A 1153433-nucleotide genomic window follows, 5' to 3' on the forward strand; every position below is an offset into this window, starting at 1 on the left:
GGTTTGTTAAATAACAGCACCGTGGAAGCAATACAGCTACTGGACTACAGGAAATGAGATGAAAAATGAAAAGATTGAAGGGAACCAAACCACACGAACTTGTTTAGTGTATAAGTGTATTCTAAACTATAGCTTAAGTAGTTTAGTTTTATTTTAATTTGGGAAAAAATATACTGATGTAATAGTCCCGTACTCGCCTTGCTTGTGTATTAATGCAAGTACAAAAGAGCAGTAGTTATAAATTAATTTGTAAATTAAGATTGTTCTAAGCATATCTAAACTAAGATGTAATTTATTTTTAAAAAATTGAGTCATATAACCCTCTAATTTCTTTACAAATGGTTAATCCTCGTTAAAAACTAATTTGTAGTATTCTTAGCTAATTTGTACAAAAAAATTGTTACACTGGAACACCTCACAGAGTGGTTTGATATAACTTTTTAATTGTTATTATGCTCGACTTCAGATATTAACTCGACTCGTCTTCATTCGCAATCATCTCTCGTCAACATAATATTACGTTAATATCACATTACATGTGAAGCCGCTACTAATAATAAAGATATAACATTTCTATGAAGGTACAAACACCATTTTATTTGCTGACTTATCTAATGAGATAGTAACGTAATCCGTTTTAGAGGATATTTAAATCATTGAATTTATTCGAGTCGCATCCTCCGACAGTGTGCTTTCTTGTCGTGATAACAGCAGGTAAGCAAAATACTACCTAACATATGTTGTAATATATTTGGTTAAAGTTGTGTAACTACTGTAAAATCTAGTTAATATTAGTGAATATGTGAATATAGAATAAATATGTGTAGTAATGTTAATGTTGAATGAATAAATATTAAATATAATATGAAATAATTCACGAGTATCAAACTTATTTGAATATTACATCATGTTCCTATTTGAATATTACATCATGTAGTCCTAGAAACTAAACAATCTGCCCTGTAGACAATAATCCTAGATCTAGATGAAGTCTTTGTTCTACAAATCAGATGGATTTATACATTTTAGTTGACGCCCTTCAATGTCGCACGTACTAAATAGCAAAGGCCAACTGGTATACTGACATTATTTCAGAGCAGTTAACACTAACTCGTTAGCATATACTTGTGATGGGTTTCAGAAGAATGTTGTAGTGAACCACTTCATTTAAGTTACTATCATCAATCCAGAGTTTAATTTCATATAGCTAAATGACACTAAGAATTGGCAGCACTAAAAAAAAGCAGCTTGTAACCCTCTTAAATCTTTATAATCCCAACCCTCTGATTTTTTATTATTTTTTTCAAAAATTTTGTGGCAACTTTCTCTTTGGTAATCATTTACTCATATGTGCTGAAGCTCTTTCCTTAGAACATTTATGAGGAACATAGTTTTCATCGACTTGTGATTGAAATTACAGACTATGATAAAATTTTACACGTACTTTGATATAAATTTGATATCAGTCAATATAATTAGCTTAGTTTAAAGCAAGCTGTTTATATTTGCTGAAATAATTGCTATAACTTATTACGTTCAAAATAACAGTTTAATTTTGAATGATGACTCGATTGTAAAGAATGGAAGATTTAAATTTTATTTACCCTGTCAATCTTTATCATTTATTTAACCATCGCAATCTCTTAAATACAATAAATATTTTATATTATCGTTAAACAGAAATAATTTAGGATTATTATTTGTTGAAACTTGAGTGCAAGAAATTTTAACATTCAACAGATTTGACCCAATATTTAGAGATTTAGAAAATTGATCACAAAAAGACCTAATAGTTGCCAAGATAACATAAATGCAGTTAAAATTATTTTTCTATTTATCAATCAAAATGTTGTTCTTTTTACTCTATTACTTTAATACAAAAATGCTTGAAGAATACAGTTCCAAAATGCTTCTATATTAATGTGCAATATATTTTTATTTACTATCATACTAAAATGAAACATAAAACCGTATAACTTATAATAATCTATGTAAACTTCAATTCAACACAAATATCTTTAAGGTCGCGGCTAGGACGTCATAGTCAGATCGTTAAAAATCAGTCGAATGAAACTAGTAGGACCGAAAATAGGGAATGAAAGTGCTCTAATAAAACAGTATACCGAAAATAGCGACTGAAAGTAGTCGACAGACACCGTCGATGGTTTTTCAATAATCGCGAAACAATGTTGAAGTCGAACAGAAGAAATATGTGTGTTAGATATTAAAAAAATAAATTTTTATTTAAAATACTTGTACGCAGAGGTCTTCCAGTAGCATGGATCCGTGTGTATTAAGAAAATCAATCTACCAGGGTCAAATCGTACAATTTTAATGGTCATGTACTACTACTGTATCTATATCGTTGAGTCTGAGCTAAAAAAATCGTTTTTTTGCACTTTTTATAGGCGCATTTCTATCTAAGGAAACTCCCTGAGTTGGCATTATTTTACGTATAGCCAAAAAATTATGCTGCATCGATCTGATCTAGAAATCAGAGGCGCTATGTCTGGCGAGTACACTGGGTATAGCAACATTTTTTATTCCTTATAATGTTCCTCTTCCTTGCGTTTTGCAATGTGTTGCCCAATGTTGTTATGCAAGATGCTCTTGACGCGGCGATAATAATTTTTTTGTCTGTCAGGCCAGAAATCCGCGATTTGTTATGCTTCGAATTGGAAATTTCTTATAGTTCTTTCCCATTTAATGTTAGCTGGTGTCAATAAATAGTTAATTTATCAACTAGCAAACTGTCTCAGACTTCTTCGGTATCTTTCTTCTCTTCTTTGTATCCGACAATCAGAGGGCGCTATGTCTGGTGAATACGCCGTATGCAGCAGAATTTCTTTTTCCTTGCAATGTTCTTCTTCATTGCATCTTGCCGATCCTTTTTATGCGAGAAGATGTTCGATATTGCTGGTCTTTTTGGTAGATTGCGTCAGTAAATATTTTTAGTGACACTTTTATCACATTTTAGCAGCGCTTAATATAGTATATCTTGCTGATCGCACCATATGTATAGCAAGATTTTATCCTTAACCTCTCCACGAGTCTTTGCGCTTGAATTTATCGAATTAGATCAACCTTTCATCGCCTGACGTAATACGCCACCAAAAACGCTTCTTATTTTGTCTGTCAAACAATAAATCCGCGATGTTGAAACGCTTCGATATTTGGTAAATTCGTGTAGTGGCCATTTTCCCTACTTATGGACCTTTCTCATCGTATATTAACATCTGGAATTATCAACTGGTAAGCTGACCGAGAGTTTCTTGAGAGTTTGGCTTGTATTTTCGTGTCACAATTCGTTATTTTCGAACTTTTCTTGGTCGTCTCTGCCGTTCTTTCTTATTGATAACAAAATGACTATATTTAAATCGTTGAAACCGAAATCGACAATTGGTGGAGTACCAAAAGTATCTGCATATTGAAGAACTCAATAATATATATTTATTTAAATTTATTTATTAAGAAAATATACTGTAATACATCTAGTAGTATAACTAACAATTAATTTTAATCTGACTTAACAAATTCGCTGCCGATCTAGGATCAAATACTTACCCTAGAAGCCGACTATGTTTTTTCTCATTACAACAATAAAATATTCCTAATATCATTTTTCAACGTGTTTCCAGTATAGATTTTAATATTTTTTGACAAAAATATATTTTTTGTCACGTATCAGAGCGTAACAGTGAGCAAAAAAACGAGAAAATAAGTAAGAGCACACAAATGACGAACTAAATACAAGGGTTAGAAAGACCACCGCACATATAATGCGCTGGAGCGTAATTGGCGTCCAAGGAATGCTTCACATTACGCGCTAGTGCGTTATTGGCAGCGAACGTGTTAACCCACTAAAAAATAAGTACAATTAATGTATTTTTCACTGAACCATTTAGCGTTCAAACATTTTCAAGATCAGAATATTTATTCCGTTTGAGACATCTATTGACATTATCCACATTTACAGTCTGAACGCTTCCGTGTTGACGTGGTTCTGGACTTTTATTTGATGAGAATCGGCAAATCTTCTGATAGTGTCCGTAATCATAAAATTTTCTAGATCGCAATGAAGGTCACAAACGCGTACGTACCAAGGCGTATTCACAAGTCAATTCGGCACCTTGTTTTGGAACCTCTAAATTACTTGGACTGATATAAAATAAGCTTGTTGGTTAGGTTGAGAGCTGGGAGTTTCGGCCAAGAAACCGATTTATTTTCCTGAAAATGATGTTGAGTTTATCGCGCTTCTTTTTGATGTACTCCTTCCATCTGATCTTGGCGTCCAGGGTCATGTTAATTTATTATGTTGGCATATGGGCTTTGCGTAGCATTAATAAACACACTGTGGCGGGGTCTTCCTATTTCTGTTTTAAATGTGTTTAGATTTGGTTTCATTCAATTTGATTCGCCATTTTTTAGTCCAGATACCAACTTTATCAATAAAAGATTAGAGCCTTTGGGTTGAGCCCTCTACAGTGTCTGCTACTTGTAATATTGCTGTATCATCAAGAAAGGCATCAGTTATGCTATATATTGATGTGTGTCAATAATATTAAATAAAATAATTGCTATTTTATGTAGAACAATGTTAGAATCAACATCTTCAAAAACATCAGGATACTTTACATGTTCACCCATAGATATCTCTAATCAGCATATATGCAAACACAAAATATTTTTTCAAAACTCGCTTCACTACTACACTACTAAGATATTAATTTGCATTATTTGTTAAAACAATCTTTTTTTATAGGAACTATAGAGAAATGGAGTTACTTCTTCATATGATATTGTATTTAACAATTTATCAAGGAGTAACAGGATTGGATGAATATGCAGAGAACAACGCCACAACTGTAACACCATCCAGCAACCAACACGACTATATTGTCAGTTTGAATTCTACCATTTCCGAAGATGCTGTTCCCAAGTATCTAATTGACGCAATGTACAGTGATCCAAATTTCAAGAACGCATCTAAGGATATTCTCGATTTTTTTAAATTCAACACATCAACACTGAACGATACTTTGGATATTCTTCAAGCACTGAACTTGTCATCTGACGTGATCTTCAGTATAAATGCATTGAACTATACCTTAAATGTTACACAGACAAGTTTCAACACGTTCTATGAGAATCTTAGGATTAATCTGATCTCTCAAGCCAGTATCATGAAACAGGCATTAACAGCCCTTCAAATAGATACCGTCGCTTTCTCCGAAGCGTTGGCTTACGGTGACGCCTTCGAGGAGTTTGCCAAAGGAAATTTCTCTAAAGACAACATAAAAAATACAGTCGAAATATTAAATATAACCACCGATCGTTTATTTGAAGAAATAAGGTCATTCTTCTACGATAAACTTATGTTGAAAGAAGATTTGGTGGGTTTACTTCGAGATTTGTTAATAAACGAGACCCAAGCTCTGACGATATGGCAAAAACGCCATGTATATTGGACGGCTCTGGACGTCTACAATACTCCAACATTCAAAGCAGTATTGGATAAAGCTACGACAGAAATATATAGCAGACAAATTCTAGGTGTTCTAGTGAAATTCCAAGAGGTTTTTCTCTCTGTTAATAAAGTGAGCTATGATTTCTTAAAACCTTATTTGGAATTGATAATTTTAAATGCTGTGTCACTCGATGGTAAACAAACATACACCGTTAATACAACCAATAATAGTATAGTTTTTCCCAATATCATCTTGTTAAAACAGAATGTGTCGTCCAACTCCTCATCCAACGATAATGGAACAGTATCCAGTATTCTTACCGGATATTCTAAAACATCTCTTTTAAATTGCTCATATGTAACCATAACAAATTCCAGCATAGATTCAGTTGATATTCCTATAGCTATATACAACGACAGCGTATATCTGATACCTGTCAACTCTTCCACCAATGTTATCGAAGGCAGTGCGCTTATTTGCAATGGCTCATTGTACGGTCTAGCACGAGAAGCCGCAGATGGAAATATCATCATAGACTCGTTTTTTGTTGACGACGTTCCCTCCACTAGTACACCAAAAACCTCCACTAATGTGACAAACGTTACCGAGAGCTCACCTCCTTCGACAACTCAAAGTCAGGACAAAGATAACAAGTCTGGTGTTTCGATGTTGATGAGCACTTTCATGTTAATATCATTTAGTTGTTCAATATTGTTAGGGACTTATATATAGTTGAGTATTAATATTTATTACTAGATAATTGTGGATTATAGTAAAAGAGAATGAGTAATTGGTAAAGAATAATTGTTTATTATTTAATTTATAAAATATATTGTTTCGTATGTGTTATATAATTGTTTTTCATTGTTTCCTTAAAGAAAATCCTTTTGTCTGCAAAAATAAGTTTTAACTTAATATTTAACCAATAAAAAATTTGAAAACCGAAGATATTCTTATGAAATTATATGCAATTTTTAAGCCGGGATGGCAGTTTTAAAAACAGGTTGATAAAATAATGTGGGGACAAAAAATTCAATATTAGTTAACAGTTAGAATACTAGAAGGTTATTTTCAACGTCACTGTTATCGTTATGTAAATATGTCACTGTTGATGCAAAATAATAGACCTAAATGTCGATTATGTACATAAACAGATAAGAGACATAATGTTAAGCATCATTCCTTGTACAGAGCACAGAATTTTGTTTTCACTGTCCTTGAAAACAAGATCACGTGATTTTTGTACTTATTTACATCAAATTATTTATTTCCAAGAAATTTTAAGATAGATCTGCAAACAAATAAATTGCTTTCGTCATGAAATGATGATCTACTAACAATAACAGAAATTAATGGGGGTATGCAGTTTGGATATACTGGATATAATTGTCTTTTATTGATTAATAATTGACTGTGGGACTTTTTGGGGTCGATTTTTCCATAATTAATTATAACTTTGAAATAAATGTAATATACAGTGGGTGGTCAAATTAATAGGAACAATATTGAGATTATTTAATTTTCTTGTTTAATTGGATTTCTGTAACAAATTATTAGGTGGTGTCTTATTTATTTTTCATTTTTTCTGAAATATATTGCATATTGAAATATATTCATTTTAGTAATTTTAATATCATTGAAAAATATTAAAATTAATTTTAACATCTAGTGAAACCACACTTTGCTTTAATAAGAGCTTCAATGAATGGAGGTGTAACGACCTTGAGGTATGTCGAATTTTACATCGTGGATGGATCCGCGGTGGATCCCAGACGTTGAACACGGGCGGGGTGCCAGCAGCGCCAACTAGTACACGATAACGAATAGCTAGCAACCCCGAGACGTGCGATGAGCACTTTCATGTTAATATCATTTAGTTGTTCAATATTGTTAGGGACTTATATATAGTTGAGTATTAATATTTATTACTAGATAATTGTGGATTATAGTAAAATAGAATGAGTAATTGGTAAAGAATAATTGTTTATTATTTAATGTATAAAATATATTGTTTCGTATGTGTTATATAATTGTTTTTCATTGTTTCCTTAGAGAAAAGCCTTTTGTCTGCAAAAATAAGTTTTAACTTAATATTTAACCAATAAAAAATTTGAAAACCTTATTTAATTAAGAATATTAAAAGATATTCTTATGAAATTATATGCAATTTCTAAGCCGGGATGGCAGTTTTAAAAACAGGTTGATAAAATCATTCAGTTAGAACACTAGAAGGTTATTTTCAACGTCACTGTTATCGTTATGTAAATATGTCATTGTTGATGCAAAATAATAGACCTAAATGTCGATTATGTACATAAACAGATAAGAGACATAATGTTAAGCATCATTCCTTGTACAGAGCACAGAATTTTGTTTTCACTGTCCTTGAAAACAAGATCACGTGATTTTTGTACTTATTTACATCAAATTATTTATTTCCAAGAAATTTTAAGATAGATCTGCAAACAAATAAATTTCTTTCGACATGAAATGATGATTTACTAACAATAACAGAAATTAATGGGAGTATGCAGTTTGGATATACTGGATGTAATTGACTTTTATTAATTAATGATTGACTGTGGGTCTTTTTGGAGTCGATTTTTCCATAATTAATTATAACTTTTAACTAAATGTAATATACAGGGGGTGGTCAAATTATTAGGAACAATATTGAGATTATTTAATTTTCTAGTTTAATTGGATTTCTGTAATAAATTATTAGGTGGTGTCTTATTAATTTTACATTTTTTCTGAAATATAATGCATATTTAAATATATCCATTTTAGTAATTTTAATATCATTGAAAAATATTTAAATTAATTTTAACATTTAGTGAAACCACCCTTTGCTTTAATAAGAGCTTCTATGCATGGGGTGTAACGACCTTGAGTTATGTCGAATTTTACATCGTGGAATAACGGTCCACGGTGGATCCCAGACGTTGAACAGGGGCGGGGTGCCAGCAGCGCCAACTAGTACACGATAACGAATAGCTGGCAACCCCGAGACGTTTATCTGGAAGACTATTGAAGGGTATTTTGGATTCAGTAACCGACCATAGTTGATTTAAGACATGCCACCATCGACTGCCCAAGCCTCGCCTTCAGGTAACACCGCTGCCATCCAGCTTATCTATTTTTGTATTTTCTACATTTTTTTATATTACCGATAAACAACGGTCACATAATGTAAACACCACTGTTTCATTTCCTTTTACCTCCATTCACTGAGCCATATAAACAAACCCTAAAGTGGTGACCCCAACGTGATATTTCGTTAAATTTGGTCGGACTCGTTCTTTTATACAAAATTTTCTATATTTTTAATATGATTTTTATTCCAATTTTACTTTTGTTCCTTCAGCATTACATTTTTTCAAACATTTGTTTTTTGGGCAGCTTCGGTCGAAAACTGTCGTTATTGGTTTTCTCACGATTACTGTAACGTATGTGGCTACAGATTAGTCACAGAGAAGCCCCAGAAGCTAGGTACCGATTGCAGTTACCGTAGACTTGTCATGTCTTCGTCGAGGTACCAGAATCGCCAACGTCTCGTCTTTGAATAAAATAAGCTACCACGTCGTCGAATCACCAATCCTCCCACAACGTCGATTACGGGAGCCCTGATCGAAAAATAGCTCGTTTTTAACGTCGTTTATAGACTACGTTCAAGTGCCAAAGCAACGATGAAGCAACGGTATCTATAGGACCGAAAGATATCACAACCGCACCAACCAATATTCACACATCAATATATTCCGTTAGGTCAGCCGTATAAATCAGTTTTGATTTATCAAATCTATAGGTTTCAAAACTCTTTTCATGCAGAATATTTTTTTGGTACATCAGTATTTTGTATTTGATTTTGTAATATAAAAAAATTATTCGCTTTTATAGTTATTGCGACGTTATGACGTCATACATTTGGATGACGTGAATTCACTAACCTTTTAGAGAGACTATAAGCAATCTCTTAACTGAAGGAAATTATGTTTATGTACATTTTTGCCTTGACAGTAAAACCCTTGGCGACATTAATACAACGGTGGTTCAATTTTCCTTTCTGACCCATTAGGTAAGCTCATCCCCTTTAATGTCCCCGAAATAAAACGATCCTTTAGTTAACTGCAGTTATCTTGCCTCAAACGATGCCAGCCAACACATTGTAGACGTGACATCATTGTTAACAGCGTACGCAACCGTGGAGAGCGAAATATTACCGATTTAATCGCAGCCTGGCACTTAAATTTATGTGACGCCCATCTTAAACACTTTATTTGTACGAATATAGGCTTTATATCTCTTTTTTTATATGGAATATCGTTAAATTATAATTTTTATAGGGAGATTTCACAATATAAATGAAAGATTAGTACTATCCTAATAGAAGGTTAGAACTACGTACTATGGAGCATAAGAATCAAGTCAAAAAATCTAGCAAAATACATAATCATTACAGAAAGTATTGAGAAGATACAAATAATTTGTAGAAAAATTGTATATAGGCAACGCAATATACAAGCGGAGACTTACTAAATCAATTATTTTTGCTAATTTATATTTTCAACTCATTATTGCTTGGAGAATGGTCAATAACATTGGTAATTATAATTAATTAAATCACTATTATTGGTTTAAAAGCAACGCAATTATAGGGCGCTTTAAAATACAAAGTAACATCCGAATACAGGCAACTTACAATAAAGTTAAGAACTAATAACACAAATTAGGTATAACTCAAATGTTTTAATTTCATAGTTCATATGGTTAATCCACTTCTAGCTTGTGGGTTTTCACACAATAATTGAGTAAAAATCAAGGACCACGTGGTATTCTTTATTTACAAAAACTGGTCCGACATGACACGAGTGGTACTTCGTCCTACAGCGGGAAAATAAGAAAGAGATGAAACAGAGTTTCCAAGAGTCGTAATTTGAATTCATACCTGGCCGAATGCGATGGTGTCAATTACACCAGTTGATAATCGGGCAGTGTAAAGCATAAGAAGAAGAAATACCCTTCCGTGTTATCGGTTTTATTTTTGACGTTATACGGTATGGCTGGTTGTCTAAGCCGCCCCCAGCTATGTTTTATGGTGGCCTCTATCGGAGTTAGGCAGTAGCATTATATGGTTTTAGTCACCATTATTCGTATTGAAGATTCCTCCACTAATCTCTTGTCCTCCTATTCTGCACTAGATGGCGGCTCTCTCAAAATTCAATCGATTACCTGACTCCAATAAAAAAAACTCTGATTAAATCAATAAATTTATTATAATTCAATACAGAAATTAGAATTCAGTAGTTTATTTAAAGGCAAATATAATAGGGATGCTTAAGAATTTTAATATTTGCAAGCTTCCACTTGTCCAATTTTTCGTTAAGCACGTTTTTGTCTCTGTCGGTGGCAAAGGAATAACTCAGAGTGTTCTTCGATATTTTCCACAGTTCTTCTTTGTTTAAGCTAAAAGTTTGTTGAACAATGCGAAACTCGTTTGATAACGTTGTATCAAAAACTCCTTTATCATCAGTCTAGAAGAAATATAAATAGCATAAATAAGCAGGATTTTTTGTAAAACTATACAAAATACTGACAGATAAGCAAAATGGCATGTTAGCTTTCATCCATTCTCGGACGTGATGCTCTTGGTATGATTTAGAAGTTAAACATACAACGTTTGATGTTAAACAGAATTCTAGAAATGATTAAAAAGTTATATTACAATCTACGAAATACTTTCAATACATAACTGTATAATGAAATCGCAAAGAGTTTATCATCGAACATGAATATACACTTACAAAAAACGCTTAAATACAGTCTAACCTCAGTATGCCTCGGGGAGCATATATAGAGTGAAGCTAGAGTGAAGTTTATCACATAATCAAGATGGCAAGATGACATGATTAGGTACTATATTGTCATATATATATATATATATATATATATATATATATATATATAAATCTAGAATATTCGAAGTATGACTGCTATTATTTTTTATCGATTTTGTTCACAGCTTTGGAGGATATTCACATTATTAAAGCCTTATATGCGTTTTATATTTAAAAAAAAGGAAACGCTAGATATACCTTAGATTCAGATATTGCTTCTATATATATATATATCTATATATATATATATATATATATATATATATATATATATATATATATATATATATATATATATATATATATATATATATATAAATCTAGAATATTCGAAGTATGACTGCTATTACTTTTTATCGATTTTGTTCACAGCTTTGGAGGATATTCACATTATTAAAGCCTTATATGCGTTTTATATTTAAAAAAAGGAAACGCTAGATATACCTTAGATTCAGATATTGCTTCCCTATAGTATACTAGGTGTGTCGGTAATTCCTTTCCGTTTTATTAAAATTTATTTCTTTGAAGTATTGGCCTTTTGATTTTACCCATTTTGTCCATTTCTCAGGTAATTTATAGATACAATTCCAAAAGTGAGTGAGTTGAGCTAAAAAAGTGCCACTCACCAAGCGAAAGGTGGTAGTCAGATGGAGCCAGGTCTGGAGAGTAAATTGAGCGCGATGAAACTTTCCATCTAAGTGATATAAACACCTGTATGGTCATCTCGAAAAAATACCTTATCATATCTTTGAGCGATCAGTATCAGGTCGAATTTCCGCTTAGGATTCTTGAAATATTAAATGATTTAAGAAATAAAATTTTCGCTAACTTTCGACAATGATCGTTACTATTTGAATTGCCTGGCATTCAATTTATGTAGTATCCATATACCTCCTGCAATTCCATATCTTTTCGGCTTTAAAGATGATCACATTTGAATTTTTGAAAAATTGTTTCACATATTCTTCGGACCATGTCCACCGTAAGTCTCCAGCAAACGGGTTCCAGCGACCTTTTTCTTTCGGTTTTTGGGTACGAAACTCGGCTTTTTCAAAAAATTATAAATCTATAAAGCTGTCGTTTTAACGGAACGTAACTTATGTACATTTAAATTTATCAAGCGGAGTAAGATGACTTTATATCAAATGATAACATTGCATACTTATGGGTAGTGGAATGTGTTAACGACCGTTACAAATACCGGAATGCAATTACCGACACACTTGGTATATGAAAGTAGACAAAACGGAAACGATTTTAATATAATTACCTACTGGGATTTGTAGTTTTGTATAGAGCTCCCATAGTTCGGCACTTCCCTGGAAATCTGGGTGAATAAATGTAGCGTGTCCCAATCGGTCAGGTTTAAAATCGAACATTTCCATCACTTCCGCATCGTTTTTAATTTCGGCACAATGCATAGCTGTAAATCAAATAATTATTATTGATTAAAGTGGATTTACTACTGTTCCACTATAAAGTTTGGCAGGCAGAACAAGAAAATGTATTAAAATATTTAAAGTTGTTATTGGACAGAGCAGATCAGTAATTGAAAACCGATCTTAAGTTCTTCAAGTGATTTTCGGAGCACCATTAAATCATTAACGGTCAATACAAAGATATACACTTTTCAAGCTATTTTATGTTTCATAAAAGTATCACTAAAATTTCCTAAAGTTTACGCAAATATGTTTCAATGAAAATAACGTATATATAAAAGTACTATAACATATTCCCTCTGGTTTTTCACACCTCAAAACCTTTTTGCGGAACACAGTTTTCATAAAACGAACCAGTAATAGCTGGTATAGAGGGGTATCTTGTAAGCAGTTGTGTATATTGAAGTTGAAGGAAATTATACCAAAACATAAAGCCATTTTTACAATTAATAATCTGTTTCTTATTTCTATCTCCCACAATTTTGGTTTTATTTATGCAAAAATATTGAACGAACTAATATATAGTCTATTGAAAACAGTAGTGACCCACGTCATCAATATGTCCCCGTCGGAAGTCGTAAATTCGTTTTACAGTCAGACAATATTTTCCTTCTCATTTTATTATATTTAAAAAGAGATAGAATGCTGTTTGAGAAGTTTGAACATGAAACCGAATGAGCCTGCAAAAATTGACAAACGTTATTTTAACGCTGTTTACATTGAAAGTATGTTTTATGGGTTGCAGCTGCATTGCATATTAGTACGGGCATAGTCACTAAAATATCTCAAAAAATAAAAAACAACATAACCTTAAATTCACCAAAAAGAAACCGTGTTTGTGCGAAGCAGGTGTATAAGAACAGTAAATAGTTTTTTTTCACTTCCAACAACATTTAATACAATTATATAAGAGAAAACTGTTTCCATAAAAAGCCAAAAGATATGCAACTATTTGAGGGAAGTACAACATCCCCTCATACACTGTTGGGTAGTACAGTATTTAAGTGGTGTAAAGATTACCCACGAATGGATGAAACATGGCTCCATAATTTCACTCCGAGGTCCAATCGTGAGTCATCCGAGTAGACTGCACACGATGAACCGGCTCCAAACCGTGGAAAAACGGAATAGTCGGCTGGCAAGGTCACAGTGTCAGAATTTTGGGATGCCCATGGAATAATTTTCATTGACTACCTTAAAAAAGGAAGGACCATCAACAGCGACTATTATATAGCGTTATTGGTCCGTTTGAAAGACGAAAATGTCAGTGAAAGCGAATGCAAAAAATCCATGAATTGGACTTTGAATTGCTTCCTCATCCACCGTATTCTCCAGATCTGGCCACCAGCGACTATTTTCTGTTCTAAGATCTCAAAAAAGAATGCTCGCTGAGAAGAAATTCTCGTCGAATGAAGAAGTCATCGCCGAAACTGAGACGTATTTTGAAGCAGGGGACAAACCGTACTAAAAAAATGATATCGAAAAGTTGGAGGATCGCTATAACCAGTGTATCACCGCTGAAGGCGATTATGTTGAATAAAAAAACTAATTTTAACAAAAATATGTGTTTTACTATGATAGGCCGGGGTCTTTTCAATTGACCTGTTATGTCATATTTGCTCTGTTTTAATGCAATATAAATATGTAAAATTTTAGTTCTAACTAGATTTACCGACAAATAGTTCATTCCTACGCGCTTTTTCAAAAATATCTCGAAAAAACGCCCCTTTGGTTGGATCCCCGCTAAGGTCAATCCCCCTGACCACATCTGGATATAGTTTCTTGTACTTAATTATAGTTTTTAATGTTTCAACTTGTTGGTCATACGTGTGCCGTCTGTCGATTGATAATATCAGTTTCACCATTATATCGGAGGATTCACTGTCCAGCAGTGCTTTGATGACCGTTTCAACATACTCGTCTTCGGTCATATCCGCTTCTTTACGGGGGGTGGTTCTGAGTTCTAGATAGATGACATTATCACTGGCGAATTCCTCAATAACTTTTACGGTACTTTCATATAGATTTTGTTTGGTGCTGGTGGCTTGATGTGCTATTTTAAATATATCGAATACCTGGTCCAAAGTGGTTTGTTTTGCCTGGTTGTACTCTAATATATCGTTGTCGGCACAGCCGAATTTTTTCAACGTTTCACGACTCAACGATCCATTTAAATGCGCATGTAGTTCCTGAAAATATGTATTTAATCAATAACTCCCACGGAATTACCAGTATTGTTATACAATATCAGTAATGAAACTTGAATATTTTTATTATTTATAATACTTTTGAGATGATGGAATTTATTTAGAGGTTAGATTATATTAGTATAAACACAATAAATATAAATAAAACGTTCCAATTACTTTCACTTACGATTTTAGGAAGTTTTGAACAAAATGTTTCCATTGCACTTTATTTTATCTCTGTTTTTGTTAGTAAATAGCTACAATTACAACATATGATGATGCACCAGAAGACACGTGAGTTGCTCAAGATGTATGTAGAGTTGCTGAACCACTTTGTACGATAAATAGAATGGTTAGACTCCTGTTTGATTAACGTTGATAATGCCTCATTTAATTTGCGTTTGTTAGTTATTGATAACGTGTTATTTTTCATAGGGTTTAATATTTTCTTTATTTAAAGCATTTTAAAAAACTTTTTGAGCTAGAATTATATTTAAATTTTTCGCTTAATATCAAAAATAGAGAGGTAAAACTGTAATTTGTATATAACTTCTGCTTCATGAATTTCGAGTTATTTTGTGCATTCTGTGTATATGTACGAGTATACTGTATATAATTTTATGTAAGGGGTAGACAAAATCATATGATATTTAATTGTTAATAAGGTGTCAAGCCAACATTTTTTTTAATATAGACTGTTTGAATAGTTTCCAATCAAATGCGGCCCTATTCTTGTACCAAACTTCCGCCATGATGTTGTTGAATGAAGTTGAAGTTGATAAATCTGAATTGAACTTTTTTGGGTTTCTTTATGTATGTAATATCATCTTGAAATATGATAGTGTTTGGCAGGAATATGCTAGTTATAGTGAGAACTTCATCACTATGTTGAGATATGCATTCGCAGTAATCGAGCCAGTGATGTGAATGAGAGGACCAGCTGAATACCACGATATTGCTGGTGAGATCATAAAGCAACTTCACCATGATTGATTACAGTGTGCCACACAAATTTTCTATCATTGAATTCCTCATTCCATTGTTAACAAGATTGTCTATTGATATGGTTGTCCAACACGCCATGTTTCTTAGTAATAGTGTCAATAATACTGCACAATGGCAGCTACCATTCTTCCATACCTATGGCATATTCAGTCATTTTAAATTCAGTGATAAAAAATTTAATCAAATACAAAGAACACAGCTAGAAAGCTTATGTTGATTTAAATTTTATTGCTATATTGCTTGGACTACAGGAATGTTTCACGAAATATTGTTGTTTTCTCTGTTTGAGGGAGAGTAGAGACACCGAAAACCATTATGAAGTTAAAGATTGGCCAAAATGTACTAACTTTGTGGTAAATCAAATATTAAATATGATATTGTTATTCCACACGAAAATGATTATTCCACCTTAACATTGTAAAACTTGGTTTAATGAAAAATGTTGTCAAGGGGGTGGATAAAAACGTTAAAGGATTTTTTTATTTGAAAAATGTTTTCTCAACATTAAGTGATGCTAAATTAAAAGAAGGTATTTTTGTTGGCCCACAAATAAGAAAATTTATAAAAGCAATGAATTCGATCATTCGAAATCTTACCACGAAAGGGTTAGAGGTTTGATTATCTCTAAAGAAAGAAATTCATGGATTTTTAGACAATTTTGAAGCTGAAAATGCCGAGTTTTTACCTAAAGATTTGGTACTAAAAATTTAAAACGATGGGGTGCAGAACGTCTTTAAAAATACATTTTATGCACTCCCATTTCGATTTTCCCCCTAATCTTGGAATGGTGACTGACAAGGTGAACGTCTTCACCAGGATATGAAACAGATAGAAGAGGAAGTTATCAAGGAAGATGAAGTGCACAAATGTCAACAGAATACTGCTAGTTTGTAATGAAAAAGGATTCTATTGTACACTGTTGTATTCTATTGATCACTTAAAACTCAGCTATATTGACACATTATCTAATTGTAAATATATGTTACTATTTTTGTTTATAAAATATTTAATATAAACCTTATAGAATGTATAAATAATTTATAAAATTAATAATATAATTAAATGAACATGATGCATTTATATATATTAGAATATGATCTGTCTTTATTTATTTATACTACTTCATTTTACCATAACTATAAAATAGTACATTTGGACAAAAAAACCGTTTTATTTAATGTTTAAGAACTAAAAGAATTGCCACACAGTGTTAGACTTTCACTTTCGGGTTTCTCCATATAAAAACTCGGCTGTTGGTAGGAAACAATATAAACGATGGTTCCACCGGATCATGTCACATTCTTCCAATTATCAAATGTGCTGGTTTTTTGATCATCGCATCTCTTAGCATGCAACTTGGCGTTAGAAAGGGTTTCACAATCGTAGACCTTCTATGAATGTTAGCCTTGTGGACTTTTTGTCGTACTGCTTTTACCTAAACAGTATTACTCAAGTGAGTAATGAGTTCTGCTGTCACTTTTGCCGGCGTGTTTTATATTGTCTGACTAAATCTTCAATGTTTGTCTGTTACCGTGGATACTGTTGCTCGTGATGATGTTTCACAATATTTCAATTGTTCTCGTCACAGATACTCCTGCCAACACTCTTTTTTCTCAGTTATATAGATCACAAATTTCACCAATTGCTTATTTCAACTTTCACAGAGCAAGGAGTCCAATATATTTATATATGTGCAATACATGGCATGTAAATTGAGCAATATATATATATGTTGTTCATATTGTTTTGCCTACCCTCTATAAATTGGCTTAAATGGTTCTTGTTTTTTCTCTTTTAATAATAGGTATAAAATTTGTTATATTATGTTGCATTTTATATTCTTATATGGATAATTCATTTTAAATAAGATGCTAGGTTTTATTTTCAACTGATATATTTTTCAACTGTTAAAACAATAAAATGTTTTTATTTGATTGACTTTAGCAAAAGTTTATGCTCTGCATTTGTTGAGATGACGCTAATGAGGCTACAGTTAGTCATGCAGATATAATAATTAAATAATTTGAATAGTACCCTTGTTAGAAAAAAACTCTGACAATAGCGAATAACAGCCAATAAACACTATAGTAATTTGAAAGAAATTCCCTCGTATTTGTTGTACTGTAAATGTTATTTTTTTATATTTGTTTTGATCACATAGGTGCAAAATGGCCTAAGTAATATCTGCCTCAGAATTTCAGAAAATAGTTATATAAATGGGTCGAAAATACCAACACAACAAAACAATTATAGGTTTCATGTTAAACCCTTGGCACAAAATAAAAATTATATTTAAATAAAACAATATGGAACAATTTAACATCTAAATCAAATAAAACATGTGGTCAAAATAAACGATACATATAATACAATATATATATATATATATATATATATATATATATGTATGTATATATATAACAGGTAATGACAATGGTTATCAATATCAACGATGGAATAACCAGGATGGCTAATAACTAATTTAGTCCATAGTATTCAATAACATTTACGGACAATCATTATAAAATGGACAATAATGGTAACTGATAGCAATAGATAATGTAACGATAAAGTATGACATGTGTACACGATACGATGGAAAATTAACTTGCGATAAGCTTCTAACCTAACAGTAATAATGATGGACGTGCAATGAGATCAAGGGAAGCGGATGCACCAGATGCTGCCAATGGGGTTAGTAGGCCTCGCTAGGATTAAGCTAAATTCTCAAAATAAATAAACAAATATATAAATTGACAGTACTGTTACTAGTGCACTCACTTCTCCAGCTCCAGCTATGATAGACGTGCAATGCGTACAAGGGAGAAAGCTAAAAGCCACACGCTGATACGCTGCCATCAAGATCCAGCAGAAACCACTATCGATGGCGTTTATGTAGCTTCAGATTATCCATAGATTATAACTACATATCAAAAACTTTGACCATTTTGGCATTAGTCTCTACTTAATAAGATAATTATAATTTATATTTCCAGTTGCAACCATAAAACTATTATCTTTGATTGATGTTCAGGATAAATTGATTAATTGAATAAATAAATGAATAGATAACTGTATAGATAAATGAATTGTGAAATGAATAGATAGATAAATAGTTAAATTAATAGATAAATGATTAGATAAACGAATAGGTAAATAAATAAGTGAATGAATAGAATCAAAATAAAAATAAGACTGGAATACTCTGTGGAAAACCTACCGTTTTGAAGAACTCGGTTTGTACAGCATGAAACACTGTATAATCGGTGCGATTGAAAAACGCAGTTAGTCTGACGGTCGCGGCTGCATAAATGAACTTTCATAGAGCTCGAAAGGCCCTTTGGCATGTTAACTTATCACATCTGGCAAATGCAGTTCGAGGAGAGGGCCAAACATGTTACCAATTATGGCAATTGTTTTCGTTGTTGGGTCCCAATCGAGCAGAGGTGACAACTCATCATCTCAACTCAACTCAAATTATACTAAAAAATAACTCACTTTTAAAATTGTTACACATTTATTCAGAGTATTTCCCTTGTTTGTCCCTTTTAACAATATTCATTCAAAATCAGTTTATCAAATTTCAGAAAACTCATCCATTAGAAACCATATCCTCATTTTCCGTTTTCCGAAACGAAAGGTGGTCCGAACATAATGAAAACTAAATGTTAAAACCGACAAAATCGCCGTTAAATCAAACACCGCCGAATACATTGTACGAACTTCCCCATATAAACATAATTTTCATATTCATACCCGCCAAACCGTTCAAAATTTCCCGTGACTGACTTGGGGGCCTTGTTCCTCGACGTCCTGTCGGAAAAATAAACAAATCGGAGTTGGAGCTGGACGCGACGGGACGTGGGGGACACTTGCACACGCCAACTAGCAAAGCGCACAACTTTTCCACGCTCCAGGCCGAGAACGGCGCCTTTTCTCATCAGTCCACATCCGCGCCTGGTGCTATATGGAAGTCGAATCCAGTCGGTTACGAGAGAAAGGTGCGAGACTTCGCGCGATGTAGATCCTGATCTCGATCTTGTGGTAATCCGCCGCCAGTTTTACGATCCTGCGACGTGTAATTGATTTAATTTTTAATTGCTCGGAAGTTATTGCAATAAATAGAGGCAGGAATTGCCAAGTATGTAATAAACCGGGTACTGTTTTGAAGTAGCTCTTGTAAATTCTTTAATAATTGGTATTACGTTTTATGGTAATTTGATTTAAATTTACTTCGGAGTCCTCTTCCGTTTTTATATTAAAATTTTAGTAATTTCATTTATTTATACGAACTTAAAATACTATAAAAAGAACCGAAGAAGTTTAATTATATTAATAATTTTGTTTCATTTTAATCTTCTTTAATAAATAAAATTACATTAATTATGTAGCTGAAAATATAACCGTTCGTGTATGTAATAAATACATTGTTATATAAATATTTAATTGTTCAGTTTATCAAGCGTTCTTGATGAAAATTCGGTTGAATTTTATTTCAAATTTAAAAACAAGTTGACATTCATTTGAGGTTTATTTAAAATTTCCAATACTGGTACTACTGAAATTATTTTTTATTCATTATTTTAATTACATATCGTGGTTTAATTACAGACAAAAATTATGCAGATGCAAATGAATACTTGGATATGTTATTATATGTCTTATATTTAATTATTAACTAACGATTTTTGCTATTACAATAGGCTTATTTGTGTTGGACTCTAAACATCGGTAATATTTTCTGAGATATGTTGATGGGTTACTCATGCCAATGTTATCTGTTGAAAGCTTGAGCAAGGTCTGAGAATATAGCTAAGAAGAATTTTTTTAACCTTTCAGGTTTTTTCAGTGATATCAATTATGAAGGTTCGTTTATAAAATCAAACTCATTTGGTATTGGGTTTTCTCTCTGAATAATTGGTTTTAATGTTTTCAACAGTTTTTTGAATACTCTAAGTAATATTATAGCGTTTGGTGTTGGCTGCATTAATCCAGTTGGTGAGTTGTATAATTCTTTTTTTGGTTTCTTCGTGTTGATGTCAGTTTTTGTTACTTTGGTGACTTAGGCGTTTATAGCTTCGGTGACTATTTGAATAGGCGAATTTTTGTACTGATAGTCAGTAAATTATATTCAAATTTATTTTCGTTTGGTCTACTAGAGTTTAGTTCGGCAGAAGATCTATTATGAACTATAAATTGTATTTTTATGTTTAATGGCTCTTGGGAAGTTAAAGATTTGAAAATTGGTATAATCAAGAATATATATTTCTTTTTCTATCTTCTTTAATTTCTAACCTTTGTTACTCTTAGGTCTTAGGTCTGCGGATATATTATAATATACTATTATACATTAAGAATCTTGGGAGGAACTTTGATTTTATACGTTTGGATTATTTTTCACCCCCTCCCCCTTATCGTAGCATATCGTAGGTTTACATTGGTGTCCAAATATGTTTATATACTAATACTTTGTTGTGACTTTCGAAGAATTCGATAATTCGAGCATCCAACACCATTTTCGAGCTAAAAAGTGTTGCTTGTTTATTTTTAATATGCTCTTTTCATTGACTTGGCTTGGCATTCAGTGTCATGCCCAAATATTTTGCTGTATGCGCATACAACATTACTATAGAATCAATTATTACAGGCAGGTGATCTATTTTTTTGTATGTGAAATCCATATGTGTAGATTTCGTATTATTTAGTTTTATATGCCATTTCTGCATACACTCTATAATTGTCTCAATACTTAGAATCAGTACTATCAGCAAATGTGGCCATTATTACATTTCATATTTCGGGGTATCACTGGTATATATTAAATATAATATTGTTCTGAGGATAATAACTTGAGAGATACCCGCATAGGTGCGTTTTTTAGAATTGTAGGATTTGACGCTCATCTGGATAGGTAAATTATTTATCAAAGGTTTGGGATGCGATAGTAATACAGCTGAATATATTTCCTTCTTTCAAAAGTTTTCTGTGTTGCATCCGTAACACCAATCAATCTTGAATAATTGTTAATATTTTCTTTTTAAATTCAGATTGGTTAGCGGGGATGAGTAACATTTCTTCAATAGCGTTTCAATAGTTTGAGGGATTTATAAGAACCACTTATACCAATTTAAATATGATAGGTACCAGTAATATTGATCGATTAGATGTATTTGTCTTGTAATATTTTTTTAATCATTACTCTTGGTTGTTCAACAATTTGTCTGCATTTCTTATGAATATATAATATATGGACATGTAGAAAATCAATTCATTCTTCAAGTGATCTCCTGTGTATTTAACTCAAATATTATTCTAAAGTCCTAAATCCTACAACTAGATCGAATTGTGTGAAACGTTTTAATATATGCACTTCAACTTTACACAAACACTTTAAATTACACTCGCTATAGGTTCTAGGCAATGGCACGATATACTTTGTTTTGGAACAGTTCCTTGTTTAGCAAGTATGTACTTCTTTCAGGTTAGGCGTCGGTCTAGATGCATGCCAAGATATATAGCATTTTCAGCTTGGGGATGATGATAATAATTGATATACGTTAGTGCGCATGTTTTTTTATGCAGAATGAATATTACATTCCTTAATACACCATGTCTTCCGCCCAGTTGTATTTTGTCAAGGTGTGATTGGATGTTCCTTGATATTGTCTGCATATATTGCAACAGTAGTAATATTTGTGCCCAGTAAATCGACTGTATGTAGGAGATACAGTATTGAACAATCTACACTGCCTAGATCATCATCATTATCACCATCACATTTTTTATAGTGAAATGCCTGGTCTATCTGTGTGGTAAGGTTTTAGTATCTATAAATGTGGATGAATGAGGAGTTTCCTTAATTTAACATGCAACCCTCTCTACCATACTTTATCACAAACCTGAGTATATCTAGGAATGCAGTGGAACAATATCTTTTGGCATTTAAGTCCATATTTATTTTGTTTGCAAGTCTATGCACTTGTTCTATAGTCCCATGATAATCAAACCCAAATTGATGTTCTGGAATAATCTTTGTAGTTTCTATTACACTATTAAGCTTTTTCAGATATAATTTCTGAAAAATTTTCGGGATTATCTAGTATAATTAATTAATAATTAATTTGTAATTGATATGATCAAGATGTGTAGGTTTTGTTAAACTATATATTTAATTTTATGTTAGATTTTTATTTAGGTTTTAGACATCTCTGTTATATCATTAACTATTACGTTTACCAAGTCTGAATAGGTCATTGTTTTCTCTAATTTTTGCTGTATTCATGTACTTGCATTATATTTATTCTAATTTTAGGACGTGTGTTGAAAATATTCAAAGAAGGATCAGAATTGATTTTCAATCGCTAGTTCAGTCAACTCCATTCTTTTCATACGTTTGTATTTGAGGTTCAGTTATTTTATACATTCAGATAGTTCTGTTTATTTATCATCAACTCTTATATTTACCTAGTCCGAATAGGTAGTTTTTTTTCTTTAATTTCTGCTGTTTTATGATATTTTAACGAACTTTACATGTATTTATTCTAGTTTCAGGATGTGTGCTGAAAATATTCAAAGAAGGATCAGAATTTATTTTCAATCGCTAGTTCAGTCAACTCCATTCTCTTGATTCGTTTGTATTTGAGGTTCAGTTATTTTATACATTCAGATAGTTCTGTTCATTTATCATCAACTGTTATGTTTACCTAGTCCGAATAGGTAGTTTTTTTTCTTTAATTTCTGTTGTTTTATGATATTTTAACGAACTTCACATGTATTTATTCTAGTTTCAGGATGTGTGTTGAAAATATTCAAAGAAGGATCAGAATTTATTTTCAATCGCTAGTTCAGTCAACTCCATTCTCTTGATTCGTTTGTATTTGAGGTTCAGTTATTCAGTTATTTTATACATTCAGATAGTTCTGTTCATTTATCATCAACTGTTATGTTTACCTAGTCCGAATAGGTAGTTTTTTTTCTTTAATTTCTGCTGTTTTATGATATTTTAACGAACTTTACATGTATTTATTCTAGTTTCAGGATGTGTGTTGAAAATATTCAAAGAAGGATCAGAATTTATTTTCAATCGCTAGTTCAGTCAACTCCATTCTCTTGATTCGTTTGTATTTGAGGTTCAGTTATTTTATACATTCAGATAGTTCTGTTCATTTATCATCAACTGTTATGTTTACCTAGTCCGAATAGGTAGTTTTTTTTTCTTTAATTTCTGCTGTTTTATGATATTTTAACGAACTTTGCATGTATTTATTCTAGTTTCAGGATGTGTGTTGAAAATATTCAAAGAAGGATCAGAATTTATTTTCAATCGCTAGTTCAGTCAACTCCATTCTCTTGATTCGTTTGTATTTGAGGTTCAGTTATTTTATACATTCAGATAGTTCTGTTCATTTATCATCAACTGTTATGTTTACCTAGTCCGAATAGGTAGTTTTTTTTCTTTAATTTCTGTTGTTTTATGATATTTTAACGAACTTCACATGTATTTATTCTAGTTTCAGGATGTGTGTTGAAAATATTCAAAGAAGGATCAGAATTTATTTTCAATCGCTAGTTCAGTCAACTCCATTCTCTTGATTCGTTTGTATTTGAGGTTCAGTTATTTTATACATTCAGATAGTTCTGTTCATTTATCATCAACTCTTATGTTTACCTAGTCCGAATAGGTAGTTTTTTTTCTTTAATTTCTGCTGTTTTATGATATTTTAACGAACTTTACATGTATTTATTCTAGTTTCAGGATGTGTGTTGAAAATATTCAAAGAAGGCTCAGAATTTATTTTCAATCGCTAGTTCAGTCAACTCCATTCTCTTGATTCGTTTGTATTTGAGGTTCAGTTATTTTATACATTCAGATAGTTCTGTTCATTTATCATCAACTGTTATGTTTACCTAGTCCGAATAGGTAGTGTTTTTCTTTAATTTCTGCTGTTTTATGATATTTTAACGAACTTTACATGTATTTATTCTAGTTTCAGGATGTGTGTTGAAAATATTCAAAGAAGGATCAGAATTTATTTTCAATCGCTAGTTCAGTCAACTCCATTCTCTTGATTCGTTTGTATTTGAGGTTCAGTTATTTTATACATTCAGATAGTTCTGTTCATTTATCATCAACTCTTATGTTTACCTAGTCCAAATAGGTAGTTTTTTTTCTTTAATTTCTGCTGTTTTATGATATTTTAACGAACTTTACATGTATTTATTCTAGTTTCAGGATGTGTGCTGAAAATGTTTGTCGATTATTACGCTATGCCAGTCTACAAGGATCGTAATTTAATATCAACCCCTCTTTGAGTCAACTCCACTCTCCCTTAATTGCGATTTTTCTTCGAACATCTCCTGGCATCTCGCCTATTTGTGCCGACCCTCTTTGCCGATATTCGAACCCATTTCTAGTTATAATTTCCTTTTCCGATTTCGCAGTCTCCAGATAAGAATAATCTTAATTCGCACTAAACGGAGAAATCGGCCGCCTGCTCGAAAGTAGTTCCGCAACTACTTCGTCGCGCCCTCCGACGTCTTCAAACAAATTTCTGTCAAAAGTTGCCGAAACATTAAGCCGATATTTACTGCTTTGACGATAGCGCCGAGGCATTAACATTTAGGTATTTATAGAAGAAGTGGAATTAGTATAACTGTTTCGTAACTAGAGAGAGAGGGAGAGTGGCGTTATTCCGATGGTAATTTTCAGTGTTTTGTTTTAATTGTCAGGGTAATGTCGCGTAAATGAATAGAATATAGTTGTACTATTATTTTTATTAGCTGTTTCCAAGTTTTGTTAATAATTGTATTACGCATTGGAATTCATTCGTAGAGTCTTTATGATTTAGGTATATTATTAAAAATCACTTGCTGTTAGTGTTACATGTAGCCAATCTTTCGACTAAGATATGAAAGTCAGGTCGGAAAGACTTCTGCGATTTTCGCAACGAATTAATTTCTACACTGGTATAACCTATCTTCAGGATACATATATTTTCTTAAAAACTGATTTATTAAAACTAGTATACAATTAATAGTTAACTTTAATCTGAATTAATCTACTAACAGACAACTACAAATAAGTCTACAAATGAGTCTTCTTTGATGGGAATCGGTAAATATTCTGATAGTGTTTGTAACCATATCAATTTTTAGGTCGCGATGGAGGTCAACCAGGAACGCATATAATAGGTCAATTGAAAAGTCCCAGGCCAACAATAGGAACAGACATTTTTTGGCAAAATTTGTTTTTTTATTCAACATAATTCCCTTCAAGGGTGATACCCTGATTATAGCGACTCTCCAAATTTTCGATACCATTTTGTACTACGATTTGTCCTTTGCTTCAAAATAAGCCTCAGTTTCGGCGATCACATCTTCATTCGATGAATATTTCTTCTTTTCCAGCGAGCATTCTTTTGAGATCTGAGAACAGGAAATAGTCGCTGGGGCCCAGATCGGGAGAATACGGTGGACGAGGAAGCAATTCGAAACCCAATTCATGGATTTTTGCCATAGTTTTCACTGAATTGTGACACAGTGCATTGTCTTGGTGAAGCAGCACTTTCTTTCTCTTCAAATGCGGTCGTTTTTCGGCGACTGCGTCCTTCAAACAGTCCAATAATGCTATGTAATAGTCGCTATTCCACGCGCATCCCAAAATACAGACGCCATAACCTTGCCAGCCTACTGTTTCTTTTTCCCACGCTTTTGAGCGGGGTCATCGTGTGCAGTCCACTCGGATGAGCTGAGATTCCTGAGCTAAGATATTTTTTTGTGTTAGTATAGGAAATTATAGATTTTGCTTTGTTTAGTTTATTTCTCCATTTTTTAGTCTAGGTCGCAACCTTATCAAGAGATAATTGGAGTTTCCTTGTTGATATAACTTACTTGAAGCACGCCAGCTCTTATTGGTTTGAGACTAGAGTATGTTCCTTCATGTTTAACACGGAAGCATTGATTTTAATCGCAGGTAGAAATGCTTAGGGATAAGTGACTTTGTTCTATATGGTAGGCCATTGTGCTATATTCTGTGAAAAGCCTGTGTAACTTTGAGAAAGATAGAGCACACACCTTTGTTTTCTAGAGATGTTTCAATTACCTCTGTAATTCGATGTACTTGGTCAGCTGTTAAGTGGGCGTTTCTGAAACCAAACTAGTGACATGGTATCAGCTTTCTTTGCTCGACAATATGTTTGAGGTGTGTCACAATCAAGTTCTCAAAGAGTTTAACCATAACTGGCAGTAAATAAATAGGGAGGTGTGATTCAACATCACTTAGATTTTTACCAGCTTTTGGCATCATTATGACTTCAGCAGTTTTCTATGCATTTGGTACCTATTTTGACCGAATGCAAGTATTAAAGGCTTTCATAGGAGTTTTTTAAGAATATCTCTCGTAACAAAGATTAATTTGTATCATCAATAACATTAGGGTGTAGAAATTAGTTTCTTTTGGTCGGTAAAGCATCAAGTGATGAATTCAAAAAATCTCTCCGAGTTTTAATTGTAACGAAGCCAATTTTAACACTTTAGCTGTAGTTCACTGTTATTAAAACACACCGAAATAATGTGGGAAATTGTTCAAGTATTTTCCTTTCATTTCACCTTTCTCGTTCCATTTTTGCGAATCAAAATCATCAATTTCAAAATGCACAAATTAACGTCGACCCCTTTGCTATACAACATGCATACACTTTCACTAGAATTTTTTATTCACTTAAAATACAATTTTACTAGTCACCGTAATTATTACCGATAATTGGCTATTAACTTATAATTTGATAATGCAATAGCTTAAAATTTAATTTAATATATACTAGGAGAACCCATCGATTCTTGCTTTTTTTTACAGTAGTAATGCCACTGAATTATTTAACGCTGTTGCTTCTTCTGTTAAATACACTTCACTGCACTATATTTGATTGAATGGTTTCATATTATTTTTAAGTATGGGTCCTGTTCGAATGATATCGGAGATTTGTAATACGTTCTTTAAAATATAGTAATCTAAATTATATATAATACAATAAATATAGTAATACTTCTCTTCTTGTAAATCTTTCTATTTTTACATGATGGGTTAGGTCTCTACACGTATCACTTCTAGAATCTTTTGATTTTCTGCGTGACAGTGGGCACTCGAAATTATAGATGCAAGTACTAATTTATATAATACGGGTGCATCCACGATACCTCTTATGACTATATTCAAAAAAACTTTTGAATGTCATATCAGTAAGTTATTATGTATGGATAATCATCAGTTAATAAATATACGTTCTTTTATTGTAGTCCCAGCTTTTTTTGCTATTTAATATCGTTCTTCCAACGACAGGTTGCATTTAGTTTCATCCAAGATATTTAGCGTTGTAGCTGATTGGGTTGTTTGTTATTTGCTGTTATTTATATTGTCATTTATGTTATATATGTTATATCACAGATTTCGGTAAACAAATTGGCTCCAATACAATTTATTGTGGTACATCTGCTTTTGTCTCTTTTATTGTTGAGTCCTCTTGTTTAACTCTAAAAATCTAAATGTTCTGGCCGAGATTTCGGAGTTCAAGTTCCATACTTCTTTAGTTAAGCGTGTAGCATCTTGCCAAATTTTATCATAGGCTTGCGTTAAGAATATAGCTGAACAGTTCTTTTTAATCTTCGTACGCTTTTTCCATAACATCTTTGATTCTACACAATGGGACACTTGTTGAATATTTGTTTATAAAATCAAAAGTAATATTGTACTATTAGCAGTGAAGTTAGTTTAAAGTATTTTACTCCATTTAGTGATTGTCCAGGTTCTGGTATCATAGTAATTTCAGCTATCATCCAAATATCTGGGACACAATTAAAATGTTGCATTAACAATTTGGTGAGTTTTATAATTCCCTGGTTGGTTCGATTTTGCAGCATTTGCCCGGCTGTTATATCATAGCTTAGTGCATCTTTAGAGTGGAAGTAGGTTCTTATAACTTTAATGGCTTTATTTTTGACGTGACTAGTTCCTAAGTCCTCAAATTTTCGGCGCCACTGAACGATACAATGTATTTAAATTCATTTTCATTTGGTTCACGAGAGTAGGCCTTCTCTCTCTTAAAACTTAGTTCGGCCGAAAATCAAATATAGATTATAAGATATACTGAAATGGAAACCTAATAATGACTTTTGAGAACAATGATTAATACTATTATATACCATTTAATTTCATTACTTAATAGAATATCCTGCAATCAAAAACATTTATAATATTCTATCGATTCCTATCCACATATATGATATATCCACATATACAATATTTAACTGGGATATCCTATTTAAATCCGGACCTTTGAGTTTCGTTCTGTACAACGTAATACCAATTTGAAGTTTATTAAAATTTAAATATTATAGTTTATGAAACATAACACATGGGCTGAAAACTCCCCGTCCTAACACAAAACAGTTTCATGTTTTAATTTTACACTGCTTCTTGTTGGGAAAAAATACCGTTCAAGCGAAGCAGTGGCTTGAAAAGAGTTAAGGACTCTACTCCATCAGAAACCTATCGATAAAACGTTGGTTTGCTGACTTCAAACGTGGTCGTAGAGACACTGACTATGCAGAACGCAGTGCACGTCCAAATGAGGTAGTAACACTAGAAAACATACAAAAAATCTACAAAATCGTTTTGAATGGTCGAAAAGTGAAGTTGCGTGGGTTAGCTAACATCGTAAAGATATCAAATAAACTTGTCGGTTTTATATTGCCTGAGCATTTGATTATAAGAAAGCTCTGTTCAAAGTGGATGCCGCATTTGCTTACTGTTCACCAAAAACAACAACGTGTTGAAGATTCTGAGCATTGTTTAGCCGTGTCTAAGCGTAAAAAACTGGAATTTTTGCGTTGATATGTTACAACAGATAAAACATGGATCCATCACTTCACTCTGGAGTCAAAACGACCGTCATCTGAGTGGACGAACTGATGACATGCCTATTTTGAGGCAATAGATAAATTATTCTACAAAAGTGGTATTGAAATGTTACAGCGGCATTGAAATGATTGGCTCTTGATGGAGATTACGTTGATGAATAAAGCCAATTTTGATAAAAAAACGAGTCTTCTTTGTTACGCCCGGGACTTTTCAGGCCATGTGTTAAATACTCATTGAATAAAATATTTTCATCAACTGGATCAAAAGTCATTAAAAAAGAATAGTGATACTTGATTTTACAATTATTAATTATTTAAATATTGTTGAAAGTATCTTGTACTATCGATATTTATGTATGACTTAATTTTTACAGATTTTCAAGAAATTTAATACCTCTAAAAAGTAGATAAAGACTATCTTAATATTTCAACTATTTAATAAGCTTTCATTAATGTAAAAATCAATCCATAGCTGGTGCTCAGGAAGAATAACTACTTCTGTACTACCACACTACTGTTGGTGTCGTAGGAATATATCTCAGTTAATCTCGCCTCAGTTGGCGGTCGGCCGCAGATGTTTTTATCTGCTTTTCAGATCTTTTCCTATGATTTTGATCTATGTCTTTTCCAGAGCTGTTCGCTGTGTCTTCTACCAAAAGGGTCGATTTCGCTACGGAGTCCTTGAGTAATTCGTTCACCTCTTTGTTTTGTGTTCACCGATACACATGTTCAAGCCATTGTAAGATGCATCTCTGAGTTTGTTCTTCAACTGTGCACTGATTGTCGTATCTTAAACGAATTACTTCATTTTTAATACGACCCTGGACAGAAACATGTAGAATATGTCTTAAAAATCGTATTTGAAAGACATTTTGATTGTAATACTTCCTTCCTTTCTACAGCTTGGCCTTCAGCTTGTTACTTCAGCGATAAATGGCAGATTCTTCTCCTGCTTCACTAATCCGATCATTTGAACTCCTGTACTTACCGTAACTGGATCCCGTTGAGATTAGCAAATACTTACATTAGCAAATAATTTGCTTTTTGTTTTGGTTATTTTTGGTTAGAATTAATATTTTTATAATAATATTAATAATAATCATGTAACCTACAAATGCTGCTACGAATGAATGTCACTCGTTGGACATAACGAATTTTTATAATATTTTCTTGATTTTTCGAAGTATGCTGCAATGATCGGAATAAATGGTAATCGAATGAGAGTCTGGTGAATATAGTAGGAATTTAAATTACTTATTAGATTCGTTCTAGGAGTCCATGTCAAATAATCTACTTCTTTTCCATTACATGTTCTCAAAAATAATTACATGTGTAACTTAAGCTTGAGAAAAGAGATCAGTAAATATTAAGTTATAGTACAACCAATAGTTATCATATTACTATTTTTCGAAAACATATAATTCGGTTTTGTTTACATATAGAAAGTAAAGTAGCTTAACGTGAATATGTCATCGAAGGAATTCAAAGACAATAAAGTGTTGCCTACGGGTGCTAAACTGCCTGTACATCAATTAAATCCCAGTTATACAGTTAGAGTAATATGCTGTGTGCTTTTTATATTTCTCGCCGAGATATTTTTGGCCCATTATGTCTACAGGTGAGTATATTTCTAAATTATTTATGGTAATCAAATTAAGTTTGAAATTTGAAGATATTACGGTGTTTGGTATGTGTATGTTGAATAGTCATCAATAGTGAAGACTTTCAGTAAATTTGTAAATATTTGTAAAATTGTTCATCATGTAAAAGACGTTTTTGATAGAAATATTTCACGTCAATTGACATTAACTTCTAATTATTTTGCTCCATCTAAGTTTTATATAAGTTTGTTGTATTTGATCGCTGGATCGAAGTTTACAGATGGGATGACAAGGTTTGGAAAATAGAAAAATGTTCACATTACGTTCATTAAACGTGTGTACAAGGAAGATTGCTTCCTATACAATAATAGGAACTTGAACTTAGAAAAGCTTATAAGATAGATAACACTTATAATGAAATAATGGGATTACGCATATACTATATTTTGATTACTATCGAAAGGACGATGTTGGTTTTCCAGGATCCATTCAAAATCTTGTGCCAACTAATACAAGTTGCATCGATCTGAATAGTGATCTTCAATATAGATCTTCATTTTTACAAATTCATTTTATGTGTAATCTGGATACAGAAATTGATAGACGTTGTGCTCACATTCCAAGTCTGAAGCAATCTATTTTCCATGAATTACAAACATTTCTGCATCAGAATAACGATTTTGTCGAAATGTTTCAAATAGTATTGGATCGATAGTTGCATCGATCTGAACAAGTGAATAGTATTCTTCAATATAGATCTTCAATCAATATAGTTCTTCATTTTTACAAATTCATTTTATGTGTAATCTGGATACGGAAATTGGTAGAAGTTGTGCTCACATTCCAAGTGTGAAGCAATCTATTGTCCATGAATTACAAACATTTCTGCATCAGAATAACGATTTTGTCGAAATGTTTAAAATAGTATTGGATCCATAGTTGCATCGATCTGAACAAGTGAATGGTAATCTTCAATATAGATCTTCATTTTTACAAATTCATTTTATGTGTAATCTGGATACGGAAATTGATAGACGTTGTGCTCACATTCCAAGTGTGAAGCAATCTATTGTTCATGAATTACAAACATTTCTGCATCAGAATAACGATTTTGTCGAAATGTTTAAAAGAGTATTGGATCGCATGAGGTTATTCTTGTAGACGGAAAAATTTTGCAAGATAGATGTAGGCGATACACAATTCACCGGGTCATCTACTATAAAACTCTTATTTCTTGCCTGGCAATGAAACCGCGATGTTGAATCCATTGCAAACGGCATTTACGGTCTATCGCATTTATATGTCTGGTCATAGCTGATTCCTCAACTAATCTAACAGTTCTTTGTGAGTTTTGCCCTCTAAGCTGTTTATTGTCATAGATATTAAAATTGTCACTTTTAAGTCGTTGAAACCAAAATAATAATAAAGCATCAATTGGAATATGACAATTACCATAAGTTTATAAAAAGGTTTGATGGATATCGGCAGTAATTTCCTTCAAACCAAAGAAAATAAGAAGTCTCGAAAATATAGAACATTGTCACTGAATAAACTAAATTAGTCTAAATAGGAAACTGTTTTTTAAATTCGATAAATGTCAAAATCATCGAATTTAACGGTCATGTTAGATCATTTACGACCTTTTAACATTAGTAATTCGCATTTTCACCTATATATATATATATATATATATATATATATATATATATATATATATATCTGATTAAAATACATGCAAGTATTTAATTATTTTATCATAATGATATTCCAACGAAGTCTTTTTTAACAGTTTCATCAGTTTCAGTAATTGTCCTCCAATGTCAAAATATGATTAAATAAAATCACTGAATTTTGATGAAAATTTAAAGTTTAACAACGATTTTGAGTAGCTTTGTTGGTTATGTAAGTCTATAACAAGGTATAGGCGCTATATGCTATTTTAATAAGAAAACTTTTAAAAACTTTTAATATCCCAAGAAAACAAAGAAATATTTCTATGAAGATAATATGCTTTATATTTTTATTAATTAAAAGTTCGTATAGAACAAAAAAGCACCCCAAAGCATTAATTAATACTTCCGTGGTTTTAAGTTTTAATTAAAATGAAACATTACGATTTCATACGTAAATTTTTATTATTAGGCCACAACTTTTTGAGTCTGCATAGTGGAAAGCTTGAAATAAAAATAAATTTTGTTTTTCCTTCGTCAGTTTTAGTTCACGCATTTTGGAATTTATTCATATGCATTATTTTATTATTTCATATTAATCGACGTCATCTTTCTAATAATACCATCATTTTATCACTCTAGAATTTCTGACATTCCTTGATAGAAACTTAAATCCACTGATTGTCACAAAACCTGTTTTGGAACCAACTTACTTCAAGCATTTTTCAGGAACAGGAAGAATTGGATGGGACAAGATTCGGACTATATGGCATGCATCAATATTTCCGAGCCAATTTCTCTTATATTTTACTGAGTCATTAAAAATGTATATATTTTAGCGTTGTTATGAAGGAAGATAACAACTTTCCTATTGATTTTTGTATTAATGGGTTGGCCAGGTTCGAGTAGCCCATAGTGATCAATAATCTTCCACTCATCAAACATTTGGTATCACGTGCTCTGTTTTTCATCGACGTAATAACTCAGCAGAATGTAAAGACTCACCAATATAAACTATGCCCCTAAAATTTTTCACTGTTGGTACATGCGGAACACAAATATTCCCCTTTCTTTTCATATTTAGTCTTGAAAATGGCTCAAAGTTTTTCTATGCTGGTTTAGTTCCATAGTAATTTGCCAAGATGGGGAAGCGAGATGGGAGATCACCCCTTTAACATCGAAATATCTGGAACGTTCGTGATGGGTCTACGTGGTGTTTTTCCCTTTTCGAAAAGAAACAAATAAAAGATGTCAAAAATTACTTTCTGAAATGTCGATTTTCAAGAAGTAACAATTTTTGAATTTTAAGGGAGATATAGTATGGCTGCACTGAATAAATATCACTGGAGATATTCAAATTCCCTTTTAAATAAGAAGTTAAAATTATTAATATTAGTGGTCGCCCTCTGGTCGAAATTCGACCACAATTCGTTAAGTTATCCATCTCTTCTCATAATGTATGTGAATTAATTAAATCTAATTTCCATTAAGTTTCACTAATTAACAAAGCATTACTAGGTGTAAATTACTACACCACTGAACATTATCACAAAGTATCATAAGTAAGATTATTTTCAGAAGTATAACAACTTCACAACATTAAATATGATCTTGCTTTACTTTTTTCTTATACAAATAAATATGGAATAATAAATGAAGAAACGTGTTTGTATTTCAAAACAAACAATATATTAATAAAATAATTTTGAAATTGATATTTGACTTTAGATTTTATATTAAATCAATAACGAACACAGTTAGGTAATTAATTTTTTACAATTTGGAAATGTACATTAGAGGAGTGCATTTACAATAACTAAATTAATTCTTAATTTTGCAAAACTTATAGGCCTATAAAGTAAATAATCAAATTAATTGATACAAGGCCCACAGTATAAAATTTCATATAGTAATATATATTCATAGCATTAATCGTTAAATACCTTAATATTTATAAATGCTTTAAAATGTTTACAAATTTACTGTTGATTGTTCGCAATTTCTTCTATATATCCTATGTGTTCCATCTATGCAATGCATGTAGTTATTTTCATTTTGACTTTTGCATATTTTCATTAGTTCATTTATGAATTTATACAGTCTTTATCTTTTATCCATATTTCTCACATAAAATATATATTGCAAAAAATACAGTAAGCTAAAATCATAAAATAATCATATCAATAATCTAAATTTTTCAACCAAATCGCATTATTCTTTGTTTATTTTTGCGTTTCACTCTTCAATCTCACCCTTGCGGATAACTCATCTTTAACTAATCCTCTATGACTTTCGTGCATTTACTGCTTTCTCCTTTGTCTTATGTCCCACGTGGGAACTAACAGCTTACCAACAAATGAGGAGTTGTAATTTTATGAAAGGAATACGAGAATAACCAAAAGTTATACAAAATCTTAAATAACACTACTTAAAATTAAATTATTATTAATTTATATTATTAAAAACTTCGTTTAATAATATTTGAACCCTTCACTTTTCGTTTTTATATCGCTCCAAATGTAAAATTTAAGGATCTCTCTTTCCCGGAATTTTGAAGTGCAACGTTGTCAGATTTTGATTTTAAAAATTACGCGTCGTTTGTTGTACGTTTTTGCCGGCGAGCTAAACTCTTAACCCATACGGCCACCAACTGGGTTTGTAGCACGTATTTAGCATAAAAATATTAGGCCTAAAAATTCTTCCTCGATATAGTCTTGAACCGTGCTAAATTTCACCCCTTCATATGCCTCCATTCCCATCAAAAAGGGAGACAATATTTTCACTAAGCTGATTAATATACACATATTGCATATATATTACTGTAGAGACCTTGAGGTATGTCGAATTTTACATAGTGGAATAACGGTCTACAAAATACCCAGAAATATAATCCCAGATGTTGAACACGGACGAGGCGCCAACTAGAACCCGATAACGAATAGCCTCGAGACGTTTTTCTGGGATGCTATTGAAGGGTATTTCCATCATTCAAGACTCGACCATCGTTTGGTTTAGACGTGCCACCATCGACTGCCCAAGCCTTGTCTCCAGGTAACACCGCTGCCATCCGTTTTATCTATTTTGTATTTTCTACATTTTTTAAATTGCTAATAAATAACGGTCACATAATGTAAACACCACTGTTTCATTTCATTTTACCTCCATTCACCGAGCCAGCTAATTTACCCTAAACTACAATAATTATATTCTTCGATTCCAATCTTATTTCCAAACCCAATATTTTTGTTAGTTAGCTATTGACACATTCAATACACAATAATATTGCCTTGTTTGTTTTTAGTAAGAAGTTCTTTTGATATGTGGCATGATCATTAAAATTATTTTGCATTCTCTCAAATACTAAAAACAATTAGATATTAAAATCATCATTTAAATAATCTTTTGGTTTGTTATGCATTGTTTAAACAAAACGGATAATATATGGAAAACGATGGATGTCCTGGTTGTGTTTCAAACTAATCAAAAACTAAGTGACAAATAGTAATCCTGATGGTATTATTAACATATAAAAATCGACTTTATTATCTGTGAAACCATGACATATTATGCTTATATTTGCTTTTTTTACCCAGCACTGGTTGTTCTAGATTTTTTGAATAATAATTCGTGGATATGTTTTGAGTTAATATGTCACTCAGTTGATAAAAATCATATAATAAATTTAACAACTTTTGGAAAGCTGGAAAGAACCTAGGTTTCAATGATTCTAGTTAATTTGGGGGATTAGTCTGCAGGGGGTGAAATATATTTAGAAAAATATATAACCTCTTCATATATTACGAATATTTTATTAGATGCTTGCACTTTACACTTTACAAAGGTATGTATTGTATGATGTATGTAAAAATGTGCTGAGAAAATTGAAAATGTATATTAACCAAAATATTTTCCATAAGTTTCTACAACATTTTCTCATCTTTCTGTCAAACATGTCAGAGGAACGGTATTGTTTCTAAAGCGATTTTATCGTTAAAATCGTGTACCAGACAAGCCATGCTGCATCGGTCTGAACAATTAGTAATCAGAAGTCCCAATGCAGAATTTCCAATTCGAGCTGCAACGGTATATCTTTCACAACTTTTATAACATGCCGGAGCTTTGTCCTGGAAAGAAGATCAATTGTAACGTCTGTTAAATGCCAGTTCTGATCTCATTTGCAACAATACATTTTTCATTTCGGTTTTGTTAGTTCTTAATGCATTTCACATTTCTGATCTTACCATATGCTCACTATGATTATACTAAATAATGGCTTTAATATGGGAATGTTATAGTATATCTCAATCTATCGTATTAGACCCAATACGCGTCAGAAAACTTTCTTGTGTGATAAGAAATGAAACTGCGAAGTTGAAACAGTTTAAAATAGTAGTTTCTGTCAAGTTGCCTGGTAGCCATTTTACCTTCTTTTGAATCTTTCTCATTACATGTAAATATTTAGAAATTATTGATTTATTAACTACTAAGCTATATAAAAGCTATTTGAAAGTTAGATATGGTTTTAGGCCAAATATAGTCTGGTCCTTGACATAATTTTTAATCGTTAAAAATAAACTATGACAGAGCAGAATCCGAACAGATCTCTAAAAGTGTCAATTCTCTATATACTGAACAACTCAATAATACTAATGGAAAGCTGATATTTTATGTAGACAAACGTCAAAAACACCGAATTTTACAGTTAGGATAGGTTTGCTAGCCATTGTTTATCTATGAGTTTATATATAAGATATGTTTTTCAGTACATATTGTGTAACTATTGATATACTGGAGTATTTCAAGTAGCTGAAGTAGATGTCAACATATGTTTATTACTAAGGCTAATACAATTCAGAGTAAATTTTAGAGTGTTTATGAAATATACGAATGTTCATCATTATCATCATCAGTGTAGTTTTATCACAATAACTACTAAAATATGTTTCTTTATATATTTCCAGATTAATCAATTCAGAAATACGAGAGAATTATCTCAGCAAGCACGAATTTCGTCAGAACTTTCACAACGAGATTCGTTCGGAATCATTCCGTGAAGAAGTCATCCGAATTGTTACGTACCTGAACAGCAAAAATGAAATCCAAAACGATCAGGTGCCGCAAACCGTCAGCAATACAAGGAAGAAACGAAGCGCTGGACGGAATAGGGAATACAACTTTTTGGCTGACATCAACACGGAGGAACCGTTAACCGAATATCGACGACCTAAAGTGAGAGCCTTAGCCGATGAGAAAGCTGCCGATACTAGAAGGAAACCGGGACTTCCTGGTGATGCGACTGATGAGCAGTGGATTTGGGTGTCCAGTACGAGTAAAATTCCGGTAAGTACTTTCAAAGTTTATTATTTCAGTAGGAAATAAAGATTTTTAGACGAAAAACGCTTATATCTACTATTGATCGCCCTGTGGTCTAAAGTTGATCACAGTGTATTAAACTAATCATGTTTCTCTCATAATGTAGTAAAAGCACTAATTTAAAAATTACATTTTACATAATACTATCCTTTAAAATGAGCACTATCCTTTATATTGTTTTATAATCTTTAAAAAAATACCTCTAGCCCCAGTGACGCGGCTATGTTTTGTGTCATCGGTCTTATTTGTAGCGCACATTACACAAAAATATTAGGCCTAAATTTTTTTTCCTCCGTATAAACTTTAACTGTGCCAAATTTCAAGCGTCTCGGCAAAATTTTCGTTAAGCCTATTAACATATAGATTTTAAGATTTATATTCGTATCAAAACACTAGCCGATGTCATGCGACATCAATATACAATTGGTAAACAATTAATGTTGAACGTTGTTAAATAATTTTGAATTCTGAAGTGATGTACATTCCTGACAAACGTAGATAAAGCTATCACATGATAAAAAAACCCAGAGATTTTCGAAACTCGCTCATAACGAAATGACATTTGTATCCCAGCCTTGCTGAGAAATAATGCCAATATATATATAAAATTAATAAAAGTATATTAAATTTTTTTTCTGGAATATCTAAAAGGTATCAAATTTTTCAACCAACCGTTCTTGTCAAGGAAATGTACATGTAATGTATGTGGCTTTTTAAATAAGATATATACCATTATGGCAAAAAGGCCTTTTATTTATCAACATAATTTACATTTAACTCAATACACTTCGTCAATGATATTTTGATATATCGATATTTTTAAAAATATCGATACATCGTTTTCGATATTTTAAAAAAATGTTGGTATATCGATACATCGGAGAAAAATAATCGATATATTTTTTGCAACAAGTAAAAAAAATATTGATATTTTACACCTTTAAAAGCTTTACCTTCTTTTATGATCAAAAATTCAATCAATCAGAAATATCGATATTTTTTCTGCATCTCTAGTAGGAACTTGTACAGAACGCAAGACAAGTGTTCTTTAGAAACCACTAAATATCGAAAAAATGCATATCCAATGAGGTGCTTATTATATTTTTATTAGCGATATCTATCAGCAATCATTCAAAAGATGAACCGAAGATTCCTCGCCATTAAGTCTTGCCGCAGATATGGTGGGTTTAGTAAGGTCCTGCAAATGTCTACCGAAGTAAGTTAATAAACTGAATGGCGTATTGTTAACGAGGCGAATGAAAGAAACAAAATAATGACAATGTTCAGTCACAACTTGCTAATATTTCTGTCGTCGTCAGCGTGCTCACCAAACATATCATCTTCTGATAACCAATTGCTTATATTGATGCAGCTTGGCTTCGCTGGCACACGGTGTCGAAATGTTGAAGAAGTTCGAACAGAGATGGATCACTGCATCGTTGCCAAACCAACATCGTTCTTACGACGCGGTATCGCCATGTCGCTTGAAGGATAGGAAAAATTATGGTTTTCAATAAATTCTTTATTATATAAAAAATATCAGAATACATTCAAACAGCTAATAAATATAATTTTAAAGTTGAAGAAAACATCCCTATTAGTTATACATCTAATAATATTATTATTATTGTTATTGTATTATTGTTAACAATTTCTTTTTATGGACTATCAATACCCGATTAGCCGTACATTTTCCAATAAATTTATATCAACTTTAATTAAAACTATACCATTTGGCGCTGCTATTGGCTTGTCGATATTTATTGCTAATGCTTTTAATAAACACGTCACCGACAGATGGCAAAATTTAAGTTTTCCAACTCGGAAAACTACCTACGTTTCGACAATTCTACGATACATTGTTTCGGGTGGAAAATATTTGGAAAATTGAATGGGACTTGATTTCTCGTTGTTCTGTATGTAGCCAGATGTGTTTTTCTTTTCGATGCTGTCTTTTTTTTGGCAAATCTCCGAGGAATTTCCGCTAACATTGACTTATTCAAATAAGTTTGGTGCGTATATTCGTGTCTCGTATCGAGAGGTTTAAGAAAAAAAAGAGCCACTGTGGGAATTCGACCCTTTATTAACGCAAATTGAACTGAGATAGGAATCCAAATACATTACAATAATATTAAGGAATAATTGATAAATATTTTATAGACCATTACCAACACAATTAATAAATTTCATTTTATATAGAAATTCAAGATATAATGTTAGGAATAACCCTTTACCTACTTTTCACGTCTGATATAATAAGTAATCGGGATAAATGAAGAATGAAGAATAAAATTGAGTTATAATAAGCCAGATTTCGCCATAGAAGTACGAGATGCATTTGTCCAACATTCATTCAAACCATTGTAATCTACGCCTCTAGATTTCTTCCTCAACTGTGTATGTGATTTCGTAGAAAAACGTGTAGAATTGTCCTTAAGCATAGCGGTAGAAAAACTTCAATCTTACAGGTATCATAGTGTCGAAGCCTCGAAGCTGTACAGAAAGATAAGAAAGAGACAGATTCTAGCAAACACAAAAGATCTTTTTAAACTCAGAGCTCAACACTTTTGCAGTTGTACCCCATTAAGATTTACAATAGCAGATGATCCGTCAGTTGTCACTACTTTGGTTTGCTCTTCATTAATTTTTAAGACATATTACAATTGCAATGCCAATTGTGTTATTAAGAATGTTAGAAGCCTTAACATCTGTATCAGAGAATATAAAGCTGTCACCAGCAAACATGAGATAGGTCAAGGTGTTAGAACTCTTCGTATAATAATATCGACTATTATGTTGAAAAACAATGGACGGACCACAAATCCTTGGCATTATTTCCAACTTGTGCGCAGCAAATGGACCCATCGTAAGATGCTTGAATAAATATAATAATTTTGGGGAGTATCTGCAGCTTTCAAAGTTGACAAAGTCGAAATATAGGACAAAAATCCAAAAATCGATATGAGAAATAATCGATGTTTATTCTAATGAATTTTGTGAATTATCTGCACAAACAATTATATATAATTTATAATTGTATTTTCTGCGGATATATTACTAAAATAATTTATTAAAAACGAAAATATTTATCAAGACCCAAACATAACCATCTAATATGTAATAGTTAAAATGTCAAGTCGATTTGATGAAAGTTGAGTGAACTATGATATAAATTAAAATAAATGAGCGTGCAATTCAGTGTTATACGTGGTACTACTTGCTGTGTATTTATTATTATAACAATATAAATAATTCTACTTTGGCGTGACTTCTCTTAAGATCAATCATCGCCATTTTTATAGAGCGTCCTAAAATGTATGCTCGATTTGATTTCAACATGATACATTGTTGAAACTTTGATTTTGTATTGATCTAAATTATATGTACATAGTATCGGTTCATATTTGGAATAGCAATTCATGCAAATTCCTTCGATAACCGTATTGGTAATATAATACTCTTTTCTCGAAATGTTCCAGAATTATTTTGCATAAACGTTGCTGATGCAGTCTTGCATCTTCTGTTGACGACTGTCGACTTGTTGGCACATACTTATTATAATCTCAATAAAGAAAAGCTAGTGGTGTTAAAATCACATTCCTGGATGTCGAAATGAGAAAGTAGATGGTGTCCAGGAAGTGTCTCATTCAGTGATTAAATTGTTTAAAGGTTTTATGACTTGAGTCACAACGTTGTTGGAACCACATGTCATCCATATTAATAACAACCAATTTAGGCAGAAAAAACAGCAATCAATAAGTGCGTCATTAGCGCTATTTTTATAGAAGTCCAACAATTAAATCCAAAAGTTATCCAATATAATTAAGGTGCTTTCTCTGAACTTTTTTTTAAAAAATACGACAGTTTAAATATGTATCGAGACTATCAAAACGAAAACTAAGTTCGATCTTGATCTTCAACCATTCAATGAACTCATTTTGTAATTGTAATTGTATTGTAATTGTAATTGAATTGTAATTAGGTTTGAGCTTTTATATGTAATAAATTAATTGCAAAGTTCCCGGCCTGACACATACATAGCGCTACTACAATTAGATCCATATGTTTTAGTTAGCCTTTATCATTAGTTTGTGAATTATAGCGTTCTGAATGAAGCAGATTTGTGACGGTGAACGCAGTGGACACCCAAAAGAGATTGTTACCGAAGAAAACATTTAAAAAATACACAAAATGATTTTGAATGACCGTAAATTGAAATTGAATGAAATAGCAGATACTCTAAAAATATGAATTGAACGTGTACATCATATGATTCACGAATATTTGGGTATGACAAAGCTCTGTGTAAAGTGGGTGCCGCGCGAGCTCACTTTGGACCAAAAACAACTACGAGTTGATGATTCGAAGCAGGGCTTGAAGATGATCAAGCTTAAAAAACCCGAGTTTTGGGTCGATGTGTGACAATGGATGAAACATGGAACTCTATTATTTTACTTCGAAATCCAATCGACAGTCATACGAGTGGATTGCACACGATGAACCCGTTCCAAAACGCGGGAAAACGCAATAGTCGGCTGACAAGTGTATGGCGTCTGTATTTTGGGATGCGCATGGAAGAATTTTAATTGACCAGCGTGAAAAAGGAAGGACCATCAAAAGCGACTATTACAGAGCGTTATTGGACCGTTTGAGGAAGGAAATTTCCGAAAAACAGTCGCATTTGAAGAAAACTAAAGTGCTGCTTCGCCAAGAAAATGCACCGTGTCAAAAATCTATGAATTGGGCTACGAATTGTTTCCTCATCCACCGTATACTCCAGATCTGGCGCCCAACGACTATTTCCTGTTCTCAGTTCTCCAAAGAATGCTCGCTGGAAAAAATTTTCGTCGAATGAAGAGGTGATCGACGAAACTGATGCCTATTTTGAAGCAAAGGACAAATCGTACTACAAAAATGGTATCTGTTAGCTGTAAAATGGTAGCTGGAGGATCGCTATAATCAGTGTATCATCTTTGAAGCGAATTTTGTGGAATAAAAAACTAATTTTGCAAAAAAATATGTTTTACTATGGTAGGCCGGGGACTTTTCAATTGAGCTGTTATACAATTTAGGAAGTAAATCAGTTATAAAGGTTGCTTTTGACATTGATTTTTTTTCAATAAAATGGAAAATTATTATTTAATAGTTTATGTATTCTATTAGGGAATCCACCGTTTTACACAAGATTGAAATTTTGAAATATATATATTATACACAGCGTAATATACATATAAGTATGCCGTTTGCGTGAAGTTTTGCTTCTTTTTCTTAATTGAAAAAAAAATGCAAGTGAAATATATAGAATGATAATAAATGCATACTGTGATGAGCGATATATTAATAATAAAATATGCCTCAAGATAATAATATTTGGAAGTGATTACCTTAATCAGGATAATCCCGTAAGCTAAGTGTCTGTTAGTTTCTCCATAATCCGTTATCCACTAATAGCATTTGTAATTTCGAAGGGAAAGGACCCAAACAAACCTTTTAAAAGATAGCGAGAGTTATTTGGTTCATTAGTCCGAAACATTCTGTTACCAGCCATTATTTGTCGAACTCATTAGTAGAAATATGTTGTACTGAGTTGTGACAGAGGGGTCAGTTGAGATCTAAACAGGGTAATATAATTAATTTAACTAAACAATCTATCCCATTGTATCGATGAATTTACTTTTACTTTCATGTCAATATCTTACATTTATTTGTGTTTCTGATCTATTTCGTTGACTGATCATCCAATGAATCACAGCCAATCTGAAATTGAAATATATCACTATTATTTAATGCATAATCGACATTATAAGTAATTGGGACTATTAAGTTTAACTATGAAAAATGAAATAAAATGTTATTATTTTTATTAATCTAAAACATTTAATTAAGAATATCCATTTATGTCTTTATGCAAGAATAATGGTTGCTACGGATTCAACAAAAAATATGCGTATAATTTTTTTTATAAATGTTTTAAGCTTTCACTTGCCAGTGACCAACTTAGAAACATTCTCAGAAGGCATCCGGTCTTATTCAGACTGGTTACTGGCGTGAGAGGGATGATTATTTTTTGTTGTTCTTCCACTGGATTTTCCACTGTTGTAAAGATATTTACAATTATAATCACAAACTAAAGTACATCCATTCTCCAGTAGGATTCGAACTATATTAACCGCGACTATTTTAACAGTAGGAGGACCGTCCTTTCGCCTTAAACACTGCGCCACCAAACTGGCGTATAGTTTAAATAGTTATTTAAAATCTACTTCTTTATAGCATGGAATCGTGTTGATTTTTCTCTTTTCAAGTAAATCACTACTTTGATGTTTAATACTTATTATGTCGATGATATTATGAACGATTCCTATTAGTATTTGCTTTTTATTGTTGATCAGTGATATCTACATTAACCTAGCTATGAAATTCCATGGCTTTGTCCTTTGTCCATATAAAAAAAATAGTTCTTTCTTTTTCTTTAAATGCGGCCGTTTTCCGGCGATTTCTTCCTTTAAACGGTCCAATAACGCTATGTAATAGTCGCTGTTGATGGTCCTTCCTATTTCAAGGTGGTCAATGAAAATTATTCCATGCGCATCCCAAAATATAGACGCTATAACCTTGCCAGCCGACTGCTGCGTTTTACCATGCTTTGGAGCGGGTTCATCGTGTGCAGTCCATTCCTATATCAGTCGATTGGACTTCGGAGTGAAATGGTGGAGACATGTTTCATCCATTGTCACGTATCGATTGAAAAACTTGGGTTTATTAGGCTTGATCATCTTCAAACACTGCAATGAATCATCAACTCGTCGTTGTTTTTGATCAAAAGTGAGTTCGTGCGGCATCCACTTTGCATAGAGCCTTCTCGTACACAAATGTTCGTGAATGATATGATGTACACGTTCAGTTGATATCTTTAGAGTGCCTGATATTTCATTCAATTTCAATTTATGGTCATTCGAAATCATTTTGTGGACTTTTTAAATGTTTTCGTCGGTAACAACCTCTTTTGGGCGTCTACTGCGTTCACCGTCTTCGATGCTTATTTCACCATGTCTAAACTTAGCATACCATTCGTTGATGGTTGAGTTTTATGGAGCAGTATCCGGAAACTCGGCATCAAGCCAAGTTTTTGCTGTATTTTTTCCCCTTCAAAAACAATATTTTATCAATAAGCGAAATTCCTTTTTATCAATTTTTTTTTCACAGTAACAAAAGTTGCTTCACTCAAAATGTTATAATTCACAAACTAATGATCCAACCGCTGTCAAATTTATACTGGCATCTTTCGAGGGTTAGGACTAACTAAAGCATATATGGATTTGTAGGAATGTTCGTCGGGTCGGTCAGTCGGTCGAAATGTGTGGCTGCCGCGGCGATTATTTGTCAGAACACTCACTACTATTTTTGGAAGGAATTTGCACGGGAACTAAAAACACTGATTGAATCAAAGTTGTTTATTTTAACTTACGATTGATACATGTGGTCGATGGGAGAATGGACAGGATATTAGGTTAAGGTGAAGGAAGTACGGTAGCGCTGTGGAAGTGGTACTGTTACAGGGGGACGGTGATAAGAAAAGAGAGCGAGACGTCGTCGTGATGGCCTTTTATACTCCAGAACTGCATGGTACCAATCCACCGGCATTGCCAACCTTTGTAGTTGTTGATGGTGAATTGGTGGTGGCCTAAAGGGTCGTGGCGGTCGCCACAGATTTAATTCTAGTAGCGACATCTATGTGTCAGGTCGCGGACTATTCTATTGACCTGTTATATCTTTTTTTAGCATTTTTATTTGTCTGTTGATTAATTATTTGTAGATTGATAACAATAACAACAGAATGTTCCTAGTATCATTTTTATTATCCTGAAGAACTTTTCTGGTACTCTACGGCCATATTTGCCTGTTAATAAAGTATTATTAGTATAAAATCGTTTTTATTGGAGTTCGAAATTTGATGTTAAGCGATCAATCAATGGCTTATAAATATTAAAGGCAGCGTTCGCGGACAAGATGATTTCGGCTTAATAATTTTCGAGTCGAAGCGGGATAATTTTTAATCTACAACACCCCCGCATTTCGATCCGGACATATTAAAAATTGGAAATAAAGGGACTGTATTTTCTATACATTGGTGTACCGTTAAAGTTAAATTAATTTAAAAGCTTTACTATTCTATTCAGGGTTTTCAATTCTATTTCCTGAATTCCTTTTTACATTTTACTTTTTCACTCTCAGTGATATCTTCCTCCTACATTTCCTCGCCATTAATTAATCTTTCTCCTTCCTGTTGTTTGTTGTTTTTCTTCTTAGAATAGTTTTTGTTTATACTAATGATCGCCCTGTGGATGAAATTCGACTATAATTTGCTGACATCGTTACATTTCTCTCATAATTCATCATTCTTCTAATGATATGTTACTAAAATTTGTTTTCACGGTATTTTAAATATTAGATTAGAAATATATTTGATATATAACATTAATTAAAATAATAAATGTCTGTATAATAAAAGACATTAAAACATATGCTATATTTATCTGAAGAACTAACACACACTAACCTTTTTTAAATGATATTTAGTTACATTTTATTTCCATTAAGTTTCAACAACCAAGAAAATATTGATTATTTTCAGACCTGTGACAACTTCAAAGCATTCAATATAAGTATACATGATATTTCTTTACTTTTATGTTGTAAATATAAGTATGGAATAATAAATGAAGTAATACATGTTTGTATATAAAAACAGAAGATGTATGATAAAAATTAAAATTTATATTTGACTCTAGAATGTCTACTAAAACAATAACAAACACAATTAGGTAATTTATTTTTTACAGTTTGCAATAGTATATTAAAGGAATGTGTTTATAGTCATTAAATTAACTATTAATTTTTTAAACTTACTTATGTCTACAAGGTAAATAATCAAAATAATTGATACAAATTCATAGAATGAATTGTATATATTCATTATTATTATCTTTTTGTGTTAGTCGTTAAAAACCTTAAAATTTATCAATGCTTTAAAATGTTTACAAATTTACTGCTCATAATTTCTTTGAATTATCCTGTGTTAGATCCATGAAACTGGTGTAGTTAGTCTCATTTTAATTTATGTATTCAAGTAGCTTTTATTCTTTATCCATACTTTGCACCTAAAATATATATTGCTAAAACATTCAATATACTAGGCGGATTAAAAAAATAATTTATTTATCTGCACTTTTATATACACTTAATAAAATTGGTTCGTTCTTTGCTTGTTTATTCCATTCTTCGATCTCACCGTTGCAGGTAGATCATCTTTAATTTGCCTTCTTTGTTTATATATGCTTTTGTTTATCTGCTGCTTTCTACTTTTGTCCCACTATGAAGCTATTTTATAATTGTTAATATTCTTTAACGTCCGTTTTAACTCTTGATGTACCAATTAATGTTTTTATTACCTGCAATCATTCGGTGGAGAAATGCATTTACTAAAGAGACATGGAATGGATCAGAAGTTAATACAACTAAATTTTACACAAGGATTTTAATAAACTTTAGAATTACTTCTTGTACAATCATATACTATGTATCCAGGGCCATATCAATTAACAGTCCTTAATCAAGAAAAATATTTCTTTTTTTTGTTCACCAGACATTAAAAGCTGATTACAAAAACTATAAATATAGATTCTTGTTATTCTCCAATTTTGTTAGCTTATGTTGGGATGAAATTTTCATATATGTCGGGTTTTTCTGTCACTAAAGAGGACACATTAAATTGTTTTCTCTGCAAAAAATGTAAAATATAACTTTAGCTGACCATATTATTCTTAATCGTTTTTTAATCCTAACTTACCACAACTCCAATAATTTCAACAATACAGGAATAACCGAAAGTAAAACTATATCATTAATAGTGCTAAAACTAAATAATTTCGTTTAATGTTAACATACTTACTTTTCGTTTTAAAATCTGTTCAAATATAAAATTTAGGGATTTGTGTTTCGATTTATAATTGGCGTAATTTTGCGGTGCAAAGTTGGCAGATTTTGATTTAAAAAATACGAGTTATATTAAGTAAGGAATTAATATTAAGTAAGAGTTTGAGCTGGTAGCACGCCGGCCAGAGCCTAATATATTTGTTTATATACTTTGTGTTACCAATCTTACGGTTATCCCTGATTTCTTGATTGCACAAATTATTGCACAAGCGTTTTAAGCCTAAACATTCCTCCTCGATATAGATTTTATCCGAGCCAAATTTGAGGCATCCAGGTGTCCCCGTTTTCCTCAATAAGGGTGGCAAAATTAGCTAAGCCAATTAACATATAGATCTTTAATTATATTTTTCATTATTTTAGTCATAACTATTGTAATAATTATATTTTTACTTCTATTTTCAATTGAGACGTTTTGATGCTAACATAATGTGACGGCCTTGTTGTTTTGACGGCGTATGTTTAAACTGTTCATTATTGAGCAACTATTACCATAAAACCACGGTAAATTAGCTCCATTTCGCAGCATTTGTAAATCTTCCGAACTCTTCAAAGTTGAATCTATAACATTTGGTGGCCAAATTTGAAATCATCGCTTTGATAGGCAACAAACCAATCAAATAAATGCGAGGTAGCCTGAGACTATCGCTGCTGCTGAAATTGTGCAGGAGAACCAGAGATAAATGGCTCGGTCTTTCGCGGATTTAAACTTGCCAAATTTTGTGTAGGAATATATTCTTGTACCTATATTCAAGTGATCGTTCTCAAAAAGTCCTTTTTTGTGGTTAGATTATTAGTGAAATTGTGCATAGGTTGGCCTACCTCTTGTTCATGTTTTAATATTAAGGCGTAGCCAATAAACATACTTTTTCAGATATTATTAGGCCATTAATGAGAAACTGGTTTATACATAACTATAATTCCTTTTAAATAATGCTCTTGCTTGCATTTTATTAACATAAATATTTATCTCTCGTAAAAAGCTTCATCAAATAAACGTAAAATATAAAATAACCCGACAACGTCAAAGGTTTCTTTTTGAAAATCATGTTTCAAAGGACGGCTTTACGTTGAACAAGTTATCTGAAGAATCGCTGAACCAATCTATATGCAATTTTACATAAGCCTTTCGCATATGAAAATATCACTCTCCATAAAGGGTTTTTAACTTTACGTCAAGCTATTTTTGTTTCCTGTCTCATTTTATAATGAAATTTATTTTGTATGGGCTCTGTGTAAAACAGATATTTTCAGTATCCGGTGGCTTTTACTCAGTTTCCAAAATATGTTTCCAACTAATGGCCATTGTAACTCCAAGAAAGGAAATGGGGGTCAATATTTGCCTAACCTTCGACTAGACTTATTTCGTTCATTATCACGGAAACTGTTATAACCGAACTCCATTATGCTTGTTGGGAACACTGGTAGTTCTTATACATCGGTTTGTTTAGTCTTGGGTTAAAGTTTCCACTACCTCCCTTCTTTCGAAGTAATTTTTTGTTATTGTTCACTTTCTGCGTATAGGTTTTCTGTTGTGAAAATACTGGAAAATGTTTTTTTAACAATTTTTTATTAATGATATATACAGAATGTTGTCGATCCTTAATTTATTTGAAGCTAGAGTTTCATCGTAACAGCTGCTTAAGTTATTGAAAGAGATTTTATTTTTAATTGGAATATAAATAAACTAGCGACCCGCCCCGGCTTCGCACGGGTGCAATGCTGATACTAAATTAAATACACTACAGAAAAAATATGAACGTTGTATATAAAAACATTGGAATATCTAAATTCATACAATTTTTATTACATTACACATTTTTAAACGCAAATTTTAAATTTGTAATATCTCCGAAAATATTTGTTTAATTTACATGCTGTAAGGAACCATATTGATCTATATTAATTGCACACTGTATTTAAGGTACTTAATTCGATAAGGATTAATGCCGTATTGCTTAAAATAGCTTCGTAAATAAGCCATTTTCTCACGTAAAAGATAAACATATACCATCGCGGACTTTTTTGTAGACCTTTTTATGGTGTACAATACTGTAGTACATTAATTTGATCTAACTCGTAGGGTTAGGCAGCGTTTTTGCTAATAGCTAAATAAGTCTAAAAAAATAGGTTAATTTACATCACGTTAGAAACCTCTAAAATTACCAATGTTGCCTTAGTATATTATGCATGTATTATACATATAAACCTTCCTCTTGAATCACTCTGGCTATTGAAAAAACCGCATCAAAATCCGTTGCGTAGTTTTAAAGATTTAAGCGCACATAGAGATATAGGGACAGAAAAGGGGACTTTGTTTTATACTATGTAGTGATATATTAATTTTTCAGAAATATAAATGCTTCAATAAGTAGGTTGATATGTGTTTTTTCGCAATAGTTGTCAGAGTTATTTGAAGAGATATTTATGCTGATCAAAATATATTGTTTATATTCTGTGATGTGATGATAAATATATCTTTCCATTTATATATTAAAAAAGAAATCTATCACGGATATTTTAAAGTCATAAATTTAAACTACTATTGAAACCTTCTCGGGTAATTAATGTAAAAAATTGTGAAAAACAACGCGTTTTACAAAAGAAAAAATAATTTTCCATATAGACATGGCGCCTGCCGAAACTGCCTCAAAAGTTTAGCTAAAATCAGTGCAATAAAGTACTAATTATTTCAACATTTAGCTTATTTATCATATTTAGCTCTTTGAATAGAATTTGAGTTCTTCGTGGCGAGCGAATTTTAAAACGCAGAAAAAATGTCGGAAAACCATTACATTGAAAACCATTACATTATGATGGGATTCATAAATTGGAAGGCCTTCAAAAAGATTATAAGGTCATGTTTAGGATCATAGGTTTTTGAAAATTTTGGTTTCGTTTCCTAGAATTGATTAAAAAAATTATTATTTTTCTGGATTAAATAGCCCTGTTAAAGGAATAAAAAATGATAAATATTACAGTAAATAGCAGAAAAACTGTTTTTCTTTGGATTTCCATGGTTGGTTGTAATATTCGTCCTTGTTCCATATATATATCCGGAAGTTTGACGTTGTAAGAAGAGTATACAAAAAGGAACGAAAAAATCTGTTTTCACTAATGCTTCCGTCCTAATGGCTACAATAGCTGTCAGTTTTGAGAACTTTCTGTCTAATGAGCTAAATAATTCTTGTTGTTTTGTAAAGGCCTGGAAAGTATTGACATTTGCTTCTTCCTATAATAACACTAACGATATCCAGCTTTTAGCTAATAACGTGTTTGAAGCAAATTGGCGTAAGCTCGATCGATAAATTTGTCGTCAGTTAGTCGACAGATAATAAATATTCGTTATTTAAAAAGAGAATATTTATACGAAATATCTTATCGTAAAATACTAAATCAGAAAATGAAGAATTCTGAGATAAAGATGAATGTTCTTTTTTTGTCAAAAGTGTTTCATCCCATTCGAAATAATCTATTTTGGATATAATTTGAGGTGTTTTTTGGGATATTTTATATTTTTACTAGCGACCCGCCCCGGCTTCGCACGGGTGCAATGCTGATACTAAATTAAATACACTACAGAAAAAATATGAACGTTGTATATAAAAACATAGCGGCCCGCTCCGACTTTGCACGGGCATAAAATATATATGCCTATGTCGCTCAATGAAAACATGATTAAAATCGATCCAGTATTTTTGGTTCATTCATTACTGCCCTTGGCCTGCACGCATTAAATTTGGAGTAAAACAATTCCTCTTCCCCTATACTTACTATGAAGATTTCCTGCTATCTTTGGAATATCTAAATTCATACAATTTTTATTACATTACACATTTTTAAACGCAAATTTTAAATTTGTAATATCTCCGAAAATATTTGTTTAATTTACATGCTGTAAGGAACCATATTGATCTATATTAATTGCACATTGTATTTAAGGTACTTAATTCGATAAGGATTAATGCCGTATTGCTTAAAATAGCTTCGTAAATAAGCCATTTTCTCACGTAAAAAGTAAACAATAAAAATGGTTAATGTGGGTTATCCCTAAAAGATAAACATATACCATCGCGGACTTTTTTGTAGACCTTTTTATGGTGTACAATACTGTAGTACATTAATTTGATCTAACTCGTAGGGTCAGGCAGCGTTTTTGCTAATTGCTAAATAAGCCTAAAAAAATAGGTTAATTTACGACATCACGTTAGAAACCTCTAAAATTAGCAATGTTGCCTTAGTATATTATGCATGTATTATACATATAAACCTTCCTCTTGAATCACTCTATCTACTGAAAAAAACCGCATCAAAATCCGTTGCGTAGTTTTAAAGATTTAAGCGCACATAGGGATATAGGGACAGAAAAGGCAATTTTGTTTTATACTATGTAGTGATAACACAGATTCTCTACTTAGTATCATATTCGCCTATCACTAGTTGCTCCCAGAGTTCTACTGAAAAAATGGAAATAAAACTAAAAAGGGGACTTACTGGGGTCTACTGTTTTAAAGTGTATCGATTTTGTTTCTATCCTTATAAAATAAGAGCAATTAGTGTGAGAACAAGCAAATAAATATGACTAAGCATACAATGAAGATATTGGATCGTAACTGGTTCACTAGTAATATATCACAGATTGTTTGTCACATTGAGCAGTTATAATCTCCTCAATCTACTTTTCTTTTAATTCTTGATTATTGAATATGAAATTATCGTTTATTTCAATTTTTGTAATTGTAAGTACCAGTGGAAGTTTGAATAAATAAGGAAGCAAATTACTAGTGTTTCTAGTTCTACAGTAGTCCAGTTTATTTTTATTAAAAATAACATATTACACTCATATTACTATAATTCTCGCTCAACAATTGTCCCAAGGTTTAATCTATTAAGTCAAGAATTGACAGTGTAGTTTTAACAAAAATTCATATTTTCTAGTAACAACTCATACAAAAAACGCAAATTCTGTCTAAAATTTTCTTTTTTACTTTACTAAAATATATGCTGTGAATTTATAGAGTTCGATTGTTATAAATCTCAACATTTACTTACCCGCTTATTTAACATTTTTGAAAAAAAACATTAAAACGTTTATATATTTTATGTACACACTCTAAGTATCATGTTTTTTTCCAAACACATTTTTTACTCTAGATGCATAGGCTCCAATATCTTAATAATAATATTGTTCTGAAATTAATAATTTAATAATTAAATTAAAAAATTTAAATTAATACTAAAATAACCACACTCCTGTTTCCTAAAATATAAATATAAGAAGTCAATTGAAAAGTCCCCGGTCTATCATATCCTTTCAATCTCAATCAATTCTATCAATTTTCAATATCAGATCCCTTCAAAGATGATACGCTGATTATAACGACCCTCCACCTTTTCGATACCATTTTTGTAGTATGATTTATCCTTTATTTCAAAATATGCCTCAGTTTCGTCTATCACTTCTTCATTCGACCAAAATTTCGTCCCAGCGAGCATTCTTTTGAGATCTGAGAACAGGAAATAGCCGCTGGGTGCCAGATCTAGCGAATACTGTGGATAAGGGAGCAATTCGGAGCCCAATTCATGGATTTTTGCTATCGTTTTCACTGACTTGTGACATGGTGATTGTCTTGATAAAGCAGCACTTTCGTTTTCTTCAAATGCGATTTTTCGGCGAACGTTATGTCAGAGTCGCTGTTGATGACGCCATAAACTTGCCCGCCGACTGTTGCGTTTTCCCATGCTTTGGAGCGGGTTCATCATGTGCAGCCCATTCGGATGACGAAATTCCTTTTTATCCATTTCTTTCACAATAACAAAAGTTGCTTCACTCAAAATGTTATAATTCACAAGCTATTGATCCGACAGCTGTTAAATTTATACATTAACTAAAAACAAATGAATTTAATTCTAGTAGCGCCATCTATCTGTCAGACTGAGGACTTTTCAATTGACCTGTTATACAGAAGTCATTCGAAACGGACGATTTTCTTTTTATATTATTTATCCATATAAAAATATTAGTTCTTGGTCCAAATTTTCATAATCTATGACGCGATCACAAGTTTATCACAAATTAAGTAATAGAAAAGTTATAAGGAAGGTTTTCATCGTAACAACGCAAAATCGCACAGTCCTATTGATGAGCCTTAAAAAATTGAGAGAGCTTGGCTGTGAAGTTTTGACGCATTTACTATATAAACCAGAGAAAGCACCCCCTAACTGTAATTTATTCTTATCCCTGCAGAATTCTCTTAATGGACTTAAACAGATTTCAATAGTACCTATGAAAAATACTCGATTCCTTTGCTCAACCTAGCACATTTAGTTTAAATAAATTCATTACCACACTATAAAAAAAACCCGTTGAATTATAATTAAAAAATCAGGATTTTTTTTATCACACTCACTATTTTTAATAAAAATAAAAAGTGCCTGAAATTAGTTGCAAATATTTTGGATGTAATTTTTCAAATTTTCATCAAGTGCTGTGGCATTTTAATTTTCGTAGGAAAGGAATTCGCATTGATACCGATTTAATTAAAACTAGTATAAACGTATTGACATTAGGATAACCAATGCGCTATTGGAAACCCCACAGATTAATCAACAAACAGTTATCCGTGCGTTTATCAAAGGTAGCTTGTTTACGCTGCTAGAGTTCAGTGATATTGAAACCTGAAAGGTGCATTCTGATGTAAGCGTTCAAAGATCATAGAAATCCTGTGCAGATGCTGAACTTCTGAAACGAATAGATGTTAAAATTAATTAGCAGTTGACATAATTACTTATGAATAATAAATATTTTGATACCAAATCTCTTATTTAGAAAGGAATTTAAAGATCATATATGTCAAAAATATCTAATTAATATGTTTCATTATACTTTACCCATCATTTCCGTTTTTGTTTGAGTATTTTTTTGACAGAAATAATTTTTATAATGAAAAATAACTATTTATTTTCTTGTTTGAATGTCTCATAGTTACAGATAAATTTTATAGGTATACTGTATTTAATTTGGTCTTAATATTTCTTTTATTTTGGCATCCAAAATTAATCTGACGCCTGTTGGATTCCTTTTTTTTTTATTGGTTCGAACTTTTTTGAAACTGTATGGACACTTTTTGATAGCATTATGAGTTATTTATTAATTGATGTTCTGTATCTCGAACAACTGACGCTAGACTTTCGAAGCCGGTTGATTTAAGATTATGCTGGAACTTGTTTTATCTAAGCCATGGTTACCATATGCTTCTAAAAGCAATCGATGTGCCCATTTGAATTTTTAAAAATAATTTCACAATTCAATTAACAAATTTTTTTGGCAAAATTAGTTTTTTATTCATCAATCCCTCCAAGAATAATATACTGATTATAGCGACCCTTCAACTTTTCGATACCATTTTTGTAGTACGATTTCTCCTTTGCTTCAAAATAGACCCCAGTCTCATCGAAAACCTCTTCATTCGACGAAAATTTCTTCCCAGCGAGCGACTTTTGAGTTCTGAAATCAGGAAATAGTCACTGGGGGCCAGATCTGGAGAATATGGTGGATGAGGTAGCAATTCGAAGCCCAATTCATATATTTTTGACACGGTGCATTGTCTTGATGAAGTAGCATTTCCGTTTTCTTCAAATGCTGCGTTTTTTCGGCTACTTCGTCCTTCATACAGTCCAATAACGCTATGTAATAGTCGCTGTTGATGATCCTTTCTCTTGCAAGGTAGTCATTGGAAGAAAATATCTATAATATGTATAAAATATATAATATATATAAAAAATAAAAATAAATATTTTAGTGATATCTAAAATATTAGATATTACTGGCAGCAGTGATATATGTCTGTAGGCTTTTATTTCGCGTGGTGACTTCCCAGGTTTTGGGATTATAGCGTGAGCATTGATTAAAAATTAAAAGTTACAATCATCTATATGATTTTACTATTGGTTTCCATAATGTTGGCACTGAAAAGAAAAGGCATATATTTCTCCAAGTGACCACTTCTAGAGCTTTATTCTACATGTGTTACAAAACATTTTCAATACCGACGATTTCTCACTGTCTAACACAGCAAAACCAAATTATTGCAAATACGCATCTGCATATGCTTCTAAAAGCAATCGATGTACCCATTTGAATTTTTTAAAAATAATTTCCTTTATTTAAATTTGTGTGATATGCTATTGATATTTAATAGCTACTTTTTACTTTTAACTAAATACGATTTTAATATTGAAACTAATTTGTTATATAAAATTATAACAGGTTAATTGAAAAGCCCCCTGCCTACCATAGTAAAACACATTTCTTTGGCAAAATTAGTTTTTTGTTGTTCAACATAATTTTCGTCAAGGGTGATACACTGGTTATAGCGATCCTCTAACTTTTCGATACCATTTTTGTAGTACGATTTGTCTTTTGCTTCAAAATGGGCCTCTGTTTCGTCGATCACCTCTTCATTCGACGGAAATGTCTTCCTAGTGAACACTCATTTGAGATCTGAAAACAGGAAATAGTCTCTGGGGGCCAGATCTGGAGAATACGGTGGACGAGGAAGCAATTGGAAGCCCAATTCATGGATTCTTGACATGGTGTATTGTGTTAGTGAAGCAGCACTTTCTTTTTCTTGAAATAGGGCCGATTTTCGGCGATTTCGTCCTTTAAACGGTCCAATAATGCATGTAATAGTCGCTGTTGATAGTTGTTCCTCTTTCTAGGTAGTCAATTATAATTAGATCTTGCCAGGCGACTGTTGCGTTTTCCCACGCTTTGGAGCGGGTTCATCGTGTACAGCCCACTCGGATGACTGTAGAGTGGACTTCGGAGTGAAATGATGGAGCCATGTTTCATACATTGTCACATATCGACGCAAAAACTCGGGTTTATTACGCTTGATCATCTTCAAACACTGCTCTGAATCATTAACACGACGTTGTTTTTGGTCAAAAGTGATCTCGCGCGGCACCCACTTTGCACAGAGCTTTCTCATACCCAAATATTGGAATATACGAAATATACGAACTTAGTGTCCTCACCAACTGAGCAGTATTCTTCCTATGCTTTCTTCCACTGATTAATTATTGCGGTCTTCTCATTGTGTCCATCTTTGTTACATTCCTGACTTTTCTGATTGGTATGCCTATTTCTACTGCTTGTATCTTGATTTGATTCCTCCTTGACAATACCTACCTCTCAGAACTCATTTAAAATATTATTATATTTTCTGTAGGTCTGGTTTATTAGTCGTTATTAGTCATCCGCAAAATATAACACCGATATTTCTATTTCTATTTCACTTATATTTTTATACCTTATATTTATAGTCCAAAAGTTCGCAACGATTTGATAGATAATTTCAGGTAAGCTGATTTTTTGATATATGATCTATTTCACTCTCTCGATCAGCACCCGACTCAGTTAATTTTAAGGATTTACTAAAAATATTCATATCTATTGCAGAAACAAAATCATTATTTTTTCTCTCCGATATATCAATAAATAAGAAATCGATACATAAATATTTTTTATTACAATTTGATATACCGAAATATCGATATGACAGCTCTCTTTCAACTTACCTATTTTATTTTACGAAATTAATCAGTGTTCCCTATTAGTTAACAATAGAGTTATTTTCTGGAAAATGAATTTTACGTATTTTGATACCTAAATAATATCATATAAAAATTACATAATATTTTCCGTACTATTAGTTTTGCTTTTTTTCTATTTGATATCTCTTAATTATTTCATTCATTAATACTAGAAACAGGCTTAGGCTTAAACTTCCGCCTTGTCTGTTAAATTAATTTGTCCTAAAATGCAATTGGACTTAATTAGTTAAATTCTATTTAATTCACAAAGAATGCCGGATTATATAGAAAAACTTGAATATTACCCTCTTATAGAATATCGAATTTTAATAATACACTTAATAAACAGTATGGTGTTCATAAATTTTACTTAATCTTTCATATTTCATAAAACAGACGTTTAGAATTAATGTTTATGGTTCTATATTATGGATTATAATATAGAACGATACATCACAAGTGGGATATTAAATAAATAATCTGTCACTTAAAGTGGGGTGTCTGTTTTTATTCAAGAGGATTTTAATAGCCCAATTCAAAAACAATTTAAATAATGCTATTAAATATCGTTTAGAGTAACATCTGTTTTGTTTTATAGTCTCAATTTTTTATGTCGAATTGGTATTTAACACTACTTAAGCGATTAACATAACATAACATAACAAAGTTGTTTGTTATTTTTTTTAGAAAAAAATGTAATTACTGTCATCTATTTATACTTCAATAAATAAACTAAGTCAACGTTATTAACAGTAATTTTTATTGGTAATATGTCCGTAACAAGAAATGTGTTAAAATTTTGTTGACTATTTTTCTCTTCTTAGAGGAAGGTAAACCTTCAAACAAAATCAAATATTTCTTAAATTAAAAGTGTTTCTTTTTTGTTACACATATTATTTCCGTTTATTATATGGCTTCCTGGATGCCGTAAAAATGTTTGTTCTTTTATTTGGGAATCGATGATGTCTGGTATGTTAACGAACACTAATGCTCCCTGTTGTAACGTAGAGGCCCTTTTAGTTTGAAATTAAATACCCTAATCCTATTTTGACCAGCCCAAGTTTTAAACTTCCATGTAATCGCATTTCAAAGGTCTTTCCTTTTTGTTTATAAGAAGTATTTAAAATATTATAAATTTATAAAAAAGGATAGCATACAATTTTTATATTAGTTTGTGTACTACTTTTATATATATTTATAAAATACTAGATGGTCCAGTGGACATCGTATCACATCTATCTATCTTATAAATTTTCTCAGACAAGAACAGTAGCCACTTCATCGATTATTGGTAGATCTGTATGTGTTTTGTTAGGTCTGTTGGCGATATTTTAGCTGTGACATGGCATTCGATCGAATGCTCTATATAAAGGTCGACTAAAACGTTATTCTGATCAAAAAACGTTGTAGTTCTTAGACAATAGTTTGCTTCACTCTTAAACTAATCTCTTCAACTATAATATACATTTGTAAAAATTGATGATGTGCATTTGGTAAATGTAACAGTGCTCCTTTAAGATGTTTTTAACCAATTACTCATACAAATTTTAATGTAGCATAAAGTGTTTAAGATTAAATACCTTGAAAGTGGATATGAAATTGTACGTAGCGTCAAACGAAGTTATTTGGAAACAGTTATTTTATTTGTGATTGCTGGTCAAGAAATGCTTAAAATCATTTCGCAATATAACTTTTCTCCCTGTTCAATATGACTCAGTAAATTCACCGCTGTTTTCTATGGTCTCCATCGTAACAGGTCTATTGAAAAGTTCCCGGCCTACCATAGTAAAACACATTTTTTTGGCAAAATTAGTTTCTTTATTCAACATAATTCCCTCCAAGAGTGATACACTGATTATAGCGACCCTTCAACCTTTCGATACCATTTTTGTAGTACGATTTCTCCTTTGCTTCAAAATAGCCCTCAGTTTCGTCGATAACCTCTTCATTCGACGAAAATTTCTTCCCAGCGAGCAACTTTTGAGATCTGAAAACAGGAAATAGTTGCTGGGGGCCAGATCTGGAGAATATGGGGGATGATGGTAGCAATTCGAAGCCCAATTCATAGATTTTTGACACGGTGCATTGTCTTGATGAAACAGCACTTCCTTTTTCTTCAAATGCGGCCGTTTTTCCGCTATTTCGTCCTTCAAACGGTCCAATAACGCTATGTAATAGTCGCTGTTGATGATTCTTTCTTTTGCAAGGCAATCAATGAAAGGAAATATCTATAATGTGTATAAAATATAATTCGTTTCGTGACTTTCCAGATTTTGGGATTATACCGTGAGCATTGATTGAGTAAACGTTGCAATCATCTATATGATTTTGCTATTGTTTCCATAATGTTGACACTGAAAAGAAAAGGCATACATTTCACCAAGTGACCACTTCTACAGCTTTATTCTACATGTGTTACAAAACAATTTCAATACCGACGATTTCTCACTGTTTAACACAGCAAAACCAAATTATTGCCAATACGCATTTTTGAGCACGTTTGTCGTGATTTTTCCAAGGTTAACAAGTATATAACATCCACAAACGTAACAAAAACACTTTGAATCGACTTTGAAATGTGGTCAATACATTTTCACACATTGTGAAGCATAATTACGATACAAAAACAATTTCCAGATAATTCCAAATGCCTTTTTCCTTTGAAATATTTGAAGGATCAAGAAACGACGTTATGCTAGAAATCTTAAAAGGCATCAAACCGTTTGAATCGCGTTCTAATTGTCGAATATTTTATTCAGTTTCTTAAGGAAAGAATTCCGAACGAGGAACGAAATAGTTCCAAAAAGTTTTACGTTTAACTTGCAAAGTTTGCCCGACGTGAATTATTCATTTTTTGGGGATTTGAAATTTCGCCTACAAAATCAAAATCAATTATGCAAGATAGTTCTCTATCGGATGACGTAATATTCGGTTTAATTTTCGCCACTTAAAGGGCGTGGGGATTAAAATATTTCGTTGAATATTCGCTCTTTTAAGTATTTTAAGCGAGAAGTTATCGTTTTGTTAATTCATTGCCGAATAAGGAAAGCGCTTTATACCGGGGGCTTCATTATTGGTTGATCTGGTCATACATCAAATACGGAGCAAATTTGAAATCCATCACAGCAGTTGTTGGTGCTTTTAACACCCGATTTATGTTATATATTGGACCTAACAGGTGAATTGAAAAGTCCCAGGTCTACCATAGTAAAACATATTTTTTTGGCAAAATTAGTTTTTTTATTCAACATAATTCCCTTCAAGGGTGATACACTGATTGTAGCGACCCTCCAACTTTTCGATACCATTTTTGCAGTACGATTTGTCCTTTGCTTCAAAATAGGCCTCAGTTTCGGCGATCACCTCTTCATTCGACGAAAATTTCTTCCTAGCGAGCATTCTTTTGAGATCTGAGAACAGGAAATAGTCGCTGGGGGCCAGATCTGGGAGAATACGTCTGGAGAATACGAATCTGGCGAATTTCGTCCTTCAAACGGTCTAATAACGCTATATAATAGTCGCTGTTGATGGTCCTTCGTTTTTCAAGGTAGTCAATGAAAATTATTCCATGAGCATCCCAAAATACAGAAGCCATAACCTTGCCAGCCGACTGTTGCGTTTGCCCACAGTCTGGATCGAGGAGCAGGATGACTGTCGATTACATTTAGGAGTGAAATGATGGAGCCGTTACGTTCATCGTCTTCGGTGCTCATTTCACCACGTCTAAACTTAGCATACCAATCCTTGATGGTTAATTTTCCTGGGGCAGTTTCCGGAAACTCGGCATCAAGCCAAGTAACAAAATACACAATAACAAAAGTTACTTCACTCAAAATGCTATAATTCACAAACTAATGATTAAGTAGCTGTCAAATATATACACTATTCTTTTGATGGTTAGGGCTAACTAAAAACCATATGGATTTAATTCTTATAACGCTTTCTACGTGTAAGACCGGGGACTTTTCAATTGACCTGTAACTTCTATAAAGGTTAGTTTTTTCTAAAACCTATACATACAAACTATAGTGAAGTGAACAATATGTAGGATATGTACGTATATAAGGTATGGTTGGTTAGGTTGAGTTGAGTTGATAATTAAATAAACTGAATAACATGAATAAACTAGTTTGGTTATATTTTCGTATTTATTGTTTACATGCCCGTATTTAATTAATAAGTAAATTTAGGTAAGGATGTTGTTTCTCTTTGAAAAATAACTTATCACGATGCAATTACAATTATTAATATTTTAAGACAATTTATGATGTTGAAAGTTGAAAAACTTAACTCAAAATAAAATTAAGCTCATATAAAAGATACTTATTATGTTGCTCTAATATATTAAAGTACCTCTCTTCTTCACCTTATAACATAAAATAATATAAATAAAAGCTGTTAGCTGAGGTACTAAACAATTTGTTGAAAATGAAAGAAACAATACAAAGTTGATGTCAAATTTGGTTTATTTCAATATCGAACTAACAGTTTTCATATATTTAAGTATATATATTTGTTATGTAATACAGTCCTGACTATATACGGTGAATGACTACGATGGCTTGGTCTGTTTTCTTATAGATAAGAACCCTCAGTGTCGCTTTGTATCGCTGTTCAATAAGTCGTCTCTTCTTTCCGTAAAGTAAGACAGTTTTTGTATGTAAATTAATAGTTTCTATTGTCTAAACCACTTCACATCTTATAAATGAACTAGTATATTATATAGTATTGTGTACGTATTTCCGTCGCATTTAATTTTTCACGCCACCAAGGTGCTCCAAATGTACCTTATTGGTCTGGATTCATCATATTTCAAATGTTTACATTAATGAATTAATTTTATGCCAGTAATTCTTCATGCAAACATCTCAAACTAAATATCTAAATAGATCTATTTTGCAAACCATGGAAGATAGATATATTGCCAGTCTACATCTAATTTACGAATAATAAATAGCATTTTATATCTGAAGACGTAACAATGTGTAAGGATTAATGAGGGATCTTTATTGACGCGCTTAATGTGTGAGTTTAGTACACAAATGGCCTTTTGCGGTTGCGGTGATTAATACACTTCTGACCTTAGGCATTATTGCACTTTAAAAATTCACCGACCATGATTCACAAAAAATATGAAGAAAGAATTTCCGATTTGCGATGTTTAATCTCGATATTTTCCACGCTTGGAATACAACGAATATCTCGGAATTACAGAATCAAATCCTCTAGTCGCAACTAATCCAAAAGAGAAATAAAAAAAATTAAAAATAGAGAAGCCCAAAGGTTTATTTTTGCGCTTTACGTTTTAATGATATGGTATAGAGGAGTGTCAGAATCAATTTAAAACCGTTGGATATTTTATAAAGAAGAAAACTGAACTAATTGCAAATTATTGTTATTATCAAATTTTTCTTTTCTTGCTATACATACTCTAGTTCACATAATGTAGTAATGAACTAAACGCTGATTTTGACAGTATATTTATATGGTTTTCGCAGGTGTTCTATATTGTAATAATTTGTGTTAATTACGGCTATAATAATTGCAGTAACCTACAAATTTTACACATGCTGTTTTACTCGTATGGCAGTAAGATTGAAAGATTGAGCACCTCTAACAGAAAGTCCTCAATTTAACTTAAAGTATAACAAATTACTTTGCTCAATTAATATGACAGTTGAACTGTAAGAGAGCTTTGTTGCTGTAAAAATGCAAGCGAACTTTCTCTCTAATGCAAATTTATATTGAAAGACTTATTTAGTTTTGAAATAATTATTAAAATGACGTAATATAAAATTAAAGAGATGAAACAAATTAGGAACTTAGAATAAGATACAGGATAAAACTGTTAAAATTAGGAGTAGCTGTTTAAGCTACGATATAAAGTGCGTACAAATATGTACGTGTATAAAATGCGACTGCGCATTTCCTTGTGGTACACACCGTACACTCCCTTGTAAGCTTCTGAAAATCTTGTGATGCCTGCTTAATAGGAAATAGATTGAATCTATATTATGTATGGAAGACAATTCTGCTTTGATACAATTTATGGTTATCTAGAAAATTGTTACGTTGATTGGCTCCTACTTGGATAATATCGATGCTTACTGATAACAATATTCTTGATTACGAATTTGCTGATATTCGGTGTTTGAGTAGAGATTCCGTCTTTAACACGAAAGCTCTATGCTTTTGACAAAAATATTTTGTATGCTGGTGGATTAGGTGAACTTTGGTGGATTTGCCAAATACTCCTCCCTTGGGTTTCTGATGATGGCTGAGAATACTGGCTCAATGCAATCGGTTTTGCTGTTATTTCTTGGGAGGGAAAGACCTATCTAATTTCGCAAGGATTTACGGTTTCCAAGATTTTCAAGGTAAGCGTTATCTTGATGTTCGATTACTGATCTCCTATAAGGTTAAAATCGCGATGTATTTTTGTGCAGGTCCGGGCCTCTGTAGGCTTACTATATTGAAGATTCACTTAAAAATCTACATCAAATATTCCTACCCACTTATTTAGAATGATCTATATAATTGATGGACAAAATAATATGGATATTTTACATATATAACCATTTGCTTTTAAAACTGCTTTAGCTCTTTCCGGAGCTCTTTCTTTTTCGTTATAGATTTGTTGTATAGATATAGAATGTTGTCCCATTCTTGTGTCAAATCATCCGCCAATTATTTCAGTGATGTTGGTCCAATGATCAGTGAGAAATCTACTCCTCACTCTCTGCTATAGAACTTCCCCTATCTGTTCAATTATGTTAAGGCCTATTGATTGGACTGGTCAGGGAAGATGTTTGATAATATTCTGATGCCCTTCGTATCAATACTGAACTTTTTTTGGCTATGTGCGTAGACGCACATACATCTTGGATTTATATGGCATTGTCTGCATGACAGCAATGTACTAGCCAGTAAGCCGGCCTCTAAGACAGATGAGAGGACCAGCTAAATACCATTATATTTCTCCCTAAATTATAACGGAGGCTCTTCCATGTTTGACTGTAGGAAGCAGAGACCGTATGTCGGACCGTATATCTTTTGCAGTTTGCAGGGAGTAATGCAAATGATGATTCACGGAACTACATCACATGCTTTCAGTTATCGAAGATTCAGGTTTTATGATCGTTGCACTATGTCTTTTATAGCTTAACGTTACTTTCCGTTACAAAGGGTTTCCAATACTCAGCCTTTCCATGAATATTAGCTTTGCGGAGCAAATGAGTGTTGAGTTATGCTGTTGTTTAAATTATTTTAATTATCGTCGATTTCTGCCCATTAACTTTGGGTTTCGCCCACTATTCCTCTTCGCTGATGATGTTTAGCCATTATTTGTGTATGCTGTCATTAACGTGGATATTTTTGCTTGTGAAACGTTAAATTTTTCAGTTGTTTTCACTGTTTCACACTTAAGCACCAACTATTTGTCGTATTTCGAAATCTAAGATTATATTTTACTGATCACTGGTTTTAACTCTTGCAGAACAAAGCGTACATAGCAATACATTGAAATATAACCTACAAAAATTGGCATGTAAGCTGAGATACGTGTTGCGCATACATGGAAGGTGTGTTGCTCCCCTTCAGAATAGCATAGCTTCAGCAAACACACCCCTTCAGAGTAGGAGTTGTACATACCTGTAAAATACAATGGTTACGAGAGTGGACCTTCAGCAAAATAACGCGGTGCAGTGGTTCGATTGGAACTGTAATGTTGGAGTCGGTAAACCCCTATTATTCGTTCAATTCTTATTCGGTTATGATAGAATGAAGATAACCTATGTCATTGATTACGTTAAATTATTTGAATCAGTCATTAATATTTCCAGTACTTTTTTTTACAATACCACATAACTACTCTATTTTAACACATTTGTATTACAATAATTAAACAATCAAAAATAAACAAATTTAACAATCAATAATCGGATAGTGTTGCACCATTAGAGACGTGCTAAGTTAACTCTTGTTACTATTATTGTTAAAGTACATGTTTAACTATAAGTTATATTAACCTACAGGGTGTTTCAAGTAAATTTATTTTTGCAAATTAAGAGAAATAAAATAAATATTACATAAGGTCGGCATAGGCAAACTCTAGCGATCCTTATTTTGGCGATTTGAAATTCGATCACCTCCATCTATTAGAAGTTTTTCAGTAAATACAAAGATCAAAAAATACAAAGATATAGAATACGTGAAATTTGGGCTATTTAAATGTAAATAGAGATTCTCTAAAATTTCGGGTAATTAACGGTTTTAATTAACTGCTAAATGGGTCCCGAAAATGTTAATGTTATTAAACCATATGCCCTCAATTATTATAATTAATATCCACTTTGATAACTAATTTTCGGTTTAACTACATAATCATCTCGTAATACGTTTTTGTTTATAATTATATTAATTTGAACTTAATTAAAATTACATCTCGTTCCTAAATTCGTAGTTTAAATTAGTTATCAAAATGGACCTGTGACTGCGAACCATTGGTCGTTATCTATATTTGCTTGATAAAGCTTCACAATCTTGGCAGGGTGTGATGATTGGTTGACCGTTTTCCTTTTCCTGTTTTTTATAATTTTCTGAAGATGGTATTTTGATTTAAACAGTTGAAAATATGGATCTTTATCTCAATATTTTAAAAGCTTAATTGTTTAGCAATATACCCTTAAGAGAATTTTTAAAAATTTATATTATTTTCGGAAATGTAGCTGTTTTAGCAGCATGATATTTATAGCGATGTATATAAAAGCGAAATTTTAAACGCGTTTTTCTCGAAACTGCTTTTTTCGATACGATTAACATCAGTACTTATCTCAAATTCTATAGTACTGATTCACTTGAAATGTGATGTGAGCTTTCCTTATACATCTTTCTATCAAAATTCCTTTAAATTTCCTAAAATTCTGCTGAAGTTTAATTGTTTATTACAAAAAATATTTATTACAAATAATTACTTTACCTCATATCGTGATATTATTCAGCTACCAACAACATAACCTTCATATTAACAATTTTATATGGACATCACATATTTTTTCTTTCTCCTAATGAAGTTCTGAGTTCGATTGTAGTTTCCTTAACTTCTTTAATGTTAAGAAATCTGCAAATCAGACACATTGATTGTTCAGAATTGTTAGAATTGTTTCCAATAGCTTTAGTATGGGTTTGGCGTCAAATGCTCGAAACTTGAATGCCGAAAGTGTAGAAATAATTTGACATGACGATGCAAAAACTTGCAAGTTTTTAAATGGGTAAAACCACGCACCTTATCCACCAGACATTTCTCCTTCCGAGTATTGCTGGTTCGAGTAAATGGGTTCATTTGTAAAGAAGACTAATATTCATTTTCGTTTGTCACCAGGAAGATAGAGAAATCTAATTATCAACGGACAATATTTTGATTAAAATACATTATTTGTACATACTTTCTAATTAAGTTTCATTCATACCACCCATCTTATAAAATTTTTTTTTATTAATTACATCTTACACTCAAGATGCTTAGAACAATTTTAATTCACAAATTAATTTATTACTACTGTTCTGTTGTACTTGCATTAATATACAAGTAAGGCGTATACGAGATTAATGCATCAATATGTATTTCCCAATTTATTATTTCCCTTCTGAATTCTTGCGTGTTGTCCAATCGCTGTATTGCTTCCACGTTGCTGTAATTTAGCAACCATGTTTCATATTTTAGGTCAAAATCTTGGATCACTTCGTGTACCCATTTGATTACGACATCATAATGCAGCTCTTCGTTGGTGATGTAGAGTTTAGCATTAGTAATTAATAGAATATTGGAATTAATAGAATTGGTAATTTTTAGAACACTGTTTTGAGTGCGTTGGACTACTAGTTGGTTTGATGTTTTAGTGCAACTCCGTATTGGCATCCTATAGTTCTAAATAGGCTTTATGATTAACTGATAAACAAATCTATTTGATCTAAAGATCCAGTTGAAGGTATCTTCCGAGTAACAGTACAGTTGCTTGATTTTGAGTCTAATTTCCACTGCTTATAGGTTGGATGCTTGATTCTACTTGAGAAATCAGGCATACGTCAAGAGATATAATTAAGTCTCTGTCAATTTGGCACAACGCAAAATTAAAATGGACAGATTTGAAGCTATTAAGCTGTATTTTCCAGTCTCTAGTCAATTTGGAGATCTTGTTGAATGCTAGATGTACTTGTTCTATAGCCTTAGACAGAGATCATGCACTATGACTGTGTTATCAGCAAATATTCCAAGTACTATATCTTTTGTTGTTGGGATATCAGCTGATACAGCAGATACCGGAGTGGTTCCAGAACACTACACTGTAGAACTAGAGCCGAAATAGGTTTAAGTGTTGAGAATGTCAGCAGTCGATAGTAATTCTGCTGTAGCAATTTACTCATTTTGCATAATTATTATTTTTATTTTTTATTTTATTATATTTTATTATATTAAGATTATATTTTTAATATTGCAGGGCAGTATTTCTTTTCTCCGAATTCTTTTTCAACAACCACTGTTACTATGTGCATTTGGTCGATTGCCGAATGGTGATTCCGAAATCCAAACTGGAAATCTTATATTTATATAAATAGTTTAATGCGTTTTAAAAGCAGTTTCTCTAATAATTTTGATATCAATAGTAGCAGCGAAATATGTCTGTAAGATACAACTTGCACTGCCGTTTTCTTAGGTTTTTTAAGCATAATTATTCGAGCAACCTTAATACATTTCGGAACATGGTTCAGTCTCAGACAGGCACTGAATATATATGTTAACATGATTATTGCTTTTCGTAGCAGCTCTTTTAATAATCATAATAATTTTGTAGCAACTTCCATTATAGAGATCAGATTTACATAATAATAAACATTATTTATATCTATTGTAGATTCTATACCATTCAGTTGAAATACGTTAGCCAAATGTTCTGCGAATAATTCAGCTTTTTCATCGTTGCGTCAAACCCATTTATTTTGATCATTTGTAATAGACGGAAATGAAATGTGGTATATTATGTTAAAAATCAAAGTTCAAGTTTTAATAGAGGTATACCGGCATTCAGCTCTCATTAATATTTAATTAATTAGAATCAGAAATGGGTCTTAAAGCGTTTTAATATCCGTCATAATCGACGAATATTTTATTCATTTTCCTAAAGAGCAACTTCAATATTGAAAGGAAATAGTTTGAGACTTTTCCATTTAACTTGCGAAGTTCCCTAATAATGCATTATTAATTTTTCAGTCTCTGAAATTAAAACTGGCAAACTAAAATCAATTAAACCCCATCTAAAATACAGTTTTTCGCATATTATTATCAATATTCTCGTTAGTTTGACCTCAGTTGTGAAACTATTGTTCAATACGTAGTTTTTCTACCTGCTTTTGTTATATTACCTCTATTATCTAACTGCCGGTTCAATATAAAACGTTTACAATAATATAATGTTTGTATCTAACTATGTTTGTAACAATAAACTTTTAATTAAAGCGTTCGTTAATTTCGAAATCCTGAACGGATTCAATGAATCGAATGGAAACAAAAGTTTCAAAATTAATTAGTTAGAGTTAAATATTGCTATGGCCGATAAAAATAACTGAAAAATTGGCGATGATTATTATATTGTCTTTGATTTGTTATCGAGATTCAATAATTTATTTTTGGATTTTATCGGTTGTTTAAAACTCAAAAATAAATAAACTGAAAAAATGCGTTGCTAATTGTTCCTAATTAATATTGATACACCTATATTATCCGAGACTTATATGATAAGTATCTGTATAACGAAAGGTTAAATATTAGGTGTAGGGGAAATTATTGCACCTACGAGCAGTTTTACTCTTGTGAGTACCACTGATATTTCAAAAAATGGACACAGAAATTAAAGGAATTGAACGCATCCGTTAAATAATTTTGATATGTGGCAACACTGACTTGCTGCTATTTTGTGTTTTTTTGTTGAGTAACCGTGACAGACTGTTAAATATTTTCGCCCAAGAAAAGTCTTTTTCTCTTTTTCGTCCTATTTTTTGTGTGAAAATATGCAGCATATAACAGGTCAATCGAAAAGTTCCCGGCCAGACATACAGATGGCGCTGCTAGAATTACATCCACATGTTTTTTAGTTAGCCCTAACCATCAAAAGATGCGTGTATACATTTGACAGCTATCCGATCATTAGTTTGTGAATTATAACGTTTTGAGTGAAGCAACTTTTGTTATTGTGTAAAAAATTGATAAAAAGGAATTTCACGTGTTGATAAAATATTGCTTTTTGAAGGGAAAAAATACAGTTGAAGCAAAAACTTGATTTGATGCCAAGTTTCCGGACACTTCCCCAGGAAAATTAACCATAAAAGATTGGTACGCTAATTTTAAACGTGATGAAATGAGCACCGAAGACGGTGAACGCAGTCGACGCCCAAAAGAGTTTGCTACCGACCAAAACTTTTAAAAAATCGAAAAAATGATTTTGAATGACCGTAAATTGAATTTGAATGAAATAACAGACAATCTAAAGATATCAACTGAACGTCTACGTTAAAGTTGCTTTATAAGTAAATTCTCGTTTTTTTGTTAATTTTTGTAGCATTATTATGTAAAGAAAAGTAATTTTTCCATAAGTATTTCTGTCCAGAGTTACAACAAAAAGAAGTACCTCTGGACAAATTTGACATTTAAAAACAGTGATTTATTTTAGTTATTATAATTTACAAAAAGCTAAATAGTGTAAGCGTTTATTATTCTGGTGCTACGTCTGATAAATAAATGAATCTTATTTTCATACGAATATAAAATTAATAGATACTAAATATCACTATCAATTAATAATTGCTAATAAGTGCTTGAATATAAAAGCAAGAAAGTGCTTGAATTTCGCTATAACGCCTGGATGTTTGTTGCGCTACTATGATCTATTTTCTATTTCAAATAGATTTATTAAAAATCTATACAAATTAAGTCATAACCTAATATATTTAATTTCTTAACAACCATCTTATGGTTCGATATACTTAATCCAATTAAATATTGCTGTAATTGGTAAATATCTTTATTTTACTATAGAGACAGCAAGAAAGAAGTTACTCAAAAGCCACGTTGCTAATTAATATTGGTCGATTATTAACTGTGGACCTTACACAGATATTTTAAAATGGCTGCCGTATAATTATCAGCTCTTCAGAAAAATCAGTTTTTGTACAAAATATATTTTATCTATCACCATAATTTTAGAATAAGATATTCATGGTACAATACACTTGTTTAAATTTTATATTTCTTCTTGTTATATAATTTTTACAGTTCTTCATTTATTCTTGGATGTTAAATTGAAACTAAATATGGAGGCTTGTATTCGATCTCATTGAATTTTGAAATTATGACGTCCATATTTTATAAAATCATAGTTTGATTTCAAATATTACATCTTTTGCAATTTAACATTATATATTTTTTAAAATATTTTTTAACCTACTGTTAGGTGGTAATATTATTTTGGAAATTTTATTAATAATTTTTTTATAAACTATTTTTACATTGTTACGTTCCCGACTAATCTAAGTATTTACATTGGCCCTAACTTAGACTCTAACCTAATAAACTTTCTGTATTAACACTGCCTTTTTTCCATTAAATATACTACTAAATACACTATTCTATTCTACTCAGTCTGTTTTCTGTTGTGGTGTTATACAAGAATTGCAATATTTCGATATTAACGTGAGAATGGAGTCTCGCCTCATATCTCCTTCGATTATTTTGTTCTCCTTAGTCACAATCGGTATCTGAAGATCTCGGTGTCAGAAATCAGTCCTTCTTAGGAGTTTGTTCTGGAAAACTTGTATTTACATTAGTTAATTAGAAGTTAGAAGAAGAAATATAAAATTTAAACAAGTGTATTGTACCATGAATATCTTATTCTAAGATTATGGTGATAGATCAAATATATTTTATACAAAAACTGATTTTTCTGTTGTTCTGGAAAACTTGTATTTACATTAGTTTTCGCGAAACATCCCCATAAATGAATTCCACTTGAATAATATTGAATATATAATTTGAACTCCTTAATATTGAGTAAATTGTTAAACTGTTAGTTTCAGTTTTTTTGTTCTCTATAAAAGTAACCGGCCTTTATTACTGCCAGATATTAATTTTATTTCCACCACTAACTAACGAATATGAACGACGAAATGAGAAAATATTTTTAATACTCAGCCCTCGTATATACAAGTTATTTGAAAATAACAGCACCAAAACCTTTTTTCGACTTTAAATAATACAAATTCCTCGCTGTTGTGCTTGTTTGTCGAAAATATTTTTCGAATTTTAGTGAAAATTCCCAGAAAAATATCTAACAATGAAAGGGGGATTTTTTTATTAAAGTGCGAATGCTTGTAGTGCATTTTAATGTCATTAGAATGTATGCGACTACATAATACGCCATAATTTCCAACTTTCTACCTCGCCAAAACGTTTTAGTCAGTTTTATATACCGGCCCACACAATAGATTATTTCAAGAATATAATGGTATATGTGAAGTTTGTATTTTCGTATACAATGGATGTTTCAGAAAATGTTTTACCCTGCTTGTTTTTTGTTCCGATTATTTTGTGTTAACGAAAATTTTAAGATTAAACTATAAATATCTATAAATAAAAAACCAGATCTATCTAGTCAGAGATTTAAATAAAATAAAGATTCGCCAGTTGGTTTTCATATATTTAATAACATTTATAGTGCAACAAATGACAAAAAGAGACAGCATAAAGATGTAATATTTAATATTTTGCTATTTTGCTTTAGGCTTCCTCGATGTGTAAATATGGCGAAAGAAACTGTTCTGTGAGGTATTAAAAATTTTTTTTAATATTTGTTAGGTCCATTTATCCTTTCCATAATCAATTGTCCATTGTATATTAACTATAATGTTATTCATTTGAATTTGTCCATTTTAGGTTGTCACAGATGCTAGTCATTCAAGTTTAATCGATGGCCTTTAGAGGCATTGACTTTAGAGGTATCAGTCCATTGCGACTCAACAGCAAATTTCTGTGACTTCAGAGAATACATCAGTGGTCAATGGGCAATTTATGTTATTTTGTACCTATTTGGAACAAAGAATGATTGCGTGTACCTTCCCAGAGAAAATTAGCTTCACTTTTGACGAACACATTTTCATTTAAGCCACATTTCTTTCCCTGATACGGTTTAGTTTATTGGAACGAAATTTTTTCTTAAATTGTACACACACTCATATCAAAAATTACAGTTAATATTAAAGATTGATTCTATATCTTTCTCCGAGTAATTATTGAACAATACACCTTAAGCAAAATATACATGATTTACTAAACTGGTTTTGAAAATAGTGGTTACCGGTTGCTTTGAACAGTTTTCAGTGGTTACAGTCCACCGGTTCGACGACATTTATTGATCATGTTTTTAATCTATCTTGCTTCAACAGCTCCAAGCTAAATATTAAAAGCGTCTTGGTTTTCGAGACATAATAAATAATCGCGAAAGTAACTTACATATATTCAATACATCAGATGTTCCATATGTGAATACCCAATAACGAACACATTACGTTAACGTAAACACAAAATTCGTACATTCGCCAGCTAAATATTATTTTCCGTCTAACTAAAAGCAACTATTGCCTGCTGAAATATATGTATTAATAATTTCTTTTAATAAAACTTTTATTATTGAATGTTAAATCACTTTCGGTAATGCAATTTCCATGATATGAGCTACGACGAGCAATGTTGCCGCATCAACTCTGAGTTTTAGTTCAGTTTGGCTTTGATATACAAGAAAATTCTAATCTAAGTAAAATTATTGAGCAAAAATGTTATCAAATAAAATTTATTTTTACATTATAGTACATCTAATACATATATTGTGGTAATGCAATTTCCATGATATGAGCTACACTTGGATTAAATTAGCTTTAACGAGCGGCTGCTGTACTCTGTAACAAATGAGTGAAAGTCCTCGGCTTACCATAGTAAAACACATTTTTTTGTCAATTTTGCCAGTTTTTTCTATTCAATATAATTCTCTTCAAGGGTGATCCATTGATTATAGTAACCTTCCAACTTTTCGGTACCATTTTTGTAGTATGATATGTGCTTTGCTTCAAAAGAGGGCTCAGTTTCGTCGCTCACCTCTTCATTCGACGAAAATTTCTTACCAGCTTATCAGCATTACTTTGAGATCTGAGAACAGAAAATAGTCGCTGCGGGTCAGATCTGGAGAACATGATGGATGAGGAAGCAATCGGAAGCCCAATTCATGGATTTTTGACATGGTGCATTATCTTGGTGAAGCAGCACTTTCTAATTCTTCAAATGCGGCCGTTTTTCGGCGATTTCATCCTTCAAACTGTCCATTAACGCTATGTAATAGTCGCTGTTAATGGTCCTTCCTTTGCAAGGTAGTCAATGAAAATGCATGAACATCCCAAAATACAGACGCCATAACCTTGCCAGCCGACTGTTACATTTTCCCACGATTTGGAGGGGGTTCATCGTGTGTCGTGTAGATTGGACATAAGAGTGAAATGATGGAGCCATGTTTCATCCAATGTCACAGATCGACGCAAAAGCTTGGCTTCATTACGATTGACCATCTTCAAACACTACTCCTAATCATCAACTCGTCGTTGTTTTTGGCCAAAAGTGAGCACGCGCGGCACTCAGTTTGCATAGAGCTTTTTCATACCCAAATATTCGTGAATGATATCATGTACACGTTCAGTTGATATCTTTAGGGTGTTTGCTATTTTATTCAGTTTCAGTTTACGGTAATTCAAAATAATTTTTTAACGTTTTCGTCGATAACAACCTCTTTTGGGCGTCCACTGTGTTCGCCGCCTTCAATGCTCATTTCACCACCTCTAAACTTAGCATACCAATCTCTGATGGTTGATTTTCCTGGAGCAGTATCCAGAAAGGCGGCATCAAGCCAGGTTTTTGCATCAACTGTAGGTTTTCCCTTCAAGAAGCAATAATTTATCAACACGCGAAATTCCTTTTCATCCATGTTTTTACTATAACAAAAGTTGCTTGACTCAAACTTCACTTCACTTTTGAAGGTCAGGGCCAACTAAAAAACATATGGATTTAATTTTGGTAGCGCCATTTATGTGTCAGGTCGGGGACTTTTCAATTACATGTTAATATACTTTACTTTCTGCTACGAAATGTATTAAACACGAACAAAACGTTTTGTCGCCTTTTGTATATTTTTCTGAATATATGATTTGTTTGTGACTAGAGATACACATCACTAATATTTTTATGATTGACAGCATGATAAATAATAAGACTATGTGACAATTTTTTTTTGTTTTATAACATTGAATAAAACTGCTTTTTTGTTAAATTGTACCTGCTGAATAGAAAAAACAGAATTTTTGTGACACATACCATTTTAAAGTTATGATAAAGTATATTACTATAAATAAATAAAGCTTGTATCAAAAATTTACATCAAATTTAATCGTTCATATTATAAATTTTATAACAAAAACAGTAATATATATTTACAAATAGACAATGTTATTATCAAAATAGTGTAAATGTAAGAGGTCAATAGAAAAAAATGAGCCATATATTCTGAAAGTAAATGACGAAATATGAACTTCTGCTCTTGTGAATAGTAGAATTCTCTTGCATTACAAACCAGCAGTAATCTGCTAACATTTTAGCATTACATCTTCTTTGATGACACTCTTCTGTTCGCTTAATATCCCGGTGAAAGCGTTCATCTTGTTTGTCAGTCACTATCCTAAGATTAATGGGAGGGGTATCAAAATGGGAATGCAAGAAATGTGTTTATAAAGGTATTCAGCACGATATCGTTTTTTTTTTGTAATAAGTCATCCACTAAAAACTCGGAATTATAATTACTTTCTCGAATCTTGAATCGAATTGATTGTTTTTTTGAAGTTTTCCTATTTTTTGGCCAACAGGAATGCCTTCTTTTAATTTAATGTCACTTAATTTAGAGAAAACAGTTTTCAAATACAAAAATCTTTTACTATTTTGATCCATGGCCTTGACAATATTTTTCATTAAACCAAGTTGTATATGTAAAGGCGAGACGATCACATTTTGTTTTGGAATAAGAGGTTCAATTTAACATTTGATTTACCACAGATAAAGTCAGTTCTTTTTGGACTATCTTTAAATTCATAGTGGTTTTTGATGTCTCTACTCTCCACTGAGAAAACAACAGTATTTCGTGAAACCTCCCTGTAGTCCAAGCAATATAGCAACAACTTTTATATCAGCAGAAATTTTTCGGTTGTATTATTTGTATTTCATAAAATCTAAAATTAGTTTCATATCTTCATACGTTTCTTTTAAAATCACTGAATATGGAATAGGTACGGAATGATATCGGCTGTCATTTTGGATTAATACATATTTCAAGGGTAAATAGTGTTCGTACCATTACTGACGTCTTACATAACCTTATCGATAGACAATGTTTTTAGCAATGGAATAAAGAATTCGAAATACATAATCTTATTTATGTTAGAAAAATTGGACCTCACAGTGTTATCATTAAGTTCCGTTACGCAACATATCTCTAATACGTAATAATCTCAAATTACTGGTTCAAAAATAATGTTAATTCAAGACAAAATACTTTTATCTATCATATTGAAAATAAGTCTTTGAGAATATCAATTACACTGTTTTGTTAATATTAAAATATTTATACACTTTTTATGATTTTATTCTACTAAACTTGCAATATCTAGATATTATCTTAAATGGGGTAAAGCTTTTCTAAAATCTTTTAGATTACTACGAAATCTTCGATGTTTTATTGGCTATAAAGTATATTGAACAATATCGATAAATCTGGTATTTCCGTGTTCGTTTATTGCTGAAAATTTTAACCCTCAACTGGTTAATACTTTCCGACAAAACGTAAATGGGTACGGTTGCTATACCAATTTTGTGAAAGGGTAGGAGGCAATTATCCAACATTGCTTTTATTATTCCATATCATTGTAACATATAAAATATTTTAAATATATAGTCTACTGAAAGTTTTTTTTAGTAATGCGTCATGGATATTTGTGACGTCGAAACATTGCATTGTTGCTGCATCAACTTTGAGTTTTAGTTCAGTTTGGCTTTGACATACAAGACAATTCTAATCTAAGTAAAATTATTGAACAAAAATGTTATCAAAATAAAATTTATTTTAACATTATAGTACATCTAATACATATATTGGGGAAGGACTTGAAACTACAATTAAGAGCACAGGTATAATAGTTTGTAAGTTGAGATTTGTTTTGTTTACATTGAACTCTTTTCGACACCACCCATGAGGTAGAGTTTCTAGGTACGTTTTTTATATAGTAATATCCCCCTGGAACCCTAATCCACCTAATTAACAATTGGATATCTCAGAAACGTATTTTACATTCATTCGAAAGCATATTTACCTCTTTATGTTTATTTTTTATTTCTTTCGATGGTGTGTATACTTGTCAAGTCATCTTGGTATCACTGTATATTGTATTTCTTCTGATAATATATGTGTACACCATTCTTCATAAAATTAATCACTGAATTATGTGTAATGCATTTACCATATTTACAAAACTGTTAGTATTCATTCTCTCCTCATGCGTTCTGACCTAATGCTCATGTTTAATTTTAAACATTTAAAATCATATATGTGCACATAAATCTTTCACGCTATACAATATCACTTTCTACAGTTACATTCTATGAATTATGTGCATGCCTATAGTTGTTTCCACTCTTATCACTCGTCTCAGGAATTTCCAGCATTGCACAGCCCTATTACATATCCTGAAAGTTTCCCTCAGTCACTTTCACTTTCCGACTATATAGTTATTATATATTAGATATATTAGCGTCTCCTTTTTACCAATTTATGTTTATCTGGACTGGACCTACTGTTCTACGTAGGTTCCGAATCACAGTTTTTGGCATTAAACCTATCGACCGGCAAGTGACCAATTTTGAAGTAATTCCAGAATACATCCGGTCTTACCCAGCCTGGTTACTGGCCTGACTGGGATCATTTTCCTTGTCGGATTTTGCACCCTTGCCTAAGGATATAACACAAACAAAACACAACATAGCATAATCACAAGCATAAATTTAGGAGCATGCCCCAGCAGGATTCGTACCAGAAATTGTCACAACAGCAGGAGGACTGTCCTGTCGCCTTTACCGCTGCGCCAAGAAAGTCGTTTTTTAATAATCTGTTAATAATTGAATTTTAAAAGTATTACTATATTTGATTTCGATGACTAGTTTGATAAATGAGCCTATTAATAACGTTTTGATATAAATATATTTAATGAAGAATAAAATAATGATTTTAAAACCATTATGTTCTATATTGATACATGGCAGCCATTCAAATGGAACTAAAACATTCAGAAATAGTCGTTGTTTTATTATAGTTGATGTCAGATAAACAATTATAACAAACATAATATTTATTCTAAATGTTCCAAAATCTCCATAAACATATCATATTAGTATAAACACGTAATATTAGAATAGAACCCATTGAAAATTATTTTATGACTAACAACAGTTTTATTGAATCAGACTAAACAAAGCCATAATTTAGTAACGTTTTCTTTTCGGCTGTTTTCAAGGAATTGTAATTCTAATACTATTATGATTGGCAGACATTGTCAAATGACTCCTGGAACATTACACAATTATTACTACATTATCACATTACACACAAGTCAATTGAAAAGTCCTCCAAGGATGATACACTGGTTATAGCAAGCCTCCAACTTTTCGATATCATTTTGGTAGTACGATTTGTCCTTTACTTCAAAATAGGCCTCAGTTTCGGTGATCACCTCTTCATTCGACGAAAATTTCTTCCTAGCAAGCATTCTTTTGAAATCTGAGAATAGGAAACAGTCACTGGGGGCCAGATCTGCAGAATACGGTGGATAAGGAAACAATTCGAAGCCCAATTCATGGATTTTTGCCATCGCTTTCACTGACTTGTCACACGGTGCATTGTTTTGGTCAAACAACACTTTCTTTTTCTTCAAATGCGGCCGTTTTTCGGCGATTTCGTCCTTCAAACGGTCCAATAACGCTTCCTTTTTCAAGGTAGTCAATAAAAATTATTCTATGCCCATCCCAAAATACAGACTCCATGACCTTGCCAGCCGATTGTTGCGTTTTCCCACGTTTTGGAGCGGGTTCATCGTATACAGTCCACTCGGATGACTATCGATTGGCCTTCGGAGTTAAATGATGGTGAGTTTTCTCATACCCAAATATTCGTGAATAATATGATGTACACGTTCAGTCGATATCTTTAGAGTGTCTGCTATTTCATTCAATTTCAATTTAGTGCCATTCAAAATCATTTTGTAGATTTCTTAAATGTTTTCATCGGTAACAACCTCTCTTGAGTGTCCACTGCGTTCACCGTCTTCGGTGCTCATTTGACATCGTCTAAACTTAGTATACCAATCCTTTATGGTTGATTTTCTTGGGGCAATATCCGAAAACTCGGCATCAAGCCATGTTTTTGCTTCAACTGTAATTTTTCCCTTCAGAAGCAATATTTTATCAACACGCGAAATTCCTTTTTTTTCACAATAACAAAAGTTGCTCCTGTGGGTTAAAGCTAACTAAAAATTATATGGACTTAATACTAGTAGCGTCATCTATGTGTCAGGCCGTGGACTGTTCAATTGAACTGTTAAATAAAATCTCAACGTTGTTATTAATTGAGATATGGATTCGAAAACGACGGAAAATTTTAAGACGGCTTATATTGAATTAATTAAGAGCGGCTTAAATTAGATAGGGAAACATGGGAATAATTGTCGGATGGGAGACGTTGTTGCCAACAAAAAGGGGACAGTCGAAAATTAACCTTTTTAAAAGTGATGTAATATAAAGTTTGACTAACAAGGGACGCAGGCTCTTCGAATTACGCGGAATCGTGTAAATTTAAATATGGGGCCAGCGGGAAAAGTCATCTTTGACCGGGATCAAAACCGACTTTATTTATTTATTCCATTGAAATAATTTTCATTGGCAAAAAGGATGTTTAATCATATCGAAATGGTTTATTTTTGAACGAGGGATATACAAGATTAAGATGTTTTCCTTCCATGATGATTAGAGTTATTCCAATATAGATATATACTAATAATATGATACAGACTAATAATAGGATAAAAAGATAAACGAAAAATGTAATTGGCATTTATCAAGGCAAATAACCTAAATTCGTTAAGGGTGATTGTATTTTTTTGACTTAACTGTGTGTAATTTGTAACTTTTATACAATTTCAAGTTTTTTTTTATTACTCTTCGTGAGTCCACAATCTGCCCTATTGGCAATAAAAATTTCTTATGACTATATTATATATACATGGCATGTAGAAAATCACTTCATTAAACAATCTTCTGTATGAAATATTATCTTAATTAATTAGTCTTATTCTAAAGTTTATTCTAAAATCTACATATGTCCAGTAATCAGATCAGGTGGTGTTAAACGTTTTAGTCTACGCATTTCACTATCACGTCGCATATTTAGCTGATTAGCGAGTACATTGGGATGTACTGACATTCTTTCGAAGTACTTCACGCAAACACGATGAACTACACTCGTTATAGGTTCTAGAGGAATATCGCGTTGTATCACTTTATTTGAAATATAGTACGGAGCATCAACAATGGCACACAACACCTTATTTTGGAACCGTTGAATGATGGACATATTAGATTTGCTAGCGGTACCCCATAGTTGGATTCCATATGTCCAAATGGGCTTGAGTATAGACTCATACAGCAATACCTTGTTATCTAATGATAACTTGGATTTGTGCCCGATGAGCCCATACATTTGATATAATTTTAGTCCCAGTTGTTTCCATTTAGAGTATGTGCTTCTTCCAGGTTAGGCGTTGATCTAAATGCATACCAAGATATTTAACATGCTCTGCTTGGGGGAGTTGACGATGATTGATATTCACTGGTGGGCATGTTCTACGCAGGGTAAACGTTATATGCGTGGATTTTGTTTCATTGGCTTTTTAGGGTAAATGATGTGGCTCGGTGAATGGAGGTAAAACGAAATGAAACAGTGGTGTTTACATGATGTGACCGTTATTTATTGACAATATAAAAAAATGTGAAAAATACAAATAAAACGGATGGCAGCGGAGTTACCTGTTGACGAGGCTTGAGCAGTCGATGGTGGCACGTCTAAACCAAACGAGGGTTGAGCACTGAATGACCGAAATACCCTTCAATAACATCCCAGATAAACGTCTCGGGGTTGCCGCCAGCTATTCGTTGTCGGGTTCTTGTTGGCGCTGCGGGCACCCCGCCCGTGTTCAAATCTGGGATTATATTTCTCGGTATTTTGTAGACCCTTATTCCACGATGTAAAATTCGACATGCATCAAGGTCGCTACAATACTCCCCTGCCAGAATTTTACATAAAATTACTTCAAGCAACAAAATACAAAAATGTATGAAAAAATATCAAATACAAAAAAATATACCAAACAAAATGTGCTGTGTAAAATGGGCTTTGAAAAATATGATAGTTCGAAATGGTTGTGGTTGGTACGGTTTCGATCTGGCACGGCTGTTGATATCTTCCGGTCCTACAGATACCGTTGCATCATCGTCTCTTTGGCACTTGAATGTGGTCCATCGACGACGTTGAAAACAAGCTATTCTTCGGACAAGGCTCCCGTAATCGACGCTGTGGGAGGATCGACTGTTCGACGACGTGGCAGCTTATTTTCTTCGACGACAAGACGTTAGCAATTCTGGTACTTCGGCGAAGACATAACGAGTCTACGGTGGCTGCAATCGGTACCTAGCTTCTGGAGCTGCTCTGTGACTAATCCGTAGTCACATACGTTGGGTTAATTCAGAAAAAACAAATAACGACGGTATCCGACCGAAGCTGCCCAAAGCCTTTCAAATCAAAATATCTGCCATTATAACGGAGACGGCGAGCGAAGGAAGACATTATGATTTAAACATAGCGCCGAAAGAAATGTTTAGCCGAGACGCTGATGATTAAGCAGTGATGTAAAAATATTCAAAAGATTGTGAAATAATATTTTGACAAAAAAAATTTTAAAAAATTAATAGGAATAAAATGAAAAAGAATATTGCAGGTAAAATCGAATTAAAAATATTTAAACAGACAATATAACGGTCACGTAAAATGCACCATTTTCTACGTACCCTCCATTCACGAGTCCAAACCCAATTTTCCGAAAGATCACGTCGGGGTCACCACTTTAGGGTAAATGATGTGGCTCGGTGAATGGAGGTAAATCGAAATGAAACAGTGGTGTTTACATAATGTGACCGTTATTTATTGGCAATATAAAAAAATGTGAAAAATACAAATAAAACGGATGGCAGCGGAGTTACCTGTTGACAAGGCTTGGGCAGTCGATGGTGGCACGTCTAAACCAAACGAGGGTTGAGCACTGAATGACCGAAATACCCTTCAATAACATCCCAGATAAACGTCTCGGGGTTGCCGCCAGCTATTCGTTGTCGAGTTCTTGTTGGCGCTGCGGGCACCCCGCCCGTGTTCAACATCTGGGATTATATTTCTCGGTATTTTGTAGACCCTTATTCCACGATGTAAAATTCGACATGCATCAAGGTCGCTACAGCTGTAATGCGCCATGTCTTCAACCATAATTGTATTTGCCCCAGGTGGGTTTGTAGGTTTATTGATGCTATGACTGGATCACAATTTCAAGTGAATTACTAGTATAGACCCACTGACTATGGAATGTGTTAAAATGCCGAAGAACACGAAATAAAATACCTTCAATATAACACTTGGCAAGATAAAAGTCCAAATAATAACTCTAAGGAGTAATGAAACAGTACAATTATCATTGGGGGGGGGGGGTGTTGGTTTTATTGGGAATAGCACTATTAAAATCACATAGATCTCTAGATCTTTTAGGCTTTAGTGAAAAAATTTGGGTTTATGCATAGTCTGTACATTTGGTAACTGAAAGATACACAATAAACAAAACAAATGAGGCTGACACTTCGAATGTTGTTAACAGTTTTATTTACTTCGATATTACGTTAATTACACCTTAGACATAATTAAAGGTACTTAATATGCCGCCTCGGTCACTCATTGTCAGATTTAACCATAATTCTCTAATATTTCTGTGCCTTTATAGCTGTATATAATTACCATTTGTGTACTAATGGTGTAAGATCATCAAACTCACATTTTAGACTGTTCTTAAACTGATACTTTACCTTGATATCATGGTTACGAAAAAATTGCGATTTATATAAAATTTGGTGACAATTTAAATTTAATAAAAGACTCTTATTTATTTAGTTGCTTCTTGTTCTTTTGTTTTCAACCGAATTTCAAATTTTGATGTGATATGGACAAATAGCTAAGTATATTTTTTATTGTTACACACTTAAAAGTTTATAATATGACCCTCAGATATTAACTAATTATTCCCATTCATTTTACTTTCATCATCAGAAATCTATGTCGCAGGGAGATATTTGACTTCTCAACTAATACGCTGCTATAGTTCTATCTTTGGACAATGTCAGTCTCCTATCTTAAAGAGGCAAAAGCTCCTGCTGCTCGACGGATTCGGCTTATTATTTTGGCGGAATATGCTACCTTTTTAATGACTAGTAATATCATAGTGTCAGATATAAATACATATTTCCAAAAATTTAGGAAAAGCTACAGAAGAAGACATAATAAAAGTTAAACCTTATGATTTCTTAAAAATATTGATCCAAAAAAACTTATTAGTGGTTAATACAAGTTTAATATTATGATATAATTAAAAAAAGACGTGGTATAATACATCGTTGAAACATTTGTCAGAATGAGATAAATCAAATATCCATTTTTTCGCCCAAAGCTCTTGTTTAATTGAACTTATAACTCATCATGAAAAAAACAACAAAACGTTTTCCTGATAATAAATTCCGATCCGAACCCAACGTTACCACCGGCTGGCATCGAGCAATAAATAACACAAAACCGTTTTAATAATACGTCAACATGTAAAACAACTGCGTAATGGCCATTCTATTACATTCAATAAAAGTTGGGAATCCGATCGGATCGACTGAAAGAACGACCGCTCGGCAATTTTGCGCGAGATTTATTTAAAATAGATGACTGCGATTTTAAATAAATGAGATTCCTGGATAGCGAACAGAACGCGTGAACAAAAACTGCTGTTCAACTATAAAACTTATCCAATTTTAGCGCATCAACTATATGTGAAAAGTTCGTCCGACAGTCCAGTAGATTCAATTGAAGAATGCTTTCGAGTTTTATCTTAGAGATCCATTAATTCTTACAATGGTTACCGTCTGTCGAACACAAAACACGAACGGAAACATCACGAAATCCTCACAAACACTAATTTTGGTTAAAAAAAATATTTATGTAAGGTTAACAGGGAAGGGAAACTATATTTTATTTACTTATATTTTAATTTTTTTTATTACTATTAGTGGTTACATATATACATATATATATATATATATATATATATATATATATATATATATATATATATATATATATATATATATATATATATATAGATATATATATATATATAATTAATTAGTCTTATTCTAAAATCTATATATGTCCAATAATCAGATCAGATGGTGTTAAACGTTTTAGTCTACGGATTTCACTATCACTTCGCATATTTATCTGATTAGCGAGTACATTGGGATGCACTGCACTGAGTGCTTCACACTCGTTATGGGTTTTAGAGGAATATCGCGTGGTATCACTTCATTTGAAACATAGTACGGAACATCAACAATGGTACGCAACACTTTATTTTGAAACTGTTGAATGATGGATATATTCGATTCGCTAGCGATACCCCATAGCTGCATTCCATATGGCCAAATAGGCTTGAATGTAGACTCATACACCAACACCTTGTTATCTAATGATAACTTGAATTTCCGCCCGAAGAGCCAATATATCTGATATAATTTATGTGCAAGTTCTTTTCGTTTAGTGTGCTTCTTTCAGGTTAGGCGTCTATCTAAATTTTATCAACATATTTAGCATCCTCTGATTGGAGAGTTGATAATGATTGATATTTACTGGTGGACATTTTCTTCTACGCAGGGTAGAAGTTATATGGGTGGATTTTGTTTTATTAACTTTAATGCGTCATGTCTTTACCACAGTTGTATTTGCTCCAGTTTGATTTGTAGGTTCATTGATGCTATGACTGGATCTTCATGAGATGCTAAGATTGCTGAGTCGTCTGCGTATGTTGACACAGGGTTACTTTTATGGTGGGTAGATCGGCTGTAAATAGAAGATATAGTATAGTACCCAGTACAGTATATTTTTTTAAGAACTGTTTTATTTAAACCATAACGGTTTCATTTCGTCCTACCTTCATTCACCGAGTCATTTTTTTAAAAATTATTTAATTAATATATTGTTACTAGTCGTTTCCGCCTAACCTACAATTTGTCTTTATAATAACTTAAATCTAGGTATATAACTAATAGGACCCATCGACCGTATCTCAGTCTCTGGTGAAGTAATGTTTATACATGTCACTGCTGAATTTTTTAATATATGCAACTCACTACACAACACTACACAAGATCAGATGGTTTGATCCTTTTGAGTCTGTGTCCTGTTCTGGTGGTATGCAATAGTTGCAATATTTCAATATTCGTATGAGAATGGAGTCTTTCTTCATGCCCCCTTGCAATTTTCTTGATTTCTTGACTGACTGTGGGTATCTGAAGGTATCAATGTAGCTAATCAGTCCTATATTATTTGGGTGCACCCACAATACCTCTCAGGACTTTGTTCGGAAAAATTTGTATTTGATTTATGTTACTCTTTGCAGAACATCCCCATAATTGAACTCCGTATGTCCATATAGGTTTTAGTATTTTCTTATATAATAGCAATTTATTATGTACGGTTAATTGTAATTTTCTTCCAATTAGCCAGTACATTATCCTCTATTTCAATTCCAGTTATTTTCTTTTCTTCTTTACGTGTTCCTTCCAGCGAAGTTTTGCATCGAGATTCATTCCAAGATATTTAGCGTTGTTGCTATATGGAATGATAGTATTATTTAATGTTATTGGTGCTTGTACGGTCTATTTATAGGTGAACTGTACATGTACAGATTTACTTTCATTAAATTTTATTTTCCAAGCTTGTGTCGAATTATTTATATTGTCACTTGCCTGTTGTAATTTTTCTGAGGCTTCTTCATTATTACCTTCGACAGCTATAATCGCAGTATCATTAGCAAATGTAGCCATCGTAATAGTTTCCATTTGTAGTATATCACAAGTGTAGAGTAGATAAAGCTTTGTTCCCAGTACACTTCCTTGTGGTACACCTGCTTTAGCTTCTTTTATTGTAGAGTAAGCTTCTTCTTGTTTGACTCTGAACATTTTGGTAGTAATGTATGATTTTAATAGTTCGGTGTGTTGTTTTCGTAGTATTTTCTGTAGTTTATGTACAAGGCCTTCATGCCAAAACTTATCGAAGGCTTATGCTACATCTAAAAATATAGCTGAGCACTTTTTTACTTTCGTATACTTTTTCAATAAAATCTGTTATTCTGTAGCCCTGATCAACTGTTGAGTGCTTGTTAATAAACTCAAACTGGTGTGTTGCTATTAGGTTTCTTCTCTCTATGATCGGTTTTATTCTATTCAACAGGAGTTTTTCAAAAACCTTAGATATTACTGGCAGCAGTGATATTGGTCTATAGGCTCTTATTTCGTTTGGTGACTTCCCAGGTTTTGTGATCATTATAATTTCCGCCATCTTCCCAATGTCCGCGATATTGATCAAGTTGGTGAGTTTTATAATTCCCTTTCTTGGTAGTTTTTGCAGTAATTCTCCTTTTATTAAATCGTAGCCTGGTGATTTCCTCGGATTAATGTCAATTTTAATAACTTTGGTTAGCTCTTTCGGCGTGACTAATTCAATTATTGAATTTTCAGCTTCTATGTCCGCCAAATTATGTTAAATATTAGTTTCGTTTAGTTTGAAAGTTTTTTCTAGATGCTTAGCAAATGCTTCTGCTTTTTGATGATTGTCACGTGCCCAATTCCCACATAGGTCTCGTATAGGTGAACTGTATAGACATGAGCACTTTAAATATTTGGTGGCTTTCCAGAGTGAGTAATCAGTTTCTTTATCATCTGTTAAATTTCTGAGATAGTCATTTATGATTTTGTTTTTAATTTACAGTATTTCTCTTTTCAGTCTTTGACTTATATTGTTTAAACTATTTTTATTTTCAGGTGTTCTGTTTTGTTGCCACTTTTTTTGTAATTTACATTTTTCAGCTACCATACAAATTCACTTCTTTTAGATAATTAATTCCTTTAGTCGTACTTTTAATTTCTGGAGTATTATTCCAAGCAGCTTGCTGAATATCAACTACGAATTTCTCTACTTCAATATCTAATTGTTCAGTTGTCTTGAGGGGTACATTTAGTTGAATTCGTTTGTTCTATTATTCAGCAAATCCTTCCCAATCTGTTCTCTTGTTTGTTAAGGTTGGGTTTCTTTCTTGTCTTATTATATTTTCGCTCAACGTCAGAATCACTGGCGTATAATCTGAACTTATTTAAAAATTTTCTTCGACCTTTATATAGTTGGATGTTATGTTTCTTATTATGAAGAAATCTAACTGGTCTGGGGTTTTCTCTTGATCAGTCAGCCATTATACACCGAGTCATATAAAACCCCAAAGTACTACATATTACGCCAATTATGAAATATGAAGTGTTTAAAATAACAAAAACTTTTAGTTTAGTATAATAACTATTTTATTTAGGAAGAAAGTAGTGGCGACATATTGGACAGCGATACAAAACGACACTGCAATTTTGAATCTGTTCTAACATAAACCAAATGCCTATGTCTAGACCTTTCACTCATTACTCTTATTAGTTTACACCCCTGATCGTGTAATCAAAAGTAAAACGTAAGGAAGGAAAATCTGAGGATGACATATGAGATTCTGCCGAAACGTCGTTAAGTCATTAAAGGTTCTTATAACAACCGAATGTGGATGGTAGCCCGGAATATTAATGCACGACTCGTATCACCTTACTAACTACCCGAATGTGCTAATATTGACTACCCGAAAATGTCAAAAACAATTCAAAACCGCCTCTTCTGCATGGCCGATATTCTATCGAATGCCGTAGGTTTCCCCCGGTTCGAAACTCTCCCTATTTCATGGGTCTAAACTACGAAAATTCAACCGAATCAGTTTAACGAATCCAATAATTGCATTTCTCGGTCGTTTTCCACTTTCAATACACAGTACTCTATTTTCGGACAATAGTCCTGGAAAAACATACGAACAAACGCACCGGGCTTTTCTGTAGTTCCGATTTTAATTTGAAAACGACTGAGGAAAAGCAAGTTTCGTTTCAGAGGGAAGAAAGTTGATTTTCTATTGAGATTCTCGAAAGTTTCTCAGAGAATCTCGATAGGTTTAAAAGATATTGTTTTATAAAGTCGAGTGAAAATAAGCTATTTATTTTAAGAATAAAATATACTAAAATGCTGTTTAATGGCATTGCGGAGCACCATCCATTCGTTACTTGTTTAATGTAACGTATTGAATTATTTAATTGAATTACGTCAAATTTTCGACTAAATGACCATGTTCAGGACGTCAGATAGATAAATTAGTTGAATTGTTAGTTGTGTTTATACAATTCAAATATTTATTTCCCAAAACACCGTTTTATTTAATATAACTGAATAAGACATTTTAATATGTATCAATAGCAATCAATTCCTGTTTCCCCATAGCAGTGCCCCTAACCGCTCTAATTGTGAATCTAAACCATCCTGGGACTCACTCTAACGCACTCCAAAAACTTCATCGGGTCAGTGGTTTAGGAAGTCAGTCTCATATACATGTACTGTAAAATTATAATATAACAGGTCAACTGAAAAGTCCTCGGTCTACCATAGTAAAACATATTTTTTGGCAAATTAAGTTTTTTTTTAATCCACATAATTCTCTTTAAGGGTGATACCCTGACTATAGCCACCCTCAAACTTTACGATACCATTTTTGTAGTGCGATTTGTCTTTTATTTCAAAATAGGCCGCAGTTTCGGCGATCACCTCTTCATTCGACGAAAATTTTTCCCATCGAGCATTCTTTTGAGATCTGAAGATGATTGAATCTCATGAGAAAGCAATTTGAAGCCTAATTCATGGATTTCTGCCATCGTTTTCACTGACTTGTGGCACGGTGCATTGTCTTGGTGAAGCAGAACTTTCTATTCCTTCAAGTGCGGCCGTTTTTCGGCGTTTCCGTCCTTCAAACGGTCCAATAACGCTATGTAATAGTCGCTGCTGATGGCCCTTCCTTTTTCAAGGCAGTCAAAGAAAATTATTCCATGCGCATCCCAAAATACAGACGCCATAAATTTGCCAGCCGACTGTTGCGTTTTCCCATGCTTTGGAGCGGGTTTATCATGTGCAGTCCACTCGGATGACTGTCGATTGGACTTCGGAGTGAAATGATGGAGCCATGTTTCATCCATTGTCACCTATTGACGCAAAAAACTTGGGTTTATTACATCTGAGTAACAACCTCTTTTGGGTGTCCACTGCGTTCACCGTCTTCGGTGCTCATTTCACCACAACTAAACTTAGCATACCAATCCTTTTTTTGCCTAGTTTTTGTTTCAACTGTATTTTTTCCCAATCAAAAAGCAGTATTTTATCAACACGGGAATTCCTTTTTATCCATTTTTTTCCTATAGCTAAAGTAGCTTCACTCAAAATGCTATAATTTACAAACCAATGATCTGACAGCTGTCAAATGTATATACGCATCTTCTGAGGGTTAGAGCTAATTAAAAACCATCTGGATTTATTTCTAGTCATGCCGAGAACTTTTCATGATGACCATTTATAAAGATTTAAAGATGAATTCTGTAAATTCCTCTCGGGGCCTACCTCAGCAGACATTATCCACCATAAACGACACTATCCCCTCTCTAAAGAGGAAAAATCTGCTGTCAGTTCATCTTCTGAAGAGCATAGTCTCTCCCGGACTCCTTCAGCTCTCCACAAAACGTATGTCCTCCAAAAAAGCTCCAGGCCCAGATGGCATAACAATAAACCATCTAAAAACCTCACTAGCAAGCAACTATCTGAACTTGCTAATATTATCAATTCCATCCTGAGGTTAAAGCATTTCCCAAAGAACTGGAAACATGCGCTTGTCGCTGTCATTCCTAAAAAAATACCAAGTCTAACCCTTCTGACTACAGGCCTATCAGTCTGATTAGTTCACTCTCCAAACTTGCCGAAAAAGCGATATTAAACGATTTTAACAATTTTACAGACGCACATCACATAATCCTGAACGAACAATTCAGTTTCCGTGCTAAACATTCATGCCTCCATCAAACTGCCCGTGTCGCAGCAACTACCAGGCAATGATAAAAGGTCGAAAAACTGGAGTCATATTCTTAGATGTCTCGAAAGATTTCGACCAAGTATGGCACCACCGTCTAATATTTAAAGCAAAACAACTAGGTCTACTGAATGACCTTATTAGGTCCCTGATAGATTAATACTTGGATGGTAAGTCCTTTCAGGTGAGGATCGGTGACGCAGTCTCCTCTCGTAAACACATATCCGCAGGAGTCCCGCAACGTAGTCTATTAGCTGATTTCCCGTTCTGCAAATTTTCCCACACAGCATTTTATGCAGATGATACCGCTTTCTTCACAACCGGTTACTGTCCCGACACTATACGCAATAAATTCCAAATACAACTGAACCAAGCGATAGCATGGTACAAATTCTGGCGGCTTTAGATTAACCCGAGCAAAACTCAGGCTATTCTGTTCCATCGCAAGAAGTTCTGCACCTATCGCCTCCAAACTGATAAAGTCTCCGTCCCATGGCTCCAGAATGTTTCGTACCTCGGTCTCCAGTTCGACCACAGATTCCAATAGTCTGCCCAAATTCAGCACGCCATTTGCAAAGGAAATGAAATGTACAGCCTATTATTTCATCTACTCTGCAGAAAAAGTAAACTCCCAATACCGTAGAAGCGAGCTGTATACAATGCTAGTCCGTCCAATCTGCCTCAATGGAGCGCAGGTACAGGAATGTCGCGGAGAGACAATTTGAACTACTCCAAGTGTTCCAATCCAAAAAAGTCCGTGCGTTACTCTGAGCCCTATGGTTTATGAGGAACATCAATACACTCCTCGAATCAGGCATCCCGTTTGTGAAAAAATTTATAAATATGCTCAGTGTGAGATTCTTCATAGGAATCTTAGAACACGACAACATCTTAATAAAATCCCTAACTAATGAAAACAAACTACGACAGTCGCAGTCGTAACCCAAGGTTTCTGTCGCCCGTAAAACAACCATATCCCGAACCTGAAGTGACATCAGCCGAATATCATTTGGTTCTAGCTGGTCAATCTAGTAAACGAAAAAAAAAACCTGTAAATTAATTTACTTGTAATTTCAGAGAAAATGTTATTTCAAGTTGGTCTTATGAGGTGAATATATTTTCGTTACACTTTCGATATATATATAATGTCACTGCATTTTTCGCTTCCATAAAAGTGACGTAAAAATAGATCATTTTATTTTTGTGGGGCAATAAAAATATATTGCTCAACAGCGAAAAAAATTATGGGTTAAAATACACCGACTCAGATACATTAATTTTATTTCCAGTAATGTTTTGACATTTACATCCGTCTGATTAGAATATTCATTAATTCAGATTTATAGAATCCGTATGGTAATGTGGGCATTATTTAATGTTTTTTTCACAGATAGGGATCGACATTTTCTGTATGCTTGTAGTAAAACTTCGAATGTTAAAATTATGGTGCAAATTGAACTACAACCAAACAAAAAAACTCAATGCAAATCTAAAATATAATCCTCCTAAATAATGATGATTGTGAATATATGTTTAAGGAGTTGTTGGGTAATGCTTATAATTTTAAAAATATCAATGAACGCATTTAAAAAAAGCAGTCATAATACAGTCACTACCTGTTCTATATTTCTGTTGTGTGAATGTAAGGTAATGTTTGCTGAATAAGGAAACTGAGCTAGGAGTTCTGAATTAAGCGTGTAGATATATGTATTCACGGATTGTTGACATGTGATTGAACGTAGTGAGTTTCCAAAATCACATTGAACTTTAATTTCCTCAAAATATAATTTATACCATTTATATACCATTCAGTTGATGTAGCCTTAAAAATGCTCCATCAATATAAAGGTAGTAATAGGCATATTAAGATAAACTTTGAACAAATATTTATATAAAAGTTAGTAGCATTAAATTACACGATTTAGGAGGCAAATTAGGATGAAAGAAATTAAAATGTATAAGGCCAGGAAATATTATGTCGTATAGTATTTTTAAACCTTATGTAGGTTACCGGAGCCCAAGAGTGCGGTAATTTAGATGATAAATCAAAATAACGAAGTGACAATGAACTTCACAAGTGGGATGATTTTCCCAGAAAACCCAATACCTATTTTGTCATGCTCAATTATTCGTCCAAACATGAGTATATATTCCAACATTCCAAACATTCTCTCTATAGTTTGTTTTCTTTTTATTTTTCTAATTTTTGCTGTCAACAGTTACTTGCGAAATTGTTCTTTTTGGCTTGTCAAGCTTCAGTGTACAGAATAATAGCAAATTCGAATTTTGCCAATTTTTTTTCTTTTAACAAAACTCTTATAATTCTTGTTGAGATGTGATAATGTTATTAACATAATTCCAGCTAATATTAACTGCAAGTCTTCAATTATAATAAAACAGCTAAACAGGATTGTTTTTATATTTCCGAGAACTATCAATAATTGGTTCTTTTATATTCGAACTTTTGAAAAATTAGACAGTTATTTTTGTTTATTGTTATATTACATTGACGTCAAACATTATCAGGCGATTTTATTTCAGTGATATTTTATTTTCTTGTATATCCGCGATAAATCCATAAGAATCTCAACAGCTACAAATTAAATAAATGGTGCCAGTGATGAAACGATTTCCAGTGTTTCATAAATTTGTCATAGCACATAAATTGGGTTTGGGACATGGGCTTGAGCTTCATGAAGATAACATTGATGATGAATGCTATTGGAATAAAATGTTTCTTCTTAGAACGCTGCGGGAAAATACTTATTCCTAAATATAAAAATTGTGATGTTTTTACTATTGATACTGCTTAAAAAAATTAATCGTGTGAAATAAATAATATAGAGTGTCCTTGAAAAATTAAGAAGAGAGAACCGCAATTGACTAAATATAGATACTGTAGCGTTGCCCTCCTGCTTCGTTGGCGCAGTGGGCAAGGCGACAGGACGGTCCTCTTAGCATTGCGATAGTCGATAGTGAGTTCGAATCCAGCTGGCTTCTAATTATCTTTAGGCAATAGTGGAATATCCGACAAAGAATAACCATCCCAGTCACGCCTGTAACCAGGCTGGGTAAGACTAGATGTCTTCCGGGATTGTCTCCAAGACGATCACCGGCCAGTCTCGTTCCAATTCGGCCAACCCTCGTTGGTGAAAAATGCTTGTACGAAAAATATGGAAAAAGTATAACGTTATAATCCATAACAGTACACTTCCGTGTTATGAAAAGATAAAAAATAAATATTATATAAGCGGTTGAGACGGTTCTCTCGAATTTGGGGAATTCGAGACGAATTACCAACTTAGGGACCATTCCGGACCATTTGTTGGGTTACTAGCAGCAATCCTGTCACGTTGACCACTCGACCAGCAAGCTGCTCACTTAATCTTCTTGCTTCAGATCCATCTTGGTTTTTGGAGATGAGAATATTATGACAATTTTCTTATCTATGTTTCGTGTTGATGCAATTTTGCGTGGTCAGGATTTTGCTGATTTCAACTGTAGTGTCTTTTATATGTGATAAGGACTGTATAGATATTGTATCATAATTTAACTAGCAAATTGTACGTATATACTAAATATTACGTATATTAATCTAAATAAATTTTATTTTATATACAAAAATACTAAACAGAACACTGTATAAATAAGCTATGTTTCACTTAATGAGGTATGACAAATTTCCAGTTAGTGCCTTACAAACATTTTTTACGAATATAGTGAAATATTAAAATTTTAATTGTTTATAGTTCTTTAAAAGCTATATCATTAGCAAATGAAGTACTTATAAAGCACTGAAATAGATTATATATATTTAGATATGCGTTTTTAAAATATAAATGTTGTTATTTTAGTTGCCGTTAGGTGTGTTATTTTAAAATCGCTGTAAAATTAGGACCGTGTGTTGCCTTGGTCATCTGGACAGTTATTAATATTGATATTCATGATTCCTGTCCAGCTGTACGAAGGAATCAAATTAATTGTTAAGAAAAGAAGACAGGTTGATCTTGGATTAGAAATCGTTCTGCAGTTACTGGAAGCATTGGTATAATTAAGTGGAGCTTGGTCAAAAGTATCGCAGCTAGAGCTATAAGGTCACAAAAGGTGGATTGGAATTGTTCAAAGATTATTAGCTATGAACTATTCTAAGCAGAATATTATTGAAGGTCTGCAAAATAGCTCTAGTCCGTAGATTTTCGGCACATTATAGTTCAAGGTGTAAGGCCACCAAAATTGGACTGAAGTTGCCGTAAATTAACATAGTCTACTGGAAATTTGAAACCAAAGGAGGAGGTTTATAGTAATTCAGTTTCTTAGCCGTAAGCTATTGGAATCTGGAGTCACCAACACATGGAAAGCCATACTGTAGTTTGATACAATGGAAATTTTGGTAGAGTGCCATTTTGAAGATCTTCAAATTGGTGAACGAAGGCACAATCGATGCTCAAAAACCATTTTACAACAACTATAACCTGTCCAGACGGAACAAGGTTTATGTACATCTCTGTAGCATTTTCTTTGAGGGAAGAAGGTTTATAATGCTGGTTATGGTGCTGGCTATCGCGGTTATATGCAAGGCTAACACTTTGCCTTAGAGTGAATTTAAATAAACAATTTTTTCACTACCTGCAATAAAAATAAACTAGTAGCGACCTTGAAGCATGTCGAATTTTACATAGTGGAATAACAAAATGTCTACTACATAACAAAGAATAACAAAGGTCTACAAAATACCCAGAAATATAATTCCATATGTTGAACACGGGCCAACAGCGCCAACTAGAACACGATAACGAATAGCTGGCAACCCCAAGACGTTTATCTTGGAGATTATTGAAGGGTACATTCAATCATTCAGTAACCGACAATCGTTTGGTTTAAACGTTCCACCACCGACTGCCCAAGCCTAAACACCACTGTTTCATTTCGTTTTACCTCCGTTCACTGAGCCATATAAATTACCATAAAACCTAAAACAGTAATAACATCTTAAAATAAAACATACCATTGTATAATAGGAACTGAGTAAATAATGGAATTATAAAATTAAGTTGAATGGGAACGGGCATCAGCTTGCAAGGAACGAAACTGAAAAATAAAATACATCATATCTTTGTATCACCTCGGAACTTTTAAGATTATATATTTTGTGATATGATTCTCCTAGATGGTCAGCATTTTTAACTATTATGACTCACCAAAATGTTTGTGTCGCCTATCTGTTAATTTTAATTTAGTGTATAATAAATTCTTTGTATTTAATTTATAACTTTAACCTTTAACCCTAAATCCTCGGGTTGGGATAACTTCGAATAATGAAACTCAAAAAATCATAAAACAAATCATCTCTTAAATTAAATATCAGCATATTTAACAAGAAATACCATCATACCTTATTTATGAAAAATAAGGACGTCAAATTTGAATTTAATAGTCTTTTGCGCGACCTAAAAAATTTAAGCTGTATATAATAATATATTTTCGGACCTCGTTATTTGCTACTTTATGCTCCTTTTGCTTATATACAGCTGGGAAATCCTCAAATTTGTCAAAAGAAAGATTATCTAAGTGTTATTGACGACTCAGTTGTCAGATACACGCGAATGGTATTAGACGTACACATTTAGAAATATAATGGAGGAGGTTAGGAAACGAAAATGGAGGAAGACATTTTAATAGATATGCGTTAACATAATGTTATTATATGTTATCTATGTTATTTTCATGCTTGATACCAAATTATTAGAATTAGATTGTGTTGAGTGATTACGACTGGTCAGAGTATGAATATATTTTAATCAAAATATTCATTAAATAATTATATTTCACAACTATTTTTAATGACTATTTTTGATATAGATTAATGAGCAGTTTAGGAGCAGTTCAGAAATAAAGTGGAAAGACTGGATTAAGGTTATGCAGAGCAATCTGAAAAGTATTGCGGAAAAAGTGATGTTGGTTTTTCTGAATTCCATGTATTAGTTAAGTTAGCATGTGTAATAATGGTTATTCAATGAAGCCATACTCTAGAGCGTTTGAAAGGTAATATTTGCAGAACATTTTAGAAATAGGGGGCCTTTGTTTACTTAGTTAAATGTTATTGAGCTCTAAAATACGATATTGAGCAAGGTAAATTTCGTTATATATTACTTTTTAACTTCCGAAACGAACAAGCGAATGTGTAATGCGAAATATGTCATTGTCAAAGCACAGGGAAAGGTCAAGGTTTGAAAAATCCATGTTCAAATCAAGGTACGTGATGCGAAATGTTTGATGAGATTGAAAATGAACTGTTCCATCATGATCTGCTCTTACAAATTCAATTATAAAAGACTAAAACTGATCAATGGAAAGATTTCGCCTTGCTTTATGATAACACTATACCGCGCCTATATAGGCCATTAATAATTTGGACAACATTTTAAAAAATCAATTCTTCATCAAAAGATGAAGGCTGTGAAATTTTGATGCATCCACCGTATCACTGCCTACTTATACCTTCTGGTGGTCCATAATGAAGAAAAGCTTGTTAAAAACAGGCTTGAAAAATCGCATGGTTCAGTTTTTCTCCCAGAACTCTCGTGATGAAAAGAAACGAGTTTCTAATCATTTAATTAATTAGCCTTGCACTTACTTATATAGGATAGCTTCAATATTAAAGCTTTTACTTTGAAGATGGAATTGTAAATATATCGTCTGTGAACCAGTTTGCTATCGAATGAACATAACTGACATGCCAGGCTATTTATTTCTTATTTGGAGTACCAAGATATATACAAGGGCATTGTTCTTGTGCAATGTAACTCATGTTCCAAGGTAACTATATGGAATTACCTTGTAGGCGACTAAATAATTTTGTTAGTATTTGATAATATCTCAATGAGATTACTAAAAATAAAACTTGAACAAACTATTGATTGATTGAGTTATTATGTGGACTTAAATTATTACACAAAAACTAGACTTTCACGTTGTTCAGATACTGAAGAGAAAACAAGGCTGTAAATTAAATACAATTTATTTTCTCTCTTCTTTTAGTAACTTAATACCCAAAGACGAGTTATATATATATATATATATATATATATATATATATATATATATATATATATATATATATATATATATATATATATATACATTTAAAAGCTATTAATTAATACATCATGGGAAAAGGATTATGATTCAAATTGCATGTACTTACTATTAACGAAAGGTGTAGGTTGGCTAATGTAGACAGGAATTGTTTCTTCAATTAATGCTCCTTCAATTCTTTCTTCTTCATTCAATTCGATAGTTTCTTCTTCTCCATTCTCGATAACACTCTGTCAGCAATACTTTATTCTTTTCATTTTCCAATTCTTTCCCTCCGTATTTATACAAATTACTGTCAGACTGTGTTCTCGTTGTGGATGCACCGTGTTTTATCGCTGAAGCTCCTCCCTCGGGTTCTTGGTGATGGTGGTCTTGGAAGGCTGGTCCAAGAAACCCTTTTCTGCATCCCGATTCGCTGAGAATATCTGGGTGGGGAAGACTCTTCCAACTAGGAACTTCTCACGCTTACAAAAGATGTGCGTTTCGGACTCTTAAGGAATTCCCAAAAATTCCACGATTTCGAGTCTTCTTGGTATTTATGCTTATAGGGGCCATAAGGAGTCCTCTACCAGGATAAGTATAAAGCTAACGTCCGACACGTTTTGTCTAAGTTCGGTACTTGAACCCTCGCTATCCGAAACACTTGACAACGAGCCGATGGGAATCATCCTTGTTGAACACGTCTGTTCTTTTTGCTTGGTATCCTTTTGCCTGTTTATATTTACCAGACGTTCAATATACTGCGTACGTTATGTTTTTTATCAGGTCATAATTCTTTTCCATGTCATATATATTAAAAATTTCAGTTAAAAGGTCTAAATCAGACCCTCTAACAATAGAACCGAAAGAATTCTACAATTAGCGTAACTTACATTTTACATGGTTGTCCCAACCATTCATAATAAATTAAAAAGTTCATGAAAAAGTCCCATGAAGCTCAAAAGGCTCTTGAGTCATCCTATCCGATTTGCGTTGCTGGGAAGCCTGACTGCTTCAACATTGACATGGCGAAGAAGTTTTTGTTCACAAATCTGGACCAGTATCTTAAAATCTTTGTGGAGTATCTCAGAAGTACATTAACTCATCGGACATTAACACCACTCTTAAATACTGTGTCCTAAAGTCACTGAGATATTTCCAGATTGCTCTTCTTGGCATAACTCAATAACTGGCTGCCTTAGGTCTAAACGGCCTTAACATTGGCTTATACAGAAATAATATGTTTTACCGTGCTAGGGCAGAGATAACCAAAACATTCTTCTAAATTTAATATCCGGTTATATTTTCTTTTTCTTTACATGAAATTTCCAGCGTTGATGCGTCTCTATTGTCAATCCTAAATATTTTGCTGTGTTAGTGTATGACACTTGGATTTTACTTGATTCTTGTTCCATTCAAATCGATTCTCCATTGGTTGCCGCAATTGCTAATTGTATTTACTAGCGTTTGCGACATCATTGCTGCTTCTTCTTGTTATTTATCTACATTAATTATGACAATATTGTCAGCAAAGTGTCTATTATTGTATGTTGTAACTCAGAGACATCACGATTTACATAACGTGGTCCCAATACATCCCTGCGAAACAGATGTTTTTATTTCCTTCAGTTACCAATATACATTCGCATGCTTTATTCGAAATAAAATTAATTCTATTACTGACAAAAACATCATGTTTAAGTTAAAATTAAGTATTTCATGTCACATCTTATCTTTTGAAAAGGCCTTTTCCAGCACCATATGTAAAAAATTAGCAGAACTAGCACTTCTTTACGTGTGATTCCATGAATTCGGTATATATTTGAGTATTATATGAAACCAAACTCATCTGCTGGGATTATGTTGTTATTCTATATTAGTGGCTTCGGACTTTCAAGCAAACCATTTTGAAGGGGGCGAAATAAATGTGGAGAAATAAATAACCTATTTGCTATTCACACTTATTTCAAAAGCCATACTACTCGTATATTTTCATTGCCATAGTAATTTTTTGAACAAAACGTAGATTTTTTCTTTAAATTATTTATTTATTAAATTGTTATGAATTGTTGTCGACTAACTGAGAATTTGTTTTTACAATAACTTAAATCTAGGTATATATCTAGAAGGAACCATCGGCCCCATTTTATTGTCTAGTGTAATAATGTTTATGTATTTTTTTATATGTATATTTTAAAGCCTCCTTTTACCAACTATGGGTTTAACTGGACTGGGCCTAAAGTTTAAAGCGGGCTCCGAACCACAGTCCTCAGCATTAAGTCTACCGACTGGCGAGTGACCAACTTTAAAAATCATCCCAGCAGACATCCGGACTTACCTGGTTACTGGCGTGACTGGTATTATTTTCCTTGTCGGATTTTACACTCCTGCCTAGAACATTCACAAATTTTAAACAATCACAAACATACATTTACGACGATACCCTAGCAGCATTCGAACCCGCGGCTATCGCAACAGTAGGAGGACCGTCCCATCGCCTTTACCACTACGCCACCAAGCCGGTTAATGTTTATGAATTAACACTGTTGCTTTTCTGTTAAATGCTCTTCACTAAGATCAAGTGATTATTTTGAGCCTCTGCCCTGTTCTAGTGTTATCTAAGACTTGTAGAACTGTCTGTCCTCATGTATCCTTGAAATTATCTTCATTTCCTGAGTGACAGTCGGTACCTGAAGGCTTCAGTGTAAGTAATCAGTCCTGTAGCACCTCTGTGCACCGCGATACTAATCAGGATTTTGTTTCGGAAAAATTAATATTTAATTTATAGTACTATTCGCTAACATCCCCATAATGAATTTACATAAATATGATATATATATATATATATATATATATATATATATATATATATATATATATATATATATATATATATATATATATATATATATATATATATATATATATATAGTTATATATAGGTTTCAACACTTGCTTATATTATAGCAATTTGTTATGTAATGATAATTGTGAGTTTCTTCCAACTAACCAATACATGTTCCTATATTTTAACTCCATTTCATTCTTTTTATTTTTACATTTTTTTTTCAGGGAAGTTTTGCATCTAGATTCATCCCGAGATATTTAGCATTGTTGCTATATGGAATGATAGTATTATTTACTGTTGTTCCCGCTTATGCTGTATGATTATACGCGAATTAAATATGCACATATTTACTTTAGTTAATTTTAATTTACCTGGTTTGGCCTCAATTGTTTTATACGGTTTAATAAGGGATTTAAGTCACAGTTACAGTCAACATTTGAGTAGATGGTTTAGAACATTTTTAAAAATATCGACTGACTAGTAACCATGTCGCAAAATACTATTTTTATCAAATTTTATATTTCCGGTGAACAAACAGATATGTTTATGCCCGGAGAGGGATTTAAACTTGCGGAACCGTAATAATATATTTTTCAGAGTTTTCATCTTGATATATGTGGTAGTAAATCGAAAAAGTTTTTTGCGGAACTATTCCATATCTTTTCATAACTACAACAACTAAGATATTTGCCGTACATTAACTAGCTATGCTATAGCGAGTTAATTATGTTATCAAATTTGATTAATTTACGTTGTGTTTTGGCTAGTTCTCATGTTGTTGGGGTATCAGAAACACTGGGCGTATTTCAATAAACTTTATTAATTTTCGTAATAGTATTACAGCTCTTTTCCCGATTATTTGGGAAAAAATATTAACCGACATTGAATATAACCGGTTTGTGTATATATACGTTTATTATTTTTATTTAAAATGCAAATAAAATACTAGGGATGAACCAAACAGTATAAACACTGGCATATACACAATATTCTTTTATTAATAAGGCAGTGAGCCACCATTAGCTGTTAAAACAACTGCAATTCTCCGTGGAATAGACTCGTGTAAAGTCTAAATAATTTCCAATGGAATATTCTCTAAATCGTACCAAATCATCTGCTTAAATGATTTTGGAGATGGAGAAAATTTACTCTTCGTTCTGTGCTTTAATACCCATAATCGTCCAATTCAAATTCATACCAGATCGTAGACGTATTTTTGGCTGCTCCATACATAAACCTGATCATTTGTAGGAAATATTGTAAACCATGATTTATCGGACTATACTATATTGTTCGAATCATCAAGCGTTCAGGTTTTCTTACCTTTGCACCACATTTTCGCAGTTCAGCATAATTAACTAAGAACTGCTTGATGACTTTGATGCATCAAATTCATCTGAAGTTATCCAAGATTTCGCATTAAACATATTTCATATTGATCAAATAACTGTAAAGGAATAGAACTATCAGACATCGTGCAGGAAATCAGAAGATTGAACCGAACCAAACCACAGGAACTTGTAACAGTCTCTAAGTCTTATTCTTAACTTTAGTTTAAGTAGTCTAATTCAAATTTAATTTGAATTTGGGAAATACATACTAATGTGTGTGCAAGAAGACTGTAGCAGAAATAGTAGCAATAGAATTTGTATTAAACCTCTAAATAAATTTCAGAGCATTTACAGCAGAGGGCGTTACTGTGTATTAATTCGCATCGGATACATTTGTAACCAACTTCATATTGTAGTCTTACATCAATAAATTGTCCGAATTTAATATTTGTTCATTACATTCAAGAAAAAGGTGGCTGAAGATCATCGAATGCTGCATGAAGCTTACGACAACTATGCTCCATCGATTTCAAGATGTGAATACTGGTTTGACGTTTTCAAAGTCTTATTTTTGTACACCAAAGGCAAAGAGCGTTCGCGATAGCAAAAAAAACATTTGATGGCATGATGATCCGTGAAAGCGAATGAAGAATATATAAAATCGTTGAAAGTAACATAAAAATGATCTATAATCTTGGTTATTTTGTGCCATATGATTTGAAGCCAAGAGATATTAAAAGGCATTTCGCCATATGTGAAATGTTGCTTCAAGGACAAAGCCGGAAATGTTTTCCACATTGTCTTATTCGTGGTAATGAAAAGTGGGTCCGTTACGACAAACCAAAGTAAGAAACGAAACATGAGGACCACCTGGTTGCTCTTCAATATCAACGGCCGAATATGCATATCTCCAAGCTAATTCTGTGTATTTGGTGGCATCGGATTTGGTATTATCTGTCGGTTATAATTAATTCCCGCCCCGGTATTTTTCGGAACTTGCTCCTTTTGATTACTATTTGTTCTGACATATGAGTCGTGATCTGCTTGATTAGCGCTTTACTTCATATGTATATACCAATATATGGGTGAATTCGTGGACAGCATGAAAAGAAACATTTCCATGTCTAACATCACTAAAGCAGTTGGCGGATGTTTAGGTACAAGAATGGGAACGAGCATTGTTTCTTCGAGATGGAATCCGTAGATTACCTGAAAGATGGAAAAAAGTAGCGGCTATGGATGGACAATGCTTTGAATAGATTACATTGTATCGATTTTATAGATTAAGGCTACAAAACAAAAAAAAATTAAATTAAATTATAAGCACATAAATTAAGATTGTACTACGCATATGTAATGTAAGATATAATAAAAAATATAAAATGTATCAAGGAAAACTTCGAGTAACTGCTAAACAATTGCCAATCCAACGGCCCGATATATGATATATGGCAAATGTCCAGTCTTATTGTTAAATTTTCTTTGAACTTGAACCCAAAGATTCATATTCCAAAAATTCGCCACATTATTTGAAAATAATTTATCGTTGCTTTATCTCTTTTTTTTTCCTAAATATATTCAACAAAAATACTATGCAAATTAGGATTTTACTTTCATTGTAAATTTTAAATGTTTAGTAAAGAAAAGAGAATATATGCCTTATCCCAGAAATATCATTTAGTATTTTTCACTCAAATTTCTATACGATAATAAAAGTTTCAACATTAGTTGACACCTCAATTACTATTTCTTCAAAATTACTTCATCTGTAAATATTATTCTAAAATAAAATATTTTAATTATATTACACAGATTACAGATTACAAGATAACAAGATTAAAAAGAAAAGCTATTAACGCTTAAACTATAAAGCGTCAAACTTAGTGCGTATATATCGCATATGTTGATACACATCTTCAGTAGATATATAGGGTAAATGATGTGGCTCGGTGAATGGAGGTAAAGCGAAATGAAACAGTGGTGTTTACATTATGTGACCGTTATTTATTGGCAATATAAAAAAATGTGAAAAATACAATTAGATAAAACGGACGGCAGCTGTGTTACCTGGAGACGAGGCTTGAGCAGTCGATGGTGGCACGTCTAAACCAAACGAGGGTTGAGCACTGAATGAATCGAAATACCCTTCAATAACATGTCAGATAAACGTCTCGGGATTGCCGCCAGCTATTCGTTGTCGGGTTCTTGTTGGCGCTGCTGGCCCCGCCCGTGTTCAACATCTGGGATTATATTTCTGGGTATTTTGTAGACCGTTATTCCACGATGTAAAATTCGACATGCCTCAAGGTCGCTACATATATTTTTATTAAAAATATAAATAATATACAGGAGATGAACAAAACAACATTAACCCCTTACATATAATATTTATTTATTAATAAGATTTTGAGTCACTATTTGCTTTTAAAACAGTTTAAATTCTTCACGGATTCGATTAGTAGAATGTCCGAATAATTTTCAACAGAATGTTCTCATTTCATTAACAGTCTTGTATCTAAACATCGGACAACTGCTTTAGTGATGTTAGTAAAACTCCCCATAACGATTAAATTATATTGTGGGAAGATGTGTAAAATAACAATGAACCTTTTTGTGCTGTGTGTATGGTGCATTATCATATTAGAATTTGGAATTATCTTTGGCAGCAGTATGCTAGTCATAATAAGTACTTCGCTATTGAGGATGTCGAAATATGCTTTCGTAGTAGTCGGTCAGTGAGGTCAGTGAGAGGACCAAATATCACGACTAAATACCATGATCTGGGGTACTCCATACATAAACCCGGCTGATGTAAGGAGTAATGAAAATGACGATTTTTCGAACTATACCACATCCTTCAAATGTCTAGCTGTTATGCTGGTTGCACCACATCTTTCGCCGTAGATTACCGAAAGAGGAACTGTATGATAACTCCGAAGTCAAAAGGGTCTAAATTTATTCAAAATTTCGCCCGAAAAAAACATGAAATTAGATTAACAAATCACAGCAGCGTAGAGTCAATATAGCTACGGGACAACGCTCAGGAAATCAGAACATTGAACCGAACGAAAACACAGGAATTTGTAACAGTTTATAAATGTTATTCTCAAATTAGTTCAAGTAGTCTATTTTATATTCAATTTTAATTTGTGAAAGGCATACCGAAGTATTTACCTCGCACTCGTCTTGCTTTGTGTATTGGTGCAACTGCAAGAGAACAATAGCAATAAATTAATCTAAAAAGTAAGATTGTACTAAGTATATTTAATGTAAGATGCAATAAAGACATTTAAACTATGCCAAGAAATGTTTCAAGCAGGATACATTACTCTACAAATATCTCCGGATTTGTTATATACATATTTGATAAATAATGTTTTAATGTTGAAACTATATTTATATAGAAGAAAAAAACAGTGAGAATTTTTTGAAAAACACATTTAATTTGACGAATTATTGAATAAAATCAAATAATATAAATGATTTATTTATGCCTTTCTATTTTTATAAAAACACCATATTTAAATTAATTTACCTATTTGAACAATTAACATATAACTCCAAGAACCATATAAATATGCAATACCATAGAGAAGACCAAAATTGTTAGATCAAATCGAGCCAATATAGTTAAAACCAAACGAAAAAGCCACCTAATTTTCTTAAAAATCTCCAAATATAATTAACTATGACCGCTACTGCAATTTTTGCTACTGTTCTTGGTCCACAAACCCCATTAATGAGTTGATCACCTCGAGCTTTCGATTACAACACAATGTATATTTACTAGCTTAAAACGAATGGATTATCGTACTTGCTGAAAATATTCTCAGGCAATATATTATTATTTTTACAAAACAATAATGTATTTACCTGTACTCTTATATAAAAATGCATTGTATTTTCCTTGTTGTTGGATCATTAGGGTGTCGTTGATAGTTTTATATTTTGTTTATTTGATCCAGGTCTACTTTCATTAGCAAATTTAATTATTTCGTAGTATCACTGTACACTGCTCTTTCATCTTAGCAAAATGTTCTCTAATTTCTTCTTCTTTTAATTTCATGTTCTTCGATTTTCATTCTCAACAAATTCTAGCTACATCGCACCAATAAATTAAAATTTAAATCATTACTAAAATATATTATATTTAAAATAAATATCTAATTGCTATCAGTTACTAAAATTTTTGCTGCTCTTCTTGATGGACAAACCTCATTAATGACTTGACTACTTCCAACACAACAAGATTCATTTTCTTCTCTGTTCTTGTTATCATTAAATTTTGGCATACGTTGATACCTATGTCGTTGAAAATGATGTGTTATAAATTTGACAGTTAAAATATCCAGTATCAATTAAATTGGTGCTGTTTGGATTTTATAACTTTTAAAAATTGAACCTTACATTCTGCACTTACCCTTGTTTCTCCATATTTTAAAACCAATGTTTGTTAAACCACCGAGAATAACACTAGAATTTAATTATTATTACTATAGAATTATTAATGTAACAGAAAATCTAAATAATCCAGATTTTTTTGTTGTTTTAATTTGATCGACTGTACCGATCGACTCAAATAGAATGTACCGCCATTAGAAAACAAAAACAATATAGTTTATTGTTTTCTATAGTTTTCTATGCAGGATAGTGCGCATGTGACAATTCCGAATATATTTGTTAGACAATGTATCCTCTACCCATATTGGTTTCCCTCCTTCTCATAAACCAAAGAATACTCGACCATCGAATCCTCTAGATAGGAAATACGTGGTAAGCTAAATAGTAAAATAGTAGCACACGTAGTAAAATTAATAGATTTTTAAAATAGAATAGAATGTTCAGATCCAACTATCCATACGTGGATGATACTGACGTCTTCATCTATAGAAAAATTAAATTTTCCCTTTTCATTTAAAGCCCCTCCACATCAAAAGGCTGCATAAAACATCTAAGACTGACCCACCCGTCTTAAAAGCACATCCTATTGGATTAGTGTGACTTTGATGGGGGACCGGAATAGAAGAAAATCCTGTTTGGATCTTACCGTACGCCGGTTAAGAGTGGTCAGCTTCCTAAACTCGGTTTTCAATAAAGAAAGGGTTCGCTAAAATATTCAGGGCCGTGGCGCCCTTTCCCTTATCAATTAAATTTTAAATGAGCCGTGATCGAATCATTATGAAGACGGGTTAATCTTATTCCGAATGATCCCTTTACGATGTTTTATACCACTGATTATCAATATTAATTATATTATTAATTTTACTTTATATGTAGTTAATTACATATGTAAATTTGATGAACTCCTATTATTTTTCAATCCATAATTTAAATAGAATTACATAAAATTGGTTTTTAGAACAATTCAAATTAATGCACATTGGAGTTCAAGTTAGAGATGCCGGAAAAACATCGATATTTTTTTGGCCGATATACGAATATATTTTGGGCTGATATTCTTCAATATTTTTTTAAAAATTATCGATATATCTTATATAAATGAGAGTATAGAACTTTTGTTTTGGGCTTTCGTCTCCCCGGTCCCCAAGTAATTTTTGCGCAGAAAATGAGGATAGGATTGCTAAAAATAAGTATCGACATTTTTTGTTCGCTGATATTTATCAAACTATCGATACATTCTCCTCGGTCGACATCCCTATTTCAAATAATTTCTGGAAAACAATAAATGAGGCGTTAAAAAGTCGTGACACTTTTATTAACGTATATATATTTAAAAGTAATTTATATAATAATTGAATCATATCAATGAAACTGATTTTATTTTTATTTACCGATCATTTAAAATGTAGAATAAAATGTAATATTTTTTGTATTTATATTTTTTTGTATATATATTTTTTGTTTATATATATATATATATATATATATATATATATATATATATATATATATGTATAATAAATGCTATATACAGAATGCATCGAAAATCATAATTGAAATTAGATGGTTTTTCCAAATGTGATTTTTTTGGTTTGATTTCAAACAAAATTAAGGAGAAATTTGCCATATATCACTATCTTGACATTGGATTGGCAATCGTTTTTATCGTGATTATTAGTTTTATAGATGTCGAATATAAGATAAGAATATAGATGTCGTCGGGTTCAGGAGGTAAATAAAAATAGTAGAGTTTTAGAAATAACACATTTTATTAATGACACATTATATTAGAAAAATTATTGAATAAAACGAAATGTCCGACCATTCTATTTCTATAAAAGTATCATTATTTTTTATAATTAAACATACACAAATTAGATGAATAATTGATTTAATGTTGAAAATATATATAAGGAGGGAAATATACATTGAACATATTTGAAATAACACATTTTATTTTAAAAAATATTGAATAAAATGAAATAATAAAAATAATTTCTATATGCCTTTATATTTTTATGAAAACACCATATTTATATAAATTTACATATTTGAACAATTAGCAAGATCTCCAAGAACCATATAAATAAACATTACGACAAAAGGACCAAAATCTGTTAGATCAAACCCGGCCAATATAGTTAAAATCGAATGAAAAAGCCACCATTATATATGATAGCAATGAAATTTTCCTAAAAATCTCCAAATATGATCAACTATGATCGCTACTATTCTTGATCCATAAATCCCATTAATGAATTGACTACCTAGAGCAACCTTTCGATTCACGTATTGTACATTTACTAGCCTAAAAGAATCGATTATCGTACTTTTAAGCTGAAAAAAATCTCAGGCAATATATCATTATTTTTACAAAACAATAATGTATTTACCTGTACTCTTATATAAAAATGCATTGTATTTTCCTTGTTGTTAGATCATTAGGGTGTCGTTGATAGTTATATTTTGTTTATTTGATCCAAGTCTACTTTCATTAGCAAATTTAATTATTTCTTAGTACCACTGTAGACTGTTCTTACATTTTAGCAAAATGCTGTCTAATTTCTTCTTTTCTGAATTTCACATTCTTCGACTTTAACCCTCAACAAATTCTAGCTACAACTTAACTATAAAATAAATTTTAAATTATTACTAAAATATATTATGTTTAAAGTAAATGTCTAATTAGTACCAGTTACTAAAAGCTTTGCTGCTATTCTTGGTGCACAAACCTCGTTAATGACTTGGCTACTTTCAACACAACAAGAATCAATTTCTTTTCTGTGCTTGTTTTCACTAAATTTTGACATATGTTCATACTCATTCTAAAATTTGCACTATAAATAAAATTGATGCTGTTTGAATTTTGTAACTTTTAAAAATATAACTTTATATTCTGCACTTGCAAATCTAATATATCCCTCATTCAAGTGTTCCAAAATAAGGTGTTGCGTGCCATTGTTGATGCTCCGTACTATATTTCAAATAAAGTGATACAATGCGATATTCCTTTAGAACCTATAACGAGTGTAATTCAACGTGTTTGTGTGAAGTACTTCAAAAGAGTGTCAGTGCATCCCAATGTACTCGCTAATCAGCTAAATATGCGACGTGATAGTGAAGTACGTAGACTAAAACGGTTAACACCACCTGATCTGATTATTGGACATATGTAGACTTTAGAATAATTAATTAAGATAATATTTTATTCAGAAGATTGCTTAATGAATTGATTTTCTACATGCCATGTATATATAATATAGACATAAGAAATACTTATTGCCAATAGGGCAGATTGTGGACTCATGAAGAGTAATAAAAAAATATTCTGCACTTACCCTCCTTCTTCCATATTTTAAGACCAACGTATGTTGAATCACTAAGAATAACACAACAATTAAATTTTTATTATTATTATTAATGTAACACAAAATCTGAATATCCTAGATTTTGTTTTTATTTTGACTTAATCGACTGTACCGATCGACTTGGAAATAATATACCGCCATTAGAAAAGGAAAATAATATGATTTTTTCTTTTTAATGGTTTATTCTATGCAGGATAGTACGCACGCGCCATAACCGAAGATGACTGAGGAGTAACGTATCCTGATTATTATATAGATCTTAACATTTCATCGGATATCGCTGTTAGGTAACAACCTAACATGTCGTAACATGCGGACACCTAATATTTATTTTATATGAATTTGCCGGAATATTATCAAAATATTATTCCATATTAATTAAACTTGGGTCAAGCAACGGGTAATCTCAGAAACCAAAATGATTTATTATGTCGTTGTGTGGAATTGTATACCGAGAGATATCCGCATGCACAAAAATACATCACAATCCATTTTTCGAATCAATTTGACAAGTTCAGTTGATATTTGTTCAGGTATGAAGGGAAATATTTGTGCGCGACCTCAACTCGCTTGCTCTGTTCGCCCTGGTGGGTTTAATAATTCTTCGAATATATGTGCCTCGGAAGGGGACACTCGCTCAAGCGTACAGAATGCTTATTGCAGCGAAAGTCTCAGCCGTCCGAACTGAAATAGTGCAGGAGGAGGGCGTTAAGGAAAAAAGGAATAACGTTTCAAAATTGGGTTCTGCATGAGAGATTTTTATTAAAAAGCAAATTGCCTCTGGCCTCTAAACATTTAGTTTCTTCTATATTGGAACAAGCAGATGCTTGATTGCAAAAGTATTAGTAGGAGGACGAAGAGTGATCTTATGTAAATTGTTCAGACCTGTTTTATATTCGATGTTTGGTTTCGTAGCGATTTAGCGAGATAAAATATTTCTGTATACCTAAATATTTTAAAGAATTTCATGGATTTATTTTAATGATATTTGACTTTTAATATTTATATTTATGAAACGAGAACGAGCAATCTCTTTCTGCCACTGGCGTTCACTTAAGCAATCATCACCAGTACCACCGCGCAATATTCGATGAGCTAATTATAATGAAAATGAACTACTACAATATTTATATTCAATGCGCAGTAACTTTTCACTCAGTGGACGAATGACACTAACTTTATATCTAGAATGTTCTAAGAACAATATCTCCAGAAACATATTAATTACTATTAGTTCCTAAGCAAGAACAATTTTTCTTAGCTATTCTGTGTTTACCAGACATCAAAGGAAATCAAAATAGTTCATAGTAAATGGTTCAAAACTGTTTTATGTTCGATGATTGGTTCCGTAGCGATTTCGCGATATGTTCTGTATACCTAGATATTTTAAAGAATTTCATGGATGTTTTTTAATAATATTTAACATTTAATATTGATATTTATATTTATAACGAGAACGAGCAATCCCTTTCTGCCACTGGCGTTAACTTAAGCAATCATCACCAGTACTACCGCGCAATATTCGATGAGCCAATTATAATGAAAATGAACTACTCCAATCTTTCAATCAAGAGGACAAATTATTCTTGTTATTCTCTAATTTTGTTAAGCAATATTAGGGCGAAATTTCCTTCCGATATCGCTTCCAATAAAGCGGACATATTTATTTGTTTTCTCTACAAAAACTCTAAAATTTTACTTTATTAGATTGTACTAGGTTTAATCGTTTTTATCTAAACTTACCGTATGTCTTTAATAGTTCGAACAGTATGGAAATAACCGAAAGTAACAAAATCTTAAACAACACTCCTTAAAATTAAACAATTTTATTTGATGATGATTTATCAAATCACTCGCTTTCCGTTTTACTATCGTTTCAAGACATATTACCTTTATGTTGTGTTTCAAAGAAAAAAACTTAAAAAAGGCGCTACCGGGATTTTGCGGTAGAGCGTTGCAGGATTTTCATTTTAGATATTACATATCCGTGGTTGATAACATAAGTTACGTACAACAGAAATGACGAATAATTTACCTTAAACGAATTGGAGCTGGCAACGCGTCGACCAACCCCAAAGAGAATAAAGCCTAAAATACTTGTTTATATATTTTCTATAACCGATATGGCTATTCCTGGTTCCTTAATTTGGGCGTATTTCGCTTTGGTGGAATCTAAACATTTGTGGCACCTATTATACAACATTTTAGGCCTAAAAATAGACGTCCATATGAGATTTAAAACCGCCAAATTGCCAAACTCCCACGCCTGGGGACACCTGGAGTCCCAGTTTTCGTCAGAAAGGGAGGCAAAATTTATATATAGATTACTGCATATTTTGTATGAGGAATATCCAAAAATGTATACTGGGTTGTAAAAACCTTATTACTGTTATTGAATATAACACAATAGGGTTAAAAACTATTAGGATTTACATTGTTATTTCGCATTTTTACCAAAACATATCGCTGATCAAAATACCTGTAAGCGCCTAGTATAACTTTACATCGAATAAGGCCATTAACAGTCAGTCACCTGTAATACTAAAAATAGCTTATGATAAAATACTACTTCTGTTGCACAATTTTTCTGTTACAAATTGCATTTAGCACTCTTATAAATAAATTTAAACTTCTGCATCGCACAATCCACCGAGTTTTACTCGGTTTGCGACAAGAAAAATGGCAGCCATTCAACCACAAAGCCAACCCGAATCATCAATTTCGTTTGCGACGGTTGTTCTCTTGCCGTCCCTGCCAAAATGGAAGTTTTCTTTTGAAAGGCGAAGATGATACGTGGAAAACTTCGGCTTGAATTTTCCTATCTCGTGTCGTCGCGAATAAATATTTCCGCCAACGTTCTCGTGTCTGAATGAATAAAAGCGCGAGTTTTTAAAAATCACCTCCATCGGTTAGCGGACCCAACATATGTGTGGGACCGGGTAAGACGAAACATCGAGATTAATTCTGCTCATAAATCTGCGAAATTTCGGTTAATATTTCGCACTGTCGCGAAGCTCCGCGGATAATCTCTGTTTGTTCCATTTTGTACGCCATTTCGAACGGGGAAACTGAGAAAATATTTTTCCTTCATTAATTTTAGAAACCTGCATCTACCCAATTTACGTATAAAAACAATGGGCTGTTTGCTCGTTTAACATTATGGAATAATTTCCATAAAAATGTTTCTTAATTAACTATTATGGACACTTTTTCATAATAGTTCATTTTTTCACTTCAAAAAGTCATGTGGTGATAAAAATTTGTACCATATATGTCAATCAAAATCATTTTCTGCAATTTGTTTAAACGCATATACGTTGAACTCTTTTCTAAACCACCTATGTTATACCCCGGAGCCTTAATCCGCCTAATTCGTCATTCTACATCCAAGTAATGTATTTTATTTTCATTGGAGAACACAAATCCTTTTATGTTCAGTTATTTTTTCCTTCGTTGTAGTGTTTTCTTCTCACATCATTCTGATTCACTACATTTCTCCTTAGTTTTATTTAGCGTTGGGAACTATCGACTGAAAACAGTCGAAACAAGCGATAGTCAAAAAACTAGCGACTGAAAATAGTAATTACTATTATAATGTATAATTTAATAATAGTAATAATTATAAATAGTAATTATAGTAATTACTATTTTCAGTCAAATGCGCGGTTCGACTGTCTTTTTTTCTATTCGCGATGTCAGACGAAGATGTACGAATATTTGCTTGGGGCAGTTAATTTTATATGTGGTTATATTTTTCAACGGTAGTATAAGCGAGACGGAGATATATAAATTCCTTCACGAACTAACTTTATAGAAGAAAAGAAAAAAATCATTACTGAATACTATTTTAATAATAATATATAACATGCAATTTATAATTTAATTTTAAACGAAGTAGAATTACTTTTATATATGAATGTTCTATCGATCTGTAAAAAGGAATGGAATTTCTCTATGGAATAGAATAATACCCCGCAAATGTTTTATCGTATTTTAATATGGTAATTGATATTTTTAAATAATATACTATAATAAATATACACAATAGAATTTAGAATCTAAAACAGTTGCAGTTGCAACACAATAAAAATATTTCCTATAAGAACACATTAGTTTAATATTTGATAGTATTAACACTTACCTTTTCAACGCATTTGACTAGTAAGAATGGGCCCCTACTGCCTTATTTCTATTCGAACTTATTGATCAGAAGCGTTTAAAAAATTTAAGCAACGATTTAAAATGTATCATAACAAGCAAAGCGCCAAAACGACGTTTGCCGGTTTATAACCCCTTATCACTAATATATTGAAATATTTTAAACGAATTATTGAAAAAAAAACGACTTTTTCAGCCTGACTCGGTTACATGTTCTAACTTATCAAACAGTATCTCTTTTTAACTGGAATAACGTGAGAATGATTGCCTTATATTAAAACGAATTTACAAACTGCAGTAGGCAATGCATTATACATCTTAATGACGTAAGTACACTGCAAACATGGGTCCAGTTTTTCACATTTTCATCATAATTTAAATCCGGTGTACCAGCAACGTCAGACTGCATCGCATTGTACAAGTGGAAATCAGAAAGCATTATGCCTGGCGAGTAGGACGTCTGCGATAAAACTTCCTATTCGTGTAAGATTGTATCTTCTACAACTCTTTGATAATGCTTAGCCGAGAGTTATCATGCCGGAAGCCGACTTCCGCGTCGGTTACTCGTTATTGCTGGACTTTTTCGCAACAACACGTCATTGAATTTGCTGAACTGACGTTGGCAGACCTCTCATGTAATGGTATCATTCGGTTTCAGTAACTCCTAAAACACGATCCCACGGTTTATATGCATGAATATTCTGCTCCGATGTCGATGGAGACGGCTCTTCTGATGTGACTGTTGCCGCTTGGGATTGTCGTAGTAGATCCACATTATCCATTGTCAGTCACAATAAATCACAGAAAAACTTCTTTTTTTACCTAGACGTAAAAGCGCGATATTGAAAGGATTCGAAAAAACGACATTCATTAACGGCATTCGTTAATTCATCAACTTGTAACCTGTTGCAAAATTTTTTGAGAGTTTAAGCTGCTTTTTCATCCAATGAGCCATGCAATTCTTCGAACTTGTTTAATCCTTCAGGGTATTTTTTGTCATCACCGTTATTAAATATTTGAAAATAAAACCGACAATTTCTATATGATGGAGCTGTATCACCATAGGATTCTGAAAGTGTTTGGTTTGGTTGTAAATATGTAACCTAATCAGCTTAAAAAAAATCGATTTATGATGATACTAATGAGCCATGTTGCCAAAACTAAATTAGGAGTCAAATTTGATGCGGCAACATTACTACGTAAAATTTTCCTAAAATTGAGATATTCCTAAACGATGGGATTTGGTATTTATCAGAAAGTAGGATCGTAGATTAGTAATTCTAGTGCTGCAACTTCTTCCGTTAATATTAAAAGTGTAAATAACTATTAAAAATTCTTTACTTATTTATTTACTTTATTAATTAATGATTCAGTAGTCTCTGGGATTTTTTAGGGTCAGGGTTTACATATATTCTTTGCATTTTTGCAGTTTTACAATGGTGGTAAAATGTATTAGTCATGGACTCGTGTAGTACCCTGTATTTCCGGTTAGTACCTCTTAAGAATGACATCGATCACACCAGTTTGTTTCCAATCCCGAAGCTCAGTCTTTGAGTTGTTTATTTACTGCATGTGGTTATTATCAAAATATGTTAAACTGTGAGTAGTAAGTTACACTTAGTGTAGTAGTGCAAACTAGGGGGTGATGGACCCTTCAGGAGAAACTCATGGGTTATCCTAAAATGACCTACTTTTAGTCGGGTAATTCCGATAAAATTTTCCTTGATATGCCCTCTATGTATGTTCGTTGGTAGCAAGTCCTTTTGATTCCTATAGTTTATAATCATCCAACAAATTCCAATGTATAAACATTTAGGTCTTTATACAAAAATAAAGTATTAACTATTAATGGTTCCTGTATCCTTCCTTCGAAGTAGTCAACACTCTATGCCCTGCATGGCTGCCATATGAAAGAAACAGATCTCATAAACCAAAAAGATTTCAGAATTTCTTCCTCAGAACAGACCGAAAGCTCGTAAATTGACACGACACCCCTACAAAAATTTAATGTTGGGTGGGGAGAGACTTTTACTTCTACGTTGTGGATTTCATTAAATTTTAATATTCCAATTCTGATTCCAATTTCCACTAACGAGGCATTTGTGCAAAACGAATGGCAAGAGTATCACCAGAAAATCATAATTAGTCTTTATCAGAAAATATCTATCAAATACAACACTGAAAATATTTAATGGTCGTTTATACACTATCTTGGACCGCTTTGGATTAATATTTTGAGTGTCAGAGCTATCCGCACTCTGGCATTGGTGACTGATAGAGAGGTCGCTGGATAGAGATCGAGCGGGGCCTGCGCAACGGAATTATCCAAATGGAACTATTCCTTATTTGATATATTTACACAGAACACGAGACAACACATAACTGGTGCCCCAGGTGATAACACCCGTATTATGGCTGCGGAACATTAATCTCAAACACTCCCCAGTCACAACCTCTTGACATAGTCTCGGGCCTTGATGGCGTCACTCCCCCTTCACAGATATGAAATATAGACCCTGTGAGGGAAACCTACTTTAAAGTCGCACTATCTATCTACTATCCACATATTATGCTACTACGCCAACTGATTATCGCCAAAATCACAAATAGGTTTTTTCAAAAGGCAATGTAACAAGCAGAAAACCATCTTATAACCATTTTCATGTCCATGCCATGTTAAAGCATCACACTTTTACAAAATTGAGTCTCTAAAAATCAGTTAACACAATGTGACTTTTTTGGCTGCATTTTTTTACAAGCATCAAAATTATTTTATCTTAAAACGTCTCATCCTCTTATTGACATTGAAGTTTGTTTATAATTAAGTAGCTCATATTTTGTCATATATTTTACTTAATTACAAGATTAAACGTGTTTATTTTAATTTCCTTCGGCATCTTGATTTCGTACCTTTGGCAGGTCTATATATAATAACAATCTTCTTTTCCTTTCTGGGTTTCCATTAATCTTAATTTATCAGGACTTTTTATTATAGTTAATTTTATTTTATTCCTAATTTATGTGAACAAGCATTTATTAATTACAACAACGAAATATTTTATATTAAAATAAATGTATTGTTTATGTACCAATATCTGGGTTGCTTATTATCCATTAGTTTTACATAGTCGGTAAACGTAAATTAAAAGTTAGTAAAAATTTTATATTTAGAATTAAATTAAAATCTGTCAGCAATAAGGATTCAATTAATTTTTGAAAATTAAACTATTCAAGAGAGCAAAAGAGGAATTTAGCGAGTGTTCCCAACACGATGCCTAGGCACTGTTGTTACCTTGTCCAGTCTAAATTAAAATACAGAAGAAATTGCTGTTTTAAAATAAATAGCTCGCCTTGGACTTATATTTTTTTAATACTTGTTTAATTTACCTTTAGTTTAGTTTATTCCTTCATTAAAAATGTGCTATTTTAAAAAAATTTGCATTGTTTAATATGCCCTTCTTCTGAGGGACAAAACCGCCAACAAGTAATATTGTATGTATGTTACCTGTCGCTTACGTGAAGCTGTTTGTCTGAAGAGGTTGGAATTATGAACTGAAAACTCTCAATTCTCTTTGTCAGGATAATAGATTATCTTACAAGTTATCTCACACAACAATGGTTCTCTCCATTGAAATTAAAACTGTATTGAAATAAAGATATTCAAAGTAATTAAAGCTTCATTACATCCATATACAAATAAAATCTGGCAGGCATGTTTTTAGCAATAAATGTCATCATGCCATAATGGATTGCTTTGAAGGATGGCACAGCAACAGAGATAAAATCTCGGATAATTAAAAATTTTACTATTTTCGATCATTGTACGAGAATGGTTTAAATATGATCCAGACAAATACTCTGACACGTTTATTTACTAATGAAAAAATTTACAAAAATGTATAGTTTTTCTAGATATTTTCCCTCACTAGTTACGCATTTTGTCCATCTTTCCGGAAGTTTTTTGATGCCGGTATGGAAGAATTCTTTCGGCAACTCGGACAGCCATATGCGTACGAAGTCCTCTATCTCGTCGTCGGTGTTGAATCTTTGGCCTCCGAGGACAAAAAATAGAAAGAATTCAGTGGTTCAAACATCTGGTAGTCGCAGAGTGATACATCCAGACTGTAGGAGGGGTGTTCCAATACCTCCCGCCCTAATTCCAATATTGTATCGGAAGGCGCCTGTTATCCTGGAGAAAAATCGCACTTCGTGCTGGAATACTCCTCCATTTCGAGAGATAAGCGGGTTTCACGTGTGTTTTTAAAAGGTTAGAGTAGTATGCAGCATTAGTGGTACGTTGGGTGGGCAGGAAATCGACGGATAGCACGCCCCGCCGGTCCCAGAACACCGTACACAGAAACAACCCCGAGCCAGCTGTCACATACTCAAGCCACAACCTTCAAAATATACATGCGCGCCATCTATAGCGTTTATCTCCATCATATTTGAACCAAACTCGTTTGTTGAATATTTTCGTATGTCTTATCTTATTATACTCAATTATACTTTATTTAATACTAATGGATAAATTACCTTCATATAGCATTAATATTTTACAATGATAGTGAAATATAATATAACGCAAATAATATATTTATAAATTATATCCTGAATATTTCTTTTAATCATTAATATATATGTAAAGATAAAAGAGTAAATATATAGATAATTTATTATGTACAATAATATGCAGAATATTTTGTTGTATATAATATATGTTAGATCCAGTGAATATCGCTTCTAAGAGCTGAACATTTTTCTATAGATGTAACCTACTACATGTAAGCACAAAAGGTTATTTCCAATTTTGAATCGTTAACAGGATATGTTAACACCTAGTAAATTTAGAAATTATCATATCACATATAAAGTTGAGTCAGTTTTTCGAACAGACGTCGTGGTGATATATTACCTGAAAAGTTTCAAAATATTCCCAGGCCTAGTTGGAGGTTCTAAACCCGCTACTTTTGCATACAGTTAATGTACAGTATCTTTTAGCACGTGCATTTTATTCTCATTTATGTATTACAATGGATTCAAGTGTCCAGTAGTTGAGCATGTAAATTGTCGTACTATTTTATAAATGATGTCATAAACTTATATAGTAACAGGTCAATTGAAAAGTCCCCGATCTGACACATCCATATGTCTTTCGGTTAGCTCTAACACTGAAAAGATGCGTGTATAAATTTGATAGCTATCGGATCATTAGTTTGTGAATTATAGCATTTTGAGTGAAGCAACTTTTGTTATTGTGAAAAAAAATTGATAAAAAAGAATTTCCCTCGTTGATAGAGTATTGCTTTTTGAAGGGCAAAAAATACAGTAGAAGCATAAACTTGGCTTGATGCTGTGTTTTCGGACACTGCTCTAGGAAAATCAACTATCAAAAATTGATATGCTAAGTTTAGACGTGGTGAAATGACCACCGAAGACGGTGAACGCACTAGATGCCCAAAAGAGGTTGTTATCGATGAAAATATTTAATCCACAAAATGGTTTTGAATAACCGTAAATTGAAATTGAATGGAATAGCAGACACTCTAAAGATATCAACTGAACGTGTACATCATATCATTCGCGAATATTTGGGTATGGGAAAGCTCTCTGCAAAAGCGAGTACTGCGCGAGCTCACTTTTGACCAAAAATAACAACGAGCTGATGATTCGGAGCAGTGTTCGAAGATTATCAAGATTGAATCAAGGATGAATCATAGCTCCATCATTTCACACCGAAGTCCAATCGACAGACATCCGAGTGGACTGCGTGGGAAAAAAAAAAAAAAAAAAAAAAAAAAGCGTGGGAAAACGCAACAGTCGGCCGGCAAGGTTATGGCGTCTGTATTTCGGGATGCGCATGGAATAATTTTCATTAACTACCTTGAAAAAGGAAGGACTCTCATCAGCGACAACTACATAGCGTTATTGGACCGTTTGAAGGACGAAATCGCTGAAAAACGGCCGCATATGAGAAAAAGAAAGTACTGCTTCGCCAAAACAATGCACCGTGTAACAAGTCAGTGAAAACGATGGCAAAAATCCATAAATTAGGCTACGAGTTGCTTCCTCATCTACCGTATTCTCGAGATCTGGCCCCCAACGACTATTTTCTGTTTTCAGATCTCAAAAGAATGTTCGCTGGAAATAAATTTTCGTCGAATCAAGAGATGATCGCCGAAACTGAGGCCTATTTTGAAGCAAAGGACAAATCGTACTACGAAGATGGTATCGAAAAGTTGAAGGGTGGCTATAATAGTGTATAACAGTGTATCACCTTTGAAGGGAATTATGTTGAATTAAAAAAAATGCCAAAAAAATGTGTTTCACTATGGTAAGCCGGGGACTTTTCAATTGACCTGTTATGATGACTTTTGATTTTAACATTTTCTACCTTCTATCTTTCAAAAATGCAGTTCATAATAGCCGAGTCTATCTAAAAACAGTTAAATTGTCTAACGTTTCACCATCAAGATATTCTCGGTAATGACAGCAAACTTACAACATAGTAAAATATCATCGGCGAAGAGATCCACTATATCTCCTAGTTAACCTCAAAGTTAACTTATGGAAACCGACGAACATTAAAAAGGATAATATAAAACCAGGATAATATAAACCATAAAATTACTTACTTAAGTAATAGTGTTTCTACAAAATCAATACGGCGGTAGCTAGACTAAGCCAACATTTATGAAAGTGCTGCAATTGTGATAGTCTTCAATAACTTCAATGAATAATTGAAATAATGGAAGCAAACATTAAGCTGGGAAGGAAGTGACGCAATTATCAAAAAACCTCGAGATTAAGGAAAGGATGAATATGGTATGTTCTGAAAAACCATCATCTATATTGTTCCTAAAGGAAGTCAGTGATCCAGACTGCCTTCGTCCTACATCCAACTATGAGTCAATATTGTGGTTTTCAGGTGGTCCATTCACTCACGTCACTGACCAATGAGATGATGACAATATTGCTGCTAAATGCTGTCATATTCGAATATGCTAATGCGTCCATACACATGCCAAAAAGGTTCAGTCTTGGTTTGAGGACCATCAGAATCCTCGACCAATACAATTGCCAAGCCTCAACGTAATTATGGAGAGTTTGACAGCAGACTGAGGAATAGATTTCCATCTCCAACATCATTGAAACTGGTAAAATTGGCAGCTGATTTGGTTACACTAGTACTAAGATACTTTTATAGATAAAAATTAAATTGAATGATATAAAAAAAACTAAGTTGGGTACGAACGTAATTTTATTTTATTATTTATATTCAAAATATGAGGAATTGAACAATAATATAAAACTGCAGCTACAAACATTATGGAGCAGGTAAAATCCAAATTTAATATAACACTACATCCGAAACGCTTTTGTCGAAACTTAAACAAAGCCAAATGGAAATTAAAAATTAGGAAAGCGTCCTGCAACAGCGAAAATATAAAATACGAGGGCGCCATTTGTTCTGCTACGATGACATTATGTGTAAGGAAAATATTTTGCCGTCGGCTGATAAAAAATGAACGCTCTCCAGCGGCAAATACACGAGACACACCTCGAATAAACGCCGCTTAAAACAGGCACCAAAGTCTAGCGAAATATTGCTGATTTTAATTTTTCCTATCAAGCTACTTGGTGAATATGTAATATAATATTATACGTTTAAGGTTCGTTTATTCTGAGCAGCTTTTCGGACAGATTCGAGACTGTTTTTTTGCTTATATCCGAGTTTTGCATAAGTTTATAGAATATTACAAAATGATAAATAAATATATATAATATAAAAAAGTCAAATCTGGAGAAATTACTTCAAAGAAAAGTCATTAAAACTATTGTAGGGTTATTTTTAAACTCAGAACGTAAAATAAAAATTTAATTTAATAAAACTATATAATACATCATAATATCTTAAACAAATAAAACATACATAGAAATAAATGATAAAATCACTACTTACACAATAAATGGCTCAATAAATAAAGCAAACAAGCGTGCAGGATCTTGGAGTCGATGTGGTCGGATGATAGTTCTGAATACATACTGAAAACGTACCTAAGCAACCAAATTCTAGTGACAAGGGTGAAATTAAAATTATACTTGAAATATGACAGGAATTGATAATTATTACGATAGATACTTTTAATGCCAGGTAATATTGAAATATAACGGTACTGACATCGACAAATACTGATAATGGATAGTATTGATGGTTAACAACAATCTTAGTCCATAGTAGTCAATAAAATCGATCGACAATCATTATAAAACCGACAATAACGATAGCTGAGAGCAATGATAAATATGAATGATGAAGTATGACAAGTGCACACGGTATGAAGGGAAAGTATCAGCTTATGCCCTAATCCTAACAATAATGGACTTGCACTGTGTTCAAGGAAAACAGACTCAGAAGATTAAAGCTAAAATCTATAATATTGTAATGATATAAGTAAAGATATACTCGTAAATAAATAAATAAATACAATTATTCTATATCCGACTATGATGAACGAACAATGCGTACAAGAGAAAAAACCTGAGGCAAACACGCTAGATAAGCTGTCACCAAGAATCCGCATGAACCACATTTGGTACCGTTTATATACGCTTCAGATTATCATTAAACCATAATTAGAAGACATAGCGAACAAACAACATATAATGATTAATAGCAATAATTCATAGCAATGATAAAATATGCTAAGTGAAGTATGACATGTGCAGACGGCACGAAGGGAAGGTAACTCGACGTACCAGCTTATGTCCTAAAACTAACAATAATCGCAACAATTATTGTATAGAAAAGGAGCCTGTACATTGTTTCTTTTTAATCTTTATGTTAATTTTAAGGTAATTGAGTTAAAATATAAGAAAAAAATGTAACAATATATTTCTTTAATTTTTTTATAAATGAGATATTTCATTTGCAATATCTTTTACTTTTTATTTCAATAACAATAACAGATCAATTGAAAAGTCTCCGGCCTGACACATAGATGGCGCTACTAGAATTAAATCGATATTTTTTTAGTTAGCCCTAACCCTCAAAAGATGCGTGTATAAATTTGACAGCTGTCGGATCAATAGTTTGTGAATTATAAAATTTTCAGTGAAGCAACTTTTATTATTGTAAAAAAATGGATAAAAAAGAATTTCGCGTGTTGATAAAATATTGCTTTTTGAAGGGAAAAAATACATTTGAAGCAAAAGCTTGGCTAGATGCCGAGTTTCCGGACAGTGCCCCAGGAAAATCAGCCATCAAGGTTTGGTATGCTAAGTTTGGACGTGGCGAAATGAGCACCGAAGACGGTGAACGGAGTGGATGCCCAAAAGTGGTTATTACTAACGAAAACATTTAAAAAACACAGAAAATAATCTTGAATGACCGTAAATTGAAACTGAATTAAATAGCAGACATTCTAATGATATCTAATCAACTGAACTTGTACATTATATCATTCACGAACATTTGGGTATGAGGGTATGATGAACATTTGGAAACTCTGTGCAAAGTGGGTGCCGCGCGACCTCACTTTTGACCAAAATCAACGACGAGTTGATGATTCGGAGCAGTGTTTGAAGATGATCAAGCATAATAAACCCGAGTTTTTGCGTAGATATGTGACAATGGTACTGTCATGGAGTGGACTGCACAGGATGAACCCGCTCCAAAGCGTGGGAAAACGCAACAGTCGGCTGGCAAGGTTATGGCGTCTGTATTTGGGGTTGCGCATGGAATAAAAAAGAAAGTGCTGCTTCACCAACATAATGCACCGTGTCACAAATTAGTGAAAACGATGACAAAAATCCATGAATTAGGGTTCGAGTTTCTTTCTCATCCACCGTATCCTCCAGATCTGGCCGCCAGCGACTATTTCTTGTTCTCAGATCTCAAAAGAATGCAATGAAAAATATGTGTTTTAATATGGCAGGCCGGGAACTTTTCAATTGACCTGTTATGTTAAAATAATGTCAAAAATATAGATTAAAATACCAATTATGTTTATTGTTGGGGTATCTGAAGACCTCACGCTCCTCTATAGGTCTTAAAATAAGCGCGACGGGTCGACGGAAAAATTATATTTAAATTTATAAAACTATTTAATTATTATTAAAATTTATAAAATATTTATATATATATATATATATTATATTTATTATATTTTAAACAAATAAAAACAGATCAAAACAAATGACATAACAGGAACTTATACAATAAATGGTAAAATAAATAAAGCAAAGGAGCTAAGCTAAGAATAAAGCAGCGGGAGCGGGATGGTCGAGTAACAATTCTGCCAACGAAATGAAGATGTATCTTAGTAAGAAATGTTTAATGATAAGAGTGAAATTAAAAAGGCCCATGAAAGATAAGGTGATTATACATATATTAATATCAGGTAATAACGAAATATAATGATAGTTGCAGTTAATATTAATGGCAGATAATAGTACGGCTAATTAATGATGCTGACGGAGCATAGTACTGATAAATAAATGTACTGATAATGGATGGTATTGATAATATCAATAATAGATAATGACAATAGTAGTCAATAGCAACGACGGGATAGGCAACAATAAGACAATCATAAGACAACAAACTACGGATAATAACGATAACTCATATATCTATGAGTAGTATGTAGTATGTCGTGTTCGCGCAGTACGAAGGGAAGATAACACGCGTCGTACCAGGTTTTACCCTAACACTAACAATAAAGGACAATGAGAATGAGAATAAGGGAGGCAGGCGTACGAGATCTTGCCACTACGATTAGCAGGCATCGTTAGGGTAAGGGCAAAAAGGGCAAAATAAAGAGATAATCAAAACTCTTGTTATTACGCACGCACTTGTTGAGCTCCAATTGAAGCTGAAAATGCTAAAGGCCATACGTTATATACACTGCCACCAAGAGCCACCAGGAACCTCTTTCGATGACGTTAATGCATACTTATCAATAAAGCATAACTACATAGTTACTTTGGCTACTTTGGCATCAGTTCCTGGCTTATAAAAAAGTTATATATTATACTTTATAGTTGCAACCATAAAACTGTTATCTCTAATTTACTCTAATTTGAGTATTAAGGGAAATATATGAATAAATAGTAAAATAGAGAAATATACATAAATACATAATAACAATAATGGAATAAATTGAATTGAATTCAATTAAGAAGATAAAACTGGAATACTTTTTGAACAAAATCACTATTTGATGATACTCAGGTTGGGTGGCACAAAACACAATAAATCAATACATCACAATAAAAGGTTTGCTTGAATACATCCTGATAGATGGCATCTTCCTATCGAACCTGGCGGAGCTCCTTTCATCAGAGTCATATTGTTCGTCATATAAATTTGCGGGGGAAATATCAGCAGTGTCATGTGGAAATGTCAGCGGTGGAATAAATATGCCACTTGCGCTCACCGCCGATACCAGAGTCACTAAAGAGCAACGTTCAGCCACAGTTAACCTACCTACTTGTGTTTTACCTCGCAGATCACTTTCGCCATTTTACTTTGTACGATGGATAGCCCGGTTTCGTCGACATTACAAATTATTTTTGGAGGATAGTAATGCTTCTTTATTGAACACTTGGACATTGAAAATTCCTGTTGGTGATCGAATGGAAAGTTTAGGTTGGTGGCGTAATAAAAAATGGTCAAGCCAAGCTCGCCCGGCTTATGGGCCATTTTAATAATATCCTGATGGGTTAAGCCATAGAATTTACTTCCCATGACGAGAAGGTATGACACGAGGCTCTCCTCAAGGTGAGATGGCAGCAGAGATCTTCTTCCTATAGTAGTATTCACAACCTATCACGAGGCTGGTCACTGTGCACAAACCTCTTCCATGTGGTTTTTTGGTAAAAGTCATTTTTTCAAACACATTTTTTTCTCTCTCACTGCTTTTCCAGCTTCATTTATATTACTACTGCTCCAACTATTCTTTTCGATTTGGGATTAGGTGACAGCTGAGTTCGCGGTATGAATGTAACAAAAAAAAACAAGATAAAGACGAGGATAAATGCGGTTCGGGTACTTTGGAACCCGGTACGATATTACCAGCACCTGTAGGCTTCCAAATTGATAACTTTACTGTTTTCAAATACTCAAGAAAACCAAGACTAGTTAAAATAAACCTTAAGATTCACTTGTGACAATCTGATCTTATACGATCTCTTCTTTCTTCGACATTCACAGTATTTATTTGAGACAATTATTTCTCACAAAATAAACAAATAATAGAAAAAAACCTTGACAGGTGACGCTAACTCGAATGTTGGGATCAAACTAGATGAAAAATTGGCGCTAGTGTGTATTTATTCTATGATAATAGATAAACATAGTTGCAAGGGTTTTTAAAAAATGTCGCTACCGGTTTTTGAGATGTAGGAATGTTGCTCCGGTCGGTCGGAATGTGTGGCTGTCGATGCGACTGTTGGTCCGAACACTCACTACTATATTATGGAAGGAATTCGCACGGGAACTGATAGCACTGGTTGAATAGAAACTTGTATATTTCGATATTTAATGATATATATTGACAGGATATTAGGTTAGATAAAGGAAGTACGGTCGCGCTGAAGAATAGGTACTCTTACAAGGGGGTAGAGAAAAGAAAAGAGAGCGAGACGTTATCGTGGTGGTCTTTTGTAGCCGGGAACCGCATGGTATCAATACACTAGCGTTGCTAATCTTTGAATTGTATGTTGGTGAATGCGTGGTTACCTGAGGTTCCATTCTATCCCTTCCTCTATACAGAAAATTAAATCACTTTTATATTAATCATTAATATATTTGAATATTAACTGTATATTCGTTTAAAACAATCATAATATTTACAGTGATATCTTAAAATAAAACGAAACCAATGAAAATGAAATACAAATTATATAAACAATTAAAATTAATTATACATTTCTACGCCGATCCCAACTCCCATCCCCTCCAAAATATAAATCTCGGTCGTATAGCTCGGCTAAGACTTCATTTAAATTAAGCCTAATTGAATGCATTGAAGCGAGACGACGCCTAATAAGCGTTTTTGCCAAAAGGACACTTTATTAAAGACAAAACTCACTGTCTGTTGGGAGTGTTGTTGCGACAGCTAAGGAACGCACTCGCCTTTATCGATTCGTAATCGTTCCATTTCGCGAACGAACGAAATTCATTTATCAAAATATCCGGGAAGTATTTCATCAGTCTCTTGCCGAAACGTATTAATCATTTCGGAATATGACTACGGTAATGTCGCAGGCTATAACTCCATGAAGCGGTAGAAGCTAATGGTGAAATTACGAATGTTAATGTACTTGTCAGAACTGATTTTGTACTAATTATTATTCAGTATTCGTTTATAACTATACATATGTTATGTTATAGAGCGCGAGTAATATGATTATTTGAAAAAACTTTGGGATTATATGACACGTGGAATTTTATAAAGAAAACCATTAAGAACAGTAGAGCAATTATGGTTTATTCAACGGAATGGTGCTGTAAAACTACCTCTAGTAATTTTGTTCACCGATACGAATCATAAGCGGATATAAGGCCCAGCTGGATATCGATTCAGTCTCTCCACCATTTTTTTAATTAATTACATCTTACATTATGAAATTGAAATATTCCAACTATTGGATACCACCAGAACAGGACACAAACGTAAAAGAGTCAAACCATCTGATCTTGTATAGTGAGGTGCATATATTAAAAAATCAACAGTGACATGTATAAACATTATTTCACCAGAGACTGAGTTAGGACCGACGGGTCCTCCTAGTTATATACCTAGATTTAAGTTAGCATAAAGACAAATTGTAAGTTAGACGGAAAGGACTAGTAACAATATATTAATTAAATAATTAACTTAACTCCTACATTATATATGCTTAGTACAATCTTAATTTATAGATTAATTAATTACCATTGTTCTGTTGTAGTTGCATTAATATACAAGCAATGATTTGGTTCTCTACAATCGTTTGATTTCCTGCGTTTTGTCCAGTAGTTGTACTGTTTCCTCATTGCTGTGATTTAGCGACCTTATTTCATATCTTAAGGTGAAATCTTGAATATCCATTTGATTTCGAGGTCGTCGTGCAGCTCTTCGTTGGTTAACATTGATAATTAATCGTGGAACTTTGGTTTGGGTGCGTTGGATGACTAGTTGGTTTGATGTTTTAGTGCAACCCCATATTTGCACCTGATAGGTCCTAAATGACTGAATTTGGATGATTGAGTGATAAACAAATCTCTTTGATTTTAGATCAAGTTGAAAGTATTTTCCGTCTAACCAGTATAGTTGTTTGACTTTGAGTCTAATCTGCTCTGCTTTTTGTCTAACATGATATTTCCATTTTAGCTTACCATTGAGATATATTCCGAGGTATTATATGGTTGATTCTGCTCGAACATCCATCAAGTAATATAATTAGGTTTTTGTCGTTTCGCCGCAACACAAAATTAGCACGGACAGTCCCTAGTCAATTTGTAGATGTTATTGACCGCTACATGTGCTTTATCTACATCAGTAGGAAGAGATACATTTTTTGCCATGATAACTGTGTCGTCGGCAAATGTTCCAAGTACTGTTTCTTTTGTTGTTGGGATATCAGCACTATAGAGGAGATACAGGAGTGGCCCCTACCCTATGGATCTCCAGCCGAAATAGTGTTGAAAATATTTGTTTATCTATTGTGTTACCGATCTGAGGGCTATTCCTGGTTGCTTGATTTGGGCGTATTTCGTTGTATCGGATTTTACTTATTGGTTGGGCATATTACACAAAAATTTTAGGTCTAAAAATGTTCGTCCGTATAAACTTTAACCGCGCTGAATTTCAAGCTTCTCGGTGTTCCCGTTTTGCTCATATTCAAAAGGCAAAATTTTCGCTAAACTGATTCATATACAACTTATTATTATTATCATTATTATTGTTATGTAAATGGTTCCAAACTATTTTATGGTCGTTTTTAAGTTCCATACTATTGTGACGTGAATAAATAGGTCAAGTTTGTCTAAATATTTTAAAGAATTTTATACACATTTCAATAATATGTCGATATAATTAACATTGAAATATTCAGATTAAAAACGAATAGAGAAATTATGTATTTAGAAGTTTACTACTTATGTACTCATACCACAAATAATATAAAACACAAACAATTTTATGTGAGCTTAGACTGCATATTCGGTCCTCATAAATAAGAACAAAATAAGACTAAAATTTCGGTCTCCATTTTCAATATTCATTTTCACAACGCAAGAAATTTTAATAAAGTAAATAAATGATGTTTTAATATTCATAACTTTATATGTTTACCTTATGCGTGTTACATCTTCATTGAATATGTATTACTAGATATATGCGATTTTTCTCCACAATCCTATATATCAGAGTAATTCAAATATGATTGAGACAAATACTCTGACAGGTTTATTCATTATTGAAAAAAATTACAAAAATGTACAATTTTTCTAGGTGTTTCCCCTCACTAGTTACGCATTTTGTCCATCTTTTCGGAAGTTTTTTGATGCCGGTATCGAAGAATTCCTTGGACAACTCGGACTGCCATGTGCGTACGAACTGCTCTACCTCGTCGTCGGTGTTGAATCTTTGATTTCCGAGGGCTTCTTTCAGTGGTCCAAACTTGTAGAAGTCGCAGCGTGATAAATTCAGACTCTAGGGGTGTGTTTTAGTACCTCCCACCTTTATTCCGGTATTGTAACGAGCGTGAGACGCGCGTATGAGGGCACGCGTTTTCCCGGAGAAGAATCGTACTTCGTGCTGGATTGCCCCCAGTTTAGTGCGATAAGCGAGTTTGACGTGTGTTTTCAGAAAGTCAGAGTAGTATGCAGCATTAGTGGTATATTGGATGTGTAGAAAATCGACGTAAAGCACGCTCCGCCGCTCCCAGAACACCGTACACAGAACCTTACCTGCGGACCTGGTTGTCTTCTCTTTGACTGGCGCCCCTTCATCCTTCTTCCTGCACTCTTTAGACGAGATCTCGCTCTCAGGAGTGTAATAATCTACACATGTCTCATCTGTCGTGAAGATTCATGTGAAAACAACCGTACCCCTCCGACTCGTATCGCTTCAGCAAGTGGCGACAAACTTTCAACCGCGTAAATTTTTTCTCGAAGTTCAACAATTTAGGAGCCCATAGCACCATTATTTTGCGATATTGAAGGTGTTTGTGGATGACAGAATCTACACTACCAATACTGATGCCGAGTTCAGCCGAAATGTCTCAGACATTCATCCTACGATCCTCCAAAATGAGTTGTTCTACGCGGCGAAAGTTGTCTGGTGTGATACTGGTTCGCGGTCGACGATCACGCGGCTCGAAAGCTTTGGCCCATTTAAACAGGTCAGCCCTACTCAGGCGCTCACTGCCGAACTGATATCGCACACTAAAAAACGAATGAGACACTGTTCGTAAGCGACCCAGCTATCATCATCTAGGGGGTTTGCCTACATCATATTTGAACCATCCTCGTATTCTAGAAAAATATAAAAACCATTTTTCAAAACATTACATTTTATTGATGCTATTATATAATAGTTAATTTTGTACCCTGTCTTGTAAATAGAATCTCTATTGAATTTATTTACCAGAAAACCTCATAATAACAATATAACAAATTTAACTCCCAGTAAAATGCTTGTACTCCAGTGTTAGACAGTTTTTCTCATATTACTTTGTATCCTATATGATGCCGGATATATTATATTACCACAGCTAGCAGAAAACTCGGGAGCTGGTCATTCCAGATAAATCCACCTCTAGTATCTGCTGTTTTATAGGCCAATACAACATAATTTTTAGCCATTTTATTTTACGTAGTTCCTGCTACGATCCAATGGTCATAAAAGACGACACTTAACATTTTCATTATTTCCAAAATGCAGTTTCCAACATTTGTACTTATACAAATTCAGGGACAATGATAACCGTTCTATAGAAAAAACTGTGTGTCAAATTTTTTCTGTTCTATAACATTAAATAGAACGGCTTTATTGTCAAATTGTACCTGCTGAACATAAAATCTTAAACCTAAAACTGAAACCGATTAACATACCATTTTAAAGTTATGAGAAATGAAAGTACTATAAATAAATAAAGACAGTATGAAAAATTTTAATTATATTTATTTATTATATTAAATAGCTTAGGTTTGTTTAAGTAGTCAATAGAAAAAAATTAGTCATATATTCTGAAAGCATATTACCTTTTTCTCTTGTGAACAGTAGAACGTTATTTTATTACAAACCTGCAATAATCTCCTAATTTTAACATACCATCTTAATTGCTAACGCTCTTCTATCTTCTTCTTCCTCTTCAATTGGGATTTTCGCCTTAATAAATAATGTATATAGCTCGGTCTTTTGTTTGAAAAAAGCGATATGCAATAGAATTTCTCTGAAAATTTCGTACATATTAACGATGGATATTAACATCGAAATTTCCACAACGAAAAATAACAAGTCAATTCTGACATTGGTATTCATTTAGGCATTCATCACCGTATACTTCATTCAATTAGTGACGAGTCCGTGCTGGATTTGACCTCTTTTGAAAGTAAAAAAGCAAAATATAACGGAAATAACAATCAAAGCACTACAACTTTTGAAAGTAAATGAATAACTTCTACCTCTATACATACTTTTCAATAGAAAATGTATGTCCAAATCCAGAAATGTTTGGAGATAGCAAACCTGTTATCTTCTCTGATCTGCCCTTCTAGCCGTCTTCCCATCTCCATCAAATGCTTATTTTACAAGATGTTAATTTGGTCCATACTCCTCTACGGATCTTATGTGTACTCAAGTTTGATACACCCAACCAGGTGAAACGGCTTCAAGTTTTTTAAAATTAGCTCCTCAGGAGAATCTTAAACGCTCCATGGTTTATCAGAAATATTATCATTTCATAGGGAAACTGACACTCCAGAGATTAAATACTTCATATCCCAATCATTCCATAAACAACAACTCTGATTAAGTTCTTCTGAAAACGTGTGTGTTCGTGAGCTGGTCGACATGCTGGGAGCTTAGCATCGCGTTACCGTTAATCTCCTGCTGTTCCAGGCTAAAACGACCTCATCCGTCGCTGTAGTGCCTCCAAACGACAGTATGCCGTCGCGTGGTAAAAGTCAACGAACTCAAAATTGCGAATCAATAATTAGTTTGACTAATTGGATCTCGTGTCCAATAACGGCTGCCCAATCAGCGGGTTCCATATACCTAAATTTAATAGCAGTTCCACATAATCCGGTCCAACTTGTCACTCCAGGGCAAGTCTTCGTGACCAGGTATGCGTTGTACATTCCACCGCCTGATTTTAGACCAGGATGAGATGAGAATGAGACGACCAGCTTGCCTGCTTAACCCTATGCTTGACTGTAGGAAGCAGACAGTCCGGGCCGTAGGTTTCCTTTGGTTTCTCCAAATATAAACCCGGCCATTTGTGGGAAATTATGAAAGACCTTGATTCATCGGATCATAACACATTCTTTCAGCCACATAATTCTTATTGCGTCCAGGTATAAGTGTATGTAACATGTCAAGAGAAAAGTCCCCGGCCTACCATAGTAAAACACATTTTTTGGCAAAATTAGTTTTTTTATTCAACATAATTCCCTTCAAGAGTGATACACTAATTGTAGTGACTCTCCAACTTTTCGATACCATTTTTTTTGCACGACTTGCCCTTTACTTCAAAATGGGCCTCAGAACAGGATATAGTCGCTGGGGTCCAGATCTGAAGTATATGGTTGATTAGAAAGCAATTCGAAGTCCACTTCGTGGATTTTTGCCATCGTTTTCACTGACTTGTGACACGGTGCATTTTCTTGGTGAAGCAGCTCTTTTTCTTCAAATGCGGCCCTTCTTTGGCGATTTCGTCCTTCAAACGGTTCAATAACGCATTCAAGGTAGACAATTATTCCGTGCGTATTCCAAAATACAGACGCCATAACCTTGCCAGCCGACGATTGCATTTTCCCGCGCTTTGGAGCGGGTTCATCGTTTGTAGTCCACTCGGATGTCTGTCGATTGGACTCAGAGTGAAATGATGGAGCCATGTTTCATTTATTGTCACATATCGACGCAAAAACTCGGGTTTATTGCGCTTGATCATCTTCAAACACTGCTCCGAATCAACAACTCGTCGTTGTTTTTGGTCAAAAGTGAGTTCGCGCGGCCCCCACTTTGCACAGAGCTTTCTCATACCCAAATATTCGTGAATGATATGATGTACATTTTCAGTTGATATCTCTAGAGTGTCTGCTATTTCATTCAATTTCAATTTACGGTCATTCAAAATCATTTTGTGTGATTTTTTAATGTTTTCGTCGGTAACAACCTCTTTTGGGCGTCCACTGCGTTCACCGCCTTCGGTGCTCATTTCACTACGTCTAAACTTAGCATACCAATCCTTGATGGTTGATTTTCCTGGGGCAGTGTCCGCAAACTCGGCATCAAGCCAAGTTTTTGCTTCAACTGTATTTCAGTCAAAAAGCAATATTTTATCGACACGCGAAATTTCTTTTTATCTATTTTTTTCACAATAACACAAGTTGCTTCACTCAAAATTCTATAATTCACAAACTAATGATCCGATAGCTGTCGAATGTATACACTCATCTCTTGAGGGTTAGAGCTAACTAAAAACATATGGATATAATTGTAGTAGCGCCATCTATGTGTCAGGTCGTGGACTTTTCAATTGACCTGTTAATTGTCCCGGTTGGCTTTTTTATAAAAGATTTCTCAATAGCGGCCGTCTCAATAATGCTGGTTTTGTGGAGCTCCCGCCGTACTTCTTTCACCGATGCAGCGTTAATTAAGTGAGTGTTAAATTATATTATCACTTCAATCAGTCAGTCTCTATTAGCTAAACTTGTGTTTCGCCCATTATTCCTCTTCGCCGATGATGTTTTATCGTGTTGTTTGTACTTGAACATTACCATCTTTACTGACGCTCATGAAGCGTTAAACAATTCAGCTTCAGTTAAACTAACTATTTGCCCTCTTCCGATGCCTGAGTGGTATTTTGCATGATGTTATTTTGTGTATTATGCATATTATTTTGTCTATCCCATATATTAGAAAAAACTATTTATTTACAAAAATTATTCAAAATACGCCAACATTTTTGTATGATTATTGAAATAACATTTAACGTTAACAGTAATCAAACCGGTCATACAAATATCTGTTTCTTTGTAATAAAAAGGCTTTTATTCGTCATCAAACTCCGAAGGGAAATTAAAATACGGACTTATTTCGACTTCCTATAAGGCCGATCATTAAGAGATCCGAACGGTGACACTAGATTTTTAATTTCAAATACGGCCAATATCTAGAGCGCTGATGGAGCCGTTTTACAGGCCGTAAAGGTATTTACGTTCATCGTAAAAAGGGACTATTCGCATTTTTAGTAGTTATGGATTTTAGCGTGAATAATACACTTTTTTAATTAAGAGGATTGTAATTGGAAGTGACTACTATGTAACGATCTCATAATATAGAACTTATTAAAGTTCCTATTAATATAAATGTAAAAGTATTAAAAAAATATAATCGCTGTTAGAAATATTATCCATTATATATTAAATTTCTATTATAATATTATGGGGCACTTAAGATTGATTGGTTTACATAAATTTAACACTTACATTAAGGTTATTTACAGTAACGTTTACATTATTTTAAAATGTGAATTTAATGACTGAGACTCTGATGATTGTCTCTTTTCCACACGACCTATGAAGTAGAGTTCTAGGGGCTTTTTTATGTAGTGGTAACAACTGGAAGCTCAATCTATCTAATTAACGATTGTATATCCTGTTAATCTATTTTACTTTCACTAGAGACCATATTTACCTCTTGAGACACAAATTTATTATGAATGGTTGGGACAGCCATGTAAAATGTAAGTTGCGCTAATTGTAGAATTCTTTCGGTTCTATTGTTGATGGTCTAATTTATTAGACCTTTTAAGTGAAGTTTTTAATAAATACGTCATGGGAAAAGGATTATGATTGAAATCTCATGTACTTACTATTAACGAAAAGTGTAGATTAGCTAATGTAGACAGGAATTCAATTCTTTCTTCTTTATTCAATTCAATAGTTTCTTCTTCTCCATTCTCGATAACACTCTCTCAGCAATATTTCTTTCTTCTCATTTTCCAACTCTTTCCCTCAGTGTTCATGCAAATTACTGTATGATTGTCTTCTCGTTGTGTATGCACAATGTTTTATCGCTGAAGCTCCTCCCTCGGGTTCTTGGTGGTGGTGGACAAGGCTGGTCCAAGAAACCCTTTTCTGTACCCTGATTCGCGGATAATATCGGAACACGCTGATAAAACATGTGCGTTTCGGACTCATAAGGAATTCCTAAAAACTCCACTATTTCAGGTCTTCTTGATATATTTATGGTTAGGCGCCATAAAGAGTCCTGTACCAGGTCTAACATCTGACACGTTTCGTCCAGTCTCGGTACTTAAACCCTCGTTATCCTAAACACTTGACAACGAGCCGATAGGTATCATACTTGTTGAAAACGTCTGTTCTGTTTACTTGGTATCTTTTTGGCCTGTCTATAATTACCAGATGTTCAATATACTGCGAACGTTATGTTTTTTATCGAGTCATAACTCTAACAATAGAACCAATAGAATTCTACAATTAGCGTAACTTAAAGTTTACATGGCTGGCCCAACCATTCATAATAAATTTGCGTTTCAACATTACAACTTTTTAAGTAAAATTCTTGTTTCTTTTGTTGCTGTGTCTCGTTGTCAACTCATTTGAATATCACATTATTTCTCCTTAGTTTTTTCTGTTACTATCTATGTACATTTTTCTTCATAAAAAGAGTTAGTATTCATGCTCCTCTCATGCATTCTCATCTATATTCTGAACAATTACAAACATATCTGTGGAAACAAATCTTTCATGCTCTAAAATCCGATTTTCTACAGTTAACCTGTATTAGTTGCTTCCACTATCATCGCCCTGTCTTATAGAGAAATATAGTCCGTATATAGTCGGTGTACTATAGTGAAAATTTCATTTAGTCACTGTGGTTTTCTCAGTCACTAGTCAAATCATCAACTACAATGTTAATTTCTAATTTATCCAACACTGGTTCATGACTCCACCTTTTTTCTACTTTTTCATTCAGACTGAAATTTTTATTATAGACAATGCTTTTTTTACTTATTCAGGCAGTTCTTGTATATTCTTCCCGGCCTACATGTCCGTTTCAGTAATTATTTGCCTTATATCAATTTGATTCTCACCTTATATCAATTTGATTGGAATAATAAATAAGCATGGCTACACTGTTTGACCATTTAACCAGAATATCTTTTTTCCAGTTTTTCTAAAATAGTAAATTCCATAAAATGACAGTTAAAATTTTATCGATATTTACTACCAAACAACTTGAAATTGTCCACTACCTAATGGGCACCTTAAAAAATTAATTTGTTTTGCAAGCTATTCCTTAATTACAGACTTTGTTGATCTACTTGTTGCATGAAGAACAATATATCTGCAAAAATTTTATAAACATTTTCCAACTTTTGTTGTCTTGCGAAGTGTGTAACTTATTGTTAATATCTTTCCAACAGTGGCCCAATGTTCCATTTTCAAATAACCATGTCTCGCCTAGATATATAAATTGAAATAGCAAAAGTCTTTCTTAATTAAATATCTAGAAATTCCTATATAGCTCTTTGTGCCATATATTTTGAACATTTTACTCATATATGTTGTTTACAGTACAAGAAAGGATGATTTACATCCACAAGAGAGCTGTATATTCTTGAGTTTTCTCTGAAATAATTGTATTATATTATGGCTTCATCGAAAAGTACTGTCTGTTTTTATACATTTTATAAATTTGATTTCCAATACAGGCAACATCAAGGTTATTGATTCGTCACAACAGAATCCTATTTAACCGTTGTATAAATTTTCTTAATAAATAAGCTTTACATCAAAATACAAACCCAATTAGTTGACTAATTACATAAACGATTACATTACAATACGATTTTCTTGGAATGGTGACATCTAAGGAAGCTGTAAATAACATACTCAGAGACAAAATGCGAATCCTAGTTTCTTGAATTATTACAATTGTTAGAATTTTGAACGAGCTAAATATAATATTAATATATACCTCTATCAGGTGTACAAATAAGTTTTCACTGTATTGCAAAAGAAGACACTATCAATAAATTAAGTTAAATTTGTCTAAAACAATATATAGCAAAGTTGTACAGGATCTGTCAAATAATATTTCCCTGATATATCAGCATGTCTTTTTTTCTTTTTTTGATAACTGATTCGAATAAACATTATTAACTACTTGCTTAAGTGATAGATTTAATAGTGAATTATATTTAAAGTATAAGGAGAGTCAATTTTACGGCGAGGTTAGGTAGAAGATCGACTGAAACCGTACGAAGACGCAGAATCCAATGAAATCCTAATTGCAGATCACTATTGATTTCAATTGATGTTTTTTTAGTTTAAGAGTAGGAAAAAAATATTTTTCTTAACATAGATGTGATATCAGCATTTGACTATATTCGCCTGATTTGAAAAAAGAAAACCGTATAACCAATATACGCAGCATTTCATATCGCACCCATATATATCTAAATTTGGACTAATTCTTTTATAGAATTAGAATATACCATACACTTTTCTTTCGTAAAATATTTTGAAGAAAATATATTATTTATAAATAATTTTTTAACTTATCTGGTTATTGTTCGAATTCTCTTTTTATAAATTTATTTATATATTAATTTTAAAATTCTATTATAATAAGTTTAAAAAAGCCTTCACTACGAAATTTTCAGATTTTTCTTGGAATTCGCTCGAGAATGGATCTAATATAATTATATTTACTTAATAATGATCAAGACGAAACCCATACAGCCATAACATCTAGAAAATCCGTGTTTTCCCGTAAATATTTAATTAAGAATAAGCTACTAGAATGGGGAATCTAATTAACAATGATACAGAGAGGGGTAACAATTCCTTTTCGAAGTTAATTTCCTGCAGGAGAAAGTTTATTAGGGTGGGAAAGTGATAAGAAGTGAATACAAAAACTTTTTTCGGGATACATTTTTTGCAGAGAAGAGGGGGCACAGAAATTACTGCAAGTATATAACAAATCTAAAGATCCTTTATTTTACGTTGGTATATGTATTAGGTTAATTAAAAATCATTGAAATTACATTATTATATCACGATTTATTGGTTAACTTGGTTATGAAACATCTACTATTTTTAAAAATTATTTTTGTATAAAATTCTTAGTCATATAAAATTATAAATATTATATAAAATATATATATATACCTACTATATAAAATATTAGGTATATATATATATATATATATATATATATATATATATATATATATATATATATATATATATATATATATATATATATATATATTGGCTATCGACTATTTCAGTCGCTATTTTTGGTTCTACTGATTTTGCTTCTATTTATTATCGATTGTTTCAGTCATGTACTTTTAGTTACTATTTTTGGTTCTACTAATTTCGTTCTGGCTCTGACGTCCTAGCCGCAAATTTGACAAAAATGTATCCGATTTATGCTTACATACATTTATATGTAATTTTATCATTTTTTTGGGTAGTTTGCTTGTATTTAACAATATATTGTATATTAATATTATAGTATTTTAGTACGATATTTTTGAAGATTTTTAATGTAATAGGGTAAAAACTTAATCCAATAATAGGTAATATTTCGATTACTCTATCGATCTTTGTTAAAAAATATTTCCGTTCAATAATAACTAAAGCATTTATATCATTTCATTCAGATTATTTTTAGTTATTATATGGATTAGTTTTTTTTTCTATTATGTATATGTTTCATTTTTATATAGTATATTTATGGTTATTACATCTTTAGTTTTTAGGTTTTTTTAAGTTCTAGTGTATTGCCTATATTTATTTTAGTATATTATTTAAAAAAAGTAATTAGCAGATTAAAATACAATAAAACCTCTGTGGGGTAGTATTCCATTCCATGGAAAAAATCCATTTAATTTTACAGATCCACGGAACATTCAAATATAAAAGTAATTTACTTCGTTTGAAACTAAATTATAAATTGCATGTTATGTATAATTATTATAATAGTATTCAGTAACTATGTTCTCCTTCTCTTTTTTAAAGTTAGTTGGTGAAGGAATTTATACATCTCCGTCTCTCTTATACTACCGTTGGAAAATATAGCCACATATAAAATTACCCAGGCAATTATCTCCGTCCTTTCCTCTCTAACAATTTCTATAGGAAAGGATTCGTATATATTCGTCTGACATCACGAATTGAAAAAAACAACCGAATTACTATTCTAATGTCGCTAGTTTTTTGACTATCGACTGAAGTCCTTCTTTAATATCTAATATCGTATTAGTATTAACGATTTCTGCATATATGACCGATGCCATATAAAAATTTAATTGATTAGTTCAAATGGAATTATTTTACCATCAAAATTAAATATCTGATTTAGTAATAAAATTAATGACAGCAAATTTCGTTTTATACCAGTACCGTTAATTGAATAATTTTCCATCCTATCTCGTTGATTTTTAAATTTCTACAATGTTAAAACGCACTCGAAATTCCCATTAGCTTTTTAATTGTTGCCATTTCCATTTCGCATTTATTGTAACGGCATTCCAGTTCGCAGATTACGTTGTTCTAACGATACTATGCGATTATACTAATGCGGTTACCTTCAATTACAACAATGCAGTTTAGTTATCTGTGGAAACTGATCATTTGCATTGTTATATCGATTCATAGGATGGATACGATATTCACTTTTGAATAATCTTTTTTGAATTATATTTTCCCGTAGCTTGTGTTGATTTTTCTAAATGGTGTTCTCGACATTTAAAACTTTTTTGGCTGGATTTCCACAAGGTAGCGTCTTAAGACCTCTACAATATTTGCTCTACACTGCTGATATTCCAACAGCAAAAGAAACACTACAAGTGGCAGTCAACAAAATCTATAAATGGAAGAAAGATTGGAAAATTTAACTTAATAGCTCCTAATCTGTCCACGTTAATATTTCATTGTGGCGAAAAAATAAAAACTAATTTATATCACTCAATGAATGCCCGATTTCTCAAGCAGAATCAACTAAATACCTTAGAATCTTGACGGTAGATTAAATTGGAAATATCATGTGAACCAAAAGGCAAAACACATTAGAACCAAAGTAAAACAACTATACTAGTTAGTCGAAAGATACTCTCAACTTGATCTAAAGTCAAAGAGGTTGATTTATGAAACAATCATAAAGCCAATTTGGACGTATGGCATGAAAATATGGGGTTGCACTAAAAATTCAAATCAACTAACCATACAACGCTGTCGAAACAAGGTTCTTCGATTGATTACCAAGGTCTAACGCTACGTAACCAACGAAGAACTGCACTATGACCTGGAAATCAAATGGATTTGCGAAGTTATCCAAGATTTCTCCTTGAAACACGAAAGAAGATTACTAAATCATATTAATGTGGAGGCATTACAACTGCTGGACAGCGCACAGGATGTCAGGAGATGGAAGCGAACCAAACCATACGAACTTATATAAAGTATGTACCTTCAATGTAAACTATAGTTATAGGTTATTTTAATTTTATAATTGAGGAATACATATTGATGTATTTTCTCGCACTCGTCTTGTTTGTGAATTAATCCTAACTAATTCTAATCCTAATACTACTTAAGTATAAATGAAAAGTAGTAATAAATTAATTGTAAATTAAGATTGTACTAAGCGCATCTAATAAAGATGATTTAAAAAAAATTCTACTTCGCACTAAATGCATGGCAGATTATGTTGTTCTAACGATACTATGCCATTATACTAATGCGGTTACCTTCAATTACAACAATACAATTTAGTTCTCTGTGGAAATCACCTGCATTGCTATATTGATTCATAGAATGGATACCATATTCACTTTTGAATATTCCTCATTCAAAAAATGGTGCAATTTTCTTTTCATATGACTTAATGAATTATATTTTCCCGTAGCTTGTCCTAATTTTCCTCTATTGGTGATATAATTGAGTAATGGTCAGTGAGTAGATTTACTATTCATATACAGTTATTCTTCCTACAAATATAAATAAACTAATGAATAACAGATTATTGAATATAGCACAATATATGGGGATTGAATAGAATAAGATGAACACCTGATATATACACAATATTTATTTATTAGTGAGGTCAGAATCAATGCATAGGGCTCGCATTATCTAATAATCTAATAAGTTCAGATGTACTGAAATGAGCACCGAAGACGGTGAACGCAGTGGACGCCCAGAAGAGGTTGTTACTGATGAAAACATTTAAAAAATCCACAAAATGATTTTGAATGACTATAAATTGAAATTGAATGAAATAACAGACACTCTAATATACAGATATCAACTGAACGAGTACATATTTTCACTTACGAATATTTGGATATGATAAAGCTCTGTGCAAAGTGGGTGACGCGCGAGCTCATTTTTGACCAAAACCAACGACGAGTTGATGATTCGGAGCAGCTTTTGTAGATGATCAAGCGTAATAAACACGTTTATAATAACAAAAACGAGACATAAACAAAAAACGAGTTTTTGCGTCGATATGTGACAATGGATGAAACATGGCTCCATAATTTCACTTCGAAGTCCAATCGACAGTCATCCGAGTGGACTGCACACGATGAACCCGCTCCAAAGAGTGGAAAAAACACAACAGTCGGCTAGCAAGGTTATGCCGTCTGTATTTTAGGTTGCTCATGGAATAATTTTCATTGACTACATCGAAAAAGGAAGGGCCATCAACAGCGACTATCACATAGCGTTATTGAACTACTTGAAGGATGAAATCACCGAAAAATGGCAGCATTTGGAAAAAAAGAAAATGTTGCTTCGTGAAGACAATGCACCGTGTCACAAGTCAGTGCAAACGATGACTAAAATTCATGAACTGAGCTTCGAATTGCTTCCTTATCCACCGTATTCTATAGATCTGACCCCGCAGCAACTATTTCCTGTTCTTAGAACTCAAAATAATGCTCGCTGGGAAAAAATTTTCGTCGAATGAAGAGGTGATCGCCAAAACTGAGGCCGATTTTGAAGCAAAGGACAAATCGTACTACAAAAATGGTATCGAAAAGTTGGAGGGTCGCTATAATCAGTGTATCACCCTTGAAGGGAATTATGTAGAATAAAAAAAACTAATTTTTCCAAAAAAATGTGTTTTACTATGGTAGGGTAGGTCGAGGACTTTTCAATTGAACTGTTATATTAAACTGAATCAAACTAAATTTCAAGGCTTTAAGGAGTTAAACCGTTGGTATCTGTGTAATATATACAGAAACTGAGACGAGATATATGGATTAAGTACATTAACGGTATATGAGATAAGGACGGACGATGGGTGAACACTGGATAGACGTTGGCCACAATATTCAGTTCAGTAGAGTCAAGATTTTAGTCACTTCGCGAAGCTATTTTGAGCAAAAACATTGATATTGTTTTGAGATAATAATAGCGCAAATTAATCTCCATAAAGACAAAGGCTGCATATAAAACCTCAACCGATACACCATTCTTACGGTTTTTAAATTATTCAACGGATATTGAAGATGCAAGGTCATTAGTTCAGTGTGAAGTTCCCGCCTTAAGAGCAAAATCTGCAACAATTGATATGTGCCGGATCCAATCTCGTGCAGTTCATATCAGCGACTGCGTAAGTCTCATGTCTAAACATGTGATTTTGTTTTTGAATAGCAGAGTTACCCCTTTCCTTTTGGCGAATTTTTAATTATAAATATGGTCATGTACTACATACGGATATATTTATATATAATTAACTAATCTACTCAATGACACAATGAAATAGAAATTGTATTGACTGAAATGTGTTGATCTAACTATACCGAATATAAAATGAATTGAAATACCTAAGCACTGACATCAAAGCCTGGTCGGTGGTCTATTATCGATCGTTAGTCCGCATAATTAAATTTATTTTACACATGACCGCATGCCAAGTAAAAGTGGTGGTGCGATAACCAACAAAAAGCTTAATATTTCAATGATGAACAATATCGGGTTATCGATCACTAGTCGGTTTAGATTTGATAATCAATAAATCGCAATATATATCAGTAGGATTAAATATACATGAGCTTTGTAGGAATAATTTATAAGTTCGTGATTTGTACGCGTTTACATTTATAGAGGGTTTCAAATGTCCAGTAATCCAATTTTCAGTGGCTCTGACGAATAAATCTGATTGATTTTATGTTATGGCTTAAGTTAAGTTAACTTTAAGAGCATTGATTTCTTGTAAATCTTTACTAATTTTAATTATACCTTAAAATCGTTCACGTTGCATATCTAATGTTTCGAAGCCACATATATTTAACATCCAATAATATTTTTGGTGCTAAATTTGTGGCTTATACTACCTGCAATTATTGATATAAATGTTATATAATCTGAAATTTAGATCTAAGTGCACAGCCTTGTCTTGGATAGCCTTTAGAATTTGAAAATATGTATTTGGAGGATCGGCTATTTGGAGACTATACGTAAAGGCAATAAGAGATTCAGCTAGGAGCCACCCAAATTGCTAGTTCCTACTTTTTAGAGGAATTAAACTGGAATTCAAATACCTGGAAGAATACAGAATAATTGGCACAATAAACGTTAGCAAAAGACAGCTTTTAGTCTTGATTGCTTTCTATTTTCTGTATACTCCTTAAAGAAGGATACATTTCTGTTGCTTAACCGATTAGGCTTATTACTTCAGCGGTTTGATGCTCCCACTGAGATTTTCAAGAGCAGGCGATCGGTAAATTGTCAATATTCTAGTATTTTTTTAATCCTGAAGCCATATGGTTCGGCGGCGAACTGTATCATGAAGAATTCTAGAAATCTTAATATCCGTATCAGCGAATATAGCGCTATTATTAGCAAACATATTAATGATAATTTCAAAAGTGGGACATGTATTAAGATATGTGTATTGCGTGGGGACCATTACCTACTAGTCAGTCAGTTCTTTTATTTGTCGTAATCTACCTACAGAGGACGAACACCTAACATATACACAATATTTATTTATTAGTAAAGTTTAACATAGTTTTTTACCATTTAGCTCTAAAATAGCTGCAATTTGTTGGTGTAGTGTCTGAATAATTTCTAATGGAATATTGTGCCATTTTGTAATGTTGGTGATGGAGATCAACTCCTCATTTTCTACTCTAAAACTCTTCATAACAGTTCTTGAATACTATAAGTCTATTTGCTGTAGTTTAATTTCAAACCGACTTTTTTTTCTAAAATATAATCCAAGCATAATTTCCATTCTTACAGTGTAAATAGGAATCTTTTTAAAAGGAGATATATTTAGGTGGGCTTTTATTGACCGTGGATAGATTGTAGTAAATAGAAGAAAAAATTGAATTGAATCATTTGAATGACAAACGAAGGAAAACCATTATGTATGTACCATTAATATGTTGGAGCTATATACTATCTAGACAAATTCCATGAATTATATATATATCATATTCCATCCCTCCCCTCCCTTGTTAAGCTATTGAATTTTTATTGCATATTATAATAGAATATGCATTAGAAAATGTACTTTATAGATAATAATAAAAGACCAATATAAATTACTGATAATAATATTAGTGACGTATTTTCTCATCCTACATATTTATTCATAATATATTGTCATAAACTATAATTTATATGTAATTTGCATTAAAAATATATATGTGATGAATAGAATATGTTGTTTTGGGATATTGATAGTAAATGAAGGAAAGACAAGTTTCAATGTCCTAATATTAGCATTAAAATATTGTTAAGTTCGGTCAAAAAGCTGTAAAATGTTATTATCAACAAAGTTATAGGATTTATTGATATATTAGGTACAAAACTTAAATAAAAAATAGAGATATGTTAGAACTAACAATAAAAGCTAAAATATTCGAATAGTTAATAATAGCACTGTAGAAATAATACGTCTGGGAAAATGTTTTTGCTGACAACATAAACCAAATACATCACCGAACTATGCAATAATTGAGGCTGGTTGCTCGTTTTGTTTTTATGGCCTATAGTTGGTCATTGAAATATAAATCTAATTTCCATATACGATTTACTGTTCCATTCCAACATTTCCTATTAACGACAAATGGAATACCTCTTTTCCGGCGAAATGTCTCCTCCAACGAAGTAAATTAGTCATCCAAGAGACCAGTAACAATTAAGAGCTGAGATTTTTACATTTTAATCAAAAACTGTTTATTTAAATGTACCACTAAAGTTCCTTTAAAAATTACGTCTTGATAATGTAACATTTTAACAAATGGGTGGCTAATTTGACTATGGAGCTGCCACACATTTCTGCTACTTGGAAACATCGCACATCCTAGGGATTTTGAAATGAAGCAGCTTACTCGTCGCCTTTGAAATGTTGGAATTTTTATTTACTACTCGCCAAATTGGCCTTGAATGATCAATACGAAAAAATGCCAGGTTTATACGAACGATGGGGTAGGGATTTCCAGTTAAGCATTTCTATATAGTTTCCCCAAATGTTGTAAGATGTGGTTCAATATTCTCATATTGTGAAATAACTTCCGCAGTTTTACCTCCATATTGACACTTTTTATTCAATGCTTGACGTGAATGTAATTATTTTAATTTGTGTACAATGAATTTGGTTCAGTTTGACCTTTTATGTCCACGAATTTATAACTTCTTGAATTTTTTTGTTCAACATCGAGTTCGTTGACAAAAGGTTTTGATAAAGTTTGCCACGAGGATATAATTTACAAGGCCGTAAACATATTTGACGAACTCGAATATTAAACTTTTAATTACGACGTTCTTAGAAAACAAATCTTTTCAGATGAAAGTTGACAGAATATCTTCATGAAGGTATTCTTTCAATGTATATAAACTTTTTCAGTAAGATCGTGTTGATTTTAAAAATTATTCTTTTTATTTGAAAATTATGCCATTATGTATAGAATATTACATAGACCAGGTAAGTTTTGAGCTATTAGATTAGATAGATTAGATATTTGATCTGTTGCGGCATCATAGAGTTACACGAATCTGAGTGGTTCAATTTTCAGAGACTCTGTCGTATTGATCCAGGTGATTTTTTTCAGTTTCCCTATTTGTGTTAATTATGTTAATTTTAACGGCATTATCAGTCGATTTTGACTAATTTTGTACAATATACCACTTGATAAAATTCCACGATAAGTTTATAAATGTATTTACTCACATTATGCTGCACACTAATTCACGAAGCCTTTGCGAAAGATAATTAATCATGTGGAAAGTTCATTGTAACATCCGCTGTGTGGCACAGGAATCATTTTGATGAAACTTCATATTGATTTGCAGTGTTTATGGTTATGTTACATTAAATGCTGAAAGAAAATCAATTCTTGGATTCCACATAAATCAATAATGAAAAATTGAATGGACTGAGTTTCCATTTTCGAATAGGAATTAAGGAAGGTCATGCTAGAGATTTAGCGCTCATGGTCTGCTCGAAACGGTCCAACTCGGAAATTTGGCTCCCTATTGTTCACAATTAAAATAACTGAAGCATTTTGTCAAAAGAAAAGGGCTCGAAAAATAGGAAAGTCCACAGTCCTTCCACTAGGACAACGCTAGACGCAACTGCCGAGGAAGTTTTGACGAGACCACTGCATTGCTCAGAGCTTCCGTCTGACATTCATTTGTTCCAGTTTTTGCTAAACTCTCTGGTGGTGAGGGTTGGTTTCAAAGAATAGTTGTGAAAATCACTACGTTTTTCGCCCAGAACTCACAAGTCTCCAAGTCTAAAGAAGTAATCGCTGAAAATGTGTAATCTCTGATTAACATTTCACGAGTGACAGTATCTACGGCAATGATAGCATACACAAAACATGGTAGAACATCGCCCGAGAGGAATCCTGGACGAAACTTGAGACTTCAAAAAAACTTCGAAACTTCTGAGAGTCAAATGACATAGACTGACGAACATTAAAATATTGCGGCTATACAACATAAAAATATCTCAGTAAAGTGATAGCAGAACTCAATACTTACTTGAGTAATACTAAGCTGATGAATGTTGAGCAGCAAAAGAAGTTACGCCACGATCAGAAAATCTGGATACTTGATATATAGTTCGATGAATCATCTTTTATAATCTTTCCTCCAAATTGCCGTGTTTATGTACGGAAAACCCTAAAAGAAGCCTTCGATCTGAACTCTTTGCTTCCTACAGTCAAGTTTGGGGATATTTCATTATAATTTGGCCGACAATACCGCAATGTTCATCTCGTACTCTCTTTCACATTACTGCCTGGATTAGAGTTTTGGGAGTTGCATAGCTCAGTGAATGGAGGTAAGATGAAATAAAATGGTTGTTGGTTACATGATGTGATCGTAATTTATTGACGTTATATAAATTTAGAAAATACAGATAGATAAAAAGGGAGCGGTATTAAGTTAACTGAAGGGACGCTAGGTAAGTAGATGGTAGCATGTCTGAACTGAACGATGGTCAGATCAACGTTTTGGGGTTGCCAGATGTTCGTTATAGTTTACTGGACGTCGCTGCTGAGACTCCGACCGTGTTAAACATCTGGGATAATACTTTCTGGGTATTTTGTAGGTCGCTATTCTAAGATGTAAAATTCGACATGCCTCAAGGTCTCTGCAATAGTGCCCTTCCCGAATTTTACATAAATTTATTAACAAAAATACTAAAAAAGAGTATGGAAAAAATACTAACTACATAATACTGATATGTCGAAAAATATATAAATCTACTATATACAAAAAGCTTTAAAAGATGGTTATGAGAAAAAATTTGTAGGAACGTTCGTCTTGTCTGTCGGAATGAGTGGCTGTCGATGCGATTGTTTGTCCGAACACTATTTACTATTTTATTACGCGAACTGAAAACACTAACTGAATACAAAGTTGTTTATTACGATATTGAATAATACACGTGGTCAACTGGAAAATGGACAGGATATTAGGTTAGGTAAAGGAAGTACGGTAGCGTTTTGGAAGTGGCACTGTTACAAGGGGGTAGAGAAAATAAAAAAGAGCGAGACGTCCTCGTGGTGGTTATAAGATTAAACAAACAGTTCGTCGACAATTCTGGTACAGCGGCGAAGACATGACGAGTCTACGGTAACTGCAATCTGCACCTATCTTCTTATTCTGCCCTGCAATTAATCCTTAGCCTCATATTTTACGGTTTTCCAGGAAAACAAGTACATCCGAACAAACGACATCCGACCGAAGCTGCCCAAAACCTTTCAAATAAAAATGTCTGCCGATAAGACTGAGGCTGCGAGCGAAGACATTCGGATTTAAACATACTGCCGAAAGATATATCCAGTGGAAATATTGATGATTAGATAACCAAAAATTAGAAGTTAAAATTTCTAATATTTCAAAATATTATCGAAATGATAACATTTGGAAAAGAAATTAAAAAATTAAATGAAATTTATGAAAGTACTTTGTTCCAGCACTAAAATTAAATTTAATGAGCAACTACCAGTAAGAATATAAATATTAGAAGAAAATGTAATTGGAAAATAGGTTTGAAAATTCGAGAAAATTTTGTGTTACAGAAAAAAAAACGGTCACTTAAAGTACACGTCCGAGTCCTAATCCCATTTTGCGAAAAATCACTTCGGGATGACACCACTTTGGGAGTTATATGGTTCAGTGAATGGAGGTAAGACGAAATAAAACTCTTGATGATTACAGGATGTGACCTTTATTTACCGACCTTATATAAATTTAGAAAATCAGGGACGCTTGAGCAGTCGATGGTGGCACATCTGAACTAATCGATGGTCGATGGAACGATGGTGACGGCATGATCTAAAGTACCCTTCAATAATATCCCAGATCAATATCTCGGGCTTGCTAGATCTACGATATTATTTTCTGGATAGGTATTTAGTAGGCCAATATTCTAAGATCGAAAATTCGAGGTCGCTACAGTGCGAATGATTATCTCGACATCCCCAATAATGTAGTTCTTACTATGACTATTTTATTGCTACCAAACACTGTCCTCTTCCTAGATGATTATTGGTATACACTCGGCTTGAGATCAGCCCTCAACATAATTGAATCTGAAGTAAAATAGAGAGTGAGGAGCGGAGGCAAGTGGTGGCTCCTTATTACTAAGCACCTTATTAATAAATAATTATTCTGTATATGTCAAGTGTTGATATTATTTTGTCTATATGAATGGATTTAAGTTGCAAAATTTGAAATAAAACCAAAATTACTTTTTCATTACCCATCCCGATATACCAGTTATATATAAACGTATATATAAAGTTACTTAGCTATAACATTTTATAGAATTATCAAAGACCCGTTGACTATCATCTTAATATCGTTCCTTATCAACCCCTAAGCCCGAGACGTAAAAGCCTCAAATGTCCAATACCAATAAAAGGAAACAGTTTTTACAACCTCGTCGAAAATCACGGCTCCCTACGTACTTACGATTCCATTAGGTTCCACCAGCGAGCCGTAATTTTCACGATCAATTTAAAGAATTTTCATTAATCTCTAAACTCTGACCGAGCAGCCGAGAAAACCGGCAGCATCGAAAGACCAATAAATTGTCGGCCTTCGAAGGTACATCACCTGAAAAGTATTCGCACATAAAACTTCGCCGTGGGATTTTAGATATTCCCGCCGGTACATAAACAAGCATCCAAGTTGGCGCCGAATTTGCATTACGTCGGTTTATGGAAAGATATTGTGTTCTCGATATGCAGTTATAATTTCTGGTTAGTTTATAATGCATGTAGGCACCAGTATCTCTCTCTCTCTCTCTATATCTGAATTTACATGAATTGAAGACGACTTAATTAAAATTAATGTTAATGTGGTTAGGTGGTCATTTTGGAATCGTAAGCCTACCAAGCCAAGCTGAATCAATATAGACAGCTAATAATCACTAATGATCATCTATTCGTCGGAATTTGGCCACGATTGATTGACTTAATTATGTTTCTCATACCATAAACTAAAAAAAAAATTCTTTTGACAATATTTTCAACATAAGATCAGAAATATATTTAATATATAATATTAATTAAAGTAATATATGTCTGTATATTAGAATTATCATTGCAAGTCGCTAACCTTTTTTAAATTTGATTTAATTAAATTTAATTTCCATTAAGTTTCAATAACCAAGAAAGTATTGTTTAAATTAGTACACCACTGAACATTATAACAAAAGTATTGTAACATTATTATCAGAATTATTACAACTTCGGAGTATCAAATGTAAGTATATATGATCTTTGTTTACATTTATGTTTATAAACATAAATATGGAATAGTAAATGAAGTAACATATCTATGTATATTACATCACGAAATATATGAATAAAACAGCTTTGAAATCGATATTTTAATTTAGCATGTATATTAAAACAAAAACGAACACAATTAGGCAATTTTTTCACAGTTTACAAATCAATATTAAAGGTATGTATTTTACAATCATTGAATAAAATTATTGATTTTTCAAAACTTAGGTCTATGAATTAAATATGTTATTGTGTTAATCATTAAACACCTTAATATATATCAATTCAATAAAATGTTTACAAATTAAGAGTTAATAATTTATAACTACTGAACTTTTCTTTACTTCAGTTATGAATTCACTTAGCCTTTATTTTTATCCATATGTCTCATCTAAAATATATATTCCAATGGCAATAAATACACCAGACTGATCAAAAGAACAATTTTTTATCTAAGTTTTTAAATACAATTGCGTCATTGCTTGCTTATTTATTCGACTCTTCATTCTCACCCTTGCAGATAGCACATCTTGAATTTGTCTTCTATGGCTTTCGTTAACGTACTGCTTTGTCTACTTTGTCTCACGTCCCGCATGGGTCTAGTAACCGACCAATAAAAGAGGTATTAAAATTCTGTAAAAATATTTTATAACATTAATTTTAACTCTTGATGCACTAACTAAAGTATTTATTATCTGGATTATTTGGTCAGTAGTTTGTTAGAAAGTAAATCTACTAGTAAAATCTGAAATTAATAAGACGTTAATACCACTAAAATTTATATAAAATATTAATAGCCTTTATCTTTAGGAATTATCATTAGTACAATGATATACTATGTCTTCTGAACTACATCAGTTACTATCCGTTTTTAAGCAGGAACAAATATCTTAACTGATTGTTTGACTTTGACTAACAAGTAATGTGTGGTATCTATTTTCCCTCTTTTAGAATCGTTCTCTTTGAATGTAAATGTCTGGAAACAGTTTATTCTTCAACTGCCAAGCTCACTTAACCCTTTTTAAGAGTTCGACCTGAGTTTTCGCAGTGAAGTTTCACAATTCGTTGGATTTTTCTGCCTATTCAGGTCCTTCACACAAAATCACTGGTTTTAAATAATTGAAAATAAAATCTGCATTACTTCAAATCAATTAAATCAAAACGTTAATTAAACATTATTAAAAAGTAAGTATGTCATGAGTGTGTAGCGACCTTGAGACATGTCGAATTTTACATAGTGGAATAAGGGTCTACAAAATACCCAGAAATATAATCCCAGATGTTGAACACGGGCGGGGTGCTAGCAGCACCAACTAGAACCCGAAAACGAATAGCTGGCAACCCCTAGACGTTTATCTGGGATGTGATTGAATGTATTTCGATTCATTGAATACCCGACCATGGTTTGGTTTAGACGTGCCACCATCAACTACCCGAGCCTCGTCTCCAGGTAACACCCTAGCCAGCCTTACCTCCACTCACCGAGCCATATCGGTTTACCCCAAAAAGTATATAAGTGTGTACCATGATTTTAAATTGAAAACATTGAACAACTCAATAATACTAACTGGAAATCTATTATTTTAGGTAGAGAAATATCAAAGCTATCAAATTTAACAATTAGGTTAGGTGGTTTAATGGTTATTAGCAATAATACCTTGCATGTTCATCGAAAGGTATCGTTAATTACAATACATGCAAACACAAAATATATTAAAAGGCTTTTACGTCTTGTTTTTGACCTGCAACCAGAAATCTGCAACACGCAAGTAATAATATAATTAAATGGAACCAGACGTGGGGAATAAAAAGCAAGGAAAGTAAATTAGAGCATATTGTATTTGCCCACAACCACACTGTCCATATTCAGTATATATGAATAATAGTATTATCTCTTACACTAATATTGCTAAACACCATAGGATTAGGATGAAACTTAAGGCAATATGTCGTTGGAAGGAACATACCAAAAAGAAATGAAAAGGACTCGAAATATAAAACAAAAAAAAAACAAAAAATAAAATGGTTCTTTGAAAGAAAATCTGTATTATCCGTTGCTAATGAACAAGCAAACTACTAAAATCTATTTGGATCTATGGTATTAAGTTATAAGATGTTCTGTGAGAAATAACATAAACATAGTACAATTATTACAATAAAGCTTTGAGAAGCATTATGGAAGTATCCAGATACTATCGAAACAGTTACTTACAGACACTTATTTCAACAGTCATAGAGGAATTTACGATATTCCAAACAAGACATGAGGAAAGGTTTCATTCTTATGTTAACACCGAAGTGCTAGGATGCAGACTCAAGAGAACCGAACTGTGTAAAATTGTGCAGTGAAGTTTACTAAATGGTAAAGACACTGGAAAGTGCTACTAACTTTTATTTTACTAGATAGTAAATAAAAGCAAAGAGTTTCTTAGATAAATACCTAGTTTTGAGTGAGTGTAGAATCAAATAGTAAATTAGTCTAGAAACATTTACTGTACTGTTGTTTATCTGGACTGGAATTACTGTTTAACGTGGGCTCTGAACCATGGTATTCGATATTAATCCTATCGACTGGCGAATGATGGACTTACAATATCCCAGAGGACATCCGGTCTTATCCAGCCTGGTTACAGCGTGACTGGTATTATTTTTCTTATCCAATTTTGCCCTCGTGTCTAAAAATAATCTCAAATATACATTTATGCATCAGGATTCCATGCAACCCCAGCATGATTCGAATACGTGACTATCACAACAGTAGGAAGACCATCCTGAAGCCATTACCACTACGTCAATCAAGCTGGAAAACCATTACTGTAGTATATTTTTAAAAAAGTACATATAATAATTCAACCTTCAAAGTAAAATCTAGATGCTCTAAAATATTTACAAGGAATAAACATAACTCTCAGAAAACGTGGATTTTACCAAGATAAACTCGATATTTGTGTTCGACATGAACTAACAATGAAAAAATTTATAGATCAAATTTCGATTTGTGAATATCCCTTGAAACGAAACTAAATCAAACCATTTTTGGAATGAATGATTACAGGTGATGAGAGGTGGATCACGCTGGACAATAATGTGCGAAACTACTAGAGCTTTTACTACCAAAAACTTCTGTGTGCATATGGTTATTAAAAAAAAAAAACAGACGAACATATCTATTTAAATCATTTTATTGAAAATTGAAAAACCGAAATTGATATCGTAATTTTATTGTACATGGTGGACCAATAGTTTTATAAGATTTTAAATAATCTTAAAAAAACACACTGACTATAATAAATCAAAAACTATTTATAGTTTATGATAAATGTGGTTTAGAAATTAAAAAATAAAAGGCACATTATACATTTATGAGTTTAATTTTGATAGTATCATCTGCATCTTCAGTAACACTATCGTAATACGAAATTATTTCCCTTTTTTATTCAAAGGAACAACTAAATGCTCTGAAAGATATACAAGAATTAAAGATACGAGGGGAAATCAAATATAAAAGGTAGTTTTACTATTTCGCTTAGCACATAATTCCGATCTAGAGGATTCGATGCTTGAGTGTTCTTTGGTTTATGAGGAGGGAGCAAACCGATGTGGGTAGCAGCTGTGTTCATTCAGCTGTGAAAATCAAAAACCGGTCAGGTCAGAAACCCCCGAGCACCATGCTTATAGCGCTGACATGCCACCCTGTGATTATTATATGTTTGAGGCCTTGAAAGAATCACTTGGAGGCAAAATATTGATGATGACAATGAAGAAGTGCAGGAGTATATGCGCAGTTGACTGACAACGAGCCCAACTTTTTATAAAGAAGGAATATTCAAGCTTCCAAATCGGCGACAAAAGTGTGTAGGGCACGGAGGTGACTACATCGAAAATTGTTAAATGTTTAGCTTGTGTATATCATTGATCAATACATTTATTGTACAAAATTAGTGCTTTGATTTGATTGGTAATTCTCAAAAAGCTTTAATGTCATAAAGTACCATTTGCTTTACGGTAAGTCACATTCCTACAATCTGATACCGCCACGTCTGTCCGTATGATATTAATAAAAAATATAATTAATAGGGAACAAGGGGACGTAAAACTAATTAAAAACGATACCGAAAAGGGTAACAGTTTCTTTTCGAACTTAATTTCCTTAGACCGAAACTTTATTAGCGAAAACGAAAGAAATGACGAGCGGCGAATGCAAAAAACTTCGGTTTCGGTCGGCGTATTTGTTTTGTCGGTGGCGGGACCGCCGAATTACCGGATAAAAAGTCATAAATCAAAAGTTTTTGTATCTTTCGGGGCGGTCCGCTCAAAAAAATGTTAACCGTGAACCAGGTGCACCGAGAGAACTAGATGCCGCTTTTTACCCCTAGCTGTTATAAACGGCTCTAATGCCCTGTTTTTGTTGCCGCATTTTAATGAAGGGGAACGTCGATGTGTCAATTCTTCAAACTTCAAAGTCTCTGGAGTGGAGTCAGGGGTGTGCAACTCCAATGGTAAGTAGTGGAGCAAAATTTTACTTAGTTCAATCATTGGCGGCGCTGATAACGTGAATTTGATTAGTTAGTTTAAAATAGTTTTGTAGAAATCTGTAAGGAAAATACTTTGCTTTGATTGGTCTGCCAATTCGCCTGATTATCTTGTGACGTCACATTTGTTGGCCAATAGTATTTAAATTAAAATCAAATTTAATTTATTAAAATAAAATTCTATACAAATTTACATACGTGTAAATAATATATATATATAAACAAAAAGCAAAAAAAACAATTATGAACTCTGTTCTAGGCAAAATTAAAATATCTATAATTCTTCTATAACGCCTTCCCATATTTGTTTAGTGCCATAAATTTTATGGGATCTATTAGACTTCCAACATATCTTGATATATTGAAGGTAAACTTTAAATCCTTCCCTGTTAATATTACGTTAACTTCATTAAACCAAAAATACAATCACATCTCATAGTAACTTTTAAAATTTGGTCTTGAAAATCATTATGGTTTGGACAGTTGAAAAACTAAAAATGTATGTGTTTTTTAAAGATATTTAGATTTTAAAGTCTTTAATCTGTGGAACTACTTGATATAGAATGTAGGCAAATATTGCATGTTGTCTCTTTTTCAGAAGTTTTGTTAACTAGCCTGAAATAAGACTAAAATACAATATTAGACTCTTGTTTTCTTCAGAGCAAAGTTCTCTGGAACTGAAAATATAAACTCAACTGTTGATTTAACACCTTGAAACTCCCGTTAAAAAAGAATATAAGTTATCTAACATGTTCATCTTCACAATTTTCTCAGGGAGAATGATGTGAAAAAATTGAAATGATGATGTGCCCTTTTAAAGATTTCTCGAACATACTAGGTGAAGGATGCTGTTTCTACCTCCATGACATCTAATAGATCCAACAAAATTCTTTAAACAATCTTGGTTAAAATTTGTTAAACAAATGTAGTTATTTGTAAATTTAGACAAAATAGATTTCTTTACAGTAATAAATCCGCTAAAAGTAGCAATTAAATTTTTTATTGATGGCACCGTAACAAATATTTTCTTAACAAGGCAATCAAATTTAGATATACAATAGCTCGGCTATAAAATTATTGAACCCTGATTGATCTAAAAAGTTAAAGTATTACAAATATTTTAGAGATATTTAACAATTAAAAGTAGTATGTATTACTACTAATTATCCAGTTATCTTAATTATTACCTTCTAAGTATGACTTCTTTATATAGAGGCATCACACTGACAGCATACGAACAACTTGGTAGATTAATTGAATTTTATTACTACAAACATCTTCATAAGTAGGTTTTGATTTTCTGTAAATAAACAGTACATAAACAGACATGTAGTAGATAGATAATTTTATATGTACCTGATAAAAACAATGTTGGATATGCATTTACCCTAATACCTGTTAGTGAATGAAGGGTAATTCTAAAATTTTCACTAAAATGTCCGTGACAGACACCATGACGTTGATATATTTGCATTTTGGTTTATTCAGGTAACTTACTACTATTTACTTGATCAATCCATTTTTGGAAAGGAGCGAGATCATTCTTTGGGAAACGATGTCTAATTTTCGTAGTGGATTTTTACCCCGGTACGCTACATCATTTACTACACTGACACATTTTCATCAATTTTTATATTATTACTCCATAATAATTAATGTAAAATGGAAAATATGCACAACGTGAAACGAAGATTTCTTGATCTAAACAAAAACCAGAACCTTCAAACGACAAACTTAAAAATGGACGCCCATAGAAAATGCGGACTTCACACAATTTGATCGACCAATCACGTTCCACGTTAGTGGCGGCACCAGGAATTTGAACTAGCCAGTCACAATTTGCGATCGCAGCGCTACCGTTGATTGAACTAAACAAAACTTTTCCCCAAGGTCGCCTATACCGTGAAATTTCAATTTTTTCTATGAGTGGAGTCTTGGTTTTTATTTTTTCTCGGGAGTTAATGTTAAAAAACATACAACTTTTAAATCAAGTAGTGGTCGCCATATAGTCTATATCTAATAATATATTCTCTCAATAATCATCTTTATCTCAAAATGCAGGTAACAGGACTAATTTGAAAATGACATGTTACTAACATTTGTTTTAAAAAAAAAAGTAATATTATTTTCAGAACTGTAAAAATTCCAGAGCATCAAATATAAGTATAATCTTTCTTTAGTTTTATGTTATACACGTAAATATGGAGTAATAAATGAAGCAATACATGTTTGTATATTAAAACAGATAATATATGAATAAAGTTATTTTTAATTTGCTGTTACCCTTTAACATGTATATTGAAACAATAACGAACACAATTAGGTAAATCATCTTTTACAACTTAGAAAAGTATATTAAAGGTAGGAATTTACAATCAATAAATTAACTACTGATTTTTCGAAGCAAGGGTATATAAAGCAAACAATCAAAATAACTGAAACAAGGTTCAAAGAATGAAATGTCACATAGTCATATTTCTTACTGCACTAATCATTAAACACCTTAATCTTTACAAAATTAAAGTGTTTACAAATGTACTGTTAATAATTAATAATTTCTTCTATTTGTCCTATGTATTCCATCTATGCAAATTTTGTAGTTACGTTTATATTAAATCCTGCATATTTTCGTTATTTCATTTTTATCCATATTTCGCACCTAAAATATATATTAGGAAAACAATAAATACACCAGGCTGATTAAAAGAGTAACTTCTTGACCTAAATTTTTAAATCAAATTGCATTGTTTTTTGGTTATTTGTTTCACTCTTCCATCTCGCCCTTATAGATAGCCCCTCTTTGGTTTGTCTTCTATGACTTCCATTTATTTATTACTTTCTTCTGTGGTATGTGCCATGTGTCCTAATTAAAATTCTATGAAACTATTTTATAACTTTTAATATTCTATGCAATATTTATTTTAATTTTTGACGCACAAGTTAAAGTATTAATTATCTGCAATATTCGGTTAGAGTTTTGTTAAAAAATGCATCTACTAATGAAATCTAAAATTAATCAGAAGTTGTTATCACCAAAATTTACAGCAAAATCTTAACAACCTTTAGAATTAATTTTAGTGATATATTATGTCTCCAGAACTACATTAATTAATAATAGTCCTTAAGCTAGAACAAATTTTCTTATTTCCATCTTATTTCCATTTCATAGTGCCATCAATTTAATAGGATCTATAAGAGTTCTGTCTTTTTGTTTTCTTATACTGAAGGCAAACTTTGACTCTTTCCCTCTTAATATTCTGCTCACCTGTTTTACTCAAAAGTATATAGCGCACCTTGTTATTACTTTTATTATTTTATCTGTAAGATTATAATGGAATGTAAAATTGAAGGATTTTAAATTAACTTTTTTAAAAATATTTTACAAAAAATTTGTTATATTATCGATGTCGCAAAATCGCTGATTAAAATAAGACATAGCTCAAAGATCTCCCAACAGTATAATAAAACAATTTTGTTGGAGTCTGGAGCACCATATATTGTCTTACCTCTATAGAATCAGTCTCAATTTGTGGGTCTACTGATTTATTCATAATTGTATGTAAGCAAAAATCACACCTAATTTCTTTTTTCAAAAGTTTTACTAAATAACCTGAAATGTACACTACTGTACAGCGTAAAAGTTTGTTTGCTCTTATAGGAACATCTGGACTGAAGTTATAGAGTTAAGTAATTAAAGGTAATAATGAACAAAAATACTATCTTTACATACAAACTTTACCACTACCTTCTGGAGTTTGTTCAAATATCGATGATACTTGCTTGGGACACCCTGGTTTTGGGCCTGGAACAATGGAGATAGGCACTACAAATACAGTACAAGATAGTTTAGACATTAATGGTAACAATTATGAATAGAAATGTGACTAGTTTACCTTCTATATCGTGTTGATTTTGATGAACTTCCATTTGTACATATTCTGGGTTCATGGTATTATTTTCGACATCACTAAATTGTTCATAAGTATTTAAAAGAAACTTTAAATGTAACACAAAAATGTTTGACATGGTAACGATGATAAATCTGTTTCATGTTTAACTTTAATTTAAATTTCTCTACTTAACGTCAACTATATGGGACAAGCATCTTTGCTACCAATTTCAAATAATTATTATATTAAAAATATACATAATCCCTTTCCAGGTTCACATCTCATGTTTATTTTTCTTTTTTAATTTTTTTTGGTTATATTAATTTTTATTTTTAATAGGCATTTATTAGTAATTTTCTTTTACCATTTTTTTCCCATGGCTGATTTCTTAACAAATCCATTCAACAGGAAGATTACAAAATTAGTTTACTTTGATACGATAGAAGAATATATGGGGATGGCTCACACCAAATGTCAAGTAAATTAGTTCAGTAAAAGTGAAGATACCATATCAAACGTCTTGAAAAAAAATAGTTTCAAGAAAAAATCCAAACGATTTCTAGCAGACAGCTATAGATAACTATATCGCCGAAAATAACACTGTGAACAATTTTTTTTGTTCTATAATATTAAAAAAAAACATAAAAAAACTTTTTGTAACACGTACCATTTTAAGGTTAAGATAAATTAAAGTACTATAAATAAATGGAGTATGAAAATTTTAAATCATATTTATTTATTTGTTTTAGTAATTTTATAAAAATTTGTAATATATATTTATAAATAGACAATCATTCAAAATAGTTCAGCTTTAAGTGGTCAAAAGAAAATTTAGCCATATATTCTGAAAAAAGATGATGATTATTGATGATGTAATATTAACTGTTTCTCTTGCGGACAGTAGAATGCTCTTTCATTTCAAACCTTCAAACTACTAACATTTTAGCAATCCATCTTCCTTGATAACGCTCTTCTCTCTGTTTTATATACTGAAGAAAGCGTTCACCTTTTCGTCATTCTGCATTCCAAGATGGGGGGGGATGGAAATGGGTTTGCAGAAAATGTATTTTTAAAGACATTCTGCACTCCATCATCTAAAATTTTTGTAACAAGTCATTCCCTAAAAAGTCGGTACTCTTTGGAGAAAATCAAGCCGCCAACTCTTTTGCGGTAAGAGCTTCGCCGTATTCATTGTTTTTTATAAGTTCTATTTGTGACCCAATAAAAATGCCTTCTTTTCATTTAGCATCACTTAGTTTAGAGAAAACAGTTTTTAAATACAAAAATCCTCTACCATTTTTATCTACGGCCCGGACAACATTTTTCATTAACCCAAGTTTTATATGTAAGGTATGGTTTTTGGTATCTCTGCTATTCCAGAAATAGAGAAAACAGCAATATATACTGGCACCTCTCTGTAATCCAATCAATATAGAAACAACTTTTAAATCAACGCAAACTTTTCACTTGTATTCTTTGTATTTGATATGATGAAGTCCAATAGTAGTAACATGTTCTCCTAGGTTTCTTTTAAGGATTGGAAGGTATGGAAGGATTGTGTTTACCATTGTGGTGGTGTTGATAACTATATAAATAGACATTGTTTTTAATAATAGAATAAGGAATTCAAAACATATAATCTTATTTAAATTAGAAACTTGTATCACACACTGTAATTTAGATTTTGAAAAATCCTCTTCTGAGCATATTCCTAAACGGTTAAGGTTTGAAAATACGAAAAATTTATTTTTTTAAATTCCTATTCAGAAAACCCCTTAATACATTGAACGCTAAGCATTGACGTTTTCACTAATTTCCTCAGTAGGAGCCAATTAGTTAACCGAAATGTCCACATTCTGTTTCGATCGTCCCGTTGTGTCCCTGCCCCAGTCACGCCTCAATCGACGGCCGATATTTAAATTGCGAATTCATGGAGGCATTATTGAGTTTGCGGAATGCCTAATTATTCAATTATAAATTGACGGTTCATGACGGTCGTATGATATAAACTGTCCCTCGGCGGTTGCCCAGTTGCGATGTCATGACCGGAGTCGTTTGCGATGTAATAAACTGCAGACAGCCATTGTTAACCGACAATCGATGCTGTTTATTTTTGTTATGACGATAACGCCAATTAGTACGTGATTTATGACTGGTATATGCGGATGAACGACGTATCAATTACTACGCATATCAATTAAATCGGTAACATTGTGGTGTACATATATGATCAACAATGGCTTTTGTATTCGTTTTATAGGATGTAATAATATACGTCAAACTGAAACTCTTCAAGGAAACTATTCTTATCATTTTGTACTAATTTCGGTAAAAAAGGGATCTTCGTACTTTCGTATACAGGGGATGGACGAAATAATATGAACACTTGATATATACACAATACTCTTTTATTAATAGGGTTTTGAGTAGCGTTAGAAACTACTGACTGTTTGACTACTACTAAACTACCGACTGTTTCAGTTGGTAATTTTGGTCCGACTGATTTTCTATTTTTCACTAGCGACTGTTTGAGTCTACTAGTTTGATTCGACTGATCTTTAATATTCTGGATGTGTTGTCCTAGCCGCGAACTTGAAAAGAATGTGCCGAATTTATGTTTATATGGATTAACACGTAATATATATGGTTTTATGTTTCTTTATAGTTTGCCTGTAAATAATAATGTATTATGAAAACTGAAGAGTGCTATAATGATAAAAAATGTGATTATACACTAGTATTTTAATAAAAAATTCTTAAATAAATTTAACGGGTACACTGAAATTTTCTCCTATGGTCTATAATTACCAATACGTCATGTTTACATTGGTAGCCGCAGTGGCCATGTCAACATGAAGGTCCTTTTACTGTTGCGATAATGTTGATATAATTTATGTTTAACTATCTTTACTTGCTATTGTAAACATGCAAGATCTCACGCGTAACAATCATCCCAGTTATGGTAGTGACCAGCCTTTGGAGGACCGGATTTACTTTTGTAGTTTTGCTAGTCGGCAGGCTTAATGTTGGGGACTGTAGCTCATAGTTCGCGTTAAAGAATGCTACAATTAGTACTCGTAGTAACCTCGCCCCTTGTTTTACTCGTACCAATAGAAACAAATCCTCTTCTTCTCATAAGTTGTACTCCTAAATTCTTTCGACCTACCAATGATTTTACTTATTGGTAAATATTTCATCTTAGATTTACATGGCCTACAACAATCATACATTGGTTTTGGTACCTCTTAACCTGATTGCCAAGTATATAGGCGACTATGTCTTCTTTGGTCAAGTCATCTTCAGTGTACAGATCTAATTGGTTTATCTTTAGTACGTTACAAAACAAGTTCCCTTCTAATTTAAATAGTATATTAATGTATTTATTTTAATTTTTTTTCTCTCCAAAAACCTCTTGATTCTCCCATTCTTATTATCGCGTATTGTTCTTTTAACAGTTGCCTTATAGCGAACTGGTCATCAAGGAAAACTGATATGAACATTGAGATATATCAGTAATAACTTTTTTTATATCTTTATATAAAATTCGCCTAGGGGAAAAATAAGGATACACACTTAACATATATTTAGTTGAGGAATGACATAACAAGTTTTGTTCTGTTTACTTTTTAAGAATCCATAATTTTTCCAGTGTGTTCCGTGTGATTTTATATACATATGTTCATTACTTCATTTATGTGTTAGTATAATGTTTATCCTTTATACATATTTGGCTACTAAAATAAATATAGAAGAACAATAAATCGAATAAAAAAACAGGCTTATTATTAATTATAAATTAAATTATTAAAAAATAATTCCTTTACTTATATTTATTTTAGTATTTTAGATATATCGGCATCTTTTTTAATTACTTATATCACTGTGCAATCTTTAACACAGTAGCTGTCCCTGTTAGTAAATATATTTATTTTATGCTACGATTTTATGTAATATTCTAGAATATCAACATTGCATACAGTCCATCTTTAATTTGTCTTCATGACTTTTGTCTCATGACTTTTGTTAATCCACTGCTTTCTATTTTGTCTTGATCCCTATTATCTATTTAATATCATACTCACTAACCTTTGGAAACTAAAAAGACACCAATTAATGAGGAACTAAAATTCCACAAACTATTTTATAAACGTTAATATTCTTTACAACATTCATTTTTACTCTTGATCGCTAAATGGATTATCAATAAGTTACAATCAATAAAATTTATATAAAAAACTGAATAAATTTTATAGTTACATCTAATACAATTATATACTATGCCTCCAGAACCTGATCAATTATTATCAGCTCTTAAGCAAGAACAATTTTTCTTAACCGTTCTGAGTTCATCAGATATCAAATTAATCGCAATTTTTAAAACAGAAAATAGATTGATTAAGGTTAATATTATGAATCTGAAAAAGCTGCTTTCGAAAATCTGAATACTTGGTAAATTCTTTCATTCTTATTCTTGCGTATAGTTCTTATCATAGTTGCTTACAGGGAACTGGACAGCAAGAAAAACTGATATGAACATTGATATAGATCAGTAAAAACATTTTTTAAATCTTTATATAAAATTCGACGACGGCAGACCAGTGTCAATAAGAGTTTTATATGTTGCATTATTTTTAAAGGTTTATTTAAATTTGAAGCTCTATTGTGAAATATCGGTACAATGTATTTTTTTCAAAATGTTGTCCATTGATAGCCGCTACTTATTACCATATTTCAGTGAATCTACGGATTCCATCTCGAAAGAACCTTTCTATCTTTTGATGCAATCCACGAATCCATCTACTTTTTGGTATCTTCAAAAGAAGTGAAGTGCTGCTCAGGCAAGCACACCTCATATTTCGAAACAAGTAGTAATCGGAAGGAGCAAGACCACGAGAATATGGCGGGTAGAGTTGCACTTACCATTTTAATGTTTTCAAGTATACTTTTATTAGCTTTGCAACATGTGGTCGTGCGTTGTAATGGCGAGACCTAAAATTGCTATGTTTTTGCTTGTATTCCGGTCGTTTTTCGCATACTACTCGGCTCAAACTCACCAGTTGTAGTCGAAAGCGATACCTTTTAATGGTTTGATCGAGTAACGCCTTCAAAACCTCGTGTTCAACTTTTTGACCTATCTTTGTCTTTGGCTCTCTCTTGTCTTTATTTTCAACGTACTAAAAAAAACTTTTTGTTCACACTTCGACGAAAAAGTTTCAACATGAAATTGTTTATAAATGTATCTGCTATGATATAATACACATAACACTATCTGTTGTAAACCCTGTAAATTAATACATAGGCCTGATATAATTATCGCCTTTTTTTAATTTATTATCGAATATTTTCAGAAGGTATTAAAACGATTACAAAATTTATCTTGTTAGCAAATGATTTTCTGCGACAAATTGTTTCAACTCATCTTTTATTCCTGGAGAAACATTTGGATGGTAGCTGAATTTTGCGTCATGTATAGCAATACTTGTATAGAATAATATCAAATATATTGTTACAACAAACACCATTAAATTTATTTACAAAACCCCATGTCAATTCATTCGATCTATTAAAATTAATTCTTAATGTTTAAAATTAAAAATACAAACATAGACAGAACGATAAGATTAATTAATTTAATTACAAAAATCAAATTTGCTCAAAGCCCTTAATTCTATTTGTGACGTTTCAGCAATTCTCCCGAGCATTTTCGGCATACAAAAATGAAGTGTCCGCCCTCGAAAAGTTTCTTTTTGACTAATTATCAATTACGGACGCCCCGTTTGTTTTTATTTGTTTATATTAACGTCTACATCATTAGGAAATTAATATTACATGAGTATTTGTTTAATATTTTCACTACAATTATTCTGTATCATCCATACACATCCAACAATGAAGCTGTCATTTCCTAGACCTGTCTTATGTTCTTTGTAAATTGTTATACATTAACATGCAACATTGTTGTCTGATATGCTGACGCAAGGCCCTTTATATCTGTTAATAGAGTCGCATATATGAAGGGGATTTAACTTCTTTTAAGTTGAAAATATTTTTTTTTTAAATAGTAATCGTTTGTGTATTGTTCTAGTGTCTTTTTGTATCTTACTTTCGAAATTCTAATGCTTTTTGAATAGTTTTTTAAATTTTATTAAGCAATATCTTTGTAATTACATTGATATTGTACGTTGGAAGATATTCGTAACGTGTTTCTCTAATAAATGAATGAACATTAGGTTTAAAAATATTATTCATCTAAGCTTGGAAGAATTCAACCCAATAATTCTCAAAGGCCTGAAGCGTTTTTAAAGTACGAGTGTTTGATACGAGTTTTCATCCATAAAGACCTCCAAGCTGTTTTACATGGAATATATCCTTGTAAAGAACAACAAAATAGTGAACAATAATTTATCTAATAAAGCAGTCAATGCACGTCATCAAAATTTGTGACTTCAGCATATTGCAATGCCGCAGTCATATTTAACTTTTGTTTTATTTTAACTCAAACATAACAAAATATTATGTCAAATGTAATTTATTTTTACATTTCTGTTTATTTATTGCATACATTATTGAAGTATCTAAACTACAGTTGATACATAGAACCACAATGGTTTGTAGGTTAAAGCTGTTTTATTATATTTACATTGAACTCTTTTTAACGCCGTTTCTTATGTGGTTGTATCCCGAGGAGATATCCCCCTAATCCTTCTAATTAACTAATATATATCCAAGTATTTTATTTTACTTTCATAACAGAATGTTTTGCGTTTAGTTCTTGTTTACTTCGTGGTTATGTTTCCTTGTCAAGTCATTTTAATGTCACTTTATTTTCTGTTAGATGCTACTGTTATTGTTACAAAATAGTTAGTATTCATTACCTTCTCATGTATTCTAACTATGACTATATATTCTGTAATAATTAAAAGCATATCCATGCACACATTATAATTTACAGTTTACAATACAATTTTCTACAGCGCTTTACTATACTTCTACTCTGGGTCTGTCTTGATAGTTGTCAGCATTGGATTGTCATTCAGTCACTCTCATTTTCTATATACTTCTTCTAAAGTAGCCAATTTCATAAAACGCAATAAAATGTCATTTATATTTACCAAGTAACAATTTGATATAGTTCACTCTTGAATCTGTTATCTTATAAACTTAATTTGCGTTTTGCACGCAATTTCTCAACTTTCATCGATCTACTTGTTCGGATCTTTTCTACTGGTGTGTGCTATGGTATAGTTTATTTTCAATAACAATAAGTGATTGTTCTTCCACCTGATATTCAATCCAGAGCATGGTTTTTGCACATACTTCGTAAGTGGACTCTTTCTTTTTGGTGAATTAAATATTATATTGTATTATATTATATTGCTGCAACACGCTAAAAGTATGTCTAATAAGTTTCCGCTACTTTCCTCTCTAAAGCTTTTTACTGGCTTATCATTATTTTGTTCTTTCTCGGAATAATTGATTAGAGAGGCCGGTTAATAACTGCTAATTATTATCACAAGATTTTTGAAGATATTTGAGAATAGGGTGGACCAGCACCAATACAAATAGAATTTTGTAGACTGATTCGGTTGCACGTTCCTGCGCATCAGACAGCATCCTGTCTGTTTTTACTAGGAGGCTTTAACAAGTAATATGAGATGGAAAAATCTGCCCCTAGTTTAAAAGTAATTTTATAGTTTCAGACACTGCTTTTAGCAGTATATTCGACGTCATCTCTGACTTGCATTGTAATGACTATATCTACGGCATATTTATAAAATAATATGAATTTACCAGTCTAATTTTTTATGGTTCAAATATTGATAGTGATAATGCCAACGACTGTAACTTATAAATGTTCAAATATTTCTAGGAGAAACATATTTTTATATATAACAAATCAAACGAATGATTTAATATTACTCAAGTATTACTTTGAAATAATAAAACTGTTTTTACATGCATTGTTGGTATTATTAGAGCAATGTAGGTTTCCTGTTATAAGTATATATGATCTATTTTTACTTTTATGTTATAAAAATACAAGTGTAATAATAAATGTATCTTTTTAATATACATTTGTATACGAAACAGAATATATAAACAGCGGCTTGGTTGGCGCAGTGGTAAAAGCGACATGACGGTCCTCCAAATGTTACGATAGTCGCGGGTTCGAATCCTGCTGGGGCATGGTCGTAAATTTATGTTTGTGCTTGGTTAACATTTGGGATGTCTTCTAGGATGATTTCTAAGTTGGCCACTTACCAGTCGGTAGGCTTGATGCCAAGAAGCACTAATACTTAGGTAATATATTTTTTACAATTTAGAACCACAGTATATACAATCATTAGGTTAAGTATTGATTTTTTATAACTTAGGTCTATAAAGCGAGTAATCAAAATAATTGGTACAAAATTATTACTTAAATATTACTTAAAAAAGCAATCAAACTGTTTTTACATACAATGTTGGTATTATTAGAGCAATGTAGGTTTCCTGTTATTCAAGTTTAATGTTCTGAAAGTTTTATTATCTGGACGTTATGGTAACTTTTAAGCTTGGCACGCCAAATCGCAATTCTACTTTTATATTCAAGCCATAAATAACTTCCTAGATAAATTCATTGAAGTCGCAGAAAAAAAGTCACAATTTCATATTGTTACTTTACAGTTGTAATATATATTTAATACCAAAACTTGTTTTTATTATTAATATTTAATGTAAATCAGTTAAAATTAATAGGTTCCAATATATTAAGAAGTCGATAAAAAACTCCTCGGCCTGACATATAGATAGCTCTACTAGAATTAAATCCATATGATTTTAGTTAGATCTGACCCTCAAAAGATGCGTGTATATATATGACAGCTGTCGGATCATTAGTTTGTCAATTATAGCATTTTGAGTGAAGAAACTTTTATTATTGTGAAAAAATGGATAAAAAGGAATTTCGCGTGTTGATAAAATATTGCTTTTTAAAGGGAAAACATACAGTTGAAGCTTGATGCTAAGTTTTCGAACACTGTGACACGAAAATCAACCATCAAGGATTGGTATGCTAAGTTTAGACGTGGTGAAATGATCGCCGAAGGCCGAGGTTGTTACCGGCGAAAACATCTAAAAAATCGACAAAATGATTTTGAATGACCGTAAATTGAAATTGAATGAAATAGCAGACACTCTAAAGATATCAACTGAACGTGTACATCGTACCATTTACGAATATTTGAGTATGAGAAAGCTCTGTGTATAGTGGGTGCCGCGCGAGTTCACTTTTGACCAAAAACAACGACGAATTTATGATTCGTAGCAGTGTTTGAAGATGATCAAGCGTAATAAATCAGACTTTTTGCATCGATATGTGACAACGGATGAAACATGGCTCCATAATTTCGCTCCGAAATCCAATGGACAATCATCCGAGTAGACTGCACGCGATGAGCTCGCTCCAAAGCGTGGGATTTTTTAACTATTCTAATATCTCAAACAATTGAAAGACGATCTTCATCAAGCGAAAAAGTAACTGGAAGTTATTTATTAATTTAACTATTTAATCCATTTAAGTGAATGGTAATTTTTGGTTCATTTTTAGTCTAAATTTTACTAAGGAGCAACTATTTTGTAGTGAATTGAGATGTTAGTAAGCTAAAGGCTGTCTCTAATGAGATCCAAGAAACATTATAGTTATATATTAGGTTGAATAACACTTATGCAATATGCCATTTTTTTAATTATTATTTTCTGTTATTTTTTAGAATAATTCAGGTTTGTTTCAGGTTATTATCTCTGACTCTATTGTAAACGATTCAGCAACTATGTGGTCCAATATTTCAAAATCACAATCACAAAATGTCATTGTCCAGAGTTTTCCTCCCTTTCTTGCTATTTCATTATCAATTTTATTCGGCGAAGAAAATCTTCTCAAGTCGATATAAACCAGAGTTGTTACTCCTAATTTTTTAGATTATAACAAAAATAATTCTCTACTCTAATTGTAACTTTATAGAGATTTGTATTTATGTGATTTTATTATTTTTATATGATTTTGAAGAATTTTGTTTTATTTTTATTTTAATGCTATGTTATTTATGTTTTATTGGTATTAAGATAATTGGTAAATCTCTCTTCTCTTTTGCGATTGTACTTCCTATTAACTATATAAGGTTATTAGCAAAATAAATGTCAGAATTGGCGTGGATAAAATAAAATATTATTTTTTATTGTTACAGGAGAAAACTTTGGAAGGTTACTGCAAAAAAGTCCAAGAATTTTGCCCACAAAAACCCGGCGTGAAGGGAGATAGAGGGATCCCGGGATTACCAGGTAAATTTTTATAAATTGCTACATATATCATATTTGTTTGTATCTCGGTTTGTTTTCGTTATATATATTTATATTATGAGTTATTGTCCATTATGGGTGAGATGTTTTAAAAAATAAAATGGGTTCTAGGTCTGAAATAAATAATTCTAACAGGTTAACTACAAATGTCCCCGGGCTGACACATAAATGGCGCTACTACAATTAAATGCATAACCTTTTGCGTTAGCCCTAACCCTCAAGAGATGCTTTTATAAATTTGACAGCTGTCGGATTATTAGTTTGTGAATTATAGCATTTTGAGTGATACTACTTTCCTTGTTGCGAAAAAAAATTGATAAAAAGAATTTCGCGTGTTCATAAAATATTGCTTTTTGGAAGGAAAAAATGTAGTTGAAGCAAGAACTAGGCTTAGTGCCGATTTTCCGGACACTGCCCCAGGAAAATCAACAATCAAGTATTGGTATGCTAAGTGTAGACGTGGTGAAATGAGCACCGAAGACAGTGGCGACGATAGATGCTCAAAAGAGCTTGTTGCCGACGAAAACGTTTAAAAAATCTACAAAATGGTTTTGAATAACCGTATATTGAAACTGAATGAAATAGACACTCTAACGATGTCAACTGAACGTTTACATCATATCACTCATTAAGATTTGGGTATGAGAAAGCTATGTGCAAGGAGGCCGCGTGAGCTCACTTTTGACCAAAAACAACGACGAGTTGATGATTCGGAGCAGTGTTTGAAGTTGATCAGGCGAAATGAATCCGAGGTTTTGCGTCGATATGTGACAATTGGTGAAACATGGCTCCATCGTTTTACTTTTTCAGTCGGTCCAATCGACAGTCATCCGAGTCGACTGCACAGGATGAATCACACAAAGCGTGGGAAAACGCAATAGTCGACTGACAAGGGCCATAACCTTCTATATTTGGGATAGGCATGGAATAATTTTCATTGACTACCTTGAAAATGGAAGGACTATGAACAGCGATTATTATATAGCGTTGTTGGACTGTTTTAAGGAATAAATCGCCGAAAAACGGCTGCATTTGAAGAAAAAGAAAATGCTGCTTCACCAAGACAATACACCGTGTCCAAAAATCCATGAATGGTAGGCCGGGGACAGTTCAGTTGATCTGTTAAGTAGTCTATAACAAAGAATACAAGAAAAGGGAACTGTAAATAAGCAAAAACAACAAGAAGTTACTAAGTTTAGAAGAAGACTAAAGTTTATTAATATTTGATTTGCATTTACCTGCTCTGCTATGAGATTTCTTATAAAAATCACTGCTGCAGCACATCTACCCATCAGAGTTAAATATTTGGATATTATATGGTTCAGTTCAAAAACTACAAATCTGCTAACTAGAGCCCTCAAATAAGAAGATAAATAATGTTTAAAAATAAATATTTTCAACTACTGCCGAATCAGTTTCTAATGATCACTCCAGATTACAGCTACACTCACAAAGTTTGTCGAAATTATCCTAATCAGATCTCATATCACTACAGTTTATATATTAAATTGAAAAACCCATTTGGCCGTAGAATGCTATTTTAAAGCCTCTTTTTCTGATAACCACCCACAATTGCTGTAATAAGATTGGCAGCAGAGATAAATTATTCAGAGCAGTGCCTTGGTTTCACTTGCAGCATTTAACCAGATGAACGAGACTTAGAGTTTGTTGAAACTTTGGTTTAATATTTTATTTAATAAATAATAATAAGTTTAATAAATCAATTTGTTAAACGCATTTGTATTATTATTTGCAGGAATTATGGGTCCCTCGGGACCTAAAGGTGATACAGGTCCGGCAGGACCCATTGGCAAGACCGGTCTACCTGGATTCCCAGGTGTAAAGGGTGATATAGGGTATCCAGGAGAAAAGGTAGTTGTTTTGTTAGATTTTCTTATTAACCGAATTATTTACATTTGGTGATTTCGCTTTCAGGGTGAGCCTGGCAGGCCTGGTCTGGACGGACGTATTGGAATTCCTGGGACGCCTGGATTGTTCGGGACACCCGGTCGCAATGGACACGATGGCGTGCCTGGTAAAGATGGCATACCTGGACGTGATGGACGTGATGGTTCAAACGGTAAGTGATTATTATATTTGGCATCTTTTACATGTTACTCTACCATGTTATAATTATCAGTATGATTATGTAGTTTAATTGAAATGTGCAAAGAAAATTTTACGAGAAATGGAACTATGTTATATAGTCTATTCAAAACAGCAGTGAACCCGCGTGATCTGAATTGATGTCGTCAAAACGTCGGTATGTTGCCGCATCAACTCTGAGGTTTAGTACATTTTGACTTTGACATATAACAAAATTCTAATCTAAATAAAATAATGAAACAAAAATGTTATACAGTTAAAATGTTATATATAAATATATGTTATACACAAATGTGTTACAAACAGCATTCTATCTGTTTTTAAGTAGAATAAAATGAGAGGGAAAATATTGTCTGAATATAAAACGAATTTAAAACTTTCGACAGGCACATATTGATGACGTGAGTTCACTGCTGTTTTGAATAGACTATATCTGTATATTTAAATAATTGGGTTGTTCGGCCAAATAAAATTTAAGATTCCAAAGTAGTAATAGCTGAATAGCTCTTTGATGTTGAACAGTAGGATCAGGTAAAGCTGTTGGAATATAACAGTTCCAGTTAAAATCAAATTAAGTCTGTTCAAAATACACTACGATGTAGTAAGATTGCTTTTCAGCAATTTGTGATGGTATCTGTGGAGGGTTAGGATATCATCTTTCTTTACTTTTATGTTATAAACATAAGTATGGAAAATAATAAATGAAGTAATACGTGTTTGTATATTAAAACAGAGAATACATGAGTGACACTTACTATCATTAATTTACCTATTAATTTTCCAACACTTAGGTCAAAATTAAAATAATTAAAATAATAGATACACGGTTCCAGGACTAAGATGTCGGATATTGCATTAATCACTAATCTCCTTAATTTTTGTCAATGCTCTAAAACTTTAACAAATATACTGTTAATAATTCATCATATCTTCTATCTGTTCTATGTGCTCCATCTATGCATATTATGTAGTTAGTTTCATTTGATATCCTGCATATTTTCATTACTTCATGTATGTATTCATATAGATCCCATATTTTATCCAATTTCTTATCTAAAATATATGTTACTAAAACGATAAATTACAAAAGCCAGGCTGATTAAAAGAAGAATTTAATTACCTACATTTTAAAATAAGATTGCATCGTTATTTTGTTAATATATATACTTATTATCTCTAATTTGTCTTCTCTGATTTTCATTTACATATTGCTTTGTCTTATGGTCCATGTGACCCAATTAAAATGACGAATCTAAGAAACTATTATATAACTGTTATTATTCTATCTAATATTTATTTTAACTCTTGATGTACAAATTAACGTGTTTATTATCTCCAATATTAGATTGTTGCTTTGTTAAGAAATGATTTTGCTAGTTAATTCTGAATTTAATCAGAAGTCAAAACCACCAAAATTTGCAGAACTTATTACAGATCTTAACGACTTTTAGAATTACCTATAGTACAATAACATATTATGTCTCGAGGACCATATCAATTAGTAAAACTAAATTATTTAATTTCGTTAAATTTCGAAAATATTAAGATATAGAGTAAAATCAATATTGTGATTTCGCAAAATTAAATATCTTGTAGGCAAAAAAAGCGCAGTTCCTGTTATTCTCAAATTTTGTTAATCTACGTAGGGATGAAATTTTCGCATATACCGGGTTTTTCTTTCACAGCTGTATATATTTTCGGATAAAGCGGGCACATTAATTAGTTTTCTCTGCAAAATATGTAAAATATAACTTTACGTTATCACACTATTCTTAATCGTTTTGATCCAAACCTGTCATAACCCTTTAATAATTCCAAAAATACGGGAATAACCGAAAGTGATACAAAACACGGCTTAAAATTAAACAACTTGGTTTAATAATGTCACTCAGTTTCCGTTTTCATACCGTTTAAAATATAAAAAAGCATTCACTTAATTTTAAGGAGCACTTTCCGTTATTTTATTTTATGAACTTTAAAAAACCATTTATTATAGTACGTTATTGTCGAAAAGCTGAACACTTAGCCCGCACAGCTACCCGCTGTGTTTATAAATTTTGGCTGTTTTTCGTTTCACTCGAATATATTTATCTGTAGCGCATTTTGCAGAATAATATGATAAATATCGATATAAGTTTAGTCGTGCCAAATTCCTGTGCCTCCAGGTTCCCCGTTTTCTTCAAAAGGGAGGCAAAATTTCCGCTAAGCCCATTAATATATAGATGAGAACATCATCACATAATTGTTCGTGATTGATTATTGAAGAAGACATAATACAGGAGTATGATGGTTGTCGTTCTCTCTGTCACCCTATATCGTGTATCCTGTATTATGCTTTTATATCCCGAGGAACCCATACTCCTTAAATAACAATTAATATATTTAATTGGTTCTTCGAATAGAATCGACATTAAAACACCAATGATGAACAACATATTGACTAAAATGAGTTGATGCGAATTACTTCAATATTACAAAGTCCTGTACCGTGCTATTAAGACAAGTAAATAAGTAATACTGCTTTCCATTCGAATTTTATTATATTAGAAGCGCGACGAGCATCTTAACAAAATTATCCGACTAAATCCTTGCCGCCATCTCCTTCCGTTCGATCGCTCTGCACACATACACACATCAACTTAATGTAATTAGAAAGTTTGCTCGATAATTTCTGGGAAAAAATTTGATCTCGACATTGTCGCAAAATCTATAATGAGTTCGACTAGGAGGCCGCTGCTCGAGGATAACGAGTTCGTGAAGAACGCTATCGAGGGACAGGTCGAAGTTTTTATACGATGCGGGATGGGAAAATGGGTTCGCGAACTACTTCGAGAATGTTCCTAATTTTTGGCGAAATTCGACTCTCAGCCGTCCCATTATGAGATTATAATATTATAGAAAACTGAAGGAGTTGCTTTTAGTTTAAGGGGTTTAAATTGTCAGCTGTGCTTAAGAAAAATCATATTTTACATATTACTAGAGGACTCAGTGATGTTTATATCATCTACATCTATTTTGCAAATTTTATTCGAGCCAATAGCAATAGCCACTTCGAGAATTGTCGGTGAATTGAACTTCCTCGCGTGATAACTGGCAGGTGGCTTGTTAGGTCTAGACGATATTATGGCATGGCAAGGCGATCCAATCCTGTTTTGAACATTTTGATAGATATTGTTGGTATTGAGCTTTCCGAATGCTTTAGCAGCATCTATTCATACAGAAGATTTAGAGACATCTGTATCTCACAATTTGGGTACTCTGGGAAGATGTGAATCTCTGAAATACTAAAGAACGCAAATTCTGCTTGTAAGCCGCCAATGTCCAATCTTTTTTTATATGGCCATAGTCCCCGGTGGCTCAGATGTGAGACATACTGGCTCCTGTATAATATAAGGTATATCTATTGTTTCTAATATCTTTGTGATGAAACATTTTCGTCCTTTGAAGGCAGGGGTCATATAAGGGTTTGTGATTGCAGAGGTGTCACGAGTTCGCGCAATGACTCTTATATTTTCTTGGAGAGCCAGTCTCATTCTTCAATATATAAGTAGTTCTGTAGGGAGACGTTGCATGCTAGTTACCAGACTAGATTTAGAAGCTTCCACTGTCATTCTCAAGGCAGCGTTTAAAATTATTTCAATTCGTAGATGCCGAATGATGTAAGGAGCAACCATAATCTATATTAACCATGATTGATACCTGATCGATTGGTGTATTTAACATTTCGAATAAATCGTTGTTTTTATAATTAAAAATAATTCACTGCTGGATTGCGAGTACAACGCCTATCAATTTCCGTGTCCGGATTGCCCATAAATATATTTGTAAGAATTATATTGAGGCTTTTAACCCGCGATTTAGGCTCACCAAATATTTATGTTTATAGAAATTGACACGTATATCAACTAGAAGGACCAACTTGCTTTTAATATGCTTATTTAGCTTTAGCAAATATTAAACTATATTCTCAACAGTATAAGGACTTTATTCACTAATTTTAATTACACATATTATGCTAGATGACTTATATTATTTATATTTTATGTACATTACTTGTTGTTTTTACGACACTTTTTAATATCTTCTTATTAATCCTCTTCATATACCACAAACTATTATACTTTCGTTCTTTATTAAGAAAACAGGTATAATAGTTTGTAGCTTAGATTTGTTTTGTTTACATTAAACTCTTTTCCACACCACCCATGAGGTAGAGTTTCTAAGGGCGTTTTTCTATGTATTAGTATCCCCTGGAGGCCTTATCCAGCTAACTAATAATTGTATATACGAGAACCGTATTTTACTTTCATTCTATTATTTCCATATTTACCTTTTTACGTTTAGTTGTTATTTCCTTCGATGGTGTGTTTACTTGTCAAGTCCTCTTGGCATTACTGTATATTTAACACACATCACAATCATATCTATCCACATAAATCTTTCACGCCCTACAATACCATTTTCTACAGTTATATTTAATTAATTATGTGCATACCTTTAGTTGTTTCCACTCTCATCACTCTGTCTCAGAAATTTCCTGCATTACACAGCATTATCACATCTCCTGATATATATATATATATATATATATATATATATATATATATATATATATATATATATATATATATATATATAAAGACGTAATAAAGATGTCTGTCACTTGTGACATTCCACAACAACATCATCATATTGTCTATTCATCGATGGTTACCACTCATTCAATCCCATTTATAGACAGATGATGATAGTAATATTGGAAAAGTTGTAATAAAAATAATTCCTAAATTTAATGTCCAGTTCTGGTATAGAAACTAATTTCTATATAAGAAATATTTATATAGAAATCTTTTTATTAAATGTGTTCCATATTAAAATGTCTCGTAATAAAATTATATAATATTAGATGAGATATAAATAAATTCGGTAGAGTTATATTTAGTAAACCGTTGGCGTAAAGAATATAAAGCTAATTTGGAAACAAAAAGCTTGGGTGTTTAGCATTTCTGTAATGCCACTATTATGATTTTTCTTAATTAAAAACTTCTTCAAAGTTTTGAGCTAAAATTAAAGAACAAATGTACCATACGAATGGCATAATACGTAATTAAATTAATTATATTTCCGTTTATACAAAATTAATTATATTTCAAATGTTTTACGTATTTAAATTGGATAATTATATTCATGAAAGCGTATAAAAATGGAAAAAAACACGTTTTCATTAAAAGAAATGACTTTTAATTAATAGGCGATTTTTAAGATATATAGTATGAATCCCATATATACAGTGTTGAGCTGTTTTTTTTTTGTTCTCAAGTGTTCAAACAACTTATTATTATAAGATATTCAAAGTAAAAGTGCTGTTTTGATTGATGGCTTCTCCCATTGACTCATTTAGGCTATTTTATCAATCAATCCGGGCTGGCCCCAGTGTTTTTCGCTCATTATTGTGCAACAACATCCATTAGGAAGAAATTAGTAGTCGTCGATGTTAAGTGAATTAATTATTTCGATCCCCAAGTCTACTTTTCTCTTTGTCTACAAAATCTTGAAAATCAACTTCATCCACACATGTGATAGTGATCTTAATAAATGTCGATATGTAAATGATATTGAATTCAAAATTAAGCTAATATGTTTTTATTATCATAAAACCAATCTGACAAGAAGAATTAACAAAGACCACAGAGTTTTCACATATATTTTCATATTTGTTTCTAGGTCAGAAAGGTGAAAGAGGCTTGCCGGGACCTCAAGGACCGAAAGGAGAGAGAGGTAAGGTGTATATATAAGAAACTTTCTTGATCGTGTGTTATTTGTACAGTGGTTATATCTTTTGTTTGAATATAACACAGGATTGAAAATGAAAGAATAAATGAAAAAAAAAATGGCGAAACAACAATTTTAAAGTAACAATTAAATATCTAATAATATGGTGAATATATAATCGTTAAGTGTTGAAGAAGTTGTTGTCGGCTTGACGACAGTAATGGCTGTAAGCAGGCTAAACAATATCAGTTGTTAGTCTGCAGTAGTCTGTCAGGTTCACTCCAGATATAATTCAGTTAGAGAAGACCAAGTTATATTAAAAAATGATAGTGTCTGTTGACTTCTGGAAACAAAAATTCCAGAAGCCGTAATGAAAACAAAAGACAGAATTATGGCGGTAATAATGAGCTCATTTTTCCGTATATTAACAAGTCAATTGAAAAGTACCCGGCCGACACATAGATGGCGCTAATAGAATTACAATCCTATGCTTTTTATTTAGCGCTAATCCTCAAAAGATGTGTGTATTAATTTGACAGCTGTCGGATCATTAGTTTGTGAATTATAGCATTTTGAGTGAAGCAATTTTTGTTGTGAAACAAATGGGTAAAGAGGTATTTCACGTGTTGATAAAATATTGCTTTTTGAAGGGAAATAATACAGTCGAAGCAAAAACTTGGCTTGATGCCGAGTTTCCGGACACTGCCTCAGGAAAATCAACCATCAAGGATTGTTACGCTAAGTTTAGTCGTAGTGAAATGAGCACCGAAGATGGTGAACGCAGTGGACGCCCAAAAGTGGCTGTTACCGACGAATATATTTAAAAAACTCTCAAAATGGTTTTGAAAGACCTAAATTGAAATTGAATTGAATGTGTACATCACATCATTCACGGATATTTGAGTATGAGAAAGTTCTGTGCAAAGTGGGTTCCGCGCGAGCTCACTTTTGACCAAAAACAACGACGAGTTGATGATTCGGAGCAGTGTTTGAAGATGATGAAGCGTAATAAATCCGAGTTTTTGCGTCGATATGTGACAATAGATGAAACATGGCTCCTTCATTTCACTCCGAAGTCTAATCAACAGCCATCCGAGTGGACTGCGCACGATGACCGCGCTCCAAAGCGTGGTCAAACGCAACAGTCGGCTGGCAAGGTTATGGCGTCTGTATTTTGGGATGCCCATAGAATAATTTTCATTGACTACTTTGAAAAAGGAAGGACCATCAACAGCGTCTATTATATAGCATTATTGGACCGTTTGAGGGTCGAAATCGCCGAAATACGGCTGCATTTGAAGAAAATGAAAGTGCTTCTTCATCAAGACAATGCATCGGGTCACCAGTCAGTGAAAACGATGGCAAAAATCCATGAATTGGGCTTCGAATTGCTTCTTCATTCACCGCATTCTCCAGATCTGTCTCCCAGCGACTATTGTCTGTTCTCAGATCTCAAAGAATGCCCTCTGGGAAGAAATTTTCGTCGAATGAAGAGGTGATCGCCGATACTGTGGCCTGTTTTGAAGCAAAGGACAAATCGTACTACAAAAATGATATCGAAAAGTTGGAGGGTAGCTATAATCAGTGTTTCACCCTCGAAGGGAATTAAGTTGATTAAAAGAACTAATTTTGCCAAAAAAATGTGTTTTACTATGGTAGTCCGGGGACTTTTCTATTGAACTGTTATTTACCTCAACTCAGTGTATTTATTCAAACTACTGGAGGTTGAGAACCATGTGGTCGGAATTCGACCACAATTTATTAAGCTAATCATGTTTCTGTTGCAACAGAGTAAAGTGAATCATTTAAAAATGATATGCTACTAAAACTTGTTTTCACTATCTCAAAATTGAATCCGCTCTAAATTTTTTAAAAGGTAAACAATTAAATCTAAATTAAATTGAGTGACAAATAATTAAATTAAAAAAATTAAATAGAGTTTTAGTAATCAACAAAGTATATATATATATATATATATATATATATATATATATATATATATATATATATATATATATCTAAAGATAAGTTCAAATTACTATAGTACTGAGGATTATGACAAAGTATCTTAAGTAACATTATATTCATAACTGCAAAAACTTCAAACCATCAAATATATATACATGATCATTATTTACTTTCATGTTATAAACATATATGTGGAATAATAAATGAAGTAGTAAATGATTGTATGTTAAAATAGAGAATACATAAAAAAAACCGTTTCAAAATTGATATTTGACTTTAGTATATATATTAAACAATAACGAACATAAACAGGTAATTTATTTATTACAATTTAGAAATGTATATTAAAAAATGTATTTACAATCATTAAATTAACTATTTTTCATTTTATTTTTCTAATTTTTCAAAGCTATCTCTATAAAGTAAATAATTGAAATAAATTATACAAAATTCAAAGAATAGAATATCTATATATCACATATCTCATTAGATTAATCGTTAAGCACCCTAATATTTATCAATGCTTTAGAATATTCACAAATTTACTGTTAATAATTTATAATTTCTTTTATTTGTCTTACGTTTTCCATCTATGCCACTTATGTAGTTAACTTATGTTAATGTATGTATTCATATAGTCTTTATCTCGGATCCATAATTATCACCTAAAATATATATTGGAAATCTATAAATGCACTAAGAGATAAAAAAATCTTTACCTAAATTTTTAAATAAAATTGCATCGTTCTCTACTTATTTATTCCACTCTCCGGTTTCACTTTTAATCTGCCTTCTTTCGTTTTTCATGAATATTAAATATACTTTCAAAGATTTTTTTTAATTGCCTGTAATATTCGGTTAATGCTTTGTCAAAAAATGCATTTACTAAGGAAACCTGAAATGAATCAGAGGTTCACTCAAAATAATAAACCACGTTTTAACAGAAAATCTCAGCCTTTATATTATTTAAAAAATGTATAATGTTATCCTTATGAAAAGGAAAAATAATTAAAATAAATTATTTTAATAATATGATGAAGAAATATTAAATACCCCATTAAATGTTACGCAATCGTAACGTTATAAAACAGAACTAATTATAAAATAATCGCCTTCTAGTATAGCGTAGTTCTAACGAAGCTAATGGATATTAAAAATGGTGCAAACATAATTACGATTCAAAAGAAACCAAAGCGAAACACAATGGCGCAAATGTTAAAATTCATCTCTAATTGCTCACATTTTCTGAACTTCTCCATTCCGACGGAAACTTAGATATCGAAACGGCAACTCTCCAATGCAAATTGTGAAACTTTAATGCACCAAATTAGGACGAAAATTGAGATAATGCTCGTGCTGAGTTCTCGTAAAGGGGGTGAACATGTAAACAATTGGGAAATACTGAAAAATGTATATTTATCTATATATGATTATACGTAATATTTTTATACTAGCTATTAACATATATTATGATGAATTTATTTTCAATATTGTTTCTATTATTTTAAACAACCTTTCTCCATCTTTCTGGAAACATTTTTTCCAATCATCGATCGCACTTCTTTAAAATTTCGAAACCGAGTGCCAGTGAAGACATGTAGCATCGATCTGAACAAGTAGCAACCAAAAGATGTTGGGTGACTATGCTTGGTGCGGCAGAACTTCCCATTCGAGCTGCAATAACCTATTCTTCACAAATCTTGAAACATGTATCACAAGGAGCTATTGCTACTCCTTTTTCCAACAATAGCTTGCTTAGTTTATTAAATTGACGTCGATAAATGTCTGCAGTAAGAGATTCATTCATTTTATCATCTCGTATTATACTATACCTTGCTAAACCTACCATATTCACACCAGTATCTTTTGGCTATTTGGAAAATTCCAGTTCGATGACCATATTGATGGCTCTCCTGGACTAATGCATAATTTATAGGGCTTGCGTTTGTTAAAATGTATCTACATTTTATTACCACAGAACATACTTTTTTTCGACCTAGCTGAAACTTCTGTCAATTCGTATGGTAATCGTTTGCTTCCTTTTCTATCCTTTCCATTGCATATAAATATCTGAAAATAGTTGATTTATCAACTGATAAGTGCCTCTCAAAGCTCTTTTAGTGTTTGAGCTCCCCAGTCCAGGGTGCAGTAGAAGACCACTGCTAAGAAACCTTACCCCGGTCCCACTTCGGGTGCATTTCCAAACCTATAGATACATATTCTCTTTCCGTGAGCTATTTAAAAGACAACCTTTTTGTAACAAGTAGAGGAATGGCTAGTAATTTGGATATGTTTTGTAGTAAACGTAATACAGTTTGACTAATCATCCCAAAATGTGTTTTTATATATTTACATATTATAATAAAAATACTCATTATATGAAAGAAAGAAGAAAAATAAAAAATTTCTGTTTCCAACTATTACGCTGGTAAAATGGAATCCGGTTTCCAAATTATAATAATGGAATAAATTTTTCCAAAAAATCGCATATATAATATCAACTACTAACAAGATTGGCACTGAATCCAAATTTTGGCCCGTTGATGGCTAGAGTAATTTTTGAAGCAAAAAATGCAACAAGCATCATCTTGTCTTGTGGGCTGGGCAGGCTCGGGAAAACTTTATGGAACGATACTCTCACCTGCTGAAGAAATAGATGATTCCGAAACCAAAGAGGTAGATTATGGGTTGTTAGGAATTCTAGAAAAGTTTGCTTTTCTTTGCCTACCACCCTGTCCACGACTTCTCCTCCCGCCTTATCCTTTCTATGTGTCTATACACTTGATGAACTCCTCAAGTTGTTGTTTGTAAGAAGATCCGTTTAATAATATACCGTCAGAAGACTTGCGACCTGATTTTTTATTCTTTGATGTCGGCACCGGTAAGATATTTTCAGGAAGAACAACATATTGCCATCAATCATCTGGGGTATAAGGAAGTTAACATGAGTAGCTTGAGAGTGGTTTCACCTGAATTTGCCATGTAGTCAGCATCAGTCATTCCGTTCCCATTCGTCTGAGTTACTCTTAATCCATTTACAGCAATAGCTCCAGTTCGGCATCTGAGAAAAGCACGCACCAGCAATTCAGCTATATTATAAAGGGTCAATATTCGATTAGAACTAATTAAGCACTGTCTAATTTCGTCACTGTAGTAAGTTTTTAAGTGTCTCATAAAGGTCCTGTCAAGAGTTTGCATTTTGTGTGTTCAATGTGGGCCTATATTCAGGACTATTCATAAATATGTAAATTACATAAAACATAATCATTTATAAAACATTTCATTTATATTTACCAAATAACAATTTGCAATACTCTACGCTTTATATGAAATCATAAAAACATGATTTATGTTTTGCAAACCAATCCTTAATTACAGAATTTCCCGACCATTTGTTGGAATGTTTTTGCTGGATTGCTGTTTCTATCATGAAGAAGAATCTGCAACGAATTATTAAAAAATATTATGATTTACAAAACCTAATCAAATGTTTCTAATTCTATGCTTTATCTTTTTCCATCAACTTTTGTTTTCTTTATACTCTTTTTGTCGACGTTTTGCTAAGGGTGACCTAATGTTGCCTTTTGAAATATCTATATCTGTACAAAAATTGAAATAATAGTCTCCTTAAATTGTATTATATGCTATGGAAGTTGCCTTGGATTTTTTTTCGTGGATTATCCTTATACTAAGCCTTATCTAAATCCTATGTTTCGTTATCTATGGATACTTTCCAAACTAACAGTTCGTCTGAAATAATTCTACTAAATTCTGTTTATATTGGAAAAACTACACACCAGAGCTAACATCAAGGTATGTAGATATTTTCTTTTCAGTGAATACAAAGATATTTTGTTTTTTTAATGTGATAGGTTCTACTTATAATGTCCATACTAATACTCAGTGTAGCTACAATACAATAAAATATTTCCAATAAAAACCCCAAAAAGCGGTATAGCGTTTCCCGGAGACGACAGTAAGTACCGAAAGCTGTGCGGGCTGCTCATGAGCATTCATTCGAAACCATCTTGGCAAATTTCACAGCTATGCGTTGTTATTTACAGGCGAGAGTTGTGGTTAGGAGGTACTTTTTAGGTTTATTTTATATTTACAAAAGTTTGTTGAGGTAATATGATTATTTATTATTTAATACTAAAAATTAGCAGCAGAGAATACGAAAATAAGTGTATAAGGCGTGGATTATTAGTAAATTATTCTAATTTTATAGCACTGATTTTATAAATTGCTATGAAATAACGGGATATTTATCTTCATTAAGCTGAAAACAAGATCTGTTTTAAGATTATAAGCATAACTTTTTGATTTTTTATATATTTCAAAAGATTACGTTAAAAAATATCAAGAATGTTTGGGATGGTACAGTATAAGATGTAATTAATAAATACTAAATGATGATTTACAAAACCTAATCAAATGTTTTTCAATCATTTTCCATCAACTTTTGTTTTCTTTATAATCTTTTTGTCGACGTTTTGCCAAGGGTGGCCTAATGTTGCCTTTTGAAATATCTATATATATATATATATATATATATATATATATATATATATATATATATATATATATATATATATATATATATAATTTCAATTTTTCTGCATTATTTATCCACTCCAATTTTAACTTATCAATTTATTTCACACCTTCTGATAATTACATCTTATAATCTTATATAGTCTCCTTTTACCAACTATGGGTATATCTGACCTGAACGTGTAGTTTAACCTAGGCTCCGAATCACGGCCCTCGGTATTAAGCCTACCAACTGGCGAGTGGCCAACTTAGAAATCATCCCAGAAGATATCTGGTCTAATCACTGTCGTGACTAGAACCATTTTCGTTATCGCATTTTGCACTCTTGCCTAGGACAATCACAAATATTAAATAATAACGAACATAAATTTACCACTATGCCCCAGCAGGATTCGAACCCGCGACTATCGTAACAGTGGGTGGACCGTCCTATCCCCTTTAACACTGCGCCAACCAAGCCGGTTATAACAAATTTTATTGCTATAAAAAGAACAACTATCGAATATCAAATAACAAATATCTAACACAATTTTTAACAAAGGAGAAAATTGTACCCAAATTCCAATGAACAAAAGGGTGGTGGGTTGCATTTATATCCTCATAATATTTACAATAAACCTTTTTCCACGCCATCTATGAGATAAAGTTCTAGGTGCATTTTTTTCATTTTGTGGTGGTTTCCTTGTAGGCTTAATCCTAATTTTGTAAGTTTTCATTAATTATCCTGATACTGACTCCTAAAAGTGCGAAAATCAATGAAGTAATATATTAAGCTTTCGGTTGTGGTTGTATTAACATTTGATTGTTGGTAAGTATTATTGTTTTTCCATCTTACGTTCTCCATTTGGGCTTTTTTTATTAAAATCTTTGAAGCATCACCTCGGTGTTTTTAAGTATTCCGTTTTAAGAATATTAATCCATTGATTTCAATATATATATATATATATATATATATATATATATATATATATATATATATATATATATATATGTATATATATATTCTATTACCAAGATCGTTATCCTCATTTGCTTCTTCCGTTAGTCCCTGTGTATATTTTTCTTCAAATATTTTTTAAATTTTTTTCTTGCGATTTAATAAATTCAATTTCTTCTAGAGCACTTGCTAGCTCTTTTACCAAGGAATTAGCGCCTATTCTCTCCTTATGCATATATAACATACTAAATGCACATGCTTACACAGATATTCTTTGTTGTATATTCTAGACAGCTACATACATATATACGCGCACAAATTTTACGTATTCTACTATATAGTATTTTACAACTATTTTAACAAGTTCGATTTACATTTACATTGTATGTTTTATTTTGATATTATACTTCAGATTTGCCTGTATCTTATCTAAGTGTATTTTATTTCTTTTCGTATTGACTGTTTTTTTCTCTATTAAACAGTAAATAGTTATATTACCTCAACAAACTTTTGTAAAGATTAATCTGAAAAATATCTGCTAACCATAACTCATGCCTGTAAATAACCACGCGTAGCTAGGAAATATGTCAAGCTGGTTTCGAATGAATGCGCATGAGTAGCCCGCAAACCTTTCGACTTTTCCTGTCATCTGTTTGCCGTTTTATAAACTGTTATTACTAATGCCTTGAAGAATTTTGAAGAGATTTGGCAACCAAATTACTTTTGCAGTCTGATTCGGTTACATGTTCAAAATGGCAAGCAAAATATTGTCTGGTGTTATAACGAATTTACAAATTGCGGCGGGCAATGCTTATACGTATTGATAACGTAAGTTCACTGCTTCTTTGAATAATCTATTTTTATATATCAAAGTACATTATTGTTATCAGGATTTCTGACGGCCGCGATTAATAAATTCTTAATTTTCCGAAAGTTCGAAGTGTAGTTGACTCGAGGAAGATTACATTGAACGCGGCTGCCGCCCATTTTACTGATTAAGCGTTTTTAAAATGATGAAACTTTCTTTTTCACCGCCCGGATGTATGCCGGGGCCCGGCCACTAGACAGAAAAAAACTGGTAATTTTTCAACCGCTGTTAATTAATTCATTTTTTTACAGGTCTCCACGGACCTAAGGGAAAACCGGGAAGACCCGGTATTAATGGAACGCCGGGGCTACCAGGAATTACGGCTTATGAATATCGTAATAAAAATATATCGGCCCTGCTCATACCGCCATCTATTGCCGGTAAGTGTAATTAACTTTATTGGGATTATCTTGAATGTTAATGAGAGAAAACAGTGTTACAATTAAATACAATTTATTTTCTTTCTTCTTCGTGTAAATAATAAAATAAATATAACAATATAAATATATATAAAAATAATAATAAATATATAACCAAAAAAAAAGACAAGAAAACAAGTTTAATTAAAAGTACAAATATGTGCGTATGGTGAAGATAAATTATGAAGTGTGTCTTGAAGTCTTGCATTAACACCGATTCCATCCTCGGATCCAACTGACAATTGAGCAAAGTATCTGGTGATGAATCAACCGTTCTGTTCGATGTGAACTTGTTTACAGATGTTTTTCGAACATTTATTCTGCTTTCTGAGCATATAGGTTATGGTTCAAACCACCGCGGAGTGCAAACGTACCCTTCAGAATACTCTGTAGTATACTAAACGTCTGACTTACTATTGGTGTTATAAAAGTGCCGGTCATAAAAAGTGAAAATCAGCCTCAAGCATTATAGGATGAGAACGTGATTTCAAATGTGAAGTTTTGAACGTCAATTTTATTTGTTTTTATAAACTAGGCTCTACCTTCTAGAAATTTTCTTTCTTATTTTCGGAACGGTAAATCGAACGAGTAAAATATAAGGGGCGTAAATTTAAATTAAACATTTAAACATTAATTAACTTTAAAATGATGGAGTGGGGCTAATTTCAATACATAGTGGCTAATTCACGACACATTTCTGTCGATTCATCAATGGAATCAGTCGCTCTTCGAAGTAACGAACATCTGCCAATAACTGAAAACCCTTGAAATCATCAAATGCCAGAATGAAACATCGTTAAAAACAAAAAGGGCTCGATCAGTCCGGAAGAACAAGTCGTCCGAAAACAAACAATAATTAGCGATTATTGGCTTCAAAAACCCATCCAAAGATACAACAATTTCAGTGCACAGGTGAATGAGACAGAATAAACCCAGAACAACAAAGAAAACCAGTCAAAAACAATTACCAGACCACCCCCAGTAACAATATAAAAGGTAGGTGTTATTAAACATCTGCATGACCTGCTCAAGCCAATATGTAATAATTACACAATAAAACAACCGAATTTAAAACAATGAACATTCAACTATTTGACCCTGAACACTTCAAAGTGTTAATAAAGGAAGCGAACAGTAGAAATGCGCATGATATTTTTCGACCAAAGTGCGAAAAAACATTTAAATTTGCCATAAAAGGAATACATTACGCCATAGATTCAAACACAATTAAAACAGCCCTAGCTGAGCAAAGTCACAAAGTTGTAAATATAGACTATATTATGCAACAACAACAAAAGAGCCACTGCCAATATTTTATACTGACTTGAAGCCCAATGAAAATAATAAACATGTTGATAAGATTAAATATTTGGATAACAATATCAGTAAATGTGAACCACTATACACAAAAATAATCATCCTACAATGCACCAGATGCCAAGCATATGGGCATACCAAAACATATTGTCGCAAGTTATATCGATGTCTGAAATGCGCAGAAGAGTATGCGACTAATGCTTGCATGTGCAAAACACGTGACGATAAAGTAAAATGCGTCAACTGTAAGGGTGACCATCCTGCATATTATAGGGGATGCCTAGTCCATAAATTCAATTCTCAGCAACACAGTCTGTAGTGCAACCTGTATGTAGATATCGTTCTTAAGCAACTGCAGCAAAGAACCTAGTAGTATAAGAGAACAATATTGATAACATTATTAGTAAAACATCTGAAGTCATGAGCGGCCAGAAAATACATGCAACCCTCCTGTCAATAGTAAATTTGATCACCGAATTTCTTCTTTAGAACTGTGTGATATTATAATAAATTGTACAAAAGATCGATTTCATTTCAGTGAGCATTAAGTAACTGCATGACTTTTCATTTTGGAGCACTTTGGAGATTATTGTAGTATATTTCCTGACGATAAAATCATTTCCGTATATTCCGTTTAACCCACACTGCAAAAAGAACGATAATGAACTGAACTGTTAATTATTTATTCAAGAAATGAATACAGAACATTATATGGCGCACTACATCATCTAAAATTTTAATAGCAAACAATCTAGGAGATACGCCGAAGGAGACTATATAATTATTAGTAATCGTGGTAACAAATGACATATAAATATCATAGGCCGAAAGGTGTATCTCAACACTAAAGTGCATCATTACGTTTCTCAGAAATTCATTGGCCGAAGATAGTTTAATAGCTCTTTCCATGCTATCTATTGAAAACGAGTTTATCTCCGAAATAGACAATTTTAATGACAAAGTTATTACCAAATTTGCTAACAGAAAAGAACGTAGAGCGGGCTGGATTTATAAAAAATAGGTTAGTTTATTTTTGCAAAAACTGCAGAACACCTTCTAGCGATGTTGAGGCATGTCGAATTTTAAATCGTGGAAGATGTACAGATGTTGAACATTGGCGGGGTACCAGCAGCGCCAACTAGTACGCGATAACGAATATCTGGCAACCCCGAGGCGTTTTGAATGGTACTTTCATTCATTCAGTCTCTGACCATCGTTCAGTTCAGACGTGCCACCATTGACTGCCCAAGCATCGTCTCCAAGTAACACCGCTGCTATCCGTTTTATCTATTGTTATTTCTATATTTTTATAACTTCAATAAAATAACGGTCATACCATGTGAACAACCACTGTTTCATTTCGTGTTACCTCCATTCACCGAGCCAACTAACTACCCTAAAATCTTAAATTTTGTATCAGGCTCCTAGATCTATCTAAACTAACTTATACATAACAAAAAATACATTTGTCCTTAAAACCTAATAAATAATTCGACTATAATTACGCCATAATTGCAAGAGGCAGATAGAAAAATTAAGCCAAGTTAAGATGAAGAAACTAGTTATACTCTTTTAAGTTTTATTCCCCGGAAACTTTACACGTTTTTTACAAAATCGATGATTTATTACCACATCGTGCGGACCACTAAACTTCGTTTTGTGTTGTGTAGTTCGAAATTTTCTTAATTTTCACGCTCGGTAATCTAAGTTCGGCGGAAAAAACCTGGCGAATGATTAATCGAGATATCATACTTTGCCCGCTGATTGATAGCGAATGGTCTGGAAACACTTCACCCTTGCCCATCTGATTACAGGCCTATCAGCCTTCTCAGCGCCATTTCGAAGCTTGCCGAGAGGGCAATACTCTACGCTCTCAACTCTTTCACAAAGGAAAACAACATCATTCCAGATGAACAATTCGGCTTTCGCGCTCACCACTCATCCGTCCATCAAGCTTCCCGTCTGGCTGCACACATCCATCATGCTCTTGACCAACGTAAAAAGCTTGGAGCAGTTCTTCTGGACCTAACCAAAGCCTTCGACAAGGTCTGGCACGACGGATTGTTCGCAAAGTGCGTGCGGTTAGGCCTCCCAGAAGACCTAACCGCTCTCATCAAGTCCTATCTCTCGGACAGATCTTTCCAGGTCAAGATCAGGGCGTCACTTTCCAGTCGTAAACAAATCGATGCTGGCGTACCTCAAGGTTCCCCGCTGGCCCCAGCCTTATTTAACCTCTTTATTTCAGATATGCCGAGAAAAGAGCATATTGACGTCGCCTTTTACGCTGACGACACTGCTTTCTTCACGGCCGCCAGGTTCGAAGTTACAATTCATGAGCGTTTACAGAAGCAGCTCGATCATGCGGTCAAGTGGTTCAAATTCTGGAGGTTGCAAATCAACCCCCTGAAAACCCAGGCCATCATTTTCCACAAGAAGCGTTACGCACTGCGCGTCTCGCAACTTAAGATCGACACCGCAATAATTCCATGGCTGGATAACGTCACGTACCTAGGTCTTCACTTCGACCGGCGGTTCGGTTGGCATTCCCAAATCCAGAAAGCAATCCAAAAAGGTTCGGGGATAGCAAACCTGCTATCTCCTCTGATCTGCCCTTCTAGCAGGCTTCCCATCTCCATCAAATGCTTATTTTACAAGATGTTAATTCGGTCCGTACTCCTCTACGGATCTAATGTCTACTTCAAGTTTGTTACACCCAACCAGGTCAAACGGCTTCAAGTTTTCCAAAATAAGCTCCTCAGGAGAATATTAAACGCTCCATGGTTTGTCAGAAATAATCAAATCCATAGGGAAACTGACACTCCAGAAATCAAGCACTTCATATCTCAATCATTCCACAAACAACAACTCAGCTCGAGTTCTTCTGAAAACGCGCTTGTTCGCAAGCTGGTCGACATGCTGGGAGCTTAGCACCGCGTCACCACTAAGCTCTCCCCCTTTTCCAGGCTGAAACGACCTCATCCGTCGCTACAGTCATAACTTTTGCCCCCATACAACAGTACCCAGTTGTGTGTTAACTCAGGTTCGCGAATCAATAGAATCGCCGGGCTCTCGTGCCCAATAACGGCTGCCCGATCAGCGGGTGCCATATCCCCAAATTTAATGCAGTAGCAGTAGTGATCCACAGGGGTCAACTGTGAGGCGGTTTCGGTTTAGTGTATTGGTAAGCCCAGAGGCAGTCCCACATAACCCGGTCCAACTTGTCACTCCAGGGCAAGTCTCCGCGACCAGGTATGCGTCATGCATTCTACCGCCTGGTTTTTAGGCCAGAACAAAAAAAAGAAAAAAAAAACTTCACCCTTGCCTTCAAAACTATACACCTGGGAAATTCTCCTGCATCGTGGCAGTATTAAACCGTCGTGACAAATGTACGGTGTTAAGATCCGGTTCAAGGGATACTGCACGTAGAGAAAAAGAAGGGCGCAGCAAGAATCTTGTTCGAAAGGGGTTCTGTTTTCCTGCTTTTCTTTTATTATAAGCTTTTATTTGCTTTCATGCTACAACTTTATGTGTGATGTGTCTCGAACAGATGGTGTGTTTTCGTAAATTGAATCCTGCTGTACAGATCCTTTTATATACTCGTATATAGGATTTTTAAGGTCTTTAAGTGTGATTTTGTTTTTTTTGCCTTTTTTATGTACTGAATATTTGCATTAGGGACTAAGGCTTTCCTTTGTTTTACATTTTTTTGCTAATAAATAAAAAGGACTAGAAGTAGCAACGCCCACATTTTATTTTTCGATAAGCTAAGGGAAATTATATCTGAATATACACATATTATGTAATTCAGTTCAATTATCAAAGGGTTGTAGGTTTGACAACCACTATATAGCTACTAACCACTGACTACTACTCCCTGGAGCCTCTCATCTTTGGATGCAATCCAAGTTGTGTGTTATTTTTCGGAACAGATAATTATCCGAAGCAGCAATATCTGGAGAATACGGATGCTGTGGTTGGACGTCTAATTTCAACGTTTCAAGATATGTTTTAATTTTTTAAGTCACATGCGGATGGACGTTGCCATCTAACAATATTGTTTGTTTTTTTTTTCAACCATATAGATAATACGCTTCGTCGTGGTTGAGGAAACATGAAAAGGACATCTCAACAGGCTTGGGGTTGTAAATGCAATATAATGAATATACTTTCGATCTCTAGTAGCAATGCGATGCACAAGCCCATTTCTATTCTGCAATTGGAGTAGTTATGACACGTGAAAAGAATGCTGTTCAAAATATTTGGGATTTAATTCATACGGCAGCAAATATTCTTCTTTTAGAACTATTTGAAGACTTTTAATTGATAAAAACGGCTTATTAAATCACTTCTAATGAGTGCATACGTTATCGCTTAATTTTCAAACATAGGTTATTGGTTTGACAACTACTATGTAACTACTAACCACTGTCCATTACTATCTGGAGCTTCCCATCTGTGGATACAATAGATAATAATCCGAAGGAGCATTATCTGGAGGATATGGATGCTGTGGTTGGACGTCTAATTTTAACGTTTCAAGATATGTTTCAATTAAGCCGCTTAAGCCACATGCTGATGGACATTGCCATCTAACAATATTGTTTGGTTTGGTTCAACCATATAGACAATAAGATTTGTCGTGGTTAAGGAAACGTTCTAATTAAGCAAAGTTAAGATGATCCTAAAATCTCTATTATAGCATCTCAAACAACACTATAGTCCAGCGATTTATTTTTATTTCTTATCACGATTGTTAATATAAGTAAGATAACACTGTTCAATAAAATCACTGCTTCTGATTGTGACAATGATGCACGCCAAACACAACAAAATAAATCAATAGCATCATAAATTACTAATATGAAAGAACATGTGAACGTTGCTTATTTTTCTCCATCGACACTTAGAACTTGTTGGTTATTGCTCTGCATAAACATGTCTCTATAAGTTAGTTATTTCGTCTCGTTCTTTAGTTATTCCGTTCTACCAGGTTTATACTATATATATTTATATGTATATTACAACTTTAAAAAATAAAAATATGTCATCGTGGCATGCGTTTTTCCTGTCCTCTTCATATAATATTTACTCAAGCTATTTACATCAATTATTAAATTAATTCGATAAAGAAAATAAAACAAAATTGTCATCAAATATAATATATATGAAGCTGGGGAACAAGTAATTTCGATGGTTTCTAATAGGTGGTCGAAAACTTGCATGTCTTCAATAATTCTTATTCATTGAAACTATGCCATGAGAGGCCGTATTATAATATTCAAGAGCTAAAATTTCTGTTACAAATGTAGGTCCGTTCGTTTACTTCATTCGACAAAAGTTATTGGGTTTTCATCCTATTTTAAAAATTCAGTGCTGGCTCATCGAAAATTGCATGTTCTTTGTATTGATGAATGACTAAGTGAACGTCAATATCAGAATTGCTTTACTCACCTTTATTCCGGAAATTCGATATTAAAGATAGGCCTTGAAACAATCGTTGAAAAATCCCATGAAAAGGCCGAAATATTACTGACTTAGTATCGGTCATAAAACAATCTTAAATCCTTTACATAAAACTGTATCATCAAAAGTATCTCCATATTCATGTTCTACATGAATTAACAGTGAAAAAAAATCGAACAATTTTTGAAGCGAATAATAAAGCGGACGATAAATAATAATGAGGAAAATGTCCGGAGAAAGAAAAAGAACATAAGCAGTTACTTACTTGTTCATTTGTTATATACGATAGTGAAAATTTCTTGATATTTACAAAAGTATAACAAAATACTACTGTTTTACTTGTAGTCGAAGAAATTAACAAATTATACTAATCTCACTAATCATTGTGAGTATATATTACTGACACAAAGTTTCACACAATCGCATAATGACAGCTAATGTAAAATGTAACTAGTTATTTAACACCGTTTGGTAGAATTTGTTAAATGTGTATATAACAATATTGGTCCTGGTGATTATAACTAAATTAAAATATTACTATATTGTTCACTTCCTTGTCGTCTGTTCATCATGAACTGCTCAAACCTGACCACATCACTAATTTGACTCTCTACTGTCAACAATTAATCTGATTGAAGTAGAATAAACGACTAGAATTCATCAATATCCAAAGCGTTGCCTTACCTCAGAACAAAACTAGCCCACACATAGCTTAACGAATGGGCAGTAATTGAGAATAATTGACTGAAGGTTTTGCAGCATTCACCGTATAGCCCAGAGCTTGCCCCGCTCGACTACCATTTTTGTCCGATTGTTGTTAAAAGAATTGAAAATATATTAGCTCAATCTTACGTTCAGACTAAAGACGCTAATTCTACGGTGACGGGATTATAGTAACTTTAATGTCAGTTAATTATATTTTTTTAAGATTTGTTTTCTTGTTGATATAATTAAAGAGAATGTACAATAATTTGTTGACTGTTGATATAATTAAAGAGAATGTACAATAATTTGTTAACTGTTGTTCAAAACATATTCGTTGTGAAGTTGTTTTGTCAGGATTTGGTTTACCTTTTTCGCCGCTTTTTTCGTAAAGGTAAATAAAAGAAGATCGCGTGACGACAAAAATAAAAATAGATTTCAGGTGTATTGCTTTGAGGGTTTGAAACTGGCGGAGACATCGCAGTTTATATTGATCAAGCGTAATAAAATCAGGCCTGTCTCCCACTGTGTGCATATATAATGGGAAAAGTCAGGTAGACATGCCTGGAGACGTGTCAATAAACAGAATAGAAAAATATAAAAAGTAAAGAGATCCGATACGAAATTGTTGATGTAATAGTTCGAAGCCACGTGGAATCCAAATAAATTGCGGTGGAATGGGACAAACTAGGGGTTTTAAATAAAATTGGTTTAATAGTATAATAGCGTGTAATCTTCGGCTTTCTCCCCATTCTGTAATTCTCCAGCGTGATGCCTCTATCGCTCAATAATTTATTAGGCACTGATAACCCTTACTACCTATATATTGGAGATCCCAAATTACGTAGTTATAGCGCAATTTATTGTTCGATTCTCTTGGTGATACACGTAAACAGTTAAATCGCTTGCCTTGCTGCCAATAACGTCGTTGGACGACTTGGAATCTTGCTATAGATGCAATAGAGGTTTGTAATATTATAATATTTATACTTGAGGCTCTTCACAGGTTCAACAAGTTAATCAGTAGATCGAAGCACAAAAAAAATCCAAAAAGGTGAGGGGTAATTAAAATAAAATATATTCTAATAGAAATTTGAGAGAGATATGAATACCGATGACAAACCACTGAACAACCTTGGAATTTTTTCAAAAACTCATTATTGAATGCAGCAAAATGGACCTATGAATTTAAAAAAAAAACATCTCATCAAAAGGGAATAACTAAAAATTCAAGTTAAACGAAAGAAGAAAACCTGGAGAAATTATCTCCATTTAAAGACCACTGGAAATTCCTAAATATACAAAAAAGCATATTAAGAGTAAAATGAATTATACAAGCGAACAGATGGACACAGTAAAAAAAAAACGAAAAATTTTATACGAAACTTTCGAAATTTGCAGGACAGATAAAGCATATGTTTAGAGGCACATAAAGATCGCTGAAAGAGACAACAACTGAAGATGAACAAATAATAGCAGATATGAAAGGAATACATTCAGGAATTGTTTCGAGCGCTGGAAGGAACATACGAAAAAATATACCGACCAACAAGAAAAGAAAATGAGAACATAAAGGAGATAAAATTTAACAAAAGGGAAACCACCGTGTCAAGATATGATAGCAAAAAAAAATGGGCCAGAAAGCTATTGAATTATTATTGAAAATTTACAAAGGAATATGAAAAAAGGAACAAATCCTACATGATTTTCAACTAGCACTTATCGTTTCGATAAAAAATCAGGTAAAAAGAAACTAACTAACTCTGTTGTATAGTTATAAATATATAAGAGCAAAAAAAACTAAGAGCAGTGGTCGAAAAAACTCAGTGAAAGAGTCACAGAGCGGATTCTTTCGGAAGACAAAATGAGTAAAAGACAAATAGTGGAAAGTGTTTAACACCAAAAAAAAAACAGATATAGCTAGCAATCCTATATTTTAAAAAGGATTTGACAGAGTAAGAAGAGAAACAGTATGAATAACCCAAGAAATATATAGGATAAGCATCCATTATTAACAGATATTATGAAATAAAAAATCCTTAAAGCTCAAATAGGATTAAAATAAGACCGAAGTTTAAACCTAATCATATATATATATATATATATATATATATATATGGATAAAAAAAATGTCAGTACTGTCACACCTACAGAAAATCCTAAACAAATTTAATATAACAATAAGAGAATACAGAATTATAATAAATAAAAACAAAATGAAAGTTTATAATAAATAAAAACAGAATGAAAGTCATGGATATGAGGAAGCCAGAAGTAATAAGTATCCAAATTATGTAATAGGTTTTTGATAATAATTGGTTAATGTTTTCTTATTATAGATATTTTTAATGCTTCAGTAACGATGCCAGGAAAAACAGGAAAATTGTGTTTTAATGAAAAAATATATTTATTTTTTTATTGTTTACAATTTTTTTTCATTTGAAGAAATATGTTAGTTAATTAAAACACAGTGTTGTATTATATTAACATTGTATTAATAATATTATATTTCGTATTATTTAATATCCCAGTACTAATTTCTTGAGACCATCAATAAAATATCTGTTTTAGTTAACTTCTGGACATCCCTATATTTTGCCAATAGTATTGAGTTTTTCGATTCAAACTGCTCCACCCACGTCTTATAAAGAAAATGTCTGAAATACAGAATATAAACTGAAAAAATAGATTGAAAATTCGTAGTATTGTTAAACCCCATGGTATATCACAAATGAGAAGATCCATAAAAATCTAAGGGTGCCAATGGTTAGTAAGGGAATGAAACGGTTTGTGGAAAAACGCCAAAGTGACTTTATGTGACATTGTTGTCCAGGTACTATAAGCACTCGACAACAATGGACCTATTTGGATATTGAAGAAACAAAACCTCTTTAACTAATGTAGTTAAATGATGTGTGGAAATTGTGTCAATTTTAAAACAGTGTGGAGTGCACCAGTGAGAGTAAATCCATCAAACGCTATTTAAGTTTGGGTTTGAAGTCTTATATCTCAACTTTAGAAAGGAAATATTTTCAGGTACTTGTAGTTAGTATACATGTACCATCTGCTACTTAAAAATAAGATCTACTTTTAAGATCCGGTAATAAATCTGAATAAAAGAAAAATGCTTCCAACAAATGTGTTTAAACTGATATTTGAGAAAAATAGTCTAATTGTCTCCAACAATTCTCAAATTTTGTATTTACCGTAGTAATTCTTATTTAAGCACTATGCTTGCATGTGAAGGAATATACAAATCGATAGTAGGTTGGTCAAAGATTTACCGCACTTTGGTTGGCCATCGATATTTTCAAAGGATGCTAAGATCGCTAAAAGACCGGATGCTGAGTGAAAATGATCATTTAACATAGAAACAAAAAAACGGTTTGTTGAAAAAATTCTTTAATTCGTGTATATAACGTACCGTACGAAACGTACCGCTCACAATCAATCAATAAGACTCAACAAATACTATTGAAGAACTACAATATTTTTCCAAACCCCAAAATAACACTTCGATGTGCTGGTTTTCAGCCCAGAGAAGACAAAATAAAAGAGAATTTCCAGTGAGAAATTAAGTTTAATTTAGGCAAATGCAACAAACAATAATTTTGATTAAATAGTTTTTTTCGATATTATTGATACATTCTCGAAACTGATTTGACAGAATTTGAAAAATTAATGGCTTCATAATGGAAACCAAAACCACATGGAAGAATTACAACACTGAAAAAGGGGATTTATACAATAAATGTTATATTAAAAATGCCGGAAGCCGTTTACCATCCCGTTTATATTTGACCAAATAAGCCGAAATATTGTATGCATTAGACTGCCGCGCTTTTCTAACTGCGGGGGATTCACATTCGTTCGAAACAAGATGAAATACATCATTATTAGTACCACTCTAAAATACGAATACGCCATAAAACACCCTTTATAAATCTGAAGCATCCTAAAATCGGATGCATTTTTAATAAAGATTTTATGCTACAATTGAAATTTATAGACGCTCGGCACGGCTAAGCTTTTAAGAGTTTTACCATTCCTTCTTGTTCAGGTGTAGAGCGTAAAAAGTACCAACATAAAAAACATCAAAAAGTTTTTCCTTTCTTTCGCTTTTGTTTACGTGTAGTGGGCAAAGTATATTTCAGATATATGAAACATTAAAAGTCAGATACTCGAGTGGCCTCTTCTCCTGGCTATTGTTTTTTTTTCGGGTTTAATATATTTTTCACTAAATTGAATCAATTTTTCATTGCAATAACTGCTTAATTTCGTCTAATACATTAATATTTGCCGAAACGTCGTTTTTTTGAAGTAAAATGTAGAATATAGATATAGAGTAATAAAGATAAAACTCAATAGGGATATCTGAAGAAAAGTTTTGCTACGTTAAACTTTCAGATGGAGGTTCAAGTTAGGTTGGCCATTCAATTAATTGGATTGGTCGATTTAAATCTCCATTATAGGCACCTGTAGGAAAAACATGTTGCTGTGAAGACATTTGATTGGCTTCTTGACAAAGTTTGGTACGCAGGTGTGGCAGATGTCAGCCCTGACGTTACGTTTTATTGACCAATGAAGTTTAAATTAAAAACAATTTAATTTCTGAAATAAATTTAAATGCATCTATAAATATATATATATATATATATATATATATATATATATATATATATATATATATATATATATATATATATATATATATATATTGTTTATTACCACATTATGTTTATAATTACACCTTGTTATTATATTTAATATTTTATCTGGAAGATTATTATGGAGGGTACAATTAAAAGGTAGGTACAATTAACGAGTTATTTATAATTAAATGCAAACTATTACAATTAATTTCTTTTCTCAAAAGTTTTACTAAACAACTGGAGGTATGCACTACGGTACAACTTATGATGAGGGCTTTAAATAATTTTTCAAACATACTAGCCGAAGGATGTATATTCCTGAATCCATGAGCTCTAATAGATCCAAATTGGTGGTGATTTTAATACTAAATAATACAAGATCGGGATCTAGAATACCGATAACTAAAGGCAATAAACTTCATAAAGCATATGTCAACTAGAAAACCAATTTATTGGGCGATTGATCCAGAGAAAACCCCAGATCTGTTAAATTCCTTTATAGTTAGAAGTTGATATCACACACCGAAGATTCAGACACTGAGTGAAAATATAATAAGCAAAGAACAAAATCCAACGTTAACAAACAAGAGAACAGATTGGGAAGTATTTGTTGAAGAATTGAATAACAGAATTCAACTAAATGTAAGGGTACAATTAACAAGGAATAAATTATTCAACAGAAATCAAGGAAATATTAACTGAAAAACGAAAGCTCCGAAAAATAATTGCAACAAAATAGAACATCTGAAAATTAAAATATTTAAATATATTATTTTTCTCTTTTTAGTATTAGATATTTACCCAATAAATTACGCAGTTATTTTATTAAGTATTACAATGGACAGCCCAAGTAAACGCATGAGGAAAAATAGAAATAAAGAAACAATGATTGAAAACAAGGACAGTTTTAGGCCCTGGGGTCCGCTAGGTGATTTAAGAAATATTCCAAACAAACTAAAATAAAAGGGGTTGCTGCCCTATTGGGAGTCGAACCTGCGACCTCCGCGTGTGAACATAACGTTCTAATCATTACCTATATAAACAATTGCCCACAACGTTTCTGCGGCTTCTCATATTATATGGTTATTGCTTAAAAATCAAACTGAATGGCTTTTACACTGAACTATTTCCAGTTTTCCGTCACCTCAGTTCTGCAATAATATTATATCCAAATATCCGATTATTTTAGATAAAAAATATGTGAAAACACTGTACGTGCCTTTAGAATTTGATGTTTTTCATCGATGTTCCCCCTTCCCCCCCATAGATCTTGACTTGGTTCCAATGGGACCACCCCGAAAGTGCACTCTTTCGAATAAAAAAGGAATTGTTAAAATCGTTCGTTAATTGACGGAGAAATCGGCGAACATACATTCAAAATATTTATATATACAGCCAAACATAGGACCCCCTCGTTTTTTAAAGGTGGTTAATAAGAATAAATGCAATACCTAAGAGCTCAATTTTAAATCGATTTTATTGCATTTTTTTCTGAATCGTCTTGATTTACAGTCGCACACAAAGCATTACCAGTTGAACGTTTGTTACAGGTTCGCAGAAGGGACCCATGGGACCCATCGTCGTTCAAGAGGGCGAGAACGTCCGGCTCCACTGTTCAGCCACCGGCACGCCATCGCCCCGCATTACCTGGCAGAAACTCGACAATCGACCAATTAGCAGGGGAGCCTGGCAAGGTAATAAAGCAGGGAAATGCCGACGGTTTAAAGTTTTACGGAAGTCGTGTCGAAGTTGAGTGAGCGAAATGCGCGCCCTCTATCTCGGTTGTTTTACGGTCGCTGTCTAGTTTCCAAATTGGTTAATTAATGAGTTCGGGTTTTGTATGTTTCGATGCCCGAGTTGCATTCTTCAGAAGTAAGCGGCTGCGAGCTAGTTTACTGCGAGATTCGTCAGATAAACATTTGTCTATAAAGTAACAATTTTAGTTTAAATTAGTTAATTAGCTCGATATGGAGCCTGGTTCGGAAGTAGTTATAAGGAATAATATTTGAAACGTATATATTATTCGACTTGTACTTAAATAAGTTAATAGTAACATGATTCCTATGATAAGTTAATAAATATATTAAACATTTTACATAAACTAAAATAAATTTCGGATTCATTACTTGCTTACATATATTGTTATTAATAATATTTATTGGTGAAAATGCTGTAAGCTTCTATCCGACTCGAAAGAGCACGTTGAATTACTTGTTTAATTCAGTAAATAATATCCGGAACGCGGAATCAATAGGATCGAAAATTTGTGTTTTGTTACATTGTTGTGCTCTTGGAGATGTCAGTGATTCACGAAACTGACATCATTTAGTTCCTGGGTATCTTTATTTAAATAAAAGTAAACTGTTTCTCAGTTACAAATATTACATATCGATCGATCTTATTTTAGAAACTTGACTAATAACTAGTCGTGAATATAAACGTATCGTGAATTGATTGTTAATGTTTGTGAACTTTTTTTTTCTTGATCCAAGATGACCAGATAGAACCAAATCGTCTTTTGCTGATGTCGCTTCAGGTTCGGGATAGTGAAGTGTCGGGATAGTACGAGCGACAGAGACTCTGGGTTACTACTGGGATTGTCGTAGTTGGTTATCTATCGAGATTTGTGAATGGGTAGGGATATTTATTATTTTATTAAGCTGTTGTCGTGTTCTATGCCGTCCAGGGGGAACCTTATACTGACCATGTTTTTGAAACTCTTCACGAGCGGTATGCGTCATTCGAGGTGAGTGTTGTTGTTCCTCATAACCACGCGCTACACCTGTGCCCTGGGGAGGAATATTGGACGGACTAGCATTTTATAGAGAATCGCTTTCTGGGGGATTGGGAGTTTACCTTTTCTGCAGAGGAATGGGAAAAGTAAACTATACACGCTATTACTTTTACAAATAGCATGGTGAATTTGGGCTGACTATTGGAACCAGCGGTCGAACTGGAGATCGAGCTATGATACTTTCTGGAGCCAGGGGACAGGGACTTTATTCATTTGAAGGCGATAAGCGCGGAACTCCTTCTTGCTGTGGAATATAATAGCTTGAGCTTTGCTCGAGTTTATCTGCAGCCGCCAGAATTTATACCACGCAATAGCCCGGTTCAGTTGGATTTGAAGTAACCGGTTGTGAAGAAGGCTGTATCATCTGCATAAAATGCTGCGTGGGAATGTTTGTGGAGTGGGAAATCAGCCATGTAAAGGTTGAAGGCAGGGGTTAGTGGAGCATCTTGCGGGACTTCTACGAAAATCTGTGTTCGAGAGAAGACTGCGTCAGCGATCCTCGCTTGAAAGGACCTACCGTCCAAGTTTGAATCTATTAGGGAGATTAGGTCATTCGGTAGACCAAGCTGTTTTGCTGTTAATATTAGACCGTGGTGCCATACTTGATTGAAAGCATTGGAGACATCTAAAAAGATGGCTCCAGTTTCTTGACCTTCTCTTAATGCCTGGTGGATTGTTGCTGCAACGCCAGCAGCTTGAAGAAGGCTTGAATGTTTGACACGTAACCCGAATTGTTCGTTCGAAATTATAAGGTGCGCATCTGTGAAGCTCTTTAAAGCGTGTAATATCGCTTTTTCGCCATGTTTGGAACTTGTGAACCTCTTGGTTCACCCTATTTAAGGTGGTGTGTATGTCATCCCCACTCTGAAACTATACGGTATCTGACAATCTTGGAACCAATAGTTATAAGGGTTTTTCATTTATCAAGTAGACTAGAGGCCAGTCAGCAAGAATAAAATGTCCTGCCAGGGAGACTCAAAATACCGTCATAAATCTATAAAACGCATATATTATAAAAACGGATTTTTGGGAAATAAATATAAAAATTTTATAAACATCTATAACATCCTGAACACTAACGCCAAGTTCTGTTTTCAACGATCTAACATTGGTAATTTTCATGTCACTGACGAAGAAGTGCCTGGAGAAGAAAAATATTCGAAGACAATGAATTGCAAGATCTATCTTACCAAAAACCCAGATCAGGCTCTCAAAAACTTCTCAGGCAGCTTAACAATTAATGAACCAGACGTTTATTTACAATGGGAAAGTTAAAGATTGAAGGGGAATGGAACCACACAAATTAACATCGCGGTAGAAACAGAAGAGTTTCCTGTGATGTATTGTGACTGGCGACAAATAGTGTAATAGTACAAATTTAAAAACAAATGAGACAAAATAAGAATGTGTGGAAACGGCAGGTGAAGTAGTGAAAGATGGAAGGTGTGAAATCCTTTTTTGTTATTTTTGTCCTATAGAATACATTCTCCTAGGATAGTCTATGACTTCTCATTGCCGGTCATCACAATACCACAAAACTTTTGTTTTTTACCTGGTAAGCAATGATACCGCAATATTATTTGGTAACCATTTTCTCTCCTTCTGAATATTTCCCGTTTCCCGTAAGCATCTGAAAATAGTTGTTTTATTAACTGTTATGTTATCTAAAACTTGTTTGAGAGTTTAATCTGGGCTTTAAGTTCTATATGTCTTGTTATTTTTGGATTTTTATACCTCTTTTATATCGCTGAAACCGAAATTGATAACTGAAATATGATGGAATAGCATCACCATAACTTTGTGGGAGTATTTGATAGGTTTGCGCGGCACAATCCTTCCTACCAAACAACAAAAATACTGAATATAAAACATACAATTTTTATTTTTCCACAAAGACTGAATAACTGAATAATACAAAAGAGAAAGTTGTTATTTCAGATATTCTTATGAGAGAGAGAGATAATAACGTCTGTGAAACCTTGAAGTCATTACCCATCTTAGAAATTTAACGAATTATACAAACATTATAACTGACAGGACTTGCAGAGCCCCTTCCTTCATCCGATAGACACTCTTAATTACTATTTGCATAAAACTTGTCTAGTTCGACCACTTTGTTTGTCGAACGTTGGCAAACCCTCACCAAAATAGAAAGTTTCATCGTTTGATGTTCTACTTGGATAGATATTTCAGTAATGTAATGTGCAGAGTTATCCTCGACGATTTTTGTGTTTTAATTGAATGCGCTAGGCATCCTTGTTTCGCATCGATATCTTGATAGAAATTGTTTTCTGTTTTCGATGACTCAGCTAATGTTTTAATTAAGATAAGGCATTTTTGCTGACGGTAGAAGGGGACGATGTAGTTTTATTGTTTTCGTCCATTAAATTTATTAATCTCGTATTATAAGGGTATATTCACGTTATTTACAGAAGCTTGTAATAATTTTGGATTGGAATATTATATATTTTTATATTGGGGGTACAATTTAGTTCGGTTCATTTGTTTGAGTCAAAAAATATATCTATATTTAGAAGGAAATAATTGAATTTTTTTATTTTTGGTATTTTTTTACCGTCACTTCTCCAGCTGTACGCTAATGTTACCATTCTTGAAGCATCAAAACCATATATTATATAGAAATTCAAAGACAAAGCTTGCAGTTTCCGCCAATAGAGGTTACTTAACATAACATTTGAAATAAGGGAAATAAGATACTTTAACAGATTAATTGAAAAGTTCCGGTTCTACCATAGTAAAACAAATTTTTTTGGCAAAATTATTTTTTTATTCAATATAATTCCCTTTAAGGGTGATACACTTATTATAGCGACCTTCCAACTTTTCCATACCATTTTTGTAGTACGAATTGTCCTTTGCATCAAAATAGGCCTCAGTTTGGGCGATCACCTCTTCATCCGACGAAAATTTCTTCCCAGCGAGCATTCTTTTGAGATCTGAGAACAGAAAATAGTCGCTGGAGAATACGGTGGATGAGGAAGCAATTCAAAACCCAATTCATCGATTTTTGCCATCGTCTTCACTGACTTGTTAAACGGTGCATTATCTTAGTGAAGCAGCACTTTCTTTTTCTTAAATGCGGCCTTTTTGGGCGATTTCGTCCTTCAAACGTTCCAATAACGCTTTGTAATAGTCGTTGTTGATGGTCCTACCATATTCAAGGTAGTCAATAAAAATGCGCATTCCGAAATACAGACGCCATAACCTTGCCAGCCGACTGTTGCATTTTCTCACGCTTTGGAGCGGGTTCATCGTATGTAATACACTCAAATGACTGCCGATTGAACTTCGGAGTGAAATGATAGGGCAATGTTTCATCCATTGTCAGAAATCGACGCAAAACTCGGGTTTGTTACGCTGGATCATCTTCAAACACTGCTCCGAATCATCAACTTGTCGTTGTTTTTGGTCAAAAGTAAGCTCGGGCGGCACCCACTTTGCACAGAGCTTTCTCATACCCAAATATTCGTGAATGATATGATGTGCATGTTCAATTGATATCTTTAGAGTGTCTGCTATTTCAATTCAGTTTCAATGTACGGTCATTCAAAATCATTTTGTAGATTTTTAAAATGTTTTCGTAGGTAACAACCTTTTTAGGGCGTCCACTGCGGTTCACTGTCTTCGGTGCTTATTTCACCACGTTTAAATATAGTATACCAATCCTTGATGATTGATTTTCCTGAGGCAGTGTCCGGAAACTCGGCATCAGGCCAAGTTTTTGCTTCAACTGTATTTTTTCCTTTCAAAAAGCAATATTTTATCAACATGCGAAATTCTTTTTATCCATTTTTTTCACAATACAAAAGTTGCTTCACACAAAATGCTATAATTCTCAAACTAATGATCCGACAGCTGTGAAATTTATACACGCATCTTTTGAGGGTTAAGGCTAACTGAAAAAACATATAGGTTTAAATCTAGTCGCGCTATCTATATGTCAGGCCGGGGACTTTTCAATTGACCTGTTTTGCATAAAATTATTATTTACTGCAGTTGCTTACGTTAAATATATCGAACATATTATTCCGAAACTATCATATTCACCTGATTCAGCCCCGTCAGCCTTTCCGCTATTCTCTCAAAGAAGCTTCAATTACATTATTTTAATCTAATAGAAAAAATTTAATTAAAATGTCATTAAGGGAGAAAATAAATAACCTATTCGTGTTTTATTTCTAAAGTCATATTACTTTTTTATCACAGTAGTAATACATCATTTAGAAGTAAATAAACGACCCATCCTGTACTCAGTAAAAAGAGGCTTATTCGCCACAACTAAAAAATACACGGATTTGTTAAAATGTTTCCCATGTTACAAGAATTTTGATTGAATGGCGGAAAAAAGTTTCGACCGCTAACACAGAACAAACTAGTCGGCAGGCGGGCGAAAATAGAACGATATAAACCAATTGAAACGATTTCAATCGTTCCTGTTAATCACTATTTGCAGAGGACTCGTTCAGTTTGGCCTGATTTTATTTGTGCCGCTTTCAGGGGTCTCGAATCGAAATTGTTCGTAGGCGTCGTATACTGTTGGCTTTTGATGCCTTTTTCCACGTTTTCTGATTAGGTTCGAGGGCTCTAGGTTTCGTGAAAATATCAGAAGTGTATATCGATAATAATATAATATACAAGTCAGTAATTAGACAGCATAAGTATATATAGTATCAGCTATAACCTCTTTGCTTTGCTTCTTTGAGTTCAAAAGGATAAAACTTGTTGCTGTAATATATATTCCTTCCACAATAACAGTGAACTCACATAATCCAAAATTATGACATCACAACAGCGTAGTATTTTCGCATCAACTTTAACTTTTAATTCATTTTGGTTTTAACGTATAACACATTTCTTTATAAATGAAATATTTAAATAAATATTGGTATCAAAGGCAGTTTATTTTAATGTAATAATATATCTAATGTATATATTATCGATTATTAAACTACAGTAAATTATACAGCCACGATGGTTTGTAGATTGAGGTTGATTTATTATATTGGATAGCATATTTACCTATTTACGTCTATTTCTTGTTTGCTTCCTTTCTGAGTTTATTTGTCAAGTATTGATACTATTAATTTCTCATTACTTTCTTTTGTCACAACCTGTATTCGAATATGCACACAAATCTTCTATATAGTACTATTTTTGAAAATTATCCTATATTAATCCATACTCATCTTTAGTTCTTTCCGCTCCTATCACTTTATCTTGGTAATTGTCAGTATTGAGAGTTTCATGTAGTTACTTTCAGTATCACGTTTCAAGAATTATCTTTGTTAGCCACTATTTTCACTAAATTATTAATTTCTAATATATCGAACACTTCTTCACGATTCCACCAATTGTCCATTTCTTCTTCTCTAGGTCTCTTGGGGTTGATCCAAACCGGAGGTGTTATTGTAAACAATGCTTATTTCCACACAGCCCAAAAAGTTTTTCATTCTAAATTCCTCTCGACCAGCATGTTACAATAATTCTTTGTCTCCTCCAACAGGCTAAAATATCCAATGAACGGTGTATCTTTTTCAGGCCTGGTTTTGAAAAAAGCAAATCACATAAAACACATTCACTTAATTCCTAAGTTTTCTGAGAATACTTCCCAGTATAACAGATTTCTTTGAAATTTTTTTTTAAATTATAATTATATTGAGAACATAATATCGATAGAACTACTGATTTTTTTCATATATATATTCATGTATTTGATTCCGAAAAGAGCTAACATCAAGATGCATGTGAACTGTTTCTCTTTGGTGAGTCTGAAATTATAATGTTCTTCACTTTTTAAGATATTTCTGTAACAGTACCCATATTAATATTCAGTAATTTTTTCCAATAATACAGTATGTAAATTAATATTTAACATTATAACGATTTTATTCGCAATACTTCTCTAACGCACTTTACTGGCACGAGGGGCCTCCATTATCTCATTCCTGCTCGAGGTTACTTGTTAAAGACGAAATATATTTCTGACTATTTATTGGCTTTGGCATTTTTAATCAGAATCACAAATATTTAGCAGCCATTTCAAAATTATCAAAACAAGCAAAACTTTTGTCGGTTTATAACCTCTTATTATCTCTATTGTTTCGAAGAACATTTAACAGCATTGTATCTCTTTTTAATTGGAATAAAATGAGAAGGAAAGTATTGTTTGGTATCAAAGCGAATTTACAAACTGCAATAGGTAATACATTATACATCTTGATGACATGAGTTCACTGCTCTTTTGGATAGACTATAACTTGTCAATAAAATAAGATTGCATATGCAGCAACATTGCATACTTATGACTAGTGAAATCTCTTAAACAGATCGGAAATTAATTACCGAGACACCTGGTATAGTTTGTTATATAACTAGAGTTTTAAAATGTTTTGGTTATATATTAATAAAAACAACGTATACTTTTCTATGCCCAGTATATCTGTACTAAATTCAGACGGTTGCTTTTTAATATTCTCTGTGGGATTTCTCGTCCATTACTAATAACATATAAAAGCCAGATATTAGAAAAGTGGAGCGACAAGCCATTCGCCAGAAACACAAAACGTCTATTAAGAAAGGAACAAGAAAGCTATAAAAGAGATAGCGAGTTCTACTGAAAATACAATCTAGACTAAATCGCCACTGATGTTGACGATAAAATACGCCCGAGATATTATGTACACGATTCATATCGATTTTGTGATATAGGAGGCCATGTACTGCAGATGCATGCCCGAAGAAAATGTACTCTGATTACCAGCCCGTTTATTGAGCTGGTGAAATTTGGCCGCCTTGCGCTTAGATCAGTTTTCTTGAAATAAGTTTTATGACTCAAAGGACTCGTGGAGGAAATTGGAGTTTGAATTGTATATAAGACGAGTTGTTTGCTAAATATCCGTCATCATTTGTTCTTTATAATAACTAAAGTGTATTCGTTATATATACAAAAAAGTATATATAGAAAAAATGGGGACAAAGATTTATTAGATTCGCAAAATTTATTTATGTAAATTTGTTGAGTTTAAGTTAATTTAAATTGCCTCTAGATATGTTCTTGCGATAATGCGAAAGAAACTTATATCTATTACATCTTATATTAGATATACTTCAATCCTAATTTACAAATTAATTTATTATTAATGTATGCCTCAATTTTCAAGCAGGGCAAGTAGTTTATTTCACAAATCTATCAGTATGTATTTCCCAAAATAAAGTTAAATTAGACTAGATAACTATAAAAACTGGTTTGGTTTGGTTCACTACAATATTCTGGTTTCTATAATTTAATCACCATTGTTTCATGCCTTGCGCTGAAATCTTGGATAAATTTGGGGGTCCATTTGATTTTGAGGTTTTCATGCCGTTTATCCTGAATTATGTAGCAATAAGCTCTTGAAGTAAATCAGAGAACTTTGTTTGAAATGCAATGAAAACTTCTGCAACTGCAACCAATGAAATACTAGTTGGTTGGATGTCTTATTGTAACTTGTAATTTGTATGCCATAAGTCCAAAATTGGATCTTTTATTGATCGATGAATCAATCTATATTTACTTAGGCTAAGTTGGGAGTAGCTTCCGACTAACCAACACATAGTTGTTTTATTTTAAGACTGCTCTGTTCAGATTTTTGTCGAATGTGATATTTTGTGTTTAATCTACCACCAAAATGGATGCAGGTACTTTAGTGATTCTTTTTGGGTAATTGGATATCGGCTAGTTCTTAAACTGTAATTTTTTGTCTTCAGTCAATTTAAGGCTATTTTTGATACATGCATACGTGTTCTGCTATTATGTCTTGAAGTCTTGTTGGGATATGGGCAATGTGAATCCAAAAATGACGTCATACGAAGACATTTTTTATTGCCAATTTGGTAACTACATTAAACTGAGCTGACTTGGCAAATGTTGTTTTGCCTTGTAAATAATAATAATGTAGAAAAAAATTAACTAACTTATTGGAAGTTTGTAAGGATAATAAGTTAGTTGAGAATATATTTGATATGACTGAGATAGCAAAAATGTTTAACTACTACACTTGACGCATATACACTAATAATAAACGAGAACTGTAGAAGGAGTGAGAGAAGGCCTATTGTTTGAGAGAAATAGGAGACAGGTTATCTCTACTCCGTGCTGTTTACTGGGTGAGAATTGACATCGCTAGACACATGGAGGGGATAACTTTCCAAGCGATAATAATTGACGTAATAATGATAATCGAGCGGGATAAAAAATGATAAAATTATTAAAATAACTATTAAAAAGCAGGGGCTGGTGGTAGAAAAGTGAAAATTAGGCTTGTATGTTTTTTTAAATTTTTTAATGCCTCATAATAATTTTATCCAAACATTTTTTTATATATAAAATATTATGTAAATATATTATATTAATATCAATATATATATATATATATATATATATATATATATATATATATATATATATATATATATGAGAGTATATCACCAACTAAACTAATGTAAAAAAACGTAAATCTACTTGACAGGAAATATTATCGCAGAATTTCAAACTTAATATAAAAGTGTAAGAACGTTAAAGCTCAGGTAAGAGCATTTCTTATTTACGACGTTGTGTCTTCTCCATTGTACGGCGAACAATGGGGCGCATTGTACGTACCTAAGAGATATAAAATCCCCGCTGACGTAAAACTTACGTTTTAATTTTCAGATGTGCAAGTTTCCGGAGCGACGCTGAATCTAACCCACGTCAATCGGGAACACATGGGAAAATATCTGTGCATAGCAGACAATGGGGTTCCACCAGCAGCAAATCATACGTTTAATCTGGAGGTTTACTGTAAGTTGAGTAACGATACGATACTATTAAATAAACATAATACAGTTCTTATTGATATTGTAACGATATTGTCGCATATATATCATATTATATTAATATCCATATACAAGTATACGCATCCACATTATATTAATACATAGCCATTGTTGCCAGTCGTCATAATATTGAGTAATATTCTTCTGATTATTTGCAATACCCTAAAGTAATACTGTATTTATACAATATTATATATTTACAAAGTAAAATCTAAATAAGAGTAACAACCCTATAGACGAAGTCCAACTTCTCATATCTCATTAATTGGAAACATGTTTATTGATTTTTTTTATTTACTTGCTTTCATTTTTATGTAAAACTATTTTTTTACTTAATTACATCTTACATTAAATATACTTAGTATAATCTTAATTTAAAATTTAATTTGTTACTACTGTTCTGTTGTAATTGCACCAATACACACGCAAGGCGAGTTCTGGATTTATACATCAGTATGTTATGTATTTCCCAAATTAAAATAAAACTAATTTACTTAAGCTAAATTTAAGGATACACTTATGTGCTGAACAAGTTTGTGTGGTTTGGTTCGCTTCAATCGTCTGATTTGCTGCATGTCTTGCAGTATTGCTTCCACATTGCTATTTTAATAAAATTATTTAATTTTTTAAGGCGAAATCTTGGATAACTTTGTAAATCCATTCAATTTCGAGGTCATTTTTACCTCTATGTTGGTTAGATGGCGATAGAGATTGGTTGATTAATTGTAGAATTTTATTTATGCAGCGTAGTACAGTTGCTCGATCAATCTCTTTGAGTTTGGATCAGGCTAATAGTATCTTCAGACAAACCAGTACAGTTGCTTGATTTTGAATCTGATCTACCTGTTGTATAACATAACGAAAACTTTTTTTGAAAATTACCTCAAAATAAATTTATATTAATATTATATCACCAACATAATTTTAGTGCTTATATATATTTTTTTCGAAAAGTCTTTCAATAACTATGGTTAATATGTTAAAAAAAAATTCAATATTACATTATATTCCAATAAATTTTACTAAAATACCACTACACGAAGAAAAACTCCAAAGAGTCTAAAACGACAATAACAGAAAAGGATTTCTGTTTCTTTGTGATATAGTTAGTGGGGCCCATTAAATTTGAAGTGAATCGACTTTAGGTGAAAGGATTTTTTAGAGCTTCAATCCATTTTGCACCCAATTGAATAGGGATGTAGTGCTACGTATAGACCTAATAGAATTTGTATATATTTATTATAAAAACTTTATATATTTCAACAAGTTGGTTTCTTTTTGAGTGCTGATATATTTTGAAGGGTTGTCTAGATTCAAGAAATAAAAAATAATTATAATAACCTGAACAAATAAATAAATAAAATTACATTGTAAAAATAAAAAGTCTAATATGATACGTCGTTTATTGCACGTTATATTCCACATAATCAATTTGAGTTTGAATTTGAATTTAGAGATCTGATCAGTACTACACATTGGTTTTACACCGTTTTCTCGAAATAAATAGATATTTATTTGTGGCTCCAATAGTATTAGATTTTAGCAACTCAATGTATACCAGCCGGGACCAAGCTGATCCTACTAAATACATAGCATTAGTTTTGAGCCAAGATATTCGGTTTTGCGGTTAACGCATGTCAGTACGATGCAAGAAATCTTGCCAATTTTGTTCTTCTGCCACCGTTCAATCAGCAATGAGCAAACGTCTTTCAATGTATCTTGGCTTCAATTCATACGACACAAAATATTCAAACCTTTGGACCATTTACATACTCTTCAAGCGATTGGGAAAGGTTTCATGTGTCCTCAATAGTTCTGCATCTTCTTGTATTTTACACGGATCATCATTGATAATGCCTTCAAGTCCTCGTCTTCAAGTTGTTTTGGCTCTCAGCACGCTCTTTGTGTATTCGGTGCCAAACGGAATTCGGTGGAATACTTATCTTTAAATTGAAGAAAAAAAACTCCCCTTTAACCGTCCGGTCAATGACCGAGAATCCATTTCAATCCGCATGTAAAATATATTAACTTTTCCTTAAAATTTTTTTATGGCCGTCTGGATCCCCAAAACTGAAGTAATTTGACACCCGATTTTTCGTCAATTTTTTTAACAATCATTTAATTAATAAAAGTTATTAACTATCAAACTTGAATATCCGTCAATATCCCGGGTACCCACTAAGATTAATGTATATAAACGACGGGTTTATACACAGTTCAGAGAATGTCTATTAAAGTATTTAGTTAATTTTGCTTTTAAGTTGATAATAGACAATATAGTTTCTAACTTTTTTTATTTAAACAATAATTAGACAATAATTCTCATTATAAACAATAACAAAAATAGTAAGTAAGAAATACATAACTCCGATTTATTTTATTTTATTAATATCGTTCTCCATTCTTTTACTATTTATTTATTTACATTATTTTATTTATTATGATACAGTGCCGTATAAAAATTGAAGTACATTAAGTTCGATTTACTCGATACATCACAATTAAGACATTTTCAACATACTGAAAACATTTGTTGTTCACATATCGACGTAATGACACATACTGAAGAGTCATACGTCAGTTAGGTTTCAACATGAAGTTGATTGATTTATTTAAGACAGAATAGCGTTTATTTAAAGAAATTAATTTATAGGCCTATATAAATATATATCTTAGTTTAAATACAGTTACACGAATTTTTGCTGAGATTTATTGTATATTTTGTATACCATAATTTGAACTTGATGATAAATAAAATGTTAAATTATTCAGGAATAATTACTAAGATTTAATAGAAATATAAATAACCCAACATACAAAGGGTTTCGTGTCCCTTTCTGAACAGAGATCTCAGCAATATTTCGTAAAATATAGCCCAAAATAAACATCTGTTGCCTTGTCAAATGGCCTGTTTAGGAAACATTGATCATTATATTCTTTTTTTTTGTTCGCAGTTTCCCCCCTAATAAGTATACAAAGTCAAATGGTTGGGGTAGCGAATGGATCCACAGCTGTGCTGGAATGCGATATTGAAGCGTTTCCGGAACCAATAAGGTGGGTTATTCTTCGATAAAAAAAACGCGAGCTTTCCGAACGCACCGTTTCGGTCCAAGTGAAGCGGACTCCCGCCTTCGGGACAGGGGACATGGCGGGCGAGAGGGGTTGGAAATGAACAAAAAGGCGATTTTTGCCAAGCGGTTTTCAGATATATTTATGTTCTTTTTATTTTTCTTTTATTAAAAAAATCTCTAATCGCCCGGATAAGGGACAGATTCAATAACGATTTCGAATAGAACGCTTTCTTGATATATAGGAAATAATGGCTTGCTTTTTCCTATTTTACGCGCACCAGGTACATTAAAATATTTTCTAAAGCGATTTACGAATATTAAAAGTGACTTTCGGAATGTGTAATAAATTATAACTGGTCAATTGAAAAGTCCCCGGCCTACCATAGTAAAACACATATTTTTGTCAAAATTGATTTTTTTATTCAACATAATTACTTTCAAGGGTGATACACTGATTATAGCGACCCTCCAACTTTTCGATACCATTTTTGTAGTACGATTTGTCCTTTGCTACAAATTAGGCCTCAGTTTCGGCGATCACCTCTCCATTCGACGAAAATTTCTTCTCCGCGAGCATTCCTTTGAGATCTGAGAACAGCAAATAGTCGCTGGGGGCTAGATATGGAGAATACGGTGGATGAGGAAGCAATTCGAAGTCCCATTCATGGATTTTGCCATCGTTTTCACTGACTTGTGACACGGTACATTGTCTTGGCGAGGGGCACTTTCTTTTTCTTCAAATGCGGCCGATCATCTTCAAACACTGCTCCAAATCATCAACTCGTCGTTGTTTTTGGTCAAAAGTAAGCTCGCGCTGCAGCCACTTTGCACAGAGCTTTCTCATATCCAAATATTCGTGAATGGTATGATGTACACGCTCAATTGATATCTTTAGGGTATCTGCTATTTCATTCAATTCCAATTTACGGTGATTCAAAACATTTTGTGGATTTTTTAAATGTTTTCGTCGGTAACAACCTCTTTTGGGCGTCCACTGCGTTCACCGTCTTCGGTGCTTATTTCACTGTGGCTAAACTTAGCATACCAACCCTTGACGGTTGATATTCCTTTGGCAGTGTTCGGAAACTTAGCATCAAGCCAAGTTTTTGCTTCAACTGTATTTTTTCGCTGCAAAAAGCAAGTCAGCAAGCAAGCCGTCGACTATTGGTGTCTGGGGAACCTTTATATATAGGTATATCATGGAAATTTTGTTAGAAATAGTGCTATTTTGATCTTCAAAAGCAAACTTGTCAACAAACGTACAGGCGATACTTAAACATAATTTTCAATAAATATAAGACGTCCAGACGGCACAAAGATCATCTTTTTAGATTTTCTCCAGGAGAGAGGCGTTATATTATATGAGTTATTTGAGGAAGAATGTTAAAGTGGTGTTACTAGACGTCATGATGATTTCTCCATCTATAGTTCCGAGCTTATATAGATAATATTATCAAAACAAGTTTTAGTTATATTAACATATCAATTTTCAATATTCTTTACTTTATTATTAGAGAAAAATGATTAACCATTGAAACTTGAAACTACTAACCATTGACCATGAAAATTGACCACAGGGCGACCACTAGTAATAAGTAAAACTATTATTTACCATATTTAATTTAAAGCCGAACTAAACCAATTATCAATATAATAATCAGTTCAACTCGTAACTCCATCAACGAACTTATTTAAATAACTAGCGCTCCATTATTAGGTCGACGAAAAAACGTTTAAATTGAAACCGGAAGATCTTGTAAGCCAGGCGACGAAACGCCTTTTTGATTAGTTGCACTGAGCGAATTAGAATTAAATTAAACTACAAATACTGCAGGCGTATCGTTCGCGCTAAATTAATTACCATTTTAGATCGTCTGAAAATCCTAAATAACTCCGGTACGAAGCTCGGATTTTTCATTTAAAATTTCAATTAAAAGCGGATTTTGTAAAATAGATATTTTTTGTCATTTCAACATGCCACTCGCGAAAATTATTTTCCATATTTATTTCTTAATATAAAATGGTATAATCTCGATTTATTTAATATTATTATCACAGATTACCTTTTGTGACCAGTGTAATTCTTGTTGATACTTCTGAAATCGTTCGCTGTTTAAAAAACAACACGGACGTATCGAAGCAGATGCTTTAAACAATGTATTTAATGTATTTTTACATAATGGAAATGAACAAAACTCTGAAACATCGAAACTATTTAAAGACGAACTTTAATTCATGAAGACTTAATGATCACAGGTTACCAGTTGTGATAAGTGTAAGTTTTGTTGATACTTCTGAAACTATTCTCCATTTAAAAAAAGTATTGAGTCAAAGGGTATTGAAGTCGTAACCTCTACACGATATACTTTATCATAGTGGAAATGAACAAAGCTCTGAAGCATCGAAAACATAATATGACGAATTATTATTCATATAGACTTCATGAAAACTGAAAATTATTCCAAACTTCTTAAACAGTCATAATCATATTGCCTGGAAGCATTTCACATATTATTTCGATATTAGTGGGAAAATATTGGATGCTGTACTAATTCCAGGACTACAAAATTATTCTAAGAGTTGTTTAGCTTTTGTGACGTACTCTTTATGTTCTCGTTTGTACTGAATTCAAAAATGACTTCTTTATTGTCACACTTAAACAGCTAAATTAAAAGATAATAGAGTAGAAAAATATTATTTTATTTACAAACCATTAACCATACATATTTGTTTATCTAATATACGTTTAATAGTACACAAAGAGTTTTTCGTTTTCCCAGTCAGGCTCTTCTTTTTAAATTTTCGTTTGTAGCGAGAATATCTGCTCCATTTTCCTTGATGTCCTTTCTGCATGCCTTTAAGGTGATATTGTTCAATTTGCTCTTCACTCGCATCTTTCAAATTTTTGCCAAAATAGTCGAAGTAAGTAAGTAAGGAATAAAACTTAACAAGACTCTTTTTTAATAATCTGTTTATATTTTATATAAAGTCTTTATGGTTGCCTACAAATTTCTCTATGACTTCTTTAAAAGTAAATCACTGTTCTTTTTGAGGACCTTTCATAGTTGTATTGAATTGTGGGTCAGTCATAAGCAGTCTAGTGTCAGGGGCGATGAAAACACCATCTCCATTTATGGAAACTAACTTTACAAATTGAAAAATTCAAATAATGATCAACGGTGGCAAAATAAATTTGTGTGGTACGGTATTTTGTATGGTGCCAATATTTCTTCGAGAGTTTTTTTCGACAACTTTAAGCTCCCTCGGCATTAAATTGGTTTGGTCAAGTAATTTACTAGGTATCTGCTATCCCATAGACACAAAACACAAAGGAATCTAGCAGACCCAGCTTGATGTCTGAGCAACATCTTATTTACCAACTCTAAGTTATTTTAGGTTTCTTTGAGGAATAAAAATAATGGCGCCATTACGCGGTATGTTATTGGATCCAAAATACATAAAAAAAATCCTAGCGTTTTGGAATATGTTCCATGTTATGTTCGTTTACATCGTACCAAAATACAAATGAATCAGTTGAAAACACTCAAACATTTTTTTGTAACAGTCCTGTATTATTGAGAAAAATATATTTTATTATAAAACTTAAATTTGTAAAAATGTTTAATTAGAGAACATATATATATATATATATATATATATATATATATATATATATATATATATATATATATATATATATATATATATATATATATATATATATATATATATATATATATATATATATATATATATATATATATGTCCATGCTGGAGCTTGAATCTGGAATGTGATATAAGGTTCTAAGGCAGGTATGACACCAGAAGGCTACTGAACTATAGAAGAAGTGCATACACTAGATAGAAGAACAATTTTGGTTTCAGTTCATACGCGCTACATTTTTCTCTTTTTGTGCCTATAGCATGTTATTTATTAGTTTTTGCAGGGTTTTCATTCATATTAGCCAATGCAACATTATTGAACAATTTTCAATTTCACCAATACAAAAATATATTTGTTATGTGTACATTGTTATGGTATACATTCAAAATTCATACATTAAGAAATACAATGCACTTCTTAGTCTTGTGTTGTACTACAAATCTTATATAGGGTGGCACAAAAGTCCCGCTACCACTTTGATTTGACACTAATGTAGGACAATCTCTCAGTTTCGCTTCAACAATTATATGTGGACGTTATGTAGACGTCCACATTTTATTATGGATAAATACGCCACCAGAACGAGCAGTAATAGTGACAATATTTATTAAAAATAATTGTTCCATCATTGCCACTGCGTCAATGGTAGCAGGACTGTTACCCCACCCTATACTTAACAAATATTAATAATTCAGCATTGGTACACTCATGTTACTTGAAATGGGTATATACCCAACTGAAATATATGTGCTATATTACATATTAGAATTTGAATTTCTGAAACTTATAATGGCTTTTTGTTACATTTCTGGTAATATTTCTAAGATTCATCTGGGTGAAAAGCTGAACCAAGTGATTGTTCCAAGCTTGCTTTGAACCTAGATTTATGAAAAGTCACTAAGATTATGTGAAGTCCAAGTATGTCATGATAGGAGATAACGCTTTTCCTATTGATCAACTCTGATTGTTTTTCTTTTAATTGACTACTTCAATCGCAAATCGATTAAAGCAGCTCATAAAGTATAATTCCTTTCAAATTCCGTCACACACTTATCTTGACAATTCCTTGGTGTCATTACAGACTTTGTAACCGTCTATGAAAATTATCTTGGTTTAACTCATGATTTTTATCGACACGATAATCGTACGTAATCCACTTTCCATCACTCTAATTATTCGTTTCAAAAGTGGCTCGATTTCATTTTACTCCTGTAGCTATTCACAAAACTAATTCCTACAAATATACTAGAAGCAATATATAATGAAAATTACTTTCCTGAATGCCTAATTTCAAAGTGTAATATTTCTTTACCGAGTAAATTGATTATCGTTCAAATATGTTATTATTGAAGTGACTATTATTATTATAGATATTAAAACTATTGGCAAAAATTCAAATAATTTTCTTCCAACGTTATACATTTTAATACTTCGTAGTAGGTTGATTAATTTCAAGAATAGCCATGGAATTAGAGCAGAAAATGTGAAATATAAATTTGCATTTTCTGACAGAACATTTGTCCCTGCTTAATTAATTGTAGCAAAGCATTGTGCTTGTCATCTACATACAACAACCGACAATAAATAGTACTGTGTAGAAGTTATATAAAGGCGGACGCTATTAAAAGTAACATATGTTTGTTTTATGCTATAAAAAATATTAGTAAATGTATGGAAAATTTATCTGATTAAAACGATTTTAAATTATATTTATTTCTTGCTTTTTATTAATGGCTTAGAATCAGGTGTTGTTTTATAAATACATTTATTTTTATAATACACTTGTATATTTATTGTGCAATATCTACGAGAATCATCAGTCCTATGGGGATCGATAAAAATTAGAAGGCTAACCAAATGGCTAGAATAGACGTATATAATGATAAACCTATACTACATATAGTGTAATTACAATACATTACCACATACCTATATCAATAAAACAGTGAACTCAGGTCATCTGAATTCATGACGTTAAAAAGTCGCAAGGTTGCCGCATTAACTCTTATTTCTAGTTCATTTTGGGTAAACATAACGAAATTCTAACCTAAATACAATAATGAAACAAAAATATTATCATGAATTAGTTATTTTAACATTATAGTACATCTCATTGTACTATCGAAGAACTTAAAACAACAATTAATTATTCAGTTATATTTACTTTGACCCCTTTTTCACACCACCTATGAAGCCTAAAAAGACCTAATTAACAATTGTATGTCCAAGTTCTTGTTACCTTCGGTAACAACTAAACCTTGTAAAATCCTTGTAAAGTAATTCTAATATCACTGTATTTATCCTTAGTTTATTCTGTTGTTACCAGCATACATCTTTCTTGATAAAACTAGATTCAATCACTGCATTCTCACAAATGCATTTGCCATATATGTAAAACAGTTATTCCTTGTCTCCTTATATATTCTAACCTAATGCTAATGTATTGTTCTGAACAATTACACATATATCTATGCCCACAAATATTTCAGACTCTATAAAACGATTTTCTACAGTTATCCTATTTTAATTATATACTTACCTTCAGTTGTTTCCACTCTCATAAACCTGTCTTGGAAATTGTCAGCATTGACTCATAATCCCACATTCAGAAAGTTTTGAGGTTGATTGTTATTCCAACATTTACCTTTTTCCATCAAAATTTGTTGCCTTAACACGATTTTTATTATCATCTTATCATGAGTGACCTAATATTTTATTGAATTATAACCCTTCTTTCATTTTATAATACGTTTTTAAAAATTTTTTTTAAAGCAATGTCTGGTTACTAGCAAGACGGTATGTTCCTTTAGACCTGTTCGTGGGTTATTTTTACACTATTTAAATCTTGTATTACTCAATAGTGTAGTTAGGATGTACAGTTTGCTTTGAAATAATTGTATTAAGTTATATATAAACTATTCACTGTTTTTATACATTTAATTTTTTTTCTGATAGAGCGAACATCGATCTGACTTTAATTCGCCATCCACTTCGTATGAAGACGGTTTCCTTTCGGTGAATCCAAGATTATTTTGTTAATTTTTTTTAGGTACTTTCGTGACTGCGCCCATAATAATATTCACTGCAGCTACAACATACTAAAAATATTTTCAATAAAAACCGCAGCAGTTATATTTTCAATAAAAATCGTAGCTGTTTAATCTTTTTCAGTAAAAATACTTACTTCTCCAATGGAGTTTTATTGGCAAGCGTGGGCCTCCATTATCTCGTTCCTGTTGGACATAACAGATTAGAGATGCAAGCTGTTTGGTCTGGTTGCCGCATTTTACCAGAGTAATAATAAGCAGAAAAGACAACGTTTGCCGATTTATAACCTGTAGTTATTATATTGAAGAATTTTTCAGACGATTGGCACCCGTATTACTATCGTAGTCTGTTTCAGTTACATGTTCGAACGTATCAGACACACAACAATATATGTTTTGAACCAGAATAAAATGACACGGAAAATATAGTCAGATTCTAAAATGAATTGAAGACTTACGTCAGGCAATACATTATACATCTTGATGACGTGAGTTTACTGTTATTTTAGATAGATTATACCTACCATTTACTGTTCCGTATTAACTAATATATAGTTTCATCTGTGCAACCTTCTTCTTTATTTTTTTACCCTTTTGTCTACACTTAAAACATTTTATATATTTTGGAACGACAGCAAAATCTTATTTTTCAATTGTGCTAATATTTCAGGATGAAATTGTCGTCTAAATGAGATACATATAATAAGCCTGGAGTGGGAGCCGAATTGTCAGTTATGAGTGGTAACCTGTCTATGTGTGAATTTTATTTTATTTATTTGTAATACTTTATATATAAAATGACCGAATCCACTAATAGAGCATAACAACATAAGACAAAAGCCACTGATAGAGCACAATAACATAAAGTCAGAACATTTACTTGGTTTCAGCAAAAAACTCTCAACTCGAAATGAAATTCATAAGATTACGGATACAATTAAAAGGTTATATGAAGAAAGAAAAGGTTGCTGTGCCGTTCCTTGGTGACGCCTTTTGGATAAGGGGATTTGTATGAGGGACCTAATTTTAAATTAAGCAAGATATTACCCATACAGTTCATTGATTTGCTGAAATTTTATGGGTTCAGTATGAAGATGTGTATTCGGAATTGAAAGAAATAAAAACGGAAGTGCCGCAAGCTAATGTGTTGGGATCGGTCTCTTACTTGATGTACACTAGTGATATTCCTTAGCTGCAACATAATACAGTAGCTACTCTGTTGACTATATTTCCAGAATATTATATATATATATATATATATATATATATATATATATATATATATATATATATATTATATTGTTATTAGCGTTGGGAACTATCGACTGCAAATAGTCAAAACAGTCGATAGTGAAAAAACTAGAAAATATTAATTACTACGGTTCGACTGTTTTTTCAGTTTGTGATGTCAGACGAAAATGTACAAACCCTTTCCTGTATAAATTATAAGAGAGGAAATGACCGAGATAATTGCTTGGACCAGTTAATTTTATATGTGATTATATTTTCCAACGGTGATATGCTACTAGCATACTAGCATACTACCATATACATATTTCTTCACGTACTAACTTTAAAAAAGAAAATGAAAAAAATAATTTGTGAAGAGTATTATCATGCAAATTATAATTTCGTTTTAAATAAAGTAGAATTAATTTTATATTTGAATGTTCTGTAGAATTGTAAAAAGGAATGGAATTTTTCTATGAAATGGAACAATACCCCTCAAGTATAATAAATATAGACAATACAATATAACTTAAACAAAACCTAAAAACTAAAGATGTACAATACCAGATGTATAAATACTAAATACTAATTACTACTAAATAAAAATTAAACATACCTAATGATAGAAAATGTATATATATATATATACATAGTTTAAGTATATATGGAGAAGAAGAGCATATATATATATATATATATATATATATATATATATATATATATATATATATATATATATATATATATATATATATATATATATATGTATATATATATATATATGTATATATATATATATATATGTATATATATGTGTATGTATATATGTATAACATACTTAAACTATGTCATATAACACACTCCTTGAAAACTAGATGATTTGGCATCGATGACTAAATGATAAACAACATATTTAGCTGTATTCTTCCAAACCAATCCAAACCTATCCAAATTACAGTACAAATTATTATTTTATTATTTATCTTATATATTGTGACTAGTCGTTGCCGATTAATCTAAAATTTGTCTTTACTATTACTTAAATCTAGGTATATTCTAGGAGGACCCCTCGGCCTAATCCTAGTCTCTGATGTAATTATAATGATGCTCTTTCTGTATTAAATGTACTTTATTTATTAAATGGACCTCGCTAAAACATACAACACAGTATCAACCGGTTGGAACCTTTTGAGTTTGTGACTTGTTCTGCTGTTATCTAAGAGTTGTGATATTTCGATATTGACATGAGAATTCATTTTTCCCACATGACGATATGTGAAGAGTCTTGGTATAGGTAAACAGTCTTGTAATATTTGGTTTCAATACTTGAATGGTACAAGCATAATTGCAATATACTATGCAGTGATAATTTTTTAACCAGTTCTCCTATATGTGAACTCTAGTTTTTTTTTTCCTTTTTAACATGTTCCGTCCAGCGAAGTTTTGCATCAAAGTTAATTTAGAGACATTTAGCTTTGTTGCTATTTGGTAAGATAATATTATTTGTTGTTATTGGAACTTTTGCGATCTGATCATACGCGAACTGCACATACACAGGTTTACTATTGTTAATTCTTGTTTTCCAGGTTTGGGTCTAATTCTTTACATTGTCACTTGCCTGTTGTAATTTTCGTATAGTCTCTTCACTATTTTTTCTAACAGCAAGAATCGCAGTGTCATCAGCAAATACAAACATCGTATTATTTTTCATTATACTACAAATGGGTAGAGTAGGTAAAAATTGTTCCCAATTCACTTCCTTGCAGTATATCTGCTTTAGTTTGTTTTATTGTATAGTAGGCTTCGCCTTGTTTGAGTCCGAATATTTTAGCTGTAATGTAAGATTTTAATAGTTCGGTGTACCTTATCAACGACTTGTGCTACATCTAAGAATATAGCTGAACATAACGTTTTGCCTTCATAGACCCAGTAAAAATGATCAAACAACATTGTAACAATATCTTAATTCAACTCACGTACTAGCTTTATTATTTAACTAGCAAATTTCTTGTTATTCACCGCCATGTCTTATAGGCACAACAGTATTATATAAAATACGGGATTGTTTCGGTTTAATAATAGATTTTATGGGCAAAAAGCGAGAGGAACAGTCAGCAGTAAATCGTCAATTCCTTGCCAACTTATTCATGAACTAGTTTGAAACTGGGGCCGAGAGAAAATTCACTTCCTAAGAGTTTGTGTTGACAGTAATAAACGGCTCCCTTTTTAAGGTTCCCCAAGAAACCGACCCTTCTTTTATTTTCATTTAGTTTAATTTATTCTATGGTAATAGTCTGGGTTACTTTAAAGTCAAGATATTAACACTTAAATATTAGTTAAATATATTTATAATCACTTTGATTATGTTTTATTGTATTATTTATCTGTAAAAAATAATGAATACAACTTATTGATTGTTTCGATTATATGCTTCGTTTTTTCTTCTATTCTCAAATTTAGTCACTAGAAGTGAGAAAATATTACAATGAAGATTAAAATCAGGGTCTTTCGAATGTTTATTTTGCCAGTGTTCCTTTCTCCTAGACGATATTACTCCAAAACTTTATTCAATTAAATGCGACGATCGGTGCACAATTGAGGAAGAGTTGAGATTATTATTGAATTATTGCATAATTCGATTGAAATGCTTCATAGAAGTCTGTGGCGAAATCAGCCTTTTGAACAGAAGACAGCTGTTTTGGAAAAGATTTGGATCAAGATCATACAACGCGACAATGTCTGAGGTCAGAAAGTTTCAGTCTATCCTTAGTAGCTAGATTTAGTGAAGAATATTCAGTAATAAGTCCTGCGGAATTAAAATATTAAAATTTAAATGGACTCTAACACCGTAAAGAGAATTCTTCTGTTCGTGATCTTGTTCAACATTAGTCATCGTTGAAGTAAATTATGAAAAAATCCAATAATATCTTGTAAATTACCAAAGAATTAACTTGCTTCTACGTTTGTGAAAGCAGTTTTAGACAGAATTAAACTGGCAAGCATGTATAACGGCATACTTCATCAGAAAAAGGATAATTTTGTAAAGGACACTAGAACAAACAATTTGTCTGCATCAATCCTTCAGAAAGTAAGTAATTCCAAAACCATTCGGTCAGTTTATCCTCAAGAGGACATATAAGTGCCAGTCGAGGTTTTTAAGTAACATCCATTATCTCATGTGCCATGATAGTCAAAAATTACGAATTATTTCTTCATGACACGCATACAATGTAACAGATTCTTCTACTTTTTTTGGGAGGTGCCTTCAAATACAGAGGAATTTTTTAAATATTCATTTAGTTACCTCCTTTTTAGCAGAAGGATCTATAGGTGAACCAAATGTCCAAATATAATTGCCGTTATCATCAAGTATCCAAAAAGCAAAATCAAAAATTTCACAAAACTGAATGATTAACACTGAAAATCTTTATTTTAACATTTTGATTTTTCTGTGTATATTTATCCATTAAGCATAAATAAACTATAACATAAAATGACCCTACCAACGCAAATCCCATACAGTTATGAAAATAGTTGTTATTGTGTTCTTGTCTTTCACTTTTAAATTTAAATGCTCTTATTTCTAAAGAGTCTTCATCGCTACCAAAAAAAAATTTAAGAAAAACAATATAATTTTTTTATTACATCCACATATTCATTAATTTCCTAAGTGAATGTTGAACTATTATAATGAAGATTCGAGGTAGTGAAGAATTGTCTGGTGTCTATGGCGATGAATTCTTAAGTGAATGCCAATATTAGAATTAATTTGTTTGTTTTTCTTTATGTTAAACTATGATGATCCTTGCCCCGATCGGCCAAAGGTTCCATAAGTCAATGAAATTCTTAAACATAGTGAGGTAGACCATATTTTATTTTTCAACATATCTATGGAATTAAATAGCGGCCATACGGTGGTAGTTTTAACCATTTAAATAATGCTGGATGGCAATAAAAGCTCTACAATTGGATTCTTCATGAAACAACAGTAGTTCTGGTTGTGAATTGTTGTTAAAGTTTAACAAACATTTACAAAATCCGCATTTACGCCAAAGAAGATGATGCTCAAAATTTATCTGCATTAACAAAAATTGATAGAAATTAATGAATTCGTTTTCAAAAATATGAAAAAATAAACAGAGCTAAAAATGTATTTGCTGTGGATATTAATGAATTGCAAAAGATCGCTTGAATTCAAATAGTGAATATGTAGCTAAACATTTAAAGAACATCAAGAGTGTACAAGATCAAGGCTTGGACTGACATCATGTGGCTATAATACTAATATTTATATAACCAATAGATTTTTCAACGAGTTCAGTTTTTATTATTTGTGCGAATTGTAATGGTGGTCTAAACGAGTTGCGCTCTTCCTAATAGAAACGATAACTGAAAAGACCATTATTTAGTGATCTTGTGATTTCCATTGTGCTGAACTTATTTTAGCATTATTTTATAGGCGGTTACCTACAGTTCTTAACCTCAAATAACATTGTAACTAAGACACATATAAACTTATTAGAAATATAAAATATTAAGAAATGCAATTCATTAACATAATACACCTTTAATTGATTGTTTATTTTCAGCTGTAGTTATTTATACTACACAATCATGGCAGAACAGAAGAACTAACAATTGAAAGTATATATTTTTATATGAGTATGTTTTCATACAAATCAGATGCAAACTAATTTTAATTTTATTAGAGAAGTATAATTACCCAAAACCACTTAAAAGTAAAATTACACAGATCTACAAGAACAATTCTAAGAGCTCCTTAGGTTTTGTTACGTACTCCCTTTTTGCCACATGATTAAAACCTTTTCTTTTTCCCAGTAAAGATCCTCTTTATACTTTTCTGCTTGCGAGAAGAATCTGAAAAGTTTCTCCGAAGCGTGCAACAGTAGTTTGATATCGTTCAGATGCTCAATTTTCCTTAGTATATTTTCTCTATCTCTAATGTCCTAGTTTCCCAATATTTAACATTTCCCAAATTTTCAGGAAAGTAATCAAGGTGGGAATGAAGAAAATGTATTTACAGACCCATTAAGCAACTTAATCTTGAAATTATTTTAGCATTCTTTTGAGATTTTTGGATTTGAGTTAGGTTCTTTATGGTTACATAAAAATATATCACCTCATTAAAAGTAATCTATCCTTCTTTTTGAGAGTCCATCATAGTCGTGATGAATTATGGGTTAATTATTGTTGATTTACTTGATTAATTCATAAAATAATTTTCCGTAACTCTGGTTCAGTATGGTCAAAAATAAGTTCAGTGATTCACGAAACTGACATTAATATAATACCCATAATTTCTGGGTATCTTTATAAATAAATGTAAACTGTTTCTTAATTACTTATAAATACAGTTACAGTACTATAAATACTCGAACTATAGTCGATCATACGGATCGATATTGATATATAAATTTCGACTAATAACTAGTCGTGAATGATAACGTCAATGAATAACGTGAAGGCGTGCGACCTCTTGATTCGCCCTATTTAAGGTGCTGTGTATACCACACCCACTCTGAAACTATATAATTTGGAACCAATAGTCCACTTATACGGGTTTTCTTTACCCAAGTAAGCTAGAGGCCAGGCTGTGATAATATATTTTGCCAGGGAGAAAAGCTATAAAAGGGCAGATGTTATGAAAACGGTATTTTGGGAAATACATCTAAGAATTTATCTCTGTGATGTCTTGAACAATTTTAATCAGTCTAATGTCTGGTCCGGTAAAATCACGTCCCTTGATCTTTGCTTCTGAATGATTTGAAAACTATATATTTGAATCACTTTCCATTTTTTGGGTAAAATATCTTTATGTGGAGGTACTAGTGTTTCTTGGACGACGTCCTTTTCGCCAACTTTAAGCTCCGTCGGTGGCCAACGCTTTTTGGTACAGTGATTTTCTCAGTCCCTATTGTCCCTAGAATAAAGGAAAGAAGAAAACCTGGTAAACCCAATATTTTAATATTTAATATTTTGTATTTTAAGTGGCAGAACCAATTCCAAGTTCTTGTAGGATTCTTTGGGGTGTATGGAATGAACTACAGAAATGGAATCACAAAAACCGCTATTATGATGAAGAACTCATAGCTCAGAAGACTTGTTTCTGATGAATTTATGAAAAGACGTTATTGTGCTGATTCGTATTATCCTAATGTTCTGGAAATTTTTCTATATTATTTTCGCTTTCAGCATATATGGAAATCAATTGAAAATAATCGAGAGAAATAAAGAGTTGTTTTGTTAGAGACCTGTGTAATTGGCTGTATAATTTAAACTTTACGTATTTTTCATACAAGAAATAGAGAAACTAATAATGTATCTTCAATATAAACTTACATAAATCTAACCAAACCGTGCGTAAACATGTGCGAATATTTTTTGTCCCCGTTATCCTTATTTTACTCAAAGTATCGCCGTGGGTTATATTATTATCGTGATCTACCTTGCCGGCGGTCGAGGTATTATTTATAAGGGTCGGCCTTAGATAGATGGTTTGGGCGAAATTAAGGCGAAAGGGCCAACTTAGAGAATGGAATTTCTTAGATTAGATCACGCAACTTTCTCGATTCGAATGGATTCCTGATGATCGGCGGTTTGTTGGTTTTATGGCAGCTTTAGTGGGGCTCTATTCAATTTCGGCGAAAAAATTGCATGACCTAATTAACAGTCAGTAGATAGATAGATTATATATATCTACATACTTTCAGTTATATTTATTAATTATTACAGTAACATAATAAATTGGCATTCAAAGAAAAATTATGGATACGATTGTTTCCTTTATATATTTTTTGATATGTAAGTTGAACTAGTGATATCCTTGTCATCGAAATTCGACCTCAATGTCTTCTTCAGTATAAGATCAGAAATGTATTTGGTACATAACATTGATTAAAATAATAAATATATTAAAACATAAAAATATATACAATCTATCTCAAGAACTAACACTCACTAACATGTTTCAAATGGAATTTAATTAAATCTAATTTCCATTATGCTTTAACAATCAACAAAGTATTAATAAGTGTAAATTGCTACGCTAGTGAACATTATAATAAAGTATCACAAGTTAGATTATTTTCATAAATGTAACAACTTCAAACCATCAAATATAATTATAGATGATCTTTCTTTATTCTTATATTATAAATATAAATATGGAATAAAACAGATAATATATGAATAAAAGAATTTTGAAATTGATATTTGACTTTAATATGTATACTAAAGCAATAACGAACACAATTAGGTAATTTAACTTTACAATTTGGAAATATGTATTGTATGAATGTATTTACAATCATTAAAATAAAATAATCAAAATAATTAATACAAGGTTCGAAGAATAAAATGTTATATAGTCACACATTTTATTCATCATCATATCATTAAACATCTTAATATTTATCAATGCTGGTTATACTGTTAATAATTAATAATTTATTCTCTTCGTCTTGTGTGTTCCATCTATACAAATTATGTACTTAGTTTCATTTCAACTCCTGTATATATTCATATAATCCTTATCTATTAATATAGATAAAGCCCAAAAACGAGCACAGAATATGAATTCAAATCGTAGAATAACTTATTTTTATTTATAAAGCTTATTATATTAAAGATTAATAATTATTTTTTAGACTTGCAGTTAGGTTGGTTAAATATCTTCATGCCGTATGAGATGAACATGGTGAAAAGTTTCATCAGGACACGTTGCGCATAGAAAAAAGTTACAACAAAAAACTAGAAAGGGAAGCCAGCTCAGATATATTTTGATTTGACTGACAGTTTTAAGTGAAAGGTATATCAAAATTATGTGATATTTATGGTGAGGACTGCTTAAGTGAACGCCAGTATTAAAGTTGTTTACCTCGTTTTCGTTTCGAAAATGTTTATATTAAACAATAACGGAAGAAGTTAACTATGAAATTCTTATTTATGTAGGTACGACTGGATACTTGGGTTTCAAATAAATTAACAATGAACACTGACTGTCGGGGTCGAAATGCTGGTAACCTTCATAAGCAGTCGCAAAACCCACATTGACACCAAGGACGATCTTTGATTGTATTGGAAATCGATTGTTCATTATGAACTGCTTCAGTCCTGAAGAAACGGCTTTTTCAACTGTCAATTGTCAACAAATAAAAATTATATTACAGTGCATTCGTATCTCTGATATTGTCAGTTTCACGCCTGCCTCATTATGAGATGAATGAAAAGCAATGGCCCGAATCGATTAGTAGGAAAAGCTACCATATGTATCGTGAGTCACTTGGCAAAAACATTGGGAAAGATTGGGAAATTTTGGTGCATCTATGTCATAGCATGGACCTCGCCGTGTCCGCGGCAGAGGATCAAATGGAAGTCATTCTGAGAAAAATTGTTAATTATCAAGCCAGCTTAAAAAGAGTTTTTTAGATATCACTATATATACAGTACGAGTATATATACTGTTATCAAATACAATTTATTTTAACATTGTTGTAAATTCAATGCATATATTAGGCAAAGGCGAAGGACTTAAAACTACAATTATGTACATAGTTATAATAGTTTATAGGTTAGGGCTGTGTTTGATTATATTTACATTGAACTCTTTTCCATACCACCTATGAGTTACAGTTCTAAGCTCTTTTTCTGTATAGTTATATCCACTGGAAGCCCAATTCACCTAATTAACAATTGTATATCCAAGTAATCTATTTTACTTTCATTAGAGAGTATATTTACCTTTAACGCTTAGGTTTTGTGACATTTGATACAGTGCTTCCTTATAAAGACATTTTGATATCACTCTATTTCTCCTTAGTTTGTTCTGTTAATACCTCTATGTTTCTTTCTTGATAAAACTAGATTTAATCATTGCATTTTCCCTAATGAATTTGCCATATCTGTCACACAATTAAACAGTTACTATACTTTCTCTCCTGACAAAATTTAACCAAATGCTCATATATATTCTGCTCATATGAATTCTGATATTTTCTACATTTATCAAATATCATTTATATACTCACCTTCACTTGTTTATTGTTTATACTTTGTTTATACCTCGACCGACGACAAGGTAGATCATGATAATAATATAACCCACGACGATATTTTGAGTAAAATAAGGATAACGTGGACAAAAAATATTAGCACATGTTTTCATATGGTTTGGTTAGATTTATGTAAGTTTATATTGAACATACCTTATTAGTTTCCCTATTTTTTGTGTGAAAAAGATATAAAGCTTAAATTATACAGCTAATAACACAGGTCTCTAACAAAAAAGCTCTTTATTTCTATCGATTATTTTCAACTGATTTCTATACATGCTGAAAGCGAAAATAATATGGAAAAATTTCCGAAACATCAGGAGAATACGAATCAGCACAATAACGTCTTTTCTGACCATTTGATTATTATATGGCAAAAAGGCACACCGAGATTTGTAGACAGAGACACTTATACCCAGAAAAGTAGACAGTAGAGCAAATGAATATTTCAATTAATGTATTACTATTTCAACAGAAATGATGTAAACTATTTCTATTATATATATATATATATATATATATATATATATATATATATATATATATATATAATTATGAAAACAGATTATATGAACAAAATTGTATGATCGCTTAAGACAATATAGCAGAATATGACACTATGTGTATTTTAGTAAGATTTTAGAAATGCTTTTTGAATCGTCTCTGAACTATAAGAGCCTATTTAAATATTAAAATCGTATATGGTGAAGGTAATCCTACTTTGTTCATATTTTCGCATGCGAATTTACTTGAGAAACTCATAAAATATTTATAAATAGTGCCAGGATCTACATAAACATTATGTCACAAAGTAATCGTTTTGAAGTTCAGAGATGCTTTTAAAATTCATTATTAATATTGTACAAAGCTATATAGCATTATAGTTCCCTAATATTAGGTTGTTGAATAAGTTCAGGTAACGGCATCTATTTATCTGCAGTAAAACTAGCAATTTGACATTAATTTAATACTAATTTACAACATCATAACCGAATTTTTATCTCGCGCTGTTAATTAATCAATATTAAGCAAGAAGAAACATATTCTAAATTGAATGAAATTAATGCAGAGTGCTTCAGGGTAGCGTTCTATGATCTACAACAGTAATATATTAAACCTGGAGTGAATTTCCATAGCTATGTTGGTGGTATACTAATCAATTCTCAGTAGTAGACAAGATCCAAAAATCATTTATAAAGAAACTTCAGCCGGCTAGCGATAAAATAATAGTTGGGTCAAAAAATGACGAATAAAACGAACTCACATCATATCTGTTCCTATCGACTGCAACAACAAAAGAATAAATAATCCACCGGTATTAATCCTAACTAGTGATCGCTTTGTGTCCGAAATTCGGCCACAATTTATAAAGTTCATAATAGACCATATAATTCATATAAGACTTATAATAGATCAAAGAGAATAACTTAATTTTTTTATTATTTAATTAATATATTGTTGTAATTATATATTATATTGTTTTGTAATTATATATTATTAATATATATATTGTAATAATTCAATATTCTCATGAGAATGGAGTCTTTCCTCGTGCCCCCTTGCATTTCTTTTCATTTCTTGACTGACTGTGGGTATCTGAAGGTCTCGATGTAGGTAGTAAGTCCTGTAGTATTTGGGTGCGCCCACAATACTTCTCAGGACTTTGTTCTGAAAAATTTGTATTTCTTTTATGTTACTCTTTGCAGAACATCCCCATAATTGAACTCCGTATGTACATATACTTTTCAGTACTTGTTTATATAACAGCAATTTATTATGTACTGATAATTGCTATTTTCATCCAATTAGCCGATACATTTTCCTATATTTCGATTCCATTCCTTTTCTTCTTTATGTGTTCCTTCCAGCGAAGTTTTGCATTAAGATTCACTCCAAGATAATTAGCGTTGTTGCTACATCGAATGATGGTATTACTTAATGTTATTGGTGCTTGTACGGTTTTTTTGTAGGTGACAGATTTACTTTCGTTAATTTTTATTTTCCATGCTTGTGTCCATTTATTTATTTTGTCACTGCCTGTTGTAATTTTCGTGTGGCTTCTTTACTATTGTCTCCGACAGCTATAATCACACTATCATCATCATCAAATGTAGCCATCTTAATATTCTACATTTGTGGTACATCACATAGTAGGTAGTATATAAAGCATCGGCCCCAGTAGACTTCTTGTGGTACACCTATTTTAGCTTATTATAATCGCAAAATACGGAAATATACTAGTTATGCTGTAACTATAATTAATATTTTTAAGAATTTTTTAGACGTTTGACAGCCGGACAATTTTTGCCTGTTGATTGGGTTAGATGTTTGAACTTATCTGACAATATTCTAGCTTTTTTAAATAGAATAAAATGAGAAGGAAATTTTTGTCTGATTCTAAAACGAATTTACAATTTGCGGAAGGCAATACATTAAACATGTTGATGATGAGAGTTCAGTGTTATTTTGAATAGACTATATGTGGTCAGTTCTACAAAGGCAAAACTAATATAGCATAGAGTTTAATACCTATATGGTTTTTATAGAACGCGATATGAAATAGAGTGTTATATAATAGAACCGCCAGCAGTCGTAAATAACGAACAGGAAATTATATTTCAAAATTCCCACTTATTTATTGCAGATACTGGGAGCGATCGGACGGCAGGCTGCTGGAGAGCAGCGATAAGTTCCGAATCGACAATTCCAAAGTGAAGTACAGATACAAGTCACGGATGCAGCTGAACATATCCCGAGTTACGTTCCACGATATGCAATACCTGTATTACTGCATCAGCAAGAACGAGCTACGGATGACACGCGGCGAATTTAAACTTTACGGTAAGTTGTTCTCGAACGTTTCCTGTGCTGGTTCTCTATACGACACATAGGTGGTCTCCGCCGCTCGAATACGAAAGTAACGGGATAGATGTATTTTAAACGTGGTGTATGGTTTAGTCAAGATTTTCAGTTCTTGATTGAAGTTTTGACGAATTTCAGCCACAGATTATTAAACTAGTCGTGTTTCTCTCATAAAAGAATAAAAGGAATAATTTAAAAATGACATTTTATATTACTAAAACTTGTTTTGACTATATTTTCAATAGGTTTTTTATTATTATTTATTATAGTAATCCAGCAGAGTAACACTAATAAGCTGTTTGTTTTATCCTAATTTGCTAGAATTTAAAATTACAAAGTTCTTATTCTACAATAAACAGTTTAGGCTTAACATCTATGTCACCGTTCTTAATGCGCTATTTTATCTATAAGTTCGATAAACTAAATTAAATGGGTTTACTCTCTTACTAAGCTATCGTTATCTAGGAGCTAGAGAACCTCAACATTAATGTGCTGATGGAGCTTCTGTTGATTCGTTTGGGTATAAGCTTGATAACGTTATTGACAGTTTCTACCGTCAGATCATCATGCAAATTGTGGTTACATCATGGTGCATCAGCAATACCTCGCAGTACTTTGTTTTGGAATGTTTGAAGCAATCATACCAAGATATTTGGCTGAAGATATTTTGCCGATTTATATATGCTGGTTTGTTCTTTATTCTTTTATTGATGACATCAATATACATTGATTTATTTTTATTCATATTGATGCACCATTTTTTTTCTGTATTGTATTTTAGTGATAGCTGTTCGTAGCTTTTATTTGACTAGAATTGCAGTGTCACCTGCAAATGTAGCAGCAACAGTTTCACTAAAAGTGGGCTTGTACCACACCGGCTTTTATTTCCCTCAAGTCGGAGTAGGCATCTTTTTGTTTGAATCTGAAATATCGGTCGGAAATTTTTAGAATATTAATCAGCGAAAACCTTCATGCCAAATTTTATTGAAAGCTTGAGCAACATATGAAAATATTACAGAACAAACTTTATTTTCTTCTATGACATTGGTAATTTTGTGGATCTGATCAATTATGGAATATTGTTTCCTGAAACCAAATTGATGATGCCCAATAAGATGCTTTTCCTTAATGATTGGTCTTATACTTTTCAGCAGGAGTTTTTCAAATAATTTGTACATTATCAGCAATAGAGATATTGGCAGGTATGACGCTGTTTCATAAGGTGGCTTTCCTGGTTTAGGATTCATAATTACTTAAGCCACCTTCCACAGTTCTGATCATAGTGTATTCTGAATGAATCACTTATTATGTTGATGGTCCTATTATGTAGTTTATCAACGGTTTCAATTTTTGTTTGAACAGATGTGCAGTGATATAAAGGGGATGTATTAATATTTGACCTGGTAACAACAAATAAATTTCATCCGACTTTGGATAGTGCCCAAATATGATGAGCAGATATGATCGACCTTTTGCACGTATAAAATGGCGTCTTGAGTGTATTCATGTAATTCAGTATATAATGATGAAAAACTATTTGCGAAACCGATTTACTGGTCCGATACAGCCATAACAATTGTAACTTAATAGTTGGTATATTGTATCTTCCTAAGCGCTCTTCATATGGTATTTTGTCTCTTTTAATGATATTAGCGTTGTTGTCATTTTTTAGTATATTAAAAAAGGTGCTCCGTGTGTTTTTAATAATAGATTCACAAGTGTTGGATCAATATCAGGCATTGAAAGCTAATTTGATGTTATACTTGGGCCTGAATCTTGATGTTGATTGAAAATTACGACCATCCTTCTTCTCAACGATTTTTGTTGCTCCTAATAATGTAATTTGGAAACAAGACTCCAGCTAATAATATTTTCAATGGTTGTGTTCGCATATTTAATAATGAAAGTGAAATTTTACTGATGCGAGAACCGGCAATACACCTTTGGAATTAAATGAATGATAATGTTCAATTTTTTTTCACATTGCATATTACATTCCATTCCACGACATACTCTATTTCGGAGTTAATTTCTGCATTATTTGTACGTCGTCCAATATATCGTGTTTGTCCTCGAAGAAGTCACTCTTCGTTTTAACAAATTCACTATTTGTAACATTTTATAATATGTAATATACGTAATATTTTAAGTTAAAGTTAATAAGAATGTAGATGAAATTTCACCAATCAACTAAACATAAGGAATAAAGCTGACAATTATCCTTGTTAATCAATATACATGTGAACTAATAAAAAATGGATTAATAAATACCTATATTAACAAAAACATAAAATTGCACGTCTGTGGTTTGTTTAAGTAAAACCGAAATGGCGAATAATCTAGCATATAAGAGTTGGGGTGGCAGCAATATTTCCAATGAAAATAGAACCTGAAATATTTGTTTATATATTTTGTGACACCGATCTGACAGGGTATTCCTGGTTGATTTATTTGAGCGTATTTATTTCAGTGGTGTTTACTTATTTGTAGGACCTATTACCGAAAAATTTTAGGCCTAAAAATTCTTCCGTCGTATAAGCTGAAAAAGATAATATTTCCTATGATCCACTAGGGGTTAGTAGTTTCATTCCTAATGATAAATATTTCATTGAGCATAGTGGTATTATTCGTAGCGATTGCATTAAATTTGCAAGCGTTCGATAAAAAAAATGCTGATAGGGAAACGCCCATACATAATAAGTTTATTGGAATAAATAGTTTTCATTAAGGGAAAAAATTAAGGACTGTTGAAGCTTGTGTTCTTAAAAAGTCGATTAATCTATGATCACAGGTCACATTAAGGACTATGCTTCATCAGATTTGGATTTAGAAGTTTTGAGTCATATAGAAAATACATTTCAGAGTAATAGGTGGTAACAGTGTTGTTAAGCTAGAAAAGAAAATAAATTACTCCAAGGTTCAGGATTTAAGTGGAGACTACTTACGGGGTAAATCCAATATTTTAGATAGAGCTGAACGATTTTAATTATACAACCCTCATATTTAAATAACACTATTTCGTAGCAATATATACTAGAATGTTGAATGAATGAATGAATGTAATCCCATTTACTGTTTCTTCAAGGAACAAAATAAATTCAAAATTGTTAAACTTCTCTAGATGAAAGATTTGTTGTCTCTCCGTAGCTTTTAATCACAATAGTGGAGGAAATTATGTGAAAAGTTTTTAAAAATAGGCATGGCGTAGACATATAGTATTCGCTGATACAGATGTTTTAAACATAACGAGTTGAGATTAACGAAGAATTATTTACAACCAATGGATGTCCTGCTGTGCAAATCTCAACGGTGTCTAGTTAGAGCAAATATAGGAGTTGAAATATTTGAGTATAGACCAAATTGTGGAAGCTCTCGTTTCTGTAAGATGGTGCATGTGAAATTGAAGATTGAATGTAAAATAATACTAAAATTCGACTCTTTCAAATGCTTATTTTGTCAGTCCTTCTGTACGACTTCGAGACTTGAACATTGATAGAATCTTTCAAATACTATGTCTAAGCCAAATTATATTTGTCTTCTCTTCTCTTTTCTGTAATTATATTAGAAATGGAATATTTTGATTAGGACAAATCACTGCACAATTGAGGGACAAACCGAGAGTCGTAAATTTCAATGATCTGAATATGTCTGTCGAATGAAATATGAACGAATTCCTCACAGACTTCTCTGATAGAATTTATTATTTAGAGACAAGACCTAAAAAGGAGGGTTACCTTTTACCATAAACCCTTAAAGGGTTTATTTCTTAGTGCATTTTTTTACCGACTTACAGGCATAAGTTTTGACTATTAATCTACTTCATGACATCTGATATCATACCAATTATTCATATTTGTCGACAGATCATATTAATCAACTTTAAAATATCCTGTTTATTTTTTAAGTACGAATTATATTAATTACGTGATTTATTAATGTTGATTGGTTTCCAAAATGCCTTTCTTTCTGTATCTAGTTATTTATCCATATTTTATTCATCAATGTCAAAACTTTCAACCACCTTCAATATGCGTATCATGCAGATTGTTAGCAAGAAAATGTTCGAAAAACTCTACCCAATTATATTTAGCGGTAATATCCTCGACACTTCAGCTAGTGATTTTTCGTCTGTATTATAATTACTAGTAAAAAACTTGTTGAATAATTTCGTATCTTAACTGCTGCTAAAAATTCTTTACGCTGTCGGCAAACCCACCACATTTTACATTTTTTCCCACGTATATATTTTTATCCAATTTGTCCATCCAAATACTTCCAGATGTTTAACAAATACAGCTGCATTAGTTTTTACATTCTGCGTATCAATAGCAATGTAATTCATGTGTGAGGAAGAAAGAACACATTCTTTTTGTGCGAAATTATCTCAGATACGAATAATTTTCTTCACAGATTACTATCACAGGCTTATTTCTTTAACCTGACTTTTAGTACATGTTGTTAAAAATATCTACTAAAGCTAAAAACTGGAGGGTTAAGTTCTAGGATAAAAGAAAATGAATAATGTGAGAGATAGGAAGGTATGGTACAGTTAGCCTTAGCTAAACATCGGATGGACACTGGCCACAATATTCAGTTCAATAAAGTTGAGGTTTTAACCATTTCACGGGGCAATTTAAAAAGGAAATATCTCAGCTCAGAGCTCTCATCATGAATATGGAATCTCCTGGCTGGAAGCTAATAATTCAGAAATGGCATACCTTTTTCGGTCATCCCAAATTACTTAAAATAACAATTATTGTGTCTTAAAGAGATACGTAAAGGTAAAAATGGGAGAAATAAAACAATTTCAACTATGTCCCAATACTTTTCGATTCGACTGGGCGGTAACCCGAAGAAATGAATTTATTTGGAAATATTTATTCGGAGGGATCTTCTCTGAGGCGAAAAAGTCACTTTTATTCATTTTCCTTTTTTTATAAATGTTTTTTTAACGTTGACAAATTGAAAAGTGGACCCCATTTTAAAGAAAATATCCTGAACGAACTTTTTCAGGAGATAGGAGTCGAGTTTTATGAATAATGAGCGTGGAGATTTTACGTGTGGGAATTCCGACGATTTTTTTCAGAAACTTTCAAGGCTATCTGAGCTAACAGACAACCGTTCTAGGTTTAATGTAATCATCAGAAACAGTATTGAATAAACCAGATCGTTTATCATTTGAAGGAAATTAATTTTCAGCTGAAAAAAAAAGTTTAAAATAAGAAATACATAAATTGATGTGCATTGGAGCAAATTGATTTAAATTATATAGCAGAGAAGATCGTATTTTGCAAAACAATCTTTCTGGTAAGTATATTACCTAATGTTACTTCTTGATCATTTAGGTCTTTTTGGATTCGTAAAAATGACCATACGCATTTTCTGTTAGCAAATGTCTCCCATTAGCCTTATGCTGCCTATATTGCTCTTTCTTGAGTGTGATTGGACGCTCAGTTCCTTAATGGATGTTTCCAACTTCAGTTTCAATTTCTTCGTTAACAATTTTTCACCTTTCATGGCTTTAATAATTTTTAGTATTTGCTCAATAATTTTTTCAATGATTTAAAATTTATAGGTTTATTGTTCCTTTTGTGTGCTCATTACCTTCCTATTGTTTATTGTGCTCATTCATTTATTTACTATTTTCAATACTCTTTCTGTTCCTAGATTATATACTTTGATTTTCCTTTTCCCAGTATACATTACTGGCTCTTTGCCATTGTTGTATTGAGTGCGGTTGAACTCACATCTCGGGTGAAACCCATTTAAATACGATAATCTCAGAGTTCCTTTTGAATTTATTTCTTATTCGATGCTTCAATCTAGTTCAATAAATAAACCATGACACATTTCGCTTCAAACTATCTTAGTAGATCTAGTTTTTACCATCGGTTAAAATACACTACAGAAAATTATGTTCTTGTCTAGCCAGCAATGAAACTGCGAAGTTGAAATGGTCCAAAGCGGCATATGCAATATATTCATGTGCTATCCATTTTTCCCCTTTCATGGAAATGGTTGATTCATCAACTCCCAATTTGTCTGAAAGTTCTTTGAGATTGTAAGTTGGGGTTTCGTCCAATAATTCATTGCCTTTGAATTGCCTTGGGTGTGCAGACTGTCCTTTGTCATTGGGATATGACAGAGCAGCATCACCGTAAGTTTCTAAAAGTGCTTGATAGGCTTCGGCAGCAGATTTCTTTAGACTTAGTGAAATGTGCACCGAAAACGGTGAACGCAGTGGACGCCCAAAAGAGTTTGTTACCTGCGAAAACATTTTAAAAAATCCACAAAATTATTTTGAATAACCGTAAATTGAAATTGAATGAAATAGCAGACACTGCGAAGATATCAACTGAACGTGTACATCATATTATTCACGAATATTTGAGTATGAGAAAGCTGTGTGCAAAGGGGTGCCGCGCGAGAAGACTTTTGACCAAAAACAACGACGAGTTGATGATTTGGAGCAGTGTTTGAAGATGATCAAGCTGAATAAATCCGAGTTTTTGCATAGATATGTGACAATACATGAAACATGGCTCCATTATTTCACTCAGAAGTCCAATCGACAGTCATCCGAGTGGACTGCACACGACCAACCCGCTCCAAAACGTGGGAAAAAGCAATAGTCTGCTGGCGAGGTTATGGCGTCTGTATTTTGGGATGTGTATGAAGTAATTTTCATTGACTAACTTGAAAACAGGAAGGGCCATCAACAGCGACTACTATATAGCGTTATTGGACTGTTTGAAAGACGAAATCGCCGAAAAACAGACGCGTTTGAAGAAAAGGAAAGTGCTGCTTCACCAAGACAATGCACCGTGTAACAAGTCAGCGAAAACGATGGAAAAAATCCATAAATTGCGTTTCGAATTGCTTCCTCATCCACCGTATTCTCCAGATCTGACTCCCACGGAAATTTTCGTCGAATACAGAGTTGATCGCCAAAACTGAGGCCTATTTTGAAGCAAAGGACAAATCATACCACACAAATGGTATCGAAAAGTTGGCGAGTCACTATAATTAGTGTATCACCCTTGAAGGGAATTATGTTGATAAAAAAAGTTTTGCCAAAAAAAATGGTTTTATTATAGTAGGCCAGGGACTTTTCAATTGACCTGTTATATCGTTAATAAAAACATATTCAGGCACCTAATAATATGCTTCTTTTCATTAAAAAATAGAGAGAGAGGAATAGACTTGCAGGCAAAATAAATGTCATAAAAATATATAGAAAAAATGTTTCGATTCAATTAGTATTCTTAAATTGAAAGGAATTTTTATAAATTCTATTTTCTATTTTATAAAACAAACACGAAACGAACTTTTTTATAGTCAGCTCTATACTTTCGTAAGGACACTTCGGATCTTATGGAATCGTTTAATTTTGACCTCTTTTTTTTAGAAATCGACCCTCGTGAACCGAATCCGACTAGGACGTCGTATAAACCGACGATATTCGGCGTGCAACCTCCTGATAAAGTGGCCTTGGAGGACCTCTGTGAGCCGCTCCAATGTCCCAAATGTGACATTAAAGAAGTAAAATGCAATCCGGGCGGTGTATCACTGATTGACCTAATAAGTAGATGGGAAGTCAGGCCCTATGGGGATACTAAGTACCCATTAGTTAACCTAACAAGAGGAACTGGTAAGCATATTTATTTAAACTAGTGATCGCCTTATGCTTGAAATTCGACCATAATGTATTAAATTAATCATGTTTTAATTTAAAAATTATATGTTACTAAAACTTGTTTTCACAGTATTTTCAATTCGAGGGTCACTATGTATATTTCGGGAATTGGTCGTTAAAAACTGTTTTCATGTGAGTCCATGTGACGGTTCCATCGTTTCAAAATTTGAATATTTTTGACGATATACGTACTCAGAATATTTTGTTGCACGGACGCTAATTGTTTATCTTATAATTAGTTGAAAGTGGGTTTAGTGAATTCAATCGTAGTCGTAGTTCGCTATCCGACCAGTTACGTGAAGGTCGTCCAAAATCGGCTGTTGTGCCAGAAAACATAGATGCTGTGTGCGAAATCATTAAGTAAGATCGTCATGTCACCTCTTGGGAGATTAGGGCATCCCTAAGCATTAATTCCACCAGCATATATGCGATTTTACATGAACACTTAACTGTGCAAAAGTTATTTTCGCGTTGGATCCCACACAATATGACAATCGCTCAAATAAATTCTCGTGTCGATTGGTGCAAAGAAATGCTTAAGAAATTCAATCATGGTGCTGGTAAAGACGTTTATAAAATCGTGGCAGATGACGAATCATGGATATATTCATATGAACCCGTAAGTAAGCAGCAGTCGACTGTATGGGTGTTCCAAGATGAACCAAATCCAGCAAAAGTTGTTCGCGCACGAAGCACTTCAAAGAAAATGGTGGCCTGTTTCTTCGGGAAGACTGGTCATATTGCAGCAGTGTCTCTATCATTTGTTTGCCAGAAGTCTTCGGTGAAATAAGGAAAACAAACAAGAGACGCCGGATTGTTCTTCATCATGACAATGCGAGCTCTCACACATCGGCTCAAACAAGAGACTACTTGATCATTCAAAACATCGAATTGATGGATTATCCGCCGTACAGCCGTAATTTGGCACCCAATGATTTATTTTTGTTCCCGTGAAGAAGAAACTGCGCGGTCAACGATTTTCATCGCCCGAAGAAGCTATTGAAGCGTTCAAAAATCATGTTTTGAAGATACCTCATTTGGAATGGAATAAATGCTTTGAAAATTGGTTTAAGTGTATGCAAAAGTATATAGATCCTCGTGGCAAGTACTTTCAAATACTAACTTCATCCTTTCTTTTATATTTTAAGCTATTTAAACGACCTTTAGCACCAGCGAGTTTCGATCCTAGTTCGTTATCGTGGATGAACTAAACTTTTAACCCCAGGGCTACTAACTTGATATATTATATATTAGCCTAATATATTTGTTTATATGTTTTGTGTCACTGATCTGACAGCTATACCTGGTTGCTTGATTTGGGTGCATTTTTTTTTTGGAATATATTTATTTGTAGCGCATATTACACAAAATTAGGCCTAAACATTCTTCCTCTATATAAGCTTTAATTGTGCCAAATTTCAGGCCTCCAGGTTCACCCGTTTTCCTCAAAAGGTGAGAGAAACCTTTCGCTGAGACCATTAATATATAGATTAGAAGTCTTCCTAATAATTATGTGGCAAATCATTTCATTTTAATCGCTTGGCTTCAGAAAAAAATATTGTTAATTGATTTAGAAATTAATATTTTGTTTAGGTATAAAAATCTTAGAATTGAAAGTTTTATCATCGTCATCATCATCATCAATCCATAGCCAGTAATCGGAACTGGTCTGGCATCAAATAATATCAGCCTTTAAATTCTCATATCGCCTTCTATGGTCTTGACCTATGTTTTTTTCAAAGATATTCGCTGCATCTGTGAGGAATTCGTTAATTTTTCTTTTTATTACTTTACCAGTAGTGAGTGAATTACCGAACCCAAGCACCCAAGCACTTGAACTTCTGTATTTGTTCTTTGACTTTCAATTTTTAATTTGAATAATCATTCTGCACTCGCACATAATTAATGGAATCGTGATAAGTTACAAGAAGAAGTAATTATTTTTAGAACAAAATATATAGTTTCCAAATCTGCAGAAAATGAATAACAGTGTATAGAGTCAAAGACAGAGAACCAATGAAAATGACAGTCACATGTTTTCCACATTTAATGTGTTCCTCCATGAATGTGAAACTGGAGGAGTGTGAAAATCTTATCTACACAAAGGAGTTTAATCCCGCGTTCCCAATTCGTCCACTGGGATTAGGAAATTAAGTTTTTGAAATATCAGTTGATGGCGGAGTTCCTAAACCGTGTGATGCGCCATGATTGTAAAGTTAGGATTAATAGTAAATGTATTCTTCAGTAGTTTTTATAGTCTTGACTATATAATTAGTCAATACTGTGACAGTTGTAACTTTTCCTATGCTGACGGATCTCTGTAGGCGATAATATTTGGTTTCTCGACCGATTGATGATGTTCGTGATTTTGAAATGATGAATCAAAAAATACATTTTGATTGATTGATTGATTGATTACTTTCTTGATCATCAAACTCTCTGGGCTTTTGTCTCTAATCTGTCAACTAAAATAAACTTTTGGGAAGTAGCGGTTGCAAACACTATAACACACAAATGTCGGGAATTTTAGTTCTTTCGTATACTGGATAAAATAATGTCACTTCGTTTCATCAGAATATGTGAGAAACGAGAAAATTACAGTGTCCATTATCTTGAATAAATATACGGGCACCAGCAGCTTTAATACTGATTAAACAGATTCAATTAAACCCTTTGTGGGCTTCGATATTGCTTTTGACGAGATTGATTTGATTTACCTTGTTGCAGCTATCAATTTCATAATTATATTGCTCTTTCACCTCATTATAAGATATATAAGGCTGGGAAAAAGTAATTTGATGTATTTTCCTCGTACTTCTATAAATTTCAATTAATCAAAGGTGTATGTGCAGTTTTAATAGATGAGCTTTTACCACATTTCTGGTAAAACTATAATTCCTCAGTTGTAGAACTTCTGGGATTTTGGACAAAAACACCACCGAGTAATTTTCTTTTAATTTTTTACCAACATTATATCATTAATTAGAGTTTGGCAGAATACGGTGCATCAAAACTTACCAACCAATACCTCTCCATTATTGCAAGTGGCGAATATGTATGTGATCTAACATTGTCGTCATGGAAGAAAATGCCTTTCCCTTTGATCAATTATAAGGACAGGTTTTTCCTCTCCTCTGAAGCTTTTCTCTGAAGCATTTATAGCAAATTCGCTCAGGTCACTCTATAATTATCGTCTCCATCCTTACTACCCATATTCTCTTTTCTTTTCTAAATTTTTTAATTGTCATACTGCGTATCTTTGCTACGCACCTGATTCTTCTGAGGCATTTAATTTCTGCTGCTTGTATCTTACTTTTATCTCTCTTTGATGATACCCACGTCTCGCTACCAAATATTAGAGTTCGTTTGCGATTTTTGAAAATCAATTGAAAATTAACTTCACTGTACACTTCTATTAGTTTTGCTTGATATTTCGTTTTTATTAATTAAATTGATATTCAGTACGAAGCACACGCTCTAATCCTGATTTAATCTCCAACCTTTGACTTCCATTACTTCCGATTTCTATACCCAAATACTTAAACATATTTACTTGTATTGCTACACACTTAATTAGGATTACATTTATTCGTTACCTGTTAGTAACATATTCCACCTGCTTTAGATTTTGTATTTATCGTATCATGTGTAAAAGCTCCTAGCAACATTTATATTTTTCCTTATTTTTCTATAAGTAGTTCTGCTTTGTCTATTTAATTTTTTTTGATTACTTCGTTCCTCGTAATCTCCTGTACATTTCTTGAGTTATTTTCACAATTTTACTATTCATATTACTATATTATTATTTTATTATTATACTCATTTTTATACGCTCATAGTGTTTTCTTTCTTAGCTATAAGTCAATGCTTTTTCCAAATCACCAATGCAAATGTTAAATTTTCTTGTATACTTCTTTCCTTTCCAAATCCGCCGTGTGATTCTTTTAGCAACTTATCTACTACAGACTATTTTGTATAATTTTCTCGTATATCTTCATTGCTACGCATAACATAATTTTTTATAATAATTATTATCAGTCCCTTATATGCCAATCTTGGGAGATTTTTTTCTTCTTTTCATGCTCTATTCTAAATTTAAATTAGTTCAGTTGCTTTCTGACCAATTTTTTAAGCCTATGTTACCCGGTTTTATCGGTTCTTCAGTTTTCTCGGTACACGATTAAAGGTTAAACAAACATAAATATAAAAAATAAAATATTGTAAGGAAATATAATTTATTTTAACATTATAATACATCTAATGCGTATATTGTGTAAGAATAGGAATTAAACTAGAAGGAATTATATAGCCACAATAATTTATAAATTATAGTTGTTTTATTATATTTACATTTAACTCTTTTCCACAAAACGCAAGAGGTAGAGTTCTTTTATATGTAGTGGTATCTTTTGGATGCCTAATCCGCCTAATGAACAATTTCATATCGAAGTAATGTATTTTACTTTCATTAGAGAGCATATTTGCCTTTTTGTGATTAGTTCATGTTTCCTTCGATACTATATTTCCTTATCATGTCATTTTGATATCACTCTATTTCTCTTTAGTTCCTCTTGTTACTACATGTGTACACTATTCTTGATAAAACTAGATATAATTTCTGCATTTACCTATTATATATATATATATAACCTAATGCTAAATATTCTAACCTAATGCTCTTTTATATTTCTGAACATATCTATGCAATATTTTTTTCACACCCTACAATAAAATTTCCTACCGTTATCCCATATTAATTATATATTCACCTTTAGTTCTTTCCACTCTCATCACCCGGTCTTGGTAATTATCAGAAATGCATTATAATCTTCCATGCAGATAGTTTCATTCGGTCAGTATCACTTTCTGAGTCACTGCTTAAGTCAATAACCACACTGTTAATTTCCAATTTAAACCTTTTAGCTAAACCCCCATTTGTAAATTTCAAGTTAACAAGTTTCTGCTTATATGTCTTTCTCGGCCTGCATATGTATTGTCTTAATTATTTACCCCATTCCACAACAATTACGATCTGATTGAACATGCTGTGATAGGGAGGAAGACGTTACAGTATATGGCCATTTTGTTCAACCATCTGATCTATTGTGTTTCTTTTGAAGCCTATTTCTAATATAGTATATTACATTAAACTCAATTATAATTTAATTATATTTACCAAATAACAATTTGAAATACTTCACTCTTTGATAAGGTATTTTATGAACATAATGTATTTTACGCAAGCCATTTCTAATTACAGCCTTTGCTGGTATATTTGTTGTGATCTTTTCTACCAGTTTGCTATGATATCCGCCTACTTCTTTAACAGTTGATTTTCAAATCAGAGAAAAAACTTATGGTTCACTTCTCCATGGTAGACGCTTATGAAAATGAAGGAAAATGCTAAATCTGCTCAAGAAATAAAAGCATTCCTGTTTATAGCACGAAGAACAAACTATCTGGAATTAATTATTTTACAAAATATAATCAAATGTTATTCTTACTTTTCCCTTTTTCCATCCATTTTTTATTAGGGTATTGCCAAGAGTGACCCAATACAATATTTTGAAATATCCAAGTCTGATCAAAGTACACAAATTCAAATAACAAATATAACTGTTTTCAAAGCTATGTCCGGAAGTTCCACTAGACCTCTTCGAGACTTATATTTACACTATTTAAATGTCCTATGTCCCCCAACAGTGTACGAAGGGATGACTTACATCACTCAACGAGTTGCATATCGCTAAGTTTTTTATTAATACTTTCCAGACTGAAAACTTCTTCTAAAATAACTGATTTATATTATGTTTATATCGAAAAAAACTATCATAAACATTAGCTAACATCAAGAAGATATTATTTATGGATCAAATGTGTTTTTATTTCATTGTTAGCAGATAGGGCTTTACGTGTTTAGGAAAAATGTAATATTAAACTGCCGTCGAATTTTTAATTTTACTTTTAATGACTAGATGCTACTCTGCGAAATCCTGGTAACAGAACAATTAAAAAGTCCCCGGCCTACCATAGTAAAACCCCTTTTTTTTGACAAAATTAGTTTTTTTATTCAACATAATTCCCTTCAAGGTTGATACACTGATTATAACGACCCACCAACTTTTCGATACCATTTTTGCAGTACGATTTGTCCTTTGCTTCTAAATAGGCCCCAGTTTCGTCGTTCATCTCTTCATTCAACGAAAATTTCTTTCCGGCGAGCATTCTTTTGAGATCTGAGAACAGGAAGTAGTCGCTGGGAGCCAGATCTGGAGAATACGGTAGATGAGGAAGCAATTCGAAACCCACTTCATGGATTTTTTCCATCGTTTTCACTGACTTGTGACACGGTGCATTGTCTTGGTAAATCAGCACGCAACACCATCAACAGCAACTATGTAATAGTTGTTGTTGATGGTCCTTCCTATTTTCAAGTTAGTCAATCAAAATTACTCCATGCGCATCCCAAAATACGGACGCCATAACCTTGCCAGTCGACTGTTGCGTTTTCCCACGCTTTGGAGCGGGTTCATCGTGTGCAGTCCACTCGGATGCCTGTCGATTGGAGTTCGTAGTGAAATGATGAGCCACGTTTCATTCATTGTTACATATCGACGCAAAAACTCGGGTTTATTACGCTTGATAAACTTCAAACACTGCTCCGAATCATTAACTCATCATTGTTTTTGGTCAAAAGTGAGCTCGGGCGGCACCCACTTTACGCAGAGCTTTCTCATACACAAATATTCATGAATGATATAATATACAGGTTCAGTTGATATCTTTAGAGTGTCCGCTATTTCATTCAGTTTCAATTTACGGTCATTCAAAATGATTTTGTGGATTTTTTAAATGTTTTCATCGGTAAGAACCTCTTTTGGGCGTCCACTGCGTCTTCTATGCTCATTTCACCACATCTAAACTTAGCATACCAATCCTTGATGGTTGATTTTCCTGAGGCGGTGTCGGGAAACTCGGCATCAAGCCAAGTTTTTGCTGTATTTCTTCCCTTCAAAAAGCAATATTTTATCAACACGCGAAATTGTTTCACTCAAAATGCTATAAGTCACAAACGAATGATCAGACAGCTTTCTTAGCACCGAGGACTTTTCAATTGAGCTGTTATATACTTCGAAATTAATTAACAGTCTTTTTAAATATAGCAAAAATAATGTATAAATTTATTCCTACCAATATGAATGCACAAAAAAAATATTAACAATGCAAGAACTGTTCTACGTAAATCCCCTTCCTCCATGTCGCTCGTCTAAGAGGAAAACGCCACAACTGGAAAACACTCGGTCGCTCTGGAGTGTACACAAAGTATACGATTGCAACCGGATTGCGTCACAAGTCTATTTGCGAAATCCGCTTCGAGTGTCGTTATTCTTTTAGAATTTTGTTCTAGCGGCTGAGGGTTTGCAATCTCATTAAAAATACACCGAAATGCAAAAGAAAAAACGTCCGATTTTATCTCAGTCCGTTATGTTTTGCTACGGCACTAAGTGCGGCATCATCTTTTATGAATCCGGGTTCGATGCTGGAACGTAGAAATGTTTTATTGATAACGGGAGTTTAATTTTAATTCCGAAAGATGGAGGAAGTGAAGGTACATGTTTGACATAACGAATTTCTCTGGGTATTTCTATCTCAGTTATAGTTTATCCAATTTTGATAAAGATAATAACAAGAAATCATTTAAACAAATTGAATAAACAAACTGAGAAAAGAAAATCAACTTTTGAATCTTTATCCAGATACACTGATACTATAGTATATCCAATGCAGCAGTGAGATCACGTCATCATTCGTTTTAATAGCAGACTATATTTTCCTTCTCATTTTATTCCAGTTTAAAAGAGATAAAATGGTGTCCGATACGCTTGAACAAAACCACAAAAAAATAAAATGAGCTTAGAAGAAATTCTATAGTTTTGAATATGATTTATACATGATCATTAAATTTGCAGTTATTCAAATATTGTTGTTAAATATTTAATAAATTTTTGTTTATTTTTAATATTTCATATATTGTCTATTGTAGATTGTGTACTATATGCCGTTGGAAAGCCTGTATATCATAGATACTCCGATTACAACTACGGGTGTTGGATGAAGGATCCCGCATCAGAATCTGATGGAGAAAAGATATGGCTGACAACGGAGAGCGACTCGACAACCCTTTACGAGTACAGAAATAAAACTGTCTTTCGGAAAAACTTATGGACAAGGTACTAAAAAAACAGTGGTGGGAAAATGTAATTTCCACTTTCCTTAATTGATAAACAACATTATAATTAGAATTGTAAATCTTATGGTAAGTTCCATGTAACAGGTTAATTAAAAACTACCCGGCCTAACACATAGATGGCGCTACTAAAATTAAATCCATATATTTTTAAGTTCAATAGATGCGTGTATAAATTTGACAAATGTCGGATCATTAGTTTGTGAATTATAGCATTTTGAGTGAAGAAACTTTTGTTATTGTGAAAAAATGGATAAAAAGGAATTTCGCGTGTTGATAAAATATTGCTTTTTGAAGGGAAGAAATAGAGTTGAAGCAAAAACTTGGCTTGACGCCGAGTTTTCGGCCACTGTCCAGGAAAATCAACCATCAAGGATTGGTATGCTAAGTTTAGATGTGGTGAAATGAGTACCAAAGACGGTGAACGACCAAAGGAGTTTGTTACCGACGAAAACATTTAAAAATCCACAAAACGATTTCGAATAACCATAAATTGAAATTGAATGAATTAGCAGACACTCTAAAGATATCAACTGAACGTGTACATCATATCATTCACGAATATTTGGGTATGAGAAGGCTCTGTGCAAAGTGGTTGCCGCGCGAGCTCACTTTTCACCAAAAACAACGACGAGTTGATGATTCGGAGCAGTGTTTGAAGATGAATAAGCCTTTTTGCATCGATATACGACAATGGATGAAACATGGCTCCATCAATTCACTCCGAAGACCAATCGACAGTCATCCGAGTGGACTGCATACGATGAACCCGCTCCAAAGCGTGGGAAATCGCAACAATCGGCTGGCAAGGTTATGGCGTCTATATTTTGGGATGCGCCTGCAATAATTTTCGTTGACTACCTTGAAAAACGAAGGACCATCAACAGCGACTATTACATAGCGTTATTGGATAGATTGAAGGACGAAATCGCCGAAGAATGGCTGCACTTGAAGAAAAAGAAGTTCTGCTTCGCCAAGACAATGCACCGTGTCACAAGTCAGTGAAAACGTTGGCAGAAATCGATCAATTGGGCTTCGAACTGCTTCCTCATCCACCGTATTCTACTCATCTGGCCCCAGCGACTATTTCCTGTTTTTCCAATTCTTCCAAATTTTTATCGAAGAAGAGGTGATCGCTGAAACTGAGGTTTATTTTGAAGCAAAGGACAAATCGTACCTCAAAAATGGTATCAAAAATTTGGAGGGTTGCTGTAATCAGTGTACCATCCTTGTAGGGAATTATGTTGAATAAAAAAACTGATTTTGCGAATAAAATGTGTTTGACTATGGTTGGCCGGAGACTTTTCACTTGGCACGAAGATGGTGGAAGTTCCAAAGATAAAGGAAAAACAAGATGCGTACCGTAAAGATCGGAAAACCAGATACAAAAAATATATTTGTATAGAATATAACGAGGATGTTTGTAGAGGATGTGCGGCCGAATTTCGTGACATACGTAATCAGAGAAGTCATTCATATGTGTATTTTTGATTCTGAATTATTTGTGGGTTTGATTTAGGAGTGCTTTTATCATTTTATATTGTTTATTTTGAATATTTCTACAGATATACGTTATGTTAACTCTTTAAGGATTATACGATAATTTTTAAGTCTTCTTTGGGCTTGTCAAATCCAACACGTCCTTTTGTGGGAATTTAATACACCCGATCAATTAAGGGTTAATAGAAAAACGGCAATGTTAATATAAAAACATTTCTAGAGACTGAGATGGGGCCGATGGGTCTTAGATATATCTAGATTTAAGATATTGTAAAGATAGATTGTTGGGTTTTCGGCAACGGCTTGTAACAATGTGATAAGTTTAGTTTTTGGATGTCAGTTTAGCGATATTGGCCGCGAATAAAAATATCGATATATCGATTTCGATAGGTACGACAATCAAAGAATGTCGATACGAAACTGCTCATAATTCACTTGATGACCAGGTAGGGCAGAGAATTTTTTTTAGAATAATTCTGAAATATGTAATAAAATCCTAAAAAGAGTAAATCAGATATCTCCGAAAATAATTTGAATTTTCAAAAAATTTTCTTAAAGATTCAGCTTTGAAAATGATATTTTCTAGACTAAAATAACCCCTTAATATAATTGCGAAAATACTAAAAGATGACTAAAATTATAGACATGCGAGTTGGCAAAACAATTTCAAGCAGTAAATCGCCACCCAAAATAAAATTCCCGACTGTTAAATTTTAAATTTCCGTTATTCATGGAGGAAGGGCATAAAAACTACCCCGGAACTTTCTTATAAACCTAATAACTCATCCGATTTTTTGCAGGAATTACACAATGGACCATCCATTCGGCGGGAACACTCACGTAATCTATAACGGATCGTTCTTTTACAACGTCAAAGACACAAGGCGGATAATAAAATACAATTTGGCCAGCGAGAGGACGGTTCCCCTGGATTTACCTGGATCTATGAATCGGACCAGCAAGCTTTATTCCGGCCAATATAACTACGTGGACTTTTGCGTGGACGACAATGGACTGTGGATTATATTTGCCGTGCCCGATTCGAACAACACCGCCGTTATGAAGGTATTGATGCTCGGAAGTCGCAGGGGGTCAATGATCCAGCGAATAATTTTCAGGTCGATGTGGATCAAATGATACCGCAGTATATTTGGAACATAAGCATCGACCATCATAAAGTCGGCGAGATGTTTATCGTGTGCGGTGTCCTTTACGCCGTCGATAGTGTCACGGAGAGGACGAGCAAGATACGTTTTGCCCTGGATCTGTACAAGAACATGCTGCTGGATGTTAATTTGCAGTTTTCTAATCCGTTCAGGAAGACAACGATGCTTGGATATAATCACAGAAGCAAGGTAAATTCTCTTCAGTTCTTCCTTCTTACTCGTCAGTCCTAGCAAATTGCTATCCTCCATAAATGTTTCTATTCCGCTGTATTGTTTCCCTAGTTTCATTGACTGTGTCCTTGCCTTTTGTCGCCCTTGTCGCAACACTCTCCCACTCTTTATTTCTCGCCTTTAACTGTCTTTTGAATATATTTCCCTTAACCCCCACTTTTATCTCTCCAACTCATCTATTTCCATGTCAGCTTCTCTGCATCAATTGTTAATTTTCGACTTCCTATATTCGTTTGACAATCAGGCAAATTTTATAGGCTGATTCGGTTACATATTCGGACGCATCAGGCAGTATTGTATTTCTTTTTAACTAGAATAAATTGAGAACGAGAAAAATTAAGCAATGATATGTGTTACATTTTGATCGATGACCTTTACCATGTTCTGGTAAAACTATTCTGTCACAATAGAAATTCTAGGATTACTGGGTGAAAAGCTGAATGATTTTCACATCCCTAATTATACGGGGGAAATAAGAGTGATGCAAAAAAACTTCCCAGGAAATCTCTCGCCATTTTTACCGACGGCCACGCGCATCACGACTACGCTTTTCTTGTTAATCAGTCCCGAGCATTGACAGTAGAGAGTTAACAGTTCCTGATAAATATTTCCTTTTCCAATCCCGTCAACACTTATTATTACCTTTCTTAACATTCAGGAATTTCGTTCGGAGCGATTGTATGACTTTTTCGAGTTTCGAGCATTATATTTTTTGCACTTGTTTTTTTTTATTTTTGGTTTGTTTGCACTTACATGATCCACTTTTTGTCACCCGTAATCAATCCTTTCATAAATGGCTCCATCTAATTTCGTGTCAGAAGCGATTCAAAGTCCAAACTTGATATATTGTTTAATATTAATTCATGTTAACCCAAATATCGATCTTCTTTTATATGCAATCTTATGCAAATGGTTCAAAAGTGATTTATAGTTGATTTTCAACTCCAAAGTGATATTGCAAGATGAAATATGGCGGCCCACATTGATATTTTTAAAAATTTCATCTATCTCTTCAAGATTTGGTAAGCCAGTAAATGAATAATCCAACTCTGTACTCGTCATCACAAACATCACACAATTTTCGGTGAATATCACCTATATTCTACATAATCAGAAAAGAAAAAAATATGCCTTAATATCAGAATATTCTTTATTCTGTGTGTTGCTGTTAGCATAACTTTTATTAATAAATATTATCAGAGATATGCGATTCTAAAGCCAAAATTAATCTTATTAATCTCGAACATTACATTATTATATACTACTAATACTATCTTTCTGATAACATATGCAGCGTACATTGGAATTGATCAACATATGACCGTTGTCATATAGCAAAACTACATTACGTTTCTGTTTCTATAATGATCGCATTTAGTGTTTCTTATAATTTAAATTAGTTATTCTTCTATTATTCTTTATTATTTATTCTATTCTAATTTGTGTTAAGATCACTATTAAAATCAAATTTACCACATAATTATCAACGATATTTTCCTACTTTTGGGGTACAACCATGATGTAACGGTGAAGAGATTCTGCGATCTCTCATTGAAAAACTAAATAAAGTTGTTTTCTTGGGCATCATTTAAAAGTAACTTCTCTTAAGTCCGTTGTGAGAGTTTTTCAGATATCTAAACAAGTGATTGGACTATGTAGTGGTACTGTGGATGGTCATCAAGTGGTTTTGATCGAAGGTTGTCATTATATCTTTCCTATTATCCAATTCAGATTACCTTTTTTCATTGCCTACTTTTGATCTGTTTAATAAACTATAGTTAGCAACCAATGCTCTGATCAACTGGGTCATGAAACTTTTCTCCTCCTTTGCTGATATCTTCATCCACCAAAACTTAAAGAAGCATCATTGCTCCTTGCTCATAAGACCTACATTTTTAAGTTACTCTCCCTTTATCCTGAGCATAAGAGTTCCTTCAGTAAAGGTTCCAAATTCCACAAGGACTCGGCAGCGCCTTTGTCGCTAACGAATAAGCGTCCATTCTTTTTCAAACTTCTGAGATTGTCCGTTACATTTTAAACTAAAATATTATATGCCTAACGTCAGCTACTAAAGCCAACAGGACTTCCCCAGGGTCCTACAATATTTCTTCCTCTATCCTTATCAACATAAATTTGAGAAATAATCTCAAGAGTTTTGACATTACTTAAAATGAATATCCATATAAGACGGGGATGCTCGGGTACATTCTATATGCCGTATTACATTTTTGCTAGTGGTTACCGATTAACTTACAATTTGTCTTTACATTAACTTCAATATAGATTTATATCTAAGAGGATCCGTCGGCCCTATCTTAATATCTGACGTAATAATGTATTAACTACTGTCTTTCTATTAAATGCACCTCACTGCATCACGCTACATAATATCAAATGGTTTGATTCTTTTGGGTTTGTGTTCTATTCTGGTGTTTGAGAATGGTATTTGTCCTCATATCTCATTACAATTCTCTTAATTTCGTGACTGTCGGTATCTGAAGGTTCATATCGGGGTGCACTTAAGTACTTCTCAGGACTTTGTTCTGGAAAACTTGTATATTATTTATATCATTTTTCGTTGAACATCTCCACAATTGAATTCCGTATATCCATATACGTTTCAAACTTGTTTATATAAAAGCAATTTATTATGTACTGATAATTATGAATTTCTTCCAACTAACCAAAATATTTGGTCATATTTTAACTCCAGTTCTTTCCTTTTCTGGTATAATGTTCCTTTCAGGAAAGTTTTCCATCAAGATTCATTTTGATATATTTAGCGTTTTTGCTATACGGAATGATAGTATTTTTATTGGTGCTTTTGCGATATGATGATACTTGAACTGCAGATGCACATATTTACTTCTATTAATTTTTATTATTCCACTTTTGGGTCCAATTATTTATATTGTCACTTGTCTATTGTAATTTACATGTAGCTTTTCGGCTATTGTCTCCGACAGCAAAAATCGCAGTGTCATCGACAAATGTAGCAATAATTATATTTTCCATTTGTGGTATATCACATGTATAAAGTCCCATTTTCTTGCAGTACATCTTCTTTACCTTCTTTTATCGTAGGCTTCCTCTTGTCTGAATCTAAACTTTCTGGTAGTAATGTAAAATTTTAATAGATCACTGGGTTGTTTCGATAACATCTTCTGTAGCTTACTAATGAGGCCGTTATGTTATACCTTATTAAAAGCATGTGACACATCTAACAGTATAGCTGAACATACCTTTAAATTCCGATAAATGCGTCTCGTCGAAAAAGATGACTTTGCAACCGAATGGTGCTGGTAAGGAACGCTTAATTTTATTATAAAATTTTATTATTTATACGTTATGTCACTGACTGAGTGGCAAATAATATAACCCGCTAAATCAACATGACCGCCAATATTAACTCGTCTTTGTTGAAAAATTCTATATAAGGAACCTACTTCGTAACAAAATATACGTCCTTTTGTTTTACACTACGAACAATTCAATTTATAACGGATTCCGAATCCTAATTATCAAGAAAAATCCCTCCGTTTTCACCCAGTCTAAAACCCACTCCAACTTTGACAGATCGGCTCGAAAATCCCTCTTTAACAACAATGGATAAATTGAAATTGGTCGAGATTTTCTCTCTTGCCAGGCTATCGATTTTAATTTAATTCCAGCGCTCCACTACTCACGTCCCCGATAGATCGTTAAAATATAGTTATTTTTCAGGAACTGTATTCGTGGGATAAAGGAAATCAGCTCACTTACCCGGTGCGTTACCACGAAATCGGCTATAATTATAATAGCACGGCGAAGGAGGACCGACAGCTGGAGTTTGGGGACAATCCCGTGGCCTCCAAGCAAACGGGATACGAAATTAATTAATTACTTAATAAGGTTAAATATTATTATGCAATATTTTGTACAATAAATGTAGTTCTTTGATTGAATATGTGTTTCTTTTTATGTAGTGGTATATATTATTAGTCAGGCAACCCAACATACATATGTATATGGCGACGGAAACTAATTTCAGATAAAAGCATAAGTTTTATCAAAATTTAAGTAACTATTGGATAAAAAATACACCGTGTTTTAATAAGTGTAGTATGAACCACTAGTTATAGTAGAGTCAATCAAATTTTTACCCTTTTCACTGGACAAGAGAAGTTTTTTTTGTAAATATATATCTGGTAAATAGAATGAATAAAATGAAGTCACTTTCATATTCATATATTTCATTCTTGCTTTTCTAAGTATTTGTTAAGAAATTGGGCAAACCTAGGGCATTTCCCTTATGGTTTTTCAAAATCAGTATCAAATTCATAAGCTCAGTTCAGATCATCACCCAAGTGCTTAAAACATTATCATATTCTGTAAATGGTGGAAAAAATTCTATTGGGAAATATCTTCCACTCTAAATTGAGTATGAAATTGTGAATCCATTCAGAAATATTTCCAATTAAGCAACCTGTTTATAACAATTTTTATAAACAGTAATTTGAAATGATTAGAGATAAGGTAGGTTTGCATCAAATTAGAAAACAGGTAGTGAAGAAATCAGAAGGTTTTCGGAAAAGCATCAAGAAACATTGCGTGATTCCAAAAACTTCGCTGTACGTTTGTTGCTTTGCAACAGTGAATTAACCAGAAAATTGAAGGGACAAAGACCCTTTGAAACAATGTAGTTATTTGTGAAAATGTGCCGACTCTAACTATATGGAGTGCAATCATCAAATCTTAAATTTTAGGTTTTAGATCCGAATTTTAAAAACAATATAAATGAAAAATTAGTAGAAAATATGTAGTTGTAATATGTGCCATGTACTTTGAAATAAAAATATCATATTGTATTTTTAGAAAGAACATAACAAAAATTAAATTTTGATCTGAGTGTTTATTATTTGTTTATAAGCCATTCAAAAATGATCCGTCAGTAATTTTTTAGGACCTGACATATAGATAACTCCGTCATATAACCTTCCTAAACCCAAAATTCAAACTTGGGACCTTTACTTTGAAACTTGGTTTTAGCAAAACAATTTTTATTGTCTTCAAAACACTGGATAGAAAGAATTTATGTTATTATCTGTTGATTAACTTTTAATTTTTATGGTATTAAATACAGTTCAAACAAAGCAATAATGAGCGTTAATCTGATTCCGCTTGATAGAGAAAGAACTACGCTTAAAAGGTGATATGCTGGTTTCAGGCGCAGACAGGACCTTCCGGTACCCTGAATTTGTCGGTTGTTTCAGAAAATATCAAAGAGGTCTATAAAATCCTTTTGGATAAATGGAAATTAAAGTTGGGCGAGATATCGATACAGATACAGGTAGTTGAATATATCACATATGTAGCGAATACACGCCATTAGGACTAACTATTTCTCAATAAAAGCTATGTGCTCAAAGCTCAAGGTAGGTGCCAGGTTTGCTTACACTTAATCGAAAGCAATAACGCATCGATGATTCAGAATACTGTTTGACGCTTCTTAAGCTGCATAAATAAATAGTCGCCTTGTGCTAATAAACAGTGCATAAAATACGGATTAATTACTGGACGCCTGAATCAAGTGGATCGCTTAGTGGACAGCAGCCAATAAAAGCCTTAAAAGTCAGCTGGTAAGGTTATGGCTCATAATATTTTAACTTATGCAGAACATTTTGTGAATATAGGGTTGAGCAATTCAAATTGTTTACCCATTGTATAGACCATATCCAACCTCTAGTAACAGCTGGCAGATTGCAGATGTCAAAATAGAATGCTCCAGTGAAAGAAGTTTAAATCAAATGAAGAGTTGCACCATCTATAAAAAAGGTATCAAAAAATTAGAGGAACGCTGAACGAATGTACCAATGTATGGCTTGTAAAAATTGTGTTTTCTTATTTAGGTTTAGGATTCATTGAGTGATGTTTCAGATTATGTTTATTTTGCGGTCCTTCTTGAGCATAAGCAGTCCTAAGTTAAGTCGACGCTAATCATAGAAACCTCAAAATTGCATTTTCGACATTCAGTAATTATGTAGTATGATTTAAAGAACTATGCTATCAAACACTTTTAGAAATATATGGTGTTGCTGCTCCGTCATGTCCTAATTATCAGTTTCAATTCCAACGATTTAAAAGTGATAATTTGATGTTAATGACAAATAACGCTTCGGAGAAATAAAGAAATTAGAACTCAATGAAATGGATGGAAACCTAACTCAAACTTTCAACGAATAGGATCAGTCAACTTAGCAGTTGACGAATATGTGTGTTCACAGGCTTACAGAGTGGAAATATTTAAGAGGAGAGAAAATTGTAACCATATGAATTTGCCGCGAATACCAATTCGTGGTTTCGTTGCCTGCCACTTTCATTGTATGATGATGAAAAGTAAATTAATCCCTAGCGCAGAAAGTTATGGGAGAGTGCAGTAAACCACTCACATCGATAGAGAAGCAAACTATTCATTGCCGTAAAGCCTTGGGCTGCGCATATGGTGAGACCAGCAAAGTGTAGTGTATTACGAGCTATCAAAACCCACTAAATTTCTTCTTGAATGCAATCAGAAAACATGCAACGACCTAATATAAATCCGCCGGCTTGGTTGGCGCAGTGGTAAAGGCAATAGGACGGTCCACCTACTGTTGCGATAGTTACGGATGCGAATCTTGCTGGGGCATGGTCGTGCGACAAGGAAAATAATACCGGTCACGCCGATAGCCAGGCTGGGTAAGACCGGATGTCTTCTAAGATGATTCCTAAGTTGGGCACCGATCGTTCTAGTCAGTCCACCGACCTAATGAAGAGGACCATGGTTCGGAGCCCACGTTAAACAGTAGGTCCAATCCAGATAAACCGTCGTTCATTTCCATGAACTCATTGAGCAAGCCAATAAATTTGGGTCTCTAGACCTTGTCCCTCTTTGTGGGTAACATATACACTTAAAGAAAACAAAAAATACGTTGAAATGTTTATTCATATACTAAAGTATACCTTTATATATTAATATTAAAAATGTAATATTAATCACATATACAGCTTCTAATAAATAGTACAAACACTCGAATAACATGGTAAAATTACTCATCAAATTTCTAATCGATTCGAATTTGCTTCTCTTTTATTTCATAGGAACAATAACAATTAAATATTTTCATAGAAGCAACTCAATTACTATTAATCAATTCAATTTAGTTATATTAATATACAAAAATAGTCTGTATTCTATATTACTCCAATTAGCTAGATATATCCGACGAATTTCGTAGCGAACAGTCTCCAGACGACGATTTAGTAAAGCATTAAGTAAAGCCTCGATTTTTCTTTCTCCTTTAATCACCATTTTAAGTCCCTATTTTTCAACTACAACGCGTTTAATTACCTTTAAAGAAATTATAAATCAAGATTTAATACTATATTTGTATAATTAGGGTAAAATGGTTATAATTAACAGTTTCACAACCGTTTTTATGTAAAAAATTGTTATGTGGAATGAAAGGCACTTGACGAAATTCAACTTCATTATTTGTTCGTTGATGGGGGGTGGGGCGGATGGGCGAGGGGGGATTATTATCGTTTCCCCGGACGGGGTTTTTGATTGTTCGCCTTGGGCTTGTTGAACTGGTAATTCGCACATTTTGGAATGTGTCTTTGGGCTGCAGCCTCGTTGAATCTGAAAATGTACAAACATTTTATTATTAATTGATTTTTATATTAAAAAAATTACACATTCTTTATAGTTCTTCAAATCTTATGCTGAATGTAGTACAAGTGATAGCGAAACTAACAGGTCAATTGAAAAGTCCCCAGCCCTACCATAGTAAAACAAATTTTTTTGGCAAAATTAGTTTTTTTTATTCAACATAATTCCGTTCGTAATTCACTGATTATAGCGACCCTACAACTTTTCGATATCATTTTTGCAGTACGATTTGTCCTTTCACTTCTTTATTCGACGCAAATTTCTTCCCGATAGCATTCTTTTGAGATATGAGAAAAGGATATAGTCGCTGGGGGCCAGATCTAAAGAATACGGTAGATGAAGAAGTAATTCGAGGTCCATTTGATGGATTTTTGCGACAGTAAATTGTCTCGGTGAAGCAGCACTTCCTTTTTCTTCAAATACGGCCATTTTTCGGTGATTTCGTCCTTCAAACGGTCCAATAACACTATGTAATAGTCGCTGTTGATAGTCCTTCCTTTTTCAAGGTTGTCAATGAAAATTATTCCATACGCATCTCAAAATACAGACGCCATATCCTTGCCAGCCGACTGTTGCGTTTTTCCACGCTTTGGAGCGGGTTCATCGTGTGCAGTCCACTCGGATGACTGTCGATTGGACTTCGGAGTGAAACGATGGAGCCATGTTTCGTCCAATGACACATGTCGACGCAAAAATTCGGGTTTATTACGCTTGATCATCTTCAAACGCTGCTCCGAATCATCAACTCGTCGTTGTTTTTGGTCAAAAGTTAGCTCGCTCGGCACCCACATTGCACAGAGCTTTCTCATACCCAAATACTCGTGAATGATATGATGTACACGTTCAGAGTTCATATCTTTAGAGTGTCTGCTATTTCATTCAGTTTCAATTTACGGTAATTCAAAATCATTTTGTGGAATTTTTTAATGTTTTCGTCGGTAACAACCCCTTTTGGGTGTCCACTGCGTTCACCGTCTTCAGTGCTCATTTTATCACGTCTAAACTTAGAATACCAATCCTTGATGGTTGATTTTCCTGGGGCAGTATCCGGAAATATTTTTGCTTCAACTGTGTTTTTTCTCTTCAAAAAGCTATATTTTATCAACACGCGAAATTCATCTTTATCAATTTTTTTTCACACTAACAAAAGTTGCTTCACTCAAAATGCTATAATTCAAAAACTAATGATCTGTAATGCTGTCAAATATTTACACGTATCTTTTGAGGCTTAGGGCTAACGAAAAAACAGATGGATTTAATTCTAGTAGCGCCATCTATGTGTCAGGCCGGTGACTTCAATTGATCTGTTATATTAAACTGCCTGTCAGATTACGTCTATGGATTTAAATAAATAATGAGAAAAAATAACGTTCAACAATACCATCACTCTGCAACTAGATTTAATTTATTTGAAATTAGAATCAAGTCAGAAAGAACACATTTTATATTAGTAATAATAACGTTTGTAGTTCAGTGAATTCCAGACCTGAGTCACATATAGCAATTCCAGATCATAGAGACTGAGGACAATTCCAAGTTCCGTTCCTATGTGCTTAATTTGAGTAAAATAAAAACAAAAAAGGCTAGCTAGAATATCAGCTAAAGTGAATGAGCCAGAAGCCCTTTTTATTGAAGACGTGTGCAAGGGCCATCTGTTTCAATACCGACTGAATGGTAAACCAGTTATATGGGTTGGGTCTGTTTTCTAATCTATAAGAACCCTCAATGTCATTTTGTATCGCCATTCAACAAGTCGCTTCTTCTTTCGTTAAATAAAATAACATTTCAAGTAAATTAATAGTATTTTATAACATTTCCTATTTTATAAATTTTGTACTACAAAAGGGAAACAACTTCGGAATTCTTTGAGGAGCGTCAGACCGCAATGCGGGGTACTGAAATAAAATACCATCAAAGTTTTCTGCAAACCGCACAGGAAGTGGTCACATACGCTACATATTCCAAAGCTCAAAGGAAACAGGTGCACACAAGTTTCCCTCTGTGTGTGTAAAAATGTACATGCAGACATTAGAGGATGATACTTATCATGTACTTACATGGACAAAAGAACATTAATGCTGTGTGATCTATGGGATGGATGGATGGATGGAAGTCAAGGTCCGGGAGATACTAACTTTTTCAATTACATTTTCTGAACCTTGGTATATCTTTTGATTTATAATATTAATTAAACTCATTCACAAAATTGAATTCAATCGGTTTTGTTTTAATACAGTTTTATTATTTATATTTTATACAGTCTTTTTATTACTATTATATATATATTTTATATTTTTGGAAATAACACCGTCGCTTGGTGAATTTCATTTTCATATATGCACAAATATTTTAATTATTAATAAGCATATGATAAGTACCTAAACTGCATAAAAACATTTTAATAAATTACTCCAAAGTTAATGGTAATACAACACAAAAACAAAGTTCCTATCAATACAACAGCGGCTGAGGTTAAGGTTATAAGGTTTTTTCAATAAGTATACGTCGACTTTGGAAAGGAATGAAATAGTTGTGCATGAAGTATTAATTATATTTTTTATGGCTGAAAAGTTCCCAATTATGTGTAGCGGGATCAAGTTATGTGGAATGTATTGATACATCCATACGGCTGCAATACCATATCATTCACCTTTATATCATTCATTCAACGCTAAAATAAATAGGTTATCCAAAACTGCTGATCCACGGTCGATCCAAAATTATAATTATTTGCCGCCAGTACTAAGTAAATGTAGCTATTCTTCCAAAAATGCGCTTTTCGATCAAATTTGAAGCCCCAATATATATTTTTATAATGAAGTTCTATCATTTTCATATACCGTAATACTCTGTAAATTGTAACATTCCGACGTAAGTGGCTGAATAATAAAAAGTAAGGTAAAAGGATACCTGCCAAAGCAACATGACTGATACAAACTGCCAATATCGACCAGCTCTTATAGCAACTTCATAGAAAATTAAAAGCAATGTTTAATTTTTAAGAACTAACAGTAAATTTTTAGATATGGACCCGTTTACAACCCTCGTCAACTAATTTTATTATTATATGATTTTTTTGCGAGGATATTTTATTTCACGACGAAACGGCTCTTTAAAAAACACCATTTCTGCATTAGCTTACCTCCTACCACAGTGGGGACACTGAACATAATCAGGATTGGTCGATGGTGGGGGCGGGGGTAAATCGGACAGTTTCCCTCCTTTCGCTATATGAGCTTGAGCTTGTTTAGCAGCCCGAATTGCCGCAATAAATTCTTCGTGGGTCCTTCTCCAGTCTTTTTTCGCTGCTGACGCCTTGGCAGTAACCTAAAACATTATTATTGTGTATTATATTAGAGAATAAACATAAAAAGTAATAATCACACAGTAATAATAACACTCGGAAACAGTCTACGGATTGACTTCCATCTTCTAAACAACATTGTATTTTAGCAGAAGATTGTTTATAACACGTCAATTGAAAAGTCCCCGGATTGACACACAGATGGCGCTACAAGAATTAAATCCTTATGTTTTTTAGTTAACCCTAACCACCAAAAGATGCGTGTATAAATTACAGCCGTAGGATCATTAGTTTGTGAATTATAGCATTTTGATTGAAGCAACTGTTGTTATTGTAAAAAAATTGATAAAAAGGCATTTTGCGTATTGATAAAATATTGCTTTTTGAAGGGAAAAAATACAGTTGGAGCAAAAACTTGATGCCGAGTTTCCGGACACTGCCCCAGGAAAATCAACCATCAAGGATTAGTATGCTAAGTTTAGACGTGGTGAAATGAGCACCGAAGACGGTGAACGTAGTGGATGCCCAAAAGAGGTTGTTACCGACGAAAACATTTAAAAATTCCACAAAATGATTTTGAATGACCGTAAATTCAAATTGAATGAAAAAGCAGACTCTAAAGAGATTAACTGAAACCGTACATCATATCATTCTCGAATATTTGGGTATGAGAAAGCTCTGGGCAAAGTGGGTGCCGCGCGAGTTAACTTTTTACCAAAAACAACGACGACTTGATGATTCGGAGCAGTGTTTGAAGATGATTAGGCGTAATAAACCCCAGTTTTTACGTCGATATACGCGGGCAAAAGAGAAATCGTACTACAAAAATGGTATCGAAAAGTTGTAGGGACGCTGTAATCAGTGTATCACTCTTGAAGGGAATTATGTAGATTAAAAAAAATAATTTTGCCAAAAAAATGTGTTTTACTACGGTAAGCCGGGGACTTTTCAATTGACCTGTTAGTTATTTGTTACTAGGTATAATTCTTAGACAATTCCAAGTATTTCAAATTAACTTACAAGAGTCATTAGGTCATTTTTATATATAAATAATCATCTTGTGCAAATTTCTGTACGAAAACTAGGAAAGTAATTGATTGGCTGGCTCGAATAAACCAGACATTGTAAGCTCTCTGTGAGGTTTAGATAAAAACAATTTAAGTTTATTTCCTAAGTGCAATATTACTGAATTGTAACTATTTGAAGCACTAAAAATAATTTGTTCGTACTTTTAGTTACTCCCCTAAAAATTTAGGTTTAGCCAGAAAAATTAATAAAAGAATAGCCAGGATTTTTTTCTTTATACACAGCAAAACTGAACTATAGAAAACATCCATTGTAAAACCGATTTATTAATTATGTAGTCTCTATTTTTGGAAGGAATTTCCCATGTATTGATTTATTTTACATATTTTTTTCATGTTTGTTATTGATATACTTTTATCGAACTAATTACAGTGAAGCGCGATTATTGATGATACAAACATTGCTTTAGGATTATTTTTGCAATGTAAATATCCCGTCATATGAGTCATCTCGATTTCCAATGCGTTCATGTAAAGGTTAGTCACATAAGGTTAAGAGAAAATATATTCAAACATTAGCGTGAGTTTATTTTCGGTTAATTCTTCCGCTGTTGTTTCATGTCGTGATTGACGCCATAATAAAGAAAGTCTTTGAAAATAAACGTGGAAAGTAATATAATGCATATTATTCATGGCATCAGGTATTCCATCTATGTTGGTGATACGGAGGTTTCGGATAACAATACTACCTATATTTTGAGGGTGTCTGTGTTGCGCATACATTTAAAAAATTAACTAATTACTTAACTAATTAACTTAATTATTACCAAGGTATAAATAGTCTGGAGTATAGACGTATCAGTCTAGTAAATGAAATATATATTATTCAAGATGGCGAAAAATTATAAAATAATTCCCAATGAACGACATGATTTTGGAGCTAAATATTCATCAGTTCATCGGGTTAGGGTAGATAGGTAATTGGAAAATAAGTACAGGGAATAGACAAGATAAGATTAACACCATGCAGTATAGGACATCTTGTTGTATATTGTCAACACAGTTTCGTGTAAATAATGCGACACATATGTATTATTCAGTTTATTTACCAAGTCTTGTAGGTTATATTTCAGTGAATTTTTAGACTCTTTCAGACGTTTCAAATTTAATCTATAAAAACCGAGGAACATTAAAAGTGAAGGTGACAGCAGAATACTGACAGCTCAATACTGAGTCGAGTAATACTGTTTCTATAAAAACAATACGGTGGGAGCTTCATAAACCTAATATTCATTGAAAGCCTGAGATTGTGATACCCTTTGGAACGGAAGCCAACGTTAAGCTGTGAAAGAAGTGGTGCAACCATATTAAAAAGTGGAAAACCGACGATCGAAAGAATGTGGTATGGTCCGATAAATCATCATTTACATTGGAGGAGTAGGTGATTTCCATCTCCAACATGATTGAAGGAAATACCATTAACAGCAACTATTACATAGCGTTATTGGACCGTTTGAAGGACGAAATCGCCAAAAATTTGCCGCATTTGAAGAAAGAGAAGGTGCTGCTTCACCAACACAATTCACCGCGTCACAAGTTAGTGAAAACGATGGCAAAAATTCATAAAGTGTGCTTCAAATTGCTTCCTCATCCACCGTTTTCACCAGATCTGGCCCCCAGTGACTATTTCCTGTTCTCAGATCTCAAAAGAATGCTCACTGGAAAGATATTTTCGTCGAATGAAGAAGTGATCGCAGAAACTGTGGCCTATTTGGAAGCAAAGGACTAATCGTACCACAAAAATGGTATCGAGAAGTTGGAGAGTCGCTATAATCAGTGTATCACCCTTAAAAGGAATTTTGATAAATAAAAAAAATAATTTTGCTAAAAAAATGTGTTTTAACATTGCCGAGGACTTTTCACTTCACCTGTTATATACGACAATTTCATAGAATGAAATTCCAGTTATGAAAATTCGAAGTGAAGATACTCGAAACTACAGTTAGTTCTTGGTTTACATTACGCGTTTACTAAACTCATTATGAAGTGTTCTATAAAGTTTAAATACCTTATTGCTCGGTACTTTTTTCCCTCCTCTGATAACGTATGATTCCAATTCAGTTCCTTGAACCCTGTGTTTAGTGGCGTCATACACTTTCCTCTTCTTCTTGCCGGATTTGCCGCATATATCCTCGTGTACTCCCAGACGATCCGTGGCGAATCTTCTGCCGCAGTAACGACATTCTGACAGATCATCCCGGATCACTGGGGATTTGGGGACTTGTCTAGCCGAAGGACGATTGTTGGTTGGTGCCCGAGGAGATGGCGTCGCTCCCTAAAATCAAAAAATGTAACAGGGAATTTACGGGAGAAAAAGGTGGAGAACTTACCGGGCGTGCGCTCATTTTACTTGCAGATCTTGGCGAGGACTGATTCGAATTTGACGAAACCGATCTGGAGGGTGTGTGAGTTTTGGTGGGGGGCTTCTTTGTGACGACCTAGAAAGAGTTTTTTGAGGTTTTGAGAAATGTTTACTAAAAGTCGAAACTGTTAAAATTTTGAAGTCTACGGTCAAATGAATGACGTTGAAATTGACAGTTTGCCAGGTGGTGATTATGAAGAACTAACTATGTATATTATCATAAGTTGTCGTTTTATTAAGTTTAATTTTAAAATTATTATAATTACATAATATATTTAATATACAGTTTTTTGTCTCTCCAAATGTCTTTTTAGATATTTGCATTTGGTGCATTATATTTACAGCCACAGTACTGGGCTTTATAGTCCAACCGTTTGTTGTATCCTCGCCTTTTACTGTAATATTTATTATACATATTAAGTATTGGTTTTTTCATCAATTTTGTGACTTTCCTAACATAAGATCCTGAAACATTTTCTCAATCCTCGACAAAAAAGGATGGAGAATTTACAGTTATTTTTACTATAATCTGTTCTAATTTCCATATTTCTATTGTTCTTCGCAATGTTGTCATATTTTACGAACATAAAAACTCTCCAAAATTCTACAGAGACATAATTATGATTTTAAGAGAAAAGTCGTTGGTCGAAATGGCGCCAATAACATTGTATAGTTTTTAAATTTATGAGTCTAAACTGAAAAATATAATAAAAAACCGAAATAATTTTTCCGCAAACCATTATAGTGGTAAACGTTGAATGTAGAGGATAGGATGAAGTGTAGGCACCTACATAGTTCTGTTTATATTTGATTTCAAACTTTATTAAGACTAAAAAATACATTTTTGAAATGTTAGTTTGAGATATCAGAGCGAGCTAAACCTGAAGAATAAACTGATTTTAGTGGCTGTTCCTTAGTTCGATCTTTAATCAAGTGTGTTATCCTGCCAGTGGACTCGGTTTTCATCCGTTTCCAGAGATTTATGTTTCAATTCACCGAATTTATTTAACAACTTCATGTGAATATTATCCACAGATTATCTGTTACCCTATAACTCTATTATTTTAATCAGCAATTGAAATAGTTTTACCCTCTCCAAATGTTGAACACTAATATTGTCTATTATTTGGATAGGTTCAATGTTCAATTTTTTTAAGATCTGATGTTCCAGAATGCTCATGAACTCTAAAATTTGAATAAGTGTAAAATAATATCTTATACTATATTACTGTTATGATTCCCTTACTAGGTATCTTAAAGAAGACGTGAAAATGAAAAAATCCACTATCTAAGATATCTAAGATTAATATTCCTTAATTAAAGCTAATAGAATGACAATGTATCTTAAAAAGAAATGGATTAAAATAATTGTTACGGAAAGTATTAACGAATTAACGTTTTCCGAATTCCGTTTTATTAGAAATGAACGAATTGAACGAATTCCGTTTTATTAGAAAGTACATGAGCCTTTCTGAATATAACATCGTTAAAATATTCGGATTCGAGAGATTCATCAACTATTGACCATGCGGAGATCTGCATAAACTTGAGAGATGGCATAGGCTTTAATATAGCTGTCAAAAACATATGGCCATGTCTATGCCAATCCATTAAAATTTGAAAAAAACATACAAAGGCAATGCTTTTATATTCATACTTATATTGTTGGGTTGGGGAAAAATGAGTTTATTTTTTATCTTCTTCAATGCGAATTTAATAATTTTAATCATTTCAAATACCAATCAGCAATATATACTCCTTGATGATATGATGGGCATGGTCTGGCGTTTTTGTGATAGAAGACGAGTTCCACATGAAAATTCTGACCATTTTTTTAGTTGCCTCGTTCACATTGTTGAAAGTACAAAGTCGAAATAATTGTTTAACTATGTGGGAGCAACTCATGATGAACAATACATTTATAATCCCACCAAACAGTTAGCCAAAGGTTTGTATCGAATATTCATGGTATTGGAAATCCAACGAAGACTATTCGGTAAATTCATATTTTAATTTGTTATTTTATGTTCTGGAACATTTATCATGAATGGGCTTTTAGTGGGCCTTTATTGCCAGATGTGATATCTTGGCATGTATTATGAACGTTAGAGTTCACCTGTATTTAGTATTAAACATTATATTAAAGGTCGCAACTATAAAGTATAAATAAAAACTATTTTATGTTGTCGTATCTTTGCCAATGTAGATATTACTAACCTATGTGTAATTATGATTTTTTGAAGTTTTTTTTTTGATAATTTGAAGTATACATAAACTCCACCGTAAGTGGTTCCTGCTGATTGTAGTGAAAGAGTATTGCACATTTATCATAGTTCGAGTTAGGAGAAGTAAGCTTTATTTGTTAGTTTAGCTTTACCCTAGTGACACCTACTATCTCTATTATTCTCGCGAGTCTCTCTTTTCTTAATCTCATTGTATGCTCACTGCTATTGATGTTAGGGAAGAAGCGAGTGAAGACGGTCCAGTGGTTATATTTCTGGAGGTTGCAGGTCAACCCACAGAAAACCCAGGCTATCTTCTTCCACAAGAAGCGTTTTACACCGAGCATTTCGCGTCTTAAAATCGAGAACGCCGAAATCCCATGGTGAGAAGAAGCCACCTATCTCGGTCTTGTCTTCGATCGCAAATTTAGGTGGAACTCCCACATTCAAAAGTCCCTCCATAAAGGTCAAGGTATTGTTAATTTGCTGTTCCCGCTTATCAACAGAGCCAGCAGGCTTCCTCTATCTATAAAATCTCTCCTATACAAGATGCTGGTTCGATCAGTCGTTCTATACGGCTCCAGTGTCTATCTAAAATACGTCTCCCCTAGCCAGGTGGAACGTCTCCAAGTATTTCAAAACAAAATTCTCAGGGGAATTATCAATGCCCCATGGTTCGTCAGGAACAATCAAATTCATAGAGAAACAGACGTCCCCCAAGTTCACGATTTTATATCCGAGGTTTACTCGAGATATTTCTCCACTCTTCGTCTCTCGAACAATAGATGTATTACCGAGCTGGCCGATATTTTAGGTCAATAACTCATTCGGCTCTTCGTAGCCTTATTCTATCACAGCCGACACTACCCCGTCGTGCTCTAACTCCTAATTGTCTCGACCTTCTCCGGCGAGCGATTAACTCATGTACCGCAAGCTGCTTGGTGTGATAACGACGCCACGTCCTTGCTTGGCCCTTGTGCCTCTTAACTGTGTTACCGGTTACGGGCACCCTCCTTACTAACAGTAAGAAGTATCAGTTAGGGTCATTGGATCAGCTGATAGGGTGGGGTTTAGTGGGTAGCCCAGAGGCAGCCTCCACATAACCAGTCCAACTCCAACTCCAAGACCAGGTATCCGTAAGAGGATTCCCCTACCCGGTTCCAGGCCAAAAAAAAAAGAAAAAAAAAAGAAGCGAGTGTGTCAGCCTACTCTTCGTACCGTGTGCACTTGTCCACTTCGTACTTCGCCTAGCACCATGATTGCTATTAGTTATCGATATTATCCTCTATCATTATTGTTGAGTACTGCTTACATTGCTATTGTTTACTGCCATTGCCATTGCCTATATATCATTGTCATTGTTTATTATTGATATTATGAATACTGTTATCTATCAGTACCATTACTTGTCGGTCCAATTATTTTTTGGTATTATTATTTATCAGTAATATGAGCTATGAGTATTAGCTGCTATCTATAAGTGTCAGTACCAAAAAATTAAATGTACCTTTCACCATTGCCAGTGAAAAATGGTTACTCAGGTAAATTTTCATTTAGTTTTGTGTGTTACTTCGTTTGTGTTAGATCATTTATTTTTATTCCCGTTTTTATTTGGATTTGTTGATCTACCTCGACATTTTTACGCAAGATGTGCGACTTAAAGCCATCTATTAAGAGAAACTGATGTTATCATAATAGGTTTATTGATAATCGAATTTACGATTTTGATGTAGATATTTATCAAAATGACTCGTGCATCTGATAAAACATCGTTACAGGTATTTTGCAGAAAATTAATCAAAAAACCTTCTGTTTCGTCATCAAACAAAAACTATACGCCAAGAAGTTCTCGGTATTGTATAGTGTACGCTTTACCATTAGAGGCAAACGACCCTGCAATACTTTAGCCGACCTTATCAAGACTAAACATGGATTTCTTTCCTTGCCTATCACGCGAATGCTGGTAAAGTTCCAGGAAACAAGTATTTAATTATCCGTAATATGGCTGAATGAGACAAGGCCAAGGTTGACTCACTTTTATGTAGATCGATACATTTTATATGTACGTATGGGTTTATAAACAAACCAGGCCGTAAGTTCGATATATTAGAATATAACAAATATTAACTTTTTTTCTTAATACTTACACGAAAATATCGGATTTGGGGAATTTAAAATCAGTAGGGTTATAGCAATAATCAATATATCGTCTTATGTTATATCGCATTTAATACAGTTTTAACAATATAGGCCAGAAAAAAATTACTTATACGAGAACATTCGATCCTATGCGATTGATTATTGTATCAAAATTTAACTTAATAAAATATATAATACATATATACATATATATATACATATATATATATATATATATATATATATATATATATATATATATATATATATATATATATACACCGCTGAACATCGAACTCTTCTTTTTTTGAAGTCAGTTAAAAAGCGGTAAAAAATATCAATATATTATTATTTTTTTTAGAAATATATTACAAATTTATTACACGATCAGCAAAATTCAAAGTGTTTTGTTGGGAAAATATGACGGTTTGTTGAAAAATGCCGTTTTTGATATCCTTCATATCGAATTAGAGTAATATCCATACATTTTAATAAGCCTAGGATACAACAGTTCATCCTAATTAGTCGTTATCCCATTTCAATCAAGCAATGAAAAGAGATAGGCCGAAGATCGAAAAAGTCCCATACCCACGAAAGAAACCATTCAGAATATTAGTAAGTACATTAAAACTGAAACTGACATACTGAGAAAATAGTATATAGATTAAAATATCATAAAACAGTTAATCCTAATTAGCCGTTATCTCAATTTAATTAATCAGTAAATTGAGAGACTGTAAAGAACATAATCAAAAAGAAAGGACAGGCCGAAGATCGTAAGAGCCTTATACCCACGAAAGAAACCATTCGAATGATTCAAGAATCTCCACAGTTCAACAATCGGGGCTCTAGATGTGTATAGGTTCAGACATGTTCCACCTGAATATGAAGTTGTATGCTTATAAGATTAAATTGGTTTAGGAATGACCTATAAACATTAAGCTGTGATCCAGCCTGCGAAATGAATTGATCCCATTATAAGCCTTTCAATTATAAATATCGCAACAGAATGTGAGAGTACTAGTAAAACCTCAGAAACATTAATTTGGCATAGGGAACAAGAACTGCAAATTGAAAATTCAAGAATGTCTTTACAGCGAATATTCCCTAAACATCTACGTTCTAGTGTTTCAGTGTTTACGGAGTTCAATTCATGCAAAAACGGAAACTATACATGGCAACTATACAATTATACATGGCAAGGTTCGACCAGGTTCATTGAATGGGTTATTGAACATCAGCAAATAGATGCCGATTTTCCGAGAAAAACAATCCTGACCGATGGATGGAATTGATTCTGACATTGGTAGATATCGAATTTGGCGAATTTGGAGCCTCAGAAAAACAAATGCACCCACAGCATATCACTCAAGAGTGCATATAAAAATGAACCGTACATCTTAGAAAATGAGGTTGTCCAAACAGTTCTCTTATTTCGGCCATCTAAATAGTTTTCTTATATCAATAGCACTTGATTTATTTTTATAGAGTTATTTCAAATGAAAGATCTATGTTAATAACCACACGAATATTCCGTGTATTGGACTTGAATATTTAAAAGTGCGCCATCGAAATTCGGTCATATTTATGTAAAATTTCGACAAAATGATGCAGCAATTTTAAAAGTCAATAATATTATTTTTCCTTTATCAATCTCCATATTCATATCAAAGCTAATTCAGGCTTTACTATTTGATAATTGCCGTGTTAACGCCGTGTTTTCTTTGGCGAAGAAAAGGAAAAGAATTACCGATATACCTGGAAAAGAGAGAAAAGCTAACATGGAAAGTTTCCCGAAGAGAAATGAAAAGAAATATATATTCTTACAACAAGAAATAATCCATATACAATTTTATTTCCGTAAATCCTTGAATATATAAAGAAATACAAAAAAAAATAAAAAATTAATTTACAAACCTTATGTGGCAATTAATTCATTTCCAGTACAGAAACGATTGATGCAAAACCATTTATAATTATCTATATTTCTATTTTCGTAGCTACGATAATATTTATCGATTTCCTTTCCATAAATCTGAATTGTACTTGCTACAGATATGAGTTTATCAAATCAATTATGACCATTCGGAAACAACGATGCCTATATTAAGTTATTGTTCTGGGAAAATTATGTCAGCCACAAATGATTCATTTCAATGTACAGCGGTCGACACTTAAAATAAGAACCAAAATTACAAAAAAATGAATCGTTAAAGACCGTCATATAGGGATACTGGAGTGGGTTATTTTCGTTTAATTAAATTAATGCCGAAGACCTCAGCCTTTCGCTTTGGCTGTATTTAATTAGCTATCTAAATACAAGATATTAAGAATTATTTTCACGAGATATAAGATGACACAGATATCAAGATAGTGATGATGTTGTTTTACTATATTCAGTATATAAACGTGACTCATGATGTTTGTTGGCATTTACTGTTAAAAACCTTATGGGAATTGAACAAATATTTACTTACTTTGGTTTCTTGTTTGCTAGTGGCGTTTCGTTGAGACTGTGGCTGAGGTTTTCCATTTGCGACGGGTTTTGTTTCGTTTGCTTGACTGGGCAGTTTCCCGCCGACGTTCGATAATTTACCAGTCACAAACGTTGGCTCTTCTTTTATTTCTTCGTCGAAACCTAGGAAATAGTATGATCAAAGTTTTGTTTTAACAGCAATAAAAACATATTCGAAAAATACATGTATATATATATATATATATATATATATATATATATATATATATATCCTTAATAACACATGCTTGCATGAATTTTCAATAAGAGCTGTTAGAGAGCTTGTTTCTGACTAACTTAGAAGGGTGCCTAAGTTTTTATTGAAACAATTTACACATCCGTTGGTGGGACAAGCATATTGAAAATATAAGATTCTTTCAGACGTTTTAAAATGATGATAGTGATGCTACATGGTCAATCAATAACGTTACTGTATGAAATCTACTGTCGAAACCCAAGCAGAAACAGAAAAAAAATTGTCAAGCAGAAACTTATGGTCATCTTACTCTATCATATTGCAATAGTTGGTTTGGATTTGAAAGTGGTGATTTTGAAGTCAGTGATAAAGAACGGCTTAGAGGATAATGAGTTGCAATACTAATTGGATGAAAATCCAACTCTCAAAGAACGTTCTGAAAAAAAAGCGGTTTCTTTTTCAGAGCTATAGAATATTAAAGTTGAATAAAATACAAATAATTTTTTTTCATTAGAAAGCTAATCAGTTTCTAATTGAATGTGATTTCTCATATGTGGCTGTTGTGTATGGTTAGCATGTAGTTCATCCGGAGGTCCAATTTTCGAACATTTGGAGCTATATATCGGTAATAACGCAGCGAATGTTGTCTTTCAAGTCGTCAGTCCTTGCTGGCTTATCCAAGTAGACTCTCCCATCAAACTTTAAACTGAGTCATGAACTTCACTTGAGTTATGAGTTCGTTAAACTTTTCTTTTAATTAATCGATATTGGTATGGACTGTCATATAATTTTGCACCGTTTTTTTTCCAAACCAGAAATCTTTTACATCCAAGTGTTTCAACTGTCCCCGGCTTGATTGGCTCAGTGGTTAAGGGGACAGGACGGTTCTCCTACTATTGCGATAGTTGCGGATTCGAATCCTGCTGGGGCATGGTTGTAAATTTATGTTTGTGATTGTTAAACATTTGTGATTGTCCTTAGGCAAGAGCACAAAATCCGACAAGGAAAATGATCCCAGTCAAGTCAGTAACCAGGCTGGGTAAGACCGGATGTCTTCTGGGATGATTTATAAGTTGGTGACTTGTCAGTCGGTAGGCTCAATGCCGAGGACCGTAGCTCGGAGCCTACGTTAAAATGTGGGTCCAATCCAGATAAACCCTCGTTGGTAAAAAAGAGATTAAAAAAAATAAACAGTCATTTTTTCTGGGTATAACGGTATCTGAGATTTGAGAGTTATCTTGCCTCTAAAATCAGCAACGCCATGTGTTAGCGTAACCATTAAAAAAAAATTCGCTTCATCGCCAAGTGCATTTTTCGTATGAAAATCGAGATTAACAGCAATATCGCATAGTCCACGCCTTGTACGGTGATTGTACGATTTAAAATTTTGTGTGAGTTAGATTTTATGAGCCTGCAAAGCAAAATATTTTTGCAAAATGTTCGATAAAGTTGATGGATACGGTAAAATTCTTGTGCATTGTAGTACCCCTCAATATCCATCAATACCTCGTGTTATACACAGTAGGAAACGTCTATGCAGATGCCTATTATCACTTAGAGTAAAAGTAACATGCAAGCATTTTATGGTTATGTGGACCATAAAATAGTTTTCGAATAGAATCATTATCATTAAATTAGATTTGCATAATTTGCCAATGTTGATCAGGTCTACTGTCTTATGTCTAATCGTAATGAAAGGGCCTCTAAACAAACACATCCTATGATCATATGATCTGCATTTCCAACAGAATTGTTATCGCGTAAAGCATTGTTTTTGTTGAAGAAATCTATTTTTACTATTATGTAATTGGTAAACTAGGAATAATGGGTTTCAGAAAAAGTTATTACGGTTGTGCTCGAAGCGAATTTACATTTACATTTCGAATTAATATTTAGAACACTAACCAATAATGTATATGACATTTTGATCGATGACCTTTTGCCACTTTTCTGGCAAAACTATGATTTAGGGTGAGAGCTATACGGTAGGTACATCAAAAACTATTTCTCAGATTTTGTGTGACTCCGGTACTTGAACACTTTTACAGTCTGACATATCTAATTTCAAGGCAAATGCTATATGCTTCTCTCCAAGTTCGCATCAGAAATGAAGTTATTCGTTTAAAATGCGACTGCAGTGAATGCACAGTTGAGGAACAAATTCACTGAAAGGTGAACTAATTACTCCCAAAGTTGATGATGATGATTGAAGACAATTTTTTTCCTATTAATCAATTCTGATCGTTGGTTTAATTACCTTTTTCGATCGTACTAGTAGATGATATAACGAGACAATTTAATAGTTTGGCCAGCTCGTGATTCACAATTCCTTCCCAACCCCATAGCAATATCTTGTTTGGAGCTAAGGCGGAATTTACAACTGTTTGTGAAGCTTTTTGGCTATAAATATAAATGACTTTTGACTATTTCTTAAACTTCTGAAGAAACGAAAACCATTTGGCACCATACATTTTCTGAAGGAAACAGCAAACACACTTTTCTGATGAAAAAGCAAAATACGAATGACGAAAATGATCTGAAATATTAATACCCAAAGCGGAATATCCTTTCACTGAATCAAGAAATGACACTATTCTTACATCTAGAATTTTTTTTGGATTGTTGCCTTTAAGCTCTCTGTAGCATGACTTCATTGAATAAGATTGTTAACTCTTTTATTAGGAAAATAAACGAAATTATTTGTTCTACAACTTAATATAATACTCACCTATTTTAGGTAATTCTTCATTATCCAAATTACCGTTCAGGTTCTGTCGGTTGATCATATCGATTAAATTGTTTTCACCATCGAGATCATCAAAACTCTTCTCTATGGTCGTGTTCTCTTCGAAAACTCCATTGCTGTAGTTGTTGTTGTAAACCTTTTCGACGGTCTCTTTCTGATTGACGATCGATTTTCCATTTCTGACTTGACTAACAGTCTTTTTGACGGTGCTTTTGACGACTGTTCGGCTGGAGACGTTGACGTTTCGATCCAAGCTCGTTCCACGCCCAGCCGTCGCTTTCGGTTTTAACGGTTCCAACGGGTAGCTCTTGTCCACGCCAGCTTTCTGTCGTCGCTCGTCGAACATCTGTCGAACCTTCAAACAAAAATCGATATAACAGTGATTAGCCCGTGTTTCATATGAATATATTAATGGTTTTTTCGACAGGTTCAACCCACCATGTAAAAAAACTTTTAATGTTTATTAATAAGTTATAGGTACATTTATTAAAAAAATTTAGCAGGCAATTTTGTATTTTTTTATATATATGTTATCTAGCGGACTCAACAGACGTTGTCCTGAGGGAACAATGAGTTTTTGTTTAAATGGAAAAATATAATTCGATAGTAAAAGAAATAGAAACGCATGATCATAATAAGATTCAATTAGTGATTTTCTTGGATATGTTCTTATGATATAAAAATGTTTAAAAGATAAAAACAAGTATTTAGAAGGAGTTCAGTGAAATATACACGAATAGACTAATTACTTATATTTTTAATGTTTTGCCTTTTTAACACATATGTTAAATAGTTCTTTAAGTAATAAGAATATAAACAAGGACAATAATATATATTAAGTAAGACAATGAATAATACAATAAACACATATATCTGAAAAGAACTATTATTACTATAAGACGTGATCTGTACGAGGTGGTACCGAGGAATATCATTTGTATTTTAGACGCCATTTCTGTGTACCTAACTTGGGGAAGAGGGCTTAACATTTTTCTACATTTTTGTGGTGAAATTATAATCAATAATAATTCGTTATCCTCAATGTAAGATGTGTTATGTATCCATATGTACAAAAATAGAAATAATGAAACAGTATTTTCCTCTCAGAAAGTTTACAGCTCTTCTTAAAAAATGGGTCTTCATGTTACTAGTTATCATTCAAATATAGTTATCTTTTTTGTAGAAAGTTATTGACAGAAAAATGATGGTGGTAAAATTACACTGGAGTAAGTTACATTGAAGGTGAACCTGACTACACTAAGTTAATAGTTTCAAACAAAAATAAACTCAACGCTATTTGATACTTGAATAGTGCCAAATTGACCTTTAATAACATGCTTATTCAAATGGCATAAATTAAATAATCGATTTTTAAATGTTCCAAATTTATTTAAAGAAATCTATTTTGGCTAAGTATCCTATATCAATAAATTAGCATAAAGCTACTTAATCAAGATAGTTGAATAATTATTTCATCTTTTAGACTGCATGGAATTCATAACACGGTCATAAACTTTTTCGAGAGATCCCCATTGAGTGGTTTGTATTATAATATGGTTATGTAACATTTACTTTGTGTAGGATATTAAATAATGTTAGTTGACCTCAGAGGCCACCAAAGTTATACTCGTATATATGCAATACCAATCATTGCAATCCACGTTTTCTATGGTTTTTCATAACTTAGTCTCTCAGATATTGGAGCGAGTGTAACGGGCCCAATGAAAAGATAATTAAATGATTTCAATAAGAATTATAGCAATAGAATTCTGGCGAAATGGCCAAGATATTATAGATTTTTATAAACGCTATCTAAAATTACCGTAGACTAATAAACTATGACTGTAAGAGCATTATTCTAATTATTCCAATACTTAAAATAAAAGAAGTATAAAGTTACTAAACTTAGTACTCCTTAACACATCAAAAACAATAACACTGATCAAAATTTTCAAATGTATATAACTTATAAAATATATAGAGTTAACTAAGTATTTTGTCTTAAAACAGTTTTATTTTAGGGATAGAAGTGGCGTCTTATTGAACCGCAGACCAACGATATTCCAGTTCATTTCTGTTCTAATGTAAACAAAGTATAGACACCTCATTTATCGCATCCCTTAGTCTGGCACAAACGCATCGTTTCTTCTTAGACAAACAGAGCCGTATCGGTTGCAAGATAAAACATTTTCTTCTTAATGAAACGACCAAAGGGATATACATGGACTTTATAGTAAAATTATTTATGGGTATCCCCAGTGCCATGGTCTTTTTGTCATATGTCCTATACGGAATGGTTCTCTAACTTATGATGACTCCAAATTCCAATAGCCTAAGCACCTTCAATCCACCTTCTATTGGCTTACCGCTTCAACTGTGATTCTTTTGTCTGAACTCCACTGAATTATGCTAAGGAATATTTCAAATAACTGCGGAACAATTGCATTCCAATCTCAAACTCTATTCTTTTCTTGATAATTTTTAAGGAAATACTTATTGGATGGACCGAACAAGTTCCGCCATTTCAAACTTATTCTGATGTAACCCAAACCCTAGGCACGTTAATTATCACATCTTCCAGTTTAACATAGATATATTTTTTTAATTACCAGGTTAATAATAACCAACTAAAAACATAACTCTATGTCAGCTATTGAAGTTTATATTATTAAGCTTGAGCGAGATTCGAGAAACACATGCGATTTTTTCCATAATGGAAACCATCGCCACTGCACTGAAAGTGGCTTGAAAAAAATATCTAATATATAAGAGGGACAAAGGAAATTAACACTTTTGTCATAGAGTAAAAAAATTAATAGGGGTTTCTGGATAAAAGTTTTACTTTGCTCAACACCCAGGTGGGATTATACTCGGCCATTCAAGTACTTTGATTGGTCAATTGATGATATTTTTTATTGATGATCTTAAAACGCAATTTAAACACAGAACTCTCTTCAAAATCAGTAAGTCATTTTTAAAATCCCCGCATTTTATATTCATTAACCATAACGCTGAATTTTCTAATAAAAATTGAAAAACTTTTATGGCTTAGTAGCAAATAAAGAAAATATATATTCACAACCGGAAGATTATCGAGAGTTCGAAATCTCAACGGTCTTTGAATAGAAAAAGTACAAATAGAAGTAAAGAAATAATGACGTCACTTCGGATCGTTAAAATAGAATATGTCTCAAAATCATCTAAGCTTTAGAAGTGTTCACTTGTTGGTACTTTTGGTAAAATTGTCCGTTTGATATATTATAATCAAAACCAAAATCAGATTGTTACAGGGCTCAATGGGACAAGAATGAAGTTGAAGAATTCTGCGTATGAATTGGGTTTCTTTCCTGAAACTTTTTCCTTTTTTGTTTGAGATTTTTGATGAGAAATAATGAATGAATTTTTGGGGTGAAACCTTTTTAAGACATATTTTATTTCTTTTCAACAATAAGTTTATCGCTTTCTCTACTACTATTCATATTCATTAATACTAATTATTATTACGAGAATATTACCTTTCCACCTCCTGTTGATCCTACGCTGGTAGTACTGGAGTTGCTGCCAGCGCTACCACGTCCGACTCTCTCAAACGCTCTCTGCTGTTGGCTCTCATATATCTTCAACAGCTTCTCTTCCTTTTCTTGCATTTGCTTCTGTTGGAAGCGAGCCTGAAAAAGATTAAAATTATTTATATATGAAATATTTGTAATGATATTAATTATATCATATCGAAATAGAGCTTTTCCGAAATACGTTTCGTTTTAATTAAATTTAATATCACCGAGTCTGAAAAATCATGAACTTACTGTACGATAATGAAAAGCAATGTGATCGTTCCATCTTTTGGCAACCCACGCTGAGTCTAAATTAAGGGACACGACATTATTCAAGCTGGAAGACAGATATTTATTCATTTCTGTTTTTGGTTTCTCTTTTTTTTCCAAGGACGTAGGCTTCGGAGCGACGTTCTTCTTTTTGCCTCGCGAGACAACCGCAAGGATTTTTCGTAGTTTCGGTCATCAACGCAACTGGAAAGAAAAATCGCCGCCGTGTGATTGAAACAAATCCACGCACATGCGCTGCTATTGTGTGGACATTGTCCATAAGTGACGTCCGTTTCGTTTCAGTGTATTTGGCGTGCAATCGGTAGGGAACGATTAATGATGGCTCCCAGTCATTCAACTGGAAACGCAGCTGGGGTAATGTTTAATTTATGTACGTAATGGCCGTTAAGATAATATGTGAATATTGTCTAGGGGTTTATTATTATAGTGCTGCATTTAGCATACGAGTGATTATAAAAAAGATTTTCAGTTCTTCAGCTTGTAGTCTATCATCATTTCGCATATACCGCCGTCTTTTTTGATTTTTAAGAGTTTTCTAATGGGCGAACGGCCATTGTTGGTCATGTCTTGGTTAAGTCACTATTGGTTCTTATTTATAGTGGAATCTTATTTATTTCATGGAAAACACCTTACGTCCAAGTTCAGCTGAAATCATCAGTCAGCTGTGAGCAACCCAGGCAAATTGAATAGAGATAAACACAAAGAGATAAATCAGTAACGTTTTTAAATATGTTTATAAAATTCTTCTAATTGTTTCCCAAAATACCGTTTTCATAATATATGCCATTTTATAGCTTATGACGAAATTTTCGTTGAATGAAAAGATGATCGCCAAAACTGAGGCCTGTTTTGAAGCAAAGGATAAATCGTTCTACAAAAATGGTATCGAACAGTTCTGATATTCTAACTGTAAACATAAGTATAATATAAGTAGTTAAGAAACACTTTACCTTTATTTAAAGAAAGATAAGGAATACCCGGCAACTAATTGATGTTAATTTCGTGAATGATATTTTTAAGAACGACTTATTTATTGACTTGAACCAACGTTCTGAAAATTGTTTAGTGATTTACACCAAGTAATTCGACATGGTCATTCGAGCCGTGTAAAAGTAGCAGATATCGGGACAACACTGCGAACAGCTGGTACCTACAACACAAATAAAAGAGCTCCAAACGGCGGTTACACTACGAGAAGAGAACACCAATTATAAATACACCGTATTTTTAAAATATAAAAACATGTAGCACATTTATCTGTGATTCAAATTTGTCAATTTACTTGCTAACTTAACAGTAATTGAATACATTACCCCTCCTTATTAATTCAAAGAAGTATATATTGCAGATATCTTTTATATATGGTGAAATATTTCGATAAAAATATATATAGGAAATTGTTTGTAACAAAATAAATATCAAGAAATCACTAGAATTTGTAACTGACGTCTGGGAAACATCAAAATACATAAATACATAAACTTCATTATACAGTCAGAATCCGTGAAAAATTATAAAAAAAAACCGCTAGACATCGGTCCATCATTAGCAATCAGTACTGGTCCAAATTAATATCGCAAAGACAGGCTCTTCAAATATATATAAAGCTCTTAATTTAGAATTATTCCTTAAAACTCATTTTATTATGTTAATTTCGGGTATTTTAAGATTTTGTTGTCTAAAAGCTCTTAAAATTCAGAATTTGAATATAGAAAAATTGTTTGAATACTCGATAAACATCACTTGTTTGTTTGCCTCATGGTCTCAAATGCCTAAAAAACTATATTTATTAAATCCTCGTAAGCTATTCGATTTTAAAAACACCAAAGTACTTTCATTTCTACTTCTTCAAAATTTAACTATGTTTAGTTCTTGTGATTAATTCTGAATTCTTCATTTATGTGAGAGGTTTATAACAAAGAAGCTATATGTATATAGGTTAGGGATACCAATGCGAATTTATTAAATTCCTCAATAATACAAGTCAAATACCCCAAGTTGGGAAGACGAATTTGCTGATTTGTTTTAGTAAATGAAACAAATATCAATCGTTATTTCAGTGTTAAATTTTTATATTTTCATAATGTATGGAATATGGACCAGCAATTTATTTTTTCATATTTTTTTAATATGAATTATAACGTTACATTTTTTACATATTTTTCCTGTGAGTCTTTGGAATAATGGCTCAAACTTGACTTTGCCGTCGAATTTCTTAACCTTTTACCTTGTTGTCATTAAATATACTACATTATCTGTATTTAGTCGATTATGGTTCTTTGTTTTTAATAAGGACACTACATTTTTACGTTTGGGAACAATTATCAACCACCAATGTTATTAGTCAATATAGTCAACATTTAGACCGTCCCAAAAGTTTGTAGCATCGCATTTAACTTTTAGATGACGTGAACTATCTGTATATGTAGACTTTGTCACTTTGATCTAACCTTTACAACTGTAGTGAAACTTTCGACATATTTCAAAGTATAAGGTATATTGATAATTTTTGAAGTTTTTCTTTTGAAATTATTTTCATAACAGTTACTGAAAGATAGTCCGTTTCAAAAATAATTACTCAATAATCAAGATACTGGAAGGATAGTGATAGACACCCATTTAGAGAGTAAGTTTGGACTTATGTGTGATAAATAGAAAATTTTCCTTTAATTATCTGATGGCACCTTCTATTGAACATAATAGACTTAATTGGTGCAGATGATGATGGTGAAGACTTGGTCAAAAAATAATTAATATGGAAGGAAGCGAGTTATGCCATTGCAGAACTATAGAGTATAATATATGAGTGAGGGTGCACTCAGTGGAAAAAAAAACATAATATTTCTAATGCCAAATTCATTGTGGTTTGTAAAAATCAAGTAATACATATTATAATCAATCATGTTCAATCCATAGCCGAAGGTGGGGAAGACTTTCGTCAGTTGTCAATATATTGATGTTTTTTCCTTATGATGTTATATCACAAGGAATTCTGCAAGCATATTTCTTGAAGTTATTCTTTTGCAATTATTTTCATAACAGTTACTGAAAGATAACCTGTGTCAAAAATAATTTAATCCCAATTTTATGTACTTCATACAAAAATTATACAGATACTGGAAGGATAGTGATAGACACCCAGTTAGAGAGTAAGTTTGATAATGTGACATTCCAAAATAGACAATTTTCCATTAATTATCTGATGGCCCCTTCTATTGAACATAATAGACTTAATTGTAAAACTAATAAAATAATAAACAATATAAAAAGAGAGTTTCGACTCTCGAGTTGCACACATATTAAATACTTGCTTGTGACGTCAAATGTGGAAGCGTATGCCTGAAAAGGGTAAATTTGCTAAAAAGCCACGTATTATTTATCCGAATCGATATCCATGAAAACATGCATTTAAGGAAAATGAACAAGAATTACTTAGATAAAGAAACGATGGGATTTTAAAATATTTTCTTTATTATTGTTCACTCACTTTTTAATTAATGGCAGTAGGTTCCTTTCCTTTAAATAGTAAATAATATTCAATTATAATAAATAATAGAGGGGATGGCCAAATTGAAATGAAAACCTGACTTATACACAATCCATTTGCCACTATTTTTGAGGAAAACGGTAGCATCCAGAGGCTTGAAATTTGGCACGGTTAAAGCTTATACGGAGGAAGTAATTGTAAGTCTGCTATTTTTGTGTAATTTGCGCTACAAGTAAATATATTCCAATAAAACGAAAAACCCCCAAATCTATTCACCAAGTATAGCCGTCTGTTAGGTGAAACAAAATATACAAACAAACCCATAGCTATGCGGGTTAAGAGTTTAGCTCGCCGATAATAACGTATTAGGATCGAATCTGACTGGGGCTATAAAGTATATAAAATAAAATAAAGGATAAAGTCGACAAATAAGAAAACTGTGTTGGTGTACGTTAATTCTCTTGTACGTTAATCAACCACGGACGCCTACTTTTTAAATTCTGACAATGTTATACCGCAAAATGCGGGAATGGAATTTTGTATTGGAAAAGATATTAAAATGGAAAGTGAGTGGTTAAAACATTATTAAATTAAGTTATTTAATTTTAAATAGTGTTACGAGGGTGGTTCAAATATGTTGAAGACAAACACTGTGTAGATGGCGCGCATGTATTTTTTGAAAGTTGTGGCTTGAGTATGCGATTGCTGGGTCTCTTACGAACAGTGCGAATAGTTTTCGTCGGGAGCGCATAACTCATGCACGTGCTACGACCTTGAGTGAACGTCAAGTGCCGACCGCCGTAGCTCAACGTATTGTCATTCGTCTTTTAGTGTGGGAATGCGTTAAAAAGACGGAATTTTTTCTGAGTTTGTGAAATCAGTTCGGTAGTGAGTGCCTGATTAGGGCTTCCATGTTTAAGTGAGCCAAAACATTCAAGGATGGCCGCGAAACCGTCGAGAATCAGAATGAACCAGCATTACATCACACAACATTCGCCGCGTAGAATAATCCATTTTGGTGGACCGCCGGATGAATGTTCCAGACATTTCGGCTGAACTCGGCATCAGTATTGGTAGGTTAGAGTCTATCATCTACGAACACCTTTAATATCGCAAAATAACGGCGCGATAAGTTCCTAACTTCGAACTTTGAGCAAAAATTTACGCGATTGAAAGTTTATCACCGCTTGCTGACGCGATACGAGGTGGAGCGGGTGGTTTTTCAACGCAAATCTTCACTACAGACGTGACATGGGTACTATTACACTCCCGAAAGCAAGATGTTCTTTAAAGAGTGGAGGAAGAAGGAGGAAGGGGTGCTAAACAAAGCAAAGGGAGCCAGGTCTGCGGGTAAGGTTCTGTGTATGGTTTTCTGGAATCAGCGGTACGTGCTGTACGTCGATTTCCTGCTACATACTATTCTAATCTTCTGAAAAGACACGTGAAACCCGCTTATCGCTAGAAACGGAAGAGCATTCCAGTACGAAGTGCGATTCTTTCCCAGGTTAGCGCGCGTATCCATACCGCGCGTCTCACGCTCAATATAATATCGCAATTTGGGTGGGAGGTACTGGAACACCCCCCCCCCCTACAGTCCGGATTTATCACATGTTTAGACCACTGAAAGAAACCCTCGGAGATCAAAAATTCAACATTGACGACGAGGCAGAGAAGTTCGTGCACACATGTCTGTCCGAGTTGCCCAAGGAATTCTTCGATACCGGCATCAAAAAACTTCCGAAAAATGGACAAAATGCATAACTAGTGAGGGGAAATACCTGTCAGAATATTTGTCTCGATCATATTTAAACCACCCTCGTATTTAAGATTTTGTGTTACTTTCGGTTATTCCCGTATTGTCGGAATTATGAAAAAGTTATGGCAAGTTTGGACAAAAAACTATTAGGAATAGTATGGTCATGTAAATCATGTATATTTTACAAATAGTATTACTCAAGTGAGTGTAGAGTTCTGTTGTCGCATTTGTTGAAGTACTTTTATGTCATTTAGCCACAAGCATTTTTAATTATCGTAGGTCTCTCTCAGTTAACGTTGTGTTTCACCCACTATTCGTTTTCGCCGGTGATGTTTTAGGTATCAAGTTTTGTGTATGCTATCATTACCGTGAGTACTGTTGCTTGTGAAACTGAAGCAATCCAGCAGTTTTCGTCATAGACGTTCTCACTAAACAAACATCAATAATTTGCCCTCTGTCGGAGTTAGAGAATATTCATTTCGCCGATCGCTTGTTTTATCCATCGCAGAACAAAGCGGATAATACACTGAACTATAACCCATAAAACTTCGCATATAAACTGGTCAATACAAACGGGTCGTTTTATATACACGAAGGCAATGTTGTTAATTCGTAACAAGATGTTGTTTATATTATTTTGTCTATCCCCTATAGTTAATAAATATTTATTTCCGAACTACATATCCAAAAATGGCAGTGTTTTATAATAAAAAAAACACAGTTTCATTGACCCTGATTCGGATTCTGTCATAATACTGGAGCCCTAGGCGTTTTGCAAACCGTTCTAGTAAAAAAATTGGTCACTATACTCAACATCTGGTGTCAATAAACCTTAAATGGCCATTCTAGTATATTATGTAAATGTTGTCGTTCCGTTGTTCCCACTAATAAGATAATAAAATTCTGCCATATCATAAATTCTAAAGCGGTTAAATCGATACGAGAGTAGGTAATAAATTGGTGCATCCATTCTGATATCTAACGGATAACCATATCCCACCTAAAACCCTGACAGTTACATGAAATAATAAAGCAAAATACATAAAAAACTTGTTATGTCGCTTTAAATGTTTGGAGGAAACAAAGTTGGTGACGGATATTTGTACAGTAAGACGACTGAAATATGGCAAAAGGTCGTCGTTCAATTATGTGAATGCCGATATTATTTTATTACTACTATATGTTTTTTACTGCATATTATAAAGAAACAAAATGCAAAAATAATTAACTCACTATATGCAGAAATTAATTTAAACTAAAATATTTGTCAATAGATTCGATATCAAGTTTGTTGATTAGTAGGTTATTATAGTTTATATTCTATATATTATAGTACGAGGGTCATTATTTATATATCGGCAATAGGAAAAAAAAAGTTAAGCTGTGAATATATTTTTATAGTTTTCGAGTACTCGCCACTCGAGTATTTTTTAAGTACTCGCCACGATACAATTTCGTATAGGTTTAAACCAATTTTCAAAACATTTATTCCATTCCGAATGAAGTATCTTCAAAACATGATTTTTGAACGCTTTAATAGCTTTTTCGGGCGATGAAAATCGTTGACCATGCAGTTTATTCTTCACGGATGGGAAAAAAAAGTTGTTGGATGCCAAATCGGGGCTGTACGATGGATGACCTATCAATTCGAAGTTTTGAGTGCTCAAATAATTTCTTGCTTGAGCCGATGTGTGAGAGCTCGCATTGTCATGATGAAGAACAATCCGGCGTCTCTTGTTTATTTTCCTTATTTCACCGAAGACTTTTGACAAACAAATGGTTGTGTACCAATCAGAATTTACTGTTCTACGATCCTCCAGAGGCACATATGACCAGTTTTCCCGCAGAAACAGGCCACAGTTTTCTTTGAAGTTCTTTGTGGGCGCACAACTTTTGTTGGATTTGGTTCATCTTGGAAACCCATACAGTCGACTGCTGCTTACTTTCGGGTTCTTACGAATATATCCATGATTGAATTTCTTAACCACTTCTTTGCACCAATCCATACGAGCCTTTTTTGAGAGATTGTCAAATTGTGTGGCATCCAATGCGAACATAACTTTCACACAGCTAAGTGTTCATGTGAAATCGCATATATGCCGGTGCAACTAATGCTTAGGAATGCCTGAATCTCACAATAGTTAACATGACGATCTTGATTAATGATTTTGCACACAGCATCGATGTTTTCTGGTACAACAGCCGATTTTGGCGAACTACGACCACGATTGAATTCACTAAACCAGCCTATTCACTAAAAAGCCAATTAAGTTGATTGATGCACTCTTATTGTGATAATCCACGTCGAAAATCGTAAAAAACCATCACACGAGAATGTTCACGAATCAGTTCCTTTTTTTTGCCGAGGCGAAACTTTCAACTAAATATAAAATAAACAAATAACGTCCGTGCGACAAAATGTTCTGGGTACGTATATCATCAAAAATGTTAAACTTTACTATGGAACCGTCAGATAGACTCACATGACAACAGTGTTGCCAATTCCCGAAATATATTTAAATCGTTTTCAATCATTCCTTAGATCGAGCTTTTCTTAGCTCAGAGATATACTCAAAATTTATTTCTTGTGCAATCTTCACTAATTGCTAGGAACTGAACTCATTTTTACTATATTAGGGACGATTTTTGGTGTTGATGCAGTATTTGGCATTGTATTGTATTTAATTTGCAAATCTATAATCAGATTTACCCGCGTTATGTCAATATGAATTTCTATAGAATCTAAGTGTTTTCACAAAAAATTTAATTACTCCACAGTATTCCTTCAATTTTTATTTCGTTATGTAAATACACTAATGCGTTAAATTAAAAAATTAAATAATAGAAGGAAAGCAAGTTTTGATTAAACATTTCTAATTAAAAGAAATGAAATGTTAAAATATTCAAATTTTATTGACTATTTGCTTTACATATATTTCATTCACATCTCCTAATGCTATCATCATTATCTTCGTTATTCTAATACTTTTATTGTATTTCAAAAGTAACTTGTATGTCTGTAAGAGGGTGAGTACAAATTCCTTATATATTGTTATCAAATGTGGATGCTCACACAGTGTTTTACCTTAATTAACTACTAAAAATACAAATTTTGTATACTCTACCAAATCGTGTTAGATTAACTAGTTACCTATTACACCATCTTTTATTACATGAGCGCTGATCCTATCTCTTTGTGTTATGCTTTGAATGTGCACATCGATATCAAATATGGTATATTTAAAAACCGAAGTAACAGCATCGATATAATCGAAGAATTTAATGAAACTAATAAATACATTCACATATTAATGGCTTAGTTGGTTTTTATTTGATTTTTTGTACCTATGTTCTCTAGATATTCTTTATGTCTGGATTCTTCTCTTGTTACTTTACATTTTTCATATAGTAGCATGTATGTAATTTACATACTTCAAACATATACACTAATGTCTGCATTAGTGTCAGTACCTATTCCTCATATAGCCTTATGAAATGTACATGTTAAAATATCATATTCTTTAGAAAATAATTATAATATTGATACATGTAAATTCAACATACCCTACCAAACCGTCTTAGATAACTAGTTACATTTTTACAACGCGAGTTTGAAAATTATCTTACTCTGATTATTTTGTTGATGTAATTCAGAATATAATTTTATAACAGATACTTATTAGGAATAATTTGTATTCATAAACATAATTGCTCTTTTCATATCTCTATAATTTTTGTCGTCCTCTATCATCAACAATCAAATACAGATTTTCTAAATTTCATTTTTTTTCGCTGTATATACCAATATAACAAATTTACAAGTGACAACAGAACCATATATTTAGCAAATAATAGACATAACCAGATGTAGATTATCGAAAATTTCATACGCAGAATGAACCAATGATATACTGAATCTTGTTCGTTTCTCTGAAGTTTATTATTGCCCGCTCGTTGTACAATAAACTTCCTGAAGTTTAAGCCTAGAGATTCCAATAATGAACTACACTCAATAAAGAAAAAAGTATTTCCTCAAATCGTTAGAATTTATGGTAGAAAATAAATTAATCAACCAATTGTTTTTAACACCAAACATATTATTTCTGATACTGCGTTAACACAAGCCCATTTTTCTAGTCTACCGGTCAGCTATAGACAATTTAATAAGAAAATCGTAATCTCTCCGAAACATATTACCCAATAACAACAATGACACGAAATAGAACGGCAAATGATAGTCATTGTCCCTGGTATTAACACCAGACCACCTAGAACAATTCAATCGTCGCCAGTGACACCGTTTCAAACCATCCAAATATGTCCCCAATTGTAAAGCGACCGTTCCAGCTTTCTCGCTCTCTATCTACCTCCTTCTTTCCTTCTCTCCGCGTACTTGAAACGTTATGCAATAACACCAAATAAGGAAGATTCTCGTTCAGGTGAGTCAGCGACGCCGAGCCAAGCCAGCCGGCGAAGACGGTGGGTGCCAACACGCCCGGCCAACCAACCTTAACGTTGCGCGAGGTGAATCAACCACGCCGCTTTCAATGTCAACCTTTGCATGTCGCCGGGTACCCGTGCGCCGCTGATATATGCCACAGCCGATAAAGGTCTGCAGTAGGGATGGCGAAAAAATATCGATATTTCGATATTTTCTCAATGGATGCCCGATTCCTAAAGCGGAATCAGCTATAGTCTGTTCAAAGTTTTTTAGTGATGCGTCATAGATATTTGTGACGTCGAAACATTGCAATGTTGCCGCATCAATTCTGAGTTTAGTTCAGTTTGGCTTTAACATACAAGAAGATTCTAATCTAAATAAAATAATTGAACAAAAATGTTATCAAATGTAATTTATTTTAATATTATAGTACATCTAATACATATATTATCAAAGGACTTGAAACTACAATTAAGAATACAGGTATAATATTTTGTAGGTTAGATTTGTTTCATTTGCATTGAACTCTTTTCTACACCACCCATGAGGTAGAAGCCTTAGGTGGATTCTAATTAACAATTGTATATGTGAGTTGATGCGGCAACATTGCAATGTTTCGACGTCACGAATATCCATGACGCATAACTGAAAAAACTTTTAATAGACTATAAATATCTTAAATTAGAAATATTAGAACCAAAATAAAAGAACTATACTGGTTAGTCGGAAGATACTCTAAAATTAATCTAAAATCAAAGAGATTGATTTATCAGACAGTCCCAATTTGAACCTATGGGGTGCAAATATGGGGTTGCACAAAAAATTTAAATCAATTAGTCATCCAAAAAATTAGGCTGCCAAAACAAAATTTTTCGATTAATTGCAAATGCCTATCGCTACGTAACCGACGAGGAACTACACGATGACCTGAAAATCAAATAGTTTGCGAATTTACCCAAGATTTCGCTTTAAAACACTACTGGGCAACGCGCATGATATCAGAAGATTGAAGCGAATCAAACCATACGAACTTATATAAAGTTTATACAATTAGTGTAAACTATAGCTTAAGTTATTATAATTTTATAATTGAGGAATGTATATTGATGTATTTATCTCGCACTCATCTTGCTTGTCAATTAATCCAAGTACAAATGAAATGTAGTAATAAATTAATTTATAATTAAGTATATGAAGTATATCTAATAAAGATGTTATCAAAAAAAATTCGATATTTTGGTTAGCCAGTACTTTTCCAAAGATATTTCTTAAAAAACAAAAATTGGAACTTAATAGAAAGACAGGGCATTTTGGCACTTGACTTTCATGGTTTATGTTCAATAATATCGTTATATTTTCTTGTAAAATATCGACATATCTATCTATCTTCCTTTTCTCAGTTACATCTTAAAATCATATAGAAGACCCAAATCTCATCCTTACTCATAAAATGATACACACATTATTTTGATGCTGCTTTTTGAATTTATGGAATAATTTAGTATGTTCTATTTTGTATAAAATTATGCACCAAACTAATGATGGTACCAGTAGTATTTAGTTTTGATGTCACGACGATCTCAATAACTGAAGTTGTGCAAAACTTAATGCAATTTTATGTAGTATTAAAAATATAAGAATCATTTATAATAATGTCTTGATCAATACTTGTCTCTCGCTATTAATATATCCGTTATAGTTTTGCAAAATCTTAAATTATTGGGTGTAGATCTTATAGCATAATTAGTGTTAAGTGTAAACCTTATCTCTAGGAAATGCTTAAATTTTAAAGATGTAATATGTGTAGATACTTTCATGAATTGCTAAGCCTAGTGATTGACCCGTGGTCGAAATTCGACCACAATGTATTAAATTAATTATATTTCTCCCATAATATAGCAAAAGGGCAAATCCAAAAATTATATGTTATTAAATCTTCTTTTCACAGTATTTTCAAAATAAGGTCAGAAATGTATTTAATATATAATATTAACTAAAATAATAAATGACTGTATATTAAAACATATTAAAATATATGCAAAGTATCTCAACAACTTTTTTCAACTCAACAATATTGTTTAAATAGGATTTAATTAAATATAATTTTCATTAACTTTCAATAATCAGCAAAGTATTAATAAGTGTAAATTACTACGGTGCTGATCATTATAACAAAGTATCATAAGTAAAAAGATTGATTGTAAGACATTTTCACAGCTGTAACATCTTCAAAGCATCAGTTATCAGTTTAGATGATCTTTTTTTACTTTTACGTTATAAGTATGGAATAATAAATGAAATAATACATGTTTGTATATTAAAACAGAGAATATATCAATAAAACAGTTATATTTGATTTTAGCATATATATTAAAAGAAGAACGAACGCAATTAGCATTTATTATTAATTATATTAAAGGAATGTATTTACAATAATTAAATTAACTATTGATTTTCCAAAAAATAGGTCTATAAAGTAAATAATTAAAATAATGGATACAAAGTTCAAAGAATAAAATATCATATAGTCACATATCTTATTACATTAATTATTAAACATATTTATCAATGCTTTAAATTGTCCTGATAGTAATTCATAGTTTCTTCTATTTGTCCTATGTGTTCCATCTATGCAAATTATGTAGATAGTTTCAGTTTAACTGCTGCATATTTAGATTACTTTATTTATGTATTCATATAGTCCTTATCTTTTATTCTTATTTATCGCGTAAAATATATATTGCATAAACAATAAATACACCAGGCTGGTTAAAAGAATACTTTCTTAATCCAAATTTTAAGATAGCTCTTGGATAGCCTGGGATAGCTCATCTTTTTCTTGTCTTCTATGGCTTTCTTTCATGTATCTATTGCTTTCCTCTTCGTCATATCTCCCATGTGGGAAGTAGCAACTCACCAACAAATCAGGAATTGAATTTCTATGAAATTATTATGTAACTGCTAATATTCTATATAAAAAACTATGTGTCCAGAACCATATAAATTAATAAAAGTCCTTAAGAAAGAACATTTTTTTTTTCCTTTTCTTCAATTTAAATGTCTTGTAAGCAAAGAAAACAGACGGTTCTTGTTATTCTCTAATTTTGTTAATCTATGTTGGGATAAAATTTTCACAATTGTCGGATTTTTCTTTCATAGTTGTATATACCTTCCTATAAAGCGGGCAATTTGTTTTCTCTGAAAAATATGTAAAATATAACTTTACGTGACCATACTGGTTTTAGTCGTTTTTTATCCAAACTTGCTATTACACAAAATTTTAAATAGGAATACTTGTCTAAAATCTCAGATCTTAATTTTAATTATAAACTTTTAAGAAAAATCTTTAGGGTCAGATATATTCGATCCTAGTGTGTTATTGTCGACGAGCTAAACTCTTTTTGATGATTTTTGATTTCTGATCCGACAACTATTCCTGGTTTCTTGATTTGGGAGTTTGTGGTTTTATTGGAATATATCTATTTGTATCGCATATTACACAAAAATATTAGGCATACAAATTCTTCTCTGATGTAAGCTTAACCGTGCCAAATTTTACGCCTCCAGGTGTCCCCGTTTTCTTCAAAAAGGGATGCAAAATTTTTGTTAAGCCGATTAGGATTAACGTCGATTAACGATTCATCTAAGATATTTCATTTTCGCCATGGAGTATATTTTTTTATCTTTTGAGTCATCTTTTTTATAGTAGTTGCTATTAAATGTTGGAATAGGTCTTGGGATTTGTTTTATTATAATTTTAAACCTGTTCAAAACAAAAACTTACAAAAGCAAAATAAAACAGTTATTTTATTAAATAGCATAATTATGAATTATTCTAATAGAATATTTTATGAATAAGCAAAATCAAAAATATATGCTAATTATCTTAGCATACAATTATAGGAAAATATATATAAGTCGTTCTATTTAATAAGTGCTTGCTGATTGTTAAAAATAATTACAAGGCTAATTTTTATATATAACAATTATAATATAATTTATCATAAAGGCATTTAGGATACTAAAGGTTATTATAATGACTATTAAAATATGATAGAAAATGTTTAATTTAAAGTGTATATTCTGAAGATTAAAAAATATTATAATGTAATGAATGTAAGAAAAGCATAAGACATATTACCGACAGTTTAGCTCAATATCGTAATTATATATTATTTATTATTATATTATATATGTAGTTAATTCTGTTATAAGCGTCAATAGTTAAATAATAAGTAAAATATTGAAAATAATGCTTATATGGGTGAATTAATGTTTTAGTAGACTTCTACACAAAATATAAAATGTTGATTAATTCGGTTTAATTTATTCAACTGATTAAAATTTAAATGATGATTAGCTTTAATACTACTGTTATAATCTTATTATATATTATTTTATTTATATTTTATTCTACATCTGTTACATAGTCTCGAATTTAAGTGCTATATTCCGGAATATGTTATTACAGTATTATATTATATATAGTATTAATAATTCGCTAGAATAAAATTATATTTACAAAAAAATAATTTACAAAACGTAACTTAAAATGTCAACGAATGTCACGACTACTTTAAATCAATTTCGATTTGTTAAGGTCGAATATTGATGTCTCAATTACAGTCTTAACAATTTTATAATGCTTGATTATTTTCGAATAGAATGTAATTTTCGCCATATTTTGCTTTTTTATTCCGCAGCATTTATGGAGATACGTTCCTAAGTGAAATACTGGGAACAATATATCGATATATATGAGTAAAATAATATCGAAATTGTTTTTGTAACAAGCAGGAAAAATGTCCCTATTCTACAAAAGATATAACGATATATTTTTGAAATATCGATATGTTATCGACGGACATTCCTAGTCTGCAGCGAGATTTTAATGTTGTTTACTCTTTGCGTGTATAAATAATAATGATGGAATGGTTGTGTCACAAGAAAGTGCCTCGAGCGAATGCGAACCGAAAGATCAAGTGATTTAATATTCAGAGCTTTAATAAGCCGAACAACCATGTGTTTTTAATGAGAACTAATTGCAGTAACGTTGATAGTTTAATTCGGAAAAGATGCATCTATTATATCATTACTTGAACTAATTGTCAACTTCGGTAGTTAAAATATCTCTACATTAATTATGATCTTTTTTGCATCTTTATTTCTTTTTTTCTTTCATGTTGTTAACGTGAAATAATTCATACCAAGTGCAGTTCACATTATCCAAATGAATGTTATATTAAAAGAAGTAATTAATATATATCTACATATAATTATTTTTGTAATAAAGTAAACAAATGTTTCAACATCGATGACTATTTTTTAGCTAGAAGGAAAATAGAAGGTTCCTGAAGTAATTTTGATTCCTTAACAAGATCCACTTCATTAAAAAGCGACTAATATTACTATTGCCGATAATGTTCAAAGGTCTTGCTAAACTTTTACTGAATTTTATTTTTAAAGGGTTAAAACCAATCACGGAGGAAAATAATCTCATTCCGGATCATTAATTAGGTTTTAGAAAGCAACATTACACGATTGTTCAGGTTCACAGAAACGCTAATGTCAAAGAAAAATCATTAGAAGAAAATAAAGTTCTTTCAGCAACATTTTTAGTTACTGCTTAAGTCTTCGATACATTTTGGTATGATGGTTGAAAATTTAAGATTTAAATGCTTGTTCTCACTGAACAATATTAAAAAAATTATAATCATATCTAACTGACCGATACTTGAGAGCCAAACAAGAAGATGCTTATTCTGACTTGAGTAAAATACAAGCAGGTGTGCCAGAGGGAAGCATGTTGCGACCAGTACTTTATCTGCTGTAGACTCGGGACTTGCCTATATTCCATTATATATGCTTCTAACGGCTATCGCCGAAATACGATGCTGGAATCAAGTTAACTCAGTGCATATTGATTATAGAAACAAAAGCATCAAGTACAAGCCGGTATATCTAAAGCTATAGGTAGCTAAATTTTGGCATGACGTTTGATAATTATAGATGTTCCTCCATGTGCTTTATCATCTGGGTGTTTCATTATATATATTTGATACAGCTTGAATTTTGGAATCCGTAAATAATGTCTATCAGTGAAAGGTGTTTCTGATACCACCATGATATCAATATTTTGTTCATATAAAAACATTTTAAGCTCCCTGGAAAGTTGCTGGGGTCAATTAGCATTCCAGACGCCTATTTTGTATTTGCTGTAACGGCTATTAGTCGTTAGGCTAGCTTGGTAACTACGACGGTGAGTAAATTCATCATTGTACTCATTTGCTCCATAAGTTTACCCATCATTTCCTCTAATTCACTAATAGTACACGTTCAATGGTGATTAGCGTTTTCTGCGTGTTAAATTGGGTCTGACTGTAGGTTACTGCGTGTGCGTATGATAGATGAGGATATTGTATTGGTGCTTTAGGCGAGTTAAATGGTATAGGCTGTCTTGGTAGCTGTAAGTTTCTTTTTTCTCTCAGTGCTGGATACAACTTTTGTTGCAACACTTTATGGACTAGGCATCCTCTATAATTTACAGGATTGACACCGTCACAGCTGAAGCATTTTCCTGTGCCTGTGTCGCATGCTCTCCTGTGCATTTCACACATCTATTCAAATTGCCACAGTATGTTTTGGTATGCCCATATCCTTGGCATCTGGCGCATTGGGGGATTATTCTTTTTGTGTATAGTGGCTCACATTTAATGACATTGTGGTCCTAATACTTAATCTGGTAAACATGTTTATTGTTTTCTTTTGGCTTCAAATCAATCAACTTGATTTGAGAACACTGTCCGTTGTCGAATTTTACACTGTTCCCTATGATAATAACTACAGTTGCCAACAATAACAGATAAAAACTACAATAAAATCGAAAACGACTATAATCAAACAAAGATGTTAAACTATCATAAAGGTGCATATTGCTGGTCTACCGGAAAACCAATAGAGTGATAGTATTCATAATTATTGGAATAGGTAAACTGAAGTAGAAGATAATTATGAATTGAAATAATGGGGTTATATATGGGGTAACTATAAATCCGTTTTCACTTTCAATTTTACTCTATTTAAAATTAATTCTATTTAAAAGCCTCACAATAAATATTAATAAAGAATATTTGTTACTAACATATTTGTTAAGTTACGTGTTGATACTAATCTATTAACAATATTGAATAGTGACGAAAAAATATAAAAGTAATAATACTTAAGAACAGAATTTATATATATTAGTTAGTTTCCAAGGCGCTTAAAAAATTTCTGTCACCATATAAGGTTACAAACCATGAAAAAAATAATTCGAAAACCAATAACTACTTGAATTATGATGAAATAAATAATAAGTAACCAATAGTTGGGTCGTTACACTGCCAATATACCTCGACGCCTTCAATAGCCATGCTATTATTGATATTTACTTTCGGTTTTCAATCTATATTGACCTGATTTTTATTAACTAAATAAGGGAACTTTTAAATATTGATGGTAAAATAAAACTCAACCAATAATAAATCAAATTAAATTGTACGGAATCATGCAAAATTAATCATTTCACATTGTTTCAAGAATTGGGATTGTTATAGTGGCTGAAAGGATATTTTTTGTTTCCTCTTAACTAACACTTTACAAAGTATCCCAAGTCAGTCAATGAATCACAATGCTCTAAAATTGAATGAATCTTATAAAAACACAGACAAAATTACCTTATTTGTTTTCATTATGTAAAAAAATAAGAAATAATGACTAAAATGATTAGCAACATTTTAATAACATTAAAAGGAAAGAATGGCGTAATTATACAGAGGACTAATTGTTAGTCATTATTAATCAAAAAACGGTTTTCTCTTCTGGGGAATTAAAAAAAAACTGAAAATTAATTAGAATAAAACCACCTTGTAATGCCAAATTGTGAAGTTTTTATATTACAATATTTTTATAACGTTTGGAATTAAAGAGAGATCTTAATATATAGGTAGAGTGATTGTAAAGTGTTATGGAGGGATAAAAAACAAAATGTTAAGCCAGTTGTTGCAAGAGTTGAATATTTATGAAAACGATTTATTGGATGTGCTCCTTCATGAAAACTTAAGTCAAACTATAGCTGAGCTAGTAAAATTATTAATATTTATCACAATTATATATATTAACAATCTCATAGTGGTTTCATGATATTGGAATCAGTTTATTTGGAATAAAAAACAATCTAAAAATTTTGCTTTAACAAGATAAAATGATTGTTTTGTTTGTAAACCTGCATAATAATTTGATATTTTTTATTCATAATGAGATAGATTCGGGTAAGCGAAGGTAGAAAGAAAACATATTAAGTTCAACAGCCTGGATTCCCAAAAAAACTTTATGGAAGAAGAAACTAGAGAAAGGTAATGATCCTATAAAACACTGTTCATAAAATAGTTATTAACTTTTTTTGTAATGCCAGAAGAGAATTATGTATTATTTAAAATTTAGATTTATATATATATATATATATATATATATATATATATATATATATATATATATATATAATGAATATATGAATAAGTAATATCCGCATTAATAATAAATAAATATGAATAATGAAATAAGAGTAAAATTATTATGTTCACGACTAAATATAAACGAAATTATCGAACGAAAAATCAAGCTAATATCTAACATTATATATTTATCACTTATTATATAAAACAATTTTCGAATTAGCACAGCGTAATGTCGTAATGTAAAAGGGTAGATATAATAAGTTTTGAGACTTGTTTTCTACTTTTAATTGCCCAAAATATAGCTGAAGTACTTGAAAGATAGTAGAAGTATATGGTGACGAGGGTGTCGGTGAGAAACTGGCGGGAAAGGTTCCAGAGATTTAAATCAGGTGGAAAAGAGCCCGACAGTGGTAGGGAGGTTGAAGACGGGGAATTTCTGGAGGAAAATTGTTGACAGAGAACTTGTCCACTCATTAAACATTTATCATCGATGAAAAGCCTTGAGAAGGGTTCTAAAGAAGGAACTTCTATTTTATCTTCTATTAAATAATTTGTTATTATTTACAGACTCTTTAATATCCTCAAAACAAGCATTGTTTTTATTTTCATGACAGAATTCGTCAACTGATAAGATCCCAGGCCGGCTGAATTTCTACGTTATTAGAAACATTTCAAGCAATTATATACAGATTAAGGAAAACATGGAACTAAACTCAGGTCATCACCGATTATGCTGATTTTAAGTGAGTACATAATGTCAAAACCAAGGAATTGCTGTGTGGTTAATAAAAGAACAGATTAGATAGATTTGGTAGAGGCAGAAAAGAAAAAATCAACTTGAGAGATGGGTTACAGACTGAAGAACTGTATTTTGAGGTGAAGAAGTTGAACACGAATCTTTGGTACTCAGCGTGGCAAAATACTCCAGAGATCAGACAAAAACTAAAAGGTAATAAGTAGCCTAAACAAAATCCCGGAGCTAATATCAGAAAAACAAGAGCGAGGAAGAAATGCTATTATTCTATGACTCAGTTAAATAAAACTAAGCGGAATAATATTACATCCAACTGAGACATGAAATTAAACATCTAATAAATGACCCCATGACTTAATTTCTGCGTCCACTTGCTGATAGTGACAGTGCCCAGTATCTGCTATGGAGCTGCTACCAGAAACATAAAAAGACCTATCATGCAAACGCATTCGAGTTGCAGACCACCTTGAGAGAATGTTTCAACCCCATACAGTGGATGGCGTTAAATTATTAGCCTGCCCTATTGGACAAGAAAGAATCAAGCAGAAGCCAGTATATATAAATCAGGAAGTAGTCTATAGAAATACAGCCAAATATCTTGGTATGACCCTATATTAAACTCAAGTGGAAACAACAAAATTAACTCAAGCTGAAGTACCAAAATATGCACTGGTTATTGGGTAGATACTCAGTCATGTCAGTATATAATAAATGTTTTGCTTCACCAACAAATCTTGAAACGAATGTGGACTTATAATGTTCGACTCTGGGGTTGTACCAGTCAAAACAACATAAATACTACATAAATAATCCAAAATAAGATACTGCGGGGTATTGTTGCTCCATGGTACATTCGTAGCGATAAATGCATAAGGACCTGAAGATAGAAACTGTCCATAACGTTATCAAGAACTATGCTCAAAACAGTGACATAGATATTAAGCCCAAAATATCTCTCGTATAATAAATACTTTATCATTTTATCCATAGCAAATTGGAATAAAAATAAATAGCTTGTTACTATTAATTTGCTAGATTACTATAACAAATAATCTAAAAAATACAATGAACATACTGCTAGAAAAATGGGAAAAATTAGTAGCTACAATATGTTATATAGTGCACAATGATATATTATTTAACGATTTATTTTAAATAAACAGCAATTTTCAAAAAATAAGAATATACATTTAATATTAAAAACGAAACCTGACGAACGAAATCATACATACAAGAATGTTGTCCATTTCTGCAAAACTCGTTTTATGGATACGGAGCGTAATCAAAAATAAACGCAGACTGCCGTTTTAACGAAACATCTTTGAATTTTTTTTCATTTGTGAAAATACGGATTAGCGTGCGTCATGTAAACATTAATTTAACGATGTTCATGCAGCTGATATGATAAAAATTTAAGTACTGTGATGAAAAATAAATTTAAAGTTGCTAAAAATAGTATAAACTAGTTTTAGATGAAGGACTGATACAATTTAAATTGGTTCGGTTTAAGGAGCTAATTTCTTTTTAAGATACTTAACTTTAATTAATGCTTCGACTTCAGCAACTTAATAAATTTCTGCAATCTTGATCGGGTAGTATAGTAAAATCTTGTTACTGCGAATGAGAATAAAATAAATAAAACCAAGAAAGACTTAACTAGACAAGGATTAAAAAGCGTAAGGTTTCATCTTTATCGTGCAGGATTTTATGTCAAGTTACATGACCACCAACATCGTTTGCAGATTATATAGCGAGGGGGCATTGCCATGGCTAACTTCTGTATGTTAGATTCTTCTACCTGCTAGATTTGATCCAGAGTTAAGCGTCGAGCTAACTTTTAGTCTAAGAGCTAGCAAATTTTTTGAGAGAGAATTTCAGCTTAGCTGATCTTTTAACGTATCATCTCTTTTGCTCTCTTGGTCAGCACCGTACCCATATGGCTGGCGGCGGGGGCTGCGTTTACCAATGCGTATCGTACAAGTACAGGTAAAAATCCTCAATTTTTAAACTAATTAAGAATGGATAAATTTTTTATTACTTTTGATAGGCTTAACAAAAATATTTAATTAATTTACAGACATTTTTATGATTTTTTATAATTTTATTTATAAAAAAAATCAAAAAACTAAAAAAAAACTCAGTATGGCTGTAATTTTTACACAATATTATTTAAATATCAAAATAAAAGTAAACCCGTAAAAATAGTGCCGTATAATGCTGGTAATGAGAAAGTTAAAAATCGTTAAACTAAGTTTCATAATAATATAATCTTATAATAATTAAATGTAAAGAATAAAAAGAAGAAATAATATTAGAATTAGACTGCATTACAAAGACAGGAAGGGAAATGAAAAAATATATAAGTCAGAAAATTAGACTTTTTGTTTCAAAAGCATTGAACGGCAGACTCGGTTTACAAAAAAAAATGTAGTTTTCTCATTCTATATGTATGTATCTCTATCTATCTATATCTATTCTATGCGGATGTATCTTGATAATTATCGAGGAGGTTGTTCTCTTCAAGCCTTGTAAAATTGTTGTCTATTAAACTATTGTTTTGATACAATTTTAATTCTTTTTTGATATGTTTTAATATTTTTTCTTCGATATAATGTAACTAATTAAGCTAACATCTGACTGAGGCTGAAGATTTAGTTCCTCTTGTTCTAGGTCCTTATTGTACTATATATTTAATTTTTAATTTAATTAATTAAATTTTTAACACAAAAAAAGAACAAATTTCTGGATTTGTTTCGATATCTGCAGTGTTAGTCCCAATAATTTCGTCTTAAGAGTCAGTTTCAATTATTTAATTAAAATTATGCAATTTTTTCAATTTATTGCGCTGATCATCATGTTTGATCATATCTTGATTCTCTTGAAATCATAATTGAACTCTTTAGGCTGTTCTATTGGAGGCATTATCATTTTGGAATATGACAGTGTTTAGAAGCATGTTAGTTATTCGCAGTAATCCATCCAATAATGTAAATGAGAGGATCAGCTAAACACAACGATGTTTCTGTCCAAATCATAGCAGAACCTCCCCCATGCTTGACTATAGAAAGCAGACAATCAGGATTTTAGACTTATTTTAGTGTCTTCCATACATAAACCTGGCCGTTGGTAGGAAACAATCTAAACTTTAATTGGTCGGACCATATTATTCCAATAAACAAATGTCTAAGTTTTATGATCGTTGAACCTCTTCTTTTGCAGCTTTGTTTTGGCTTCTGTCGTAAAGAGTTTTGCAATCGCAGCCATGAATGCTAGCTTTGAGGAGTTCCTCTCGTGCTGTTTTATCGAAACAGTATTACTCAAATGAGTGTTGGGTTTCTACTGTAGCTTTATGTTGTCTGGCCACAATCCTTTTTAATGTTCGTCGGTCTCCATCAGTTTACTTTGTGTTTCGCTTAATATTCCTCTTCTTCGGTAATGTTTTTCCATGTTTAGTGTATGATGCCATTACCGTGGTTATTGTCGCTGTTTTCATCACAGATGCTCCTGCTAACAAAGCACTAACTAAATTTGCCTTCTCCCTTTTTGCCTGGATTATCTGAGAGTTTATAACCCCATGTGTCCCATCTAAGATAGCCATATTTGTGTGTGTCTTTCTGTTTCTAGATATACCAACGCAGGTAAAGAAGGAGGGTGTTTGATTCTAACTTTTTGAACTATCTTCGGGGACTACATTATAACGCAATATATCTGTTATATTATAGAATATCAGTATGAAACATCGGAAAGAAGAAATTATTCTCACCAAACTAAATCGATTATTTTTAACAAATTTTGTATTTTTAAATTGTTTCAATATGAACCTATAAATAATAAGTAATGGAGATAGAAAATAACACTTTAACAGGTGGTCTTCAGAAGTAATGTACTTAGCAGTTAAACTCGTTATATTTTCCTTTGTAAATTAGTTGCAAATTAACGAAAATTCATCGAACTATGACCTACACCTACACTTGCTCTTTTAATGTCTTTCCACGAAATAACTTTTTTAGATATGGCCATGGAAAGACTTCTGGTTCAACATTGAATTGACACCACCGATCCAAGTCTCCTTTACTTGCTTTATAAAATAGAGTAACAGAAGTTTTTATATTCTGTGGATCAACAGCAACATCTTGGCATTTTATCGCTGAATTGCACACACTTAATGTTATGAAATAAGGTTTTAAAGGCTTAAACAAAACAACCTCCATATTCTGCATCACACTCTGATACTCAGTATCTCTTGAATAACAGAAACCTTTCACAAATTCTGCTCCAATACTGTATATTTAGAAAATTAGATACACACTCTTGAATTTTAACAATTAAACCTTTAAAATCAACAATAAACCCATCTGCTGCTGGTTTTAATTTGGCTTAAACTACATTTTCGAAGTGATAAGACTCATTTTGCTTAAGTTTAAATTGTTTGCTATTTTTCCTCCAAAATCTCCACCAAACTTTAGTTGCGAGTGGATTATTGAATTTATGATAGAAGATACTGATTACCATTCTAGATATGCCCGAAAGTAATAATTAATTCAATACAGAGCCACATATTTGATTATATCTTGTATTTGCCTTTTTGTTTCAAATTAGTTTTACAAAAATAAGGTGAATGAATCATCGGTGAATAAATAGTAGCAAAGATATAATAAGCAATACGTTTACCCATATACTATCTTAAATTCCTGCTGCAAAGGCTTAATTATCATATCGATTCACGTTTCTTGTAGTAACAATAGCTTTTGCGTATGACATAGTTAACATGCACATCGCGAAGAATGGATTACCTTCACCTACAAAGAAATCAATATGAATGGTTAATTATTTAACAGCAACCATCCTATAATGAAAGAATCATACATTAAAAGCAGAAAATAAGCAGGACCTGTTGACCTGAAAACTTGAATAGATTACGAAAATTAAAAAAAACACTAAAAGGGAATAAAAGTAAATTAAAATAAATATAAGTATTAATAAAATAAATATAAAATTTCGAAACAAATCTGTGAGTCTTTTATAAGAAAATAGTTTTAAGTAAACTAAAAATTTTAAATTTCTTCAATAGTTGTAATAACGAAATCTAAACTCTTCATTAGTCATATTTTATATCAGACACGAAAATACACAGTTGTACTTGGTTGTTGTACCATCTGGGCAGCTTTCAGTTGTAATGAAATTGTTTGTGAATATCAATTGTAAATTATTTCGGTTTGCTGTCAATGGCCTTGGCCTACTTTTATTACTTACAAAAGTAACACTTAACGTTTTATTTCCTCAACACAAGAAAAATTTATTTAATCGACGGTAGCATTTACAATCTGAAAGTAAGAGAAATAACCCTCAAAATTGGTGTCAAATATTTGATAAAAGAAGCAATTAGAATTCTGGGAATTTCAACAATCATCAAATCAACATGAGGATGAAGTTCAGCCTGTTCTCATTCGATTCGTGTATTTCTAGATAAATTAAATCAACAAAATAGTGAAATTTAGGATTCGAAATGTTTGGATTCATATAGGAGTTATTGAAATTGTGAATTTCACTGTGTATTTATTTAAACTGAATTGGGACATGGAAAGAATTATAGGAAATCTTGTTTGGGATTAAGGTTTTTAAGAAAATAGACACTGTAGGTATTATATTCTTATGTCTACTGAAAGTACAATAGATATCTCCCGATTGGTAACTCGTTGGAAAAAGATGTATTACAAAGTACGTGTTATGGTGTGACGATTACTACTGTGTTATTTAATATATGAATAGTACAATCATTTCAAATATTAATATCATGTCATAAACAGTAATGCTTAATTAAGCAGTAATTTGAGATATAATTTTAAATAACAACAAAAATTTATGAAACCTGGTGTGGGCTGCAGAAAACTACAGAAGATTTTAGATTCTAATATGTATTATACTCAATCGTAACGCCTGTTTGAACTTTGGGGACCAAATATTGGGCTGCACTTAAATATCAAACCAACTAGTAATCTAACGCACCCAAAACAAAGTTCTAAGATTAATTACCAATGCTTATCGCTACGTAACCAACGATGACCTCGGAATCAAATGGATACAGGAAATGATCCAAGATTTCGCCCTAAAACATGAACTGAGGTTGCTAAATCACAACAACATGAAAGAAAAACAGTTACTAGACAACACGCAGGAAGTCAGATGATTGAAGCAAACCAAACCACACGAACTTGATTAGTGTATAAAAGTGTTTTTTTAACTTTAGTTCAAGCACATTGGTTTTATTTTAATTTGGGAAATACGTACTGATGTATTTAGCCTATACTCGCCTTGTTTGTGTAATAATAGAAATACACTTGTAATAAATTAATTTGTAAATTAAGATTGTACAAATAATAGCTAATGTAAGATGTAATTATAAAAAATATGTATTTTGATCATTTCTTCAGTTGCCACAGACATTTATCGAAAAGAATTGGAGGACTATATACTAATCAACATATTCCTCTTGGTATCCTTCAGATGTTAACCCAAATAACTTGGCGAAATAGTGTCAAAAGAACGATGTTAGTTTGTCAGCTTCGTTTTGCTGCATCAATTTTTAAAAACAACAACTTTTAGAAAACTTTTAGAATCTTCTTCCACTTAAGTTTTAGGTTTTGCCTACTTCAATGTTGATTTCTTCGTCGCTTCTTCTTCAACGTTGCCTTCTTCGTCGATGATCAAAATTACCTTTTTAAATCGTTTAAGTCAAAACCGACAATTGGGATATGACGGAGTAGCATCACCATAAGTTTCTAAGGTGGTTAATCGGCTTCAGCAACTAATTTATTCAAATCAGATCACAAAGTAATAAATTTCGAAAATGCAATTTTAAGAGTCCTGTGACTAATGTCGTTATCAGTTAAATTGAGCTTTTTAACAGTTATTTATAATGGTACTTCCCATTCCCATCAAGAGATCGTTGATCAATATAAATGCAAATACAAAGAGGCCAATATTAATGGATGAAACTACAGAAACCATAAAAGTCAAGATACTTGGCATTAGTCGTAATCAACTGTAGAATATAATGAGAATAAAAGTAGGATTTAAATATTAGATATTTTGATTGACAACTACTGTGTATAAGACAAATAAAAATGAATCATTACCAGTTTCTCTTGGCTAACCTGTTCCTACATATTTAAATATCGGTACCGTGGTGGGCAGTTATTGTTGGGTCGAATACTGGATGATATGGCTTCGAGTATTATTCTTTCCTGTGCGTAATTGTTGCCTGTTGTCGTTGCAAATTGATGTTTTGCATATAAGGCGCCCGTCCTTTAATTTCTACCAAAAAAAACTGCTAACGAGTTTCTGTTTCTCATTATGCATGTGGGAAGTGGATAATTACCATCAGATAAACAATAATTCGTAGCTTTCTACAGTTACCGATGAACTGAACCTTTCACCAATACTGCCAATGTTTTATTACATCTAAAATTTGTGCAAATTTTAGAAATAAATGTATTATAGAGGAGAGTTTTGTTCCATAAATTAAAAGATAATTTGCTGACTGTTTAGTACAATGGAAATGAATAGGTTAAAACTATAAAATATCAAGTAAGCGCTTGAGGCTCATATTTATAAATTTGAATGATTTAATGATTTTGAAAAAAGTCAACGCTTAGTCATAAAAACCAGGTGAAAATATACATCGCTGTGATTACACTGGTTGATTAGCATTAACACCTGACTTGGTTAAATGTGAAATGATAAATCAGTATTTTAAAAAATGATATAATAAACAATTTTATACTCTAAAATCTATCCACGGACTTATATGTGATATGTGGTTTCATAAAATATTTTTTGATTAAAGACAATGCATATTGATACTAGAAATCAGTTCAGTTAAACCACTCCTACAAAAGGAAACAACAAAATTGTACATCTAATATTAGATGAACAAATAAGATACCCTCGAAAACGTCGAATAAACTCATTACTTCTAGATTGGTAAGATGGAATTAAGCAAGATATTATAAAATATTGTTAATACTTTTACTAGTTACAAAGGACGCTAAATTATTCGAATCAAATACGGGAAATCGCCATAAATTGATAAGTTTTGGTTGAGCTTTGAAAGAAACATCGTTCTACTAGCGAGAAAGGTCGTTCTACTTAGCAGAAACATTTTAAATATATTTTACAGCATGTTTCAAAAATATATGAATGTAACCTTTTGTGCTACTAACTAGTGGGGATGTATTATATTTGGGTCTGTTATTTTAAGTTAAGATTGAGCCCATTCCTTCTTACTTTTGTTCAATATCTCCTTGCTTCACACGGAGTTCTTTAACTTTGTCTAATAACTTCAGTCCAGATTTTCTTAGATCGTTCGTGTACTATACGCGAATATACCATCCAAGTTGTCTTTTCTATATACTACTTTGATAGCTCCATATTGAGGCCTGTTTTGTTACTCTTCTCATTATTCTAAGATATATCATATTGCCTGCGTCATTTTGTTTTTATCTTTCCTTGATAGTACCCTAAGCAATTATAACGTAATAGTGGAATATTAAATAGTACCACAGCTGAACGTTAGTATTGATCTAGATATCGTTTTCTTATACTTCCATTTTTATGTCGTTTCATATCTCTTTCTGTTTATCTATATCACAGAATATTTCAAATATTTAGTCTACAACATCTAGTGGATGATTCGGAAAGCAACCTTATTATATAAAAAGTTTCCGTTCTTTTAAAATAAATACTTAAATCGCTCTTAATTAAGAAGGAACATAATTAGACGCTTAATTCATTAATAGATTTTATAAATACGCAATGTACTAAATGTTTATCATTATTTAGACATAGTGATACTTACTATTGGAGACTAAAATAAAAAAGCAAGCAGAAAACAGCAGAAAAACTGAAATTCAGATATGTGGATCTTCTGTGACAAGCAACATCAACACATTACAGGTATTTTACAATAAAGCCCTGAGAAGTATTGTGGATGCACCCAGATATTATAGGAACAATCACTTACACCGAGACCTTCAGATTCCAACTAATATAGCGTCTCCTTTCCCAGACTCAACAGAACCAAATCGAGTGTAGTTGTACAGTGCCAAATCGTAAAAACACTGAAAAGTGATACTAAATCTTATTTTATTAATGACTAAGTAAGGACCAATAGGACTTCCTGGAAAAATATCTAGTAATAAGATATTATATTTATAAATAAAAAAAATTAATATTTCATACTGAACTATTGGTAATAACAAGATGTATTATAACAATTTCTACCAGCAGGTGTGCCATAATTATATCCCAATCTTACTCTTAGATATTTCTAGGTGATAACGTCGAACTATTTTACCGCATTTACATATTACTGATGTTTCGTAATACATGTGTTAACCAGTCAGTCGAATGCCTTCAATAAAGAGACGTGGGTTAAGTCGAATTTATATTCTCCTGTCAATTTGGTGGCTTTGTGTGCGGATACTTTTTAAAGGTTGTTTTCAATGTATGTTGTTTATCGACTTAAACTGAGTTGCGGTTGTGTGGGGTGCTGGTTTTTTCGACGATACCCACCATTTTTCCTTGAAAGTCGAAAACAAATTAGATTTTTTTCTTTGATTGCTCTTAATATCTAAGACTTTCCTTTTTTTATAATGTCACAAGATCTAATTGAGCTATTTGTTAGGCGATCATAAAATTCTGATTATATCCCAATAAAATATCGCGGGATGCTTAAATACTTTCCATAATTTATTCGAAATGCCGACGATACTGATAAAGGAATCAATTAAAATTTAATTGTTATGACCATTATGTGTCGATGAAAAACGATGAGTCGTTTTATAAATATTTGTTGCATACCACGAGACTTGACAGCTGCAACAACAATTTTTCAAAAATAGTTTATAACACTTGAATTAGACGTAAACAAATATTTATTTTAACAACTTTAACATCTTATTTCAACAACATATTATTTGCTTTAAGTTTTATCATAATAATTTATTATTAGATGCTTGCATGTATGTTGATAATTAGTGAAAATGCAAAATACCTACGCGGAAACTTAAAAAAATAAATATGCTTAATATATTTATTCTAATATATTTTGATCAGTTTTATTTATTTGTGAAAATTTCAAATATCAATGCTGATAAACAACCTAATTCCCAAATGGCAATTCAGATATTCGCTGCTTCTGTTGCTTGGTTTGAAGAAATGTTTCCGAATTCATTGTCTCCCATGCAAAAAAGAAGTTTTCTGTAACCTAATGTAACTATTGATAACATTATGGATAAATAGAGGAGAGCCATCTGTAGCTTCGTCGAAGCGGGACTTATTCGAAGTGAAATTAACAAGGTTTTAAAGTTATTGCAGATATCTATCGACGTCGATTCAACAAACTGAACGCCGTACTAATGTCAAAAATATCAACAAGAGCGGGTAACATACACAAAGTAATTTTCTGGCATGAGAATGCTCAGCTTTCGTTGCAAAGGGTGTCCGGGGTGTTCTGATTGCCATTTATACAGATCGGTGTAGCTTGGTTGGATAGAAATACGAATATTGATCGATGGGTGGATTGTTGTCTTTCTTTGAATGATGGGAAAAAATTATAGAAAACTAACTGATACCTGTCCACTTCGCTGAGCACAGGATAAAAGTTGAATGTCGGAACTGTGTAAAATATAATCAAAATACTTAATTTCGAAACAAAAATAAAATTACGTTTTAAATTTGAATGTACTGATTTCATGTAATATAGCTGATGGCTGTTTGGTTGGGTGTAATATAAATAAACTGTCACTCGTGGATTTACGAATCGCACGTAGAATATTTTCTGAGAGCATATTCTGATGGATACGAATCAAAGGTTCAGGGTAAGGCTCAACACTAGTAGCCTTACTTGATAATGAGGAGCATTTTTAATGTTCGTCTTTCTATTTTAAATTACGACACCAAATGCGGGGCAACTGATACCCCATACTTACAATGTTATCATGAATAGTCAATAATATTTCAATAAATTGAATAGTCATCAATTTTGACTGAAGGTATTCATTTAACTGCACATGCCCGACTCATCTTGATTTAAGCTAATTAAAAAAAAGTTTTAATCAATCTCTAAGTGTTTGTTAATTGTTTTCTGTATCACTTTATATTATGAGATTAAAATGTTAAAAAAATTCAGCAAGCTGTTTTGAATTTCAAATGTCAATGCTGATAAACAACCTAATGCAAAATGGCAATTCAGATTTAATTTTTAGTTTTGAAAATCTTATGCTGACAATAACTAATACAACAAAAACATATTTATCCAATTTGGTACAGTTGTTCTGAAATTATGCGCGTACATACATGTCGAAAATTTTTTTTTATTTATGTAGGTAAAGCAATATATATATATATATATATATATATATATATATATATATATATATATATATATATATATATATATATAGTACCAGTTTTTGCGTGTACTTGACGCTAATTTTTGATTACGCTATCCTTTGATTTTGAGGTAAATATCTTCGTACATCGTATTAGGTTGAATATAATAAATCTCTCATAGCATAATATTTCGTATTATATTTCTAAAGATTTCAATCAGTAAATAAATTACTAAAGCACTTACCTGAAGAACTGGAATCATATTTGTGAACTTATTTTCATATATAAACCACTTACTAACACATAACCGAAAAAATTGTAAGTTAGTGACTAATTGAAAAAAGCACGTGCCATCTCTCAATAAATAAAATTTCTAATGAAAAATAGATGAAAGTTTTCTTACATAATAGGAAACGAAAGTAAAATATGTAATTATACTAGAAAAATAGAGTAAACAGTTCAATAATGAGAAAGTTGAATATATAGTCCATCTCTACATTGCATTTAAATATTTTTTTGTTTGATTCGTATGTTACTTTTACATAATCTCAATAAAATCGATTATATAATTTGAAATTAATATTTTTTATTCATTTTCGTTTATTTTTATTCATGTATTAGTGATATCGGATATAATATACTGAGAGGTAACATTAAGAAGTAAAATACATTTTAAAATATTCTATTTAAAAGTTGCAATCAAAGATAATCTCTTTAAACTAGATTTTGAATTTGTTTGAACAAAGTTTATTTCAAGAAATAGTTTCCAATAAAATAATGTACTTGTTATGACGTAATGGATAAATATAATGTTATATATTTATAGTAACGCAATTGTTCTACACTACTTACTTGCATCTGTGCTAAACGTGACGTCATCCTGTAATCTTTGAATTAGCAGAACATCCTGAAACAGAAATACTGACCTATATTTTTGCGACAAATGTCTCGAATATTTCTAACATTACTCTTGTTATAATACTATGGGTTTTGATTAGTAATTAATAATAAAAAAGATTAGGTTTGGTTTGATTATGTATATGTGTGGTAAAATATAATATATATAGAATATAAGGACCAAGATAACTTGACTCACATTTGACTAATATCAATTATGACCTTACCGGATTTTCTAATAGATAGCTAGGCTTAAGTATGCAATGTTAGGATTTGACGCATATGTCATTTTATACTACTGACATCAAGCGTCAAAGCTATAAATGTTATATTTGGCGAAACTAACACCGTCATAGATTTTATGTCTCTTTGAAAATGTCAAATCTCATGCATGAAAACCTACGTTTGCGGCATGCTTTACTTTACATATTTAATCGAAAGAAAACAGCCGCTAAAACTAATTGTTTACTGATAAAAACCTATGGTAAGCATACACTATCCTTAAAAAAATTTGATGCGTGATTTCGAAAATTTAAAAGTGCTGATTTCGATGTACAAGACTAAGAACGTTCTGGTAAACTTTGGTAAAACTTTGAAGATGCGAAACTACAAGGGTTATTTAAGAAAAACCCAACAAGAAACTCAAAAATATTTGGCAGAAACATTAAATGTGGCCCAAGAAATGATTAGCGACCCATTACGCGCAATTGAGAAGGTCAAAAGGATGGGAAGCTGAGTGCCCCATCAATTCAATGACAGCTAAATCGAAAATTGATCGGTAGTCATTTCTTCATCGAATAGTGATGGATGATGAAAGGTGGATTTATTTTGAAACCCCCAAGCACAAAAAATCATGGTTATTACCTGGCGAAGCCGGCCGATCGACTCCAAAGCCAAATCATTTCGGTCGCAATACAATACTCTTGGTGGGACCAGAATGGCGATACTGTTATACTGGCGATATTACGAACTGTTGAAACCTGGCGAAACAATTAACAGTGATCGCTACTGAAAACAAATGATCAATTTGAACTATGCATTTATCGGAAAACGTCCAGAATGGGTTGAAGACACGGCAAAGTGATTTTACAGCACGATAGTGCACCGTCTCATAAAGCAAAACCGGTCAAGGAAGCATTGCAAGCACTTGGATGGGACATATTGTCGCACACGCCATACTTTTCAGACATTGCCCCCTCCGACTATCGCATCAATGGGACATGCGCTTGCAAAGCAGCATTTCGCCATATTCGAAAAAGTTGAAGAGATAACTTATTGAGAGGTTGGAGAAGTTGGGATGACATCAACAAATTGACTGAAAGATGAACAAGACGTATATAGTACTATATCAATTGTCCAATACTTTTAATAGATAAATTTTTATACTTTTTTCAAAATTATGTGGGTTTTTTCCAAAAAAAAAAATCGGTTAATGACATTCCGGTGCACCTGTATATCTCCATGTGAAATAATATTGCCATAAAGTAAAAGAAATTTATTGTACTTAATTAATTAATACGTTACTGATACGTTAATAGCAACAATGCAAAATAAAATAGAAAATAATTTATAGAATGTATTCCTAAAACAATATTCTGTAGTTATATATCAACTAAAATAGAATTATTTTTATAAAAAGTGCAATACTTTCTTCAAATGGAACAACAGTTTTCGGAAATAACCAGATTTGTAATGGTAAAATTTACTTCTCTTCTGTTTTTAACAAGTGATAATTCAGGAAACTCTGAAAAATAGCCTTCTATAGTAACTAAAGTCCCTTTGTTTTATTTGATAAAAATCGTTTTCAAATGAAGCAACTGAAATCTCGCAAATAAGCTCGTTGTTGAAACAATTCGTACTTCACTAAAACCTGTTACCTAATTTGTATATGTGTTTGGCATATTTGTCAAGCCCGACTTCCCCCAGACGCACTTAAAATATCAACGTCCAAACGTCCAATTCACCATTGAGACCGGGAATGCTCCTGAGATTCCTTCCATAGACGTTCCAATTATGGGCAATGACAATGGATAGCTAGGATACCTGATTTACAGGAATTCCTCATTGGGTCATAGATTTCTAAACGTCCTGAATTCCTTATTTTATGAGTTGTTTTATGAGTATGAAAACACTGCAGAAACTGACTGCAGTTATTAGTAATAAATAGCTTGGAAGTCATTATACACCAAGATAGATAAGCTTTAGGGTATACTGTGGAGTAATTAAGCCCAAGAATACGATATTATTCTATGATACAAAAAACTTCCTTCCGTAAATATTTCATTTACAGAACATTCACGATACCTTGTATAAACTAACTTATATAAAGATAGAAAACAAATTTAATCACCTCAGACTTATCCTTTCTTAGAATAGATACAGTTTGAGAAATGTAAATAAGAACACCTAGCAAATGAGCAATAAATTCACACATAGTTTTCACACTAAAGAAAGAAAAAAGAGCAATGTTCCATTTTCTTTCGGAATCGAAGAGCCTACAATATAACACATTCAAGTTTTATCCTTAGAGATGAAATGATTCAAACATTTTTTAAAATATTCGTGGAGCGATATAGGTTTTCATCCATTATGCTAAAACTTTTATTTGTTTTTAAATTGTGATATTTTATTTATATTCTTATGAATGGAGTTCTACTCTTGACGAACAATCTTATCAACCTTAAAATCTGGTTAAATTCGAAAGCAGACTTCGTCTGACATAAAGATATTACCTCAAAAAGTAGGAGATTTCATCAAATAGATGGAAGAGTTTCATTTGTATGTTCCTTGTTCAATCAATGCTAATGAGGTTACATATTCTAACACTATTACAGCTCACGCACTATATATCTTCCCAACGCTCACACACCTATATAACTGCGGGTATACATCCATTCCGCTTCCGTCTGGGAGTGTAAGGGGTTTTCGGACGTTGAAATTCCTCAACGGACACGCCCTCGTTCGTAACGGGTCGTTTAATGTAACGTTAATAAATTACTTTAACTCTAACGAAGAAATTATACTAGTTAATTATGTGCATTTAGAACAGAATTTAGTTGTTGAAGTCAAGTGGGGTAAACGTTTAGAAAACAACAGCGGAAAAGTAAAATTATACCAAAAGGTAAATTATAAGGTTCTTCAATAAGTTACAAATAAGGAAAACTGAATCGTTTCATGGTAATAGAAAAATAGAAAAAAGGTAATTTTCAAAAATGTATTATTTATTCTTGTAAAATATCTATAGCGGGTAAGCAAATAATATGAATTCCATGGAATAAAGAATATCTGGTTGCGTATTGGCAACACGGCATACGTTTAAACGATATGACGCACAGTTTACAGGCCAAGTTTTGTAGGTTATAGGGATAATATTATAACGGGTCAATTAAAAAGTCTCCGCCCTGACACATAGATGGCACTATTAGAATTAAATCCATTTGTTTAGTTCTAACCATCAGACGATGCGTGTATAAATTTGACAGCTGTGGGATCATTAGTTTCTGAATTATAGCACTTTAAGGGAAACAACTTTTGTTATTGTGAAATAAATGGATAAAAAGGAATTGCTGTTGTTGATAAATTGCTTTTTGAAGGGAAAAAATACAGTTGAAGCAGGAACTTGGCTTGATGCCGAGTTTGCGGACACTGCCCTAAGAAAATCAACAATCAAGGATTAGTATGCTAAGTTTAGACGTGGCGAAATGAGCACCGAAGACTTTGAACGCAGTGGACGCCCAAAGAGGTTGTTACCGACGGAAACATTAAAAAAATCCACAAAATGATTTTGAATTAACGTAAATTGAAATTGAATGAAATAGCAGACGCTCTAAAGATATCAACTGAACGTGTACATCATATCATTCACGAATATTTGGGTATGAGAAGGCTCTGTGCAAAGTGAGTGCCCTTCGAGCTCACTGTTGACCAAAAACAACGACGAGTTGTTTGTTATTTGAGGACGATCAAGTGTAATAAACCCGAGCTTTTGCATCGGTATGTAACAATGGATGAAACATCATTCCATCATTTCACTCCGAAGTTCAATGGACAGTCATCCGTGTGGACTGCAGGCGATTAAACCGCTCCAAAGCGTGGGAAAACGCAACAGTCGGCTGACAAGGTTTTGGCGGCTGTATTTTTGTGTGCACATGGAATCATTTTCCAAGGACCATCAACATCGACTCTTACATAGCGTTATTGGACTGTTTGAGGGACGAAATCGCCGAAAAACGGTCGCATTTGAAGAAAAAGAAAGTGCTGCTTCACCAAGACAATGCACCGTGTCACAAGTCAGTGAAAACGATGGCAAAATCCGTGAATTAGGGTTCGAATTGTTTCCTCATCCACAGTATTCTCCAGATCTGGCCACCAGCAACTATTTCCTGTTCTCAGATCCCAAAAGAATGCGCGCTGGGAAGAAATGTTCGTCGACTGAAAAGGTGATCGCCGAAACTGAGGCCTATCTTGAAACAAAAGACAAATCGTACTACAAAAATGGTATCGAAGAATTGGAGGGTCGCTCTAATCAGTGTATCACCCTTGAAGGGAATTATGTTGATTAAAAAATCTCGTTTGTGTTTTACTATGGTAGGCCGGGGACTTTTCAGTTGAAATGATACATTTTGTTCTGCAATATTATCAAACAACTTCCCCGGCGAGCACAATCGCCAGATCTACTTAATATAATTGAACTGGTTTAGAGCAATTTTTAGGGGTATATATCTAAATCCAGCTGTTGGCTGGTGGATGTTTTGGTACAAAAATTAGGCAACATTTTGTTGAAAATTGAAATAAGCAATAAGAACAATAGGAATAAGAAATAAGAAAATTGAGATCTTCTTTAAAAATAAATATGATCTATATGGCAGGTGTTTAAAATTAAATAGATAATAATTTAGCCCAGTGCCCTTGGATTGGTAAAAATAGTTTTTTACAAAAGTCTTTTTGGAAGTCTGAAATAAATCAGGGACCAAAAGCGTTAAATCTACTGAATAAAATGGAGCTTGGGTTAAAACAACTTTTTCTGTAAACGCATACTCTTTAACACATTTTTGCATACAATTAGTCTAAAAATGTGAAAATAATACCCTGCATGTACTTTTTACTAATTTAGGCGTTATTTATGAAAAAATCTATCTCTGAGTCCTAAAAAACTTACCTTAACGCTTCTTTAGTCTATTTCTGAAGATATGTTAGACATACTTATGACTTCAATTGTTACATTCCGATACCGATATTGCCATTTAAAGTGTGTAGTACACGACAACAGTGTACATTACCAAGTTCTTAGGTCTACAATATAAAATAAATGATGCCGGCTTGGTGGCGCAGTGGAAAGGCGATAGGAGGGTCCTCCTACCATTGCGATAGCCGCGGGTTGGTATCCTTCTAAGGCATGGTCGTAAAGTTATATTTGTGATTGTTTAAAATTTGTGACTGTCCTAGCAAGAGTGTGAAATCCGACAAGGAAAATGATCCCAATCACGCTAGTAACCAGGCTGGGTAAGACCGAATGTCTTCTGGGATGATTTCTAAAGTTGGTCACCCGCCAGTCGGTAGGCTTAATTTTGAGGACCGTGGTTCGGAGCACACTTTAAACTGTAGGTCCAGTCCAGATAAACCTACTTGGTAAAAGGAGACTTTAAAATATATTTTTAAAACATGATAATGGAACAGAAACTAATCAGGTATTATCATTGAGAATTTTACACATTTACATCATACGTGAATTTGATCATCAGCTCAAGAATGCGATATTGATAAAAAAATTAATTCTGCTTCAAACGTTTTGCCCAAAAGCTAAGCAAATTTCTATAATAAAGTCAATAAAAAGAAGAAAATGTACATTCTCATCGACAAAGATTCCACGCGCAAATGGAATTTATTTTATGGGCAATAAACTTTGATTGTTTAGGTTCTTCTCAGGGTTAAGTTTATTATAGGTTACGGACAAAGACGATGCGGGTTTATAATAATAACTGACTATGTGAGTTTATTATCACTCCTATAATAAACAAAAATTAGTTTAATTGGCAATATAATTAAAATGTTTACAGGGCATTAGCAATATTCTAAGCCTTATCTTTACGACAGTGTGTCTAATTGATAGGTGTTTTTATTATTTCCCTTGCAATCACAACTTGAATGCAGTTATATAATAAAATTCAAAAATTTTAAAAATGTTCTTAATGAAATTAATACGCTGTTTTCATTCTTAACGACCTCTATGAGGATTGCATAGGTACTACATCAAAAATTGTTGAAAAGTGTATTGAATATTAATATAATATATTTTTAATTAAAAAAATGAAAATATAAGGAACAAATTAGATTTGTTTTGTTCGTCATTTAATTTTGTGTATATTATCTAAAATTATATTATAATTTTGGATTTTTTGGGCTCGGCACTGACTTCAAACTGATCGGTTGGTAATAGTTAAAATAATATTGTAGATAAATAAATAGGTTTAGATAGGTATTAAGCAAAATTGTGTGTATATAGTAGAATATAAATTCGTGTAGTAAATAAGTTAAATAAGGTTTTTGTTTATTTTTATTTAGTTATTACAATGATTAGTATGCCTATTATGATTATTAAGTATTACAATAGGTAAGCCGAGTAAAGGTGCAGCCCGTATGAGGAAAAATGGGAATAAAGAAACAATGATTGAAAATAAGGAACGCTTCAGGCTCCCGGGCCCGCTACCTAGCCTAGGTGATTTCACAAATGTTCTAAACATACTAGAACACAACAACGAAAAGTCATTGCTTCCGCTGGGAATTTAACCCGTGACTTCCGCGTGTGTGCCTGCAGCTTTTCCACATCTCCTATAAGATATGGTTAGTGCTTAAAAAGCAAACTGAACAACTTTGGAAAGCAAACCCTTACTAAAAACTCCTGAAGGTTTAGCGGTATGGTCCCTACTTTCATCAAGAGCTACCTAAATAACTTAATAACTATACAATTAGTTGTATGTACGTCCCCATAATATTTAAAGAAATATCCTCTGACTCCTAACCATTCAGGAGTTATATCTTACATCACATCAGCGTTTGGAGATTTTCCGCGATTTCCCCGAATTATACCATCAGATAATGACTTGGTTCCAATCAGACCACCACAGAAGTGAACTCCTTCGAATAAAAAGAGAATTTTAAAAATCGGTCCATAATTGACGAAGAAATCGGTGAACATTGGACCTCCTTCTTTTTTGAAGTCGGTTAAAAAGATCAAAGAGAGTAGATGAAGTATTTGAACTTAATGCAAAATATCGTGACAAAGTATGTTCATATAAAAATATTTTAGGTGTATCGACTTGTGAATAATTTTCGACAAGAAATAAATTCGAATTCAACTAAGTTGAATGAAATATAATGATAATAATGAAATAGAATGATGAATAATGATAATATAATGCCAGTGGCGTTGAAGAGCGGAACTGCTGTAATAATTCCAAACGTAAAAAGTTATTGGTTAGTACAGGGGATCCATCCACATCGACACTGAAGCGGTATACTAATCTCCATAATGACTTGTTCGTATGTATCGTGACGAGATCCACAAGTATAGTATATTATGAGCTGCTAAAACTACATGAAACTGTTACCGCAGATGTTTAGTAAAAACAACTGAATAAATTAAATGACGTATTATTGCACAAAGAAAAACAGAAAAAGCGAGTAACAGACGCAAAGTTATCACATTGTATTACAACGCTCGGCAACAGGTTGCAAGAGCTATTAAGGAGACACTGTTCGAAGCAGCTCGAATGAGAAGCTCTGCCGCAACCAGCATACTCACCAGGCACATCGCCTTCAGGTTATTACCGCTTATTCAGATTGATATGGCATGATTTTGTCGTATTTTTTTAATTGGCACGCGGTTTCTAAATGCTGAAAAATGGAACGATGATTTGATAACTATTTGAAAATGTAAAAATTATAAAATAAAATTATTTATTTGTCAAATCACCTAGAGGTAACGGACCCTGGGGCCTGAAGCGTTCCTTGTTTTCAATCATTGTTTATTCCTAATATTCCTTATACGGGCCCCACATTTACTTGGCTTAGCTCTTGTAATACTTAATAAGCTAATTTCGTAATTTATGAAGTAAATATCTAACACTAAAAAGAGAAAAATTAAATATTTTCAGCAAAAAAATTGAACCGAATTCAAATAATAAATAAGGGACTCATTAGGAAGTAAAATATAATAAATACTTTAAAAACATTTTAAAACGTTTAAAAATAAAATATGTATATAATAATTGTTGTAATAACTAAATCAAAATAAACAAAAACCTTATTTAACCTATCTACTATACAAATTTATATGCTACTATATACACAAAATTTAGCTTAATACCTACCGAAAACTATTTAGTTATCTACAATAGTATTTTTACTAGTACCAATTGATTGGTTTGAAGTCGGTGCCGAGCCCAAACAATTCAAAAATAATAATATAATTTTGTGTCATATAGACGAAACCAAATTATGAACTAAACAAATCTAATTTGTTCCTTGTGTGTTAATTTTTTCGTTAAAATTATATTATTAATATATTAATATTATATACACTTTTCAATAATTTTTGAAATGGTGCCTATGCAGTCCTCATAAAAAGAGTTCGTTAAGAATGAAAACAGTGTTTTAATATCGTCAGGATATCCACAAGTATAGTGCATTATGAGGTGCTAAAACTGCATGAAACTGTTACTGTAGATGTTTAATGAAAACAATTGAATAAATTCAATGATGTATTATTGCACAAAAAATAACAGGAAAAGCCAATAACAGACGTAAAGTCATCACATTACATTATGCTTGTCAACAGGTTGCAAGAGCTGTTAAGGAGACACTGTTCGAAGCAGCTTGAATAAGAAGTTCTGCTGTAACCAGAGTACTCACCAGGCACATCGCCTTCAGATTATTACCGCTTATTCAGTTTGATATGGCATGATTTTATGAATTATATTATTCATAAATGAATTATATACGAATTATAAACAATATTTTTATTTATTTTTATTTTACAACAATTAATTAATTTCAATATAAGCAATTTTAAAGTAGCAAATGATAAGAATATAATAGGAAGCTCCTAATGTTTAAACAAATATCAACTAACATCGATTTTTTTAATATTCATTAATTAATTAATTGAAATTTAATTTCCAGCAGTTAATGTTTAATATTTGTCATAATATCTACGCCACTGTATATCGATACACACCCGTCAATAGGTAAGACAACAACAACCCTCCATTACTCTGTCCCAATTCGAACCGACATGAAACGCTGTCCCAGATCGTCCCACTATAACCCCTAACCTACTTCTCTCCAATCCCAATATCGGCTTTCCATACAAATAGTGAGGATAAAAACCGAAAACAAATAGACATTCCAAGCGTGGATCGTTCAAAAGGCGAGTTTAGAAATTCCGTGTCTGTTTGCGATATCCATTGGTGGCTATGTGTCGATGACCTCATTTATCCACCACCTGCCCTTAATGCCGGCATAAGGGCTGTATAATTAGCAGGTAGCGCTGAAAGGAGAATCTTTTTTGCACGGTGGGTTTGTGGGGAAATCAATCAGGGTCGACGACACAAAAACAACTCGTCCATAGATAAAAAAGCATACGTGATTAATAGTCCTTTTATAGAGGTGGTAAATTAGGTTTATATTAAATACGAAACTATATTTTCAAGTTCATTTATATCTATCATAAGTAGAAATTATAGTAATTTATTCTTATATCGATATATATTTGGTGTGATACTTAGTAATAAAAGGTTTGCATAACAAGTCAATTGAAAAGTCCGCGGTCTAGCATAGTAAAGCATATTTTTTGGCAAAAATAGTTTTTTTTTATTCAACATAATTCCCTTCAAGGGTTCTACACTGATTATAGCGACTCTCCAACTTTTCGACACCATTTTTGTAGTACGATTTGTCCTTGGCTTCAAACTTTTTTTGAGATCTGAGAACAGGAAATTGTCGCTAGGGGCTAGATCTGGAGAATACGGTGGATGGATGGATTTTTGCCATCGTTTTCACTGACTTGTGATACGGTGCATAGTCTTGGTGAATCAGCACTTTCTTTTTCTTCAAATGCGGCTGTTTTTCGGAGAGTTCGTCCTTCAAACGGTCCAATAACGCTACGTAATAGTCGATGTTGATGGTCTATCCTTTTCAAGGTAGACAATGAAAATTATTCCATGCGCATCCGAAAATACAGACGCCATAAACTTGGCAGCCGCCTGTTGCCTTTTCCCACGTTTTGGAGCTGGTTCATCGTGTGCAGTGCAGTCGGATGACTGTCGATTGGGCTTCTGAGTGAACTGATGGAGCCATGTTTCATCCATTGCTACATATTGACGCAAAAACTAGGATTTATTACGCTTGATCTTCTTTAAACACTACTCCTAATCATCAACTCGTCGTTGTTTTTGGTCAAAAGTGATTTCGCGCGGCACCCACTTTGCACAGAGCTTTTTCATATCCAAATATTCGTGAATGATATAATATACACGTTCAGTTGATATATTTAGAGTGCTTGCTATTTCATTCAATTTGCGGTCATTCAAAATCATTTTGTGTATTTTTTTAATATTTTCGTCGGTAACAACCTCTTTTGCTTCCACTGCGTTCACCGTCTTCGGCGCTCATTTCACCATGTCTAAACTTAGCGTACCAATCCTTGATGGTTGATTTTCCTGGGGAAGTATTCCGGAAACTCGGCATCAAGCCAAGTTCTTGCTTCAACTGTATTTCTTCCCTTCAAAAAGCAATATTTTATTAATACGCGAAATTCCTTTTTATCCATTTTTTTCACAATAACAAAAGTTGATTCACTCAAAGTGCTATAATTCACAAAGTAATGATCCGATAGCTCTCAAATTTATACACGCATCTTTTGAGGGTTATCTAACTAACAAGCATAGATTTAGTTCTAGAAGCGCCATCTATATGTCAGGGCGGGGACTTTTCAATTGACCTGTTATATCACGTTGTAATAGTGTTATAATTTGTGTATTTGTATACCATTTAGCACTTAAGCCTCAGATGGCCCCTTAGTCACCATGTTAGATGAGTTGCTGTAGTATTGTTCATAAAAAAATTATAAGAAATTAATTAGCGTTATAGTGAAGTGTAATTAACTACTTTTTTTATGGAAAAATTTTGAATCAGAGCAATTTTTCTATCGGATAACCTATATTGCCTTTCTCTCGGTGTTAAAATTTATATGTGCTTTAATGATTTTTGATCAGCAACTGTTAAGCATTCTTAACTAACTGCATCACGTTAGACAAAGAGCAAAACACATTAGAACCAAAATAAAACAGGTGTACTGGTTAGTCGGAGATACACTCAACTTGATCTAAAATCAAAGAGGTTGATCTATAATACAATTATAAACCCAATTTGGACCTATGAGGTGCAAATATGAGGTTGCACTAAACATTCAAATCAACTAGTCACACAGCGCTATCAAAACAAGGTTCTTCGATTGATTACCAATGCCTATCTCTATGTAACCAATGAAGAACTGCACGATGACCTGGAAATCAAATGGATTTGCGAAGTTATCTAAGATTTCGCCTTGAAACACGAAAGAACCTTAGTAAATCACACTAACGTGGAAGCAATACAACTGCTGGACAGCGCGCAGGATGTCAGGAGATTGAAAGGAACATAACCATACGAACTTATCTAAAGTGTATACATTTAGTGTAAACTATAGCTATAAGCTAATAATTAATAAATAATTATAATTTTATAATTGAGGAATGCATACTGATGTATTTTCTCGTACTCGACTTGCTTGTTAATTAATCCAAGTACATAGGAAAAGTAGTAATTAATTAATTGTAAATTAAGATTGAACTAAGCGTATCTGATAAAGATTTTATAAAAAAATGTCTTAACTAACTATTAAATTCAGTTCAGATTTATTCAGTATTGCACAATGAAAATTGTATTTTCAACATTTAATGTTGTATGATTTAAATAAACTGGCTACAAAAGCCTATCAAACTATGGTGATGCTATACCTATAATCATATCTCAAATACCTGTTTTGGTTTCAATCATTTATAAGTGGTGATTTTGATGTCAATGATAAAGAACGACTTGGAAAACTAAAAGATTTCGAACACAATGTATTGCAAGACCTACGGATGAAAACTCAGCTTAAATTATCAAAGAACTTTCAGACAATTCCGAATTTGATAAACAACTGTTTCTCAGACGTTTACATGCCTCTGAGATAGATCCAAAAGGAGGATAAATGACCATCACACTAATTTACTGAACGCATACACTTGTTATATATATCGTAGGATCAGCAAGTTGTATTAGTATTAAGCGAGCTGCTAAAATTGACTGATATCTGGTGCCACAGATATCTAGCGACGTCAGAGCATGTTGTGAGAGTTGAGAAGTATACAATATTTCAATTCTAATGGGTAGATATGCCACATCAAGGGTACTCAAGAGATGTTCACTATTGTTCAGATCCATGGGGCATAGCTTAGCTGGCACAAGCTTTCAAAATGCTGAGAAGTGCGATAAACTATCTATGACCGAATAGCTACCAAACCATTCTCGATCTGTCGGCAAAGATGGGAAAATTTGTGGAAAATATTTTTGTTAATATATATTTTTCTCAGTAAATGCCTTTTTAAAGTGAAATAATGATCAAAACTGGTAATAATTAGACATTTATTTGAAACATAATATATTCTAGTAATGATTTAAATTTTATTTTATAGCTAAGATGTAGCTAAAATTTGTTGAAAGTAAAAGTCGAAGAATGTAAAATTCAGATAATCAAAGAAGAAACAATTAGACATCATTTTGTTAAGATATAAGAACAGTATACGGTGATACTCTGAAATAATTAAATTTGCTAACAAAAGTAGACCCGGATCAAACCAACAAAATATAAAACTATTAACGACACCCTAATGATCTAATGACAAGGAAAATACAATGCATTATAATATAAGAATAAGTTTCAACATTAAATCAATTATTTGTGATATTAGTCTATATTTATTTATAAAAAATAATGATGAGGTCTAATATGATAAATATCTGGACATATATTAATTATATTTTTATTATTTCGTTTCATTCAATGCTTTTTTAAATAAAATGTGTTATTTCTAAAGTTTTACCATTTTTATTTACTTCCTGAACCTATTTACATACTTAATATATTCGACATTAAATCTAATAATTACAAAATAAGTAAATAAAGCTTTATATACGCATTCGCCAAACTCGGAGATTTTGTGGCGTAATGTATCCTGAAAATATTAGTCGGAGTTTTTATTTCGATATGGTGAAGGAAACTAGTTGTCGGATTTGGTTTCAAAAGCTTGACTGTAAATTTCTGGTCGGAAGCAAAGTGGAACCTTATGAGCCGTGTTAAATTATCATGAGAGATCAAAATTTTGATATGTTGGGGCATTGATATGCATGAGATATTATTTCTTGCAGTTACCACTTTTTTAGGAAGATGCGATAAATGGGTATCAGTTCAAAAGGCGAAGAATCTTTCTACGCCAACTCCCAAAGCTTCCTGGAAAATGAAGGAGTAAATCGTTAAAAAGTTTCAGTTAGGGCTTCAATGTTACAAAAGCAACCCTCAAATCTTGCAGGTATATCTAAGTAACTTAATACCAAGAGCCAATAGACCACACCTTTTCAAAAGAGAATATATGAATAAAATGTTAATGTCCCTTAGTGAAACCTATTATTAACTGTTAAAATATGTTTTTAAATTAACTAGTTGATTTCTATGCAAATAACATATACAAGTAATGACATAAAAAGGCGTTAATGAGTCCTTTTTCCCATTAATTAGCATAAATATATTTCTTAGCCACATAGTATACATTTATAGCATCATTGTGTGTAACTTATTGTATTGTAATATGCATAGTATAGAGAATTTTTATTAACTAGTTAAGTAATAAAATACCATTAAAATTCATGTTGGTTTCGCAGAGGAAATCAGCAGTATTAGGTACGCTTCTCGGAAAAACAGCTTAATCATCCATTCATTAACAGCCTTGTAAACAAAATTATGCAGCAATATATACTACATAAGGTGCATAAAATAAAAATCGTTAATTTTTCACTTTTATTTATTTGTGAACTAATGGAATATTATTTTCTCGAAAGAAAATTAGGGTCTCGCGGGATGGGGCATTCTCAACACTTAAACATATTTCAGTCTAACTTTCTCAGGATGTGGGGCCACATTAGTATGTTCGTAACAAAAAAAGAAATTGTACTTGGAACATTTGCGATGAGACAGTTATCACCAGTCAAAAGATGTATTTTTGTCCAAGGCATTAGAAAATGTACAAGTAGTGGTCAACAACATCTACAAATGAATTAGAAACTGGAAAATACAGCCAAGTCCGTCCATGTCAATGATCCGTTGCGGTGGTACTGACGAAAAACTAATTATATAACTTGCCATCATCCATCTTGATGGTAGGTGAAATTAGAAACATCATGTTAAACAAAAATCAGAGCAGATTAGACTCAAAGTTAAGGAACTGCCATTAAGTAAACAAACACTAATTAGTCGTAAGATACTCGCAACTTGCTCTAAAATCATAGAGATTGGTTTATCAATCTTATGATTAAGCCAATTAGGACCTGTGAGATTCACATATGGAGTTACACTAAAATATGAATCCTACTAGTATTAATGGATTAATTACCAATGCTTATCGCTAAGAAACCAACGAAGAGTATCGTACAGTTCTCCAAATCAAATGGATTTACGAACTGATCCAAAAATTAGATTTAAAACATTAAATAAGATTGATAAATCACAGCGTCCTGGAAGCAATAGAGCTACTGCACAATATGCAGGAAATCAGAATGGTGAAGCAAGCCAAACCACAAGAACTTGTATATTGTATAAGTGCATTCTAAAGTAGCTTAATTTTATTTTCATTTGAGAAATACATATGGATGTATTATCCAACACTCGCTCTGTGAATATCTAATGATATCCAATGTGAAATATAATGAATAAATGAGATATATAAACAAATAAAAATATATAATATATAATAATAAAATATAATAATATAATACTTAACTTCCATTTACTGATATAAAAAAGGCAAAATCCAATAAAATTTATTTTTATTCGTTTTCTTTAGATGTCATTTCCTGCCTTCTTTAAACAACCATCTGTATTGTGGTTAAACTGTGTCTTGCTTCCGTTGTTCAAGCAAAGGAACCACTAAGCTTTAAGTACTTAAATAAAACATATTTTAAATATCAAAATAATAATAATTTTCAATCAATAATGTTCATCGGTAATAAAGTTGGTAAATGGAAAATCAATTAGGAAAACCTTTGATAACGAACATAAAGAGTTAATCATTTATTCAAATTTATTTACTATCTATTATATCTACTTAAAGGGTTTAACACAATTGAAGCAGTTTCTTCAAGCCAGAGAATGATCTAAAGTCCAACGGAACTAAATTAATCAAGTAGGACGACTGAGTGATTATTTCAATTTTGTTATTGATCAAAAAGTCGCGAGAAAAAATATATAACGAAGAATACCAATTGGATATCACACTATTTTTTAACACAGTAATATTGTTCAGTAAAACAAATGGTTTTCAGTACATTATCACTTGAAATAAGCTTCTCAAGTGAGTATATAAACAACGAAAAGCAAGATAAAATATATATTTATTCATCATTTTTGTATCTCTGTCGTCTTTTTTAAATTATTTTTATGTAATCCGCAATTTGTATAACAATTTGTCACTTCCGCTATAGCAAAAAACTAATTGTTTTGGAGAGTTATAAAAAATATCTTAGTATTATAAATATAAAATGCAATTATGTAACATTAAAAACTAACATTACAAGAATTATAATAAAGTGAACCTGCATCTTAATTTCTTTTACACAAAAGCTGTTATTATATATGCTATGATAATAACAAAAACATACATTTCTTTCCTGTTTTGTTGTCATCCTCAAGGACAAGCGAATAATTATATTTAAAAACGTTTTAATTTAACAGTTCGTACATTTCCATATATTTATCTGTACCAATAAACAATTTTTTTAACATAATATAAATTACAAAAACCATACGATCGATTAAAATCAAAATCAAATAACTCATTAGTCCGTACTTACCCACAAAACGTTAACCGATTGGAAAATATCTGGTTTCGCCGGTTTTCTATCGGATAGATGGCGAAAAAATTGAGAAAGCAGCCGCACGTTACTGTTCGGACCGTCGACTCACTACCGCAACATGCAACTGATGCCGCGATGAGGTTAGTTTTACCTCCGACTGTTTATCGTGTTGCCATAGGCGCAGCGCAAGGCTGAAATCTGCAGGAATCCGGCGTTCTCTTGGGAGATGGGCGACTATCAGCGGGTTTATATCTAAAAATCAATGATGCTATTTAGGTGAAGTAGCGGATGGCTTAAAATGTTTTTTTCTAGTATATAACTAATTATTAATTTGTATCAGGTAAATTAATTTTAAAGGATTTAGATTAGTCTATTAAATCGCATCGCGTACATTTGTAATTAACTTCCTGTTGAAGCCTCACTTTTCAGTAAGTGTCATTTCCAAAAAATATTGAGAATGTAGAAGGGCATCTTCTATGGGCGCATGCGAAACGGTGTTTTAGTTTGTTCATTTGCGGCTAGGGGGCTTCAAATTTAAATTTGACAGCAAAGCTAAATTTGACATATTCAGCTTTTATAAGACTGCTCTAAAATATGAGAAGTTGTAGAGTCCGTGCGTTTATATTTGGAGAAAATAATCAAGAAATTACTGAATATTTTGGACTTTTGGTAATTATATACTGTCTATAGAAACAATTTCATTTATATACAAAGAATATAGGTTTTTTTTTTCGATAAAACTTATTAAACTTATAAAGCGAATTGGATGGATGTTTCAATAAGGCTGACAAAGCAAACTTAAAAACTCATCTTACGTGTTATATATTCTTATTTTATTATCTGTGTTTTTGCAGTTATTTTTTAGTTAAAATGATTTGTTTAAATCCGAAGACATCTTAGGTGTCCCAGGATGTAGTACCATTTCAAATAGAATGCACAGCTTTCTTAGGAATCCTGTTCTATGTCAGAAATGACTTTTAGCAATAAATAATGAAAAACTGATGAGAAGCCCTGGTGAGGCCTTAAATAAGATCAAAAGAATTTGTAGTGTACATTTTACACAGGCTGACTATAAATCGAAATTTGGAAAAGCATTGCTTAACAGGGATGCGGTTTCCAGTTGTTATTTAAATTGTTAGCCTTGTATTAATGTTAACTCTATGTAACTGATTTGAAAAATATATGTCAGGAAAAGTTATTGGGTAGAACAGTGAGGTTATTCAAACTCGGCAGTATGATAGATGTAACATGAAAAAGCCAGTGCCTTTTTTACTTAGTTTGTAAACGATATATTGACTATTCTATTTAATTCCCAGATTATGCACAAAACTTAACAAGCAGTCTGTCCAATATTTTAAATCACCAAATGCCTGTATTTTTTCCAAACAATCTATTGTTTTAAGCATTCTGAGACATAATTATATATAATATTTATGTGTTGTTTGTTTTGGTGGATGAGACAAGTGAACAGAATAGCAAAAGGAAAAATTAAACATTTTTTATTGCAACATCTAAATATAATACAGCTTATATGGATAACATACAATTATACACTTACAATAAATATTTGTCAAAAATAAGATTTAAAAACAGATTACAAAATAAATAGTCTTCAGTATATATCGTACTGTACTCTATATTTGGCTCACTTATATTTAAGATATTAAAAATTTTAATTTTATTAAACATTGTATATTTAAAATTATAAATTGTTTTTTGTCAAATTTTATATTACGTTTTAAAATATGGTTAGTATAATATATTGTCATTAAACATAAATATTTCAATGAATTCTCTTTTCAAATAATATTACTAATATAAATTTTACATATAGCTAAATAAAATGAATTTTTAAATTTTTGCTGCATTTTTATTTTTAGTGCTACCACTATTATTGTTATAATTATTACTGCTATTATTATAATTAACATATTTGAAATTTACCATTACTCATATAGTCAGTCGCGCCCTCTAGTTGCAAATGAACGCTAAACTTGTTCACATGTAATGTAATGGGGGATGCCCTTCTAATATCTCTAGATTTTGTAGTCATTTTATTGGGCGTTGGTGGTTAAGGACGAACAAAAAAGTTTCAACGAATATGTGCCGAGTAAATAGCATTTGCGGGAAGTTTTACATATTTACTTGAGTATGAAGAAAGAGGCTACTGAATGTCACCGAATGCTTTGTGAATTTTATGGCAACCACACTCCATCTAGTTCAACATGTGAAGAAACTTTTCGGCGGTCGATGGTGGCACGTCTGAACTGAATACTAGTCAGTGAGTGAATGATCGAAAATACTCTTCAATAATATCCCAGAATAACGTCTCGGCCAGATCTATATAGTCTGGGTGAAGAAAACTTCCATCTTTATAACATGCGAAAGTGTGAGGACAAAAGGAGGTTTTGTTTCGCTTATGGAAAATTTAAATATAGCTAGAAGAATACCTGAAATCAAACTAGCATAACACTTTCCTTATTAAAACTCCTATAAAATTTCCATAAAAATCAATACTTCATCCATCACAACCCATCAACAACAACATATACTCCGTCCAGTCATAAAAAACCATCATGTTAAAATTGACTTTAACGAAATGAATTATCCAAAGATATAAATAAATGATACAGAATAGATAACTTAGAAAGATCATAAAATGTGTTAAATCTGGGATAGGTTATCGTTTATCTAAAGCACTTTATCCTTAAACTGTTTGCAATATATTTTATGAAATATTCTGCAATATATTTAGATAACAATGTCATAAATAACAGCAGTTGTCTTAAGAGCTAGTCGGTATTGAAATGGAATAAAGCAAGCTTGCTTTATTTTAAAGGCCCCTGTATGTAATCGGAGGATATTCTAATACTGCAACATCGTTTTAGCGTTCACGGGGAATAACTTTATTCAATGACTCTGCCGCTTAGGTCTCACCGAATGTTCACTTCTTTGACAATATCAGAAAATTATAGGTGATATACTTTTATGGGACCAGATCGCAAGCTATTTGTGATCAATTCACATAATCTCTGCAAGAGGCATCACATCCTTAAATCAGTCTGGCGCCTACTGAAGACGTTAATATTTTAACTAGTCGATTCTGTAATCTGATATTGTGACTTTGCAACAGAAATTGAATGATAACGGGTTAAATAGACGCCGCAAAAAAAAACACGGCCATATAGAAAGCCGAAATATACCTGCCCTTAGAGAAAAAATACTTGGTTAGATTGAATATTTCCAACTAAGAATTATTTAAGTTGCCACTCTACCCCCCATATGCTTTGAAAATAAATGTTTTCAAGAGATAGGCTAAATAAAAATTAGCCTTCTTGTTAAGTCTCTCCATTTTCTGTTTCACTCTTTCTATTTATTACATTTCTATTTACCTGCGGCTTTAAAATATTTAGTTATTTTAATTTTATAATGAAATGTTAAGGTCCGTTCGATTATAACAGGTCAAGTGAAAACTCTCCGGCCTACCATAGTAAAATAAATTTTTTAGCAAAATTAGTTTATTTTATTCAGCATAATTCCCTTTATTGGTGATAAACTGATTATAGCGACCTTCCAACTTTTCGGTACAATTTTAGTAGTACGATTTGAGATTTGCTTCAAAATAGGCCTCAGTTTAGGCGATAACCTCTTTATTCGACGAAAATTTCTTCACAACCACCATTCTTTTGAGATCTGAGAACAAGAAATAGTCGCTGGAGGCCAGATCTGGAGAATACGGTCGATAAGGAAGCTACTCGGAGCCTAATTCATGGATTTTTGCTATCGTTTTCACTGACTTGTGACACTGTGCATTGTCTTGGTGAAGCAGCACTTTCTTTTTCTGCAAATGCTTTCTGCGATTTCATCCTTCAAACGATCCAGTAACGCTATATAATAGTCGCGGTTGATGGTCCTTCCTTTTTCAAGGTAGTCAATGAAATTTATTCCATGCGCATCCCAAAATACAGACGCCATAAACTTGCCAGCCGACGCTTGCATTTTCCCACGCTTTGGAGCGGGTTCATCGTATGTAGTCCATTCGGATGACTGTCGATTGGACTTCGGAGGGAAATGATGGAGTCATGTTTCATTCATTATCATATATCGATGCATATACTCGGGTTTATTACGCTTGATTATCTTCAAATACTGCTCCGAATCATCAACGACGAATTGGTCGTTGTCTTTGGTCAAAAGTGAGATTTGCACAGAACTTTCGCATACTCAAATATTCGTGAATGATATAATGTACACGTTCAGTTGATATCTTTAGAATGTCTGGTATTTCATTCAATTTCAATTTACGGTTATTCATGTTTTAGCCGATAACATCCTCTTTCACCACGTCTAAACTTAGCATACCAATCCTTGATGGTTGATTTTCTTTGGGAAATGTCCGGAAACTTGGCATCAAGCCAAGTTTTTGCTTCAACTGTAATTTTTTCCTTCAAAAAACAATATTTTTTCAACACGAAATTCCTTTTTATACATTTTTTTCACAATAACAAAATTTGCTTCACTCAAAATTCTGTAATTCACAAACTATTGATCAGACAGCTGTCATATTTATACACGCATCTTTTGATTATTAAGGCTAACTAAAAAGGAGATGGATTTGCGTCATCTATATGTCAAGCCGGGGACTATTCAATTGAACTGTTATATCGTATATTACTTAGATTTATTTTTCAGCGAAATATAATGTTGTTTAAGACGTACGCCTATGAATGAACTTAAAACATTATCCTAACGGAACCAATAATGAGAGAACCTAAAGTTAAATATAATCTTAGACATCATAATTTCATCAATTATTTATTGCTAATTGCTTTCAGTATTGTCTTAATAAATATTATATGAAATTAGGCGATGAATTATCGATGTAACATTGGCATACTTAACTAATCCTTTTCTAGTTGCCTGACCGAAAATATCATTTATTTTTGGTTAAATACCTGATCATCTATGACAGAAGTGTTGAACTAATTTAAATAAATAATTTGCAATATCGCTATAAAATGGAAGTATTAATGAAATCAAATTAATGCATTATGAACAATTCTTTTTTTTTTTGAAAATGTAACTTCTAAATATTCATAAATATGCTATCGTTCAAGACGAAAACGAATATTCAGTTCAAAGTTTCTCCAACTATTGAAAAGCAATATTTTTGTAAAGGGAAAGTATTTAAAATACTATTTTTAAAGAAATAATTAATAAATTTGTTGTCGTTAGGGAAAGAACACATTACTTCTTCTGTTTCTCCAACTTTTCGAAATCGAACCGACTTCAAAAAAGGAGGAGGTTCTATATTCGGCCGTATATATTCTTTTAGTATGTGTCCGTCAACTATGGACCTGCCGGCTTGGTGGCGCAGTGGTAAAGGCGATGGGAGAGTCCTCCTTCTGTTGCGATAGCCGCGAATCCTGCTGGGGCATGGTCGTAAATTTATGTATGTGATTGTTTAAACTTTGTGAATGTTCTAGGCAAGACTGTAAAATCCGACAAGGAAAATGATCCCAGTCATGCCAGTAACCAGGCTGGGTAAGTCCGGATGTCTTCTGGGATAATTTCTAAAGTTGGTCATTCGCCAATCGGTAGGCTTTAATGCTGAGGACCGTGGTTCGGAGCCCACGTTAAACTTTAGGCCCAATCCAGATAAATCCCTACTTGGTAAAAGGAGACTTTAAAATATATTTAAAAAAAATGATGGACCAATTTTTAAAATTCTTTTTTTACTTGAGAGTGAGATATTGAAGGATGTTAAAAAAATTTAACCGCCTTCAAAAAATAAATAAGTAAAGCACAAAAATGTAAAAAATAGTTAAAATCAAACTTAGACTTTTAACACAAACAAAAACGTCTTAAAATAAAATATGTACAGAATAATCGTTGTAATAAATAAATAAATATCAGTTTGAAGTCGGTGTTGAGCGCTCAAGCAATACAAAAATAATAATATAACTATATGTCATAAACACAAAATTAAAAGGAACAAAACAAATCTAATTTAATATAACACTTTGGGCACTGTACCGACTTCAAACTGATTTTTATTTAGTTATTACAACGATTATTACGTACATATTTTATTTTAAAAAAAATTTTGTGTTAAAATTCTGTTTGATTATTTTTTACATTTTAGTGATTTCCTTATTTATTCTTTAAAGTCGGTTCAATTTTTTTACAAAAATAGTTTTGTTATTAAAAATCATCTTAAAGAAAATTGTTTCAAACATAATGTATTTAAATAGGAAAAGGAGAATAATAAAGATGCTTTTGATGAGATATGTTTTATGACAAAAAATAAATACACAAACTCAAATAAGACAAAAGGCACTCATCAGAAACAGCGTTGTTATCAGAAGTGAAGGGATCTACTCCAGGATTTAGGATATGAGAAGATTTAGAGAACAAATCCATAAGAGCAATTTTTGCAGTAGTTTTTCGAATATGCCTGTCGAAAGAAGGTGAACCAATTCCTCACAGATTTCTCTAGCATAATCAACCTTTTAGATGAAGGGTTTAGCGGGTATATTTAAAACACAGTGAAGAAGAACAAGACATATACAGCATATACAAGTTCTGCAGCAAAAATAGAGCCGTATTTTTTAAGAAGTTTTTTGATAGATTACAGATTTATTGATGAACTGATTAAGCAATTACAGGTGAAGGAACATGTCAGGGTTATTCAACAATAATTATTTAAGTGATACAAAAAGTCTTCAGGCAGCTTCTTTAAAAGAATAATTGTCAGGTTATCAGAACTCAGTACCCATAAGTGCTTCACTAAAACATTATCGTAGATTCAATACCTTAATATACTTCTATATAGATTATATTTGTATATAGCTTCTCATATATAATAGCTTTCTTCGTAAATACGTATTAGTTATCATATTATAAAAATTCAATGGTCTCTTAGTTTTGCGCTTATAGGGAATACAATTTCCTTACCTTTAAACCACTCATGTTCTCGAGATCACTAATTCAGCGTCACTATTCACGTTCTTTGTTTTCTTTGATTTACATAAAAAGGTTTAACACGGTTAGAGCACATAGTAATTGTGTAAAAATATTTACATTTTAAATATTTGGAAATTATATATACGCTTTTTAGATAGAAATAGTGATGTTCTAACTTGAATATCATTAAAAATAACCCCTTGCCACATAAATTTGAGACAGGTGCAGAAAAAAACACTGCTTAAATTTTGCTTAATTATATGATTCTTTTATATGATCAATGGGATAACGAATAGGAATACATGATTGGATTAACGTAATAAAATTCTGGAAACAGAAAAGACGGAGATAGCTTCGGCCTTTCAAATCCGAACCTGTAACAACACTGTACAAATTCTCACATATTGCCAATAGTTCCTGGCTGGGAAATGAGGGGTTATGTTTAAACCCTTTAAAATTTATTTCTACACCTTATATTTAGAGGTGTTTTAATCATCCTTTTCTTCCATCCAGGTCATGAACACGCATACATTTACGCTCGTTGAAAATATTAAATATTTTGTAAGGAGAATTAAATTAGTGGCAAACAATGTATACAGGAACGTAAAAAACACACATGTTATGTAATTTAGTTCATTTATTTTCTAGATTCCATTGATAATAGTTTGTCTAACGCACATCATTTAAATGGGTGACATTGTCTAAAAAACAATTCTAACATCGTATATTTAATTATAGACAAATATGTAGAAATAAGCATTATGGAAAATATTATTTGGGTAAGATCATTAAAATATATATAATCCTTTGAAAATTTCAATTATCTTTCTTCCTACATTTACAAATATAACTCATTCCATATCGGAAGTATACAGATAAATAAATACAAAACTAACGATGACCAAATGAGTTTAATTTTTCTTTTCTTATTACGCACTTTTCTTCAGTGCTGCAGCGATACAATTTCACTTACCAAGTTTTTTACAGATAACCTGTATACCATTTTCTTGGGTTAGAGTATCATTCTGAACCCACAAAAAACTTTTTACAATAAAATTTACAAAAATTACAGCATTTATTCTATTACCTACATTAATTTAGAATATAATACTTCAGTTTTCTTTTGTATTATTCATTATTCCGATACATAATCTGCATGTATTTTTCATTGATTCAAATTAAATACGGTTCGGACAAAAGGCGCGTGACACCTTAATTAATGATGACATAATTATTTATGGGATTTATTATTAGCTAAACTAGTACTACTACAACATTCATAACTAGTTTGGTTTTTCTAATGACGAAATGGCGGAGGCTACATTTTGAACCTCGATGGACATCTAGTGGCGACCTGTGTTATTACAATTTTGCCATATTGTTAGTAGATGGCGCTCTGTAATACGCCCAAGGAATTCAATTGATAGCAATTTTTATAGTGTTGTAATGAAGTTAAAAACAAATAACACAGTATATAAGCAAGAGGAACCAAACTAGTTTTGTTTAAACAACCAATAAGTAATTTCATAACGTAATTAATGTTCTTATTCGAGTTATTTCTATACTACTGCTGTTGGAGTTTTATCTTACAGGGTTTTTGTTATGTTTTAAACATGACGCATGGGCTAACATTTATGTAATTTCATTTTTTTACATATACATGTATACTTGGATGATTACTAGAGTATTATATTTGTTTAATAAATGTAAACAACAATGGGGACTTGGTTGATATGTGATATAAACATTAGTGTTTTTGCGAATTTGAATGTGTAACCACGTTAATTCAAGTGATATCCATTAAAACAATATTATGATTACAATAAATAATTTGTTAATGTGAAGTAGGGAGGGTTGAAGACAATCTAATGAATATTTTATTTAACGAACAATATGACGAATGTAATTTGTTGATTTTGGCAGTGTAATATAACATTAGCTATGTCTTCACACTAACACACACATAGAGGCTAAATTGTTTTGATTGGTTTATAACTTAATCTAGAACATTTATAAATACTCAGTCTAACATACTGTTGAGCTATGCCTGTGACATTGTATATGTGTTCTTTTGTACAGGTATTGTACTTCTAAACGCTTATACAGTTGGAAACATCAATTACCTTTTCCGTAATACATACACAGACACGACTAGATTCTAACGAGTAGTCTAGAATAAATATATTTCAATCTAAAACGTTCACAATAGGAAATATATTTATCACACAGATGTGATTTACCACTTCTAACCACACATATTAGTTTCTTTAGTCTACTATATCCTTATTTACATTTTTAGCTTTATTGTAATTAAGTAAACACTAGAATGAATTTTCATATATATATGAAACAATGTACCAGAAATGTTTACCATTAGTTTGATTGTTTCTATCTAATGGAATTGATATTATTAAGTTTATTACAAAAATGAAAGAGTTAAATGATAAACGAAAAATAACAAATGAAAGTTAACAAATACCGATCGGAAATGATTATATAATAAATGGTAGACTTCATGAACTTAGACAAGAGAAGTTAATGACAAAAAAGATTTTTATAATATGCTAAAGGTGTGTTACAGTTTCACTAGTTTCTCATGAGCTTGGTAACATCTTTGGCAGTTTTACAAAAGGCCTATGTTCGAATCCCTGTTATATCCTATACTTTTGATGTCTTTAGTTGGACTATATTAATTTTCTCTCGCTAGAATGATTTTCATTTTTATTTTACTCGTTACACATCTATATATAAGTGATAATATACGAATATTATGTACGGTTGATGCTTATAGCTAAATGACAAGGAAAAAGTCGAGGTAACATAATAGCCATGAAGATGAGGCAATTTATTCGTAACGAGCTGCAATACTATGGAAAAAAATCCAATAATTCAGACGTAACTGCCCAGATAAAGACGACATTAAATTTTATTTGTGACGCTAAAGATAATGACGTATTTCTTCCAGTTTGTATGATAGCATGTTTGATTAGAAGTTGAGTTAATTAGTAAGGCTTATTTACATTCGTTCCATGGATGCTGTGCTTAAAGTACAAAATATTATTGTTTTATTAGTGCTTCTATTGGTAATTAATATATTGAGATCAGTCTAGATCAGCATATTTAATTTGTTAATTTATATTTGTCTCTAGTTAATTTGTTTAATTTATGTATTTATTTTTGTCAAATTAATGGAGTACTATACTTTTCATCAGTAATTATATTAATGATGCTTGGATGGTATTTCTTGGATAATTCAGTAAGTAACAATAATCAATAGTGAAGAATTAAATAGTTTATCTGGCGTATTTGATATTATCTTCCATAACTGATGTATTAATTTAGCTTGAACTATTTAGCTGTATGATAGTGGATAGAAATGTTTCATTAGATTAATGATTTTTAGTTAAAATATCATTAATATCTTTTACTGATATGATTGAAATAATAAATAAATAACAACGAGGGTTAACTCACTAGACTTCGAATAACAGTAATATTAGTACATCTTATTTCCGTGTTTAAAATGAAGGGAAATAGCAATGGTCGAGTTATTGAAATTTAGAGTGATAATGCGGTTTAAGTGATGGTAAGTGTTTATATTTAGAGCTGTCTTTTAGACTAATATACGAACAGATCTCTAATACCATAAGAATTTGTCGTGGAATATTTTAGCCCATCCTAACGGAATTTATGCAGACACTAATTCACTATTTAAGGCTATAAAATACGGACTGAAGCGGTCCGATTACTTAGCCCAGGATTGTTGGAACTTGAGAATACTCAAGCTTAGAAAATAACACCATAGCTTAAAGATGATGGAAATTTAATTAAATATATTGCAGTTCTTTTTTTGTCGTTTCGACGAATGCCATCATTTCGCAATTATAAACTAGTACGATATTAATATACACTGGAATGGGGACAAATACAAAAGTGATGGTGGTTAGTGGTGATTGGTAATTTGGTTAGTAATACTAATTTTGGTATACGTTAGATTCTGTGAAAATCGGTTAGGTACTTTCCCCTGTTAAGGAGCTCCATAATTTTTGGAACTCATAATAGTCCTAAATTGGGGGAGACAAGTAGAGTGACATAGTGACATGTATAATGTTTATTGTAGTTAGCCTTCCTGGCCTTTATCTGGTTTATTATCTTTTTATTCATTATTTATTTTTATCTTTTTCATCATTCTTAGATTATTTTAAATTAAAGATAATAATGTTCTATGGTTGCGGCTATACAGTATCAATTATAATTTAATAAGCCTTTATAAGCAGAAATTAAGCTTTTATAACCCAGAAATTGATGCCAAAGTGCCCAAAGTAACTGTATGGTTATGGATTATCGTTAGCTGTAAAGATATATAAACGCCTGCGAAAGTGGTTCCTGCTGGCTTTTGACGGTAGCATATATAACGTGTTAATCTTTGGATTTTTGCTTTGTCCGTTTTTATTTGTGATTTTTTGGTCTAACCCTAATCATCTAAACGTTAGATCTAGATTGCTATTTATTTTCCTGGTTGTTATCTCATTGTTATTGACTATCATTATCTTTGTCTGCTATTGATATTATCAATATGATTTGTCAGAAACATTATTTGAGGATAGAATTATTTATTGGTGATATTATTTATCAGACTGCCAATAATACTAACTATAGTCAGTACTATCAGTCAGTTCTATATATATGTATATATATATATATATATATATATATATATATATATATATATATATATATATATATATATATATATATATATATATATATAGAAGTCGCGATAATAACCAATTCTTGTTATATTTAATACGTATTTTATTCTCACTTTTGACGGTGAAAATTGGTTACTCTGGTACCTTTTCATTTCATTTTTAGAACTCTAACCTGATCAACTCGAAATCGAAACCTTCCACCCTTACATTTTTTTATTGTGTAAGTTAACAAATACTTACATTAATTTTGATCTCTGGTTTTATTTGATATTCTAAATTTTTTGTGTGTCGTTTTACTTAAATATAATATTTATTTTACGCCCTGGTTTACAAATTGCCCACCATTTGTAAAAATTAAGAGAAGAGAGATATGACCACGTACAACCATTTGTCCATTTTCTTCAAGAGATAATGTGACTGATACGTCACTAGTAATTCCATCATATCTATAGGGCGATGTTTATTGTATGTGACGGCAAGTGTTTCCATTTTAAGCTTTTGTTTGGATTGAGAGTAGCTCCTTGGTAATTCTAAAATATCATCATTTCTTATGCTTGAAATAATTTTATTAAAATAAAATTGTATTTTCATACCTATATAAATTAAAACTCATATACAACAACTACTAGTTCTTTAATAAACGACCACCAATTACTACAAGAAGCTCGCTCTAAGAGCGTATATATTGCGTAAACAAATTCGACGACAAAACCCATAAATTCGGTCGCGGCGTTTAGCCGGATTTCGTTTGGTCAGCGGCCGATTTCCCGTCTCTATCCGTTAAAATCAAATTGGGCCGACAGCAGTCGCAAACAAAATAATAAAAACGACGGTCGCTAAAATGACATAACGGTCGGAGAAGAATGGAAACGTTCCGAAAAGCTCGAACATATATTCATGTCCGACGAAGAATTATATTTCTTCATCGGGTTTGATTACGATTTCCAGACTGGCGAAATTGTTGATATTAGTGATTTATGGACGAGATAACGCTATAAAATGGATAGAGTCCGCTTTCATCCGCCTCGTGGATAATGCGAAAGTGAAAATGTATAAGGAAAAAATAAAACTATCGCCGGAGGTCGAGTCGAGTCAGCAGTAGATTCATTAAATTTCCAGTCGTTTTCATAATGTATTTGACTATATACTTGATGTTATAATTTGAGAAAAAAACCATTTTATTGCTATTGCTTTGATGTTATTGTTATCGTATAGTAATTATCATCAAAAAAATGTTGTATCTTCATTTTTACATTGTTAGTGATAGTATATTAATCAATAAAATCAAAAAGAAAGTATTAACAAATATTTTAAAACAAAATGTCCAGCAGAAAGGAAGTATTATCTGAAATCATCCTACTAACAACTAGGTAATATCACTACTTCAAGCAGACTTAGAGAACTGCTTATTAGATACAACAAGATGAAATAAGGATAAAGCTTGGTAAAGCCTTTGATAATCAATCATTGTGAGGTCTTTCAATCATTATCGGAATCTGATTAAGAACATACAGCCGAACCTGCACAAATGTGCCACCATTGAAGAGCGTATATCAGAAAGAGGTTTTGAAATAAATAAGAATTCGGAAGGAAGGAAAACTCAAGAAAAAATATGAGTCTGGTAAAGTTATTATTTATTTAACATTTCCCATAAAAATCGAAAATTTCTCAAGTTGTAAAAATGTCCAGACCAGGTATACAACCACAGGAGGACCTCCTATAGACCTATAAGCCTCCTACCAGTACCTGATGATCTAATAGAACAAATCCTTTTAAACATAATGACAGAGCACATAAGCAACACAATCTCTAGACACCAATTTGGATTCCCAGAGGATCATGGAACAATCGTACAAGTGCATCGCACTGGAGACGTCATCAGTAGATGTTTTTTTAGATATAAGTCGCTAAAGTTATATAGCGAAAACATCAAACAAGAAAAACATACAAACTTCATGGGAGGCCCATGTAGTTTGTATACTTGGGGCGTATGTTAACTTGGCAGCAGCACATCTGGACCAGGCGTAGTGTGTATTGGTTAATAGATTGCTACTTTTAAAAGGCAATAAGAACAAAATGATACAAAGCCATCATCAAAACAATATGGGCATATGAGATTCAACTGTGGCGCATACCCAGCAGCGGCAACCATGAAAGATTTCAGAGCAAAGTATTAATGGACATGCTCAATATTCCCCGAAGCGTAAGCAACAAGTACATGTATCTAGATCTCAATACGAGATCAGTAAAACAAGAAATATGTGAGCATAGCTTAACTTGCACAACATAAAAACGAGCTACCACCGGCACTGAGTGCAGTAGAAACAATTATAAGACGCAAGTTTGAAGAGATTTAGCATCTCCACTCTGCTAAAAATTCACCTAGAAGGATGGGACCGGTGCCCACAACCGGAAGCTCACACATAAAATAATATAATGAGCAAACAGTTTAGTATTTGGATAACACTGTTTTAACATGGATCGCCACGGCGTAGAATAGAGAAAGAAAGTAACCTCCAGATATTCCAGGTACGATAAATGAGATAAATAGCCGGTGTCTCTCTCAGAGACTAGTGAAGCTATTTCAAAAAGATCCGATAACAAATTCCTACCGAATAAGCAATGAACGATTTCCTTACCATCATTAACTCCAAATATAAAGGGATTAGGACCATAGTAGGAAGAGTGATCTGAATAATAGCTTGACTCTCAAGCATCCAAAGTAGTTACAATGGGGAGATTTAACTGGCTGTAACATATTACCTGCGAACCAAATGCTTATGTTGATCGTAGTAATTCAGCTAAATATAAAGAGTAATTAATTCGTTAAATTTAATTTGTATAATTTTATGTTTCTTAAAACCTATACCTTTTAGTTTTATGTAAATAAAGTTCTTAGGAAATAATTGGTGAGGAAAAGCAACAGAAACTGTTAAAACGTTAATTAAGAACAGCGAGATGAGCAATGACTATGATCGACATAGGGTGATATTGACTGAATTTAGCCATCAAATTGTTCCTTTGTGTAAGATGTACAAAGTATTACAGCAGCGTATGAAAAATAGTTGGAATATGAAAGGTCCAACAGATATGCCACATATAGCTTTTAACTGTCAGTATGATATAAGTCTTTAAACTATTTGAAACCACCTTAATAACTACAGGTACTTACAACATATTACTTTATAACTATATTTCTGGTAAATAGTTTGCCATAAAAAATTAAAGAATGTACCACTATTTGCTATGGGAAGAAGAAATATCCATGAAAGCTAGAAGCAACAAAATATTTAGAACAATAACCATGGAAAATACGATATACGGGATACGAATATGTAATATACGATCATAACAATGAAGTGGATTCTAACGAAAAATTGTCTGGGTGGAAATATTTCAACCAACAGAAAGTCCTCAAGCAATAGTCGCGATAAATCAACATTTTAGAAAGGACTCATTATTTCCTACCACCAATCGTCTATAGATCCAGTACAAAACTCTTGAAAAAATTATATTTTCCAGTCCTAAGCGAAATATTTCCTGAAATATTTTGCACACTATCATAATTTTACCTAAACGATTATTTCTATTATATTCGAAAAGCTGGATAAGTCGATTAAAGCCAAATAAAAAGAAATGCTAATTTTTTAATTCTAGTGTTGATATTAAAACCAAAAATTATTTTTACTTTGTTCATTCTGTACTGTTTCCTCATACTATGGCTGATATATAGAAAACAAGAATTTCAGGCTAAAGCTAATCCTTTGACATTTTATCTCTTTCATTCTCTTGGTCATCACCCGGTCCATCTGGCTGGCGACAGAGATTATTATTATTAGTACTCATCGTACCTGTACAGGTAAAAATACTTGATTTTTAAATTAATTAAGAATGGATAATTTATTATTTTATTTTATTACATTATTATAATTTACTATTTTACTATGTATATATATATATATATATATATATATATTTATTTTGTTACACCATGTTTTTCAATATTAAAAAAAAATTATATATATTCCTTAAATATTACGAAAACACAAAAACAATTACTTTTAATAAACTTTTTAAATTGGTATTTAATTTTAAAAGTTTAGTGTATTTTGATACTTAAATTTAAATGTTCGATGTAACTTAATCAGTTACTTAATCAGTGTGTCTTATTATATAACAATATAATTATTGTCTGGCAAATTAATTTTACGTATTTGGATATGAAAATGATATCATATAAATATTACAGCCATGCTGAAATATTTTTTTTTAAATAAAAAATAGTATTTGGCACATTAACAACAATGTTTGCCAATGAATGAAATATCAAAAGTAATCTTGAGAACATTATCCACTCTTAATTAATTTAGAAATCGAGAATTTTTTACCTGTACAACTACTGCTGACTGAGAGAGTGAAAGAGAAGATATGTCAAAAGAGCAGCTTATCTGAAATTCTCTCTGAAAAACGAAGCTCTTAGACTATCAGGGCGAATATTAAGTATTATGTATTAAATTTATTTTCTATTTTATTTATATCAATAAAAAAAACGTAGTTTCTGTATAACTAATTTAACAACAAACTGTTTATTGCATTGTCATAGATAAAATTTTAATAATGCTAATGATGAGGCTGATGTTCATGAAAACAATAATTTAAAAAAATATGAGCTAATCAAGGAATCGAACTATTGGCCTGTTGGAACTATTGCCTAGTAAAACCGACAACTCACCGTAATTCATCATCAATTAATTCATAATTAACATTAATTAAAAATAATTTAAGAGCACAACATAATAATTTATTATTTATTTATTGCACATGTTGAAAAATTACTAATTGAAAAATTAAATCGTGGAGAAAATCTATGAAATCTATCGTCGGTAAACTACAGTTATTAATTGCTCGGTTATTCAGCAACACCCTGACACTTCGTGCCCGCCATTTTAAGAGATATTTTTGTGCGTTGATAGCGGCGTATAGAAATTCAGTCGGATATTCATAAATTCAAATTCGATTTGACGTCTGAGAGATGAATTTAGAAGCAAAAGTCTCCGAACGCGCTCCAGTCCACGTCATCGTAGCCGGTCATGGTGTAGTCCTCGGCCGAATGACAGTAAACCGCCGAACTGATGGCGGTGTCGGTGGTGAAGGAAATCTGCGGCGCAACGGTTGGAGTCTGGTTAGCCCAACCCCATCCGTGACCCCAATCGACGCAAACACCTGTAAGAAGGAACGTTAGTATTTATTTTGTTAATTGATTTTTGGTGAAGCATTAAGGGGGGAAATAGGTGTGGAAGCTTCAAAAAATTAATTTTTTTTGTGGGTCGTAACTCGATGGTACAACTAATCAAGAATATACTGTGAATCAAATCTATCAAAAGTAAAATTTAAAAACAATTAATATAAGCGTATTAGTGAGCGTCCTCCGATATAATGGGGGGGAGCGTGTGACGTAGTTCGAGATGGTGTTGGAAGGATTCTTTGTTTCTTTCAGCGAAGATTTTTTCTTTCAGCATTTCATTTATAAAAAAAATATCTTCGTATCCTAAAAAAGGGGCATGGTGCTTCAAGCCGTAGTACTAGACCTCTTGAAAGATCATTTAATGCATAAAAATAACTGTAGTGAAACTGAAGAAGAGGATGAGAATCTGAACGAAGAACAAGAAAATAAAAACAGAATGGAAAGAAAAAAAGGAAGAAGAAGGAAGTAAAAATGAAGGTTTATCCAGAGTTTATTTACTCGATAGATGTATAGGCAGTCATATTCGATATGAGAATGAAATCTTCAATTTAACCGTTTGGCGATTGGCTTCAAAACATTTGCATTCTATTCTTTAAATTCATTCTTTAAAAATCGTTGAGGTCTCGGCATATTTCGCTGCGTGCTTATTTAAAGAAGGAACTTGAAGTAATTTAAACATTTTGAATGAGTTTAGTATTACTGTTGGTGACGTATTAATTAACATCTTTTAAATGTATATATATGTTCTTTATTATCAATTAAATAACTCCTCTTTGGGTATTAATTTACTCAAGGAAGAGAGAAAATAAATTGTAATTAATTTACAACTTTGTTTTCTCTCCCGCATCTCAATATGGTCTCAAGGTTCCCCGCTGGCCACAGCCTTATTTAACCTCTTTATTTCAGATCTGCCGAGAAAAGAGCACATTGATGTCGCGTTTTACGTAGATGGCACTGCTTTCTTCACGTCCGCCAGGTTCGAAGTTACAATTCATGAACGTTTACAGAAGCAGCCCGATCATGCGGTCAAGTGGTTCAAATTCTGGAGGTTGCAAATCAACCCCCTGAAAACCCAGGCCATCATTTTCCATAAGAAGCATTACGTACTGCGCGTCTCGCAACTTAAGATCGACACCGCAATAATTCCATGGCTGGATAACGTCACATACCTAGGTCTTCACGTCGACCGGCGGTTCGGTTGACATTCCCAATTCCAGAAAGCAATCCAAAAAGGTTCGGGGAGAGCAAACCTGCTGTCTTCCCTGATCTGCCCTTCTAACAGACTTCCCATCTCCATCAAATGCTTATTTTAAAAGATGTTAATTTGGTCCGTACTCCTCCACGGATCTAATCTACATCAAGTTTGTTACACCCAACCAGGTCAAATGGTTTCAGGTTTTCCAAAATAAGCTCCTCAGGAGAATATTAAACGCTCCATGGTTTGTCAGAAATAATCAAATTCGTAGGGAAACTGACACTCCAGAAATCAAGCACTTCATATCTCAATCATTCCACAAACAACAACTCAGCACAAGTTCTCCTGAAAACGCGCTTGTTCGCGAGCTGGTCGACATGCTGGGAGCTTAGCACCGCGTCACCGCCAAGCTCCCCCCCTTTTCCAGGCTGAAACGACCTCAACCGTCGCTACGGTCATAACTTTTGCCCCCATACAACAGTATCCAGTTGTGTGTTGACTCAGGTTCGCGAATCAATAGAATCGCCGGGCCCTCGTGCCCAATAACAGCTGCCCAATCAGCGGGTGACATATCCCCAAATTTAATGCAGTAGCAGTAGCGATCCACAGGGGTCAACTGTGAGGCGGTTTCGGTTTAGTGTATCGGTAAGCCCAGAGGCAGTCCCACATAACCCGGTGCAACTTGTCACTCCAGGGCAAGACTCCGCGACCAGGTATGCGTCATGCATTCCACCGCCTGGTTTTTAGGCCAGAACAAAAAAACTCAACATGGTGAGTTCATTCATCGTCATCTAAAAGAAAATGGCAGTTAACTTGACTAATTAATTATATTTTGGTTTTATACGAAAAAAAAAAACTATAATCACTAACAGTATTTATGATATTACCTTTTCAAGGTTAATAAATATGATGATGCCTACCCAGGATTGAAAGAAATACGAGACGAAGAGCTGCGGAGTAGTATGTTGAAACCAGTTCCTTTTTTGTTGTGATATTGTATATAATATGATGCATCGGCGAATTTTTTGAGTTCTGACATGGTAATAGTTTTTTACTGGTAATACTGCTTTAATGACTATTTGTAAGGCCCACGAAGAAGCGGGGTAATGAATAATCAAATTGAATGTAACTCTTCATGACAATTTTACAAAGAGATAAAATCAACACGTATCTATCGAAATAAGTAATATAAATATAGGCTGCACGTTGCTAATACACAGATATAATTATGTAAATTATGTAAAGAAGAAAAAATGAGAACTGCATATTAAATATATAAGAAAGTATTTACTATTTGGAAGAAATTCTGCACTTTCAACAAAGAATAAAGTACTTGTGACAAATTTTTAATCTCATATAGACATATGTCATCCATATATATGGTTATAACAAGAAGAGCTATGTTGACATTTCAACGGCTTCAGAACAAATAATTGAAGATTGTTACAATTCCACAAGGCAATCAGAGATTATAATCTGCATAGAAATTTGAAAATGCGAATCACTAATTAGGCCATTAAAACACTTGTTAAGAACTATTAATTAAGCCTTAATCATCATGTAAATGCTCAAAAAAAAGGAATAAAAAAAGATGACACCTAAGAGATTCCATTGGCGAAATATTTAGTTTTTTCGTTTGTGGTAATTAACTGGATGGATTTAGAAATATTACTGAGTTAATAAATAATAGATCATAATAAGTTAGTAATATCACTAAGATCCAGGAAAGAATGTGAACACTAATATAACAGATTTCCTTTTATGTTGACAACACTACTACCGTGTAAATAATGTACTGATGGGTTACATGCCATATAAATATTTTACTATGACTAGAATATTAGTACCCAATACTATATTTTAAGATGATAATATATCCATACATACAGCCAAAAAGTTAGATCTTGATATAAGAAGCATCAGAATACAATCAAACATCTTCGCTGGCCAATACAATGGCTAAAACTCAACATAATTCAGCCCTTGTGCGGAGTTGTAGATCATAAATTAAGAAGTAGATTTCCATCTCCAAACATCACTGAAGCAATTGTCGGATGTTTAGGTACCAAAATGGGTCAACATTCCATTGGAAACTACCCAGGCTCTCTAGGAATCTATTCCGTGAATAATAGCAGCAGTTATAAAAAATGGCAACATCTTATACATATAATATTGGAAATGGAAATTAGATGTAAGATATAACAATTTCTTGTAGTTAACATTTCTATGCTGTAAATAAATTCCTTGAATTCTAAGTAGTGTGATAAGTACAAGCAATTATAGTGGTTTTTAGCAAAATATACGTTTGTTAAATTAAAAACTAAAGAAACATTTTTAATCGTAATTTTTATTCTCAGATATATATTTTATAATTTAACATCCTTATATTAACGATTTAATAAACAAGAATAAAAGAAGATTAATTAAGGACGTTAACTATTTTAATTGAGTTTGCAGGAGTTGCGAACTTTTTCATAAACTTGTAGCAAACTTACCTGCTAAAACAGTATGGTCGTTGTCGAACTTTTTCTTCCTCGAAACATCCTGCTGTCGATAATTTTTCTCTCCCACATAGTTGTTGCAGTTGTTATAGTTCTTCGACGAGTAGGAAGTTATGCTATTGATGTTCGACGGGGCAGATATGCATCGACCATTTGGTATGACTGTGGCGCATCCATTAGATATTGGGTTGACTAAAAGCAATATGAATATATGTAAATAGTATTCTAAAATATCCAGAAACTTATGTTTGATATAATTATATTTATGTAAATAATTATTTAGATGCTTATTTATGTTCGTCAGTTATACATAATACCTATAAGGTAGGAGCAGTAATATTTATTCAACGAAGTAATACTTAGCGTTTAAAATATTTGATTACTCAGTAAAAAGTTATTGTGTTTGAAAACAAATTTACTAAAAGGGAATATTGAATGTCGCATAAAAGCAACAATGGCGATTTGCAGTCGGTGGGTGATATGTGGTGGAAAACTTAAGAGTATAGTTTTTTATCCTGTTTCGTTTAATAATTCCAAATTATAATTAAATAAATGTTTTGTGTTATTCGTCGTTACTCTGAGCTATCGTACGTTTCCAGAGTTACAACCATTTCATTCTCGATGACAAATAGCTTTTCGATCGTCAGCCCATTCTCCGTAATAGGTGAAGCGACAGCACAGACAACATTTTTCATTTTGTAAATAAAGAACGACGAAAAAAACAAAAAATCGGATACGTTTTCTAGAAAAAGGGAACGGAATATATCACGTTGTGTATTTTCCGTAATTGGGTCGCAAAAGGTTTTTCCAGATTTATCTAACAATCTTTGCACCTGACAAGGCGGGAGCGACGCCTGAGCTTTGTATCCATTTGGCAAACTTTCAAACGGCGACGGCCATTTTCCAATTCGAAACGGACCCTTCTCTTTGAGTAGACCGTGAATTATGTGCATTTCTATCAATTTAATTTCGATAGAGCTTTGACGATATAGGGATGACGAACACGTATAAAATATATTTTACATCTGATTGTTACATTTCTTGTATATATTGAAGCTATTGAAGCGCTAAAAAATCATGTTTTGAAGATATCTCATTCAGAGTGGAATAAATGCTTTGAAAATTGGTTTAAGCGTATGCAAAAGTGTAAAGATCATCGTGGTGAGTACTTTGAAAAACAATAAAAATATATTCGCAGCTTAACTATTTCTTTTTGCTTTTGTTTCAATAGCATCTTCGGGCGATGAAAATCGTTGACCACGCAGTTTATTCTTCACGGATAAGAGCAAAAAGAAATCATTAGGTGCCAAATCAGGGCTGTACGACGGATGACCCATTAATTCGATGTTTTGAGTGCTCAAATAATCTTCTGGCAAATAAATAGTTGTGTACCAATCAGAATTTACTGTTCTACGATCCTCTAGAGGCACTGTTGCAAAATGACCGGTTTTTCCGAAGAAATAGACCACCATTTTCTTTGAAGTGTTTCGTGCGCGAACAGCTTTTGTTGGATTTGGTACCGGCTGCTGCTTACTCTCGGGCTAATACGAATGTATCCATGATCCGTCACCTGTCACGATTTTATAAACGTCTTTGGAAGCACCGCGATTCCATTTCTTAAGAATTTCTTTACACCAATCGACACGAGCCTTTTTTTTCGAGCGATTGTCAAATTGTGTGGGATTCAACCGGAACATAAGTTTCGCACAGCTAAGTGTTCATGTAAAATCTTATAATGCTGGTGGAACTAATTCTTAGGGATGCCTCAATCTCAGAATAGGTGACATGACGATAATGATTTCGCACACAGCATCCATGTTTTCTGGCACAACAGCCGATTTTAGATGACCTTCACGAAACTCGTCGGACAGCGAACTACGACCACGATAGAATTCACTAAACAAGCAATAGACGGTGTTTTTTGATGGAGCTTCATCGCCAAAAGTCAAAATAAGTTGATGTACTCTTGTTGCGATAATCCAAGTCGAAAATCGTAAAACATCATCACACGAAAATGTCCACGATTCAGTTCCATGTTTTGCCGAGACGAAACGTTCAACTAAATATAAAATAAACAAAGACCGTCCGTGCGACAAAAAGTTTTGAGTACGTATATCGTCAGAAATGTCAAACTTTACGAACCGTCAGATGAGTGGACTCACATGACAACAGTGTTGTCAATTTCCGAAATATAAATAGTGCTTCTCGTGGCAACGTGGTGATGGGGAAACTTCAGTGAAAACGATGGCAAAAATCCATGAATTGGGCTTCGAATTGCTTCTTCATGTATCGTATTCTTCAGATCCGGCCTTCAGCGACTATTTCCTGTTCTCGGATTATAAAAGAATGCTCGCTGGGAAGAAATTTTCGTCGTATGTAGAGGTGATCGCCGAAGCTGAGGCCTATTTTGAAACAAAGGACAAATCGTACTACAAAAATGGCATCGAAAAGTTGGAGGGTCGCTATAATCAGTGAAGAAGGGAATTATGTTGAATAAAAAAATTTTTTTGGCAAAAAATGTGTTTTACTCATAAACCATTTTACTCATTATACTCATGAGACATACTACTGACTGCACATCGCCGATGTTACTTTTATGCGACTTCATTAGACTCGGCTGCTGTTACTCTGTATTCGAGTTCTATTACAATATCGTCGGTAGTTTAAACGTCTATTATGAGCAAGCTATTTCGACATGGCTCCGCACCAATACAGGAATTGCAGTAACAACACGTCAGGGAACAAAATTTTTCGGTATGGGCTTCATTCAAGCAGCTACGTTATCGACAGCCGTTAATGGATAAACAAAATGGAATCTGTCTGCATCATCCCAATTATTTTTGGACAGCGACTTTATTGCTTCTTCGACAACTGATCTTCCTGTTGCTAACACCACAGTAGTAATCGCTTCAACTACCGACGATATTGTAGTAGAACTCGCATACAGAGTAATGGCAGCCGAGTCTAATGAAGCTGCTGTGATAGCTTCCACTGTCGTCACAGCTATAACGACTTTGGTAATGGAAGCAATTGTAGAATATTCGACACGCGTATCAGCAGCGTTGGCATCGGCATCGACCGATGAAGCCACCTTGTCTGTTCCCATTATAACACAGTCTATGACAACAAGGACCACTGATGTTATTATGGTAGTTTATTCTGTAACCACGGTCGTGAGGGCGCATGCAGGTGGATTAAAACGAAATATCTTACTGGATTCTCATGCAGGTGGTTCCACTTGGTTTGTTACCTCTCCCGCAAACCAAACAAATAACAAGGGTAACTAAAAAGCATGATTAAACGGTTATATTGACTTCCTCACATTATAAACGTGAGTTCAAGATGGCAATTTAAAAGAACTTTGTTCTAAAAACGTCAAGTTTGGTGATGTTGATGTGAGCAATGTGTTGCTTTAAGAAGACGATGTTATATGTCATATAGTGTGTGGAAGAACTTAATTATTGCAAATATATTTCGTAATACTGAATTTTCAATCAATTAACAATTGAAGCAACTGAAAAAAACAGGTAGACCTAAGAATGAATAATAATAATATAATTTATTTTTTATAAGAATAATAATTTTTCTTTCAAAACCACACGTTCCTGTCAAGTATCAGCAAAATTTCATGCTGCCGAGGGATTTTTGTTCAAGTTTGTTTCAGTGGATCTATCCATTATTATATTCTGCTTCATAGAGAGAAAAAACCTAATACCAACACACCAGTTCGGGTTTATTAAAAAGCATTCAACCGTTGACTAGGTCCACAGAATAACAGATGTTATTGAAAAAGCCTACGAGAGTAAAAAAGTATGCTCAGTGATATTCTTAAATATAGCACAAGCCTTCGATAAGGTTTGGCATGAAGGCCTACAGAAAATGTTACACCGAACCACACACCGAGCTATTAAAATCGTACATTACAACCAGAATATTTAGGGCCTAAACTAGAGAGTCTAGAGAGAAAAGAAGCTAAATCAGGTGTGTACCACAAGGAAGTATACTGGGACCGATGCTTTATTTACTCTACACTTGTGATATACCACAATGCTAATTTGCTGGGAATGGATCTTGTTGCAAAACTTCGCTGGAAGGAACATATAAGAAAGGAAAGAAAATAACTGGAATTGAAATATAAAAAGATATATTGGTTAATTGGAAGAAAATCACAATTATCAGTACATAATTCTCCATTCTCATGAGAATATTGAAGTATTGCACCTTTTGGATACCACCAGAATAGGACACAGACTCAAAAGAATCAATCCATCTGATCTTGTGGAATGTTGTGTAGTGAGGTGCGTATAATAAAAAATACAGCAGTGACATGTATAAACATTATTTCACCAGAGACTGAGATAGGGCCTATGGGTCTTCCTAGTTATATAGCTAGACAACGCTTAAAGTTAACGCGTTGTTCTTTTTGGCATCTTCGGTTATTTTTAGCAATATTATTTATATATGTTTTAATATATTAATCTAAATTGTTCACATCAGTTAATCACACATTATTTATTGTCATTTAAACAAGATGATAATATACGTTGAACGCTGGAATAAAGCGTCTGTATAAACTCTCACCGTATCGGTAATTTTTTGAATATATCTGTACTGAGCAAAAAAGATCCTTCCCAAATAGCTCCACATGAAATATGGACCATTACGAATTTCTTTTGGTAATAAATATCCTAAAATTGTACACGACTTGAAGAGAGAGTAAATTTTTATTAGAAACATAAATAATGCCGAGCCAAAATTTTGCCTTGTAATTTCTTAAATATGAACATTATTTATGGACTTAATATTGTTAATGCAAGTTAAAATTACATGGTAATCCGGCTAATTCGAACAGCGAGTCGGAGTTCTCTTTTCATTTTAAGTATGACTACTAACAAAAAACTGAAAAAGATTGACGAAAAAGTTTGAATCGCGAAGTTTTTATTGTTAAATAAAATTAGTATGTAAAATATAATAGTATATATAGTTTACTTTGTTCTTTTGTTGTATTTTTCAATTGTTTTTACCGACTACTCTTTATTTGGAGGATTTGGAGGGGAGAACTAAGGAATAAATGCTAGTAGAAATTACTTCAACTATTTCCTACATTCTTAATTACTATTGTAGAATATGTCAACTGATACAATTATCATTGAATACTGTTTAAAATAGATTATAATTTATCTGGAATGAATATATACAAGCCTATTTTTAGCTTAATTTTAAATAAAATAAAAGTATGTATGCATGTGTGTTAAATTTACCCGAAAAAATTAATATTCCTCCTATAGGAAATCTAAATAATCCAAGGTTTCAGAGGTTTATGTCCTATTAAATTATGCATTAGTATGATACAGGAAATATAACAGTCATATATCAAAAGAAAAATTTAAAAATTTGTTAAAATATAGCCAATGTATTATTAAACGTTTGTCCATCTATTATACGGAAATTATGGTATATGATAAAATAAATAAAATAGGAACGAAAGTAATGAAAAATTAAAGCATTGATATGTAAATGATTGAACGTAAACATAAATGCCGAAACACATTATTAGAATTGTTCAATAAGTACAGGTGGCTTTTGAATTTAAGCTAGTACATTGCACACATTCAACATTCGACGACTATATCCACATCTTGTAAAACGAACTGTTTAAAATTAAGTGTTAAAATAATAATAATAATAATAAAAAATAATTCCTAACAAAGCCCAGTTGGTATTGCCAAGCAGTGGCCGTTTTTTGTGTCATGTACATTAAACGATTGTAGATTATTCTTTCCAAGGTCTTACAGATGTCACCAGACAGGATTATTGGTCTGTTCAGATTGTGTTGAAGATATTTGACAAATACAGTTGTTGGTTGATGTTTAATTCCTTGATTTATATATTTCATTTAGAAAAAAGAAGTTCCGGTCAGCTACGAAATACTAAAATGTTTAATGAAAAACTGAATGCGACTGATTGATTCGTAGCTGACATCACTAATGGCTACAACTACTTAAAACATGATATTAAATAAAACTCCCTTGTATATCTGGTGAAAAATTATCAGCATAATTAGAATTGATACAAACATTCATAGAAACAATGATGAAAGAAAAACAGGTAGACCTAAGAATCGAAGAAATTCACAACGCCCATGAAAGTAGTCTTTATTTGAAAATGTTATCAAAGCTGCACCATTTGAAAAATTATTTCTAGCTTAGTAACTTACTAATCCTAATGGTTCACATAGAATAATGGAAATGATAATAGGAGAGTCAGAAAATCTGCCTTTACTTAACAGCATTAATATCCTTACTAATTATGATTGTGCAAAAACCGCTTAGAGTATGTTCCTAAAGAGGTTTGAAAAACACTTTGCCCCCCCGATTTGAAAATGATTTTGTAATTGAAAATATTTTACACCAAATTTAAAGATTCATTTATTTCATTTGTAATCCCAAATAATTTTAAAATGTGTAAATTTTTAACATGCATCTGCAAGCGAAAATAACTGTATTAGTATAACCAATGGACTAGAATATAATAAGACTTAACAAACTATAGGGAATCCCGAAAACATATTTCAGAGTTTGTCACTACGAGCAACTGTTTAAAGTTGCTTATGGGAGGGAATTTTTTATTATTGGAACAACATTTTGGTACCAATGGAATAGATAAACAGACAAATGCCAATAAGGAAGATAAAGACACTGGACTATCCTATTAAAGTTAGAAATGACTTGATGGGTTGAAGCTATACAATATTTTAACAAAGTTTTAAATTAGCTTGAAAGACAAAGAGTATGATATATACGGGTGTAGACCAATAGCATATGTTTGTTATATTGACTGGTACTATAATGGCTATGGACTGCAGAGTAATCTGAGAGGGACGTCTGTTTTGAATGGTGTTACGCATAGATATCTATAGATAGATGTCGGGATGATTTTTTATCCCCGCTTCGTGTTGCTTTGCATGGCCGTTAAACCAGTCGCTTTTTCTTTCGTTTAAACAAAAATATTTTTCAAAGCCAATCAATAGTTTTTGTGTTTAAAAACATTAGTAGTAGAATTCCCAAACCATCATAAGACTTAGCGTATTTAAGTGGAGTTCGGGAAAAAGTATCATAGCTGAAGCTGTAAAGTCGCAAAAGGTGGATTGTAGATGCTCAAAGACCTCTAGCCATAAACTGTTGCAAACAATCCAAGCTTTGAAAAACACCTGTAGTCAGTGGATTCAATGTAAGGCCATGACTGAAGTTGCCGTGATTTTACATGGTGGACGGCATCCAAAAGCGGATTATAGTAGCTCACTTGCTTATCCCTAGACTATTGGAATGGAGTCACCAAAACTTATATAACCATTCCATAGGGGACACCAAAACTATAAGCTGTCCAGGGACTACCTCTATCCCTGTGGTCTTTTCTTTAAGGTGGATTACCGTGCGATATTTAAAAATAGAAATTGGGATGTTTCTTAACATTTTATCTACATTTATTATTATCCTCAGTGTCGCTTTGTACTGCCGTTCAACCATTCGCCTATTCTTTGGTTTAAAGAAAATAGTTTTTCCAGTAAATTAATAATTTTACTGTTAAAAACCCTTTCCCATATTATAGCTTAGCCATTATGTAACTTGCTATAATTAGTTTTAAAATTATTTCAGGTAAAAGAAAAATTACATAATAGTTCAAATTATATTGTACAATGAGACTAACTAAATTGATAAAATATTGCCCGAACTATTTGAGGAAAAGAAAAGAAAAGAAATTGCGATAAATATTTCTTTTGCAATCAGAAATATGTTACTTTACATCTAAATCGATTTACAACGAACAAAACCATTTAAAACTAAAGTACTTCCAGCGTTTAAGCACCGCTACTGTTATAATCCTTATCGACAACTGATTGCTAGTTACTCTTTTTTCTTTTATTGTTTCATTCTACTCTAAGATTTATCAGGTGCTATAAATCTATATAGTTTTAGATAGCAAAAGTGGCAATAAATCCTTTTTCTAGAGGAAATAGAGAAACGCATAAACCATTATAGATCAAAAAATTTATGTGTTTCCGTTTGGGAATCGAACGTTTCAAAATAATCCCAAGAGAGGACTGATAAAATATACAATACGAAAGAGCAAGAAAAATAAAACAGATATCTCACTAGAAAAAAAAAATGGTAAAATATATTTTTCAATTTCTAAAATATCATAATATTTCACACATACAACTTAAAATCTAATGACAATTAATAGATTTATTCGATAATAATTTTTGTATTTTTTAACTAACAAAAAAATCTAGAACTTTTGAGTTTATATTTTTTCACAGAATTGTGTAAAAATAATGAAGGAGAATGATTGGCATTTTAAGACAACATTCGCTATTTGTAACTACAGGCTCAGGGAAACCGGAAATTAATTTAAAATCCTCATTTTACCGAGATTGTTTTCATGAAAAGAACGAAAAATTAAATCAAAGGAAAATTTAAATCTTTTAAACTTTTCACTTTCCCTTATCCAGACATTTTTTTTCGCATTCATTTAATAACGAACTTTTACTTTCGGAGTTTATGTCGCTTGTATTAATTTAATTCCTGTACTAACAGCTGTAATTTATCAATTTATAAACATATTGAATCGTAACAGTTCGGCTTATTGATACATTACCTGAACATGTGATGTTACTGAATGGGAAATTGTTAATTATGATTGATTACCAGTGAAATATTTGTTCCTAATTACGATGTGAAATCATTTGGATGTTAATCAATATCAAATGGTTCTAATATGTGATTATTATTACTGAAATTTTTTGCTATATTTACTGAACTTTATAAGATATTGTTAGTCTTATTAAAAAATATTGATAATAACAAATAAAATGTAGGTAAATGACCAGATAAATGAGTAACATCAGTTTGTTGTTTCACTAGTTCGAAGATAATCGAACACAAATCCTTTTGCACTCCAAATATACACATGTTCACATATTATTTTAAATGTATTAAAAAGGTGATATAAAAGAGTGAGTTCCATGGTTTTAAAATTGGAAATGAAATGTGGAACCAAAGACAGAAATTTACATTTATATTATATGTAAGTCAGTCCTGATGGGAATAAAAGAAGAGCGTGTTACTTAGTATTATTAGTATTAGTGCGTATTTATCTTCAGCTGATAGGATGAATAGAAAATGATTATAAAAGGTCATTAAGGTAATATTTATAGGATTATACTAATACGAAAATTTGTGTTCACAGCGTTCAGGAAAATTTTAAATAATATATCAAAATAAAACATAAAATATAAATGTCAATAAAATTTATGAGAATAGTTGTAAAGCACAGTTGTCCAAATTATACGATAAAGAATACTCTGTGTGAGAAGATTGGGAAGAAATTAAAATCATATTACAAGAAAAACATACACAGGGAATAGGGGAAGTTTTGAAATGAATGGACCAAGAATCTCAAATCGAAATAGATGAGAACACGGAGGCCTAAAAGATATCAACAAAAAAATTATTCTACAGAAAAATGTAAATGTAAATCAGTCTTTTCAAAAGCGCACTACATTATATCATTATTTTCATCACGTTTAGGGGTAAATATTGGTCGAGATAATTAATAAAATCTTACAAAAGTGTATTAGAACTACAGGGCTACCACAAAAAATGATCAATATTTAGGTATAGTTGTCTCCATTAAAAACAATATGTTAGATATAATTATTATATCAAAATAAATTCTATTTATTCTAATTATTATTATTATAATTATACTGTTATAAAAATTCATGACATTTCATTTAAGCATCTACTTTTTGGTAATCTTTTGTAGATAATTTCTTTAGATTATTACTCGCATCAATATCCTAACATCCTCAATGACGGAGATCTTGCTGTAGCTAGCATATCTCTGCCAAATACTACCATACTCTAAGATGATAATGCACCTATACATATAGATAAAAGCTCAATCAGGACTTGAGGAGTGGACTATTATCAAATATATTCACTAGCCAACACAATAGCCATACTATAACATAATTGAACTTTTATAGGAAGAGAACGAGGAGTATATTTCCATCTCCAACAATATTGAAGCAATTTATTGATGTTCTGATATAAGAATGTAACATCATTCAGTTGGTGACTATTCAGAGAGTCTACGAAAATCTATTCCTCGAAGAAATGAAGCTATTTTATGGAGCAAATGGTAGCTTAACCCTTATTAATAAACAATTATTGCGTATAACAGGTCAATTCAAAGTCCCCGGCCAAAAGTCCCCGGCCAAAAGTCCCCGGCCTGACACATAGATGACGCTACTAGGATTAAATCCATATGCTTTTTAGTTAGCTCTAACACTCAATAGATGAGGAGCAAAATTTGACTTTCGATCGAATTTTTAATTTTGATGAAACAGTGTACGTTGTGTCTAAAGCTAAATAAAAAATATTAGCTAAAAGAGGCCGTTAACAAGTAGGTGCAATAGTCTCCGCTGAAACAGGAACGACCATGGTAGTCAATATATATATATATATATATATATATATATATATATATATATATATGCTCCCAATGCTGTGTTTTCTTTCGGGAAAAGTATGAATCCAGAGTTAATGTTGAATACTTTACTAGAGCTTGCGGCGTATGCAGTGAATCTGGGTTGATGGCATCTGAGCGATTCATGGAGTAGTTTACGCAATTTGTCATTTTTAGTCGTGCGACAGTTAATAGCCCGGTACTATTGCTATTTAGACATAGTACATACACACAAATTTTGGAATTTGAAATTACTAACAAAGCAGGATAAAACGAAACAAGCCTAATGAAAGGTCCCCGGACTGACACATAGATGGCGCAACTGGAATTAAATCCATATATTTTTCAGCTAGCCCTGACCCTTAAAAGATGCGTGTATAAATTTGACAGCTGCCGGATCATTATTTTGTGATTTATAGCATTTTGAGTGAAGCAACTTTTGTTATTTTGACTTTTGACCAAAAACAACGACTAGTTGATTTGGAGTAGTGTTTGAATATGATCAAGCGTAATAAACCTGCGTTTTTGCCTCGATATGTGACAATGAATGAAACATGGATTCATCATTTTACTCCGAAGTCCAATCGACAGTCACCCGAGTGGACTGCACATGATGAACCCGCTCCAAAGCATGGGAAAACGCAACAGTTGGCTGGTAAGGTTTTGGCGTCTGTCTTTTGGGATGTGCATGGAATAATTTTCATTGACTACCTTGAAAAAGGAAGGACCATCAAAAGCGACTGTTGTCACTAAGACAATGCAACGTATCACAGGTCAGTGAAAACGATGACAAAAATCCGTGAATTAAGCTTCGAGTTGTTTCCTCATCCACCGGATTCTTCAGATCTGGTCCGCAGCGACAATTTCCTGATCTAAGATCTCGAAAGAATGCTCGCTGGTTAGAAATTTTCGTCGAATGAAGAGGTGACCGCCGAAACTGAGGCCTATTTTGAAGCAAAGGACAAATCGTACTACAAAAATGGTATCGAAAAGTTGGAGTGTCGCTATAATCAGTGTATCACCCTTGAAGGGAATTATGTCAAATAAAAAAAAAATTTGCCGAACAAATGTGTTTTACTATGGTAGGCCGGGGACTTTGGTTCATATTATCTTGTCAATCCTCTGTATATTTAAGTCAAATGAAGACATAACACTACCACTGGAACTGGAAATAAATTGACATTTTATGTCCATAATATTCTTTTGCTATAGTAATTTCATGTAACATATTTTAGCGAAACCTTTTAAATCCATTTTCTTGATCGTAATACAAGAAGACCCGAATATCAGACTCGTTTTCCATATTTTGCAGGAAAATAATTTACTAGGACAGAATTTGTCAGAAATACTTGAAATTTTCCATTTACTTACCGAAATCAAACATGAATGATTTAATGTTATTAATACATTTTTCTTGAGCATAATTTAAGTGACTATGATTCACGATAGTTTTTACTATCTAAAAATAGCTCCAATAAAACGTAATTTGATTTATAAAATAAATTATATTAGTCCCATTATCTTCAAAATGTATTATCTTAACTTCTACTCGCTCCATTAAATGTAGTTACATCATATATAAAACAGAACTTCGCTAATTTGGCATTTTTGTTGTCCCTACACTCCTAGTTAAAAGTATACTCTTGCCAAAAACAAAAAGCGCTATAAACCCGAGAATATCAACACTGATAAGTAAAACGAAACTTTCTTGTTTGTTCGAGGACGACGCAAAAAATGATAATCAAAGTAAAACTTTTCCTCTTAACATTTTGATTTGTGTCTTTATTGGACTATATTTTTTTAGATTTAACACACGAAGTGATGACAACGTTAAGTTTATTCAAATTATGGTAAAATGTTCGTATCAGAAGAAACAGAAGTAATAAGAATCATAGCCAAAGCTATCATTACTAGACAGGAGATCGTCAAAATTGTATGAGCGCAAATATTGGTATGTTCATCTTAATAGACTTTCTGAATGTTTTCGTAAACCGTTACTGCAATAGGTCGACTAAAGTGACTGATAAAGTGTCTCACAGTAAACAGAACTGTATTTTTGAGCCTGCGCAGTATTCTTACGGTTATTGCGATAGACTAATAGAGAGAATATTCAAAAGGGGTCTCTGGAGAGAGGTTTTAATTTGACCATATCCAGATGGGGTTATATCGGCCATTCAAATAATTTGATTGGTTAATTTAACCGTCCGGTCAACAACTGAAGTAATTTGACACCCATTTTTCGTCAATTTTTTTAACAATCAAGTAATTAATAAAAGTTATTAACTATCAAACTTGAATCCGTTCAATATCCAGATACCCGGGTAACCACTGAACGACGGATTTATACACACTTCAGAGTCTGCTTATTAAAGTATTTAGTTAATTTGATTTTTAAATTGATAATAGACAATATAGTTTGTAATTTTTTTTATTTAAACAATAATTAAATAGTAACACTTATTATAAACAATAACAAAAATAGCAAGTAAGAAATACATAACTGCGTGTTATTTTATTTTATTAATATCGTTTTCCATTCTTTTACCATTTATTTATTTACATTATTTTATTTGTTATGATATAGTGCCATAAAAGAAATTTAATTACGTTAAATTATTTCGTATGTCCTTCACATGTCGTGGTTGTAATACAGCGTTCGTCACAAATAGGACTTTAACGTATGTGAGACATATTTTTATAGTTTTGCGACGTTTTTTAAATTCACATTGAAGACTTTCACAGGATACACCAGTAATCTTTTTCCTCCCAGTTGAATCGAGCTGCGTCTGAGGTATCAATGATATAGATGATGTTCGCTGATGTGCATTCGGATTGATAGATCGACCAAGAAGAGATTCAATCTCCACATTCGTTGAGAAATGCCTCATAATTTGTGCATTATTCGAATGACTTTCAACAAATGCAGTACATAGCTCTCTGTCCAATTGCTGATAAAATAATCGTCGTTCATACGATTTTTTAACAATAATTTTATTATTCTCATAATATATAATATATGATGCAAGGCAGGCAATATCGAGAATATTGTAAAAGAATGCTAGAGGCCACCTTTGAGTTGATCTTTTTGTAGTATATCTACCAAGCATTTTATCCATCGTGTCTACTCCAGCTTTAAACCAGTTATTAAACTCAATAATTTCGGGTTTTTTCTTCGCACTATCACTAATTTTAGCTTCATGATGCATTGATGATAGCATATTTACTACCTTTTTTTGGCATAGGGTAACTTTTTCATGAAAACCAAACACAGTGGATGATCCTTTTCGATTTTCTAGTGTAAAGCTGCACTGTAAGTGGATACTAATTTTCAGCATCACATATCCACCATACTTTAATTCCAACTTTAGCTGGCTTTAACGGAATATACTGAGTGAATTTAATTCGATCTCGGTATGGATAAAGTTGCTCGTTAATGGTCAGGTATTCTGTTGGCTTCCGCTATTGTTATTTCTATGGGGACTATAAACTGTGTCCCGATAGCTATTTCATATGCCACATAGTCAGTTTACACAGGAAAAAAATTATTCAGTACACTAATAACTTGCACATCTGCCACGCTATAGGTGCCCGGGTACCCGGTAATTGAACGAATGGTGAAAGTTTGGTCATTGAGCGGACGGTTAAATCTTCATTATAGACTGCTGTAAGATAATTATTTTAATACAGATTTTTAGACATTTTATTGGCTCTTTCATAATGGTTGGCACGTGACAGTCCTGACGTCACATTTAATTGACCAATAAAATTTAAATTTATATACGCTCAGCTTTGCATCAAAATTCCTAGTGTATTGAACTTAGGTTAATACCCTCTTAAAATATTTGCAATCGGTAACTATTATTTTAGAGGAGTTGCAACTGTCCAATAATTGATCCAAGAATAAAATTATATCGCCTTTTTCGGATAGGGAATAATTTCTAATATTAAACAAAATAATATTTCATATTTTATATGACTATTAATATGAATAAACTTACGCCAACTTACGAAATCAAAACACGCTGTAACGATTATAAATTTCTTTGATACTTAATCCAGTCATTTCAAATACTTCTTCGAAGGAAACCGATTCTGCATTTCTTTACTATCTGTGCATCCGGATAAACAACACTTCCTAGTTTGAGAATTCACTTTACTTAATTAACACATTAGGCACACTGAAAATGGCGACAGAAACAAATAAACAATAGATGCACCATAGAAAGCGAGTGTACCAATCAGATCCCGTCGTAGCTATTAGCATAGAGTTTAAAACAAGTAATAAATTAAACGTAGCGACTTCAATATGTTGGACGTCGCGAAACATTTCCCCAAAATTTCTCCCATTTATCCATTTTTTTCCCATTTATTTCTGTGTGTTTATTACTGTATCAATTACAGTTAGTATTAGTTAGGCGATGAAGGGAGGGAACGTGAAGATAGGAACAAGATTCCGCTTTAATTCTAAGTAACTTGTCATGCTTAGCTTTCTGAACTCAACGCTGTACTTAGTTCTTGGTGAAACGTAAACTTAACGGCATAAGATTAGTGTGGATGCAAATATTTGTGATGGGGAAGGATAGTTTAGCCGCATTATTCGCGCGCTCATTTTCCGATTCAGATAGAGAATACGAATGATTGAGTCGGTGACCAGGGGACGATTGAATTTCCGTTTCTGGAAATATTCGAAGGAATTTTCGGGATCCGTAAGGGTGGGCCATTCTTTGAAAGAATCTAATTACATTATTTATGATACATGGTTACAATGTGGGATAAACCTTGGAGTATCGCAAAGAGTTCCCTGAGTCAATATTGAAGCCTGTTCATGGAGCTTGAAACCGATAGCCTGGTAGTCCATTACAAATACTAAGTATTTACATTGCCAAACCCATCGCGACATTTAGAGCCATCAGTATATATATATGGTTACGGACAGGATAAGAGCAGGAAAGTTCCCAGGACTTAAACCGAAAAAGATAAGGACAATGTTCTCAATGCCTAAAGCGAAAAAATGGGGTAGTGGATAGGGAGGGGATGAGAGGTAGCAAGCCAATCCCAGCCCTGGAAAGAAGACCAGCATTTAAATGAGAGGTTAGGTGTAATATGACCCAGAAGGTAGACGACTCCAAGTAGAAGACCGAAATTCGTACGAAGGCAGAGCAGTGGAAGAAAGTCCCTACAATAAGAAAGAGATGAAGTGCATAAGTTACTTACAGTGGACGATCGGCAGACACCCAAATATATTCTAAGTGCTGTATTCTGAATGGCATTAGGGGATTTGAGTTAGGTTGGACGAGCAAGAGTGGACAGGAGGGAGCCGTGGTGGTGGATTTGGGGATTTGACCGAGCAGTAAATAAGTATGTCGTCCGCAAATATCGGTAGAGAAATCTTGATCCGAAAAATTTGGTTATTGAATCTAGGGCAATTACAAATAAAGTGGAACTTAGAACTGAACTCTGAGATACCCAAGTCGAGAAGGGGAAGGTGGAGGAGGGAAAACCTCCCGAAGAAAATCGAACTGATCTGTTGCTGAGCAAGTTCTTGACCAAGCCCATGATATTATCCGCGAGTTCAAAACACAATAGTAAATTGCTGATGATCGAAGACTTATTAACACTAACAAATGCATTTTGTATATCCAACGATAGTAGTGTTCCTGTTCGATTAAGCATTTCTTAGGTCATTTTCTAAGCCCACCAAATAGTTAACTGTGCACCAACCACAGCAAAACCTACAGTGAAAATTAGATATGAACCAAAAGAGGCGGCCAAGGATCATACGCTCAAACACCTTACATGAATGGTCGGTGAGGGAAATGGGACGGAAAAATATGGAATGCTTCATGATTTTTCGTGTTATCCTTACACAAGTCTATCTTATCTGTGTCGTTCCAATTTTAGTATATAATTTATCCAAAGGTGCTGTGAAGATACGTCATCAATATTTTTAATATATTGCCTGCCGTAATTTGTAAATTCGTTTTAGAATCAGACAATATCTTCCTTCTCATTTTATTCGAGTTAAAAAGAGACACAATGATAAGTTCCAACGTCTAACCAAACCAGCCTGTTAATGTCGTGCGATTGTCAAACGTATGCAAAATTCTTCAAAACAATAGTGATAAGAGGTTATAAACTCGCAAACTCTCTTTTAACGCTTTGTTTGTTTTGATTAATTTCAAATCATTGTTTATTATTACTCTGATTAAAAATGCCGATGCCAGACAGCACATATTGTGGCTCTAATCAGTTACCTCGAACAGGAACGAGATAATGGAGGCTCCCTCTTGCCATAAAATTCATTAGGGAGGTAAGCATTTTTACTCTTAAATATTAAGTTTCTGAGGTTTTTATTGAAAATATTTTGACATGTTGCAGCCACGCTGAATATTAGTATGGACACGGTCATTAAGATATATCGAAGAATTATAATATGATAATAATAATGATAAATATTAATTTGATGCTATTTATCGAAAAAAACGCAGTTTTCTAGGCACAATGCAATAAGAGAAACATTCGATATTATGTAGAATATAGTTTCAATTTAATTTACGGTTTTAGTATTATGTTATATAGTCACGAAATTGTACAGAATCTAATATAGGACATTATTGAACGCATAATTGCTTCGTACCAAGTTTAATGGCATTCCAGCAACCGTAGCCGATTCAGGTTAATAACTGGGACTTCACCTACAAAATACCGTTGTGTATTGGTGGTGGTATGTTGTCCGCCGAGTATAGCAGGATTTTTCTAACAGTTTCTCCTGCCACAGGCCGACCCAGAATTTCGCGTCCTCCTCCCAAAACTGCTGACTATTATGGGAAACGAATTAGTTCTGATTAGTTCCGAAACTTGCCGCTAATCGAATTTACTTAGGAGTGCTCGTCTGATTTATAATGTAATTTCGTGGAACAATCGAGAGGATGCCGAAATTAACGGGCCTCTACTTTATTCCGCGGCGAAGGAAGTGAAAGACCAACTAATTCGATTAAATTGTAATTAATTTCGTCGTCGCACTTGGCGAAATGATCGATGCGTCGGCTCTCTATCTCTCAAGTCGCTGCCGAAGTTCGGACTCGAACTACGCAGCGAGGCACCCGGTTGAATATTTAAGCGACGGATCAATGGAAACAAAGGGTTGTGCAAAGATCCCTTTTGTATATTTTAAAAGAAACGCGGGTGGCGTTCGTGAATTTTTAATTTGTTTTTCTCGATTTCCATTATTCGAATAAAGCTTTGAGTATAAGGTGGGCCATCTTATTTATTATTGGAGATTTTGTTGCTTCCACTCGGCCTTGCTCGAGACGCCAATATCTGTTTTTTATTTATCTTAAATTATGTCAAAATTATTTTAATTTAAACATCTATTACTTCTGATCCTGCCATCACAATGAAATTGATTTTGTGTTTATTCATTAACCTTCCAAGTCCTCTTAATATTATATTCAATCGGTTTATGATTTTCTTCAGATGGATATTTCTATCATCTGCAAATTATTGTAGTGACATTACCATTTTTTTTTCATATTTTTATACTCTATATGCAGTTGTGTTTTGTCAATTTAACAGATCTTCTTGCAGATACCTTTTGGCGAAATGACTGATGTGTCGACTATATTTCTCTCAAGTCGCTGCCGAGTTCGGACTTCCAAATTTCAAAATTCAAACAACTTTTTATTGGAGTTTGTTCCAAATAATCACCTGCGGGTGGAAGAAACTCATTTTCAGTGGCCAAAAGATGACCTTCTTGTATGTTTGAGCACTTACAGCCACCACCTTGAAAGAAAAAATGCATTTCATCATTATTTCACAAGAGCTGATAAGGCAAATATTTTTCGGTTTGTACTTTTTTCGAAAATATACTTAAATAAACTATACGAAAAATATTTTGAACAACAAACAGATATACCTCTTTTAATATAGACATCACTCATTCTACATGTACAGAGATAATACAAACTAGTACAGAAAATATACAAAATAAAATAAATACCATCCCATATAGTTCATCTTGTATCATGTTGGCAACATGCTTTGACGCTAAGCTACGACAGAAGTGGTGTAATGATTATTACCTATGTATGGTTCATGTATGGAGCAGCCAAAAAGCCTGCTTCCTACAGTCTAGCGTGGAGAAGGTGCCGTTTTTATTTGGAGAAATATATTGTAGTATTCAGCTGATATTCTCATTTTGATTATCGCAAATTAATATCGAAATAAATAAATATTGCTATATTCCTAGATTAAAATGTGTTTATACATACAATAGCCAAGAAATCCAATCTTGGTTTGAAAATCATTAGAATATCATGAATGATTGATCAACATGACCTCAACATAATTGAACCGGGGGTTTGCAGAGCAGAGAGGGGGGATAGATTTTGAACTCCAATATAATTCAAATTATAGTCGGATGTTCTAATATTAGAATGGAATAACATTTCATTGGGAACGTTAGGAATCTATTCCACAAAGTATTACTGCAAAAGCAAATGCTGGCTCAACACCTTATTAAAAAATAATTATTGTGTCTGTCTCGTCACACTACACCGAGCCAATTTAATCAAACACTATGCTGGAATATATATTTTAAAAACTGACAAGAAGTAGAACTTAAAATTTCAATATTCCATGCTTTTTTGACAATGTGATTATTCTTACTAGTGATAACCTGATAAAACTTGAATCTTCTTTGAAGGCTTACAGCCGCCATTTTGGATAATATACCAATAATAATTTTGTATTGCTGTGTAAGAATCGTTTAATGCATATGTTTTTACGTTTGTAGTTTCATTAGAAAATGTACTTATAATAAATTATAATTTTTATTAAATTTTGCATAGCAAACAGATATAATACTTATATATATTTTAGTATCCTTAATACCGATATATATATTTTAGTGTCAAATACCCACTATATCCAAAGTATTCAATATGGCAATGAAATTATTGCAAACTAAAGGCATTATGGATATACGTAATAGTAACTGATATTTGGTGGGCGCTCTTTAATCAGTTTGCTTGCAACATATCGCACATACATCAAGTCTTTACCAGTTATGAATATCAGACTATTTGATGTTATTAATTAGTCATGGCGTAATTACGATTTAACATCATCATTGGCCTGTTTTTATATCTTCAAACAAGTGTTTCAATTCTAAAGACTGCTGATGCACCAACGGAAAACGATCACTGTTGAAATCTGAACATGGTCATACATATATTGCAAATCTAGTTTTAATATTATTGAAAAAACCTAGAATACCCATCCTATAAATATATTCGAATCGTCTAAACAAACTATATTTCCTTAAAATATTTTTCTTAAAACCTGAAATTCAATTGGGCTGTTTTGCAAATATGGTTTGAGACTTAAAAAAAGTCATAACCGGTATTATTAGCAAAACTTTAAAACTTATTTTAAGCCCTATAATATCCATAAAATCTTATGAACTCTGTTAAAATGAATTCGTTGAATACAACTACTCTATTGGGCTACTACTAAAAATATAATTTTTATATTTAGGGTATTGAAAATTATTGAGTTAAAATACTGGGAATTGGTTTTTATTAACATAAAATGCTGCACATAAGCTCTCGATATAATTCCTATAGCAGTTTGTGTTTTAGACTAAACTAATCAAAAATTAAACAAATAGGCCAGAAAGAAGGGAAAATCACATTCATAGTCTTGGGAGAGGATGCGTTATCATGATGTACAGTCTAGGACCTTATTTCTTCCTACGAATCTGGCCATTTTTGGCAAACAATGTCGAAAAAAAGTGACGCAAATATTCCATGAGGTTTTCCGATAAACGCACTCGAAGTGAAGTGGTAAAATCGAGTTATATAAACACTAATGACAGACAATGACAAACTATTTAATAAAGAATATATTATACATTTATTTTTGAATGGATGCAAAAGTTATCACTGTTTATTTTTTAAATATATGTTTAAATATATGTATGGCGTTAATATTATTAAAAAATATGAATGGCCATGTGATGGAATGCCACACAATGAGTTGTTAGTCGAAAGTTGTAACTTTTTTCATTGTTCTAGGAATTTTATTGTTATAGGAATTCCTAGTTAAAAAGTTTTAAATCCCATTGGGAATTTTACTCAGAAAAAACGATATTGTAAGATGGGTGTGTATAATTTATTTCAAAGGGAGACATTGGACTTCATACTACAGGAAATTGTTATACACCCAATAAAAATATAATACTAATAATTTGAATTACCTCTGCCATTAGATAACTCCTGGTGGTGACTGTATGTGGTCCTGTTGTCATCAAACGGCAAATGTGGAGGTGGGGGAAGCTGCAAAAACAATTAGTGTTATTTTATATGAGTTAAAGTATGGTTCATGTCAATTTTATTTATGTATGAGCACAATAGCACTGATTAATTATTAACAGGTAAATTGAAAAGTGCCCGGCTTACCATAGTAAAACTAATTTTTTAGTAAAATTGGTTTTTTATTCAACATAATTCCCTTCAAGGGTGATATATTTATTATGGCGACCTTCCAACTTTTCGATACCATTTTCGTAGTACGATTTATCCTTTGCTTCAAAATAGGCTAAGATTTCGGCGATAAACTCTTTATTCGACGAAAATTTCTTTCCAGCAAGCATTCTTTTGAGATCTGAGAAGATGAAATAATCGCTGGCGGCCGGATCTGGAGAATACGATGGATGACGAAGCAGTTCGAAGCTGAACTCATGGATTTTTGTCATCGTTTTCACTGACTTGTGACACGGTGGATTGTCTTGGTGAAGCAGCGCTTTTCTATTTTTTTCATATGTGACCGTTTTTTTGGCGATACGCTACCTAATAGTCGCTGTCGATGGTCCTTCCTCTTTCAAGGTAGTCAATGAAAATTGTTCCATGCGCATCCCAAAATACAGACGCCATAACCTTGCCAGCCGACTGTTGTATTTCCCACGCTTTGGAGCGGGTTCATCGTGTGCAGTCCACTCGGATGACTGTAGATTGGACTTCGGAGTGAAATGATGGAGCCATGATCTATTGTCACATATCGACGCAAAAACTCGGGTTTATTACACTTGATTATCTTCAAACATTGCTCCGAATTATTAACTCGTCGTTGTTCTTGGTCAAAGGTGAGTTCGCGCGGCACCCACATTGCACGGAGTTATCTCATACCCAAATATTAGTGAACGATATGATATACACGTTCAGTTGATATCTTTAGAGTGTCTGCTATTTAAACTAAATTTCTTTAAACAAAATTTCAGCTAAATTTCAATTTACGGTCATTCAAAATCATTTTGCAGATTTTTTAAATGTTTTCGTCGATAGTAACCTTTTTAGGGTGCCCACTGCGTTCACGGTCGTCGGCGCTCATTTCACCTCGTCTAAACTTAGCATACCAATAGTTGATGGTTGATTTTCCTGGGGCAGTAACCAAAAACTCAGCACCAAGCCAAGTTTTTGCTTCAATTGCATTTTTTGCTTTAAAAGAAGCTCTGGAAAACTACTTAAATGAGTTTGTCGGTTTACTCGAGGGGTATTATAGCCAGGTTATCTTTCTAAAGGGTAAAATTGTCACTGATTAGTGCTTAGAATTTAGAGGAATAAATTCGCCTTTAGAAAACAGAAATCACTTATTACTCAACCCATTGTACAATTTTTTAAAATATTTTTATTCGCTTAAAATTTTAATGAGTGAGTTTAAGCATTTGGTGAGATCTAAAATCACAAAATTATTAGAAAGGTTGCTCCTTTCCCCGATCTGAGAGATTAAAAATAATTATATTGGATTGGAAATAAAAATATCATTGATAAATGATTATATAGTTATGATACTTTTTATTTTTATCACTATATTTTCAAATTTGTCAAATTATAAAAACGTGATTTAGTAGTTTTTAACTTTGGACACGATTTATATGCGTGTTATTATGTTGTCTGTAAATCTATATTCGCTAGAATAGTTGCATTTTCTTCCTTAATGAATCACTATTCCCAATACTAATAAATTAATTAAGTTTAGGTGAATATATTTTCGATGGAATAATACCCCTACAGGCAAAGGAAACAAAAAAGAGAAAAAGATTCAATTATATATATAGTACAATATGTACACGAAAATTTATGAAGTATAACTACAGAATGCTAAATAAATTTCCCATTTAAGTCTTACCGAACTTTTTATCAAGTATTTTAGAAATAAAATTTTCATAGTGCAAATGAGGATGAAAAGGATACCTTTTATATAGTTTCCATTCTCCAAAGACCAACCCTTCTTTCAGGCAGATATTTTTTTATTAGAATGCCCGGGGAAAAGGTCATTCGGTGAGCCGGTGCCCATTTTAATGAATAAAATATTATTCTGAATCAGTCACGGGCTTTTTATTCCTCCTTTAAAAATCCCACAATTCTTATTATCGAGCGGGCACTAAGCTTTTATTTTATCCAGATAAAAATGTAGTAAAATTGACGTTGACTATAGATCTATTCGCTGAAAATGATATTAAAGCTTCCATAATTTATTATGATATAATTTGTGTTGCAGATTAAGCTGCAGCAACATTCACTTCTTCAAGATGGTGCGTTCGGGAGAAGTATATATCACAAAATAGAGTAAAATCGAGCTCTTCTGAACTCTTACTTTCTCAATATTTTTATACGATTCCAAGACTAACAGAATGTTTTAGTGTGACGTCTCTAAACTTGAAGCGTTTCTCTCCAAGATATTTTTAAAATAAAGTTTTTTGGCCAATCAGTTAACAATTGAAAAACATATTAAGAGATTGAGATACAATTCAGATTGCCACAATTTATGGGTCAGTATACAATTGAAATTGTTTTTTAAATGAAATATTGATTGAATTGAATTAAGTTTTCTGCTGCAAAAAATTATTGTTGGTTGGAGGTACCTTCGAAACTGATTTAAACTTAGAATATACGCTAAGTAAGCGTCTGTAAAATTCTTCAAAGCACTAGTGATAATAATTACAAGTTATAAACAGATAAACGTCGTTAAGTACCTAATCAGTTATTTAATATTGATAATGGAGGCCCTCTCTTTCCAGAAAAATAAATACCAGTGTTAAACTATAATTTGCTGCGGATGTTATTGAAAATAATTTTTTGGGTGTTGCAGCTGCACTGAATGTTAGTAGGGACACTGTGACTAAAATATCTCAAAAAAGGAAAAACTTTATAATCTTAGATTCACCGAAAAGTCCTCATACGAAGCGAGGAACTTTATGAATCAAGATCACTTTAATGTTGATTCTATTAGAGATCATATATATGACATGTAAAAAACAGTGAGTTGTAAAACAGTTTTTACAATATAAACATAATTTAATTCAACTGTTTTAAACAAAACTGTTAGTTTAGAGTGATATGCAGCTCTTTGAGGGATATAAAGTTATTGTTATGGACATTGGAAACTATGCTAAAAACGAGTGATTTTAAGTTATTGGGTAAATACTAGTTAAATATTTAATTACGTTTACGTTATTTACGTTAATTATTTATTTACGTTACGATTAGATGCTGACCAATGTGGCCACAGATTATTACGTCACATCCGTATTATTACAATAAGCATACAGGTTGAGAAGCATATGTAAGTAAGAACTGTCTGGATATGTAGAAAGCATTATCTAAAATATTATCTTCGGTATCACTCCATCAGCCACAATGAAGAAGAAATTGTTAAATGCTGCAGTAGTTAAGAAGTGCTAGATAGACTGGACATTAACAGCTTAGTGGTTTATTTGTATAGTGACTTGGAAAGTGACAATTATCCTGAATGATGATGAGAGTAAAACAAGTAAAGGTAAATATTTAACATAACTGTCTACATAGATAGAGTGTAATTATTCAGAACATTCATGAACATTTGGTTAGAATATGTGAGCAGAGAAGGAACTATTTTGAAGATATGGCAGATCCTTTATGGAGAATACAGTGATTAAATCTAGTTTTATCAGAAAGATGTTTATAAGTATGTAAGTTTATAATACAATGACATCAAAATGACTTGACAAGAAAACACTGCAACGAAGTTAACAAGAGCTAAACATAAAAGGTGAATATACCCTCTAATGGAAGTTAATTATGTTACATTTATTAGAATTTTTTTTATATACCATTGTTTTTCATACATTTATATTTTATTTTTGGATATACTAATTGTGGTTCAAGAGATCGCATTATGTTTCAAGATATCCTGCTCGATGTCAGAAGAATCATAAAGACTTAAATAAAGCGAAATAAGTTTATAATTAGCGTTTAATGCACGGTGTCTATAAAGCCAAATATGGAAGACCATTCTTCAACAAAGATGGAGTTTTGTTGTATCTTCATTAGTTGAAATCTTATACAAATCTAACAGTGTCTTAGAAATAACTTACCAAAGCTGGGAATATATTTTATTTTAATTTATTAGCGCAACCCGTTAATTTGATTTACCAAAATTATGTATGACACTTTAATAATATTTAATCATGTAAATACCTGTACTCTTAATACAATACATTTTGAGTACTATTAACAACATATTGTAATTAGGAATATAATAATTAAGTGTGCTTTTTTAAAATATTTATAAAGTCTCCTACCTACCAACCAGGGTTTATCTGGACTGGACCTACAGATCAATCTGGGCTCCGAACCAGAGACCAACTTAGAGATCATCCAACTTAGAAGACATCCGATCTTACCCAAGCCTGTTTTATGACTAATTGAATGGTATTCCTTCACTAAGATGGATTTGGTCTGTTTCCTAATAGAGAAGAACCGTCAATACTTTTTTATATTGCCCTTCAACAACTCGTCTCTATTTTATTCGAATAAAACAGCTTTTTAATGAAAATTAAGAATGTTTGTGTTGTAAATCTTTAACATTTTATAACCTATATGTATATATATTAGTCATTTCTTTTAAGGGAACGTATAATTAATTTAATTACTTAAATCATGTTATGGATTATTTTTCAGGACAAAGTCCTGAGAGGTATTGTGAGCGCACCCAAATTCTGTAGGACTGATTAACCTACATCGAGACCTTCAGATACCCACAGTCAGTCAATAAATCAAGAGAATTGCAAGGGGGCATGAGAAAAGACTTCATTCTCATGAGAATATTGAAGTATTGCAGCTTTTGGATACCACCAGAACAGGACACAGACTCAAAAGTATCAAACCATCTGATCTTGTGTAGGATGGTGTAGTGATGTGCATATAATAAAAAAATACAGCAGTGACATATATGAACATTATTTCACCAGAGACCGAGTTTGGCCGATGGGTCCTCCTAGTTATATACCTAGATTTAAGTAATCATAAAAACAAATTCTAGGTTAGATGGAAATGACTAGTAACAATGTAATAATTAAATAATAATTTAAAATGTTATGATAAACATTTCGATAATGAACAACAACACTTAATTAGAAACAACACTTAACTGAATTTGAATTAGTTTATATTGTCGAACGTCTGTTGTAATTATATTAATTTTACATACATAATGGTGTAATTTGACATTAGTAGCAGGATTGCATTGTGATCTTCAAACATTTTCAATTACCTGTCATCCCCATGACTCAACAACACCGGGTCTGTATTAACTTCAGAGGATATATATGGGAAGGGGACTGATTACATATTAATTAATTCAACTAACTTAATGATACAGACAATCAGCAAACCTTTGAAATAATTCGAAGGTATTCGGACGCACGTTATGACGGTTTTCACTACCGAATGTTAATTACTTCTCCAGGGTGATGTTTATCGAGCTTTATTCCAATCGTTGCGTAATAAATCGGAGATGCATTTTCATGTACCGGACGCGTTTGTTGTCGATATTCCGAGAGGTCTGCGCGAGACAGCAGCGATAAACGAGCCGACGTTATTATAATTTTGAGATGTTTCAATTATTTTTCGATGACAGCTCGATTGGCAGTAAACAATGCGGAAAACAAGAGCTTTTCTTGTTGGTTTATGTTCGAGATACTCTAGATATTGGAGATTGTTTAGAGGGATTATTAAGTATATATTTACACATTTTGTGAAATTTTTCTTCTGGCGTCAATTGTGAAGTAAACTGTGGATCGTTGTGAAATATAATGTCGCTTTTTCATAACCTTAGAATCGCTACAGTTTTTGTTAGGCCCAAAAAGATTCTAATATGAGATAAAAAGCATGTCATAAGTTATAACAAATAAAATATTTTAAATATATATTTCATAATTTTGCAAGGTGAATATATATTATCGATATATCAATAATAATATACATAGAATTAAATCGAATATCGATAAAGTAATATATCAGCTTAGAATACCATTATATCTTTTACTATTACCATTATATTTTTTTATTTATTATATATTTTTAGGCGTTAAAATAACAGTGTTTAAAACATACTATACCATACATCCGATAACAAGGCGAGATGGGCCAGTCCAATTGTAATCAGAAAGGCAATAAATAAAGCACTACGACGATATACACATTAAGGTAGAATATGTACACTGAACACTATTTGGAATAAAGTCGACTAAACAAAAAATAAAAATTGGAGTAGTCTACAGTCTACCTAAATATAACATCAAAAAGAACAACATTCAAGAATACCTAACCACCTGGAAGAAGGATTTGTTGTTGGAAGGTAACTATCGCATTAACTGAAAAAGATTGACCGCAACCAAAGGCAAAAGGCTAAGCAATTCAAGAACGCAGCTGTAGTTATCAATTATCAGGCAAGCCTTCATATTAGCCTACTTACATTGATAAAATTCCTGATTTGCTAGGTTTTTCCATAACAAGAAAAGTGGCTCTCAATTTTATACAAATGGAAGAGAACTGGGACCTCAACTCTGTTTATTCAACCATTGTGTTAACTCTAAGCGAAAACATAATAAAAAAGGACAAGTGCCACCGTTAATAACAGAAATACTGATTGGTAAAGTTTTAGGATGAGCCTCAAGTGCATATTCAACCTGTAAACCAGTATCAAAAAATAGAGCAATTAGACGAAGAAGTTCAAAACTTTACGAGGGTTATTCAAAAAGCAGCACACCAAAATTCCGAAGTGATTTAAATAGATTCGGATATACTCTTCCATTCTTGCCATCTTTTGAAGGCGTCTACTTTTATCTCACCTCAAACTCATTACTGGTTCGATCATACACACTATATAACAGATTATTGATAATTATTAATTACAAAATATAATTCTGAGGGGTAAACACATAGTCTCTGATGCACCGAGATTTATTATTAGATCTATTCAACACAGCGTCATGTCAGTTCATGCAACCACACTTTAAATGTCAACTTCCAGTACTAGTACTTTACCCATTAAGTGGATATTCGATTTTGGGCTAGTTGTTTAGATATTTTGAGTTTTTTTTCGATATTAATGAACATCGATAATTTTATATATCGACAATTATCAGTTATTCGATATATCGTTGTATCACTACTTACATATGAACTATTGGCATCCTGGATTGGATTGCACCTTCAAGGTGGGAGCTCTGATATTGAAGCCTTCCTAATTAAGTTATATTGCTTAAGCAAGTGCTAACATTCCACATTAAGACTAAACTGGAGGCATCTTTCTTTATTGAAATAAAGAGGTTTTTGAATAGTACTTATTTCGAATAATACTGAAGGAATGAAATATATGAAAGATACAAATCCTGGCCTTTGATGCCCACTGATTGCTTGCTGGTGGCGTCATCTTTTCTCTTTTTAACAGTTATACAGGTATACAGTTTGATTTGCAGTTCTAATTAGTTTCAGTAACACTTCTGTGCTTGGTTAACTTCGGCAATTTTAACATCTCTGTGCCATATTTTATGTCATTTTGCAAGCGATCGAGAACTAAAATACAATCATATGAATGAAACTGATGAGATTTCCGATATCATTCGCTGATTTTATTTATATTCTTTAGTTTTCCTATTATTTGGTATTCCCAGTTTATCGCTATTTTATATATATAATATTTTATAATATTATATATAAAGATAATATCAATTATTCATATTATTTTATATAAACAGTGAATGTAAAAATTCAGACATAATTCACTTTGAGAAGGTAATATTGAAAAAAACAATAAGGGTACGGTTACCTATGTAGTCGATCAAGTATTTACAAAATTAGGACATGAATATAGCTTAGAATTGGGTTATTTATATAAAAATGCCATAAAAATAGAGATATGATAATATGGTTGCAGACAAACTAGTATTTAAACTTCAATGGAGGCTATATTAGAATAACTCTGAGGCAGCGGCGATTTGGAAAGATTATATTCAATAATATAATATAAAATAATAACAGTCAGTAATCAAATATATTGAATTTCGTAGTGACTTTAAAGCAGATAGGTGCTGAAACTTTGTTAAATGAGCTCAAAAGAGGTGAATATGTGCTGCTCCATAAGATATAATGTTATTTTATCTCTAGTTATCTATCTCAATTTAAATGACAGAAAGAAAATACAGCATGTTAAAGTTGACTCTAAATGTTGACTTACTGCTTTATAATGCCCTTAGAACGCTACCTAGTGAGGGAGATGAAATAGATTATATTTAGAAAGTAACTTTGGTTTATTATTGTTATTATTAAATATAGTGTATGTTATATGTTATATATTGATCATTATATATTGTTGAATAAAATATATTTGATGTACATATTATTTATTTTTTTTATAATAGAAATTATTTTTAAATTATATATTTTTAGCTTTTAGCGTATTAAAGAACATGACATTTGTACAAATACTGTTATCAAAAGTTTAACTTTTATTTAAAAGGACATTTTAAGTTAATTTATGAAACCTAGAAAATTAATGTAGTGCATTATAATCCCCGCACTCTCCGTGTAGTACCAAATTTCACGTCTCCAGGTGCCCACTTTTTTTCAAAAAGGGAGGGAAATTCTGTGTTAATCTGATTAATATACAGATTTTAAAAAATCTATGGGTCTTATTTGGAGGCTTATGTGTTAATGTTATTCATGTAGACCTTAAATCATTAGACTATAAAGAGATATATTGAAGTAAACCACTAGTTTTATATCGTAGAAATTTTGTTATACTAAATTGTATAACAGGTCAATTGAAAAGTTCCCAGCCTAACGTAGTAAAACATTTTTTTTGCAATTTTTTTTTAATCAATACAATTCCCTTGAAGGGCGATAGACTGATTATATCTACCCTCCAACATTTCGATCCTATTTTTGTAGTACGACTTAGATTCGTTCCGAGTCATCAACTCGTCGTTGTATTTGGTCAAAAGTGAGCTCGCGCGGCACGTACTTTGCACAGAGCTTTCTCACACCCAAATATTCGTGAATGGTATGATGTACACGTTCAGTTGATATCTTTAGAGTGTTTGCTATTTCATTCAATTTCAATTTACGCTCATTCACAATAAGCGAAATTCATTTTTATCCATTTTTTCACAGTAACAAAAGTTGTTTCTCTCAGTATACTATAATTAACAAACTGATGATCCGACAGCTGTCAAATTTATACAACCATGTTTTGAGGGTTAAGGCTAGCTAAAAACATATGGATTTAATTCTAGTAGCTCCATCTATGTGTCAGGCCGGAGACTTTTTATTTGACCTGTTAATATGTTATTTAATAATTATTTTCCACTGCCGAATCATTTCCATTAGCAGCAAAACCGATACAATCCTTCAAATTTATCATTTTTAGTGACTGACAGATATACGCCAGTTAATAAAATGTATACTGCACGAAATACTATGACTCTGAATACGGAAGACGTAAAAAATTCAATCTAATTTCGTATAAAGCTCGAGATCAATTGGTACATTACCAAAAATATATATCATCTCCCGTTGTATGGAAATATGCAAGCCTAGTCGGAATAAGGACGCATAAATTCTTTAATATTGAAAGAAAATCGTATTTTTCATAGCAGACCCAAATATATTTCACTTATAGAAGCTATGCACGCTAGCGCAAAATAAATATTGTAGTTCTGAATTGAAATATTCATTCAGTTGAGAAAATTGCTTGTATCAGATTACAAAGCACTTTTGGTTTGATGTATAAAAGAGATTATAATGGATTGAGTATTAATATTAACGATGAAGTGCAAATATAATTAAGTTACAAGCATAAAATTGTGATAGTATGACTTAAACAGATGATGAAATATTTCGCTATGTTACCATAAGGAATTATTCCATTAATTTTCGGGCAAGTAATCTGCTTTTTATATGATTTGTGTGTAGATTTTATCACCTTTAATTTGATTTTGCTGTTTATATTAGGTGCTTGCATGTAATTTGATGATGTTTCAGCCTATATTGAGAAAAATTGTTAGAATATATATTAATCAAAATATTTTCTATAGCTTTATACAATTTTTACCATCTTTCTAACAATACAGTTTGAATACTGTACGGAAAGAATGATGTTGGTTTTGGAGCTATCCGATCATCTATGCATTTTTGCACTTCTTCAGTATTTCTTTATCGTGGTGCTAGCTAAACTGTGCTTTATCGAGCCACAAAAAGTAGTAATAAGAAGAACAGAACTTCTCCTTCGAGCTGCAACCTTGTATATTTCCCAAATCACAATAACTCGGAGGGTATGAGATATCGGAGGGTATAATTCGGAGGGTAGTGATACAAGAGTATGACTTTGCACTGGATCTGTAGTAACCCATCATATGCACACATTCCTCTTCATAATACATTCCTCCTCAAAATACGCCATCGAAAATTATTCTCTATTCCCGGACAAGAACTTAAACCGCAATGGTGAAATGGCTTGAAGTGGAATTTTCATTCAATTCATGTAGCACCGGCTTGTTTGGCCTAGTGGTAAAGAAGACAGCAGGGTCCTCCTCTTGTTGCGATAGTCGCGGGTTCGAATCTTGTTGCTGCATGGTCGTAAATTTATGTTTGTGATTGTTTGACATTTGCGATTGTCCTTAGGCAAGTGCGCAACATCCTGCAAGGGAAATGATTCCAATCACACCAGTAATTAGGCTGGGTAAGACCGGATGTTTTCTGGGATTATCTCCAGGTTGGACACTCGCCAGTCTGTAGACTTATTGACCAGGACCGTTGTTCGCTACCCACGTTCCATTCATTATTTTTTTTGGTCAGGAATCAATTAACATTTGAGAGTGCCAAGCTGCTGAAAGTTCCCTGAGAGTTAAACTATCTTTCTGGATTAACAAGGCTGGCATTATCTAAGAATATCTTAGGTCCTCTAGTGTTTATTATTGATTTAAAAATTACCATTTTTAAATCAAAAGGGAATTAAAGCATTAATTGGGATATGACGCAACAATATCACCATAAGATTCTAACAGTTTTTAATGGTCTTCGGCAGTAGATTTCTTCAAACCAAGTAATAAACGTCGAAAACATAATTTGGAACAACTCAATAACATTAATAGAAAAGAGTTATATATAGAGGTGTCTCAAAACATGAAAATTAAGAATTGTTTATGTTAATACCTCACATTTTCACCAATAGATATCGAAACGTCTAATAGTTTATATGTAACTGTTTCATTCTGATTTCAAGTAGCGATTACCTCTTGTTATTTAACCAAAAGTGCAGAATGATTAGGGAAAAACCAGCGTTTCGGAAAAATAATTCATCTGCAACCAAGTTTCATCGTTAGGCTACTCTTCACGAACATAACCATTAAAGAAGCAATAAATATCATAAAAAGCAAATACAAGATATCTGAAGAGAATAAATTTTGTAAATTTGTTTTGTTTGAAATACATTTACTTCATTGCCAAAGAACAAAGGCACAAACAAGTGATGCGTTCACTGCTACCTCCAATTATCACAAAATTATCCAAGAAAAGACTAAAAGCTAAAAACAAGCATTGCCAAGATAGGTATATACGTTTTTATATATAGGTATATATAGATAGGTATATGTATTGTATTTATAACTGTTCAAGAAAATAATTCACGTTGATGTTAAGTTGCCAATCATTCTGCGGTTATTCAAAAAGTCTTTTATGTATAAAGTAAATTTGGAAAGTAATTTTGCTTTTTGCCAGTGCACCATTGAGTGCGACTGTTTTATTATGTCCTTTCTTGACAACTGTTCAAACAGCTACTAGATCATAGATGCCAATGACTGGTGTTTTTTTGCAACTGTTTTTTTTTCGAACCCTGTTTTTCAATTTTACTTGAAGTTATTGGATTTACAACTCTTTGGATTTACAATTTGGAAATATAAGTAAAGTTTCATAGCCATCAACATTGTTGGAAGATATTTGCTAATTATTTAGGAAACTGATTCGTCTTCGATCGATCTATTTTTTTAACTATTTTAAGGTATTTTTTTGGTATTATTGTTGTAAGTTAAATAACTTACAAAATCACGATATTTCTCCTTAATTTTTTTTTACTCAATTAGACAAATAGTCTGTTTCTGCTACTAGTTTTGTATTGACTTGATTTATTGTCGGTTTTACGTACTTGCTGTTAGAATTTCCCATTTATTTTGTGGGTGGTTTATCTCTAGTATGTTTTTAACATACTATACCTTTAACACTTTCTTAAGCACTCATTCTAAATCAATTACAATATGCTCATTTGTTTGTTAAAACTTGATAGATGGATATATATTAATACTCATCTCGCGTATCCCCATAATTGTCTTGAATACTAATACAGCTGGATGATATGGTTTTCGATTCGAAGAAGTAAATTACTATCGTCGTTTACTATTTCAATGGCATAAATATGTCACTTGATTGACTCACTGAGTTATTTACCCTTAGTGATGAATAATATCAGCTCAAAGATGTATTTTTGACATTTAGATCTTCTCTAATTATGAAGTCATTTTATGATCCTTGATTATATTTTGATAATCTCTTCCTTATAGCGCATATCTATAACAGATAGAAGACATAATATGAAAACTATGCGACAATAATACGTCTTATTGCATCTTTACAACATTTAACCGCTAATTAATGATGAATCTTCAGTTTATATAAACTACAGATTCATAGATATATACCAAGTCTTTTAAGTTATATCTCACTGTATTATTCGCTTTTTTCTGGGATATTTAAAATAAGCGAGCAGTGAAATATCTTATCTCTGTATCGTTACTTAACGTTTAAAGCATACTTTGGTGCCTCCCAGTAATGACAGCTTGTATAAAATATAGTAAAACATCATCGGTAAAGACGTGAAATTCAAAGTGAACTGACACAGACCAACGAACATTAAAGTTTTAAAGTGTTAAAGTGTTAAAGTGTTAAAGTGTTAAAGTGTTAAAGTGTTAAAGTGTTAAAGTGTTAAAGTGTTAAAGTGTTAAAGTTCTGTGGCCATACATCATAAAACTACCGCGGCAAAAGTAATAACAAAACTCAGCACTCACTTGGGTATTACTCTTTCGACAAATATAGTACGTATATAGAAGCAGTTCAGCTGCTTCAGAGAGCTAACATTCATGGAAGAGCTGGTTAGCAACATCCTTGGGCGACATAATCGTGGAAATCGACCGGTCTCATTAATATCACGAAGTTCTTTTTAAAACTAGCTTATTGCTGCCAAAAACTATCATATTCCAAGACGATAGGGACATAAGGGCAAAACACACAGTCAGAGTTATTCAGTTTCGATTTGTGAAGTATCAGAATATATTCAGAGATATTCTCTGGCCAGCAAAATCGCCAGACTTCAACATAATTGAACCGTGATGGGGAGTTTTAGATCAGAAAGTGAGGAGTAGATTACTATCTCCAACATCACTAAAGTAATAAGCGGATATTTTGGTAACAGAGTTAGACAATATTTCATTGGAAACTATTCGCACACTTTACGCTTTACGAATCCATTTCACGAAGGAATTCAGCTGCTTTAAAAGCAAACGGTGGCCCAATGCCTTATTAATTAATAAATATTGTTTATGTGTCAGGATTGCATATTATTTTGCCCTGTAGGTGGGCCGAAAATTCCAACGACTGTAGAAGGAAGGAATTAATATTGTTGATAACTATTCCGCAACAAATTTTATTGAATAAGATAAGATAATGTTTTAGTATGTATATGCAAGCATCAAGTAAATTTAGGAAATCTGAACAAAATTCTTGCTCTTAATAATTAATTATTGCTTGATCCTCCTAGCACTTGAAATAATCGTTAGCAAAAAGGCATAGGAAAATAACAGTGTTACTTTATATTTTAATTACCACAGTCTTGCTTACTTTGAATAGATTTTATAGTCCACGTAGACACATTCTCCTGTGTACATCGCTTGTTAGAAACTAGAGCGAATGAAAACCGCACAGTCTGCTTTTAACGGTTGCCGTATTAATTAAACACAAGAAGAGAACCAAACAGGGGCTAGTATTCGTTGGCCAAGATTAAACTTAACTTTTCAACAAGAACAATGATCTTCGTTAAGCTTTTTATACGTCTTTTGTAAACAGAAACGCAGCGTTTGTTTAGGATTTTCGCGATTGGACTCTGCATTTATTTTTGTTTTTCTTGTGATATGTTTTAAACATATATATTATATATATTGCTCTTCGTTAGTCTCGCTAAAATTAGAGAACGACTGGATTGATTAAACTAATATAGGTTTTGAAATATTTGTGTGGTGGACTCCCCACAAATATGGTGGAAGTTTCATATTGAAAATATGGAACGATTGCAAAAAAATAGTAAAAATAAAAATTTTGTTTTCCCATATAAAATATAGCTGTCACTGTAATCAATAGTTTCACTGTCATTGTCATCAATAGTTTCATTTTCACGAGGAAACGACATTATTGCCGTTTTAAATATATTTTACCTTTGTTACTATTCAGTCACAAATTTAGTGCGCGAGAACTTTTTTTGTCTAACTACGTCGGTCGTCGAAGTCAATCAAATGTGCGACGTGCTACCTCAGGAACTATCGCCCTGATGACCAGCGAGAAAGACAGAATGATAATAGTCCTATTGGTATGTCAGAATTGCGTTTAAGACTGAACATTACAGGGTACAGCAGGATGCATATCAAACACAACAACAGCGAGCACGACACAATGAAATAAAAAGATTCCGCAGAAGCAGTCTTCCTGTGATCCAGAAAGGAGCAGCATTCCACCACGATCCGAAAATAGACTATGGTGTGAACAAACGAGTTCCAATTGGTGATATGACAATCGTTTTGCAATATTGAAATTTGAAATTGCCACACATGGTACGAGTACGTTTTTGAGATGTGAAATGATTCTAACCACTTCTTGACCAACATTTTAATATATAATTTGGTTCTAAATGACTTAGTTTGTCGCAGTGTATACTATATAGGGCAGTTTCATGCTTTCTTTTAAGTGGTTATAGCATAAATGTTTTTGGTAAGAATGAAATTTGTTTTAGAAATATGTTAAAACGTTAAAACATCTTAAAACAGTCGTTGATACACATTTACCAGTTACTGGGAATGCTGTTACCACTACCAGCTGATCAATTAAATTATTAATTATATGTTAAATTAATTAAGAAATTAAGATTAATAATATAATTATTAATATATAAAATATATAAATATAAATATATATATATACATACATATACATTTAATAACAGTAGATTTCCTTGCCACAAAATCTCTATTATGCTTGTCTAGTTCTAATTGTTTTCCTAATGTTCTATGTCTCTTCATTGTCTTGAAGGTGATAATTTTTAATAAATTAGAAAAGCTGTTATTTAGTAATATAATGTAAACTTATAGAACAAAAGACATAAAAGGGGATGATTTAAATATGTTCACCAAAATGAACCAAATGAAGTAATATATATAAAAATAGTGATGAAAAATTGTTGGAAAAAGAAACCTGGTGACTGAAGTGTGCAAGAGGGAATGGCAGAAAAAATAAATTTTATATATTTTCTTCTTTTAATTAATCATATAATAAAGATCATATTAAATAGAAATAAGAACATATATAATGTAGGGTAAAAAGGCAAAGTATTATCTATAACTAATGACATGAGATTCCAAGCTTCTACCCAATTTGCAGGAGAACAGATTGGTTTACAGAAACTACAATTCGCCGTTGGTGGCCTTATCTATGAAATGCGATGCTTGTGTTTTCTAGTAAGGATATTTCCTAATTTTAATAGCTCTATTCACCTTTGGTATCCCTACATCCTGAACTGCGAAACTTTATCTCAAACTCCACTAAAGTTTGTCAGGGAATGCTTCAAATAGGCCATTTCTTTTCTTGATAAGTAAGTTGATGTCTGCTAACTGAATAAGTTCAGACCAGAACAGCTCCATGATGTTTCCGGAATCCTACCGAATGCAAATAAAATTGTTTCTCTCGTCGTCGCTGGGGAACTTCTTTGATAGCTCCCGTAGTAAACTGTTTTTGGAGCCCTTCTATTTATTTGTATTGTTAGCACCGGCGATTCACAGACTTTTAATGTTTCTGCGTCAGCCATTTAATTTCTTCTCTGAGCGCTGATACCCTTAGGTACCCGTGTACATCACCGTAGGCCCACACTGACTTCTGAATTGCTTTATATATAACAAAAATTTATTGCGGAGTGAGTATTCGAATTTTCGAACAAGCACTACAGTTTTTTGACCCTCATACAAAGTTCTGTTAGTTTTTTTAACATGGTCTTTCCGCTTGAACTTGGCATCCTGTGTCATGTACAAGTATTTTTCTATGTTCCCATATGGTATTACTCTAAAACCAATTATTACTGGTAGATAGTCTATTTTTTGTATTTGATATCCACATGCGCAGACTTCGTAGTAATCAATGTTATTCTCTTAGTAATGTCTATTTATACTGTATTTACAGTTGTCTCAATATTGTTACTTGTAGAGAATAGCGCAGTATTATCAGAAAATATTTTTACTACTTCACCTTTAGATATATCAGTAGTATTTAATAAATACAAATAGTTGTCCAATAACGACAAATGTTAGGTCACCATGTCATGTTCTGGCACTTAAAAGTATAGAATTTGAGAGTCTGGCTCATCTGACCAGATAATTTGTATGCCAACTTATGTTCGAAGCCCTCATACTTCATCAAAAACTTGATCCACGTCTAGAAATATAACTGAACAATTATCTTCTTTTAGTTCATACTCTAGACTGGTGGGCCATGAGGACCTGGCTATGTGGTAATTTGCAATAATTTTTCCACAGGTTCTCCCATGTTTTTTGTTGCATTTAAAAAAATATTATTAAGATTCTAATAAATAAAAAAAACGTATTTCCAAATTAAAATAACTGCTAAAATGTTACAGTTCCTTTATTATTCATCTAATTATATCAAAACAGTTTACACAAGGGCAAAGTTTGTTTTAAGTTAATTTACTGAACTTCCCAAAGACGGTACAAAATTTATTGAATAGTTACATACAAAACGTAAAATCAATTATAAGCAAGAAATTTTCCAAGTCCTAAATAAGTTTAAAGCGTTCCGCTACATTTTTGCAAAAACCAAAAACTAATTTAAAGTTTAAGTAACTTTTGGGCTATATATATATATACGTATGTTTCGGTCTGAATATTAGAAAACTTTTTAAATTTGGGTATTTACCTAGTGCTCGATCCTATTATTAATTTCGTAACAAGATCTAGCGGATAAGCTCATTAAATTGATTCTCTCTCCATAATTATTCGAAATTAATTGATATTTTAATTGGTTGCGTATTATATAAGACAATGGTTGAAAAGAGTCCAGTCTAGTATCTGTTAGTTTAGTTATTTTTAACAAGGGTAACTGGTATTTGTGGTTAAGAGGAAAATCTTCCGAGATACGAAAAAACAAATAGCCATTAAGGCTCAGAAATAGAGAGTACGGTGGGTGTAGAAAAAATTCCAATCAGAACTCGTTCTATTTAACCGTAATTCTGCAGGTAAAGGTGTAGTTTAGTTCGTAGTAGGCTTAATATATGTCACTATTAAGGAAAAATTTATTCTATATACCATGTTTTAAAAATTATTCCACTGATAATAGTTAATAGTAATATATAATTCAAAATAATTTCAAAAATGTTTCACATCTTTCTGGCAAATGGCGATCGTGTGCCGAAAGAATAATGTTGGTTTGATACATCTTCAGAATTTTGAAACCGTGTGTCCACTAATTTTAGCATTTAACATCCATAGACATCTGATTAACGTAAGATTCATAACATGAATATAAATATATATGTGATTATATGACTATATTAATATGTGACTAGATAACTAGTCACAATAGTCTATAGAAAACTCTTTTTTACCTGCTGGCAATGAAATCGTGACCATGAAACAGAATTTTCAGTCAATTCATGTAGTAGCCATTCTCCTTCCTTTTAGAATTCTTCCCATATCATATAGATGTTTGGAAATAGTTGATTTATGAATTGCTAAGATGCCTAAGAGTTTTTTGAGAATTTGAGCTCGAACTCTTTTGATCCTACAGACCATTTATGTCAAAATTACAACTGTTTAATAATTTTAAACCAAAATCGACAATTGTGATATAGTGACGTAGCAGCATCAATAGTTTAAAAGTCTCATAGACTGAATAACTAAATAAACTATCTTGCACACACTTATTTTTTGTAAAAAAATTCAAAACCTTCCATCAACATATATAGCTGATTAAAATAAATGTAAAGACCAGTTATATAGGGTCTGTTAATGATCGTTTCATTTTCGTATGAGATTGAAGACTTATTCTCAAAAGATTCATTTTTATTAATTAATACTGAAATGCTTCGTAGTAATTGAAATTTTTGATAAATTCGTTTTTGACATTTTCAGTCAAAACGTGTTTGATGACCTAGAAATTTAAGAGACCAGTAGAGCGCTAGATGATCACTTTATTATAGTACAACTAAAACATGCGACTTTAAAACCCTTTGCTGGCAAAAACCGAAATATGTTTTTCCCATGTTATATAATATAATTCTGATAGATAATTGATAACCAAGACACAGAGTTAATCTAAACCTGCCATCCAAACTTCCAAACCGAAATGTGCATTAATGCTGCATCTTCCTCGTAATCCTCTTTCTCAACCAATGCTGTGGGATATCCAACGTTCCTCATGAAGTTTCACCATCGTTAACAAATTAAGCACAGTCGTTCTAGCCTTATATATTAACCTCCTATTATTTCATTGCTCTTTTTGATTGTTTTTATTTTGGTTAAAAATCGAGTTCAACAAGTCTAGCGAAAATTCAACAAACATATTTAATAGCTCACTTGAAAAGTCCCCAGGCTGACACATAGATGGCGCTACTAGAATTAAATCCATATATTTTCTAATTAGCCCGAGCCCTCAAAAGATGCGTGTATAAATTTGACAGCTGTTGGATCATTAGTTGGTGAATTATAGCATTTTGAGTGAAGCAACTTTTGTTATTGTGAAAAAAATTGATAAAAACTAATTTCACGTGTTGATAAAATATTGCTTTTTGAAGCGATAAAATACAGTTGAAGCAAAAACTTGGCTTGATGTCGAGTTTGCGTGTTCAAATTTAGAAGTGCAGAAATGAGCACCGGTTGTTACCGACGAAAACATTTAAAAAAATTACAAAATGATCTTCAGTGGCCGTAAATTGACATAAAATGAAATAGCAGACACTCTAAAGATATCAACTGAATGTGTATCATACCGTTCACGAATATTTGGGTATGAGGAAGCTCTGTGCAAAGTGGGTGCCGTGCGAGCTCACTTTTAACCAAAAACAACGACGAGTTGATGATTCGGAGCAGTGTTTGAAGATGATCAAGCTTAATAAACCCGAGTGTTTACGTGGATATGTGACAATGGATGAAAGATAGTATAATATAATTATTTCACTCCGAAGTCCAATCGACGATCATCCGAGTGGACTGCACACGATGAACCCGCTTCAAAGCGTGGGAAAATGCAACAGTCGTCTTTTAAGGTTATGGCGTCTGTATTTTGGGATGCGCATGGAATAATTCTCATTGACTACCTTGAAAGAGGAAGGACCATCGACAGCGACTTTTTCGTAGCATTATCGGACCGTTTAAGGGACGAAATCGCTGAAAAACGAAAGCATTTGAAGGAAAAGGAAGTGATACTTCACTAAGACAATGCACCGTGTAACAGGTTAGTGAAAACGATGGCAAAAATCCATGAATTGGGCTTCGAATTGCTTCCTCATCCACCGTATTCTCCAGATCTGCCCCCCAGCGACTATTTCCTGTTCTCAGATCTCAAAAGAATGCTCGCTAGGAAGAAATTTTCGTCGAATGAAGAGGTGATCGTCGAAACTGAGGCCTATTTTGGAGTTAGTTGGAGGGTCGCTATAATCAGTGTATCACCCTTGAAGGGAATTATGTCGAATAAAGAAAACTAATTTTGCCAAAGGAATGTGTTTTATTATGGTAGGCCGGAGACTTGTTAAATCGCCATGTTGATCTGTTAAAGCTTCTCTAGGTGAAGGCATTTGATTACATATATACTAATTACATAATCATTATCCTTAATAATGAATCATAGTTTTATGTAATTAGTTCCTGTTAAAATTATACTTAAAGCTTTTAGTTATGTTCACCTCATTAACGAAACCCTTTGATCTCCCTATGAGTGGTCGATTACTTACTTTTAGACTTTACTTAAGACCAATACAATTGATTTATCAGTCAATATTAAACCGACTAGAAACCCAACGCTGCTAAAACAAATTTCATCGCTCAATTACCAATACTTATTACTAAATCACTAAAGAGGAACTGCACTATGATCTCTACATCAAAAGGAATCACAAAGTTATCCTTAGGCTACTAAATCACAATAAAAGTGGAACTAATACAACAACTAAATAACACCCAAGAAATCAAGACTTTGAAGGGAAAAAATCACATGAACCTGCATAAAGTCTGTAAAGGTAACTATTGACTTTAACTTAGCATATCTAATAAAGTTATTTATAATAAAAAAATTGTCAAAACAAATCAACAAATCAAAAATCACGAAATCTAATTTATAACATTTATCTTTGTTTATTTTTAGTACGAAGCAATTCTTAATATACGTTTGTTGAGCATCTCCATATTTCATATTCCATTTTCTGATCCCTTTAATCTCTCAAATAACTCTTCGAGAAATGCTGCGACAAGAAACGGTTCCATTGTGTTCCATTGACGTACATCGCTTTCGAGATTCTCGTAACTTTTAAGCCCCTCCGAGACAGACAGTCGTCACTGTTTCTCCATAAACGGATGGAACAGAAAATATACGTCATAAAAAATTAAACGTTCTAATAAAATGAGTTCGTATTACGGATTGAATTTCATTAGGTACGGCGTTTAAATAACATTTTAATAGAAATCTATTATATTATTAATCTGTTGTCATATGTTTCAAAAATTAGTTTTTAACATTTTAAGTCAAAACGTGTTTCATGACTTAGTAATATGTTGGTTACAGAATAAATAAAAAAGAAAAGCAAATTCGAGCCTTTTTCACGATGTCCAAAGCAAATTTATTCATATAAATTTCGAAAATTAGTCGATGCTATAATGTATAGTTTTGATCCATGCCTTCTCTTCACTTTTCTAGCAAGAAACATGATTCTGTGTAGTGCACAACAGTGACTTCCACTTCCACAGGGAAGTTCTTTGATTTGTGGACGAAAAATTGAACCAAGTGATGACCATTAAGAGAATGTTGTTGAATAAATGGTGGTTGGACAGGACACGATTTGTGCTTTTCCAGTCACTAGTCTGTGTGGCCTAGCGTCTTTTAATTTAATTGTCCACATCAATTTCTCCGGTTTTGAACCAGGGTTTTTATAGCACATTAATGTTGCTCGTGATCCACTTTTCACAATCCGTATAACTCATTTAATAAATAGCTTGATTTCGTTTTGTTTTAGCAGATATTTACAAATGGAACTTCTTTCCGTATCCTGTCCTGTGTTCGCACCATCAAAATAAAAAACATATGATTGAATAAGGATAACCAGACTACAACAAGATATCCGACTTTAAAGTCATCAACTAGAATAAGCTGAAAATATTTTTCCAGTGTAATAGTAACTATTACTTATATAATCATTACAATGATAATGGAGTGAAACATAACTGTTAAAATAAGTTCAAAACTTGCTTTATCCTGCTGAGTTGTCCCGTCTAAAATAGGACGTTATTCCTAATGATTAATAAAAATCTCTGTTTTCTGGTTCTAGTTTCTTTGGCAGTCTTTAATCAACAAAGTCAAAAGGAATTATCTAGTTTTTCAACAATAGGTTTGAAAATATATAAAGGAAGTGCGTTAGGGAAATTCAAGTTATCTCAAAATAAAGATTTCTTTGTAGTCAGAAATATTGTGGTACTATCGTGGAATCAATATATTTTATAATTTTAACCTACGCCAAGGAAATGGGTAACTTCGAAGCTCGAAAAGTTAAACGGATGAAACAGAAATTGTACGACATAAAATATTAAATATCCTAATAAAATGAGTCCTTATTACGGATTGAATATCATTAGGTTCGACGGTTAAATAACATTTTAATAGAAATCTATTATATTATTAATCTGTTATTGTCAATTTGATTCATAATAATGTCGTAATTAACTTACAGTTCGTTATTTGCCCATTAACTTAAAACAATCTGACGTTTAAAGTTTCATGATTAATGGCCTGTCTGGATCCTTTGTTGCACGAACACCACCGAACACTAAATTTAAGAGAAGTCCCACTAAAGTAAAAAAAAAATACTGCCAGCGTAAAAACGTTTTATTGCTGTTCTCAGTGGAAACGATTGGGCTCTAATAAAATGTTTTTACTCATTGTAGAGAAATGTTTCTCCATATTTCGATTGGAACATGTAATAAATTATTATGGGATCTTTTGAATTAAATACGATTTATACACAAGGAATATAGATTAAAGGGCACGATGTGTAATTTTGAAATGTCTACTCCACGATAGTTTTACGCATTAGGTGCTTGCATGTGTTATGAAAATGTCTTCATATTAAAAACCTATTTATTGAGAAAAACGGGTATATTTGCCCATTTTTCCTGCTTGGTGATACCGTGTCGAAAGAATGATGTTGGTTTGGTAGCAATCAATTTTCTCAGTTCTTCAGCACTTCGAGTCTGCCATACTGCTGTCAAGCTTAACTGCATCGATCTGTACAAGTGGTAATTAGAAGGCCTGGATGCGGATGCGGTGGAATATTCCATTAGCACAGTATAGCCCTCACAACTCTTGCAAAGTCCATTCTTGTTGATATGACAACGGTATAATTCAGTAGAAATAGATTAATTCACTTTTTGCAGCAAGATTGTATGACCATCAATATTCGGTGTTGCTGGCTTTGTAGTGCAGTGGTTAGGGCGACAAGACGGTCCTCCTACTGCTTCGATACTCCCGGGTTCGAATCCTGCTAGAGCATGAAACGACTTTATGTTTGTGATTGAAATTGTTTTTAGAGACATCAGTGGAATACCTAACAAGCCATAACCATCCCCGTCGCGCCAGTAACCAGGCTGGGTAAGACCGGATGTCCTCTGCAATAGTGTCTAAATTGATCGTGGTTCGGAGCCTACGTTAAACTGTAGGTACAGTCCAGATGAACCCTCGTCGGTAAAAAGGAGACCTTAAAATTTATCATAAAAAAAATTTGGTGTTGATGTTGTTGGCTCTTCTGGACTAACCCATGTCTTTTTGCACTTATAGGGTTATCGTTCAAATCCACTTTTAACCAGTACTCTTCTTTTTTTTTAGTTAGTGTGCACTGAAACCGCAACATAGAAAGGGTTTTAAATGACATTTTCAGTTAATTAATGCACTAATTTAATTTCCACCTTTTGGATACTTACTACTGCATATATACGTTAGGAAACAATTGATTGCAATGCTACAATGTTGTCTGCAAGTTGCAAATCTTTGAACATTTTTGGCTATCGAAGATTTGAACATTTGATTTAACATGAAAGTCACCACTTTTAGATCACTGAAGACTAAATCGAAAATTGGGATATAAGGGAGTAGCATCACCATAAGTTTTTCAAAATGTTTAATGGGCTTAGGCAGCAGATTTCATTAAATGAAACAAGAAAAGTAAGGAATATCGTAAAAGTAATTTTAAGCCTACAGCCGTACACTAAATTCTTTAAATTTTTTGTTTATATTTTTACTTTTCTCTCTCTTAATATACATTCCCACTAAGAGATTTTCCACTGAATTACTTAGTGCTCAGACATTATTAAAATCAGATGGCTTTTTCCATTTGACGACGTTATACACATTTAGAGGTCTAAACGGTTCTGTCTTGACGTGACTCCGGAGTGTTCTTTAATGGCAATCAGAAAATCTGATAATGTTTGTGACCATATTGATTTCTAGGTGGCAATGGAGGTCACAAACACGTACACTCAAAGCACATTCACAATACACTTCAGTATTTTATTTAGGAAATTTAAAGTATACATTAAGTAACACAATAATACTAATTGGAAATTTGTTCTTTTATATAGAGAAATATAACAAGCATCGAATTATCGAAGATGCTCCATGAACTTAATTAAAACTGTCGTTACTTAGAAGGACAATATAAAGACAAAGTTGATGTAAAACTCTTAATTTTAGTGTGTTTTTTTCATGTTTATGAAACACTACATTTATTTCAACCACAAAAAACTAATTTTTAACATAATAAAATGCACATCGACAAAAACGGATTTTATTGGTGATTTGATTTTAACGGAGAAATGATAAACTAAAATCTAATTTATAACGTCAATATGGCAGAAAGTTACCCTTTTCGCAATACTCCAGTGCTGATCAAAATTCGGGAAGAGGTTTTTAATTCGACAGTATTTTATTTGATCCCAGATAAATGAGTTCACATATAAATCTACATGGTTTAGAACTTACAGTTCTAGAAAAATTTTTCAAATAATATTGTTCATAAATATTAGATTAATTGAAATACATTTTATTATTTACTAGTTATGTTTTAAGATAAATGAACTTACCGTATTACTTATGGCGGTCATCCAATCACTAAAACAAAAAAAAGTATTATTAACTGCACCTAATTTTTTACATAATTCGTTCATAATATTAGAAAAAAAACACATAATAAGTTGCTGCTATACAAATAAGTATTAAAACTCACCGAAACCTAGGAGATCTACTTATAGAGTTTTCTACAGAAACTAATATAGTCAGTGTTCGAGAAATTCGCGAAAATCAAATTATTTCAAATTACTGGATCCCGATTTTTTTTTAAATTTTTTGAGATCAGAAAAAGAAAGTTAAAAGTCGTAGGGAACTTAGTCTAGAAAATATATTGGATATTTCCTTTCTTTCCGAATTCTTACATTTAACTTTCCCAACAGGTTACTACAATAATTTAATATTATTGTTTTATTACTTTAAAAGTATCCTCGTAAGGAATTCCTCTTGTAATTTTGAAAAACTGATTTTAACTCTTTACGCATCGCTCCTCAATAACTTATTCCGATTCAAGTTCACAAAATCACATTCATTGTAATAAAACATAACATAATATCCCTTTGATCTTTGCTTTGTTTCCTGCTTGCGTAAAACCTTTTGAACCAAAAAAATAAACACTTAAATATTACAGAATATTCGCAAAATATATTGAGATTCTAAAACAAATTTTATAAGCAGTCTATTATATTTTAAAACCATGTTTTATGCTTTTGGTACAATTTTCTCCATAGATCGTCTTCTAGCCTGTTACAACCACAGTTAAACAAATAATTCGGAATTAAAAAGTGTCATACATGTACCCACATGCTGCAGGTATAATTAAAAATATCGATATTACCGAGTATGGGCCAGTTATTGAGGAAATCAAGAACCCTTGATTGAAATTGATTTTTGACGTGGACTCCGAAGTTTTAAAAGATTTGTTTAATATTTATAATTGCTTGCTGAAATGTATTTAGTAGAGGAAGTACGACAACTTATGTTAAGCAAATGTTATTTCCTTGTTAAGAATCATTGGATATCCTGAGATGTATTTCAAATAGTATGTAGTTTCAAATAATTGTATAAGCAAAAATATATTTTTGTAAATATGATTATCTAGATCCGAAGAACGTGTCCCACCGGATTGACAAATAACACTTTTTGTTCCACTACATATAAAGGTGGATACAAATGACCATAATAATTATAGAGAAATGATTATTGTGAAAAGAGTATTTGGTAGACTATGAAGCAAAATAGTATGGGTTATACTAGAACTAACAGAGAGTATTAGTGTAGTCAAATTATAAGAAAAATTCGAGAAATATATGGGATAAATACCAACACATCTAAAAGTCAAGCAGATCAGGGCTAGTTTGACCCTGTTGAAAATATTAATTTATGATATAATAAAATGTAAGAGAATATAGAAAGATAATGAATAAAAGCAAAACGAGTCGTGGCAGAATCATAATTAATAAACTTCCAAGCTAAAGATTAAAAATAATGCAAGAAAATGCCTTTTAATATATGAGTATAGATGTCAAAGAAAATGTAAGGCAAGACAAGGATATTCGCGCTATTCATAGTGATTGCATTAACAAAAGCAACATTTAAATTTAGTTGCAAGACATCAGTATTATTACGAAGGTATAAAGCCAAGCAGTTGAAATAAAGTACCTCAGCTGACTCTTTTCTGGGTTTAACAAAGATAGGCAGAATGAGAAATAAACTTATAAGAAACTACAGCTACAGCTAAAGTTACAGCTTATGGAGTACACAAAGAAGGTAAATAGAATCTGAACAGTAAGGACCGATAGGAGGAAGATTAAAGGCGAAAGAAAGAAACCTGGGATGAACTGGTGATACTGAACAAGGTGATACTGTAGAAGAGCCAAAAAATTCTGCCCGCAGCAAGGAGACAGCAATAACAGAAATAAATGGACGAAATTTGTATACGGAGTAAGCGAGAGCAAAACATCCCTACACCACTTAGTGGTATAAAAGTTGTTTTATTATACAAATTGAAAATCTAGGGCCTTGAATACATTAATTCCATATTAAATATTATTTTCCATAGAAGAGTTACTATCAAGATGAAAGCTTTTAATTTGTTGGATCTTATAATACAGAAAACAGTACATAACCTTGGCAACAACAGCAACAAGTGTACAACCTTGGCTCCATTTAATTTAAAATTCCTTAATATCTTAAAATTGAATATCTAAATATACGAACGCTTTCTATAAACATGCAGGAAAAAAAACTTGTTATTCCGAAAAAAGCGTCTAGTCGATAGAAACGGCAAGAAGAAGATGCTACGTTATTTCTGTTATTTTAAAATGAAATTAAGCAAAAAGCTCCATTTGCATAACTAAACAAATACAGATTTGAGAGGCGGGTCTTGAGAGAGGCGAAAAAAACCCGGGCGACAAATAAATCTCGCCAAACAACAAAAAATAAATAAATTTTCGAACTATGGATGTTTGGATGGGATTTTTTGCTTTCCCTCCACTCAACGGCATGTCCGCACTGCGAGAAGACCACTTTCCGGAATTTAATATAGAAAAGTAAATATCTTCCTTTATTGTTTCTGTTTCGTAATATGTTTTTGGAGACGTGAAGTAGACTTTTCTCGAAAAGTTCTTGTATCATGTTAGTTTGACCTCGTTATATTTTTGAGACGGCTTATCAATTATATTAAAAGGATTTTTATAGGAAAAATTAGGCTCCTAATTCTTTCTTCTTAAAAAGTCAATTTTCCTAAAGATGCAATTAAAGCTAAAGCTACAATTATAGAAAATTTGAGAACTATTTTTTTCAATGAATTCGAAGTAATTTCTATTCATATTAAATTACTTAGCTTTCGTATTAACCAAAGAATTATTGTTAAAACTAGCTGACTCAGCAAACGTTGTTTTGCCATGTAAATAATTTCTAGAGAATTTCTATTGTAGGGTAAAAAAATAACTAACTTATTGGAAGTGTATAAGGATGTGATATATGAGTGAAAAAGGCACGAAGCGTTGTGATCGATGAGGTAATATAAAAATAACAAAACATCAAACATGAAAAACATGGTGTGCTCAAATTTAAGCCATAATCAGACATTGTTTGGCCTTGGGATTTATTAACAGTCATTGCGAATGCCAATGTAATCGGACATTGAATACGCTTAAATTGAATTGGCACATCTGTGGCTATAATAGGTATTCGTGGTATTAATATATTTTCACCTAGAAACTTGCCATTTAAAATGGTGGCTTCGATAACGTTTTTCATTAATTTTCAATGACTAATCGCGTACCGCGGCACAGCTGTGGTAGGTTCAAATTACGAAGCAAAATAATTCGAAATCAATTCAATTGTAAGTTATGTGGTGGCATGCCTGGCATATCAAGTGACTTCAAAAACTCAACGTGCACATTTTTTGCCGCTCTTACTGGAAGCCACTCGAGATTTAACTAATTCGTGTTTACATCCGGAAATATTTGTTCAATGAGCGCATCTTGCGATTCAGTGATTGTGCAGATATGAAATAATTAACTGATCTTGCGAATTGAACTCAAAATGAATAATTTTATTAGTTATTAATAATCAATTATATTTAATAACATTAATTATTAATAAATAAATAATAATGTTACTTGAAAATATATTTGATGTGAGAGTTACACTGAGATGACTTGACGCATAAACATTTATAACAACCGAAAACTATAGAGAGAGTGAGAGAACTGTGCTGTTTACTGGGTGAGAAGTGACACCGGTAGACACATGGAGGGGTTAACTTACCAAGTGAAAATAATCGATGTTATGGAGCGGGATAAAAATTATAAAATCATTCAAATGACTATTAAAAAGCAGGGGTTGGCAACGCCAGTGGATTGATACCATGCAGTTCCAGGCGATAAAAAACCATCACGACGACGTCTCCTTCTCTTTTCTTTTCTCCATCCCCTTGTAATAGTACCACTTCCACAGCGCTACCGTACTTCCTCTACCTAACCTAATATCCTGTCAATTCTCCCGTCAACCACATGTATAATTTAATATTAAAAATAAACAGTATTTCTTCAACCAGTGTTTTCAGTTCTCGTGTAAATTCCTTCCAAAAATAGTAGTGAGTGTTCTGGAAAATAATTGCAGCGGCAGCATTTCTATAAGACCATAAAGTACCACAAAAATATTTTAAGATTCACCACTTCAAATACTTTATTTTAAATATCAATAGTTTCACCCTCGTATTTATTAGTGTTTTACATCAATAATTTTAGGATTATTATTTTTATTTTCGCTTAATAAAAGCTGTTCAATCGTCTCTTTAGATTAAAAACGCCAACTAAAGCACGATATGATTGAAAGGTCAAAACAATATGCAGAAAAAATATTGTGTCACGTATCCAGTTAATTTTTCCGATCGATTTCAACTAAAATCCTGAAAACAAAGGGATAAAGCGCCGAGGTCTGTAGAATTAAAATCGAATCGAATTTTTGTTCAGTCAGTCGTTTTCTTTCTAAATTAAATAATTGTTCGAACTAACTTAAAATACACAACAGGATTATCAATTCGCTTTATTATTGATAGCTTTTTATCTGTTAATAATCTATGACATAACTCTGTTAATATAATTCTGGGTAATTGATTACATATCAATTAGTTGACTGAATTACAAACAGAAATTGGAGAAGAGCAAGAGATGAATATTTTTTTCATGATTCAGCCTTCAACCAATAATGTAACAGTTCATTCTCATTATGAAGAAAACAGGTCGGTGATTTTCTGGTGGTATTTTAAATTATTGCATATTTATTGATGGTATATTTTTATAGTAATATCATATTTTATTTCAGAATCATTTAAATGTTGTATGTTATATAGCATCTATGGGAACAGAGAACTTTTTAAGAGAAATCTATTAGTAGACAGTCATGAAATTTTGAATATTTATTATTAAAATTGGTCTTCTGGAGAAACCATTTTATGTATCTGATGGAGAACTTTTGTAGCTTGTTTTCGATTACCTGAAGAGTCTCTATGTTTTTTAGGTTAGGTTTCTTCTTGAATCGTGTATTGTTTTATGTGTATGAGTTTTCCATTTAACAAATTCATTTCGTTAATACTTTTAACATGTTTCATTATATCAGGTCAGCAATATAATTTATGATGATTGTATGAACCAGTATGCATAAAACCAGATCTATTTTAGATCATCCATATTGATCGTTTATGATTTTCTAGACTTAATGCGTGGTTTAAGAAGTAGATTAAGTCGATAAAAACCTAAGAGATTGAAGTAACTAAAATAAATGCAAATTTCTTTAGCAAAGTGGGAAATTTTTGATGTTAAACCGAGACTGTTAGTTTTTTATCAGTGGTGTACTGTGATATTATGCGATATTACATTATGTACTGTGAGAGGAAGAAAGGTAAAAGCATGAGCGGTTGAGAAAAAATGCAGAAGTGGAAAGAGACGACGCTAAAAGAACCCCACGCGGGTGTTGATTGGTCAGAACTGCTCATACGCATTTATTCCAAACTAGCTTGTCAGATTTCACAGTACGCTACACAGTAATAATTTCAATGAGTAATAAAATTCTAAGTTGTAATATAATTATTTATTATCTAATAGAGAAAATTAACGGCAGACAGCACGAAAATAATGGTGTATATGTTGGTACGAATTATTAGTAAAATATTATAATTTTGTAGATTGCTATGCGAGACGGGAGTATTTATATTAAATAATATGAAAATTGAATTTGTTTGAGTATTATAGTAAAAGAAACAATCAAAAAATGCTATATTTCTTTACTTTACACCTATAACTTTCCAATTTTGCAGATATTTCAAAAGCTTAACAGATGTAGATGTTTAAATGAAATGTCTTGCATTTTTTAGGATACTGTAAGTATAAGACATAGTTAAAACACAGTACGTAGTAAATTAAGAACATTAGACGAACATAAAAAGAACACACAATTTGATTGTGATTTATTCTTTATTTCGGTTTGTATAACTCACCCGAACAGATAAATAGGGCAGAAAAGTTGAAATAATATATGGTATAACAAACAAAAGATGTAATCCAAGCAAGATATACACACAAACAATATAAATAAAATATTTATTTTGACATAGTATATATTAACAAATTTTTTTTATCCTATTCTGAATTCATGTTTTCCTGAATGCTGTATGGAGGATGTAATTTTCTTTAGTAAGTTTCCTTTTGGACTCTGATAATTATTCTATTTTGATAGTATTTGGTCATTCATTGTCCAAAATCCCTTTCCTTACGTTCAAATTTCAGCATTCCTTCTTAAGATTGTTCAAAACCATATTTGTGTCGATTCCTGCCTTTTTTCGGAAGCAATGAAGCCACATTTTTATGCTGTCCTAATGTTATAAGTAATACATACAAAAATAATAAAACCATAATGTAATTGTTCATACAGTAACAGTAGGACATACTCGTATAAATCATTTAAAACTTGAACTTCGTTGGCCCTTTTAATTAAGCAGTATACATATCCACTAGCTGGATAAATTTAGTTTCGGCTTCATTAATAATATTTCTCATTTTATCTTTCATTTGCGCTCTAACTTCTAGATTTTTTATTTTCCTTTTGATTTGAATGTTCTTAATAATATGCCAGAAACATAGAAGCCTTTGTGACTTGATTCCGATAGCTTTAACATTTTACTAATACCTTATATACTTATTTTCGCATTTTCGAATAAACTATTCCCTTAAAGACTACAGCCTAACCACAACCATTGTAATCAAGGCGTGGCTGTGAAATAACCAACACGCTCGCTGAGGTCCTTTTACTGTCGTCTGGTGGAAAGGGACCGAGACGTCCACTAATTATAAGCTAATTATAAGAGATAGTTTTAAACTAGTAACTTTGTGGAGTAGACACAAATGTTTCTTTTAAACTGCAATTGGAGCATATAAGATAAAAAAGTTGTAGTCTTCCCTACGTATATATATATATATATATATATATTTATATATATATATATATATATATATATATATATTTATATATATATATATATATATATATAAATATAATATATATTTATATTTATATATATATATATATATATATATATATATATATATATATATATATTATATATATATTATATTTATATATATATATATATATATATATATATATATATATATATATATATATATATATATTATATATATATATATATATATATATATATATATATATATATATATATATATATTATATATATATTATATTTATATATATATATATATATATATATATATATATATTTATATATATATATATATATATATATATATATATATATATATATTTATATATATTGTATATAGCGCTTTTAATATATCTATGGTTGCTCCAAAGGAGCTGGTGCGTTTATTTCTGACTGTAAAATGTGATCAACTAACTATTTATATTATAAGGGTTTTCATTAGATTAAAATTAGATCGGTAGAGTCGTTTATGACATCGATTCAACAAGTTGCTGTCCTGAAACTAATTTCTGCTAAAATGAAATAGTTTTAAAGATTTTTTTTAGATTTAAACTGCAGTCGAGTACGCAGAGCTATTTATAATTATATTTCATCTTAGCAATTTGGTTACTTTAACGAACTATGTCTAAACTAAATAATTTTATTGTTAATTACACTTCTCCAATGCAACTTGTATCCTCTTCATCTTGTATCTTCACCAATAATACTAAGATATTCTATAAAGCTAACCTTATTGAAAAACTCTATTTTTTTTTCTATATATCGGATAAAATGTTAAATTACAGGTACTCAATTCTGATCACGATATGATCTAGGAGTATTTTATAAAGGAAAGGAAAAACTACATCTGAAGTATAAAAACAAGTATTTCTCGGAAAATCTATTTTATCCCCACGTAATTAGTTTCTTGTACAAACCAATTACAAGATTTATGGGGGAACTCGTCGAAAAAATTTTGTGGATATCTCCAAATACTAAAGAAATAACTTTGACAACCTCAAATAAGTTGACAAATTACTGCTGCGCACAGACTGAAAAGAATCAAACCATTTGATCAGCAGCGTTAATTAATATATGAATATTACTGCTGTAGAGACCAAATAAGGACCGATAGTATTTTCTCGATATATACCTAGTTAAGTTATTATGAAACACTAGGGTAACAGCTAATAAAAATACATTTTTGTTTGCTCAACAGTCAAAATATTTTAGATTATTTATTTAAATTTGACGCAGTAGCATGTCTCAAAATACATAACTTACTTTATTTCCGCTGGTGACTGTCCCATTAACCAGTAAACTTCATTCATTGATTTGCATCCTATTGCCAGTAATTGTCCGATATGGCAAGCCCTGGGAAATCTGGGTTTTCTTGGTACTTGTCGGGTCCACTCTCCCACTGCCAACAGTTCCGGAGCCTCACTGATCCTCACATACCCTCTTGGTCTGTTGAGGCTTTTATCCGCGAACCAGGCTATAGTAGAATCTTCGTAGAGTACTACCCATTCCTCACACCAGCCCTTACAAAAGAAGCCCCCTGAAACATTTAAACTGGTTAATAACAGTTAAATGGAAAAATAATATAGCAGTACAATTTGTATACGGCTATATAATTTCTAATACCTAATAGTGTTAATGCTATACGATCTAAAGGAATCACCGCTGAATCATCCAGTCGGATTTTTATAAATTATTTTATTGCTGCATTTCATTTGTAGTTGCATTAATTCACAAGCAAGACGAGGGCGAGAAAATACATCAACATATGTTTCTCAAATATAAAATTATTATAACTTAAGCAATAGTTTACACTAAAGGTATATACTTTATATAGGTTCGTACGGTCTTCTTTGCTTCAATCTTCTGACATGCTGCGCGCTGTCCAGCAGTTGTACTGCTTCCACGTTAGTTTGATTTAGTAATCTTTCGTATTTCAAGATGAAATCGTGCAGTTTTTCATTGGTCACGTAGTGATAGGCATTGGTAACTATCGAAGAACTTTGTTTTGACAGTGTTGAATGAGTAGTTGATTTGAATGTTTAGTGCAACCCCATATTTACACCCAATAACACTTAATTCAGCTTTAGTTTCAAAGTACAATGCTACAAGCTAGTGGAAGAAAACATATTGGCTTCGACGCCATTCCCACACAGCCAAGAATGGAAAAGGAGCGTTACATTGATTCCATAAACATATAAATTGAATAAAGATAAGAAAATTAACAACGAAAATAGAGTCGTGAAATCAGACTGCCATTTTTGGACATACTGATACAAGAATGGGACAACATTCCGTTGGAAACTATTCAGACACCATTCCGCAATGAATTTCTATTTCAGCTGTTCTAAAATCAAATTGTGTAAATCTCAGGTGTTTATCTAAACAGGTCAGTTGAAAAGTCCCTACTCGGACACATAGATGGCCCTACTAGAATTAAATCCATATGATTTTTACTTAGCCATAACAATCAAAAGATGCGTGTATAAATTTGACAGCTGTCGGATCATTAATTTGTGAATTATAGTATTTTCGGTGAAGTGTTTTTGGGTATTTTGTTATTGTGTAAAAAACGGATAAAAAGTTGGCGTTTTAATAAAATGTTGCTTTTTGAAAGGAAAAAATACAGTTGAAGCAAAAATTTAGCTTTATTCCGAGTTTCCGGACACTGCCTCAGAAAAATCAACCAAGAAGGATTGGTATGCTAAGTTCGGAAGTGGTGAAATCAGCACCGAATACGATGAACGCAGTGGACGCCCTAAAGGGGTTATTACCGACGAAAATATTTTAATAATACACAAAATGATTTTCAATGACCGTAAATTGAAATAGTTTGAAATAGAAGACACTCTAAAGATATTAACTGAACGTGTACATTATATTATTCATTCAATATTTGAGTATGAGAAAGCCCTATGCAAAGTGAGTGCCGCGCGAGCTCAGTGTTTGGAGATGATCAAGCGCAATAAACCCGAGTGTTTGCATCGATATGTGACAATGGATCAAACATGGCTCCATCATTTGAAGTTCAATCACTCTGAAGTTCAATCGACAGTCATCCGAGAGGACTGCATACGATGAACCTGCTTCAAAGCTTGGGAAAACGCAACCGTCGACTTGAAAGTTTATGGCGTCTGTATTTTGGGAGGCGCATGAAATAATTTTCATTGACTACCTTGGAAAAGGAAGGACCATGAACAACGATTGTTACATAGCGTTATTGGACCGTTTGAGGGACGAAATCGCCGTAAAACGGTTGCATTTGAAGAAATAGAACGTGCTGCTTCACCAAGATAATGCTCCATGTCACAAGTCAGTGAAAACAATAGAAAAAATTCATGAATTGGGCTTCGAATTGCTTCCTCATCCACTGTATTCTCCAGAGCTGGCCGCCAGCCACTATTTCTTGTTCCCAGATATTAAAACAATGCTCGCTGAGAAGAAATTTTAGTCGAATGAAGAAGTGGTCACCGAAACTGAAGCCGATTTTGAAGCAAAGGACAAATCGTACTACAAAAATGGTATCGAAAAGTTGGAGGGTCGCTATAATCAGTGTATCACCCTTGGAGGGAATTATATTGAATAAAAAAACTAATTTTGCTAAAAAAAAATGTGTTAAAAAATGTAAGTCAGGGCCTTTTCATTTGACCTGTTATATTGTCCATCCTCTCTATAAAATGGATAAAAACGAAAAAACATTATCTTCCAAACAACCTTTAAATTCAAATGATATGAATGATACTGGATACGCAACGGCTACCAGCAGTCAGTAGGAATTGAATATCCAAGTCAAAAAAATGCATTATATAATACAATATACATAATGTGGAATTTTAATGAAGGGATTTTAATAATGCGGCTTTAGATTTTAACAAACACAATACTAACGTTCAGCTATATCAGAGGGGAGAATTAATTTATCCTGGGGATATTGTAAGCGAATGCAAATGTTCTGTGAACCGTCTCTCGTCTGACTTTAATCTAACGAATAATGCGAATTAGCAGTTAACTATTGCACTGCAGATAATGTTAGTATGTTCTTGATGGAGCCGTTTTTTGTCTACATAAAGTCTAACTTGTGACTGCTATAGATTACTATTATTATAGGCTCAACTATAGATTTTCATTTATTGGGTATATAGAGTGAGCCGTGTTGGTTTATTGTTGAAGTAAATATTATTTCAGGTTTAACAACACTGCCGCGTGTGACATTAAGTTGACATATTTTAGTGTGTGAACTCCACTGTAAGCACCATAATTTGTGCCTATATTTATTTTAAATATAATTAGAATACAAATGAAATTGTTTAATATGGGAAACCGTAAACTATAGTTTATTCAAAATAGCAGTCAACTCACGTAATCAATATGTGCCTGTCGCAAATTGTAAATTCGTTTCAAAGTCAGAAAATAATTTCCTTCTCACATTATTCTATTTAAAAAGACATGCCAAAGTCGTCCGGTTAAATCGCTGCTTATTATTACTCTGATTCAGTCAGACAGAACAGATTGCATTTCTAATCAGTTACTTCGAGTAGGATCGAGATAATTGAGTAAAAAAATTTTAAAGAGGTAAACATTGCTACTGTTAATTATTGTTGCTGCGGTTTTTATTGAAAATATTTTTGGCGTGTTGCAGCTGAACTGTATATTATTATGGACAGGGTCACTGAAATATTTCAAATAATAAAAAATATAACCTCAAATTCACCAAAAAGGGATCGTCCTTATACCAAGGGGCTTAGGAATCTAGATCAGAGCTTGCTCTATCGGAGATCAAATATGAAAATGTAAAATGTGTGCAAATGTATAAAAAGTAGTTTTCAACATAAACTTAATTTAACGCAATTATTTCAGAGTAAACTGTTAATCTGAATAGTATCAATAGAAAGCTTAGAGATATGCAGCACTTTGAGGAATGTAGAGCATCCTTTCATAGACTGTTAGGTAATATAAGATATAAATGGTATCAAGATGACCCATGATGAGGTCGAATGGAACATCCAGACATTGCTTTAAAAAACAATTTTCAAAAGCATATATAAAATCAAGGAAGACTTATGAAGACTCCAATATGTGTATTTCCATATTATTATTGAATAATCCAGAAGTGGACCAATATATCCAATGGTCACACACAGAAAGATGATAATAAAAGTAGTGATAAGACAACATAAGTTGATCGAAAAAGTCAAAGGTTGAATTAAAAATTGATTAGGGTATTATTCATAACTTTTATTAGTAATTCATTCTAGATATATTGTTCTTCATGCTGCAAACAGGAATGGTTAATAACACCTTCGGTTTGGATGATCGATCGATCAGGCACATTGAAGAGGATATTCACAAATGATGGAATTACCAAAAAATGTTAAATAGATTTGAATTTAACAGCTCAGTTATTCACTTGAATGAAACTTTCTGAATATAGGATTATGACTCAACGCTGAAAATTTCCAAGACATGGTGGTGAGAGTCGAAATTGCTATAGGTGAGATATAATTGATATAACTGTAGCAAATCTTATTGTAGAGTATGAAAGTTTTATGTGCACAAAGATGTGTCCAATCTTTCACAATATACATGAGCATTTGTTTAAAATGAATGAGGAGAGAAATAATACCAACTGTTTTGCAGATATGACAAATACGATAGGGAGAATGCAGTGATTAAATCTAGTATTATCAAGAAAGGTTTATACAGGTAGTAATAGAATAAACTAAAGAGGAATACAATGATATCAAAATTACTTTACAAGGAAACACTGTACCGAAGGAAATAAGAACTAAACGTAAAAGGTAAATACGCTCTCTAATGAAAATAAAACATATAACTTGGATATATAATTGTTAATTAGGAGGATTGGACCTCCAGGTGATACCACTACATAAAACAAAACGCGCCTGGAACTCTAACTCATCGGTGGTAAGGAAACAAATCAATGTAAATATAATTAAACACAACCCTAACCTACAAACCATTATATCTGTATTGTGTAATTGTAGTTTTAAGTCTTTTTGTAATATATGCATAATGGTTGGATGCGACGTTGGTAAACTTACGTCATCAATTCAGATGACGTAAGTTTACTTTTTAATTTTAAATAATAGACTATACATTACATTAAATGCAATGATCAATATGCTTTTCAGCGTGCTGCATTAGCTACGAAACACTTCATTAATTATGCTTGTTAATAACGCTAATTAGGCAATGTACATATTCTAACAATACGCAATTTTTAAGTAGATTCATGGAAAGGGAACAAATGGAAGGAAGGATTTATAATATCTGTGAAATCTCCAAACTTACGGATCCTATAGTTGTAGTGATTATCCAATAGCGTTCAAACAGGCTTTCTGCATTATTAAGTAGCATAAATTTCGGTGTATGAGAAGAGTTTTCCGTCAAAGGGAGATAAATTTGGAATACACTGCATTTTGAAACAATTCGTACTTCAATTCAGTGATTTGATTGACCCCTGCTACACAATTTATTACATTCCATTTGTCTAAAATTTTATGGGGGAAACACATCTTAGAATAAATATGGAGAGAGAAAGAAAAAAAAACGATTTAGTCAGTTATCATAATTTTAGCGATAGTGATAATAGTGACTAGCTCGGTAAAGACTTGAACATGTCTATTTAAATTAGTTGTCAATCTAGAAAACCAAACTAATACAGATGCAAGATTTGTACTGAATGAGCAAATTCTCAATGTTCTGGAGTTGATTCTTTTCAAGGCTTTTGTGATTATCACTTTTCAACAACTGTCAGCAAAAGTTACAGACAAATTTTTTCTTTGCATCACAAGCAATGAAATAGTTGAAAATTAAATTTTCAGTCAAGTCGTGAGGTAGATATTTTTTCCTGATCTTGTGTATTTCTTCTCACTAGTAAATATCTGAAAGTATTTAGTTCATCAATTGCTTCATGATTCAAAGGCTTTAAAGTATATTTGAAAACCTGAGTCTTCGTCCAATTAGTCACCATTTTCAGATATTTGAAACTAATATCGATCATTGGAATATGACGGAGACGCATCACCATCCATTTCTACTAGCACTAGAGAGGCTTCGGTGGCAGACCTCCTCAAAGTTAAACAACGAAAGTAATGAATGTCGAAAATGCAATTTTGAGCGATCCATGATAACATTAGTATACACTTAAATAACATATAAATGGCGTATATAATAGTTTTATTGCATTCACCGCTTTTTAATTAGTACTAACATTCAAAAGAAAGCTGTCAAAAATTCTACTCATAAGTTTGTGAATTATTGTGCTAAGAGAAACATTACTTGAGTTATTTTCAAAACAATGGATCAAAAACAACTTCGTGTTTTAATTTTACACTGCTTCTTGATGGGAAAAAATACTGTTCAAGCGAAGCAATGGCTTGAAAAGTATTATAATAACTCCGTTCCATCAGAAACAATAATAAAAGCGTTATGAATTATCGAAAAGTGAAGTTGCTTTATTTAGCTAACATCGTAAAGATATCAAAAGAACGTGTAGATTTTATATTGCATGAGCATATGACTATGAGAAAGCTCTGTTCAAAGTGGATCTCGCGTTTGTTCACTGTTGACCAAAAAACAAATTCGTGTTGATGATTCTAAGCAGTGTTTGACCATGTTTAAATGTAACAAGCCAGAATCTTTGTATCAATGTATGAAGCATGGATGTATCACTTCGCTCCGGAATCAAAACGATCGCCATCTGAGTGTACAGCAACTGGGGAACTTCGTCCTAAGCGCCCGAAAGCACATTAATCGGCTGGAAATGTTTTAGCCTCGGTATTTAGGGATGTGCGTGGTGTAATATTCATAAACTATCTTGAGGAGGGAACTACCAGCAACAGTGAATATTATATAGCGCTTTTGCAGTGTTTGAAGGCAAAGAAAAGACCGCATCTGGCAAAGAAAAAAAAACTGTTTTATCAAGACAACGTACCGTGTCACGAGTCATTCAAAACAACGGCAAACCTACATCAATTAAACTTTGAATTGCTCCCACATCCACCGTATTCATCATATTTGTCTCCCAGCAAATAGTGACTGTCTGCAGACGTCAAAAAATGTTCACCGGTAAAAAATTTCGCTACAACTAAGGTCTATTTTGGGGCAAAAGATAAATCGTTTTGCAAGTGGTATTGAAAAGCGGCGATGGAATGATTATGTGGCTGTTGATGGAGATTACGTTGATACATAAAGCCCATGTTTTAAATGCCAAGATTATCAATTGTATAGATAGGTTACTATTATATTATGCTTTTTCACCAATAGACCTCGTTCATTAAAATACATACAAGTGCGTAATATTTAAGGAGCTACTGATGAACTAAATCTCCAAAATCAAGTAACAAAGCTACAGTCAAATTTAGGGTGATTTCTGTATCATAACCAAATGGAAGACCAATCCCATATATTTTCAATTTCCCCTCTAATTCCTCAAAATATATATGAAGAGGGATGCGCTAAAATTAGACAACAAAAATATTAATAAATTAAATAATTAAACTGTATCCTGTAATTAGAACTAATTCAAATTTGTTTCGGAGGTTTCCCCCTATAAATCAGGCACCATTTCAGGAGCCAACAGGCTTATTTATGTCATTTTCTAGACAGATTTACCGAAAAGCGTATAATTTATGGGAGGCCGTTCGGATTTTTTGGAAGAGCGTGAGACGTGGGCTGGCACGCAACAAAGTTTCGCAGCACGTTGCCCAAACTTTACAAATATGAAATTCAAATCGACGGGACCGATTCCCGAAATCAGTAGGCAAATTTATCCTCCAGATATGGCAAGCGAATCTCTTTCGGTTCCGTAAGCAGTTTCTTCTGTCTTGAGTCCAGCGAATAAACGGACTCTCATCGCCAAGGACAAGTCGGGACAGTCCACAAGTTTAGACGGTATTAAAAGTTCGAGAATTCGTTAGCTTTTATTTGCTATATATTTTCTTAAAAACATTGTCAACTATGGCCCAACTGACTTTATCATGTAGGGAGTAGCTTGGAGAGTTCACTAACGGTGACTATAACATGGTATAACTCCAAGTAATCAATGAAGCTTAATATATAACGCAATGTCTTGGAAAATCAGTGAAAGTTGACGAGAAGGGTGATGATTTACAATGAAAACATATCAGTACCATATTGTTAGATACAAACGGTTGCCCTGGTACCATCGCGGAGATGATATCATATCGCACTGTTAGTCCTATTGATCTTCCGGTCAAATCTTCTTTAAAATCTGACAATAAGAATAAATATACAAACACAATAAAATGTGTATTTTTTTCTTAAGAGCTGCTGATTCAAAATAAAAAAAAATATATCAGGGTTTCTATAATTACTAAATTATGAATGTAATGGCACAGTCTCTACAGCAAGTATATTTCATTTTATGGAAGTCCATTTCAAATTCCGTAATAACTTTTGCTAGAACTATTATATTATTAACTGATATACAAGCTGAGCAAGGCCAAAGTACTATTATATATTTTCGGCTGCTTCAGAATATTCCCTCTTAGCAAAAACACAAAGTTTTAAAGACGCTTAAAGGTACGTTTTAGTTTGGATATGGAGCTTTGGATGCTTTCCGGTGAAAAACTCAATAGGCAGACAGACAAATTTTCTCAATTTTTTGGTAATGGTAACGTATTTTCCCGTACATTTTATACATTCGACACTTTTTTTTCTTGGGAAACTAAATTAATTGTTTCCACTCCCCACAATTTTCATTTAAGGAAGCATTTATGGCTAATCTCAATCAATGTATTACGTCTGTCAATTGCTTTTGTGGATTTCAATGATTGTGTTGTCAATTCGCTAATGGAGAGTAGTGGCTGCATGAAACATCAGTGTGAGAAATAATTTATATATAATAACGGTAGTGTTAAAATATTTTATTAGCGCACAGTTAAAAAATATAGTCTATCCAAAGAAGTTTTGAACATACGTCACCTAAATATGTGACGTCAAAACGTGGCAATATTGCTGTATCAACCCTTAATTTTAGTTCAGTTTGGCTTTAACATACAACAAAATTCTAATCTAAATAAATTAATTAAACAAAATTACTCTTATAAAATATAATTCATTTTAACATTATAATACATCTAGTGCATATATTATCGAGGACACCAATGAATTAGTGTCCTCGTTTATTAATGTAATTGTATCCCCTGGAGGCCTAATATACCTAATTAATAAATATATGTCCAAGTAATAAATTTTACTTTTATTAGAGAGCATATTTTCATTCTACGCTTAGTTATTTTGTCTTTCGTAAAGTGTTTACATGTAAAGACATTTTAACGTATGTTTTTCTTTTTAACGTGCTCAGTTAATACATGTATATAACTTCCTTCATCAAACTAGATTTAATCATTATATTATCTTTAATGTTTTTGCCATAACTGGAAAATAGTTACTATTCTTTCTCTCCTGATGCATGTTAACCAAATGCTCTATGTACATTCCGGACAAGTACAAACATATCTGTGCACATAAATTTTTTACACTCTACAATAACATTTCCTACATATGTTATATATTAATTATTTACTTACCTTTAGTTGTTTCCACTTTCATCGCCGTTGTCTTAGAAATTGGCGGCAGTGAATCATATTATATTCAGAAAGTTTCGTTCAAGTGAATAACTAAGCTATTAATTTCCAATCTATCTAACAATTCTTTATAATTCCACCATTTGTCAATTTTTTCTTCAATGTGTCTGATCGAATTTATCCGAACTGAAGGTGTTATTAACTTTTTCTGTTTCCAGCATGAGGTACAATATATTTGTAGTGAATTATTAATAAATGTTATGTCTAATAAAATCTAATAAATATTTATTCCAACGTTTATCTTTTTCCATCAACTTTTATTGTTGTAACACTATTTTTATTATCATCTTGCCATGGGTCACCATTGGGTATATTGGTTCCATTCCGAAATACCCATGTCTCATCTAAATACATTATATTATTAACTCATAAAAAAATACATTAAAAAAAGCATTATCCGGAAGTTCCATTAGATCTTTTCGATATTTATCAAACTAAGAGTTTCCTTTGAAAAAACTGTATTACATTAGGTTTGTAAGAACTACTCACTCTTTTTGTACATTTAATATATTTAATCTTTATACATTTTTTGTTAATCTTATATATATATATATATATATATATATATATATATATATATATATATATAATAGTTCTAGCAAAAGTTATTGCGGAATTTGAAATGGAGTTCCATAAAATAAAATATACTTGCTGTAGAGACTGTGCCATTACATTCATAATTTAGAAATTATAGAAACCCTGATATATTTTTTTTTTAATTTTGAATCAGCAGCTCTTAAGAAAAAAATACACATTTTATTGTATATTTATTCTTATTGTCAGATTTTAGCGAAGTCAGATTTGACCGGTGGATCAATAGGACTAACAGTGCGATCTGATATCATTTCCGCGATGGTACCAGGGCAACCGTTTGTACTACCCCATGCCTGACGTTGTGAAAAGGATGGGACCATTTATGGGGTTGGTGATAGTGCCTATGTAACGGGGGAGTGGCTGTATCTAACAATATGGTACTCATATGTTTTCATTGTAAATCATCACCCTTCTCACTAACTTTCACTGATATTCCAAGACCTTCTGTTATACATTAAGCTTCGTTGATTACTCGGAGTTATATCATGTTATAGTCACCGTTAATGAACTCTCCAAGCTACTCCTTACATGATAAAGTCAGTTGGACCATAGTTGATTAAATTTCTAATAGCTCTTTTATTCATTCCAGAATTAATGCAGAAATTTGAAGAATTTTGTATATACTGTTTAATTAATACAAAAATTAATGTTTTTAAGAAAATATATAGCAAATAAAAGCTAACGAATTAATTAATTAATTTGTAAGAACTACTCACTCTTTTTGTACATTTAATATATTTAATCTTTATACATTTTTTGTTAAATATATATTTTTGTTATATATATATATATATATATATATATATATATATATATATATATGTATATATATGTATTCAGTGCAGCTGCAACACGTTATAAAATATTTTCAACAAATATCACAGCATATTAATATTTAACGGTAAAAGTGATTACCTCTCTAATGAATTTTACTGGCAAGAGGGGACCTCCATTATGAAATTAACTGGTTAGAGACGCAATCAGTTCTGTCTGGCTTCGCAGTTTTCATTCAGAGTAATCGTAAGCAGCGATTTGAAATTTATCAACCAAACAAACTATTAAAATAACGTTTGCCGGTTTTTAACCTTTTATCGCTATTGTTTTTAGTAATTTTGTATAATCTAAAATAGCATCGTGTCTCTCTATTTAACCAGAATATAACGAGAAGGGAAATTTTGTCCGATTCTAAAACGAATTTACAAATTGCGGCAGGCAATACATTAATCATCTTGATAACGAATATTTAAAACAAGTATATAAGTAGACCTACATAAAATACCACTATTATTCAAGAAATAGAAAATACTTTAAACAATTACTAGCCAGTAAGGTACGAGGATCTGTTATATAATGATGATATGTATGTACCATTTCCATCGATTACCTTTTCGCACTTTTCTGGAAATATCCTATTTCCGTCACTGTGAATTTCTGAATAAAGTTAATTCCGAAGATCAATGACTTTGAAAGTAAGTGTAGCCCCCAACCAAAATCATTCTAATATTATTTAGCCTTAACATAGATATAAAAGAGGAAGAATAGGGCCAATGAATCTATAAATTGTGAACTGATGTCGGGTACTAGTTGGTGAAGACCCACATCGTTATGGTGATGCGCGAAGCGCCAATGGCTTTGCCTCAGTTGGTTTTATTTTGCAACGTGACATCGAAGAGGTGTAGTGGGGAATTAGGAGAAAAAATCATTCTTAATACTATAGTTTCTTTGAGCCCGCTTCGAGGATGCGGCTTCATCTTATGGAGTTTCTTTCGAAGATATACGATAAATATTATCGATTGGAATGAACGGGGAGACATCTCAAATATTGCTGTGTATGCAGGTAAGGGATAGGAATATCTAGGCTCAAAAAAACACCGAAGGGCAGATAAAATATAGAATAGTGCCTTGTAAACTGTAAAAAGTTCAACAATCAGTACAATCAGAGCGTTTCTGATTGGGAGTTTTAGAAAAAAGGTCGCATTCTACAGGATTTAGAGCAGTCAATCAGAGGTGCTTAAACCCAGGAGAAAGTAACTTGAATTTCAGAATATACCGTTTGTAAAATAGCAAAACTGATCCTGACCTGAATAAAAGTGCATATCTATTATACAAAATCGCTAATAATTGCATGTTATGTTATTAATTGATACTAGAATATGACGATACTATATTAGGATACTTAAATTACGTCATCTTTTGTTGAAAGTAATTAATTATTTGATATTTAATACACCTTAACTAAATTGTGCGATAAAGTAATTTGACTTTTTAGACCCTAGAATCTCCATTTTTATGTCATGTATAAAGCCGGCCATAAAAAACATTTTTCTTGACGCTGGCGTTTTGTGGAATTTCAATTCTGCTTTAGTAACACGCCGTCCTTATGAACAATTTCAGCCAATTAATGGGCAAGGGCTGGCCATGAATTCGGCTCGTTGGAAAATCGATACTAAATAAACAGAGTCCATTTTCTGGGAGCCCCGTCACGTCCCGGAGGAATGTTTCGTGGAATTGTCCCGCAAATAAAAAAAAAGTTTTTTCTCCATCATTATTTATTTGCCAGCCCGTTTAATATTTAAGATTGTCCGCAGCTAGATGGAAAACAAGAAGTTAGGTCCTACCGAAGTTGATCTTTATATTAGGCAGGAAAGTTCTCGAACGACAAATTTCTGAAAATCTTCAATTTTTTTGCCAGCCGTGGCGAAATAAAAGTTAACTTAATTCCTTCCATTCTTTTAGTTTTCTTTTAGAACGAATTTGATTTTTCTTATAAAATATTGTCAGTAACTTTGTACATTTTACAGTTTGACAACAAGTTTTTACGCATATCTTCCAAGTTCCCACGTTTCGAGCATGTTATATTAAAGAAAGTAGTGTTTTAGCTCTAGTTATTAGAATTGTGATGCGAGCCAAGAGTTCCTCATAAGCTTTGCAAATATTGTTGAATCCTTCTGTTTGTTGGAGAAAAGAAATCACACAAAAGCTTCTTATTTTTGGAGACATTAAATAATTCAATCGAAATAAAACACTGCAATGATTTATCTTCACCTCTTTTAACATTTTAACAGTTCTGCGACCTTTATTTTTATACCTGAAGTCCTAAAGGTACGCCCATGTAATATGATATCCATTGAGGGTGTGCATTGCGGATGCACTGATTGGAAATACAAGGGAAAAGCATTTACACTCATGAGGTGGAAGTAGAAAGACTTAGTAAAATTATGGCCGTTATTAATTTCATTGTAAATAGAATAATTAATATATGAGTAGTAAAATTGCACAGTGTGTGCATTAACTTACATTTATGTCTAGTTGAAATCGTCAACTGTGAGCAATAAAGGAAAATTTAAGCTGGAAGCGTCAGTTTGTTAATCGCAGGTTCTAATAAATGAAGTACAGGGCTCTAAAGGCAGTTAAACTACGACAGCTATTGAAGAACCTCATCAATAACGACAGGATAACATAATTAACATTTTTCGTCCTTAAAGCCGGATCAATAATTAGAATACAGTACTATACACCACCTATATAATAATATAGTCTATCCAATAAAACAGCTAATTTATATCATATCAAAATTTATAACGTCAGCACGTCGCAATATTGCCCCATCCAACTAGGCTTATGGTTTTTTTCTTGGTTTTACTTCATATAATTTTTTTTCAAATATTAGAGAACATGTTAACTATTAACCCATAATGATGTCCAATGATTATCCAATTATCCTACACCTCAGAAAGTCACATTGGCATTATTTTGTTAGTGTACGGATGAATACACATTTTATTATACTTAAACAATAGCATATTCATGAGATATTTATAAAACAACAGAAGCAGCATTTTTCTTTAAGAGAACGAAAGAGAACACAATTTTAGAGGAACTAAATTTCACAAATGGCAAATTTCAAATACTATTCAATGATCATTCGGTGACTGTAGAACTGCTGAAGAGATTTCTGGCTTAAGAACTGAACTAAATGATTTTCAGAAGCATCGTTTGATGCCAGTCTTACACCTTTAAGGCAATGTTGCGTAGAACGAAACAAATGGGGCGCCGTCAAACTTTCCTAATTTTTGCCAAGTCATTAAAAATAGTACTTGAAAAAATAGTACTTAAAATACTTGTCGACGACATAGTTATCATGGAAATATATATATCTCTTCCAGGCGTTGTTAGTAAAAGTACAACTGGCAGTCAAATGGCCTAGAGGCTGGAAAACACAGCTCGATAGCTCCAAAACTGTCCATATTAAATTTGAGTTGTGGTGAAATAACAAAAACCTAATTAGATCACTTGACGGATTCTTAATTCCTTAAGGAGAATCAACCAAATACCTTGGCATCCCTCTCATTAGTAGGTTAAATTGAAAAAATAATGTTAGACCAAAAACAGAGCAGACAACACCGAAAGTCAAGCAACTAAAGTGCTTACTTGACTTGAAAATTAAGAAAAACATTGGTTTATCAGCAAATAATAAATCCAATTTGAATCAAAGGCAAATAAAGGTTCCACTAAACATCAAACCGACTAGTAATCCAAAGCAAAGTGTTAGGATTAATTACCAAAGCTTATCGTTACTTAATTAACGAAGAACTGCACGATGACCCCTTAATAAGATGGATTTAGAAAGTGATTCAAAATATCGCGTTAAAATATGAAATAAGTGGACAACATCAACTAGACAATACGATATTTAATCTTCTGATATGAGATCAGCGAACCAAACCACACGAACTTGTATAGTGTGTCTCTTAACTTTAGACTAAGTAGTTTAGTGTTAATTTAATTAAGGAAATACATAATAAATTAATTTGTAAATTAAAATTGTACTAAGCATATCTAATGTAATATATAATTAATAAAAAAAAACCAAAGATTAGTGTGGTGTTGTGTTATCGTGTTGAAAATCAATAGTTTTCCTCTTGATCAATTACGGGAGTTTTTTTAATCACCTGTTGCAATGGCATCATAGATTGATAATAGATAATCGAATTAAGTGTTTGCTGAGATTCAATCAGATCATTCTATCTCTCTATTCAATCAAATATGGTGATTTCAACGATCGAGACATAGAATTTCCCAGTAGAACGAATTCTTTTGAAGAATCTGAATTGCAGGAGTTGCAGGAGAAACCCAAAAACAATTGGCATAAAATTGGATAATGATGGGATCCAAAGATAGAAAGTCATGTCATTAAAAAATCGTCAGTGAAATACTGCGTCAAAGATATGGAAGGAAGTAATTTCTGCATCGAATAGTAACGGGTAATATAAAATGCATTTATTTCGAAAAAATCAAAATCGTTTTACATCGCAAAATCATGTGCTGTGATTGATGGGACCACGTTGGTGTCGTACATTATGGACTATTAAAACGTAAAGAAAGGGAAGAAAGATAATTCTGATCACTACCGACAACAAATGATCAATTTGAACTGTGCATTTATAGAAACTCGTCCACAATACGCCCAAAGACGCGTCTTTTACAGCAATACCAGTTTAAAAAATGTTTAAACCAAATGGACGGGACGCTTTATCGCACCCACAGAATTCTTCTCACCTGGCTCCATCCGACTTTTATCTTTTCGCATTGATGGGCCATGCGCTTGCAGAGTACAATCAAATGGTCAATATTTTAAAATATTATGTTTAACTATCTATAGTAAATAACGCTATCTATAGCAAATTTTCTTTAGCGAAAATAATGGAAAGGAATTATTGATACGCCTGCTAACAGGTCATTTGAAAAGTCCCCTGCCTACAATAGCAAAACATATTTTTTTAACAAATTTTTTTTTTCAACATAATTCCTTTCAAGAGTGATACTGATCATAGCGACTCTCTAACTTTTCTATACCATTTTTGAAGTACCATTTGTCCTTTGATTCAAGCACTCAGTTTCGGCGATAACCTCTTCATTCGACGAAAATTTCTTCCCAGCCGGCATTATTTTAAGATCTAAGAACAGGAAATAGTTGCTGGGAACCATATCTGGTGAATACGGTGGACGAGAAAGCAATTCGAAGCCCAATTCATGGATTTCTGCCATCGTTTTCACTGACTTGTGACACGGTGCATTGTCTTAGTGAAGCAGCACTTCCCTTTTCTTCAAATGCGTCCGTTTTTCGGCGATTTCGTCTTTCAAATGTTCCAGTAACGCTATGTAATGGTCCCTGTTGATGACCCTTCCTTTTTTAAGGTAATCAATGAAAATTATTCCATGCGCATCCCAATAAAAATAGAGATGCCATAACCTTGCCAGCCGGCTGATGCGTTTTCTAATGCTTTGGAGCGGGTTCATCGTGTGCAGTCCACTCGGATGACCGTTGATTGGACTTCGGAGTGAAATGATGGAGCCATGTCTCATCCATTCTCACATATCGACGCAATAACTCGGGTTTATTAAGCTTGATCTTCTTCAAACACTGCCCCGAATCATCAACTCGTCGTTGTTTTTGGTCAAAAGTGAGCTCGGGCGGCACCCACTTTGCACAGAGCTTTCTCATACCCAAATATTCGTGAACGATATGATACAGTACACGTTTAGTTGATATCTTTATAGAGTCTGCTATTTCATACAATTTAAATTTACGGTCATTCAAAATAATTGTGTGGATTTTTTAAAATGTTTTCGTCTGTAACAACGTCTTTTGGGCATCTACCGCATTCACCGTCTTCAGTGCTCATTTCACCACGTCTAACCTTAGCATATCAATCCTTGATGGTTGATTTTCCTGATGCAGTATCCGGAAACTCGGCATCAAGTCATTTTTGTGCTTCAACTGTATTTTTTACCTTCAAAAAGCATTAATTTATTAACACGCGAAATTCCTTTTTTCACAATAAGAAAAGTTGCTTTACTCAAAATGCTATGATTTACAGACTAATTATCCGACAGCTGTTAAATTTATTAACGCATCTTTTGATGGTTAGGCTAACTAAAAAACATATGGATTTAATTCTAGTAGCGCCATCTATGTGTCAGGCCGGAGACATTTTCCATTGACCTGTTATAAGTTACTTTATCTCTTTCAATTCCCACAAAATTAATTAACTGTTTCAGTACACGTGTATTAAAAAGCTAAATTGATTATTATTCGTTACATACCCTAGTAATGCAAACAAACACAAAACAAATGTAATCTATGAATTTTCTTATCCCAGTTGATTTATTACCTTAAATTAGATAAGTGTCTGGTTAGGGTTGACTACGCAAACACTTGTTAAACGCTTTCGGAGTCGTATTTATAACTAGCTCTAACTCAATAATAACAGAAACCATTTGTTTGCTTTTCATTCAGTCTGGTTTTTTTGTTCTGTCTCTTGTTTATATTATGAAAGTGTAGATAAACGACAAAATCCGAATCAGTACAGGTTGAACGCGCTTCAGGTTTTAGCTTATAATAGATAAATAATACGATATTTATTTTGGTGGGATTTTAATATTTTATACTATCGAATTTATTATCAAAGGTTAAGAATCCTTATTTTATTCACAATATGTTATCTACTATGATAGAGTTCTTATGTATGTATTGTAGGACTTTGATATATCTTGATACCATCGGTTCAAATAAATCATGAGGATGGAATAATTAAACGAAACTGAAAGAAAGAAAAACGGAAGTGCCATAGGTAAGTGTAGATTGCAGTGTTGATTTTGAGTTGCAACATAATACTGTAGGAATGTTAGTCTGGTCGGTTGTCGTGTGACTGTCGATGCGGTTTATCGGAACACTCACCATTATTTTGTGGAAGGAATTCGCACGGGAACTGAAAACACTGGTTGAATAAAAACTTGTTTATTTTCATTTAAATTGATACATGTGGTCGACGGGAGAATGGACAGGATATTAGGTTAGGTAAAGGCAGTACGGTAGCGCTGTGGAAGTGGTACTGTTACAAGGAGGTCTCTACCTTATCTAAAAGAAAAGAGAGCTACACGTCATCGTGGTGGTCTTTTATAGCTGGCAACCGCATGGTACCAATCCACCAGCTTTGCCAACCTTTGAACTTGATGTAGGTGTTATCTTATATCTTGTTTAGCTTGTTTAGCTGATGGTAATGATAATATCATTGCAAGAATTGGTAAGCCAAACTGACAGTTGGGCTAAGCTATGGAGAGTTATTTTGGATGCAACTTAACCTTCCACTACAATCAACATATAAGAAAAATCAACACATCGCCAGCAGAATAAATGATGCTCAAGTGAAAAATGCTAACACAAAAAAATTTATAGGAATGACATGCAAACGAAGTTGTACTGGAGCTCCTATAAAGAAGAAGGAAACAGAATTGGATATCAAATTTAGAGGACCATCATTTGAAAAATACATTGTTAACATACATACAATATACAGTTCTGTTAACATACAGTAAAGAACTATTGTGTAAGCATTAGATTGCTAAAAATATTCGATAGATATTAAATCGATAAATATATTGAGTCAACAACTTTTTGATTATGTGTATATTTATCATAGTTTTCTCCTTTGACAGATGCCTTCTTAATTCTGACACTTAAATTTCATGGAACAGTACTATTTGCAATGTGTGATTGAGGTACACTGTAATTATAGAGGATATCTTTATACAGATTAATATATTTTATAACTTATTTATGTTTATATATTTTCATTATAGGTCTTATTTACACGTAATTAGAAATATTCCTTAATAAATACATATTATAAATTTAAGCTGCTCCAAAAATGAGAATGAATTTCAGACATTTGGAATGGAGTATATGATATGGTTTTGAAATTGTTTTTCGAATACCTTTTAAGTTATTTGGTGACTTTTAATGATGTACATTTTTTGGACATATTACCAATATGCAGCTTCAATAGCAGATAACTACTGACAGGGAATCAATACTCTCTTATTCCTTATAATATCCACATAGGGTATTTTAAATGGCACAGGTCAATGTAGGCAGCCTTTGTCGGTGATGCTGTTTCATTGGTGTATATTCAAAATATTATTTATGGTATCAAATCCTAATCCAAATTCACTTAAGACCCAAGTTACATAACTCAGTGTCAATTCCAATTGATATAACGCTCATTTTAAGGTATATGCGGTTTGGGTAATGCCAGACTAGTTTTAAAAACAATGAGCCTATACCCGGAATGTCAAGGAAAGGCTAGATCAATCAAAAGCAACATATTATTCATGAAAAGTGTATAAATACCTTCAGCTTGATTAATTTTGTGTTTTGTTAAAGTTTGCATTTATTTAATATCCACGTATTCAGTTAATGACTATAAACAATGCTGTTTGTTCACAGAAATCAGTTTTACGTTTAACAGAGGAATTGAGCTTTTTATTTAATGAAAAATATATTAATATAAAGTATCAAATATAGAGTCGAACAAATAAATAAAAATAATTAGTATTCTAATAAATTATTATTGAATGTTTTATTATGATTTTAAGTGAAAAAAATTATGCTGATTTTGTAATGCGTAATAATGTAATGCATAAATTAACCATAATAATTTTTGACTATTTTAAAGGTTAGACAAATTTTAAGGGATTTTTTATCAATTAAATCAATAAAATATGTGGTAATATAACATTACCACTGATAATATTCTCTTAGAGATCAAAGTAATTGTTTTCCATTAATTTTTCAGTTCGATTTTCGGGATCAGAACAATTTCTAAATTGTAAAAAACGCAGTGCCTAAATTCGATATTCAGCATTGCTGTAAAGTACATGTTAAAACAAAAGAACAATTACGACGCTGTTTTATTTATGTTTTTCCTGTTTCAGTACAGAGACATATAATATTTCTATTGATATTGTGTATCTATAGTCCATTCAAAATAGTAGTGACGTACGTCATCTATATGTGCTTGTCGAAATGTGTATAAATTCGTTTAACAGTCAGACAATATTTTCCTTCTTATTTTATTCTATTTAAAAAGAGATAGGATGCTGTTTGAGCAATTCGAACATGTAACCAAATGAGCCTGCAAAACTTGTCCGTTTGTCAAATATCTGCAAAATTCTTCAAAATATTATAAATACGGACTATAAACCAGCAATGTTTGTTTTGGCGATTTGTTTCAATAAATTTCAAATCGCCGCGGTTTTTATTTAATTTTTTTTTGCTTTTTTGCGTTAAAGCTGCACTGTTAATATTGGGTCGGACACGGTCACTAAAATATTTCAAAAAATAAAAAACAATATAACCTTAATTTCACCAAAAAGAAACCGGTTTTATGCCAAACAGGTGACGAACCTAGATCAGTTTAATGTTAGCTGTATCAGAGATCAAATATACGAAATGTATAAAAACAGTAAGTTGTTTATTCAATCGGAACTAAATTGTGGTTTATAATTGTTTGTAATATAATTATCTCAGAGAAAATTGTTAGTCTGGAAAGTATCCATAAAAAGCCAAAAGATATGATGCTATTTGAGGGATACGGAACATCTCTTCGTACACAGTGGGGTAATATAGGATTTAAGTGGTGTAACGATAACCCGCAAAGGGGTTTAATGGAACTTCCAGACATTGCTTTTATAAATGAAGGATTGTTATTATAGATGAGACGTGGATAATTCAGAATGGTACATTGGGTCACTCATGGCAACATGATGACAAATATAGTGTACATGGTAGATCCGATTGCTGAATGTTATGTCCACAGAGTATTACACCTTCCTCCCTGTCCCTGCATGTTTAATCCAATTGAGTTGATATGAAGTATTGCAAAGAATTATCACAATGCATATTCAGAATATATATTAACATTTGGTTAAAATCCATCAGCAGTGAAATAATACTAACTGCTTTTGGTAAAGGCATTAAAGGGAATGTAGTGATTAAATGTAGTTTAATCAAGAAAAATGTATACATGTATTAACAGAACGAACTAAGGAGAAATTTATAAATATTAAAATAACTTTACAAGGAACCATTGCATCGAAGGAAACAAGAACTCAGTGTAAGAGATAAATATGTTAATTAGGTGCTTTAGGTTTTCGGGGGATACCGCTACATAAAAAAGGGCTTAGAGCTCTACCTATACTAGTGTGGAAAAAAGTTCAATGTAAATATGGATAGTGCCATCTATTTGTCAGGCTGGGGATTTTTCACATTATCATGTAATAAATAACTTCTCTGATTTTTAATGAGTCATTGAATAATTGAAAAAAAAAGTGAGAATGTGAGAAGAGAATTAAATCCATATGACTTTTAGTTAGCCTTAGCACAAAAAAAATGCGTGAATAAATTTGACAGCTGTTGGATCATTAGTTTGTGAATTATAGCATTTTGAGTGAAGCAACTTTTATTATTGTGACAAAAAAATGGATAAAAGGGAATTGATTTTGAACACAAAATGATTTTGAATGACGGTAAAATGAAATTGAATGAAATATCAGATACACCAAAGACATCAACTGAACGTGCAGATCTTATCATTCACGAATAATTGGGTGTGAGAAAACTCTGTACAAAGTGGGTGCCGCGCGAGTTCACTTTTAACTTTTAACAAAATGATTTTGAATGACGGTAAAATGAAATTCAATGAAATATCAGACACACCAAAGACATCAACTTAACGTGCAGATCAGTTCATTCACGAATAACTGGGTGTGAGAAAACTCTGTACAAAGTGGGTGCCGCTCGAGTTCACTTTTAACTAGAAACAACGACGAGCTGATGATTCGGAGCAGTGTTTGAAAATGATCAAGCATAATAAACCAGAGATTTTGGTTCAATATGTGACAATGGATGAAACATGACTCCATCATTTCACTCCGAAGTCCAATCGACAGTCATCCGAGTGGACTGTACACGATGAACCCGCTCCAAAGCGTGTGAAAACGCATCAGACGGCTGGCAAGGTTATGGCATCTGTATTTGGGAAGCGCATGAAATAATTTTCATTGACTACCTTGAAAAAGGAAGGACCATCAACAGAAACTTTTACATAACGTTATTGAACCGTATGAGAGACGAAATTGCCGAAAAATGCCGCATTTGAAAAAAAAGGAAGTGCTCCGTCAACAAAACAATAGACCGTGTCAAAAATCCATGAATTTGGCTTCGAATTGCTTCCTCATCCACCGTATTCTGCAGATCTGGCCCTAGCGATAGATAACCAGTGTATCACCCTTGAAGGGAATTATGTTGAATAAAAAAAAACTAAATTTGCCAAATAAATTTATGACCTCTTATGATAACCTGATTGCTGGATCTTCATATCAGATTATTACCATCTTGAAGATGCAATCTTCAAGACCAATCTACGAAACTTTAACGAGTTTTTGTCAATGAACGTGGTTCCAATATGGAAGCCAAAGATTTCAACAATTTCCTTTGTTTATTATTTGTTTTTTATTCCTTTGTTACTATATATTTATTATTTCTATTATTATATATTATAATATATGATTAGAATATATATATTAGTCGAGAAATATATATTTAGTCGAAAAATAATACTGAAATATTAGACATAGGCTTAATAGATGGCTTGAGAATAATATCAAAATTTGTAAGTCTCACAAAATTGATTCAAATGAGCGTGTGTGTGTTTATTCAATGTTCATTTCATATAGACCGACAACGACTCCTTTACCGTTTATAATAATTCTTCTTGTTTATTTGTCGTGTCGTGGATATCCTGGACGATTTCAGAAATTTCTCCCTCTCGGAGTGTTTACTACAAATAACTCTGGAACATAAATAAACGTGACAAAATTCCTAAACCTTCACTTAGCGGGGAAAGGGTGCCTGAGGGCGCGCTCCACCGTTGTTTACCCCACATTGGGGCCCACTGGAACGGCTTTGCCGAAGAACATTTGCAAAAGAAAGTCAATTTCGTGCTAGATGGGCCGTGTGCGATCAAGGTTTATTAAATTGCTCATATGAGTCGGGTTTCAGCCCAACATGGAAATATTTGTTGCTATATGGCAACGTTTTTCTCTAATTTACCGGTTGCTCTGGAGCAGTTTATGTTAAGTTTTAATCGTCAGTTACAAGAGGCATGTTATATAACAATATTGATTTAGTTATTGTTCAGTTCTTTTTGTAGTTTAGTTCTTGTGTTATATATCTTTTTAAATATGCTGTTTCTATAGTGCTCTAAATATGTAGAAATAGCATCTAAGAAATATTAAGGTGGTTCAATTTATTAGCCTATTTGAAATATATTATAAGTAACTCATTAAGAATAAGAGTTGGACATAACAATTTGAACAGTATTAGCCGTCTTGAGCCATCATTTTGTTTTATACAACTGCAATTCTTCCACTAACAGATTTTAAAATTTTATGAATATTTTTCAACAGAATATGGTCTCATTCCTGTACCAACATATACAACGCATTACACTCTTCATTTTTTACCTTAGAACTTCCCATAAAGGCTCAATTATGCTAATGGCTGTCGATTGTATTAGCCAGAGTAAATGCTGATTATATTGTGATGCTCGTTAGGGAATCATGCTAATCATAGTAGTGCCAGGACTTCATCAGTGACGATCTCTGGACAATCATTTACAGTAATTCGGCCAGTGATATGAATGAGAGGGCTGGCTGAATACCTTAATATTGTCGCTCAAATTTTAATCAATTCAACCGTTTTCGCCGTAGGACGCTCTTACTAACGATTTGCACAATTTCGAAGTTACAGAGATCACAAATTTCATAGACCACTTGTAACATAACTTGCAAAAATTATCATGTAAAGGAGCAATACATAATCATCGTATTATTTGCAAGGAAACAGTGTATGCAAGGACAATTTGTATACCGAAAAGTAATCAAGATCAGGAAGATATACACCAAAAAATAATTATACAATCTAACTAAAATACTAAATTATTTTCTATTGATTACCAAAAAGCAAATCCCACCTAACAGAGCGTACGCGAATTCTTGTAATAAATGACAAAAAAACTGCAATGGAATTGCCAGCCATGGAAGTAACGTGGACCAGTGGAATAATCTACCGTCGATAGGATACAAACTCACGCTGTTATTTACCTGGGCCACACGATCGTACTCTGCGAGCTCCTTATCCCAATTTAAAAAAAAAAAGCAGAAACATTAAACATTTTAGGCAAAAGAGAAAAGATATAATTGGATTTAGGTGAATTTAAATGTTGCAAAGAGCATTGCACTTATAGTCCTTTCTAATTAGTTCTAAAGTTACAATAATAAACTGATTATATTATTTTAAGCGCTTGAGGAAAATCATGGACAAAATTCCTATGGCATTCTAAAATCTTATACATAAAATATTTTCTTAATTAGTTTTCAGACAACTTGTTTCCAGAATCGATATATCCGGTAAACATCACTCCTTAACTTTATTTTCATTCAGTATCGTTGTTATAAGCCTAAATCTTATCCACGTTGATGAAACGATGAACAAAGCATTTTAAACAACGTCTAAAATTATATTAAAATGTGTGTTTGTTCCATTAATATCGAATTTTTCTTCGTCTTCTTCTTCTTCAGTTCTCGACCAGACGGGAATGGCTATATAGGCAAAATATATAATATAGATAAAGTTGAACAATGTGCGCTCATAAAAGTCTTCGTTTTGGATTAATCCCTAAGTAAATTCACAAGAACAGGCTTGGGGTGAAGAAGAAAATATCATTATTTATTAAGATAATGCACCTATATTCAAGGGTGCAATGGAGATAACAAAATCCTACGATTTGAAGTACGATTTGCTCGGCTATCACTCTTAGTCTCTTGATTTGGTAAGAGTATTGAAGATAAGAGATATTATGCAAAAGTAATATAATTGTTTAACAGAAAGTCGTAGTCTTTCATTGTCAGACTGAAAATTTTTCACTTTACACTCCTATGCATTTTAAAAACAATGAAGTAGATAGGCTTAGAATGCAACGAGTTTGTACATATCAAACACAACAACCGCGAGCACGACATAATGGAATTGGGCGATTCCTTAGACACAGTACTCCTGTGATCCTGGAACGAGTTGCATTCCACTATGATGCGGCAATAGCTTATTGTGCCGACAAATCAGTAACAATTGGGGAAATGACAATAATTTGTGAATATTGCAAGGCGTGAAAATACAGAGGTGAATTTATTAGATACTGTTGTGCTGGAGGCAAAATAAAATTAGCACAATTGTTCCCACTACCAGATCCTTTACGCTCTTTAGTTTCTGAGATTGTAAATGATTCTAAGCACTTCTTGGCCAACATTCAGAAATATAACAGCTCTTTCCATATGACATCATTTGGCGCTACACACATTATACAGGACAACTTCATGCCCACTTTCACACAGTTTACCCAAAATTGCATTCAGTAGTTACCAAACACATAATACATGGACCTTACGGAGTTTCCAACTACAATTCACCCTATATGGTTAAAGGCAAGTGCTCCAAGCAATACTCAAGAGACCTGATTGCTGAAACCATCGAGACCTGACAGCTGGTTTCCTTCAAATCAGTCGACACCGTTATGAATCAGGACGACAGAGTCAACTATCCCAGGGAGTTTTTAAATTCACAGAAATTGCCTGGATTACCACCTCACAATACGAGGTCAAATGTAGGATCAGTTGTCATCATTCTGCGTAACATTAATCAACCTCGACGGAACAAGACTGGCTGTGAAAAAGATGATGAATAACGTCACTGAGGCAACAATTATAAAGGGAAAATACAAAGGAGAGGATGTCTTGATCCCGCGTAAACCGATGATTCCAACGGATTTACCATTCGATTTTAAACGTTTACAATTTGCAGTACGTCTGGCCTTTGCGATGGCCATAAATAAATCTCAAGGCCAGTCATTGGAAGTTTGCGGAATTAACTTGGAGTTTCCCTGTTTCGCGCATGGACAATTATAGGTCGCGTGTTCGCGCGTCGGAAAACCGTCATCTTTGTTTATTTGCGCAGCACAAAACAAAACAAAAAATATAGTTTATCAGAAAGCTTAACAAACTGTATCATAACTATGTGTGTCTGTAAATATCTAATTGAAATCTTATAAATAGCCAGTATTTCAGGAAAACTCTGTTTTTTAAGTATGAAACATCATGTGTAATTAATCGAAAATAATAATAACAATTCATCGGCGAAGTCTGCCAGGTCCGTTAGTTGTATATAAACACAAGTTCTTTCCAATTTCAGTTTCCCTTAATAAAATGAAAGATCATTTTCGATACCTAAATTTTGTCGAATATTAAATTGAAGGCAATAAAAATCCGAACGACAATTATATAACGATTTTATAAATTGGAAAACCCCCTTATAATTCATTGATTTTTTTATTGTAACAATTATTTGAATATATTCCATTTTGAATACAACTGTTTTAAATTACATTTGTCCCTCTTCGTGATTTTTATGGTCTGCAAAAAATTTATCTGATCTAAATTTCAACAAACGAGCTGTTGTGCGATTGAAAAAGGAAATTAGAAGAAAAAAATTTTAATAATTTTTCCTTATAACATATTTAACATGGCAAATTAGTACGCAAGATATTCTTTAAATATTTCACAATTTACTAATTCATAAATATAATAATAATGTACCATGACGTTATTATAAATTATATTTTAAAACGGCGTGAAGATTTTATTGCCACCCATTGTACATTCTACTTTATCGAGTAGATTTCCTCGGGCAATCTGTGTCGCCTCTTTTTTTTCTATTAAGATTTTGTCAGAATACAGTTTAAAAGTGATTTTCTATCTACTTTCTCCATATAAATCGAGCGTAAAAGACCTATAAAACAGTAGCGAAGACAAAAGACAAGAGGGAGTTTTTTACGTCACTGTGTGACACGTGAAATGTTTAATCTAAATACTATTGGTCTGGCAACTATGTACACCAGCTATTCCTTACCCTTATGTAGAACGTTGTAGGTTTTGCTCTAAATAATTTTGAAGGAAACAATTATTTTGGCAGATTGTATTTTGATTGTTTAATATTTAGCTTAGTTCACAGGGGATAAAGTATTTAATAAATTGCTAAACAAAAAGTTTGTAATTTATTAAGTAATATAATATAATTATTGTTATAAAAAATATACAATGGTTTTCTTAAACAACATTTATATTTACAGATTAATAAATATTATATCAGTAGACAAAGGTTAGTGTTTATAAGAGTTGTGAAATGGGAGTAATAGTATTTGTAAATATCGACTGAACTTTTGTCCAAGAATTCGATATCGATGATCTTCTGAGTTGCATTTTTTGACCAAAATTTCTATTATAAAAACCTCTTTGGAGTGGTTTCTGCACTACTGATATACTAGTTCATGTGTAGCGACCTTAAGATATGCCGAATTTTACATCGTGCAATAGATGTGTATAAAATACCCAGAAATACAATCTCAGATGTTGAACGCAGGCTATGTGCTAGCAGCGCCATCTACGAAACGATAACGATCTGGCTATCTGGCTTGAGACCTTTGTCTGGGATGTTACTGAAGGGACATTCGATCATTCAGTAACCGACCACTGTTCAGTTTAGACATGCCACCATCGACTGCCCAAGCCTCGTCTACTGGTAAATCCAGCGCCGATCTTTTATTACCTTTATATTACTTCATTAAATAACGATCACATAATATAATAACCACTGTTTCATTTCGTTTTACCTTTATTCACCGAGCCATAAATCATACCCTAAATTGGTGACCCCGACGTGATCTCTACGTGAACGTTATTTTTTTTATACAAAATTTTCAATAATTTTAAAACGGTTGTTTTACAATTTTATATTTGTTCCTTCAACATTACATTCTTTCAAACATTTGTTCCTCATTAAATCTTATTTTAGTACTCGAACAATGAATATATATATATATATATATATATATATATATATATATATATATATATATATATATATATATAAGCAGGTAAATAGATTCAGGAGGTAAGCAAAATTGATAAAATTTTGGAAATAACACATCATTTAAAAAGTATTGAATAAAACGAAATATAATTAATATTTGAATAGCCAGTCTATCATTATATTTTATAAATAAATATGCACAAATTTGATAAATAATTGATTTAATCTTGAAACTATATATAAGGAGGGAAATAAATATTGAACATTTGAAAAAACACATTTTAGTTAAAACATTTTTATATAAAATGAAATAATAATAATTATTTCTATACGCCTTTCTATTTTAATAAAAACACCATATTCAAATTAATTTACATATTTGAACAATCAACAAGATCTCCAAGAACAATATAAATAAACATTACAATAAAAAAGATCAACATCCTTTAGATCAAACCCAGCCAATATAGTTAAAACCAAATGAAGAAACCATCACTATATATCCAAGCAATTCTCCTAAAAATCTCCCAAAACATGATCAACTATGATCGCTGCTATTCTTGATCCAGAAACCCCATTAATTGTAAATTGGTGGAATCAATTCTAGGAAATCTCTCCAGACTCCAGTCTGCAGCAGTTATATTTTGATGTGGTCTAGCCTATAGTTGTTTCTATTTCATGCTATCGGTTATGAGTGGTGTTTTGGAATAGCAATACGATTAGCCTTAAGAGGTTCATCTCTCCAATAATAGCTGTTATCTCTTTTTGGGAATATGTGGAGTGCAGTAAAGCCGTTTGTTTATATCCACATTTTTTTTGGAGACGTATCTATAGCTTACCCATCCTGAAAAGTTGAAAATTTGAGGTCATTCGTAGGCAAAACATAACAAACGTATTATTATACAGAGTATTGCGTACCTTTTGAATGTTTTAGACATAGTCGGTTAAAAGTAATGAGAGAATAATATCTAGACGATACAACAACAATACTGCAAAGTACTCGTTTTAATGGAAATTGACTGAATGAGAACGAAAGCCGAACGATTAACCAATGACGCGGGTATATTGCATTTCCACAATTTCCAAAATTTGGCTACTTACTGTATGTGAGCATCCAGCCTGTATCAGAAAAAATAGCTATAACAACAATTTGAATCGGTCCTTAAAAATAGTATGATATTCCCCAGGAAACAAAAGGTTTTTGTAGAATTGTGGAATTCCCAACAATAAGAGGTAACACACCAAAGTCCCGCCTTCAATCAAAAACTCAACGATGGAGCTGGACCTATAAAACCCCGACACAAATACTCGACGATCTGCCAACATAATCAACTTCATCCTGACGTTATATCATTTCCCAAAGCACTAAAAACATGCGCTTGTCGCTGTTATTCCTAGAAAGAAAGCCCAATCCATCTGACTACATCCCCATCAACCTGATTAGTTCACTTTCCATACTTGCCGAGAAAGCGATATAACACGTTTTAAACAGTTTTACAGGCGCACACCACATACTCCCGAACAGACAATTTGGTTTCCATGCCAAAGACTCAAGCTTTCATCAAGCTGCTCGCGTAACAGCAACAGTCTACCAGGCATTAAGAAAAGGTCAAAAATCTGGAGCCATCTTTTCAGATGTTTCCAAAGCTTTCGATCAAATATGGCACAACGGTCTAATATTCAAAGCGAGACAGCTTAGTCTACCGAATGACCTAATTTCCATGATTGATTCATACTTGGACGGTAGATACTTTCAAATGAGGATCGGTGACGCCGTCTCCTCTCGAAAACAGATCTCCGCAGGAGTCTCGCAACGTGCTCCACTAGCCTCCGCCCTATCCAACTTTTAAATGGCTGATTTCCCACTCCACAAATATTCCCATACAGCATTTTATGCAGATGGTACAGCTTTTTTCAGAACCCTTTACACTACCGACGCCATTCGCAACAAAATTCTAGTCCAACTGAACCAGGCGATTGCGTGGTACAAATTCTGACAGATGCAGATAAACCCGAGCAAAACTCAGACTATTCCATTACACCATAAGAATGAGTTTCGCGTTTATCGCCTCCAAATCGATAAAGTTCGTATTCTCTTTCTCCAGAAGGTAAAATATCTCGGTCTCCAGTTCGATCGCAGGTTCCAATGGCCAGCCCAAATCCAGCACGCCATCAGTAAAGGCAATGGCGTGCCCAGTCTACTCTTTCCACGCATTTGCAGAGAAAGTAAACTCCTAATCGCCCAGAAAGCGACTCTGAACAAAATGCTAGTCCATGCAGTTTGCCTCGGAGCGGATCACAGGTTTGGTACAGATATGTCTCTGAGAGACAACTTGAACTACTCCAAGTGTTCCAATCCAAAAATATCCGCGCGTTACTCAGTGCCCGATGGCTTATGAGGAACGGCAACACACACCTCGAATCAGGCATCCCGTTCGTGAGGAGTTTTACGAACATGCTCAGTGTACGATTCTCCCTAGGTGCCTTTGAACACGACAACACCTTGATAAAATCCCAACCCATCCACAGACCTCGGCAGTTAACCAACTACGACAATCTCAGGGTCTCTGTGGCCCAAAAAACACTTCATCATCTTCAGGTCATCTTCAATTTGTAACAAGAAAAAAACAGTCTCTACTTTTTCCGGATTCCCTCGAGTAGCTGTGTCGTCAACTATAAATTAACAATCACTCGAATAAAACATACATAATTCCATCAGTCCCTATCAGTTCACCACGTGCCCATCCCTTAATTCTCACATATATGTTGAAAGAGAGAAAGAATCGTTAATTGTACATAAATCAATAATAATAATTTAATTAATGGTAATAATTTTATATAATATACATAGAAAATATAAAAATGTAGAAAATGTTTATATATATACATACTCATTTTATCAGATTATCCAGGCGTGGCTGATCCTCATAATTATTGGCCATTTGTTAATTCTTTTGACTTGACACCATTAGATTTTCCGAGCGAGCGGAGCGGAATCGACAAGATAAAGATACCCGTTATTCTTTCTCGGCGATAATGAACTTTTCCCGGCTGGATGCGATATTCCACGCCGATCCCAAAATAAAATTATTTTGATCGAGCTATCGAATTAGTTATCGTTCCGGTCTGCGGCCGTATTTCGGCGATCCATTTCCATAATTTTAACTAACCGAAAAAGATTGATAAACTTCTAGGTTCCTTAATACCCATTGTGTTTCCGATGCTTCTAGGAAACATGCGCGTCGAACCATTTCAAACATTGTTAAAAAAAATAGGAACTTCGAACTCTTCTATAAGGTATTCCAAAATATACGGCAGATTTGAAATTTTTTTTGGCAAAATTATATTTTTATTCGACATAATTCCCTTCAACGGTGATACATTGATAATAGGCGACCGTCCTACTTTTCGATACCATTTTTGTAGTACGATTTGTCCTTTGCTTCAAAATAGACCTCAGTTTCGGCGATCACCTCTTCATTCAACGAAAATTTCTTCCCAGCGAGCATTCTTTTGAGATCTGAGAACAGAAAATAGTCGCTGGGACCTAGAAAATACTATGGATGAGAAAGTAATTCGAAGCCCAATTCATGGATTTTTCCCATAACTTGTGATATGGTGCATTGTCTTGGTGAAGCAGCACTTTCTTTTTATTCAAATGTTGCCATTTTTCGCCGATTTCGTTCTTCAAACGGTCCTATAACGCTATGTAATAGTCGCCATTGATGGTCCGTCTTTTCTCAAGGTAGCCAATGAAAATTATTCCATGCGCATCCCAAAATACAGACGCCATAAACTTGCCAGCCGACTGTTGCGTTTTCCCACGCTTTGGAGCGGGAGCATCGTGTGTTGTCCACTCGGATGACTGTCGATTGAACTTCGGAGTGAAATGACGAAGCCATGTTTCATTCATTGTCACATATCGATGCAAAATCTCGGGTTTATTACGCTCGATCATCTTCAAACACTGCTCCGAATCATCAATTCATCGTTGTTCTTGGTCAAAAGTGTGCTCGCGCGGCACCCACTTTCACAGAGCTTTCTCGTATCCAAATATTCGTGGATGATATGACATACGTTGAGCTGATAGAGTTAGAGTGTCAGCTATTTCATTTAATTTTAATTTACGGTCATTCAAAATGATTTTGCGGATTTTTTTAATGTTTTCGTTGGTAAAACCTCTTTTGGGCGTTCACTACGTTCACTGCCTTCGGTGCTCATTTGACCACGTCTAAACTTAGAATACCAATCCTTAATGGATGATTTTCCTCTCCAAAACCTCAGCATCAAGCTAACATTTTCCTTCAATTGTATGTTTCCCTTCAAAAAGCAATATTCTATCAACACGCGAAATTCCTTTTATCCATTTTTTTTAACAACAGCAAAAGTTGCTTCACTCAAAACGCTATAATTCACAAAATAGTGATCCAACAGCCGTCAATTTTATACACACATCTTTTGAGGATTAGGGCTAACTAATAAATATATGGATTTAATTCTAGTAGCGCCATCTATGTGTCAGAACGGGGAGATTTCAATTAACTTGTTGATATAATACTAGTAGTAGGAAATTAATATTCATCACATCAAGGAAAATATGAATATTTCTTTAAACAGTCTTTCGGTATTGAATTGACTAACAAACCCTAGTTGACATATTTGTTAAAATAAAAAATGTGTCAAAATTAATAATATGGCATATAAAAATACAATCGAAAATATACCTATAGATAAAAGATTGTGTGTCAATATGAATACACACAATCCTTAAATTTAAGGCTTATCAATTATAATTTTTGGAAATATGTTTTAATTATTAAATTATATAATTGAAAAATTACAGAAAATGTCAATTTTCAATGAAAAATCTTTATGAAGACTATATCTCCATGACAAATATAACAAGATTTGCAAGAAAATAGAAAAAGTCACGGTTTTAAAGAAATCTAAAGGGTTTTGACAATATAAGATATATTTTCTAATGCGGTAACAATATACTTTACTCTTTTTTGCATCTTATTGTAAGTAAGAGAAAATCCAAGATTAAGCACTAACATGTGTCCGAGCCAAGATTACAGAAAAACAACACGCTATCTTTTTTAAATAATATGCTTAAAAGAAGCAATTATTGAGATATGAACTAAAATACTTATATATAGGCTTGATACTTGGTGTATACGCATATTAGAGGCACTATCACTCATATTTAAAATATTTTTTACAAATTGGAACCTAGTTTGTTGACTAAAATTAGCCATTGCTTTGTAATCGTTACAGATTGTTTAGTTAGAATGCTCCCTGAAGCTGAATAATCATCCTAGTAGATATGCTTTTTCGTTGTCTTTAAACCAGAAAAAAAGCTTAAAACTATTTTAATATTTATAAATCTAAAAACTTTCCCCATGTTTTCTCTCAAAATAATCTATGGTTCGGCCAAAAATTAGAGTCGTCCACAACGGGCATCCAATGGTGTACTGGTTTGCTACATAAAGTTGGAATCTATGAACCATATGGCAGTATTCAATTAGTAATTTATTTAATTGTGTTTGAGTTGAGCGGAATCGAGAACGAGATTGAGATTTTCGTTATTCTTTCTCGGTGATAATGAACTTTTCCCGGCTGGATGGGAGGTTCAACGCCTATCCCGAACTAAAATTAGTTATCGCTCCGGTCTGTGGCCGTATTTCAGCGATCTTTTTCCATATTTTTAACTGACCGAAAAAGATTGATAAACTTCTCGGTTTCCCGAATACCCATTAGGTTCCGATGCTTCTAGGAAACATATACGTCGAACTTAAAAGGTTATCCGTTGAAAAAGTGATGGCGAAGAAAACAGGATGAGTTATGGTAGGTAATTCGAGACAGCATACACCCACCGAAGGTTTGGTTTGTTTTAAATGTGTTCTCGAGTGTACGCCATTAGTAAATATACATAGTTGTATGTTACTCCAACTTTCAGGTCATGTTAAATCATTCTAGACATATTACTTATAATTTCAAACAATGTTAAAAAACATACGATCTTCGAACGCCTCTATAGGGCATTTCAAATTATATTTAAGGTTTGAGATCTCTGTCTTTTGTTAAAAAGCTAGGAATATAAAAAAACAATTTGAGAAAATGTTGCCGTATTTAACTTTGAGTATTAGTTCATTTTGGTTTTCATATTTAACAAAATTCTAATGTAAGTAGAATAATGAAACGAAAAGGTTATAAAATATAATTTATTTTAATACTATAATACATCTAATGCATATATTACTGAAGGACTTAATCTAAAATTAATTATACAGCCACAAAGTATATTGGTTAGAGATATTTTATTATATTGACATTGAACTCTCTTCGAAACCATCTATGGTATACCCTAGAGGTCTACTCCACCTGATAATTTTATATCCAAGTAACGTATTTTACTTTCATTAGAGAATTTTACTTCAAAAAGAGAATATTAGCATATTTGTCTTTTTATGTTTAGTTCTTGTTTCCGTCACGGCTGTATTTCCTTGTCAAGTCAATCCAATTTCACTCTATTTCTCCTTATTTTCTTCTATTTTCTGTAGTTTTGTACATTTTTTTAATAAAATTAGATTTCACCATTACTAGATTATCACTGCGTTTTTCCTAATTCATTTACCTTATCTGCAAAGGAGTATTAATTCTTACCTTAATCATTTTAACCAAACTTTCATTCATATTCTGTACAATTACCCACACATCTATGCACATAAATCTAGTATGTGTCATAATGCGATTTTCTACGGTCATCCTATTATTATATACTCACCTTAAGTATCCACGTTCATTACACTGTCTTGGTAACTGTGGGCATTGAATCATAATCCCATATCCAGACAGCTTCATTCAGTCACTGTAATTCTCAACCGACTTCAAAAATAGAGAAGGTTCTATGTTCGGTTGTATATTGTTTTTAATGTTTGTTCGCCGATTTCTCCGTCAATTATGGACCGATATTCAATACAGTTTTTTTATTTGAAAATGTGCACTTGCAAGGTGGTCTCGTTGGAACAAAATCAGGATCTGATGGGAGGAGGGGGTTAAATCGAGAGATACCCTCCAATTTCAACGGCGCGTACAAAGTTTTCACATATTTTTTTATCCAAAATAATCAAATATTTGTGTATAATATTATCGCTGAACTGATGTGACAAAAATCGAAAGTAGTTCAGTATAAAGGCAATTCAGTTTCTTATTTTCAATCATTGTTTCTGTATTCCTATTTTCCCTCATACGGACTGCAGTTTTAATAGGGTTATCCATTGTAATACTTAATAACTACCAATTTATCAGTTTGAAGTCGGTGTCGAGCATAAACAATACAAAAATATCAATAAAATATTGTAAGATATATACAAAATTAAATTACGAACAAAACAAATCCAATTTGTTGCTCAGTACTGACTTCAAAATGATCAGTTGGTAGTAGTTAAAATAATATTGCAAATAGATAAAAATGTGTAGGTAGGTGTTAAACTAATTTATGTGTACATAGTAGAATATAAAATACGTGTAGAATATAGGTTAAATACATTTTCGGTTTATGTATATTTAGTTACTACAACGATTATCATGTACATATTTTAGTTTAAAATGTTTCAAACAGTTCTTGGTTGTGATTCTTTCTCGACCTGCTTGTTTATGTAATAATTGTTTGGCACATTCGATTAAAATTCAGTTTGATTGAATATCAATAGCAATGCCTGGAAATTCCGTTAAACCTGTTTGTGTACATTTTTTACTATGTTGTTTACCTGTGTTCCTTAACAATGTGTTAAGGAATGCTTTACATCCCTAAAAGAGCTATTATCCCTAATTATTTTACGGATAGCTTCGAGACTAACAGTTATGTCGAAAATTATTGTACTAAATGATGTTTGTATTGAGAAAATTACTAACTGTGTTTTTTTTCAAATTTCAATTTTGTCAAATTTCATGATTTTAATCTCGAATAGAACTACATCAAAGTATGTAGACTATTTTTTTTTTCGGCGAATCCAACATTTTATTGATTTTCTTTTTTTGAAAGATTTTAATTCTAATATTCGGAGAATCTGCAATATGTTAAAATAATTTCCAATAAAAAACCCAGTAGCTTAACATTTAATAGTACCAATCAGTGTTGGGAATCTATCGACTGAAATTGACTATTGACTGTTTAGTAATTGACTACTTTTTACTATCGACTGTTTCAGTTGTTATTTTCAGTCCGACTAATTTTGTTACTATTTACTATCGACTGTTTCAGTCATGTACTTTAGTTGCTATTTTTTGTTCTACTAATTTTGTTCGACTGATTTTTAACGTGCTGTCTCTGTCGGCCTAGACGCCACCTTGACAAAAATGTAACCAGTTTATGCTTACATAGATTTATATGTAATATAAATAGTTTTAAGACTTTTTGATAGTTTGCTTGTAAATAACAATATATTGTGTATTAATATAGCAGCATTTTGAAACTATATTTTTCAAGATTGTTAATTTAATAGTTTAAAAGGATTAAAATAGTGAACGATAAATAGTAAAATACGTTTGACTGTTTTTATAACAGTAATATTTCATTCAATAAAAAATAAAACGTTTACTTTATTTAAAATATTTAGTTAACATGTGATCATTTTTATATCATGAATTAGTTTGTTTTCCTATGATTAATTATATAGTTAATTTTGATTTAGTATTTCTGGTTATTGTGCATCTTTAGTTTTTAGGTTTTGATTAAGTTTTATTGTATTGTCTATATTTATTATAACATATTATATGAAAGTAGCAATTAATATATTGAAATATGATAAAGCATTTGTGGGGTATTATTCCATTCCATATAAAAATTCCATTCCTTTTTACGGATCCACAGAACACTCAAATATAAAAGTAATTCTACTTAGTTTAATTAGAAATTATTAATTTCGTGTTAATAGTATTGAATAAATTTTTTCTTTCCTTTTTTAAAGTATGTGAAGGAATATGTACATCTCCGTCTCGCTTATACTACCGTTGGAAAATATAAGCACATATAAAATTAACTGCTTCAAGCAGTTATATCCGTCTCTTCCTGTTTCACAATTTATACAGGAAAGGGTTCGTACATCTTCGTCTCAAATCACGAATTGAACAAAACAGTCGAACCGTGCGTTTGACTGAAAATAGTAATTACAATTTTCAGTCGCTAGTTTTTTGACTATCGACTATTTCGACTCTTTTACGACTATCGACTATTTCGATTGTTTCCAGTCGATAGTTCCCAACGCTAGTTTCAATACTTATCCTAACGCTCCTAACGCATTTTACTGGTAAGAAAGGACACCCATTACTTCATTCCTATTCGAATTTAATTTTTATTTATATTTCTTATTGACTATAATTAGCATCGAAAATCAGAGTAATAGCAAATATTAAGCAGCGATTTGAAATTTATTAAAACAAGAAAAGCGCCATAACAACGTTTGTCGCTTTATAACCTCTAGTCGTTTCATAGCACTAATGTTTCGAAGAATTTTGCATGTATTTGACAACTAGACGAATTTCGTTTATTCGGTTACGTGCTCGCATCAGATATCATTGTGCCCCTTTTTAACTAGAACAAAATTAGAGGGAAAATATTGTCTGATATTGAGTTTACAAACTACAATAGGCAATTAATTATACATCTTGATGATGTGAGTTTACTGCTATTTTGGTTAGACTATATATACTTTTTAAACTTTATTTCCTTGAAGATGTGGCTATTGTCCGATGTTGTGATAGGATAATAGAATTATTTCTAGACTACAGAGAAGTGAACCAGATGTAGTATAGTCCTTCCTAAAAAGAGGCTGAGTGCTGTTGGGTCGATATCTACATTGAGTGTCTGCAAAATGATTCAAAACATTAGAATAATAAGAGTTTAAAAACCGGAATATGTTGTTTTGGCACTCGTTTTGATATATTTATAAATGCTATTTTGTGTTTGCATTTACTTTGATTGATAATTCCAAAGCCATTACATAGTCAGTCAGGATCAAGTTGCGTTTCTAATCTGCTACTTCGAACAGCAACGAGATAATGGGGAACCTCTCTTGCCCATAAAATGCGCTTGAGACAAAAGTATTGATACTATTAAATACTAAATTGCAGCAGTTTTATTGGAAATATTTTTAGCGTTTTCCAGCTGCACTGAATATTAATATAAACACAGTGGTTGAAATTTCTCAAAAAATAAACAACTTAATGTTGGATTCACCGGAAAGAAAGCGTTTACATACAAAGATGGTGACAAATCGAGATTATCTTGATGTTGGCTCAATTCGAGACCCTCAAATTTATGAAATGTATAAAACCAATGACTAGTTTTTCAATATAACCATAATTTAGTACATTTATTTCGGACAATAGTGTTAGTTTAGGAAGTATCCATTGAAAACCTAAGAATATGGAGGTCTTTTAATTTACGATAATTTCTCTGGCTTGAAATGAATGAATGCCGAAAAATTGAAGAATATCAAAATAAGTTGACACAAAATCGAAATGATATAATTTTAGAAGATGCCTACCCTTACGATATTCCATTTTACGCCACAGAATTTTACACTAAACAACTAACACAGTTTTTTGTGTTGACTCTCTTAGAATCCCTGGTTCAAAAACCATGATCTCTAGCTTCCAATTACTTTAATCGACAACATTTTTGCTCGTTAAATTAATTAAGTGACTGTTTAAGTTCAATTTGGCGTAATAATTTAATTGCCATAGCGGATAGGGTCTATCGACTTTCCCAATGACGGTAGAGAAGATACCGTAATTCGCTTTTCAAAGAATTTTCAAGGTTTTAATATATGCGCTAACAATTTGGATGGATCCTTTTATAACAGATATAAATTTTAAATGCACAATATTGCTCCTTATTCTTTTGCGTTTTTTAAATATTATTGTTATTACTTATTGTTTTGTTTTACTGTTGTTTCCTGATCACAATAATATCCCTCAATATATCTGTAGTTCTATAGGTATTAAATTAAAATCTACAATGCCGCATTCTGGAATTAATTGTCGATCATCATCGTCAAAGCTTCCTTTGACTATTTATTGGAAATTTCAGGTATGGTAAATGGTTATAAGTCGCTCTTTATATACTCGCTCTTTATTGTTGTTCCTCCAAGTGGAACAGTCAACATAGTACTGTTTCTTCCACATCAATAAGACAAGTAACAAATGTCCTTACTACAAATACATGACCTGATTAACAAACATTTATGCCCGGGTTAACTGTTGAAATTAGTGTTTATCATATCAAGGACAGTGTGATTCTTTAAAGAGTCGTTTCTGACAATTCTAAAAAATATGTCAAAATTAATAACAAAAACATAAAAAAATCAACTAAAGCTACATCTATAGATAAATATATATATATATATATATATATATATATATATATATATATATATATATATATATATAAATATATAGTATATATATATATATAAATATATAGTATATATATATATATATATATATATATATATATATATATATATATATAAATATATAGTATATATATATATATATATATATATATATATATATGTATATATATATATATATATATATATATATATATATATATATATATATATATATATATATACAGAACTCACACAAAAATAAAAACTTATGAATTTTTTTTTAATTTATTCAGATTATTAAATATGTAGTTATAAAAAATATCAACTTTGAATGAAAAATCTTTGTGAAAAAGACTGCTATATCTACATAATAAACATAAAAAGATTTTCAATGATATAAAAAGAAAAAGTCGCGATTTCAAAGAAATCTAATCAAAATTATACGGGGTTTTGCCGATTTAAGATATCTTTTTAATGCGGTAACAAAAACTCACTTTATTATTGCATAAAAATCTTTTTTTATCTTACCGTAAGTAGGAAGAAATCCAAGAATAGGCAGTAACACGTGCCCGACCAGAGATTACAGAAAAACATCACGCTACCTTTTTTTATAATATGATTAAAAGAAGTAGTTGTTGAGATATGAAATAAAATACTAATGTATAGGCTTGATAATTGATCTATATATACATTTTATGGGCACTATCACTAATATTTAAGATATTGGACTAAAACGGAACTAACGCAGTTTGACTAAAACTGGCCAATATTTCGCAATCACTACAGATCGTTTTGTCAGATTGCGATCTGAAGCTGAACATCATCTGGGTGGATCTGCTTTTTTTATGCTCTTTAAATCAGGAAGAATGGATAAGATTTTTTTGTATTTAGAAATCACAAAACTTTCTTGATATTTTCTTTCAGAACAATTTATGTTGGTGCTATAAATAAGAGGCATCTAAATCTGTTTAATCAGCGGGATGTTGAAACAATTCATACTGCAAATTCAACGGGGACGCCAGGGTGTACTGGTTTGGTATATGAAGTTGACTTCTATGAACCATATAGCAGTATTCAATTAGTAGTCTATTTAGTTATATTTGTTTATGCTTTTTAATCATGCATCAGAGCCTGTGATTATGGGATAACTTTTATATTCATTTTCATCAAAATAATAAATAATTTTGCTACAAGCATTCAATTTAATTCAATTCAAACAATAATAATCTCCCTTGATTTAAACTGAAATATATAGCATGTAATAATTCAATTAAATTCATTTCAATATACTAAATCCTATCTGAATCCAATTTTAGAGCCCAATTGAGTATTTAAGGAGATTTATGTTGAAGGGTATGAAATATATTTGACAAAATAAATATCAGGTTTGCGTTTTATTTCAAAAGTCCCATTATTTTTGACCAAAGGAGAACAACTGTTCTCTTGTATTGTACGTGAGTATTTATTTTTCTTCAAAAAGTTCGTTAGCGTGTGCCAGTCCGGCCGTGCTACATCGATCTGAACAAATGGTAATTAGAAAGCGCTATTGAGTACTCTAGGGGCGATAGAGCTTCTTCACAACTCTTGCAACCTGTAGTGGAGTTTTGCTAGACAAAATGACATTCCGTCAATTATTCGAGACTGCTCTTTATTTTTGCAACAATATGTCATTCAATTTGTTCAGCTGACGTCGGTAGACCTCTGCATTAACTGTTTAATGCGGTTTTACAGGTTTGTAATACACCTGTCGATTGAACCATAGGTACAACAAGACTTTATGTCTATAGACAACTCACAAATATTTGCCCTTCGGATTGCTTTAGAAGATCTATCTTTTATCGGCAAGTATAAAACTCCACAAAAATCATTTGTTCTTGCCTAAAAATATAACGGTTCGAAATGGCAGTATATTCACGTAATAGATATTTTTCCTCCTATTGAATATTTTACATCGCAACCAAATATTTCTAAATAGTTTATTCAACATCTGCTAAGCTGTCTGAAAGTTCCTTGAGAGTTTCAGATGGGCTTTCGTCAAATAATTCTTGTAATTTATTGTCCTTCTTGTCCTTTACCATTGGTATCAAAACTACCACTTCTAAATCACCAAAACCGAAGCGACCATATGGGATATGCAACGTTATCATATGTTTCTAAAAGTGCTTGATGGGCTTCGGCGGCAGATTTTTTCAAATAAACCAATAAAAACTAAATTTTGATGTGATATTTCTCTAATAATATACAGTGAATTTGATGTTATGTTAGATTACTTTTAACGTTAACGATTAGTTAGAAACACCAGCTATTGCAATTATTTCAGTTATTTAAATTATCAGTTCTTGTAAGGAAAGAGTTGGATCCATTTATAATCCATGGCAGGAAATAACCCAACTACGATCAAAATTTACGATCTAATTGAAATTTGACAGCACACAATGTTTAGGTAGATAAGAAAAATACATTTAGGTAAGTTTACCTTAAGTAGGTTCTTGTTCAAAGTATTTTACAAACCAAAAGGCAGAGAGGGTATTCGGTACAAACCACTAAGTCACCATCAGGAATCCGAGGGAGAAGTATATGGAATAAAAGCGCATGTAATCATTGCATCATCAAGTCTTCCACTAGTCAAGGAGTCATCAAGACTAGTCAAGTAGCCAGTCGACGGAACAGAAGATTCTTAGATCATTATAATAGGACCTACTTCTTGCTTGTACCACCACCAACCTAAATGCATATATTCGTCAATTCAAACTTTGTCATCAGTTTGTTTTGATAGTCTTAATATATACCGCTAAGATCAGTGCAGATTTCTCATCGATTGACAAGAAAAAAAACACGGACATATAGTCTATTAAAATAACACTGACGTCAGGTCATCAATATGTTTAATATATTGCCTGTCACAATTTGTAAATTCGTATTACAATCGGACAATATTTTCTTCTCATTTTATTCTACTTTCTAAAAGAGATGCCTACAAAAGTTATAATAACTACACGTTACAAGTTTTGCTTGTTCTGATAAATCTGAAATCGCTGCTTATAATTGCTCTGAGCTGTTGCTGTGGTTTTAATTGTAAAACATTTTTAGCGTGGTACTAGCTGCACTCTGCACTATATTAGTATAGGCACAGTCGGTAAAATATCTCCAAAAATGAAAAATATTATCTTGAATTCACCGAAAAAATCCGTCTTCATGCGAAACGTGTGACAAATCAAAATCAGCTTGATGTTAGCTATATCATAACAATTTTAGTAGTAATTTTCTCAATATAAAAATAATTTAATACAACTATTTTAGAGGAAACAGTAAGTTCGGAAAGCATCTATAGAAAGTTTAGAGCTATGCAGCTCTGTGAGAGATGTAGAACATCCCTTCATATACTGTGTAAAGATAACAAACAAAGATGTCTAATGGAACGTCCAAAGATTGAATTTTAAAAAATAAAATAATTATAAATGATATATGATTTGTGTCTTTAGATGAGACAGGCATATTTTTATGTTAAACAGCAGAATGAAACGTCCCGAATGCGGGATTATGATTCAGTGCTGACAACTTCCAAGACTGGGTTGAGAGTGGAAATAACTAAATGTGAGTATATAAATAATATATAATATCCGTAGGAAATAGTATTGAAGAGCGTGAAAGAATTGGGTGCATAGATGTTTATATTTCTTACGAGTATACATGAGCATTTGGTTAAACTGTATGAAGAGAGAAAGAATATGGTTTTGCAGATATGGCAAATGCGTTGGGGAGAATGAAGTGACTAAATCTAGTTTTATCAAGAAAGATCTATAAATAAAGTAAGAGAACAAACTAAAGAGAAATACAGCGAAAGCAAAATGACTTTACAGGGAAACACTGCACCGAATAAAACAAGAACTAATCATAGAAAGTGAATATGCACTTTAATGAAAGTAAAATACTTTACTTTTTTATGTTGATTTATATTGATTAGAAAGGACTAAGGAAGAACTTCACACTGAGCATACTCGTACAGCTATTCGCGAAAGGGTTACGTTATTCTAGATAGGTGTGTTCGCGTTCCTCACAAACGATGGGGCATTGGATAACGCGCGGACTTTTTTGGATTGGAACACTTAGAGTAGTACAAGTTGTATCTCACAGACATATTTGTACCACACCTCTGCTCCAAATAGGCAGATTTTAAGTTTGCTTTTTCTGCAAAGTGGATATAGGGTGTCTACACGTCACCGCCTTTGCAGATGCCATGTTGGATTTGGGCTGACCATTTAAACCCGCGGTCGAATTGGAGACTGAGTTAGGACGCTTTCTGGTGCCAGGGGATGGGAACATTGTCGATTTGAAGGCGATATGCACGGAACTTTTTAATGCGATGGAACAGATTTGCCTGAGTTTTACCCGGGTTAGTCTACACTGACCAGATCTGGTACCACAATATATATTTAGTTGAGTTGGGGTTAAAGTCTGTTAAGCACGGCGGCGGGGTGTATACGGTGGCGAAAAAAACTGTGTCCTATGCTAAAATGTCGTATTTTATTGCTTGGGAATTGGTAACCTTGCGAGACTCTTGCGAGGATTTGCTCACATGAGGAGACAGCATCGCCAATTTTTTACTTGAAGAGACCTATAGTGCAAGTAAGAGAAATTAGGTCATTTGGTAAATCTAGTCTTTCGGCTTTGAAGATTAATGATGTGTTAATGATGATGTATAATTAATTGTAGTTAAAATCCATCGTTTAAGTTTGAATTTTGTAATGTCAGAGACGAAATGAATAAAAACTCAAAATTAGTGCCGTAAAAATTGCGACGTTTTGTCGTCATCAATTTAAATTACGTGAGTGCACTATTTTATTGAACGGATTATACCTTGATATATACGGTAATATGTAGTAATTGTTAAATACAAATCACTTAAATAAACCATAAGCAACCGTCGACGTGTCCACTCTATTATTTCATAAAATATAACAATATTTATCTTATAATTTAGGAAGCAGCAAGAACGATAATCCCAAAACGACAAGATAAGATTTAAGACAAACTTATAGTGTTTCAATAATGAAACCTGAAAACCCATTTTACGAGGCCGTTCGTAATAACGAGCGGAGAGTTTAAAATTTCCGCGGGAATATTTAATGAAATAAACTTTCCAATTAAGATGATAAACGACCACCCCAACCGATCCTAGCCTCCGAAGGACGCCCGGCAGATAACTTGATAAAGATTAATTCTCGGATAAGCCGATCGCAAAGTGAAGGCGGCGGAGGTAGCGAGAGAGATCAAGTCGCCAAAAAATTATTGGAAATGAAAAATTCGAAGGATGAACGATATTTGATCTTTGACGACGCGAGATTAAAAGAAACATATTCGGCTCACATCCGCGGAGACTCCGGGGGTGATGTATGACCCAATTTTTTATAGCTTTTCGGGTTACGTGGGAGTATGTTGCTTATTATAATGCTTAGTGGCGATAATTTAGCTTTCACGAACTTTGAGTATAAGGAATACTTACTTTACTAGAAATAAATATTCTCTGTCTGTTTTTTGTCATGGTAGCAAAATATTTCTACTTCTTAGGAAGATAGATGAGGAAGCAATTCAAAGCCCAATTCATGGATTTTTGCCATCATTTTCACTGATTTGTGACACGGTTGCATTGTATTCTGTCTTCTGTCCAGTAACGCTATATAATAGTGGCTGTTGATGGTCTTTTTCAAAGTAGTTAATGGAAATTATTCCATGCGCATCCCAAAATACAGACGCCATAACCTTGCCAACCGACTGTTGCGTTTTCCCATGCTTTGGAGCGGGTTCATCGTGTGCAATCCACTCGGATAACTATCGATTGGACTTCGCGGTGAAATGATGGAGCCTTGTTTCATCCATTGTCACATATCGATGCAAAAACTCGGGTTTATTACTCTTGATTATCTTCAAACACTGCTCCGAATCATCAACTCGTCGTTTTTTTTTGGTCAAAAGTGAGGTTGCGCGGCACCCACTTTAAACAGAGCTTTCTCACACACACATATTCGTGAGTGATATGATGTACAAGTTCAGTTGATATCTTTAGAGCTTTATTTATTTTTCTATATTTTATTCAACTTCAATTGACGGTCTTTTCAAATCATTTTGTCGGTTTTTTACTGTTTTCCTAGGTAATAATTTATTTTGGGCTTCCACTGCGTTCACCGTCTTCGGTGCTAATTTTACCATGTCTAAATTTAGCATACCAATAATTGATGGTTAATGTTCTTGGAACAGTGTCCGAAAACACAGCATCAACCCAAGTTTTTGCTTCAACTGTATTTTTTCCTTTCAAAAAGCAATATTTTATGAGCAAGCGAAATTCCTTTTTATCCATTTTTTCTACAATAACAAAAGTTGCTTCACTCAAAATGCTATAATTCACGAACTAATGATCTGACAGCTGTCAAGTTTATACACGTATCTTTTGAGGGTTGGGGCTAATTAAAAAACATATGGATTTAATTCTAGTAGCGCCATATATGTGTCAGGCCGAGGACTTTTCAATTAACCTGTTAGTTTACCGTCTCTACTATCATTTAAAACCTGTATCAAAATATAACAAATATTTTAACAAGGATATTTATATTTTAGTTGGTAGAAAAATAGTGTGCAATTTTAGTTTTCCTTAGAGCATTTTTGAATTGACTTCCAATATTTGCGTGCGTAAAATACGAAGAACTATAATATCTCTGTATGATGCTTCTTTTCTTTTAGTCCAATCTCAAACTTGATTAGAAATAAGTATCGCTTGCGAGTCAGTCACAACATTTTTAAGTTCAATGGGAATGTCTTTATAATATCTCCCTCTTTGTTAGTATGCTTATATCAGCTGGAGTACATCAATGTTGAGGTTTTCCATTTGGAATAGCTTACAAGATCGAGCGACGCATTGACAAGGATATCTGCATTCGATTGTTTAATAAGACTGGTGAAACTAGAACCTTAGTATAGTTTGGTAAATTTTCTTAGGTTCTGGTTCATTGGCTGAAATAAGTTTAGTTAAGTTCAGTGGGTTTGTCAAGTTTTTATATAAGAGCGGATTTTTTGCTTTGGTGTTATCATGTTTTTTATTTGGTTATTATCATGACATTATTTTGTGTCAAGCATTAGATTTCTACCCAAAGCAGATTTTTTAAAAGATGCCGCACATGTTTTTTTCTGGTAACTTAAATTTTCTAGTGACCATTATCATGAGTGTTTTTAATATGTTCTATTTTTAAGTCAAGCTCGTAATTATCTTAATTAGTTTTTCTTAGAAGGGTTGTATTAATTCTTGGGTTTTGTTAATAATTTATCATCATATATAAACTATTAGAAATTCATATTTTGTTTTAAATCGTTGTAGTCAACCACCACGATCTTTAACAAATTTTTCATTCTGTTTCAGTTTTTTATGTTTACCAGATTAGTCATTTCTTTAGGTATTTCGCCGCTAATTGGGACATTCGTTTTCCGTTGTCTTACAGATCACCTGTAAAGGTTATTTTCCATTTCAGAAGCTTTAATATTTTAAAGTTTTAAGGTTTTTTTTGTTTTCTAAACCTCCAAATATTCTGTAGGTTTTTTGCTAAATTAGTGTTTTGAAACGTTTGATTTTACTGATTTCGATCGAACTGTATCACTCCCGTACCTAGCGCAAGTTTGTCTGCGATTTTTACATTGTTACTTAATTTTAACACTTAACATTTTCTTACAGGGTATGGATAATATAATCGTACATTAGTACGTATATTTGTTGTTTGTGAAGGTGTTCAATGCCCTAGTTTAAATTCAAAAGTCAATTGTACTTAAAACTCTCACACAACTGAACTAGTCTATGGAACTCAAGTTCACGCCATCGAGTTTAGAGATTATTTATGTTACGGTACCTTCCATTCGATCTCATGGTACCAAATTTGTATTATTTACGTTATCCAACGTCTCCTGCATTCATGAAAATATACTACATGTACATATACTGTTGGTTAAAAGTTGTGACAAACATGATGAATGATATCTGATGTGTAAGCATGATGGCGTAAGATTTAACATTTCACAGATACAAAATACGTTAAAAAATTTTAAAGGAAGATAGTAAAATTAGCAGATATTTTTCTTTGCGCTATTGACCAAATATTATCACAGATATGCAATTATTTTTAAGATATTATATAGGTAAAGCCTTCTATTAAAAAACAAAATTATCGTTTCGCCAACCCATTACATAGAGGGCTTACATGAGGTCTATATATCAATATTTGCCAAACCTGCTTTTTTTTGCTTCTTAAATTTCTAAACAATAAAAACGATATTTAAGTTATAAACGTGCTATTAGACCAGTCACGGCTTAATCAGCCTCTAAAATTTACTGCTTATAATATACTCGATATTCAAACTTATCTCTTGGATTAGCCTTTAATTTATTTCAGCATTTATTATGTCACACACTATAGTCTCGCTCACTAGCTTTACGCTCGTTTCATTAGTATTGTATTACACTAGTTCCCAGGGTTTAACCCTCTTCAGACTGCGAACGATATGTGAATACAATATATATATATATATATATATATATATATATATATATATATATATATATATATAGGTAGAATACCAAATAGCTTCAGATGCTCCGAGATTTCGTGAAACTGAAGCTTCGCTTTGTGTCGCGGTAGGCCTTTTGATTTGTTCGTTGACTGTAGGAATTCCCAGGGCTCTATGCAAGGTGCCTTTCCATACACAACACCTTATTTTGAAATATTTAAATGTTCCTCGTAATGTTATACCGAGTGTAACTTCAAAGTTGTATCACATAGAGGCATATTGATTTTTGCAGTTGACTCTAAATTATCTGATTTCTCTTTAACGTGCTCCTACCCACAGTTAAATTTCTCACCCAATGTCCCATATTGTATTTTTAATCCAATTTTCGTATTGTACATTACAGTCAATTAAGTTATAGACCATGGAGGTCTTAAAACGCATCTGAGACCTCTTAGGTGCTCTCCATGGTGAGTAATCGGACACTTTATAAGCTAATTTCTCTAATTTCTCTAATTGTCAATTGATTGTTCTTTCATATTTTGGGTAAATCGTCAAAAATTTTGAGTTTTCTTCGCTGTAGAATCGCTTGGTTTTTAATACCCTCGTCTATCTTTGATTTTTTCTCAGAAGCTCGCCAGAGTCAATAAAACCATGTTATTAAGAACCAAGTCCGAATAATTGAAAATTTTGGACAGCGTCCTACAGATATTGACTCAACACAATACTAAGGCATTATATGAACAGCTGCCTTTCAATGATTGCTCAGAGAAAAAAAAAGCTATTGTAGAAAATTTTATGGTGATTATAATATATAATATAAATCATATATAATATCAATATATATATATATATATATATATATATATATATATATATATATATATATATATATTATATTCTTATCTTCATATCATTCGGGTGTTCGTATTGTTTATCCATTTTTGTCCATCCTCTGTAGGTTCACACTGTTAATCTCCACTCTATGCTACTGGTTTTTATGGCCAAAGGCCATATGTTATAAAATTATATCCAATTAACACCCTCGTCTAACTTTGATTTTTTTTCAGAAGCTCGGCTAAGAGTCAATCAAACAATGTTATCAAGAACCAAGTTCGAATAATTGAAAATTTTGGACAGCGCGTCCTACAGATATTGATTCAACACAATACTAAGGCATTACATGAACAGCTACCTTTCAACGATTGCTCAGAGATTAGAAAAAAACTATTGTTGAAAATTTGATGGATTACAAAACACATAATATTCCATAAAACACTTTATATCGATGTTGAAACAGGTTATCCTCAATAACCGCAAAATGTTATAGGGAAGAAATTTCCGTTCCTTGAAAGGGGAGTCAGGCAAGCCATACTCTTTCAAGACCATGCGCTATTTGCTCTCTGCGACTGTTCACGCAACTCAGAAGCTTCTCTAGAGTTCGGGGTTGCAATTTGACTTGGCCATAACTGATTACCATTAGTTTCAAACGACATAGTATGGTTCAGTTATGAAAAGAAATACTGGCCGATGTGAGTAAAATTGTCGAAGGCTGAAAGTTTTATTCGAAATGGTATTCGTTATTTATCTGAGAAATCGCGGAAAGCCGTAAAGTGAAGAATTTCGTTGTTGTCGATTTAATACATCAAATAGATTTGTACAATAATTGAAGTTACAGATCGAAAAATATAGTTCCCTATAATACAATACTTGAGTATTCAGTATCTTCACACTAACTATGCACTATAGCTTTTCTGTCTGAAATATGAACTTCTATTAAACCTTTTATATGGCCTCATTTATAAAAGCTTCTTCGCGACATGGCATTATATATGAAGGAGACCGTCGTAGTATTTAAATTACTTCTTCAAATCCGCTTTCCTTCCGGGTTATTTTTAAATCGCCTTGTGCCCGTCTAACTTTAATTTCCTCAAGACATTAAAAGGGAAATTACCGAATTTCTTATTTAATAGTTGCCCATTTGGGCACGAGTCTGAACTTACTAAACCCTGGCCGCTGATCTTTCTCCATTAACGGAAATTAAGTTATTTGTGGTACGATTTTTCATTCAATATACCTCTTGAACATCTTGATAGGAAAAATTTTCTGTAGATTTTCAGAAAACGAACTTATTTACAGAGACGATCATTGCATGAAATAATGATCAGAGGATGCAATGTTACTTTTATATGAGATATATTCCTTTAGATCTAATTTTATAACATATGGCTAAAGCCAAACAAACCAGTAGCATAGGGTGGAGATTAACAGTGTGAACCTACAGAGGATGGACAAAAATGGAGACTACCAATCTAATAGTGTATTATCTACTTATAAAATTATATTTTCTACCTTTCAAAAATCTCGATATCATAAACGTATAATCTCAATTGACTTTAGTCTCGTCTTCTTTGCTTAATATCTTTTGGTATTTGGTTCGTTATATTGATCGAAACATATGTAATTCAATAATCATTTTAAGTTGTTTTAAGATAGAAACAATTAATCTATATAAATAAATGTTATATAATATAGCTAGAGAAAGATATGGACCGGAGATAGGTGGGAAAATACGACTTAATAACTCTAATTCTCTCCATGTCAATTTTGCGTTGCGGTTAAATGACGAAAACCTAATTGTATCACTCGGCGGCTGCCCGATTACTTAAGTAAAATATTAGTTATGGGGTTCAAATATGCGGTTGCACTGAAATATCAGACCAACTAGTAATCCAACACTGCCAAAACAAATTTCTTGGATTAATAAACCAATGCTTATCTCTACGTAACCAACAGAAACATGAAATATGAAATAAGGTTACTAAATCACAAGAACGTAGATGCTATATATCTATTGGAGAACACGAAGAAAATCAAAAGATCAGCGCGATCCAAATCATATGAATCTTTATAGTGTATAACTGTTTAATGTTGATATTCGCATGGGTAGTTTAATCTATTTTTTATTCGGGAATTACGTACAGTTGTATTTATTCGTAACATTTAAGTATACTAGAACACTAGTAATGAATTTTTTAAATTAATATTATATTAAGAATATCCTATATAAGATGTAATAAAACAAACTTTAGAAAATAAGAAGCACAAAAGCAAAAAGGTAGAACCAAAAATGAACAAGTAGAATAAAGTAATGGCAGCTTGGAATACAAATATAATAAAAAAACCGAAACAATGACAACGGCAAAACAAATGGAAGATAGAGTCAGAGCTGAAGAAAAATAAGAAGCATGATATTGGAGTTATTAGGAAGAATGAGATAAAAAGGCCAGGATAGGAAGGCATGGAGTAAAATGTACCAAATAACAAAATAAGGACTACACATAGACTATTTCGTTGCAGACAATGGAAGAATCCAAAAAACATTGTTCTTTCCACAACCACTCTATTCCCTGAGAAAGCTCCATGAGGTATCTGGCTACTCTCTAAACTGGATAACCATGTCGAAAATATTTGTTAATAAATATGTGAAAAGTCTGAAAAATATTTCAGAAATCTAAAATAGATTTTTTTTGGATATATTGTAAAGTATCCTTTTTACCAACGAGGGTTTATTTGGGCCGGTTTAACGTGGGCTCCAAACCACAGTACTGGGGATTAAGCCCACCGAATGGCCAGTGACCAACTTATAAAACATCCAAGAAGACACCCGGTCTTACATAGCATGAGATGGTTATTCCTTATCGGATTTTCCATTGTTGCTTAAAAGGCATTTAAAACTTCCACCACAAACATAAAATACATCTATCCCCCAGCAGGATTCAAACCCGGGACTATAGCACAGTACCGTCCTGTCGCCTTAGACATTACGCCATCAAGCTGGCTAAGTGATTACTAAGGATAATTCTAAAAAATTCTAAATAATTAACAGTTTTAAGTTTCAATTAAAAAATCCTACTAGTTTTTGATGACACCATACAACAAATCAATAACGAGATCTATTTCAAAAATGATGAGATCATATTTATTATGGAAAAATTATACAGAAAGAAATATCTGAAATAATAAAATATTTCTTTAATAAACATCTTTAAGGTATAAAAACCGAGTTATTCCTCATTTCCTTTTTCTTCAATCCTTACCTGTCTCATAAAACGTTTAACGATGATTTAATAAAGAAAATCGTAAACTGTTTTTATCAGCCGACGCTTTACAAGATATAATATCGAGGCTGAAACGTCGACCAACAAATAACTTCTAACGTAAAACAACAGAAAAACCAATTACTTACTTTTATATCGTAACAGATAGCCCCCTTTGACTTGCTTCTTTCTGCCGACATCTGGAACAGGACAAAGATCGAAATTAAAAACTTTCTTAATATGAACTACAAGCGATTGCTTTTAACTTAGTTTGCCTTGGGAAAAAGGTAATTAATTCGTCAGTTTGGGTAATGAGTTTCGGCAATAGAAAACGATACAAAAACGGTTCCTTGTTTAAGGTCTTAATTATTTTTATTTGTGTGGGAGTTAAAATTGAAAAAAAAAATGTTTCAGGATTTCCATAGAGGCGATAATCAGACGGATGGTTTTTAGTTTGTTTTAATCTATAATAGATAATAAATAGTTATTCCGATATTAGCCCATCATTGGTGACAACAACAAAAAATTAAAAAGTGTAAATTGGTACGCCACTGAAAATTATAACAATATATCTAAATAAAATTATTTTCTGAATTGTAACGAGTGTTGCGTTTTCCTACGCTTTGCAGCGGGTTCATCGTGTGCAGTCTACTCGGATGACTGTAGATTGGACTTCGGAGTGAAATGATGAGCCATGTTTCATCCATTGTCACATATCGATGCAAAAACTCGGGTTTATTACGCTTGATCATCTTCAAACACTGCTCCGAATCATCAACTCGTAGTTGTTTTTGGTCAAAAGTGAACTCACGCGGCACCCACTTTGCACAGAACTTTCTCATACTCAAATATTCGTGAATGATATGTGTAGAGTTTCATTTGATATCTTTATATCGTCATTCAAAATCATTTTCTGAATTTTTTAAATGTTTTCGACGATAACAACCCCTTTTGGACGTCTACTGCGTTCATCGTATTCGGTGCTCATTTCACCTCGTCTAAACTTAGTATACCAATCCTTGATGGTTGATTTTCCTGGGGCAGTGTCCGGAAACTCGGCATCAAGCCAAGTTTTTGCTTCTACTGTATTTTTTGCCTTCAAAAAACAATATTTTTTCAACACGCGAAATTCCTTTTTATCCATTTTTTTCACAATAACAAAAGTTGTTTCACTCAAAATTATGATATTATTCACAAACTAATGATCCGACAGCTGTCAAATTGATACACGCATATTTGATGGTTAAGGCTAACCAAAAAACATATAGATTTGGGTCAGGCCGGGAACTTTTCAATTGGTCCGTTAATAAAATGGATCAACTTATGCAAATGGATATTAATGGATATTAAATACCTACAAATATATTGAATATTGAGTTACTTTCGATCTAACAACATATAAAATTCTTCAGTGACGGGGGCCGATATTTTTTTAGATTGGTAAAAACAAACAGATCTAAGAACGAGAAGACAGACAACGTTTTTCGACAAAAGACTTCGAAAAAAAAAACTAATTTCAACTTAAGCCGATAGTGCGGTGTTTTATTTGTGTATATAATCGAAAACTTTAGCAACTTTTTTTTCTAAAGTCGGACCCGAAAGAAGTTTTATTTAAGGCCCCAACAAAACCGTGAGGTAAATCCAATTTTATCCATTCTTTATCTTCGCCGATAGATTTACGTAAGATTCGGGAAAATGAATATAAAACGCAGATTATAGGTTGTACAAAGCCAACCGACGTCGCCGTAAAAGCTTTATGAATAAAGTGATTTACTAAGCCCCGTAGTGCTGGATGGTAAATATTAATGGTCGCTAATAATATTATTTTTATGGGGAATATTTCGCAAACACATTACTTCGTTATATTGCTTTTACGTCAGATACGGACGCGGCTTTATGCAATATAGAGGAGTGAGGCGCTTCTCGCATATTATATTAGCATCAAACATGTTTTCCAATATATTTTAATGCGCTTTTAAAAACACGGGATGAAATATTATTGGAAACAATATACGAAAACTACGTTCTTCTTTAAAATTTTATCAGTCTTTTTCATTTTCTCATATCGTACCTTTCTTTTTCGGCATCTCCAGAATTTCACGTGATTAGGGGCTTCTGATTGTTTTGCACTTTGAACAGGACACAAACTCAAAAGAATCAAATCATCTGCTCTTGTGTAGTATTGTGTGGGGAGGTGCATATAATAAAAAATACAGCAGTGACATGTATAAACATTATTTCACCAGACACGAGAAGATGGGTCCTCCTTGTTATATACCTTGATTTAAGTTATCATAAAGGCAATTGTAGGTTAGTCGAAAACGACTAGTAACAAGATAACAATTAAATAATAAAATTCACTTTTAGAACGCATATATTGAGAAAAATTGGTACAATATATGTTTATAAAAATATCTACACATTCTTTTAATATATACTGAACTCATATACTCGGTATCTACATGTAACTTGTAAATTTTCTCCGACAATATTAGCCACTTCGTCGATTGTGAGTGAGCTAAAATGTTGGGTTATTTTTGTAGCATTTAAGGTAGTTGTTATTTGTTTAAACGTAAAATCATAATATGAATATTATTTTCGAGGATGTGAAAGTTCAAATAAAATTTATTATTTCCCGAAGGATTCTGCTCTAGCCCAGATAGGGTTTTTAAATGTAAATTTTGAGAAATTTTGGAAAACTTTTCGAAGAGGAAGGATCTCTGATTCTATAGATATCAGAAAGACCAGATGATTATGGGACCAAACATGGAATATCTTCATAATTGTAATTTTAATAGTAAGTGTTTCATTAAAATCTACATCGGTAATTGAATTCAAATAAATAACATATATATTTTCACAGATCATATCCCTTAACCTATCGGAAATAAAAATATGGCTACAAATTAAATATTGGAATCAGATAGAAATATGATATTATTTTCAAGCGGAGTAAATTGAGATATTTGAAAACTGAAAATTATAATACATATTTCTCCGCAGAAGCTTTTGAAGCAGACGAATCTGTGCCTTCAACTTCGTGTTAATATGAACCAGGAATTTTAATACCAAAAACACTAAGTAATATCACATATACAGGTATTATTGCAAGTGAGAATTACATAACTAAACATAACGAAAATTCGTATTCAGATATTGTCAGAAAATGGCTACCATTTTTAAAATGAATAATTGTATACCACACACTGAGCAAAGTCAAAGAAAAATTAATAATTGGATGTTGCTTGTTCTGGTGAATAAAAAAATAGAATTCCAAATGGCAAAAATGGAAAATTTTGTCTCGCTACATATATATGTATATAGGTCCAATTAGGTACCCATAAAAATATATATAAATAAGAAAAGCAGGTTTCTCTATTGAACTTGTAACATATATTTAGTATGTTCTGTAAATTAATATATTGTATTATTACGTTTATTTTAGACAACAATTGTTTCAATTTATTGTTTTATGATTTAATAATATTTTATGAAATAATAGTGTATAATAATGTTTGTTTATGAGGTATTTTGAAAATATTTTATACAAATATTCATTAGTATTCAAATATAATATTTTATTAAAACTTTATTTTTTATCTTTCCTGTTTAATTTTTAAAGAACTATATATCCCTTACAGATCGACTACCGTATGTACCGACTTGTTGAAGTTACGGTTTTTTAATTAAGACCATTAAAATTATATGAGGATATTGATAAAAGCATTTAGAGTTTTCATTGGAAAATACTACATAATAAATACATGGAAAACTGGAAAACGGTTGATAAATAATGCTTATTTATACATCATTTTGAATATGGATTGACTTTAGTAATATTTCTTGTACATGTATTTTATAATGATCTTCTCTTAGGGTCATTCTAATCGTTATATATTTCTTACCTAAAATTAGAATTATCGCTATTTAAATATCAATAGACACGAAGATACATGCTTTTATAACTATATTATATTGTTTTTCCACAGTTTATTTTGAAACGACTAATATATGCTGTCAACTTCATGCAGATATGAACCAGGGAATAGTGGAGACCAAAGAGACTAAGAACTAAATTTACATGAGCTAATATTGCAAGCAGGATGAGTTACATATATTTTAATTATCTGCTTTTGTAATTATGTTATGTTATGTAATTATTATTTAACGGTGCCAGGAATCTATTATTAAGAATCTAATCTACTATTATAAAATATCAACATTATATATGACACATTATTTAATAACAATATTTTTAAATATAATTAATTTTGGAAAATTAAATATAATTAATTTCAATGGAACATCCTCAAAAAGACATTGCCTCTCTATTATCACTGTCTCTTTTATTCGAGAAGCCAATATAATATTTAGGGCCATTATATATATATATTTTCATACTAAATCTAAGAATGGAAAATTTAATATGATACCTACATTTTATTTAATAACTTAAAGAATAAAAATTTCAGTAATTATAATTTAATTTTCTTGTCATACTTTAAAGTATTCTTTTTACTAACTAGGCTTTATCTAGAATGGACTTATGCTTAAAGTGGCCTCCGAACCACGCTTCTCGACATTAAGCCTATCAAATGGCGCGTAACTAACTTGGAAATCACCCTAGAAAACATCCGATCTTACCTAGCTGAATGGGATCATTTTCCTTGTTCTCTCACATTTTGGACAACCACAATTATAAACAACTATTAATATCAACGCAACAGTAGGAGGACCGTACTGTCGCCTTGACCAATGTACCAACCAAACAGGCTGAAAACTATATTATGGGGTAAATGAAAAACAAATCATATCTGTTGCATTCTATGCTCGATTATTTAATTTGCATGCGAGCATCTCCATTGTATCGGAACAATGCGATAACAAGAATCTGATTTGGTCTTTGTAAATAGCATAGTGTACCCCAGTAGACTAAAGGTTTTTACAGAATTATGGAATTCCCAACACTAAAAGAGAAAACACCCAAGTCCCGTTTTCAATTAAGGACCCAAGGATGGAGTTGGAAATATAACCTATAAAACCCCAGACACAGATACTTGACGGTCTCCAAACTTGCCGAAGTGCTATTACAGGTTTTATGTAACTTCACAGATGCACAGTACATAATCCCGAACGAACAATTCGGCTTCCATGTCAAACATTCAAGCCTTCATCAAGTTGCCCGCGTCGCAGCTACAATCCACTAGACTTTAAGAGAAAAACTAGAAAACTAGAAACTTTTTAGATGTCTCCAAAACTTTCGATCAATATATATGTATATATATATATACATATATATATATATATATATATATATATATATATATATATATATATATATATATATATATATATATATATATATATACACCTATAGTCAGTTCAAAATAATAATGAGTGATCAAAATAATAGTGAATAATAGTGTCCAAAGTTGTAAATTCGTTTTACAGTCACACAATATTATTCTTATCATTTTATTCTATTTAAAAAGAGATAGAATGCTGTTAGAGAAGTTCGAAGATGTAACGGAATGAGCCTGCAAAATTTATCCGTTTGCCAAACTTCTGAAAATTCTTCAAAATATTATAATTACGGGTTATAAACCGGCAAGCGTTGTTTTAATAAATTTGAAGTCGCTCCGGTTTTTATTGAATATATTTATTTGCGCCTTGCAGCTGCACTTTCTCTTAGTACGGGCACGGTCACTTAAATATCTCAAAAAATAAAAAACAATATAAACTTGAATTCACCAAAAAGAAACAGTGTTTCTGCGAAATAGATGACGATTCAAGATCAATCTTGGTGTTTCAGAGATCAAATATACGAAATGTATAAAACAGTAAGAAGTTTTTTCAGTCGAAACATAATTTAATACAATTACTTCAGAGAAAATTGTTAGTCTGGAAAGTATCCACAAAGACCTAAAAGATATACAGCTATTTGAGAGATTTACAATATCCGTTTATACATTGTTGGATAATATAGGATTTAAGTGGTGTAAAGATTACCCAAGAATGGAACTTCCAGATACTGCTTTTAAAAGAATACGATTTTTAAAAACATATAAGGAAGAATTATATCAATTTATATATATAAAAGGGCGATGAATATTTCAGAATGGTACATTGGTTTGGTCATGGCAACAAAGGTTCAAGGAAAAAAGTAAACGTTGAATTAACTATCGATTAGGTTTATTTAGTCATAACATTTAATCATTGCAGACATATAGTTCTTCATGCTGGAAACAGGAATAGTTTATTCCTGGTGCAGAAGAAAATATTTGTTCCTAGTTAAGTTGGTATTTTGTCAGAAAAGATCATGTGAAAAAGACATGTTCTTGGCATAAGGTGATCCCAAACAAAAGCCATTTTAATTTAAGATATATATAAGTCTCTATAGAAATACAGAATGCATTTTTATTCCAGTTTCACAATAAATCGCCCCGTTGTCTCATAGTTACTCGGCTAGGCGAAAGAAACCAAGAACAATAATAAAAAATAATTCTCTGTCATCAGCTTAAACGAAAACCCCCACATAAAAACGAGAATCGCTAAGGAGGTTTATACAAACACAAAGAAAAGAGAGATAATGGGGAATTATACGTATTCCGAAATTAATTATAAAAAAAGTACTCCATTGTATCTCATCTCAATATCCATTCATCCAAATCAAGTAGGTCGGGACGGTGGGATAAAGTGGCGAGCGGGAACAGGCAGGAAAAGGAAAAAAGACGGGTGGGCGTGAGGGGCGTTCGGTCGTAGGCCCTTAAAATTAAAGAAGCCTTTCTCTCTGAACAAATTAACGAAGTCGCCGGATAAAAACGGACGACGAGGAGGCATTGTTGTGGCGATGATTGCATACAGATCCAGAAGGCCAGGAAATGACTATCGATTTTTAAAATCCTTATGTGAACGGGTGTTTTAAGTTTAAACAAAAGAACGGGTTGGTTTTAGTAAGCATAAGGAAGAAAATTATCGTATAATTCTTAAAAGTGAACGTAACATATATTGCATATACTGTAGAAATATTCAAAATAAACAATATAAAATAGTAAAAATCAAAAGCAAAATTTATTCAGAAAGAAATAGAAACTCTCTAGAAAGATCTTTGTTATGTTCCATAAAGATATATCTTTTGCACAAGCCGTACTTGAACCTCGTTTTTCGATATTTGCAGTACGCGCGTCTCCTTCGTTCGTTTCCGTCTGTCCTTGGAGCTTCTACCATCTTCGTGCCACTAAGTCTCGCTGCAAGTTGGCGAATTTCCCGCTGTAGATATTGCGACTTTACCCTTGAGTTAATGTAGTCCAGCAAAAACTCTCATCCTTGATTAAAAAGGAAAATCCTTCTGGAAACTTTTGGATGGATATGCTTGTAAATAATTAATGAGTATATTCAAGCGATATTTAAGAGCCTATATAAGATAACCATGGGTCATCTAGAAGTATTTATGGCCACATTATACTTTGCACAAAGTTGATCTACTGTACCACGGTTGAGTTTATTTTTATTATTTCAGGTTTAGTTTTGTCACCAGATGGAGAGATAAAAGAAGGACCACATATGCTTCGTAAACTCAAAGATGCTTAAGGTTTTTCGGTTATTTTGGTAAATAATTCTTTTGGTATACGTTCCTTGTTTTTTCTACAGTTAGCCGAAGATTTTGTAGCTGATTCCCGGAAACATCAATAGAAGTGAACCAGTTATTCATAGTAACCTTTCTTCTTGATTGGGATATTAGTAAGGCCAATTTGTTAACTACATCATATAACATATTACCTATGTCACGAGGATCTTCGGGCTGCTTCCCGCAATAAACTTCCATATTGTATGTCTACAAAGAACGCAAGTTAAGCAACGAAAAAACTTTCCATCCGTACCGGGTGGGTATATTTGGGTTGTATATCCGGAAGCTGCAACGTACTCTGAATGCTGGCTGTATTTTGTCAGTGGTAGTGTACTTGCCTACAATATTATGCATCTGTAAGTTCGCCACTAGTCTTTCGATTACTTTCCTCGCTAGCGCTAGGTTATCTTCAGCTTTCCGCTCCATCCTTGTTCGCAATCATCATACATTAGTAAACATCGGATCAAAAAAGGAAATCTTCTAACTATCATTGTAGCTGAAAATATATGAACGGGTACCGTTCATGTAGGTGACCAAAATTCATAAAGGGATATTCTTCCTCCGTGATATACAACGACGATGTAGAATGAGTCAAAGAGAGTTTTGATTCTAGTGCATCGTTTGGTTAAGCATCAGATTTATCTTCATACTGGACAGATATATCATCGATGTCTATACGTACTCTCGACAAGTTTGTTCATGATTATACCATCAAGAAGGATATGTCGACAATCACACGGTGATCATTACCAAATAATATAAACAATAACGAAAGAACAGGTATGGACAAAAATTGGTTTGACCTAACAGACCCATCCCATGCACTCAAGGGTTAAATACGGTATAGCTTACTTTTAACACTTAATTTAGGAGCAGAACTTGCTAAGTTTATAGAGATTATACTCATAATATCAGATGAATAAATGATAATGATGCAAACACTATATTCAGGGCGACCCAAAAAAGAATTCATTTTTGAAATCAGATTTATTTTTATGTATTTTTTTTCAGACTAAAAAAATTTTTAATAACCGTTGTAGCAAGGAAAACAAGCCCTAATTCGAAACAGCAACATCAATTAGTAGTTACTTCGGAGGCTGGAAAAAAAAAAGACCGAGTGTATGCACCTGTAAATTCTGTAAAAATTAAAACTTTTTCCCGTACATTGATAGAGATTAATCGCCTTCTTTATGGTATCTATTTAACACAGAGATAGGATATACTTAGAAAAGCGTATAAACAGGCCATTTGAGATTTCTAATTCATCTTTAAGAATTATATACGCTTTCTTTTCTAACAGTTTTTAAACTTTTAAAAGTTCGCAGCCTGGCACATAGATGGCGCTACTAGAATTAAATCAATGTGTTTTGAATCCACAAAATTATTTTGAATGACTGTAAATTGAAACTGAATGAAATAGCACACACTCTAAAGATATCAACTGAACATGTTCATCATATCATTCATGAATATTTGGGTATGAGAAAGCTCTGTACAAAGTGTGTGGCGTGCGAGCTCACTTTTGATTAAAAACGACGGCGAGTTGATGATTCGGAGCAGTCTTTGAAGATGATCAAGCGTAATAAACCCAAGTTTTTGCGTCAATATGTGAAAATGGATGAAACATGGTTGCCTCATTTCACTCCAAAGGCCAATCGACAGTCATCCGAGTGGACTATGTACGATTAACCCGCACTCCAAAGCCTGGCAAAATGCAACAGTCGGCTTGCAAAGTTATGGCGTCTGTATTTGGGATGCGCATGGAATAATTTTCATTGACATGACAATTTTCATTTTCATTGATGTGTCAAAAATACATGAATTGGGCTTCGAATTGTTTCCTCATCCACTGTATTTTCCAGATCAGGCCCCCAGCGACTATTTGCTGTTCTCAGAACTCAAAACAATGAGCACTGGGAAGAATTTTTCGTGGAATGAAGAGGTGATCGACGAAATTGAGGCCTATTTTGAAGCAAATGACAAATCATCCTTGAAGGGAATTATGTTGAATAAAAAAACTAGTTTTGCCATAGAATTGTGTTTTACTATGGTAGGCCCAGGACTTTTCAATTGACCTGTTAGTTTAGAGAAGCCTAACTAAAACTAAAGAGCTAAAATACGAATGGTTTTAAAATACAACTTTTTTTCAGGAGTTAGCTTCCTTGGAAATTAGTTCTTTTCACGCTTCAACAAATGCTTTGATGACAAATGATTTTCGTCAAACTAAGAAGCAATAATGAACATAGAGTAATGGGTTAATGAATAATACACTATGTTCTAAAAACAAACTGTATTGAATAAAAAAACACTAGTTTTAAATTGCTGCTCCTTGCTAAAAATCAGCATTTTGTGGTTCTTCTTCTGAATATATAAAGTACTTCAACAATGAATTAGACAAAGTTTCATGATTCCTTTTCAGTTTCCTTATCAGCTTATTTTAGTAAAGAGGCTTTTAAGTTAATGTTCAATATGTCTCTTGAACATTCATGCCTAACTTCGTTATACAACCCCTTTTTTCTTCAGTGGAAATTCCCTCGGAAATTTCAAAAGGAAACTAGCACGTCTATTGAGAGGGTATAATGAAGTGGGTCAACTTCACAGAAAAAAAATACAGTCAATAACGTACAAACCGAAATAAACTTTTAATTTTGTTAATTGGTTTTTCTTTCACAGTCGTATAAAATTAAAGTGGCTTATTGTTTTTTTTTAATACAATAATACATTAATTTATAAAGGAAATAGGAAATATAATATAAATATTTAAAAATATAAAAATCTTACTTAACACATTAATCAGTAAATACCCGGGCTGACATGTTGTTACTAATGTTTATAAACCTATGGTATATTCAAAATAACAAAATGTCATCATCTTCATAATCACCGTTTTCAAGTCAGACAATATTTTTCTTCTCATTCTATTCTAGTTAGAAAGAGATATAACGCTGCCTGATCTGTTGGAACATGCAAGCGAATCAGCCTACGAAAGTCGTCCGGTTGTCAAACGTCTGCAAAATTCTTCAAAATTTTACTTATAATAACTGGCAAAGGTTATTTTAATCCATTTTCCTTTAATATATTTCAAATAGACGCTTATTATTACTATTACTGAAAATGCAGATGCCAGACAGACTAGAAGATTGCGTGTCTAATCATTTACTTCGAACAGGAACGACATGGAGGCACCCTCTTGTCAGTAAAATTAGTTAGAGAGGTAAGCATTTTTACAGTTAAATAAGTTACTGCGGTTTTATTAAAAACATTTTTAGCGTGTTGCAGCTGCACTGAATTTTATTTAATGTATTGGCACAGTCACTAAAATATTTTAAAACATTAAAAATAGAATCTTAGATTTCCCGAAAAGAAACCGTCCTCATACAGAAACGAATCTAGACTAGCTTGATGTTAGATATATCAGAGATCAAATATATGAAATTTATAAAAACAGTGAGTAGTTCTATCGATATAAACATAATTTAATACAGTTATTTCAGAAGAAACCGTGTGTTAAGGGATGTAGATAATCTCTTCATACACTGTTCAGTAATATAGGATTTAAATAGTGTAAAAATAACCCACGAAGATGTCTAATTGAAATTCCAGACATTGGTCTTAAAAGAATACGATTTTTAAAAGCAGATAATAAATTCAAGGAAGACTTATTATTTCAATGTGTGTATTTATATGAGACATGGATATTTCAGAATGGGACCAATATATCCAATGATCAGCCATGGCAAAATGATAATAGACGAAGTGTTAAGACAACAAAGGTTGATGGAAAAATGTATATGTTGAATTTGATTAAATTTTATTAGTCATAAGATATATTACTATCGTAATAAATATAATCGTAATAATACGAATCGTACATAAATGTTAGATAGATTGAACATTAACAGCTTAATTATTCACTTAAATGAAACTTTCTGAATATAGGATTATGATTCAATGCTGACAATTCCCAAAACAGGATGATTAGCGTGGAAACAACTAAAGGTGAGTATATAATTAATATACTATAACTGCAGGAAATCTTATTGTACGGTATGAAAGATTTATGCACATATATATGTGTATATAGTTATATCAACAAAAACATGGTAGTAATGGATGATTTCTATTTTCGTACACAACATTAATAGACGGTATGTTGAAGTTGCAACAGATTAGAGCGCTGTGGGTTATCCTTCTGTTCACAATCTTGTCCAACACTTCTACTCGTTGGGGTGTCTTCGCATGTGGTATAGTATAAGTGCAAAATTTCATAACGATTGGTTAAAAAGTCCAAGAGCTAGAATGTACACAAACTCCAAAAAAATCTTTTCGAGAAAAACGCGTTTGAAAGTTAGAGTAGCAATAGAGTCAAGTTTACGGCGGTAATTAATTAATTATTAATTTAATTAGTTATTTCTCTGTATATTTATCCAATAAGTAGAATATAGTGAGCCATAAAATTAGTTGACTCTAGTAATGCAAATTCCATACAACCATGCAGTTTAGTTTTAGAGTTTCATGTCTTTTTATTTTCGAACTTAAGTTACTCTGATGTTATGACTTTGAAATTATACATGGCCGACGGGAGGATAGACAAAATAATAATGTATATAACTAGACCAAGGTAAAGGTAGTTCCGAAAACAGTAAAGGAAAGAGAGTCGGAGAGAGAGATAGTCATCATATACCATCAAATCTCATGTCACAAATTCGGGTACATTATTGGTCTTAGATTTCTATATGGATATATATGAGAATCCGTAGCGATTGATACTAATTAATTAGGAAAAAAACTTCCAACTTGAAATCGTCATTAAAAACCGATAACAAAATAGTGAATTAATTAAATATTGTTCTTGTATTAGATAAAATAGAGTTGAAGTTAAACAGAGGATGGAAACGGAAGTCTCTGAAAGTAAATTAAATATGAGTTGACCCACTTGCTGACACCCGACAAAAAATAGGAAAATTCGACCACTTAATGCTGGTGTTGTTGAAGCGAAATGAAAATGATTTTGAACATGTCATTGACACGCTCGATATAATTAACATGTATGTGATCATAAATACATGTAAATCGTGTCGACATATATGTATAGCAATGCCGACTTGATGAATATCCGCACAATTTTTAGGAGGTGAATCCCGAAACATTAATTGATTGATTGGTTCAAATTGATTATATTGTATTGTTGTAGACTATTGTCCGCTGTATATAAATTTGGGTGATGTTGCTGGTCTAAAAGCCAACACAACTGCTCAAGAGGACATAGAACAAGTTTTAAAGTCATACAAATCCCCTTTTTGGGTACTTCTAAGTCTACACTTCCTGTAGAGGTTAGAATCGCCCATAAAGAAAGCGATAGGTCGAAATAATCTCACGGAATGACAGGCCAATTGAAAAGTCCCCGGTCTGACACATAGATGACGCTAACATAATCAAATCCATATGGTTTTTAGTTAGCCCTAACCCTCAAAAGAAGCATGTATAAATTTGACAGCTCTCGGATCATTAATTTGTGAATTATAGCATTTTGAGTAAAGCAACTTTGGTTATTGTAAAAAAATGGATAATAAGAAATTTCAGTTGTTGATATAATATTGCTATCTGAAGGGAAAATATACAGTTGAAGCAAAAACTTAACTTGATGCTAACAAGTATTGACCCTCAAAAGGTATTTTCAGCTAGTGGGTACACAGCAACTGATTGAAGCACAGTTCTCAGAACTAATTTTTAGATTCCACAGAAAAATTGATTCTCTGTTTTATAGCCCATCCAATATACTCAAGAGTTCCACAAGGCAGTTTACTGGATCCGATACTATAAATTCCTCATATAGCGCATCTGCCGACTACAAAAATCATTACTGTGGCAACATATGCAGATGATACGACAGATTTTGTTCATTAATATATTATTACCCGTCGTTAAACTTGTTGATTCTTTTGGAAGACTCATTAGTCCTTACTTAATAACTAATAAATTTAGCATCACAAAATTCAGTTTAATTATCAGTCAGTAATTAGAAGACTAAATTGCCTGAAGTACTCTTCCTAATTTATAATAAATTTCTCAATCCAGACCTTTAGGTACCCTTACCAATTTGTTGTCGCTTTTAACACTAGATTTCGGTTCTCAAATATATAAATAATTTTCTCAACAGTTTAAGAACTTTATTTTTATTTCAATCATTATTCATACTAGACCTGCTATACGCATAGTATATATACTATACGTGCATACATACTATTATGCATTCTATACGTGCTAGACCACCATATTTTTTCGGTACATGTTACTTGTTCCTTACTACGTTACCTAATACATAAATAGGATCATTAGACTTTACAAAGAATTCTTTTATTTCATGTTTATTTTGTACAATGAAATTAATAATTTTGAAATTAATGTTTATATTGGTCCTCTGCTTCTGAACTCAATAATGTGCCTAACGGTGATGCCGGCCTTTTTTCTAAAGTATTACAGAAAGCAACTTTAACCTGTAAATGGTCGACCATTTTTATTAGTTGAATTAAGTACTTTAGTAGCTAATTATACCATTATATCTAAATCAGGAATATATTTTGTATAATTCATTAAATATAAATATATCAATATTTTAAATTTTAAGTTATCGGTTTCAGAGACATCTTCAATCATCAACAGTCATTGAAGCAATGACCTTCTTTAGAGACTATTTCCTTTATCATCATTAAGTTCCTATTTAATATAATAAACTTAGCCTTTTGATGGTAAAATATTTAGAATCAATCATTATGTCGTTTGATATAATAAAAAAATCGCAATAACCAAATGCTTAAGTTTAAAAAAAGTTCTAAAATTTAATTCAATAATTCAACTATTTCATTAAATAGCTATAAATATGTTATTGAGACAAATTGACAACCACTTAACTAACCAAGAGAAAGACAGATAGATATGAGGAAAAACGGTAATCAGTTTGAAACACTACAATTCTTTTATATATCGAATCTCTATCGAAATGTTATTAGTTAATAACTTAAATCTAGGTATATATCTTGGAGGATCCATCCGACTTATATTAATTTATGGTGTAATAACTTTTAGGTAGTAGTATTATTGTTTTTCTATTATATTCTTAAATTCTTACGGATTGCTTCGTATTTATATGAGAATTTAGTCTATCCTCATGTCCCCTTGTAATTATCTTGATTTCCTTAGTGACAGTCGGTATCTGAAGGTCTCGGTGTAAATAATCAGTTTTGTAGTATTTGGGTGCACCTAAATGTCTCAGGACCTTCTTCTGGAAAACTTGTACTATATTTATAACACTTTTCGTATAACAACTCCATAATTTAATTCCGCATGTCCATATGAGTTTCAACACTTGCTTATATAATAGCAATTTATTATGTTCTGATAATTGTGATTTTCTTCCAATTAACCAATGTTTTTTCCTATATTTTAACTCCAGTTCTTTTCTTTTCTTGTTTAAATATCCCAGCGAAGTTTTGCATCAATATTTATTTCGAAAACCTTTATGTTGTTGATATATGGAATGAACTGCTCATGGACAGATTTACTTTCATTAATTTGATTGTGTATTGTTTGCTCGGCTGTTGTAGTGTTTGTGTGGCTTCTTTGCTATTGTCAACGACAGCAAGAATTGCTGCTTCAGTCGAATTATGTAATGAGTATATGTAACAATCGTGGTGTTTCCTTTTTGTGGTATATCACATATGTAGAGTAGGTAAAGAGTTGGTTTTCTCAATAAACTTTTTTGCATTATACCTGCTTTTGAATAAAACATAAAATCGTATATTTAACACAAACTTGTGATGGACCAATGGATGATTCACACTATACCATATAATAAAAATTGCTTCCTAAAATAGAATTATAGGTGTGAAGAATCTCGAAAAAGAAAAGGAAAAAACCGTCAACTGAAAATCATTTTATATATTAAAATGATTTTAAAAATTGCCAAGCTTACGTCCATCCAATTGGAAGTAACGAGCGAGAAAAAAGGGCCTTGTCTCGGCGAGATTTTCGGTAAATATTTTAATTGGAGTTCGACGAACAGATGAATTCGGGCTCTGACCAAATTTTAGGTTTTTAAATTTGCATATTGCTCGATAATGTCGCCCGAAATCCCCCCTTAATTAAAAGCGATTGATTTTATTTAATTAATAATTTCTAAAATTGGAATTGGTTCGATGTATTTCATATTGGCATAATGGAATATTCGTGGTAATAATATTTTATTGGGATTTCGTATGGTCGGATTTGCATAAAAAGTGACATTATATTAAATATAATTTGTATTAATTTGTAGATGTATTATGTGTTTATCTATTGGGTTTATATACAGCATTAAAATTGTTTATTATATTTTGTTCATTTACTAAACGTATACGCAATCAAGTTTACAATAAAACATAACCTAAACATAATTGTATTGGCTATGTCAAATAATTTTGAAGCTTTTAGTAAGAAATAATTGCTTGCTAAAAATTTTTTGTATTAAAATATACTGACTAATTGACTTTATACGGAACAGTTTTTTAGGAACTAACAGCTTATCCTATCATGCCATAGCGAGACATAAAAGTGATCAATTTAAATTTAAAAACGAAACAAATACGGTCCGTTCTAGAGTGAAAAACATCCAATACTACAGTTTTCCAAAGGATCCTGCTATAAGTCAGAAAAGGGTTTGAAAAGGAATTACCTTGTAGGGCCTGATATAAGTAGTAATATGTAGTTAGTTTATGGTGTAATAACTTTTAAGTAGTAGCATTATTGTTTTTCTATTATATTCTTAAATTCTTACAGATTGCTTCGTATTGACATGAGAATTTAGTCTACCCTCGTGACCCCTTGTAATTATCTTGATTTCCTTAGTGGCAGTCGGTATATGAAGGTCTCGGTGTAAATAGGTATATGAAGGTATCGGTGTTTGAAAAGGAATTACCCTGTAGGGCCTTATATAAGTAGTAATATGTTCGATCATTAATTTTAGTAATAATCAGTCAAGTGATAACTTGAACAAAGCAGAAAACGACGTGTATATTTTTTTACCAGGAAATGACTCAAGAATCTCTATGTTTCCATGTGCTCTGAAATATCTTCCCTTAAAATTTATTTTTAAAACCCTATTTGGATTTCTTCAACGCAAATCTCCACTATAGGGAATATTTGGTCGACATTTGTTGGTCCATGCTTTAAAACTTCACTTGATTATATCAGCAAAAAACGATATAGTGAAGACAGAATTGCGTCATCAGACATAGTATTGGAATTTTTTCTTTATATTTTGTAATTATTGTTTAAATATAATTCTTAATGATTCAGAGACCAGTGTAACTTAATGACCATTCGAGATATTTGAGTGAATTTTATAACATACTGCAAACATAGCAAATTATAGGTTAATTATTCTCTTTAAATACAATTTCGAATGACAAAAAAAACTACATTCTCATGTATATATATGGTGCTTTGATATGGTGTATAAAATAATTGACATATGATAAAATTAATTTAGGAAACACATATATTAGACCATGAAATTATTCGTATATATATATATATATATATATATATATATATACAGAATTATGTTAAAGAATTGCTTGGGTGTTATCGATAAAAATCAATATCAAAACCATATCGAAATTATTTTTCTCTATATCACATTAAATATACCTTTTTATTTAACATATTTCTGTTATTACTGACTTTGATATTGTTTATAGTTTCTTATATCAAAAAAGTTTGGAAACTTTTATAAGAGAAAAAGTTTCTTTGATATGTTAAAGGGTTTACATTAGTTTATAAGATAAAATATATTTTATCTACAAACGTTTCATATTTATGGAGCTAAATTTCCATAATTCCATATTTGTGTTTCTCTTTGTGTTACGTCTTAAAAGCTTCCCGTAATTTATAGAGTTTACATGAATTAGGGGGTCGTTTGAGACATTGCACAATCATCCTGTGTTAATAAATCTGTATATGTAATATGTAAAAATACTATTTTGACATAGAGTATGTCAATAAGAGCAGGACAATATTGGCAACCTGTGACAGTTTAGGCGACGTGTTTTTAATCTGTTATTTATAATTCAGTCACTGATGCCAAGAAAATATTGGACGATTAATAAAACTGTAGTAGCAAATGCCTCCATTGTAGGACCCAACATTCTTCAGAAAATTATTTTGGAGATGAGGCTTATTTTGCTCATTATTCAGTGAACCTTGCTGGCTTTATTGCGCATCTGTGGAGCCTTTAAAAGATAACTTGCTTTATTCGTTTAGGCACTCAAATGTTTTGCTTTGAAAATTAACATTCCGGAAAGTATATTAGCCAAATTTAATTATGGAAATTTCCATGTTAAAAATATCCTTGCTCGAGCAAACACTGAAAAATTCGATGATATGTTTAAAATTCACATCGCAATAAACCACAAAATTGAACATCGACCACAAAATAGTTTCAAATAATTTACTTACTTGAGACCAAGAGAAGTTCGATACATAAAAGGGAAAACGGAAAATCAACAACAACAAATCAAGCCATTTTCGAAACGCCTAATTAAAAATCTCCAATTCCAAATGTAATAATGCAGAAAAACATCATAGATGAAGTTTATTGTAGCCCAGAGAAGCTTATTTTTATTTTTTAGTTGTTAAAGTCTTCAATTTTAAAGGCGGTATTAAAAAATTAAAAAGCCAATAAAATTCCTTCACAGCAAAATGTTTTTCTTAGAGGTGCCTATAATGGAGATTTAAATTGACCAATCAAATTACTTGAATGACCAATTATAACGCCCTCTGGATGTTAGGCAAAGCAAAATTTTCCGCCAGAAACCCCTATTGAGTTTTCTCTTTATTATTTTGCGTTTAAAGTTTGCCTTCTTCGATCAACTTTTGCTGTATTTACGCCATATTTACTTCATGTTTCATTTTGAAACATCGATATCTCATCTAAATATGCAAATTGAAATAACAAGTTTTCCCTATATTATGTGAGTTTAAAAATTGTTCTATTTTAAAAGTAATGTCTGGAAGTTTCATTAGGTCCTTTAGTCGGATATCTTTACACTATTTAAATCTGATGTTTCCCAACAGTATTCTATATCCTTCGAAAAACCGCATAATTCTAAGTTTCTAAGTTTCAAGACAAGAGTGGGCCACCAATATCTTGTTCGTGTTCGAAGTGACTGACTAGAGGCGCAACCAGTTTCTCACTCTGACTACCTAATGGCTTTGGTATTTTTAGTCAGAGTAATAACAAGCAGCGATATTAAATTTATCAAAACAAGCAAAGCACTAAAACAACATTTGCCTATTTATAACCAGCAATTATATTCACTAGTGGCTTTTGTAGACTGATTTGGTTACATGTTCGAACGTATCAGACCGCATTGTACCTCTTTTTAAACAGAATCAAATATGAAAGAAGATATTGTCTGATTTTTAAATTAATTTTCAAATTGAGATAGGTATTAATATCTTGTTGATGTAAGTTCAATGTTATTTGGAATCCAACATATATACTCCAAAGATAAAATATCTTATCAACAAGTATCAGTGTTATCGATCCCAATTGTCAGAGAGGTTGTTCCTAAAACGTTTCAAACCAATTAGTGATGAAAGTTACATGTTACATCCCCGATCACCAATTTGGATTTACAAACAAAATGTACACAATTGATCATTTATAAAGATATTGGTGTATAACTATAGGGTTGCATAAAATATTAATAATCACAATATCTATATAATACACAAATATCTATAAAATCTAAAAATATTAGAACACATTTTTTCAGAGTATTATGAACTTTTCATAACTTATTAGAAAGTAGGACATTCACCAACAAGGGTAAGAGGTTAATTCAAACATCCCCGACCTGACGCATAGATGGCGCTACTAGAATTAAATCCATATATTTTTTAGTTAGTTCTAACTCTCAAAAGATGGGTGTATAAATTTGACAGCTGTCGGATCTTTAGTTTGTGAATTATAGGATTTTGAGTGAAGCAACTTTTGTTATTGTGAAAAAATTTATAAAAAGGAATTTCGCATGTTGATAGAATATTGCTTTTTGAAAGGAAAAGATTAAGTTGAAGCAAAAACTTGGCTTGATGCCGCGTTTCCGGACACTGCCCCAAGAAAATCAACCATCAAGGATTGGTATTCTACGTTTAGACGTAGTGAAATGAGCACCTAAGATGGTGAACGCAGTGGACGCCCAAAAGAGGTTCTTACCGACGAAAACATTTAAAAAATCCACAAGATGACGGTCATTTACCGTAGATTGAAATTGAATAAAATAGCAGACACTCTAAAGATATCAACTGGACCTGTACATCATATCATTCATGAATATTTGGGTATGAGAAAGCTCCGTGTAAAGTGGGTGCCGCGCGAGCTAACTTTTTACCAAAAACAATGACGTGATGATTCGGAGCAGTGTTTGAAGATGATCAAGCGTAATAAACCCGATTTTTTGCGTCGATATGTGACAATGAATATACATGGCTCCATCATTTATGATGAATGGTGAATTATGTTAAACAAAAAAAATTATTTTGCCAAAAAGTATGTTTCCTTATGGTAGGCCGGGGACTTTTCAATTGGCTTGTTACTTAAAGAAGTACATTAAAAAGTGCAGAAATTACTTCGTTCGCGAAAATATAGGAAGTAAAATTGTAGGAACATAAAAATTTTGGAAGTATCACAATTGCTGGACGACAGTGGACTAGTGTAGTCAAGCTGTGTGAAAAAAGAGCCAAGTATAAAACGTAGACTGAGGCCGTTCATGGGCCTATATTCATAAAACACTATTTAGGCACTGAATCGTAGTTGAAGAACTGAATAACAATGTTAAGATGCAGGTATTTAATAAAAATGTTGAAGCATATATGGTCCTCTGTGAACTGATTGAACAGCCATATTAACTTGTATATTATATTAATATATTATTATTAATTAATTTATTTAATTTTTATCGCAGTTTATTTTCTAAAAATACTGTTTTATTTTTATTTTTCGTTAGATTTTGGTATTTTTATATTCAGTTAAGTACAAAATTATAAAATATTTACATGCTCGTGAAATTGTTTTCGTTCTTCTCCAATAAAGTACGGACTCTAAATAATTAACTTCATATTATCTACAATACGATTACGAGTATATACAATGCGATTTATTAGGTTTTCGGTTTTATTTTTTTTTATATTTTGTAATTATTGTTTAAATATAATTCTTAATGATTCAGAGACCAGTGTAACTTAATGACCATTCGAGATATTTGAGTGAATTTTATAACATACTGCAAACATAGCAAATTATAGGTTAATTATTCTCTTTAAATACAATTTCGAATGACAAAAAAAACTACATTCTCATGTATATATATGGTGCTTTGATATGGTGTATAAAATAATTGACATATGATAAAATTAATTTAGGAAACACATATATTAGACCATGAAATTATTCGTATATATATATATATATATATATATATATATATACAGAATTATGTTAAAGAATTGCTTGGGTGTTATCGATACAAATCAGTATCATCAGCATATCGAAATTATTTTTCTTTATATCACATTAAATATACCTTTTTATTTAACATATTTCTGTTATTACTGACTTTGATATTGTTTATAGTTTCTTATATCAAAAAAGTTTGGAAACTTTTATAAGAGAAAAAGTTTCTTTGATATGTTAAAAGGTTTATATTAGTTTATAAGATAAAATATATTTTATCTACAAACGTTTCATATTTATTGAGTTAAATTTCCATAATTCCATATTTGTGTTTTTCTTTGTGTTACGTCTTAAAAGCTTCCCGTAATTTATAGAGTTTTCATGAAGTAGAGGGTCGTTTCAGACATTGCACAATCATCCTGTGTTAACAAATATGTATATGTAATATGCAAAAATACTATTTTAACATAAAGAATGTCAGTAAGAGCAAGAAAATGTTGGCAACCTGTGACAGTTTAGGCGACATGTTTTTAATCTGTTATTTATAATTCAGTCAGTGATGCCAAGAAAATATTGCACGATTGATAAAACTGTAGTAGCAAATGCCTCCATTGTAGGACCCAACATTCTTCAGAAAATTATTTTGGAGACGAGGCTCATTTTGCTCATTATTTAATGAAGCCTGTTGGCTTTATTGCGCACCTGTGGAGTCTTCAAATGTTGTTTTGCTTTGAAAATTAAAATTCCGGAAAGTCGTATTAGCCAAATTTAATTATGGAAATTTTTATGATAAAAATATCCTTGCTCGAGCAAACACTGAAAAATTCGATGATATGTTTAAAATTCACATCGCAATAAACCACAAAACTGAACATCGACCACAAAATAGTTTTAAATAATTTACTTACTTGAGACCAAGAGAAGTTCGATACATAACAAGGAAAATGGAAAAACAACACGAAATCAAGCCATTTTCGAAACGCCTAATTAAAAATCTCCAATCACAAAAGTAATAATGCAGAAAAACATCATAGATGAAGTTTATTATAACCCAGAGAAGCTTATTTTTATTTTTTAGTTGTTAAAGTCTTCAATTTTAAAGGCGGTATTAAAAAATCAAAAAGCCAATAAAATTCCTTCACAGCAAAATGTTTTTCTTAGAGGTGCCTATAATGGAGATTTAAATTGACCAATCAAACTATTTTAATGGCCAATATAACCCCATCTGGATGTTAGGCAAAGCAAAACTTTCCGCCACAAACCCCTATTGAGTTTTCTCTTTATTATTTTGCGTTTAAAGTTTGCCTTCTTCGATCAACTTTTGCTGTATTTACGCCATATTTACTTCATGTTTCATTTTGAAATATCGATATCTCATCTAAATTTGCAAATTGAAATAACAAGTTTTCCCTATAGTATGTGAGTTTAAAAATTGTTCTATTTTAGAAGTAATGTCTGGAAGTTTCATTAGGTCCCTTAGTAGGATATTTTTACACTATTTAAATCTGATGTTTCCTAACAGTATTCTATATCCTTCGAAAAGCCGCATAATTCTAAGTTTCTAAGTTTCAAGACAAGAGTGGGCCACCATTATCTTGTTCGTGTTCGAAGTGACTGACTAGAGGCGCAACTTGTTTCTGACTCTGACTATTTAATGGCTTTGGTATTTTTAATCAGACTAATAATAAGCAGCGATATTAAATTTATCAAAACAAGCAAAGCACTAAAACAACATTTGCCTATTTATAACCAGCAATTATTTTCACTAGTGGCTTTTGTGGACTGATTTGGTTACATGTTCGAACATATCAGACCGCATTGTAACTCTTTTTAAACAGAATCAAATATGAAAGAAAGTATTATCTGATTTTTAAATTAATTTTCAAATTGAGATAGGTATTAATATCTTATTGATGTAAGTTCAATGTTATTTGGAATACGATATATATAGTCCAAAGATAAAATATCTTATCAATCATCGATCCCAATTGTCAAAGAGGTACTTCTTAAAACGTTTCAAACCAATTAGTGATGAAAGTTAACTCATCCCCGATCACCAATTTGGATTTACAAACAAATTGTACACAATTGATCATTTATAAAGACATTGGTGTATAACTATAAGGTTGCACAAAATATCAATAATCACAATATCTACATAATACACAAATATCTATAAAATCTAAAAATATTAAGACATATTTTTTCAGAGTATTATGAATTCTTCATGACTTATTAGAAAGAAGGACATTCACCAACAAGGCTAACAGGTCAATTGAAAAATCCCCGACCTGACGCATAGATGGCGCTACTAGAATTAAATGCATATGTTTTTTAGTTAGTAACCCTCACAAGATGCGTGTATAAATTTGACCGCTGTCGGATCATTAGTTTGTGAGTTATAGCATTTTGACTGAAGCAACTTTTGTTATTGTGAAAAAAAATATTAAAAAAGAATTTCGCGTGTTGATAAAATATCACTTTTTGAAAGGAAAAAATAAAGTTGAAGCAAAAACTTGGCTTGGTGCCGAGTTTCTGGACACTGCCCGAAAAAATCAACCATCAAGGATTAGTATTATAAGTTTAGACGTAATGAAATGAGCACCGAAGATTGTGAACGCAGTGGACGCCCAAAAGAGGTTACCGACGAAAACATTTAAAAAATCCACAAGATGATTCTAAATGACCGTATATTGAAATTGAATGAAATAGCAGACACTGTAAAGATATCAACTGGACCTGTACATCATATCATTCATGAATATTTGGGTATGAGAAAACTCCGTGTAAAGTGGGTGCCGCGCGAGCTAACTTTTGACCAAAAACAACGACGTGATGATTCGGAGCAGTGCTTGAAGATGATCAAGCGTAATAAACCCGATTTTTTGCGTCGATATGTGACAATGAATATACATGGCTCCATCATTTATGGTGAATGGTGAATTATGTTAAACAAAAAAAAATATTTTGCCAAAAAGTGTGTTTCCTTATGGTAGGCCGGGTTGTTAGGACTTGTTAACTAAATTAACTTGTTACTTAAAGAAGTGCACTAAAAAGTGCAGAAATTAATCCGTTCGCGAAAATATACGAAGTAAAATTGTTGGAACATAAAAATTTTGGAAGTATCACAATTGCTGGACGACAGTGGACTAGTGTAGTCAAGCTGTGTGAAAAAAGAGCCAAGTATAAAACGTAGACTGAGTCAATCCATGAGCCTATATTCATAAAACACTATTTAGGCTCTGAATCGTAGTTGAAGAATTGAATAACAATGTTAAGATGCAGGTATTTTAAAAAAATGTTGAAGCATATATGGTGCTCTGTGAACTGATTGAACAGCCTTATTATAACTTCCATATTCACTTATATATTATATTGATATATCATTATTAATTAATTTATTTAATTTTTATTGCAGTTTGTTTTCTAAAAAGACTGTTTTATTTTTATTTTTCGTTTGGTTTTGGTATTTTTATATTCAATTAAGTATAAAATTATAAAATATTTACATGCTCGTGAAATTATTTTCGTTCTTCTCCAACAAATTCTAAATAATTAACTTCATATTATCTAATTCCCAACTAAACACACAATTTTGTGCGCTAATAAATTTACGATACAATGCGATTTATTAGGTTTTCGGTTATTTTACAGTAATTGCTGCTTCTTTGGAGCTTTAAAACGATCTTTTGATAACCCGTTTGATTACAAAGGGACCCTCTAATGAAAATTAATTTTCTAAAATTAAGTTTGTACATAGCCCGACTCCCTTTCAATGTTGTTAACATTAATAAACTTGTTTGGATGGTTCGTTAAGGATTTGTCTATATATCTGGCAGTCGGGCCTAGTTGGTTTGATGGTACACATTCGTTTTGATGTAAGCGGAATTATTTTATATTAAGGGAACACGAGTTGGTTAATATAAATTTAAACTATGGTAATAATTTATATGCTAAATAGTAATTAAACTCTGTCGCTATTTATGGAATCAAAATTCAGCCGGCTTGGTGGAGCAGTGGTAAAAGCGATAGGACGGTCCACCTACTGTTGCGGTACCCGCATGTTCGAATCCTGCTGTGGTCCATGGTCGTCCTTTTGCCAACTATGGGTTTATCTGGACTGGACCTACAGTTTAACGTGGGCTCCGAACCACGGTCTTAAGCAATATGCCTACCGACTAGCGAGTGACCAAATTTAGAAATCATCCCAGAAGACATCCGGTCTTACCCAGCCTGGTTACTGGCGTGGCTGGGATCATTTTCCTTGTCGGATTTTACACTATTACCTACGACAATCACAAATGTTAAACAATCACAAGCATAAATATACGACCATGCCCCAGTAGGATTTAAACCCGCGGCTATCGCAAAAGTAGGTAGATCATCTTATCACCTTTACCACTGCGCCACCAAGCCGGTTTTGATAACACATAGTCTATATGATTATACATAAACATTAAGGGAGTTATTTTTTTAATTTTCACTTGCATATGGTTCTTCAAAATTCCACCAATTAGATGTATCAAATTAGGTCACAAAAAAGGACAAATCACATTAAGTGCATAGGTTTGAACAATCAGGGCACTATCAGTCGCGTGATATAATAAAATTCATTTAAATATTCTGAATTATATTTAATATATTCTCAAGACTATATTCCAATATAGATCGCTTATATATAGTTAACATACTGCAGTTTTTATATCACATATATCTAATATAGGTAATAGAAATCTTCAAAAATCTTTTAATAATAATAACAGGTCAATTAAAAAGTCCCCGGCCTGACACATAGATGGAACAACTAGAATAAAATACATGCTTTTTAGTTAGCCTTATTCCTCAAAAGTTGCATATATAAATTTGACAGCTGTCGGATAATTAGTTTGTGAATTATAGCATTTTATGTGAAGCAACTTTTGTTATTGTGAAAAAATTGATAAAAAGGAATGTCGCGTGTTGATAAAATATTGCTTTATAAAGAAAAAAATACAGTTGAAGGAAAAAGTTCCGAACACTGGCTCAGGAAAATTAACCATCAAGGATTGGTATGATAAGTTTAGACGTGGTGAAATAAGCACTGAACACGATGAACGCTTTGAGCACTCAAAAGAGGTTGTTAACGACGATTACATTTTAAAAAATCCACAAAATGATTTAAAATGACCGTAAATAGAAATTGAATGAAATAACAGACACCCTGGAGAAAGAAGATCTGAAAGAGAAAGGTCTGTGCAAAATGTGTACCGCGCAAGCTCACTTTTGAATAAAAACAACGACGAGTTGATGATTCGGAGTAATGTTTGAAGATAATCAAGCATAATAAACACGAGTTTTTGCGTCGATATGTGACAATGGATAAAACATGGCTCCATCATTTCACTCCGAAATCCACTCGACAGTCATCCCAGTGGACTGCAATGATGAACCCGCTTCATAGCGTGGGAAAACGCTACATTGACTACCTCGAAAGGAGCGACTATTAGATAGCGTTATTGGCGATTCAGCGATTTCGTCTTTCAAACGGTCGCATTTGAAGAAAAAGAAAGTTCTGCCTCACCAAGACAATACACCGTGTCACAAGTCAGTGAAAACGATGGCAAAAATCCATGAATTGGGCTTCGAATTGCTTCGTGATCCACCGTATTATCCAGATTTGGTCCCCTGTGATTATTTTCTCTTCGCAGATCTCAAAAGAATGTTCTCTGGGAAGAAATTTTCGTCGAAAGAATAAGTAGTCGCCGAAAGTGAAGATTATTTTGAAGCAAAGTATAAATCATACTACAAAAATGGTATCGAAAAGTTGGAGGGTCGCTATAATCAGTGTATCACCCTTGAAGGGAATTATGTTGAACAAAAAAAAATGCCAAGGAGATGTGTTTTACTATGGTAAGCTTGGGACTTTTCAATTGACCTGTTATTCTATGAAATATACAATTCAACAAAAAAGTGTTTAAGTCAATTTACCTAAACCTTATATAGTTGTGGATGCTAAAATTGGTATCAATATTTGCTATTTAAGACAATTATGCCATAACGTACATGAATATATGCTAGAATGGTTTATGTAATGAAATAATAAGGATTAAATATTAAATTGGGATTAATATGTTTATTATTTCGAAGAAATTTTGCTGTGATTATATATAGTAAATTACTGATTTATAAATAAAATCTTAAGTCCCTTAATGCCAGATATAGGATTGTGGTAAGAATAGCAATGTGGACATAAATTAGCGATTTCACATTAAAATATTGAGAAGTGCTGTTAATGTTCCGTGGTAAGTCAGTGTCAAAATTTCAAATTTGACACTTATAGCAAGTTTTGAATGTTTTCCATCGATATCAAAGTATCAAAAATTGAAGTTATTTGGTTAAGAATCGACAATGATGACATCGATGAAGGAATTTCAGTAAAATTCATCTCCATAGATACATGAACATTGACATAATTAACCAGGCAATTAAACAACTTGCCAGCAATCATGAATAAAGACGTGTTAGTATCGAGGTAGTCCAGCTTCTAGACAAGACAACTAAACGCCTTTTATGGCTAGATTAAGTTGTTCCCCTACTTCTTACTCATCACCAATATTTCAAAAGAATGCAAGATGGTGTCTTTATAATAAAACTTTTTTTTAAAAGACTTTTACATTTTTAAATAAAAAAATCCTAAAAATTTAGTAACAACTTCTCTGAATGATATCCAAGCCTTGTTTTCTCTTCTGCTCGTCATTGCTACCAAGTTGAAATTAAATATAAATTTACCAATGTCACTTTAAATCCTGATAAATAAGGAGATGTATAATAGAAATAATTAAAATATCATATTTGCGTAAACCTCTTACAAATTGAATTGAATTTTGGGACTAATAAAGTTCTATAAAAATGTTCTACTACTACTATAGCTCGATAGAGAAACAACTAAAGAGCTATAGTTTTTTGGACCGACTTTGATTTTTCAAGAGATTGAATTTAAATGAGAGAACAAAAATCACATATGTTGATCACACCGCTATTTGACGTAATATTAATAGAAAATCAACCATTAAACTAACGCTATCTGTAATTTATAAACCGATTTGATAGCTATTGATGTTCATAGATATTTTTCAATTCTTATTGTGAACATCATATAAATTTAACAAGATTTTTCTAATAGAAGAAATTATTTTTGAGACATGTCTTTTGTCATTTTAAACAGCGCTTGATATTTTGCAGTGATCCAAGAGTGGGCCCACGTTCGCAGAATTCGCAAAAATTGAAGAACTGCCTAGTCAGATAATGTGAGATAAAGCGATAATGGAGAGAGACAAATATGGCAGAGGCTCATATAAGATTTTCCAAATAGCATTAACAAGGTATAACCCCGTATTTTTTAAATTCTAAATAATTATATTCTTTTTGTACAAATCAGTATTGTAAGCTATATTAAAGGCCTATATCCAAAGTATCATAAGCATTTGAAATGACTTCCTCATCATATGAATCAAACATAATAGTTCAAACGACGATTTAATCTATTCCAACACTCACATGTTAATCGATATAACAATGTATTTAATTATAATTCTTACCTTAATGATTCAAATTATCAATAGCGTTATTAAATAATCAAATACCCATAACAATACGATGATTAATTAACATTGTTTAAAGAGAACTTAAACCTTCTTGTGATTTTTATTACATAAGTTAGTTAGTATGTCCATCAAAGATGAAAAGTAGCAGGTGAAAAGGCAAGGCGTCCTTTGCCAACTATATTAAAAACCAAAACCTCATCAGTGGTCATGCGAATCAACAGAGCAGTTAAAATAACTATTTAATATATTCAAACATTGACATATTAGTATATGTTATATATGCAAAATCTATTCTAAGAATATGTTTTGAAGGGTATAATAATTTATTTAGTTATGATTTTTACCACAATATTTTAAAACATTATTAGAGCTATTAATAAAATATGAATTATTGTTATTAATTTGAACATCAACATGTTTAGTTATGTATTTTAATACCCGTAACATGATAATTAACAATGTTTAAATTAAACTTAAACGTTATTATGAGTTTTATTATATTAGTTAATTAGAATGTTCAATTTCCTTATATTTTAACGACCACTCATTATTCTCGTCATCCATAAAGGATGAAATGGAGCAGGTGAATAAAATTTTGCCTGGTATAATAACGTTCGATGCAAAAAACAACTGCATCGCTCGCCGTTGCGAAGGAGGCTGCATAGGTTAACAACCTTCAGGCTGCATCTGCGCAGGATCCGTTTTACCTGGAGTTGGTGCCCGAAACTAGAACACGCTGCTTTCTGCAGACTGATAAATGAATGCAGTTCCCAGTCTATTTCATTTATGGATAAAAATTTGTTTTTTTTTTCAGAGGTCGACCTTGTTTTGATGAAATAGTCATTCTATCAAATGATTATGACGTTTATTTTATATATTTATATGTCTATTCTTTAATACTGATTTTTAGAGGAATAAAAACCAAGTACAAGTTTCAAAACAATTTTAAAACAAAAAAACAAGTGGAGACTATCAACGAATATGTGAAGAAAATAGACGAACTAACAAGCTGTATAACAACATATAAAAGGAAGAACATATAGTGTATATTATAGCTGGGAACTATCGATTAAAAACAGTCGATAGTCGCAAAGTAATCGAAACAGTCGATAGTCATTGCAATCTGTAATTGCTATTTTCAGTCAAATTCACGGTTCATGTCAGACGAACATATACGAACCTTTTCCTGTATAAATTTCGAGAGAGGAAAGGACAGAGATAATTTCTTGGAGCAGTTAATTTTATATGTGCTTATATATTCCAACGTTAGTATTAGCGAGACAGAGATGTATAAATTCCTTCACGAACTAACTATTTTTTTTTAAGTTTCCTTTTACCAACTGTGGGTTTATTTGGACTGGGCCTAAAGTTTAACGTCGGCTACGAAACACGGTCCTCAGCATTAAGCCTACCGACTGACGAGTGACCAACTTTAGAAATCATCCCAGAAGATATCCGGTCTTACCCAGCCTGGTTACTGGCGTAACTGGGATCATCTTTCTTGTCGGATTTTACACTCTTGCCTAGAACATTCACAAATTTTAAACAATCACGAACATAAATTTACGCCTTTGCCCCAGCAGGATTCGAACCCGCGGCTATCGCAACAGTAGGAGTTCGTCGAGTACGTTGCATAGCCTTTACCACTGCGCCACCAAGCCGGCTTTATTATATTTTAATGTGTTAATTGAAGTTTTGAAATAATACACTCCAATAAATATAGACAATACAACTTAAATAAAACCTAAAAACAAAGGGTCTATAATAACCATAAATATTATATAAAAATTAAAACATACCTAATCATAGAACAAAAACTATTCCATGGCATAATTGAAAATGATCTGAATGAAATGATATACATTTTTTTTATTTATTATAGAATAGAAATATTTTTTAACAAAAATCAAGAGAGTAATCGAGATTACCTATTATTGCTATAAAAACAGTGAAAATATTTTAGTATTTATCATTCACAATTTTAATCTTTTTACCCTATTAATTAACAATCTTGAAAAATATCGCACAAATATGCTATAATATTAATATACAGTATATTGTTATTTACAATCAAACTACCAAAAAAATCATAAAACTACATATATTACATAGCTAGGAGTAGAGTAATAAGAATAACCGAAAATAGTAATTAAAAGTACAACTGAAACAGTCAATGGTAAAAAGTAGTAAATAGCGACTGAAACAGTCGATAGTAAAAAGTAGCTAATCAGTAAACAGTCGTATATGTGTATGGTATGCAGATATGTATTAGTTGGTCTTTTGGTGGCACCTGTCGAATTTTCAGCAATCTAGGTTAGCTCACATAAAACTTTGTCAGCCTTTGATGGCTCTATGTACCAAACAATACGTGTACAAGCAATCCGTGAAGTAGCGGTGTATGTTAAAACGCATGTCTCTAATAGTTCATGACTAGAGCTTTATGGCACTTCTATCCACTTTTCGTGACTTTATAGCATGAACTTCGATACGATTTTTTCGAACCCCAGTAAGCTACTTTAATCAAAAACAATAATGAAATTAAAACACTAGAGGTAGATGCATACTTTATAGTACATTAACAGTATAAATAATTGAATTTTAAATATGGGACAATATCTGCAAAAATGCTGCAAAATTACTTTTATAACGCCGATATTGTCATTTGTGAATGTTTCATAAATTTAAGGAGATCCCGCATCTTCAATCAGAAATTAAATAGGGTCAAATCTACTGAATATGTTAGGTACGGGTAAATTTTCAATTCCAAGGCACCACAACATAATGTTAAACATTGTCATCCAGCACTTGCCTGCCTTCTGATGAAGATTCTAGCTTTATTAGAATTTAGACTTTTCAACTGTTATACTCTCAACTCAACTGGTAGTACTCTATCCAATACAAGCTAACTCTCATTTCTTTATATTGACAGCAAAGAGTCAGTTAATACATGTAAGATCAAGTTCTTGATTCTTTTATTTGTTTGCCAAAATTTGGAAATCCTAACTCAGGTGCAGACTTCGGTAATTCCTGTTTGCTGCATCGGAAACTGTGATTATCTTGGGTTAGGTTCTTGAGGTTAGCAAATTTAGACTTGTTCAATGTTTAACTGTGTACCCGACATTTTGAAAACTATAAAACACTTTGAATATATTTTGAAAAGCTTGGAAAAAATCTCTGTAAAATTAATCTACTACCTAATATAAATTGGGATACAAGGTATACACCATTATCTCCAGATTTAGCATCCTGAGATATTTCCTAATTGCAATTCGGACAGAATTGCTCTGTTTATAAAAAATAAAGATGACAGAATTGGTAAAATGACTCCATATTTTAAAAAAAGTCATATAATAAAACATGTAAACAACGTTTATAGCAGACTTTTTATTATTATCTCATTTATTATACGTAAAATTCTGTGCAGTAATAAAATTGACAGAGAAAAACATATATATAACCAAGGAGTACTTTTTGATATAATTTTGTTTACTGTACTGAATAAAAAGCATCTTTGGTTGAGATCTCTTTGATTTGCTGGAATAAGCTTGGCAAAATCGATGTATTATACTTTTGTACCACAGAAAAATGAATTATGATAAATCGGCTGTCTCGAAAGTTTTTGTTTAAAATATATTTTATCATATATATAATAGATGGGACGTGTTTTTGTCCAAAGTATTATGGCTCATTTCGAATAACTGTTTGATATTATTTATTTCTATTTTACAAACTCGTGGTCTGAAGTTCTGAATAAAGTTGAAAAATTGTTTTGTATTAATAGCGTGAATTCATTATGAATGATTTACGATAGGAGGGTAAATAAATTCGTAAAGCGTTTCCTTAAATTTAGAACACATGTTACTCTGAAAGGTACTAAATTATATATGTATGTATCGAATGGAAATTAAAAGACAAATGAACGGCTGAAAGAACTACTAAAACATAGATGAAGGGAGAAATACTAAAATTATGATGTCGAAGAAAAAATATTAACAGGACTAAAAAAAGAAACAAGGAAATATTTAGATTTCATAATCTGATATTTAAAATAGCGAAACAAGAGATATAAAACAAATAAGTATCATGTATATTTTGGGGACAGTATTCAAAAGTATTGAAATATTGGGAATAAGTATTCATAAATAGAGGAAGATTACAATTAACGGACAGAGGCAGAGAGGAAGGAGAAATAGATGGAATTTGTTCAATGTTAAGGGATAGAAAAATAAATATGAACAAATAAATAATAAGAGGAAACTAAGAAATATGATAACAAGAAACAATGGAAACCAGAAATTGTTCACGTAGCATGATAAATATAACAAGAATAAGAAACAAGAAAATATGTTACTATAGTGGGCTAAAAAGCTGGAAAAAAATGAGGGTTAAGTAAATCATTTATTCAAATTTATTTGACTCAACCTTGAAAATGTTGAGTGATAACCTGAAACAGCAATTTCTAAAGCTATCTCCTGTTTTTCTTAAATAACACCCATTTCAGCACATTAAATTAATTTTTGTTGGTTGTTTTCTTTTTCGATTCCTCCTTATTAATCGGACATTAAACCGTATGATTATTTCATTCCATGTTACATGGCATGGATAAGCAGTAGTAGTAACTCTTAGAACAGAAATAGTCAAATCAAAACAAAATAATTTTTTGATAGCATCAAAGGACGTAATATTTCTTACTAAACATCCTTTAAAATTATTTCACAGTACTTATTTTATTTATATATTTTTCTGACTAATGACTAATGAATGACTTTTTCTGACAAACGAATAAATAAATAAAAGAAGGTCCTTAAATAATTTTTTAATTGATGATATATTGATAAATTTATTTCGGTAAAACAAAGGTAAAACAGATTTGACAAAGAGTTTAAATATCCCAATCAACATTCCACTATAATCGTGTTAATAACATGCAAAATGAGTTATCTATATTCCACTTATAACTGCAGAACGACGACAATATTAATAATGGATTTCAATAGCTGGAGCTTTTATTTAATATGATTTCAGTTGAATATGCATTAATAATACGTTGTTTGAATACACAATATGGGGTAGAAACTATTGAAATTTGTGGAATAGCGTGTTTCACATGTTATGTTATTTACGACTAGACAACATGCTAAAACTTTTAAATTATGTTTCAATTCTTGTTGGTTGGGTGATATATATATTGTTTGTTTGAAGATATAAGGATTATATATTATATTATTTATCTTATATATTATATGGATTTTCATTGGGTGTTTGGTTGTTTAACAAGCTACCAGAGTTTCATCAATTGGTAGATGGTAGAACTGAAAATTGAAAACCATTCATGATCATTTGAGAAAAAATTAAGAAAGAAAAACATGCGCCTTAAATACAATGATTAAACCATATTATACATTTCCCATGTCTTATGTAAGAGACTATGCCAGCTCTTAAATATGTGCGTGAACAACAAATCAAATACTAAATGAAGATACCAATAAACCATACAAATATTTTAATAATTCACGAAATTATTACGCTATAAACCAAGAACATGGAGAGTCTAATATTATACCAGAAGAAACCCAGACCAACTCTTCCAGAAAGAAAACATTGATTTAGAACAAGCGGGACGATACGAGATTTCATACGAGTTGGAGAATAATTTGTTCAAGGCTGACGTGCTTCTCGAAAGAATTGTTGATATTCTTTCATAATTATTGGGGATTTGATTATGAAATAGTTGTGTACTTATTTGGTGTAAGTAGTTGCCAAAACCAAGATTAATAAACGTTTTCTAATCGACAATTTTCGGTTTAACTTCATCTCTATATAGGATCACTATATATGATATTTCATAAGTGATGCAAAATACAAATTTGAAATTTGATTAGTAATAAGTTTTTAAAACTATATATATGTATATATATATATATATATATAAATATATATATATATATATATATATATATATATATATATATATATATATATGTATATAATTATCTGCATGTATAGTCTTTCCAATAAACCAACTCCCAAGAAAGTAACCAATCAATGCCGTCTCATATATTGCCAATTTCAATGTGTAAAACCCTAAAATTCGTATCAAGCTGCAAGGTTTTTCCTTCTTATTTTACTAATTTGCATTACTCTAGTTAAAAAGAGACAACTGGAAGTCTGATGTGTCCAACATTTAATCGAATCGGTTTAGAAAATTATATGGTTGTGTATAGTGTTGGTACTGGTCAATACCGTTGTCCTACGTCTGCAAAATTATTTAAAACGTTAATGAAATTAATCTGAGTTTATAAACCGGCAAACATCCCTGGCGTTTGTTTTGATACATTTCCATTTCGAACAGAAACGAGATAGTGGAGGTCTCCTTTTGCCAGTAAAATGTCTTAGAGATTAAAGTATTTATACTATTAAATATTAACTTGATCCAGTTTTATATCTATATTTTTCTAACCATCGATAGCGGGTGAACACAAAGAGTGGCATAAAACAAAGCAGGTGGCGAATTAAGATAACTTTGACGTTAGCTCATTATTTATTATTTGAGGTTATTTTTTTATCAGTTTTTTATTTGAGGTTAAATTTATGAAATGTGTAAATAGAGTGAGTAGTTTTTTTCCATATTAATATCATTTCAGAGAAAACTGTTGGTCTGAGAAGTATCCACAGAAAAATTAGCAGCTCTTTGAGGCATGTAAATTATCCCCTAATACGGTGTTGGGAAACACAGCATTTAAATGGTGTAAATATTATTCCATTATGGGACTTCATTCTCGTAACTCAGTTAGGTTCTTGTCATTACTTAAATATGAATTAAATGTTTGTGTTTTGTGTAATTTACTTTTTTTTAGAAAAAAGTTTGAAAAACGATAGAATGTAGAAAGGAGCATTGTCTACAATAACACCTTCGATTTGAATAAACTCCAGATATCTTGATAATCAGATTAGAAATTAACAAATTGGTAATTAACTTGAATAGTGATTCTGATGGCGACAGAGACGGGCAAATGAAATTTTGTTTATGGCCCAATGCTGATAGAGCGTGAAATATTTATATGCATAGACGTTTGTATAATTGTATAGAATATAACAGGATAATTGAAAAGTCCCCGGCCTACCATAGTAAAACACATTTTTTTGGCAAAATTTTTTTATACAACATAATTCCCTTCGAGTGTGATTATAGCGAGGATCCTATTCGATACCAGTTTTGTAGTACGATTTGTCCTTTGCTTCAAAATAGGCCTTATCATCTAGGCCGATCACCTCATCATTCGCCGAAAATTTCTTCATAGCGAGCATTCTTTCGAGATCAGAGAATAGGAAATAGTCGCTGGGGGGCAATTCTGGAGAATACGGTAGATGAGGAAGCAGCTCGAAACTTACATCATGGATTTTTGCCATCGTTTTCACTCACTTGTGAAACGGTGCATTGTCTTGATGAAGTGGCACATTCTTTTTTTTTAAATGCGGCCGTTTCTCGGCGATTTCGTCCTTAAATCGGCCCAATAATGCTATGTAATAGTCCCTGTTGATGGTCCTTTCTCTTTTAAGGTAGTCAATGAAAACTGTTGCATGCGCACCCCAAATTACACACTCCATAATGGTGCCAGCTAACTGTTGCGTTTTCTCACGCTTTGGAGCGGGGTGATCGTGTGCAGTCCACTCAGATGACTGTCGATTGAACTTCAGAGTGAAATAACGGAGCCACGTTTCATCCAATGTAACATATCGACGCAAAAACTTGGGTTTATTGAGCTTGATCATCTTCAAATAGTGCTCCCAATCATTAACTCGCCGTTGTTTTTGGTCAAAAGTGAGCTCGCGGCACCCACTTTGCACAGAGCTTTCTCATACCTAAATATTCGCGAATGATATCATATACACGTTCAGTTGATATTTTAGAGTGTCTGCTATTTCATTCAGTTTCAATTTACGATCACTCAAAATCATTTTGTGGATTTTTTTTGATGTTTCCGTCGGTAACAATTTCTTTTGGGCGTTCACTGCGTTCGCTGTCTTCGGTGCTCATTTCACCATGTCTAAACTTAGCGTACGAATCCTTGATGGTTGATTTTCTGGGGCAGGGTCCGGAAACTCGGCATCAAGCCAAGTTTTTGCTTCAGCTGTATTTTTCAAGAAGTGTATTTCAAGAAGCAATATTTTATCAACCCGCGAAATTCATGTTTATCCATTTTTTCACAATAACAAAATTTGCTTCACTCAAAAGGCTATAATTCACAAACTAATGATCCGACAGCTGTAAATTTATACACGCATCTTTTGATGCTTCTGGCTAACTAAAGAATATATGGTTTTAATTCTAGTAGCGCCATCTATGTTTCAGGTCGGGGAATTTTCAATTGAATTGTTACATGAGAATTGTTTAGAAATTTTGATGAGAGAGTTAATATGAACTGTTTTGCAGATATAGCAGATGTATTAAGGAGAATGTAGTGATAAAATCTAAAATTTACACTAATATATATGACATTCAGAGATATCAAAACGAATTAACAAGAATATACGTATACGAAAGAAAAAAGAACTAAACGTAAAAGGTAAATATGCTCTATAAGGAAAGTACAATACGTTACTTGGATATACAATTAACAATTAGGTGGGCCTAATCTCCCAGGAGATACCACTACATAAGGAAACGTACCTAGAACTGTACCTTATAGGTGATGAGGTAAAATAGTTCAATATGAATAGTCAAGTTTAGTCAATATTAGAGTTCTTATAAAACAACTCTAACCTACAAACTATTATGGCTCTTTAATTAACGGTAGTTTAAGTCCGGAAATATATGTATTAGGTGTAGTACAATGTTAAAATAAATTATATTTTATAACGTTATTTTTGTTCCATTGTTTTATTTACATTAGTGCTTTATTATGTCAGAGTTAAAATAAGCCATAGTTTAAATTTGATTTGGAAACGTTGCATTATACATTTTGATAACGCGCATTGGCTGTTTTATTCAAAGGGTTATATTTCTTAATTTTAATAAAAAAAAGGAGAAGACCGTCATTGAGAACAACATATAGCGAAACAACTAGTATGCATAATCGATTTTTTTACTGAATCTTCAAAACAATTATATTGAGATTAATAATAAAATATTGGCTCTTTAATTAACGGTAGTTTAAGTCCGGAAATATATGTATAAGATGTAGTACAATGTTAAAATAAATTATATTTTATAACGTTACTTTTGTTTCATTGTTTTATTTACATAAGTGCTTTATTATGTCAGAGTTAAAATAAGCCATAGTTTAAATTTGATTTGAAAACGTTGCCTTATACATTTCGATAATGCGCATTGGCTATTTGATTGAAAAGATTATATTTCTTAATTTTATTAAACAAAAAAAGAAGAAGACCGTCACTGAGAGCAAGACATAGCGAAACAACTAATATTCATAATCGATTTTTTTTACTGAATCTTCGAAATTTCATAAACAATTATGTTATTAATAATAAACTATCGTAAAGAAGCCTCTAAAAATATCGCCGTCACAACGTCGAATTCGATATGAGATTTTCCGATTATAACATAATTTTGTCAAGGTAATTTCCCGGAGTGGAAAGCTTAGGACTTGGAAATTCCCCAAACGAATATAAATTGAGAGGACTAATTTCTTTTTCAAGTTTTTCAGACGGCTTCTCGTTTACTTTTAATCACGACGCAAACGTGTCCTGCCGTCTTGCTGACTGACTGGGGAGCAACAATGGAAAAATATAATTTTTTCCCCTGCTAACGTGGTTCGTCAGGCCCTGGTCCACACGATGACTTTTCGGATTTCGGTGATTACACGGCAGCTTCATCTATAATTAGTTATTTGCTATTGGTAAACATAATTTACTAGGGTATAAGAAAAAAGACTGCCATAAAAATATTAAGAGATCAGGATTATTACTGGAAATGTTAATATCTTCCTCAATACATTACACAGGTCTGCAACGAATAAGCTGTTTGTGTATTTTCAGCTGATTTCTATGTCTTTTAGTATGCTAAAAACTAAAATAATATGACAAAAAATTCAGTACGTCAGGATTGAGGTCATTTTTTCGTCAGGATATTTTATAGATTGACCAAAAAGAAGCATTATTACGTCACAACGGTGGTGTTAATGTTTCTAAATCCGTAGGTCAATCCGTATACCTCAAGGAAATTTACAAGGAAGTGGATTTGGTTCCTCGCAAATACAATGTACGACAAATGAGACTATGAGACGAAAAGCTGGGTTAATCAAACACCCTTGCATTTTTTATCTATGGTAACAGAAACCGAGATAATCACTGGACCAAAAAGAATTGGCCGACAAAGGAGCTTAAATTTTGTGAAAAAATGCCCTTCAAGAAACATATACTAGAAATCTTCCGGAATACTGGAATTTTCGAAAAATGAATACTGCCTCAATTACTTAGTCTCCAGGCTTCTCATAAACAAAGCCAAAGGAAGGTCGTCCCAGTAGATACTGAACGGATTATGACTGACCCACAATTTATCACGACCATGACCTTGAAATTTGTGGTTTGCTTTTAAGGTGGTCTTTTAAGGAGTAATTTTTAGGCAATTAAAAAGAACCTAACTATAAAGAAATCGTTAAAGAAAAGGTAAATGTATTTGAAGCATTAGGTTGCCCAATTACTTAAAAAAATTTTTTTTTATTTACTTCACTATTTTCCGGAAATTTTGGGAGATGTGAGTGGGGAGCGAGGTAAACGATTTTACCAGCGCATTAAAGAGTCCTGGAAAAAAGATACCAAAGAAAATGGGGCGTCTTAATGATATCGAACTATAGATTGATGCTTCAGAGACACCTCCTATATTAATCCCACAAGCAAAAATTTACAAACAGGAATGCAAAAAAATGTTTTAGTGTGCTCTAGACATAGGTAGAACCTAACCTTTTCAATATAATTACCCAAAATATGAAGAAACTTGCCGTCCTATAACACAAAGGAAGTCACTTTCGGATACATCACACACAAAAACATAAAGGTTACGTCACAAAACGTTATTATGAGGTTTCGGAAAAATACTGTTAATCACTATTTGTAACCATTAACCATCTATCGAGTAACATGTAAATTTTGCTTCAGTAAAATTGGTATTCTTTAAAGACTATCCAAGAGTCGATACAATTTTGATATCTTCAAAAGGACAAAACTACTTTTAGCGAAAAACTATGCCATTCATTAGAATTTATAATAGTCCGAAGAAGGAATATCTGGAGAATATGGCATAGAATTGGCCTAGGGCGCCCCATTTTAGTATTTCAGTATAAGTTTTAAGCTATTGAGCAACCTGTATTTGAGTATCATTTCTGCTAAGGCAGTTGATTTTCAACTGATGTCTGACTAAAACGCATAAGTTGAAACCAATAGTGCGATGCTATATCACTTTGATAAGTTTTAGCAACTCATAGAGGAAGACGTGTTGCCTCACCAATACACAATTGTGGTTGTTTTTGGAGTTTCTCCATAATTTCTCTTCTTGGGATTGTCAGAGTGTCCACTATTTGTCTCCGGTAACTTTTGAATGCAAGAATCTCTTTCTTTTTTTGCTATTGGGGCACTCACATGTGTCTGGACTTCAGTTTATATTGGTAGCTGGTGTAATTTTTCCTAACATATACCCAATGCTTTTAATCGACAAAAAACTGCTTTTAGCACCTCTAGTGCTCTGAAAAACTAACCTCTAGTGAGTGGATATATTTTTGTTAAGTTTGACAACAATGATAGTCCAGTAGCTCTTTGAATTCCGTTTCTTGGAACATCTTGATTATTGCGGAACGCTCTTTAGCTTACACTGTATTTAAAGATACAGTCATCGCCATAGGTCTCTTTTATTATTCAGTACTCTTGACTTGATGATTTGTCTATAGAAGTACTCTAATATGAGTAGAAATTATTGCCTATTATAAAAAGTTAGTCTAATCGGGACTAAAACGTACTGGATATAAGTAACAAATCATTAATGAATTTTGCAATATTCGTTTAAAATTTTGTTTTTACGCTTTCCAAAAGCTTATTATACTAAATAGCTGACCAGTTAGTTTGTCGATCTTGATCCGACGTGAATAAACACGGCACCTATTACTCATAAGTCATCTCACACATGCTCAAATATTTATAGAAGGAATCATGAGATAAATTTACCCAACTTTTTTTAAATCCACTTTTATACTTTTGATCATCGCAACGCTTATCAAGCCACTATTTCATTTCAACGGTACCACATAAAACTACATTTTTCCTTCTTTCCGTCTTGGCCAAAACCATTTTAACTTGTAAAGTGATAGTTGGAATGATACAAAGTATGAGTTGACACATGCTTACAACACATGTCTTTTACGTATTGTTACTATCGCGTAGTTATATGGATGTTTCAATAATAAATTAACCGGAGACCCATTCAGTGATGCACTAAGTTTATGACACTAACTACTGAAAAAACAACGTTTATGTGAAATTCAGTTTTAGTCATCTAGGTACTCTTTTTATAGAGGTCTTCAGTTCAACACACATCTAATTTTTCGTAGAGCTTTATCGTGCTTATAACACATTCTATTTGGTCATCGTTTTCTTTAATTTGTAACGAGGCCATTGTAATGGCGAAGCAATACTTTATTCTTTTGCATTTGATAACACTTTTTTTCTTACTATTTCAGTCTACTCAATAATAAAATGTAACATCCATTATCACTGCTTTTTAGTATCTCAAGATTAATAAAATATCATGCTTATGCTAATATATGGAGGATCTTTACCAGCTCATGACGGGTTGAGTTGAAGACCTGCTTGCTTTAGGCGTTTAGTAATGCTTCATCTATGCTTCATCCGTTGTTACATATCGATCTAAAAACTCCGTTTACTTGGCCGAAACAGCTTCAAGCGACGCTCTGAATCATTAATGGTTTGTGATTTTTTATAGCCTGTGACAAAAAGTTGTTTCCTAAATGAATAGATTATAATGGTTAGAATAAAATGGTTTAAATCATTCTAAATAAATTAATTAAAAATATCTCGAAATTATATGTTAATTAACATTTAATACTGCAACCATTTCTGCATTATAACTTTTTCGGTTTTTGTGTTATTGGTATACCCTTCCATCTATAATTAGATTGTGTAATAAGAGTAAACAGCAATAATTTACTGGGTTTAAGAGAAATGCCAGTTTCATAGACATAGTAATTTAGTTAGAGATGTACGTTGGCGTTCCCTTGAAATCGAACAATTTTCATTAGTTGGGGGTATGATAGTGGAAGACAACGGTTAAATAGAACACTTAGAATTGTTGACGTGAATTGTTATTGAGACTGGAGAAGCCGGGAAAGGAAAAGACGTGCTCTGATTACGCAAACAGCAACAAATCAATGAGAATGATATACAGGAGTTAAAATTAAACCCAATTTTTCTTCTATTAAAGAATTTGTTTTAAAAATATTAGAAGTTGTTTTATATAATATTTATACAAGTTAGTTTTTGTAGCCATTTCACAATTATGAGAATATAGGTTAAAAATAAATACAGACATGATTGTGCTAGGTACTAAGTCAATGTAACATTTTTGTCTCTATTAGTTTGAGTGGATAGAGTATATTGTATATAGCAGATATTAACATGCCACCGTCAGTTAAATAATATGTTCCAGAATTCTTAACTTTGGTCCATTTTTAATTTGTTTTGTCTTAGATACTGTATATAGTAATTCTAGTATGTAATATTTTGGGAAATAAGTAATTTAGATTTTTCTTAATGTTGTTTACAAGACAAATGTATTCATACAAACTCCAAATGATAATCAATTTATATCCTAAACAATGGATCACATATTTGATCGCTGAAGAGCTTTTACAACTTTTTTTATTAAATTATAATTGACCTACCGTAAAAGTTTCCGGGCGAAAGATTGAGATTTGTGGGCGAAAAACTGAATCAGAGCACTCTCGCGAGCCTCTTTTGTAGCTAAATTTACACTAATAAGGGAGTTTTGTAGAGATTGGAAAAATGTATGTCATGTCGTTGTGTTATATTGTTCAAATCTAGTGAGATCTCTTTAGTTGCCTACTTGTTGATCAGACTAAGGCAGTTTCATGACTTCAATCCCTCCATGCACTTGGGAACTTTTCACCATCACTTTCCTTAGCGCAATATGGACTTTGAAACCATTCGTCAACTTTTTCCGGTTTGGGACTACAATATTATTCTCATATTATTATGATTCGTGATACCATTTTCATCACACTTAATAACTGAGTTCAGAAATATCTCGCCTATTATTCTCTGTTGATTCCTGTGGAACCCGAACTTGGTGTCGAACTTCTTTGGGTACCAAGTCTCATATAAATGATTAAACATTATTTTAGTAACGACATTTATGGAACGAATACGATCTAACCTATCCTGATACACCTGTTCATTTAAAGACTGATCACCAGAAACACCACACTATATTTGATGAGATTGCGCTAGATATTTCTGTTTTCGGAAGTAAAAAGCGCAAAGTTATTGCGGACTGTGAAACGAATGGTGTAATATATGCTCATTCTATAATATTGTGTCAAACAATTTTGCTAACAAAAATAAGATAAGATTCTTTAAACTCCTTTTTCCATTGTTACAAATATTGTCTATAAATATGGTAATCAAATACGTTATGTTCCTTAGTAATAGGGTTAATATTATTTACGCTTAAACATTGTATTAATCCACAATGGCAGCTGGTATCCTTTCATAGCTATGGCATATTCAGTGATTTTAAAATTAACGTGTGAAAATCTGAAACAAATTTCAGACTCACTCAAATACAAAGAATGCAACTAGAAAGTTTGTACTGATTTAAAAGTGGTTGAGATATTGCTTGGGCTAGAGGGTGTTTTCACAAAATATTGTTATTTTCTCTGTTTGTGGGATAGTGGAAACACCAAAAACCACTGTGAAGTAAAGATTGGCCAAAAGGGACTATTTTTGTGGTAAATCAAACTTTAAATATGTAACAAAAATATTATTCCCACAGTCTAACATATGAAACTTGTTTTAATGAAAAATTTTGTCAAGGTCATGGACAAAAATTGTAACTAATTTTTGTATTTGAGAGCTGTTTTCTCTAATTTAAGTGATGCCCAATTAAAAGAAATCATTCTTTTGATTCACAAATAAGAAAACTTAAAAGATAAATATCTTACCGCGGTAGAGTTAGCGGATTGGTTTTTTCTAAAGAGAGTAATTCATGGATTTTTAGGAAACCTTACATCTGGAAACGACGGGATGCGGAATGTCTTTAAAAATACATTTCATGCATTCTCATTTCCGTTTTCCCCCCAATCTTAGAATGGTAAGTGACGAACATGGAGAACGCTTTCACCAGGATATAAAACAAGTAGAAAAGCATTATCAAGGAAGATGTAATGCTAAAATTTTAGCAGATTACTGCTGTTTTATAACTAAAAAGAATTCTACTCTTCACAAGAGAAACAGTTAATATTTTGTCATTTATCTATCAGAATATATGGCTCATATTTTCTATTGATCACCTAAGCCTGAGCTATTTTAATTCATTGACTATTTGTAATAAATATATATGATATAAAACTTTTGATGCTGTCTTTATTTATTTATAGTAACTTAATTTATCATAACCTTAAGATGGTACGTGTTACAAAAAATCCGTTAATTTTTTGTGATCAGCAAGTACAATTTGACAAAGAAATTTATTGTTTTATTGTCGTTGTTATAGTTTATTTATTTCTATATTTATTTTAAAACTATCTTTTCGACGTTGCCATTGAGATAGAGACCCAACAAAGTCCTTATTATAATATTCTCTACGAACTGTTTCTGAATCTGCATTTTTCTAATAATTCTCTTGTATTGAATTATTGAAAAATATAAACTCACATACGTATTCGGATTTATTACTAAAATCACAGAGTTTTTCTTCTGTAATTTTCGATGCATTTATTCTTTTTCTTTAAAAATCTAGTTTGATAATATTTAAGAAAAATTGAAGCTAAAGCGTAATATATTAATTTATCAATAGTTGACTATTATTAAGCTTTGTTTCAGCACATTGGCTTCTCTAATTAGCATTTTAAAACAGCAGAAACCACTTAATTGCCAAAAAGTGACTGCTTGGAAAGGAATATTTGCTAAAAGATTAATCGAACAGTGTTTCTTCGTGCTCAACAATTCCTTCCAATTCCAAATTTTATGGTTCATACAAATTTTATATTCAATTATTTTTCCTGAAACCTCAATCATCAAGGTCTTAGTGTGTATAACAATGACTTTTCTATATTACGGGGTTCTCTGTTCTCTGTTTACCATAAAACAATTTAAGTAACATTATAAATAGTAAAAACTAGCAGTATGTGTTTCCATCGGCACCAAACATAATGTTGTGCTGGCACAATATTGGGAGTTTCCTGGCAAAGAAAATCACATGTTTTTATTTGCCCAGAATATACGAAACTGACCAAAGTTGATGGCATCACTCATGAAATTTGGAAAAACACTCTGTGTGAAGGTGAACCTGATATTACTTCTATATATAGATCGTCTGGCTTTTGCAAATCTAGCATCTCTTCCTTGCATTTTCTTCCTTGCGGATTACAATTCTATCCTCCCTAACTGCTCTTGGCAATATTTCAGACATTGATAATAGTCCTGTAAATTCCATAGGAGAATAATGGCCGCCACCATTTTTTGTCTCTAATTCTGATTTTATAATTTGCAATGGCATTGTCATATAAATCTACACCTCCCATGCCTTGGTTGTACTGGTGGATAACATTTGGTTGAGAGATTATGTTGTGCTGCTTTTTATTCTAGATGTATCCATTTACAGTCATTATTGGCTCAACCAAACCAAACAAAAGGTACCAAACTTTGTAACGACTGTTACAACAGAATTGTCATGCCACCTAACAGCGAATACTTTATGGTCAATCAGATCTCTAATCAAAGTTCCCTTTTGGTTTTTCCGCTGAGGCTTTTGTTGTTTGAATGGGATAGAATTCAGTTTTCTCTCACTATACTAACTCCAAAAAATTTCATTTTAGACCACAAAGTAAGAGGGTAATGGTTTGTGAAGAAGTTATCAAATAATTTGGTATAATTTTCAGGATTTGGACAACTTTCAACTGTCTTCTGCGAAGCTCCATCATACGGGTCAAACTGATACACATATCCTCTAACTGAGGATATACACCACAGTTTGAATCCAAACCTTACTGCTATAATCATCTTAGCAGAATGACGTCCAAGATATATCACCATTTCTTCATCAATCGATATCTTATTGTATTTTCTCATAACCTATACCTAAGGCCTCTACGGCTTAAATATTAAACACGCTATAGTAGTCTTCATTAAATAACATATATAATCAATCGCATACGAGTATATATGGTAAATACGATTTTAAATCAATCTGTTAGAAACAACTGATATTATTTTCACCTTAATTTAATATATTAACCAACAAGTAAAAAATTGCACACATTACTCCAAATATTGTTAATGGTTAGCGACTACCTTTACTTATCCTCCTGATAGCTGTTGAATTATGTAAAAAAGAATAACCCTTACCAACATTGCCTGATATATGAGTAATATATGACTAATGATGTATGCGAAAAAAGAGTAGTGTTTGATGAATTAGGACAAGGGTCAAAGTCAAGGTCAAGTACATGCAGACTTTAAAAATATTTTGGTATTTTTGTTTGTATAAAAGTGATTATTGGTCGGTTATGAGAGTTTTAGAGCATATACAAAAATATATATATTAATACAGACAACTGCATCAAAATATCCACTTATATGTTTTAGCTATAATGATTTTCCCCGAGTTAAATATTAAATGAAAAACTGTTTAAGATTGTCAGAGCTGAAGAATTATGAATATGTTTCATTTTATTTACATTTCAGCAACACATAATATAATTGAAGACTAAGGACAGATTAATATAAATAATAGTTTGACACGGATTACAAATATCTTAAAATTCATTCACAAATCTTAATCTTAATCAGTAGGCGAGATGATATTTTACGGCGTCTGTTTAACTCTGTTAACTCTGTAACTCCGTTGAAGGAAAAGTTTGGGGATGTCACACTGTCTCAAAATCGAGGGTATACGTGGGTCAGATAATTCAGGGATGGACGAGATCTTATCGAAAATGAAAGCACACGAATATGTCTCACAAATGACAGCATTCATGAGCTTATTGAAGGTGATCGCCGGTGAAGAATTCAATAAATCTCATCAGAATTGGGTATCGGCTATGGAAGTGTCCACTCCATCAACACTAATAAACTTTGCGCCCTCGAAAAAATCACTTGGAGGCAAAATATTTGAAAGCAATAAAGAAATATAGGATTATGTGCGCAATTGGCTGACAACTCGCTTTCAAAGCTTTTATTACCACATTGAAAAATGTTAAAACTTTAGTTTTTGTATACCACTGGCATTAAATCCCGTACAATGCAAGTGTTAATGAATGAAGATAACATATTTCTTTCAAACCACATTGAATACGCAAGTAGTAGCTGCCATGATTGACATTGCGCATGAGCGATTGGAATGATCTATTTTGTCACACTCAATTTGTATAAGAATTTCTGAAGTCTCAGATAGAGTTATTTAAAATTGAAAAACACAATTTCGTTAGCATATAAGACACATATTAATAACGTATCAACACTTATTTAAAAACCTTATCCAAAATATCACACATTAACTTATTAATCACTATTAAACCTTTTACTTTAGATATGATATATTAAATTATTATATTTACATTTTAGTATTCTCTTTCTACATAAATTAAAACCCCTATTAAGTTAGTTCAATAGATTATAATTCAGACAGTCATTTCATTATACCCCTATCAGCTTTCAACTCACTTGCTTGATGGCATTTTCCGCATCATTTCCTCTCTGAGAAGGTGATCGAAGAGCTCTCAGATGTTATTTATTATCACCGTTTCCTCTCTAACGCATAGGAGTAAAAACTCGAGCTAGTTGAAATAACCTGCGCAATGACATATTGATATTTCCTGTAAAATATGTAAGAAGCTATTTTTTTTTCAAAATATATTATTATGAAAATATTTGTTAGGTATTTGGTTAAATCTATTTTGGTTACTTAAGTTTATAGTATATTTAATCATTTTCATTTAGTACTATCGTTACTAAAAAATGTAGGAAATATTGAAATATATATAAAGAGAGTCCCCTAAGATTCATTAAATAATTATTAATATCCATTTTCTTGGTTTGTCGTTATTAAAAATATTATTTCCTAAAACTGGCAAAACTTTACTTAAGTATAATTTTCCACCATTATTATTTTAAGTAAAAAACCATTAATAACATTTAATTTAATTTAAAGTCCTATAGAGAGAAACTTGTATTGTTTTAAGCCTACTTAATATTTTAAAATAAAAAATATTTGGTATTTCCTATTCTATTAAATTAATTCTGTGAAAGTATATAATATAACGTAGTATACAAAATAACTAGTTATTCTTCAATGTTCATTTTACATCTATATCTCGGAAATATATAATAAAATAGTTATAGTGTCTTAAATGACAAACAAATACATTTTAATTAGACATAATCTAAAATAATAATAATATCAACGTAAATAAAGAATGACAGCGTAACTAAATTATAAATATTTAAATTAGCTTGAGCATTTCATTACCTTAGAATTATTATCGATGAACAATATACGGAAACTATAACAGTTATATATAAAATTAACTAACACTTCTATCAATGAGCTGAAATGAAAGAAGATGAATTCAAATTTACCGAACCTAAACTCGCCGTAAAACTTTTCATCAATGAACAGCAGTATTTAATTTTTTCATTGAGACTTCACAATTGAGGCAGGTACGATAACCCAATTCTAATTAAATTTAACAGTGGCACAAAATATTTACATAATTTATCTTGTATATTGAAACAGAAGGTTCAATTTCTAAGAAACTATAACGAAAATGTGTACTTCAGTTAATATTGCCTTTAAAATAAAATTATGTATTTATATTGATAACAAATAAACATCATAAATATATAAATGAATAAGAATTAAAAATGATACAGGCGTTATAATACCTGTTTGAGCAATTCATTACCTTAGAATATTCATTCATAATCCATAAACGGAAACTATAATAGTTAAATATAAAATTCACAAAATAACACTATTACCAATGAATTAAAATGAAATAGGATTGACTCATATATACCGAACACAACCTCTCCCTGAGCCCTTTTATCAATGAACTGATGCTATATTTAATTTTTTCAATGAGGCCTCACAATTGAGACATGTATGATCACTTAATTCCAATTAAATTTAAGATAACAGCGGCAAGCAATATTTGAATATTTTATCTAGTTTATTGAAAGGAACTTAGAGTTAAATATCAAAGAAGTACTTACAAAAATTATTTCTTCAGTTAATATTACCTTCAGTTAATATATAAAAGTGTGTATTTATATCTGTAATAAATGAATAAAGTTTATTAAGTCCCTCTTGCGGTACTAAAAGAATTTTTATGAATGAAATATATTACATATTATATGGGAATGATGACAAAAAGCTAAAACATATACATTTTTCTTATTAAATAATATATAAATAGTATATCCAGATATAATGCGTCTGTTCCATAAATACATAAATGTATAAGAATTTAAAATGAAACAGTTCATATACAAAAAGAAACATAAATTATTTTCAACTAAAATTAATATCAACGCCAAAAGGAATGGACATTCCAATTAAAATATGAATATATAATAACATTAACCTGAGTAATTAATTATATTAGAATATTCATCAATCAACAATAAACAGAAATAATAATAGTTAAATATAAAATACACAAAATAAAGCTATTTCCAATGAGTTAAAAAAATAGAATCGACCCATATATACCGAACACAAACTCACCCTGAGCCCTTTTATCAATGAACTGCTGTATTTAATTTTTTCAAATGAGACCTCACAATTGATGCATGTATAATAACTTAATTTTAATTAATCTTAAGATAACTACGGCACATAATATTTGAATATTTTATCCAGTTTATTGAAATAGTATGTATTTATATTGATAACATATGAATAAAGTTTCTTTTATTTAAAAATATTACTTCTTCATTCAATATTACCTTATATATAAAATTATTTAATTATATTTTAATAGATGAATAAAGTTTATTAACTCTCTTTTGCGGTACTGAAAAGATATTTATGAATAACGCGAAAGCCTCTATAAATATGTAAGTTCTATAAATAAATAGTTCCATTAATATCTAAATTATTAAAAATTTAAATGAAATAGTCATCAAAAAACAAAACTTAATTAAATAATAAATAATAACAATAAATTAAATTAGTTTGAACTAAAAATAATATCAAAGCCAATAAAGATTAACATTAAAATTAAAATATAAATGTCTAAATAAATCAGCTTGAGCAATACATTACCTTAGAGTTTTAATTGACGAACAATAAAGGGAAAATATTAGAGTTACATATAAAATTAACACAATAACGCTACTTACTATCAATGAACTGAAATTAATGAGGGTTGTTACAGATTTACCGAACACAAGCTCACCTTGAGGCTTTTTATCAATGAACTACTTTAATTTAATTTTTTCATTGACCCTTCACAATTGAGGGAGGTATGACAACTTAATTCTAATTAAGTTAAAATAACTGCGGTACGTAGTATTTAAGTATTTTATCCAGTTTATTGAAATAGTACGTATTTATATTGATAACATATGAATAAATTTTAACAACTCGCCCTTGCACTATTAAAAACTTTTTTATGAATGAACTATATTATATATAATAAGTGAATGGAGTCAAGAAGCTAAAACAAATCTTTTTCATTTTATGTAGTATTTAAATAGTATATCCAAATTTAATCCGTTATAGATCTTTCCCTAACGCGATAGTCTGTTCCATAAATATCTAAATTAATAGGAATTTAAAATGAAACAGACTTACTGTTCTTGCTGTTGGTATCCTTTATGGGTGGATGACTACGCGACATGCAAAGCGTGAACATAGCGGAGGCCGGAGCAGCACTGAAATGAAGCTACTGGCTCCGACGAAAACTGTTTGAGAGAAAGACGGGTTCGGCGGAACGGAGATGACGTACCCTGACCATAGAGTCATGCGTTCGCGGGGCCCGCCAGACTCGCTTTTGCTTTTACCATAATGGTCGGTCCATTGAGCCAAAATATTAATGGTTGTGGTAGATCCCTTCTAAATATAACAAGTTCTCGCGTGTAAGCCTCTCGGGATAACCGAAAATCTGAAAAGGATGGATTGGCGGTAAGAGATAAGGCAGAGAGCAAACATGTGTTTATGTTTGTTGTTTTTTGTTTCGTCTGCCTCGCGTGACACTGTCCCGTACACTTCAGAAATCGAAATCAAATTATCGCACAGTTTCATTCATATATCTCATTAAAAAGCTTTACGAAACAAACATTTTTTTATTTACTAGTGATCTTTGTGTGGTCGAAATTCCAACTTAATCTATTTAGTTAATAGTGTTTGTCTCATAATACAGTAAACAGAAAAATTAAAAAATTATATATTTATAATATTAATACCTATTTGTACTCTATTTTCAGTATAAGCTTGGAAATATGTTCGATATATAAAAATACATAACAGTTATAAATGTTACAAATGTACGAAAGTTCAATAACTAACACTAATTACAGTTTTATATTCTAAACTCCTAATTTCTGTGATGTTTTGTATATTTATTTAAATAATAACGAGCAAATTAAATTAAAGAAATGTATTTATAATCCTTAAATTAACTATTGTTTTCTCATGGGTCTATAAACCAACCAACTAAATAATTAATAAAATATACAAGGAATAAATTGTCGTTTATTACATATTTGGGATCACTAATCGTTAAATTTCTTAATATTTATTAGTGGTGTTCAATATTTACGAAATTACTAATAATTTTTTTATCTATTTCTCCAATGTGTTCCATCTATTCAAATTATGTAGTTAGTTTCATTTTATCTATTTATTTTCGTTACTTTATTTAGGTATTGATATAATTTTTCTCTTTTGTACATATTTTTCACATTCAACATATAGTGAAAAACAATAAATTGAATAAATAAATAGGTATACATTTTTAAATAGAATTGCATCGTTCTTTATTCCTTTATTCTACTATTTAATTTCTAAACGCTGGCATGGTGGCGGATTAGTAAAGGCGACAGAACGATCCTCCTACTGTTGCGATAGCCGCGGGTTCGAATCCTGCTGGGGCATGGTCGTTAATTTATGTTTGTGATTGTTTAATATTTGTGATTGTCCAAGGCAAGAGTGTAAAATCCGACAAGGAAAATGATCCCAGTCACGCCAGTAACCAGGCTGGGCAAGACTGAATGTCTTCTGGGATGATTTCTAAAGTTGGTCTCTCGCCAGTCGGTAGGCTTAACGCCGAGGACAGTTGTTCAGAGCCCACGTTAAATAGTAGGTCCAACTATAGGTCCAATCCAGATAAATCCCTAATGGTAAAAGGAGACTTTAAAAATATACATAAAAAATATTTAAAACACTAGCTGTCATATTTTTTCCTGTCAGTAAATTATTTATTTCAACTATTTTATAATGAAAAATATCCTTTACAACATTCGTTTTAACTCCTAATACACAAATTAATGTATTTACTATCTGCAATATTTGTTTATTACTATGTTACGAAAGGCATTCACTAACGAAAGCTGAAATGGATTAAAAGTTTATACCAATACAAATTTGCAGAAAAATGTTAATACATTTTACAATTACCTCTAATACAATGACCTACTAAACGCCTACGACTTGATCTTCCAAACAGAGGACCAATATTTTCTTAATTTATATTAGAATTAAATTTTAGCAGATGCTGTGTTTTTTTGCACAGCTGAATATACCTTCCGATAAAACGGGTACATTAATTCGTTTTCCCTATATGGAATGTAAAATGTAACTTTATATGAACATGAAGAAAATTTCTTAATAGGTTTTTTATCTTTATTATTTTATATATATTAAAGTCTCCTTTTACCAACTATGGGTTTATCTGGACTGGGCCTAAGGTTTAATGTGGGCTCTGAACCACGGTCCTCAGTATTAAGCCTATCGACTGGCGAGTGACCAATTTTAAAAATCATTCCAGAAGACATGCGGTGATAACCAGCCTGGTTACTGGCGTGACTGGGATCATTTTTTTTGTCGGATTTTACGCTCTTGCCTAGAACTTCACAAAATTTAAACAATCACAAACATAAATTAACGACCATGCCCCAGCAGGATTCGAACCCGCGGCTATAGAAATTACCACTGCTCCACCAAGCCGGCTAAAATATGACATATTAATAATATAGAACGATACATAGTATTAATAAATATATAAAATATGATTTAATATATATTATATACATTTAGATTTAAAGATATAAAACAAACAAACAACCACATTAATGGGATATATTGTTCGGAAAAACCATTTTCGCAGCATATCTCCCATAATCTACTTAATATCTTGGAGATTGGGGCTGAATTGTTCATTAGATGTCTGTGAATGAGCCGGTATCGGCCAAGTCTTTGTCGGTTGACTATAAAGGAGTGAGTCCTGAATGACGGTATTGGTAGGTTGATGAATAAATTTCACTTAGTCTGAAAGAGTTTGTTGTCAGTGAGATTTAACCAGTAGCATTGAAGGGTATTGTTAATTGTGTAAAATTGCTGTGGTGGAGCGATCTATATATCAGTAGCTGACTGGAATCTTCCTCTTTAGCTAGTTCATCAGTATGCTCATAACCAGTTATTCCCATGTGAAAAGAAATCTATGTTAGGGAGACTCGAACCCAACGAGAAAAGAGAATGAAGGATATTTATAGAATGGGTATAAATGAATTAAAAAAAGACAAACAAGACCAAATGTTTTGTGTATTATCTACTTTTAAAAGTATATTGGCTTCTTAATTGACATAAAATAAGTTGGTATGACTTAAATAACTTGATTTGCCCTTATAACTTTAGTCATTTTCACATAATTATAATTAAAGCAAAATAATGTTAATATAAAATATTAAATACGATTTTTCATTCTAAAATGGCTTTTACTTAAGAATTTATTATAATACAGAAAATTTGGACTTGAATTTGAAGATTTGAGAAGAACTATTAGGAATTTATGTATACATATTAACCATAAAATTACATAAAAGTAGCACTTTTCCTCTGCTTTTTCCTTTTGACAGAAATCCAGATCGGATAAAGGATCCGTATTTTATGTGAAAATGTGAAGAATAATCTATATGTTAATAAATGAAGCGGAAACTTTGGATCCCTTTTTGAGAAATTTGCGCGCCCGGAGAAGTGTTAAGGTTTATGTAGGAAAGATATTCAAAAAGTTGTAGTTTAAGTATATGTGCTAAAAAGGACCCAGTTATTTACCTTGACGACTTTAATATTTTTTAGAGATTTCAATAATATGTATAGCGTTATTAGACAGTTGCATGAATCTTGCAGGCCCATGTGATACTTTTTTCAATCTAAATCTCATTTATTGAGAAAAATTGGTACAATAGATATTAATAAAAATTTGATTTTGTACTATTCTCTCCAATTATCCATATGGTCCACCATATCAAAATAAACATGCTAGTTTGGCAGCTCATCGATCCATATTTACTCTTCAATAGAATATTAAAAACGTGTAGCAGCCAAGTCATGCTGCCTAGATCAGAACAAGTTGTAATAAGAAGAAGCTATGCCTGGTAGCTACGCTGTCTGGCGTATATTCTATATATCCTTCCCAACTTTGCAACGTGTCTTTATGGGTGATTTTGGATCTGTTTATTGGTGATATTTTTCTCTACTTCTAGAATGTAAATTTCCTTTTGAATATAAAATATATCTAGAAATACTTAATTCATCAACTCTTAACCTATCTGAAAACATTTTTAGCTGCATTTTTAACTCGTCTTCCAATTCATGGTGCTCGGGCTGATTTGGTCTTCAAGGCAGTTCTTTATCTCTACGGTCACTTTTAAATCATTAAAACTAAAATAGCCAATTGCAATATTATAAGTAAATATAATTGGAAATAATGAGTGCGGAAAATGCCATTTTGGAATGGAATGAATAGTACAGGAAAATCTTCAATTATATGCAGGAAAATATCAAAATCATCGAATTTATATATCTGTTAGATAGCTTAACAGTTGTTCTTCACAAATTTACCAATAGATGTCGCTGATTAAAATAACGTTTATTTAATAAATTTTTATATATTAAATTTGCTCTATTGGAAGATACATAATCGTTGTCATGATGTCAGGGAGTTGTTGCTCATGCAAATACTGATATCAAAAACGGTTTCTGAAACCAACAATACATATGATTTAGCTAAATTAGTCTAAAAAGTTCTTACAAATACTGTTGTAGTTCTGTTTAACTGGTTTAGGTTTTTATGCTCCTTTTTAACTGGATATCAACAGAAGGCGTTTAAATTATCTACCAGCTAGACTGTAAAATAATTTTAGTTAATGTTGTAAATATTCTGAAATAGAAACACAGAACACATAATAAGAACTAGACGTAGATTTAGCGCAGTTAAAACAAATCATTAAATCATAAATAAAGTTTCCTCAGATAACAAACAAAATGTTCTTTTCAATACAAACTTACATTACACCTTGAGATACCAAATATATTGTTTTTAAGATTAGCAAATTTCCATGTCAATAAATACTGGTCCTTAAAGCAATTTAAAATACACTCAATTGTTCAATGTATTTGTATTTATGTACAGGCAGTAGAATAAAATATGTAATACTAAAATTTCGGCTAGATGTATTCAGGAGGTTTTATCACCATAAGTTCAGACCACAAATTAAAGTATACATATAGTATTAAATAAGTAAGTAATTATATATATATATATATATATAATTATTTTATATTATATGTTAAACTTATTACCTTTAACTGTTACTAAACTAATTTTGAGACCCTTTTTTATCAAAAATATTGCCCAGTAATCATCAGAACTGTCACTAGATAGATTAAACTCCAAGTTTATCAATACTGACTAAATTTTTATAATGTTGCAAGGTTTGATGCACATTTTCTTACTTAATTTTTTTAAATAATATTAATTGTAGAATAAACATTCAGTCGGTTTTCTATCCGCAATTAACAAAGAAACGTGATGATGTTTTTCCTACCATTTCTACCTTTACCATTTATTCCTGAAAGGTATAAATTCCGAGTCATGCAAGTAACTAGACTGCGTAATAGCGTTTGTTTTCTGAAAAAATTCACTGACTGGCTTTGTAGGTTTACCGTTTTGCGTTAAGAAAACTAAAACTGATGAGAAAAAGGTAAATGGTAGTACAATATATGATTAGGTTTTGTTAGTAATGGTATATGTTAATGGTTCCCTGCATATATATTGTTCTTCATGCATGATAGGAAAAAAAGACTTGAAAACTGCATTGTAAATCAGTCAGCTGAACAATATGACCACAAAGTAATACTCCTTCTTCTCGACCATTAAATATTCAATTTAATAAAATTGATGTGGTTTATGGCAAAGCATTATTGCTATAAATATGTATGTCCAGAAGGATATACAAGCAAGAATTGCCTGGATATGTGGAAACAAGTATGATCTACAGAAATACTATCAGTTTTAACATCATTAACTCCACTACACAGACTGAAGAAGAAAATGGTGGAATTATCAGCAAATGTTACATAGATTGGAAATTAACAGCTTAGTTATTGACTTGAGTAGCGACTTAAAGTGACAGTGACAATATTAAAGTTCCAGGCGGGCGATTATGGTCTGATGCTGACAATTATCAAGACAAGACGGTGGAAGTTCTAACAACTAAAGGGAAGTATATAATTAATATAGGATTACTGTATGGTACCTGCGTGGATAGACGTGGATGTGTGTAATTGTTCGAGATATACATGAACATTTGGATAAAATGTATGAGAAGAGAAAGAGTACTAATTGTTTTGCAGATATAGCAAGCACATTAAGGAAACTGTAGTGAATAAATATAATTTGATGAAGAAAGTTGTACATAGGCAGCAACAGAAGAAACTAGGGAAAATTCATCGACATCGGCATGACTTGACAAGGAAACACTGCAACGAAAGAAACAAGAATTAGACATAAGGTAAGTATGCTATTTGATGAATATAAAATACATTATTTCGATATACAATGGTTAATTGGATAGATAAGGCCTCCAGGGACTTCCGCTATATAAAAAAATATAAATTTACCACAAATCTGTAGTGGAAAAGAATTTAATGTAAATATTATTAAACACAAATAAGGTAAATATGCTCTTTGATGAAAGTAAAATACATTACTTCGATATATAATTGTTACTCAGGTAGATAAGGCCTCCAGGGACTACCACCATATAAAAAACTTACGACATATGTAGAAAAAAGAAATTTCGCACATATGTGGAATGGAAAAGAATTCAGTGTAAATATCATAAAACACAATCTTAAACTACTAACTATCTAGATATGTGTAATTAACTAGTTTAGGTCCTAATAGTACATACCTTAGATGTACTATGATGATATATAATAAATTATTTTTCGTAACATTGTTTTTGTTTCATAATTTTTTATATGTCAAAGTCAAAACGAACTAAAATTCAAAGATAATGCTGCAACATTGCGACGTTTTGCGTCATAAATTTAGACGAAATGTGTTCACTGTTTAATTGAACGGGCTGTAATATAAGTAAAATATTGTTCATCTAAAATTCCTAGCTTATCATAACTAATTAAAACAAAACCATCGAGAATATGAGTTAATCCCTAAAAGAAAAATTTTAGTTTAAAACTGGTTTATTCATGTCATTTAGTTTATTCATATTGAAGGTACTTTACTTTATATACTAATAAACTTTAAATGAACAATTAATTAAACGGAACGATTGAGTGACGTATAGCAGTTTAAAAAAAAACCAGCAGGAAACGTACGTATCATTTTTAAAAGTTGTTTAAAGGATTTATAACTCAGGTAGAATGGGCCCACTGTACGAAGATAAATTGTTGTGCTCCATCGGTCCAAGCTCCAGTGACATTATCATTTATTTTGTTTTGCATTAGGGGGTCCTAATAAATGTTCCATTGAGTATAAAATTAGGCACAATGTCGGGAATAAAAGAGTACTTGAAGCTAATACAAAATAGATTTAAGGGGGTTGGTAATTAGCAGAAGATAATTAGGAAACACATATCCTGAGGGTTTCATTATGAATTTATGAAATATTAATATATTTGAGGAAAGACTAGAAGCTTGAGTAATATAATTAATTGTAGTTTGTGTGGTGCGTGAATGACATAGAATTTAAACATTAAACACTTAATAAAATATTCAACTGGTATCTTCAGTTTTAAGGTGTTCCAATAAGATTAAACATATTTTAAAAAATTAGGAGTTCAAACGTTTTAATATTGCTTTCAAGGCTTTTATACACATTTCAAATGGCACCATTTTACCGCGTTCTCTATATTAATCGGCTTAGCGAAAATTTTGTCTCACTTTTGGAGGAAAACGGGAGAATTAGGCTGCGTGAAGACCATACGAAGGAAGAATTTTTTTGTAATATTTTCTGTAAATAAGTAATTTTCAATAAGACGAAATGCATTCAAATCAAGCAACCAGGAATAGCCCTCAGATAACTGACACAAAATATATAAAAAACTATTTTATGCTCTACTTTCGTTGCCTCTGGATATCGCGCTGCCAGTTCCATTTCTAATACGGAATATTATACGTCATTTCTATTGCACTTAAGTCCACTAGGAAGGTGTAGTTTTACATTATTAAATAAATCTGGCGGCTGATAAATCTTTGCGGAGTGTATTCAGCTATGAATGGAAAACGCAACGTCAGTCCTTTTTGTTTATAAGGAATTTAGATTTTCGTAAGTATCTTCTTCAGATTCATAACATATACGTTAGTCAATCCATTTTGAAGTTTAACACTAATTATATTAGAATTAATTATATTAGATTATATGATAATTAATATGATGTTTGATGAATGGGGAATTAGCTAAGAATTTAAGATTAAGGATTAATTAAGATTAATTAAGAATTAGAATGAGCTAAGAAAAATTATTCTTGCTTAGGAATAGGTGGTAACAGATATGGTTCTGGAGACATAGTATATCACTATACTAGAGATAATTTGTCTGTAAATTTCATAATATATTAATTTCTGATTAATTTGAGGTTTCCTTAGTAAAGGTTTTTCGTAACATAGCACTGCCGAATATTGTAAGTAGCAAATACATTAAGTTGTACATCAATAGTTAAAATAAATTTTGTAGAGAATGTTACCAATTATAAAAGAGTTTGTACTATATTAATCTCTCATTTGTCATGAGCTATAAAACACAAATTAAAGACGAGCCTCTGGCAAGAGAGATTTTCCAGAGCAACACGTCAAATAATAGTTTGAAATAAATAAATTTATTGACGGGACAAATATTACAGCTACTGTTTTGAAAATCTAATAATTGAATAAATAAGTAAACAATTACGCAATTTTATATAAATATTTAGGTATTTCTTTACCTATTCTTTTAATCAGCCTGGTATTGATTCCTCTTCAATATACGGTTTAAGGAAGAAATTTGCATAAAAGATAAGTATTATACACATGCATGATTGAAGTATTGAAAATTTGTAGATAAAATGAAACTAGATAATTTACATAGATGGAACATATATAGGACAAATGGAAGGTATTATAAATTATCAACAGTAATTTGGTAAATATTTTAAACTGGTGATAAGTATTAAGATATTTAACAATTAAGGCAATAAACATTTAACTATAAGATAATATATTCCTTTAACACTTTGTAAGTTACTTTAATTATTTACTTTATATACCTAAGTTTTTAAAAGACAATAGTTCATGTAGTGTTTGTAGATACATCCCTTTAACATACATCTCTAAATTGTAAAAAGTAAAGGGCCTAATGGCATTAGTTATTCTTTAATATACAAACATGTATTACTTCATTTAATATTCCATAAATATGTTATATAACATAAAAATGAAGAAAAATCATATATACTTATATTCCATGCTCTTAAGTTGTCCCAATTCTGAAAATTTGATCTTACATATGAAAATTTTGTTATAATTTTCACTTGTGCAATTTAAACTTATCAATACTTAAGGTAAATATGCTCTTTGATGAAAGTAAAATACATTACTTCGATATATAATTGTTACTCAGGTAGATAAGGCCTCCAGGGACTACCACCATATAAAAAACTTACGACATATGTAGAAAAAAGAAATTTCGCACATATGTGGAATGGAAAAGAATTCAGTGTAAATATCATAAAACACAATCTTAAACTACTAACTATCTAGATATGTGTAATTAACTAGTTTAGGTCCTAATAGTACATACCTTAGATGTACTATGATGATATATAATAAATTATTTTTCGTAACATTGTTTTTGTTTCATAATTTTTTATATGTCAAAGTCAAAACGAACTAAAATTCAAAGATAATGCTGCAACATTGCGACGTTTTGCGTCATAAATTTAGACGAAATGTGTTCACTGTTTAATTGAACGGGCTGTAATATAAGTAAAATATTGTTCATCTAAAATTCCTAGCTTATCATAACTAATTAAAACAAAACCATCGAGAATATGAGTTAATCCCTAAAAGAAAAATTTTAGTTTAAAACTGGCCTAATGGCATTAGTTATTCTTTAATATACAAACATGTATTACTTCATTTAATATTCCATAAATATGTTATATAACATAAAAATGAAGAAAAATCATATATACTTATATTCCATGCTCTCAAGTTGTCCCAATTCTGAACATTTGATCTTACATATGAAAATTTTGTTATAATTTTCACTTGTGCAATTTAAACTTATCAATACTTTGTAAATTACCAAAACTTAATGCACATTGAATTTAATTAAATGTTTTTAATTTAAAAAAGGTTAACGAGTGTTAGTTCTTGGGATAGTCCGCATATATTTTAATATGTTTTTGAACACATACATTTGCTACTTTAATTAGTGTTATATATCAGTATATTTCTGATATTATATCGAATTTCAAGAGTTGGAATAATAGTTACTATTTTTAGTGTGATAAAACACTTCAATAATTTCAGTTTAATACTTGATTTAATTGAAATTCTTTTTACTATCCTCTCAAATGAATCTCATTACCAGTGACGTCGATATAAAGAAATAATACTCTGGAACTTTCTATAGCGCCACCTTGCAGTTAATGCTCTAAGTAGCGTTGCCTAAATATCGATTTTAAGATAGCAGAAAGTGTTCTGACGCAAATCGCTAAAATATTTAAAGGTATTGATTGAAAATTTACTTATATGTTGGAAATATAAAGCTACAATATGTTTTCGTACTTCCACTAGAGGGAGGCTCAAGTTCTATCGAGAAGAGAATCTGATATTAGTGTAAATATCTATTATTTATTAATATTAATCATAAATTCAAAAACATAGATACAATCATAATTGTTTTAGAGATATTACATTATTTTCAAATTTTAAATATATACTAGCAATTAATAACGAATGTCTATTACAATAATATACAAAGTCTTTCAGTAATGAGAATTGATGGCAGCTTGTAGCGGCGATCTCGAAATCATCACAGTAAGTTACTGTAAAGAAATCGATTGCTTGATTGATTGAACAATAAGTGCTTTCAACGTAATGACGCCAGATAGCGTCTTTATTTTTTTTTATCAGAGATAAACCTTGACTCGTAGTCGTGAAATTTTACTCGTTCTTTGAAATCACAGGTCTTCTCTGTGTACGCCACAAGTGAAAATAATCCATGTTAATCTCCAAATTTAACAGAATCTATGTAGTAAAGTCGAAAATCGCACTATTCAATCAGTGTGCTACCGTTACAAGATGCAGCACACATTTTAATTATATTAAGTGCTTCTATGTATAGCTCTAACAATAAAATAACCAAAGCACCTTACCCTTATTAAATTGTAAACATTGCAGCATCAAACTTCTGTCTTCAGTGTTCTGTCATCTGTGTATTATTTTGACAGGATACTAATGTAAATAAAATAAGAAAACAAAATTAACCTTAATAAATATAATTTTGTTTTAATATTGTAGTACATCTAATGCATATATTTCCAAAGGACCTAAACTAGATTTACAGCCACAATAGTTTGTAGGTTGGAGTTGTCTTATTATATTTACATTAACCTTTTTTTCACACCACCTACGAGGTAGAGTTCTAGATACGTTTTCTTATGTAGGCATCTCCTGGAGGCCTAATCTATCTAATTAACAATTTTATATTAATTGTAGTAACTTACTTTTATTAGAGAGCATATACACTTTTTTACTTTTAGTTCTTTACAGATCTTAGAGTACACTTATCTTTAGTTGTTTCTGCACTTATCACTCTGTTGGAAATTATCAGCATTGGAACATAACCCCATAACAAAAAAGTTTCATTCAATTTCTTACACTATCAGAATTACTGTTCAATTCAATTACAAAATTGCTAATTTCCAATCAGAATAACATTTGCTAATGATTCACCATCCGTCAATTTCTCTTTATGTCTACCTGATGGAGGTTATCCAAAGCGAAGGTGTTATTGTAGACCATGCTTCTTTCTATATTTTATCTTTTTTCAGACTTGATTCTAAAAATACAAACATTTAATTTATATTCAACGAGTAAAAAAACTCTGCTCCAGGATTAAAGGCATGCCTGTTTTCAACATAAAAAATAATATATCTCAAATGCATTATTAAAAAACAATATAAATAACAAAACCAATGTTGTTCTAACTATTACCTTTTTCCACAAACTTTTGTTGTCTTTACACTTTTTGTTAGTTTTTGCCAACAGTAGCCCAATGCTCGTTTGTGAATCATTAATGTCTAGTTTGGATAAAGAAATTGAAATAAAACTTTCTTGAATTGTATTATACGCTTTTAACAAAGATATACTATTATTTTAAAACAGTCTCAGAGCCTCGTTAGAGTGCTTTATGGATTGATTTTACAAATCAAATTTTATAGAGCGGTTCGATTACATGTTCGAAAATGTCAAATTCATTGTGCCTTTTTTAAGTAGATTAATGCTAATTAGTAATATGAGAAGGAAAAATTCGCTCCGAGTTTATTATATTACGAATTATACGTAATGAAGACGTGCATTGGCTGTCTAATTGGCAGGACTCAGCGATATCTATTAGCAAAAAATTATCAAACTAAAAAACTATTAAAAAACATAGCGTAAATGTTAATGTTTCTATAATGTTGACATTTCTGTAAATAAAATATCAATTTTCCATATAGTACTGTATTATGCGTATATAGACGCTGAGTGATATAAAAATAAGAAACATAAGAAATTAAATAATAATCTCCTATCAGAAGGCATCAAACGCTATTATGATGATGTTGCTTCGTTAAAATCTAATGTTCGGTTTTGGTACCAATGATTTTAAAGTGGTGAGTTTAATAGTAAAGACAAAGAACAAGTCAGGAAGAGTAGAAAACCAAAGATAATAAATTTCAAGACTTATTGGACGAAATCTTAGCTCTAAAAGAGCTTTCAGACTATTAAAAAGTTGATGAATCAACTGTTTCAACTGTTTTCTGAAACTTAGTTGACTGAAAATGCCATTTCAAACCGTAGCAACATCGCAAGTCCATTGGAAAGGAGAGTTTTTTGTGGTATTTTGCAATTGGCGATGAAAAGTGCACCTATTATGAAAGTCTTAAATGCAAAAATTTGGGCATTACTACATGTGAACCATATCGATACCGGAGTGAAATATTAATGGCCCAAAGCAATTTATAGTATATAAAGAGAAAAATGTAGAAATTTTACGATAGATTGTTACAATTATAGATTCAAAGTTATTCTATTGCATGATAAAGATGCAAGATTTGTAAGGGATATACTGTCGCAGCTCGAATGGGAAGTTCTTCTACAACCAACGCAGTCACTAGACATAGCGACCATTCTGATCACTATTTGTTCAGATCAATGTAACATGGCTTGGCTGGCATATGGTTTCAAATACTGAAGAAGCGCAAAAATTAGAAAAGATACGTAGGTTTTGTTTTCACAAAAATTTTATTTGGTCTTTAAAATTTTTTTTCGTTATGATTGAAAAATAATATCTATCTTTTTAATGCATTTTTCATGACATCCTGCAACATCTGAGGCTGAATTTCTTCAATTTCGTGGCGAATATTGTCTTTAAGATGTTGAATCGTTTGGGGCTTATTCACATAAACTTTTGACTTTATAAAACACCGTAAGAAAAAAATCTGGTGCTGTTAAATCAGGAGATCTGGCCGGCCATTCTAAATGGCCACTTCACGAAATTAGTCTTCGTGTAAAAACGTCATTCAATAATTGATTTGTTCAACGAGCTGTGTGTGCTGTGGCCATCATGCTGAAACCACATGTCCTTTAGTCCTTGCTCCTTCATTTCAGGTACAAGAAAATTTCAAATCATGTCTTGGTATCATTCAACAGTAACAGTAACTGCAACACTTTGGTCATTTAAAAAAAAAGAGACCAATGATGCTTCCAGTATGAACACCACACCATACAGTTGTTTTTAAGGGATGTAATGACGTTTCATGGATTAAATGAGAATTCTGTGTACCCCAAAACCGACTATTCTGTTTATTGCCGTGGACAGTGAGAAGAAAATGGGCTTTATCGCTCATTATCAAATTAGGGAAAAAATCTTCAAATTCACAAGACACCCTTAGGATTGCATTATTATAATCAACTCGTTGAGAAATACAGAAACATACAGAAATGTGCAACTGGGAACTACGTTTCCGAATGCATGCTTCTGGAGACTCTGCAACACCATCGCGCACCAGAGCTATATTTTCAGCGTTACGAAAGGTTCGTTGTCTTACAGAACGAGGCCTGTCTGCTGTCGTACCGCGCTGTCGAAAATTCGCATGTAAACAATAAACTGGGGTTTTGAGGCACTGGACGAATAAGATATTTTTGACGCAATTTCCGCTGAGTGGCAATAATGGAACGCTTATTTTTAATAAATATTGTTACTATTTCTGCTCGTTCTTGTGGCGTATATTTATTTATAATAAAATTTGGACTACACAAAATAATAGTTGAAATAAAACTGAAATAAACGGCACATTATCAAGTTGGCGCGCAGTGAAAATGGTAGCGAGACTTTTGCTCCATGTGTTATATCAAGTAAATAAATAAGTTCACACAGTCCATCAAGAAAAATATTCAACAATTATCTACGGTTTTTTCGAGCCTATATAGCAAAAAATTTACATTAAAGATATAGGTTTTTATGCATTTAAATATATTGTATATTTGATAAATAAATTTTCAATATGTAGAATATCATTTGAATGAGTATATTTATATTTAAATACAGACATATAGGCATAGATATGAACAATGATGTGCCTGTGTCTTCTTATTATAGTTTATAGTTTATTCTTTTTTCCCGTTTTTTCCTTTTTGGTATGCATTATAAAGTACTCGTTTATTTTTTTTCCTTGAAATGTATAGATCATGCGGTATAAGTTGACCAAAATCCTTTGAGATCCTTCGGAGCGCGTAATATATGCGGGGAAAAGGAACAAACTGAAACTCTGAAATTCAAATGGTGTATTTGCTTTTAGACGTCTGTGTTTCTATCGTCTGAACACAATAGATTTTATAATTCTCTCTAGCTACGTCGAGCCATCCAGTGGACAATATGCTTATGCATTTGCAACAACTGTAATTCCTCAAAATAAAGTTTATTAAAATACAATTAAGAACAAATTTATAGAAATCTACATTTCTAAATAATAATATATTAATGTAACACATATTAATATAAAATAATGGAAATATCATCATATCATCATGTTAACCTGAACATTAATTCTTGATGTCAATAAATGATTACTTGAAAATAATTTTACAAAATTGTTTGATAATTAATAATACGGAACGTCCTATTAAAAATATATTATGTAATCTGTATTTGATCATGTTTGCTCAAAGAACAATAGTAGAGAAATCTGAGAAATCTCTTCTGTCTGAATCAATAATAAATTAAGTAGATGTAATATCACGAAAAAAACAACAAATTTACACAGTAATAACAGTTGGTCTCAGTTAAATAACACCGTTACTTTCGGGGATGTTGTTTTTCGGCCCTTCCAATGAATGTACAGGATAATGAACTTTATATTTGCGTTGTGTAAATTCACCAAACGAGAACGGAAACGCTAATTACCTCAAAGAGTCGTTACTCCGAACTGACAACGAAGGTAGGATTTTTTTCCGCCAAAAGCAGATATTACATTAGGCAGGTCAAAAGCACAAAAACATGAATTAAGCCGAATTTTAAATCAGGAGTACAAAGACATTTTTGCTTTAATTTTTTTTTGTGGCCAAATCTGGAATTTGAAATTTTTGTATTTTAAAAATGTTATATGGGTGTAATTATTTTTAATGTCAAGAATATTTCCCAAACTTTAAAGTTCATTCGAGTAATTCTCCAGAAAATTTTATTAGGTTTAACAGGTCAATTGAAAGGTCCACGGCCTGACTCACAGATGGCGCAAATAGATTTAAATCCATAAGTTTTTTAGTTACCCCTTATACTCGAAAGATGCGTGTATACATTTGATAGCTATCGGATCATTAGTTGATGAATTATAGCATTTTGAGTGAAGCAACTTTTGTTATTGTAAAAAAAAATGGATAAAAAGCAATTTAGCGTGTTGGTAAAATATTGTTTTTTTGAAGGGCAAAAATACAGTTGAAGCAAAAAATTGGCTTGATGCCGAATTTCCGGACACTGCCCCAGGAAAATGAACCATCAAGGAATGGTATGTTAAGTTTAGACGTGGTGAAATTAGTACCTATGACGGTGAACGCAGTGGACTCCCAAAAGAGGTTGTTACCGACGAAAGCATTAAAAAAATCCACAAAATGATTTTGAATGGCCGTAAATTGAAATTGAATGAAATGGCAGACGCTCTTAAGATATCAACTGAACGTGTACGTCATCTCATTTACGAATATTTGGGTGTGAGAAAGCTCTGTGCAAAGTGGGTGCCGCGCGAGCTCACTTTTAACCAACAGCAAGGACGAGTTGATGATTCGGAGCAGTGTTTGAAGATGATCAAGCGTAATAAACCCGAGTTTTTGCGTCGGTATATGACAATGGACGAAAAATGGCTCCATCATTGCACTTCGAAGTCTAATCGACAGTCATCCGAGTGGACTGCATATGATGAACCCGCTCCAAGGCATGGGAAAATGCAACAGTCAGCTGGCAAGGTTGTGGCGTCTGTATTTTGGGATGCGCATGGAATAATTTTTATTGACTAACTTGAAAAAGGAAGGACCATCAACAGCGACTATTGGATAGCATTATTGGATCGTTTGAAGGACAAAATCGCCTAAAAACGGCCGCATTTGAAGGAAAACACTGTGCTGCTTCACCAAGACAATACACCGTGTGACAAGTCAGTGAAAACGATGGAAAAAAATCCATGAATTGGACTTCAAATTTCTCCTCCACCGTATTTTCCAGATCTGGCCTCCAGCGACTATTTCCTGTTCTTAGAGCTCAAAAAAATGCTCTGCTGGAAGAAATTTTCTTCGAATGAAGAGATTATCGCCGAAACTGAGGCTTATTTTGAAGCAAAGGACAAATCGTACAACAAAAATGGTATCAAAAAGTTGGAGGGTCGCTATAATCTGTGTATCACCCTTGAAGAGAATGATCTTGAACAAAAAAATTAAATTCTGCCAAAAAATGTGTTTTACTATGGTAGGCCGGGGACTTTTCAATTGACCTGTTAGCTGACATGTGACTTCATAGTATGATTATTAGTTCTCAAAATTCCGTATTTAAAAATGACGAACGAAATTTTTTGAAAAAATGATTCACCGACATTGAAATTTTACTAGACTAAAATGATTGATGATTCCTTGATGAATAGTCCTTTACTATTTCCCATTTATTTGAAAACAGTTTGTTTTACAGAATAGCAAATAATATAAATTTTCGAGCCCTTCAAGTGGTAAATCTACCAGTTGATCAGATATAAATAATAGACAGTCCTGAAAGACTGTCTTAAAGCTTAGGCACTTAAATTTTTTTGAAAATTTGGGCAACAAAAAACATGGTATGGCAATAATAAGGATTGCTGACAGATTTAGTAAAAATTGAGTATTTTATAACTGAAATATGTTTATTAAATATTAATCAAAAATATGTAATAAATGTTCTCTAATTAATCACAGAGGTATTTATTTGTTTTATTTTCAATATGGCTGATATATTTTGAATTATTCTGATCAGAATCACCAGCATATATTTTATCATTTATTTTGAATTTTATTAAATTACATATTTTATTAAATTTAGGTACTGCTGGTGAAAGTTAAAAAAATATAATTTTATCATTATCGTATTTGTGTCGAATACAAATTTCAGCATCACCATAAAATACACTGGAAGATCTAAAATAAGTAATAACGTCCTCTATATCTCTAATTAATTTTCATTTAAGCTTTCATAAGTTTTCATATGCTTTAAACTTTCAAAGTTATGTTGAAGAACATTTTTATTTGAGACCAGAAGCTCTCACAAGATGAAAATTTTAATAATTAAATAAAAATTAGGGGTGTTTCTTCTGGTTAATTTTGGTTCCTTGGCTAGTTTTTCTATCAAAAAATTGAAAACTTAATAAACGAAATTTAAACCGAACGAAAACCTCCGTAAATTGTATCCTTAATTTGCACTCATTGATCTCGCGAACATATGAACATAGGGGAGCGCTTTATTACCAAGTTTCATCTCAAAGCTTGTAATTATAGATACATAAAAGACAAAAGAGGATGAATGAAAGCAATATTTTCAGAAATTGCCTTGACAGTAAGAAACATCATACGGAAAAGTAGAGCTATCAACTAGAAAAGAAAGCTTAAGAATTAAAGAATTCAAAAGGGCACAATAACGGAAAAGTTACGTGTTAATATGAGTCAGAAATGTATTGAGTTATTAGTAGAAATTTACAATGCAGCATGGAAAGAGAAAGAAATTCCTCAGGATTGACAAATACCACATAATGTTCGGATAGGTAAACAGGGAGAAAGAAGAGGTTATAATAATTATATAGGGCATGTGTATTTAGTATATGTAATAAGAAAATTACTATTATTCAATCACTGTCATTTTCAGAAACCTAATTAAGTGAATAACTAAGCCATTTATTTCTAGTGTATCAAAAACTTCATGAGCTCATGATTCTACCATTTGTCAATATCTTCTTCAGTGTGTTTGATGGAGCTCATCTAAACCGAAGGTGTTTTTTTTTTTCGACAATGACTCTTTCCATAAATCCAGACAGTTCTGGTTTGATCCTCCTCCTCGACCTAAATGTCTATTGTAATAATTCCTAATACCCCATATCAACTCAATTGTATTAAATATGCAGTGATAGGGAGGAAGATGTAATACTCAGTGTCCATAACATTCAGCAATCTGATTTACCATGTATCTTTCCGCAAGCTTATTTCTTAAAAAGTAAATTATATAAAATGCAATTAAATATTTTATTTATATTTACCCAGTAACAATTTAAAATAATTCGTTCTTTAACATGGTTTCTTCAAAACTTATTTTATGTACTTTGAGCTATTCCTTAATTGCAGACTTTGTTGATGCTCTTGTTGGCATCTTCTCCACCAGTGTACTATTATATAGTGCATTGTTTATAACAATAACTGATGGTTCCTCCAAGTTCTTTAAAACATGATTTTCAAGCCAATTAAAAATGTTATGGTTCCTCTCTCCATGGTAGTCACCCTTGGACTTAGAGGAAATCACTAATTCTGTACTTGGAATTAAACAAATTCCTGTTTCCAGCATGAAGAACTATATATCTGCAATGAAATATTAATACATTTTATGACTAACAAAACCTAATTGATAGTTATTCCAATGTTGACCTTCTTCCAACCACTTTTGTTGTCTTTACACTTTACACGCGAAATATCCATGTCTCATCTAATTATACAAATTGATATAATATTTCTTCCTTGATTCTGTTGTATGTTTTTAAAAATAGTATTCTTTTAATAGCAATGTCTGGAAGTTCCATTAAACCTTTTTATGAGTAATCTTTACACCAATTAAAACCTACATTACCCAACAGTATCTACGAAGGAATATTCTGGATCTCTCAAATAGCTCAAATAGCATAGCATTTTGGCTTTTTAGCAATTTTCTCTGAGATAACTGTGTTAAATTATGTTTCGATTGAAAAACTACTCATTGTAAATATTCATTTCGTATATTTAATCTCTGGTACAGCTAATATCAAGCTGATCTTAATTCCTCACCTCTTTCGCATAAAGTCGGTTTCTTTTTGGTGTGTATTTCAGGTTTTTATAGATAATTTAGTGACCGTGTCGGCATTAATACTCAGTGCAGCTGCAGTGCGAAAAAATATTTTTAGTAAAAACTTGGCCTATTTGAAACTTATTAAAACAAAGTTTTAAAACAATGTTTGTCAGTTTATTACCCGTAATTATAATATTTTGAAGAATTTTACAGACGGTTGACAAACGGATAACTTTTTCAGGTTCATTCGGTTACATGTTGGAAGTTTTCAAACATAATTCTATCTCTTTTTAAGTCGTATAATCTAATAATAATCTAATACAATAGTATCGAAAATATTGTCTGATTGTAATACGAATTTACAACTTTCGACAAGCACGTATTGATATCGTGCGTCATTATTTTGAATATACTACATATTATATATTATATATTATTTTTCTATTTCTTTAGATAAATAAAATATTTTTGTAATTATTGATTATTACAGTGACTGTTTGTGATTGTCGACCATTGTCATCATTCCTATTGTTGCCTATTATTGAGTACATTATTTCTATATTAAATAATCCCATGGCTGAGTGTGTACCGACGGATACACCAAGAGTAATGATGCTTACCGAGACGAAATTGTCAGAACACATTTAATGAAAAATCGGTATTAAACTAGAGCTGGAATTTCTTTTAATTATCCTTATATCGGCCAAAAATCAACGACCAACAGTTGACATACAAAAGTAAAAAAATTGGAGGTCCATTTAAAAGAGCTTAATGATTCAATCAATCGACTGACCCGAGGGCAAAATACTTCAGTGAAAAAAAACGACCACCCATCATTTAACGCGAATTCAAAAGCCGCACTTTTGCTAAATTGCCACCATAATATATAGTCTCCATTATCCAATCATTTATTAAACCGGGATAAATATTTACGGCTCAATAAAATATTTGTATATTTTTTAAACAGTATATTTCTTTTTTCTTCCATATATCATATCGTGAGTAATTAATAAAACTATCTAATTTAATTAACATAGATTTCGAGATAAAAAATAAATTATTTTCATGTTGAATTCAAAAAAGTATAGATTAGAGATAATTGAAATATATAATATCACTCGAGATGGTGATACTACTACTGCAAGAATAAATTGCATAGTATTTTTATTGTATTTAGTACAAAAAATATTATTCTTGAATGTTTTGAAATATTCAAATGTCTTATGGTATGAAGCTAACGAACCAGGGTAAAATTATCTATAATACAATTTCCTACGGTTAAAGTATATTAATTATATACGGACCTTTATTTGTTTCCTCTTTCACCATTCTGTCTTGGTAATTGTCAGCGTTGAATCATAAACCAACATTCATAAAGTTTTACTCTAATGTTTTACTGTCACTTTCAGAAACTCTAGTCAAGTGAATAACTAAGCTGCTTATTACCAATCTCTCAAAAAAAAACTCAACTCAAAACAAAAACGAAGGTATTATTTTGGACAATGCCTCTTTCCATAAATCCAGACAGTTCTGGTTTGAACATCTTCCTCGACCTGAATGTTTATTGTAATAATTCTTTACAATATCCCATATCAACTCAATTCAATAAAATATGCAGTAATAGTGAGGAGGACGTAATACTCTGTGGTCATAACATTCAGCAATTAATTACATAAAATGCAATTAAATATTTCATTTATATTTACCGAGTAACAAACTTAAACTAGTTTATTCTTTTAAATCGTTTCTTTAAAACTTATATTTTATGTACCTTGAGCAATTTGTTAATTGCAGCCTTTGTTGATGGTCTTATTTGCATCTTCTCCACCAGTGTACTATGATATGGTGCATGATCTATAACAATAACTGATGGTTCCTACAAGTTCATTAAAACCTGACTTTCAAACCACTGCAAAAAAAAAGTTATGGTTCATCTCTCCATGGTAGTTACCCTTGGACTTAGAGGAATATGCTAATTCTGCACCAGAAATTATTAACCATTCCTGTTTCCAGCATGAAGAACTATATGTTTGCAATGATTTATTAATAAATGTTATGACTAACAAAACCTAATCGATAGTTATTCCAATATTTACCTTCTTCCAACAACTTTTGGTGCCTTTACACTATATTTATTATAATCTTGCAATGAGTGACCCATTGTACCATTCTGAAATATCCATGTCTCATCTAGATATAGAATTTAGGATAATGATGTCTTCCTTCATTTTGATGTATGTTTTTGAAAATTGTACTCTTTTGAAAGTAATGTCTGGAAAATTCATTAAACCTCTTCATGGGTTATCTTTACACCACTTAAATCCTACATTACCCAACAGTGTAAGAAGGGAAATTCTAGATATCTCAAATAGCTGCATATCTTTTGGCAATTTAGCTCTTTGGGTGATAGAGCTAACATCAAGCTGATCTTGATTCGTCACCTGTTTCGCATAAAGACGGTTTCTTTTTGGTGTATTTTAGGTTATTTTGTTTTTTATTTTTTGAAATAATTTAGTGACAGTGTCGGTATTAATATTCAGTGTAGCTGCAGCGCGCAAAAAATATTTTCAATAAAAACGGTGGCGACTTAAAATCCATTAAAGCAAGGTTTTAAAACAGCATTTGCCAGTTTATAACCCATAATTATAATATTTTGGAGAAATTTGCAGACGTTGGACAAACGGACAACTTTTGCGGGCACATTCTGTAACATGTTCGAAGTTGTCAAATAACATTCTACCTCTTTTTAAATAGTATAAAATGGGTAGGAAAATTTTCACAATTTCTGACTGTAATACGAATTTACAAATTTCGACAGTCACTACTGTTTTTAATAGACTATATGTGTGAAGCATTCATTGACGTGAATGGAGAAAGACTGTGATGGAATAGAGATATAAGAACAGTTCGATTGAAGCAATAGTTATGAATTACTGCTGTTTTAAATGGATATATTTTTATTCGAACATTGAGGAGTCACCAGAGAAATGGTAAAAAACATCTAATTCGTGAGTCTTTAAATTGAATTCATTGATTGCTTGCACATGTAAACACCTAGTAGGTTTTTATACCGAAAATCTGAATTTCCGCAAACTTATTGAACATCCTAGTATAAGTTCATATTACTCAAAACACCTGTATTTGAACTAAGAACTTTTATTTGTTTGATTATATTAGATCCATATTTCCTTGTTCTATGAATAAATAAAATTGATTACGGATGTCATTAGCATTAGTGTCTAAAGTTTTGTTTAGTAATAATTGATATTTATTAGAACAGAACTTTTCATTAAGCTAGTAAAAGGTTATAAATAATTAATGACCTATTCTATGAAGTGGTGTTTTCGGAAATGCATTTGTAAATAAAATATATATACAAATTTTATCTACAATTATTATATAATTCACGCTCAACCAGATAAAATTGCGACCAATGCTAAGTTATTTTAAAGTATATTTCAAAAATAAGTAACTAATCGACCAAATTAAGAAGATATCATCATTAAATGGACTAAAATTAAAACAACTTGACAGCATAACATAAAATGTAATAAACCGAATAGAATAAATCTACAATAATTACACTACGAACAATTTTCAAAGCATAGATTAAATTATAAATATTATTTGAAGATGCTATTAATAAACTATATTAAAAATTCATAATATTTTACATAAGATAACAGGAATACTTGAATACACTAGCGATTTTGGGGTCGCAATAACGTTTGCGATAACATTTTTTGGAATAATATTTGAACTATATATATTGATCAAAATACATTCCATCACTATCTATATTTTTTCCTATACTTCTGGCAACATGGCAAATTTCCCAATCGAGCTGATACACTGTATCCTTCAAAACTCCTGAAAGCTGCGGCCGAACATTTTCATGAAGATGACTTTCCGTCTGTTACTCGCTATTCATGTATTTTGAACAACAGGTCATTCAATTTATTCAATTGACGCAGTGATGTGTAATAACAGTTTCATTCGACGTTAGCAGTTCGTTACACGAGTAGACTCTATGGCCATAAATATTCCCCATCAGCTGGCTCTCCTTAGTCATAGAGTAGTAGAGAGAAAACGTACTAGGGGGGTTTGGAGGAAAACTTCACTTCGTTCGCTACTAGTGCGCCAAGTCATAACTCTGACGTTATGTTTGATTGGTCAACGAAATTTAAGTAAAAAACAATTTAATCCCTGAGAAAGATATATTATATACAATTGAATACAGATATAAAAATAATTATCCACTCTAGAAATAAACAAATAAATATTCGTACAAGAGTCGTTCCCTGTATATATGTTATAATCCAAAACTATGTGACGCAACTTGTTATTTTAAATATTTTATCTAGAAGATAATTATTTAATGTGCAACTAAAATGTTTTAAATTTACAAATTTTTACGATATCACACAAAAACATGTGTAATTCTTCTTTGACTTTGTTTTATCTTTTTAAAAATTGTATTCTTTTAAAAGCAACATCTGGAAGTTCTATATAACCCAGCATGGGTTATCTTTATACCAGTTAAATCCTACATTTCCTAACAGTGTATGAATGGATATCTTAAGGAAGAAAATATAACCTCAAGAAATAAACAAATAGATATTTGTATAAAGAGTCGTTCCCTGTATATATGTTATAATTCAAAACTATATCACGCACCTTGTTGTTATTTTTAATATATCATCTAGAAGATTATTATTTAATGTGCAACTAAAATGTTTTAAATTTACAAATTTTTAGGATATCAGACAAAAACATTTGTGATTGTGATTTATCAGACAAAAACATTGATTTTGTTTTATCTTTTTAAAAGTTGTATTCTTTTAAAAGCAACATCTGGAAGTTCCATATAACCCATCATAGGTTATCTGTATACCAGTTAAATCCTACATTACCTAACAGTGTATGAAGGGATATCTTAAAGAAGGAAATAGAGCCTCAAAAAATAAACAAATAAATGTTTGTATAAGAGTTGTTCCCTGTATATACGCTATAATTCGAAAGTCTATGACGCATCTTGTTGTTATTTTTAATATTTCATCTAGAAGATCATTATTTAATGTGCAACTAAAAGGTTTTAAATTTACTAAAGTACATTACTTAGAAGGGCGAATAAAATTTAAAAAAATTAACTTATAATAAGCTCTCTAAATAATTTTTTAATATGTTTCTTGAGGGATGTATATTGTTGAAAGATGAGCTCTAATTGATCCAAAAATAATTTCCAATATATCTCGGTTACGCAGCCTTAAGAAATTATATTTGTTCGGGTACTTACTCAAAATATTTATCTTCAAAGAAGTTATTCTCCATCAATTGAGTTATAGAAATTTAGCAGTGGCCTTTTAACAGATTTGTTTTTAGATGGACAATAACATTTTGCACCGAATTGCTTTGTGCCAGAATTTCTCATGAATTCAACTCACGGGTTACGCTCTCTTAAAAGGTTTGCATTCAGAAGCTATTTTTAGTGGAGTAGCAATGGTAGATCCAAGGGTAAGGGTAATTTCTGAAATTAAGAAATAAACATTTATATGATTATTAATGTGAATAAACTTAAAATAACAATACACGCGGCTTGGGATTTTTTAAATTATCAACAATTTTTTACATGAGAATCGGATAATTGTTCAAGGGAAAACGATGCTGTATTTATTTACTATTTGTTCATTCTGGTACACAACACTTTCTAGATTGAGAATGCATTATATTTAAATTGCATTACTGACTAATATTGTACTGATGAGCTAATGATTAATCATCGAATAACTAAATGGTATAAAAATAAATACATCCTTCCCTAAGTAAGACACATTGAAAATGGCGCCCGATATAAATAAACAACAAACGCATCATATATATAAACCAATAAAAACCTTCGCTGCTTTTAGCATAGCGATTATACCAAGTAAGAAGGTCAAGGTAGTGACATCTAGATGTTGGATGTCCCGAAAGTTTTCTTCAAAATTTCCTATCAAGTTAAACTTCTGTATTTTTATTTTCTCTGTGTCCTTAGTTTACGAACTGGGTTTACTACTAATAGGTCTTACAACTCATTATTGCTAATATCAAAATTATCACTTTCAATTGGTTTAAACTACAACCGACAATTATGTTATCATTATTTTGGGTAAATAAACTATCGCATTTATACATGCAAACACATATAAACTATTCAAAGTTGTTTTACTAATGCGTCGTAGATATTTATGACATCGAACCATTACAATGTTGCCGCATCAACTCTGAGCTTTAGTTCAGTTTGGCTTTGACATACAAGAAAATTCTAATCTGAATAAAATAATTGAATAAAAATGTTATCAAATATAATTTATTTTAACATTATAGAACATCAAAGACATATATTAGCGAAGGACTTAAAACTACAATTAAGAACACAGGTATAATATTTTGTAGGTTAGATTTCTTTTGTTTACATTTAAATCTTTTCCACACCCACCATGATGTAGAGTTACCAGGCGCGCTTTTCTTTATGTAGTGTTATCCCCCTGTAGGCCTAAACCACCTAATTAACAATTATACATCTGAGAAAGCTATTTTACTTTCATTCCAGAGCATTTCTTATATTATTTTATACCTTTAACTGAATTCTTTTTAAGGTAATGTCTGGAAGTTCCATTAAACTTCTTCGAGGGTTATCTTTACACCATTTATACCCTATACCCTCTAAGAGTGTATGAAAGGATGTCTACATCCCTCAAAAAGCTACATGTCCCTAATTATTTTATGTATACTTCCCAGAGAGCCAATTTTCTCTAAAATAATTTTATTAAATTATGTTTATATCGATAAAATAGTTTGTGTACTTACTGTTCTAATACATTTCATATATTTGTTCTCGAATAGAGCCAACATCAAGATTGTCTAGATTCATCACCCACTTTGTATGTAGACGGGTTTCCTTCGGTTAATTTAATATATTATTCTTCATTTTGTAAGCGACGCTATCCACAGTACCCATAATAATATTTAGCACGTCAGCAACCCGCTAAAAACATTTTCAATAAAATTGTAGGTACTTATATTATTTAACATCAACAATAATTACCTGTTTAACGGAATTTACTTCAAAAGGGGGCTTCCCTTATCTCGTTCCTTTTCGACATAACCTATTAAAGCCGCAATCAATTTGTGACCCTGAATATCTATTGTTTTCGGCATTTTCAAACAAATTAATGTGATATATTACGGAGCAACTTAAAATTTATCAAAATAAAGGGTTAAAATAATGTTTGCCGGTTTATAACCTGTAATAATTATAACTAATATTTTGAATAATTTAGCGTACATCTAAGAACCGGACGGCGACCAGCTGTCAGACGTATGCAAAATTCTTGAAAGCAATAGTAATAAGAGGTTTTAAATCTTATCTATAAGTTATTGTGTCTCTATAATTAACTGTAGTTTTTTGATATAGTTTAATGTTAAGTTATATTTGGTTAAATTTTTGTTCACTTATTTTATTTAGATTAGAATTTTTTTGTATTTCAAAGCCAAACTGAATTAAAACTCAGAGTTGATGCGGCAACATTGCAATATTTCGACGTCACAAATCTCCATGACGCATTACTAAAAAAAACTTTGAATAGACTATTATACTTTCCATTCTTAATGGTGTTTATGGGCATATAAAATAAAAGTTCGTTAATATCTCACACACAGTATGTTTCATTCCATTTCCAATCCGACTCATCCTTGTTGAAAAACCCTATTTATAAAATATTTTTTGACAAATCCAAAATAGTTTCAACTTATATCTTAGGGCAATCACAGAAGAAAAATAAGAGTTTCCTCGTTTTTCCTTTGTTTTCGACATGTATTGACGGGTGCCTTGCCGTCTTGATTGCCTCTAGGCGGATTTTTGTGGGCGCTAGTAGCAGACAACTCGATAAAACACCTGCCGTTTTCTCACTGCAAAATTTTACAGTACGTTTTCTTACTTCTAAACTATTTTCTTATCGAAGAATTAAGGCAAACGAAACTCGAGCTGGTTGTTTCCAAATAAAAATATTTTTCTCTATGTATAGAAAAAGCAATACCTAAAATTAAAAATAAAATCAGTGTTGCAATTGACTTAAAATTTGTTGCATTTATTTAGTTTAGTTCTAAAATATTCTGTAAGTGGGCACTAATTTTTATTAGGTTTATAAATGATATACATATATTCAACAGGCGTTACTATAGTATATCTAATCATCAAAATAAAGATCGGTTAGAGTTATAGCCTTTAAGTATTTTTGCGATTTTATACTTGTATCACTTTGTATTGATTTTAAAAAAAATATCCTTTTATCTGGTAATATTTTTAATTAATTATATTATATTGGTGTAATGATGAACTTAATAGGATTTATTAAATTTAGTGCAGAAAATACAATTTTCGAGTGTTTTAGAGAATAAAATTTCATCTATTCATCTTTATATAAAGTTAATTATATTAATGAAAATAACATAATTTATATAAAGTAATGATCGCAGTAGATTAAAGTGAAATTTACCTACTTATACATAGGCAAAATAAGTTGAAAGTTTAGAACAGTTCTGTATAGAGAAAGATCTTTCCTAATTATAAAAAAAATCAAGGGCCTTAGTTTAAGCTTTTAACTAATGAAATGGATTCACATTTTAAACCACATACCTAATTGCTATTTATTTAACAGACATTATGAAAATTCTATGCAACTGCTTTATATTACCACATAGTATAAAAATATATCTAAGGGAATATATCTCATAAAAGAATTATCAGAACCTTTTTTCGGCCGACGAAATTTGAAATTATCTATATTCATCAGACCTCCGCTTTTTGTAAATCTCAGTACAACGTCACCGCCTATACATAAATTTACCATTTTTTGCATTTTTAAATACAAAACATTTAAGTATTTACAGCTATTATTAAGAGTAGTATATTGTTAATACATTAGTATTAATAAAATTACAGTAATTATAATTAAAAGTTGATGGTAAACTTTATATTAAATTTCCAGACAAAACAGCACTGAAAATTGGGAAAAATTTTAAGTTTGTAGCAAATATGTTTATCGAGTAAAAATTGTACCATAAATAATAAAACGTCATATTAAATATACATTTTTGGCCATATTTGTAATTTTAATACAATACAATTGTTTGCTAAAATATGCAATAAAATAAAACCAATATATCAAGCTTTTGTGGCAATATAATAACACATTTAGTTCTATTTTTAAATAAAACTTGATTATTTTTCACATGTTTATTCAATTCTTCCACGTTCGAAGTGGTAGTTGTTTTTCATGTGGTAATGTAGTGGTAATTTTTCATGAAGTATCAAGTTCTCCCTTGCTAGCAAATATATAGGTTTGAAGCCATTACTTTGTAATATTCTGACATCTTGCTATTGCAGATAGCTAATCTCTAATTTTGCGTCTTTCCTAAAAAAATCCTTCATGGTCTCTTTTGTCATCATGTTTAATGCATGTTTCTAGAAATGAATGAAATATTATGTATTCTTCTAAATATTAAGAAGTAATAAAAAATCTTTGATGGTGATTAAATTATATTGTAATAAGTTAATATTAAAATATTTTAATGTCTAACAGTCCCTGGAACACAATTCTCGCTAATGATATACAGAACCACCTAATTTTATTACCTTCATCATTTGTAGGATGCTCTGTGCCTTTATTTAAGAAATATGAGGTAAATTAGAATAAAATATGTACAAAATTTGCAGAAAAAAATCCATTCTTCTTTGGTAAAACAAATATAAATCACTTTTTAATAAAACGAATACATTAATTTCTTGTTACAACAAAAAAATTAAAACATGTTTGGTGTTTTAACTTATCAATATTCTTATAATATTTTTATCTGAATTTTCTTTTATATTTCTATAGTAATTCGTTCAATTACAAGACACAATTGCTGTTTTTGTGTTAGAATTCGTCAAAATCTCTAAAATTACGCAAAGAAATTTGACAAAAATTATAAAAAATATATCAAAGTATAACTATGATATATAAAAATATAAAATCTGGATTTTTACTATATTTAGAATAATACATATTTTCAAAATGTCGAGACTATCATGAAGCCGTAATTTGTCTTAGTTTTTTATTTTGTTTTTTATACGATAGAAACATTTATAGACAAACGTCACATCAAATTTCATGTAAATGGATTCAGTAGAACTTGAGATATAATGTCAACCGTTTCGAGAAAAAGTAGTTTCCAGAAAAACTCGTAAAATTTTGTACATCTCCAAAAATAATTTATACATTAAAAAACCTTATTAGGGGCACATTCTTAAACAGTTTACTTTTGGAAATATAAATAAAGTCGATTTTTTCAAATTTTTAGTCTTCAACGCTAGAACAACTTTCTATTCAAAAAAAAAATGTTTCTAATAAGTATCAAATATGAAAGCATGTGCATGTTCTAGAATACATACATATTATAACCAGTTTTTACTTATATATAACCATACGATAAGCTGAGATGTAGCATCAAAGGCTTTAAGAAATATATAGTAAACGTATCGAGAACTTATATTATATATTTATAGAATTACATGCATGAAAAACTTGAAAGTATATATTGTTTTAGGTAAAATCGTATATCGCTCACGTAACATCATATTTTAGTCCCCGGCATATTTTTTACCACCTGAGGGCCCTGATATTTAAACATATCAAATATTAAAACCTTTTTGCTACACTTCATTCCCTCCATACATTACCTGATAACCAAATAAAACAAAAAGGAAACGGCGTTTCCCGGCACTTGCCGTCCTACCTTTTTATGGCCACCATAAAAAGCCGCAGACTTGAAACTTTTGTCTTGTCTTTACGGCCATCAATAAACATTCACCATTTTATCGATATCAAATGAAACCCTTAACATAACTGTATATAATTTAAAAAAAGAAACGTACATAATATGGTACCATAAAATGATCGAGGGGTAAGAAGAATGGTTTTCGTTCTACGAATGAAAAACCAGAAAAGATGAAAAATGCAAAGCTCTATGTACAATAACATTATGTGCTTGTAGTTATTTTGATAAGCGATATCTATTGGTGAATATGTGAAGTAATAATACAAACAATTGTTAGATAATCTAATATGAATGTTAGTTTTCTTACATAAACTGCTGCATTTCTGCATTCCATAGATTCCTACATCATATTTTCATATACAGCGTACATTATTAGAAATTCATTAGTATTGTATGGGTTGAAGAAATCTACTGCCGAGGTCCATCAAATATCTATTTTAAAGTTGCTTCATCATATTACAGTTGTATATTTGTTTCAACAATTTGAATATAACAAATAGCCAATAACAAAGAACCGCTTGGAGGCACAAAAAGTTTGAGGACAATGGATTAAAAGGCTTGCTTATAGGACGAGAACCCAGCTCAAGTTGTTAATGAATTTCCAGATAGCTTAGAATTTAATGAATCAAATATTTCCAGACTTTTACTGGCGACGGGAAGGATAATCAAAAATATGTAAGTCAGTCACAGCAGGCCCATCAAGCTAATAAACTTAAAATAACTTAAACACCGCCGTGTCGTTGTTTTGTCAAGATTTTCTGTGGCATGTTGTGAAGTACATTTATCACAGTTATCCCAAGCGCAAAAAGTCGTGGTCATGGGGACAGAGAGAGATATTGATATTGACAACGATGCGGAATATAAATGGACATAAACTCTTGCTGTGCAGAAGTTGGGATCAGCAAGGCTTAGAGCACAAGCTGCTACAACCGATTCAAACTATTAATATAGATATCTGCTAACATCAACTGAACAAACTGAACAAATTATGGTTGCAAAGAGGACCAGCAACAGCAAGTAGCATTGCAAACTCGGCCTCTTGTATAATAATGTTCGGTTCGGTTGCGAAGGACACTGATACAGATTGAATGACAATTTTTTCTATACCTAACGTACTTACCAGACTAGTGCCTTCTTGGTTTGATGCATGACATGGCTTGGCTGGCCACGGTTTTGAAATGCTGAGGGAGTGCGAAAATGGATCGATGATTGATTCGCTGCCAAATTAATATTGTTTATTCGGTATCGTATCGATAGATGCCGTTTTAACGTGACAATTCAATTGATCGTGATTCTTTTTCTATATTTCTTTTGATTTGTTAACAAATTCGTGATCCTTTATTTCTTAGTATTTGGGCTTAATTCTATACCGTCGTGAATGAACACCCATCAAGTCTGATTCTTAGTCATATTATACGGTTCCTTCCTCTGATGGTTAATAAAACATATTGATATTTCCCTGGCTTTTATCAAGGAAATGGGAGTAAATTCGTATCTTCATTACCAATACATTAGAATGATATGTGAATGCATATTTAGCATGCTTGATTTCATCAAATTTAGTCTTATTTTATATATTTGACATGGCAAGTATTCTCCAATTATGAAGCGATATACTTCAAAGCTATCTTTTGAAGTGTTATACTACGTCAATTTTTCTACTGTAATCTGAATATACATTATATATAGCATGTTTCATATATCCTCATAATGCTTAATATTATACTTTGTAACTAGTATAATGGTATTAGAAACCTTCCATTTTCAGATTTGTCTAGTTAGTAGTAGTAGTAGTATTTTGATCCAAGAGGAACAGGTCAAATTCATGGAAAAAAAACAGGTTAATTGAGAAGTCCCGGGACTGACACATATATGGCTCTACTAGAATAATATCCATATGTTATTTAGTTAGTCCTAATCCTCAAAAGATGCGTGTATAAATTTGACTGTCGGATCATTAGTTTGTGAATTACAGCATTTTGAGTGAAGCAACTTTCGTTATTGTGAAAAAATGGATAAAAAGTAATTTCGCGTGTTGATAAAATATTTCTTTTTTGAAGGGAAAAAATACAGTTGAAGCAAAAATTCGGCTTGACGCCGAGCTTCCGGGCACTGCCCCAGGAACTGTTGTTACCGACGAAAACATTAAAAAATCCACCACTCCAAATTGAATGAAATAGCAGACACTGTAATGATATCAGCTGGATGTGTACATCATATCATTTACGAATATTTGAGTATGAGAAAGTTCTCTGCAAAGTGGTTGCCCCGCGAGCTCAGTTTTGACCAAAAACAACGACGAGTTGATGACTCGGAGCAGTCTTTGGAAATGATCAAGCGTAATAAACCCGAGTTTTTGCGTCGATATGTGACAATGGGTGAAACATGGCTCCATCATTTCACTTCGAAGTCCAATAGACAGTCATCCAAATGGACCGCATACGATGAACCCGCCCCAAAGGTTGGGAAAACGCAACAGTCGACTGGCAAGGTTGTGGAGTCTGTATTTTGGGATGCGCATGGAATAATTTTCATTGACTACCTTAAAAAAAGAAAGACCATTAACAGAGATTATTACATAGCATTAATGGACCGTTTGAAGGACGAGATTGCCGTAAAACGACCGCATTTGAAAAAAAGAAAGTGCTGTTTCAACAAGACAATGCGCCGTGTTACAAAACAGTTGAGAACGATGGCAAAAATAAATGAATTGGGCTTCGAATTGCTTCCTCATCCAACGTATTCTCCAGATCTGGCTCACAGCGACTACATCCTGTTTTCAGATCTCAAAAGGATGCTGGCTGGGAAGAGATTTTCGTCGAATGAAAAGGTGATCGCCGAAACAGAGACCTGTTTTGAAGCAAAGGACAATTGTGCTCTCAGAATGGTAGCGAAAATCTGGAGGGTTGCTATAATCAGTGTATCACTCTTGAAGGGAATTCTGTTGAAAGAAAACTAATTTTACCAAAAAAATGTGTTTTACTATGGTAGGCCGGGGACTTTTCAATTGACCTGTTGTATAATATTACAAAATTGTAATAGCTTATGTGGATTCCTGGTAGCTATCTTAAATTGAAATTTTTTAAAACTCTTTTTAGTATGATTTTAATAATTTCTGGATGTTTATTCATGATTTCTTAGATTGTTTGTCAAATGTTATTTATTGTATCTAATTCAGTTTATTTTACATAAGTATGTACATAGGCTGAAAGTGTGTTACTTTGTTGTTCTGGAACAGTTTCTTGTGTTTTAGTCATTGTTAATTAATTTTGTTCCTTGTACTTTGGCCATTATTGCTGTTTATGTAATTTATTTATAAAATTGTTTTTTCTTTTACAGCTTTTCCTTGATTTCGGAGTACGTTCGTTCACTAGCACTCCAGCAATATCGTTTACAGAATGAATCTTCTCTGCTGTTATCACATTTATATTTTGTAAATTGAGGTGGCTACACTTTTTAAGTTTATGTTTTAGTAAGTTTTCGGCAATTTTGGGTCACTTTCCACATTTAGACCTGCAATTATTTCGAATGAAAATATTTCCTCAATGTATTCTGTATTTTCACAAGCCAGCATAAATAATGGTAATGGTTTTAGTAGAGTATCATTCTCCACTTTTGATCTTTTTAGAATCTTGTTAACATCCGCGATTTTAAATATTTTATCTTTATATTATCTATCCTTATTTCATCTTTTAGAAAGATCATGTATATTTATATTTGACACTCTGAAGTTGTTTGGGTTTTAAGTTTTAAAATTAATCTTACTTATGGTACGTTATTATAATGTTCAGTGGCGTAGTACTTTACACTCATTAATGCTTTGTTCATTATTGAAAGGTAATGAAAATTACATTTAATTAAATACAGTTTAAGAACTATTAGAGAGTTCTTGAGATAGTTTGCATATTTTTTAATATGTTTTAATATACAGACATCATTAATTTCATAGAATATTGTCGAATTTCGGCTACAGGCCCATCACTAATATTTTATAAATATGTGTGTTAAAAGCTTATTACAGTCTATTATAGTCTAATAATTGAAAAACTCGAGAGATGCATTATTAACTATAGGTAATGTCTAAAAATAAATAATCAATAGAACTATACTAATATTATAACAATCCAGTTTTATACCCTCTAGCGATTTATTTAATATTCAGAATTGTTACAATAATCAAATAAGTCCAGCTGATGAGCCATTTTTTATGACTACATCGTTATTATGATATTTTCCAACGCCTATTACTTATTAAGTTTATATGTCTGTATAAAGCACCTGTTTATTCCCTTCAAACTACTTTTGCCTCTCATTCTCAACCGTCTGGCATTAATTTTATCTATGGTAGACGCCTTAGTCTGCATATTTATATTCACTCTACATACATTGCGATATAATTTTTATTTTTGTATGAAATATTTGTATCCTATTGGAAAGGAATACTTTCCAAGAAGATATCTACACCATAAAAATACTACGTCGACTTCGGCCAGGTGTTTTATCGAGTCGTACATGTTTAACAAGGACAAAAATCCTGTCTGGAAGCAATCAGGACGGCGGTATAGTCGTTAAAGCTGATTGGCATCAAATTGAAAATGACGAAAGTTCCTCTACCAGTGTTAATAGCTCCGGAGTCATTTTCGTTAGGTGTAGAGTAACCTGCAATAGACGTTTTGTATCGATTTTGGTTTAGTATGGCTTAATTATCTTGTGTTCTTGTCGTTCCCTTTTCAAATGGTCTACTTGACGTCAAAGTAAGTGTTTATTTTTTGTTTCCTGATAAAATTGTATGTGGTGTATAACAGAATTAGAAATATTGCTAATTAGATTTATATTGAGGTCCTAGTAGTGTCACTTTTGATATTCAAACAAATATATTAAAATTAGAAAATATTTATCCCAGCGAACTTTTTAATTTCTTCCTTGACTGTAGGAATATATAAAGATGTGTCCATTGCATTACCATCTTGCGTACTATTCACCCCGTTCTGGCATAACTGCTAATACTTTATAATACTTGAAAACTTGAAATTTTGTTTACAGTGCTATTATGGTGCTGCCCCATAACTCTTAGAATTTTTCAAGCTGGTAAGAGCATTCTATATTCCTTCCGATGTTTTTTTATATATATTCTGTAATTTCCAGTCCAACACAAAATATCTACATAAAAGTAAATGGAGTCAATTATTAAATATACTTACCGATATCAGTACTACCCTAAAAAATAAAAATAGATTCGTTTACGGTACAACGAAGAAATTTACATCGTTGACGCAAGAAAAAAGCACATTCTCTGCGTTTCAAATAGTCTATACTTAGAAAATAACCCGAGAGATAAGGGAATGTTATGCGTGGCAATACAAGACGAAAACGGTGGAGAAAAGGGAAATTTTATGCTTATTAACTGAAGTTAAGATGTCGGCTTCTTTAGCGAATATGGCTAGTAATTTTGAAAGGGTTTAAAATGGAACAGAATAAGGAAATATAAACAGAAGGTTTGACAGCGTAGAGATCGTTTATAGTTTATTATGGCTATAATTTGAGGGAGGATTCCGTAGATATTTGCCCAAGTACAGCGAGTTTGCGAAAACTGGTCTCGATTCCTGATTCCAGCACGATTCTTCGATTGTATTTCGTTCAATATTGACTGAGAAACTTCACGATTTGAACTAAATTACTGAGCTCTCTGTGATAATATTACTTTTTTCGTATTTCAATTACACTCAATGTTTATACAAGAAATCTCATAAAAACCTTTCCTTCGATGATTTTAATAATAAATGAACCAAACTTAAATTACAGGTTAGGGATGCATACTAAGATTGTGGCTGGATTTTAGTCAATGTATCATAACATACATTAAATTATGTTAATATAAGATAACTCGATGAGTCCTTCATTTGACCCAGGGAGAGCACCATTGTAGATAGGTGCACATATACTGTGATGACTAAATGGTGTTTCTTCTTTCGTCTTCAATCTATGTAAATCTATGATGGATTTTCCAGTTATTCTACGAAGTACTCATATTTCGCTTGTCTTTAATAGTTTTTTAGTTGTTGTTTTTAACTGTTGCGGTGTATGTCATATAGATCTTCAACTTGATTTGGTTTCCTATTTAGGTATTCTGATATCCGTGTTACTTTCTAACGCTTAGGTATTCCGCGGGGTAGCATATTGGGACCGGTATTGTACCTGATTTACACTAGGAACCTTCCAACTAGTGAGGATACAATGACAGCGACCTACGCTGATGGCACTGCCGTCCTTTTAGTGTATTCTGACCCAAAAACGGCTTCGCTCCAACCCCAATGCCATCTAAACAAAATCGAGAAATGGTTTATCCAATGGAGAATAAAGACAATGATGATCAAGACCACTAACGTCACTAATATGCTGAGAAGGAAAAGCTGCCCGTCAATAAAATTATAAAATGATACCATCCCGCAGGAGGAACATGCAAAATATTTGGGGTTGTAATTGGATCGTAGACTAACTTGGCAGAAGCACATCTGGACCAAATGGACTCAACTGGATCGCAGGCTCCGTATTATGTATTGGTTAGTGGGTCAACCAATTAAGCAACGAGAGAAAAATGATAGTATACAAATCCATCATTAAGCCAAACTCAATATACGGTATTCAATTATGGGACATGGTAAGCAACATCAATATATAAATATTGGAAAAGGTTCCAGAGCAAGACTTGAGGAAGAGCATTTACAGAGCATGTAGGCAGTAAAGCAAAAAGTAATAAATGATATCAAAAAGTATCAGAAAATACTTGCCCAATATATAAATGAGCTGACAGTGGCGTCGAGTGGAGTAGGACAAACAGCACATGAGGCTGAAAAGATGCGACATTCCCAGTCTCAGCAACAGTTCCGTGTAGAGGGATGGGTGCTACGCCCACAGATTGAAGCTCTCTCATAAAATTACAATAACAATCTAGCAAACAAACAATACAGTGGCATATTGTTTTGAATCAGATTGTCATAGTCCAGAAAAATACTATAAACTTAAGCCTAAATATACTCTCCAACAAAATAAATTTGCCTTCAGCTCTCAGTTTTCAGTTTAATGACATTTTCGATGTTGTATTGCATTTAGTTTTAGAGGCGGATATTGTCATGTTAAATGATTTTGTAATGCTAAAGCTCTCAATTGTTGTTTATTATAACCATATTGAACTTTTAATAGATTCCGGGATTATTTTATTTCCGACTAGCGACCCACCCCGGCTTCGCACGGATGCAATGCTGATACTAAATTAAATACACTACAGAAAAAATATGAACGTTGTATATAAAAACATAGCGGCCCGCTCCGACTTTGCACGGGCATAAAATATATATGCCTATGTCACTCAATGAAAACATGATTAAAATCGATCCAGTATTTTTGGTTCATTCATTAAAATTAATTTTAAATTTGTAATATCTCCGAAAATATTTGTTTAATTTACATGCAGTAAGGAACCATATTGATCTATATTAATTGCACACTGTATTTAAGGTACTTAATTCGATAAGGATTAATGCCGTATTGCTTAAAATAGCTTCGTAAATAAGCCATTTTCTCACGTAAAAAGTAAACAATAAAAATGGTTAATGTGGGTTATCCCTAAAAGATAAACATATACCATCGCGGACTTTTTTGTAGACCTTTTTATGGTGTACAATACTGTAGTTCATTAATTTGATCTAACTCGTAGGGTTAGGCATCGTTTTTGCTAATTGCTAAATAAACCTAAAAAAATAGGTTAATTTACGACATCACGTTAGAAACCTCTAAAATTAGCAATGTTGCCTTAGCATATTATGCATGTATTATACATATAAACCTTCCTCTTGAATCACTCTATCTACTGAAAAAAACCGCATCAAAATCCGTTGCGTAGTTTTAAAGATTTAAGCGCACATAGGGATATAGGGACAGAAAAGGCGACTTTGTTTTATACTATGTAGTGATACGATATCTCCAATAATTATTATTCACTTGACCATTTTATAACTGTATTTAAATTCAGAATATGAAAGGATACGCTTTCTTGTTTTGAACTATTCAGACAACTAAGTTGACATTGTATTTAATTTATATATTATATTTCCCTTTTGACAGCCAAAAAGCATTATTATATATTGCTTGGTGAGCAATGAAATCCACCCAACAATCATGGCGGTCTGTATAGATGAGAATGATGAATAGATGAGAATGTTTAATTAACATGTTAAAGAGCCGTCCATAATCCTTTATAAACAAATTATTTAAAATTATTAAAATTTTACAACTTGATTTTCAAGTCAATAAAATACGGTTGTTAGGATAACTACTATCTTAAAAATATCGGGAGGTATTGGTTATTTTTGTCGTCATCGAAATTAAAGATATCCTGGAAGGATTTACTAATTGTGTTGTTAAAACATATTGAATCGAAATCATATTTCTGTAGTTGAAAACCTGGTTAAGTAACTGAAAAATTAATTTGGGAAACATTAGAATCTGAAAGCCAATGAAACTAATAGAATATAGCTAGTCTTTACAAATTATGCATTTATATCGAAATAAACGGTCATAATGCAATAACAAGCACGATATTTCTATACATTAGAAATAGAAACTTATTAATACACCTATTTGGATATTTTAATTTTATTTTAAGTTGTTAACGGCTACAATAATTTAGTGTACACTAGAGAGTGCTATCACCACTCTATGAAGATACAAAATGATTTTAGCCTCAAATATATAAATACTAGCGACCCGCCCCGACTTCGCACGGGTGCAATGCTGATACTAAATTAAATACACTACAGAAAAAATATGAACGTTGTATATAAAAACATAGCGGCCCGCTCCGACTTTGCACGGGCATAAAATAAGTAAACAATAAAAATGGTTAATGTGGGTTATCCCTAGAAGATAAACATATACCATCGCGGACTTTTTTGTAGACCTTTTTATGGTGTACAATACTGTAGTACATTAATTTGATCTAACTCGTAGGGTTAGGCAGCGTTTTTGCTAATTGCTAAATAAGCCTAAAAAAATAGGTTAATTTACGACATCACGTTAGAAACCTCTAAAATTAGCAATGTTGCCTTAGTATAGTTGTGTAGTTTTAAAGATTTAAGCGCACATAGGGATATAGGGACAGAAAAGGCGACTTTGTTTTATACTATGTAGTGATATACAACACCTTTTTTGCTTAACACATCATCTGGAGCACGAAAATGACCTGAATATAATGATATTTTATATACAGAAAACAGTTCAAGTCAAATCAAAGACAGAAACAAATGGTAGCAAGATAGAAAGAGGTCCGGTTTATTTGGCGACTGCGTTAAGAGGTAGGTAAGTCCAGCCAATCTCCCTCAATGTTTGCTGAGTTTCTAAAAATATATGCTTTTAGCGTTGTGAACTTATTCTTATCTAAATAAAAGGTGATTTCTGGGGTCTTTCTGCAGGAAATTTAGAGAACTATTACAAAAAACTGGAGTGGAATTAAAAACGAAAACTCTATTGAAAAATATATTTATTTTTAATACTATAAATATGTCTTCTTATTTATTCTTCTTAACTTATTGAACACGTTAATATATATAAAGTAATAAACGTTTATAGCAAAGCTCCATTGTGCATAGCACCATAAATCTAAGTTTTGTCAAGAAATATTTAAGTTTTCTCGTTCGCTCTCACTTTTTTACTGTTACACGAAAGGCGCCTTGAATAATTGCCCTCTAAGATTTACTGCTGTTGTAGGGCTGACTTAAAATATAAGAGATTTACGAAATTTGTAAGCCTTCATGTAGGCAAATGTGTAAGGAAATTAAATTCGGTCGGGAAGAAATAATTTAAGACCCATAAAGGAGAATAATAATGTGTTTTTGGTGGTTTGTATTTTTTTTTAGTCAGACTAAAAGTTTTTTTTGTGTCCAGTAGGTAAGATAAATTACACTAAATGGGTTCTTTGGAGATAGTGAAAAGAACGACTCACAAAGGGTATTGAAATCGTTACATTCAGCAAGAACAGCAGAGGGCGCCATTATTTTAAAGACGTAAACCGTTTTTATCCGAATTTCAAATATCGAAGATTTCAAATTTGTAATTCTATGAGTTTCTTTTATTTTATCATTTTTGGGTCGTAATTTTGGTAGTAAATTAATGTGTTATATCGTCTATCATAAAATCTTGGAGCTTTTCTTATCCTGCAAGTATGTCAGTTTGATAAGTGATATTAACTCTACAGCTGAACAAAATTTGCCAGTCCTCTTATTTGTTCATTCAAATAAATATGGGTTCCATCAAGCTCATGCGGCTTTAGACGCAAGTCATATTGTTTCAGGATCATTGTTTTTGCTCCATCCCGCCGACCTTATAAAGAAGAATATCTCTAGCAATATTTAATCAATGAAGCTATAGAATCGGGTTCGAAAAGTTGCAATATGAACTAGATATAGAGGTATTATTATACATTTACTCAAAAGATTACTGCTGCAGTATTTTGTTTTCATACTTCCGAAAAGGGGAAAATACTGCTAAGCAAACGCTATCTCCAGAATATGTTTGCCTGTTTTCGTTTGGAATATATGGATATTATTAAATAATGTGCAGAAATATACATATCTCTTTAGGCGACCAATTATGAAAAACTCCATGACATTCTTGAAAATATTTATGTGATATATAAGTTCGATTTCATCTATTTTTGGTTTTAAGCTATTTAAATAACACTGAGTGCCAAAATAGGATTGATATTTAAGCTCCACATTAATTAGCAACCGACTAAACTAGTAGACTTAAAGTTTTTTTTTTGTAAATCGGCGCTGAAAATTTATAAGCTGAGAAATCGAACAATTTTTGAAACGAATGATCACTCACGGCAATAATGTGAAAATCGAAAGATTATATCATTAATTCGACTCTCCATTGTCGTCAGTTAATGTGATTAAAACCAACGAAAATGACTAGATTTCATTTATAAAAAAGATGTTGTCTTCCATCACAACAATGTTAAACGATTCTCATTTTTAGTGTGTAGATTGACTGGAAGGTTTTGACCCATTCACCTGCTATATGGATTCTACATTCCCTTCATGGCATAGAGTTGGCTTCAAAGGAGGTTGTTAAAATCACTTGGTTCAGTTTACCGTAAAGAAATCTGAAAATTCCTTATATCACCAAATAATATTTTTATCTCAGAAGTGGAAACAGTCTAAAACTGAAAATTATGTGAATACATTATTTCTCATGTGAAGAAACCAAACATTACTTTTATTACTTTTACCATTTTTCTGACAGAATTACATTTCCGTCACTGTAGAACTTCTGAGATTTGTGAGTAGAAAACTGAAACTAGTTTCCCCAAATCTCATTTGAAGCCAGTTTCGCATAATTGCTAGAGTTTTGCAGACATCATACCAAAAAGTACCTAGACGGGACGTGATCTGTACTATATGATAGATCAAAATTCTCAAAGCTTTTCAATCAAACTCTGTTAATTTTAGTCGAGTCGGTCACATATGTGTGGTATAATATTGTAATGGTAGAAAATTATGCTATTGATCAATCTTGGACGTTTTTTAGTCCCCTGCTGCCAGTAGAGTATCGAGTTAATAGTTTAGCGAGGTTCGACCACCTCATGATAAACAATTAGTTACCAATCACACTAAATACTTAGCGTTTTTATGGTTATAACCAATGCGGATTTTGCAACCGTTTTTGAAACTTCTGTCATTTAATGTGGGGTGTAGGTCATGTGGTTGCTATTTAGTTGTATAACAGTGTCGCGAAACGAAATATGTTAGCCTACATAGATAAGTTTAAAAATCCTATGAATTTTATTAACAATTCATTAAAATCGAAATTTCCAAAACAAAAAGGACGTACTCAAATTCTCAACGTCACTTAGTTTTCGATAAATAGGCCGCAGCATTTTCCACTTTCCACAGTAAAACGCAACATATGAAAAGTAATTTTTGCAGTCTCAATTTTCAAACGGTAATGCTTTTTAACACAGTAACCGAATTACTGTAATCTTCTTTACTACATGAATCTTTGAATAAGTATTATCAAGGATATACGACTTTAAAGTCATCTATCGCGCAAAAAGTCAAAACCGAAATATAATGTATTTTGCTTTTGTTAATGCATTTATTACATGTGTAAAACAGTTGGTATTCATATTCGCTTCACACATTCCAACCAAAATGCTTATATATATATTCTGAGCAATTACACACATACCATTGAACACTAACACTTCACACTCTTCAACAGAATTTTATATTATAAGGTGACTCTTAGTTATTTCTACCCCAAAAATTAAAATAAATAATATCAAGACTAACACAATTTAATCAAATGTTGTTCTAGCTGTTGTTGTCTTTTCACTTTTTTATGAGCTTCTTGCCAAGAGTGGCCCAATATTCAATTTTTAAATATCTATGTATCGTCTAGATAAACAAATTGAAATAATACACATTAATTTTGTTAAATACTTTGAAGCTCTTCATGGATTATTTTTACGCCTTTTAAATCATATGTTTTTGAACATTGTAAAAAAGGATGACCTACATATCTTAAAGAGCTGCACTTTAAATATTCTATGGATACTTTCTACTAGCTAACAGTTTTCCCTGAAATACATGTATTATATAACGTTAATCTTCATAAATTTGATCGTGAATAGTACTTGTATTAATATCAAGTGCAGCTGCAGCATATTAAAATATTTACAATAGAACCCTCTGACATTTTTCTGACACAAATATAATTTTTAGACTGATTTAGTTACATATTCAGGTGCCTTAAACAACATTCTGTTTCCTTTTAGCTAGGAGACCTAAATTGGTAAAATCAGAAGAAAAAAACCCTTCCGAGTTGGGACTAAATATAACTGACTGTATCGTAATTCAATATTTTCATGGGTTTATATACATTGCGAGTGACTTATAATTTAAACAGGCTCTATTTCCCTTGAAAACCATTTATATTTTGCCAATAGAAGATAGGAATATCAGTGATTTTTATGAATCCAGATTTTTGTTTTTAACATCACAATTACTACTAGAACAAAACAAATTATAACAACAAACAATACAGTCAGGTAGATTAATAGCATTAAGCTCTGAAACATTATCATGATTAAAAAAATTAAAGATGATTCCAAACTGCACATTAAATTATATAATTTCCTTGAACCCTGGAGGGCTCAAGTTATGACAACTTTAAGATCTGTCGCTTTCCAACTTTTGTCGCTGTTTTAACGCCCGCAGTCACCGACAATTCTTATCTTTTCCACTCGATGCAGAACGCCATCTTTAATTTAGATTTTCACCATGTGCACTACACACATCCGAATCCTCGAACCATTAAACTTTCTTGGAGTTTAAAGTTTGCGCATAAATAACGCTCGTATGGCGTGGCCTTTCCCATATTAACATTCACTCGCTTTAAGCTGAACGGTTGCACACACATTTCCGTACCGAAAAATAAGACGAGAGCTCGAAATTTCATATAATCTGACCTAAATTTGATTGTGCAATATGAGAATCGCCCTATATGATGGTTACGAAATAAACTCTGTAATCTGTATTGTTTAAATTAGTTGTGGAGTTCCTCCCAATTGAACTTTAAGAATGTAGTTTTATTGAGTTTTGTAATATTTGTAGATATTAGTCTTCTTAGTGGCGCTGAAGCTTGTATAATTTGTTCTATGTTACACGCGTTTAATATACTAATACTTTTCTCAATGCCTACTACTTATGACCAGTAGAAATGTATGTGGTTATATATTACCCTAAAACTTATATTTAACGCAATAAGTTTTCAAAATTAAAAAAAATATTTCTCGCCAATTCACGTCAGCTCTACCAATATGTTCAGCTCTACTTATCTAAACTTATTCTAGAAAAAGCAAATGTCTCTCAATCGTAAAAACACAAATTCAAATTACTACAAGATGTAAAAATAATATATAACATAAAGATATATTAAATATGTTGAATCTTTTATGAAGACATTGATAATCATCATGTTGAACAATATATAAGCGATGCTTCAGTGTTTACTTCTCAACCTCTATGCTGCTGCTCATATTACAGAATTTCGAACGTTTGTTACCAAATCTTATAATTTGTGATAATGTGTGATTTTTGTCCGATTCCAAAATAAATGGAGCCCAATGTACGCATGTCCCAAATCCGAAATTATTTTTAAGAAATGAAATGTTAAAATATATCGCTCTGATCTCAACTACCCAAGTACTTCTTACGAATAAAATGGGAAGTAATTCAAAAACACTATTTGACAGTCGTATTTAGCTGGTGAAGTCATATAAAGATATAAGAAGGAATTTAATTAAATACGGGGGTACGTGTTTAGCCTTCAAAGGTCCTCAAATGATTACCAGTAAATACAATCAATAAAAACGGCAGTCGCACATTTCCGTATCTAACGCGTTCCATCTTGAACTGACGAAGTATGAATATTGTATCCACACAACCGCGTTTCGATCGACATCCTGCTAGCTATTCCCATCTCGTTTCTTTGCAAGCTCTGTAATCTCATTTGTATAGTTTTCATAAACAGTTTTCTAACAATTGATAAAACCAACACGTGAAACTGTTAGTACTCTATGATCTAACTTGATATCAGAAAATAAAGCCAAAGAAATACCAATTATTAGCAGGGCTGCTAATTACTATGGTGAGTTGTGATTGTTGATTTAAATAATGAAATTCCTCAACGTTCGAGTGTTTATGATGTATTTAAAATATATGTTGTGATAATTTATGTCCTATGATCTATTATTGCTGTACTAATATTCAAGTCTTTAATAATTCACGACAAAACCTTTAAACATTGTCAATTATATATAATATATCCAGTTTTCTATAAGAAATTGATTGAGATTATTGAACCCAATAGAGTAGACTGAAACTACTACTAACTTTAACGCTGTAGCCTACCGTTACGAATATTTAACAAAGTTTTCATCCCTAATTGATTACAGATTTTTCGCATGAATAATACCCTAATGGTTCGCGTTACTTTATGAATAAATTTGGTATTAGTTTTCATATTGTAATTTTCAACAATTTCATCGTCGATAAAGCAGTATAATATTGATACAACCTTATTAGTTTTTTTTAAATTACATATATATATATATATATATATATATATATATATATATATATATATATATATATATATATATATTTGAATACCTCTTAGTAATTAACCATTATTAATGTGTATCTTAAGTTTATGTATTTATATTTAGTACTAAGAATTTGCTTAATTCAGGTTGCTTAACATATGCTTCGAAACATATTGCTCAAATAGCATAATAAGTTATATAAGATTACATATAGAGAGAAGAGTTAGTCCATAATGATCCTGCGACCTTTACTCATATGCGAAGAAAGACAAAATGCTTATTTAAACAGATTCTTCATTTTTCCCTTTTTATTTCATCTAAATTTTTTAAAAGAATTTAAAATTTTTTTAGAAATTTAATAATGGAAATGCAGTTTTCTTTTTAATTCAACATAGTGTGAAAAATTATTATAAATATTTTGAAAAACAAAAATTTAAAAAGTTAAATACTTTTTCTCACACTGTGAATGATAACATGTTGAGTAATACACAAAATATTGAAAACGCTGAAAAAGTGTTGCTTCCTGTTCATATTTCATTTCCACTTCCCAAGCGAATGCGTGAAATATGAACTTTGACATTTTCATGATACTATTACACTTTCCATTCAAATAAATGTTTTTATTTATTAATTGTATTTATCTAGAAATTGGTATATTACGCGTACATATTCAGATTAATTTAGATCAATAATACCGGTTTAAGTAAAACGAAGCAAAAATGATCAGCGGCAAGCAATTTAGTCGTATCTAAATGAAACTAAGTTATCATGTAAGATTGCTTTATATTATAGATGATAACTTGAGACAAGTATTCGATACAAATCATCATCATCAAAAATATGCCATCACGTATGACTTCATTTCAAACAGAGAAGAAAACATTGGACCGCTTCTTGGATATCACCAAAAAACTCTTATCTCTTTTAGGTAAAAGTTATGGTTGATAATGAAAAATAGATACTAATAGGTTTATATAATAATACGAAGGGGAAAATATATACGATATCATATATTCAATATATACGTTGACTTGGAAAATGCATTTTACAAAGTAAAAAGAGAAACACACACACACAGATGTTACAATAAAGAGTCTGAAGTAATAAGGGATAATATTATAAGAATTATTCAAGAAATATACAGGATAAGTACCAATACAAACCTCCTCCGTAATATTAATTGATATAAAGAAATATCAATCAGATAAAACAGACCTACATATCCATGGTATACAAATATTGAATAGAAATGTTGGTACGAGCTTTTGCGAATAAAATCAACTAATAGATCATAAAACTTACAAAAAATCTGGAAACGATGGAATATGATACTAGAAAGCAAAAACGAAAATCATGCCAATGGGTGAGTTAGAAATAATAAATGTGCCAACTGAGGATGTAACAATAAGACAAGTAAATGAATTTCTAAAATGGAGAAAGAAATGCATACCAGAATCCGAAAAACAATGGATATGATACTCTCCATTAATAGCAAATTTATTGACAAAGAGGAAATATCAAGCAAAACTAAAATGGAAGTGTACAAACAATTTCAAAACCAACCCCAAATATCTATTGCGAGACATGCTATTATCAGAGAGCGATAAAAGCTGATTAGATATAAGATGGAAGCAGCAGATGAATAATATAGACAAGACAAGAATTAAAGCAGTAAGATTTACCAATTACCTCAAGAATTAATGAGTGGAAGAGTAAATAGAAAGAAGACAGCTCATATGGGGCACATTGAAAAGTACCTCTGGGCTACCTACTAAACCCGACCCGTTGATTGATTGTATGACCCTAACTGATACTTCTTAGTAAGTAAGTTGGACGTAACCGGTAACACCTTTAAGAAGTACAAGCGCCAGGCAAGGACGTGGCGTCGTTATCACACCACACAGCTTGCGGTACATGAGTTAATCGCTTACTAGAGTCGAGACAATTTGGAGTTAGAGCACGACTGGATAGTGTCGGCTGTGGTAGAATAAGGCCACGAAGAGCCGAATGAGTTATTGGCCTAAAATATAGGCCAGCTCGGTAATACCTATATGATCTATTATCCTATATATATAATCTATTGTCCGGGAGATGAAGAGCGGAGAAATATCTCGAGTAGATCTCGGATATAGAATCGTGAACTTGGGGAAAGTCTGTTTCTTTATGAATTTAATTATTCCGGGCGAACCAGGGAGAATTGATTATTCTCATGTGAATTTTGTTTTGAAAGACTTGAAGACGTTCTACCTGGCTAGGTGAGACGTATTTTAGATAGACATTGGAGCCGTATAAAACAACTGATCGAACCAGTATCTTGTACAGGAGATATTATATCGGGGCACAGATTAGGTAAAGAGAATATGAGAAGCAAGGACGGAGTGGAGAAAAATCACAGGCTGATCTAAGCGAACCTGGGATGAACCTGATGGAAAGAGTAGGAAAAATCCCGACCAGAGCAAGTAAGATGACTAAACAGAGACAAAAAAATTAACGAAATTTACATATAGAGCAGAAGAGAATAGAAACACTAAACGTAACACACCTATAAAACTATCTATATATTAATCACCTTAGAGAAAATTTTGCCTCCTTTTTTGAAGAAAATGGGAGGACCTGGAAGCGATAAATTTGGCACGACTTAAGCTTATATCGAGGACGAATTTTTGGGCCGAAAATGTTTGATGATGATAGTAAAAGGGATAGTAAGTATGTCAAAATATTATTAAAATAAGTTATTTCATTTTAAGCAGTGTTATTTTTTGGTATTAGCGTACTGACGAACTATTAAAGTGTTAATAATAAGAGACTAAGAATAGTATGATCACTTAAAACAATATTTGAAATTTTTTTGCAGAAAGAACAAATTAATGTGTCTGCTTTATCGGTAGGTATATAAAGCTATGAAAGAAAAAGGCGACTTATGCGAAAATTTCATCTGAACATAGATTAACACAATTCGAGAATAACAAGAGTCAGTATTTTTTTTTGCAGACAGAACAAATTAATGTCTCTCCTTTATCGGAAGGTATATACAGCTGTGAAAAAAAAACCGGCTTAAACGAAAATTTCATCCCAACGTAGATTAACACCAATCGAGAATAACAAGAGTCGTACCCTTTTTATTTACAAAATATTTAGAGTTTCGAAATCAGCTTTTGTTTTAGTTTGGTATCTAGTGAACAGAGAACAGGTAATAAAATTAGTTATTGCTTAAGAAATCATAGTAATTGATATGTTCCTGAAGGACATAGTATATCATTATACTAGAGGCAATTCTAAAGAATATTAAGGTATTTTTGTAAATTTTAGTGGTATTAACTTCAGAATCATTTTAAATTTCTTTAGAAAGTATATTTCCTAACAAAGCATTAACCTAATATTGCAGGTAATGCATACGTAAATTTCTACATCAGGAGTTAAAATGTTGTCAAGAATATTAACAATTATAAAGTAGGTTCATAGAATTTTAATTCCTCATATATTGGTGACTTATTACTTCTTAGGTGGGATATAAGACAAAGCAGAACTCAGTAAATAAGCGAAAGACACGAGCTATCTGCAACAGTGAGATCGAAGAGTAGAAAAATAAGCAAAGAAGGATGAATTTTTATTTGAAAATTTAGGTAAAGAAACTATTATTTTTAGCAGCCTCAATCGATCAGCCTGTGAGAAATATGGATTAAAGATAGAGACTAGATGAATACATAAATGAAGTATTAGAAATATGCAGCAACTAAACTGAAACTAACTACATAATTTGCATAGATGGAACACATGGTATAAATAGATGAAATTATGAATTATTATAAACACTAAATTTGTAAACATTTTAAAGCATTGATAAATATTAAGGTGTTTAGCAATTATTGTTATAAGGTATGTGGCTACATAGCATTTTATTGTTTGAATTTTTTGGATCCATTATTTTAATTATTTACATTTATTAATCTAATCACATTTAAAAATCAATAGTTAATTTAATGATGTTAAGTACTGTGGATCTAAATTGTAATAAATAACTTACCTAATCGTATTCGTTATTGTTTTAATATGTCATTAATAAGTCAAATATCAAAGCCAAATAGCTTTATTCATATATTCTTTGTTTATATGTAAAACCATGTATTACTTCATCTATTATTCCTTGTGTATCCTTATAACATAAAAGTAAAGAAAGGTCACATATACTTATATTTGATGCCCAGGGATTGTTATAGTTCTAAAAATAATATTACTTATCATACTTCTCATAATGTTTAGTGGTGTAGTAATCTAAACTTATTAATATTTTGATGACGATTTAAACTTAATCGAAATTATATATCAAATACAATTCTAAACTTATATCGAAAATACTACCAAAGAAAGTTTTAATAATATATAATTTTTAAATTATTCACTTTACTCTGTTTTGAGAGTAAAATAAATTGTGGTCCTCGTGGTAAATCATTTTAAATCCCGTAACGTAGTTTATACAAAAGTATAAAAGAACCCTCAAAAGAAATTTACTCCAAGTAACCTAAAAAAATCCTTGGCCAAATATTATAACCGGAACGCTTTATAATACGAGTTAAATTAAACACTTTATAATTAAAATAATGCCTCGTTGTATTGCAGCCTGAATTTGTCCGAGGCATCAACGTTTCGATCTGATGCAGGTCGCTGAAAACTTTTCGTCAATCTCCAACGAAGGAAAAAAACGTACAGAAAAGGCTCCACCTAATAAAGGCAATAAGCATAAAATTCAACCGTCACCGCTTCGTCCCCGCTCGGTTTCGTTATCCTTGATGGCTCCTAATCCAAGACCAATATGGCGCAAGTTGTCCTGCGCACCGCCCTGCTGCCGAAACGCAACGTCACCACTGCAGGACTGTCAGAGCACAACACAGTGTTTGGACGCGTTTGGAGAACGATCGCAAACTGTCTCAATTGTGATAACCGTGATTAATTTGATTGGTTGTAGTAGAAAGAAACTAGAATTGTAGTGTGAACTTAGTGTATATCGACAGGTAAGTCGAGCAAAACACCGAAAACACACTATAAGCGAGTAGATTAAGAAAATAACTGTTAGAATTCTGATGGCGTCTAGAAGCAAGGATGATATTTGGAAGTCGTGGAAATAATATTCAAGAGCATTTTGATTTTCGACGATTTTGTCAAGTATTTTCGATCCGCAGCAGGTCTAATTTCATCGAAATATTTTAGTTTTTCTACGATATATAGGAATGTCTATGTGGCTAACCTAATTTTGACAACAATGCGTTCTTAAAACAAGACCTATCGGGTAAAATCGGTCAATTATTTAATGTTCTACTAGTTTTTATATTTAGTCGGATTGATACACAAAATAATACAATCTAGAAAAAATTATACCAAATCCATCGGTACGGGCATAAATACCGTCAATTATATACAATATTAATTTATTAATTTAACACAGATATGTAAGGATCTAAGTAAATCTTCTTATGGTTTTTGGAAATTTGTGGAACAAAATGTATCCAAAAGCAAAGTTAAAATGTAACGAAATTAAACTAAATCAGAACAAAAGATTTTTATTTTCTTATCTAAGTAATGTTTTTATATATTTTGTTTTACTTAACCAGGATGATCTTGATTATGATTTGCGGATATTATATAATATATTGGAAACGATAGGTTTTCTTATTGTCTCTTCCTCTATATTCTATGTTAATACTTCGAAGGTCAGAAAGAATCACAATTAAAAACTCGTCTAAGTTAGTATTTAATTATCGATTAGTAGTCAAAACTGTATATTTAATAAAACATTATTTGAAACATTAAATAAAAAATACTTTTTAAAAGCAAAAATTTAAGGCGTGTATATATTGGTTGCCATTATTTGTAGTTTTTGAGAATTATTTATTATAAAAGTACTTCTTAACTACAACATTTTTCTATATGTAAAATGTGTAAAATACTGGTTAATTTTTATTGATTTTCAACAGTTTCGTTCCACAATAAATCTAATTTTATCCAAATGTATTAAGTTTGCTTTGATATATAGAAATGTCGATGAAGTTAACCTAATTTTCAAAACAATACGTTCGTCAAACAAAACGTATAGAATATATGGTGTCAATAAATATATTAAACCCTATACATTTATAATTACCAATGATTGGGCATAATAACGTTTTTGTAATTATCATTTCTTTGTTGATATAATTTATAAATAAAATATCATGTTTTTCCAAACAGGTGTTTTAAATTTAACGTATTCAAAAACAAACATAATCACTTTTGGAAATATTAATAGCTTTTATTGTTTTCCAAAACTAGGAATATCTTGTTTCTAAATAAGGGGTATTATATATTATAAACGATACTATATTTTTTATAAATACTACATTAATGGTGCTGCAACTTATACCTATTTTAAATTATTTATTCGAAATTCGACCTCAAGATATTAAGTTAATCATGCTTCTCTCATAAAAAAGTAACCAGAATAATTTTGAAATGATATGTCACTAAACATTGTTTTCAAAATATTATCAATATAAAATAATCAGTATATCTACATTAAAATATAATAAAATGACTGTCTCAAGAACTAACACTGACAAAATTTTATTTATTAGAAACGATAGGTTTTCTTATTGTCTCTTCCTCTATATTCTATGTTAATACTTCGAAGGTCAGAAAGAATCACAATTAAAAACTCGTTTAAGTTAGTATTTAATTATCGATTAGTAGTCAAAACTGTATATTTAATAAAACATTATTTGAAACATTAAATAAAAAATACTTTTTAAAAGCAAAAATTTAAGGCGTGTATATATTGGTTGCGATTAATTGTAGTTTTTGAGAATTATTTATTAAAAAAGCACTTCTTAACTACAACATTTTTCTATATGTAAAATGTGTAAAATACTGGTTAATTTTTATTGATTTTCAACAGTTTCGTTCCACAATAAATCTAATTTTATCCAAATGTATTAAGTTTGCTTTGATATATAGAAATGTCGATGAAGTTAACCTAATTTTTAAAACAATACGTTCATCAAACAAAACGTATCGGGTAAAATCAGTCAATTATTTAATGTTCTACTAGTTTTTTGATTTAGTCGGATTGATACACAAAATAATACAATATAGAAAAAATTATACCAAATCGATCGGTACGGGCATAAATACCGTCAATTATATACAATATTAATTTATTAATTTAATATAGATATGTAAAGAAGTAAGTCCTCTTATGGTTTTTGGAAATTTGAGGAACAAAATGTATCCAGAAGCAAAGTTAAAATCTAACGAAATTAAACTAAATCAGAACACAAGATAATTTTTTTTCTTATCTAAATAATGTTTTTATATATTTTGTTTTACTAAACCAGGATGATCTTGATTATGATTTGCATTCTTCGATTCATTTATTCCTCTCTTCGATTTCATCCTTGCCAATAGTCTTGCAACTTTAAATTACCTTCTATGGGGTTTGTTTATCTACTGCTTTCTATTTCCTGTTGACCGGACATAAAGTTTAATGAATTGGTGATTTAGAAATTCTAAATATATTATAAACAAACGGGTAAGGCTAACAACGTAGTTACGACGTTACTCTCGAATTTTGTTAATTTACGTTGGGATAATTCGGATAATTTTCGCATATGTCGTGTTTTTCTTTCGCAGTTGTATATCCTTCCGATAAGCCGACTAGATATACATAATTTGTTTTTTCTACTGAAAATGTAATTTTACGTGATCATACTACTCTTGATCGTTTTTTATCACAACTTGCTATAGCTCCAACTAATTATTTAATAGTTCAAATAATACGTGAATAATCGAAAATAACACCATACTTTAAATTCAAATAGTGAAAATTAAATATCTTGGTTTAACAATGTTTTATCACATACTTTTTCAATTTTAATATCAACTCAGCTGTAAAATGTAGGGTTCAAAACTGCTTGCCAGCATTTTGCTTCACAACATTGCTAGATTTTTATATCAAAAATGATCCGTAGCATCCGTAGTTCATTTATATTCAACAGAAACGACGAATAATCTACCGAATAAGAGCAGGAGCTGGCAGCGCGTCGGCCAGAGCCTAAAAACTTGTTTATATATTTTTTGTCCCTAACTGTCGGCTATTCCTTGCTGCTTGATTTGGTAGTGGTTGTATTTCGTTTTATTGGAATTGATTTATTTGTAGTGCACACGAAACAAAAATTTTAGACCTAAAAATTCTTCTTCGGTATAGGCTTTAACCGTCCTAAAGTTAACGCCTTTAAGTGCCCCCGTTTTGCACATAAAGGGTGGCAAAATTTTTGATAGGCCGATTAATATATAGTCCACAGATTAATTTAAACTGTATAACTCATTTGAACCCTCATAATGTTTACTGCGCCATGGCAAAGTAAGATAAAGATACTATTGTGTTTATGAACACGTTGATTTTATTCTGTATAATTTGAAATGTCTTTTGGAATGTTTATTTTATATTGCATATTTGAGGCTGCGTTCTGACAATGTTAAAGAATTATAAAGATCACAAAATTAATAGGAAATATAACACAACCTAGTTGTTTTTTGCTATCTAACTATATCTTCTTGGCATGTGTTAAGACCGTTACCGTTACGATTTAAATTTGCCTTTTATTGAGATCTTCAGTTACTTAATAATTTAAAATATTCCAAAGACTTTAAAATGTTTAACTTATTCAAGTCTCAAACCTAACTCTTATGCTGCGTACAGACTGAGCCAACGAATGAAATTCGGCGTTGGATATCGAACATTCGTTGGCCTTCGATGAGACATACATATTGCATTTTTTGTTAGGAGCAAATTCATCGATTTCATTCATTTCTTTTAATGTTACCGACACTCCACGAATTGCAAACCGTCCAAACAGAACTAAAAGTATCCCAACAAGCGAATTCATTGGCCCGATCTGGACGTAGATTTAGACAAATCTCATATATCAAGATACAATAATTCAAGGTTCATACAGTAATTTGTTTTTGTTTTTAAAATTGGCTTCAAATTCACCAATTAGTTTATAATTGTTATTATATTATTTAATTGTTAAAACTTTCAAGTCTTGCAAACACGTCTTTTTCATTTGAGCCAAACCTCGATTTCCGGGCTATTTTCTTGAGACTAACAGATATGGATCACTGAGGACCAGGTTTGGACTCTACGGTGGATGGCAAAGCAATTGGAAGCTGCATTTATTCAATGTAACAAAAGGCCTTTTATATTCATTATTTTCAAAATAACACAACATTTAAGCGCCTGTATTACTAAATGTGCCCCTTGAGGGCCGATTAAGTGACAAGTTGTATAACGATTTTCATTGTAAAGACTAAAAAGTATTACAAAATTTTAGTCGTGCCACTGCTAATTTATTATAGTAATAAATGATAATTAATTCTAATGATAAATATGATTTTTCACACTTAGCAAATATACAGTATTACAGACATTAAAAGAGCTTTTTTTCTTATTACATACGCTGATATTTTTACCAGCGCTGCTGAAAATGTAATTAGTAGATGACTTGGCTAAAAACAAACAACGTTTTTTTATTACATATATAATTTCTAAGTAATCATATATCGTATCTACATGAAAAACGATTTCTGTACATACAACATTAGTTTTTATATTAATGTATGAAAAGTAGGCATAAAGACGTGTTTGCTTTAGATATTTTCAAATAAATATAATTAGTTTTTATTGATTGTTAATGGATAGAGTCATTACCATGCAGTTTTCATACAAAGTTTTTGTTCATTTTGATCGAATTTTTATATATATTTTTTAATATATAAATGAACAACAGTAACTATAATATAGGATAATATATTATATGAAAAAGACACATGTAATATAACAAGAGCATATGATATCTTTAAAACAAAATTTTAAAACGCCGAAGTTTCTCAGTTATATTTTCTACTTTATTAACAAACCTTTTTATAACATTGTTAGTAAACACATATTTGCTTACGATACAACAGTGTTTCAGATTTAAAAATAACCCCCTCACATGCTTTTTGATTTGGTGAATCCAAAAATTATCACAAGAAATACAAATTAGCTGTAAATTTAATTATATTAGTGTAAAGTTTGTAAAAAAATAATTTTAAAACTTTGTAACTTAAACTCATCTTGGTGGCCCCCACTTAAACATAATCCATTGTATATAAAAATTTAATTTAATTTCTAAAGCTATTTGTTGAGGTATGTAAATAAGCATTTTTGATGCAATGGATTTTAATAGATCCAAAACAGTCGATACTATCGTTGTTATAGTTAAGCAATGACTTATTGATATGGATGCTTAGCCCAAATATATTTCTTCAAATAAATTATCCCTTTAAAGAAATTGATAAATGGCAATAAAATTCGATACTATTCAGATGTTGGTTAACTTTGCGTTATAAATCTTCTTGTAGAGTAATCATATTCATCCATAATTTTGAGATTGTTCCATTTGAACATATTTCCGGTTTGGTGCAAAATAGAATAACTTAAAAAACAGCATATCTCTATGTTTAAAATTGAATAAGTGCAAGGAAAAAATAATTCTGAGACGCACACCATACAAGATTAATCTATAATTTGGGATTTTTAACATGATCTACTTATTTTTTCAATAGAGTCGGCAATTTGACAGCATAATGATGTATTTTCTTTTATAACTGTACGTCTGGTTACTCAACACCTCCTAGAAGATTATAGTACGTTAGAATGAACTAGTACTGATCGTAACGTAGTCGCAATAACATGCTTTCACACACAAAATGGCACCCAAAGCAAATGCAACGTAGAAATGAAATGAACCAATGATCGTGATTCTTCGGATAACCATAAAAATAAACTAATAAAATAGATTGAGAAGACAATTGTAGGTGTCATTTAGGTATTTAACTTCGCAAAACATTTCTCCTAAGTTGCAGATGAAGTTAATTATCTATTTACACTGTGGTTACATTGGATATTTGTAACTCTTGGTGTAATTAATCATTCCTGCAGCCTCTGGGTGCAGTTAAAATACCTCTTAGAACTTTTTTACATTCCGCGAAACATCCCCATATCAGTATTTCGCAGGGCCATATTGGTTTTTGGATTTTGTTTATACTGATAGTGATTTATTATGAACGGCACTGGTATGTACTTGGTAATTATGTACGGATACTTTGGATTGTCTTCCAATTAATCAATACACATTTATATTCCAAACAATATATTTTTATTAATCTCTTAAAAACTTCAACAATTTACCCGTGGGCAATAAGTATTATTTTATGATTTCCGTTATACGATATAACTATACTGACGTATAGAATATCGCTTCAGTTAGTGATCTGTACAAACTTATAATCTAAATTTTATTCTAGATACTATTCTAACTTATTCTAAAGTCTATCCTAACTTATTCTAAAAACTTATTCTAGAGAATATTAAATTTCGATATATATGTCTATTAAGTAGTTAGTATGGTAGTTTGCGTGTGAGCCTATGCACTTCACTGTCATCAAGCACATTTAATTGTTTGGCAAGTGCATTGGGATGCATTAATGGTATTTCAGAGTACTTCGCACTATCACTTCGAATCACCTTCGTTATGGGTTCTAAAGGGATATCGCGCTGAATCAGTTTGTTATACACGTAATATGGGGCATCAACGATGACTCAAAACGCTTTATTCTGGAACCTCTGAAGGATAGCTATGTTATATTTGCTGGTAGTACCCTATAGTTACATACATGTTACATGATAGTTTTGATTTATGGCCCACCAGCTAATATATTGAGTTTAGTTTAAGCCCAAGCTGTTTTGTTACTATGTGATTTTTCTATGTTAAAGGTTGATCAAAATACATTCCCAGGTATGTAACATTTTGTGCTTGTAGGAGTTCATAATTACTATATTTTACTGAAGTTTATCTACAGAGGGTGAATGGCACATGAGTAGATTTTGTCTCAGTTGCTTTGATACGCCATATTTTCAACCACAATATTGCTACAGTAGTATTACTTGAGATCAGCTGTATACAATCGATATAAAAATATAACGAGAACACTGCCCTGTGGAACTGATGAATACATTGGATATAGGTCAGTATATATGTTATCCTGTTTCGCAATAAAATATCTGTTAGGTATGATTTCAGTAGATGAAAGTGTATATGGGGCAAAAGCTTGCAGGCCAGTGTGTCACACCTTGTCGAAGGCTTGAGATACATCAATAAATGCAGTGGAGCAATATTTTTTATTATTTAAATTTTTGTTTATTTGACTGACTAACCTATGTATTTGTTTTGTTGTTAACTGGCTTCGAGAAATGTTATTCTTAGATACAAACAATATCAACAATGAAAAAGGACAACAACAAATTTAACGTCTCTCGATAAGCGAAGTAAAACATTTACTTTCCACGGCCAACTTTGTATAATATCAGTTTCAATTGCATTTCTCGACACAGCCTTTATTCGGTCCTTTTTCTTATTCATGAGCCGAAGAATTTGCCCCGCATGAGAGAGCCGAACATTTGACGCAACCGGATATTGTTTTTAAGAGAAGAAAAATTTTCCGACAAAGAATTTAAATAAAAGCGGTTTGTACAATCCACAAGTAATTTATTTCGGGAAGACGACGCGCAGCTCTTAAATTATTTATGGTGTTTCCCGTTGGAATACAAATAAATATAATAGGAGGCCTTGGGCATTCCTTTGACATCTCCTTTTTTCTATTATGTATAATTTGGAAATGTTTATTGGCTTTTTTCTCGTATAAATCCGCCTATATTCTTCACTGGATATTGTCGGGTGCTTTCCTGTTTCAACTTATAATTTTGGTTAGATATTAAATATGTTCGGAAACTTTTATATATTGGGTACTTATATCTCTGTTGACAAGTATATATATCTAGTTGTGTTATGTAACATGACCCTGACTATGTCGAAGTAACTTGGAATAAACCTTGATACAAAACTGCGCTGGAAAGAACATGTAACAACGAAAAGGAGACAACTGGAGTTAAAATATATGAAAATGTATTGTCTAAATTGAAGAAAATCACAATTATCAGTATATAACACATTTGTATTGGGACCCATGGAATACAATTATAGGGATGTTCCTCGAAAACTGACATAAATACAATTCAAGTTTTCGAGAACAAAGTCCTGAGAAGCATTGTATATGCACCGTGATACTACAGGACTGATTACTTACATCAAGACCTTCAGATAGCGACTATCACCAAGGTAATAAAGAATCAAACCATTTGATTTTGTGTAATTTAGTGTAGTAAGGCGAACTTAATAAAAACAGTAGTGTTAATACATAAACATTATTACACTAGAGAATTATATGGGGCCGATGGGTCCTCCTACATATATACGTAGATTTAAGTTAGTATAAAAACAAATTGTAAGTTAGTCGGCAACGACTAGCAACAATCTAATAAATTATAAGTAATTGTAATATAGATGTAGTACTTAAGACTTTCGGAAACTTTTAAATATTGGGTACTTATATCTCTGTGACTAGTATATCTACCTAGTTATGTTATGTAACATCGCCCTGACTATGTCGAAGTAACTTGGAATGAACCTTGATACAAAACTTCGCTGGAAAGAACATGTAAACACGAAAAGGAAACAACTGGAGTTAAAATATATGAAAATGTATTGTCTAAATTGAAGAAAATTACAATTATCAGTATATAATACATTTGTATGGGACCCATTTAATACAATTATAGGGATGTTTCTCAAAAACTAACATAAATACAATTCAAGTTTTCGAGAACAAAGTCCTGAGAAGCATTGTATATGCACCGTGATACTACAGGACTGATTACTTACATCAAGACCTTCAGATAGCGACTACCACCAAGGCAATAAAGAATCAAACCATTTGATTTAGTGTAATTTAGTGTAGTAAGGCGAACTTAATAGAAAAACAGTAGTGTTAATACATAAACATTATTACACTAGAGACTTATAGAGGGCCGATGGGTCCTCCTACATATATACCTAGATTTAAGTTAGTATAAACACAAATTGTAAGTTAGTCGGCCACGACTAGCAACAATGTAATAAATTATAAGTAATTGTAATATAGATGTAGTACTTAAGACTTATCCTAATCTTCTATATTAATACCAAAATAAGTAGAAATAAGTAAAATGGTAGAAAATTAAGGCAAGACAAGAGAGGAAAAAACTAACATGCCATTAATATGACTTCGAAGAAAAAAATGCTCAATTTGTCACAGGATGACAATTATAACTCCAATGACAATTATACTTTGACTCAGATCTCATTTGAGTTACAGCCGCATTAAAAATTTATTTAATTTTTCTTCTGTGAATTGCACAGGCTATTTAAAATAGAATGATGGAAATATACTGAATATAAGAGGAAAATGTGTAGCTATAGTGATTGCTATCACCTTAAAAATGAAACTTGAGTATACATAATACTGTTAGATTTTGTGTGTATTGGATAATATTATGTAGTTTATAATGAACTACTGAAAACCGAATGAAACTATCACTACTGCAGATATATACAGTCGCCAATTGAACAAACTGAACGATGGATTCTTGCGAAAGGGAACATCAATAACCAGACCAGACCAGATAACATGTTTTCGAAATTCCAAAGAAAGTGGGGGGGGGACAAACTAATATCGTTTTTTTTCTACACGATATCTCCATGTTGCCAGGAAGATAGGAAAAGCTTGTAGAAAACGGTAGAAAATAATCTGATTGATTACAGTGCGCAGTGGGTAGGTATATGCAATGTGAACATCATGCAAATAACGTCAGTGTGTGTCAAAGTGACTAGGTGTCAGTGACAAGATCATGAATACTAATACTGCAATATTGTTTTGGCACTCTTTTCTTAGTTATTTACTTCAAATTCATTTATATTGTAATGGTGTTACGATAAGTCTAAATGAGTAAAAAAAGTGGCCCGGCTGTTGCTGTCCAGGAAAGCATTTAGCCAGTGTTTCTTTTGGGATTTTCCATAAAAAAATTTGGGCCTTTGTAGGAAAAAAAGGAAACAATGTTTCGTCGGGCCTTACTATACACTTCCTATCATCAAGTGTCACGGTTTTCCGACGGTTGCACAGCTTTTTTCGTAGCTTGGCGTTGGCGTTCTTTATTAAAGATTTCGAAATAGCCGTTCTTCCATGAATGTTAGCTTTATGGAACCTCCGCCATGCTGGTTTTATGGAAACAGTATTACTTAAGTGAGTGTTGAATCCTGCTGCGACTTTTGCCGCGGTAGTATTACGTGTTTTCTGATCACAATCCTTTTTCGATAGATCTTGTTAGTTAACCTTGGGTTCGACCACTTGATTCACATTGTCAGTGATTTTTTCGGGCATTCTCCGTATGCTGTCATTACTGTAGTTACTTTCTGCCATGAAGCGTTACACAATTCAACTGTTTTTGTCACAGATGCACCCGCTAATCGAGCACCAACCATTTACCCTCTTTGGAAGTCTGAAATATCATGAATTTCTGCGATCTACCATTTTATCCGCCAAAGAGCAAAGCGTATAATACATTGAAATAGACCCTAGAAAACTTGACATGAAAACTGAGTAATATTTATGCGTCACGTTATTTACACGGAAGCAGAGTTGCCAACATTCAATATGATGTACTATATTGCATACTGTTGAAATTATTTTGCGTAGGCCCTGTATAATTTGATAGGTATATTTATTTTTGTATTTTCATCAAGTATACTGAGATATTAAATGAAATGAATAAGAGGAAATTTTGTTTTAACGTAACAGTATTTTTAGCATCAAACCCTTTTCTGGCTTCAACCTATAACCTTTTAAAATATCTGTGATGTTGAAACATGCACATATCTAATACTATTTATAACAGAATATAGAAAAAAATTTTGCAATAACAAGCCGACAGTTTAACAATCATTTTATCACACATAGCTAACTTTTGGTTTCCCTAATTTTATTTAAATTTAAAACATCTTTTCGGTTTCATTTTTATGTTTCAGGTACTATATAAACTTGTGTTTATAATGTTATTCAAGATTAGTAAATATCGCTCGATCCCTATACCTTAAAATGGCTGAACTCATTCTCAGGCTTCAATAAAACGTATTTATGCCAACACGCACTACACTCATTTATTTTTGGGAAACAGAATCGTAAAAGCTTAGAAAAAAGGGATATAAATTGGTGACAATTTATATTGAGAACGGACTAAAAATACTGCGCTATAAAATATATATGAAGGTAATATATAACGGCATCGGATCGATTTGAACCTCATTCTAATATTAATAGTTATTCGGTATTATTTCTAAAAAGCTGCTACGAATACTATTAATTACAGGAGATATGAATATGAATACCATGCAATCTAGTATATCGGGTTGCATGTTGCCATCACTGCTTCCGTATAAATAATGCGACGTATGTTTTGCTCACATTACATATCAAACCTTGTAGCTTATACTTCAATGTATTACGAACTTTGTTATACAATGGCTAAAATAAATAATAGTAGAAATGTGTGGTCTCTCAGACTTCGAAAGGTGACAAATCTTTTTATGCTCGGTTAGCGTAAGAATCTGTGACGAAAAGAGCTGAACTGTTTAACGTTTCGCGAGGGACAGTATCACAGTATACTGTCAATACAGAATACACAAGAAATAGTAAAAGTCATCCACGAAGAAAGATAGTGTGCGAAACCCTAAATAGACATGTGACAGAGACCGACGACCATAAAAAAGAATTCAACAAATTAAACCAGCATTCCATCAACATAACTGCGGCAAAAGTGACTAAGTAATGACAAGAAGGCAATAACACTTACTTGAGTATGGGCGGGAGCTCTATAAAACTAACATTCATGGAAGGCCTGCGATTGAGAAACTCTTTGTAGAGAAATCCAATAGTAAGTGGGAAGTGGTGTTACGATAATGATCCGAGGAATCATCATCAAAGTTATTTCCTACAAATGTCAGCTTTATGTATGGAGGTTCCCAAAAAAGGTCAGGATCCGGACTGCCTACTTCTTACACCTTATTAACAAATAAATATCATGTATATGAAATATACATATATAATTTTACTTTAAAAAGTGAAAAATAATCAAACTTAGATTTCTAACACAAAAAAATAAAAAAATAAAATATGTACATAATAATAATCGCTGTAACTGTAATAATGATATGGTTAGTGCTTAAAAAGCAAACTGAACGGCTTCCACACTGAACGATTTGGGTAAGCAAACCTTTACTAAAACTCCTCAAAAACCGCTGAAGGGCATAGCAGTGCGTCCCTGTTTTCAACACCAGCTTACCTAGATAACTTCAAAGTATATAATTAGTTGTCTGTACGTCCACATAATATTTAAAGTAATATCCTCTAACTCCTAACGGTTGAGAAGTTGTGTTTGCCGTCACATCAGCTTATCAATAACATTATCCACATATTTCTGGTTATTCAAAAAAAAAAAAAAATTGTACACGCATTTGAATTTTGAGGGTTTCTCTCGATTTCCCCAGATTTCAGCACGAGATCCTAGCTTGGTTCCAACGGATGTTTACCTCGGATGTGAACTCTTTCGAATAAAATAAAAATTTTGAAAATCGCACCACAATTGGCAGAGAAATCGGTGAACATGCCTAAAAAAATATACAGTCGAACATAAAACATTCTGCTTTTTTGTGAAGTCGGTTAAAAAATACCCTGGCCATTCGGAAAAAATTCTACTCTGCCAAGGTAAATACGATAAGACCACTCAAGATAACTCTTTAGCTGGTGTACTGTGCTATTAGTGCTAGTGTACACGTTAATATTAATAAATAAATTATCGTAACCAAAGGGTCTGAAGTAGAAAATTGTTACTAACCAATATCACTCTTTTTTTAAGTTAAGGTCTCCTTTTTACCAATGTGGATTTATCTGGGATTGACCTACAGTTTAACGTGGGCTTTGAACGGTTCTCGGCAATAAGCCTATCGACTGGCGACTTAAACATTACCCCAAAAGACATCCTGTCTTATCCAGCCTGGTTACTGGCGTAACTGGGACCATTTTCCTTGTCGGATTTTGTGCTCTTGCCTAAGAACAATCACAAATGTTAAACATTCACAGACATTAGTTTACGAATTTGCCCTAGCAGGATTCGAATCTGGGACTATAACCACAGCAATAGGACCGTCCTGTCGCCTTTACCACTGCGCAAACCAAGCCTGCAATATTACTCATTGATTAATTATTTGTGCGGTAATTTTAGTAAAATCACGGTGCAATATTAACAAATATTTTTATTTTTGCTACAATTACCATTACTACTGTTGAAAAATGCTATACGGTTTTAATTTTACAGATATATATATAATAAAACATTAGGATATTAAATTTCGTTTTTATCATAATATTAAAAATAATAAAATATATATTATATTTGCGAAATATTAATATATCACAATCACCAATTAAATTAAAAGTATGTTCAATATATTAATTATGAATATATCGTAATATATTTTCTAAATAATAGTTAAATATTAAAGATATTGAATCAACTTTACGGAATATATACCCCATTTTATTTGATTTTTATTCCTAAAAATTTATTTGTACAGAATATATTTTTGGTTCTCCTAATAAATGAAGTAAAACTCAATTTAAAATTCAAGTTAATATCACAATATCATTTCACATCAAATAGAGAGGGAGTAATCAATATTGTCTTATAGCTAAAAACACTTTAGAATGCATATAACAACTAATAATTGCAATATTATAAGAAATTATAAGTATATACAGAAATAATAACACTCCTCTGATTATACGTAATACAAGTTTCGGAATATACAAAAGACAAACGTATCAAAAAGGACCTAAGTTTCTCATGACGCTCTTGAAGTGACCACCTACACAGTAATCTAAAAATACCAACGGCTGAAGGAGATAGTTAAAGGTTTACACAATTCTACCTTTCGTACCCACGCAAAGCTGAAAGTTCTTAAATACATTTGCCGTTATTAAAAATATTAAAAAGAACTAATAAAAATCAGAATTTTAAATTAATTTTTAATATAGTACTGTGTAGTATAAAATTAAAGTTTTTTTATATAAATGTGGCGATTTATTTGAATAAATACCTCAGGTACGATTTATTTATTTATTCAAATGTTATATTTCTTTTTGATGACTGAGAACTGGTTGGAGGCTGTTTCTGCCTTACTGAAAATATTCTAAAAATATCTCATGCATTCGAAAGAAGTTCCTTAAAGGTGAAAAGTTCTATTACTCTAATTATTACTCTCAATTAAATTATATATAAGCCAAAATGTTGTCATATAACGTGCGGAAAAGATCATTAACTAATTACAATGAAAGATTCAATGTGTGTGTTTCGATCACCTTTGTTATAACTATAACCTATTCTTTATTTTATTTCTAGATATTATACCTAAATTGTTAAATAATAAAACAGTTAGTTAAATATATTCAACCCCTCCATTTCTTCGGCTTCCAAAGGTTTTTTCAGCTTACCGTGAGTTATACATATCATGATTTAATCAAGGTAGAAATACTTACAAAATATCAGATAATTTTAACCCGCAGATAGTTGGGTGGAGGAAGTCCTATGTGTTGAAATGTTACAGATTTTGAAGGAAAGACAGAAATAAAATTCATATATCAAAAAACTAATGCCATAAGTTCATCAACGAAGAGTTAGCTTAACCTGGAATACAAGTTATACGTCAGAAATAGATTGAACTATGCAATTCACTCATGTAGATGTTCTGCGAGAAATAATACCTATATAATAGAAGTATTTCGGAATAAAGTCCTTAAAATATTGTGAATGAACCCTTACACTTACATTCAGACCTTCGGATTCTAACCCTCATAAAAGAAATTAGGAGAAGATGTAAGGAAAGATACCTCTCCCATGTAAATATCAAAGTACTGCAACCCCAAACGTTGTGATCTTATATAATTGGGTGTGAAATATACTAAATGGTAAAACTCCGAATATATATTTTATAAGAGACTAAGGGCCAATACGTCTTCCTGGATAAGTACTTAAGTTAGTCGGCAAAGGGTACTCATATATTAAAAAAAAACAAATTTATTTTTCGGAAACACAATACTGCTGTTTGTACCGCGAGACTTGTTATAAACTGCTTTTCGGAAAGCAATATTCAAGTTGAACAACTAAAATGTCTATCCAAGAGGAGGGAAAAAGTTAGACCAAGATTATGTTAAAACCTATGTGAAACGCGGCCGAGGGCTGATTGAAATTATCTCATATATAGGAGGATGTACTCATTACTGAAATAGCGTTCTTTTTTTTCTGACTGTGCTATAGTTGTGCCGCGCCGTTAGAACGACCAAACCTATTAGTAAACAACAAGTGTCCCTTTGTAATGTTTACATAAATACAATAACTAACCATCTATTGTCGTAGAATCTAATCGTGGGTACAGATCTAAGCATTCGGGGCGAATATACAGATAAAATATAAAATGCGCATGAGCAGAACTGAACTCGGCGAAAATGTGTGCCGAACAGATTTCAAAATTGTTTCAAAGTCCTAGTGCGCATGTACATCCCAGTGTTTGCAGCATGACTTTCAGCTCTTGGCTACGTATACAATGTTATCCCAGGAACTGCGAATCGGACCAACAAATTAGAGCGAGAGTGAGAACACTTGGCGGGATTATGAATGACATAGGTTTTGGTTTCGAGAAAATAACCCTGTATTATCCTTATAATTTAATTATTACTACAAATATGTTTTAGAATGATAAATATGTGTTTAATGTCTATTAATGATTAATAATAAGACATATAATTATATAAAAACGTTATAAAAAAATTAAAAATTAAAATATATTCCTTGCAAGAATCTTGTTATGAAATCTGAATTAATATATAATTTGAATTTCTATTTTGCAAGTATAGTTATCAAAAATGTGTCATCAAAATAAAATATCTTAAAAATATGTTTCCCTCATTTTTAATTGAATTGAAAACCTGTCAAAAAATAGGTAAAAACTATTTCATAGCTGGTGAGGATAATAATATCATATAAAATAACTATATCAATATAAATAATCAAGTGTGCCAAGGGTTGTTGGAGCTTTATTTTTCAACATATTATTGTTCAGAAAAATATAAAAGTTGTACAAATACTAGAAATATAAATAGAAAATATAAACTAATTTTATTTAATTTATACGAAAGTGTAAACATTTTAAACTAAAAAAATTAAAACACATCGATATGTAAAAATACCCACCCATTAACTTTTTATATCCAATAATTGGTTTTTTAGCTTCTTTTTAAATAGACTACCATATTTTCGACCTAAAATATAATATAAAATCCATTATATAAAGTAATTTTAGAAAAGTCACTTACCTAAGTTTTTCATCAGACCGCAGTTATCATGTCACTGCGGTTTAAAGGTCTTTAATTTTAAGATATGTCTCAAATATGCTGGTTAGCAAGTTTATGTTTTAGTTTATATGTTAATTTTAAAAGATGCTACCATATTAACATCTTATAAGGATATCTCTGGCATCCAAATCATCTTGTACTGGTCAAATTTTATTTTTCATACTACTTAGCCTTTGTGTCTGAAGCAATTTAAGCAATGTTAACAAATATTTCACATTCAAAATAATAATTACGAGAATATAATCATAGGCCACCCAGTAAAAATTGTATTTACATTACGAATACAATTATACAATTCGTACATGTTTATATAATTCTTATCTCTATCCCTAACAGCTGGGTTGACTGATGACCCCATTTATACATTTTGTGCCTGGAAATAAATGTAATATTCTTATTTTATGGTTTTATTATGTCTACCTCATAGTAAAATTTCCACTTATACATTCTTTTATCTTGGTTCTGAATATATATTCTGATGATTTTGGATTATTTTGTAGTCACTCCAGAATTTTAAGTATTTAAAATCTCTTCAGGAATCTATAAATAGAATGTTAAGTTAGTAAGAATGAAGTAATAGAATTGAATGTAGTAATACAATGAAGTAATAGAATGGAGTTAAAGTTATATAAACACAATAGTAATATGACATATTCTAACCATAATCTTCAAACGAATTGCATTCCAATATTTTTCGTATTTTCTTCTTTATAATAACTGTGTTTATGATGTTACTGTCCATAAAATTATTTGATATTCCTTAAAAAACGCTCAGACGATACATATTATTCGACACATCGTACTACAAAATGGTATCGAAAAGTTGAATGGTCGCTCTAATCAGTGTATCACCCCTGAAGGGAATTATGTTGAATAAAAAAAAATTGCCCGAAAAAATGTGTTTTGCTATAGTAGGCCGGTGACTTCATTTGGCCTGTTACGCCGAATGGTCTGGTGCAGGTCTGGAATCATTCAGCTCGTTCATACCTGTATTCACCATAAAAGCTAAAAATTTGTTTTATTACGAGTTCTAATGAAAATTGCGTGTGCTAAAGTTTTGTCCCAATATTCATGTCAATGCATCCTACTGATTTTTAAACAATTAATTTTTTTCCTTTTGCAGGTTACCGAAAGTGGAACTGGATTGTGCCGTTAACGCGGACACCCCCTCAGTGGCCTTACTATCGGCATGAGAATATAACGAGCATCAATTCCGGTTACCAATCTATCCGCGCTTAATTCGGATTAGCCCCTAGAGACATGTGGTGCACCTCTTTCATAATCCGTTCGATATCGTGTTTTCTGCATCTGCCTCTCGTCTTTTAACGATCCCGATAACGATGCAGCGTCTCGTCCTGTTGGCAGTACTCGTCTGCCATGCGCGCGCCTTTGCACTCGACGGTTCCTCCAACTCGTACTCCCAGTTCCGAAAATGGGGCGGCGGCACCAACGGCACCCTCGAATTTGAGTTTAAGACGGACCAGCCGAACGGGCTGTTGCTCTACACGGACGACGGCGGTACCTACGACTTCTTCGAGATCAAACTGGTGGAGGGCGCCTTAAGGCTCAGATACAATCTCGGTGGTGGAGCTCAGATAATCACCGTCGGTAAGGAGTTGAACGACGGTCACTGGCATAAGGTTCAGGTGCAGAGACACGACGATCGTACTATATTGACAGTGGACGGCGTATCGCAGATGAGAACGTCCAGAGGGAAGGAGTTCAACTTCGGTAAATTCGAAACGAACTCTGACGTATATATCGGTGGTATGCCCAAGTGGTATAACAAGAAACTGGCGCTGTTGGCCCTTCCGAGTGTCATTTTCGAACCCAGGTTCATGGGATCCGTTAGGAATCTCATTTATCCGGACTCCGAAGGTGGTACCGCTCGTCGCCAAGAAACTAGGCCCAAGGATCATAGGGTGAGTGAAAGCCTTATTTCCATTAATTAGTTTTATATTAACTGTGTATTAGAAAGTTTATATTTAAAAAACGCATATTTTTGTAACTTTCAAAATAAGTTTATATATACGTAAGGGCTTTAAACAAATTTGAAGTATTATTTATAAAGACCTTATTGAAAAATCTTATTTTTCAATATATTACTCTTCGGAACAAATATGAAAGTTGTGTAAATACTAGAAATAGCTATTAGAGAAATACAGTAATGTTATATTATTACCAATTTTATTTAATTCATAGAACAATGCAAACATTAAAAAACACATCGACATGTAAAAATAACCATCCATTAACTGCACTATACATAAAAATTGGTTTTTCTTCCAAAAATATTACCATTTTTTTACGTAAAATATTACGTAAACCCCATTAAATACAATAATTTCATTCATTATGTCATTTACCTACGTTATTCTTTAGAAAACAGTTATTATTTCACTGCGGCTTCAAGGTGTTCACTGCTTCATTTTTTCCAAGATATGTCGCAAATATTCATCTTAGAAAGTTTTAAAAAATATCTTTATTTTTTAGTTTATAATTTAAAAATATACTAGCATCTTATCTTATTACAAGAATTGCAGATCTTCCGTCCAAATAATCTTGCACAGATCGGCGTTTATTTTTTCATACTACTTAGCCTTTGTGTCTGAAATAATTTAAACACAGTTAACACATATATCACCTTAAACACAGTCATTATATTTCTATAATATAATCATACGCCACGTAGCAAATAAGTTTATAAAAACTTAAGAGCTTTGAATTAATTTGGAGTTATTATTTATAAAAATAAAATAAAAACCTTATTGCAAAACCTTTCCCAACTGTTAAACATTGCAAAATATTTTCCTATGTAGCTCTATCAAATAAAATTTGATTTACAGGTTAGAAGAATTGTATATTTTTAATTTTCTGGTGTATTCATAAAATAGCAAATCAGCTAGAGCATGTAGCATTGATCAACTAATATTATAATCCAATCAAAGCTTGAAAGGGTTTTAAACAAAACATATTAACTTACTTGGAAAAAATGTTTACTGAAAGAAGAGACAGACAACGGCAATAAAAAGCGACACTGAGGGTACAAACAGACCCTTATTACTGAGGGTACAAACAAACATATTACATAACACCTCCATCCTAAAGAAACAGAAACAGAAATATAGATGGTAGTTATTCCATCTGAACAGCTTATAGTTGCTACAAAATTTATTTTTGAGTATTGATTGTACCTTCGACCGCCAGTTTGTCCAGTTTTATGGATGAATCATCTATAAAACTGGACTTCAATTTATATTTTTGTGTCTTTCTTAATACGTTACAATATATACTATCAAAAACGTACAATGGCAAAAGATTTGACTGGGTCAGGCAATGGAATCTACCAATTTAAAGAATGCATATATGCGAATATATATATGGCAACATAGCGAGCGAACACCTTGGTTTCTTCTACACATTATGTATTAGCATAGCATAGCTTACAATACAATATCAGTTGAAAAATAAACAAATGAAAGCTTTGTCATGAGCCAATTTTTGAATCAGCAGAATAAAAAGCACTAATCACTTAAATCAAGTAAAGTAAATTAACAGTAGTTTACATAGCTTATATTATTAAGTTACACAACAAAGGAAACATTAATATTTCAATATCCCAGCACTAGAACGATTGTTTATGACAAAAATTTTGAAAATATTTCTGTATTGTCATATTACAGTATTTTTTTACAAATTCTTTATCGCCATTAACAGAAAAATAGTAACTCAAAAAAACTGGGGAATTGAGTATTCGCTCTACAAAATTTATACAAAAAAATTATTGTAGTATGTAGTTTTATAATCACGTCTTTTTGTTTTTATGTGTATATATTTTTAAGGTAAAAGAATTAGAAAATTAAAGTTATTTATAATATAAAATCTGATAAAAAGACTATATATATATCTCTATAACTAATATACCTTTTACCACCTCTCTCCACTGGCCACTTTTAACAATTCTCTAAAAAGATCTCCAATTATTTCTTCGATATATCACATCCTCATTTACTGTTTGCTCACTCCCTAACTGCGGAATAAGGGTCATGACCTTGTAAATAGCTTTGATTTTAATTAAATATAAGAATATAAACAGACAAACATCAAATAGAAAAACCATCCTATTCAATTAAATTGTTTTTCCGTTCTGTAAGTTGATACACTGCTGTACTTCATTCCCCCAGCTGCTGACAAACCCAAAGAATCCATAAATTTATTTTAAAGCCCCACAATCCCTTGACCTAGTTCCATTTTGGCTGTGTTGAGATCTACAAAATACAGCAGCAAATATTTATTTAAGAAATAATATAACCTTTTTAAATGAAGCATATTTTATGTTTTGATCGCTGGTAACATTAGCGATAAACCATCGGCTTACTAAAAATAACTTAAAAATAACATAAAAGTAAAAAACATATTTTTATTTAAATTAAAGCAGTGATATTCGAAATATCATGAGAAAGAAACAACCAGAAATTAATCTAAGACTTTAATAAATTCTGCTTTCGTTGTTTTTTTTATTTCCATGATAAAATTAAAAGTCTGAAAAATACTTAATATTTAACGAATTTCCTGTTGTTTGGTAGATTTCTGATAAACAAGTCTGTCGATGAAATGTTTTCTTTTGAATTCTCAGAGAATTTTAATGTTTTCCCATAATTGGGTTTATGTTGAATTTATATTTATGCGTTTTATTTTTCGCTAGATTTTCATTTAAATTGAATTGATAAATAAAACACATTTTCAAACATAAATTTAATTCACATATATTGCTAAAGAGGTGTAAAAACGCTAAAGAAAAATAAATAAAACTAAACCAACGTAAAATAAGTTAAAACTCAAAGAATTTTATCATAGTTAAGATTTACTAATATTACCCTGAATTCAAAGTCTCATCTTTCTAGCAATACTTATAGAACCAAACCTTACTATAGCGTCTTCGAAAAATAATAATCCATGAATCATTGCAGATATGAATAATGTTGGCTAAAATAGTTCGTTGATTCAATTCAAAGTTCTAAATTCTAAATTTAATTACCGGAAAAGAATGGGAAACATGGTTATTGAAAATTGGACTGTGTATATGGGATGAGTGCTTAAGTTAATACCAATTTTAAAATTGATTTGCTCATTTTCGCTTCGGAAATATCTATCTTAAAGCCGAACTTCATCTTATTTGTCCATTGGTTAAAAGAGTTGTTCAAATTGTTAAAAAGTCAAGTTTAACTGACCTACTTTATCTTGTCACAACCTATAAAACTAAAAATAGATCATAAGATAATTTTGAAACTAATCTAGAACTAAAATTATGCTCACATTAATCTTCTGAATTCCTTCGCCTTGTCCTATAAGTTGTATAATCTCTACATTAGTGTGTGATGTTTTTCATGTCTTATGTCAATATCTTGGATAATTTAGAGGACTCATTTGATTTTGAAGTTACCATTCAGTTCTTCGTTGGTTACGTAGCAAAAAGCATTGCTAATTAATCGTAGAAATTAATCAATAAGTACATATAAGCCTTTAACTAATGATTATTGATTATTAACATCTGATATTTTGACCTTAGACCATACTAGAGTATCCTCTGACTAGTCAGTATAGCTATGGCTCATTTTGGGTATCATTGATTCAGCTTTTCGTTTAAGGGAAATTTCTAATTGAATGTATCATTGATATATATGATTGAGGAATTGAGCATGACACGTAGTAAAGAATTTATACTTCCCAGTCTGCATTATTTATGTATAGTGCTTGCCAGTATATATATAACCAGTTGTAGATTTTCTATAAGGACAGTGTAAACTAGATAAAACAGTGTTCTAGATACACTATGAATTTGCGTAACAAAACAAAGAACGTAAATATAACGGAAAATAATATTGTATACATTTTTTGTATGAAATTAGACGTCCTTTTGTTATATTTTTTTTGAATTGTTAGCAATAACAATTAAGGTACAATAACTTGACAGTAAAACTTCAATAATTAAACATAATTATACAGACTTATTATTTAGAACAGAGATAAAATAATTAAAAATTAATGTAGGTTAATAGTAAACAACATTACTAAAGTTTTTCAATAATTTCATAAGCTAACATATTCAATATCACAGAACAACTAAGTAGACGATATATATGCCTTTATTTAGCAAATATACGCTTTGGTATACAATTAATTGCCAGCAGAACAGAACATGTATCTCTCAAACACAGAACAGAAATCTCTCAAATTTAATTTAGCATCCTTGTATATTAGTAAATCAATATTTATAAAAAATAAAAATGATTGCAAGAGCGCATTCACCATTTGTTGTATTTCCGAAATCCGAAGCAAAAATCCCACCCGACAATTTCGACGGACCCTGTAATACGTCTCCCATCACTCAAGAACGGAACAAGCCGAAACACAATAGGAAAAGAAACGAAAACACTCGACAAAATAAATGCCGCTGCGCGATAAGTAGCGAAAACGATTTAAAAGCGAATTTATTTAATATGATTCAATTTGTTAGGAAAAATGGCTATATTCCTTTCCATTCTATCCTGCTGCCTTGATAAATTAAGAATTTAAATTTTGTTTTTCCCTCGGCCCGGAGCGGTCCTGATCTCTGTTTGCGAACAAACAACGACAGAAATTATTTAGAATTAAAAAGAGCTTAGATTTGAGAAAATGAGATAAACAGAATTAAGTCATATATACAGGGGATGGACCAAATGATATGAATCCCTGGCATACAATATTTATTAATTAATAGGTTGTTGAGTTACTATTTGTTTTTAAAACGGATGAAATTTTTCGCGGAATTAATACGTTGAGTGTCTAAATAGTTTCAAATGGAATTTTTTCCCATTATGTCCATAATATTAGCCAGTTACTTCAATGATGCTAGAGTTAAGACATCTGCCCATCGATTTGACATTCTGCTGGCTGGAAGATATTGTAATCCTTCTCAAGCCAAGACTGCACCTAGTTGGCTGTGTGTATGGGAGCATTATCATCTAGGAATATGGCAGTATTTAGGGCCAATATGCTACTTACTCATGGTACGAACTTCATCATCAGCATATATCTAGATATTCATTCGGAGTAGTCCGGCTACTGATGCGGATGAGAGTACCAGCTGAATACTGGTGCCCAAATCATAACGGAACCTCCCTCATGTCCGACGGAAGGAGGGACGCAGTCGGTCAGGTTTTTGGTGTTCCCCATACATAAACCCTGCCGTTTGTTGGTAATAATGTAAATGGGTGGACAATATCATATTCACTCTATCATCTGGTGCCCAGGTTATATGGTCGTTGCACCGCTTTTTTCGCAGCTTACAGTTACCTTCAGGTACAATTAGTCAATCTCAGTTCCTCCATCAGTGTTAGCGTCGTGGAGCTCAATTGAGTGTTCTGCTGTAATTTTTTCCGTGTATATTGTAGATTAATTAATATAGAATAAGCTTTCTACTGATTTATTCTGAAAAAAAAGTAATATAGTCTAAATATAGACAGAAGAAGCTTTAAAATTAAAGGCACATAGTTCCTCGCATCGACTTTGAAGCCCAAGACGGCCATTTCCAACGACCCAGTCAACCAATGACTGGTATCCTGGAGCTGTATATAATTTAGGTCCTTGCTCGAATTGTGGGGTAACCACGGTTTATGTTCATTTAAAACACTTCCCTGCTTCTGAAGTGAACGGTTTCGGGTGAACAGGTTTATTAACAGTCCCCATATTTTCTACAGTTCTATTGATGTCTTTTATAACCAGGTTTTAGATTTCTCAAATGTTGTATAAATTTCTGCGAACTGCCTAAAATGTTTTCGGCATGCACATTGTTGACTATTAACGACTGATATTTTGATCTTGGACCAAGCTGGGAGTATACCCTGACCAGTCAGTATAGATATGGCTGTTTAATTTTGGGTCTCATTGATTCAGCTTTTCGTTTAAATTGAGGTTTCTAATTGAATGTAGCATTGTAATATATGCTTGAGGACTTGAGCATCATACGTAGTAAATAATTAATACTTCCCAGTCTGTACTATTTATGTATATTGCTTACCAGTATATATTACCACTTGTAGCTTTTCTATGGCTGTTTCAAAAACTGTTTCATTTACTTATACATTACATACATACATTTAGTGACTTATTTATTAAACTGTTTTCGGCACGCCTTGTATATATTGTGTGATTATCGTGTTCTTTAAGAAAGTGCAAACAGTTACTAGCTTATAAACTTATAAACTGCCAACAATAGGATCGTTTGAAAGGAAAGAAAACATACAATCTAAACGTACCTTTTGCTCATAATCTATCAAGCCTTTTTCTCCAGTTATATCTCGAGATTTATTAGAACTATTGCTATCTCGTCAACGTACTCTAGTATATACGAGTACGACTAAATATTAGTTTAGCATCCTTTATTATAGTACCATTTATATTAACTATTTCGGTAGGTTTGTTGACAAATAATGATCCGACCTCAAAACTTATTTAATAATAATATTTAATAAAATACGGCTTCAGAAATATACAGCCGTGATAAAACTAGCTAGCAACTCTTTCTTTCGGAGCATCCTGTTAACAAGAAATATAATTTAAGTGATCTACAGGAAACTATTCTCCTAAACAGGTTTTCTCTTGGTTAGTTGACTCTTTGCTCGAGAATTTATACCTTGTGACTTTTTCAGCCAGAAATCAACTCATATTATTCAACAACCATTCTGTTTCCTCGACTTAAGCCTACTACACTTTTATTATAGACACATTATTTAAACTTACAGATCCATTTGATGATAGGATTTTGAAACGATTGTGGAGAGACCATTCCAGAAAGTTTTCTTGGTTTTAGGAGGGTTGCTATTTATATTTTCAGTCTAATAAAGAAATTACACTAGATTGTTAATAGAAATGGCTTAACAGAAATAGTTTTTAGAAATATTTTATAATGAACAATACATTTTGCATGCGCTTGAACAATCTGCTTAACACTTTTCCATTCTGATTGAAGTATCTGCAAAACATGATTTTTGAATGCATGAACGCATCCTTCTGACCAGTTCAATAGGTGGTTGTTGTACAATAGCTTGAATGTAATAACTTCTATAGTCATGATGAAATATGGCGCTTGTTAATGGTAGTCACATGTTTAGTATTTTAGAAGATACAATCACTTGTGCAATAAGATACGTATTTTAGAAGATACAATCCGATGTGCTTCGCACACAGGTCGTCTTTGAAGATCCGTACAATGGATTGTTCTTTTGTTTAGACGTCATGTGCATAGATCCAAGATTCGTCACTTCTGTCGATACTATACATAGCCTTTGATGTACCACGATTGTTTTTCTTGGCCTTTTCTGGGCATGAGCGTTTTTTTTTTAATTTTGTTAAATTATGCGCAATCCAACTTGAACAAATAAATGTCACAATTAAAAGATCACCTATTTCATCATTTCTTAATAATGATAGTCGTACTAATATCCCAAGATGATTCCATCTCCGGTTTTCTGACATAACACCTGACGTCAGAAACAAAGAGGTGCGGCCACGATTAAATTTGTTATAGCAACGTTTCACAGTAGCCAAGGGTCAGACCCTCGTACTATTTAGAATTATTCTTTGTGATTGTTCTCAACATACCTTATGGATTCGGGCGTATATTCCAAAATATCAGTAATTGATATTATATATTTTGTTTTTATAGTAGTTTTATAGTAGATGGGAAGAAAATCTATTGATTAGAAAAACCGTTTCGCGAGATTCATATCAACTCTCAGCATTTTAGTTACTGCAGTGATAGTTATAACATTTAGAATAGCACGCTACCTAACTACAGTATTATAACGTTGATTACAAATTTCAGAATTGCTACTACAGGGACAATTTTGTTTGGTCGGTTAATTATAAACTAATTTACATGATATAAATGTAAAACTTTCAGTTAGATACATTAAAAGATCCCTAGCTAACTTACTATTAAATTATTTTTTCAATAATTAAAATTTATATATATATATATATATATATTATTTATTATATTATATTATATATATTAAATCATAGCAATCAGGTCGTTTTTAGCACAATGCTCAGTTCAAACCCATCAATTGTAGTCGATAGCGATATCCATTGACGGTTTCATCGAGTAGTGCCTTCAAAACCTCGCCTTCAACTTTTCCTGGCTGTCCAGAACGCTCCTTGTCTTCGGTGTCAAAATCACCACTTTTGAAATATCAAAACCTGAATTCACATGTTGATATCGATTGAGCATTATTGCTACAGGCTTCCCTCAGCATTCACCCGCATTTTTCTTCAAATTGACGTAAAAAGTTAAACTTTCTGCAAATGCGGTAATTAACCCGGTACTATTTCAAATATTTTCAATCACATCTTTGTTCACATTTGTACAAAACGACACATGCTGAAAAGCAACATTTGTCAGCGAGGCCACCACGCGTTCACCTACAGTAATTTCAAAGGTTGGCAACGTCGGTGGATTGGTACCATGCGTTTCCCGGCTATAAAAAACCACCATGACGATGTCTCGCTCTCTTTTCTTTTCTCTACCCCCTTGTATTAGTATCACTTTCACAGCGCTACCCTACTTCCTTTACCTAACCTAATATCCTGTCAATTCTCCCGTCGACCACATGTATTGTTTAATATCGCAATTAACAAGTACTTCTTCAATCAATGTTTTTAGTTCTCATGCGAATTCCTTCCAAAAGTAATAGTGAGTGTTCAGACAAACAATCTCATCGTCAGCCACCCATTTCGACCGACCGACCAGACGAACATTCCTGTAGGCTTAGGCCCAGTAACATCTGTTGTAAATACTTTAAAATATATTTCTTATATGTACTGTATCAAAAATCTGTCATCCTTTCGTCGTATCGATTGCAAATAGGAATAAAATACGTTGACAAAATACCATAGGGGAAATATAACATATCACAAATTAATATTTAAAATTATAGTAAAATAAAACGTACAAATTGAAAGCTAGAAATTTGCTTGTATATAAAGAGATTTTACGTAATTTTCTGGACATTTTTCAAACTGCAAAGCTTTAATTTAGACTGTTTGATTTTATATCAAACGCCCCTACGCTAATGGCCCATACATGATGAATACTTTATTATTTTTAAATTGAAATCCACTAGCTTTAAGCTCTCACTAACGGAAAACATGTGAATTAAAAAGTAGCAAATACCAATTAAAATTTTTGTTTGTGTTCGACGTTTTCGTTAACAAATTAAACGGTTAAAATCATGATAGGACAGTCGTCGTTTTACTCGGAAAAACGGGAAGATTCGTTTTTATCTGGATGGAATTTGCATTAAATCATGATAGAATCTATCGGCTCCCCATTTTTCCTCTTTCGCCAACTCACCACGCCTTTTTCACGCAGCCCAAAACAAATTATTGCTCGCCTATTCTCGTTTACGAAGCCAATGGTTCGAAAGGAAACACGGAATACAGTTACTGCAAAAATAACAAGTTTCCGGTTTATTTTTTCTCACCCGTGGTTACGGGGGATCGGTTTATTTTCGTTTACCGACGTAGAATCGAGCCAGGTTTAAATCATTCCGTTGCGTTTTTCGTTATTGATTAGTTGTTATCTTACATGACTCCGCCAAAACGGATTATCGATTTTGAGTTTAGGTTTGGTGAACTTGTGCCGAATTTATCTCGCACTCGTTTATATGAATTAGCAACTTTCATTTTCATATATTCAGGGCCCAATATAATTTATGTTATACGCCCTGATTGCGATTGCACTTTAAATAACAGGGTCGTCTACACTAATTTGGCTTTATTAAAATAGATGCATCTAAATCCTCTACAGAGTGGATCTTCTTCATTCTTAGCAAACATTATTTTACCTATCATACATAGCCAATTATATAATTCGCGCATTCTCCTTTATTTGTACTAATAAACTCCGAGTAAATAAGCAGTCTTCTGACTAGTTACGCGTAAGTGCAAACATTTTAATATTCAAATAATTTTAGTAGTAGTTTAACCAACTAGTAAGAGCAATATAGGTAGTAACATGTAAAGTTATCATTATTTTTAGTGAAATATTTTAAAATAAATGCTATCGTTCAAAATTATAATACATATGAATAAATTTAACATTTTACCGCGGGATTATATGTAAGCAAGCAAGTAAACAAAAATTGCGAAATATTTAAAGTAACAATTTTATAAAAAAATGAATTTTACAAACTATAATCGAACATATTTTTTAAAAAATATATGTACCATCTCTACATAAAGACTTGATAATATTTAATATTATTTACAAAAAGACTGGAAACCATAATTGCAAATATTATTCATGATCCCATAGCGAGATCTTTATCTTAGAAACCATTATAATTTTCATCTGAAAGATGTCTCTAATTAAGATATCACTATTTTTACAAGACATTGACTTATCTTTCTATGCTCCTTTAAAGAAATGCATTGTTTTCTAGTTTTTTTTTAAACTATTACAACTCTAGAGTAGTAGCGTCTTTGATGATTTATGTTATATGTTTTATTTATTTAATTCTGGTCAACTCTGGAGGGTAAATTAGAAGAAATTCTGAACATTGTTCTCCACAATTCTTGCATCCTGCAAAAGTCTGTCTAATTTCTTCTTCTCTTATTCAAATATCGCATTCTTCGTTTTTTCGCTCTCAATAAATTCTAGTAACAATTACTGTAACTATTTCTACTATTTTTAGTGGACAAACCCTTTTATTTAACAGACTACCCAAGGTTTTGGTATTGCACAATTTACTTACATAACCTGAAACAAATGGATGGTTTATTACAAAAAAAAATTGTATAAAAATAATGATCACCTTTAGTACTACTTCTAGTAGAATTTTATATTATTTCTCTCATAAACTTTGCCAATTTTCTATTTGAACTATTCATAGGAGACTACTATGTAGGTGCTTCTTTAGTTAGGTGGTTTAGATAGATATATTATTTAGATAGATAGTTAGACTTTCTGGATATATATATATATATATATATATATATATATATATATATATATATATATATATATATAGGTATATAGATCATAGATCAAATCAGCCCAAAACAAATTATTGCTCGCCTATTCTCGTTTACGAAGCTAATGGTTCACACAAGGCAGAAGATATCTGATTGAAATGCTTTAAGGTTTTATGAAATTTAATAGAAAGTGTATAAAATTAGACTATATATCTAGAAGTGTTATATAGAATAATATTTATATAGAATTATTTTGTATTCCATTTTCTTTAAAATTTTGTTATATGTCAAACCTGAAGTAAGTTTTAAAAGTCAAAGATAATACGGCAACATTGCAACTTTGTGATGTTACATTTTGATGATGTAAAAATTATTAAAAAAATCTAAAACATTTATTTTGTTAGATCGTTGCTATTATTTCATTATTGTTATTTAAATTCAACGACATACATTTACATATATTGAAAATAATCGGTGATCACTACGCCACGGAATTTGACCGTATTCAATTAAGTTAATAATATTTATTCCATAAAACAGTAATAATCATTACGTATTTTTTTTAATTTCGTTTATTACGTTAACAGCGACAATGTGTACAATATATATATTTCATCTATCCACAGTAGATATTATAAATAAGCATCATGTTTACAAAAAAATAGTTCAAGTTAATTCAAATGTATTTCTAGTCAATATCAACATCCCCGATTTTGTCATTTCGTCATTATACATACACATTAGTAATAAATAAGCCTTACTAACGACCAATTGTTTCCATTTCCGTCTACAATAAGCTTCAATTATACAATGCAAATTGTTTTGGCTCATCGGAGACAACCGTAAACAAGAAGAAATGGACAAACCTAATATATGTACCGCATGTGTCTATTATATGACCACAGAGCCTAATTCAATTATGCGTGGATATATCGGAAATCCTTCGGGATGGACTCTGATGTTTTGTTTGTATCATTTATCTTAAAATAAATACGACATAAAATGGAGTCGTTGTTTTTATACTGGCTAAAATTGCACAGCATGTTTATATGTTTAATTTCTAGAAATTCGATAATATTGCTTAAATTAAAAAATATATTTTGAGTATTGGATTACTTCTTACCTTGAAGTGATATAATAAATGATACTACATAATAAATAATTTATTACTTACTAACTAATTCTCGGGAGAACACAGTATATCCCTAAATATTAGTTATCTATAATATATCCAAAGAAGTTTTGTACATGCTGTTTGATGATATTTTGTCATCTAAATTTGTGACATCAAAACGTCGCAATGATGCTGTATCAAGTACGAGTTTTAGTTCAGTTTAGATTTGACGTACAACAATATTCTAATCTAAATAAAATAACTAAACAAAAATACTATGATCAGATATAATTTATTTAACATTATGGTATAACTAATGCATATATTAATGCATATATTATCGAAAGACTTAAAACTCTTGATGACTTATAGTTCTAGGCGCGTTTTTTATATAGAGATATCCCCTGGTATTCTTGTCCACCGAATAAACAGTAACTGTATATCCCAGTAATATATTTTACTTTCATTAGAGAGCATATTTACCTTTTACAAATAGTTCTTGTTTCCTTCGCTGATGTGATTCCTTGTAAAGATATTATTATATCACTTTTTTTCTCCTTAGTTTGCTCTGTTAATTCCTGTATATATTTTTCTTAATACAACAATATATATAAATACTGCATTTTCCTTATTGTATTTGCGATATCTGCAAAATAATTACTACTTTATCGCTCCTGGCATATTCTAACCAAATGCTCAGGTATATTTTGAATAATTACACATATATCTGTGAACATAAATCTTTCACACTCTACAATAAATATCGGTGTTCCTCAATTCTATTACAAGCTTTTAAAATTGTATTCTTTTAAAAGCAATATCCAGAAGTTCCATTAGACCTCTTCTATACAATTCAGACTAACAGTTTCCTTTAAAATAATTGTATTAAATTAGGTTTGTATTGAAAAACTACTCATTGTTTCCATTATTTTTTGACTGACTTAGCATCAAGCAGACCTTGATTCGCTATCCGCTTCATAAGAGGATGGCGTATTCACTAATATTCAGTGTAGCTGCAACACCCTAAAAACTATTTTCAATAAAAATGGCAGAAAATTAATATTTAACAGTAAAAAGACTTACTTCTCTAACGAATTTTACTGACAACAGGGGGTTTCCATTATCTCGTTCCTGTTCAAAGTAACTGAATGGAGAGGCATTAAAATCACGCTTGGCGGTTTATAACCTTTTATCACTATTGTTTTGAAGTATTTTGCATACCTTTGGCAACCGGACGACTTTGGCAGGCTATTTCGGCCACATATTCGAACTTAAAGGTCAGATAGCATAACTAGAATAGAAAGTGAAAGAAAATATTGTCTGATTCTAACACGAATTTACAAATTACAACAGGCAATACATTATAAATCTCACTGGCGTATGTACAAAATTTCTTTGAATAGTTTATATATTTATGTACAGTGGAAGCTCTTGAAACGCGATCTCTTTATTTGTTTTTATATTTAATTATAATAAGTTCCATCAATGTCAATACACTTATAACAATGATTCTCCAATTTATTAACTGCTTGTCATTAATTATTCGAGTGGTGAGAGCACAGAAACAGAAAGAAAGAAGGAAGAGCTAAATCTGGCGAATAATTATTTCAGCTCCCAAAACTGTACCTTAATTATGTTTACTTACAGAACTTACCGATATATTGAAGAATTCACTGTTTCAGTGGCGTCGGCTTTCTTTATATACTAGTAGCATAAGCAGCATTGGTATTTATGGATTATTTAGGACAATGTTGAAATATTTAACAAAACACGTCATCCAGACAATTTTTATTAATTTATTTTCTGCAAATGGATAATCTGACATGCAAGGCTGAACATGGACAATAATAAAGTAGCATTGGTAGTTAGGTTATCAAACATTCATGATCACTTTTTACTCAAAGCTAAGAACTATAATTTTGATTGTTTCATCATCATTGAAAACTTTGTGTAATATTTTAAAACTCACATTCCCTTTAAAGACAACCAAAACTACATTTGAAAAATACTATGCTGTCACTAATTTCTAATTAAAACAGCTATATCTACAAATATTTTTAATTGATTATTTAACTATTCCTGTTATACGTTATACGTCATAGGTTAAACATCATCATACATTTTACATATGGTCCTTCCAAAATAACAGGGCACTTACATCATCAAAATATATGACGTCACAACGTTGGAATGTTGCCGTATCAACTTTGGCTTTTAACTTACTTCAGGTTTGACATATAATAAAATTTTAATGAAAATGGAATAACAAAGCAAAATTTTGTTATCATATATTATCTATTTTAGCATTATAGTGAATCTAATTCATATATTATAGGACTATATTATACAACTATAATAGTTTGCAGCTTAGGGTTGTTTTATTATACTTACATTGAACTCTTTTCCATATCACGTATGAATTAGATTTCCAGACCCGTTTTTTATGTAATGGTATCGTTTTGGGGCCTATTCGATCTAATTAACAATTTTATATCCAAGTAAAACCGTTTAATTTTGATTTTTTTCTGCGTTGCTGTGTTTCCACCTTGTCAAGTGAATTTAATAAGAAATCTCCTTATTTTATTATATAACTACCTGTGTATATTTTGTTGCAATATTCCTCTATATCTTCTAATTTGCTCACTGCATTTCCCCTAACGTATTTCTCATATCATCTGTAATAGACTTAATATTCATTATCTCCTCATACATTCCAACTCTCTGATAATTTTCTCTCAAAAAGGTGCATATTCCTAAGTATTCTAAAAATACCTCCAGAAATACCAGATTAACAATTTCCTCCTGAGCAATTTTATTATGGTTACATCAAGAACACAATATCAAAAAAGAACTACTATTTTATAGTATATTTTATATATTTGATTTGGAATCCGGCGAACATCAAGATGATCTTAATTCGTCACTGGCTTAGCATCTGAACTCTGTATAGCCACAGAGATATTCAGTACAGTTGCAACACACTAAAATAGTTACAATAAAACCGCGGCAATTTAATATATAATAGTATCAATACTTACTCTTCTAATGCATTTTACTGGCAAGATGGAGCCCCATCAAACATCATTCCTGGCCAGCGCAATATCTAGACTGCAACATAATTGAACAGTTATGTCATAATATATAAAAGTATCAATACTTATCTCTCCAACACATTTCACTGGCAACATGGGGCCCCCATTATCTTGTATCTGCTCAAAGTAACTAACTGGAGACGCAATCTGTTTATAATTATTTATTTAGATTTCACGATTTTCAATCAGTATATTAACAAATATTAAGCAGCCATTTGAAAGTTGTTAACACAATCAAAGAGTCAGAGCAATGTTTGCCGGTATATAACCTATAATTATTATCATTAAAGTTTTGAATAATTTAGCAGGCATTTGACAACATTGTATGTCTTTTTAGCTAGAATATTTTTTTGTTACTCTTTGTGATTTCACAATCTGCCCTATAGGCAATATGTATTTCTTATGTCTACATTATATTTACATGGCATGCAGGAAATTACTTCATTATTCTAAGGTATTATTCTAAAGTTTATATATGTCCAGTAATCAGATCAGGTGGTGTTAAACGTTTTAGTCTACGCAATTCACTATCACGTCGCATATTTAGCTGATTAGCGAATACATTGGGATGCCCTGACACTCTTTCGAAGTAGTTCACACAAACACGTTGAATTACACTCATTATAGGTTCTAGAGGAATATCGCGTTGTATCACTTCATTTGAAATATAATACGGAGCATCAACAATGGCACACAACACTTTATTTTGGAACCAGTGAATGATGGATATATTAGATTTGCTAGCGGTACCCCATAGTTGGATTCCATATGACCAAATAGGCTTGAGTATAGATTCATACAGCAATATCTTGTTATCTAATGATAACTTGGATTTGCACCCGATGAGCCAATACATTTGATATCATTTCAGTCGAAGTTGTTTTCGTTCATAGAGTAGGTGCTTCTTCCAGGTTAGGCATCGATCTAATCATACCAAGATATTTAACATGTTCTGCTTGGGGGAGATTGACGATGATTGATATTCACTGGTGGATATGTTCTTCTACGCAGGGTAAACGGTACATGGGTGGATTTTGTTTCATTGACTTTAATGCGCCATGCCTTCAACCATAATTGCATTTGATCCAGATGGGTTTGTAGGTTTATTCATTCTGTGACGGGATCTTCATGGGAAGCCAAAAATGCTGTGTCATCTGCGTATGTTGCCACAGTAGTTACTTTTGTGTCGGGCAGATCGGCCGTATACAGAAGGTACAGTACTTGACCAAGTACACTACCTTGCGGAACTCCTCAATATATGGGATTTAATTCGGTATGTTCATCGCCTTAATTTACAATAAAATGTCTATCAGTGAGATACGATTCTAGTAACTGATAGTACCGATGAGGGAGAAGTTTCTTTAGTTTAACCTGCAAGCCCGTATGCCATACTTTGTCAAAAGCCTGGGATATGTCTAGAAAAGCGGCCGAACACTATCTTTTGTCATTTAGGTCAGTGTTCATTTAGTATATGCACTTGTTCTATAGTCCCATGCTTATTGCGAAACCCAAACTGATGTTCTAGAAAAAAATTTCTTTTTTCTATTATATAGTTTATGTTTTTGTTGTGTAGTTTCTCGAAAACTTTCGAGATTATCTTTAATCACATCTTCTGGTATTTTTCCTGGTTTAAAATTCACTATTATTTTAGCTACTTTCCAGATGCTAGGGAAGTAATTAATAACTAGAATAAAATGAGAATGAAAAATGCGATTTGAATATAAAACAAATTTACAAATTGTAATAGGCAATGTATTCGACTTTGTATGTTAATGAGTTCACTGTTGTTTTGGAAGAACTATATAACTATAATAAGTTATATGTAGAGAAATAAGTACTTATAATTGGTCTGGTACAGAAAACTTAAATATTTCTCTCTTCAAAAGGACACGTGCCGGATAAGCGGGCATAATCAAATTTAAATTAAATTAAAAGGGCACTCGAACGAGACGTACTCTCTAGTCAAAATTGAATTGTATTATGTTTAATTAAGTTTTCGGATTGTAATATGTTCTTTAAGTGACGTCTAAAATGACAGAAAAACTTTTTTAATAAAACAGCCACCGATATCTTTCGGTGCTTCCTGCCGCTAAGGGTCACCCTTAAGCCCGGATACCCTTAGAACTTCCGCACGAAAACTTCCTACTTTGTTATATATCTAATAAAAAAAGTTCTCAACGAAAATATTCTCAAAACATTAATTTTAATTAATATATTTCATATTTAAATAGGGATTGAGTTGTAGATAATGCTTTTTTTTGACGTGAATTTGCTTTAATGGATTCTTCGAGTTCTTGCTTACTTTCATAAAAATTGTTACTACATAATAATGGTAATTCCAGCCATATAATTTAAGATGTTCTCCATACTGAGCTGCTATTTTTACGGTACTACGGGTGTGGTAGCACTACACTAGAGTTTTTGTTTGTTTCCAATGTTGTTTGTTCTTATTTGTTTGTTTGCAATGTTTGCAGGTATGTTTTCACCGCTTTTGCTAGACGGGGTCGAGCTTTGTCATACTGAGTAATAACACTGTTGTATATTTACTCGTTTTCCAGTCATTTTCAAGCTGATTTTCTACATTTGGTTGCATGGTCACTAAATGCTTTATTTAAGGATGAGTCAGAAAAAATATGCCTAAAAGGTCGATCAAATGTATCTATTTTGAGCAAGATGGACTAAAATGGACCAAGGAAGAGCAGGGATTAGTAATGTTTCGTATCCATCCACTGTATAGCGAAATCAAAACGGAATCATTAGATCCAAACCGAAATCGTAATATAAATATAGCTAAAACTATAAATGCACAAACAACATATTTCTGAACGAAACCAAGGATGTTTTTAATGGTATTCTAAAATAAACCTATTTTTAGGACGACTCCTTTCTATAAGTCCCTAGACGAAGCCTGATTTTACAAAAGTTTTCATCGTAACATGTTTTTGAGTAATAATACAATATCATAACATAAAATAGCTATAGAAACTTTTCCAGACATTTTCTCTATATTGCTTAAGCCATCTAAAAGCCAAAACTTCAGAAATTATTTATGAAAAGGGTTTTTTCCTGGCAGAAACTTGAATTCAAGGGTTACGGATATCAAAATTTTCTTTTTTAAATTAGGACTTTATTTAGAAATGACACCCTCTGTTTAAGATCTCTACTTTTTGAAAATATTCAGTGTAGATGCTTGATCCTCTCTTTCTTATTGGGTTTCTTATAGGCTCAAACCTCTTTTAACTGCCTGCATTGTTTCAGATTAATTAGATTTATTCCATATAGGGAAAAATTATATTTTTAAATTATGCGAAATGTAATTGCTTGGCATATCAAAAGAACATATGAATTAGAACAGTTATTAATATAAGGCAAATTAATTTTGATGTTTTCTAGTATGAAATATTATTGTATATCTCTATTAATGTTACACAACAGGGATCTTGAGAGCTCTTTGAATGAATTTGGATGTTTAGTAAAAGAAACCTATTTTTATGGCTACAAGCTTGAATTTTTAAATATCCATATAAATATCTATTGAGCTAAATAATTAATATAGAATAAATCATCGTCTTCCAAATGTAATAGTTAAGCAGGATTTCCTATATAAGTATTTATAAAAACGTTTTCTATAATACATGAATAAACGTTCATATAACAGTCAATTATTAGATAGCTCGTCATCAGTGAAGCTAGGGATCTTCCGTATTGCGTCACTTGCTTTGAATGATAAATATCTATATATTGCTGAGTATCTTCGTCATCTTCGGTATTAGTATTGTTTTTCCTGAAGCTCCTAAATATTGTATGTATATCGTTTTCTAGAGATAATGATCGACACGAATCTCCTGGAGTAGCGTATATATATTTCAGCTTTAGATTATTTAAAAATATTTAAAAAGTATTTGATTTCAGGTATTAATTATATGGTTAATATAAACTAAGCCTTGCAGACTTCTTTTTGGAGATTAAGATTATATTTAAAATATAGTTTTATAAGCATTTCTTATGATAACTGCCACTGATTTTATGTGAATTTCTACAATTACAAAAATCTTTGTAATACTTGTAGGTTAAAAGCCACAAAATATTTTTTTTAGAAAGATTGACAAAAAGTATAATTCAAATAAGATTCTTGAATATAAAAATTTGCCAAAACGGGATAACAATTCAAAGAAGATTTTGGAGTGTATTTAGGAGTTTTGTTACAAACTCCTGAAAATTGGTGAGGCATTGGCTGTAAAATGTCACAGTCAACAGTGGAAGAAGCACTTTCAAGTACATGACAAGCAAATATCATTGCCAAGCGATACACAACATTAGGAAAATCCGATCTTGCGCTGATTGCTGACCCTCTTAAATTTGGGGTAGGAGGTTCTCCCTATAGCAATACCTATCACCGATTCGACCTCAACGACTCCCATTTGTTCCGGCCACTTCCGCAGACTATCAGAGCCATTATAAGAATCTTAATATAAAAAAAACTATTTTTTTTTAATTCATATTATTCTTATTTCTTATTTTATTATATTCCAATTCTTATTTTTATGTATGATATAAATTTGCCTAAAAACTATAAAATTTACATCACACAAGTAACAGTTATAATTATATAAAACCATTAAATACACCATCGTAAATTACATTTTGAGAAACTGGAATTCGTATAAACCTGCGCTTTTTCAAAATCATGTTAACGATTTATAAGATCAGATAAATGCCTAATACTATTTTAATTAACCGAAGCATTGAATATAATCCATCTCCGCCTTCAACAAAAAAATTCTATCCAAGTTAAACTGCTCTTACAACATTACGGATTTCCAATATTCGATGTTTTAATATAGTTTAGTCATTAACATCTACGTCACAATCCGCTTCTTTAAAATCCTCTTAAAAAGGTTATTGAACTGTTTTTCACGTAAATCTTGTTAATGCTGAGATCCTATTAAAATAAATCAATAAAATATATGTAGAACTTTAGAACTAGATGTCAAATGCAACATTAATGAATATTTCATGTTAAATTCATTTTTGGTCATTAGGGTTTAATTAATCATGAATTATTGATACAGATATATGAAAGCTTTTTTCAAAGTTTAACATCATATGAATATTTCAACGAACTTTATGTATTTTTTAATGCATTTTTATGCAATAGCTTACAATATGCAATTAGCTTATTTTTCTCGTTTTAAACAAATAAATTCGTTAAAATTCTATAGAAGAATTTGTAGAGCTAAGAAGCATTTCGAAAGTGTGTTTTAGGACTTACATGGAAATTACAAAATACAACAGATGTTAACACCATTTGCTTCCGAAACAGCTGCAGTATATATTCTTCGCGGAATAGATACGTAAAGATTCGTATTCATCTTGGTGTTTAGTGTTTGATAGCAATATGTTAATCATAGTAAGAATGTCATCACTGAGTATGTTTAAATATTCATTTCTAACAACTTGGCCAGTGATTTGAATGAACAAATTTGTCCTTGTTTCACTTCAATTCAAAGTTTAAATTACAAACATGACAATTTTTGATTATTACTTTTACTATAATAGATATGAATATCCCATTGTTCTGTAGCAAACTTCAAAATAAGGGCTAAGTTATAACATTATAAACCTTATACAGATATTTTCCTGTTATTTGCTGCTAATTTTCCTTATTAAGTAACAAATATCATAGAGAGGAAAAACCTAATACCAAGACATGGGTTTATTAACAAGCATTCAACAATTGACCAGGTCCACAGAATAACAGATGTTATTGAAAAAGCCTATGAAAGTAAACAGGTATGCTCAGCTAGATTTTTAGATACAAGCCTTCGATAAGGTTTGGCATGAAGGCTTTTTTCATAAACTACAGAAAATTTTACCAAAACGACACAACTGGAATTGAAATATAAGAAAATGTACTGACTAATTGGAAGAAAATCACAATTATCAGTACATAATAAATTGCTATTATATAAGCAAATACTGAAACCTATATGGACATACGGAGTTCAATTATGGGGATATTCTGCAAAGAATAACACAAACAAAATACAAATTTTTCAGAACAAAGTCCTGAGAGGTATTGTGGGAGTACCCAAGTACTATAGGACTGATTACCTACGTCGATGCCTTAAAATACCTACAGTCAGTCAAGAAGTCAAGGGAATTGCAATGAGACATGAGGAAAGACTAAATTCTCATGAGAAAATTGAAGTATTGCAGCTTTTCGATACCACCAGCATAAGACACGGACTTAAAAACATAATTTCACCAGAGACTGAGATAGGGCCGATGGGTTCTCCTGGTTATATACCTAGGTTTAAGTTATCATTAAGACAAATTCTAGGTTAGTCGGAAAGGACTAGTAACAATGTAATAATTAAGTAACAAATAATTATATAAAGTAATTGAAGAATAATGTGAACAAAAAATTAACCTAAAAACACCACGTAACGACTACACTAGTAAATGAGGAGGGGTAGCCCCTACGCCGACACCACCATCCAAACGTTGACAGAACGGAAGTATTTGAGCAAGAACAGTGCGCAAAAAAGTATAAAAATTGGTGATGTCTCGTATGCTCATATGTATTGCTTGTTTTATATGTAACTGACAATATCTATTGGAAATACACACACCCTTGATATAACCTCTATTAGTGTGGCTTTTCAAACATATCTATGAAGCATAGATAGCATTTTATATCTATGCAACAGATAAACTATTTAATTTTAACAATATTTATATAAAATACGGACTATATAATTAAATTATATATATAGGTACTAAAAATAGACACAAACACAAATAAAACGATAAGACCATTTTTAAAAATCAAATATTCCCTATAAGAAAACACGTGCCCTATTACATCAAAAGATAAAACATTGCTTTTTCAAACATTTTTTTTTGCAATTTTATACATACAATGACAAATGGAAAGCTGTTATTCGATAGGTATGAAACATTAAGTGTAAAATACTTCGTAACCGACAGCTGTCAATTGTGTGTTTTGTCGCCGAAAGTTCACCTGCTTCTATTTTCGACTTTCAATAGTTCCGCTCGACATCTTAACAATTTTCCCTCGAAAACTTCATGCCACCCCGAATCCCGGCCTCCTTTCCTGTCGCTCAATAAAATTTGATATGTGGTAACTAAACAAATTCTATTCTTAGAACAAAGTACAACAAACTTTGAATGTAAGTTTATAAATACAATACCGTAAAAAATTATATTCAAGTTTTATATATCTTCTGTAACGGGTGATCGTTAGATATTGTAAGCATTGATTATAACAGCCCAATTGAAAAGTCCCCGGCCTGACACATAGATGGCGCTACTAGAATTAAATTCATATGTTTTTAGTTAGCCCTAAAGTTTGTGAATTATAGCATTTTGAGTGAAGCAACTTTTGTTATTGTGAAAAAAATGGATAAAAAGGAATTTTGCGTATTGATAAATTATTGCATTTTGAAGGGAAAAAATAAAAAATGAATGCAGTTCAAGCAAAAGCTTGACTTGATGCCAAGTTTTCGGACACTGCCCCAGGAAAATCAAACATCAAGGATTGGTATGCTAAGTTTTGACATGGTGAAATGAGCACCGAAAACCGTGAAGGCAGTGAACTCCCATCACCGTAAATTGAAATTGACTGAAATAGCAGACACTCTAAAGTTATCAACTGAACGTGTACATCATATATTTCACGAATATTTGGGTATGAGAAAGCTCTGTGCAAAGTGAATCTGCCCCCAGCGACTATTTTCTGTACTCAGATCTCAAAGGAATGCTCGCTGGGAAGAAATTTTCGTCGAATGAAGAGGTGATCACCGAAAGTGAGGCCTATTTTGAATCAAAGGACAAATCGTTCTACAAAAATGGTATCGAAAAGTTGGAGGGTAGCTATAATCGATGTATCAAGGGAATTGTGTTGAATAAAAAAAACTAATTTGGCTAAAAAATGAATTGTGTGTGTTCAGTGTGTTTTACTATGGTAGGCCGGGGAATTTTCAATTTACCTGTTATAATGTCGATATAAAAGTAAAAACGCGATGAAATTATTTTGCAGTATGAAAAGTACTTGAAGTATCTACATTTAGACCGTTTACCAGATATTGCTTCTTCCAAATACCACTTATGGTCCTCATCAGCTCTTCAATTTTATAAAGAAACCAAAAATTGGATGAATTCTTGGATTGCCTGAAATATATCGTTGTCGTAGTAACAGATGATAGTACTTTATATATAGAATACAATTTATTGATGAAATAGAGGAAGCACGAAAGAAACAAAACGGCTCAAAATATAACCACATATTTATATAACGTACAGTTTGAATTGATCTTTTAACTTATTGCTCAGATATTATATCAATTACGACTTAGTACAGCAAGTTGAACATTAAACCAAACAGAAGTTAAAACCTACAATAGGTACAGGGTTATGCCATTCAGTAATAAAGGATCTGTAAGAAATCTGCAATGACTGCAATGCTGATAATCTTAAGGCTTTAAATGCAGCAACTCAATCAAAATGATTCACAAAATATTAATTATATCTTTACTAGGTTAATATATCAGGTGTTCTGTAGTATATTTGTAGTATTTTATTGAAAAAAATTGGATCTCAGAATCGGAACGAGAATTTGAATATGACCAAGCAGCATAAACATAAGTTTATGAATGCATATTTATTTTAAGTGTTTGATGAATGAAATCTTGAGCGTTCCTTGATTAGCCTCTGTATGCACTGAATAATTCAACAATACTAAAAAGCTGTTATTTTATGTACACAAATATCAGAACCATTTAATTTAATAACATTTTCATCAATATATATCACTGATCAGAATACATGCAAGCTTCTAATACTAGATGATGTAGTAGTAACAATACTAGTAGATGCCCAGTGATACTAACCACCACAATCTTCTTATATCCCATCATTTCTGGATCCATCTCAAATTTAACGCAATACCGTATATTTAAAAAATAACCCTTTTAAATAAATAACTCATTCTGTTGATTTATTATGATGACATGGTAATTATCAACATTAATAATTATCAATCTAGCTTATATTTCTAAAGAGCTTACTCGGGTCGTCTCTTTAGTAATTTTTAGCAATATTTTAATAATTTTAATAAATATTTTACCACAAGGACATTTAAAGTAATGATTGTTATTCTTTTGACTTCTGTAACAGTTTACTCTATTCTCCATTTTACGATAACAAAGAAAGACGGCAATTTTACAGCTACTCCAAAGTCACATAAAAAGAGAATAATGTAAACTTTCCATCAAAAATCAAAAACAAAAATCTCTCCATTTTTACATAAACTAAATTAATTAGTTCAATATCAATTTGTTGTGCGAATTTGCCTTTGTTAAAGGCTCGCTGATAATTAGCATGATATCATATTGTCATACGTCAGTTTAATTAGCGTATACAGCTTTGCTGAAGCACTGAAATATTCCGTTGCTACCTCACTTAATTAGAAGCACTTAGGACCGAATTTAAAATCAGTCGATAAGTTTTAAACAACATTCAGCTTTGGAAAAAATGGAACGCCGTCAGACAAAGAACAACGAATTTCCTGTAAAACATAATGACTTTTAAAATTTTATATTATAGAACGGTATAATTAAGCATCTGTTTTGAATCAATTACTAACTGAAACTTAATAATTCTCTTAAAAAGATGAAGTGTTAATAGAATTTCGATTTGTTCGATAGATTACTCGAGGAAGTTCGACTAAAAGATCTTTAATGATGTACTGAAAAATAAAAGGATTTCTTATTTAAGCATTTTCTGGTTCAATGGGCAGTAAATTCTTTTCAATGCCGAATTTAGGAGTTTTCATCTTAGCTATTTTGTCTTTTTGTTAACTCGATGGTCAAATAAAGGAACGATCTTAACGACAACTAGTCGAATTTAAAATACAATTTTAAGTGCTTTTAAATTATGCTATTTGTGGAACAATAAATGAGTTTGCAGGAATAAATTTACCAGACTTTGTCGGTGTATTTTAAGAGCGTGTCCTTTCTCAAAATCTGGGCATCCTCTTTGGAATTAATCTTATTTAGGTTTTGTGTCAGTAAAGATTATTTTCGGTGAAATCTACGGCTTCATTTCGTTCTTTTTTAAAAATTTAATAAACTTAATTTTTGTTGAGACCTACGGAAAGAGCCCCATATTAAAACAACTTTATAATAATTTGTTTTATAATTTAGTATAGACTGACGACAAACATTCAAAAAAACTGACCAATGTACCCGCAAATCAACATGTGATGAAATGTTCACTGCTTGTTGACACCTTCCTAAAAGACCCGAGCAGATTCCATATCTGAATAAGCAGTAGTTTGATTCTCACAAATATACTCAATAATCCTGTGCGTACTTTCTTTATGTACGGATGAGGAAAACTGGTTGTGTTTATGATCTTAATATACTTAAAATGTTAGGTGCTTGTATTTGTTTCATCTGCAATATCCGTTTAATGGTTTAAATATTTCCCTATAGAAAATAACAATTTTCTACTTCATATTAGTGAGTTACATAATGTATACAGAAGCTAATCATGAAAACCTCAAAATTGCATTTTCAACATTCCTAAATTTGATGTTTAATTTGAAAGGATTTGCTAGCGAAGCTCCTCAAATACTTTTAGAAATCTGTAGTAATGCACGATTATATACAGTTGGTTTTTGCTTCGAGGACCTGAAATTGGTGATTTTCATGCCAATAACAAAAGACGACCGGGATAATGAAAAACGTTTGAAGACAATTAATTGCAATATATATTAGACCAAAACCCTGGCTCAACTATCAAAAAAACTTTCATACAACTTGTTAATTGATGAGTTAACTTCTTCTAGATGTTTACATGTGATGATGATACATGTATAGTAACTGACGTTGTTGAAGAAATATTATGGGTTATTGCAGGAGAGCCATCCACATAGACATCGAAGTAGAACATTTATGGCTATAAAGTCTAGCTGTGCATATTATGGAATCACTACGGTGTAGTGTTTTAACAGCTGCTAAACCAGAATTGAACTACAGATGTCTACCGGCATTAATTCATCAAACTGAATGACGTATTCTTGCAGAAAATGCCGAGAAATAGCGAGTAACCGACATAAAAATCATCCCCTTGTATGGCAGCGATCGACCACACATTGCAAAAGTGGTCAGGCATACACAGTTACTGCTCGAATGAGAAGTTCCGCCACACATAGCACTCTCTTATCATTACTCTTACTCAGACCGATGCAGCATGGCTTGAATCATACGGATTCGAAAATGTAAATGGATGCGAAATTTATTAGTCGTCATTTCGCGACTATACAATAGTACGGTTATGATCTAAAGGGGACAGGGGTAGGCATAAAGTGTATATATAAAATAATAAATTAATGAATAAATAAAATTAATAGCGCAAACAGGGGGGTTAAAAGAAAAAAATGTATATAGAATTTTAAAATATAAACACAAACACAGGACTACAAACACAACCATAACGAAGTAGATGATCTATCCAGACAGCGCACATCAGTACCCATACCGAAGTAGTAATGGTTAATTGATCAGTAACTCTAAACTTAAAGATAGACTAGATTCTATGGAGAAGATCAATATCTCGTAGAAATCCGAGGAGACTGTCTGTATTTTCTTCTGTTACGGTATTTTTAAAATGTTGCAGCCCAAACTTGGTTCTAATCTGGATGAGCCGTGGACTGTCGTTCAATATGTGGTAGACTGAAATAGGGGCATGGTGACAAAACCCACATTGAGCAGGCGGGCTCGAAGTCATCAAGTGGCCTTGCGAGAAAGGACAGTCGCCCAATCTCAGTCGATTCAAAGCTACGGCCTCGTGACGAAGGAAAGAATCGCGAAGCGAGGAGAAAAAAATCAGCTTTAACCTCAAACAGCTTGTTGTGGTTGGCCTCCTGGGTCCAACAAGGTTGTACCTCTCCTTTTGTAAGATCAGTATGGACACAAATAGATGCGAGAATTAATATGGTTCTTACGACATAGTATCCCTCATGTTATCGCCATTGAGGAGGAATAATAGAAAATATTTTAGTCATATATATTTTTCTCAATAAACGGCTTTTTATACTAAAAATAATGCTCAGCCAATCTTAAAAGACCTAATAATAATAAATATTGAATAAACGGATACTAAATTAATGACGGTGGTTAATATAGATGGCACCAACTGCTACCCTTCCTTGTATAATAAGTGAATAGAGAGTCCACTGTTGCGTATTTTATTTAAATACGACTGTTGGTTCTGACTGGAGGTGATTTAATATGAATATTGACTGTTACAAATGGTACCGTCTATATGCATTCTTGTAAGCATTGGTGACGAAAATCTTTGGTTTCAGTTTTGTTGACTGAAAACTCAGACGGACAAGGAAAAAGATGATGGAAAGGCGGACGTGAAAAAGACCAGGGACTTGAAAATTGTTTTGTTTGATGGAAAGAAGACTCTCCTTTTGACGGCCGATGAAAATCTAACGCTCTGATTGGCTACCAAAATGAATGTTTGAATACAAATTCGGTATAACCGAAGATTCTGTGATGATTCTGTAATAATATATTTTGGTTTTTTTGTTAAAGAATTTTCGACATAAACAGACACTGGTTATTCTCTTATGTACAAAAGGGCCATGCAGAGCAACTTCACACGTTTTACAATACCTCAGGCAACATAGTATCTATAATAAAATATATCTAAGAACAAAGGATTAAATATATTTGGGATCATTATTCTACTGCTTTTTTCACACTGCCAGTTTCCGATTTAAAATTATTTAGAATGGACTGATCTGTACAACACCACAAGAATAACACAATTATGTCCATCCTTCCCTCTCTGATAATTAAAGTCCGGAAAATAATTCGTGCATCTTCGTCTATTATCACGAATTAAAAAAGTTGAAATGTGCGTTTGATTGAAATATTAATTACTATTTTCAGTCGCTAATTTTTTTAATATCGACTGGTTCAACTGTTTGGCGACTATCGACTGTATCCACTATTTTCAGTCTATAGTTCCCAACGCTAGTTCTAATCTATATATTTCTATTAAACCAACACAAAAATCAATGAAACGAGAAATGCGGCGTCTGTCGTCAATACCAACATCCATTAACTCGAGGGGCACCATCTCAAACGCTGAATACGTGATATTTTACCCCTGTCTCGGGCCCAATGGATGTAAATTTGGAATCTTTGTCTGTTTCAAAGAGGAGCCAAAGCAATAGGACCGTTGTTCAGCAAAGCGTTTCAAGTTTATCTTTAACGTTCAGGCCCGACTGTTTGCGTCTGACGTAATTTGTCGGGTTACGTCGATCTGTTCGACTCATTATTAAACACGTATACATCATGTTAATTAGGATTTAAGTGGAAGTTAGTTTGCTGGTTTGGAATTTTCTCCGCAATCTTCTTGCAGGATTATCTCGAATTAAATTTAATTGCTTATTGAAATATTAGGTATGGCGTTCGCTTCCAAATAACGTTTCCTTAAATACGACTACTGTAAAATCGAGATTTATTTGTTTATATCTTCTGGAAAACATAAACAAAGACATGTACCATTCAAGGAAATTATAAATCGTTCCGATCCGTTGTTATATATTGTACTTAGAATTCCATATAGTAGTTCGATAGTTTGGACCTTTAAATTTTATATCGTTTATGTTTTTTCGTTAAAGGTTTGAATGACAATATTAAGGAACCATACGCGACTGCCGCCTCTTTTAATTGTCGAATTTGTCGCATTATTTGCCAGATATCATATCTGAACACGTCCTGGGGATGTTAGATATTCTTAAGAGTTAATTTCTATAGACGCAACGCTCAGAGTCACCACCTTTTTTAATTTAGTTTATTTTTACTGTATTTTGTGTCGCCTAAGCTAAGTTTCCTAAACTGTTGAGTTTGTTTCTTGAGTATTCCAGTTTTCTCTTTTGAATTCTCATTTATTATCTACTAAATCTCTATTTATCATGTTCTATTTATTATTTTATATTTATTAGTGTCCATCTATCATATTCTTTTTATTACCTTCCATTAATTTTTCTCAATTAATTATTTTATATTTATTATTCTCTACTCATTATCACCTCCTTATTTATTTATTTATTCATTTATCGTTATCTATTTTATCGTTGGTTTTACTATTTCTTAAAATCGTTGCATGTTCCCCATAATTCTTAAATTGTGGCAAATCAGAGATATCGGTGTTATGGTTGCAACTGTATATATAAATTATAACTGCTTTATAAACCAGAGACTAATACCAAAGTGGTCAGAGTTACTGATGTGTAGTTATGATCTATGGATATAGCATACCTAAACGCCACCGAAAGAGGTTCCTGCTAGCGCTGCTTAGTGGCAGCCTCTCTAGCGTGTGGCTTTTGACTTTCTCTTTTTTACGCATTGCAGGTTCATCATCACTGGAGCTGGAGAAGTGAGTGAACAATAGCAACAGAACTGTTAATTTGTTTGTTTATTTATGTGAGAATTTAGCTTAATCCTAGGGTCTACTAACCTTAGTGGAAAGATTTCGTGTGTTACTTTCCTTGATTACATTGAATACCATTATTGTTAGTATTAGGACATAATCTGGTACGTCGTGCCACCTTCCCCTCGTACCATGCGCGCATGTCATACTTCATACAAGCACAATTTGTCATTGCTATCAATCATATCTATTAGTGCTATTATCCATTATGTATTGTTTGTTGGTTTTATGTTGCAATTACGGTTTATTGGCAATCTGAAACATACATAAACGCCTCCAAATATAGTTCCTACCGACTGTTCATTACAGCGTATCTAGCATGTTTGTCTCTGGCTTTTCCTCTTGTATGCATTGTAGGTTCATCATAGTTCATCAAGAGAAATGAGTGTTTAACAGCAACAGAGTTGGTTATTTTTTGATTATTTACATATTTATTTATTTATTTATATACTAAATAATTTTAGTTTTACCCTAGCGAGTACTACTAACCCTAATGGCAGGATTTCGTGCGTCTAACACCGTTGATCTGATTGCACGTCCATTATTATTAGAGTTAGGGTATAAGCTGGTACGTCGTACATTACTTTCTCTTCGTACCATGTGCACATAATATACCGTTATTGTCTATTTTATAATGATTGTCCGTAAAAGTTATTAACTACTATGGACTAGGATTATTGATAAACATACTGGCTATTCAATCATTGTTAATGCCTACCACTCTCCTAGTCTTTTATTGAGATTTTAAATACCATAAATTGTCAGTATTTGTCGATACATTTATTTATATATCAATATTATGATCGGCCAGCATAATTAATTACCCGTACATTTAGATGCCTGTATTTTAACTGTCAGTGCCGTTACACTTCAATATTACTTGACATTAAAAGTATCCATGATAATAATCACCATTTATTTCATTATATTTCTAGCAAAACTTAATATCACTCTAGTCATTGAAAATTCGTTACTCAGGTACGTTTTGATTGCATTAAATTCATTGATAAATGAAAAGTTAACAAGATAAAAACCTGAAACTTATGTGCGTTCATGTATTCTGATAATTCCGTATTTTGATTTTTTCAGAAATAAAAAAAATATTAATAAGTTTTGTCCTTCTTCATTATTAACTTTTACCAATTACTCTAGCAGAGACCAATAGACCTTTCTGGTGATGTCGCATATTGAAAAAATTATGTTGGTTTGGGATCGATCCAATCAACCAAGTCTCTCATACGCGGTGCAATTATATTTACAACTAATGCGACACGGAGCCGAGCATTCTGATGTACTGATTGTTTGGCAATAGATTTGGCTTCAAATTTAGCCACAAAGTGTTTTAGCCACCGAAAGCTTACGAGTGGACTTTGAAAAGTTCTAAAATAAACCATGATTATATAACGATAAAAAGACGCACCGTCGTCAAAAGCTTTTAAGGTCCAACCCGTTCCAATCGAAAACCCCTGTATGTCATTCAACTACTCAGCCTAGATATACAAACCCTCACAAAAAAGGCAGAACTTGTATACTCAATATCAAGTCTTAATAATATTTTTCTACAAAATAAAGCCATAAAACTGCTAATTTGAAAGTATATTTTAACTAAAGAAGATTTATATGTGAAAAGGATTTTTTATTAAAAAGTTGAAAACCAACGAGCTGGATTTTCTATAATACTATTAGAGTACGTGTAAGTTTTAACCTGGAAAAAAGGTATCTGCGGAGACATAAAGATCCTGTCTTATATTAAAGTTGTAATCGTCTTAACCTAAATAAATAGAACTGTGCAATGCACTATAATAAATGAAAGGAAGAAACAGGTTTCGAGTTTTCTGAAAAATTACATTTACTTGTTATCTTAGAATATAAAGTGGCATCTTAAGAATTATTCTTTAAAAATAATGTAAACACAAATATATTTTATTAATTAAGCTAATATTTATAGTTAATTAAGTATTTCTATTGCTGTAGCTTTCACTGAGTGCTAGTAGAAGAAATAATTTAAATTATATTCATATTAATCTAATTCAAACGATTTTTTTTATATTTACCTTGTAGATAATCCTTCGGTTGAGATGTGACTAATTTAAAGACTCTTTTAGGGTATATCCGGTCTTACTTAACTTAAGTTTTAATATGTGAAGGGTTTGAAACAACAAAACTTTAATTTTGCTTCAAAACTAAATTATTTTGTGCAAAGAGTTAGTGATTTGAACGGCAAGTATGGTACTGCTGTTTCAATCTTATTATAATATGAGGCAACCGTAATATAAGTTATCTTACAGACAATGACTGAAATATGGTTTTTCCAAGCGTGGATATTTCGGAATTGTAATAGTTTATAGCTAGATGTCATTGAAGAGCTTCAATTTACTTAATGTGACTATATATGTTCATCTGAAATACCTGAATTTTTTTGTTTTGTCCGAACTCAACTTAACTATACCAAGGATTACTTTAAGATTTTAGAATAATGTAAATGAACGGTGACCCTAAAACATGCCATCTAATCATGGCTTAAAGATCACCTCCCTTAATGACAGACTAGGAATAATCGAACATGTAGTACAGTGCAGCATGCGCAAGTCGACAGTAGATGAGAGGTTTATTCTGTATGCTACAATTTTATAGTAATAATGTTATTCTAGCCCGGATCAAATCTGAGATATAAACTTAAACCTTATTATTTAAACCTAATGAGTTCCATTACCAATGTTTCTTCATATATTGCGTATTATACGGTGGTACTTATGTTGTTATTAAGGGAGCATATTAAAAACTTAACAAAATAGTGTTAACAAGATTGAATACATTGGAACAAATGATATAAGCACCTAAACTTCATATTAAAACTCTCGCTATATCTGAAGGGTTACCAAGGTTATATATGTATATATATATATATATATATATATATATATATATATATATATGTATATATATATATATATGTATACATATATATATATATATATATATATATATATATATATATATGTATATATATATATATATATATACGGGCCTCAGAAACAATAAGTTGTCAACAATAACCCAGCGTCGAGTGGGGACGCTTTTGTTATTATCAGGTAGATTATCATGCACACAGTATATCAGGAATAGATGGTCTTATCGGTAAAGAGAAAAAAAAGTAAATATTTTTTCGTGTTTTCTCATAATTTCTTTTTCATGGAAAAAAATTGAAACAGCGTTGTACTTTGTGGTAATCAGGAGGGTTTAAATTATTCATTTGATTTTTGATAAACAGCTTTTTCGGAGAAAAACGAACTGCAAGGAGCCTTTTAGCTTATTGGATTGCGTAAACCGCCTAGGGTGGTCTCACCAAGAAATTACGGGATATTTCTTTGCTTGTACCTTGCAGCGTCTAACTTTTTAGATTTATAAAGCTAAGATTTATATTATTTATTAAGAGAAAATGCAATGACGGAAAATCTAATACTCATATATTACAGCGATAAAAATAAATAGTTAGATATTTAAAATAATATAAATAGTTTCTTTATATTTCCAATTTTATTGCCACCCCGTAGGAAACAGCACTGCTGGGAATATATTTATGACAACTTGTCCTCAGCTCTGAATCTCTAAAAAATGTGTCCTCGAAGTTTGGAGAAGCGTGATAATTCCGCAGGAGCTAATTCAGGTTAATAGAATGGTTTAAATATAATGCTTAGTTAGTTTTTTTACCCAGAATATCATCCCATAATTCCTATTGAGGTAAGTTACTATTATTTACTATTATTTATTAATAATATGGTCATTTGGTATTAATGCATTTTCCTCTTTAATCATATATTTTTTAGTATTCTTACTGTTGCGCCGAATTTTTTTTTGTATAGTTTAGTGGTTTAGTTTATTAGGACATCTAAGTCTTTTTGGAATATTTGTGACATGGGAAAAGCATTATGGCATGAAGCAATAAAAGTGTTTTATTGTATCGAATGTCTGGTGAGGCTAGGTCATAGTAGGAAAAGCACCACGAGACATAGCATATACATGGGCAACGAAGAGCATGTCGCATAGGCTAGATGTTGAGTGTTCCGGATAATGTGGTTGTAGGAACCGGGGGTAAATCAAAACAAACGAAGCATGTAAGAAGTTAGTTTTGGCGGAAGACCCAATATTGGGGCTATAAACATGAAACTCAAGAAGACACAAGACCGTCGAATATACGATTACTTCTAGAATCCGCAGCACACGTAGTCCATCTATGTTAGAGTGTCGTAGTTGGAAGAGTCTTTTCTTCCCCGAAAATCTGAATGCAGAAATTAATTTCCTGGTGTTCTTAATCACCACCAATAACCCGAGAGAGTAGTGTCAGTGATAAAACACGATGTATCCACAATGTTCATCGTTTGTGTGAATCAAAAGCATAATAAATCAATAACAGAAACAGCACAGTCAAAGGCAGAACAAGAATTACTATCGAAAATTAAGAATTAAAAAACAGTCAGATTCAAGAAAAACTATCAACAAGTTTAGAAAACAGAACCGTAGAGTTATTATCAGCCGCTTCGTATAATCACCAGTTGAGACCGAGGACGGAATCGGTATTAACACAACCAGACATGCCATATAGTAAGTAATTTTCAATTCATTTCATAATTCTCGTTCACATACGCATAAAAGTCGTCCTTTTTCTATTTGACTTCTTTTTTTCTTTAAGTACTTGCTATGGTAGTCGAATAAGTAAATAAGTTTATATTTGCGGTTAATTTACGCAAAGCAAAGAAAAAATGACTTATTTTTTTACGTTCTTGCCTCTCCCGTACTTGTACTATTTTTAGGTACAAAACTCTATTTAAACCAATATAAAGTTCTTCCATATTTGATTTTCATTCATTAATTTTAGATGTTCTATCAGAGGCCATGTGCAATTACGATTAATAATCCGAATATAGAATATAGAATCATATAGAATATAGAATCAGGTATTAACTAAGTTAATTCGCAAGTTTTCTGTCTGTTTAATCACATGATATATTAACCAATTAATTGACTGTTGAGATGTAAATATATTTTAGTTATGTTGTCAATTTTGTTCCATTTCTAGAGTGTTTAATTCTTTCAGAACTTTTTTTAAAATTTATACTGTTTATATAGATAATATTTGAACAACTTGGCATATTGTGGGGAAACATTGTTGCTTATTTTTTTGACAGAAAAGCGAAGCGATTAAATGATGGAGCCAGGCTAGTGCCTAATAATTTTGGAAAACGAGTAAGCAAAACAGAATAAACACTTGATAGCGTTTTTCTCGAAACTACTTTCCGTTGAACCGATTTACTTACAATTTGCAAAGAACCGTATCTATACGTTCTACTATAGTACCAAATTTGTATTAATAAGTAGCATTATTCTCAAAAATTTTCAAAAAATGACAGAAAAATTCGATAGTCTACACCCTGCGCTGTAACTAAGCCTACAGGTTATTTCTTATAACAGGGCGAGGCCTCATCCTAATAATTCTCGTCAATTTTGAAGCTACATTAAGCTTAAAACGGTAGATCACCTGACGTCATGTCTAAACCCATCGTCATCTTTCCCACTATAACTTGAAACATTCACCAACCATAAGACTAACTATTACTATTGTGTAATTTTAAGTTATTTTAGGTCGTAATATTATTTGATTTGTTGTCTGAAGAAATGTTTAAAGCAAATTACGAATTTGCGGGTTAATATAACTAAAGACCACGGAAAAGTTAGATATTTAAAGCTTTCGCATTGAAGCCGTTTTTTGTGTAAAACTAGTCGATGTTTCGCAGCATTTGCTTCTCCTGGGTGTGTGATCTGACAATAAAATTCTCGTTACTTATTCTATAGTATATGATAGTATGCCAGACACGGTTGGTCTTACAGCCCTCTTTGTTGTTATTATTTTAATGTTTTTGGATCCCAAAACTATATTGATTTCAAAAGAACCATGAGGAGCGGCTAAAACCTGGACTTTATTGAATCGAACATTCTGCACAGTATTATTACAATATTTAGCTAACTAACTGGACCGCCGATATATATTTTACACTATTATACTTGCACATAATACAGCAGACGCTCGTTTGTATGAAGTAGTGAAAATATTTACATTACCGACCGTAATTTAACACCGAAATATTATATGTTTTATTGAAGAAAATGATTGATATAGCCCGTCCAATAAAACGGTCAATATCATCGAATATATTGCCCAATTCAGTTTTTAAAACGGAATATGTCTATAAAATTAGATTTGTGTTGGTACTGGTTCACAGCGTTGTCAAGTCTGCAAAATTATTCAATATATTAATGATAATAATTAGAGGTATAATACGGCAGATGTTCTTATGGCGCTTAATTTGATAAATTTTAAACAGTTGTTTAAATTTTGCGATAATGCTAATTAATAATACCAAGTACATTAAATAGTGAAAGTTAGGAACTGATTGGTTTTTGAATCATTTACTTCGAACAGGAACGCGATAATGGGGGGCCCTTGTCAGTAATATGCGTTAGAGACGCAAATATTTAGTTTTACTGGAAATATTTTTAGTGTATTGCAGAAAAAGCTAATATTAATCCAAGCATTGAGAGCGGGTGAGTACAAGGAGCGGCAGAAAACCAAACAGACGGTAAATCAAGATCACCTTGATGTTAGCTCTATAAAGGTTAAATTTAGGAAATGTATAAAAACAGTGAGCAGTTTTTCTATATAGTTGTTAATGAACACAATTATTTCCGAGAAAACTAGTAGTTTGCTAAGGATCCATAGAAAACTTACGGATATACAGCTCTTTGTGGCATGTAAGTCATCCCTTCATACGCTGTTACTGAATTGTAGCAGTGAACCGTAAATATTAGCCATGAAGAAGTCTAATGTAACTTTAAGACATTGTTTTTAAGTGATTACTTCTTTAAAGACATAAAAATAATAAAATTTGATGGTAAATTTGGAAAAAGGTAAAAGTTCGATAACATAGGTTTTTGGTACCCTTATAATGTTTTTTAATAATTCATTGCAGATATTTTATTGGTCATGGTGGAAACAGGCATGTTTTTATGCCTGAGACTAAATTTCACTTATCAAATGTAAATTAAATGTTTGAATTTTGGGTAATTTGCTTCTTTTAGAAACAAGCCTGAAAGAGGTATACAGTGGAAGGAAACATTGTCTAAAATAACACGTTCCCTTTGGATAAACTACTGTTAGAGAGACAGAAAAATAAATTGACAAGTGTTCACAAGTGTCCGATAGATTAAAAACTAACAATTATCTATTTGACATGAGTAGTCATTCTGATAGTTAATATAGGATCACAGTAAAAAATCAACTTGTAGAGTGTAAAATATTTATGTGCATATATATGTAATTTGTTAGAATACAAATAAGTATTAGGTTATAATTTTTGAGGAGGGAATTAATACTCTTTTACCCTTTTGCTGATAGGACAAATACACAATGGATAATTTGGTGAACTGTACACAGGCAGTAACAGAAAAAACTCAGAAGAAATATGAATTTCTATATGAAGCTATGAAGTTATCAAACTATATGACTATATAACTATATAACTATGAAGCTATTAAGCTATATGAAGTTATCCAAATGATTTAACAAGGGAATAAAGGAAACAGGAACGAGTAAACTAGAACTAGTAAAAAGGTAAAAATTATCTCTAATGAAATCAAGGTACATTACTTGGATATACAATTATTAATTAGCTAGATTAGGCCTCCAAGAGATAGAACTGCAGAGAAAAACTTGTGTAGAACTCTACTTCATATGTGATGTACGTATGTTTATAATACACTATACAAATATTTCATCAGCGGAAATTGTAGGACAAATACACAAGGGATTATTTGGTGAACTGTACACAGGCAGTAACAGAAAAACCTCAGAAGAAATATGAATTTCTATTCTAATATGAAACTGTGAAGTTATCAAACTATATGACTATATAACTATGAAGCTATTAAGCTATAAAACTATATAACTATGAAGTTATCCAAATGATTTAACAAGGGAATGAAGGAAACAGGAACGAGTAAACTAGAACTAGTAAAAAGATACAAATTATCTCTAATGAAATCAAAATACATTACTTGGATATACAATTATTATTAGGTAGATTAGGCCTCCAAAAGATAGAACTACAGAGAAAAACATGTGTAGAACTCTACTTCATATGTGATGTACGTATGTTTATAATGCACTATACAAATATTTCATCAGCGGAAATTATAGGACAAATACACAAGGGATTATTTGGTGAACTGTACACAGGCAGTAACAGAAAAACCTCAGAACAAATATGAATTTCTATTCTAATATAAAACTGTGAAGTTATCAAACTATATGACTATATAACTATAAAGCTATTAAGCTATAAAACTATATAACTATGAAGTTATCCAAATGATTTAACAAGGGAATGAAGGAAAAAGGAACGAGTAAACTAGAACTAATAAAAAGGTACAAATTATCTCTTATTATTTCATCAGCGGAAATTATTTTTCAGTCAGAAGAAAATTAGTTGGAAAATATACGATTTTTGTGTTTACATTAACGCTTTCATTATTGAGTGATTATGTAATTAAGCGTCTACTGTATTTATTTTTATGCACCCTAAGAAGAACATTAGTAGAAATAAGTTGAGTTTTATTTATACAAAAATATCTCACCATCTTGAAATACAGTTGCTTTTATCGGCTTTATTTGAAGGATATTCGGAAATCGGCGCGGTTAAAAGCCGTTCTCCAGCAGTTATTAAAACCGCTACATTAAAATGTCGGCGTATAAAATTGTAATGAGCTGATTGAAATTCAGATGCGGGAGAGCACGAACTCAAAGTGAGGTTAAGGTTACCCGCTTATGGATATTTCGCGTGACTGCCTCCATATAAAAAGGAAAATCACTCTAGCTATTGGATTATCTACGGAGAGAAAAAATATTTGTGACGTAATTGTTTTACTTTGACTTCCAAAATTGCTGTTAATGTGTTTACACTGTCGTAGGGTATCTATTTTTAAGGTTATAATGGCCAAATTTCTGTTTATATTACGCGGATCGAACTGTATAAATTATCATATCGCTACGATATACTGCGTAGCAATACTTCGTTCTATTTTTGGAAGTATTATTGTTTTGATTGATAATGTCTAACATATCAAGTAACATATAATATAAATATTGAATAATTTAACAAGGGTAGTATATATATATATATATATATATATATATATATATATATATATATATATATATATGCTTAAAAATAAATACAGCAGACGCTCAATTACATAATCACTCAATAATGAAAACATTGCGTTAATGTAAACACAAAAATCGTACATTTTCCAACTAATTTTCTTCTTACTGAAAAATAATTTCCGCTGCGCTCAATCACCATCAAAAACCCGAGGGAGTAGTGTCAGTCATAAAACACGATGTATCCACAATATTCATCGTGTGTGTGAATCAAAAGCATAATAAATCAATAACAGAAACAGCACAGTCAAAGGCAGAACAAGAATTACTATCGAAAATTAAGAATTAAAAAACAGTCAGATTCAAGAAAAACTGTCAACAAGTTTAGAAAACAGAACCGTAGGGTTATTATCAGCCGCTTCGTATAATCACCAGTTGAGACCGAGGACGGAATCGGCATTAACACAACCTGACATGCCATTTAGTAAGTAATTTTCAATTCATTTCATAATTCTCGTTCGCATACGCATAAATGTAGTCTTTTTTCTATTTGACTTCTTTTTTTTCTTTAAGTACTTGCTATGGTAGTCGATTAAGTAAATAAGTTTATATTTGCGGTTAATTTACGCAAAGCAAAGAAAAAAATGACTTATTTTTTTTACGTTCTTGCCTCTCCCGTATTTGTACTATTTTTAGGTACAATCTATCAATGATTAATATACTAAACATTTATAATTATACATTTTCTGTATAACTTTTTGATACTAACTGTATTTAAACCAATATAAAGTTCTTTCATATTTGATTTTCATTCATTAATTCTAGATGGTTTATCAGAGGCCATGTGTAATTACCATTAATAATTCGAATATAGAATCATATAGAATATAAAATCAGGTATTAACTAAGCTAATATAAAAAAAATTGTTATAGTGGCTAGAGTAGGATATTTCGCAAGTTTTCGGTCTGTTTAATCACTTGATATATTAACCGATTAATTGGTTGTTGAGATGTAAATATATTTTAGTTACGTTGTCTATTTTATTTCATTTCTAAAGTGTTTTAAATTTTAAATTTATACTGTCTATTTAGATAACATTTGAACAATTTGGTACATTGTGGGGAAAACCTTATTGCTTACTTTTTGACAGAAAATTGGAGCAATTAAATGGTGGAGCCAGGCTAGTGCCTAATATTTTTGGAAAACGAGTAAGCAAAACAGAATAAACACTTGAAAGCGTTTTTTTCGAAACTACTTTATGTTGAACCGATTTACCTATAATTTGCAAAGAATCGTATCTATACGTTCTTTTATCGTACCAAATTTGCATTAATAAGTAACAATCTTCTCAAATTTTTTTAAAAAATGACAGAAACATTCGATAGTCTACACTCTGCGCTGTAACGAAGCCAACCTGTTGTCCATCCAGTATTATTACAATATTTAGCTATCTGACTGCACCGCCGATATATATTTTACACCATTGTACTTGCACATAGTACGGCAGACGCTCGTTTATATGAAGTAGTGAAAATATTTACATTACCGACCGTAATTTAACACCGAAATATTATATGTTTTATTGAAGAAAATGATTGATATAGCCCGTCCAATAAAACGGCCAATGCACGTCGTCAATATCATCGAATATATTGCCAAATTCAGTTTTTAAAACGGAGGAGGTCTATAAAATTAGATTTGTGTTGGTACTGGTTCACAGCGTTGTCACGTCTGCAATATTATTCAGTGCCTATTAGTTTTGGAAAACGAGTAAGCAAAACAGAATAAACACTTGATAGCGTTTTTCTCGAAACTACTTTCCGTTGAACCGATTTACTTATAATTTGCAAGGAACCGTATCTATACGTTCTACTATAGTACCAAATTTGTATTAATAAGTAGCATTATTCTCAAAAGATTTCAAAAAATGACAGAAACATTCGATAGTCTACACCCTGCGCTGTAACGAAGCCTACAGGTTATTTCTTATAACAGGGCGAGGCCTCATCCTAATAATTCTCGTCAATTTTGAAGCTACATTAAGCTTAAAACGGTAGATCACCTGACGTCATGTCTAAACCCATCGTCATCTTTCCCACTATAAGTTGAAACATTCACCAACCATAAAACTAACTATTACTATTGTATAATTTTAAGTTATTTTAGGTCGTAATATTATTTGATTTGTTGTCTGAAGAAATGTTTAAAGCAAATTACGAATTTGCGGGTTAATATGACCAAAGACCACGGAAAAAGTTAGATGTTTAAAGCTTTCGCATTGAAGCCGTTTTTTCTATATAACTAGCTGATGTTTCGCAGCATTTGCTTCTCCTGGGTGTGTGATCTGACAATACAACTCTCGTTACTTATCCTATAGTTTATGATAGTAAGCCAGACACGGTTGGTCTTACAGCCCTCTTTGTTGTTATTATTTTAATGTTTTTAGATCCCAAAACTATATTGATTTCAAAAGAACCATGACGAGCGGCTAAAACCTGGACTTTATTGAATCGAACATTCTGCGCAGTATTATTACAATATTTAGCTAACTAACTGGACCGCCGATATATATTTTACACTATTATACTTGCACATAATACAGCAGACGCTCGTTTATATGAAGTAGTGAAAATATTTACATTACCGACCGTAATTTAACACCGAAATATTATATGTTTTATTGAAGAAAATGATTGATATAGCCCGTCCAATAAAACGGCCAATGCACGTCGTCAATATCATCGAATATATTGACAAATTCAGTTTTCAAAACGGAGGAGGTCTATAAAATTAGATTTATGTTGGTACTGGTTCACAGCGTTGTCATGTCTGCAAAATTATTCAATATATTAATGATAATAATTAGAGGTATAATACGGCAGATGTTCTTATGGCGCTTGTTTTGATACATTCTAAAAAGTTGTTTAAATTTTGTGATAATTCTAATTAATAACACCAAGTACTTTAAATAGTGAAAGTTAGGAACTGTGTTTTTCTTGAATCATTTACTTCGAACAGGAACGAGATAATGGCGGGCCCTTGTCCTTTTAAAAAGCAAATTACCCAAAATAGAAACATTTCATTTATATTTGATTGATGAAATATAGCATCTGGAATAAAGGCATGCCTATTTCCCCCATGACCAATAATATATCTGTAATGAATTAATAAAACACATTACAAGAGTAATAAAACCTTTTTTATTCTTGTTATTCGAACTTTTACCATTTTCCATCATCTTTTGTTTTCTTTACACTCTTCATTAACGTCTACCTACACAAACTGAAGTAAGAAATCTCCCTTAATTTTATTATATGCCTTTAAAAATAGTACTGGCTTAAAAACAATGTCTTAAAGTTCCATTAGAATTCTTCGTGGGGTATGTTTACGCCACATAAATCCAATTTTCTAAATGTATTTAGTATTGTGTATTATTACTTGATCTATACAATTTCTTAACAGTGAATGAAGAGATGACTTACATGCCTCGAAGACCTGAACATCCCTAAGTTTTCTATGGATCCTTATGGAAATTACTGTTTATATTACAGAGATCGAAGAGAAATTATCATATCGCTACGATATAGTGCGTAGCAAAATAGTTCGTTCTATTTTTGGAACTATTATTGTTTTGATTGATAATGTCTAACATATCAAGTAACATATATAATAAAATTATAAATATTGAATTTAACAAGGGTAGTATATATATATATATATATATATATATATATATATATATATATATATATTTTATTTATGTTATAAATTCATCCCAGGTTTGTCGATGTTTCTCCTCTCCGTCCTTTCTTCCTGTATTCTCTTTATCTGTATTGCATTTCCCATGTGCTCCACCATCTGAATTGCCTCCAGTCTATCTCTTCGATATGCAGGTATTTTCTTATTCTTTTACTTCTCATCCTGTTCATCTCTGTAACACCCTTTACTTCTACTGTCTACTTTTCCATCTCTTCGCTTCCATTGCTTTCGATTTCTATACGCAAATACTAGATAGATGCATTTACTTGTTCTATCTTTACTAAGAGTCAATTTGGATATTTATTATTTTAAGCTCTCTCATCACCATAAGTTTTATTTTTATACATTTTCATTCCATATTTTTTCAGTATCATATCATATCCGTTTAAAAATTTCTATAGCTATTATGGCCTATCAGTTGTAATTTTTACATCATATGCAAAAGCTCCTACCGACTATTTTACATTACTATTTTCATTTCATCTCTTATTATATATAGGTTTGAGACTTCCGCCTTAGTCCTGCTTGAGTTCTGAAGGTTGATTATTTGTCTGCGATAAGTTTTAATAACGGCACTTGTATTTTTCCTGTATATATTTGTTTTTTGTTTTAATACAAGTAGTGTCCTCTCCTTACTCTATCAAATGCACCTTTCCCAAATCAATTGTTGACATAAATCTATCTAGGTACCCAAAAGGTTAAAAGGGATGAATGATTCATTGTCTTACTAGTTTGAAGATGATATATCAACAAAAATAGTTTTGCATCCCAGAAAAGTATCTCCAATCACATCTTAGCCTCTTGTTTCGATTAAGCATTACGGTCGTAAAGATAAGCTCCATTAATAATAATAAAATTAGAGCCGAATTTTTAATTTCCCTTTTGAGTGCCAGATGGTACCAGTACCACTCTTGAATTTATATATTAATCTGGTCTGCTTCAAAATTTTGTATGAAATCTGATAAAATATTGATGACAACGTGTCTCTGATGAGAATTTTAGATAAGCAATAAGTAAATGGTGGTTACGATACTATAAGCATAATACTTGCGGTTTCCAAATGCATCACTTCGATGTAGATGAGAACAACTTAATTATTGCAGTAGTAATTTATTGATTTCGTATCATATTTAGCTATTTAGCTTAGTTACATATCTTTCTCTGTAACCTATATACGCTTTGGTGACAGAAATGAACCGTATTAATAATATTTGTCGGCTTGATAAAGGCGACAGGGCGGTCCTCCTGCTGTTGTAATAGTCACGGGTTCGAATGCTGTAGGATATGGTCGTAAATATATGTTGGTGACTGATTAACATTTTTGATTGTGATTAGCCGGGTACCGCCAGTAACCAGGCCGGGTAAAACCGGATGTCCTCTGGGATGATTTCTAAGTTGGTCACTCGCCAGTCAGTAGGCTTATATGTCGTGGATCATAGTTCGGGGCCCACGTTAAGCAATAGGTCCAGGCCAGATAAACTTTACCAACCCCAAATACATACATAAGAACAAAGATATTTGGAAACATTTGTGCTAAAGAATCGTAAAAATCTTCCAGGGAATACATAGGGACTAATTATGGGCTCGAAATATTTTTTGAATAAACTTTGAATCATTATTCCTAGAAACTGATTCAACTTAATTCAGCATTTTTACCTTCAAGTATTTCCAAGTTCATTCTCACAGATTTTGCACTATAACCGAATGTTCTTACTTTTCTTTACTTAAACTATTTGGTCGTATTTTTGCATCTATAACGGCAATTTGTTTTCTGTGTTTGATTGAAACCTATTAATTTCTAGTTACAGTGATCTTCCATGATGACTTAGTGTTCTAACCAAATCTAACGACAACGACAAATTGTTTCATTTCATTCAATATTACCATATGGATTGAAAAGAAATAGCTTCGTTTCGAAGGCCGACTTCTTCAAAAAAAAATTTAAATAAAAGTATCCCACAAATGAGGATTACTCGGATCGACACAAAAATGTGACGTTGATACAAATGTGAAGAAATATGTGATATTAAAACAAAATTGTTAATTTTTCAAGGTTATGTTTACATTACTTTATACCAGACAATTTTACATTACTTTATATGTAGTTTTGTGGCACTAAATACCTGTTGTAAGAAATTTACATCAAAGTTCAGAATCAACAAACAGAATACTGAAAATAACCATAATAACTAATAATAATCGTCAACTTTTCGTAACAATACAAGCATATCGATTCATATACTCCAGTTATACGCCTCTTTAGTTGCATCAAGTTGTTGTCGATGTACTAAATAAATATAAAAATGTTTTTCTGGGGACCTTATCAAGCTTGAAGAGTCCATCAAAGAAATAGGGAGTCGGAGTTGTATAGGATAGAGAATCTAAAGTATTTCTAATCTAAATTAATTATCAAGCTTATCGTCTATACAACAACATCAGATGTTTTATTAAAAACTTGGAGCGTATGTAAACTATTGTTATGTTAATATGGGAAACGATCGATATTTGAACTGTGATATTTTGAGCCGTAGAAAATTAAGTTTACCTGTTGTAAATGTTCTTTCATGTTTCTATGTAGTAGTTTTTTTAAGTTCCTGAATTTACAGGCAGCTTTGTGGGACGTATACATTTTAATCGTACATAATGTATATGTACATACATATATGTATCTATGTATCTGTGTATGTTGTAAATCTATATACATATTTACATACATAGGAACATATTTGTGGTGACATCAGAATATATTTGACGATATCCTTGAATCAAACACGGACTATCTCCAAAATTCCAAAAACATCGAAATCTAGAAATACACCAATTTAACTGCTACCACCTGTTGAAAATATAAAAACGAAATATATATTCGGTTTTGAAAAAAAAACAAATGTTCAATAATTGATCGGCTGCGTAAAATCGCAGACATCACTGATAAGGCCACAAAAAATATTATTGAACAATGCATTAAATTCTTAAACTATTATATTTTAATCCTAAATATTCTAAAAAAGGCTGCTCGCTAGCTTTTCAAACGATAGCAAAAACATGTTATAATTAATTTCTCCATGGTATTCACACTTGGACTTAGAGGCGAACACTAACTCTGCACCAATAATAAAACCATTCCTGTTTCCGACATGAAAAGCAATATATTAATTTCAATTAAAACCTAATCAATTGTTATTCTGGCGTTTAACTTTTTCCATCAACTTTTGTTGTCTTTGCACTATTCTTATTATCGTCTTGCCATGAGTGTAAATACACAACATGAAATAATAAATCTTCCTTGATTTAATTATATGCTCTTGAAAATTGTATTATCTAAAAACAATGCCTGGAAGATCTATTAGACTACTTTGTAAGTTATTTTTATATCACTTAAATCCTATATTGCCAACCGGTATATGAAGGGATGCTATACATATGGATATTTTCCAGGCTAACTGAATTCTCTGAAATAATTGTATTAATTTATGTTTATATTAAAAAAACTGTTAACTGTTTTTATATATTTCATATATTGGATCGTATAGGCACAGTTTCTTTTTGGCCATACTAATATTCAGAGCAATTAAAACCGCAGTAACAGTATCATCTCTAACGCATTTTGATGGCAAGAGAGGACTTCCATTATCACGCGCCTAATCGAAGGAACGCATTAAAGCCACAATCGGTTTCTGGCTCCGACTATATAATAGCTTCAGTATTTTCAATCACAGTAATAATAAGCAGCGATTTGAAGTAATTATCATTAATATTTTGAAGAATTTTGTTGACGTCTAACAAACGAACGACTTTTATAGGCTGATTGGCTTGCCTGTTCAAACCTATCAGATAAAATTGTATATTTTCTTAACTAGAGGAAAATGAGAAGAAACATTTTGTATAATCTCTGATTAAACATCGCAATAACGTTAGTTTACTGTTATTTTGAATAGAATATATGAGGAGAGTCAAAGATACAGAAGAGCATGATTTGGCTAATATGATATATGTTCAAATAATTCTTTTTTTTACGGTTTTTCGAATTACATGAGTATAATTATTTCGTCTATAAACTATATCTTTATCACCAACTGTTTTCATTCATTCGGTTCAACACATTACAAAAATAATCCGGGTTTATAATCTGATTCATCGACAAGGCAATCCACCAGGAAAATTCCTTAAATTTCGCATTAATGCTTATTGGCTTAGGCCTAAGCACCAGCTGGTTTCGGAACCAAAGAACCTGATTCACGCCATTCTTTAACCTAGTTTAAATTTTGGGGATATGGCGGTAGACCAAGTCTGAGATAGGGAAATGAAAATATTATTTGCTTCCTATGTTAGCGTATAAAAATATACACATTAAATTTAATTTATTCCCTATGAAAATTAAAATATTAAAATAGCATCAAGTTATTGATTTTGAAATGGTAGCTTTCAGAATTTTGAAAGTGATTCGAATAATTGAGAAATTCATGACCCTCCTTAGATCTGTTGAACGACACAGTATATTATACTTTTATACTCAAGCATATAAGTTTAATTATTTTATTATAAAAAGCAAAAAAAATTTATTTGCTTTTAATTGTTTGATTAGGTTTCAATAACGTGCTCTGTTTCAGTAAATTTTTTCTTGCTTTAACAGGATAGAATAACGTCTGGAATAAAAACGTCGTTCTACTGTCTATATCGCCTCACACAAAAAGCATTATTTTCGGTCTAATTATATAAATACGAGACACGATTTTCGAAAATAATGTAAAACTTTTTTGGTTTCCTAAAAAACAAAAGTACACTCGCACGAATTCAAAAACGAAAGAGAAATAATTTTATTTTTCTTTCGGTTGATGAGTTGAAAATATGTTCCAAGATTTTTTCCATTATCATAATTAAATTACGAGTTTTATTTTAACAAAGACTCAATTTTTTATTGGGACAGAACAAAAACGAACAAAATTAAATAGGAATTGTCTTAGGTGATTGCGTGTATTTTAATCAATGTGAAAATACAAGTTTTATTGTAAACGACTGTTAAATTCGATAATTATATTATTTTTGTACATAAAGTGGTTTATGTGTTTTGTTTCCACTTAGTGTTGCTAGGATATACAACGTATTTCATAATTATTTCTTATAATAAATATTGAAAACAAGGAATTAGTGGATGAAAACAAAGCTCAAACTTTCGCTTTTCATATAGCTTAGGATAGTACGATACTTAGCTGCGATAGTACGATTTGGCCTTTGCTTGAAAATAGGGTTCAGTTTCGGCGATCACCTCATCATTCGACGAAACTTTGTTCCCAGCGAGCATTGTTTTGCGATTTGAGAACAGGAAATAGTCGCTGGGGGCAGATCTGGAGAATACGGTGGATGAGGAAGCAATTCGAAACCCAATTCATGGATTTTTGGCATCGTTTTCACTGACTTGTGACACGGTGCTTTGTCTTGGTGAAGCAGCACATTTTTTTTCTTCAAATGAGGGCATTTTTCGGCGATTCTGTCCTTTAAACGGTCCAATAACGTTATGTAATGGTCACCGTTGATGGTCCTTCGTTCTTCAAGGTAGTCAATGAAAATTGTTGCATGCGCATCCCAAAATACAGACGCCATAACCTTGCCAGCCGACTGTTGCGTTTTCCCACGCGGAGCGGGTTCTTCATGTGCAGTCCATCCGGATGACTGTCGATTGGACTTTGGAGTGAAATGGTGGTGCCATGTTTCATCCATTGTCACATATCGATGCAAAAACTGGGGTTTGTTACTATTGATCATCTTCAAACACTGCTCCGAATGAACTCGTCGTTGCTTTTGGTCAATATGATGTACACGGTCAGTTGATATCTTTAGGGTGTCTGCTATATCATTCAATTTACGGTCACTCAAAATCATTTTGTGGATTTTTTAATATGTTTTCGTCGGTTAACAACCTCTTTTGGGCGTCCACCGCGTTCACCGCCTTCGGTGCTCATTTCACCACGTCTAAACTTAGAATACCATTCTTTGATGGTTGATTTTCCTGGGGAAGTGTTCGGAAACTCGGCATCAAGCCAAATATTTGCTTCAACTGTATTTTTTCCCTTTAAAAAGCAATATTTTATCAGTAAGCGAAATTCCTTTTTATCCATTTTTTTTTCACAATAACAAAAGTAACTTCACTCAAAATGCTATAATTTACAAACTAATGATCCGACAGCTGTCAAATTTATACACGCATCTTTTCAGGGTTAGGGCTAACTAAAAAATCTATGTGCATAGAATAAAGAAATTAAATTAAATTAAAGTTTCTTTATTCTATAATCTATTATCCGGGTACTTTTCAATTGGCCTGTTATTAATTAAATATAAATAATTAAATTTGTTTTAAAATTTTGAAACTGTCTATTTATTTGTAGTACTTTAATTTATCATAACTATGAAATGTTACGTGTTACAAAATATCCGTTTTTTTATTTTAGAACAAAAAAATTGTCGCACAGTGTAATTAGATATCACAGATCACATCATCGAACCGTAGCAGACAATTAACAATATCATTTTCATCGATCGTGCCTAATGGAAATTCGTTTCGCGGACCATCGCCTAGATAATATTTCCCGCTGGTGCATGCCGTTCCGTACTCACTCCAATTTCCTAAATTCCACCTGATAAAGGCTAGTGCGGCTGGCAGACGCGGCCGAATCGCGAACTGACAGGCCTCGAGTCGTGCTATGCGGGACTCCGATTCTGATAACCTATATCCGATACGCCGAATCCCGAGTATTTCCACGGTGCCGGAACCGAACTTTTAACTGAATTATTGGACGCTGTTCGGGATTGTTTACGTTATCCGAACAGCAAATACCATCTGCATTACCTTGATAGAAAAAAGAGATAAATCTGTTGGTTGTTAATCGATAGCAGACCGCTGATTTCATTATATTCACTTTTAAACAAATATATAGAGCTTGCGCGTATATAGGGGTAATAATAGATGAAGTACAACACTGCGGTGTAGAGATAAACAACAAAAGGGATCGTAACATGAAATAATGTAATGTTTTGTATTGTATTATATACATTTAAATTTACTCGGCCTGGCGAAAAATTTTCCTCTCTTTTTGATGAAAACGAGAGCACCTGGAGGCGTGAAATTTAGCTCGGTTAAAACCTATATCGAGGAAGAATTTTTAGGCCCTAAACGTTGCAATTTTGTATATTCGTAGAGGAATACGGACCGAATTAACATCTTGTAAAATAAGCATTTGATGGAGATGGGAAGTCTGCTAGAAGGGCAAATCAGGGAAGATAGCAGGTTTGCTATGCTCGAAGCTTTTTGGATTGATTTCTGGATTTGGGAATGCTAACCGAACCGTCGGTCGAAATGGAGACGTACCTAGTGACGTTATCCAGTGACTATGGAAGCATGACATGGTTGAGAAGAATGGCTGTGGTTACTGGTCTTTTGATGCAGTTGAATTCGTTGATGATAGTTTTAGTGTTCTCTGTAGGAGGGACGCAATTAATCTGAGCCTCGTAGGTCTCTGTGAGGAGCTCTCTGCTTGGTCAGTGACTGCAAATTCCTGTAACCGCTGACTCAGGGGGTCATCCCTACGAAGTATTTGAAGACACGACACGACACAAAGAAGGGGGGATCCAGTATTTGGTCGGCGAGAAATGAGTTCCATTTCGTCGCTCGCCAAGTCAAGATAGCTTCCTTTACCCTCTTGCATGCTCTGTTTGCCTCGTTTTGTCTGCAGCATCAAGGGTGAATCGAGCTAATCTGCATAGACCTTTTTTAATGCTAATTTTACGTTTAAGATAAGTGGGAAGATTGTTTCTCCACAGTTGGGGTTATGATGAAATTTCCACTGTGGCAGATTCGTGAGCAGACTGAATGTCACGAGTTAGCTTGAGTACGGCTTGCTCGAGCTTCGGAAATATTAATTTTCGGAATTGTATCGGATTGCGGCAGAAGAGGTTAGTAGTTCCTCCAGTCGGAATTTTTGCTAAATGTTGTGAGTGGGACTTGAGTGGTGACGTAGCTTCCGAGTTTAAGAAGGACCGGGCGATGATCAGAGTCTAGTTCGTCAAGGATTCGAATTTTTTTTTGGCGATTTACGTCTTGAGGAATAAATAAATCAAGGGCACCTGCTGCGCCTTGAGAAGCTGATCTGGCGATGGGGGTGTAAAGCCACCAAGGATAGATTGAAAAGTTCAGAAATTCGCCACTTCCATTAAAATAAAATAGTTTCAAATAAACTGAAAGTTTCTATCAACACGTCTCGTTGAGTTAAAAAAAAATATGATCCGAAAACCTAAACCTAAGAATTAGGCTTAATATGAGATAAATTTAATTAGTTGCTTTTTTATTCCTAGCGATGTAACTGTTTCTCAATAGGTTAATGCTAATTAAAGCTATTTCAATTAACTACTGAAGCTTTTTCGTATTAACCAAACCAGTATTTATTCCACATTTATTCTAAAATATAGTGGGATTTTAATTAAAATGTTTTGTAGCAATATAAAATAGCCTGTATTATTGCATGTAAAATCAAATATGTTTGTCGCTAATATCCATGAACCTCCCTCCAAATCAGCATATTTCAAACGAATCAATCTTATTATTTATACATCATCGGCGTAGTTTGTATCGGTCGCTAATCCAAAATAAAATGCAGCGGCTGCTATTTATGCGTCTATATATTGCAGTAATGCAGTCAGTTTTCGCCTAACACGTATTTTGTTTTAATGCTGTAGGTGGGGTCAACGTAATAAAATATGCAACACACTTTGCATATAGTTTATATGTGAAAGTACAATTAACGGTACATGTTTTATTTATTCCAATGATCGTCGTTGTTTGGGTATAATTCTTTCGGAATAATTGGTTAATGTATAAAAAATGTCCAAAATGAAAAAAAAAAAAACAAAAACGGTTCCAATACTAGCGAGTATGTAATCTGCCATTTTTCATATCTACAGTTTAAAAATTTAGTTGATAATACAAGCTTCGGGATGCGGGTTATGAATTTAAGTTATGAAACGTGTAGAATTTATCACAAATGCAGTATTTTTTAGGAACCATTTTACTATAATGGAAAGAAGTTGCAACTTTTTGAAGCGACGGTATTTATAATAGTGCCAATAAGAATATAATTCAAATCCTGTATGTCCTGTAAAATAGACGTGATCGTTGTTACATCTGAACAACTTATATTTGAGCAATTGTGCTTACCTCCACCAATTTATCTTTGATAATCTTATGAATTACGTATGTTTTTCCCAAATTTTCATGGTATATTTGTGTGCCAACCACAATGATGTTTAGTTCTTACAATATCATTAGTCCAAATTTCCATGTGGACACTAAATGTATGTCATTTTATAAACCTTAATACACAAGCAAGGCAAGTGCTACAACATTTTCAAAATACTTGCACACTATAAAATCTCGGGGGGGTTTGTTTCATTTCAATCTTGTGATATCGTGCTCATTATTTAGTAGGTGTATTGCTTTAACGTTAATACGATTTAACTTTGTTTAATGTTTTGAGGTGAGATCTTGGAGAAATTTATAGCTTTATTTGATTTTGATGAATCCTCGTGCAGCTCCTCGTTTGTAATGTCTATAGGTTCAAGTTTTTTCATATATCGACTAAACAATACAGTTGATTTTCAATCTAATCTGCTCTGATTTTTGATGGTGCCAAATTGTCTCGCAAATCCTGCTTGAGGCATCAGAATAAGAGGAACAAATAAGGAATGTTAATAAGATAAATCAATAGAACTTCAGCCGGATTGGTGGCCCAGTGGTAAGGGCGATAGGACGGTCTTCCTACTGTTGCGATAGCCGCGGGTTCGAATCCTGCTGGGGCATGGTCGTAAATTTATGTTTGTGATTGTTTAAAATTTATGATTGTTCTAGACAAGAGTGTAAAATCCGACAAGGAAAATGATCTCAGTCACTCCAGTAACCAGGCTAGGTAAGACCGGATGTCTTTTGGGATGATTTCTAAAGTTGGTCACTCGCCAGTCGGTAGGCTTAACGCTGAGGACCCTGCTTCGGAGCCCACGTTAAACTTTAGGTCCAGTCCAGATAAACCCATAGTTGGTAAAAGGAGACTTCATTAAAAAAACTTCATTTCAATAAATAATGTATTTAAAACTGATTCTAAGTTAAATGTCGATAACGTATTAAATATGTATGGATTAGTATTATCTAAATTACCAAAAAGGTGTAATAATAAATTATTCAGTGATCAGATTGTCAAATATTTTTGTTATAACGTTTGAGGAATAATTTATATAAATTTTAAATCTCATCATTCATTATCAAAGGGGGTTGAAACTATGGAGGCTGCTTGAAAAGAAGATTTCAAATGGTTAAACAAGTTGCATATTTATATATAAAACTACAATTTTGTAAAATAACTAGAACAATTATTGCGATGTTTTATGAATATTTTATAATTTACTGTGAACAGAATTTTAAAAAATAGTTCTAATAATAAAATAATAAAGTGTCATTATTTATATGTTTGAATTATATCATAAAAATATCTAAGGTATTTATTCTATATTACTTTTATTGTCAAAATTACCTATATTTTACTAAAATATGTATTGAAAAACTATAAATTGATTTAAAAAAACCAGGCAAAAATCAGCATACCTGTCAAAATTTATTTATTTCAAGCCCTTTGTGTAATATTCTGGAATATCACCATTGCAGATACCTCACATTTAATATGTCTTCTATGGCTTTCGCTGATCCACTGTTTTTTACTTATTAAAGGAATTAAAATTCTACAAACTACTTTATAATTGCTACTATTCTTTCAAAAACAACACTCATTTTAATTCTTTATGCACAAATTACAAAAGTCATTCATTAATGAAACCTGAATTATATTAGACATTAATAACAACTAAGTTTACAAAACAATTTTAATAAATTTTTAAATTACCTGAAATAAAATGATAGGCCATGACTCCAGATTCTTATCAATTACTACCAGTTCTTAAGCATGAACAGTTTTCTTAGCTTAGTTCACCAGATGTCAAATTAATTGGAATTATTAAAATTGAAAATAGATTTCTTAATGTTTATATTATGAAATAGAAAGAGCTGCTTGCGAAAATCTAAACACCTAGTAAACGAAGGATATATGATACTTGTTATTCTGGAATTTTGTCAGTCTATAATAGTACAACATATTTGCATATATCGGGTTTTTATTTCATAGCTATATATAACTACAATATACCTTAAGGTAAAAGGAATACATTAATTTGAAGTCCATACTAATACTGTACAATCAAACATTATAAGATCATGGTATTCTTAATCATTAAATCACAACTACCATAAACCTTAATAGATCCAACAGTATGAAAATAACCACAATATCTTAATCAACACCACTTAAAATTGAATAAAATCATTGATAATGACTAAATTAACTGAGTTCCCGTGTTAATATCGTTTTAAATCCTAAACATAAGAACTGGTCTTCCGATTCCGAAAATTGCGTTGCCGGCATTTTCCAGTACAGAGCTGCCAGATTTCTTTCGCAACGTAAACCTCCATGTCGGTAGTCCATTTATATACAACAGAAACGGCGAATAATCTATCGGATTGGAACTGGAGCTGGCAGGCTGGCCAGGTCCAATGAAAGTAGAGCCCAAAACATTTGTATATATATTTTGGGCCACTGATGCGACGATTCCTGATTGCTTAATTTATTTGTAACGGATACTACACCAAAAGTTTTGGGTCTAAAATTTCTTCCTCCCTATAAGCTTTAACCGTGCAAAATGTCATGCTTCCCGGTACTCCCGTTTTCAACAAAAAGGGATTTAAGATTTTCGCTAAGCCGATTAATATATAGATTCAAGAAAGTTAATTAATAGTTTTTTTGTGCCATCCACTCTTAAACCTTATAAAGGGCATAAAACTATCTATGAGGTTGGAGGGGAGTGTCTATCTAACGCGGCAGAAGCCTAACAATACCAACAATATCAAGATCTCATACTTTAGAGTATTTATAGTAAATCCATCTCCTTACCTGTAGTAGTACATTTCCAAAGAAGAAAACGTGTATGTGATCCATTGAATGATATATATATATATACCTATACAAAACACAAATTTAAACCATTACGATGCTCTCGGGATATATTCGCCGAAATAAGCCGAGACATTCGAATGAAATAAAACAAATTGCGCCAAAAATTGAAGGCAACAACTTACTTCCAATTTTATCGGAAACTAACGATTTATTCAGCTATAACTTTTAGTTCAGCCATAAAGTCAATTTGGCAAGGCCGCTTTGATTTATATGCCGGAAATTAAAACGGCCGCTACACGATTTTCCACCCTTATTCAAAATTTTATATGGTTGCCAAGTCGAGGGAAACGACGCGATATCATATAAACCTACGGGATTTACGATATTTATATTTTTCCGATGTTATTTTCAATATTTTCTCGGTTTCATCGAGTAGATTAAAAAAAGGTAATGTATACATTTGATGGCGTTTTCTTTATCGAAATGTTTCGGGCCCAGTTACTCCAGCCACCATCCGATTTAGATTTGATAAACAACCGTAGGACCAATAACGTTTCGATATTCTCCCATTGATCAATATCAAGAATGTTTTCATGAATATATTAAATGGATTAAAAAGGTTGAAACGTATCAATATTTTTATATAGATATTTTAAAACCTCATTTTTATCAAGGAGGCTTTATCTAGACTGAACCTACAGTTTAACCACGGTCCTCGGCATAAAATCTACCGACTGGCGAGTGACCAACTTAGAAATCATCCCAGAACACACCCAATCTTACTCAGCCTGGTTGCTGGCGTGATAGGGGTTAATTTTTCATGTCGGATTTTGCACTCTTGTCTAGGACAATCACAAATATTAAATAATAACAAACATAAATTTACGATCATGCTCCAGCACGATTCGAACCCGCGATTATCGCAACAGTAAGAGGACCATCCCGCCGCCTTTACCACTGTGCCAACCAAGCATGGTATGGTAATGTTAATTCAATGAACGATCTGTTGCTTGGCAGTTATTCTTTAATTTGCGAGGTTATATGCATTTCAATTTACTTGCAATATGGCATGCATAGTACTACTAGATTTTCTATAGCGCGGTATGTCTTTTGTTGTTTCTTTTAATAGATCCACCCTCAATGCATCCGCTAATCACAAAGGTCCATATGTATGTTAATTCTAGTATTTTTCGTTACTCAGTCTTTTTATATATTCTGGAAACATTTGCCAATCACATTGCCTAATATTACTTTTAATATAATATATAAAATAAAAGTCTGATTAAGTATTTTGTAGTGCAAGATATTAATATTATTAATAATAATATTAATATTATATTATATATATATACATATATATATATATATATATATATATATATATATATATATATATATAATATAACTAATGTAAATACTCATTAATATAAGTTTTCTGTATTTGTATGTGTTTATTTATATTTGTTGTGTATAATATACTGAGACATTTATCACTAAATATTATCATATCACTACATATCACTAAACATGGAAAGGTCAAAATAGAATCTTCACATTCATTACTTTTGTTGTTTGATGTGAAGATATCGATTGCCAAAGTTCTTTACTTTTACAAGCTTATGGTGATGCCTTTCCATCATACAAATTCTTTGATTTTAAGATTCGTGATTTTGATGTCATTAAGAAATAGTGACCTGATTGGCCAATAAAATTAGCAAAAAAGCGAAAAGCAAAGAACTGTAAGACTTATTAGATGAAAACCGAGTTGAAGTCCTCAAATAGCATTCAGGCAGCTTAGCAGTTGATAAATCAACCAGATATTCACATGCGATGAGGAAGATCCAAAAAAGAGGAAATGGCTACCACTTAAAATGACATACTCTCTAGAGTATTAGGGCTAGCGATAGAAAGTGAATCTTCTACAATATTTCCTAGAGTAATATGTCATAAGTTAACGTAGGAGAGCCATTGACATGTAATAAAATTATTAATGACCATAAGGTGACCTTGCTGTGTATATAGTACAATCAGAAAGGTACAGGCTATTAGGGGCTGCTAATTATAAAAAAAATTGTTACTACCGATGCCAAGTGAAATAAGTTGATGGCATAATATTGCAAAAAAAAATAATGAATAGCAAGTAACCGACATAGATAAGAAATTATATTAAACTAATAATAAAATAATTGATAGAAGCTTCGAAGAATAAATTATTGTATAGTTACATATTTTATTGTATTAATCGTTATATGCCTTAGTAATTATCACCGGTTTAAAATATTTACTAAATTAATGCTAATAATTGATAATTTCCTCTATTTGTCCATTGTATTCCATCAAGATATGTAGTTTGTTTCATCGTACATATTCTCATTATATCATTTATGTTTTAATATAATTTATATCTTTTATCTCTATTTTTCCACTAAAAATATATTATATTGAAAAGCAATGAATACACCAATCTTACCATATTTGATAAAATACTGATGTCTTTACCTATCCTTTGTTAAAAATATCCTATCCTCCTTATATTCAATGTTTAAAACAGTAGCTGTCATAAATTTTCATCTCAGTAAATTTATGTATTTTAAGTACTTTATTATGTTATGTAATATTCTGGAAAGTTTCTATTGTAGATAGCTCATTTTAAACTTATCTTCTATACCTTTCGTTAATCTACTGCTTTCTACTTTGTCTTGTGTCCCACATTAGGTCTAACAACTCACCACCAAATGAGAAATTAAAATTCTATACTTTGCCACATTTTAAATCTTGATGCACATATTAAAATTTCTGCAGTATTGCTCTGTTACGAAATGCTTTTCCTAATAAAAATTGAAGTGGTTAGAAGGTAGTATTAATAATGATAAATACAATGATATACTATGCATCCACAACCATATCAATTAGTATCAGTTCTTAGGCAAGAACAATTTTTCTTAGCTTTTCTGAGTTCTAGATCTGGATAAGCTGCCTGCGGAAGTCTATGTACTTTTTTAACAGAGGAAAAAGTATACTTGTTGTTCTGGAATTTTGTTAATCTGATTTAGGATGAAACTTTCGCATATTCCGTGTTTTTCTTTCACCGCTGTATACCTTCCCATAAAACGAACAAATTAATTTATTGTCTAAAAATGTTTACTCCATATAAACTTTAATATATACATGTTGCGATCACTTATTTATCTTTAAAACATTAAAAAGGATATTTAATACTGAGGTTATGGTGAGTTGCTTTTTAATATATCAAAATTTGTAGTATATTTATTAACACCTGTGTTGTGTTATATGTGTAACATTACTTTGTGTTAATACATAAAGTGTGATCGGTACAACAATAATATGATATTGCTACAATATTGTTAAAAATGTGTCTTCAATTAGTTAGTATTAGTTATTAGTGATGATGACGAATCTGCTATACTTCTAAAAAACATAAACTTTACTACACCATATATTTAAAATTTTACTCAAATATTTACTACAGCATAATAACACAATATATTTGGGAAAACTGACGAATAATTAAATAACATATTTTTTTCTATTAATAACTTTATTTACACCAGAAGTAATCTTATTAGCACTCTACCTTATTTCAATAAAACCAAAAATAGCAGAATATATTAAAGCAATAACTTGATACAAGATGATGAGGAATTACCAAAGGATAATATATATCCTAACTTAAGATTATACTAAAATAAAGCATTCTCTGCTTATAACATTATTTACTCTACCACAAACTCTCAACACCCTACTCCATATGGATAAAAACACTAAAGATAATTTGATATTTAAGCCCTATGATGATGAGGAATTACGCAAAAAATAACCTTGAACAAAAACCAAAACTGAAACCCATATTCAAAAAGAAATTGTTTATATTTACAGTGCGACGGCCCTGTAATGGCTGGAACCGAAAGTATATGCCTCCCCCAGTCAAGGGTGAGTGTTAGTTTACGATGCTGTCAGTAGGTAATGATGCCTTGCCAACACCTATTGTATATAAAAAGTGTATGTCTTATTGTGAATGTGGCTTAAGATAAGTGTCGATATAGAGACGGGACGGTGATAGAGATACAACGCTTCTAGATTAAAGAAATGAATATATCAATGTGCTGGCAGTAGTGACCACAAATGCTTGCTTTGCTTACCGTCACTTTCTTGTGGTAGTTGATTTCACCAATAGATGTGATAACACACAGAAAATATTTATATAATGATATTTGGAAAATCACATTAGTTCTGAATAGTGGAAGGGTCTATGTAGCGATAATAGTAAGAGCAACCAACCAATTAGGTTTAGTCCTTACCGATTTTTGTAGTTGCATCAAAATCTAAAATAATACTTGTTTACTTAGTTTTGATTGGCTTAGTTGTGAGTAGTTGTGATTCCTAGTCAATATCATATATGTAAATGTCTAAGTTTGATGAAGTTGTAAAAAATTATGAAAATAAAAGCCTATTGTTCTATATTTAATAATATTTAATTTTTAGGAGTATTTTTTGAGTGAAATTGCGTTTTATATTTTTTATTATCTTCTTCAAGTATACAATATTGATAGTGATAACTACGTGATACTTATAATGATAATGTATTGTTTATTTGTAATTATAATTCATTAAATGAAAGAGCAGATAAAGTGTGTCAGAATAGTGTATCACAACAATAATCTGCTGCTTTTCATATATCATATATCAGGAATCACGTAGACATTATTATAAATGCTCAGTACATTTTTTATTTAATTTCTAACATCGATTTATTGTTGATATTATATTTTTGAAAATTTGAAGTAATAACTCACATAACCTTATTACTTGTTCACCAATTATACTAATTATATTTATAAACTTATTTAAATATTCGTTGTTCAGTGTCTTCTATTCACTTTGTAAGTATTTTCAGGACTGTCATGTGCTAATTGAGCATCAGTTCTGCACTTTTCTATTAAGTTCGTCCCACAGAGATTCGACAAGAGGGAGGTCGGCTTTGTTTTTACTCTAGGAAACCCAGATATTTTTTTAACGAATGTTTAGGTTTATAATCTTATTGGACAAGGAATCATCGACCAATAAGATACTCTCCGGAAGGAATTTTCATTTATAGGCATTTTCTTGAAGTATATTCCGATTTTCAGCTTCCCTTGTTCAGTTTTACATCAATATAGCCGTAAGGCATATTACTACGGCCACTATACTTAACAGTCTACATACTGCATGCTTCTGAAACCTGTAAAGTTTTTGTATGTTTTATTTCATTACTTTTTTTGGTAATTTGAAGCATAGTTAGACGTATATTCCTGCTTTGTTGTAAATTTTGGACATCCGGATCGCTCTTGATCTTGATTTTCTCCAGTACCTCGTCCTTATGTAGGAGAAAAATATTTAAATGGTCCCAGCAACGAAGTTGTCTATTTTCTATATTCTGTTGTAATAGTTATACCAGGTTGATTAAAAGGTCTCCGGCTTACCATGGTAAAACACATTTTTCGGCACAGTTAGTTTTTTTTATACAACATAATTCCCTTCAAGGGTGATACACTGATTATAGCGACCCTCTAACTTTTCGATACCATTTTTGTAGTACGATTTGTCCTTTGTCTTCATTCGACGAGAATTTCTTCTCGGCGTGCATTCTTTTGAGATTTGAGAACAGGAAATTTTCGCTGGGGGCCAGATCTGGAGAATGCGGTGGATGAGGAAGCAGTTCGAAGCCCAATTTATGGATTTTTGCCATCGTTTACACTGACTTGTGACACGGCACATTGTCTTGGTGAAGCATCACTTAATTTTTCGTCAAATGCCGCTGTTTTTCGGCGATTTCGTGCTTCACAGGGTGCAATAACGCTATGTAATAGTCGCTGTTGATGGTTCTTATTTTTTCAAGATAGTCACTGAAAATTATTCCATACAAATCCCAAAATACAGACGCTATAACCTTGCCAGCCGACTGTTGCGGCACTAAAATAACAACTGAAAACAGTCGACTAAAAAAGTCATTGGTAAAAAATGGTAAAATCGGTCGAATCAAAAATAGGGACTGAAATAATCGATAGTAAAAAGTAGTCAATTACTAAACAGTCGAGAGTCAATTTCAGTTGATCATTCCCAACACTATTTAGGTTAACTATTACGGAAGAACATTTGGAACTAATAAACTATATATAGAATAAATTTTATTAAAGTTAATAAATAATTGCAGTACCAAAAGCATAAATATTAAAAAAATTTATTCAGTCAAGACTTATTAGGCATTAATCCAAATCTAATAATCTCAAATAGACGTATATTTAAAACATGTCATTTATGTTATAATGAAGTCATTACCTCTTTGAAGCATATATAGATTCATTCCTAAATACGCCACCCGCGCCGGATCTTAAAAATGCGTATATACATATTAAATTGATTGATGTTTCGCAAGTAGCCATCGGCAAGCAAACGAGGGAAGTTTTCGGTTTTTTTTTTTTTGGCCGGCAATTGTACCAAGTTTACACAGTTGCGCGGCGTCTTAAGAGGGCGATTTATCAACAAACCGCTGCATTTAGCAAGCAAGTGCTCCCCAGGGCGACGTAAGTTTTTACATGTACGTTTGTGCCGCAGATGCGCTGCTATCGTCAAGTTGTGTGCCATAAATTCCGAGCCTTAAAGCGTGAGGCATGTTAAACAAAATCGGTTTATATATACAAGAATGTTCCCCTATAAGGAATATAAAACTAGCGCGAATCGGTTTATTCATATACCAATGGTTACATAATTTTGGTAAAATTATGTTGACGGATTTTAATAATTCATGGATCATCGTAAATCAGAAATCAGAATTTCGTCAATGAGTTTCACAACTAACAGTAACAGATCTATAAAAATATGTTTAATGTCAATCTTTTTTTTTATTATATTTGCTCTCTTGTAAATTTTAACGCAACATGAATGAAACGCCATGGGAACAATTAATATGGTTAAGTGCTGCCTCATTCGCAAAAATGCTATTAAAATACTATTGTCTTCAATAATTCTAACTCTGAATTGATCTTTTTTATTAACGGTTCGATTATCAGTATCATTCGTATTTAAAACCTTTGTGATTGTGGATGTTACACATTAATTTACACTGAAATAGATCTATTTCCCTCATGACTATTTCACACGGACATATCACACATCTGATGTTATATTTAGTAATTTCTGTTCATCTATTATCACCATAAGTGTATAATAATAATAATTAGGTTATTAGTCCGATTATTTTTCTATGCATTCTACTTTACAACATCTACAAACTAAATATTCCCTATATTGACGAAGGATTATATATGTCGGTCACTTATACACTAGACCATCACTAACATACTTGCCAAAAGAAAAGTCTAAAAACGAATAATAAATAATTATATATATTCATTCATTTTTAATATATTTGGTAGGAGTTTAATGAAATTTATTTACTTAAATTTTAACTAACCTTTCGGTTTCGTTATGAAAAGTAGAATTAAGAAGAGCAAAAACTGGCGGATGTAATCCTATTTAGGAACGATTCTAATAAGTAATATATTAATTTAATTTTAATAATGTATAATTATAAGTTATGTCCCTTTCAAAATGTCTGACAATGAATGAATTAATTAATTATGCTCAAACCGAAGGTATGCCTTACAGGTTATTTAATTTTAGAAAATGTTATTTGGCTTTTTCATTCACATTTTGTTCTTTTACATACATAAAGAGAACAATGCTAAGTTGACCAAAATCTTAAATACATCAAGGTAGATAGACATATTTCCTCTTGAGATATCATGCGGAACTAGAATGTATCATAAAATGGTTTTACCCCTTTCATATTAGAAACAATACCAAAAAAGCTAGATGAGTTCCGCATGACTGGAGAGCAGATAATTTAATAGACTGATTTTTCATTTGCGAATTGCCGTTAAAACGAACCGAAATCCAATCATTTTTTAGATCACTTACAACAGTGATATCGTTGTCATAATCTAGAGAAACTTTTCGAATGGTTGCAAAGCTTGCATTGATGCCAGGTATGATAATATTAAATATAGGATGCGATTGGAAATAAACTGGTTATGATATGGTACTCCAAAGTGGTTTAATTATTAATTCCATTCTCCACTGTCGACTGTTAAAACAATTGAAGCAAGTTATTTAAAAAATGGCCGGAACAGGTCAATAGGAAAGGCGCTGTCTTCCGTTGCAAGTTGAACTGGTTGAGAAGTGTTGATTCATCCACAATATAGCATCAACTTTGCTCACTAAGACTACTATTTGATGCAGTCTCCGCATATATTTCTGAATAGTGTGAAGAGGATTTCAAAATGGACTAGTAAAAATCTCTGTTAAATTTTAATCACAGAAATTTCGGAACTTCTATAATGATTTAATCTTTATTTTATGAGAGATATAAAAAAGGGATATTTTCCCTCTATCGATTACATGAATATAGACAAAGTAATATGAATACCATGACCTTGTTGCATATTGGCAATACTGATTTCTTGTAAACAATATTCTAATAGTTCCTAGTTATGTAGATTATATCTCATTGTGTTATAGGCATTCTTCTGCGGTGGTTAAAACAAGCGATCGATTAAATATGTGATATCTGATTTTGCTTAACGAGTGACAGTATTCACTGCAATGACAGTATACACAAAACATGGAAATAAATCATCGGATTATTAGCAAAGAGTCAGTGAAACCCAAACTAAACTAACAGAGACCGGTGAAAATTAAAGGGATATTGTCTATACAACATGCTGCGAGAGACCCGCTTTCCAGCTTGGCATGATGATGGTTATGTTGTACATAATAATATATAAGTAAATATGCAAGTTGATTTGTATATGTTGCATGTTTCTCCAGCGGGATGATTTTATTGTATAATTGAATCGACGGACAGGTTTTTCTCAGAGTATAAGTGACATGTGTGGACTTGGTTTGGTTTGCCGTTATTCTACAGGGGTTACATCATTTCTCGATTTCGTTAGTTGGAACAAATCAGTTTTTGAATCATAGTGTACTGCAAGGATGGCAGTATCGTCAGTGTAGGTCGCAGTCATTCTCTAGTTATACGTATAGTATTCGATATATCGCAATATTCGTCATTATAAATGATCATGAAGCTCCTTCGATGTAGGTAGAATGAGATTAAATGATAATATGAACGTAGACGCTTTAATATTCTGTGCCAGTTCATCTTGCCAGACTTTCTCAAATTATTGACTTTTTGTCAAAAAGGCAGCAGAGCTGTATGGTCTATTTTCCAGGCATATAGTGATGACAGTGTAGTGTACTTGCACGGCCGTTCCAAGGTCCTCACGGAATCCTAATTTGTGACTGGGGATTATGTTGTTTCGTTTTTCCTTCATTCTGTTTAGAATACGTTCACTCATGGTTGTAGCACGCGCCTAAAATATTGGCTAGAACTGCACGTGCTAATTTTTAGGTTAATTTTGTATTTACATTTTATAGAGGTAATATAGTTATTTCATAGGCAAAATTAGTGGCAGATAATGCGACAATGAGTGTATAAGATATAAATTATTAGGAAAATATTATCATTTTATAACACTAATTCTGTAGGTTATTATGGAACAAAGGATATATTTGTATGTTAAATAATACGGAAACAGAAGTTATTTGCAGATTATAGTAAAAGTCAGAATGAAATGTGGTTATGATTTTACACGTTTTCGATCTATGTTTTATTAAACTTTCTTCTTGATTCTTTATACATATATATTTCTTAATAAATCTTTCTGATTTTACAGATATTTCAAAAGAAGCAAAAGCTAAATGTTTAAACAAAGTGTCATGAATTTTCAGCATAGTGTAAATATAATAAATAAATTCAAAACAAAGATCTGTAGATATATTGTCTATTGTGTTATCGATGCCATTTTCTTTATTTACTCCTTCTGCTTCTCACTGTGTGTTTTTTTGGTATGATTTTTCTAATTGCTTGTCTTGCAATTTAATCAGCGACTTCTCTCCCCAAGCACTAGCTACATTATATTTAAAAGATATAGTGCACATTATCTTCCCATACATATATACGAGATACACATGCTTGCACAGAGTATTCTTTATCGTATACTCTGGACAGCTACAGACATACTCATACACATTCTACAATAGAAAATTTTACAACTATTCTCGCAGATTTGATTCATATTTACATTGTATATTTTTTTATAATATTTTACTTCAAATTTGCCTGAATTTTGTTGAACTGTATATATAAATAATTATATGATCCTAATAGATACTAGCGTTTGATCTTTCAATATTCGAAATACTTTTCCAATCTACTAGATCACCTAACGAATACAATAGTTTTTCAACTGACAACCTAACATTCCTACTTAGTGTATTTGTTTTTGATACATTATTCAAAGATTCTATTGCCGTATTTGTATTGGTTAGAAATATCTTTTAAAATATCTGTAAAATCAGAAAGATATAAGTATAATAACAAATGGGCAGAAAAACGTGTACAAGAGTGAAACGTGACAAAGAGGTGTACAAGCATGACAATATTTCATTCTTACCTTTACTATAATCTTCAATTCTATATTATTTAACACAAACATATATCGTTTTCTCCATAGCAATCTACAAATTAGTATTATAAAGTGATAATATTATCGTAATAATTCATAACTTACTCACCTATTTTCACACTATCTGTCCCTAATTTTGCCTATAAAATAACTATATTATCTCAACAGAAGGTAAATATAAAATTAACCTAAAAGAAAACCCTCAGGTTAGATTAGACAAATGAGCTTATGTAGTTCTAGCCAATCAAAACTTGTATAGGTATGTATGTGTAGGTTTGTTACTGTCGTCTCTGTCACATCCTCAAGCCATGTTTGCCTCCATCATATTCGTAAAATATCAACCACCCTCGTAAAATATCAGTCAAAGCACAAAGAGGACTATTACATTTATTTATCGTATTTAACTCCGAACAAAAACATCGCCATCCAGACGATGTCAACGTTTTTAAAACATCGGAATTTATACGAACGCGATTTCGTTCGGGTTGAAGCCGGGCTTTGCCAGATTCAACAAACTTTTTTCCGCCACCGACCTCGCCGCCATATAATCCGGCCCTTTTAACATGCCGTTTTTTTCCATATTCGAGTACAATGACGTCGAGTGGGATATTTTTAGGAAACATATTAAACGTTTCTCGGTTAAATGCACATTTAGGCTCGGCAGAAGTTTTGCCACGGCCCGCTGCCAGTTCGGGGTTTAACGCGATTATTGTTTGGGATTATTAAATTGCAACGTTTTTCGAAATTCAGACCGAGACGAGACGATGATGGTAAAAATTTAAATGCAAATTGGAAAGTTTCGTGATGGTACAGGCACGTAAATAGTGTCGGGGTCTCGGCCTGCATAAAATAAATTTCCCGTAAAAAGGAAACCATGTCGGTAAACGTAAATTTAAAGTGATACTGAAGAATTAAGTTGGATCGGTCGGAGAACGACTGTAACTTAATATTTTTTTTAACTGAACGCTTCATGGCGACATAACAGGTCAATTGAAAAGTCTCCGGTCTACCATCGTAAAACACATTTTTTGGCAAAATTAGATTTTTTATTCAACATAATTCCCTTCAAGGGTGGTACACAGATATTATAGCGACCCTACAACTTTTAAATTAAATTTTTGTAGTACCATTTGCCCTATGCTTCAAAATAGGCCTCAGTTTCAGCGATAACCTCTACATTCGACGAAAATTTCGGCCCAGCGAGCATTCTTTTCCAGCGAGATCTGAGAACAGGAAATAGGCGCTGGGGGCCAGATCTGGAGAATACGGTGGATAAGGAAGCAATTCGAATCCCAATTCATTCAAATTTTGCCATCGTTTTTACTGACTAGTAACACGCTGCATTGTCTTGGTGAAGCAGCACTTTGTTTTTCTTCGAATGCGGTCGTGTTTCGGCGATTTCGTCCTTCAAAAGGTCCAATAACGCTATGTAATAGTCGCTGTTCATGGTCCTTCCTTTTTCAAGGTAGTCAATGAAAATTATTCCATGCGCATCGCAAAATACATACGCCATAACCTTTCCAGTCGACTGTTGCGTTTTCCCACGCTTTGGATCAGGTTCATCGTTTGCAGCCCACTCGAATAACTGTCGATTGGACTTCGAAGTGAAATGATGAAGCCATGTTTCATCCATTGTCACATGCCGACGCAAAAACTCGGTATTATTGTGCTTGGTCATCATCAAGCACTGCTCCGAATCATCAACTCGTCGTTGTTTTTGGTCAAAAGTAAGCTCGCGCGGCACTCACTTTGCACAGAGCTTTCTCATACCCAAATATTCGTGAATGGTATGATCTACACGTATATTTAATATTTTTTGACTATCTGCTATTTCATTCAATTTCAATTTACGGTCATTCAGAATCATTTTGTGGGTTTTTAAATGTTTTCGTCGGTAACAGCCTCTTTTAGACGTCCACTGCGTTCACAGTCTTCGGTGATCATTTCACGTCTTAACTTAGCATACCAATCCTTGATGGCTGATTTTTCTGGGCAGTATCCGGAAACTCGGCATCAAGCCAAGTTTTTGCTTCAACTGTATTTTTCCCTTCAAAAAGCAATATCTTATCAACACGAAAATCCTTTATTTCCATCTTTTTAACAATAACATAAGCTAGTTCACTCAAAATGCTATAATTCACAAACTAATGATCCGACTGCTACCTAATTTATACACGCATTTTTTGAGGGTTAGAGCTAACTAAGTAACATAGGGAATTAATTATAGTAGCGCCATCTATGTGTCAGGCCGGGAACCTTTCTATTGATCTGTTAATGTATGATGATATTGTATATTGACTCTATAAAATATTGTACTGCTAAAAGGAGAAATTAAACTGTGTGACAAAATTTTTCTAACTTAAATAAGTTTACGTATTTTGAATTCCTTATTCCATTGTTAAAAACATTGTCTATTGATATGGTCTTCCAACACATCACGTTCCTTAATAATAGAGTGAATACTATTTAGGCTTAAAAGCGGTATTACTTGACAATGGCGGACGATATCTTTCCATTTATTGCATATTCAGTGATTTTAAAATAAACCTATTAAACACGAAACTAATTTTACACAACTAATTTAAAACAAAAAATCAAAATAAGGAATAATAAATTCAATAAATACAAGTTTACTTGTTTCTCTGCGATGTAGATTGTTTCGTTATCTATGCAACACAAGGTGTTCTAGTCTATATATCGAGATCAATAAAATTAAAGCAAATATACATTTAATTGTCGTTTAAAAATTACGCCTTTATATTATATTTCCAAATGACCAATCTGATAATATTCACAATAGGACATAAGAAATGGCTGAGCATCAAGAACATCGATATTTTATATTTTTTGCGTAGAAAACTAATTAAGGTGTCAACGACTGTGAAAGAGAAACTCGACATATGCAAAAATTTCATCCAAACATATATTAACAAAATTACAAGAATCGTTTGTTTTCTATGCTTACAAAATATTTGGATATTCGAAATCAGTTTTTGATATAAGTTGATACATTGTAAAGAAAAAAAAACAAAAATTATTCTTGCTTAAGGACTATTATTAATAGATATGGTTCTGGAGAGATAGTATATAATTTTTCTAGAAGTAATTCTAAAGATTTTTAAGTTTTTTTCTGTTAATTTTAATAGTATTAACTTGTAATTCATTTCAGGTTTCATTAGTAAATGTATTTCACAACCAAGCCCTAACCGAATATTTCAGTTAATTAATACGTTAGTTTGTGCATCAATAGTTAAAATTAATGTACCATAGAATTTTAACAGTTATGAAATAATTTCATAGAATTTCAATTCCTCATTTGTGTGGTGAGTTCCCACGTGAGACATAAAACAAAGTAGAAAGCAATAAAAAAATTAAAGCTATAGAAGACAAACTAATGATCAGCTATCTGCAAGGACGAGGCCGAAGAGTGAAATAAATAAACAAAGAACAATGAAATTTTGTTTGAAGACATAAGAAACCAGCTGGGAATCAAGAATATAGATTTTTTCCAATAACGACCTAAATTTAGAGAAATTACTATGGACTTAAAAAGAAAGCTTTAATTTAAACAGTTAGATGCTGGCTGAGCTAAAGTATTATTAGAATCTTTTTAGTTATTTTTAAATAGCACCTTTCTTATGATTTAAAATCTCGTATTCATAATCCTTAAATGATAATTATTTAATTATTGGTTGAAAAAGAACTGTACTCGTATTAATGAAATAAAAAGAATACAAGTGGAAAATGTCTGTTGATTAAAAGTTGTTGCGATATTGCTTGGACTACAGGGAAGTTTCGCGAAATAATGTTGATTTCTCAGAATATATTGGCTCATTTTTTCTATTGACCACTTTAACCAGAGCTATTTTGATTCACTGTCTATTTGAAAATATAAATTACTATTTTTCTTATAAAATTAATAATATGAATAAAGTAATATGATTTAAAACTTTCATATTGCTTTTATATATTTATAGTACTTTAATTTATCAAAACTTTGAAATATTAAGAAAGCTTTTGTGTTCAGAAAATACAATTTGATACGAGAAAGCGATTTATTTATTTTAATAAAACAAAAAAAAATTGTCACATTGTTGGTATCGGATCAATCAAATGTATAGGTTTGAAAATCTTGCAGTACCTGGCTTACAAGTATATAGTATAATATTTAGTAAAAAACTAAAATAAAATATCTGCATTGCTACAAATAGATCCACAAAGCGTTAGATCTAAATCGTAACAAACGGCAGATAAATATATCGGAAAGTTTACATTATCATAATGCGAATATCAAAATCAGAGAAAAACCGTCGCAAAACCGGAATTCAATATGTCAAAAGCGGCGGGGATAGGTCGAGGGAAAGGCAACAGTGCCCCATATTTCCCGATATTGCGGAAAAAATGATTTTTTCCTCTGCGGCCCGCTTAGACACATTTTGCATGAAACGTCGCCAGGCAAAAATGGTGTCTGAAATAAATTACGCTTATTTCGTATTCCGTAGACGGTGCAAAATAGGAAAGCCATAAAAGTACAAGTTTTGCAATTTCGGCACCGCAACAAATGCTAAAGTGAAACGGTAGAAAACTAAATCCTAATCGGCGGCCATTAACTTCTCGTTGTTTAGTAAAATCACGTCCAAATTGCGAAGGTATGGAATAATTTGTCATCGCCACGCACTTTTGTTGCTAAATTATCATTGTTTCAAAGAAAATGATTGTATTCTATATAATAATCAGTTTAGCGAAATTTTTGCTCCCTTTTTTGAAGAAAACGCACAGGACCTGGAGGGGTAAATTTTTAACGATTACAGCTTATATAGAAGAAGACTTTTAGGCCTAATAATTTTGTGTAATATGCGTTACAAATAATTATATTTCAATAGAACGAAAGTAATAAAAAATATATAAACAAACCCAGCGTGTAACCGTGCGGGCTAAAAGTTTTGCTTGGCGACAATAACGTACCAAGATGGAATCTTGCTGGGACTAAAGGTATTTTTAAAAAATATATAAATTAAAATAGAGTATAATATTCGTTAAAATTATGTGACTGCTGAGGTGTTGAGGCGCCTATAATATTATATATTAATATCATTATAAATTCTAAGAACTAATTCTACCGTAACCCTGTTAAATCACTTTTGTTTACACCAAATAGGTTTGTCAATGCATTTCAATACTTCAACATTCTAAGGAGAATGGAGTCTTTCCTCTCGTGCTCCCCTGCAATTATCTTGATTTCTTGGCGGACTGTGGGTATCTGAAGATCTCGATGTAGGTAGTCAGTCCTGTAGTATTTAGGTGAGCCCACAATACTTTTCAGTAGTTTGTTTAATTTGAATTTTGTTTATGTTACTCTTTGCAGAATATCCTCATAATTGAACTCCGTATGTCCATATACGTATTTGCTTATATAATAGCAATTTATTATGTACTGAAAATTGTGATTTTTTTCCAATTAGCCAATAAATTATTCCTTTCGAATTGCAAATCCAATTCTTTCTTTTCTTCTTGTTTTGCATCAAGATTCATTCTGAGATATTTCGCGTTTTGGCTATATGGAATTATAGTATCATTTAATATTCTCCATTGTGGAGTGGATCACAAGTGTAGAGTAGACAAAGCATTGGCCCCAGTACACTTCTTCTTTTTACACCTATTTTAGCTTCATTTATTGTAGAGTAAGCTTCTTTTTGTTAAACTAAACATTCTGTCTGTAATGCACAATTTTAGTAGTTCGGTGTGTTGCTTTGGTAACATTTTCTGCACTTTATGAACAAGGCGTTCATGCCAAACCTTATCAAAGGCCTGTGCTATATCTGAGAATATCGCTTAGCATACTTTTACTTTCGTAATTATTTAGATATAAATATATTAAATAAGCCAACCTGTCTATATTTTATCAACTGTGTTTTGACATTTGTTTCACTGTTTAATGTAAAAAAAACTCTTCTGTAATATTTTTTATAAACCTTGTTCTGGTAATAACGAACACTACACAGAAAAGAATTATCGAATTTGTTGCATTGCTTCTGAATTTATATTTATATAGATCTCATAATCTTTTGAAATTAATCAAATTTAAGAACTAATCGGATGAGTTCATTTAATTTAACTGAACCGGAAATAAGGTGGAACAGCTAATAAACGCGATAAAAAATACATTAGGTAAACTGAGATTAATTCTTTCGGAATGTATAGAGCCCAAGATGAATCGGGATTTTTCATTTTGCGAAAAATCGTCGGCGAACGTGCCAACGGATGGAGGCGGGCATCAGTGGTCCATTAAATGATAAATTATCAATTAAACGTAGGAAATTTATAAACTTCAAAAATGTCTAAAATTCTTTTGATCTCCTCCGGCCTATTTATCATCACCGCTGGCCGCCATTACTTGAACGTGAACATTTTATATTAACTTTCTTATGGTTTATAACGATTAAATATAACAGATTTTTCAATTTTACGTAACTTTTTCTTATTTATTAAGCCCTGTGTATATGGATTCAAGGATTTTTCTATTGACTTTAGTGAAACATGTTGAAGAAAATCACACAATGATGGAAGCACAATACGTAACGAAAAATTATATAAATGCATCATAAAACAAAAGTTTTACATTTAGTATTATAGGGTTATTCAATCTGTACAGATTCAAATGCTCAAAATTGCGAATCCGATATTGTGTTGTTATTTGCTTTCAAGAAAAGTGCTGCCGAAGCCCATCGAACCGTTTCTGAAACTTATAGAAAAACTGCACCATCATATACAAACTATCGGTTTGAACGTGGAATCTCAATTGATTCTTAGAAATCTCATCAGTTGATGAATCAACTATTTCGAGACGTTTACATACGATGAGAAAGTTCCAAAGGAGGAAACTGACCTGAGCGAAGAGTTTGCTGGGGCGTGGCCTATCTAATAGTCATGGTCTAGTCCAGAAGAACCAACCACATCAACAGCGAAGAAAGATATTCAAGAATTGCTCTGTATATAGAATGATCGCCAAAATTGAACAAATTACAAGCTCCTGAAACAGTATGTAACTGTTACTGCAGATGTCTACCGAAGTCTGTAAAAAAATAAATGACGCGTTTTTATTAGAAAGATCACCAGTAGCGACTAATATCCTCTTGCATGACAACTCTTGGCCACACGTTGAAAGGTTTGTGAAAGATCGCAGCTCGATTGAGAGGTTCTGCCGCACCCAGCATATTCAAACATGCCTTTCGATTACCACCTTTTCAACTAAAATCAGATTATAGAAGAAATGCGAAAATGGACGAATGATTCAATCATCGCCAAACCAACTTCGCTTAAGACACTGAATCGCCATGTTGTAAACAAGAATAAATTTTCTCAATAAATTCCTTTTTAAATTGAAACAATCAGAATACATGCAATCACATAGTTTTACTAGGATTGTGATTGCATCTCGAAGGATATATAGTAGCTTTTTGCTAATAAATTTACTATTTTTCGATGGTGGGATTGACATCTCGCTAATATAGCAGCGATATAGCACTTCACTCTTGAGACAGCATTTCTAGGAAGTTTACTTATTTCCTTTAATCAAAAAAAAAGCTTCAATCATTACTTGAAAAAGTAACTATTTTCGTATATTTGGCAAAATAAAACTTAGGTGTTCAAATTTCTATGTTCGGAGGTGTAGATTAAAAATAATCAGGTTTAGCTAGTTAGCGATAAATTCTATTTATATTAACCACAGTCCATAATATCCACATATTGAAAGTAGTCTATCAGAAAACTATTCTGCCTCAAGCTTCTGTTAATCAATAAGTTTTTTATGATTATGATATGGCAATGGATGAATGCAGGGATATATTTTTTGAACCAAAAAATGTTAAAATATCTAAAATGAAACTTAGGAAATGAATATATTTTGTATTGTATTTATGAAGTGCATTACATCCTCATTAGTTCTATTTAGGTACGGTATTTAATACCGTATGAAACATTTACACTAACTTTTTTGGCAGTTTGGCCTGGCATAAGTCAAATTGTTGCTAAACGACAAGACAGACTAAAGAAAGACATCAATATATAGTTTATCCAAAGTAGCAGAGAATTCACGTCATCTCAATTTATGACATGAAACCGTCGCAATGTTGCCACATTTTTCTTTATCATTTTATGCATTTTAGTTTATTTTAACTTTGATATATAAAACATTCTAATATAATTAAAATAATGTAACAAATATGTTAAAAATGTGATATTTAATTAATTAATCAGCTACAGTAAGTTTATAGGTTAGTTATTTTATTATATTTACATTGAACATTTTGCTAAACCACATATTTTATGCCCTAGAGGCTTATCCACATAATTAGTAATTATACATCTAAGTAATGTATTTTATTTTCATTAGAGAATATATTTACCTTTTTATGTTTAGGTTTTGTTTCCTTCACTGCTGTGTTTTCTTGTCAAATAATTTGACATCACTTTATTTCTCCTTAGTTTCCTCTCTTACTACCTATGTAATTTTTTCTTGATAAAATTAGTTTTAGTCACTGCATTCTCTCTAATGCATTTGACATATCTGCAAATCAGTACTATTCATTCTCTCTTCATACATTTTAGCCAAATGTTCATATATCTATGAACGTTCATATATAGTGAGTAATTACACATATTTACTGCTTCCATTCTCATCACCCTATTTTGGTATTGTCAGCATCGCATCATAATCCCACAACCAGAAAGTTTCATTCGCTTACTATGACATTATGAGTGAGTATTGAAGTCAATAGTCAAGTAAATATTGTTTTGAAGAATTTTGCAGGCTGAGTCGGTTATATGTTCGGACATACCAGACAACAGTCTATCTCTTTTTAACTAGAATAAAATGAGAGGGAAAATGGTATTCCAACGAATTTATAAATTCCAGTAGGCAAACTCCATTATTCTTCTTGATGACGTGAGTTCGTTGCTATTTTGGATAGACTATAATTTAGATCGTTTTTATAAGTACATAAGAGTTTAATTATTAAATTTTTAAATATATGTTATTTTAATTATTAAATATAACACGTTTCATTCAACATTATGTTCGTGATATTTTGAAAACCTTTCGAGGAAATCCCATCTGCAATCTTCAGTTCCATTTAGATTTATCTACCTCGTTACACCAGTTACACTTTTATGTTTTGTATTAATTTTATTGCAACAGTTGCTAATGTTGAATTATATTTTAATTCATACTTGAATATATATCTGTTAACCATTTATATTATGTCACATCCTTATATTAAGTTGGAAATAAAATTATTTCGTTTTTATTTTCATGTCTTCCATATCTTTAGAAATACTTATTCAATGAAGCCATATTATGGCACGTTTTGGAAAAAGTTTTGGTAAAAAGTTAGAAAATATCTGTAATAAAAATCCCCGATATTCGGTCACTAGGTGAAAATCTCGATGAAACTCTCAAACATATCAAGATAAGCCGATATATATCATCTTTCTACTCCGTAACCGAACTAAACATTAAACTGTATATCAAAAGAAACTCTAGATTTAGATTTTACAAAAATTAGCAGTGGAAGAAAGGATTGTTTTGAGTTTTCATTTGTGAATTGCCGCTAAAATAAGAAAAAATCTAACCATTTTTTGAAACGCTTACTCACGAACAATGTACAAAAAAGTGAATCACGTACGGTATAATACTCCAAAATAGCCATAGTCTTTCTTTAGGCTTCATAAATTCTTATAAACTCCCTATTAATACTAAGAAAGATGATACTAGGTAGTCATAATCTGTCCAAACCTAACCTATATCGTCAACAAGTACTGCTATTGAAGCAAGTTATTAGAAAACTCTTTAGAAATAATAGACCACACGCATATTTAGTGACTCTTCGAGGACCGAAAATTACGAAAATTAAAATTAATTAAAATTAAGTTTTCAGGTGTCCAATAAAGAGCCTGCTCCTTCCAATTAACATTTGTTTCAATCTGTTTAATTACCGGAAATTTTGCTTCGTTCAGATTTTCGTCCAGAAATACAAATAAAGGTCTTCGATGGTGGAATTAAGATTATACCAGAAAAGTGACAAAAGATCATAGATCAAAAGGACATCAATACGATGAATTAGTGATTAATATTTGAATATTAAAGGATTGAAACTCTACAGGATTCAAAATGAGAAGGATACTTTTTTCTTTCGAGGAAATCGCATCTGCAATCTTCAGTTCCATTTAGATTTATCTTCCTCGTTACACTAGTTACACTTCTATGTTTTGTGTTAATTTTATTTCAACAGTTGCTAATGTTGAATTATATTTTAATTCATACTTGAATATATATCTGTTAACCATTTATATTATGTCTCATTCTTATATTAAGTTGGAAATAAAGTTATTTAGTTTTTTTTTTTCATGTCCTCCATATCTTTAGAAACACTTAGTCAACGAAACCATATTATAGCACTTTTTGGAAAAAGTTTTGGTAAAAAGTTGGAAAATATCTGTAATAAAAATCCCCGATGTTCGGTCACTAGGTGAAAATCTCGATGAAACTCTCAAACATATCGAGGCAAGACGGTATATATCATCTCTCTACTCCGGAACGGAACTAAACATTAAACTGTATATCAAAAGAAACTCTAGATTTAGATTTAACGAAAATTAGCAGTGGAAGAAAGGATTGTTTTGAGTTTTCATTTGTGAATTGCCGCTAAAATAAGAAAAAATCTAACCATTTTTTGAAACGCTTACTCACGAACAATGTACAAAAAAGTGAATCACGTACGGTATAATACTCCAAAATAGCCATAGTCTTTCTTTAAGCTTCATAAATTCTTATAAACTCCCTACTAATACTAAGAAAGGTGATACTAGGTAGTCATAATCTGTCCAAATCTAACCTATATTGTCAACAAGCATTGCTATTAAAGCAAGTTATTAGAAAACTCATTAGAAATAATAGACCACACGCATATTTAGTGACTCTTCGAGGACCGAAAATTACCGAGAAGTTTTCACGTGTCCAATAAAGAGCCTGCTCCTTCCAATTAACATTTGTTTCAATCTGTTTAATTACCGGAAATTTTGCTTCGTTCAGTATTTCGTCCAGAAATACAAATAAAGGTCTTCGATGGTGGAATTAAGATTTTATCAGAAAAGTGACAAAAGATCATAGATCAAAAGGACATCAATACGATGAATTAGTGATTGAAACTATACAGGATTTGAAATGAGAAGGATTAAACTCACTTATATAACGCTGAGTGAAAGTAGTGCATTAACGGCAAAATAATATAAAACTGTTTCGTATTAACATATTATAAGGATAAAACATATACCATTACAGCCAATACAGAGCAATACATTGCGACGCTACTTGATTTTTCCGCATCATTGTTTCATGAATTATCTTCAAAGTACCTTTTCACTAAATCTTCAGATTTCATTTAACCTTTATTAATTATATATTTGAAAATTTAAACCATATACATTTCATAAAATATAACGTCAGCCCTAAGAACACTACAAAACTTAACAAATAGTTAATCCTATGAACACAGTAAATTCAACTTGAGCTTCTGAATTATAAATATGTACGTTTGCAGAGTATCTATTTTATCCTCTATGATATAAACCCAAATGTCGTTTATCCTTCTCCTTTAGAAAGGGGTTCACCTCCACTGTAGGTCTGACACGAGACCCTTTCCTACCCTACGTCTTTGTTGGAAATGTTTCTGAATAGCAGATTTCGGATTCAACTCGGAATACTGCTGTTAAGATGTATTAAGTTATTAAGTTTTATTATTTATATGAATGAACTATTAATGGCAGCCACTATAGAACAAATAGAATTCATAATCATCAGAGAGCAGTGTTCAAATATGATAATTCTTGTTTATTACGTGTTAATTATTGTTTTAGCTCATAATTTTATGATAATCTTGTAAATTTGTTTCAATTATGACTTATCCTATGTAATTTTTAATATTCAGGGTGCTTGAAGTATATATATCTATTGATGAAAATGCGAAGTATCGATGCTAACACCCAACATATGTGTTATATTTTATTATATAACACATATATTTTTATTATTTAATATCAATCAATTAATATCCAAAGTGGAAAAACTAAATTCTTATTAATTAATTAATATCAATTAAAATGGCATAGTTCTATCCTCATTATTTTATGATCTATGTTTTCAGCCCTACAGATATAAAAATTGCAGAGAGGGTTACATGTTTCCGCTATTGTATTACATTACATCTGCGATATATATTCTAGATGATTCTGTTGATAAAAAATATTACATTAGAACTAAACGAAACACACCAGCGGTGTAGCGTCACAATTATTTTTTCCCTCTTTGAAAAAGAAACGTACTCTCTAACGCCCAGCTGCAAAAACAACATAATTCATATTTCACAGGAAACTAAATTAGATTTTTTTGTTTCGTACCTTGCACGTACGTATTTAAACTCGCATATGTGGAGAGCCGGTGTAGAGGAACGAACGAATACGTATGGTAGAGGGTTTTTATGGGTCAGCCTGATGCCATCCAACATCAGTTTTTTTTTATTTCATGACAAAAGTCCGTTATTATTCTGAACAAACGTTGTATAATCAAATATGTGTTTATTTTATGATTTTAAATTACGATTAAACGAATTTATTGTGTTTAGTATACTTTGTACATTTATATGAAATGTTGAAATCAGCACTAATAATTATTATCAATATTTTATATATCAATTGGTTTCCGAAAATGGTGATTATAAAAGTTGAATTTATGTCACGGGACCTAGTGTTAATCTGCAACTCTATGTCTAAAATGGCCACGATTTTATTATAATTTATAATTATGAAAAACAGGTGGTCTAGAAATAATTTAATTTTTGTCTGTCTGATTAACTCTCAATAATTTTAAAATCATATAAGCAAGGGAGGATTAACGATCCTCATCATAAATCGACAGCTGGTGCTCAAAAAAGTGTCTACTTCTCATCCAACACTGCCTCGAATATTCTTCACCAAATCTCGCCAGTGTTGATAATCGATCGCAATCGTTCTGGCATCAGATTTCTAGTTAGTCACCTGTTTTAGTTCTTGGTCTCTCGATTAGTTCCTCAACTGTGAACTCCTTGTCTCATATAATCGAATAATTTCATTGCTAAAGCCATATTTGAGATACATGTCTATCTAGAATTTTCACTAAGCACGATCTCTGATAGAATTCCAGCCCACAGATGTCGGGCTGTAATAGTGTCCAAGTTTTGGAGCCAAACAGAAGAATTGGCAATCAGTCAAAGTTGTTCGTTGTCTTTTTCCCATTAATTCTCAAGCCATAGTGTTCTTGCTCTACCATTATATAGCGTTTAGTAAACACGAGTCAGACCCACAGTGACTTTGTTTTAATATTATACATTATATTATTTTATATTTATTTACTCAGTCAGAAATCTGTCTCATACCAAATTAGTATAAAAAAGTTCTGTGTTGATAGATTTGAAAGAATAATTAAACTACCCAGCAATTTCTAGACCTCTATGCGTAAATCCATTAGTGTTGACCCAATAAGAAACTGCGTCCTTTATAATTTATTGTCCTTTTTATATAGTGCCATTATATTAGTGCAATAACATAAGCCAACAAACTTTGAATTAAATTCAATTATGAATAGGAATACGTGGGATTCTCTAAACAAGAAGTAATTTCTTTTAGTACACTCCGTATATCAAAATGTCACAGTGAAGTCTTAACTCTTACAACAAGAAATGTTCTAAGTACCTCATCATAAACAGAGAATACCCTAACATGGTCTTAAATATAGAATATGCTGGACAGTAGAGTCGATATATTTGATGAATCTACACCATATATTTAGTAGTATAACACTTCATGAGCTGTTTAAACCAAATAGTCTTCTTGGTCATTAAAATATTTTCATTTGAATATACTTGAGTTAGTGAGATCCGTATACCACAAAAGATATCATAAAGTAAGGTTGCAATATAACAATGTTCGATCGCATCACTCACATCAATCGCATTTTCATAGCCCATGACACCTACTCGAAAAAAACTGACTTCCGTTTCCACTTTTACAGATATGCTACAAAATAGATCGATCGTTCAGTAGTTTCAAAGGAGACGTACTTAAATATTGTTAATAAATAATAATAATATAAAATAAAATTTAGCGATTGGTAATAGCTTTTAGGACAATTTTTAAATAATTTGAATAATTATATGTGTAAATTTATGGCTAAAGACTTTTATTTTCTACTTATGTAGGTTTTTTTACATTTCATAAAAGTTATTAAAAACTTATACAATATGCTATTGATATAGTATTGGCATTTTAATTAAAAGTAAGTAGTATATTAAATTTCATTTATTGATTTTTATTTTAATTGATTTCAATATCAACTCCAAAAGGTATGTTTGCAAATATGTATATTTCAGGTTCCATAATAATTTTATATTAATTTAATAAAAAACGTAATCCGTCATACCATAATAATTTAAGTCGATAACATAACTAATAACAACTTTATCTTATAGTAGTAATATTATTATTGGTTGGAATATTACGTACGTTCTAAAATTGTAAAACGGCACATCATAAGACGGGGTAAAATCTTGAAATATGATAATTTTGTATATTTATTCTTTTGAAGTTTCGGTGCCTTAATTTAAATAAGTCTAAAGTTGATAGACACCATGGATGTTGCTTATAGCTGTATATAGTGCAGCTGTCTTAAGTAAGAGAAGCTCTTACAAGTGCTTTCAAAAATGAGTACATGTTAAGCCTCCCAAATAGTCAGCTAGTCCATCAATGTTTTTTTAAGCTAGATCTAGAGCATCTTTTGAAAACATAGTTTCGAAATCAATTTATTTAATTTCAGCGATTAATCAGTGTTTCCAGGTTGACATAATAAGCCTTCTGAATCCGGAAAGTTTTTAATCTTCCATATGCTTTTGTATCTAGGCTTTATTAATTCAGAAGAACACTAGTTGTGTCACGTTACTTTCCTTTAACTGCAATTGAGGAATCTCCTTAAAAATCCTGCCAGCAGTTTAGTATGAGAATTCAACAATTTTTAGCCAAAAAAAAATAGGTACTTTGGAGATTATATCTCAGCAGCTAAGCACATCCAATAACACCACATAAATCGTCAACAAGGAAAGAAGTAAAATTATGTAGCCGTTTTTAATTTTTATACATACACTAATAACGATAACTTTAGTGCTCTGGTCTTTGTGTGATAACTCTGTACATATTTAATAATTTTGTTGCCAATCTCGATTCAATTCAACACTTTATATTTTGGATAGATATCAAAAAGTTGTTTTTTAAAGACTGAAAAAGGTTTTTTCCCTTTAGGAACAATAAATTCGACATCAAGAATAAGGCAAAGGCAAAAAGCTGATAGAAATGAAGGTTTAAACACAGAGATTATCATGTGAAATCTAATTTTTAATTAATGCATTTGAGTTCCATTATGATTGATTCTGCTAAGAATCATTAAAGAATCTATATCTTCCTAGTATAAATGCGTATAAATGCATCTATTATTTCAAAGTGAGACAGAGCTAATACTACTATTCTGCATTAGGACCGAGAGAGAAGCGCAGAAACATGAAAGAGAGAGGGCCAGATCTAAAGAAAAACATCTTTTGAACTAAACCCCTTTACATAAAATTTAACGTGAAAATTGAAAAATTCTCCATGAATAAAAAACCTATACTCATAGCTTCAGTCCTATTTTCGATAGATAATTAATAGAAATCGTTCGGCCGGTAGGCAAAAAGACGATGTCGGTTAAAGGGCGATCTGTCGACTCCGACCCATTTTTAATGCTTTGTGTTTCGCGCGCAGTTAGTCGCTCCGATCACAAAACGCTCCGCCATCCGCAACTTATCACACGTTTCAGTTTGGCGCTGCGAATTCGACTGTTATCCTTTTATTAGATATTTGCGCCAGATGACAGGGCATTAAAGGAAATTACATTGCGGTAAAGATGCAGCAAATGTTTCCGACGTCAAGCGCAGTTAAATAAAGTAGGCGGTGTGAGAAAATAAAAGAATTCAAATTGGCAAAGAAGCAATAACAAAACAAAAACAATAGAGGTATCATCCATATAAAAGGCAATATATTAATGGCTTTTAATATTCTATATCCGGACTGACATAAATTATAAATTGATTTTTATATATATTTAAATTAGATGTTTTGATGAAATTTATGTATGATCAATCAAGTGTTCCTAATCATTTGGTTCCAATATTTCTTTACGCAATAATAACTTTTTTGTTTCGACGTATTAAATTTGTGATTTTAATGCAATTAACAAAGAGAAAAAAAAAGACAGAGGACCAAAAAAATTCGAAGACAATATGATGCAAGATTTATTGGTAGAAAACCTAGCTCAAACAATACGGGAACTTGTAAACAGCTTAGAAAATGATAAATCAACTGTTTCCAGATGTTTACATGTAATGGTGAACACTCAATAGGAGGGAAAATGGCTGCCAGAGGAAGATTCTGAACAGAACCTCTCGAACTGTTTCAACATCGCGGTTTCATTGTCTCTCAAGCAAAAAAAAACTCACGAATCTTCACAACTTATCTCACTTACTGGCTTGTTGGAAGTTTCCAATGACTTAGGGTGTGCCAATGTAGAAGCAATTCTAGTAATTGTGTAATATCATTAAGATTCTTAAAAATCCTTTGCTAAGACCAATGTTGAAAAGTTGAAACATAACTTTATGGCATTACTGAAACTATTTATGACGAAGATATTTGGGACGAAAGAGAGTAAGTAGTAAAAAATGAGCTAAAAAAAAAACGGTCCATTATATAACTACTTTTGAAATAGTATTTAAAATAATTGTGCTTTGTAAATGCAGTATTCCTATTGCCCGCAGTAGTCGTTTTGTGCGACATTTTATTGAGATTTGTTCCTTTATAATTAATATCTTACTTTTGAGTTATACATGTCTCTTCACCCTAAATATTCAAACTACATTGACTAATCTTTGTTTTAACCAATTTATTAACCCATGAATATAGAATGCTATACTTAAATATGCGACAACCTTTCGGAATTCAAAAGGAATCGCGTTTTTATGTAATCTCCAAACCAGGAAAATAGTAATTCCGGATTATTATTGAAACATTTTGCACCAACTGGAAATATTCCAATCCAAACCAACAGCACACACATTTATCATCACATAAAATTATTATTTAAATATATGTATTATAGTGTAATTAACACATAGTGTGTTTTGCATAAATGACTTTATTTGACACCTGATTCTTCTCAAACATCACAAAATGTAGACAGCGACAAACGCAACGATTTTCATTAAAAGAAGATAAAATACCTGCCATAGAGAGAAAGAGAGAGAGAGCTTTCCGGAAAATAGTTATAAGTTCAATGTATTGGAAGATTGTTGGAATAAGGGCATCGAAAGTGAAAAGAATTACAGTGGATAATTAAGTTATTCATACAACCGCACATTTTAGTTTTACATCCGCGAGTTTATTGATCAATGCATTATATATATATGTAATTATATAAATTACATTAAATTTAAATTGAAAATATGACGACTGTATAAAATCAAACGACTGGTTATTGTCTTTACCGACATGGAATTCCCGGCGAATTGCTGTTTTTAATCGATTTTGTACATGGAGGTCCGATAACGCCACTCCACCAAATAGGGCCTTTTATTTGTTTCGTGTTACAATAGAGGCTTTTGATTGATTTATGTAACCTAAATGGGAAAGAAATTTCGTTATAAAAAAAACCGTACGGTCCGTGTCGATAAACCAAACTCAATAGGTGTATTCAATATTTCGTATTTTATCTGAAATTGGATGCGCCCTAATAGTGAACTATTGTGGAACTAATTGGAAACTGTTATATAAATATTACGTAGCTTAGGATATATATATATATATATATATATATATATATATATATATATATATATATATATATATATATAACTTTTGTGTTTTAATTATACATACAAACTGAGCATCATATATTGATCAATTATGATTTTAAATTGATTTTTGATTTTGACAATTTACATTTTAAATATTTAGAAAACAAGAGATTTATTAGAACCTGATACTGATATTTTCACGTTTGGCATACTACTCTATTTTCATAAATGATATAGTAAAGGAGATCTATATGCGTATGCGCGTTCTACAAAACACAAATTATAAAATATTGGGTTGAAGAAAATAGCAATTTGGGTATTTTCTTATTGTTAAGCCGGCATTTTCTGAGCTGTTTTGATTATAATCTTTCAATTAATAATTTAAGCCATAATTTCGTAACTATAGAACTTCAAAGATTTTTGGACTAACATATAAACCCAGTGATTTTTGCCAAGCCCATTTTAACAAGCCATGCTCAAGCAATTCTGAGAACTTTGCCGGAACCGAGGAGCTGAAATAAACAATAGTCGGACGGAGCAAGTTCCGGGCTATATGGTGGATACTCGGTATCGATATCGTAGTTACTGAAGATTTTGTAGTCTAGCTTTATTGTAATATTGTGTCCCTAATTCTAATATTTCCATTTTTGGGTATAATATTGTATTTACATAGTCGATATAACAAGAAAAACCTCTGTCAAAAATCGATATGTAATTCAATTATATTAGATAATTTTTTTCCGGAAAACACAAATTATAAATTATTATGTTCAGGAAAAAGCAATCAGGGTATTTTCTTGTCGTTTGTCGCGAATTTTTCCTAGCTGTTTTAATTAAGATCCTTTTCCACTTGTCTGGTAAAGCCCATCATTTTGTATATATATAAGGCTCGTTTTCATTCTATAGGGCTTCTAAGATTTTAGGACGAACAACTACACAGACACACAGAGAATTTTGCCGGAATCGAGAGACTGAATCAAACAATATTCAAATGGAGAAATTTCTGGGCTATATGGTGAATGATCAATGTTTGAGTTACTGAAAGCTATTATAGGTTTTAGTGATGATTACTGATGATCTCCAGATTTGAGATCATCAAATTATTTAACAATAAAAGGTCGAGGTTTACCCTTATCATGGCTTTATAAAACATGAATTTCTAATAAATAAAATATATTTAAAAATTAGTACAATATTAATATTTTCACGTATGAGAATTAAATTTTAAATGAATAATATTGAGTTATCTTGATGTAAAATATTCTTTTTCTCTAAACCGGGTATCGTGCTTAATATTTTCCTTAAATAATGACATATATCAAATAATGACAGTAATCCAAACACTATTCGACAATGACGAAATTATATATATATTAAATAAATAAAATATAAGTAAATAAATAAATAATTATTAAATTATATAAAAGTATATAAAACAGTTATATATAATTAGCCTATATATAATATTGTTGATGTTGTGTTGAGATGTTATATTTGTGATCAAAAAAACAAAGATCAGGACAAATTTTATTTCCTTATAAGTTAGGCAATATATCGATTTAAACTAACAATAGGTATTACGTACTATATATTTTTTTAAATATATTTTAAAGTCTCCTTTTACTAACTATGGGTTTATCTGGACTGGGCCTAAAGTTTAACGTGGGCTCCGAACCACGGTCCTCAGCATTAAGCCTACTGACTGGCGAGTGACCAACTTGAGAAATCATCCCAGAAGACATCCAGTCTTACCCAGCCTGGTTATTGGCGTGACTGGGATCATTTTGCTTGACGGATTTTACACTCTTGCCTAGAACATTCACAAATTTTAAAGAATCACAAACATAAATTTACGACTATGCCCCAGACGGATTCGAACCCGCGGCTATCTCAACGGTAGGAGGACCATCCCATCGCCTTTACCACTGCGCCACCAAGCCGGCACGCATAATATTTACTATTTGTTGCATTTATATTTGGCAATTAGTGTATTTTATTAGAGAGAAAATCAATTCAATAAAACATGTCTTTTTAAATATTAATATATACATTAATGATAATTAATGATGATAATAACAACAATAAAAATTTTCAACTTACATTAAAACAGTTCAGAGTATACGCAGTTGTGACTGTGAAATAATTTATTTTTGGGAAGGAAAATGTTTATCCTGGGGTGGGGACCATCAACAGTATAAGTTTAAATTCTCCTGTTACTTTATAGGGTTTGATGTTAATATAAAGCAAGCAAAATAATAAGAAATTAAGCTTGTGTTTTTGTTAAACATTTTAACGAGAAGTAAACGTGGCTTGTTATTTTTCGAAGGAAGATAAATAGTAGCAGTGAAGCTTAAAATTGTCTTTAGGGGAGCTCTTGGATATTTTCTTTTCTCGTCTATAAGGTATTGTATGGTATTAGTACGTCTTGTGTAGTATAAATATATCTTTCGGTAATTTTATATCGGTAATATGATAAGGATATTTAAATTTTACTGTGAACTTGATAACAGTTTTACTGTTTGCCTTTAAGCCTAAAACTAAATACATTATGAATTCTTACAGGAACTGTTTTGTTAATATCTCCAGTATATTTGTTGGGTTCCTATAACTATTTATTAAATGAGTCGAAATTTATATTGCTATTTACTTAGTTTACTTTACGAAATGTTATCCCAGTACTCCTAGTAAAATCAACAGGAAAATAACTTATAACCATATATTCAACTTAAGACAATTAGTAGAAAAGTCATAGGCTTGGAAAATGCATTTGACAGAGCAAGACGAGAAATATTATGAGTTATGTTCGAATTAAGAGGACCAAAAAGGTGAATTAAATAGGAAAGTGAGAAGAGATTTTTGGTGAATATTCATAGCAACCGTTCTTCACCAAAATAAAAGTTCAGGGTCCTTTGAGAGTTTGAGCTGGGTTCGCGTCTTCCAACTTTATTATTTTTTGCCGACGATATTAAAATCACCACTTTTTAAATCACTAAAACCAAAACCGATAATAGATAACGATGAAGCAGTATCACCATAAGCTTTTAAAATACTAGATGGGCTTCAATTTCTTCACATTAATTGTCACGATTCATGATTAGCCTCTGTACACAATGGATAACTCAATGCTTCTTAAAAATTGTAATTTATTAATTTATTAAAAAAATGTGGGTATATCGATCAAAAAGTATCAGCCAAAAATATTGATATTTTTCCCGGCATCCCTGTTTGAGTCATTTCAAGAACAACTTCTCCAATAATTTAAATATGAATGGTAGCAGTAATATTGATCGATATAATATTTTATCCTTGGGCAATTTGCCCTGTTTAAAGATTAAAAATCACTAGAAGGCGTATTCTTATAATACAATACGAAATACATAGATACGAAATGATAAAATAATGTTTTGCAAAAATCAAACGATGTTTGTGAATGATAACCGTAGAGAAAATTGTTTAACTACATCGGTGAAATCACGAGAGTGTTTACGAAACCGTAACAAACATTTTTATTCGTAGATGTGGCACTATCGTGTAACGGACGTGTCCCACGACAGATTGTAGTCGTCGCGTAGTCGGAATGACTTGTTAAATCGAGTAGAAAATGTGGCATCACGTGGAAATGTGACACGCCCAGAGGCTTTCGCGCGTATTATCGATTTCCTTCGTGCAATGGGTCATCTTTTTCTTGTAACGAGTCCCCTCGTTTAACTCCACCGCACATTAAGCTCGCGAAAACTCAATAAAACCAGGACGACTGTGTAAAAAGTTGCCATTACTAATTAACAGCAGCTTTTTATGTTATGACAGACTGCTTGATTATTTTCTACTTCGGTTCCCTTGTACCATTACCATTTTATTTCACAAGCAATTCCGAATACATTCATGTACGGTTATATAATTTTATGTATACCTCTGTAATGAAACAGTAGAGCAATTAGCAATATACAGGAAAATATAATTACGCAGATATAATTTATTAGATGCTTATATATGCTACTTATAATATACAGTGGTAAAATTGCAAATTATTATTATCTAACTGGTAATTTCGATAGTGTTCACCTTTGTCTACATAAAATGAGACTCTCCACATACAGCTATAATACTGTTCAGTTATTCAATCTACGTAATTACAGTAATCATGGAATACTCAAAATTACATCTTCGATATTCATTACTTTTGTTGTTTGATTTCAAGAAAGTTCAAATACAATAACTTTAAGTAATAGCTCGTTTGTCGGTTTTTGGAAGATTAGTAAGAGTACCTGAGATGAATGAGGGTGGAAGGTTATCACTGTTATCTGATTTTAGTGATATTCCCGAGATTACCTGCGAATAGCTGCACGGTAGCCTATCAAATATTGGAAGAAGTAAGGTTAGCTTAAGTGCTCAGATAATATAGTTATTGACAGAACTACACAGAAGTTATTTTAACCATCGCTAAACTCGAGTAAACAATTTTTAGGTGTGCAACATGATTAAAAGTAGTTAAATTCCTTCCATATTCTCATAGATGTTTTGTATCTTTTGGTTATCTGCAAACTTCCTGATCTATTTCTCTGTAATACTTTTTCTATTCAGACTGTTGTTTAATGCAAATTTAATCAGTATTTAATCAGCGATATATATGAGTGATCATGCGATCTATCAATGCAAACTTTTGCTAAACAACCTAACCTAACTGTTAAATTCGGTAATTGTTACATTTCCCTACATAAAATTATAGCTTTCCCTTATGTGTTATTGAGTTATTCAGTATATAGTGTACAGAGGCTAATCATGGGATGCTCAAAGTTTCATTTTCGTCTTTCGTTACTTTTGTTGGCGATTTTAATACTAACGAAATCGAAATAAACCTTATTAGACAAGGGCCCAGCCGAAACTGAAAAAACTTTCAGACTTTTGTTCTGCTACTATGTCAGAGTCTAATCTAGTCCTGGTTCTAAACGTTTTTGTTTAATTTGTTCGTAGTTTTTCGACGCTGCGCTATACAGATTAATCAATCTATATATATATATTGCACTACATTATTTGTATATATGTATCAAAACAGTAACTGTCATTTGCCAATACTTCGGGGTTCGTTCTTCTTCCCATATATAATATCTTCTACATACTGTTATGAAACATTTTCGGTACTATTGAATTTTACACTAGTGCCTTCTCGGTCTTCAGTTTCCTCAGTTCTGACCCTCTGCACTTATACTTTCTAGGCATTTATATTTATTTTTCTTATTGATCGATCTATTTTTATCCTCCCTCCATATCCTCTCTATGTATATAACGTTATTATTATTTTTTTCTATACAATCTTAAAATTTTCTTCGAATGTTTCGGTTTTTTCAATGCTTGTCCCCATTTCTTCTTGTTGTATCAATTTTTTATTCTTTATCTCAATGAACTGTATAGTTTTACTCCTGGTCTGCTCTTCTTGTATACTTCTTAATTCCCTGTTTGCGTCTTTCCAGGTTTTCTTCTATTGTTATATATATTCTTATTTCTTTTATCTTATTCTAATATTATTTATCAGATCATCTTTTACTAACACCAGAGGTCCATTTCGCTGCATCTATTATTGGATTCCCTATAAGAATTCTTCTCTTTATTGAGTGTCTGGTAATATTTTTTATATTTACGCCATGTGCCCGCTGAATATAGGTTTTGTTTTTCTGGGATGGCTTTCTTACAGTTCCCTACTGTGTACCTTTGTTACTAAACTGTTTAAGTGGTTCCCTAATTGCCGTCAATACTTAGTAGAGATATATTGTTTTTATGGATTGTTAATTCGAAATCATATGTAGCTGAATAACGCAAAACAATTATGACCTTTAGATGTAAATATAATTATTGTAGTATTGATATATACATGTTTTGACATGGTGAGAAAAATTTGAAAACAATTAGTTCAAAGAAAAATGTATAAAAATTGATATCCAAAGCCTAACTATACCATTAAGTTTGAAAGTGTATACAATAGTTGTATTAATGGATTTCATACTTACTACTTCAGCTATATAATAGTAAAATATTTTTATTAACTGATCATAAAATACTAATACACTATATATTTAACTTCTGATCGTAAAGAAAGCTGTTGTAGAGAAATCAGAAATGCCAGAAGTGTTAACCATTATTTGTAGCTTATGGTCTGAATTTATTGATGTCATTTAGGCGTAATTTAATATAAATTGTTCAAGAAAAATGAAATGAATGCAAAAGAAGATGTCTGGTTTAAAAAAAAAGACAGGGAGTTCTTATTGCTTATTCTGTTGTTTGATCAATTGATCATGATGAATTTTAATAATATTTTACGTTATATACATATAAAAACTAAGCTACTCTTTTTTTTATTTTATATTTTTATTTATATTTGGATGATTAGAAATTAGAGATCTATTTTAAGCGAAACTCTATAACTCTAAAATATTATATTTAGGAACTAGATGATCTAGCGAACTTCGTATCGCCTAACTGTCAGCGAATGTCGTATTAGTTATTAGCTAAATTAACTTTATGATTTTAAGGAAGTAATACAGTGAATATAAAAATTATATTAAGTTCAGTACTTTATTAAGATAATAAAGAAAAATAGTACAAAAATCAACTATATTTACCGGATTAACTCTTTTCATTGTGCACCTTGTGATATATGATATATTTTGTTTTGTTATCAGGCGCAAGAACAAATACGAGGGTGGTTCAAATATGATCGAGACAAACGCTGTAGATGACCGCCTGTAACGTTTTGAAAATCGTGGCTTGAGTATGTGATAGCTGGGTTCCTTACGAACAATATGGCATAGTTTTCGTCGGGAGCGCATCTTTCACGCATGTGCTACGACAATGAGTGAACGTCAAGTGTCGGCCGCCATAGCGCAATGTATTGTCATTCGTTTTTTAGCATTGGAAGGCGTTAGAGAGACGGAAATTTTTCTACGTTTGCGAAATCATTTCGGTAGGGAGTGCTTGGGTAGGGCCGCCGTGTTTAAATGGGACAAAGCAGCCGCGAAACTGTCGAGAATAAGCCGTATGAGAGGACGGCCCCCCTGATGTATGGATAATCTTGCGAAGCCTGCTGGGGCATGATCGTAAGTTTATGTTTGTGATTGTTTATAATTGTGATTGTCCATATTTAAGAGAGCAAAATCTGACAAGGAAAATAATCGCAGTCATTCCAGAAACCAGGCTGGGTAAGACCGTATGTCTTCTCGGATGATCACTACGTTAGTCACTGGCAGTCGCTAGGCTTAATACCGAGGAATATAATATAGAGCACACGATAAGCAGTAGGGCCTAAACATATACATCGCAGTTGTAAAAAGAGAACTTTAAAATATAATCAAAAAATGTAAAATAATAGTAACTCATAAGTGACAAAATATATATTTCAAGAAAGTCGAGGTATTTGAAGAATAAAATTAGACAAAAGTTTAATTTCTACGTATTCAAGCAAATACAGAAAACATCAAAGAAAGGTGAACATGAAGATGATGGAGAACTATTAAAAAACCTTTTAATATTTCACTGCGGATGCATTTTTAAATACATATTTACGTTTAAGAAAAAAAAATCGAACAAACCCGAGAACTACCGCAAAGTCCGTGAAACGAACGGCAAACTCAACATTTATTTTATGCTATTAAATAAGCATTCGAGCTAATGACTGGCGATGAAACGTTCTGTGTGTTCAAAATTACCGGTGGAACGCCACGAAACATTTTTAATCCCGTTCTCCTTGTTTTTTCTTCTTCTTACAAACAGCGACCTTTAAAATTCTGATAATTGGTCGGGTTGCGTCTGTCGTTTTCTAAACACTGTTATTTTTCAATTATAGAAGCGGTTGTTTAACGGTTTCGATAATATTTAGTTTATTCATCGTTTGTCTGGAGACCTGTATCGTGTTGTTACAAGTACTTTATAAAATACCTATTTTTATGTAAATACTTATCCATAAAATGAAAATGTAAGTGAATTAAGAATGGAAGCAGACAAAGGCGCTATGAAAGCTCGGAGGTTTAAAAGACCAATTATTAGAGTACCACGTATTAAAAATGACTGAAATGAATATGTTTCGACGCAACGACGAAGAAGCTGCATTATTCGCACCATATTTAGCCAATGTATTTCAATCGAATGATGTAAAATTTTACACGGACACAACTCCTGCTTGCCTGATGTAGCTATAAATTTGATTTCTCCAATGGAAGTTGCCACAAAACAAATATTACTTGGAACATGGCCGATGACACAGTCATCATGACAAAAGATATATCTCGGCCTATGTATGTAGACATTTGTGGCTGTAATTAATGTAATATATCAAATATATTTCTGATCTTATATTGAAAATATTATCAAAGAAATTTAAGTAATATTCACAAATCATTTATAAGTTATTATTTTTAGACTATTATCAAAGAAATATCAATAACTTTATAAATTGTTGTCGAATTTCGACCACAGAGCGATCACAAGTACTTAGAGATCTGACAGATTATCTCATTAATGTTATTACTTTTCCTCACTCATAAACTGCCCTATTCATTTGTATTTCCTATAATATATTTGAATTAGGGAGTGCCAGATATATATTCCTGTCTGTTTTGGCGATGATGTTATTACCTGAAGAAACAGAAGGACTCCTAGGACTGAAATAGGTAATTTGTAATTTCTTCGCTATAAAGCAAAATTCGGTTATGAAAGGGGCTCTGTAGATCAAGGAGCTTATGATGGATAATTCTTGTTATAGTTGTGATGTATCTAAAGGTATCCATAAAATGAAAATGTAAGTGAAATAAGCCTGGATGCTGACAAAGACGCTATGAAAGCTCGGAGGTTTAAAAGACCAATTATTAGAGTACCGCGTATTAAAAATGACTGAGATGAATAGGTTTCCGCGCAACGACGAAGAAGCTGCATTATTCGCACAATATCTAGCTAAAGTATTTCAATCGAATGATATAGAATCTTACACGGACACGACTCCTGCTTGCCCGATGTAGCTATAAATTTGATTTCTCCAATGGAAGTTGCCGCAAAAAAAATATTACTTTGAACATGGCCGATGACACAGTTATCATGAGAAAAGATATATCTCGGCCTATGTATGTAGGCATTTGTGGCTGTAATTAATGTAATATGTCAAATATATTTCTGATCTTATAAGGAAAATATTATCAAAGAAATATAAGTAATATTTACAAATCAGTTTTAGGTTATTATTATTAGCCTATTATGAAATAAATATCACTAACTTTATAAATTGTTGTCGAATTTCGACCACAGAGCGATCACAAGTACTTAGAGATCTCACAGATTATCTCATAAATGTTATTACTTTTCTTCACTCATAAACTACCCTATACATTTGTATTTCCTATAATAGATCCGAATTAGGGAGTGCGAGATATATTTTCCTGTCTGTTTTGGCGATGATGTTATTACCTGAAGGAACAGAAGGACTCGTAGGACTGAAATAGGTAATTTGTAATTTCTTCGCTATAAAGCAAAATTCGGTTATGAAAGGGTCTCTGTAGATCAAGGAGCTTATGATGCATAATTCTTGTTATAGTTGTGATGTAGTTTAAAGGTATCTCCTTATGTCAGATATTGTTTGTGTGGTTTCAAAATATGTGCTCGCATAAATTTTAAAAAATTAAAATACTACTAGAAATATCGACTAAGTAATATCTAAAAGCATAGTTAAAGGATATACCAATATCGTCTTAAAGATAAATAATAATAATAAGATAAATAATTTTCTCAAAAATAATTGTAATAAATCATCTTAATAAAGAAAAATATTCTAATTAATTCTGACGAACAGATCAAAATATTTCAGCAGTTAATTCTGTTACGAGTTTCATCTCTCAGCTCGCGTCGGATTATCCGTTCGTATCCCTCTAGCACAACAAAAAACAACATAACTTCGCGAAATTAAGAAAATCATAAAATTAACGTATTTTTTAATTTAAGTTTTCGAGTTGAATTAAAGTTTTTGACTCTGTCCTTCTCGATACGACTTCCTTTTTACAATCCGATAATTACCAAACTTTTAATTTGTTAAGTAATTAATCTCAGGGAATTTTACAGTTTTTAACTAGGCTACCAGAAATGGTCAGATAATGGAGATAAAATTAAGACTGGATAATAAATTTTAATAAGCAGAGATAGTTTCATTATGTTAATTAAGTTCTTTATAGATTCTTAGTTCGGTTCACTATTTTGATATTTTTTATAATATTTTGGCAGAAGTCGCAGCAGTGCATAAATTGTAATCACATCATGAGACATAACAGAAAAGTTCCCGGCCTACCATAGTAAAATACATTTTTTTGGCAAAATTAGTCTTTTTTGTTCAACATAATTCCCTTCAAGGGTGTGTTTTTTGTAGTATGATTTGTCGTTTGCTTTAAAATAGGCCTCAGTTTCGGCGATCACCACTTCATTCGACGAAAATTTCTTCCCAGCGAGCATTCTTTGAGAACTCATAACAGGAATTCGCTGACATTCACGCAATTGATGGACACGGTGTATTGTCTTGGTGAAGCACCACTTTATTTTCTTCAAATTCTGCCGTTTTTCGGTGATTTCGTCCTTCAAATGGTCCAATAACGCTATGTAATAGTCGCTGTTGATTGTCCTTCCTTTTTCAAGGTAGTCAATGCAAATTATTCCATGCGCATCCCAAAATACAGACTCCATAAAGATATATTCATATAGTAAATATAATATAACATATATAACCATTTATAATGATTATTTATGCGACTTTAAGATTAGATATTGGATATCTGGCAACAACATACACTTTTAGTACAGGCAATTTCATATCAAGATATGCTTCTGGAAAAAATTATCGATCCCATCTCATAATTACCAGAATTAGTAACCTCAAATGGTGGTATTCATTTGTTTTAGTGCATTAAGTTTATCCGTTTATGTAATATGGTAACAAATTGAGTATGAGTCAGTCAAACAAACACGTCACTGGGAGAATATAGTTACAGTATGGGCACAGTTATTGGGTACTTTTCAAGTGTTATTCAGATAGTATTTTTATGTTTACTTAATGTTTTTTCAATATTCTGCCACATTTCGTACTTAGTGTGTCTGGAATATTTATTCACTTCAATAATACAAAAGCTTTAGCATTATTTTTAAAATTATTATTTCAGGTACGGCCACACAATACAATCATTATCGGCGAATCGATTGAGGGAAAATTTAGGTTACTTGTATTGATAAATCCCAGTTAAATTTTTTCATTTCTCTTTTCTTTCTGTTGGTCGCATAACACTAATTGTTTAACTGCGAAATATAAGATAGATAATTCAAATGAAATCCAAGAGAAATTCAGTGTATTTATTTCTAATAAAATCTTAGTAATCTCAATTTTAATTTCAAAATAAATGCAGTATTGATAATCTCTCTATAGTATATTATTAGTATAAATCTATATTTTTGCGATTCTTCTATTTCTGCGACAGTCATCTAGCCTATTTTTTGTTAATATTACTTTTGCTTCGTGTTAATACCACTACTAATCATGCTTATGTACCGAATATGATTTTTTTTTATAATCTAATGCTAAATTTACAAATAGGTTAGTTCATTATCACCATCATTAATCCATAGCCGACACTCGAGGAGTTTTATTAATTTGCAACCAATAGATTGTTCTTGGTGCCCCATGGCTTTTAGAATATTTAATTGTTTTTTAGGTATCTTTTACGCACATGATATATTTTTCAAAAATTTTTGTTACACCAAACAACACTTCTATATGTTAATTATTTGTTAATAAGCTTTTTTAAAGTAGTAAGTTTTCTAGTTTTCTTTGTAATTTGTTGGCAAAGAAGGTTTAAATAATAAATGTGTTAGATGGAGATGCTTATTACAAAGCAATGATTTCTGACCTGAGTAGACCTTTAAACGTTTGTACAACCTTGAAACTAGGTTACAAATAGCACAAAAACAATTACATTAACACCAACAATATTGTCACAAGGACATGACTTTGGAGATCATTAGATGCTTGCATGTATTTTTATCAATGATATAGCAGAACAATTCAAAAGTCTCTCCCCTGGCACATAGATGACGCTACTAGAATTATATCCATATGTATTTAGTTAGCCCTAACCATCGAAAGATGCGTGTATAAATTTGACAACTATCGGATAACTAATTTGTGAATTAAACCATTTTGAGTGAAGCAACTTTTGTTATTGTGAAAAAAATGGATAAAAAGAAATTTTGCGTTTTGACAAAATATTGCTTTTTGAAAGGAAAAAATACGGTTGAAAAATCCATGAATTGCTTTTCAAATTCCTTCCTCATCCACCGTACTCTCCAGATCTAGCCCCCAGCGGCTATTTCTGTTCTCAGATCTCAAAAGAATGCTCGCTGGGAAGAAATTTTAGTCGAATGAAGAGGTGGTCGCTCAAACAGGCCTATTTTGAAGCAAGGGACAAATCGTATTATAAAAATCGTATCGAAAAGTTGGAGGGTCACTGTAATCAGTTTATCTCCCTTGAAGGGAATTATTTTGAATAAAAAAAATTATTTTGCCAAAAATATATATTTTATTATGATAGGTCGGGGACTTTTCAATTGACTTGTTATGTCGACGAAAATAGGAAGTATATATATAAACAATTATTAAATAACTTAACTATTAACCTCGATGGTTTTGGCAATTATCTACATAAAACTACAGTTACGTATTTAACGTTATTGAATTATTCAGTATATATAGATATTAATAATGGAACCCCCCGTTGAATATTCAACAATCATTAATTTTGTTATTTGATTTAATCAAATCGCCTACCCAAACACATAGATCGCATTAGTGCGAAACCTATGGTAACATAATATTCAAATTGTGGGGTTTAGTTCCAACCATCTAAAGATGACGATTTTGATGTCAATAGCAAAGAACGGCAAGGAGAGCCAAAAGAGTGCAAAGACTCAGTTCAAACTCTTAGAGAAATTTCAGATAGCCTAGCAGCGGTTGTTTTATCCGACGTTTATATGCGATAGACGTAAAAGATCCAAAACAAAGGAAATTAGTTACCACACGAATTGACTTATAATGTCATTTTGTACAGTTTCAACATCGCAATTTTATCACTTTTAAAGCAAAACTAGGAAGATTTTTCTACGGCTTTTCTACGGTGTACTGTGATTACTACGTGTTCAGACCGTTTCGAAATGGTGAAAAATGGGAAAATGAATAGATGATCTGATCGCTGCCAAACCAACATCGTCATTTTGGCATTTTATTACCGTGGTACCAAAAAGATGGCGAAGATTTATAGAACATTATGGAGAATGTTTTAGTGAGTATGTATTGTTTTTTTTTAAACAGCTTAATAAAGTGTAACAATTATCAGAATACAGGCAAGCACCTAATACATATATTAGTAAATCTAGCGTCGAATATTTTAAAGTAATGTTTAGGTTTCAAAACTCTATGTGTGCAATAAAATATTTCGTTTTTGTTCAAAAAATATTATGAATTTTATCGTGGATAAATTATTGCAATTATATGAATGAGTTTCAAAAATGTATCCTGTTTATAAAGAATACTTTGTCCTCAAAACTAGGCACCTACTGCTCATTAGTCAATTAAAATACCATTTGTTTTAATATTCACATCATTCCGCAAATTTAACTATATCTTCTTTATAGTTCTTTCCAGAACTCACAAATATTTTTCGTGGAAAACAATTTATGATTACGATTAAACAAAGTGATGGATAATCTATATTGTTGGCCTTGAGACTAATCGAAAATCATTTCAGTAATGGAATCGATAAATTTGAGTGTTGTTCGAAGCAGTGTACTGTACCTCCTTTTTTATGAATTCTTCTTCTTTTTTGCTTTACACGGGTGTCAGTTAATTAAAAGATGATTATTCTGGCTATTATAATACTAAGCAAGCAAACATATTCAAACCAGCAGTGAATTCGCGTCATCGATATGGGTCTGTCGAAAGTTGTAAATTCGTTTTACAGTCAGACAATATTTCCCTTCTCATTTTATTCTATTTAAATAGAGACAGAATGCTGTTTGACAAGTTCGAAAATGTAACCCAATGAGCCTGCAAAAGTTGTCCGTTTGTCACACGTCTGCAAAATTCTTCAAAATATTATAATTATAAAATATTTTTTTCGAGCTACAGCTGTATTAAATTTTAGTACGGGGGCGGTCACTAAAATATCTTAAAAAATATAAAGTAATATAACCTTAAATTCACCAAAAAGAAACCGTCTTTATACGAAACGTGTGACGAATCAAGATCAGCTTGATGTTAGCTGAATCAGAGATCAAATATACCAAATGTATCAAAACAGAAAGTAGTTTTTCAATCAAAACATAACTTAATACAATTATTTGAGAGACAATTGTTAGTCAGGAAAGTAGCTTTAAAAAGCCAAAAGTTATGAATGTTAGAACATCCTTTCATAGACTGTTAGCTAATATAGAACTTAAAGGGTTGTATATTTAGATGAGATATGTATATTTCAGAATGGTACATTGGGTCACTCGTGGCAAGCTGATAATAAATATAGTATAAAGATAACAAAAGTTTATGGAAAAAATAAACGTTGAAACAACTATGGATTAGGTTTTGTCATAACATTTATTAATAATTCATTGCAGACATAGAATTCTTCATGATGGAAACACAAATGGTCTTATTTCTGATACGTAATTAGTAAAAATATAATAATAAGTCCAAAGGTGATTGCTATGGAGAAATGAAGCACAACTTGTTTGTGCAATGGTATGGAGGCAATGGAGGAACAATCAGTCATTGATATGGTCAATGCACCATATCATAGTACACTGGTGAAGAAGATGGCAAGAAGTACATCAAAACTGTTGCAATTAAAAATTTGAAAATAAATATGAAATATTTAATTACATTTTATGTAATTTACATTTCTAGAAATAAGCCTGAGAGAACACACATGGTAGATCTGATTGGAACTTTATGGCCTTAGCGTATTATGTCTTCCGCCCTATCACTGCTAACTATTACAATATCCATTCAGGTCGAGAAGGATATAGGAAAACCAGAATTGTATGGATTTATGGAAACAAGCATATTCGACAATTACACCTTCGGTTTAGATGAGCTCGATCAAACTCATTCAAGAAGAAAATGAGAAATGGTGGAATCGTGAGCAAGTCTTCAGTAGAATGGAAATAAACAGCTTAGTTATTCACTTGAGTAGTGATTCTGAAAGTGACAGTGATTGTCTTTATGAATGATGGTTTATGACTCACTAGTGCCAAGACAGGGTGATGAAAAAAGGAAACAACGAAAAGTCAATATATAATTAATATACTTTAAATGTAGGAAATTATTTTATAGAGCGTGAAAGCTTTACATGCATGTGTGTTATTATTCGAAATATACATAAACGTTTGGTTAAATGTATGGGGATAGAAATAATACTAACTGTTTTGCAGATATGGCAAACGCATTAAGGAGAATGCAGTGATTAAATATAGTTTTATCAAAAAAGATGTATACAGGTATTAACAGAACAAACTGAGGAGAAATACAGTAACATCAAAATGTTTTTACAATGAAACACTGTACCGAAAGACACAAGAACTAAGCGTAAAAGGTAAACAATAAAACTATTACTTGTATATACAATTGTTAACTAGTGGATATACCTATACACTATTGTTGCTGTATAATTAATTGTTCTTTTAAGTTTGTGGGTAATATATGCATTATATGTACTATAATGTTAAAATAAATTTAACTAGATGACATTTTTGTGTCATTATTATATTTAGATTAGAATTTTGTTATATGTCAAAGTCAAAATGTAGTAAAACTCAGAGTTGATGCGGCAATATTGCGACGTTATCGATTCAGATCACTTAGTTTCACTGATCTTTTGAATAGACTATATTTAATTACACTGAAAATTTCCATATCATATTACGATTAATAAAATTAATACAACCGTTCTTTTTTCATTCATAAACGTTAAATACAACAATAACAAATGATTTATACAAATGCTATTTAAAATACTAACGGTTTATTATTATATTTCGATTTTAATTAAATTAATATCACCAATGTTATTATTCGAATAGCTATAAAGTTAATGGAGCATGCTATTAACTATATTAATTTCTCGTATTATAATGATAATTTAATAATTCTGTACAAATGCAGCTCGTTATACCAATATCCGCTTTTAATATTTACGATAACTGTTTTCTATAAATCGTTTCGTGTTTTACATACAGGTTGGCTATTGATTTGAATAATGATTAATGCTTATTAAATAACTCTTAATTAGCGCAGTAATTTAGTGAGGTGATGACAAATTTCGTAGAGAAATAATTGTGTTTTTTGTTGAAACAGAATTTTCGATAAAACAATCAATGTATAATTTTTCACAATTAAATTTGTTGATATTATGACTTACGAGCTATGAGCTGATTGATATGATAATTCAATTAATTAATAAAAAATAACAGACCGTCCTCAATAACTTTACTGATTGGACCAAGAAATGGTGAAAAAACTAAAATGTCACAAAGTCTGCACTTCTAGTTATTACATTAAAGTGTTAACACATTGGTTAGTATATGCATATACATGTATATTTATCTTAGATTATAATATATATATATATATATATATATATATATATATATATATATATACATATATATATATATATATATATATATATATATATATATATACATATAAATATATATAATTAAATAAAATATATAAATAATATACATAAATAAAAAGCCGTATTCTAAATAACATTCTCCACGAGTAAATATTTCGATAATGCTAAAAAGTTCTAGCCAGAACTTGTAATATAGATATATTATAAATATATTTCCACTTATCAAAATCCATCCTTCTGTGCTTTTGATAAAAATAAAAATTACTTATATCAATACATCAGAAATTGTATATTAGATAACAAGCCAAGACTCTCCAGATAAAATGTTCAGCATGTAAATTTACATAACAATAAACAAAACAACTTACAATAAAATTTGTAACCTGATGCAATATGACATATAACATTGTTAAACTGTAAAAAAGTTATATTATTATCTTTGTTTTCATCTTTAAACAAACTAGTTATCGTCCTGTAGTTGAAATTCCACTAAATTTTATAAAGTTAATAAAATAAGTTAATATGTTAATATAACAAATAGAATAACTCAAAATGACAACTTAATACTACTAAAATTTATTGATTTGGCAATATTTTCAATATAAGATAAGAATTATTATTATTATTATTATATATTTGATATATAATATTAATTAGTAACAAATGTAGATTATCGTTGTATCAGAATAAGATTATCTTCACAAATGCAACAACTTCAGATGTAAGTATATTTTGCAATATCAATTGAATAATACATTTTAAGGCACATTATTTTTTACAATATAGAAATTATATTAAATTAACCAAAATTATTGACTTCTCAAAACTTAGGTCTAGAAATTAAATAACTAAAATTATTAATAACAAATTCTAAGAATAAATTGACATATATTTACATATAGTCTAATAAAAGTTTTAGTCGAAATGTCGCAATGTTGCTGCATCAACTGTGAGTTTTAGTTCAGTTTGGCATTGACATACAAAACAATTCTGATCTAAATAAAATAATTAAACAAAAATACTGTTTTCAAATATAATTTATTTTAAAATTATAGTACATCTAATCGAAGGACTTAAAAGGTATAATATTTTGTAGGTTAGAGTTGTTTTGTTATATTTACATTTAACTCTTTCCTATACCACCCATGAGGTAGAGTTCTAGGCACATATTTTAAAATAGTAGTACCCCCTTGGAGGGTAAACCTACCTTCGATCTTTAACACGGGATCGCCGTGTTACCAGGAAACTAGTAGAAAATGACGAAAAATATATTGAATGATATCTATTGTACCTATTATTCTCAATAAATGAATACTAATTTATTTTTATACTGAAAAAAATATTATAATATATTTAGTCACCTAAGGAGAGTAGTATTGGGAACGCCGGAGGCTAATAGTATGATTTTCCACTTATTATAAATCCGATATAAACGAGTACAGTAGAAGAAAACAAATTCTCTAAGTTATTTGATAGTAAAATATTTAAAACAAAAATGTTGTCATATTGAGCTGAAAATAATTATAAATACAGTTAATAGTAGTACAGTGTCAAGGAGGTTATCTGAAGCAAGGACGAGTAACAGGAGTTACGACGCTCCAAGTACAAGAGGCGTTGTTGTCAGACTGATTCATAAGTAATAAAAAAACACGGAAGAGTATAAATTAAAAAACATCGTTGGCTTCGATAGTAAAAAACAGATGAGTATAAAAGAAAGAAGTCAATTAAAGAGTGTGGGAATACATTATTGTAGAAAAAAAAGTTATTTCATGGTAATCGCTAAACTGAACTTAATTCCCACAACAGTTATGTAGTATCCGGCCTCGCATATATTTAACCTATACCTTTCATGGAATATAGTGTGTGTTACATTATACAGTGTGTATTAATTTGAAATCATAGATTTTGAATAATAAAAATAACATTGGCAACATTAGGTAATATTGTTTTGTCACTGCAATTTTGTGACTGTTAGATAGTACTGTGTTTAGTTATATTAGTGAAATTTCCCCTACGCTTTTGTTAATTTTCATTTGAGAAATTACTTGCATTTATTTTTTTTGTGTATTTATCAATACAAAATGTCACGTTTTGGAGGACAAACTATATATAATGGTCGAAGTTCACATAATGCAGAAGTCCAGGACTATCCATTAAACAGGAGTACACTGACGGATAATGAAAATTTAATAGATCAGGTTGTAACCTTCCGTGCAAATGAAATTCGAGAGGTATGCAATGAACGTCTTCGAGCTAATATATTGAGACAATGATAGAAACGTCATGTTGGGATACGACGCCGAAATAATCTATTCGTCACATTCGCAAATGGTCATTGGAAATCAATATTTTAGTATGCAGGTGAATCGGCCAATACCTGATTTTCATCAGGAGAACTTTTATTTCCATTATTAGTGTGTTACCAGAATCATTAAAGACACACAGTATTAGTTAGAACCACATCTCAATTGAAACTGTGTTTGCGTAAAATTCGTAAATTGAATTTTAACTTGCAAATCAAGTCAATCGGAACAAACAAAATGTCCAGAATGAGGTTGGTCGTAATTTTGAACCAACAAGATCAAATTTGTTCTGTGTTTTCAATGCCTGATACAAAAAAGCAGATTTTGCAAAATCATAACCGATTGGTCGAGTTGTTCAACACCATTTCTAGCAGGTTAAAATACAATAACTACGTTGTCGTTGAACCAAGGTACCATATAGAGAACACTTAAGAATATACAATGTATCAACAGATACATTAAATTTAATCAAACGAAGCTTCATTCAGAATACTACATATATTTTACTGATGCTGTCATAAATAACGTAGATGAAACAAATGATATCCGCGTATATTCTTCCATCATCATTAACTGGTAGTCAGCGCCATATGCAAGAATTTATTCAAAACACTATGACATTTGTGCGTCCAAATCTGTCCATTACATTTAAGTGCCATCTATCTCAACTGAACAGGCTAACGTCCGTCGGTACATATCCATATATATATATATTTAATAAGTTTCATAATTTTTAAAATCGCAGTATGTATATGTACTCTAGCTCCATTATTGGAGTAAAACGTTCGTTATTCATAAAATACTCTATACGTAAATAAAACAACAGAACTAGTTCATTGATCGATAGAAGCTCGATACGAATAACGGCCCCACGGCATAAATTTCGCATATTATCGTCTAATAATATCATCCCGTCTACCAGTGGGTATTCAACCGGGCTCAACAAAGAACTGCATTATAGATTTTCGTTCGAGCTTCGACGTATAGGGGGCAGGGTATCCAGTTATTAATTAAGAACGTAATTTGGCGAGATAATCACCGGCAGTTATAAACTATTAATGGACGTAGTTGTCGACAGGTTTAAAGATCTTCGGCGCGAGATATATTAACTACGAATTATTTAGCATCGAAATGTTTCGGTTAAATGGGTTTGATGCCATTTTAATTCGGTGTGATGTGGCGTAATTACTATCGTCAAGTGGAATGTTGTCGCTCTGGGAATATAATCAACTAAATATTGATTAAAAAAGGTCGGTACGCTCGTTTTAATAAATATTACGTGGTTCATTGGAGAATATATATCCTGTCTGAATTTATGCAAGCATCTGATTCAATATTCCATACTAGATTGTTTAATGAATTCATTGAGCATCTATCAACGGTAAAACAGAAAATGCCACACCACTTTGTACTCTATCTTTTCTTAGGATAAATTACAGGATTGAAAGATGTATCCACGCTTCTGAAAAAAATGATCTAACTTCTTTGAAAGTGATAGGTTTCTATCGGCTCTATATTTTGTTTTCCGATTTTCACATTTATAATTTTTTTCGACTTTTTGATTTCGTAAGCGATCTCTTGTTCTATTTGTTTGCTGTATATTCAGTTCATCTTTGTTTTGACCTTAGTGAGCCCCGTAACAACGTTTTATTTCCTGTGTTAATTTCCCTTTCCCTGCGCGTTTAGGTCTTGTTTGAGAGGAGACTATGTTTCTTTGTTATAGCTTTGTAGTCCCCTCAATGCTGTGATGGCGAGACGGTAAATTTATTAGCGATTGATAGTATTGTCAGCGATTGATAGTATCAGGTTAAAAAGCATGCCGATCCAACCAGTAATTAAGCTATGTAAGACTTCTGGATTTCTTAGGGTTATTAAATCTCACACTAAATAGTAAAACTACAAACTAAACCATTCAAAAGTTCTTGCTGAAGTTTATGTATCTGCAATTATACCTATTGCTTTCTTCATCATCGCTACTCCAATGTCCATACATGACCATTAATGATACATATTTTATTTGATTTAATTGTTCTCTCAAACCTATTAGATATAGTTCAAATAGTTTTCTCCTATCTCAAATTTCTTTAATTCTTCTTCCTATTTTCTTTATCTTTTGATATTTCTCTCTCCCATATCTCTGATGCTGTTTCCTATTATTTGCAGCACATTTATTTAGATCTTTATTATGTAATGTTATGACATATATTATGTTTATTAAATTAAGTGTGCGCTAATATCATTCACTACCCCACATACTTAAAAATAGCCTTGGTCGTGCTCAATATATTTCACCTTTAGTTCCCTATTAGAAATTATATTCGAGTTTTTTTCTTATTTATCCCCCTATTTCTTGTTTTATATCTTCTTTTGTTCTTAGCCGTGTAGTATTTCTTTTATATTTTCTATTTAATTATGCTTATAATTTTTACAATGTTTAATCTAATGCATCCTTATATCTTTCAACACATGGAAATCTTCTTCTGCCATTGTTCTCCAATTTTCTTTCAGTTCATATTCCTGCCCGGTATTATCTAATATATCGGAACGGCTTTGTAGAATGGCAGACTTGTTATACCGCCCATTCTCTTCATTTGGTCTGAGTTGAAAGAACTCGAAATTTAATAGTAGTGATTATTTAGAAGCTTTAATTAAAATGTATGTTTTAGCAGAGATTATAATGAAATTTGAAAGTTTATGAATGAGATATTAGCACAGAAAGCTACAATAGATTATGCCATAGTATTTTAGTGTAAACATTTTGTAATTTCACATCAACTTCGGTAAGATACTCAATTGTAGGCTAAAATTAATCAAAGGACATAGAAGCATGTATGTCTGCTTTTAAATTTGATCATGATAGATGATAACATTTATCCAATAGTGAATAATTCCAGGTAGTATGGGATACCACTTATCAGAAAGTTTACTAGAACAAACTGTTTACTCTCAAAACTTATTAGTAATAAGAATTAATAATTCAATATTGATATATAAGATCGATATCTTAAAAACTAGCTTAACTCAATTTTCCGAACTAAGGCATATGTTATTCGGGTGTTTTTTGTTCCCGTAAATACATTTTAAGTAAATATACACAAAACACATACATACATTAAACACCTAAACTATTTTCTACAGGTCATAATACTTGACCTACTCTAAGAGAACCTAGGTTTTTTTGCAAAAGTTAATTCCTGAAACCTTTTTGTGATGATTTATTACGACTCCTTATATCAAGTTTGTCAACAAACCAATAAACTGATATATTCTATAATTACCATTATAAAATGTTGCTTTTGCTGTAGGCGCAACAATAGAAATCGTATAGGTCATATTCACTATGCACTAAAATATTCTAGCATCTTTTCTCTTTTCTTTACGCAGATTAATGCATAATTACTTATATAGTTTAAAAACATTTGAAGCAACATGAAGTAAAATATAAATTGAAACAATATAAATTATAGGTATAAAATACAAGTAAGTGTAGATAGTTGTAAATTATAAATTACTATAAAATACTTAAGATTATGTAGGATAACAAACAGTGAGTGATTTCTGACAATGTTTGATGCGAATATGACTGCTTGATCGCAACGTGGTATGAGCGGAGACTGATTAAGTGATGAAAACATCGATGCTTAATAACAAGTTCTTCTTGAATCCATCCATCCGTATTTGTGAATTATCCATTTTCATGATTATACGTTTGCTATGTTTATATTTGTTTCAACTCAATTGCTGCAATGAGGATTCTTGTGTTTATTAGAAACTGTGTTGTTGACAACAATGATTTGCGGTTAACAAGATTTTATCTGGATTTGATGCATATATTGCATTTCATCTCTGTTGCTATCCCCCGGGCTACTGATAGTTTTACTATAGGTTGGATCCATTCAACGGAGACATTTTTCCCTCCATAAACGTATTTTTAAATTCCTTAGACTCAAGCATCCCAGATCGACCAAGTTCAGGATTAACACCAGGAATCTAAACCGGATTAAAATCGTCACGTTCTAAAGTAATTAGTGTTTAACAAGAGCTGAGTTTACATATTTTGTTTCCTATCATATGTTTTATATTATCTTAAACTTGTCCCTAATCATAATTCCTCTCACACATAATATCTCGAATGAGTTATTCAAAATATATATTTCACACTCTAATAATATTGCTCATCTGATAAATATGTCCTCTGATAAATACCTCGTCCAAATAATAAATTTGATCTCAATTTAGAAATTTCGACATATACTGTTTTTACACACACACCTTTAGAAAGATACTTAGAACGATATATAATCATTCTCTAAGATAATATCATATATAATATCTCCAAGAGTTAAACGATGAAATGTAAAGGATATTTAACAAGCGATAGCTAAATATTGTTATATCTATCCCAACTCGATCCAAAATCTATAACTTGTGATGAAAAATCAAAGAAAAAGTATCATTCAATAGCCAAATGAGAAAGTTAATACGGACTTTGTATTGAACACTAAATGACTAGTTAATCTTAGCCAATATCATACCCAATACAATATATAAATTATAAGTAGCATAGATTAGGGAACCATACCTATAGTCTTCGAGTTTAAATCCTATTACAGAAAACTGTTTGTCAGTTTTGTCATAGTAGTTCCTCTTTCGCCTCCGGACCGTTTGGGCTATTTCAGCTTCAAACCAACTTGGTAACTCAGTCAGGGGAGGATGCGAACCTTTAATGGTCTTAATGTTTATATCTATTCCTAGTCTGAGGATGGACTAATTAGCAATAGCACAGTTTGGCTTTCAGTAACTTTAGTTTGGCAAAAGTTTAGTCAATTAATTTAATACTGATGCCATATGATATATTTCTTAACACAGTCTGAATATTTATTGTTATTTATATGTATAAATAAATATCTTACGTTTACGAAAGCGTAAGATACAATGTGTAACTATATTACGACATTTGTACACAGTTAATTAGTAGCGATTTATAATTAGTCTAATTATAATTAGTCTTTGTCACCACTACACATTTTCTTTTGTCTATTGGATTTTATAATGAAACATATTTAGGATTACATTTTACATGCTGAAGTTAGTTTGAAGAAAACTGCAGACAAAACATAACATTTCTTTTTAGAATAAAGTAGTAATGCTAACTTAAGCAGAAGAAGTTTTAGGGAGAGGCTCAAGGGGAATCGTTGTAAAATTTAATTGAAGAACGAATGTATAAGAAAATTAAGAATTGAAAATTTATACCAATTCAATTAACTGGCAGAAAAAAAGAGAAAATGATGAAGACGGTTAATGGATAAAAGCTCAAATGAAAAGTACAAAGGACATATGACAAAGCAAGAAAAGAAACAGTATAGGTTATATACAGAATATATATAAAAGCGAGAAATATAAAATCATGTAATTAGTAAAATTGTAAGAATAATTCAAGAAATATACAGGAAACATACAACATGAAATCAAAAATCTTCAAAACCAAAGCTGGACTAAGTAATAAGGCGGAAGCACAAGCACATTCCTGTTTATAGTATTAATGGATGAAATAATAAACAAATGCCAAAGAGCCAAAACAGGACTATATATTTACTACCAATAATAATATGGAAAAAATCGAAAAAATCATTAGGAGCTTTTGCGACAGCTTATTAATAAGGACTGATAGGCCAAAGCACTGCAAATCCTTACATATAAGGTTTAAACTAATTTGGTTCTTGGAGTATCTTAAAAAAGGAATATATTTTTAACGATAAATCCGTTTATTGCCTGAAATATATATAAAGCAATACTTTAAATAAAATACATAGTAACTATTTATTGAAATAAAACTTTAATCTTACAACAAAATCCCCAAAACACCTTTATACAACCTACATAACGTGACTTTATATAATATTAAAACATTTAGAAATATAACATTGTCTAATAATATACTGCAGTACGTTATATATAAAGCAAATTTATGCAAAATTCTTCAGTAAAATTTAAATTATTTCGCGTATAAGCGTTTCCTTGTCGCGGAAAAGATTTCGAATCATAAATTCATTTTTATGTCTCAAGCACCGCGTCCAGGTCTGCAATGATAATTTTCATGCATTACAATAATGTTTCACGTTCGAGATAACAAGCACCTTTATCCACGAAGGTTTAAGAATAATTATAAAAAGAGTATTTGAAGAAGCTTTAGTTCCCATTTTAATTATAATATTTCAATAATAATAGCTAAATCATTGCAATTAGTTGGGAAGGTTTCTCATTCCCCCTACCATAATTTTTATTGTCTCTATATATTTTTGTCCCAAATATTTAAAAAATATCAAAAGAATTAATCTCTGATGATATGGGTCAGTTACCTGTTATATCTTTATTTAGACTATCTTATTTCTGCACTAATTTGCTAGGCATTTAAATCCTGCTGTAGAGAGCTCTGCCTCAGATACCAACGCAGTACCATAAACAGATTGAACCTCTTGGTTTGCGAAGCTCCTTTGCATGATGCTTGCTGATTTGCTTGAATTCTCATTTCGTTACAAAAACCAGAGATATTAACGAAAAACCACTCAAGAAAATGATTTAGTGATAATCTAAAGTGCTTCTTAAATATAAAATTATGAAATTAGAAAAAGTTTAGAATACAAAAGCTATTAATTTACTATAAAATAGTTGTTGAACGACATTATAAAATGATACTGAGAATTTAAATCTATTCGAGTTTGGAGCAAAATGCCTATGTCTATAGGTTTCACTCCTCATGCAAATTTCTGTTCAAATATGAGTGGACTATATTAGTTTACAGCAACTTTAGTACGTCTTTGATAGCCTTATAATCTGAACTGTGATGCTTGTGCCGAAAATCCACAGAATAGGACTGGTTTTCAAAGCTTGAGCATTTCTTAGTTATAGTAGTTTATGGCTAGTGGTCCTAGAGCACCTTCAGTATACCTTTTATGACCATACGGCCTCCACTGTGATACTTTTAACCTAACTCACCTAAACTACACCAACGAATGCCTCGAGTAACTGTGGAACAATTGCCAGTCCAATGTCAACCTGTGTTATTTTTTTGATAGTTAGTTTGATCCTGATTTACTGAACAGATTCAAAACATAACAGCCTTATAATTTCCGAGAAATCCTACTAACTGGGCCAGTAGTGAAATATGAAAGGGTTTAGGCACAAAAACTATAAATTTACTTATAGGTGATAAATAGAGAACAGTACCAAACAACCAGCAATAATAGGAACTATTATATTTAGAAATATAATAAGTTACATTAACAAAACAGCACGGCGGTTGAACCAAAACTTTCTTTACAGATTTAAATACAATTAACAGAAAACAACAACTTTTAACACACTTCACAGCCTTCTCTTGTTCCGATCTATAAGCGACTCGCTATAAATCCGTTTTTCTAGAATCTAATAGGACAGTACCTAGTATATAAAGCATTTGGACCTAGCCAATATAGCGAATTGCCTACATATTCCAAAATCATATTTTATTAAAGAAATAAGTCGCCTGTCCTTTTTGCACGGTGTTACAAAACGACACTGTCGATTTAAATACATTCGATCATAAAACAAACCGCCTATATCTGCGTCTCACTTTTTTCGAAACTTACCGAAAATGCGATATTACACCCTTTAAATAGCTTCATTGACGCGCACTACATAATACCGAACGAGCAACTCGATTTCCGTGCCAAACATTCAAGCCTTCACGAAACAGCCCGCCTCGCAGCAACCATCTATAAGGCACTTATAAAAGATTGCAAAGCTGGAGCCATCTTTCTAGATGTTTCTAAAGCTTTCGACCAAGTATGGCACATCGGTCTAGTCTTTAATGAGAACCAACTAGATTACCGAATGACCTAATCTCCCTGATTCACTCATAATTGGACGATAGATCCTTTCAAGTAAACCTCGGCGACGTAGTCTCCTCTCGAAAACAAATCTCCACAACAGTCCCGCAAGGCGCTCCACTAGCCCCAGCCCTGTTCAACCTTTATATGACTTTATATGACACACACAGAATCTAACGCAGATGGCACGGGTTTCTTCAGCACTGGTTACAATCCCGACCCCATCCACGATAGCTCTTATCGCCTCCAAAGGTACCATACCATAGGACTCCGGACTCTAGTTCGACCACAGGTTCCAATGGTCACCTCAATTACAGTACGCTATTTATGAAGGCAATGGTGTATACAGTCTATTATTTCCACTCGATGCAGAAGGATCAAACACCCAATCTCCCAGAAAGCGACTCTGTATAAGATGCTAGTCGGTCCAGTCTGCTTCTACGGAGCATAGGTGTGGTACAGGTATGTCTCTGAGACAACTTATCGCCTCCAAATCTAAAACGTTCCTATCACCTGGCTCCAGAAGGTACCATACCTCGGACTCCAGTTCGACCACAGATTCCAATAGTCACCTCAATAGCAGTACGCTATTTATGAATGCAATGGTGTATACAGCCTACTATTTCCAATCCTCTGTAGAAGGATCAAACACCCAATCTCCCAGAAAGCGACTCTGTATAAGATGCTAGTCGGTCCAGTCTGCTTCTACGGAGCACAGGTGTGGTACAGGTATGCCTCTGAGACAACTTATCGCCTCCAAATCTAAAACGTTCCTATCACCTGGCTCCAGAAGGTACCATACCTCGGACTCCAGTTCGACCACAGTTTCCAATGGCCACCGCAACTACAGCACACTACTTATGAAGGCAATGGTGTATACAGCCTACTATTTCCACTCCTCTGCAAAAGGATTAAACACCCAATCTCCCAGAAAGCGACTGTGTATAAGATGCTACTCGGTCCAGTCTGCTTCTACGGAGCACAGGTGTGGTACAGGTATGTCTCTGAGACAACTTGCACTACTGCAAGTGTTCCATGCCAAAATGCACAGTTTTCGCAGTTGGGCCCGTTCACGGTTACTTGATATAACATATATACACTACATTTGCTTAGATTTTATTATAAATAATTGGTTGTCAAAAAGCAAAAACTTAGAAATACTTCCAATAACTAATTTATTTTTAGGATTAATCGATATAAAAATATCGACAACGTTGGAGATTCTCAGGTAAAAAGCTCTTCATCGGCGCGTAAAACAAAAAAGAAACTCTTACACCCCATTATCAATATTTTACGCACCAAAAAAAAAAAAGAAAAAAATCCGAGACTGCCGTCATTCCCAAAACCTTCCCCGCATACTTTGGAAGCTGTTCCCTAATTAAAATGTATAAAAAATTGCCTTTGTTCGCCGAAAATTCCGCTTAAGATTGCTGTAATTAAAATATTAAAAATGATAACAGGATTTCCAGCGGTGACGGTTCCCAGCTACATCAGTTTCAGGTTCCGAAGATGGAGATCCCTAATTATACTAAATATTCGTTGGTAAATAAGCCACCATTTAATGTATTGTCGAGGTTTTTTTATCTCGCACCAGAGTCGTCTCACATCGTAATTAGTCCCGCAAAACTGCTAAGAAAACTTATTAGCACATTACGTTTATTAATTATAATATATTGAGTACTTTTTTCATATTTTTCTTTATTAAAAATAATGTCTTGAACAGCTTGAGGCAATAAAGTTCTTGACAGATGTTATGCATACATCCGATTTGCAAACACAAACTTCATTGAAAAGAACAATAATAGTTCACCAGAGTTAAGTATGGAGTATATAACAGGTCAATTGAAAAGTCCGCGGCCAACTATAGTAAAACACAATTTTTTGGCAAAATTAGTTTTTTTTTTACAAGGGTACATTCATAGTTTTTTGACACGGTGCCTTGTATTGGCGAGGCAGCACTTTCTTTTTCTTCAAATGCGGCCGTTTTTCGCCGATTTCGTTCTTCGAACGGTCCAATAACGCTATAATTTTCAATATAATCAAAATGCAGATGCCATAACCTTGCCAGCCGACTGTTGCGTTTTTCCAGACTTTGGAGCGGGTTCATCGTGTGCAGTCCACTAAGATCACTCTCTATTGGACATGTTTCATCCATTGTCACATATCGACGCAAACACTTGGTTTTACGACACTTACTACACACTTATTACGTCATTTTCAAACACTGTTTCGAATTATCAACTCGGCGATGTTTTTAGTCAAAGGTGAGGTCGCGCGGCACCCACTTAGCACAGAGCTTTCTCGTACCAAAATATTCGTGAATGATATGATGTACACGTTCAGTTGATATCTTTAGAGTGTCTTCTATTTCATTCAATCTCAATTTACGCCCATTCAAAATCTTTTTTTTTAAATGTTTTCGTTGGAAACAACCTCATTTGGACGTCCACTGTGTTCAACGTCTTTGTTGCTTATTTCACCACGTTCAGACTTAGCCTACCAATCCTTGATGGTTCATTTTTCTAAGGCAGTGTCCGGAAACTCAGCATCAAACCAAGATTTTGCTTCAACTGTATTTTTCCCTTCAAAAAGCTATATATTATCAACACTCAACACTCTTTTTATCCATTTTTTTCACAATAACAAAAGTTGCTTCACTCAAAATGCTATAATTCACAAACTAATGATGATAATGACAAATTTATACACGCATCTTTTGAGGGTTAGGGCTAACTAAAAAATATATGCAATTAATTCTAGTAACGCCATCTATGTGTCATGTCGGGGACTTTTCAATTGAACTGTTATTTACTTAAGGAAAAACTTAAAAACATAAATTAACGTAATATATGAAAATATATGTAAATTAAGTTGTAACATATAGGTATATTTACGAATTTTGGCGACATCAAAGCCTTGTATTTTCTAACTAACTGGATCTATTTCTTAACTTGTTCTCCGGGCCATGATCCTTAAAAGATAACCCGTCTTATTCAGTGCTATTACTAGCGTGACTTGGGGTGGACAAACCCTTTTATAACCATAGAGTTGCAAAAATCTCTGACCACTCGTCTTGACCACTGCCGCTCTCAAGCCGGCTTTTGCATATAACAGTTTAAATAATTGCTTATAGGACAACAAAAAATGCAGAGGACATTACTCCGAAGGAATTTACTCGCAAGTGCTTTAACACCTTAATACTTGTTAGTAAGTTGGACTGAACTATGATGGACAACATAATCTTAGTAAAACATTCAGCAGTTTTATTGCAATATTCGCTATAGTGCTGCATACATTCTCTGAAATTCCTGTTAGAAGTAATCGTTATCTCAAATGTGGGATATTATTATAATACCTGAAAATTATCACTGCAGTCAGAGTCCCAGTGTCCGAAACATAAAAATGAATTGAGGTTAGGATATCTCTGTCGCGACAAGAAACTGCTTATGAGAGAAAGCATTTAAATTTACTTTAATTAATAAATTTACATAATTTTTCCTCAAATATAGGAATAGATGGTGTAAACCTAAATCTTTAAATTTTATTATAATTATTAGGGTGTTCATTAAATTCACTCAATTGAAACAAATATTTCGAGAAAATGAAATCGTACACTTGAATTTGCTTTTGTTCCATAGCTAGTGACTGTCTGTTACTGCATAAATTAAAGTGTTTTAATATTTATCTTCAAATTAAATTGAATTAGGTATTAAATTAGCATGATGACACCAAATTCAATTCTGCTGTCCAATATATGGTGTTCGATGAATTTAAATAGCTTAATATTAAATTAAATAAAAGTGTAGAGATAAATATTTGAACAAGATTATTTTAAAGTTAAATTATCAGTTAGTAATTAGCAGAAAGATTCCTAAATGTGAAAAAACAACAGATATATTTGCTGACGATGCTTCCCTATTAGCTACAAGAAATAACATTAAGGCATCTGTCAACAAAATTGCCGTTTGGACCAAGAAATAATGAATAGAGTTAAATGGCTTGACTAATTAATAAATGGTTTGGCTTTTACATATTATAAAATTCTAATATAGATAAACTAATGTTATCAAATATAATTTATTTTCAAATTATAGTACATTCACAACCACAATTGTTGGTTGTATAATTAAACGAGTTTTATGATTTTTTATATCGTGTTTACATTGAACTCTTTTCATCATCACCTATGAAATAGATTTATGGGAGTTTTTTTAATAAGTAGTTGTATAACCTAGAGACCTAATGCATCTATTGTATATCCAAGTAGTATATTTTATTTTCTTTAGAGAGCCTATTTTCCTATTTACGATCAACTGGTAATTACCAGCATTAGGTCATTAGCCCACATGAGGAACGTTTGATTCAGACATTGTCCGTTTCACTACCGTTCTCACTATCACTTTCTATCAAGTAAATTACTACATTCTTAATGTTTGATCTATCGAATACTTATTCACGATTCCACTTTTTGTCAATTTCTACTTCCGTGTATATACAGAGTTCATTCAAACCTAAGGTGTTATTTTAAATTTTAATTCTTTCTATTAGCTCAAACTTTTCTTCATTATATATCCCTCTAGAGCAGCATGTCTCTTATAATAATTATTTTCCGCACCCTGTACTAATTATCCCTATATATTTCTGCCATCTAATCTGCAGCGTATATTTTTTCAGCCAGTGAAATAAATTATATAAAAGAGAAACACCTAATTTACATTTATCGAATGACAATTTGAAATACTTCTCTCTCAAATAGCCGAATATTCTTGAGATTGATGAGAATACTTCGCAGATTAACAATTTAACGTCTCTGAAAAAATTGTATTAAATTATAATTATATCGAAAACACAATAAACACAATACCACTTATTCACAAGGTGATGTTGCTTCGTCACTTGTTTCTCATTGGTGAATCTAACATTATATTTTTCTTAACTTTTTGGTAGGTTTATATCACAGTGTCTGTTTGCAATAAGAATACTAAAACATTAAAATTTAATAGTAAAAATACTCATTTTCTATTATATATAATGAACCCCGTTATCTCATACCTGTTGGAAGTAACTGATTTGAGACGCAATCTGTTGCTGAATCTACCACTTATCGGCTTTAGCATTTTCAGTCAAAGTTAGTACAAATATTAAGCAGCAATTTGAAATGTACCAAAATAATCAAAGCGCCAAATCTTGCAGATATTCGACAACCACGCGAATTTTATAAGCTGGGTCGGTTACATGTTCGGACTTATCTAACAGCATATGTCTCTTTTCAACAAGTATAAAATGTGATGGAAAAATATGGGACTACTTTAAGACGAATTTACAAACCACAGTCGACAATAAATTCGAGGATGTGACGGCGTGACTTCATTGATATTCATTAATAATAAGTCTTTTATTCAACACAATTCCCTTCAAGGGTGATACACTGATTATAGCGACCCTCCAAATTTTCGACACAGTTTTTGCAGTACGATTTGCCCTTTGCTTCAAACTAGGCCTCAGTTTCCGCGATCATCTCTTCATTCGACGAAAATTTCCTCCCAGCGAGCATTCTTTTGAGATCTGAGAACCGGACATAGTCGCTACGGGTCAGATCTGGGGAATACAACGGATGAGGAAGCAATTTGAAGCCAAATTAATGGATTTTTGTCATCTTTTTCACTGACTTGTAACACGATGCATTGTCTTGGTGAAGCATCACTTGCTTTTTCTTCAAATGCGGCAGTTTATCGGCGATTTCGTTCTTCAAACGGCCCGATAATGCCATGTAATAGTCGCTGTTGATGGTCCTTCCTTTCTCAAAGTAGTCAATGAAAAGTATTCCATGCGCATCCCAATATACAGACGCCATAACCTTGCCAACCGACTTTTGCGTTTTCCCACGCCTTTCATCATCGTGTGCTATTGTGTGTTTGTCTGCTATCTTATTCATTTTCAATTTACGATCATTCAAAATCACTTAAATTTTTTAAATGTTTTCGTCGGTAACAACCTCTTTTGATCATCCACTGCGTTTACCGTGTTCGGTGCTCATTTCACTACTTCTAAACTCACCATAACTAATCTTGATGACTGATTTTTCTGGAGCAGTGTCAGGAAATTCGGTATCAAGCCAAGTTTTTGCTTCAACTGTATTCTTTCCATTTAAAAAGCAATATTTTATCAACTCGCGAAATTCCCTTTTGTCCATTTCTTTCACAATAACAAAAGTTGCTTCACTCAAAATGCTATAATTCACAAACTAATAACCGACAGCTGTCAAATGTATACACGCATCTTTTTATGATTAGGGCTAACTAAAAAACATATGGGTTTTTCAATTCTAGTAGCGCCATCTATATGTCAAGCCGGGGACCTTTCGGGAATATGTATAAATATATAATATATAAATATATTCCAGTGTAATCGATGATAAAGTTTAAGAATCACAATTAATTATTACGTGAACTAAATATTCTACTGTCCAAATATAATTATATTAAAACAAAACACCAAGAAAGAAAAGAAGAAGAACAAACATAGGAGCTATTATTTAAAAAATGTACGGCATCATCGTTTCGGGTCTCTCGCCAGTTTAATTAAAACGGTTTTTCTGTTCTTAATTAAACACCGCAAATATTATTTGCTTTTCGGCTCAAAGAGCTCGGGTCGTTAGAGCATAATCAAAATCTGAATCTACACACCTGGCACGGCGTAAGGAATAAATTAACTGGTTTTCTGTGATTTTTTGCAGATATTGAGAGGGAACAGCAGCGACGCATGCGAAATTAGAGATCCATGTCAACATGGAGGAATATGTATATCAACCGATAGCGGTCCCATCTGCGAGTGCCGAAATTCCGATTACGAGGGAGAGTTTTGCGAGAAAGGTAAGTTCCGAATTTCGGGATTCTGTATCGAGAAGTAGGATCCATCTACGGGTTCCATAAATCTGATTAATTAAATGTACATTTTCCATTATTAATTTCCCCTAATTCCCCTATCTCCCCTAATAAATTGGTTTTGTTGCCCCTAATTCTATTTCATAGGTATAAAATATTTTAAAAAACGAAACCTAAATCTTTACACTCAGTTTATCTCCGTATATTTCACGGCCAAAAATACAAGACGATGTTATTAATATTTTATAGTATAAAACAAAAACTAGTCTAGACATAACGGTCAATTGAAAAGTCCCCGGCCTACCATAGTAAAACACATTTTTTTTGTCAAATTTGTGCTTTTAATTCAACACAATTCCCTTCACGGGTGATACATTCATAGTGATACTTTTTACTGCTATTTTTATAGTACGATTTGATTTGATTGACGTATGTTACTAATAATCCGAGATATACCATTCAGGTTAGCAACATGTCAACCTAGGTCTTTTGTTGTTCTGTGTAAGATGGCCCTGTGGCAATCGTGCACTAATATTAGACTACAGAGAATTGAACAAGGTCTAGTATGTGATCGACTTATTCTGGGCATGCACATTTCGATAATCTACATCAATTTGTGTTTAATATTTACTAATTAATTTAGTCTTACTAAAATTAATTTAATCTTGCTGAACCACAGAGTTAATCGTAACTGAATAGAAACGTAATTTGCATTTTACTTATTTTTTGGAATATCTGTATTGTCCAATAATCCAATCCCTTGGTTAATTAGCTAAACAAGCTGGTAAACTGTCTTTTTTAAGTAGAGTAGTAGAATATATATTGTTTGGAACACCTTTAATTTCGTTAAATTAATTAATATCTTAAATTGGTGATGCATTGATGGTACTTTAATAAACATATTTTTAAAATGCAGCGTAATTTATCATTATTCAAATGTTGGTACACATTGGATTACAAATTTTCTTGTAGTGTAATCGTATTTACTCATATTTATATAGTATTGTTTATACCATCTAGGTTTAAACTCTGGCCAATATTTTTACAACCATTACCCATCCGTTGGTAACTATCTGAGAAATAAATTATCTTTCCGAGAAAAGCAATATATCCAAAAATTATGCTCAGACACTACATATATCTAATCTATAAACCTCGTGGAAGGAAAACTAAGTATGATTTCTTTACTTCTTCCTTTATATCCGGTTAAACATTATCTTTAGGTCGAAGGTGCATTATAACCCATTATTGTTGATCTAAGTCCTCATAAATAATAGACTCACCATAGAAAAGAACCAATAAAATTCCTTGGTGTGTCTTGTCATAGCTATTCAAACAAACCAATAAAATAAACCGAGGCGATTGTAGTGTCATCTGGATAATGAACGTCGTCAAACATTTCTCCAAAATCGCCTATGAAATTAAATTTCCACCTTAATCTATCATAACGCTCCAAAGGGCCTAGAAAATATATGGAGCAATTGTTTAACAATTATGGATACGTTATACACATGATGTAACCTAATATCGTTAAAATAAGTTAGACTAAAATAGTAAAGACTAAGTATAAAATAATTGAAAATATTTATTTAATGTATTTTGTACCAATTTATCTCAATAGATAGCTTGTTAGGTCTTTCAAATTAAAATAATTAAATTAATTTACAAGTTAAATGAATGCTAAAATTGTCAGAATGGTGTCGAAATTGTAGGTCCATTCTTAACAAAAAATTAAACGACTTGGTTTGTTCTATTACAAAAACGTATAGCACATAATCTGGCAACACAGTGCTGACATAAAATACATTATTTTCGAGCAGTCCTGCAATACAGTCCTATTATATATGCCTTTGTATCAAAACCGCTTTTCTCCATTGATTTATAATTAATTTTAGCTCCAGTTTACATAAGATCTCTTCAAGGCTCCTATGAGTGTATGTATATTTAATCAAAATTAACAAGCTATTTAATTAAACTTTGTCAAAAGCTGGCATAGCGTAAGATGTAAGGGAGTACAAGTAGAATGTTTAAATTATTACTATTAATATATATTCAAATATGCTCCCTTTATAATGGAGGTATATGGGATTTGTTATATAATGGTTAGATTTTCTATATTTGAGCTTTAAACTCAATAAAACTTTCTATGTGTCGTGTAATGTAATGTTGGGGGAAAACTAATTTTGGTTCTTACTAACAGAAGGTCCTAGCAAGAGAGATGAGTTCTTCAATGAACGCCAATGTTACAATTTGCTTATTCGTTTTCAAGTTTTTGATGTCAGAGATGAACTGACACGGCTACTCTTTGACGAAATCGATTAATTTCTCATAGTACTCATCATAAAACAGTTTTAAACTATTTTAATAACATTGGGGAACAAAAGAAGTTGAATAGTTGGGTTACTCATGAATCAACAGTGAAGAATTTTATGAACGGAATTTGCTGGCACAAAATCAGCGAGGCCAGTAACTAGGCTCTCTATTGTTAATATCTAATGCTATTAAAATATGAGATTAATAGAATAGTTTATCCTCGGCAACTTGACACATATTTTAGTGACTCTTCAAATATTGGTACAGCTCTGACACTTCTGCAACTGACTATCCATTCATCACTACATAACTAACTTAATGACATAAAGGCTGTCTTTAAAAAACACTTAAAGTATTCATTGCGCCATCGATCCAAGATTTTGGCTCTAAATCTATTATCTAGCTGATATTTTTATAATCGATTGGGTAAAATGTTTCATTTTCTATTCTCTCTTTCAATGTGAATTTTATCATATGAATGTCCAACGCTGGTAATAAAACCGAAACAAAAAACTGATTTTAAATTTTGAAGCAAATTTTTTATGTACAATTTAATATAAACATGCATATGAAAACAATATATGACATAATAAATAATATACACAAACTTACTAAGAACTGCCAAAGAGATATTTTTGTTTAATGATATCGAAAACAAATTCCTACTCTGTCTGTGTTAGGATACAGGTATTTTATCTTGAAGATGTTAGGTATTGTATAATGAAAGGGAATAAAATGTGCAATTTATTAAAGATATTTGTTAAAATTACTGCAGTTCCCTTGGTTAAGTAGGTAAATAAATTGGTAAACTGTCTTTTTAAAGTAGAGTAGTAGAATATATATTCTTGGGATACCTTTAATTTCGTTAAATTAATTAATCTCTTAAATTGATGATGAATTGGTAGTACTTTACTAACCATAACTTTAAAATGCAACATAATTTATCATTATTCAAATGTTGATACACATTGTATTATAAATCTTCTTGTAGTGCAATCATATTTATTCATATTTATATAGTATAGTTTTTACTGTCTATGTTTAAACTCGGGCCAATATTTTTAGAACCATTACCCATCCGTTGGTAACTATAACAAATAAGTTATCTTTCCGAGAAAAGCAATATATCTAAAAGCTGCTAAAAAGTATGCTCACACACTACACATATCTAACCTATAAACTTCGTGGAAGGAAAACTAAGTCATTTGTTTACTTCTTCCTTTATATCCGGCTAAACATTATCTTTAGGTCGAAGGTGCATTATAACACACTATTTGTGATCTCCTCATCTCTCCTCTCAGAAGTCCACATAAATAATAAACTCACCATAGAAATTAAATGAACCAATAAAATTTCTTAGTGTGTTTTAGCATAGCTATTCAAATAAACCAATAAAATAAACCGAGGCAATTGTAGTGTCATCCGGATAATGAACGTCGCCAAACATTTCCAAAAAATCGCCTATGAAATTAAATTTCCATTTAATCTATCATAACGCTCCAAAGAGCCAAGAAAATATATGGAGGAATTGTTTAACAATTATGGATACATTATACACATGATGTAACCTAATTTCCTTTAAACATACAATAGTGAAACAGTATTCTTATTAAGCGCTCATCTTTTGATAGACAACATATAGAAACACATTTTATTACTCCGTTACTGTTCCCGTAAAACAATAACCGATATAAATTGAGATATAGCGTCAAGCGATTTGTCTTCTTCCTGAATTTCACCTACAATATCGGCGAATAGCGATGGCCAATATGTTTCGGAGTTGTCTCCAGTACAGATGGGGCTCCGATATCGATGAAATATTAACGATGCCAGAATTACCAACGTGCCCTTTTATGCCATTTGATTCATGCTATCTGTTCGAACTATTCCAAACGTCGAAATATATAAAGTTAACATTAACATTAAAATTATATTTTAGTTATATATTAACTTTTACAGAAAAACTTACGTATACTACTAATAATCCAAGATATACAGTTCAGGTCAGTGACATGTCAACCAACGTCTTTTGTTGTTCTTTGTAAGATGGCTCTGTGAAAATCGTGCACAGTTTTGAGACTACAGACACGTGAACAAGACGTAGTATGTGATTGGTACAAAATATACAGACGTAGAATGCGATCTTCCCTGTATAATATTGTGATCTAATTATGCTCTGCCACGCCATCAGAGGTGGCGCAAAGCTGATTTAAAAATAGGAACACAATTTATTCATATTACAGGAGGAAATTAAAAACTGTAATTTTAATAAAATATTTTATTTAAATACTAGTTAACATTTGTTTAAAATATTTTCTAAATGCATAAAAAAACAACCTGTAATATGACAACTGATCACTTATTTTCTAATTGTACATTAATTATTATTGTAAATTATTACAACATAAATATATATAAAATTAACAATAATTTGTTCAAGTCCAGGATAATAGTTAAATGTTACAATTTTGATTGCGAGACCTTTTCTTCTTTTTTATGTGTTTTTTATATGTGCTAAATTGGCCCCATCCATAACATCGTATAGCCATGCAAAATTTTTCATTTTTTCGCTTTGCAATCCAGTTTACTTTTTTCATCCACCAGAACAAGCAACACCCAATTATTACTTTTCTTATTAAATTTCGCTCTTCTATATGTTGAAAACAATTAATGGTTTTAAAAAAGAGTGACATTTGCTGGCGTAACATCTTATCGGGAATTTCCTTTAAATTTGCTTTGACACAAACTTTGGGCAATACATAAAAAATTCTAGAGATGGCTTCAAAAATATATGAACTGAAATCATTTCCTGGTACCGTAAGACGACGTTTGTCATACTGGCGAGCTTTAATAAATTCTGTATCGGTATCGCTTTCTCGGTACAGAATTTTTGCCCTACAACCGTCACATTTAATTAATTTTAATAATTTTCTGACAATGAAACCAGATATATATGTTGTGATATTCCTTTCTATTATTTTTTATAATATTTAGTAATACGTGTAGGAACTGGCATGGAAGTCATGTATGACAATGTGAAGGTTGTTGTCGTCACCACGTCGCTTCTAAAAAAATTTCGTAGGTTTTCCAAATCTCCTTCTGAACATCCTCTTCACAGTTCGCTCCTGGTGATCTTTCAGAGAAAACATTTTTAATAATGAGGCTTTTGGATGCCGAGACGAAATGATCGGCTATCGGGGAAACCTCTCTAATCCCATAGCATCTAATATTTCCAAAAAAAAATTCCAAACTATCCTGCTGAAATGACCTAATCATTACGAATTTCCTCTTCTGTAGTACTGTGTAACATAAGTGTGTTAACATGAGTTGTCGAATAACATTAACTGCAGTATCTGACCTCTAGATTCTATAAAATAAAAATTATAACAATGAACAAATTAATAAAAAAAGGTATTACACCCGCTTACTTGTACTTTTTGGTGTTGTATGATCTGGCTCCTGACTGTCTAAATTAAAAGCACCTGTTTCTCTATTTCTATATGATCTATATAGAGACATATTATGATTTTAAGTATTGATGTATCTCTTGTTCGAAAAAATTTGTACTTCCTTTTTACACTATTTAAGTTGCAACTGGGACTGCATCTTTGTTAAACAGTGATCTGCCACATTTGGGTCTCTAATCTTCTGCTGTAAAATGCAAAGAGCAAACATACGCATATATAAATACTGCTGAGAGAGCCCCTTAAGTTTATCATTGTTTAACTTATCAAGCCATTTCAGGCTTACAGCAAGACTCTTGGGAAAACGATGCATTCTGTTAGAATCACAAAACATTAAAGTATTAAAACATTGACATGAAAATTAAAACATTGAAATCGAGTCTGTATATTTTGTGGTTAGAACCCTCACTTGACAAACGCCCGCTTATTTATAATTCAAATCGAAAGAAAGAAATCTGTAATCTTTTTATCGGCGGCCCTCTGGCGATGTTGTAGTACACTGAGGATATGGTTACGGGTATGCCCATTTAAAATCGTTAACGAATATTTTAGGCTGTATTTTCATAAGCCCAAGCTAACGCGCTGCCTACTCCGACTCTTATACTGATTACTTGTCGTTTCTTTTTTTTACATATTTTAAAGTCTCCTTTTACCAACTACCGGTTTATCTAGATTGGACCTACTATTTCAGCCTACTTACGAGTAAGTGACCAACTTAGAAATAATCCCAGAATACATCCGGTCTTACCCAGACTGGTTACTGGCATGACTGGGATCATTTTCCTTGTCGGATTTTACACTCTTGCCCAGGACAATTACAAATATTTAAAAAAATCACAAACATGCCCCAGCAGGGTTCGAACCCACAGCTATCGCAACAGTATGAGGACCGTCCTGTTGCCTTTAACTCTGCACCTGTTGTACGTAAAACTTCCTCGTCGCATCATTTTCAAATCACAAAATAAAACCTTAAGCAAAGACATTTAATTTTAAGCAGTGTCGTTTGAGATTTTTATTTTTCGGTTATTCCCGTATTGTTCGAAGTGTGAAATAACTATAACAAATTTAGTTAAAAACTATTAAGAATAGTATGATCACGTAACGTTGCGTTTTATATTTTTGTAAAATTAAAAGTAAAAAATTAAAATCAAAAGTAAAATTTGGGAACAAATGAATGCGTTTATCGTTAAAGGTATATAACTATAGGAAAATTAACATAACATAACATAAGGAAAAACCCGACATATGCGAAAATTTAATTATAATATGATAATATAGATTAATAAAATTTGAGAATGACAAGAATCACGTGTCATCTTTGTCTACAAGGTATTTACATTTTTGGAAGCATCTTTTAACTTAATTTGATGTCTGGTGAATACATGTCTACAGCTAAGATTGGCTCTTGCTTAAGGTCTGATAGCAATTCAGATAGTTCTGGAGACATAGTTCGTGTTGTTATCTTCTAATTCCTCTCAGGATTCAACAGTAAATACAATTCGTACTAACCTTAATTAATTAAAGATAAAATTTCTGAAAGCACTAACTAAATATTGCAGGAACTGAACAATTTAAGAATAATAACAACCAGGTTTTTGGATCCGAGCAATGCGTGAAAATGGCCAGAATACTAGCAAACACAACAATGTTATTCTTCAGCATCACAACGTTTGAATACATGTTGCACAATCAGTATAAACATATCTGGAAACGTTAAAGTGGACGGTGCTATATCCTCCAAACTTTCTTCCCTGTGATTACTACTTGTTCCAACATATGAGTCGTGACGTGTCAGCGCTTCATTTTTTATGTCTTAAGAAGTTACCAAAAATAGAATATACTCAAAAGTTTCTACTCATTCATCATTATTCCTTCGAGATGAGAACTTTAATGCTTGAAACATTATAGACAAACTGCCAAATGATTACAAACAATACATAATCTAAAATTGAATTTTAAAATTGTGTTCTTCTACTATTCAGAGTCAGTCAGTTTTTATCTCAATATAGTAGCCTGTTGCCAATTGCATATTTTCACGAAAGCTTATCAAATGCGTATATTAGTTAAAGCTATAACTAAAGTCAATACGAAATTACAAAAGCGACAAGGTATTCCGGCAAAGCTCGTGAAATATATTAAAGCAAATAGGCCTTGGGAAAACCATGCCAAAGCCAAAGAGCTTTCCCAACCTGTATCCAAAAGAGATATTTACCTGTTCGTTTACTTACAAAGAATACTGTGTAAAACACACGATTGACTATATAATGCTTAATATGAATTATTCACCTTCCATTGTAACGGAAAAATCCCCGGCCTACCATAGTAAAACATATTTTTTGGAAAAATTAGTTTTTTTATTCAACATAATTCCCTTCAAGAGTGATACACTGATTATAGTGACCCTCCAATTTTTCGATACAATTTTTGTAATACGATTTGTCTTTTGCTTAAAAATAGGCCTCAGTATCGGTGACGATATCGAGTGATGGATCAGTGAGACGATCTGAGAATCTAAAAAAAATTTCTGAGAACAGCAAATTGTTGCTGAGGGCCAGATTTGGAGAATACGGTGGATCCTCATTCAGATTACTTCCTGTAATTTGAAGCCCAATTCGTGGATTTTAACCATCCTTTTCACTGACTTGTGACACGGTGCACTGTCTTGGTGAAGCAGTACTTTCTTTTTTTTCAAATGCGGTCGTTTTTCGTAGATTTCGTCCTTCAAACGGTCCAATAATGCTATGTAATGGTCGCTGCTGATAGTCCTTCCGTTTTCAAAGTAGTCAATGAAAATTATTCCATGCGCATCCCAAAATACAGACGCCTTGCCAGACGACTGTTAGGTTTTCCCAAGCTTTGTAGCGGGTTCATCATGTGAAGTCGGTTCAATTTGCGATCATTCAAAATTATTTTGTGAATTTTTTTAATGTTTTCATCGGTAACAACCTCTTTTGGGAAACTCGACATCAAACCATCAAAGTTTTTGCTTCAAGTGTATTTTTTATCTTCAAAAATTAATATTTTAGCAACACTCGAAATTCCCTTTTTTTTCCTTTTTCATTTCCGATTCCATTTTTGTCACAATAACAAAAGTTGCTTCACTCAAAATACTATAATTCACAAACTAATAATCCGGCAGCTGTCAAATTTATACACGCATTTTTTGACGGTTAGGGATAATTAAAAAACGTATGGATTTAATTCTAGTAGCGCCATCTTTTGACGGTTAGGAATAACTAAAAAGCATATGGATTTAAAACTAGTATGTGTAACCATCTATGTGTCAGTCCGGGGAATTTTCAATCGACCAGTTATACCTAGTTACGGTCTAGTTTTATTAAATTCAATAGACCTAGTGTTTTTTTTTTTGCACAATAATTTTGTTTCCCATTAATCTAATGGTATATTTTTACTGCAAGCGTTTTGCAAAAAGCAGTACTGAAAATTTGAAATTATCTTGAAAACTATTGTAATAATGAAAATAAATAATTAAAAGCAGAGGTTATTGTCAAGTGGAACCACCTTCAATAAATTGTCCAGTGATATATGGTAAACATGAACAGACGAATAAAAGCAATTATTGTGGCTAATGGAGAACCAAAGACATATTGACCAAGTAAGGGTTTTACAATAAATTTCACGTAATATTTAACAAATAAAAAGTACTTCTTTAATTAAAAAAAAGTTAAAATACTATAAAACAATTTGGTATCCACCGATTTATATTACTGAAATTAAAAAGCCACATATTTATTTCTTTTTAAGTCTTATAAGATAAGAAGATGGTATATAATCTATAAATTGTAATATCTATTTCATAATACAGTACACCCCTCATAAATCACAAAAGCAATAAACAATTCAACAAAAATAATGCGAAACATAAAAATAAGTAAAACATGGAGAAGGACGTTTGATCTTAATTTTTAATTGCCTGGCGTTTTTGACCTTACGACGAGGAAGCTTTTGAAGTCGTTTTTAGTCCGCCTTTTTTATCAGCTAAAGCACAACGGCAATTCCCAAACATTTTTCTTCCTCAAAAAAACGCCCCACTTAGAGCTCAAGCCGTAAAACGTCTTTATAGAAGAGTATCTTGATATTTTACATAAAAAATATTACGGGCATTTTTTCTGTGAGGTAAGAACTGGTGAAAAATATGTGAAATAATTGTTGTTTCTATTGTACGTGATGACATTAGTGACAAGTAGTAAATATTGAAAACAAAAAATATTGAACCACTGACGTTTTTGATAACATAATTAAATTGAAAATATATCAGTTGATATAAAAAGATAAAAAAAATAAAAAGTCTGTAACTTAATTTTAAGCCTCCTTATTATCTCCCATAGCTCTATTGCTTTTAATTGCTGTGTCCCCAGTTCACTTCCTTATGGTACACCTGCTTTAGCTTTTATTATTGTAGAGTAAGCTTCTTCTTATTTAACTCTAAACATACTGGCTGTATTGTACGATTTTAGTAGTTCGGTTTGTTGTTTTGGTAACATTTTTTATAGTTTATGAACAAGGCCTTCATGCCAAACCTTATCGAAGGCTTGTGCTACATCTAAGAACATGGCTACTTTCGTAGGCTTTTTTAATAGCATCTCTTATTTTATGGACCTGGTTAATTGTTGAATGCTTGTTAATAAATTCAAACTGGTGCAAACTAGGTTCTCTCTCTATAATAATACACTATGTCTCCGAAAATTATTCTCTTGCATTCTAGAATCATTTTGGTTACTAAATATTTTCTTAAACAAGAAAAATTATTTGCTCCTTTACAAGCTTTTCAAATTTTTAAATTAAAAAAAAATCATAAAAATCCTAAAACTTCCCAATATGTATATTTGGAATATAGAGAGGGCAGAAGGTTTTTTTTTAATTTTAAGTTTTATTTTTCTTCATATTAGAATAACATTTACACGAAAACTCGCTTTTGATTTTTCACATATATATAAGAATTATAATATGAAATAGGGATTAGAGCACACAAATTATTAATTTACTTTAAACATTGTTTTACTCAAAGAAAGAAGAGGCGACATTTTGAATGGTGATATAAAACAACGTTAAGTGTTTTTGTCTCACAAAACAGATATAAAAAAGTCTCTCGACATTCCGCGATATCTAGCTCGTTTTATTGTTATTAACGTTATTCTAAAAATATGAGTCCTCAAACCAGAGTGTAGTACCTGTCTCATGATAGACCACTTCCCTCCTAAAAAATGAACACAGGGATGGACGTTGTCGTTGACTAATTTATAGACAACTTATAGCTCTAATAAATTGTTTAAGTGTTGCTTGTACCTTCACCCTCTAATTTTCCTGTGAAGATTTTCGGAATGGCATTATTTCTATCCAAATTTTCAAAGTGAAACTCTATGGAATGGTTTTTGTATATATCGGTGATTCCAGATTCCAATAAGGCTAAGAGCTGACCTACTACAATCTGCAATCTTTGCTGACCGTTCACTTTGAATGGCAAACGTCTGTCCAAATTCCAGTAGAATGTTAATTCATTGCAACTTCAGCCCGCCTTTGGTGACTTACACCCTCAACTGTGATGCATGGAATGCCCGGAGCTAGGAGCCTTTGAGCAACTTCAATCCATTTTTGGTGACCTTACAGCTTCAACTGTGATACTTTTGACAGAACTCTCTTTTACTGCACCAAGGAATACTTAGAGTAACTGTGGAACGATTGCCTATCATGCGATATCCTGCCTTCGTTTCTCGATAATTAATTTGACTCTGATTTCGCCGGAATTCTACCGACTGCTCTAGTCATAAAATGAAAAAGAGTTTAGAATAAAAAACTAATAGTTTACTTTAAAGATTGATTAATTCAAAAAACGAAGAGGCGACTTGTTGAACGACGATACGAAACGACACTGAAAGTTTTTTTAATAATAATTCTGAACGTCTATTCTACCAGTTACATCATTCTTAACACATGGTCCTTTAGATCACAATGCTGCAAATAACCAGTGCAACAGCAATTGAATAATATAGCATATATACCTTTCGGCAAAGCAGACACTTTAAAACTAAACAAAACCGTCTAATAGTTAAACTACTAACTTTATATATGAAATTTTATACCTTACGTTTTGCGTTAAAATGTTGGTAGATTTTAAAACTGCATGTCAACAATAAATATAGGGCCTACAGAATCAGTAAATCCACCATATAAAAGGTAGAGCTAACGGAAGTGTAAACAGACGTGGGTCTAGCTGTGTTTTTATATTCAGTCTTATATATTTGTAGTACATATTAGCTACATATTTTAGCTCTATACGCTTCTTTAACCGTACCGTTTACAACTTTTTCTGTATGTTACTATTATAAATTTCACACTCTTTCATGCACGCAATACAATAAAAGGTGCCCACCTTATTAAGTTTTGAGTTGGCATATTAATACATAGATGTTTAAATATACCAACGTGTAAAATATTGGCGCAATAAAAGAGCTACTGCTTGTACTAGAGCCCCTTAATAATGTAATGCTCAGGAACAAAACGGTTTTCCTACTCCACAGTTTCAAAAGCTGCTGGGGCATGTTTATAACTGGTATTTTCCATAAAGCAAACGTGTAAAATCCGACCAGGGAAATAGTCCTAGTAACTCTAGTAACCAGGCTGGGTAAAACCGGATGTCTTCTGGTAAGAACTGTAAGTAGATCACTCGTCAGTACGTAAGGTTAATGCCAAGGACAGTGATTTGGTGCGAAATTTGTCCAATAGTTTTAGTCCAGGTAAACTTTAGTTTTTTTTAGTAAAATGGAGGCTCTAAAATATCATAATACTTTATCTGTCTTGAAAAATAGTTTTTTATTTCAGAATACGTTATACTCTGCCCCTTGTTTGTAACAAAAACGACAGTACTTATAACGAAATCGTGATTCTATTATATAAAACATAATTTGGCAAAATTACGTAATGACGCTGTAATAATGTGGATTTAAACAAGCTTGCCAAGGATTTACTAATTACTTTTAACTTCCGCCAACTATAATAATTTCCACTTAAAACTTTATAACTGACTTTCTCCGAATTTGTTTTGCATTATTTTTGCATTATGACTTTCGAAGTTTGTTTGACCTGCCACCACTATTAGGTATTATACATAAATTTTTTAAATTAATATGCCTATCTACCTAAGTTGTGCAATATTATAATATCTAAATGTGTAAAACTTAATTTATACATAGTTTCTATTTTTGTTATAGGCTTTTCCAAATTTTTTTTGGGAAATTTTTCATGCTATTTTATTCAAATTAAAAATGTACGGCTAAGAAAGAGATCTTTAATTATTAATTATTTAAACTGACAAAATTACTCAGAAATATGTGCATCCGGAACTCTATATCGCCAATAATTCTCTATATCTCTAGAATTTCAATTTAAAATAGAATCAATTGGAAATCGTCCGACAGAGCTTAATTTATTATACAAAAATAAAAAGAACTATTCCTATATGCTTCCCGTCAGTTGTTGGGAAGTTCATTAAAATAGTTCTTGAAGTTTGAACTGAAAATGCAGCTTTTGTGTTTAGACAATAGAATCAAAGGATATGAGGAGAGAAGGAAGTTTAATAACAGAGGTATACATGATCAAATTTCGGTCTATATACGCCATTTTTCTAAAATTTAAAGCTTTTATGAAAGGTATAATAATTTAAAGTGTCTGATATATGGCATTAGTAAAGCGTAATAATTGGAATATCAACAGTTAGGCATGAAAAATAACGTATAACTTTATCAAAGATAAGTAGTGTTTTTAATGAATCTTAGTCTACAGAACAGATGCGTTTGATGTTAGTAAATTACTTAAAGTAGTTCTCGAGCTTTAGAATCAAAATAGAGCTTTTGGATTTACATTATTGTATAAAAATATATGAGAAAACAAAGATAGAGAGATTAGATAGAAGAGATTATTCACAAAATGCTAAGCTGTCTAAAACTGGTTTTAAAATTTGGGCTGAACTCTAGCTTAACTTTAGTTAGTTTAGTTAGTTATAAATCTTGCAATATTGTTGTCTTAGCACTTATGAAAACAGCGTAATGCTGGTCAGGGGTGGCTACAAAAACTAAAAAATAGATAGAGAACTGGTTATCGAAAATTAAAAAAAAAGCGTAAAATTTGGTCTGAAGAAAATTCATAAATGAAAGTTAAAATCCAACTAAATCATCAAGAATCAAGTTATTATAAAGTAGTTTGTATAAATTTCAGTTTTAGAGGTAAAAATACGAACAAATGATGCTCAAAAGATTTTTTTAAACATATTTATTCCATTTTTATTGGTCGTTGCCGACTAACCTTTTTGTCTTTACAATAATTGAAATCTAGGTATATGCCTAGGAGGACCCATCGGCCCTATTTTAGTTTTTGGTGCAATGATTAACTGGTTAAAAAAGCTAGTTTTGTCGTCGTCGTTGGAGAACTTCTTTGATAGCTCTCATAACAAACTGCCCTTTAAGCCCTTTGATTTATTTGTATTGTTAGGACCACCGATTCACATACTGACGCTAACTTCAATATCCCTTGATTGCTCACAGCTGACAATTTCGTCTTTTCAATTCGACTTCTTGAACGTGAATGATCATACTTTCATCATTATTTTGAAATCATTATTTTCAACCGTTAGTACAGTTACTGACATGAATTAATGCCGTTCAAGAACTCTAGATTTTAATTCACATCGTAGTTAATGTCCTTCTCTTGAACAAGGTTTTCACCAATAGAAAATGGATATTTGAAGAACTGTATATTGTACCAAATAGTAAAAAACGTATCTAATCTATTTTTTTTTCTTTCAAGACGAAATATAAAAGTTAATATCAGAAAGTCTTGTTAAATAAATGATTTTTCTAAAAGAAATTACATCCATAAGACAACGGTACATCGCGTGGTAAAACCAACGGTATATCGCGCCGACCGATATACGAATACAGCCGAAAGTGGTCGAATCGCAGGACCACGATGATTTTTAATGTATACTTACATATCGTAAGGACTCGCCTTCCGATCTAAAATTGCTCTGTCGGCATTTTGCAGCACAGCGCTGCCAGATGGACGTCATAACGTAAAATTACACGTGCGCAATCGATTTACGTACAACAGAAATGGCGAATAATCTACCGTATTAGAATTCGAACTGACAACGGATCGGCAACGATTGGTTTGTGTGCTATTTCGAGTACCGTTGGGACCATATAGTGTAACATTTGAATGACGACATAAAAAGTAACTACAATGAATTGTAGCATTAACCCTACAGAATCACCGTACTCAACCAACATTCAGATAACTAATTAGCTCTTGTATATATTGATTTTTAGACTGCGTGCAAAATTAATTGAATTTGTATCTAGCAACAATAAAACCCTACCCAGGCCGGTGAAGTTTTGTAATTGAGATGACGATCATACGATAAATTGCGTTTGCGGTATTATATTGTTCGTCGGAATGGCACAATCGATAATTTATATTCAACATTATGCCGTAAACATTATCACTTCTGTTAATAAATTGGTTACAATACGCCGAATGCGATTAAAATTTTAATATGATGGTGGTGTTAATGCAGTGTACCACTGAATAATGTATGTAATATGAATAGATTCACAAAAAATAAACAAAATATTCATCAATAAATGTACACCAATAAAAGCGATATTATTAGCATATTATCGGCACTTCTAGCATATCTACAATAACAATATTTTAACTAGTAATAGACTTATATTGAAATAAATAAAATATTCTACTTTTTTTAAAGTTAATAGAATAGAGGTAGTGTTGCGAATTTATCTACAGGGGATAGACAAAATAATATGATTACGTTGCAATTGATGCAAGCGAAGATGGTACCTATATCTTGTTGCATTTTGGCAATACCGCTTCCGTGTAGATAATGTAAAGCGTATGTATTGCAACAGCAATAATTAATGAAGTACTTTAAAAAAAACTGCGTTGAGACATGCTTTAATATATTTACTCCTCCTACGAGTTATTAGACTAGATCTCTGCCTATTTTCTTTTACTTTAGGGAAAACATTTGGGTTTATAACAGGTCAATTGAAGTCCCCGGCCTATCATAGTAAAACAAATTTCTTGGTAAATTTTATTTTATTCAACATAATTTATAGCGACCCTCCAGCTTTTCGATATCATTTATGTATTACAATTTGTGCTTTGCTTCAAAATAACCCTCAGTTTCGGCGATCACCTCTTCATTCGACGAACATTTCTTCTCAGCGATCATTCTTTTGAGATGAGAACATTCTGATCTCAGAACATCATCTGAGAACAGGAAATAGTCGCTGGAGACCAGATCTGGAGAATACGGTGGATGGATGGATTTTTGCCATCGTTTTCACTGACTGGTGACACAGTGCATTGTTTTGATGAAGCAACACTTTTTTCTTCAAATGCTATGATTTCTATGTAATGGTCGCTATTGATGGTCCTTCCTTTTTCAAGGTAGCTACTGAAGATTTTTCCATGCGCATCCCAAAATACAGGCGTCATAATCTTGCCAGCTGACTGTTGCGATTTCCCACGCTTTGAAGCGGGTTCATCGTATGCAGTCCACTCGCATGAGTGTCGATTGGACTTCGTAGCCAGACCATGGAACCATGTTTCATCCATTGCCTCATATCGACGCAAAATCTCGGGTTTATTACGGTATCAACTCGTCATTGTATTTGATCAAGAGTGAGCTTGAGCGGCACCCACTTTACACAGGGCTTTTTCATACCCAAATATTTGTGAATTATATGATGTACACGTTCAGTTAATATCTTTAGGGTGTCTGCTATTTAATTGAATTTCAATCTACGGTCATTCGAAGTCATTTTGTGGATTTTTTATATGTTTTCGTGGGTAACAACCTATTTTGAGCGTCCACTGCGTTCACCGTCTTCGGTTCTCATTTAACCACGTCTAAAATTAGCGTACCAATCCTTGATGTTTGATTTTCCTGAGGCAATGTCCAGAAACTCGGCATGAAGTTTTCAGTTCAACTTTATTTATTCTCTTCAAAAAGGAATATTTAATCAACATTGACATTTTTTGATTGACAAATGTTAAAGGCTTGGATTTAATTATTGTTATTCTTTGTATTTTGCGAATATATGGTCCAATAGTGAAACGCAGTGAATGTTCACAGAGTTCAGTTAGAAGCCCATTTTTTCCTCTCTGGTTGGTATTCGAATCTTGTAGTAAAAACCATCGCATTATAAATACTGAATATGCTTTTCCATTTTGCTTGGTAACTGAAAAAGGAATAAAATTGTTAGGGACTTATATACACAATAAATAAAACAAACGAGGCCTAACCTCAAATGCTACCAACAGTATTATTTATCTAGATTTTACGTTAATAACTCTTTAGAGATAATTAAAGTTACTTAAAATAGTACTTACTCATGTTTCTCTAACAACATTTCCCTAACTTTTATTTCTCTTAAAATTAGCATCACGGCTATTGAAATAATCTTCTCGAAATACAATATAAAGCTCCCAAATTTGGCGACAGCTTCCTCTTCCTTAAGTCTAATCGAGAAAATGAATACGTCACGTCATAAGATCCTGCCAAATTGAAAGGGCCAAATAATAAATGTGCGATTATATTGCCTAAAGCGGCCCCGATAACACATTTTTCCCCGTCACGTCCCAAATTGTTTCCTGGAAGCATTCGGTACACAGCCGGTTTTTACTTTTCCCGATGTCAAATTAACGAACGAGCTCTCCTTCGCCCGTCCCACGTTACCCGACAAAAGGCAAAAACGTTTATAAATGATCCGGAAAACGTAAGTTTCATTCCTCATTTTTAAATAACGGCTTAAATATCGATCCCGTTCGTTCGGTACATCGCTGATGGATCGGTTTATCAAGCCGCGGATTATTCCCAGTCGGTCGGTGACGAGATGGATATTTAAAAGCTCTCGTTGTAACGGCGCAAATCTAACCGTGTAGATTTGTATCGGATAACGGTAGTTCTGAATGAGCGTATAGCGAGATGGTTTTAAGGTTCGCTTCCTTTTTATTAGAGAACAGGATCTTTCGGTATAATTCAGTGCTTGATTGAACGTGTATTCCTAGTAGACATTTCTAATTTTCGATGAATAATGCTAACTGGTGCAACGTATTTTATTCAAGTTGGTGATATTTGGAATATTGACAATATACTATAGGTTGTGCAGATAAGAATTTCACACTCTGTCAGTTTATGAATGAACGTATTATAGTGGGTACAGACCAGAGCATTCGGAGCGAATTTACACAGAAAATTCAAGTTATTTATCAAATATTTCAAATTTATTAATTCACATTCAAATCTAATGTTCGCCGCGTGACCTTCAGCACTTATTAACGGAATCTTGTTCCAGAAACCAGGAATCGGGATAACATTTGAGCGAGAGTGAGATAAACTGGCGGTATTATGAATGAAATAAGTTTTGGTTTTGAGAAATGGCCCTGTTTTTCCTTGTAATTTAATTATTACTACAAAAAATTTTTTAAATTATAAACATGTGTTTAATACCTACTAGTGATAAATAATAATAAATATAATTATATAAAAACGTTTTAAGAAAACATAAAAAATTTAAATCTTTATAGTTTGCTTACAAAAGAATCTTGTTGTGAAATTTGAAATAATATTTAACTTGGATATCTATTTTACAAATGGGAAATATCGAAAACTTATAATGTCTTAAAAATATCAGTTATGTTTGTATTATTTTTCATTTAATTAAATTTAATACAATCATTATTAACAACACAACACAACACTTTTACCAAGGGTCATTCAAACATTATTTTTCAATACATTATTGTTCGGAAAATATATGAAAGTTGTGAAAATACTAGGAAGAATAAATTAAAAATGTAGAAAACTACAATAATGTGATATTACTAGTAATTTTGAATTATTAATAATATATAGTTTTGAAGAATACGAACATTTTAAAATATATCAAACACATCGACATATAAAAATAACACCCATTAACTAACACACTCTGCTCGATAATCGGATTTTTATCTTTTTTCCGTCCTTTTATAAAGCCATTTTCTACATTACATTACTTACAAATATTTCATCTTCTCAACAGTAATTAAACTTTTAGAATATATATAACTATACACCATGTAGTAAATACTTGTATATAATTCTTGGCTCTATTCTTAACTGATAAATTTTCCGATGAGTCCATTTATTTATTTTATACCAACAAATAAAGTTAATATTATTAATTTATTATGTCTGCCTCATATTGAAATTTCCACATACGTACTAAAGGCTATAAGCCTTTTCTCTTGGAGTTGAATAAATCTTTTGATGATTTTGAATTATATTGTATTCATTTTAAATGTTTAATAAGAGGTCAAACTGGGAAGTATTTGCTGAACGATTGAACAAACGAATTCAACTAAATTTACCCCTCAAGACAACTATACTGTTAAATCTTGAAGCAGAAAAATTCGTTGTAGATATTCTACAAGTTGCTTGTAATAATACTCCAGAAATTAAGAGTACATTTAATAAACGAATTAGTTATCCAAAAGAAAAGATGCTAACAAAGCACCTGAATATAAAAATAGTTTAAAAAAAGATAACCTAAAGACTGAAAAGGGAAATACCGAAAATTAAAAACAAAACCATGAATGATTATCGGAGAAATTTAACAGATGATAAAGAAACTGATTTTTCACTCTGGAAAGCCACAAAATATCTAAAGCGCTCATGTCTACACAGTCCACCTATAAGAGACCTATGTGGAAATTGGGCACGTGACAATTACCAAAAAGCAGAAGCATTTGCTGTATATCTAGGAAAAACTATCAAACCAAACGAAACTAATATTGAATATAATTTGCCGGATATAGAAGCTAAGAATTCGATGATTGAATTAGTCACGCCGAAAGAGCTTACCAAAGTTGTTAAAACTGATTCTAAGCCCAGTAAATTACAGGAGAATTACTGCAAAAACCATCAAGAAAAGGAATTATAAAACTCAGAACTTGATCAATACAGCATTTATATTAAAACATGACCCAGGCATTTGGAAGATGGCGGAAATTATATTGATCACAAAACCTGGGTAGTCATGAAACGAAATAAAAGCCTATAGACCTATATTGCCGCTGCCAGTAATATCTAAGGTTTTTGAAAAACTCCTGTTGAAAAGAATAAAGCCGATCATAGAGAGAAAAAATCTAATAACAACAAACAAACCAGAATAACAAATGTTATTGAAAAAGCCTACGAAGTAAAAAAGTATGCTCAGCTATATTCTTAGATGTAGCACAAGCCTTGTGATGTACCACAACTGGAGAATATTACGATGGCTACATTTTCTGAGGATACTGTGATTATAGCTGTCGGAGACAATAGTGTAGAAGCCTCACGAATATTACAATAGGCAAATGACAATATAAATAATTGGACACAAGCTCGGAAAATAAAAAATTATGAAAGTAAATCTATGCGTATGCAGTTCACCCATAAACAGACCGTACAAGAACCAATAATAATAAATAATACAATCCTTCCATATAGCAACAACGCTAAATATCTCGGAATGAATCTTGATACAAAACTTCGCTAGAAGGAACATATAAAGAAGAAAAGAAAAGAACTGGAATCCATATGTTCTATATGTCCTATATGGACATACGGAGTTCAATTATGGGGATGTTCTGCAAAGAGTAACATAAATAAAATACATATTTTTCATAACAAAATCCTGAGAGGTATTGTGGGCGCACCCAAATACTATAGGACTGATTACCTACATGGAAACATTCAGATACCCACAGTCAGTCACGAAATCAAGAGAATTACAAAGAGGCATGAGGAAAAACTCCATTATCATGAGAATATGGAGGTATTGCAGCTTTTGAATACCACCAGAACAGGACACAGACTCAAAAGGATCAAACCATCTGATTTCATGTAGTGTTGTGTAGTGAGATGCATATAATAAAAAATACAGCAATGACATGTATAAATATTATTTCACCAGGGACTGAGATACGGCCGATGAGTCCTATTAGTTGTATACCTAGATTTAAGTTATCATAAAAAGAAATTGTAGGTTGGTCAGAAACGACTAGTAATAATGTAATAATTAAATAATAATAAAAATTTTTAAGTGTTTGAAATCTCTTCAGGATTTTATAAATAGAATACTGAAGTTGTGTAAACATAAGAGTTTTAGGATATGTTCTTACCATAATCTTCGAACAAGTTGGATTTTAATATTATTGGTATTTCCTTCCTTTTCGTAACCTTACCTATTATGTACATACAGACAGTGCATACAGACTGCATTTTAGAAATAAACGATGCTTTTGGAAAAAGAATACTGCACACGTACCGTCGAAAAGATTGCTAAGGCATTTTATTTTGTTATGCCATTGTGAAAATCGCGGTTATGAGCAAAAGAATACGTGCCACCGAAACAAAGGATGAAAACCGTCAAATGATTTTTGGGGACCGAGACATTCCGAAAGGAACCAAACGTACCACGGGTACATTTCGATCACCAGAAAATACCACGAATGGAGAGCTGTTCGCTATTCTTCCTCGAATGTTCGCGCATTGTCTCGTGTAGAGTCCGAACCATTCGCTTCGTTAATGCCTCTACTCACCATTAAAAGTGGCACGCATGAGAGTGAGTCCTTTTATTGATTTTAGCTCTGCCTTCGACTGTATATACTATCCTTATATAAGTCTCATGTAGGAACATTCCCAATTTAAATATATTTTGGCTGAAATTCTCCAGTGTAGTGTCTTGGGACCAATTCTGTATCTGCTGCACACTGCTGATATACTATTATATTGATACACTAAGAAACTGCATTTGGGACAGTTGCCAATAATACAATTATTATGGAATAAAACATATTTCTGTTTAAGGTTGTAGAAAAAGTATAAATGACAGTCAATAATATCTACTAATGGAATATATAGACTGGAAAATACAGCTTAATACCTCCAAATTTACCTAATTTAATTTTGCGTTGTGGTGAAATGACAAAAAATAATTATGTTATTTGAAAATTGACAATAATTCCTCAAGCAGAATCAGCTAAATAGTTCGGCACCCATCTTGTTAGTAGATTATATTGGAAACATCGTGTTAGACAAAAAGCAGACCAGATCGGACTAAAAATTAAGCACCTATACTTGAATTGGAAGGTACTCTCAACTTGACCTAAAATCAAAGAGATTGGTTTATATCTCAGACATACAAGTCAAGTCAGTTTGGATCTATGGGGTGCAAATATGGAATTTCATATTCTGTTTAAACAGTACTTAAGTATAGTAATTAAAATTGCTTATCGCTACGTAACCAACAAAGAACTACACGATCATCTCAAAACCTGGAAGTTATCCAAGATATCGTAGTTTAGTTTTATTTTAATTAGGCCTTGCTTGTTTATTAATGCAAGTATAACTGAACAGTATTAATACATTAATTTGTAAATTAGTATTGTACTATGCATATCTAATGAAAGTTTTATATCAATACAAAAATCGGTATTTTTTAAATATTACATTATATTACTTTGCAAAAGATTACTCATATGTGTCCATCCTATTCAATTATCATACTCATATAAGCTTATTCATTTGATTAATGGCTGATTATCAACGATTAGCCGAGACGCAAATATCGATTTCGGATATCCCATTAGGTAACCAGGATTATTAAAAAAGTTTGATAAGTAATCCCAGATTTTCTCGATTAATCAAGTTATACTGGTTATTACGATACGAGATCGAAGTTTAATAAAATATGATTCGATATTAAATCTTGCTTATTGATTTTCATTGGTATGTGAAAACTTTCGTGTCTGTCTAACGTGTATTAATAATTTCTTATAACACTGTATATTGGTATTAACGTATACTAGCCTAATTGTTAAGTTCTAGAAACTACATGTGTGAAAATATTTATTTATGGAGATAGTAAAAATAACTTTATTTTTAAATTAAGGGATTATTAAATTTTAACACATTTGTTATAATAGTTCTTCAATTTATTGGTCCCACCATTGCAGGTGCTTTCAGTAGTCTGTGCCTCTTTGTTTGATGAAAATCATTTTCTACGAAAGTTTCATTAAAACTCATCCAAATATATGCTGGATGCCCAGAACACACTATCTCTCCTGTAAATAGTAATTCTTACTAAAAACATTGCTTATCTTAAAACAATAATATATTCTTCGTCGTTTTCTGATCACCACGTCAATTTAGAACCGAAAAATGGTTCACATCATTCCTTTGGTTTTGTTTTATGTTAATGACGTTATTTTGATTAAGAAGTTTTAGTACTATATAATTAATAGGATTATGTGCTCGTTATTATTGCCAATGTACTGTTCTTAAAGCATAATATTCATATTGTTCATATTCAGACTACCAGTATTTCTTTGACACTAGAAGATGTTTTTTCTATTTATTATATTTTGAAATAATAATTATCACTGTGTCTTAAACATAAATTAAAACTTTTTTATGTTACCATTGTTACTGTTTTATGAAAAGCGTCTAGCAATGGTTGAAAGTTATGCATTAACTAATAATTACTTTACAGAAATAACTCTATAGTACACTCTCTACTATATCAATTAAATGTCAACTTACCTTTGTTGATATATCAAACCGAAACAACTCTAACCACATTGTCCTGTCGAGACTAGTTCCTGTTCGATTATTGGCAGTGTACCAAAAATGGATTAAACCAATTACAGAATGTCAAAGCGTAAAATCCAGTCAATAAATAATCCCAGATATTCGCCATTAAATACATTATATCGTTTCATGCTGGGTAATCATGCTTTATTTTAAAGTCCATTGTTAAAAATTTCATTCAATCATATAAACTAACTAATGCCTGAGTATAATCAACATTTTTAATGAAACAACTTTGTACAATTTGCTCTTTATACAAAATGATATGATACTAGCAATGCTTTCGGCTATTTAATTTAGTTTTACTACAATAGATACATAATTATTCCCTACGCAAAAAACAAATCTAAATTTCTTATAAGTTGAGCAGCACAATACTGGTTGATACTATGTTGATTAACTAATCTATAATTTGTTTTTACAATAACTAAAAAACCAAGTATATATCTAGGAAAATCCATCCGCCGTTATTTAATCTCCAGAATACAAATATGTATGTATTACCTAATAAAGTAACGCAAATTTTCTTGTACACCTGGTGCTAAGTTTGTTCATCATAGAGTAAGCTTACTTCGGTATGATTCTAAACATTCTGGCTCAGATGTAAGTGCTGAAGACTTTAGTTTATTGTTTTAAAAATATGTTCGTAGATGAGCACCTGTCAAACCTTGTCGAACATTTGAGCTATGTCTAAGAACTGATTAAGCTTTGCAAGCTTTTTCAATGGCTTCTCTGATTCTATACACCTGGCTAATTACTGAGTGTCTATTTATAAAATCTAATTGATGTGCAGGTATCAGATTTGTTCTCTCTATTATTTAAGTTTTTTTCTATAATAGTATTTCAAAAACCTTGGCAATTACCAGTAGATCATTTTATGGTTTTCCTATTGTTTTGGGAATTATAACAGTTTGGACGGAGACTATGGAAACATGATCGTTTAATTTTTTTTATGGCTTTCTTTAAGCAAACAGTATGTTGTCTTGTCGTCTGTTTGTTTGGATTGATTGAATTAGATTGCTTGATTATTGGATTTGGTTTTAAATTTCAATATTACTCTTTTCAACTTTTACGTCATATTACTTATATATTGTAAACTAAGATTTTAAATTATTTTGGCCTAATTTATTCTTTTAAATGTACTTTTAATGAGTAGGTAATGTCCAAGCAACTTGCTGGATATATCGGCTAGTTTCTATTTTTAGATTTAATTGTTTTAAGTTTTAAGGGACAATTTATCTGAAATTCAATGTTCAGTTCTTCTGTAGATCCTTATTTCTTACCCTTGAGTTTTGTTTTTTATAACATTTTCAATAAAGCTGAAAATATGAGTATAGATCAAAGTTTCCTTCAACATCCACATATTTTGATATTATAATGTTTATATATTGGGTTTTATTTAGATTAGTCGGTCTCTAAACTAGCTTTCGTATTTTATATTCTCACTCATCAGCCACCTTGAGCATTTCTGGTGTTGTGATCAATTACGAATTTTTCTCCAAGGATATTTAGGATATCCAGATATTTTTTCCTTTGATTGTAACTTGGAGGCCGATAAATTGCAGCTGGTGTAATTTTTTATTTGTTTCAGTTAACTACTACTCTTATCTTATTTTCTACTAAACTAAATCCTGTTTCTTCATAGGAATTAATATTATTTTAAATTATTATTACAGTTCCCCTTCCTGTAATGTTATCAGGATGTATCTTACTGTAAATATTAAATATTCTAAATTTAACAAAGGAATCATCTGTCAGGTGGTTTTTAGATATGTGGTAAATATGAATTTTTGTAACTCCAGGAATATTTCCAACCAACAATGGAATAAAAGGATCCATATCATATGATCATCCAATTTATGGGCCTCATCACTAAACCGGTTGTTTGTTTCCTACAGTAATCTTTTGAGGCTTAATAATAACCGCAAGGCATAGCCAAATCTATAGAAACATGACCATATAGGAGAGTTTTGTTAACAACAGTTGATGCTATTGCATTAACAACAACCATCTATAAATTTTACAAAACCGAGTTGTCGATCTGCTAATTTTTGAGTATGTTATTTATACGAGTTAGATTTAAAGTAGTGCCAGATCAGTGGAATCTGATGATAATTCATTGTTATATGAAAATGCTATAAAAGACTTACTCAGTATTAATATACAGATCTTTTAGTTAAAACATCTCATTATAAATTGGAGTGAACTAAAGCCAAACAATTCGATTGTTAAACAATGGCAAAGATACATTTCAATTCCCCAAAGCTCTGAAGCTAAATATCGAACAATTGTGCGGCACAAAGGAGGCACGAATAAAAATATTTGAACACATAACAGGATGTCAAACAGCAATGCGTTTAACAAAAAGTTATTTCTCTATTATTATCCTGTATCTACAGCACCAATCAGAATGAAACTATAACCGCACTGCCCTGTCGAAGTTCGCTTCTCTCAAAGTGCCTTTGGCGCTGCAGCATTACTGGATTAAACCAATTACGAAATATCAAAGCTACATTCAGCACTCTCGTTGTATTCAATAAATAATGTCAGATTTTCCTCATTAAACGTAATACAATGAGCCACATTCATGAATTCACGTGTTCGAAATTTATATTTTATAAAATACGTCGTCATAATTTAATTTTTTTTATAAATCCTCTAATGAGATAGAAGAGCATTAAATTACTTCTTTTAATAAATAAAACGATCGCAATACAATTTCAGCAGAAAGCATACTAACATATATAGACCTCTTATTAAACATATTTTCAATCAAATAGCAGCCGGCTTCCTTAGCGCAGTGGTTAAGGCGACAGGACGGTCCTCCTAGTACTGCGATAGTCGCGGGTTCGAATCCTGATGGAGCATGGATGTATTTTATGTTTGTGATTGGAATTGTAAATGTCTTTAAAGGTAACAGAGGAAAATCTGACAAGGCATAACCATCCCAGTCATGCCAGTTACCTGGATGGGTAAGACCGGAAGTCTTCTGGGATGATCTCTTAGTTGGTTACTGGCGAGTCGGTTAAACAGTACATCCAGTCCAGATAAACCCTCGTAGGTAAAAAGGAGATTTTCAAATCTTTTTTTTATATTTCAAAATTTCTTTTTTCGTTTTTTTTTTAAATTTTTTGGTTATATCGAGTAGTTTGATTACTTTTTTACTTTTTAGTTAGTTCCTTATTTTTTCTTTAATTTGTTCAATTGTTCTTTTTAAATTTTTATTTTTTCTCATTTTAGGGTTAGATATTTACTCAGTAAATTACGCAGTTATTTTATTAGGTATTACAGTTAGCTCACATGAGGACAATAGGGATAAAGAGGCAACGATTGAAAATAAGAAACGCTCCCGCCCCGCAGAATCATATCCGCGACATTCGCGTTAAAGCCGAACGCTCTAACCACGACACCATAGAGACAGTTGCCTGAAGTATTTCTACGACTTCTCATATGATATAGTTAGTCATTAAAAAGCAAACTGAACGACTTTTGCACTGAACGAGCTTGGTAAGTAAACCCTTACTAGAAACTCTTCAAGACCGCTGAAGCGCTGAGTATATCGGTTCGGTCCCTGCTTTCATCATCAGTTTACCTAAATAACTCCAAAGTACACAATTAGTTATTTGTACGTCCCCATAATATTTAAAGAAATATCGTTTTAACTCCTAACCGTTGAGGAGTTGTGTCTTCCGAACTATGGGACCACCTCGGAAAAAAGAAGAATTTTGAAAATCGGCCCTCAATTGACGGATAAGTCGGTTAAAAAGTAGCGATCATTTACTTTTATAAGAGCTATAATTCTTAGCGGAATAGATTCGTACTCTTAATAGTTTTCAACGGAATGCTATCCCAAAAGGAATGAATGAATCTTGTCCAAACCATCAGCAATATTCTTCAGTGATTTTCGATATGGAAATGTACTCCCATTCTTTGCTCTAAAACTCCCCATAACAGTTCAGTTATTTTAAAGTCTGGCTATTCTGCTGTCTAGGGAGATGTGTGATGATATTCTGATACTCCTCATATAAAGACTGAATTTTGCACTTGAACATTTGGCTGTGTGTTGGGTATATTATCATCTTGCAATACGGCAGTGTTTGACGGCAATATGCTAGTCATAGTAAGAACTTGAACTTATCATTGAGGAGGTCGAAATATTAATTCCCGGTAATTTGGTCACTAATGTGTTTGAGAAAACCAGCCGAATTGCCTATGATATTACCGAAAATATTCGCTCGTTAGTTATCGGAATCACTGTCAACATGGAACAATATTGCATGGTCTTCTTAATGGTTGGTTTCTCTCCTGTATATCATAAAAGGTAACGGAAGAAAAAGCACTAACGATCTTACGTCACCCCAGTCTCGATGAGATACTACAAATCAGTTAGATGAATTGAGCTGTTCAATAGGATTGCAAACATGAAATGGAAATATCTAAAATTACTTTAAGTTTTTGTATAATTTAGCATTTTAATAAGTGTTGATATCTATACCAGATATAACCAAAAAAATTGAAAAGGTACCGATAACTTAGAGGAAATATTTACAAAACAAAAAGCGTTGTAATTAAAAATTCATTATTTACCTGCGGGAAAACAATATCAATTTATATATATACTGAATTGAGACATTACAATTTATAATGTATTTTCCAAAAAACTTTTGGTGTGGTGAGATGACCAACAGCTGTTATAGTAGAAATTGAACTGTTATAGCTAATTATTAATGGATTACTAATTGGAACTGAAGTTTCACATTGAATTGACGACGCTTATTGATTCATATATTGGACGTTTGTATTTTTTTATCAGCGATAGCTATTGATGATAATACAAAGTATCAATATTAAAAGTGTTATATTCGGTGGCTTGGTATTTCTTTGTGTAAAATAAGAGTTTTCTTTTCAGTGTCATGGAAGTAAGTTAATCATGAAACGCTCAAAATTGAGTTTTCACCATTAATTTTGTGATTTGTCTTGCTGCATGAAGTAATATGCTCCCCAAGTCCATCAAACAATGACAAGAGGCCGACCTGGAGGATCAACAAAATATGAATACAATGAATTGTAAGGGTTACTGGATAAAAGCCAACTCAAATGCTCGTTAAATTTTTAGACAGCTTAGCAGTTGATAAACCAACTGTCTCTAATGGTTTAGATGTGATTGGAAGGATCCTATAGGAGGAAAAATGGTACACCCACTTACCCATACGAATTGAGCGAGAATGCCATTGTAACCTGTAAATATTGTTTTATTGCGTTCGAAGCAAAAGGAATAGATTTTTGTGGCGTCTTGCGACTGGTGATAACAAATACATCTACTAGCGCCATCTGATTACCACTTGTTTCGGCTGATGCAGCATAGTTTTACTGGCACGCGGTTTCGAAACTCTGAATAAGTTCGAAAATGGATCGATGAATGGATAGCTACCACTATGCTTCCATAGAAAGAGAAAAAGTTGGAATTGAAATACATATAAAATTGTTAGAAAAAAGAAACTTTTGTAACAAGTAATTCACTAAACCTCCGCATATTCGGCTTTAATATTACCTAAAAATCCATGAATTACTTTCGTTAGAGGTGATCACGCCGCTAACACTTTCGCGGTAAGGTTTTCAATGAATTCATTGATTTTCATTAAGTTTTCATATTTGTGCGCCAACAAAAATGCCTTCTTTTAATTTAGCATCATTGAATCTAGAGAAAACAGTTTTGAAATACAAAAATCCTTTATCATTTTTTCCAAGGCCATGAAAACATTTTTCGTTAAACCGAATTTTATATGTAATGATGGAAGAATCACATTTTCTTGTGGAATAAGAGGTTCATATTTAACGTTTGATTTAGCATAAACAAAGTCAGTTCTTTTTGGTCAATCCTTCATAGTGGCCTTTGGTGTCTCTACTGTCCCACAATCAAAGGAAACAACAATATTTCGTGAAATCTCCCTATAGTTCAAGAAATATAGCAACAACTTTTAAATCAAGACAAACTTTTCAAGAGTATTTTTTGTATTTGATTAAGTTTAAAATTAGTTTCATGTTTTCATACGTTTCTTTTAGAATCATTGAATATGAAATATGTATGGAAGGCTACCATCGTGGAGTAATATAGCCTTTAAGCGTAAATAATATTCACACTATTACTAAGGACGTGTTAGACTATATTTTTGACAATGGAATAAGGAATTCAAAACACGTAAACTTATTTACGTGAGAAAAGTTTGCAAAGTAGCAATTGACATGGCGCTTGAAAAGAAATTATTTTAGGTGTGGAGATGTACACAATTGAAACAAGGAAAGGGACAGAAAAGTGACGATCTTTAAGCTTTATATTGTTGTTCTTAACTGTTAATTTGATAGTGTGTTGTATTAAATAATGGGAATGCTTATTCACTGGGCAGATTACGACTCCCATTTTTATTGTAAAGATAGATACCCGCAAAGAGTCGTTATTGGTAGGCTACCAAGCTGCTGAAAATATATTGAAGAGTTATAGAATATGTAATTTAAATATTAATACTTCTTAAATATTAACAATGCCTGGACAACAGAATCTCCAATATAATGGACTCGAACAGGTTGAAAACAGATGAGCTAAATTGTAAATAGGATTTAATTGCTTGAAATTTCTTCATGATAACATTATTTTCAGAATATTTCTGAGTTATAAACGAACAACAAAAAATCCATGAGATATAATAGCTAAACATAGCTAGAAATTATTATTCATATAAATATTCCTATATTATGAAGCATATTCTCGACGATATAACTAACGTTTTAAATTCCAGAGATTATTATGACCCTACATATAACTCGCGAGCGTAATTCCTACTGTACCCCACCAGAATACTTACTGTTCCACTTGGAAACTTAAATAACTATGTAATTGTGTTGTGCGGTTTCGAACAACAGCACGCTGGAACGTCGAACAGAGATATAATTACGAGAATTAATGTAGTATTCATAATTAACAATGGGTTCCCGGATCCTGAAAACCGAAATATACGTATTTCACTCTAAAGAGGTCACGATGTCGGTCAGCTGAAAATTAACGATGACCATTTTATATTAAGCATAATGAAGTAATGTTACCTGTTATAGATAATTCAATAAGTTGCGGGTAAACCTAATGACTGGCCGTTGTTCGGAGACATGCTGTCGACGCAACTGTCATATTAGAATGCGGTTTAATGAAAAATCGATGTTGTGTAAGCGATAGTGTCTCCCAGGAATGCGGTTTTATTTTGTTATTCAGGATGATCGATAGTATATACAAGAATTAACAGAAATAAAGTAACGCCGCCTGGTTTGTAGTTTGTAGGCATTTTAAATATGTTCCTTTAGTTTTCTTACTTTCAAGACTATACAGTTGAAGATGATTTTGATGCTATATTTCCTTCGCAGCCCACTAAGCCCCATTGTTCCCTTGAAGTAGGGAACTGGTGGTTTTCTACAACGTGGGGAAAAAGTCCCGCTACCATTTTGATTGCCTATAACTTTGCTCAAAGTAAATATAAGAGAGTTTGGTTTTCATAAAAAGTTTACTTATTCGTTACGTTTTTTTTGCAATGATTGAAAAATTGTATCGGGTAAATGGTAACAGCGATTCGCTATGCAACTTTCAACTCTATTTAACATATTTTTCATGACATCCTGCAAGATCTGAGGCTAAATTTCTTCAAGTTCGTGACGAATATTGTCTGATAAATGATGAAAGATGTTCAATCGTTTGGGACTTATTCACATACAATTTCGATTTAAAAAAACCCATAAGAAAAAGTCTGGCTGGTCATGCTAAATCGCCACTACAACTGGGAACATGTACAACTGGGAAGAACGTTTCTGAATTGATATTTCTGGAGACTCTGCACTCTGGAGCACTATGACGCACCAGAGCCACATTTTCAGCATCACGAGACGTCCGCTGTCTTCCAGAACAAGGCCTGTTTGTTGTGCGTACTGTCGAAAATTCACATGTAAGCGATAAATTGTGGTTTTGTGGGGCACCAGACGATTAGGATATTATCGATTATTTTCATTAAATCAATCAATCAATTCAATAAATATTGTCACTAATTCTGCTCGTTCTTGTGGCATATATTTATCCATAATAAAATTTAAATGTCTGCACAATACAATGGTTAAAGTGCCACTGAGCAGAATATCACATAACCAAGGTGGCGCGCAATCAAAATGGTACTGTTGCCGCACGTATTATTTCCCCTTTTATAGCTTCATTTTCAATAAGGACCCATCAATGTTATTTAGTAAAATCATATAAATGTAATTTCTAGGGTCACATGCTGTAGTGATAAACGTACGATTATCGTTTTTATTGAATTTTATACCACTTTCGATTTTGTACACTGGCCCTCACTTTTATCCACTTTTAAAGCTGAAGATATTATCCTCAACATCATTAAACATCTTCAGGCATCTTACGATACTTCTATTATATGCACGTGGGAACGAAATTAGTTGTGAAGTTCATTTGAAATCCGAGCCCGTGCTCTGCGAGGATACAAAACTTTATCTGAGATGAAAGATATTTTCCTTCGGAGAGAAGTGGTGACTTCATTTCTCCACCACCACGTTTCAACATAACAATAGATGCAAATTTGAGATATGATGAATTTAAGAGGAAACATAACTTTCAACATAATTCTACAAACTTGACGGATTCGCTGCAATATTTGCTGATACAGATACCAAGACTTCGCATTCTTCATGATATAGTTAGTATTGCAGAGCCATTCAATTAATGAACAAAGACAACAGATGCTATTGTAACTTTCAACGGGCTCCATTTAGAGCAACTGCAGGTGTTCAAGTACTTAGGATCAATAATACAAGAGATACTGCGGAAGTAATCAGCCAAACTACAGGAGCTTTTACCTTTCTTAGATAAGTTGTATGTAAGAGAGGAAATATTGCTGTCAAGACCAAAATTGGGCTCTTTCAAATTCATACCTTTCTAAGTCATCACAATACCTCCGAGAATTGGACACTGTTACACTCTGATATCTGTCAACTAGATTTAACGTTCATGTTCAAGGGAAATTCTACATATTTATCTCCAATATCGTGTTAGAAACAAAGACATTCCTTTAAGATCAGACAATCAATGCATTGTTAAGTAACAAATTCGGACACCCAGATTACAAAAGTCTCGACATTGTCTGTGGATGAAAGGTGAATGAATTCTTAGAGACCTTTGTGGCAGAATCGAACTTTTGGGAGGAAAACACAGCGAGAGACTGCAAGAAAGAGAGAGAGAGAGAGAGAGATTATCTAAAGAAATATATGGTAAAGATTGTTTTAAGTAATAGGACATGACAGCATTGCACCAGAGCACTGGTTGATGATGATGACTCACATTTAAATGTAATAGAATTCGTGTAAATTACCGTGTCTGTTGTCTGTTCGTCGTACTACATAATCTGGAAAAATAATCTCATCAACGAAAATTATTTGGTTCTATTTTTTTATAGTTCAATCTAAACATCTTTGAATACAGCTAGTGATGGAATCATGCTGTAACCAGAAAGGTGGTAAAAGTTCATCGTTTGAAACGATACACATATATTCACAAGAAGTTCGTTCGGATATTTTCGCAAGAAACAAAAGACTCTTCGGACTCCATGGCCTTCTGTTTTAAAATCAGTATTCTTAGAATTCTTTATTGGGGCCACAAGTATAGGATTCATGATATGGACTGAAAATTAGTGACAGGTGTCTGTAAAAACTGCCAGAAGTAATATGTACTGTCAGCATATTTCTCTGTCGCCAAGAATTTTATTTTGTCTGTCGTCTCGTCTTTGGATGATTCGATGTTGAGAATTTCGATGACTCGAAGATGATTTAGTAGCCTGATGGCTATTGCCTTTTTCTGAATATATTAAATTTGGGAAAAACTAATATCATTTCTTCTTGTTATTTTTTAAAAAGTGATTTTGTAGACACAAGTTCTAGATAAATTTAAAAACACTACTGAAAGATATATAGGTCGTTTTGATCAATGACCTTTTACAATATATCTAATGGTAATGTCAGTATTCTCGCTACACTATTTCTAAGCTTTCTGGATTCAACGATAGTAAACCTGGAGCAATTGATTTTCAGGATTGAAGATTTTGGCTACACTGTGGACCCACTTTCTTCAACCGCATTAATTGTTGATACAAAGGGGATTACATTAATGCTTTGGCCAGGTCCAATTAGTTATGACCAATTCCTTTCTATTACAAGTACATACTTTGCATCACATTCATAGGTGTCAATGCGGTCTTTGAAAGCCTTTGTGACGTTTTCTGTGAAATGGAAACTCAACCAAATAAACGTTTCACTCTTAATTAACATGCAGTTCACATACCAAGCTTCTCTGTTATATCCAGTTTAATATAAATTATTTAAAGCCATATATGCCACACAATTTTAATAAGATTGCTTTTAATTAAAAACGAGCCTGAAAATGGAGTGCAACAGTTTCGCCATATTTTATTTTTTTCCGACCTTTGTTCTGTTCCACTACCATTTGGTCCAGCTTCTGGAAAATTATCTAAATAATATAATCAATTTCATAAATCCTATAGGGACGAAATTTTGGTTTACTAGAAATGTGAGAAAATATCATAAATTAACGTCAACCAATTAACTTTACTAAACATGATGGTTTTCTTAATATTCTAAAATTGGTGCTAGGCTTCATTATTATTGTAGATTATAGAAATATATATTGGTTAATTGGAAGAAAATCACAATTACCAATACGTAATATACTGCTATTATACAAGCAAGTATTGCAGACTATATGGATCTACGGAATGTAATGGGATTGAACGAAAAATAATATAAATGCAATACAAGTTTTCGTGAGTAAACTCCTGAGAAGTAATGAAGGTGCACCTAGATACCACAGAACTAATTATTTACATCGAGACCTTCAGATGTCGACTGTTCCTCAGAAAAACAATACAATGCACAATGCAATGCTTAATGTGCAACTGACCAAAACATCACATAACTAAGATAGCACGTAATCGAAAAGATAGCGGTACTGTTGCCGCAGCTGTTACTTCATATTTTATAGCTTCATTTTGAGTAAGAACCCATCAATATAATATATTAAAATCATATAAATGTAATTTCAAGTGTCTCTAGAAGAAACATGCTATAGTGATTATCGTACGATTATCGCTTTTGTAGATTTTTCTCCCGCTTTCGATTTTATACACTGGCCCTCACTTTGATACACTTTTAAAGCTGAACATATTCCTCTCAACATTATTAAACATCTTCAGGCATCCTACGATAGTTCTAGTAGATGCACGTGAGAACGAAATTAGCTGTCAAATTCATTTGAAATCACAGCCCGTTGAAATCGTAAGAAGACATGAGGAGAGACATGGAGAGGTGTAACATAGTGAGGTTCATTTAATGAAAAAATAGTAAACTTAACAAAAAAGCATTATTCCACCAGAGACCACTGTTGGGCTGATGGGTCCTCTTTATTATGAAGACAAATTGTAGGATAGTCGGAAATAACTATTATCGTTGTAATAAATAAATAATAATATTATTGTAGATAAACCTGATAAATATTCTTAACCATAGTGCTATGATATTCTCTTTCTCATTTTGGATAACATCTGATAGGTCAGAAGTGTGCGCATCATGACATTATCAACCCTTTCTTTTTTTATATTGTTGGGGATATATTACTTTGAAAGCCTAATAATTAGAGCTTAGTATGTCCAGGTTAAATATCAACTCACTTTAATAAATTTATAAAACATGATATAACTTCATCATATATCAGTTACCAACTTCTCACGACACCGGTATTGTTATAAGGAGTTTGTCGTTTCCATAGGATTTTCCTTGACGATATGGGCATTTTACCGGTATATTTTATTTTGTTTTTCCGAAAGGCAATAAAGGAAAAGAGAACATTCCCTTTTTACGTTTCCCTTTGTTCGTTATTAAGTTCGTAGCCAGTAAACAAATATCAGCTCCAAATACCTTTTGTACATAACATCAAGTCAGGAATTTTACAATAAAAGGACCGGATGGCTTTTTAATTCTAATACGGATGGTAGTAATGAAGGTAAGGAATTAAAGCTTGTCCGATTGGTCGCAGTCTACGTAAACCTAAATAAAATGTGAACTGATATTCTCTTATTTTCATTATCTGTGCTGCGCCATGGACTTGTGAATCAATACAATGGCGAAAAACGACCGTTCTGTTTAGCATTGTGTTAAAAGATATACAAATATATAATTTTATACTGAAATATTTATTGCCTTGTCACAATCGTCATATAGTTATTATGTATATAATAATTATGAAACCATATTACCATTAAATTAAAAAATATGAGGAAAGATGTGGCCAATTATTCGAACGACTGTACAGACAAAACTACCAGCCTGGTCCGGTAATACAGTTATAATAAAAATTAAACTCTTAATTGCAAATACTTCACATAATACATCTCATAGATAGACATACACCACTTATTTTAAACAAAAAACCCCTATCATTGCCATTACACCACCATCTGAAGACACGACCAAACAAACCTGTGACATAACAAACAAAACATGACATTTCGACAGCTTACCATTGTAGTTTTATGATCACTTTTCGGTGGACATAAAACCTGAATTGCAAACCGTTGTCCAAATTCTAATATATTGGAGTATTTCATAGCAGCTATTAAATATATAAAATATTTATATAGCATATATTTCAATCATGATATTGCGCGACAGTGCTTGTGTCTTTCTAGTTCTGTATCTGATATATAATTCTATTTATGTTGTAAAATAAATTAATTGAATGAAAGAAATTTTACATTCTTTCCTGTAATGTACCTTTATTATCCCATTTATTCCTGTAATTGTTGTTACTTATATGCCGACGCATATCAAACACTTTCAGAAATATATAGTGTATCATACCACAATTGTTGGTTTTGGTTTCAATAAGTTAAACGCTGTAACTTCGGTATCAATTATAAATAGCAACCAAGAAGTTTGAAGATAGGATCGTAAACCTTATTGGACGAAAATGGAATTCAAACTCTCAACAAATTTTCTCACAGTTTAGTAGCTGATCAACTAACTATTTTCATCTATTTACATGTGATATGAATGGCCATATGAATTGAAAATATAATTTCCGATGAACCACATGAATGGCGATGAAAAGTAACTTTATTACAACAACGCTAATACGAAAAAGTCGTGGGTTTGTCAATTATCAACCTCTCCATCATAGAGTGTTGACTTAATACAAATAATTTCAGATTTTTTTTGCGTAGTCTCAGCAAGAAGTCGTTGAGAACGTCATTTTGATAAATTTCTATGGTTAGTTTAAATTGCCATTACAGATACGTGTAATGAAAATATTTTATTGATCCATGATTTCATACGCATCACGTGACTAACCTCCGACGTCACATTTTACTGACCAATTAAACTTCAAATACAACCAAAATGTAATTAATAATTAACTATATAATAATAAAAGATAAATACAAATATTATACAATATCAAAATGCTAATATAAATAAAAAAAATGAAATATAAATATGTAAGTAAATAAAACATAACATATCTCGTGGCAAGTATAATCAAAATTGTTCCAAACAAACAGTTGTTTCATCATACTGAAAGCAGAAGCAGCACGGCTAGAAGTCTGTGTTAATATTTTACTTACTTGTTCAACACAAAAATTTTTTGAGACTAGATATAATTATTACTACAAATGGTTCAATAAATATACATCAGAGCAGAGAAAACATACCAAATACCAATACTTAGCAACAAAAAATGAAAATGTGTGATATATATCAAAATTATTGCTGTGCTTATTATGGTAAAATTGAGGAGTTAAAAAGACAGCTTAGGCACCTATTATTAACATTATAATAAAACAGGCATAATAACCTCTTGCCCATAAAATCAGGCTCATCTTGTTGGTCTACCAATTGTATTATATTATTTTGTATTAATGTACTTTATTAATATCCTTGTTGAAAAGGTTATGTCGGTTAAGAATCTTTAAGCTAAAATATTAATTATAAGTATCATGACCAATATACACGTGTGTCAAGCAAATTAACCTATTCAAAATAATTAGGTTCTGAATTTATGGGACTTTACAAACAACTTTTTAAAGGATAACACATTTTTTTCATGTAGTATAATCACATTTACCTTGAATGTCATTTTGCGATCGCCCCATTTAGACACATTTTGTGTTTAAACTGTGTGTAATATTTTCATGATTTCTTCTGTTGTAGTCCTATAAATAATAATATATATGAACACAAATGCTTTATATAAATAATTGTATACGTAACAGTTAAAATCTATGCTAAGTCACACATTCCTAATGTCGCTAACTTGGGTTGTTTCTTCCAAGGAAAACTACGTCTGGTTTCTTTTCCGCACATACACTGGATACACAACACTTTTGAAGATAAGGTTACATTCTAATCAAATAATAGTGATTATATTTAAGACACAAAAACACTAATTTTATTTTATGTCAGGCACATAAAGATGGCGTCGAAAACAAACTGCAACAAACACTGAGGTTATAGAAATGAACCAATCAAATGCCTTTGTAGGCCCATTCAAATGAACCAATGAAAAAGTGGTCTCAGAGCCAGCGTTGAACGGACCACGCAAAATATTTCCTCGGTTTCGCCTATTTAAGTAAAACCTCTATATATACTCTATGCTCCCCACCGACATCGATATTACTGCGTAGTACTGCTGCTGATATCTACTGATATTAATTGAACCCTTGCTGTAAAGAAATAACGGGCATAGACGCGCAAACATCTTGCATAGGAATACTCGGTAACACCTTAAATGTTTGTAAAGGATACAATGTTGCAAATCGAAAAGGGTAGTTACTTAACATCTAGTATACTCATAAGGCATGGCACTTCTGATTACCACATGCTTTGGGCGATGCAGTATAGCTTGGCAAGCACACGGTTTCGAAATGGTAAGTATGTGTGAAAATGGAACAGTGATAGGAGTCAGACACATATCACAATTCTGCCAGAACTATGGGAAAAAAACCGTCAAAAAATATGGAAAATATTCTGGTTAATATATATTTTACGTATTTTTATCAATAGATGCTTTTTAAATTGAACAAATAAACAGAACACTAGTTACCTCTTCATAATAAATATTTTAACCAATAATATGTTTAAGTTATAAAGCAGTAATATTTCAATACATAGTGATATATCTTAAATCTCAGTTGATTTCGAATGAATATTGAGTAAACTGTTACTGATAAGTCCATTAAAATTAAAGTAGGATTACGATTTTCGACGAATATAAGCTTAAGTATAATTTTCTAATATCTCCTCGAGCTTAACCAGGACCCCGAATCAATAGGGTAAACATCGACGGTGTCTGAGCCGAACGGTTGAAACCGGGAACATAATATAATCCGTTTATTAACGGCAACATTTCTGTTCCAGATAAGGCGCCGTCGGAGGCCGTATTTCGTGGTGCCGAATTTTTATCGTACGATCTGAGCCAAACGGGAGGCGAGCCCATTGTCAGCGCCCAAGATACCATCACGCTGTATTTTAAGACTCGCCAACCCAACGGACTGCTTTTCTACACTGGTAAGTGATAAACCTGTTCATAATTCTTTTGTTTGCATCGTTTTATTCGCGATTTATGGTCCACGTTATCCTTCTGCCGGCGTAATGTCTCCTATAAAGGCGGGGGAAGTTACGGGTAAGCTTAGAGGATGTTCGTTATACGTGGAACTTTTTAAATGTACCTAGGGTTTATTAATTTAGCGAGGTATTATTGTGCCGCCTATGGTTGTTTCTGATAACATACAGAATAAATTTATTTAGCTAATTAAATTTTATTTATATAAAAAGTTAAATTGAACAAATGTTCAGAGTGTTCTCGTCTTCAGATGTAATCCTTTTTTATGTAAAAACACATGGCACACACATTATAAATAGTTATTAACTATAACCGTAGAGTAATGGACAGAAAACTCAATAGAGGTCTATGATGAAAAGTTTCGCTACGTCTAATATCTAAAAAGCGTTATAATAGTCCATTCTAGGTAATTTCATTGATCAGTTTAAATCTCCATTATAGGTTTCTATTATGAAATCATTTTGCTGTGAAGATACTAGTTCTATGGTAAAGTCTGCCAAGCAAATGAGGCACATGACAGCACTGAAGTCACGTTTCATTGGCCAATGAAATTTTAATAAAAACCAATTTAATTTCTAAGAATATATTATTAAATAAAATTTATTAAAAATTCAGGCATGAATATGGCTATAAAACATAAATATGATTTTATTAAAATTTATTTTATTTTTTTGATTAGGTAAAATTCAACATCTATCAACGGGATGGAACAACAGAGGTTGGTATAGGATATTCGAAGTAAAAAAACAATTTATCTAATTCTAACAGAATTATTTGTTTTATCTTTGTACTCGCATTTATAAAAGGTAATTATCGATATCTTAAAATCAGCTGTCATTATGTTATCTTCAACCCATAATACGTTAATCTATAAAGAGATTACAGGCAGCTAGCAATAAACTAATAGACCCTACCAAACAGTGGACAATAAAATTTAATGAGCTAAAATGTATTCCTATTAATTTTAGCAACATGAAATCACAATCCACCAGTATTGACATTTTGAATGTCAAAAAATTCTAAATATCTAGGGCTCACACTAGGTGTCAAATTAAAATGGAAGGAACAAGTCAAAAAGAAATTAGAACTCTCAATAAAATATAAACAGTCATTTTAGCTCCATGGAAACGAGAATCCAAATTGCCAATTCACAATAAGATACTGAACTACAATCAGGTGTGCATTCCCAAATCCAGAAAGGTTCGGGGATAGCAAACCTGCTATATTCTCTGATCTACCCTTCTAGCAGACTTCCCATCTCCATCAAATGCGTATTTAACAAGATGTTAATTCGGTCAGTACTCCTTTACGGATCTGATGTCTACCTCAAGTTTGTTACACCCAACCAGGTCAAACGGCTTCAAGTTTTCCAAAATAAGCTCTTCATGAGAATCCTAAACGCTTCATGGTTTGTTAGAAATAATCAAATTCATAAGGAAACTGGTACTCCAGAAATCAAGCACTTCATATCTCAATCATTCCACAGACCAAGTTCTTCTGAAAACGGGCTTGTTTGCGAGCTGGTCGACATGTTGGGAGCTTAGCACCGCGTCACCCTTTTCCAGGCTGAAACTACCTCATCCGTCGCTGCAGTCATAACTTTTGCCCCCATATAACAATATCCAGTCGTATGTTAATATAAGTCTCCCTGATATTTATGATTATGGGCGCCATGAGAAGCCTCTCCCAGTTCTAACATCGGACACGTTTCGTCTGGCCTCGGTACTTGAACCCTCGTTATCCGAGACGACTCGAGCCGATGAGAATCCTATATTGAACATTGATGAACACATATGTTGTCTTTACTTGGTATTTTTTGGCTGTCTAATTTCACCAGACGTTCAATATAATGTGACGTTATATTTTGTATCAGGTTATAATTCTTTTCCCATGTCATAAATCTTAGGAACTTTAGTTAAAAGGTCTAATAAATTAGTCCCTTTAACAATAGAACCGAAAGAATTCTACAATTAACGTAACATAAATTTTACATGACTGTCCCAACTATTAATAATAAAATTTGCGTCTCAACACGTATTTTAATTCATTGATTTTAGCGAACTTTATGAGCAGATATGTTGATTTAAACGTTTTTTCATACAGCTCTATTTTGTTGAGTTGTTTAGTCTAATTAGGCCAAAAGAGTAATCCTAGTTTATTGTTACCAGTTTATTGTTATTATAAATAAAATAATTTTTAGTGTATTGTCAGCGAATGCGAGGTCCATAGGAAGACACTTATTCCATCCCTTTGGAGAATATTTCAATTAAATTTAAAATAAGTTTAAAACTTTAAACGCTGCTATACAACAAGCTAAATATTATTTTAGTATTATTTTTCATTCACATTTCTTTTACTTTCAGACCAACCCTAATCAAAAGTTCTCGACAAGGCCGTGAATGTTTGACGCAACCTTTCAAACGCGATTCAATCAAACCGATGACAGCCCCGATGCACCCCGAAATATAAAAATATCTAAAGTTCGCCAAACTGTAACAGTGTTCTGCGATGTTTCGCCTTAAGTGGGTTTTATTTTAGAAATATCTCATGTCTTCCCGTGTCAAATAAAAGAGAACTTATGTTTTATGAGGCGGAAAATAGAATCATCCAATATTCTTTTATAACTTTCGCTCGACAAAGTGACATAAACGGTTACCCGAATAAACTGTCATATCTTTGACCAGTTTCCGTTGGGAAGTTGTTCAATATCGGAAAGATGGATTCATTTTGTTTAGAATCAATCGTCAGGAATTGGATCACTATACAAATTATTCTGTTTTGATTAGATTATTATAAATTAATGTAATTAAATTATTTTTTGTGCTCTCTGTCTCCGTTCGATTTAAATAATCTCTATTAATTTCGAGCTTCTCGTGTGATTTTATAATAGAAATATGTGACAAACGTTGTGATCTGGGCTTCTGGATTTTTTTTCTCAGATTTTCTCTATTTTGATTCAGAATGATGGCGGCAAAACCTATTATTATGTGCATCTATTATCGTATTTAACTCGAGTGATTATATTCCTTATACAACCTCGGAGAAGCACGTTGAACATTTGCCTTAAACTTCGCATTTTAAATACCTCAATCTGATAGATATCATCACACTGTAAAAGTGTCCTAGTCTGAGAGTAATACAGCAAGACTAATAAAAGCCTTTGAGAGAGCCATATTATTCTGGATTGTAACATTTTCTCTCTTTTACACACACCACATTAGAAAAGCAAAAGATCTTGCGGCTTATAGGATTCATACTATTACTTCACTAGCAGATGCCACCTTCTTTTCATATACTATTGATCACAACTATTTATCTTCTGCCCTGAATTTACCTGGACAGTATTTTTAACATTAATTCCTAAGTCACGTAGCCCTGACATGTGAACTGCAAATATAATGAAGAAAATTACAGACTCTTCATCTGTATTAGCGAGTCTATATACCTTATTATCCATGAAGATCAAATCGAAGAGGAAGTTTGTATTATCATATTAAACAGCTTATATATTTTTTAAATATTCTTCACGTAATTGGATCCAGTATTATTATGGAAAGCAGTAAAGCAGAAGCTTAGTGAACAATGCGTCGTACCTCATTTTCTCACTCGCCCAGTTTCTCTGGTGGGAATATATCTAGGTTCCAATAGAAGGCAAGGGTATATAAATGACTTTGCATGCTTTTCACATCATCTCTATAAATTGGCGAAAGTCGTGCCTACCCAACCCCGATTCTATATATTTATTTACGAGTTCTTTGAATTTTCCTTTGTGTGACATAGAAAAGCATATGATAAATATATTTCCGACAATTAACAGGAAGCTTATTCTTGAATGTTTTTATATTTTTGCTATCTCTCTTTTAATATTGGAACAATTATTGTTTTTTTATACTGACAGTATAAATCGAGTATAACCCTCCGATCGTCGAACTAACGTAAGCAGAACACAAAACGGTCTTGATTAAATCTGCTATCATTGCAGCGTTCTTACATGTAGGCTGATTTTAGTGCTGCTCGTATTTCAGAATCGTCATCACCCATTCAGAATTCAAGTTTGGAGATTGAAATAAAAACATATGTGTATCATTCGCAATCGAAATACATGTGGAACTTGGGTCTTGCCGCCATCATTCTGAATCCAAATAGGAATGGTTAAGGAATGACATAACAGGTGAACTGAAAAGTCCCCGGCCTTGCATATAGATGGCGCTACTAATATTAAATCCATATGTATTTCAATTAGCCCTAAGCCTCAAAAGATGCGTGTATAAATTTTACAGCTGTCGTATCATTAGTTTGTGTATTCAACTTTAGTTATTGCGAAAAAAATGAATCAAAAGCAATTTCGATAATGATGTTGATAAAATATTGCTTTTTGAAGGGAAAAAATACAGTTGAAGAAAAAACTTCCGGATACTGCCCCAAGAAAATCAGCCATCAAGGATTGGTATGTTAAGGCGAGCTTAAATGAGCGCCGAAGACGGTGAACACAGTGGACGAGCAAAAGAGGTTGTTACCGACAAAAACATTTAAAAAATTTACAAAACGATTTTGAATAACCGTTAAGTGAAATTGAATGAAATAGCAGACACTGTAAAGATATCAACTGAACTGTGTACATCATATCATTCACGAATATTTGGGTATGAGAAAGCTCTGTGCAAAGTGGGTGCCGCGCAAGCTCACTTTTGACCAAAAGCAACGACGAGTTGATGACTCGGTGCAGTGTTTGAATATTAGCAAGCGTAATAAACTCGAGTTTTTACGTTGATATGTGACAATGGATGAAACATTGCTCCATCATTTCATTCCGAAGTCCAACGGACAGTCATCCAAGTGGACTGCACACGATGAACGCCCTCCAAAGCGTGGCACAACGTAACAGTCGGCTGGAAAGGTTATGGCGTATGTATTTTGGGACGCTGATGGAATAATTTTCATTGAAAAATAAAGTAATTTTTGCAGCTAAAAACCATATAATTATATATAATAAAAAATCTACTACTATGATTCGAAGTTAAAATATTACAATTAGACAATTCATTACTTTATTATAGACTATAAAACCATTATTTAATGGACGAATATAGTAATAAGCTTTATTTGCATACTTAGTGATGAAAAGTATCCCACGCAAGATCTATTTTTGTGTTCGAGTTACGAGATAATCATAGTAATAACACTAAACAATTCCGGTATTATAGGAAAAAGTGGTGAAAAAAACTGCTTGAATACCCCATAATTTTCCGAGTAACATTACAAGCATACTTTGCAGTTAACTATAGATCCTGCGTAGGAGTATATCGGACTATATTTCGAATAGAGTTCTTAATGCGTAATTACAATGCAAAACCTACGCTCGATAAAAAAGAGATTAAACTGACCCAGACAGATCAAAGATATGCTTTTTACGTATTTCTTTTCAGGTTTCGTTTTATGACGATATTATTTTAGAAATAAACTTAAAGATATAAACCACTAAAAATATAGTGTGCTATATTAAAGAGTTCTAGTGATCGCCCTGTGGTCGAAATTAGACCACGATTTATTAAATTAATCACTTTTGTAACATAACAGGGTAAAGGAAATAATACGAAAATGATATTTGTTTTGGCAATACTTTCAACAAAAAATAAAAAATTTATTTGATATGTAATATTAATTAAAATAGTATGTATTTGTATATTGAAACACACTAAAATATATGCAAATTACTCAACAAATTAATGTTTTGAGCAATTTCGTAGGCATATGATAATATTGTTCACCAGTAACCAAACAAATCGAATTTTATAGACCCATTTGGCGCTCTTTTAACTAAAGCAACGCTAATTAGTAAAATAGGAAGAAAAAATATGTTCTGAGCTTAAACAGAATTTTACGTCTAATTTAATTTAAGAACTATAGAATTACATTTTAAAAAGCTGTACATTTTAAAGCATTTACCCATTACCATATTTCCATTTGCTTGAAGGTGAAGCGAAAAAAAATTCTTTAGTAAGAACAAATAAATTGATGAAAGAAGAATGATAAATAAAGCGCTCCAAAGATTCCGTCTTCACTTAGAAGAATAGAAAGATGATCTAATGATCTAATAGCTGACAGATATTAACTAAAAGTTTATTTTTTAAAATATTTTTACACATTTTTGTTTGCAGATACCAAACACTTACTTTTGAGCTTTGTTATTCTTCTCTCCGTAGTCCTCATAGCTTGACATAAGACATAAAGTTTGGCGTCCTAAGACTATTCTTGCATACATTGTTAATTGTTATAAAACCTTCATGAATTTACGCAATCTGCAATTTATGTAACTCTATTTTCCCCATATTAATTATCAGAGTTGATCTCCATCTAGAGAGAAAGAGACATAAATATAAAAGCCTATATAATAATAAATCAATAAAGAAAAGGTACTATTAAAATATTTTGTGCCAGCTAAGCTTTCCAGAAAAGAGTTAATTTGCAAAATTCAATAAATTAGAGCAGGAACAGTTCAAATATCCACTGCTTTCGCCATTTTTAGCTCTTGGTGAATACTGGCTTTTCCCGCGTCATAAAAAAGGATTATCATCATGCGAGGAGGTAATACCATGTGTTGGAACATATTTCGGCCATATTTATAAAATTACTGAAACAACTACATTTAATTTCAAAGATATAATATTGAATAATGAAGCATGTCAATCTTTTAAATGGGATCATTATTTTATTCCCGCATTAACGTTTTTATATTTTCGCCAGTTCACCAAAACATTATTAACTCAGAACTATTAAAATGTATCTGATTACCTACATAAATGTAAATGGTGTGATACAGTATATTCTCCTTAATATATGCCTTAAAATAACAACAAACCAAAGGTACTATTAAAACATCCTATGTCAGCTTAAAACATCCTATGCCAGCTATGCTCGTCAGAAAAGTATTTACAAAAAATATTGAAAATAATGTAGGCTAAATTGCAAAAGTCAATAAATTACAACAGGTACAGCTGCAATAACCACCGCTCGCCATCTTTAGCTCTTGGTGACTACTCGTTTTCCCATATTATAAAAATTACATACTTAGAAAACTATTATCATCATGCGAAAAGGTAATAGCATCTGCTGAAACATATTTCGACAATATTTATAAAGTTACTGAAACAACTGCCTTTAATTTCAAGAAAATAATATTGAATAATGAAGCATGTCAAACCATAAAATGGGATCACTCTTTTATTCCCGCATTTACATATCTATATTTTCGCCAGTTCGCCAAACCAATATTAACTCAGAGCTTTTAAATCTTACCAGATTACCTACATAAATATAAATGGTGTGAAACAGGACCTTCTCCTTAAAATGGGAGCAAAACGGAACGAGAACGGGGGCTGGCAAAGTCGAGAGAAAAGAAATATTGTCGCGATTTATCCTCAGAGAAAAAGCATTCAGAAAAAAATATTACCTAGTGTTAAAATAACCGTTCGCACAGATTTCTTTCCTCAAAGTCTCAGTTTCGTTCGAGATAGAGACGGAATACATTTTTTCAATTTGTTCCTCGACGGTTTAAGAAAATCCGATCGTGCGTAAAGAATATCTCTAATTTATGAAGCCGGGAAAGTTTTATTGTCCATGATAAGATTATGGGAAGGATGGAATAACTTTGTAAAATAATATTATTGCTACACTCGTTCATAGAGATATTGTTAAAGCGAGCTTACTCGTATTGATTTGTAGTATTTCTATTTTCTACATTTAGAGGAAGTTCTTCTGTAATTTGCGACATAGTTTCTCGAAAACTTGGAAAGAATATGTATTTTTCTAGACTCGTAACATAGTGTAGTAGCAATAAAGCCAATTATAAACTCTTGACTGAGTTAATATAAAAGAATACGTATTTAATTACTAAAATGAAACCATGAACATAGTAATTGATATATCTCTTCAGAAGATGGTTTTCGTGAGCATTCTCCAATTTCCGACATTTATATACTTTCTTGAATATGAGATAGAAAGTTCGCCCGCATAGTGCATAATGAGCAAACATAACGCCACCTAACTGCGTTGAACGATATGGAGAAAACTCAGCGAAGAAAGTATCAATTTTCCGGATATCAATGGAGATAGTGTAAGGCCCTAAAATATTATGCATAATTTTTTATATAAGACAAATTTGCTGATATATCTGTACAACATAATATATAAATCTAATATGACTTGTATAGTAAGAAATTTAAACACACTAAGACGACAAGAAGAGGAACACAATGTATTAAATAAAACCAAAGTATTTGTCTTTTCTTTGCGCAAATTTACCCAGAAATATGTAATTAAATTTAGACATTTATTTGGGAAACAACTTAAATTAATTATACTAAAATAATAATGTTACATAAAGATTATTATTAATTATCCCTTCCATACTCTGCATACTGGTGAAATTTTGCTATTCAGATTTGCTATTCATTCCTTTACCGATCTGATGTTCGCTGACAGCGCTGTATTCACTGATACAGATGTTGAGGAATTCAGTATCTATCATGTTATAGTTCGCACTGCTGAGCTATATAGCTTGAAAATTATTGACAAAGAGATCAAAATATTGTGAGCTGATGGATCGCCTGTTGTCGTAAATCTCAACGATATTCAGTTAAGAGACAAGAGCAGCAGTTATATTTGTAAACAGTATTACTGGGAAACAAAATTGTATCTACCACTGAAATAATGAACCGAATCGGCCAAGTTGCAGGAGCTTTTGCACCTCCGAGATGGTGCTCGTGATAGGGAGGAAATATTAAAATCAATGCAAATATCAACCTCCTTTGAACTGTCAATCTTGAGATATGAAATTTTTGAGGTCTGGAGGTCAAAGTCAGTCAAGGTTTGGTCAAAATCAATTCTACATTTTTTTATCCGAGATCGTATTGGAAATGTTAGCATTCGTTTAAAATGCAACAATAAGTACACAGTCGCATACGCAACGTTTTAAAATCGACTTCTTGGTTGGAGAACATGGCGAACAGTTCCGAAAAAGACTTTGACCAAGATCGTGGAAAGCTTTCTGAAATATTGGAGACTCACTGCTAATTGGCAGCAACAGCAATATATTGACTGAGAAGTAGAAACTCTCTCCAAACGCTGGGTATAGATTGACGATAATGATGGGTTAAGATATCTATATACTTGCCCAGATAAGTCACCATTTCATATCACACCTTAAATTGTCTACATCAGCTAATAATGAGACCCCTAAAGTGTGAATGTGCGGCATTATAATAAGCTTGACAAAAATTTTAAAAAAATATATTCACCATCTATATTATCCGTACAAAAAAAATATTAATCATAAAACTATAATTATTTCAAAAAAAGCTTGTGAGACTGTTATACTAGTCTTCATATTTTCGTGGCACGTCATTTTCTGCGCATAACAATGACTAATAGCATTTTAAATACCAGGAATCCTAAATGCATTAATGTTTTAATTGACGCTCGTTCTTTATTTTCATTTCAGGCGAGGGCAGTGATTACCTTAATGTTGCTATTAAGGACGGATGTCTCAGCCTAACCATGGGATTAGCTAATGGTAAACAGGAGATGCAGATTAAGCCCAATAAAGTGCGGTTTGATGATAATCAGTGGCACAAAGTGAGCGTACATCGACGTATACAAGAGGTAGGTATATTATGTAAAGTAAGTTAGCAAAGCGCAATTTATTTTTGCTGTTGAGAAATATGATTTGGCTGGTTAATATGATTGATGTCATCGTTTTTCATAATTTCATGTTTTATTTCAAACTAATTGAACTGGCGAACTTATTCCTCATTATCTTTAGTAAATATTAATTATTAACAATTAATTGTATAACGAAATGGATACACTTTAGTTTCTATCATCTCAGATGCATGGCAGAGATCGCGTTGCATACTTCTGAATATATAGTCTATCTAACAAAACAATGAACTCATGTTATCCAAATTTATGTCAAAATATCGCAGTGTTGCCGCGTTTAACTGTGATTTTTAGTTTATTTTATATTTAATAAATTACTTATTATTAAATGTTTAATTATTTTAATATTAATTTAATAAATTCTAATGCCAGTAACATAATTTTTTTTATAAAATATAATTTATTCTAACTATATGGTGCATTAAAATTAATTCTGCAGACCCAATAATTTGCTGGTTAAAGTTGTTTTATTATTTTTACATTTAACTCATTTCTAAACCACATATATCTATATTTCTAGGTGTAGTTTTTACTTACTTCATTGCTGTGTTTTCACGCCATGAAATTCTACTGTATTTGTCTCTAGTTTCTTCTGTTAGAGCCTGTTTTTTCTTAACGATATTAGATTTAGTCACTGCATTCTCCCTAATGCATTTGCCATATCTGCTAAACTGTTGGTAATTATTCTCTTGTCAATCATTTTAACCAAATACTTATGCATATTCTGAACAATCTATATACATAAATATTTCACACTCTACAATACTATTTTCTACAGTTATCCTGAATAAATTATATACTCACCTTTAGTTGTTTTTGCGGCCATTACCCTGTCTTTGTAATTTTTGGCGTTGAATCATAATCCCACATCCAAAACGTTTCATTCAGTTACTGTCACTTTCTGAGTCACTATTCTAGTTAATATCCATGCTGTAAATTTTCTATCTCACAATAGTTCACAATTCCACTATTTGTCAGTTTCAAGTCAACCGATGAGTATTACTGTAACATAAATAATCCTTCTTTCCACATATTAGAACCGTTCTTGCGGAAAAAGATATGCGAGAAACATATACATCTCAATCTGCATGTCTATTGTAGTAATCCTTTACCATATCATATGAATATGCAGTGATCGTGTAGAAGATTTTGCACTCTGTGGCCATACCGTTCAGTCAAATGATCTACTGTGTATCTTTTTGCAGGACTATTTCTAAAAAAATAATTACATAAAAAGCTATTATTCATTTATATTTACCAAGTAATATTGCTGTAATTCTTCACCTTTTAAAATAGCATATTGAAAACTTAATTTATGTTTTGCAAGTCATTCCTTAATTACAGCCTTTGTATCATTTCCATCAGTGTGCTATGGTATGGTGCATTGTCCAAAACAATAATTCATGGTCCCTCCTAGTTCTTTAGTTGTGAGATATCTGTAATAATTATATCTCCCGAAGGGCTACACATGCCCAAGCTCTGGAATAATTATAAAAGATTATGTTTATATTGAAAAAACTACTCACTCTTTTTATACATTTCATAAAGTTAATCTCCAATAGAACTAACACCAAGTTATATAAATGTTATTTAGTACAAATATTCGATGCACCTGTAACACAATTAAAATACATTCAATAAAATTTTCAACAAATTAATATTTAATGGTATCGATACTTACCTCTCTAAAGCATTTTATTGGCAATAAGGGGTTCGAGTACCTCGTTTCTGTTCAAAGTAATTGATTAGAAACGTAATCTCTTTCTGACTGACTATTTATTGAGTTCCACATTTTCAATCGAAGTAATCACAAATATTTAGCGGTGATTTGAAATTTATCAAAACAAACAAAGCACCTAAAGAACGTCGGCCGGTAAATAACCTCTTATCACTAATGTTTTGAATAATTTTGCAGACATTTGACAAATAAATGAATTTTATAGGCTGATTCGGTTACACGTTCGGACACATCAGATAGTATTGTATATATTTTTAACTGGAATAAAATTGAGAGGAAAAATATTGCCTGATATTAATACCAATTTATAAGCTTCAATAGGCAATACATTATACAACGTGATAAAGTGAGTTCGCTGTTATTTTGGATAGACTATAGGAAACATAATCCCCCATTGCAGTTATTTACCACTTTCATTTACCATCGTAGGCTGGTTTTCGATACTGATTTAATAGTAGAACATTACTATAAACGGATTGTCTAATTCTAATTATTAATGAGCTAATATTTGGCTAATGGATGAGCTATATATAATTATATGGACGACATCCATATAGACATTACAAAAAACAATATTTTAGTAGACCTTAAAAACTATTTCCGTAAAAGCCAATTCCATTATCTACATCCACAAAAACAATACGAGATCAAAAAAATAACGTTTTATGTCGTCATTATAACCGCATCAATCATGTTTAATAAGTTCTAACAAAAGATAGAGCCTGACGTTATGTATTTATGCAAAATTCGGCTGCAGCTTTACATTAGTTGTACGTGGTAAATCTTAAAGTTCGCAACTCATTACTTAAACATTGTCTTGTTTGCAGATTTCGGCGATTACCAGCTTCTGTCGGGTGAGTAATTAACACAATGTATATTAGTTATTGTTGTTTAGATAGCGTCTAATGGTTCTTCTTATGATACAATGCAGCTGCACCAATGATTAATAATGATTCAGGACGGTCGTTCCATGGTTCTTTAGATATAAAGTATTTTGCGTCATCAATTTAATAGCGTAATAAATGATGGCTATAAGGATTATCGAATCAAAATATGCGTTCATAAGGGCATTGTTTGCAAATACGGCAGAATTTTGGTATAATGTTACTCTAATAGGAGAATTCCATACTGCAATACGAATACATACCAATGGTATACTAAATCGTCGATGAATAGTCTAGAAATATTAACTCAGAATTTAACAAGAAAATATAGCAACGCCGAAAGAAGATAAACATCCGAACCATTTTGGAATTTTTTAAAGAACTCATTAGTGAATGCAGTGCAATGTATCTGTGGTATTAAGAAGACTTAAATGGTAAAAAAAAAACAAAAAATCTACTAAAAAGTCAGAGCAAGAGTTAAAGGAATGATACAAGAGGCAAAAAGGAAAACATGCATAAAATATGGAGAGGGGATGAAGAGAAATAGTAAAGAAAAACTGAAATTATTCTTCAAAGCTTTAAAAACACGCCGAGGAAAAAAATGTAATTTAAGAAAAAATGGGACACAAATGAAGATGAAAAAATAACCGAGAGATGGAAGGAGTACTTCCAAAAATTGTCTGTCTGCAGGAAGCAATATCCAAAGAATACAACGACCAAAAAAAGCAAATTTAAACAGAGAGGAGATAAAAATGTAGAGATTAGAGAGTTTACTAAGAAAACTCTTCAGTTTTCAGAACAACAGAAAAGTTTCCAAGAACAAATTTAAATCAAAAAGCTGTTGGATTATTTGTGGAAATTTAGAATAGAGTCTGGGAAGAAGAACGAAAGCCTCAATGTTGGTAAATGCCACATATTGTCTCGATGAGGTAGATAAAGCGACGATAATAGTCATAGAAAAATTACTCTATTGTGTACACAGCCATGGTGATATAGCCAATATGAACAAATAAAAGAAAATTTTCTAAAATGAGTGGTAGATAAGATATTAACAGAATCACAGTCAATATTTTGAAAGGACGTATGCCAGACTATACTTTCAGTATAAGACAAATAATAGAAAGATAGGTAGCATTCATTAATTTGGACTTGGCATTTCACAGAGTAAAAAGATATATACTGTATCTTATATTAGGAAAAAGTGCCCTACTTTGTTAAATTAATTGTTAAAGTAAAAAAAACTGTAAGTAAATTCAAGAAATATATAGGATAAATACCAATGGCGTATAAAATTATATACTTACAAAAGCCAAGCAGAGCTAAGAAAAGGCATCTTCTTTTGTCTTAAATATCGTTTAAGCCCAATCCTGTTTATAATATTAAGGGATGAAACAATAAACAAATATCAAATAGACAAAACAGGACTAATATGACGAAACAGGTATAAAGCATAAAAATAAACAAAGTGGAAATATCGGCAGGATATTTTGCGGATGATGGAAATGGGACACAACTGAAGATGAAAAAATAATCGAGAAATGGAAGGAATACTTCCAAAAATTGTTTTGTCTGCAGAAAGCAATATCCAAAGAATACAACGACCAAAAAAAGCAAATTAAAACAGAGAGGAGATAAAAATGGAGAGATTAGAGAATTTATTAAGAAAACTCATCAGTTTTCAGAAGAACAGAAAAGTTTCCAAGAACAAATGTAAATCGAAAATCTGTTGAATTATTTGTGGAAATTTAGAATAGAGTCTGGGCAGAAGAACGAAAGCTTCAATGTAGGTAAATGCCACATATTGTCTCGATGAGGTAGATAAAGCAACGATAATAGTCATAGAAAAATTACTCTATTGTGTACACAGCCATGGTGATATAGCCAATATGAACAAATAAAACAAAATTTTCTAAAATGAGTAGTAGATAAGATATTAACAGAATAACAGTCAATATTTTTAAAGGACGTATGCTAGACTATGCTTTCAATATAAGACAAATAATAGAAAGACAGGTAGCATTCATTAATTTGAACTTGGCATTTCACAGAGTAAAAAGATATATACTGTATGTTATATTCGAAAAAAGTGCTCTACTTTGTTAAATTAATTGTTATAGTAAACGAAACTGTAAGTAAATTCAAGAAATATATAGGATAAATACCAATGGCGTATAACATTATATACTTACAAAAGCCAAACAGAGCTAAGAAAAGGCATCTTCTTTTGTCTTAAATATCCTTTATGCCCAATCCTGTTTATAATATTAAGGGATGAAACAATAAACAAATATCAAATAGACAAAACAGGACTAATATGATGAAACAGGTATAAAGCATAAAAATAAGAAGAAGTGGAAATATCGGCAGGATATTTTGCGGATGATGCAATAACAACAATTGATAGACAAACAGTTAAAAAAATATTAATCAATAAAAGCATAATTTAAGTCATGCTGACGGGAGAGCCAGAAGTAATAAGTATCCAAATTGAAGAATATAAAACCAGAGCAAGTAAACGTATTCAAATATATAGGTATTAAAAGCGAAGGTAATGTAAGTTAACACACTATAAATTTGAATTAACAAAGATAGGCAGACTGAGTATTATATATTGAATCAGCAGAAGAGGACATAGAAGGAAGACAACTTAGTCAGTTGGTATATTTATCACGCAGCGAGGACACTAAGCAGATATGGAGAATATCAGAAGCAAGGATGGAGAGGAGAAAGCTGAGCGATTTTAGGTTGAATGTATCAGACAAATATGACCGAAGCAACAAGAGCAGAGAGAGAGAGAGAAAATGAACGGATATTTAGTATTAATAAATATATTTCTAAATATATTCCAAAGGCCATAATGAATAACTATATGAGTTATAATACAATCTATTATTGCTTATATAAACCTTAAAGGGGATACAGAAATAAAAAGAGTGGCAAAAGATAAACAACTTTTTCACCAAACAAAAGAGCATCTCTTAAAGCTATGATAAAGAATGTGAATATTTAAAGCTTTGTTGATATAAAAAAATAACATGAACTGCCCGGAATATATAAATACTGAAGAAAAAATTAAAGGATTTCTATAATGAGGAAAATAGTTTACTGATTTATTTTAAAATAGATGGCAGAAAATATGAAAATATTCAAAGAAATTGCTATTACATATAGTAGAATGCTGCTGGAAATCTGTCTTGATTTATTTTGCAACACGCCTTATATCGTATATTATCATCTTCTTCTTTTATTGTGTCCGGTGAGATTTAACCTCTACTATCATTTGTTGAAACCGAACACTATTTTTAAACTATTAGTTTACATAAATACTCTTAGCCCTTTACTTTCCAACAGTACATTATATTCTGAGAGCTATTAAGCGCCCTGATATTATCCAAAATCATAGTACCCAATTACTTGTGTCAACAAATAATAAATGACCTAAAAGATTTATGGCCGAAATTTAATTTAAACCATTATGATTTGAGTAAATACATGGATCTGCATTAAATGTATATGGATAAATTAATGGAATGGATAAATTAGTGTGAACAAAAATGATATAATCACTTTTCTTCAAAAAATATAAATAACACTGCATTAATTTTTATTCCATTGATAGCTTTACACGTTCAGAAATGATAAAAACTTGTCTGGTGAAAAAGTATTTTTAAAAGCGCGTATTATTTGATATGAGTGTCTTATTTGAAAAATGCAGAGAAAATACGGAAGCGGATGAACGTTAAGGTCGCCCATCTATATCTATAGATAAGAATCACGTCGGTCAAATAAAGTATTTGTTTTCCAAAAATCTTCAGCAAATAACATTTGAGTCACTTGAATCGATTGTATATAATTTCTTATCGTTTGACATCAAAGACACTCAATTCAATTTGGATAAAAATTCTCTGAAAAAACATTTTGCAAGAGATGCGAAATGGATCTACAAAGTACATTCGGACTATACCAAACAATCAAGTAATCGTCAACATTCGATGACTTTTATTTCCGAAATTAAAAGATAAATCAATTCAGGTTAGATCAAGATAATGCAAGTTAGAATGTTCAGTTGGAGTATTCAATGCATTATTTAATGTTTAGATTTTAGATTCTTTAGATATAAATTATAAGATAACATTCAAAGTGTATGCTAGATTAGTAAATAGGAGGTGTTAAGAACCAATGTCCAAAACAAATCGAAATTCAAGGTCAAAATAATAGTTTTCTACAATTATTATTGTGTTTATTATTCTATGGGACTGTTATAATTTTTTTATGTGAAACTGATCATGCCGAGAGATCTTAATTATACTGTTACTCTCGTTTTAGATCAATTGGACTTTTAACTATCTCGTAAATTCGTAAAATTGCTTCGAGAACGTCATTTCGAGTCGATTAAGATTACCGAGTTTCTAGAAATTGAATTCAGTCACTATTTAGACGATTTCAAAGAAATGTTAGCTTAAATAACTTTTGTACAAGGGCGGCTAATTTAAAATTTTGGAAAATAAACAGACCATCTCGTTTTAACTTCAAAAGTCGCACTATTTTTTATCGCATAGCAATTTTTTTTCATGTTTTATAAGCAAATTTATTCACATGAATTTCTAATACTAATCACTAATATATGTGACGTTTTGTCTCTTGGGATAAGCTGAACCAAGTGATATTCGCGAACCTGTTGTCCACCAAGCTTTTCACCATTAGTACGGTGGATATCTCAAAACTGTTTAATAAGCTAATATTTATGTTGCTGGCTACAGAATCGATAGCCGAATTAACAGTTTGGCCATGAGAAGGTCCTTATTCGGGCTTCAAAAATAGTTCATTCGTTTCGTTTCAATAACGATTCACAAATGGAATCGTTGTATACGTGTTAAATCGCTATATAGCAATAAAATAATCACTGTTTTTTACTTCACTTGCCTTACACTATGTACGGTGAAGGCAATAAAGGCGAGCTTTAACCTATATCTTTCTAACTCGAAATCTGGAAGGTAAACGTTTCCTATATAATTCCACAAATCTGTAATGCCTGCCATAAGAGTATATTATATTATATAGGTATATTGACCTATTAAGCACTGGTCTATTTGAGTATAAAATCTAAAGGACAAAGAACTGTGAGAAAGTCCCAAACACTAAGAAGTACTTGAGTTACTCGACTCGCTTGCTTGATGCTACCAAGTTGAAATATGTCAGTCTACCTTAGTATTTTATAGAATTTTATCGACTTTTTCAACTCGAATACTCGATCACTTCCTATAACTCATGGCGAAATTTAATTTTTTAATAACAGAATGTTCCCAATGAGACTTGCTACACTATGAGACACTATTTCTCTACGATAAATATGATTAGGTGTATTGATTTTCCCATTGTATTGTTAAAATCACTGTCAACGGTATGTTTCTTTGATACGTCACGTTCAGTAATAGTGTGAATATTATTTACCCTTGAAAACTGTATTACTCCACAATAGCAGTCGATATCATTCCATACCTATTTCATATTCAGCGTTTTTAAAGGAAAAGTATGAAAACATGAAGCTAATTTAAGACTTAATCAAATACAAAGAATAAAACTGAAAACTTAGTTGTGATTTAAAAGTCGTTGCTATATTGCTTGAACTACAGGAAGGTTTCAAAAAATATTGCTGTTTTCTCTATTTATGGGACAGTAAAGACACCAAAAACCACTATAAAGTTAAAGGTTAGCCAAAAAGAACTCCCTTTTTTTGTTGTAAATCAAACGCTAAATACGAAACTCTTATTCCACAAAAAATGTGATTCTTCCAAACTTACATATAAAACTTGGTTTAATGAAAATTGTTGTCAAGGCCATGGATAAAAATGGTTAAGGATTTTCATATTTGAAAACTGTTTTCTCTAAATTAAGTGATGCTCAATTAATAGAAGGTATTTTCGTTGGCTGACAAATAAGAAAACCTATAGAAAACAATGAACTCGATGAAAATCGTACCGCGAAGGAGCTAGCAGCTTGATTATTTCTAAATTATGTAATTCATAGATTTTTAGGCAACTTTAGGGTTAAAAATGCCGAGTTTTTGGTGAACAACTTGTTACAAAAATGTAAGACGATGGGGTGCAGAATGTCTTTAAAAATACATTTCTTGCATTACCAGTTGGTTCCGTCCCCCCGCTAAACTTGGAATAGGGAGTGAAGAACAAGGTGAACGATTTCACCAGGATATAAAACAGATAGAAGAGCGTTATCAAGGAAGATGGAATGACGAAATATTACCAGATTACTGCTAGTTTAAGCTGGAGGAGAATGCTACTGTTCACTTAACCGAAACAATATTGTCTATTTGTAAATATATATTACTATTGTTTTTAAAACATTAATAATATAAATAAATAAATAAATATGGTTTAAAATTATCATACCGCCTTTGTTTATTTTATGTTTAAGTATTTCTGTTCAGCAGGCACATATTGACAAAAAAGCCATTTTATTTAATATTATAGAATAAAAAATGTCACTTAGTGTTACTATAAGTGCATATCACTACAAACCTCATTATTTTTGATGAGCCTACGATGGACCCTTTCAGAAGCGCTGTGCTTTCAGAAGTAATAAGCAAACGTGATGAAAATAATTTGCTGGAATCTTCATATTCAAGCCGCTCTAACTTTTGACTGAATAGTAGAGATCACTACCATTTTATTTAGAACGTTCTATGGACTACTACCTTTCATAGGCATTTGGCTACGGCTTGATTGAATAAGTATTCCTACAGATAATAACTTTAAAATCAACCAATAGGAAAAATCTCACACCAGGGTTGCTATTTATATTTTGAACCTTGGAAATCCTCTGTTGCTAGTCTCCATATTGCATTGCCAATTTGATGTTTAACCTTTATAACCATAACCTTCTGTGAAAATTTTTATAATTTTTTTTATTATTCCTCGTGATTCCACAATCTGCCCTATTGGCAATAAATATTTCCTATGTCTATATTATATATACATGGCATGTAGAAAAGCACTTCATTAAGCAATCTTCTGTATAAAATATTATCCTCATTAATTAGTCTTATTTTAAAAGTTATTCTAAAGTCTACATACGTCCAGTAATCAGATCAGGTTGTGTTAAACGTTTTAGTCTGCGCACTTCACTATCACGTCGCATATTGAGCTGATTAGCGAGTACATTGGGATGCACCCACACTCTTTCGAAGGACTTCGCACAAACACATTGAATTACACTCGTTATGAGCCAATATATTTGATATAATTTTAGTCCCAGTTGTTTCCGTTTAGAGAGCATGTGCTTCTTCCAGGTTAGGCGTCGATCTAAGTGCATATCAAGATATTTAACATGCTCTGCTTAGGGGAATTGATGATGATTGATATTCACTGGTGAACATGTTCTTCTACGCAGGGTAAAAGTTACATGCGTGGATTTTGTTTCATTGGCTTTAATGCGCCATGTCTTCAACCACAGTTGCATTTGCTCCAGATGGGTTTGTAGGTTTGTTGATGCTGTGAATAGATCTTCATGGGATGCTAAGATTGCTGTGTCGTCCGAAGTCGTCGTCAGAAGATACAGTACTGGACTCAGTATACTACCTTGCACAACTCCTGAATATATGGGATTTGATTCAGTATATTCATCGCCTTGATTTACAACAAAATGTCTATCAGTGAGATACGACTTTAGTAACTGATAGTCCGGATGAGGGAGAAGTTTCTTTAGTTTAACCTGCAAGCCCGTATAGCATACTCTGTCAAAAGCCTGATATAAGTCTAGAAAAGCGGCCGAACAAAATCTTTTGTCATTTAGGTCAGTGTTTATCTTGTTTACAAGTCTATGCACTTGCTCTATAATCCCATGCTTATTGCGAAGGCCAAACTGATGTTTTGGAATAATTTTTCTTTTTTCTATTATATAGTTTAGCATCTTTATATATAATTTCTCAAAAACTTTCGAAATTATCGGTAATAAACTTATAGGTCGGTAGAAGGTCACATCTTCTGGTATTTTTCCTGGTTTAAGAATCATTAATATTTTAGCTACTTTCCAGATACTAGGGGAGTAATTAATTCGTAGCATAGCATTAAATATAAATGTTAATAGTTGTATACCCTTTTCTGATAGTTCTTTTAAAATGTTACCAGTAATTAGGTCATAACCAGGAGCTTGTTTAATATTAATATCTCTCATTATTGTTTGTTTAACTTTTTTCACCGTTAATTTATCGTGCGGCAAGTCCATTTAAAATGGAGAATCTAGAAAGCTAGTAATTTTATTTTCCTCATCTTTATATAGCTGAGACTTGAAAGGTTTAAACACATTTTTTAAATGTTTTGAGAAAATGTCGGCCTTCTCTTTATTGCTTCTAGCCCAATAATTTTCATTTATTTTAATAGGTGGGTTATGCTGCTGGGATCTCCCAAGCTTTTTTGTTGCTTTCCACAACGAATAGTCTGTAGCCTCAGTTGGTGTCAAGTTTTCTATGTATTTTTGAATGCCTTGGTTTTGTTCAATTTGGATTAGTCCTTTCAGCTCTTTTATTGTCCTATTAAATTTTATTTTATTCTCTTCAGTCCTTTGCTGTTGCCAATTCCGTCGTAATTTTTTTTCTGCTATCTTATTTTGTATTGTACATGATATATGTGTATTTTTTCTTGCAAATGTTATACTGTTAGGAGTCGCGGAATATGCTGCCTCCTGTATATTTTTTGTAAGGTTTATTGCTGGTATTTCTATATCCATTTCAGTTTTTAGAGGTAAGTTTAGAGAGATGTTTCGGTCTAAGTTTTCTCTAAACAAGGACCAGTTAGTTCTATTATTGCACAGAGAAGGAGGTTTATCTTTGATGGTAATTTTTGAAGAAATTGTTACTATTATTGGTGAATGATCAGAAGACAGGTCGAAACGTGATTCTGCATGACACTTTTTTATATCAATATTTTTTGTAATACAGAAATTTATAGTATCTGGTATTTTATTTCTGTCTGAAGGCCAATATGTTGGTTCATCAGTAAAGATATGTTGTAGATTATCTGTCTTTATTGCTTTTAGCAGTTTTCTACCTTTTAAGGTTATTATTCTTGAACCCACATTAAATGTTTTGCATTGTAATCTCCTCCGGCTATAAATATATTACCTATCGTACTGAAGAATTCTTGAAAGTGTTCTGCCTTGTTGTTATGTTTGGGTGGGCAATAAATAGCAGACATTGTTAATAGTCCATGGACTTACTCCACTATGGTTATACTGGTGGCTTACAGGTAGTCTTTACGGAATTTTTCTTTTTCGAAATGTTTTATATCATCTCGAATGATTATGGATGTACCTCCATGTGCTTTATCATCAGGGTGATTTGTATGATAAAATTTATATTTGGAATTTTCAAATAATGTTTGTCCGTAAAATGTGTTTCGGAAACCATAATAACTTTAATATTTTGTTCAGTTACGAACATATTTAGTTCCCTGGCATGTTGTTGGAGCCCATTGGCATTTTAGACGGCGATTTTGTAGCTAATCGAGAAATGTTGCTGCTAGATTCAATAGGTCGTGATGTGGTTTCTCGATTTTGTGCTGAACCATTTTCAACCTTTTGGGCATAAGTTATGTCTGGTTGACTTGGTCTGGTGGGTAGACTATTAGGTGTGGATTGCTGTTGATGCCTTTTTTCTCTTAAGGCAGAATAGAGTTTCTGCTGTAGTTGCTTGTGAACTGCGCAACCCTTGCAGTTCGCTGGATGATTTCCGTTACAGTTAGCATATTTCACTTTCTCATCGCGAACTTTACGAGTACAATCTCCTGTTTTGTATTCTCCTGCACATTTTACGCATCTATATGATTTGCGACAGTAAGTTTTTGTGTGCCCGTGAGCTTAACACCTCGTCCATAGTGGTATAATTCTTTTGTATGGGGTGGTTCGCATTTAATAATATTATTTTCCAATTTGGTGATTTTATCCATTAGGTTTTAAATCAATATAGAACATAGGCAGAGGTTTTTTGTCGTGCGATGTCGTATAGTGTGAACATTTACGACCTCATGGCCTTTTTCAGCTAGGGCTACCTTGATGGTGTTAAAGTCCGTCCCATGATGTAATCCTTTTAACACGAATTTAAATGTTCCCTCGGATTTTGGCCTGAATATATGGTATTGGGTGTTTCTTTCATATAATTCTTTTACAAGAACTTTAAATTGATCCGCTTCGAACAATTGGATTTTTATTGTTTCATAGCTTACTGTTTTAATTGTGTAGTTCGTAGTAATTTTTTTCAATAGGTCATGGATGTATTTTATTACTCCTACCTTACAGACTGTTATTGGTGGTGGTTTGAGAACAACTTTTTCAGGGCTTCAAATTAATAACATAATTTCTACTATATCTTATTTACATTTGCCATAAAGAAAAAAGGTTTTCATGATTTTTATTCTAAATTTCGTTAGAAAATTGCATAAAGCTTGAGAAAAACGAGAAAAACTGCCTTAACTTTTCTCTGCCAATTCTTGGATTAGTTTTCACAAGAACACGAGTCGGACTTTTCATTAATTTAAAGGGAAATGGCTGCCGGAAGGACGACTGTCTGCCGCTGAAAAATTAATTTTCGGGTGAAACCCGAGAATGCCGAAAGAAAGAATTCTTGCTCTTTTTGTTAATAATTAACTAATGGAGGATAAAATAATTCATTGAGACTTAATTTAATTACGAACACAGAGTAAAATGCTCAGATTACATAATGTTTTTTCGCTCTTTTGTTTTGATTTCTTTTGTTCAACGGAAATTAGAAAGTTAAGACTGATGATTGAACAAGAAACTGAATTATATTCTTTATTATTATCATAATTTTTATTTATTACGCCTTGATGAATAAGTTTTTACAGCTTTTAAATTTATGTCCCTTTTAGAAAGAAACCACTTTTTTTGAGGTTTGGTAATTTAGGAGCAAAATTCCGCTTGAACACCAAAAAACTTACCATTTTAATAGTTACTTTACCTTTATATATATATATATATATATATATATATATATATATATATATATATATATATATATATGTGTGTGTGTGTGTGTATGTGTGTGTGTATCTACGGCTATTATTATTAATATTTGGTAAACCACAGAAATGGAATTTTAGGAAATTAATTAGGATAAAAGTACACACTTTTTAATTTGCGACAAAATGCATCCTGATAAGCAATAAAAACATAGAAAGGTTACGCTGCGTTTGAATATTGCATGAATTTATAATATTATTTACTTTACTATATCATATTATATCTCATTTGGGGTTCCATATAAGAAAGAAAGCCACATCTGATACTTTATAAGTTTGAATTCTCATTGTACATTCTAAATTAATTTTAAAGTTTGTATTCTTATTTATATTATTCGTAAAATAATGTTTTAGAAGGAATTATGTCTGCAGTTTAATATGTGTAAGGAAGAGCGAAAATACAATTTTTTAATTTAATATTTATTATAACTACACTTACTATAGCACAATAATAATATACTAATAAAATTAGCTTAAAATATGTGGAAGACAAATGAAAAAAGATGAAGGAAAAATGGAAAATAAGAACTTATTTGAAATGGTTTCATTTTAACATTATCCTACATAAATTAGCAGTTTCCTATATAGTGTTATTAAGTTATATAATGTATTCCGACTCTAAGCATGAGAAATGTAATAATGTATTTTATTTGCATTAATGCTTTTGTTATGTAATTTTAAGAAATTTGATGCCGAAGCACATCAAATACTTTTAGAAACTAAAAGTGATGCTGCTGTATCCTATCTAAATCGACAGTTTTGATTTAAGCGGTCCAAAATTCAAACGTGATTTCGATATCAAAGGTAAATAACGCCTTGGAGGATCAAAAGATTTACCTACATGTCTTATTGGTGGAAAATACAGAAAAGTCTCCCAGGTAACAAGAAGTTGCTAAATCAACACTATTTTCAGATATTTAAATACTATGCGAAATATCCAAATGGGGAAAAAATAGAAAAAAATTTTATTTCGTCAACATCGCACTTTTATAGCTTGCCATGTAAAAAAAGAGTTTTCTGTGATGTATTGCAACCGAAGAGGAAATGTGGAGCCACTACAATAATCCCAAACACAAAAAGTCATGAGTTAGTCCAAAAGAGTCATCAACATGGACACCAAAACGGATTATCCATCATAGAGTCTTGCTGAGGATGTAGTGGGACAATTGTTACTACAGATATTGATCGATAATAAATGAATACATTGAGCGACATATTATTGCAAAAGGACCAGTAATAGTTATAGAACCAAATTTAATGCTTCAATAACAAAATATAAGACAGTTAATAATCAAATTTCTGGCTTTTACGTTTTGACCACTGATGTGGTATCACACATACAATATCCCTAATAATTCGTTACAGTTAATTTGTTTTTTTATATTTCTCACATTCATAATATACGTCCTTAAGTCCCTTTCAAAAAAATCTAAAAAATTTGCGTTATATCCCTTTGATGTCGTCTTTTCAAATAACAAGCCAAAATAGGGGGAAGCAGTGCCCAACAAACTAAATAAAAACACGTCTGGTCTTCAATAAATGGGTCATGAAAATGAACGTCGACGATTTATACATTGGAGAATGTTTTTTTATATTTTTCAGTGTTTATTAGAGGTTTATCGTTAAAAAGGTTTCTAGGAGGAAACGATAAAAAATGTGATTGGAAATGGATTTCCATAAAACATAATTTGAACTCTATACAAATACCATATATAGATGATATTCATTACTGACTCCTATCCTTACCATGAAAACATGCTATTAAATATATTTGTTGTATGAATGTTTGAATTAAAATATGAATTAGACTCATTGTTAGCTGGAGTTATTGACTTCTATATTTATTTCAAAAATTGCAAAAAACTTACTATAAATTTAAAACAAGAGATGTTCAGAAATTTACAATACATGTTATCATATTGTACTATTATCGCCATCTCTTTAATATTTTAGCTACTTTCCAGATACTAGGGAAGTAACTAATTCGTAGCATAACATTAAATATAAATGTTAATAGTTGTATACCCTTTTCTGATAATTCTTTTAAAATGCTACCAGTAATTAGGTCATAACCAGGAGCTTGTTTAATATTAATATCTCTCATTATTGTTTGTTTAACTTTTTGACCGTTAATTTATCGTGCGGCAAGTCCATTTAAAATGGAGAATCTAAAAAGCTAGTAATTTTATTTTCCTCATATTTATATAGCTGAGACTTGAAAGGTTTAAACACATTTTTTAAGTGTTTTGAGAAAATGTCGGCCTTCCCTTTATTGCTCCTAGCCCAATAATTTTCGTTTATTTTAATAGGTGGGTTATGCTTCTGGGATCTCCCAAGCTTTTTTGTTGCTTTCCACAACGAATAGTCTGTAGCCTCAGTTGGTGTCAAGTTTTCTAGGTATTTTTCAATGCCTTGGTTTTGTTCAATTTGGATTAGTCCTTTCAGCTCTTTTATTGTCCTATTAAATTTTCTTTTATTCTCTTCAGTCCTTTGCTGTTGCCAATTCCGTCGTAATTTTTTTTCTGCTATCTTTTTTTGAATTGTACATGATATATGTGTATTTTTTCTTGGAAATGTTGCACTGTTAGGAGTCGCGGAATATGCTGCCTCCTATATATTTTTTGTAAGGTTTATTGCTGATACATAATTAAAATAATAGTTATTTAATTTAGTTTGAAAGTATAAAACAGACAACAAGAATTGTGCGCAAAATTGATGTTTATTGTCAAATTTGTTCACATTGGAATAAAAATAACTTCTACTACTACTCCTCGAGCCAGCAACATTAATATGAAGTTATCTTTAACTCCCGCCTTAGTGGTTGTCCGAATAATATTGGGAAGTCCACAGGACCTTTTTAATTAATACGTACAAGGAAGTCAGACTCTCAAAAATTGATTATGGAAGACAATGTTATTCCTCGACATCTCTTTCATGCTTAAGGAAACTAAATACCATCCACAATAAAGCTGTCATATTGGCACTGAGCGCATTCCAAACAAGTCCAGTGCAAAGTATGTATTATGAAGCAGATATAGCAGCGAATAAGCGTTCTATAGTATAGAAGAACCTCCAAACAATCATAAGTACAAAGAATATTACCATCGATTCTGTGAGTTGAAAAGCAGATTGAATCTAACCTGCTTTTATTGCAAACGACAAACTGATCTCACATGACCTAGAAGCCATAAACATCAATTTATCAATGAAAAAAATTTTTAAAAAGGAAATTAATCCACAAAACATAAGCAGTTTATTTAATAAAATTCAGGAAACACATTTTTATAACTGTCATTTCATATATACAAACGGAGCAAAAAAAATAACAGATAACTGAATTCTTTAGTTCAGAACGATAAACAAGAAAGTTATGTATTGCCACAGACTCTATGAGCTTCCTCAAAAGTTTCAAATGTCAAATAATCCCAAACACCCACTGAAAAAGGTCATCATCAAGAATATTAAATCCAGAAAAGACAAGCCCATAATCTTCACGTGGTTGCCGTGTAGGTAGATAACAAAATTCAATAAAATTGAACATACTTTTCTGGTATAAAGATCTCGACGCAAACACAGCAGAACACGCAGCTCAACAATCACAGTCAAGTATATACTGACATCATGTGGGAAATACTCACAACTAAGACGAAAATATGGTATTGGATTATCACCAAAGGAGAATCCTTGATATTGGCAACCGGGATATCTTGATCAACTTTCTCAAGAACACTGGCTTATAGAAGGAAAAATAACAACAAATGATAAAGAAATAATAAAAACTTCACTAAGATAATAATCTTCACTAAGATAAAACAAGTGCGCTAAATGTTATAAATATAAAAATTATTCGTATTCAACAAATATTTATTTTTATTATACATTTCTAGTCACATATGTTACTTGTACTTTAAAATATATGTTACCTATAAACACTACTATAGTTTTGATTCATTTACGCAGCTAGACATAATTTATAAATGTAGTTATTAAATTTTATATAAGACACAGCATGTAACAACGACACTAAAAAGTCCACGAGACTGACGTTTTTTTAATTGATAATAATAAATCAGCACTACTGTACAAAATATTAAAAAAAAATTTTTGGCACTTTTGATTTTATTACCATTCTTTATCTTATATTTTACAGTTATAAAATCAGTTTTATGCTACCTACAGTGACTACACTTGACAAGAAAATTAATAAATGCAGGGCCATATTATCTAAGAAGCACCCAATAACAGCACGATAATATCACCAATGTACTCTGAGAATGTTATTAATGAGGTTAGGCGTGCCATAATTTCTATAATATATTAGAATTGTGTTATCTGATGCAAACATACTAAAACTTTTAATCACAATAATATCCAGAAGTCGATATAAACGTATTTGACACTGCAATCAAAGAGTTAATTCTATATAACAAATTTACTACACAAGTTTTGTAATCTGGCTATCTGTTTGGTTTAGTTACATCACTTCACTTCAGGGATAATACTTGTTTACATATCACAGTCACTAGCTCTACATATCTGCATATCTTCTGTTAGTAGCATCATAGAAAGCTTTAATATTTTTCTTTGTTTTTTTAATGTATGATACCTTGATATTATGTTTATGATACACCCGCTCAAAATTACAAAGGTAGTCGAAACACATTAATTAAAATGGTCCCAAAAAGATTATAAGATGTCCTCACATTTCTCTAATGTTCTTCTGCCTTGAAATTAATTCTAACAATTTATTCGCAGGCTTATGCTATTACATTGAACAACCAAATACCATGCATATATGCTAAAATGCATTCTGACAACAAATAGTTAACGTAATAATATTAATCAAAAATCTAAATAAAATAATTAAACAAACATGTTATTAAATATAATTTAATTTAGCATTACAGTACATCTAAAAACTACAGTTAATTTTACAGCCACAATAGTTTATACGTTAGAATTATAACCTCTTACCACTATTAATTTCAAGAATATATTTGACAACTGGACGACTTTGACAGACTCATTCGTGTACGCGTTCGAACTAATCAGACAGCGTTGCGTCGAGAAGGAAAATATTGTCTGATTCTGATACGAATTTATAAATTTCGACAGGCAATACATTAAATATCTTTAGGACGGATGTACAAAAAGTTTGAATAGGCTATATGTTAATATATATACATACGTACATATATCAGTTATACTGTTATCTAATAATATTAAAGATTATTTAAGGACTTAAAATATAATAAATTGCATACAAACATTAATAATGTGGTGTAGAATACTTTTATTATAAATACATTGAGCCTCAAATGGATTTACTGTATGTTCTGCAAAGAAGATAGTATCATTTCTCTCATCACATATTCTAACCATATGAACATGCTTATAAAACAAATTTTTAATTGTATATTCTTGACAAATCAAAAACATATGAATGCACAGAGATCTTATACATTTTATTAGCATTTAAGATTCCTATCCTCATATATTTGATTGAAATCTACATTGTATGTTTTATCCTGAGGATGGTTTCAAATTTTCTTGAATGATGGGAATTTGTATAATAGAATAGAATAAGCTAATAATCACCCTGTCTTGTTAATAGTCAGAAAAAAATTCAACCAATCTACAATATTTTTAAACGCACCCTAACCTGCCCTTTAGTTCCTTTGTATGCAAGAAATTATGATTTTGTAGGCAGCAGTGAACTCTCATCTCTATACATTGCTATTACAATAATAAATACATATACTTGTAAAAATAGTCTAAATTCAGTTTCATCAGCTTCTTGTTACTCCAACATCCCTTATGGTGTTCGTAACTATTAACTAGCCGTTACATTATTTTGGGAGTGCATCGCTCATAAAATCCTGAATTTCGAGCTTTGGATTGAACCTTTTGTTTTTAATAAAAAATATACCTAAAAATTTTTAAAATCATACCTAAAAATACTTTCTGAACTTGACGATCCATATGATTTATCAGAAAATGTAACTGGAAAGCTAGTATTTCTATTTTGGTTCCATGGTTGATTCAGCAAACCTACAGCAATATCTTATTTACCTATAACAAATGTACGCAAAGTCCTGGTATTGTTGGGATTTGCATATAATCCAATCATTAGATCCAACTGCTAGTTTTACCAGAGCTTAAATAAACCAGATATTATATTTATATAGTAAAAACAAGAAAAAATATAATTAATTTTTTTCTTGATAGTATAGAAGGTTTCGTCGTGATAATACAAGATTCGTACTGGTAATAGAGAATAATATCATTGTATTATCCAAGACTTTCTGATTTTAATGGAGTAGGCAAACATAAAATGACCCTTAGATAGTTCCAAAAAGTAGGTCGTTTTACAGGTATAGAATTCTAAGGCTTCCAGAGAAATGGTAAAAATAATTAGACAAATAATAATTTAACCAAAACTCCTTGGACGTAAAGACAGATATATGCAGGTCAGGTTACACCCTAAAAATATTGTAAGTAGATTAAAAATAGATGCCCGACAACAAGAAGCGGATTAGCAAGCAGATCGGATAAAAGTTATTTGTATGCTCATGTGCGAGCCTCGAAATTATTAATTAACTTACAGAGTCTCAAGAAACCTTAAATAAACTAAGTATCAAAGTGCTTATAATCAGCTTTACGGCTAACACCAGCAAATTTAAACTCTACGTCAGCAAAGTCAAGATATATCTCGATTGGCGATGTTGTTGTTCGATGTTCTTTTGTTTGTCTTTCGGAATACTTATTTGACGTAAAATCGTATCAGTTCTACCCTATTTTCAAAGATAAACGATATATTTTAAATATATCATTGAGTGAGATGTAGCATTACTAATTATAACTCGTGTAAAAGCATATTCAATCATACGATACCAAACAAGTCCCTTTTCCCGTTAGTTCTTTTAAGATCGATTATCAACGTATACTTTTTATTTTCTATAAAAGATATCTGAGCGGTAAATGTAACCAAATGTTAAATATAACAAGCTTTTGTAAGTGTTTGTTGAAGAATAAGAGAAAATACATGTTGGATTAAATAATTGTATATGTATTTTATATCTTCCTTACGCAAATTAATCCGCAAAAAAATAGTTTAAAATTGTATTTTCGACATTCAGTACTTTTTTGTTTAATTGGCAGAAATGTGCTACAAATACATTTAGAAACTTTTTTCAATGATTTAAAAAAAGGAACATAAAAGTTCGAAGATAATAAAGTACATGAGAACTCAGTTGATGATTCAACTGTTTCCGGATGCTTGCATTCGACAAGAAATATCTAATATAAGGGAAAATATCTACAACACAAATTAACCCCTGAGAGCACGGGTATGGGTCTGTCAGGCCCAACCAAATTTTGTCTGATGGGACATTTTCGAAAAAAGCCGCGTACGGTCATGTGCGCTTCAGTACCTTCAAACTAGATCAAAATGCGTGTCAGGTAGTAGTCACTAGACAGTCGTGAGAGTAAGGCAGATGTTACAGCCGAATTCGATCTAGCAAACCCAACCCGTCATTCGAGATGTTTTCAAAATTGATGAAACAATGCACCCATATGAAATAGAGCTTGAAAGGTTGAGAAACATGTAAAAAGAAGCTCAGGTGAAGAAGATTTCTCAGAATAGGAAGAGTCCGTTACCGATCCACAACAAAACGAAAGAAGCGACCACGAAGCTGAAAGTGTAAACACTTACATTTTGTTGCAAAAGATGGCACTAAATGGAACACACATTGCTCGGAAAGAAATGTCCGAACAAGACAAGAAAACTTAATTATCAGATTACCTAGCGTAGTTGGTACTGCAAAGCAAGCATCATCAACGTGTGACTTTCGGATGAACGAACAGGTCGAGAGTACTCGACCAACAGATGAACTAGAAATTAAAGCTCTTTTTGGCCTACCCTACATCGCCGGTGTATATCATGAAGGAATAAAATCGATTTATTAATTTCTGACGAACTTTCAGAAGTACTACACTGTAGGCAAGTACACTACCATTGATGAAATGTTGTTAGCTTTCAGAGGACGTTACCGCTTCCGGATGTAGATCCCAAATAGACCCGTCCGTTATAGATTTAAAGTTTGTCGTTGGTTGACTCACGTTCCTTCTATACATACAATATGGAAGTTTATTGCAGTAAGCAACCCGAACATCCTTATTTCGTGAGCAATATGTAGTCAATATAATGTAGTCAATAGATTTTCATTACCAATTTCCTAATAAAGAAGGAATGTAACCATGGATAATTGGTTCACTTCTGTTGAAGTGGCCAAGAATTCGCAACAAAATCTCCAGGTAGCTCTAGTTGGAAGCCTGAGACTACAACAGAAATACCAAAAGAATTATATTCAAAAAGACCGGAAAAATCAAGCATCTATGATATTACGAAGGATATGATCATTGTTTCTTACATCCCAAAGAGAAACATACAAGTAATCCCTATTTCAACTCTCCATTATGACGAATAATAAGAAAATTCTATAATTCAAGTAAATGTGGAGTTTATATTAAACAAATTAATTATTTAAACAAATTAATATATTAAGATTATTATATATTGTACCTATTTTCCTCAATAAACTTGAATTTTTAAAAGAAAAAAGAAAAAAAATACCTACAAGAAATTCTTAATATTTTATGATAAAATTTTGTAGATATTAGTTGAATACGTCGCGTTATATCGTTTATCCTTAGTCTCAATGATCTCTCAGAGGGTTAAATCAGACACATTTTTCTGCCACCTGATTTGTAAATATGCGGAGGACTCGATCAACTATGACTTACTTTCTAAAATGGGACACGTGCGCTTGTAAATTCTCAGTATATTGGGATATTCAGGAGAACCGGACCATCTTAGCACTTTATTGGAGATGGTCTCCTAGTTAATAAAGTTTTATAGCTTAAGTGTCAAATGCTGACATTCGATCCTGTGTGGGTTCCCCAGAAATTCTGTGTTTTGTTTTTATCCAAGTTAAATATCTTTTAAATATGCTGACAAATTATACTCCTAGAGTGTCTTAAACTAATCCTGCATACATATTTAAAAAGTTACATATTTATACACAATTAAACAAATTTAAATATCAATTCTGTTGTTTCTCAATTGACTGGGAACAATATTAGAATTCTCTGTTTATTACAATGGTTTATCAAGTTTAAATATGGATTAAATTTACGGAATAAAATTGATTTTTTATTCTGTTTTGTCGATTAAAAGACAAATTAGAATGGCTTACCAAAATAGCTTTAAAGGTAAAAAACACTCACTTGTACGTATCAGGTACAGCGAACGCATTTTTGACTATTCGAATTTACTTGTCGAATTATCATATTCAGAAATACAGCCTATAATAATAGGAGATTGGCGATAATATCACGAAATCCCCTTTTGTCGCTTGTTTTCCAGGTCCAAAACTGACGAAACTTAATAAAATAATGATGATTCCTAATGGAACATTTATAATTTTGGGTATTCGAAATTATTTTTTCGAAACCTTTTGATCCATAATATTAAACTTTTCTTTAATTAGTATGTTTTACGAAACTATTAAATCCTTATAAATTCAGTGTTTGGTGAATATTTCTAAATTTTGCAACACGATATTAGATTTAAGGCTTACTTATTATATTTCTTCTAGCCTCTGATGATATGACTCGTTGTATAAAGGCGTACTAATTTAGTTTAATAATTGCCATAAAATGATTTGTATTCTACATTTAATTCATTTATTTTGTATAACCGTTTTTACGTAATCATTAAAAATAATAGATATTAGAGGTATACAATATTTATTTAATAATAGTATTGAGCCACAATTGCTTTTAAAATACCTGTAATTCTTCGCTGAATAGATTCGTAGAGTACAAAGATATACCAAAACATCCGATAACTGCTTCAGTATTGTTGGAAAAGGAAATCTGCTACTCACCTCTGCTATAAAACTCTCTATAACGGTCCAATTATATATATATCGAGTGTTGAGGAGATAAAACAATGTTGTAAACAAAATACAATTTATTTTAAATAACTTAATAAGTCGTGTATCTATATTGGCTAACACTGATACCGTCATCGGACCCAGCTGATGATTATACGACACGATATAAAAGAATTCCATTATTCTTTAAAATGAACTATCCCCTTTCCGTTTTCGATTATTGATGTTGACTTTTTCTTTCTCCTTAATTCTGATTCTTGTTTCTGTTCTGACTGTTCTGATCTTAAACCATTCTTGTTATGTTTCTCAAACACTCTTTCTTAATTCATGTTCTTTTACTAATTCTAGCTAATTCTGAATCTTACTCCTAATTCATCGTGTTTTATCGTCGAAGCCCCTCCCTCGGATTCTAGGTGGTAGCTGCGAAGGTTGCGTGTCACAAATATTACAAGAAAGAGCTAACTGGTGTAATAAATTAATATGTGAAATAAAAATCGGAAAACCCCTCAACTTATATGATCTGAAATGATTGTACCCTCCTTTTATGAAACAAAACTATCAATTGATAAGCATCCTTAATTATATTAATAAAAATACAACTTTATTAACAACTAACAATTAACTTTGATCTCAGAAGAGTAGCGAGAAAATATTATATTGTTTTTTCATTTGATTTCAATAAACCTAAAATTGAAATCACAATTTAAGTAAATCGAGTATAAAAGTTATTTGAGTAAACGTCAAGTATAATTTCAATTATATAAAACCTAAAAATTACTAAATTTTGGTAATTCTTTCTTCGTCAAGTCTTCTAGATGTACACCTAATTTAATTAAAGTTTTATTATAATATTACTCCGTCATAAAAAACCATTAAATTTTACATTTACTAAAATTTTTTTTATAGATTCTCATGGTGAAATAAAACGTATCTCATTTTTTCCTTACTGTACTTTTCATAAATTTTTATAGGTTATTTTTATCATGAACAGGTTAAATCTCCACATTTATTTCCCCACACATTGTATTATATAGGTACATTAGTTTTTATGTAATATTTTCAACTTTATGTTTTTAGTTTAAAAACTAAATTTAAGGCTTTTAAAAATATCTATATTTCACGAATAACACGTCAATATTAATCATTTTATTATATTAATATTGTGTAATAAATATTTAACTTGAATATTCGACAGAAATATCGAAATTAACGTCCATTTCATCGATTTTGTACAGAGGTCATCCATTTGGATCGAAGTCACAGATTTCACTAATTCTGTATAAACCTGAATGAAATTATGTTCCAACATTATATCTGATATGTCAGTTTAATACATACAACTTCATATTTACCTTAATACCATATTCTAGCTGTTTTTATGAAGATTCTTTCAATAAAAATTACAATAACATAGAATGGGGCAAAAGTCCCGCTACCATTTTGACGTTTAGCTCAGATTCGCTTTAACCGTTGTGTTGTGTAGACGTCTAAATTTTATTGTGGATGAAGAACGGAGCAGAAATAGTAATAATTTTTATTGAAAATAATCGTTCCATTATTGCCAGTCAGCTTAAATCGCGCAATGGTAGTGAGACTTTTACCCCACCCTATAGATAAATTATAGCAATAGTTTCAGTAACATCTACTGGGCTCTGTCAGAGTTCAAGCACTCTCTCACTGTCAAAAATCCCGTCTAACAAACCTTTAAAGTAGAGAAAATATAACAAAATCCAATTAGTTTTCAGTTAGTGACCCATTTTCTAGACAATCTAGCTTCCTCGGCATAAGTCAGGTATAATAAGCGGGTAGCGTAGTATTACAATAAATAATTAAAAGGTCCAAAGTTTATATCAAAGTTCTGTAACAAAACCTCATCCTAAGCTGGCCGGGAAAGTTCTGAAAACAATCCTATTATTTCAATTAAGTCAGAAAAGCGTAAGTGTATTTTAATTATTACTTTTAATAGCGTAACAAAAGCTAAGAGATTTAAAAGTATATTTGATTTATAAATAAGGCAATTCATATACTAATTCAAAGTTATATAACATTTGTCTGTCATTTACCTCTGAATATTATTAAAAATGTTGAAAAAAACATCAATTTGATATATTTCGGTATGGTAACACAACAAAACTCTTGGGCATGACACTGGATGCCAAAAAGGTAACTTTAATTTGATGTATACTGTGTATAATGTATGGAGCTCTGTGCCACAAATAGATGTCTAAATCTAACCGATCTGAAATGGGTTATAACTGCTAACGAAAAATGGAACACATACCAGTATCGTGAACACCAAAAGATCGTGAAAAAGGTAGTGTGTCCGTCCATATGATGTTTACAAAAAGTTATTTCTAATTGGCCAGAGAACTAATAATTAAGAAGAGATCTTAACGTATGCAAGTAAATAAAAACACCATGAATACAAAAGGTGTCATCCACAATGATATTGTCTGATCACACAGTCCTATGATGGCCCATCAAAAAATAATTAGATCATAGTTGGGATGTTTCGATATATCTATTCTATAATTCAGACTCAGTACCCTCTCAGAGTTATCTCTGTTGAATTATAAGTTGCTTTAAAAGTATGTAAAAAATTTAATAAAATTAATGTACGTTCACGTACGACATAATTTGGTTCTACTCTACAAATGGTGAAATATTGCCGATAAGATTTTTTTCCAAATTCAATATCATGATATTAAGTATATAATGTAGATTAAATGATGCTCAGACAAATAAGATGAATAGTTATCTTTTCTTAGTTTAAAGTATCAAACCAAAATTCTATTTCGGTTCTTTAAAGCACTCTAAAAGATTTCTCAAAGGTTAGAAGGGTCAGTCTAGTTTTGTATAGTTTTTTTATTTAAGATACTAAGGTTTACTACTAAGCTTTACCTACTCACAGTTTACAGGGTCACTTGTACTAAAAAATATATTTTCATACTATTCTAAATACTTTTTTGGGAAACCGTTTTGAATTGTAATATAACAAGCAAGTATTCTAATAAATTAAAACTAGTCATACAGCAAGTAACACTGTATTTTACATTAACCAAAATTACCACAGCAACAACTTTTTTCTTCAACTTTAGAGTATATCATACTACGAGTAAAATGATATATTGTAGAATATGACCACTCATTTTGTATTGGTTAATTAACCGTAAGCTATCCGAAATATTTGATTCCTCTATGTCCTTTGCTGTAAAATACTTTCATCTTAACTAGATTATTTTTTATTTTGTAATGTTTTGATTTTTACTCTAATGTTACTATATGTTTATTGTTACTGCAAACTAATGACGGATATACTCCACGATTTTTCATTAATACACCATTTCGTGAGTAACTGATGATTATGTCTTTAATACCTATTTTAGTTTTAGTTTCATACTTACAAAACATATATGTTAATTCATTAAAGTTTGATTATAAATTATTCAATAATATACAGTGTTGATAGTGTGAGTAACACACAACTGTGTGATAGCTATACAACCAATTTGATCCACTAATTTGTTTATATATGATGCTTGAATAAAAAATTATTCTCAAATAAAAAGAAGTTATTATAAAGCATACATTCTAGAAATAATCAAAGGTGTTAATGTAACAGAAACATACTGACAATACGAATAAAATGAACGAAATGAGCAACAATGATTTCTAGAGATTTTATGATATAACACCTCTTAAAGAGTAGATTTCCTCTTTTTCAAAAATATGGTCAAAAATAGCTACATGTTCTTTCAGATCTGTTCTCAAGAATTTTGTGACAGACACTAATTTACAGAAGAGACATACAAATGTAAGAAAATACTTGTTTTAGAATATTAAGCAAAATTTAGATTCCAACATCAAACAATTCCTTCTTTTGTGTCTTAACATAATATAGCAGAAATATTACATTTTATTGGCCCTGAGTAGACCAAAGAAGACAAAGAACTCAATTTGAAAGAAAATGCTTTAACACCATATTTTGAGGCTGATCTTTATGAGAAAAATGCTATAAAATATTCTACTAATACTGCAAAAAATTAACAGGTAGTTAATTTAAAAGATATTTATAAAGTTGTTGAACTAGATAAATTAAGGACAAAAATCTGGACAATCTGGAGACGTAATATAATATGGCAAACATGATTACTGTTACTACTGGCTATTTGAAACTTGAAGCTTTTAATGGCAGTTATGTCAATGATGAGAATTTCTACTATTTGTTATAAAATGTATAAGTTCAGTAAGGTTTTTCAGCAGATTTGAAATTGTGATAACTATTTAATACAAAATATTTTTTCAATTATATTTTTTTCAATAACAAGTGAATTATTAATTTAAAGTATTCACTGGATTTACTGGTTTACTATTGACACAATATCAGGTCAAATACTGGTAAAATCTAATCAAATATAGACATATATTCTTTAACATTTGTTCTTAAATAAAAATTATTATCGTTCTTAGGAAAATATAAAGAAACGTATTGTGTATGATATATATGATGTATGAACGTATAGTGTATGATATTTTATTTTTGGAATGACTGGTGCAATAATCAATACACGAAGATGGTTCAAATGGTTTTCAAGGTCGTGGACTGAGTATATGATAGCTGAGTCCCTTACTTATGAACAGTGTGGCATAGTTTTCGTCGGACGCGCATATTTCACGCGTGTGCTATGACCATGAGTGCGTAGCACCATGACCAAAGTATTGTACCAGTAGTGCAACGTATCGTCATTAATTTTTTAGTGTGGGAAGGCGTTAAAAAGAAACTTTTTCTGCGTTTGGGTAATCAGTTCCATGCCATGTTTAAATGGGCCAAAGCATTCAATGATGGCTGCGAAACTGTGACTGAGAGTGAGCCGCATGATCGCCGACCGCAAACCAGCGTCACAGCAGACAACATTCGCCGCGTAGAACAACTCATTTTGTAGGACAGTAAGATGAATCTTCGAGACGTTTCTGTTGAACTCGGCATCAGTATTGGTAGTGTAGAGTCTAACATCTACGAATACCTTCAAAATCGCAAAATAACGACGCGATGGGTCCCTAAACTCTTGAATTTCAAGCAAAAATTTACGTGGTTGAAAGTTTGTCTCCGTTTGCTGACGCGATACGAGGCGGAGGGGGCGGTTTTTTTAAAGCGAGTCTTGACTACAGACGAGACGTGCATACACTATTGTACTCCCAAAAGCAATATGTCTTCTGAAGATTGGGGGAAGGGACGCCAGTAAAAGCGAAGACAAACAGGTCCGCGGGTAAAGTTCTGTGTACGATGTTCTGGGACCGGCGGGGCATGCTGTACGTCGATTTCCTGCTCACTCAACATACCATGAATGCTGCATGCTACTCTAGCCTTCCGAAAACACACGTAAGGATAACGCGCGCCCTCATACCGCGCCTCTCACGCTCGATACAATATCAGAATTAGGGTGGGAGGTACTGGAAGACCCCCCTATAGTCCGTATTCATCACCCTGCGACTACCATATGGACCACTGAAAGAAGTCCTCGGAGGCCAAAATTCATCGGTAGAGGTAGAGGAGTTCGTACGCACATGACTCTCCGAGTTGACCAAGAAATTCTTCGATACTGGCCTCAAAAAACTTCCGGAATGATGGATAATATGCGCAACTAGTAAGGGGAAATACCTAGAAAAACTAAATTTTTGTAATTTTTTTCAATAGTAAATAAACGTGTCAGAGTATTTTTCTCGATCATATTTTAACCACCCTTGTACATCATGAAGTAGAAATTCTATTCAAAATATCTCTTAAATTATTTATTACTCATGCAACCACCCTATATATTTCTTATTGATTCTTTATTCCAGTTATTTCAATAATACATAAATCAACTCTGTTGTACTTACGGTATATTTAAAAAAAGAAAGAACACATATTTTTCAATAACAACATGCAACCAGAAATACTTGCATAATAACAGAGAGAAAAAAATAACAACATAACCTCAAATATCGAGCCAATTTAACGTCGCCTCTCCGGTCTATATTTAGCCCTCGGCATTTTCCTTTCGACTAGTTTACATCGTAACTTTTCGCTAATAAATCCGTTTGAAAGCTTAATTATCTCCAAATCGAGGACGGCTTATGAACTTTCGCCGACTCCAGTTGACACGGCAACACCGCGGAATATTTCAGGCCTGAACGACCATTTGCGTGCTGCGTCGAATTATTCAAATGTTCCTTTTTTCGAAAACGTAATGGCGACTTTCGCGGAAAATAAGCCGTAAAATATACGGCGAGGCGAATTGGGGAGCTACTGGAGGTTTACTCGTTGGCGTGAAGTGAAAGTTTCATGGGGCAAAGTTCGTTAAATACGGCTGCTAATTAACAGCCAATTAAAATCAATATTCGGACAAGAAAATTAGTGCTGGACATAACTGAAATAATAGATTGTAATACCGGATAGAAGGTTACATACTAATAGTACGTTATGGTCAATAATACATTATAATTCGTTTCTAATATGCTACTACATAAGTTGATATGCGTTAAAGATTTAAAAGAATAAACCTTTTAATTTAATTTAAAAAGAATTGGGGAGCTCCTGGACATTTACTCGTTGGCGTTAAGTAAAAGTTTCATGGGGCAAAGTTCGTTAAATACGGCTGCTAATTAACAGCCAATTCAAATCGATATTCGACCAAGAAAATTAGTGCTGGACATAACTGAAATAATAGATTATAATACCGGATAGAAGGTTACATACTAATAGTACGTTATGGTCAATAATACATTATAATTCGTTTCTAATATGCTACTACATAAGTTGATATGCGTTAAAGATTTAAAAGAATAAACCTTTTAATTTAATTTAAAAAGAATTGGGGAGCTCCTGGACATTTACTCGTTGGCGTTAAGTAAAAGTTTCATGGGGCAAAGTTCGTTAAATACGGCTGCTAATTAACAGCCAATTCAAATCGATATTCGACCAAGAAAATTAGTGCTGGACATAACTGAAATAATAGATTGTAATACCGGATAGAAGGTTACATACTAATAGTACGTTATGGTCAATAATACATTATAATTCGTTTCTAATCTGCTACTACATAAGTTGATATGCGTTAAAGATTTAAAAGAATAAACCTTTTAATTTAATTTAAAAAGAATTGGGGAGCTCCTGGACATTTACTCGTTGGCGTTAAGTAAAAGTTTCATGGGGCAAAGTTTGTTAAATACGGCTGCTAATTAACAGCCAATTCAAATCGATATTCGACCAAGAAAATTAGTGCTGGACATAACTGAAATAATATATTGTAATACCGGATAGAAGGTTACATACTAATAGTACGTTATGGTCAATAATACATTATAATTCGTTTCTAATCTGCTACTACATAAGTTGATATGCGTTAAAGATTTAAAAGAATAAATCTTTTAATTTAATTTAAAAAGAATTGGGGAGCTCCTGGACATTTACTCGTTGGCGTTAAGTAAAAGTTTCATGGGGCAAAGTTCGTTAAATACGGCTGCTAATTAACAGCCAATTCAAATCGATATTCGACCAAGAAAATTAGTGCTGGACATAACTGAAATAATAGATTATAATACCGGATAGAAGGTTACATACTAATAGTACGTTATGGTCAATAATACATTATAATTCGTTTCTAATATGCTACTACATAAGTTGATATGCGTTAAAGATTTAAAAGAATAAACCTTTTAATTTAATTTAAAAAGAATTGGGGAGCTCCTGGACATTTACTCGTTGGCGTTAAGTAAAAGTTTCATGGGGCAAAGTTCGTTAAATACGGCTGCTAATTAACAGCCAATTCAAATCGATATTCGACCAAGAAAATTAGTGCTGGACATAACTGAAATAATAGATTGTAATACCGGATAGAAGGTTACATACTAATAGTACGTTATGGTCAATAATACATTATAATTCGTTTCTAATCTGCTACTACATAAGTTGATATGCGTTAAAGATTTAAAAGAATAAACCTTTTAATTTAATTTAAAAAGAATTGGGGAGCTCCTGGACATTTACTCGTTGGCGTTAAGTAAAAGTTTCATGGGGCAAAGTTTGTTAAATACGGCTGCTAATTAACAGCCAATTCAAATCGATATTCGACCAAGAAAATTAGTGCTGGACATAACTGAAATAATATATTGTAATACCGGATAGAAGGTTACATACTAATAGTACGTTATGGTCAATAATACATTATAATTCGTTTCTAATCTGCTACTACATAAGTTGATATGCGTTAAAGATTTAAAAGAATAAACCTTTTAATTTAATTTAAAAAGAATTGGGGAGCTCCTGGACATTTACTCGTTGGCGTTAAGTAAAAGTTTCATGGGGCAAAGTTCGTTAAATACGGCTGCTAATTAACAGCCAATTCAAATCGATATTCGACCAAGAAAATTAGTGCTGGACATAACTGAAATAATAGATTGTAATCCCGGATAGAAGGTTACATACTAATAGTACGTTATGGTCAATAATACATTATAATTCGCTTCTAATCTGCTACTACATAAGTTGATATGCGTTAAAGATTTAAAAGAATAAACCTTTTAGTTTAATTTAAAAAGAATTGGGGAGCTCCTGGACATTTACTCGTTGGCGTTAAGTAAAAGTTTCATGGGGCAAAGTTCGTTAAATACGGCTGCTAATTAACAGCCAATTCAAATCGATATTCGACCAAGAAAATTAGTGCTGGACATAACTGAAATAATAGATTGTAATACCGGATAGAAGGTTACATACTAATAGTACGTTATGGTCAATAATACATTATAATTCGTTTCTAATATGCTACTACATAAGTTGATATGCGTTAAAGATTTAAAAGAATAAACCTTTTAATTTAATTTAAAAAGAATTGGGGAGCTCCTGGACATTTACTCGTTGGCGTTAAGTAAAAGTTTCATGGGGCAAAGTTGGTTAAATACGGCTGCTAATTAACAGCCAATTCAAATCGATATTCGACCAAGAAAATTAGTGCTGGACATAACTGAAATAATAGATTGTAATACCGGATAGAAGGTTACATACTAATAGTACGTTATGGTCAATAATACATTATAATTCGTTTCTAATCTGCTACTACATAAGTTGATATGCGTTAAAGATTTAAAAGAATAAACCTTTTAATTTAATTTAAAAAGAATTGGGGAGCTCCTGGACATTTACTCGTTGGCGTTAAGTAAAAGTTTCATGGGGCAAAGTTCGTTAAATACGGCTGCTAATTAACAGCCAATTCAAATCGATATTCGACCAAGAAAATTAGTGCTGGACATAACTGAAATAATAGATTGTAATACCGGATAGAAGGTTACATACTAATAGTACGTTATGGTCAATAATACATTATAATTCGTTTCTAATCTGCTACTACATAAGTTGATATGCGTTAAAGATTTAAAAGAATAAACCTTTTAATTTAATTTAAAAAGAATTGGGGAGCTCCTGGACATTTACTCGTTGGCGTTAAGTAAAAGTTTCATGGGGCAAAGTTCGTTAAATACGGCTGCTAATTAACAGCCAATTCAAATCGATATTCGACCAAGAAAATTAGTGCTGGACATAACTGAAATAATAGATTGTAATACCGGATAGAAGGTTACATACTAATAGTACGTTATGGTCAATAATACATTATAATTCGTTTCTAATCTGCTACTACATAAGTTGATATGCGTTAAAGATTTAAAAGAATAAACCTTTTAATTTAATTTAAAAAGAATTGGGGAGCTCCTGGACATTTACTCGTTGGCGTTAAGTAAAAGTTTCATGGGGCAAAGTTCGTTAAATACGGCTGCTAATTAACAGCCAATTCAAATCGATATTCGACCAAGAAAATTAGTGCTGGACATAACTGAAATAATAGATTGTAATACCGGATAGAAGGTTACATACTAATAGTACGTTATGGTCAATAATACATTATAATTCGTTTCTAATCTGCTACTACATAAGTTGATATGCGTTAAAGATTTAAAAGAATAAACCTTTTAATTTAATTTAAAAAGAATTGGGGAGCTCCTGGACATTTACTCGTTGGCGTTAAGTAAAAGTTTCATGGGGCAAAGTTCGTTAAATACGGCTGCTAATTAACAGCCAATTCAAATCGATATTCGACCAAGAAAATTAGTGCTGGACATAACTGAAATAATAGATTGTAATACCGGATAGAAGGTTACATACTAATAGTACGTTATGGTCAATAATACATTATAATTCGTTTCTAATCTGCTACTACATAAGTTGATATGCGTTAAAGATTTAAAAGAATAAACCTTTTAATTTAATTTAAAAAGAATTGGGGGGCTCCTGGACATTTACTCGTTGGCGTTAAGTAAAAGTTTCATGGGGCAAAGTTCGTTAAATACGGCTGCTAATTAACAGCCAATTCAAATCGATATTCGACCAAGAAAATTAGTGCTGGACATAACTGAAATAATAGATTGTAATACCGGATAGAAGGTTACATACTAATAGTACGTTATGGTCAATAATACATTATAATTCGTTTCTAATCTGCTACTACATAAGTTGATATGCGTTAAAGATTTAAAAGAATAAACCTTTTAATTTAATTTAAAAAGAATTGGGGAGCTCCTGGACATTTACTCGTTGGCGTTAAGTAAAAGTTTCATGGGGCAAAGTTCGTTAAATACGGCTGCTAATTAACAGCCAATTCAAATCGATATTCGACCAAGAAAATTAGTGCTGGACATAACTGAAATAATAGATTGTAATACCGGATAGAAGGTTACATACTAATAGTACGTTATGGTCAATAATACATTATAATTCGTTTCTAATCTGCTACTACATAAGTTGATATGCGTTAAAGATTTAAAAGAATAAACCTTTTAATTTAATTTAAAAAGAATTGGGGAGCTCCTGGACATTTACTCGTTGGCGTTAAGTAAAAGTTTCATGGGGCAAAGTTCGTTAAATACGGCTGCTAATTAACAGCCAATTCAAATCGATATTCGACCAAGAAAATTAGTGCTGGACATAACTGAAATAATAGATTGTAATACCGGATAGAAGGTTACATACTAATAGTACGTTATGGTCAATAATACATTATAATTCGTTTCTAATCTGCTACTACATAAGTTGATATGCGTTAAAGATTTAAAAGAATAAACCTTTTAATTTAATTTAAAAAGAATTGGGGAGCTTCTGGACATTTACTCGTTGGCGTTAAGTAAAAGTTTCATGGGGCAAAGTTCGTTAAATACGGCTGCTAATTAACAGCCAATTCAAATCGATATTCGACCAAGAAAATTAGTGCTGGACATAACTGAAATAATAGATTGTAATACCGGATAGAAGGTTACATACTAATAGTACGTTATGGTCAATAATACATTATAATTCGTTTCTAATCTGCTACTACATAAGTTGATATGCGTTAAAGATTTAAAAGAATAAACCTTTTAATTTAATTTAAAAAGAATTGGGGAACTCCTGGACATTTACTCGTTGTTGTTAAGTAAAAGTTTCATGGGGCAAAGTTCGTTAAATACGGCTGCTAATTAACAGCCAATTCAAATCGATATTCGACCAAGAAAATTAGTGCTGGACATAACTGAAATAATAGATTGTAATACCGGATAGAAGGTTACATACTAATAGTACGTTATGGTCAATAATACATTATAATTCGTTTCTAATCTGCTACTACATAAGTTGATATGCGTTAAAGATTTAAAAGAATAAACCTTTTAATTTAATTTAAAAAGAATTGGGGAGCTCCTGGACATTTACTCGTTGGCGTTAAGTCAAAGTTTCATGGGGCAAAGTTCGTTAAAGACGGCTGCTAATTAACAGCCAATTAAAATAAATATTCGACCAAGAAAATTAGTGCTGGACATAACTGAAATATTAGATTGTAATACCGGATAGAAGGTTGCATACTAATAGCACGTTATGGTCAATAATATATTATAATTCGTTTCTAATATGCTACTACATAAGTTGATATGCGTTAAAGATTTAAAAGAATAAAGCTTTTAATTTAATTTAAAAAGAATTGGGGAGCTCCTGGTCATTTACTCGTTGGCGTTAAATGAAAGTTTCAAGGGGCACAGTCCGTTAAAGACGGCTGCTAATTAACAGCCAATTAAAATAAATATTCGACCAAGAAAATTAGTGCTGGACATAACTGAAATATTAGATTGTAATACCGGATAGAAGTTTGCATACTAATAGCACGTTATGGTCAATAATATATTATAATTCGTTTCTAATATGCTACTACATAAGTTGATATGCGTTAAAGATTTAAAAGAATAAACCTTTTAATTTAATTTAAAAAGAATTGGGGAGCTCCTGGTCATTTACTCGTTGGCGTTAAATGAAAGTTTCAAGGGGCACAGTCCGTTAAAGACGGCTGCTAGTTAACAGCCAATTAAAATAAATATTCGACCAAGAAAATTAGTGCTGGACATAACTGAAATATTAGATTGTAATACCGGATAGAAGGTTACATACTAATAGCACGTTATGGTCAATAATATATTATAATTCGTTTCTAATATGCTACTACATAAGTTGATATGCGTTAAAGATTTAAAAGAATAAACCTTTTAATTTAATTTAAAAAGAATTGGGGAGCTCCTGGTCATTTACTCGTTGGCGTTATGTCAAAGTTTCATGGGGCAAAGTTCGTTAAAGACGGCTGCTAATTAACAGCCAATTCAAATCGATATTCGACCAAGAAAATTAGTGCTGGACATAACTGAAATAATAGATTGTAATACCGGATAGAAGGTTACATACTAATAGTACGTTATGGTCAATAATACATTATAATTCGTTTCTAATATGCTACTACATAAGTTGATATGCGTTAAAGATTTAAAAGAATAAACCTTTTAATTTAATTTAAAAAGAATTGGGGAGCTCCTGGTCATTTACTCGTTGGCGTTAAATGAAAGTTTCAAGGGGCACAGTCCGTTAAAGACGGCTGCTAATTAACAGCCAATTAAAATAAATATTCGACCAAGAAAATTAGTGCTGGAAATAACTGAAATAATAGATTGTAATACCGGATAGAAGGTTACATACTAATAGCACGTTATGGTCAATAATATATTATAATTCGTTTCTAATATGCTACTACATAAGTTGATATGCGTTAAAGATTTAAAAGAATAAACCTTTTAATTTAATTTAAAAAGAATTGGGGAGCTCCTGGTCATTTACTCGTTGGCGTTAAATGAAAGTTTCAAGGGACACAGTCCGTTAAAGACGGCTGCTAATTAACAGCCAATTAAAATAAATATTCGACCAAGAAAATTAGTGCTGGAAATAACTGAAATAATAGATTGTAATACCGGATAGAAGGTTACATACTAATAGCACGTTATGGTCAATAATATATTATAATTCGTTTCTAGTATGCTGCTACATAAGTTGATATGCGTTAAAGATTTAAAAGAATAAACCTTTTAATTTAATTTAAAAACTATATTCTTTAACAAAAAAAGGCGACTGGTTAAGCGACGGTACAAGGTATCACAGGCCTGTTATTAGTCGCATAACGATATAAGAATCGACCTCAGAAATGAACGTGGCCATTGTCCCTCTGGACAAGCTTATAGTTATATAAAATAATTTTTCCAGTATTGCCTGTACCATCGACCGCCAGTTTACCATGGTTAATCTTCTAAATGACACCAACAATATAATTGAAAGATCCCAGGCCTGACACATAGCTGGCGCCACTATAATTAAATACATATGTTTTTTAGTTAGCCCTAATCCTCTAAAGATGCATGTATAAATTTGACAGCTGTCGGATCATTAGTTTGTGAATTATAGCATTTTGAGTGACGCAACTCTTGTTTTTGCGAAAAAAATTGATAAAAAGGACTTTCGCGTGTTGATAAAATATTGCTTTTCGAAGGAAAAGATACAGTTGAAGCAAAACCTTGGCTTGATGTCAAGTTTCTAAACACTGCCCCAGGAAAATCAATCATCAATGATTAGTATGCTAAGTTTAGACATGGTGAAATGAGAACCGAAGACGGTGAACGCAGTAGACGCCCAAAAGATTGTTAATGACCGTAAATTGAAATTGAAAGAAATAGCAGACACTCTAAAGATGATATCAACTGAACGAGTACATCATATGATTCACGAATATTTGAGTATGAGAAAGCTCTGTGTAAAGTGGGTACCGCGCGAGCTCACTTTTGACCAAAAGAACGAATTGATGATTCGGAGCAGTGTTTGAAGAAGATCAAGCGTAACAAACCCGAGTTTTTGCGTCGATATGTGACAATGGATGAAACATGGCTCCATCATTTCGCTCCGAAGTTCAATCGACAGTCATCCCAGTGGACTGCACACGATGAACCCGCTTCAAAGCGTGGGAAAACGCAACAGTCGGCTGGCAAGGCTATGGCGTCTGTATTTTGGGATGCGCACGCAATAATTTTCATTAACTACCTTGAAAAAGGAAGGACCATCAACAGCGACTATTACATAGTGTGAAAGAAAAAGAAAGTGCTGTTTCACCAAGATAACGTACCGTATCACGTCACGTAAGTCAGTGAATTGAGAAGTGAATTATTCGAGTACCGCCATTTAAAATTTATCGAAATAAATGGGTTCGACGCAACGATGGAAAAGCTGAATTGTTTGCACAATACTTAGCTAACATATTTCAACCTAATGATATAGAATCTACCATGGATACATCTCCTGTTTATCAACACGGTATAGATCTAAATCTAATTTCTCCATAGGAAGTTACCACTGAAATTGATAACTTCAATTCTAAAAACGCACCTGATATTGATGACATTTCACCTGGATTATTAAAAGAACTGCCACGAAAAGCAATCATCATGTTGCCTTGAAATACGAAAGAAGATTACTAAATCATACTGATGGAAGCAATACAATTGCTGGACAGCGCGAAGATTTAAGCGAACAAAACCATACGAACTCATATAAAATGTATACCTTTAGTGTAAACTCTAGCTATAAGTTATTATAATTTTATAATTGAGGAATACATATTCATGTATTTTCTCGCATTCGTCTTGCTTGTGAATTAATCCAATTACATAGAAAAAGTAGTAATATATTAATTGTAAATTAAGATTGTACTAAGCGTAACTAATAAAGATGTTATATATTTACTTTAATATGAATACTATATAATACGTAATATGTAATCATTTTTAAATTTCCCAAGAACTTATCAGAGGATCTAGAGACTCATTATTGTCTTTGGAAGGCGGTTTACAAAATAAATCGATCAAAATCCCCGAGATCTTCGAATCTTAGAGAAAATGAAGAATTGTTAGAAAAGGATAAAGAGAAAACAGAATTATTTTGCTCAGTACCTAGCAAATCCAAGCAATCCAAATAAAAATAAAGTTAGACTTATACACTCAATAACCACAGAGAAAATTGTCATCGAAATTCAAATCAACTTGAATATTAAAAAATCTCCAGCTAATGATCTAATACGCGGCCAAGTACTTCAACAACTGCCATGAAAGGGCTTAATAACATTTATAGAACTACTTAGCAATATACTCTGATTACATTATGTGTTTGTGCAGTGGAAGATTACGATATATCGTGAAAGAAATTATTATGATTGCTAATCCAGGTAAATAGTCCACCGATAAATATTATACCGACAAATATCTGCGCTATCAAACATAAATTATTCGAGAAGTTATTTCTAAAACGCCTCAAACTAATTATTGAATAATACAACTCATATCGGCTCGCTAAACACTAAAATGACACATAATAAATACTGGTAAACTGATCAGGTACATCCTGTTATGGATGTAACAGAAAAAACTTTCGAAAAAAAAATTTCTTAAACTATATTTCTAGACGTTCGAAATAAGATCTTTTCATAACTTTCGACTGACTTTCCTATAGTGTGAAAATGAAGTACTTTAAATCAAATGTGCTCTATAATTAACAATACTTTGCAATTCAATGGGTAGACCATGTTGACATGCACTTCTGCGGTTTTTCATTACAAAGCCGTATGAAGTGGTTCTCACAGATATGCGATTCCCCTCCAGTGCCACCATATACAAAACGGTACCTCTTTCAACTTCAATTCTGAGTTCGACAACATTTGTGGTGGGTCACGATACCTTATTCACAATCTTTGACATTATTAATTCGGTCCATCATGTTTTTACTTGCTGAAATCTTCTGCATCCCGTATATGTAGCTTCTTTTTGCAGCTAGCCTTATGTTCGCCACACAGCACACATTTTTCACAAGCCTAAATATTGTTGTTTTCTTTGGCCAAATTGAAAGAATATACAAAAGTCTAACTACTAGAATTATTTCTATATTTATAAGTGAATATAGTGATCGAAGTATGGCCTTTCTAATGAAATTCTATTATTATTGTAATCTCTTTCCATTTTTTTTTCAAATTTAAAAAACATCCATTCAACACATTATCTGATATAAAATATGATTATAGTACAATTCTTCATGGTGCAGAAAAATTTTGAAAAGGATTCACATGATTAAAAATAACCATTTATAAAAACAAATTATTTGGTGTTGTAATTTCGAGAGGCAAAAAGTTCTGTGTAAAGTTTAAAGAAGTATAAGGAAATGGAGACTTAAAGATCAGAACAAAAGCATTACTGAAAATTTAATTAAGAGACTTGGATCTACTGAAGTCATGGGTTAAATACCTTAAAGAAAATTAATTTAAAACAATGGTAAATAAACTTTAATAATATATTCGATCTAAGCATTATTCCTTCCATCTTAAAATCCATTAGCAATACAAATAGCAAAACTATTGTCTTTACGGCTTATCACAAATTTTGTATAAAGTCCCTATGTAAAGATATAAGACATAATCAGGCCAAAACCATTAAATTTAAGGTCAGTAATAACGAACCACTGGTCAGTTTAACAATTCTAATCTCTGTTAACAAGAACAAAATCAATTTTGAGTGCTAATGGTAAACTAAGCAAATAAAATATTAACTGTTTATCAAACAACTCTAATACTCCACGAGCAAATTTTATCATTTAAATAAACCCATATTTATAAGGCATAATTAATTTAAAATTATATATTAGTTATTTACTGTCTAGAACTTTTACCTCAATATCATTCTTAAAATACAAACCTAAGATTTCAGATTTAAACTTAACTCTCCATCAATGGATGACGATAATGCACTTACTGATGCACCCCACTTAACTTTGGGTTAAATGTGAACTCAGCTATATCAATTCAAAGGGTTTTTGTCTCTTCAACCTTCGAGCAGGTCCATTGTTGTTGGCTAGTTGTAGTACCTTGTTTTATGTTCACGCAATTTCCCTGGGTGGTTTTTTCTATAAAAACCGTTTAATTTTCTGCTGAATATCGTTTGATTTCGGTCTTTGTGGATCTTCTCACTTCTAATATACGAGAAACGAGAAAAAAAAATTCAAACAAATATTTTCATAAGCTGTTAGCATTGAATTTTATTGTATTATCCCACATTTGCATATTATCCTCAAAATATTTTATATAATAACAATTTGTTGGGGAATGTTAATTTGAATGTACAATTTCTACGTACAGACAATCACTATATTTTTTGATATCCAGTAACGTTTGGCTTATTCGTTTTTAACATGCTCCTTTCGTTTGAGCATTGTCATTTTGTGTCATGTAGAGATATTTTGGTGTGTTGACATACAGAGTTACTCTAGAGTCAATGATTTTGTAGGTAAACTTCATATGTGTTCTACGTTATTAAACTTAATTTTATTCCTCATATCTTATTCCATTCAGTAATGTTATTGGCAACTGTCTGAAATCATTTTACTGTTGTTACTTGTAGCACGTAGGGCAGTATTATAAACAAATTTAGCCATTGTTCACATTTAGGGATCAGGTTCACGTTATGATTCATATTTAGGGATACCACTGATATTAAATTAATAAAATATTGGTACTGTAGAGACCTTAAGGCATGTCGAATTTTACATCGTGGAATAACGGTCTACATAAATACTCTCAAATATAATCCCGAGAACTATGAAATGATAACGATTGTCTGGCAACCCCGAAACGTTTATCTGGGATGTTATTAAAGGGTACTTTCGATCAAGAAACTGATCATCGTTTGGTTTAGACGTGCCACCATCGACTGACCAAGCTTCTTCGCCAGGTAAAAGCGCTGCCATTCATTTTATCTATCGATATGTTCTCAATATTTTATAACATCAATAAATATCGGTCATATAATCTAAATACCACTGTTTCATTTCCTTTTATTTCCATTGACCGAGCCATATAATATATAAATAGTATACAGTATAGTACAGTAGAGTGTACCTTCTGGTACAATCACATAGATGGGTTTCAAATCTAAACACTCGTTCTATATCTTGTTTTGAAGTTACGAATAGAAATGTAGGATTCTAAAATATGGCTTATATGGCTAGCTAATTTTTTGTCGGCTTGCAATTGCATCAGAAACTAGGGTTTTTACAATTTTCACAAAAATATGGCAATATATCTATTTGCAGCTATTTAAGCAAATTAAAAAAAATATCCTACAACAATTTTGTGAAAAAAGTCAGATTACAGACTACAGATCGCTATAAAACGGATCGTAAGTTCAGCAGCTGGTAAAAGACATCCAAGGCAACAAAAAACAAATTGATCCACGAAAATGGTATCGAAAAGTTTAATATGTATATAACTCTTGAAGAAGATCTATATATTTTAAAAAACCTTTCAATGAATAATAGTAACTATATATACCATGCAATATAGTATATCTCGTTCCATGTTGGCAATAATGCTTCGTTATAAATAAAGCAACATGCATGTATTTCTCAGATTCCTTGCCAAGTTTTGTAGATTATATTTATTACATTATAAAAAATTGTTCTGCGGCGGTAAAATGTATGGAAATGCTGAATTGCTTAACGTTTCACGAGCATCACTTAATTTAGAGAAAACAGCTATCAAATACAGAAACCCTTTACCATTTTTATCCACGGATTCGACAAAACCAAGTTTTATTTGTAAGGGTAAGGAATCACATTTTCTTACGACATAAGAGATTCATATTGAAGGATTGATTTACCACAAAATCAGTTCTTTTTGACCAATCTTTAACTTCATAGTGGTAATTTTGTCGCATAGTGTAACAGAATACACATAACATCGTAGAATAGTACGAAAGGCAAAGGGGAAGAGTGGGTGAGACTCAAAGTTAAATATCAGTAACCCACGAGCTAGGTTTATAACCAGAAGAAAAAAATTTCCGCGGCAAAAGTGACAGCACAACGTAACTCAGTAATATAAATATATATCAGTCAATCATATCAATAGCTGTAATATTTCATCAAACATCTTCACTAGCCAGCAACATCGTCAAATCTCAACATAATTAAACCTTTATGGGTATTTTTAGAGCAGAGAGAGAACAGTGGATTTCCAACATCATTGAAACAATTACCAGATGTTTTGGTAAAAGAATTAGGCAACATTCTGGGGGAAACTAATTCCTAATGAATCTATTCGACGATGTATTCGGCTACATTAAAAGCAAATCTTGACACAACACATTATTGATAAATAAATATTATGTATATGGCAGGTATTCAAAATCTCTATACAGTAAAACTCAACATTTACAAAGAACCATGGAATTGAATATCCTGCATTACCACCCCGATTTTTTTGGTAAAAATATATTAAGGGAACCTTTAAATAATGATTAATCTTAATGATTAATAATACCTTAAAATATAAGGAAAAACTAGGCATAAAAGTAACATCTGCACCTGAAGTCTCGCCTTATTTATAGCCCGGTTTATTTCGAAAGTTATAACAACTAAAAATCTCGTTCCGAACCTTCAAACTGAAAACGCAATTTTCTCACATTCCAGCTGTCGGCAGTAGTGGACGGGGTGTACGCCGACCATTCCCATATTGCCGGAAAATTTACGATGCTATCCTCTAGTCGAGTCTACGTCGGGGGCAGCATAAATACCAGGGCGCTTCCCGGAGCTCGGGTGCACAACAATTTCGTCGGCTGCATGAGGAAGGTAAGCGAAAGAATTTTATTAAATTAGGTGGTATCGTTCTTTTTCCCATACATTTTTTATTCGCCACTTAAATACTAAATATTGATCACCCTGTGGTTTAAATTCGACCACAATATATTAATCATGTTGCTCACATAATAAGTATTATATTTTAATACTTATTATAACATAATAAGTATTATATTTTAATTAGTAAATAAACTGTGATATGTTGCAAATGTAAAAAATCTAATCGTTAATATTAGTTACAAATATAAAATAATGATCCAAAATTGACAAAATATAGAAACTGGCCTATTTTTCCGCCCGACATAAAAAACAGCTTGTCCAGTATGGATTATATTTTACTGTTGAACTGTACATTCAAATGATTTTAAATAATTATTTTTTCTTCTTGGAAGTAAAACTTAGTTAATTGCTGACGCAGCTGTCTTGTCTGATTCTCCTAATCCAATTTTGCTGCAGATTGTCAATTATTTGTAGCTTTAGTTCGGAAAGAAACAATGTTTGCTGGCAAATTGGCCAGCCTTAACCTATGTAATTTTATTCGCTTCCCACAACACTGTTGTTGTTATAATTTTAACTCAAACCACTGACTTGAGAGGCTATTTTATCGTTGTATATAGACCTGTGGATAATTACATCTAACCGTCCCATGTGATTAACGTAACATTCACTAAAAAGTAACTTTCTCCAAAAAGATGATTTTGTAATTAATTTTTCTAAAATTATATCTAATCTTTTTACGTTCATTAAATAGTATAACATATGTGTATACATTTTACGCAGAAATGCTTCTATATTGAAATTAACCCTCCATATTTTTTTTCTTTTCAAATGTGCAGTCCGTCCAATAAAACATTAAACCCACGTCCACTATGTTCATCAAATGATCACATCAAAATGTCACAATATTGCTGCATCTACTCTGAGTTTAGTTCACTTTGGCTTTCACATACAACAAAATTCTAAACTAGATAATATGATTAAACTGTTAAAAATAAAAAATAAATTATTGGGTTAAAAACTATTGTTTTAAAATATTAATAGCAGTGCATCTAATGCATATATTATCGAGGGATTTAAAGCTAGAATTAATTATGGAGTTATAATAGTTTGTTCGTCAGAGTTGTGTTTTATTACATTTTCATTGAATTTTTTTCTATACCGCCTAGGAGTTGGAGCTGCAGGCGCATTTTATTAAGTAGTAGTATCCCCTGGAAGACTGATCCGCCTAACTAACAATTGTCTATCCAAGTAATATCTCACTAACATCTAACATTTACGCTCAGTTCTTATTTCCTTCGGTACAATGTTTCACAATTGTGAAGTCATTTTGATATCACTGTACTTATCCTTAGCTTGTTATGTTACCTCCTGTTTACAACGTTCTTGATAATACTAGAATTAATCATTGATATTTCCCTAACGCACTTGCCATATATGCACACCAGCTCATATTTTCTTTCACATATTTTCTTCCCTCATACATTTTAACCAAATGTTCTGAACAATTATACACATATATGTCCACATAAATCTTTCACAATCTACAATAAAATTTCCTAAAGTTATCGTATATCAATTTATACTCACCTTTAGTTGTTTCAACTCTCATCATCCGGTCTTGGGAATTGTCAGCATAGAGTCATGATTCCATATTCAGAAAGTTTCATTCAAGTGAATAAAAGGGAGTTCATCCAAACCGAAGGTGTTATTTAACCATTTCTGTTTCCAGCATGAAGAACAATATATATGCACTGAACTATTGATAATGTTATATCTAATACAACCTAATCAATTATTATCCCAACGTTTATATTTTTCCATCAACTTTTGTCTTGACACTATTTTTATTATCATCTCTGCATGAGTAGCCATTGGGTATGTTGGGCCAATTCTGAAATTTCCATGTCTCATCTAAATACACATATTGAAATAAATCTTTCTTGTATTATTTTAAAAGCAATGTCTCAAAGACCGTTAGACCTCTTCGTGGGATATATTTAGCCCATTTAAATCCAATATTACCTAACAGTCGATGAAAAGATGCTCTACATCCCGCAAAGACCTGCATATCTCTAAGCTCTCTATGGATACTTTTCAGATTTACATATTATGTATTATGATTATGTTTGTACTGAAAACACTACTCACTGATTTTATATATTTCATATATTTGATCTCTAATAGAGTTAACATCAAGCTGATCTTGATTCCTTACCCACTTAGTACAAGGACGACCTCATTTCAGTGAATTCTAGGTTATATTTTTTATTTATGAAATATTTCAACTACTGTGTCCATACCAATATTCAGTGCAGCTGCAACACGCTAAAAATATTTTAATAAAAACCGTAGCAAATTAGTTGCTTACCTCGCTAGCGAATTTCACTGGCAAGAGGAGGCCTCCGGTATCTCATTCTTGTTCGAAGTAACTGATTAGATACGCAATATGCTCAGTCTAGCTTCAGCATTTTCAATCAGAGTATTAATAAGCCGCAATTTAAAATTTTTCAAAACGATCAAAACGGTAAATGTTTGCCGGTTTTTAACATCTAGTTACTATAACTAACATTTTGAAGAATTTTTCAGACGTTTGATGACCGGAAGAATTTTGGACGCCGATTCAGTTAGATGTTAGACCTTATCACACAGCACTCTATCAATTTTTAAGTAGAATTAAGTAAGAAGGAAAATATTGTCTGACTTTAAGGCAAATTTATGCTTTGTGGCCGGCAATATATTAAACTTATCAATGACGACAGTTCACTGTCATTTTAAATAGACTGTCCATCTTAAAATATGTATTTTAAAATATCTCTTAAATAGTTATCATACTGTCCGAGGATATGGTCCCCCTTTACTATTTATATCAATGTAAGCCAACTCTTGAATTTTACTTCATTTACTCTGGCGTAATTGAAAAATATTGAGACTTTTACACTGTTTTATCACGTGGATCGATATAACACTACACTTTCTAACTAATAAAACATTTACGGTCCCGATAGATTATCGTAATCAATAACTGAGAAATTGTTCGTAGAGCAAATTTGACATGTTAGCATTTACTATATCTCCATGGAAATTTTTCATGAATTGATATATTAGCAGTATTTTCATAATCACGTACACAGATTGCTAGGAAGTATAAATTGAAGCAACATAAAACAATTTAAATTATAAACGGAAAACGAAACAATTCTACAGCACTCATATAAATATCACTCATATATATATATATATATATATATATATATATATATATATATATATATATATATATATATATATATATATATATATATATATATATATATATGCAGGTAATTGTGTACAAAATAGTAATTTGAAACCTGAATATTTTACTACTAATCTATAGTTTTTACTTATAATAATAAATTAAATTTCCCTTTCTCCCATCGCTTTTCACTTTCAAGGATATTACATAACATTTTATGTTTCTCTCAAGTGACCAACAGCAAACCCCCATCAAAGTACCTGTCTATAACAACAATATAACCCTTGGTTAAAAGCTACAGTTTATAATTTTCACATTGCTCAAAAGCTTAATCACAATTTCTTTGAGAATCTGACGTCAATTTATTGGGCCTAATAAACAAAAACCGCCACTTCCAGTTTATTTTCTGGTAAATAAGTATATTTTCTACATAGAAATTTAAGAATACAAAACAAAAAATTATTTCATTAAGGAAAACTTTGCTGATGGTAGAGGACTCATTTTGAGGTGTACTAGGGTTTCATGCCAAACTATATTCTTGTCATGTATCAAGGTTTAAAAAAAACCAAAAGCATGGAGGCCATTCCTAATTCTCCAAATAGGTATCATTCATGAGCTGTGTACTTTATTTTTTTAAAGTTATATTAAGATTTTCGTATAAATATCGTTCCTATATACTGAAAGAGCAACATTAATAGGTATTATATTAATATACAATTGCGATATAGTTATGTTACTACATTTACAGATTGCTGTATTTCTGATAGTTTAAAAAATCACTAATTATTAAAAAGGAAACACCAATCACTACTGAGAAGCCCAAACTAACGAAATATAATATTTTGGTATTTTCTCTCAGCGGTTTATATTATAACAAATTATTTAGAAGTTCCCCAAAGCTCCTTAAATAAGATATATTATTTCGTTAATATCTTTTCATTAATAAAATTTTGGTTTTGATACACTTTTGATATCATTTTTAATATATCGATATAGAAATAAAAACTAAATAATAAACACTTAACTCAATCCATACTGTGTCCATACCAATATTCAGTGCAGCTGCAACACGCTAAAAATATTTTAATAAAAATCGCAGCAAATTAGTTGCTTACCTCGCTAACGAATTTCACTGACAAGAGGAGGCCTCCGGTATCTCATTCTTGCTCGAAGTAACTGATTGGATACGCAATATGTTCAGTCTGGCTTCAGCATTTTCAATCAGAATATTAATAAGCCCCAATTTGAAATGTATCAAAGCAATCAAGACGGTAAATGTTTGCCGGTTTTTAACATATAGTTACTATAACTAACATTTTGAAGAATTTTTCAGACGTTTGATGACCGGAAGAATTTTGGACGCCGATTCGGTTAGATGTTAGAACTTATCACACAGCATTCTATCTCTTTTTAAGTAGAATTAAGTAAGAAGGAAAATATTGTCTCACTTTTATGCTTCGCGGCCGGCAATATATTAAACTTATCAATGACGACAGTTCACTGTCATTTTAAATAGACTGTCTATCTTGAAATATGTATTTTAAAATATCTCTAAAATAGTTATCATAATGCCCGAGGGTATGGTCACCCTTTAATATTTATATCAATGTAAGCCAACTCTCTTGAATTTTACATCATTTATTCTGGCGTAATTGAAAAATATTGAGACTTTTACACTGTTTTATCACGTGGATCGATATAACACTACACTTTCTAACTAATAAAACATTTACGGTCCCGATAGACTATCGTAATCAATAACTGAGAAACTGTTCGTAGAGCAAATTTGACATGTTAGCATTTACTATATCTCCATGGAAATTTTTCATGAATTGATATATTAGCAGCATTTTCATAATCACGTACACAGATTGCTAGGAAGTATAAATTGAAGCAACATAAAACAATTTAAATTATAAACAGAAAACGAAACAATTCTACAGCACTCATATAAATATCACTCATATATATAATAATAAATTAAATTTCCCTTTCTCCCATCGCTTTTCACTTTCAAGGATATTACATAACATTTTAGGTTTCTCTCAAGTGACCAACAGCAAACCCCCATCAAAGTACCTGTCTATAACAACAATATAACCCTTGGTTAAAGTCTACAGTTTATAATTTTCACATTGCTCAAAAGCTTAATCATAATTTCTTTGAGAATCTGACATCAATTTATTGGGTCTAATAAACGAAAACGGCTACTTCCAGTTTATTTTCTGGTAAATAAGAATATTTTCTACATAGAAATTTAAGAATACAAAACAAAAAATTATTTCATTAAGGAAAACTTTGCCGATGGTAGAGCACTCATTTTGAGGTGTACTAGGGTTTCATGCCAAACTATATTCTTGTCATGTATCAAGGTTTAAAAAAAAAACCAAAAGCATGGAGGCAACTCCTAATTCTTCAAATAGGTATCATTCATGAGCTGTGTACTTTATTTTTTTAAAGTTATATTAAGATTTTCGTATAAACATCCTTCCTATATACTGAAAGAGCAACATTAATAGGTATTATATTAATATACAATTGCGATATAGTTATGTTACTACATTTACAGATTGCTATATTTCTTATAGTTTAAAAAATCACAGATTATTAAAAATGAAACACCAATGACTACTGAGAAGCCCAAACTAACGAAATATAATATTTAGGTATTTTCTCTCAGCGGTTTATATTATAACAAATTATTTAGAAGTTCCCCAAAGCTCCTTAAATAAGATATATTATTTCATTAATATCTTTTCATTAATAAAATTTTGGTTTTGATACACTTTTGATATCATTTTTAATATATCGATATAGAAATAAAAACTAAATAATAAACACTTAACTCTATCCAACTCCCCAACCTTATAGAAACTAATTTGTTCATGTTATATTTAAAATTCATAAGTATTGTTCGCCAACAAACAAACAACATTTACATTACAAAAACTTTATTTATATTACGAAAATATAACAGATCTTTTAACAGAGTATATAAGAAAATTACAAAGAACGGTGTACAAAATACATATCTAATTTAATACTGATTTTCTAGGTTAATAACTGGTCGTGTGGCTGAAACACAACACGTATTTTTAGCGACCACGAACAATAGTTATGGCGTGTGAAAATATAAAATCGATCAGCGTTTCATAACAGATTGTCACAACAATAGATGAACCGTTTCATTTTTATTTTCCACAGTAGTAATCAAATAACCGGCATGTAAATGCGTCGATGTAAACAGATGTCGATACCAACTAACAATTGCAACACTCACATTCTCATAAATACTAAATTATACAAGGCAATGTCTAATAAATTGGATAAAGCCATCAAATGTTATTCCTGGCGTATTGGACAGTCTTTACCGGTTTTTCTAACAGATGTCGCTAGGCTTAAGTATGCAATATTATGATTTGATATATATGTCATATTGTTATACTGACATCAAACTTCAAAGCATTATATGTCATATTAACACCATCATAGATTTATACCTCTTCAAAAATGTAAAGTTTCGCACCTGAAAAGGTGCATCTGTAGCACGCATCACTTTTCTTATTTAAAAAAAATAAAGCCGCTGAAAGTCATCATTTGCTAGTGTAAACTGTTGGAGAGTGAGCATTCGAAAATGGTGATTTCTATGTGAAAACAAAGAAGGTTCTGGTGGACCGAAAAAGATTGGAGATGCAAAACGGCAAGAGTTATTGGATGAAAATCCGACCCAAACTAAAAACCAATTGGCAGAAATTTTAAATGTGGGTCAAGAAAAGATTATCGAGCGATTACGGATAAAAAGGAAAACCCAAAAGATGGGAAGATGGGTACCACATCAAAATTGAAAAATCGTCTGTGAGATGCTGCTTCAGAAGTATAATCCGAAGTAATTTCTGCATCGCATAGCGACGGATAATAAAAAGTGGATTTATTTAGAAAACCCTAAATACAAAAAATCATGGTTATCACCTGGCAAATCCAGTCGATCCACTCCGATACCAAATCGTTTTGGTCGCAAGACAATGCTCTGGGTTTGATGGTGCCAGAGTGATGTAGTATATTACGAATTGTTGAAGCTTGGTGTAACAGCTAATAGTGATCACTACCGACAACAGATTATCAATGTAGACCAGGAATTGATCGAATAATATCTAGCATAGACCCGAGGATACGGTAGAATTATTTTACAGCACGATAACACGATATCTCGAACGATATCTCATTTGGATAGAACATATTATTGTACACGCTGTACCCTCCAGATCATTTCCCGTCCCACTTGGGACCAATCAACTTTTGGCGTCAAACACCCTTGCAGAGCAGCACTTCGCCAATTTCGAAGATGTTAGATAATAGCTCGATAAATGGTTTTGCTCAAAGGTCAAACATTTTTTTTTTTGGGATAGCACCCATAAATTGCCAGAAATATGGACAAGATGTGCAAAATAAACCAGTAAAAACTTTGAATAAATAAATTTTTCTATTTTATAAAATTATGCAATTTTCTCTCGAAAAAACTAGTAGTGTCTTTTTACACCTGATAATAAGATCGATTCCAAATGTACATATTGAATGGTGTTAGCCCAATAATAGAGATTAACCCAACAAGCTAATTCGGCAAATTATCAATCACAAGTAAATTACAAGAAGCTGAATATAGAGTAATGCCTGAAATATTTAGTTTTATATCGAGACATTCAGACATTAACTCTAAGAACCAGAATACTTGTACGCCTACAAAATGATATACCCATCCACAAAATAGTAATTCGAAAATTGATAATCGATTCATACAATTTATGTAATATACGCACATTTTCAATATATTTTTGTAGAATATCTCTATGGTTAGATGATTTAACAAAATCCAAAATGCCATACACAGATAAACTATTAAGGACAACATATATTAAAATTAATCGATATGAGCTTGATTTGATTTGATTTTCCATGCATATCACATTAGAGAGAATGAAATTTTATTTACAGTATTGTTCTGTACTAAAATACTAAACATATTAGTATAATACTATAAGCAATAACACCCTTTCATCTAAAATAGAGCAAAATACATATTTGTCCTTTTAAATGTCCCAGAGCCTCTTTTGTTTTATTATATCCTCACCATTAAGTCTGGTAGATAGATTTATATAGTTACATGTACTCTGATCTGACGAGAAAAATTATTACAATATATGATAAGCAAAATATTTTCTACAACTTATTTTCATCCAATGATTCATTTTTTACAATTTTTTTACCCACATTTCTTTAGAATTTAGAAACCCTCTACCAGCCATGTCATCCTTCGCCAATCTAAAAAAGTAGTAGTCAAAAGGCGTTATGTCTAATAAGCATGCGAATGTGGTATATTTCTCATTCAAACTGCAATAGTGTATGATTCGCTGATCTCGTTATTGCTGGTCTTTTTGCAACAATACGCCATTAAATGTGTTCGGTTATTGACGTCGCTAAACATCTACAGTAACAGTTTCATTTAGTTAAACAGTGGATGAATACTCTGTTCTCCTAGACAAACCTACGGCTTTCTCTGAGCGCAGTGGGTCTATTTTTCATCGCCAATCACAATATGATACAGAAAACTCTACTTTCTGCCTAGCAAGCAATGACACCGCGATGTTAAAACGGTTCAAACCAAAACTAATAGCGGAATGATGGACCAGCATTACCATAAGTTTCGTTTCACCAAAGTGTTTTGAACGTTCCATTGTTAGCGTCTGTATTCACCGAATAACTTAATAACATTAAACAGAAAATGCTTATTTTTTATAGGGAATATAAAGAATACTACTTTTAAGAGTTGCTTATATTAATACTTCGCATATCGCTGATTAAGATATATCAAAGCCTCTTATATAAACTTGGAGTCATAACCTATAAGAATATCTAATATCTGTTTAAAATATTTCGTTTAATAACTAAGTCAATCAACCTTAATCTTCCAAGTTTTCAAATTTTCATATTCTCGGATCAGTGTGCAAGCAATCAGGGCAAAGTTTATTTTCCCAATTTTAAGATGCCACCGAGCTGGAAAAATCCTTTGTTCGACACAGAGGCATAAATTAAGCCTGTTGGGTGAAAAAAAAAATTAAAAGAGCACGGAAAAATGATAAAAAGTTTTTTCATCCATTTCAAATTAACGGCAACTCTTCCACTGGCAACGATGCCGAGATTTAGAGCAATTAAACAATATTAAAAACTTGGAACAGCTATCGTTCGACAGAAAAATAATACAAAAAAGGTACTAACATTATTAATAAACTTTGTAGCAAACACAATTGCTGGTCATCAGTAAAATCGCAACCAATAATTGTATAAATTAAGGTTAAAGTTTGGAACTTAATTATTAAATATATAGGCCTATAAATTAATTTTAAGGGATTATTTTTTTATTTTCTCTACTGTAAAAAAATCGGCAAAATGTATTTCAGTCAAAATATTGTCCAACGATATCCGCCACATTTTACAAGCCCACAGCTAATTTACGGATTATATCTCGAGAGAACGATGTATCTCTTGAAGCTATCCATGAATCAACCCAATTTTTATTATCTTCATACTCAGCTCAGCGCTGCTCAGATAGGCTATGACTCATATGTCGAAATAAGTTATAATCCGAAGAAGCATGCTCTGGAGAATACAATGGGTGGGCATGAGATGAACGTTGTATACCAAAATTACCTGGAATTGGAAGGTTATCATAAAATTTGACTTCAGAAAGACCTTCTTTGTGACCATAAGACCTTTTCGGATCACAAAAGAGAATAGAAATAATGAAGCGCTAGCATACCTGGGGGGTTTCCGATGGGACAGTCCATCTGTGGTAAAACCCGAGGTAATCTTTTTCACCGTCGTCGCCCTGGCCACCGGCCTGTTGGAAATTGTTACATGAGTGGCTGGATTTTGAGGTACGAGAAATCGATCTAACCGATGAGGCAGGATATTTTGTTTGGCGAGAGTAGCAAAATTTCTCTGGATTTCCTCGATCGTGGCGTCGTTGTATTGTCGTTGCTGGTGGGGCTAGCTGGCTGGTTAGTATTTTTTCTCCTTGACTTGTCCGGGCGGACGGCTGAGAAGCTGGTACAGAGATTTGTTGAGGTTTCGATCCACGACCTTTTGATTGTGGTCGTTTTTCGTACCCTATAACATTGAGGAGGTGCTCCTTTTTATGGTTACCGGCGAATTTCATGCACTTTGGTGGGGCTCGGCAGTACCTGGAGGAGTGTCCGTACAGACGACGGTTGAACCATTGTGCCGGCTGCCTGGTGGCTCTTTGGGATACAGCTGTTACTCTCTGGTTCAACTGATATTAAATTTTGAAAATGTGGTGATCCTGTCATGAGCAATATAACCTGGGTGAGTGGGATGGCGACTCCAGAATTTGGCCTCCATCTCTTTACAAGGGATGGATGGATGAATACCTTTTCCTGGAGTGCTTCCCTAAGTTGGCTGTCTGTTATCGATTCCAGTAGGCCTCTGATGACGCCCTTGAGTTGCCTCTCCTATAAGGATACGAAGGAGTGGAAATAATACGTCCTTTCCTCCATGATCTTGGTTGACAATAATTATCAGCCGTTTTGGGGTAGATTACCACTCACTCGGATCGTGTACGGAGTTGCATATATTTGGTTTTCTCCCGAAGTACTGTCGGCGAAATTTGGCCTTCTATTAAAGTCCTTCTCATTAAACGAGGAAACATTAGAGTTTTCCTTCCATTTAATCTTCTATGGCTCCTGTACGAAGTTTTGTCTTTCTTGTTCCATTTTGACCTATGTTTGTTTTTTTCCTTTCTAATTTTCCTGATTTGTTCTTTTAATAATTCCTCTTCTCATCTTGGTGGGCTTTTATTCTTCCGTCCTTCCGCATAACTTCATCATTGAGTTGTTTGATTTGCAGTTTTAGTGATTCATTAGTAGTTATTCTCGCTGTATTTTGCATTTCAAAGAGAGTGATCTACAATTTTATTAGCTATTCCTGTGATAAGCTGGTATTTGGAGTCGATTGTGCCATTGAGGTCCTTCCTTCCTTCCATTGACATACATCTTTTTTGTTGTAGGTTTCGATACTGGGTAGCGATTCGACATTTTTTAGTTACTATAAAGACTCTTTAAAGACCTTTTAATCTTGGGTGACTTGTTTACTTGACATTTATTGAATAAGCATTCGTAGGTAGCCAGATATATTGGGGTACTCACACTTTGCTTGGATGGCAATGGGAGCTTTAGATATGTCCGGTCACATCGAACGCTGGACCACTATTATCTGACCATACAGTAAACTAAAAGGAATTTCAGTTTAGAACAAGCGCATTTTTATTTATTTAAATAAATAGTCTGAGTGAATGAGCGCTATTCTGGCAAGCTCTACGCAAGCGCATATACCTTGTTTTGTAACTGGCGCTAAAGATTTTAGTCTAAAACATATTTCTTTGTATATCGTTCTGCGACGAAGATATTTAGCCCCTTGAAATTAAAAAACAATAATCAGACATATGTTACTATAGTAAAGGAAGTGCTGGGAACTCACTTAAAAGCTAGTTAAGTTGGTAATATGAAAGTCATCATTAATTTTGTATGAAATATTTTAAATTAAATACATATTAAGATGTATATTTTAATAATTGAAAGTTTTGTAACTTCGTTTACCAAACAAATTAAAATTGGGAAACATTAGAAGACAAGAAAACCGTGAAAATCATCATATTTATATAGAGATTGTATTGAAATATAGTTACATCAATTCCATGCACCATATTTACATAAAGATATATTGAAACACTTTTAGAGAAAGTCCCTAAACCATATTTGTAAATGTCATAAATCTATCCCAAAGTACAATCTTGATCTTGCAGACCATGATACCTTTCATCTGAAAGAAGTTACCAGTCAATGCATCATTATTTTTATAAACAAATAATTTGTTTACCTATTCTCTTTTACAAAAATATATAATTGTTTCCTTGTTTGTTTCACCTTCAGAATAGTAGTGGCACCTTAGTAGTAGCCATTAAATCATTAGGGTTACTTTAATGATTAATATGTTTCCTTTACTCTATTCAGCTGAACTCTTATTAATAATTTTTTTTCAAAGTATCGTCCTCTAAATCTAACTCTAGTCTAACTATTCTTGCATCTTACAAAATCCTATCTAATTTCTTCTCTTATTCTAATTTAGCTTTCTTCAGCTTTTGTTCAACAAATTCTAGCAAGTCTTAACCTATAAAGGAATGTCTGATTAATGTAAGTGTCTAATTTTCATCAGTTATTACAATTTTTGCTATTATTTTTGACAGGAAAGCCCCAGCAATGAATAGACTACTGCACTGATTGGCTTTTGCTTGACGTTCATTTACTAACCTATAACGAATAGATGGTTAATTCCATTGTATGTAATTGTGTGACATTGTATTAATGGGCATAAAAGTTATAATTATGTTTAATATTACTTCTAATATACCCGTATATTATTTCTGTTACCTTTTGCAAGGTTTTTGTTTGAACGAAAGGAATAATTTTCTTCTTTATTTCTTGTTATGGTTTTGTAATCTTCAGATATATCGGCGTGAAATTTTGACATATGTTGACTACTTGTTCTACTTGATGTCTTTGAAAATATTTTGTTACAAAATTGGTGGATAATATATCCACTATAAACAAATTTCATAATCTGGGTATTTTAACTTTATAAAGCCTAACCTTGCATTCTATAGTTACCTATGTTCTTTCTTATTTTAAAACCAATGAACAGCATAACAATTTAATTATTATTTTTATAAACTTGTTGATGCATCGCAAAACCTAAATATTCAACATAGCCATATAGTGCAATATAGCCGTCTGTGAGCATCCAGTTCCATCAATTCCTTCAGTTTATCTCAGTTCAGTATTTTTTCAATCTGTAGTTATATGTGCAATTACTTTGGTATGCTGCTCATTTCAGACGACTCGTGAAGGTAACAACTCCTCCTACTAGTTGCACTAACAGTTATTACAAAAAAAAGGTTCTGTTTCACCATAACTGCTTAATCTTGTTAAAAGAGGACGGGACTAAGTTATGCGCTGAATATTAAATTTGTCTCAAGCTGTTTGCACTGCTATCATCTCGATTTAAATCGCAGCCACACACCGAGCATTTTACACGTAAAATCGAGTGCGACCATAATTTATCAATCAGTTTACGGTCAGAATTTCCCTAAACTAAATTCTGACCACCTTCCATAATTCCAACCAGCCCAGGATCACGGCGTTTCCGTAAACTTTTCCCAAGAACTAAGTTACGATCCTCCGACATAGTTCGGATATTTTTCGAACCGTTCCCATCCGAAGTTAACTTCGGTTATCGGGAGAATTTATTGAAAGGGCCGCCGTCGTCGTCAGCCCTCGCTTCTTCTAATTTCGTTCGAATAATCATAGTTGCGTCGGCGATGGCAGACGAACTTTTCCCGGGAGGAAATTTTAAATTTCGATATTTGTTGCTGAAGGTGAGCGGGGTTGATTTTCAATCAGAAAAAGTTGATTTCGGCTGTGTATCGATGGGAAACTTTTAAAGAAAGGGAGGAGGAGGAAAATTTTACTCAGTTCGGCTAGTTTTTTTACAACCCGTTTTATTGGTGACTAAATTTAAAGTAATAAAATATAGATTAGGCAAAAAATATCAAATAGCTCTTTTAAGTATAGTGAAACCTCAAAAGCATATTCGTTTTTCGTTAAAATCAACAATGTAATTAACGTAGCTTAGTTTTGTTTCTTTTGATTAGAGAAATGTAACGTTGGAAATATAGTCAATTCAAAACAGCAGAGAACCTACGTGATCTGTCAAAACGTCGCAATGTTGCCGCAGCAACTCTGAGTTTTAGCACATTTTGACTTTGACATATAACAAAATTCTAATATAAATAAAATAATGAAACAAAAAAGTTATGTATTATAATTTATTTTAATATTATTGTATATTTAATGCATATATTATTGAAGAAGTTAGAATTATAATTAATTATACAGCCACAACAATTTATAAGTTAGAGCTGTTTTATTATATTGACATTGAATTCTTTTCCACACTAGTATATATAGAGTTCTAGGCGATTTTTTTACATAGTAGTAGATTTACACAGTATTAAGCCTCCCCGGAGGCCTAGTTCACCTAATTAACAATTGTATATCCAAGTAATATATTTTACTTTCATTAGAGAGCATATTTACCTTTTACGTATAATTCTTGTTTCCTTCGATACAATGTTTTCTTGTGAAGTCATTTTGATATTATTATATTTCTCCTTAGTTTGTTCTATTACTACCTGTATACATCTTTCTTGATAAAACTACATTAAACCACTACATTCTCCTTAATGCATTTGCCATATCTGCAAAACAATTACTATTATTTAACTCCTCATAAGTTTTAACCACACGTTCTTGTATATTCTAAACAATAACACACATGCTCATAAAGCTTTTACACACTATAATACAATTTCCTACAGTTAAAGTATATTAGCTATATACTGAACTTTAGTTGTTTCCTCTTTCATGACTCTATCTTGCTAAATGTCAATATTAAATCATCATAAACCAATATTCATAAAGTTTTATTCAATCACTGTCACTTTCAGAAACACTAATCAAGTGAATAGCTAAGCTGTTTATTTCCAATATATCAAAAACTTGCTCACAATTGTACCATTTGTCAATTTCTTCTTCAATGTGTATGATCGAGCTCATCCAAACCAAAGGTGTTGTTTTCTCTTTTCAAAAATCCATACAGTTCTGGTTTGAACATCCTCCTCGACCTGGCCGTCTGTTGTAATAATTCTTTGCAATGCCCCATATGAACTCATCTGAATTAAATATGCAGTGATAAGGAGAAAGATTTAATACTCAGCGGTCATAACATTCAGCAATCTGATCTACCATCTATCTTTTCTCAAGCTTATTTTTAAAAAATAAATTACGTAAAGGTAAATTATATACAATTAAATATTTGCTTAATAATTACCGAGTAATAATTTGAAATAGTTGATTCTTTAACGTGGTTTCTTCCAATCTTATTTTGTGTACTTGAAATCATTCCTTAATTGCAACCTTTATTGATGCACTTTTTGGCATCTTCTGCACCAGTGTACTAGGATATTGTGCATTGTACATAACTGATAACCATTTCCACTGGTTCTATTAAAGCCCTTAGTGGGTTATCTTTACAGCGCTTAAATTCTATTTTACCCAATAGTGTATGAGGGAATGTTCTACATCCCTCACATATCCCTTGACTTTTTATGGATAATTTCCAGACTAACAATTCTCTGATATAATTGTATTATATTATGTTTCGATTGGAAAAACTACTTACTGCTTTTATACAATTCATATATTTGATCACTGATAGGACTAGCATCAAGCTGATCTTGATTCGTCACCTGTTTCGCATAAAAGCAGTTTCTTTTTGCTGAATTTAAGGTTATATTGTCTTTTATTTTTTGAGATATTTTAGTGACCGCGATAGTGAAATTATTTTCAATTAGAACCGCAGCGATTGGAAATTTATTAAATCAAATTGTTAAAACAACGTTGGCTGGTTTATAATCCGTAATTATAATAATTCGAAGAAATTTGCAGACGTTTGACAAACGGATAAACTTTGCAGGCTCATTCGGTTAAATGCTCGAACATCTCAAAAAACATTCTATTTCGTTTTAAATAGAATAAAATGAGAGGGAAAATTCGGTCCGACTGTAAAACGAATTTACAACTTTCGACACGCACATATTGATGACGTGCGTCTCTACTGTTCCGAATAGACTATAGTTTCATTCGGCTCATTTTTAACGTTCTGGCTTTGCCGTCCTATCTGCGATCTTGAAAATAATATACCGAACTTATGCTTACAGAGAATTTTATTTAGTATATATGGTTTTATGTTTTGTTGGCAGTATGATTGTAAATAAAAATATATTGTACATTAATATAACAGCATTTTGATACTTTGAACTTATTTTTCAGGATTAGTTATTAATGTAATAAGATAAAAACAACAACATTTTGATTTATAAATGGAAAAATAATTTTGATTGCATTTATATTAGCTTGGCAACTATTGGGTCTACTTTTGATTGACATTTTCGATGTTCTCTCGATCTTTTTTCGAGCCTTTTGAACGTTTAAGCTCCTCTCATTCAAGTTTTATCGAATAAAATATTTTTTATTAACGATAAATAAAATTATTATTGCATTTAAAAAGGGGTGGGATGGTTAAATAGTTGATAAAGATTTAGTGGTCATTACTCCACTCATCTCTATAATCAAGTCAAATATATAAAATATAAATATAACTTTATGTCACTCAAAATTAAACTGTTTTTTTTTAAGGAAATAAATTGGAGCAATTATGTCTTTTCTTTTCTCTCCTTAAGAAATTTCGAAAAGGAATGTGTACATCTATCGTCCTACTTATGGTGCGGCTAAAAAATTAGTAAGCGCATGTTGGAATGAAATAGGAACGAACCAATTACTTTTATTGTATTATGTCATTGTTACTTTTCGAATAAAAAAGTTCGATTAAATATATTTGAGATCATTATTCTAGTCCTTTTTTCACACTGACACTTGCCAATTTAAAATTATTGTAAATTAACTGATCCGTACAGCGCAGGGAATCAAACAATTATCTGTTCTTTCTTCTCTCAAAATTAATACGGGTAGGAATTCGTGCGTCTCCGCCTATTGTCCCGAATAGAGAGAGAGAGAGAACAGTTGAAGTGTGCATTTGACTGAAATAGTAATTACTATTTTCAGTTTCAGTTTTGCGACTATCGAATGTTTCTACTAGCTTCAGGTGAGAGTTCTCAATACTAGAGAAAAGTGAAAAGTCCGCCTACCAACGGTGTTAGTTATCATATTCAAAGTATAATCCAACTCTTTGATAGATTTTACTACACCGTCACTTAAAGCATTATGGGCAACTTTTATGGTAAAATTACATTGATTGATTGTACTTCCCTCTTCATCGCCTTCTTTTACATATTTATTGTTTAATCTTTTAACTGCCAATTCAAATGTGATAATTTAAGCACCTATGCACCTGATAATTTCATCACAGGGTAACATCATAAGGTAACAAGCTCTACGAACTCAGACTCTTGAATATTGAATTTTTCTCGAAGCATTTGCAAGGATTTAGCAAGCTCGGCGAGTAAGTTATCGGTGTCATAATCAAATGGAACTTTCATCTACATCTATTCTTCTTGAAGCACCTTGTGATTGTACTTTCACTAACTTTATGGCACTGTTTTTCACTGTATGACTGACATACTTTGTAAATTATCCACATAACTAGTAAAACGATAATTGTAGTGAACTTTTGGTATTCAATACCAGCAAGATATTGTCTGACAACTTCCTTTATATAATTAATTTTGAAGATTTAAATGATACATCGCTATAGTGGTTGATCAAACACTTTTAGAAAATTTTAATGATGCTCAATATAACAACTATCAATTGGTTTCAAAGAACTGAAGGTGGTTAGTTTAATATAAATGACAAAGGACGGCCTGGAGGAACAACCAAGTTCTTAGACAGTGAATAGTAAGACTTATTGCTAATTCCTTATATATTTTGTTTATTATATTCCTAATATATAGGATTACAGCTTATACTCTCATAGAAGCTTCAGACCGCTTATAACTTAGTAAATCAATTATTTGCAAATATTCACATCTAAAGAATACAAATCCATTCAGAAATATCTAAAAGTAAGGCAAATAACATCAATACGAATTGAAAATCAATTGAATTGAATCAATACCTTAAATAATTTTGAATTTTTTAAGAGATAATTTAAATGTAGTACTTAGTGTAAACATAAATAATAATGATGTAGATAACAGTTCCTATAAGACACTTCTACATACCTTGAAATATTGCCGTAGCTGGTAAAAATTGTACTGCAATATGTAAAATGCAATATAAGCATGTCCGAACTATATTTTTACTGCAATATATACGATATAGGTCAAAGAGTTAGAATTCTTTTTAAGAACTTGGTCTATATCCAAGAGAAATAAAACCCGAGTAGGTTAATTACATAAAGTAAGTGGTTAAAGCCGAATAATTGTTTAATTAAACTAAATAAATATACCAATTTATAATACACTTACCGTAAAATATTTTGAATGGAATGCGTTACCAATACAATCGGTATAAGATTAGGTATCTCTAATTTTTATCTCAGCATTGTAATTTTGGATAGCAGCATTGGTTAATGGTTAATATGACAGAGAGATATAAGCTTGTGGGATTAAATTTAAAATAATATAATTGTCGTAAAATATTTTGAATCGAATGCATTATCAATACAATCCATATAAGACTAGGTATCTCTAATTTTTATCTCAACGTTGTAATTTTGTATAGCAGCAAAGATGCATTAGCTATATTGCTAATCTTAAAATATAAAATGTATAGTAGATAACCATCAAGAATGTTATATTTAAAATCGTATAATCTTCTTAAATATTACTCTAAAGCTAGAGAATGTCCAACCAACATTTATGTCCACTCTGAACAGTATTGAAGAATTAGTTGATTCTTTTAATCCTATATGGAGAGAACTGTTATTGTTAACAATAAAGCAGACACTGAAATAATAGTCATGTTGTTTAAGAGACGGTAAAAATGCGAGAAATCGACAAATTGTTTAATGAATTTAATTAAACATAAAATATAAATAAAACTGTCGAGAAAATATTAACAAACAATAGTTTTTTTAAAGAACAACAAACCTCATTAAATAAAATAAAAATAAAGTTATATTGAAACCTCAAAAGATGATGCTTCTAGGGCTCTTTAATCCCAAATCTAAAGGAAATACATACATAGTGTACATAGGAAAAACTGGGAGGGTGATAAATATGTGGATAAAAGAGGACAAATGATGTGATATATAGAAATACCATTCAGTCAATTTTTTGTTTTAGTTTATATAATTATTTAACGGATCATGAAATAGCGACTATTTACTTTTTGACAGCTAAGCTGTAACAGGTACATGTTAAAATATGATAACCATAAAGCCTCAGTAGAAGAACCTGTTGGTACCTGAGTACTGAGTTCTGTAGGAACCTGAGTTGGTATCAGACAAAACGCAGCTCTAAATTAAGAAGGATTCAATTAAATTCAGAGAATCAATTAAATTGGAGCCGGCTCGGTGGCGCAGTGGTAAAGGACGGTCCTCCTACTGTTGCAATAGCCGCGGGTTCGAATCCTGCTGGGGCATGGTCGTAAATTTATGTTTGTGATGGTTTAAAATTTGCGATTGTCCTAGGCAAGAGTGTAAAATTCGACAAGGAAACCAGGCCGGATAGGACCGGATGTCCTCTGGGATGATTTCCAAAGTTGGTCACTCGCCAGTGGGTAGGCTTAATGCTGAGGACCGAGGCCCACGTTAAACTGTAGGTCCAGTCCAGATAAACCCATAGTTGGTAAAAAGGGACTTTATAATATATAAACAAAAATTAGGTTGGAAATATGATAGAAATTATTAATCAATAATGAATAATTTTAGTAAAGTAACGTTTTATTGCAAATAGTATTTAGAGCATATAGGAATAAAAGGTTTATAAAAATAGAATTGTGTTCATATAATATTTAGAGCAAGTAAATATTTTTTGTTGTGGAAATAAGTTTAGTAAAACGTAACAACTAAAATCCTTTTCTAAATTATTGATAAATAATTGATTTACCAAAAAGCTCCCACACTAACCACGTACGTTTCATTAAACTTTACACCGAACATAATAAAGGGGCATTAAAGATAAGCTGCTATGAATAGCTTAATTGAGACATCGTAAAAGGGTAGTAAAAGTCTAAATTTATTGCAAATAGTCTATAATGGCTTTTAAAATTCTTTCATACATTGTTAAGCTTTTATACTATTTTATATTTCAACCAGCTTTTCTATTAAAGCTGTCTAAAATGTAAATACAAATTTTGCAACGTTGTAACAACAATTAGAGCAGTGATTCTTTAAATTTATGTTTATGACAACCACAACAGCAACCAGCCTGCTATAAGACAGATATCTTCTCGGATGTACTTTAAATTAGCCACTTAATTCAAGTCAAATTATAGGACCGTTCTAGCTCTAGATGGTAAAAGAGAGTTTAATAAATATATTTTAAATAAATATTTATCAACTACTAGTTACATTAAATTGGTTTTGCTACAGCAATTAGTATTTTTCGATTCAACTAACTAAATAAAGTCAACCAATTAAGTTTAATTATTAACTATGATACCAAAATTTAGCTCATCGAGTTTAGATAATTGGCTCCGATAGCAGGCGTAGAGGCCGCTGGTAAAGTCGTACTAGAATGAGTTCGTTCCGGACTACAAGTATATTAAAAATAGCTTGAAAAATTGTATCTAGAATAAAGACAATAGATAACATGAAATAATGCAGATATTGCAAAAATATTTTATGATAAATTATTACAAAAGTCATTAAAAAATTCGAATGATTGAATTTTTTGCTGACGGCATTTTCCTCTACAACTTTACCAGATTCTTATTTTAAAAATTACGTCTCCGTAGTCGATTTACGTACAATTGAAATAGCGAACAATTTACCACATACGGGTTGGAGTTTGCAGCAGATCGGTCATATTTCGTGTCACCGATTTGCCGTCTATTCCTTGTTCCTTGATTTGTAATATAAGCTTTAACAGTGCCAAATTTCACACCTTCAGATGCTCCCTTTTTCCTTAAGAAGTGAGGCAACCTTTTCGCTAAGCCGATTGATATTCAGAAGAAGATAACACTTTAGAATTGTTTCACCAGTCCTCTATTTTAAAACTATACCATAAAAAGCTAAAATACACCCCACTGCAATTACTAATGTCCCTAATTTATTTCAACTTTAGGTACAAGTTTTACCTTTTTGCTTCTTTACATCCATTACGCGAGTGGGACGACCTACTTTCAAAAGTCCTGTGCAATACGTGACCAATTTCCGCTACGTTAGAATGCAACAGAAACCAGCCAAACTTACACCTTTAGAGCAAATATCTAGAATAAAAATTTATGTAAAAGGCAACTATAAAAATACGAATTATGAAAAAATATTGAAACACAAAATTTTTAACTTTAACGTAATACTTATGTCTCAGTCAAGTCATTTTATAAAGCTCTACATTTTTTAATAACACAGAGGGGAGTCCGCCTCCCTTTCGTGAAATTTCAATACATTATTCCCTTCGATAATAGCTGGAAATATTTGAGGATTATTTAAATATCTTGGGTCGATCGGGAAACACCAGCGAATATATTAAAATGTTAAAAATCCACTTTAAATTTAAAATAATCCACACCGTGTCTGTGCTGATAACCTCAAAAGGTTTAATATTTATAGGAAATAAATGTTATCATACATATTTGAAAGAAACAACTTCAAAAACGTACTCTTTCTCGCTATTTTCGATGAAAGTTGTCATTGTCTTTTATATAAAATATATTGAAAGACTTAACAAATTCTAATTTTATAAATACGTATTCGGTGCTTTTACAAATTTTGAGAAGTTAATTGAACAGTCCTCGGCTTACCATAGTAAAACACATTTTTTTAGCAAAATTAGTTTTTTTTATTCAACATAATTCCTTAGAAGGGTGATACACTGATCTTAGCGACCCTTCAACTTTTCGGTGCCCTTTTTTGTAGTACGGTTTGTTCTTTGCTTCAAAATAGGCCTCAGTTCCGGCGAACACTTCTTCATACGACGAAAATTTCTTATCAGCAAGCATCCTTTTGGGATTTTAGAACAGGAAATAGTCGCTGGGGGCTAGATCTGGAGAATACCATGGACGAGGAGCCCAATTCATAGATTTTTAACACGGTGCATTGTCTTGGTGAAGCAGCACTTCTTTTTCTTCACATGCGGCCGTTTTTCGGCGATTTCGTCCTTCAAACGGTGCAATAACACTATGTCATAGTCGCTGTTGATGGTCCTTCCTTTTCCAAGGTAATCAATGAATATTATTCCATGCGTATCCCCAAATACAGACGCCATAACCTTGCCAGCCGACTGTTGCGTTTTCCCACGCATCGTGTGCAGTCCACTCGGATGACTGTCGATTGGACTTCGGACTGCAATGATGGAGCCATGTTTAATCCATTGTCACATATTGATGCAAAAACTCGAGTTTATTTTATTTGATCATCTTTAAGCACTGTTCCGAATCATCAACTCGTCGTTGTTTTTGGTCAAAAGTGAGATAGCGCGGCACCCACTTCGCACAGAGCGTTCTCATACACAAATATTCGTGAATGATTTGATGTAACGTTCAGTTGATATCTTTAGAATGTCTGCTATTTCATTCAATTTCAATTTACGGTCATTCAAACTTATTTTGTGGATGTTTATATGTATCGAACATAATGAATAATAGAAGAATATAGTAACTTTTTTTTAATATAATGCATCTATTCAGTAACTTCATCAGTTAAAATGCACTATATATATTCATTTATTATATGGTGGCTACTGAAACAAAAAGACCATTTTTATGATTAAAATAATGCATTAAAATGTATCGAATATAATGAATAAAATTTTCCCATAAAATGGGTAACGCCTAATAATGCTTATTTATGATATTTTTAATAATATTTTTCATACCAGACACAGAAAATATAAATATATTCTTGATTTATTTCCAATTTTTTCCAATGGCAAATAAAATAATTTATATTGTTCAGACGTTCAAGATATATTTTTATGTCGCGAGAGCAGTTATATTTAAGGTTTTAACGCTGCCATATTGAATGTACATTATTATCTTTCTTACTGTTTTGATTATGATTAGCTTCAAGTTTATTCTCCTGGATAATTGTATAGTTTAAAGGTTTATACATCATAGAATTCCTGAAAAATGAACCGGTGTCTCCTTCGACTTATTTATGTAATAAATCTTGTGACATTAATGTAGATGTTTTGAAATATTCAAAACTATTTTTAATAAAAATCTGAATTGCAAAATGGCACAGTGACATTATATAGCTAGAGGCTATTTTTGTTTTAAATTATATATGTTATAGCTAATTCCACTCATCACCCATCTGAATAATTGCCGTCATTTTGGGACAAAATATTTCATTTAAATTTTTGTGTCCTGTCCTTAGATAATCCTTCTCAGAAATTACTGCAATTAAATTACTGAAAATTGGTAAAATAAGGTCAATCTGATGATATTTTTTATTTTTGTATGAAACTGGAATATATTTGTAGATTATAATTTTGTAATTTTTAATAGTAATAATACTAGTTTAGAATAATAACAGTTTTTGGATATTTGTAGAGTCGGAAGCACATTTGTCGATAGTCTATCCTTTGTTAAGTTAGAGATGCAAATTCTAGCATTATACAAGGACCGAAGCCAAAGGGAGGATTTGGAAGCATTTTCTATCTTCTATTTGCATTTAAAAAAAAAAGCGAAAAAACTCTAAATCTTGAACTATTAGGAGTTATTAAGTCAGCTGTATATGGCACTTCTCATATGTAACTTATTCCAAGATTTCAATTCCTTCACTTGCTCTAACTGGATGCTGCGAAGATTGCTTAAAAGCTCATCAAAAATCATGAGCTAATATATGACCGGTCAAGAACCTTTTTATGTTTAGTTCTTATTGTCTTCGTTGTTGCATTCCCTTGTCAAGTCATTTTGATATAATTTTATATCTCCTTTTTTACTACCTGTGAACATTTATCTTGATTAGACTAGTCACTGCATTCTTCCTAATATATCTGCCATATCCACAAAGTATTTAGAATTATTTCTCTTTTCATAAATTTTAATGGAACGCTCATGTATATTTTGAACAATTACATACATATCTACGCACACACATGTTTCACACTCTACAGTACGATTTTCTACAGTTATCCTAGTAATTGTCAGCATTAAATCATAATCCCTCACCCAGAAAGTTTTATTCAACCCCTTGGCTTTCTGAATCACTACTCAAGTCAATAGATCCACCTCAACTCCACAATTTGTCTAATACTTCTTCTGTGTATCTAACTGAGTTCCATCCAAACCGAAGAGTTTTAATGAAGGTAATCATTCTTTCCACATATCCGAACAATTCTTGCATGTATATCTCTCTCAACCCGCATGTTTATTGTGGCAATTCTTTGCCATACCCCATAATTGAATTTGATTAAATATACAGTGAAGAGAGTAAGATTTAACAGTCTGTGACGATATTGTTTGGCCATCTGATCTACTGTGTATCTTTTTTCAGACCTACTTCGGAAAAATTATATTACAAAAACGCAATTAAACATTTCTTTTATAATTACTGACTAATAAGTTTCAATACTTCACTCTTACAACCAATTACTCTATACTAACATGATATTCTAGAAACTTACTTTATGTTATGCAAGCCACTCCTTAGTTAGAGCAATTGCCAATCCACTTGTCGGCATCTTTTCGACTATGATATGATGCATTGTACATGTAACAATAACTGATAGTTATTCCTAGTTCTTTAACAGCTGATTGTCAAACCAGAGCAAACACCAAGCAAGAATAAGAATAAATCCAACATTACATTGCTTTTTTTTTTCACTTTTCTTTCTAGCATCCATACTAATATTCAGCGCAGCTTCACGCTAAAGTGGTTTCCAAAAAAACCGTAGCAATTTAATATTTAATAGTACCTATACTTACCTCTCTAACAAATTCTACCGATCGGAGGGACCACCATTTCCTCATTCCTGGTCAAAGTCAGTTATGAAAATGAATTTACAAGCCGAAATATACAATATGTTGAGTAATAACTGTGAGTTCACTGCTATTGTCAATAGTGTCAACATTTGAGATATATCTCGATTTCTTAGTATTGAAACTATTGCCGATTTCTTTCAATCTGACGGTATTTCCTCTTATCGCCAAAGTTGCTTAAGCATAACAGAGAAAAAAATAAGAAAAAAAGGAGGTAGGAAATTCCTGCCTTCCTACGTTGAAAGATCTAGAAATAAAACACTGGTTTTCTAAAACTTCGTGAGCAAATTGTTCTCTAATCTCTAATTATATATATATATATATATATATATATATATATATATATATATATATATATATATATATATATATATATATATATATTAAGTAATATTTCTTATAGAAAAACGAAATAAAACAGATAAACTATTAGCTCAAAAGAAAGTTTGTTTTCTATATAATTTTTCTTGAATTAGCTATTTCAATTATATTCAATACATTTGGACACATGATATATTTTGGAATAATATATATTATATGAATATTATATTTATATATAATTAATATAATTATATATAAAAAGGCGCAGATAACTTACTTTGGAAAATAATTGAAAACCTAAATATATTAAGTTTACAGTGTTTATTTATAAGACACATAGATTCACTGTTAATTTTGGTTAATTAAAAATGGCATAGAGCAATCTACAGAACGCTGAAGTACTCGCTGGTCATTTGAAATAAACTTTGAAACTAAACGAAAGTGAATTTACATATAATCCACAGTTCAATGAATATAAAGACTTGACTATTATCTAGAAAAAGGAGCTATCTAACACGAACTGTCATCAACCCAAAGATAATACCAGGCGTTAGTTTAATAACCGAATAGTCCCTGCAAAATTTACTCTGGGAAATATATTATAAAATTTATGTACTTAGAGAACAACTTATTGGACGCAGCCTGAATGTTTAGAGTTAGACAAGAAGAACTATGCTACATTAAAAAAAATAATTCAGTGTACCTCAATTTTTTACCACGATTTTATAGATTTCAGAAAAAAGTATCACCATAGATACATTTGTTCATGATAATAGTAAACTTGCTGTTGCAGACTCTAGCAAAGCTCTGTCGGCATATTAATAAATGGAGCAAGTGGAGAAACATGAAGAATAAAACTAACGAAAGCTAATTAGTGCATGCTTCAACTATAATGAATCAAATATACCAATAACAAAGAATAGATCAATATCGATGCAAAACTCCATTTGAATGAGCACATTAATTAAGAAGAAATGAAAAGAACTCGAATTCAATTATAGGAAAATATATTCGTTAATAGGAAGAAAATAAGACGCTGTTGTTCAAGCTAGTTCTAAAGACTATATCTAAAAGCGATGTTTCGATAAGTAATATAAATAATAAACACATAATTTTTTTGGAACAATGTTCTAAGGGATGTTGTAGATGCATTCGGATGTCATAAGACTCATTACCTACACCGGAACCTTCAAATATCAACTGTCACTCAGAAAATAAAAACAATCGCACAGAAACATGAGGCCCTATTCTCGTGTTAACGCAGAAGTATTGCAACCCTTGGATTACGCTTGAGGAGGGCACAGATCATGCAATCCAATCATATCAGATTATGGAGTATGTTGAACTGTTTTTAATAGAAATATAGCAGTAAGAATTAATTCATGAACATTATTAGATCGGAACAAATTATGAATTAGCCGATAACCCGTATTAATTCAAAAACATGTATATATTACATATTTATTCCCAATTACTACGATAGCTAATAACAACAATACTTTGTTTAATTAAATGCAACAACACTATCCGTTTCCAACTAAGTTTAACGTTATATACGAAAAATATTCCATAATTCCTCAACAATTACACATTTTCCGCTAGATGCCATTCGCATTACTATATATTATATTGTAAATGTTTATCATTTTAGTTTTATTTATTGAAGTTATTTAGGTTGTTTCGCTTAACTGTTTAAATTATAAATAACATATTGTGGTATCACTAAACTCATTGTAACATATCAATTCAAATTGATATGTAATCAATTCTATATTGAAGAACATTTATTTTTGCTGCCATGTCTTGTTTCGCTTTTATTCTTTCGAGGTATTAAGCATAAAAGTATTTTGGTAACATTCAAATTTGTATCACAAATAAGTTAATAAAATCTTAAACAATTGCATTGTACGTAGCCTGAATGTTTAGAATTAGACAAGAAGTATGTTACAATAAAAAAAAATTTAGTGTACCACAAATTTCTACCACGATTTTATAAATTTTAGAGAAAAGATCACCATAGATAGATTTGCTTATGATAATGGTTAGCTGGCTATTGGAGACAATAGCAATACTCAGTCTGCATACTAATAAATGGACCAAATGGACAAACATAAAAACCAACAAAAAAAGGAGCACATAATTTGAAATGTTACTATAACAAAGGATCACTGAAGTTAAGATAGTTCTCGCGCACGTAGATTGTTGGATTCGATCTTCGACATCAAAGAAAAAACAAAATTGTTGTTTTTATTTAATTTCGAGCATTTTCATATTTATTCACCTTCTAAACCTTCCCTGGACTTCCACAAATAATTCAAGACCAAAATTATCTAAATCGGTCCAGCCGTTCTCGACCTTTATCGAGATTAATGAACGGATTGATTTATATATATATATATATATATATATATATATATATATATATATATATATATATATATATATATATATATAGATTATATAGATAGATTGATAATAACCACAATATTTTGTTTAATTAAATAGAACAACACTATCCGTTTCATGCTAATTTTAACATTTTATACGAAAAGTATCCCATAATTCGTCAACAATTACACATTTTCCGCTAAATACCACTCGCATTAGTACATATTATACATTATTTTGTAAATGTTTATTATTTTAGTTTTGTTTAATGGAGATATTTAGATTGTTTCGCTTAATTGTGTATATTATAAGTAATATATTGCGGTATCACTAAACTGATTGTAACATATCGGCTCTAATTAACATGTAATCAGTACACAAGAATATTTATTTTTATTATCCTTTGGTAACATTCTAATTTCTATCACAAATGAATTAATAAAATCTTAAACAATTGCAGTTACACGAGAAAATGTAACCTCTACTAGGAGTGTTATTAGGACTCAGATATATACATATATATATATATATATATATATATATATATATATATATATATATATATATATATATATATATATATATATAATTTTAGCCGTATTTTTCGATTTTTATCTTATTTTTAGAATTCCAATTAATAAGACAATTAAACAAAAACTGAAGCTTTAATATTTCATCGATTAGTTCATTAAATTTAGAACGAATATTCCTTTTTAACTATTATATGAACCATTGTTTGATCATAAAGAACACCGTGCTTATTGATTTAATAAATATAATATATAAAGACAAAAAACTTTTTCACCTAATTTGATGCCCTTAGAATTTTAACAATCCAATTAAACGGCTAAACGAATAGAGAATGTTAATGTTCGAAATTGTCCGAGAAAAAATAAACCATTAGTTGCTACCTTTAGACAAGCGCTAATTGTTATTTATTAAAAAATTATTGTTTGGAAGAAATCGATGAAATAAAAAATAGATAAATGGGTTTTTAACGATCAGGAAAAAATATATAATTTGTATCCTGGCCTATTTGAGGATAGAATAAAGACCGTTGTGTATTTTAACGTTTCAGGTTGAATTTGTGGCGGACACCTTGAGACTCAATTTACTGGAATTGGGTAGGTCAGGCAGCCATCTTATCCAGGTCGCCGGGCGGCTCGATTACAAGTGTCCGACCGGTGAAACTCACGATCCCGTCACGTTCACCACAAGGGAATCGCATTTGGTAAGTCCATTTGTCTGCCGTATTACTATTACTACCTGCTTTATCCTAAATTTATATGGAAATTCGAGCCGGACTTACTCGGATCGTTGTTAACTTAATCGACAAAAAAACCGACCGGTTTCGATGGCGAATAATGAGAGGTTAACATTGAATTGTACCTCATCAGGACCTGAGGGAACCGGGTATTGATGGGGGATATAGCCCACATTATTTACAGCGAATTTAGATGGTTTAAGAATGGAGTTATAAAAATTGTAGACCAATTTGATAAAATTAATAACAAGAGCTGTATGAGTACCTAAATGTTGTTTTTTTTAATGACTATGCTGCATAGAAGAGAATTCTATAAGAGTTTATTTCTTACTAGTGATCGCACTGTGGTCGAAATTCGAGCATAATATACTAATTATTCATGTTTATCTCATAATGGAGCAAAAGGACTAATTTGAAATAATATGTTACTAAAAGTTGACATCACAATATTTTCAATATTAGAAATAATATTAATTAAAATAATAAGTGTCTAAATATAATATCTGAATAATACATGTTTGTATTACTTCATTTAATTGATGTTTGACTTTAGTATGTGTATTAAAACAATAACGAACACAACTTAAGTTTTACAATTTGGAACTGTATGTTAAAGGAATGTAGTTACAATCATTAAATTAAGTTTCGATTCTCCATAGTTTAAGACTATAAAGTAAATAATCAAAATAATTGATACGAGGTTCAAAGAATAAAATATCATATAGTTACTTATTCTATTCTAATCATAATACCTTAATATTTATCAATGCTTTAAAATATTTACGAATGTACTGTTAATAATTCATAATTTATTCCATTTGTATTATGTGCTCCATCTATGCAAATTAAGTATATTACCTAAACTATATTAGAAAACAATAAATACAACATGTTGATTAGAATAATATTTTCTTTACCTAAATATTTAAATAAAATTGTATTGTTCTGTGCTTATTTATTTCACTATTTGATCTTACCCTTGCAGATAGCTCATCTTTAGTTTGTCTTCTATGGTTTTCATTTATCTAAAGCTCCCTAGTTTGTCTTATGTCCCAACTAAAATTTTATGGAACAATTTAATAACTATTAATTAATATTCTATGAAATATCTCTTGATGCACAAATTAACGTATTTATTACCTGCAATATTCAGTTACTGCGTTGTGTAAGAAATGTAGTTACTAATGAAACCTGAAATTAATCAGAAATGAAAACTACTAATATGTATAGAAAAATCTTGACAACCAATATAATTACCTATGTCCCCAGACCCATATCTATTAATGACAGTCATTAAGTAAGAAAAATTTATCTTTTTTTTTTCTTTTCCTTCGCAAAACATGAAATTAAATCAATATTGTGATTTCGAAAATCCAAATATCTTATAAGCGAAGAAAATAGACGATGCTTCTATTTTGAATCTTAGTTAATCTATGTTGTGGTGAAATTTTCACATAAGTCGCGTTTTTCTTACACAGCTTTATATACCTTCTGATAAACATTAATTTGTATTATCTACAATAAATGTATAATATAACATTATTTTTAATTTATTTAATAAAGTTTTTCAAAAACTTTTATCCTCAGCGAGATTCGATCCTAGTACTTTATTATTGGCGAGCTAAGCTGTTAGACCGAAGGCTACTTGCTGGGTTTGTTCATATGTTTTCTGTCATAAATCTGACGTCTGCTCCAGATTGCTTGATTTGGACGTTTTTTTCATATTGTTGGAATATATTTATTTGTACGGCATGTTTCACCAAAATATTAGGCCTAAAAATTCTTTCTCGATATAAGCTTTACCCATGCCAAATTTTGCGCCTTCAGGTGCCCCCTTTTCTTTGAAAAGAGACGCAACATTTTTGCTAAACCAATTAATATATAGATAGATGGGTTAAACAACAGTTCTATCTTTACTTTGAGCGTACAACGGCATTTTGTTTCCTCAGTGATTTTTGAATTTCCCGAGATTTTAAATGCATTACTGCTACCTTCAACTTCCATCTATTAATACATTACTGTGAGATTTTGATCAAGCTGCGCCATTTTGTTTGTGTTTCAATGTGGCGTTATTTATTGCGCAAAAACACAACCAAATAATGGCTTGAAACATAATCCCTATAGTAGGATTTTGTCCAGGATATGTATCAATAATTTCTATGGTTAAGACGTCGTTTGCCGAGTTCGATTGTAGTTGTAGAAGGCGCAAATGACGCCAGACATTGCGGTTGCCTTAAGATGATTGTCGCGCTAAAAATTTTGGATTAAATAGCAGATAAGGAATGATATTGGACGATCGGAGAATGAAAGTACGTGAGATGAGGAATCACAAATGAGCAAATAGATCACATTTTACATGAATATTGGATACATCATAAAACCACAGGGATCAAGACACATACAAGGGTGATAAAATATTTATGTCGAATGAAGAAGTCAACATTAAAAAAACCTCTATATTCCTGTGAAAACCTATATTTGGAATGGATAAAATTTAAAAAAAAAACCGGACACCAAATGTATTGAGTGAAAACAGATTATATTACGAGATAGCAGAAAGGTTTTAAAATCACTGGGTGAAAAATATTTAATTATGATTACATTACCAGCATCATTAATTCATAGTCATATCTAGGGGAGAGTATCTTCTCAACCAATACGCTGTTAATGGAACCACAGGATTTGCTTAGGGCAGTGGACGAAAATACTATAATCTATAAGCTTGCAGATGCCTGACTATAATTGTCTCGTGGTTATACAAAAGTATTACCAAAATAAGCGCTCAAAATAGTCGTGATCTTAGTTTTGATTGTATATAGTCTCTTCCATCGACACTATTATTTATTGAAGAATAAGAAGAAGTCAGGTCTACCGCACCAAACTATCGATTTGGCTTATAAATTTAGACGTAGATTTTTTAAATTTCTTTTCCAGTTTTACTGATACCAAATACTTAAACTCCTGCTACTGGAATTCCTCCAAATCCTTCCATTGCGATAAAATTTCGTTAGGATTAGCAATAGCAAGAAATCCCTCTGTTTTCATTGCTTAGGTCTTTTTTGATTAAAGTCATATTACCCTGAAATGCGGAATACCTCGTAATACTTAGGGCAGTGGACAAAAATACTTTACTAAATCTATCGCATCCTGAAGCTTGCAGATGCCTAACTATAATTGTCTCGTGGTTATACAAAAGTATTACCAAAATAAGCGCTCAAAATAGTCGTGATCTTAGTTTTGATTGTATATAGTCTCTTCCATAGACACTGTTAATTATTGAAGAATAAGAAGTAGTCAAGTCTACCGCACCAAACTACCGATTTGACTTATAAATTCAGACGTAGATTTTCACAATTTCTTTTCTTGTTTTAATGATACCAAATACTTAAACTCCTGCTACTGAAATTCCTCCAAATTCTTCCATTGCGATATAATTTCATTAGGATTAGCTATAGCAAGAAATCCGTCTGTTTTCATTGCTTAGATCTTTTTTTATTAAAGCCATATTACCCTGAGATGCGGAATACCTCGTAATACTTAAGGCAGTGGACGAAAATATTTTACTAAATCTATCGCATCCTCAAGCTTGCAGATGCCTAACTCTAATTGTCTCCAAGTCTCGTGGTTATATAAAAGTATTACCAAAATAAGCGATCAAAATAGTCGTGATCTTAGTTTTGATTGTATATAGTCTCTTCCATAGACACTATTAATTATTGAAGAATAAGAAGTAGTCAAGTCTACCGCACCAAACTACCGATTCGGCTTATAAATGCAGACGTAAATTTCCACAATTTGTTTTCCAGTTTTACTGATATCAAATGTTTAAACTCCTGCTACTGAAATTCCTCCAAATTCTTACATTGCGATATAATTTCGTTAGGATCAGCTATAGCAAGAAATCCGTCTGTTTTCACTGCTTAGGTCTTTTTTGATTAAAGCCATATTACCCTGAAATGCAGAATATCTCGGAAGGAATACTTGAAGTTCCAACACCGTTAACATATTCATACTGATATTTTAGAATACTTTTGCATAATTGCATCCACTTCTAATGCCGAAAAACAGCGGCAGTCAATATATGTGTCTAGTAACGACTCTCAGTCTCACTCAAGTGAATTCAAAAAATACTTGAAACAGTATAACAAAATGTTAGGAAAATAACAAGAACTTAACAGATTAGAAATAATAAAATATTATTAAACAAATAGATGTAAACTGTCATTCATTTGTCCATATTCAATGCACCCTAAAATTTAGTTACAGTCAAATCCTATTTAAGGCTAATGGTTCTTAAAGGTCATCCATTACAAAAAAGAGCACTGCGTAGGGTTTTGAAAAGAATGTGCGATGTAGTGTGAAAGTGGAGAACGACTGAAAAATGTAATGAAATATTAAAAGGAAATGCAGTAAAATAAGCATGGAAACAGTGCAGGAAGCTTGATGTAGGATTCATCTCGTAGTGAGCACGAAAAACACAACCAAATTAATATCTACGTTATGTTTCTGAAATGGCCCATCAAAATTGGTAGAGCTTGGATAGTAAGTTTTGATGACACAATATATCGCCTGATTCGGTTTAACAACCAAACACCACAGAAGTTATTCACCGATTACATCATGGTTCTGTCCAGAAATGGCGAATCATTAGCAATAACAAAGGAGCATATCTTGTTTAAGTAAGTTAAAAAAGCTTAATTATATTTAAAAAAAGCCACGTACTTTTGTTTTGAGAAACCCTTCAAATAAATTATAATAATGCTCCTACACTGACAAATTACTGTGATCATAAATAATAACAATTTAAACAACATAGATTTTAATTATTTATAATGAAAAATAGAAATACCAAGCAGCGATAAAAGCGAAAAAGCGAAAAAGCTTATGAGAATGAAAATAAGAGGATGAAACAGTGAGAGCCAAAAGATATTGGACAAGTTATGCGACTACAATGATTTTCATGTATAAATAATTCATTATCTAAGTTATATTTAAGTGTGGTATATTTTATGAATCTAGTGGTCGTATCTTTATATTGGTCGTTGACTATTGAACATGAGAAACAAAAAGAAACACATATTTGTTCTTAAAAACTCAATATCTGAATAATTATTGCTATATATTCATAACTGTTGAATAGGCCATTTCCCCACAGTATACTAATAATCAAAAAGTAATAAAAAAACAATGACGCTGAAATGGGGTTTTGTCATTTCACGTGATATTTTTCATGTTATGTTCGCTGGTACAGACATTGAGCCTTCTAGCATTCTTCACTCATGATATAATTCGCACTGCAGAATCATATGGCTTGAGAAGTAATGAAGAATGACAAAATTATTGGCAACTGATGGATCGCTTGCTATTGCAAATTTTAACGGAATCCAGTTAGAGCAAGAGCAGGAGTTCAAGTATTTGATATCAGCATTACAGGAGAAGTAATAGCATCTACTGCCGAAGTAATAAGCTCTATTAGCCAAAGCACAGGGCTTTTGCTTCTCTGAAATGGAGCCTGTAGAAAACAGGATATCAGGTGACATCAGGACAGGTGAGAGACAATCAATACTAAAATCCTCTTCTTTCGAATCCTATTCGAATCTTACCAATCGTTCTGTATGGCTCCGAGATTTGGATACTCTTACAATCATCTGTAAGTTTAAGATGATTCAGAGGTCATGCCTGAGGCACATTCCACATGTTTCTCTCCGAGTATTATGAATTGAGTCATTCGTTGAAGATGCGACAATCGGAGACACAAATCACAACTGTTTGAACATGTCTATCGAATCAAAAGTGAAATAATTCCTCACAGAGTTCTGTGGCGAAATGGATCTTTTGGTCAGAAGATACCGTGAACGACTCCGAACAAATCTTGGACTAAGGTCATAGAAGACGATCAAAAAAGAAGGATACACCAGCAGCAGCATATTAACTGAAAAGTAGACACTCTCTCCAAGCGTGGTTATTATGACGACCACTTCACTAGATTTGGCACCTATTATATCTGATATTTTTCCTATATCTGGTAGTAATGTAAAATTAATACTTACATAAATATACGTATCTTAAAAGTAGAAAAATTTTGGTTAAATGATTGTAATTAGTTAAGTAACATTTTAAAAGAAATTTTATCAAAAAAACGGGCAAATAATATCAGCGTTTTTAAAAAAAAACACTCAGAAAGAATCTAACATTACAAACTCGTGTTTGCATAATTTTATTTCGTAAACTTTATCGATCAATCAAAATTTTCCCATCAATCAAAACTCATTAGCGAGAAACTTTTAAATATTCAATATAAAGTTTTTATATTGTCAATGTTAGAGTTCGATTTTTATTTGCCTTCAATGTATATCAAATACTTGTTGAATTTTATAAAATCCTTATATATCCGAACATTTTCTTTTCTAGGTGCTGCCCACATGGAATGCGAAGAAATCTGGAAATATTTCGTTTAAATTTCGCACCAACGAAGCGAACGGTTTAATTCTTTTTAGCTCTGGAGCACCCCCTAGGGTAAGTATGATTTAAAAAGCTCTGTATAATTATATTTTTAGAGAGTTATCTAACGTTAATCTGATATTATATAATCTATAAAATAAAACAGCCAATGAAGGTCATCGAAATTTAGTACGTGACAACGTCACAATGTTGCCGTATCAAATATGACTTTTGGTTTATTTTTACTCTAACAACCGAACAGTAAATGTAAATAAAATAACAAAACAAAAATAAAGTTACTAAATACAATTTATTTTGGCATCGTAGTTCATCTAATGCTTATATTATCGAAGGACTTAATCTACGGCCGTAATAGTTTGAAGGCTATTATATTTACAGCGAACTCTTTTTCTACACCAGCTATGGAGTAGATTTCTAGGCGCATTTTTTATGTAGTGGTAACCCTGGGGGTCTAATCCACCTAATTATATTGGTATTTTATCCATGTAATGTACTTTGCTTTTATTAAAAAGCATATTTACGTTTAGTTATTATTTCCTCTAATGCTGATTTTCCTTGTCAAGTCACTTTAATATCAATATACATGTCCTTCCTGTAGATTATTCTGTTGCTACATGTGTACGTTTTTAAATACGTTGTATTACGTTGATAAAATTAAATTTAATCACTGCATTAAACTGAATTACTGAATTAAATTCTCCCTAATGCATTTAGCTTACCTGCAAACAGTTAATATTATTTATCTGGCAATACATTCTATATAAATGCTCATGTATATTGTAAATAATTGCATATATATCTTTAAACACAAATGCTTCACACTCTACAATACAATTTTCTACATCATCATATATCAGTTCATATCTTGCATTAGTTATATATTCAACTTTTTCAATTGCACATGAAGAAAATTTCAATCGACCACTGTTACTTCTTGAGTAAATATTCAAGTCAGTAACAAAACTCTTAACTTCTTATCTATCTAATATTTATTTTCAACTTATTTTTTCTGTGTTTGATGGAGTCCATACAGACTAAACGTGCTATTGTAGACAATTCATTTTCCCACATATACAAATAGTTCTTGCTTGTATGTCGTTTTAGACCTGCATGTCCATTATAGTAATTCTTTGCCTCTCCCTATATCTATTTTATTGGATTGAATATAGAGTAATAAGGAGGAATAGATAAAGCTCTATGGCCATATTGGTCTACCATCTGATTAAAGAACGCCTGAAAAAAGTAAATTATGTGAAACGCAATCAAATATTTAATTTGTATTTACCAAGTAACAATTTGGAATAATTCACTCTTTAACATGGCATATTCAATACCAACATCATAGTAATTTAGATTTTGCATAAAAATTAGTATTCGTCTTAGGTCTTTAACAGCTGATTTTCAAACCAGAACAAGAGCTTGTTATGGTTCTTTTTTCCATGATAATCGCCATTGGACTTAGATAGAAACACTCTGCTTCAGGACTAAAACCATTCCTATTTCCAGCATGGAGAACAATATATCTGTAATACATTATTAAAAAATATTATGACTATCAAAGCCTAATGAAATATTCCAACTCTAACATTTTTCCTCCAACTTTTGTTGTCTTTACACTGTTTTTTATAGATATCTCTTTTATCTTCTCTCATCTCTTTTTATTAGCGTCGTGCCAAGAGTGGCCCAATGTCTTATAAACATAAACTGAAATAATAAATCTTACTTAAATTGGTCATATGCTTTTAAAACATTTAAAATAAAAAAATCCTTTAAAAGCAATGTCTGGTCTTTATCAGACCTCTTCGTGGCTTTACACTATTTAAATAATGTGTCCTAACAGAGTATGAAGGAAAGCCTTACATCTCTCAACAAGCTGCATATCCCTATATTTTATATAGATACTTCCAATACTAACAGTTTGATTTGAAATAATTTCATTAAATGATATTTGTATTAAAAAATTACTCTTGATTTTAATACATTTTATAAATCAAGATGATCTTGATTTGTTACTCGCTACGCTTTCTGTTTGGTGGATCCTACATTATATTCTATTCCATACTCCGAGAGGTTTTAGCCACAGTGCTTATATTAATATTAGGTACAGGTACAACACTAAAATATTCCCGATAAAACCATAGCAACTTAATAATTAATATTATCAATATTTATCTTTCTAACACTTAATTAGTCGAAGTAATTAATGAGGGACACCATTTTAGAACATATAATTATTATCACTAAGTTTTTGCAGATTAGAACTAAGAATTTTGAAAACCTTTGGCAACATTTTCGACAAGTACCAACGTAACACAAATCGATTTTATAGACTGATTCAGTTACTACGTATTCTTTTAACTAGGAGACTTTAACTAGTAAAATGAGAAGGAAGATTCCGCTCCTAGTTAGATAAAATTGAATTTAACATTTTTACAAACTGCATTTGGCAGTATATTCAACGTCATCAATGATGTGCATTGGCTGTTTTATTGGAAGGACTATATGTCTGTATTGTCGTTTCTGTTTTATTTTTCTTCTTTTCTTTCCAGTATAGGATTTACAAAGGTAAATGTTGTGAGGCTAGAGGAATATTTTTATATCTCGTACGTAAATGATATCGCTTATTATTAGTAAAATCAGCTTAATCAGTGATATATAAAGTAAAGCTAGGTGCTCGAAAAACTTTATTAGTTGATATTTTACACCACAATTTGCATTCTAGTAAATATATGTGATGTTTTCTAATATATCTCTCATTTTATTTAGACACAAATCCCCTTCCCGGTTTTACACCCATTTGTTTTCATGTTTTCTCAGCTATGGGAATTTCAAATATTCCGCACACTGCTGAATAAGATTATGGCGACATGGCTGTGAGTCTGTCTGGAAAATCTATTTTATGTTTGTCATTTTCTTTATATATAGAGACAGTATTGAATTTCAAAAGAATTTCAAAACTGATGTAGTTAAATGCAATATATACTTAAAATAATAGTATTTAAATATATGTTAATTAAATTTTATTTAGAGCACCTAGACCAACCATTAATTTACTGGTAACAATTATTATTATAATTTACACTATAGTCTATCTAGCGACAATTCATAGTTCCATTCTCACACCTTATATTCCTTCACTCACACTTTATCAGAGAATTTCCAAGGTTCTTCAAACTGCGAACAGAGGGTCATTCATGCAGTAGCTGAAACACCTTTGGGTTTTCGTGGAGGTGCCTAGCTTCAAGTTTTCCAGCGAGCTTATTGGTTTCTTGACTGTAGGAATTTCCCGGTCACGATGAAAATTTTCATTTCATACATTCCAAAGTGCGTCCACTACGTTACGCTATACTTTCATTCGGAATACTTGAATTTTATTTATACTGCTATGCCGTTTACAGCCCCACAGCTTTATACTATATACTTACTGAAATCAATATGAAAAATGTTTAATAATATCACAAATCAAACCGACACCATGAACTTGATTCATGGGTCAATCAATTATAGACTTTACAAATTAAAATTAACTTTTTATTAGCTAAATGCCTTTATATAATTCATATGTACTGATGTAGTCTGTCGGCTTAATGGTTCGATGGGAAACACATTGGTATAGTCTTTCTTCTCTTAAATGAATTCCGTACAGAGCATTGTCATTCATTTTATAATTGTTTGTAACTTTCTCTAGGAAGAGTGTAAAATCTTGCAAGGAACAGTCATCTCAGTCAAGCCTATAAGCAACTGGGTAACACCGAGTTGTCTCTACTTTGGTTACTTGCCCGTAGTCAGAGAAAAAGGGATAATTTAGTCTAGAAACTAAAAAAAAACGACTGTTTAAATATTTTCGAAGTATAACCCTTCAAGAATATATATCTAAGAGGATTTTTTAATATTTAAATTGTTTTCAGAGATACAGCTGTTTTAGTTACCCGATCGGCTCGTAAATATCCAGGAACTTTATGGAATTCTATTCTAAAAATTTAAAAAAATTGATTTTCTTCATATATTCAAAGCTTGAGTTTATTATTAAAAAATTTAATTATTTTTGGAGATTTAGCTTTTAGTGACATGACATCTAAAGACCTTAAAATTTGGTTGTTCCTTTGCCTTTTCCTCAAATACTCATCATACATTTTAAAGAAATTCTAATAGATCCATCTGTTTTAAATTTGGTGCGAGTCTTCTCTATACATACTTTTTTCGTACTTAAGTACTGATTTTATTTTTTGATACGAAAAAAAAATGTATAAATAAGGCTAACTCCAAATTTCAAGTAAATTGGTAAATTTCTAATAAAATAAAACTAATAAAGCGCTCTATCTATTTCAATTAAATCCTAATTACTAAAAATTAATATTTTAGCTGATTATTATTAATACATAACAAGGAACATAAGTTAGTACGTCGAAATGAACCTTATATAGAATGAACACGATACTAATAGGACAATATTGAACTTAAGCAAAATGAAAGATTTAGTGACGAAAGACCATGAATAAATAAATATCCAACTTCCAGAAGTAAAAATAGAATTAGCAAAATGATCTAAATGGCTAGATATTGAAAATGAATATAATAGAAGCAGAACAAAATTAATGACAGAATTACACAAACAATGAATTTATACTAATCACAGAACAGTGAATTATAAACAAAAAAAGACTGATAAAAGTAACACAGATGGATAGAATGACAACACTGATATAATAAGGGTCCTCAAAATATAAAGTCATTAGAAGATTATATAAAAAACCCCTACTAGTAGCTGGCGCCACTTACAGCGTAAGAGACAAAATATAGAAATTGAATTAATTAGATAAAACAGTGGTACATCACAACAAATCACCGTTCAATAGAGACAAAATTCCCATGGGCCAGGCTAACGATTGATACTTTATATTGAACCACATTATACTATTAACGATAGTAATAAATAAAGAATTCAAATGTTTTCTCTAGAAAATACAATCCTGGAACTATAATAAATGGAATGCAGAAAGCAAACCCATACTATCAAATAAATTCGTTTTATATATAAACCACTATAATATCATTAATGGTTCTATCGTCTCTGTATAACTTCGATTAGCGGTCAATGAGTCAACGCATGTAACTTAGTTTCTACGACAGTTGCTGGAATCTGATAAATATATATTTCCCAAGTTGTTACTACATGCATCAGATCTTGGGAAAGTTGCTGGCTGTTGATTAGAGTAGGGAGTATTTCCCTAGTAAAAGCAAAGACGACATGAATAGACCTAAAGCGAACCATGTTCCTAGTCTTTAATCAATGCAACATTTGAAGGAAGTTTAGTGTTCGAGACATTTAACACCATCCATATATTATCGTCTTTATTTAGATATATTTAAAATTAAACCATGCACATTGGTAATTTTGAGTTTTATTGCAAAATTTTCAATTCGTAATAAAAATAATGGTAAAAGTAATATATTATACGAATGTTATATTCAGTGAATAATGAGAATTTTATAACACTTATAACGTATATTTGTTATTAATTTTTACTACATTTTCAAAAACAAACTGCCTCATTTTTGTTACCCTATGTTTTCTTTAAATATTTTAGAGTGTCCTTTTAACAGACGATGATTTATCTAGACTGGACCCACAGTTTAATGTGGGCTCCAAACCACGGCCCTCGCTATTCAGCCCACGGACTAGCCAGTAGTCAACTTAGAAAACATCCCAAAAGACATCCGGTCCAGCCTGGTTACTGCCATGACTCGGATGATTTTCCTTCTTGAATAATTGCACTCTTGCCTTGCCTGGATAATCACAATTATAAATAATCACAAACATAAATTTACAACCGTGCCCCAGTGGGATTCGAACTCGCGAATATACCAACAGTAGGACGACCGTCTTGGCGCCTTCACCATTGCCCCAAGCAATATGGCAAAATGCATATTTTTACATAAATAGATTACTTAAACATGTGTTAAATATGTTGATAAAATGATTTTACAAGATTATTAATCATTGGAGAGTTGGAACAATTAGAGAAGAAGCAGCGAGTTGGGGTACCAAATCTATTGTGACTTTTGCTTTTTGTGAAATATCTCAATTGTCTTTTTAGTATACACATTTAGTACTTCATGTTCGAAATCAGATATCAGATTTTAATTTTTATTCGACAAGAATCAAGTTTTGTCCAGATATTGAGATTGTGTAGACATTGAAAATATGGGCTAATCTGTTTCATAAAAGTTAATCATATAAAATTTCTTAGAATCGAAACTTCCCAAAGGATGAAAACTATCTATGAAGACTCATTACATGCTTAAGAATAGAGGGACAAAACAACCACGAATCGTTGAATTCATTGATTTGGACTTTCGCTGGAAGACAATTATATTCTTAGAAGAAAATCGTTGATATTGCAACATTTTTAGCTTCTTTTAAATGACCTCCAAGATATCTTTAATACGGTTTCACCCACAAGTTTGAAATACTTTCGAATCGTTATATTTCATATGTTATCGCGACAGCTTCACATATTAAGATACTTTTTGATGTTTTGTGTTCCTATAAACTAATCAGCCATAATCATGAAGAGTCAAGGAAGGTCAGGGAATTCTCTCGATATGAATACCTTTGTAGTAATGTAACACACATTGTGTCTTTAGATTTTAGTCTGAAGATAACAATAAAAATTCTATACTTTTATTGTTCTTCAAAAAATCAACTATTAAAAACCACCATCACACTAAGTGACCATAAAGCAAATGATTTTTCTCTTACCTATATAATTATCCCTATAGCAAATTCATTGCCATTCATACATTGCCGACTTCATATCGTTTTCCCAATTCATCAAGAGAGCAGAGAAAGATTTAAACCAGACTCAACCATTAAAACATTTAACATCACCCAAACATTAACGTCTTCACTTACTTTTAAAATTAAAATATTAATATTAAGTATTTACGATTCAGTTGTGGCACTTTCTCGGTTGGCGCCACTAAATTTCCCGGCCTAGCGAACGTCTAAAATGTCATATTAAGTTTTAGAGACCGCCTCGGCACCCTAATTGAAACAAAAAGCCGCGAAATATATAAGCGTTGAAATTTATTTACTTCAAACTGCCAACCGTAACATCTCATTCGCAGTAAATTAATACAAATTTCATATATTTCCTTTCGAAAGCTAGATGTAATTTTCGTGTAGTTAACTCGCTCACTTAAGTATGCCCTTTATAATTAGCCGACATTTCGGTAGATCGATCTGGAAGACTGTGGGTTTCGAAACTTTGCTGAATATTACAGGAATAAAAAAGTTAATATTTATTGCGGTCGAGGAAATTAATATTTTTCCAGTCTTTTTATACCTAATAACATGCGTTAAATAGATAGTGTCGTCATAGACGTAACAGAAATAGCATTGTCTAATATAGAAAAGAAATTATGGTGTGTCCACTTAGGAGGTTTACAAACCCTTTATTATTCCGAATTTATTTTATTTTCAAATTCGCAATAAAATGTTTCTAAAAATGAAAACCATAAAGTCAAATATATAACAAGATTAAATTGAATTCCTTTCAATTACCAAAATACATTACATTACAAGAGAATTTACATTAATGTTGTTTTCCCAAATGTTCTAGTTAAAAAAAATAGTAACGAGCTCGGTATATTTCCAGACATTTTATACCTAACAACATAACAAATAAACAAATAATTTTAAATTAGCTAAAACTAAATTAAGTTAACATAGTGAGAGTAGGTGGAATGTCATCAGAGATATAATAGAAATAACGCAGTCCAAAAAACAATGAAATTTAGTAACATCAACAAATTGATATCAACTCTAACTCTCTTTCCAGATCAAAGACTTATATTATTTTTCCGAATTTATTTTGTACTTTCAAAGTAATTCCGACAAAACACAATCTAAATTAAAAAAAAGTTGGACTATAGAATCAGTATTTAATAAAACTAGTTTGCTTTGTTCAAATCTGTATTTCGATTGTTAAAATTTAACAATGTTGTTTTGAAAATCAACTTCCCAAACGTTTTAAATAATTAAAATTATTTAGTAGTGATGCTCGATCCAGAAGTTATTTTCGATGATAACAATAACTCCTGGAATATGATGATTGTTCAAGCTGCCCTTCAACATATACCAATGAGAATCGTTTGCGCAGATCTAGCAACAATGTATATATTTTAAATTTTCAAGAATTATCGTCAATTAAATTTAAGTAAAATGAAGCTAGATTTTAATAAATCAAAGATCAATTTATACATAATTTAATAGATTGCTAATTAATCACTTCTTAATCAGCAGCATAAATACAAGTTACATTAATGTTGTTTTAAATGCAGACCTTTAGATTCTTAAACCTTCTGAGTGTTTAAAATAGTAAATTTAATAGTGTTGCATGCTGTTGATGAAGTTATTTGAATAGCGCAAATAACTCCTAGATGATGATGATTGTTCCAGCTATAACCCCAAATATATTCAAAAGGGTTTGAAGCTCCAAAATCATCAAATGTCAATCTCATTCAATCAATTTCAAAAAACAACTTGAGTCTTCTCTCATTTGGTGTCAAAAATAATCAATATTTTCGGTCAAAATAATAATTTGACAAACTTAGATTTATATCAGAAAATAAACAAAATAATCATTATAAGGTATTAAAGATGAATTTACCAATATGACTCTGAAAAAGCTGTTTATCAAAAATATTATATCCGATAAATATTTGAATAACTAATTTTACAACGCTTTAAGACATATTCAACATTTAATAAGATCATTCAAAGACCAACATTCAAATAACATTTCAGAACTTGGGTATATTAGATACTTGCATGTATTATGATCATTTTTTCGCACTAGCATGAATTTATTACCCAGATACATCTAATCAAAATATATTCAAGTACCTAATATAATAAAACATAAAGAAATTTACAGGTTGACTTGTTAGTTCTTAAAAACACTTGTAAGGATCTATTAAAGAACAAAATATCATATAGCCTAACGAAGTGATATCGCAATGATGCCAACAGTTCTCCAGATCTTGCTAGAAATTTTAATTATTTTACTTCATCATTTAACTAACAAACATTATTTCAGACTGATTTATTCGCTGTCGAGATTTACAACGGTCACATCTATATACACCTGGACCTTGGCACGGGACCATCGAAGCAACGGGGATCCCGAAGGAGGATCGACGACGGTACTTGGCACGAGCTGATCTTCAGGAGAACCGGTCGCGACGCCCGAATCAGCGTCGACGGCTTCCACACGGATTTCAAAGTTATGGGTAAGAATGCAAGTAAGTAACAGAGAAATACTTTACCTAATAACCTTAAGTTAATTAAGTTCAGTTCAAGTGCTTTTGTTTCCTTACTCTTTCGTTTCTCTGCGATGTTACTCGTACTATCAACTCGATTATTTTCTCTACTATACCTCACACTGGATTAATTACTTCAACAACACTTCACTTAATATTATTTTAATTGTTGTTTTAAGTTGGTAGATTTAAAAGGAATTCATTAGATATGTTAGGCCTATAAATTACTTGTAAAGTTTTTTTTTAATTCAAAGCTTTATTGTAAAAAATCGGTAAAATGTATTTTATTCAAGGTATTCTCCATCGATAGCCAAGGTATTCTCCATTTTTCCAATCCTTCAGGCAGTTTACGGGCTCTATATCGAAAGAACGGGGTATTTTTGAGGCTATCCACTATTTGACTCGATCAAGATATCTCGAAAAATATAGCCATCAGAAAGAACAAGGTCTGGATAATACTTCTGGGCCTGCAGTTCCCATTTTACTGTTTCCAAGTATGTTTTCACCGGTTTTAGAACATGTGATCGAGCGTTACCATACTAAGGAATAACATTGTTGGGTTTTTGCTCGTATTACAATAGTTTTTACCCAGTTTTCAGCCCGAATGCATCAGTTGTAGTCTATAATGTTCTCTACTAATTATTTCGTCGATTAATGACTTCAAATCCTCGTCTCAAAATGTTTTGGCTATCCGGAACGCTCTTTGTCTTCGATGACAAAATCACCATTTTTAAAACACCTAAACCAGTATTCGCCAGTTCAAATTGATAGAGCTTAGTTGTCATACACTTTGCACAGCATTCGATGAACTTTAATCGCCTTCTTTTTAGTACGGTAAATCTTCTGCGAATGCGATTTCAGACATTTTCGGTGCACTGGAAACACTTTTTTATTTACACTTCGACGAAATGATCCATACCAGAAAGTGAAGATTTTCAGTAAGCTTCAAAATTAAGTTGGTTACAAATGTACACAATGCTATTTAATACACAGTAATACTATCTGATGCAAATGCTTTAAATCTAATTATAGGCCTGACAGAAGGATTATACTTAGTTATTCAATAAGTTCGGGGAGCAAGAGCTTCTGCCAACAGCTGAACTATAAATCCTTTGATATTTTAACGCTTGATCTTTCATAGCACCAAAATCAAAATTTCATGATTTTGAATTTAATTTGATTTGATATTTTTACAAAATAAGTTACAATTGTACAAACATGTGTCAAATGAGTACACACAACATCCAAGAGATATATATAGGGCGTCATTTAATTAATATGAAGACTTGAGTGATTTTATATCAAACCAATACACTAAAAGTAAAGCATGGTGAACGAGGCTTTCAGCTTTCAAGCGAATTTATATTCCTTATGATGCAGATAATGGCTTCCAAACATGACTTCTTTTAACTTTTAAAATCCATTGGATTGAAAGCTATGGCATGGCATGGCATCTAATGTTTAGAGAAGAATATGAAAAAAATTATAAAAAACTATTTCGTTTTTTCATGGTTTTCAAAATAAATTTACTCAGATATATTTCAGTAACCTTCCCTTCTTCGTAATTATATATTTGCGGATTTAATCGATGATATTTTCTGATAAAACCATTAAGCCAACTATTCCTAAGATTATTGGGTTAAAGACTGTATCAAATCGATACATTTACGCCAATAACGAGATTGGGTAAGATCAGATGTCTTCTGGGATGGCTTCTATAGTTGGTCACTCGCCAATTGGTAGGACCTTAGTTCGGAGCTGACATTAAGCAGTAGGTTTAGTCCACATAAACCTCAGTTAGTAAAAGAGAGGCTATAATATAGAAAAGTAAATCGCGTGATTTTCATAATCCTCTTTTTAATCCAGTTTTAACACCATACTTTTTTACTATAAACCAAAATAAATGGTAGGCAGAGCAAACAAAATCTAAAATATATGGTGGACCTATCAAAACCCCCCAGCCAATATCTCTCAATGTTTTCCGAGCCACTAAATATCTGTGTGATCTAGAGTTATCGTAATGTCTATTGAAAAACACTGGTCATTTTTTAACGACCTGTTTCAAAGGGATTAATTTTTGACTGCCCCGTTTGGTCTAGTTTGGTAGTTCATGATGAACAATTGCTTTCGAATCGCATCCAATATCCAGTATAGCCTTTCTTGATCCCACGTGGGCTAATTATTCGTTTCAAAAATGGTTCCATTTGTTTCATTTCAGTAACGATTCGCAAAAGTAAACTGGGTCTATTACATTTTTCGCTGTTAATATATACAGTTATATAAGTGGTTCAAAACTGTTTTATTGTCAATGGTTAGTTCCGTAGCAGTATCGAGATATTACATATGTCAGTATACCTAGATACGTATAAAAATATCATGGACTTTTATTAACAAAATTACATTTTCCCCAAACTTACCTAAGCACAGATAGATTCAAAATTCAGCTTATTCGTCAGATCTAGCTCCATCAAGCTAACCAAACACCACAAAAAAAAGTTTTGAAGCATGGAAAAGAAAAGAACAAATTGAACTTATTGAACAACCTAGTACAGAATGTCAATTAATACTCCATATTGGTAAAAAATATTAACTCCTCAATTACTTACTAGAATCATAATTAATTATGCGAGAGTTATAATAGATATCCTAATTTAAACTTAATATTTTCGTAATTTCTATGCTTTACTTTTTATTATGTGTTATTTTTCTGAAGCGTACCCCACATATTTTTAATAACTCCGAAGATATCCGATAATAGGACACCAAAACACCGTTTGTGAGAAGCTTGCCTGTTTAATTACAATTATAGGTGCTAACAATCTAATGAACTCACCTCACTGAGAGCAGTTAAAACTTATGTCAAGCATCTTGATATCTATCCGATCTAGAGGTGTTAATTTCGATTTGGCTAGAAAGTTTAGGTTTTACAATAGAAAATTCAATTTTTGCACTAACAACAATTTGAAAAAATTTATATACTACGATAGTTTAAGCCATACAAGTATCAGTAAATCTATTTCATTATATAGCTCAAGCTCTTTTGGTGTTTTTTCCTTTAAATTCTATCAATCCGAGTTTTGGAGCGAATCGACCTACAGAAATCGGCGAGCATTGCTTCTGACCATTTTTCATTGTAGCGTCTTTTAATGTGAAGCACTGCACCAAAATTATCGCGAGGTATATCTAAGAACATGTCTAAAATAAGTTGGTTATAATTAGAAAGGAGTTCTTGAATGATTATTTTGTAGTTGTCGGGTATATTGACAAGGATACTTAACAATACCTAATTTAGAACGTCAAAAATTAAAAGACGTTTTCAATTGGCTGCTGCAAGGTTACAGTGAAAACTGCCCAAGCGCATATCTACTACCATGAATATCACTTACGACTCCTTCCTTATTTCTATAACCACCAGCTAATGCCTTGTAACTCTGTAAATTGTATATGTAATAATTTTTACGATGTTTACGATAAAATTAAATACTACTATTATTAAATACTCACGGAATCTATATCTTATTTGAATCTAATTTTATATATAAAACAGAGAACAAAAAGGAATAAACTCAGACAGCATAAGTAAATACAAATTATCAATGTTTAACCATTATTTTACTAACCCACCTACAACTAATCAATAAAAACATACATACACACAAACATAGACAGTAGTTTTGTGTGAAGTTCTCCTTACACATTCATGTTTACAAACATGTATCATAAAACATTTAGCAAATAAATGTTCCAAACTCTTCTGTGATTAATTACGTTTACCCAGTCTTGTTCTACAACTTTATGGATAGATAATATAATGTAATGTTGGACCTCTTTTGTTAGTCTTGTTACAAACTTTTTGTTAACATACTAACCCTATTTTCACGTTATATCACGTAGGACCAGAGTTCGCAATTCGTTTGTTTTTCTTTTAATGAACCAGTTTACAGGTGAATCATAATAAAGTTTTAGCGTTGTAGTTATAATAGGTTATATATTATTTGAAGATGAATATTGGTGCAGTTTAAGGGTTTAAAACGTTTTAAGGTGCCTTAAAACTTGTTTAAACTACTCAAGAGATTCAAATATATATGTATATGTGTATTTTAATATACATATTTTTATATAAATACTATATCATCTTATCAGTACGCCCTGTTGCATGTTGGTAAAATATCTTCTATATAAATAATACGACAGGGAAAACAATTTAACGTTAAATAACAAAATTGTTCATTAAAATTAAATTGTTTAGCGTTTCACGAGCGATAGTATCCATGACAGCTTGTGTATACTAATTATCAGCTTAAAAGAAGGAGTTGGCAAAACGCAAAGATAACTGATAAGGACTGACGAATATTAAAATGGGTTGTGGCTAGACAACGTCAAAAGTGGAAGCAGAACACTCGTTTGTAATACTGTCTGGAATATAAAAACAGTAAGACGGAGGCATTCACGGAAAAGGTGTGTTTGTAAAACACCTTATAACGGAAGTCAACGTTAAGCTGCATAAGAAATGGTGAACGATCATGAGGCATGATTATGATTATGGTTTTGGTGGCAATATCGTGGTATGCAGTTGGCCCTGGCATGATATCACCGGCCGAAGAAATTCTTACTATTACTAGCATATTGCTGTAAAAACTAACATATTCCAGGATGATAATATATGCATACATACAGCCAAAAATTTCAATCTTGGTTTGAGGAATATCTGAATATCATTAAGCATATTCTCTGTCTAACACAATGGCCAGATCTTAACATAATCGAACAGTTATGGAGAGTTTTAGAGCAGGGAATGGGGAGAAGATTTCAATCTCACACATTATTGAATCAATTGACGATGTTTTAATACAATACTGGTATTATTCAGACATTTTGGAGTCCATACCGTGAGAAATGGCAAAAAGTGTAAAAGCAAATACTGGCCTATTTATCAGTACCATAAGTAACAGTTTTAATATTTTTTTAGTTAGGCAGATTGGTAGGATTTTTTTGCCTTTTGCATAACAAATGTATCTTAATTAAATTGACAAGCGTCATTATTTCTTAGTTTTAAAAATGCTCTTTTATGACCTATCTTAAAAGCTACATCAATTAATAGAACAACTTCAAATTTCTATATAGTTTGTCTTATTATATATCTGTAGTAATACTTATTCAGGCCATACTCTGGCTCGTTTGAAAGGTAAAAGTCCGTAGAACATTCCAGATCTTCTGAATGTAAGAACACTATTCGTATATGCAGTCAAAAGTTTTTGCGGCTTGATGTTCCTTAGGGTTATCCTCACCATATTTTATTAATTTACTTCTGTGAAGAAGCAGACAGTAGTGTAGTGAAAATTGTGTGCCTTTTATGATAATTAGTGCTCAAATGAACGCAAGTGTCTTCCACAAATGATGACGAATGATGAAGAATTGACTTCCACGTTTCGCTTTCGGAAATATCGATTTTAAAGGACGTTGAAGTACTGAACAAAATACATAAAAACATTATGAAATATCTAATATTCTCGTCGATATTCTGACATATGATTATATTCAAGCTTTATGCTACGGTTCTAGCACAAATTAAAAGCGAAAAAATTAATGGAATGAGTATCCATTTTCTGAAACGCTACGAAACTTAATTAAGTCCATTTTTGAAAGGAATGGCTAGGAGCGATGAAAAGATCACGTTGGAAGACTGAAGAAGATTTTCTGATATTGCAAAGCCTGCACTGATGTCAAGCAAATGTTTTATAATATTGAAAAGGAATTTTTGATCATGAGCAACTCAAACCTGCTGTTAATTTAACTCTGTACGGTTAACAACGAAGGCTATTCGAGCAGGCAATTAAAAAAATTGATCAATAGAAAAGGCATTGTCTTCCAACGTTAACACGTTCCAACATTTTCATGTGTTGGCAAAAATGGAGCGAGATTAGCTTGGAAATTTTGATATACCCACCATATAGCCCAAACCTTTTTCTGTGTGGTTACATACATATAAGATTATGCCTCTGCAAAATGTTCTCAATCGTATAAAGCTAGCTTCAAAATACTTTGCTAATAATTAAAAGAAGATTCTACATTGTCGAAATTATGATTTTAAATATAATTTCATAAATAATTCATTAGCATTTCAAATTCATATGAATAAGTTCGGTTTGAAAATCATGTTTTTCACCAACCCATTATTTTGAAAAATTATATTGGGTTTACTGGCAATTCCATCCAACAAAAAATATAGCGGTTAAATGTGTTTCCGAATGTAAACTATAAAACTATATTTATAAATTAATATTCACCTAAATTGATTATGAACTATTTTTTTAATAGTTTATATACCCATTTAACTAATAACAATAATTCCTAATAAATATAATTACTTAGAGCTAACATACTTCGGATGAAATTAAATCTATACTGATGTATTAAACAATTTAAGTGATAATTATATTATACATATATTTGAAAACATTTTTTAAAATTCAGAGCTTCGTTGTTATTATTTTCCATCATTATCATTCCACTTGCCATTAATTTTCCTATGATTCTAGCGATATTTGAATTCAATATCAATAATACATGATAATAATGTAGAAATTTATTTGAATGCCTTTATAGCGCTTCAGCAAAATAACATATAAAACTCGGATTTAAAAATGTTATGTAACATATATCTAATATAAAACATATTAAGCCTTTCCTTTTTATGTTCGTCTATATAAATATATTCAGGTTCTTCCATTACTAGGAAGTATAAACCAGAAATTATTATTATTGATTATTTACTAACACTAAAATAAAGAATATATTAAATAGATTATTACAGCTCATTTTAATAACTGTAAATAAATAAATATATATAATTTCACAACTTTTTCATTAAGAAGTGACCTTTTTTAAACTAATATTATGTTCGCTTATTCTTTAAAAAAAGTATACTTTATAGATGTATTATTGGTCATATATACGTTATTTTCTACAGTCTAATTACCCATATTTTCAGAACAAAGAAAAACATACATTACAGAACACTAAACTTAATAGATGTGACTGTAAAAAAACCGATACCGACGTCAATCATTTTTATTGTTCTAAAACGTCGAGTGTTGTTAAATTTCAGAAGGATCAGCCACACTCGAACTGGAAGGGAATTTATACATCGGTGGATTAGGACCTCCGTTTTCTGAAATTCTTTCGCCTCCTGGCTTGTGGACGGCAGTTCTTCAACAGGGATTTGTAGGGTGCTTTAAGGACCTTGTTATGAACAACGACCCCGTCGATGTGGCAAGCTATGCCAGGGAACAAGACTCGGGTAAGTTTTTCGTAATATTTTTGATAAATATATTGAAAATAATTATAAGAATGATATTTTTCTAACCTAATAACGCTATATCATACTAGTGATCGCACTGTAATCAAAATTCGACCACAATGTAGTAAATTAATCATGTTTATCTCATAATAGAGTATTAGTTTAAAACATGTTTTAATATTTAATTTTTACATTGTTACTATTCGTTTCTGACTAACCTACATTTTGTCTTTATGATAACTTAATCTAGGTATATAACTAGGAGGACCCATCGGCCTTATCTCAGTCTCTGGTGAAATAATGTTTATATATGTCACTGCTGTATTTTATATTAACTACACCTCACTACACAACGCTACACAAGATCAGATGGTTTACTCCTTTTGAGTCTATGTCCTGCTTTGGTGGTATCCAAAATTTCCTCATGCCCCATTACATTTCTTTAGATCACTTGACTGACTAAACTCTAATGATTTAAACATGATATGTTCCTAAGACTACCTTCAATATAAGATCATAAATATGTTTGATACATAAGGTTAATTAAAGTAATAACTGTCTGTATATTAAAACATATTAAGATATATGCAAATTATCTCCATAAATAACACTCACTAATGAATTTTAATTGCAATCAATTAAATCAAATTTCCATTAATGGTCAACAAAGTATTGATAAATTTAAGTCACTATACCACTACACATTATATCAAAAAGTCATAAGTATTATCTTTATTACTATTTTTATTTATATGATTATTTTCAGAACTGTAACAACTTCAGAACACCAAATATATTTATATATAATCTCTCTTTACTTATGTGTTATATATATCTTAATATCAATGCTGTAAAATGTCTACAAGTGTACTGTTATTAATTCATTATTTATTCTATTTGTCTTATGTGTTCTATCGATCCATTGTCCATATTGCTTAACTAAAATATACATTACAAAAATAATAAATATGCCAGGCTGATTAAGAGAATAATTTGTCTTCCTAAATAACAAATAAAATTGCATTGTTCCTTGCTTATTTATTTCACTGTTCTATCCCGCCACTGCAGATAATTTACCATAATTCTTTAATAGTTCCAGCAATATAGGAGTAACCAAAAGTAACATAAAATCTTAAAATACTAAAATCCTCACTTTCCCTATTAATATCCTTTTAAATATAAATTTTATAGATTAACAAACACTATCCTTTATTTTATTTTACAAACTTTAAGCCCCAGTGAGATTCTATCCTAGTACGTTATTTTCGGCGAGCCAAACATCCGCTGAATTGATCTGACGGCTATTCCTGATTGCTTGGTTTGGTTTTATTGGAATATATTTATTTGTAACGCATATTGCACAAAATTATTAGACCTTAGAATTCTTCTTCGATATAATCTTTAACCGTGCCAAATGTCACGCCTCCAAGTGCCCCCGTTTTCTTCAAAAAGGGAGGCAAACTTACGGGGACAGTTTGGTAAGTAGGGGAAATTTTTGGATGACATATAAACTTTTCGACAAAAAGCATTTTATTTACAATTAGTAATCCTGTATTTTCACAATTTTTGGTTTCAGTGAAGAGCTATTCATTTGCTCCAAATCTCTAGCCACTCACCTATTACTTCAGTTTTATAAACAAGAAATAGTCGCAGGGGCCTAAATCTGGAGGATATTCTGAATGGGTTAGTTCAGGAATGAATGAGTTCGTATTCCAATTTATGGATTTTTGTCATGGTGACTACACACGTGTGCCCCCATCGTTCGATATCAATCCATGATTTTCATCGACGATTTTAGGCGTAACGACTGTTTTTGGGATACCTGAACGTATGGCGTCATATATTTTTCAAGGTAGTTAATGAAAATTATTCTACGCGGATCACAAAATACAGACGCCAAACTTGCCAGACGACTGTTGCGTCTTCACACGCTTAGGAGCGGGTTCATCGTGTGCAGTCCGCTCGCATGACTCTCGATTGAACTTCGAAGTGAAATGATGGAGTGATGTTTCATCCATTGTCACATATTGACACAAAAACTTTATCAAAACTTGATCATCTTCGAACACTGCTCCAAAACATCAACTTGTCGTTGTTTTCGGTCAAAAGTGAGCTCGCGCGGCACCTAATTTGCACAAAAGTTTCTCATACCCCAATATTTGTAAATGATATGATGTACACGTTCAATTTATTTCCTTATAGTGTCTGCTATTTCATTCAATTTTAATGTATGGTAATTCAAAAATAAATTGTGGATTTTTTAAAGGTTTTTGTCCTTGATGGTTGATTTTCCTGAGGCAGTATCCGGAAACTTAGCATCAAACCAAGTTTTTTTATCAAACCATTTTATCAACACGCGAAATTCCTTTTTATCCATTTTTTTCATAATAACAAAAATTGCTTCACTCAAAATACTTTAGAAACCAATGATCCGACAACTGTCAAATTTATACACGCATCTTTTGAGAGTTAGGGCTAACTAAAAAACATATGGATTTAATTATAGTAGTGCTATCTATGTGTCATGCCGGGAACTTTGCAATTGATCTGTTACATGTCTAAACCATGTCAACTTTAATATGCCTCAAGTATGCAGTGAATGTCGCATTTTATATAAATGATCTTATTTTATAATACTGTATCGAAAGGAACCATATCCTTTAATATAATATATATAAATAACCTTACTGTAGATATAGATCCAAGTAATATGTGGTTTTAAATTACGTTTTTTTTGCAGTTAAACAAACTAGCGCTGCTATCGATTTTATTTCGTCAGATAGTTGTTGAATCAGGTTGTAATTTGCGCCTATAAAAGCACGCACATCACCGAACACTTCTAATAAATTCCTACACCATTAATCAAACGTCGATGTTTTTATCTAAGACACCCCGGTTATTATTAACTGGGTCGTTTGTTCCTTTTTTAAAAAACAAGTCATCAATATAATGACTGGCGTTTTTTTTTTTTGATGAACCATCATCATTATTATCCTGATTTTTTAAAAGATGTTGTATACTAATCGATAATAAAATATACCAATATCGAAATATTATTTGGAGAAACAGAACTTGTGGTTATGTAGAATGGAATCTTTTATCGAGTCCGCCCAAAGTAACAGTTAACTCACGTCATCTAAATTGACGTGAGTTCACTTCGATTTAGATAGTTTATTTAGGCTTTGATATATAATAGCATTCTAATATAAATAAAATAATGAAACCAAAAATTTTAGATGTACTATATGTATATATTATCTGAATATCTAAACCACACAACACAACAATTTATAGGTTAGAATTATTTTATTACATGGTACATTAAATTCTTTTGCAAACTACCTATGTATCCCCTGAAAGCCTAATCCACCTAATTAATAGTTGCAAATCCAAGTAATGTTAATAACTTTCATTGGAAAGCATACTTACATTTATATGTCTTGTTCTTATTTCCTTCGTTGCTGTGTTTCCTTGTCTCATTATAGTACCACTGTATTTATTCCGTTACTATCTGAGTGCATTTTCTTTTATAAAATTATATTTTTTGACTCTTCAATTATTTTAACCAACTGCTCCTGTATGTTCTGGACACTTAGACACATTTCTGTGCAATTTCTTACACCATAGAATACAATTTTCTACAGTGATTCTATATTAATTATATACGCACGCTTAGTTGTTTCCACTCTCATCACACTGTCTTCATCTCAATGTCTCATTACATCCGGAAAGTTTTATTCGGTCACTGTCACTTTATAAGCCACTCTTCAAGCCAATAACTGCACTATTAAGTTCCAATCTAGACCTAGTTCACAATTCCACCATTTGTCAATTTCAAATCAACTGAAGAGTGCTATCAACAATCCTTCTTTTCACATATCCAAACAGTTCCTGCTTGTATATCTTTCTGGACCTGCATGTCTATTATATTAATTCGTTACCACATCCCATAACAATCTGCATCAATAAACAACATAAAACATAATTAACGTCCATAATATTAACTGATGGGTGCCTCCTAGTTCTTTAACAGCTGATTTTCAAACAAGAGCAAATACTTATGGTTCGTTTCTCCATGGTAGTCGCTTTTGGGCTGGGAGAAATCCACTAACTCTGCTTAAAACCTCTTCTAGCACAAAGACCAATATATCTGCAACAATATTATTATTAACAAAACCTAATCAAATGTTATTCTAACTTTTAGCTTTTCCATCAACTTTTGTTGTTTTGACGTTTTTTTCATTAGCATCTTGCCAAGGGTGACCTAATGTTCAATTTTGAAATTTCTGTGTGTATATATAAATTGAAATAAAAAGTCTTTCTTAACCTTGAATAGAATTAACATCAAGCTATATAAACGCTTTTTCGGAGATTTTAGCACTAATATTCAGTGCAGCTGCAATAAAGTAAAAAAAAATTAAAAATAATAAAAACTCGAGTAACTTAATATTTAATAGTATCAAAACTTACCTTTCCAGCGAATTTTACCAGTAAGAACGAGCCTCCATTACCTCGTTTCTGTTCAAAGTTATTGACGAGAGTCGTAATATGTTGCTGACTGGCTATTTATTGGCATATACATGCCACTAGACCAGCAATGACTATAAAATAAGTTGTAAAGTAAGTTGTAATAATAATTATTACGTAAAAGATAGTACTTAATAATTGCCAATACATTGAAATACTAATATTAAGAAAAATTGCCTAATTCATTAATTCGACGTCATTACATCGTTTTTATCTCAATATATAATTCTTGTCAAAATATTTTACCTTTAATCGTATAATATAAGGAAAATTTCATATTAGAAATGAATCTGGAATATATCATATTTTCCTTTGATATTATCGAGAGATTCTAAGATAACAAAAAGTCAATACAGATAATGAAAAGCAGGAAAAAAGAAATGGAAGTCTTGATGATGGTAATAGAATAGCACTAATCTGTTTTTGACTTTATCATATATCTATTAAGCATAACAGCATGAGGAAATCCATATTTCATAAATATTAAAATTTCATATTCGATGTGGAAACGAAAATTATTTTTACGAATTTGTATTTAAAAAAAAGTAAAGTAAGTAATTAAGTTAGTAAGTAGAGTAAGTTAAGTAAGTAAGTTACTAAGTTTAATAATTCAGGAAGAAGCGTTGCATCAAAAGGTTTCTAAGGTATATAATATTATTCTAGACGCAACGTTATGTTTTTATTTTTGAACCATTAATTCTACTTATTTAAATGATTTAAAAATGAAGCTTCAAAGTAAATATCCAAGCTATTAACTACTATATTCATATTTAATTATCAATTTAAATATTCACAAATTGATCGATTATTGATTCATTCGCCTGGCATAATTATGGTACACAATTCCGTACAGTTATTGTATCATCTTTTTTTCAGCTTAACAGAAGATTTTATCATCCACATTTTCTTCACGACAAGCTTCCTTATGGGTGTTTTAAATATATTTCTGAAATATAGTAACGTATTCCCGTTCGATCTGTAGTTTCCTGTCGCTTAAAAAACGCTAAAACTACCTACCCCAAGGGTTATCGGCTGAGATATTTCATATCAGACATTTCATCTTTTCATAAAATTAGTTACTAATCGACACTTTTCATTTTTTTAAATGAATAGAAGCTCATTACTTCAGCTAACAATTAACATAAACCATATGATGTGATGGGAAAACTAAGAATTCGTAAATCATGGGAAAACAAAAACAAACTGAAAACAAGCCGTTTTCCATGGTTCAAGTGTCATATGTTGGATTTTCAAAGCCCTTGAGTTAGAATTTTTGGTAATAAAAATAAAAATGTACCCTATATTAACAAAATTACAGGAGATAAATTACAAAACAATACGAACAGCATAAAATACAGTATATCTTTTTTTACGTTGGCAATATTGTTTCGACGTAAATAATGTGCATGTACGTATTAGCCAGTTACATTAAAAATAATTTTAGCCAGACACATAAAACTACTTTTGGAAAAGAAACATAAACAATATGGCGGAAGCTCAACAAAGCTGAAACTCATGAAAACGTTGCGATTACAAGAGACGATATAATGGAAGCCAATGCTAAGCTGCGAGATAAGTGATGCAACGATGCACCACTTATCTCGTTATTAGAAGAATATGGTATGGCCCAATGAATCATGCTTAACATTATTTCCTACGACCCGTCGGGTTTATAAAGGAAGAACCTCAAAAGAAGCCTACAAATATGTCAACTATATCAATTTATGTTATTATGACAAACACCAATTCCAGTCATGGTTCAGAATGTCATCAAGAATATTCCAATTAAACTGCTTTGGAGAGTTGTAGAGCAGAGAATGGAAAGTGATGGAAATCTTTATCAAATATCATTGTAGAAATGAATAATGGTACAAGAGTGGGACAAATTCCATTGGAAACTATTCGGATACTATTCCATGAAGAATTGCAAACAGCAAATGGTGACTCATTATCTTAAAAATAAATAAATATTGTATATATGTCAGATATTCACACTATTCTATCCACCCTCGTTATCGCGAAAAGCATTATAAAGTAAAAGTATAAAGTACTTTTCTTAGTTTGCAGTGAATTAAAAGCTATATTCTGTTTAGTCATAACATTTCAATATAAAAGTAGTCAAAACAAAAGGTAAACTATTATGTTCAGACTCTTTCTTTGTTTGTATTGAGGTTTTAAGCAACAGACATCTACTATAAAAATAAAATTCATTTATAAACGTCTTCCAATTGAATCTTGTTCATGTTTCATAATAAAAAATAATATTTACTATATATATCTTTTTTTAGAAGCTTTTTTAGACCCATTTATTGCTGCAATAGCACGAACATCAAATTGGTCAAAAGTTCGCTTGAAAAATTCTCTGAAAGCGGCCGGAAGCAAGTCTAAATAGTCTCCACTCTTAAAAAGAATGAAAAATTAGCAGCGTTTTAAGAGGGAATATAATACTTGTTTCTGGAAACTTTGTGCAACTTTTTTTTTGTTATATGAACGGACATTTAAAGAAAATTGCCAACGGCAAAACTTCGGTACGGATCTTTTTGTACTTATTTATATATTTAATATGTTTCCTTCTCGTTATGCTTTTTTTTAAAGTCATATTTTCTTTAAGCGAGAAATCTAGATATATATGACTTCTTCGGAAAGTTACAAAATAAATTTTGGCGCTTACGAAAGTTGTAAAAGTCTGGCCGGTTTTTTTCTCGTTGTATAATACGAAATGTTTCTTTGGTAAATTCCGATAAATATTTTATAACCTTATGCGAAAGTTTTCATCCATAATATTAGAAGGTAAAATTGATATTTCATCGTATTTTTATTTATCGACAACAAAGTTTACGGTCGAAATGTTTGAATGCTATATTAAAAGATAATAATGGGTTGGGGCATAAATAAATTTGTGTTATTTTCATGTTTTAAAAGCGTGTCTACTCATGTAAATGTCAAACATTAATCAATTTTGATCGATGACATTTAACCAACTGACCATATTTTTTGATGTTTGTGAATTCTGACCATTTTCTAAGAGCCTATTTCAATCGCATTAGTTATTGATGGTAAAAAATGATTTGACTGGTGGTGCTAGATCAACGGTCAGACCACGTTTGAACAGCTTCAGATTATCAATTCGTTTTCAATCCCGCTAAACACTTAGAATTTTAACCTCACATCCCCTAGAAACAAGTTAATGTACTTCAACGACAAACTAATCAAAGCTCTTATTGCAAGAAAAAAATTACGAAATAGCAAGAAGAGCTGCAACGAGAAGTGGGCTTAAAAACTGTTAAAAATAAAAAAGAGATGAAAGTAATACAGGATCTTCACCGGAACTGCCTAAAGTTAAACAAACCTAGGAACGGCAACAAAATAGCAAACCTCCCCCAATTGTAAGTAGTAACTAATGTCCAAGATATTAAGTTATTTTATGAAACAATGAGGAAATATGTCCATGTTGGAAATAGCAACATTGCAGGGCGTTTTTCTATGTAGTGGTATACCCTGGAGGCCTAAAATATATTTTATTTAAATTAAAGAGCATGTTTACCTTTTACCATTAATTCTTGTTTCTTTCGGTACAATGTCAGTGTTTCCCTCTAAAGTAATTCTGACATCACAGTGTTTCTCCTTAGTTTTTCTGTAACTACCTCTATACATATTTCATGATAAAGCCATTCTTTCTCTCCTAGCAAATTTCAACTAAATGCTCGTGTATATTATGGACAGTTACAGGCATATCTGTACACATAAATATTTTACACTCTACAATAAGATTTCCTACAGTTATTGCATATTAATTATATACTCACAATTAGTTGCTTCCTCTCTCAACATATTGAAATTCTCAGCATTGAATCATAACACATTCTTTATTCAAGTGAATAGCTAAGCGCTTAATTAACCAATCAAGCGCCAATCTATCTGACATTTGCTCACAATTCCATCATTTGTCAATATGCCTGATCGAGTTCATACATACCGAAGGTCTTATTAACCATTCGTGTTTATAGCATGAAGAACAATATATCTACAATTAATTGTTAATAAGTGTTATGAGCAATAAAACCTAATCTATTGTTAATCCAACATTTATCTATTTCTATCAACTTTTATTGCCAATACTATTTTAATTATAATCTTCCCTTGAGCGATCATTGGGTATATTGGTGCTATTCTGAAATATCCATGTCTCATCTAAATACAGATATTGAAATAATAAGTCTTTCTTGATTTTACAAAGCAATGCCTGGAAGTTTTATTAGACCTCTTCATGGCTTATCTTTACACCATTTAAATCCTATATTACACAGCAGTGTATAAAAAGATGTTCTGCTTCCCTCAAATTGCTGCATATCTCTAAGTTTTCTTTAGATACTTTTTAGACTAACAATTAACTCTGAAATAATTGTATTAAATTTTATCTCTATGATCCCTGATAGAGGTAACATCAACTTGATTACCCGCTTCGTATGAGAAGGGTTTCTTTTCGGTGAATCCAACATTATATTTTTCATATTTTGAGATATTTCATTGACCGTGTCCATACTATCATTGCATGAAGCTGCACCACGCTAAAATATTTTCAATAAAAACCGCAGCTAGTTAATATTTAACAGTAAAAATTTTTACCTCTCTAACGAATTTTACCAGCCTGAAGGGGCCATTATCTTGTTCCTGTTAGAAGAACTGGTTAGAGAGGCAACCAATGGCTTCAAATAAGTAAAGCGTTAAAACAACGTTGGCCGGTTAATAATGGATAGTTATTATAATTAATATTTTGAGGAATTTTGTAAACGCTTGACAACCGGACAACTTTTATTGGCTAGTTCGGTTACTTATCATACATCATTGTCTCTTTTTTTAACTAGAATAAAATGAGAAGGACAATATTGTCTGATTCTAAAACGAATTTACCAATTGCGACAGGCAATGCATTAAACATCTTGATAACGTAAGATTACTGTTATTTTGAAAAGACTACTAAGGACTGTCAAAAACTACAAGGAAAAAACTGAATTTTAATTGTAATTAATGTAGTAAGTTGAAATATTTTTTACAAGATCTTTTGTAAAATATATTAATTTAAAATAAGTTCAGGTTAAAACCCTATAATGACGAATAGGCTAATATTATCTGATATATTCCCAGTATCTCATTAATAAACACTGGAGCTTTATTGTGGTTGAAGTATGCTCAAATATATATGTGGGGAGAACCGCACAGTTTACATTTGAAATATTCGCTTTTAATATATATCGCATGAGGGCTTGTCGCCTTTCACAGTCAAATAAAGCCACATTCAGTGGCAAAATGAGATTTTACATGTCGCGTTCTTCGCAGATTTCACGTCATTATTCGAAATTCGAACCTAAAAACTTATCTCGGTATTCCGGCGGTATACATCGCGAGGTAATTTTTTCAAATAGACGACTTTCAGCCGTCTCGCTACATTGGCCGACTTGATGAATATAGGTTTGCGTTATTTACAAAAGTTAAGCAACGAAACCGGTAAAAAATCGTCCGCATTTTTCTACATTTACCGCTCCAAAAAAGATGTGTTGCCTGAGCACTCCGTTGTTTCCTTTCTGGTGATATAAAGATATATATTTCCGACATAATAACATAAATTTTAGCACCCACTACCTTTCGTGTTTTTTTTTGTAACATCACGTGCTGGAGGTTTGTTTTACGATTTTCACTCTCGTTTACCACATTATTCAAAATCTATTTTATTAATATATTCTCCCCTTTCATCAAAAGTTTCAATGTTGAGTCATTAATATAGGAAATTAAGAAATGAGGAAGAACAATTTTTGGTCAGCATAATTTTAAAATGTATTATTCTCAACTTTTGTTCATAACTATTCATAGTTCATTTTACTAATTCATATAAATGTTTGAATGTTGTTTAAATTGAACCCGTCTTCTGTGTCCTGGTAACTCACTTGATAACCTGAATAACAGCGGGTATCTAAAGGTCTCCGTGTAAGTAATCAGTCCTGTAGTCCTGATCATCTGGGTGCACCTATTAAACTTCTTAGGACTTTGTTCTGGAAAACTTATGTTGTAACATCTCACGAAGATATGACGAACTAAAATTCTATAAAATTATTATAACTTAACGTATTTATTAATTGCAATATGCAATTAATTCTTTGTTACGATATATATTTACTAATGAAATCTGAAATAGATTATATGTTAATATGAATAAAACTTACAGAAATATCTTAATAGCTTTCAAAATTACCTCTTTTGCTTGATATAACATAGTCATTGTATAAATATTGACAATTCAAGTTATAAATATAATATGTAAATCATCAATTATGTTTGTTATACAGTAATAGAAACCTCATATAGATATCAATAATTCACCGTAATATATATTTGTTGCATCAGCTATAATAAATTAACACATGTTGAATAATCTGTATACTTTTATTGACTCATTTAATATTGATACTGTTTTAATTAACCATGTTTTTGCATAGCAAATTACTAAAATAACATGAAATCAATTCCAGATCACACACGAAACTTGTTTGTCTTTAATTAGTAATATAATTTGTTGTAAAATGTTATTTAAATTATAATATTATATGTATTATATATATTATATATATTTATATATATATATATATATATATATATATATATATATATATATATATATAATATATATATATATTATATTTATATTATATATTATATATATTATATATTATTATTATATATTATATATATTATATATTAATATATATATAATAATTTATTTTAAATTTTAAATTAATAATGTAAAATATTTTTATATTGTAATAGTGTTATTTGATCTCACAATTATATCATATTTAGGCTTCATTTTATAGATGCTCGAAGAAAATAAAATTCTATTTAGTTATTAAATTTTATTTGTTATTCTATTTGCTGGTTTGAAAAAGAAAAAAAGAATTATGATATATTTTTTTTTTGCTAGATATACAACAGCCACTGTAATAGATAGTGATACTGCTAAATATATAAAATATATTATAATATATAGAGTTATTAATGAATATACAACAATTACTATAAGGAATTCTTCTAGTAATCTTTTATAGACTAAAACTTGAATACATTATTTTATATATCAATTCACGAGTAACTAATTTTTAATCAAATGTTAATTTTGATTCATTGAAATATACTGAAATAAAAAAGCAACTCCTCAATATTTTAATATCAAAGTGTTGTTGTAAAGAAATTAAACAATTGTCTGCATTGGCTGTACATATTTCGTTATTTGTAATTTAATTAAAGACACAGATTTAACTACTGTAGCATATGATTTTACGACCGATTTAGATCCAATATAATCCAGTAACTTCCTAAAAATATTGCATTCTAATAATATTAACATAAATATAAATATTTACTAACAGAGATTGTTGTTTCAAGATAATACGGGGGCGAATTTCTCTATTTAGTAATACATTTATACAGGTCTAAGTTCAGTGATGTCCATGACTGAGTGTTGGAACTTCGCCACTGAGAATTAAGAAATATTAAGAGAATACAATTTTTGTTGAATAAATTAAAATTATTCTTGTCTGTGCAAAATCTTAGTATATATATTTGTAGAAAGTTCACCAGAAAATTAATAAAGCACTAGAGTAATATATGATATTTTTCGTCACAAATTTTCATTTTTTTTCTATCGCTTCATTGAAGAAAACACACCCAGGCAATACATTCACATTTCTAATTTATATTTGTCAAAAAAATAATCATAACCATATATAAATAAAAACACGCAATTAACAAATATTGTAGTTATTCGCTAGATGTCACAAATATACAAAAAATTATAATATCATTTAGTTTTAAAGGGTAATATATTTCAAAACTATATATATTTAGGGACTCAAATTTTTCGCCATCAAATTGGGAACATTTCCCCGAAATACAATTTGATTGGGCTTCAATTTCCGAAGGGTTCTCCTATCTCTGATGTGATTTCTAGAAACGCCTCTATTTGCAGCGGTATTCGTGCCTCGATAAGGACCAACCAACGAGAAGAAATGCGACCAGCAAAAAAGGGAGTCATTGAAAGTCAAATGAACCGAATAGGTCGGATATCTATGAGATTGATATTTGATAAAAAATACAATAATTTCAGAACAAATATATGTATATTTATACCCATATGTGGTATATATATATATATATATATATATATATATATATATATATATATATATATATATATATATATATATATATTATTTGATCTTATTATAATTCATTATAAATTCCATGTACCATTATATGTTATACGAGTTCATACAAATATATGTATATATATACCCATATGTGGTATATATATATATATATATATATATATATATATATTATTTGATCTTATTTTAATTATATATAATATATTATTATTAAATAATATATTATAATTAAATATATATATATTATATATATATATATATATATATATATATATATATATATATATATATATATATATATATATATATATATATATATATATATATATATATATTATTTGATCTTATTATAATTCATTATAAATCCATGTACCATTATATGTTATACGAGTTGATACAACCGAATAACCAAAAAAATTTTCACATTAGTTAAGACAAATTCACTGGATGACCATTTCATTGCATACTTCTAAAGATATTATACCATAAATATATAAAAATAATGTAATATATAAATAATACTAACTTGACTTTTAATCGGATACCTTACATTTAATTATATTCAGAGGATGGACAAAAAAATACAAACAGCTAACATAACACAACATTTCTTTATTAATAATGTGTTGAACCACTGTTTGCTTCTAAAACAGCTGCAATTTTTCGAAAAATAGATTCGAGTCTATAAATAATTTTTGTGTCAAAACATCCGTCAATCGTCTTCATGTGCTAAATATTTTTAACGAAGTGAATGGAATATGGCAATATTTGGTACCAATATACTAGTCTAGAGATTGACATTTGCAGTAATCGGGCTAGTGTACCACGATATTGCGGATCAAATCATAAAAGAACCTCCACCATGGTTAACTGTAGCAAACAATGATTAATGGAACCATATAAAATTCTTCCAGTCATCAAATGTCCAGGTTTCATGACAGTTGCACCACTTCTTTCCCAGCTTAACGTTGGCTTCCGTTATAAAGAGTTTCGCAATCGCAACCGTTTGCTATTGTCGAAACAGTATTATTTAAGTGAGTGTTGAGCTCTGATGTCACTTTTCGGTCAGTCAAATTTAGGTTTCACCCACTATTCCTCCACACCGATGATGCTTCACTATGTCTTATAATTGTACGTGTATGTTCATTCACTTATGTTGTTGAAGTTAAGCAATTCAACGGTTTCCGTCACAGACTCACACTAACCGAGCACCAACGATTTTCCCTCTTATGAAATGTTGGCAACATGCAACAAGATGTACTATATTGAATGAGGTTCATATTATGTATTTTTCTTCAAATGCCTGTTTACTTAATGCCAGATTGAGAGAAATATATTTATTTGTAATACTGCACGGCATACTGATAATATTTCAAAATGATTCATGTGTTGGGACACAAACAATGGAATACCTGATGTATTCTCAGAATTTAATGAAAATTTTTAAATAATAATCTATTTATACAGCAATAGGTTATCATCATCAGTATCTCGATATCAGTCTGTCAAATTGATTTATAATAATGTTAGAGCTCCTAACCATCAGTAATAATGTTATACTCAATAATCTTTTCTGATTTTTATTAAGATTTTACATTTTACCCTGGGATAAGTGTATCGCGTTCTTGTTTTAATCTTTTTATTTAAAATCTACAATTTAATTAATAAAACATTATTAATAGTTTTTTATATAAAAGTATTTGACACACGTATTACAACTAGTTATTAACAACAACTATTTAATGATTCTTTCTTCATATTGTTCTTTAAATTCATGTATAAAGTTTCAGAGCCAAATTTAATTAATATTTGATGGATATACTCTGACTGGTACACTACATATACAGTCTATTCAAAGTAGCAATGAACTCACGTCATCAAGATGTATAATGCTTTGCATATTGCATTTTGTATATTCGTATAAATACTAGACAATATTTTCCTTCTCATTTTATTCCAATTAAAAAGTGATACAATGCTGGCCGATACCTTCGAACAGGTAACCGAATTATCCTGCAAAAGTCGCTCGGTTGTCAAATGTCCGCAAAATTATCTAACTTACAAATATTGTGGGTGTTTAATTAAGTGTTGTTTAAGGCGTTATATAATATATGTATTATATGTACTATAACGTTAAATTAAATAATATTTCATAATATTTTTGTTTCATTATTTTATTTATAGTAGAATCATGTTATATGCTGAAACAAAAATAAACTAAAATGCATAAAATGCCATAGTTAAATGCGGCAACATTGCGACGTTTTGACGTCATAAATTGAGATGACTGGAGTTCACTGCTACTTGGGATAGTCTATAGTTTTAAAAGACAGCACAGTCTCCGCATATAACTATAATAGTTCAAAAGGTTTTTGTCTGTTCAACCTGTCAAAACTTTTGTGAATTAATTGTTGTCAACCAGTTGTCACACTTCGACGTTTTTATGATAACACAATCCCTCTTGATGCTGTTTCACAAACCCTTTAATTTTTATTCATTGTCCGTTTCGTTTCATAAATCTCCTACCCTTGAGTCATTGTTATTGCTATTCATAATATTAGACATAAATTTCGATGAGTTCTCTTATATTCTAGAAATGATTTTATTTACATCGAAGATAATTTAAATTATTTTCATATGATTTTAAACGGAACTTAAGAAGTTCAATAAAAACATTTGTGGCCGAGCACTGTCAGTAAGGAAAACAGTAGCTTTCCTAATATTCAAATCAGTTGTTAATTAACTCATGAACTAGAAGTAGCCCCCGGAATTAATGTCTTCAAGTTTCATATATGTAGAGTATTTCCCATTTTCGGCATTATTGCTGGCTTCACAAAAGCTTATAACATCTCATAATTCCTTAACACTGAGTAACAGGTCAACTAAAAAGTCCCCGGCTAACCCTCAAAAGATGCGTCTATAAATTTGACAGCTGTCGGACCATTAGTTTGTGAATTATAACATTTTGAGTGAAGAAACTTTTGTTTTGGAGGGAAAAAATACATTTGACCCAAAAACTTGGATTGATGCCGAGTTTCCGGACACTGCCCCAGGCAAAATCAACCATCAAGGATTGCTTTGCTAAGTTTAGACGTGGTGAAATGAGCACCGAAGACAGTGAACGCAGTGGACGCCCAAAAGAGGTTGTTACAGAAAATGATTTTGAATGACCGTAAATTGAAATTGAATAAAATAGCACACACTCTAAAGATATCAACTGAACCTGTACATCATATAATTCACGAATAGTTGGGTATGAGAAAGATCTGTGCAAAGTGAGTGCCGCGCGAGCTCACTTTTGACCAAAAACAACTACGAGTTGATGATTCGGAGCGGTTTTTAAAGAAGATCAAGCATAATAAACCCGAGTTTTTGCGTCGATATGTGACAATGCATGATATATGGCTCCATCATTTCGCTCCGAAATACAATCCAGAGTCATCTGAGTGGACTTCACACGATGAACCCGCTCCAAAGCGTGGGAAAACGCAACAGTCGGCTGGCAAAGTTATGGCGTCTATATTTTGGGATACGCATGGAATAATTTTCATTAACTCCCTTGAAAAAGGAAGGACGAGCAACATACTATTACATAGCCTTATTGGACCTCGTCAGAAGTCAGTGAAAACGACGGCAAGAATCCATGAATTGGGCTTCGAATTGCTTTCTTATCCACCGTATTCTCCAGATCTGGCCCCCAGTAACTATTTCCTGTTCTCAGATCACAAAAGAATGGTCGCTGGGAAGAAATTTTCGTTGAATGAAGAGGCGATCGCCGAAGCTGAGGCCTATTTTGAAGCAAATGATAAATGGTACTACAAAAATGGTATCAAAAAGTTGAAGGGTTGCTACAATTAATGTATCACCCTTGAAGGGAATTATGTTGAATAAAAGTTACTAAAGTAATAAAAATAATGGTAGGCCAGGGATTTTTCAATTGACCTATTATGTAATCAATTTTTATCAGCACTTATAATACTTTGTAATTACCTTATCAGTAAATTAGAGATATTAGCTTTGCATAAATGATTTAAAACAATTTTGTGATTAAAATTAGTATAAACCTATAATATCCAGACTTACTGGCTTTCCAGGAATGTCATCAACTTCTTAGTTGATTAGAATCTATTTTTAGTTACAATTGAAATGCATCGGGGAGAGTGGTACCAAACTATTCCGAATCACAATAACATGTATTAAATATTCCATATAATTTTTTTTCTATAACCTAAATGATATAAGGTTATGTTACTAGTCATGGTAAAACTTATTAATAATTGATTTATTATTTTAGTTCTATTAGTTAATCATAAACAACTATAAAATAAAATACAATAAAATTTTCTATTTTTACGATAATTAGAAGAACTCCTTGTAATTTCTAAATGGCTCTACTTCTAGGAAACAAACAAAACACTAAATTACCGCTAATCACATTTCCCAAATGAAAATCTCGCGTAAACCTCCAACACACGCCGTTGCCTATCAACGTTGTAATCCCATTATTCATAACGCAATCTTTCCCCGCCCGAGAGATAGATCTGGAATAAAACCTTGTTGGAAAAACTATCCATTCCGAATTTTCCGAATATATCACGCCACTCTGGCCGCTGCTGCAGGTGAAATATCCGTCTACTTGGATTTTGAAATATCTGGTTTATAGAACCGTGTGGGTTGTAATATATGTTAAAGGCAATGACATTTATTCCCTTCCACTTGAATGGAAAAATAAATGAAAATATATTAGAGATTGTAGCCTGTGAAATAATATAGTCAAAAAGATTTAGATATTGAAATGAATTATATAAACGAATATATTTTATTTCAAATTTAAGAATGATCAATATTGCTCCGTTATTTCAACTTCAACTGACTACCGAAACTCTAAGCCAATAATACCAAAAAAGTAGACAATAGTAGAAATAGAAAAGATTATATGATATTGGGATTCATATACACAAAAATTATGCGACAACATTAACAAAATAATGTGGTTAATGGACAAAATTAGTGGTACTAAAAACAATTATTGTTGCATTAAATAATACAGATTAATAGTGAATTAATTAATTTAATTGATATATCAGGTATTTTTTAAAGTCTTAGACAAAAATATTTATATCTGTGTTTATAATTTACGTCTATTCTTATTACAGAGAAAATGAAATATGAATTAGAAAGTTCGACTGTCGCGTCTTGATTGGACAATGTTAGACCATGAGTGATAATGTTTTTTTTAATCGATTAACAAACCATGAGGCCACATCTGAAAAGGTCAGAGAATTCATAGGGAGAACGTGTAAAATATATTTAATCATATGAGGGACTATTAGACATTTTATTTAAAAACTGTATAAGGCTGTTTTTTTCACATATTAAGCATATTAGCGTCATATATATAGTCCGTCCAAAATAAGAGTAAAATTAGGTCATTAAATTTTATAATATTACAGAGTTGCGATGTTTGCCTCATTTAACTTTAACTTTGGTTTTGATATATAACAACATTCTAATGTAAACAAAGTATTGAAATAAATATATTATAAAATATAATTTATTTTAACAATATAGTACACCTAATTCATATATTATCGAAGGACTTAAACTATTAAGTATATAGCCACAATGGTATATAGATTAGACTTTTACTATCATATTTACATTGAACTCTCTTTCAAACTACCTATGGTATCCCCTAGAGGCCAGATATAGTACACCTAATGCATATATTATCGAAGGACTTAAACTTTTAAGTATATAGCCACAATGGTTTATAGATTAGACTTTTATTATCATATTTACATTGAACTCTCTTTCAAACCACCTATGCTATCCCCTGGAGGCCAGATATAATTAACAATAATATATCCAAGTAATGTATTTAACTCTTATTACAGAGCATATTTACCTTTTATATTTAGTTCTTGTTTCGTTCGTTGTTATGTTTCCATGTCAAATCATACTAATATACCAGCTGTTACCACCTATGTACGTTTTTCTTGACAAAGTTATATTTTATCACTATGTTATCCCAAATGCATTTGCTATATCTGCCAAAGAATTAGTATTATGCGACAACATTAACAAAATAATTTGGTTAATGGACAAAATTAGTGGCCCTAAAAACAATTATTGTTGCATTAAATAATACAGATTAATATTGAAATATTTCATTTAATTGATATATCAGGTATTTTTTAATGTCTTAGATAAAAAATATTTATATCTGTGTTTATAATTTACGTCTATTCTTATTACAGAGAAAATTAAATATGAATTAGAAAGTTCGACTGTCGCATCTTGATTCGACAATGTTAGACCATGAGAGATAATATTTTTTTTAATCGATTAACAAACCATGAAAATGTAATACGTCCTAATTGTTTGATTACTCAGCAGTGGCATCTCAGTGCTACATAAAATGACTTGCCTAGAAGGACCTCAGTTTCAGAACTCCCAATCTAACACTAACTTGCAATAATTTCGAGACCTCGGCTAGATTTTATCAACAAAATCATATAAATATCAGGTTAATAGTTTTAGGGGTACATGTATTGCTTCCAGATGAGGACCGACCGAAAGAATAAAAACCAACCCGAAAAACAAAATCAAACGCATTTCACATCTAATAAACTGATATAGAGCATAAACTGATGAAATTCTATGTATGTAACCATGATTCTGCCTAATCTTTACTTGTTTATCTTATATTGTTTATTCTCCTAGTCTTTGAAGTATGATTTTACACAATTTTCATGATCACTTTTCTAAAAATGAAAAGGACACTTGATCCTTGGTTTTATCGTTATCGCTTTTCTATCAATATTCTCTCAGATGGCCAAACTAGCGTAAGGAAAATGTGAAGCCATTGAAAGTAATTTTCACCGTAGGACCAAATCATTTATTCTATAAAAGTAATGGTTTTATCTTTCTAGAACGTCAACTATTTACGGGGTTTATAATTACCGCGATATCTCCTATCTCTCAGTCGACTAGACTTTCAAAAATTAAAAATGTATTTTATTTTAAATTATAAGCCGCATTTATGGTTAGCTAAAAACTATTTGAAGGAATATACTATTCACACAAAACTATTTGAATACCTAAGGTATTGGGCATTGAGCACCATTCGCTTTTATATCAGCTGCAGTTCTTCATATAATAGTATCTGAATAGTTTCCAATGAATTGTTATCTCATTCTTGTACCAAAATATCCGTCAATCGCTTCAGTGATGTTGGAAATGGAAATATACTTATCGCCCTGTGCTCTAAAACTCCCCATAATGGTTCAATTAGGGTGAAGTTTCACGAGCACATGACCAGGGAATATTTTAAAACCAATACTATCTTAGTTCTAGTTAGCTGTTGTTTCCTGCTATGATGTATTTACTTGTCAAGTCGTTATAATATAAAGATAATACTACTTAGTATGCTCTGTTAATATCTGTATAAGCCTTGATAATAACAGATTCAATCACGGCATTCTCTTTAATATATTTGCCATATCTACAAAACAGTTAGTGTTATTTCTCTTCTGATACATTTTAATCAAATTCTCATGTATATTCTGAACCATTACACACATCTGTGCATATAATTCTTTTACTATCCACAATAATAGTTCCTACAGTGATCATATGTTAGTTAAATACTCACCTTTACTTGTTTCCACTCTCATCGACCTTAGAAATTGGCAGCAATAAATAATATCTTATTCAGAAAGATTAATTCAAATGAATAACTAAGCTGGTAAATTCAAATCTGTCTAACATTTCTCCACAATTCCATCATGTGTCACTATTTTCTTCAATGTGTCTGATATAGTTCATCCAAACCGAAGGAGATATTAACATTTCCTGCCTCCAGCATAAAGATCAATATATCTGCAATGAATTATTAATTATTAGAATTTACAAATCGTGGCAGGTAATACATTAAACATCTTGAAGACATATGTACAAAACTTCTTTGGATAGACCATATGTAGTTATTTTTACACTCAAGGGCATTAAATATAAAATTTTCTAATATGAAAATATGTTACAGCCTATTTAAAAGATATAAAATAATATATTGCATAATATAAGAATATCCCATACGCACAAATAATTAAACTTTGTGTTCTGTTTCAGGATCGATACGAACTCTGTGTCACACCCAGCCACAGCAATGTCCCTCTCAACCTTGTCTTAACGGTGGTACTTGCATGGAAGGTTGGAACCGATTCATTTGCGACTGCACCAATACAATGTTCACAGGACCGACATGTGGTAAAGAAGCAGCCACACTCAAGTAAATATCAGTTATTATTTATTGAATATTATTATACAAGGATTCGTAATTGTAATGTTTAGTCCAATTATATATTACAACCAATTTTGTCTTAATATATATAATAATATGAATACGAGGACTAGTGTTTATATGTTGAACCTAGTAATGACAAAACAGATAATTTTTGACGCATATGGTGTTATTATTGTTTGAAGTATGCTCCATAATGAAAAATACACTTCTGCGTGCTTCTGGACTATATGTTAACACTCTCTCTTCTTCATAACACTTTTTCTACCTTGATTGAAGTAACTTTTGTCCAATTACCGACCAAATAACCAAATAACTTGATCGATGCACTTTTATGGCTGAGACAAAATTTTAAAATCACTGGAAACAATACAATTTATGCCCCAATCAGAATTTTCTGAAAAAAGTTATTCAATTTTGAAACGTCAGATGGAGTATAACAACATTTGTATTCCCAAGCCTCAAAATATATATGCCACCCTCGTACTAACCACACGGGTCGCTAGAAGGGACATTAAAAATAAATTAAAAGAGGAAAAATAAATTGAATAAAACATATTTCAAACATTTTCTATACTTTTATATAGTCGTAAATAACAATCCCATTAATCAAAACGTAGAACTTTATATATTAAGCAGTTAATGTTAAGCATCGTGTCTAGAACATTAGGTTTTCGGCTGAGAAATGATTTCGTTAAGTTAAAAGGTAAAAATTTCACACGCTAAAAATAAATTTACTAAGCGTACATTATTTAGCGAAATTCTGTCATTTTAATCGCGATTAAACATTTTCAGTATTACGCCATAGCGTTGGCATTTCGTGTGTAGGCCACATCTGAAAAGGTCAGAGAATTCATAGAGAGAACGTGTAAAATATATTTAATCATATGAGGGACTATTAGGTATTTTATTTAAAAACTGTATAAGGCTTTTTTTTTCACATAATAAGCATATTAGCGTCATATATATAGTCCGTCCAAAATAACAGTAAAATCAGGTCATCAAATTTTAAAATATCACAGAGTCGCGATGTTTGCCTCATTTAACTTTTTTAACTTTGGTTTTGATATATAACAATATTCTAATATAAACAAAGTATTGAAATAAATATATTATAAAATATAATTTATTTTAACATTCTAGTACACCTAATGCATATATTAACGCAGGACTTAAACTATTAAGTATATAGCCACAATGGTTTGTAGATTAGACTTGTTTTATCATATTTACATTGAACTCTCTTTCAAACCACCTATGGTATCCCCTGGAGGCCAGATATAATTAACAATTATATATCCAAGTAATGTATTTTACTCTCACTACAGAGCATATTTACCTTTTATATTTAGTTCTTGTTTCGTTCGTTGTTATGTTTCCATGTCAAATCATACTAATACACCCCCTGTTACCACCTATGTACGTTTTACTTGACAAAGTTATATGTTATCTCCAATGCATTTGCCATATCTGCAAAAAAATTAGTATTCCTTCTCCTTTCATACATTCTATCTACGCACACAAATCTTTTGCACTCTACGATTTTTACAGTTACTATATATTAATTATATACTAATTTAATGTTGTTTTCACTCTTATCTATAACATAATATCCAAATGCCCATAACAAAAATTATAATTCAGTCGCTGTCACTTTCTGAGCCACTATTCAAGTCAATAACTACCTTGTTAATTTCCAAACCAAACAGTTCTTGCTTGTATATCTTTCTCGACCTGAATGTCTGTTGTAGCAGTTATTTACCACATCCCATAACAATTCGATTTAAATGAATATTCTTTAGCCATCTATGGTATATTTGTATCTTATGTATATATTTGGCTATCTTAATTACAACCTTTTTCGATCCAATTGATGGAATCTTTTCTACCAGTATGCTATGGTATTGTGGACTATCCATAAAAATAACTAATTGTTCCTCCTAGTTCCTTAACAACTGCTATTCAAACCAGAGAAAAAATGGTTTATTTCTTCATGGTAGTTGTCAATAAAACTGTAGTAAAACTCTACTAGTAAACTGCGGTGGCAACCCTTTTATTAATCTGTATTGTTAACATCTGCAATTCATAAACTGATCCTACATTTAATTTGCCTTGATTGCTTGACAGCAGCCGCTTACAGCTAGACTTGGATATAACACTGTACTTACTACTAATTTATTAATCAACTATTTGCATTGAATTGAATCAAGGCGATGGTTTTCTAACATAGGTCTTTTCAATTCGACCTCTTGATACGTGAAAGATCATATATATAATGTTCTCTAGATGCATCGCAACGTGGTGGGTTTACTTATCCCACCTTTAGAGTGTATGATATTTTCCAAGAAAATTACCCTATTAACGGATTTACAAAAATTCCCATAAAATTTTCATTAATCTTGGAAAGTATTCTAAGTGTATTAACCAGGATTCGGGTTGCGGTGGCGGTGATAAAGTAAGCTCCAAAAAGGGTATTCTATGCCCTAAATATACATTTACAAACGTGACCAACAATGGCCATTAGTCCATTAAAAAAAACTCTAACAGTAATCGTTCTTGGACTTGGAGAACTAACCCTGCTCAAGGAATAAATTCCTTTCCGTTCCTGTCATGTTTCCATTCCTGTTTCTAGCACTAAGAACAAAATATTTGCAATGAATTATTTAAAAATATTAGTTACTAAGAAACTCTTTTGTTGAAGATTTGTAAGAAGCTTTTGTTGTCTCTACTTTATTTTTATTAGAGACTTGCCAAGGGTGGCCTAATGCTTCGTATTCAAATATCTATGTTCCAAATTAAAATAAGAAATCTTCCTTATTATTATATGCTTATTATTATATTATTATATGCTTATTATTATATTAATTTTATTATATGCTTTTAAAAATTCTATTTTTTTAAAGCAATGTCTGGAAGTTCGGTTAAACCTCTTCATGGATTATCTTTAAATTATTTAAATCCTATGTTTCGTATCAGCCTATCCTTCAAGTCAGACCTTCGACTTACATCCCTCAAAAAGCTGCATATCCCCATGTTTCCTGATATACCTCTGAAATAATTGTATCGAGTATGTTCATATTGAAAAAAACTACTGACTGTTTTTACGTACTTCCTAAATTCAATCTCGAACAGAAATAATTTCAAGGTTTGTAGACGCATTATTTTCAGTGAATACAACTTTTTTTTTTCTTTTTTTGAGAGACTCTAGTACTAATATTCAGTGCAGCTGCAACACAACAAAAATATTTCCAATTAAAACCCCAGCAACCTAATATTTAATAGTATCAATACTTACCTCTGTAACGCATTTTTCTGGTAAGAGAAGCGCCCAATACATCCTGTTCGGAGTTATTGATTAAAGACGTAATTTGTTTCTGACTGACTATTTATTGGCTTCTACATTTTCAATCAGAGTAATCACAAATATTAAGTATCGATTTGAAATTTGTTAAAACAAGCAAAGCGTCGAAACAACATTTGTCTCTTTATAAAACCTCCAATTATCATCACTAATGTATTGAGGAGTTTTGCATACATTTGACAACCCAGCGAATTTTACAGACTAACTCAATTACACGTCCGGACGCTTTAGACAGCATTCTATCTCATCTTAAAAATCTCATCAAAACGCATTTACAAGCTTCAATAGGCAATACATTCGAATTTGTGATAAGGTGATTTCACTGTTATTTGGAATGGACTATAAAATATGTTATTATTGTGTCAATTTGAATCAGTTATTTGAAAACATTAATGAAAAATAACCACTTTCATATAACTCATAAATGCAATATATGGCTTATTCGGATTTAGCTCCATGTTACGTATGATACATAAGTAATCATAATCAAATATTGAAGAATAAATATCCGCGATCTTATTGAACACTATAGTATTTATAAATGCCATTCTGTATTGTCAAATCCCAACGCATAGTCCCCTTCTTAACCCGCAAATCCCTTAGAGTCATAAAAGTAAGTCGGTTAAAAGGAAAACATCTGAATTTATTTTTTTTGTTCTTCCCTCAACCTTTGACAGCTTCAACGGATCATCGCACATGGCGGTAACGATGGACGCCGAGATGGTGACCCAAACGGAAGACATTATTTTGCGATTCAGGACCAGTAAGCCGTTGGGATTGCTGCTGATCTCGAGCACGATCGAGACCGGGGACAGAATCGAATTAGCGGTGGCCGCCGGCAGGATTCGGCTGGCCCTGAGACTCGACGTCAAGGAGAAAAAGAAGGAGGACCGCGAAAAAGATAAGGTCAGGAATTACTTATAAATATCCGTTATCTTCGGTTCGGGATGGGGTCCCGTCTTTTGCAGTTTATTTTCGTTACGGAACGCCCCTTTGAAATAATATTCGGCGATAAATTTATTTTAGTTCTCAGATTACGGGTTTTCTTTTTGTTTCGGTGCTATGTGTGCGGGAAATCGAGATCTCGAGCCGCCACTCGATGAATATCAATGGACTATTTTTCTCGATTTCTAACTGCTTTTCGATTTTCTGTAATCAATTGGCGAAATATATATGTATAGGCTATTCAAAACAGTAGTAACACGGGTGACCTGTCAAAACATCGCAATGTTGCTGCAGCAACTCTCAGTTGTACATCTTTCTTCACCCTGACTTGGTAAATGTCAGCATTGAATCATAAACCAACATTCATTAAGTTTTATTCAATCACTGTAACTTTCAGAAACACTAATCACGTTAATAGCCAAGCTGTTTATTCCCAATCTATAAAAAACTTGCTCAAGATTCTACCACTTGTCAATTTCTTCTTCAATCTGTCTGAACGAGCTCACACAAACCCAAGGTGTTATTTTCGACAATGCCTCTTTCCATAAATCCAGACAGTTCTGGTTTGAATCTCTCTACGTGAATGCCTATTGCAGTACTCCATAGCAACTTAATAGGATACAGTAACTTAATTGTATTAAATATGTAGTTATAAGGATGAAGACATAATACTCTGGCCATAACGTTCAGTAATCTGATACTAGGTATCTACCATGTATATTATCTCGGGCTTTTTTCTAAAAAAGTAAATTACATAAAATACAATTTAATATTTCATACATATTTACTGAGCAACAATTTTAAATAGTTAATTCTTAAACACGATTTCCTCGAAACTTATTTTATGTACTTTAAGCCATTTCTTAATTGCAGCCTTTGTGGATGCACTTGTTGGTATTTTCCCAACCACTGTACTATATGTATGGTAGATATGGTATATTGTACATAACAATAACTGATGGTTCCTCCAAGTAATTTAAAAGCTGATTTTGCAACTACTGCAACTACTGCAAAAACACGTTATGGCTCATTTCTCAATGGTAGTCACCCTTGGACTTAGAGGAAAACACTAATTGTGCACCAGGAATAAAAGCATTACTGTTTCCAGCATGAAGAACTATATTTCTGCAATGAATTATTAATAAATATTATGACTAACAAAACCTAATCGATAGTTAGTTCGTTTCACTTTTTCCATCATCTTTTGTTATCCTTACACTATATTTATTATCATCTTGCCATGAGCGACCCAATGTACCATTCTGAAATATTTATGTCTCATTTAAATATATAACAAAATTGATATAATAATTCTTCCATCATTTTGTTAAATGTTTTTAAAAATTATATTCTTTTAAAAGCACTCTCTAGAAGTTCCATTAAAACCCTTCGTGGGTTATCTTTACACCACTTATATCCTATATTACCCAACAGTGTATAAAAGGATATTCTACATCCCTCAAATAGCAGTAAATGTTATATCAATGAAAAGTCAATATGGATATTTTCCAGGCTAACAATTTTCTCTGAAAAAATTTTACTAAATTATGTTTCGATTGAAAAAACTACTTACTGTTTTTATACATTTCGTATATTTCATCTCTGATACAGCTAACATGACGCTGATCTTGAATCGTCACTTGTTTCGTATAAACACGGTTTCTTTTTGGTGAATTTAAAGTTATATTGTTTTTTATTTTGTGAGGTATTCTAGAGAGCGTGTTTGTAATAATATACAGTGCAGATGCAACGCGCAAAAAATATTTTCAATAAAAACCGCGACGATTTAAAATGTATTAAAACATAGCGATAAAACAACGTTTGCGGGTTTATTACCTATAATTATAATGTTTTGAAGAATTTTTCAGGCCTTTGAGGAGTCGCCGACCGACCATAGAAAAATCCACATAATTCCCTTCTAGGGCGATAATCTGATTATAGCGACCCTCCAACCTTTCGATACAATTTTTGTGGTACGATTTGTCCTTTGTTTCAAAATAGGCCTCAGTTTCGGGGATCACCTCTTCATTTGACGAAAATTCCTTTCCAGTGAGCATTCTTTTGAGATCTGAGAATAGAAAATAGTCGCTGGGGGCCAGATCTGGAGAATACGGTGGATGAGGAAGCAATTCGAAGCCCAATTCATGGATTTTTGGCATCGTTTTCACTGACTTGTTACACCGTGCCTTATGTTGGTGAAGCAGCACTCTCTTTTTCTTCAAATGCGGCAGTTTTTCAGCGATTTCGACCTACAAGTGGTACGATAACGCTATGTAATAGTCGCTGTTGTTGGTCCTTCCTTTTTCAAGGTAATCAATGAAAACTATTCGATGTGCATGCCGAAATACTGATACCATAACCTTGCCAGCCGGCTGTTTCATGCATTTTTCGTGCATTTTCCCACCCTTTGGAGCGACTTCATCGTGTGCAATCTATTCGGATGACTGTCGATTGGACTTCGGAGTTAAATGATGAAGCGATGTTTCACCCATTGTCACATATCGATCCAAAAACTCACTTTTATTACGCTTGATCATCTTCGAATACTGCGAAGCATCAACTCGTCGTTGTTTTTAGTCAAAAATGAGCTCGCGCAGCACCCTCTTTGCACAGAGCTTTCCCATACCCAAATATTCGTGAATGATATGATGTACACGATCAGTTGATATCTTTAGAGTGTCTGTTATTCCATTCAGTTTCAATTTACGGTCACTCAAAATAATTTTGTGGATTTTTTAAATGTTTTCATCGGTAACAACCTCTTTTGGGCGACCACTGCGTTCGCCGTCTTCGGTGCTCATTTCACCACGTGTTAACTTAGCATACCAATCCTTGACGGTTGATTTTCCAGGGGCAGTGTCCGGAAAGTCGGCGTTAAGTCAAGTTTTTGTTTAAACTGTATTTTTTCTCTTCAAAAAGCAATAGTCTATCAACACGCGAAATTCCTTTTTATCCATTTTTTTCACAATAACAAAACTTGCTTCAGTCAAAATGATCCGACAGCTATCAAATTTATACACGCATCTTTTAAGGGTTAGAGCTAACTAATAAACATATGAGTTTATTTCTAGTAGCGCCATCTATGTGTCAGGCCGTGGACTTTTCATTTAACCTGTTAGAAATATGCGATTTATAAATACCAGAATTGTTCGTCAGTGCTATATATATAGTAACATTTTCAATTGTGCTGTTGGTGAAATATTTGGAAAGGTAAAAGAATCTCCTTTTTTTATTTCGAAAATCCAGAAGTGGCAATCGATATATATCTTGTCAAATAATATATCGATATTAAATGTATTTTTATTATAATTAAAAACCTTAAAGATTTTTAACCTAAGAAATAAACGTGATTAAATACACCATCCAATAAAAATCGTAATTACTAGATAAACCAAACTCGACGACTCCTCGTACCTCCTCCCAAGTGAATCTAATTCTAACCACCAAATAACCACCATTTGTACGCCATAAGCTCACCGAGCAGCCAAGAACATGTCTGATAAAAAGTAAATGATCGAAAAGAATTCGCATGTCCCTGGATAAACAAATTTCTGGCACGTACCATATTCCATCCAGGTCGTAAATTGATAATCGGAATTCCGTCGACGGCTTCACAAAGCCGGATTCCGTCCGGGTGCTGAGTATACGAGCCGAGCCGAGAGATCGTGAAGAAATCGCCGAGGAAAAACCGGTTAAAATAGAATTCGGAACGGGTCCGAGGGGATGGAGTTCGCGATAGATTCTTTTTAAGGGGCGTGTTCCTGTCCGGGATCTTTAATGGGTGCGTCTTGTTTCAGATATTATTGGCCGGACAGAATGTCAACGACAACGAGTGGCACACGGTGAGATTGTCGAGAAGAGGGTCGAATCTCAAGTTGCAGCTTGACAATCAATCCCCTATAAGAGGTAAGTTCAATTATTTATTACATTAATTAATTTTTATTAATACTTTTAGTACTACTTTTAGAGTTTACTCTAGTACACTCGTTTGGTTATAAAAAAGGAAGACACCTGGAATAAGTTTCCGGGAATTTTGAAAATGGGTAGTGTTTAAGAGAGAGAGAGAGAGAGAGAGAGAGAGAGAGAGAGAGAGAAAGAGAGAGAGAGAGAGAGAGAAGTTGCAAAATTGTATAGCCCGTTCAATAAAACAGTAAACTCACGTAATCTAAATTTATGACATCAAAATGTGCCAATGTTGCCTCGTCAACTTTGGGCTTTAGTCTAATAATATAGTAATCTAAATAATGAAACGAATTTTACATTACAACAGTCTCAATAGTTTGTAGGTTAGAGTTGTGTTTTATTATATTAACATTGAATCCTTTTCTACACCACCTATGTGGTAGAGTACTAGGCGCGTATTTTATACAGTGGTATCCCCTAGTACATCTAATGAACAATTATATATCCAAATAATGTATTTTTGTTTTCAAATACCTTTCATGTTTTGTTCTTGTTTCCTTAGTTTCTCCTATTACTACCTATCTACAACTTTCTTAACAAAACTAGCATCTATGCACCCAGTTTTACTTTTTACTTTTTTACTACCTTTTATCAATTATATGCTTACTTTTAGTTGTTCCCACTCTCATCGCCCTATCTCAGCAATTGTCAACATTAGATCATAATCTCACACCCGAATAGTTTCATTCAGTCACTGTCACTTTCTAAGTCGCCATGCAAATCAATAACTAAGCTATTAGTTTTCAATCCATCTAACACTTGTTCCACCATTTATCAAATCCTTCTTCAGTATGCCTGATGGAGTTTACCAAAACCGAAGGGGTTATTGTAAATAGTGCTTCTCTTCATATATTCTAATTAGTTCTTGCTTGTGTTATATCCTTCTCGATCTGCATACCTCTTGTAGTAGTTTTACCATACTACAAATAAATTCAATTGTATTAAATATGCAGCGACAAGAAGGAAAACGTAATAATAATCTGTGGTCATATTGTTCTGGCATCTATCTGCCAAATATCTTCTTCAATCATTTTTCTAAAAAAAGTAAATTACATAAAACACATTTATACATTTAGTTTATATTTACCGAGTGCCAATTTGAAATAATTTACTCTTTAGTGTCGTTTCGTCAAAACTGTATCGTAATGTGTTTCCTAATAAAAGCTCTTGTCGATGTACTTGTTGGAATCTTTCCCACCAGTATATCATAGTACGGTGCATTGCCCATAACAATAACTGACTATTCTTCCTGGTACCTTAACAGTTGATTATTGTCATAGTCGTCGTTGGACTTGGAAGAAAACACTATCTGTGCTCCAGAAATTAAGCCAGTGTTGTTCCCAACATGAAAAACAATATATCTGCAATTAATTAGTAATAAATATTATGACATAAAACCGACAAAATTAAGTCAAATATTACTCTAACCTTTGACTGTTTCCATCAACTTTTATTGTTTTTACGCTATTTTTATTATCATTTTGAGCTACCCAATGTGTTCAACTTTGAAATATGCATATCTCATTTAAATACAAACATTTAAAGAACAAGTGTTCTCTTATTTTATTGCATTCCTTCAAAATTGTATTATTTTAAAAGAAATATCTTCTCAAAAGAAATAAGTTTCATTAAAGCTCTTCGTGGGTTATATTTACACCATTTAAATGCCATGTTTCCCAACAGTGTATGAAGGGATTACAATTGAATCTACATCACTAACATAGCGGCATAACTCTAAGTTTTCCAGACATTTTACAGTTTCTAACGAAAAAGTTTCTTCCGAAATAATTGTATTATATTATGTTTATATTGAAAAAACTACTCATTGTTTTTATACATTTCATAAATGTCATCACTGATAAAGCTAACATCAAGTGATCTTGATTCGTCACCAGCTTCGTATGAGGAGGGTTTCTTTTCGGTAAATTTAGGACTTACTCACTTTTAGTTTATCACTTTTTGAGATATTTAGTCACAGTCCGCATAGTAATATTCAGTGCGCTGCAACATACTAATGAATATTGAAATACCGCAGTAACTTAGTATTGAGCAGTATCAATACTCTCCTCTCTAATGTATTTTACCAACAAGAATACGTCTCCATTATCTCGTACCTATTCAAAGTAATTAATCTGCTTCTGACTCTGACTATCTGATGGCTTCAGCATTTAGACTACAGATCATTGATCATTGTTGATGAGATTGAGCGGATACATAAAACGGGGCAGAGTTGGCGAATACAAAGAGTGTATGACCTATTATTAACCCAGATCTGTTTACTTTAACACTTTTGGTAACTGTGACGGTCTCTTTACCACATTGGTGATTGGACCACGTTCGTCCGGTGATGCTGATGTTATTAAGAGAAAGAGATCGATTAGAGGGCTAGAGAAATTTTTAGCTGGTTGCTTTAAATGGATATAGAGCACTTGAAAATTGTGGAAAATGTAGATATTTCGCTTGTTAAAGTTTCAGAGTCTTACGCAGTAGATCGTCCCGAAACCTTTATTTCTTATTGTCCCCACTTAGAAATTTCTAGCTTTATGTCTAGATATATTAATGGGATCCTAACTAACCATCCATAGTACATCGGTAACTATACAGTATACTGTATGAAGACATATACTATTAACAATATCGGAGTTTCTCTAAAATTTACATAATATTTTCTTTTTTCGCTTACAATTTACATTGTTTTAAACTTAAACTTATAGATATTGCTTATAAATTGAAGGTATGCCGGCTTGGCTGGCGCAAAGGTAAACTAAAGGCGGCCCCCTGCTGTTACGATAGTCGCGGGTTCCAATTCTCCTGGGCCAATCAACTTATGTTTGTTGATTTTTTAACATTTGTGATCACCTTTAGGCAAGAGTGCAGGAGTCACTTGCCAGTCGGTATGATTAATGCCGAGGACCGTGATTCGGAGCCCACGTTAAATAGTAGTAGGTTCAGTCCAGATAAATCCTAGTCAGTAAAATGGAGATTCTAAAATATAACAAAAATAATTAAACGTATGAATAATAGTAATTATGAGTAATTAATAAATTAATTAATTATTGATACTATTTATTAATTTATTAATTAATTAACGTAATTAGAAAATACAGATACTGACTAACTACACATGAAAGCTATTACAGTATTATTATGCGGATTCAAAAATATCTCTAAATCAAATAAAGTACTGGAAAAACTAAGTGATATGCCACGTTCGAAATCAATTAGTGTGCTTAACAGTTGTGCTTATAAAATCTATTTCGACAATCGCATCAAGCCGGTTTTTCAAAGATTATTTTCAGATAAAAATATATTTTTAATTAACGCAGTTGATATATAATGTGGACAAATATTAAGAATAATGAAACTAATATCATATAATATCTCAGCTCCAACGGAATAACGAACGTAATTAGAAAATACAGACCCTGACTTTAGCTATACATGAAAACCATTACACTAATATTATGCGCATTCAAAAATATCTCACTTTCTTGCACACAAAGCGACAGTGAAAGAAATATAACCCGTTTTTCCCCAGCTCTTTTTCAGCTGTTTTAATTTTCCAAAAGCAATCCGAAAGGAATCTTTTGTAATCTGAGATAGAATAAGGATCTGCTCTATATTTCTGGTCAGGACTCGTCCTCGCGCTCCGTTCTTTTTTTTTCATCTTGCCGGTCGGTTCTCAAGTAAATATCGCCCGCTGCAAAACCATTAGGAGTAGAAAAGCATGCACCGAATAAAATAGCATTTGAAAATCCCCCATCCACTTTAATCTCGCCTATGCAAAAGACCAGGATCGGGATTTATTTTAATGGGCTGCTTACTATTCGCCGGTCGCCAATCTTCACCGAGAGAGGCTCTTTTTTATTTACACGTTTTATATCGGCGAATTTTTTTGTCGGCCATTCTTCGATTCGGTCAGGCTTACTGGAGATATTTTTTGTCGACAAATAATTTAGGAAACAACAGAAGTAAATTATAAATATGACATCAAAGAATTATTGAACCAAATTAGAACATGCCTTAATTTATATTACCTATTACCTCTCTTAATTCCGTTATTCTTAGTTCTCTTAGTTCACTTAAATGAACATAACAAAGTCTTACATATTCATAAATTTTGTTACATATGCTTATAGCGAATGCCGATAGTGATAATATGAGTCCGTAGCCTACCGATTATAAGTTATTCCACTGGTCCACGTTACTTCCCTGGCTCGCACTTCAATTGTAGTTTTTTTTATCATTTATTACAACAAGATTTATTACAAATGCTAAGTGGGACTTTTTGGTAATATTAAAATTTTAATTAAAAATAAATTTTTAAAAAAAGATTTAAACACACACATTTAGTTTATATTTACCAAGTAATTTCAAATAGTTCTCACTCAAAGATCCTCATATTTCTGAGATATATATATATATATATATATATATATATATATATATATATATATATATAAAACTAGTTCTCTCTTCGTCGTTGGCAAACTTCTTCGATAGCCCTTTTAGCGAACTGCCGTTGGATCCCTTTTGCTTGTTGATTGTTGCTAATCCACCTTGTGCCCTGCTTGATCACAGCTGACCTTTCCAGCTAAACTTTCTTGCAAATTATCGAAACACTTTAATTTTGCACTACTTAATTTATTTGGATTAATTACAATTTAAGTTAACAAAGGCGATCTTTATTATGGGCCTAAGTATACTGCATTTGCCAATCACCTTCTCTTCTACCTAATAGTCAATTAGTAGCGATACCAAAATGTGAACAAAAACTGTCTGGTAATATACCGGAGGGATCCAAAATACCGCCATAAAGCTATTAAAACGCGGATATATAAAATCGATGTTTTGGGAAATAACTATTTGAATTTTACAAACACAACTAGCTATTCTATACTTTTATCTCTCCGGCAACCTTAACAACCTCGAAAAAACTGCTAACTTTTCTCGTATATGTTATATATTTGATTTCAAATAGAATCATCATTAAAGTGATTTTGATTCGTCACCCGCTTCGCATGTGGATGATTTCTCTTTGCTGAATCTAACATTATATTGTTCTTTTCTTGTTACAGCTTTTCCCAGTGCCCACATTAATTATTCAGCGCAGCTGCAACACGTTAAAAGTATATACAAAAAAAACAAGAACTTAATATTTAATAGTATCAACCACATTAAGTTCCGAGCATAGCCAGTAAGAGAACGACGTTTAGACAAAAATAAATTCAATTGATTTGTACGATTTTTTTTCGCTGATTCGCTGAATGAATGAAGCTTTTTTGAGGTGCACAAACAGCCAGTATTAACCAGTGTACAAAGGAATTCTTAGATTTCATACATAGATGTCATGAACTTGGGGTATTGTGCTGTTTGGATTAGAGTTAAATTTGTTGCAGTAAAACCAATAAACTTTCAAACTGGAAACCACAACACCATTTTCCGTGTCATCTGCAAAATATTTTGAGTCCTGTGTTATTAAGTAATGACTTACTTAAAAAAGACAGGTTCTTTTATGGACCAGTACCAAATAATTCGAAGGATTAACGATTTGATATTATCCTTCTAACGCTGCGAGGACTAACAATAATATACTAACCTATTATGCGAGATTGACCGTTAGTCGATGTATACATTTTAAATAACATAAGCTGATTTACTCCGATTAAATCCGATTTTCAATTATTACTCTATTGGCTCTCAATTGATTAAAATTTAATCACTTATTATGAATGTACTATCATTTGTATTGACTAATTTGCAATAATATATTCATAAAAAGTATACCTTAAATATTTTCTGATCATAAATAAGCATATAGTTAAAGGAAATATTTATAAAATATGCTAATTGGAATACCAATTAAATTGGTCGGTTAGCTATTAATCAAAATTGAAAAAATTATTCAAAGCCCGTCACTCACTAATATTTGGTCCTACCTCCATTCATCTCGAATTTCATCTAAAAAAATGCAAATTTTTGAGGCATTCTAATTTGGAGACTAATTTTCTATTTCAGCAAATGAAATGATTTAGTTTTTTACCAAATCGGGCTCTGAATACGCTCCAATGAATAATAATCAGAATATCCAGTTGATACAGTGGTTGAGCTCAGTTAATATCCCTCCTGGACATTTTCAAATAAACACCGTTTTGATATCACACGATAACCATGAAAAATTGTCTTTCATTTTTGTGTTGAAGTCGATGGCAACGGTTGAGCGGCAATAGCATAATATCTGTTCATCGGGGAATTGTCCAACCAAAACTGTTTAGATACCACATCAGTAAAACAGCTATATCTCAAAAAATAATTTAAATTTAGAAAAGTTTTCTTAATAGCATATTGTCAAAGGGCTAAGAATATTTGAAGATTTGAAAAAAATCGAATTTTTAGACCTTATACTGTATTCCCCTTAAGCCAAATATTCATGGATTTTAGTACATTTTGTTATTTGACAAATATTGATGTGTGCATTAAATATCTATAAATAAAACCAACACACATGTAAAGCACAATGATTTAGTAAGAGGAATTTTAATAAGCGAAAGTTTGAACAAGTTACTATCTCACTTAAAGACAAGCATTTAGGATAGATAATTTAATGGGTTATTTAAAACGTTTTAAACATGCGAATCAAGTAAAAGAAAAACAATTATGTATAACAATTCATTACAAAATACATATTTCTTTTCAGCTGAAATTCAAGGTAAATACACAACACTTCAATGGAGAACTATACACATTGGAGGACTCTATCATGTCGAAGAAGAAATCAGCATGTCAACGACGGTTCCCAATTTTGTGGGCGACATTCAGCAATTCTACTTCAACAACATACCTTATATCGAATTAGCAAGAGCATTAAGTACGGAACAATCTATTTCAGGTGAGTGAGCAATTATTCTAAAATATAAAAAAATTCTAAAATATTCTAAAAAAATTCTCAAGTTTTGTTATCTTCATATCTGTGAAATTATATTATTAATTACAAATATATTAATATTGGAGTAGCCGTCCATATTTCGAAATGAGGTCAAAATTAACAGGTTCTTAACAGCTCTTATAAAAGTATTTTTCTAAATTTTCTTATGGAATTTTCAATATCAAAACAGTTCGTCTACTCTAACTGTAAATTAATCTACATAGAAGCTAAAAGATAAGTGCCTCATTATATGTTGCTAAATTCCATAAAACGGAAGGATTAGAAATTAATTCAATTAATATTATGTATCATGTCATTATGGAATCATATGCTTGCTTTTCAATATTAATTTGTCCGCTATAAAGTTGATGATAGCTTGTCTGAACAAATGAAGTACCTCATAGCGGATGATTATGATCAACACCACTTTCTTATTCATGTCGGCAGCATACACAGATGAAAAACTATCACTAACGCCATTAACCAGTCCTAGTATTTTAATAAATTTAACAAATGTTGCTGGTACTGAACGCAGAATCCATATATCGAGCTCTTTTAAGTCCAGTGTTGAAATGTGTAGAAGAACTACCCATTCTATTAAAAAATATAAGTATGTTTCCTCTCTAATTTACACAAATTAATCCCTAATACATGGTTTGTTCTCAAAAGATTTCTTATAAACCAATTTAAAATTCAAAATTGACCAAATTATAATACAGATTGAAATGAATTAGATGATACTAAACATACTTCGCATTATATCCTTTATGCGAGTGATTTGCTGATACTTCTGGAGAGAAAAATACTACATTGTGACATTCTTTCTTAGGTGAAACGGGTTCTTATGAATTTTCAGAATATGAGGATATTTATTTACATTGCTATCAACCTCATAATGTGACATTTGAGCCTCTTTTATTTCCCATAAGTTTAGTACACGTATTGAGAAACTAATGGGCACATACCCAGTAAATAATTACTGGCCTTCGCCAATATACTAAATTTCCTACTTATTATATATATATATATATATATATATATATATATATATATATATATATATATATATATATATACTTCCTTATTATATTTATTATATTTAAACAAGCTCCTTATTAAGAAACAATCTGGTTCAAAAAAGAATAAATTAAAAAACTTGACGAAAAATATGTTTTAATCTTCTTTTTTGTCTTATGATTCGCCATCATAATTGTCATTCCGACTTCCTCGTTTCATATAATTAAAACTTTTTTCGTAATCTCAACCAACCGCAAATTATAATCTTCCATCAGCAAGCCGTATCTCCCCCCCACTTTCGATACTTTAATGCTGTTTTGTCAAAACAATCGCGACAGAGAAACTTTTTAAAAAAGTTTGTTGTCTCGTCGCGAAAATTGACGCGGATTCTCCATTAATTACGGGCCGAATTTATGAGGGATCGTTCGTAACGATGTCGTTGATGCCTTGCAGATTGCGTAAAGGGTGTTAATCCAAGCTTTTAGATAAACGAATCCATTCATTAATCATCCAGGATTTATGTTTCCTTTAATATATATTCTTTTCCTTTTCTTTCTATTTATAAATCGGCTTTATTACTTCTCCTCCTTCACCGAGAACAAACGTTCATTTTTGTAATTTATCATTAATCAAGATATTCCCGCTATAGTTTTGAGGATGTATCGTAAGTTAGATGTTAAACAGTTAAATCTCAAGAACTGACAAATGCATGAATATACTTCGAAAAATAATTTAATTTTTTTTAATAAAAACTAGGTGAGCATATCATATCAGAGTCAAGTAATTCCTATCAAGTGTAAATTCAATAAACTTACATTCTAACTGAGACATGAAATTGAACAATTAAATAAAAACACAATGTGAGACTTTCTGTGTAGACTTGCTTAACAGGTCAATTGAGTCCCCGACCTACCATAGTAAAACACATCTTTTTGGCAAAATTGGTTTTTTTTATTCAACATAATTCCCTTCAAAGGTGATACACTGATTATAGCGACCCTCCAACTTTTCGATACCATTTCTGTAGTATCGTACTACATTTCCTTCCAGATCGACACTCGCTTTTTAAATTTTGCAGCCTTAATTTTTCACAGACAAATAAGTCTCCGCCCCTAAAAATAGGTATTTAATTTAAAAAAAAGGAGTTTCTTAATAACCCAACGCTTCATTCATTACTATGTCGGGGGAACATTTCATTATTTTTCTATATTCATGTATTTGAATCGATCGAAATAAGTCGTATCCAAAATCATCAGTTTGACAGATAACGTGGAGGGTGCCATTTAAGCGGTTCTAGTGAGCTAGCGCAAGTAAGAATACAAAGTATATTTTCAAGAATTTCAATATATCACCGACCATCTTTATATTTACTTCAATCTCGCGCCTGTCTGCTACTTATCGGATCGCTCTTTATTACATTGACTCATATCTATAACATCCATCAAAAAGTGGATTTTGCCACAGAAAACCTTTCATTCGATCCTCAACCGCAAACTGATTGTCGTATCCCAATCAGTTCAACTTCAGTTCTAATATTCTCTTGGAGTGTAAATAAAATTTTCCTTAAATATCACATTTCCAACACTTCAAGCTTACCATTTAAAACTATAAGAGTTTTTTTGTTTGTTTTTGCGTTGTCTCTTTCTTTTTCCATCCTTTTTGTTTTCAACGTTAAAACTATCCCTGTATTATAAACAAATTTGGAATCAATAGTCATCGAAATCGTATCAAATTTAAGCTTTCATAATGATCTGATCTTTCAGTTCCACATCTTCATACACTATCGCTCTTCTACTGTGTAGACGGGCTTTACATTTTTGACACTTATTTCAATTAAATGAATATATTTTACCATATTTTTAGAAGCTTGAAAAGTACACACTAAGTTTATAAATTCGGCAAGTGAAAACGATTCTTAACGTTATCCGAGTCCTTGAAATTAGATATTCAATCCGTGCCTCAAAATTAGTACTAGCTTTCGAGTTCGCGAATGGTGGTAGCACTGCGCTCTTATAAATGCTATCAATTGAAGACGTTGCATCAAACATCATTTAGAATTTGTTTTTGTGCTGCGATTGCTCTTCGGAACATGTGAAAGTGCAAAGATTACGCAGCAAAATCGATTCAAAATGTTTTGTGAGGTCTCTGGATGTTTTATGATCCATAAACCCAGAAAAGTAATGATAAATGCACTCCAAGATGCGTTTTTTCAGTACCTAGTTTAAAAGTACAGCTTTTGCTGTAGTAAACATAGACAAGCCATGGATTTCGAAATTATTTTGTGACGGGTACAAAACAAGGCTACAAGGCTACAAGTGGTCAAACTTTGGTTGTGGAAAATGTGCACTTTTGATTTTTCGTCAACATTATGGAGAGAATAAAAACTTCGTGTAGATGATTGCCACTTTTGCTCAATGAATGTTGTTGGTATAGATACAAATATAGCATAGTATAAATATTCGAACGTATCATCACTATCGAAGCCAGTTCCGCGTACGAAAAGTAATCCATTGTCAATTTCTTCGGGTAGAAATGCAAAAAATACCTTAAGAACTTCGTCTTTATCACCGGCGAGCTGTGAGAGCGATTTCACTATAGAAGAAAAGCATTTAATTTCCCAATATGAACTGAGTGATTTGATTGAAGTTTACAAAAAGTTTAACGCCTGATGGAGCGGCAGAATGGGCATCGATTCAAAGTGTGATTCGACCATCTCGATGACCACCGGATTACAAGCACGTAATCGACAATTTGTTGCAAAATTACCACAAGAATAGAACTCGAATGTCTCTCAAAATACATGTTCTGCATTGACATCATGTTGTTTCCCACAAAACTTGGGCGACACAAGCGACGAGCAAGCAGAGTACTTACACCAAAAATAGCGAAAATCGAAAGTCTATACCAAGAATTTTGGAGCAAAGCCATGATGAGCAGATTACTGTTGAACCTCAATGCGTTAAAGAGGTCCTACATAGTATAAAAGACTCAGTTCAACCTCTGATCATTTCTGATTTATTATTTTTAATGCAATAAATGACCGTTAATGATCAAAAAATAGTAAACTAATGAATTTCTTGAATATTTATGAAAATCGAACCTATTTTTAACAACGGGCAGATTTGATTGATTTATATTGGGCCCCCTAACTTACCTTAGCTTTTAGTTGCTCAGATCCAAAGCCGTGTAGACTTGTGTTATAGAAGTAAAATGAGAGAGAAAATACAAACACTTAAAATGTATATCATTGATATATCCAATCTTACAATATGACGTTATATATCACATAGTTGTTCTCATAATAGAGTACAAAGACTAATTATAAAATTATATGTTACTAAAACTTGTCAGAGTATTTTTAGGATAAGACCATAAACCTATTTGATATATAACATTAATTAAAATAATACATGTCTTTATATTAACACATATTAAGATATATGCAAATTATCTCAAGAACTAACACTAACTTTAACTCACTATCATTTTTTAAATTGCATTTAATTAAATCTAATTTCCATTAACTTTCAATAATCAACAAAGTATTAATAAATGTAGATTACTACGCCACTGAAAATTATAACAAAGTTTGATAAGTAAGATTATTTTCGGAACTCAACAGCATCTAGTATAAGTACACATGATCTTTCTTTACTTTCATTTTATAAACATAAGTATAATATAATAAAAGAAGTAATACTCGTACACGTGTCTATATTAATACAGAGAATATATGAGTATAACAATTTTGAAATTGATATTTGTATAGAAAAATATTTGTATTGAAGATATTTAGAATACTAAAATAATAAAATAATGTTTAACAATTTGATATGTATATAAAAGGAGTGTCAATCAATAAATTAACTATTGATTTTGTAAAACTTATGTAATTATGCAGTTGCAAATTATGTAGTTAGTTTCAATTTAGTTCCTCCATATTGTCATTAATTAATTTATGTATTCATATAGTCACTCATATAGTCCTTATCTTTTAGGCATATTTCTCAATTAAAATATATATTACAAAAACAATACATACACCAGGTTTATTATAAGAATTATTCTTTTACCTACATATTTAAATAAAATTGTATTATTTTTTCTTATTTATTTTACACTTCGATCTCGCCCTTGCAGCTGATCTTCAGTTTATCTTCTATGGCTTTTAATTATTTATTGTTTTCTACTTTGTCTCATCCCTCTTAGGATCTAACAACTCGCCAATAAATGATGAATTAACATTCTATGAAACTATTTTATAACTGTTGATATTCTATGTAATATACATTTTAACACTTGATGCACAAATTAGCGTATTTATTATCTGCAATATTCGGTTAATGCTTTATAAAGAAGTTAATTTACTAAGGAAAAACGAAGTTAATCAGAATTCAACATCACTGAAGAGTCTTAACAACCGTACATTGATATATCTCCAGAACCATATCGTTTAATAACAGTCGTTAAGCAAGAATTTTTTTTATTTTTTATTTTTCTTCGCTACATATCAAATAAAAAATTAAAAGCTCATTTCGAAAATCTAAATATCTTGTAACCGAAGAATACAGACGACTCTTGCTATTCTCGAATTTTGTTAATGTAACATATATTGGGATGAATTTTAAGTATACGTCGTATTTCTCATTCACAGCTATATATACCGTCGGATAAAGCGGACACATTAATTTGTTTTCTTTGCAAAAATATGTAAAATATAACTTTACGTTACTATACTATTCTTAATCATTTTTTATCCAAACTTGCCATATCTATCTAATAATTCCAAAAATACGGAAAATGGTGACAGTAACACAAAACACTGCTTAAAATTAATTAACTTGGTTTAATAATGTTTTAAGCAATCATTTTCTGCTTTAATATCATATCAAATGCAAAAAAAAACCACTTAGTTTTGGCGAACACTACACTTTTTTATTTTATAAACTTTAAGAAAAAACTTTTAGCCCCAGCAAGTAGACAGTAGTACGTTATTATCAACGAGCTAAACTCTTAAGCCACACGAGTACTATCTGGGTTTGTTTAAATATTTTGTGTCATAGATCTGTCAGCTATTCCTTGCTTGATTTAAGCGTTTTTCATTTTATCGGAATATAACATATGTATTTATGTATTTATACCGCATATTACACAAAATATTATGCCAAGTTTTACGTCTCCAGGTGCCCCCGTTTTTTAATATTATAGATAATATATCGATGAACAATTATTTGCTATAAACTATAAACTATATATAAAGAACTAATATTTTCTTAGTTCGGTTCCCGTACGATTGTATTACTTTGACTATTTTGGAATTTAAATGTAAATCTACAATTTAAACTAATGTAAGCGGCAACGTAAAAAACCATTTACTATTAATCGCGTGAAAAAGAAACAAAGTTTCCTAAGATTCCAAATGTTTATTTTGTACATTCCCTTTTGTAATTCTCTTTGCACCGAACGAACAAACACAAATTTAATCCATTCTCTTTTCCAGGCTTCCCGACCATCAAAGTTTCAGCGAAATTCGTGAAACACGCCAATGACAATTTGCATAGACCGGTTACTTTCCGTTCGAAGCACACGTTCATAGGTCTGCCGATGCTCCGGGCTTATTCCAGCATACACATCGACTTTATGTTCAAGACCCGAGAGGCCAACGGTTTGATCATGTTCAATGGCGGTAAGAAAGAAGATTTCGTCGCGGTCGAATTGGTAGACGGCCACATAAACTACGTGGTGAATGTCGGCGATGGCACCGTTACTCTTAGAGATACTGTTAGGTGAGTATCCTGCGGGGAAACGGGGGTGGAATTCGGGGTATAATATCGGCGATAGTGGAGCTTTTGAGGCGAAATTCCAGTTACGGAACTGTGTTTAAAAGGGAGTTCTATTGACGGCTACAATTGTGCTGGTGGCTCTGTAGTGGCGATTCTTGAACCGTGAACTTAATTTAGATAGTGTTTTGGTTTTTACTGTTGGGATTAGTTTACATTTCCGTTTGAACTGTTGTTACACAGTGCTATATAGTTTCTACATTGTATCGAACTGTGGCGCACTGACATATAGTATATTCAAAGTTTTTTTAGTAATACGTCATGGATATTTGTGACATAGAAATATTGCAATGTTGCCACATCAACTCTGAATTTTAGTTCAGTTTGGCTTTGACAGACAAGAAAATTCTTAATTTAAATAAAATAATTGAACAAAAATGTTATCAAATATAATTTATTTTAACATTATAGTACATCTAATATATATATTCTCTAATATATCTAATATATATATATATATATATATATATATATATATATATATATCGAAGGAATTAAGAAGATAGGTGTAATAAATTGTAGGTTAGATTTGTTTTGTTTATATTGTACTCTTTTCCACATCACCCATGAGGTAGAATTTCTAGGCGCGTTTTCTTATGTAGTGGTACCCCCTGGAAGATTAGTCCACCTAATTAACAATTGCATATCTGAGAAACGTATTTAACTCTAATTCAAGAGTATGTTTACCTTTTTACGTTTAGTTTGTATTTCCCTCGATGTTGTGTTTACTTGTCAAGTAATCTTGGTATCACTGTATGTTTTATTTCTTCTGCTACTATCTGTGTACACAATTCTTCATAAAATGAATCACTAAATTCTGTCTAATACATTAACCATAACTACAAAAGAGTTAATATTCATTCTCTTATCTTACGTTTTAACCTAATGCTCATGTTTAATTTTGAATTACTACAATCATATTTGTGCACACAAATCTTTCACGACCTACAACACCACTTTCTACAGTTCTACATATTCAATTAAGAGTCAATGGAAAAGTCTCCGACCTGACACATAGATGAGCGCCATCTAGAATTAAATCCATATGTTTTTTAGTTAGCACTAACCCTCAAAAGATGCGTGTAGAAATTTGACAGCTATCGGATCATTAGTTTGTGAATTATAGCATTTTGAGTGAACCAACTGTTGCTATTATGAAAAAAATTAATAAAAAAGAATTTTGCGTGTTGATAAAATATTGCTTTTTGAAGGGAAAAATACAGTTGAAGCAAAAACTTGGCTTGATGCCGAGTTTCCGGATACTTCCCCTGAAAAATCAACCATCAAGGATTGGTATGCTCAGTTTAGACATGATGAAATGAGCACCGAAGACGGTGAACGCAGTGGACGCCCAAAAGAGGTTGTTAGCGATGAAAACATTTAAAAAATCCACAAAATGGTTTTGAATGACCGCAAAATTGAATTTGAGTAAAATAACAGACACTCTAAAGATATCAACTGAACGTGTACATCATATCATTCACGAATATTTGGGTATGAGAAAGCTCTCTGCAAAGTGGGCGCCGCGCGAGCTCACTTTTGACCAAAAAAAAAGACGACTTGATGCTTCAAACACTGCTCCGAATGAGCAGTATTTGAAGATGATCAATCGTAATAAACTCGAATTTTTGCGTTGATATGTGACAATGGCTGAAACATGGCTCCATCATTTCACACGATAAACTCGCTCCAAAGCGTGGAAAAACGCAACAGTCGGCTGGCAAGGTTATGGCGTCTGTATTTTAGGATGCGCATTGGAATAATTTTTATTGACTACCTTGAAATAGGAAGGACCATCAACAGCGACTATTAAATAGCATTGTTGGACCGTTTGAAGGAAGAAATCGCCGAAAAGGGCTGCATTTGAAGAAAAAGTAAATGCTGCTTCACCAAAACAATACACCGTGTCACAAATCAGTGAAAACGATGGCAAAAATCCATGAATTGAACATTGAATTGCTTCTTTATCCACCGTATTCACCAGATCTGGCCCCCAGCGAATATTTCCGGTTCTCAGATCTCAAAAGAATGCTCGCTGGGAAGAAATTTGCATCGAATGAAGAAGTGATCGCCAAAACTGAGGCCTATTTTGAAGCAAATGATAAATCGTACTACAAAAATGGTATCTAAAAGTTGGAGGATCGCTATAATCAGTGTATCTCCCTTGAAGGGAAGTTGTTGAGTAGAAGTAGAGGGATGTTGAGTAAAAAAACCAATTTTGCCCAAAAATGTGTTTTATTATGGCAGGACGGACTCTTCAATTGACCTGTTATACAACATGTTTTCATTAATTATATTTTGGAAAAGATGAGATTATTAGGTACAAAATAAACACTAAGCTGATGGTCAAAAATTGTATATCTGTTTGAATCATAAGTTCGTATATCTATGACAATTTATCCTATATAAAAGTACATTCCAATTTGATATAATCTTGTTGCTAAATAGGCACAAAAAAACACCACCACTTCATTTTGATTATGACTCGTTAGGAATCACTTCACCAATCGCACTGAGACATCTCCCTATTATTTCAGGACCCACCTAAACGATAACCGATGGCACACGGTCGGTATACGCAGACCGTCGGCCCGACAGCATACATTAATGGTGGACGACGACATCGTTATAGCGACAAATTACGGCACGGGCAATCTGGAACTCGATGGGATCCTATATTTAGGAGGCGTCTACAAGGATCTCTACGCGCAATTACCCCAGGAGGACGTGAAGTCGAGGCACGGCTTCGAGGGTTGTATCGCCGGCCTGGACCTCAACGGCGAATCGCCCAACATAATGGAGGACGCCGTCGTTCACAGTTCCTTAGTTACCAGCGGCTGCGAAGGTAATAAACAAGTAAATGAGTTTCAATTAGCATTTTGCCAAGCCTTCCCTGAATGTTCGTTAGAGGACCTCTTTAGAAACAGTATTTCAACTTTAACTTTTATACATTTGTCGAACTATTATATATTATTATTTTCTTAATTTCCATGTATTTAATAATTTTAATATTTTATTATATTTACATTAATAGGGGAGAATAACTAAATATGGGGTACCATTTTTGTTTCTGAGTCAAAAGTAAAAATAATCAACATTTTATTAACGTAATATTAATCATATGCCTTTGTATAACTCATTTTTTTATAAACTATATTATCATAATTGAGCATTAAACAAAATTGCAAAATAGATGCTAAATGTGGAGCAGTTACTCAAACATGAAGTATAAATGTGAACTTAAATATCTTCTAACAGAATAATATTTATATATTGCGTATCTAGTAGTGCCCACACCTCAAGCACTTAATCCAGAGCTCTTGTGTTTTCTGAAAAAGTTGCTCGCAGCATATACATTTTACATCTGCAGGGTCAGGGGCTTCTTTCCCTATTATGGCATCTGGCTCAGTGTCTAAATCAATTTCCTCTTTACCTTCACTGTCTATAACTGCATTGTAATTTTTTATTTTCTTATTTCTAGACTTTTTTGCTGTTCTTTCCTTTATTTTTCTCGTATATCTCGTCCAAAATTTTTGATAAACTACATTATCAAAATTGAGCAATAAACAAAATTGCAAAATAGATGCTAAATATGGAGCAGTTATTCAAATATGGACTATAAATGTGAACTTAAGTGTCCTCTAACAGAATAATAGTCATATATTGCGTATCTAGTAGTAATAAAATAACTTTGTTACGTATACATTTTGATTGTTTTACTTGCAAGAATCACATATCCAAGTGTCAAATGCTAGCCCTGAATAGTCGTTTTGTGCCTAAAGCCCACACCTCAAGCATTTAATCCAGAGCTCTTGTGTTTTCTGAAAAAAGTTGCTGGCAAAATATATATTTTACATCTACAGAGACAGGGGCTTCTTTCCCGATTGTGGCATCTGGATCAGTGTCCGAATCAATTTCCTCTTCTCCCTTCACTGTCTATAAATTCATTGTAATTTTTCATTCTCTTATTTGTATACTTTTTTGCTGTTCTTTCCTTTATTTTTCTCGTATATCTCGTCCAAAACTTTAAAATAATTTGTTCTTACTAATGACGTTCCTGTTAGCTTTCTAAGTGATAGTTTCTCTTTGTGCCGTTCCATAAACCGTCTAAACCATGTTTTACCTGCTATGCCAGATTCACGGAATGGATTTTGCTATAATGATTACGAAACATCAGCTAATTTTAGCCAATATACAAAACTGCCACCTGGAGGCCAACTGTTAAGATATGAGCGTAGTTTCTCTTCACAAACTACTTAATTTTTGCAATATAAGAATCAACACTAAGAGCCAACTAATCATCAGTTGGTAAACAAATTGAAAGACATTTTAATTAATATCACTGGTATTAATTAGTATGTCGCATAGAGCCATTTGCTAAGCAACATTATAACTATCAATCTAATCAATCAAGAATCACTTTAATAATTCAATTTTCATTAGAGCGAAAATTGCAATTCGATTTGTCAGTTTTCTTTGACTAAGAATTCCTTCAACAAGGCATTTAAAGCGTGTTTAAAGGGCATATAAAAATGTATTAGTAACTTTTTAACAATAGAAACAAATCCAAAAGCTAATGAAAAATCCTGCAGTAATGACTTTTTTTATAAAATCTTGGAAATCATCAGCAATTTGTAACTGATTGGTGCATTTAAATGTATCTCAATAAGTCTTGAACCTGAACTAAGTCAAGAACAACGTGGCAAAAGCATGGTATTAGAAATATTAGAAAATCGTTTATTGCTTAACTTTTTACGAGGTACCGTGAGTAGTTGGGCAAATTTAAATCATATTTTAGTCTCAGAAACACACAGCTATGGTTGTAAGCTGGGATTGTGGCCGTGGCTGTGTCGTTAGCACGGTACTAAAAATGCATCCTGAATGAGACTTTAAGATAATGCAAAAGATTTTTGTACATGATTTCGTCATTATGATCACCGCATCAGCCTGATGCGAAGAGGCAATGGTGTAATATCATTTGTTTTACTCCAAAGTAAAACCGATACCTTCAGTCTATTGAGTGCAAAGCAAATTTGGTCATGTATGACCTCCTAATTGCTATTAGTGTGAATATTTTGAAAAACTTTATGCAAAAAACACACTATAAGGGAGGAAGAAATAATTTTCCGTTAAAATAAATCAACTGTTTACAAACCTATAGTTAACCTAACCTCAATAAATTTAACAGAAGTGACTAAGCTCTAGAGGAATTAGCAGTGGACTCATATTTCAATCTGAGAATCATCGAATGAATAACTACTATTATATTACAAGGGGAAAGTACCCTATATAACGTCATATGAGTGCTCGAGACATGAATTTTTTAAAACGACTCTATGGAGTTGCAACCATGAATATATTTAATGTATAACAACTCAAGACTAAGACACCAAAAAGATAAACTTAACAATTGCTTTCATTATATACAGTTTAGCCACTAGAACAAATATGCCGAACGTTTTGCATTACTTTTCTTAAAATTGTCATTTATATTAAATAAGATAATATATTTAAATGTATTGTACAAAGTTTGTACAATAGTTGGCATTTTCAAGTGCGAATTGTGTCAACACCTAGTTTACTGATTAACATTTGCCTGTGGTTCTTCTCACACCTCATACAAAGCTATTTCTAGCTAACGAAGAGATAATAACAAATCTACGTCTTTTGAAAAACCACTAGATATATCACCTCAAACATACAATGGAAGATCCCTGAAACAAATGTGTTGGGGTTGAGAAAATGTTCATGGAAATATTTTGGGTTATTTTCTTTTTTTTATTTTAATGTCATCTAGATCTATCATATAATATGAACAACTAATAAGTTTTTTATGAAAAATTAGTAAGCAAAAAGCAATGTCAATAAAACATGCAGTTATTGATGCATATATTATTAGAAGTGTACTATGTATGCGATCACCGTTATCGAAAATAAGTCAATGTTTTAGCTTGTAGATGTTTATATGCAATAAACATATTCAAGCAGTACTATAGGTTAGGTGACTCTAATAAAGAATCACGAAAATATTGATATATAATAATAATAATATACTATAGAGAGATTATTGAAAGTACATGTATTTTAAAACTAAAACTGGGATTTCTGGGATTTTATCAGAAAAAAAATACAACATTTCAAAATTCGCCATTTTATTTCAACCACCTATCACCGTTACGAAACATTGAAATCAACATTTGAAGTTTTAGTCCGCCTTGACTTTATTTGGTTTATTTGTCTTATATTTTACAGTTTAAATAAAATATTCATTAACTACTTTACAAAATCGGTGTTTAGGTTACCTATTTTATCATATCAAATGCTCCTGTGAATTGTTCAACTAGATATCTGATTAATTTATTTTACTTTACTTCACTTCAGTGACAACAGTTGATTTTTATATTGTCTGTACTTAAGTATCGTTCGAAAGGTTTGAAACGTCTTTTTGTCATAACAAACATACCAGTCTGTAAAATCTTAATGAAATCACATTGTTCAATCAAATATATGTCACTTACCCTTAACCTGGTGAAGTATAGTCCATCAAACTATTTGATTTAGAAGAAACCCGATATTTGATATGAACTTTTCGTAATCTAACCATAACCACTTGATCAACACTTGTTGAAGGCTTAAATTTAATCATTATTCTCCTTTGTAATTTCCGAATACATGTCCAGTAGTGAATAATAGTGAATGTTCCGTCAGAGTTCAGTTAGAATTCAATTATCTTCTGTTTCATTCATGACTTCATGCTTCATGCACACGACTAAACCGCATCAAATTGAATATAATTGTGTATATTATTTGGAAACCGAAAAAAGAACAAAATTAGGAGAGACTGATATACACAATAAACAAAACCAATGAGGACTAACCTCAAATGTTATTAACAGTTATATTTACCACGATATTACCTTAATTAAAGGTACTTAATGTAGTAAATAATTACATTAGAATGATATTATTATTGTATTAACTTAGAGGTTCTGATCCATTCGATGCACGATAGAATATCTAATTATAACACAAAATTGTTTTAAAAAAAAACTACATCACGCTAATAATTGGAGCGCTTTAACACAAATTTCATTATTTCAAAACAATTTAATTTCTGAAAAATAAAAATCAAGTAAAATTCTAAAATAGATCCAAAAAAATTCCAAAGGTTCTTGGTTGAGTAGCCTTAAGTGAATATATTTATTCAAATACTTTTTCGAGATATTTTCCCTTAAAGGAATGAACCCCCGCAAAGCAATTATTAAATTCTCAATTGACTTTAACACATATTTTTTTAGTTGAGGAATCAAATTTTACACAGGAGTTATTCTTTTAGTGGAGTGGCAACTATCAAATAGTTGATTCGAGAATAAAAGATAGATATCCTGTTTGCAAAGCTTCTTTCGGAAGGGGAATAATTTGTGAAATTAAAATAACAATATCTGAATAGTTATTCAAAAAATTACAAATGCTTGAATAATTGTTAATATGTATAAACTTACTCCAACTCACAATAACCAAACACGCGGTAACAATCATAAATGTCTTTCATAATTTATCCAGTCGATTTGGGATTTTTAGTTTTACCGACCGATTTTTTAAAGACAGCCGGATACAAAAGGTCTTCAAACTAAAACGATCCTGTATTTCTTTACTATTTGTGCAACCAGGTACACAACACTTCCTAGATCGAAGATGCATTATATTTATGTAGTACTACCGGCTAATAGTATACTAATGTCTAATGACTAGTAATTTAATCACTAAACTGCATAAAAAACTAAACACACTCTTCCCTATGTAAGGCACAGGGATAATTCTCATAGAGTAATAGAGAGAAAACTCCATAGGAACCTCTGGAGAAAAGTTTCACTACCTCCAATATCTAGATGGAGTTATAATCGCCCATTCAAGTAATTTGATGAATTACGCTACTTAAATCCTATATTACCTAACAGTGTATGAGGAGATGTTCTACATCCCTCAAATAGCTGTATATGTTTTGGCTTTTAATGGATACTTTCCATACTACTTTTCTCTGAAATAATTGTATTAAATTATGTTTCGATTGAAAAAACTATTTACTGTTTTTTCCATTTCGTATATTTGATCTCTGATTCAGTTAAAAACAAGCTGATCTTGAATAGTCACCTGTTTCGCATAAACACGGTTTCTTTTTGGTAAATTTAAGGTTATATAGTTTTTTACTTTTTGAGATATTTTAGTGACCGTGCCGGTACTAATATTCAGTACAGCTGCAACGCGCAAAATTTTTTTTTCAATAAAATCCGGGGCGATTTCAAATTTATTAAAAAAAGCGTTAAAACAATGTTTACTGGTTTATAACCCGTAATTATAATATTTAGAAGAAATTTGCGGACGTTTGACAAACGGACAACTTTTGCGGGCTCTTTCGGTTACATGATCGAAATTCTCTAACAACATTTTATTTTAACATTCTTAACACAACAACTACAACTTACAACTTTAGAGAGACACATATTGACACATGTGTCGCTACTATTTTGAAATGACTATACATAGATCAAACTGCCTAAAATTAATGCTTAATACAATAATAATAAAGTCACAAAACATAAATTGATTCTAAGACGAAACGAAGTTCACCAGGCCAGCCATCAGTAAACAAAAATTGGTTTATAATTTTCAAAAATTATCCCCAGAAAAAACATCAAAAGCAAACGCTAAAACATCTTTAAAGCTCTCCCAAACTTGTCTCGTTCAAGACGCGAGGGATTCAATAAATTTCCATATCAGACGTAACAAGAAAAAATCGAATTCACGTCTCGTTCTACAAGCTAAATACAAGCGGCGAATTTTCGAATATAATGGGGAATTTCATCTTTCGCACCATGCCCCCCGGTTGGGAACCCGGGTAGGTAATAAAGAGATAATCTGTTTTGGATATTGGAATTTCCAGAATGAGATTTATACGATAATCGGTTTATTAGTGTGTAGCGAGGGGCGAGAGCTGCATAAGTTAACAACTTTCGGTGTAAGGAAGATTTCTCGGGTCTAGGGCACATAGATAAACCAATATTACAGGGAGCTGGAAATCTCCAACAAGCTGATACGTTTAATTTTGTACTTAAGGAGTATGATATTAATACTTGGATTAATTTCAACTTGTCAGAGGCACGATATATATATATATATATATATATATATATATATATATATATATTTGGCATATATTTATATTATGCTCGTTTGAGCCCTACTGAACCACGCGAAGTGGGGCATTTCAGCATAATTTCTTCTTTTTGTGACCACTTGGTTCCAGGATTCATGGGTTTCTCTAAGTGGTCCACCTGCATGTTGCAAACTTTCCTTCTAAAAATCATTTCTATCATGTATTTCTTATTGTGTTATATTAACTTTATTTAGATTCTCCTTATTGGCAGCGATTCATCGTATTGTTTAAAACTTGGCCTTACTGTTAGCTTGATAAAATTCCACCACCTGCCTGGTCCTAATATATATTTCTGCTTATGATGTCAAAACTACGCAACGTTGCCGCCTCAACATTGAATTTTACTTAATTTTGGCTTTGACATTACAAGTCAATTGAAAAATCCCCGGCCTACCATAGTAAAGCACATTTTCTTGGAAAAATTATTTTTTTAATTCAACATAATTCCCTTCAAGAGTAGACCTCAGTTTCGGCGATTACCTCTTCATTCAACGAAAATTTCTTCCCAGTGAGCATTCTTTTGAGATCTGAAAACAGTAAATAATCACTGGGGGCACAAGGATCTGGATAATACGGTGGATGGGGAAGCAATTCGAACTCCAATTCTTGGATTTTTGCCGTCGTTTTCACTGATTTGTGACACGGTGCATTGCCTTGGTGAAGCACCACTTTTCTTTCTACAAATTCGGACGTTTTTTGGCGATTTCATCCTTCACGGGGCCCAATAAAGATATGTCATAGTCGCTGTTGAAGATCCTTCCTTTTTCAAGACAGTCAATGAAAATTATCAAAATACAGACGCCATAACCTTGCCAGCCGACTGTTGCGTTTTCCCACATTTTGGGGCGGGTTCATCGTGTGCAGTCTGCTCGGATGACTGCCGATTGGAGTTCGGAGTGGAATGATGGAGCCATGTTTCATCCATTGTCACATATTGAGGCAAAAATTGGGTTTATTACGTTTCATAATCTTCAAACACTGCTCCGAATTATCAACTCGTCGTTGTTTTCGGTCAAAAGTGAGCTCATACCCAAATATTCGTGAATGATATGACATACACGTTCAGTTGATATTTTTAGAGTCTCTGCTATTTCATTCAATTTCAATTTATGGTCATTCAAAACCATTTTGTGGATTTTCTTAATGTTTTCGGCGGTAACAACCTCTTTTGGGCGTCCACTGCGTTCACCGTCTTCGGTGCTCATTTCACCACGTCTCAACTTAGCATACCAATCCTTGATGGTTGATTTTCCTGGAGCAATATCCGGAAACTCGGCATCAAGCCAAGTTTTTGCCTCAACTGTATTTTTTCCCTTCAAAAAGCAATATTTTATCAACACGTGAAATTCCTTTTTATCCATTTTTTTCACAATAACAAAAGTTGCTTCAATCAAAATGCTATAATTAGCAAACTGATGATTCGACAGCTATCAAATTTATACACGCATCTTTTGAAGGTTAGGGGTAACTAAAAAACATATGGATTTAATTCTAGTAGCGCCATCTAGATGTCAGGCCGGGAACTTTTAAATTGGCCTGTTATGTAACTTTTTTTTGACAATACAACCCCAATTAATGTTGTCTACATTATTTTTAGGTCAATCTGCCAAATGTAGCCATAATGTATGCGCTAATGCAGGCATATGTGTCCAACAATGGAATTCTTACACTTGTGACTGTGATCTTACATCATTCACGGGTCCAACATGCTCTGATGGTAATGACAACCGGATCTACAAAATACCATGAGCGCCAATTTCTGTTTTTATAATTTCAGAATCAGTATCTTACGAATTTGGTCCTAATCCCGGCATCATCACCTACACATTCCCAGAGGATAATCGACCGGAAATGCAGGAGGACTCCATAGCCTTGGGTTTCATCACGACGAAATCCGACGCAGTTTTGCTGAAAATCATCAGTGGAACATCTAATGATTACATCGAAGTTCATATTGTAAGTTAAGCACCACATTTGCGAGTATTTCTCATACAAATACGTTTATTTTTGTCCAGGTGGAAGGTAACGTTTTTGCTGTATACAATCTAGGAACAAACGACCATCCCTTGGGAGAGATTTCTGTTAAGGTTAACGACAATCAATACCACGTGGTTAAGTTCCACCGCCAAGGTCACAATTCCACTTTACAAGTTGATGATTACAATATGCAAAGCAGCTATCCCACAGGTAACGAAGTAAACTCATTAATGTTAACGAAGATTTACGTAATTCTCTCTTTAAACCATCAGGTAATCAATTGCAAGTTTTCAATACCCAGTCCCAAATTCAAATCGGTGGCAAGTGGAGCAGAGGAAAGAAAAGAATAGATAGACCCTTTTCTGGCACTATATCGGGGGTTGTCGTTAATGGACTGCGAGTGCTGGACTTAGCGGCGGAGAAAGATATACACGCGTCGATTCGCGGTGATGTGGCCTTAATACAGGGTGTCCTGGAACGTCATGATCACCTGCAGAAAATGCAACAGGTACATCTATATATAAAACGTGGGGCAATAGATATTATCCCTATTTCAGCCCGTTCTTGTGACGTATACACAATGGTTAAAGCGAAACTAAGCTAAACGTCACATAACCAAGATGGCCCGCAATTAAAATGGTAGGGGGACTTTTGCCCCACCTCATACTAGTTACCCAGTGGTCGAAATTCGGCCCCAATTTATTAGGTTAATCATTTTTTCCTCAAAATACAGCAAGAGAATAATTTAAGAATTATATATTATTAGCTAAAAATGTTCAATATAAAACTTGAAATACATAACATGATATAGATTAGTTAATGTAATTTGTGTATATATATGTGTATCATATAAAACATATTATGACACTTTTTCACAGTTTACAGAGATGTAGTAAAGAAAGGGAATTTATAATCATTATACGATCTATTAACTTATTGTTTGCTAAATATTTTGCAAATGGTTAACAGAGTAAAATTGCATATATAATGACATTATTTTATATATTTCCTAAAAAATCTGTGATTCAGATCCTGGTATATACGAAGATTTTATAGACATAATTTTAAACAATATATGAATAACAACAATTGTGAAATTATTCTTTGACTTTAGCCTGAATATTATAATATTAACAAACAAATCAACTAGTTTATTTGTTAAAATTTAGAAATGTATATTAAAAAAACTTTACAATCGTTACAAACAATTACAAAACAATGATTTTTCAAAACTTAGATTTATAAAGTAAATAATTAAATAATTGATAAAAGGTTCAACGAATACAATGTGATATAGTTGTTTTATACACATATTTTATTGCATTAACAGTTTAAGATATGTAACAAATTACTGTGAAGAATTGATAATTTCTTCTATTTGCTCTATTCGTTGATGATGGAACACATCTGACAAATGTAGTTGATTTTTGGTTTCCTGTATATTTCCATTATTTAATGCATTCGTACTATTATTATCTTTTAGTTCATATTTCTCACCTAAAATATGCATTGAAGAACAATAATTATACAAGGCTTATTTTATAAAAGAATTGTTTCTTTATCTAAATGTTTAAATAAAATTGTGTTGCTCTTTTCTTATATATTCCACTCTTCGGCCTTTGAAACAATAGTTGCAATATATCTTTATATTGTGTATTTCTCCTCTTAGTAAAGGTGTTTACTGAAAATTATTATATTATGTAACAATCTTGTATTTATCTCATTTTTAGTTTGTCCTTTTGTGTTTAATTTGTGTTTCCTTTAACCTACAGCATTCTACTTTATCTTGTGTCCCATATGGTAAGCGCTTGGTTACGAAATGCCTTTCTAATTAATTCTAAAATGTATATGAAAACAATAAAATAAAAATCAATATAATATACAGAAAATTTTAATAAACTGTACAATTACCAGGACAATGATATACTCTGTCTCCAGAACCATATCATTTACTATCAGTTCTTAAACAAGAACAACTTTTCTTAGCAATTTTCTGTTGACCCGACATTAAATTAATTAAAATTCATAAATTCAAATGGATTTATTAATATTTATACTATGAATCTGAAATAAATTCTGCTCCCTTCCGGCTAAAATCTAAATATTTTGTAAAGAGACGATTATTATTATTCTCGAATTTTGATAATCTATATTAGCATGACATTTTCGCATATATCGTGTTATTCTTTCACAGCTAAATATATCTTGCAATAAAACGGACACATAAATGTATTGTACCTACAAAAAAAATGTTAAATATAACTTCATATGACCATAATATACTTAATCGTTTTTTTTTTAAATCAAAACTTATCAAAACTTACCGTAACTGTTTAATAATGTTTTGATTTGGGCGTATTTCATTTTATTGGAATTTGCTTATTTGTTGCGCATATTACACAAAAAATGTAGCCCTATAAATTCTTCCTTCGTGGCAATGAATTTTCAAATTTCATTTCGCTCTTTTCCACAAAAAGGGAGGCAAAAATTTCATTAAGCCGCACAGTGTGACATGATATACAGAATAAGGACAACATTCGATATTTTAAAAATAAAAGCACCAATTTTAATTATGTAAACAGTTTAATGTATGATCTAACAATATACTAAAGTATATTTGGGATTTTCTACGTATTACACAAGGTGTCTGGGTAATGATATGAAGCGGCGATATATCAAAGAGTATATTATATTAGAATTATCCAGAAAAATATTAAAATTCGGTCAAAAGAAAAACCTAGAAATTATTTTCAGTTTATCTGAATGTTCGCTACAGGGCGCAGCAGTCGGAGGGCCGCCACTCATCAAAAATTATTTTCTTGGTGTTGTGATTTTTTAAAGATTTTTAAAAATATCCATATTTACAAAACAAGTACATATTTTTCTAATTACAAGTTTAAAAAAACTTTAAATATGTAGTTTAAAAATTGTCTTAAGTGTTTAATAAATAAGATTTGATGTCAAGATATTGATTGAATATTGATAATATAATACTTTATATTATAATAGATATAATATAATAGATCAATACAGTTTAGTTACTTTATATTGTGATATTATTATATATACTAGTTCCTTATTATATACTTTTCAGACTCCGGCTTCAGGTTTCCCCGGGTTGGAGGACGACTTAATCTACAGTGGAGCTGGTTCTGGTTGTAACGGCGACGATGAGGACGAGTGTCCACCGATACCCGAAACTGGTTCTGGCGATGACGATCTAATCACGCCGGTGTACATTCCACCGACACGACCGCCCCCTACAAACAAAACTAAGGAAGGGAAAGATTCAGGTGGAAGAGATTGCGACGACGAAGATTGTTTCGATGGGTCAGGATCTGGAGAAACCACTGACGGTCCAGTTAGCACAACCAAAGGAACAAGTAAGTATTTTTCTTCAGTTTACTACTAAAAGTGTAATTTTACGTATTAAAAATGCACCTTTATTAACTTCAGTTTCATTCAAAAACCAACTACGAAGTCGGCAAAAGGAAAAAGTGGTAACTAGTAGATTGGCCTATAAGTTTTTTTAATGATATCCGAGATCTACGTCATGGGGTTCCAGATCCAGGAGGCCAGATCTTCGCTATCTGGGATAATATTTCTAGATATTTTAAAAGCCGTTATTGAATGATATAAAATTTGACATGCCTCAAGGTCACTACATTATTACTTCGGTTATTTTCTATATCCAAAAAACATAAAAGAAGCATTAATTATTATAAATATTATGACTAAGTTTAACGATTGACTTATGTGAAAGCTGCTTTAGAATTTCTCATGTTATAGGCCCTTCTTGGAGTGAATATTTTCTATAATGTCCGATACATCATCATGATGTAGTAAGTCTATAAGACATAAGAGTATTTTCACCATCATTTGGTAAGAAAGTCATTTCGAGGTCTGCTGTATTTCTGAGTCTTTTATGTTGCGTTGAGAATTATCGACTGGAAGCTACTATCGACACAGTTTCAATCGCACTATTTCATTCGACTATTTTTCGCAAATAGTTGTCTACTTCACTCGAATGAAACAATCGTTATTGAATTTATACTGAGTAATTTTTATGTTCTGGCTTAATTAAGAAAATTATTTCTGGAAGACAGCTCTAGTAATGTATACTGTTTCTTCTAATCATATCATAAGCAAAATATAAAATCATATATTTTCATATTAGCTTAAATTCGGCACGTCATTTTCAGGGTTAAGGATAGGACGGCAAAGTTTGGCCTTAACCCCGGGAAATACTACTATATGCACTAGTGGTGGTATTCTCCAATATAGCCTCCCCAATGTTGTTATCAAATTGCTCTGCTTGCATAACAACAACTCAATGTGAATTTTAAATTTTGCATTGAGTTTATCTATTGACTTATCTAAGGAGAATTTTCTATTTGTCTAATACTATTACTCAGGATGAAAAGGATGGGAAAGTAACCACAAATCAAATCCCTCATTTCTCTTAATATATAAGCACATTTAGTAATATGAGTTATGAAGAAGTCAATTAGATACTTGATTTTATTTATACTAGTGATCATAATTCTCTCCTACTAGAGTAAAGAGTATAATTTAGAATGATATGTTCCACAAAAATAGGTCTTTTTTTGTTAAATAACTCTCTTTTTTTTCACAGTTTAGATAGTAGAAAGTTACAAGTTCCAGTAATATATGTAATTTAATTTATAACAATTAAATAATCTATTAGCTTATTCATTGATGAACAATTGATTAAATATTAAAATGGCATATTTAAATAGCTGAATATTTAATTGTATTAACTATTATGTTTACTAAAATTCTGCAAATTTTTGTCCATCTTATATAAGCATATATGATAGGATCTTTAGGGAATCTATAAATAAAACCATTTAGCATGTATCTTAGACCAAACAAATAGTTTCGGAGCTATATTTCGGAGCCTACCTAAATCATTCTGTGATTGTGCTTTTTTACGCTCCACAATTAGAAAAAGTGCATTAAAAAACTGAAAAAAAAACTGATCTATTGGTCAAAGTATCTTCACTAGCATATAAGTTATAGCATAACCCTTGCATTTAACAAATCGCTCATTAATAAAGAAGGACTAAGAACTGCGACATATGTCAATCTATGTCTAGTATTACTTAAAATTGTTACTGATGTTGCAAGAGTCAAAAAATTGTTGATTACAAATATTTCTATTTTGTAGGTATAAACACCGATCCATCAGATGCCACCACCACTATAAATTACGGAAGCACCAAACCGGGAACCGAAGAAGGCACAATACCTACCACCAACTCACAAACGACCGGAGCTTACCCCAATGCGTCCACCACCGAGGGCGGGATCAGTTCTACCCCATCTCCCTACACTCACAGACCTTATACCCCAGACCACTACGTTTCTACCGAAGCAACCACTTCCACCTCAACCCCCAGAACCACGTCGCCTACAATCGATAAATTCACGGAGAATTCCAACCCAAGGACCCCACCGCCAATAGATTACTGGCCGAGACCTAAAACTCCCCCCACCCAGAGAATAAACTCGGAAACATCCGAAATAGTAGCTCTAATCATCGGCATCATAGCGGGTGCCCTGATAGCCGTTATTCTCGTCATCCTCATCATCCTCAAATTCAAATCACGGAACGACCGTTCCTTTAAGATCGACGACAGCAAAGAGTACCCCCATGGGCCCGGAGCAGCGTTGCTGGGCAATACGGCATCCAGCACGAGCAGTCAGGCGCAGTACCAGCTGAACGGAGCACTGAGGAACGGAGACAAGGCTCAAATGCAACAGAAACAGCAGAAGAAACGGGATAGTAAAGACATCAAAGAGTGGTACGTGTAAATCGATGCAGTGAGTCCGAGCCAGTTTGTCACGAACGCAAATAATTTGTTAACTAGAAAAAGTGATATTCTATCGTTAGCTCTTGTCAGTTTGGTTCAGTTTACGTACTCGACAAAAGCAGTTCCGTTTCCACTTGTTCAGTTTGTGTTCCGAAACTTGAAATAGTGCAAAATATAGCGAAATTTTTGTTACACTTTCCTTCCGCCAGGAACAGCACGATATCACACCAAAAACTACTGTACCAAATTCACTGGGTTAGTAGTGAAACCAAACCAAACCCTTTATTCAGTACGTTTATATTTCTAAATTATAATTAACCAAAAAACCAAAATGATAAACCAAATTTAATCACACCACACTGCTCATAAATATTGGTACACTTTTTATTATTTAAACATAATTTCATGGAGGTTTAACACTAGTTCCTGTTAAACCTAAACCGAAGTATTGATTTTAAATCTTATTTCCTCCATAATTAGTTAATCGTTCACACTATCGGATGTGACTGTGGCAATAGATAATTGCTATTTGAATTAAACGAACTTGCAACTATATATTTTACTGGTACTGATTTGCTTTTGATTAGAAGGGTTTTATATTTTTTTAAATTGAAATTAACTCAAAAAATTGAAACTATAATATTGCATAACGATTGATAATAAATAATAAAGAAAACATTTTATAATATATATATTAGTTAAATGTATTATATATTTAATCTTGGGGATATTTGATAGGATTGGTTCATCATAGAAACATTTTTACCCATTAAAAATCGAATTTATATTGTGAAAATACATATCAGGAATATAGAGCAACAGCCAAAAAATTAATTAAAGTATACAGGGTATAAATCACCTTCACCTATTAAAAAGTAACTAAATAAATAAACCAAACATGAAAGATTGAATTATAATATAACAACTTCCTTTAAAATAGAAACTAAACAAATCACAAACATTTCTTAAAATCAGTGTTAAAATTGTGTAAAAGAGTTAAGTAAAGAATTAATTATATTCAATAATTTAAATTCATTAAGATTTAATTAAACAGCAATATTTATATCCTAGAGAGGATATTTTTCTTTGCTAGTTAATGATGTATTGTGAATTGTGACCAGAGAAACAATATTGTTAAAGAAATATCGATATAATAAATTCCTTTTATGTTTATTCACAATATCGGTTAATTTATTCGCCTGTTAATACTAAAGGTCTCTAACAAATTGACTGATGAACCGGTTTATATCTAGCCCTTTTGAGTATGAGAAACAAATCGTACGTAATACTTTTTTGATGGTATTTTACAATTAAGGCAAAGTTATAGGAATTACGATACAATGTATATAACTGTTCACTTACTGCTATTATTTTAGACTGTTTATTACTAATTATTAACGATTTGTTCCTAATACTGGCAAAAAATGAAAAATTCCCTCAACATTCCCGGGTTGTTGGAAGAACTAAAATCCAAAAACTATATCTTAGAAAAACGTATATAATACGCACATATTCCTTTGGTTTAGTGCTTCGCAAGACCCTAAATTATATTATAAAAATGATAAAGATACCCATTTAGTTTCTGTTTATAATTAATTAAATAAAATTAAATTGTGTTGGAACAAATACAAATATAAAAATAGAGCGTAGATCATAGAGTATAAGTTAGAGTGAAACCTTTTATAAAGAAGCATGAAAACTGTTTTGCTATGTGTCTCTCCTTGAGGCCCTGGTGGTGCTTTATTTACCATGTTTGATCGGTTCGAAATAAAAATTGTGTAAGCTACGTCACGTCAGTTATGACCAACGCTTTAAATGATTAATTAATGAAACTGAAATTAAAGACAATTTACAAAATTAGTCAATCCCCTTATCAAAAGAGAAAAAATCATTCAAAATTTAATAGATTATGACGTAAAAACATAAAATTATATATAAAACAGACAGCATAAATCCTACAAACTGAGAAATAACTGGAGATAATACTGGTGAATTCATCAGCTTGGATGCCATATTTTGCCATAAAATGTATATAAAGATACATTTTCAATTGAAACTGAGTCAAATATTCCTGTATTAATAATTGAACTCTCCTAGCTATGTTTTGGAAGACTTATTGCTAAAACTAAATTAACTTGTATAATCAACACCTTAATTAATGTTAGAACTAGCTATATATTATTGCGATATACGGATGTTATTAAAAACGTCTTGTATTATACGTTGGTTAGGTATCGTTGATTCTACCATAACAATCAATGTTTGAAAAATTACTAAAATAGCATTGGAAACCATCGTTCTTCTCAATTTTCTAGACTAACTTACTACCGAATATTACCTTTATCAATTCATGGCACCTGATGTACACAGAACTGTGATCAACAGCTAAAAAGTAATAACAGAAACTCTTATTAACGTAAACAAATAATAAGACAGGCTTTTCAATAACTATACCTTCAGCATATATTTATATTAAAAATTGACGTGATGAAGACTGATTCAATTAATTATCACAGAAATCAAACCAACGGACTGAGAAATGAGGCAAAACAGTTTTTCAAAACAGCCGTGAAGTTTGCCATCTAGGATTGCCATTTCAATGGACTTAATTAAAATTCAATTGTTCATACAAGAGAACAACAAGTTGACACTACCCAAGTCGTGGTGGCTAGAGATAAGCGATATGATACTCCTGGCGACCTAATACCATATAAAACAGCAACTGTATTAGACAGCGTCATTATCTTAAAAAATAATCACGATAAAATCTCATACTTAATGTTAATGTGTTACCATACCATTAAAAATTCAAGGATAAGCGTTATAGATAGAAAGCAAAAGACAGGTGACCCAACAATATATATGTCGACGAAAATTCGCTGTAAAGTTCATCTCTAATAATAACAATGTCGAGGAGAAAAATTGCTGCAAAAGACTGAGGAATTATTGTCAATATCAGCAAATCATATCATTTGATAAAGATTTACATGCAATGTTAACTAGGAAACAATACCAAAGTGCCGTTAGAAGCATAGACAAAGACAGGTTGATTCGGAAACAAATATATTCGTATTTGTTCCACGAAATAATTAAGTCCAGTTAAAACAATGATTAGGAGACGTTTCCTAACTATTGAAGAATTTTTAATGTAAATTGACTAATTGTAAACCCAAAAATGTTCCTTAAAATTCTAATGTAAAAATTATTTTGTCAAAATCTTATTCATCTAATGTACGAGACCGTATATACTATAATTAAAGCTTGCTAGCAAATAAATTATTAGATCAAATATTCGGTTGGCAGTAACTTTCCGAAGCCATCTTCTTTAATGAGCATACTGCTGTAATTTTCTTTATTTTCGTAATTGTTTAAGACGAAGAAGTTACTGACAACCAACGACATGGTAAGAGAACTTTAATAGTAATGATATCTGTAAATATTCTTCAAGTAGATATTAGGTAAATTGATAATTGCCTGAATTATGGATTCCCTTCACCACCATGATAACACTTTGTAAGTAAACGATTAGCGATTGTTTTTCTTTTGATTGATATTCGTTTAGAACGTTTACTTTGGACGTATTTGTTGTGTATAAAGAGATATGTAAGTAGAGAGTCTAGATTTTTGTATTATAGTTTTTTGAATTTTGTTAGTGCTATACAATAAAATGGCGTATATTTGGATGTTATAAGGTGTTTATATTCTTTATCAATTTTAAAAACAGGATGGATGCATATATATAGCCCCTGCAATAAAACAGTGAACTCAAGTCATCTAAATTAATAAGGTTTAAACGTAGCAATGCTGCAGCATCAACTATGAGTTTTAGTTCATTTAGGCTTTAACATATAACAAAATTCAAATGTAAATAAAATAATAAACAAATATATTATCAAATATAATTTATTTTAACATTATAGAACACTTCACATACAATTACAAATATATTTATGCTCATAAATCTTTCTCACTCTATAGTCCGATTTTCTAAAGTTATTCTATATTAATTATGTACTCATCTTTACCACTATCATCACCTTGTTTTGGTAATTGTCAACTTTGAACCATATTCACATATCCATAAAGTTTCATTCGATTACTGTCTCTTTCGGAATCGCTATTCAAGCGAATAACTAAGCTGTTAATTTCCAATCTATCTAACACTTGTTCATGATTCCACCATTTGTCATTTCTTTCTTTTGGGCGTCTGATCGAGTGGATCCAAATCGAAGATAAGGTTCTTGCCACATATCCAAACAGTTTTTGCTTGTATGTCCTTCTCGATCTGCATGTCTATTGTAATAATTCTTTGCCACACGGAAAGATAATATTCTGGGGGCCATATTACTCAGCTATCTGATCAGCCATATATTTTCTTCTGGTATATTTTTAAAAAGGTAAATTACATAAAACACCATTCTTTAATTTTAGCCTTTGTCGAAACACTTGTTGGGATCTTCTTCGCTATTGTACTATAGTATAATGCATTATCCACAACAATAACTAATGGTTCCTTCAAGTTCCTTAAGAGCTGATTTTCAAACCTCAGCAAACACATGTTATGGTTCATTTCTTCATGGAAATCACCCTTAGACTTCGACAGCATAAAGAACAATATATCTGCAATAAATTATTCATAAAATTTATGACTAATCAAACCTAATTAGTTTTTATTCCAACATTTACCTCTTTCCGTCAACTTTTCTTGTCTTCTTGATATATGAACTATCCATATATCACGGATAATAATACAAAATACACAAATTGAAATAATAAGTATGCCTTGATCTTATTTTATTTTTTAAATTGTACTATTTTAATAAGTTCCTTTAGACCTCTTCGTGGGTTATCTTTACATCATTTTATATCCCAACAGTGTATAATCTACATCCCTTAAGAAGCTGCATATTACTAAGTTTTCTACGGATACTTTCCTGATTTACGGTTTCATTTAAAATAATTGTATTAAATTATGTTAATATTGAATGAATCACTCACTGTTTGGTCTCGGCACTCTGATAAAGCTAAGATCAAGGTGAACTTGATTCGTCACCCGCGTCGTATGACGACGTTCTCTTTTCGGTGAATCCAACATTATATTGTTTTTAATTTTTCGAAATTCTGCAGCAAATTATTATTTAACTGATACCATAACTGCCTTTCTAACGAATTTTACTGACTAGAGGAGGCCTCTCCATTATTTCCTTCCTATTTCATTTAACCTTTTTCCATCCTTTCAACCAGAGAAGCAGAATAAGCAGCGATTTGAAATTTATCAAACCAAGCAAAGCTGTAAAACAACACTCCGTTTTATAAACTCTAGTTATTATAACTAATGTTTCGAACAATTTTGCAAACATTTGACAACCGGACGACTTTTGTAGACCGATCGGTTACATGTTCAAACTTATCAGAACGCATTGTATCTCTTTTTAACTAGAATAAAATGAGAAGGAAAGTATTATCTGACTCTAAAACGAATTCACAATTTGGAATAGGCGTCGAAGTAGAAATACCCATCATTTGAAAGGAAATCGCCCATTGAAAAAATGTAAGTATAAAGTACTATCGTAAGAATTAAACTGCGCGTAACATCACCTGAATTTTTAAACGCGTTTTACTCGAAACTACTTTTTCCGATACTAACCGATTTTCTTGAAATTTGGTGCAAACCTTTTCTATACGTTCTTCTATCGTATAAAAGTAAAATTATATAAAATTGGAATTCAGAAATAATAAATAAATTCTTCGAATTAACTTTTATACGTTAGCAGCACTTTCATAGATTGAGATTTTTCTTTAGTTTGGTTTCAAGTTACTAGGAACGTGGTAATCTTGTTAACGAGGACGCACCATTTTGTTGAGATCCCCAGTTCATCATTTCCGTGTATCCATTCAACATTAAAAATCATGTCGTAAAAAAATGGACTGTAAAGATAATGTTGCGTTTTTATTTTACTTAAAAATATTCACCCTTATGTTGCTTTCCTGTGAGAAGAATATTTCTACAAATGTAGCAAAATTATTGACTGAATTTACAATTTTTTTCGCATATTAGCAAATTGTTTTCTTTAAAACATTCCAAAAAAACCAAATAATCTCTGCCCAACATATTATGAAATTCACCGTTACGCTAACAGCATCATCGTTTATGTCTGGAAGCAACTAGATTAGTTGTATAAGTAGACCGATATCAAAAGACAAATCCCTCTAAAGGGAATTCATCACCTTTCAGGACAAACAGATCCAAACGTAGAGATTTAACAAATATTAATGAAACGTATTCGACTGTCAATTACTAAAATTATAAGCCAGGATCAGTATATTTACAGCAGTGCATTTTTAAAAGGGCCTTATATTTTTATGGATTAATTAGATGACCCGGACTTCGTCCCTACGGTACTATTACCTACATCAAATAACAATAGCCTCTTATCAGATGTTGCCAGGTATAATGACGATATTATGCATATCAAACGGACATCTTACCCAATGCTATTTCTACCATTTACAGAGCATAGAACAGAAGTATAAATTACAGTTTTAGTGAAGAAATGGTTGTATTTATTGGATAATAATTCACGTCACTGTTATTAAGCTACCAAGTTCCGCATCCGAATTGACCATAAAATAGATTTATAAGAATTAGAGATCGCCCTGTGGCTGAAATTCGACCACAAAATTGTAAATTATTCATAGTTCTTTTATAATAAAGTAAAAGAACTAATTCAAAAATTATATGTTACTAAAACTTATTTTCAGAGTATTTTCTTTATTTTGTTCACAGTTATTAATTAAAATAACAAATATCTGTATATTAAAACATATTAAATGCAAACTATCTCAAGAACTAACACTCACTAGTATTTTTTAAATTGTATTTAATTAAATCTAATTTCCATTAATTTTCAATAATTTACAAAGTACTAATAAGTGTAAATTACGCTCAAAAAAGTTTTCATTGGAAGAAACAATTCAAGTTAGCCAGACTAAGGATGTGTGTGTGTGTGTGTGACTTAGCATCACTTCTACCTGGTACGTATATACGATTATTAATATAAAGCATTTGTGTTATATATACTATTATTTATAGGAATACAACAGAAGAACAGAAGAAATCATGAAAATATTACACACAGTCTAAACACACAATGTGTCCAAATGGGATGATGGCAAAGTTTCTATATAAAGTAAAACTGATTATACTACATGAAACCTTTTGTTACCCGTTAAAAAGTTGTTTATAAAGTGCCATCAATTAAAAACATAATTAATTTGAAGGGCTTCATTTACTTGAAACAAATGTATATTGGTCAAAATACTTATTAATATTTTGACTTAAGGCTCCTTAACCGAGATAACATTTTTAGCAAGGATGTTAATAAAATACATTAATACAAAATAATATAATACAATTTGTAGACCAACAAAATGAGCTTGATTGTACAAGAGATTATCATGCCTATTTGATTATATTGTTAATAATAGAAATTTTTTTTAACTCCTCGATTTTACCGTAATAAAAGCACAATAATAATTTTGATATATATCATACACTTAAATTTTTTATTGCTAATTATTTTTGGTATATTTTCTCCATTCTGACGTATATCATATGATTGAACTATTTCACAATAACATTATAAAAATAATTATATCTTGTCTCAATAAATTTTTGTGTTGAACAAGTAAGTAAAACATTAACAGATATATTCAGCTGTGCTGCTCTGCTTTCAATATGAGGGAACAAATAGATAGGAACTTTAATACGTCTTATTTGAATTGATGGCACTAAAGAAATACGAAAAAGGGAAAAAGAGCTATAGAAAAATTTGATTATATCTGCCACGAGATATGTTATATTTTCAATTAGATTGCAACCATTTTTATATACACATTTACTTATTTTCTGTTTATATATTTATATTTCATTATTTTTATTTATATACATTATATACACTTATATTTTAACTTTTTGATATTCTATAATATATATATATATATATATATATATATATATATATAGAATAGAACATTATTATATATTAATAAATTTATATTAATAATAAATAAATTTATTGAATTGGTCATTCTACTGAGGTCAGACGTTAATCACGTGATGCGTAGGAAATCGTCGACCAATGAAACGCGCTCTTAATAAAATATTTTCATTGCAGATGCCGGTAATGGTAATTTAAACTAACCAATGAAATCCAACGAAATGGCGTTCTCAGCGCCTTCCTACTGAGACCAGGCAAAATAATTCTGAAATTATTTTTATTAAGTTAACTCTCTATATATTACTCTATGATGTATAATAACAAACAAATGTGTATTCTTTGATAGAGTAACACTATTGATGACAGTGACAAAGATGCTTTGTATGGGAAAACAAAATTGTTTGTTGAAAACAAAACACTTTCTCACTATATAAATGTTCCCAGGACTTCTATAAATATTGCAAAATAAAAATACATACACTATTTTTAATATTAAACATTTATTCAATGAAAAATGTATAACATATCAATATCACTTCTTTAATTGGCAAAAAATCACAATGTGCAAAGAATGAGTGCGGGATAGATTCTTTGAAAATAAATTATCATGCATAAAATCTGAAAAGATTTAACAGTAATGCGATATAATCAACATCTCTTATTATATTTTTATACAATAATTAACGTAAAGAACTCGAAGACATTTTGAGAAGACTTATTCGTTAGAAAAACTGCTTTTTCAAGAACTGTCAACGGAATATAGTCAGAATCTTACTTAAACGTGATGACAGCTCCATGATTTCTTTATAGTTTAGTTGAGTATATACATATATAGTCGATAATGGGTAGACTCTGAAGTATAGATTAAAAAAACTAATCTAAGACTAGATAAACTGTCTAAGACTTATTACAAATCTAAATAGAAGATGGAAGTACCCAGTTGCTTGAAAAAAAATCATACAAAAATATATAAACATCCGAATTAATAGAAACTCGGGAAGCGGCAAGGCTCCAAAATATTTTAAATATATACCATACTGCTCAAAATACAGCAACTAACTCTGGATAACATTATTACGATTGAAATATTAAAAATATTAAATATTATAAAGGTGGTCAATATTAGTTGTATAATTTTGAACAGTACTGTAATAAATTGTTTGATAAATTGAGAACAGAACAATCTTTTATTCAACAATATTCGATTACATTCCCCCTACATCACACGAGTTCTATTCAGTTATATTAAAAATGTCTAAGCTTAAAATAAGCATTACAAGAACACGATGAACAGCTGAATCCATTAAATTTTAAACAGTGAAGTGTAATATCACAAACAAATATAATCGAGACTAAACAATACTAATAAACAGTATAGAATTAGTACATTAATAAATTGCTCTTTTATCTTCGATAGCCCATGTAATTTTTCCTGGCCTGAATCAAATGAATGTAATAAAATACAAAACGCACAGATAATAAGAACTAATCAGCCTTTTCGATGATTCGATCGAATCGCACCTTCCAAGTCTCCTTGAAATTCGTCATCAGCTTCCTCCTCCACTAGGAGGTCTTGTGTTTTTTCTTCGGGTTCGCGCGACGCTCCGTCTCCGGGCTCGACATCAGCTTCAGGTCCTTGTAGTCCAGCTGCAAGTACCACCGTATAACTGATAAGCGGCCCAGATGCGAGGACAATCCAACAGCCAATAATTTTATCAATCTCTGCAGGTGTCATGAATCTATCATTATTATTTGTCAGTTTAAGTCCACGGTGAAAACCCAGGGTTAATTTTGGACTTACGTGGTACAACTACCTTCACCAAATATTAGTTTATAGTTTCCAATTGTCTGCTAGATGTACGTATTTTTAAAATAAATGACAATAATATGAATTTGTTGCGGTGTTCGATAGAAAAAGTTATAAAAATGGACAAAAAGGATGAAAAATGTAACAAATATTCCTCTTGAATGACATGAATTCACTTGTTGAGTTCTTTTTAAAAAATGAGTTTACGACGATAACGCACCATATTTGAAATCCTTTGAATCAGATTCCCAAAGGAATAACTATTATTTTTATAACACTAATGTGTTTTAAGAAAAATACAGATGTCTTTGAGAATTTCACGAAAATGCTTCATTAAAAAAAGTTGCAGCTATACCCACCGATTTCCACTTCAAAAAAAGACTTCAAAACAAGAATGCATTAGGTGTTCAAATCATTGCTGTACTCGAAAAAGGCCTTTATTGATAAAAATCATCGTCTATATATATATATATATATATATATATATATATATATATATATATATATATATTGAAATGATTGAATTGGATTGATGAAACGATTATATATATACTATATATATATATATATATATATATATATATATATATATATATATATATATATATATATATATATATATACATAGTATATAAATTTATATATAGTAGATATAGTGATAATATAGTGATAGTGTGTCGAAGGAACGAGGTTGATGTGGCAGCCAACCAATCGTTTCATCAATCCAATTCAATCATTTCAAATTAGTATAAGATTTTACAATAGACCTCATCAGTCTACCTGAATGAGAACGGTAGCAAAAGTTGTCATGCAAAAGCATGACATATTATAGCTTTCTCGCTATTACTGACCATTGTTGGATTCATATTATCATGTAATTTGTACAATGGACGTCGGTAGACATCTGTCGTAACAATTTCATTTGATTTTAACGCTTCTTTACCCATCGCATATAAATGACTAGAAACAATTGATTCATCAGCTGCTAGGCTATCTCAAAATTCTCTGAGCTGGGTCTTCGTACAAGAAATCTTGTTTCTTTATTATCTTTGTTGGATCTCTAAACTGTTCTTTGTTATCGACATCAAAGTCATAACTTTTAAATCATTGGAACTAAAACCTACGATTAGAATATGACTAGCAGTATCACCATACATATCACCATATAAGAGTATTTGATGGGCTTCCATCACCGATTTTTCACTTTATAACCATCGACATTAGCATTTAGATTAAGTTGCTTAATAGCTGTTTGCAGTAATAATTCGCATTATTATCTCAGTTCAAAATGCTTGCAAGCACTTAATAGTCTCTTCAAAGGCAAAAAGGCAGTTAATATTCCTTGAAATTTATCGTAACTGCCAAAAGACCTATACAAAATCCTAATAGAATATAATTAATGTATTTACACTAATCAATTTGTAAGTTTAACCCAAATATGTGTATTAATTTTTACAATGGACAGAAACACCTAGCAAAGAATTTGCCTTAAGTTTCGCATTTCAGTTGCAATCGTATGAATTAATGCTTTGGTCGGCCTATCGAAAGGGTCTGGCCTCGCGACGTCTCTCAAGAGTATCGTTATGAACGAAATTTTGCCCCACAAACTCAACAAATATTCCAGTCATCTTCTTTCTCTTTCGGAAAATAAAATTACGGCTTCGAAATCTTCAATCGAAAAAAGATTAAAAGCGAATTCATAACGAAAAGTGCGAATACTATTTTGAAAGTAAAAAAAAATGTGTTACTATGTGTTATTATTAAGAAAATGTAAATGTGTTGCCTAAAATTTTTATATAATAATGACTAATAGAACAGAAATAAACAGTAAATTATTAGTAAAAAATACGAAATTCTCATCATAACAATTTAAATAAATTAGATATGATGATAACGAAACATTAGAGTTAATTATAATTATTTGCATTAATAATGAAGAATTGTTTTGACACCAGCAGATTATATATCATAATAACCATTCCAGTTTAAAATTATTGGTATGTAGGTATCTATCTAGTGCAAAACAGCATGCAGTTGACAATTTAAATACACAAAACATGACACAGTTATCCATCGTACCCTGATGAAGGTTTTAACACTCACCAGCATCTCATCATCCGGAATGCGCGACAGCAAATCCAAAATTTCATTGTTAGGCACGACGTGTGGTCGGAATATCCTTCTTAAGAATTTGTTAGTTGCCCACATCATGAGAAGATACCTCACCGGTATAAGGTACAAAACCAAAGTGGCAAGAGTTAACAGAGTTATAGCAATCGATGACAAATAAGGAACCGTATAATTGAACATACTGTAAAAAGAGATAAACTCAACAACAATTAAAGATATTCCGTGCCGGGTACCTACTTTTTTATACTTTCTAATAATGAGGCTATCCTACCAATGGCATTTTGAACACCTTGAGTCACTTCCTGTATTGCTTGTAAACGTTCTTTCAAACTTTTCTTCTCCTCTTTCTCCTGCAACGACAACAAGGAAAGTTAGTTGTTCAAAAACTCATAAAATAATTATTACTTTATCATCATCGTCCTCCTCGTCTAAATCGGAATCGGCTATTTCATCCCAGGGTACTGAATTTGGACCAGCCAAACTCAGTACGATGTATTGTTTAAGAAAAATTAATAATGCACCCACAGGCATCATCCAAACTTGGAAATAGTAGCAGAGCAGAAGCCATACGACCAAGGCAGAGAAACTTTGAATTTTTGATTCCCATTCGAAACAATCTCTATAATAAATAATACGTTTCTAATTATTGTATATCTTGAATGAACCTTGGTGGGTATCATTTTAAATTCTTAAAACGCCCTGTAAAATTTTCGTGAAGTTTTATTTTCGCAGATATAGTAGATCAATTGAAAAGTCCCCGGCCTACCATAGTAAAACAAATTTTATTCGCAATTTTTTTTTTATTCAACATAATTCCCTTCAAAGGTAATACAGTGATTATAGCCACCCTCCAACTTTTCGATACCATTTTTGTAGTACGATTTGTCCTTTGCTTCAAAATCGCTCTCAGTTTCGTCGATATTTCGAAAATTTCTTTCCAGCGAGCATCATTTTGATATCTGAGAAGAGGAAATAATCGCTGGGGGCCAGTTCTGGGGAATACGGTGGACTAGGAAGCACTTCGAAGCTTAATTCATGGACTTTTGACACGGTGCATTGTCTTGGTAAAGCAGCACTTACTTTTTATTTAAATGCGGTCGTTTTTCGGCGATTTCGTTCTTCAAACGGCCCAATAAAGCTATATAATAGTCATTGTTGATAGTCCTTCCTTTTTCAAGGTAGTCAATGAAAATTATTCCATGCACATCCAAAATAGAGACGCCATAACCTTTCCAGCCGACTGTTACGTTTTCCGACGCTTTGGTTTATCATGTGCAGTCCACTAGGATAACTGTCTATTGCACTTGATTTAACTTGAGACTTGAGCCATGTTTTATTCATTGTCACATATCGACGCCAAAACTCGAGTTTATTACGCTTGATCATATTCAAACACTACCCCGAATCATCAACTCGTCGTTGTTTTTGGTCAAAAGTCAGCTCGCGCGGCACCCACTTTGCACAGAGCTTTCTCATACCCAAATATTCGTGAACGATATGATGTACACGTTCAGTTGATATATTTAGAGTGTCTGCTATTTCATTCAATTTCAGTTTACGGTCATTGAAAGTTTTTGCTTCAACGGTCATTTTTCCCTTTCAAGAAGCAATATTTTATCAACACGCGAAATTCCTTTTTATCCATTTTTTTACAATAACAAAAGTTACTTCACTCAAAATGCTATAATTCACAAACTGATGCTCCGACAGCCGTCAAATTTATACACGCATCTTTCGAGAGTTAGGGCTAACTAAAAAATATATGGATTTAATTCTAGTAGCGCCATCTTCGTGTCAGGTCGGGGACTTTTCAATTGACCTGTTTATTGTTTTAGTGAAGCGACATATAAAAACGGAACTTTAAACGGGTTTCTCTAGAAAATACTTTTTTCGAGACAACTGACATGATATATCAATATTACGATGCACATGATTTGACTACGTTCATTAAAGTGCGTGATAAACTCGTTCATTCTTCAGTAAGCATAAATATATCGAAAATGAGAGTAACAATAACTTCGAAATTTCACCGGCTTTGTTACATAGATTGGCACATTTTTTTTATTTTTGTGTTAGCAGAAATATCTAAAGAGTATCTGTGCATTTTTAGCCATAATGGTTATACCTTTTCCATCTGTTGTTGAGGAAATAACACATGTTTGGCACTATTGGAGAATTTTAATTTTTTGTACAAACAAGTTCTGGGACATGTTAAATATTACTTTTGATGAATCTCCTAAAGGTAAAACAAGAATCTATGAATAGTGTACCCGAACACAATTTATTCAAAATTATGAAAAATATCATGTCTTTTGTATCAAGCTATTACAGCTGTTCAAATTTTATTACACGCTCATGAGTTTTTAACAAAAATCAATACTGTTATTACGTTTTAGCTTCCATATTCACTCTACATGACCAGATACATATGGACATACCCATATAATGGGTATGTTCTCTGAAAAGTCTTAAGTTATATTTATTCTATTTCTGTATATAATTTGTTAAAACAGGACAAAAGTGTTGTTTCACAGAAAGAAGATTCAAACAGCTCTACATAATAATTGATATCAGTAAATTGCACTACGTTTAAACATATCCTCCACAGGATATTGGAACAACAAAAATATAAATTAAGTGTTGTTTGTTTTGGTGAATAACAAAAGTCATTAGAATTTCAAAAAGCATTTTAAATACATTCCATATTAAATGTAAAAATCGACAATTTTTCATTAATGTTGAAAGAATGGTATATAATTTACATATATTACTTTTGATATCTTAAAAAATAAACATTTTTGTATATTGCCACTTAAAATCATTTTATTGAGTTAATGAAAATAGTTTCATATTTTTTAAACATTGTCAAATTAGATAAAGTTTTTTTGTGTTTTAAAAGTATTTCTTTGGCGATTCAAATATCCAAAATTTGGTTCAGCAATATATTAAAGATCATGTTTTAAGTGTTTACATTTTATGTCTTAGTCTTTCAAATGTTTTTCACCAACACTATTGTAAATTATAAATACATTGTTGCACTGCCATAAAATTTCATAACTTTGAATATTAGTAAATAAACGGTAATTGTTCTTAATTAAAAAAATAAATAATATAAAATATAATACTTACTGAAAGAACTTCCCGAACTCCAAAAAATGCATAAGAAAGACTTTGAGTCGTAAGACGTTCCGAACAAAAACCTGCCGCTTGAATTTCATCTCGGTCTGCATAAATTTCTCCTCTTTTGGATTTAATGTACGTATACAGGCTCTTATGGGGTTCCATTCAATATACATTTCCAATAAGATTTGCGGCGAATTTCCTTTGGCCCGGCTACGCAACTTCTTATCTTTTAAGGCGTACCATCGCTTCTCTCCGTTTCGTATTCGAAGCAGAGGAATCGCAATTTTACCTAAAATACATATATTTGATACAATTAGCATGATAAATTTGCAATTATTTCCATCTACAGATATATACCAAATATAAGTATGAAATTATTGACTTCTTTTCTAATATTGAGAGTTAGAATTAATTCGTAGCTTTCTTGATAATAGACAATTTTTGTAAAATAAAATTTAAACAAATTATCATGTAATATATTGCTCATTGGTAACTAAGACTAGCTCCTTAAACATACGCCCTCCCTCCCATATCATCTACTGGTCCTGTGATGATCGCTATTTATATTTCTGGTATAATAATCAAAAATGAAAATGAATATGAATAATTCGTAGAAATGAAATTAGTATTTGTCCGTGTATTGGAACCAATTTTCGTGAGAACTTATTTAATATCTTCTACCAGTGAAAGGATTGATGATAACGAGATAATATAGATAGGCAAAATAACATGGCCACCATACAATATAATACATCTTATAGTAGTCGGCAACACTACTTCCGTATAAATAAGGCCATGCGTATGTACTAATCAGTTTACAGGCCAACCCTTGTAGGTAATTAGTCTGTGCATTATACACTTTGTTCTGAGATAGCTAAAATAAGCGATTGGTAAAATGTGTGATACCTCTGACTTTGATAAAGCGGTATTTTATATATTTATGTATATATATATATATATATATATATATATATATATATATATATATATATATATACATCATGTTTCTGATATACAGGAAAATACAGATACATAAAAAGAAAGGTACAAAAAATTGTGATACAGAAGTATTAAAATTTTATAACCACTGGATGACTCATTAAAAAAATCAATAAATATAATGGTATTGTGATCATGAGGCATATATCGTATTTCACATGATTTCATGAAAAATTATCCTTTACATAAAAACTGTTCAGCTGGAGAAAACTAATACAAGTATTGCTAAATTAATAAATCCATTTTCGATAATTTATCGAAGACGTTGCAGACTAACAACCTATAATTTTTCTTTAGAATAATTCAAATCCAGGTATATATCTTGGAGAACCCATTGGCCCTATCTTAATCTCTGGTGTAATAATATTTGGGTATTAACATTGCTGTTTTTCTATTAAATGCACTTCACTACACTACCCCACACATAATCAAATGGTTTAATACTTTTGAGTCGGTATCCTGTTCTGGTGTCATCTAAGAGAATATCTGAAAGCCTTGGTGTAAGTAATCAGTCCTGTAGTAGCGTGGTCTCCCTACAATACTTCTCAAGACTTTGTGATGGAAACTGTATTGTATTTATATACCTTATTATCTCCTTTTTCTTTATTACTTATTCCTTCCAGCGATGTTTTGCATCAAGATTCATTCCGAAATACTTAGCATTGCTGCTATATGGAATGGATAGTATATTTATTGCTATTGGTGCTTGTGCAATCTGATTATATGTGCACTGCACATACACATATCAAATTCCTTTTATTTTTATCTAAAAGGTTTGGGCCTAATTATTTATATTGTCACATGCCTGTTGCAATTTTCGTGTGGTTTCTTCATTATTATCTCCAAGAGCAGTGTAAACATTACATGTGTAGAGTAGGTAACAAATTCGCCCTCATAAACTTCCTTGCGGTACACCTTTAGCTTCGTTTATTGTAGAGTAATACTATTATAGACTAAAATTATAACATTATAATATTATAATATAATATTTATATATATTTATATCATATATTATTAATTAACATTATGATATAAAATATTATTATATTTTTATAATATAATAATTAGTTAGAGTTTGCACATCTACGCCAATAAGTAACATTCGGCTGATACCCTTCGAATCATCTCACAAATAGCTTGTCATTAAAAAATAGATCGCTACAATTTGTTTCACAATGAGGAGCTGCATCGGATATTTAAGCGATGTATTTTCCAAGTTAAAACGATCTTTTTGCTAAAAAAAATTATTATTCAATTATTTAACTCATATAAAATATATAATTATAAATTACATGATAAAACAGGTTAATTTAAAAGTCCCCGGCTTACCATAGTAAAACAGATTTTTTAGAATTTTTTTTTATTCAGCATAATTCCCTTCAAGGGTGATACCCTGATTATAGCAACCTTCCACTTCTCGATACAATTTTTGTAACACGATTTTTACTTTGCTTCACAATAGGTCTCAGTTTCGGCAATCACCTCTTCATTCGACGAAAATTTCCTCCGAGCTAACATTATTTTTAGCTCTGAAAACAGGAAATAGTCGCTGGTGGCCAGATCTAGAGAATACTGTGGATGAGGAAGCAACTGGAAGCCCAATTCATGGATATTTCTCATCGTTTTCACTGTCGTGCCGTGCCACAATGACTTGTGCATTTTCTTGTCTGTGAAACGGTCCAATAACACTATGCTATAGTCGCTGTTGATGGTCCTTCCTCTTTCAAGGTAGTTAATGAAAATTATTGCATGCACATTCCAAAACACAGACGCCATAACCTTCCCAGCCGACTGTTGCGTTTACCCACGCTTTGGAGCGGGTTCATCGTGTGCAGTATACTCGGATAACTGTCGATTGGACTTCGGAGTGAAAGGATGGAGTCACGTTTCATCCATTGTCACATATCAATGCAAAAACTCAGGTTTATAATACTTGATCATCTTCAAACACTGCTCCGAATCAACTCGTCGTTGTTTTTGGTCAAAAGTTAGCTCGCGCGGCTCCCACTTTGCATACAGCTTTCTCATACCCAAATATTTGTAAATGATATGATGTACACGTTCAGTTGATATCTTTAGATTGTCTGCTATTTCATTCAATTTCAATTTACGGTGATTCAAAATCATTTTGCGGATTTTTTAAATTGTTTTCGTCGGTAACAACCTCTTTTGGGAGTCCACTGCATTCACCGACTTTGGTGCTCATTTTACCACGTCTAAACTTCGCATACCAATCCTTGATGGTTGATTTTGCTAGGGCAGTATCCGCAAACTCGGCATCAAGCCAAGTTTTTTGTTTCAACTGTATTTTTTCCTTTCAAAAAGCAATATTTTATCAACACGCGAAATTCCTTTCTATCCATTTTTTGCTTCCGTCAAAATGCTATAATTCACAAACTAATGATCCGACAGCTGGGGAGGTTAGGGCTAATTAAAAATGTATGAATTTATTTCTAATAGTGCCCTCTATGTGTCAGGCCGGGGACTTTTCAATTTATATCTTATAATAATATGATATGATATGATAATTAAATTTCATTTGATTAAATATTAAAGGCTTCGACTGGTTTTATTTTGAAACACTAGTTACTGTGTGTTTTCTAATGTAAACACACCCTTAAAACAAATTCACTGCTCTTATATATAAATACGCGTATATATAAAATACTATTAAGAGATAGTCTTACCTAAAAATTCAACTTTATGGTCACGGTCTTCGTCAAACACAATCACCTCCAACACGCTGTTGATGTCTTTGATATTGAACGTGAAAATTTTATTCCATTGAGGCGACAAAGTTTTGTATTCGGTCTGAGTTTGCAAGCGAGCATTGCCCAGTTCCAGGACGCAAAAGGGGTCGCTCTTTCCTCCTATGTCCGCAGCTGCCAGTCCTGTCGCCTTGAAAACTTTCACCGTCAAATGGCCGACATCTTTTAGGTTGTGGAAGGTGCGATGCCAGACCTAAATATCAGAGTAATAACGTCAGCTTCGGCAATAATTATGTTCTTGAATAAACTATTCATGACAACGTGAAAACGTTTTTTTATACAATAATATTCCCTGTGGAATACCCGTACGTAAAAAAAAATATATGGAATAATTAATGTTGCAGGATCCAAAGTTTGAATGGCTGTCTATATATATCTCAACTCCATCTTTTTTATAGATCATATAAAGTAACTCTTGCATTATAAAAAACATAAAAGGACCCCCTTTCTTATATATATATTGGAATATTTTTTAACACACTTGCTTATTCTGAAACGTATACAAAATAATTCGTAAAGTGTCTATATAAAAATGTTTTTATCCTTACTTCATATTGAAATTAAATTAAAAAATTAGTCAGTATTGCGGAAATAATATTGTTTATAATATTGTGCTCAATTAACCAAAAATATATCAATGGTGAAAACTTTTTTTATATAATAATATTCCCCGTGGAATACCCGTACGTAAAGAAAAATATATGAAATAATTAATGTTGTAGGATCCAAAGGTTGAATGGTTCTGTATATATATTTCAACTCCATCTTTTTTATAGATCATATAAAGTAACTCTTGCATTATAAATAACATAAAAGAACCCCCTTTCTTAACCTTTATATATATATATATATATATATATATATATATATATATATATATATATATATATATATATATATATATATATATATATATATCACTACATAGTATAAAACAAAGTCACCTTTTCTGTCCCTATATCCCTATGTGCGCTTAAATCTTTAAAACTACGCAACGGATTTTAATGCGGTTTGTTTCAACAGATAGAGTGATTCAAGAGGAAGGTTTGTATGTATAATACATGCATAATATACTAAGGCAAAAACGCTGCCTAACCCTACGAGTTAGATCAAATTAATGTACTACAGTATTGTACACCATAAAAAGGTCTACAAAAAAGTTCGCGATGGTATATCTTTAAGGGATAACCCACATTAACCATTTTTATTGTTTACTTTTTACGTGAGAAAACGGCTTATTTACGAAGCTATTTTAAGCAATACGGCATTAATCCTTATCGAATTAAGTACCTTAAATACAGTGTGCAATTAATATAGATCAATATGGTTCCTTACAGCATGTAAATTAAACAAATATTTTCGGAGATATTACAAATTTAAAATTTGCGTTTAAAAATGTGTAATGTAATAAAAATTGTATGAATTTAGATATTCCACAGATAGCAGGAAATCTTCATAGTAAGTATAGGGGAAGAGGAATTGTTTTACTCCAAATTTAATGCGTGCAGGCCAAGGGCAGTAATGAATGAACCATAAATACTGGATCGATTTTAATCATGTTTTCATTGAGTGACATAGGCATATATATTTTATGCCCGTGCAAAGTCGGAGCGGGCCGCTACGTTTTTATATACAACGTTCATATTTTTTCTGTAGTGTATTTAATTTAGTATCAGCATTGCACCCGTGCGAAGCCGGGGCGGGTCGCTAGTATATATATATATATATATATATATATATATATATATATATATATATGTATACTGGAATATTTTTAAATACACTTGCTTACTCTAGAACGTATACAAACATATTCGTAAGTGTCTACATAAAAATGTGTTTATCCTTACTGCATATTGAAATTAAATTAAAAATTTAGTCAGTATTGCTGAAATAATATTGTCTATAATATTGTGCTGAATTAACCAAAAATATACCAATGAAAAAAGACACACTTACATATAGAGTATAAAATATTTAAAAAATACAAATGTCGGTACTCATTAACTTATATGTATAGCATAGAGTCTAGAATAAAATATTTTTTATAACAATACATTTTAAGGATCTTCTTAATGTAAAAATTATATCGTCAAGAAATATTATTTATCATTTAATTTTTTACCTCTAGGGATTAGTATGTAGATGTATTCATTAAAGAAACAAATTATGTATAATTTAACATGATTAACAAAACAAAAAACAAAGAGGCTACAGACATGGTAACGTATCAAGATAAAAATTGTTTTATCTATTTTCTGCTATATGAGACGTATAACATCTCTAGTATCTATAAATAAAACTACCTACAACTACCTTAAATCTCAATAGAGCGAATTGGATAACAACCAATATAACAAAGAAACAAACTGAATATACTGGCTAAGATTTAACGATATATATATCGTCAATTTGTATTTTATTTTGTATCAATAAAATCCAGGAAAAGTAATTTCCTTTTAGGTTTTATGGCAACTATATCTGCACATATAAAATCGTGTTAATTTACAAATTGAACCTGTTACGGCAGCAATCATTTCAAAATCACAACCATTTATTATGTAATAAAGAAGCTAGAATAATTTACCCCTGAAGTTTACTGAAAGTGGTTTATGTTTTACTGTTACGAGGATTGCATGATAACTATCTGAGATTTCAGTAAGAGTAAAAGGTATTTTTCGCGTACCAGACATCAAAATAAACAGAAGAGTTACATTATATATACTTATGAAAAATATTTATATACATGGTGGTTGACACAATTGATCCCCGTACTTTCAATAAACATAATTTTTCATGTATAACTTATTAAAAAATACGATACAGCAATTATTTTTTATCCCTTATCATTAATTTCTTTAATATTTACACATTGAACATGAACTTATGGCTTCTTTCAACAGATATTTACTTGTAGCCAGTCAATATGAACAGTTTTCATGTCAAAAGCATATTTTTTATATAAAATTTTTTTAATCTGTCCAATCTATTAAACAAAAAATTTAGCTTTTTAACTTCAAAATATTAACATGAACTTCAGGAGTCTAGTATCCTTCAGTTTTGGCTTCACAATTCCATATACGAATCAAGTTCAATAATTCAGATAATTGACATCAGCCTAACATCCAACATCTCGAATATTACTCGCCAACCAAATAACAGGAGTCAGATCTATACCAATAGGGTAACAGCAAGAAATATATTCAACCATTGCTAGAGTTTCCAAATACATCTAAACATCTAGTTAACAATCAACTGTAGGCTATTTGTGTATACTTCTGTTTTGAAACTATATAAAATATTACAGTATATTTGTGGCAATTTATATACTTCATTGAGAATACACTATATTTTAAAATAAAGCAATACTATCTATTAGTACAAGTACTTGTTGAAATAACTCTTCGCATATAACAAAAAATATGTGTCCACATAGCTAACTCATATTTTTTGGTATTGATAAAGGCACTGAAACCATCCCCCTACTACTGCGATATTCAAGGGTGGGAATTGTGCTCATATACATCGACATATTTGTATTGTTTTTATAATAATCAAGAAGAATTTAAAGTCCAACAAAGATATATCATAGTAATCAAGATGGGTAGGCTTTTAATATCTTCTGGGGTAGTCTATAAGTTGGTTATTCACTAGTAAAAGCCTTTTATCAATGAAAGACTACGTTAATATGCCCAGCTCAGACAAACTCTATTTGGTAGAAATTAATGTCCAAAAAAATTATTAATCAGTATCTACCATTCAACAAAATAATAGACCACCGGTTACGTGACATAAACATCTGAAGATCTGTCAATAGCACAACCATTAAGTATTAGGTGCAAACATGTATTTTGATGTCATACCAGCAATTTATGCGATGGTGCAATTCTGTTAATAGCACGATGATAACAGAACGGCCTGGAGATCAAAAAATGTGAAACAAAGACAACGAATTTGAAGAATTACTGAACTTTGGCAGTGCGCCTTCTGATTACCATTTGTTTATGCAGCATACGAATAGCTTGGCTGGCGCACGTTATCAAAATGTTAAAAAAATGCGAAAATGTGTCAGTTTTTACAGAATATCGTCATGTTGTAACAAAGGTGGGAAAATGTTATATAATTTTACAGAATATATTTTAATTAATATGTAGTGTACCAATTTTCCTCAACAATTGCATTTTTGATGCAAAAAAATGATTATATTACATGCAAACACTAGCAATGCCACTATTTTGAAATTTTTTTAATAATACTGTTTAAAATGTTGTGCATTCTTGTATCCATACGATAGGAGAGATCGAGCAAGACACTGGATCCGAAGGAGTTGCCCATCGACTGTATTTAAAATTTCTAAAAATAACGTTCTCCAAAATAAATTGATAGCGATATAAATTTCTTTAACTATCGCTGCACATAAAGTCGAGATTGACGAGGCAGCTTGTAATTTTAATTCCCAAAGAAGGACATTGATTCAAATACATAAGTAGTTTCAAAGTTTCCAGGCCTCCCGGAAACAAAGGTGTCGGAAGAAAGGTGTTTTCTTTGTATCAGACCTTAGACGGCTTATTCCTGACCCACTATTCATCACGACCACGACGGACCCTGAAAAAGAAGGGCAGATAGAAGGAGGTCATAGAGAAATTTTCATGAAATTATAGTAACCCTAACTATAAACAAATCGTCAAAAGAATGCTAAAAATATTTGAAGCTTTAAGTTGCCTAGTGATTTTAAAAGTAAATTGTCTTCATTCCCACCTCGACTATTTTCCGGAAAATTTGGAAGAGATAAATAAGAATCAATAATAAATAAATGAAAAATAAGATAAATAAATACAGGATGAACGATTTCACTAGGACATTAAAAATATGGAGAAAATCTGCGAAGGAGAAATGGAGCGTCTCAGGCATATTAGATGTTGCACGCTTCAAAGACACCTTCTAGACTTGTAACACAAGCGAAAACATACAAAAAGAATCCTAACTAAAAAGGTTTTAGTGCGTGCTGGTCAATCTGCATCGTTAATGTATCAAACGTATCGTGCTATAACAAAAAGAATATCATTTTCAGAATCAACTAACACATAGACATATAAAGATTACGTTACAAAACTTAAATAGCTTAAATTTAATATTTCTTTTACAGATTTTAGACAGAATCTATATTTTTTATTTGTGATAAATAATATGGTTACTATTAATTATTAATTATTAATAATTTAATTTTAACTTAATGTGGTAACATATTTTTAGATAATGCGTAAGTTGAACGGACTAATAAATATAAATTAACAAAGAATTAAATATACTATTATAAAAAATTATCTTCAAATTTATATATTTATTTCTTGAGGAGTATTAACATCCTTATAAGCAATTCAATTTATAAAATGAAGCTATTTTACGAGCTATAAATCCCAACAGGCATTTCAAAATTAAAATGATTTAAAACGTAATAAAAAAAATAATTTCGGCTTCATGTGCAGATTTTTTATAACCATATTTAGATTATGTACGTGACTGTCCCTGTCGAAATATTTATACCCTAGCAACAAGTAGCATTGTCTTGTCCCACTGGCGTAATATAATATCGAAATAATGCCTCAGTTAGAATTCCGAGACAGTAATACGTGTTAACTACGGAAATGCATCAAATCACTAACCTAATTATCCGACACGATACGGAAGGAGTTGGACAAATGCCAACGGATCTCAGTATTGATCAACCTTGTCCTTTCATTACCGCATTTTAATTTTATAAATTGGTTAATAAACTATACTTGTCTTTCGTTGGATCTAAAATATTGGGTATTCGGATAAAAACATATGAAACGCAAATTTCGGATTCCATATTTCGGGAATTAATCAATACGAACACGTTTTGCGCTTATTTTAGTCTAAATATAGATCAGACATGTTATTTTAAAAAATAACTGTAGAATCGTGATGTTTTTGTTATCCAGAATTTTGGTGAGATTTTGTTTCCGTTGATATTTCCAGACAATATAATTACTTATACATAATAAGAACATTTACTGTTTTTCATATTGTGTCACTCATATTCAAATTTAATATCATCATATCAAAATTAAGCTGTACTGGTTAGTTGGAAGACAATTCCAGCTTTGTCTAATATAAAAAGTATTGATTTATTTAATTTTAGAAAACCCTTTTTAATTATATTTGCAATTTTACAGCCACCTCATCATAAAATACACTTATGAAAAGATCATTAGAGTCAATGTGTAGCCTTGTATCAAAATATTAAGTATTTACAAGTATTTTGATATCTATCAGAAGTAAGAAGGCAATATCTCTCAGTGTAAATACGAAGTATTAATGTAAACAATCTAACCTAACTGATAAATTTGATGGTCTTGATATATAACTTTATAAAGGGATAACTTCTCGTTCAATATTTTTGAGTTATTCAGTTTAAACAAACGCTAACCACTCATGGTTCAAAGTTACATTTTGACATCCGTTAATTTCGGTTTCCACTACTTACAAGTGGTTATTTGATGTTAAGGATAAAGAAATATCTGGATCAAAACTTCGAAGACGATGAACTTCAAAACTTATTGAACTGAAACCTCAGAGAACTTTCAGGCAACTTAACATTTGAAGAATTAAATATCTTCAGTCGTTTACATACGATGAGAAAGATCCAAGAGGAGGAAAAAAGGTATTTACACGAATTGACTGAAAATACCATTTCGAACCGTTTCAACGTGGTAGTTTAATTTCTTGCCGAGAAAAAAGTATTTTCTGTAACGAATTGCGACTAGCAATTAAATGTAAATCTACTGCGGTAATCTAAAGTCAAAAATATCACGGATTATTTTATTACATGCCATTTCAAGTATATTACAAGCGCTACTTAAGCGGACAAATGAAATTATTATTGCAGATAACGTCTGTTGAAAAATCTGAATAACCGATTGAAAAAAAATGATGAAAAAAAAAACACCAGCACTAGCAAGTAACAAACCATCCTCTTGTATGACAAGGTTCTGCACGTTGTAAAAATTGTAAAGGCTACTATATATATTGTACCAATTTTTCTCAATAGCTGCCTTTTCAAAGTAAAAACAATTTAAGGATACATGAAAGCACTTAATATATTTACAACAGATATAACAGGTCTGCAAAAACAAATTAAGAGCTTCTTAGGTCTTTTAACGTCACTTTTATGTCTTTGGATGTACCCAATAAGAAAATTACTTCCTTTTTGTCACAGGATGACACGTTTCTTGACAATTTTGGTAAATATGTCAAAAGAGTTATTGCATGAAAGATAAATGAGAATAACATATTAACGGTATTCATATTTCTTACCAAGACCAACTTCCAATCCATTAAATCGTTCAACTTTCTCTTCACTCATATCTTCCACATATTCCGTTGAGTATGAAGAAAACGAAAACGTAAAAAGAGTCAATAGGCAACTTTTAAAAGCCTTAGCATTATTTGATTATGATTTCCTTGGAGTTGGCATTTTTATGATTGCCTAAATATGTCTCTCTAACCTTCTAAAAAGCAATCCATCCTTCTTTTTGAAGACCCATCAAGGTGGTCATGAATTGTGGGTCTGAGTATAGTCTTCTGAGAGGTAGGGAAACTTCGAAACTATGTATTGCAGCAATCTTCATCCTTGTGAAGCGATTTAATAAATTACTTCATTATTCCCAACTTTATGTGCACCGGTGATAAGATAATGTTATATGGAGGTACCAATGTTTTTTAGAGTACGTTCTTTTCACTAACGTTAAGCTTTCTTCGCAGCCAACTTCTTTTGGTCTAGTGATTTGCATTGTCTCTGCATCCCATTGACACAAAAATCAAAGAAATTTGGTAATAAATGCACAATATTCCAAAATCGACTCACACTTGCGCCAATCATCTTCGTCTTCATATTTAATTGCGATTTTTCTTTAATTAACCAAATCCAAGTTCTTATTGGTTTGTTTGAGGTGTACGGAACGATAAAAACTAAATGGTACCGTTAAAAATCGCCGTGGTGAAGCAGAACGGCTTTAAAGCTTCTTTTTGATGAATTTATGAAAAGACACCTTTGTGCTGTATCCTCTTGGATCTTAAATATATCCATCAAACATGCAAATCCTGACATACTGGGATGTTTTCAATATATTTTCATTTGCGGAATAGAAATAAAAGTAAAAAGGTACGATCTTATTTACTTAACTAAGGAATCATCGAATCAGTTCGAGCATTTCCCAGGACTTGAAAATTGCTCAAGCAGTAATGTCACCCAATACCAGCAAACCACAGAATAAATAATTCCAAACAGAATGAAAGGGTACCTAAATAACATTCAACAACAGTCCCCAATTTAGATTACCAGAGAATCATGGAACAAGTCCATAATGCACAGTACGATCACACTGTAGACATCATCATTAGACGCCTGGAAAATGGACTGTACTGCCTTGGACAGTCAAGCCTTTGACAAAATCTGGCATCATAAACTGGTATATAAACTAAAAAATGCGCTTTCAATATCATATCATATACCATACCATATCAAAAATAATTATTGGAACCGGTGTTCAACCTGATTTACACTGCTGACCTTCCAACTAGTGAGGGCACAATTACTGCGACCTACGCTGACAACATTGCTGTTCGCAAGTCTGTCAAGTCAAACCACAATAAGTCCGCTCACATTACTTACACTCTGAGAAGAGAAACCTGCCTATCGGTACTATTATACAACGAGAACATCCTACAAGGGGAACATGCAAAATACTCGGGCCTTTACTTGGATCCTATATTAACTTGACACAAGAACATCTGGACCAAGCGTAAACAACTTGATAGCGGGCTCCGTAGAGTGAATTATTTAACAGATCGTTAACAACGATCAACGAAACAATGAGAGCAAAATGATCGATGATCAAATCAATCTGGACATACGTCGTTCAGTTATAGGCCTGAACAAGTAACAGCAATATAGAAACATTGGAAAAGTTCCAGAGCAGGGCTTTAAGGAACACACTCAATATTCCTCAAAAAATTAGCAACAAGTTTATCTATCCAGACCTCGTTTTTCAAACAGTAAAGCAGGAAATAATACATTGTAGCATAAAATCAGAGGATACTTGTTTAACATACAAACGACTTGGCTTTGGCACTCAGTTGAATAGGAGGACAACAGCTTGTGAGTTTCAAAAGATCCGATATTCACAGTCTAAACAACAGATTCATGTAGAGGGGTGGGAGCTGCACCCACAAATTTAAGCTGTGTTACTAAAAAAAGAATAACAAATAATCTAGAAGATGGACGTTACAGTGTTCACCAATTTACATATAAATCAGTAAAAATACTACAACGGATTTTTGTTGCAGAACTGTGTAACGAAAACACCTTTTTTTAATTAATAACCAATTTTTTAACTGATATAACCACTTAATCTACATGAGTTTTTTCTCAATTTAAATTTATAACAGGTCAATTGAAAAGTCCCCGGCCTACCACAGTAAAACACATTTTTTTTTTTGGCAAAATTAGTTTTTTTTATTCAACATAATTCCCTTCAAGGGTTATACATTGATTATAGCGGCCCTCTAACCTTTGCTTCAAAATAGGCCTCAATTTCGGCGATCACCCCTTCATTCGACGAAAATGTATTCCTAGCAAGCATTCTTTTGAGATCCGAGAACAGGAAATAGTCGCTGGGGGCCAGATCTGGAGAACACGACGTATGAGGAAGCAATTCAAAACCCAATTTATGGATTTTTGCCGTAGTTTTCACTGACTTGTGACACGGTGCATTGTCTTGGTGAAGCAGCACTTTCTCTTTCTCCAAATGCGGCCGTTGTTCGGCGATTTTCGTCCTTCAAACTATCCAATAACGCTATGTAATAGTCGCTGTTGATAGTCTTTCCTTTTTCAAGATAGTTAATGAAAATTTTTCCATGCGCATCCCAAAATATAGACGTCATAAACTTGCCAGCCGACTGTTGCGTTTTCCCACGCTTTGGAGCGGGTTCATCGTGTGTAGTCCACTCGGATGACTGTCGATTGGACTTCGGAGTGAAATGATGGAGCCATGTTTCATACATTGTCACACATCGATGCAAAAACTCGGATATGTTACGTTTGATCATCTTCAAACACTGCTCCGAATCTTCAACTCGTCATTGCTTTTGATCAAAAATGACCTCGCGCGGCACCCACTTTGCACAGAGCTTTCTCATACCCAAATATTCGTGAATGATATAATGTACATGTGCAGTTGATATCTTTAGGGTGTCTGCTATTTCATTCAATTCCAATTTACGGTAAATCATTTTAAGGGTTTTTAAAATGTTTTCTTCGGTAACAACCCCTTTTGGGCGTCCACTGCGTTCACCGTCTTCGATGCTCATTTCACCACGTCTAAACTTAGCATACCAATCCTTCATGGTTGATTTTCCTGGGGCAGTGTCTACAAACTCGGCATCAAGCCAAGTTTTTGGTTCAACTGTATTTTTCCCTTCAATAAACACTCTTTTATCAACACGCGAAATTCCTTTTTATCCATTTATTTCACAATAACAAAATGTGCTTCACTCAAAAGGCTATAATTCACAAACGGATGATCCGACAGTTGTCAAATTTATACACTCATCTTTTGAGGGTTAGGGCTAACTAAAAGACATATGGATTTAATTCTAGTAGCGCCATCTATGTGTATGTGTATGGCCGGCTAATTTTAAATTGACCTATTATACTTGTTATTATTACATTATATTTAGGCGTGTATATTTCCTTTATTTAACTTTACTTATAATTCGTCAAAACAAAAGGCGAAAATATTCACAGGTCACAGGTCGAGAATAGGCCTTGGACCACCTCCAAATAATACTCACGTATCGATTGACGATATTTTCTCGTTCTCGGGGATTCTCCTCGTAACTTGTTAAATCGGAGATCGTCTCGGAAGCCGTCGTACCGCTGATCGTTAGTAATAGGTGAAGGTGTCCCGCTCCGTCCTCCAGTTCTTGCCATAAATTGTAAGTTCGTTCCCTTTCCATCTCCATTAAATTTATCACGCATCTGGAACAGAGACGACGAGCATTACGTTTAACACCCGGAAAAATGTCAATTCTCTCACTCCCGTGAGACTGCAGGCAAACCAACGGAAGGGAAAATTTGTCTTATTATGAACCCGGACGTTTTTATGATTTTGTCAAAATAAATCCAGCGAAAATTGGCATAAAAAACAAACATTGAGGAAATTTGTCAGGGGAATAAAATGAAAATAGCGGATATAATTTAACAATTTTTATAAAGGTTTTTATACATTGAAATTCAAAAGAGATTCTGTATGCTTAACATATCATTGTTTGTGTGTAATGTGTGAATAATAACAAATTGTGTATTAAACAAAGTTGCTTTATATTTCAAATGCTCATATATTCCGTTATGTATATAATATAACATGTCCATAAGTATTTATAGGGAAATTGAAGCTTATTGGTAAACCCCAAGAGAAAAAATATATAGCAGAGTCAAATTGTGCCAATAGTAACCACTTGGGATAATGGCAGTAATCAAAACTCACAAAGACGTTCCAATTATCAAATATAAACAAAAAATATAGAAACCGGCCAGAAATGTACTTGATCTGGAAAGTACATGGACTTGTTGGAAAAATATAGTTTTTAGTATCTCTTCTGTATTCATAAATAATGTAAATATATTTTTATTGGCAAAGGGAATGGACACCATAAAATATACGAGAGGGAATCAAAGATATACTGCGGATAGAACCGACCACAGCTGCTACCCACCCCGTTTTACACCACCGACTCCTCATAAACCAAAAAACACTCGAGCATCGAATATTCTACATCGGAATTATGTGCCAGGCTAAATAGTAAAATTACCGTCTATATTTGATTTCCCCTCGTATTACGTCCTGTTGCATATTGACAAAACTGCTTCCGCGTATATAATGCGATTTTCTAGGTTACATTCTAGTTTATTTTATAGTTAATGCAAGCAATCGGTGAAATATGTGATCTCTCAGAGTTCAAAAGGGCATAAATCATTAATTAGAGCCTCTGTGATGAAAACAGCTAAACTAAGGTAATGACAGCATACAAAAACATAGTAAAACTTCATCGGCGAAGAGAAATAGTGAAAGAAACCCAAACTTAACTGACAGAGACTGACGAAGATTTGAAAGGATTCTGTCCAGGTATTAAGCAACCAACAACGGTTAAATTGACAGAACTCAACAGTCGCCTGAGTAATAAGGTTTCGATAAAAACAGTACGGCGGGAGCTCCACAAAGCTGGCGTTCATGGAAGAGCTACAAATGCAAAACCCTATATAATGGAAGCCAGCACTAAGCGAAGAAAGTAGTGCAATCATCGAACCTGGACACTTGATGATTGAAAGAATATGATATGGAAGAAAGAATCACCTACTTCTTATAATAAAGCTAAGAGAGATTCTGTTACGGCTTGGGTGGAAACATTATGGTATTTATCTGGTACTCTCATTCACATCATAGGCCGGATTACTGCGAATTGATATCTTGACATCTTCAATGATGAAGTCCTTACTATTACCAACCTATAGCTGCCAAACACTGCCATGTTGCCATGTGCAGCTGATTTAGAAGTGAATGGGCAATTAACAGCTTATTAATAGATAAATATTGTAAATATATCAGGTGTTCACATTATTTTATCCATCTCCTGCATATATATTTATATTCTTTAAAATAGGTGTATTGATCTGAAAATAGGCCTCATAAATAAGATTTTTGGAACAAAATTGATATCCCAACGAACACTCCAGTTAGTACAAAAATTATTTGTATGTGCTGTCCAATCGAATAATCAATTCAAATAAATCACCATGGCAAGTATAGGGAGGAGCAAAACTCTCGCTACCATTGACGCAATATCCGCTGAGTTACAATAATGGAACGATTATTTTAAATAAATATTGTCACTATTTCTGCTCGATCTTGTGGTGTACATTTATCCACAATAAAATTTGAACGTCTACACAACATAATGTTTAAATCGAAACTGAGCTGAACGTCACCTAAACAAGATCACAAGTCACATAATCAAAATGGTAGCGGTACTTTTGCACCACCTTAGTATCAAATCAAAATGGTAGTGAGAGTTTTGTCCCACCCTATATTAACTTTCAACTAATTGCGGGAGCGAAAAAATTCAACTTGCAAGTATAACTTGTAATAGTAATTGAGCTTGAACCCTAATGAAGAACCTGTTATACCGATATCACCAATTTAATATGAAAATGTCGGGCTGTCAAACAGACCGTCCTATATTGTAAAACCCTATATTATTTGTGAAGAACTAGAAACTGAACTTCAGATCATTAATCCACATTTCTGTCTTGTTTTTCCTTAATTTTAATAACCATATTTAAAATTCAGACACACCATATATTTAATGAATTATATAATCGATGTATGCGCTATTTCACACCAGTCTTTGTTTGACAAATTAAGCAATAATGTAAATGTATATTCAAGAGATAATTTTGTCTCTCACTTACAATAACATGGTTGTAACATAACTAAAAAAGTTTATTAGGGAGAAACAGTGCTCCATTTTCTGTGGAAACCTCTAGTAGATATTAGTTCCTATATTGCGAATATAGTAGTTTTGACGTTGAACAATTGATATTCCGATCAACCACAAGAAAGTGAATGTCGTAATTTTAAATTCTAATTGGACAAAAATATATAACAAACATTCGAAAAATATGCGGAATCAATTAATTTCCACAATCTTGAAAGCCACTGGAACTTGAGAAACGAATCATTTAACAAAACTGAGATATTCTAAGTGTTTAATTTCCTGGTGAGCTATTATTATTATTTATTTAAGAACTATTCGAAAAATAGGATAAATTTCATTTAAATTCATTAAAACTTGGTTCCTAGTTTCACAAAATAAATTTCTTTAATGTTTTCATTAATTGCTTAAAAAACTTGAGAAAAATATGACTTCCTATAGAAAACATTTTGTATTATGTTATTTATCGTATATATTGTTTCATGTTGCTCATTTTCAATAAATGTCATGGAAAACTTTTGTACATATTTAAGACAAGACCAATAAGACTCCAATCTATTGTATATTTGAGCTTATCGTTCGGGAAATATTATAACCTGTGAGCCTTCACTGATTGTAAATTTCCAGACTGGATTCCCCTAAATATTATTCCTTGTTTAGTTACTAGAAAGCGTATGAAACTATCCGCTAATCTAGCTGACATTCCACTAAAAGTCCAGCAAAACAAAACAAATTATGACTTTTTAAACTCCTGCGACCTGAACAAGTCATTTTAAATAAAGATAATTGACCCTAAAAATCAATATCGCTAGACAATATAGGTTACAAAAACTTTAATAAATAATAGATTATAACAACGGTAAACAAGCTAAAATCGAATTCAAATTAACGTCTTTGGAAGCTTGCAATGTTTAAGCTTGGGGATCACATAAAATATTAATATTACAAATATATAAACTAATAAATTCCAGGCATGATGACGTATCTCCTAACCTAGTAAAGAATCCATTATTATAATTTTCAACACCATGCAATATGATTCAAGTCGATGAAAACGACCATCAAATTGAATGAATTAGGCCTCGAATTACTTTATCAACCATCGTATAGTCCAGATATGGTCACCAGGGATTAATGTTTGACTATAGCCAAGAAAAATTTTGTAAGCAATTATCTTTGGCTCAAATGAGGCCCTGATAGAGTCTTATAAATTGACAAATATTTCTGCGAAAGGCGTACGGGAAATAGAGGAGATCTTGACTGAAGGTATGTTGCCATCTTCATATTAGATTCTTATTAATTAGAGTTAATATAATAAGCCAGACACATAAAATCAAACTGTTAAAATATTGGAGCGTCATAGTTTTATGTCAAGATAGTTTTAAACTATGCCTCTATTAATTTCAAAACAACATATAGTTCTACCGATTTAGCATAAGAAGGGCTTTATATTTTTGATAAAATGTAACTCAGTTGTGCTGAGATACTTTCTATCAAGTTATATCAGAACAAAAAAATTCCTACATCAACGTTTAAAGACATTTTTCCTATGTAGAATAACACCTTATAAAATATACGTTTCTAAAGCCTCTGATAACCCCCTTCAGCAGAAAGAGATTTATAGGAACAAGATTATTGAAATATCCTTATTTTTCCAGTAGTTCTATCCAGAAATGCCGACTGAAAGAATTCCCATCATTTTTCAGTCTCTCCCTCTATCCATTTTGTGCATTATTTTTTGTCTGATCCCCGACCTGCTATTGGTTTATTCCTTTGGCGTTTATAGTTCCATGAAATCCATTTTCAGCCCTTGTATATACCAACCCTCACGGGATCTGGATTTTTCAGATACCGGGACTAACGCCCTCGAAGCCCGAGTTCCTTAAGTCGAGCTAAAGACCGTCGAGAATGAAACTTTTCTCGATTCCTGAGATCCGATAATTAATTATTAAAAACCTATAGGAGTTCTAGACTCCCAATATTCGTTAATATTTGCATATTAATTATATTTACAATAATTTCATAAATTTGATTAACAAGGTTGATTGGAAAATAAAAAACGCTCTACAAAATTACCATAGACTAAATAGAAACGCGACTTTATGCAGGCCCTTAGAGAAATGTTCTGTCTGGTCCAATCAGAGGTCGATGAGATACCATCGCATCGTTTGATTGGTTCAGTTAAAGTATGCGGACACTATCATTTTAAGTTTATTGTCCAAATAATTTTGGTTCAAGAATTTGGGGCCATCTTTGACGCCATAGGATATAATCATTTTATGTTGAGCATATTTTCTGTGTTACATTAATTGCAAGTAAATTATTTATGGCTATTTTGCTGATGACACTTGCTATCTTGCTATCTCAGACTATAGCGGAGAAGCCACACGAAAATTACAACAGGCAAGTAACAATATAAATAATTGGACCCGAACTTGGAAAATAAAAATTAACGAAAGTAAATATATGAATGTGCAGCTCACGTATAATCAGACCTCATAATAAGCACCAATAACAATAAATAATACTACCATTCCCTATAGCAACAAAGCTAAGTATATAGGAACGAATCTTCTGCAAAACTTCGCTAGAAGGAACATGTAAAAAGAAAAGGAAAGAACTGTATTTAAAATACAGTTCTTTCTATTAAGTAGTACCATAAATCAAAAAGTCGAAAGTGATTTTATAGAAGCAATTAACGACGAGGTTGTTTATTATACTGTTTGTAGATTATCTCTTTTATTTTTCCATAATAATAACATTTCACTTAGTTATTTCAGTTAGCCAGTTAGTTAGTTCAGTAAGTTATTTTAAAGTATATATTTAAAAAAGCACAGAAATTTTCAGCCTTTTAATTGTTCATCCCATAATGATTTTCAAGATAAACCATATATATATATATATATATATATATATATATATATATATATATATATGTATATATATATATTAATAATAATTTAATAAGTTATATATATTTTTATATTATATAATGATACATCATAGAGTAGTCATGTTATAGTAGACAAGTCATGTAAAATGAAAGACAAATCAATAGAAAATATTTTCTCTACAGGTACACTTTAAATTAACGAATCAAATGTCGTAAAAACATTTTCAGCACCTTCAATCATTGCAGCTGCCGAAACATTTACCTAGAGGTTTCATTAGAATATTTACTCAACTCACAATTACTGTATGAAATAATTAATAATGCTAATAGAATCACGAGGACACAGCAGTCGGCCTTCAAAATTCAAATGGAATAAATCACATTTACATTTCCTTAATTTAATCCTGTCGCCTCTTATCGTGACAAATCCAAAAAGAACAAAGCTAATTGATCATAGTTTCCTTTTTTAGAAAAAAAAATAATATTAGCTATATTTCTATAAGCTATCTATATTTGAAATTAATCTTTTTTTATAAATGAGGGCGCCAGAGAATTAAACGGAGACAAGAATATTGCATCAACAAAAACAAAATAACGTATAAAACTAATAAAACATAGTGATATAAAACTCTCTCGACATCGGAATTGATTTGTCCATTTCCTACGACACGATACAAATCTAACATCTTTATTTATACTTGCTGCACAACCGCTAGTTTCTAATTTGTCAAAAGAAAATTGGATTGCGGCCAAAACAGTTCAGATAGGAAATAAAACAACTGGTGGATTACTGTTGGAATCAATAAATCGCGATCTAAAGTTAAATAAAGGCTATTATTCGAATTACCTGCCGATGTAATCATCTTTCGTTCTATCTTTGTCCCATACAGTCATCTCCAATTGTTGATCTCCGTCGTCATAAAGGTGGAGATCGAATTGCTCCAACCACCGAGGGTTTAGGGAACGCCATATTGTCCTGCTCTTGTATTTTTCGTTGCCCAATCTATAAAACAATATGAAACAGTTTATTTGTTTATGAAAATGATAAAAGATTAATTTGAATAACACAATATCATTGTAATTGCTGGTATGTGTAAACAAAGGAAGGTGTTCACATCATAAAAAATTATGCAACAAAATTTCGATACACTACGAGTTTCAATTGAGTCACATACTTAAGATGGACAAAATAATGTGAATACCTGGTGTATACACAACAGTTATTTAATAATAGGGTGTTGGGCCACCATTTGCTTTTAAAACAATTGCAATTTTTCGCGGAATATATTCGTAAAGCATGTAGATAATTTCCAATGGAATGTTGTCCCATTCATGTACCAAAACACATATCTACTCATCATTCTGTGTTTCAAAACTTCCCATAATGGGATAATTAGGTTTGAATAATAAAAAATGTTTGTTATATTAAAATATATATTACCAAGACTGAGCCTTTTTGGCATGTCTATGGGCATGTTAATAACATCTCGGAATATGACATGAAGCAGAACTTCATCATTGAGGATGCTGAGATATTCATTATAATCCGACCCTTTATATGGAATTGACCTTGTGAACATTGACTATTGGAAGCACCAGCTGAATACCACGATATTGCCGCCCAAATAGCCTTTCCCATGATCAACTGTAAGAAGCAAGCAATCCCGATCGTAGGCTTCTTCACAATCGCAGCCATTCCATGAATGTTAGCGTTGGAGCTCCCGTAGTACTATTTATGTCAAAACAGAACCAATCAAATGAGTTCTGAGATCTGCTGTCACTCTCCCACAATCCTTTATAACGTTCGTTAGTGTCCGTCAGTTAAATTTAGGTTTGCCCACTATTTCTCTTCGTCGATGATATTTTTTCATGTTTTGTGTATGCTATCAGTACCATGGCTGTTATAACCTAAAAGACATGGCATGTAAACTGAGTAATACGTATGTGTTCCATTATTTACACGTAAACAGTGTGGACAACGTGTAAAAAGATGTTTTATACTGCACAATGCTTATATTATTTTGTTTATCCCTTATTCTTCCAAAAGAAGATACTGTTATACTAGAGTTGTGAGTTAGCTCTGTAGAAATTATATTTCTTATCTTAATACTCACTAAGTCATAACTTCATGACAATTCAGCATTTAATTTTAAAAAATGATTTAGAAAAATAATAAGTCAATATAAACGATGTTAAAATCCAACTGCAATAAATGATTGTCGAAACTGAAGAAGTTGAAATCTGCTTTGAAAGCAAAAACAAATCGTTCTATGAAGACGATATAAAAAAATCCAAAACAAAATGGAGCTTTTGATAGTGGGTATTTTGATGAATTTTGCCTAAACATTTTTATTTTATTAACTGGAATAGGGACTTATTGAGTCATGTTGTATATAGTACAATAGAAAACTAAATAACGAATTTTCGCCAACTGACGAAAACAGATGTAAGACAGTTAGTTCTGTGGCGCACTACTAAGTTAACTGTGATATTATTTTGGGTAGCGCAAGAGGTCCAAGTGGCTCAGTAATAATAATCGATGTAAAAGATACAGAGTTTTAAGGCAAATAACGCTGTACACCAATCTGTCCTTCATACTGCAAACCCGATAGGAGACTAATCAAAAAGGAAACAACAGTATCACTTTCTATATATGTATTAAAGCTCCGCCAGAAAACTTTCCATTATCTATCCTTTCTAGGTATTCTAAAATTTAAACATTAAGAATTAATAGCAATATTTACTGTTAAAAGATATTGAGTGTTTTTGAAATTTATATCGAAATTTTAAAAATTCCAACTTCGGTGCTTGTGACAAGGAACATCCTATCTAGCAAATAAGACCAAGAATAAGAAATTATAATCTCAAATCAAACAAAAATATTTTCTATATTTATACTGAGTACTGAAAGAAAAATGATACTCAATGTACTTGAATAAATATTTTGTTTGTGTGTAATAACATTTATTTAGTTATCTTTTAATATTTAGTAGTCTCGGCCTACGTTAATAAACGTTATTAGGAATATTTTATTGTTGTAATCATAATAAACGTAGTCAGTTTCTGGGGTGAGTATTTGATCTCAGATCGGCAGCCAACGTGTTAAAATATATTCGCGGTAATTCACTAAGCGTAAACCACTTGGAAGCAGGTTCCGTAGTGTTAATTGGTTAACAGGTTGCCTCTATCATTTAAACTAAAAGAGCAAAATGATGGTATACAAATCCATCATTAAGTCAATCTAGACATATGGCGTTCAACTATGGTTCACTAAAAATTACAATAAACACAGTTTAGACACTGTTGCACAAACAGCCACTCTGTTGCCCAACACAGTGGCTTACTGTTCTAGAACAGATTGCCATGGTGCAGAACAGAAAAGGAGAAAAAATCCATTACAAAAATAATCATCTTTAACGGCGTCTACTGGCCAATAATAAACTTATTTGATTTAATCTCAAAGACATAGAGTCTACATAAACAAAAAATAACTGATTAATATTTATTTGCCTCACTGCAAAACTAACCTAAATTTAACATACGGATCTGATGTACCAGTTTCCGGATCGCAGGCGAGAAGATTCTTGCCCTCGATCAGCACTATCGTCACCACCGAGCTCCATATCTGCGATTTGAGCCGCTTGTTCACGTCCTGGCTCTTCGAATTTTTCTGGAAATACTAAAAATAGATGAGGACTGCTGTACATTCTATTGTATTGCTAGATATCGGATAACGTACAAGTTCTTTATCCTCCTGAGTTTTTGGGTAAAGTGTCGCGGTGATGTGTATCTCGCCTAAATTCGCATCGGGTCGAGATAAATCTTGCAGGGGCAGGACAAGATCGTTGCTGCGGCCTAAATCTAAACTTACTAAATCTAATACGGCTGTTCCCATAAAATCATCCTAGAAAAAAAAAACAACTAACATTATTAAAAATATTAATTGCAGTGATTATGATATTTAAAAATTAACAATGAAACACTATTTCTACACAGCTTTTAGATTTTTTTTCTTTCAGTAATATTTTAAATTAACAATTATATGCAGATGTATACATCATGGACAAAACTTAGTATCAGTAAATTATGAGGCATATATATTGAAATCAGTACTACATATCCCGGTAATTCATTTCCGTTTTTTATTTCCATAGGGAGAACACGTTATATACAATAAATAGTTAAAATGAAATTATGTAAAATATTCACCATTTAATTCTATACATATCTATCTATGTCTCTTCTATCTCTCAGGAAATGTACGGACGCCGTTCTTAAAAAACTATTTCTCTTTGAGCCTAACTATTGAGAGAGAGCAATTTTTTATTTCTTGAATATCGGCAAGTATAAGTACTCTTTTGCAAGCACTTGACCCATTGATGCAAAAACTTAGATGGAGCCAAGTCTGGAGAGTACAGCGTGAGCAATAAAACTTCCCATCCAAGTGATTGTAACACACCATTGGTTGGTTTTGCTCTATATAACATGCGTTGTCGTGTTGGAAAATCACCTTATCATATATTCGAGCATATTGTGGACGTTTTTAATCAATAAACAAATTCATATATGGTCTGTAGCAAGCACTATTAACTATTTACTAGGGTTAAATCAAGTTAATATACTCGACCCATTTGGTCCCACATTTGGTCCCACCAGACACAGCCTAGCCTTGCAGCCAAAGTGGTTTGGCCGGCTTCGCCATATAATAACCATGACAATTATCTCTCGAGATTTTCGACCTAAATCCATTTTTCGCCACCCATTAGTGTCCTATATAGATATCTTTAATACATTTGAAGCAGCATTTCATGGACGATTTTTCGATTTTCGATCTTCTCATTTGTTGGATCTCTAACATTGCTTGTAATCATTCATAAATTAAGTTTCGGCTCTCAATCAACATTCATGCTAATTGTTTTTAAGTTTACGTTAAGTCTTCAACCTAGTAATTGGATTCATTTTTCGATCAATGCACCAAACCAAGCAAACAAAATTATAAAATTACTTTAAAACAATCTTCAACGTTTTTGGCCTAACATGACTTTCTTTGTCTTGAACGTTAAAATTGCCTCATTTGAATTGTCGAAACGACGATTTACATGTTCATGTGGCTTGAACATGCTCGTCTAAAGTATCTACAAGCAAATGATGACTTTCAACATTTTTTGATGAAATTCTTTTGATGAAACAATAGAAATAACACATGTCGCAAATGCATGTTCTCAGCAAAATATATGATATTTTCAAAAAAATATTATTTTAATCTATAAATGTGTAGTTTTGTGGTTGATGTTAGTAGAACAAAATGAGATTTGTATCAAATCGTAACATTTCCTACTTATGGCTAATAAAATATGTTACGAAAACCGGAAAGTAATTACCGAAACACACGGTATCCTAAAACAAAATTAAGGGGTTTCTATAAAAACTACCTTAACGTAAAATTGTTTTTATATGTTGTAACCATTTCTTTGTATGCACATCATATATTTCTCGTCTGTATATTTAATTTCGTTTTAAGGTTAAGAAGCAGGCTAGGATACAAAATAGGTCAGATATATCAAATAAAACAGAACCGTAATAAAAGTGAAAGAAAATATTGAGAAAAGGGAGAAGAAAAGTGTCCAACGATAGGAGATATTCTCTAAAAACCATTAAGCCTCAATATTTATCTAATTGATAATATATACTCTCTACTGAAAAAAAGAAGCGACTAAATTGAAAAGATAAAAGTACTTTAAACTCAAGGAGTTACGGAGATACAAGAACTGTAGAGAGCAATAAGAAGAATTGATCTGATAATACATTGAGTAGATGAACAAGATAGAGGAAACATAGAACAAGTAAGACAAAAATTTATCAAAATTACAAACGAAGTTACATGTAATAAAAAGGCGTAAGAGACGCTGCAAGAAAAGGGGCAATACTACAGATACCATAATATTATAAAAATACATTTTGTATATAAAAGAAAAAAGTCATCAAAGGTCATCTACGTAAAGAAACTAAAAATAGAATCAGAAATCGAGGAGAAGAAATTGATGAAGGGTGATGGAAATTAGAAAAATTAGGGAAAAAAACAGAAAAATTAAGGAGCTAGATGAAGAAGCTAGAAGCAACATAGAAAGGATAAGGGGAAATAAATAAAAAGAAAAAAAACAGTAGAACAATAAAAATATGAGAGTAAAAAACAAAGGAGCAGGAGGTCATAGCAATTGTACAAATTTTAATCTACTACCAATAAAAATTGAAGAATGAACTCAAAAACTAAAATAGGAGCAACAAAGACGAACGGAACAAAAACTAAAAAATGCTGAAATAAAAATAATAATAAGCATGTCAAATGTAAGAATGATTTTTGAAGCTGAAAATAGAAGAACCGACTGAGCCAAACAGTAGGGGAAGATGTCCTAAGAGATAAAATAATAGTAACATTCAGACTGGCGTAATAACGTACAAAAATGTTAAACCAGTTAGATACAAAATTTTCCAAGAAAGTCCTGAACTAAAATAAAAATAAACTATTTCTCAAGAAATAATAGGTAGGAATGGTTGCAGTATCCATTTTATTGATAACATGTATCTTCTTTAACTTTTACATATTATCATATCTCAAAAAAAAATTTGAGTGGAATATAGTTTCGTAGATTATTGGACCAAGTAAACAGGAGATCTCTAAAATCATGTTTTTTCTTGTCAAATAAAAAAACCTATCGAACAAAATCGTATAAAATTGTTTAAACTTTAGCTAACTCGTCAATTAAGAAGTTTATTTGCATTAACAACCAATTAAACAACTATAATCTAATCTCAATATTTTCAGTCGACAAACAAAATGTCATTATACGGATGCCAAACTAAATCTAATCGTTTACCTGTAAACCCCAATCGTAATCGAAGACCTTAATTGAAATGGGAAGAAACGGATCTTCGATAGGCACTGCGAAGCTCTCGTCCCATACCGGATTGAGATCTCGATAAATCGTCCTCGATTTATAAATTAATCGGCCCCCTATTTTGAATTTCACGTATGGATCGCTCAGACCTGCAAAACGAAATTAGAGTGAGGATGGTTCGGACTTAATTAGCTCGATATTCGGTTGACAGGCGGTGTCCCGAATTTCGCTCGGGTTTAATTAAAACATTTGTATACAAAGCCGCGTATATATATATATATATATATATATATATATATATATATATATCGCAAAGCAGCAAGCATCTTTCACACACCTTTCAACCTTTCAAGTTTCATCGTTCACGCATTTGGAAATGTTCTTATAACTTAAAATGGAATTTTCAAAAATTAAATTATTCTTGGGGATATAACTGTTTTAGTGGTGCGGCATCTATACCGGCTAGGTCGGAACTGATCAATCAAAAGACGATAGAGATCCTCAGTCTAACTGCCAACGTATTCTGTGATTGTTCTGATGAAAGTTTGTCGTCTGAGATCTTACCAACTCAATGTTTAGGATAATAAACCTAAAATAATAACCACTCTTTGAACTCATTATTATGGACTTTGGCATCTAAAAATACCCATGCTAGAACTCGCAAGAATGAAATTGCAATTTTATAGGAGTTTGCATTTTTAATGAAATTTTCATTCCCATTTTAAAAATAATTAATTATGAAAAAAGAAGACAGGTTGGCGTTGGATTGGCAATCGTTCCTCAGTTACTCGAAGCATTTCTTGGTCTAGTTAAATAAAATTCGGACAAAGGTATAGTAACTGAAGCTGTACGGTCACAAGTGGTGGATTAAAGGCCTCAAAGACCCCCAACTATAAACTATTGCCAGTAAGAAACATTCAATCCTTGAAAAACAACTCTTGTCCATGAATTGCCGACACATCTATAGTTCAAGGTGTTAGGTCGCCAAAAGCGGACTGTTGTTGGACGGAGTTGCCGTGAACATAATTTACTGGAATTTAGAAAGAAGTTAGCAGTTCAGAATGAACATTCTTCGAAATCGGATTGTAGTGGCTTAGTTTCTTAGCCGTAGACTATGGCAAGCTAGAACCATCAACATTTGGAAAAACATTCCATAGACGGACGTCATGGAAATTTAGGTAAAAACAGTGCCATTTTGAAGATCTTCTGAAGCAAACCGGTGGATGAAGATATACCATCAAAACTCAAATATAAATTTTATTAGAACTATAAGCTATCTAGATAAAATAACTACCATATACATAAATGTAACCGTTTAATTAGGAAGGAAGTATTATGTAATGGCCCTGACTATCCGGCCATCTTTTTGAAAAACTACCTTAAAAGTGAACAAGTGTGTGAGACGGGTTGGTCTGTTTTCTAATAGACCAACATCACTTTGTATCGCCGTTCAACAAGTCGCCTCTTCTTTCCATAGAAGTCAGTTTTTTTATACACTTTCACAAAATATAACTTGAAACATAATTGAAAAATGTTAGTAGAAAATGCCATTGTAAAGCTTAGACTGTACCTAGCTTTAAATCTTTAAAGGCATTTTTCGCGAAACTACTTTTTTCAAGACAGTTGACATAATATTTCAAGTTCTACCGAATTTGGTGTGACCCTTTTATACGCATTATTCTAGTACATCAGAGTAAGGCTTCAACATATTTTATATTATTACAATTTTTGAAATAAATCGGTAATGTCAAAAAATTAGGCAGCCGTCATTTAGCGAACAAAAAAGTTTGACATTTGTACGACAGCAGCACTTCTCTAGATTGATTTCTATTTAGTTTCAGATTACTAGAAGATTGCAATCGCGATAATAACGTTGCGCCAGATTTGAGATCTGTCGCTTCGTTAGCCTGCAACTTTTTTAATTTTTCATATTTTCCTAGTTTCATTTCAGCTAAAAAACACCTAAAATGCGTGCCTCCAGAATAAAATATCCCCTTAATCTAATTTTCTTAATCTTTTTATTTTTATTCAGTACATTGGTTCAATCACTCAAAGAAAGGTTACGTTCTGTAATATAAGGTGATTTAAAACCAGTTCACATTGGCCTGGGGACGTAACATAAAGAAAATAGTTCATATTACGCTGAGCCCTTGCCCCGCGTATGATAATACACAAAACGTAAAAGGACAAAACTAGAAAAAAGGTTCAGATAAAAACAATTCAGGAAGCTAGTCACATAGCAAGAAAAGCCCACCCTTCCAATTTATTAATTCTAGACCTTAGTACCCAATGTTCAGAATGTAAATTCTCAGATAATAATAGCTGATCAATTTTTAGAAAACAGCGTAATATGCTAATATATTTCGCATTATTAAGTGAATGCAAAATATCTCGCTGTTATTTTTTAATAAAAATATTCTTTGTTTCAGTAAGAATATAAATAAACGTATGATTTAAAGTATTGTTTATGTATAGTCATAACTTTTCCCTCCTTTTCGGACAGTTATGTATACCCTTTCAAACAAAGCTCTCCTTTTTCGAGTCTAGAAACGTATAGAGCCTATTTTTGCTATCCTTTAAGGCAATTTCCACGAGAATACCTTAATTTCTTGCAACAGTGTTCCTAATAAAATATTAATGGCTTAAAATCTATTATAGACGTACATTTTTAACATTGTCTATATTACTAAATCATACTATAATAAGAAACTAGAAGAAATGGTGATCTTAATAACATATTACTGACGACATTTAAAAAGACCTGTGCCAAATACCTAAAAGGCATATATCACAAAATATAGAGAAATAGAATGGGAAGTTAAATGGAACAATCGTAACCATGTGCTCATGGTGCCTCTAGGTCACTAGAACATCTAGTATTTATTATATTTGCTTCTACACTTTAAATTTAGAGAAATTTAGTGTTACGGTCATTTTTATAACACTTAAGGTAAAAATTATTTACGATGTGTCCCTACATCAATCTTCCAAAAAGAAGATTTGTTTTTATATTTAATACCACATGAGTATACACCCAAATTAGGAAGAAAATTGTTTAATCAGGATGCAAATACTAGTTGTAATTAAAATAATTAGTCTTTTGTTAAAGTCTACATCGATAATTAAATTGAAATACATAATGTATGTATATTCACAGATCTTTTTCACAATATCTAATTTACTTTGCCCAGTATTGGAAGTAGCAGTTGTTCAGTTCAAATTAGAATCTCCAAAAAAAAATTATAAATAAGTACTAATATATTTTTCAAGGAAACCAAATGGAGAAGTTTGAAAACTGTAAATTTTAGCAGATTTGTAGATTATTTTCATGCCGACGAATGTGTGTTTTTAATTTTATGCAAATAGCAATTATAGTACAATAACAAAAAAACTAATAAATAAGTATATTTGGTAATATTGCAAACAACATTTGTTACATATATTTTTGATGTTCTGCTATTGTCATTATGTTGTTATATAAATGTTATTTAACGGTTCCAGGAATTAACGGTCAATTCATTAGTACATGTAGCTATATCTTGATTTTTTATTTATGGACAAAATTATGTATAACACAATTCAATTAAATTATTTAGTCTAATGTTATGTCAGCAAATTCTAGTATTTTTAAATATAGTTGATTGTCTAACATATGCTCAACAGGTTATTGCAATAACAAAAATAACAATTAACGGTTTGTTGGATGACAAAATCAAAAGAATTCCAATGAGCCATTTTCCATATATTATCATCTTAAATGTAAAAATGAACATTTATCATTAACATTGAATGAAAGAAAGTCTGCCTACGAAGGTTTTAGTACTTTAATTATTATCACTAATATTTTGAAGAATGTGTAAACATTTGACTACAGGGTCAGTCAGTACCAGCACAAAATGTATTTAATTGACTGATTCGGTTATATGTTCCGCGGTAGTAGAGAGCATTCTGTCTCTTTTTAACTAGGATAAAACGAAAAGGAATAATCCCGCTCCAACTACAAAACGAATTGTACAATATTATAAAATGCATCTAGAAGGACATTTAACGTCCCGTGTATATGACGTGCATTTGCTGTTTTATTAGGAGGACAATATATACGTTTTAAAATATTTCATTCAGGTACTGACTAATATTTAAATAAAATATTTTATTAAAGTCCTTTTTTGTTTTTTTCACTATGAATATTCACGCTTTTGGGGGCCCTGTGGTGAAACATAATGAATAACAGGTACAAAAATGTTTATCTAATTTCAAATAAGATCTAAAATTATATTGACATTTTTGGAGAAAAGCCACGACATCATTGAAAGAGGATATTTCCTTAATTATTTTCAGATGTAAACATTCTCTAATTTCAATTTTATTTTAAATTCGACCTTCTCAATTTCCGCTCCGTGGGTCTCGTTATATTTAACTTAGATACATAAAGAAAGAAGATGATTTTAAAATATATAATATATATTTTATTAGCTTGAAGCAATATTCTAGACGCTTTAACAAAATACTTTTATCATATCATTTTATGAAGTATCTCAATTTCTTGTTAGGATGTTTTATAGACTCTGACATTGAAATTAATGTAGTACTCTCGACTGTATTATCTTATGGTTTCAGATGAAGCTTTATAATATGAATAAAACAGAAAGTGTCCTCAAAAAACCATTTTCTACGTTGTTTTAAATCTTATTAAGAAATAATATCAGCAAAATTCTGACATTATATAAGGTAGAAGAAAAGGTAACTTCTATTATTCCCTACTATTTACTCAGTGAAAAACTAGTTAACAACGAAAATTATCACTGAGGACTATTTTCGTCATATTTTATAATTTTTCTTTCAAAACGCGGAAAATGTAGCGTAATGTCGTTCAAATTAAATTTTGATGAGAATTTACGTGAACGCCAATATCAGTATATATTTTCGCCTTTTAATTCCGGAAAGTTCAATGACAAATATTCAAAATCAAAGGTGAATTTCATCATGACCAACCCCTCGTTGAAAGAAACGATAAAATTATTAAATTTTGATTGATATATTTGATATCTCGACATCACTACGAAAGCAAGCACCGACAGCTAAATAATTTTAAGCCATTTACATAATCCTGGATATCAAAAAAAGCTAAACTAAGTTTCCATTAGTGAATCGCTGTTGAAACGAAACGAAACCGAGCTATTTTTGAAAGGAATGATTACAGTATATTATTTTTGACAATAAAGTGTGAAAAATACTCTGACTGAAGCCTGAAGAAGCTTCACAAGTGGTTGCAATGTCTCCATTGGCAATAAGGAGGGCAATGTTCAGTTTTTGATGGAGTTTTTTTAGAGAACAGCCTCAATTTTATTTTTATAATTTTTTAGAGTCTCCTTTTTAACAACTAGGGTTAATCTGGCCTGGACCTACTGTTTAACGCGGGCTTCGAACCACGGTCTTCGCCCTTAAACCTACCAACTGGTATGTGGCTAACTTGGAGATTGTCCCAGAAAACATCCAGTCTTACCCAGTCTGATTACTGGCGCGACTGGGATCATTTTCCTTATCGGAATTTGTAGGACAATCACAAATATTAAACAATCACAAAACACAAATTTACGACCATGCAACAGCGCGATTCGAAGCCGCGACTAACGCCACAGTAGGGCGACCCTAATGTTATAAAGCTATAAAAAAAATTAAGGAAGATTTATTGTTTCAATTTATGTATCTGAGATATAGATATTTTAAAATAGAATATAGATCACTCTTGATGAAAAAAGGTAAAAGATAAGATACATTTTGTTACTTATAATATTTTTTTATAATCCATTACAGATATATTATTTTTCAAGGTGGAAACAAGCATGGCTTTATCCTCGAAGATGAGTTACTGTTATATCATTCGTTACTTATACATTGGTTATTTGTATTTTACTATTTTTTAGAAACAAGCATAAAAAATATATAGTGTATATAGAAAGATGCTTTGAATAAAATTCATCAGACAAAAGATAAATAAATTGGAACAAGTGTTCGACAGATTAGAAATTAATAACTTGGTAATAGAGTGATTCTGATAATGAAGGAGACTGAATGAATTATTTTTGTTGTGTGCTTATGGCCCATTGCTGATAATTACTAACACAAGATAATAAGATCAGAAGCAACTGATGAGAGTGTGAAATATTTATATGCATAGATATTTGTGAATTTGTTTAGAATACACATGAGCATTAGGTTACATTTTATGAGAAAAGAATTAAAGCTGTTTTGTAGACATGGCAAATGTATTAGAAAGAATGTAGTCATCAAATATAATTTTATAAAGGAAAATGTATACAGGAGAAACTCAGGAGAAATTCAGAGATATGAAAATTACTTAATAAGGAAACACAGGACCAAAAGAAACAAGAATTAAACGTAAAAAGTAAATATGGCCTATAAATATCAGAGTAAAATACTCTACCTGGTTAAGCAATTGTTAATTAGGCAGATTAGACCTCCAAGACATAAAACGTACACACATAAAAAACGTGCCTATAACTTTACTTCATAGGTGGTCTTGGAAAGATATTCAAAGTATTTTATTATATTAATAAAACAACTTTAACGTACAAACTATTGCAACCGTTTAGTTAACTGCAGTTTACCTCCTTCACTAATATATGCATTAGATATACTCCAGTGTTAAAAGTGGTAAAAATTTGGTGCAGTAACTCTGCATTATACATTTTGATAACGTACATTGCCTGTTTTTATTTATAACAAGATCCCCAGAGAGGATATTTAATAAAAAAATGCCAGTAAAACATTAATCGACCTTTAACAGTAAATAACCTTTTAATCAACAATATTATTTATGTAAATCTAATTACTACTAATATTATATAATTTATAATAAATTATAATACTAAAATTCTGACTAGATTATCTAGCCCTATGTTTTCAAAATTGAACTCAATAATGTTTAAATAACTCTTGGAAAATTCCAATAATTTTCGGTTATTTAATTTAAATATATTTTCGGATATATCCATAATGAAGAAAATTTTTATATCGTGCATAACGTATTGAGTATTGATTTTCTTGTCCACCCATCTGTGTCAAGGACTCCATAAAAGGACAACATAACAAGCGTTGAGACATTAAAAATTGACAACTCACCGTTTTTGTCCATCGCTACCAACCCGTGTCCTCTTCGCAGATAGATCCGCAGTTGAAAGAACGAATGCTGGCGAAGGGTGGCTTCTCTCCGACGAAGAACCTCATCGTTGGAACTAATCTAAACAAAATAATGATAAAATAAATCATCAATAATACACAGGTATTCTGTCTTGTTTGAAAATATTTTTAAAACGATCTTTTGTCCCTTTTCTGGAAAAACAATAATTCAGTCACTGTAGAATATCTGAGATTCAGATCAAAAATGTTCGGTTTTAGATATTTTTATTTCAGCAAATTCATCTCATACTAGCTGACCTTACAGAGAACGTCCTGTGTGAGCTATGAATATTCAAATCGAATTGGAATAAATAATCTCATTTTTTTTAAACATAGTGTTTATTGTAATGCTTTTTGATGCACAACATTGTTAGTTTTGTTATCTGACGAAAAAATAAATAATGTTGATGGTTTTCTGTCTGTAGAAATTAGTTTAGGCATCTAATATATTTATGTGTGTGAAGTTTATCTATGTTGGAATTATTACGACAACAAAAAATACTTGAAACACATATACATTAGTTCGCAGTTATCGATTCTTAAGAGTGTGAAGAACTGACCCTCAATATTATTATGCAATGTGGGTTGCACAATATTTTGACGGCCTAGACGATCAATAATATTGTACAATATTTTGGTATGTGCAAAATATTATACTGTATGGAGGCGATATTGAAGGTTGTGCAATATATTACTCAATTGCGAGTATAGACCTTTAACTGCATTGTGCAAACATTCCCCGCCAGAAAATATTTCCAAGATTTTGAAAATCACACAATATATTGCTCAACCTTTCAATCTCGTCTACACACGGTCAATTATATTGCACAAACCCAATATTCCGCAATAATATTAAGAGTCTACGGGCTATTTAAGATAAGGAGAGTGCAGAAGCTTTTTAATGAAGAAATGCATAATGAACCATTAATTTTACTTGACAACATGTCCTTCCACAAATAAAAATGACAACGCCCGATGCTCAACGAATTTAATCAAGTGTAACTCCTGGTATAACTGGAGAACTTTTTTAATATCAATAATTCTAGCAACGATTCGATCTCAACATTGAATTGCACTTGCATTTGCTTCATCAGATATTGCAGCTATGTTGTTGGGAGGTGGCCTAATAGCTCGTTCAATAATAAAGCTGTGGAACATGCAAAGTAATAAAACTCCTACTTGAAACTTCTGGAGCTAATTCTACGCTAGCCAAAGTGTTGCATCAAAGGAAATTAATTGCATATTGACGAATGCAGAAACCAATGCCGCCCATCTCACTTGGCCACTGGCTCTACCTAACTTAGGGGCTTCATTTCTACAACTAAATACCTTGCAATCTGCCACTTCTCCAATAAAACATTACTTCAGTCACTGTAGAACAACACAACTGCGATTTCTAGCTGAAAAACCGTACCAAGTAATTTTCGCCATTACAACATTAAGATAGTTTTGCCGAGACCATGACACATGGCAGTCGAGTGGAGCAAAACTCGGTATAAACTGTGAATTAAACAAGACTTCCTAGCCTCTCTCTCCCAATTCCAATTAATAGTTTGGCCAGGTTATAAATAATACCTTTCCAATCTGACTAAACACTTAGCATTATCATCCCTAGCGCCAATGCGGGCTTTGGAACTTTTTGTGAAGCATCTACACGACCACGATCTTTCTTACACACACACACACACAATATAAATATATATATATATATATATATATATATATATATATATATAAATATATATATATATATATATATTATATCACTATCAGAACAAAGGGAGGTCAGGCGTTATCATGCCGAAGTATGACTTGCCTATTTCATTGAAAAAAAGATATTAACTATTTCATAATTAGCATCTGTACATACTGATTAATTCAATAAGACTAAATTGAAAACTGTAATTTAGGTAAAGAACATTGATACCTGCATTTTCGCCAATAAATATCGCTGATCAAAATACATCCAACCACCTAATACCCAATATAAATTTTTAATAGGTCACTGAAAGATCATTCACAAGCGCTATTTTTTATATATCCCCATTTTTGGTTTTCCTTATTTTCCGCCAAATTCAAAGTTTTCTTATGAATAAAAAGTTCTTATATATACTAGTACGAGTAAAACAATCAGCAGCAGATGTTTGCGCTCATATCCCTTGGTCCGTGCCATAACAGAAGTTGCGGAGAAACTAACGGAAAAATTTCATTTCGCCAAAACAATTCTCGCGTATGTCTCTTTGTGATAAAAAATTTAGTTTCATTTATTTTAACAGGAATATAGAGATTTATCAATGCGCGTAAATATTATAACAAGATACCGATTAAACAAGACTTTTTTAATTAAAAAGTATATATAGAATCAAATTAAAAGATAAATGGGGAAATACCAATCTTATATAAGTTTAATTAATACTCCCACATCCCAAAACTGTGGTGAAGAATACATAATGAGTCCAACCCATGAGCTAACCAACAACACAAACATGAACAAGAGGTAAAGTTTATAAATTTCTTAATTAAAATCAATATTACACCGATATTTATGAAGTTTCTTCCAAAAAAGGTTGCTACCGACGAAAACATTAACAAATCCACAAAATAATTTTGAATGACCGTAAATTGAAATAGCAGACACTCTAAAGATATCAACTGAACGTGTACATCATATCATTCACGAATATTTGGGTATGAGAAAGCTTTGTGCAAAGTGGGTGCCACGCGAGTTCACTTTTAACCAAAAACAACGACGAGTTAATGATTCGGAGCAGTGTTTGAAGATAATCAAGCGTAATAAACCCGAGTTTTTGAGTCGATATGTCACATTGAATGAAACCTGGCTCCGTCATTTCACTCCGAAGTCCAATCGACAGACATCCGAGTAGACTGCACACTATGAACCTGCTCCAAAGCGTGGGAAAACGCAACAGTCGACTGGCAAGGTTATGGCGTTTGTATTTTAGGATGCGCATGGAGTAACTTTCATTGACTACCTTGAAAGAGGAAAGACCGTAAACAACGACTACTACAAGGCATTATTAGATGGTCTGAAGAACGAAATCGCCGAAAAAAGGCACTTGAAGATAAAGAAAGTGCTGCTTCACCAAGTCAATGTACCGTATCAAAAATCCATGAATTGGGCTTCGAATTGCTTGCTCATCCACCGTATTCTCCAGATTTCACACCCAGCGACTATTTTCTCTTCTCAGATCTCAAAATAATACTCGTTGGCAAGAAATTTTCGTCGAATAAGTATCGTACTATAAAAATGCGATCGAAAAAGTGGAGGATGGCTATAAATAATTTATCACTCTTGAAGGGAATTAGGTTGAATAAAAAAAATGTTCAAAAAAATGTGTTTTACTATGGTAGGCTGGCGACTTTTCAATTGATCTGTTACAGACATTAATGTTATTATATTGAAAATACCGAAAGAACAAGTTTCAGTAACATATCATTTTTAACATTTTACATTATTTTACAGTAATCATTTTACTTTATTATGGGAGAAATATGATTAATTTAATATATTGTGGTCGAATTTCGACCACAGGACGATCACTAGTGAATAATAATTACAATATATAAAGTTAAACGAACTCCAAACTTTCTATTTCGGAAACACATATTAATATCAAATATGCATACATTATACATACGCATATGCCATTTCGAATTCAATTACTCATCGTGGGATAATTATTTTACATGCTACAAAAACGTTTTTAAACTCTATTAGCTAATGAGAATGTTTTAATGTACCGCATAACTTTTGCCTGCTAATTATATCTTTAATTTTAATCACATATTCATTAGAACGAATACCTAGTCATATTTCACGGAAAATATATATTAGCAAGCTTAATACCAAAAAAAAAACATTAAGTAAGGTTTCACGGAAAATACTGCTAAATTTGTTGATTAATAAACCAAAATATATATTTCAACGTAAAGTTTCAAGTCAATATGCTATCATAAAGATATTAACACTCTTAATATAAGCATAAATTAATCCTTTTACTTACAGAAACTTAAGTAGTACCTCCTATAAACACCCTCTTTTCAAGTCTTAGAAACATGTTGTAATAATGTGTGTTTTGCTTTGTAACTATAGCCAAAAGCAGGATGGAGTCACACTATGTAAATCTAATTGATATAAATAAAATATTTGACGAATTGGTTACAAAAAAAGGACTGTATGAGACAGAGCATTATTGTGATAAAAAAGTTATAGGCCCGTAATTCCACCCTCATCAAAAGAGGCGAAGGATAAAACTGAAATGATATTCCTTGTTGAAAGTTTGACCCAACTGAATGATTTGACCATTAAAATGAAGAACAGCACTACAACGACGAAAATTGTACTAATAATGATACTGCCAATAAAAAGTAAACTACTAAAATACGTACTGGTAGTAAGTCTAGTCCAGCCACAGTTCCAGGTGTCGGTGCACGAGGTCTAGGTGATCCTCCCGGAGAACTTGTGGTATCTCCAAATGTACGACTTAAAGGAGAGTCTACTGAAACAAAAAATAAAAGAATATTAGAAATATATTTATTATATTGTTTACGGCTGAAATATTTTTTTCGCAATCGACCAGGGCTGTTAATACATTTTGCGTAAAATTATTTTATGCATTTAAGAATTCTGATAATTTTTGCAATTCTGCAATTTTTTCTCATCTTTCTAGCTACATGAGATATAGCGCCAAAGAAACAAAAAACAAAAGAATATTAGAAATATATTTATTATATTGTTTACGACTGAAATAATTTTTTCGTAATGGACCAGGGCTGTTAATACATTTTACGGGATTTTGAAGTATGTTCGAATTTATGATGCACATCTTAGATGAACGCAAGAGATTATATATTGTTACAATACAATGTCATTTGAATAACTGAAATACAGTAATACCAAAATGGCTTTACAAGGAAATACTGTACCGAAGGAAACAAGAACTAAGCGTAAAATGTAAATATGAACTCAATTGAAAATAAAATGTATTACTTAGATATATAATTGTTAATTTGGCCTCCATGGGATATCACTATATTAAAAAATACATGCTAAATAAATTATATATGATCACAGTATTTTTGATTAATTATTTTCTTTAAAACAGAATTTAGTTGTATGTGAAAGACAAAATGAACTAAATCTAACTAATCTAATCGATGGTACAACTATACGTTGTTTCAGATAAAATTATAATATATATGTCATATATATAATATGTCTCTATTAATACCTCCTACCATCTTAAGATATTTGAGGTAAAAATTACATAATTTATTATTAAGAACATATAATTAAGAACAAATTATAGTTTATATAACCTATAAATTAAAGCAAAGAAATTCTAGACTAAAAGACAAATATTTCTTTAAATAACACCATTCCACTGGAATCCTTTGAGGGTTTTAATTAAGACTAATATTGAGTTTCCACTTCGCTCTACAAATATACATTTGTCACGGATCCTAATTAAACAAAATTATATAATTTGCGTTACAAAGGTTTTCTTGCTCTACTACAAATATTAAGCGGTATATATTAGGAAACCGAGCGTACGTTTTATTACATCCGGAGTGTTTAAAATGGAAAGATGGATATCTGGTTTTTTGCTCTAGTAAAGTTCTTGTTCAATTTTTTGTTTATGACGAATAATAAAATAATTGCATGACTTACTATAACAAAATATATTTCATCAAGCTGGGAATCGGATAATTTAGTTTTGGTGATTTTCTTTTTTTTTGTACTATAGTTAACACTTTCGGTGGACGCCAATTGCGCTCCAGCGCGTTAGATGTATGCTGGTCCTTCTAAGACTTGTATTTAGTACGTCACTAGCAGTGTGCCAGTGCAGTTGTATCGGCATTATCTGAAGACAATAGTTGTCATCTAGGTACTTGGTTTCAATATTTCCTTTTTGATTCATATGTATTACAGAATTGCATATGGCGGGAAAAAATATCCATATGTCGTTCTAAAAGTGGAACAGTAAATATGAATCCTGCCGTAACTTTACAATAAATATTCAGGCAATCGTATTCCAATTTACGCCGTTTGTTTGTCTGACATAAAAAGGTTACTAAAGGCTCCATCCAAACTTACTTCCGGAGCCGTTATCTGTTCGCTGATGTTTTTAAAATACTAGAGGAGAAGAAAGCGCTAAACGTAACGAGATAGCAATGTAACAATTATTATTTACAAAAAAAGAAAAGACACTATTTATGTATGCACTTCATGTCGTGGATATCCCGGTTACTATTTAGACTGCGCAAAAATTAGCCATTAGTGAGTTTTAGTGAAAATGTGTATTAGCTTTTGGTCGTTCATTTATTTCTATTGACTTCTCAATTCACTTGGATAGATATTTTGTTTGTTTGTAGTAACATATACTTAGTTATTTTTTATCGTTTTTCTGCTGAATAGTTTTTATCTTATTCTAGTAATTAATTTATTCCCATTATATATATATATATATATATATATATATATATATATATATATATACATATATATAATATATATATATATATATATATATATATATATATATATATATATATATAATTTTGTATATTAAATTCCATTAGTACTGATCACATTGTGGCGCGTGACAAAAAAAACATAAATTTTTGTCATAAAAAATTAAAATATAGACTGCACGCAGGTTAAAAAACGTTATTAGGAATATTTTATTGTTGTAATCTGAAAAACGAAGTCGGCTTCTAGTATTTGATCCCATATCGGCAGCGGACGTGTTAAGCATCTTCATGTAAAAATCTCCATCAATTTCAACATTTTACTAGGACCGTACAGCGGCGAAACAATATTTTAATTGTCTACAGATAAATTTCATTTATCTCTTTGCATAATTCTTGATAATATGAATGTTTCTGAATATTTATATAGGAATAGCTTATATTAGCAGTTTTTGATTGTCCCATTAAATGAATACATTAATCAGCTTGGCGAAAATTTTGCCTCCCTTCTGGGGAAAAACAAAAGCACCGGATGGCATGATATTTGGCACGGTTAAAGGACCTCATACGGAGGAAATAAGTAAATTCCAATAAAACGAAGTACGCCCAAATCAAGCAACCAGGAACAGCTGTTAGATCAAAATTTTAGGAAACAAATATTTTAGGCTCTATTTTCACTGACCAACTGCTAACTTTATTTTTAATACAGCAAATTAATTGGACGTTTCTGTATTTTAGGTCTAGTACACATAATTTTCACAGATCGAGCGCTTGGGATAAATAGAAAAAATTAATTATTAACAGTAATATTTTAGGCCGATGATTAATATTTAGATTTCTAACGATTAATGCAATAACATATGTAACTATATTACAATTTCTTCTTTCAATTTTATCAATAATTTTAATTATTTACTTATAGAATTAAATGTTGGAAAGTTAATCATTTCATATCAGTTATTTAATGATTATAAATATATTTTACTTACTTACATTACTTTAGCATAATTTCTATACAGTATAATATAAAGTGCCTAATTGTACATTGTTTTATTTCATATACAAACAGCAAATACAAATCATATATAATTATATTTTATACTCTGAAGTTGTTGCAGTTCTGAAAATAATCTTACTATTGATGCTCTTGTCATAATCTTCCGTGATGTAGTAATTTAGACTTATTAATTATTTGTTGACTATTAAAACTTACATTATTGTAATTAGTGATATATACCAAATATATTTCTCATCTTATATCGAAAATATTGTCAAAACAAATTTTACTAATTTTAACATACTATTTTAAAGTTACAAATAGTTAGTAAGATGCAGTTAGTAGTTACGTTTAGTCTATTATGAGAGAACTATCATTAACTATATAAATTGTGATCAAATTTTGACCATAGGGCGATCAATAATAAATATTAACCTGATTGTATACGTTCAGAAATCATTCGGTAAATTACATCACAATAATTGTATTGCATTTTCTGGGACAAGCCCTATACACTAGCATTAAATATTTAAACAATATCGTTCTCATTTATTGCATTCAGAAATTCACATTTAGTGAAATCAAAAATACATAATAAAGGAAAATAACGTACTAAGGTGTCCGTTAATTAGTGAATACGGAATATTCATTGTGACTACTGTAACCGTAGGCCATAAAATTTCAAGAACGAACGCATCATCACGTCACAGCTGGACAAGTTTTTCACTCCCTTAGAAATCACAACGAATCGAGCTGCAGCCAAAGGTATTTTGATTCAATCTTCTCAGCCACCACCAGAAACTCAAGGAGGGACAAGAGGAAGAAGAAAACTGATCGATAATATATAGGATTACTGACCAACACACACCTGACATCATCGCGTAAATCACCACACATACATAATTGATGACAGTCAAATCATCATCATGAATTAGAAATAAATTACCAAGAATACGGATTAGGACTATCCCTAATATTGATCAACCAGACCAAATTGAGAAAGCGTCTCTTAAAGTATTAATTTATTATTTAATTGTCATTCATTCAGTGGTTATTTAAAGTATATTCTACGTGACATACGGTCCTGCTAACGCACAATTTCCTCATGACACGGCCTTACCACGTACTTTAAAAACAGGCAAATTTAAAAACAGCCTACAAAGAGAAGCTCGCAGCATTTGCGACTCCATAAACGTCTATAAGCAGTTGACTTATCAATTGCTAACCTGTCTGAAAGCCCTTTAAGAGTTTTTGCTAATTTTCATCCAATAAGAATAACAATTTATTGCTTTTGGACATTTTCAGTCCTTTAGGTCGTTCATTGTTATGTTAATTTTGACGAATCACGTTATGCGTTTATAATCAATTTTACAAATTGATACTGACTTAAACCAGAATAATGATCCATAATATACGAGGTACACATGTTTTCAAATAGAATAATTCCCATATATTATATACTTTTATTCCATTTGTTGACGCAATGTTGTTCAATTTGTTTTATTACCTACTAAACAACTTGTATTTGTCATCGGCTTTTATTTCAACCTGTCTCAAATGTAATAATATATCTCTAAATTCTGAACTAAAATAACAAAACAGTGTACAGCACCATCCAAAATTTATTATTTTATATAGAATTCTATTAGACGGTTTCTCATTTGTTTAAATTCATCTTCTATGTTAGCTTCTATGTTTTTAACACTATTTTTTCGCAAATAAACTAAGGCTGCATTTGGTACAATTTAATATAATTATCAGTTGATCATTGTTATTTACTGGATTTTATTACTAAAACTGTAAGAAGCCATTCATTTCCTGTAATAAATTAAGAATATTCACCCTAATTACCTACTAGAAAATTCAAGTTTACATGCATGATTTGCGTCGGTTTGTTTTTATAATGTACATTCAGTGTTCTTTATTAGGTTATCCACTACTCGCACATCGTCGTTGTTGTATATAGTTGACTATAATTCTTGTTTGTTTACTGCACCGGTAATATTAGATATATTCACATTTATTGTTAAAGTAATATTAGAAACTCAAAAAAAATAAAAAGCGACAAAAAAAATTAAAATATTACCGCACAAACGAAAAAAAATTAATTAAAATCATCTTTTAAGCCATACAAAATAAATATTTTTCCGTCATTTCACCTGGACCCCAACGCAGCGGCCCTCTTAATCCAATATCTTGTTATTCCGCTTCTTCAGCTCTAATAAATGAAAAGCACAAAAATACCTGATTACTTGGTACAGTTTAATTTTAATAAAAGAAAAAATATTTAAAACTGAGTCTTTCATTTTTTTAATTACAAAGATAGTAAAAATATATTGCTAACAATAATATAGTTATAATCAAATGCTATTATCGTTCCATGTTATATGCGATCCTCAAATATATACACGTGCACCGCCAACGACAAATTGAACTTAGATATTGTCACCAGCGCCTGACTAATGGTTCCAGCGACAGATCTTTCTGTCACTATATATATAACCCTACATGTTAATACGTTTATTATATATATAAGCATTTGTAACTTAATAATCCACTTCAAACAGCCCATATAGTTGACATTAAAGTAAAAATACTGCAATATAGACAATCATCATATCCATAATCATCACAATAATCATAAACTGTTGGGAAAATATAGACTTGATACAAATACACAGGTCTGCAAAAAAATCCTAAAAGCTGTCATTTTTGTCATATTATGACACGAACAGAAGAGAATTAAAAAATATTATTTTATTTGCGAACCATTATGGATGCATACTCTTTTTTCATCCAATATAGATTCACTAGCACACACTAAAACCTTTTCTTTTCCTTTGACTACTCTTTATTCGCCATTTTTGCTTATAGGAAGAATCTACAAGGTATCTCTGAACCGTCCAATAGTAGTCTAATACCATTGAGATCCTCGATTTTCCTTGGTATATTTTATCTTTCTCATTAATGTCATAGTGATGTCTCTAAATTTGTTCTTCACTATTCGTTCTTAATTTTTTTCTTAAACGTAGTAGTAGTATCATTTCAACAAGACGCCACCTATATTTTTTAAAATAAAACAGCTTGAAGGCATTTAAAACTTTGTATATTTATCCCTATAAAGTCGTCACTATACGTTAGCTTATATTCATTAATATGCACGACAATAAACTTTACTTCACCTCATTGAAAATCAAGTAAGCCCTTTCGTTTTAAATTGATACTTTAACTGAGTAATAACATTTCATATTGAACATACATTCACGCCAACAATGGTTGTAAATAAATATCATTATAGAATTACAGCTTCTTCACTTATAGCGCCATTATTTTCTGAATATATGAATTATAACGTATTATAAAATGGAGCGCTATATATTATTTCGCAAAGTTTACTTTCTTCATTATGTGGTAATTTATATTGAGTTGACTAACAACACCTCTTTTTGCTGAATTTAGTATTGCTCAACTGTACAACATATCTTTCAAATCAAGGATAAACAGATTATGCCTTAATTAACAGTAATAACTTAATGCCAAGAATGCCACAACTACTCCAAAGAAACTACCCAAGCATGTAACAATCAATTTAAATTCAAGAAAAGCACTGGAATTTAATTTAATCACCAATATATATATTAGGAATATTTCCAAGAAAAACTACAATAATATCCTGCAGATCTGTTAATCGCTCCGAAATTATTCTGATACCAATGCCTGATATAAAATTGAATGCTATCAAAACTCCTATATATTTGTTTCTCTTTAAACAGATTAGCCTAACTCAAATAGAATAAACTAATTTCGGACCGCTACTTTGGATTTAGATTAACAACGTTAATCGCTAATAACGATAATCAGTTAATTTCATAAAATAACGGCCATCATAGAACATTTTTTGAATCAACAAATATACTTTGAAATTTTTTTAGAAATAGCACAAGCCTTCAACCATGTTTTGCATACCGAGGTATGATATATAAGCTCAGTAAGATACCACTAAGGTAATATATATAGAGATTAACCTCTTGTATAATCAAGAGACTTTAAGAAATAAACAATAAGGATGATTATCCTGAAACAAACCTGCTTGTCCAAACATTTTTTTTGTCATCACAATAGACATCCAGTTATTGACTTTATATCACATATCACAATGTTCTTACAATTGCAAAATGTTTAAAGATTTCTAAAAATCCTGAAAACCTTCAGCGCCACCTACCAGGTCCAATTGTGAATCTAAACCATTCACAAATCCACATAAACACACACTATAATTGTTGTCCAATATGCAAAAGGACAGCAAAATTATATAGGTCAATTGAAAACAGGTCAATTGAAAAGTTCCCGGCCTGACACATAGATGGCGCCACTAAAATTAAATCCATATGTTCTCAATTTTTACCAAAAACAACGACGAGTTGATGATTCGGAGCAGTGTTTAAAGATGATCAAGCGTAATAAATCCGAGTTTTTGCGTGAATATGTGACAATAGATAAAACATGGCTCTATCATTTCACTCTGAAGTCCAATCGACAGTCATCCGAGTGGACTGCACACGATGAACCCGCTCTAAAGCGTGGGAAACGCAACAAGGTCAGCTGGCAAGGTTATGGCATCTGTATTTTGGGATGCGCATGGAATAATTTTCATTGGCTACCTTGATAAAGGAAGGACCATCAACAGCGACAATTACATAGCATTATTGGACCGTTTGAAAGACGAAATCGTCGAAAAACGGCCGCATTTGAAGAAAAGGAAAGTGGTGCTTCACCAAAGCAATGCACCGTGTCAAAAATCCATGAATTGAGCTTAGAATTGCTTCCTGATCAACCGTATTCTCCAGATCTGCCTCCCAGCGACTATTTCTTATTCTCAGATCTCAAAAGAATACTCGCTGGGAAGAAATCTTCGTCGAATAAAGAGGTGATCGCCGAAACTGAGGCCTATTTTGAAGCAAAGGACAAGTTCTACTACAAAATTGGTATCGAAAAGTTGGAGGGTCGCAATAATCAGTGTATCATCCTTGAAGGGAATTATGTTGAATAAAGAAAACTAATTTTGCCAAAAAAATGTGTTTTACTTTTGAACTAAATATGGTAGGTTGAGGACTTTTCAATCGACCTCTATCTAAACTAATAATTTATGAAAAAACTGGAATTTATCTTGAAAATAATAACATCTTAATTTTGTTTATTCGAGTTTAGACCCTTCTTACCAAAAAAAACTGATTAAAATACCCCCACGAAGCAATAAAAATTGATATTTTAATCTACTTTTTTTCAATGTGCTTTACCTCCTAGGAACTTAGTGGGAATAAAGCCGCAGGAACTTTATTGGCGTCGGGAGACTGAGGCGCTTCAGCTTTTGTAACGATCTGGAATTTAACCCTTAACATTTGGGAGTTTCAATATTTAATATTTCCGCTTTTACGGCGTCGAATTTATACATCAAACTGTCAAGATGCATGAGTTTTACAATTTTTATCTAGTGTATGAATTTCTGTCCTCTATATTTTCAGAATTTAGAGAAAATTTCAATTGTAGTGACGTAGAAATAACACATCTCTGACAACTAGACGTTCATTTATATATGCAATGAAAATAGAGTTGAAAACTTTATAGGCAATTTTAGAGAAATGTTTCGGGACGTCCGATATCTAGATATAACAACTTTGACCTTATTAATTGTTTTCATCGCTATACTATGCTATATTACTAAGAATTGACTGTAGTTGTAGAAATATTGTCAGAGTATAAACCCAAAATATGTTCAAATGGAATATATTTGGAATGGATGGATTATAGTACAAGAAGACTTGTATACATATATTATAGGAGCATCAATTTAGTTTAATTTATTTCAGTAATTATGTTTTGGTTAAGTATTCAAATCAATATGTTTTGGCATAAGGCTACTTTTAACAAGCTGACCATCAAGACCGTTTAGATTTTTGTTTTGAATCTATTAAAAATCATGGATTCAAAAATACTGTTGCATAATACATAATGGTTTTCAGGATAAAATATTACAATTATTATACTGAGTAAATAAATAATAAGTGTATAACATAATTTTGTATTGAAAATTTAGGACTACAATAATGAAGGATGAAGGACAAATCTGTTTTTAATGTAATAAAACAAGGATCAAATCAACAAAGAACTCTCTAATAGATCCTTTTAAATTAGAGGTACTAATGAAATGTGAAATGCATACAGGTGTATTGATATTTAATAGATCTATATTTATATATATAAATCATTTCTATATATACTGTTTATCTTTTTATTGAATTTTAAATTATTTCTAAATTTCATTGGTCAATAAAATGTGACGTCAAGGCTGTCACGTGACGAACCTGCATGGCAAATTTTTTCAAAGAAACAATTAAACTTAACAAAATATTTTCTTTACATTAGCCTATAATATAGACTTAAACCAACTAATCAAATTAAATAAGTAAGCGATTATAACCCCATCTAGCAATTGCACATCTTTTTTTTTTTCGTTAAAGAACACAATAGAGTTTTAATGGATAGTTAAAATATACTTATTCGAAGTATTGGCCTTTTATCTCTGTATTTTTTTCCCATTTTTCACATTATTTATGGATGCTATTCCAAAAGAACGGCTTCTCTTTAAGCTAAACCATTGACCGAATAATTTTTTAACTTCAGATATTACAAATCTATAATTCTGTTATTTTGACGAGATGTAACTTACGTAATTTTTAGATTATTGACATTAAAATAAAATTCATCAAGACATAACATTGCATACATATGACTAGTAATATCTGTTGCAAACATGGGAAAATAATTACCAACCCAAATGATATAAACGGAATCAGTTTGACTAAAATGACATCTGATTATAAATACAAGTGACAGAAAACTTTGCAAAAATTAAAGACGGTAAGTCGCCATTAAAAACTGATGATCAACGCTAAAAAAATTTGAATTCAATCATCAACTTACATATCAAAAAGAAAAACTTTATAACAATAAAGGACAAGTTGATAATCAAAGCATTCCATAATAGCATGTCGCGGATCTTCTTCATCCCGATTATATGAGAAAAAAACTGGCAAAGAGGCACCGTGTCTTGATAGCTCGTAATGTCAAGAGTATATGTGAAGACGGTGATTTATATGAAGTCTGTGTTTGACGGCGTGTAAGAAGACTCTTTGCTTTGTTTGAATAATATCTTTAATTAGACGGATACATGGCATTTTATTCCCCATTGCTTCTCCCTTGAGTACCTTGTACTGAGTAACTAAGCTGACATAACTCCACTTCTTAGCTTCATAGCTTAGTAATTAGATCTAAGAAAAGAAATACTTATCCAATGGTGATTTCATTGATTCGATATAGCTATAGTCCCATTAACACTCCGATATTCACATTACACATGACTTTCTAAAATCAATACCCCTCTCGATGTAACATCTGCTTATTTACGCTATCGGAAGGTTTTCAAAAGGTTGAATTGTTAAAGTATTCCGTCTAACTTTTGGCGTCTGCACTCTCCTTATATTAGCGTCTTATTTGGTCTCATACATGTGGTTTAATACCTAATTTTTTATACACTTTTACAAGATCGATGTCTTAGTAATACGTGTATCTAAATGTTCCGAACTAATGCATAGTTCCGCAGCAAGAACATTACAGTTCCAAGTTGGATTGAAGTTGCTCAGCACTCAGCAGTGAGCTATAGGAATTCGAATACCTTTTAAAAATTTTTCACTATTACAAATTAGTATATCGCTCTAAATTCCAAAGGAAAAACAAAAAATACACTAATAACAGTACCGGATTTTGTTAATCAGCTTGTTTGTTAATCTATATAATAATGTACTACCTGTTTTGATTCAGTAATACTTCTTCTATTAAAAAGTAAGATTAAGTTGTTTATGCTTCATACAATTTAAAATAATTAGGAATTGGTCATTGTTATTTACTGAATTTAAATACTAAAAAAGTATGAACCTAGTAATTATATATGCGCAATTAAGAATATTTCCTCTAATTACCCACTAGAGTCAAGTTTACAAACTTGTTTTTTATCGGTTTGTTTTCGTGGTGTATAATATATTGTTCTATTAGATTATCCACTACTTACGTATCATCTTTGCTACATATAGTTGTTTACAATATTTATTTGTTTACTGCACAGGTGGTATTTACGCCAATGTTGATGACATTGTAATGATAACACAGAAGTTACCAAATATATCGAAGCGCTTGAAATTAATATCAAATAATGCTCAAGTACTCAAACTTAATGAAGAATCGACAAACAATTATACCAAATATAATATCAGAACTAAAACATCAAAAGTTTATTTCTGAAAACTATACTACTACCATCTACAGTTAAATTAGATTTGTTTAGTACAATCTCAACTTATAAAATTAATTTATTACTATTATACTGCTATATTTGCATCAAGCAACAGACAATTCAAGCTAAAGTTATGATTAAGTATACTTATATATAATAAAAATTGGTATAATTTGCTTCGCTTTAATCTTTTGAATTCTTTTCTGTTGACTACCCCCTATATTGATTCCACGTTAGTGTGATTTAATAAGCTTATTTCCTGTTTTAAGGCGAAATATTGAATAACTTCGTAAATCCATTTGATTTCGAATTCAACATGCAATTCATCATTGGTTACGTAGTGATAAGCATTGGTAATTAATCTTGTAATTAACTTAATTTTGGCATCCTTGTATTATTAGATAGTTTAATGTTTTAGTACAACCTCATTTGAACGAACTACAGAAATCAAAATAGGCTTTAAAGTAGTTTGATAAACCAATCTGTTTGATTATAGAACTAGTTTGTAGTATCTTCCGACTAACCGGTATTGTATTTTGACTTTGAGTCTAATCTGTTCTGATTTTTCTCTAGCGTGTTAACGATAAAATATAAAGAAAATAAATTAAATTCGAGTTTTTGATCAATAATCTATATAACTATAATATAATCTATAATAATCTATGTATCTAATATCTATAGACGCTAATTATAGAACACGCAGAATAGAATTTTCGACTAGAGCAATACTGTTCGACTATAAAAAAATTACTTACCAGCCCATATATATATATATATATATATATATATATATATATATATATATATATATATCAAAAAAATTGGCTGTCTGAGAATAAGCTTTACATGGAATGGGAATGATACAAAAAGAAAGAATAACAACCACATGAATTGTCTGAAAATGATCTTGCGAACCTTTTTAATATAGCGATTTCATTGATTGCCAGGAAAAATAAGACAAGATTTATATAACGTATTGTGATTGGAAATGAACTAGATCTACTACTATAATCACAGGCACAAAAATCCATATCCTGGAGCTATACACATCGACACTGATGTAGAATATTCATGTCCATGACTTATTGTTTCAAGTTGAAGAAAATTCAATGTATTACGCGCTGGTATGACCTAATGAATCTGTTATCGCAGCATAAATTAGCTGGAATAAAAATAGCAGCTAACCGCTATCATCAAGTCCTGTCTATCAAGCAGATCTTTCCAGGTAAATATTAAGAAAACACAAACTCGAAAACAAATCGACGCTGGCGTACCCTACGGCTCCCCGCTGCCCCAGCCATATTTAACTTCTTTATTTCAGATTTGCCGAGAAAAGAATATATTGACGTCATATTTTACGCTAGCTACACTGCTTTCTTCACGGCCTCCAATCTCGAGGTTACCATTCAAGAACGTATACAGAAGTAGCTCGATCATGCGGTCAAGTGATTTAAATTCTGGAGGTTGCTAATAAACCCCCCGAAAACTCAGGCCAACACTTTCTATAAGAAGCGTTACGCACTGCGCGTCTCGCAACTTAAGATCGATACCACAACAATTCCAGGGCCTAGGTCTCCACTTCGACTGATGGTTCGGTTGGCATTCCCAAATCCAGAAGGCAATCCAGAAATATTCGGGGATAGACAACCTTCTCTATCTTCTAAATCTACTAAATGCTTATTTTACAACATATCGATTCGGTCCGAAGTCTATGGATCTAATATCTACTTCAAATTTGTTACACCCAACCAGGAGAGACAGCTTCAAGTTCAAATCCAAAATAAGTTCGTCAGGAGAATATCAAACGCTCAATGGTTTGTCAGAAATAATTAAATTCACAGGGAAACTGACACTCCAGAAATCAAGCACTTTATATTCCAGTCCTTCCAAAAACAACTGCTAACCCAAGTTCGCGATTTTATAGTTAGTTTCGCAGTTATTTCTTATCAGTTATTTCTCCGGGTCCGTGTGTCCAATAACGGCTGCTGATTAGCGGGTGCCATATCCCCAAATTTGATTCAGTAGCAGTAACGATCCACAGGAGTGAGGCGGTTTCGGTTTGGTGTATTGGTACGCCCAGAAGCAGTCCCACATAACCCAGTCCAACTTATCACTCCAGGGCTAGTCTCCGCGATCAGGTATACGTCATGCATTCCACCTCCTGGTTTTAGGCCAGAACAAAAAAAATCGAACCAACATCGTTGTTTCTAAACGATATCGCCATATTTCCAGAAAGACGAGAAAATTTCTTTTAGAAGAGAAAAAATATTCAGAATACATGCAAGTCACACACATAAGAAAAGTATTAATGTCAATAATAATGCCGTCATAATTAATGCACAGCACTTGGTATTAAAACTGTTGAAATAATAAATCATTACTTCCTCTGAAAACGTACCATATTTAAAATCATGTAAAAACAAGTTCGCAACCATTAATACGTTATTACGAACTTTTACTTCTGTTTATCACACATTTAGGTCGATACAACCAATGACGTTGTTCTGAAATTACATTTAATTACGGTAACGAACAAATGGATACCGCATAAAGGGAGTGTGACAGGGTTTTTTCCCTGTGTGTGAGCCTAAAACGATATTATTCATCATGTAAAAAAAACGTATTCCGGGCGGAGTATTTTTGCGTGACTGGGACTAGCGCAATATCGCTTGATTTTATTACGTTAATTTTCCTTTGAAACGTGCCGTTACGTTTTCAGCCCTGGAAAATACAGAAGAAGAAATGAGATTTTGAATCGGCGATTCAATTACCGCGTCAAATATTGTCAAATGGAGTTGAGTTGAAAAAGTATGCAAATTTTAATAGATCACGTTAATTATAATTAGTGTTTTAACAGTAAGATAAAACAATTGTTAGTAAAATATTAAAGCCATTGTATTTTATTATATTTTCATAATAACTAAAGGCAATGAATTACAAAAGGCATCTTCTGAGCTAGTGGAGCTGATATAGTTACATATTAACAGAAAAATCAACTTATAGGCCGTAGCAAATACAGACCAAGCTCACTAGATTTCTTCACAGAACATTCTCAGAAACATAACATTAAACTATATGGAAGTTGAAAAACATTTCGACCCAAGCTCAGATCACATACCACCGATACTAAGTTAAAATATAATAAGGAATGCGCAAAATCTAACGTTATCAAATCAAGAAAAGACTGGAAAGGACTTCAAGAATTGAACAATCAAATTCAACTAAATGTAACCCTTAAGACAGACGAACAGTTACATTTTGAAGCAAAAAACTCGTTGTATATATTAAGCAATATGCTTGAAATAATTGTCCAGAACTTAAGAGTACAATTAATGTAAACTATCTTCCAAAAGATATCAGGAAATGGTAGCCGAAAGACGAAATTTACCAGAGAAGTATGACAATAAAATAGAATAACTGAAAATAAAAATGTTTTAGACAATACAAGGCAAAGACTGAAAAGAGAAATAAATAATATAGAAATCTAACAATCTAACTAATATATAATATGTAACAATACAGGGAGTTTATAATTAATAGTACTCCCCAACTTGATCAATACAGCATTTCTACTAAAATATGTCCCTGACATTTGGAACATCGTCTGAAAGTGTCCTAATTCTACAACCTGGAAAATAACCAAATAAAATAAAAGTCTATAGACCTATCTTACTGCTACCGGCAATAACTAAGGTATCTGAAAAACTCCTGTTGAAAAGAATAAAACCGATTATAAAGAGAAAAAATCTAATACCTACAAATCAATTTGGATTTATTCACAAATATTCAACAATTGATCAATTGTACAGAGGGCTATAACAGATATCACTGAAAAAACCTATGAAAATAAATAAAGTATATTCAGCTATATTCTTAGATGTAGTTAGCACGAACCTTCGATATGGTTTGGCACGTCGGCCAATAAGCTATAGAAAATGTTAACGAAGTAATACCCTAATCTATTAAAATCTTACATCAGATCCAGAATATTTAGAGTCATACAAGCTAAAGCAGATATACCACGAAAGCCAATTCTTTGCCTAGTTTACACATGTGATATACCACAAATGACAAATATCACGATGTCTACATTTGCAGATGATACTGCGATTTTTTCTGTCGGAGATAATAGAGAAGAAGCAGTTCGAACAGAAGGTGAAGAAAGTATTTGGTTGTATAAGAAAAAATGTGGTGAAAGAAAGAAAATATATTTATCAGGAGCTGCTCGAATCTGACTAAACCACTAACTGGACTCTTTATTATCAACAACTAAAGCAACTGAATCAGTCGATTTAAATAAACGACCAAAACTTATTAATAGAAAAGACGTTTTCTGCCATCACTATAAGCCTTAACAGAGACCGAGGGGGAAGAGGGAAGCTTCGAAGCATCACCGGCCTTACCCCAACCAATTTGCTCTGATCTCTGTAAAACTCTTTTGGTGTTTGAAATTTATATGCATAAATTCGTTTTCAATAATCTTGAATACTCACTATGTTTGCATTTTGATATACATTTTTGCATGTTGGCAACACTGCTTTAGTGTAACTAACACGACGCATATGTATTTCTTAGTTTATATGCCTTGTAGTTTGTCAAATCTCTTTCAATTAGAAGTCTTGCAGGTTATATTTCAGTTTATATACGCTTTTCTCTGCGACGGTTAAAACAGGTGATCGGTGACTCCGAGACTCTCAGACAATGGGCAAATGTTGTGCTCGGTTCGTGGGAACGCTTGTGACATTTCACAAGCGACAATATCCACGGTAATGGCAGCATAGACAAGACATAGTAACAAATCGTCGACGAAGAAGAAGCCAAACTCAAACTTAACCGGCAGAGACCGATAGATATTAAAAAGGATTGTAACCCAGACGACATAAAACTGCCCCGGTAAAAGTGGTTAACTCAAAACTTAATTGAGTAATGAACTCTGGATTGGAAGAATGTGGTATCATTCGATGAATCATCGTTTATATTGTTTCCTACACAGAGTCGAATTTATGTGTGGATTCCAAGATTCCGTTAAGATTCAGGCGACAATATGGGGATATTTAGCTGGTCATTTCGATCACTGCCCAGATTAGTGGGAATGAATATTTCTGACTACAACAAGAATATTGCAGCCAAACACTGCCATATTCCAAGAAGAATTTTGGCCAATACGCAAAGCCAAAGATGTCTTGGTTTGAGGAGCATCATAATATCATCAAACATCTTTTCTGGCCCACATATTCAACAGATCACAACGTAATTGGCCTATTATGGACATTAATATAGAGCAAGGAGCGAGAAAAGCAAAGACTTCCTTCAACATTAATGAAATTGGCGGATATTTTGGTACAAAAATAGGATAAGATTGCGTGGGAAACTATCTAGACACTCTACGAATATATTCCATGAACAATTTTAAAAACAAATGGTGGCTCAACACATTATTAATAAACAAATAATGTTTATATGCCAGATGTTCATATTGTTTGGTCCATTCCCTATATATAGTACAACACTATTGACAGAGCTATTTATCGTCTAACTTTAAATATATGAGCTTTAAAACAATCAAAAACAACAAAAACGTCGATAATTCAGGGCGCGGTTTAAAGCTCTTAGACAACTAAATTTCTTATCTTGTTTAGCCTATTACGTTTGGCCTATTATGTATGTCCTATTACATACCTGATCAACTAAGCCCCAAGGAATGAATGTATTATTGTTGGAGAAAAGTATGTTGATACAAATGAGGCTTGGAAAAAAATTATCTTAGTTACACCGAAAACTTATTCACTCAATAAGTGCCCGGTATTACTTATAAAATACATGGCAAATTATTGTGATTAATATTTTCGGTATACAGTAAATATTATATCACAAGGTTGTTCACATCACGCGATAAATATTATTTACGTCTTCTGGTTGAATCATTAATATTATTTAACGAATAATGGCGTACATATCCAGTCTTGTTTTCGATCGGTACGTACGTAGTACTTAAATAACAAACAACACATGATTTTAACTTATCAAATAAACAATATATTCAACAGACCCTAAGAAAATATACAAAAATTATTGCTTTATTGAAAATGAAAATATATCTTATAAAATTTATTCCGTTAGAACATGGGAAATGATATTTAAAAATTATTTTATAGTAGTTTAATTTAAAATATACGAGGTTATTTAAAGTTCACGTAGTTCAGGACAAACAGTAGAAGAATAAATGTTTTTAAAAAGTTGAACCGACATCCAAAAATAAATAAGAAACGAGCAACAAATAGGACTTGTTTTGTTCGTAATTTAATTTTATGTATATGACACAAAATTATAATATTATTTTTATATTGTTTGGGCTAGAAACCGACTTCAATCTAATCAGTTGGTCGTAATTAAAATAATATTGTAAATAGATAAATAGGTTTAGGTAGGTAATAAGCTATATTTTATGTATATAATAGTATATAAATACGTGTAGTAGATAGGTTAAATAAGGTTTTTGTTTATTTGTAAATTTTTTTGTGTTAAAAATGTAAGTTTAATTATTTTTTTACTTTTTGGTGAGTTCCTTATATATTTTTTGTCGGTTTAGTTTTTCCTGTTAAAAATATTTATTTTTTCTCTTTTTAGGGTTAATAAGAAAAGAATAATAAATAAGAAACGAGCAACAAATAGGACTTGTTTTGTTCGTAATTTAATTTTATGTATATGACACAAAATTATAATATTATTTTTATATTGTTTGGGCTAGAAACCGACTTCAATCTAATCAGTTGGTCGTAATTAAAATAATATTGTAAATAGATAAATAGGTTTAGGTAGGTAATAAGCTATATTTTATGTATATAGTAGTATATAAATACGTGTAGTACATAGGTTAAATAAGGTTTTTGTTTATTTGTAAATTTTTTTGTGTTAAAAATATAAGTTTAATTATATTTTACTTTTTAGTGAGTTCGTTATATATTTTTTGTCGGTTTAATTTTCCTATTAAATATATTTAATTTTTCTCTTTTTAGGGTTAGATATTTTACGCGTTCAATTATACAATAGATTACGCAGTTATTTTATTAAGTATTACAATGGGTGGATCAAGTAAAGATGCAACCCGTATGAGGAAAAATAGGAATAAAGGAACAATGACTGAAAATAACGAACGATTGGAGGTGATCTAGCAACTGTTCTACGCAAACTAGAACAACAAAAAGTCGTTGCCCCCGTCGGGAATCGAACCCGCGACCTATGCGTGTGAGCTGAACGCCCTAACCACTTCAACGTAGAGGCTTGCAATATCTGCACGGTTTCTCATATGATATGGTTTGTGCTTAAAAAGCAAACTGAACGGCTTTTATACTAAACGACTCTATTAAGCAAACTCTTACTGAACACTCCTCAAAAACCCATGACGGGTATAGCGGCCCAGTACCTGCTTTCATCGTCATCCTACCTAAATAACTTCAAATCGTACAATTAGTTGTCTGTACATCCCCATAATATTTAAGGAAATATCCTGTAACACCTAACCGTTGAGGAGTTGTAGCTTCCGTCACATCCGCTTAGCAATAACATTATACCCAAATATCTGATCATATTAGATAAAACACGTGTGAAAAATTTGTACGTTCCTTTGAAATTTGAGGGTTTCCTGTCATCTTGACCACTGCGGCAACCAAAGTGGTTAAAGAATTATATTAACCCGGCTAGTCGCTTTCGATGTTCAGTGATCGACCAAGACCATAACTTAGCTATTATTTTGGAATGCAGAAGAAAAATAAAACAATAAACGTTTAGATTATTTAAAAGTTATTATTTTACTAATTAATTAAGACGAGAAATTATTTTCCATCTAGATTACGCACAAATTGTATCAATATCTAGATTATTCGCTAGCTTTAACACCCTCAGGCTCTTCTCACATGCCAAAAAAATCCCTGTAAAAATAATTTTCACTGCTCGAAGATTAATGATTGAGTTAATGTTTATATTATATATTTTTTTACGTTATAAATCCGTGATTTCATTTCTATTCCTCGAACTTACCGAACACTGTGATAATTTAGGATAGTATGAATTTTGTATGTATATATTTTGCTTTATCTCCAGTGTGATCCACAACATAATTCAATTTTCGCTGACGTCAAATTGTAACATTAATCATCTACGAAAATAAGAAGACACAACAAGCATTAATCAGGGTTTCCCAACAAATTTCCATTACTACCACTTTTTACACGCTATTTTGTATCAGGAGCCGCACCGAAGTAATTAACAAGATACCAATTTCATTTGTAACATTAAATTAATATTCATAGATATTGTTTTAAAGAGTACATAGATTCTCACTACTAAACTTAGATCATTTAGTATTTTATTCCTTTTACCGATATATGATACTATAATTGCATTAACTTCAATAAAAACGAAAAAAGAATATATAATGAAATACTAAATTTAGTTTCGTATTACTTACACCATAACGCCGTCTGTTTGCAAACCATTAATTGTTTTATTGTTTTCACTTCCAATTAGCTAATTAACAATAACCGTAATATTTCCTTGTTCAGAAAACATTCAACCAAAATAACAACGAACTTGATATATACGTTTTAAAATACCAATCTATATTTGATAACTTACTGACGATATCACGACTAGATTTTTTCGATTTGTGATAAATAGTATCTTCCAACGTCGGTAAGAATTATTGAGATATAATAACATAATTTGTTTCCTGTACATAATCAAACATATCAAACACTTAGCCGACATTAGTAGTGTAGGTTCGAATTGAAAATACCAATATTCACTTAACAAATAACAGTTTAGTTTTGATTTATACAGACAAAAAATATGATCACGTCATTGGGCAGCAATATCGCGGTATTCAGCTGGTCCGTCCATTCACAACATTGGCCATATTAGTGCGAATGAATATCTTATTATAAATAAAATGATAATACGCCAATATGCATAACTAAAATGGTTCAGTCTCAGTTTGAAGTATCAGAATATCTTCAAACATTGTCGCTGGTCAGCACAAACCACTTTAATATATTAATAAATAAATATTGTGTATATGTCAGGTGTTTAAATTATTTATCATTTGCTGTATGTTATGCAACTAGCTTGTATGCTAGTCCATCATGCCAGACTTGTTGTATAAACAAAATATAAGCCAAGTACATTGCTAAATAATATTTTAGAGTTCGTAGAAATGTTTAATGTTTTAAAACTTTAATTTTATTCTGTCAAAACCATACACTGAATTGATTATTAAAGGATTCAAACTATCGACTAAGGATTCAAACGAATTCAAGTTCTTAAAATTTAATTAATTTCTTAATTTCTCAAAAAACAAAACAATTTCAATTAATTATATAATATTATATATAATGATAAAAATAATAGATATGATCTTCTAAAAAATGCGAAGGCAATTTAATGAGTTAGCTACTTTTTGAACAATAAATGCATTACTGCTGCATATCTAATATCGACTACAGTGACATTTTGAGCAAAGTGCGTCACTTAGTTTATGTTGACAGCCATTAAGGAAACCAAAGAAAGAATAAAATACTGCTAAATACTATAGGAATTCACAATCAATTTGAGTGATTAAGTAGTACTTTACTGTACCACCATAAATAACGCAAAATGTTCAGGTAGCCCAAATATTATTCACGCCAGAAATCGCCGACAAAATCCATAGAATGATTTTGGACGATCACAGAATGAAAATACGTGAGATGTATCAGATTGTAAACATCTCAACAAGGAAAAAGTGTCGTTTCATCAGAACAACATGCACGAATGCCTATGGTAACCATGGCAAAAATCCATACACTGAGCTCAGTTACATCATTTAGAACATTTTTTTAATTTAGGTCCTACCCACTATTTTCTGTTTCGAAGCCTAAACAAATGGCTGTGTAGTAAGAGATTTGGGTCGATCACTGATCACTGAATCACAGATGTATATTTATATAACAAAATACATTATTTGGAGTGAAGACAAATATACGAAAAACCCTGGACTAGATGTATTGAGATTTAAGGAAATTATATTGAAATAAATCGCTTCTCGAAAAAAAAAACATTTAATTCAATAAGTTACTGACTTGTTAAAGTATCCTCCTACCAAGATAAACAATAAATAAACAGCTGTATATAACACATATGAACTTAGACCTACAGAAGTAGAACATACAGAAGTTAGATATGTTTCTTCCACATTGTTTGACAATAATTTTTACTCCATCATTTTTATAGAAACGAACCACTGACATTCTACATTGAACATCGAGCACTATGTTGTATTAAAAGTGCTACAACCTTATATTTGGGAGTCACTAATTAATATTATGAATTGAGATATTAAAACGCGTTGCTTATAGAACACGAATATGATATATGATCATAATAAGGCGTAAAATTCATCGTTTTGTACATTATGAATTCCGTTAACCGAATAAAAGTATTCACAAGAAGTTTTATTTCAATATTTGCCGAAATTATGGACGGATAAACATTCATCAGCAAACCATTTGAAGTAGTGCAGAGATAATTTTTTTTTATCAAGGTAACATTTCTAATTCTTAAAATACGAGTTCGAATTTAATTTTTTTTTTCACTAAGGACAGCTTAAACACTCATTAATATTCCAAAAAAGGATACCATAAATTACGTCTATTTGCGATTATTAGCGTTTGACGACAATTATTGTATTTTTAAAACAAGTTATCATTAATTTTGTAGAAACTAATAACAGGTACAATATAATTTTTTCTCATTAGAAAAATAAAAAATATCTTACGTCTTTTCTATTATATTGTGTTATAATTTTTTTATTTACGTAAGAAATTATTAAACCTCTACGTAAGAATTATTAATCATGTTCACTAAATTCGTGATGATACAAATAATACAATTTTATTTTTATTCGTGATATTTCATAGTATTTCCTCGACAACATTGAAAATGTAAACCAAGCAATTAATTATGTGAAGAGTACTTATAGTGCTTACAGAGTAATGGCCAATCAAGCGCAGATTAAGCTTCGCAAATTCCATTCTGGTTCTCAAAATATGGATAAAATCATGGAAATGGTTTAGCCGAACCCCACATAATTGGAGCATTGTACAAACAGTTTGAAATAATTTAAAAAAGTCTGAATAGAAAAATACGGTGGATGAGGTCATGGTTGAGGCAAGGTGAGCCAGAATCCAGGAAGACTTTGCTGTGTATTTCGTGAGATCGGAAAATGGAAACCATATAAAAGCTTCTCACCCCCAACAAATATCTTAATTTGAATCTGTACTGTAGAAAATTAGACCGTCTGAAGAAAGTAATCGCTTAGAAGCGGCCAACTTCACAGAAATTATGTTTCAAGACAACGACAAGCCACACTTAACCATGATGACTCGACAAAAGATTTACCAACTTGGTAGGAAGCACCGAGAACCGAACCTAGCAGCAAACGATTACCACCTGGCGAACTATTTTGATTCTGCTGGTAAAAAAAACGCATAAATAGAGGTCTGTGTAGTTGACCAAAATTAATTATTCTAAGTATGCTTAATAAAGATTAATGAAAATTTCTTGTCAAATTTATATATTCTGCACTATGGCAATCTTTCGCAAAAAAAAGTTACTCTATTGTCCAACTTCTAAACTTGCTTGTTGTATTTTTGAGCCTCTTGTTATTGTCCTCCTTCTCCATTCAGCACCGATACCAGCTCATTTGTAATTCGTGTAAGTTTCCTGTGATATTTTATGCTAAGCTAAACTATTTCCTGCTTCACTGTTCTCAAAATGAGATCTAGATACATTTACCTATTTCCCAAGCTTTGATGGATATTGGGCATGTTCTTTAAAGCTTTGCTCTGAAACCTTTCTAATATTTCAATATTGCTCTGACTTACATAGTTGAGTGGCCACCTGCTAAACAATGCACACTATAGAGTTTGCTGTCGAGTTATTTACGCTTAGTCCAGATGTGCTTCTGCCAAGTTAATCTACGATCCAAGTAAAGGGCCAAGTATTTTACATGTTTTTCTTGTAGGATTTTTCGTTATATAATTTTACCGACGAACAGATTTCTCTTCTCATCGTGTAAGTAATATGAGTGGACTTGGTTTGCCTTGCCTTTATTCTACATTAATTAAACCAATTCTCGATATTATACAGATGGCGTTGGAGTTGAAACGAAACAATATTTTAGTCAGAATGAACTGAGAGCAAGGGACCGTCATTAGCGTAGGTCGCAGTCATTGTGCTCTCACTAGTTGGAAGGTCCGCAGTATAAATTAGGTACAATACTAGTTCTAGTACGCTGCCCGGTAGACCACCCGAGCACATATCGTGCAAAGCTGAATATTCATCATTCCACTTAACTATGAGGCTGTTTCGATTGAGGTAGGATGAGAGTCCTACTAGAACTAGCTTGTATGCTAGTCCATCACGCCAGACTTTGTCAAAGACTTGACTTATGTTCAAAAAGGCAGCAAAACAGTACAGTCCATTTTACAGGCATCTACTGAAGATGTCTACAGTGAAATGTACTTATTTGATTGTTCCATGATGCCCTGGGAATCCAAACTGGCACCTGGGGATTATTGTGCTTCTTCGATTTGTTTAGAATTTTTTCAATTAGTTTACCAGTTACTGATTAGAGACTTATAGATCTATACTAGGGCCTATTATATAGTGCTTTAACTAGTTTGGCTACCATTACAGCTTAAGCTTACAACTGAGCTTAAGGCAAGCATTGAATATTTTGACTAGGCTCATTATCCACTTGTAAGCTAGATATTTCTTTTTTCTGTGTTTAATAATTCTGAATAAGTTTTTGGTACATATAGATAACTACCATAGTATAAGTAGTTTTAAGTATTCAAATAGTAATCTAACTTATTAGCTTATCTTTCAAATTTTATCAACTCTAAAACTACAACTTATCTGGAACAACATGAGAGGCATATAAGGCGAAAATAACATGTAATAATTCATTCTTATTTAACAATATGTTCCTTTATTTCCTTTCCTTTCTTTAACAAGACAAGAGATTGACGAAATCAGACTGCAGAAAGGGATGCACAATCCAATCTTCTGCACCACCACGAAGATCTGGCGGGAGGATCATCAAAAATAAAATGCGATGTGTTCATCAAATTGAAAGAGTCTCCACTCTAACCATGAATATACGACAATAATAGTATCAAGCACAGAGTCTCATTATCGTAAATAAAGTTATCAAAACAAAGTCAGTATATAGCAAATGCGCAAGAAGATTAATATCCATGCCTACAAGGAAGCTCCACGGAAAATCAAACATCCTACCACGTGTAACAAAGCAGAATTTTAATTCAAATCAATCAAATCGAACAATGCAATCAGAGGGGTAGGTTCTTACCTGGAATCTAATCCAAACCAAATCTTCAGCATTTTTCTTCATATTTTTATATTTATTTAACTATTTAACTATCATTTTAGAATAATTAATATAAATTATTTGATGTTATAATTTAATTTGAATCGTCTAAATAAACGTTTAAAACCAAATACGTCTTCCTGTGTTAATTTAAACAAATAACAGAGAAACACGCTTGTATTTTTTGACATTTTATATGGTGAATTCCTCTCCTACAATTCAACAACACCTATTATATATTTAATGCCACATAGTAAATTATTTAATTATATAATCTAATTAATTACTATCTAGTACTTACTACATAAAATCTTTAATATTATATATCTCCAATAAAAGCCACAGAACAGAAAAAACATAACGTTAGGTAACACATTAACTAAGATAACACTCTATATCTCTTCAGCCTATTCACAAATGAATAAACAGTTTCCATACTATTGTATTTATGTACACTCATTAACATAATGTCTTCATCTATCATATTGTAGACCATCAAAATTATATATGTAAATTATGCAAATTATCATAATTGAAGATAATCAATTATATTGATTAAAACTGCTTATGGTGGGCGCTTATGCTTAATAAGCGTTTATTAAAAGTATCAGTTAAATTATATCAATTGATGTACCGATTTATAAAAAAAAATCTCCTTACACAGTATAACGGATATATCAAATTTAACTCAATATTACTATTTATGACAATATGAATCTAATTGTATATTATGGCACAAGGCAAGAATATTTTGGCACATTTAAACATATAATACCCAAATAAACCCTATTGTTCCCATCTAGTGGCTTTACCCCCAGAATAGTATGCCTATAAAGCTTTAGCGCTTAATAAATTATGTAAATATGGCGTTTATTATCTTAATAATATTAATGTAATTTATCATGTATAAAGTCAACTCGAATCCATATAAATATACACACTATCAGAGGGTATTACATTTTAAGTCATAAGTAAACTAAATCATTTAATTTTAACAAAATAATAATGGTAATAAAATAAATTAGTTAATCAGTGTTAAAATTAATTGTAGTTTTATTAAATTGTTGGTAAATTTAAATAAAATTTATAAAAACTGTAATTGTATGTAGCCTTGATAATATTTTAAATTTAACAAGTTGTCAAACACTGCTATTGTTTGTTTCTTGTTAGTAATTCAACCAGAACTAATCGTTTGATAACACTGAATATAATAATTTTGATAAGGATGTAAAAGGAAAATGACTCTACATACAACAGTAAAAGAGAGATAATAGATCTGAAAATTCTGCAAAATTATATCATGTTACACCCGTAACCCTGTTTTGGGAGTCTGAATCACTAGAGGGCCAGAGATAACACATTTGTTTTCTTTATATCGACTTGAAATTTTGTAATACATATTAGGTTTTTTTCTATTTTTATGTACTATTTTCAGGAAATTTGTTGTTATGATGTTATTATTCGATATGAGTCTGCTCTAACGCAGAAAAGTATTTTAAAAGTTAACAATGATAAACTTCAGGAACCCTCTTGATGACCTCCTGCATCAAGCTTCTGAACAGGAAGGTTTATTATTTGCATTTCAGACCGAACAGATGATTATGGGCACAAATGTAGAGATCACTGCTTAACCAATATGTAATTTGTAAATATAATTTTAATAGTACGCCTTTGAAAACAAAGTTATATTTGTTTTTATTTCTAATTCGTTTTGAAGGAAATTGAGAAGTTTGCGAACTGAAATTTATCACATGTTTCTCCGCATATGCTTTTGAAACAGAGGAATATGTGCCTTCGATTTTACGCTGATAAGAACCAGAGAGACTAAAAACAAACACCAAAAGACTAAAAACTAAGTCTATATGTGGTAATATTACAAGCAAGAATTGTTTTTTTATAATTTTGCTACCATGTTATATTATGTAAATATCTAGACTTTTATTTTAGGCATTAATTGGCAAAAGAATGTACAAAATCCAGTTTAAAGAAAACTTTCATTCAAATATGATCAATATGATCATATGTCAGCAAATGGTAATCTTTTTAAGATGATTAATTATGTACAACATCCTGGGCAAAGCCAATGTAATAATAATTAGCTGTTGCTTGTTCTGGCGAATGAAAACAAAACGATTGCAAAGAGCAAAAATGAAAACGTTTGTGTGCAGCCATAATATGGATAGGTTCCTATTAAGTACATTTAAAAATTAAAAAAGATTTCATAATCTAAATGATAACATATAATTATTATATTCAGTAAATACAAATATTATATTTATAAGTTTATTTTGGACATATTATTTTTTAATTTATAGTTTTTGCTTTATAATATTTGAGGCAAAAACATGTTTTATACAAATTTTAAGTAGTATTTAAATAACATATTTCATAAAAATTATATCTCTTACTTTCCCCCTGTAATATAAATAATATTTTTAATCCTATTTAACTTCTCCGTGTAGTAAATGAAACCCACTTGGTGCGCCCTCAGGTGGTTTAGACGAATTAAACTAGACTACAATTTTATACATGAGAGATCGCATGTATCTATTCTGTGGTTATATCATATAATAAACAAATATACGTTCAGTCAACAAATAAATTATTGACAAATATTTACAAAAACACTAAGAAACAAATATTAAGAAAAAAGGAAATAGTTAACGAAACAAAGACATTGAAACAAACATGTTAACCAGAACCAACAAGGATCAAGAACCAAATTTATATCTAGTTCTTTTATCCTAAGGATCTGCTGAATTACTCAACAAATAACTAGTAATCATTGTTCTCATCTTAGACATTATTCTTCTCATAATTAGTAACAAATTTGTGATTTTCAATTGATAACTTAACCAACAATATAATACTTACTGTTTTTCACAGACCCACTAAACAAAATCACCATCTTGATTAGCATAAATCGGAAGAAGAGCACGGTAGGGAATTGGATCTTGAATATTGAATGAAAACGGTCATGAAACGTCGCAGCTACGTCTCGATCAGCTGCAGTATGCCTTTAAATAAAAAAAGATTGTGTTGTCCGCAACGAGCAACGACATAAAAATGCCATTAAAACAATTAAATTAATTACCGCTAAGGCGAGCGGCCAGTTCGCTAGTCAATTTATAACTCGAAGCCATCGAGTGGTTTTGTTCAATTAATTTCGAAAAAATAGGCGGAAATTTTGAAGCGCTAGGTTTTTTACAGGGTCACGTTCATTATAGATCTTAATATATCTTATATATTATACACCGACACACATACACACTTAATTGTGAACTAAACAAATTGTTATCGAAAGATAATGACCACAGATACTGTATATTTTGATGACGAGGGTTTAAACTGGCATACTTACTAAATGGTTTAATTGAGTTCAATATTTCAACATAAAACAATAAAAATTAGACTTTTTCTGGTTATAGTTAGCTGGAAATCAAGTTTATCAAACGGTTGCTTTTAAAATGCACAATGTTTTAACAGATTACCCAATAAATCCAAGGCTTGACATATAGATGACGCTATCTGCTGACCTTCCTCAACATGGAAGGCAACATTTCCTGTTGATCCGCCTTACTCGCTACAAGTAATAATAGTAGACAACCGTGAATATCTTACAAACAGCTGCCAATAAAATTGCTGAGTGGACAAGAAGAGAGCCAATAATTTTAAATGCTACGGGGTCTACACGTTTAGATTTCACATAAAAAAGATTACTTGCCGATGTCATTGGATGAAGGGTAATTCCAAACGTAGCAAAATGCGTAGGCATGACTCTGGATGCCAAGCCCAAGCATTTCAAAAGAAAAAAAGAGCATTTTAAAATGAAACCAGCAAAACCTTGTATGGGGCCTAAAAATTGTCTTGGGGCTTATATTACAGTCCGAGTTATCACGCCGCAATAAATTGTTATTATATAAAAAAATTGAAGCCATTATGGGCTTACTATGCAACTATAGGATTTGCACAAAGAAATCCAATATCAATATTATCGAAACTTATTGGAATATTGTATAATTCTAATGAGGTCATCGCAAAGACCCAAAGGGTTAGCAAAGAAATTAAACTTTTTGCAAAAAAAGCATCAATGTTGGACATAAAAACGTCGAAGTACAGCAAGTACTTAACAATAGCGTACCTACTTCACGGTTGAAGAAAGAAAAACCCTTTGAATCAGTATAGTTAAGTTAGTCTGAGAGATATCCATAAAAAGCCAATATATATGCAACTATTTGAGGAGTGTACAACGCTGTTGGGAAACATAGGATTTAAGTGGTGTAAAGATAACCCACCAAGTAGTTTATTGGAACTTCCAGACACTGCTTTTAAAAAAATAAAAATTTTAAAACATATAGCAAAATCAAGGAAAAATTATGGTTACAATTTGTGTATATAGATGAGACATGAATATTTCAGAATGGTACATTGGACCACTCATAGCAAGACGATAATAAATATAGTATAAAGACCACAAAAGTTAATGGAAAAAGGTAAACGTTGGAATAACTATCGATTAGCTTTTGTCAGTCATAACATTTATTAATAATTAAATGCAGACCTATAGTTCATCATGCTGAAAATAGAAATGGTTATATTCCTGGTGCAGAATTAGTGCTTTCCTCAAAGTCCAAGGGTGACTACCATGGAGAAATGAACCAAAAATTGTTTTTGCAGTATCTTGAAAATCAATCAATAAGGAATAGTTTAAAGTACATAAAATAAATTTCGAAGAAACCATGTTAAAGAATGAGCTACTTTAAATTGTTACTGAATTTAATTGCAATGTATGTAATTTACTTTTTTAAAAATAAGCCTGAGAAAAGTTACATAGTAGATCAGATTGCTGAACGTTATGGCCACAGAGTATTACGTCTTCCTCCATGTCACTGCATATTTAATCTGATTGAGTTGATATGGGGCATTACACAGAATTATTACAATGGACATTCAGGTCGAAGAGGATATTCAAACCAGATCTGTCTGGATTTATGAAAAGAGGCATTGTTGAAAATAACACCTTCGGTTTGGATGAGCTTGATCAGACATATTGAAGAAGAAATTGACAAATGGTAGAATCGTGAGCAATTTTTTTATAGATTAAAATTAATGATCTATTTCTTCAGCTGTCTCATAAATCCCTGTAGTATATTCAAAACCGTGAACATAGATGATTTAGGAATATCTGAAAAAATAGTATTCAAAATAAAGAGGATGTTATAAAAGAGGCTGCTAGATTTCCATTATCTTTTATCTTGGGAAAAGGTCTAGTGTAGATCTGAAAAGAAGAAATGAAAATAGTTTGGAGAGAGAGAAGGTATTTGTATTTTCTTCCACATTTTAGTCAAATAATTGAGTAAATTGAGTTGTCGTTAACATCGCAGAGTGTAGTAGCGAACAGCCATCATAAAAATAATTGATATAGTAATGATATTATGCATTAACTGAGAGCTAGATGCATTCTTCCCAATATAGTTAATTCCATAGAAGAAAAACACATATTAATAATTGGGCTTCTTAAAGGAGAGTATTTTGATGAATAAAGTTGAATTTTGTCCACCAGTTGTTTTGTAATTGGATCAGAATATATTTCATAGAGAATTACAATAACATTTGTATTCACCTGTACAAAGCTGCATTCAGATCAAACTATTCGAAGAAGCTGTTGCAGGGACCAAGTTCTGTTGAAAACTCAACAATTAATTCTATTAATATATGATGATCAATATACTGTTTATAACCAAGCAGTTGAAGACATATAAATGCTTCAACTAATTTTGTGTTTCTAAATAATATATAGACTAAATATATAGATTGAAACAAGGAAAGCGGTCAAATGAATTAGTAACGTCACCAATACATCGGCACCTTCCGCTTTCAAGCCGAATAATCCATTCATAAAATAAATACGTTTTATTTAATGGTCGACACTTTTGATATAACCTTTCGAACTATCGTGACTGTAAACTTCTAGACCAATTTATATCCGGCACAGAAATGCCATGATTTAAATCGTACTAAATTCGCTAAAATGCCTGCCTAATCCAGGATTCCGCCGAGAATCAACGAAAAGGGTAAAATATCGAAAATTTACATATAGTTTAGATTCAGCTCTTTCCCCACTATCAAGTCGAGAAAGGAATTATGAACGATTTCTTTCGCCAATTATAATATTTTTTTCTTCTTTTCATATATATAATTTGTATTTTGGAAACATTATATAAATAATAACATAGTTAAAATTATATAGAGGGGATGTATTATGTAAAGTAGACGGGAAAATCTTGATGTTGTTTGTACTGTAAATATTCTAAATAATTTTGGTGCTTACATACGATGATTGTCTAACATTCATGACTAAGGTTCTCAATAAGAGAATCAACGAAAAGGGTAAAATATCGAAAATTTACATATAGTTTAGATTCAGCCCTTTCCCCACTATCAAGTCAAGAAAGGAATTATGAACGATTTCTTTCGCCAATTATAATATTTTTTTCTTCTTTTCATATATATAATTTGTATTTTGGAAACATTATATAAATAATAACATAATTAAAATTAAATAGAGGGGATGAGGGGATGTATTATGTAAAGTAGACGGGAAAAGCTTGATGTTGTTTGTACTGTAAACATTCTAAATAATTTTGGTGCTTACATACGATGATTGTCTAACATTCATGACTAAGGTTCTCAATAAGAGAATCAACGAAAATGGTAAAATATCGAAAATTTACATATAGTTTAGATTCAGCCCTTTCCCCACTATCAAGTCAAGAAAGGAATTATGAACGATTTCTTTCGCCAATTATAATATTTTTTTCTTCTTTTCATATATATAATTTATATTTTGGAAACATTATATAAATAATAACATAGTTAAAACTAAATAGTGGGGATGTATTATGTAAAGTAGACGGGAAAAGCTTGATGTTGTTTGTACTGTAAATATGCTAAATAATTTTGGTGCTTACATACGATGATTGTCTAACATTCATGACTAAGGTTCTCAATAAGAGAATCAACGAAAAGGGTAAAATATCGAAAATTTATATATAGTTCAGATTCAGCCCTTTACCCACTATCAAGTCAAGAAAGGAATTATGAACGATTTCTTTCGCCAATTATAATATTTTTTTCTTCTTTTCATATATATAATTTGTATTTTGGAAACATTATATAAATAATAACATAGTTAAAATTAAATAGAGGGGATGTATTATGTAAAGTAGACGGGAAATGCTTGGTGTTGTTTGTACTGTAAATATTCTAAATAATTTTGGTGCTTACATACGATGATTGTCTAACATTCATGACTAAGGTTCTCAATAAGAGAATCAACGAAAAGGGTAAAATATCGAAAATGTATATATAGTTTAGATTCAGCCCTTTCCCCACTATCAAGTCAAGAAAGGAATTATGAACGATTTCTTTAGCCAATTATAATATTTTTTACTTGTTTACATATATATAATTTGTATTTTGGAAACATTTTGTAAATAATAACATAGTTAAAATTAAATAGAGGGGATGTATTATGTAAAGTAAACGGGAAAAGCTTGATGTTGTCTGTACTGTAAATATTCTAAATAATTTTGGTGCTTACATACGATGATTATCTAACATTTATGACTAAGGTTCTCAATAAATTTGTGAAACACTATCTATTCGTAAATTATAAAACTAAAACTTCTACTCCATATCTTCTCCATATCTCATCTCTCGTAATCAATAATCAAAATATCATAAATAAAGCTCAATTAATTTGATGTTGAGAAGATGCAGAAGGCTGTCTTCAGGTATAGCGGGTGCCACATTCTCTACTAATGGAACAAAAATACATTTGTGAGTCAAATATATGATAGAGAGATATATGAATACAAATATGGCCAATCGGAAAACAAAAGATCGACAAAATCAGAAATCTGACGCTCGAAACAATTTCGCATATATTTTGATGTTACAATTGGTTCCTTGCTTAAAAGTTCCAACGACTGAATATGAAAATTCTAATGGTATATCTACGAAGCGCCATACTTACCTGTCATGGCACCTCATGACTTCTTTCCATAGACGAAGTGTAAGGAATTATCACTTCGAAGAATGTACCTTAAATAGATTGAGACTATAAAAGAAAATTCCCTAAAGAATTGAGGTCACATTTTTGTGACAAAATCTCCCTTGAAAGCGACAAAATTAATTTTAACGACTTTCATAGAGTGTTTATATAAAGTATGGTATAATATACAGCTTCTAAATTTACAGGTAATGCTCGTAAAAATTGTATGAGTGTGTTGTAAAAATTGTATGAGTGTACTGTAGAAAGACGCTAAATAACACAACAGTATTGATAGCAACTATCAATTTTAAAAAATATTATAAAAATGTTATTATTATTAAATGAAATTGTCCATATTATTTTCTGACCCACATGCTTATCTCGCCGAATTTTCCATTGTTTATGAACAGGTGCTTTATATCTCTTAAAAATATGACAAATTAGAATATTATGATAATGAAAATCATGTATATATTTTTGAATATAGATATGTATGTAAATTGGGTCCAACGAACTTGATGGTCTCATTACGGAAAAACGAATTTTAAACGATCACAACAATTTAGACTCAACAAGGCAATTTTGCGGAAGTTATGGAAGAAGCTGTGAAGATATATAGTCATGTCAATAAAACAGCCAACGCACATCATCAAAATGTATGACGTCAGCGGCAATTTATGTTGCCGCATAAACTTAGAACTTTGGTTTACAACAATGTGCCAATTATTAACCTCCAATTATTATCACTAATATTTCCGACAATTCTGCAGACATTTGACTACCTAACAGCACTACAACAGTGTTGACCAGTGTCAACACGAATCGAATTTGATAGACTGATTCGGTTAAATGTTCCGACGTATCAGACATAATTCTGTCTCTTTTTAACTAACGTAAAATGAGAAGAACAAATCCGCTCCGTGATTAAAAAGAAGTTTACTTTTTTACAGTCTGCATTTGGCGGTATATTCGACGTAATTTATGACGTGCAAATGACGTGACTTTTATTATTATAAGGGCGATTAATGGTTTTGTCTAGGCATCACGTATCTAAATAGTGAGAAACATATTCATGATGACATAGTAAAATAAACTGCTCAGAGCATTTTAAAAACAAAATAGTGATGTATCTGGCATCGAAGCAAAAAATCTAGTACAAGACTGAAAACATAAATGTATGAAGAGTCGGAATTGAAAAAAAAAGAAAATATTGAAATAAAAATGATATCAAGTGATCCTGCAACGTGGCGGCATGAAACCCATGAAAATCTACATGAAAATGAGTAAATAGAACGACCAATCAGGTCTACCTCCTGTTCCTGTCAATGACTAATGGAGTACAATAACTTCTTACGAAGAGTTACATGAATTTGTTTAACATAAAATTCATATATCGCCTAACAATTATGAATAACATAGGTCTGCAAAACAAATTCTAAGGGTTGTTTAGGTTTTATGATGTAATCTTTATCTTTTTGAGTGTGCTTTCGAATCCTAAAATAACTTATCTTTTTGTCTCTCTTCGTTTGCTTGTTTCTTGACAATTTGGGTAAATATGTTCACTAGCACAAACTAAAACCTCTTTGTACAATTTCTGACTGTCCGAAGCGTCCAACAGTACTTTGATATTATTGAGATGCTCCATATTCCTTGGTATCTTCTCTCCATCTCCTTAAAATCCTAATAAATCGTTTACCATGGTCTTCGCTCAAATCTCCCAAATTTTTGGGAACACAGTCAAAGTGAAAATAAAGAAAACGTACTTTTAGACTAATCAGGCAACCAAAAGCTTGAAATTCTTTTGATGACTTCTTTATAGTTAGGGTCTTTATAAATATAAATGTCTTAAATGACTTCCTTAAAAGCATCAATCCACCCTTCTTTCTGAGGATGATGGTAATTAATTGTGGGTCAATTATAATCTCCATTTTTGGAGATTATAATAGCCTTTACAGCCTTTACAAAATACTTCACCCATCCCAACTTTATGTGTGACGATGGTAAAATATGTTTATGTGGAGGTATCAGTGCTTCTCGGACGACGTTTTTTTCACCAAGAAAACAAGGAAATTTGTTAAACTCAGCTTATTCGAGCGAGTTCGAGCAACATGCAAAAAATATTAAAATCGCCGCACACCTACCAACCACGGATTTCTTATTTAAATTTACATAGAACAAATTCCAAGTTCTTGTAGATTTCTTTGAGATTTGATGAATCGCCGCTGATAATCTAGATACAGCATATATTTACAGCAAGAATACAAGCACTACATATATATACATATCCTAGGGTAATGAAATAATTTTAACAGTTCTATAACAGACGACATAACTTAAATTATATTACATATTTTTATTAAATTCTTTTTATTTGTTCTTTTAATGAAATATAAACACCATATTTTCTGTCGGCTTCCGAAGTTGTCAAATAACGGACCAACAAAACAAAAGCTATTACGTCCTGCTGGACATACGGCAAACATATTCCACTGATAAAAACATGAAGTTACAGAAGCTCAAACTAAAAGAAATAATTAAAAGGGACCATCAATGGTAACTGACTCGCTTTAATAAATCATTAAAGGGACATTAAGAGTCATTATGCAAACATTTTGCTATTTGCTCCTTACCCCCTGTGTCTCTCTTACTCGCTTAGTGGAAATTTGGTTCCACAAAAAAAAGGTTTGTTTGAAACTGTGAAAAAAGTTACAGGGCAAAAAATGCTAATTATAGAGAATAAACCGAAAGTTAAAACAAGCTTATTTTTTAATCTATTATCAATATAAAAAGATTGCTTCAGAGAGGGCAGAATAAAGAATTAATTAACAGATCGAAATGCAAATTTGGTTATGTATTGTTACCAAACAGAGTTTTGCGAACTTATTTAACCACCTATGAGATCTGTAAAGTTAAAAGCTTTTTAAACATTTACTTTGAACTTACATTTACACTATTGTGTAAAAAAATACGAAAAACAACTAGACAGAACTAAAATACAGTAAGCTATAAATAAAACATGGCAATATAGACTGCATGCAAAAGCACAAACTGAAAAGGAAAGGAAAACTCGCCTTTGTGGCTGTATATCCTTCGTCGTAGGCTTGCTAAAAATAAAAATAAAGTTACGTTAAGAATTAGGTTCAGTTGTTGAAGGGTGGGGAGAAAGCCCGACAAGTCAATTAAATAAAAACAGGAATGCACACGCTGGCAGCAAATTAGTGATGAAAAACAATTAACTGAATAAAGCGGAATTCGTAAAATGTATCTAAGAGAGGCAAATAATTAGTTGGACAAGAATAAATAAGTTTTCAGAATGAAATTAAGAAACTGTATGTTGTTTCATTAATATAAATAATATTGACAAAATTTATTAAATACATGGGACGGACAAAATAATTTGAACACCTGATGTATACACGATATTTATTTTTTAAAGAGATTTTGGGCCATTATTTGCTTTCAAACTGCTGATATTCTTCGCGGAATAGATTGGAAAAGTCTCTGATGGATGTTTGCAATGGAATTTTGTCCTATTTTTGTACCAAAACATCTGCCGGTGTTGAAGATGGATCTATCCCTCATTCTCTGCTGTAAAACTTCCCATAACGGTTCAGTTATGCTGAGGTTAGGTGATGGTATGGTGGCCAGGACAGACATTTGATGATAATCTGATGCAACTCAAACTAAGAAAGAATCTTTGTTGCGATGTGCTATAGTAAGAACTTTATCATTACGGATTTCGAGATATTCATTCGCAGTAGTTCGGTTAGTAATGAACGAGAGGACCTACTAAATACCACGATATTGCCCATGAAATCATAACAGAACATCCACAACGGATTATAGACTTTTTTTAGGGTTCTCTATATTTACAGTAAGTGGCCAAATTATTAGGTACAGTACTCGTATTTATGTAATTTATAGTTTAATATGTTTGTTTAAATTAATGACGTTGTTTATAGCATTATTTTATTTTAAGTAGGTCTTAAGTTAGTACTTACTGGTATCATTATTATTGTTTTTGTGTCTGTTAAAATGCACGCTTTGCAGTATTGTTCTTGTATTGTCTAGATATTATAATTTAGTTATTTTTAACCGACTTTTGTGTCTAAAACAGTCAAATTGTAAGTTATATTCCGTACAATAATACCTTTTTTAGGTTTCGTCTATGAATTTACATTTTATTAAAGGTTCGACGCGATTACCCCAAATTTTCAACTTTTCAGTATGGGTAAGGCTTTGGACACGTCTTCAAGGAAATGTAGAGAGATGCAAATGTCGTTATTACAATCCACACTCCCATAGAGAGAAAGCAGTTATTACTGGAGTTTAGAAGTATATCGTCAATTGAAATAAACTTAATAATTAAAAGCTTCTTGACGTAAATTATCGTATTGGCAAATCTGAGATAAAAAGAAATACCACATTTTGTACCAATGAAAAAATCAGAAATATCTGCCTCGAAAACCGTGGAAAGAACGTTGCTCATTTGATTACCGTAATAAAATTACCCACGAGGGTGTAAAGATATCGGAGAGGACAAAGTGGAGGCGATTGGTTGAAGAGAATCTAAGAGGTTTTCCAAAAAACCACGTTTAACCGACAGCATGAAAAAGAAATGTCTCCAATGGGCTAGACGACATAGAAATATGACTGTTGCATACTGAAGTCGAGTAAGTACAATTTTTTGAGCAATAAAACTAGTCAACAACGATTTTTTAGTTTTAATTCTATTAATATACAGGTGTGATCTTCCGACTAATAAACCTTCCAAACTTTGATACACAAAAGTTCTTTTGTAAGACGACGCCTTGGCGAACAATTCCATGCCGCTTGCCTTTTAGAGAGGATTAAACGCCCGGTTAGTGTCTAATAGTAGGGTCTGTTATTGGGGCATGGGACGCCTATATATTGTAGAGGGGATAATGAAACAAGACCAATACAAACCAGCACAAGAAACCCGGTTACTAACACAGATCAACGAATGGTTGCCTTACGATGATAACTAAATTTTTATGCATGATGATCCCAAAGATTACAGTTACAAATAAAAAATATATGAGATACCCCCAACTATAAATTTATTGCAGAAATCCAATTCAACTAGAAAATAAATTATTCTCAATATTGTCCCTAATAAATTGGCCACATACTGTATATATATAGATTATAGGTTTATACCTGACTATTTGTCAGGAAATGATTCACAGGATCATAACTCAATGCTTCTAATCATCCAGTATACTGGTTTTATTACCACTTTTTTCGCGGCTTAACATTAACTTTCGTTATAAAGGATTTTGCAATCTCAGCTCTAAAATAAAAGTTAGTTTTCTGAAGCTTCCGCCGTAGTGGTTTTGTCCAATGCCACTTTTGACATGGTGTTCGTTGGCCTCCGCCATTTATTCTAGAATTTCGCCCACTATTCCTCTTCGCAGATGATGTTTCACCATGTTCTGCGAGTGCCTTCGTTAACATGGATGCTTTTGCGTAGACTCAGCATGTAAACTGAACAATGCATACGCATCTCATTATTTACACGAAATTTTTTAAAACTGAATTAAGAATTTTACACAAGCAGTGTTGCCAAAATGCAACGAGATGTGCTATATTGCGTGGTGTTCAAATTATTTTGTCTGTTCCCTTTATACCAAAGATGTTACGCAGTTTGCACACTTTAGCCAGTTAAAGACCTTATAAACAATTAATTTTTTGTATACTTATCATAAAAAATGTACTAATGAACTGGAATTTAACGAAACAAAAATCCAATTTATTTTTTTAAACTCTACTTATTCAGAAATATTTCAAAAATTGTTAGTATATCAACTAGTACTTAAACAAAATTTTAAAACTACCTGCTGGTTCTAGATACGTATTTTATAATGTTAATACATATACAGTGCAATCCCAATAATCTAGCATTTATATATATATATATATATATATATATATATATATATATATATATATATATGTATATATATAGTATACCTAAGTTCCGGATACTGAAATATCAACAACATCCTATTGGCATTCCGATCAAGAGAGAAAAGGAACTATTTTTCAAGTAAGTCCCCCGGGAGACTCAATTTGTTTGAAGGAACGTCAGAATTGTTCGTAGCTCCACTAGCGAACTAACTATATAAATGCTGACTAGTGAGGAATAACAACCTATGAATCAAAAAACCATCAAACTGACAAAACTGTTTTATCGAAAAAGTAGTTTAGCTCATATTTTATATATTAAGGTTCTTTATCGTGTAACATATTCATAATCTTTTCTAATATGTAGTCGAAGAAAAAAATGTTTAAATAAACGCCGTATTACCGAAATTAAGCGTTAGTATTACCATTAACTATTCGGAGTTTTTTCTTCAATAGAATGAAGTGTGGATAATACATTAGGAACCAATATACCACCAGATCAGTCTGATCAATCCGTCAAAATCACATCGCAAGATCTATCTATGATCTTGACTAGTGTACACAACTGAATTCTAATATTTCATGCCGTTAAGGAAGACATATTATGACGTGTTCCTATTATTTATGAAATAGCTTTGTCGATTTTGATTAATTTTATTTTAATTCGACTTTTTTTTAGTTCAGGTGGCAACTTTATTGATAGCAGATTGGAGTTTTCAAGTTGAGTCATCTCTGTCACTACCAATATTTCTAAACCATCAGCAAGGGTGACAATTGTGCTACGTAATATTGTGGGAAGACCACAAGTAAAGAAGGTAGAGCATATATCTTCAAAGTTCCCTACGGCAGACCAACCTTTATCAATTAAGATTTTAAGAGCAAGTTGAAATACTTATGAATATGTGGCTTTATTTTATATAGAAGACTTGTACGCCATACTCTGTCAAAGTTTGTGCAACATCAAGAGATTGCATTAATTCCATGTAATTGGTTAATTGTTGAGTGAACATTTCTGAAACCATAGAGATGAAATGGTATGAGCTTTTCTTGCCTGAGAATAGATTTGGGGCGTTATAGAATCAGTTTCTCAAAGGCTTAAGAAATAGCTGACAATAATGAAATACGGCTGAATTTACCATCTTTTGGTGTCATTATAACTTCAGAAGTTTTCCATGGGATTGGAACATACCATTAAACAATTTGGTAAATTTAGGCAAGGACTTTAATTAACTTCTTATAATCACCAGTAGTATATTAATATATTTCTTTGTGCTCTAACCGTGTCTACTTTTATGGCAACAAAATCTAATTCATGAGAAGCATAGCTTTTTGTTTGAATCTGAAGAAAAGTGCAGCAAATAGACACCGAGTGTGTGAAACAAGTGTGCGAAGCTAATGTTCCAAAATAGGCTATTTTCACATCAGTGAAATGAGACGTAAAAGAAAACGGCAATGTTTTGACCTCTCACTGAGATTGAGCTGTTGTTGAATCAAGCTGCATGCCAAAATTCGAAAAGAGCTCACTGCAACCTTATGCGCATTCAAATAGCGTGCCACACCAAAATTTATAATGAATGCTGGATTCAGCAAGATAACTTGAAATACAAAATGAATAAAACTGGGCGATATAGCTCAGATACCGTTAATATAAGATACTTTAGAGGAGTTTCAGCAGCATCCTATCCTACCCACCATATTCGCCAGACATTGCTCCATGCGACTACTAATTATCTCATCCTCATCATAGCCAATTAGTCCTTCGACATCCGAAAAATATAACAAGATTTTCTATTCTTCGGTCGATTCTTGTATCTCTACAAAAAACGTTACAAAAGTTAAAGAAAATACTTGAATACAAATTTTAAAGAAAATACTAGAATAAATTTCAGTGTTCCAATTCTCCTGAATAAAATTACCAAAATCAAAAGCGTATTTGTACACTCTGAACTATCTATTGAGTACTAAATCGTATAAGCTGCACCTATGCAAGAATCCTGACACTGAAATTACAAATTTTACTCGCTATTCTACAGGACAATAGCAGGATTTAACGCCCCAATAAATTGTACTAATGTCGTATTTTATTCAATTTAAAATCTATCGATTGTTCCTTTATAGGTAAAAAGAGCAGCATTCGTTCTAATTAGAAATATATATGAACTATTGGCTGTATTGTAGCCATGTTTATTAACTAAACCGTTTCGCCGACGTTTCGCAATGGTTACAGATTGCATCTTCAGGGTGGAAGATCTGATGCTAAGTCTCATTATCATCCTAATCATATTATATTATTTAAGTAAGTTATGTCTAATTAATCAACCAACAAGGACAGTACTTTATCATGGTCCGTTGAGTAATTTAAAAACTAAATAGGGTTGGTCTTATAGTCTTTGTTTTTATTCAGATTGCTTTGGTATCCCTCTCAAAACCTTCTCGATATGTTCCCTCAAAACAGTCTTGTGGAGTGGTTAAAACCTCGTTAAACTAAATTGTGTCGCTAGTATTCCTAGTGCTAATATCAGTCAGAAATATCTATACTGTGTCTCCATAACACACACAGCGTTAATATTCTTTTATCCGTTCACTTATCATCCTTCCAATGTCTCCCTCTCGCTCTCACACACATTACGGGGACCACAAGATACTTAAGAAAAGATACATTTAGGGAGGACCTTTAGGGCATCTATTTCCATCTTATTTGATTTTTCCTGTTAATTTTAGCTCATTTGGACGTATAATTTTTGGAATGGGCGATGGTGACGATGTATACCGTCTGTATATGTGATTTTTCCATAAACTTAATTCCAAGTTGGTAAGCCATTGTTCCTTTTGTAATAAGAAAGGAATCTTGAATGTTGCGAGTGTCAATCAAATAAAACATGAGCTACTTGAATTGATCTATTCCAGGATTCCAAGTGAAAAACTTATGAAGAAGTGCTTCTATTGAGGTGCTGGCAACGAGGTGTTCATAAAACTTTTCCTAGAACTAGAATGGAATGAGAGAGCTTAACCCCATACTATAAGAATATCTTGGTAAAAAGGACAACTACGTAAATACAAATATGAGTATCCCCTGGACTGGTACGAATAATCGGTATCTTGTTTATAAAGTGAACAGAGTTTTTAACTTGATACACACTGATACCTGTCAGATTTTGGATCTTTCTAAGAACACAGCGAAAAAGGATTGAAGATTTATACAATTTTGAAAATCCATATAGGGTGAGTGGTAATGAATCTTGTATGATCATGTCAACTTCATTAATTTTTGCTGTTTTTAAGCTCAATATGAAGGAAAAATATTTGCTTAGTAGATCTAGCTGCGTATTTCATAGTTCATTGAAAACTGCAAACTTAAAATAACGAATGTCTATAGATCATGTGATATTTTAGAAATAATCTCCTAGAGGCACTAAACTTTTATAAAAAAAAACTATACCATTTTCCATGAAAAAGAAGACTAGATTAGACTAACTTACTTAACTTACTTTAAGAAGAGACTAATTTACATATACTAGCAAGTTAGAATTAAATATATCACAAAAGTTCCTGCAGTAGATCGCTAACTTGATATGCATAATGAATATCTATTAGCATTAGTAGATGTTACAAAGGAATAATATAATAAGAACAATAAGGGCCCTAAGTTAAATAAAAAAAAGATTTTATAATTAATCTATTATATATATATATAATTAAAGAATTAAACAAATTGACATTACTTTATATAATATAATATAAATAATATAAAATGATATAATGATAAAGACAAAATAATATAAAATGATATAAGACATTCCTTTTATTATTCAAGTCAGTTTGATATATTTAAAAATTGCTGCAGATTTCGTTAGATGATATTATCTGGAGCACACTGTATACGTATATTATGTTACGTATGTAAGTTTGCGGATAGTCAACGCAAAGTTCCGATAATAGATATACGAAAACGAGTTTACAAGTAAAAAATTACTTTATTTTGCTTTAATATCTGTACACTTATTTCAAACAACTAATGATCCTATTACTATCATGGTTTTACGGTTGGTTTGCGTATAATAATAACGTAGATCATGATCCACAAACTTATTAAGCAACCTGGTACAACAAAATATATATAACATATAAATCAAACATTATAATCGGATGATATATGTTCCTAGAAATAAAACAAATTTTTCTTCATTCCAGTTCATGATGTACAAACGCTTTAGATCTAAATCATCCTCTGCTTCTGTATTATATTGCTATTATATATTGTAGGTATTATATTGCTTACAATAAAGCATGAAAAAGATCTGCGAACAAACTAAGTGTTCTTAGAAAACTTATTCATTTTTGTCCATTTTCTCTTCGAAATATGTTTGCGGGATTACGGGTTATATTATTAAGTATGTAACTCGCCTGATTTTGCGTAAATCCTATTCTTAAGGCTCGCTATAAAAACGAATTTTATATCAAAATTAAACGAGACCATTAATAATGAATGTTTATACCTAAAAGGATTACGTCTTTGAGGATATTGTACCCCAAAATATTAAATTATTTTAATTGAAAGATACAGTATTTCTCTGGAATCTAGGATTATTCGGTAAAATATAACGTGTAGTTGAAGCTCCTGTTTACGAAAGACGAAGAACTTAAACTATTTGTTTCGAAGATGTATAAGATATTTAGAGGTTAAGTTTAATTTATTTTTTTAGTGCATCAATTATTAATTTATTATTATTTATTTAGTAGTTTCGGTTTATTCTAATTGATGGTTCTAAGAATATGTATCACTAACAACACGCTATTCTATATTTTATTTGAAAGGTCATAGAACACTCTGGATGTAAAGCTATAGTATTTCCAATTAAATAGCCTCCACGTCAGAGATGGCGTCGAATATAATATCAAATTCAATTTTTAACAATGTAAAATTCGTTTTAACCTCGTTTTCCCTCTCATTTTAACCTAGTCAAAAAGAGATAGGATGCTGAAAGATCCCTGTTGTCAAATTTGTACAAAATTTTCAAAATATTAGTAATAATAGCAGATGTTACAAATCGGCAAACGTTGTAAACCAAAATTCAAAGTTAATGTGGCAACATTGTAACGTGTTGACGTCACAATTTTCGATGACGTGCAGTGGCTATTTTATTGGATAAACTATGACGTCATTCGTATTCTCGGTCACAGGTTATTTCGATTTGAAAGCGGACATTCCTAGAAATCATTTTCGTAATATTCTATTTTCTTTCCTTCTGGAAAAGGAAAAATACCACGCAGACTCACCGAAAATTATGTGACCTTTATGAGGATTACTAAGATTATAGCAACGTCAGTGGTAGAATTGGTTTTCATTATGTTTGTAATGAAAGTTTCAATGTTAAAGATTAACATTACCCTGGCCGACCAATCGTTAAAAATATCTACAAAATAATTTATAATATCAAGGTAGCACTACATATTTCATCTTACGATGTATATCGCTACCATTTACACAAGATTCGATTCAACAAGAAACTCAATACTTAAATTCACAGTTAAGAGTAAAAATGTAATTAAGAGAGATCTCGCTGTTACTGAATAACCACAGCAACGATGTCCAACCTATTTAAAAAAGTGCATGAGGTACGATAATAAGGTGCGAAAAATGTCGTGGACAAATCTTGCATTAGCTCTAAAAAGTGATGCTGAGTGTAAAAGAAATTTTTGATCATTAACGGATCAACCTTGGCCAAACCATGTATTCGACTCTCCATTGTCAACAACTAACAACAAATTAGAAAAACCTAAACAGCGAGTTCTTTCACATACATTCAAGTCTTACTGATATCGTCAGCAGTATGCAATAAAGGCAAATTCAAGTTAGCCTTGTTTTGTGAATCGTGGGTGCTAACAAATTAATAAAATGTGTCCGAAGTCAGTTTCACTAGGGAGCTATCGAAGAAGGTCTCCAATATTGGCAAAAGAACACAATTTATTAACATTTGTGGTCCCTCCAGTCTGATCGAGATGTAATAAAAAGAGAGAAAAAATATTATACATTTTAACGACTCCGAACCGGATTAGTACTGCAGAAAAATATTTAATCCCAACCTCTCTTGCTTCAGAAATTTTATAAATTCTGAGTGGTGGAATAAAGATTTACCAGAAAAATCGTAAAAGGTTATCAATCAAAACGGTACATATATCAATGACTAATATTAGAAATTTATTTTCATAAATTCGTTTTGGAAAACACGAAATAAAAGAAATTACGTACTTCTCAACCCATTGTTAAATATAATTAGTTGTCACAGATTTTGTAAAATTGTTTATAAAAAATATGATGTCTGTTTTACCATTATTGTTTTGTTTAATTTACAAAATAAATGTTGAAAAACAATATGAATATATTCTAAAAAATTATTAAATAATTTTTAATATTACTTATATTGAAATATAAATATTTTCCTGTTATTTTAACTAATATTTACCACATTAAACGTGTCTTTCACTGACTCAAGTTTCAACAAAGGAAAGTGTGTAATTTCATAATTGTAAACATAAAATATATGTATATTTTGAGAGAATCCAGTGCATTGACACTAAAACAGAATATCAATTTAAAAAGGATTCTCCTGTGTATTCTGTCGCATGACTGTTCTTGAACATTATTTTATTATCCCTCCTTTATTACTTTTTTTATATTCAAGATATTGAAATGTCTGAAATGTATATGATAGGAACCTAATATTTAGAAGATCTTAAGCTTTAACATTTTTATATACAAATTTTTAATCGACATTACAAAATATACTGTTCTAATAGCCAAACTTATTTTAGTCCATATATATTTTCTAATTTAGGAATTATACATACATGGAATATACTTGATGAACACGAAACCTGATGAATATGTCAGGGAAAATGCTAGTATCAAAATGTACATTGTATTGCTAGAACATGAATCACATTAGTGTTGAGTGAAGTGACTTAGTCTTCCTAATAAAACAACAACTTTTTCCTTGATTTTTAAAACATTATTATTGCTTTCAAAACACATGTAAATTTCAACATCCTTCGTCATTTTCCAAACCTCTTTTCCTGGAGCATTTACTGAGGCATGTGTGGCAACTTCAAAACAATTTAATGTGCAAATCCTCCAATTGAGCCATTGTGTTCATCAACTTGTGACCCTGTGGGTTGATTAAGCACTTTTTATTTTGATTATTAGAACACTGTGTAGTTTTTAATATTAATCTTCTTTTAATATTTTTTTGAACGACTGACAATTGCATTTAAAATTGCCGCATTTAAAGGTTTTTTTTGATGGACCAAAGTCCAAATAACATATATTATACATATAAGCCATTGCTTTATTTCAATAGTATTTTACCACTAAAAAGCAATATTCTCAACAGGCAATCTTATTTTCTACCCAAGTACCACCGTAACTATTAAGCTAAATACCAAATTTTCATGAAGTTGAATTCAATGTACTACCTTTGAGAATTACGACTAACTTAACGACTGCTATATTTAGCGTCTGTTCTCTCATACTCAATGTATACATTCCGTCAATTTATTTTGACTAACTATCTTTTCTTTCCATCCCTGCTATACATAATATCTTTACCTATTTCGCGTCTTCCATGCGCTATAAGGGTACCCACAAAGGGTCTTTACTTCTCATCCTATTCATCCTTGTTACACATCCACTCGTTAGTACGTCAGGTATGTCATTTTACTGCTTGTATCCCTCATTTCATGGCACTGGCTTGGCAGTACCCACGTCTCGCAACCAAATATTAAATTTTAATTTTAGTAGAAGCAAAGTACATACGGTTTTTCCAGTTCTGGTATTAATTTCCTACTTCTAGCTTTCATTAACATTATTTATGTACCTAGATATTTAAATGCATTTACTCTCGATTCTACAGTGTTCCCTTAGAGTCGTATTCCATCTGTATACTATTTTCTGTCGGTGGTCTGGTCTATCAGTTATTATTATTACATCATCCGCAACCAATAAATCAACAGCAATTAATATTATTTTCAACTGGAAATATACCGAGTATTTATTGGTAATAGGAAATCATTGAACGTAAAATAAGTTATGTACGAATTCAAATCTTTCAAATATAAAATGCCTCAATAAACTTTCACTTTCCTCACATTGGTTTCAATAACGTGCCATATAATAATCGATATCGACTGCTTGTAGGGTACCCTTTACATTTAGCCTTCTAATGTTTAACGGTTGATTAAGAAACTCCGCGTTAGTCCCATCATTTATTTTATTTTTCATAAGCAAATACCTCATTACCACCCCTTGCACAAAATTTTGCAAGTAATAAAGTTTCCTCATCAGACCCAGGTTTATAATAAACTTTATAATTTTAAACTCCCGCCATACTATTTTTGCACATATTATTAAAATTTTCATGCCGTAGTTTTATGCCACATTTTTATTATATCAATGCTACCAAATTAAAAAGTAAATATTTATTTTAAAATTAACATAGTCGATCTCTGAGATTGACGAAAAACGTCTACCGTCTACCTAGTAATAATATAGAAAACTTTTCTGATTCAACAACCGATTCATCATCTTAAGAAAATGTGACGCCTCAAGTTATTCACTGAGGTTGTGACTGATATCTCAGCAGAAGATATGAAGCACAAGAAGTAAAAATACAAAAAGAAAAGGCAATGTTGAATATACCAAAACCAGCACTTTCTTAGATGTACGGAAACATAAGTCAAGTTCTTTGCCTGCCTACATACTGATAGCATGTAGGCAGGCAAAGAACAAAGCAGCAAAATAGAGAAGCCAGCCACAGTACATTTTCTTTCCAAGGTTCGTAGCGTTCATAGGAAAAACATGTCTATCGTGGATGGGTGTACCCCAAGTGTTGACAACCTGGCTACAGTCTATCGCAATATTTTATTTAAACCAATTTAATTGCGAAGAAAGTTGGTTTAAAAAATTCTTTCTTTTGGGTTTCTTTACGGTAAAGGTATTAGTTTAAGAAGAATTTTAATTAGATTTATAATTTTTCATGCTGTGTAGTAAAAGTCTTGATAAAGCATGCTTATAGTTTTACAGAAACGAGTTTAAAAAAAAACAGATTTCTTGTTACAAATATCATTTCTATAGCGTTCAAGATAAAAATGATTTATTTAAATGCAATATCAGAATAAACGTATAAGTCCAGAATGTGAAATGTCCAAATAGAACTAATTAATTTCCAAATGATTTTACTGTAAAGCAGAAATAGTTTTCGTAAGTTAACAATATATAACATCTTTATTAGATACGCTTAGTACAATCTTAATTTACAATTAATTTATTACTACTTTTCCTGTGGTCTTGGATTAATTAACAAGCAAGACGAGTGCGAGAAAATACATTAATATGTATTCCTCAATTACAAAATTATAATTATTTATTAATTATTAACTTATAGCTATAGTTTACACTAAATGTATTTTCCACGTTATACATCCTGCGCGCTGTCCAGCAGTTGTACTGCTTCCACGTTAGTATGATTTAGTAATCTTCTTTCGTGTTTCAAGGCGAAATCTTGGATAACTTCGCAAAACGATTTGATTTCCAGGTCATCGTGCAGTTCTTCATTGGTTACATAGCGATAGGCATTGGTAATCAATCGAAGAACCTTGTTTTGACAGGGTTCTATCACTGTTGATTTGAATATTTAGTGCAAATTGGCTTTATAATTATATTATTCTTTGATTTTAGAACAAGTTGAGAGTATCTTCCGACTAACCAGTATATTTGTTTTATTTTGGTTCTAATGTATTTTGCTTTTTGTCTAACGTGATGCTTCCAATTTAATCTACCGTCAAGATGGATTTCAAGGTATTTAGCTGATTCTGCTTTAGGAATCGTGCATCCATTGAGTGATATAATTAATTTTTTATTATTTCGCCTCAATGCAAAATAACGTGGACAGATTTGGAGCTATTAAGTGGAATTTTCCCATCTTTCGTCCATTTGTAGATTTTGTTGACTGCCACTTGCACTTTTTCTATTGCCCTAGGCAGAGATTTATCTTTTGCCATAGTAATTGTGTCGTCAGCAAAGGTTCCAAGAAGTGTTTCATTTGTTGTTGGAATGTCAGCAGTGTAGAGCAGATGTAAGTTAAAAATTATAAACATAAGAGAACCTCTTATGACCTTCTACATCAAACTTCCGGACAGGTCAAGTTTTACTTTGCATTTCAGACCAAACGTGAAAGAACATTGTTTAAAAAAGCTGCAATTTCTAATTGAAATTTAAATAGATTATATAAATTTAAATAAATAAATTTCATTATCTAGAGGAATCATTGGATTGAAATACATATTATGCGCATATTCACAGATATTTCGCTTTATCCTATCAAAAAGGAAAGTACGTCAATAAAGAAATGAGGGTAAATATAATGTTTGATTACCTAGGAGGTTTGTGAACTGAAAATTGACAAGTATTTCTCCGACTTCAACAGAAATTGACAAAATTCTTCTGTTTCAACTGCGCAGCACCACGCCAAAAATACTAAATCTGTACAAGTTAATATTACAAGGTTTCTATTATTCTGCTATTGTTATTATGTATTAAATACAAATGAAAATAAAACAATTAATGTTATTTGTTTTGGTAGGGGATAGAAGTCAATAGAATTCCAAAGAATAATTTAACATATATTTTTCAAAATATATCACTTTTTAAAAATACCAGCACTATCGTTGTACAAATATTTACCATATATCCCTGGTACATCTGTTTATGTTTTTTGTTGCTCTTTTTTACTAAATTTATTACAAAATTAATTTACGCTAGACTATAATATATTCGTGAAATTGAATAGACGCGTGATATATTAAGACATTTTATTTAGACTTTAGTAGAGACGTCATCTTCACCTTCCACCTTGACATCATTGATTACATTTTCTCATTTTTCCAGTCCACGCGAAAATCCCCCGACAATTTTTTCAAATTAAGACTACAATGGAAGTCAATATAATTAAAAAAGTTTCAAGTTGATACCGGGAAGAAGTTAATAAGCAGTTGAAAACGAATGGAGTTTTATCAATACCCCGGAGACTGGTGAGACTTCGTGCAACAGACAAAAAATAGACAAAAAAAGTATATTGTCGTTTTTAAGACAAACCCAAAGTCGCCAATACCAGAGAGCATAAATATTGAATTTTATCGATACTTAAAATGAATATTTTAGAACCAATTAGCAGTAAATATAATATTGAACAGTTTATATCATCCAGTATCACTATCCCTGAACAATGAAACTACAATTTAGTGTTAAATACGTACCAATGACGGAAGTAATTCCGTAAGGTTTGATAAATAGTTAATTTATGGTTTATAGTAATGAAGCCTTTTTGTACTTAGTGAGAAAAAAATAAAATAACCTGTTACATCAATAAAAGTGACTGTATCTAAATAGTTTTTATCATGCATAAAAAACCTGTAAGAATAAATATATAATATATAAATATATAAACACAAAAAAGTTTTTTAAGACTTATTTTTATAAAGAAAATTTGTATATAGTCTATCCAAGGGTACTGTGAATACACGTCATCAAAATGTTTAATTTATCGCCTGCCACAATTTGTAAATTTGTTTTAGAATCAGACAATATTTTCCTTCTCATTTTATTCTAGTTAAAAGAGACAGAATGCTGTTTGATAAATTCGAACACTTAAACGAGCTAGCCTGTCAAAGTCGTCCGGTTATCAAAATTATGCAAAATTCTACAAAATATTTGTTTTAACTGCTACTATAAAAACCGGCAAAGGTTTTTTTTGATGCTTTGCTTGTGTGTTTTGATAAAATTTAAATCCCTGTTTAATATATCATATTACTTTGCTAGAAAATGCCGAAACCAATGGATAGTCAAGGACAGAAACCGGTTGCGTCTTTAATCACACTTCAATGTCCTTGTAACTATATTAAAAAAACATTTGAAACATACATACTCCTTAATATGTATCATTTTATGTGAATGTAATACTGTATATCTCGTAATGACTATTTAGTATAGATATAATCAAATTCTTTGATGAAATGGCCCATTTAAAATTCGCAGCAACAAAGCTAAGCTTTTTTAATGTGTAATAATACTACAATAAATACCTATATTAACAGTTCAATTGAAACGTCCACGGCCTGACCCATAGATGGCGCTACTAGAATTAAATCCATATGTTTTTTAGTTATACCTAACCCTCAAAAGATGCATATATAAATATGACAGTTATCAGATCATTAATTTGTGAATTATAGCATTTTGAGTGAACCAACTTTTGTTATTGTGAAAAAAAATTGATAAGGAGGAATTTCACGTGTTGATAACATATTGCTATTTGAAGGGAAAAAATAGAGTTGAAACAAAAACTTGACTTGATGCTGAGTTTCCAGACACTGCTCCAGGAAAATCAACCATCAAGAATAGGTATGCTAAGTTTAGACGTGGTGAAATGAGCGCCGAAGACGGTGAACGCAGTGGACGCCCAAAAGAGGTTGTTACCGACAAAAACATTTACAAAATCCACAAAATGACTTTGAATGATCATAAATTGAAATTGAATGAAGTAGCAGACCCTTTCAAGATATCAACTGAACGTATACATAATATCATTCACGAAAATTTAGGTATGAGAAAGTTCTATGCAAAGTGGGTGCCGCTCGAGCTCACTTTTGACCAAAAACAACGACGAATTGATGATTCGGAACAGTGTTTGAAGATGATCAAGCGTAATAAACACAAGTTTTTGCATCGATATGTGACAATGGATGAAACATGGCTCCATCAATTTACTCCGAAGTCCAGTAGACAGTTATCCGAGTGGACTGCACATGATGAACCCACTTCAAAGCGTAGGAAAACGCAACAGTTGACTGGCAAGGTTATGGAGTCTGTATTTTGGGATGCGCATGGAGTAATTTTTATTGACTATCTTTAAAATGGAAAGACCATCAACAGCGACTATTACATAGCTTTATTGGACTGTTTGAAGGACGAAATCGCCAAAAAACGTCAGCATTTGAAGAAAAAGAAAGTGCTGCTTCACCAAGACCATGTACCGTGTCACAAGTCAGTGAAAACGATGGCAAAAATCAATTAATTTGACTATTTCCTGTTCTCAGATCTCAAAAGAATGCTCACTAGGAAGAAATTTTCGTCGAATGAAGAGGTGATCGGCGAAAATTAGGCCTATTTTGAAGCAAAGGACAAATCGTACTACAAAAATGGTATCGAAAATTTGGAGGGTCACTATAATCAGTATATCACCCTTGAAGGGTATTATGTTGAATAAAAAAACTAATTTTGCCAAAAAAAGTGTTTTAATATGGTAGGCCGGGGACTTTTCAATTGACCTGTTATGACCATGCGGAGTCCTTATTATACTTCTCAAGCCATTGCTTTACTCGAGCGGTATTTTGCTCATCAAGAAGCACAGAAGTAATGTCACTCTTAGCACACTATCTCCCAAACTTATAAGTAAATATCATAAAATTTTAACAACTTTCTTTTGAAGGTTAGTACTAGCTGAAATGCATTAAAGCTCCAAGCGTCATTTATATGTTAGGCCCGAGGCATTTCAGCTGATGTTTTAAGTGTATTTCGGCTTCTAAGGTTAATCTTGCTTAACAAAAAAACGTGGCAAAAATATTCCCATCAAAGGGACATATCAGTTTTCCAACTGAATACTTCACTAATCAAATTCCTCTTTTTTACTTCATAAAATTTTACATACAATGTCGAACGGCTGCTAAAGCTGCCGACACATTGAGAGATTGGCCAAACACACACACATAAAGATATATATTATGCCCCCTGATACACTGTTCCTCATTTGACCCTACTCCATAAATAGAACGTAATGTATTTATAGTCCTCTGATAAAATATAATTCTCCCGCCGACATCGTCATCTTTTTTAAAATAAAATACTTTAAAATCCCAATTAATTTCCTTCCATCAAACACGAACACATACATACGTACCCAGTGTCCACTAATGCTATTTATTATTAAAAACAATATTCTATAAGTTCATAAATTTACATCAGTTCGCATGTAGAGACTGTAATTTAAACACTTCACAAAATAATTAATGTTTCACCGATGACCTTTGAAACATCATACGCAAATGCTACTCATAAATATTATTAACTTATTTAGTCGAAAATAAATGTTTATAGTTTTCGGTACCTCATTATTGTAGATCAACAATAAAATAGACGTTGTTTGGCGATAACTATCGATGTTTTATGATTCGGTATCTAATTTTATTTCCAATATCATTCCTGAAGTGATCAATCTTCCGAGGGATCTCATTAAAATTGCATTGTACCATTCTTTCTGCCGGTTGGCAGTTTAGGAATCGATTAAATCTTATTTCCTACCCCTAATTCTTGTAAAAGTTCGTTGTAACAAAAAAGGACGACCTCAATCAATGCTTATAAAAAATCTTCGTCATCGGAAATGTCGATAGTAAAGTTAAAAAGGCGTTTTAAAGCCTGAAACAGAAAGGTTTTTATTTAAATGGAAATATAGCACACGGCTTATTTTTGGCTTATTTAAAATTCCAACACATTCAGTATTTTCTAACACAAATGATTTTTATAATATAATGTTAATGTTTTTGAGCCCTCAATTTCTAGAACATATAAACTCCTATTTGAAAGGTACTTCCGACTGTGTTTAGGAGTTTTATGAATTATTGATCTATTGAGACTTAAATAATATCATTCATCAGGCTCAGTGGCTCAACAAGAGGACTTCAATTATCTAGAGTCTCAGTCAGTCACATTCCCTATTAAAAAATAAAAACCTGATCCAAATTGAGTACGATTTGATCGAGAATAACAACAAACTGTGAACATTTAAAAATTTCACTGACAATTGAAATTTCTTTATAACTAGGATAGGATATTAGGATACTTTATAACTTACAAGAATAACCGTAAAAACGATAACTGTAAGCCCCAATATAAGCAAGTAGTTCTCAATAAACATACGATTGGTCATTGTCGCTTCGCAGATTCGTACCAAATGTCAAGAGAAATTATACCACATTGCAACCACTGTGGACCCTTAAAATTGACTCCAAACTATTTTAAAATAGCCTCACCGATTTTACAGATCTTTACGAGATGTTACAGCTAGGTTAAGTCTTTATCACAATCGCAACGAGGAAAATTTTCGATTTCATATTGCTGTTGGTAAGAACTGCATAAGAGAAGGCAATGATTACACCACAAGACATGAAAAAATTCGAAAAAATTTAAAATAGAAATGCACAGATGCACACGGAACTAAACAAGGAGAATGGTAACAATGATATTGGTAACAAAATATATTATATATGTGAAATCTTGAAATCAGTCAATCAACCATCTCAATTCGGCATCGTTAAGGACATAGAAGTGATACATAGCAATACTTTCCAAAACCAAACAGTAAAATTAATATGTTTCATTAAAAGAGCATATATTACTTCATTGCTCTTCTCACTATCTGTCTTTACTCACTTTTAAGAGAAACTGCCAAAATATTCGAATGATTACAAATAGAAAGCACTGCGCATGAGCAGTATTAGCCGTCGTTGTTCTTTTAGTGGTATCTTTAGTCCCGTCAGAGTCAACTATAAAACCACAGGCATTAAAAGAAATAGTAAATATTTAATAGTGAAAATAGTAAACCTGCTCATATAGATAATATTTTAGCTATCTGGAAAAATATAAACCCTACATATTAAATAACATATAATATTATCTATGTAGTCTTCTTGTTTGACCATTATATATGCTCTAAACATTTTATGTGTTCTATATCATTTTATCGACTCAATCTATCCTTCTGTTGTTTTAGCATGTGCTCTGTTTTACTTTCACATCTATGACTATCCACAGAATCTACATTAATATAAAATAAGTTAATGTTCCTGATCGCTGAATAACACAATTTATATAATTAAAACTGTGAATAAATATTGCAGGATTTTGAATATATATTATATTATACGACTAGTACTGCATTGGCTACAGATTGCAATATGATCTGAGGGGTTATCTGATTAGAACAGTGTTCTTCCCTGTGTCTATCTTCAGTGTCGTTTTGTATCGCCTCTTCTTTCCAGTAAATATTTTAGTTATAGCTTTTTAAAGTAAATTAATAGATTTCGTCTTGTAAGCCCTTTCATATATTATAATCTATATATGTGCCGCAATTTATGCTATATCGCAAACTGGCCACCTTTACTGAAGCGAATACAATATAGTTCTTCTCACTATTTATATTTGAAAAAAATTCATTCGGCTCTAATATTTAACAACTAGATGAATAAAGAATGTATAACTAAAATCTGTCATCGTAATCACCGTAATAATAAACACAAGAAACTTCATGGGTATAAATTCAAAATTATCATGATTAACTTCATCTCAAAAACTTGATTCACAAGGTCTTAAGATCTTAAAGATACCTTCAAGCCTAGTGAAGCTGGTGCAGATATTATTACAAGGCAGATTCTTGACAGCAATTGGATGGATACTAAAATATGACTGAAAGTTACTTCATAAATTATAATCGACACCAGTATGAATCAAAAAAATTATCTCGAAATTAAACAGCATTAAAATACTTTCTTACAATTTTTGACGCATCATTCAAACGACTAGGAAAAGTACTAATCACATTAATATATTTAAAAAAGAATATGTACCTGTTCTCGCAATAAAGCCTTTATTTCACAAAAATATCTCCCAAAGTTAATTTACACAATACGATATAAAAAAAAATATTTGCCAATTATTAACTAATCCGAAAAATAAATTATTTTGAAATTTATTGTTACTTTATCTACCAAAAGTGCTAAAAAATAGCAACTATATCTTTTTCGGTAATTCGATACTTTAAGTTCGACTGAGAATAAAACAGAGAAACTTACATTCAAATACTTAAAGAAAAATTATGATATAAGGCGATATTAATAACTTAATTTTAATTAAACCACTATTTAACTCTTCAAATATCACATCCAATGCAGATGATAAAGAGATGAACAAACAATGTAACAAAATCAATGTTAATTAATATCAGATCAGGAATCATCTTTCTAAACAATTAGTTATATATTATTAGAAAATTAAGGTCTACAAAATTAATACTAATTTGGTATAATATTATGGTAAAGTAATTTCACCAATTTTTCAATATACATATATATATATATATATATATATATATATATATATATATATATATATTAATTTTAACAATTATATTTAACAAATATATTACATTATTGATTTACGATTTGTTGACAAAACCGTATCGGAAAAATAACCTACCTGTTTACCAACAGACTAATTAATTGATGTATATAAAATTAAATATTTAAATTAGTTTTACATTAGAGATACATTGGATAAAATATCAAAGAATAAAAGATGATATTACACTCAGTCAGATATACATAGAATAGTTTTTAGATAAATTAAAATAATCTATTTATCTCATAGAGAGGCCTTATTATTGGGAAAAAGTATTTAATTTTAATTTCTAACAATTTTAATTTCTATCCGGTTTTAAGGTTGACCTTTTTGTAATTATTTCAAATTTATAACATCTTCTTCGTTTTTTTTTTCAAGTTCAACTGAGAATAACACGGCGAAACTTGCATTCAAATACTTGAAAAAGAAAAAATGTTATGACACAAGACGTTGTTAGTTGATTAATATTAATTGTACCACTATTATATATCAAAACATTTATTTATAATTATCCCTTAATTGTATACAAAATTAAAAATAAAATTAATAATAATTTGATTTTAATAATAATATTATACTAAAGCATTTATTAGTTTACATTTTCACCTAATTTTTAACTGTAAAATTCAACTTTTATTTTATAATATAGCAAATATATTATATTGTTCAATTGTAATATATTAACAAAACAATATCGCAGTAATAACCTACCTGTTTATCAACAGACTAATTAATTTATGCATGTAAAATTGTATATTTAAATTAGTTTTGAAATACATTGGATAAAATACCAAAGAATAACAAATAATGTTACACTCGCTCAAACACACATAGAGTAGTTTTAGATAATCTTGTGACAGATTAATTTAAATCTGTCTATTTGAAACAAAGAGTCTTATTATGGGAAAAAATATTGACAATTTTAGTTAGCTTGGTGATAAGGTTAACCTTTTACAATATTTCCAAACTCTTATTGAAAATTTCTTATTATTCCTTGATTTGCTGATGTACAATGAATTATTTAAAATAAAAACAATTAATTTATCTCAATCGAGGATGACTTGTTGGTAATTTATAGCTGTTGTTAAAATTTTAATACGATAATTAGTTTAGGTTTGCTTAGAAATGAACGTAGGTAATTTATTGATTTTTTTTCAGGTCAGATAAAAAAGTGACATCGCTAAATGCGTCAATATTAACCTACCTGTACGATTTTGGATCCGATGTCTTGGACTGGCCGTGCTAGGAGTGCTGTGCTCGCTGCTTAGGTCCGCGGCATAGTCGGAGGATTCCTGGCGTCCAGGAGATTTGTGGCGACGCTCGCGCTTGCTGTGTCCCAAACGACTCTGGAACACGAACGAACGGAAAATGATAACCGAGCCTGTTTTTCACGTGTGTTCACTGGATACAATTTGGCGCAACCTCAAAAAGTTGCGCGCATCCACCAGAACAAAATAATCGTCGTAGGTAGACGTTTGCCACCATCATAACTCATCAATTCAACACCAACAATGGAAAAAGAACCGTACTTTAATCTTGTGTAAAGAGTATCTCTTATCCCGCTATTTAATCTTTTTTAATTTATTATATGTTATATATTATATGTTATTTTATAAAACTATATTCAAAATCGTATGTTAATAAGTTAAATTTTTGTCTATTATTAATAAGAAAATCCACATCTTTTTACACCAAAAAGTATAATATAGTAAAAAACAAATAATAAATGGTTTCACGAAGTCAATATTTAATTTATATTTGGTTTCAAATTACGAATTAAATTTTATCAGAAAAAGTATTAAACTTATGAGGATATTCTAATCTATAAATTAGAAAAAAAAAACGATTTTTTTTATATTACCACAGTTTAGCCTTTTCAGGATGTAAAATTAAGAGAATTTTCTAAATTTAAATTATTTTCGGAGATAGAGCTGTTTTAGTTATGCGGATGATGGAAATTTGGTTCTTCATCTATTTATGACTGTTCGAAAATCAAATTCCTTACAATTTTTTAACATTTTAAAAAATAGTGGAAATCGAAGTATTTATTGTTATTTTTACTTTCATAGGATATATGAATGTATACAGAAGGCTGACACTAAATATATATATTTTTGCGTGTTGTAACTGCACTGAATATTAGTATGGACACGTTCACTGATATATCTAACAAAATTAAAAGTATAATATATAAATTGTCCTCAAATGAAGCGGTTGATGAATCAAGATCAGCTTGATGTTGGCTTATCAGAAATCAAGTATCAGAGATCTATAAAAATAGTGAGTAGTTTTTCCAATAGAAACATAATTTAATATAAGTATTTCAGAAGAAACTATTAGTCTGAAAAGTATATATAGAAAGCTTAGAGATGCAGCTCTTTGATGGATGTAGAACATCCTTTCATAAACTCTTGGGTAATATAGGATTTAGATGGATGTGTCCCACGAAGAGATTTAATAGAACTTCCAGACATTGCTATTAAAAGAATACAATTTTTAAATGCATATAATAAAATCAAGGAAGACTTATTTCTATGTGTGTAATTATGTGAGACATGGATATTTCAGAATGAGACAAATATACCCAATGGTCATTCATGGCAAGAAGGTAAACGTTGTAATAAAAATTGATTAGAATTCATTAGTCATAATATTTATTAATATTCAATTCATTTCAGATATATGGTTCTTCATACTGGAAATAGAAATGGTTAATAACACCTTCAATTTGGATGAAGAATAAACTTACAAATGATGGAATCGTAAACAAATTTTTGATACATCGAAAAATAATAGCTTATTTATTCACTTGTATGAGTTTTTTTGAATATGGAATTATGATTCAATGCCGACGATTTCGTAAGACAGGGTGATATGGTGATAGAGTACAACTAAAGGTGACTATATAAATAATATACGATAACTGTACAAAATATTATTACAGAGTGTGAAAGATTTATGTGCATAGATATGTGTGTAATTGTTCAGAATATACATGAGCATTTGGTTAAAATGTGTAAGCAGAGAAAAAATACTAACTGCTTTACAGATATGGAATATGTATTAGAGACAATGCCCTGACTAAATCTAATTTCATCAAGAAATATGTCTACATGTAGTAGTAAAAAAACTAAGGAGAAATACAGTAATATTTAAATGATTTTACAAGGAAACACTGTACCGAAGGAAATCAGAACTAAGCGTAAAACGTAAATATGCTCTTTAGTAAAATATAAAGTAAAATATATTACTTGTATATACAATTGTTAATTAGGTGAATTAGGCCTCCGAGGGATCCAACTACATAAAAAACGGGCCCAGAACTCTAAGTCATAGGTGTTATGGAAAAGAGTTTAGTGTAAATATATAGTAAAACAACTCCAACCTACAAACTATTTTGGCTGTTAAATTATCTGTAGTTTAAGTCCTTCTATAAAATATGTATTAGATATTCTATAATATTAAAATAAATTATATTTAATAGAAATGTTGCTGTTTAATTATTTTATTTATATTAAAATTTTGTTGAATGTTAAAGCCAAACTGAACTAAAACTCAGAGTTCATACGGCAACGTTACGACGTTTTGACGTCGTCAAATCAGACGACGTGGGTTCAATGTTTTTTTGAACGTACCATAGGATACCTATCATATCCTATATTTTGCGGCAATTTCTTGAAACGTCTATTATAACAACTTCAAAATGAACTAGCCCACTTATAAACCATTGTTCTTGAAGGTACATGTTCATTTATGTACCATATTTACCCTCTAAATCTGTTAGATACGATGCTCAGATTTTTTTCCTTTGTTAGAAATTCACTAGCACATCCACCTCAAATGGTTTGTGAGTAAAGAACGAATTGAAAATTTCAAACGAATAACAGATAAAAGATGAAATATTACAACTACGTTGAATTCCTAGTCTATGTTCACGAATAAATAGTTCTCCGAAAGAATATTGAATAACATATTATATACTATTCGTAAAGCAACCTACCTTATTACTTTGGATAAAAATTTTATGTTAAAAAGGCTTTTTATGAACCAATCTAGTCATGACGTTAAACACTTACTTGAACATTTTAATAAACTATATAAGATAATTGGTTATCAAGTTATTTTCTAAAAAAATCAAGACTAATTAATCAATAATTACCCATAACAAAGCAGTAAAAGCCATTAATTTATAGGCATTCACTTTTTCTATTGTCTATGTCGTATCGGTGAACTTAATTTTTTTATTTTAATTTTCTAACGATGACACTATGTTACAATTGTATTTAATTAATATGTTTTGTTTGTTTAATACCGCTATTTTCCTATACACCTCAGATATATCACAAACAAGCATAAATCGATTTATATCTGCATTATAGGTTTGTTTTCGATTAAAGATTCAAATTTTACAAAGGAAATTATTCTGCCTGCTCACGACAAACTCCATAATAATATACAGTAAAGATCTATTCACATTCATAAATACCACACCTAAAAATATACCGGTTACAGAGGATTTTCTTGACGAAAATTATAAGTTATGGCCCCTATAGCCTGACTTCTTACTTCACTTCTTCCCCTCAAAGCTATCGACATATACAAAAATGTGTCAATATTTTGGCTACCATCGTTTTACTCATTGAGTAAATTCTCCCCCCCCCCCCTTGATTGATGGAGAATCTTAGACATTTCTACCTTTACTGCCGTGTCCAGCTCACCGCCGACTACATTTGCAACTGCAGCCACTTGACTAGCTAACTGAACTGAACAACATGTTTGACCACACAAGGTATTTTCAACTTTCTGAAGAAAATTGGCCTTTTCTGACACGTTTAATCACATCTACCAAATAAAGAAAATATTACCTCACATTCTAAATACACTAATTGAACGCACTGAACGCCCTAACACACTGAAGTGACTTTAGTCAAATTAAAAAGAATCTCAGAATTTTCAGGCTAGTTTAAGTAATGAGTAATCTCTAAATTATATGGACAGATAATTTGACATAAAAAATAAAGAACATGATCATAGGCTAAAGGTTATTGAACTGAGAATTGAAATTGACTATTGATTTTTCGACCACTGAATGGTATATAAATGTATAGTCTATCCAAAGTAGAAATTAACTCATGTCACTTCACTTAATGACGTCAAAATGTCGCAATGTTGCCGCATTTAACTTTGATATTTAGGTTATTTTAGCAACAAATTAACAGGTCAATAGAATAGTCCCTGCCTAACACATAGATGGCGCTACTAGAATTAAATCCATACGTTTTTTTAGTTAACCCTAACCCTCAAAAGATGCGTGTAAAAATTTGACAGCTGTCGGATCGTTAGTTTGTCAATTATAGCATTTTGAATGAAGCAACTTTTGTTATTCTGAAAAAAAATGATAAAAAGGAATTTTGCGTGTTGACAAAATATTGCTTTTTCAAAGGAAAAAATACAGTTGAAGCAAAAACTTCACTTGATGCCGATTTGCCGGACACTGTCTCAGGAAAATGAACCATCAAGGATTGGTATGCTAAATGTAAACGTGTGATATGACAATCGAAGACGGTGAACACAGTTGACGCCCAAAAGACGTTGTTACCGACGAAAACATTTAAAAAATCCACAGAATGATTTTGAATGACCGTAAATTGAAATTTAATGAAATAGCAGATACTCTAAAAATATCAACTGAACGTGTACATCATATCATTTACGAATATTTTTGACCACATTCACTTTTGACCAAAAACAACGACGAGTTGATGATTCGGAGCAGTGTTTGAAGATGCATTTTGCATCGATATGTGACAATGAGTGAAACATGGCTCCATCATTTCACTCCGAAGTCCAATCGACAGTCATCCGAGTGGACTGCACAGGAAGAACCCGCTCCAAAGCGTGGGACGCAACAATCGGCTGGCAAGATTATGACGTCTGTATTTTGGGATGCACATGGAATAATTTTCATGGATTACCTTAAAAAAGGAAGAACCATCGAGAGTGACCATTACATAGCGTTTTGGACCGTTTGAAGGACGAGATTGCCGAAAAACGGCCTGATCGAAAAAAATGCTGATTCAACAAGTCAATCCACCGTGTCACAAGTCAGTGAAAACAATGGCAAAAATCCATAAATTGGGCTTAGAATTGTTTTTTCATCCACCGTATTCTTCAGATCTGACCTCCAGTGTCCTGTTCTCAGATCTCAAAAGAATGCTGGCTGGGAAGAATTTTTAGTCGAATCACGAGGTGATCGCCGAAACTGGGGCCCATTTTAAAGCAAATGACAAATCGTACTACAAAAATGGTATCGAAAAGTTGGAGAGTCGCTATAATCAGTGTATCATACTTGAAGGGAATTATTTTGAATAAAAACACTAATTTTGCAAGAAAAATGTGTTTTACTATGGTAGGCCGGGGACTTTTCAATTGACCTGTTAGGTATATAACTATATTCAAATATATAAATAAAATAATGAAACAAAAATTCAAGTAAATAAATCAGCTGTTAATTTCTAATCTAACTTTAGTTCACAATTCTACCATTTGCCAATTAATTCGTCTGTGGGTCTTATGATGTTCGTCCAAACCGAAGAGAGTTATTGTAAACAATCTTTTCCACCAATCCAAACAGTTCTTACTTGTATAATTATCTGGACCATACTCATTGTGGTTATTTTTTGCCGTAAACCATAACAATTCATAATCAGATATTATTATAACTTTTACCTTTTTCCATCAACTTTCGTCAGCTTTAAACTTATTAGCGTCTAGCCAAGGGTGGCCTAATGTTTCATTTTGAAAATGAAAAACACAAATTGAAATAACAAGACTCCCATAATTTTATTATAAGGTTTTAAAAATTCTATTCCTTTAAAAGCAAGGTTGGAAGTTGCATTGAACGCCTTCGTAAGTTATCTTTACACTATTTAAATCGTATGTTTCCTAACAGTGTTTAAAGTGATGACCCATAATCCTAATATCCCTAAATTGTCTATAGATACTTGCCATACTACCAACTATCTCTGAAATCTATTAAATCTATCTCTCTATCTATTAAATTATGTTTATATTAAAAGACTAATCACCGTTTTTATACATTTCATAAATTTAACCTTGAATTTAACTAACATTAAGATATATAGACACTTTTTTTCAGTGAATTATACTATTCATTATATTCAATTTCAGACAATATATACCTATAAAGTATTGAACAAATAGTTAATAAGTGCAAATTTGGATTTGATCAATACGATATTGGAACGCTATCCGAAAGATTGTAAAGAATATACATAGAACATTGACAATAGTTTAAGTCATCAATATATAACCAGATTTGTACAATAAAGGTAAGAATATGGAGAAAATAAGTAGTCAAATTAAATTTACATACATGTTACATCAATGCTTGCTTCAAGAATTCTAAAAAAACATTATAAATAATATATTGGGGAACAGTAATTACGTCCTTGTAATGTTTCTCAAACCGAATTTGTTCATATAAATTCCAAACAGTGATTAATTTTTTCGCCCGTTTTTTTTTGCTGATATTTTGCCACTTTTGTTTTAAAACCACGCTGCTGTCTCTGTAAAACTTCTGAGATTTTTACACGAAAATAACTGAATCTATATAAATAAACCACACAAATATATCACTAACTTATACATGAAAATAGTTACTAATAAAGAAACATATTAATAAAACACACAATAAAATTTCCTTTGTTAAACATACCAACCCATATGATTATTCCTATTCAATAGTTTAGAATTAAAAATAGTTAAACTTTAATCATGTGTAATTAACTAAAGTACAGTATCTTTTTAGCAAAAAAAAAATTACCAGTCCCTGTGTGGGCGCGTTATTTAAATAATGACAAAACGGTGAGCTGAACGGTGATATTTCTAACGTTGTGCGTGTTTTGCAGTTTAACCAGTTGTTAGTTAAATATATTATTTATAAATATAACAAGGGATAAAATGAAAAGTTTTCAATGACTAATTCAGTTTGAAAAATTAAAATCAAATTATTTGATTTTCTGTGAAACAACAAAAATATACCAAACACACAACTGATACATTATATAAACGTAAATTAATTATATATTTTAATTTTCAGTTTTACCGAACACTGGAGAGCAGAAACGTACAAATTAAAGGTTAGAAACCCAATAACAACCGATTATATGTAGTTTATCAGAAGTTTTTTGTACATACATCATCAAGATGTTTAATGTATGGCCTGCCGCAATATGTAAATTAGTTTTAGGATCAGAAAACATTTTCCTTCCTATTTTAATCTGGTTAAATAGAAAAAAGGTAAAAAGTAAAGAAACTAGCCTGTCAAAGTCGACAAGTTGTCAAACCTATGCAAAATTCTTCAAAATAATAGTGATGAGAAGTTACAAACCCGCAAACGTTATTTAGTTGCTTTGCTTCTTTTGATGAACCTCAAATTGCTGCTTATTATTACTCTTCGAAATTCCGAAGCCAGAAAGAACAGATCGCATCTCTAATCAGTTACTTTGAACATGATCGAGATAATGGAAGCCCCCTCTTGCCAGTAAAATTCGTTGGACTGGTAAGTATTTTTATTGTTGTATATTCTTTTGATGTTCAAAGGAAACTGTTAGTCTGAAAAATATCGTAGAAGTCAAATAAAGCTTCCGGATATTTCTTTTAAAAGAATAAAATTTCTAAATGCATATAATAAAATGAAAGAAGACTTATTATTTCAATTTATGTATTTATGTATTTAGATGAGACATGGATATTTCAAAACTCAATTACACGTAGGCAAGATGATAATAAAAATAGTGTTATGCCAACATAAGTTGATGGAAAAATGTAAATGGTGGAATAACAATTGATTAGATTTTATTAATCATAACATTTACTAATAATTCCTTTCAGATATATAGTACTTCGTGCTGGTAACAGGAATGGTTAATAACACCTGCGGTTTGGATAAACTCGATGAGACACATTAAAAAAGAAATTGACAAATGATAAAATTGTGAACAAATGTTAGATAGATTGGACAGCCTACTAATTCACTTCAATGCAACTTTCTCAATATGATTTCTAAAACAGATAAAGGTGAGTATATAATTAATATATGATAACTGTAGGAAATATTATTGTGGTGTGTAACAGATTTACGTGCAGAGATATGTGTGTAAATGTTCAGAACGTACATGAGCTTTTGGTTAAAATGTGCCAGGAGAGAAAATAAAATCTGTTTTGCAGATTTGGCAAATGCATTAAAGGGAATGCAATGATTAAATCCAGTATTAAACAGAAAGAAACGAAGAAGAAACACAGTGATGTCTTACAAATTGTACTTTACAGGGAAACACTGTATCGAAGAATACAAAAACTAAGTGTAAAAGGTAAATATGCTCTTTAATGAAAGTAAAATATATTAATTGGATATACAATTGTTAATTAGGTGGATTAGGCCTCCCGAGGATACAACTACAATATAATCAAACACCACCCTAACCTACAAGCTATTATGACTATGTATTTAATTGCAGTTTTAAGTGCTTTGATCATATATATGCATTAGATTTACTATAACGTTAAAATAAATTATATTTGATAACAGTATATTTGTTTAATTATTTTATTTATATTATAATTATGTTGTGAGTAAAAGCCAAAGTGAACTAAAACTCAAAGCTGATACAACAAAGTTGCGACGTTTTGGCGTCACTAATTTAAATGACGTGTGTACAAAACAACTTTGGATAGACTGTAGCTATTTTAGGTTATGTATGAGCAACCAATAAAAATCCTATATCAGTTTGATCTCTCCATTTCTACTTTTACATTCATTAATCCAAAATATCTGTAGTAACTCAAAAATGTATTTTTAAAACAACCCTGAAAGATGACAGTCACAAATGTATAAAAATGTTAATTTTTCCAGAGAAAAGAGAAAATTTGATCATGATTAAAAAGGAATGACGAATGGTAAACCAATTCAGGAATGGTTAGAAAGTTGCTATAATAAATTCACAAATATATTATATTATTACAAAAAATATTTTTCCATTTATATATAATAAAATAAATATTCTAATGCAGCTGAGGGAGCATATCAAGCTTTAGCGCAATATGGAAACAAAACTTAATAGATGACTGATTGAGCACATTCAATCTACTAGTTCTCTACTAGTGTCTCAATTGTATGAATGTGAACTAAATGCAGCAACTTATTAGCTATTTAGAGAATATATGGTTTATTTCATTCACTAGAAAGTGTTTTCTTATCACAAAATTTGCCCAAATTAAATTAAAAATTCATCTTATCTTGCAAAATGGTGTGTTTTTGTTAGACTAAAAGCTGTGACGAATGAGTGTCTAGAGATAGAGGTCTCTTTAATTTTAGAAAAGCAAGAAGCAAAATAAAATAAAATAGTTTTATAGTAAAACCCTTCACATTTCATAAATCATGTACTTGCTTCACTTTATATTTGCTATTGCCTATACACAACTGAATTTATTTATTTATTATTTTACTATTTATTAATGAATTAATGTATATATTTATATAGTATTCCTGTTAATGAATTGATGTATTATATTTTGAATGTGTGCCTTCATTTGGATCGAGTTATATACAGAAAAGCTCTAAAGCCTTTTAGTTTTTGTTTACAGAAACAACGTTTTAATTATTATTTATAACCTTAAAAAAGCGCTAGGAGGGTTGATACCCTCGAGGGTATATTTTATCAAAGAAAACACTAAAAAAGCAAAGACCGAGATGATTTTGGGAAAGTGTCAAAGTTACAGAACATAGCTTTATTCAGCTTCAACTTTCAACTTTGTTCATCAAAATAATTTTAATTTGAGCCAGATCTCTTTACCTAAAGCATTATTTTAACACCTGTTCATAGTAACCAATAGTCATCGGTACCCAGATCTGGACTACACGATGAGTGCCAAAGCTATTGAAAGTGCAATTTGTTTAATTTGGCCAACGGTTTCATCCACTTGTAAGAAAGTGCATTGTTTTAAAGGAACCAAAATCAAAATTACTTTACTAAAACTACTCTAATTTTAAAATTTGATGTCATATTGGCAGACTTATTCAATAAGGATTTTTCATAATTGGCCTAATAAATATAAATAATACTGTATAAAAAAATACTACGCTAATGCACCATATAACTGTATTCACAAATAAAACAAAAAACAAATGGCATAGCGTGATTAATAGCATAACCTTTTAAAATGTTCCAAGGATTGTCAAGATCAAAAAATCGAGAACGACAGCTACAAATTGAAGCTCCTTGATTATTTTTGTATTTTTTACAATTAAATATATATGCAGTCTTTTTGTTTTCAGCTAAAAAAGAATAAGGAAGGTATATTTGTTGGTTGAAATGTTACAGAAAAATATGTTTTTGATACTCTTCACTGGATCCAAACAACGATAATTACGGCATAAAACAAAGCAGTTAAAAAATAGTTTTAAAGTAGAACCCTTCACATTTTATAAATCATATACTTGCTTCACTTTATATTTGCTTTTACCTATACACAACTGCATTTATTTATTATTTTACTATATATTATGTCACCTTTTTCATATCATAATATTTAACCTGTTAATGAATTAATGTATTATATTTTGAATGTTTTTCTTCATTTGAATCGAGTTATATACAGAAAAGCTCTAAAACCTCTTAATGTTTGTTTACAGAAACAATTTTTTAATTATTATTTATAAACTGAAAGGAGCGCTGGGAGGGGTGATCCCCTCTAGGGTGGATTTTATCAAGGAAAACAATAAAAAAGCAAACACATAGCGAGTCTCCTTAGATAACTTAATTTTTAATATTTTAATATTTATCACTGGAAGACCGAGATGACTTTGGGAAAGTGTCAAAGTTACAGATCATAGCTTTATTCAGCTTCAACTTTCAACTTTGTTCATCAAAATAATTTTAATTTGAGTCAGATCTCTTTACCTAAAGCATTATTTTAACACCTGTTTATTGTTCAAGTGCATTGTTTTAAAGGAACCAAAATCAAAATTACTTCACTAAATCTACTTTAATTTTTAAATTTGATGTCATATTGGCAGATTTAATGAATAAGGATTTTTCCTAATTGGCCTAATAAATATAAATAATGCACTCTAATGCACCATATATAATATAAATATAATATAATTTCACTGTATGTGTAAAAACAAATGGCATAGTGTTATTAATAGCATAATCTTTTAAAATGTTCCAAGGATTGTCAAGATCAATAAATCGAGAACGACAGCTACAAATTGAAGCTCCTTGATTATTTTTATATTTTTTACAATTAAATATATATCCAATTTTTTTTCGGCTAAAAAAGAATAAGGAAGGTATATTTGTTGGTTGAAATGTTACATAAATATGTTTTTGATTCTCTTCACTGGATCCAAACAACGATAATTACGGCGTAAAACAAAGCAGTTAAAAGTTAGTAAACTCCGATATAGATAAAGTTATCGACAGCGTGTTAGTTATAGACACTAAACATTTATAACTACAACTTTATGCTGTTATATTTATAACTTAATATCTACCTGAAACATAACTTAGTGCACTTTTTGAAATTCAATCTGAACATGTTAATTCAATCAAGTTCTTCATGTATTGATCGAAACGTTTTAACCGTTTTAAATCTATTAACCGAACAAATTATAAGATTTTTAGGTCAGATTTAATAAGAGTTATCATTAGTCACAACTGTTTTGCTTTCATGCATAATTAATTAATGGGATATTCTAGTCTAGATATTTGGAAAATCGATGCTTTTCGATCGATGTTCAAAAGTTTACCCTATAAGAATATGCTCTCTACGTTTAATGCGTCCGATCTTGAACCTAATTGATCCATCATATGTCTCTAAAACTATCCAAAGCATTAGCGATAATAATCTGAGGTTATAAACAGTTTTGACACATTTCAAATTGTTTCGACTGGATCAGAGGCAGGAAGTGATTGCGCATCCAATACAATTACTTCGAAAGAGGAACGATAATATATAATAGTAACCCTATTACCAGCAAAACCGCATTAGAGTGGCGATTATTTATACTCTTAAATATTAGGTTGATTCTCTTTTATTGGAGATATTTGTGATATATGTGGATAATATGTGAGTGTTGCAGCTGCGCTTAATATTAATACCAGTATTGAGAGCCGGTGAATACAAAGAGCGGCATAAAACAAAGCTGTCACTTGCTTTGTTTTCATTAAGATCACATTGAGGTTAGCGCTATTCCAGATCAAATTTATGAAATACATATATATCACTACATAGTATAAAACAAAGTCGCCTTTTCTGTCCCTATATCCCTATGTGCGCTTAAATCTTTAAAACTACGCAAAGGATTTTGATGCGGTTTTTTTCAATAGATAGAGTGATTCAAAAGGAAGGTTTATATGTATAATACATGCATAATATACTAAGGCAACATTGCTAATTTTAGAGGTTTCTAACGTGATGTCGTAAATTAACCTATTTTTTTAGGCTTATTTAGCAATTAGCAAAAACGCTGCCTAACCCTACGAGTTAGATCAAATTAATGTACTACAGTATTGTACACCATAAAAAGGTCTACAAAAAAGTCCGCGATGGTATATGTTTATCTTTTAGGGATAACCCACATTAACCATTTTTATTGTTTACTTTTTACGTGAGAAAATGGCTTATTTACGAAGCTATTTTAAGCAATACGGCATTAATCCTTATCGAATTAAGTACCTTAAATACAGTGTGCAATTAATATAGATCAATATGGTTCCTTACAGCATGTAAATTAAACAAATATTTTCGGAGATATTACAAATTTAAAATTTGCGTTTAAAAATGTGTAATGTAATAAAAATTGTATGAATTTAGATATTCCAAAGATAGCAGGAAATCTTCATAGTAAGTATAGGGGAAGAGGAATTGTTTTACTCCAAATTTAATGCGGGCAGGCCAAGGGCAGTAATGAATGAACCAAAAATACTGGATCGATGTATATATATGTATATATTTATATAAATATATATATATATATATATATATATATATATATATATATATATATATATATTTCATAAATTTGATCTGGAATAGCATCGATCGAAAAACATCGATTTTCCAAATATCTAGACTAGAATATCCCATTAATTAATTATGCATGAAAGCAAAACAGTTGTAACTAATGATAACTCTTATTAAATCTGACCTAAAAAGCTTATAATTTGTTCGGTTAATAGATTTAAAACCGTTAAAACTTTTCGATCAATACATGAAGAACTTGATTGAATTAACATGTTTAGATTAAATATCAAAAAGTGCACTTTTTGAAATTCAATCTTCAGAAGTTATGTTTCAGGTAGATATTAAGTTATAAATATAACAGCATAAAGTTGTAGTTATAAATGTTTAGTGTCTATAACTAACACGCTGTCGATAACTTTATCTATATCGGAGTTTACTTTTTTTTTAACTGCTTTGTTTTATACCGTAATTATCGTTGTTTGGATCCAGTGAAGAGTATCAAAAACATATTTATGTAACATTTCAACCAACAAATATACCTTCCTTATTCTTTTTTAGCAATATAGAAAACTTAGCAAAATACAACTCCTTGAAGTATGTAAGTCATTACTTCACATACTATTAAGAAATATAGGATTTAGTAAAAAAATAAGTAATGCCGTGTAAGTAAATAATAAGCGGCGCTTAAGTGGTGTAAATATAACACACGAAGAGGTCCAATGGAACTTTAGGACATTTTTTTCTAAAATAATATCAGTTTTAAAAGCATATAGTTATATTAAGGAAGATTTATGCCAATCTTATTTTTCTATACCACTCTTGGCAAAACGCTAATAAAGAATGCAATGATAACAAAAGTTGATGGGGAAATGTAATAAATTAGAATAACATAGGTTTTGTTACTTACAATGTTTTTTTTAATAACTCATTACAGATATATATTATTGTATATGGTGGAAACAGGCGTTGCTTTAATCCTGGAGCTGAGTTAGTGTTTTGTCACTCGTTACAAATAAACTGAATATTTATATTTTATCTAATTTACTTTTTTCTAGAAACAAGCCTACAAATATACACTCTAGAAAGAAACATTATCCACAATAAAATATTCACTTTGTGTTCTGATACACAGTGTTCTGATGGTGACAGTGTTCCTTTTTTGTTGTGCACTTATGATCTAATGTTGATAATTATCAACACAGAGTGATAAGAGCATAAACAGTTAACGATGACTATATAACTAATAAAGGATAACTGCAGAAAATCACATTGTAGAGCGCGAAATATTTATGTGCATAGATATTTTTGTAATAGTTTAGAATATGCATGAGCATTAAGTTAAAATATATGAGGATAGAATTAACACCAAGTGTTTTGCAGATATGGTAAATCTATTAGGGAGAATATAGTGATTATATCTAATTTTATAAAGGAAAATGTATACGGCAGTAACAGAAAATAGTCAGAGGAAATCTAGAGATATTAAAATCACTTAATAAGAAAACACAAGAATGAGATAAACAAGAACTAAACGTAAAAATGTAAATATGCCCTCTAATGAAAGATTTGGATATACTATTATTAATTACATAGATTAGGCGTTCAGGAGATACCACTGCATAAAAAACGTGCCTAGAACTGTACCTCTTCTTGAGGTGTGGAAAGGAATTCAATGTAAATATAATAAAACAACTCTAATTTAGAAACTATTGTGGCTATTTAAATTATTGCAACTTAAGTCCTTCAATAATGTATGCATATATGTACTATAATGTTAAAATAAATTTTACTTTATAACGTTAGTTTTGGTTCATTATTATAATTACATTAGTATTTTATTAGGTCAGAGTCAAAATAAACGAAAACTTAAATTAGATGCGGCGACATTGCATTATAAATTTTGATTAGGTGCATTGGCTGTTTTACCGGAAGGACTATATACATATATATTCTCAATACAAAGCAGGCACATAATATTGGTTCAAGGAACACGAATATGTCCATAACTGCCATGGTCATAATAATTATAAATAGTAATATACATAATTAATTGATGTCACATAAAATAACAATAGCCACGGAGAACTGGCTTAACGTAGAGTGTACAAATATAATTTCATAAATTTTTAATATTTTTGAAGCTTTATTATCCGTCCTAGTTACGAAATTTCCCCATCTTTTAAGAGCCGTATTTTTCATTAATTTTTTAATGTTTTGACTCAAACTTATCACTTTCAATTTACAATTTTCGCCCACGATGAATTAGTTCGGCCTTAACTTTCAATTCTGCGTCTTTACACGCTTTCGTACGCCCTTTGTTTTCGACATCAAATTCATCTTTCCTAAGCTTTTGAATAGATCTAATCTGCAGATTTCCCGAAACTGATTAAAATATATTGTAACGGTAACAGTAACAACAACAGTAGGAGTCTAATCTTACAATGTGGAATTTAAAATCAAACAACTGTACAATACTGTACTCAACTGATATTATCTACTTTTATTAAAAATAGTTTTAGAAGATTTATTTGTACACAATGAAAGAATCACTATAAAAAAGTTAAAGAAAATCCAAACGATGGAGAAATAGCAAGTAGGATGAATACAGTTCTTCATGCTACTAAAGTACTGAATATTGATTGTAATGAAAGAATAAGATACATTTGACTAGTATTGGGAGCTATCGACTGAAGTCGACTATCGACTGTTTAGTAATTGACTACTTTTTACTATAGACTGTTTCAGTCGCTACTTTTGGCTCGAGTGATTTTACTACTTTTTACCAGTGACTGTTTCAGTCGACTGTTTTCAGTCGATATTTTCGGGCTAACTGATTTTGGTACTATTTACTATCGACTGTTTCAGTCGTACATTTAGTTACTGTTCTTGGTTCTACTTGCTTTATTCGACTGTTTTTTAACGTTCCGGCTCTGCTGTCTTAGCAGCGACCTTGACAAAAATGTACCCAATTTATGGTTACTTGACTAATTTTAGGGCAGTAATACCATAGGTAATACTTCGATTACTCTCTCGATTTTTGTTAAAAAATATTTCCATTCAATAATAAATAAAGCATTTATACAGATCATTCAGATCATGTTTAGTTATGTCATGGATTAGTTGTTTTTCTATGATTAGGTATATGTTTAATTTTTATATAGTATTTATCGTTATTGGTTAAGTACATCTTTAGTTTTTAGACTTTGTTTAAGTTCTATTGTACTGTCTATATTTATTATAGTATATTATTTAAAAATAACAATTAACACATTAAAATACAATAAAACATTTTACCTACAGTTAGGACCTACAGTTTAACGTGGGTTCCGAACCACGGTCCTCAGCAATAAGCCTATCGACTGGCGAGTGACCAACTTTAGAAATCATCCCAGAAGACATCTGGTCTTACCTAGCCTGGTTACTGGCGTGACTGGGATCATTTTCCTTGTCGGATTTTACACTCTTGCCTAGAACATTCACAAATATTAAACAATTACAAACATAAATTTACGACCATGCCCCAGCAGGACTCGAACCCGCGGCTATCGCAACAGTAGGAGGACCGTCCCATCGCCTTTATCACTGCGCCACCAAGCCGGCATTTGTCGAGTATTATTCCATTCCTTAGAAAAATTCTGTTTCTTTTTTCAGATCCACAGAACATTCAAATATAAAAGTAATTCTACTTCGTTTAAAATTAAATTATAAATTACATGTTATGTATAATTATTATAATAGTATTTAGTAATTATTTTTTCCTTCTCCTTTTTGAAGTTAATTCGTGAAGGAATTTATACACGATCTCCGTCTCTCTTATACTACCGTCCGAAAATATAACCACATATAATTAACCACCCAAATAATTATCTCCGTCCTTTCCTCTCTCACAATTTATACAGGAAAGGATTCGTAGATATTCGTCTAACATCACGAATTGAAAAAAAACAGTCGCACCTTGCATTTGACTACCGACTATTTCGACTGTTTTCAGTCGATAGTTCCCTAGCTCTACATTTGACTAAAAAAATAGTATAAATACTAGCAAGTACTTATATAATTATTTCATAATTATATAAGAAAGGCTAGAAAGGTATATTAAATATAATCATATTCATATAAGTTTTTAGAAGGAGACCTGATATTAAAAAATAAGCTTAAAACTAGAAATTAAACATGTAACTTAACAGGTAAATCAAAATTAATTCATTAATTTGTATCCTTCACATCTCTTCGCTATCTCTCTATAAGTTTCGCAATTCATTGGCTTCGAATAATGTTGGTTCCTCAGAAGCTTTTCAACAAGTGAAGTGCTCAACGTTTTTGAATACCCGTAGTCGCATTCATTGTCTTGTTAGTATCTCTCACTTTAGAATACAAAAAACTGACCAATATCGACCTGCTAATATTGCCGCCGTTCTAGCTTTACTATGCAATAAATACAGGCAACGATTTTGTTTATTCAAATAACCATTAATAGCACAAAATGGACAGTAACAACTAAAAACAGCAGCTGTTAAAATTATTACGGTAATAATTTAACTAATACAAAGGATATTGACATGGGCGCTTGAAAGGAATATTTTTCAAATAATATTTCACGGAACTCAATACTGAGAATTACTGCAATTCCGACATGTTTTGATGTCCCCGTTAACAGCTAATCTGGAATAAGACAATTTAGATTAAAAGGGTATTCTATTCTATAAATTTGAAAAAAATCGCCAATGTCCAATGTTTAACGCTTCAAGAATATACTCTTAAGAGGAATTTTATACGATAGAAGTATATATAGAGAACGCTTGCATCAGATTTCAAGTAAATCGATTGAGTAGAACTTGCACCTTGCAGAATATGCACTCTCTCAAAAAAAGTAATACCGAAAAACAGGGTTCAAAGTTTATGCCGCGTCGTATCGTATAGAATATTTAAGCTTAGAAAATATAAAAAATAAAACTATTTTTCCAAATTTCTAGTCTAGGATACCTCCTTGAAGTATCCCAAAAATAACAAACGTTATTCGTATAAGTGCATATTACTAGGCGATACTCCAGCATAGAATAAACCATAGAAAAGAATAAACTATATGAAACTATACTGTCTTTCTTTTCTAATGGCGGTACATTATTTTCGAATCGATCTGTACAGTCGATCAAGTCAATAACAACAAAATCTAGGATATTTAGATTTTGTGTTACGTTATTAATATTTCTATAGTCACAATAATTAAATTGTTGTGTTATTCTTGGTGGTTTAACATACATTGGTTCTAAAATATGGAAGAACAAGGGTAAGTGCAGTATGTAAAGTTACATTTTTAAAAGTTATATAATCCAAACAGCATCAATTTTATTTATAGTGGGAATGTTAGCTGCCAAATTCATAACATATCATTTTCAACGATATCGAATAAGTATCAACATATGCCAAAATTTAATGATAACAAGAACAGAGAAGAAAATGATTCCTGTTGTATCGGAAGTAGTCCTTCTGTCATTAATGAGGTCCATCAAGAACAGTAGCAAAAATTGTAGTAACTGGTAATAATTAGATATTTATTTTAAACATAATGTATTTTAGTAATGATTTCAATTTTATTTTATAGGTAAGATATAGCTATAATTTGTTGAGTGTGAAAATCGAAGAATGTAAAATTCAGAGAATCAGAGAAGAAGAAATTAGATAGAATATTGCTAAAATGCAAGAACGGTGTACAGTGATACTATGCAATGATTAATTTGCTAACTAAAGTAGACCTGGATCAAATAAACAAAATATAAAACTATCAACGACACCGATGATCTAGTGACAAGGAAAATACAATGCATTATTATATAAGAGTATAGATAAGATGATTGTTTTGTAAAAATAATGATGTATGGACTAAGATTTCTTTGAACTTAAAAGTACGATAATCCATTCATTTTAACATAGGCTAGTACATGTACTATATGTTAATCGAAATCTTGAGTTAGCCAATTATCTAATAGGATTTATATGTTATTAAGAATAGTAGCGATCATAGTTTAGAATTTCACTGCTTTCAAATATATAGATCTTAACAATTTAGGTCTTTTATGGTGTGTGTATTTATATGGTTCTTGGAGTTCTTGTTAATTGTTTAAATATGTAAATTAATTTAGATATGGTGTTTTTATAAAATTAGAAAGGCCTATAAAAATTATTTTTATTATATCGTTTTATTCAATACTTTTTTAAATAAAATGTATTATTTAAAAAATATTACCATTTTTACCAACCTATTTTCCTGCTGTATATATATATATATATATATATATATATATATATATATATATATATATATATATATATATATATCTTCAATATTTTTCAAAGTTCAAGGTTATTAAACAATATATTATAATAATAACGTAAAGACTTGTAAATAATATTTAAAAGTATTTAAAAGTTACTATAAAGCATATAGACTTACTTTCAGTTGAGCAAAGAAACTGTGCGCTTTTTGATATACAGAGATATGGGAATGTTCTGGTGGTGCTGCCGATCTGGGTCTTGCTTCCGGCATCTCCCTCGGGCTGCTCAACTCTGACGCCGATTTGCTGAGGTGTTTACCGACCATGTGAGATGCGGAGGCGATCGAATCGAAATCATTTATTTCTAGAGTTCGCTCTGAAACAGAACATCAAAATGTATAAATCATACAGATACATATTACAGAGTTAAAATAATGTAAAAAAATTATTATACAAGGACATATAGCATACTAGAACAGTTATATACCAAAATTAGTCAAGAGGATAACTAAACAGAGCGTCTGATTATTATGTACATAACATATATAACAAATTTTCCTTTTCCCATCTTCTTATGAGTACAAATGGGCCATTTTTAAATGGCCATTTTAACAATCAGGCTTTATCACTGGAGTGATCCACTTACTTAATTTAAGATTCAAACTACAGTTCTCGACACTAAATCAACTAATTTGTCGACCGAGTAACCGACTTAAAGACCAACTAAAGATATCTCCGATCCTATCCGGCCTTGTTATTGGCCTAGCTGGTATAACAGCTCAATTGAAAGTACCCGGCCTGACCATTGATGGCGCTACTAGAATTAAATCCATATGTTTTCTAGCTAGCCCTAACCTTAAAAAGTTCCGTGTATAAATTTGACAGCTGTCGGATCATTAGTTTGTGAATTATAGCATTTTGAGTGAAGCAACTTTTGTTATTATGACAAAAATGGATACAAACGAATATCGAGTGTTGATAAAATATTGTTTTTGAAGGGAAAAAATACAGTTGAAGCAAAAACTTGGCTTAGTGCCAAGTTTCCGGATACTGCCCCAGGAAAATCAACCATCAAGGGATTGGTATGCTAAAATTAGACGTGATGAAATGAGCACCAAAGGCGGTGAACGCAGTTGACGCCCAAAAGAGGTTGTTACCGACGAAAACATTTAAAAAATTAACAAAATGATTTTGAATGACTGTAAACTGAACGTGTACATCATATCATTCACGAATATTTGAATGTGAGAAAGATCTGTGCGAAGTGGGCGAGCTGACTTTTGACTGTGAGCAGACTGCCCTTGATGAACCCGCTCCAAAGTGTGGAAAAACGCAAGAGTCGACTGGCAAGGTTATGGCGTCTGTATTTTGGTATGCGCATGGAATAATTTTCATTGACTATCTTGAAAAAGGAAAGACCATTAACATCGATTATTACATAGAGTTATTGAACCGTTTGAAGGACGAAATCGCCGAAAAACGGCCGCATTTGGAGAAAAAGAAAGTGCTGTTTAATCAAGACAATGCATAGTGTCAGAAGTTATTGAAAACGAAGGCAAAATACGTGAATTGGGCTTCGAATTGCTTCCTCATCCACCATATTCTCCAGATCTGACTCCAGCAACTATTTCCTATTCTCAGATCTCAAAAGAATACTCAGTGGGAAAAAATTTTCGTCGAATAAAGAGATGATCGACGAAATTGAGGCCTATATTGAAACAAAGGACAAATCGTACTACAAAAATGGTATCAGAAAGTTGCAGGGTCGCTATAATCGATTTTGATTTCGGAAAATAATTTTGCCGAATAAATATGTCTTACTATGGTAGGCTGGGGACTTTTCAATTGACCTGTTAGATGTTATTTAGTAGATTTTTACATTCTTGCCTATATACAATCAAAAACATAAATTAAAAATATCCATGAATTGGAAGTTGGAATCATTTCAACCGTCTGACCACTGACCTACCAAGCCGGTCGACTAAGAATTATAAACCCCAACGGTGTCTGAATAGATCATGTGTTCATTTTATTTTATAATTAATACAGAAGAAAAAATATTAATACAAATATATTTGAGAAAGAGAAGATATCATCATCAAGACTACTTTCAGTCCGTACTGAAGAAGTTTTTTATCAAACCTTCTAAACAGCTTTGCCAGTTGAGGATCTAACCTTAGTAAACTTTGCAAGTATTTCAAATACAAGGCTTGAGGTAAACTCTAAATGTCCTACTGCGAGAAAATTTTATATAACAAATTATTGTGTTATATTCAAAATACCACAAATGGAGCTTGCCAAGAAACAAGCTGAGAAGATCAAGTAGGATTTAGACCGATTCGCGGTTCTATAGATAAGATTTTCGCACTCTTACAGTTTGTGGAGGAACGCATTAGACAGTTCTATTGATTCCACGGTACACACTAGTTATCACTCGAGCAGCTTTAGAAGCTGAACATGCATGGAATATGAACATTAACAAACTTTTTAACTGAATTGATGTTCTTTGATGATAGCTCATATATTAACGATATATATTCGCAGATACAAATATATATATTCTTCACGATATATCTCGCATTGTAAATCCATATCGCTTGAAAATTGATGACGAAATGGCCAAGGAGTTGACAACTAACTGATTGCAGGCTATTATAAATATCAAGGACAATCAAAGATTGACAAAGAGCAGAGGCAGGAGTTCAAATAATTGGGGTATGTAATTCAGGAGAAGAAAATACTATCTAGGAAGAAGTTGCCTGCAGAAGCATGGAAATATTAAAATCAATCTTCCGTAAGGAGATTTGAACTATGTAGCTTATCATACCGAAAAAAAGTCTACAGGTTTCTCTCCAAGATTGTATTAGAAACGAAATGATTCGATCAAGATGAGGCAATAAACGCAGTGTTGAGAAACAAATCCGGAGATACAGATTGAAATAATGTGGACATGTAGGTTGAATGAAGGATAAACGAATTCCTCATAACCTTTTGAATAGGAAATAAATAGAGCATCGAGTCTAACATTGTCGATCAATATTGGCAAAATTTGTTATTAGCGATGATTGTTAAAGTATATTATCAATCATGAGGATCAATGACAGTGCATTGGTTGAGAAGTTAATATTTTTCAATAAGTAAATCAACGATTTCCTCGCAAACTTCCCCTTCCCCTTTTTGATTGTTGCTTCAATGACGTTATTCATCAACTTTTTCAGGGCGACTCTTGTTCCATTGCACAGTCGAGGTTGATTATACTAACGTATTACATTATTAACGTATTTAAATATTTTAACGCCTTGCAATTTTTACAAATTATTGCCATTTCCCCAACTGTTACCGATTTGTCGGCATAATAATCCATTGCCGCATCATAGTGGAATGCAGCTCGTTCCACGATCACTGGGGCACTGTGTCTGCGGAATCGCTCAATTTTATTATGTCGTGCTCGCTGTCGTTGTGTTTGATGTGCACGAACTCGTTGCATTCTAAGCCTATCTACTTCATTCTCACTCTCTAAAGAATGCTATTCTGACATAACAATACGACTATTTTCTTAATCATCATTGCGGTTAGCACGTGAGGTAGCTCTTCGCATATTTGATTGACTGCGACGACTGTGTTGACTGTAAGTCAGGTCGTCTTCTCCTCGGCATCGTAAATTGTAATTAATAAAAGTGAGGAAAGTTCTCGCGCACTTAGCAGTAAAGTGTAAGTAACACAAAAAATCAACAAAAGAAAGACCACATAATTTAAAATGTCACTATCATAAAGGATCGCCGAAGTTAAGAAAGTTTACGCGCACGTAGATTGTCGGATTCCATCCTCGACATCAAAGAAAAAACAAAATTGTTGTTTCTATTTAATTTCGAGCATTTTCATATTTATTCACCTTTTCAACCTCCTCTGGACTTCGAGACTAACGAACAACGATTATATATATATATATATATATATATATATATATATATATATATATATATATATATATATGTATATATATATATCTATATATATATATATATATATATATATATATATATATATATATATATATATATATATTTATGCCAAAGTTTTCTCCAGTTAAATTTTTGACGAGAAGGAATTTATTATAGTCAAGATTTATCGGCTCATACTCATGCAAGCGCTTCAAAATCAATGAAATAATATTATTCATAATATCAAATATATATTGACAATATTTGTCAAAAAAGTTACATAATTTCATATCAGTTAACTTACAATAATTATATAATAATAAATAAATAAATTGTTAAATATTTTGGTTTAATTAAAATTTCATAATATGTAATTAAGACTACAGCATCAACGGTTACAAGATAAATATTTTATCCAATTATGCCTCAGTAAATATGATATATAAACATTAACAAAACCATAACCTTAACATTCATGACAAGCAATTTAAAAACAAAGATCAAATAAGTTGATATATATGTATTTCCACTTTTACTTGATACTTATTAAATAGTTTACTTACATATTGAAAAATGGTACAGCCTTAATATAATAAACATTATAAAACTGCACAAAAATTGCTAAAATTGTTATATCACTAACTTTGTACTTTACGAAAATGTATTCATATTTAAACGTGTAGATATTCAAAGCAAACCATAATATAATAGATATTTGAATTTTAAATCAATTTTGCTTAATATACATGAGTAAATGCACTAAATTTCCCAGACAAATGCTGATATATATATATATAAAATATATATAGAAATAAAATGTCTGGTATCACGACCAGACAATATGCGATAGCGATAAAACTGAACAAAAATAGAAATAAATGGATCAATCTGATTTTTGAACGGGCACTAGTCCATAACCAATCCATGCTAACAGTAAAGAGATAACAAAAAAATCAATTGAGGTCGCGTAAGCTTTTTCCTGTACAAAAATGTATGCCAAATTTTGTCTAACACAGATTAGATTAATTTTTACAATATGTATGTAACAAGACATATTGAACAGCTAAAAATAACAAGCCCCAATAAAGAGGTTAAATCAAACGAATAAAACAAGGGTCCTAATCGGAATATGTTTGAATAATAAATCACTCGTTATCATGTATAGCGGATTTTTTCCTTCGTTCTCTTTATGTTAAATCCGTCGAAAACTTCTAACATTACTTATTACAGCTGAGTGAGTACCTTTAATTATATACTCAAAAAAATATAGACTAGTGTGACTATAGGGTGTACAAGTAAAATTACATTAATTTTGTTGATATAAAGCTATATTTACAGAAGTTAGTCAAATGTATTTGGTCTGTATAATGAAACATGTTACGAGGGAAATGAAGTAGTATAACTGATGCATATAACGAGTATAGGACATTTGATAGTCAATCCAAAGAAACAGTGAATTTACATCATAAAGGTGTTTAATGAATTGCCCGTCGAAATTTATAAATTCATTTTAAAATCAGACAATATTTTCCTTCTCATTTTATTCCAGCTAACAATTATAATGTTATCTGATACGTTCAAACACGTAAACGAATGAGCCTGCAAAAGTCTTTCGGTTGTCAAATGTCCGAAAAACTCTAGGTTAAAGGAAATATATAGGAAACTATAGATTATAACATGATTGAAATTGATTATACACTGATTGAAAATTCCGAAGCCAGGCTGAACAGATTGCGTCTCTAATTATTTATTTCGAACAGCAACGAGATAATGGAGACCCCCTCTTATCAGTAAAGTTCGTTAGAGAGGCAAACATTTTTATTGTTAAATATTAAATTGTCAAATTTTTTATAGAAAATATTTTTAGTGTGTTATAGCTGTATTGAATATCAGTATGGGCACGATCATTAAAATATCTCAAAAAATTAAGAATATAATCTTACATTTACCGAAAAATGACGGTCCTCATAACGAATCAAGATCAGCTTGATATTAACTTTATCCGATATCAAATATATGAAGTGTATAAAAACAGTGAGTAGTTTTTTCAATATTAACATAATTTAGTACAATTATTTCAGAAGAAACTGCTTGGAAAGTATCCGTATATAGCTTAAATATATGGTCTTTAAAGCATGTAGAACATCCCTTCGTAAACTGTTGGGTAATATAGGATTTAAATGGTGTAAAGATAATCCACGAAGAGGTATAGTGAACTTCCAGACATTATTTTTAAAAGAATACAATTTTTAAAAGTATATAACAAAATCAAGGAAGACTTATTATTTCAATTTGTGTATTTAGATGAGACATGGATATTTCAGAATGGGACATTCTACATTTTTTCATCAATAAAAATTGATGGAAAAAAGTAAACGTTGGAATAACAATTGATCAGGTATTTAAGTCATAACATTTGTTAATAATTCATTATAGATATAGAGTTCCTGTTCTTCTTAGAATGGTTGAGTCAGAATAGGTAATAACACCTTTGGTTTGAATGAACTTGATCAGACACATTGAAGAAGAAATTGACAAAAGATGAAATCGTGAAAAAATGTTAGATAGATTGGAAATTAACAGCTTAGTTATTCAGTTGAATTAAACTCTCTGAACGTGGAATTATGATTCAATACTGCCAATTAAGAAGACGGAGCGACGATAATGGAAACAATTAAAGGTGAGTATATAATTAATATACAGTAATTGTAGGAAGTTACAATACAAGTGTGAACGATTTATGTGCATAGATATGTATGTAATTGTGCAGAATTATACATGAGCATTAGGTTAGAATGTATGAGAAGGGGGTGAATTTTCAGAATTCAGTGATTAATCAAAAATAGCAATTAAATTAGTAGTAATTATCAAAAATAATGTACACAGGTAGCAACAGAAGAAACAAAAAATACGGTGATGTGAAAATGACTTGACAAGTAAACACTCCCTCGAAGGAAACACGAACTAAACGTAAATAAGGACAATATGCTCCTTAATGAAAGTAAAATATATTGCCTAGATATTCAATTATAAATTAGGTAGATTAGGCCTCGTAAAACTACATAAAAAACACGTCTAAAACTCTAACTCATGAGTGATGTGGAAAAGAGTTCAATATAAATAAAATAAAACAACTCTAACATATAAACTAATGTAGTAATAATTAACTATAGTTTAAATTATTCGATAATCTATGCATTAGATGTACTATAATGTAAAAATAAATTATATTTGAAACCATTTTTGTTTCATTATTTTATTTAGACTAGAATTTTATTATACGCCAAAGCCAAAATATACTATACGCCAAAGCCAAAATATACTAAAATTTAGAGTTGATACGGCAACATTGCGAAGTTTTGACATCACCAATGGGGATGACATAGGTTCACTGCTGCTTTGGATAGACTATATTTAAACTTTTCTGTATATTACTGTGTTTGATGCTTGGATGTATTTTGATCAATGACACATATTTGTTAAACAACATAATTTAACTGTTTTCCGTGTGGTATTAGTGAGTTATTCAGTAGGCACTGGCGCTATTCAACATTTACTACTTCTGCTGCCGAAGCCCATCCAACTCTGTTAGAAAGTTATGGTGATGCTGCTCTATCACATCCAACTTTTCGGTTTTGATTTTAATGATATAAAAGTGATGATTTTAATTTCAGTAGCCTTGCGGACCAAAACAGTTCGAAAACAATGAATTTCAAGACTTAAACTGGATGTAACCCCAGCTCTGACTCTCAAAAAAAATTGTTGTCAAAAAAAAATTCAGACAGGTTAGCAATTGATTACGTTTACTTTTAAAAGACACAGAAGAAAGGAAAATGTCATTTCGAACTATCTTAACATGACGGTCTCATTACTTGGCAGGTGAAAAATAAGACTTTTCTATAGCCTATTGTGACCGGCAATAAAAATTAGATCAACTGCAACAATACTAAGCGCAAAGAGTCATGGGTTAAACACGGAGAGTCATCCATATCGACACCGAGATGGTACATCCATGTTCAAGTAATTTTGTTGTAGATATGATTGTATTAGAAAGGCATAGTGTTTTACGAGCTACTAAATTCAAAGGTCTAGCGACGTCAATTGAATAAACTGAATAAGCCATTGTTGCAAAAAAGACCACTAATATCGAGTAGTATGTATAATGACAACGCTCGATCATACGCACAGAGATTTTTTTTCTTTTACCAGATTGACCAGCTAGAACCAAATGGTCTTCGGCTGATGTCACTTCGGGTTCGGGGTATGATAGTTTTGCGGGTGACAAAGACCTTGGGTTACGACTGGGATTGTCATAGTTGGTTAACTAGCGAGGTTTGTGGATGGGTAGGGATTTTATCAAGGTGTTGTGGTGTTCTAAGGTTCCAATAGAGAACCTTAGAACCTTACACTGAACATGTTTATGAAATTTTTCACAAACGGTATGCCTGATTCGAAGTGTGTATTGAGGTTCCTCATAAACCATGGGACATTGAGTAACGCGCGGACTTTTTGGATTGGAACATTTGTAGTAGCTCAAGTTGCCTCTTAGAGACATACCTGTACCACACCTGTGATTCGTTGAGGCAGCCTGGAGGAACAGAGAAAACAGAGACTTAACTTTATAGGAAAATTTGGAGAAATATATATATATTAAAAAATAGATAGTAAAAATATTGGCCAGAGTATAATCCCAAAGTATATTCAAATAGAACATTGTCAAAAATAATAAGGTAGATGTGACTACTCTACAAGTAAATCTGTACCGCAAAGTGAATCAACATTTGAATAGTGCCAAATTGTATTGTAAAAATATGTTTATTAAAGTGTCATCAATTTTTTAATCGGTTAATTTATACAAATCAATATATTGTGGCATGACAGTTTGGATATTTGTTTTGGAACTATTAAAAATCATGGAGTGAAAAATATACGTGCCTTAACAATTATGAAAAAAAAAGCTCTGCGAAAAAACATTTCTGCTTATAATTTATTATGGCTAACTCTGAAGACCAAGATGAAGAGGAGAGGCAAGACAAATATTTCTTGGCACACTTAGCAACTCTGCCAAAATTCTTTTATTATATCATGCATAGGTCTTAAAGATATCTACTTTATTGTATTCCTAGATTTTATCATATCAATAATGTCACATTAATTTGACACATGTTTTTTAAATATAAAATTTAAACATTTTCGTTGTAATTTTTGAACAAATGTATATATTGTATTTATATTTTATAGGTTCATATTTACAAATGCATAAAAACGTTTAATGTTCTTATTGAGTTGTATTTAATAAATTATTTTCAGGACTTTCATTGATCTATAAAATGTCACGTGCCGCACCTGCATGACAATTTTTATCAAAAAACAAATCAAATTGGACGTAGCTCTTTTTTTTTTGGACTCTCTATGACTCTATGATCATAATACGTTACAACAGTTACGAAAGACATACTGTTGTAGCTCGCTAGCCACAAAGTTCATACTCACCAAACGTAGTAAATATAGTGTTTTTTAATAGAAAACATAGGATAAGAAAATATTGGGAAAAAGATATTTTTAATTAAAATATGTTTGTCATTTTTCTCAATAAATGTATTTATAAATTAAAATAATATATCAAATGAATGATAAAGGGTTTAAATTATTATATTTATTTCCTTTCCTCCTTCATTAGAATACTTCATCAATAACGTATTTTATCGATCCTAATATGGTTTCCCTTCATTTAATCTAATTAATCAACAAGGCCAAAATTACCGGAATACGATGTTATAACTGAAAAGCTCTATTAGAAGAAAATGACCAATCCCCACCAGAACAAAAACATAAATTAGTTCTCGCACAACTAAAAGCGCTTTTCTGGTCATTCGCTGTTACAAAATTATACTCATTTATCTTCCGTTTTTTTTCTTGAGTTTGACGTTTTGTTAGATATGTGAGGTATTCATGATAATAATTATATTAAATATATCGATATACAAAGGTTGGACAAAATAATTAGATATGCTGACATATACATTGCTTTTGAAGTAATTAAAATTTTCTACGTAATAGATTCATAATGCCTAAATAGATTCCAACGAAATGCTGTCCCATTCTTGTACAAAAACGTCCGTTAATTACTTCTATTATATTGGAGATAGAAACGTACTCCTATAGTATAAGACCATCCATGATGGATTCAATTATGTTAAGGTCAGGTGATTATGCTGGTTAGGGTAAATGTTTAATAATATGCTGATACTCTCTAAACCACTACTAAACCCCTTTGACGTTAGTAAGAACTTCATCATTGAGGATTTCGAACGAGTGACGCCACCCGAATCATAATGAACCTCTCCATACTTGACTGTAAAAAACAGACAGTACGAATCATAGACTTCTTTTGAGGATGATACATAAACTCAACCGATTGTTTGACGCCAACTGAGTGACGAACAAGGTGAATTCTTTCACTAGGATATAAAACAGGTAGAAGGATGTTATCAAGAAAGATAGAATGCTAAAAAGTTAGCAGATTACTGTTGGTTGTAACGAAAGGGGATTCTACAGTTCACAAGAGTAAAAGTTGATATTTCATCATTTTCTTTCTTAATATATGGCTCATATTTTCTATTGAACACTTAAACCTGAGCTGTTTTGATTCATTGTCTATTTGTAAATACATATTACTGTTTTTTATAAAATTAATAATACATATAAATATATATGATTTAAAATTTTCATACTGTCTTTGTTTATTTATAGTACTTTAATTTATCATAACTTTAAAATCGTACGTTTGTAAAATCGGTTTATGTTTGACAAAAATAAGCCGTTTTATTTAATGTTATAGAACAAAAAAGAGTTGTCACACAGTGTAATTTATCAGTATTACTACTTTGTCGGTGAAATTGTCTTAAGACTTCCTTAAATAGTCATTAACACAATTTAACATAGAAAAATTATCTAATTCTTGATATTTTTTTAGATCAGAGATGGTAGAATAAAGTTAACAAATTTAATTTTTTTTGTTGCAAATTAACAGATAGAGAGTATGAGAGACAGGGAGGGAGGTAGAGAGAGGAATAGACAGATAGAGAGAAAATCATGTTAGCATATTTAGATTAATATTTTTGAAAAAATCACATTCACAGTAAATTCATCACTATAGTTAAGAATGAGGTCTAACAACTGCTTAGAGTTCATAAACCGACTGAGGTTTCCAGTTTGTTTACTAATTTACGTAGTTATTGCATCTAAGCTCGTAAAATAATAACCTCAGATCATTTTTGTAAAATGTCTCTAAGCAACTAAGCAGCAAAACAATGCACATCTCAAGAAGCCATATTGAAGTTAATGAATCAAAGTAGATTTTGTTGCAACATCCATCATATTTACCAGATTTCGCTTCCGCTAACTTTTACCTATCTAGCAATTTTTATGGAAGAAAATAACAGTAACAATGAGAGTGTATTTCGGAAATCAGTACAAAGTTCACGAACAAGTATATTTAAGTTCAAATAGAGAATTTTGATTAGCGAAATGTATTCGTGATTTTAGTCAAAATTTAGTTTAAAACATAAAATAGTGTTTTCATATCGACAAGACGTATGGTTGAAAAAAACAGTAGGTTTGATCAAGCTATCCATGAAAAGCAATTCCTTTTGAATTCGTTAAAGACTTATTTTAAAGAATTATAGCATATTATTGTCGTGTGCTATACATTTTCCATCAAAATTCATAATTCGTTTCAAAGATTGCTCGAGTTCGTATCATTTCAGTAAAGATTCGCGTATGAAAACTGGTCCCATTAAATATGTCAGTGTTAACTCATGGGAGATTCATGTATCGACATCCAGCTTCTTTTCAAATATATTTTTAAGGAAATGGTTCAAGACCGATTTATTTTCCTTTGTCTACGTTAATATTTTAAAGAATCATCATCGACTTTTTCAACGATTCGGTGTCCAGGAATAGATTCTAAATGACATTGAAATTTTAAAGGAAACGATAACAAGCAAACTAATGTTCGTGTAAGCAGTGATTGCCATAAATATACGCCAATCTTGAATGAGCCTACACTGAATTTTTCCTTTTTCTGAGGTAAAAAAGTAATATATAAAAAACGACGCTCCCATTTTATCTAAAATGTTCTATAGACTTTTACCTTTTAAACGTGCTAGATGTGTGGCTTCACTTAATAAGCATTACTAGAGAATTATTAGGAAAAATCTAAATTCCACAAGCTCAAAATAACTTGATTATTGTCATTTGACAAGATAATTATTTCATTTAACCACAAATTTGATAAACAATGCTTTTTACTCCAAATAATAACAAAATTAAAATAAAAAGTAAAAGAAAATTCCAATTTGTCTAATGAAAATATGAACTATTTGAACATATTTAATCCTTATTATTATCGTACATCCTTAATTTGACATATAATGTATTTGACACCAGTATGACAAGTGACATACTTGTTCAAAATATTTATTATACTATAATAATAAGCAAAATAAAACCTACTATATTATTATTATTATTATATTGCAACTAAATACAATTATCATAAAGATATAATGAATAAAAGTTTTACAAAAAATAGAAACCAAAACCAAGAAAAAATTTTAAAAATTTTTTGTTACAATCACCTGTTAAATGAAATATTTAATCAGTTTATTGCTTCTAAATTACATCAGCTTCGCAATCAAAAAGTAATTATCAAACATAAATGGTAAACAAAGACGTAAAACAAAGCGTACTACCAAAGGGCGATTAAAAGTAATGGAAAAAGTAGGGATGATCTTACTGGATGGCTGATCACAGTATTCAGACGGAATCATGTTTATTGTTTTCCTTATTCTTTAGTCGGAATAAAATCACAAATCACTCGAGCGACTCGGTTAAATACACGGAAAATTAACCAGTATCCGTTCCCGTCGAATCCCAACGCTGCGGAAAACAACAACGAATCCCAAGAACCATGGTCGGCAGCATCAACCATCAAAGGTGCATCAAAGCCGTGCAAACGTGACGAAAAGTGAGGTTAGGAAATGACAGGGGGACCGACATATAAACCCGTCAACCACCCGCATCGTACTGGCGTCCGTCGTCCTCCCGAATATCGATTTCCACGGGGAAATCAGGATGGAGAACGACGGAGAGGGAATGTGGCGACCAAAGACCGGTCGTTCAGTTTGCCTTGGCATGGAAAAAAGTTCGAACCGCACATTTTTAACGAGAGATGCGTGTTTGCGAGTATCAAAACTGCACCGATAGGGGATGTAACGTGAAAACGGGCCGTTCAAATCCGATGGAAATTAATTCACAGGACGTTGGCACTGGCGCGGAGTCACGTGACCACTGCAGGACAACGTGGCGTGAGAACCAACCGCGTTCATTGACATTCGGGACCACTGAATGGGCAAACGGCGGGAAGTATTGTCAATCCGAAGAACTTTTGAAGATACGCCATCAAGAAGTTTAATGTTTTGCCTGCCGTAATTTGTAAATTCGTTTTAGAAACAGAAAATATTTTCCCTCTCATTTTGTTCCAGTTCCACAAGGTAGCGTCTTAGAACTTGAACAGAAACAGTTACGAAAAGAACCACTTCTTGGAACCTTCGCTGACGACACAATTATTATGGCAAAAGATATATCTCTGCCTAGGGTAATAGAAAAAGTGTAAGTGGCAGTCAAGAAAATCTACAAATTGACGAAAGATTGGAAAATTGAAATAAATAGCTCAAAATCTGTCCACGTTAATTTTGCATTGAGGCGAAATAATAAAAACTTAATTATGTCACTCAATGGATGCCCGATTCCTCAAGCAGAATCAGCTAAATACCTTAGAATCTATTTTGACGGTATATTAAATTGGAAGCATCGCGTTAGACAAAAAGCAAAACACATTAGAACCAAAATAAAACAACTATGTTGGTTAGTCGGAAGATACTCTCAATTTGATTTAAAATCAAACAGGTTGATCTATAATACAATTATAAAGCCAATTTGGACCTATGGGGTGCAAATATGCGGTTGAACTAAAAATTCAAATCAACTAGTCATACAACACTGTCAAAACAAGGTTCTTCGATTGATTATCAATGCCTATCGGTATGTAACCAATGAAGAACTGCACGATGACCTGATAATCAAATGGATTTGCGAAGTTATCCAAGATAGATCCTAAAACATGAAAGAAGATTACTAAATCATACTAACGTGGAAGCAATACAACTACTGGACAACACGCAGGATGTCAGAAGATTGAAGCGAACAAAACCATACGAACTTATATAAAGTGTTTACTTTTAGTGTAAACTATAGCTATAAGTTAATAATTAATAAATAATTATAATTTTATAATTGAGGAATACATACTGATGTATTTTCTCGCACTCGTCTTGCTTGTTAATTTAACCAAGTACATAGGAAAAGTAGTAATAAATTAATTGTAAATTACATCTAACAAAAATGTTATAAAAAAAATTATTCCAGTTAAAAAGAGATGCAATGCTGTATGATACGTTCGACCACGTAAACGAATTAGCCCGCAAAAGTCGTTCGGTTGCCTAATATCTACAAAATTCTTCAAAATATTAGTTATAACAACTACAGGTTATAAACCGGCAAACGTTGTGTTAACGCTTTGCTTGTTTTGATAAATTTCAAATCGCTGCTTATTACTACTCTAATTGAAAATGCCAAAACCAGAGAGAATAGATTGCGTCTCTAATTAGTTACTTCACACAGGAAAGAGATTACGGAGGCTCTTAAGCTTTTTTACTGTTATATATTAAGTTGCTGCAGTTTTTATTGAAAATATTTTAACGTGTTGCAGCTGCATCGAATATTACGATGGGCACGGTAATTAAATTATCTCAAAAATTAGAAATATAATCTTGGATTCACCGAAAAAAAGGTCCTTATGCGAAACGAGTGACGAATCAAGATCAGCTTGTTGTTAGCTCCATCAGAGATCAAATATATGAAATGTATAAAAACAGTGAATAATTTTTTCACTATTAACATAGTTTACTACAATTTTTTCAGAGGAAACTGTGTGGAAAGTATCTATAGATAGCTTAGAGCTATGGGATATGGTATTTGAGGCATGTAGAACATCCCTTTCTACACTGTTAGGTAGTATAGAATTTAAATAGTGTACAGATAACCCACGAAGAGGTCTAATGAAACTTTCAAACATTGTTTTTAAAATAATACAGTTTCTAAAAGCAGATAATGAAATCAAGAACGCCTTGTTATTTCATTCATTATTCCTCACAACTCTAACCTATAAACTATTGTGACTGAATATTTAACTGTAGTTTAAATTATTGTATAATATATGCACTAATGTACAATGATTCATTATTTTATTTAGACTAGAATTTTGTTATATGTTAGAGACAAAATAAACTAAAACTCAAAGGTGATGCAGCAACATTGCAATGTTCTTACGTAATAAATATCAGATAACGTATGTTCACAACTTCGTTGAATAGAGAAATTTCTAGTTCTAAATAGGTCATACCCGAACGATTCATCAAGTATTTTATTAGTCCCTGAAGACACCGTGGATATAGAGGCACTTTACTTATCCTATATTGATTTTCCATGTTTCCTTTCAAATCTTATTATCTTATTACTAGCTCCATACTTCATACATACCTTATAGTAATAAAATCGTAGTATAGTTAAATTTATGTACTTACATCGGACACTATCATTCAAAACATATTTTACAATACAGTTTCCTAACTTATATGCATAAACAAAATCTATGTTCGAGGTTAGTTCAAATATATTGACTAGATGGCGTTAGTAATAAATAACGATCTTCCATTATGATATTAAATATTTTTAAAACATAATATAAAAATATAATAAAACAACATAATATTATAACATAAAAAGAACTCATTATTCTCTTAATATCATATTAAATAAATTTATTCCAGTTGGCTTCACTGCGTTGATATTTTGAGAGAAAAATTAAAAAAAGATATTGTGAATATATACAATGAATTAAATCCATTACAATAATTTGTACAGATCACCTTCTGAAGCGATCCTCTACATGTCATTGTATAACATACATCTCACCAAAAAATTATTGCCCATTGGAATGCAGATTGTGGAAAGCGAAGAGAATAGAAATTATGTTAGAATGTATTGTAAATTACATTGTATATTAAAAAATATTCAATGAACCAAAATATTAGGTGCTTGCATGTATTCTGATAATTTTTTCACTTTAAAAAGATATTTATTGAGAAAACATAGTAACCAAAATATATTTCATTATTTTCTACAAATTTTACCAACGTTTCTCGGATCGTAGCCACACTATGTCGAAGGAATAATGGTGGTCTGGCAACGATCGGTGCAGTAGAACTTCCCATTCGAGATGCATCAGTAACAGTATACTGTTGCGATATATGGGCGATTGTTATCACGCAAGAGATTTTGCGGCTGTTAAACACTGTTGCTGGTATCTGTTTTGCAACAATACGGCGTTCAATTTGTTTAATTGATTTCGGTAGACATCTGTAGTAACACTTTCATTCTATTTTAGAAACTCTTAAATAATATACTTCATCTTTCTGGTCCCACCATACAGTGGGACACACAGAAAATCTTCATTGCTGTGAATATTCCGCCCAGTGTCGATATAGATGACCCTCGTGGACTAACTCATGACTTTTTACACTTGGGATTGTCATAGTAGATCCCTTTTCAACTCCAGTCGTAATACGCCAAAGAAAAGTCTTTTTTTGCCGGAAAACAATGTAACTGCGTATGTTGAAATTCATTACAATTAGTTTTCTTCGAACTTTCTTGGTCCTCCAGGCTGTTCTTAAATGTTGACATTAAAAACATCAAATCATTGCCAATAGATCTTAACAAATTATTCATTTTTATTTAATCCCTCTGTAGCCTGTTGAAAGTAACAAAGAACTCACTACATCAATATGTTTAATGTATTGCCTGTCGCAAATTGTAAATTCGTTTTAGAGTCAGACAATATTTTCCTTCTCATTTTATTCTACTATATATATTAACATTCACAAAGCAAGCAGCAAACGCTCAACTTAATGTATTTTTAAACCATTTTTTAATATATTTTGTTGAGATCAGTCAGAATCGGAAAAAGTACTGTCCGATGAATATGAGAGAGTAAGGCAGGAAAAAATACACAGTCCGCATTGCATTACGCTTCTTGCTATCGACGTTATATTCACCATCTCCAAACATTTGAAACGTCCCGATCAATTGCTTCACTTACAGTTAACATTAACATGTATTTTCTTTAAATATTTATCAAATAGAAGAAACAATATATATATATATATATATATATATATATATATATATATATATATATATATATATATATATATATTAGAAACTAGAGATACTATATAGAGAAACTTTTAAATCTCAAAATATTCAAAGTAAATTAAAACTGATTATTTAATAATCTTTTATGGATTAATATGTTCATGATTTCAACAGGTTTTATTTTTTATGCAAAACACCCCCCAAGTGGTTTCTGTTCATTCGAAATACCTAACCAAATAGTTACTTTAGGATTGTGTAACTATACTATGCTGATATATCGCTTTTAGGTTAGTTATTGCCAAGTCACTGCAATTCTGTTTGTGTAACCTTTTAAATGAAAATATCCACTTCATTCTTTCTAAAAAAAACATTATCATTCTTCTTTAAAGTGCTAATTGAATATTATAAGGATATAAGTGAAATTTGTCTCCATAATTATGTAAAACATCAGCTTAGGAGTATCTAAAATAATTAATTAATAAATATTTATGTTGAAAACATCGTGTATCAGTGGTGCAGGTACCTGTGATGGTTCACTGATAGTAAACTACTAGTTACTAATAATATGTGTTATAATTCCTATAAGAGTGCAATACAAAACGCAAAAATAAAATACAATTACAATAAAATTTAATAATTTTAATATTATTGCTACAACCCATCCGACAAGAGAAGGTATTTGTGGATTTATGTTGTAACAGGTTTTTCAAGATTTACGTTCTAAAGAATAAGAATGTGTATGATTTTAAAAATAATTCCGGAATTTTATATAAAAGGAAATATAGAAAGAATATATTTCTTCAGAAACCCAAGTCTATACAATATTATAAGATGTTTAATGACATTATGGTGAAGTAAAAATAAACTAATGTATATCTAGTTGCATATATAAAAAATCTTTATAATGTAATTAATAAAAGAGGTTTAATTTATAAGGATGCGCAGATGCTTTATTCATATCACCACACCAAAGCTCCTTTAATTTTATGGTTCATTTGATATCATAAATATATAACAATATATTAACAATATGTGAGAAAATTACAAACCCAAGAATTTAAAAATATATTGTCGACATCTATAATCGGAAAAATCATATACTATCGAAAATAATGTGACATATAAGTGTTTTTTTTATAATTTAATCTAGAACCTGGAAAATATATAGTATATACAAAGTTGCAGCCAACACACGTCATCTCAATTTATGACGTCAAAACGATGCAATGTTGCCGCATTTAACGTTGATATTTTATCAATTTTAATTTATTTGAGCTTCGATATTTAACAACATTCTAATATAAATAAAATAATGAAACAAAAATATTATAAAATATAATTTATTTTAACATTATAATACATATATTATCGAAGGACTTAAACGACAGCTAATTAAAACGGCCATAATAATGCGTAGGTTAGAGCTTTTTAATTGTATTTATGTTGAAATATTTTCTAAGTCACCTATGGTATCTCCTGGAGGCTTAATATACATAATTAATAATTGTACATACAAATAATGTATTTTATTTTCATTAGAGAACATATTTACCTTATTATGTTCAGTTCTTGTTTGCTTCGTTGTTGTGCTTTCTAATCAAAACATTCTGATATCACTGTATCTATCCTTAGTCTACTTTTTTACTACCTGTGTACATTTATCTTGAATAAAATTATATGTAATCTCTGCATTCTTCATAATACATTTGCGATATCTGCAAAAGAAATAGTATTCATTCCTTCCTATATTTTAACCAAATGCTCATATATATTCTGAACAGTTACATACATTTCTATTCACATAAATCTTCCACACTACAATACGATTTTCTAACAGTTAACCTATATTAATTATATACTCATCTTTAGTTGTATCCACTTTCATCACCCTGTCTTGGTGGTATTGTGAGCATTAAATAATATTCCCACATCCAGAAAGTTTTATTCACTCACTGTCACATTCTGAGCCAGTATTCAAATCATAACTAACCACCATTTATTAATTTCTTTCTCTGTGTGTCTTATGGAGTTCATCCAAACCGAATGGTGTTATTATTGACAATCCTTTCCCCATATCTAAACAGTTCTTGCCTGTATATCTCTCTCAACCTGTATATCTAATGTACAACAATTCAACACTATGTAGTCATATTATTCAGCCATCTGATTTGCTGTGTATCTTTTTTCAGGCATATTTCTAACAAAATAAATTACATAAAACATAAATAAACATTTAAGTATAAATACCAAGTGACAATGTGAAATATTTCACACTTTAACATGGTAAAATGTAATGTATGTTTTGGAAGCCAATCCTTAATTACAGCCTTTGCCGACCACCTGTTACTAGCATCAAGAACAACAAATCTGGAAAAAATTATTAAAAATATTATGATTTACAAAACCTAACCAATATTCTAACTTTTACCTTTTCCCATCAACTTTTGTTTTCTTTACACTCTTTTTATTAGTTAATAGATCGAAATAGATCTGCCTTATTGTATTCTTTAAAAAAATGCCCGGAAATTGAATTGGACCGCTTCATCGGTTATCTTTATACTATTTAAATACTATGTCTCCTAACAGTGTTTGAAGTGATGACTTATATCCCTCAAAGAGCTGCATATTCCTAAGTTATCTATAGATACTTTTCAAATTAACAGTTTTCTCTGAAATACATGTATTAAATTATGTTTATATTGAAAAAACTACTCACCGTTTTCATACTATTCATATATTTACTCTTGAATAGAGCTAATATCAAGGTATCCATTGAATCCAAAATTATAGGTTTTTCCTTAAATTTGAGAGATTTTAGTTATAATGCCTGCACTAATATTCAGTGCAACTGCAGTACAATAAAAATATTTCCAATAAAAACGCCCAACAGCTTAATATTTAATGGTATTAATACTTAACTCTCTAACGCATACCGTTCTGATAAGAATGGGCACCCATTACCTCATTCCTGATCGAAGTTATTGATTAATCTTGATCAACCATAGTAATCAAATATATTAAGCAAAAAACAAAGCGTCCAAGTAACATTTGTCAGCTTATATGCTTAATGTCAGTCATTGTGTATCTTTTTAACTAGAATAAAATGAGAATGAAAATATTGTCTGAATCTAAAACGAATTTACAAATGGTAGCAGGCAATATATTAAACATCTTGATGACGTGAGTTCATTTTCCCCTTTAGTGTTAATTTTTTTTGTTATATCTTATCCTTCGTTTTCGAGTCTCCTTTTTACCAACTAGGGTTTATCCGGACTGAACCTGCTGCTTAACGTGGGCTCCGAAGCACCGTCCTCGGCATTACGCCTACCGACTGGCGAGGGACCAACTTAGAGATCATCCCCAAAAGCATCGGGTCTTGTCGACCTTGGTGACTGTCGTGACTGGGACGATTTTTCCTTCTCGAGTTTTGGCACTGTTGCCTTATAGACAATCACAATTATAAAAAATCTCAAACATACATTTTCAACCGTGCCTCAGCAGGATTCAAACCCGCGACTCTCGCAAACAAGTCGCTTGTTAATATTTACAAAAATAGAAACTAGATGGTGCATTCAGGAAACTGTTGTCATTTTTAACGTTAGCAATAGCAAAAGAATCATTATTAATATATATTTAATTAGAAAAAATATTTTTGTAAAATAAATGGAAAAAATATCAACAAAAAATACAACAAATATAACGGTATGCAGTAATTTCCGAATAAATTCAAAATATGTATATAATTAATTAATATTTAGTTAGAAACATTCTGAATTTAACGTTAAATTATATATTATTATACACTCCGGCAAACCATGTAATCAGTATTCCGAACTCAGTTGAAATCTATTAAATCTCATTTAATCTCCTAGAGCGTCAACTTAGATAGGTACTCGTCTGCACTATAAAACTGCATCTTTTTTACGATCACACGCTTTTTATCGCAGTCCCGCAAAGATTTCTTCTGAAGATTTCGTCTTTGTCGTTTCAGTTCTTTATTGGGTTGCAACTTTATAATATTACTGTTAGTACAATATAAATTTACACAATAATTCATCGCGATTGTAATAAACTTAAGCTACTTAAGCTGCGCGTTATCCAGTAGTTGTATTGTTTCCAAGTTACTATGATTCAGTAACCTTATTTCATATCTTCATCGATTTTGCGAATGAATCATTGATAATTACTGTAAGAACTTTGTTTGGGCAGCATTGCGTTAGTAGTCAATTTGAAATTTTAGTACAACCCCATATTTGCGCCCCATAAGTCCAGGTAGACATTATAATTGATCTATAATCAATCTAATTGATCAATCTAATCTAATCGTTGATATTAAACTAAGTTGGGTGTCAAGTGAATAAATAATTCGACATGTCTTATGTGATATAATTATGTTTTTAATATTTCGCAACGTAAAATTCACAGAGACATATTTCAGGCTATTAAGGTGTATTTTCCAGTCTATAGTCCATATGTAGGTCTTGTTGATTGCCATTTGTGATTTTTCTATCGCCCTAAGCTAGCAAGCGACATGCCTTTTGTCATAATGACTGTGTTGTCAAAAAATGGTCTATGGACTGTTTCTTTTCTTATTAGGATATCAGCGGTGTAGAGAAAATCGTCCTGATCCTGAAATAGGAATAGTTCCAAGACGCTATCCTTAAGACGAAACAGATTTAAACGCTGAAAATTCTACTTCGTGAGAAGCTCTACATCTGCTATCCAAACATTTTCTCATCTTGTAGATTAGTCCCAAATGCCATGCCAGTCAAATGCTTGTGAAACATCCAGGAATATTCGGCTGGATTCGAAATCCTAACTGGAAATTTGGTATTGTTATAATACCAATTGTAATTACGAACTTATTTGTAATTGGCAGTTATATTAGGTATAAAAATACATGTTTACTATTCGAAAAAGACGTCAATAAGTTATATAAAAAATATCCAATGAAAACTACATATAATGAGACCAAAAAGTTATTAGTAATTTTGAATCAACGTCATCTTTTTCTTATATATTTTGAACTGAATAACGTCAGAGTTACAAAATATCTAAAATTATCTTTAAAGAATCGAAAAACTCGATCGGTTCTTGAATTGCCTTTGAAAACAAAGTTTGTTTTCAACGAAAACAATCTGATGTTTTAAAAATCATCTGAAGAATAAGAAAAATCGTCTAACTATGGAATAAACTAACTTCGAATAAACCCTTAAAATACACAGCCTCTATAATTTACATTGGAAGTATGTAGACATAATTATCTTTCTATGACATGTAATCATGCAATCAGTATAACATATATCTGAGCCAAAACAACATGTTACCGAGAAAAACTAATCAAAATATTATGGAAATTAAAATAGAAGGAAATTGAACGATGTTATATTCATCGTTCAATAGCAAAGAGCTTTCGTTCAAATTTAAGGCCTTATTATGAGTAAATATTGTAAGTACTGTAAGAGATTTTAAACACACTACTTTTTCAGGGCCCTTTCCGCTCATACATGCCCTTTTCAAATGGGTACAGCCTATGAAACAATTATTATTAAAGAAGCTAAACAAATAATAATGGGAAAAATTAAATGTAAAAAAGCTCTTGTATATGATAGTGATTGTATTTGACAAACGGAACCTGACAAAAAGGCAGTGCAACTAACAACGGGGCATGGGAACATGGCCGCATATATCCAGAGGTTCGAGCTGGGAGAAAGTGGAGGACGGTACTAATGCGACGGTGGTGTGGAAGATACTGAGCACATCATTGCTGCGTGTGCTGGCTAGAAATTTATATGCCAGGATTGATGGGTCTTACCAACTCAGAGACTCGGAGGGGAACAACAACGGTTCTAATATCGAACTGATTAATAAATGGCAGAGTCGGTAATCATTACAATAAATTATAGTCTAAAGCCTGACAGTGAGGCACGTAGCGAGCGCGTCTCTGGAGAGTTGAATGGTGTAATTAACAATCATTGAACGTATACTAGCATGGCTACAATGGCAGAATGAAACATCGTCATGGATAGACAGCAATTGAGTATTAGACTGGGATTTTATGTAGAAAGGCCAAAGCGTGGAAACGCATTAGAATCAGAACAAAAAATGGTCAAAAACTTTCACAGAGCAGACATAGTACCAATCACCTAGAGTATATGATAGGGAATAGCGGCTGAAATCATTATGACTCAAGACTCCGAAAAAAGAGGTATCCTACTACGAGCCTCATGAGTTTATTATCTATAATCTCCATAATTTTTGAGAAACTAAACATACAGATTTAATAGAATAATTAAGTGATGAGATGTTGCGAGACTTCTTTCCTGTATATATCTCATCTTTTTCCTAAACTGAATAAACTTTTCCCTTATATACACTTTTAAATACTGAACTATTATCTTACAAATCTACAGTTTAATATAGAACAAAATGATGAATACACAGAACTGCATCAATATATTCAGGAGTTCCATAGGGCCGTGTCCCGGCCACAGTATTGTATCTCCTGTATGTCTGATCTACCGACCGGAAAGATCATTACTGCGGTAACAGATACAGACGAGACGAACACCTAAAATACAACTATTGATGAAAACTTGACGTATAGAAATTAATGAAAAATAACCTGTAATATAGCTTATATATTGCAACAGGCAGAAGATGCTAAATATCCTGGCATATATCTAGAATGATTTTTAACTTAAAAGAAGTACATACTTATTAATCGAACATCGAATCGTTGAACTTGGAGTTAAACAAAACAAAATGTTAAGCCAATACAAATTTAGATAACAAGATATTGCTGTACAAATTAATACTTAAGCCAGTTTGGTTCCACAGAATCCAATTATGGGATACTGCTAACAAATCTAATATAGATATGATTCAAAAGTTCAAAAAAAATATTATAGTGCCATGCGTAGTAAAATAATATAGCGCGATATCCCTGTAGAACCCATAATAAATGTAATACAAAATGTAATATGAGGTAGTTCAAAAAAGTGTTAATGTATTTCAATGTACTAAATATGTGTGATAGGAGTAAAATGCTTAACTATAAACTAAAACTCGATCTAATTAATGGATAGACTTTTGAGAAAGATGTATAATAAGACCCTTTACACAGATCACTTACTGCAGAGATCTTCTACATTTCATGTATATAATAATTGTCATAAGAGATACTTATTGCCCACTGAGGAGATTGTTGAACCACTAGAAGTAATAACAAATAATACTTAATAATGAATAAGACCCTTTACACAGATCACTTACTGCAGAGATCTTCTACATTTCATGTATATAATAATTGTCATAAGAGATACTTATTGCCCACCGAGGAGATTGTTGAACCACTAGGAGTAATAACAAATAATACTTAATAATGAATAAGACCCTTTACACAGATCACTTACCGCAGAGATCTTCTACATTTCATGTATATAATAATTGTCATAAGAGATACCTATTGCCCACTGAGGAGATTGTTGAACCACTAGGAGTAATAACAAATAATACTTAATAATGAATAAGACCCTTTACACAGATCACTTACTGCAGAGATCTTCTACATTTCATGTATATAATAATTGTCATAAGAGATACTTATTGCCTACTGAGGAGATTGTTGAACCACTAGGAGTAATAACAAATAATACTTATAATTTATTATTTCACATCTTCTAAGCTGTAAAATAATAAATTATTTACACTTCAGTAAAATGAGGCATATCATAACATAAGACCTAGAGAAAATTATTTGGCATGATAAGACACGTCATGTAAGCTAAATCTCTCAAAACATATTCACAATCCTATATATCCTGTAAAGTGATTATAAATGCAGTTCGCAAATTGTCTGTGTTGTATAATTTTCCATGAATATTTACTTGTAATTTGTTTATAAACGCTAGTTCCTTTTGGGCTGTTTACTTTGATTTATTTAAATTGGATGAACCGTTTTGCGGATCTTCAACTGATAGTTCTGATAGTTCACGTACTCCATAAAAATTTAAATTCCCACACGTATGTTTAATAGTTAATTCAACTATTCGGTCTTTGATAAACTTTTAAAAATATACCAAGATTTAAATTTCAGTTCCTATTTTTAATTGTGCCCTATTTATTGTTTCTATTATCTTAGCATTCCACAATCTGTCCAATGAGCAATAAGTATTTAATGAGTTTTATGTTATACAATGATATGTAGAAGATCGCTCCAATAAGTAATCTCCTGTACAAACTTCAAAACTAGTATTACACTAATGAAATAATTAATGAAAGTAATTCCTATTCTATGTTATTCTAAAAACTATTTTATGTATATATCATATTTGTCATTTCAATAAATTCTGATAGGATGTTTTTTTATATTTCAGGATTTGATCCCAGAAATATTGATTTATTCGTCAACATTTAATGAATTAATTACCAACTTTAATTACCTTAATTTGGATTAAATTGATTAGAATTAATAGTTCTGAAGCACTTTTCAAGACAGATCTAAAACGCATATTATGTTGTTGAATATTACCAGATATTTATTTTTGCTATAAAATGCTTTCCGATTACTCAAGCAGAATCAGCGATATATCTTGACATCCATCTGATGACAGGTTAAATTGGAAACATCACGTTAGACAAAAAACAGAGCAGATCAAATTAAAAATCAAAAAAATGTACTGGTTAGTCAGAAGATACTTCCAACTTGACCTAAAGTCAAAGAAACTGGTTTTTCAGTCTATAATAAATCCTAATTTAGGGTTCCACTAATACCAACTTGTAATCCAACGATGCCAAAACAGAGTGTTTCTATTAATTACCAATACTTATTGCAACGTAACCAACAAAGAACTACACGATAACCTCGAAATTGAGATTCGCCTTAAAATATGAGATAAGGTTACTACCACAGCATCCAGAAGCAATGCAGTTGCTGAATAACATGCAGGAAATCAGAATATTGAAGCGAAACAAATGTACCATATCAATTGAAACGTTCCTCGGCCTGACACATAGATGGCGCTAATAAAATTAAATCCATATGTTTTTTAGTCATCCCTAACCCTCAAAAGATGCGTGTATAAATTTGACAGCTGTCGGATCATTAGTTTGTGAATTTTGTTACTGTGAATAAAAGGGATAAAAATTAATTTCGCGTATTGATAAAATATTGCTTTTTGAAGGGAAAAAATGCAGTTTAAAGCATATACTTGGCTTGATGCCGAGTTTAGAGACACTGTCCCAGGAAAATCAATCATCAAGGGTTGGTATGCTAAGTTTAGACGTGGTGAAATGAGCATCGAAGACGGTGAACGCAGTCGACGCCAAAAAGAGGTTGTTATCGACGAAAACATTTTAAAAAATCCACAAAATGATTTTGATAGACCTTAAATTGAAATTGAATGAAATAACAAACACTCTAAAGATATCAACTGAACCTGTACATTATATCGTTCACGAATATATGGGTATGAGAAAGTTTTGTACAAAGTGGGTGCCGCGCGAGCTCACTTTTGACCAAAAACAATGACGAGTTGATGATTCGGAGCAGTGTTTGAAGATGATCAAGCGTAATAAACCCGAGTTTTTGCGTCGATATGTGACAATGGATGAAACATGACTCCATCGTTTCACTCCGAAGTCCAATTGATAGTCATCCGAGTGGACTGCACACAATGCACCCGCTCCAAAGCGTGGTAAAACGCAACAATCGGTTGGCAAGGTTATGGCGTCTGTATTTTGGGATGCGCATGGAATAATTTTCATTGACTACCTTAAAAAAAGGAAGCAAAATCAACAGCGACTATTAGATAGCGTTATTGTACCATTTCAAAGACGAAATCGCCGCGCATTTGAAGAAAAAGTAGGTGCTGCTTGACCAAGACAATGACAAAAATTCATTAATTGGGCTTTGAATTACTTCCTCATCCACCGTATTATTTATATTTGGCCCCCAACGACTATTTCTTGTTCTCAGGTTTCAAAAGAGTGCTCGCTGGGAAAAAATGTTCGTCGAATGAAGAGGTGATCACCAAAATTGATACCTATTTTGAATCAAAGGGCAGATCATACTACAAAAATGGTATCGAAAAGTTGGAGGGTCGCTATAATCAGTGTATCACCCTTCAATGGAATTATGTTGAATAAAAAAAAATTTGCCAAAAAGATGTGTTTTACTATGGTAGACCGGGGACTTTTCAATTGACCTGTTATGGTCTATAAGTCTTATTAATAATCTTATAATCTTTAGTTTTGCTTAAATAGTCGTAGTAGTCGTATTATTTAATTTTAATTTGGGAATTACATATTTATATATCGTATTTATCAGGTACGACAGAACAATAGTAATAATTTAATAAACTTAATTAACCTAATAATAATGAAAATTATGCTTAGCATATTCAATGCAAGATATATTTTTTCACAAATACAGTGCTTTAAGTAATGAGAATTGAGGTTAAAAACCAAAACAAGTTTAACACTTTTTTGTACGTTTGTACGCGACTAATAATAAGTTCTGTTAAAGATATCATGTTAATAAATAATGTTCCAAGAAGATTTAATGCAAGAACAATTCTGCAATTCCGTCATTGTAGATCTTGTAAATGTCTGAATGGACGCATCAAAAGTTCCAAACCAACAATCAATAGCACTAATTATTGACATTATTATTAATAGAGCGTAGAATACGTAACTTGGTAATTAATGGTTTGGTAAAGTAAAGTTTGTTATATACATACATATATATGTATATATATATATATATATATATATATATATATATATATATACTACTTTCTACATAATAATTCTTTAACTAATCAATATTCACTAGATGCGATACAATATTTTAGGTTTTAAGAAGATATTATTTAAGTTTTAAAAATATTCATGTATGTACCATTCATGTACTTACCGAAGCTGAAACTATGAAGACGTGTCAAAGATATGTACTCAGATATCTTGATAAATGATCTTTTTTATTGAAAATTATAAATTATTTCCTTCATTCTTACATATATTAGAATTTAATGTGTAAAGCGTGGAGTATTAAAGAACAATCAAATCCGAGAAGCCTCCGTCTAGACACTGAAGACGGTAGATTTATATTTATTATTATTCAAATACTAAGAAAACTGAGTGTTACTTTGTTTTTTAAACGTCCACTATGTCACTTCTATACAATACATAACGGAATTTATAAGAAGAGTTAAATGTAAATTAGTGCTACGGTTTTCTATACTAAACATTTAGCATTTTTTATTTATATATATTGTATATCTTTTAGATATTTTTAGCTATCTTTCTGGATGTTGAGGTTCTTAACAAAGCGTGACAAAAAGCCTATTAACATATATAAAATAAAGTCATATATTCCTAAGCATATCTACCTGCTCTTAAAATCTTATTCGATTAATTGATACTTCCATATTAAACATGAATATTGACATGAATATATTTCATTCTCAAGCTGAAGGGCTGACGTGCCAAAGGGAGCGTGTTGGAGTCAGTACTCTATCTTATTTACATCTGTGATCTCCCCATAATATTATATAGCACAACTACTATATTTGGTGATGATACCGGTAATACCAGTAGTAGAGACTGGGTAAAGCACAACTCTAATCTAATTCTGATAAAGCTACCATTTGGACCAAAATAAAACATGGCTAATTAAATGAAATTAATCAAAATATACACACACATATTTCACAGAAATGAGGATCATGCCACAACGTGTCTTCATTAGCTTCATGCAAATTCCAGGACAAACAGTAAATGTCTTGGTATGACCTTGGATGACAAGCTGAGATGAAAGAGGCATATAAAAAAGAACATCAAGTCCAGGAAACTGTATTGGTTGCTTGGCCGAAACTCGGGCTTTTTAATTTATAACAAGCTTATCTCTCAAGGAAATATGTTGTGGAGCTGCGCCAGTATATTATGAATACACCTTGGTATGTACGCTTTAGTAACTTCCATCGCGAACTAGAAATTGAGATAATCACAGACACTATCAGATGAGTTGTCGATTCGCATGAAAGAAGTCTCCAGAACTACGTCAATACTGAAGGCTTCTAAATATGTATAATGTCATTACACGATTTAAAGAGAAAAAAACATTTGATCTTGCTAATCTCTGAAAACTAAATTCAGTTAATAAACATTAAGATAGAGAATAATTATATGTTAATTGATATGATCTTATCAGGTTTTGCTACTATAGAAATAGATATTAGAAATAATGAAGCAACACCTGTTGAAGGGTGAGTAGAGTAAAACTTTCCATATAACTATTTCCATGTAGGTTTTTAGGGATATTGTAAACATGTCACAGAATTGTATCTCACTGTCGCTTAACCAGTTGCAACTCGAAAGAGATATTCTGGTGAATCTAACGTAATCACAATTCTAATTACTATTTGATCAGATCGATGCAGTATGGCTCGGCTATCGCACGATTTCAAAGTGCTGAAGAAGTGCGAAAATAAATTGAAGATTACAACGCTAACAGAAACATGGGAAAAACCTACCGAAAATGACTGAAAACATTTTAATTTATATAAAAGATCATTTTAAAAGTCGTTACTAGTATTAAATCCGTATATTTCCTCAAAAGATGCGTGTATACATTTGAAAGCTGTCGCATCATTAGTTTGTGAATTATTGCATTTTGAGGGCAGCAACTTTTGTTATTGTGAAAAAAATGGATAAAAAGATATTTCGCGTGTTAATAAAATATTGTCTTTTGAAAGGAAAAAATACAGTTGAAGCAAAATGTTGGTTTGATGCCGAGTTTCCGGAGACTGTCCTAGGACAATCAACCATCAAGAATTGGTATGTTAAGTTTAGACGTGGTGAAATGAGCACCGAAGACGGTGAACGCAGTGGACGCCCAAAGGAGGTTGTTACCGACGAAAACATTTAAAAAATCCACAAAATCATTTCGAATGAACGTAAATTCAAACTGAATGAACTAGCAGGCACTCTAAACATATCAACTGAACGTGTACATCATATCATTCACGAATATTTGGGTATGAGAACGCTCGTTGCAAAGTGGGTGCCGCTTGAGCTCACTTTTAACCAAAAAAAAAACTACGAGTTGATGATTCGGAGCAGTGTTTGAAGATGACCAAGCGTAATAAACCCGAGTTTTTGTACCTTGAAAAGTGGTGCTTCACCAAAACAATGCGCCGTGTCACAAGTCAGTGAAAACGATGGCAAAAATCCATGAATTGTGCTTCGAATTGCGTCCCCAACTACCGTATTCTCCAGGTCTGTCCCCAGTGACCATTTCCTGTTCTCAGATCTCAATAAAATGCTCGCTGGAAAGAAATGTTCGTCGAATAAAGAGGTGATCGCCGAAACTGAGGCCTATTTTGAATCAAAGAGCAAATCGTACTACAAAAATGGTATCGAAAAGTTGGAGGGTCGCTATAATCACACTTGAAGAGAATTTTGTTGAATAAAAAAAAACTAATTTTGCCAAAAGAATATGTTTTACTGTTAATCTGTTATATTGGACTACTTTTTCGCAATAAATGCCTTTTTATACTGAAAAAAAGATCATTTGCACATTACAGTTACATGTGCGTTTAAAATCTTTGAATTATGTTTCACGTATATCCCAAAATTCTTAAATATTAAATAAACTCAAGTAAACAGTTTAAGAATCGACCAGGATTTCTATTGGTCACACGTGTAAAACAACTTCAACTGAAATAAATCCAAGTAAACAATTTAAAACATGGGTTTTAAGATGTCAACCGCATTCGTATAAGAACCGGGCCACAGCGGCACCGTCGGGCAGCCCGAACAGTATCGGACGACCCGCGCGTTAGTATTCAGAAAGCGTCCTCATCGGCACTCCACATTGTTTTCTACAATCAATGCTTCGCACATCTTCTTCGTCGGCCAGGGAGGAAATGGTCGCGCTACGTGATTTGGAAGCTCCTTACGGTCAGCCATCTTGTTCGAAAAAAATCGTTCTCTTTGCATACCAATCGAGCAGCGGTGACGGCGATCCACCGAGCCGCTGACGGCCGATGACGGATTTGGTTTTGTCGACGGTTCTTTTTTTTATTATTTATACCTCCTTATAGGTCGTTGGTCGTATAAGGGCAGTGGCGGAAGTTAGATTACGTGCCTTGGTGTTTCGTCTTCCAAGTATCGTAGTTGATTTCCTACTTTTAATCACCCAGTTGATGGTCGGGACGGAAAAATAATGAGTGATCTGTCACCACCGACCCACTCGTTTCTTTTTCAACGAATAATCGAGCTTGTAACGTGTATTTTTTGAATATATTTTTGTTTTAACTTATTAATTTTGTCATAGTGTTCATAAATAATAAGAAATCTGCCTATATAGTAAACCGTAAAACTAATAAAATACTTTAAGTTACGAAACTAATGAGCTAATGTTAAAAATTATTATTTTTTTTTAATTTAGTTATTATATTGTTACTAGTCATTGCCGACTAACCTTACAATTTATCTTTACAATAACTTGCCCTTAATCTCTGGTATAATAATGTCCGTGTATTAACACTATGTATTTCGCTGTTTTTGTAATAAATGCACCTCACAACACAACACTACAAAAGATCAAATGGTTAGATTATATTGAGTCCGAGTTCGTGGGTTACCTAAGAATTATTACACTTGCTTGTATATTAGCAATTTATTATATATTGATAATTTTTATATTCTTCGAATTAACCAAGACATTTTCTTATATTTTTCCTCAAGTTTTTTGAGTATTTCCTTTTTTTCTCCATGTTCCTTCCGAGAAAAATTGAGACAATAAAGATTTTTTTTTAATATTATGCGAGAAATGTTTCTGAGCTTGACTCAAAATCAGATATCATCTTAAGAACTTCAAGTCATATTTTTACTGTATAACTAATTTCTAATTTTGTTCTATTGGATCTAATGAAGTGTGTCTTCTTTTTCCAATGTTATTATCTACATTTGACTAAAAACTAATTTTATTAAACATTTTTAAACTCATATAAGAAAACAAATATATACGTAACTTAAGGTCGTATTAACAGTGATTATCAACAAGACAGGTCTATAAAAAAATTCTATTCTATTCTATTCTTCGAGCTGTTTGATGATTGAGAACATGATTCTTGACAATTTGAGTAACTTAGTTAAACAAGTTTTTTCAGTAAAGTAATAAAGAATATATTTGGAAAATATTATATTATTTACAAATAATTCCCGATATATTTTTTATTTAACATACGTTTACTAGTACAAACTAAAACCTTTTCTTTTTCCCAGTGAAGCTTCTCTTTGTAGATTTCCACATGTAGAAAGAATCTGGAAGGTCTCTATGGAGCAAACAAAAGTACTCTGATATTATTGGGTGCTCCATTGTCCTCGTTCACCTTACATTTCACTCACATCTCCCACATTTTCCAGAAAGTAGTCAAGGGGGAAATGAAGAAAATTTACTTTTGGTATCTCTAGGCAACCTGTTGCTTGAAATACTTTTAGAATTTTTTCGAGGATGTTGTTTATAATTAAGCTTTTTATGATTGCATAAAAATATCTCTATGACCTGCTCTAAAGCAATCCACCTTTCGATTTAAGTACCAGCATGTTTGTGGTGAATTGTTTGAATTGAATGACGTTCTTTTCGTCAGCTGTAGTAGCCAGCCAATTCTTTTTGGTTTGGTGATTTGCTCGATCTCTGCTATCCCATAGACCCAAAAAGCAATGGAACTTTAAAAATGGAACGTTAAAAATTAATATTTTTTTAAAATATATATATTACAGTTCTAATAGTCGTTGCCGACTACAATTTGTCTTTACAATATCTTAAATCTAAGTATATATCTAGGAGCACCCATCGGCCCTGCCTTGTAACTGGTGTAATAATGTTTATGTATTAACACTGCCATTTTTTTATTAAATGCACGTCACTACACTCCACAACAGGAAATAGTCGCTGGAGGGCAGATCTGGAGAATACGGTGGATGAGGAAGCAATTCGAATCCCAATTCATGGATTTTTGCCACCGTTTTCATTGACTTGTGACACGGTGCATTGTCTTGGTGAAGCACCACTTTCTTTTTCTTCAAATGCTGCCGTTTTTCGGTGATTTCGTCATTCAAACGGTCCAATAACGCTATGTAATAGTCGCTAATGATGGTCCGTCCTTTTTTAAGGTAGTCAATGAAAATTATTCTATGCGCATTCCAAAATACAGGCGCCATAACCTTGCCAGCCGAATGTTGCGCTTTCCAACGCTTTGGAGTGGGTTCAGTTCACTCGAATGACGATGAAGCCATGTTTCATCTATTGTCAGATATCGAAGCAAAAAACTCGGGTTTATTATGCTTGATCATCTTCAAACACTGCTCCGAATCATCAACTCGCCATTGTTTTTGGCCAAAAGTGAGCTCGAACGGCATCCACGTTACACAGAGCTTTCTTATAGCCAAATATTCGTGAATGATATGATGGACACGTTCAATTGATATCTTTAGAGTGCCTGCTATTTTATTCAGTTTCAATTTGCGGTCATTCAAAATTATTTTCTGGATTTTTTTAATGCTTTCGTCGGTAACAACCTCTTTTGGGCATCCACTGCGTTCACCGTCTTCAGTGCTCATTTCACCACGTCTAAACTTAGCATACCAATCCTTGATGGTTGATTTTCCTGGGGTAATGACCGAAAACTCGGCATCAAGCCAAGCTTTTGCTTCAACTGTACGTTTTTCTTCAAAAAGCAATATTTTATCAACACGCAAAATTCCTTTTTATCCATTTTTTTTTCACAATAACAAAAGTTGCTTCACTCAAAATGTTATAATTGACAAACTAATGATACGACAGCTGTCCAATCTTATACACGCATATTTTGAGGGTTAGGGCTAACTAAAAAGACATATGAATTTAATTCTAGTAACGCCATCTATGCGCTAGGTCGGGGACTTTTTAATTGACCTGTTATAAATAATTTAAACTTTAAAATAGCAATATAATCAAACACCGTATGATCGAAAATGTTCCATATCCATTTAACTTCTTCGATAATTTGTATTTAGAACGGTTTTGTGTCACCCGTTCACTAGTACCACTGTGTTTATTATGTTATATATAACACATATAACATTTCATTGCTTTTCTTATTAATATCTTCATATATTTTTTTCCCATTAGAATCGAGTCCACGTTCTTGTCCAGTGACGAAATAGTTGTCCTTGATCATCTTCCTCGTTCCTTCACGAGCTAGTTAGTCATACATTTTTCTTATTATTTATATATAAAATTATGCGGTGACGGAAGGTTTGTAATTAAATACAAATCACTTCGTATATTTTATTCTGTAATATAGATAAAGAAATAAAAACACAAGAAAAAAAGCAGATCTCATTTACAATGAATATAATATACTAATTCGATCATCTAATATTTTCCTCCATGGTAAATAAAAAAAATTCATTGCAAAAGTTTTAGTGAATGCTTATTTATTATATATCAATCTTGTCATGTTAAAATCGAGAGATTAATTGAACCATACTTACAAGGGTCTCAGGATATATTAACGGACATGATATTGTTTTACAGTAAACAAGTAACATAGGAATTATCTTACGCTTGTCTTATGCTTGCTAGAATGCATAGTCCGTTCAATAAAACAGTGAACACACGTCATCCGAATTGATGACGTCAAAATCTCGCAACGCTGCCGCATTAATTCTGAGTTTTAGTTCATTTTGGCTTTAACATACAACATAACAAATTCTAATCTAAATAATATAATTAAACTGTTAGCACTAAAAATTATATTATTACATTAAGAAACAGTGGGCTCAGCGGACGAAGCGAACGAAGGGACTCAAACTGATCTTCAGACGTGATAGCTTTGTTAATCCTTAACCAAATTTTATTGTCGTTTTTTCATTTCTCATCCGTGGATCCGTTGAAAATATTTCAAATCTCTTCTGTTATGTAACTTTATAAAATATAGTTTATCTTAACATTACAGTACATTTAATGCAAATATTATAGACGGACTTAAAACTACAATTAATTATACTGTTATAATAGTTTGTAGGTTAGGGTTGTGTTTTATTATATTTACATTGAAAATTTTTCCATGCCACCTATGATTTAGATTTCTAGGCTCGTTTTTCATGTAGTGGTATCCCCTGAAGGCCTAATCCACCTAATTAACAACTGTATATTCAAGTAATATATTTTACTTTCATTAGAGAGCATATTTACCTTTTACGCTTTGTTCTTATTTTCTTCGGTACAGTGTTTCCTTATAAAATCACTCACTTCCATCACAGTATTTCTCCTTGTTATTTTGTAAGTTTGTTACATTACTACCTGTATACATCTTTCTTTATAAAATTAGATATTATCACTGAGTTATCCCTAATACATTCCATATCTTCAAAATAGTTAGTATATATTTCTCTTCTCCCACATCTTAAGCAAATGCTTATGTATATTCTGAAGAATTACACACATATGTGTGCGCATAAATATTTCAAACTCTCTAATTAGATTTCCTAAAGTTATCACATAATAGATACCTTTAGTTGTTTCCACTCTCATCACCCTCTCTTATAAACTGTCAGAATTAAATCATAATCCCATAATCAGAATGTTTCATTCAAGTGAATGACTAAGCTGTCAATTTCCAATCTACCTAATATTTGTTTACGATTTCATCATTTGTCAATTTTTTCTTCAATGTGTCTCATCAAGTTCATTCAAATTGAAGGGGTTATTAACCATTCCTGTTTCCAGCATGAAGAACAATATATCTACAATGAACTATTAAAAAATATTATGACTAATAAAACCAAATCAATTGTTATTGCAATTGTTTACCTTTTTCTATCTTTTGAGGTCTTAACATTATTTTTATTATCATCTTGTCATGAATGATCATTAAATATATTGGTCCCATTCTGAAATATTCATTTCTCATCTAAATACACATATTGAATTAGTAAGTATTCCTTGGTTTTATTATATGCTTTTAAAAATTGTATTTTTTTAAAAGCAATATCTTGAAGTTCCATTAGACCTCTTCGTGGGTTATCGTTACACCATTTAAATCCTATATTAACAGTCTAAATTTTCTATGGAGACTTTTCAGAACCGATTCCTCTGATGAAGCTAAAATCACGCTGAGCTTGATTCGTTGCCCCTTCGTATAAGGACAGTCTCTTTTTCGTGAATCTAAAATTATATTTTTCATTTTTTGAGATATTTCAGTGACTGTGTCCATTTTAATATTCAGTGTAGTTGCGAAATGCTAAAATATATTTTTAATTAAAACGGCAGCAACTTAATATTTAACAGTAAAATTGCTCTCTAACAATTTTACTGGCAAGAGTGGTCCTCCATTATCACGTTCCTGTTCGAGCTAACAGCGAATAAACAGCGATTTAAAATTTATAAGTATTAAAACGTTTGGCGGTTTATCCTGTACTTATAATTAATATTTTGTAAAATATTATAGACGTTTGACAACCGGACGACTTTTACAGGCTCATTCACTTAGATGTCCGAACTTATCAGACAGCTTCTATCTCTTTTTGAATAGAATAAAATGAGAACGAAAATATTATCTGATTTTAAAACGAATCTACAATTTGCGACATATATTAAACATACATTAAACATATTGATACCGTAAGTTCACTGTTATTTTGCATAGACTGTATAAAATATTTGTCAAAAGATGTCATACAAAGGACACCTGCTCTGTAACTATTTTGCTTAAAATAAAAAATGACAGAATTTACTGGTTGTTTAAATATAATAGATATATATGTAAGTGTGTTATGTTTAGTGTATATTCTTTTTTACTCTTCTCTTTTTTCTTCTCTTCTCTGATGCATTCAAAAACGCTTCGCTCACCCTCTGATTTTTCTCATTTCCGTCCTCTCTCCCAATATTTTTTACATGTATTGACTCTTCCACTGATTCAATTGAGGTCTTTTCATATTTCTTTACTATTCATCCTGTCCATCTTTGTTACAACCCTGACTCCTTTGAGATATTTCATTTCTGCTGCTTTTATATATCCTTGGCCACATATCCCAACCAAATTTTAGGGTTCTTCTATAAATTGCTTTGTATACGTCTATTTTAATTTTACTTGATATGTTCATTTTTCTATTAACTACATCTTAATTTAGTTATGCTTAATACAATCTTAATTTACAAATTAATGTGTTACTATCGTTGTGTTGTACTTGCATCAATACACAAGCAAGGCGAGTACGGGATAAATATTAATTATATAAATATATATTAAATATTAATTCTGATTTTTTTCTTCGAAACTTTTTGTTTTGTAATTTAACCATGTAAGTCCGAGGTGTTTACAGTAACTTGAAAAATTCATCTCAAACAAAAACTGAAATTAACTCGTAAATATTTTCGTTCAATTATTTTTCATAACATTCGACGCGGCATTTCGATATACTTAAATCTTGCATGGTGATAAAGTGCCATCCTACAGCACTGTGATAAACTGGTGTAGCAATCAATAGGATCAATAGGATATCGCATAATCGTTTGTTCATAAAAAAAATCCTGCATAAATTTGACGAATGCTCATTAAATTGTTCATATCCATTAGTGCTAGGAAATCTGAAAAATTACGTTCAAGATATACATTTTTAAATTATTTATTACATTGTTACTAGTCATTACCGACTAACCTACAATTTGTCTTTACAATAGCTTAAATCTAGGTATCTTGAATTCTGGTGTAATTATGTTCATGTAATAACACTGCTCATTTTCTATTATATGCATCTCACTACACTATAAAAGATCAAATGGTTGATTCTTTTGAGTCTGTATCCTGTTCTGGTGCTATCCAAGAGTTATGTTACTTATATATTAACATGAGAATGGAGTCTGTCCTCAAATCCTCTTGCAATTCTCTTGATTTCTTGAGTGACAGTTGATATCTGAAAATCTTGGTGTAAAATTAAATACCATATATCCATATAGTTTTCAATATTTGCTTGTATAATAATTATTTATTATGCAGTGATAATTGTGATTTTCCTCCAATTAGCCAATACATTTTCTTATATTTTAACTCCAGTTCTTTCCTCTTCTTTTTTACATCTTCCTGCCAGCGAACTGGGTCAACTAATTTATAACATATTGTCACTTGTATGTTGTAATTTTCATGTGACTTCTTCACTATTGTCTCCGACAGCAAAAATCCCGGTATGACCAGCAAATGTAGCCATCGTGTTATTTTCCAGTTGTGGTTATATCACATGTGTAGAGTAGGAAAAGAATTGGCCCCAATACACTTCCTTGTGGTACACCTGCTTTAGCTTCTTTAATTGTAGAGTAAGCTTCTTCTTGTTTAACTCTAAACATTCTGGGTGTAATGTAAGATTTTAATATTTCAGTAACATTTTCTGTAACTTATGAACATGGACGTATTTCTGAATGTTATACAACCATTTGCTTACTGGAGAAATTCTAAAGAAATGAAAGGAGTTGCGAATCATTCCCCATCACGCAAACGCTCAGATCGTCACAGCAATAGAAAATTAGACTGTCCATAATATCAAATTAATAGGTCAGATACCGTATAGTCCATAGTTGGCACTCAACGGCTTTTTTTTATTTTCGACACTTGAAAATGCGATTAATGCGTTCAAAGCGTGTGTTTTAGGATTACATCCAATAAGAGCTGAAAAAGCGTTACAAAAAAATAGATCTAAGGCATAAACTAGTGCATTAATTATCATGCTCAATATTGAAAAACAATAAATAAATTTTCATTAATTTTTAGGGTTGTTTATATAGCTCAGTGAATGGAAGTAAAACGAAATGAAACAGTTATGCCTACATGGTGAGACTATTATTTATTGACGATATAAAAATATAGAAATAACAATAGATAAAACAGATGACAGCGGTGTTACCTGGAGACGAGGCTTGAGCAGTCTGAATTGAACTATGGTCAGTCACTGAATGAATGAAAGTGCCCTTCAATTATATCCCAAATAAACTTTTTTGGGCCTGATTTACCAGCTGAAAAGGTTTCCTTGCTGATGTTAACTCAATTTATAAAAGAGGATTGCCCGTGAAGGCGCTTACCTTTGGCGGCTTGAAGAACCGCTTTTTGGGGGGATAGTCCTCGGGATTACCTGAATGGGAACGCCTCTGACAGGGATCTGTTGGAGAGAGCTGAGGTTGCATAGAATTTCTTGTATGAGAAAAAAAACGAACCGTCTTATTTCTGGTGTGTCAGTTTCCCGATGAATTTGGGTATTTCTGACAAACCATGGCGCGTTTAGAGAGAAGCTTATTTTGCATTACCTGAAAGTAGTTCCGACCTGATAAACCGGTACCAAGTGTTAGATCCATATTACATGACGGGTGTGATAAGCAGCTTGTAAAGCAAAACTTTGATCATCGGAGACAATTTACTTTTTCTGCAAATGAAAGGGTTGAAAGGGCTTTATTCATATGAGATGACCATAGGAATCTACGGTCAAAGATGATGCCGAGATATGAGGCTTTTCGTCGCCACAGGATTGAGACTTTTTCCACTCTCAGCTGGTAATCGCGGATGTCTCTCTGATTGTGAAAGATTATGGCCTGAGTTTTTTTGGGGGTTGATTTACAGCCTCCAGAAATTTAGCCATTGGACTGTGGCATTTAATCGAGTTTGAAATTTTCTCTGAGCTGCATCTACAGAATGAGAACTGGTGAAGAAAGCTGTGTCATCCGCGTATTGGACAATTTCAACATCTATCTTCATTGGGATGTCTGACATGAAGAGGTTGAATAATGCTGAGGCTAATGGGGAACCTTGGGCGACTCCTGCTTTGACTGATTTAGGACTGGATAGTGTGTTACCGATCTTTACTTGAAAGGATCTATCCGACAAAAAGGAACGCAGTAAAATGATCAGGTCTTCGGGTAAACCTGCTTCGATGGCTTTGTGTATTAGGCCGTCGTGCCAAACTTTGTTAAACGCTTTTGTTAGGTCTAAAAAGACCGCGCAGAGTTTGTGCTTTTTCTTCATGGCGAAGTGAATTTCTGCGGCCAATCTAGTAGTTTGATGTGCACATCAACGTTTGGCTCTGAACCCGTGTTGTTCGTCTGTTATGATATGGTTCTGCTCAGTGAACCGGTTGAGTGCAAACAGGATCGCTCTCTCAGCAATCTTGGATATTGAACTAAGCAGGCTGATGGGCCTGTAGTCTGAAGGCGAAGACCAGATAAACGTCTCGGGGTTGCCAGATATTCATTATCGTGTACTAGTTGGCGCTGCTGGCACCCCGCCCGTGTTCAACAGATGGGATTATATTTCAGAGTATTTTGTAGACCGTTATTCCACGATGTAAAATTCGACATACCTCAAGATCGCTACAAATAAATTTTTCTTTTTCGAATAGAAGATAGAAAATGTTAGTTGAATCTGTGAACTAGAGCTCGTTGGTACTTTTGAGGTGAATTTTAAATTTAACACATGAAAATAGATGAGAGTAAATTGTTTTTGAGTTCGAAACATTTCACTTTTGGGCAGTGTTATTTGATCAATTCATAACATGATAATTACATCGCTAAGAATAATTCGAATGTGAGTCAGCTATGTCATACGCGCGTAATCAAATGTTGTGGTAGATATTTTTTCCACAAATTTATTAAATTATCTCTCGTTTAAGATATACGTCAAAAATTGCCATGAGTCACTGCCTAATGGAAAACCGCAATACTGAATCAATGCATATTAAGCGTACAAGAGAAAACCTTTAATCAGCGACTACATCGTTTCTGCAAACGACTAACGGCGGAAAATCGAATCTGTACCGATGCGTTGCGCGTAATTTTGAAGAAAAACGTCTCGTGCGCTAGTTGAAAGCAACGTAACTTTTTTGTGGCGATTAAAAGGCGTCTTAAATGTGACTGAGCCAGTTGACCATAAAAAAGACCACCGCGATAGAGATCCAAATCGGGCTTGAAAATCGTTAATTTTAACCATCTAGGATGGTTGTGTAACGGCTTCAAAACATCGGTTGCTTGATTAATTGAAAATAAATAAGTCTTAAGTAACTAATTTGTAAGCAACTCGTACAATTGTTCAATTAATAATCAGATATCGCATATATTAAGCTGTTCAATAACAAATATTAAAGAGAATATCGAAAATGTCATCATTACATTTAAATTAATTAGAAAACTTTTTAAGACAGAACAATCAATCTGTTCGAAAAACTTGAATTTCGAAGTTCGAATGCAACTAAAAGCATTTAAATATATTGTGAATCGTTTCATCATTATGGATGAAACCTGCTCAGGAATGAATGATCCTCCTGAATGAAAACAACCGGCTAAGGTACTATGTTTAGTACAATCTTAATTTACAAATTATTTTTATTGTTCATCACTATTGTTCTATCAGTATGTATTTCCCAAATTAAAATTAAATTAGACTACTTGAACTGAAGTTAATAGTAACATATACACTGTTCTACTTCGTGATGTTTGGTTCCCTTCATTTCCTGCTATTGTCCACTAGCTAGATTGGCTTTCACATTGCTGTATTTTAGTAATCTTCTATCATGTTTTAAGCGAATTCTTTGATAAGTTCTTAGATCCATTTGTTTTCGAAATCTTCGTGCAGTTCTGTTGGAATGCAGTTGGTTACCTATTTTTGTCACAGCATTGAAAATTAATCAAAGAACTTTTCTTGGTAACGTTGAACTGTTAGTCAGTCAGATGTCTTAGTGCAACCCAATCTCGTTGATCTCAGATCAAGTTAATAGTATCTTCCTCGTTACCAGGTCTGTTGTGTATTCAGTCCAGATGAAATAAACTTACTTAATCAAAAGATAAAATGAAAGAAGAGAATATCCTTAAGCTTGATTGAAACTCTTAAGGGTCTGATGAGCCTCAAGTCCACTTCTAACCCCAACCATCTTAACTGTTTTCCTGAAAACTTGAATGATATGAGTGAAGACTATGGGAAACGGTTTCAGCAGGGTATAGAGAGAACCAAAATGATGTTAGGGATGTTAGAGTGTCAGAACATGATGGGAAATTACTGTTAGTCACTTCACAGAGATCAACAAGCTGCATTATATTGGAGGAAAAACTATTTAAAAAATTTTTACAGAGAAAATGAATATGAAGTATAGAAAAATCAAAACTTAATATTCGTTTTTTAGTAATTTAATTTGTAAAATTGGTAATAACTTAATAAAACCGTAGATTTTATATATCAAATGATCCCTATTTTTCAAACATTAATGGATATCATGGATACCAAATACAGTTTCAACACCATTTTTGGGTAACAAAGAACAAAAATTTCTTTGTGAATCTGTAATCAATTATTATTCCAATATTATAGGTCAATAAACATGGTAACTAATTTTGAAAGACTTTTCAATATTTTAATATTTTTTAATTTAAAGTCACTTCAAGATATATCTGTTATTTGCCGACTATAATGTGAATTTTATATTATAGTGTACTAAAAAGTATACAGAAAGTAAAGCCAATATCCCAGGATGATCCTTTAGGATGATCTGGCAAGATTTCCATTTGGAGATGCTGATGGAGAAGGTCCCATTTTTTGGCCACAATTTATTACTATCTTGAAGAAGGTCCCAAGCTAGCTAGGTAAAACAATTAAGCTTATATTCAATAAAAGGGAATAGATCTTTTTTATAGTATTAAGTGTTGATAGCAGAAACCATTTGAGATGATGTCCTTGGCATTGAGATAGATCATTTCATTTCCTTTCATTCCTTTGTGATTTTTGTTTAGTGTGATCAGTTTATGTAGAGTATTGTACAAATTTATAATTAATAAATTATCGTGAGATTGTGATTTAATAGCACTTCTCGCACTGAATAAGTCCGTGCAGATCTGCCTTTCACCAGGTTCCCCATTCAGAAACCATGGGATCAACAAGGGGTTTCCATAAAACCAACAGTTTAGCTGTGAAGATCATAATAACAGGTGAGGCAAAAGTCCCGCTACTATTTGTTTAGCTCAGTTTCGCTTTAACCATTGTGTTTGATGTCCAAATTTTATTATGGATAAATATACGCCACAAGAACAAATAGAAATAATGACAATATTTACTGAAAATTATTGTTCCATTATGGCAACTCAGCGGAAATTGCGTCAAAAATATCCTAATCGTCCGGTACCTCACAAAACCACAATTTATCGTTTACAGTCGATTTTTCAACAGTACGATACGACAGCAGACAGGCCTCGTTCTGGAAGACAACGGACGTCTCGTAACAAATGTGGCTCTGATGCGCGATAGTGTTTCAGAATCTCCAGAAACATCAATTCCGAGACGTGGCTTCCAGTTACCCATTTCTGCACACAGTCTAAGGCGAATTTTGAAAACTGATTTGAAAGTGTTCCCGTACAAAATTAAATTAGTCCAAAAATTGCTACCGAGAGATTCTGATCAACGAGTTGAGTATAGTAATGCAATCCATGCAATCCTAAGGCTGTCTGGTGAAATTGAAGATTTTTCGTCTAAATTGATAATGAACGATGAAGCCCATTTTTTCTCAGTGGCCACGTCAATAAACAGAACAGTCGGTTTTGGGGAACACTAAAAACAACTGTATGCTTTAGTATTCATACTGGAAACATCATTGGTCCCTTTTTTTTAAATGACCAAGGTGTTGCAGTTACTGATACTGCTGAATGGTACCAAGACATGATTCGAAATTTTCTTGTGCCTAAAATGGAAGAGCAAGGACTTCAGCAAAATGGGGCCACGGCACACACAGCTCGTTCAACAATTCAATTATTGAATGACGATTTTCCACGAAGACTAATTTCGCGGTGACGATTTAGCATGGCCGGCCAGATTTCCGGATTTAACAGCACCAGACTTTTTCTTATGGGTTTTTTTCAACCCAAACAATTCAACATCTTAAAGACAATATTCGTCACGAATATGAGGAAATCAGCCTGAGATATTGCAGGAAGTCATGAAAAATGCCTTAAAAAGAGCCGAAAGATGCATAGCGAACCACAGTCATCATTTAAGAAACCCAAGCAAAAATGATTAAACATGAAGATATTTTCGAAGTTCAAAGTTTTGAAGAAGTACAAATGGAATTGCCGTTTTACAGCATTTTACATAATTGTGGTTGGTTTCTCCACTTCGTAGTTTTATTCTATCAAATAAATTCCTAATCTCGACCTAAATAAGAAAAAAGTATATTTTTCTATAAATAATCATCCTATTTCTTTAGATAAATTCTAGTTACTGTCTCATCATGCCTATTGAATGCAAAATTATCGTAAGACATGGCTCGGTTCTAAAGAATGTAACCTAAAGAATGTAATCTAAAGAATGTAACTAAATAATATAACCAATATAAATTACAATGAATATGTAATACAAAATGAAAATTGAAAATGATTGACAAACTCATTCTTCAATATACTAATGCAAAACTATTAAACCGAAAGCGTCAGATACTCAGTATCAGGGATGTTATGGATATAAAACTTGTGATCAGAATATGGATACGGATATATGATTAATATTATACCAGTTCCTGAAACAGTTCTAAATAACAAATTATTTCAGGCTACGCGATAATTACCGTCAATGATGCTATAATTTTTAAGGAACTATAAAAGAATAATGCAAGTATTAGATAATTGCATGTATTCTGATCATTTTTTCTATTTAAAAAGTATTTATTGAGAAAAAGTAGTACAGCATATATTTATCAAAATATTTTCATCATTTTCTACAACTTCTTCCCGTGTTTCTGGCAACAGGGCGATACCGCATCGAAAGAACGATGTTGGTTAGGCAGCGATCCAATCATCGATCCATTTTAATACTTTTTCAGTATTTCAAAACCGAATACCAGCCAAGTGATGCTATATCGATCTGAACCCCTGGTAATCCGAAGGCACTATGTCAAATGAATATGATGAGTGAGCCATTCTTATCTACACAGCAATACTTTATGGCCATGAATATTCCTCTTCGGTATCGATATAGATACCTGTGAATTGTCGTAGTAGATTCACATTTCATCGCCAGTTACAATAGACTATAGAAAAACCCTTTCTTTACCTTACAAACACTGAAACCAAAAAAAGGAAAAATGTTAGAAGGGTTTGAAATGGTATTTTCAGTCATTTCGTGTAGTAGCAATTTTCTCTTCTATTGAATTTTTTCCATCTCATGTAAACGTCTAAAAAGAGCTAACCCATCAACTACTAAGCTGTCTCAAAGTTCTTTGAAAGTTTAGGCTATGTTTTCGTCCAATAAGTCTCGCAAATTACAGTCTTGGAATTTTTTTGGTCCTCATGTCCATTCTTTTATATTAATTTTGTTTATGGAGCTCCATAATATCCCCGCTCACTATATCGCAAAATCCCATACTAACCCGTGGCCAATAACAAAGTCATAAAAACAAACAGATCTTCAAAATAAAGAGAAAGAAGTGAAGAAATTGTAGAAAACACAAGTTATGCATGGTGTCTCCAAAAAAAACAAATGAAACCTAATATGAAAGAAAAAATTATTATGCCATACCTCAGAACAAGAATGACTAGAGATACAATAACCAGAATTTTCAGGATATACAAAATATAAATTATTTTAAACATAAATTAATATGACCATATAATCCCAAAAAATAGTAATAACATTGGAAAAAATAAGCGGTACAAGACAACAAGCTCTGGCAAGGCTGCAATTAAATCTACATAAGACAAAGAAATAAGAAAAAAATACATAAACTATATAAAGAACCCTATTTTCGTCAAGCGAAGAGGTAGTAACTACTCTAGCTTTGTTCTCATTGAACTTATTTTTATTGAACCACAAACTTATTGAACACACTAATATCAAATGATTAGATAAAAACTATATATAAACTTAAATAAAACAATATATAAAACAAAAAACCACAATATATACATCCCCTGTTGGAAAATACAGCAATGTTAATACTATCTTAGCCTCGGGTAGCCGGTTCGAATCCTGCTGGGGCATGGTCGTAAATTTATGTTTGTGAATGTTCTAGACAAGAGTGTAAAATCCGACAAGAAAAATGATCCCAGTCACGCCAATAACCAGGCTGGGTAAGACCGGATGTCTTCTTGGATGATTCCTAAAGTTGGTCACTCACCAGTCGGTAGGTTTTAATGCTGAGGACCGTGGTTCGAAGCCCACGTTAAACTGTAGGTCCAGTCCAGATAAACCCATAGTTGGTAAAAGGAGGACTTTCAAATATATATATAAAAAAATATGTTCAAAGACAATATTTAATTCAATTATTTAGTTACTATCAACAGAAAAGTCTGTTGATCTTTCAAAAAAACCTATAAAAAATAAAGTATTTAAATATATCGCTTAACTGTCTAGCATTCTATGTCATTTACGAATCAATTAAGTTTGTTTTTTTACAAAATGATAACTAAATCAAAAATATTATATTATAAACAATGAATATATTTTAATTTATATGAGGTATACATTGGTGTAATTTTATAAATATATTGTATTTATATAATAGTGTTTTGTGTTATTGGTATATGTAAATAATAGTTATATAAAGATGTATATAGTTATATATTATTTTTAACCAGTCAACACCCTGTATATGTCAGCGTAGGTGGGGGACAATTTAAACAATACGTGTGTTTGATTTCAAGACGTCCAACATAGGTAAAGTCAGGTAAAGCACGTGCTAAAGAGGAAGTGATTCAGTAGTTGCGTCAAGTAGTAAAAGGGCCTTACGCAGTGCCTACTTCCAGTGGAGACAGTGTACCGGAGAGCTCGGTAGCAACAAGTTGGGTAGACGACAAAAAAATATTGTTTGTTAAACATCAGTGTGACGGTAACAGTTCTCAGTGATCCAAGTTATAGTGTGCTGCTTTGTTTACCATTCGCGATATTATTGGTATTTTTTTTTATAAATTTTACTGCAGTTGAAATAATTTATCAATTACCAATAGCATCCGTGCCAAGCTTATACCAGTATTTTTATTATATATTAAAGAATACGAATATATTTTTTAAAAATGTCTCGCTGACACAATATACTGTACGGTTCTCGTTGGGATACACCATGTACTTACAGTCCACGCGATTACAAACAAGAAAGTGTTAAACGAATAACAAACAGAAATTAATACACAAATCAAACATGCCGCGATCTGTTACGTATTCTTCTACAACCGAGTAATTGAATTAAACCATATCTAAAATCAAACAGAAATATAGCAGATGTCGGTGATACCGGCAGAATATTAAAAAACATGTTTTCGTAGAAATCAATGTTGTAATTTAGCGAAAATACACGAACTAGTCTGTACATATTGACATTTCTTCGTAAAATCGGTGGTTTCAATGCCACTCCACAATGATCGGGAACTTAATGATATTATTTGAGTTTATTTAACGGTATAAAACTGACAATATTTTCGGTAATTCGCTCATATCAGGCGTATTTGTATTTAGGTGCTCGAAAATTTATTTCAATTCTCGTTAGTAATGCGGTCGGGACTTTCCGCTATTAGTTATAAATAATAAGCTGGAATAATGATGCGTTCATGCAAATAAGTACATTCTTACTAGAGACGCGTAACAATATTTAAATATTATCTGTATGTTTTGAAACAAATTAAATAAATAATTAACGCAACAAATAATTTAATTTGTTAAAAATATCAATGGAGATAACACTCAATGAAAAACTATTCCAAAAATAGCATCAAAAATTGACACAAAATTAGAAACAAAAATATGCAACCCACATAGCGTTCCAAACGAATTTTTGATTACTACCGACATACAGTACAAATTAACTCAAATTCATAAATCAATCAATCAATCATCGAAATATATTTAATGTTTTGTTAATTACGTACACAATCCACTACTAACAACTAATTAAGTCAAAAACAGCATTTGCTGAAATGTATTTACTAATTTATATAATGAATGTATTTTATGAAGATATCAACAATAATACGTTATTACCAATTGTATTATAATGTGACGAGTAGGAGTTAATAAACGTGAATCAATAACGACAACAATGTAAGTAAAAAATATGTTCCATAAAGTACCATGAAACCACACTTGCCTCATGTATAAATTAATGTTGAATAATTAGATAATCTAGTCTTAAAGCAGGAATCATCCACAGTAACGAAGAACTCATAGAGAGATTGAGAAGGCAAGATGTCGGCATAGCTGAATGTGTTAGATTTTCGGCTATGTCTCATCAAGCCATCTTATACCTTTCACAAACTACAGAATTGCCCGAGGACACAATACACTTTAAATTCAACTCACTTCACAAATATTTGCAGAATAAAACATAAATAATAATTGATAATCCCTTATTATTTCTTTATAACACCTAAAATATTATTAGAATTAAATAATTAATTAAAATGGTATATTAAAAGAAAATTTTGCAGTTGCATATCGTTTTATACCATGAAAATATGTTTATGAAAACAATTTAAAATAATTATTTTATCAAGATAAATTGATTGTTTTGTTAATATGTAGTTTCAAGAAGAAATATAATGATGACGAACAAAATACGGTTTTCTGTAACCCCACCCCATGTCCTATCTTAATTATGTGATATTAAAAAAGCGGATTAGCACTTAGAAATCTCGAAGGATTTCGAAGGACGAAGAATTATTACCGCAATTATAAATAGCCTCATAACTAAGCAAAGCGTCACACCGCATGATTTAGTATGAGTATCATATTATGGGCCAGTAGAAATTGTAGCAATAAAAATTTAAGCAGCGACAGCAAAGTTACATTAAAATTGCTAAGTAGTTCTCAAAAGGAGTGAAAATTAAATTAACATTCATAAGCTACTGATGGAATTTTACAGAGTGTAACACGCGGACGAACAATAGATTCCATCGACATTGAAGTGTCGGATTGAGAACGCTCCAAGCCGTATTGTGACAGGGCTCACATTTAAATATTCTAATTGCGATCATATTTTGCTGATGAATCTGATTGAGTTAATATTCATCACGACAGTGAGATAATACATAGGTCATGGGATATCTCCAGTGAACGAACTATTAGGTGCTTGCATGTATTGTGGTCGTTTTTTAACTTTAAATATGTTCAATCATTTTATAAGTTTTTTCCAATCTTTCTATCAATATCAAGTCAACTGATCACCAAACTATTTTCGGATTTCTTCAGCATTTCTAACGCGCGTGCTAGCCAAACCATGCTGCATAGATCTGAACAAGTGGTAACCGACATGTGCTATATCTGATGAGCAAGCTGGCTACGACAGATCTTCACATTCGAGCTGCAACGGCGTAACATGTGGTCGAGCCTTGTTATGGCAAGAGGATGATTTTACGTCTGTTACTAGCTATTGTTAGTCTTTTTGCAACAATACGCTTCGATATCCGTACAAATGGATCTCCTGGGCTAACCCATGAATTTTTGTGCTTGAGATCGATGCAGTAGAACTATTTTTTATTGCTATGAAACATGCATTATGAAACACCATGGAAAAGTCTCCTTTTTTGCCGGCTAAGCAATGAAACCGCTATGTTGAAATGATTCTAAAGGACATTTTCTGTCAATTTATATTACTAGTAGCCATTTCCTTCTTTTCGATGTTTTCCATCACATATAAACATCTGGAAACAGTTGATTCATCATCTGCCAAACTATCTGAAAGTTCTTTGAGAGCTTCAGCTGGATTTTTGTCCAATAAATCTAACAATTCATTGTCTTCGGACTTTTTTAGTGCTTCAATCGGTTCTTGGCCATTGACATTAAAATCACCAGGTTCAAACCAAAACAATTAGTTATTTATAGCTAAATAACTTTTTTCTGTCATGAAATTCGATAAAAAACTTAATATTTAATAGCAGGACTACTCTCCTCAGGTATCTATACATATTTTATGAGTTCAACACTATATTTTGAATAAAACAAAATGCTCTACTGAAATTTCTATGATTTTATTGTAATCGAATTTTCATTAAATATTTTTAACAACGGACCAATAAAAAATGTATATTGTATAACAATGTATATAGATATATTTATAGCAAACGCCTTTTAAGCTTCATACCAGCAAACAACCAACAAAATCCTTATACCAATATTGTGCTGAATCTATTTTAGGTGCAACCCAAGTAATCAATAGGAACAAAATAAATTAATCTCAAAAGTATTTATATAACGCATTTTCAACATAAAGAGGTTTGACCACTTCTGTCTTGTATTGATGTTTGTATTAAATGTGAATTATGCGTTTTTCGATAGTAATGCTGCAAATATTATTAATATATGAGTAAAAAAGGCAAAAAGAATATAATTAAATATCAGTATATCAAAAATCACTAATAATAACAGTCTTATGACTCCTATAAAAAAGCATATAGACGATAATAATAGAGGAATATTAATAAATAAAAAATATATATTAGGTTTGTGTAATATTGACTTAAAAAGGAACAAAAAATGTAAAAAGTAGGTCAAAAATATGTTTGAGTGAAACTCTAATGGTACTATCGAAAATCGCATTGCAATTAACATGAAAATATAACATCCCATAAGAACGAGTAATAGTATAAAGTATTGGATGCAAATGTTTTCTAAAAGAAGATGATAAATGATATATATATATATATATATATATATATATATATATATATATATATACATATATATATATATATATATATATATATATATATATATATATATATCCAATATCAACTTCAACAATCTATTATAAAAAGGTAACATTCGATAACTATCCACTAGCAGAAGAACTATTAAACTGATATGTATCTAGTCTACAATATATCTAATCTGCTTCATAATATTTTGGAAGTTTCAATCAGTCAGTTTACAGGTTGTAATTGGAAATATTGACCTCAAAACGGTCAGATATAATTCCTTCTATGAAAGAGTAAAACTTCAATGCGATCTGCGCCTATTAAATATACGGGAAAATTGCAAAATAGTACTACACAGGTAATTGTTTTAATTATCAGTTCGGGAATCAGTTATCTCAATTATCTTTGGCCGACTAATCTCAACCCTGTGGGTAAACGAACTACTAAATGACGGGAAATTTGGTTTGTCGAAGTGACTTTATCAAATGATCCAAGACTCGTACGACGCGGTCCAGTAGGATACCGCCGTCCAGTTGGGGAATTGATCTATCAGTTCCTTTAAGGGCCTGGTGGTTTTTCCTTTACCGAATAGAAAATGAGACGTAACCGCAAAATCCATTATAGGTCCGGTGTGACCTGAAGGTACCTGCAGGAATTGGTATTAAACAATAGACATACATCCTGAACAAGTCGCAGAAACGACTTACTTTAAAATCAATCCAGAATTTAAATGGCACCGGTTCCAATCCGTAGGCGTAGTAAATGAAATAAGTGTTTCTTCCATTCCATAATGGGCCTGCTAATGGTCCTGATGTCGGTAAGCTCCAGTTACCAATCTCTACGCCTAATGCTGGAGAAATCATCACACCCATATGGGTTGGTCCTAAAATTTAATATCGCACTGTATACGTTATCTAAATATCAATAAATAACTCTAGGGTTTTCCGAAAAGAGTGAATCGTTGATGAAATGGAACAAAACAAGCTGTGTCTGCGATATTAACGAAATTATATTTTTATTTTAGAGGCTTATATATGCTACTATATATGGACTATAACTCATATGAAATATAATCATTATACACCAATAATTCAAAGAACATTTCAAAATTGGACACACACACCAGGGCATTTGGCCCAAATTGTCAAGACATCTACTTAGCATTATGTCGATCAGTCATTGGAATATCTATACTATGTGGTGTCTTCAATGTGCCAAGATGTTATTATGGTTACACCTCAGCTGCGATATGGAGAACCTACACGTTTTTAAACCATAATCTAAATCGAAGAATGTAAGAATGTCGATCGTGGCGTCCCCTATAGGACACACGGCGCCGTCTTGAACATGGTATGTTGCCTACATTCATGTCGTTTGAGACCAAAAGAAATTGTCATCGTCCTGCAGTGCACGCCGTTAACGATGAAGGCATCACCAACGTAGGCCAAAAATCCACAATTAATATCTTTCCAGTACAAACTTTTGTTAACATGAAATTGAAACATTGCAATTGGTGTCTCCCAGCACCCCGAATCCCAATTAGCGAACAAAACATGTAGCATTCGCGTTTGTTGTCATAGCCGGTATATAGGGAAATTTACACACAGGAAGGGAGAGTAGTCCCATAGAAAAAGGTTCTTTGAAGTCATCAGACCCTCAGGGTTTTAGGGATGGGTATATTTTTATACGAGGATAGTATTATGATAGCACATTTCATAGATAGATACGTTAGTTTGCGGTCTATAACGCAAACGTCTATATCTACGGTCTATATCGGTCTGAGAGTGGACTCAGGGACTCATATTGAATGAATTTGATTGAGATTGTGAATATTATATATTTTAGTGCGATATTAGCGTTAGGGATTAGAATAATTAGTATTAGTTATATGTTATCTCATCTTTCCCTATACCCTCTAGCTAGTCCTCGTTATTTACTACGTCCCGTATCCCCTTCGTGGTTTGGGATATCGGAGAGAGCCAGGAACAACGTGATGCACATTGAGCAAATCCCCTGAAGGAAACGTTAAATTGCTTGGGCCCACGATCAGCAAATTGTCATAAATTGAAGAAAAGTAGGCTACAAACGTTTGCAATGACAAAGTCATTATCATAATAAAATGTTATCATTGAAACTTACTACTCAATCGTGTAACTTGCCATGGCAATTTTGCCAAATAAAAAACCTTATATGAGAGCACATCCACTATAAAAATAACTTACCAGTTATCTCAAAGTTAAATCGTTCTCCATTCAATACCTTAGTCCTGGAGGTAATATTCATTTTAACCGGTGTTAGAAGTGTTGGTTCTGGACCAGGCACCCAATGAGTTTTCCAAATCATAGTCAATACCGGTACTAAATATGGTAAACCACAATATAAATAATCTGAACAATCTTTTTTTACTAGTTCTGCCGTCTGCATTACAGGAACGAAATTATCTAAGGTATGGGGACTGTTGATGTCCATGTCGGCTAGCCAGTATCCATTTGATACGTTGGTAATAGCTCCCGACGAATCATGGAATGTGCGCTTGGTATGCTATACAAAAAAAATACATCTTTTTATTTTAGATTTCATTAAGTTTGAGTACACCTACGGCAATCATAAATCTTTGAGGTGCTAATTTTCCGGGAACACCGGAATAAGGAAACCCTAGTGGTGTCAGGATAAGAACCGCTAAAGAGATTAGGAACACTGCAATAAGGATGCTAAAAATCCTCTCGACTTTTCTGACTAGCAATATTAGAGGCACCGCAAAACTAAACAGCATTGCAAATAATGCAGAAATCATCACAGCTATTAAATATTCAGCATGGCTGCCTGTAAAGCAGAAGACACACTTTTTCTATTCTGCCATATTAAATATCATAACAACGTATTAATAATTCTTACCTGAACCTGCTCTTCCCATTATCGGTATAAACAAGTATAAAGCTCCAATAATTAAATAAAAGTTCTGTACAAATGGCAATCCTATCACAAATATATGCATAATAAGCCACTTGGAATCTGAAAATATGAAGACACGTTCAATAAAATAACTAAAATAATCAGTAATATGCATCCTCGCCTCTCCATTTTCCGAATAATTTGCTCTTTAATACGTTCCCAATCGATGCAAAAAACACCCAAGTTAAAGCTATAAAAGTCGACCTTACTCTTACTAATATGCCAATTACGAGAAAAATAGTCCAAAGTGCTTGGTAGGCGTCATAATATAATTGAAACAGTGTCCAAGGTACTAATTCTAATTCCTGAAACATATATAGTTCTAATCTTATTTGGTTTGATAACAAAATAACGCTATTACCTTATTATAATATTTGGCATGGAATAAAATCGAAAATAACAAAATTACAAAGCATGGTAACACGTATAGGAAAAATGCCCAAAAAGGACGGGCATACCAGCTCATGGTACGCCCTAAACCATTTAAAAATGTTGCTATTGTCAGCCCAAATAATATACATAATATCCAAGATAACAAAATAACTCCAATACATTGGAAAATTTTCTTCAAATATAATTGGCTATTAATACCTAAAAATAAAAGTAATAATTTAGAAGAGTATTACATATTTTCAAAACGAACGAATTTATTCCTTAATTCAAAACGATTGTGTCATCACTGTAAAACTTCTGTAAAAAGTTATTTTCATAAGCCTCCTTAAAAGCTAGCTTACACCACCAATAGTGATTTACAGAGACCAGAAAAATGGCAGTCGGACCAGGGACTATCCAAGTCCTCACTATACGGCGGATGCATCAAAAGCTCCAGCCAATCTTTTAATTTTGATTGCAGACAGTAAAAAGTCCGATTAATAGTGAGGCAAGGTTCGAGCAGCCCATAGTGAACAATTAGCCTTCCTTGGCATCCATATGGGCTTTGTAATCGTTTAAGAAGCTTCTCAGGCATTCAACTACGATTCACCAATGGAAGCTCAATGTTAATTCATGTGGAGCTCAAATACCATTGCTATTTTAGCATCTAGTCTTACATAAAATAGTTCAAAACTAGTTTGTGGATATTTAGTTCCGTAGTATAGTATATCGATGATCCAGGTAGATGTTTTAATTAACCGCATCAAATGATTCAAGGATTGGCCAGCCAAGCTGAGATGCATCCATCGAGGTTAGCATTGCACTTTCCAAAATGAAACAAACCAACTGTTCATTTAGTGTGTAAAAAACAAATATATTGAAAATGGCTTATTGGAATTTTCAAAACGCTATAACTTTTAACTAAGCAAACGAATAATGCTACTAAGCATTACTAGAGATATACAAATTCACTTATACACCTTATTTACTTAATTTACACTAATCCAAACCATTTATTAGAAAAAACTAAATAACCTTCTCTCCGGGCTATTAACTCCTCAAGAACCATAATATATATTTTATGAATATATATTATAAATTTCTCTATATAGAAATGTAAACAATTATTTATAACATACATAAATATAATTACAATATAAATTATATAATATAAAATTCATAATGAAATGGTGAAGTACCCACTTTGGTAACTTCGGATAAGCTATTTGTAAAATAAATGAATTTACTTTAATAGTAATAAAATTGCATATGTGCTTAAAATGAGTTAATCTAACCAGCTTTTATTGAATACCTATTTCATATCACACAGAAAAATGTAAATGTTACAATAACAGGTTTGAATTGAATTTTACTTACTAGCAATTTTTTTGGCTTCATTGGCATTTCCAAAAATGCAATAAATAGAAATTATCACAGATAAAACATTAACAACATCAGCAACGGGCATGGGCCATCTTATGACGAAGGCACCCAAAAAGTCAAAGAAAACTAGATTTCCTGACCTGTAATTATCAATGTTTGATAACTGATGGCCTTGGGCCATTCCTTTTGCCAAAGCAAGTATATTGTCACCAGTACGTTGTAAAGAACCCAGTGGTATTTGATCAATTGTATCAAATTTTGTATGATAAACATAACCATTAGCAGACCACGCGAAATCAAGGCCTAGAAAAAAAACTTAAATTTCTGAAATTGAGCCAAATAATAAAGAGCATCTGACCAGATACATTTCCAAAATCTCTGAATATTCTATAGTCAGTGTCTCCAGGAATAACACCACTTTGAAAGATTTCTTGGGCTAGTGATGAAGCATATGGGTAAGGCACTTCCTCAGAGTATGTTTCTAAAATCCAAGGATGATTTGGACCTGCTTGAAATAGGACTTCTCTTCCACCTGCTCCACAAGCTTCTAAATTGATAAAGGCTCTGACCTTATGACAGACAAGTAAAATATTAAATTACATTCTATTTTAAAATAAAAAATAATGTTATAAATATCAATTTAAAAAATTAAAATTACCTCTTTAGCCCATTTATGTTGTGTAATAAAACCATGAGATGCGGGCATAAAATTTTCTTCACCTCCATTGAACAAAAATATAATATTGTGCCTTAAAATCTTTGGAGACACTGCCAATACTCTTAATATTTCCAGCATAACAGCACAACCAGCTCCATCATCACTTGCACCTAAATGAATTTCTGGTATCTAAAGTTATCATAAATATGATTATGGATCCATACCTGGACTATCCACCACAGAATCAAAGTGACAATTTATCAATAAACTGTGAGTTGAATTAATCCTTGAACCCACTTTTACAACGATATTCTGTACGTCTTGATAAACATTTGTCATGCCATCTAGAAATTCTAAATTGAAAGCTCCAGATGCCTTCTGTACATCAACTTCAATTATATGATTAGGATGTGCTTGTCTCACTATCAAATCTATTTCACCAGTAATAAATTTTACTGCCAACACTTCATTTTCATAACTACCAGCAGTTCTTGGGCCTAAAATCAATAGTTACTTAAAAGGATGTTCATTATATACATCTAAATGCACTAAACCTATTTTCGTTAAGTTTTTCAGAATAGTATATGCTCTCTCAGCTATAAAACTATCTGGGTAATGTTCTTCTTCATCAATCATTAAACCTTTTGGTAATTGTTTTTCTATAACTATAACCAACAAAAATGTGAGCAATATTAAACCCAATATACCAATAAAATGTGCTGTAGGTAAGGGTTTGTATATTTTGGTATCATCAACTTCTAAATCAGTATACTTCTGATTTGCATTTTTGGTAATAAAGCGGCTTCGGATTGAAGACATTTTTTTCACTAAAATAAAAGAAAATTAACAGATGTATATTTCAATTAAAAATAACCTTAATTTAAGAAAAAAACATAAAAATGTATAATTGAAAACATTGAAAGTCATTTATAAATTAATTTAAGATAAGATAACTTTACCAAGAGATTAATAAAGATAACAATCATACAAATGTTTCTAAATAATTACTCAGTATCTTGTTGTATGAATAATAGTGAAAAGATTTTTATAATTATAAAGATATATTAAATAAACAAGTAAATAACACACATTTAATTTGTTGTTGTAATCAATACAATTACATTAAATTCATTAAAATAATTAGATTCATACAAAACAACATATTTATGATTAACAGTATACTTTACACAAAGACACCAATATACCCCACCTTAATATTTGTAATTTTACCAACATCAAAACCAACTAAATGTATTATCTTTATAGGTACAACCCTAATAAGAACAATCCACTGTAATAAAGTTTTAAATGATGCACTTTGGAAAGATAAACTAAATGGTAATACGCAACAAATAACGCGGTAATTAACAATAAATAATTAAAGACGTTAGCGGTTTTTTTTTGAGGAGAACTTTTAGTTAAATAATGGATACAAATTTTGTACGCGCATATTCCATACATAGGACTTTTGACACTGACAAGAAGTCCTAACCTCGAACTTTAGACTTTTTCCAAACAAAGAAAACAAAATAAGCGTTGTCATAGTAACTGTATATTACTAGTTGCCTGATGTTGCGCATAATATTAAAATTTTATTTGCATGGCATATTTCCATACATACTTTTAAAATTTACTTAAACATTCTATCAATAGCAATTTTTATTCGGTTTGAAAAGGGGAAGAAAAGGATAAGAAGATATCAATGAAACACTACTTATAAAAAAAGGCATATATTCGCATAATAGAACTTAAAATATAAAATAAAAATAGATGTATATAAAACTAAATTAGTTAATTAAAAAGCTATTGTTGTAACTGTTACTGCCTAATATTTTCACTATATGCTTCTCATTATCATCAAAACAAGCAATTATTATATTTATAACAAACACAATAACGTTCAGACATAGTATACAATTATTTGCATTGTTCGCCTTGCCCTGGTCTTCCTCCTTGTTTATATTGCACGATAGGCCCAGGAGAATATATAGACATGCTTCGATTACCTTAAGTGGTTTGCAAAAAAAAACAAAAATAAATATATAAATAAAAAAAATTAATTAAAAAAAATGTTACAAAATATTAAAAAAAAAGTAAACAAAAGTAAATTATTAAAATACTTAAAACAAAATATTTTAATAATTAAAAAAAGTGTACAAAGTAAATGTAAAATATATACAGTTTTTGAATCCTACTTTAACATAACTATAAACATTATTTATGTAGGTGGATGTATTTTGCATTGTTCTCTGAACGGTTAAGGGTATGATTCACAGCAACAGCAGGATCTAAACCAAAATTCATCTTAATAACATCGCAAAATAAGGCACCAGTTATAAACCCTAACGATATCTGATTCAATATTGTTATAATTAGATCTAGTTTTCGTTGTTCGTAAGATTTTAGAACTCCTACCAAAATTGATAGTAAACCCCCTGTTACCTACAGAAGAAACAAAAACGATGTTGTATTAATATATCTTAAGATCGTAATCAACACTTTGTATTTTCTTATCATATTATTAGTTTTAATACTGATATAATTTAACAAAACATGGTAATCTGTAGATAACCAGACATACACCCTGTCAGTCAGAAAAACTAGCTTTTTCTATTAGGGTCGATGTCTGATATTAATGTTAGTGGTTGGTTGGAATACTCAAAACCAAAACCGGAAATAATAATGTTAACAACAGAAATTAAAAAAATAAAAATCAAAATAATATCGTTCAAAACAAGAGCAGCACGATGATCTCTGATTTTGTTAATGTTTAGTCCACCAATTATGACGAACAATATCGCCACTATCAACTAAAAATAAGAAACCATTATTTATGTACATTTATCTATATACATACACTTTCTTACAATGACGCAACATATGTGAATCAATAAAAAAGAAACGTATACATTTTAATAAGACTTGCTATAATTAACATGTTTTATATCGATTAAAATATAATTCAATCACAGACCTAAACTTGAAACATCAGGGGCTTCAAAAACTGTATAAAACGGTATGGTTGGGTCAAAACAAGATATAATGAGATTTAAAAAAGTGATAAAGAATGAAAGAATAGCTGTCACATAGCCAAAATACTTTGCAGTGTTTTGGTAACTTCTTAAATGAAGTCGACAGTCAGAGAGGAAATATAGAGTGAGGCAAAGTATTCCAATAAGGACCTTCAACAAAAGATTACCTCTTAGCATTTAACTTTAATTAAGCTCTGAGTACGACGTTTTTTTATTGTGTACAATTTAATGCTAAAAATGAATACAAACCTGTAGTATAATGGAAATACTGATTAGCGTCAGCATTAACGTATAAAATTCATGTTTTTCTCCAACTCGTAAGATATACTTTAAATGGTTTGCATTGGTGGTTAGTAGGGCAACATCTAACAATCCTTGGGCTATTGTTTTCTTGGTTGCATATTTATTAACATCTAAAATCTTCAAAAACACTTGTTAAAAATATTTTTTATTGTATTATATATAGTGAAATAAAAACTATTATAAGATAAAATAACGTTCACGTACTATAAATATTAGTAAAAAAATTATTGGTAATACCGAATTAAATAAAAATCAATACATGTATTTCCTAGAAAAGACCATAGTTAACTAACGTACAGTTATTGAGTATATTGTGTTTCTACAAGAATTATGATTAAAGTTTTATGAATAGGTATATTTCTGGAACAGTTAAAAAATGTATTCATGTGTGCGTATATATGTATCAGTATTTTTTTATATATAGATATCAATTTTAAATGAAAATTGTTTTTACAAAACATTAATTAAGATATAACAGATTCAATATTTACTTATGTTAATAAATTATATAAATGAAATACAAATAAAATGAATATTTTTAGAACAGTAAAACTAATTTTTATCTACAGTTTTTTTATTGTGCTTCGGTAATAAAAAAAAAATAATGATAAGAATTTTAGGTCCGATGGGACTGTTAGGTGAATAAAGCGGGTTGAAGAATAATCTTAGATGAGTTTTTACGAAAAAAAAAAAACCAAAAAAACTAATTCTGTGTCAGAAGAAGTGTGTTGAAAAAACATTGACCCATAATTTCCGTCATTTGCTGTCGTTTAACATTGTTATACCATTAAAATTAATTTGTAATTAGAATTATAAAATTTTTTAACTAAAGAAGAGAATAACTTAATCTAACCTTCGAAACGACTCTAGTTGCAGTAGAAGCCACAACACCAACAGCATTTCCATCAACGTCAGTTTTCAGTTCACCACATTCAATAAATATTTCTTTTTTAGTCATATTAAGCGATATGTATCAAACAGCTACACAAGTACTACAAACTAATCTAGCAATGATTGGCGAAACAAAATAAAACAAGTAATTGTTTTTCAAAACTACATTGTTATCTTAAAAAACAACAAAACATCGATCATTCAGTTCAGTAACTTCTAAATTGTATTGAAATCGATAAAATACTGATTCGTCGTTTTAAATAAATTATGAAATTCTAAAAGGATAAAAAAGCTATTGTTTGACCAAACATAATTATTACTTAAATTAAATAATTAAAATAATTATACCAACAACCTAATTTTTTGGTATTCCAAATTATAAATATTTGACAAATTAGTGACAGACGTTGACATCTTGCTAATTTAATAATAAGTACTATTTGTTTAGTTTCACCTTTTATTCAAATGCGCGTAACATAATACTCAAAACCTAATTATATTTCCTTTATTGCATATAACAATTAATTATGTTGCAATTGATGATAACAATAAACAAAGGATTTATTTTAAATTTACTCCTTTCGTGAAATACCTAGAAACAATGAACAACACAATCATAATGGAAGGAAGTTCGATTAGAAACAAAAGGTATTTGTATATGGACAAAACAATTTCTTTTGTTAGTTCTCTACACCTATTTCTTCATTAATGTTTATTTATATTATTTCTATAAACAATATGTGTCTTAGTTGGCCTAGATTAGCTTTGTATTACCATAATTACTGTTAGTATATACATAATTTAACAGACTAATTATAAAAATATATTTATAAATTTTAATTTATTGTATTTATTATATTATATTGATATGTTGTCAAACTGACAATTTGCGCGAAGTAAATCTATTTATTTTTCCATAGCCTACTTTCTCTTTACCAACATATATTTCAATTTATTCACTTAAACTTGCAGTAATTTTTAATACATATACAGAAAAATGTGTTTTCCAAATAAATGTTGAGTTATGTTGACGTTGTTAAGTCTATATTATGTAGATATAACGTGCATTATCAAGGTAATTAAAAAAATGTATTATTTTATATAACAAGTGTATTATGTAATGAAACAGTAATAATAAACGAATGCCTTTAAATTATTAGCTCAAATAAATCAACATGTTTTAATAAATATAAAGTTTTTGTTAAATGAAGTTGTTTTATATTATGTACATGAAAGAGAATAAAACAAACAACGATTTTATCAACACAGACATAAACGAAAATTATGGAAATTACTGAATTTTACCGCCAAATAACTTTACACAGGAAAAGTCGATACTCACACTCCCATCTCGGTTTCTAGCTGAATCACTCATGACTCAATCTTGTAAATGTCACAAGATAAACTTTCAAAAATGCAGATTACCAAGTAATTGAACGGAATCAATCGGAACAGAATTGGAAACCGTATGGGAAACAATTTTACACTGTAAATTAGTTTGTATCGTGGTAGCTTGGATGCCGATCAATTTCACCCGACCAATAGCGTCGTTTCTTCATTGCTTGTTTCCACAGCCTGCTTTATCAATGATGGTATCATCGAATTTGTTATAATAGAGGTAGGTTATACTGTTATTCAGTTTATAAGGGCAATTATCTTTGTTTTGAGAATGATTCACTGATCTTTTTGAGAGGATATTCGTTTAGAAGAAATCACACATATTTTTTTATTACAAATTATGAATATAGCAAAAAAAACTTACGCCTCTGAAAATATTTCGACTTGAGTCAACCATGGTTAAATATCTGGGTATCAATCCACTAACACAGTTTTAAGATCTCGTTTTCGATTGATAGATTACGCAGCACATGAAACAATATCTTGAACTAAATGCAAAAACGGTAACGGATCTCTTTTGAACGGAATTAAGTAAAGGTCAAAAGATTTATTAGACCAATGGCGTTGGGATTTTGTTGCAAACTAATCAATTAGAATAAAAATCAAGTAGGATGTGATCTTAATGATGTTTATTTCAGGATAATGTATTTGAGAGATAACGTTCTTAAATAAATTTTGTGTCAGTGTATAATGTTTATTTTATTGATTTGTATGCAGTTATTCTCTGTTAAACGATGACATATATTAAAACCTTAGCTTTATTATTTAATTTAACTGATTAATTTTTTTAATTATATTGATATTTCAGTTTTATTTCAATTTTTTTACCGGTATATGTTATTAATAATATAAGATAATCAACAGATTGTTGTATTGTTATTATTTTGTTATGTCCATTAATCAAATTGTAAGGCTTTAGATATTTTAATCTAAGCACTTCACTATTTATAGCATATTAGTTGATTAGCAAGCACCTTGAAGGGACTGCACCAACACCCTTTCCGAGTATTTAACAGAATCAATTTGAATTACACTCCTTCTGAGTTCTAAAGGGATATCGCACTTTATCACTTCATATAGTACGTCCATTGTACTTGTACACTGTAGTATAACAGATCAATTGAAAAGTCTCCGGCCTACCATATTAAAATAGTCGCTGGAGGCCAGATCTGGAGAATACGGTGGATGATTGGATTTTTGCCATCGTTTTCACTAATTTGTGACACGGTGCATTGTCTTGGTGAAGCAGCACTTTTTTTCTCCAAATGCGGCCGTTTTTGGCAAAATTACTGATTGTAGTCAATGAAAATTATTCCATGCGCATCTCAAAGTACAGACGCCATAACTTAGACCCTCCTTTTCATTGTGTGCAATCCACTCGGATGACTGTCGATTGGATTTCGGTGTGAAACGATGGAGTTATGTTTTATCCATTGTCACATATCGACGCAAAACGAATTATTAACTAGTCATTGTTTTTGGTCAGAAGTAAGCGACACCCACTTTATACGGAGCTTTCTCATACCCAAATATACGCCAATGATAGGATGTACACGTTCAGTTGATATATTTAGAGTGTCTGCTATTTCATACAATTTCAATTTACGTTCATTCAAAATCATTTTGTGGATTTTTTAAATATTTTCGTTGGTAACAACCCCTTTTGGGCGTTCACAACGTTCACCGTCTTTGGTGCTCATTTCACCACGTCTAAACTTAGCATACCAATCCTTGATCGTTGACTTTCCTGGGACAGTGTCCGGAAACTCGGTATCAAGCCAAATATTTCCTCAACTGTATTTTTTACCTTCAAAAAGCAATATTTATCAACACACGAAATTCCTTTTTATCCATTTTTTTTTCGCAATAACAAAAGTTGCGTTACTCAAAATACTATAATTCACAAACTAATGATCCGACATCTGTCAAATTTATACACGCGTCTTTTGAGGGTTAGGGCTAACTAAAAAACATATAGATTTAATTCTAGTAGCGCCATCTATGTGTCAGGCCGGGGACTTTTCAATTAGTAGGTATAGCCGTAAATATTGATTCGTACAACAATACTTTATTATCGATAACTTGAAGGGGTAACTTGAGTTTCTTTGATGCTGTTATTTTCTATTGTATGCCTGTAAATGTTGCTATCGTAATTTTGTGGTTGGTATATATATATATATATTTATATATATATATATATATATATATATATATATATATATATTTATATATATATATATATATATATATATATATATATATATATATATATATTTATATATATATATATATATATATATATATATATATATATATTTATATATATATATATATATATATATATATATATATATTTATATATATATATATATATATATATATATATATATATATATATATATATATATATATTTATATATATATATATATATATATATATATATATATATATATATATATATATTTATATATATATATATATATATATATATATATATATATATATATATATTTATATATATATATATATATATATATATATATATTTATATATATATATATATATATATATATATATATATATATATTTATATATATATATATATATATATATATATATATATATATATATATATATAAATATATATATATATATATATATATATATATATATATATATATATATATAATATATATATATATATATATATATATATAAGCAATAAGAGCTGTAATAATTCATCAAAAACGAACAAAACCAAAGAATTCAAGAATAGTTGACAGATATTCCAACTATTCTTGAATTCTTTGGTTTTGTTCGTTTTTGATGAATTATTACAGCTCTTATTGCTTTATTGAATTTTCTCTTTTATTCGCATTTCTTAATTGTTGCCAATTCGTTCTTTGCTTAAGCGTTGTTATGAAGAAAACTTAATAGAGCTCTTTTGGTTATCATTGTTGTTAAAAACGCCTCTTAGTGTTAAAAGAAATAATATGAGATACTACCAGTGGCAAATAAAAGACAATTGGCTCCTAATTTTTATGGATATAAAAGCACATTTATTATTTATGGAAAATTTTTCTAAAGTAAACAGGAAGACCCAAAGATGTGAAGATAAGAATAATATGTAAACAGGGGTTGGGATATTTGATTTTAAAAATATTCAGGGACATATAAAAATAATAAAAAAGCTACATGGCAAGATGACAATCATTCTTTCAAATAAGATTGTCGATTTGGTAATTATTGAGATAGATCTGCAAGTTCAGAAAACCCCACATGAAATATTTTAACGAGGATCTTAATACGATTTTAGTAGCCAATTCGCGTCACTTCAGCGAGAGACAATCATACCCTTAAATCGTTAAATGCTAAAATGCCAATAGCCCATATCAACATAGTTCAGTTTTCTGAAATTTTCATTTTCTAATTTTCTTTCCACAGATAGGGTTTATCTGGACAGGATATAAAGTTTTACGTGGACTCCGTACCACGGTCCTCAGCATTAAGCCGACCGACTGACGAGTGCCCAACTTAGAAATCATCCCAGAAGATATCCGATCTTACCCAGCATGGTTATTGGTATGACTGGGATCATTTTCCTTGTCGGAATTTATTAACATAAACAAGCCTGAGCAAGATTGGAGCTCACGACTGTAGCAACAGTAGGAGGACCGCCCTATCGCCTTGACCACTACGCCCATCATATATTATTATTATATGTATAATACAGAGCTCTATGTATATCATAGCTATTTATCGAAAAATGAGAGCCTGAACAAGATTTCCGTCCGAAATTGTGCCATCAATGTGCTGAGTATTTAGCATCAGTGATTATCACTAGCTGGTCAAAACCAGAACCTGTAGAAATACGTTGTTTAATTTTTTTTTGTTATAAATATAAATGTGTATAAGTATATGTCGTTGAAATTATAAGATAATTATAAAGAGTTGGAATCAATTATATTAAAATACGAATTTTTTATTTACTACCCAATCTTGGCGTCATAAATTATCTATTGCGATAACGACTCAAAACACGCTTTCTTTACTGAAACCAAATATCCTACAAGGAGATGGATTAAATGTAACAAATATATACTCGTTTGTGTTTAATACAAATTTTATTAATAAGTTTTCGGTTCCTTACCTACTCTACCTACAAGTCTTTTCAATAAAATAATTTTGACAAAATGGTGAACGAAAATTTAAAACAAATGTGAGGATAGGTATCGACTTTTACTTTGTCTTTGTTGCATATTTCTCCACCAAGGCGTTCCACACGTCGGGGTACTTCGTTTGGACGAATCTCGCTATCCTTTTGGCGTTGGCGATTTGTTTATTATCACAAGATTTGCAGTTTTTTCCAATAATTTCTGGCAATGCATCTAAAAAAAACATATTTTATATACTTTCGACATATAGTTTTTAAAGGGGTATTCTAGCCTAGAAATTAAAAAAAAACCGTTTTTTTTTATATTTTAAAAGCTCAGCTCTGTATGTACTTAAGAAGATTTTTCAAAATATAAGTCATTTTCGGATATAGAGTTATTTGCGCGTAGCTATATTCGAAAATTTAAACGCGATTTTTTCGAAACCCTACTAAATACTACTGATATACTACTTGTTCTGTCGTACAAAGTAAAACTATATTTGGAGTTAAAAAAAATATGTTTACTGTTGTCATTGAAGATGCCCCATTTTTCTGAGACCATCCACTTCATCAGCCTGTAACTTTTTGGATTTTTAATGTCTTAGTTTAATTTCTTTTATGCATTCTTTAAACATTAATAAATATCTGGTAAAAAATGGATAGTAAAAATATTGTTTCCTTTATTTCAAAAAAAAATTTCGATACATCGGAAAATAAAAATCGTTTTTTTTTCTGCAATAATCAGCACATATCAATATTTAAAAAAAATATTGATATATCGGCCCAGAAAATATCTATATTTTCAAAGTATTTTATAAAGAAGAAATATTTTTGGAAAATATTTAAAATTAAGTACCAAAATGTACAATACAATACAATATAGTATACAATTTTAAAGGTTTATTAAAAATGATTCGATTTTTTTTTCAATACGTTTAAAAAATATTTTTATTTTAGTTTTTTTTAAATATCGATATATCGATATATAGGTCAAAAAAATTTCGCCCAAAAATATCGATATTTTTTCACCCATCCCTATCCCTCAATATACCGGCACATTCTTTTATTACTTATTAATTATGACTTTTTTTAAAATTACGATGAACGAAAAAAGAAAAAATTGAACAAAGTACCTATTCTTTATTTTATATTTTTTTTAATGTAAGTATATTATGTCTAGGCAAGTTATAACGAAAAAATATATCCTAAACGTATTCTGGAGCAAGACTTCGCTCATTTGTTACTCAGTAAACGAATATTAAATATATATTTTAATTATATTATGGTGGGTGCGTGGCAATAATATAGAACTTGCCATTTTATTGCAATGTAAACTGTGTTTTATTCAATGTAAACTTAGATTTCCTAATTATCCGGTGACTAACCTCGAAAATATCATTTTTTGCCCCAGTTCCACTTTCACTAAAGGCATTAGATCTAATTCTAGCGATCGTTACCGTGTACATGCCTTATAATTGAGAGTAAAATAAATATATGATGAAGAAATCATTTCTAATCGATGCGCCGTCGTCACAAACCATCGGAAATTACTTAACAACGAATAAAACTTCTCACTTACTTTTAATCTGTCGTCCTAAAACATCACAAGGTCCTTTATCCAAAGCACAAAGCAATTGCCTCTCCACATACACGTTGTTACTGAGTCCGGCTTGTCCTCGAACATACTGTAGAAGGACAATAACCAAACAAAGGTGCAAAAAGGTTCTAGGGACCGTTGACATGGTGAGGTGCTCCAGGTTCGTGCTGTACTCGAACTGAGGGTGGACGCCGGTCAGGTACGCGGTCTTATTCAATATTTCGGAAGTTGGTGCCTTTCACGGTACCTAGATCTCGTCGGTTTCGGTTGGTAGTGCAGGTGCCGGTTCTTTAATTGCCTTAGCAAAGCGTGAAATTCATCAAAAAAGCTCGTCTCGGATTCGGTTTCGTTTATACGAAGTACCATCAAAAAGATGTCGAGTATTTTCATATTGAAATTATTTGGAAATAAAATTAATCAAAATAGAATTTGATTTTATTAACGTGTGTTTAAGGGGGCAAAGATGTGTAGAGGCTCCAAAAAAAATTAAATTTTTCTGTCATGAATTTAATAGTTATGAAACGTAGTACGGGGTGTTATTGGTAGGATTCGTTGTATCTTTTAACAATAGAGATTTTGGATAAAAAGATATACAAGTATTAGTTACCCAGCAAGTACATTTACGTTTCGAAATCAGCTCTAACTTAACTTTCATAGTGTGCGTTTCATTTATACAAAAAATGCAGGTCCAAGCCGTAGTACTAGAGCTCGTAAAAGATCATTTCACGGAAATCGGTATATAAATCGGTAGTCAAATAACAGCAGTAAAAATGAAGAAAAAGAAGAAGAAAGTGAAAATAAAATTGAAGATTTATCGAGAGATAATTTACTCGAGAGATGTTTAGGCGCTCAAACTCCTAATGCAAATGAAAGTTTCAATTCCACAGTTTGGCGATTGGCTCCAAAATATTTGCATTCTGATATAAAAATCGTTGTGATCTCGGTATATTTGGCTACGTGCTTATTTAATGAAGGAACTTTCGGTATTTTAACCATTCTGAGCGAGCTTAATATGCCCAAAACCGACGCATAGCTCTCAAAAATTCGCGATGTTGCCGTATCAAGTGTGGGTTTTAGTTCAGTTCGGTTTTGACATATAACAAAATTCTAGTTCAAATAAAATAATAAAACAAAAATATTATCAAATACATATATATAGTTTAACATTATAGTACATCTAATGCATATATTATCGAATAAAACTTCGAATAAGTTAAACTACAGTTAATTAACTATTGTATATCCAAGTAATGTATTTCCCTCTCATTATACAGCATATTTAGCTTTTTACTTTTAGTTCTTGTTTCCTTCAATGGTATGTTTCCTTGTCAAGTTATTTTGATATCACTATATTTTTTATTTCATCTGCTACTACCTGTGTACACCAGGATTGATACAGTTAATCACTGAATTCTTCCTAATGCATTTACTATATCCAAAAAAACAGTATTTTTCTTTCCTCGCACATTTTAACCAAATGCTCATATATATTCTGAACAATTACACAAATATCTAATGGTCATAAATCTTTCACATTCTTAGAATAGAATATGATTATCGAGACCCTACAATTATCGTATATTAATTATATACACACATTTTTTGTTTCCACTCTCATCACGCTGTCTTGGAAATAATCAGCATTGAATCGTAATCCCTTATTCAGTTTCACCAAGTTTTACTCAAGTTTATAACATAGCTAAGCTGTTCCTCTAGTTAAAATCTATCGAACGTTTGTTCACGATTCCGATTTTCATTTCTTAATTTTTTCTTCAATGTGTCTGATCAAGTTCATCATGAAGAACAATATATCTGCAATGAACTATTAATAAAGGTGATAACTAATAAAACCTATAAAAATTTTATTCCATTGTTTACCTTTTGATGTCTTAACACTATTTTAATTTCATCTTGCCATGAGTGACCGTTGAGTATATTGGTCTCATTCCGAAAAATCAATGTCTCAAATCTAAATATACACATTGAAATAATAAGTTTTTTAATTTTATTATATGCTTTTAAAAACTGTATTCTTTTAAAAGCAACGTCTGGAAGATCCATTAGACATCTTCGATACTTTTCAGACTAACAGTTTCCTCAGAAATAATTGTATTAAATTATGCTTATGTTGAAAAAACTACTCACTGTTTTTATAAATTTCATATATTTGGTCTCTGATTGTGCTAATATCATGCTGATCTTAACTCGTCACCCGCTTCATATGAGGACAGTTTTTTTGGTGAATCCGAGGTAATGTTTTTTATCTTTTGAAATATCTCAGTGACCGTGTCCATACTAATATTCAACGCAGCTGTAACGCGCTAAAATATTTTCAATAAAAACCGCAGCAAATTAAAATATAATGATAAAAATTCTTACCACTTTAATGAATTTAACAAAATAAGCAAAGCTTAAATCAATGTTGTTTTGAAGAATTTTGCATACATTTGACAACCGAGTGACTTTGACAGGCTGGTTCGTTTACGTGTTCGAACGTATCAGACATCATTGTATCTCCTTTTAGCTAGAATGAAATGAGAAAAAAAATTGTCTGATTCTAAAACGAATTTACAAATTGCGTCGGGCTATATATTGAACATATTGATGACGTATGTTCACAGCAACTTTGGATATACTACACCATTTACAGAAGTAGAAAATTATATGCATGAAGTCAATAAGATTTTAATAACTGACCTCAGAGAAGAAACCGATCTTATAATACCATAGGGCCAGATTAACACTACTTGATGTCATAATCAATCTGTACTTGTAGACCTGACACTGACACTCATCAGTGAACAAAAGAAAAACTCAAGACGTGGTGCCCTATAAAATTCCTTAATTTATTTATGAACTAATTTGGCAACGACTTTAGAACGACCTTATGTTCTCAATAAAAACAAATATTAACTGAGATTCTAAAAAAAATGTTAGTAGTGGGATAAACACACCTACAAAATATTTAGAAATGACAAGCATCTGAGTTTAGATACTCACCCATTTCTTTTTTCACATTAACGTCAATTAATAAGTTCCTGTTTTATTTAGTTTTTAAAATAATGTAAATATGATTTAGTAGTGGTAGATAAAACTGTAGAAGTAATCACATTCAAATCAAAGTTATATTAGTAAGCTATATTAAACAGACACATAAAATTAAAGGTTGCGGTACCACTAAACCAAGAACAAGAAACCTATTTAAACTTACCAAACGAAAATTACCATAGTAGATCAATATGGCAGTAATATTTCCTATACACCGTCTAAATGAGCATCATATCTACAATATTTTCTAGTGAAATTCATTTTAGGCTCGATGAATTAACTGAAAATACAAATAAAATACATCGAACATTCTGAAATACCTTTTATGGCAAATTAGATGGCTCGGTGAATGGAGGTAAAAGGAAATGAAGCAGTGGTATTTACATAATGTGACCGTTATTTATTGGCAATACAAAAAATGTAGAAAATACAAAATTGATGAAACGGATGGCAGCGGTGTTACCTGGAGACGAGGCTTGGGCAGTCGATGGTGGCACGTCTAAACCAAACGATGGACGGTTACTGAATCCTGGAAATACCCTTCAATAACATCCCAGATAAATATCTCGGGGTTGCCAGCTATTCGTTAGCGGGTTCTAGTTGGCGCTGCTGGTACCCCGCCCGTGTTCAACATCTGTTATTATATTTCTGGTTATTTTGTAGACCGTTATTCCACTATGTAAAATTCAACCTGTCTCAAAGTCATTACAAACTATTAGTTAAAATAATGAAGAAACAACGTATATACGAGGTTTTCGTAAAAGCTATTGCATTTATGGAATTTAATTATGAATAGAAATAAACCCCTTTTAACTATATACTGTTTTATTTAAAAAAAAAAGACTAAATGGTTTTACTTTAACATGTCGAGAAGGACTGACATATTTCATCTTGCGACAGTGTTTAAACATCGAGTATAAAATTTTGAACTATTTGTATAATATTGGATACCAAAAGAAGCTTTTCACATGAATTAACAGTGAAACATTTAACATTTAACAGTTAACGACTGTTTACTTTATATTTAGTTGAAAGTTTTGTCTCGGCAAAAAAAGGAACTGAATCGGAACATTTTCGTGCGATGATTTTTTTACGATTTTGGACGGGGATTATCACAACAAGAGTGCATCAATCAACTTAATTTGACTTTTGGCGATGAAGTTCCATCAAAAACTACCATGTATCGCTGATTTAGTGAATTCAATCGTGGTCGTAGTTCGCTGTCTCGCCGAAAATCGGTTGTTGTGCCAGAAAACATCCATGCTGTGTGCGAAATGATTAAGCAAGATCGTCATGTCACCTATTGCAGGAATGAGGCATCCCTAAGAATTTTTACATTTTTACGTTCCCTAACGATTTTACATGAACACTTAGCTGTGCGAAAGTTATGTTCGCGTTGGATCCCACACAATTTGACAATCGCTCAAAAAAAGGCTCGTGTCTATTGGTACAAAGAAATGCTTAAGAAATTCAATCGAGCTGCTTCGAAAGATCTTTATAAAATCGTGATGAATCATGGATATATTCGTATGAGCCCGAAAGTAAGCAGCAGTTGACTGTATGGGTGTTCCAAGATGAAACAAATCCAAGAAAAGTTGTTCGCGCAGGAAGCACTTCAAAGAAAATGGTCGCCTGTTTCTTCAGGGTAACTGGTCATACAGTGCCTCTAGAGGACCTACATCGAAATCTTCAGATACCCACAGTCAGTCAAAAAAATCAAGAGAATTGCAAGGGGGCATGAGGGAAGACTCCATTCTCATACGAATATTGAAATATTTAAACTTTTGGATACCACCAGAACAGGACATAAACTCAAAAGAATCAAACCATCTGATCTTGTGTAGTTTTATGTAGTGAGGTGCATATATTAAAGAATTCAGCAGTGACATGAATAAACATTATTTCACCAGAGACTGAGATAGGGCCGATTGGTCCTCCTAATTATATACCTAGATTTAAGTTATCATAAAGACAAATTGTAAGTTAGCCGGAAACGACTAGTAATAATGTATTAATTAAATAATAAAAAATAATAAATAATAATAAAAAATTTAATCTCATTAAAAAATAGAAATCTAAATACAATTTTTTTTTTGATATGTGATTAATATTATAAATATCCATACTATAAAACACAAGTTTCGTGATTTTTTCTTACTGTCGACCATATTTATTGTTCCCTCACTTTAAACCTTCTTTCTGACAACGTTAACATTGTTATTATTATTACTGAAGTATACATATAACTTAGAACCATAAACCATATATTAACAGTTGAAACTTCTTCAAATCGATTAATTATATAAAGTAAATAAGTCAATTAAGAATGAATCAAAATTCAATAAATATAAGACTCAAGTATATAAATATAAACTTTAAAAATATAAGACAGACATTCAATAAATAAATTAATGAGAATTATTAATAAATGAATAATTTTGATTGTGATATGAACAATCATATTATAATTATAAAAAATTAAATCGGAATATATAAAATTGTCTTAATATAAATATAAAGTATATTATTTAGATCTAACTTACTGGATACTCTCTATTTATAATTTTGGAAAATTTTTGTCTTTTACTCTAATAGAAATTGCAATTTAAAATAATAAAATTAAATAACACTATAAGTTATTAATATTTTGTGTCATTTTCTAGCATTTTTATTACTAGTTCTTTTAAATAATCTATACAAATAGTTATCAAGTATGATTATATTTGAATGTTGATGAATTAAAAAAAAAGTAATTTTGAACAACATTTATATATAATAAAATATAAAAATTATTATAAATATGATACATTAATACATTAATTAAAATTATTCACATATTATCTTATTTACACTTATATCTTAAGCAGATTTAGCAAGATGCTCATATTTCTGTTTATATACACCTTGGGGATCATACTTCTTGCTGAGCCTCTCCCATTCTTTCGATCTCTTGTTCATCAGATGTGTGATAACCTTTTCGGTGTTGGCCTTTTGTTTCTCACTGCACTTCGAACATTCGCTAGCCAAAGCGTCAGGTAGAATTTCTAAAAAAAACGGATCATTATACTTTTAAGGCTTAATAATATTATTATTGGTACTCTGCGGTTACTTTCTCTTAATTTCTTTGATATTGCGATAGACAGATTTAAAAAGCGTACTTTTCTGGGCTAAATATAATAAGAAACGTCGTTTTCACTAAGCATATCGATCGATTGTTCTGGTATTATTTTTATTACAGTCAATAACAAAAATTGATTATTTAAATTATATTGCATTGGACGTATATATATTAAGCAACATTGTTATGGGATATTAACGAAACAAAATGTATTACACTGCTCACAACAAACATATTTTTGAATTCAACAGTAGTCTGTTCATGTGTGATAAGGCTCTGCGAATTCGAAGAAATTGCGTGTTTATGTTTTTAAGGGTTTAGTTTATTTTAGAATAGATTTAAGCGCGCAGTATCGTTTTATATCACCGTTCAATAAGTCATCATTTCTTTCGGTGAAATAAAATGGGTAAAAAGTAAAATAAAGGTGTTTGTTCTTTTTAACTCTTCACATTCCATAACTCGCGCAGTCGGTATGATTCCATTCGTCACTCAATTAAACGTAATACAATTATTCACCAAGAAAAGAAGATAGGTTGGGTGATGTTGGATTGGCAATCGCTCTGTAGTAACTCGAAACATTTCTTGGTGTGGTTACGTAGATTTCGGGTACAAGTATGAAGCTTTAGGGTCACATAAGGTGGATTGAAGGTGCTCAAAGACTTGAAACCATAAGCTGTAACAAGTAGGAAACACCCGTGCTTTGAAAAACACCCCTAACTCATAGATTCTTAGCACAAGCATGACAGTTCATGGTATAAGGTTAACATAGATGGACTGAACATAGTTGCTGTGAACTAACATAGTCTACTGAAATATGGACAGAAGTATTCGTTTTAGGAGTTCAGGGTACATGGTCCTCACGGATTGCAGTAACTAAATTTCTCAGTCGTAGATTATTTGAATATCATCAAAACTTGGAAGAACATTCAATACAGAATATACCAAAAGAATTGGGTAAAAAAAGACAGCAAGAGCAAACTAGCAGACAACGGTACAGGCGATACTCACAAATAATTTTACTACAAGCTGTCTAGACGGGACAATGTCTGGACTTTCCTTTGGTTATTAAAAGTAACAAAAAGATCACGATCACGATCCCCCTCTCTTTAGGATAGTGAGACATAGAGAGATAGATAGATAGTGAGACGTCTAAACATAGGGCTTTAATTTATATTACAATAGATTTTCGTCATTTATTTCCGTAAAATAAAATAGTTGAAAAGTTAAGTAAAAGTTTTTGTTATTTTAGGCCCTTCAAATATCAGTACTTATGTACTTCCATGTGTTGAATTAAAAAAAATAGTAATAAAGAGTAGTGATTAGCTCTAGTTCTAGAGATTCACTTTATATTCTCTATATTTTACATTTTCAGTTTATGGAAAATTTGTAGAAAAGCAATGGAAACTTCTGCAAAATTATGTGAGGATCTCTATTTACAGTAAATATTAACGGGATCTGTTTTTTTTTGCAAGGAACAAAAAAAGCTAGAGTTAATAAAAATTATTTTTATATTTGTTCTTCTTAAGGGGGTACACTAATTAAAATATTTGAAAAGATTAAAATTTCGTTTATAGATGTTGCGTCACTAAAACAGCCATATCTCCGAAAATAATTATACTTTTAAAAACAACCTTAAGAGCATATTCTTAAAGGGTTGAGTTTTGAGTCTGCAATATTCTCTTAACACAAACTTAATAAGGATTGACTTTAGGCAGTGAAAAATTCATTCTTTTTTTTTGTTGAGCAATATTATATATGAGATTCAAATTAAGAAATTCTGTATTACACAATATAATTATTACACTCATTAAATAAATATTACATTATACTTTTCAAAAAAAAGGACTTATTTTGAGAAAATTCTAAAATTTTTGCTACGATTTATCCAGAACTATATGCTTTAAATTATATCTTAATATAATAATGTACAACAAAGGAAAGACATATTTTAACACCTTAAAAAACAATAATAAATGAAATGATGAAATATAGAGCAAAATGATTATTAAAGACTTACTTTTCAGTTCTCTTCCTTCTGGGGTGCAAGAACCTTCCTCCATCAAGCACTTGATGTAGTTAGACAGAACGCGGTCGTTTTTTAATATTTTATCAACGTCGATGTTGTCATATTTCGTCGTGTAAACGCCATTCTGAGCCAGGCTGACATTGATGACGACCAACAGAACTACCCAAGCAGCGAAGTGCATCTTGTTAACTGTTGTTACTGCCACACGTGTAAACGTCTAGCTGAGAAGTGAGGATACAACAAATGAATTGGTGAAGAAAGTAAAAGTGGCCGGTCGCCGGTCTAGGAGGTAGTGGAGAAACGTTTCTTAATTCGGTTTCGCTGAATCGGGTTGGAAAAGGGAAAGTTTTGTTTACTTGGTAAGACGTTATCGAAAACATTATGTAAAAAAATCATAAACGTCGACGTGTTGTGCAGAATGTTTCAATACCGAAATACTCAGACGTAAAAGGATTATAAGAAATGTATCGCAATATCAACGTTAACAGGGTGTTCATATCAACTGCAAGCTCTTAATTCTTAAAACAGCTCAACTATCTTAACTTTTAGTAATAATTAAGTCCAAAAGTTACTAAAAAATATTCAAATGAATTAAATATCAATAAATTGTCACTAATTTATATATCAGTTAAGTGATACATGGCTTAAACATATATGACAATATTTCCTGAAGAAGAAGATGTCTTCTCTCCACTGTTTTTAAATATAGTAGCGGATATAATAATGTCAAAAGTTTTTAAATGTAGACATGGTATTCAATATGATGCTACAAGCTCATTGGCCGATCAGATACAGATGATATAATATTTTTAATTTATTTTTTCACGATTCTTCTGATGAAGTTGGCACGGCAGTTCCATATGGCTTGAGAATTAATGAAGAAAATATCAAAATTTTAACAACTGACGGGTCGTCTGCTACTGTAAATCTCAGCAGGATCCAGTTAGAATAAATGCTTCAGAACAAAGTTCAAAAAATATTATTCGCATCAGTTATACAGGAGAAACAAGTAGCTCTACCGCTGAAGTAATAAGCTGAAGACACACATTATGACAGTTTGAACATGTCATTCAAATGAAAGGTGAACGAATTAGTACCATACTTTTGGGACAAAATCGACCTTTTTGGTGGAGACGCAGCGAACAACTCCAAAAAAAGACATGCATATTCGAAAAGTATATAAAAAATATGATACCAATGCCGTCCGAGGTCAAAACAGTCCTGCATTACTAACATCAGCGTATTGGTTGAGAAGTAGACACTCTCCCCGAGCGCTGGCTATATATTGATGATGATGATCTTCCTAAACGTAACATAGATGTCCTAATCTCCAAAGCACACATCAAAATAAAACATAAAAATAATAGTGGTTTTATTGAAACAACTTTTGCTATTTTCAGACTATATCCATTAGTCAAAAGGGCACTGTTTGGAAGTTTAATCAAAATAAAGAAATTTGTTTGCATCTATATGTGACAATGGGTGAAGCATGGATCCATCACAACACTCTTACATTAAAAGGATTATCGGCTGAGTGGACGGCACTCATTGAAAACAGTCTAAAATGACCAAAGATTCAAACAATTAATTCAATTGCATTATTTAAATAAGGAATTTGTTAGTAACTTATTCGTTATTGTGATCATATTTGTTAATAAGGGAACTATTGAGGGAAAGGCAAAACCATTAATAGTGAATATTAACAGGTCAATTGAAAAGTCCCCGGCCTAACATAGTAAAACAATTTTTTTTGGCAAAATTAGTCTTTTTCTTCATTCAACATAATTCCCTTCAAGGGTGATACACTGATTATAGTGAGTCTCCAACTGTTCGATACCATTTTTGTAGTACAATTTGTCCCTTGCTTCAAAATAGGCCTCAGTTTCGGCGATCACTTCTTCATTCGATGAATATTTCTTTCCAGTGAGCATTTTTTTGAGATCTGACAATAGAAAATAGACGCTGGGGGCCATACCTCGAGAATACCGTGGATGAGAAAGCAATTCGAAGCCCATTTCATGGATTTTTGCCATCGTTTTCACTGACATGTAATAGGGTGCATTATCTTGGTGAAGCAGCATTTTCTCTTTATTCAAATGCGGCCATTTTTCGGCGATATCGTCCTTCAAACGGTCCAATAACGCTATGTAATAGTTCAAAGTAGTTAATGAAAATTATTCAATGCGCATCCCAAAATACAGACGTCATAAACTTATCAGCGGACTGTTGCGTTGTGCCATGATTTGGAGCGGGTTCATGGTGTGGAGTCTACTCGGATGACTGTCAATTGGTTTTCGGAGTGAAATGATGGAGCTATGTTTCATCCATTTTTACATATCGGCGCAAAAACTCGGGTTTCTTACGCTTGATCATCTTCAATCACTGCTCCGAATCATTAACTCGTAGTTGTTTTTGGTCAAATGTGGACTCGCGCCGCATTCACTTTACACAGAGCTTTCTCATACCCAAATTGATATTACAGTTGATATCTTTAGAGTGCGCTATTTCATTAAGTTTTAATTTACGGTCATTCAAAATCATTTTGTGGATTTTTTAAATATTTTCGCCGGTAACAACCCCTTTTGGGCGTACATTACATTCACCGCCTTCGGGGCTCAGTTCACCACATTTAAACTTGGCATGCCAATCCTTGATGGTTGATTTTCCTGAAGCAGTATCCGGAAACTCGGCACCAAGCCCAGTTTTTGCTTTAACTGTATTTTCTCCCTTCGAAAAGCAAAATTTTATCAACACGCGAAATTCCTTTTTATCCATTTTTTTCACAATGAAAGAAAAGTTGCTTCAAAATGCTATAGTTCGTAAACTAATTAACCGACAGCTCTCAAATTTATACACGCATCTTTTGAGGCTTATGGCTAACTAACAAACATATGGATTTAATTCTAGTAGCGCCATTTATGTGTCAGGTCGGGGACTTTTCAATTGACCTGTTAGATATCACTATGTAAAAAATTAAGGAACAATTTCATCAAATTGAATGTAATTCAAATTGAATGAATTACTCTTCAGATTGCATTGGTACCCATAGTATATGTCAGCTATCGTCTCCAGCAGATACTGACTGAAGTAATTATGGAAGTCGAAGCCTATTTTAAAAGCAAAGACAAATTGCGTTACAAAAAAGGCGTTATTTATGAACAAATAGAATAAAAAACTAAGAGTAACTTTAATTCGTAATTAATGTATTTAGCTAATATTAAACATATGTAATTTTTTTTAACTTTATCTTGATCAATAAAGCTGCATTTTGCTTTGTCCAACATCCAGAGGGCGTCATAACCTAAGTATTGTTGTTTTGTTAGATAAACCCGGGACTTATTAATTGATGGGTTATTTATGAACAAATAGAATAAAATAATTAATACTAGACCTATGACTTAATTTTTATATAACTTTTATTCTTCGTATATCGCACTTATATGTAAAATAGAAACATTTAGCGGTTTTATTTTTTATTTAGCGGCAAGATTTCAGAATCGACACATATGGCAAATTTACGTGTATTATGTAACTTTTTACAGTTACAGAGTTTACGATGGCAACTGATAATTATCATATTCAGTAATGTATTCTATATAAATTTAAAAAAAACAAAAAAGTGTTTCTAAAGCACGGCAATGAATTTGTAATGTTTTTAATGACGTTGTCTTTTGAAATGTGTAATTATTAATACAAAGGTTTTTTTTTTGTTATTTAGCAGTAGCAGTACGTGAAATAACGCCACAAAAATATGTATTTCTCAATTTTAACAATAGAGTACATAAAAGTAGCTTTATACAAGAAAGAAATATAACAATACAAGAGAGATCTACAAGAATAACTCATTAATAGAGTAACTTCAATTCATACTTAATGTATTTAGCTAATATTAAACATATGTAATATTTTTTTTAAACTTTAATGCTGTCTATTTTTTTCTATTAAATACACCTCACTATGTTAAAAGATCAAATGGTTTGATACTTCTAAGCATATAGTAATAGAGATGTAACTCAATAGGGGACTCTGGCGCTAGGTTTGACTTTGCCCTACATCCAGAGGGCGTCATAATTGGCCGTACAAGTAATTTGATTGGTCAATTTAAATCTCCATTATAGGCACCTGTAAGAGAAACATTTTACTGTGAAGACATTTGATTGGCTCCTTAGTAGTGTTTGGTACGTGACAATCTTGACGTCAAATTTAATTAACCAATGAAATTTAAATAAAAGACAATTCTTTTATGAAATAAATTTAATAAATAAAATTTAATAAAATATAAATAAAAATATAATATGTAAAAATAAATAAATATGAATATAATCTAAAATAAATACAATAAATATATATATATATATATATTATATACATATATATATATATATATTATATATATATTATAAATATATTATATATATATTATATATATATTATATATATACATTACATATATATATATATATATATATATATAAAACCATAAACAGAAAACTTTGATATGTTGCAAATCAAAATTATTTCTTCATTCTTTTGGTTTTTTCATGTTTGTTTAGTGCCATCAATTTAATAAGATATATCAGAGTTCCGTCTTTTTGTTTTCTTACACTGAAAGCAAACTTTGAGTCCTCACCCTGTTAAAATTATGTTCATCTGTTTCACTCAAAAGTTATTACGCGCCTTGTTATTACTTTTAATATCTCATGTGAAAGATTATTATGGAATGTACAATTGAAGGGTTTTAAATTTACTTTTTTTAAAACTTTTCATTTTGGCAAAATCGCCGAATAAATTAAAAGAGGTAGCTCAAAAACTTACTGACAGTATTTTCATTTCAGCCACGGTTAGTATAGAATATAAATATTTAGAGCCCTCGCGCTCATTCTCTTTACAATTTCCTAAAGGCAATGAGATGAAAAAAATTAGCTTATGTTGAGCGCTTCAAATGATTTCTAAAGCATCCTAGCCGAGGATATATATTCCCGAATCTTTGAGCTAGATTCAAAATAAACCATTACAAATCAAAACAATTATTTGGATAATTACACTTTATTTTTCGTTAATGAAATGAACCCCTCAAGGCAGCTATTAAATTGATGACACTTTGAAAATTTGAGAATTTTGTTCTTACTTGGGCAATATATTTTACACCAAAATTCCTCCTGTATTGAACATCGGTTAATCCTCTCTTAATAGATTTGCATTCAGAGGCTATTATTTTATTGGAGCTGCAACTATTGATCCAAGAGGGAAAGTATATAGCCCTTTGCATAGCTTCCTTCGCAAGGGGATTAATTTCTAAAATTAAAAAAATAAATATTGAATATTTATATATATGAATAAACTTACCCGAACTTACAACAGCAACATATACTGTAACGATCATAAATTTTCTTTGATACTTAAACCAATCGGCTTGGGATTTTTAACATTATCAACCATTTTTAATGACAGTTTATTACTTCTTCGAACGAAAACGATTCTACATTTCTTTACTATCTATGCATCCGGATACACAACACTTCCTAGACTGATAATTCACTTTACTTTTTGTACTACCTACTAATATATACTAATGAACTAATAATTTAATGTCTAAAAAATTCCAGCTATACTGAAAAGGGCGTTCGAAATATATAAACAACAAATGTACCATAGAAACGAAGTCAGCCAATCAGGCCCCGTTGCGCCTTATAGCGTAGCGTAGCGATTAAAGTAAGTAATAAGTTAAAAGTAGCGACATCTAGATGCCGGACGTCGCGAAACATTTCCCCAAAATTTCCTATGAAGTTAAATCTCTATTTCTCTATGCTTTTAAGTATATGTCCCTCGTGTCTTTCCTGGGTCTCTTAACATATTCTTGTGATTTTATCAATTTTCTTAGTAATAATCGGTCAAACTATGATAACTTTTAGTACTTTTTGGTTAAAAATTTCAATTTTATTTATATTACTTTTAGCTGAACATTCTCATAATTGCGTTCTCTAGGTCCACAGAAATTTCAGAAATTGCTTGTACTTATTATATACAGATAATTGGAATTTCCTTACAATTCCAGTACTGTTCTTTTTAATGGGTCGCTTACTTAACGTTGTTACTATATAGAATAATAGAAGTATTCATTGTTTTCCTTAACGTTTATTTAGCATGTCTGGATTCAATTATTGTCACTTGTTTGTTATACTTTTCTTGTTGCTTCTTCACGATTGTCTGCTATGGCAAGTAAGTGAAATTAACAATTTGTGGTATATATACTGGAAAGGTAACTAATTGGCCACAATACATCCTTATGTTATATCGAGATGCTTCAGTAACATTTCTTGAAGTTTGTGAATGAGTACCTCATGCCAATAAGAATATAGCTGAAAATATGTTCTTATCTTCGTAAGTTTTTTTAATGACATCTGTGATTCTATGGACCCTGTTAATTCTTGAATTCACCACTTTTTCTACAATTGGTTTTAGTTTTTTCGACAAGAACTTTTCAAATACCTTAACTATTATTGGTATCAGTAAGTTAGTTCCCCAGATTTTGGTATCATGATCATTTCAGCCATCTTCCAAACATCTGACAAATATTTTAGCCAAAATGCTATTTTAATCATGTGATATATAAAAATAAATAACATGTTAAAGTTTTAAAAAGTTATAATTAAACATATTAAAATTATACTTCAAAATATGATCCATTTTGTGATGGACCTTAACATTTTTATTACACCAGAGACTAAGATAATACCTTAAATAAAAACCTGAACATTTTACCAGCTTCCTAACTAAGTGTGACTAATGTGAATGAGTGAGTGATGTGAGTAACCAAGCTCAGACTCAGACCACATGTCTTCTCAGATGACGTCTAAGTTGTAAAATCTAAATACATTCCACATAAATTGGTAAAACACTATATAATATAACAATATAAAATCCAACATTTTGTTACATTAATTGATTTTACAATCTGCGAAAAAAAATTAATGATATGTGATTGGCAAACCATTTAATTAATTAATAATAAATATATATGATCGGATTCAATGATTTATAATATAAAAAATTACATGATGATTTCTTATATTATATTAATTTAAAGCTTTTAGTAGTTGAATAGACCCGAATCAACTATAATGTCTCAAATATAAAATCTCAAATAAATAAAATGTGGCGACAAAAATTGAAAGTAATGAGTTCTCTTGATCCTTAAAATATTAATTTATGTTCTTATGAAACTTTAACTAAGCTTACTGTAGAGGCACTAAGTGTTTTTGTTCAATAAACTGGTGTGCTATAGAATAATTTTGATATCTATACAAAATATTTTTAATATATGGCGTAGTTTTATTTTTGACTCATGTGAAGTTTGATTTTCACACATTTGTATTGCTTTTATAATTGTTACAGTTTTTTTAATGATTGGTGAGATGAAATTCGTTATTCTGTTTTAACGCTCGTCCTCACTGGCTATCACATAGCTATAACAAAAGTGACCAAGATATGTTCTTAGAATTTCTAAGTCAAATAATCCACTTCAAGCCATCTAAAATATTCACCACTAGTTATTATATCTTTATTATTTCCATTTTAACTCTAAGTGTCAATCAATACGAATTTTACCCTGTCAATTTTGCGTTGCAGCGAAAGAAGAGACACAATTATACCAACAAAATAACTCTTTCAATTTCTAGCCTAGTTGCGAAAAGATAATGAACAATCACTATACAAATATTTATCTATAAAAACTATATTAACTTTATTTTCATATATAAAATATAACATAAACGTTATAGTGATCTATCACAATAACAATTTTAATACTTATATCGAAAAGTTATTCCTCAGTATTATACATCATAAAAAAATATAGAAATAATCTGTCTTCTAACAATCTCCCTCACTCAGTACATCAAACATGATTAAATAATATAACCTTTCCATCGCCTTATATATATATATCATCGTTATAAAATAATAAGGCATAATTTTTCTAGATTATCAACATAAAAGCTTCAATATTATATGTTTTTTTACTATGTCTGCTTCCTCAGTCTCCTCCAAGGCCTCAGAAACATGTTCCTAACAATACCAATTTTTTCCATTGCTATACCAGCCACCAATTTCTCCACACGTTTGATGGCCTTTACCTAGAAACACAATCAAAACATGATGGGGATGAGATTAGTTTTACACTGTTCCATGATTGTTAAAACGATAATGTTATATTATCATCGACAACACAATTAATGGGCTTAATGTTTGGGGAAGAAGGGAGTTCGAATAATCTTGCTCTAGTTGAATATTGCTCATTTGAAAATAATTTGTGATTTTTGGGCACTATGGCTTGGTGTAATTAACACCGAGAATTATATGCAGTAAATCCTATAGTATTAAAAATTGACAAAAATAAATATCATAAGCATTTTTTCTTAATGTATAATAGAAATATTCAAACTATTTTCAAATAACAAAATTTTGTAATATCTGATATTAACTTGTAATTTTTAATCAGCTCTTTCATATCTACCTTTATGTAAGATAGCCTTGTTAAAAGAGATAAAACCGGGAATAATGAGCACCCATAAAGATACCACTAGACAAAACAATAATCATTATTAACACAAAAATGGGACATAAACAACAATTATAGTTTTTTTACTATTGTTTATCTACCATTCAAATAAAAAAAACGTTTTGTTAGAAGAACGGAAGAAACGTGACCATTATCTATTTTTAGCTTAAAATTTATGGGCATATTTAGATTTTATATCTTATTTTTGATTTAAATTGCTTGTTCTGAATTGAAGGTCTAATATTTCAATAGAAAAACTAATAAAATTATGTTTCAGTTAAATTGATATAAAATTTTTATTAAAAAATATGTTGAAGTTGCTATGAAGCTTAATCTCTATGGAGGAAATTGTGGAAAAGTGGAAAAGCCAAGCTGATAGATAGAACTGTTAATATCTTTTACCAGCAGATGCAATTAAAATGGAAAGGAAAGTGGAAAATTAAATAGAGTGATATCAAGGTGGTCTTAATATAGTTTAACAACGGCTCAAATTTTTACACTTCGGTAAGTGGCAGACAACAGTAGAAATCAAAATTGTCGTCTGGCATTTTAAATAAGCATTATTTAATGGAGATAGGAATGTTAACCAAAAAATGGACAGAGAAAAAAACAAATAAATCAAGTTAAAATGTCATGGGGACAAATAGAGAAAAGCTTAAGACAATAAGTATTATACTTTATCAGCAGTATTTTTTAATTTATGATATTGTTACAGAAGGTTGTCAAGAATCAGGAAACTAGGTGATATAAATAATCTCAGCAAGAAATAAAAATAAGTCAACAAAAGGAACAAGAAAGGTGGAAGAAGTAGCGAACAACTAAGGTCTTAGAATGAATGAGAAAAATAGGAGCTAATGAAGTGGATAACAAATGTGAGATTTCAAGGTAACAGCAAGAGCATTTAAGTTGAATAGAGAACAGTGATATATATGAAAGAACCGTAAAAGCAGCAAAGCGTATTTGCGTGGAATAGAATATGAAAAATCTACTAGTCAGTAATCCGGTCAATAGTCAGCTTAATTCAATATTTAAGCTCATGAAAATGCTTGCAAGCTGAGAGATTGGAGAGAACCACTATTTAAGAGAATATAGGGAGGAAAAAGTGAGGGGGAGATTCAGTTGTTTGGCCAACTGACATTTACCAACGTAGCGTGAGCACGAATTATGAAACAGTTGCGAGAAAACAGACCAAGACAGCGTCAACAAAATATTACCAGGAGAAAAGGGGAAGATTCACCACGGAACGTGGAGAGGAAGGAGAAAAATGAGGAGAGTTGGAATCAGAGACTGGGCAGAAGTGACAAGGAGCCGAACCCAATCCATTTTAAAGATTTGATCTGTCCTTCGGTGAAAAATCTGCATTGCTGTTGATTAATATTACTGATTTACAACTTGTAATAATAATATTATTGATGATTTGCAAAAATTAGTTAAATATAAACTAATTGCCTTCAATTTTTGACTTCAACTCAAGGCAGGCAAATTACAATTTCAACCATATAAATATTGAAAGAAGAAGAAGAAGAAGTTGTAAGTTCTCAACTAGCCTTAAAAAATTATACCAAGTGCTGGAATATTTATGCAATATTATACGTAAGCTTTTACAGGGATTGTGGAGTTAAAACAAAAATTACTAGTTACAGTACGATTGAACGAAATGAATATGGATGCTCATTGAGAAAAATGGCCTAAATATAAAATTGAAATCTAATAAGATTTTTTTAAATTTAACAAGAGATCAAGAAAAACTAATTTAACTAATATTATACACAATTTTAGAATATAATTTTGATATTAAAGTACACGAATTCGTTAAATTTAGGTTTCAAATTTGGCATCAAATATCATTTACTATTATTGTAAGATAATTTGTATAAAAAATAATAACTTGACATAAACTAGAGCTCGACTTATTTGATGTTCAAAGGTCGGGCCAAATTTTTTAATACAACTTCGGCCACCTCGGCCCCTGTTTCTAATACCCTGGTGCTGATAGCCCCCAGACCCTTAACAAAGTCACTCACCGTGGCATCGATGTTAGATCCCAGGTTAATTTTTGGTATCGGCCCGATCGGTATGGGTGAATTAGTAAAAAATGTGTTGAGGGGTATTAGGCCGGGGATTGAAGCTGGTGGCGTGTTGGCTGGTGATTTTTTTGATGTGGATGCGGGTGGTTTTGGCGTGGACGGTCTCAAGCTACTACTGATGACGCTTGGTGATTTTGATGACGATGATGATGATGGTGGTGATCGTGTGACTTCACTGTGTGGCTTGGGTTTCTGAGTTGTGGAGGGATCTGCTTTGGGGTCTTTTAAAGGAGGTAATGCTCCGTCGATGGTGTTATCTGTGGGCTCGTCGTTCGAAGCAAATCTACAAATAAATGTATTGACCATTAATATGCCATAATATACAGAAATAATAACAAGTCAATTGAAAAGTTCCCCGGCCTACCATAGTAAAACATATTTTTTTAGAAAAATTAGTCTTTATTTAATATAATTCCTTTCAAGGATGAATACACTTATTATAACAACCCTCCAACTTTTCGATACCATTTTTGTAGTACGATTTATCCTTTGGTTCAAAACACGCCTCAGTTTCGGCGATCACCTTTTCATTCGACGAAAAATTTTTCCCAGCAATGTTTCATCCATTATCACATATCGACGCAAAAACTCGACTTTACTACGTATTTTAACACTGCTCCGAATCATCAACTCGTCGTTGTTTTTGGTCAAAATTGTGCTCGCGCGGCACCCACTTTGCACAGAGCTTTTTATTACCCAAATATTCGTGAATGATATGATGTACACGTTCAGTTGATATAATTAGAGTGTCTGCTATTTCATTCAATTTCAATTTACGGTCATTCAAAATCATTTTGTGGATTTTTTAAAATGTTTTCGTTGGTTGTTACCGCTTTTGGGAATCCACTGCGTTCACCATCTTCGGTGCTCATTTCACCACATCTAAACTTAGCATACTTATCCTTGATGGTTGATTTTACTGGGGCAGTGTCCGGAAACTCGGTGTCAAGCCAAGTTTTTGCTTCAGCTGTATTGTTTCCCTTCAAAAAACAATATTTTATCAAACGCGAAATTCCTTTTTATCCATTTTATTCGCAATAACAAAAGCTGCTTTACTCAAAATGCTATAATTCACAAACTAATGATCCAACAGCTGTGAAATTTATACACACATCTTTTGAAGGTTCAGGCTAATTAAAAAATATATGGATGTAATTGTAGTAGCGCCATCTATGTGTCAGGCCGCGGACTTTTTGAATTGACCTGTGAGTACTAATCCAGGTTTATGTCATAATTAATTTCGTTTAGATGTATATAATTATTTTTTACCATTATATGTTATAGGATTATAATTATATTAATTATTAATTAATTATATCAATATTCAGAAAGAAAAAGAAACATACAGTTTAAGAAAACTAACATCGTCCATTAAGCTACCCAAAAATAACAATAAAAAGATACAAGTTGAAATTTGATAAAATTATAATATTAGGTGCTTGCTTCAGAATACATTCTAATCGTTTTTTCTTTAATTTTAAAATTATATTTATTGAAAAAAAATTATTAATAGATATATTGATAAAAATATTCTCCATTATTTTCAGTCAGCGATGCAATAATCAATCTATTTTTGAACTTAATCGGAAGTCTATGTCTGGTGTATGTCACTCTGTATCTGACAGAACTTCAAATTTGAGTTTCAATAATGTATCATTCATAATTTATGTAACTTGTATCTCAGCGCTGCCATACAAGAGGATGATTTTTTTATTTTATTTATTTAAAACCCTTTTATTCGCCTTAAAAGCTTCGATGTTGCCTCCATGAATTTTCGGTCTTTTTCTCTCAAGATGAACTTTATGTTTAACGATGTTTACATTTCAAAGATACTATTTTTAAAAAGCAAAGTCTCAAATTAATTAATTATAAACATTTTTGCGATAGATTTCTTGCTAAATATCAATCAATTACTAAATACAAATATGATGACATTTCCTAATTGGTGGTACTGGAAAGGTACGTGCTGTTATTAGTTGGTAAAACGATTAAAGGTTAACATCACACATTTAGAGCAGTAATTTTGCAGGATAACAATTTTTCGACTCATGTTACCTGATTATTTGAAATTATTTTTGAGTCAAAACTCCTGAAATATGATGGAAAAAATTATTTTTGCCTAAAAAGAAATATATATGTATATATAATATTAATGATACAAACTCATTAATGGAACCTAAAAGCGGCATTCTTGTAATATCTATATAAATAAAAATGAATCGCCGATATGTATCTACGCGCATAATTTCAGAATCATTGTACCAAATTGGATAATCCTTTTTTTGTTGTGTTTGTTATTGTCAGACAGATAAAGCCTGAACAAAAAAAATTAAATGGCTTGCGATAAAGATTTTTGCATTTAAGTCTCATAATATGAAGAGAGTAACCCAGAAAAAAGTTGACAAAATAGTGACATATTGGTTCAAATTGGTTTAAATCAAAATTGTCAATGCAAATATATTAATACATTCTTTGAAGAGCATAAAAATAAGGAGGGGATTTATAAGCTAATTCAAAATGCTATTACATATACCCTATAGAATCATCATGAACTAGCATAGAGAAGCTCTTATAAAATATACTTTGAACCTTTGAAATAACTCCTTATCTATCAGGATCTGCTTTCAAAACATTTTCTATGTACTATTCGTAAATTTAACTTTATTATTTTTGCGCATGGGGCATGTATACTTAATTTTTGTTTCTTTTATACCTAGAAATAAGAATAAAAACAATAAATAATTCTGCATTTGACTTTATATGAGAAAACATGCTAAAAACCAACTCAATAAAAATACATAAAATTTGTACATAAAAATGATTTATTAAAATATTACTTTCATTAATGATTTATTTGTCCTAAAATAGAGCCCAAATGTTTAAAAATGAATAGTTTTACTTTCCCTGTCAACATGTTCAACAAACGCTCTCGCATCATCCCAATATCATCCCATCATGTTTTCAGCATACTGGATATTTGAACATCAGAATCAAGTAGATTCAATTGTTTTAACTGTAATGCCAAGAACTCTCTTTTATTTTTTGTAATGTTTAAGCCTCTTATTTAGTCATTGAGACCTTCAAAGTTGACGAGGTACCAAAGTTGTATTTTTGGTTCAGATTCAATACCGAATTCGGAATGTACGGATATGGATGAACTCCGTGATGGATGGTTACGTTGAGAGAGTAGTTGATTTTCCAATACAGGATGAGCAGGTATAGGATTTTTTTATATGGTGTTGGAGCGGATATCGATGGTAGATCAGAATAAGATGTTTTCTTTAAATTTTTAACATTGAGTGGATTTACAATGTAAAAACTACAATCGTGCGATGGTCATTTGGTTCCCTCCACATTCTTGGCACTGCAACTTCATTTCTCTTTTTAGACCTTTGTACCACCTTACTATAAGACGTAACACATAACTTAATGAATAGTTCCATACAAAAAAAACAAGAAAATAAATCAGAACATATTTGCAAGGGTTACATAAACAGGTATATTTAAGTAAGCTTGATAGGCTTCGAAGATCTTTGAATTTGAAATATTAACTGTAATACTAAAATACAGACCTTTGTACACATTTTAGCGACGCTAGAAACAATACCCCTCGGCCTCATAGGTCTGTTTCGACAGCGAGAGCGCGCAAAAACAGATATTAATGGGGCATGAAAATCATAGACAACAATCATAACACATAGATGGCATTAGTTTTATTGCATTCACCACTTTTTCAGTTAGTACTTACCTTCAAAATAAAGCTATTGAAATTTAATGATATTCTATTCATAAGTTTGTTCGTTAATATGCTAAAAGTGACACTACTTTTGTCATTTTCAAAATATCATTCGTGTTTGACCAAAAACAAATTCGTGTTTAATTTTACACTGCTTCTTGATGACAAAAAATACCGTTCAAGCGAAGTTGTCGTAGAGACACCGATGATGCAGAACGCAGTGGACGTCCAAATGAGGTGGTAAAACCAGCAAACATAAAAAAATCTACAAAATCGCTTTGAATGATCCAGAAATTAAGTTCCGTAAGTTAGCTAACATCGTAAAGATATCAAAAGAACGTGTTGGTTTATAGTTCATGAGCATTTCACTATAAGAAAGCTCTGTTTAAAATGGTTTGCTCACTGCTGACCAAAAACAAGAACGTGTTGATTTTTGAAATGTTTCATGAAAATAACGCACAGTGACTGAAATCTACATGAATTGAACTTCAAATTGCTCTCACATCCACTGTATTCTCCAGATTTGGCTACCAGCGTTTACTGGCTGTTTACAAATCTCAAAAGAATGCTCACCGGTAAGAAATGTTGCTCAAATGAAGGTTACGGTTATCGCTGAAACTGAAGCCTGTTTTAGGAAAAAGATAAATCGTTCTATAAAAGTGGTATTGAAATATTATGTGGTCCTTAATGGGGATTACGTTGATGAATAAAGTCAATTTTGAACAAAAGAAACGCGTTTTTTTATACGCCCGGGACTTTTCAGCCCATATGTTATATATTAGAATATATTAAGTAAAACCGATGCGCAAGAAATTTTAATTTCGTTGTAGACCAGTGTATTGATATTTTCAAATTCCGTCTCCAGGAACAAAAGAAGTAAAGATTTTGAATTTCTGTATTTCTGTTATCGCCAGCCAAATAGGCATCGGCTATATTGCATGCAATCACTACTATCAAATTTTAAATCATTACCTATTAACTATTACCACGGACTCTGTCACAGGTTTGGCTGGCGTTACTTGACCGGATATTTGCTCAAACTTCTTCACAAAAACATCATCTGGGTCCCATTGATGAGACAATTCATTCCAAATTTTGGGATATTCTTTTTTCAGTCTTTTGATGGCGCGTAAAGCGACGGCTTTTTGTTTCTCAGTGCATCGCCCACAGTTGGATTGTAATGATTCAGGAAGGATTCCTAAAAAATCAGAAATAAGTGAATTTGATATACAAGTGCAGCTAACGGTGTTATCGCAATTGTTTCTTACGCAACATCGGCAGTATGTTCATTATTCGTGCCGCTGTATTGGTATTCAGTGGGAGTGGTGGTGAAATAAATAATAATATGTTGCAAACGGCAGATTTATTTTGTAACAGTCTTCAGTGGAGAAAAAAAATGTTAATGTGAAAATATCGAGTTCACATACATAAACTTTAAATAACTTTTTTATATTTAATTTTATTTACGTTCAAATACTGGGAAAACTTCACCAAAGGAATGTTTATATTAGATTATTATAAACTAAGAGCTAGCAACGTTTTTGAAAGAGAATTTCAGATAAGCTGAATGTATATATATATATATATATATATATATATATATATATATATATATATATATATATATACATATATATATATATATATAAATCTCGTGTCACAGTTTTCGTTTTTGATGAAATTTCATTGCAACGTTTTGGCGTCATATATGTAGATGACGTATGTTTACCGCTACTTTGGATAGACTATAGCTTGTGTTTTTCTAATATATTTTGTAGCTATTACTTTGAAGTATTAGTACTTCAGGAAATAACAATGTAGAATTGGGAAATAAGTTTTCTGAAACCAAATTACGCATTTCATTAAACCAATTAATTATCTATAATTATTATTTCATATGAAAAGTGAAAATTGTTAATGTTAACTGAAGAGGAAATGATTTATATAAGTAATATTTATACATATATTGTCTCCAATTATTCCAGTGCAACCAAATTTCTAGTATATTCCAATTTAAATTTATACTATTGACCTAATGAAAAAGTTTTCATATTTGTTAAACGTCAGTTGTCAGATTAGATATTGTTGTTTTAATGTTTTTTTATTTTTGATTAAAAAATGTTTTAATATTAAATTAATGTTAAAATATATTTTTAATGTTCATTCAAGATGTTCAAAAAGTATTCCCTGGTGGGTGTCTCTGTTGTTCTGAAGCGCATAATTTAGTCGCAACTTCTTATATGGTAAATTGCCTTCTAAGTAAGACTATTCGGGTTACAAGGATTACTGTTAATATTTCTACTATTATTATTAGCACCACGTGTTGTCACATGTTATCTAACTCTTCCGTTGGAAACTTGGCATTGTTGAAAATCATTTTCTTCAGAACATTTTGTAATTTGACCGTGATTTGTAACAGTAATAATTTACTTATAGTAACGTGAAAATTTTGTTTAGGCAAAAAATAAATTAAATTTTAAAAAATATTGTGCATTTATTTTACTTTTAGACGCTAAAAAACTAGTATAACGAATTCAATGATGGCCGGCGCTCCCTCCAAGACGAATTCCATGAAGACGAAGAAAATATCGATGGTTTGCGTGATCTTATAAAGCAAGATCGTCTTGTGACATGCCATTAAAGTGAGACATCCTTGGTTAATTCGACAAGCATTAACAATATATGTCATTATATTACATAGAGTGATAAGATTCATAAATTAGAGGATATTTGACATATACGTAGTGCGAAATAATGTGGGAAATTATAGCGAAAATAAAGCTATTTTCATTTTAAACTCAGGAACTTATTGAATTTACTAACTTACCTGAAGCATGTCTGAACTAAACCAAACATTACAGCAATGAGCCTTGAACAGATTTCTTTGTGCTAATCAACATTAGTCTATAAATATTTAAGTAACGTTAAGATATACCCAAAAGCAACAGAAGAAATATTAATTTGTATTTAAAAAAATAATATTTATTTCACCCACTGTATACGTATTTATTATATATTATCATCTACATTTAATTTATAATTTTAATAAACATGTCTAAAAAGTAGGTCCAATTAACCGAAACATAGAAATACGAGCTAGTTTTCCAATATGAGGTCAAATAAACAATATATATCAGACTCTTTTCATGCTTGCCTTATTTGCTTTTATGACCTAGAACTGCACTTGAGTTGCAAGTTCCTATGTTTCATTTTTCTTTCTCCACCAACATCGCATGAAAATATTTTTTAATCAGGATTTCATTCATTTTAATGCCATTCGTGTAGTCAATTTTAAATTTGATGAACACATACTTTTAATTGAAATATATGCTAATATCTTGCAAAGAAGAACACGCAATAGTTACAACTAAAGAAATCTGTTGAATAAAATTCACATGGAAGCTCAAAACAATGTATGATCGTCCTTGAACTTAAGATTAACTAGAAACAAGAATTACGATTAAATCCTAATTTATAACATAACTGAGTGTTGACATAAGTGAAAGGAAAAAATGATGATTCAATATTTCTTTCTATCAGTATTTAATGTATTATCCGATGATAACTAATACTTTCGTTTAGGGATAATAAAATTAATTAATCAATAAACATTCATTTGGATTGTTGGCATTTAATTTTCTTGTGTTTTAATACGCAACAGGTCGGTAACTATATCGATTAAATTGCATATTGCATACATCATTAAAATGACTGGCTGTAAACCGTGCTTTAGTATTAGAGAGTTGGTTTAATATCACACAGTTGACCTTATTTTCTACTACAGAATGACCGTTCAACTTAATGTAATATTATAATAATTTCTACACTATATATGTTTATCTTCGTCGTTAGGTTGACATCAGGAAAGCGAATTGTTGAACGATTTAACAATAGTGGCGGTAACATACAGGGTTTTCATTAAGGGCGTTTGAACGCGAAATGGAGGTGTGATACTGAGTGACAAATATTATTCTCTAATTTAATCTTTTTAGAAATCTAAAAATATAGCTATAAAAATGTTAATGTGGTCCTACATAATTTCATAAATAAACTTTGTGTTTATTTAACATTGTAATTTTCCATGGTTATTTACCAAACAATTATTACTAATAGCTAAATCTGACGGTGCTATTAGATTTGCATGTATTCTGATCACTTATCACCTTAAAAAGGCATTTTTCAATAAGAGTTGGTATAACATCGCGATACCATAACGAAAGAATGATGTTAGTTTGGCAGCGATTAGACCACCGATCCGTTTTGGTACTTTCAGCATTTTGAAACCATGCGTCAGCCAAGTCATGCTGCATCCCTCTGAACAAATGAGAATCAGAAGGCGCTATGTTTGGTAAGTATTCTGGGTGTAGCGGAACTGGAGACCTGTTTAGTTACATTTTTAACTATCTGATAGATATCGCTGATCAGAATACATGCAAGCATCTAATAGCTTCATCGACATGACGTGCATATTATGATAATATTGTATATATTATTGTAATATATATCTTCCTAAATTTCAATATACTTTTTGATATGTTGACTTTTGAAAAAATTTCTTTCTTAATGTATAATATAATTTTTTTTTATCATTCTGGTGGTAAATCAATTTGCGATGCAAGAAGACCTAGAGTTCAGAGGAAGCTAAAACGGGATATTTTTTCATGGATTTTTATACCCAGTTGATTTAAAAGTCTAGAATAAAAAAAATGAATTTAATTTTTTCCTAGTTTAGAGTTACAAAAGTTACTTAAAAAAAAACAACTTTTTTGATCAATTTTTGAAAATGACCTTGAACCTTAACTCTAAACATTGTGATTAAATCATCTTTAAGTGATTTTAATTCTTAATTTTTATTCATTTAGCTGCACTCCATGAGCCATATACCCAACTTAAGGTGCGTTTAAAATTTTCAAACTAAATTTAGTTAACAGTACTAATTGGTTATGATTTTATGAAGGAGAAATAAAAAAATTGCGTTGTATATTTAGATCTACTGTTGACGAATAGATGGTGTTCCGCAAACTTATTGAGTCTAGTAACCAATAATGCCTTCAAAAATTAAATGATTATGACAGAACTAAATAACATTGTAACGCCTTATTATCAAATTATTCAAATTATTGATTATTAACGCATATATTACTTAAAATTGTTTAAAAGAAAGTGCGTTTCACGATGGTTATTCAACTTTTGCTTGATAAATACGCGTTAATGTTCTAAACTAAACCAAGAAAACGTAAAAAAAGTTATAGTCGTGTTGGTTTTTGGTCAATTTTAATTAAAATAAGTGTCTGAATCGAAATTTAAGATTGTCTTAAACGTGTGAATCTTTTCTGAGAGATACACTAAACATTAAAAAATTGTAGGACAATAAACTGACTCATTATCATTTGTTATTGTAATTATTTATTAGATAGATCTTTTAAACTATATCTTCCTCTTATTAACATTTACGGTTTATTTGTGTTAGTGTTAATGCTACACGGAGGCTTTGAACCACGGTCCTCGATTATCCTGTATGTTATATTAGATGAAAAATATTTTAACCTTCTTTTAAATCCATTAATTAACAGTTATTTTATCCCGGTTTTTTTATGCCTGATGTTTCATGTTTGTTCAATGAAATTTATTCTACTCAGTGGCTAAATATTCACAAAAACAACACCATAATATTATTACTGTATATAAATTATACTACAAACAAATTAGGCTGCATTTTTGATAGAAAGAAATAGGTGCAAGATGACTTATATTATAACATATACATATTAATTAATTGTATTGGTTTTTGGTAAAATTAAACAGGGAAAATGTAATTCCGTTTCTTCCTAATAGATAGCTTTAAAGTTGCATATATATAACACTTATTTAATGAAATCATAGCGCCTTTTAACAATTTGGATTATGTAGCATTATTCGTTTAGACAGTCAACAGTTATTCTGCTTTGAAAATGGAGATTCCAAGATTTGAATTGGAGTGCTTAATTTAACGCCATTGTCAGAATTGGCTTGTTTGTTCTCGCAATGGAAATTTCCATGTTAATGATAAATTAAAATTAAACCTGGATGATCAAAGTTGATACAATTATTAAAAGTATCAAGGTAGACTAGCATATTTCATCTTACAACATCACTACGAAACTAAAAAAAACCACCATAAAACAGATTCAAACTATATACATAAGATTGAATATCAGAAGAAGCTAGATTCTTGTCTACATGAAGTAATAGCGAAAAAAATATAGAAATAATATTTGAGAATCTCCAATAAATTTCTCAAATAAGCTCAAATAAAAAGAAATCAAGCCATTATGGAAATAAATATATAACAGAAGAGGAAAACCACGCACGACAATAATGCACGAAAAAGCTTCACCAATTGTTTTGAAGCTAATGAAAGCTAGTATTTAGTGGAGTTGGAAAGGAATTGTTAATGAGCTGCTCGAACCCTAATTGGTTACTTCGCAAACCATTAATTCTCTTGCTCTCTGCTGTCAACAAAAGTGTGGTCTTTTATCGCTAGCAACTGTAGATCATGTACATCTACATATTTATCTCAGCTTTTCCAAACCAAAAGATCTCGAAATTTATGCAATGGATTTACCAAAAAAAAGTGAAATCAATAATCAATAAAAATCAATACATTCCCTTTCATCAATTATAATATTGTAGAACTATTTAGAGTATATATACTATATATATATACTATATTTAGAGTATATATACTATATATATACTATATTTAGAGTATATATACTATATATAATCTATTATATATTACTTGGCCGGTACTGTTTACCTTTGTTGATTGGATCTTAGATATTGTTTTTAAATAGTTTTGATTTAGCACTACGCGACTGTCATATTAAATGCTTTTACTTGCGTCAATTTTTTCTATATATAAACAACACGGAAATCCCAAACGGCAATGTAAATAAACATACGATTCATTCATATATTTAAATCTTATTTCATGAATCTAATATGGTTTTTAATTAGTAGTACTTTCAGATCTCCATGTGTGAATCATTAAAAGACTACTAGGGCACAGATTAATTAAAATTTCAGTTTTTATCGACCTAACAGCAATTTTTATTATCATAAATATGTATAAGGTCTAATAGTGAATTCAAAATATAATCTGTTTACTAATTATCCCAAATTGATGTTTTTAGCATTGTTAATAATATTTAAATATATTTAATACAGTTCCACTAATTACAAATAAGTGGCAGCTATCCAAAATAATCTAAATATTATTATAACTTAATATGAAGAAAGTATAATTACCTTTTTGAAACCAGCAATTATCTTAAAATTCTAGCAAATCTATATAAAGGCAAAGTAAAACAGTGAAGTATAAATTGCCTACAAACATATATTAGTTAGATTTTTATTTTTTTTAATTGTTTCAGTTTCATGTTTCAATTTTCTAATGCTTTCACTTTAAAAAGCATTTAGTGAGGGTAATTAAAATATTTTCCATCGTTTTCTATCTTTTTGGGCAACATCACTATAACGATACTGAGTCGAAAGGATGATGTAGATTTAGCGGCAATCCAACAACTTTCACACTTTTTCAGCATTTCGAAATCATATGCCAAGCACCTAATAATAAAGTTGACTATTTTATGTCTGATAACGATGGAGCATATTGTGTATCAAAAACTGGAACACTCAGGATAAAAATAATTTTGTTAGAATACACTTATATAAATAATATAAAATATTAATTACTTTAATACATTAACTTAGAAAACTAAAGTGTTGTTTGTAAATAAACAACAGTCAGTTCTTTGCGATATATTGAATGAAGTTGTGGAGAAAGAAGAAGATAAGTGTGTAGAATGTGGAGAAACCATTTTGAAACTTTCTTTACCAATGACTAACTTTAATATATCGTTTGTCAGCTCTGAATTCATGAATACTGTACTAAATATAGAATTCGACGGAAAACAGTTAAGTTAAATTTGTTGAATGAATTTGTTGAACAAAATGTTGCAAGATTATAATAAGCTTGAACAGCTTAATGTTAGTCGAACGTTTCTCCATTATTTCCCATACCAATATAAACTAGGTTTCTTTTGTTTTGTGTTCTGCAGTAGTTAATTAAACGATTAAACCTTGATAAGTCAAAGTACAAAATATATTGATTGCATTTAATTGAAAATATAAAAACAGAAATTGTTTTTATTATACCGTTTAGAAAATAATTAATTCCTCTTTCTAATCACTTCTTGATACTAACGTAACATACGAAATTTTGGTACATACGGTTGATAAATATGTTACTCGTCATTTCTCACTACAAATTAGAGTGCTACATATATTTTGTTACATCATATAACAGGAAATGATATTTCTTACGTTTGAAAATAATACCCAATAATGTGTGTGATGAATTATCGTATATAGGTGAAAATATATTAGGAACTGAATTAAACCACTATTAGAAAGTAGTTCAAAAATTGAACGACATAAATATTACGTGAGCAATCCAAATTTTAGGAAGCAAATTTAAAAAAATATGATGAAGACATCAGACATCATGAAATATAACATCGTTAAGATAATTAATAGACATATATTTGACAATTTAACAATATAAAGAGTTTAAAAGCAAAACATGCAAGTTAAATTGTGTATTTTTGTGATCCTTGTTTTTTTTTGGAATTGTGCTTATCGTTGATATGGACCTTTTGCTGATCGTCTTTTGGGCTTGGTTGCTCCAAGTGATCGCAAACTCAGAACTTACGGTACGTACACTTAAATATTTTATTAGCACAACCAGGTTCAAAGGAGGTCCAGCAAAAGGACCGTATCAGCAGATAATAACTTTCTCTATCAACTGTCAAAGAGCTTCACAAACATATTTAGTGATCAAATCCCGCATTCATGATGCATGATAGGAATATGCGATAGTCCCAGTCGCAGCCCCGGATAGGAACGTCGACCGCGAAGAATAATATCGATATTTCGATATATCGAAATTTTTAAAAAAATATTGATATATCGGCGAATAAAAAATGTCGACATCAAACCACGCAAGTTTTTTTAATCTTTTTATTTATCTTTACAACTAAAAATTCGATATTCTCCTTTACGACTATCGATACTTCTTTGAAAAAATATCGGGCAAAAATTTATATATTTTAGCATCCCTAGTCCAGGGTCTCTATCATCCGTAAACCAGCTGGCCCTTAACCCAAAGCAACATCAGCTAAAGACCGTTTAAAGTATCTGAACAAGAACAAGACAGAAATCTGAAGCAACAATATCTGAGTAATAAGTTGGATTCTTTACACAATTCGTACTTTAATTCACTAGTCTTATAAACTGTTTTTGAGCTGTATGAGTTTTCCTCTTAGTTTATTATTTAACCAGTTTGGATTTTATATTTCTTTGGAAAAGATCCTTGCTTTTATATCCTAAAAATGGCCTTTCTTGGTCGATTTTCGATCCGATCTAGCTTATAGAGCCAAACAACAGTTTTCACTCTATATCTGACACCTCTTGTTTTGGTTTAAGGTCATGCTGGTATCTCCAAAGTCCATCTAAAGGACCATATTGTACACATAACATTATATATAACTATTTTATTATATTTTGTGTTTTGTGTTAAATTAAACATAACTGTTTTCTTGATTAGTAAATGCTTTCAGAAAGAACGGTGAAGACTTTATATATAGTTAACGTTGTAAAGTATAGTTTTCTTTCAAAACGAAATTATGATAAAAAATTTATTAAAATATCTAGGAAATAAGCTTTTATATACTTTAAACCAACCATAGAATAGAATAGAACCTAGGTTTCTAATAAAATCAATCTATTAGTATTTTAATAATTTATTATTTAGTAATATTTAATTCCGCTTTATTATTTAATTATTATCAATATCAGCCGCAAAGAACCTCTAACTTCATCAAGTCCAATTGTGATTGAAAACATAGCGTAATATTAGGAACTGTTAATAATGATAATAGTTATGAACTCCCACAAACAGTGAATGTTTAATATCTAGGAATATATTTGAATATATGCTTAACTTAGAAAAAATATATATTAATAAAGAGTAAACAAATTGGATTTGATGTGTGTGAATTAGATGTATTGGCTTAATATCGAAATTATCATTAGATAACAATATTGGGATGTACGAATCGAACTGCGTGGTACTACTAACAAATCTAACATAACCATTCTTTAGAGGTTTCAAAATATATTGTCATTATAGAATGTTAAAATGCATAAGATAATTCATTGATAAGATACATTGATATTCATAAGATAGCTCATTGGGCAGATTGACGAATGCTAGAAAAATAAATTTTTAATTATTATTAAAATGATTAATTACTGCAATTTATTTTTTATTAGATTTATAGCGAAATAAAATAAAGAAACCATTTATTTCATAAATCAAAAATCACCATTTTAAAAAATGGCGAAAATAAATAAATTAATCACTCTATAATATCATTGAATATTATTAATATTCACTGCCAAATAGTAATAAGCAATTTTATAGCACTAGGCAATTATCGTTTGTCCAAAAATGTATTAAAGAGATACACTTTTTCAAACTAGGCTAATTTTTAATTAAATATTAAGATTTATTTATAAAGTATACAGTATATGGTTTAAGTACTTTACTTTATTTGATATTTCTTATGACCAATTTCCAATTTAAGTCAATTTGGTTAAATTTCAAAGATATTTGTTAAGGGTTACTCCGGGATAAAACTATTGTGAATGGTTTTTACGCTTTGTGGTATCTTTTACTATCGACCCGTTAATACTTTTTATTTTTTTAATGCATATCTTGGAATTTGGGAACAAGAAATGCATAATATGCCTAATCAGAATTTTCAAACAAAAATGAGCCGTTAATGTCATTACCCTAAAAATTGTACGAAATTGTAGCGAATTATGTCTGCAAGTTATATTTTACGGAGGGGTTTTAACTATACACTGTATTTTTTTTCCTTGACAAGATTACCTCACAAATGACTTAAACATAAAATATTTTGAGACACCCGCTATATATCAAAAATATAACTTACGCTTGTAATATTAACCCACATTTACAAATATAAGGCTAAGCTTGTTTCCAAATATTATTAAGCAAAATTATTTGCAATGAAAATCTCCAATTAATTATTATTAATATCAATAAAATATTACTAAATATCAATAAGCACAGAAGCAATTTCATTGATCTTTAAACAATAACAATAAGTAGTTTTACAGCATTAAAAATAATTTACACTACACACGTTTTATCTTAAGATTATATTAATTATTTTGCAATAAACAATATTCATAAAAATTAATATATTTTACAGATAAGACGAATAAAAATATTTATTGGGAATAACAAGTAGCTGAAAACAAACGACTAACGCGTTATTATACAACAAATCTCAAGGATTTTGCCGATATCCGCTGACAAATATTAATGGATTATTTAACTGTTTAACATTGAAAGTATTTATAAATACTTCTAAACAGTATTATACTTATTTAACTAGTTTAAAAAATAATGATTCAAAGGCATATGTACATTAATTGCAGAATCTTCTGTCAATCGCAGTCAATTCTGTATATCAATCAATTTTTTACATTCACATCTTACACTATATATGCATAGTCCAATTTTAATTTATAAAATTAATGTATTAATATTGTTTTGTTTTACTTGCTTCAGTACAAGCAAGATGAATGTGAGATAAATACATCAATATGTATTTCCCAAATTAACATTAAATTAGTCTACTTAGTTAAAGGTAAGGTTAGATACGTATACACTATACAACCATACATGCGGTTTGGTTTGGTTCAATTTTCTGATTCTCTTCGTGTTGTCCAGTAGCTTTATTGGTTCTACGTTGCTGTGATTTAGTAACCTTAGATCATGTTTTAAGGCAAAACCATGATAACTTCATAAATCCATTAGATTTCGACATAATTCTGTCGTTTTTGTGGGTTACGTAAAGATAAACATTATTAATAAATCGAAGAACTTTGTTTTGGTATCGTTGAATTACTAGTTGGTTTGATATTTTAGTGCGAAACCATATTTAAACATCATTGAGAAGGATTTACAATAGTCTGATAAACCAATCTGTTTGTTCTAGCTTAAGTTGGAAGTATCTTCCTACTAACCAGTTCTGTTCTATGATTTTGAGTCTGATCTGCTCTGTTTTTTGTTTATCGTGGTGTATTGATAGCAGATTTCCCTGATTTTCCACAATCTTTTCTTGTCATAACTAGTATATCCGTTTAGGTGTCAGACCGGATATTTATTGATTCATTTGATGACTAGTGTATTACAAAAGTATAAAGGTGCCACGAATTTGTTAACAGTGAGTGTTGACGCAATGCATCTACTGAGGAATGCGTTTTATTAAAAAAGGGTCTTTGGGTTTCTTTTCGATCGATATTTTTGTTTATGTCGAATTTTAATTGTTTAGAGAGGGGCCTATCGGCTGGATTATGCATTTCATCTACGTGTTCTAGAAGCTAGTACACTCTAAATAAGTGAAAAAGTTAATGCTGTTTCTTTTTCAAATAGCGACTTCCACTAGACTGGAGTAGTTTTATCCTTGAGTCGTCCTTGACAAGTATCATGGAAACTTAACCACATTTAAGTAAAGCAACCATATAAACTATCAGTAAAATTAGATTGTTTATGAGCTGTCATGAACTTAAGCCATATAATATACACTTTATGGGCAAATCCCAATATTTAATTAAAAACTTGTCTTAAATTAAAAAATTATTTCTTCAATTAATTTTGGGATACCCAATTCTTTTAACATTTATACAATATTATACCATTGTTGTTCACCTTTCCTGAATAAATATAAATATTTGAAATATAAATTATTTACCAATTAATGCTTATTTCAAAATAAAAACCTGTCCAGATATACAGAAAACCGGTATTTCTCTAGAGATTCACAAATAATTGATGTTTTTCACAATCAATTGACAATGCACTGTTTAATTAGATTGAGGGAATGGGTTACTGTCTAGCCAGCCTCAGCAGTCACCAACTTTGATTGTCTTCAACAAATAACCGGAAGTACTATTCTCTTGTATAAAGTAACAATCGTTTAAAAATATTTTCAGGTCTAATTCCAACAATAGTACTGATAAATTTAAGTCACCCGCCAGGAACTTTACATAATGTTAAACTAAAACCTATTAAACTAAAGTACGATGGTTGAGATATATAACATTTATTTTATACAACAGCTGTGACTAAAATAAGACTCTAATTTATAACGAAAATGTATATATTAGGTCCTTGTATGTATTTTCACCATTCATTATTTTCAATTCATTATTTTTCATCAAAGACTTTTACAAAATTATAGTGATACTGCTCTGTCATTTCTCAAAATGATTTCGATATCAATGACAAAGAACGTCCTGTAGAACCAAAAAATTCTAAAGAAAATGAATTGTAAGTCTTTTGAACAACTTAGAAGTTGATAAATAAACTATTTGCAGAGATATATGCGATATGAAAGATTTAATAGCTTTTACATTAATTGAGTGAATAGGTTTCTGTGGCGTATTAGGATAAACAGTAAGTCCATTGGGTTGGACCAATGGGATATTATAAATGGGTTAGTCTAGGAGAGCAATGTTTTTAAATATAGAAAGGGAATATTTAGAACCATAATGTTTTACTATGCAATTGATGGGGCCAGTATAAAGTAGTATATTACGAGCTGCTAAAACATAACGAAGCTTTTACTGCACACGTTTATTGATATCAACTTAACAAATTGAATAAATGCATTGTTACAAAAAAGACCAACAACAGTCAGTAATAGACACAAAATCATCATATATCATGATAGCTGGAATGGAAAATTCTACCGCATCTATAGTACCCACCAGGACATAGCGTCTTCTGTGATTATTACTTGACTATTATTACTTGTTCAGATTGATGTAGCATGGCTTGTCAAGAACACGGTTTCGAAGTGCTAAAATGTATAGATGATTTGATCGCTGGCAAACGAGAAAGATAGAAAAAAATATTATATATTATTAGAAATTATGGAAATATTATCCATTCGAATGTTTCTCGAAAAAACCTTTTTAAAATGAAAAACTTGTCATAATACATGCAATTACCTAATACATATCCTTTAAAAATCTCAGTTATTTACAATTTTCAAAAATTCCGAAATGGTGATAATACCTTACTATTATAGTCTTATAGTATTATATTATATAGTATTATATAAATATATAAATACAAACAGACATCCATATTTTCAATACTTATTAAAAATCAACCAATTCAAGCATTTGTTTTCAAGTAGTGATAAGTACATTTATTTACTTTAGTTTATATTAAACTAAAAGCAAGTATCGTTAAAGTCTCCACAGCACCAACAATTCGCCACTTGCTATACTTGAAATAATTTTTCTTTTTGATTTTAAGTTAAGTAAAAGTATGTTTTATTACCTAAACAAATCAAAATTTGATCAGCTACATACTATTTCAATAATTAATCTCGATGAAAAAATGAGATCACAAGAAATTAAAATTAAAAAGCAAAATAAATAATTTTGTTACTTTCTTAGCAGGGTTGAGCAGTATTTGAAATATTTATAATCTTATACATTTATTTGATAGTAATTGGTTAAAATAGGTAATTGAAATAGTAGGTAGTTCAATTACTTCTTAAGAATATAATTTGTAATTGGAATTTAATTACCCGACGCGAGGACATTTTGTAGTTAGTATTTTAAATAATTATGGCTTCAAAATACACTCGAACATAAATACATTTATAAGTCATAAAAGACTGTTTGCTTTCGATAAATAAGTCATAATTAAATTATTTGTTTGATAAATTGAATAAGACCAACACTTTCTCGGTCATATCACTAGAATAATCTAAAGAATTCATTAAAGTATTGAAGTCACTTGCTACAGCTTGATACAGATACAGTTGCTACAGATTATATTTAGAGCAACTATTGTTAATATGGAAATATTCTGTCAACAGTCCTGTAAGAGACTGTCAAGGCCCATAAGTGCCAGATTTAGATAGGCTGCAGAATTGTAATATGAGGCATTTTAGTTTTATTGCTATTAAATGAGATTTATTAAAAGAGAGTTAAGAAAGAATATTCGATGAGTTTTTTAAAACAGTCACCTGAAATAAATGGCCACATATTGGCGTCATGCTACCACCCTAGTTGCAAAATGCGTTCGTTAACAGAAAGCATCAAAACATGAAAGAAAAAAGAGCAGCAACAAATTCAAAATCTTGTAATTCTTGCCTACGAAGCAAAAAATATAAAGTAATGCCAGGGAGTAAAAAGAGTAGCAGTACTAGTAAAAAAAAGATGATGATTTTATTGTTCTTGGACAATAACAAGAGACTGTCTGATTCTACATTTAAAAATCTAGTGTTCATGAAAGGTTTCCTAAATTCCTCTTTTACTGATTAATAAGCTGGGCTGGTTTTATTCTATTCTTTTAGTTGCCGACTTAGAAAATTGTATTTTGTATTTTATATTTCAAATACACGCCTTTAAAATATTTTGTATTTCGTATTTTAAATACATGGAAGATAGCACTTTGTAATTTGTACTTTAATTAAACCAAAGTTATTATCAATGAATTAACATAAACAAAAGTAAACTTACGTTTTAGTTCCACACCTTCGGTGGGGCAAGGTCCCTTCGACAACAGACACGCGGAATAATAGTTAACCAATCGTCTGTTATTCAAAATCGCCTCCACATCCACATGATCGTATTTGGTGGAATAGTACTGCACCGCTGGTTTGGCGGCGACATAGTCGAGAGTCAAACCGACGAAGACCGAAACGATCAGAATCATCTCGATCGCTTTTTGCTAGGCGAGCGTTCACGTTCACTCGAAGAATTGTCGATGGCGAATGCATATGGTGCGATTTATTGCGACTTTTACGATATAGCGAGGCCGACGTCGCTGGGTTCTTGGATAGTGGAAGAATGGATCTATCACATAACTGCGAGCACCTGAATCATTCATCAATTCTGTCGCCGTTGTTCATCTATAAACACGTGTATCTTAATTGCATTTCGATTTGTAATGTTAGTTTCGTCATTAACTTAATATTTAACCATTTTTCTCTTGCGATGTAGTAAATATTTTGATTATAAATTAAATTACTAGTTTTTACTAGGTATTACACTTAATTATGAGTACTTTCCTTATAATTTTTTATTAAGGAAGTATTCTTAATAACAAAATTCTTCTCTAAAAAAAAATTACTAAGGTTTATCTGGACTAGACCTACTGCTTAATGTGGGCTCCGAGCCAAGGTCTCTTTCATTAAACCTACCGACTCATGAGTGACCAACTTATAGATCATCCCAGAAGACATCCGGTCTTACCCAGCCTGGTTAATGGCGTGACTGGCAAGGAAATGATCCTTGTCGGATTTTGCACCTCTGCCTTTTGGAGATCATAATGATAAAAAAATAGCAAACATAAATTTACGAACAGCAGAATTCGAATCCGCGACTTTGGCAACAGTAGGAGGACCGTGCTGTCTCCTTAGCCATGTTAACCAACCTGGATTACCATTTTTGTAACATTTCCGATTTTTTTAAAAATAGTAAGAATATAAATTTTATTATAGTTTTACAGTGATACAGTAGAAGAATCTATAGAAAATTGGTTCAGTAGAACTTGGGATATCATGTCAACCATTAAAAAAAAATAGTTTCGAAAAAAACACGAGAAAAAAATAGTTTAAAAAACACTCTTGAGATCATATTTTAAATTCCCTTTAAAATCTATCGAAGAAAAAAAACGATTTTTTAACCGACTTCGAAAAAGGAGGAGGTTTTATTTTCGGCTGTATATGTATTTTTTTAATGTATGTTCGTCGATTTCTCCCTCAATTGTGGACCGATTTGCGAAATGAACCAAAGCAGAATCTGATGGGGAAAGATAAAATAATCAGATACTTGTGTATAATGTTATTGCTGAGCTGATGTGACGGAAAAGCGTTCAGTGCAAAAGCCATTCGGGTTGCTTTTTAAATACTAACTATAGTACATAAGCCTTGGTAGAAATATTGCAGATGCAAATAACTGCTTATATGGTCTAATAGTTAGAGCGTTTGGCTCCCAAACTGCGGTGGCGGGTTCAATTCCCGCCGGAGAGAATAACTTTCTGTTGTTCAAGTTTACTTAGAACATACGTCAAATCACCTAGGCTAGATAGCGAACCCAAGGCCTGAAGCGCTCCTTATTTTCAATTATTGTTTATTCCTATTTTTTCTCATACGAGCTGCACCTTTACTTGGCGTACCAATTGTAATACTTAACAAAATAACTGCGTAATTTATTGAGTAAATATATAACATTAAAGAGAGAAAATCAAAATATTTTTAACAAAAAAATTGAACCTGCTTCAAAAGATAAATAAGAAACTAGCTAAAAATTAAAAATTAATAAAACTTAGATTTTTAACGCAAAAAAAAACTTTTTAAAATAAAATATGTATATAATAATCGATGTTATAACGAAATAAAAATAAACAAAAAACTTATTTAACCTAAACCTATTTATCTACTTACAATATTATTTTAACTACTACTAATTGTTCACTTTGAAGTCGGTGCCGAGCCCAAATAATAAAAAATAATATAATTTTGTGACATATATACAAAATTAAAATACGAACAAAACAAATCTAAATTGTTACTCGGTACCGACTGCTAGTTTATGCTAGTAATAGGCATGTAGAATGCAATGTTACAGGTTTTAAAATATACTTAAAGATATTTTCTAAAGTTGTTGATCCATTCGATTTATATTATAAATTTAACTCGATATTGTTTCTGTCAACCTTAATTAATATTATGGTTAAATCGATATTTGCTTTATTTATTCCATAGATGTCGTTCTATCCGTTTAATGAATACGAAGATGTTATCTTCTATTACGAATGCAAGTACTATAATATTAAAAATAAATGGTTTTTTAACTTACTGAAATTTAATTGATTTTAAATCCAGTTCTTTTCCTTTTATGTGTTATCGTTATTAATTTTGTTTTTCAAGAATTTACTTATAATTAATCTATAATACTTATTTTCAATTTTAAATTTTGTTTAGATTATTTTTGGTTTTTCTTATCTGGATGAGAAACAATCTTTCTTCATTCTTCTTCTCTTTTCTTTCTCAATAACGTCACTTCTGCTTTATGACCGATATTATTGACCTCTTATTATTATTTTAATCGTGTACAAGAAATAATATTTTAAATTTATAATAAAAAACTATAATAAGGCTCTTTGCAAACCGAATTAATGTTTTTTAAATTGATTCATAAGATCTTTTCTGCCTTTCGTATGTATGTAAATTTAAAACCAACCCTTAATTGTTGAAAATAAGTTATGTTAAATTTTGCTTTAAAAATATTTTCTGGTTTCAAAACCCGTTCACATAAAATATTCCTTATTATATCTAATTTAAATATTTCATTGTAGTTTGTAAAATGTTTACTTAAACATATATGAATTTTTAAAACATGGCCTGGAAAGTCTCGGGCGTAACAAAGAAAATGCTTTGTAAAATGAAAAAATGAATAAGTTTTGTTTCAAATTGGCTTTATTCAGCAACGTAATATCCATCAAGAGCCACACAATTATTCCAGCGCCGCTCTAACATTTCACTACCACTTTTCTAGAACGATTTATCTTTTGCCACAAAATAGACCTGTCATCATTTGCTGTTCACTCAGATGACGATCGTTTTGATTCCGGAGTGAGAGCGATTCTGAGGATTTTTTAATTTTTTCTGGTTTTATCACCTCATTTGGACTTCCACTGCGTTCCGCAACAACGGTGTCTCTATGACCAACGTTTGAAGTCGGCAAACCAACGATTTGTTGTTGTTCCTGATGGAGCGGAGTGCTTATAACACTTGCCACTGCTTCGCTTGAATGGAACTATTTCTCATCAAGAAGCAATGTAAAATGAAAACACCACATTGTTTTTGATCCTTTGTTTTGAAAATAACAAAAGTAATATCACTCTTAGTACAATAACTCACAAACTTAAAAGTAGAATATCATGCAATTTTAACAGCTTTCTTTTAAAGGCTCTTACTAAGTGAAAAAGCGGTGAATGTAATAAAACTAGCGCCATCTATGTGTTAGGTCCGGGACTTTTCAATCTATGTGTTACAACTAAAATATTAATTATTTATTTTTACAAGTAATAATATATACATTGGAATAATAGATAAAATTATATAAACCATAGCAATGAATTGAATCAAATTGAAACAAGTTTCAACTGTTTAAATTAATACATTTTTTGCATTATTTTATAGTTTATTTTACATTATTTTCTATTAATCCATTCTATTTGTCTATTTGTAAGTTAATACAATAATTTCCTATTATGACAACTCTGTCTCGTATTATATCAACTTCATATATTAGATGAATGTTTGTAGTCGATACAAATCAAAATAACTCGGCCCTTATCAACGATATAGGATATATATATATATATATATATATATATATATATATATATATATATATATACATATGTATATATATATGTATATATGTATATGTATATATATATGTATATATATATATATATATATATGTATATATATATATATATATATATATATATATATATATATATATATATATGTATATATATATATATACATATATATATATATATATATATATATATATATATATATATATATATTTATGTATTGATTTATGAATTGATTGATTGAAATGAAATTAGAATAGAGAATAGCTGAGAGTGCTACATCGCCATTTCTCCTTTTTGGACCTGGAAATAGCCTCACCTTGCTGGAAGCTTTTTTATATTTATTAACAGCAATATTATATATTATTAATATTTATGATTCATCCGAATTATCCTTATTGGCTCCCAATTCGACTTCTTCGGAACTATTAATGATTTATATTATCTACAATTGACTTGGCAACGCCTTAACTTTAACGTAGCTATAGTAATATAAAGTATATATGACATGATAAAGGTTAAGCTACCATTTTAAATTATAAAAAGGTTTAGTGAAATCCCAATTTACAGGTCTAATAGCTCCTATCTTCTATCTTACATTTTTTCTATTTTTTTTATAACTTTACTGGGCATAACCCACCTACCTAACAAATTTGATATATACTATAAAACATCACTCAATAAGTCCCGAGACTGTCACATAGATAACCCAATAGACCTAATCTTCATTATCGAAACTTCATAATAATCTCGTCTTAGGTTTAAAAGTTACAGTGCGTTTAAAAAACAACTTTTGTCTATTTAACAATGCAGAGTGTGTCCCGATTTAGTCGCTAGTAACCATCAGCTGTTCGTAAACCTTAAAAGAATACTCCAAATAGAGACAAGGCTGCAGAATTGCTGAAATGTAGCATATATTAAATAAGACATTATACGAAACAGGTAAACAAAATTGGAGAAGCGTTGAAAGAAGAGGTATTTTAATGAATGAAATTGAATCTTGCCTAAATGCAGTTATTTTTTAGTTAACTTTGGGACTTATTGAGTAATGTATCAAACACATACAATTTAAGAATGTTCTTTTTTAAACATGAAAAAAGACCTCCCATGGAGTGCAACGCCTGCGACAATATTATATATGAAAGTGGCCATAATTTTCAAATCATTTAATATACAACGTCGGTATGTGACCGACGTCTACAGAATATGGAATTTCTGTGAAAGTATGTCAATCGTAACAGTAGAAATTATTGGTAAACAGTGTTATTTTTATATTGATTGTATTGGTTAGGTAAAATTCGCAACCCATCTACGTTAAATAAATGGATTACAAATGTAGGATTGAGTAAATAAGGCGCATAGTTCTGCCATTAAAAAGATGTCTAAATTTTATAAAACTAGTTGTTTCATTAATTATGTTTATTCCGATATAGCATCGATATTAAAATCTCCATCAATTAGTAGTATCAATGTTTAATAATAACATAATACTTATTCTGCTAATTGGTTGTAATAATATATTGCAATTAGAATCAATTAATTTCAAGTACTACCTAAAAAATATTAATACGTATAATAATTATAAAATTTTCATTTAAAAATAATTTTATTTCTATTTTTTAATATATTTTGAATATAGTTCCCTATAAAAAAAAAATAATAAAAATGAATATCAATGCCTTTCATATAGAAAAAATAATAAAATTTGATATATCATTCAATAAAGTAGCAATATTTATCTAGCTACTAAATGTCAAAATATTTAATTAATTTCATAGAAACTATTAGCAGTATAGCATCAATTTACTTTGAAATATGACATCAAGATTTTACATAGTCACAAAAGAATTTTATTACTAAGAAATTTAAAACTTCTTAAAAACTCCGATAATTCTCAAGAACTCATTGAAACGATGAGTCGACAATGAGAGCAGTTTGAGACTATTGTCACGTAACGTATTGATTCAATGAAAAGGAATCCTAGATAAAAAGTACCATGTTAAAGAGTCAAAGAAATTTTACATTTAACTTCAAAGAGGTGAGGAAAACAATGTGTAATCAGAGTTTTTTAGATATTTATTCCCCTACTACGAACGATATGAAAGTCATGAAATTTTAAAAAATAACTTTTCTTAATTTCATATCTTGAGTGCAGACGAATGGCTGACATAGTCGCACTATTCTATTCTTTAAAAAATCAACTCCCGAAGACAATCTATTAATAGAACTAACTTGAGTTGCTGAAGTAATTAAAAAAGCATCAGCATCACTGAGCTGTGAATTATATCAAGAAACTTCGAAGAAGAATTTAGTAGAGCATTTTATGTAAAACACATCCGAACGTATATCAGTTTGACTAGGCCGGCTTATTGGTGACACAGGAAACAACTAGTTTCACTCCAAACCCAAATATCAAAAATTCATTCAATCAAAATATTTATAGTCATTCTTAGAGAAAAGAACTGGATCTGTCCTGAAATAGTTAACTTAATTCTTCAACTTAAGAGACTATGCCAATGTGAGTTTTTATAACAAATTTTATAGCTATATAATATATTTTGTAAAACATTTTTAAAGGCTTCGAAAAGTTTTGAAATCCGTTGTTGGTAGTTGAAGAAACTATAATATACCATAATGGCGTAATACATAATGGCGATAACTAGCAATAAACACACAGAAACTGATACCACACACTACTACAAGTATCTGCTTTCATTTTATAGCTTTTTTCTGGCAGTGTTTTACATTAAAATCAGCTACTAGTATCAGAAAAGAAGGAATATATCATAGACACGTACTAGTTGGGCAGAAATTCTATTGCAAAGCTATTCAACCATAACAGTTTTGAAAGGCACATGAAGGCTCGAGAGTCACAAAAAAAGTTATGTGTTAAAGTAATTAAAGTCAGAATACCAAATGAATTATAGATTTCACTATAATACATGCTCATTTTTTTCTCGAAAAATGCTACGATACCATTTTTTACCTTAAATGTATAAATAATATCTGCGTTAAACCCCAAAAATTGCATTTAATTTGATTGATTGAATGATCTTAGGGTAAATATTCATTGAGTTATTCAATAAGTGGAAACACAATAGAACAATATCGTGTGATTTTATGTATGGTGACGAATAAGTATTTGCTTTGAATATCTACGCGTTTCATAGTCATCGTAATCAGTAGGTTTCCAGGAAGCTTATAAGGCTCTTTTGAGTTTCTTAAATTAACCGAAATTAATGTTCTTATCAAGAAAAGAAACAGATTGTCAAGAAAAGACGGTAAGTCGACTTTAGATGTCCAATCATTCTGTAGTTACTCGAAACATTCCTTGATATAGTTCACACAAAACTAACGAATTTTAAGCTGTAAGGTTATTAAATTAGTAGAACTAGGAAACATCCATACTTTAAAAACACATTTAATACGTGGATTCTTGGCACAAGTATCGCAGTTTAAAATGTAAGACCGTTAAAAAACTGAAGTTCTGTGATCTCATATAGTGGAATTTGTAAAATATTGAAATTTGAAAGCACCAAAACATGGGAAATTACTTCATATAGGCTCTACTATGGAAAATGTGTTAAAAACGGTGCATGTTAGAGGATCACCTCAAGACAAACTGGTAGACTAAGATACGGGTACCTTTTGTGGTTTCTTCCGGAGGAAGGTATTATATAGGGTGACTAACATAGCACTGAATATTTTAAGAATTTAGAGTAATGTCTAATGATATCCTATTTCTTTCTGTTTACATTATATAATTTCGTTTATATTGGGACAATATTGAAACTTATGAAATATTGGTAAGGTTTCTGCAGTCTGTTCAATAAGTTAACACTTCTTTCTCTTACAATAAAATAGCATTAAAGTAAATTAAAACTTTTTACTTTTTCAACACGTTTCATAACTTTTGTATATAAAAACTGGGAATGCAATTGGAAATGTGTTATAAAAAAAGTCGTTGTTAGATTTTTTAAGAAAATTAAAAATTCCAAGGTAGAATCTCCGCAAAAGAGCAACAAAAACAGTGCGAAACGGGGGCCAAAAGTTCAAACCATATTAACAGATTCACCTTGACGGTAATTCGTCGAGCGTGAGGACTTTAATGGTGGGTAAATTAAAGTAACTGAAAACCGAGTAATAAAAATATTTAATAGCGTAAGGTTATGAAAGTAAACAAATTTAATATTACCAAGAAACTATTAATACGACACCCACGCTTATCAAGCTTCCTCCAAATCGGAATAATCCTCGCTCTCATCCATGTATTTCTTCTGGAAATTGCCATCGGGATCGTATCTTTGTGTCAGCTCTTCCCATTCCGGACGATGGTTCAGCAATAACACGGAGAATACCTTGCCGGCGATTTTTTTCTGGGTGGGGCTGCATTTGGAACACTCTGTCTCCAAAGCGTCCGGTAGGTATTCTGAAAATATTCATAAAAATTTATATAGTCAATAAAATCTTATTATATCTTATTTTTATACGCAGCACTAGTATTGTCTATCAGCTATGTAAAATCCATATTTTAAAGAAACTACAACAAAAAATTTAATTTGAAAAAATAGTTTCATATTGAAATTCATGATAATAGGAGGAGACGAGAAATTTTAACAAAAGGTTTGACAAAATCCAGTAATGCATACCATTTATGTTGGTTGATTTCCAATGGGTTAACTGGGATTGTTTGCTGGGACGTTTGATATATTTCATATTTTTATGTAAATTTTTATAACACGAGTTTTTAGCAAAGTTTGGCATGAAGATTTAATATGTAGACTAAACAAGATGCTTGTAAAACAATATACAGATAACCTTTTATATCTCCAAAACTCTTTTCAAAATTAAGCAATAGGATACATATTCTGAACTGAAAGAAATATATCCAGGAGTGTCTTAGGCTAACGTCCTGTGATATATCCTCTATCTGCTTTATACCAGTGATATACCTAAACAAAATGGAATTACCATAGATACATTCGCAGATGACAGGGTATTATTAGCAGCAGACGAGAAACAGAAAACATCTATAAAGAAATTTCAAACGAGCTCTGTTGTGCGTACTTTTTCTTTTGTAAAAGAAAAAACTGGCCATGTTAAAAAGACTTTATTTACTCTAAAGAATAGAGGGGTATCAAGTTTATTGACGACAACCTTCACAGTTTCAAAATGTCACCAACTGTATGCTCCTGTGACCGATTATTTAACTCTTCTGTGTTTGACGACTATGTTTGAAGACTCGTGTGTTTTACGCTGCGTAGAGACCTGGCCAACAAAGGACAACGAATGAGATTCGGCGTTGGATACATAACATTCGTTGGCCTTCGATGAAACGTACATATTGCGTTTGTTATTAGAAGCAAACGTTCGTTGGTCGTGAATCCGTATTTTTTTAACGGCTGAAGTGATTATAGTGTATAGTCTATTCAAAATTTATTTGTATATGCGTATGTTTATGTACCACCCGCCGCAATTTGTAAATTCGTTTTAGAATCAGACAATATCTTCCTTCTCATTTTCTTCTAGTTAAAAAGAGACACTATGCTCTCTGAATAGTGCGAACACGTAAACGAATGAGCCTATCAAACTCGTTCATTTGTCAGACGTACGCAAAATTGTTCAAAATGCTAGTTATAATTACTAATCTCTCCATAATATATCATTACTTTGTTTGAAAATGCCGAAAACAGTAGATATTCAGGGTCACAAGTTGACTGCGGCTTTAATAAGTTATTTCGAAAAGTAACGAGATAATGAAGGAGGAGGAAAGAAAATTATCAACAAACTGGCAAACACCAACCAACCGCCGCAACCGCAACCCACACAAGAAAATCTGCATACCGCAGGGCCAGCTCGAAGAAATAAAGAAGATGGTCTTCCAAACCCTCTAGCAGCAATTGGCGTCCATGTTTATGCCCGTGACTGACTAGTAACCACCCAAGATCCCTAAACATCATATCCTGGAATGCGCAATCAAAAGGAGGAGCTCATCGACACACTGGTAAGTCACAACATTGATATCATACTTATCCAGGAAACATTCCCGAAACCTTGGAATAGGTTCACAATTCCGAATTACAGAGTATATAGAAACGATCGTATATCCAGCAGCGATGGAGGAACCGCAATCCTAATTAAAAAGCACTACTCAATCCCATCTCCACAGAACAACAGTCTCGAAATCATTTCAATAATCATCTCCACCTCTGACAGGCCGGTAGTTATCTCCTCCATTTATCGGAGATGCTCTAACATCTATAATCGGGCCGAAATAGAGGTGCTTTTCGAGGGCGATGCCTCCACGATAATTGGCGGCGACTTCAAAGCCCACAACCCGCTATGGGGCAGTCGTTTATCAAATCAAGCCGATTGAGCCGACACATTTCCAAACCAATAAAACTTGGCCGAGTATTATAGATTTTCACATAACGGAAAACATCCCAAACCCGGTCAATATCGAAATAGACTCTAACCACCGTCCAATCATCCTGACGGTGGGAGACCCCCGCCTCATCGAGACTCCCTGTTCAAAACCAACTCTAAAAAGGGATTGAAAGAAATTCCAAGTTATTCTTTTGAAATCAGGACCCATTCCAACAATCAAAAACCCATAAAAAATTGAGGGAGCAATCATCAAGCTCACTTAAGACATCCAAAATGCTCACAAGCTGGCCACAATTTCAATTTAACCTAACATAAAACCGCCCCCCCCCCCTTCCTGCAGTCTCAACTCGTCTCTGCTATCTGCCAACCGGACGACATTGACAGGCTCATTCGTTTACGTGTTTGAACTAATCAGACATCATTGTGTCTCTTTTAAATTAGAATAAAATGAGAAGGAAAATTTTGTCTGATTCTAAAACGAATTTACAATTTTCAGTAGGCAATACATTAGACATCATAATGACATATGTACAAAAAAACTTTGAATAGACTATAGATCCGTTTAATCCTACGAAATCCAACGATGAGATAATTTTAAACAACGTCTCTAATGAAGCAATACAGCGTCAGATCCTTCTAGAACTCATAAGGAATATGGAAGAAAATTACACAGGAGAAAACTTGATAAAGTAATTTTCTGCAAGTCGTGTATATAATATTTATCATAGGCAATACATATTGTTGAACCACTAATGGTTAATAACTATAATAACTAATAATAACTATAAGTATATAATTATTTTTAATCGAAACATCCTATATTAATGTAAATAACCAATATCACCAAAATATTTTTCGCAAAACTGCATTTGTTGCAATAGTTACAATACATAATTTAATATAGGAAAAATTGATCTCACGTTTTAACAGTTTCCCATCATTGGTGCAAGGCCCCTTATCCAACAAGCAGTTTACGTAGTTCTTCAGTAGTCTCTTGCTGGCCAATATAGCATCAACATCGATGTTGTCATATTTGGTGGAGTACATATTAGTTTCCCTTGCAACCCTTATCAATGAAGCTCCATCCGCTCTTTCTCGATATAAGAGAACCACAAGCATCCACAAGAATAGCACGAAAAATTTCATCGACATTTTTCTCTAACGCTTGCTATAAACTATTAAAGTATAATTTACGAAATGTACTCCACTTATTTTTGTACCCAGTTTCAGCATATATGCCTGTTTCAAGGTGGACAACCTACGATGAACTTCGACACTCATAAATAGTACCATAATAATCAGTACAGTGCAACTTACATTTTATTTAATATAAAAAAATATTGTCACATTTCATTCTCAACAAATCGCCAGTTTTTTTTGTTATATTTTACCTTCTGTGACTCACTTATTGATTAAATATATTTGTATTTTAAATGAAATTTAAATTAAAATTTATAATGAGGTCATTTTAGCCAAAAAAGTCATGAAATACAAAATTTATTTGAAGCTCTTTATTTCACCTATACAGGAATCTGTAACTGAATCAAATTAGTTTCTATCCTCTTCTGAAGATGTCTCATCTGTACTCTTCTTATACATTTTGCTGTACACTCCTTCAGGATCGTATTTCTCTTGTAATGGTTTCCAATATTCTGGTCTCTCATCAATCAAATGCCTCACCATATATTCGGTTTTTTTCTTTTGTTTGTCACTGCATTTCTGACAGGCATTGTTTAAAGCTTCAGGCATGACACCTAAAAATTAATATTGAAAATTACCTTCACCATATTGTCCACATTCTTAAACGACCGATGAAATTACAATAAAACATACGTTTCAGTTCTAATCCATCCGGTGTGCAAGGACCATTCTCCAAGAGGCAATTAACATAATTTTTTAAAAGCCTCTCATTATTTATCACCTCGTCCATATCAATGTCATCGTATTTGGTTGTATAAATCATTTCAGTTTCAATTCCAATAGATTTTTTAAGAACAGTGTTAAGCAGTAAAAAACTTATAATGATCTTCTAAAATCGAAAAATTATATTTATGTATATATTTTGTTTTTTCAATTATTATAAAACATTAGACATTAAAGTTAAATTATTAAAGACATTAAAGTAAAATCAAAATCCCAACAGTAAAAAAGACTTAGAAATTATATTTATTTATAATAGCGTGTATGTTTAGTTGTATATACAACACAAAAATAACAGAATAGATTATAAATATATTCTGTATTATTAATATAAAAACACGCTATGAATAAAAAAAGAAATATCAAAATATTGGAGAAAAAATATCGGATTAAAAAAAAAGTGACCGGGCTCGTCCGGGATTTGAACCCGGGACCTCCCGCACCCTAAGCGGAAATCATACCCCTAGACCAACGAGCCATGTTTAATATTGATATGTATATTATATATAAGATTTTGAAGTAACCTTTAATTATACTCACCAACATTATTGCGAAACAATAAAAGTAATTCAATCAACTTACACTTTATTTTATGATGTAGAATAATATCGAGGACTTTATATATAGTAACCATATGCTTATAATGACTTATAACGAGAAATATATTTTTTGCACGAATAACTTGAATGATAGATTTTGAATAGATAATAAGACCAATAAAAGTATTTACAACTTAAAATGATTACAGTCAACAATCTGTAATAGTACCAGCTTTGCATATAAATAATTTAGAAAATAACCACTCTAAGGAATTACGACATATCTTTTATTACATTTATTAAAATATTATATTATAGATTCATTTTTAGCCCGAAAATGAAGTATTCATGAAGTATAACATGAATGATGTTATTCAATGAATCTTAATAAAAACGGGATAATTTAAAATTTAACGAACTTTTTAATAATCCTTTAATTTAATGTTGAATTTTATACAATTATTTTTCTGTAGTAAAAATAGAAATTGTAACTTTTAAGTTAGAGGTATCATATTTTTTCTATGGTATCATACATATAAATGTATTCTTATGTATTAGTATCATACACAAACCTAAATGATCAAAATATCATTTTTATTACGTTTTCGTATCATAAAGGCAGAATGAAAATATTAGATCATTCACAAAATTTTGCTGACTATTTTTATTTATTGACAATACAAATATTTTAGGTTAGAATTATTTTTAAAATATAAATATTTTTTTGAAGTTTAATGTAAGTCTTAAATATTGTTATTAAGACTACTCTGAACATGTCAATGTCATATTTACGTGCAAAAAATTGTAATGAATGTTATATTAAAAATTTGTCGAAGCTACGTCTTTTGGTTGATAGCTAACATATTAAACGGATACAGTTACAGCAAGAAAAAAACACATATCTTAAAAGGCGTTCAAAATTTAGAAAGGAACGTTATTATGAAGTCGGGCGCAATTCCTTGGGCTACAAAAATCAGGAACTGCCCGCGAATTTTAATAATAAGACCGGCGTCAGCAGTGAAAGTGTATCAATTCGAAATATCAGAGGAGGCTTCTTAAAATTAGACACGTCAAAATCATGTTACGTAAGTAGAGAGAAATGTAGAGAAAAAAAACGACTATTGCGAAGATCATACAAGTCCTCTGACGCAATTTTTAACAATAATGCGAACGAAATAATGAAATATTCATAATGAGAATGAATCTAGAATAATGGACGAAAACATCTTTGACCTTCGTCGTTTCAAACACGTAACATCTTCAGTTTTCAAGTGCATCAGGTTAAGAACTCAAAGCAACAGTGTTGCCAAGTCGATATTCTTGAATAGGGGTAAATTATAAACTTGTCAACTTTTATCAGCTTTTTTTATCTTAAAACAAATTAATATTTACAGCTAGTCAGTAACAGCTAGTAACTAGTCGTTTCTATTTCTTTGTCAGCATTCTTGCTAGAGGCCGAAAAGAGGATAGGTTTGGTACGACAGAAGCAAAATAAATCGATACCGCATATCTTTTTATCAATAAAGTTTACCTTCAAGTTTCAAACACACTTTAATTAATTATTATTACGTCAAGTGTGTGATACGTTAATGCTTCAACAATTACCCAGTGGACAATAAGCATTTCTTATGACAACTACTATAAACATGACATGTTATTAACTTCATGACAACACTTTATTAAGTGATTTCCTCTATAAAATATCTTATTATAAATCTTGCTTTAAAGTCTATATAACAGGTCAATTGAAACGTCCCCGGCCTGCCACATAGACGGCGCTACTAGAATTAAATTCATATGTTTTTAGTTAGCCCTAACCCTCAAAAAATGCGTGTATAAATTTGACAGATGTCGAATCATTAGTTTGTGAATTATGGCATTTTGAGTGAAGCAACTTTTGTTATTGTGAAAAAAATGGATAAGAATGAATTTCGCGCGTTGATAAAAAATTGCTTTTTGAAGGAAAAAATACAGTTGAAGCAAAAACTTGGCTTGATGCCGAGTTTCCGGGCACTGCCCCGAAAAATCAACGAACGATATGTTTAGTTTAGATGTGGTGAAATGAGCACCGAAGACGGTGAACGCAGTGGACGCCGAAAAAAGGTTGTTACCGACGAAAACATTAAAAAAATCTACAAAATGATTTTGAATGACCATAAATTGAAATTGAATGAAGTAGCAGACACTCTAAAGATATCAATTGAACGTGTACATCATATCATTCACGAATATTTGGGCATGAGAAAGTTCTGTGCAAAGTGGGTGTCGCGCGAGCTCACTTTTGACCAAAAACAACGAGTTGATGAATCGGGGCAGTGTTTGAAGATGATTAAGCGTAATATACCCGAGTTTTGCGTCGATATGTTACAATGGATGAAACATGGCTCCATCCAGTTGTCTTTTTTTGAGGTAGAGGTTCTTTGATACAGTTATCAGATACTAAGAATACAGTGTCGTCTGTCTATGTTGATAGTAATGATATTTGTGTTCGGTATATCATTTATATACAGGCGATACAATATCGAACGCGGTATACTTGTAGGTTGTTGTCGAAACCCTGAATATATTGGATCTAATTCAGTATGTTCATCGTCTTAATTTATGGTAAGATGTAAAATTATTAGATAAAATTTTAGTCGCTGAAAGTGAGGATGAGACAAATTTTTTAAAATTTAGCCTGTAACCATATATACCATACTTAATTATATACCTGAGATATGTGCGATCAATATTTTATGGAATTTAAGTTACAATGTTCTGTAGTTCCGTATTCCATGTTTATTAAGAAATCCTACTAATAGGTAATGAAAAATGAAGAAGATCGGCAACATCGTTATTAATGTCAATTTCTTCTGACTGCTACATGTATGTCACGGTCCTGAGGAATGTACAACTTTCTCCAGCTTCTTTCATTTTAATACATTGAGAAAATTCAGTTTACCTCAGCTGTATCAAATAATATGATAAATCGAGCGCAACAAATGAGGATAAATAAATACATCGAGGTAAACTATAGAGAAAGTTTGTTCGTATTGTTTTAGATGTTGTATTTTATACTTTGATTTATTACTTTTAGCTATAATTAAAACAGATCAAGAATATATGTCAAATTGTAATTAGATTCAAATATGATTAGTGACACTATTAAATTGCTCATTATATTTGTATGTTTATTTATATTCAATGCAACATTTTAGTTATCAATTTTAAAACCATATTTAACCTATTTTCATATAAACTCAGATAGAATAGCAAAAACGACTGTAAAAGAGTTATTTAAGTTAAAATTAAATTGAGTTATTTTACCAGAAATGTTCATTTTTTTTATCAAAAAGTTCCACTCAAACACGCTTTTTACTTTATTTATTGTGTTGGTATAAATTTATACAGAAGGCAAATATATTTCGCCAGGTATTTTTTTTGCCTGGAATTTTTTAAATACATCCAATTTTCATCACCCGTTATTATTCGATGTAAAAACGATTTCCTTCCATATCTGAAGCAGCATTTCAATGACTATTTTTCGATTTTCTAATTTGTAACATTCATATTTCACAAATTCTTAACAATGGAGCATGCCTCACCAAAAGTATTTACTAGTTACCAACTTGTATAGTATTGAGGTTAATGTCAGTAGAATAAAATGGGATATGTATAAAATCTAAATATTAGATATGATTAGTGAAATCTGTTACAAAACCCGGAAAGTAAATACCAATATACTTGGTAGATTATAAACAATTTAACTATGTATGTATGTATTCAAACCAACAACAATATATTTATGAGCTAGGTTAATCGTATCTTTGTGTCATTTTTAACTAAAACATTATAGATTAATTATATATGAAAGAATCAACAATCAAGATAAACATAATTAAATGGCTAAATGAAACGCGGATTCCGAAAAGAACGAAATATAACAAGGCCATATATTCAGGCTAAGACAAGTAGAAGTACAAAAGATATAACCGATCTAGATATCTAGGTCTATCTAGCATTCATAGACTTGGAAAAGTAATTTTATACAGTAAGTAAGGAATAAAATTTTAATAGTACTTCAAGACAAATATAGGTAAACAGAATTACAATAATTTCAGATAATGAGAGATCTAGCATCACTAACACAAAGCGAAAAGCCCCACTTTCTTATAACAGGTCTTAATAACAGGTTTCTTAATAACAGGTCAATTGAAAAGTCCCCGGCCTACTATAGTAAAACACATTTTTGGGCAAAATTAGTTTCTTTTATTCAACAAAATTCCCATCAAGGGCGATACATACACTGATTATAACGACCCTTCAAATTTTCGATACCATTTTTGTAGTACAATTTGTCCTTCAAAATATGCCTCAGTTTCGGCGATCACCTCTTCATTCGACGAAAATTTCTTCCCAGCGAGCATTCTTATGAGATTTCAGAACCGGAAATAGTCGCTGGAGGGCAGATCTGGAAAATACGATGGAAGCCCAATTCATGGATTTTCCCATCGTTTTCACTGACTTGTGACACGGTGCATTGTCTTGGTGAAGCAGCACTCTCTTTTTCTTCAGCTGCAGCTTTCACTTCCTTTTTCTTTTTTGGCGATTTCGTTCTTCAAACGGTCCAATAACTCTATGAAATAGTCGCTGTTGATAGTCCTTTTTCAAGGTAGTCAATCAAAATTACTCCATGCTTTACTCCATCCCAAAACACAGACGCCCTAACCTTGCCAGCCGACTGTTGCGTTTTCCCACGCTTTGGAGCGGGTTCATCGTATGCAATCCACTCGGATGACTGTCGATTGGAATTCAAAGTAAAATGATGTAGCCATGTTTCGTCCATTGTCGCATATTGATGCAAAAACTCGGGATTATTACGTTTGATCATCTTCAAACACTGCCCCGAATCATCAACTCGTGGTTGTTTTTGGTGAAGTATTCGTGAATGATATGATGCACACATTTCAATTTACCGTCGTTCAAAATCATTTCGTTGATTTTTAAAATGTTTGCTTTGGTAACAACCTCTTTTGGGCGCCCACTACGTTCACCGTCTTCGATGCTCATTTCACCACGTCGAAACTTAGCACACCAATCCTTGATGGTTGATTTTCCTAGGGCAGTGTCCAGAAACTCGGCATCAAGCCAAGTTTTTGCTTCAAGTCTATTTTTTCCTTTCAAAAAGCAATATTTTATTAAAACGCGAAATTTCTTTTTATCCATTTTTTCCACAATAACAAAAGTTGATTCATTCAAAATGTTATAATTCACAAACTAATGATCCAACAGCTGTCAAATTTAAACACGCATCTTTTGAGGGTTAGGGGTAACTAAAAAAACATATGGATTTAATACTAGTAGTGCCATCTATGTGTCAGAGCGGGGACTTTTCAACTGACCTATTATTTATGGATAAAACAATAAGGAAATGCCAGGTCGAAAAGATAACTTACAGTTCAGACCACCCACAGAAAGCCCCAAGGAGATAAAATGATTGTGAGAACAGAGTCCAAATTGAAAAATGATAGAAAAAGTAAAGTCAATTAAGTATATGGGTATAGAAATTGAAAGTAACCGAAAAGCAGGAGAATTACATTAACGCCAGGATTGAAAAAAAATTATCAGCACATCATTGATGACGTGGAATATAATACAAATAATGAATATTGTCAATATTTGAAATTCGTTTTAAACTCTGAGAAGGTTGTACCTTCTCATTTTATCCTAGTTAAAAATAGATAAAACGCTGTCTGATAATGTGTGATAATTCGATTTGGGTTAGTACTAGTGGTCCATGTTAGGAAAATCTGTAAAATTATTGTTAAAACTATGGTGTATTATCATAAAGGTTACAAACGTTGTAATCCAAAAGTCGAATCAGATGCGGAAATAATGCGATGTGCTGACGACATAAATTTCGATGATATACATTGGCTGTTTTATTAGAGGAGTTATAGGTTATATTTATGTATTATATAATATACTATATGTTATTATACAATATACTATATGCTTTGCTCTGCGATGGTGTTCACCATAATGGCAGCAGACACAAAACATTGTAAAACATCATCGCCAAATATCCACTATTCCTCTTCTAAACCCAAAGTTAATTCATAGAAATCGATAAATATTTTTTAATATATATTTTTTAAAGTCTCCTTTTATCTTAAGTAGTGTAACGATGATAAAACCTTGAACGACCTTGACGATTGGTATAATGTGATATGGTCCGATGAATCATCATCTACACAAACCTACAAACATCCAAATTTATGGTATATACGGAAAATTTCAAAAGAAGCCCACACTCAAGCATGGGGGGTTCCATTATGACTTGGGCGCCAATATCGTGGTATTCAGATGGTTCACTCATTAACATCACGGGCCAGATTATCGCAAATAAATATCTCTACAAACTCAATGTTGAAGTTCAGTAATATTGCTACCAATCAATGCCATATTCCAAGATGATAATCTGCATATACAGTCGAAAAGATTCAGTTTTGATGTGAAGAACTTGAACATAAGACTATCATTAAATATCTTCCCTGGTCAGCAGCAACGTGAAATCGCCAGATATCAACATAATTAAACCGTTTTAGAGCAGAGTGTAAAGGGTTGATTTTCATCTGCATCATAATTGAACTAATTGGCGGATATATAGGTACAAGAATAGTGCAACATTCCGCTTGAAAACTTTTCAGACACTTTACAAATCTATTCCGCTAATAATTGCAGCTGTTTTAAATGCAAATGTTTTACTTATATGCTAAAGTAACTATCACTTATATTACTAAGTTTTATGGCTCTGTGAATGGAGGTAAAACGAAATGAAACAACAGTGATGTGTATATTATGTGACCGTTATTTGTTGGTAATATAAAAAATGTAGAAAATACAAAATAGATAAAACGGATGGCAGCGGTGTTACCTGGAGACGAGGCTTGCTTAAACGATGGTCGGTTACTGAATAATCGTAATAGCCTTCAATAAGCTCCCAGATAAACGTCTCGGGGTTGCCAGCTATTCGTTATCGTATTCTAGTTGTCGCTGCTGGCACCCCGCCCGTGTTCAACATCTGGGATTATATTTCTGGGTACTTTGCTGACCGTTATTCCACGATGTAAAATTCGCCATTCCTCAAGGTCGCTACAATGTATATTTTAAATGCTTCCGCGGATACCATATGTTGAGGTAGAGAGGTGAGTTATAGCCTTAGGACGAGGTTTCAGTTTAGACGAGCTAAGATTATAGTGTTCTTCGAAAAATCCAACGTGGATGAAAATAGGAAAAACCATGGAAAGAAATCAAAAATATTTTATAACGATAAATAAATGTATTATCCTAAACAAATCAATACTAAATAATTTAAATTATTTCCTTGCTGCAAAACAAATATTAAATCCATAGACTAGACGATTTCAGAGCAATTCTACTGCAAGTGAAACGCTTGTACTTTCACTACGAAACAATTACGATCGCTTGTGGACGGGATACGTTCTTGAAGGTCGACCGGTATCTCGTTCGGCTCGATAGAAATATATATCCATCCAGCATCCATTACGGACGGGGTTTCGGGCCGAAAATAAATTAGATTTTCTCGACGTATAGTTAATTATGTGGCGAGTAACCTTCACCTTTTCGAAAGTACATTTTTTGGGGGCTGATTGAAAAAATAAACTATTTATCCAACATAAAAATGCCGTTTGAATGGCCGATGACAGCACGAAGGCATAATGTCTATCAAGGTCCTGAAATGTAATCGATAAAAGAGAGAATGTTAGCTAGGGTATAATTTTCAGATTCTTTACAATCTATTCCTAGTATTTACGCATTCTGCAGTAGATAACATGAAGAAATAAATATATATTAAAATATAGGTTTCCCCTTTTTTTTCTCCTCGTTTCAGGAAGATGGTTATGATATGACCTTCAACTAGTTTTTGAATTTTCTTTCATCGATCCTGGAAGATCGCTGTACATTTAAATTGATTGAGTGAAGTATTGACTACAAACTAACTCGTCCTAGTCAAGGCTTTACCAACCAAAACTTTTCCAACGAAACACGAACCAAGGAATTTTCCACACGTATCAATAGGCTTCCTGAAAAAAAAAGAAAAAAAAAACGCGGTTAAGTATAGGCAACACTTTTAATAAACTTATATCTATAAACTTATTCATGCAATAAATAATTGAGTAAAAGTATGATGAAAAAGTATATATTTAATATAACAATGTTTTCTTAATGTTATTATAGTGTCATGTTGAACTTGAAACCGAAAAAAAACCGAAGCATCGATGAATGTTCTTACATAATTCATAATTCAGCATAATTCAGCATCTACCACTTATTTACGAAGAGTAGAAACAATACAAGATGCTGCCTTTAAATGGGAACTAGAAGCCCTAGTCCTATAACCAGCATGCAATGCCTCACATCTATAGAACCAATTAACTTTCGAAACTCTTATATAAGTAAGTCACAGATTCTTATATAGCTTGGCTGCAGAAAAAAAACTGGGATCAAGGCTCCAAGATTCCATATATTTCACATCCGAGCCGCCATGTATTTTTGCCCATTATTAAAATAAATTGTTCTTTAGCGTCTTATAATAAACAAAATTTAAGCTCACTAACCATTCAAAAATTATTCCTTCAAATCCTATAGAGTACCCTAATTGTGAAGTTGTTTATACGTACGGCTCTAGCTCCTCTATAGTCCTCTCCTCTCACAATAAATATTTAGTCTTCTCTCTATTTCCATTATTCTTACAGCTGAAATGTTCGCAATAAAGGAGACTCTAAAACTATCGATAACGTATTTTCCTTACATCTGCTAGTGGTGCAAATCCTTGAATTGTACAGTCTGGTTGTGTCTCGACAAAGTAGCATCGGATTCATCGTCATAGGATTTCGTCATAGGGGAATACACGGGAACGAACCGGCTGATAAACTCACCAACAAAATATAAATACATTATACTATAAATATTTTTCTCCATCTATAGATCGTAAGATAGATGCCTGGGGCCGTTTGGGTCGGACCTGCTGGAGGAGGAAAATAAGCTTTTCCACATTAAGAAAGACTGGTTTTCTCCTGCTATTCCTTTTGTAACAACAAAGTACTACATGTTGCTAATTGGTCACTGCTATTTACTCATTCTTTCCTAATGGGTCAAACTGAGAAGCATATGTGTCCTAATTGTGAGTAACTTCATAACTGCCTCAAAAACTTCCATTTTGTTTCTATATTCGTTGTGTAAGTTTCGTTATTGATTTTATTGATTTATTATATAAAGAAACTGCCTGATTATTTTGGGGTACCTTGGAAAACGCAATTGACAGAAGAGTTTTAGTTCTTCTGAGAGTTAATTAATATTTCTCCGAGTTGATAGTCTCCAAAAAATGCTTACAGTTAAAATATTTTAAAAAATATCAATCAATCAACCTGAAACATACTATATATCGCGCATTGTGTAATTTTGAGTTTCTACTCATATCTGAATATTTTTAACATCTTGTTGCGATATAGTAACGTTGCTCTAGCCAGTGACTTTTGCTCTCAAACTTATTAGATTTATATTCAGTCAGTAGG

At 31.8% G+C, this 1153433-nt stretch overlaps 13 protein-coding genes, 2 long non-coding RNA genes, 1 other non-coding gene and 1 pseudogene across 49 annotated transcripts; 3 read left to right on the forward strand and 14 right to left on the reverse strand.

Moving 5' to 3' along the window:
- The first annotated feature begins 574 nt into the window (after positions 1-574).
- On the forward strand, positions 575-6322 carry LOC143200548 (uncharacterized). Its single transcript, XM_076410994.1, has 2 exons — positions 575-714; positions 4763-6322. Exon 2 carries the CDS (start codon positions 4776-4778, stop codon positions 6198-6200), a length of 1425 nt encoding a protein of 474 aa, XP_076267109.1. The 5' UTR covers positions 575-714; positions 4763-4775; the 3' UTR covers positions 6201-6322.
- Positions 6323-10725: 4403 nt separating this feature from the next.
- Positions 10726-15311, reverse strand: Ada (adenosine deaminase-like protein). 4 transcript variants are annotated; one of them, XM_076410995.1, is made up of 5 exons: positions 15181-15311; positions 14477-14993; positions 12636-12788; positions 11066-11166; positions 10726-11002 (listed from the first exon to the last, which is right to left on the reverse strand). In XM_076410995.1, the coding sequence occupies exons 1-5, from the start codon at positions 15211-15213 to the stop codon at positions 10781-10783; spliced, it is 1026 nt and encodes a 341-aa protein (XP_076267110.1). In that variant the 5' UTR covers positions 15214-15311; the 3' UTR covers positions 10726-10780. The 4 variants fall into 4 exon arrangements, with proteins under 4 accessions (XP_076267110.1, XP_076267111.1, XP_076267113.1 ...); XM_076410998.1 differs by lacking the exons at positions 10726-11002; positions 11066-11166 and adding exons at positions 12042-12152; positions 12214-12410; XM_076410996.1 differs by lacking the exon at positions 11066-11166 and having other exon boundaries at positions 12640-12788.
- Positions 15312-19940: 4629 nt separating this feature from the next.
- Positions 19941-255332, forward strand: LOC143200544 (uncharacterized). Of its 5 annotated transcripts, none has more exons than XM_076410986.1 (17): positions 19941-20155; positions 31355-31530; positions 38145-38523; positions 169065-169158; positions 170933-171048; positions 171112-171256; positions 177007-177060; positions 185633-185761; positions 199485-199628; positions 209439-209567; positions 212557-212656; positions 232330-232526; positions 239956-240198; positions 248288-248474; positions 250792-251056; positions 251110-251346; positions 255112-255332. In XM_076410986.1, exons 2-17 carry the CDS (start codon positions 31379-31381, stop codon positions 255265-255267), a joined length of 2727 nt encoding a protein of 908 aa, XP_076267101.1. In that variant the 5' UTR covers positions 19941-20155; positions 31355-31378; the 3' UTR covers positions 255268-255332. The 5 variants fall into 5 exon arrangements, with proteins under 5 accessions (XP_076267101.1, XP_076267099.1, XP_076267102.1 ...); XM_076410984.1 differs by having other exon boundaries at positions 19941-20139; XM_076410987.1 differs by having other exon boundaries at positions 19951-20042.
- Positions 255333-258331: 2999 nt separating this feature from the next.
- On the reverse strand, positions 258332-327135 carry LOC143200579 (uncharacterized). 2 transcript variants are annotated; one of them, XM_076411039.1, is made up of 9 exons: positions 326917-327135; positions 310669-310723; positions 279160-279312; positions 275627-275999; positions 272665-272825; positions 265795-265902; positions 265473-265739; positions 262218-262402; positions 258332-259045 (listed from the first exon to the last, which is right to left on the reverse strand). In XM_076411039.1, exons 2-9 carry the CDS (start codon positions 310693-310695, stop codon positions 258943-258945), a joined length of 1377 nt encoding a protein of 458 aa, XP_076267154.1. In that variant the 5' UTR covers positions 310696-310723; positions 326917-327135; the 3' UTR covers positions 258332-258942. The 2 variants fall into 2 exon arrangements, with proteins under 2 accessions (XP_076267154.1, XP_076267155.1); XM_076411040.1 differs by lacking the exon at positions 310669-310723 and having other exon boundaries at positions 326917-327044.
- A 16371-nt stretch (positions 327136-343506) lies between these two features.
- On the reverse strand, positions 343507-504062 carry LOC143200580 (uncharacterized). Its single transcript, XM_076411041.1, has 7 exons — positions 503974-504062; positions 453355-453405; positions 401380-401653; positions 393107-393134; positions 368330-368408; positions 347533-347730; positions 343507-343820 (listed from the first exon to the last, which is right to left on the reverse strand). Exons 1-7 carry the CDS (start codon positions 504032-504034, stop codon positions 343636-343638), a joined length of 876 nt encoding a protein of 291 aa, XP_076267156.1. The 5' UTR covers positions 504035-504062; the 3' UTR covers positions 343507-343635.
- Positions 363897-363992, reverse strand: LOC143201833 (uncharacterized; annotated as a pseudogene).
- Positions 504063-554391: 50329 nt separating the features above from the next.
- Nrx-1 (Neurexin 1) lies at positions 554392-895555 on the forward strand. 2 transcript variants are annotated; one of them, XM_076411693.1, is made up of 24 exons: positions 554394-554518; positions 572101-572899; positions 631654-631707; positions 689904-690039; positions 729067-729216; positions 738771-738931; positions 741554-741580; positions 782539-782697; positions 811526-811678; positions 818123-818227; positions 827278-827482; positions 834609-834800; positions 855677-855836; positions 859887-860115; positions 863952-864060; positions 870815-871006; positions 877560-877845; positions 880437-880744; positions 888711-888830; positions 888891-889069; positions 889129-889300; positions 889363-889598; positions 892185-892473; positions 894282-895555. In XM_076411693.1, the coding sequence occupies exons 2-24, from the start codon at positions 572318-572320 to the stop codon at positions 894926-894928; spliced, it is 4851 nt and encodes a 1616-aa protein (XP_076267808.1). In that variant the 5' UTR covers positions 554394-554518; positions 572101-572317; the 3' UTR covers positions 894929-895555. The 2 variants fall into 2 exon arrangements, with proteins under 2 accessions (XP_076267809.1, XP_076267808.1); XM_076411694.1 differs by lacking the exon at positions 631654-631707 and having other exon boundaries at positions 554392-554518.
- Positions 895556-898834: 3279 nt separating this feature from the next.
- On the reverse strand, positions 898835-900263 carry LOC143200736 (uncharacterized). Its single transcript, XR_013006800.1, has 3 exons — positions 899926-900263; positions 899614-899847; positions 898835-899547 (listed from the first exon to the last, which is right to left on the reverse strand). It is a non-coding gene; the product is annotated as an uncharacterized LOC143200736 (long non-coding RNA).
- Positions 900264-903410: 3147 nt separating this feature from the next.
- Mctp (Multiple C2 domain and transmembrane region protein) lies at positions 903411-1038043 on the reverse strand. 17 transcript variants are annotated; one of them, XM_076411695.1, is made up of 17 exons: positions 1037911-1038042; positions 1025349-1025545; positions 1006050-1006191; positions 984708-984740; positions 948729-948835; positions 944262-944379; positions 937098-937267; positions 933962-934126; positions 933750-933901; positions 931070-931225; positions 924630-924816; positions 913674-913947; positions 909994-910276; positions 907270-907483; positions 907102-907214; positions 906838-907045; positions 903411-904649 (listed from the first exon to the last, which is right to left on the reverse strand). In XM_076411695.1, the coding sequence occupies exons 1-17, from the start codon at positions 1037942-1037944 to the stop codon at positions 904491-904493; spliced, it is 2712 nt and encodes a 903-aa protein (XP_076267810.1). In that variant the 5' UTR covers positions 1037945-1038042; the 3' UTR covers positions 903411-904490. The 17 variants fall into 17 exon arrangements, with proteins under 17 accessions (XP_076267810.1, XP_076267814.1, XP_076267815.1 ...); XM_076411699.1 differs by having other exon boundaries at positions 903411-904574; positions 1037911-1038040; XM_076411700.1 differs by lacking the exon at positions 1037911-1038042 and adding an exon at positions 1029674-1029740.
- Positions 1038044-1075446: 37403 nt separating this feature from the next.
- LOC143200922 (endoplasmic reticulum metallopeptidase 1) lies at positions 1075447-1082975 on the reverse strand. 3 transcript variants are annotated; one of them, XM_076411713.1, is made up of 13 exons: positions 1082709-1082975; positions 1082053-1082325; positions 1081723-1081995; positions 1081499-1081668; positions 1081199-1081409; positions 1080835-1081143; positions 1079447-1079676; positions 1079207-1079390; positions 1079029-1079145; positions 1078733-1078956; positions 1078356-1078674; positions 1076841-1077016; positions 1075447-1076779 (listed from the first exon to the last, which is right to left on the reverse strand). In XM_076411713.1, the coding sequence occupies exons 2-13, from the start codon at positions 1082315-1082317 to the stop codon at positions 1076615-1076617; spliced, it is 2643 nt and encodes an 880-aa protein (XP_076267828.1). In that variant the 5' UTR covers positions 1082318-1082325; positions 1082709-1082975; the 3' UTR covers positions 1075447-1076614. The 3 variants fall into 3 exon arrangements, 2 of the variants coding, with proteins under 2 accessions (XP_076267828.1, XP_076267829.1); XM_076411714.1 differs by lacking the exons at positions 1075447-1076779; positions 1076841-1077016 and adding an exon at positions 1077951-1078212 and having other exon boundaries at positions 1082709-1082974; XR_013006847.1 differs by lacking the exons at positions 1075447-1076779; positions 1076841-1077016 and adding an exon at positions 1078095-1078212 and having other exon boundaries at positions 1078273-1078674; positions 1082709-1082974.
- A 237-nt stretch (positions 1082976-1083212) lies between these two features.
- Positions 1083213-1087659, reverse strand: NijC (Ninjurin C). Of its 7 annotated transcripts, none has more exons than XM_076413042.1 (3): positions 1087067-1087218; positions 1084780-1084950; positions 1083213-1083504 (listed from the first exon to the last, which is right to left on the reverse strand). In XM_076413042.1, the coding sequence occupies exons 1-3, from the start codon at positions 1087097-1087099 to the stop codon at positions 1083286-1083288; spliced, it is 423 nt and encodes a 140-aa protein (XP_076269157.1). In that variant the 5' UTR covers positions 1087100-1087218; the 3' UTR covers positions 1083213-1083285. The 7 variants fall into 7 exon arrangements, with proteins under 7 accessions (XP_076269157.1, XP_076269152.1, XP_076269155.1 ...); XM_076413037.1 differs by lacking the exon at positions 1087067-1087218 and adding an exon at positions 1085687-1085892; XM_076413040.1 differs by lacking the exons at positions 1083213-1083504; positions 1087067-1087218 and adding exons at positions 1083573-1083940; positions 1087487-1087659.
- A 3569-nt stretch (positions 1087660-1091228) lies between these two features.
- On the reverse strand, positions 1091229-1093154 carry Csp8 (chemosensory protein 8). The gene is made up of 2 exons (XM_076411737.1): positions 1092856-1093154; positions 1091229-1091511 (listed from the first exon to the last, which is right to left on the reverse strand). The coding sequence occupies exons 1-2, from the start codon at positions 1093016-1093018 to the stop codon at positions 1091363-1091365; spliced, it is 312 nt and encodes a 103-aa protein (XP_076267852.1). The 5' UTR covers positions 1093019-1093154; the 3' UTR covers positions 1091229-1091362.
- A 5572-nt stretch (positions 1093155-1098726) lies between these two features.
- Positions 1098727-1101360, reverse strand: LOC143200936 (ejaculatory bulb-specific protein 3). The gene is made up of 2 exons (XM_076411735.1): positions 1101057-1101360; positions 1098727-1098965 (listed from the first exon to the last, which is right to left on the reverse strand). Exons 1-2 carry the CDS (start codon positions 1101244-1101246, stop codon positions 1098781-1098783), a joined length of 375 nt encoding a protein of 124 aa, XP_076267850.1. The 5' UTR covers positions 1101247-1101360; the 3' UTR covers positions 1098727-1098780.
- Positions 1101361-1108784: 7424 nt separating this feature from the next.
- Csp6 (chemosensory protein 6) lies at positions 1108785-1131399 on the reverse strand. The gene is made up of 4 exons (XM_076411726.1): positions 1131133-1131399; positions 1116421-1116646; positions 1111650-1111995; positions 1108785-1109200 (listed from the first exon to the last, which is right to left on the reverse strand). Exons 1-4 carry the CDS (start codon positions 1131326-1131328, stop codon positions 1109087-1109089), a joined length of 882 nt encoding a protein of 293 aa, XP_076267841.1. The 5' UTR covers positions 1131329-1131399; the 3' UTR covers positions 1108785-1109086.
- A 7836-nt stretch (positions 1131400-1139235) lies between these two features.
- Positions 1139236-1143982, reverse strand: LOC143201062 (uncharacterized). The gene is made up of 5 exons (XM_076411910.1): positions 1143857-1143982; positions 1143230-1143425; positions 1142948-1143150; positions 1142317-1142554; positions 1139236-1139438 (listed from the first exon to the last, which is right to left on the reverse strand). The coding sequence occupies exons 1-5, from the start codon at positions 1143860-1143862 to the stop codon at positions 1139236-1139238; spliced, it is 846 nt and encodes a 281-aa protein (XP_076268025.1). The 5' UTR covers positions 1143863-1143982.
- TRNAP-AGG (transfer RNA proline (anticodon AGG)) lies at positions 1143723-1143794 on the reverse strand. The gene has a single exon. It is a non-coding gene; the product is annotated as a tRNA-Pro (tRNA).
- Positions 1143983-1151854: 7872 nt separating the features above from the next.
- Positions 1151855-1152798, reverse strand: LOC143200940 (uncharacterized). Its single transcript, XR_013006852.1, has 3 exons — positions 1152671-1152798; positions 1152540-1152614; positions 1151855-1151942 (listed from the first exon to the last, which is right to left on the reverse strand). It is a non-coding gene; the product is annotated as an uncharacterized LOC143200940 (long non-coding RNA).
- Positions 1152799-1153433: the final 635 nt, after the last annotated feature.

The sequence above is a fragment of the Rhynchophorus ferrugineus genome, unplaced genomic scaffold, assembly GCF_030347505.1.
Source record: "Rhynchophorus ferrugineus isolate W39M unplaced genomic scaffold, kcgeb_rfMv2 rfM8, whole genome shotgun sequence".
Lineage (NCBI taxonomy): Eukaryota > Metazoa > Arthropoda > Insecta > Coleoptera > Curculionidae > Rhynchophorus > Rhynchophorus ferrugineus.

Excerpts from the sequence above, each read along its gene's own strand:
- LOC143200548 (XM_076410994.1), top strand. The coding sequence starts at position 4,776 with ATGGAGTTACTTCTTCATATGATATTGTATTTAACAATTTATCAAGGA.
- Ada (XM_076410995.1), bottom strand. The coding sequence starts at position 15,213 with ATGGAAACATTTTGTTCAAAACTTCCTAAAATC. Across the intron at positions 14,994-15,180 it reads GTTCAAAACTTCCTAAAATC|GAACTACATGCGCATTTAAA; the intron begins GTAAGTGAAAGT and ends ACATATTTTCAG. Across the intron at positions 12,789-14,476 it reads TAGGAATGAACTATTTGTCG|CTATGCATTGTGCCGAAATT; the intron begins GTAAATCTAGTT and ends TTTGATTTACAG.
- LOC143200544 (XM_076410986.1), top strand. The coding sequence starts at position 31,379 with ATGTCATCGAAGGAATTCAAAGACAATAAAGTGTTGCCTACGGGTGCT. Across the intron at positions 212,657-232,329 it reads GCGTTTCCGGAACCAATAAG|ATACTGGGAGCGATCGGACG; the intron begins GTGGGTTATTCT and ends TATTTATTGCAG. Across the intron at positions 240,199-248,287 it reads TAACCTAACAAGAGGAACTG|ATTGTGTACTATATGCCGTT; the intron begins GTAAGCATATTT and ends TGTCTATTGTAG.
- LOC143200579 (XM_076411039.1), bottom strand. The coding sequence starts at position 310,695 with ATGACGTCACGTTTAGCACAGATGCAA. Across the intron at positions 272,826-275,626 it reads TGAAGAATTACCTAAAATAG|GTTTCGACGAAGAAATAAAA; the intron begins GTGAGTATTATA and ends ACTATTTCCTAG. Across the intron at positions 265,740-265,794 it reads GTAAAATGAGCGCACGCCCG|GGAGCGACGCCATCTCCTCG; the intron begins GTAAGTTCTCCA and ends TTTTGATTTTAG.
- LOC143200580 (XM_076411041.1), bottom strand. The coding sequence starts at position 504,034 with ATGTTCACGCTTTGCATGTCGCGTAGTCATCCACCCATAAAGGATACC. Across the intron at positions 368,409-393,106 it reads TGACCGCCATAAGTAATACG|CTTCCCCCACCTCCACATTT; the intron begins GTAAGTTCATTT and ends TTGTTTTTGCAG. Across the intron at positions 347,731-368,329 it reads GGAGTTATCTAATGGCAGAG|TCAACCCAATATCTAATGGA; the intron begins GTAATTCAAATT and ends TATTGCTTTTAG.
- Nrx-1 (XM_076411693.1), top strand. The coding sequence starts at position 572,318 with ATGCAGCGTCTCGTCCTGTTGGCAGTACTCGTCTGCCATGCGCGCGCC. Across the intron at positions 855,837-859,886 it reads AAAGAAGCAGCCACACTCAA|CTTCAACGGATCATCGCACA; the intron begins GTAAATATCAGT and ends AACCTTTGACAG. Across the intron at positions 864,061-870,814 it reads CAATCAATCCCCTATAAGAG|CTGAAATTCAAGGTAAATAC; the intron begins GTAAGTTCAATT and ends ATTTCTTTTCAG.
- Mctp (XM_076411695.1), bottom strand. The coding sequence starts at position 1,037,944 with ATGATTCCGTCTGAATACTGTGATCAGCCATCCA. Across the intron at positions 933,902-933,961 it reads CTCAGGAGGATAAAGAACTT|TATTTCCAGAAAAATTCGAA; the intron begins GTACGTTATCCG and ends ATCTATTTTTAG. Across the intron at positions 904,650-906,837 it reads TTCCGGATGATGAGATGCTG|AGATTGATAAAATTATTGGC; the intron begins GTGAGTGTTAAA and ends TGACACCTGCAG.
- LOC143200922 (XM_076411713.1), bottom strand. The coding sequence starts at position 1,082,317 with ATGTCTTCAATCCGAAGCCGCTTTATTACCAAAAATGCAAATCAGAAG. Across the intron at positions 1,081,996-1,082,052 it reads GAAAAACTTAACGAAAATAG|GCCCAAGAACTGCTGGTAGT; the intron begins GTTTAGTGCATT and ends TATTGATTTTAG. Across the intron at positions 1,076,780-1,076,840 it reads AATTCTGGATTGATTTTAAA|GTACCTTCAGGTCACACCGG; the intron begins GTAAGTCGTTTC and ends CAATTCCTGCAG.
- NijC (XM_076413036.1), bottom strand. The coding sequence starts at position 1,085,791 with ATGACTAAAAAAGAAATATTTATTGAATGTGGTGAACTGAAAACTGAC. Across the intron at positions 1,084,951-1,085,686 it reads CAACTAGAGTCGTTTCGAAG|ATTTTAGATGTTAATAAATA; the intron begins GTTAGATTAAGT and ends GTGTTTTTGAAG. Across the intron at positions 1,083,941-1,084,779 it reads GTATTTCCATTATACTACAG|GTAACAGGGGGTTTACTATC; the intron begins GTTTGTATTCAT and ends TTTCTTCTGTAG.
- Csp8 (XM_076411737.1), bottom strand. The coding sequence starts at position 1,093,018 with ATGTCAACGGTCCCTAGAACCTTTTTGCACCTTTGTTTGGTTATTGTC. Across the intron at positions 1,091,512-1,092,855 it reads TTTAGGACGACAGATTAAAA|ATGCATTGCCAGAAATTATT; the intron begins GTAAGTGAGAAG and ends TGTTTTTTTTAG.
- LOC143200936 (XM_076411735.1), bottom strand. The coding sequence starts at position 1,101,246 with ATGCACTTCGCTGCTTGGGTAGTTCTGTTGGTCGTCATCAATGTCAGC. Across the intron at positions 1,098,966-1,101,056 it reads AGAAGGAAGAGAACTGAAAA|AAATTCTACCTGACGCTTTG; the intron begins GTAAGTCTTTAA and ends CGTTTTTTTTAG.
- Csp6 (XM_076411726.1), bottom strand. The coding sequence starts at position 1,131,328 with ATGATTCTGATCGTTTCGGTCTTCGTCGGTTTGACTCTCGACTATGTC. Across the intron at positions 1,116,647-1,131,132 it reads CGAAGGTGTGGAACTAAAAC|GAATCCTTCCTGAATCATTA; the intron begins GTAAGTTTACTT and ends CTGATTTTTTAG. Across the intron at positions 1,109,201-1,111,649 it reads GATCTAACATCGATGCCACG|GTAAAGGCCATCAAACGTGT; the intron begins GTGAGTGACTTT and ends TTGTGTTTCTAG.
- LOC143201062 (XM_076411910.1), bottom strand. Across the intron at positions 1,142,555-1,142,947 it reads CTTCAGAAGAGGATAGAAAC|AGAAAAATGTCGATGAAATT; the intron begins TAATTTGATTCA and ends AGCAAGCGTTAG. Across the intron at positions 1,139,439-1,142,316 it reads TGATGGGAAACTGTTAAAAC|AATACCTACCGGACGCTTTG; the intron begins GTGAGATCAATT and ends GAATATTTTCAG.